This window comes from Apteryx mantelli, chromosome 3 (genome assembly GCF_036417845.1).
Source record: "Apteryx mantelli isolate bAptMan1 chromosome 3, bAptMan1.hap1, whole genome shotgun sequence".
Classification (NCBI taxonomy): domain Eukaryota; kingdom Metazoa; phylum Chordata; class Aves; order Apterygiformes; family Apterygidae; genus Apteryx; species Apteryx mantelli.
Genome location: NC_089980.1, coordinates 8,658,489 through 9,785,979, shown reverse-complemented (window position 1 = coordinate 9,785,979; position 1,127,491 = coordinate 8,658,489). Strand labels below are relative to the sequence as shown.

At 49.8% G+C, this 1,127,491-nt stretch overlaps 29 protein-coding genes and 2 long non-coding RNA genes across 65 annotated transcripts; 12 read left to right on the top strand and 19 right to left on the bottom strand.

Moving 5' to 3' along the window:
* Positions 1 to 201,347: 201,347 nt before the first annotated feature.
* Positions 201,348 to 234,437, bottom strand: CUL9 (cullin 9). 10 transcript variants are annotated; one of them, XM_067292691.1, is made up of 42 exons: positions 234,365 to 234,437; positions 233,613 to 233,673; positions 231,832 to 232,440; positions 230,837 to 230,991; positions 229,914 to 230,447; positions 225,391 to 225,529; positions 223,713 to 223,903; positions 222,818 to 223,202; positions 222,383 to 222,575; positions 221,848 to 222,055; positions 221,555 to 221,748; positions 221,203 to 221,420; positions 220,819 to 221,056; positions 220,293 to 220,398; positions 219,758 to 219,988; positions 219,493 to 219,583; positions 219,236 to 219,407; positions 218,915 to 219,020; positions 218,398 to 218,493; positions 218,128 to 218,303; positions 217,793 to 217,926; positions 217,530 to 217,715; positions 217,140 to 217,255; positions 216,417 to 216,599; positions 215,888 to 216,036; positions 215,312 to 215,534; positions 215,049 to 215,214; positions 214,769 to 214,914; positions 214,461 to 214,578; positions 213,808 to 214,010; positions 213,460 to 213,719; positions 213,004 to 213,367; positions 212,555 to 212,695; positions 207,800 to 207,964; positions 207,550 to 207,713; positions 206,549 to 206,642; positions 206,251 to 206,325; positions 205,627 to 205,737; positions 204,146 to 204,263; positions 203,655 to 203,788; positions 203,340 to 203,431; positions 201,348 to 202,342 (listed from the first exon to the last, which is right to left on the bottom strand). In XM_067292691.1, the coding sequence occupies exons 3-42, from the start codon at positions 232,424 to 232,426 to the stop codon at positions 202,147 to 202,149; spliced, it is 7,566 nt and encodes a 2,521-aa protein (XP_067148792.1). In that variant the 5' UTR covers positions 232,427 to 232,440; positions 233,613 to 233,673; positions 234,365 to 234,437; the 3' UTR covers positions 201,348 to 202,146. The 10 variants fall into 10 exon arrangements, with proteins under 10 accessions (XP_067148792.1, XP_013809812.2, XP_067148788.1 ...); XM_013954358.2 differs by lacking the exon at positions 234,365 to 234,437 and having other exon boundaries at positions 213,571 to 213,719; positions 233,613 to 233,645; XM_067292687.1 differs by lacking the exon at positions 234,365 to 234,437 and having other exon boundaries at positions 219,758 to 219,985; positions 233,613 to 233,645.
* A 2,995-nt stretch (positions 234,438 to 237,432) lies between these two features.
* SRF (serum response factor) lies at positions 237,433 to 251,406 on the bottom strand. 2 transcript variants are annotated; one of them, XM_067292685.1, is made up of 8 exons: positions 250,943 to 251,406; positions 249,450 to 249,716; positions 244,186 to 244,447; positions 243,664 to 243,843; positions 242,128 to 242,247; positions 241,100 to 241,291; positions 240,469 to 240,545; positions 237,433 to 240,202 (listed from the first exon to the last, which is right to left on the bottom strand). In XM_067292685.1, the coding sequence occupies exons 1-8, from the start codon at positions 251,381 to 251,383 to the stop codon at positions 240,107 to 240,109; spliced, it is 1,635 nt and encodes a 544-aa protein (XP_067148786.1). In that variant the 5' UTR covers positions 251,384 to 251,406; the 3' UTR covers positions 237,433 to 240,106. The 2 variants fall into 2 exon arrangements, with proteins under 2 accessions (XP_067148786.1, XP_067148787.1); XM_067292686.1 differs by lacking the exon at positions 243,664 to 243,843 and having other exon boundaries at positions 250,943 to 251,402.
* A 6,297-nt stretch (positions 251,407 to 257,703) lies between these two features.
* On the bottom strand, positions 257,704 to 291,590 carry PTK7 (protein tyrosine kinase 7 (inactive)). The gene is made up of 20 exons (XM_067292684.1): positions 291,478 to 291,590; positions 272,092 to 272,385; positions 270,195 to 270,297; positions 269,553 to 269,743; positions 268,637 to 268,784; positions 267,538 to 267,668; positions 267,001 to 267,267; positions 266,663 to 266,796; positions 266,119 to 266,254; positions 265,904 to 266,023; positions 265,583 to 265,732; positions 265,166 to 265,316; positions 264,689 to 264,816; positions 264,225 to 264,428; positions 260,331 to 260,486; positions 259,907 to 260,139; positions 259,246 to 259,326; positions 259,013 to 259,164; positions 258,757 to 258,935; positions 257,704 to 258,556 (listed from the first exon to the last, which is right to left on the bottom strand). The coding sequence occupies exons 1-20, from the start codon at positions 291,506 to 291,508 to the stop codon at positions 258,396 to 258,398; spliced, it is 3,150 nt and encodes a 1,049-aa protein (XP_067148785.1). The 5' UTR covers positions 291,509 to 291,590; the 3' UTR covers positions 257,704 to 258,395.
* A 2,408-nt stretch (positions 291,591 to 293,998) lies between these two features.
* On the bottom strand, positions 293,999 to 298,325 carry LOC106494142 (heme-binding protein 1-like). Its single transcript, XM_067294651.1, has 5 exons — positions 298,163 to 298,325; positions 297,999 to 298,084; positions 295,381 to 295,522; positions 295,060 to 295,243; positions 293,999 to 294,879 (listed from the first exon to the last, which is right to left on the bottom strand). Exons 1-5 carry the CDS (start codon positions 298,323 to 298,325, stop codon positions 294,705 to 294,707), a joined length of 750 nt encoding a protein of 249 aa, XP_067150752.1. The 3' UTR covers positions 293,999 to 294,704.
* A 434-nt stretch (positions 298,326 to 298,759) lies between these two features.
* Positions 298,760 to 325,753, bottom strand: KLC4 (kinesin light chain 4). 6 transcript variants are annotated; one of them, XM_067292678.1, is made up of 16 exons: positions 325,651 to 325,753; positions 314,630 to 314,896; positions 314,195 to 314,425; positions 313,745 to 313,823; positions 313,428 to 313,653; positions 313,025 to 313,112; positions 312,518 to 312,619; positions 311,885 to 312,058; positions 311,616 to 311,715; positions 311,010 to 311,062; positions 307,992 to 308,059; positions 307,801 to 307,909; positions 306,860 to 307,009; positions 299,868 to 299,992; positions 299,702 to 299,759; positions 298,760 to 299,373 (listed from the first exon to the last, which is right to left on the bottom strand). In XM_067292678.1, exons 2-16 carry the CDS (start codon positions 314,876 to 314,878, stop codon positions 299,284 to 299,286), a joined length of 1,902 nt encoding a protein of 633 aa, XP_067148779.1. In that variant the 5' UTR covers positions 314,879 to 314,896; positions 325,651 to 325,753; the 3' UTR covers positions 298,760 to 299,283. The 6 variants fall into 6 exon arrangements, with proteins under 6 accessions (XP_067148779.1, XP_067148781.1, XP_067148780.1 ...); XM_067292680.1 differs by having other exon boundaries at positions 306,887 to 307,009; XM_067292679.1 differs by lacking the exon at positions 325,651 to 325,753 and adding an exon at positions 325,325 to 325,371.
* A 190-nt stretch (positions 325,754 to 325,943) lies between these two features.
* MRPL2 (mitochondrial ribosomal protein L2) lies at positions 325,944 to 327,543 on the top strand. Its single transcript, XM_067293983.1, has 6 exons — positions 325,944 to 326,208; positions 326,289 to 326,430; positions 326,509 to 326,624; positions 326,711 to 326,821; positions 327,126 to 327,199; positions 327,300 to 327,543. The coding sequence occupies exons 1-6, from the start codon at positions 325,944 to 325,946 to the stop codon at positions 327,510 to 327,512; spliced, it is 921 nt and encodes a 306-aa protein (XP_067150084.1). The 3' UTR covers positions 327,513 to 327,543.
* A 2,401-nt stretch (positions 327,544 to 329,944) lies between these two features.
* On the top strand, positions 329,945 to 344,524 carry LOC106494141 (cullin-9-like). 8 transcript variants are annotated; one of them, XM_067292671.1, is made up of 30 exons: positions 329,955 to 330,011; positions 330,511 to 331,119; positions 332,128 to 332,282; positions 332,672 to 333,190; positions 333,325 to 333,460; positions 333,958 to 334,148; positions 334,659 to 335,043; positions 335,286 to 335,478; positions 335,806 to 336,013; positions 336,113 to 336,306; positions 336,441 to 336,658; positions 336,805 to 337,042; positions 337,463 to 337,568; positions 337,876 to 338,103; positions 338,278 to 338,368; positions 338,454 to 338,625; positions 338,841 to 338,946; positions 339,368 to 339,463; positions 339,558 to 339,733; positions 339,935 to 340,068; positions 340,146 to 340,331; positions 340,606 to 340,721; positions 341,262 to 341,444; positions 341,825 to 341,973; positions 342,327 to 342,549; positions 342,647 to 342,812; positions 342,947 to 343,092; positions 343,283 to 343,400; positions 343,851 to 344,053; positions 344,142 to 344,524. In XM_067292671.1, exons 2-30 carry the CDS (start codon positions 330,525 to 330,527, stop codon positions 344,424 to 344,426), a joined length of 5,916 nt encoding a protein of 1,971 aa, XP_067148772.1. In that variant the 5' UTR covers positions 329,955 to 330,011; positions 330,511 to 330,524; the 3' UTR covers positions 344,427 to 344,524. The 8 variants fall into 8 exon arrangements, 6 of the variants coding, with proteins under 6 accessions (XP_067148775.1, XP_067148776.1, XP_067148773.1 ...); XM_067292670.1 differs by having other exon boundaries at positions 337,873 to 338,103; XM_067292672.1 differs by lacking the exon at positions 344,142 to 344,524 and having other exon boundaries at positions 329,953 to 330,011; positions 337,873 to 338,103; positions 343,817 to 344,047.
* Positions 344,525 to 344,732: 208 nt separating this feature from the next.
* LOC106494139 (phosphofurin acidic cluster sorting protein 1) lies at positions 344,733 to 418,923 on the bottom strand. Of its 2 annotated transcripts, XM_067292677.1 has the most exons (24): positions 418,801 to 418,923; positions 367,934 to 368,021; positions 359,575 to 359,664; positions 359,196 to 359,321; positions 358,848 to 359,010; positions 358,607 to 358,698; positions 357,385 to 357,465; positions 356,433 to 356,492; positions 355,608 to 355,759; positions 351,061 to 351,154; positions 350,611 to 350,682; positions 350,207 to 350,328; positions 349,937 to 350,069; positions 349,710 to 349,814; positions 348,670 to 348,776; positions 348,182 to 348,336; positions 347,977 to 348,087; positions 347,788 to 347,890; positions 346,914 to 346,956; positions 346,755 to 346,797; positions 346,500 to 346,641; positions 346,083 to 346,306; positions 345,749 to 345,862; positions 344,733 to 345,649 (listed from the first exon to the last, which is right to left on the bottom strand). In XM_067292677.1, exons 1-24 carry the CDS (start codon positions 418,890 to 418,892, stop codon positions 345,534 to 345,536), a joined length of 2,628 nt encoding a protein of 875 aa, XP_067148778.1. In that variant the 5' UTR covers positions 418,893 to 418,923; the 3' UTR covers positions 344,733 to 345,533. The 2 variants fall into 2 exon arrangements, with proteins under 2 accessions (XP_067148778.1, XP_067148777.1); XM_067292676.1 differs by lacking the exon at positions 357,385 to 357,465 and having other exon boundaries at positions 418,801 to 418,916.
* A 6,867-nt stretch (positions 418,924 to 425,790) lies between these two features.
* LOC106494145 (transmembrane protein 121-like) lies at positions 425,791 to 430,315 on the top strand. Of its 2 annotated transcripts, none has more exons than XM_067294650.1 (2): positions 425,791 to 425,796; positions 428,771 to 430,315. In XM_067294650.1, exon 2 carries the CDS (start codon positions 428,772 to 428,774, stop codon positions 429,711 to 429,713), a length of 942 nt encoding a protein of 313 aa, XP_067150751.1. In that variant the 5' UTR covers positions 425,791 to 425,796; position 428,771; the 3' UTR covers positions 429,714 to 430,315. The 2 variants fall into 2 exon arrangements, with proteins under 2 accessions (XP_067150751.1, XP_067150750.1); XM_067294649.1 differs by lacking the exon at positions 425,791 to 425,796 and adding an exon at positions 426,144 to 426,220.
* Positions 430,316 to 431,785: 1,470 nt separating this feature from the next.
* On the bottom strand, positions 431,786 to 469,918 carry KLHDC3 (kelch domain containing 3). The gene is made up of 15 exons (XM_067292668.1): positions 469,826 to 469,918; positions 463,049 to 463,295; positions 459,861 to 460,037; positions 457,381 to 457,496; positions 455,764 to 455,835; positions 455,325 to 455,538; positions 454,947 to 455,033; positions 453,642 to 453,750; positions 448,599 to 448,672; positions 436,183 to 436,318; positions 434,672 to 434,738; positions 433,677 to 433,781; positions 433,480 to 433,554; positions 433,242 to 433,359; positions 431,786 to 432,977 (listed from the first exon to the last, which is right to left on the bottom strand). The coding sequence occupies exons 2-15, from the start codon at positions 463,200 to 463,202 to the stop codon at positions 432,838 to 432,840; spliced, it is 1,644 nt and encodes a 547-aa protein (XP_067148769.1). The 5' UTR covers positions 463,203 to 463,295; positions 469,826 to 469,918; the 3' UTR covers positions 431,786 to 432,837.
* NPAS4 (neuronal PAS domain protein 4) lies at positions 442,536 to 447,167 on the bottom strand. The gene is made up of 8 exons (XM_067294801.1): positions 445,629 to 447,167; positions 444,850 to 445,016; positions 444,602 to 444,738; positions 444,306 to 444,411; positions 443,898 to 444,144; positions 443,506 to 443,615; positions 442,939 to 443,074; positions 442,536 to 442,857 (listed from the first exon to the last, which is right to left on the bottom strand). The coding sequence occupies exons 1-8, from the start codon at positions 445,727 to 445,729 to the stop codon at positions 442,536 to 442,538; spliced, it is 1,326 nt and encodes a 441-aa protein (XP_067150902.1). The 5' UTR covers positions 445,730 to 447,167.
* Positions 469,919 to 470,393: 475 nt separating the features above from the next.
* MEA1 (male-enhanced antigen 1) lies at positions 470,394 to 471,694 on the top strand. The gene is made up of 3 exons (XM_067292667.1): positions 470,394 to 470,670; positions 470,773 to 470,881; positions 470,979 to 471,694. The coding sequence occupies exons 1-3, from the start codon at positions 470,425 to 470,427 to the stop codon at positions 471,140 to 471,142; spliced, it is 519 nt and encodes a 172-aa protein (XP_067148768.1). The 5' UTR covers positions 470,394 to 470,424; the 3' UTR covers positions 471,143 to 471,694.
* On the bottom strand, positions 471,573 to 506,877 carry PPP2R5D (protein phosphatase 2 regulatory subunit B'delta). Of its 4 annotated transcripts, none has more exons than XM_067292663.1 (16): positions 506,796 to 506,877; positions 505,914 to 505,997; positions 498,362 to 498,575; positions 496,994 to 497,220; positions 496,462 to 496,572; positions 494,587 to 494,679; positions 493,923 to 494,053; positions 493,447 to 493,506; positions 492,615 to 492,723; positions 491,690 to 491,743; positions 487,678 to 487,848; positions 485,425 to 485,552; positions 481,491 to 481,592; positions 475,809 to 475,881; positions 475,201 to 475,317; positions 471,573 to 474,834 (listed from the first exon to the last, which is right to left on the bottom strand). In XM_067292663.1, the coding sequence occupies exons 1-16, from the start codon at positions 506,820 to 506,822 to the stop codon at positions 474,697 to 474,699; spliced, it is 1,839 nt and encodes a 612-aa protein (XP_067148764.1). In that variant the 5' UTR covers positions 506,823 to 506,877; the 3' UTR covers positions 471,573 to 474,696. The 4 variants fall into 4 exon arrangements, with proteins under 4 accessions (XP_067148764.1, XP_067148765.1, XP_067148766.1 ...); XM_067292664.1 differs by having other exon boundaries at positions 496,994 to 497,193; XM_067292665.1 differs by lacking the exon at positions 487,678 to 487,848.
* An 870-nt stretch (positions 506,878 to 507,747) lies between these two features.
* TSSK4 (testis specific serine kinase 4) lies at positions 507,748 to 509,880 on the top strand. The gene is made up of 4 exons (XM_013954328.2): positions 507,748 to 507,951; positions 508,203 to 508,417; positions 508,945 to 509,317; positions 509,701 to 509,880. Exons 1-4 carry the CDS (start codon positions 507,748 to 507,750, stop codon positions 509,878 to 509,880), a joined length of 972 nt encoding a protein of 323 aa, XP_013809782.2.
* A 9,195-nt stretch (positions 509,881 to 519,075) lies between these two features.
* ABHD12 (abhydrolase domain containing 12, lysophospholipase) lies at positions 519,076 to 565,664 on the top strand. The gene is made up of 13 exons (XM_067292662.1): positions 519,076 to 519,316; positions 538,974 to 539,098; positions 542,592 to 542,697; positions 545,123 to 545,242; positions 547,310 to 547,340; positions 557,206 to 557,251; positions 559,172 to 559,301; positions 560,259 to 560,296; positions 560,463 to 560,542; positions 561,374 to 561,456; positions 562,642 to 562,720; positions 563,029 to 563,156; positions 563,601 to 565,664. Exons 1-13 carry the CDS (start codon positions 519,168 to 519,170, stop codon positions 563,638 to 563,640), a joined length of 1,155 nt encoding a protein of 384 aa, XP_067148763.1. The 5' UTR covers positions 519,076 to 519,167; the 3' UTR covers positions 563,641 to 565,664.
* A 1,205-nt stretch (positions 565,665 to 566,869) lies between these two features.
* PYGB (glycogen phosphorylase B) lies at positions 566,870 to 583,985 on the bottom strand. The gene is made up of 20 exons (XM_067292661.1): positions 583,717 to 583,985; positions 581,654 to 581,755; positions 579,694 to 579,772; positions 578,411 to 578,514; positions 577,365 to 577,496; positions 574,798 to 574,909; positions 573,557 to 573,639; positions 572,913 to 573,056; positions 572,459 to 572,551; positions 572,186 to 572,332; positions 571,892 to 572,055; positions 571,398 to 571,512; positions 570,553 to 570,654; positions 570,275 to 570,422; positions 569,926 to 569,984; positions 569,445 to 569,586; positions 568,875 to 569,082; positions 568,279 to 568,413; positions 568,015 to 568,081; positions 566,870 to 567,753 (listed from the first exon to the last, which is right to left on the bottom strand). The coding sequence occupies exons 1-20, from the start codon at positions 583,957 to 583,959 to the stop codon at positions 567,601 to 567,603; spliced, it is 2,532 nt and encodes an 843-aa protein (XP_067148762.1). The 5' UTR covers positions 583,960 to 583,985; the 3' UTR covers positions 566,870 to 567,600.
* A 318-nt stretch (positions 583,986 to 584,303) lies between these two features.
* Positions 584,304 to 598,892, bottom strand: ENTPD6 (ectonucleoside triphosphate diphosphohydrolase 6). Of its 4 annotated transcripts, XR_010883639.1 has the most exons (17): positions 598,835 to 598,892; positions 598,274 to 598,364; positions 597,327 to 597,497; positions 596,841 to 597,181; positions 595,368 to 595,444; positions 594,403 to 594,546; positions 593,406 to 593,481; positions 592,097 to 592,132; positions 590,833 to 590,921; positions 589,416 to 589,495; positions 588,713 to 588,777; positions 588,259 to 588,360; positions 587,612 to 587,752; positions 586,652 to 586,708; positions 585,912 to 586,024; positions 585,521 to 585,671; positions 584,304 to 585,408 (listed from the first exon to the last, which is right to left on the bottom strand). XR_010883639.1 is itself a non-coding variant. In XM_067292657.1 (16 exons), the coding sequence occupies exons 4-16, from the start codon at positions 597,097 to 597,099 to the stop codon at positions 585,582 to 585,584; spliced, it is 1,329 nt and encodes a 442-aa protein (XP_067148758.1). In that variant the 5' UTR covers positions 597,100 to 597,181; positions 597,327 to 597,497; positions 598,274 to 598,364; positions 598,835 to 598,892; the 3' UTR covers positions 584,304 to 585,581. The 4 variants fall into 4 exon arrangements, 3 of the variants coding, with proteins under 3 accessions (XP_067148758.1, XP_067148760.1, XP_067148759.1); XM_067292657.1 differs by having other exon boundaries at positions 584,304 to 585,671; XM_067292659.1 differs by lacking the exon at positions 597,327 to 597,497 and having other exon boundaries at positions 584,304 to 585,671.
* A 26,131-nt stretch (positions 598,893 to 625,023) lies between these two features.
* Positions 625,024 to 628,393, top strand: VSX1 (visual system homeobox 1). The gene is made up of 5 exons (XM_067294648.1): positions 625,024 to 625,387; positions 625,804 to 625,882; positions 626,146 to 626,269; positions 627,189 to 627,369; positions 628,046 to 628,393. The coding sequence occupies exons 1-5, from the start codon at positions 625,024 to 625,026 to the stop codon at positions 628,309 to 628,311; spliced, it is 1,014 nt and encodes a 337-aa protein (XP_067150749.1). The 3' UTR covers positions 628,312 to 628,393.
* Positions 628,394 to 632,896: 4,503 nt separating this feature from the next.
* On the top strand, positions 632,897 to 650,359 carry PEX6 (peroxisomal biogenesis factor 6). Its single transcript, XM_067292656.1, has 17 exons — positions 632,897 to 633,739; positions 634,555 to 634,718; positions 635,435 to 635,518; positions 636,700 to 636,802; positions 636,994 to 637,130; positions 637,215 to 637,326; positions 640,932 to 641,140; positions 641,722 to 641,914; positions 642,333 to 642,409; positions 642,519 to 642,651; positions 645,085 to 645,290; positions 645,382 to 645,443; positions 645,902 to 646,010; positions 647,211 to 647,327; positions 647,949 to 648,026; positions 649,259 to 649,398; positions 649,724 to 650,359. The coding sequence occupies exons 1-17, from the start codon at positions 632,897 to 632,899 to the stop codon at positions 649,858 to 649,860; spliced, it is 2,904 nt and encodes a 967-aa protein (XP_067148757.1). The 3' UTR covers positions 649,861 to 650,359.
* A 1,556-nt stretch (positions 650,360 to 651,915) lies between these two features.
* On the bottom strand, positions 651,916 to 653,660 carry GNMT (glycine N-methyltransferase). The gene is made up of 6 exons (XM_067292655.1): positions 653,403 to 653,660; positions 653,190 to 653,317; positions 652,972 to 653,085; positions 652,582 to 652,724; positions 652,319 to 652,440; positions 651,916 to 652,235 (listed from the first exon to the last, which is right to left on the bottom strand). The coding sequence occupies exons 1-6, from the start codon at positions 653,606 to 653,608 to the stop codon at positions 652,064 to 652,066; spliced, it is 885 nt and encodes a 294-aa protein (XP_067148756.1). The 5' UTR covers positions 653,609 to 653,660; the 3' UTR covers positions 651,916 to 652,063.
* A 437-nt stretch (positions 653,661 to 654,097) lies between these two features.
* Positions 654,098 to 660,003, bottom strand: CNPY3 (canopy FGF signaling regulator 3). 2 transcript variants are annotated; one of them, XM_013954404.2, is made up of 7 exons: positions 659,910 to 660,003; positions 659,383 to 659,685; positions 656,124 to 656,247; positions 655,747 to 655,843; positions 655,175 to 655,297; positions 654,877 to 654,994; positions 654,098 to 654,763 (listed from the first exon to the last, which is right to left on the bottom strand). In XM_013954404.2, the coding sequence occupies exons 1-7, from the start codon at positions 659,959 to 659,961 to the stop codon at positions 654,552 to 654,554; spliced, it is 1,029 nt and encodes a 342-aa protein (XP_013809858.1). In that variant the 5' UTR covers positions 659,962 to 660,003; the 3' UTR covers positions 654,098 to 654,551. The 2 variants fall into 2 exon arrangements, with proteins under 2 accessions (XP_013809858.1, XP_067148755.1); XM_067292654.1 differs by lacking the exons at positions 659,383 to 659,685; positions 659,910 to 660,003 and adding an exon at positions 657,969 to 658,148.
* A 922-nt stretch (positions 660,004 to 660,925) lies between these two features.
* On the bottom strand, positions 660,926 to 680,639 carry POLR1B (RNA polymerase I subunit B). Its single transcript, XM_067292653.1, has 15 exons — positions 680,481 to 680,639; positions 679,918 to 680,085; positions 677,740 to 677,886; positions 676,584 to 676,716; positions 675,382 to 675,518; positions 673,487 to 673,710; positions 671,871 to 672,042; positions 670,456 to 670,627; positions 669,338 to 669,619; positions 668,586 to 668,719; positions 667,971 to 668,141; positions 667,185 to 667,341; positions 665,735 to 665,931; positions 665,074 to 665,327; positions 660,926 to 662,884 (listed from the first exon to the last, which is right to left on the bottom strand). The coding sequence occupies exons 1-15, from the start codon at positions 680,637 to 680,639 to the stop codon at positions 662,002 to 662,004; spliced, it is 3,390 nt and encodes a 1,129-aa protein (XP_067148754.1). The 3' UTR covers positions 660,926 to 662,001.
* A 785-nt stretch (positions 680,640 to 681,424) lies between these two features.
* TTL (tubulin tyrosine ligase) lies at positions 681,425 to 698,755 on the bottom strand. The gene is made up of 7 exons (XM_013954325.2): positions 698,448 to 698,755; positions 694,898 to 694,976; positions 692,926 to 693,158; positions 689,621 to 689,756; positions 689,254 to 689,523; positions 687,855 to 687,998; positions 681,425 to 685,625 (listed from the first exon to the last, which is right to left on the bottom strand). The coding sequence occupies exons 1-7, from the start codon at positions 698,602 to 698,604 to the stop codon at positions 685,511 to 685,513; spliced, it is 1,134 nt and encodes a 377-aa protein (XP_013809779.2). The 5' UTR covers positions 698,605 to 698,755; the 3' UTR covers positions 681,425 to 685,510.
* Positions 698,756 to 707,239: 8,484 nt separating this feature from the next.
* Positions 707,240 to 724,159, bottom strand: SLC22A7 (solute carrier family 22 member 7). The gene is made up of 10 exons (XM_013954345.1): positions 723,782 to 724,159; positions 721,068 to 721,171; positions 716,203 to 716,357; positions 714,544 to 714,712; positions 711,355 to 711,472; positions 709,922 to 710,031; positions 709,620 to 709,834; positions 709,004 to 709,112; positions 707,481 to 707,687; positions 707,240 to 707,303 (listed from the first exon to the last, which is right to left on the bottom strand). Exons 1-10 carry the CDS (start codon positions 724,157 to 724,159, stop codon positions 707,240 to 707,242), a joined length of 1,629 nt encoding a protein of 542 aa, XP_013809799.1.
* Positions 724,160 to 742,030: 17,871 nt separating this feature from the next.
* On the bottom strand, positions 742,031 to 843,411 carry TTBK1 (tau tubulin kinase 1). Its single transcript, XM_067292652.1, has 16 exons — positions 843,355 to 843,411; positions 843,063 to 843,221; positions 836,089 to 836,236; positions 816,941 to 817,014; positions 813,339 to 813,479; positions 811,471 to 811,575; positions 793,103 to 793,168; positions 791,489 to 791,581; positions 790,665 to 790,790; positions 778,757 to 778,911; positions 777,732 to 777,951; positions 773,979 to 774,154; positions 771,754 to 772,312; positions 763,683 to 763,937; positions 743,913 to 745,519; positions 742,031 to 742,601 (listed from the first exon to the last, which is right to left on the bottom strand). Exons 1-16 carry the CDS (start codon positions 843,403 to 843,405, stop codon positions 742,175 to 742,177), a joined length of 4,362 nt encoding a protein of 1,453 aa, XP_067148753.1. The 5' UTR covers positions 843,406 to 843,411; the 3' UTR covers positions 742,031 to 742,174.
* A 25,826-nt stretch (positions 843,412 to 869,237) lies between these two features.
* On the top strand, positions 869,238 to 916,234 carry ACSS1 (acyl-CoA synthetase short chain family member 1). The gene is made up of 14 exons (XM_067292651.1): positions 869,238 to 869,523; positions 873,765 to 873,861; positions 885,664 to 885,863; positions 887,336 to 887,511; positions 891,081 to 891,233; positions 892,827 to 892,974; positions 893,279 to 893,416; positions 893,977 to 894,069; positions 898,704 to 898,816; positions 899,746 to 899,872; positions 902,004 to 902,131; positions 903,705 to 903,768; positions 904,297 to 904,415; positions 910,251 to 916,234. The coding sequence occupies exons 1-14, from the start codon at positions 869,238 to 869,240 to the stop codon at positions 910,425 to 910,427; spliced, it is 2,019 nt and encodes a 672-aa protein (XP_067148752.1). The 3' UTR covers positions 910,428 to 916,234.
* Positions 916,235 to 919,577: 3,343 nt separating this feature from the next.
* APMAP (adipocyte plasma membrane associated protein) lies at positions 919,578 to 934,821 on the top strand. Of its 2 annotated transcripts, none has more exons than XM_013954394.2 (9): positions 919,578 to 919,709; positions 922,821 to 922,937; positions 925,679 to 925,794; positions 928,092 to 928,184; positions 930,305 to 930,421; positions 931,767 to 931,941; positions 932,348 to 932,482; positions 932,657 to 932,849; positions 933,979 to 934,821. In XM_013954394.2, the coding sequence occupies exons 1-9, from the start codon at positions 919,618 to 919,620 to the stop codon at positions 934,186 to 934,188; spliced, it is 1,248 nt and encodes a 415-aa protein (XP_013809848.2). In that variant the 5' UTR covers positions 919,578 to 919,617; the 3' UTR covers positions 934,189 to 934,821. The 2 variants fall into 2 exon arrangements, with proteins under 2 accessions (XP_013809848.2, XP_067150748.1); XM_067294647.1 differs by having other exon boundaries at positions 919,582 to 919,665.
* A 6,159-nt stretch (positions 934,822 to 940,980) lies between these two features.
* CST7 (cystatin F) lies at positions 940,981 to 947,110 on the bottom strand. Its single transcript, XM_013954337.2, has 4 exons — positions 946,976 to 947,110; positions 942,245 to 942,417; positions 941,805 to 941,921; positions 940,981 to 941,317 (listed from the first exon to the last, which is right to left on the bottom strand). The coding sequence occupies exons 1-4, from the start codon at positions 947,049 to 947,051 to the stop codon at positions 941,240 to 941,242; spliced, it is 444 nt and encodes a 147-aa protein (XP_013809791.2). The 5' UTR covers positions 947,052 to 947,110; the 3' UTR covers positions 940,981 to 941,239.
* Positions 947,111 to 948,994: 1,884 nt separating this feature from the next.
* On the top strand, positions 948,995 to 968,898 carry LOC106494184 (uncharacterized). Of its 3 annotated transcripts, XR_010883857.1 has the most exons (5): positions 948,995 to 949,217; positions 950,473 to 950,560; positions 950,918 to 951,120; positions 952,217 to 952,371; positions 968,255 to 968,898. It is a non-coding gene; the product is annotated as an uncharacterized lncRNA (long non-coding RNA). The 3 variants fall into 3 exon arrangements; XR_001294264.2 differs by lacking the exon at positions 948,995 to 949,217 and having other exon boundaries at positions 950,320 to 950,560; XR_001294265.2 differs by lacking the exons at positions 948,995 to 949,217; positions 968,255 to 968,898 and adding an exon at positions 957,019 to 957,060 and having other exon boundaries at positions 950,320 to 950,560.
* Positions 968,899 to 981,193: 12,295 nt separating this feature from the next.
* On the top strand, positions 981,194 to 986,350 carry LOC136991651 (uncharacterized). The gene is made up of 2 exons (XR_010883856.1): positions 981,194 to 981,244; positions 984,541 to 986,350. It is a non-coding gene; the product is annotated as an uncharacterized lncRNA (long non-coding RNA).
* A 56,117-nt stretch (positions 986,351 to 1,042,467) lies between these two features.
* On the bottom strand, positions 1,042,468 to 1,126,253 carry SYNDIG1 (synapse differentiation inducing 1). The gene is made up of 4 exons (XM_067294645.1): positions 1,126,143 to 1,126,253; positions 1,112,905 to 1,113,473; positions 1,097,071 to 1,097,208; positions 1,042,468 to 1,042,896 (listed from the first exon to the last, which is right to left on the bottom strand). The coding sequence occupies exons 2-4, from the start codon at positions 1,113,382 to 1,113,384 to the stop codon at positions 1,042,738 to 1,042,740; spliced, it is 777 nt and encodes a 258-aa protein (XP_067150746.1). The 5' UTR covers positions 1,113,385 to 1,113,473; positions 1,126,143 to 1,126,253; the 3' UTR covers positions 1,042,468 to 1,042,737.
* Positions 1,126,254 to 1,127,491: the final 1,238 nt, after the last annotated feature.

Genomic DNA, 1,127,491 nt, shown 5'->3' with positions numbered 1-1,127,491 from the left:
GGTCGTGTGCTGTTTTGTGAGTAGGCGAATAGACGCAGTGATGTGCTCTTTTGCGAGAGAGCGAAGAGAACCGGTGGTCTGCTTCCTCTCCAGGCAGCGAAGAGACGGAGCGGTTTGCTTGTTCGCCAGGCGGTGCACAGATGAGGCAGTCTCCTTGTTTGTGAGACAGCGAACATCCACAGTGGTCACTCATCCTGCGAGGCAGCGAAGAGACACAGCGGTTTGCTTGTTCGCCAGGCAGCGAAGAGACGGAGCGGTTTGCTTGTTCGCCAGGCAGTGCACAGATTAGGCATTCTCCTTGTTTGTGAGTCAGCGAACATCCACAGTGGTCACTCATTCTGCGAGGCAGCCAAGAGGCACAGCGGTCTGCTTGTTCGCCAGGCAGCGAACAGGTTAGGCAGTCTCCTTGTTTGTGAGACAGCGAACATCCACAGTGGTTCCTCATTCTACGAGGCAGCCAAGAGACGCAGCGGTCTGCTTGTTTGCCAGGCAGCGAACAGGTTAGGCAGTCTACTTGTTTGTGAGACTGCAAACGTCCACAGTGGTCACTCATTCTGCGAGGCAGCGAACAGATGCAGCAGTTTGCTTGTCCACTAGATGGCCTAGTGGCATCATGCATTGCTTTTTCGCCTGGAAGCCACCCGATGCAGCACTTTGCCTGTTGGCGGGGCAGCGAAGAGACGCAGCAGTCTGCTGCTTTGTGAGACAGCGAACATCCACGGTGGTCACTCATTCTGCGAGGCAGCGAAGAGACGCAGCGCTTAGTTAGTTCTCCAGGCCCTGAACACATGCAACGGTTGACTTGTTGGCAACGCAGCGAGGAGACGCAGCGGTCTGCTTGTTGGTGAGGCAGCGGAGAAATGCAGCGCTTTGCTTGATGGCGAGGCAGTGAACAGAGAGAGCAGTTTGCTTTTTGCGAGGCAGCGAAGAGACGCAGCAGTCTGCTCGTTTGCCAGGCAGCGAAGAGATTCAGCAGTCTCCTTTTTGGTGAGACAGCGAACATCCACAGTGGTTCCTCATTCTGCGAGGCAGCGAACAGGCGCAGCAGTTTGCTTGTTCACCAGGGAGCGAACAGCTTAGGCAGTCTCCTTGTTTGTGAGAGAGCGAACTTCCACAGTAGTTCCTCATTCTGCGAGGCAGCCAAGAGGCACAGCGGTTTGCTTGTTCGCCTGGCAGCGAAGAGACGAAGCAGTTTGCTTGTTCGCCAGGCAGCGAACAGATTAGGCAGTCCCCTTGTTTGCGAGAGAGCGAACTTCCACCGTAGTTCCTCATTCTACGAGCAGCCAAGAGACGCAGCGGTCTGCTTGTTCGCCAGGCAGCGAACAGATTCGGCAGTCTCCTTGTTTGCGAGACAGCGAACATCCACACTGGGTCCTCATTCTGCGAGGCAGCGAAGAGACGCAGTGCTTTGCTTGTCCACCAGGTGGCGCAGTGGCATCACGGATTGCTTTTTCGCCTGGAAGTGAAGCCAGGCAGCACTTTGCTAGCTGGCGAGGCAGCGAAGACATGCAGCGGTGTGCTTGTCGGCCAGGCGGCGAAGCGACGCTGCAGTCCGCTTGTTGGCGAAGCAGTTGAAGAGATTCTGCCCACTGCGTGTTCGCGACGCCTCCAATAGGGGCAGCGGACTGCTTGTTGGCGAGGCGGGAAGAGATGCAGCACTTCCTTCTTTTGGCAGGCATCAAAGAGACGCAGCGGTTAGTTAGTGCGCGAGGCGGCAAAGAGACACAAGGGCTTGCTGGTCTGCGAGGCGGCGAAGAGACGCAGTTGTTGAGTAGTTGGCGAGGTGGCGTAGCGGCGCCGCGGTTTGCTTTAGCAGGCGGCAGCCAAGAGACACAGCGGTTTGCTTGTTGGCGAGGAGGGGAAGACACGCAGCGGTTCCTTAGTTTGCAAGGCAAGGCACAGACGTAGTCATAAGTTAGTGTGCGAGGCAGCGAAGAGACGCCGAGGTCAGTTAGTTTGCGAGGGAGCAAAGAGACGCAGCGGTTAGTTAGTTGGCGAGGCAGCGAACACATAGAGCGGCTTGCTTGTTTGCGAGGTAGGGAAGAGCCACGGTCGTGTGCTGTTTTGTGAGTAGGCGAATAGACGCAGTGATGTGCTCTTTTGCGAGAGAGCGAAGAGAACCGGTGGTCTGCTTCCTCTCCAGGCAGCGAAGAGACGGAGCGGTTTGCTTGTTCGCCAGGCGGTGCACAGATGAGGCAGTCTCCTTGTTTGTGAGACAGCGAACATCCACAGTGGTCACTCATCCTGCGAGGCAGCGAAGAGACACAGCGGTTTGCTTGTTCGCCAGGCAGCGAAGAGACGGAGCGGTTTGCTTGTTCGCCAGGCAGTGCACAGATTAGGCATTCTCCTTGTTTGTGAGTCAGCGAACATCCACAGTGGTCACTCATTCTGCGAGGCAGCCAAGAGGCACAGCGGTCTGCTTGTTCGCCAGGCAGCGAACAGGTTAGGCAGTCCCCTTGTTTGTGAGAGAGCGAACTTCCACCGTAGTTCCTCATTCTACGAGCAGCCAAGAGACGCAGCGGTCTGCTTGTTCGCCAGGCAGCGAACAGATTCGGCAGTCTCCTTGTTTGCGAGACAGCGAACATCCACACTGGGTCCTCATTCTGCGAGGCAGCGAAGAGACGCAGTGCTTTGCTTGTCCACCAGGTGGCGCAGTGGCATCACGGATTGCTTTTTCGCCTGGAAGTGAAGCCAGGCAGCACTTTGCTAGCTGGCGAGGCAGCGAAGACATGCAGCGGTGTGCTTGTCGGCCAGGCGGCGAAGCGACGCTGCAGTCCGCTTGTTGGCGAAGCAGTTGAAGAGATTCTGCCCACTGCGTGTTCGCGACGCCTCCAATAGGGGCAGCGGACTGCTTGTTGGCGAGGCGGGAAGAGATGCAGCACTTCCTTCTTTTGGCAGGCATCAAAGAGACGCAGCGGTTAGTTAGTGCGCGAGGCGGCAAAGAGACACAAGGGCTTGCTGGTCTGCGAGGCGGCGAAGAGACGCAGTTGTTGAGTAGTCGGCGAGGTGGCGTAGCGGCGCCGCGGTTTGCTTTAGCAGGCGGCAGCCAAGAGACACAGCGGTTTGCTTGTTGGCGAGGAGGGGAAGACACGCAGCGGTTCCTTAGTTTGCAAGGCAAGGCACAGACGTAGTCATAAGTTAGTGTGCGAGGCAGCGAAGAGACGCCGAGGTCAGTTAGTTTGCGAGGGAGCAAAGAGACGCAGCGGTTAGTTAGTTGGCGAGGCAGCGAACACATAGAGCGGCTTGCTTGTTTGCGAGGTAGGGAAGAGCCACGGTCGTGTGCTGTTTTGTGAGTAGGCGAATAGACGCAGTGATGTGCTCTTTTGCGAGAGAGCGAAGAGAACCGGTGGTCTGCTTCCCCTCCAGGCAGCGAAGAGACGGAGCGGTTTGCTTGTTCGCCAGGCGGTGCACAGATGAGGCAGTCTCCTTGTTTGTGAGACAGCGAACATCCACAGTGGTCACTCATCCTGCGAGGCAGCGAAGAGACACAGCGGTTTGCTTGTTCGCCAGGCAGCGAAGAGACGGAGCGGTTTGCTTGTTCGCCAGGCAGTGCACAGATTAGGCATTCTCCTTGTTCGTGAGTCAGCGAACATCCACAGTGGTCACTCATTCTGCGAGGCAGCCAAGAGGCACAGCGGTCTGCTTGTTCGCCAGGCAGCGAACAGGTTAGGCAGTCTCCTTGTTTGTGAGACAGCGAACATCCACAGTGGTTCCTCATTCTACGAGGCAGCCAAGAGACGCAGCGGTCTGCTTGTTTGCCAGGCAGCGAACAGGTTAGGCAGTCTACTTGTTTGTGAGACTGCAAACGTCCACAGTGGTCACTCATTCTGCGAGGCAGCGAACAGATGCAGCAGTTTGCTTGTCCACTAGATGGCCTAGTGGCATCATGCATTGCTTTTTCGCCTGGAAGCCACCCGATGCAGCACTTTGCCTGTTGGCGGGGCAGCGAAGAGACGCAGCAGTCTGCTGCTTTGTGAGACAGCGAACATCCACGGTGGTCACTCATTCTGCGAGGCAGCGAAGAGACGCAGCGCTTAGTTAGTTCTCCAGGCCCTGAACACATGCAACGGTTGACTTGTTGGCAACGCAGCGAGGAGACGCAGCGGTCTGCTTGTTGGTGAGGCAGCGGAGAAATGCAGCGCTTTGCTTGATGGCGAGGCAGTGAACAGAGAGAGCAGTTTGCTTTTTGCGAGGCAGCGAAGAGACGCAGCAGTCTGCTCGTTTGCCAGGCAGCGAAGAGATTCAGCAGTCTCCTTTTTGGTGAGACAGCGAACATCCACAGTGGTTCCTCATTCTGCGAGGCAGCGAACAGGCGCAGCAGTTTGCTTGTTCACCAGGGAGCGAACAGCTTAGGCAGTCTCCTTGTTTGCGAGAGAGCGAACTTCCACCGTAGTTCCTCATTCTACGAGCAGCCAAGAGACGCAGCGGTCTGCTTGTTCGCCAGGCAGCGAACAGATTCGGCAGTCTCCTTGTTTGCGAGACAGCGAACATCCACACTGGGTCCTCATTCTGCGAGGCAGCGAAGAGACGCAGTGCTTTGCTTGTCCACCAGGTGGCGCAGTGGCATCACGGATTGCTTTTTCGCCTGGAAGTGAAGCCAGGCAGCACTTTGCTAGCTGGCGAGGCAGCGAAGACATGCAGCGGTGTGCTTGTCGGCCAGGCGGCGAAGCGACGCTGCAGTCCGCTTGTTGGCGAAGCAGTTGAAGAGATTCTGCCCACTGCGTGTTCGCGACGCCTCCAATAGGGGCAGCGGACTGCTTGTTGGCGAGGCGGGAAGAGATGCAGCACTTCCTTCTTTTGGCAGGCATCAAAGAGACGCAGCGGTTAGTTAGTGCGCGAGGCGGCAAAGAGACACAAGGGCTTGCTGGTCTGCGAGGCGGCGAAGAGACGCAGTTGTTGAGTAGTCGGCGAGGTGGCGTAGCGGCGCCGCGGTTTGCTTTAGCAGGCGGCAGCCAAGAGACACAGCGGTTTGCTTGTTGGCGAGGAGGGGAAGACACGCAGCGGTTCCTTAGTTTGCAAGGCAAGGCACAGACGTAGTCATAAGTTAGTGTGCGAGGCAGCGAAGAGACGCCGAGGTCAGTTAGTTTGTGAGGGAGCAAAGAGACGCAGCGGTTAGTTAGTTGGCGAGGCAGCGAACACATAGAGCGGCTTGCTTGTTTGCGAGGTAGGGAAGAGCCACGGTCGTGTGCTGTTTTGTGAGTAGGCGAATAGACGCAGTAATGTGCTCTTTTGCGAGAGAGCGAAGAGAACCGGTGGTCTGCTTCCTCTCCAGGCAGCGAAGAGACGGAGCGGTTTGCTTGTTCGCCAGGCGGTGCACAGATGAGGCAGTCTCCTTGTTTGTGAGACAGCGAACATCCACAGTGGTCACTCATCCTGCGAGGCAGCGAAGAGACACAGCGGTTTGCTTGTTCGCCAGGCAGCGAAGAGACGGAGCGGTTTGCTTGTTCGCCAGGCAGTGCACAGATTAGGCATTCTCCTTGTTCGTGAGTCAGCGAACATCCACAGTGGTCACTCATTCTGCGAGGCAGCCAAGAGGCACAGCGGTCTGCTTGTTCGCCAGGCAGCGAACAGGTTAGGCAGTCTCCTTGTTTGTGAGACAGCGAACATCCACAGTGGTCACTCATTCTACGAGGCAGCCAAGAGACGCAGCGGTCTGCTTGTTTGCCAGGCAGCGAACAGGTTAGGCAGTCTACTTGTTTGTGAGACTGCAAACGTCCACAGTGGTCACTCATTCTGCGAGGCAGCGAACAGATGCAGCAGTTTGCTTGTCCACTAGATGGCCTAGTGGCATCATGCATTGCTTTTTCGCCTGGAAGCCACCCGATGCAGCACTTTGCCTGTTGGCGGGGCAGCGAAGAGACGCAGCAGTCTGCTGCTTTGTGAGACAGCGAACATCCACGGTGGTCACTCATTCTGCGAGGCAGCGAAGAGACGCAGCGCTTAGTTAGTTCTCCAGGCCCTGAACACATGCAACGGTTGACTTGTTGGCAACGCAGCGAGGAGACGCAGCGGTCTGCTTGTTGGTGAGGCAGCGGAGAAATGCAGCGCTTTGCTTGATGGCGAGGCAGTGAACAGAGAGAGCAGTTTGCTTTTTGCGAGGCAGCGAAGAGACGCAGCAGTCTGCTCGTTTGCCAGGCAGCGAAGAGATTCAGCAGTCTCCTTTTTGGTGAGACAGCGAACATCCACAGTGGTTCCTCATTCTGCGAGGCAGCGAACAGGCGCAGCAGTTTGCTTGTTCACCAGGGAGCGAACAGCTTAGGCAGTCTCCTTGTTTGCGAGAGAGCGAACTTCCACAGTAGTTCCTCATTCTGCGAGGCAGCCAAGAGGCACAGCGGTTTGCTTGTTCGCCTGGCAGCGAAGAGACGAAGCAGTTTGCTTGTTCGCCAGGCAGCGAACAGATTAGGCAGTCCCCTTGTTTGCGAGAGAGCGAACTTCCACCGTAGTTCCTCATTCTACGAGCAGCCAAGAGACGCAGCGGTCTGCTTGTTCGCCAGGCAGCGAACAGATTCGGCAGTCTCCTTGTTTGCGAGACAGCGAACATCCACACTGGGTCCTCATTCTGCGAGGCAGCGAAGAGACGCAGTGCTTTGCTTGTCCACCAGGTGGCGCAGTGGCATCACGGATTGCTTTTTCGCCTGGAAGTGAAGCCAGGCAGCACTTTGCTAGCTGGCGAGGCAGCGAAGACATGCAGCGGTGTGCTTGTCGGCCAGGCGGCGAAGCGACGCTGCAGTCCGCTTGTTGGCGAAGCAGTTGAAGAGATTCTGCCCACTGCGTGTTCGCGACGCCTCCAATAGGGGCAGCGGACTGCTTGTTGGCGAGGCGGGAAGAGATGCAGCACTTCCTTCTTTTGGCAGGCATCAAAGAGACGCAGCGGTTAGTTAGTGCGCGAGGCGGCAAAGAGACACAAGGGCTTGCTGGTCTGCGAGGCGGCGAAGAGACGCAGTTGTTGAGTAGTCGGCGAGGTGGCGTAGCGGCGCCGCGGTTTGCTTTAGCAGGCGGCAGCCAAGAGACACAGCAGTTTGCTTGTTGGCGAGGAGGGGAAGACACGCAGCGGTTCCTTAGTTTGCAAGGCAAGGCACAGACGTAGTCATAAGTTAGTGTGCGAGGCAGCGAAGAGACGCCGAGGTCAGTTAGTTTGCGAGGGAGCAAAGAGACGCAGCGGTTAGTTAGTTGGCGAGGCAGCGAACACATAGAGCGGCTTGCTTGTTTGCGAGGTAGGGAAGAGCCACGGTCGTGTGCTGTTTTGTGAGTAGGCGAATAGACGCAGTGATGTGCTCTTTTGCGAGAGAGCGAAGAGAACCGGTGGTCTGCTTCCTCTCCAGGCAGCGAAGAGACGGAGCGGTTTGCTTGTTCGCCAGGCGGTGCACAGATGAGGCAGTCTCCTTGTTTGTGAGACAGCGAACATCCACAGTGGTCACTCATCCTGCGAGGCAGCGAAGAGACACAGCGGTTTGCTTGTTCGCCAGGCAGCGAAGAGACGGAGCGGTTTGCTTGTTCGCCAGGCAGTGCACAGATTAGGCATTCTCCTTGTTTGTGAGTCAGCGAACATCCACAGTGGTCACTCATTCTGCGAGGCAGCCAAGAGGCACAGCGGTCTGCTTGTTCGCCAGGCAGCGAACAGGTTAGGCAGTCTCCTTGTTTGTGAGACAGCGAACATCCACAGTGGTTCCTCATTCTACGAGGCAGCCAAGAGACGCAGCGGTCTGCTTGTTTGCCAGGCAGCGAACAGGTTAGGCAGTCTACTTGTTTGTGAGACTGCAAACGTCCACAGTGGTCACTCATTCTGCGAGGCAGCGAACAGATGCAGCAGTTTGCTTGTCCACTAGATGGCCTAGTGGCATCATGCATTGCTTTTTCGCCTGGAAGCCACCCGATGCAGCACTTTGCCTGTTGGCGGGGCAGCGAAGAGACGCAGCAGTCTGCTGCTTTGTGAGACAGCGAACATCCACGGTGGTCACTCATTCTGCGAGGCAGCGAAGAGACGCAGCGCTTAGTTAGTTCTCCAGGCCCTGAACACATGCAACGGTTGACTTGTTGGCAACGCAGCGAGGAGACGCAGCGGTCTGCTTGTTGGTGAGGCAGCGGAGAAATGCAGCGCTTTGCTTGATGGCGAGGCAGTGAACAGAGAGAGCAGTTTGCTTTTTGCGAGGCAGCGAAGAGACGCAGCAGTCTGCTCGTTTGCCAGGCAGCGAAGAGATTCAGCAGTCTCCTTTTTGGTGAGACAGCGAACATCCACAGTGGTTCCTCATTCTGCGAGGCAGCGAACAGGCGCAGCAGTTTGCTTGTTCACCAGGGAGCGAACAGCTTAGGCAGTCTCCTTGTTTGCGAGAGAGCGAACTTCCACCGTAGTTCCTCATTCTACGAGCAGCCAAGAGACGCAGCGGTCTGCTTGTTCGCCAGGCAGCGAACAGATTCGGCAGTCTCCTTGTTTGCGAGACAGCGAACATCCACACTGGGTCCTCATTCTGCGAGGCAGCGAAGAGACGCAGTGCTTTGCTTGTCCACCAGGTGGCGCAGTGGCATCACGGATTGCTTTTTCGCCTGGAAGTGAAGCCAGGCAGCACTTTGCTAGCTGGCGAGGCAGCGAAGACATGCAGCGGTGTGCTTGTCGGCCAGGTGGCAAAGCGACGCTGCAGTCCGCTTGTTGGCGAAGCAGTTGAAGAGATTCTGCCCACTGCGTGTTCGCGACGCCTCCAATAGGGGCAGCGGACTGCTTGTTGGCGAGGCGGGAATAGATGCAGCACTTCCTTCTTTTGGCAGGCATCAAAGAGATGCAGCGGTTAGTTAGTGCGCGAGGCGGCAAAGAGACACAAGGGCTTGCTGGTCTGCGAGGCGGCGAAGAGACGCAGTTGTTGAGTAGTCGGCGAGGTGGCGTAGCGGCGCCGTGGTTTGCTTTAGCAGGCGGCAGCCAAGAGACACAGCGGTTTGCTTGTTGGCGAGGAGGGGAAGACACGCAGCGGTTCCTTAGTTTGCAAGGCAAGGCACAGACGTAGTCATAAGTTAGTGTGCGAGGCAGCGAAGAGACGCCGAGGTCAGTTAGTTTGCGAGGGAGCAAAGAGACGCAGCGGTTAGTTAGTTGGCGAGGCAGCGAACACATAGAGCGGCTTGCTTGTTTGCGAGGTAGGGAAGAGCCACGGTCGTGTGCTGTTTTGTGAGTAGGCGAATAGACGCAGTGATGTGCTCTTTTGCGAGAGAGCGAAGAGAACCGGTGGTCTGCTTCCTCTCCAGGCAGCGAAGAGACGGAGCGGTTTGCTTGTTCGCCAGGCGGTGCACAGATGAGGCAGTCTCCTTGTTTGTGAGACAGCGAACATCCACAGTGGTCACTCATCCTGCGAGGCAGCGAAGAGACACAGCGGTTTGCTTGTTCGCCAGGCAGCGAAGAGACGGAGCGGTTTGCTTGTTCGCCAGGCAGTGCACAGATTAGGCATTCTCCTTGTTTGTGAGTCAGCGAACATCCACAGTGGTCACTCATTCTGCGAGGCAGCCAAGAGGCACAGCGGTCTGCTTGTTCGCCAGGCAGCGAACAGGTTAGGCAGTCCCCTTGTTTGTGAGAGAGCGAACTTCCACCGTAGTTCCTCATTCTACGAGCAGCCAAGAGACGCAGCGGTCTGCTTGTTCGCCAGGCAGCGAACAGATTCGGCAGTCTCCTTGTTTGCGAGACAGCGAACATCCACACTGGGTCCTCATTCTGCGAGGCAGCGAAGAGACGCAGTGCTTTGCTTGTCCACCAGGTGGCGCAGTGGCATCACGGATTGCTTTTTCGCCTGGAAGTGAAGCCAGGCAGCACTTTGCTAGCTGGCGAGGCAGCGAAGACATGCAGCGGTGTGCTTGTCGGCCAGGCGGCGAAGCGACGCTGCAGTCCGCTTGTTGGCGAAGCAGTTGAAGAGATTCTGCCCACTGTTGTTGGGGCCCTTGCGGTACTTCAGAACAATAATCTATATGAAATATAGAGTATGGAACTACACTGTTTAGGATTAGTTGCTTAGCACAACTTGCTTAGCATAAGTAGCTAAATTTGCTGAAGCCTTAGGCCTCAGACTGTAGCTGCTGCTATGTGCTTTGAAGTAGTTTACCAAGGACACTGGTGCAGCTGGGAATGATACATCCTGAGAAAGTACAGATAAACTAGCAGAAGCCAGTGGGAACCAAGGTTAAGGGCTAGACAGCTTTGCCAAACAAGTAGCAAGGTACGAGGCATGACCGCTGTGTGCGTGATCAGTGCAATGATTGGCTACCTGTGACATAATCTGTATGAACCACAAATCAAGGGCCAGAGCGCCGAATACTTGTACTTATAAAATAGGCAAATTGCTGAATAAAGATGGAATTGAACCTGCATTTTGTGAATGCGTATGATTCATTCCCGTCACTCCCGCGGACCGCGACACACTGTGTGTTCGCGACGCCTCCAATAGGGGCAGCGGACTGCTTGTTGGCGAGGCGGGAAGAGATGCAGCACTTCCTTCTTTTGGCAGGCATCAAAGAGACGCAGCGGTTAGTTAGTGCGCGAGGCGGCAAAGAGACACAAGGGCTTGCTGGTCTGCGAGGCGGCGAAGAGACGCAGTTGTTGAGTAGTCGGCGAGGTGGCGTAGCGGCGCCGCGGTTTGCTTTAGCAGGCGGCAGCCAAGAGACACAGCGGTTTGCTTGTTGGCGAGGAGGGGAAGACACGCAGCGGTTCCTTAGTTTGCAAGGCAAGGCACAGACGTAGTCATAAGTTAGTGTGCGAGGCAGCGAAGAGACGCCGAGGTCAGTTAGTTTGCGAGGGAGCAAAGAGACGCAGCGGTTAGTTAGTTGGCGAGGCAGCGAACACATAGAGCGGCTTGCTTGTTTGCGAGGTAGGGAAGAGCCACGGTCGTGTGCTGTTTTGTGAGTAGGCGAATAGACGCAGTGATGTGCTCTTTTGCGAGAGAGCGAAGAGAACCGGTGGTCTGCTTCCTCTCCAGGCAGCGAAGAGACGGAGCGGTTTGCTTGTTCGCCAGGCGGTGCACAGATGAGGCAGTCTCCTTGTTTGTGAGACAGCGAACATCCACAGTGGTCACTCATCCTGCGAGGCAGCGAAGAGACACAGCGGTTTGCTTGTTCGCCAGGCAGCGAAGAGACGGAGCGGTTTGCTTGTTCGCCAGGCAGTGCACAGATTAGGCATTCTCCTTGTTCGTGAGTCAGCGAACATCCACAGTGGTCACTCATTCTACGAGGCAGCCAAGAGACGCAGCGGTCTGCTTGTTCGCCAGGCAGCGAACAGGTTAGGCAGTCTACTTGTTTGTGAGACTGCAAACGTCCACAGTGGTCACTCATTCTGCGAGGCAGCGAACAGATGCAGCAGTTTGCTTGTCCACTAGATGGCCTAGTGGCATCATGCATTGCTTTTTCGCCTGGAAGCCACCCGATGCAGCACTTTGCCTGTTGGCGGGGCAGCAAAGAGACGCAGCAGTCTGCTGCTTTGTGAGACAGCGAACATCCACGGTGGTCACTCATTCTGCGAGGCAGCGAAGAGACGCAGCGCTTAGTTAGTTCTCCAGGCCCTGAACACATGCAACGGTTGACTTGTTGGCAACGCAGCGAGGAGACGCAGCGGTCTGCTTGTTGGTGAGGCAGCGGAGAAATGCAGCGCTTTGCTTGATGGCGAGGCAGTGAACAGAGAGAGCAGTTTGCTTTTTGCGAGGCAGCGAAGAGACGCAGCAGTCTGCTCGTTTGCCAGGCAGCGAAGAGATTCAGCAGTCTCCTTTTTGGTGAGACAGCGAACATCCACAGTGGTTCCTCATTCTGCGAGGCAGCGAACAGGCGCAGCAGTTTGCTTGTTCACCAGGGAGCGAACAGCTTAGGCAGTCTCCTTGTTTGCGAGAGAGCGAACTTCCACAGTAGTTCCTCATTCTACGAGCAGCCAAGAGACGCAGCGGTCTGCTTGTTCGCCAGGCAGCGAACAGATTCGGCAGTCTCCTTGTTTGCGAGACAGCGAACATCCACACTGGGTCCTCATTCTGCGAGGCAGCGAAGAGACGCAGTGCTTTGCTTGTCCACCAGGTGGCGCAGTGGCATCACGGATTGCTTTTTCGCCTGGAAGTGAAGCCAGGCAGCACTTTGCTAGCTGGCGAGGCAGCGAAGACATGCAGCGGTGTGCTTGTCGGCCAGGTGGCGAAGCGACGCTGCAGTCCGCTTGTTGGCGAAGCAGTTGAAGAGATTCTGCCCACTGCGTGTTCGCGACGCCTCCAATAGGGGCAGCGGACTGCTTGTTGGCGAGGCGGGAAGAGATGCAGCACTTCCTTCTTTTGGCAGGCATCAAAGAGACGCAGCGGTTAGTTAGTGCGCGAGGCGGCAAAGAGACACAAGGGCTTGCTGGTCTGCGAGGCGGCGAAGAGACGCAGTTGTTGAGTAGTCGGCGAGGTGGCGTAGCGGCGCCGCGGTTTGCTTTAGCAGGCGGCAGCCAAGAGACACAGCGGTTTGCTTGTTGGCGAGGAGGGGAAGACACGCAGCGGTTCCTTAGTTTGCAAGGCAAGGCACAGACGCAGTCATAAGTTAGTGTGCGAGGCAGCGAAGAGACGCCGAGGTCAGTTAGTTTGCGAGGGAGCAAAGAGACGCAGCGGTTAGTTAGTTGGCGAGGCAGCGAACACATAGAGCGGCTTGCTTGTTTGCGAGGTAGGGAAGAGCCACGGTCGTGTGCTGTTTTGTGAGTAGGCGAATAGACGCAGTGATGTGCTCTTTTGCGAGAGAGCGAAGAGAACCGGTGGTCTGCTTCCTCTCCAGGCAGCGAAGAGACGGAGCGGTTTGCTTGTTCGCCAGGCGGTGCACAGATGAGGCAGTCTCCTTGTTTGTGAGACAGCGAACATCCACAGTGGTCACTCATCCTGCGAGGCAGCGAAGAGACACAGCGGTTTGCTTGTTCGCCAGGCAGCGAAGAGACGGAGCGGTTTGCTTGTTCGCCAGGCAGTGCACAGATTAGGCATTCTCCTTGTTTGTGAGTCAGCGAACATCCACAGTGGTCACTCATTCTGCGAGGCAGCCAAGAGGCACAGCGGTCTGCTTGTTCGCCAGGCAGCGAACAGGTTAGGCAGTCCCCTTGTTTGTGAGAGAGCGAACTTCCACCGTAGTTCCTCATTCTACGAGCAGCCAAGAGACGCAGCGGTCTGCTTGTTCGCCAGGCAGCGAACAGATTCGGCAGTCTCCTTGTTTGCGAGACAGCGAACATCCACACTGGGTCCTCATTCTGCGAGGCAGCGAAGAGACGCAGTGCTTTGCTTGTCCACCAGGTGGCGCAGTGGCATCACGGATTGCTTTTTCGCCTGGAAGTGAAGCCAGGCAGCACTTTGCTAGCTGGCGAGGCAGCGAAGACATGCAGCGGTGTGCTTGTCGGCCAGGCGGCGAAGCGACGCTGCAGTCCGCTTGTTGGCGAAGCAGTTGAAGAGGTTCTGCCCACTGTGTGTTCGCGACGCCTCCAATAGGGGCAGCGGACTGCTTGTTGGCGAGGCGGGAAGAGATGCAGCACTTCCTTCTTTTGGCAGGCATCAAAGAGACGCAGCGGTTAGTTAGTGCGCGAGGCGGCAAAGAGACACAAGGGCTTGCTGGTCTGCGAGGCGGCGAAGAGACGCAGTTGTTGAGTAGTCGGCGAGGTGGCGTAGCGGCGCCGCGGTTTGCTTTAGCAGGCGGCAGCCAAGAGACACAGCGGTTTGCTTGTTGGCGAGGAGGGGAAGACACGCAGCGGTTCCTTAGTTTGCAAGGCAAGGCACAGACGTAGTCATAAGTTAGTGTGCGAGGCAGCGAAGAGACGCCGAGGTCAGTTAGTTTGCGAGGGAGCAAAGAGACGCAGCGGTTAGTTAGTTGGCGAGGCAGCGAACACATAGAGCGGCTTGCTTGTTTGCGAGGTAGGGAAGAGCCACGGTCGTGTGCTGTTTTGTGAGTAGGCGAATAGACGCAGTGATGTGCTCTTTTGCGAGAGAGCGAAGAGAACCGGTGGTCTGCTTCCTCTCCAGGCAGCGAAGAGACGGAGCGGTTTGCTTGTTCGCCAGGCGGTGCACAGATGAGGCAGTCTCCTTGTTTGTGAGACAGCGAACATCCACAGTGGTCACTCATCCTGCGAGGCAGCGAAGAGACACAGCGGTTTGCTTGTTCGCCAGGCAGCGAAGAGACGGAGCGGTTTGCTTGTTCGCCAGGCAGTGCACAGATTAGGCATTCTCCTTGTTTGTGAGTCAGCGAACATCCACAGTGGTCACTCATTCTGCGAGGCAGCCAAGAGGCACAGCGGTCTGCTTGTTCGCCAGGCAGCGAACAGGTTAGGCAGTCTCCTTGTTTGTGAGACAGCGAACATCCACAGTGGTTCCTCATTCTACGAGGCAGCCAAGAGACGCAGCGGTCTGCTTGTTTGCCAGGCAGCGAACAGGTTAGGCAGTCTACTTGTTTGTGAGACTGCAAACGTCCACAGTGGTCACTCATTCTGCGAGGCAGCGAACAGATGCAGCAGTTTGCTTGTCCACTAGATGGCCTAGTGGCATCATGCATTGCTTTTTCGCCTGGAAGCCACCCGATGCAGCACTTTGCCTGTTGGCGGGGCAGCGAAGAGACGCAGCAGTCTGCTGCTTTGTGAGACAGCGAACATCCACGGTGGTCACTCATTCTGCGAGGCAGCGAAGAGACGCAGCGCTTAGTTAGTTCTCCAGGCCCTGAACACATGCAACGGTTGACTTGTTGGCAACGCAGCGAGGAGACGCAGCGGTCTGCTTGTTGGTGAGGCAGCGGAGAAATGCAGCGCTTTGCTTGATGGCGAGGCAGTGAACAGAGAGAGCAGTTTGCTTTTTGCGAGGCAGCGAAGAGACGCAGCAGTCTGCTCGTTTGCCAGGCAGCGAAGAGATTCAGCAGTCTCCTTTTTGGTGAGACAGCGAACATCCACAGTGGTTCCTCATTCTGCGAGGCAGCGAACAGGCGCAGCAGTTTGCTTGTTCACCAGGGAGCGAACAGCTTAGGCAGTCTCCTTGTTTGCGAGAGAGCGAACTTCCACCGTAGTTCCTCATTCTACGAGCAGCCAAGAGACGCAGCGGTCTGCTTGTTCGCCAGGCAGCGAACAGATTCGGCAGTCTCCTTGTTTGCGAGACAGCGAACATCCACACTGGGTCCTCATTCTGCGAGGCAGCGAAGAGACGCAGTGCTTTGCTTGTCCACCAGGTGGCGCAGTGGCATCACGGATTGCTTTTTCGCCTGGAAGTGAAGCCAGGCAGCACTTTGCTAGCTGGCGAGGCAGCGAAGACATGCAGCGGTGTGCTTGTCGGCCAGGCGGCGAAGCGACGCTGCAGTCCGCTTGTTGGCGAAGCAGTTGAAGAGATTCTGCCCACTGCGTGTTCGCGACGCCTCCAATAGGGGCAGCGGACTGCTTGTTGGCGAGGCGGGAAGAGATGCAGCACTTCCTTCTTTTGGCAGGCATCAAAGAGACGCAGCGGTTAGTTAGTGCGCGAGGCGGCAAAGAGACACAAGGGCTTGCTGGTCTGCGAGGCGGCGAAGAGACGCAGTTGTTGAGTAGTCGGCGAGGTGGCGTAGCGGCGCCGCGGTTTGCTTTAGCAGGCGGCAGCCAAGAGACACAGCGGTTTGCTTGTTGGCGAGGAGGGGAAGACACGCAGCGGTTCCTTAGTTTGCAAGGCAAGGCACAGACGTAGTCATAAGTTAGTGTGCGAGGCAGCGAAGAGACGCCGAGGTCAGTTAGTTTGCGAGGGAGCAAAGAGACGCAGCGGTTAGTTAGTTGGCGAGGCAGCGAACACATAGAGCGGCTTGCTTGTTTGCGAGGTAGGGAAGAGCCACGGTCGTGTGCTGTTTTGTGAGTAGGCGAATAGACGCAGTGATGTGCTCTTTTGCGAGAGAGCGAAGAGAACCGGTGGTCTGCTTCCTCTCCAGGCAGCGAAGAGACGGAGCGGTTTGCTTGTTCGCCAGGCGGTGCACAGATGAGGCAGTCTCCTTGTTTGTGAGACAGCGAACATCCACAGTGGTCACTCATCCTGCGAGGCAGCGAAGAGACACAGCGGTTTGCTTGTTCGCCAGGCAGCGAAGAGACGGAGCGGTTTGCTTGTTCGCCAGGCAGTGCACAGATTAGGCATTCTCCTTGTTTGTGAGTCAGCGAACATCCACAGTGGTCACTCATTCTGCGAGGCAGCCAAGAGGCACAGCGGTCTGCTTGTTCGCCAGGCAGCGAACAGGTTAGGCAGTCTCCTTGTTTGTGAGACAGCGAACATCCACAGTGGTTCCTCATTCTACGAGGCAGCCAAGAGACGCAGCGGTCTGCTTGTTTGCCAGGCAGCGAACAGGTTAGGCAGTCTACTTGTTTGTGAGACTGCAAACGTCCACAGTGGTCACTCATTCTGCGAGGCAGCGAACAGATGCAGCAGTTTGCTTGTCCACTAGATGGCCTAGTGGCATCATGCATTGCTTTTTCGCCTGGAAGCCACCCGATGCAGCACTTTGCCTGTTGGCGGGGCAGCGAAGAGACGCAGCAGTCTGCTGCTTTGTGAGACAGCGAACATCCACGGTGGTCACTCATTCTGCGAGGCAGCGAAGAGACGCAGCGCTTAGTTAGTTCTCCAGGCCCTGAACACATGCAACGGTTGACTTGTTGGCAACGCAGCGAGGAGACGCAGCGGTCTGCTTGTTGGTGAGGCAGCGGAGAAATGCAGCGCTTTGCTTGATGGCGAGGCAGTGAACAGAGAGAGCAGTTTGCTTTTTGCGAGGCAGCGAAGAGACGCAGCAGTCTGCTCGTTTGCCAGGCAGCGAAGAGATTCAGCAGTCTCCTTTTTGGTGAGACAGCGAACATCCACAGTGGTTCCTCATTCTGCGAGGCAGCGAACAGGCGCAGCAGTTTGCTTGTTCACCAGGGAGCGAACAGCTTAGGCAGTCTCCTTGTTTGCGAGAGAGCGAACTTCCACCGTAGTTCCTCATTCTACGAGCAGCCAAGAGACGCAGCGGTCTGCTTGTTCGCCAGGCAGCGAACAGATTCGGCAGTCTCCTTGTTTGCGAGACAGCGAACATCCACACTGGGTCCTCATTCTGCGAGGCAGCGAAGAGACGCAGTGCTTTGCTTGTCCACCAGGTGGCGCAGTGGCATCACGGATTGCTTTTTCGCCTGGAAGTGAAGCCAGGCAGCACTTTGCTAGCTGGCGAGGCAGCGAAGACATGCAGCGGTGTGCTTGTCGGCCAGGCGGCGAAGCGACGCTGCAGTCCGCTTGTTGGCGAAGCAGTTGAAGAGATTCTGCCCACTGCGTGTTCGCGACGCCTCCAATAGGGGCAGCGGACTGCTTGTTGGCGAGGCGGGAAGAGATGCAGCACTTCCTTCTTTTGGCAGGCATCAAAGAGACGCAGCGGTTAGTTAGTGCGCGAGGCGGCAAAGAGACACAAGGGCTTGCTGGTCTGCGAGGCGGCGAAGAGACGCAGTTGTTGAGTAGTCGGCGAGGTGGCGTAGCGGCGCCGCGGTTTGCTTTAGCAGGCGGCAGCCAAGAGACACAGCGGTTTGCTTGTTGGCGAGGAGGGGAAGACACGCAGCGGTTCCTTAGTTTGCAAGGCAAGGCACAGACGTAGTCATAAGTTAGTGTGCGAGGCAGCGAAGAGACGCCGAGGTCAGTTAGTTTGCGAGGGAGCAAAGAGACGCAGCGGTTAGTTAGTTGGCGAGGCAGCGAACACATAGAGCGGCTTGCTTGTTTGCGAGGTAGGGAAGAGCCACGGTCGTGTGCTGTTTTGTGAGTAGGCGAATAGACGCAGTGATGTGCTCTTTTGCGAGAGAGCGAAGAGAACCGGTGGTCTGCTTCCTCTCCAGGCAGCGAAGAGACGGAGCGGTTTGCTTGTTCGCCAGGCGGTGCACAGATGAGGCAGTCTCCTTGTTTGTGAGACAGCGAACATCCACAGTGGTCACTCATCCTGCGAGGCAGCGAAGAGACACAGCGGTTTGCTTGTTCGCCAGGCAGCGAAGAGACGGAGCGGTTTGCTTGTTCGCCAGGCAGTGCACAGATTAGGCATTCTCCTTGTTTGTGAGTCAGCGAACATCCACAGTGGTCACTCATTCTGCGAGGCAGCCAAGAGGCACAGCGGTCTGCTTGTTCGCCAGGCAGCGAACAGGTTAGGCAGTCTCCTTGTTTGTGAGACAGCGAACATCCACAGTGGTTCCTCATTCTACGAGGCAGCCAAGAGACGCAGCGGTCTGCTTGTTTGCCAGGCAGCGAACAGGTTAGGCAGTCTACTTGTTTGTGAGACTGCAAACGTCCACAGTGGTCACTCATTCTGCGAGGCAGCGAACAGATGCAGCAGTTTGCTTGTCCACTAGATGGCCTAGTGGCATCATGCATTGCTTTTTCGCCTGGAAGCCACCCGATGCAGCACTTTGCCTGTTGGCGGGGCAGCGAAGAGACGCAGCAGTCTGCTGCTTTGTGAGACAGCGAACATCCACGGTGGTCACTCATTCTGCGAGGCAGCGAAGAGACGCAGCGCTTAGTTAGTTCTCCAGGCCCTGAACACATGCAACGGTTGACTTGTTGGCAACGCAGCGAGGAGACGCAGCGGTCTGCTTGTTGGTGAGGCAGCGGAGAAATGCAGCGCTTTGCTTGATGGCGAGGCAGTGAACAGAGAGAGCAGTTTGCTTTTTGCGAGGCAGCGAAGAGACGCAGCAGTCTGCTCGTTTGCCAGGCAGCGAAGAGATTCAGCAGTCTCCTTTTTGGTGAGACAGCGAACATCCACAGTGGTTCCTCATTCTGCGAGGCAGCGAACAGGCGCAGCAGTTTGCTTGTTCACCAGGGAGCGAACAGCTTAGGCAGTCTCCTTGTTTGTGAGAGAGCGAACTTCCACAGTAGTTCCTCATTCTGCGAGGCAGCCAAGAGACACAGCGGTTTGCTTGTTCGCCTGGCAGCGAAGAGACGAAGCAGTTTGCTTGTTCGCCAGGCAGCGAACAGATTAGGCAGTCCCCTTGTTTGCGAGAGAGCGAACTTCCACCGTAGTTCCTCATTCTACGAGCAGCCAAGAGACGCAGCGGTCTGCTTGTTCGCCAGGCAGCGAACAGATTCGGCAGTCTCCTTGTTTGCGAGACAGCGAACATCCACACTGGGTCCTCATTCTGCGAGGCAGCGAAGAGACGCAGTGCTTTGCTTGTCCACCAGGTGGCGCAGTGGCATCACGGATTGCTTTTTCGCCTGGAAGTGAAGCCAGGCAGCACTTTGCTAGCTGGCGAGGCAGCGAAGACATGCAGCGGTGTGCTTGTCGGCCAGGCAGCGAAGCGACGCTGCAGTCCGCTTGTTGGCGAAGCAGTTGAAGAGATTCTGCCCACTGCGTGTTCGCGACGCCTCCAATAGGGGCAGCGGACTGCTTGTTGGCGAGGCGGGAAGAGATGCAGCACTTCCTTCTTTTGGCAGGCATCAAAGAGACGCAGCGGTTAGTTAGTGCGCGAGGCGGCAAAGAGACACAAGGGCTTGCTGGTCTGCGAGGCGGCGAAGAGACGCAGTTGTTGAGTAGTCGGCGAGGTGGCGTAGCGGCGCCGCGGTTTGCTTTAGCAGGCGGCAGCCAAGAGACACAGCGGTTTGCTTGTTGGCGAGGAGGGGAAGACACGCAGCGGTTCCTTAGTTTGCAAGGCAAGGCACAGACGTAGTCATAAGTTAGTGTGCGAGGCAGCGAAGAGACGCCGAGGTCAGTTAGTTTGCGAGGGAGCAAAGAGACGCAGCGGTTAGTTAGTTGGCGAGGCAGCGAACACATAGAGCGGCTTGCTTGTTTGCGAGGTAGGGAAGAGCCACGGTCGTGTGCTGTTTTGTGAGTAGGCGAATAGACGCAGTGATGTGCTCTTTTGCGAGAGAGCGAAGAGAACCGGTGGTCTGCTTCCTCTCCAGGCAGCGAAGAGACGGAGCGGTTTGCTTGTTCGCCAGGCGGTGCACAGATGAGGCAGTCTCCTTGTTTGTGAGACAGCGAACATCCACAGTGGTCACTCATCCTGCGAGGCAGCGAAGAGACACAGCGGTTTGCTTGTTCGCCAGGCAGCGAAGAGACGGAGCGGTTTGCTTGTTCGCCAGGCAGTGCACAGATTAGGCATTCTCCTTGTTTGTGAGTCAGCGAACATCCACAGTGGTCACTCATTCTGCGAGGCAGCCAAGAGGCACAGCGGTCTGCTTGTTCGCCAGGCAGCGAACAGGTTAGGCAGTCTCCTTGTTTGTGAGACAGCGAACATCCACAGTGGTTCCTCATTCTACGAGGCAGCGAACAGATGCAGCAGTTTGCTTGTCCACTAGATGGCCTAGTGGCATCATGCATTGCTTTTTCGCCTGGAAGCCACCCGATGCAGCACTTTGCCTGTTGGCGGGGCAGCGAAGAGACGCAGCAGTCTGCTGCTTTGTGAGACAGCGAACATCCACGGTGGTCACTCATTCTGCGAGGCAGCGAAGAGACGCAGCGCTTAGTTAGTTCTCCAGGCCCTGAACACATGCAACGGTTGACTTGTTGGCAACGCAGCGAGGAGACGCAGCGGTCTGCTTGTTGGTGAGGCAGCGGAGAAATGCAGCGCTTTGCTTGATGGCGAGGCAGTGAACAGAGAGAGCAGTTTGCTTTTTGCGAGGCAGCGAAGAGACGCAGCAGTCTGCTCGTTTGCCAGGCAGCGAAGAGATTCAGCAGTCTCCTTTTTGGTGAGACAGCGAACATCCACAGTGGTTCCTCATTCTGCGAGGCAGCGAACAGGCGCAGCAGTTTGCTTGTTCACCAGGGAGCGAACAGCTTAGGCAGTCTCCTTGTTTGCGAGAGAGCGAACTTCCACCGTAGTTCCTCATTCTACGAGCAGCCAAGAGACGCAGCGGTCTGCTTGTTCGCCAGGCAGCGAACAGATTCGGCAGTCTCCTTGTTTGCGAGACAGCGAACATCCACACTGGGTCCTCATTCTGCGAGGCAGCGAAGAGACGCAGTGCTTTGCTTGTCCACCAGGTGGCGCAGTGGCATCACGGATTGCTTTTTCGCCTGGAAGTGAAGCCAGGCAGCACTTTGCTAGCTGGCGAGGCAGCGAAGACATGCAGCGGTGTGCTTGTCGGCCAGGTGGCGAAGCGACGCTGCAGTCCGCTTGTTGGCGAAGCAGTTGAAGAGATTCTGCCCACTGCGTGTTCGCGACGCCTCCAATAGGGGCAGCGGACTGCTTGTTGGCGAGGCGGGAAGAGATGCAGCACTTCCTTCTTTTGGCAGGCATCAAAGAGACGCAGCGGTTAGTTAGTGCGCGAGGCGGCAAAGAGACACAAGGGCTTGCTGGTCTGCGAGGCGGCGAAGAGACGCAGTTGTTGAGTAGTCGGCGAGGTGGCGTAGCGGCGCCGCGGTTTGCTTTAGCAGGCGGCAGCCAAGAGACACAGCGGTTTGCTTGTTGGCGAGGAGGGGAAGACACGCAGCGGTTCCTTAGTTTGCAAGGCAAGGCACAGACGTAGTCATAAGTTAGTGTGCGAGGCAGCGAAGAGACGCCGAGGTCAGTTAGTTTGCGAGGGAGCAAAGAGACGCAGCGGTTAGTTAGTTGGCGAGGCAGCGAACACATAGAGCGGCTTGCTTGTTTGCGAGGTAGGGAAGAGCCACGGTCGTGTGCTGTTTTGTGAGTAGGCGAATAGACGCAGTGATGTGCTCTTTTGCGAGAGAGCGAAGAGAACCGGTGGTCTGCTTCCTCTCCAGGCAGCGAAGAGACGGAGCGGTTTGCTTGTTCGCCAGGCGGTGCACAGATGAGGCAGTCTCCTTGTTTGTGAGACAGCGAACATCCACAGTGGTCACTCATCCTGCGAGGCAGCGAAGAGACACAGCGGTTTGCTTGTTCGCCAGGCAGCGAAGAGACGGAGCGGTTTGCTTGTTCGCCAGGCAGTGCACAGATTAGGCATTCTCCTTGTTTGTGAGTCAGCGAACATCCACAGTGGTCACTCATTCTGCGAGGCAGCCAAGAGGCACAGCGGTCTGCTTGTTCGCCAGGCAGCGAACAGGTTAGGCAGTCCCCTTGTTTGTGAGAGAGCGAACTTCCACCGTAGTTCCTCATTCTACGAGCAGCCAAGAGACGCAGCGGTCTGCTTGTTCGCCAGGCAGCGAACAGATTCGGCAGTCTCCTTGTTTGCGAGACAGCGAACATCCACACTGGGTCCTCATTCTGCGAGGCAGCGAAGAGACGCAGTGCTTTGCTTGTCCACCAGGTGGCGCAGTGGCATCACGGATTGCTTTTTCGCCTGGAAGTGAAGCCAGGCAGCACTTTGCTAGCTGGCGAGGCAGCGAAGACATGCAGCGGTGTGCTTGTCGGCCAGGCGGCGAAGCGACGCTGCAGTCCGCTTGTTGGCGAAGCAGTTGAAGAGGTTCTGCCCACTGTGTGTTCGCGACGCCTCCAATAGGGGCAGCGGACTGCTTGTTGGCGAGGCGGGAAGAGATGCAGCACTTCCTTCTTTTGGCAGGCATCAAAGAGACGCAGCGGTTAGTTAGTGCGCGAGGCGGCAAAGAGACACAAGGGCTTGCTGGTCTGCGAGGCGGCGAAGAGACGCAGTTGTTGAGTAGTCGGCGAGGTGGCGTAGCGGCGCCGCGGTTTGCTTTAGCAGGCGGCAGCCAAGAGACACAGCGGTTTGCTTGTTGGCGAGGAGGGGAAGACACGCAGCGGTTCCTTAGTTTGCAAGGCAAGGCACAGACGTAGTCATAAGTTAGTGTGCGAGGCAGCGAAGAGACGCCGAGGTCAGTTAGTTTGCGAGGGAGCAAAGAGACGCAGCGGTTAGTTAGTTGGCGAGGCAGCGAACACATAGAGCGGCTTGCTTGTTTGCGAGGTAGGGAAGAGCCACGGTCGTGTGCTGTTTTGTGAGTAGGCGAATAGACGCAGTGATGTGCTCTTTTGCGAGAGAGCGAAGAGAACCGGTGGTCTGCTTCCTCTCCAGGCAGCGAAGAGACGGAGCGGTTTGCTTGTTCGCCAGGCGGTGCACAGATGAGGCAGTCTCCTTGTTTGTGAGACAGCGAACATCCACAGTGGTCACTCATCCTGCGAGGCAGCGAAGAGACACAGCGGTTTGCTTGTTCGCCAGGCAGCGAAGAGACGGAGCGGTTTGCTTGTTCGCCAGGCAGTGCACAGATTAGGCATTCTCCTTGTTTGTGAGTCAGCGAACATCCACAGTGGTCACTCATTCTGCGAGGCAGCCAAGAGACGCAGCGGTCTGCTTGTTCGCCAGGCAGCGAACAGGTTAGGCAGTCTCCTTGTTTGTGAGACAGCGAACATCCACAGTGGTTCCTCATTCTACGAGGCAGCCAAGAGACGCAGCGGTCTGCTTGTTTGCCAGGCAGCGAACAGGTTAGGCAGTCTACTTGTTTGTGAGACTGCAAACGTCCACAGTGGTCACTCATTCTGCGAGGCAGCGAACAGATGCAGCAGTTTGCTTGTCCACTAGATGGCCTAGTGGCATCATGCATTGCTTTTTCGCCTGGAAGCCACCCGATGCAGCACTTTGCCTGTTGGCGGGGCAGCGAAGAGACGCAGCAGTCTGCTGCTTTGTGAGACAGCGAACATCCACGGTGGTCACTCATTCTGCGAGGCAGCGAAGAGACGCAGCGCTTAGTTAGTTCTCCAGGCCCTGAACACATGCAACGGTTGACTTGTTGGCAACGCAGCGAGGAGACGCAGCGGTCTGCTTGTTGGTGAGGCAGCGGAGAAATGCAGCGCTTTGCTTGATGGCGAGGCAGTGAACAGAGAGAGCAGTTTGCTTTTTGCGAGGCAGCGAAGAGACGCAGCAGTCTGCTCGTTTGCCAGGCAGCGAAGAGATTCAGCAGTCTCCTTTTTGGTGAGACAGCGAACATCCACAGTGGTTCCTCATTCTGCGAGGCAGCGAACAGGCGCAGCAGTTTGCTTGTTCACCAGGGAGCGAACAGCTTAGGCAGTCTCCTTGTTTGCGAGAGAGCGAACTTCCACCGTAGTTCCTCATTCTACGAGCAGCCAAGAGACGCAGCGGTCTGCTTGTTCGCCAGGCAGCGAACAGATTCGGCAGTCTCCTTGTTTGCGAGACAGCGAACATCCACACTGGGTCCTCATTCTGCGAGGCAGCGAAGAGACGCAGTGCTTTGCTTGTCCACCAGGTGGCGCAGTGGCATCACGGATTGCTTTTTCGCCTGGAAGTGAAGCCAGGCAGCACTTTGCTAGCTGGCGAGGCAGCGAAGACATGCAGCGGTGTGCTTGTCGGCCAGGCGGCGAAGCGACGCTGCAGTCCGCTTGTTGGCGAAGCAGTTGAAGAGATTCTGCCCACTGCGTGTTCGCGACGCCTCCAATAGGGGCAGCGGACTGCTTGTTGGCGAGGCGGGAAGAGATGCAGCACTTCCTTCTTTTGGCAGGCATCAAAGAGACGCAGCGGTTAGTTAGTGCGCGAGGCGGCAAAGAGACACAAGGGCTTGCTGGTCTGCGAGGCGGCGAAGAGACGCAGTTGTTGAGTAGTCGGCGAGGTGGCGTAGCGGCGCCGCGGTTTGCTTTAGCAGGCGGCAGCCAAGAGACACAGCGGTTTGCTTGTTGGCGAGGAGGGGAAGACACGCAGCGGTTCCTTAGTTTGCAAGGCAAGGCACAGACGTAGTCATAAGTTAGTGTGCGAGGCAGCGAAGAGACGCCGAGGTCAGTTAGTTTGCGAGGGAGCAAAGAGACGCAGCGGTTAGTTAGTTGGCGAGGCAGCGAACACATAGAGCGGCTTGCTTGTTTGCGAGGTAGGGAAGAGCCACGGTCGTGTGCTGTTTTGTGAGTAGGCGAATAGACGCAGTGATGTGCTCTTTTGCGAGAGAGCGAAGAGAACCGGTGGTCTGCTTCCTCTCCAGGCAGCGAAGAGACGGAGCGGTTTGCTTGTTCGCCAGGCGGTGCACAGATGAGGCAGTCTCCTTGTTTGTGAGACAGCGAACATCCACAGTGGTCACTCATCCTGCGAGGCAGCGAAGAGACACAGCGGTTTGCTTGTTCGCCAGGCAGCGAAGAGACGGAGCGGTTTGCTTGTTCGCCAGGCAGTGCACAGATTAGGCATTCTCCTTGTTTGTGAGTCAGCGAACATCCACAGTGGTCACTCATTCTGCGAGGCAGCCAAGAGGCACAGCGGTCTGCTTGTTCGCCAGGCAGCGAACAGGTTAGGCAGTCTCCTTGTTTGTGAGACAGCGAACATCCACAGTGGTTCCTCATTCTACGAGGCAGCCAAGAGACGCAGCGGTCTGCTTGTTTGCCAGGCAGCGAACAGGTTAGGCAGTCTACTTGTTTGTGAGACTGCAAACGTCCACAGTGGTCACTCATTCTGCGAGGCAGCGAACAGATGCAGCAGTTTGCTTGTCCACTAGATGGCCTAGTGGCATCATGCATTGCTTTTTCGCCTGGAAGCCACCCGATGCAGCACTTTGCCTGTTGGCGGGGCAGCGAAGAGACGCAGCAGTCTGCTGCTTTGTGAGACAGCGAACATCCACGGTGGTCACTCATTCTGCGAGGCAGCGAAGAGACGCAGCGCTTAGTTAGTTCTCCAGGCCCTGAACACATGCAACGGTTGACTTGTTGGCAACGCAGCGAGGAGACGCAGCGGTCTGCTTGTTGGTGAGGCAGCGGAGAAATGCAGCGCTTTGCTTGATGGCGAGGCAGTGAACAGAGAGAGCAGTTTGCTTTTTGCGAGGCAGCGAAGAGACGCAGCAGTCTGCTCGTTTGCCAGGCAGCGAAGAGATTCAGCAGTCTCCTTTTTGGTGAGACAGCGAACATCCACAGTGGTTCCTCATTCTGCGAGGCAGCGAACAGGCGCAGCAGTTTGCTTGTTCACCAGGGAGCGAACAGCTTAGGCAGTCTCCTTGTTTGTGAGAGAGCGAACTTCCACAGTAGTTCCTCATTCTGCGAGGCAGCCAAGAGGCACAGCGGTTTGCTTGTTCGCCTGGCAGCGAAGAGACGAAGCAGTTTGCTTGTTCGCCAGGCAGCGAACAGATTAGGCAGTCCCCTTGTTTGCGAGAGAGCGAACTTCCACCGTAGTTCCTCATTCTACGAGCAGCCAAGAGACGCAGCGGTCTGCTTGTTCGCCAGGCAGCGAACAGATTCGGCAGTCTCCTTGTTTGCGAGACAGCGAACATCCACACTGGGTCCTCATTCTGCGAGGCAGCGAAGAGACGCAGTGCTTTGCTTGTCCACCAGGTGGCGCAGTGGCATCACGGATTGCTTTTTCGCCTGGAAGTGAAGCCAGGCAGCACTTTGCTAGCTGGCGAGGCAGCGAAGACATGCAGCGGTGTGCTTGTCGGCCAGGCGGCGAAGCGACGCTGCAGTCCGCTTGTTGGCGAAGCAGTTGAAGAGATTCTGCCCACTGCGTGTTCGCGACGCCTCCAATAGGGGCAGCGGACTGCTTGTTGGCGAGGCGGGAAGAGATGCAGCACTTCCTTCTTTTGGCAGGCATCAAAGAGACGCAGCGGTTAGTTAGTGCGCGAGGCGGCAAAGAGACACAAGGGCTTGCTGGTCTGCGAGGCGGCGAAGAGACGCAGTTGTTGAGTAGTCGGCGAGGTGGCGTAGCGGCGCCGCGGTTTGCTTTAGCAGGCGGCAGCCAAGAGACACAGCGGTTTGCTTGTTGGCGAGGAGGGGAAGACACGCAGCGGTTCCTTAGTTTGCAAGGCAAGGCACAGACGTAGTCATAAGTTAGTGTGTGAGGCAGCGAAGAGACGCCGAGGTCAGTTAGTTTGCGAGGGAGCAAAGAGACGCAGCGGTTAGTTAGTTGGCGAGGCAGCGAACACATAGAGCGGCTTGCTTGTTTGCGAGGTAGGGAAGAGCCACGGTCGTGTGCTGTTTTGTGAGTAGGCGAATAGACGCAGTGATGTGCTCTTTTGCGAGAGAGCGAAGAGAACCGGTGGTCTGCTTCCTCTCCAGGCAGCGAAGAGACGGAGCGGTTTGCTTGTTCGCCAGGCGGTGCACAGATGAGGCAGTCTCCTTGTTTGTGAGACAGCGAACATCCACAGTGGTCACTCATCCTGCGAGGCAGCGAAGAGACACAGCGGTTTGCTTGTTCGCCAGGCAGCGAAGAGACGGAGCGGTTTGCTTGTTCGCCAGGCAGTGCACAGATTAGGCATTCTCCTTGTTTGTGAGTCAGCGAACATCCACAGTGGTCACTCATTCTGCGAGGCAGCCAAGAGGCACAGCGGTCTGCTTGTTCGCCAGGCAGCGAACAGGTTAGGCAGTCTCCTTGTTTGTGAGACAGCGAACATCCACAGTGGTTCCTCATTCTACGAGGCAGCGAACAGATGCAGCAGTTTGCTTGTCCACTAGATGGCCTAGTGGCATCATGCATTGCTTTTTCGCCTGGAAGCCACCCGATGCAGCACTTTGCCTGTTGGCGGGGCAGCGAAGAGACGCAGCAGTCTGCTGCTTTGTGAGACAGCGAACATCCACGGTGGTCACTCATTCTGCGAGGCAGCGAAGAGACGCAGCGCTTAGTTAGTTCTCCAGGCCCTGAACACATGCAACGGTTGACTTGTTGGCAACGCAGCGAGGAGACGCAGCGGTCTGCTTGTTGGTGAGGCAGCGGAGAAATGCAGCGCTTTGCTTGATGGCGAGGCAGTGAACAGAGAGAGCAGTTTGCTTTTTGCGAGGCAGCGAAGAGACGCAGCAGTCTGCTCGTTTGCCAGGCAGCGAAGAGATTCAGCAGTCTCCTTTTTGGTGAGACAGCGAACATCCACAGTGGTTCCTCATTCTGCGAGGCAGCGAACAGGCGCAGCAGTTTGCTTGTTCACCAGGGAGCGAACAGCTTAGGCAGTCTCCTTGTTTGCGAGAGAGCGAACTTCCACCGTAGTTCCTCATTCTACGAGCAGCCAAGAGACGCAGCGGTCTGCTTGTTCGCCAGGCAGCGAACAGATTCGGCAGTCTCCTTGTTTGCGAGACAGCGAACATCCACACTGGGTCCTCATTCTGCGAGGCAGCCAAGAGACGCAGTGCTTTGCTTGTCCACCAGGTGGCGCAGTGGCATCACGGATTGCTTTTTCGCCTGGAAGTGAAGCCAGGCAGCACTTTGCTAGCTGGCGAGGCAGCGAAGACATGCAGCGGTGTGCTTGTCGGCCAGGCGGCGAAGCGACGCTGCAGTCCGCTTGTTGGCGAAGCAGTTGAAGAGATTCTGCCCACTGCGTGTTCGCGACGCCTCCAATAGGGGCAGCGGACTGCTTGTTGGCGAGGCGGGAAGAGATGCAGCACTTCCTTCTTTTGGCAGGCATCAAAGAGACGCAGCGGTTAGTTAGTGCGCGAGGCGGCAAAGAGACACAAGGGCTTGCTGGTCTGCGAGGCGGCGAAGAGACGCAGTTGTTGAGTAGTCGGCGAGGTGGCGTAGCGGCGCCGCGGTTTGCTTTAGCAGGCGGCAGCCAAGAGACACAGCGGTTTGCTTGTTGGCGAGGAGGGGAAGACACGCAGCGGTTCCTTAGTTTGCAAGGCAAGGCACAGACGTAGTCATAAGTTAGTGTGCGAGGCAGCGAAGAGACGCCGAGGTCAGTTAGTTTGCGAGGGAGCAAAGAGACGCAGCGGTTAGTTAGTTGGCGAGGCAGCGAACACATAGAGCGGCTTGCTTGTTTGCGAGGTAGGGAAGAGCCACGGTCGTGTGCTGTTTTGTGAGTAGGCGAATAGACGCAGTGATGTGCTCTTTTGCGAGAGAGCGAAGAGAACCGGTGGTCTGCTTCCTCTCCAGGCAGCGAAGAGACGGAGCGGTTTGCTTGTTCGCCAGGCGGTGCACAGATGAGGCAGTCTCCTTGTTTGTGAGACAGCGAACATCCACAGTGGTCACTCATCCTGCGAGGCAGCGAAGAGACACAGCGGTTTGCTTGTTCGCCAGGCAGCGAAGAGACGGAGCGGTTTGCTTGTTCGCCAGGCAGTGCACAGATTAGGCATTCTCCTTGTTTGTGAGTCAGCGAACATCCACAGTGGTCACTCATCCTGCGAGGCAGCCAAGAGGCACAGCGGTCTGCTTGTTCGCCAGGCAGCGAACAGGTTAGGCAGTCTCCTTGTTTGTGAGACAGCGAACATCCACAGTGGTCACTCATTCTACGAGGCAGCCAAGAGACGCAGCGGTCTGCTTGTTTGCCAGGCAGCGAACAGGTTAGGCAGTCTACTTGTTTGTGAGACTGCAAACGTCCACAGTGGTCACTCATTCTGCGAGGCAGCGAACAGATGCAGCAGTTTGCTTGTCCACTAGATGGCCTAGTGGCATCATGCATTGCTTTTTCGCCTGGAAGCCACCCGATGCAGCACTTTGCCTGTTGGCGGGGCAGCGAAGAGACGCAGCAGTCTGCTGCTTTGTGAGACAGCGAACATCCACGGTGGTCACTCATTCTGCGAGGCAGCGAAGAGACGCAGCGCTTAGTTAGTTCTCCAGGCCCTGAACACATGCAACGGTTGACTTGTTGGCAACGCAGCGAGGAGACGCAGCGGTCTGCTTGTTGGTGAGGCAGCGGAGAAATGCAGCGCTTTGCTTGATGGCGAGGCAGTGAACAGAGAGAGCAGTTTGCTTTTTGCGAGGCAGCGAAGAGACGCAGCAGTCTGCTCGTTTGCCAGGCAGCGAAGAGATTCAGCAGTCTCCTTTTTGGTGAGACAGCGAACATCCACAGTGGTTCCTCATTCTGCGAGGCAGCGAACAGGCGCAGCAGTTTGCTTGTTCACCAGGGAGCGAACAGCTTAGGCAGTCTCCTTGTTTGCGAGAGAGCGAACTTCCACCGTAGTTCCTCATTCTACGAGCAGCCAAGAGACGCAGCGGTCTGCTTGTTCGCCAGGCAGCGAACAGATTCGGCAGTCTCCTTGTTTGCGAGACAGCGAACATCCACACTGGGTCCTCATTCTGCGAGGCAGCGAAGAGACGCAGTGCTTTGCTTGTCCACCAGGTGGCGCAGTGGCATCACGGATTGCTTTTTCGCCTGGAAGTGAAGCCAGGCAGCACTTTGCTAGCTGGCGAGGCAGCGAAGACATGCAGCGGTGTGCTTGTCGGCCAGGCGGCGAAGCGACGCTGCAGTCCGCTTGTTGGCGAAGCAGTTGAAGAGATTCTGCCCACTGCGTGTTCGCGACGCCTCCAATAGGGGCAGCGGACTGCTTGTTGGCGAGGCGGGAAGAGATGCAGCACTTCCTTCTTTTGGCAGGCATCAAAGAGACGCAGCGGTTAGTTAGTGCGCGAGGCGGCAAAGAGACACAAGGGCTTGCTGGTCTGCGAGGCGGCGAAGAGACGCAGTTGTTGAGTAGTCGGCGAGGTGGCGTAGCGGCGCCGCGGTTTGCTTTAGCAGGCGGCAGCCAAGAGACACAGCGGTTTGCTTGTTGGCGAGGAGGCGAAGACACGCAGCGGTTCCTTAGTTTGCAAGGCAAGGCACAGACGTAGTCATAAGTTAGTGTGCGAGGCAGCGAAGAGACGCCGAGGTCAGTTAGTTTGCGAGGGAGCAAAGAGACGCAGCGGTTAGTTAGTTGGCGAGGCAGCGAACACATAGAGCGGCTTGCTTGTTTGCGAGGTAGGGAAGAGCCACGGTCGTGTGCTGTTTTGTGAGTAGGCGAATAGACGCAGTGATGTGCTCTTTTGCGAGAGAGCGAAGAGAACCGGTGGTCTGCTTCCTCTCCAGGCAGCGAAGAGACGGAGCGGTTTGCTTGTTCGCCAGGCAGTGCACAGATGAGGCAGTCTCCTTGTTTGTGAGACAGCGAACATCCACAGTGGTCACTCATCCTGCGAGGCAGCGAAGAGACACAGCGGTTTGCTTGTTCGCCAGGCAGCGAAGAGACGGAGCGGTTTGCTTGTTCGCCAGGCAGTGCACAGATTAGGCATTCTCCTTGTTTGTGAGTCAGCGAACATCCACAGTGGTCACTCATTCTGCGAGGCAGCCAAGAGGCACAGCGGTCTGCTTGTTCGCCAGGCAGCGAACAGGTTAGGCAGTCTCCTTGTTTGTGAGACAGCGAACATCCACAGTGGTTCCTCATTCTACGAGGCAGCCAAGAGACGCAGCGGTCTGCTTGTTTGCCAGGCAGCGAACAGGTTAGGCAGTCTACTTGTTTGTGAGACTGCAAACGTCCACAGTGGTCACTCATTCTGCGAGGCAGCGAACAGATGCAGCAGTTTGCTTGTCCACTAGATGGCCTAGTGGCATCATGCATTGCTTTTTCGCCTGGAAGCCACCCGATGCAGCACTTTGCCTGTTGGCGGGGCAGCGAAGAGACGCAGCAGTCTGCTGCTTTGTGAGACAGCGAACATCCACGGTGGTCACTCATTCTGCGAGGCAGCGAAGAGACGCAGCGCTTAGTTAGTTCTCCAGGCCCTGAACACATGCAACGGTTGACTTGTTGGCAACGCAGCGAGGAGACGCAGCGGTCTGCTTGTTGGTGAGGCAGCGGAGAAATGCAGCGCTTTGCTTGATGGCGAGGCAGTGAACAGAGAGAGCAGTTTGCTTTTTGCGAGGCAGCGAAGAGACGCAGCAGTCTGCTCGTTTGCCAGGCAGCGAAGAGATTCAGCAGTCTCCTTTTTGGTGAGACAGCGAACATCCACAGTGGTTCCTCATTCTGCGAGGCAGCGAACAGGCGCAGCAGTTTGCTTGTTCACCAGGGAGCGAACAGCTTAGGCAGTCTCCTTGTTTGTGAGAGAGCGAACTTCCACAGTAGTTCCTCATTCTGCGAGGCAGCCAAGAGGCACAGCGGTTTGCTTGTTCGCCTGGCAGCGAAGAGACGAAGCAGTTTGCTTGTTCGCCAGGCAGCGAACAGATTAGGCAGTCCCCTTGTTTGTGAGAGAGCGAACTTCCACCGTAGTTCCTCATTCTACGAGCAGCCAAGAGACGCAGCGGTCTGCTTGTTCGCCAGGCAGCGAACAGATTCGGCAGTCTCCTTGTTTGCGAGACAGCGAACATCCACACTGGGTCCTCATTCTGCGAGGCAGCGAAGAGACGCAGTGCTTTGCTTGTCCACCAGGTGGCGCAGTGGCATCACGGATTGCTTTTTCGCCTGGAAGTGAAGCCAGGCAGCACTTTGCTAGCTGGCGAGGCAGCGAAGACATGCAGCGGTGTGCTTGTCGGCCAGGCGGCGAAGCGACGCTGCAGTCCGCTTGTTGGCGAAGCAGTTGAAGAGATTCTGCCCACTGCGTGTTCGCGACGCCTCCAATAGGGGCAGCGGACTGCTTGTTGGCGAGGCGGGAAGAGATGCAGCACTTCCTTCTTTTGGCAGGCATCAAAGAGACGCAGCGGTTAGTTAGTGCGCGAGGCGGCAAAGAGACACAAGGGCTTGCTGGTCTGCGAGGCGGCGAAGAGACGCAGTTGTTGAGTAGTCGGCGAGGTGGCGTAGCGGCGCCGCGGTTTGCTTTAGCAGGCGGCAGCCAAGAGACACAGCGGTTTGCTTGTTGGCGAGGAGGGGAAGACACGCAGCGGTTCCTTAGTTTGCAAGGCAAGGCACAGACGTAGTCATAAGTTAGTGTGCGAGGCAGCGAAGAGACGCCGAGGTCAGTTAGTTTGCGAGGGAGCAAAGAGACGCAGCGGTTAGTTAGTTGGCGAGGCAGCGAACACATAGAGCGGCTTGCTTGTTTGCGAGGTAGGGAAGAGCCACGGTCGTGTGCTGTTTTGTGAGTAGGCGAATAGACGCAGTGATGTGCTCTTTTGCGAGAGAGCGAAGAGAACCGGTGGTCTGCTTCCTCTCCAGGCAGCGAAGAGACGGAGCGGTTTGCTTGTTCGCCAGGCGGTGCACAGATGAGGCAGTCTCCTTGTTTGTGAGACAGCGAACATCCACAGTGGTCACTCATCCTGCGAGGCAGCGAAGAGACACAGCGGTTTGCTTGTTTGCCAGGCAGCGAAGAGACGGAGCGGTTTGCTTGTTCGCCAGGCAGTGCACAGATTAGGCATTCTCCTTGTTTGTGAGTCAGCGAACATCCACAGTGGTCACTCATTCTGCGAGGCAGCCAAGAGGCACAGCGGTCTGCTTGTTCGCCAGGCAGCGAACAGGTTAGGCAGTCTCCTTGTTTGTGAGACAGCGAACATCCACAGTGGTTCCTCATTCTACGAGGCAGCCAAGAGACGCAGCGGTCTGCTTGTTTGCCAGGCAGCGAACAGGTTAGGCAGTCTACTTGTTTGTGAGACTGCAAACGTCCACAGTGGTCACTCATTCTGCGAGGCAGCGAACAGATGCAGCAGTTTGCTTGTCCACTAGATGGCCTAGTGGCATCATGCATTGCTTTTTCGCCTGGAAGCCACCCGATGCAGCACTTTGCCTGTTGGCGGGGCAGCGAAGAGACGCAGCAGTCTGCTGCTTTGTGAGACAGCGAACATCCACGGTGGTCACTCATTCTGCGAGGCAGCGAAGAGACGCAGCGCTTAGTTAGTTCTCCAGGCCCTGAACACATGCAACGGTTGACTTGTTGGCAACGCAGCGAGGAGACGCAGCGGTCTGCTTGTTGGTGAGGCAGCGGAGAAATGCAGCGCTTTGCTTGATGGCGAGGCAGTGAACAGAGAGAGCAGTTTGCTTTTTGCGAGGCAGCGAAGAGACGCAGCAGTCTGCTCGTTTGCCAGGCAGCGAAGAGATTCAGCAGTCTCCTTTTTGGTGAGACAGCGAACATCCACAGTGGTTCCTCATTCTGCGAGGCAGCGAACAGGCGCAGCAGTTTGCTTGTTCACCAGGGAGCGAACAGCTTAGGCAGTCTCCTTGTTTGTGAGAGAGCGAACTTCCACAGTAGTTCCTCATTCTGCGAGGCAGCCAAGAGGCACAGCGGTTTGCTTGTTCGCCTGGCAGCGAAGAGACGAAGCAGTTTGCTTGTTCGCCAGGCAGCGAACAGATTAGGCAGTCCCCTTGTTTGTGAGAGAGCGAACTTCCACCGTAGTTCCTCATTCTACGAGCAGCCAAGAGACGCAGCGGTCTGCTTGTTCGCCAGGCAGCGAACAGATTCGGCAGTCTCCTTGTTTGCGAGACAGCGAACATCCACACTGGGTCCTCATTCTGCGAGGCAGCGAAGAGACGCAGTGCTTTGCTTGTCCACCAGGTGGCGCAGTGGCATCACGGATTGCTTTTTCGCCTGGAAGTGAAGCCAGGCAGCACTTTGCTAGCTGGCGAGGCAGCGAAGACATGCAGCGGTGTGCTTGTTGGCCAGGCGGCGAAGCGACGCTGCAGTCCGCTTGTTGGCGAAGCAGTTGAAGAGATTCTGCCCACTGCGTGTTCGCGACGCCTCCAATAGGGGCAGCGGACTGCTTGTTGGCGAGGCGGGAAGAGATGCAGCACTTCCTTCTTTTGGCAGGCATCAAAGAGACGCAGCGGTTAGTTAGTGCGCGAGGCGGCAAAGAGACACAAGGGCTTGCTGGTCTGCGAGGCGGCGAAGAGACGCAGTTGTTGAGTAGTCGGCGAGGTGGCGTAGCGGCGCCGCGGTTTGCTTTAGCAGGCGGCAGCCAAGAGACACAGCGGTTTGCTTGTTGGCGAGGAGGGGAAGACACGCAGCGGTTCCTTAGTTTGCAAGGCAAGGCACAGACGTAGTCATAAGTTAGTGTGCGAGGCAGCGAAGAGACGCCGAGGTCAGTTAGTTTGCGAGGGAGCAAAGAGACGCAGCGGTTAGTTAGTTGGCGAGGCAGCGAACACATAGAGCGGCTTGCTTGTTTGCGAGGTAGGGAAGAGCCACGGTCGTGTGCTGTTTTGTGAGTAGGCGAATAGACGCAGTGATGTGCTCTTTTGCGAGAGAGCGAAGAGAACCGGTGGTCTGCTTCCTCTCCAGGCAGCGAAGAGACGGAGCGGTTTGCTTGTTCGCCAGGCGGTGCACAGATGAGGCAGTCTCCTTGTTTGTGAGACAGCGAACATCCACAGTGGTCACTCATCCTGCGAGGCAGCGAAGAGACACAGCGGTTTGCTTGTTCGCCAGGCAGCGAAGAGACGGAGCGGTTTGCTTGTTCGCCAGGCAGTGCACAGATTAGGCATTCTCCTTGTTTGTGAGTCAGCGAACATCCACAGTGGTCACTCATTCTGCGAGGCAGCCAAGAGGCACAGCGGTCTGCTTGTTCGCCAGGCAGCGAACAGGTTAGGCAGTCTCCTTGTTTGTGAGACAGCGAACATCCACAGTGGTTCCTCATTCTACGAGGCAGCCAAGAGACGCAGCGGTCTGCTTGTTTGCCAGGCAGCGAACAGGTTAGGCAGTCTACTTGTTTGTGAGACTGCAAACGTCCACAGTGGTCACTCATTCTGCGAGGCAGCGAACAGATGCAGCAGTTTGCTTGTCCACTAGATGGCCTAGTGGCATCATGCATTGCTTTTTCGCCTGGAAGCCACCCGATGCAGCACTTTGCCTGTTGGCGGGGCAGCGAAGAGACGCAGCAGTCTGCTGCTTTGTGAGACAGCGAACATCCACGGTGGTCACTCATTCTGCGAGGCAGCGAAGAGACGCAGCGCTTAGTTAGTTCTCCAGGCCCTGAACACATGCAACGGTTGACTTGCTGGCAACGCAGCGAGGAGACGCAGCGGTCTGCTTGTTGGTGAGGCAGCGGAGAAATGCAGCGCTTTGCTTGATGGCGAGGCAGTGAACAGAGAGAGCAGTTTGCTTTTTGCGAGGCAGCGAAGAGACGCAGCAGTCTGCTCGTTTGCCAGGCAGCGAAGAGATTCAGCAGTCTCCTTTTTGGTGAGACAGCGAACATCCAGAGTGGTTCCTCATTCTGCGAGGCAGCGAACAGGCGCAGCAGTTTGCTTGTTCACCAGGGAGCGAACAGCTTAGGCAGTCTCCTTGTTTGTGAGAGAGCGAACTTCCACAGTAGTTCCTCATTCTGCGAGGCAGCCAAGAGGCACAGCGGTTTGCTTGTTCGCCTGGCAGCGAAGAGACGAAGCAGTTTGCTTGTTCGCCAGGCAGTGCACAGATTAGGCATTCTCCTTGTTTGTGAGTCAGCGAACATCCACAGTGGTCACTCATTCTGCGAGGCAGCCAAGAGGCACAGCGGTCTGCTTGTTCGCCAGGCAGCGAACAGGTTAGGCAGTCTCCTTGTTTGTGAGACAGCGAACATCCACAGTGGTTCCTCATTCTACGAGGCAGCCAAGAGACGCAGCGGTCTGCTTGTTTGCCAGGCAGCGAACAGGTTAGGCAGTCTACTTGTTTGTGAGACTGCAAACGTCCACAGTGGTCACTCATTCTGCGAGGCAGCGAACAGATGCAGCAGTTTGCTTGTCCACTAGATGGCCTAGTGGCATCATGCATTGCTTTTTCGCCTGGAAGCCACCCGATGCAGCACTTTGCCTGTTGGCGGGGCAGCGAAGAGACGCAGCAGTCTGCTGCTTTGTGAGACAGCGAACATCCACGGTGGTCACTCATTCTGCGAGGCAGCGAAGAGACGCAGCGCTTAGTTAGTTCTCCAGGCCCTGAACACATGCAACGGTTGACTTGTTGGCAACGCAGCGAGGAGACGCAGCGGTCTGCTTGTTGGTGAGGCAGCGGAGAAATGCAGCGCTTTGCTTGATGGCGAGGCAGTGAACAGAGAGAGCAGTTTGCTTTTTGCGAGGCAGCGAAGAGACGCAGCAGTCTGCTCGTTTGCCAGGCAGCGAAGAGATTCAGCAGTCTCCTTTTTGGTGAGACAGCGAACATCCACAGTGGTTCCTCATTCTGCGAGGCAGCGAACAGGCGCAGCAGTTTGCTTGTTCACCAGGGAGCGAACAGCTTAGGCAGTCTCCTTGTTTGTGAGAGAGCGAACTTCCACAGTAGTTCCTCATTCTGCGAGGCAGCCAAGAGGCACAGCGGTTTGCTTGTTCGCCTGGCAGCGAAGAGACGAAGCAGTTTGCTTGTTCGCCAGGCAGCGAACAGATTAGGCAGTCCCCTTGTTTGTGAGAGAGCGAACTTCCACCGTAGTTCCTCATTCTACGAGCAGCCAAGAGACGCAGCGGTCTGCTTGTTCGCCAGGCAGCGAACAGATTCGGCAGTCTCCTTGTTTGCGAGACAGCGAACATCCACACTGGGTCCTCATTCTGCGAGGCAGCGAAGAGACGCAGTGCTTTGCTTGTCCACCAGGTGGCGCAGTGGCATCACGGATTGCTTTTTCGCCTGGAAGTGAAGCCAGGCAGCACTTTGCTAGCTGGCGAGGCAGCGAAGACATGCAGCGGTGTGCTTGTCGGCCAGGCGGCGAAGCGACGCTGCAGTCCGCTTGTTGGCGAAGCAGTTGAAGAGATTCTGCCCACTGCGTGTTCGCGACGCCTCCAATAGGGGCAGCGGACTGCTTGTTGGCGAGGCGGGAAGAGATGCAGCACTTCCTTCTTTTGGCAGGCATCAAAGAGACGCAGCGGTTAGTTAGTGCGCGAGGCGGCAAAGAGACACAAGGGCTTGCTGGTCTGCGAGGCGGCGAAGAGACGCAGTTGTTGAGTAGTCGGCGAGGTGGCGTAGCGGCGCCGCGGTTTGCTTTAGCAGGCGGCAGCCAAGAGACACAGCGGTTTGCTTGTTGGTGAGGAGGGGAAGACACGCAGCGGTTCCTTAGTTTGCAAGGCAAGGCACAGACGTAGTCATAAGTTAGTGTGCGAGGCAGCGAAGAGACGCCGAGGTCAGTTAGTTTGCGAGGGAGCAAAGAGACGCAGCGGTTAGTTAGTTGGCGAGGCAGCGAACACATAGAGCGGCTTGCTTGTTTGCGAGGTAGGGAAGAGCCACGGTCGTGTGCTGTTTTGTGAGTAGGCGAATAGACGCAGTGATGTGCTCTTTTGCGAGAGAGCGAAGAGAACCGGTGGTCTGCTTCCTCTCCAGGCAGCGAAGAGACGGAGCGGTTTGCTTGTTCGCCAGGCGGTGCACAGATGAGGCAGTCTCCTTGTTTGTGAGACAGCGAACATCCACAGTGGTCACTCATCCTGCGAGGCAGCGAAGAGACACAGCGGTTTGCTTGTTCGCCAGGCAGCGAAGAGACGGAGCGGTTTGCTTGTTCGCCAGGCAGTGCACAGATTAGGCATTCTCCTTGTTTGTGAGTCAGCGAACATCCACAGTGGTCACTCATTCTGTGAGGCAGCCAAGAGGCACAGCGGTCTGCTTGTTCGCCAGGCAGCGAACAGGTTAGGCAGTCTCCTTGTTTGTGAGACAGCGAACATCCACAGTGGTTCCTCATTCTACGAGGCAGCCAAGAGACGCAGCGGTCTGCTTGTTTGCCAGGCAGCGAACAGGTTAGGCAGTCTACTTGTTTGTGAGACTGCAAACGTCCACAGTGGTCACTCATTCTGCGAGGCAGCGAACAGATGCAGCAGTTTGCTTGTCCACTAGATGGCCTAGTGGCATCATGCATTGCTTTTTCGCCTGGAAGCCACCCGATGCAGCACTTTGCCTGTTGGCGGGGCAGCGAAGAGACGCAGCAGTCTGCTGCTTTGTGAGACAGCGAACATCCACGGTGGTCACTCATTCTGCGAGGCAGCGAAGAGACGCAGCGCTTAGTTAGTTCTCCAGGCCCTGAACACATGCAACGGTTGACTTGCTGGCAACGCAGCGAGGAGACGCAGCGGTCTGCTTGTTGGTGAGGCAGCGGAGAAATGCAGCGCTTTGCTTGATGGCGAGGCAGTGAACAGAGAGAGCAGTTTGCTTTTTGCGAGGCAGCGAAGAGACGCAGCAGTCTGCTCGTTTGCCAGGCAGCGAAGAGATTCAGCAGTCTCCTTTTTGGTGAGACAGCGAACATCCAGAGTGGTTCCTCATTCTGCGAGGCAGCGAACAGGCGCAGCAGTTTGCTTGTTCACCAGGGAGCGAACAGCTTAGGCAGTCTCCTTGTTTGTGAGAGAGCGAACTTCCACAGTAGTTCCTCATTCTGCGAGGCAGCCAAGAGGCACAGCGGTTTGCTTGTTCGCCTGGCAGCGAAGAGACGAAGCAGTTTGCTTGTTCGCCAGGCAGCGAACAGATTAGGCAGTCCCCTTGTTTGTGAGAGAGCGAACTTCCACCGTAGTTCCTCATTCTACGAGCAGCCAAGAGACGCAGCGGTCTGCTTGTTCGCCAGGCAGCGAACAGATTCGGCAGTCTCCTTGTTTGCGAGACAGCGAACATCCACACTGGGTCCTCATTCTGCGAGGCAGCGAAGAGACGCAGTGCTTTGCTTGTCCACCAGGTGGCGCAGTGGCATCACGGATTGCTTTTTCGCCTGGAAGTGAAGCCAGGCAGCACTTTGCTAGCTGGCGAGGCAGCGAAGACATGCAGCGGTGTGCTTGTTGGCCAGGCGGCGAAGCGACGCTGCAGTCCGCTTGTTGGCGAAGCAGTTGAAGAGATTCTGCCCACTGCGTGTTCGCGACGCCTCCAATAGGGGCAGCGGACTGCTTGTTGGCGAGGCGGGAAGAGATGCAGCACTTCCTTCTTTTGGCAGGCATCAAAGAGACGCAGCGGTTAGTTAGTGCGCGAGGCGGCAAAGAGACACAAGGGCTTGCTGGTCTGCGAGGCGGCGAAGAGACGCAGTTGTTGAGTAGTCGGCGAGGTGGCGTAGCGGCGCCGCGGTTTGCTTTAGCAGGCGGCAGCCAAGAGACACAGCGGTTTGCTTGTTGGCGAGGAGGGGAAGACACGCAGCGGTTCCTTAGTTTGCAAGGCAAGGCACAGACGTAGTCATAAGTTAGTGTGCGAGGCAGCGAAGAGACGCCGAGGTCAGTTAGTTTGCGAGGGAGCAAAGAGACGCAGCGGTTAGTTAGTTGGCGAGGCAGCGAACACATAGAGCGGCTTGCTTGTTTGCGAGGTAGGGAAGAGCCACGGTCGTGTGCTGTTTTGTGAGTAGGCGAATAGACGCAGTGATGTGCTCTTTTGCGAGAGAGCGAAGAGAACCGGTGGTCTGCTTCCTCTCCAGGCAGCGAAGAGACGGAGCGGTTTGCTTGTTCGCCAGGCGGTGCACAGATGAGGCAGTCTCCTTGTTTGTGAGACAGCGAACATCCACAGTGGTCACTCATCCTGCGAGGCAGCGAAGAGACACAGCGGTTTGCTTGTTCGCCAGGCAGCGAAGAGACGGAGCGGTTTGCTTGTTCGCCAGGCAGTGCACAGATTAGGCATTCTCCTTGTTTGTGAGTCAGCGAACATCCACAGTGGTCACTCATTCTGCGAGGCAGCCAAGAGGCACAGCGGTCTGCTTGTTCGCCAGGCAGCGAACAGGTTAGGCAGTCTCCTTGTTTGTGAGACAGCGAACATCCACAGTGGTTCCTCATTCTACGAGGCAGCCAAGAGACGCAGCGGTCTGCTTGTTTGCCAGGCAGCGAACAGGTTAGGCAGTCTACTTGTTTGTGAGACTGCAAACGTCCACAGTGGTCACTCATTCTGCGAGGCAGCGAACAGATGCAGCAGTTTGCTTGTCCACTAGATGGCCTAGTGGCATCATGCATTGCTTTTTCGCCTGGAAGCCACCCGATGCAGCACTTTGCCTGTTGGCGGGGCAGCGAAGAGACGCAGCAGTCTGCTGCTTTGTGAGACAGCGAACATCCACGGTGGTCACTCATTCTGCGAGGCAGCGAAGAGACGCAGCGCTTAGTTAGTTCTCCAGGCCCTGAACACATGCAACGGTTGACTTGTTGGCAACGCAGCGAGGAGACGCAGCGGTCTGCTTGTTGGTGAGGCAGCGGAGAAATGCAGCGCTTTGCTTGATGGCGAGGCAGTGAACAGAGAGAGCAGTTTGCTTTTTGCGAGGCAGCGAAGAGACGCAGCAGTCTGCTCGTTTGCCAGGCAGCGAAGAGATTCAGCAGTCTCCTTTTTGGTGAGACAGCGAACATCCACAGTGGTTCCTCATTCTGCGAGGCAGCGAACAGGCGCAGCAGTTTGCTTGTTCACCAGGGAGCGAACAGCTTAGGCAGTCTCCTTGTTTGTGAGAGAGCGAACTTCCACAGTAGTTCCTCATTCTGCGAGGCAGCCAAGAGGCACAGCGGTTTGCTTGTTCGCCTGGCAGCGAAGAGACGAAGCAGTTTGCTTGTTCGCCAGGCAGCGAACAGATTAGGCAGTCCCCTTGTTTGTGAGAGAGCGAACTTCCACCGTAGTTCCTCATTCTACGAGCAGCCAAGAGACGCAGCGGTCTGCTTGTTCGCCAGGCAGCGAACAGATTCGGCAGTCTCCTTGTTTGCGAGACAGCGAACATCCACACTGGGTCCTCATTCTGCGAGGCAGCGAAGAGACGCAGTGCTTTGCTTGTCCACCAGGTGGCGCAGTGGCATCACGGATTGCTTTTTCGCCTGGAAGTGAAGCCAGGCAGCACTTTGCTAGCTGGCGAGGCAGCGAAGACATGCAGCGGTGTGCTTGTCGGCCAGGCGGCGAAGCGACGCTGCAGTCCGCTTGTTGGCGAAGCAGTTGAAGAGATTCTGCCCACTGCGTGTTCGCGACGCCTCCAATAGGGGCAGCGGACTGCTTGTTGGCGAGGCGGGAAGAGATGCAGCACTTCCTTCTTTTGGCAGGCATCAAAGAGACGCAGCGGTTAGTTAGTGCGCGAGGCGGCAAAGAGACACAAGGGCTTGCTGGTCTGCGAGGCGGCGAAGAGACGCAGTTGTTGAGTAGTCGGCGAGGTGGCGTAGCGGCGCCGCGGTTTGCTTTAGCAGGCGGCAGCCAAGAGACACAGCGGTTTGCTTGTTGGTGAGGAGGGGAAGACACGCAGCGGTTCCTTAGTTTGCAAGGCAAGGCACAGACGTAGTCATAAGTTAGTGTGCGAGGCAGCGAAGAGACGCCGAGGTCAGTTAGTTTGCGAGGGAGCAAAGAGACGCAGCGGTTAGTTAGTTGGCGAGGCAGCGAACACATAGAGCGGCTTGCTTGTTTGCGAGGTAGGGAAGAGCCACGGTCGTGTGCTGTTTTGTGAGTAGGCGAATAGACGCAGTGATGTGCTCTTTTGCGAGAGAGCGAAGAGAACCGGTGGTCTGCTTCCTCTCCAGGCAGCGAAGAGACGGAGCGGTTTGCTTGTTCGCCAGGCGGTGCACAGATGAGGCAGTCTCCTTGTTTGTGAGACAGCGAACATCCACAGTGGTCACTCATCCTGCGAGGCAGCGAAGAGACACAGCGGTTTGCTTGTTCGCCAGGCAGCGAAGAGACGGAGCGGTTTGCTTGTTCGCCAGGCAGTGCACAGATTAGGCATTCTCCTTGTTTGTGAGTCAGCGAACATCCACAGTGGTCACTCATTCTGTGAGGCAGCCAAGAGGCACAGCGGTCTGCTTGTTCGCCAGGCAGCGAACAGGTTAGGCAGTCTCCTTGTTTGTGAGACAGCGAACATCCACAGTGGTTCCTCATTCTACGAGGCAGCCAAGAGACGCAGCGGTCTGCTTGTTTGCCAGGCAGCGAACAGGTTAGGCAGTCTACTTGTTTGTGAGACTGCAAACGTCCACAGTGGTCACTCATTCTGCGAGGCAGCGAACAGATGCAGCAGTTTGCTTGTCCACTAGATGGCCTAGTGGCATCATGCATTGCTTTTTCGCCTGGAAGCCACCCGATGCAGCACTTTGCCTGTTGGCGGGGCAGCGAAGAGACGCAGCAGTCTGCTGCTTTGTGAGACAGCGAACATCCACGGTGGTCACTCATTCTGCGAGGCAGCGAAGAGACGCAGCGCTTAGTTAGTTCTCCAGGCCCTGAACACATGCAACGGTTGACTTGCTGGCAACGCAGCGAGGAGACGCAGCGGTCTGCTTGTTGGTGAGGCAGCGGAGAAATGCAGCGCTTTGCTTGATGGCGAGGCAGTGAACAGAGAGAGCAGTTTGCTTTTTGCGAGGCAGCGAAGAGACGCAGCAGTCTGCTCGTTTGCCAGGCAGCGAAGAGATTCAGCAGTCTCCTTTTTGGTGAGACAGCGAACATCCAGAGTGGTTCCTCATTCTGCGAGGCAGCGAACAGGCGCAGCAGTTTGCTTGTTCACCAGGGAGCGAACAGCTTAGGCAGTCTCCTTGTTTGTGAGAGAGCGAACTTCCACAGTAGTTCCTCATTCTGCGAGGCAGCCAAGAGGCACAGCGGTTTGCTTGTTCGCCTGGCAGCGAAGAGACGAAGCAGTTTGCTTGTTCGCCAGGCAGCGAACAGATTAGGCAGTCCCCTTGTTTGTGAGAGAGCGAACTTCCACCGTAGTTCCTCATTCTACGAGCAGCCAAGAGACGCAGCGGTCTGCTTGTTCGCCAGGCAGCGAACAGATTCGGCAGTCTCCTTGTTTGCGAGACAGCGAACATCCACACTGGGTCCTCATTCTGCGAGGCAGCGAAGAGACGCAGTGCTTTGCTTGTCCACCAGGTGGCGCAGTGGCATCACGGATTGCTTTTTCGCCTGGAAGTGAAGCCAGGCAGCACTTTGCTAGCTGGCGAGGCAGCGAAGACATGCAGCGGTGTGCTTGTCGGCCAGGCGGCGAAGCGACGCTGCAGTCCGCTTGTTGGCGAAGCAGTTGAAGAGATTCTGCCCACTGCGTGTTCGCGACGCCTCCAATAGGGGCAGCGGACTGCTTGTTGGCGAGGCGGGAAGAGATGCAGCACTTCCTTCTTTTGGCAGGCATCAAAGAGACGCAGCGGTTAGTTAGTGCGCGAGGCGGCAAAGAGACACAAGGGCTTGCTGGTCTGCGAGGCGGCGAAGAGACGCAGTTGTTGAGTAGTCGGCGAGGTGGCGTAGCGGCGCCGCGGTTTGCTTTAGCAGGCGGCAGCCAAGAGACACAGCGGTTTGCTTGTTGGCGAGGAGGGGAAGACACGCAGCGGTTCCTTAGTTTGCAAGGCAAGGCACAGACGTAGTCATAAGTTAGTGTGCGAGGCAGCGAAGAGACGCCGAGGTCAGTTAGTTTGCGAGGGAGCAAAGAGACGCAGCGGTTAGTTAGTTGGCGAGGCAGCGAACACATAGAGCGGCTTGCTTGTTTGCGAGGTAGGGAAGAGCCACGGTCGTGTGCTGTTTTGTGAGTAGGCGAATAGACGCAGTGATGTGCTCTTTTGCGAGAGAGCGAAGAGAACCGGTGGTCTGCTTCCTCTCCAGGCAGCGAAGAGACGGAGCGGTTTGCTTGTTCGCCAGGCGGTGCACAGATGAGGCAGTCTCCTTGTTTGTGAGACAGCGAACATCCACAGTGGTCACTCATCCTGCGAGGCAGCGAAGAGACACAGCGGTTTGCTTGTTCGCCAGGCAGCGAAGAGACGGAGCGGTTTGCTTGTTCGCCAGGCAGTGCACAGATTAGGCATTCTCCTTGTTTGTGAGTCAGCGAACATCCACAGTGGTCACTCATTCTGCGAGGCAGCCAAGAGGCACAGCGGTCTGCTTGTTCGCCAGGCAGCGAACAGGTTAGGCAGTCTCCTTGTTTGTGAGACAGCGAACATCCACAGTGGTTCCTCATTCTACGAGGCAGCCAAGAGACGCAGCGGTCTGCTTGTTTGCCAGGCAGCGAACAGGTTAGGCAGTCTACTTGTTTGTGAGACTGCAAACGTCCACAGTGGTCACTCATTCTGCGAGGCAGCGAACAGATGCAGCAGTTTGCTTGTCCACTAGATGGCCTAGTGGCATCATGCATTGCTTTTTCGCCTGGAAGCCACCCGATGCAGCACTTTGCCTGTTGGCGGGGCAGCGAAGAGACGCAGCAGTCTGCTGCTTTGTGAGACAGCGAACATCCACGGTGGTCACTCATTCTGCGAGGCAGCGAAGAGACGCAGCGCTTAGTTAGTTCTCCAGGCCCTGAACACATGCAACGGTTGACTTGTTGGCAACGCAGCGAGGAGACGCAGCGGTCTGCTTGTTGGTGAGGCAGCGGAGAAATGCAGCGCTTTGCTTGATGGCGAGGCAGTGAACAGAGAGAGCAGTTTGCTTTTTGCGAGGCAGCGAAGAGACGCAGCAGTCTGCTCGTTTGCCAGGCAGCGAAGAGATTCAGCAGTCTCCTTTTTGGTGAGACAGCGAACATCCACAGTGGTTCCTCATTCTGCGAGGCAGCGAACAGGCGCAGCAGTTTGCTTGTTCACCAGGGAGCGAACAGCTTAGGCAGTCTCCTTGTTTGTGAGAGAGCGAACTTCCACAGTAGTTCCTCATTCTGCGAGGCAGCCAAGAGGCACAGCGGTTTGCTTGTTCGCCTGGCAGCGAAGAGACGAAGCAGTTTGCTTGTTCGCCAGGCAGCGAACAGATTAGGCAGTCCCCTTGTTTGCGAGAGAGCGAACTTCCACCGTAGTTCCTCATTCTACGAGCAGCCAAGAGACGCAGCGGTCTGCTTGTTCGCCAGGCAGCGAACAGATTCGGCAGTCTCCTTGTTTGCGAGACAGCGAACATCCACACTGGGTCCTCATTCTGCGAGGCAGCGAAGAGACGCAGTGCTTTGCTTGTCCACCAGGTGGCGCAGTGGCATCACGGATTGCTTTTTCGCCTGGAAGTGAAGCCAGGCAGCACTTTGCTAGCTGGCGAGGCAGCGAAGACATGCAGCGGTGTGCTTGTCGGCCAGGCGGCGAAGCGACGCTGCAGTCCGCTTGTTGGCGAAGCAGTTGAAGAGATTCTGCCCACTGCGTGTTCGCGACGCCTCCAATAGGGGCAGCGGACTGCTTGTTGGCGAGGCGGGAAGAGATGCAGCACTTCCTTCTTTTGGCAGGCATCAAAGAGACGCAGCGGTTAGTTAGTGCGCGAGGCGGCAAAGAGACACAAGGGCTTGCTGGTCTGCGAGGCGGCGAAGAGACGCAGTTGTTGAGTAGTCGGCGAGGTGGCGTAGCGGCGCCGCGGTTTGCTTTAGCAGGCGGCAGCCAAGAGACACAGCGGTTTGCTTGTTGGTGAGGAGGGGAAGACACGCAGCGGTTCCTTAGTTTGCAAGGCAAGGCACAGACGTAGTCATAAGTTAGTGTGCGAGGCAGCGAAGAGACGCCGAGGTCAGTTAGTTTGCGAGGGAGCAAAGAGACGCAGCGGTTAGTTAGTTGGCGAGGCAGCGAACACATAGAGCGGCTTGCTTGTTTGCGAGGTAGGGAAGAGCCACGGTCGTGTGCTGTTTTGTGAGTAGGCGAATAGACGCAGTGATGTGCTCTTTTGCGAGAGAGCGAAGAGAACCGGTGGTCTGCTTCCTCTCCAGGCAGCGAAGAGACGGAGCGGTTTGCTTGTTCGCCAGGCGGTGCACAGATGAGGCAGTCTCCTTGTTTGTGAGACAGCGAACATCCACAGTGGTCACTCATCCTGCGAGGCAGCGAAGAGACACAGCGGTTTGCTTGTTCGCCAGGCAGCGAAGAGACGGAGCGGTTTGCTTGTTCGCCAGGCAGTGCACAGATTAGGCATTCTCCTTGTTTGTGAGTCAGCGAACATCCACAGTGGTCACTCATTCTGTGAGGCAGCCAAGAGGCACAGCGGTCTGCTTGTTCGCCAGGCAGCGAACAGGTTAGGCAGTCTCCTTGTTTGTGAGACAGCGAACATCCACAGTGGTTCCTCATTCTACGAGGCAGCCAAGAGACGCAGCGGTCTGCTTGTTTGCCAGGCAGCGAACAGGTTAGGCAGTCTACTTGTTTGTGAGACTGCAAACGTCCACAGTGGTCACTCATTCTGCGAGGCAGCGAACAGATGCAGCAGTTTGCTTGTCCACTAGATGGCCTAGTGGCATCATGCATTGCTTTTTCGCCTGGAAGCCACCCGATGCAGCACTTTGCCTGTTGGCGGGGCAGCGAAGAGACGCAGCAGTCTGCTGCTTTGTGAGACAGCGAACATCCACGGTGGTCACTCATTCTGCGAGGCAGCGAAGAGACGCAGCGCTTAGTTAGTTCTCCAGGCCCTGAACACATGCAACGGTTGACTTGCTGGCAACGCAGCGAGGAGACGCAGCGGTCTGCTTGTTGGTGAGGCAGCGGAGAAATGCAGCGCTTTGCTTGATGGCGAGGCAGTGAACAGAGAGAGCAGTTTGCTTTTTGCGAGGCAGCGAAGAGACGCAGCAGTCTGCTCGTTTGCCAGGCAGCGAAGAGATTCAGCAGTCTCCTTTTTGGTGAGACAGCGAACATCCAGAGTGGTTCCTCATTCTGCGAGGCAGCGAACAGGCGCAGCAGTTTGCTTGTTCACCAGGGAGCGAACAGCTTAGGCAGTCTCCTTGTTTGTGAGAGAGCGAACTTCCACAGTAGTTCCTCATTCTGCGAGGCAGCCAAGAGGCACAGCGGTTTGCTTGTTCGCCTGGCAGCGAAGAGACGAAGCAGTTTGCTTGTTCGCCAGGCAGCGAACAGATTAGGCAGTCCCCTTGTTTGTGAGAGAGCGAACTTCCACCGTAGTTCCTCATTCTACGAGCAGCCAAGAGACGCAGCGGTCTGCTTGTTCGCCAGGCAGCGAACAGATTCGGCAGTCTCCTTGTTTGCGAGACAGCGAACATCCACACTGGGTCCTCATTCTGCGAGGCAGCGAAGAGACGCAGTGCTTTGCTTGTCCACCAGGTGGCGCAGTGGCATCACGGATTGCTTTTTCGCCTGGAAGTGAAGCCAGGCAGCACTTTGCTAGCTGGCGAGGCAGCGAAGACATGCAGCGGTGTGCTTGTCGGCCAGGCGGCGAAGCGACGCTGCAGTCCGCTTGTTGGCGAAGCAGTTGAAGAGATTCTGCCCACTGCGTGTTCGCGACGCCTCCAATAGGGGCAGCGGACTGCTTGTTGGCGAGGCGGGAAGAGATGCAGCACTTCCTTCTTTTGGCAGGCATCAAAGAGACGCAGCGGTTAGTTAGTGCGCGAGGCGGCAAAGAGACACAAGGGCTTGCTGGTCTGCGAGGCGGCGAAGAGACGCAGTTGTTGAGTAGTCGGCGAGGTGGCGTAGCGGCGCCGCGGTTTGCTTTAGCAGGCGGCAGCCAAGAGACACAGCGGTTTGCTTGTTGGCGAGGAGGGGAAGACACGCAGCGGTTCCTTAGTTTGCAAGGCAAGGCACAGACGTAGTCATAAGTTAGTGTGCGAGGCAGCGAAGAGACGCCGAGGTCAGTTAGTTTGCGAGGGAGCAAAGAGACGCAGCGGTTAGTTAGTTGGCGAGGCAGCGAACACATAGAGCGGCTTGCTTGTTTGCGAGGTAGGGAAGAGCCACGGTCGTGTGCTGTTTTGTGAGTAGGCGAATAGACGCAGTGATGTGCTCTTTTGCGAGAGAGCGAAGAGAACCGGTGGTCTGCTTCCTCTCCAGGCAGCGAAGAGACGGAGCGGTTTGCTTGTTCGCCAGGCGGTGCACAGATGAGGCAGTCTCCTTGTTTGTGAGACAGCGAACATCCACAGTGGTCACTCATCCTGCGAGGCAGCGAAGAGACACAGCGGTTTGCTTGTTCGCCAGGCAGCGAAGAGACGGAGCGGTTTGCTTGTTCGCCAGGCAGTGCACAGATTAGGCATTCTCCTTGTTTGTGAGTCAGCGAACATCCACAGTGGTCACTCATTCTGCGAGGCAGCCAAGAGGCACAGCGGTCTGCTTGTTCGCCAGGCAGCGAACAGGTTAGGCAGTCTCCTTGTTTGTGAGACAGCGAACATCCACAGTGGTTCCTCATTCTACGAGGCAGCCAAGAGACGCAGCGGTCTGCTTGTTTGCCAGGCAGCGAACAGGTTAGGCAGTCTACTTGTTTGTGAGACTGCAAACGTCCACAGTGGTCACTCATTCTGCGAGGCAGCGAACAGATGCAGCAGTTTGCTTGTCCACTAGATGGCCTAGTGGCATCATGCATTGCTTTTTCGCCTGGAAGCCACCCGATGCAGCACTTTGCCTGTTGGCGGGGCAGCGAAGAGACGCAGCAGTCTGCTGCTTTGTGAGACAGCGAACATCCACGGTGGTCACTCATTCTGCGAGGCAGCGAAGAGACGCAGCGCTTAGTTAGTTCTCCAGGCCCTGAACACATGCAACGGTTGACTTGCTGGCAACGCAGCGAGGAGACGCAGCGGTCTGCTTGTTGGTGAGGCAGCGGAGAAATGCAGCGCTTTGCTTGATGGCGAGGCAGTGAACAGAGAGAGCAGTTTGCTTTTTGCGAGGCAGCGAAGAGACGCAGCAGTCTGCTCGTTTGCCAGGCAGCGAAGAGATTCAGCAGTCTCCTTTTTGGTGAGACAGCGAACATCCAGAGTGGTTCCTCATTCTGCGAGGCAGCGAACAGGCGCAGCAGTTTGCTTGTTCACCAGGGAGCGAACAGCTTAGGCAGTCTCCTTGTTTGTGAGAGAGCGAACTTCCACAGTAGTTCCTCATTCTGCGAGGCAGCCAAGAGGCACAGCGGTTTGCTTGTTCGCCTGGCAGCGAAGAGACGAAGCAGTTTGCTTGTTCGCCAGGCAGCGAACAGATTAGGCAGTCCCCTTGTTTGTGAGAGAGCGAACTTCCACCGTAGTTCCTCATTCTACGAGCAGCCAAGAGACGCAGCGGTCTGCTTGTTCGCCAGGCAGCGAACAGATTCGGCAGTCTCCTTGTTTGCGAGACAGCGAACATCCACACTGGGTCCTCATTCTGCGAGGCAGCGAAGAGACGCAGTGCTTTGCTTGTCCACCAGGTGGCGCAGTGGCATCACGGATTGCTTTTTCGCCTGGAAGTGAAGCCAGGCAGCACTTTGCTAGCTGGCGAGGCAGCGAAGACATGCAGCGGTGTGCTTGTCGGCCAGGCGGCGAAGCGACGCTGCAGTCCGCTTGTTGGCGAAGCAGTTGAAGAGATTCTGCCCACTGCGTGTTCGCGACGCCTCCAATAGGGGCAGCGGACTGCTTGTTGGCGAGGCGGGAAGAGATGCAGCACTTCCTTCTTTTGGCAGGCATCAAAGAGACGCAGCGGTTAGTTAGTGCGCGAGGCGGCAAAGAGACACAAGGGCTTGCTGGTCTGCGAGGCGGCGAAGAGACGCAGTTGTTGAGTAGTCGGCGAGGTGGCGTAGCGGCGCCGCGGTTTGCTTTAGCAGGCGGCAGCCAAGAGACACAGCGGTTTGCTTGTTGGCGAGGAGGGGAAGACACGCAGCGGTTCCTTAGTTTGCAAGGCAAGGCACAGACGTAGTCATAAGTTAGTGTGCGAGGCAGCGAAGAGACGCCGAGGTCAGTTAGTTTGCGAGGGAGCAAAGAGACGCAGCGGTTAGTTAGTTGGCGAGGCAGCGAACACATAGAGCGGCTTGCTTGTTTGCGAGGTAGGGAAGAGCCACGGTCGTGTGCTGTTTTGTGAGTAGGCGAATAGACGCAGTGATGTGCTCTTTTGCGAGAGAGCGAAGAGAACCGGTGGTCTGCTTCCTCTCCAGGCAGCGAAGAGACGGAGCGGTTTGCTTGTTCGCCAGGCGGTGCACAGATGAGGCAGTCTCCTTGTTTGTGAGACAGCGAACATCCACAGTGGTCACTCATCCTGCGAGGCAGCGAAGAGACACAGCGGTTTGCTTGTTCGCCAGGCAGCGAAGAGACGGAGCGGTTTGCTTGTTCGCCAGGCAGTGCACAGATTAGGCATTCTCCTTGTTTGTGAGTCAGCGAACATCCACAGTGGTCACTCATTCTGCGAGGCAGCCAAGAGGCACAGCGGTCTGCTTGTTCGCCAGGCAGCGAACAGGTTAGGCAGTCTCCTTGTTTGTGAGACAGCGAACATCCACAGTGGTTCCTCATTCTACGAGGCAGCCAAGAGACGCAGCGGTCTGCTTGTTTGCCAGGCAGCGAACAGGTTAGGCAGTCTACTTGTTTGTGAGACTGCAAACGTCCACAGTGGTCACTCATTCTGCGAGGCAGCGAACAGATGCAGCAGTTTGCTTGTCCACTAGATGGCCTAGTGGCATCATGCATTGCTTTTTCGCCTGGAAGCCACCCGATGCAGCACTTTGCCTGTTGGCGGGGCAGCGAAGAGACGCAGCAGTCTGCTGCTTTGTGAGACAGCGAACATCCACGGTGGTCACTCATTCTGCGAGGCAGCGAAGAGACGCAGCGCTTAGTTAGTTCTCCAGGCCCTGAACACATGCAACGGTTGACTTGTTGGCAACGCAGCGAGGAGACGCAGCGGTCTGCTTGTTGGTGAGGCAGCGGAGAAATGCAGCGCTTTGCTTGATGGCGAGGCAGTGAACAGAGAGAGCAGTTTGCTTTTTGCGAGGCAGCGAAGAGACGCAGCAGTCTGCTCGTTTGCCAGGCAGCGAAGAGATTCAGCAGTCTCCTTTTTGGTGAGACAGCGAACATCCACAGTGGTTCCTCATTCTGCGAGGCAGCGAACAGGCGCAGCAGTTTGCTTGTTCACCAGGGAGCGAACAGCTTAGGCAGTCTCCTTGTTTGTGAGAGAGCGAACTTCCACAGTAGTTCCTCATTCTGCGAGGCAGCCAAGAGGCACAGCGGTTTGCTTGTTCGCCTGGCAGCGAAGAGACGAAGCAGTTTGCTTGTTCGCCAGGCAGCGAACAGATTAGGCAGTCCCCTTGTTTGCGAGAGAGCGAACTTCCACCGTAGTTCCTCATTCTACGAGCAGCCAAGAGACGCAGCGGTCTGCTTGTTCGCCAGGCAGCGAACAGATTCGGCAGTCTCCTTGTTTGCGAGACAGCGAACATCCACACTGGGTCCTCATTCTGCGAGGCAGCGAAGAGACGCAGTGCTTTGCTTGTCCACCAGGTGGCGCAGTGGCATCACGGATTGCTTTTTCGCCTGGAAGTGAAGCCAGGCAGCACTTTGCTAGCTGGCGAGGCAGCGAAGACATGCAGCGGTGTGCTTGTCGGCCAGGCGGCGAAGCGACGCTGCAGTCCGCTTGTTGGCGAAGCAGTTGAAGAGATTCTGCCCACTGCGTGTTCGCGACGCCTCCAATAGGGGCAGCGGACTGCTTGTTGGCGAGGCGGGAAGAGATGCAGCACTTCCTTCTTTTGTCAGGCATCAAAGAGACGCAGCGGTTAGTTAGTGCGCGAGGCGGCAAAGAGACACAAGGGCTTGCTGGTCTGCGAGGCGGCGAAGAGACGCAGTTGTTGAGTAGTCGGCGAGGTGGCGTAGCGGCGCCGCGGTTTGCTTTAGCAGGCGGCAGCCAAGAGACACAGCGGTTTGCTTGTTGGCGAGGAGGGGAAGACACGCAGCGGTTCCTTAGTTTGCAAGGCAAGGCACAGACGTAGTCATAAGTTAGTGTGCGAGGCAGCGAAGAGACGCCGAGGTCAGTTAGTTTGCGAGGGAGCAAAGAGACGCAGCGGTTAGTTAGTTGGCGAGGCAGCGAACACATAGAGCGGCTTGCTTGTTTGCGAGGTAGGGAAGAGCCACGGTCGTGTGCTGTTTTGTGAGTAGGCGAATAGACGCAGTGATGTGCTCTTTTGCGAGAGAGCGAAGAGAACCGGTGGTCTGCTTCCTCTCCAGGCAGCGAAGAGACGGAGCGGTTTGCTTGTTCGCCAGGCGGTGCACAGATGAGGCAGTCTCCTTGTTTGTGAGACAGCGAACATCCACAGTGGTCACTCATCCTGCGAGGCAGCGAAGAGACACAGCGGTTTGCTTGTTCGCCAGGCAGCGAAGAGACGGAGCGGTTTGCTTGTTCGCCAGGCAGTGCACAGATTAGGCATTCTCCTTGTTTGTGAGTCAGCGAACATCCACAGTGGTCACTCATTCTGCGAGGCAGCCAAGAGACGCAGCGGTCTGCTTGTTCGCCAGGCAGCGAACAGGTTAGGCAGTCTCCTTGTTTGTGAGACAGCGAACATCCACAGTGGTTCCTCATTCTACGAGGCAGCCAAGAGACGCAGCGGTCTGCTTGTTTGCCAGGCAGCGAACAGGTTAGGCAGTCTACTTGTTTGTGAGACTGCAAACGTCCACAGTGGTCACTCATTCTGCGAGGCAGCGAACAGATGCAGCAGTTTGCTTGTCCACTAGATGGCCTAGTGGCATCATGCATTGCTTTTTCGCCTGGAAGCCACCCGATGCAGCACTTTGCCTGTTGGCGGGGCAGCGAAGAGACGCAGCAGTCTGCTGCTTTGTGAGACAGCGAACATCCACGGTGGTCACTCATTCTGCGAGGCAGCGAAGAGACGCAGCGCTTAGTTAGTTCTCCAGGCCCTGAACACATGCAACGGTTGACTTGTTGGCAACGCAGCGAGGAGACGCAGCGGTCTGCTTGTTGGTGAGGCAGCGGAGAAATGCAGCGCTTTGCTTGATGGCGAGGCAGTGAACAGAGAGAGCAGTTTGCTTTTTGCGAGGCAGCGAAGAGACGCAGCAGTCTGCTCGTTTGCCAGGCAGCGAAGAGATTCAGCAGTCTCCTTTTTGGTGAGACAGCGAACATCCACAGTGGTTCCTCATTCTGCGAGGCAGCGAACAGGCGCAGCAGTTTGCTTGTTCACCAGGGAGCGAACAGCTTAGGCAGTCTCCTTGTTTGTGAGAGAGCGAACTTCCACAGTAGTTCCTCATTCTGCGAGGCAGCCAAGAGGCACAGCGGTTTGCTTGTTCGCCTGGCAGCGAAGAGACGAAGCAGTTTGCTTGTTCGCCAGGCAGCGAACAGATTAGGCAGTCCCCTTGTTTGCGAGAGAGCGAACTTCCACCGTAGTTCCTCATTCTACGAGCAGCCAAGAGACGCAGCGGTCTGCTTGTTCGCCAGGCAGCGAACAGATTCGGCAGTCTCCTTGTTTGCGAGACAGCGAACATCCACACTGGGTCCTCATTCTGCGAGGCAGCGAAGAGACGCAGTGCTTTGCTTGTCCACCAGGTGGCGCAGTGGCATCACGGATTGCTTTTTCGCCTGGAAGTGAAGCCAGGCAGCACTTTGCTAGCTGGCGAGGCAGCGAAGACATGCAGCGGTGTGCTTGTCGGCCAGGCGGCGAAGCGACGCTGCAGTCCGCTTGTTGGCGAAGCAGTTGAAGAGATTCTGCCCACTGCGTGTTCGCGACGCCTCCAATAGGGGCAGCGGACTGCTTGTTGGCGAGGCGGGAAGAGATGCAGCACTTCCTTCTTTTGGCAGGCATCAAAGAGACGCAGCGGTTAGTTAGTGCGCGAGGCGGCAAAGAGACACAAGGGCTTGCTGGTCTGCGAGGCGGCGAAGAGACGCAGTTGTTGAGTAGTCGGCGAGGTGGCGTAGCGGCGCCGCGGTTTGCTTTAGCAGGCGGCAGCCAAGAGACACAGCGGTTTGCTTGTTGGCGAGGAGGGGAAGACACGCAGCGGTTCCTTAGTTTGCAAGGCAAGGCACAGACGTAGTCATAAGTTAGTGTGCGAGGCAGCGAAGAGACGCCGAGGTCAGTTAGTTTGCGAGGGAGCAAAGAGACGCAGCGGTTAGTTAGTTGGCGAGGCAGCGAACACATAGAGCGGCTTGCTTGTTTGCGAGGTAGGGAAGAGCCACGGTCGTGTGCTGTTTTGTGAGTAGGCGAATAGACGCAGTGATGTGCTCTTTTGCGAGAGAGCGAAGAGAACCGGTGGTCTGCTTCCTCTCCAGGCAGCGAAGAGACGGAGCGGTTTGCTTGTTCGCCAGGCGGTGCACAGATGAGGCAGTCTCCTTGTTTGTGAGACAGCGAACATCCACAGTGGTCACTCATCCTGCGAGGCAGCGAAGAGACACAGCGGTTTGCTTGTTCGCCAGGCAGCGAAGAGACGGAGCGGTTTGCTTGTTCGCCAGGCAGTGCACAGATTAGGCATTCTCCTTGTTTGTGAGTCAGCGAACATCCACAGTGGTCACTCATTCTGCGAGGCAGCCAAGAGACGCAGCGGTCTGCTTGTTCGCCAGGCAGCGAACAGGTTAGGCAGTCTCCTTGTTTGTGAGACAGCGAACATCCACAGTGGTTCCTCATTCTACGAGGCAGCCAAGAGACGCAGCGGTCTGCTTGTTTGCCAGGCAGCGAACAGGTTAGGCAGTCTACTTGTTTGTGAGACTGCAAACGTCCACAGTGGTCACTCATTCTGCGAGGCAGCGAACAGATGCAGCAGTTTGCTTGTCCACTAGATGGCCTAGTGGCATCATGCATTGCTTTTTCGCCTGGAAGCCACCCGATGCAGCACTTTGCCTGTTGGCGGGGCAGCGAAGAGACGCAGCAGTCTGCTGCTTTGTGAGACAGCGAACATCCACGGTGGTCACTCATTCTGCGAGGCAGCGAAGAGACGCAGCGCTTAGTTAGTTCTCCAGGCCCTGAACACATGCAACGGTTGACTTGTTGGCAACGCAGCGAGGAGACGCAGCGGTCTGCTTGTTGGTGAGGCAGCGGAGAAATGCAGCGCTTTGCTTGATGGCGAGGCAGTGAACAGAGAGAGCAGTTTGCTTTTTGCGAGGCAGCGAAGAGACGCAGCAGTCTGCTCGTTTGCCAGGCAGCGAAGAGATTCAGCAGTCTCCTTTTTGGTGAGACAGCGAACATCCAGAGTGGTTCCTCATTCTGCGAGGCAGCGAACAGGCGCAGCAGTTTGCTTGTTCACCAGGGAGCGAACAGCTTAGGCAGTCTCCTTGTTTGTGAGAGAGCGAACTTCCACAGTAGTTCCTCATTCTGCGAGGCAGCCAAGAGGCACAGCGGTTTGCTTGTTCGCCTGGCAGCGAAGAGACGAAGCAGTTTGCTTGTTCGCCAGGCAGCGAACAGATTAGGCAGTCCCCTTGTTTGCGAGAGAGCGAACTTCCACCGTAGTTCCTCATTCTACGAGCAGCCAAGAGACGCAGCGGTCTGCTTGTTCGCCAGGCAGCGAACAGATTCGGCAGTCTCCTTGTTTGCGAGACAGCGAACATCCACACTGGGTCCTCATTCTGCGAGGCAGCGAAGAGACGCAGTGCTTTGCTTGTCCACCAGGTGGCGCAGTGGCATCACGGATTGCTTTTTCGCCTGGAAGTGAAGCCAGGCAGCACTTTGCTAGCTGGCGAGGCAGCGAAGACATGCAGCGGTGTGCTTGTCGGCCAGGCGGCGAAGCGACGCTGCAGTCCGCTTGTTGGCGAAGCAGTTGAAGAGATTCTGCCCACTGCGTGTTCGCGACGCCTCCAATAGGGGCAGCGGACTGCTTGTTGGCGAGGCGGGAAGAGATGCAGCACTTCCTTCTTTTGGCAGGCATCAAAGAGACGCAGCGGTTAGTTAGTGCGCGAGGCGGCAAAGAGACACAAGGGCTTGCTGGTCTGCGAGGCGGCGAAGAGACGCAGTTGTTGAGTAGTCGGCGAGGTGGCGTAGCGGCGCCGCGGTTTGCTTTAGCAGGCGGCAGCCAAGAGACACAGCGGTTTGCTTGTTGGCGAGGAGGGGAAGACACGCAGCGGTTCCTTAGTTTGCAAGGCAAGGCACAGACGTAGTCATAAGTTAGTGTGCGAGGCAGCGAAGAGACGCCGAGGTCAGTTAGTTTGCGAGGGAGCAAAGAGACGCAGCGGTTAGTTAGTTGGCGAGGCAGCGAACACATAGAGCGGCTTGCTTGTTTGCGAGGTAGGGAAGAGCCACGGTCGTGTGCTGTTTTGTGAGTAGGCGAATAGACGCAGTGATGTGCTCTTTTGCGAGAGAGCGAAGAGAACCGGTGGTCTGCTTCCTCTCCAGGCAGCGAAGAGACGGAGCGGTTTGCTTGTTCGCCAGGCGGTGCACAGATGAGGCAGTCTCCTTGTTTGTGAGACAGCGAACATCCACAGTGGTCACTCATCCTGCGAGGCAGCGAAGAGACACAGCGGTTTGCTTGTTCGCCAGGCAGCGAAGAGACGGAGCGGTTTGCTTGTTCGCCAGGCAGTGCACAGATTAGGCATTCTCCTTGTTTGTGAGTCAGCGAACATCCACAGTGGTCACTCATTCTGCGAGGCAGCCAAGAGACGCAGCGGTCTGCTTGTTCGCCAGGCAGCGAACAGGTTAGGCAGTCTCCTTGTTTGTGAGACAGCGAACATCCACAGTGGTTCCTCATTCTACGAGGCAGCCAAGAGACGCAGCGGTCTGCTTGTTTGCCAGGCAGCGAACAGGTTAGGCAGTCTACTTGTTTGTGAGACTGCAAACGTCCACAGTGGTCACTCATTCTGCGAGGCAGCGAACAGATGCAGCAGTTTGCTTGTCCACTAGATGGCCTAGTGGCATCATGCATTGCTTTTTCGCCTGGAAGCCACCCGATGCAGCACTTTGCCTGTTGGCGGGGCAGCGAAGAGACGCAGCAGTCTGCTGCTTTGTGAGACAGCGAACATCCACGGTGGTCACTCATTCTGCGAGGCAGCGAAGAGACGCAGCGCTTAGTTAGTTCTCCAGGCCCTGAACACATGCAACGGTTGACTTGTTGGCAACGCAGCGAGGAGACGCAGCGGTCTGCTTGTTGGTGAGGCAGCGGAGAAATGCAGCGCTTTGCTTGATGGCGAGGCAGTGAACAGAGAGAGCAGTTTGCTTTTTGCGAGGCAGCGAAGAGACGCAGCAGTCTGCTCGTTTGCCAGGCAGCGAAGAGATTCAGCAGTCTCCTTTTTGGTGAGACAGCGAACATCCACAGTGGTTCCTCATTCTGCGAGGCAGCGAACAGGCGCAGCAGTTTGCTTGTTCACCAGGGAGCGAACAGCTTAGGCAGTCTCCTTGTTTGTGAGAGAGCGAACTTCCACAGTAGTTCCTCATTCTGCGAGGCAGCCAAGAGGCACAGCGGTTTGCTTGTTCGCCTGGCAGCGAAGAGACGAAGCAGTTTGCTTGTTCGCCAGGCAGCGAACAGATTAGGCAGTCCCCTTGTTTGCGAGAGAGCGAACTTCCACCGTAGTTCCTCATTCTACGAGCAGCCAAGAGACGCAGCGGTCTGCTTGTTCGCCAGGCAGCGAACAGATTCGGCAGTCTCCTTGTTTGCGAGACAGCGAACATCCACACTGGGTCCTCATTCTGCGAGGCAGCGAAGAGACGCAGTGCTTTGCTTGTCCACCAGGTGGCGCAGTGGCATCACGGATTGCTTTTTCGCCTGGAAGTGAAGCCAGGCAGCACTTTGCTAGCTGGCGAGGCAGCGAAGACATGCAGCGGTGTGCTTGTCGGCCAGGCGGCGAAGCGACGCTGCAGTCCGCTTGTTGGCGAAGCAGTTGAAGAGATTCTGCCCACTGCGTGTTCGCGACGCCTCCAATAGGGGCAGCGGACTGCTTGTTGGCGAGGTGGGAAGAGATGCAGCACTTCCTTCTTTTGGCAGGCATCAAAGAGACGCAGCGGTTAGTTAGTGCGCGAGGCGGCAAAGAGACACAAGGGCTTGCTGGTCTGCGAGGCGGCGAAGAGACGCAGTTGTTGAGTAGTCGGCGAGGTGGCGTAGCGGCGCCGCGGTTTGCTTTAGCAGGCGGCAGCCAAGAGACACAGCGGTTTGCTTGTTGGCGAGGAGGGGAAGACACGCAGCGGTTCCTTAGTTTGCAAGGCAAGGCACAGACGTAGTCATAAGTTAGTGTGCGAGGCAGCGAAGAGACGCCGAGGTCAGTTAGTTTGCGAGGGAGCAAAGAGACGCAGCGGTTAGTTAGTTGGCGAGGCAGCGAACACATAGAGCGGCTTGCTTGTTTGCGAGGTAGGGAAGAGCCACGGTCGTGTGCTGTTTTGTGAGTAGGCGAATAGACGCAGTGATGTGCTCTTTTGCGAGAGAGCGAAGAGAACCGGTGGTCTGCTTCCTCTCCAGGCAGCGAAGAGACGGAGCGGTTTGCTTGTTCGCCAGGCGGTGCACAGATGAGGCAGTCTCCTTGTTTGTGAGACAGCGAACATCCACAGTGGTTCCTCATTCTACGAGGCAGCCAAGAGACGCAGCGGTCTGCTTGTTTGCCAGGCAGCGAACAGGTTAGGCAGTCTACTTGTTTGTGAGACTGCAAACGTCCACAGTGGTCACTCATTCTGCGAGGCAGCGAACAGATGCAGCAGTTTGCTTGTCCACTAGATGGCCTAGTGGCATCATGCATTGCTTTTTCGCCTGGAAGCCACCCGATGCAGCACTTTGCCTGTTGGCGGGGCAGCGAAGAGACGCAGCAGTCTGCTGCTTTGTGAGACAGCGAACATCCACGGTGGTCACTCATTCTGCGAGGCAGCGAAGAGACGCAGCGCTTAGTTAGTTCTCCAGGCCCTGAACACATGCAACGGTTGACTTGTTGGCAACGCAGCGAGGAGACGCAGCGGTCTGCTTGTTGGTGAGGCAGCGGAGAAATGCAGCGCTTTGCTTGATGGCGAGGCAGTGAACAGAGAGAGCAGTTTGCTTTTTGCGAGGCAGCGAAGAGACGCAGCAGTCTGCTCGTTTGCCAGGCAGCGAAGAGATTCAGCAGTCTCCTTTTTGGTGAGACAGCGAACATCCACAGTGGTTCCTCATTCTGCGAGGCAGCGAACAGGCGCAGCAGTTTGCTTGTTCACCAGGGAGCGAACAGCTTAGGCAGTCTCCTTGTTTGTGAGAGAGCGAACTTCCACAGTAGTTCCTCATTCTGCGAGGCAGCCAAGAGGCACAGCGGTTTGCTTGTTCGCCTGGCAGCGAAGAGACGAAGCAGTTTGCTTGTTCGCCAGGCAGCGAACAGATTAGGCAGTCCCCTTGTTTGCGAGAGAGCGAACTTCCACCGTAGTTCCTCATTCTACGAGCAGCCAAGAGACGCAGCGGTCTGCTTGTTCGCCAGGCAGCGAACAGATTAGGCAGTCCCCTTGTTTGCGAGAGAGCGAACTTCCACCGTAGTTCCTCATTCTACGAGCAGCCAAGAGACGCAGCGGTCTGCTTGTTCGCCAGGCAGCGAACAGATTCGGCAGTCTCCTTGTTTGCGAGACAGCGAACATCCACACTGGGTCCTCATTCTGCGAGGCAGCGAAGAGACGCAGTGCTTTGCTTGTCCACCAGGTGGCGCAGTGGCATCACGGATTGCTTTTTCGCCTGGAAGTGAAGCCAGGCAGCACTTTGCTAGCTGGCGAGGCAGCGAAGACATGCAGCGGTGTGCTTGTCGGCCAGGCGGCGAAGCGACGCTGCAGTCCGCTTGTTGGCGAAGCAGTTGAAGAGATTCTGCCCACTGCGTGTTCGCGACGCCTCCAATAGGGGCAGCGGACTGCTTGTTGGCGAGGCGGGAAGAGATGCAGCACTTCCTTCTTTTGGCAGGCATCAAAGAGACGCAGCGGTTAGTTAGTGCGCGAGGCGGCAAAGAGACACAAGGGCTTGCTGGTCTGCGAGGCGGCGAAGAGACGCAGTTGTTGAGTAGTCGGCGAGGTGGCGTAGCGGCGCCGCGGTTTGCTTTAGCAGGCGGCAGCCAAGAGACACAGCGGTTTGCTTGTTGGCGAGGAGGGGAAGACACGCAGCGGTTCCTTAGTTTGCAAGGCAAGGCACAGACGTAGTCATAAGTTAGTGTGCGAGGCAGCGAAGAGACGCCGAGGTCAGTTAGTTTGCGAGGGAGCAAAGAGACGCAGCGGTTAGTTAGTTGGCGAGGCAGCGAACACATAGAGCGGCTTGCTTGTTTGCGAGGTAGGGAAGAGCCACGGTCGTGTGCTGTTTTGTGAGTAGGCGAATAGACGCAGTGATGTGCTCTTTTGCGAGAGAGCGAAGAGAACCGGTGGTCTGCTTCCTCTCCAGGCAGCGAAGAGACGGAGCGGTTTGCTTGTTCGCCAGGCGGTGCACAGATGAGGCAGTCTCCTTGTTTGTGAGACAGCGAACATCCACAGTGGTCACTCATCCTGCGAGGCAGCGAAGAGACACAGCGGTTTGCTTGTTCGCCAGGCAGCGAAGAGACGGAGCGGTTTGCTTGTTCGCCAGGCAGTGCACAGATTAGGCATTCTCCTTGTTTGTGAGTCAGCGAACATCCACAGTGGTCACTCATTCTGCGAGGCAGCCAAGAGACGCAGCGGTCTGCTTGTTCGCCAGGCAGCGAACAGGTTAGGCAGTCTCCTTGTTTGTGAGACAGCGAACATCCACAGTGGTTCCTCATTCTACGAGGCAGCCAAGAGACGCAGCGGTCTGCTTGTTTGCCAGGCAGCGAACAGGTTAGGCAGTCTACTTGTTTGTGAGACTGCAAACGTCCACAGTGGTCACTCATTCTGCGAGGCAGCGAACAGATGCAGCAGTTTGCTTGTCCACTAGATGGCCTAGTGGCATCATGCATTGCTTTTTCGCCTGGAAGCCACCCGATGCAGCACTTTGCCTGTTGGCGGGGCAGCGAAGAGACGCAGCAGTCTGCTGCTTTGTGAGACAGCGAACATCCACGGTGGTCACTCATTCTGCGAGGCAGCGAAGAGACGCAGCGCTTAGTTAGTTCTCCAGGCCCTGAACACATGCAACGGTTGACTTGTTGGCAACGCAGCGAGGAGACGCAGCGGTCTGCTTGTTGGTGAGGCAGCGGAGAAATGCAGCGCTTTGCTTGATGGCGAGGCAGTGAACAGAGAGAGCAGTTTGCTTTTTGCGAGGCAGCGAAGAGACGCAGCAGTCTGCTCGTTTGCCAGGCAGCGAAGAGATTCAGCAGTCTCCTTTTTGGTGAGACAGCGAACATCCACAGTGGTTCCTCATTCTGCGAGGCAGCGAACAGGCGCAGCAGTTTGCTTGTTCACCAGGGAGCGAACAGCTTAGGCAGTCTCCTTGTTTGTGAGAGAGCGAACTTCCACAGTAGTTCCTCATTCTGCGAGGCAGCCAAGAGGCACAGCGGTTTGCTTGTTCGCCTGGCAGCGAAGAGACGAAGCAGTTTGCTTGTTCGCCAGGCAGCGAACAGATTAGGCAGTCCCCTTGTTTGCGAGAGAGCGAACTTCCACCGTAGTTCCTCATTCTACGAGCAGCCAAGAGACGCAGCGGTCTGCTTGTTCGCCAGGCAGCGAACAGATTAGGCAGTCCCCTTGTTTGCGAGAGAGCGAACTTCCACCGTAGTTCCTCATTCTACGAGCAGCCAAGAGACGCAGCGGTCTGCTTGTTTGCCAGGCAGCGAACAGATTCGGCAGTCTCCTTGTTTGCGAGACAGCGAACATCCACACTGGGTCCTCATTCTGCGAGGCAGCGAAGAGACGCAGTGCTTTGCTTGTCCACCAGGTGGCGCAGTGGCATCACGGATTGCTTTTTCGCCTGGAAGTGAAGCCAGGCAGCACTTTGCTAGCTGGCGAGGCAGCGAAGACATGCAGCGGTGTGCTTGTCGGCCAGGCGGCGAAGCGACGCTGCAGTCCGCTTGTTGGCGAAGCAGTTGAAGAGATTCTGCCCACTGCGTGTTCGCGACGCCTCCAATAGGGGCAGCGGACTGCTTGTTGGCGAGGCGGGAAGAGATGCAGCACTTCCTTCTTTTGGCAGGCATCAAAGAGACGCAGCGGTTAGTTAGTGCGCGAGGCGGCAAAGAGACACAAGGGCTTGCTGGTCTGCGAGGCGGCGAAGAGACGCAGTTGTTGAGTAGTCGGCGAGGTGGCGTAGCGGCGCCGCGGTTTGCTTTAGCAGGCGGCAGCCAAGAGACACAGCGGTTTGCTTGTTGGCGAGGAGGGGAAGACACGCAGCGGTTCCTTAGTTTGCAAGGCAAGGCACAGACGTAGTCATAAGTTAGTGTGCGAGGCAGCGAAGAGACGCCGAGGTCAGTTAGTTTGCGAGGGAGCAAAGAGACGCAGCGGTTAGTTAGTTGGCGAGGCAGCGAACACATAGAGCGGCTTGCTTGTTTGCGAGGTAGGGAAGAGCCACGGTCGTGTGCTGTTTTGTGAGTAGGCGAATAGACGCAGTGATGTGCTCTTTTGCGAGAGAGCGAAGAGAACCGGTGGTCTGCTTCCTCTCCAGGCAGCGAAGAGACGGAGCGGTTTGCTTGTTCGCCAGGCGGTGCACAGATGAGGCAGTCTCCTTGTTTGTGAGACAGCGAACATCCACAGTGGTCACTCATCCTGCGAGGCAGCGAAGAGACACAGCGGTTTGCTTGTTCGCCAGGCAGCGAAGAGACGGAGCGGTTTGCTTGTTCGCCAGGCAGTGCACAGATTAGGCATTCTCCTTGTTTGTGAGTCAGCGAACATCCACAGTGGTCACTCATTCTGCGAGGCAGCCAAGAGACGCAGCGGTCTGCTTGTTCGCCAGGCAGCGAACAGGTTAGGCAGTCTCCTTGTTTGTGAGACAGCGAACATCCACAGTGGTTCCTCATTCTACGAGGCAGCCAAGAGACGCAGCGGTCTGCTTGTTTGCCAGGCAGCGAACAGGTTAGGCAGTCTACTTGTTTGTGAGACTGCAAACGTCCACAGTGGTCACTCATTCTGCGAGGCAGCGAACAGATGCAGCAGTTTGCTTGTCCACTAGATGGCCTAGTGGCATCATGCATTGCTTTTTCGCCTGGAAGCCACCCGATGCAGCACTTTGCCTGTTGGCGGGGCAGCGAAGAGACGCAGCAGTCTGCTGCTTTGTGAGACAGCGAACATCCACGGTGGTCACTCATTCTGCGAGGCAGCGAAGAGACGCAGCGCTTAGTTAGTTCTCCAGGCCCTGAACACATGCAACGGTTGACTTGTTGGCAACGCAGCGAGGAGACGCAGCGGTCTGCTTGTTGGTGAGGCAGCGGAGAAATGCAGCGCTTTGCTTGATGGCGAGGCAGTGAACAGAGAGAGCAGTTTGCTTTTTGCGAGGCAGCGAAGAGACGCAGCAGTCTGCTCGTTTGCCAGGCAGCGAAGAGATTCAGCAGTCTCCTTTTTGGTGAGACAGCGAACATCCACAGTGGTTCCTCATTCTGCGAGGCAGCGAACAGGCGCAGCAGTTTGCTTGTTCACCAGGGAGCGAACAGCTTAGGCAGTCTCCTTGTTTGTGAGAGAGCGAACTTCCACAGTAGTTCCTCATTCTGCGAGGCAGCCAAGAGGCACAGCGGTTTGCTTGTTCGCCTGGCAGCGAAGAGACGAAGCAGTTTGCTTGTTCGCCAGGCAGCGAACAGATTAGGCAGTCCCCTTGTTTGCGAGAGAGCGAACTTCCACCGTAGTTCCTCATTCTACGAGCAGCCAAGAGACGCAGCGGTCTGCTTGTTCGCCAGGCAGCGAACAGATTCGGCAGTCTCCTTGTTTGCGAGACAGCGAACATCCACACTGGGTCCTCATTCTGCGAGGCAGCGAAGAGACGCAGTGCTTTGCTTGTCCACCAGGTGGCGCAGTGGCATCACGGATTGCTTTTTCGCCTGGAAGTGAAGCCAGGCAGCACTTTGCTAGCTGGCGAGGCAGCGAAGACATGCAGCGGTGTGCTTGTCGGCCAGGCGGCGAAGCGACGCTGCAGTCCGCTTGTTGGCGAAGCAGTTGAAGAGATTCTGCCCACTGCGTGTTCGCGACGCCTCCAATAGGGGCAGCGGACTGCTTGTTGGCGAGGCGGGAAGAGATGCAGCACTTCCTTCTTTTGGCAGGCATCAAAGAGACGCAGCGGTTAGTTAGTGCGCGAGGCGGCAAAGAGACACAAGGGCTTGCTGGTCTGCGAGGCGGCGAAGAGACGCAGTTGTTGAGTAGTCGGCGAGGTGGCGTAGCGGCGCCGCGGTTTGCTTTAGCAGGCGGCAGCCAAGAGACACAGCGGTTTGCTTGTTGGCGAGGAGGGGAAGACACGCAGCGGTTCCTTAGTTTGCAAGGCAAGGCACAGACGTAGTCATAAGTTAGTGTGCGAGGCAGCGAAGAGACGCCGAGGTCAGTTAGTTTGCGAGGGAGCAAAGAGACGCAGCGGTTAGTTAGTTGGCGAGGCAGCGAACACATAGAGCGGCTTGCTTGTTTGCGAGGTAGGGAAGAGCCACGGTCGTGTGCTGTTTTGTGAGTAGGCGAATAGACGCAGTGATGTGCTCTTTTGCGAGAGAGCGAAGAGAACCGGTGGTCTGCTTCCTCTCCAGGCAGCGAAGAGACGGAGCGGTTTGCTTGTTCGCCAGGCGGTGCACAGATGAGGCAGTCTCCTTGTTTGTGAGACAGCGAACATCCACAGTGGTCACTCATCCTGCGAGGCAGCGAAGAGACACAGCGGTTTGCTTGTTCGCCAGGCAGCGAAGAGACAGAGCGGTTTGCTTGTTCGCCAGGCAGTGCACAGATTAGGCATTCTCCTTGTTTGTGAGTCAGCGAACATCCACAGTGGTCACTCATTCTGCGAGGCAGCCAAGAGGCACAGCGGTCTGCTTGTTCGCCAGGCAGCGAACAGGTTAGGCAGTCTCCTTGTTTGTGAGACAGCGAACATCCACAGTGGTTCCTCATTCTACGAGGCAGCCAAGAGACGCAGCGGTCTGCTTGTTTGCCAGGCAGCGAACAGGTTAGGCAGTCTACTTGTTTGTGAGACTGCAAACGTCCACAGTGGTCACTCATTCTGCGAGGCAGCGAACAGATGCAGCAGTTTGCTTGTCCACTAGATGGCCTAGTGGCATCATGCATTGCTTTTTCGCCTGGAAGCCACCCGATGCAGCACTTTGCCTGTTGGCGGGGCAGCGAAGAGACGCAGCAGTCTGCTGCTTTGTGAGACAGCGAACATCCACGGTGGTCACTCATTCTGCGAGGCAGCGAAGAGACGCAGCGCTTAGTTAGTTCTCCAGGCCCTGAACACATGCAACGGTTGACTTGTTGGCAACGCAGCGAGGAGACGCAGCGGTCTGCTTGTTGGTGAGGCAGCGGAGAAATGCAGCGCTTTGCTTGATGGCGAGGCAGTGAACAGAGAGAGCAGTTTGCTTTTTGCGAGGCAGCGAAGAGACGCAGCAGTCTGCTCGTTTGCCAGGCAGCGAAGAGATTCAGCAGTCTCCTTTTTGGTGAGACAGCGAACATCCACAGTGGTTCCTCATTCTGCGAGGCAGCGAACAGGCGCAGCAGTTTGCTTGTTCACCAGGGAGCGAACAGCTTAGGCAGTCTCCTTGTTTGTGAGAGAGCGAACTTCCACAGTAGTTCCTCATTCTGCGAGGCAGCCAAGAGGCACAGCGGTTTGCTTGTTCGCCTGGCAGCGAAGAGACGAAGCAGTTTGCTTGTTCGCCAGGCAGCGAACAGATTAGGCAGTCCCCTTGTTTGCGAGAGAGCGAACTTCCACCGTAGTTCCTCATTCTACGAGCAGCCAAGAGACGCAGCGGTCTGCTTGTTCGCCAGGCAGCGAACAGATTCGGCAGTCTCCTTGTTTGCGAGACAGCGAACATCCACACTGGGTCCTCATTCTGCGAGGCAGCGAAGAGACGCAGTGCTTTGCTTGTCCACCAGGTGGCGCAGTGGCATCACGGATTGCTTTTTCGCCTGGAAGTGAAGCCAGGCAGCACTTTGCTAGCTGGCGAGGCAGCGAAGACATGCAGCGGTGTGCTTGTCGGCCAGGCGGCGAAGCGACGCTGCAGTCCGCTTGTTGGCGAAGCAGTTGAAGAGATTCTGCCCACTGCGTGTTCGCGACGCCTCCAATAGGGGCAGCGGACTGCTTGTTGGCGAGGCGGGAAGAGATGCAGCACTTCCTTCTTTTGGCAGGCATCAAAGAGACGCAGCGGTTAGTTAGTGCGCGAGGCGGCAAAGAGACACAAGGGCTTGCTGGTCTGCGAGGCGGCGAAGAGACGCAGTTGTTGAGTAGTCGGCGAGGTGGCGTAGCGGCGCCGCGGTTTGCTTTAGCAGGCGGCAGCCAAGAGACACAGCGGTTTGCTTGTTGGCGAGGAGGGGAAGACACGCAGCGGTTCCTTAGTTTGCAAGGCAAGGCACAGACGTAGTCATAAGTTAGTGTGCGAGGCAGCGAAGAGACGCCGAGGTCAGTTAGTTTGCGAGGGAGCAAAGAGACGCAGCGGTTAGTTAGTTGGCGAGGCAGCGAACACATAGAGCGGCTTGCTTGTTTGCGAGGTAGGGAAGAGCCACGGTCGTGTGCTGTTTTGTGAGTAGGCGAATAGACGCAGTGATGTGCTCTTTTGCGAGAGAGCGAAGAGAACCGGTGGTCTGCTTCCTCTCCAGGCAGCGAAGAGACGGAGCGGTTTGCTTGTTCGCCAGGCGGTGCACAGATGAGGCAGTCTCCTTGTTTGTGAGACAGCGAACATCCACAGTGGTCACTCATCCTGCGAGGCAGCGAAGAGACACAGCGGTTTGCTTGTTCGCCAGGCAGCGAAGAGACAGAGCGGTTTGCTTGTTCGCCAGGCAGTGCACAGATTAGGCATTCTCCTTGTTTGTGAGTCAGCGAACATCCACAGTGGTCACTCATTCTGCGAGGCAGCCAAGAGGCACAGCGGTCTGCTTGTTCGCCAGGCAGCGAACAGGTTAGGCAGTCTCCTTGTTTGTGAGACAGCGAACATCCACAGTGGTTCCTCATTCTACGAGGCAGCCAAGAGACGCAGCGGTCTGCTTGTTTGCCAGGCAGCGAACAGGTTAGGCAGTCTACTTGTTTGTGAGACTGCAAACGTCCACAGTGGTCACTCATTCTGCGAGGCAGCGAACAGATGCAGCAGTTTGCTTGTCCACTAGATGGCCTAGTGGCATCATGCATTGCTTTTTCGCCTGGAAGCCACCCGATGCAGCACTTTGCCTGTTGGCGGGGCAGCGAAGAGACGCAGCAGTCTGCTGCTTTGTGAGACAGCGAACATCCACGGTGGTCACTCATTCTGCGAGGCAGCGAAGAGACGCAGCGCTTAGTTAGTTCTCCAGGCCCTGAACACATGCAACGGTTGACTTGTTGGCAACGCAGCGAGGAGACGCAGCGGTCTGCTTGTTGGTGAGGCAGCGGAGAAATGCAGCGCTTTGCTTGATGGCGAGGCAGTGAACAGAGAGAGCAGTTTGCTTTTTGCGAGGCAGCGAAGAGACGCAGCAGTCTGCTCGTTTGCCAGGCAGCGAAGAGATTCAGCAGTCTCCTTTTTGGTGAGACAGCGAACATCCACAGTGGTTCCTCATTCTGCGAGGCAGCGAACAGGCGCAGCAGTTTGCTTGTTCACCAGGGAGCGAACAGCTTAGGCAGTCTCCTTGTTTGCGAGAGAGCGAACTTCCACAGTAGTTCCTCATTCTGCGAGGCAGCCAAGAGGCACAGCGGTTTGCTTGTTCGCCTGGCAGCGAAGAGACGAAGCAGTTTGCTTGTTCGCCAGGCAGCGAACAGATTAGGCAGTCCCCTTGTTTGCGAGAGAGCGAACTTCCACCGTAGTTCCTCATTCTACGAGCAGCCAAGAGACGCAGCGGTCTGCTTGTTCGCCAGGCAGCGAACAGATTCGGCAGTCTCCTTGTTTGCGAGACAGCGAACATCCACACTGGGTCCTCATTCTGCGAGGCAGCGAAGAGACGCAGTGCTTTGCTTGTCCACCAGGTGGCGCAGTGGCATCACGGATTGCTTTTTCGCCTGGAAGTGAAGCCAGGCAGCACTTTGCTAGCTGGCGAGGCAGCGAAGACATGCAGCGGTGTGCTTGTTGGCCAGGCGGCGAAGCGACGCTGCAGTCCGCTTGTTGGCGAAGCAGTTGAAGAGATTCTGCCCACTGCGTGTTCGCGACGCCTCCAATAGGGGCAGCGGACTGCTTGTTGGCGAGGCGGGAAGAGATGCAGCACTTCCTTCTTTTGGCAGGCATCAAAGAGACGCAGCGGTTAGTTAGTGCGCGAGGCGGCAAAGAGACACAAGGGCTTGCTGGTCTGCGAGGCGGCGAAGAGACGCAGTTGTTGAGTAGTCGGCGAGGTGGCGTAGCGGCGCCGCGGTTTGCTTTAGCAGGCGGCAGCCAAGAGACACAGCAGTTTGCTTGTTGGCGAGGAGGGGAAGACACGCAGCGGTTCCTTAGTTTGCAAGGCAAGGCACAGACGTAGTCATAAGTTAGTGTGCGAGGCAGCGAAGAGACGCCGAGGTCAGTTAGTTTGCGAGGGAGCAAAGAGACGCAGCGGTTAGTTAGTTGGCGAGGCAGCGAACACATAGAGCGGCTTGCTTGTTTGCGAGGTAGGGAAGAGCCACGGTCGTGTGCTGTTTTGTGAGTAGGCGAATAGACGCAGTGATGTGCTCTTTTGCGAGAGAGCGAAGAGAACCGGTGGTCTGCTTCCTCTCCAGGCAGTGAAGAGACGGAGCGGTTTGCTTGTTCGCCAGGCGGTGCACAGATGAGGCAGTCTCCTTGTTTGTGAGACAGCGAACATCCACAGTGGTCACTCATCCTGCGAGGCAGCGAAGAGACACAGCGGTTTGCTTGTTCGCCAGGCAGCGAAGAGACGGAGCGGTTTGCTTGTTCGCCAGGCAGTGCACAGATTAGGCATTCTCCTTGTTTGTGAGTCAGCGAACATCCACAGTGGTCACTCATTCTGCGAGGCAGCCAAGAGGCACAGCGGTCTGCTTGTTCGCCAGGCAGCGAACAGGTTAGGCAGTCTCCTTGTTTGTGAGACAGCGAACATCCACAGTGGTTCCTCATTCTACGAGGCAGCCAAGAGACGCAGCGGTCTGCTTGTTTGCCAGGCAGCGAACAGGTTAGGCAGTCTACTTGTTTGTGAGACTGCAAACGTCCACAGTGGTCACTCATTCTGCGAGGCAGCGAACAGATGCAGCAGTTTGCTTGTCCACTAGATGGCCTAGTGGCATCATGCATTGCTTTTTCGCCTGGAAGCCACCCGATGCAGCACTTTGCCTGTTGGCGGGGCAGCGAAGAGACGCAGCAGTCTGCTGCTTTGTGAGACAGCGAACATCCACGGTGGTCACTCATTCTGCGAGGCAGCGAAGAGACGCAGCGCTTAGTTAGTTCTCCAGGCCCTGAACACATGCAACGGTTGACTTGTTGGCAACGCAGCGAGGAGACGCAGCGGTCTGCTTGTTGGTGAGGCAGCGGAGAAATGCAGCGCTTTGCTTGATGGCGAGGCAGTGAACAGAGAGAGCAGTTTGCTTTTTGCGAGGCAGCGAAGAGACGCAGCAGTCTGCTCGTTTGCCAGGCAGCGAAGAGATTCAGCAGTCTCCTTTTTGGTGAGACAGCGAACATCCACAGTGGTTCCTCATTCTGCGAGGCAGCGAACAGGCGCAGCAGTTTGCTTGTTCACCAGGGAGCGAACAGCTTAGGCAGTCTCCTTGTTTGTGAGAGAGCGAACTTCCACAGTAGTTCCTCATTCTGCGAGGCAGCCAAGAGGCACAGCGGTTTGCTTGTTCGCCTGGCAGCGAAGAGACGAAGCAGTTTGCTTGTTCGCCAGGCAGCGAACAGATTAGGCAGTCCCCTTGTTTGCGAGAGAGCGAACTTCCACCGTAGTTCCTCATTCTACGAGCAGCCAAGAGACGCAGCGGTCTGCTTGTTCGCCAGGCAGCGAACAGATTCGGCAGTCTCCTTGTTTGCGAGACAGCGAACATCCACACTGGGTCCTCATTCTGCGAGGCAGCGAAGAGACGCAGTGCTTTGCTTGTCCACCAGGTGGCGCAGTGGCATCACGGATTGCTTTTTCGCCTGGAAGTGAAGCCAGGCAGCACTTTGCTAGCTGGCGAGGCAGCGAAGACATGCAGCGGTGTGCTTGTCGGCCAGGCGGCGAAGCGACGCTGCAGTCCGCTTGTTGGCGAAGCAGTTGAAGAGATTCTGCCCACTGCGTGTTCGCGACGCCTCCAATAGGGGCAGCGGACTGCTTGTTGGCGAGGCGGGAAGAGATGCAGCACTTCCTTCTTTTGTCAGGCATCAAAGAGACGCAGCGGTTAGTTAGTGCGCGAGGCGGCAAAGAGACACAAGGGCTTGCTGGTCTGCGAGGCGGCGAAGAGACGCAGTTGTTGAGTAGTCGGCGAGGTGGCGTAGCGGCGCCGCGGTTTGCTTTAGCAGGCGGCAGCCAAGAGACACAGCGGTTTGCTTGTTGGCGAGGAGGGGAAGACACGCAGCGGTTCCTTAGTTTGCAAGGCAAGGCACAGACGTAGTCATAAGTTAGTGTGCGAGGCAGCGAAGAGACGCCGAGGTCAGTTAGTTTGCGAGGGAGCAAAGAGACGCAGCGGTTAGTTAGTTGGCGAGGCAGCGAACACATAGAGCGGCTTGCTTGTTTGCGAGGTAGGGAAGAGCCACGGTCGTGTGCTGTTTTGTGAGTAGGCGAATAGACGCAGTGATGTGCTCTTTTGCGAGAGAGCGAAGAGAACCGGTGGTCTGCTTCCTCTCCAGGCAGCGAAGAGACGGAGCGGTTTGCTTGTTCGCCAGGCGGTGCACAGATGAGGCAGTCTCCTTGTTTGTGAGACAGCGAACATCCACAGTGGTCACTCATCCTGCGAGGCAGCGAAGAGACACAGCGGTTTGCTTGTTCGCCAGGCAGCGAAGAGACGGAGCGGTTTGCTTGTTCGCCAGGCAGTGCACAGATTAGGCATTCTCCTTGTTTGTGAGTCAGCGAACATCCACAGTGGTCACTCATTCTGCGAGGCAGCCAAGAGGCACAGCGGTCTGCTTGTTCGCCAGGCAGCGAACAGGTTAGGCAGTCCCCTTGTTTGTGAGAGAGCGAACTTCCACCGTAGTTCCTCATTCTACGAGCAGCCAAGAGACGCAGCGGTCTGCTTGTTCGCCAGGCAGCGAACAGATTCGGCAGTCTCCTTGTTTGCGAGACAGCGAACATCCACACTGGGTCCTCATTCTGCGAGGCAGCGAAGAGACGCAGTGCTTTGCTTGTCCACCAGGTGGCGCAGTGGCATCACGGACTGCTTTTTCGCCTGGAAGTGAAGCCAGGCAGCACTTTGCTAGCTGGCGAGGCAGCGAAGACATGCAGCGGTGTGCTTGTCGGCCAGGCGGCGAAGCGACGCTGCAGTCCGCTTGTTGGCGAAGCAGTTGAAGAGGTTCTGCCCACTGTGTGTTCGCGACGCCTCCAATAGGGGCAGCGGACTGCTTGTTGGCGAGGCGGGAAGAGATGCAGCACTTCCTTCTTTTGGCAGGCATCAAAGAGACGCAGCGGTTAGTTAGTGCGCGAGGCGGCAAAGAGACACAAGGGCTTGCTGGTCTGCGAGGCGGCGAAGAGACGCAGTTGTTGAGTAGTCGGCGAGGTGGCGTAGCGGCGCCGCGGTTTGCTTTAGCAGGCGGCAGCCAAGAGACACAGCGGTTTGCTTGTTGGCGAGGAGGGGAAGACACGCAGCGGTTCCTTAGTTTGCAAGGCAAGGCACAGACGTAGTCATAAGTTAGTGTGCGAGGCAGCGAAGAGACGCCGAGGTCAGTTAGTTTGCGAGGGAGCAAAGAGACGCAGCGGTTAGTTAGTTGGCGAGGCAGCGAACACATAGAGCGGCTTGCTTGTTTGCGAGGTAGGGAAGAGCCACGGTCGTGTGCTGTTTTGTGAGTAGGCGAATAGACGCAGTGATGTGCTCTTTTGCGAGAGAGCGAAGAGAACCGGTGGTCTGCTTCCTCTCCAGGCAGCGAAGAGACGGAGCGGTTTGCTTGTTCGCCAGGCGGTGCACAGATGAGGCAGTCTCCTTGTTTGTGAGACAGCGAACATCCACAGTGGTCACTCATCCTGCGAGGCAGCGAAGAGACACAGCGGTTTGCTTGTTCGCCAGGCAGCGAAGAGACGGAGCGGTTTGCTTGTTCGCCAGGCAGCGAAGAGACGGAGCGGTTTGCTTGTTCGCCAGGCAGTGCACAGATTAGGCATTCTCCTTGTTCGTGAGTCAGCGAACATCCACAGTGGTCACTCATTCTGCGAGGCAGCCAAGAGGCACAGCGGTCTGCTTGTTCGCCAGGCAGCGAACAGGTTAGGCAGTCTCCTTGTTTGTGAGACAGCGAACATCCACAGTGGTTCCTCATTCTACGAGGCAGCCAAGAGACGCAGCGGTCTGCTTGTTTGCCAGGCAGCGAACAGGTTAGGCAGTCTACTTGTTTGTGAGACTGCAAACGTCCACAGTGGTCACTCATTCTGCGAGGCAGCGAACAGATGCAGCAGTTTGCTTGTCCACTAGATGGCCTAGTGGCATCATGCATTGCTTTTTCGCCTGGAAGCCACCCGATGCAGCACTTTGCCTGTTGGCGGGGCAGCGAAGAGACGCAGCAGTCTGCTGCTTTGTGAGACAGCGAACATCCACGGTGGTCACTCATTCTGCGAGGCAGCGAAGAGACGCAGCGCTTAGTTAGTTCTCCAGGCCCTGAACACATGCAACGGTTGACTTGTTGGCAACGCAGCGAGGAGACGCAGCGGTCTGCTTGTTGGTGAGGCAGCGGAGAAATGCAGCGCTTTGCTTGATGGCGAGGCAGTGAACAGAGAGAGCAGTTTGCTTTTTGCGAGGCAGCGAAGAGACGCAGCAGTCTGCTCGTTTGCCAGGCAGCGAAGAGATTCAGCAGTCTCCTTTTTGGTGAGAGAGCGAACATCCACAGTGGTTCCTCATTCTGCGAGGCAGCGAACAGGCGCAGCAGTTTGCTTGTTCACCAGGGAGCGAACAGCTTAGGCAGTCTCCTTGTTTGCGAGAGAGCGAACTTCCACAGTAGTTCCTCATTCTGCGAGGCAGCCAAGAGGCACAGCGGTTTGCTTGTTCGCCTGGCAGCGAAGAGACGAAGCAGTTTGCTTGTTCGCCAGGCAGCGAACAGATTAGGCAGTCCCCTTGTTTGCGAGAGAGCGAACTTCCACCGTAGTTCCTCATTCTACGAGCAGCCAAGAGACGCAGCGGTCTGCTTGTTCGCCAGGCAGCGAACAGATTCGGCAGTCTCCTTGTTTGCGAGACAGCGAACATCCACACTGGGTCCTCATTCTGCGAGGCAGCGAAGAGACGCAGTGCTTTGCTTGTCCACCAGGTGGCGCAGTGGCATCACGGATTGCTTTTTCGCCTGGAAGTGAAGCCAGGCAGCACTTTGCTAGCTGGCGAGGCAGCGAAGACATGCAGCGGTGTGCTTGTCGGCCAGGCGGCGAAGCGACGCTGCAGTCCGCTTGTTGGCGAAGCAGTTGAAGAGATTCTGCCCACTGCGTGTTCGCGACGCCTCCAATAGGGGCAGCGGACTGCTTGTTGGCGAGGCGGGAAGAGATGCAGCACTTCCTTCTTTTGGCAGGCATCAAAGAGACGCAGCGGTTAGTTAGTGCGCGAGGCGGCAAAGAGACACAAGGGCTTGCTGGTCTGCGAGGCGGCGAAGAGACGCAGTTGTTGAGTAGTCGGCGAGGTGGCGTAGCGGCGCCGCGGTTTGCTTTAGCAGGCGGCAGCCAAGAGACACAGCGGTTTGCTTGTTGGCGAGGAGGGGAAGACACGCAGCGGTTCCTTAGTTTGCAAGGCAAGGCACAGACGTAGTCATAAGTTAGTGTGCGAGGCAGCGAAGAGACGCCGAGGTCAGTTAGTTTGCGAGGGAGCAAAGAGACGCAGCGGTTAGTTAGTTGGCGAGGCAGCGAACACATAGAGCGGCTTGCTTGTTTGCGAGGTAGGGAAGAGCCACGGTCGTGTGCTGTTTTGTGAGTAGGCGAATAGACGCAGTGATGTGCTCTTTTGCGAGAGAGCGAAGAGAACCGGTGGTCTGCTTCCTCTCCAGGCAGCGAAGAGACGGAGCGGTTTGCTTGTTCGCCAGGCGGTGCACAGATGAGGCAGTCTCCTTGTTTGTGAGACAGCGAACATCCACAGTGGTCACTCATCCTGCGAGGCAGCGAAGAGACACAGCGGTTTGCTTGTTCGCCAGGCAGCGAAGAGACGGAGCGGTTTGCTTGTTCGCCAGGCAGTGCACAGATTAGGCATTCTCCTTGTTTGTGAGTCAGCGAACATCCACAGTGGTCACTCATTCTGCGAGGCAGCCAAGAGGCACAGCGGTCTGCTTGTTCGCCAGGCAGCGAACAGGTTAGGCAGTCCCCTTGTTTGTGAGAGAGCGAACTTCCACCGTAGTTCCTCATTCTACGAGCAGCCAAGAGACGCAGCGGTCTGCTTGTTCGCCAGGCAGCGAACAGATTCGGCAGTCTCCTTGTTTGCGAGACAGCGAACATCCACACTGGGTCCTCATTCTGCGAGGCAGCGAAGAGACGCAGTGCTTTGCTTGTCCACCAGGTGGCGCAGTGGCATCACGGATTGCTTTTTCGCCTGGAAGTGAAGCCAGGCAGCACTTTGCTAGCTGGCGAGGCAGCGAAGACATGCAGCGGTGTGCTTGTCGGCCAGGCGGCGAAGCGACGCTGCAGTCCGCTTGTTGGCGAAGCAGTTGAAGAGGTTCTGCCCACTGTGTGTTCGCGACGCCTCCAATAGGGGCAGCGGACTGCTTGTTGGCGAGGCGGGAAGAGATGCAGCACTTCCTTCTTTTGGCAGGCATCAAAGAGACGCAGCGGTTAGTTAGTGCGCGAGGCGGCAAAGAGACACAAGGGCTTGCTGGTCTGCGAGGCGGCGAAGAGACGCAGTTGTTGAGTAGTCGGCGAGGTGGCGTAGCGGCGCCGCGGTTTGCTTTAGCAGGCGGCAGCCAAGAGACACAGCGGTTTGCTTGTTGGCGAGGAGGGGAAGACACGCAGCGGTTCCTTAGTTTGCAAGGCAAGGCACAGACGTAGTCATAAGTTAGTGTGCGAGGCAGCGAAGAGACGCCGAGGTCAGTTAGTTTGCGAGGGAGCAAAGAGACGCAGCGGTTAGTTAGTTGGCGAGGCAGCGAACACATAGAGCGGCTTGCTTGTTTGCGAGGTAGGGAAGAGCCACGGTCGTGTGCTGTTTTGTGAGTAGGCGAATAGACGCAGTGATGTGCTCTTTTGCGAGAGAGCGAAGAGAACCGGTGGTCTGCTTCCTCTCCAGGCAGCGAAGAGACGGAGCGGTTTGCTTGTTCGCCAGGCGGTGCACAGATGAGGCAGTCTCCTTGTTTGTGAGACAGCGAACATCCACAGTGGTCACTCATCCTGCGAGGCAGCGAAGAGACACAGCGGTTTGCTTGTTCGCCAGGCAGCGAAGAGACGGAGCGGTTTGCTTGTTCGCCAGGCAGCGAAGAGACGGAGCGGTTTGCTTGTTCGCCAGGCAGTGCACAGATTAGGCATTCTCCTTGTTCGTGAGTCAGCGAACATCCACAGTGGTCACTCATTCTGCGAGGCAGCCAAGAGGCACAGCGGTCTGCTTGTTCGCCAGGCAGCGAACAGGTTAGGCAGTCTCCTTGTTTGTGAGACAGCGAACATCCACAGTGGTTCCTCATTCTACGAGGCAGCCAAGAGACGCAGCGGTCTGCTTGTTTGCCAGGCAGCGAACAGGTTAGGCAGTCTACTTGTTTGTGAGACTGCAAACGTCCACAGTGGTCACTCATTCTGCGAGGCAGCGAACAGATGCAGCAGTTTGCTTGTCCACTAGATGGCCTAGTGGCATCATGCATTGCTTTTTCGCCTGGAAGCCACCCGATGCAGCACTTTGCCTGTTGGCGGGGCAGCGAAGAGACGCAGCAGTCTGCTGCTTTGTGAGACAGCGAACATCCACGGTGGTCACTCATTCTGCGAGGCAGCGAAGAGACGCAGCGCTTAGTTAGTTCTCCAGGCCCTGAACACATGCAACGGTTGACTTGTTGGCAACGCAGCGAGGAGACGCAGCGGTCTGCTTGTTGGTGAGGCAGCGGAGAAATGCAGCGCTTTGCTTGATGGCGAGGCAGTGAACAGAGAGAGCAGTTTGCTTTTTGCGAGGCAGCGAAGAGACGCAGCAGTCTGCTCGTTTGCCAGGCAGCGAAGAGATTCAGCAGTCTCCTTTTTGGTGAGACAGCGAACATCCACAGTGGTTCCTCATTCTGCGAGGCAGCGAACAGGCGCAGCAGTTTGCTTGTTCACCAGGGAGCGAACAGCTTAGGCAGTCTCCTTGTTTGCGAGAGAGCGAACTTCCACAGTAGTTCCTCATTCTGCGAGGCAGCCAAGAGGCACAGCGGTTTGCTTGTTCGCCTGGCAGCGAAGAGACGAAGCAGTTTGCTTGTTCGCCAGGCAGCGAACAGATTAGGCAGTCCCCTTGTTTGCGAGAGAGCGAACTTCCACCGTAGTTCCTCATTCTACGAGCAGCCAAGAGACGCAGCGGTCTGCTTGTTCGCCAGGCAGCGAACAGATTCGGCAGTCTCCTTGTTTGCGAGACAGCGAACATCCACACTGGGTCCTCATTCTGCGAGGCAGCGAAGAGACGCAGTGCTTTGCTTGTCCACCAGGTGGCGCAGTGGCATCACGGATTGCTTTTTCGCCTGGAAGTGAAGCCAGGCAGCACTTTGCTAGCTGGCGAGGCAGCGAAGACATGCAGCGGTGTGCTTGTTGGCCAGGCGGCGAAGCGACGCTGCAGTCCGCTTGTTGGCGAAGCAGTTGAAGAGATTCTGCCCACTGCGTGTTCGCGACGCCTCCAATAGGGGCAGCGGACTGCTTGTTGGCGAGGCGGGAAGAGATGCAGCACTTCCTTCTTTTGGCAGGCATCAAAGAGACGCAGCGGTTAGTTAGTGCGCGAGGCGGCAAAGAGACACAAGGGCTTGCTGGTCTGCGAGGCGGCGAAGAGACGCAGTTGTTGAGTAGTCGGCGAGGTGGCGTAGCGGCGCCGCGGTTTGCTTTAGCAGGCGGCAGCCAAGAGACACAGCAGTTTGCTTGTTGGCGAGGAGGGGAAGACACGCAGCGGTTCCTTAGTTTGCAAGGCAAGGCACAGACGTAGTCATAAGTTAGTGTGCGAGGCAGCGAAGAGACGCCGAGGTCAGTTAGTTTGCGAGGGAGCAAAGAGACGCAGCGGTTAGTTAGTTGGCGAGGCAGCGAACACATAGAGCGGCTTGCTTGTTTGCGAGGTAGGGAAGAGCCACGGTCGTGTGCTGTTTTGTGAGTAGGCGAATAGACGCAGTGATGTGCTCTTTTGCGAGAGAGCGAAGAGAACCGGTGGTCTGCTTCCTCTCCAGGCAGTGAAGAGACGGAGCGGTTTGCTTGTTCGCCAGGCGGTGCACAGATGAGGCAGTCTCCTTGTTTGTGAGACAGCGAACATCCACAGTGGTCACTCATCCTGCGAGGCAGCGAAGAGACACAGCGGTTTGCTTGTTCGCCAGGCAGCGAAGAGACGGAGCGGTTTGCTTGTTCGCCAGGCAGTGCACAGATTAGGCATTCTCCTTGTTTGTGAGTCAGCGAACATCCACAGTGGTCACTCATTCTGCGAGGCAGCCAAGAGGCACAGCGGTCTGCTTGTTCGCCAGGCAGCGAACAGGTTAGGCAGTCTCCTTGTTTGTGAGACAGCGAACATCCACAGTGGTTCCTCATTCTACGAGGCAGCCAAGAGACGCAGCGGTCTGCTTGTTTGCCAGGCAGCGAACAGGTTAGGCAGTCTACTTGTTTGTGAGACTGCAAACGTCCACAGTGGTCACTCATTCTGCGAGGCAGCGAACAGATGCAGCAGTTTGCTTGTCCACTAGATGGCCTAGTGGCATCATGCATTGCTTTTTCGCCTGGAAGCCACCCGATGCAGCACTTTGCCTGTTGGCGGGGCAGCGAAGAGACGCAGCAGTCTGCTGCTTTGTGAGACAGCGAACATCCACGGTGGTCACTCATTCTGCGAGGCAGCGAAGAGACGCAGCGCTTAGTTAGTTCTCCAGGCCCTGAACACATGCAACGGTTGACTTGTTGGCAACGCAGCGAGGAGACGCAGCGGTCTGCTTGTTGGTGAGGCAGCGGAGAAATGCAGCGCTTTGCTTGATGGCGAGGCAGTGAACAGAGAGAGCAGTTTGCTTTTTGCGAGGCAGCGAAGAGACGCAGCAGTCTGCTCGTTTGCCAGGCAGCGAAGAGATTCAGCAGTCTCCTTTTTGGTGAGACAGCGAACATCCACAGTGGTTCCTCATTCTGCGAGGCAGCGAACAGGCGCAGCAGTTTGCTTGTTCACCAGGGAGCGAACAGCTTAGGCAGTCTCCTTGTTTGTGAGAGAGCGAACTTCCACAGTAGTTCCTCATTCTGCGAGGCAGCCAAGAGGCACAGCGGTTTGCTTGTTCGCCTGGCAGCGAAGAGACGAAGCAGTTTGCTTGTTCGCCAGGCAGCGAACAGATTAGGCAGTCCCCTTGTTTGCGAGAGAGCGAACTTCCACCGTAGTTCCTCATTCTACGAGCAGCCAAGAGACGCAGCGGTCTGCTTGTTCGCCAGGCAGCGAACAGATTCGGCAGTCTCCTTGTTTGCGAGACAGCGAACATCCACACTGGGTCCTCATTCTGCGAGGCAGCGAAGAGACGCAGTGCTTTGCTTGTCCACCAGGTGGCGCAGTGGCATCACGGATTGCTTTTTCGCCTGGAAGTGAAGCCAGGCAGCACTTTGCTAGCTGGCGAGGCAGCGAAGACATGCAGCGGTGTGCTTGTCGGCCAGGCGGCGAAGCGACGCTGCAGTCCGCTTGTTGGCGAAGCAGTTGAAGAGGTTCTGCCCACTGTGTGTTCGCGACGCCTCCAATAGGGGCAGCGGACTGCTTGTTGGCGAGGCGGGAAGAGATGCAGCACTTCCTTCTTTTGGCAGGCATCAAAGAGACGCAGCGGTTAGTTAGTGCGCGAGGCGGCAAAGAGACACAAGGGCTTGCTGGTCTGCGAGGCGGCGAAGAGACGCAGTTGTTGAGTAGTCGGCGAGGTGGCGTAGCGGCGCCGCGGTTTGCTTTAGCAGGCGGCAGCCAAGAGACACAGCGGTTTGCTTGTTGGCGAGGAGGGGAAGACACGCAGCGGTTCCTTAGTTTGCAAGGCAAGGCACAGACGTAGTCATAAGTTAGTGTGCGAGGCAGCGAAGAGACGCCGAGGTCAGTTAGTTTGCGAGGGAGCAAAGAGACGCAGCGGTTAGTTAGTTGGCGAGGCAGCGAACACATAGAGCGGCTTGCTTGTTTGCGAGGTAGGGAAGAGCCACGGTCGTGTGCTGTTTTGTGAGTAGGCGAATAGACGCAGTGATGTGCTCTTTTGCGAGAGAGCGAAGAGAACCGGTGGTCTGCTTCCTCTCCAGGCAGCGAAGAGACGGAGCGGTTTGCTTGTTCGCCAGGCAGTGCACAGATGAGGCAGTCTCCTTGTTTGTGAGACAGCGAACATCCACAGTGGTCACTCATCCTGCGAGGCAGCGAAGAGACACAGCGGTTTGCTTGTTCGCCAGGCAGCGAAGAGACGGAGCGGTTTGCTTGTTCGCCAGGCAGTGCACAGATTAGGCATTCTCCTTGTTTGTGAGTCAGCGAACATCCACAGTGGTCACTCATTCTGCGAGGCAGCCAAGAGGCACAGCGGTCCGCTTGTTCACCAGGCAGCGAACAGGTTAGGCAGTCTCCTTGTTTGTGAGACAGCGAACATCCACAGTGGTTCCTCATTCTACGAGGCAGCCAAGAGACGCAGCGGTCTGCTTGTTTGCCAGGCAGCGAACAGGTTAGGCAGTCTACTTGTTTGTGAGACTGCAAACGTCCACAGTGGTCACTCATTCTGCGAGGCAGCGAACAGATGCAGCAGTTTGCTTGTCCACTAGATAGCCTAGTGGCATCATGCATTGCTTTTTCGCCTGGAAGCCACCCGATGCAGCACTTTGCCTGTTGGCGGGGCAGCGAAGAGACGCAGCAGTCTGCTGCTTTGTGAGACAGCGAACATCCACGGTGGTCACTCATTCTGCGAGGCAGCGAAGAGACGCAGCGCTTAGTTAGTTCTCCAGGCCCTGAACACATGCAACGGTTGACTTGTTGGCAACGCAGCGAGGAGACGCAGCGGTCTGCTTGTTGGTGAGGCAGCGGAGAAATGCAGCGCTTTGCTTGATGGCGAGGCAGTGAACAGAGAGAGCAGTTTGCTTTTTGCGAGGCAGCGAAGAGACGCAGCAGTCTGCTCGTTTGCCAGGCAGCGAAGAGATTCAGCAGTCTCCTTTTTGGTGAGACAGCGAACATCCACAGTGGTTCCTCATTCTGCGAGGCAGCGAACAGGCGCAGCAGTTTGCTTGTTCACCAGGGAGCGAACAGCTTAGGCAGTCTCCTTGTTTGCGAGAGAGCGAACTTCCACCGTAGTTCCTCATTCTACGAGCAGCCAAGAGACGCAGCGGTCTGCTTGTTCGCCAGGCAGCGAACAGATTCGGCAGTCTCCTTGTTTGCGAGACAGCGAACATCCACACTGGGTCCTCATTCTGCGAGGCAGCGAAGAGACGCAGTGCTTTGCTTGTCCACCAGGTGGCGCAGTGGCATCACGGATTGCTTTTTCGCCTGGAAGTGAAGCCAGGCAGCACTTTGCTAGCTGGCGAGGCAGCGAAGACATGCAGCGGTGTGCTTGTCGGCCAGGCGGCGAAGCGACGCTGCAGTCCGCTTGTTGGCGAAGCAGTTGAAGAGATTCTGCCCACTGTGTGTTCGCGACGCCTCCAATAGGGGCAGCGGACTGCTTGTTGGCGAGGCGGGAAGAGATGCAGCACTTCCTTCTTTTGGCAGGCATCAAAGAGACGCAGCGGTTAGTTAGTGCGCGAGGCGGCAAAGAGACACAAGGGCTTGCTGGTCTGCGAGGCGGCGAAGAGACGCAGTTGTTGAGTAGTCGGCGAGGTGGCGTAGCGGCGCCGCGGTTTGCTTTAGCAGGCGGCAGCCAAGAGACACAGCGGTTTGCTTGTTGGCGAGGAGGGGAAGACACGCAGCGGTTCCTTAGTTTGCAAGGCAAGGCACAGACGTAGTCATAAGTTAGTGTGCGAGGCAGCGAAGAGACGCCGAGGTCAGTTAGTTTGCGAGGGAGCAAAGAGACGCAGCGGTTAGTTAGTTGGCGAGGCAGCGAACACATAGAGCGGCTTGCTTGTTTGCGAGGTAGGGAAGAGCCACGGTCGTGTGCTGTTTTGTGAGTAGGCGAATAGACGCAGTGATGTGCTCTTTTGCGAGAGAGCGAAGAGAACCGGTGGTCTGCTTCCTCTCCAGGCAGCGAAGAGACGGAGCGGTTTGCTTGTTCGCCAGGCGGTGCACAGATGAGGCAGTCTCCTTGTTTGTGAGACAGCGAACATCCACAGTGGTCACTCATCCTGCGAGGCAGCGAAGAGACACAGCGGTTTGCTTGTTCGCCAGGCAGCGAAGAGACGGAGCGGTTTGCTTGTTCGCCAGGCAGTGCACAGATTAGGCATTCTCCTTGTTTGTGAGTCAGCGAACATCCACAGTGGTCACTCATTCTGCGAGGCAGCCAAGAGACGCAGCGGTCTGCTTGTTTGCCAGGCAGCGAACAGGTTAGGCAGTCTCCTTGTTTGTGAGACAGCGAACATCCACAGTGGTTCCTCATTCTACGAGGCAGCCAAGAGACGCAGCGGTCTGCTTGTTCGCCAGGCAGCGAACAGGTTAGGCAGTCTACTTGTTTGTGAGACTGCAAACGTCCACAGTGGTCACTCATTCTGCGAGGCAGCGAACAGATGCAGCAGTTTGCTTGTCCACTAGATGGCCTAGTGGCATCATGCATTGCTTTTTCGCCTGGAAGCCACCCGATGCAGCACTTTGCCTGTTGGCGGGGCAGCGAAGAGACGCAGCAGTCTGCTGCTTTGTGAGACAGCGAACATCCACGGTGGTCACTCATTCTGCGAGGCAGCGAAGAGACGCAGCGCTTAGTTAGTTCTCCAGGCCCTGAACACATGCAACGGTTGACTTGTTGGCAACGCAGCGAGGAGACGCAGCGGTCTGCTTGTTGGTGAGGCAGCGGAGAAATGCAGTGCTTTGCTTGATGGCGAGGCAGTGAACAGAGAGAGCAGTTTGCTTTTTGCGAGGCAGCGAAGAGACGCAGCAGTCTGCTCGTTTGCCAGGCAGCGAAGAGATTCAGCAGTCTCCTTTTTGGTGAGAGAGCGAACATCCACAGTGGTTCCTCATTCTGCGAGGCAGCGAACAGGCGCAGCAGTTTGCTTGTTCACCAGGGAGCGAACAGCTTAGGCAGTCTCCTTGTTTGTGAGAGAGCGAACTTCCACAGTAGTTCCTCATTCTGCGAGGCAGCCAAGAGACAAAGCGGTTTGCTTGTTCGCCTGGCAGCGAAGAGACGAAGCAGTTTGCTTGTTCGCCAGGCAGCGAACAGATTAGGCAGTCCCCTTGTTTGCGAGAGAGCGAACTTCCACCGTAGTTCCTCATTCTACGAGCAGCCAAGAGACGCAGCGGTCTGCTTGTTCGCCAGGCAGCGAACAGATTCGGCAGTCTCCTTGTTTGCGAGACAGCGAACATCCACACTGGGTCCTCATTCTGCGAGGCAGCGAAGAGACGCAGTGCTTTGCTTGTCCACCAGGTGGCGCAGTGGCATCACGGATTGCTTTTTCGCCTGGAAGTGAAGCCAGGCAGCACTTTGCTAGCTGGCGAGGCAGCGAAGACATGCAGCGGTGTGCTTGTTGGCCAGGCGGCGAAGCGACGCTGCAGTCCGCTTGTTGGCGAAGCAGTTGAAGAGATTCTGCCCACTGCGTGTTCGCGACGCCTCCAATAGGGGCAGCGGACTGCTTGTTGGCGAGGCGGGAAGAGATGCAGCACTTCCTTCTTTTGGCAGGCATCAAAGAGATGCAGCGGTTAGTTAGTGCGCGAGGCGGCAAAGAGACACAAGGGCTTGCTGGTCTGCGAGGCGGCGAAGAGACGCAGTTGTTGAGTAGTCGGCGAGGTGGCGTAGCGGCGCCGCGGTTTGCTTTAGCAGGCGGCAGCCAAGAGACACAGCGGTTTGCTTGTTGGCGAGGAGGGGAAGACACGCAGCGGTTCCTTAGTTTGCAAGGCAAGGCACAGACGTAGTCATAAGTTAGTGTGCGAGGCAGCGAAGAGACGCCGAGGTCAGTTAGTTTGCGAGGGAGCAAAGAGACGCAGCGGTTAGTTAGTTGGCGAGGCAGCGAACACATAGAGCGGCTTGCTTGTTTGCGAGGTAGGGAAGAGCCACGGTCGTGTGCTGTTTTGTGAGTAGGCGAATAGACGCAGTGATGTGCTCTTTTGCGAGAGAGCGAAGAGAACCGGTGGTCTGCTTCCTCTCCAGGCAGCGAAGAGACGGAGCGGTTTGCTTGTTCGCCAGGCGGTGCACAGATGAGGCAGTCTCCTTGTTTGTGAGACAGCGAACATCCACAGTGGTCACTCATCCTGCGAGGCAGCGAAGAGACACAGCGGTTTGCTTGTTCGCCAGGCAGCGAAGAGACGGAGCGGTTTGCTTGTTCGCCAGGCAGTGCACAGATTAGGCATTCTCCTTGTTCGTGAGTCAGCGAACATCCACAGTGGTCACTCATTCTACGAGGCAGCCAAGAGACGCAGCGGTCTGCTTGTTCGCCAGGCAGCGAACAGGTTAGGCAGTCTCCTTGTTTGTGAGACAGCGAACATCCACAGTGGTTCCTCATTCTACGAGGCAGCCAAGAGACGCAGCGGTCTGCTTGTTTGCCAGGCAGCGAACAGGTTAGGCAGTCTCCTTGTTTGTGAGACAGCGAACATCCACAGTGGTTCCTCATTCTACGAGGCAGCCAAGAGACGCAGCGGTCTGCTTGTTTGCCAGGCAGCGAACAGGTTAGGCAGTCTACTTGTTTGTGAGACTGCAAACGTCCACAGTGGTCACTCATTCTGCGAGGCAGCGAACAGATGCAGCAGTTTGCTTGTCCACTAGATGGCCTAGTGGCATCATGCATTGCTTTTTCGCCTGGAAGCCACCCGATGCAGCACTTTGCCTTTTGGCGGGGCAGCGAAGAGACGCAGCAGTCTGCTGCTTTGTGAGACAGCGAACATCCACGGTGGTCACTCATTCTGCGAGGCAGCGAAGAGACGCAGCGCTTAGTTAGTTCTCCAGGCCCTGAACACATGCAACGGTTGACTTGTTGGCAACGCAGCGAGGAGACGCAGCGGTCTGCTTGTTGGTGAGGCAGCGGAGAAATGCAGCGCTTTGCTTGATGGCGAGGCAGTGAACAGAGAGAGCAGTTTGCTTTTTGCGAGGCAGCGAAGAGACGCAGCAGTCTGCTCGTTTGCCAGGCAGCGAAGAGATTCAGCAGTCTCCTTTTTGGTGAGACAGCGAACATCCAGAGTGGTTCCTCATTCTGCGAGGCAGCGAACAGGCGCAGCAGTTTGCTTGTTCACCAGGGAGCGAACAGCTTAGGCAGTCTCCTTGTTTGCGAGAGAGCGAACTTCCACAGTAGTTCCTCATTCTACGAGCAGCCAAGAGACGCAGCGGTCTGCTTGTTCGCCAGGCAGCGAACAGATTCGGCAGTCTCCTTGTTTGCGAGACAGCGAACATCCACACTGGGTCCTCATTCTGCGAGGCAGCGAAGAGACGCAGTGCTTTGCTTGTCCACCAGGTGGCGCAGTGGCATCACGGATTGCTTTTTCGCCTGGAAGTGAAGCCAGGCAGCACTTTGCTAGCTGGCGAGGCAGCGAAGACATGCAGCGGTGTGCTTGTCGGCCAGGCGGCGAAGCGACGCTGCAGTCCGCTTGTTGGCGAAGCAGTTGAAGAGATTCTGCCCACTGTGTGTTCGCGACGCCTCCAATAGGGGCAGCGGACTGCTTGTTGGCGAGGCGGGAAGAGATGCAGCACTTCCTTCTTTTGGCAGGCATCAAAGAGACGCAGCGGTTAGTTAGTGCGCGAGGCGGCAAAGAGACACAAGGGCTTGCTGGTCTGCGAGGCGGCGAAGAGACGCAGTTGTTGAGTAGTCGGCGAGGTGGCGTAGCGGCGCCGCGGTTTGCTTTAGCAGGCGGCAGCCAAGAGACACAGCGGTTTGCTTGTTGGCGAGGAGGCGAAGACACGCAGCGGTTCCTTAGTTTGCAAGGCAAGGCACAGACGTAGTCATAAGTTAGTGTGCGAGGCAGCGAAGAGACGCCGAGGTCAGTTAGTTTGCGAGGGAGCAAAGAGACGCAGCGGTTAGTTAGTTGGCGAGGCAGCGAACACATAGAGCGGCTTGCTTGTTTGCGAGGTAGGGAAGAGCCACGGTCGTGTGCTGTTTTGTGAGTAGGCGAATAGACGCAGTGATGTGCTCTTTTGCGAGAGAGCGAAGAGAACCGGTGGTCTGCTTCCTCTCCAGGCATCGAAGAGACGGAGCGGTTTGCTTGTTCGCCAGGCGGTGCACAGATGAGGCAGTCTCCTTGTTTGTGAGACAGCGAACATCCACAGTGGTCACTCATCCTGCGAGGCAGCGAAGAGACACAGCGGTTTGCTTGTTCGCCAGGCAGCGAAGAGACGGAGCGGTTTGCTTGTTCGCCAGGCAGTGCACAGATTAGGCATTCTCCTTGTTTGTGAGTCAGCGAACATCCACAGTGGTCACTCATTCTACGAGGCAGCCAAGAGACGCAGCGGTCTGCTTGTTCGCCAGGCAGCGAACAGGTTAGGCAGTCTCCTTGTTTGTGAGACAGCGAACATCCACAGTGGTTCCTCATTCTACGAGGCAGCCAAGAGACGCAGCGGTCTGCTTGTTTGCCAGGCAGCGAACAGGTTAGGCAGTCTACTTGTTTGTGAGACTGCAAACGTCCACAGTGGTCACTCATTCTGCGAGGCAGCGAACAGATGCAGCAGTTTGCTTGTCCACTAGATGGCCTAGTGGCATCATGCATTGCTTTTTCGCCTGGAAGCCACCCGATGCAGCACTTTGCCTGTTGGCGGGGCAGCGAAGAGACGCAGCAGTCTGCTGCTTTGTGAGACAGCGAACATCCACGGTGGTCACTCATTCTGCGAGGCAGCGAAGAGACGCAGCGCTTAGTTAGTTCTCCAGGCCCTGAACACATGCAACGGTTGACTTGTTGGCAACGCAGCGAGGAGACGCAGCGGTCTGCTTGTTGGTGAGGCAGCGGAGAAATGCAGCGCTTTGCTTGATGGCGAGGCAGTGAACAGAGAGAGCAGTTTGCTTTTTGCGAGGCAGCGAAGAGACGCAGCAGTCTGCTCGTTTGCCAGGCAGCGAAGAGATTCAGCAGTCTCCTTTTTGGTGAGACAGCGAACATCCAGAGTGGTTCCTCATTCTGCGAGGCAGCGAACAGGCGCAGCAGTTTGCTTGTTCACCAGGGAGCGAACAGCTTAGGCAGTCTCCTTGTTTGCGAGAGAGCGAACTTCCACAGTAGTTCCTCATTCTACGAGCAGCCAAGAGACGCAGCGGTCTGCTTGTTCGCCAGGCAGCGAACAGATTCGGCAGTCTCCTTGTTTGCGAGACAGCGAACATCCACACTGGGTCCTCATTCTGCGAGGCAGCGAAGAGACGCAGTGCTTTGCTTGTCCACCAGGTGGCGCAGTGGCATCACGGATTGCTTTTTCGCCTGGAAGTGAAGCCAGGCAGCACTTTGCTAGCTGGCGAGGCAGCGAAGACATGCAGCGGTGTGCTTGTCGGCCAGGCGGCGAAGCGACGCTGCAGTCCGCTTGTTGGCGAAGCAGTTGAAGAGATTCTGCCCACTGTGTGTTCGCGACGCCTCCAATAGGGGCAGCGGACTGCTTGTTGGCGAGGCGGGAAGAGATGCAGCACTTCCTTCTTTTGGCAGGCATCAAAGAGACGCAGCGGTTAGTTAGTGCGCGAGGCGGCAAAGAGACACAAGGGCTTGCTGGTCTGCGAGGCGGCGAAGAGACGCAGTTGTTGAGTAGTCGGCGAGGTGGCGTAGCGGCGCCGCGGTTTGCTTTAGCAGGCGGCAGCCAAGAGACACAGCGGTTTGCTTGTTGGCGAGGAGGGGAAGACACGCAGCGGTTCCTTAGTTTGCAAGGCAAGGCACAGACGTAGTCATAAGTTAGTGTGCGAGGCAGCGAAGAGACGCCGAGGTCAGTTAGTTTGCGAGGGAGCAAAGAGACGCAGCGGTTAGTTAGTTGGCGAGGCAGCGAACACATAGAGCGGCTTGCTTGTTTGCGAGGTAGGGAAGAGCCACGGTCGTGTGCTGTTTTGTGAGTAGGCGAATAGACGCAGTGATGTGCTCTTTTGCGAGAGAGCGAAGAGAACCGGTGGTCTGCTTCCTCTCCAGGCATCGAAGAGACGGAGCGGTTTGCTTGTTCGCCAGGCGGTGCACAGATGAGGCAGTCTCCTTGTTTGTGAGACAGCGAACATCCACAGTGGTCACTCATCCTGCGAGGCAGCGAAGAGACACAGCGGTTTGCTTGTTCGCCAGGCAGCGAAGAGACGGAGCGGTTTGCTTGTTCGCCAGGCAGTGCACAGATTAGGCATTCTCCTTGTTTGTGAGTCAGCGAACATCCACAGTGGTCACTCATTCTACGAGGCAGCCAAGAGACGCAGCGGTCTGCTTGTTCGCCAGGCAGCGAACAGGTTAGGCAGTCTCCTTGTTTGTGAGACAGCGAACATCCACAGTGGTTCCTCATTCTACGAGGCAGCCAAGAGACGCAGCGGTCTGCTTGTTTGCCAGGCAGCGAACAGGTTAGGCAGTCTACTTGTTTGTGAGACTGCAAACGTCCACAGTGGTCACTCATTCTGCGAGGCAGCGAACAGATGCAGCAGTTTGCTTGTCCACTAGATGGCCTAGTGGCATCATGCATTGCTTTTTCGCCTGGAAGCCACCCGATGCAGCACTTTGCCTGTTGGCGGGGCAGCGAAGAGACGCAGCAGTCTGCTGCTTTGTGAGACAGCGAACATCCACGGTGGTCACTCATTCTGCGAGGCAGCGAAGAGACGCAGCGCTTAGTTAGTTCTCCAGGCCCTGAACACATGCAACGGTTGACTTGTTGGCAACGCAGCGAGGAGACGCAGCGGTCTGCTTGTTGGTGAGGCAGCGGAGAAATGCAGCGCTTTGCTTGATGGCGAGGCAGTGAACAGAGAGAGCAGTTTGCTTTTTGCGAGGCAGCGAAGAGACGCAGCAGTCTGCTCGTTTGCCAGGCAGCGAAGAGATTCAGCAGTCTCCTTTTTGGTGAGACAGCGAACATCCAGAGTGGTTCCTCATTCTGCGAGGCAGCGAACAGGCGCAGCAGTTTGCTTGTTCACCAGGGAGCGAACAGCTTAGGCAGTCTCCTTGTTTGCGAGATAGCGAACTTCCACAGTAGTTCCTCATTCTACGAGCAGCCAAGAGACACAGCGGTCTGCTTGTTCGCCAGGCAGCGAACAGATTCGGCAGTCTCCTTGTTTGCGAGACAGCGAACATCCACACTGGGTCCTCATTCTGCGAGGCAGCGAAGAGACGCAGTGCTTTGCTTGTCCACCAGGTGGCGCAGTGGCATCACGGATTGCTTTTTCGCCTGGAAGTGAAGCCAGGCAGCACTTTGCTAGCTGGCGAGGCAGCGAAGACATGCAGCGGTGTGCTTGTCGGCCAGGCGGCGAAGCGACGCTGCAGTCCGCTTGTTGGCGAAGCAGTTGAAGAGATTCTGCCCACTGTGTGTTCGCGACGCCTCCAATAGGGGCAGCGGACTGCTTGTTGGCGAGGCGGGAAGAGATGCAGCACTTCCTTCTTTTGGCAGGCATCAAAGAGACGCAGCGGTTAGTTAGTGCGCGAGGCGGCAAAGAGACACAAGGGCTTGCTGGTCTGCGAGGCGGCGAAGAGACGCAGTTGTTGAGTAGTCGGCGAGGTGGCGTAGCGGCGCCGCGGTTTGCTTTAGCAGGCGGCAGCCAAGAGACACAGCGGTTTGCTTGTTGGCGAGGAGGGGAAGACACGCAGCGGTTCCTTAGTTTGCAAGGCAAGGCACAGACGTAGTCATAAGTTAGTGTGCGAGGCAGCGAAGAGACGCCGAGGTCAGTTAGTTTGCGAGGGAGCAAAGAGACGCAGCGGTTAGTTAGTTGGCGAGGCAGCGAACACATAGAGCGGCTTGCTTGTTTGCGAGGTAGGGAAGAGCCACGGTCGTGTGCTGTTTTGTGAGTAGGCGAATAGACGCAGTGATGTGCTCTTTTGCGAGAGAGCGAAGAGAACCGGTGGTCTGCTTCCTCTCCAGGCAGCGAAGAGACGGAGCGGTTTGCTTGTTCGCCAGGCAGTGCACAGATGAGGCAGTCTCCTTGTTTGTGAGACAGCGAACATCCACAGTGGTCACTCATCCTGCGAGGCAGCGAAGAGACACAGCGGTTTGCTTGTTCGCCAGGCAGCGAAGAGACGGAGCGGTTTGCTTGTTCGCCAGGCAGTGCACAGATTAGGCATTCTCCTTGTTTGTGAGTCAGCGAACATCCACAGTGGTCACTCATTCTGCGAGGCAGCCAAGAGACGCAGCGGTCTGCTTGTTCGCCAGGCAGCGAACAGGTTAGGCAGTCTCCTTGTTTGTGAGACAGCGAACATCCACAGTGGTTCCTCATTCTACGAGGCAGCCAAGAGACGCAGCGGTCTGCTTGTTTGCCAGGCAGCGAACAGGTTAGGCAGTCTACTTGTTTGTGAGACTGCAAACGTCCACAGTGGTCACTCATTCTGCGAGGCAGCGAACAGATGCAGCAGTTTGCTTGTCCACTAGATGGCCTAGTGGCATCATGCATTGCTTTTTCGCCTGGAAGCCACCCGATGCAGCACTTTGCCTGTTGGCGGGGCAGCGAAGAGACGCAGCAGTCTGCTGCTTTGTGAGACAGCGAACATCCACGGTGGTCACTCATTCTGCGAGGCAGCGAAGAGACGCAGCGCTTAGTTAGTTCTCCAGGCCCTGAACACATGCAACGGTTGACTTGTTGGCAACGCAGCGAGGAGACGCAGCGGTCTGCTTGTTGGTGAGGCAGCGGAGAAATGCAGCGCTTTGCTTGATGGCGAGGCAGTGAACAGAGAGAGCAGTTTGCTTTTTGCGAGGCAGCGAAGAGACGCAGCAGTCTGCTCGTTTGCCAGGCAGCGAAGAGATTCAGCAGTCTCCTTTTTGGTGAGACAGCGAACATCCACAGTGGTTCCTCATTCTGCGAGGCAGCGAACAGGCGCAGCAGTTTGCTTGTTCACCAGGGAGCGAACAGCTTAGGCAGTCTCCTTGTTTGTGAGAGAGCGAACTTCCACAGTAGTTCCTCATTCTGCGAGGCAGCCAAGAGGCACAGCGGTTTGCTTGTTCGCCTGGCAGCGAAGAGACGAAGCAGTTTGCTTGTTCGCCAGGCAGCGAACAGATTAGGCAGTCCCCTTGTTTGCGAGAGAGCGAACTTCCACCGTAGTTCCTCATTCTACGAGCAGCCAAGAGACGCAGCGGTCTGCTTGCTCGCCAGGCAGCGAACAGATTCGGCAGTCTCCTTGTTTGCGAGACAGCGAACATCCACACTGGGTCCTCATTCTGCGAGGCAGCGAAGAGACGCAGTGCTTTGCTTGTCCACCAGGTGGCGCAGTGGCATCACGGATTGCTTTTTCGCCTGGAAGTGAAGCCAGGCAGCACTTTGCTAGCTGGCGAGGCAGCGAAGACATGCAGCGGTGTGCTTGTTGGCCAGGCGGCGAAGCGACGCTGCAGTCCGCTTGTTGGCGAAGCAGTTGAAGAGATTCTGCCCACTGTGTGTTCGCGACGCCTCCAATAGGGGCAGCGGACTGCTTGTTGGCGAGGCGGGAAGAGATGCAGCACTTCCTTCTTTTGGCAGGCATCAAAGAGACGCAGCGGTTAGTTAGTGCGCGAGGCGGCAAAGAGACACAAGGGCTTGCTGGTCTGCGAGGCGGCGAAGAGACGCAGTTGTTGAGTAGTCGGCGAGGTGGCGTAGCGGCGCCGCGGTTTGCTTTAGCAGGCGGCAGCCAAGAGACACAGCGGTTTGCTTGTTGGCGAGGAGGGGAAGACACGCAGCGGTTCCTTAGTTTGCAAGGCAAGGCACAGACGTAGTCATAAGTTAGTGTGCGAGGCAGCGAAGAGACGCCGAGGTCAGTTAGTTTGCGAGGGAGCAAAGAGACGCAGCGGTTAGTTAGTTGGCGAGGCAGCGAACACATAGAGCGGCTTGCTTGTTTGCGAGGTAGGGAAGAGCCACGGTCGTGTGCTGTTTTGTGAGTAGGCGAATAGACGCAGTGATGTGCTCTTTTGCGAGAGAGCGAAGAGAACCGGTGGTCTGCTTCCTCTCCAGGCATCGAAGAGACGGAGCGGTTTGCTTGTTCGCCAGGCGGTGCACAGATGAGGCAGTCTCCTTGTTTGTGAGACAGCGAACATCCACAGTGGTCACTCATCCTGCGAGGCAGCGAAGAGACACAGCGGTTTGCTTGTTCGCCAGGCAGCGAAGAGACGGAGCGGTTTGCTTGTTCGCCAGGCAGTGCACAGATTAGGCATTCTCCTTGTTCGTGAGTCAGCGAACATCCACAGTGGTCACTCATTCTACGAGGCAGCCAAGAGACGCAGCGGTCTGCTTGTTCGCCAGGCAGCGAACAGGTTAGGCAGTCTCCTTGTTTGTGAGACAGCGAACATCCACAGTGGTTCCTCATTCTACGAGGCAGCCAAGAGACGCAGCGGTCTGCTTGTTTGCCAGGCAGCGAACAGGTTAGGCAGTCTCCTTGTTTGTGAGACAGCGAACATCCACATTGGTTCCTCATTCTACGAGGCAGCCAAGAGACGCAGCGGTCTGCTTGTTTGCCAGGCAGCGAACAGGTTAGGCAGTCTACTTGTTTGTGAGACTGCAAACGTCCACAGTGGTCACTCATTCTGCGAGGCAGCGAACAGATGCAGCAGTTTGCTTGTCCACTAGATGGCCTAGTGGCATCATGCATTGCTTTTTCGCCTGGAAGCCACCCGATGCAGCACTTTGCCTGTTGGCGGGGCAGCGAAGAGACGCAGCAGTCTGCTGCTTTGTGAGACAGCGAACATCCACGGTGGTCACTCATTCTGCGAGGCAGCGAAGAGACGCAGCGCTTAGTTAGTTCTCCAGGCCCTGAACACATGCAACGGTTGACTTGTTGGCAACGCAGCGAGGAGACGCAGCGGTCTGCTTGTTGGTGAGGCAGCGGAGAAATGCAGCGCTTTGCTTGATGGCGAGGCAGTGAACAGAGAGAGCAGTTTGCTTTTTGCGAGGCAGCGAAGAGACGCAGCAGTCTGCTCGTTTGCCAGGCAGCGAAGAGATTCAGCAGTCTCCTTTTTGGTGAGACAGCGAACATCCACAGTGGTTCCTCATTCTGCGAGGCAGCGAACAGGCGCAGCAGTTTGCTTGTTCACCAGGGAGCGAACAGCTTAGGCAGTCTCCTTGTTTGTGAGAGAGCGAACTTCCACAGTAGTTCCTCATTCTGCGAGGCAGCCAAGAGGCACAGCGGTTTGCTTGTTCGCCTGGCAGTGAAGAGACGAAGCAGTTTGCTTGTTCGCCAGGCAGCAAACAGATTAGGCAGTCCCCTTGTTTGCGAGAGAGCGAACTTCCACCGTAGTTCCTCATTCTACGAGCAGCCAAGAGACGCAGCGGTCTGCTTGCTCGCCAGGCAGCGAACAGATTCGGCAGTCTCCTTGTTTGCGAGACAGCGAACATCCACACTGGGTCCTCATTCTGCGAGGCAGCGAAGAGACGCAGTGCTTTGCTTGTCCACCAGGTGGCGCAGTGGCATCACGGATTGCTTTTTCGCCTGGAAGTGAAGCCAGGCAGCACTTTGCTAGCTGGCGAGGCAGCGAAGACATGCAGCGGTGTGCTTGTTGGCCAGGCGGCGAAGCGACGCTGCAGTCCGCTTGTTGGCGAAGCAGTTGAAGAGATTCTGCCCACTGCGTGTTCGCGACGCCTCCAATAGGGGCAGCGGACTGCTTGTTGGCGAGGCGGGAAGAGATGCAGCACTTCCTTCTTTTGGCAGGCATCAAAGAGACGCAGCGGTTAGTTAGTGCGCGAGGCGGCAAAGAGACACAAGGGCTTGCTGGTCTGCGAGGCGGCGAAGAGACGCAGTTGTTGAGTAGTCGGCGAGGTGGCGTAGCGGCGCCGCGGTTTGCTTTAGCAGGCGGCAGCCAAGAGACACAGCGGTTTGCTTGTTGGCGAGGAGGCGAAGACACGCAGCGGTTCCTTAGTTTGCAAGGCAAGGCACAGACGTAGTCATAAGTTAGTGTGCAAGGCAGCGAAGAGACGCCGAGGTCAGTTAGTTTGTGAGGGAGCAAAGAGACGCAGCGGTTAGTTAGTTGGCGAGGCAGCGAACACATAGAGCGGCTTGCTTGTTTGCGAGGTAGGGAAGAGCCACGGTCGTGTGCTGTTTTGTGAGTAGGCGAATAGACGCAGTGATGTGCTCTTTTCCGAGAGAGCGAAGAGAACCGGTGGTCTGCTTCCTCTCCAGGCAGCGAAGAGACGGAGCGGTTTGCTTGTTCGCCAGGCAGTGCACAGATTAGGCATTCTCCTTGTTCGTGAGTCAGCGAACATCCACAGTGGTCACTCATTCTACGAGGCAGCCAAGAGACGCAGCGGTCTGCTTGTTCGCCAGGCAGCGAACAGGTTAGGCAGTCTCCTTGTTTGTGAGACAGCGAACATCCACAGTGGTTCCTCATTCTACGAGGCAGCCAAGAGACGCAGCGGTCTGCTTGTTTGCCAGGCAGCGAACAGGTTAGGCAGTCTACTTGTTTGTGAGACTGCAAACGTCCACAGTGGTCACTCATTCTGCGAGGCAGCGAACAGATGCAGCAGTTTGCTTGTCCACTAGATGGCCTAGTGGCATCATGCATTGCTTTTTCGCCTGGAAGCCACCCGATGCAGCACTTTGCCTGTTGGCGGGGCAGCGAAGAGACGCAGCAGTCTGCTGCTTTGTGAGACAGCGAACATCCACGGTGGTCACTCATTCTGCGAGGCAGCGAAGAGACGCAGCGCTTAGTTAGTTCTCCAGGCCCTGAACACATGCAACGGTTGACTTGTTGGCAACGCAGCGAGGAGACGCAGCGGTCTGCTTGTTGGTGAGGCAGCGGAGAAATGCAGCGCTTTGCTTGATGGCGAGGCAGTGAACAGAGAGAGCAGTTTGCTTTTTGCGAGGCAGCGAAGAGACGCAGCAGTCTGCTCGTTTGCCAGGCAGCGAAGAGATTCAGCAGTCTCCTTTTTGGTGAGACAGCGAACATCCACAGTGGTTCCTCATTCTGCGAGGCAGCGAACAGGCGCAGCAGTTTGCTTGTTCACCAGGGAGCGAACAGCTTAGGCAGTCTCCTTGTTTGCGAGAGAGCGAACTTCCACCGTAGTTCCTCATTCTACGAGCAGCCAAGAGACGCAGCGGTCTGCTTGTTCGCCAGGCAGCGAACAGATTCGGCAGTCTCCTTGTTTGCGAGACAGCGAACATCCACACTGGGTCCTCATTCTGCGAGGCAGCGAAGAGACGCAGTGCTTTGCTTGTCCACCAGGTGGCGCAGTGGCATCACGGATTGCTTTTTCGCCTGGAAGTGAAGCCAGGCAGCACTTTGCTAGCTGGCGAGGCAGCGAAGACATGCAGCGGTGTGCTTGTCGGCCAGGCGGCGAAGCGACGCTGCAGTCCGCTTGTTGGCGAAGCAGTTGAAGAGATTCTGCCCACTGCGTGTTCGCGACGCCTCCAATAGGGGCAGCGGACTGCTTGTTGGCGAGGCGGGAAGAGATGCAGCACTTCCTTCTTTTGGCAGGCATCAAAGAGACGCAGCGGTTAGTTAGTGCGCGAGGCGGCAAAGAGACACAAGGGCTTGCTGGTCTGCGAGGCGGCGAAGAGACGCAGTTGTTGAGTAGTCGGCGAGGTGGCGTAGCGGCGCCGCGGTTTGCTTTAGCAGGCGGCAGCCAAGAGACACAGCGGTTTGCTTGTTGGCGAGGAGGGGAAGACACGCAGCGGTTCCTTAGTTTGCAAGGCAAGGCACAGACGTAGTCATAAGTTAGTGTGCGAGGCAGCGAAGAGACGCAGCGGTTAGTTAGTTGGCGAGGCAGCGAACACATAGAGCGGCTTGCTTGTTTGCGAGGTAGGGAAGAGCCACGGTCGTGTGCTGTTTTGTGAGTAGGCGAATAGACGCAGTGATGTGCTCTTTTGCGAGAGAGCGAAGAGAACCGGTGGTCTGCTTCCTCTCCAGGCAGCGAAGAGACGGAGCGGTTTGCTTGTTCGCCAGGCAGTGCACAGATGAGGCAGTCTCCTTGTTTGTGAGACAGCGAACATCCACAGTGGTCACTCATCCTGCGAGGCAGCGAAGAGACACAGCGGTTTGCTTGTTCGCCAGGCAGCGAAGAGACGGAGCGGTTTGCTTGTTCGCCAGGCAGTGCACAGATTAGGCAGTCTCCTTGTTTGTGAGACAGCGAACATCCACAGTGGTTCCTCATTCTGCGAGGCAGCCAAGAGGCACAGCGGTCTGCTTGTTCGCCAGGCAGCGAACAGATTAGGCAGTCTCCTTGTTTGTGAGACAGCGAACATCCACAGTGGTTCCTCATTCTACGAGGCAGCCAAGAGACGCAGCGGTCTGCTTGTTTGCCAGGCAGCGAACAGGTTAGGCAGTCTACTTGTTTGTGAGACTGCAAACGTCCACAGTGGTCACTCATTCTGCGAGGCAGCGAACAGATGCAGCAGTTTGCTTGTCCACTAGATGGCCTAGTGGCATCATGCATTGCTTTTTCGCCTGGAAGCCACCCGATGCAGCACTTTGCCTGTTGGCGGGGCAGCGAAGAGACGCAGCAGTCTGCTGCTTTGTGAGACAGCGAACATCCACGGTGGTCACTCATTCTGCGAGGCAGCGAAGAGACGCAGCGCTTAGTTAGTTCTCCAGGCCCTGAACACATGCAACGGTTGACTTGCTGGCAACGCAGCGAGGAGACGCAGCGGTCTGCTTGTTGGTGAGGCAGCGGAGAAATGCAGCGCTTTGCTTGATGGCGAGGCAGTGAACAGAGAGAGCAGTTTGCTTTTTGCGAGGCAGCGAAGAGACGCAGCAGTCTGCTCGTTTGCCAGGCAGCGAAGAGATTCAGCAGTCTCCTTTTTGGTGAGAGAGCGAACATCCACAGTGGTTCCTCATTCTGCGAGGCAGCGAACAGGCGCAGCAGTTTGCTTGTTCACCAGGGAGCGAACAGCTTAGGCAGTCTCCTTGTTTGTGAGAGAGCGAACTTCCACAGTAGTTCCTCATTCTGCGAGGCAGCCAAGAGACAAAGCGGTTTGCTTGTTCGCCTGGCAGCGAAGAGACGAAGCAGTTTGCTTGTTCGCCAGGCAGCGAACAGATTAGGCAGTCCCCTTGTTTGCGAGAGAGCGAACTTCCACCGTAGTTCCTCATTCTACGAGCAGCCAAGAGACGCAGCGGTCTGCTTGCTCGCCAGGCAGCGAACAGATTCGGCAGTCTCCTTGTTTGCGAGACAGCGAACATCCACACTGGGTCCTCATTCTGCGAGGCAGCGAAGAGACGCAGTGCTTTGCTTGTCCACCAGGTGGCGCAGTGGCATCACGGATTGCTTTTTCGCCTGGAAGTGAAGCCAGGCAGCACTTTGCTAGCTGGCGAGGCAGCGAAGACATGCAGCGGTGTGCTTGTTGGCCAGGCGGCGAAGCGACGCTGCAGTCCGCTTGTTGGCGAAGCAGTTGAAGAGATTCTGCCCACTGCGTGTTCGCGACGCCTCCAATAGGGGCAGCGGACTGCTTGTTGGCGAGGCGGGAAGAGATGCAGCACTTCCTTCTTTTGGCAGGCATCAAAGAGACGCAGCGGTTAGTTAGTGCGCGAGGCGGCAAAGAGACACAAGGGCTTGCTGGTCTGCGAGGCGGCGAAGAGACGCAGTTGTTGAGTAGTCGGCGAGGTGGCGTAGCGGCGCCGCGGTTTGCTTTAGCAGGCGGCAGCCAAGAGACACAGCGGTTTGCTTGTTGGCGAGGAGGCGAAGACACGCAGCGGTTCCTTAGTTTGCAAGGCAAGGCACAGACGTAGTCATAAGTTAGTGTGCAAGGCAGCGAAGAGACGCCGAGGTCAGTTAGTTTGTGAGGGAGCAAAGAGACGCAGCGGTTAGTTAGTTGGCGAGGCAGCGAACACATAGAGCGGCTTGCTTGTTTGCGAGGTAGGGAAGAGCCACGGTCGTGTGCTGTTTTGTGAGTAGGCGAATAGACGCAGTGATGTGCTCTTTTCCGAGAGAGCGAAGAGAACCGGTGGTCTGCTTCCTCTCCAGGCAGCGAAGAGACGGAGCGGTTTGCTTGTTCGCCAGGCAGTGCACAGATTAGGCATTCTCCTTGTTCGTGAGTCAGCGAACATCCACAGTGGTCACTCATTCTACGAGGCAGCCAAGAGACGCAGCGGTCTGCTTGTTCGCCAGGCAGCGAACAGGTTAGGCAGTCTCCTTGTTTGTGAGACAGCGAACATCCACAGTGGTTCCTCATTCTACGAGGCAGCCAAGAGACGCAGCGGTCTGCTTGTTTGCCAGGCAGCGAACAGGTTAGGCAGTCTACTTGTTTGTGAGACTGCAAACGTCCACAGTGGTCACTCATTCTGCGAGGCAGCGAACAGATGCAGCAGTTTGCTTGTCCACTAGATGGCCTAGTGGCATCATGCATTGCTTTTTCGCCTGGAAGCCACCCGATGCAGCACTTTGCCTGTTGGCGGGGCAGCGAAGAGACGCAGCAGTCTGCTGCTTTGTGAGACAGCGAACATCCACGGTGGTCACTCATTCTGCGAGGCAGCGAAGAGACGCAGCGCTTAGTTAGTTCTCCAGGCCCTGAACACATGCAACGGTTGACTTGTTGGCAACGCAGCGAGGAGACGCAGCGGTCTGCTTGTTGGTGAGGCAGCGGAGAAATGCAGCGCTTTGCTTGATGGCGAGGCAGTGAACAGAGAGAGCAGTTTGCTTTTTGCGAGGCAGCGAAGAGACGCAGCAGTCTGCTCGTTTGCCAGGCAGCGAAGAGATTCAGCAGTCTCCTTTTTGGTGAGACAGCGAACATCCACAGTGGTTCCTCATTCTGCGAGGCAGCGAACAGGCGCAGCAGTTTGCTTGTTCACCAGGGAGCGAACAGCTTAGGCAGTCTCCTTGTTTGCGAGAGAGCGAACTTCCACCGTAGTTCCTCATTCTACGAGCAGCCAAGAGACGCAGCGGTCTGCTTGTTCGCCAGGCAGCGAACAGATTCGGCAGTCTCCTTGTTTGCGAGACAGCGAACATCCACACTGGGTCCTCATTCTGCGAGGCAGCGAAGAGACGCAGTGCTTTGCTTGTCCACCAGGTGGCGCAGTGGCATCACGGATTGCTTTTTCGCCTGGAAGTGAAGCCAGGCAGCACTTTGCTAGCTGGCGAGGCAGCGAAGACATGCAGCGGTGTGCTTGTCGGCCAGGCGGCGAAGCGACGCTGCAGTCCGCTTGTTGGCGAAGCAGTTGAAGAGATTCTGCCCACTGCGTGTTCGCGACGCCTCCAATAGGGGCAGCGGACTGCTTGTTGGCGAGGCGGGAAGAGATGCAGCACTTCCTTCTTTTGGCAGGCATCAAAGAGACGCAGCGGTTAGTTAGTGCGCGAGGCGGCAAAGAGACACAAGGGCTTGCTGGTCTGCGAGGCGGCGAAGAGACGCAGTTGTTGAGTAGTCGGCGAGGTGGCGTAGCGGCGCCGCGGTTTGCTTTAGCAGGCGGCAGCCAAGAGACACAGCGGTTTGCTTGTTGGCGAGGAGGGGAAGACACGCAGCGGTTCCTTAGTTTGCAAGGCAAGGCACAGACGTAGTCATAAGTTAGTGTGCGAGGCAGCGAAGAGACGCAGCGGTTAGTTAGTTGGCGAGGCAGCGAACACATAGAGCGGCTTGCTTGTTTGCGAGGTAGGGAAGAGCCACGGTCGTGTGCTGTTTTGTGAGTAGGCGAATAGACGCAGTGATGTGCTCTTTTGCGAGAGAGCGAAGAGAACCGGTGGTCTGCTTCCTCTCCAGGCAGCGAAGAGACGGAGCGGTTTGCTTGTTCGCCAGGCAGTGCACAGATGAGGCAGTCTCCTTGTTTGTGAGACAGCGAACATCCACAGTGGTCACTCATCCTGCGAGGCAGCGAAGAGACACAGCGGTTTGCTTGTTCGCCAGGCAGCGAAGAGACGGAGCGGTTTGCTTGTTCGCCAGGCAGTGCACAGATTAGGCAGTCTCCTTGTTTGTGAGACAGCGAACATCCACAGTGGTTCCTCATTCTGCGAGGCAGCCAAGAGGCACAGCGGTCTGCTTGTTCGCCAGGCAGCGAACAGATTAGGCAGTCTCCTTGTTTGTGAGACAGCGAACATCCACAGTGGTTCCTCATTCTACGAGGCAGCCAAGAGACGCAGCGGTCTGCTTGTTTGCCAGGCAGCGAACAGGTTAGGCAGTCTACTTGTTTGTGAGACTGCAAACGTCCACAGTGGTCACTCATTCTGCGAGGCAGCGAACAGATGCAGCAGTTTGCTTGTCCACTAGATGGCCTAGTGGCATCATGCATTGCTTTTTCGCCTGGAAGCCACCCGATGCAGCACTTTGCCTGTTGGCGGGGCAGCGAAGAGACGCAGCAGTCTGCTGCTTTGTGAGACAGCGAACATCCACGGTGGTCACTCATTCTGCGAGGCAGCGAAGAGACGCAGCGCTTAGTTAGTTCTCCAGGCCCTGAACACATGCAACGGTTGACTTGCTGGCAACGCAGCGAGGAGACGCAGCGGTCTGCTTGTTGGTGAGGCAGCGGAGAAATGCAGCGCTTTGCTTGATGGCGAGGCAGTGAACAGAGAGAGCAGTTTGCTTTTTGCGAGGCAGCGAAGAGACGCAGCAGTCTGCTCGTTTGCCAGGCAGCGAAGAGATTCAGCAGTCTCCTTTTTGGTGAGAGAGCGAACATCCACAGTGGTTCCTCATTCTGCGAGGCAGCGAACAGGCGCAGCAGTTTGCTTGTTCACCAGGGAGCGAACAGCTTAGGCAGTCTCCTTGTTTGTGAGAGAGCGAACTTCCACAGTAGTTCCTCATTCTGCGAGGCAGCCAAGAGACAAAGCGGTTTGCTTGTTCGCCTGGCAGCGAAGAGACGAAGCAGTTTGCTTGTTCGCCAGGCAGCGAACAGATTAGGCAGTCCCCTTGTTTGCGAGAGAGCGAACTTCCACCGTAGTTCCTCATTCTACGAGCAGCCAAGAGACGCAGCGGTCTGCTTGTTCGCCAGGCAGCGAACAGATTTGGCAGTCTCCTTGTTTGCGAGACAGCGAACATCCACACTGGGTCCTCATTCTGCGAGGCAGCGAAGAGACGCAGTGCTTTGCTTGTCCACCAGGTGGCGCAGTGGCATCACGGATTGCTTTTTCGCCTGGAAGTGAAGCCAGGCAGCACTTTGCTAGCTGGCGAGGCAGCGAAGACATGCAGCGGTGTGCTTGTCGGCCAGGCGGCGAAGCGACGCTGCAGTCCGCTTGTTGGCGAAGCAGTTGAAGAGATTCTGCCCACTGCGTGTTCGCGACGCCTCCAATAGGGGCAGCGGACTGCTTGTTGGCGAGGCGGGAAGAGATGCAGCACTTCCTTCTTTTGGCAGGCATCAAAGAGACGCAGCGGTTAGTTAGTGCGCGAGGCGGCAAAGAGACACAAGGGCTTGCTGGTCTGCGAGGCGGCGAAGAGACGCAGTTGTTGAGTAGTCGGCGAGGTGGCGTAGCGGCGCCGCGGTTTGCTTTAGCAGGCGGCAGCCAAGAGACACAGCGGTTTGCTTGTTGGCGAGGAGGGGAAGACACGCAGCGGTTCCTTAGTTTGCAAGGCAAGGCACAGACGTAGTCATAAGTTAGTGTGCGAGGCAGCGAAGAGACGCCGAGGTCAGTTAGTTTGCGAGGGAGCAAAGAGACGCAGCGGTTAGTTAGTTGGCGAGGCAGCGAACACATAGAGCGGCTTGCTTGTTTGCGAGGTAGGGAAGAGCCACGGTCGTGTGCTGTTTTGTGAGTAGGCGAATAGACGCAGTGATGTGCTCTTTTGCGAGAGAGCGAAGAGAACCGGTGGTCTGCTTCCTCTCCAGGCAGCGAAGAGACGGAGCGGTTTGCTTGTTCGCCAGGCGGTGCACAGATGAGGCAGTCTCCTTGTTTGTGAGACAGCGAACATCCACAGTGGTCACTCATCCTGCGAGGCAGCGAAGAGACACAGCGGTTTGCTTGTTCGCCAGGCAGCGAAGAGACGGAGCGGTTTGCTTGTTTGCCAGGCAGTGCACAGATTAGGCATTCTCCTTGTTTGTGAGTCAGCGAACATCCACAGTGGTCACTCATTCTGCGAGGCAGCCAAGAGACGCAGCGGTCTGCTTGTTTGCCAGGCAGCGAACAGGTTAGGCAGTCTCCTTGTTTGTGAGACAGCGAACATCCACAGTGGTTCCTCATTCTACGAGGCAGCCAAGAGACGCAGCGGTCTGCTTGTTCGCCAGGCAGCGAACAGGTTAGGCAGTCTACTTGTTTGTGAGACTGCAAACGTCCACAGTGGTCACTCATTCTGCGAGGCAGCGAACAGATGCAGCAGTTTGCTTGTCCACTAGATGGCCTAGTGGCATCATGCATTGCTTTTTCGCCTGGAAGCCACCCGATGCAGCACTTTGCCTGTTGGCGGGGCAGCGAAGAGACGCAGCAGTCTGCTGCTTTGTGAGACAGCGAACATCCACGGTGGTCACTCATTCTGCGAGGCAGCGAAGAGACGCAGCGCTTAGTTAGTTCTCCAGGCCCTGAACACATGCAACGGTTGACTTGTTGGCAACGCAGCGAGGAGACGCAGCGGTCTGCTTGTTGGTGAGGCAGCGGAGAAATGCAGCGCTTTGCTTGATGGCGAGGCAGTGAACAGAGAGAGCAGTTTGCTTTTTGCGAGGCAGCGAAGAGACGCAGCAGTCTGCTCGTTTGCCAGGCAGCGAAGAGATTCAGCAGTCTCCTTTTTGGTGAGACAGCGAACATCCACAGTGGTTCCTCATTCTGCGAGGCAGCGAACAGGCGCAGCAGTTTGCTTGTTCACCAGGGAGCGAACAGCTTAGGCAGTCTCCTTGTTTGCGAGAGAGCGAACTTCCACCGTAGTTCCTCATTCTACGAGCAGCCAAGAGACGCAGCGGTCTGCTTGTTCACCAGGCAGCGAACAGATTCGGCAGTCTCCTTGTTTGCGAGACAGCGAACATCCACACTGGGTCCTCATTCTGCGAGGCAGCGAAGAGACGCAGTGCTTTGCTTGTCCACCAGGTGGCGCAGTGGCATCACGGATTGCTTTTTCGCCTGGAAGTGAAGCCAGGCAGCACTTTGCTAGCTGGCGAGGCAGCGAAGACATGCAGCGGTGTGCTTGTCGGCCAGGCGGCGAAGCGACGCTGCAGTCCGCTTGTTGGCGAAGCAGTTGAAGAGATTCTGCCCACTGCGTGTTCGCGACGCCTCCAATAGGGGCAGCGGACTGCTTGTTGGCGAGGCGGGAAGAGATGCAGCACTTCCTTCTTTTGGCAGGCATCAAAGAGACGCAGCGGTTAGTTAGTGCGCGAGGCGGCAAAGAGACACAAGGGCTTGCTGGTCTGCGAGGCGGCGAAGAGACGCAGTTGTTGAGTAGTCGGCGAGGTGGCGTAGCGGCGCCGCGGTTTGCTTTAGCAGGCGGCAGCCAAGAGACACAGCGGTTTGCTTGTTGGCGAGGAGGGGAAGACACGCAGCGGTTCCTTAGTTTGCAAGGCAAGGCACAGACGTAGTCATAAGTTAGTGTGCGAGGCAGCGAAGAGACGCCGAGGTCAGTTAGTTTGCGAGGGAGCAAAGAGACGCAGCGGTTAGTTAGTTGGCGAGGCAGCGAACACATAGAGCGGCTTGCTTGTTTGCGAGGTAGGGAAGAGCCACGGTCGTGTGCTGTTTTGTGAGTAGGCGAATAGACGCAGTGATGTGCTCTTTTGCGAGAGAGCGAAGAGAACCGGTGGTCTGCTTCCTCTCCAGGCAGCGAAGAGACGGAGCGGTTTGCTTGTTCGCCAGGCGGTGCACAGATGAGGCAGTCTCCTTGTTTGTGAGACAGCGAACATCCACAGTGGTCACTCATCCTGCGAGGCAGCGAAGAGACACAGCGGTTTGCTTGTTCGCCAGGCAGCGAAGAGACGGAGCGGTTTGCTTGTTCGCCAGGCAGTGCACAGATTAGGCATTCTCCTTGTTTGTGAGTCAGCGAACATCCACAGTGGTCACTCATTCTGCGAGGCAGCCAAGAGACGCAGCGGTCTGCTTGTTCGCCAGGCAGCGAACAGGTTAGGCAGTCTACTTGTTTGTGAGACTGCAAACGTCCACAGTGGTCACTCATTCTGCGAGGCAGCGAACAGATGCAGCAGTTTGCTTGTCCACTAGATGGCCTAGTGGCATCATGCATTGCTTTTTCGCCTGGAAGCCACCCGATGCAGCACTTTGCCTGTTGGCGGGGCAGCGAAGAGACGCAGCAGTCTGCTGCTTTGTGAGACAGCGAACATCCACGGTGGTCACTCATTCTGCGAGGCAGCGAAGAGACGCAGCGCTTAGTTAGTTCTCCAGGCCCTGAACACATGCAACGGTTGACTTGTTGGCAACGCAGCGAGGAGACGCAGCGGTCTGCTTGTTGGTGAGGCAGCGGAGAAATGCAGCGCTTTGCTTGATGGCGAGGCAGTGAACAGAGAGAGCAGTTTGCTTTTTGCGAGGCAGCGAAGAGACGCAGCAGTCTGCTCGTTTGCCAGGCAGCGAAGAGATTCAGCAGTCTCCTTTTTGGTGAGACAGCGAACATCCACAGTGGTTCCTCATTCTGCGAGGCAGCGAACAGGCGCAGCAGTTTGCTTGTTCACCAGGGAGCGAACAGCTTAGGCAGTCTCCTTGTTTGTGAGAGAGCGAACTTCCACAGTAGTTCCTCATTCTGCGAGGCAGCCAAGAGGCACAGCGGTTTGCTTGTTCGCCTGGCAGCGAAGAGACGAAGCAGTTTGCTTGTTCGCCAGGCAGCGAACAGATTAGGCAGTCCCCTTGTTTGCGAGAGAGCGAACTTCCACCGTAGTTCCTCATTCTACGAGCAGCCAAGAGACGCAGCGGTCTGCTTGTTCGCCAGGCAGCGAACAGATTCGGCAGTCTCCTTGTTTGCGAGACAGCGAACATCCACACTGGGTCCTCATTCTGCGAGGCAGCGAAGAGACGCAGTGCTTTGCTTGTCCACCAGGTGGCGCAGTGGCATCACGGATTGCTTTTTCGCCTGGAAGTGAAGCCAGGCAGCACTTTGCTAGCTGGCGAGGCAGCGAAGACATGCAGCGGTGTGCTTGTCGGCCAGGCGGCGAAGCGACGCTGCAGTCCGCTTGTTGGCGAAGCAGTTGAAGAGATTCTGCCCACTGCGTGTTCGCGACGCCTCCAATAGGGGCAGCGGACTGCTTGTTGGCGAGGCGGGAAGAGATGCAGCACTTCCTTCTTTTGGCAGGCATCAAAGAGACGCAGCGGTTAGTTAGTGCGCGAGGCGGCAAAGAGACACAAGGGCTTGCTGGTCTGCGAGGCGGCGAAGAGACGCAGTTGTTGAGTAGTCGGCGAGGTGGCGTAGCGGCGCCGCGGTTTGCTTTAGCAGGCGGCAGCCAAGAGACACAGCGGTTTGCTTGTTGGCGAGGAGGGGAAGACACGCAGCGGTTCCTTAGTTTGCAAGGCAAGGCACAGACGTAGTCATAAGTTAGTGTGCGAGGCAGCGAAGAGACGCCGAGGTCAGTTAGTTTGCGAGGGAGCAAAGAGACGCAGCGGTTAGTTAGTTGGCGAGGCAGTGAACACATAGAGCGGCTTGCTTGTTTGCGAGGTAGGGAAGAGCCACGGTCGTGTGCTGTTTTGTGAGTAGGCGAATAGACGCAGTGATGTGCTCTTTTGCGAGAGAGCGAAGAGAACCGGTGGTCTGCTTCCTCTCCAGGCAGCGAAGAGACGGAGCGGTTTGCTTGTTCGCCAGGCGGTGCACAGATGAGGCAGTCTCCTTGTTTGTGAGACAGCGAACATCCACAGTGGTCACTCATCCTGCGAGGCAGCGAAGAGACACAGCGGTTTGCTTGTTCGCCAGGCAGCGAAGAGACGGAGCGGTTTGCTTGTTCGCCAGGCAGCGCACAGATTAGGCAGTCTCCTTGTTTGTGAGACAGCGAACATCCACAGTGGTTCCTCATTCTGCGAGGCAGCCAAGAGGCACAGCGGTCCGCTTGTTCGCCAGGCAGCGAACAGATTAGGCAGTCTCCTTGTTTGTGAGACAGCGAACATCCACAGTGGTTCCTCATTCTACGAGGCAGCCAAGAGACGCAGCGGTCTGCTTGTTTGCCAGGCAGCGAACAGGTTAGGCAGTCTACTTGTTTGTGAGACTGCAAACGTCCACAGTGGTCACTCATTCTGCGAGGCAGCGAACAGATGCAGCAGTTTGCTTGTCCACTAGATGGCCTAGTGGCATCATGCATTGCTTTTTCGCCTGGAAGCCACCCGATGCAGCACTTTGCCTGTTGGCGGGGCAGCGAAGAGACGCAGCAGTCTGCTGCTTTGTGAGACAGCGAACATCCACGGTGGTCACTCATTCTGCGAGGCAGCGAAGAGACGCAGCGCTTAGTTAGTTCTCCAGGCCCTGAACACATGCAACGGTTGACTTGTTGGCAACGCAGCGAGGAGACGCAGCGGTCTGCTTGTTGGTGAGGCAGCGGAGAAATGCAGCGCTTTGCTTGGTGGCGAGGCAGTGAACAGAGAGAGCAGTTTGCTTTTTGCGAGGCAGCGAAGAGACGCAGCAGTCTGCTCGTTTGCCAGGCAGCGAAGAGATTCAGCAGTCTCCTTTTTGGTGAGACAGCGAACATCCACAGTGGTTCCTCATTCTGCGAGGCAGCGAACAGGCGCAGCAGTTTGCTTGTTCACCAGGGAGCGAACAGCTTAGGCAGTCTCCTTGTTTGTGAGAGAGCGAACTTCCACAGTAGTTCCTCATTCTGCGAGGCAGCCAAGAGGCACAGCGGTTTGCTTGTTCGCCTGGCAGCGAAGAGACGAAGCAGTTTGCTTGTTCGCCAGGCAGCGAACAGATTAGGCAGTCCCCTTGTTTGCGAGAGAGCGAACTTCCACCGTAGTTCCTCATTCTACGAGCAGCCAAGAGACGCAGCGGTCTGCTTGTTCGCCAGGCAGCGAACAGATTAGGCAGTCCCCTTGTTTGCGAGAGAGCGAACTTCCACCGTAGTTCCTCATTCTACGAGCAGCCAAGAGACGCAGCGGTCTGCTTGTTCGCCAGGCAGCGAACAGATTCGGCAGTCTCCTTGTTTGCGAGACAGCGAACATCCACACTGGGTCCTCATTCTGCGAGGCAGCGAAGAGACGCAGTGCTTTGCTTGTCCACCAGGTGGCGCAGTGGCATCACGGATTGCTTTTTCGCCTGGAAGTGAAGCCAGGCAGCACTTTGCTAGCTGGCGAGGCAGCGAAGACATGCAGCGGTGTGCTTGTCGGCCAGGCGGCGAAGCGACGCTGCAGTCCGCTTGTTGGCGAAGCAGTTGAAGAGATTCTGCCCACTGCGTGTTCGCGACGCCTCCAATAGGGGCAGCGGACTGCTTGTTGGCGAGGCGGGAAGAGATGCAGCACTTCCTTCTTTTGGCAGGCATCAAAGAGACGCAGCGGTTAGTTAGTGCGCGAGGCGGCAAAGAGACACAAGGGCTTGCTGGTCTGCGAGGCGGCGAAGAGACGCAGTTGTTGAGTAGTCGGCGAGGTGGCGTAGCGGCGCCGCGGTTTGCTTTAGCAGGCGGCAGCCAAGAGACACAGCGGTTTGCTTGTTGGCGAGGAGGGGAAGACACGCAGCGGTTCCTTAGTTTGCAAGGCAAGGCACAGACGTAGTCATAAGTTAGTGTGCGAGGCAGCGAAGAGACGCCGAGGTCAGTTAGTTTGCGAGGGAGCAAAGAGACGCAGCGGTTAGTTAGTTGGCGAGGCAGCGAACACATAGAGCGGCTTGCTTGTTTGCGAGGTAGGGAAGAGCCACGGTCGTGTGCTGTTTTGTGAGTAGGCGAATAGACGCAGTGATGTGCTCTTTTGCGAGAGAGCGAAGAGAACCGGTGGTCTGCTTCCTCTCCAGGCAGCGAAGAGACGGAGCGGTTTGCTTGTTCGCCAGGCGGTGCACAGATGAGGCAGTCTCCTTGTTTGTGAGACAGCGAACATCCACAGTGGTCACTCATCCTGCGAGGCAGCGAAGAGACACAGCGGTTTGCTTGTTCGCCAGGCAGCGAAGAGACGGAGCGGTTTGCTTGTTCGCCAGGCAGTGCACAGATTAGGCATTCTCCTTGTTTGTGAGTCAGCGAACATCCACAGTGGTCACTCATTCTGCGAGGCAGCCAAGAGACGCAGCGGTCTGCTTGTTCGCCAGGCAGCGAACAGGTTAGGCAGTCTACTTGTTTGTGAGACTGCAAACGTCCACAGTGGTCACTCATTCTGCGAGGCAGCGAACAGATGCAGCAGTTTGCTTGTCCACTAGATGGCCTAGTGGCATCATGCATTGCTTTTTCGCCTGGAAGCCACCCGATGCAGCACTTTGCCTGTTGGCGGGGCAGCGAAGAGACGCAGCAGTCTGCTGCTTTGTGAGACAGCGAACATCCACGGTGGTCACTCATTCTGCGAGGCAGCGAAGAGACGCAGCGCTTAGTTAGTTCTCCAGGCCCTGAACACATGCAACGGTTGACTTGTTGGCAACGCAGCGAGGAGACGCAGCGGTCTGCTTGTTGGTGAGGCAGCGGAGAAATGCAGCGCTTTGCTTGATGGCGAGGCAGTGAACAGAGAGAGCAGTTTGCTTTTTGCGAGGCAGCGAAGAGACGCAGCAGTCTGCTCGTTTGCCAGGCAGCGAAGAGATTCAGCAGTCTCCTTTTTGGTGAGACAGCGAACATCCACAGTGGTTCCTCATTCTGCGAGGCAGCGAACAGGCGCAGCAGTTTGCTTGTTCACCAGGGAGCGAACAGCTTAGGCAGTCTCCTTGTTTGTGAGAGAGCGAACTTCCACAGTAGTTCCTCATTCTGCGAGGCAGCCAAGAGACAAAGCGGTTTGCTTGTTCGCCTGGCAGCGAAGAGACGAAGCAGTTTGCTTGTTCGCCAGGCAGCGAACAGATTAGGCAGTCCCCTTGTTTGCGAGACAGCGAACTTCCACCGTAGTTCCTCATTCTACGAGCAGCCAAGAGACGCAGCGGTCTGCTTGTTCGCCAGGCAGCGAACAGATTCGGCAGTCTCCTTGTTTGCGAGACAGCGAACATCCACACTGGGTCCTCATTCTGCGAGGCAGCGAAGAGACGCAGTGCTTTGCTTGTCCACCAGGTGGCGCAGTGGCATCACGGATTGCTTTTTCGCCTGGAAGTGAAGCCAGGCAGCACTTTGCTAGCTGGCGAGGCAGCGAAGACATGCAGCGGTGTGCTTGTCGGCCAGGCGGCGAAGCGACGCTGCAGTCCGCTTGTTGGCGAAGCAGTTGAAGAGATTCTGCCCACTGCGTGTTCGCGACGCCTCCAATAGGGGCAGCGGACTGCTTGTTGGCGAGGCGGGAAGAGATGCAGCACTTCCTTCTTTTGGCAGGCATCAAAGAGACGCAGCGGTTAGTTAGTGCGCGAGGCGGCAAAGAGACACAAGGGCTTGCTGGTCTGCGAGGCGGCGAAGAGACGCAGTTGTTGAGTAGTCGGCGAGGTGGCGTAGCGGCGCCGCGGTTTGCTTTAGCAGGCGGCAGCCAAGAGACACAGCGGTTTGCTTGTTGGCGAGGAGGGGAAGACACGCAGCGGTTCCTTAGTTTGCAAGGCAAGGCACAGACGTAGTCATAAGTTAGTGTGCGAGGCAGCGAAGAGACGCCGAGGTCAGTTAGTTTGCGAGGGAGCAAAGAGACGCAGCGGTTAGTTAGTTGGCGAGGCAGCGAACACATAGAGCGGCTTGCTTGTTTGCGAGGTAGGGAAGAGCCACGGTCGTGTGCTGTTTTGTGAGTAGGCGAATAGACGCAGTGATGTGCTCTTTTGCGAGAGAGCGAAGAGAACCGGTGGTCTGCTTCCTCTCCAGGCAGCGAAGAGACGGAGCGGTTTGCTTGTTCGCCAGGCGGTGCACAGATGAGGCAGTCTCCTTGTTTGTGAGACAGCGAACATCCACAGTGGTTCCTCATTCTGCGAGGCAGCCAAGAGACGCAGCGGTCTGCTTGTTTGCCAGGCAGCGAACAGGTTAGGCAGTCTACTTGTTTGTGAGAGAGCGAACATCCACAGTGGTCACTCATCCTGCGAGGCAGCGAAGAGACACAGCGGTTTGCTTGTTCGCCAGGCAGCGAAGAGACGGAGCGGTTTGCTTGTTCGCCAGGCAGTGCACAGATTAGGCATTCTCCTTGTTTGTGAGTCAGCGAACATCCACAGTGGTCACTCATTCTGCGAGGCAGCCAAGAGACGCAGCGGTCTGCTTGTTTGCCAGGCAGCGAACAGGTTAGGCAGTCTCCTTGTTTGTGAGACAGCGAACATCCACAGTGGTTCCTCATTCTACGAGGCAGCCAAGAGACGCAGCGGTCTGCTTGTTCGCCAGGCAGCGAACAGGTTAGGCAGTCTACTTGTTTGTGAGACTGCAAACGTCCACACTGGTCAGTCATTCTGCGAGGCAGCGAACAGATGCAGCAGTTTGCTTGTCCACTAGATGGCCTAGTGGCATCATGCATTGCTTTTTCGCCTGGAAGCCACCCGATGCAGCACTTTGCCTGTTGGCGGGGCAGCGAAGAGACGCAGCAGTCTGCTGCTTTGTGAGACAGCGAACATCCACGGTGGTCACTCATTCTGCGAGGCAGCGAACAGGCGCAGCAGTTTGCTTGTTCACCAGGGAGCGAACAGCTTAGGCAGTCTCCTTGTTTGCGAGAGAGCGAACTTCCACCGTAGTTCCTCATTCTACGAGCAGCCAAGAGACGCAGCGGTCTGCTTGTTCGCCAGGCAGCGAACAGATTCGGCAGTCTCCTTGTTTGCGAGACAGCGAACATCCACACTGGGTCCTCATTCTGCGAGGCAGCGAAGAGACGCAGTGCTTTGCTTGTCCACCAGGTGGCGCAGTGGCATCACGGATTGCTTTTTCGCCTGGAAGTGAAGCCAGGCAGCACTTTGCTAGCTGGCGAGGCAGCGAAGACATGCAGCGGTGTGCTTGTCGGCCAGGCGGCGAAGCGACGCTGCAGTCCGCTTGTTGGCGAAGCAGTTGAAGAGATTCTGCCCACTGCGTGTTCGCGACGCCTCCAATAGGGGCAGCGGACTGCTTGTTGGCGAGGCGGGAAGAGATGCAGCACTTCCTTCTTTTGGCAGGCATCAAAGAGACGCAGCGGTTAGTTAGTGCGCGAGGCGGCAAAGAGACACAAGGGCTTGCTGGTCTGCGAGGCGGCGAAGAGACGCAGTTGTTGAGTAGTCGGCGAGGTGGCATAGCGGCGCCGCGGTTTGCTTTAGCAGGCGGCAGCCAAGAGACACAGCGGTTTGCTTGTTGGCGAGGAGGGGAAGACACGCAGCGGTTCCTTAGTTTGCAAGGCAAGGCACAGACGTAGTCATAAGTTAGTGTGCGAGGCAGCGAAGAGACGCCGAGGTCAGTTAGTTTGCGAGGGAGCAAAGAGACGCAGCGGTTAGTTAGTTGGCGAGGCAGCGAACACATAGAGCGGCTTGCTTGTTTGCGAGGTAGGGAAGAGCCACGGTCGTGTGCTGTTTTGTGAGTAGGCGAATAGACGCAGTGATGTGCTCTTTTGCGAGAGAGCGAAGAGAACCGGTGGTCTGCTTCCTCTCCAGGCAGCGAAGAGACGGAGCGGTTTGCTTGTTCGCCAGGCAGTGCACAGATTAGGCAGTCTCCTTGTTTGTGAGACAGCGAACATCCACAGTGGTTCCTCATTCTGCGAGGCAGCCAAGAGACGCAGCGGTCTGCTTGTTTGCCAGGCAGCGAACAGGTTAGGCAGTCTCCTTGTTTGTGAGAGAGCGAACATCCACAGTGGTCACTCATCCTGCGAGGCAGCGAAGAGACACAGCGGTTTGCTTGTTCGCCAGGCAGCGAAGAGACGGAGCGGTTTGCTTGTTCGCCAGGCAGTGCACAGATTAGGCATTCTCCTTGTTTGTGAGTCAGCGAACATCCACAGTGGTCACTCATTCTGCGAGGCAGCCAAGAGACGCAGCGGTCTGCTTGTTCGCCAGGCAGCGAACAGGTTAGGCAGTCTCCTTGTTTGTGAGACAGCGAACATCCACAGTGGTTCCTCATTCTACGAGGCAGCCAAGAGACGCAGCGGTCTGCTTGTTCGCCAGGCAGCGAACAGGTTAGGCAGTCTACTTGTTTGTGAGACTGCAAACGTCCACAGTGGTCACTCATTCTGCGAGGCAGCGAACAGATGCAGCAGTTTGCTTGTCCACTAGATGGCCTAGTGGCATCATGCATTGCTTTTTCGCCTGGAAGCCACCCGATGCAGCACTTTGCCTGTTGGCGGGGCAGCGAAGAGACGCAGCAGTCTGCTGCTTTGTGAGACAGCGAACATCCACGGTGGTCACTCATTCTGCGAGGCAGCGAAGAGACGCAGCGCTTAGTTAGTTCTCCAGGCCCTGAACACATGCAACGGTTGACTTGTTGGCAACGCAGCGAGGAGACGCAGCAGTCTGCTTGTTGGTGAGGCAGCGGAGAAATGCAGCGCTTTGCTTGATGGCGAGGCAGTGAACAGAGAGAGCAGTTTGCTTTTTGCGAGGCAGCGAAGAGACGCAGCAGTCTGCTCGTTTGCCAGGCAGCGAAGAGATTCAGCAGTCTCCTTTTTGGTGAGACAGCGAACATCCACAGTGGTTCCTCATTCTGCGAGGCAGCGAACAGGCGCAGCAGTTTGCTTGTTCACCAGGGAGCGAACAGCTTAGGCAGTCTCCTTGTTTGTGAGAGAGCGAACTTCCACAGTAGTTCCTCATTCTGCGAGGCAGCCAAGAGACAAAGCGGTTTGCTTGTTCGCCTGGCAGCGAAGAGACGAAGCAGTTTGCTTGTTCGCCAGGCAGCGAACAGATTAGGCAGTCCCCTTGTTTGCGAGAGAGCGAACTTCCACCGTAGTTCCTCATTCTACGAGCAGCCAAGAGACGCAGCGGTCTGCTTGTTCGCCAGGCAGCGAACAGATTCGGCAGTCTCCTTGTTTGCGAGACAGCGAACATCCACACTGGGTCCTCATTCTGCGAGGCAGCGAAGAGACGCAGTGCTTTGCTTGTCCACCAGGTGGCGCAGTGGCATCACGGATTGCTTTTTCGCCTGGAAGTGAAGCCAGGCAGCACTTTGCTAGCTGGCGAGGCAGCGAAGACATGCAGCGGTGTGCTTGTCGGCCAGGCGGCGAAGCGACGCTGCAGTCCGCTTGTTGGCGAAGCAGTTGAAGAGATTCTGCCCACTGCGTGTTCGCGACGCCTCCAATAGGGGCAGCGGACTGCTTGTTGGCGAGGCGGGAAGAGATGCAGCACTTCCTTCTTTTGGCAGGCATCAAAGAGACGCAGCGGTTAGTTAGTGCGCGAGGCGGCAAAGAGACACAAGGGCTTGCTGGTCTGCGAGGCGGCGAAGAGACGCAGTTGTTGAGTAGTCGGCGAGGTGGCGTAGCGGCGCCGCGGTTTGCTTTAGCAGGCGGCAGCCAAGAGACACAGCGGTTTGCTTGTTGGCAAGGAGGGGAAGACACGCAGCGGTTCCTTAGTTTGCAAGGCAAGGCACAGACGTAGTCATAAGTTAGTGTGCGAGGCAGCGAAGAGACGCCGAGGTCAGTTAGTTTGCGAGGGAGCAAAGAGACGCAGCGGTTAGTTAGTTGGCGAGGCAGCGAACACATAGAGCGGCTTGCTTGTTTGCGAGGTAGGGAAGAGCCACGGTCGTGTGCTGTTTTGTGAGTAGGCGAATAGACGCAGTGATGTGCTCTTTTGCGAGAGAGCGAAGAGAACCGGTGGTCTGCTTCCTCTCCAGGCAGCGAAGAGACGGAGCGGTTTGCTTGTTCGCCAGGCAGTGCACAGATTAGGCAGTCTCCTTGTTTGTGAGACAGCGAACATCCACAGTGGTTCCTCATTCTGCGAGGCAGCCAAGAGACGCAGCGGTCTGCTTGTTTGCCAGGCAGCGAACAGGTTAGGCAGTCTCCTTGTTTGTGAGAGAGCGAACATCCACAGTGGTCACTCATCCTGCGAGGCAGCGAAGAGACACAGCGGTTTGCTTGTTCGCCAGGCAGCGAAGAGACGGAGCGGTTTGCTTGTTCGCCAGGCAGTGCACAGATTAGGCATTCTCCTTGTTTGTGAGTCAGCGAACATCCACAGTGGTCACTCATTCTGCGAGGCAGCCAAGAGACGCAGCGGTCTGCTTGTTCGCCAGGCAGCGAACAGGTTAGGCAGTCTACTTGTTTGTGAGACTGCAAACGTCCACAGTGGTCACTCATTCTGCGAGGCAGCGAACAGATGCAGCAGTTTGCTTGTCCACTAGATGGCCTAGTGGCATCATGCATTGCTTTTTCGCCTGGAAGCCACCCGATGCAGCACTTTGCCTGTTGGCGGGGCAGCGAAGAGACGCAGCAGTCTGCTGCTTTGTGAGACAGCGAACATCCACGGTGGTCACTCATTCTGCGAGGCAGCGAAGAGACGCAGCGCTTAGTTAGTTCTCCAGGCCCTGAACACATGCAACGGTTGACTTGTTGGCAACGCAGCGAGGAGACGCAGCGGTCTGCTTGTTGGTGAGGCAGCGGAGAAATGCAGCGCTTTGCTTGATGGCGAGGCAGTGAACAGAGAGAGCAGTTTGCTTTTTGCGAGGCAGCGAAGAGACGCAGCAGTCTGCTCGTTTGCCAGGCAGCGAAGAGATTCAGCAGTCTCCTTTTTGGTGAGACAGCGAACATCCACAGTGGTTCCTCATTCTGCGAGGCAGCGAACAGGCGCAGCAGTTTGCTTGTTCACCAGGGAGCGAACAGCTTAGGCAGTCTCCTTGTTTGTGAGAGAGCGAACTTCCACAGTAGTTCCTCATTCTGCGAGGCAGCCAAGAGACAAAGCGGTTTGCTTGTTCGCCTGGCAGCGAAGAGACGAAGCAGTTTGCTTGTTCGCCAGGCAGCGAACAGATTAGGCAGTCCCCTTGTTTGCGAGAGAGCGAACTTCCACCGTAGTTCCTCATTCTACGAGCAGCCAAGAGACGCAGCGGTCTGCTTGTTCACCAGGCAGCGAACAGATTCGGCAGTCTCCTTGTTTGCGAGACAGCGAACATCCACACTGGGTCCTCATTCTGCGAGGCAGCGAAGAGACGCAGTGCTTTGCTTGTCCACCAGGTGGCGCAGTGGCATCACGGATTGCTTTTTCGCCTGGAAGTGAAGCCAGGCAGCACTTTGCTAGCTGGCGAGGCAGCGAAGACATGCAGCGGTGTGCTTGTCGGCCAGGCGGCGAAGCGACGCTGCAGTCCGCTTGTTGGCGAAGCAGTTGAAGAGATTCTGCCCACTGCGTGTTCGCGACGCCTCCAATAGGGGCAGCGGACTGCTTGTTGGCGAGGCGGGAAGAGATGCAGCACTTCCTTCTTTTGGCAGGCATCAAAGAGACGCAGCGGTTAGTTAGTGCGCGAGGCGGCAAAGAGACACAAGGGCTTGCTGGTCTGCGAGGCGGCGAAGAGACGCAGTTGTTGAGTAGTCGGCGAGGTGGCGTAGCGGCGCCGCGGTTTGCTTTAGCAGGCGGCAGCCAAGAGACACAGCGGTTTGCTTGTTGGCGAGGAGGGGAAGACACGCAGCGGTTCCTTAGTTTGCAAGGCAAGGCACAGACGTAGTCATAAGTTAGTGTGCGAGGCAGCGAAGAGACGCCGAGGTCAGTTAGTTTGCGAGGGAGCAAAGAGACGCAGCGGTTAGTTAGTTGGCGAGGCAGCGAACACATAGAGCGGCTTGCTTGTTTGCGAGGTAGGGAAGAGCCACGGTCGTGTGCTGTTTTGTGAGTAGGCGAATAGACGCAGTGATGTGCTCTTTTGCGAGAGAGCGAAGAGAACCGGTGGTCTGCTTCCTCTCCAGGCAGCGAAGAGACGGAGCGGTTTGCTTGTTCGCCAGGCGGTGCACAGATGAGGCAGTCTCCTTGTTTGTGAGACAGCGAACATCCACAGTGGTCACTCATCCTGCGAGGCAGCGAAGAGACACAGCGGTTTGCTTGTTCGCCAGGCAGCGAAGAGACGGAGCGGTTTGCTTGTTCGCCAGGCAGTGCACAGATTAGGCAGTCTCCTTGTTCGTGAGTCAGCGAACATCCACAGTGGTCACTCATTCTACGAGGCAGCCAAGAGACGCAGCGGTCTGCTTGTTTGCCAGGCAGCGAACAGGTTAGGCAGTCTACTTGTTTGTGAGACTGCAAACGTCCACAGTGGTCACTCATTCTGCGAGGCAGCGAACAGATGCAGCAGTTTGCTTGTCCACTAGATGGCCTAGTGGCATCATGCATTGCTTTTTCGCCTGGAAGCCACCCGATGCAGCACTTTGCCTGTTGGCGGGGCAGCGAAGAGACGCAGCAGTCTGCTGCTTTGTGAGACAGCGAACATCCACGGTGGTCACTCATTCTGCGAGGCAGCGAAGAGACGCAGCGGTCTGCTTGTTTGCCAGGCAGCGAACAGGTTAGGCAGTCTACTTGTTTGTGAGACTGCAAACGTCCACAGTGGTCACTCATTCTGCGAGGCAGCGAACAGATGCAGCAGTTTGCTTGTCCACTAGATGGCCTAGTGGCATCATGCATTGCTTTTTCGCCTGGAAGCCACCCGATGCAGCACTTTGCCTGTTGGCGGGGCAGCGAAGAGACGCAGCAGTCTGCTGCTTTGTGAGACAGCGAACATCCACGGTGGTCACTCATTCTGCGAGGCAGCGAAGAGACGCAGCGCTTAGTTAGTTCTCCAGGCCCTGAACACATGCAACGGTTGACTTGTTGGCAACGCAGCGAGGAGACGCAGCGGTCTGCTTGTTGGTGAGGCAGCGGAGAAATGCAGCGCTTTGCTTGATGGCGAGGCAGTGAACAGAGAGAGCAGTTTGCTTTTTGCGAGGCAGCGAAGAGACGCAGCAGTCTGCTCGTTTGCCAGGCAGCGAAGAGATTCAGCAGTCTCCTTTTTGGTGAGACAGCGAACATCCACAGTGGTTCCTCATTCTGCGAGGCAGCGAACAGGCGCAGCAGTTTGCTTGTTCACCAGGGAGCGAACAGCTTAGGCAGTCTCCTTGTTTGTGAGAGAGCGAACTTCCACAGTAGTTCCTCATTCTGCGAGGCAGCCAAGAGACAAAGCGGTTTGCTTGTTCGCCTGGCAGCGAAGAGACGAAGCAGTTTGCTTGTTCGCCAGGCAGCGAACAGATTAGGCAGTCCCCTTGTTTGCGAGAGAGCGAACTTCCACCGTAGTTCCTCATTCTACGAGCAGCCAAGAGACGCAGCGGTCTGCTTGTTCGCCAGGCAGCGAACAGATTCGGCAGTCTCCTTGTTTGCGAGACAGCGAACATCCACACTGGGTCCTCATTCTGCGAGGCAGCGAAGAGACGCAGTGCTTTGCTTGTCCACCAGGTGGCGCAGTGGCATCACGGATTGCTTTTTCGCCTGGAAGTGAAGCCAGGCAGCACTTTGCTAGCTGGCGAGGCAGCGAAGACATGCAGCGGTGTGCTTGTCGGCCAGGCGGCGAAGCGACGCTGCAGTCCGCTTGTTGGCGAAGCAGTTGAAGAGATTCTGCCCACTGCGTGTTCGCGACGCCTCCAATAGGGGCAGCGGACTGCTTGTTGGCGAGGCGGGAAGAGATGCAGCACTTCCTTCTTTTGGCAGGCATCAAAGAGACGCAGCGGTTAGTTAGTGCGCGAGGCGGCAAAGAGACACAAGGGCTTGCTGGTCTGCGAGGCGGCGAAGAGACGCAGTTGTTGAGTAGTCGGCGAGGTGGCGTAGCGGCGCCGCGGTTTGCTTTAGCAGGCGGCAGCCAAGAGACACAGCGGTTTGCTTGTTGGCGAGGAGGGGAAGACACGCAGCGGTTCCTTAGTTTGCAAGGCAAGGCACAGACATAGTCATAAGTTAGTGTGCGAGGCAGCGAAGAGACGCCGAGGTCAGTTAGTTTGCGAGGGAGCAAAGAGACGCAGCGGTTAGTTAGTTGGCGAGGCAGCGAACACATAGAGCGGCTTGCTTGTTTGCGAGGTAGGGAAGAGCCACGGTCGTGTGCTGTTTTGTGAGTAGGCGAATAGACGCAGTGATGTGCTCTTTTGCGAGAGAGCGAAGAGAACCGGTGGTCTGCTTCCTCTCCAGGCAGCGAAGAGACGGAGCGGTTTGCTTGTTCGCCAGGCGGTGCACAGATGAGGCAGTCTCCTTGTTTGTGAGACAGCGAACATCCACAGTGGTCACTCATCCTGCGAGGCAGCGAAGAGACACAGCGGTTTGCTTGTTCGCCAGGCAGCGAAGAGACGGAGCGGTTTGCTTGTTCGCCAGGCAGTGCACAGATTAGGCAGTCTCCTTGTTCGTGAGTCAGCGAACATCCACAGTGGTCACTCATTCTGCGAGGCAGCCAAGAGGCACAGCGGTCTGCTTGTTTGCCAGGCAGCGAACAGGTTAGGCAGTCTACTTGTTTGTGAGACTGCAAACGTCCACAGTGGTCACTCATTCTGCGAGGCAGCGAACAGATGCAGCAGTTTGCTTGTCCACTAGATGGCCTAGTGGCATCATGCATTGCTTTTTCGCCTGGAAGCCACCCGATGCAGCACTTTGCCTGTTGGCGGGGCAGCGAAGAGACGCAGCAGTCTGCTGCTTTGTGAGACAGCGAACATCCACGGTGGTCACTCATTCTGCGAGGCAGCGAAGAGACGCAGCGCTTAGTTAGTTCTCCAGGCCCTGAACACATGCAACGGTTGACTTGTTGGCAACGCAGCGAGGAGACGCAGCGGTCTGCTTGTTGGTGAGGCAGCGGAGAAATGCAGCGCTTTGCTTGATGGCGAGGCAGTGAACAGAGAGAGCAGTTTGCTTTTTGCGAGGCAGCGAAGAGACGCAGCAGTCTGCTCGTTTGCCAGGCAGCGAAGAGATTCAGCAGTCTCCTTTTTGGTGAGACAGCGAACATCCACAGTGGTTCCTCATTCTGCGAGGCAGCGAACAGGCGCAGCAGTTTGCTTGTTCACCAGGGAGCGAACAGCTTAGGCAGTCTCCTTGTTTGCGAGAGAGCGAACTTCCACAGTAGTTCCTCATTCTGCGATGCAGCCAAGAGACACAGCGGTTTGCTTGTTCGCCTGGCAGCGAAGAGACGAAGCAGTTTGCTTGTTCGCCAGGCAGCGAACAGATTAGGCAGTCCCCTTGTTTGCGAGAGAGCGAACTTCCACCGTAGTTCCTCATTCTACGAGCAGCCAAGAGACGCAGCGGTCTGCTTGTTCGCCAGGCAGCGAACAGATTCGGCAGTCTCCTTGTTTGCGAGACAGCGAACATCCACACTGGGTCCTCATTCTGCGAGGCAGCGAAGAGACGCAGTGCTTTGCTTGTCCACCAGGTGGCGCAGTGGCATCACGGATTGCTTTTTCGCCTGGAAGTGAAGCCAGGCAGCACTTTGCTAGCTGGCGAGGCAGCGAAGACATGCAGCGGTGTGCTTGTCGGCCAGGCGGCGAAGCGACGCTGCAGTCCGCTTGTTGGCGAAGCAGTTGAAGAGATTCTGCCCACTGCGTGTTCGCGACGCCTCCAATAGGGGCAGCGGACTGCTTGTTGGCGAGGCGGGAAGAGATGCAGCACTTCCTTCTTTTGGCAGGCATCAAAGAGACGCAGCGGTTAGTTAGTGCGCGAGGCGGCAAAGAGACACAAGGGCTTGCTGGTCTGCGAGGCGGCGAAGAGACGCAGTTGTTGAGTAGTCGGCGAGGTGGCGTAGCGGCGCCGCGGTTTGCTTTAGCAGGCGGCAGCCAAGAGACACAGCGGTTTGCTTGTTGGCGAGGAGGGGAAGACACGCAGCGGTTCCTTAGTTTGCAAGGCAAGGCACAGACGTAGTCATAAGTTAGTGTGCGAGGCAGCGAAGAGACGCCGAGGTCAGTTAGTTTGCGAGGGAGCAAAGAGACGCAGCGGTTAGTTAGTTGGCGAGGCAGCGAACACATAGAGCGGCTTGCTTGTTTGCGAGGTAGGGAAGAGCCACGGTCGTGTGCTGTTTTGTGAGTAGGCGAATAGACGCAGTGATGTGCTCTTTTGCGAGAGAGCGAAGAGAACCGGTGGTCTGCTTCCTCTCCAGGCAGCGAAGAGACGGAGCGGTTTGCTTGTTCGCCAGGCGGTGCACAGATGAGGCAGTCTCCTTGTTTGTGAGACAGCGAACATCCACAGTGGTCACTCATCCTGCGAGGCAGCCAAGAGACACAGCGGTTTGCTTGTTCGCCAGGCAGCGAAGAGATGGAGCGGTTTGCTTGTTCGCCAGGCAGTGCACAGATGAGGCATTCTCCTTGTTTGTGAGACAGCGAACATCCACAGTGGTCACTCATTCTGCGAGGCAGCCAAGAGGCACAGCGGTCTGCTTGTTTGCCAGGCAGCGAACAGGTTAGGCAGTCTACTTGTTTGTGAGACTGCAAACGTCCACAGTGGTCACTCATTCTGCGAGGCAGCGAACAGATGCAGCAGTTTGCTTGTCCACTAGATGGCCTAGTGGCATCATGCATTGCTTTTTCGCCTGGAAGCCACCCGATGCAGCACTTTGCCTGTTGGCGGGGCAGCGAAGAGACGCAGCAGTCTGCTGCTTTGTGAGACAGCGAACATCCACGGTGGTCACTCATTCTGCGAGGCAGCGAAGAGACGCAGCGCTTAGTTAGTTCTCCAGGCCCTGAACACATGCAACGGTTGACTTGTTGGCAACGCAGCGAGGAGACGCAGCGGTCTGCTTGTTGGTGAGGCAGCGGAGAAATGCAGCGCTTTGCTTGATGGCGAGGCAGTGAACAGAGAGAGCAGTTTGCTTTTTGCGAGGCAGCGAAGAGACGCAGCAGTCTGCTCGTTTGCCAGGCAGCGAAGAGATTCAGCAGTCTCCTTTTTGGTGAGACAGCGAACATCCACAGTGGTTCCTCATTCTGCGAGGCAGCGAACAGGCGCAGCAGTTTGCTTGTTCACCAGGGAGCGAACAGCTTAGGCAGTCTCCTTGTTTGTGAGAGAGCGAACTTCCACAGTAGTTCCTCATTCTGCGAGGCAGCCAAGAGACAAAGCGGTTTGCTTGTTCGCCTGGCAGCGAAGAGACGAAGCAGTTTGCTTGTTCGCCAGGCAGCGAACAGATTAGGCAGTCCCCTTGTTTGCGAGAGAGCGAACTTCCACCGTAGTTCCTCATTCTACGAGCAGCCAAGAGACGCAGCGGTCTGCTTGTTCGCCAGGCAGCGAACAGATTCGGCAGTCTCCTTGTTTGCGAGACAGCGAACATCCACACTGGGTCCTCATTCTGCGAGGCAGCGAAGAGACGCAGTGCTTTGCTTGTCCACCAGGTGGCGCAGTGGCATCACGGATTGCTTTTTCGCCTGGAAGTGAAGCCAGGCAGCACTTTGCTAGCTGGCGAGGCAGCGAAGACATGCAGCGGTGTGCTTGTCGGCCAGGCGGCGAAGCGACGCTGCAGTCCGCTTGTTGGCGAAGCAGTTGAAGAGATTCTGCCCACTGCGTGTTCGCGACGCCTCCAATAGGGGCAGTGGACTGCTTGTTGGCGAGGCGGGAAGAGATGCAGCACTTCCTTCTTTTGGCAGGCATCAAAGAGACGCAGCGGTTAGTTAGTGCGCGAGGCGGCAAAGAGACACAAGGGCTTGCTGGTCTGCGAGGCGGCGAAGAGACGCAGTTGTTGAGTAGTCGGCGAGGTGGCGTAGCGGCGCCGCGGTTTGCTTTAGCAGGCGGCAGCCAAGAGACACAGCGGTTTGCTTGTTGGCGAGGAGGGGAAGACACGCAGCGGTTCCTTAGTTTGCAAGGCAAGGCACAGACGTAGTCATAAGTTAGTGTGCGAGGCAGCGAAGAGACGCCGAGGTCAGTTAGTTTGCGAGGGAGCAAAGAGACGCAGCGGTTAGTTAGTTGGCGAGGCAGCGAACACATAGAGCGGCTTGCTTGTTTGCGAGGTAGGGAAGAGCCACGGTCGTGTGCTGTTTTGTGAGTAGGCGAATAGACGCAGTGATGTGCTCTTTTGCGAGAGAGCGAAGAGAACCGGTGGTCTGCTTCCTCTCCAGGCAGCGAAGAGACGGAGCGGTTTGCTTGTTCGCCAGGCGGTGCACAGATGAGGCAGTCTCCTTGTTTGTGAGACAGCGAACATCCACAGTGGTCACTCATCCTGCGAGGCAGCGAAGAGACACAGCGGTTTGCTTGTTCGCCAGGCAGCGAAGAGACGGAGCGGTTTGCTTGTTCGCCAGGCAGTGCACAGATTAGGCAGTCTCCTTGTTCGTGAGTCAGCGAACATCCACAGTGGTCACTCATTCTGCGAGGCAGCCAAGAGGCACAGCGGTCTGCTTGTTTGCCAGGCAGCGAACAGGTTAGGCAGTCTACTTGTTTGTGAGACTGCAAACGTCCACAGTGGTCACTCATTCTGCGAGGCAGCGAACAGATGCAGCAGTTTGCTTGTCCACTAGATGGCCTAGTGGCATCATGCATTGCTTTTTCGCCTGGAAGCCACCCGATGCAGCACTTTGCCTGTTGGCGGGGCAGCGAAGAGACGCAGCAGTCTGCTGCTTTGTGAGACAGCGAACATCCACGGTGGTCACTCATTCTGCGAGGCAGCGAAGAGACGCAGCGCTTAGTTAGTTCTCCAGGCCCTGAACACATGCAACGGTTGACTTGTTGGCAACGCAGCGAGGAGACGCAGCGGTCTGCTTGTTGGTGAGGCAGCGGAGAAATGCAGCGCTTTGCTTGATGGCGAGGCAGTGAACAGAGAGAGCAGTTTGCTTTTTGCGAGGCAGCGAAGAGACGCAGCAGTCTGCTCGTTTGCCAGGCAGCGAAGAGATTCAGCAGTCTCCTTTTTGGTGAGACAGCGAACATCCACAGTGGTTCCTCATTCTGCGAGGCAGCGAACAGGCGCAGCAGTTTGCTTGTTCACCAGGGAGCGAACAGCTTAGGCAGTCTCCTTGTTTGTGAGAGAGCGAACTTCCACAGTAGTTCCTCATTCTGCGAGGCAGCCAAGAGACAAAGCGGTTTGCTTGTTCGCCTGGCAGCGAAGAGACGAAGCAGTTTGCTTGTTCGCCAGGCAGCGAACAGATTAGGCAGTCCCCTTGTTTGCGAGACAGCGAACTTCCACCGTAGTTCCTCATTCTACGAGCAGCCAAGAGACGCAGCGGTCTGCTTGTTCGCCAGGCAGCGAACAGATTCGGCAGTCTCCTTGTTTGCGAGACAGCGAACATCCACACTGGGTCCTCATTCTGCGAGGCAGCGAAGAGACGCAGTGCTTTGCTTGTCCACCAGGTGGCGCAGTGGCATCACGGATTGCTTTTTCGCCTGGAAGTGAAGCCAGGCAGCACTTTGCTAGCTGGCGAGGCAGCGAAGACATGCAGCGGTGTGCTTGTCGGCCAGGCGGCGAAGCGACGCTGCAGTCCGCTTGTTGGCGAAGCAGTTGAAGAGATTCTGCCCACTGCGTGTTCGCGACGCCTCCAATAGGGGCAGTGGACTGCTTGTTGGCGAGGCGGGAAGAGATGCAGCACTTCCTTCTTTTGGCAGGCATCAAAGAGACGCAGCGGTTAGTTAGTGCGCGAGGCGGCAAAGAGACACAAGGGCTTGCTGGTCTGCGAGGCGGCGAAGAGACGCAGTTGTTGAGTAGTCGGCGAGGTGGCGTAGCGGCGCCGCGGTTTGCTTTAGCAGGCGGCAGCCAAGAGACACAGCGGTTTGCTTGTTGGCGAGGAGGGGAAGACACGCAGCGGTTCCTTAGTTTGCAAGGCAAGGCACAGACGTAGTCATAAGTTAGTGTGCGAGGCAGCGAAGAGACGCCGAGGTCAGTTAGTTTGCGAGGGAGCAAAGAGACGCAGCGGTTAGTTAGTTGGCGAGGCAGCGAACACATAGAGCGGCTTGCTTGTTTGCGAGGTAGGGAAGAGCCACGGTCGTGTGCTGTTTTGTGAGTAGGCGAATAGACGCAGTGATGTGCTCTTTTGCGAGAGAGCGAAGAGAACCGGTGGTCTGCTTCCTCTCCAGGCAGCGAAGAGACGGAGCGGTTTGCTTGTTCGCCAGGCGGTGCACAGATGAGGCAGTCTCCTTGTTTGTGAGACAGCGAACATCCACAGTGGTCACTCATCCTGCGAGGCAGCGAAGAGACACAGCGGTTTGCTTGTTCGCCAGGCAGCGAAGAGACGGAGCGGTTTGCTTGTTCGCCAGGCAGTGCACAGATTAGGCAGTCTCCTTGTTCGTGAGTCAGCGAACATCCACAGTGGTCACTCATTCTGCGAGGCAGCCAAGAGGCACAGCGGTCTGCTTGTTTGCCAGGCAGCGAACAGGTTAGGCAGTCTACTTGTTTGTGAGACTGCAAACGTCCACAGTGGTCACTCATTCTGCGAGGCAGCGAACAGATGCAGCAGTTTGCTTGTCCACTAGATGGCCTAGTGGCATCATGCATTGCTTTTTCGCCTGGAAGCCACCCGATGCAGCACTTTGCCTGTTGGCGGGGCAGCGAAGAGACGCAGCAGTCTGCTGCTTTGTGAGACAGCGAACATCCACGGTGGTCACTCATTCTGCGAGGCAGCGAAGAGACGCAGCGCTTAGTTAGTTCTCCAGGCCCTGAACACATGCAACGGTTGACTTGTTGGCAACGCAGCGAGGAGACGCAGCGGTCTGCTTGTTGGTGAGGCAGCGGAGAAATGCAGCGCTTTGCTTGATGGCGAGGCAGTGAACAGAGAGAGCAGTTTGCTTTTTGCGAGGCAGCGAAGAGACGCAGCAGTCTGCTCGTTTGCCAGGCAGCGAAGAGATTCAGCAGTCTCCTTTTTGGTGAGAGAGCGAACATCCACAGTGGTTCCTCATTCTGCGAGGCAGCGAACAGGCGCAGCAGTTTGCTTGTTCACCAGGGAGCGAACAGCTTAGGCAGTCTCCTTGTTTGTGAGAGAGCGAACTTCCACAGTAGTTCCTCATTCTGCGAGGCAGCCAAGAGACAAAGCGGTTTGCTTGTTCGCCTGGCAGCGAAGAGACGAAGCAGTTTGCTTGTTCGCCAGGCAGCGAACAGATTAGGCAGTCCCCTTGTTTGCGAGAGAGCGAACTTCCACCGTAGTTCCTCATTCTACGAGCAGCCAAGAGACGCAGCGGTCTGCTTGTTCGCCAGGCAGCGAACAGATTCGGCAGTCTCCTTGTTTGCGAGACAGCGAACATCCACACTGGGTCCTCATTCTGCGAGGCAGCGAAGAGACGCAGTGCTTTGCTTGTCCACCAGGTGGCGCAGTGGCATCACGGATTGCTTTTTCGCCTGGAAGTGAAGCCAGGCAGCACTTTGCTAGCTGGCGAGGCAGCGAAGACATGCAGCGGTGTGCTTGTCGGCCAGGCGGCGAAGCGACGCTGCAGTCCGCTTGTTGGCGAAGCAGTTGAAGAGATTCTGCCCACTGCGTGTTCGCGACGCCTCCAATAGGGGCAGCGGACTGCTTGTTGGCGAGGCGGGAAGAGATGCAGCACTTCCTTCTTTTGGCAGGCATCAAAGAGACGCAGCGGTTAGTTAGTGCGCGAGGCGGCAAAGAGACACAAGGGCTTGCTGGTCTGCGAGGCGGCGAAGAGACGCAGTTGTTGAGTAGTCGGCGAGGTGGCGTAGCGGCGCCGCGGTTTGCTTTAGCAGGCGGCAGCCAAGAGACACAGCGGTTTGCTTGTTGGCGAGGAGGGGAAGACACGCAGCGGTTCCTTAGTTTGCAAGGCAAGGCACAGACGTAGTCATAAGTTAGTGTGCGAGGCAGCGAAGAGACGCCGAGGTCAGTTAGTTTGCGAGGGAGCAAAGAGACGCAGCGGTTAGTTAGTTGGCGAGGCAGCGAACACATAGAGCGGCTTGCTTGTTTGCGAGGTAGGGAAGAGCCACGGTCGTGTGCTGTTTTGTGAGTAGGCAAATAGACGCAGTGATGTGCTCTTTTGCGAGAGAGCGAAGAGAACCGGTGGTCTGCTTCCTCTCCAGGCAGCGAAGAGACGGAGCGGTTTGCTTGTTCGCCAGGCGGTGCACAGATGAGGCAGTCTCCTTGTTTGTGAGACAGCGAACATCCACAGTGGTCACTCATCCTGCGAGGCAGCCAAGAGACACAGCGGTTTGCTTGTTCGCCAGGCAGCGAAGAGATGGAGCGGTTTGCTTGTTCGCCAGGCAGTGCACAGATGAGGCATTCTCCTTGTTTGTGAGACAGCGAACATCCACAGTGGTCACTCATTCTGCGAGGCAGCCAAGAGGCACAGCGGTCTGCTTGTTTGCCAGGCAGCGAACAGGTTAGGCAGTCTACTTGTTTGTGAGACTGCAAACGTCCACAGTGGTCACTCATTCTGCGAGGCAGCGAACAGATGCAGCAGTTTGCTTGTCCACTAGATGGCCTAGTGGCATCATGCATTGCTTTTTCGCCTGGAAGCCACCCGATGCAGCACTTTGCCTGTTGGCGGGGCAGCGAAGAGACGCAGCAGTCTGCTGCTTTGTGAGACAGCGAACATCCACGGTGGTCACTCATTCTGCGAGGCAGCGAAGAGACGCAGCGCTTAGTTAGTTCTCCAGGCCCTGAACACATGCAACGGTTGACTTGTTGGCAACGCAGCGAGGAGACGCAGCGGTCTGCTTGTTGGTGAGGCAGCGGAGAAATGCAGCGCTTTGCTTGATGGCGAGGCAGTGAACAGAGAGAGCAGTTTGCTTTTTGCGAGGCAGCGAAGAGACGCAGCAGTCTGCTCGTTTGCCAGGCAGCGAAGAGATTCAGCAGTCTCCTTTTTGGTGAGACAGCGAACATCCACAGTGGTTCCTCATTCTGCGAGGCAGCGAACAGGCGCAGCAGTTTGCTTGTTCACCAGGGAGCGAACAGCTTAGGCAGTCTCCTTGTTTGTGAGAGAGCGAACTTCCACAGTAGTTCCTCATTCTGCGAGGCAGCCAAGAGACAAAGCGGTTTGCTTGTTCGCCTGGCAGCGAAGAGACGAAGCAGTTTGCTTGTTCGCCAGGCAGCGAACAGATTAGGCAGTCCCCTTGTTTGCGAGAGAGCGAACTTCCACCGTAGTTCCTCATTCTACGAGCAGCCAAGAGACGCAGCGGTCTGCTTGTTCGCCAGGCAGCGAACAGATTCGGCAGTCTCCTTGTTTGCGAGACAGCGAACATCCACACTGGGTCCTCATTCTGCGAGGCAGCGAAGAGACGCAGTGCTTTGCTTGTCCACCAGGTGGCGCAGTGGCATCACGGATTGCTTTTTCGCCTGGAAGTGAAGCCAGGCAGCACTTTGCTAGCTGGCGAGGCAGCGAAGACATGCAGCGGTGTGCTTGTCGGCCAGGCGGCGAAGCGACGCTGCAGTCCGCTTGTTGGCGAAGCAGTTGAAGAGATTCTGCCCACTGCGTGTTCGCGACGCCTCCAATAGGGGCAGCGGACTGCTTGTTGGCGAGGCGGGAAGAGATGCAGCACTTCCTTCTTTTGGCAGGCATCAAAGAGACGCAGCGGTTAGTTAGTGCGCGAGGCGGCAAAGAGACACAAGGGCTTGCTGGTCTGCGAGGCGGCGAAGAGACGCAGTTGTTGAGTAGTCGGCGAGGTGGCGTAGCGGCGCCGCGGTTTGCTTTAGCAGGCGGCAGCCAAGAGACACAGCGGTTTGCTTGTTGGCGAGGAGGGGAAGACACGCAGCGGTTCCTTAGTTTGCAAGGCAAGGCACAGACGTAGTCATAAGTTAGTGTGCGAGGCAGCGAAGAGACGCCGAGGTCAGTTAGTTTGCGAGGGAGCAAAGAGACGCAGCGGTTAGTTAGTTGGCGAGGCAGCGAACACATAGAGCGGCTTGCTTGTTTGCGAGGTAGGGAAGAGCCACGGTCGTGTGCTGTTTTGTGAGTAGGCGAATAGACGCAGTGATGTGCTCTTTTGCGAGAGAGCGAAGAGAACCGGTGGTCTGCTTCCTCTCCAGGCAGCGAAGAGACGGAGCGGTTTGCTTGTTCGCCAGGCGGTGCACAGATGAGGCAGTCTCCTTGTTTGTGAGACAGCGAACATCCACAGTGGTCACTCATCCTGCGAGGCAGCGAAGAGACACAGCGGTTTGCTTGTTCGCCAGGCAGCGAAGAGACGGAGCGGTTTGCTTGTTCGCCAGGCAGTGCACAGATTAGGCAGTCTCCTTGTTCGTGAGTCAGCGAACATCCACAGTGGTCACTCATTCTGCGAGGCAGCCAAGAGGCACAGCGGTCTGCTTGTTTGCCAGGCAGCGAACAGGTTAGGCAGTCTACTTGTTTGTGAGACTGCAAACGTCCACAGTGGTCACTCATTCTGCGAGGCAGCGAACAGATGCAGCAGTTTGCTTGTCCACTAGATGGCCTAGTGGCATCATGCATTGCTTTTTCGCCTGGAAGCCACCCGATGCAGCACTTTGCCTGTTGGCGGGGCAGCGAAGAGACGCAGCAGTCTGCTGCTTTGTGAGACAGCGAACATCCACGGTGGTCACTCATTCTGCGAGGCAGCGAAGAGACGCAGCGCTTAGTTAGTTCTCCAGGCCCTGAACACATGCAACGGTTGACTTGTTGGCAACGCAGCGAGGAGACGCAGCGGTCTGCTTGTTGGTGAGGCAGCGGAGAAATGCAGCGCTTTGCTTGATGGCGAGGCAGTGAACAGAGAGAGCAGTTTGCTTTTTGCGAGGCAGCGAAGAGACGCAGCAGTCTGCTCGTTTGCCAGGCAGCGAAGAGATTCAGCAGTCTCCTTTTTGGTGAGACAGCGAACATCCACAGTGGTTCCTCATTCTGCGAGGCAGCGAACAGGCGCAGCAGTTTGCTTGTTCACCAGGGAGCGAACAGCTTAGGCAGTCTCCTTGTTTGTGAGAGAGCGAACTTCCACAGTAGTTCCTCATTCTGCGAGGCAGCCAAGAGACAAAGCGGTTTGCTTGTTCGCCTGGCAGCGAAGAGACGAAGCAGTTTGCTTGTTCGCCAGGCAGCGAACAGATTAGGCAGTCCCCTTGTTTGCGAGAGAGCGAACTTCCACCGTAGTTCCTCATTCTACGAGCAGCCAAGAGACGCAGCGGTCTGCTTGTTCGCCAGGCAGCGAACAGATTCGGCAGTCTCCTTGTTTGCGAGACAGCGAACATCCACACTGGGTCCTCATTCTGCGAGGCAGCGAAGAGACGCAGTGCTTTGCTTGTCCACCAGGTGGCGCAGTGGCATCACGGATTGCTTTTTCGCCTGGAAGTGAAGCCAGGCAGCACTTTGCTAGCTGGCGAGGCAGCGAAGACATGCAGCGGTGTGCTTGTCGGCCAGGCGGCGAAGCGACGCTGCAGTCCGCTTGTTGGCGAAGCAGTTGAAGAGATTCTGCCCACTGCGTGTTCGCGACGCCTCCAATAGGGGCAGCGGACTGCTTGTTGGCGAGGCGGGAAGAGATGCAGCACTTCCTTCTTTTGGCAGGCATCAAAGAGACGCAGCGGTTAGTTAGTGCGCGAGGCGGCAAAGAGACACAAGGGCTTGCTGGTCTGCGAGGCGGCGAAGAGACGCAGTTGTTGAGTAGTCGGCGAGGTGGCGTAGCGGCGCCGCGGTTTGCTTTAGCAGGCGGCAGCCAAGAGACACAGCGGTTTGCTTGTTGGCGAGGAGGGGAAGACACGCAGCGGTTCCTTAGTTTGCAAGGCAAGGCACAGACGCAGTCATAAGTTAGTGTGCGAGGCAGCGAAGAGACGCAGCGGTTAGTTAGTTGGCGAGGCAGCGAACACATAGAGCGGCTTGCTTGTTTGCGAGGTAGGGAAGAGCCACAGTCGTGTGCTGTTTTGTGAGTAGGCGAATAGACGCAGTGATGTGCTCTTTTGCGAGAGAGCGAAGAGAACCGGTGGTCTGCTTCCTCTCCAGGCAGCGAAGAGACGGAGCGGTTTGCTTGTTCGCCAGGCGGTGCACAGATGAGGCAGTCTCCTTGTTTGTGAGACAGCGAACATCCACAGTGGTCACTCATCCTGCGAGGCAGCGAAGAGACACAGCGGTTTGCTTGTTCGCCAGGCAGCGAAGAGATGGAGCGGTTTGCTTGTTCGCCAGGCAGTGCACAGATGAGGCATTCTCCTTGTTTGTGAGACAGCGAACATCCACAGTGGTCACTCATTCTGCGAGGCAGCCAAGAGGCACAGCGGTCTGCTTGTTTGCCAGGCAGCGAACAGGTTAGGCAGTCTACTTGTTTGTGAGACTGCAAACGTCCACAGTGGTCACTCATTCTGCGAGGCAGCGAACAGATGCAGCAGTTTGCTTGTCCACTAGATGGCCTAGTGGCATCATGCATTGCTTTTTCGCCTGGAAGCCACCCGATGCAGCACTTTGCCTGTTGGCGGGGCAGCGAAGAGACGCAGCAGTCTGCTGCTTTGTGAGACAGCGAACATCCACGGTGGTCACTCATTCTGCGAGGCAGTGAAGAGACGCAGCGCTTAGTTAGTTCTCCAGGCCCTGAACACATGCAACGGTTGACTTGTTGGCAACGCAGCGAGGAGACGCAGCGGTCTGCTTGTTGGTGAGGCAGCGGAGAAATGCAGCGCTTTGCTTGATGGCGAGGCAGTGAACAGAGAGAGCAGTTTGCTTTTTGCGAGGCAGCGAAGAGACGCAGCAGTCTGCTCGTTTGCCAGGCAGCGAAGAGATTCAGCAGTCTCCTTTTTGGTGAGACAGCGAACATCCACAGTGGTTCCTCATTCTGCGAGGCAGCGAACAGGCGCAGCAGTTTGCTTGTTCACCAGGGAGCGAACAGCTTAGGCAGTCTCCTTGTTTGTGAGAGAGCGAACTTCCACAGTAGTTCCTCATTCTGCGAGGCAGCCAAGAGACAAAGCGGTTTGCTTGTTCGCCTGGCAGCGAAGAGACGAAGCAGTTTGCTTGTTCGCCAGGCAGCGAACAGATTAGGCAGTCCCCTTGTTTGCGAGAGAGCGAACTTCCACCGTAGTTCCTCATTCTACGAGCAGCCAAGAGACGCAGCGGTCTGCTTGTTCGCCAGGCAGCGAACAGATTCGGCAGTCTCCTTGTTTGCGAGACAGCGAACATCCACACTGGGTCCTCATTCTGCGAGGCAGCGAAGAGACGCAGTGCTTTGCTTGTCCACCAGGTGGCGCAGTGGCATCACGGATTGCTTTTTCGCCTGGAAGTGAAGCCAGGCAGCACTTTGCTAGCTGGCGAGGCAGCGAAGACATGCAGCGGTGTGCTTGTTGGCCAGGCGGCGAAGCGACGCTGCAGTCCGCTTGTTGGCGAAGCAGTTGAAGAGATTCTGCCCACTGCGTGTTCGCGACGCCTCCAATAGGGGCAGCGGACTGCTTGTTGGCGAGGCGGGAAGAGATGCAGCACTTCCTTCTTTTGGCAGGCATCAAAGAGACGCAGCAGTTAGTTAGTGCGCGAGGCGGCAAAGAGACACAAGGGCTTGCTGGTCTGCGAGGCGGCGAAGAGACGCAGTTGTTGAGTAGTCGGCGAGGTGGCGTAGCGGCGCCGCGGTTTGCTTTAGCAGGCGGCAGCCAAGAGACACAGCGGTTTGCTTGTTGGCGAGGAGGGGAAGACACGCAGCGGTTCCTTAGTTTGCAAGGCAAGGCACAGACGCAGTCATAAGTTAGTGTGCGAGGCAGCGAAGAGACGCAGCGGTTAGTTAGTTGGCGAGGCAGCGAACACATAGAGCGGCTTGCTTGTTTGCGAGGTAGGGAAGAGCCACGGTCGTGTGCTGTTTTGTGAGTAGGCGAATAGACGCAGTGATGTGCTCTTTTGCGAGAGAGCGAAGAGAACCGGTGGTCTGCTTCCTCTCCAGGCAGCGAAGAGACGGAGCGGTTTGCTTGTTCGCCAGGCGGTGCACAGATGAGGCAGTCTCCTTGTTTGTGAGACAGCGAACATCCACAGTGGTCACTCATCCTGCGAGGCAGCGAAGAGACACAGCGGTTTGCTTGTTCGCCAGGCAGCGAAGAGACGGAGCGGTTTGCTTGTTCGCCAGGCTGTGGACAGATTAGGCAGTCTCCTTGTTCGTGAGTCAGCGAACATCCACAGTGGTCACTCATTCTGCGAGGCAGCCAAGAGACGCAGCGGTCTGCTTGTTTGCCAGGCAGCGAACAGGTTAGGCAGTCTACTTGTTTGTGAGACTGCAAACGTCCACAGTGGTCACTCATTCTGCGAGGCAGCGAACAGATGCAGCAGTTTGCTTGTCCACTAGATGGCCTAGTGGCATCATGCATTGCTTTTTCGCCTGGAAGCCACCCGATGCAGCACTTTGCCTGTTGGCGGGGCAGCGAAGAGACGCAGCAGTCTGCTGCTTTGTGAGACAGCGAACATCCACGGTGGTCACTCATTCTGCGAGGCAGCGAAGAGACGCAGCGCTTAGTTAGTTCTCCAGGCCCTGAACACATGCAACGGTTGACTTGTTGGCAACGCAGCGAGGAGATGCAGCGGTCTGCTTGTTGGTGAGGCAGCGGAGAAATGCAGCGCTTTGCTTGATGGCGAGGCAGTGAACAGAGAGAGCAGTTTGCTTTTTGCGAGGCAGCGAAGAGACGCAGCAGTCTGCTCGTTTGCCAGGCAGCGAAGAGATTCAGCAGTCTCCTTTTTGGTGAGACAGCGAACATCCACAGTGGTTCCTCATTCTGCGAGGCAGCGAACAGGCGCAGCAGTTTGCTTGTTCACCAGGGAGCGAACAGCTTAGGCAGTCTCCTTGTTTGCGAGAGAGCGAACTTCCACCGTAGTTCCTCATTCTACGAGCAGCCAAGAGACGCAGCGGTCTGCTTGTTCGCCAGGCAGCGAACAGATTCGGCAGTCTCCTTGTTTGCGAGACAGCGAACATCCACACTGGGTCCTCATTCTGCGAGGCAGCGAAGAGACGCAGTGCTTTGCTTGTCCACCAGGTGGCGCAGTGGCATCACGGATTGCTTTTTCGCCTGGAAGTGAAGCCAGGCAGCACTTTGCTAGCTGGCGAGGCAGCGAAGACATGCAGCGGTGTGCTTGTCGGCCAGGCGGCGAAGCGACGCTGCAGTCCGCTTGTTGGCGAAGCAGTTGAAGAGATTCTGCCCACTGCGTGTTCGCGACGCCTCCAATAGGGGCAGCGGACTGCTTGTTGGCGAGGCGGGAAGAGATGCAGCACTTCCTTCTTTTGGCAGGCATCAAAGAGACGCAGCTGTTAGTTAGTGCGCGAGGCGGCAAAGAGACACAAGGGCTTGCTGGTCTGCGAGGCGGCGAAGAGACGCAGTTGTTGAGTAGTCGGCGAGGTGGCGTAGCGGCGCCGCGGTTTGCTTTAGCAGGCGGCAGCCAAGAGACACAGCGGTTTGCTTGTTGGCGAGGAGGGGAAGACACGCAGCGGTTCCTTAGTTTGCAAGGCAAGGCACAGACGTAGTCATAAGTTAGTGTGCGAGGCAGCGAAGAGACGCCGAGGTCAGTTAGTTTGCGAGGGAGCAAAGAGACGCAGCGGTTAGTTAGTTGGCGAGGCAGCGAACACATAGAGCGGCTTGCTTGTTTGCGAGGTAGGGAAGAGCCACGGTCGTGTGCTGTTTTGTGAGTAGGCGAATAGACGCAGTGATGTGCTCTTTTGCGAGAGAGCGAAGAGAACCGGTGGTCTGCTTCCTCTCCAGGCAGCGAAGAGACGGAGCGGTTTGCTTGTTCGCCAGGCAGTGCACAGATGAGGCAGTCTCCTTGTTTGTGAGACAGCGAACATCCACAGTGGTCACTCATCCTGCGAGGCAGCGAAGAGACACAGCGGTTTGCTTGTTCGCCAGGCAGCGAAGAGACGGAGCTGTTTGCTTGTTCGCCAGGCAGTGCACAGATTAGGCAGTCTCCTTGTTTGTGAGTCAGCGAACATCCACAGTGGTTCCTCATTCTGCGAGGCAGCCAAGAGACGCAGCGGTCTGCTTGTTTGCCAGGCAGCGAACAGGTTAGGCAGTCTACTTGTTTGTGAGACTGCAAACGTCCACAGTGGTCACTCATTCTGCGAGGCAGCGAACAGATGCAGCAGTTTGCTTGTCCACTAGATGGCCTAGTGGCATCATGCATTGCTTTTTCGCCTGGAAGCCACCCGATGCAGCACTTTGCCTGTTGGCGGGGCAGCGAAGAGACGCAGCAGTCTGCTGCTTTGTGAGACAGCGAACATCCACGGTGGTCACTCATTCTGCGAGGCAGCGAAGAGACGCAGCGCTTAGTTAGTTCTCCAGGCCCTGAACACATGCAACGGTTGACTTGTTGGCAACGCAGCGAGGAGACGCAGCGGTCTGCTTGTTGGTGAGGCAGCGGAGAAATGCAGCGCTTTGCTTGATGGCGAGGCAGTGAACAGAGAGAGCAGTTTGCTTTTTGCGAGGCAGCGAAGAGACGCAGCAGTCTGCTCGTTTGCCAGGCAGCGAAGAGATTCAGCAGTCTCCTTTTTGGTGAGACAGCGAACATCCACAGTGGTTCCTCATTCTGCGAGGCAGCGAACAGGCGCAGCAGTTTGCTTGTTCACCAGGGAGCGAACAGCTTAGGCAGTCTCCTTGTTTGCGAGAGAGCGAACTTCCACAGTAGTTCCTCATTCTGCGATGCAGCCAAGAGACACAGCGGTTTGCTTGTTCGCCTGGCAGCGAAGAGACGAAGCAGTTTGCTTGTTCGCCAGGCAGCGAACAGATTAGGCAGTCCCCTTGTTTGCGAGAGAGCGAACTTCCACCGTAGTTCCTCATTCTACGAGCAGCCAAGAGACGCAGCGGTCTGCTTGTTCGCCAGGCAGCGAACAGATTCGGCAGTCTCCTTGTTTGCGAGACAGCGAACATCCACACTGGGTCCTCATTCTGCGAGGCAGCGAAGAGACGCAGTGCTTTGCTTGTCCACCAGGTGGCGCGGTGGCATCACGGATTGCTTTTTCGCCTGGAAGTGAAGCCAGGCAGCACTTTGCTAGCTGGCGAGGCAGCGAAGACATGCAGCGGTGTGCTTGTTGGCCAGGCGGCGAAGCGACGCTGCAGTCCGCTTGTTGGCGAAGCAGTTGAAGAGATTCTGCCCACTGCGTGTTCGCGACGCCTCCAATAGGGGCAGCGGACTGCTTGTTGGCGAGGCGGGAAGAGATGCAGCACTTCCTTCTTTTGGCAGGCATCAAAGAGACGCAGCGGTTAGTTAGTGCGCGAGGCGGCAAAGAGACACAAGGGCTTGCTGGTCTGCGAGGCGGCGAAGAGACGCAGTTGTTGAGTAGTCGGCGAGGTGGCGTAGCGGCGCCGCGGTTTGCTTTAGCAGGCGGCAGCCAAGAGACACAGCGGTTTGCTTGTTGGCGAGGAGGGGAAGACACGCAGCGGTTCCTTAGTTTGCAAGGCAAGGCACAGACGTAGTCATAAGTTAGTGTGCGAGGCAGCGAAGAGACGCCGAGGTCAGTTAGTTTGCGAGGGAGCAAAGAGACGCAGCGGTTAGTTAGTTGGCGAGGCAGCGAACACATAGAGCGGCTTGCTTGTTTGCGAGGTAGGGAAGAGCCACGGTCGTGTGCTGTTTTGTGAGTAGGCGAATAGACGCAGTGATGTGCTCTTTTGCGAGAGAGCGAAGAGAACCGGTGGTCTGCTTCCTCTCCAGGCAGCGAAGAGACGGAGCGGTTTGCTTGTTCGCCAGGCAGTGCACAGATGAGGCAGTCTCCTTGTTTGTGAGACAGCGAACATCCACAGTGGTCACTCATCCTGCGAGGCAGCGAAGAGACACAGCGGTTTGCTTGTTCGCCAGGCAGCGAAGAGACGGAGCGGTTTGCTTGTTCGCCAGGCAGTGCACAGATTAGGCAGTCTCCTTGTTTGTGAGTCAGCGAACATCCACAGTGGTTCCTCATTCTGCGAGGCAGCCAAGAGGCACAGCGGTCTGCTTGTTCGCCAGGCAGCGAACAGGTTAGGCAGTCTCCTTGTTTGTGAGACAGCGAACATCCACAGTGGTTCTTCATTCTACGAGGCAGCCAAGAGACGCAGCGGTCTGCTTGTTTGCCAGGCAGCGAACAGGTTAGGCAGTCTACTTGTTTGTGAGACTGCAAACGTCCACAGTGGTCACTCATTCTGCGAGGCAGCGAACAGATGCAGCAGTTTGCTTGTCCACTAGATGGCCTAGTGGCATCATGCATTGCTTTTTCGCCTGGAAGCCACCCGATGCAGCACTTTGCCTGTTGGCGGGGCAGCGAAGAGACGCAGCAGTCTGCTGCTTTGTGAGACAGCGAACATCCACGGTGGTCACTCATTCTGCGAGGCAGCGAAGAGACGCAGCGCTTAGTTAGTTCTCCAGGCCCTGAACACATGCAACGGTTGACTTGTTGGCAACGCAGCGAGGAGACGCAGCGGTCTGCTTGTTGGTGAGGCAGCGGAGAAATGCAGCGCTTTGCTTGATGGCGAGGCAGTGAACAGAGAGAGCAGTTTGCTTTTTGCGAGGCAGCGAAGAGACGCAGCAGTCTGCTCGTTTGCCAGGCAGCGAAGAGATTCAGCAGTCTCCTTTTTGGTGAGACAGCGAACATCCACAGTGGTTCCTCATTCTGCGAGGCAGCGAACAGGCGCAGCAGTTTGCTTGTTCACCAGGGAGCGAACAGCTTAGGCAGTCTCCTTGTTTGCGAGAGAGCGAACTTCCACAGTAGTTCCTCATTCTGCGATGCAGCCAAGAGACACAGCGGTTTGCTTGTTCGCCTGGCAGCGAAGAGACGAAGCAGTTTGCTTGTTCGCCAGGCAGCGAACAGATTAGGCAGTCCCCTTGTTTGCGAGAGAGCGAACTTCCACCGTAGTTCCTCATTCTACGAGCAGCCAAGAGACGCAGCGGTCTGCTTGTTCGCCAGGCAGCGAACAGATTCGGCAGTCTCCTTGTTTGCGAGACAGCGAACATCCACACTGGGTCCTCATTCTGCGAGGCAGCGAAGAGACGCAGTGCTTTGCTTGTCCACCAGGTGGCGCGGTGGCATCACGGATTGCTTTTTCGCCTGGAAGTGAAGCCAGGCAGCACTTTGCTAGCTGGCGAGGCAGCGAAGACATGCAGCGGTGTGCTTGTTGGCCAGGCGGCGAAGCGACGCTGCAGTCCGCTTGTTGGCGAAGCAGTTGAAGAGATTCTGCCCACTGCGTGTTCGCGACGCCTCCAATAGGGGCAGCGGACTGCTTGTTGGCGAGGCGGGAAGAGATGCAGCACTTCCTTCTTTTGGCAGGCATCAAAGAGACGCAGCGGTTAGTTAGTGCGCGAGGCGGCAAAGAGACACAAGGGCTTGCTGGTCTGCGAGGCGGCGAAGAGACGCAGTTGTTGAGTAGTCGGCGAGGTGGCGTAGCGGCGCCGCGGTTTGCTTTAGCAGGCGGCAGCCAAGAGACACAGCGGTTTGCTTGTTGGCGAGGAGGGGAAGACACGCAGCGGTTCCTTAGTTTGCAAGGCAAGGCACAGACGTAGTCATAAGTTAGTGTGCGAGGCAGCGAAGAGACGCCGAGGTCAGTTAGTTTGCGAGGGAGCAAAGAGACGCAGCGGTTAGTTAGTTGGCGAGGCAGCGAACACATAGAGCGGCTTGCTTGTTTGCGAGGTAGGGAAGAGCCACGGTCGTGTGCTGTTTTGTGAGTAGGCGAATAGACGCAGTGATGTGCTCTTTTGCGAGAGAGCGAAGAGAACCGGTGGTCTGCTTCCTCTCCAGGCAGCGAAGAGACGGAGCGGTTTGCTTGTTCGCCAGGCAGTGCACAGATGAGGCAGTCTCCTTGTTTGTGAGACAGCGAACATCCACAGTGGTCACTCATCCTGCGAGGCAGCGAAGAGACACAGCGGTTTGCTTGTTCGCCAGGCAGCGAAGAGACGGAGCGGTTTGCTTGTTCGCCAGGCAGTGCACAGATTAGGCAGTCTCCTTGTTTGTGAGTCAGCGAACATCCACAGTGGTTCCTCATTCTGCGAGGCAGCCAAGAGGCACAGCGGTCTGCTTGTTCGCCAGGCAGCGAACAGGTTAGGCAGTCTCCTTGTTTGTGAGACAGCGAACATCCACAGTGGTTCTTCATTCTACGAGGCAGCCAAGAGACGCAGCGGTCTGCTTGTTTGCCAGGCAGCGAACAGGTTAGGCAGTCTACTTGTTTGTGAGACTGCAAACGTCCACAGTGGTCACTCATTCTGCGAGGCAGCGAACAGATGCAGCAGTTTGCTTGTCCACTAGATGGCCTAGTGGCATCATGCATTGCTTTTTCGCCTGGAAGCCACCCGATGCAGCACTTTGCCTGTTGGCGGGGCAGCGAAGAGACGCAGCAGTCTGCTGCTTTGTGAGACAGCGAACATCCACGGTGGTCACTCATTCTGCGAGGCAGCGAAGAGACGCAGCGCTTAGTTAGTTCTCCAGGCCCTGAACACATGCAACGGTTGACTTGTTGGCAACGCAGCGAGGAGACGCAGCGGTCTGCTTGTTGGTGAGGCAGCGGAGAAATGCAGCGCTTTGCTTGATGGCGAGGCAGTGAACAGAGAGAGCAGTTTGCTTTTTGCGAGGCAGCGAAGAGACGCAGCAGTCTGCTCGTTTGCCAGGCAGCGAAGAGATTCAGCAGTCTCCTTTTTGGTGAGACAGCGAACATCCACAGTGGTTCCTCATTCTGCGAGGCAGCGAACAGGCGCAGCAGTTTGCTTGTTCACCAGGGAGCGAACAGCTTAGGCAGTCTCCTTGTTTGCGAGAGAGCGAACTTCCACAGTAGTTCCTCATTCTGCGATGCAGCCAAGAGACACAGCGGTTTGCTTGTTCGCCTGGCAGCGAAGAGACGAAGCAGTTTGCTTGTTCGCCAGGCAGCGAACAGATTAGGCAGTCCCCTTGTTTGCGAGAGAGCGAACTTCCACCGTAGTTCCTCATTCTACGAGCAGCCAAGAGACGCAGCGGTCTGCTTGTTCGCCAGGCAGCGAACAGATTCGGCAGTCTCCTTGTTTGCGAGACAGCGAACATCCACACTGGGTCCTCATTCTGCGAGGCAGCGAAGAGACGCAGTGCTTTGCTTGTCCACCAGGTGGCGCGGTGGCATCACGGATTGCTTTTTCGCCTGGAAGTGAAGCCAGGCAGCACTTTGCTAGCTGGCGAGGCAGCGAAGACATGCAGCGGTGTGCTTGTTGGCCAGGCGGCGAAGCGACGCTGCAGTCCGCTTGTTGGCGAAGCAGTTGAAGAGATTCTGCCCACTGCGTGTTCGCGACGCCTCCAATAGGGGCAGCGGACTGCTTGTTGGCGAGGCGGGAAGAGATGCAGCACTTCCTTCTTTTGGCAGGCATCAAAGAGACGCAGCGGTTAGTTAGTGCGCGAGGCGGCAAAGAGACACAAGGGCTTGCTGGTCTGCGAGGCGGCGAAGAGACGCAGTTGTTGAGTAGTCGGCGAGGTGGCGTAGCGGCGCCGCGGTTTGCTTTAGCAGGCGGCAGCCAAGAGACACAGCGGTTTGCTTGTTGGCGAGGAGGGGAAGACACGCAGCGGTTCCTTAGTTTGCAAGGCAAGGCACAGACGTAGTCATAAGTTAGTGTGCGAGGCAGCGAAGAGACGCCGAGGTCAGTTAGTTTGCGAGGGAGCAAAGAGACGCAGCGGTTAGTTAGTTGGCGAGGCAGCGAACACATAGAGCGGCTTGCTTGTTTGCGAGGTAGGGAAGAGCCACGGTCGTGTGCTGTTTTGTGAGTAGGCGAATAGACGCAGTGATGTGCTCTTTTGCGAGAGAGCGAAGAGAACCGGTGGTCTGCTTCCTCTCCAGGCAGCGAAGAGACGGAGCGGTTTGCTTGTTCGCCAGGCAGTGCACAGATGAGGCAGTCTCCTTGTTTGTGAGACAGCGAACATCCACAGTGGTCACTCATCCTGCGAGGCAGCGAAGAGACACAGCGGTTTGCTTGTTCGCCAGGCAGCGAAGAGACGGAGCTGTTTGCTTGTTCGCCAGGCAGTGCACAGATTAGGCAGTCTCCTTGTTTGTGAGTCAGCGAACATCCACAGTGGTTCCTCATTCTGCGAGGCAGCCAAGAGACGCAGCGGTCTGCTTGTTTGCCAGGCAGCGAACAGGTTAGGCAGTCTACTTGTTTGTGAGACTGCAAACGTCCACAGTGGTCACTCATTCTGCGAGGCAGCGAACAGATGCAGCAGTTTGCTTGTCCACTAGATGGCCTAGTGGCATCATGCATTGCTTTTTCGCCTGGAAGCCACCCGATGCAGCACTTTGCCTGTTGGCGGGGCAGCGAAGAGACGCAGCAGTCTGCTGCTTTGTGAGACAGCGAACATCCACGGTGGTCACTCATTCTGCGAGGCAGCGAAGAGACGCAGCGCTTAGTTAGTTCTCCAGGCCCTGAACACATGCAACGGTTGACTTGTTGGCAACGCAGCGAGGAGACGCAGCGGTCTGCTTGTTGGTGAGGCAGCGGAGAAATGCAGCGCTTTGCTTGATGGCGAGGCAGTGAACAGAGAGAGCAGTTTGCTTTTTGCGAGGCAGCGAAGAGACGCAGCAGTCTGCTCGTTTGCCAGGCAGCGAAGAGATTCAGCAGTCTCCTTTTTGGTGAGACAGCGAACATCCACAGTGGTTCCTCATTCTGCGAGGCAGCGAACAGGCGCAGCAGTTTGCTTGTTCACCAGGGAGCGAACAGCTTAGGCAGTCTCCTTGTTTGCGAGAGAGCGAACTTCCACAGTAGTTCCTCATTCTGCGATGCAGCCAAGAGACACAGCGGTTTGCTTGTTCGCCTGGCAGCGAAGAGACGAAGCAGTTTGCTTGTTCGCCAGGCAGCGAACAGATTAGGCAGTCCCCTTGTTTGCGAGAGAGCGAACTTCCACCGTAGTTCCTCATTCTACGAGCAGCCAAGAGACGCAGCGGTCTGCTTGTTCGCCAGGCAGCGAACAGATTCGGCAGTCTCCTTGTTTGCGAGACAGCGAACATCCACACTGGGTCCTCATTCTGCGAGGCAGCGAAGAGACGCAGTGCTTTGCTTGTCCACCAGGTGGCGCGGTGGCATCACGGATTGCTTTTTCGCCTGGAAGTGAAGCCAGGCAGCACTTTGCTAGCTGGCGAGGCAGCGAAGACATGCAGCGGTGTGCTTGTTGGCCAGGCGGCGAAGCGACGCTGCAGTCCGCTTGTTGGCGAAGCAGTTGAAGAGATTCTGCCCACTGCGTGTTCGCGACGCCTCCAATAGGGGCAGCGGACTGCTTGTTGGCGAGGCGGGAAGAGATGCAGCACTTCCTTCTTTTGGCAGGCATCAAAGAGACGCAGCGGTTAGTTAGTGCGCGAGGCGGCAAAGAGACACAAGGGCTTGCTGGTCTGCGAGGCGGCGAAGAGACGCAGTTGTTGAGTAGTCGGCGAGGTGGCGTAGCGGCGCCGCGGTTTGCTTTAGCAGGCGGCAGCCAAGAGACACAGCGGTTTGCTTGTTGGCGAGGAGGGGAAGACACGCAGCGGTTCCTTAGTTTGCAAGGCAAGGCACAGACGTAGTCATAAGTTAGTGTGCGAGGCAGCGAAGAGACGCCGAGGTCAGTTAGTTTGCGAGGGAGCAAAGAGACGCAGCGGTTAGTTAGTTGGCGAGGCAGCGAACACATAGAGCGGCTTGCTTGTTTGCGAGGTAGGGAAGAGCCACGGTCGTGTGCTGTTTTGTGAGTAGGCGAATAGACGCAGTGATGTGCTCTTTTGCGAGAGAGCGAAGAGAACCGGTGGTCTGCTTCCTCTCCAGGCAGCGAAGAGACGGAGCGGTTTGCTTGTTCGCCAGGCAGTGCACAGATGAGGCAGTCTCCTTGTTTGTGAGACAGCGAACATCCACAGTGGTCACTCATCCTGCGAGGCAGCGAAGAGACACAGCGGTTTGCTTGTTCGCCAGGCAGCGAAGAGACGGAGCGGTTTGCTTGTTCGCCAGGCAGTGCACAGATTAGGCAGTCTCCTTGTTTGTGAGTCAGCGAACATCCACAGTGGTTCCTCATTCTGCGAGGCAGCCAAGAGGCACAGCGGTCTGCTTGTTCGCCAGGCAGCGAACAGGTTAGGCAGTCTCCTTGTTTGTGAGACAGCGAACATCCACAGTGGTTCTTCATTCTACGAGGCAGCCAAGAGACGCAGCGGTCTGCTTGTTTGCCAGGCAGCGAACAGGTTAGGCAGTCTACTTGTTTGTGAGACTGCAAACGTCCACAGTGGTCACTCATTCTGCGAGGCAGCGAACAGATGCAGCAGTTTGCTTGTCCACTAGATGGCCTAGTGGCATCATGCATTGCTTTTTCGCCTGGAAGCCACCCGATGCAGCACTTTGCCTGTTGGCGGGGCAGCGAAGAGACGCAGCAGTCTGCTGCTTTGTGAGACAGCGAACATCCACGGTGGTCACTCATTCTGCGAGGCAGCGAAGAGACGCAGCGCTTAGTTAGTTCTCCAGGCCCTGAACACATGCAACGGTTGACTTGTTGGCAACGCAGCGAGGAGACGCAGCGGTCTGCTTGTTGGTGAGGCAGCGGAGAAATGCAGCGCTTTGCTTGATGGCGAGGCAGTGAACAGAGAGAGCAGTTTGCTTTTTGCGAGGCAGCGAAGAGACGCAGCAGTCTGCTCGTTTGCCAGGCAGCGAAGAGATTCAGCAGTCTCCTTTTTGGTGAGACAGCGAACATCCACAGTGGTTCCTCATTCTGCGAGGCAGCGAACAGGCGCAGCAGTTTGCTTGTTCACCAGGGAGCGAACAGCTTAGGCAGTCTCCTTGTTTGCGAGAGAGCGAACTTCCACAGTAGTTCCTCATTCTGCGATGCAGCCAAGAGACACAGCGGTTTGCTTGTTCGCCTGGCAGCGAAGAGACGAAGCAGTTTGCTTGTTCGCCAGGCAGCGAACAGATTAGGCAGTCCCCTTGTTTGCGAGAGAGCGAACTTCCACCGTAGTTCCTCATTCTACGAGCAGCCAAGAGACGCAGCGGTCTGCTTGTTCGCCAGGCAGCGAACAGATTCGGCAGTCTCCTTGTTTGCGAGACAGCGAACATCCACACTGGGTCCTCATTCTGCGAGGCAGCGAAGAGACGCAGTGCTTTGCTTGTCCACCAGGTGGCGCGGTGGCATCACGGATTGCTTTTTCGCCTGGAAGTGAAGCCAGGCAGCACTTTGCTAGCTGGCGAGGCAGCGAAGACATGCAGCGGTGTGCTTGTTGGCCAGGCGGCGAAGCAACGCTGCAGTCCGCTTGTTGGCGAAGCAGTTGAAGAGATTCTGCCCACTGCGTGTTCGCGACGCCTCCAATAGGGGCAGCGGACTGCTTGTTGGCGAGGCGGGAAGAGATGCAGCACTTCCTTCTTTTGGCAGGCATCAAAGAGACGCAGCGGTTAGTTAGTGCGCGAGGCGGCAAAGAGACACAAGGGCTTGCTGGTCTGCGAGGCGGCGAAGAGACGCAGTTGTTGAGTAGTCGGCGAGGTGGCGTAGCGGCGCCGCGGTTTGCTTTAGCAGGCGGCAGCCAAGAGACACAGCGGTTTGCTTGTTGGCGAGGAGGGGAAGACACGCAGCGGTTCCTTAGTTTGCAAGGCAAGGCACAGACGTAGTCATAAGTTAGTGTGCGAGGCAGCGAAGAGACGCCGAGGTCAGTTAGTTTGCGAGGGAGCAAAGAGACGCAGCGGTTAGTTAGTTGGCGAGGCAGCGAACACATAGAGCGGCTTGCTTGTTTGCGAGGTAGGGAAGAGCCACGGTCGTGTGCTGTTTTGTGAGTAGGCGAATAGACGCAGTGATGTGCTCTTTTGCGAGAGAGCGAAGAGAACCGGTGGTCTGCTTCCTCTCCAGGCAGCGAAGAGACGGAGCGGTTTGCTTGTTCGCCAGGCAGTGCACAGATGAGGCAGTCTCCTTGTTTGTGAGACAGCAAACATCCACAGTGGTCACTCATCCTGCGAGGCAGCCAAGAGGCACAGCGGTCCGCTTGTTCGCCAGGCAGCGAACAGATTCGGCAGTCTCCTTGTTTGTGAGTCAGCGAACATCCACAGTGGTTCCTCATTCTACGAGGCAGCCAAGAGACGCAGCGGTCTGCTTATTTGCCAGGCAGCGAACAGGTTAGGCAGTCTACTTGTTTGTGAGAGAGCGAACATCCACAGTGGTCACTCATCCTGTGAGGCAGCGAAGAGACACGGCGGTTTGCTTGTTCGCCAGGCAGCGAAGAGACGGAGCAGTTTGCTTGTTCGCCAGGCAGTGCACAGATGAGGCAGTCTCCTTGTTTGTGAGACAGCGAACATCCACAGTGGTTCTTCATTCTACGAGGCAGCCAAGAGACGCAGCGGTCTGCTTGTTTGCCAGGCAGCGAACAGGTTAGGCAGTCTACTTGTTTGTGAGACTGCAAACGTCCACAGTGGTCACTCATTCTGCGAGGCAGCGAACAGATGCAGCAGTTTGCTTGTCCACTAGATGGCCTAGTGGCATCATGCATTGCTTTTTCGCCTGGAAGCCACCCGATGCAGCACTTTGCCTGTTGGCGGGGCAGCGAAGAGACGCAGCAGTCTGCTGCTTTGTGAGACAGCGAACATCCACGGTGGTCACTCATTCTGCGAGGCAGCGAAGAGACGCAGCGCTTAGTTAGTTCTCCAGGCCCTGAACACATGCAACGGTTGACTTGTTGGCAACGCAGCGAGGAGACGCAGCGGTCTGCTTGTTGGTGAGGCAGCGGAGAAATGCAGCGCTTTGCTTGATGGCGAGGCAGTGAACAGAGAGAGCAGTTTGCTTTTTGCGAGGCAGCGAAGAGACGCAGCAGTCTGCTCGTTTGCCAGGCAGCGAAGAGATTCAGCAGTCTCCTTTTTGGTGAGACAGCGAACATCCACAGTGGTTCCTCATTCTGCGAGGCAGCGAACAGGCGCAGCAGTTTGCTTGTTCACCAGGGAGCGAACAGCTTAGGCAGTCTCCTTGTTTGCGAGAGAGCGAACTTCCACAGTAGTTCCTCATTCTGCGATGCAGCCAAGAGACACAGCGGTTTGCTTGTTCGCCTGGCAGCGAAGAGACGAAGCAGTTTGCTTGTTCGCCAGGCAGCGAACAGATTAGGCAGTCCCCTTGTTTGCGAGAGAGCGAACTTCCACCGTAGTTCCTCATTCTACGAGCAGCCAAGAGACGCAGCGGTCTGCTTGTTCGCCAGGCAGCGAACAGATTCGGCAGTCTCCTTGTTTGCGAGACAGCGAACATCCACACTGGGTCCTCATTCTGCGAGGCAGCGAAGAGACGCAGTGCTTTGCTTGTCCACCAGGTGGCGCGGTGGCATCACGGATTGCTTTTTCGCCTGGAAGTGAAGCCAGGCAGCACTTTGCTAGCTGGCGAGGCAGCGAAGAGACGCAGCAGTCTGCTCGTTTGCCAGGCAGCGAAGAGATTCAGCAGTCTCCTTTTTGGTGAGACAGCGAACATCCACAGTGGTTCCTCATTCTGCGAGGCAGCGAACAGGCGCAGCAGTTTGCTTGTTCACCAGGGAGCGAACAGCTTAGGCAGTCTCCTTGTTTGCGAGAGAGCGAACTTCCACAGTAGTTCCTCATTCTGCGATGCAGCCAAGAGACACAGCGGTTTGCTTGTTCGCCTGGCAGCGAAGAGACGAAGCAGTTTGCTTGTTCGCCAGGCAGCGAACAGATTAGGCAGTCCCCTTGTTTGCGAGAGAGCGAACTTCCACCGTAGTTCCTCATTCTACGAGCAGCCAAGAGACGCAGCGGTCTGCTTGTTCGCCAGGCAGCGAACAGATTCGGCAGTCTCCTTGTTTGCGAGACAGCGAACATCCACACTGGGTCCTCATTCTGCGAGGCAGCGAAGAGACGCAGTGCTTTGCTTGTCCACCAGGTGGCGCGGTGGCATCACGGATTGCTTTTTCGCCTGGAAGTGAAGCCAGGCAGCACTTTGCTAGCTGGCGAGGCAGCGAAGACATGCAGCGGTGTGCTTGTTGGCCAGGCGGCGAAGCGACGCTGCAGTCCGCTTGTTGGCGAAGCAGTTGAAGAGATTCTGCCCACTGCGTGTTCGCGACGCCTCCAATAGGGGCAGCGGACTGCTTGTTGGCGAGGCGGGAAGAGATGCAGCACTTCCTTCTTTTGGCAGGCATCAAAGAGACGCAGCGGTTAGTTAGTGCGCGAGGCGGCAAAGAGACACAAGGGCTTGCTGGTCTGCGAGGCGGCGAAGAGACGCAGTTGTTGAGTAGTCGGCGAGGTGGCGTAGCGGCGCCGCGGTTTGCTTTAGCAGGCGGCAGCCAAGAGACACAGCGGTTTGCTTGTTGGCGAGGAGGGGAAGACACGCAGCGGTTCCTTAGTTTGCAAGGCAAGGCACAGACGTAGTCATAAGTTAGTGTGCGAGGCAGCGAAGAGACGCCGAGGTCAGTTAGTTTGCGAGGGAGCAAAGAGACGCAGCGGTTAGTTAGTTGGCGAGGCAGCGAACACATAGAGCGGCTTGCTTGTTTGCGAGGTAGGGAAGAGCCACGGTCGTGTGCTGTTTTGTGAGTAGGCGAATAGACGCAGTGATGTGCTCTTTTGCGAGAGAGCGAAGAGAACCGGTGGTCTGCTTCCTCTCCAGGCAGCGAAGAGACGGAGCGGTTTGCTTGTTCGCCAGGCAGTGCACAGATGAGGCAGTCTCCTTGTTTGTGAGACAGCGAACATCCACAGTGGTCACTCATCCTGCGAGGCAGCGAAGAGACACAGCGGTTTGCTTGTTCGCCAGGCAGCGAAGAGACGGAGCTGTTTGCTTGTTCGCCAGGCAGTGCACAGATTAGGCAGTCTCCTTGTTTGTGAGTCAGCGAACATCCACAGTGGTTCCTCATTCTGCGAGGCAGCCAAGAGGCACAGCGGTTTGCTTGTTTGCCAGGCAGCGAACAGGTTAGGCAGTCTACTTGTTTGTGAGACTGCAAACGTCCACAGTGGTCACTCATTCTGCGAGGCAGCGAACAGATGCAGCAGTTTGCTTGTCCACTAGATGGCCTAGTGGCATCATGCATTGCTTTTTCGCCTGGAAGCCACCCGATGCAGCACTTTGCCTGTTGGCGGGGCAGCGAAGAGACGCAGCAGTCTGCTGCTTTGTGAGACAGCGAACATCCACGGTGGTCACTCATTCTGCGAGGCAGCGAAGAGACGCAGCTCTTAGTTAGTTCTCCAGGCCCTGAACACATGCAACGGTTGACTTGTTGGCAACGCAGCGAGGAGACGCAGCGGTCTGCTTGTTGGTGAGGCAGCGGAGAAATGCAGCGCTTTGCTTGATGGCGAGGCAGTGAACAGAGAGAGCAGTTTGCTTTTTGCGAGGCAGCGAAGAAACGCAGCAGTCTGCTCGTTTGCCAGGCAGCGAAGAGATTCAGCAGTCTCCTTTTTGGTGAGACAGCGAACATCCACAGTGGTTCCTCATTCTGCGAGGCAGCGAACAGGCGCAGCAGTTTGCTTGTTCACCAGGGAGCGAACAGCTTAGGCAGTCTCCTTGTTTGCGAGAGAGCGAACTTCCACCGTAGTTCCTCATTCTACGAGCAGCCAAGAGACGCAGCGGTCTGCTTGTTCGCCAGGCAGCGAACAGATTCGGCAGTCTCCTTGTTTGCGAGACAGCGAACATCCACACTGGGTCCTCATTCTGCGAGGCAGCGAAGAGACGCAGTGCTTTGCTTGTCCACCAGGTGGCGCGGTGGCATCACGGATTGCTTTTTCGCCTGGAAGTGAAGCCAGGCAGCACTTTGCTAGCTGGCGAGGCAGCGAAGACATGCAGCGGTGTGCTTGTTGGCCAGGCGGCGAAGCGACGCTGCAGTCCGCTTGTTGGCGAAGCAGTTGAAGAGATTCTGCCCACTGCGTGTTCGCGACGCCTCCAATAGGGGCAGCGGACTGCTTGTTGGCGAGGCGGGAAGAGATGCAGCACTTCCTTCTTTTGGCAGGCATCAAAGAGATGCAGCGGTTAGTTAGTGCACGAGGCGGCAAAGAGACACAAGGGCTTGCTGGTCTGCGAGGCGGCGAAGAGACGCAGTTGTTGAGTAGTCGGCGAGGTGGCGTAGCGGCGCCGCGGTTTGCTTTAGCAGGCGGCAGCCAAGAGACACAGCGGTTTGCTTGTTGGCGAGGAGGGGAAGACACGCAGCGGTTCCTTAGTTTGCAAGGCAAGGCACAGACGTAGTCATAAGTTAGTGTGCGAGGCAGCGAAGAGACGCCGAGGTCAGTTAGTTTGCGAGGGAGCAAAGAGACGCAGCGGTTAGTTAGTTGGCGAGGCAGCGAACACATAGAGCGGCTTGCTTGTTTGCGAGGTAGGGAAGAGCCACGGTCGTGTGCTGTTTTGTGAGTAGGCGAATAGACGCAGTGATGTGCTCTTTTGCGAGAGAGCGAAGAGAACCGGTGGTCTGCTTCCTCTCCAGGCAGCGAAGAGACGGAGCGGTTTGCTTGTTCGCCAGGCAATGCACAGATGAGGCAGTCTCCTTGTTTGTGAGACAGCGAACATCCACAGTGGTCACTCATCCTGCGAGGCAGCGAAGAGACACAGCGGTTTGCTTGTTCGCCAGGCAGCGAAGAGACGGAGCGGTTTGCTTGTTCGCCAGGCTGTGGACAGATTAGGCAGTCTCCTTGTTTGTGAGACAGCGAACATCCACAGTGGTTACTCATTCTACGAGGCAGCCAAGAGACGCAGCGGTCTGCTTGTTCGCCAGGCAGCGAACAGTTTAGGCAGTCTACTTGTTTGTGAGAGAGCGAAAATCCACAGTGGTCACTCATCCTGCGAGGTAGCCAAGAGACACAGCGGTTTGCTTGTTCGCCAGGCAGCGAAGAGACGCAGCGCTTAGTTAGTTCGCCAGGCACTCAACACATGCAACGATTTACTTGTTGGCAACGCAGCGAGGAGACGCAGCGGTTTGCTTGTTCATGAGGCAGCAGACACATGAAGTGGTTTGCTTGATGGCGAGGCAGTGAACAGAAAGAGCGGTTCGCTTGTTTGCGAGGTAGGGAAGATTCGTCGTGATTGGCTTATTTGTGAGTGGGCGAATAGACGCTGTGATGTGCTTTTTGGCGAGGCAGCGAAGAGACGCAGCGGTCTGCTCATTTGCCAGGCAGCAAAGAGATTCGGCAGTCCCCTTGTTTGCGAGAGAGCGAACTTCCACAGTAGTTCCTCATTCTACGAGCAGCCAAGAGACACAGCGGTCTGCTTGTTCGCCAGGCAGTGCACAGATGAGGCAGTCTCCTTGTTTGTGAGGCAGCGAACATCCACAGTGGTTCCTCATTCTGCGAGGCAGCCAAGAGACACAGCGGTTTGCTTGTTCACCAGGCAGCGAAGAGACAAAGCGGTTTGCTTGTTCGCCATGCAGTGGAAAGATTAGGCAGTCTCCTTGTTTGTGAGACAGCGAACATCCACAGTGGTCACTCATTCTACGAGGCAGCCAAGAGATGCCGCGGTCTGCTTGTTCGCCAGGCAGCGAAGAGATTCGGCAGTCTCCTTGTTTGTGAGACTGCGAACATCCACAGTGGTTTCTCATTCTGCGAGGTAGTGAAGAGACACAGCGGTCTGCTTGTTCGGCAGGCAGCAAAGAGACGAAGCAGTTTGCTTGTTCGCCAGGCAGCGAACAGATTAGGCAGTCTCCTTGTTTGTGAGACTGCGAACATCCACAGTGGTTTCTCGTTCTGCGAGGTAGTGAAGAGACACAGCGGTCTGCTTGTTCGGCAGGCAGCAAAGAGACGAAGCAGTTTGCTTGTTCGCCAGGCAGCGAACAGATTAGGCAGTCTCCTTGTTTGTGAGAGAGCGAACATCCACAGTGGTTCCTCATCCTGTGAGGCAGCAAACGGACACAGCGGTCTGCTTGTTTGCCAGGCAGCGAACAGATTAGGCAGTCTCCTTGTTTGTGAGACAGCGAACATTCACAGTGGTCACTCATTCTGCAAGGCAACGAAGAGACGCAGTGCTTTGCTTGTCCACCAGGTGGCGAAGTGGCATCACGGATTGCTTTTTCGCCTGGAAGCGAAGCGAGGAAGCACTTTGCTAGCTGGCGAGGCAGCGAACAGGTGCAGTGGTGTGCTTGTTGGCCAGGCGGCGAAGCAACGCTGCAGTCCGCTTGTTGGCGAAGCAGTTGAAGAGATTCTGCCCACTGCTTGTTTGCAACGCCTCCAATAGGGGCAGCGGACTGCTTGTTGGCGAGGCGGGAGGAGATGCAGCACTTCCTTCTTTTGGCAGGCATCAAAGAGACACAGCGGTTAGTTAGTGCGCGAGGCGGCAAAGAGACACAAGGGCTTGCTTGTCTGCAAGGCGGCGAAGAGACGAAGTGGTTTGGTTCTTCGACAGGTAGCGAAGAGATTAGGCAGTCTCCTTCTTTGTGAGATAGCGGACATCCACAGTGGTTCCTCATTCTGCAAGGCAGCGAAGAGACGCAGCGGATGTTCGCTGTCTCACAAAGAAGGAGACCGTCTAATCTGTTCACTGCCTGGCGAACAAGCAAACTGCTTCGTCTCTTCGTTGCCTCGCCGAATGAGGAACCACTGTGGATGTTCACTGTCTTACAAACAAGGAGACTGCCTAATCTGTCCACTGCCTGGTGAAGAAGCAAAACGCTGCGTCTCCTCGCTGCATTGTGAAGAAGTAAACCATTGCATGTGTTGAGTGACTGGAGAACTAAGTGCTGTGTCTCTTCGCTGCCTCGCAGAATAACCAGCCACCCTGGATGTTCGCTGTCTCACAAAGCAGCAGACTGCTGTGTCTCTTCGCTGCCTCGTCAACTGGCAAAGTGCTGCAGCGGGTCGCTTCCAGGCAAAAAAGCAATCCGCGATGCCACTTCGCCATCTAGTGGACAAGCAAACCGCTGCATCTGTTTGCTGCCTCGCAGAACGTGGAACTACTGTGGATGTCTGCTATCTCACAAAGAAGGAGACTGCCTAATCTCTTCGCTGCCTGGCGAACAAGCAGACCGCTGTGTCTTTTCGCTGCCTCGCCGAATGAGTGACCACTGTGGATGTTCGCTGTCTCACAAACAAGAAGACTGCTGAATCTCTTCGCTGCCTGTCGAAGAATCAAACCGCTTCGTGTCTTCGCTGCCTGGCAAACAAGCAAACCGCTGCGTCTCTTGCCTGCCTCGCAGAATGAGTGACCACTGTGGATGTTTGCTGTTTCACAAACAAGGAGACGGCCTAATCTGTCCAGTGCCTGGCGAACAAGCAAACCGCTTCGTCTCTTCGCTGCCTGGCAACAAGCAAACCGCTTCGTCTCTTGGCTGCCTCGCAGAATGAAGAACCACTGTGGATGTTCACTGTTTCACAAACAAGGAGACTGCTGAATCTGTTCGCTGCCTGTCGAACAAGCAGACCGCTGTGCCTCTTCCCTGCCTCGCAGAATGTGGAACCACTGTGGATGCTCGCTGTCTCACAAACAAGGAGACTGCCTAATCTGTTCGCTGCCTGGCGAACAAGCAAACCGCTTCGTCTCTTCGCTGCCTGGAGAGGAAGCAGACCACTGGTTCTCTTCGCTCTCTCGCAAGAGAGCACATCACTGCGTCTATTCGCCTACTCACAAAACAGCACACGACCGTGGCTCTTCCCTACCTCGCAAACAAGCAAGCCGCTCTATGTGTTCGCTGCCTCACCAACTAACTAACCGCTGCGTCTCTTTGCTCCCTCGCAAACTAACTGACCTCGGCGTCTCTTCGCTGCCTCGCACACTAACTTATGACTACGTCTGTGCCTTGCCTTGCAAACTAAGGAACCGCTGCGTCTCTTCCCCTCCTCGCCAACAAGCAAACCGCTGTGTCTCTTGGCTGCCGCCTGCTAAAGCAAACCGCGGCGCCGCTACGCCACCTCGCCGACTACTCAACAACTGCATCTCTTCGCCACCTCGCAGACAAGCAAGCCCTTGTGTCTCTTTGCCGCCTCGCGCACTAACTAACCGCTGCGTCTCTTTGATGCCTGCCAAAAGAAGGAAGTGCTGCATCTCTTCCCGCCTCGCCAACAAGCAGTCCGCTACCTCTGTTGGAGGCCTTGCGAACAAGCAGTGGGCACACTTTGTTCACCACTTCGCCAACAAGCAGACTGCAGCGTCTCTTCGCCTCCTGGCCAACAAGCACACCGCTGCACCTGTTCACTGCCTCGCCAGCTAGCAAAGTGCTGCCTCACTTCGCTTCCAGGCGAAAAAGCAATCCGTGATGCCACTGCACCACCTGGTGGACAAGCAAAGCACTGCGTCTCTTCGCTGCCTCGCAGAATGAGGAACCAGTGTGGATGTTCGCTGTCTCACAAATAAGGAGAATGCCTAATCTGTTCGCTGCCTGGCGAACAAGCACACCACTGCATGTCTTCGCTGCCTGGCAGAATGAGTGACCACTGTGGATGTTCGCTGTCTCACAAACAAGGAGACTGCCTTGTCTGTTCATTGCCTGGCGAACAAGCAAACCGCTGCATCTGTTCGCTGCCTCGCAGAATGACTGACCACTGTGGATGTTCGCTGCCTCACAAACAAGGAGACTGCCTAATCTCTTCACTGCCTGGCGAACAAGCAAACCACTGCCTCTGTTTGCTGCCTGGCGAACAAGCAAACCGCTGCGTCTCTTCTCTGCCTGGCCAACAAGCAGACCACTGCATCTGTTCCCAGCCTGGCAAACAAGCAAACCGCTGCGTCTCTTCTCTGCCTGGCCAACAAGCAGACCACTGCATCTGTTCCCAGCCTGGCAAACAAGCAAACCGCTGCGTCTCTTCGCTGCCTCGCAGAATGAGTGACCACTGTGGATGTTCGCTGTCTCAGAAACAAGGAGACTGCCTAATCGGTTTGCTGCTGGGCAAACAAGCAAACCACTGCATGTGTCCGATGCCTCGCCAACAAGCAGACCACTGTGTCTCTTGGCTTCCACTTGCTTCTAGGCACATGTGAAAATGAAACACCGGGACTTAGGAGGGTGCCGAGCAGCCTCATAGAGGGCCATTGCTAGCCACTGGTCTCTGTCTCTCTGCTGCTTCTTTCGCTCCTGGGAAAGAAGGAAAAGATCCTCCCCTCGCCTCTCGTTGTGCCACCAGCGCAAGGAGCAGCCCCAGCCCTTGGGGCTTTGCAGCTCGCCTCTGCAATTGCTCTGCGCAGGTGCTGCCCAGGCGCAGGAGCGAGAGCGAGGGCCTCTCCACGGGGCAGCCCGGCACCAGCGCAGGACCAAGTTCAGCTGCCACGGAGAAATGCAGTGGCTGCTGCCTCCCGCCCTCCCCAGCAGCCTGAAAAGCCTTTGGCGCAAGAAGAACTAGATGGTCTCTCATGCACACACACACACACACAAACACCCCTGATGAGAGAAGCCTCATTTCTAGGAAGCCAAGTTGAAGAATAAGAGCAAGTCTGTTTGTTTGAAGAAAGCCACAGCGAGGAGCTGGCAGAGAGAGCTGCCATTACCGCCGCACTAGGCTCCAACTCCTTCAGGGCTGCAAGCTCTAACGCCTCAGACTTCTCTCAGAAGCTAGAGTTTGTCCTGGTGAATTGGGGCAGGTTCCTTTCTGGCCCTGTGCAAAACTGCCATGCGCCCGCGAGACAGATAAACTCAGGACGCACCATCTCCGTTACTCCCTTTACTCGAGAGTGCATTCCTCCAAGAGCAGCTTTGCTCTGCTAGGCCGCCTCCGGACTCAGAGTCCCGGGACTCACAGGAGGCAGCCAGCGGGCAGAGGATGGGCCACATCTGCTCTTCCGGCTGCTGTGCCTGGGCCAAAAAGTCCTTGCCGGGGTGGTACCTGCGTGCTTGTGGGCCCACTCGGGTTTCAGCTTGGAGGGCCGTGGTCTGGGGAGGGCGGAGAGGGTGCACAGCACAGACCTTCCCAAGACAGAGAGCCAGAAGAGCAGAGCGTGCCTCCACAGGTGGGACCGTGCACAGCTCCCCTCTGCTCTCCCGGAGCAGCCTTCTCCCAAAGCACAGGGACAGCAGCGCTCGCAGCAGCCCCTTTAATCTCCTGCCACCCTTGGAGCCACGCTGGAGGTGCGGCTGTACATGGGGGCAAAGAAAAGCCTCTCCTCTGCTTCCACATCTTCCACCTTCCTCTTCTTGGTTGGTCTCTGGAGCCCGCCTTCCTTTGTGTGCCGGTGGCACAGGTGCCTCAGGTGCTTGACCATCAAGGCGGTGTTTGCCTCCAGCCGGCAGAGCACCTCGTAGCTGTCGCAGGGGCTCCCGCCCTGGCAGGCGGTGCCCCCGGGAGCTGAGGCTGCTTGGCCCATCTCCTGGGAATGACAGGGCAGGGGCACAATGAAACGGGCAGGGGCCTGCAGGGCTCAGACCTGTCCGGTGGGGCTTGGCCTCGTCTCCTGAAACTCAAGCCTCCCAGCGCTGCTCCAGGCAGCAGGCTGCACTAAGAAGCCCTCAGGCAGCACGTGTGTGTTTTCCGCTCGGCAGGTTGAACCCCACTGGGGCAGAATGTCCCCATTTCTCCCTCAGAGGCTGACACTAACCTCTGCCACCTGGGGGTAGGAAGAGGCCGAGGATGTGCCGGGTCCTGCCAAGGCTTTCGCCTCCAGCCGTTTTTTTTCTCCCTCGTTCCAAGCATCCCTGGCGCAAGGCCTTTGCGGTACCCTGCTCCCAGCACTCTGGCACTGTCCCGCCTGCGTCGCCTCCAGCACTCACCTGTCTCTGGCGTCTCATGGCTTTACGCCAAAGACAGCGTGCAAGCAAAAGCCCGCCAAGCAGGCCCAGGGCTTGGCTGCACAGAGAGAGCACCTGCAGCATCACCGGGGTCATCTCCAGCTGGGCACAGGAGGGCCAGAGCTGGTCCAGAGGGTAGGGCAGGCAGGAGCGCTGATGCTCCGTGCCTCTGCCCAGTTGTTCCAGCTCCTCGGGGAGAACATCCCACCCGACTCGGGCCCAGCTGGGGCGGCCGCAAAGGCCCAGGCCGCCGGGGAGCAACGAGGCTGTGACCAGAGCAAGGGCCATGGAGAGAGGCGGGCAGAGCATTGTCCCAGTGCCTCCCAAGGACAAATCTCTGCGAGCGCTGGCTGTCACCCTCAAGCGAGCTCAGCCAGTGACTGCCAGCACTGAGGGGCGGCCCCGAGCATCGGGGCAGTGGGGGGGTGGATGAGGTCATCAGCCCCAGGGGGCTGTCACCAAAGGCCCTGGGAGGTCACAAGGCCTTTCCCTGGCACCCAGCAGACAGGGAAGGCGGAGGCGGCGTGAAGGAGGGCCCGGGGAGGCGGCTTTCTAACGCTGCTGCTCCCACTGCTGTCCCCGCTGGGGCTCTGTGGCCCCGCCGGCAGAGTGGGCCTGAGCCCCACGTGCTTTGGGCCCTGCTCCAGAATCCTCAGTGAGGAGGAGCTGGGCCAGCGCGGGGCGTTGCCCGGAAGTGCTCAGTGCTGTCAGCCCCACGGGCAGCTGGGCAGCCACGGCATTTCCGTCAGCACCGCAGGGTACTTTGATGCTTTAGGGAGAGGCGTGGGAGCAGGGCCCCAGCCCAGCCAGTGTCTCCAAAGGGGGCCCCAGCTGGCTGCCGGAGGGGTGGGCAAGAAGCACCGCACCACTTACCCCACAGCAAGAAGGGCCTCGGAGAACAAACAGCATATTCCACTGCAGCAACTGCAGGGAGCAACCCTCCAGGCACCTTCCTGCTAGTAAGGTTAGGGCAACCCTGCCCTGCTTTCCCCAGAAGCCCAGGGCCTTGGAAGCCAAAGTGCTCCTGCCTCAGGCCAGGGGGGCTGTAGGGCATGCACAGGCGCCTGCTCCCAGCAGCACCTTCAGCAAAGGGGCCATTTGCCAAAGCACTCTGGGTGGGGGAACAGCCAGGATGAGACATTTCCCTGAGGGCTGGCCCAGCCTGGAGCTCAGCTTGAGCTGTGCTCCTGCTTCCTTGAGCCTGGCAGCCTTTCCCGTGGGGAGAGCACGCTCCAGCTGCTGCCTCGTAGCCCACACGGCCGGACCCAGACAGACACGCGCCTGCCCTGGCACCCACCCAACCCCGCAGCGCTCCCCTTGCCGTGGGCACGGAGAGCCCCGTCCGCTCCTCCTCGCCCCTGGGCATGCCTGCCGGGCATCAGTGCAAAAACACCCCTGCCTCCACAGGCACACCAGCCTCACGGCTCCCTCGAGGATCAGCCCGGCACAGACGTCCAGCTAATATCCATGCCCGGACCGGGGCCTCTTAGCCAGGCTCTGGCACAGACCCTGGGTCTCTCCAGCTGCACATCTGCCCCCGGCATAAGCTAGTCCAGCTCGACAGCTCCTACTGAACGTCATGCACAGTGTTACCTCCAGAGCTCTGATCCAAATGATGGACCCTGGACAGCCCCTCAAAACCAATACTATCATTGCAGAAAGCATTCAGTATGGAATAGTAGTCAGGAGATGCCAACATGTGCTTGTCTACCACTGTACTCTCCGGACTGACCCAGTGTTGTATAAACACATAAACACCTCCCAGTTGGAAGAATTTTGTTGCCATAGCAGATTTTTATTTTAATTAAAAGCAGTACTGGAATCAGAATGTGCTTTACGTTTGAGCATGGAGCAAACAGGATCAATCTTTTGGGATGGTCCTACATCTGATGGAAGCATGTTCTGGCCCCAGAGTGTCACGTGTGGGTGGTATGTTTGTTGCACACCAGTGAGGATCGACAGGCCACGTCGCCCTCGCTCACTCCAGTCTACCCGTGAGCCAGGATTTGGCAAACATCTGCTGATGATGCAAAGGACTTTGCTCACTGCAGGTGAAAGGAAGAGGAAGAGATGAACCAAGGATATGAGGAGAGAGAGCAGACCTGCTTTAACAGGGAGAAGGGGTGGGTCAGTGGGGAGACATGGTGCCTTTTCTATGCTCTTGCTTATCCTGCTGATGCAGCACTAGGGCAGGTCCCCAGAGAGAGGAGATCTTCATCCTCAGCTAGAGCAAGCCAGGGCTGCCCTGATTTGGTGTGGGGGATAGACCTGCCAAGACGGGCAGGCTGGACGGGAGGTCTCTCTGGGACCTCATTCCCACTGACATGTCTGTGATATGTCACTGAGCACAGCTGTTTTGTCAAGGGCAGGACTTTTGAAAGGTCTGAGTCACAAAACACTGCTGACCAAAATCCTGCAGTCTCCCCTTGGAGCAGCGTTAGGGCAGCCACCGGTCACATGTCCTGATCCATTTAGATCCTGAGAAGATGTGGCTGGTAGCTGAAGGATTTTCCAGTGCATGGGCAGTGTGACCCAAGGCACTTAGCTCCAGGGTGGGATGGGAGCCACAGTGCTGGGCTCCAGGTCCTCGGGGTGAGCAGAGAGGCAGGGGTCAGAGAGCAAGTTTCATGCTCTGCTGTCTGTTCCATGTGGTCTCACTTTCTCTGATCTTCTGTCATTGCTACATGACTTCCGGGACATGGAGGAGTTTAAAAAAAATGCTATCTACAAATAAGTTTTTAATTTGTCAGATTGTTTTTAACTTCAGTTGAATACATCTTTCTCCTACAAAACCTGTCTGGAGTGGGGGCTGCCTGTGCTCAGGTATAATCTGCTGATGAGCTGTCAGTCAAAGTGATCTCAGCATCTGAAGCAGTGCATATTTTAGAGCAAGGGGACCCTTCTCTGGGGAGTCTCTGGATGGATGCCTCGAAAATCTAGCTTGGCTTTGACACAGGCAACTTTGTGTAGGAGTAGGGCCTTTGCCTTTGCTTTAGTTGATGCTGCTGCCTTGGTGCAGGGCTTGTTTGTTCTGCATTAAATCAGTGAGGAGCAAAACTGACTTCCTACTCCCAACCTCTAATATAAATGTAGTGCAAGAGGATGATATTCCTCAGTTTTGCTCCAATTTCCATGCTGGGAGAGGGCTTTGGGGTGTTTTTTAAACCTGTGACTTGATGCTGGCAACTCCCACGCTCCTGTGTTGCTGCAGACCATGGCAGCGCAAGAGGAACTGCCACACCACAGCTGCGAGCACGTGTGTTGTCCTCTGTCCTGTTCTGGCTCTCCCACCTGTATATGTGTGTGTGTGGAGGACATCCCTGGCACAGGGGGAAGCTCTCAATCCCTTCATTAACACTGTGGCTGTAGCCACCAGAGCTAAAGCTCTGGTAAGAAGACCTGCGTGTTGAGACACCTAACTAAAAGTACCCCGTCCTTTGGCTAAGGCCCAAGATAGAGGGTTTTACATGCAAAAAGTGCTTTAAAGATTTGTGGTTTTCCTACTATACTTAAGGTAGTTTGATTTAAGCCACAAAAATAACAGAAACACTATTATTATATGGACTCAATTCATTTCCAGTGTCCAACCCAAAAAGAAAAAAAAAGTATATATATTATCTGGAGAAGAAGCAGCATTCAGAATAAAAATATATACTTAAGAGTAAATGTTGCTTAAGTGAGTATACTTCTCCCTGGGTAACCAAACCCTCCACTGTAGTGTCGTGCCTGGTTTTGGTGGAAAATAAACATTTGGGTGGTCTACAGCCAGTGTGAATGTATGTAGAAAACCAAACAGAGACTAGTAAGAGTCAAGATTTATTTCTTTCTGACTTGCAACAGACACTGAGAGCACTGGGCCTGAACCAGTCCCTCTCCTCCCTTCAGCTCTCACGGATTGCAGCTGGAATGAAAAGGAATCAGCCTTGTTTTAGAGAGGGGAATGTGCGCAGCCATTTTCCTCAAAACTTTACGTTCAATTCCTGGTTTCCTTTCTATTTCCCACAGCATATGGATACAGCATCCCTTCAACCAGAGCATTCAGCCTCCCGGGTAGGCATGGCAGGCAGCCAAGAGGCTTAGTGTGATGCAGAGCTAATCTTGCTCCTGCGCCCCGCACCTGCCCTTCTAAGTCCAGTGTTTCCTGTTGGTTGCATCCTCCTCCATTGCTCAAATATTTCTTTTTGCAGCTGTGTTATTGTAGGCCGCATAGCATCCGAGAGGATGAGAAGGAGATAGACAGGGTATTCTCGGAGACTGTACAGCTTCAGGAGTCTCAAGCCCCCACAGCAGTGGAGTTGCTGGAGGGCTCTGTGCTGTGTGAAACGGTACATCATAACACTGTAGAAGGCGGCTGGAAGCTGGTCACTTCTCGTAGCAGGAGAAAGGCTCCTACTCCTCCTGAGGACTTGCATTTGAAGAACAGGTTTAGTGCCCTCCAGGAGGAGGAGGAGCTGGACATGGCTGCAAGGGAAGTAACTGGGACAACAGACCCTGTGCCTTGCAGGAACACCCGGAAGAAGCGGCGGGTGATTGTTGTGGGGGACTCCCTGCTGCAGGGGATGGAGGCACCTATCTGCCGACCTGACCTCTTGTCTAGAGAGGTTTGTTGCCTGCCAGGGGCTCATGTACAAGATGTCATAGAAAGACTGCCAAAGCTTGTCCATGCTTCGGACTATTACCCACTGCTGCTCGTCCCTGTGGGCACTAATGACACCAAGGGCAAACTGGAAACCATCAAACAGGATTTCAGAGCTCTGGGGATGGTGGTCAAGGGTCTGGGAGCCCAGGTCATCTTCTCCTCAATTCTGCCAGTGAGGGGGATGGATGAGAGGAGGAGGAGACGGACTTTCCAAGTTAACAACTGGCTGTGCCACTGGTGTTGGCAACAGGGTTTTGATTTCTACAACCATGGAACCCTGTTTGAAGATTGACCACTGCTTGGGAGAGATGGTATCCACCCCACTAAGAGGGGCACGTGTGTCTTTGCCAACAGGTTGGAAAACCTGGTAAGGAGGGCTTTAAACTAGGAAAGATGGGGGAAGGGGAGAGTTATAGTGACAGGGTAGTTGGCAAAACACAGCTCAAGTCGGGACGCCTCCAGCAGGTGAATGCAGCCAGGGAAGTGCGCATGGGATGTGGCTATGGAGGATCCTCTGGTATCCCTCCTGGGAAACCTGCATGCTCGATCACCTCTCTGAAATGCCTGTACACCAATGCACGCAGCATGGGGAATAAACAGGAAGAAGCACAGATCTGTGTGCAGTCGCAGGGCCATGATCTCATTGCCATTACAGAGACATGGTGGGATAGCTCGCATGACTGGAGTGCTGTCATGAATGGCTACGTGCTTTTTAGGAAAGACAGGCCAGGAAAGCAAAGTGGTAGAGTTGCTCTTTATGCGAGAGAGCAACTGGAATGTATCGAGCTCTGCCTAGGGGTGGATGAAGAGTGAGTTGAGAGCTTATGGGTAAGGATTAAAGGGCAGGCTAGCATGGGCAACACTGTTGTGGGTGTTTACTACAGGCCACCTGATCAGGAAGAGGAAGTTGATGAGGCCTTCTACAGACAGCTGGAAGTAGCCTCACAATCACAGGCCCTGGTTCTCATGGGGGACTTCAACCACCCTGATATCTGCTGGAAAGACAACGCAGCTAGGCACAAACAATCCCAGAGGTTCCTGCAGAGCATTGGTGACAACTTCTTGACACAGGTGGTGGAGGAGCCAACGAGGAGAGGTGTGCTGCTGGACCTCGTACTAACAAACAAAGAAGGACTGGTTGAAGATGTGAAGGCTAGGGGCAGCCTTGGCTGCAGTGACCATGAGGTGGTGGAGTTCAGGATCCTACGAGGAGGAGGCAGGGCAAAAAGTAGGATCGCAACCCTGGACTTCAGGAGAGCAAACTTCGGCCTCTTCAGGGACTTACTTGGAGGAACCCTATGGGTTATGGCCCTAGAAGGAAGGGGGGTTCGAGAGAGCTGGTTAATATTCAAGCATCACTTCCTCCAAGCTCAAGATGGGAGCATCCCTAAGAGTAGGAAGTCAAGCAAAGGAGGCAGGAGACCTGCATGGATGAACAAGGAGCTCCTGGCCAAACTCAGAAGGAGGAAGTCTACAGAAAGTGGAAAGGGGGACAGGCCACTTGGGAGGAATATAGGAACGCTGTCAGAGTATGCAGGGATGCGACGAGGAAGGCTAAGGCCTGTTTGGAATTAAATCTGGCAAGAGATGTCAAGGACAACAAGAAGGGCTTCTTCAAAGACATCAGTAGCAAAAGGAAGACTAGGGAAAATGTGGGCCCTTTGCTGAACAGGGTGGGTGCCCTGGTGACGAAGGATGCAGAGAAGGCAGAGTTCCTGAATGCCTTCTTTGCTTCAGTCTTTACTGCTCAGGCCAGCCCTCAGGAATCCCAGACCCTGGAGGCAAGAGAGAAAGTCTGGAGAAAGGAAGACTTTCCCTTGGTGGAGGAGGATCAGGTTAGAGATCGTTTAAGCAAACTTGACACCCACAAATCCATGGGCCCCGATGGGATGTACCCACAAGTGCTGAGGGATCTGGCGGATGTTATTGCTAGGCCACTCTCCATCATCTTGGAAAGGTCACGGAGAACAGCAGAGGTGCCTGAGGACTGGAAGAAAGCCAATGTCACCCTAGTCTTCAAAAAGGGCAAGAAGGAGGAGCCAGAGAACTACAGGCCAGTCAGCCTCAGCTCCATCCCTGGAAAGGTGATGGAGCAGCTCATCCTGGAGGCCATCTCCAAGCATGTGGAGGACAAGAAGGTGATCAGGCGTAGTCAGCACGGCTTCACCAAGGGGAAATCATGCTTAACCAATCTGATAGCCTTCTGTGATGGAATGACTGTCTGGGTAGATGAGGGGAGAGCAGTGGAAGTTGTCTACCTAGACTTCAGCAAGGCTTTTGACACTGTCTCCCAGAACATCCTCATAGGGAAGCTCAGGAAGTGTGGGTTAGATGAGTGGACAGTGAGGTGGATTGAGAACTGGCTGAATGGCAGAGCTCAGAGGGTTGTGATCAGCGGCACAGAGTCTAGCTGGAGGCCTGTAGCTAGCGGTGTCCCCCAGGGGTCAGTCCTGGGTCCAGTCTTGTTCAGCTTATTCATCAATGTCCTGGATGAAGGGACGGAGTGCACCCTCAGCAAGTTTGCCGACGATACAAAACTGGGAGGAGTGGCCGATACACCAGAGGGCTGTGCTGCCATTCAGAGAGACCTGGACAGGCTGGAGAGCTGGGCGGAGAGGAACCTCATGAATTTCAACAAAGGCAAGTGCAGGGTCCTGCACCTAGGGAGGAATAACCCTGTGCACCAGTACAGGTTGGGGGCTGACCTGCTGGAAAGCAGCTCTGCGGAGAAGGACCTGGGAGTGCTGGTGGACACCAAGTTAACCATGAGGCAGCAATGTGCCCTTGTGGCCAAGAAGGCCAATGGTATCCTGGGGTGCATCAGGAAGAGTGTTGCCAGCAGGTCGAGGGAGGTGATTCTCCCCCTCTACTCAGCCCTGGTGAGGCCCCATCTGGAGTACTGTGTCCAGTTCTGGGCTCCCCAGGACAAGAGGGATGTGACACTACTGGAGCAAGTCCATCAAAGGCTACAAAGATGATTAGGGGACTGGAGCATCTGCCCTATGAGGAAAGGCTGAGAGAGCTGGGCCTCTTTAGCCTGGAGAAGAGAAGGCTGAGAGGGGATCTTATTAATGTGTACAAGTATCTTAAGGGAGGGTGTCAAGAGGATGGAGCCAGACTCTTTTCAGTGGTGCCCAGCGACAGGACGCGAGGCAACGAGCACAAACTGAAACACAGACAGTTCCATCTGAACATGAGAAAAAACTTCTTCACTGTGAGGGTGACACAGCACTGGAACAGGTTGCCCAGAGAGGTTGTGGAGTCTCCGTCTCTGGAGATATCCAAAACCCGCCTGGACGCGATCCTGTACACTGTGCTCTAGGTGACCCTGCTTGAGCAGGGGGGTTGGACTAGATGATCTCCAGAGGTCCCTTCCAACCTCAACCATTCTGTGATTCTGTGATTCTGTGACTGTTTATTAGTTTCTTTGCAGCACTCGCCAGCTAGTCTGAGATTTCATCCAGAAAATGCATCTCCATTAAGAAGATCCCAGAAAAGCCCAACTCTCCTGACTATTGCCCAAGCTGGGAGAGAGCCTGGAGGTGCAGCAGCAGAGGCAGCGAACAGAGACAGAGCAGTTCTTGCAGCAGTTTCCAGGTTTCTTCTGGGCACCTCGGGTGGCTTGCTGCTGCTCCTTAGGGTTTGCTTCTGGAGGATTTTGCTTTTTTCCAACCATAAGAGCTTGTGTTAGCTGTTCCCCAGTGAGGGACCTTTTGCCTGCCATAGACTGTTGGTCAGGGAGTGTTAATCACCTCTTCAGCTGGTGCTGGGGAGCAGCAGTAGAGCTGGTCAGCAGGGGCACAGCTAAGAGAGCACTACAAACAGGGCAGCTGACAGAGTGGCAGCAGTCATCACAGCAGGGGGGCAATGGGGCCAAGAAACTCTGCTCAGCACAGCACGGACTAAACAACGCTGGTGCTGATGCACCACAGGAGATGGTCCTCAGCACCAGCTTTGTCAGTTGTCCTTGGTACATCAGAGGTCTCTATGCAGAGAGACCCCCAGAGGGAGGATGATGCCCTCCAGGTGTGGCTGCAGGGAGTGCCTGGTGCCTCTCCCTGAAACTGGGGTGACGGTGGCCTTGCCCATGGGAAGTGTGTTCTGGGCCGGGCACTGAGCCGCAGGTGAAGGAGTTGTGGGAGGAGATGAGCAGCCTGTGCAGCATTGCAGGAGAACAAAAGGGAGAGCAACAGGATCTTTGCAGAGACCCTTATCCCTGTGGTGCAGGGAAGGAGGGACAGCTAGAGACCACCCCCAGAGGAGCACTGAATGGAGACTCCCTCCAAGAGGAGGATGGAAACTTGTGACTTCTGGCAGAGGAGGAAGGCTCCATCTACACTTGCAGCTCTGCAGTCACAGAGCAGGCACAGGGCTCTGGGAAGAGGTGAGCAAGGGCAAGGCCTGTCCAGGGAAACATCAGAGCCAGCTGAGCCTGGCTCACCCCATGCCACAGGACAGGCTGGGGGCTGACCAGGTGGAAAGCAGCTGTGCAGAAAGGACCTGGGGCTTCCTGTGGACAACAAGTTGAACAGGAGTCACCAGCGTGCCTTTGCAGCATAGAAGGCCAAGGGCACCCTTTAGCACAGCCATGGACACACAGGCCCCGCCCCCACATGCACCGGAAGTGATGCCTCCTGTGCCACAGCCCCTCCCATCCCACGCTCCTCCATTGGCTCCCGTGGGGCGTGGCCTCCTGGGGCTGGACAGAGGGGCGGGAGGGGGCAGCAGTGCGAGTGCGCTGTGTGGGGGGCAGGGAGGGGAGGGGTGGGGCGGGCAGGGGAGCAGAGGGGAGGGGCCCTGAGAGGAGGGGTGCGCACTGGCACAGAGATGGGGCCGAGGGGTGGGGTGGGGCTGGGACTGCCCGGGCCCTGCAGGGAGGGAGGGGGTGAGAGGCAGCGGCTGCTGCTGCGCACAGCAGCGTCTCCCAGCCCAGGGCAGCCTGGAGCCTTTAGCCGGAGTGCCAGGAGCTGCCGCGCCGGGGCCAAGGGCTGAGGGCCACGGGCTGGGCAGAGCGAGCAGCTGTGCACGTGGGGGCAGCCGGAGCCCACCGCGGCCCAGTGTCTGCAAGCAGCTGCTGGGGAAAGCCCGGCCCGGCCTGGGCTGCCTCCAGCCCCGTGGGAGCCCCTGGCTCTTGCACCCCTTCTCCTGGCAGCCCTGCGGCTCTGTGCCAGCTGCGGTGGCCATTTCTCAGTACCGTCCCTGCTGTGAGGGGAGGGTGCGGGTGCAGCTGTGCTTGTGGCGGCTCCAGGCTGGGTGCAGGAGGGAGCCAGCTCCCCTGTGCCCCTGCTGACAGCCCTGCTTTCCCCAGGGCAGATGCCCAGCTCCTCTCGGTGCTCAAGCCCAGCTGTGGGCACCATGATGAGCAGGACGTGCGGAGGCTCCTGATGGCCATGGCCAGACCCAGGCTCTTAGGTATCGCAGCAAAGAGGCTGTGGGAGAGCTGTGCCCTTCTGGAGGGTCATCATCAGAGGTCTCTATGCAGAGGCCTCTATGTGCCCCTCCAGACACCTCCCCAGAGACAGTTGAGTGTCTGAAGGTGACATCTCCTCAGGGGAGCGTTGACCCACAGCCCCCATCACAGCCCCTGTGCACTCAGCTCTGCCCCAAAGACACCTCCCGGCAGCAGGGCCATGTCGAGGGGCATCTGCATGTTTGCAGGTGCTCAGGAGCAGCTGGGACAGAGCCTGCTGGGGCCAGCAAAGGTGCTGCTGGTGCTGTCCATGGGCAGAGAGTGGGCGAAGGCACTTTCTGAGCTTCCTTGCACACCTGCTGGTGTCACCTGCTGGGAGCTGAGCATGATATCACGGCCAGCAGGGCAGAGGCCTCACCAGCCAGGGCTCCATCCCAGGGTACCCAAGTGAGGCAAGCAGGGCAGGCCCAGGGATGGCAGCTAGGGTCAGCTGAGAGTCCAGATCATCCAGCAAATTCATGGTGACAGGATAAATCTGAGGTCATGCCAGGAAACCAGCCCACAGGTCAGGGTCAGGCCCAGTGAGGATAACCAGGGTCAGACACAGCCCAGTGATGGCTGACAGGTGCATAGCGATGGGACAGGTCCAAGGTCAGATGGGAAGTCAATCCAAAGGTCAGGGTCCAGACCAATGCGGCTCATGGCCAGGCATGGCTGTGGCCCAGCTGGAGACCAGTACTCCTAGAATATAGGTCAGACAGGGACTGAAGGCCCAGGGCTGAGCTAAAATGGAGCTTCTGGGCCCATGGCATGTGGGTGGAGGTCCCAGGTGAGGCTGGTCAGGGCCATTAAGGCCTATTACTGTCCTCAGAGCCCTGATGGTGACTCCAGGCATCTCATTCCTCACCAGTAGTTTCAGGGTTAGCTATCACCTGATTCTGGTAGCTTTAGGTGAGGAGAGAGGATTATGAGTGTGAGAAGAGATGTGGGGTGATTTGTTGTCTGGGGGGCCAGGAAGAGCTTGGCTGTTTTGGGATGTTCAATGCAAAGCACTTCACTGGGGAAGTTGTTTCTACTTTTCCAAAATTGGATCCTTCAGAGTTTCCTGAGTTGGGTAGCCAAAAACAGAGCCAACAGAAACCATCATTTGCTTTGGAAAACTGCCACCATAGTGCCCTGAAGTGGAAAATACTGCACTCGCCTGGCCAAGTGCAGGTCATGGCTATAATAGGGCTGTGAGTGACATCGAATAGCAAATGCAGTATAAGATTTCCCCTTGTACTGCTCTTAATACGTAGTCCAGTACGCTTCCTTGGAATTTCTTGCATTGCTCTTATTACTGTTGTTATTAATTATTGAAAAAAAGAAAGAGCCTGATTACGTCAAGGCAAAGAGGAAGAAGGACAGCTCCAAGACGCACAGAGCCCCTTTATGTCCTGTTTAAGGGGATTCCACACCCCATACTATCCTCAGTCAAATGAGATGGCAGAAAGAGCTAATGGCTCATTGAAAAGGAGTCTCAAACCACAGGAGGCCCAATGGGATACATGACTTCCCAAAGCACTCCATCAATTGAATAATGGATATGGGTCTACTGGAAGCCCTGTAAAGCTGAGCATTCTTTGCAAGAACTGGGCTTAGTGCTCCACCTACTGGAAAAAGAGAATATCCAATAACATTACAGCCAGGACAACCTGTGACGGTCAATTTACCATCCATTGGTACTGTGCCTATGACTTTAACTAAACCTCATGGCCCACTTGCCTGGGAAGCTACCCATAGCAGTGGTGCAAAACATAGAATTAGTGCACAATGGGTTTTTCCTTCTTTTTAATGGGGTAACCTGTCCGGATGATCCCACCGAGATGAGTCTATTCTACTTTTGTTTTGCAGCATCTAACAAGATGAAAGGATGTGTTATTCTGCTGCTGTTGAAGATTTCTCTAACAACAACATCCGTACCTACTGTGATTACTCCCCCAGTTGTAGTCATCAAAATAATCTTTATGAAAACAGGCAAGATTGTAAAAGAGCTAGTTGTGTTTGATGGATATTATTTTAAAAAGAAATACAAAGAAACAAATACAATGTGCATGGAGGTTCAATCGTACTACATCCACTGGGGGGTACGTACATCCATACCTCTGCTATTATAAAGGATGGGAAAACCCTGTCCCCACAGTTTTCTGAAATTGGACCGTATGTGATCAAATATGCAGGCCAAAGAGTGTTATTCAGTCCATCATGGGCTGTTAAATGAGTGCAGCTATTGATGCCAATTAATATCTCTACAATCAAACCGACCTGTTCACCATTCCTAAGTATGTCCTATGCAGGATGGTCAGCATGGTTGCATGGGCAAACCTTCACCTCTCCAAAATGAACAAGGGGAGATGTGACTGGTATCATAGGAAAAGGATTAGGAGTCTTAAACTGTGTAGATGCTGAAGTGCTTGCAAATAAACTAAGCACAACAACAAGTGATTTGCACAAATTGGAACATCCACTGCGGTCTTCTCTATTAGCTTTGGGAAGTAACCAATGGCCCTTATCTGATATATTGCCTCAGTGGGAAAGAATTAACGAAAGAGACCACCAATTAATTGTGGACGCACTTGGTGTAGCCCAAGATAATGTTTCTGTAGCTCTTAGTTGTATCCAAGCTCAATTGTGGATGCAATCTATGGCAGCAGCAATTATAAGGGAAGGTGAAGAGGGCACCCTACCCACTGAAATTTGAATGGTAATTGGGATAATGCAACTAAATTTGAAAAGGAATTCCAATCTTGGTGGTATTTAGTCAATTTTACTTTTGACCCCATCAACAATAAGGCTATAGCTTTTTGTCTTAACGATACGCAATGCTTTGGTATGCACCATATACCCAATATACCCAATCATTGCGCTGGGATTAAGTCCCAGTGGAACTGTACTCTATCCGTTACAACATAGAGTGCGGGCCCAGCTGTGGGGGGATGCTCCCAGTTTTTGTTAAGCATCCCTGCTAATATGTTAAGCAGAGTTCTCAAAGCCTTTCAAGCTGTACTATCACTCTCCATAATTTTATGTACAATATGGTTGTAAGCAATAGGCATAACATGGTTAAACTTAACACAACTACTACTGGGTGCAACATGTGATTATAGATCCCTGTTGCGGTTGGTGACCATCCCAGAAGAGTCTCCCACCAAAGATATTCTCCATCCTTCTTCACTCTTTCCAAGATGTGGTGTATCTCTTCCGTATCATGATGAACGGTGATTAGAGTTGTCCATTGTTTCAGATGCGTTTTAACAGTTGACACAGGTCATCATGTTGTAGTAGTTTCTTTACCAATGTAAGATTCATTCCGATGGGGGTAGGCGATAAATCTTGACTTAAGGTATAATTAGATTGTAATAATTGATAAGACACAACAGGAGCTGAATAATTAAAGCCACATCCCATAATTCTGGTAAAATTACAAACACCAATATTTGAGTGATTACTTGTGTCCACAGTAATGTTATCTACGAATATAAGATTACAGAGGGTTCTCATACAAACACATCCTTTTCCAATATATACAAGTACGGTTTCAGGGGTTTCATCAGGATGTATTTCAAAATGACAAACATTTTGTTCAGTATCAAGACAAATGTCTTGAGCTTTGACAGTGCTTCTCTCACAAATAAATATATATATAATTTTAAGATTTTCAAACCTTTTTTGCATACCTAGAACATACTGGGTTAGCTGTTCATCTCCATCCAACAGGCTGGTCTTAGCTGGGATATAAGTTCCTGTAGCCAATTGATGCCCAAATAAGACTTCTGCTGGGGATAATGCTACCGGTTGTATAGGGGTTGTTCTAATTTCCCACAGCACTAAGTTTAAGGCATTAGGCCATTTGAGACTTGCCTGTGTACATACCCGTGCTAACTTGTTTTTAATAGTTCTGTTCATTCTCTCAATTTGTCCTCAAGACTGGGGATGACAAGGTGTGTACAATTCTCTATGAATTCCTAGCATTTGATATAATTTCCCTTAAAACTCCTGCTGAAAAGTGAGAACCCCTCTCTGAATCTATAGTTTCTGGGACTCCATACCTAGGGACAATTTCTTTTAACAAGGCTTTAATCACTGCAGCCTTATCTGCTTTGCAGGTAGGAAAGGCTTCCACCCATCTGCTTAGTTGATCAACTATCACAAGGAGCTGTTTAAATCCTTCTGCTGCTGGCATGTCAGCATAGTCAATTTGTAGACGCTGGAATGGAAAATAAGCCCATGGGCAGCCTCTTCTGTTAATCTTTGGATAAGTACCGTTAAATTTTTGGCAAGTTGGGCAGGTTGTTGTTATGCATTTCGCAACCACATGCACTTGGGAGCTGCCCAGGTTTGTAGAATACATGATGCGGCAGTCAATGCTCCTCCATGTCCACGATCATGATATCACCTAACCACAGAAAGTAAATACCTTAAGAAAAGGAGGGGCTTACCCCTGATAGTCCAAATTCCTTTTTCGTTTTGAACCGCTTCACGCTTTTTCCAATTCTCTTTCTTCTTCTGTGGCATACACACAGTCATTGGGTGACCCAAAACTACTGGTCGTGTTTTTCTAATAAGGGCTGCTGTAGCTGCTATCGCTCTGATGCATCCTAGAGTGCCTTTGATTACCGCATCTAGTTGGGTGAAGTAATAGGCCACTGGCCTACGGTGAGGACCTAGTTTTTGGCCGAGTACTCCACTTGCTACTCCATCGTTCATGAACAAATAATTCAAATGGCTTACTATAATCTGGTAGTCCTAGAGCCGGGGCTGAGACCAACACCCTTTTTACAGATGTAAAAGCTTTCTCTTTTTCTGGAGTCCAGGTCAAAGGCTCTGTCTCCTCCATTTTTGTTGCCTGGACCAAAGGTTTGGTAAGCTCTCCCAACCCAGGAATCCATGGCTGACAAAATCCTACAGCTCCTAAAAAATCCCTTAAGTTGCTTTTTTGTTATAGGACGGGGTATATTGAGAATTGTCTTTACTCGTTCTGGATCAATTAATCTGTGTCTTTCCTTCAAGATAAGCCCCAAATATTTTACCTCTTGTTGACACAGCTGGAGTTTGGACGGAGATGCTCGATGCCCTTTCTCTGCAAAAGCGTTACATAGAGAAATAGTGTCTTTCAAACATGTCTCGTAATCTTTACTTGCTAGTAACAAATCATCCACATATTGTATTAACACTGAATGTCCTGGAAGTTCAATATCTGCAAGATCATTTTTAAGTATACGCGGGGGGGAAAAAAAAATAGTCGGAGACCCAGTAAATCCCTGTAGTAGCCTAGTCCAAGTCAATTGTTGTCCCTTCCAAGTGAAGGCAAAAAGATCTTGGCTGTCCTCAGCTACCGGTATACTAAAAAAGGCTGCCATTAAATCAATCACGGTAAAATAAGTTGCCCAGTGGGGTATCTGTGGTAATATAGTTGACGGGTCAGGAACTACTGGATGTGGAGCAATTACATGTTGGTTTATAACTCTTAGGTCTTGTACAAACTGATGCTCCGGATCGCCATTTAGAATCCTGCCTATTGTTTTTAACTGGCAGAATCGGGGTGTTGTATGGGGATTCACAAACTCTAAGGATACCCAATTTTAGATAGTGATCAATTTGCTTTTGGATACTCTTCTCTGCTTCCTTCGGGATAGGGTATTGTTTAACCGCAGGAGGTAATCCCCCCTCTGTTTTGATTGAGACTGGACTAGCTGATTTCAATGGTCCAACATCAATTCCTGAAGAGCTCCATAACTTTCCAGGAACTGATTCTAAACCTGTCAGAATTTGCAGATTAGTTACCTCTGGTTCTGGTGTCTCAGCCAGAACACATGAGCCCATTATTATTAATTTCATCCCTTCCGGCTGTAAGCAGATCTGAGTATCCAAGGCTTGTAAGAGATCCCTCCCTAAAAGGCAAAAGGGTGAATCCATAGAAATTATGAAATGTCCCCACACTCCTTTTCCTCCAATAGTGAGCAACAAGGGATTAGTTAACGTTTGTTCACCTTTTCCCATTACTCCCTGTATTGTTATTTTACCTGATGACTTACATCCTTTAGGCTCAAAATTCAGAAGAGAAAGAGTAGCTCCAGTATCCACTGAGAAGGGAATTTCTTGACCTGCTGTATTTGCCATTACCTGCCCCCTGAAATCCAAATCTATATCCCATGAATTTACCCCAGTTCCCACAGTATTTTCTGGGTCTCCCATCTCCTGTCATTGTGGACTGGCTGGGAATTGCCTGGTGTCATTCCCAGTACTCGACTGTCTCATGCTGTCCCCTCTATTCCTGGGCATGCGGGGCTTCACTGGGCATTGCCGCTTCCAGTGCCCTTGTTCCCCGCAAGAATGGCAATAATCATTAACTCCTAAGTGTACAATACGTTCGCTTTGGTTCCGTCCATCTCCTCTGACCCTTACTTACCCCCTTCCTCTAGTTTCTTTAAACTCATCTTTTAACACAGCCGCTAACACACTCGCTTCCTCTTTCTTCTGTCGTCTCTTTCACCTTTTCTTCATCTCGACCGTTATATACAAATGTAGCTAAGCATACTATTTCGTCCATAGACTTCCCTGGCCAGTCAGGAACATGTTTAGAAAAATACTTTTTAATGTCAGAGGCTGTTTGATCTACAAATGTAGAAACTATTAGAGGCCTGTTAGCCTCGGCTTCTGAGTCTATCCTCCCTCCAAACATTCTGATTTGTTTAAATAGTCTGGAAAGGAAAGCTGAGGGGTGCTCCTCAGGTTGTTGCTGACACTCCCTTATTTTAGACCAATTCGCAGTCTTTTGTCCTGCCAAAGTATAGCTTCTTCTAAGCCTTGTCTTGGCTAATTGCAACTGCCTGTAATCTGCCTCTACATTATGATTCCACCCAGGGTCTACAATCGGCCAGGCCGTTTGGGCAGCCAGAACACCCCCCTCTCCTGCCCAACAATGGTTTACATCCAGAATTGAGTGTTTTTCATCTGGAGTGAACAAGGCTTCAAGGAGCATTTGCACATCCCCCCACGTAGGATCATACGCCCACAGTATTCCTCTTACAATTTGTAACACTTTCTCTGGATCTTCCCTAAGCCTGCGAGTTTGTTGACTCCGTGCAATCAAATCTTGGGGCCCCCAGGGTCGGTAAATTTGCGTTGTAGCTACCCAAGGTGCCCTGTCCGGACCTGGCGGGGGCACTCCTGGCACAGGAACGATGTGCAAAGGGGCTTGAAAGGCAGAGGGGGAAGGCAAGGAGGGTATAGAGAAGTTGAAACAGAGGATAGCGCAGAGGGTGGAGCGGTTTCCACAAGCGTTTTAGCAGCTGCACTACTTTCAATACTCTGAGAAAATTTTTCTTTGCCCAACTGTCCCATACATACCAATAATCCATTTTTCCGGGGAACCTATCCTCCAAATGGTGACGTAGGAAAGTTAACTCCTGATGATCAAAGGATCCCTGCAGCGGCCATCATTCCGCCGGGTTACCAGCCTTTGTCAGGAACAGCCAATCCTCCTGACATAGTTGGATCAACCTTTTTTTTTTTTTTTTTTTTTCCTTTTTCTTAGGTTCTTGGTACCATCAATCTTACTCTAATTTTGCAGAATTTTGGCTAAGGGCATCCCCTTTTCTATGCCGAACTTATTTCCCATATTGAGTTCCTGAAAAGTGCGTCTTATGCCGATCAGGCAGCGCACTTCCTTATAATATCCTTTTTTTTTTTTTTCCCTCAGCAACACCAGAATTTAAATTTTCATTACCCCTTGCAGCCAGCATGTTTACACTCTCTCTCTTTCTCTCTCTCTGGGAACCGCACTCACACCACCCGAGTCTTTGACTGCTAGGACTGTTGTCCCTTCGCAGTGGGCGGCTCTGTCAGCCGATGGGTGCCCCTTTCGGTTCCCAGGTCATACGCGCTCACACCAGTCACAGTACCGGTATGCACACTCACACTAGTCACAGTAACTCTAAGTTAGTCTTGCGGTGCGCCTTACACTGATCAGGCTGTGCACTCCCCCCTTCCAGCCGGAGTGAGATGGGACTCGAACCCTCTCAAACTCCGGAGTGAGACGGGACTCGAATCCCCTCCAACCCTGGGAGTGGGACTCGAACCCACCCCAAACCTGGGAGTGGGACTCGAACCCACTCTCCCTGACCTGGCACGCCTTACGGGGATCAGCCTGCGTACCCCTTACAGTGCACTTTGTTACCAAACCAGAATTTAGAATTTAGGCAGGAATTTAAGACTCAACCTCTCGGTGCCTCCCGTTGCCAAAGATCCCAGGTGAACTCACCCGATGGTGCCAGATGATCGTTTGGAGACGAGAGGCCCCGAGGGTGGTCACCTAGGGTCCCATCTGGGTCACCAAACTGTTATGGAAAATCAGGCTCACCGGCCTCCATAACAGGGTCCGACCCTAGGTTCCTGCTGAGGCAGAAGTTCGAAGTCAGATTGAAGAGAAATAAAATTTAATGATACACGTGTGGTAATTACAGCTCGAGCTGGGTGCCTCCGAAGAGGGACCCCGAACAAAGAAATCCCTGGGCAATTATACCCTTACAATCTAAATTCCCCACCCCTTAAGCGATAGTTTGGACCAATAGTAATAGTTAGGTCTGGGTTCTTCCCCTTCTTCACTGGGCCCCTTCATTGTCTCTAGGCAGGCTGCTTCTTATCTTCAAGGTTGGCTACTCCTGCTGTCCGTGTAACTTCTTTATCCCTCTAGCTTGAACCGGCTCTGGGGCCCCCTTTTACTTATCTAAGTAAAAGTTCACAGCCTGAGGCCTAAGGCTTCAGCAAATTTAGCTACTAATGCTAAGCAAGTTATGCTAAACAATTAATTCTAGACAGCTTCAGTCCGATATTCTCTAACACCGGAAGGTTCTGCCCCACCAGGCCGAGGCCAGCCCTGGGCACCATGGGCCCAGCACCACTGCCGCCTGCCCGCTCGCCCCGGCCACCCTTGCCTCTTCCCACCACAGGTGAGGGCCCCCCAGAGGCCCCTGCAGAGCCTGCCAAGCCCCTGCCCTGTCCCTCTCATCTGGGCCGGTGCCAGGGAAGCCTCATGGAAACTCCTCGGCTCCATGGGGCTGCCTGGGGGCAGCAGGGAAAGACGTGGGTGCGCTCAGTGGGCTCGTCCACCAGCCCTGCGTGAGAGAGCACCTGCAGCATCACCGGGGTCATCTCCAGCTGGGCACAGGAGGGCCAGAGCTGGTCCAGGGGGTAGGGCAGGCAGGAGCCCTGATGCACCGTGCCTGTGTCCAGTTGCTCCAGCTCCTCGGGGAGAACATCCCACCCAACTCGGGCCCAGCTGCAGCAGTCGCAAAGGCCCAGGCCACCAGGGAGTGATGCGGCTGTGACGAGAGCAAGGGCCACAGAGAGAGGCGGGCAGAGCATTGTCCCGGTGCCTCCTGAGGATAAATCTCCACAAGCGCTGGCTGTCACCCTCAAGTGAGCTCGGCCAGTGACCGCAAGCACTGAGGGGTTGCCCTGAGCATCAGCCAAGCATTAGCCAAGCCCAGGGCTGGGGTGGCTGCAGTTACCTCTTCTTGGCTTCTGTAAAAGGCATGCTTGTACTGCAGGGCTTCCGCCTCCTCTCCTGGCAGAGCCAGGCCTGGACCTGATAAAGAGAGAGAACCGGCAGAGCTGTAGGGTCTGACAGGAGAGACTAGAGGAAAGAACCGAGCCCTCTGCCCAAGCACACCCCTGCTCCCACAGACACAGTGAGCCCTGGCTCAGGGAACTGGCATGGGGCACGGACACCCCATCTGCCCCATGCTCATCAGGACTGGGAGGTGCCCAGCAGACAGGGTGCAACACTGGAGCACAGCGCGTGGGGGAAAGCCCCAAGCATATCCAGGCTAGGAACTTGCTTGCAGACAGGCAGGATAGGTCCCTGCCCCACAGCATTGCTGCCTCATGCCACCCGAGCTGCCTCTCCCTGCCCATCCCACGACGCAGGAGCTGAGTGCCATCTGCTCCCCTGCCCCTGGGGGATGATGCTGTGCTGGGGCTGGCTCCCAAGCCCAGAGCATGCCCTGGCATTCAGGCACCAGGGCCCTGGCAGCCCCGAGAGCAGCCGGCTGGGCAGACGGGAGCTCACGGCAGAGCAGGGCGGGTTTGCAGCCCCCAGCCCTGCCCAGCCCAGTGGTGCCCACTCACTCACCTGTTGGCAGTGGCTGGGACGTGCACACCTCGTGGGGCTCCAGCTGGGAGCTGCTCTTCAGGCAGGCTCCATCCTCCTCCTCCTCCCAGCCCACCCTGAGGTGGCCAGGGCAGCTGTCTTCCTCCTCCTGCCACCAGGCCACTCGGGTGCAGCTGAGGGCTCCGTCCTCCTCTTCTTCCCAGGCCATGCTGGGGCACCTGGGGGGTCCAGCCTTCTCCTCCTCCTCCTCCTCCTCCCAGGCCACCCTGGGGCGGCTGGGGGGGGTCTCTCCATCATCCTGCGGGAGGGAGGAAAGATGTGAGGGTGGGCGGGGGGGCAGCCTGCAGCCAGGCCCGGCCCCATCTCTGCCTTGCCATCGCAGGGGGCAGTGGGGCAGAGGGAGCCTGTGCATGGACATGGGGGATCGAGTGTAGACAGCGGTTTTCCCACGAGCAGAAAAGCCCCAGAAACAGCAGCTGTGGGGCAGCCTGGAAACATTCACAAGACCCATCAGGCTTTGGCAGAGGGACGCAGTGGTGGCGTCAGAGCCTGCGGCCATACGAACGGTGGCATTTGGGAGATGGCAGTGGGCTTTGCCAGGACATTGTTGGCAGGAAAACCTGTCACAAACTGGCTGCTGGAGGGTCCCTGCGGGGTGCTGGCACCCCCCTGCCTGCCCCAACCATGCTGGGCCCTGGCGCCAGCTCTGCTGCACCTCAGCCCTTTCCGGAAGGTTCTGCCCCACCAGGCTGGGGCCAGCCCTGGGCACCATGGGCCCAGCACCACCACCGCCTGCCCGGTCACCCTGGGCACCCCTGCCTCTTCCCACCACGGGTGAGGGCCCCCCAGAGGCCCCTGCAGAGCCTGCCAAGCCCCCGCCCCGTCCCTCTCACCTGGGTCAGCGCCGGGGAGGCCTCATGGAAACTCCTCGGCTCCGTGGGGCTGCCTGGGGGCAGCAGGGAAAGACGTGGGTGCGCTCAGAGGGCTCCTCTGCCAGCCCTGTGTGGTCCCACTCTGTCCCATCACCGTCCTCCCAGACATGGCGCGGCCAAGGCCGTGCCAGCGCCTGGCAACACTGCGGGGTGTCACAGAAAGGGTGTCACAAAGGGCATTGCTGTCACCCACAGCCCTGCCAGCCGGGGGGCCGGGCACATCCCCTCAGGGGGCATGGGGCCGGGGGCTGCCCCAGGACACCTCTGTGTGCCCTCAGGGTGCCCCAGGGCCCCGCGTGGGGTCTGCTCCCCTCAGGGCAGCTCCATGTGCCTTTTGGTGCCTCCAGAGTCCTCCCTGTGCCCTCACCCCCTCCCTGTGCCACCCCCCCCTCCGAGGCCAGTTTTAGGCAGTCCTTTGTGTTCTTTCCTCACCCTTTTTCTGGCCTCCAGAACTGGGGTCTGCAGTGCCAGGGTCTTCATTCACTTCTGAGCATGCCCCTCTGTGAACGCTCAGGACCACTCCTTTGCTCTCCACACACTTACTGATTTGGTCCATTTCCATTCACGCACATTGAGATCTGCTCCCTTCCCCTCTGTGTGCACACAGATCCCCTCAGTTCCCCTTCATGCACTCTCAGATCCACTCCCTTCCCCTCCCCTCCCGTCCATGCACCCTCAGCTCTGCTCCATTCCTCTCCCTGTGCCTTCAGATTAACACCGTTCCCCTCATTTGTGCACAGATCTGCTCCCCAGGTGGGCTCAGATAGGCTCCATCCCCTCCCGCACCCCCGCCCTGTGAGTCCTAGGATCAGCTCCACCCTCCTCACATGCCCTCAGATCAGCCTGCCCCAACACCAGGAGCCATTTCAGCAAGCTCAGTACCATCACAGGCAGATCACCATCCCAACCACACACTGCCTGTGTCTGCCGCTCTCTCCTTTTCTACTTTCCCATCCTCCCAATTTACTGCTTCTCCCTCTTTCACCACATGGTGGAGATGCCCAGACATCAGGCAGAGCCCTGCATTTGTCTAAGCCAGAAACACATCCCTGAGTCATCCATTCTTGCTGCACAGACTGGTGTTTTATTCCTTGAGTAAAGTGAACCAGGCAACCCAGGAGTCAGATGACCTGGGTTGTGAGCCAGAAGCCCTATGCCTCAGGGGAAGACCCCTCTGGGGCACAGGAAGGGCTTGGGGATGACTGCGCTCATCCTGGTCTGTGAGAAAGACTGTGAGAGGATGGGAAAGACACCCCTCAGGATCAAAATCTGTGCTACCCTTTCTCCTGTCCTGAACTTAGACGGTGTATGATGCCCACACTGAGTCACCAGCATCGGTTAGTCAGACATCTTCGCTCTACCCCCAAAACCACAGGCTTAATTAATGATGATATATATTTTTAGCTGCTGCTTGCTCTTCCAGCAATCACAATTCATCCCCTCAAAGCTTTGCATGCAGTCCCAAGCACAAGACCTCGTGGAAGATTTGTTCTGTTTGAGGGCAATAGTGAGTTTCCCCATGGTCACGTGATGCCAGGGGCTGGGGCTTTAAGGAAGAGCCCAGCAGCTGGAGAGATCTGTGCCCACATTGGCAGAGCTGGGCAGCTGGGATGAACTGCCACCAATCTGAGCCAAGCCAGCAGCTGTGATAGGGATGGGAGAGGATGTATGCAGCCTCCTTCTTTGTCTCACAAGTGTGGGGAGGTGGTGGGGAGCTCCAGCCCTATAGATATCAAAAGAAAATCAGCCAGAGGTGCGATGAGAGACAAAACGCTTGTTGTTTGCAAAGGCTGCATGGTACAATGAAGATCAAGTCACTAAGAGCAAACTGTGACCATTCCCCTTTTGCAGGCGGGGGAAGCGCAGGACTGACAAAGTGAAGCTTGGCAGAGCCCTTCTTCTAGCATCCTCAGTCCTACGCCCAGGGGCAGGGGGCCAGAGGTGCAGGACAACTCTCGCCACAGGGAAAAAACCCTTTGTCCCCACCATAAATACAGTAGCTCCAGAGGCAGGGAGAGTTTTCCGGGGCAAATCTGCCTCTCTGCTTCTGATAGCCAGGCCCAAGCTCTGTGGGGACACAGGCAGTCATGCCTAGAAAGAGCCTCCGAATGGTGTTTCTTGCCTTGTGTTGCTGTCAGACTGAACTGCCACCATCAGGCATGCTACAACTGGATTAAAATGCATTGACATGGACAGGCAGGGAGTTTCCCACAACAGTCTGGATTCTATGCAAATTTTCAGCACGACCACAACAAGGAGGGGAAAGAAATCCCTTCCTCTCCTGCCTGTACCTGGGAAATCCATGTGGTGCAGAGACCACCTTGAGGAACAAAAAGCCTTTGTACCTTTGAGGTCAGAGCCCAGAAAGGATTAGTCCATCACAGTTTTCCTGCCACAGGCTCCTGAGCTACCAGCATTATGTGAGAGCCAGTCTGCAGCACCTGTCCTCCCTCTCCTCCATCCTCAAGCCAAAGTGGGGGGAAGTGATGTTTTTTTCTTCTCCTGGAACAGGGCAGAACCAGCCCCCATCCTTGAAGAACCCTAGTGGGTGGTGCCATGCGGTGATCCAGGAATTCACAGAGAAGAGGCAAAGCTAACAGACGTCCCATCTCCCAGCATGATCCCAAGACCTGGAAAGGCCGGGCTTGGATTGACTTTGGCCCGGCGTTCTCTCTTCTCAGGAGGAAGGGTACATCCTAGCACAGGAAAGGGACTGTGCTCAGCAAAGCTCGACATGCAGCCCTGCTCTCTTGCCCTTTACCTGGTATGTGGGGTTTGCTGCGGTGAAATAAGTGACCTGTTGATGAACTATGTTATGAGACAATGACTGTGATAAACAACAAAAAGTCCAGAAGGACTTGAGAGACATAGTGAACTTTAACCTGAACCTTGAAGGAAGAACGCCAAGGATGGATGGTGAACCTTGAAGGAAGAACGCCAAGGACGAATGGATTGTTTATCCAGGATGTGGAACATCGCTAAAGATAAATGGACTGAGAGTTCAGGATGTAAATAACATTAAAGGCCAGCTGGATTATATTAATTGTCATACTGATAAGCAAATAGCGAACTAGGTAATTAGTAAACAATGAATCAGCATATGAAGTAAGAATATAAAAGTGTGATTCTGCTTACAATAAAGTGGACATGCGTAGCATTCATATTGAGTGTAGTGCCGTGTCTCGTCTTCGCTGCAACATCTGGTGACCCCAACGTGATTCGTTTTGAAAAGCAGATCTGAAGAACGAATAGACGTAGCGAAGGGCGCTGCTGCAAGGGAACGTCCCTTGGAAAATCCCAGGAAGAAGAGATTAGGTGAGCAGCTTGCTATTCGTTATGGGTGCTACTGTATCAGTAGAGGCACGGGCCATACTTACGATTATTATGACTTTGGCCAATAAGCACGATGTTGCTGTAAAAGAGAAGGATGTGGCAGATTTATTGTTATGGGGACAACGTCGTGCTATTTTTCCCTCGGTTGAGGATGTTTTTGATGGACACTGCTGGAAAACCTTAGAGAAGGATTTATGGGAATCTGTTAAAGTAGCAAATAAAGAAGCTATTCATCTAAGTCAAGTATGGCGACGCGTATCGCAATTATTAAATGATACAAAAAGCGAATCAAAAATCATGCAGGCAGCCGAAAAGGCATTAGGGGGCAAACGCGTAGAATTCCTGGAAACTCCAGCTGTTTTACCTACAGAAACTTCGCCAATCGCCTTACCTGTTGATGCTAAAGACTTTTTTGGGGCGACCCCTCCGGCACCTTTAATGGATGATGACAATTTATGGAGGTCCTCCCCCCACCAGGTGATCCCATAATGGATGCATCAATGCTGTCAGTGGGGGGGCAAAGGAAGAATGATGGAAAAGGGGAGCAGGAAGATATGCCTGACGCCCTGCAAGATCTACGAGCGGAGAATGAGGAACAGAAACGTCAGTTAGAAAGTTTAGCTCAACAAGTGAAGTCTGCAGCTATTAGTCAATGTAATGCTTTAAAGGACCTCTATCAAAAATATAAAACTCAGTTTACATCTAGGGGGGCTGATGTTGTTGATATGACTACCCAAACAAAAGATCCAGGACAAAGGTGGCAAGGTATTATACGCGACGCGATAGTGGAAGGGGAATTTATGGGACCTCTTAATGCTTATCCATTGCATGTATACCCTGTACAATCGTCTCATGCTCCACAGGGACAGAATGTGCGGGAATGGCGTAGTTTCGATTGGAAGTTGTTAAGAGAATTGCAGAAAGCGGTAATGGAATACGGGTTGAATAATCCTTTTGTACAAAATTTGATTGATGTAATTTTCTCGCAAAATGTTTTAACCCCCTTTGATGTTGAGAGCTTGGTATCACTCATATTAACTCCAACTCAGAAATTAGTATTCAAGGATGACTGGTGGAAACGCGTAGATTTGGCTTTAATACATAATCTCGAGCTGCGCTACAACGACCCCTTAAAAACAGCCACATCAAATATGATGTTAGGTCAAGGTGAATTTGCTAACCCAAATGTGCAGGCACGGTTGTCTTCACGAGTATTACAGCAATCACAGTCTCTTGCAGCAGCAGCACTAAAAACCTTGCCGCAGTTAGGGAATCCTACTCCGCCGTATGCCAAAATTGTGCAGGGTCCAAAGGAACCTTTTGCGACCTATTTAGATAGGTTACGGGCTGCAATAGAAAAATCACCCAATTTAACACCAGATGCGAGGGCAGCAGTGGGAATAGATCTTGCAGTACAGAATGCTAACCCTATTTGTAAACGAATTTTGGCCACACTCCCTCGAACTGCTGGTTTAATAGAAATGACAGAGGCGTGTAATCGAGCGGATTCATTAGTAGAACAAGACAAGGCTTCGCTATATGCTAAGGCGCACGCAGATGCATTAGCAGTAGCTTTGAAACCAATAATAACCCGACAAAATGTGCGACAAAATACGCGGCAACGATTAGGGGTTTGCTTTTTGTGCAGATTGAAAGGACATTTTCGTGATAATTGCCCCAATAATAACAACGCAAAGAAAAACATACCGAGTTCTAAGATAAATGTAGTATGCAATCGTTGTCAAAAGACTGGGCATTTAGCAAAAGATTGTCGGTCTAAATATCACAAAAATGGGCAACTGCTTATGAATCAGGGAAACCAGAAGTTGAGCGCCTCATTGGAGGGCGCAATGACAACAAATTATTCCAATCCTCCCTGGTCACCAAACAACCTGGGTGCTTGGATGAGCTCCGGGGGGCAACAAGAGGAAGTGCTGGAGTAGATATTGTGCTTGCAAATGATGTAATATTAGGTAGTGAACATGTACAAGTAGTAGATTCTGATGTACATGGTCCATTGGGCCATGGATTAAGTGCATTATTATTGGGACGATCTTCTACATCAAGACAGGGTGTATTTGTACTACCTGGGGTTGTAGATGCTGATTATACAGGACCTATAAAAATTATGATAAAAGCATTTTTTCCTCCATTAACAATAATTTAGGGTACAAAGATAGCACAACTAATCCCTTTCCAAGGCATGGTTCCTTGTTCCGTTGATAAAGAAAGAGCTGAAAGGGGTTTGGGGTCTACCGGTAACCCACAGGTATTTTTTACTTTACCTGTGACGAGTGAGAAGCCTACACGGTGGGTTACTTTTTATGGGCCTCAAGGATTTAGTTTTACTTACGCCGCTCTGATTGATACAGGAGCGGATGTTAGTATTATTCCTAAGGCTACCTGACCGTCGATATGGCTGGTGGAAGCCGTACCTACCAAAATACAAGGAATAGGAGGCGTACAGAATACAAATATCAGTTCAAATTTTATTCAAGTAACAGATCAAAAAGATCCCCAGTTAGTTGCTCATATTCGTCCATATATTGTAGAAACGCCAATTCTGCTATTGGGACGTGATTGTTTGTCGCAATGGGGACTGACACTAAAAAGTCCGCCTTTTTTATAGCGGCCACTGAAATGGAACAGACACCCCCCATAATTCGGTTGACTGGGTTAACAGATACTCCTGTTTGGGTGGATCAGTGGCCGTTACCACAAGAAAAACTGTCCCATTTACATGATTTAGTGCAGGAACAATTACAACAAAAACATATAGAAATCTCTTTTAGTCCTTGGAATACTCCTGTTTTTGTAATTCCCAAAAAATCCGGGAAATGGCGCTTATTACAAGATTTGCGTGCTATTAATGCGGTTACGCAGAGTATGGGTGCTTTACAACCTGGTATGCCTACTCCTACTATGATTCCAAAAGATTGGCAAATACTAATAATTGATTTAAAAGACTGTTTCTTTACCATCCCATTACATCCTCAGGACAGAGAAAAATTTGCATTCAGCGTACCATCATTAAATAAACAAGAGCCTTATAAGCAATATCAATGGACAGTATTACCACAAGGAATGAAAAATTCACCAACAATATGTCAATATTTTGTCGCATGGGCCTTGGCACCATTACGGCGAATGAATCCTACATGGATCATTTATCACCATATGGATGACATTCTTTTGGCAGCTAAAGAACTACCACAAAACGCTATACCCTTACTTAAAAATGCTTTAGCCCATGCAGGATTACAAATATCAGATGAGAAGATTCAAGTTCAACCTGCTTACAAATATCTCGGGCTAACAATTACCAATGCGATTGTTCGACCCCAAAAGTTGCAATTGCATACTAATATTAGTACACTGCATTACATTCAGAAATTGATTGGTGATTTACAATGGATTCGTCCTTATTGTGGTATTTCAAATGAAGACCTAGAACCTTTGTTACAGCTGTTAAAGGGGGGGGGGGGGCAGAGTCCCCCCAAACATTAGCGAAAGAATAGATGAAAGCATTGCAAGTTATAGAAGAAAATTTTTCAACTGCTTATACAAATAGACGAGTCGAAAATATAGGGATGCGATTGGCAGTGTTAAATTCTGACTATCATCTATCTGCGATCATTTTTCAATGGGTAGCAGACAGAATTGATCCTTTGTACATTTTAGAATGGCTATTTCCTCCTTCTCATTATAGGAATACCATAGTAACACGAATTGAGGGAGTTTCAATGTTAATACAAAAAGCTAGGAACCGATTATATGAAATTTCAGGGGAAGCCTTTGAAATCATTTATGTTCCTTATTCGGAAGAACAGATCACTCAGCTTTTTAAGGAATCAATTACTTTTGTACTCGCTCTGTATAATTTTGGAGGAATTATTTCATGTCACTATCCTAAACATCGCTTAATTCACTGTTCAACTATGTTTTGAAAAAACCTTGTTACTGCGAAAACAGCCCATTAAGGGAAAGACAATTTTCACGGATGCTAGTTCGAAAACTGGGAAGGCTGGTTATATTTGGTTTGAACAAGGGGGATGGAAATCACATACTGTTATTGGTTCAGGATCAGTACAGGTGATGGAACTATTGGCAGTAGTTATCGTTTTTGAACATTTTCAGAATGAGCCGATTAACCTAATTTGTGATTCACTATATGTAGTAGGAGTAGTTCAGAGAATGGAGCGGTCCTTTTTAAAAGAGATTAAAAATGCACAATTATGGGAATTAATGAATAAGTTGTGGCACTTACTAAATGCTAGACAAAAGGAATATTTCGTTACACATATAAGAAGTCATTGGCCTGTTCCTTGGGGACTAGCTGAAGGCAATGACATAGTCAATAAATTTGTATCCCCAGTCATTGTACCAAATGTTTACAAACAAGCACAAATATCACATGAATTTTTCCATCAATCTGCTAAAGCATTAGCAAGGCAATTTAATTTACAAATTGGGCAGGCAAAGAATATTATTTCTGCCTGTCCTTCATGCGCCCCATTCTCTGCTATAACAAAAGTGGTGGTTAATCCTAGAGGCTTAGGACCATTAGAACAGTGGCAAACGGATATAACAATGATACCTTCCTTTCGAAATGTCAGGTATGTTCATGTTACGATAGATACCTTTTCTCAGATGATTTGGGCAACAGCATTAACATCCACATCGGCAACAGCCGTTCAGAGGCATTGGTCACAATGTTTTGCTGTAATGGGAATACCAAAACTTATAAAGACAGATAACGGTTCTGGATATATCGCTCAATCCACACAACGTTTTCTACAAGCTTGGGGGATTGCCCATGTGACTGGAATCCCTGGAAATTCAACGGGACAAGCTATTATTGAACGAATTCATCAAACATTGAAACAACAATTAAGAAAAATGCAAGATTCTATGTTGACACCAGAAACGCAATTAATGAAAGCATTGTATGTTCTTAATTGGTTGAATGTACGAGAGGGGGCTTTATTACCCCCAGTTTTAAAACATATCAATTCTCAATTGAAGCAAGATTCGTTACAGAAACCCCCTGTATTGTGGTTCAATGTACAAAATAATATGTGGATTGGTCCGGTACCTCTATTAACCTGGGGAAGGGGTTATGCTTGTGTATTAACAGATACCGGGCCAAGATGGGTACCTGCCAAATGGATTCGCACGTGGAAAGAAAAGGTTCCAGAGCCATCAACATCAGAATAACGCTCTTTTTTCTCATCATGCATTTCACAATCAATGATGGACGACTGGTACCTGTAGAATTGGCAGAGTCTCAAGCTCGAGCGAACATGTGGGTAGAATGGGCCAATCGTTCTGGTATTGATGATTTTTGTTTATCCTTACACCAAGTAGGTAATCCTTTTAAAACCTGTCTTATAGGAATTCCATATGTAAATTTGTCTGAATTTCTTGATTGGATAGACCCGCCAGTACCGATGAATGAAACCATTATTGCTCAGACTGCCATTTCTAATCATTGGAGTTACCCTTCGACTGTAATAGCTTTAATAGATAAATATCTGAAAAAAAACGTTTTGCCACCCCAGGAATTAGATCTATTGGGCTCTCAAAGTTCTAGTGGTTGTATTAAATTTAGTACTATGAGTGTAAATGAGGAAGATACCCGAATAACTCCAACTAACTATGTATATTACAATGAAAGTTATTGTAACTTCTCAATACCCGACATTCCTTATGATGTTACAAAGGCAAAAGCTTTGCCACCTGGGTATTTTTTGATTTGTGGCGATTGCGCATGGCCAGGAATACCAAAACTGGCCTTTGGGGGACCGTGTTACATAGGCAAATTAACTTTAATGATGCCACGAAAGGAACATATACAGTATTTATATAAATTAGCCACCTCAACAGAACAGAGTCACTGACAGAAACGAACGACAACATTGTCGCGATCTGTATTGTCAGCAAATTGTAGTGATAATGTCATTTTGTGGGATACTCCTTCCTCTATACTATCAGCCTTATTTTTTCCGCCTCTTGCCTTAACACATTTATCATCAACAATAAATGCTTTAACATGCTGGACAGGGAAACAAATAAATTTGACGTCACAAATTTTATACGATTTAGCTACTGATGCAGACAGTATACGTAAAGCTACTCTTCAAAATCGAGCTGCTATTGATTTTTTATTGTTAGCACATGGACATGGCTGTGAGGATTTTGCTGATATGTGTTGTTTTAATTTATCGGATCATTCACAATCAATACATGATAAGTTAAAACAACTAAATGATAACATGCAAAAATTACAAATGCAAGAAGATCCACTGGATGCTTGGCTAAGATCCCTTGGGGTTAGTGGATGGTGGCAGACTTTGTTAAAATATGGATGCCTTATATTGATTTCAATTATATGTATTTTAATAATCTTTCCATGTATATTGCAGTGTGCCTTGTCTATGTTGCAACAAATCTCATCCTCTGTTTTTCAAAAACAAAAAGGTGGAGTTGTGGGGTTTGCTGCGGTGAAATAAGTGACCTGTTGATGAACTATGTTATGAGACAATGACTGTGATAAACAACGAAAAGTCCAGAAGGACTTGAGAGACATAGTGAACTTTAACCTGAACCTTGAAGGAAGAACGCCAAGGATGGATGGTGAACCTTGAAGGAAGAACGCCAAGGACGAATGGATTGTTTATCCAGGATGTGGAACATCGCTAAAGATGAATGGACTGAGAGTTCAGGATGTAAATAACATTAAAGGCCAGCTGGATTATATTAATTGTCATACTGATAAGCAAATAGCGAACTAGGTAATTAGTAAACAATGAATCAGCATATGAAGTAAGAATATAAAAGTGTGATTCTGCTTACAATAAAGTGGACATGCATAGCATTCATATTGAGTGTAGTGCCGTGTCTCGTCTTCGCTGCAACACTGGTAGAATGAGACACGGCTCTCTTTTTCTCAGCAAGGTTTCCTCCTCCAAAAGATGGCATTAGAGTTTTCCTTCCTTGCTCAGCATTCAGAAAGGCACCACCAGAAAAAACCTCCAGCCTGGCAAACCTGCCATGTAACCCACCACGGAAGGAGCTCAGTAAGAGCAGGCTAAAGAGGCACCTTGGACAGATGGACAGTGCTGTCAGCAACATGCAGAAAGGAAATAAAATGCAGTTTTTAGCTTGGGGAGTACTTATGGACACAGAAGGGTGTGTTAGAGTCTTCCATCCCATTCAGACTTACAGTGGACCTGGACTGGGCTTTCCAAGCTATAAACTGTCATTGTTACAAGAGCTGCCTTTAGAAAAGTGAGTCTTCACAGCGGTCGAGACATGATGATGACCAATAGAAACTGCTGCCATTTCTGCTATGCCTTACTTTATAAGCTATGTATCTGCCTGAGCCTTCCCTCTCTATTTTCAATCACAACCGCCCTTTCCCTATTGCGGCATGCTCCTCCAGCCCTTGGCCTCTTCGGACACGTGGTGACCTGGTGAACACTCAGTCCTGCAGTGCTCACAGCCCAGAAGTGTTGTCCTTGTTTCTCCACCTGCCTGGGCAAGCAACACCAACCACCCCAGGCAAAGCAGGAAGTGTGACTGTCCTGTGCCCAAAGCACCATTCAGTGGTGATAGACAGCTCCATTAAAAGCACAGAAGCAGGTGCTGCGGAGGGAGGCACAGGCCTGATTCACCTGCACACACCAAGGACCGCAGAGAGCAACACGGACTCCCAGCATCCCTAGATGGGCACAAAACCCTGTGCCCTGACCACGGAGAGAGCACAGATCAAAGCTGGGGGGGTGTGGAAAGAAGGATATGGGAAACCAGCAACCAGCACGAAGTAACTTTTTTTAGTGGGAAGAGTGTGTTTGGAGAGGGTGAGGGGGCACAGACATGACAGCACAGTCCAGGCAACATCTAGAGGCAAAACCAACAGGGCAAACAGAGCTGGTGACTTCTTCCACCCATGCAGCTGAACCAAGATTCCTGTTGCTGGGAGTTGTACCAAAATAAAACAAAACAAAATAAAACCAAATCAGATTGTGTTCTCTTAGCTGCCTGGCGAACAAGCAAACCCCTGCATCTGTTCACTGCCTCGCAGAATGAGTGACCACTGTGGATGTTCACTGTCTCACAAACAAGGAGACTGCCTAATCGGTTCGCTGCCTCGAGAACAACCAAACCACTGCATCTGTCCGCTGCTTCGCCAACAAGCAGACCGCTGCATCTCTTCGCTGCCTCGCCAAAAAGCACATCACTGCGTCTATTCGCCCACTCACAAAAAAGCAAACGACGGTGGCTCTTCCCTACCTCACAAACAAGCAAACCGCTCTATCTGTTCACTGCCTCTCCATCAAGCAAACCACTGCATCTGTTTGCTGCCTCGCAAACAAGCAGAACGCTGTCTCTCTTCGCTGCCTCGCAAAAAAGCACATCACTGCGTCTGTTCGCCCACTCACAAAAAAGCCAACCATGGCGAATCTTCCCTACCTCGCAAACAAGCGAACCGCTCTATCTGTTCACTGCCTCGCCATCAAGCAAAACACTGTATCTGTTCGCTGTCTCATGAACAAGCAAACCGCTGCGTCTGTTCACTGCCTGGCGAAAAAGCAAACCACTGCATCTGTCCGCTGCCTCGCCAACAAGCAGACAGCTGCGTCTCTTCACTGTCTCACAAAAAAGCACATCACTGCGTCTATTCGCCTACTCACAAAACAGCACACAACCGTGGCTCTTCCCTACCTCGCAAACAAGCAAGCCGCTCTATGTGTTCGCTGCCTCACCAACTAACTAACCGCTGCGTCTCTTTGCTCCCTCACAAACTAACTGACCTCGGCGTCTCTTCGCTGCCTCGCACACTAACTTATGACTACGTCTGTGCCTTGCCTTGCAAACTAAGGAACCGCTGCGTCTCTTCCCCTCCTCGCCAACAAGCAACCCGCTGTGTCTCTTGGCTGCCGCCTGCTAAAGCAAACCGCGGCGCCGCTACGCCACCTCGCCAACTAATCAACGACTGCCTCTCTTCTCCGCCTCGCAGACAAGCAAGCCCTTGTGTCTCTTTGCCGCCTCGCGCACTAACTAACCGCTGCGTCTCTTTGATGCCTGCCAAAAGAAGGAAGTGCTGCATCTCTTCCCACCTCGCCAACAAGCAGTCCGCTGCCCCTATTGGAGGCGTTGTGAACAAGCAGTGGGCAGAATCTCTTCAACTGCTTCGCCAACAAGCGGACTGCAGCGTTGCTTCGCCGCCTGGCCAACAAGCACACCACTGCACCTGTTCGCTGCCTCGCCAGCTAGCAAAGTGCTTCCTCGCTTCGCTTCCAGGCGAAAAAGCAATCCGTGATGCCACTTCGCCACCTGGTGGACAAGCAAAGCACTGTGTCTCTTCACCGCCTCGCAGAATGAGTGACCACTGTGGATGTTCGCTGTCTCACAAACAAGGAGACTGCTGAATCTCTTCCCTGCCTCACGAATAAGCAAACCGCTACATGTGTTCTCCGCCTCGCCAGCTTACAAACTGCTGCATTTGTTCACTGCCTGGCAAACAAGCAGACCGCTGCGTTTCTTCGCTGCCTCACAAAAAAGCACATCACTGCGTCTGTTCACCCACTCACAAAAAAGCCAACCATGGCAAATCTTCCCTACCTCACAAACAAGCGAACAGCTCTATCTGTTCGCTGCCTCGCGATCAAACAATCCACTGCATCTGATCGCTGCCTCATGAACAAGCAGACCGCTATATTTGTTAGCTGCCTCGTGAACATACAAACCGCTGCGTCTCTTCGCTGCGTCACAGACAAGCAAACTGCTGCGTCTCTTTGCTTCCTCGCAAACTAACTGACCTCGGCGTCTCTTTGTAGCCTAGAACACTGCTTCGTCCCCCCCACCCTGCCGCCTTGCAAACAGCTGTGTCCTTTGGCGTGTAGGCGACTCGCCACATCACAGCCTAGCAAAGCGCTGTGTGCCTTCGCCGCCTCACAAAGCACTGTGTGCCTTCGCCACCTCACACACCGCTGCGTACCTTCGCCACCTCGCCAACTAGCACAATGCTGTGACCCTCACTGCCTAACAAAGCACCGCGTACCTTTGCCGCCTCGCCCCCTAAGAAAGTCCTGCATCCCTTTTCTCCCTCGCCGCCTCCCAAATTGCTTCGTCCCTTCACCGCATCACAGCCTAGCAAAGTGCTGCGTTCCTTCGCTGCCTGGCAAAGCACTGCGTGTCTTCGCTGCCTCACACACTGCTGCGTACCTTCGCCGCCTCGCTGACTAGCACACCACTGTGTACCTTCGCCACCTAGCAAAGCGTTGTCTCCCTTCTCCGCCTAGCAAAGCTCCGCGTCCTGTCGCTGCCAAGCAAAGCGCCGTGTTCCTTCGCCGCCTAGCAAAGCACTGCATGCCTTCACCACCTCGCCACCTACCAAAGTGCCGTGTTGCTTCACCGCCTCCCAAATCGCTTCGTCCCTTCACCGCCTTGCCACCTAACAAAGTGCTGCCTCCCTTCGGTGCCTAGCAAAGCTCCGCGTCCGCTCGGCACCTCGGCACCTCACCGCCTGGCACACCGCTGCGTCCCTTTTCCCCCCTTGCCGCCTGCCAAATCGCTTCATCCCGTCGCCACCTCCACACCTAGCAAAGCGCTGCCTCCCTCCGCCGGCTCACCACTAAGCAAAGCGCTGCCTCCCTTCGCCACCTAGCAAATCCCTGTGTCCTGTTGCTGCCAAGCAAAGCACTGTGTTCCTTCAGCCCCTAGAAAAGAACTGCCTGCGTTCGACACCTTGACAACTAATAAAGCACTGCGTCCCTTCGCCACCTCTCCTGCTCACCGCCTAGCACACCACTGCGTCGTTTTTCCCTCACACTGCACGAAGGCAGGCTGTGCTTTGCCAGGTGGCGAAGGGATGGAGCACTTTCCTAGGCGGCGAGGCGCGAGGGGACGAAGCGATTTGAGAGGTGGTGAGGGGGGAAAGGGATGCAGCGGTGTGGTAGGTGGCAAGGTGGCAAAGGGATGCAGTGCTTTGCTAGGTGTCGAGGCTGTGAAGGGACGCAGTGCTTTTCTAGGCGGCGAAGGCACGCGGTGCTTTGCTAGGCGGCGAGGGTCACAGCTCTGTGCTAGTTGGCGAGGCGGCGAAGGTATGCAGTGGTCTGTGAGGTGGCAAAGGCACGCAGTGCTTTGCCAGGTGGTGAGGAGGGGAGGGACACAGCGCTTTGCTAGGCGCCGAAGGAACATAGTGCTTTGCTTCTCGGCAAGAGGACGTGGAGCTTTGCTAGGCAGCGAAGGGAGAGGACACTTTGTTAGGCAGCGAGGTGGCGAAGGAACTCAGTGCTTTGCTGGGTGGCAAAGGGTCGCAGCAGTTCCTTAGTTTACAAGGCAACGCACAGACGTAGTCGTAAGTTAGTGTGCAAGGCAGCAAAGAGACACCGAGGCCAGTAAGTTTGCGAGGGAGCGAAGAGACGCAGCGGTTAGTTAGTTGGCGAGGCAGCAAACACATAGAGCAGTTTGCTTGTTTGCGAGGTAGGGAAGAGCCACTGTCATTTGCTTTTTTGTGAGTGAGCGAATAAACACAGTGATGTGCTTTTTTGTGAGGCAGAGAAGAGACGGAGCAGTCTGCTTGTTTGTGAGACAGCGAACATCCACAGTGGTTAGGTATTCTGTGAGGCAGCGAAGAGACGCACTGGTTGGTTAGTTCACAAGGCAGCCAACAGATGCAGCTGTTTGCTTGTTCACCAGGCAGCAAAGAGATGCAGCGGTTTCTTATTTGCGAGGGAGCAAACACAGGCGGCATTTAGGTAGTTTGCAAGGCAGTGAACAGATGCAGCGGTTTGCTTGGGTGTGAGGCGGCGAAGAGACGCAGCACTTTGCTTGTCCCCAAGGTGGCGTAGCGGCATCGCGGTTTGCTTTTTGCATGTAACTGAACGGAGGCAGCACTTCACTAGCTGGCGAGGCAGCGAACAGACACAGCAGTCTGCTTCTTTGTGAGACAGCGAACATCCACAGTGGTTATTTATTCTGTGAGGCAGTGAAGATATGCAGTGGTTAGTGAGTTTGCGAGGCAGCAAACAGATGCAGTACTTTGCCTGTTCGCAATGCAGTAAAGTGACACAGCGGTTTCCTTATTTGTGAGGGAGTGAACACAGGCAGCAGTTAGATAGTTTGTGAGGCAGTGAACAGATGCAGCAGTGTGCTTGTTCACGAGGCAGCGAAGAGAATCAGCAGTCTCCTTGTTTGTGAGACAGCGAACATCCACAGTGGTCACTCATTCTGCGAGGCAGAGAAGAGACGCAGTGCTTTGCTTGTCCACCAGGTGGCGCAGTGGCATCACGGATTGCTTTTTCGCCTGGAAGCGAAGTGAGGCAGCACTTTGCTAGCTGGCGAGGCAGTGAACAGGTGCAGCGGTGTGCTTGTTGGCCAGGAGGCGAAGAGACGCTGCAGTCTGCTTGTTGGCGAAGTGGTGAACAAAGTGTGCCCACTGCTTGTTCGCAAGGCCTCCAACAGAGGTAGCGGACTGCTTGTTGGCGAGGCGGGAAGAGATGCAGCACTTCCTTCTTTTGGCAGGCATCAAAGAGACGCAGCGGTTAGTTAGTGTGTGAGGCGGCAAAGAGACACAAGGGCTTGCTTGTCTGCGAGGCGGCGAAGAGATGCAGTCGTTGAGTAGTCGGCGAGGTGGCGTAGCGGCGCCGCAGTTTGCCTTAGCAGGCAGCAGCCAAGAGACACAGCGGGTTGCTTGTTGGCGAGGAGGGGAAGAGATGCAGTGGTTCCTTAGTTTGCGAGGCAGCGAAGAGACACTGAGGTCAGTTAGTTTGTGAGGGAGCAAACAGATAGAGCAGTTTGCTTGTTGGCGAGGCAGGGAAGAGCGGCCATGCTTTGCTTTTTTGTGAGTCAGTGAATAGACGCAGTGATCTTCTCTTTTTTGAGGCAGTGAACAGACACAGCAGTCTGCTTGTTCGCCAGGCAGCGAACAGATTAGGCAGTCTCCTTGTTTGTGAGACAGCGAACATCCACAGTGATTACTCATTCTGGGAGGCAGCGAAGAGATGCAGCGGTTAGTGAGTTTGTGAGGCAGTGAGCAGATGCAGCACTTTGTTTGTTCTCAACGCAGCGACGTGAGGCAGCGTTTTCCTTATTTGCGAGGGAGCAAACACAGGCAGCAGTTAGTTTGCGAGGCAGCGAACAGACAGAGCCATTTGCTTGTTTGTGAGAGAGCGAACATCAACAGTGATTAGTTATTCTGCGAGGAAGCGAAGAGACGCACCGGTTAGTTAGTCAGCGAGGCAGCGAACACATGCAGCAGTTTGCTTGTTCGCAACGCAGCGAACAGATGCAGCAGTCTGCTTCATTGTGAGACAGCGAACATCCACAGTGGCTAGTTGTTCTGCGAGGCAGCCAAGAGATGCACCGGTTAGTTAGTTGGCGAGGCAGCGGACACATGCAACGGTTTGCTTGTTCGCAATGCAGTGAAGTGACGCAGCGCTTTCCTTATTTGCAAGGGAGAGAACACACATGGCATTTAGGTAGTCTGCAAGGCAGCGAACAGATGCTGCGGTTTGCTTGGCTGTGAGGCGGTGAAGAGATGCAGCACTTTGCTTGTCCACCAGGTGGCGTAGCGGCATCGCAGTTTGTTTTTTCACGTAGAAGCGAAGAGACACAGCTGTTTGCTTGTTGACAAGAAGGGGAAGAGACGCAGTGGTTCCTTAGTTTGCGAGGCAGTGAACAGATGTAGTCATAAGTTATTCGCCAAGCAGTGAAGAGACGCCAAGGCCAGTGAGTTTGTGAGGGAGCGAAGAGATGCAGCGGTTAGTTAGTTGGCGAGGCAGCAAACACATAGAGCGGTTTGCTTGTTTGCGAGGTAGGGAAGAGCCACCATCGTTTGCTTTTTTTGTGAGTGGGTGAATAGACGCAGTGATGTGCTTTTTTTGCGAGGCAGCGAAGAGACGCAGCGGTCTGCTCGTTTGCCAGGCAGCGAAGAGATTCGGCAGTCTCCTTGTTTGTGAGACAGCGAACATCCACACTGGGTCCTCATTCTGCGAGGCAGCGAAGAGACGCAGCGGTTTGCTTGTCCACCAGGTGGCAAACTGGCATCACGGATTGCATTTTTGCCTGGAAGCGAAGCGAGGCAGCACTTCGCTAGTTGGTGAGGCAGCGAACAGACACAGCAGTCTGCTTGTTCACCATGCAGCGGACAGATGTGTCGGTTATTTAGCTTGCAAGGCAGGGAAGAGACGCAGTGGTTAGTTAGTTGGCGAGGCAGTGAACAGATAGAGCGGTTTGATTGTTTGCGAGGTAAGGAAGAGCCACCATCGTTTGTTTTTTTGTGAGTGGGCAAGTAGACACAGTGATGTGCTTTTTGGCGAGGCAGCGAAGAGACGCAGCGGTCTGCTTGTTGGCAAGGCAGCGGACAGATGCAGTGGTTTGCTTGTCCACCAGGTGGCATAGTGGCATCACAGTTTGCTTTTTGGCATGGAAGCGAAGCAAGGGAGCACTTTGCTAGTTGGCGAGGCAGCGAACAGACACAGAAGTCTGCTTGTTTGCCATGCAGCAGACAGATGTCTCGGTTATTTAGTTTGCGAGGCAGGGAAGAGACACAGTGGTTAGTTAGTCTGTGATGCTGCGAAGAGACGCGGCACTTTGCTTGTCCACCAGGTGGTGTAGTGGCATCGCAGTTTGCTTTTTCATGTGGAAGCGAAGCGAGGAAGGACTTTGCTAGTTGGCGAGGCAGCGAACAGACGCAGCAGTCTGCTTCTTTGTGAGACAGCGAACATCCACAGTGGTTAGTTATTCTGCGAGGCAGTGAATCACTGCATAGCAAATTGCTTCATCCCTGTGCCGCCTCGCTGCCTAGCAAAGCGTCATCTCCCTTCACCACTTAGCAAATCTCTGCGTCCTGTCGCCACCAAGCAATGCACTGCATACCTTTGTCACCTATCAAAGAACTGCATGAGTTTGCTGCTTCCCCGCCAAACAATGCGCCTTGTTCCTTCGCCACCTAGCAAACCAAAGCGTCCCTTCACCGCCTCACCACCTAGCAAACCTCCGCGTCCCTCCCCTGCATCGGCGTGTCAGCGCCTCGCCGCCTAGCACACCGCTGCGTACCTTTTCTCCCTCGTCACGTAGCAGAGCGCTGTGTGCCTTTGTGGCCTAGCAAAGCACCGTGTTTCTTCGCCACCTAGAAAAGCGATGTGTCCCTTTGCGGCCTCGCCGCCTAGCAAAGCACTGCGTGCCTTCGCCACCTCGCCCAGATGCAAAGCGTCATGTCACCTCGCCGCCTAGCAAAGTGCTGTGTCCCTTTGCTGCCTGGCAAAGCACTGTGTGCCTTCACCACCTCAATGCCTAGCAAAGCGCCCTGTCCCTTCGCCGAACGGTGTGTACCAAAGTGCCGTGTCCCTTCACCGCCTCCCAAATCACTTCATCACTTCGCTGCCTTGCCGCCTAGCAAAGCGTCTTTTCCCTTCGCTGCCTAGCAAAGCTCCACGTCCTGTCACTGCCAGGCAAAGCGTTGCGTCCCCTTGCTGCATTGGCTCGCCGGCACCTTGCCACCTAGCACACTGCTGTGTCCCTTTTCCCCTCTCCGCCTGGCAAAGCATCAAGTCCCTTCACTGCCTACCAAATCAATGCATGCTTCCGCCACCTAGCCAGCTAGTAAAGCGCTGCACGTTGCTTCCTCGCCTAGCAAAGCATTGCGTGCGTTCGCCTCCTCGCTGCCTAGCAAAGGGCCGAGTCCCTTCGACGCCTCGCCACCTAGCAAAGCATTGCCTCCCTTCGCCGCCTTGCTGCCTGGCAAAGCAATGCCTCCCTTCTCCACCTCACCGCCTAGTAAAGCAACGCATCTGGTCGGCACTTCGGTGTGTCGGCACCTTGCCGCCTCACCGCCTAGCACACCACTGCATCCCTTTTCCCCCTCGCCCCCTAGCAAAGCGCCCAGTCCCTTCACCACCTACCAAATCGCTGTGTACTTTCGTTGCCTCCTGCTTAGCAAAGCACCGTGTCCTTTCGCCTCCTCGCCGCCAACAAAGCAAAATCTCCCTTCGCCGCCTCGACTTCTAGCAAAGCGCCGAAGCTCTTCGCCGCCTACCAAAGCGCTGCATCCCTCTGCCACTTCATCTAGCAAAGCACCGTGTCCCTTCGCTGCCTCAACGCTTAGAAAAGCGACGAGTCCCTTCACCGCCTAGCAAAGCGCCATCACCCTTGGCCTCCTTCGCCACCTACCAAATCGCTGCGTGTCTTCACCTCCTCGCCGCCTAGCAAAGCACTGTGTCCCTTCGTCACCTTGCCTGCTAGGAAATCGCTGTGTCCCTTTGCCGCATCGGTTCGTCGGTGTCTCGCTGCCTAGCAAAGCGCTGAGTCCCTTTACCCATTACCATCTACCACAGCGCCAAGTCCCTTCGCCGCCTGGCAGAGTGCCGAGTCCATTCGCCGCCTAGCAAGGCATCGTGTCCCTTCACAGCCTCACCACTTATCTAAGCAATGCGTCCCTTCTCCCCCTCGCTGCCTAACAAAGCATTGAGTCACTTCGCTGCCTAGCAAAGCTCTGCGTTCTGTCGCCACCAAGTAAAGCGCCATGTTCTTTCGGCACCTAGCAAAGCACTGCGTGCGTTGGCCTCCTTGCCGGCTAGCAGAGCGCCGTATCCCTTCATCGTGTTGGTGCGTCGGCGCCTCGCTGCCTAGCACACAGCTGCTTCCCTTTCTCCCCTCAACTCCTAGCAAAGCTCCGCCTCCCGTCACCGCATAGAAAAGCTCCGTGTCCCTCTGCTGCCTCGCCACCTAGCAAAGCGCCGTGTCCCTTCGCTGCCTAGCAAAATTCCACCTCCAGTCACCACGAAGGAAAGCGCCATTTTCCTTCAGCACCTAGCAAAGCACTGCATGCATTCACCACCTCGCAGCCTAGCACACTGCTGCATCCCTTTTCACCCTCTCCACCTAGCAAAGCACTGAGTGCCTTTGAAGTCTCGCCACCTAGCAAAGCGCCATCTCCCTTCACCGCCTTGCCTCCGAGCAAAGCTCCGCGTACTGTCACCACCAAGCACACTGCTTAGGATGTGACGTGGGAGGTTCAAAGGTGAAGTGTGTGTGACGTGGAAAATGAAACGTGACATGGGTGTGACGTGGGTAATTTGAATGTGACATGGGTGTGACGTGGGCAAATCGAAGGTGACGTGGGTGTGACGTGGGAGATTTGAATGTGACATGGGTGTGACATGGAAATTCGAAGGTGATGTGGGTGTGACGTGGGTAATCGGAACGTGATGTGGGTGTGACGTGAGTGGTTCGAAAGTGACGTGGGTGTGCCACGCTGCTGCAAACGCTCCCCCACCAAGCAGGGCTCAGAGGCAAGAGCACTGGGAAGGCAGAGCTTGCCTCCGCATGCCTAGGGCAGCCCCACCACGAGTGCCCGGCTCCCTTGCCTCCCCTCCCCAAGCCTACACCAGGTGTCCTCACACCTTGGCACTAGCACTGTGAGGCTGTTGCAAGGGAGGAGCATGCTTGTTCCATATGTGCTTCGAAGGCGAGGTAGGTGTGACGTGGGAGATTCGAACATGACGCGGGTGTGGCATGGATGATTTGAGGGTGACGTGGATGTGACGTGGGAGATTTGCACGTGATGTGGGTGTGACGTGGGTGATCCGAACGTGACGTGGGCGTGACGTGGGTGTGGCGTGGGAAATTCGCACGTGACGTGGGTGTGACGTGGGTGTGACGTGGGAGATTCGAATGTGACGTGGGTGTGGCGTGGGTGATTCGAATGTGACGTGGGTGTGACGTGCGTGTGACATGGGAGAATCGAAGGTGACGTGGGTGTGACGTAGGTGTGACATGGGAAATTCGAACGTGACGTGGGTGTGACCTGGGTGATTTGAACGTGATATGGGTGTGGTGTGGGTGTGACGTGGGAAATTCGAACGTGACAGCACACGAGATGCTCCTGCCCTCTGCAGCATGCTCTCTCTTTGGGTGCCTCCTGCCACCCCCCCTCCGGCATCTGTCAGGAATTTACACAAGGGATCTAGGCTCTCCTGCCTGCACTCCCACTGCACGCTGGGCTATGGGGCTGGGAGCGCCCACTGAGCGCCAGCTCACGCAGCCTTTCCTTCGACGAGAGATGCTCCAGTGCCTTCATCGTCTTAGTAGCCCTTTGCTCGACTTACTCCAGTAGCTCCATAGCTCTCCTCTGCTGGGAAGTCTAGAACTGCACACAGCACTCCAGGGGTGGCCACAGCAGAGAGGGATGGCGGCATGGCAGCTGGGAGCAGAGGATGGACATGGTGGGCAGGGGACACTGGCCCCACACCACGTGCTGCAGGGTGGCCCACCAGCCTCTGGCTTTGGCTTCGCACTTTGCTCTGGAGGTACGAAGCTGCCTGTGTTCTCCTTGGTCCCAGCCAGGCTGCATCTCGCCTTCCCTGTGCACACACGGACCCCTGTGGGGCAGCTCAGGGGGCTCTGCGATCAGTGGCACCAAGTCTAGCTGGAGGCCTGTAGCTCATGGTGTAGCCCAAGGGATCAGTAGTGTCTCCAGTCCTGCTCCACTTATTCATCAGTGAGCTGCATGAAGGGACAGAGTGCGCCCTCAGCAAGTTTGCTGATGATGCAAAACTGGGAGCGGGGGCTCTTACACCAGAGGGCTGTGCTGCCATTCAGAGGGGCCTCGACAGTCAGGAGAGATGGGCAGAGAGGAAGCACATGGCGTTCCGTAATGGGAAGCGCAGAGCCCCGCACCCGGGGAGAAATAACCGCATGCGCCAGTCCAGGCTGGGGGCTGACGTGCTGGAGAGCAGCCCTGCAGAGAAGGACCTGGCAGTCCTGGTGGACAACAAGTTCCCCACGAGGCAGCAGTGTGCTCTTGTGGCAAAGGAGGCCAATGGTGTGCTGGGCTGCATTAGGAAGAGCATGGCCAGCAGGCGGAGGGAGGTGATCCTTGGCCTCTGCGCAGCCCTGGTGAGGGCACCGCGGGAGTGCTGTGTCCAGGTCTGGGCACCGCAGCAGAAGAGAAGTCTGGAGCTACTGGAGTGAGTCCATGCAGACAGGCTGATTAGCCCCTTTGCAGCATGAGGTGGGGAGGGCACAGCTGCAGCAGGCCCTGTTGCACTGGCTGTCCCAAGGTGGCCGGGGGGGGCAATCACCTTGCCACACACTCAAGTGGCGCACCCGGGCACGCACAGGAAGCAGAGGTTTCCTGCTGGTCTCTCCATGCTCGGAGAGCTGAGCATCCCGCTGATCATCCTGGGGCTGCTGCAGGAGGTGCTGTGCCGGGACCCATGTCAGGGCTCGGACTCACAGCAGGATCCATGTGCCTGGGACAACTGTCCTGCCTGCTGGGCTTGTCCCACCCCCATGGTGCTGGAGGGGATGCGCCCACACCTTCCCCTTGCTGTGCAGACGAAGCTCCTTACTGATCCGCATTGCCTGGCTTTGCGCCTCGTGGAGAGGAAACCCACAAACGTGGCCAGCGAGACCCCGCGGAGGCTCCCAGCGAAGCGGCGACAGGCATCGCCTGCGGCCCATGAGCTCCCTGTGCTGGTGAGGGCTGGGGACAGGGCAGCGCAGGCCCTGCGCAGGGCCAGGGATCTCTGGGGGACCAAGTGCCATGTGCCCCAGGGAGGGGGATTTCTGGCAGGGGTGAACAGGAGCCACCAGGCAGCAGGGCTGCCCGTACCCATGCCAGCGCTGAGCAGCGCAGCGATGTGCCGGCAGCGCTGCCTGCTCTGTGCCGGGAACGGCCCCTTGTCCCCTTTCCTGGCGTCTCTGAGTGAGGGCCCCGAGTGGGGTGCAGCAGCATGTCTCACTGCACCATCAGGCACATGGGGGGGGCACACCTGAGCTCTGCAGTGACCGCGAGACACCCATATCAGGGTGATTGGGGCCCCACCCACGCTCCTGTTTGCACACGGCACCGTGCCAGCTGGTGGGACGGGACCAAGGCGGTTGCAGGTTGAGCTTCCCGGGGAGGTTTCTGTGCGCAGCCAGGGATCCTGGCGGGGAGCGGGGAGGTCAGTCAGGAGTGGGCATTTGAGCATCTGCAGCCAAGCATGGTCTGAGGCCCCTCGAGGGCTTGCTGGCTGGGAGACGGTAGCTGGGAGAGGGTGGCTCAGGCCGCGTCTGGTGCTGTCAGAGCGCCGCAGCTCTGTTCAGGAGCATGCTGGGGACCGGGAAAGGGGCTCCCTCCAGCGCGACAGCCTGAGCCCAGCTCTGGCCCTTAGGCATGGTTGATGCCGAGGGTCTCAAAAGAGGGCCTGTTTCTCTTTTTCAGGCTCCAAAGAGGGCCAGGAGGGCCGAACGGCACACTGACCCAACACAGGCCCAGGCAAGCGGTGCGATCTGTGCCCAGGTATCCCCAAACACATGACCGAGGCCACGGGCTTTGGCAGGACAGGTTTTGTCGGGACTCTGCCACTGGGCCTGGGCTCCCAGGGGTAGTGCAGGCCCGTGCTCGGCTCCTGCTCTTGCTCCAGCCAACAGGCATTAATCACAGCCCGAGGCTGACATCCGGCACAGCTGCAGCCCAAGCGGAACAGGAGAGCATCTTTCCTGCTCCCCATCGGGCCTACCGACCCCTTGTCCTTTTCCCCCTCCCCATTGCCTCACGCTGACCCCACTGGTGCCCGTAGTCCCTGCAGGGCTTCGCAGCTTCCCTCGCCTGGACTCCTGACGCAGCCAAGGACTGCCGTCCTCGAGCAGGCCTGAAAATGAGGAGCATGCGAGGCCACTACCAGGCCAAGGAAGATGAGGAGGTGAGAGCCTGCGTGTGGCAGTTGTCGGGCAGCCATGGGCTGCGCCAGACTCCTGGCTTCTCCTCCACCTTTCCCTGAGTCTAGCACACCCCTGCGCTGCTTGTGGGCCGGACACGGCCAGGCTTTGCAGCAAGGGGCGATGTGAGGCCCCTGGCCGGCGCCCGCAGCCAGGGCAGGGCTTGCCCACATGCCATCGTGGTGGTGATGGCGGCCTTGGAGGGACATGGGGAGATTACTGTGGACCCCAGAGCTCATCTCGGCATATGTGACCACAGGAGTCGGCACTCCCCGACCTGGCCCACATCCGTCTGGAGATCACCACGCTGCCAACCTTCATGTGACCACGGCAAGGAGGTGTGTCAAGGCTCACGGGGCTCACAGGCCGCCCTGCACCCGCTCCCCACCGCTGCTGAGAAAGGGTGTCTGGACGGGGAGCCACTGGGGAGACGAGCACTGGAGGGACAGCTCTTGCTGGCGCTCTGCTCAGCAGTGGGCGCTCCCAGCCCCATAGCGCAGCGTGCAGTGGGAGTGCAGGCAGGAGAGCCTAGATCCCTTGTGTAAAGTCCTGGCAGATGCCGGGGGGCGGGGGTGGCGGCGGGAGGCACCCAAAGAGAGAGCATGCTGCAGAGGGCAGGAGCATCTTGTGTGCTGTAAGAGCCTGCAAAGCGGAGGGGGCAGACGTTGAGCCCCAGCCCCTCGCAGGCAGCCCCAGCTGCCGCTTCTGCTCCAGTTCAGCACAAATGGGCTTCCCCAAGGCTTGTTCTGGGCAGCACTCTGGCTAAAGACCAGCATGGATGAACATGGACCTCCTGAGTTTAAAAACAAAAAGGAAGCATGTAGAAGGTAGAAGCAAGGATGGACTACATGGTGGATTACAAAGACACAGGCCACATGTCAGAAGGCCCTTAGGAAAGCTAAAGTTCAACTGGAGTTGAAACTAGCAAGGGAGGCGAAGGACAACAAGAAGGGTGTCTGTAAGTACATTGGTAGCAAAAGGAAGGCTAAGGAGAGTGTGGCCTGATTCTTTAGTGCGGGTAGGGGACCTAGTCACAGGAGACATGGCAAAAGGTTAAGGTAGTTGCTGCTTTTTTTTTTTTTTTTTTTTTTGCTTCAGTTTTCTCTGGTAAGGTTTTCCGTCAGGCCTCACAGGTCCCCAGGCCTGCTAGCAGTGACTGTAGGAGTGAAGCAGTACCCACAGTAGAGGAAGATAGAGTTAGGGACCACTTAAGACAATTAGACATACTAAGTCTATGGTACTAGATGAGATGCATCTGAGGATGCTGAAAGAGCCAGCTGATGTCATTGCACATTTCATTGAAAGGTCAGGGCAGACATCTTCAAGAAGGGGAAGAAGGGGAATACAGGAAACTACAGGTCTATCACAAGGAAGTGATTGAGAGCAGCCAGCACAGGTTTACCAAGGGCAAATCATGCCTGACAAAACTGACTGGCACAGCAGACAAGGGAAGATTAGTGGATGTTATATATCTTGACTTAGGTAAGGTTTTTTGATGCAGTATCCCATAGTCTCCTTAATCACCAAGGTAGCAAGATATGGCCTGGACAAGTGGCCAATAAGGTGGGTGGAAAATTGACTGGGCAACGTGCTGTGATGTCCAGCTGGCATCCTGTAAGTAGTGGCATCCTTCAGGAGCCAGTACTGAGACCGATACTGTTTAACGTCTTCATTAGTGAGCTGGATGATGGGACAGAGTGCACTCTCAGCAAGTTAGTGGACAACACCAAGTTGTGGGGAGCAGTCATTTTGGTGTAGGGCAGGGATGCTGTTCAGAGGACCTTAAGAGGCTGGAGAAATGGGCTAAGAACCTCATGAAATTCAACAAAAGTAACTGTAAAATCTTGTGTCCGGGATGGAATAACCCCACTGGAGGCTGACTGGTCAGAAAGCAGCTTTACAGAAAAGGATCAGGGTCCTGCTGTCAACAAGTTGACCAGGAGGCAGCAGGGTGCCCATGTGGCAGAGAAAGCCAAAGGCATCCTGGCATTACCAAGAATATAGCCTGCATGTCCAGGGAAATAAAATTCCCCTCTATTTGGCACATGTGAGACTATCTGGAGCACCATGTCCAGTTTTTCAGCTCCCCAGTACAAGACAGACATTGTCCTGTCTGGCCCCCTAAATAACTTGGTGGTCTCCACTGGAATCTCTAGTATGTCAAACAAGGAGAGGCTGAGGGAGTGGGGTTTGTTTAGCTTGGAGAAGAGAAGGTGAAGGGGAGACCTTATTACTCTCTACAACTACCTGATCAAAGAATACAGGGAAGATGGAACCAGATTCTTCTCAGAAGTGCACAGCAATTGGACAAGAGGCAACAGACACAAATTGGAACACAGGAAATTCTTATTAGATATTATGGAAAAAAATGTTTACCATGACAGTGGTCACTGGAACAGGTTGCCCAGAGAGGTTTTGCAATCTCCATCCTTAGAGGTGTTCAAGGCTTGACTGGAAATGGCCCTGAGCAACCTGATCTAATTAGACCTGCTTTGAGCAGGGGGTTGGACTAGATGACATCCTGAGGTCCCTTCCAGCCTAAAATTATTCTATGATTCTAAGATTCCCAGATATTTCCATCCCATGTTTCTGGATCCCAATGGCCCAGAAAATCCAGGCATCCAGGAGGCTCTGCCCTGCCACAAACAACCCAGGGAACCAAGGTGTGTAGGAGGCCTTGCTCAGCCACACACATCCCAGGAAACCCAGTCAACCAGGAGGCCCTTTTCTGTACCACACAGTGAATTCAGTCCAGGGGGACTCTGCACTATCCCCTATGCCTCAGGAAATCCAACCATCCATGGAGGTCCTGCCCTGCCACAAGGAACTCAGATGTCCCCATTAACCCCAGTCTGCCCCTGCCAGTTGTCCCCTGCCCCAGAGGGTCTCCAGATGCATCAAAACAGCCCTGCACACCCCCAAATGCCCCCCAACCCCAGGCAACAAATGCAGCCCCGGAGAATGACCCCTCAGACCCTGAGAACAGCCCTGCACCTACAGAACAGTCCCACATACCCCCAAATTGTCTTCCAAGCCTCGAGAGTAGCCCCATGTCTGCCTCCTACCAGGTACCAGGTGTCACCTTCATCAACATGCAGACATGGGCACCTGCCTCACATATGCTCCCATGAGCACCACTGGTTCCATCACTCTGCAGTTTGGTCCCACACCCTCCTCCCATCCCACACACTCCTCCTGCTGCTCACTGAACCACCCAGGAAGAAAAGGCCTCTTTGCAAAGCAGACAGCCTGGCCTGGGCATAGATCCCAAAACCACGTGAGTTTCACAACTAATTCCTGGGATGAGCTTCTCTGGGTCACATCCCCTCACTCCAGGATGTTCTGCTCTGACTTTGCACCTGCAGCCCCCACAGAGGACATGGAGGTTGGCACTAGAAGAAAACTGTTTATTTTATAAATATAACTTTTTTCAACCCTTGTTCCTTCAGGTTTTTCTTTGTAAAGGTAAAGTATAATCTGAACAGCTTCTGTGCACATATGTGTTCCGTGTATTTATACACTGAAAAACAGCCCTGCAAACTTGTGCCACTCACAGTGGCCCTTCCTGCTTCACAGGATAGAAAGCAACAACAACAACAACAAAACCCAGCAAAAATGCTGGGGCAGAAAACTGTCCCCTCAGCTAGACACATGTACTGAGCCATGTCCATCCATGAGATGTGTTGCTCCAGAGGAGACCCCACCAGTTCCAGAGGAGAGGTTTCCGCTTGAGTGTAAACACATTGCTTTACAGTGTTTCTCACCACTGGCTGGATTAGACAGTGCCCTGACAGGACATGCACCACTGCATGGTGTGCCACTGCATGGTCCCTGTGCCCAGCCCTTGTGGACAGGACCCCAGAGGACACTAAACAATCCTTTAAACAGGTGGCAAGCAGTACGCACTCTGGAGCTGAGCTGAGATTTTCTAGTTCAATTAGATGAGTAGATCTAGGGGGAGAAAGGGGAGGAGATGCTTTTCTGAGAGGGGTGACCACAGTAACACAGCCCACGTCTCCAGCGCAATGGCTCTGCATGTTAAATCAGAGTCAGCGAGCAAGCAGTCCCCAAAGGAAATGTCTCTTCATTCTGAGAGTTCCCCCCAGTCTTTGAGAGAGATACAGAGACAAGCAAGGTCAGACAACCTGGGGTCAGGGGTCCAGGCTGGCAGGCCAGGTGACAGCCCACCTCTAGTCATAGACATCATCATCATCATCAAAGTAGGAGTCATGATCGAGGTTATCTGACTCATCGTCATACAGAAAATTGTCTTCATCAAGGTCATCATCGTCATCATAGTCTTCCTGCCACTGCGGTTCACATTCCTCATCTTCATCCTCCTCTTCATCTGTGTCAGGGGACTCAGGTAAGATGGCATGTTTTGGCCTATTTGGGAGGAGAGCATCAGAACAGAGGCCTTGCCCATTCCCAGGCTGCAAGCAACAACCACGGTCCAGCCATGCCAACCTCACCCTCCCACCACCACCATTTCAGCATCCCCAGCCAAAGCCGTGCCTGAGGGACACAGCAGCTGTGCAGGTGCATCTCAGAGAATGTAATTAAATGGTTTTATCCACACATGCTACACAGGGCTGTGCCAGCAAGCCACCTGTGGCTGGGCCAAGAAGCTGCTGTCTGCCACTGGCTCTGGCGTCTCAGTCTCCTTGGAAAGGATTGGAAACCCTGCCCTGAAACTGAGTCTCTCTTAGCTGAGAGAATCACTTCTTCTTGCAACCCTCAGCACCTTGTTCAGCTTTTGGGAACACAGCAGCTGTCCGAGGGGATCAGTCACAGTGGAATAGCAGACACACCAGTTGTATTCCTTGGTTTAAACCATGTGTCATATAGAAATGTTTGTTTCATCTGTTCTGAACTCTTCACCTTTCAGTCATCCTGAACCCTGCTGGCTCAGTGCTCTAAGACAGGGACACAACAAACCAATCTCACCTCTCATCACTGAGTTATCTTTTAGCTGTGTCACCTCTTCCCCATTCCCTCCCTAAAATGTCATGCCCTTCTATCTCACTCCATGAATGTTTTTATTCCTGTTGCTCTCATTTAGACACCTTCTAGATCTCCAATACTCCTATGAAGAAAGGATGGGCCATTCTCTGCAGCAACCCAATAGAGCCGGAATAGAGTGACATCCATCCCTCCGTCACTGGTGGATCCAGCTTTCTTCAACCATAACCACATACTAAGCAGAGGTTTCACTGAGTTCCCTACACCCCTATGCCACTTACGCTGTTATATCAAACCCCAACACAAGATGCAAGTAACTGGCATCTGATATTAACTCTTTGGCATATCAGCGAACACAAGAGAAAACTCTGGTCACCTGTTTTTCTTCTGCTCTTACCACCTCTCCTTTAAGGAAACTCACCCTGTACAGGCAGGGACTTCAGCAGGCACATTTGAGATTTTCACCTTACTCTGACCAGGATCTGCCAAAGCCTGGAGCCCAACACGGAAATCCTGCCAGAGTGGAAGAACAGCCAGAAGAGAGACACAACATGTGATTTGGGGTACACTTTCTGCTGCAAACCCCTTCCCTGCACGGACACATGCTCACAGCACTGTGCAGCACCTCAGAGTCTGTCCTCTTAGCTGATGAAGCCCCTTTCTAGGTTTGCCAACATCAAACCCCAAGACTAAACTACAAGACAAGACAAGCTACCAACATGCACATGGACCTCACCTGTGTGGAGTGCCAGAGAATCGCAAAGAGACGCTCTTGGATCCGGTGCGCCAATTCCAAACCAGTGCTGAAGTGCTCTGCTTTCAGGAGCTGAAGAGAGGAGGCCAGATCCTGACACTGCAGCAGGGTTTCCTCTGCAATTCAAGCCAGCAAAGTCAGACTGCTCCTCACACTCATAAGAAGACACCAAGTCCCTTGACTCTGACTACAAAGCCACAGTCACAACTACTTAGGTCCCTTATGCACATATTCCCCCTCAGAAGGGAACATGTTGAAGACCCTCCTTACTGCATTAAATCCTCTGCCTGAAGAGAAATTGCTTCAGTGGACTCCCGAGCAATGACATCAAGTAGGCAGAGATGGGCCAGAAGAATTGAGCTAGCACCTGCTGGCTGCTGATGTACGTCATATTGCCTGACTACAGAGCTGCCACTTTTTGAACCAGACAGCAAGGACTGTCAGTCTCTACGTAGAGAGGCTGTGGGACTTACCCAGTAGTATCTGCAGAGTGTTGGTGTGCAGCTCTAAGCTCTCAGTCTGCTGTTCCATGATGTCCACCTTCTCCATGTCCTGGCTATAGTAGCTGTACACACAGGAGTAGGCTAACACCTGAAGCAGCACAGAGCACATTGTAAGCACCCTCCTTCAGTTTTGGAGTGGGCAAGTGAAGGAGCAGCAAGTAGCATCAAACTCTTCCAGGCTTTACTGATGATCAGTGGCTGAGAGAAGTCTGGGCTACGGTGACAGCCCAGTGAACCACTCTGCCTGCTGATGGCAATGTCAGGCCACCTAGACCTATTCTGTAGGATTGGAAACAAACATGTAGTTATTTTGTGCTGAAGTCTGAAATAAGTGATTGCTCCCAGCTCACAAGCCATCACAGGAACACAAACTGCAAATTTTTTTGTTTGCAAACTGCAGACAAGGGCAACTGACCAGCAGGTGGGAAGCCCAAACAACCAGCATGAAGAACCCACACAGAGCTGGACAGGCCAGGCTGAACTGAAGTAGCAGTGAAATGAGAGCACTGAGTCCAGAGGCAAACAGAAAGCACATGTGGTGCTATACAGGCTGCCCAAGAGCACAGGACAAACGCATTTCAATAAGTGACAACATCCTACTATTACAAATGACTCCTAAAGCCCTCCAGGCACCCAGCAGGAACACAACCACTGCTTCTATTTAAAGAAATTAGTCTAGGAATGCCACACCAGCAGCAGCAAGCAAAAGTGATGCACACCCTGGCAAATGCAGGGGCTACCATAGTGAGAAGAAAAAACAGAGTCAGACACCTTCAATCCATATTGTGTGTGTGTCTCTCCCAACATCAAGCCTGCCTGCACAATCAAGATATGTATTGCAAAGGTGCATCTTCCCACCTCCTTCTGTGTTTCAGGGGACAGCAAGACATTGCAGGCCTATCCTGGCACAGGCTTACTGCATGCGTCAAGTGGCTGCACTGCTAATCCTTCATAATGTGGCTGTCAAGGCATGCACAGGTAACTCAGTGCTCACACAACATCCAGGACTCATGAAGTGAAGGGGGGCAGGGGGGAAATCATAAAATGAGCATCAAGAGGGACTTCCTAGCTGTGACACAGAATCAGGAGAGCTTTCCAAAGGTAAGTGCCACCACTGAAGCTTTTCATGCTGTAATGGGTCAAACCCACTTTACGAAAACTGTAAGGTATATCCCTGTGCTGATTCCACAGACCTAACATGAGGTAAACTCCAGTTTTTATTGGAGCTTACCAACTCACCCAACTGTGAGGAACATGGCAGAGACTGCCCAGCTCAGGGTGACAGCAGGGAAAGGCAGACATGGGCTCTTGTCCTCCCTGCTGCTATTTCTCCCCTCAAACTTCTTCTGTCTCACAAGGTCTTCCTAGTGGCACCCACTTGCTTTAGGAAGGCGTAAAGCACATCAATAGAATAGAGCCTAAACACCAGCTGACCTGTTATCCACTCTTACCTTCCGTGCCTGTTCCAACACTTTGCAGGTGTCAAGAACAAAGGTCAAAGTTCTAACTTCTGGCATCTCACCGATAGAAGAAACCCTGTTCCTCAGACTCATGGCAAACTCCTGTAATAACCACAGATGAAAAAATTCATTTGCAACTGTACATAGTTTAAAATACAGCACCTGCCACACAGATAATTGCTAAGCACTTTAAAGTACCACCCCAGAAAACGCAGGCAACAGGAGAGTAATTACTCTACTCAGCTACAACATCTCTAATGTGCTTCTGTTTGCGTTCTCTACTTCAATCTTTTGCAGTATCTGAGCTCTAAACAGAGTACAGTCTTTACACTCTTCACTCTTTGCAGTTGTTTCCAACTACTGCACCAGTCTGAGCAGGCAAACACCAGAAGCCAGGGCTGTGCTCAGTTTCCATAACAGAACTGGCAGAAAAAAGCAGGTCAAAAGCTTTATCTTAGGCCAGAGCAAGGGTGACATGACCAGGCATCCCCATGTGCATCTGAAGTCTGCTTATCAGCTTCAGGTGAAGTGCATTGAGACACAGCAGAAACACTGTCCTCCTCACCAGAGCTAAGGCAACAGATCTGCATCTGCAAAGAAAGGGGAAGTTCTTACCCTTGCCTGATGATGAAAGGTGCATCTCTCATTGTAATCTTGGAAACGCTTCTCCTGCCGAGCAGCTTTGCTCACCTGAAAGGAAAGGTGGAAGTAACCTGTAACAACTTCCCTCAGCTGCCAGGATCATCTGGGAGATGGCTACCACACATACAGATCTTGACACTACTGTCAATACCATAGGCAAGCGAAGCAAGTAAAATCCACAGCAAGGGGCTCAAGTGCAGATCCCTACTCTCTGTCTGAGAGGCCAGGTATATCTGAACACAAACATGAACTGCTGGGGTGCAGCACTCACCATAGCAGAGCAGTTGTAATAATCCTTATGGGTCGGCCTCCAGGGCTTGAGGCAGTGCCAGCAGAAGCCATGATTACACTTGGCACACGTCATACTGCACAGTGTTGTGGGGGGGGAAGAACAGAAACCACTCAGTCCCAACAGCCACTGGCAAACAGTTCCTCTCAATGCTCCCCTATGACACGGGGCTGGAATGCGCAGGCCCCGCCACTCCCACTCACTCAGTACTACTCACTACCCCGCATGCATTTTTAAACCTTTTGCTGGAAGCAAACAAACAAAACAAAACAAAACAACCCCCCCCCCCCCCCAGACAAACCCTGTGTGTCTGAAAATGAGCTGGGAAAACTGGCAGCACATCTCACAATACAGACCTTCCAAGCACTGAAGGGTGAACTAAGCATCCCGCAGTTTGGAGCAAGATCCACGTGAACATCTCACCTCTTCCCTCAGCAATGCAGCACTCCACTGCGCAGCCCTGGGGCCAAATGTAGCCTTTGGGCCACACAAAGCACAGCTGGGCACTAAGGGCTGAGCCTCCTCAAGACAGGAACAAATGGCAGCTCCTGAGCCCTGGCCTCAAAGCTGGAGGGTGCTAGAGGTGCCTCCCTGGCCAAGTAAATAGCTGCCACAGATCCACCCCAATTCAAAACACATGCAGATAGTTAAAAGAAATTGCTTAAAGTTACAGAAATAGATTAGCATCAAAGAAAAACACAGTGCTGAGATTCCCACTGCTCTAACCTGTTTCTCAGTGACAAGTGTGTGCTAAAAATAGTACTCCAAAACGAGTTTTGGTTCTACCACACAGCTATCAAAGGATTCAACTCTGAATGCTGGGAAACACCTTGCTTCTCCTAGGAATGCAGTAGGATCACTCATTCCTCTAGAATTATAAACTGGATCTGCTACGTCTCTCACTCAACAGCCAAAAAAAACACGTGATGAACTATGTCTTTGCACTTTCCTGTCCCCAGTACCAAACAAGAATGGATACTCACTGCAGACAGCCCTCATTTTTCTCTATCTGAGCCTGGCAGCTTGGGCAATGCTTGGAAATGAGTTTAGCCAGATGTTTGCTTTGGGCTTCACTTGTCATTCCCTCATAGTACCCATCGTCATCCACCCACTGAGACATGTGGTTGCAGCTAGCAGGGTAATGAGCCTGAAAGAAAGAGCCAGTCAGCCACACAGAAGCAGATACGTGCCAAACCCAAGACAGCATTGCCCTGTGATTCAGCTCAGCCTCACCTCTGGGAAGCTGCAGTTGAAACAAGATATCCAGGAGCATTTGGAACAGGCTTCCCCATAACCAAGTCCATCCTTACAAAGGATCTGATCACAGCCCTGTGGGTTGGTGCACCATGTCAGGTTGGAGCAACACTCAACATAGCCTCTGAGAAGGGCTTTTTCATACTGTAACAAGAAGCCAGGGAGAAGATTTGAGGAGGAGAAGCTGTACGGTTAGACCTTTCAACTGGGGTCTAGTACCTCTGGGTCCCATATCTAATTCAACAACTGCTCACAATACAACTGCACTGAGTTAAGCTTGCTCTTTCAACCCCTTTGTGTAAAAGGTCTTTTCCTACCCCTCATTTCATATCTGGAAGTTGTTTCATAGAATCCTAGAATCACAGACAGTTGAGGTATGAAGTGACCTCTGGAGATCATCTAGCCCAACCCCCCCTGCTCAAAGCAGGGTCAACCACAGCAAAATATTCATGGCCATGTCCAGTTGGGTTTTGAGTATCTCCAAGGATGGAGACGCCACAGCTTCTCTTGGGTAACCTGCTCCAGTGTTTGATGACCCTTACAGTAAAAAAGTTTTCCTTATTTTTATACTGGATTTCTTGTATTTCAATTTGTGCCCATTGCTTCTTGCCCTTTCACTGGATATCACTGAGAAAAGTCTCACTCCGTCTTCTTTAGTCCCTCCCATCACGGACTTACACACACTGGTAAGATCTCCCCTGAGCCTTCTCTTCTTCCGGCTAAACAGTCCCAGCTCTCTCAGCCTCTCCATGTATGACAGATGCTCCAAACCCTTAATCTGCTTTGTGGCCCTTCACTGGACTTGCTCCCGTACATCCAGGTATTTCTTGTACTGGGGAGCCCAAAACTAGAAATAGTGCTCCAGATGATCTTAACAGTGCTTGAGTAAAGGGGAAGAATCATCTCCCTTGACCTGCTGTTAATGCTCTTCCTAATGCAATCCAAGATGCTGGTGGCCTTCTTAGCTGCAAGGGTACATTGCTGGCTCACATTCAACTACCTGTCCTCCAGTACCCCCAGATCTTTTTCTGCAAAGCTGCTTTCCAGCAGGTTGGCTCTTGCCTATACTGGTCCATGGGGTTATTCCTCCCTAAGTGCAGGACTTTGCATTTCCTGTTCTTGAACGTCATGAGGTTCCTCTCTGTTCACTTCTCCAGGCTATTCAGGTCCCTCTGAATGGCAGCACAACCCTCTGGAGTATCAGCCACTCCTCTCAGTTTTATATTATCTGCAAGCTTGCTGAGGGTGCATTTTGTCCCATCATCCAGGTTATTAATAAAGATGTTAAACAGTATTGGTCCCAGTATACAGTCCTGGGGGATACCACTAGTGACTGGCTTCCAGCTGGACTTCGTGCTGCTGATCACTACCCTTTGAGCCTGGCAGTTTGGCCAGTTTTTGATCTACCTCACTGTGCACTTATCTAGCCTGTACTTCCTCAGTTTGAGAATGTTGAGGATCAAAGTGTCAAAAGTGTTACTAAAGTCAAGATAAACAACATCTATTGCTCTCCCCTCATCCACCAAGCCATAGAGGGCTATTGAGCCTTCTTTTTCTTTTCATTTTAAACTTCTCAGCAGACTTTTGCTCAGTTACATGAAGTGCAAAGGGGAAGGGAACTTATTTTGTCCAAGGCCTCTAGAAGCTATTGCCCAATTGCAAATTGTTCAGCGATAAGGGATTATTTTATGACTGGGGGACCCAAGAATGCAGCTTCACTGCACACAATAGCTTAGTTCTCTATGATTGGTTACTGTAGCATAAGGACTGTGCAAACATATACAAAGTGGGAGGGAGTTTAAAAAATATGCGATCTTCACAACCCTCCTGTGGCAATTTCTGCATACCTGGAGATCTGCCCTAAAGCCACCAGGCATGGAAGGTACAACACAGGTCACAACAAGCACTAGAGCGAAAAGGTGCAAGCCATGAGGACTGAAAGGCTCAGATATAAGTGTCAGGGGTTGGTTCATTCTCTCTCAGGCAACCTAAAATAGAGAGAAATTGCTGACAGGCTGCAAAGATGTCAGCCTCTGTTTTGGTAAGATGCATGGTGGCTGCAAAGTCTCACCAAAGCCACCTTATTCTTGTCATAGAGTGATGCCTGCTGTTATTCTGTTGACAGGAGATATGATCTTTTCTGCTCAGACACCAATACCAAGAGAGACAAATCAATCCGAGTCAGCAGGCAGCGCCAAATCACTTGAGCTTTCACCGCGAGTGACTGAATTTCACAACCTCTAACATCTAGTTCTTTTTTTTAAATCTTGTTTTCATGGTGAGATGAAGGAGTTTAGGCAGAGATCCACCTGCTGATAGGGACCTAGGGCTCCTATTGAAACCATAAGAGAAAGAGCCTAAAAGGAAAGGGAACAAGTGTCCAGTGAAGGTCTGGGAAGAAAACCAAAAAGTACAACCAAGAAGTTGCCTAGTTCCACGGCAACACCAACCAAGAGATCTTAGAGGAAACTTTGCATGGACTGGGGTTAATCCAGGTGGGAGCCTGTGGCAGGATTCCCAGCAAGGAATCCCTGGGTAGAAAACAGAAGACATCTGAAGAACAGGCTCACAAGGAACTTGAGGAAAGGGAATCAAAGTTGAGAGTAAACCTCAGAAACCTTGCAGAAACATCACTCTCGGGGTCTGTATTTTGTAGAAATATAAGCAGGAACAGTTTAAATTCAAAAAGTTTGATGTAAATAAATGTAATCAGGGTTATATCTGGGCTGACAGGAACCTCATTAAGGTCAGCAAAAGTAAATGCAAAGTCCTGCCTGGAGAGGGGATAACTCCATGTAATGGGACTGGCTGGGAAAGCTCTACAGAGAGGAACCAGGGGTTTCAGGGTGCAGCAAGGTGCCCCAACATCAGCAGCACGCCTTTGCAGTAGCAGCCCCAATCAGAGCCTGGGCTGTATTAGCAAGAGTACAGCCAGCAGGCAAAGGGAAGGGTTTTCTCTCAGCTATACAGCACTGTGACACCACAATTGGATTCTGGGTGTAGTTTGGGCAATACTAGACAGACGTTAACAGACTGAAGCAAATCCAGTCCACAGGCCACCAAGACAGTTGGGGCTGGAGTACAGGATGTAGGATGAAAGGCTGAGAGCTGCGTTTGTTCAGCCTGGAGAAAAGAATGCAGAGGGGGATCTTCTCACTGCCCACAACTACCTAAATGGCAGGTGCAGAGAAGAGTGAGATTGACTCTTCTCTGAGGTGCATAAGGACAGGACAAGAAGCGACATACACAAGCTGCAGCAAAGGAAATGCCAATATTATGAAGAAAAGTCTTCCTCATGACAGTGGTCAAATCCTGGGAGAGGTCCCAGAGGTTGTGGGACCACCATCCTTGTTGATGCTCAACCCTAGACTGGACACAGCCCTGATAGACATGTTCTAACTTTGTTAGATCCAGCCATGCTGCTGGCCCTGCTTTGAATGCAGGGTTGGACCAGAATCCTCCAGGGATTATTGCAGGCTAAATTATTATGTGACTCTGTATGTGTGACTCTTGTGAGGCAGGAAAGCTTCAGCAATCCCACTTGTTGAGTGGAAAAGGAAACAGATGACATGATTCAGTGAGAGCGGAGCAGCTTGTTAAAACTGGTTGCAATTACAGATGAAATGCAAGATTTTTGTGATAAAATTGTTATAGCAACAGGATATTAAATCTTGCTCTGCACTGAGTGTTATTACAGGATTTGCACAGCCAGTAAGAATTAAATGCCCAGATACATGCACTAATTCCCCAAGCATTTCTTACAGAAAACAAGATATAAGAAATACATAGAAGAAAATAATTTCTTGGAGCTTTTTTGTCCAATTTGGTTGCCAGTTTGCAGGATTAAAGGAAAATGGTAAGAAAGAAATGTTCATGGAGAACTACTGTTCATTTCTCCTACATGACTGCTCAGATAGGATCCTAATGACAGTAACAGGTTGGAAGAGGAGGAGAATATTTATGGAGCAGCAACTGCTGGTGGAGATCCACTGAACAACAGAGCAGTGAAAAAACACGAGACCCATTTTGTCCAGCAACCAACAAAAATAGTCTGTCATGCAACAGCCACAGCTCTGCTGTTAGGTGGGGAAGGGATTCAGCTCAAAATAATCACTGAAAACAGAAAGAATAGGGGGAAAAGTAGGATCTGCCCCAGCACAAGCAGCTCCTGCTGCTTCTGCTGATTGAGGACCAGGGCAAGCAGAGCTCAGGAAACTGGGTTTAAAGACATTAAAGAAACCTGCACAGCCTTAATTCTAGTAAAAATTAAGTCTGATGTAGTCACTTCTGTCATCTTCACAAAAACCTGAGCTGCTCAGTGCCAGAAACTCATGGAAGAGAAAGCACACTGGGGTAAAATGAAATCGCTCAAACACTTTCTCTTCATTTGAGCTAGGTTTTACAATTGCTTCAACACACCAACGCACAATACTTATCATGAGCTGCTCTGCTACCACAGGTCTCATTTGGTCCCCAAATAAGAATGTGTCTGAGGCACTGCTTGCTGGAGAGACATTTAGATACAATACCACGGTGCTCTTTTGCTGATGTTATGCTTTCTTGAATATCTGGTATTGACAATAGCCAGAGACAGAAGATACTGCTGGGCAGATGCCTGGTCTGCCCCAACTCTTACACTGCCAGTTTTAGCAATGGGAAGGGAAAAAGCAGCAAGAATACCTGCTAGTGCTGACCAAAACAAAACCCACCAAGCAACCACCTCTCACACTTCACCTTGGCTATGACCTCCTCAGAAGAAATGATGGAACGGATGAAGGCTGCAGTCGGCTGTGCGCAACACTCAGAAATGGGACAGGTGCATTTGAGGACCATGTTTTGCTCAATACGAGTTGTGAGATACTCACTCCAACAGGGCTGTGAAGGCAGAAGAGGCTAGATCAGAGCTAAACAGGAGCTACACCACCTGGGCCACCTGAAGAAAAAATCCCAGCCCTAGGAGCCCATCCCTCCAAACACAAAACCACCACAAACCATCATTAAGTACTCAAAAGCACAACAGTGGAAACAGACTGAACAGGGGCTGAAAGGCCTTCAGAACTGAGGAAGCTGAAAAGAGAATGAAAAAGCCCTATAAAAATCATCTGATAATAGTTTCAGAAAAAAAGTCCAAACCTAGCCCTTCCCTTCCAAGTTACAGGAGCCAAAGACCCCAGGACCTTCACCTTGCAGCAGTAGTGCATGCAGCAGAGGGTTGGTGGGCTCTCAGTGGGACACAGCTGGTTCATGCACACTGGGCAGTGCGTTCCTGGGCTTGGGGGGTGCCAAGTGTCCTGCACTTGCAGCCCGGAGGAGATTAGCAATGTCTCACAGTCCTCCATGTAGCGCTGGATCAGGAAATCCACATTCCACCTGCAGTGCATGAGAAGGTGCTGCGCAGTGTCACTTGGGATGCTCAGGGTATCCTGGACTTGCTGTACTGTCTGGTTCATGAGCAGCTTCGCCTCCTCTGGACTAAGTGTGTGCCCCATTGGCACATGCAGCGTCGCTAAGAGAAACTCCTCCGAGCTGTCTACACCAGAATCCAACCTGACACGGAGAAATGTGCTACTTCTCTAGAGTGGAAATGCCATGATCCCAGCCCTGCACATCCCTCCAGACCCAGTGACATGCATCCCTACCGACACAGGCAGCCTATGCTGTCCTCATCCAGAGGTGCCTCTGATGCCATGCTCTGGAAAACCATCTGTGCCTGGCCCCCAAGAGGTGTTGTTGGTTCAGCCAAGACATACTCTAGGACCTGGGGCCTCCCCTCCTGGCGCCGGAGATAGCCCAGGTTCAGCAGGTGCAGGACACAGGACAGCACGTCCACGCTGTGGCAGCAGAAGCTCAGGAACTGCAACCCTGGTCCAAACTTGCCCTTCCCACAGGCGTCGATCACCTATGGCAGTGGGGGACCCTGCATTACACTGTGGCACGACACCTGGGTGGCCTCTCTCTGCCTCCCCCCATGCCTTTGCCCTCCATACCCTGAACACCAAGTTGTCAATGTGGAGCTGCTTCTCTGCCTTGAGGATGCGGGTGATGAGGCAGCAGAGAACGTTCCTCTTCCTCTCCAAGGCACTGCCATCAGCCATCTCTGCCCTCAGGTATGGCTGCTGGGGCAGCAGCCGCAGGCACCGGCCAGAGGCCTGAGCCAGAGCTGCTCGGTTCAGCCGCAGAGTACCTGGAGCTAGCACCCGGCCCAGGGTCAGCCGAGCCCTGAGCTGGGCCCCAAAGAAATCCCAAAACACGCATGTGGCCAGTGCACCTGACCCCGGGACTCCCCTGGACCTTCCACTACTACTGCCACATGCATCACCCCGGTCCCTGTCCCCATGTACAGCTCTGAGCCCCAGCCACACACACAGCCTCCAGCCCTGATCCCTCATCGACCTGAACCCCAACCGTGCACGTGGGCCCAAGCCCCAAAACTCATCCCCAAGCAGGGCCCCGAGCTACAGCCTCACACGCAGACCCAAGCCCTGAGCCCTAGTCCCATGCATGACCCCAAGCACTGGCACAGACAGGCCCACCCCAGCCCTCCACAAATGCCATACATCCTACCCCAGCACTGGCTGAGGGCTCTGCCCTTCCAGGCACCCACACCACCACCCTGGGGGTGCCCCAGCCCCACACTCACCTCCCTGTGTGCAGCTCTGCACCAGGACGCCCTCGCTGTGGGTCAGCGGTGTCAGTGCATGGTGCACCAGGTCAACAGGGAGCCCTGTGGCCTGCAGCAGGGCATCCACAGCCACCTCCTGGCAGGAGGGGACATGGGAGGGCAATGGCCAGCCACAAACACCACCTGCCACACCAGCCGCAAGCCCCACCCAACAAGGGCAGCCTGGCACCAAACACTGCTGGAGACCCCACCAGCAGGCAGGGCACAGCCCTACTACACCCCACCACCAGCTCCAATCCTCACCCCACCATGGCCCCCACTCCTACCTCCACACTGTTGAAGTGCAGCAGAACATACATCTGCAGTGTGGACACGTGCAGGATGCAGTCTCCAAACTGCAGCTCAGCATGGCCCAGCCACGTCCACTGCAACCGCCGAGGCTTTGTGCACTCCCAGCCCAGCTGACTCTGGCCTGCCAGAGATGGCATCAGAGCAGCAGCCGGGGTGCTCACGGCATACCCCAGGGCTCCGGCCACCTCTGCCCGAACTGCTACGGAGGGCCTGGGCCCCGGCGAGACCCCACGCTCCCAGAGCCCAAACACTCACTCTGCCTCCAGAAGTCAGCAAACTTGGCCAGGGGGGAGCTGAGGGATGCCGAGAAAAACCTCCCAGGCTCATCCATGTAGCAGAACGGGGAAATGGGCCAGCAGCGCGGGGACAGCACCAGCACCTTCACCTCTGGCGCCTCCGCCAGGGATGCCTCCCCCAGCGCCTGGCACAAAGGCACGAGGGGGGCTCAGGACAAGGCCTAGGACCTCCACAAGGAGCACAGGAGGGCCCCGGCCTCCCTGACCCACTGGGCCGCTCACCTCGGCCTCGGGACTCTCCAGGCCCGTGTCCAGCTCCAGCAGCTGCTTGTCCTGCTCCTGCAGCTGGAAGAGGTAAAACTGCTGCTGGAGCTCCTCCGACTCAGCCAAGTTGCTCAGCATCTGTTGGGGGAAGCGACTGGGGAAGCACAACCCAAGCTGCTCCACGACGGCCGCTTCCAGCCACGAGGGCCCCTGCGCCAGGAGCCGGTCCCCCAGGTAGTACCTGCCACAGCCGCCAACATCAGGACAGGGGCCAGCCCGAGCCCTGCTCCAGCCCCACGGCCCTCAGTCACCCGCCACGAGCCAGCCCTGGCCTGTCCTCCCACCAAGGCGCGTGGACCCAGCAGCACCATTCTCCCTGCTCCCCGTCTCCAACAGCGAACGTAGGCTCCACAGGCCAGCAGAGCCCACAGACTCTTACAGCCTTTCCCTCTCCAACCCAGAGCCGTGCAAAGGGGGAGCACTGCTGCCATACCAGGGCCAGCCTGAGCCATGGCCTCGACACCACCTGCGCCTCCTCTGTCACGCCACACCATGCCAGGCCCTCAAGTCACACGGAGACACGGCACCCCTCACCGGTAGAAGTGCTCAAAGGTATGGGCGAGCTCCAGGCCACAGAAGACGACAAAGGGCTCCAGGATCTGCTGCAGCGGCCCCGTGCTGCCCACGACCCCATGCAGCTCCTGCATCTGCCTGTCGAGGTAGCGGGCAAACTGCTCACTCACCTGCAGAGGGACAGGGCTGGCTGTGGAGGGGGCTCACCAGGGCACGGCAGGGGCAACACCCCTGTGCTCCTGCAGGGAGCAGGCAGGGAGCCCTGAGGCCCTCACACAGGGACCGAGGGAGTCTCCAACACCAGCCCCAGGCAGGGACCATCCCAGGAACGGGCCAAGGCAGCAATAAACATGCAGGCAAGCTCAGGCAGCGTCAAGGGCTGCAGTGGGGCTCCACGGCCCAGGATGGCACGCTGCGGCAGGGAGCACAGTGGTTGCCCAGAGCGCACCCCAAGGCTGCGGGCTAGAACAGCTGCTGCAGCCTGCACCCAGCCCAGCAACGGGAGGGTCCCCAGGCTGGCACCTCACGCTCCGACCCTCCTCAGACTCACGTGCAGGGCAGTCAGGAAGGAAAGCTGCAGCAAGGCCCCTGCAAAGCCCTGTGCCAGGGCCAGCGCAAAGGCAGCCTGCTGCCCAAAGAGCTCCGCCGTGGCGCTGCGCAGGCACTGGTACAGCCTGCAGTATCTCTCCACGACGTCCGGCGCCTGCCATGCTGCCTCGAGGAACCGCTGCACCTGCAGAGCATGGTGTGAGAGGGGTGAACCTGGAGCAGGGCCATCTCCACGGCCTGTGTGACTGCCCGCAGCCCCAGCCCTCACTCTGCCCACACCAACCATGCAAGGCTCCAGCCGGCCTGGCTGCAGCCTTGCTACAAATCCTGGTTGTGCCATGGGCTACTGAGAGCTTGCGGAGGGGAGGGGCAGGAGCACAGCTCTGAGAGCTGAGCCAGGGCTGTGCATAGCAGGACAGAGAAATGCAGCTGCAGCCCAGCAAGAAATAAGCAGCCACCTACCGTCCCAGCCTCCAGAATCGCCCCAACTGCGGGGCCAGGCTGAGGGCTGGGAACTGCCAGGAGAGTCAAACCTAGTACAAACGGAGGGATCCCAAACTGGAAGGGTGACAGGACTGACTGCCCCCACACTCCTCCAGCCCCCACAGCAGCCAGGGACAGCGCAGGGCCCTCCCTGTGTGCCCAGGGCCCCCGCCAAGCCCTGCTCCTCTCCCTGCCTGCCCTGCGCCCGGTGCAGGCTCCCAGGTGCCCCTCCTAGCCCTACCTGCTGCTGCACCACACCACGCCAGCACTGCGAGATGCCCCACAGGCCACTCGGCTTCTTCGCTGCCACCTTTGCAGCCCCAGCTGGCACCTCCTTGTTCTTCCCGTCCTTCCCACCTGCCAGGGGACAAGCCCAGGGGTGAGCGGGGCTCCACAGGCAGGCCCTGCACACTGACCGCCAGCAGCCTCCCCCTCTCCCTGCAAGGGCATGGGGAATGGGAGGCACAGCCACTGGGGGGTATGGCCACACGCCACCCCCAGCTCCGGACCGCTGGCATATGCTGCCTTCCCTGCCTCAGGAGCTTCCCAGGGCTGCCCCACAAGTGCAGCCAGGCCTGGCGGTCTCGACCATGGCCCCCCTGGCCCCACAGGAGGGAAGCCCCTTGCTCACCAGCTCTGCCAGGGGCTCTCGCCTCCTCCAGCTCTGCGCCGCTGGGGTCCACGTGCACCAGGAGCTGGGTCAGGCGCCGCACGCGGGAGCTGAAGACAGCATTGCAGCTCATGGCACGCCGGGGCAGCTCCACACTCTCCAGGTACTTGCTCAACAGCCATGCCAGGGGGCTGATGCCACTGGGGTCTGCAAGGCCAGAGACTCGGAGTGGGATGCCTTGGGCTGGCGCTTGGCAGGGAGGGGCCCGGGCGAGCGCAGGGTACCTGGGCTGGTGATACTCTGCACCAAGGGGTTCACCAAGGCCTCCCAGTACGTCCTGCCCAGGGCCTGGGCCGCCTCGTCATCGGGAAGGAAGCGGTCGGCAAAGGCCTGCTCATGCCGCAGGGCCCGGTTCAGCCTGCAACAGGGACCGGGCAGGGCACAGCGTGGCCAGGCACCTGGGGACTGCCAGTGCGGACCTCCGCCAAGGAGGCGGGGCACACTGCTCGCTTCCTGCCCTGCCCTGCGCCAGCCAGGACGACTCCCTGGGACTGCCAGTGCCATCCCCCCAGCCCTCAGCACACCAGGCACAGGGCAGGGCTGCCAGGAGAGACCTCACCTGCCAAAGAGATGCAGCAGGCGCTCCCGGTCCTGGCAAATCTCCTGGCACCATGCATGAGCCCTGGCAGTGCAGAAGAGGAACGTCCGCCGACATAGTTGCTCCTTGAAGACGGGCCAGAAAGTGGGCTTGGGACCCAGCACCTCGATGCCACGCACACGCGTGTCAATGCCGCCCTGGGGGAGAGCACAACCCTCAGCTCCTCACATGTGGCCCCGCAGGGTGCCCCAAGGCCAGCCCCACACAGCTGGCTCCCCCCCACTTCCCTACCTGCTGGCACCGCTTCACGCGGATCTGGATGATGGGCCAGAAGCGGGTCATGTTCTCCAGCAGGATCACTCTGCTGTCTGAGGGCAGGATGGTCACCTGCAGGCAGACAGCAAGCCCTCAGCACGCCCGGCAGCCAGCGCAAGCCGCGTGCACACTCCCCCACCCACCCTCCACGCAAGGCCACAGCCTCTGTCACCCCCACTGGCCCTGGCACCCTGCACAGCCACAGGGCACCCCCACACACAGCTCTGCACTCTTGGCTCTCAGCCCCAGCACACCCGACTGCTGCAGACTGCGACACAGGGCTCCTCGCAGCCACGTCCCAAAGCACCTTCAGCCTCCAACCAGCAGAAGGCTCCCCCAGCACAGCTCCTGCCATCCCAGCCTCTGGGCGAGGCGCCCCGATAGCCGTTCACCTCCCAGCACCCCGGTGGGAGACCCTCGCAGGGCGCAGCAGGCTCCCAGCCAGCAGCTCCCACGGAGCAGCCACGGCCCAAGGAGCACAAGCCATACTCACCGCATTGAGCACAGTGTTGATGTTAGCAGGGCTGTCTCCTCCCAGCACCACCACACGGGCTGGCATGTAACTGGAGTCCTCGCTGGCCACCAGCATGCTCATCTCCCTGCAGTGGGGCAGCTGCATCACTGCCAGGCGCAGCCCATCAGCCCTGCCCCTACAGCCCCTCACCCCCACGCCCTGGCTCCTGCTGGCCCCACGGGCCACTCCCCATGTCCAGCACCCCTCATCGCCACTGCGGCAGGGCTCACGCAGGACCCCCATGCAGCCTCTGGCCTTCCCTGCCCCAGGGTGCCCCCAGCCCTCCAAGCCCAGCCCCACCTGATCACCACGCCACACTGCATGTAGACAGTGATGGAGTGGGAGCCAGTGCTGCCGTTCGACTCCCAGTAGGTCTTGGGGTTCCTGTCCGTGAGCTTGCTGGCGCGGTGCGGATTGGAGGAGACCTGAACCTTCTCCCAACACTTGTCCTCCTTCACCTCCACGCTGGAGCCTGCGGGGAGAGGCCACAGAGCCTCCAGCTGCCAGACCATCACGGACCAGGTGCAGGGGACCCCTCTCCCACTCCCCACACTCACCTCGGCACAGGTTGCGCAGAAAGACATCGAAAAAGGGGATGCTGATGGGCTGGTGGCTCCGGCGGTGCTCCTCAATCTGCCCCAGCACCAGCTGGGCGACAGGGGACAGGCCATTACTGGGGACCCAAGGCCCTCCTCCCCTTGCCTGCTGCAGGGCAGTGGCAGGCAGGGGCAGGCGGCTGCCCCTCTGTGCCCGGGACGGCCAGATGGCCCCAAGCCCCAGCCCCCCAGCACAGCCAGGCCTCCCCGCTCTCCCCAGGCCCACCTGGATGCAGCCAGCCAAGATGCTGGTCGTCAGCTTCCTGTAGAGGCTGGCGTACTTCTCGCAGTCGCTCACCAGGTCACGCAGGGCTGGCGCCAAGGGCAGAGCCGCACTGTGCTTGTCCAGGGCTTTGCCCAAAGCCTCGTGGGTGCCCACGCGGCACATCACCACCGCGCAGTCCTTGCTGGCGGTGGCCAGGCGGTGGAGGAAGCGAACGACCTCTTGTACCACCTGCTGAGGAAGGGGCTGTGAGCGGCTGGGCTGGCGCCAGGAACCCGCAAGGACCCAGCAGTGCTGTGCTGCAGCGCTTCATCCCCTCTGCCCCTGACACCACAACAGCACCTGCGAGAGCCAAGTCAGGCACAACACCGGCCACCCAGCCAGAGGGACGCAGCCACGGCCACAACAGCCACCTCCCACCTCTCCCAGTGGGTCTGCCACGGCAAGGCAGGGGCTGATGCAGGCAGACAGACAGCCCCAGTCCACTGCACAGCCAGCAAAGCCCTCCCTGCCTGCTGGGAGCCCAGGGCCCCCTCACCTCCTGATCATTGCTGTGGGCGCTCATGGAGGACAAACAGGGTTCAACACACTCGTGCCAGGGCAGCAGGTCCTCCCGGTAACCGTCCAGAAACTTGTGCAGGATCCTAAGTGAGGGAGGAGGTCCACTAAGGCTGCAGTGCACAGACTGCATGCCAGAGGCGGACCCATTTCCCTCCTCCACCTAGAAGGCTTGCACCCCACAGGGGCTGGGAGCCAGGGCTCCCTCAGGCACCCACGACACCCCACCAGCACTCACATGCATGCTGCGGTGCCCACAAATGTCCCTGCCAGCATCCACACACATGCCCCGGCGCCCCCACCTGCCCCTGCACCCCAATCACCACTCGCACTTGTGCTGCAGTGCCCCAGGCCACCATCGGTGCCCCACGACATCCTCACTGGCACCCACAAACATGCCCCTGGCATCGCTGCACACCCCCCAAAACCCCCACCAGCACGTGCTGCAGAGCCCCCGGACTCCCAGGACATCCTCACCGGCCATGCAGAGCCACCTCCAGACCCACCTGAGGATGCTCAGGCTTGCAGCCTTCTCTGCCCCTAGCAGCTTGAAGCTGCGCAGCAGCAGCACGAAGCACTCGCGGTCCTGCAGCAGCTGGGCCGCCTCGCCAGAGGGGATGGTGCCCTTGCCGCAGAGGTGCTGCTCCAGGGCCACCACCGCCTCCCTGGAGAGACCGCCCTCCCACAGGCTGCCCACCAGCGTCCGCACGTCCACGTCCCCCAGGTCCAGCGGGGCCTCGGCACCTGCCACGGCAGGGACAACACGTGGGGCCAGCCCCAGCGCTCGCTGCGGAGGTGCTGGCAGGGCCCTTTCCCCAGGCAGCACCACCAGCCCTGCCCTCTGCACCTGCAGCGCCACGGCACGGCCAGCGGCGCAGGTCACACGGTACCTGCCATCTCCAGGCTCACGGGCACCTCGTGCTCCACCAGGCGGTGGATCACGCTCAGGGCTAGCGTCTTGTTGGGGCAGCCTGTGCTCTGCCCGTCCCACCAGCAGCTCCGCAGCACCGCGGGGAGATCACAGCTCACCAGCTGCTCCGCCAGGCCCCGGTGGCTGTCGATCAGCATGTTCACCACCAGCAAGCCGTTCCGCACACCCGAGGAGCCCCTGGGGAGACAGAGTGATGTCAGCACCTTCCTCCTCGTGCGCGAAGCCTCCCCTGCACCCAGGAGCTGCCTGCCTTCCCCGCTCAGCCACCCCCGCACCTCCAGCACCAGCCTCCGGCCTCACTCTGCCCCTACCCTGCAACCCTCTGCATGGTGCTCATGGCAGCAGGGATGGCGCTCAGCAGGCTCGCTGAGCCCTCGCTGGAGGCAGAGCCGATGCTGGCAAAGATCTCCCGCATCATCTGCGCGTCGGCATGGTTCAGGGGCGAGGGCTTCCCACTGGCACCTCCCGCCTCGCCGCTCCCAGCTCCCACCAACACCTTCAGGGCCTGCAAGGCAACCAGCACGTCACAAGGGCAGTGGGCAGCACCCAGGGCAAGCCTCTGCCCTGGCCCTCCCGCCCACGACAGCCCCTCCATCGCACTCACCGCCAGGCCGGCCTGCTGCACCACGGTGGAGGCAGCGTGCTGCTGCATGCAGGCCAGCACAGCCCGCACACCACCTTCCGTGGCGAACGGCACGCGCCAGTCATACTTGACCATGAGCACGGCGAGCAGCCGCAGCGTCAGCACCACCAGCGCCTTCTCCGCCACCTCGGTGCTCAGCAGCTCCACTGCCATCTTCACCACCTTCTCCCTGCACGGGGAAGGGCACCTCAGCAGGGGCCTCCGGCACTGCCACGAGCACCCCAGGCCCTGCCAGCTACCTCCTCCCTGCCCGTGCGCCTCTACCACGCTTAGGTCAGCCCCAGGAAGGAACCTGGCTGGGCCACACAGACGCGGCATCCACCTCCCTTGTTGGCGCCCATGCTGCGACATACCTGCCTTCACACCTCCGCTTCCACCTCCCCACGCTCCCAACTCTGCCACTGGTCCCCTCCCTGGGGACACAGCCCCTCTCCAGCCAGCAGGAGGAGCCTGCCAGCCCCGGCCGGGCACCACCCCCACAGTTCACGCCACACACCTGGTCCCCAGCCCACCCTGGGCTTTGCCAACTTGCCGCTCAAGCCCAGCCTCCTCCTCCAGGATCTTCAGGATGTGCTTGAGCCCCGCTAAGCGCAGGCCCACCTCGGAGCTGCTCCTCTGCATCACATCCACCACATCCACAATCTTCACCAGCGAGCCCCTCTTGCTGGCCCCCTTGGAGATGCCAAACACTGGGAGGCGGGTGAGAGGCAGAGACGCAGGCGTCAGCGCAGCAGCGACACCGCCAGTGCCTGCCACCACCCCCAGCCCCAGGTCCCACAGGCCTGCCCCTCCCCAGGCCACCTCCGGGTGACCGGCCTCCAGCACCCAGCCCACAGCCCCCCTCCACTGGGGCAATGGAGCCACCTGGCAGACAGGGCGCTCCAGCACCACGTGTGCCCCAGGGCCAGCCCAGCCTGCAGCAGGCGCTTACATTTGCTTTGCTCCTCCGTCACCTCTGGGAAAAGCAGCCCTTCCCTCTGGAGGAGCTCGCTGAACAGCTGGGAATCTGACTTCTCCACTGTGGCAGGGGCGCGAGGTGGCAGCACCACTGCAGGAAGGTCTTCCTCTGCCGCCTCGGCCACCACAGCTTCAGGACTGCTGTTCCTGCAGCCGGCATCCTCCGAGGACACCACGGTGCTCCCCCCGCCATCCTGCTCAGCCCCCCTGCCGAGGAAGTACTTGGCATAGACGTGGGAGCCACGGAGGTCGCTCAGAGTGCTGCCCTGGCACCGCTTCTCCAACACCTGCAGCACTTTCTGGGCCAGCTCCACAGACACCGACAGCTGGATCAGGCCTTCTTCATCCAGCTCCGACAGCTGGGCACATGGGAACAAGTTAACCCTCATGGACCCACTGCGGACCCCACACCCGCTGCAATGGCCAGGGCCAAACCAGATGGCAAGGCTGCACAAGCTGGACACAAAAGGACCCTTCCCCAGCCCCAACCTCCCCCAGTCCCAGCCCCAACACAACTAGCACCAGCCCAGCCCTTCCGCCTGCACTCACCACCCAACAGCCACCAGCAGAATCGCCCCATGGTTCCCCCTCGCGTGCCCCAACCTCGCTGGACACTGCCATTTCTCTGGTGTTGGCAGAGACAGAGACTATGTTTCCTCTCCTCTGTCCTTACCCCTTTGCTGTGCCCATCTCTCCATGCTTTGGGCATCCCCCACTCGCTTTCCTAGTTCAGGCCCATTTCCCCCCTGCTCGCGGTCTGCCTGCACAGCACACGCCTGCAGACTCCTGCTCGCATCCCTGTCACTTCCCTAACACCCTCCCTTGCTCCTTCCCTCCCGTCTCCCCGCTCTGCAGTCTCTGTCCCGTACCTGCTCTGCCTGCTCTTGCTGGACGAGGCGGGTGAGCTCATCCTGCTCCTGCACTTCCAGCTTCCTCACAAAGAAGAGCAGCTCCCACCACTCGGCACGGCTCAGGGTCTCTGCGGGGTCACTTGGCTGCTCGCCGAGGTAAGGCAGGGAGTAGAGTCCCCCAGAGGGCTTGGAGAAGAGTGGCTGCGCAACTGCAGGAGACCAAAGTGAGGGAGAGCGCTGTCAGCTCCACCAATTCCCCCTCAGCAGAACTGTCCTCAGCCACAGATCCCTTTTTCCTGGGTAAAAAAAGCTCATCACAACTTCTGAGGGAGTGGGTTGATAGGAAATTAATTTTGCCAGCAGCTTCACTCTTTTCCTAACGCCACCTGCTGGCAAACAGGGCAAGTACTCATAGGCAAAAGCAAAGGAAACTGCAGAGCTACCAAGCTCCTTTTAGCTAATGCACCCCAAAACAGTAAAGAGAAGATAAAATTCATTATTTAAGTTTTCATTGGATAATTTAGGAGCAGGAGCTCAATCAACACTTGCTGATATCTGCCAAGCAACAGCTTGAGGCTCTCTGCAAATGCAAGCTGGGAGACGCACTGCTTCAGGACTCAAGAGAAGAGGGTCAGACTTGCTCCAAGAGGCCCATGTCCGCCAAGAGCAACTACATACATGGCTGATTACTGACAGTCAGCCAACATGAGATAATTTATCCAAGTGTCAAGATCCAAAGCAGGAAGCACCTAATTTTTCAATTTGATTTCTATTTGGGATATGATGATTGGAAACAGTTTTACACAAAAGTGAAATAAACTCCGTGTTCCTGCCAAAATCAGAGCAAAGACAAAAGCCAAAGTCTAACCAAACTCACTTAATCTAGCCAACACACACTGAGGTGCAGTTAAGATTTTATTTACTAAGGGTAGAAACCAATAATGGATCTTTTCAACTGGCAATAAGAATATCTTTAAAGTGGATAATTAGCTGCTAATCCCATGTATATTCTGTCCCTTGCAGCAGTTTAATCCAAACCCTCGCCTCTCCAAAAGATGCACTAGTCCTACAAGATCAGGGGCTTGATGAAATTGTTAGTTGATCAGGTTCCCCAGCCAGAGTCACATCAGATAATGAACAAGATAGGGTATCTGAAGTCTGGATTTTCCCATTTTTGGCTGCCCTGTACGAGGGCAATGTGAAAGGATCCCACTTCCTGGAGATTCTGTAGCTGTCTTATGAAGACGGAACATTTCATGCTCAACTCCTCCCAGACAGAGGCATGAAGTTAAACAAAATCCTTTTTAAAAAAAACCAAAACACATGACTCGTATAAGGGGACCTGAGGGTCTACAAGGCAACTTCGTCTCAGAGAGACTCTACGTTTCTGATTTTGGCAGTTTGTTCAGTCAATTCTAACTTACATTTTTGATAGTCTCAGTATAAATCAAATTTTATCCTTTTATTATATCATGACAGAAGTCCAGGATTCAAAAACAGCCCCATGCAGCCACAAGCCATATGATTGCTTAACCAGCTCTACCCTGTCATACAAACTAAAAGCTGATAAAACTTTCTAAATCCAACCCACTAAATGAAAATTTGCCCAGCCTTTTAAGGTTTGCCACTCAAAAATATGCCATAGCAGAGTCAGAAAGAGATGATACAGCCACACGCATGCAGCACATAACCTCACCTGTGTCTAGATTAAAGCTCTCTATCAGACTATATACTTTTTCCTGACCAGCAGGCTCTTCCCGCTGATCTCCAAAGCCAATAATCTCCAACATGTGCCAACGTACCCAGTAGGTCCGACCTGTTGACTGCCATAAAACCTGTGGGTGAAACAGATCTAGGTGATTAGATTTGCCACTCACTCAATCTTCATGTTGTATTTGTCTTCCTCTTTCCCAAATGCACGGAAACAGAAAGCACTCTTCAAGTACAAGACAGCCTAATTCACATACAGATTTCAACACATATGTTATCTGTTTTTTAAGCTTACTGTCTTTAACCTGTTCCCCTGATCATACCTGGATCTCTCTATATAAAAAGAATCACAAATTTTGCATGCAACCATTGCAGACCTCTTCTAGGACAGTAGCAGTAGGTGAGGCAAAAATCCTAGACACAAACCTGCTGGTGAACATAAAGAAAACATTTTTTTTCCTTCTCCAACTTCATCTTCTCTTGGTCATACTTTTATACCCTGGTCATTCACCAACCTCTTGGACAGGTTTCCTGCTCTTGACTTGCATGTCTCAAAGAAGATAATTGTTTCCTGTGCTTTCCAACCAGCTTCTCAAAATCCTTTTTGACTTCCTATATTGTGGTTTTACATTTAATCTTCTGGAGTTAAGTTTCTTTTCTCTTTCCCATTTAGAAACAACTTCAATTTTTTGGAGGATGCTCTCTCTTATTCCTAATTACTTTCCTATCCTGTTTTTTCCATCCAGGTTTTTCTTGGTATAAATCTTTTTTTGATAAATGTGAAATGCTTGCTTTGGGTCTCCACAGAGTATGCTTAAAGTAGGCCCTTTTATTTAACTCTCTTAGCAGTCTGTTTTATAAAGGAGACTTCAAGCACTTTCATTTAATCCCAAAAGATGAACAACTGTAGTGATTTCTTGGCTTTCATTATTTATTTAAGAACATGGAAACAAAATATACTGCAGTCCCCGCCAAGAGCAGCTTTCCAAGAATAAGGGATGGATCCCAGTCCTGCACTTTGCTCAGAACCAGCACAGCATTGCCTCTCCACAAGGCAGATATTTACAGTGTGTCTATATTTAGTCATGACTTCCCAACTCCATGTGACACTTTTGCAACCCACAGGGAGGTAACTGAAGAGTCTTCAGGTTTCCTGCCCTGGCAGCTTTGCCAGCTTCCCTCAGCATGTCCCGCACCATCGCACCTTGCTCAAACAGTTGATGAAAGACCCAAACATTATGCTTCATGTCTGGCCTTTCAATTCTTAGGATTTCTGTCTTACTAGCTGAAAGGGTTCATCTATCTGTCTTATCTAGCTCCTCTCCCACATCAACCTGTGCTGTCGCAGGCCTAGCACAAATATCCTAGTGTTACACAAAGCCCAGTTGATGAATTATCCTTCAACCGTGTTTTGGACATCCTTTATTGAAGTCAGACATTTTAGTCCCCCATCTTATTTTCTGAATTGCCAGCTTCTGTTGTCTTTTTCACCTCTGATGCAATTTTATGCCTTTATCCCTAGAGGATAAATTGTTCTGGACCAGTAGTCCTTCCACCTCTTTCATTTCTCCCTCCCCGTGGAGTTTAAAAGCTCTCTGAGATCTTCCTTGACATTTAGGCTCAGCAGTCTGGTTCCAGTTTAGTTTGAGTAAAGCCAGTCCCTTCTGAACCACCTCCTCCTATCTAAAAGTACCCCATTTCCTAAAGAATGTAAACTCTTCCACCTTACACCATTTTCACAGCAACCTGTTGAAATTTTGCACCTCCACCTCCTTCTCAAGCCTGCAGAGCACTGACATCTATCCTCTTACCTAACAACTTCAAGATTTAGAGTCTCTTGCAGTCTTTACATGTGCCACAACTACTGCTTCCTCTCCAGCACCTCTTAGATACCTAGCCAGACACCTTGCGACATCCCACCTTGTCTAGCAGACAAGTCACCCCAATGGTCTCTGATGCTGCAAATCCAGCTCTTCTTATATCTAACACGTTCTGCCTCTTTCTGCCCACTGGAATCTCTACTCCTGAAGGGATCTCCTTGGTACTAGATCACCATCACCTGGCAAGTAAGATCCGTCCATGGGATCATTTCTTTCTACTTCACTAGTCTAATATCCTCCATACCATGAGACTTTCTTCCTCTTCAACCGTAGTAGGTCTGTTAGCCTGGAGGTGTGACCACACTATGCCACCATTAAGGTATCATTGACAAAATTCTCTGCGGCACCAAGAGATGCTCCTTTTCCCTAGTGGCTGTGTGTGCAAGCAGTGAAGGCATCTCATGTGCCTACTACCTATAGTCCTTATGAAGGACAGAGGCAGAGTTCTTTCCTAGAAGGATGGAGGACAAGGACAGAAAGGCTGGTATCTAGGCTCTCTGAAGAAGAAAACAGCATCTAAGCAGAAAGAGAACCCAGTAACAACATACCAATGTTTAAAAATGTTTAACTTTAAAAACATGGCAGAAAAAAAATACATGTTGCTGCTCCACTGAGCTCTCTTTGGAGTTACACCAATGCTACCAGGACTCCAAAATGCTGGAGAGCTAAAGAGGTAAGATACCAAGAGACTTTTAAAAAAAGCACCAACTGGAAATTGAGCTAAACTGTACACACAACACCTGTTAGTCTTCAGTGAATCCCTGACCAAAACTAGTTATGCACCAATTGTCAACTGAAAGAAGTCACAGAAAGATAGAGCTGAAGGGCCAGAGACAATGGTAAAGGTCAGCACAACCTTGCATCTGTGTGGAGAGGCAAAGAAAGCAAGAGAAAACGGAGAACAAAGGCAAGAAGAGAGGAGACATAAGACAGACTCTCATGGACTGGCTGCAAGGAGAAATGAAAAATGCATCTAAACATATGTCTTTGCACACAGGAGACTGACAGCAAGCCTCAAGAAGGATGAGCCACAAAAGCAGAATAAATCCAAAAGAAAAGGTTGAAAACTTTAACTGAGACCAGGGCGAAGCAGTTCTTGTAACTAGGACTCACTAGGAAAAGCTGGTTCCTAGCAGATAAGCTGTCAATACAAAGCAAGTGTAACACATGAGACTGGAAAGATCCTAAGAGTGGAGACAAAAATCAAGTTTCCTTTCAAAGAGAGAGTGATAGCAAATGTCCAGAAAAACAAAGATGATCAAGAGATGACATTACAAAGATGATTTTGAGATGTCTGATTCCTGGCATCTCTCCATGGAAAGAAAACTCCTTGAATGACTAGACTTAAAAGTTCTGACTTAACTCTGAGAGGCTACTAGAGACACATACATAGATACAAACACAGGGAACACAGGGAAACAGGTAAAGATGAAGGTCCCAAAAACTGCTTCATCGCAAGCAGTTAACTTCCTAGACAGACTAGAGGGCAAACACTACTAATTGGTGTAAAAACTGCCAACAAACTTCTTCAATGACTATTTATTACCACTTAGATCTCGTTTTGTCAGTAGTGAAAGCCTTACAGAAAGCTCTACTATTGAAAATAAGCCTGAGTGGAGCAACTGCAAGTTGATTCAGCTTAATTAAATAGAAAAATAAAAACAAAAGGAGAAACCCAAGGACCTGTTTGACTAAAGGCACTAGAAATCAGCAGTAGACTTTAGTTCAACAGTGTATAAAAAAATCCTCTGAAATTTGTATCACATGTAACAGGAAAAAAGTTTGTAAAGAAATGATCTAGATCCTCTTTTCAAGGGCTCAGTTACATTCACAGTAAGAGCAACTAAGAGCTTGTAAGAAACAGAAAACAAATTTAGAAAAATTTCTATCTTAGAGATCAAGTAGTACAAGGACAAATAGAGAATCAGCAGAAATTTGCAATCTTTACAGACTGGGTTATAAAAGACACTACACCGTAAAAAGTTTTTCAGACACTTAAATAAAACAAGAAAAAATACATAGCAGTTACTCAATAGAGAGGGGCTGCAATGAAAAATAATCTATGTACGGTCCAAAACTAGAAGAGTATTTTGCTTGAATATTCAAAAAAAAAAAAAAATCAAAGCAAACTTTGATGTTTCAAAGGACATTTCCAAGGGGGGAAACAGACCCTGGCACCTACTCACAGATCAAAAGACGCAGCTGGGTAGGCTGTGTCCAAACTAGTGAGAAGAACAGCAGCATAAGTACTGCCACTCACATGCGAAGGATTAAGACCCTAGAGCACCTCTTGCTGCATTACTTACTTGTGAGCTAGCCTCCTCCCAAACCACCCCCAAGATTGAATACAGGCCAGGGACTACTGCTAGGAGGTAGGATATAGTCACCTGTTTTGGAGGCTTAAACAATCTTAGCAGGACAGACTTGACTAACCAAACCAGCTCATGTCAGGATCCTACTCTCTGGCTCTGAGAGGTGTCGTCTTTGCCAGGACTGATGTAGTCAGAGTCGAAATTATATCTACTGTCTGACTTCCAGAGCGCGAAGACGTGATTAGCAAAACACTGAACAGTCACCCCCGTTACTGCCCTCTGCCTTCCTAGCCAGGCTACCTCCACCAGCAACCTACCTGCACTGCATGTGTGCCATTAGTGCTCTGGCAAAACTCGCCTTCATCCCCAGCTCTCACATCACCGCAGTCCTCCAGCATACGCACCCGCATGCCATGCACTAGGTTTGCCTGCACATACTCCACGTAGCTGCTGCGGCTGGAGAAGTCCGAGGGGGTCAGGAAGGCACAACCCTGCTTTTTCTGGGGACCATGATTTGAAGCAAGCACAGAGACTGGAGCAGCAGGGCAGGCCGGGGCCTTGGGCTGGAAGATGGAGCGGGCAGTGCGAGGCTGCGTTCCCTGCACGGACAGCAGCTCCGGCTTGTGCCTGTGGTCCCAGCCCATCACGCGCACCAGCTCCGAGATGAGGTTTGCCATAGCCATGCTGAACTCAAACTCCTGCTTCGCACGGCTCCTCTCCCCACTGAGCGAGCTGGGCACGGCGCAGTCCTGCGGCTCCCCTCCCTGCTCCGCACCACTGCTGAGCTTGTCCACAAGAGAAGTGACACACAGGTAGCGCTTCACCAGGGCAAACAGCAGCTTCCCAGGGATCTGCAAGAGGCACAGCTGTCAGATCCCCAGCCACCACAGCGACTCTGGCTCACTCCAAGACACTAGCTTGTCCCCAGACAGGTTCCCGGGATGGCCTTGCACCAGCGGGCAGCAGCGCAACCCTCTCAGCCCACCCCCTCCTCCCTGCTCAGAGATGAGGCTCCCCATGGGCTCTCCACCAGCCCTTGGCCTCACACCAGGCCCACACCCTCGGCCAGCTCTCCTGACACCCAGTCCTGCTCAGCTGCCCATCACCAACCACCCTCCCTTCCTCTCCTGTCCCCAGCAAGAAGGACAAGATCCCCGGCACACACTTTCTCCCCCTCCTGACCCCCCAAAGTCCTCGGGCCTGGGGCTCCCATGCCGGGCCTGACAGGCCCTGCTGCTACCTGGGGAAGGTGAATCCCTTCAAAGGACATGCAGTACTCTTCAGAGGACATCGTCTCAGCAAACAGCTCCAGCAAGGTGTAGCGGCTGTCAAAGTCCATGTGCTGCTCAATGCCATCCTGCTGGCTCAGGGACAGCAGAACATAGGCCCGGCTCCCTGCAGCAACAACAGTAACCCCTCAGGTCCCCAGAGACACCCCTCACACCACCCCGCTGCAGTGGACAGACTTTGGCAACCAAGAAACAATTTGCTTTGCTGCTCAGTGTCATCTAGAACCGCATTTTGTCCTTTGACCTGGATTGGCTCCGCTAAATAAAACTGCATTTTTTCCACCCCTAAAGCTCTGAGATTCCCCCCAAAACAGCAACTCCAAATAACTGACTCTAGAACGGGGGCCCAGGGAAGAAAAACAGTCAGTCTTAACCTGCATCAGTCCCCCGTCTGCCCCACGAGCTTTGGCACTGCAGCAGGGAAAGCCACACAGCTCTTGCTGGACACACCACCACCTCCACTAGCCTGCAGGCTCCTTCCAGGTGCACCCAAGCCATGTTAAGGACTTCTGAGCCTGGCCAGCTCCTCTCAAACAAGGAGAGCACGTGAGGAGCAGCTGAGCCTGCTCCTACCCACCCACCAGGGCCTGAGGAGAGGCTCCCTGCCAAGAGCAGGCCAGAGCCTCTCCAGTTGACACCGTGCAGCAGAGACATCCTGACGCTCTGCCACCCTCCTCGGACCAGCGGGCCACCTCCAAACAGCTCATCAGCATCCCAGCTCGGGAACTCGTCAGGGAAAAGAGCTCCCAAACCCGCCTTCTCTTAGAGCACCCCAGACGACTACGCCCAAGGCAGCCACTTGCAGAGCTCACACTCGTTCTCCCCCTTTTGCCAACCAGCCCCAAGAGGCTCCATTTCCTAGACGTCCCAGGCCTACAAAAGGACCGGCACTGCTCAGCAGCCCGGCAGCACCCTCTCAGGGCCACTGACATGGCAGCACCCCCACCTGCATCATGCGAAGCCAGAGCCCTCAGCATCTTGCCAGCACTGCGGCGGATTTGCTTCTCCTTGTGGCACAGCATCTTCATCAGCAGGTCGAGGGCTCCCGTCTCCTTGAAGGCGCCCGTCAGCGAGCCAATGCTGGCATATGCGCTCAGCACGTGGATGGTGTTGAGGATGGAGGACTCGGGAGCCCCAGTCCCGGCCATCTGCCGGACAGCTCGCTGCACCAGGCTCCTCACGTCAGCCTTCATCTCCAGCAGCGACGCTTCGTCCAGCGTGACATCGGCAGGGAACGGGCTGGGCGCCTTCTCCTCTTTCGCCCACCGCCCGTCCAGCTTCCTCTTGCCCAGCAGCACTGGGCAGCTGGCGCAGACCTCTTCTGCCGACATCCACATCAGGATGTTCTCCGGCTTGGTTTCTGCACAAGAGCCACCACTGCTGCCTGCTGCTCTCTCCTCCAAGCTGATGATGCTCCACCGGATCAGGTACTCGGGGTGGCCATCGTGGCCTCGCCGCTGCCGCAGCAGCTCCTCCGGGTAGGCCTGCAGCTTGGGTCCCAGGTGCACAAGCAGGTTGCCATTACGCCTCTCACTCACCATGACGGCAAACGTGTCTGCAGAGACAGAGGGGAAGGAGAAGCAGGTTCTCAACCCCAAGCATCATGCCAGGGGGAGTGTGAGCAAGTGCCTCAGCTGACAGAGATGGCTGAGGCACATACTTTGATCCTGTGATCCTGCACCCAGAATAAAGCCCCAAAGGAAACCTCACTTCACAGGAGCTTGTGTCCCCCTCTGAAATAATGAACAAGTGTTTCAGATACAAACCCTGTGCCCAGCATTACTGGCACACATAGAGATAGGCTCTCCCTGCGAAAACCCAGAGGCACAAAAGCCCATTCAAATCTCCTCCATAAGACAGAAAATAAAGATCAAAAAACTGGGTGTCCTGCTCACATCTCTGCCACTGACTGTGACACAACCCTGCGCAAGTCACTGCTTTCTAACTTCTCTTTTCTCTCCCACTATTTAACATTCACATTTAACATTCAGACTGCAAAGTCTCCTAGGGCTCAAAGGTTCAGACAAAGACTCCCTCTCACTGCAAAGCTGTAGAACCCAACATGAGTCACCAGCCCGTGAAGAAAATAACTAGCAATTTCTCAGGTCTAGCTCATATCCATCAAATCACATCACTATCTAAAAGTCACTCAGATATTTCTTTCCTGGATTCCTCTCAAATATTCTTTGCCTTTAAAAAGTTTAGTCAACAGGCAAATTCATCAAAATGAGGAGCTGTCACTCTGTTGCCTGATTGTGCTATGCATCTTGGGGCTACAGAGAAGAAGCCATGACACTTCTCTGCTTCATTTAAGCAAAGACAAGTTTGAAATAACTTGTTGTCCAAGACTGGGTGCCAGCAGTTAGCTGGCCAAGTGCAGACAGTACTGCACATAACAGATCGACTTCATAACTACACAGCATGCCAGATCAGAGTCTGATAAGAGAAGTAGTTTCCCAGAAGAGCCCACGCAGATGGGAATGGAGATACACAAACAGGCCTTCTCGTGGTCACTTACACACATAGGCAAGAGAAGCAATGAAGCGATCTGCTGTTCAGCTGAGGGTAATAAAAGTCCATTTAAAAAAAAAAAGTTATTCCATGTAGGAAATTGTCTATCCATGCACAAGTGAAAAGGAGACTCCAACCAAAGATGATGCTAGGCACACTCAAAGAGGTTTCCCAGGGCAAGCAGAAAGCCTGAACTCCCTGGAGATTCATACTTACCTTGAATTGTGTCTTCTTTGGAGTCAGCAGAGAGCACAGCTGGGATCTTCTTGCAGCCTCCCTGTAAGGGAAGGCTCAAGTTATTCTCCTGTGCTTTGCAACAATGTTTAGATGCTCTGCCATAAGCCAAACAGCTGTTTTCCCTGGCTGTGCTGGATAGCACACAAAGGCATTCTCTACTCTAAGAAGTTCACTTAAAATAAAAAATCCAGTAAAACAAAAGTCGAAATCGGTATGAAACATTATTCTGCTTGAGAAGAAGACTTGCTTCACACAGTCTCTACATCTTAGCATTTAGCATGACGATGAACAACCTCTTTACAACACGGCTATCCAAAAGGACCCAGAAGAATTTGTAGCTGGGGAGAGAAGAATTTGGATTTAGGGCACCCGAATAAGTGCCTGTAACGTGTATGACAAGCGCGACACACTGGAGCTTTGCTAGGACAACACACAGCTAAGCAATGCTTAGGATGCTTATATATATGCATTAAAATATACACCCGGCGCGGGGGAAAGGGGGCTCCCCGTCACACCGCGGTCCACGCGGGACGCCCCGAAGTACCGCCTCGCCTCTCCTCCCCCACCGTTAACGGCTCGAGATGACGACGCGGCCGAGGCCCGCGGCCGCCTCTGTCAAGGGGGACGGGAAGCGGCGCCGAGACGGACCCCGGCCCGCTCCCTGCCCCACCGCGAAGGGAAGAGACGGGAAGCTGAACCGCGACCTGCACCGGTCGGTCGGACGGTCGTACCTGCCTATCGTCGCTCTGCCGCCGCCGCCGCAGCTCCCCACTTCCGGGTCGCCGCCGCGCACGGCCGCGCAAACCGCAGCCGCTACGGGTAGCGGCGAGGTCCAGGCAACCTCGCAGGAGTGCGCCTGCGCACTCCCCGCCCGGGCGGGGCGGGGCGGGGCGCGCGCGGACCCTCCACGTGCGCCCGCGCCTGCGCTCTGCTGTCGCCCTCCTGGAGCGCGGCGCCGGGCAGAGGGGGAGGGGGAGGGGGCGCGCAGCGTCTCCCGCCTTCGAAAACCTTCCCTCGGTCAGCGCCCCTTCCCTGCCCCGCGCCTCCGCGGGGTTCCGCGCAGCGCGGCCGGCCCCAGCGGCTCCGCAGGCCCTGGGGTGTGACCCCTTGCCCGGGCGGGCCTGGCCACAGCCCCCAGGCAGGTGCTGAGGTTCAGCGGCCGCCCCTGTCGCAGGGGACCCTGCGGCCAGGCCTCTGCTGTGCCTGCGCTGCTGTGCTGCTTCGAGGCCTGGAGAGTTTATTTGTCATGGGCTCCGCTCATGTGTCACCCGTCATAGGGCTCCTGCTCTGCTGTGCTATCTGCACACCTGGAACAGGTGTGAGGGACAGAGAAAAAACATGATATTCCCTGGTTATCCCAAATAGTAACTAGCAAAGATGAAGAACTGCGGAAGAGCGCAGCTGGAAGAGCTCAAGATGTCGCATTACGCCACGTTGGTGTGGTTGGTCCAGTGGCTGCTAAATTCTGTTAAAGGCTGTTGCAGGGTGGATAGCAAGGCTGAAAGTCATCATGCCATGTCAGCATGAACATTATCACAGGCTCGGTGTTGACCAAGGTTGCAGATGGCCAGTCTGATGTCAGGGCTGGGGTTCTGGAGTAACCAAACGCTCATTCCCTCAGTGCACCTTATTTGGCTTACTTCACCAGGAACTGAGCTCTCATCAGCTTTTGGTTTGGAAGTGGCCTAGTCTCACGGTTGCTAGACAGGCATTTGGAGGCACTTGAACCCCTCTGCATACACTTTTGACTGATTTCTAGTTCTTTTCTTGTTTGGGTTTTTTTTCTGAGCTATAACACCCACATCATAAATTAAATTTTTATCCTTTGCCCATATTTCCCTTCATTGATGGGATTTGTAGGTGCAGTCACCTACAAATCCAGTAGGCACAGGTTTCTGTCCATCTTGTCTATTAACATTTGTTTTGATTACAAATAAACATTAAAATTAAAGACTAAACAGGTAAGAGTCTGCTTTCTCATTTGATCCCAGAGCAAGTCCATGTAAATATCCAAGCTCGTTTCTACACCAGTACTAACACAAGTGATTAGGCATTTTCCATAGTTTACAATAAAGATGAGCAATTATTTTTAAAAATACAATGTACTGCACCTGCAACATTGCTGTGTTTAATGTCCCAAACGTGAGGTGGTGATAATGCTCTACAGTGGGAAATGCAACCTGGCACCCAGATGTTAACATCAAAAGGCAACATCCCATAGCTAAAACCCATCATCAAGGATCACTGGCAGTGGCCAGAGAGGGCACAGGGGTCTTGTCTGTGCTGCCAAAACCTTTTAAGTGGGTATTTGTGTGCCCTGCTTCAGTGTGAATGGTCTTGGCCTGATGGTTTTCATACTGAGCTTAGTGTCATCCTAAAAATAAAGGCTATGTCTGTGGTATCTTGCCCTGTGTTGGGAGTATTGTATGGCATGCACGGACCCCTGTGTACAAGTAGAGTGGAGTTACTTGTGCTGATGTTGGTTTTGTGGTGCTGAAGCATAGCAAACAGCCACGTAGGAATGCCGAGCATGGGGCAGGCTTATTGCAGTGAAATGCGGAAGCGAAGAACCTTCCCCTTTTGACAGGGAGAGTCATTTCAGCTGTGTTTTACTCCTGACCACCTTCCATACAATCCTTTCTTGTTCTGCTACACTGGGATATGTGCTAAGCCTTCCTTACATCATACAAAAAATCATGATACCTGGTCCAGGACCTGGCACTGCACAGGGCTAATAGTTATGTTATTAGCTGGGATACTGGTGGCCCAACAGCACTGATGAATGTAATGAGCCCTCCTCCCTTTGGTCTCCAACAAGTGAGGTTTCCTTTCCATCTTTAATCACATTACTGATCCCCCATGTGCCATAACCTGGCTTTTAGGGGCCTATTGACATCTGCCCTCAACCTGGCTTTAAGTAACGCCTCTCCAGTCTGGGCTTTGAATATTGCTTTATCTTCTCATAGCTGTTTTCTGCAGAGAATATAACAGCCTTGGTGCTGGGCCTCATAGTGACAACAGTTGGGCTCTATCCTTTGAGTCATCAGGTGTCCAAAAGTAATGGAATTGGGAGGGAGGAAGGGGAATGACCTGTTTTTCAGTTAAGAACTGAACCAAGTGCCTGCCAGTATCGGGGTGGGGGGGGGGGTAGGGGGGTGTTGCTCTGCCTGCATGCTTTCAACTATTTTATTTTACAGCACAGGTCATTCTTTCTCCTTGCTCAGAGGCCTGGGGATGGTACAGCACATGCCACTGCATCTGAACATGCACAAGCCTATGGTACCAACTGCGTGACATCTCGCACAGTGAGAGGGCCTTGGCCAGCATCAGGTATCTGAGAAGTCCCGTATCAGGTAAAAGGTTCTTTAAACAATACCTTAGCAGCAACATCTTACACAAAACTCTTCTACCTGTCCTGCAACCTCCTCTGCCACTACTAAAAACTACTACTGTCCTCCCTTTATTCATGGTAGCTCATCAATATATAATCCACTTGGGGCCAGGCCGAGGGACCGTCTGTTCTTTGATGTTACAATGACAAAAAATTCCTTTTGCTTGGCCTTAGTTACTGCATGTTGTAAGCAACCTTGGGCAACCTGCTGTTTCCCCTCCCTGTTTTAACTCTTGATCAAGGTCTTTGTGCTCCTCTGTGTAACCACCTGTGACATGGGGCAGTTTTATGCTTCAAAAGTCCCCATTCCTGCTCAACTCCTGGTTCTTACTTCTCTAACCCCACACCATGCTCTGGCAACCAGCACTGTTCCTCAGCTTTCAGAAAGGACAGCCAAGACCCCAAATCTGTGCACAAAATGATAACATTTATTGAAAGAGTAATTTTTTTTAATACAAAAGAAAGCTCTGTACATAGTACTGTGATTACTTCCACATCCTTCCAGAAACACAACCCTGGAAACTGGAAAAAATAACCCACCCCCCACACACACACATTGATACACACACACACACACACACACACACACTCACTCACTCACGCACACACGCACACAACCCCCAAACCAGTAAAATGAACTAAAAATGTCACCACACAATAAATGTCGTTTCGTCCCTGATAAACAAGTGTTCTTACAAGTCTGCACTTAAATAAAATACACCATTAGCGTTTAACCAGCGGTTGCCTTTAGGGAGCCAGAGAGGGGATGCAGTGCAACACCCTGTAGCAGCAGGGGTGCTCCTGCCACCCCAGTCCAACAGCTCTGCTCCACAGTGCTAGCAAAAGCAAAGCAGAGCAAAGCCAGGCCATGATGATCTGCTGAGGCAAAGTATAACACAAACCCCAACCCCTGTTCTTCTCCCTGGGCAAACTCCTAGCTAACCACTCCTGGTTTTTGGAGGGATCATTGAGCAGCCTCCATACACCTAACAACGGCCTGGGGCATCACACAGCAACCCCATTGTTCCCAGCTGCAGGATATGCATCACTGTTACAAGCAAGGCTACAAAGGGGAGGCAGCATGCTATGTCACCGTCACCAGATGGGCCATCCTGCTGCACATGGGCCCTTCAGAGGCTGCATGGCAGACTAGGGCTGGCAGACCATTCTGGGAGCTGCCCTGGCACAGGGGGACTTGGAAAGGCCCTGTCCATATCTGTGCATTAAGGAGTGGCACCAGCTGAGGCCGGGAGTTCAGGAGAGGCTACCTGCATCATGAGCAGACAGAGAGCAGGGATCAGCCCCTCAGAGCCCAGGGAGGACTGTGGATGCCCACAGCCCCTCAAGCAGTTGTGGGCAGCAACTGCTCCATGCCAAAACAGCCACGCTCCCCCAGAGCAGAGATGGATGGGGCTGACAGGCACCCTGCAAGCCCCTTATTCCAAAGGGGCAGGTTCCTCACTCTTAAAGAGCAGCTGCTGCTTCACTTGCCTCCCACCAGTTAAGCCTGAAATTACAGGTACGGAGTCCTCAGCGCAGGGGAGAGTAAAACAAGCATCCAGCTCAGTCCCTGGCACATGCTGGTGGGCAGAGAGCGCAGCTTAAACGCTAATGCTGAAGGAACATGATTCAAGGTTACAATACAAACTCAAAAGCAAGGCCCCTTCCTGCCTCCATGCCCACCCACCCCTCTCCCATCCCCCAGGTACAAACCCCATGAAAACTGTACAGGAGCCAAACTTTTATTCCTTAAAGAATTACATAAATACTGAGTTTAACACTTAGAAAAATAAAGTCATTTTTTTTCAAGGCTTCTTTTGTCTTTAACTTAAAAAAAAGTTACAGTAGCTGCTCCTTCCCCTAAGGATTCAGCAGCTTCTCTCACTTGCTCGCTCTCCCTCCAGGGACAGGGCTAGGTAGCAGAGCCACTTGCAGCAACTCCCCTGCAGGAGCAGGCATGCTCCAGCCCTCTTCCCCCAGCCCTGCCATGTCTGCACAGGTGTTGCTGCAGCTCCTCCATAGCCCAGAAAAGCCTGTGGGCCACCCTGGTACCCAGAGGAAGCACCTGCTCAGCAGCTTGGTGCCCATGGGCTCTTCTTTGACACTTGTGTTGTTCCTCCACCTCGTATCACACAGGAATTTAGGAAGCGCTGGCCAGAACTGCAGGGGGATGTGGAGACACCCAGACACATCCCCCTGGACGTATAGAGGCTGCACTGCTCGCGGTGAGGGCCAAGACGAGAGTGTGGGGCTGGGCTGGCCGCAGAGCGCCCCGAAAGGTCTCTGGGTTGTCATTGTGGTCCTGGGCACCCACTGACCGCTTTGGCGGCGTGAGGGTGTCTGCCAGTGGCAGAGCAGGGTGGGCTGCAAACCTGCCAGGCGGCCCAACAAGGAGGCACTGAGGGCCGAGGGCTCACTGTAGTGCATACAAGGGGGATGAGGCCACGGGCTGCAGGCAGCACCCTGCCTGAGGAGGCCCCCACTGCTGTCCAGAGGGAGCACACACAGGCTGAGCCCGAGATGCACATCTGAGCTGACTGCTCTTCCCCAACACAGCCCAGAGCCAGCTGCTACGGCCAGGACATGTCACCCCTCCCAAAGGCACATTGCTGAGGCCAGCAGCACAGCCTTAGCTCGTGCTGCTTTGGGCTGTGGCCTGTGGGACAGGTCTGGGCCTGAGGCGACTCGGAGCATCCTGAAGGAGCCAGAGCCTCCAACTGGAAATGGCCCGCAGTATTTATTTACAGCGCGGAGCACGCCCTCCCCACGAGGGAGGAGTTTCTTTGGCTGGCGTGAGAAAAGCACAGCTATCGCAGCAACCAAATGCCCCCAAGCCCTGCACGGCCCCAGCGCAGCTCCACCCTTGGTGTGGGTCCGGCAGCCCCACACACATGCCTGTATTTGGGGAGGGCGGGGAGGGGGTGTGCGCATGTGTGTATGTGTGCGCGCGTGTGTGTGTGGGTGAAGGAAACGTGAAAAGGCAACAATAAATAACTGGTGCAGTCTGTACGAGAAGGAATTGCTGCCAGCCCCGGCACCGGCGTAACAGGCCAGGGACGGCACAAGGCCAGCAGCAGAGGCCTCAGTCACTCTTGGCGCCATGTGAGGTGTCCAAGTTGACCACCTGCAGCTCCGTCAGGCTGCTGCCACTGCTGCTCTGCTGCCCGATAACAGCCATCTAGAGAGAGAAGGGAGGAGCAAGCACTGGGGGATGGCATGCCCTCAGATCAGGCACACCAGCAGCCAGGATGGCATCGTCCCTCCCGGGCACCCGATCAAGGAGGATGGAACCTCCACACCCAGAGGTGGGTAGAACAGGCAGCATTCCCAGCTCTCAGAGGCTGAGGACTGGCCCTGCAAGCAGGGACAGAGCAGGGTCAACACTGCCCTGTGAGGGGAGCAAGGACACCCCCTCAACACCCACAAGCAGCACTTTATACCTACCTGGTGAAGCTGGACAGCTGAGACTGGGATCTGAACAGTGCCTGATGGAGCTGTCAGGAACACTTGAGGGACGCCACCTGCCATGGACAGAGGGAAAGCAGGAATGACACCGTCCCCTAAGTAGTGCTCCCCTATGGTTCTTTCCTGAGCCTTTCCTCTGAACTCTGTGAAGCTTCACAAGGATGAAGGTGCCTGTTTGCATACACTAAGGCATCCCAGGTGAAAGCCACATGCACTGTTTTTCCAAATGCTGAGAGAAAGAGGCATAAGCCCCCAGTCCAAGTGTTGCCTGCACGGCTTCATTCTGCTTCATCCCCTCACGCAGCCACACATCCTTTCCAGAGCAGCCAGCAGGGCTGCTCCCAGCTCCCTCCACTGCCTGCCCTGTATCCCACCCTCACTGGCAACCCTCACATCTTCACCAGCAAATGGCTCAAGCAATCCCTTGCACAGGAGAATGATGGGGGGATCTAAAAGCACATCTCAAGCATCACCCTTGCCAGGCCTTGCATGGCACAGTTAGGACCACTTAGGAGAAAACCCTTTGGAATAAACATGTAACGTTCATATATGTGAGAGAAGAAATCAGGGTATCAGAGTGCATACGGGAGCATCAGCCCACACAGCTTACCCTGATCCTGGACCTGGCTGTGGGACACCTGCATTGCCGAAGGCGCCTGTGAGAAAGCGTTGAGGACTGCGAGTCCACCATCCGTGAGGCCAGATGTGGGCGCGTACATCACCGCATGTGGGCTGGGGTACATCATGTGGCCACCCACAGTGGTTGGCACAGACGACGTCATGATGGTTGCCGGGAGGGTCACTGTCACCAAGATACATATAAGCCACAGGAAAGGAGTCTGCTCCACTCACACGCCTGCTCAGCATCTCTCCCTCAGCTACTACATGCCCCAAAAGCATGGCACAGCCAGCTCCAGGACACCTTTGGCATAGTGCCCTGGAGCAGCAGGGACACAGACGCCAATCTTGTTCTCCCAAGCTGCCAGGGAAAAACCCCAGGCAAAGGGCAGGAGAGCTCAAATCTCTCCCTGCGTCAGTGAGGATGAGAGGAAGGAAAGGCATGGTAGCCAAATATCCCAGGATCTAATTCAACCCAAGATACATGTTTCCTAAGAAAGCTTTAATAAAGCTGTTGGACTAGATTCAGCCCGCATCTGGGCACCTGAAGTTGGATTTTGCTGACGACAGAGCCGTCCTCTGCATGTACAGTAAAAAATCTCAAATGGACATGAGCCAATGCCTTGTGCTAGGGGCAATGCTGGCTTGCTCAGCCCTAAGAAACCAGCTGGGAACTGGGAAGACTACAGCAGCCTGCTCCCCAGCTACATGCTGCAAGTTAGAGCATGTGACAGATCTGGAGAGGCTCAGCAACCCCACGCGAGGTGCCCTATGCACAGCAACATCTATCTAGATGTAGCGTAGCCAGCCCCAGGGGCTGGCAACAGGAAAAAGACAACTGTGTTTCCAGACACATTAATTTGGGGATAAATACCCCCAGGAAGCTGTCAGAAAGGCTGGGATAGAATTGGACTGAGAGAAGAGTCCTGGGCAGGGAGCAGACACAAGGTCTATCAGTGGAGGTTATCAGCAGCAGTTAGGAAGGAAAAGAGAATATGGTTATCATAATGTACTGATTACCTGTTCCACTGGAAGAGGTCTGGGTAAGGTCAGTGCTGCTGTCACTAGAGGGGGACGTCTGCTGCGGTGCCTGGTGCACCTGGATCGCCTGGACTGGGACCTGCTGAGCCATAGTACCACCTAGGGAAAGAAAGGAGCCCTTGAGCCTACAGAGCAATGTGGGCACTCTGGGCTTGTGCAGGGGATGTAGAGGCCCCACCCCCACCCCAGTCTCATTCAGGCCACAGCAGACCTCTGCAGCCTGGCTCTGCACTGCACTGGGGAAGGGCAGCCAAGGGCAGCACGTGGCAGAAACAAGACCCTGACCCAAAACCTGCCCTTTGCTGGCACACAGCAGCCAAGGAGGGGCTGGCTGGCCAGCAGGGCTCCTCCCTGGAAAGGCCACAGCAGCTTTTCTCCAACTCCTAAGCACAGTTCAGGGATGTGTGGGACCTCCTCACCATTCCTGGATCCACCAGGGCACAGCACAGAAGACACTGGCATGCCAGGAGAAGAGGACTGGCATGGGCCCCCAGTGCTCCCCATGTTCTGCCAAGCAGAACAGAACTTTGTTGTTAGCCAAAGATCAGCTAACAGCATCACGAAAATTGTGAGAGCCCAAATGCCCAGGCCAGCAGGGCCCCACTACCTCCACGCTCAGGCTCAGGTTCTGTCTCCAGAGAGAAGAGCAAGGGACACCAGAGAGCAGGGACAAGGCCACCTCACCCAGGCTGGGCATCTGCCCACACACCAAACCAGAGACACACGTTCATTATCCCCATAGCTCCTGAGGATCACAAAGGAAACCCAGTCCCCCTTGTGCAGGACCACACTGTCCACTTGCTTCTTTAAGGGCCCCAGGAAAGCACACAGGCCAGCAGACTCATCTTGGGCACAAACAGGCAGGACATGAGAAATGGTGTCTCATGGTACCCATGTCACAGCTTCCCACACAAAGGAAATCTAGCCCTGCGGTCTGAAACCACAGCTGGGAACACACCAAGCCCTAGCACAATGCCCGGACAGCCTCAACTTGGCACAAGGAATTCCTATAAGGGACGATGCACACAAGACAGCACGATGACACTTTTCCTTCTACCACTTTGGGTCTCTCATAAGCCATCCCCTGCACTATGGTTTAGCAACTGACAGCAAATCTGTGTCCAAAAGCAAGGGCAGCTGCTCAGAGCCAAATGCCAGCACACAAACAACAGTCACTGGGCATCTGAGCGCCCCCCAGTCTCTCTCCGTCACTCCTCCCAGCAGCACAGCTCAGCCTTAGTGTGGCTCCAATAGCGAACATGTCTCCTCCACTTTCATCAGACCCAGGGTAAACCCTGGGGGCAGAAGATGGACAACCTGCTGCTCCCCTTAGTCTGCATCCTTTAGGACGCTGCTCCTGCCTTCCCACCTCTCCCCCAGGGCCAGAGTCAGCCCCTTGCACTCCTCCGTAATCCTGCCTCTGCTGGGATCAGCTCTCTGACCAGGGCCTGGGACCCTCCCAGGGGCACCTCCATCCCCCCACCTCAAGCAAGGGAAGGAGAAGCGAGTGCTGACCTGTCAGCGACACGATCTGCCCTCCAGCTCTGGCGGGGAAGCGGAAGACTGTCTGCTGTGCCTGCTGCAGCTGTCCAGCCATACCCGCAACCGCCTGGCCCTGCTGGCTGGAAAGAGCCAGGGAGTGCGGCTGTAACTGAGTGAGAGGAATGGTAGGGGTCCCCGGAGAAAGGGAAGCACCTGCCGAAAGGAGGGAGAAAGAAAGGCTTCGTCATGACCAGCTCTTTTCACTCCCTCCCGGCTCCTTGGTGCTCCCCTGGGGTCCCAGCTCAGCTCCCTGCCATCACGCTATTCCCAGCAACAGGGCCAACTAACAGTGCCCTGGGGGAAATAGTCACTACATGTCCCTTCTCCAGCCTCTGGCTCAGCTGGGCTCGAGCAACAGAGCCCAGCCAGCTTCACCCTACGACAGCAGCCACTCTGCCTCCACCAGCAGCTTGGTCTCCTCTCCCAGGGAGGGCAGCAATACACTCCAGATAACGAGATGGATGGACACAGTCCTCAGCCCTGATAGACACTGACCTGACATGAGGGTGAAGCCAGTAGGTATCTGCATGAGGCCCCCAGATGTCACCGCACTGGCTCCGGTAGTCTTCAGCACTGTTCCATTGGCACTCGTGACAGCATTGGGGCTGATGCTGGCAGACACAGGCGCCAGGTAATTAGTGATGGGAAATGAGGGACCGCTGCTGACCTGCATGGAGGTCGAGGTGGTGGGGGCTGTCTGGATGGTGGATGTCGTCCCTGGCAGGTTGGTGACGGTGAATGCTGGCTTCAGCGTGTCCTGTTGGATGAGACAAGATGGTGAGAGCTCAGCCCAGACCCTTGGTCCAGTCAACATCTGCCCACATGGCCAAGCTAGACTCTGTACGTTGCAACTCTGTGCCAAAACATACCCATAGCCCACTGCAAGCACATGGAGCAGAGAGGAGTGTATTGAGCAAACGTGAGGAGACTGTGCCCAATAACACAGCATCAGGAGAGCTGGAGAGAGCTCACTGTCAACCTTGGATGAAAGCCCAGGGCTGCACAGGTCCCCTGAGAAACCTCCTTGCAAGACATCACGGGACAGAGCAACCCTTTCCCTCTCCAGGAACCCAGGAGTCCCCTTAGGCTTTAAGAAAGGAATAGCTGCTTTTTGGCACCCAAAAGGCAAGAGCAGTCCTTGCAGGGACAGACTCAAAGGCAAACGCATCATCTCCTGTCAGGAATACACACCACCGCCCTTACAGCAGGAAACACATGGCTAAGAGCAAGCCGAGAACTGGCTCTTAAAGGCAGCAGTCAGCTGCACATGGAAAGGGACGATGGAGAGGGGTTGAACCCAATCCCAAGCACCAGGGATGCCAGCAAGGTCCAAACCCAACCCAGCCTGCTTTAGCAGGCTCTGGGCAATGCCTCTGCAAAGCTCCGAGAGCAAAGGAGAAGGGAGAGCATGGCCATGGTAAGCACCCAAACCACTAGCAAGAGACAGGCACGATGCAAGTGCTTCTGAGGGATCCCACACATTAGCTACAGCCAGCATGCACCGTGCTCCTACAAGGAGTGCCGATGCTCTATGCCAGGCTGAGGACAGCATTGCCAGGAAAGCCAGGCACCAGGAGCACTGGGTCTGGGACCAAGGCAGGAGGATGCAGGGTACCCAGTGCCCCAGCTTCTGCAGCTACAGAGCATGCAGCAGGACGTGGCGTGGATCTGCAGGAGCCAAGTGAGCCCAGCACGGCTACAACTGCCCCACACAGTCATGCTGCACCTAACATGCCTCCTTCCCCCAGATCCTCTTTTGGATACTCAGGGTCTCCATGGCCCCTCTCCCATCCTGCTCAGCTAGCCTGGATTGCGAAGACACTGTTCCACAAGCTATCATGTAAGCATGTGCCACAAGGACCTGCTGTCCCCGTGCCCCGCCTCAGCCGCCAGCATGCCTGGGAAGGGTTAAGGCCGCTGTGCTCCCACCCCTCCCGCTGCAGGCTGGTGGGCCCATCTCTCCCACGTGCTACGCCTTGTTCCCAGCTTGTCAAGCTGCCAGGAACGAGGAATTCACAGCTCAACGAACAGCTAAAAAAGGGAAGGCAGCCCATTTTGGACAGGGAGAGCCAATCCTGGGCACCCAGCCCTGCCCCAGGGCCCAGGGAAGGAGGAGAGTAGAGCCCCTCCACCTTGGCACCACAGTCCCCGTGGTCCGAATTAGAAAAGGCACGTGATAACAGAGCAGAGCTAGGCAGATGCACTTTCCATGAGCTCAACTGCACACTCCCACCATCCTACACAGGGCATGGAAGCTGTGGGCATCCTCCCCACCCAGGTGACAGGGCAGAACACTCCAACCAAGGCAGGGCACACAATGTTTCCAGCTGGAAAAGCCAGGCTCCCTCATCTCCACATCCAGCCCCACAGCTGAGCACCCCGAGACAGAGTCCCCAACCAGCTATGGCCCTCAGCATCACCCCATACTATATCCTCTCAGGGATGGAAAAGGCATCCCAAAAGATCCATGGCACCCTACTCGGGGGATCACCAGGACTCTCTGCACACACGAGGGCAAATCCCAGCAGAGTCATGAAAGCAGAGATGCTTGGGAGGGAGGCCATGGCAGCAGGCTCCAATCCTGCCCACCCCATACTGTGCCCCAGGTGAGACCCAGGTTCCTCCCACCTCTGCTGCATTTCTCTTGGGCTGCAATGATAGCTCTAAGTACAGAAAGGGAGTTGGGACAGCCCACAGGGCCAGACCCCCACTGTCTTCCCCCACAGCCAGTCTGGGATGCCTAGGAGCCCTGGGCACCTTGGCTCCCTCCAGAGCTCTGCAAAGCCCAGACCATGTGCACAGGGCCAGCCGGCAGTAGGATCCAAGCCTCTGCAGCGAAGCCATGGACCACCCCCAGCTGGGATCACCCAGGGGGCCAGGGACAATCCTGAGGCAGCAGAGCAGCCCTGAAGGCCCTCCCCCCTGCTGATCCATCTGCACATGACCCACCCCACTCCAGAGCTCACTGCAAGCTCTGGTTTGCAGAACAAGGCCTAGGGGATACATTGCAGAGGGGTGCAACACAGCGGGGAGAGATGTCTATACCAGGCCCAAAGACCCACAGCACCATGAATGCTCAACAGGAGGGGACTGGAGGGCATGGCCCAGGCCAGTCCAGGGACTGCAGCAGGGCCCTGGGCAGCTCCTCTCTCCATGAGCAAGGCAATCCTGCTCCATCACCATGGCTCCCAGAGGCTGCCTGGGATGATGCTGCTCAGCATGGCCCAAAAATACCAGCTAGCATCATTACAGGGGCATTACAGGAAAATCAGCCTTGGTGAGAAAAAAAAAAAAAAATCAGCCTTGGGAGAACCCCTCCTGGGCTCTAGCACCTGCCTCACGTTGCAGCTGGGGCAGAAAGCCCCACCTCCCCACCACCCCAAAACAGGTCACCAGATCAGGGCTTTTACTCTAGTCCCAAGCTCTTGAGCTCTCTCCAAAATCCCCTCCCACACATAGCAGCATTGAAGGGATTACTGGTGGGTGCCATTTCCTTTGGGCCCTTCAAAAGACCATGTGGGTCAGAGCACAACAGCACTGCTGTTGGAGCATAGCTGCTGTCTTCATAGCACAGCATCCTGCAGCCCCAGCTGCAACATGAGCAGTCCAGACACTTAATTCCCTGCCACCTCATCAAACACGGCACCCATAGCCCAGCCCTTTGTACCACTTACCCCCCAGCAGCAATACCAGCCACCCAGCATGGCCCACCCACAGACTCCCTTTGCCCTTACAGGGTTCCTTGGTCTGTCCCAACAGGGCTGATCTCTACCAGAGCATCAAGCCAGGCTCCTGGCCTCAGAGTGGCCAGAGGGCTCTTCCAGTCCCACACCAAATGCTGGCCATGGCCACGAGATGCAACCACACATGCCACAGCAGGCATCACAGCCTGCAAGTCCAGAGATGGAGCCCATGGGGCACCAAGCAGGGCCTGCGTCAGAAAGCAGGTGGAGAGAAGCTGTGTCTAGAAGACCTCCTCTGCAGAGTAACTGCCCCAAGAGCACGTTTCCTTTGGGGTCAGTTGGCAACATTTTCAGGGGAAGTTTTAAGAGACAGCTTGTGGACAAACCATGCCAGGGACAGGTCAGCTTCCATGTCCAGCCCTTCCTGCACCTCCAGATTACTCCAGGCACAGACAACCTGTCTCATCACAAGATGCACAGAGGGCTCGTTTGCCTTTTCATCCAGGAGGAGAAGCCCACAGATCAAAGTGCTTACAAACACAGACTGCACAAGGGAGAGATCACTGGTGGCAACAGGCTCCTTCGCCTACTAGAAAGGGCTGGCACAGCTCAGACTGGAAATCAGAGGCGCCCAAGGGAGTTAATGCCAAACCAGGACTACTGTAGTGCTCCTGTCAGTGGGAAACCTTTCCAGGGACCCAACTGGGCTCCAGTGGAAGCCAAGGACCCGGTGTGGGGGTCTCTAGTCCACGACAACCTGGCCTGCAGCAGTTCCTCCACCTGCAGGGACCTCTGGGACAGCTTATGCTTCCCAGGGCTCAGCAGCAACAAGTCTTTGCTCAGTGCAGCGCTGCATACACACTGGGAAGCAGGCATGCAGAGACCACAGCTGCCACGGGATGCAGACACACATCTGAGCATCCCTACAGCACCAGACACAATGCACGGGGGCATGCCTCGGGGCTGCTCTCACTGCCTTTAGCACCACCAACAGCGCAGAGACAAACGCTTTGCTTCATGTTTAGTGGCCACAGCATGGCAAGGCTGCTGCTGTGGCTACATGGGGGCTTGCACACAGCCAGCCAGAGGACTACTGCAGACAGTTCAGAACTCCAGCTGGCAGGGTACTTTTGCAACAAGTCCGATACCCAGCCCACAAGCACAGGTTCAGCAGAGCTGCAGCAACTCACAGCACCCCAGCTGTACTCCATGCAGCGCCTGGAAGCCACAGCACAAATGTCAGCTCGCAGCACCATCCCAGCCTCATGTCACCAAGACCCTGACTTCCAGCACCCACAGACCCAAGCACCAGGCTGCAAAGGAAGCAGTGGAGACAAGGGAGCCAGCTTTCCCATAAGACCAGCACACAGGGATGCAAGGCCACGCAAAACCCCTGTCCCAAGATGCAACGGGTACTTTCCCCAGCAGAAAGGGGCTGTTGCCTGGCTCTGCACCCACCAGCAGGCCTTCCACAGCACCCAGGGCGAAGGGCCACTAGTAACGCGGGCAGGCAAGAGCTGGCGCCTGCAGGGACGCCAGGCAGGGAGCAGAAATGGTCTGTCCAGCCAAATGTTTCCATTCCCCATGTCCTCCCTGCCCCCTTCCAAAACGGCACCAAAGCAAGAGACAGCTGCAGCTTATAAGGAATGTGAGGGGCCCTGCCAGGGACTCTGTCGAGGGAAACCAGGCCTTATAAGGCCATGGAGGCAGAATCAAATTTTTATCAATGAGTGCAAGAGCATGGAGACGCCCAGGGAGAGATAACAGCGCTGGGAGCTGCCCAGGGGGTGGGCTGGGCTGGGGGGTGACCCGCTGCAAAAGCCAGGGCTGGGACACCTGCCACCCACTCCCCTGCTTCCCCAAATCACTGCCAATGCTGGCCAAGTCAAGAAGTCAGCCCTGGGAGGCCATGGCAATAGCTTGCTGGAGTCATGGCAGAAGGGGAGATCCATCCTTGGTCTCCCAGTCCACTACTCAACAAGGGCTGGAGATGTTCAGGGCTCCCAGCGCAGGCCCACAGCACAGCCCACAGCGCCCCGGGGTGCCCAGCCACACTCCTGGGTGCACAGCCGTTACCTTGGTCTCCCCGCTGCTGTCCGACTCCGACACCTGGTAGGTGAGGTCAGTCTCCTCGAAGCCCGTGGCGCTCATGCGCTGGTCAGTGGTGGGGTCCGAGCGTGGGGGCGAGTCCGGGGAGTTGAGACACGTCTGGATCAGTGCTTTCCCCGTCTCACTGGTGATCATGGGCTGCAGCTTCCGCGTGGCAAAGGTGTACACATGGCCCGTCTCACTGGCCACCAGCAGCAGGACTTGGGTGCCTGTCAGTGTGGAAAGCTCGTAGGCCTGCCAGTGGCACAAGGGAAGAACCAGGAGTCACAGACAGCAAGGACACGTATGCCAACAGGACAAGAGTCCCCAACATGCCACCATGTTCCTGCCATGGCCCTTTCACTCACACCAGCTCCAGCTCCCTGATCGTTACCCCAGAGGAGCTTTGGCCCAAGACTGCCCTGTACGTTGAAGCATCCCACGCCGAGTTCCCATCTCCCTTAGCATACCCTTAGGGAATGCGTACACCAGGAGATCACAGGAAAAGAGTCTCCTCTGGATATTCCCAGGAGGATATAGGGGCGTTGGGCTGCCCCAGTCCTGGACATCCCACCAATCTCTCCAGACACATCTGGATGCCTCCCTGCTCTCCTCTGCTGGGCTGGCTGAAAGGATGCTATTCCACCTGCACGTGTCTCAGTGACCTTCTTCCCCTCACCCACACCCCAGCCAGGTGGCCACCCCACAGGTCTCACGTGAGCTAGCGCACAGCACTACCACAGACAGGGTTGCCTCATCCAGCATCCTACTGAACCAGGCTGTACCCTGGTGGCACCCCACAGCCGTGCCCATTTTCCCAGGCTGGGTGAAGCCCAGCTTGGCTGGGATGCAGCACTGAACAGCTGTGCAGAAGGATGCTCTGAGTGCCAAGGGGGTTGCAGATGAGCCAGCAACATCCGACGGCATACAAAACCCTACTAAATTCCTACTTTGGCCTTGTGCAGCCTCCCGGCACCACCGAGAGCATCTGAACCAAACAGCCATGGAGCCAGCCCAAGGGTCGCAGAAAGGTCTGCTAAGGAACCGGCCCCGTTGAACGCTGGATGGGGAAAGGCAGCACAGCCAGAGGCAGCACCCCAGCTCCGCACCTTCCTGGGGAACAACCACCCGCAGAGGGGCACCCACGGGCGCCCAGCCGGCTCTGCCCAAGGGCACCGAAGCTGCGTAGGGATGGGCCTTGCCCGCGGCCGGCACACGGGGCATCCCCAGGCTGCCGCGGCCCCGGGGCCCCTTCCCGGAGCCCCCCAGGACCAGCCCCAGGCCGCAGCCCGGGGGCTCCCGCGAGCAGGCCGGGCGCGCCGGCTCCGCGGAGGCAGCTGGGGCCGCGGAGCCCCCAGCGCCCGGCTCCGGCTGCCGGGAGCGGGAAGCCGCTGCCGCTTCCGGGCACGGCCCCGCCGCCCGGCCCCGCCGCCGGCTCGCCCCGTCCCGCCCGGGGCTCGCCGGTGCCCCGGGGGCCGCACCTTCTTCATGATGCCGGTCTTCCTCTTGCTGAAGGTGGTGTAGCGCCGCAGCTTGTTGTCGATGAACTCCATCTTGATCTTCACCCGGCCGCGCGTCTTCTTGCCGGGTTTGGCGCCGCTCACGGCCCCGCCGCCGCCGCTGTAGCCGGCCGCCGCCGCCGCCGCTCCCGCCGCCGGCCCCGCCGCCGCCGCCGCCGCCTCGGCCAGGCCGCGCTTCACGCCGCGTCGCTCGCCGCCCAGCTCCTCCTCCTCGGCCGACTCTGAGTCGCCCTCGCTGCCGCTGTAGAGCGCCTCCCGCTCCAGGCGGCCGCCGGGCGGCCCCGCCGCCGCCCCGCCGCCGTTCGCCCCACGAGGCACCGGCACCGGCGCCCGGCCCAAGGCCGAGCCGCGGGCCAGTGCGGCGGCGGCGCCGTTCCCGGCCCCGGCCTGGCTCGGCAACATCGCGGCGGCGAGCGCGGGTCGGGTCGGGTCGGGCCGGGTCAGGCCGGCCCCGCCATGGCCCCGCCGGCCCCGCTCCGCGCTCACGGCCCCGCTCCGCCGCCGCCCCCGCCGCGCCGCGCCGCCCCCATATAAAGCGATACAATGTTGCCTTTTATGGCGAAGGCGCTCCTTATATGGGGCGAGCCGGCGCCCCGCCGGGAGGCGCCATCCCATTGGCAGCCGGCCGCCGAACGCCGGCGCCCATTGGCTTCCGCCTGGCGGCCGATTTGCATACGTGCCGACTGCGCTCGCGTCACCCCCAGATTGAAACACGCAGGGAGGCTCTTAAAGGCACAGCGCGCAGCGCGGCATGGACGGGGCGGGCCGCGCGGGAGCGAGCCCCGAGGGCGCGGGCGCCGCCGTAGCCGGGCGGGCTGCAGAAGGGGAAAACGGGCAAAGATTCCTCCCTGCTCCCCACCCTTACCTCCAGGCACATTCATCCTTGCAGGGGACACACAACATGACAAACACTGCCTGCCCCTGGCCTCGCCTGCACCCCCAAGCCCTGCTGTCCTCAGGGCACATTAGAGCAAGGAGCTCCGCTCTGCTTGCCCTGCATCCCAGCCCCTTCAAGCCCCCACTGCCATGCCACCAGGTATAACTCCAGGCCTCCACCCCCACCAGCCCAGCATCATGCAGGAGACAGCATGTTGGTCACCTTTCTCTGGTGGCTGCCCAGTCTGGAAGTGGGCCACACTGCCTCCCCCCCACACCTTCCCTGCCTTCCTCTGCCTGGGGTTAGGAGGTCCTGGGGAAGGCCCAGGAAGAGAGTGGCACCATGTTGGTGCACATGGGTCTGCAGGGCACAGGACCAGGCAGACATTACCAAAAGGCACCTTGCCTAAGCATGGTTAGCCCCTGGCCAAAAGGAAAAGGGTCCCTACCTGTAACAGGATGGGCTGCAGCTACCTTCCAGATTCCGGGAGGGGAGCACAGGGAACCTGTCATGCAGCCACCCTCGGGTGGGACATATGGTCTATGCCCCTGTCTCCCTCCCTTGGAAAGACAGACAGGGTGGCACTGGTACTGCCCTCTCTCCACAGGACCACTTCCATCCGTCACCCCCCCCTCACAGTGGCTTGGAGTATATCTAGGAGGTGCTGCAGGCCAGATCCTCAGTGCAGGGATGAACCAGAACCTCCATGAAAGGGACAGTCCATGCCAGCAGGCTGATTTCGGGGTGCAGGGCAGACTGCACATGGGTCAGCAAGGGTGCAGTGGGCCTATCCGTACCCACATTGAAGGCAAACGCTCAGTTTGTGGGCAAGAGCAAAGCTGCGAGCACACATACACAGAGGCATCCTTTGGTGAAAAAAGGGCTCTCCCTCACCCCATCCTGCAGATGGCAACCAGGAGGCAGAGCAAGGGCTCACCTCCGCCAGCACCAGACCCGCCACAGGCTCGTTTCTGCCTCCTGGGCACCCCACCGAGGGCTTTCCAGCTTGCACAAGCCCTTTCAGTGTCTGTCTCATTGCTCAGCAGACGCACACACTTGCCATCAGCCTTCACAGCTGTCTCCCACTCCCCAGGGCCAACCTCCTACAGAGTGAGGGAGTCACTGCAAAACCAAACCTCCGCCCCCTCCAGCCCGCTCCCCGCCAGCCGTGCTCCTCTAGTGAGCGCACATGCCATTTATAGCTCCCAGCAGGGCTGCGGGGACTCACATGCCTCCCATCACATGCCCTGGCCGCGCTCTCCTTTCGAGCAGACCACAAGCCGCTACACCCAGTCCAGGTGAGCCAGACACCTTGCTGCATCCTGCGGGGTTGTGAAGGGTCAGCGAGCCCCTTGGCATAGCCAAAGGTGCTGGCTAGGCTGAGCATAGCTGACACGAGGATCTGACAGTCAGGGCTGGGCCAGTCACCCTGCTCAGCAGGAGCATGCACCCATGCCAAACACCAGGACAGGGGTCCCACTTGCCAGTGGGGCCACTGCATGCTTCCCCCCAGGCCTTTTCTTGCAGGCCAAGGGGAGGCCTCTGCCTTCTCCAGGCTGCATAGGCAAGAACCACCTTGCTTCGGGCTGGTTCTTCTCTTGCTGCCATCGCCTTCCTCCCTAGCCTAGTTTTGGGGTTGCTTTCCGAGATGCATGTCCCACTTGTGTGCTGAATGGGACCAGAGCATCCATCTGCCTCTGAGATTTTTTGGGAAGCAAACATCTCTGAAGAGGTCAGAGCCAAGCCCTGTCCCCAGGCCACCACCCTCAGGACACAAGTCTTCAGTGACCCTGGACCTCCCTAGCCACACTAGCACTCAGTGGCAGGTGAGAGCAGCTTAGATCCATTTTTGGCCACTTGACAATCCCACTTCATTTTTCAGGCTGTTCTGGTTTATAACACCCCATCACACAACTCATGTTTCTAACCCTCTGTCTACCCAGGCATGGGTACAGAGCATGGCACTGTGCTGTAAAAGCATCTCCTCCAGTTACCTCCAAGGATCCCCCCAGACAAGCTGCTGTCTGGACCAGCTCTGCTGCAGCAGGGGCCCTGATGCCCCCAGCATTACTGCAGCCAGCTGTGAGCTGGCCACACAGTGTCCTCTTGGACAGGGGATGCAGCCCCCACAGTCCCCACACCACCAGACTTCTCCCTTCCCAGCAACAGCACAGGGTGCCATGGGGGGGGGGGGGTGTCTCCATATTTCTCCATTGCACTGAGCCCAAAGTGTGTGTGGGGGGAAAAATGTGCAACTTAATGCCCTAGTAGAGTGGAATACTCCCATGGGTCTAGTCCTTTCCCAGAGGCTCTTCTAGCCTCCCTGGCTGGCCATGGCAAAGCTGAGAGCCACAGATTGTTTTGCCTTTGGTATAAATAGCTCTTCCCCAGTCCACCTTACCTGTTTCTCCCAGCCTTCAACAGACCCTTGACATGGATATCACTCCTACAGCTGCCTGCATGCAGGAGGAAGCAATCCCCAGCTCTTCCAGGCTGATGCAAGGCTGGACAGCATTTCTCTCTCAGCATCTCCATGACACTTGATGTTTTATAGCCTTCCATGTTCCCTTAGCACCTCTCTTCTAGGCCTTTGCAATGTGAAAGCCCTTTCTCACCCCTTTTTCAAGGATTTCCATCCACTTTGGACTAGGGCAACATAACTATGCACACTCTGCACTCAACCCCAGCATGGGTTTCCATCCTCATACTTCAGCTGCTCTTCTGACTGCTGCTGAACACAGGTAGCTATTCTCACCTTCTAACATCCACATCTCTTGGGTAAGCAGTATTGCTGAATGTATGTGAAGAAAGACCCAACCCACATTTAGTTTTCTTGGATTTTTGTTGTTGTTGTTGTTTTTGTTGTTTTTGTTTTTTTTTTTTTAATCAGCAGAGGAGCTCCTCCAGCCATCACACATGCTGTCAGAGAGCAGCATAGACAGGACCACTCCTCAAGGGGGGACAAGCCAACCCCAGTACAGACTATGCCCTCACCAATGGGCAAAAATCCCACAGTACCTGAGCAGGGCAGGCAGAGCCGTGTACTGGCAACATGGTCCATCAACAAGCCCAGATGCAGCAAATGATGAACCAGGTCAAGGGTCCATTCAGAGAGTCCAGTTAGAAGACAAGACCAGAAATAAGGCTATAACATGTGTCTAAGGTCAACCCAGGAGACAGGTGGAGACAAGGCTGATAATAAGTCCACCTACAAGGTTGCTCAAAACAAGAGCAAGGGCCCAGGCCTGAGCTTAAATGCAGCTCCTGGGCCATGGGCAAAGGGGGTGGGTGCCCCAGGTGAGGCTGCTCAGGGCAATTAAGGTTCATTAGTGCACCCGCAGGGCCCTGAGACACCTGCATAAGAGCCGCAGGGCACCAGGTAAAATCAAAGCAAACAAGAAGAGGTACTTCTTCCTGCTGCATAGCGGATCTGTGCACTCATTGCCCTGGGGTGCTATGGGTGCCCAAAGCATGCACAGGCTTAAGGGGAGCTTGGATAACTTTGTGACAAGAGAAATCATCAAGGGCTACCGGAAATGCCTGGTTCAGAGGTTATCATGCTTTAGGTAGTTGGCAGCTGGGATGCTGCATACCTGCTTGCCAAGTCTTATACTTTTCCCTAAATGTTAATTTTTGACCACACGTTTTGGTGGTCCATTAGGTGGACCTGTGTTCTGATCCAGCCATGCTGTTCTTTGTGGCCCTGGGTGCTGCCAGATGCCACCCTGGGTATCATCCTTCCCCCATGTTTTTGAAGATGTTATTACTTCAATTTGGACTGAAGCAGTTGGATCCCCCCCTGCTGTCTGAGTCCTCCCCATCTCCTGCAGGGGCTTAAGTCGGGTGTGCTGATTCCCCATTCCCCATTTAGCCAGGCCTGTCTTTGCTCAGCCCACTGTTTCCAATTAGTTTGGCCAACATCTGTGCTGTCCCCAAGGATACAGAGCTTTTTCATGACATCACTCACAAAAATACATGCTCTCACCCATCCCATGCACCCTGGAGGCCTGGGGTTTGTCTTAGCATTGGTGTCTTTTCCGCTTGGGTGCCCCCTGTAGCCATTGGATCTGGGCCATGTGGTAAATAGACACTCGTGTCTGCAGGATGCACTGCGGTAGAGCTGAGCCCCACATCCTGACACCTCTCACCAGACTTGCCCTCTGCAGCCATGTTGTCCCCGCTCCTGGGAAACAGAGCTGCAAGCACAAGGCCAGCAGAGCGGGACTGTCAGCCCAACGGTCCTGGACACCTCTGTTCTCCAGCTGCAGTGGCAGAGGACCAGGGATCACTGGTTGCATCTGACATGCCAGTGGCCTTCTTCCAGGGCAAAGCCTCAACGGCACTCTCTGGCTTGTCGGCTGATGCTATACAGCTCCCCGTACCTTCCCCTAACGTCCCAGGCAGCCTCCAAAGTAGAGTACCAAGAGTCGGGAAGAAATAGCTAACCCCTGGCGAGGCATGAAGTGAGATGTTACAGCACTAGTCCAGCTGGAGGAATCTAGCATCAGGCTCTCTCATATGATCTACCTGAAAATGCCCAACCAAGAAGTTGCTGAACCAGCTGGGAGTATTTCTGGGGCAAGAGGTGCTCAAAGGGTAATAAATACCATGGGGATGCACAAGCAGAAATGCACTTATTAGTGACTCGGCTGTAGAATCACACAACATGCACAGCCATCCTGCAGGAGATGCAAGAAGGAAAGTCCACAGCAGTGTGACAGACTGGAAAGATGGAACAACACATCAATTGCAACTAAATGCACGTGGGAAGACACCCAAAGCTGGGGAGGACACACGCAGCAGCACCTGCACACATCTCAATAGCCTTATGGGCGTGCTGGGAAGGCCCAGGAGGCGAGCAGCAAAGATGAGGAATGCAGAGCTGCACTGGGGAGACAATGCATGTCCCGAGACCCCCTCCAAGGGTTCCCTCTGCTGCATGCACAGTGTGCCACCAGCCCCAGGCTGCAGTCAGGCCATCTGCACAAAGGCTGTGGAGGCAGCAAGGGCTCGGGAGGTGGTGGGCAATAACCCACTGCGAAGCTCACTGTGCAAAGGAGGACCAGGGCTGGTGGGTAGCGGGGCCTATCAGCTGGCCACAGCTGCAGCTTATCTCACCCAGAGCCCTTGGCCCAGGGAGCCTTGGCAGCTCCTGGAGAGGGACGAGCACTTTCAGTAATTCTGGCCTGCAGCCAGCAAGCCTGCTTGCACCCCAACAGGACCAGCTAACCTCTCAATCCCAGGGCTGAGTCCAAACTCGGAGCTGTTTAGCGCACACCAAGAAATGAGCCTCTTCACCCTCTGTGCACAAATCTTGACTTGACTTTCCAGCATTTCCATAATCCCTTGGGGTAGCACAGGTGGGAAGGGGTTCCTGGGCATTTTTGGTCTACCCCTGCTCAAAGCATGGCAAACTGGATGAGGTTGCTGGTCTGGTCAAGGATGGAGTATCTCCAAGAGTGGAGATCCCACAACCTCTCCGGGGCTGTCCCAGGGTTTCACCACCCTCAAGGGACAAGCATTTTCCCTCGTATCCAATGCAAATTTCCCTTCAGCAACTTGTGCCCATTGACTCATATCCAGCCCCGGTCCTCCTCCTGGAAGAGCTCAGCTCTGTCATCTCTATAACCCCACGGAGATGTACAGCCAGTCAGACTGCTCCACAGCTCTGTGCCAGCTCGGCCAGCCCCTGGGTTGTGCTGGGGCTTCCTGAGCCTCAGCAAACGCTGGTAGCTGAGGGAAACACTGGAGGCACAGATGCACCCGTAACCAGCCCCCAGTCCTTCCCAGGAACCATGTGGAGGAAAGGAGGCAGCTGAGAGCAGCATCTTACAAAGACCAAAAAAAAAAAAAAAGGCTTTTTTTTATTGAGAGCAGCACATAAAAACACAACAAAAACCCAACCCTTCTTGGCTGCGGTACCCTCCGCTCAAGCAAACAAACTAACCCAACTCTAGGCTGCGTTCCAGTAACAGAAATACTACAGTGGGGAGGAGTCAGCACACTAGAAAAGGAGATGAGAGGGGGGCGCTGCCCCAGGGATAGGGGGAGTCGTACAAAAAAAGGCACGGGGGCAATGGGAAAGGTGGCAGGCGTCTCCTTCATATGCCAGGCACTTCATGCTCCTGCGGGCGGGCCCATGCCTGCAGGGGGACACCGGCATGCCTAGCACAGACAGACAGACGGCTGGACGGACAGGGCCGACAGCTAACGCGCATGGCGAGCGGGGACAGAGAGCCGGCTGCCGCAGCCCGGCTCTCACTGGGCAAGGGGGAGCCACGCTGCATCCATGCCGGCAGCCCGGGGGCTCCAGACCGGGCAGGCAGAGATCGAGAGGCAGCAAAGGCTGGTGTTGCGGGCCCAGGGAGGAGAGGGATGGGGGTTGCGCAGACTTGTGCTTTGAGTTCAGCCGCTGCTGGTGCCGAGCAGCTCCCAGCACATCGGGCCGGTGCTCAGCCAGGAGACCCAGGAGCACCCTGGGAGCGCCCTGATCCCTGCCCGCCCCCTCGCCTCCTTCCCCAGCAAGGGCTGGGCCGCTCAGGCCTTGCTGTCGGCCGGGCTGTCCCCGAGGGTGGTGGCGAGCTCGCCGAAGGAGGGCCGATCCTTGGGGCTGGGGGCCCAGCAGCGCTGCATCAGCTTGGCCAGCCGCGAAGGGCAGCCCTCAGGCTGCAGGAGCTTCGTCTTGCCTGACTGCAGACCTGCAGAAAAGCAAAGCCCAAAGGGCCGTTGAGAAGAGGCATGATGCCCTCCGCAGCATCTCTGCATGTGGACCTCCCTGCATGAGCTGCAGCAGCCTCCCCAGCTGGACCAGCATCACGTAGGAGGGGGGACAGTGCCCAGCTCAGCCCCTCACCCCTGAGAAAAGGACACTGGGGGTGGCACAAGGTGCCTCACATACCTGCCAGGACCTCATCGTCTGCCAGCAGGCTGTAGGGCATCTCTCCATGCGTGAAGACTTCCCACATTAGCACCCCAAAGGACCACACATCCGACTTGGTGGAGAACTCATCCTCCAGCACGGCCTCGGGTGGCATCCAGCGCAGTGGGATCCAGGCCTGGCGGAAGTGGTAATACTCGCTGCAGGCAGGACAGGCAGGCAGTGAGATAGGTACCTTCCCATCCTGTCCCGTCCCCCCATCAGGCTCCCAACAGACCTGTTATACACATCCTTGCTGAGGCTCAGGGCCGAGACCTTGACCTGCCGCTGAGCGCTGACCAGGCAGTTCCTTGCTGCCAAGTCCCGGTGCACGAACCTGCCGTTGGAGAGATGCTCCATGCCCAGGGCCACCTGCGTGCAGATAGACACCTACCTCCCAGAGAGATGTTGGCACTGGCTGCCCTCCCCTGGTCTCACAGCCCCACAGCATCGCCACAGCTATGTCCTCACCTTGTGCTTGGTGCTGAGGGGCTGTGGCTTCAGAGACTCATCTTTACTCTTGGAGATCCTCAGGAACTGCTTTAGGTCCCCCTGAGACGACAGATGGCAATTCAGAGGCAGCATCTACTCACTGCCAGCTGCATTGGTTCCCACTGTGCCCAGCCACAGCAGGTCCACAAGGAGCACTGCAGACTCCCCTCATCCTGGGCCACAGCCCTTGCCTGCCCTCCTGGCCCCTGTCTGGTAGGTCAAGCAGTATCTTGTCTCTGTGGCTCGAAGGGCTAAGATCAGGGCAAGCAGGCCTGATGCTTCCAGGAGATTTTTCATACCCCAAATGGAGTTCTTTCCAATAAACTCCAGGCTTTCCATAGGAGCTTTAAGCATTCACAGCAAACTGTGGCAGGGAATCCCACAGCTTAAATTGTTCAACTGAGTTCCAGAAAGCACCCAGCATTAAGGAGGACAGGGAAGGGGAAGAAATGCCCTGTGGGTCCTGCAGGAGACCCTTTCCCCTCAAGACTCCTCTGTATTGTATGAACAGCGGTAAGCTCAGACTGGCCTCCCCGTACCTTGCTTGTCCTGTGCCACCAGCCTGGACCACATCATGTTTGTCCACATCTGCCATCCAACCCACCCTCCCTACCACAGGCATCACTGGCAGGGCCCTTACCAGGTCCACATACTCCAGCACCATGTAGTGTGGCTCTGCCTCGCGGCACAGCCCCAGCAGCCGCACCACGTTGGCATGGTTCAGCTTGCCGAACATCTCTGCCTCGCGCCGGAAGTCCAGCTGCAGCTGCTCATCCCTGGTCTGCAGGCTCTTCACCAGCACCAGTGCCTCATCTTCGCCATCCTCCACACCCTTCGCCTTGGCCAGGAAGACCTCGCCAAACTCCCCCCTGCCTGCAAGTGGAGGGCAGCATGTGGGAGGACAGCACGTGTTAGGACAGCCCAGGACTCCCGCAAAGACAGAGGTTGTGGGACCCTCTGTACCCCAACAGGTCCCATATTCCAGCTAGGACGTGCTGGGGTTACAGCAGCAGGTTTTTTGCTGGGTCAGGACTTGGGGTGGGGACCAGGGTGGCCCGGCGTACCAAGGGTAGTGATTGTCTGCAGGTTGGAGCGCGGAAAGTGCATCTTGTCAGCAGTGCTGTGCCGCTTGCTGGCTCCGGAGCTGCTGCCCAGGTTGGTCAAGGCCACTTCTTCCTGGATCTCATCTGTCGTCTGCCCATTCTGCAGGAAAGCACCACCTGCAAGGCAAGCACACGTGGCTACAGCATGCCAGCAGGCTGCACAGTGCATGCCGTGGTGGGGATCAGCCCATTTTGGAGAACAGCAATCCAGGGCTGATGCTCCAAGCACGCGTGGCTAGCTCCAAGCACCCTGGCCTGACTTGCAGTCCCGGGAAACGTGGTGCCCTCCACACAGTCGCTCCTTCCAGTCTCAAGTGAGGCCCTGGCCCCATCGCTGCCAGCCCCGCAGCCATCCCTGCGATCAGATGCTCAGCGATGGCTTTGGTCCCAGAGCCAAGTGACCCCATCTGGCCACATCCATCCCATTGCACTTGGATGTCCCAAAGAAAATGGGTGGCCACATCCAAACCGTCTGTTGACAAGAGTCTGCAGAACAGCAGCAGGAGATCAGATAGGTGAGGCGGAGAGAGGACAGAGAGGACCCTGATTGCTAAAACTTGGTCTTTAGATGCCCAAGAGACTCCCAGGTCCATCTGGCACCAGCTGCTGCAGCCTGCCCTCTGCTCCTGTTCCTTTCCATGCAAATCTGCAACACAGATGTCTTTGGTAATCTTGACCCTGTCAGATCAGATCAGCCTGGAGTTTCTTTTACCGCCCGGATTAGAGCAGTGCTTGGAAGCAGTGTCCTTGCAATTAACCCCCGGCAAGCTTTCTGCTTAGGAACTCCACTAGAAACTTCCCCAGCACACACACAAGCCAGTGAACAGGACTAAACATTGTTACCTTAAGAAAGCAAAGCACCCTGTGTTTTACAGCTGGATTGTATTGGAAAGATTTCTGTACAGAAAGCAAACCTTGATTTTGAGTGCACTTACTGCTTAGATCAGAGCAAGTACTAGGAAATGCTGCTTTCTATGAGCTGAAGGCAGGAGTTTGAATGTAAGGCAGGACAAAGCACCGAGCAAAGGTGGATGACACATGTGCAGCATCACCCTGCGTTACTGTACGCATTCCATTTCAGCTAGTCCAGGAGCAAGCACTGGGGAAACATCTGGCTGTGCAAAAGGGTTTGATTACCAAATTAAGACTTCATCCAACATGCTATTGCTCCAACAGGAACCACTATGCTCATGATTTCTGTCAAGGGATACTGTTCAGCAATGTACCAGCCCTTCAGCATGTCCTCAGTGGGTCTGGCCACGGTGATGAGGACCATGGCTTTGTGACGGGTAGGCTTGGAGCCATGAAGACTGAGATGCAATGACTTAAAGAGCCGTGGCTATTGACAAGTGACTTCTCTCATGCACTGGAGTAGTATTTGCAGAAGACCATGGTGAAAAACACCGTCTACCCTATAAATCAAGGCTTGATGCTACTTCCACTATCTCTGTTTTTATGCTAATTATGAGCAGCCTGGCACTTAAGCCTGTTTGACCCTGCACTGTCTGCAGTCATGACTGATGGTGTCTCAAGACTACAAACTTGAAGCCAAGAGAAAATATGAGAAGACTGCTGCAACTGTGCCAAGAAAACAACAGAGGCTGCAGAGCGAGCACTCTGCTGCTGAGGGGTGGCATCAGTGGGCAGCAGCAGCAGCAACAAAACTCACTTTTGAGCACAGACATCACCATGTTTCACAGAGCTTTGATGAGACAGTCAATAACAAAGGGACCTCGATGAAGGGAAATGCAGAGATGAGCAGGAAGAGTTTTATTTACACAGACAGGAACCAAGCAGAGAGGAGCTGCCTGTTTTGTCCCAGGCAACTCACTTGTTAGGAGAGCACCAACTCTGCCTGTCCGTAGGAAGGGCAAATCTGTCCGAGTCCTGAGGGCACTGGAGAAGTCAGCTGGTGGCCAGTCAGGGAGTACTTGTTGTTGGGCAGGTACTGGGATATTTCAGGTGACTCTGCTAAAGGGGGATGATATCAAAACAAGGAAGAGAGCCAAATCTTTGCAGAACATTTGGGGGTCACTCCCCTGGAGCTGAGAGCAAACGCACTGCTTCTCCAGAGAGGCTGTGGAAGGACCAAAAAGGAGCGCAGACAGCAAGGATGCAACTCAAACAGCTAAACTGGCTCCAAACAAAGGGAATAAGAGGAGACAAACTCCGGCAGAATACAAAGAAAAAACATAATAAAGATAGGCCAAAATCCTGAGAGAGAACCTGAAACAGGATTAAAACAAATCCTTTCCCCAGGAAGACAGTGCTAGCCAGAGCCTGGGGGCAGAGGTGGCCAGGGGAAAAGTGCACAGCGGCACAGTGGCAGAACGCAAAACTGCAGAGATGCTCCTGCATCCCTGCTCCCAGGAGGTGCCTACAGCCAGACTTCCCTTGAGGCAGTTTAGCACTGCTCAAAGTATCAATACAAGAGGAAGGACAGGAAAAAAAACCCAGCAGCAGTGTTTTGCCAGGACCTCACAGCATCCCCTGTGAGATCAGCACGTGGCTGCGTGCTGGAGAACTAGGAGCAGGGAAGCACCATGCTGCATTTACAGCTGTGCAGGGGGAGATCCAGGGAACTGTGAGGGCAGTGAACTCAATGGCTGCACCCCATCGCACAAAAGAAGCTCTAACTGGATCGGTGTGGCAAGGACAAACAAGACATGAGGAGAAGGAGCTGCAACAGCTTTTAGAAAAGAAAATGACACCATAAGGGTCTCTTGGGTGCACTGAAGGAGTCATAAACTTGTGGACAAAGGGGACGGAGCTGAGGCTATTTGAATTTCCAGAAAGGACTTTGCAGGGTCTCATGGAAACCAGCAGCTCAACTGCCATGGGACAGGAAGGAACATCGTCTGATGGACACAACAAAGGTGGCACTCAAAGGGTATGAATACAACATGCTGCTCACATGGAAAGGGCACTGCTGGGCACATGTCTGCAAAAGCAACCAACTTAGCTGGGAGCAATAGCATAGGGCAGCTGTGGCCAGCTGCAGAGGGATACTGAGTGCCAGGAGATGCAGCCAGAGATGTAACACAACACCCAGGGAAAGCAACCTCCACGTCCCATCCACAGTGATGGGCTCAGCCTGCAGCTGCCTGCTGGCTCCCAAGAGCAAGCTCTGGGGACAGGGGGCTGAAACAGTGGCACAGGAAAGAAGGCAGCCGTGTAACTCTGCAAAGCTGCATCCAAGTCCTGGCTGGGGCTCCCCATCTCAGAAAGGCAACAGTGCAACCAGAAAAGGCACATGCAGGAATGGTCGGACAAATGGAAGAACTGTCTCTTATAGCGCGAGAAGTGGTGACAGATAGCAAGCTTGAAACGCAAAGAGAAAGAGATGGTTCTTTAGGCAACCTGTTGCTGCAAAACTGCTTGTTGGAGGGTGCTGTGAATGCTCAATGCTTATATGGGTTTCTGAGATAAGAGGGCAAGTTCACAGCAGAGTCCAGGGCCACTCAGTGAAGTCTAACTGTGGTTTGGAGAGGCTGGCAGAGTGCTGCTATTTCATTACACCACAACAGGGACATTCCCCTTCCCTTGGCAAAGACCATACGTGAGACCATACATCAGCGCTGGAAGGCAGGAGCAATACTCATATCTTGGCACACAGGGACAGCCATGACACAGGGTTAGGACGCAGATTTTGCACCAACTTGCTGGGCATGCTTTCTCTGGCCATTTCTCGCCCAAGAGCTGGTCTCTATCACAAGCAGAGGCCAAAACCAAGAGCAAGAGACCTGGGGTGGGGTAAAAGAAGGAGCCCCCTGCCCCTAGAAGCTTCCTACACACCTCCAATCCAGAGGTGGGGACCAGCAGGGAAGTACCCACCTCCAGGTGCTTGGATCTTACCGTTCAGACACTCCATTTCGGGTTCCTCACCCTCCGGATGCTTCTTCAGCCGCTTAGCTTTCCTCCGCTTCTTGCAGTAGAACATCAGCCCCAATACAATGATAATGTAGGCAACAGCTGCTCCCACTGAAAGCCCAATGGTCTGGATCATCTTGTAGGGTGTGTGGCTGCTGGGCCCCTCATCCTCTTCCACTGCCGGCTTGTCTGGGGGGCAAAGAGCGCCAAACCCATGAGGGTGTGAAGCAATGGCCCAAACCCCGTATGGGAATTTGCTGGTGGGGAAGGAAAAGCCACCTTGCTGCTGTGCTGGCTTCCTGGTCCAGCTACAGGGTACTGGGCATAGCCCGCAGTATCCAGTGCTGCATCCCAATACAGATGGATGGCACCATGACTGGGCCAGCAGCAGGGCCAGAGATGTCTGGGATGCCAAAAGCCTGTGTCCTGATGTTGGGCACCTCCCTTACCTACGACATAGAGGAAGGCCTCGCGGTGCTTGATGTTGCAGCTGTTGCCAGCGATGCAGGTGTATTTTCCCGAGTCCTCGGTGGTGACATCGTAAATCACCAGGGAGCCATTGGGCATGATCTGAATCCTGCCAACCACACAAAGCCCTTTGCAAGCATGAGAGGGCAGAGACAGGCTTGGGAGCCCTGCAGCCCCATCACCCTGTGGTGCAATAGCCTTAGCCCCTCAGCCTACATCCGTCTCGAATCTCAGGCTGCGCCTTAGCGCTGCAGCTCTTGCAACCAAGCCATTGCAGCTTGGCAGGCTGTGGCAGGGAGCAAATCCTCAGGGCCGGGGAGCCCAGAAACAACTGACCGGGTGACCCTGCCCAGCTGGTAAGGCCAGACCCTTTTGCCAGCATGGGCACGCTGAGTGGGCCCGACGATCGCTGCAGTGCAGCACAAGCACACCTTCAGTTTGGGACATGGGCTGCATACCTGGGCAGGAGCTTGCCGGGATCCAAAATCTTGTCCTTCCCTTTCCATTGGATGTGTGGCATGGGGTCGCCCTCTGCCTGGCACTGGAACATGGCTGTGTGGCCCTGGTACACCGTCGTGGGCTCTGGCTCTAGCTTGAAGGTGACGTAAACTGAAGGCAGAGAGATCAGCATGAGTCCATGGGATGGCACTGAGCCCACACAAGGGAGTGAGGCCCGCACCAGCACAACCGCACGTGTCCTCTTGAGCTATTTGCAAGGCACTGACAAATTGGATATCCAAGTGCCATGGGGCAGGGTTGGCTGTCAGGACAGACACCTCTCTCTCCATGTGGATGTGCCCACTGGGCACCACCCAGGCAACTCTGCTGCCAGGCCAGCAGAACAGCCAACCCAGCTGCCTGCCCTGAGCCCTCACCTGCTACCACAAGCTGCACAGTGGCTCGGATCTCGCCCTGAGGGCTGTTGGAGGCGATGCATGTGTAGTTCCCCGAGTCGCTCCGGCTCACCTTGCGGAAGGACAAGACGCCGGCGTTGTGGCTGACATGGGACGGCAGGCTGCTCCCATCTACAGGATGGCAAGAAGAGGGATGCAGCAGTCACACATGTGACACTGAGCTGCATGCCAGCTCCCCAGCCCGCCATAGCGCTGCTGCCTCACCCGTGCCAGAGGCAGGCCAATGCAAAGCTCCAGTGGCCCATGCTGGAGACAGACATGTCCCATCCGAGTCCCCCTCACCTGTTTTAGTCCACTGGATGGTGGGCTTTTCCCGGCCAGTGGCCGAGCAGGACACTGTAACCTCCTTATCAAACTCCATGCACTGCAGTGGCTGGGGTGGTGGGGTGAACTTCAGCTTTTCTGCAAGAGACACAGGTGCAATCAGGCCTCCCAGCACCAAACCTGGGGATATCACACCCATCCCCTGCCAAATGAGAGAGCCCCCACCAGCATACCTAGCACATGCACCCGTGCATATCCCTCGATGCTGCCTGCTGGTGTGCTGCTCACGCACTTGTACATTGTCCCATCGTACACCTCCACGTTGTTGATGCGCAGCGTTCCGTTCTCCGAGATCTCAAAGCGCGAGTCCTACCCCGAAAGAAGGGAGGGAGACAGAAACACCACTGTCACCAGCCCTGGGCTCATCGCTGCCTCTCCAAGGCTTTGCTTTGCCATGCCCCAGATGGGCACAGCCCTGCCAAGACCCACTCGGAGAGCTGAGGCAGGCTGCTCCATCTCTTCTCTCCTCCCCAAAAAGCACCAGGCCAGTGGCGAGCCAAGCAGCCAGAGATAGCCACTCATACACCCACACACCAGGAGGATGGGGACAGTGCCAGGAGCATGGGGACAGTGCCAGGAGCACGGCCAGGGCACAGGTAACAGGGTGATGCCAGGCCCAGGAGCAAGGTGAGAAACAGCAGCGGCGGCGGAGGAGGGAGCCAAACAGCTGCCTTGAAGAAGCGCCCGCGAGCAGTGGGGCTCATCCCGCCACCTCACCTCGGAGATGGAGACGCCGTTGCGGTACCAGGTGACAGTGGGTTTCAGGGAGGCCTTGCTGAGGCAGTGCAGGTATCCCGGCTTGCTCTCCTCCAGCTGGCTGTCCTTGGGCATCTCCACCCACTTGGGCACCGCTGGGCACAAAGGCAAGGGGTTACATGGGGCCACTCACCGCCCCACCAGCCAACACCAGCACGGCCCAGACTGGTGTCCCTGGCCAGCCATGGGGGCTGTGCTTCTCTGCACCCAGGAGGCAATGCACCGGCCCTTGCCGGCCTACCCCAACTCCCCCTCCAGCCCCTTCCCCTGCTCCCAGCCCTTCTCTGAAAGCTGCCTACTGGCCACGGTGATGCTCAGCTCCTGTTTCTTCTCTCCAGCCTTGTTGGCAGCATGGCACGTGTAGGTTCCTGCATCTGTCTCGGTGATACTAGTAAAGATGAGCTGCTCTGCCTCTTGGTACACTCTGCCAGCAGTGGGAACCTGCTTCTGGTCCCGCTCCCACCAGACCTGGGGTGGGGGTATGCCCCGGGGGGCAACACAGGCCACACGATGTCCCTGGTTGGCCGTGAACACCTTCGGGGAGAAGGGTGCCATGTCTTCAATCTCTGAGAGGAGCAACAGACAGCAGGGTTCAAAGAGGGCAGGAGCATGTGGCTGCCCCCTGGCATCACCATCCCCACAGGAGACACCAGTTGAGGGAAGGCACACACAAGCTACCTTTGCACACTTCATCTGGGCAGCAAGGATGAGCCACTTCACAGATAAACCAAGTGCTTTTCTATGTACCAACCCACTGCTACCTCCTTGTGTAGCTCAGAGTGACGCTGCAAGCCTGGGACCCATTCCCTGCCCCGCCACCAGTCCCAGGACCTCACCTGCCAGCCGCAGAGTCGCCTCCAGGACAGCAGGTTTCCCCCTCTGCCCGCGGCCAACACACTTGTAGACCCCAGTGCTGCGAGCCCTCACCTGGGTGATTAGCAGGGAGCCGTTGGCGAACACGATGGTCCTGGGCATGCAGGGAGAGACAGGGCTCAGTTGGGGACCTCGGGGGAATTTGTCCTGCACAAGCCCATGGAGTGAACAAGGAGACCTTTGGGCCAAGCCAAAGCTCCCTGGGGTGGGGAGCAGCATGTGGGGACAAGGAGATGGTGGGATGCATGCTTCATCGAGAAGACAAGCTAAGAGAAGTATCCTCCTTAGAGCAGAGCGGGCTTCCCTGGAAAGATGCACCCCAAAGCAGGCCAGCTCCAAGAGGCAGCACAAGGGGAAGAGGGCACAAGGTGGCGCCCAGGAGCTGCCAGGCCATCGGGCATCTCATGCTAGATGGCACCGCTCACCTTGTGCAGTCTGGCTTGGTGGCATCTTGTCGCTGGGAATCACCCTGCACAGTCCAGCTATGAGACATCCCTGGCTGCAGGGATCACCATACGTGGGCATCCTGGGGCAGGAGACGTCCCCAGCTGCAGGGATCACCTTGTGCATGGGTGTCTGGGGCTGAGAAATGTCCCTGGCTCCAGGGATTGCCACGGGCAGGCATATGGAGCTGCAAAACAGCCAAAGGCTCAGGGGTTGCTGTGCAGGCATCTGGGGCTGGGAGGTGTCCCTGGCTCTGGGAATTACACTAGTGGGTGTCTGGGGCTGGAGATGTCCCTGGCTCCACAAGTCATCACACACAGACATCTGAGGCTGGGAGACGTGCCCAGTTGTGGGGATCACCACATGCAGGCATGCAGGACTGACAGCCCCTCGCACTCAATAGAGGACAGTCCGTTTTTTAAGCCCTGTGCAGATGAAAGCCACATACAAGCACCAAGGCCCTGCTAACCCCAGCCCAGATGAGCTGAGAAACTGGCCCCATCAGTGGAGGCCAACCTGGTGTCAAATGCCTGCTCTTGAGTGAACCTTTGGCCCTTCTCTGTTGCTTCCGGGCCATGGTGTCCCCCTCTCCTCCCACACCACTGGGCCCCCCATTACCTGGACCTGTTGGTGATGGGGGTGTCTTCAAAGAGCCACTCCTGCGTGGGAGGGGGCACAGCTGTAAACTGGCAGTCGAACATGGCCTCTTCGTTCTTGGTCACGATGAGGTCCTGTGGGATGATCACTGGCTGGGGGAAGCTCTCATCTGCAACGGCAGAGACCACAGGAGCGTGAGGAGAGGGGAACAGCCTGTGGGGTCCCTTCATCATACACCAGAGGGCTGTGCTGCCATTCAGAGGGGCCTTGAATGGGGAAACCAGGGGATTTCATCAGGTGATTTCAGGTGAAAATGCGTTTCACCAGGGGAAACGCAAAGAGGAGCTGGGAGCACCCTGCAAGGACACCCATCCCCAAAGCAGGCAGACATGCCGCTACAGCTGTTGTCACACAGCTGGGACTGCATGCAGAGGCTGCTTTGGGGAAAGCCCCATCTGCTTTCAGGGAGCCCCTGAGCACCCTGGGCTCATGGCAAACATGTCCGACCCTGCCACCTGACCACAAATCCCCTTGTCCAGGTCCAGATACCTCCCTAAGGCCAACAGCCCTTTTCCGGCTGCAGCCCAGGCCTTGTCTCCAAAGGTGTCTCACCCCACAAGGTATCACAGCAGCACTGGTGTTACCAAAACCAGCAGCACCTACAGCCTCCAGGGTCCAAACCTAGTTAAAGGAGGGAGGTCCCAGAGACAACAACACAGACCTACTCCAGAAAGACGTGTGGACAAATTAATGCCAGTAGACAGGAGCAAATTCAAACCCAGCCAGTGTGTCAGACCTGTCTCCAGCAAGAGGTTTCTCACAGAGGAAGTCACACCACCCTGACACTTCCCTTGCAGCCCACGGCAGCAAAGGGGACGCTGTCGACCGGGCAGTAAAACAGCCAAAGCCTGGACCAGGGCAGCCAGGAGCCACTCACCGATGATATTCAGCGTGAAGTTGTCATGGCTGCACACAAACCCAATGGCACTGCGGGCGCAGCAGTAGTAGAGCCCGTTGTCGTTGGGGCTGGCACTGCGGAGGGTCAGCGTCCGCTCCTTGTTGCTGATGGCATAGGTGTCGCGGTCATCGGGGATGGGGATGCTGTCCCGGAACCACTGCCATGTGGGGCTACGAGACAGGCACAAGAGGGTGACTGGGGTGCACAGCTTGCCAGGGAGTGCATGTGCAGAGGACACAGCCCAGAGATGGCCCCTTTCCCTGGCTCTCCATCCCCACTGCTGGCCCCGGCACGCACACAAAGCCATGAGACATGCAGCCAAGGAGATGGCACATGATCGGAAAGCGACGGAGAGTGACCGCAGCACACAAAGCAGCTCAGCGACCGGCCTGCGAGAGCCCGTCCTTACTGTGCTCCTTGCTACGCGGCTCCAAGGAAGCCGTTTGCCTTCTCCCCAGGTGCTCAGCCACAGTCTCAATCCTGCCTTTCGCCTTCCCTAGACTTTACTGCAACCTCGCAGGAGAGAGAAGGAGAGAGAGAGAGAAAGAGGAAGGGGAAGAGAGCGCGGCAAATGCGCAGGGGACTCCCAGCAGGACCCACTCCTTGGGAGGCAACCCTTACCGCGGGTGGCCGTCGATGTGACATCGCAGCACCACCGTGGAGGAGGGCTGGATCTCAGCCGTGCTGGTTGGCTGTCTCAGCAGCACGCTGCCTGTCTCCAGCCCTGCGGGGTCAAAGGGAAGATCACCATGGCTGGCTCTCCATACAGCTTGGTAACATCCGGAGTGGGTGGCATGGGAACAGGAAGGCTCAGAGACGTGTAATCCCCTTAAGCCAGCACCAGTCCATGGCACAGAGCATAGGGACGCCCACCCTGAAAGTGTCCCACCCTGGCCTGCGTAGCTGTTCCCTGAGGGATGAGACAGGCTCCAAAGAGGTCTGCAATGCTGAGGACATGCTTGGTGCAGTAATATCCTCATATATATGGGTCCAATACTGTTTAACATCTTCATCAGTGACCTGGATGAAGGGACAGAGCGTACCCTCAGCAAGCTTGCTGATGATGCAAAACTGGGAGCAGTGGCTGATACCCCAAAGGGCTGTGCTGCCATTCAAAGGGCCCTTGACAGGCTGGAGAGATGTGCACAGAGGAGCCTCATGAAATTCAATAACGGGAAGCGCATAGTCCTGCACCTGGGGAGAAATAACCCCATGCACCAGTCCAGGCTGGTTCCACATAAATGGACAGGGAAGGCACCTGAACACAGTGGGAGGGAGCATCACAGAATTGCAGAACGGTTATGGGTGTAAGAGACCTTTAGAGATCATCTAGTCCAACCCCCACCTCCCTGCTCAAGTAGGGCCACCTACAGCACGTTGCCCAGGACCGTGTCCAGATGGCTGTTGAACATCCCCAAGGATGGAGACTTTGCAAGCTCTCTGGGTGACCTGCTCCAGTGCTCTGTCACCCTCACAGTAAAAAAAGTTTTTCCCTAGATTCAGACTGAGCTTCCTGTGTTTCTGTTTGCGCCCGTTGCCTCTCGTCCAGTCACTGGGCACCGCTCACAAGAGTCTGGCCTCATGCCCTTCACAGCCTCCCTTCACATAGCTCAACGCCTTCATACGTTCTCCCCTCAGCCTTCCCTTCTCCAGGCTGAACAGTCCCAGCTTGCTCAGCCTTTTCCTCCTGTCACTCTACTCCTTTGATCACCTCAGTCCCTTGATCATCTTTGCTGGACTCACTCCAGTAGCTCCAGAGTTCTCTTCTGCTGCGGTGCCCAGACCTGGACACAGCACTCCCGCAGTGCCCTCACCAGGGCTGTGCAGAGGCCAAGGATCACCTCCCTCCGCCTGCTGGCCATGCTCTTCCTAATGCAGCCCAGCACACCATTGGCCTCCTTTGCCACAAGAGCACACTGCTGCCTCGTGGGGAACTTGTTGTCCACCAGGACTGCCAGGTCCTTCTCTGCAGGGCTGCTCTCCAGCACGTCAGCCCCCAGCCTGGACTGGCGCATGCGGTTATTTCTCCCCGGGTGCGGGGCTCTGCGCTTCCCATTACGGAACGCCATGTGCTTCCTCTCTGCCCATCTCTCCTGACTGTCGAGGCCCTCTGAATGGCAGCACAGCCCTCTGGTGTAAGAGCCCCCACTCCCAGTTTTGCATCATCAGCAAACTTGCTGAGGGCGCACTCTGTCCCTTCATCCAGGTCAGGTGGTGAATAAGTGGAGTGGAATTGGAGCCAGCATTGACCCCTGGGGGACACTGCTAGTTACTGACCTCCAACCAGACTTTTTGCCACTGATCACAGAGCCCTCTGAGCTCTGCCATTCAGCTATTTTTCAATCTGACAGCCTTCAGGATGCCAGAGGATACAAGGGGCCTAGAGGGCATGATGGATGTGGGAGCTGCAGAGGATGCCTTCCAGCACAGCCCGTGCTACCCGATCCTTAACTGACCGCCACCCCCTGGCAAAGCCACGGCAACAGCCTGTTCTTGGTCCCTCTTGCCCCAAACTCACACTTGATATTGAAGGATGCATTGGCTGTGCGGGCTTCCTCCCCAGTGAGCACATTCCTTGCCACGCACTGGAATTCTCCTGTGTCCCGGTGCCGATCTATGGCAATGAACTGGAGGTTGCTGCCTTCTTTGAAGCGTTGCTCCGTGTCCTGGATGGGGAGCCCATTCTGCAGCCATTCAAAGGCCACGTTTGCCGGCTCAGCCACCTCACAGCGGAGGATGGCGCTGCGGCCGTGCAGAGCATCCTGGGAGTATGGCTCCTTGGTGAAAAGGATCGTTGCATGAGTCCCCACCGCTGCAAGGAAAAGGAAAGCAGGTTAGAGCCTGGCGACGGCGAGAAGGGAGCTGGTGAGCACACGCCATTCGCAATGCTCTACAGACAGCTGCTATCACCAGAGCAGGGCTGCCTGAGCCCTCAGCAGAGCAGCCAGCGCTGTGCTAGGCGTTTCTCAGCATGGCCACCGAGGGACCGTGCTAGTGTATTCCCAAATCTGGCTGCTGTCTGGCCGCAGCCAGCCGTGCAGGCGCTCGACTCTGGTTACCAGCTGGCGGCAGAGAGGAAAGCAGACAAAGGGCAATTCAGAGCATGCTGATCCATCCTGGATCCTGTTCCCGGCACCGTGCTCTCACGGGGAAAAAGGCCAAGCAGGCAGATGTCAAGTATCTTTGAAACAATATATCACAGCAGTGAACAAGAAAGCAGGCGAAACGGTGCACTCCCACAGCCGTGAGGAAAGTGGCTTTGGGAAGGGATTGCCTGGACGAGTTACCTGAGCAAGATCCAAACCCAGCTCCCAGGGCAGCTCCTTTTTAGGGGCTCAGCCACAATCCCTTGTTCAGTCTTCACGTAAAGGGATACAATTCAACAGCACGTCTCAGGCTACAAAGTAGCAGCCCTGTTGTAAAGGAGATGATACAAGTGGACCTCTGTATCACTGCATTTCGGAAAGCCTCAAGAGCCCTTTCCATTCTGGAAAGCTGGAAAGCAACACAAGAGGCAAGCAAAGCCTCTCTGGACTGCAGCCACCCACAGGCATCCCAGCACCAGTGTGGACTGTGGGTCCAATTCCCATTTTCAGTCACCCCAAAGAAGCCCCTGGGAAAGGAACAGCAAGAAACCGAGAGATCACGCAGACTGGCAGCGTAAGACAACATACCAAGGGTTCTAGGACATAGTATTCCTTGCAGCCTGGCTTTTCACCATCATCTTCCAGTTGTGCCACTGAACTTGATATGCACGCAAAGTCCCCAGGGACTGTCCCAAGCCAGGCTGGGCACTGCAGCCCCTGGTTCCTCAGGGACCCAGCTCCCTGTGCTCCCAGGGCTGTTGAGTCCAACAAAGTTTCCACCATCAGCTATTGTGCGCCTCCCAAAGAGGTACGAGCTGTCCATCAATCTGCAACAGTCATCTCATAAACCCCACAAGTGGCATATGCGTCCCACAGCAACACAGTCGGTGGGAACGTATGCTCTTACATACATACACACACACACACACACACACACACACATAGTTCCCAGCACATCACATCCACTCCACCAAGAGCACTTGGAAGGGCAGTGACTGCCTGATCACACATAAATACAATCACACACTCAACAGCACGACAGCCCTGGGGTGTCACAAGCTGAGCTCATGACAAAACGGGCAGCTGAGATGGCCAGCCAGAAGCAAAGGGGAATGGGACCCCTGAAGCCACCCCACACTGAGCCTTCAGGAGCTGGCTCTGTCCATCTCCAGAGAGATACTTCAGGGCACCAAGGTCTGTTAAACCATACATGTATGGTGCAAAACCTGCACAAGGAAGCAGTGCACATTAGGAAAGCCCATGAGCAGGATGGATCAATTGTCCTCTCGGCATCCTGGCACCCCAAAGCTTTCACAGCCCACTGGTCATGCCTGTGCTGCAGCCAGCGATGAGACACCACTCTTTCAAGATGTGGAGGATTAGCGTATTAAGCCACAAGGTTTTACATTAGGAGTGCTTCTAGCATTCAGTTGTAAGCACTAGCAGTATAACACCAAATGGCAGCAGCACTGCTTTCACCCCATCGCTGCCAGCACAATCTTGTTAGGCACATTTGGTGCTGGTCAGCTAAAAGTGTTGGTGGTCTCATTGCCTGCAGACTACCACATCCAGGCAGGAGGAGGCTGCAGCTCTGTGGAGTGGGGATGCAGCAAAGACTTGGCACAAGCTCCCTGTGAGAAGCAGGGATTTTATAAGGTGGCAGGAAACACTGCGATCCAGCTCACTCGGATGAAGCAGCAGAAGCTATTTATATCTTCATCCTCCATCCCGGGGAAACGGACACAGTTGAGCTCAAGGGAGATCCCCACAAATGAAAGTCCTCATGATCAGAAGAGCCAAGGCAAACTGGGATAAGGAAGTGTCAAAGTGGAATAAGAGCCAGAAACTTGTGCTTTGGGCTGCCGATGGCATCCAAGGTGCCATGGACACACTGGCTGCCTGTGCTGGAAACCACTGTACCCACCACACATCAGATTTGGGCTGGGAGGAAGACCAGTAGCAGCTGGATGTGGTCCAGACATGTGAGGGAGGAAGACAGCAGCAGTCAAGTGCTGGACCCAGTTTTACGCAGTGTTTTAAAACCACAACACTAAGACCCAGCTGTAAAAGTTATACAGCCTGGCTCCAAGAGCTGGCTGGAGACAGGAGGGTCTCTGCGTCCCCTCCAGCTCATCCAGGGGTTTGGGACAGTGGCTCAAGGAAGCCGTCTGAGCAGAAGGTTACCCAAGGGGGATGCTGTCATACCGGAGTTCGGATAAAACCTGGATAGAGCCAATAGACACCACTGACTTCTGTTCAGGATGAGGAACAAAAAGCCTCTGCTCAGAGATGGGAAGAACCAGCTCTGCTCATCCCACCCATGCAGACTGGAGGAGCCCCTGGGCATTAGTGAGCAGCAGAGCCAAGTGCACACACAGCTGAGCCATCGGAGACTGCCAAAACTGTCCAAGCCATGAGATGAGGGAGCTCTCACGGCACCCCAAGAGCAAAGGCGGCTCCTGCTCAGTCCAGCTGGAAACCTTTACAACAGTGTATTCCCACTGCAATTTCACGGGTGAAGCCAGGCTGAGCAGCACTGCTGCTAATGGAAGTAAAATGACTGTTTCTCTTCCCTGAGTGACAGCCACCAGAAAAAATACTCACACAACCCCCACCGCCAAGCTCCATTCCTAGTGACACCACTGGGCCAGCTACCGCCCCGCACAGCCAGTGCCAAGCAGCTCTCCCGAATGTGCATGCTGGCAAGCACCTGCTCCCTGCATGTGTGTGTGACACAAACCACCCCTGGCTGGGAGAAAAAAGAAACCCTCGGCACATGTTTCCAGCCTAAACTCATTGCAACTGTGGCTTCAGAAAGCTTTTCTGAAAAGTTGCAGCCTGATCAGATGAACCCAGTGTGAAACCCTGCACGCTTGAAAACACCCAGTGGAGTTCACTCAAGGGATATTTAATTGAAATGCAAAAGCCTCCGGTCGAGGTAGCTGATGAAAGTTAAGGGAATTGTGTAGCTGGCCAACAAAGGGAAGCGGCACTCATCCCTGTGGGTTCCCAGGGTGTAATTCCCTCACGCCATGGAGCAAAACATCTGCAAAGAGGGGACAGACACCAGCAGAAGCCCCCAGGACGGAGAGGAGGAGGCTCAGCTCACGTCCTGGCTCCAAGAGCATGCTGATGGCAGGGGTCTGGCAGCAGTGACACAGAATCCTTCATGTGCCGAGGTCTCCCCGCCTCAACCTTCATCTCATTTATTTAAGGAGGTAACTAGCACCTTCCCATGAAAACTCCTGTACAGCAGCTCACACTAACAGCTGCATCACCAGCCTGAATTTCTGCCACGCATATGTCCATTTACCCTTTGGCCCTGGGACATCCCCAGGACTCTGCCACTGCAGCCTCCTCCAAAAGCTGCGGCAGGCCAAGCACACGCAGAGCATTTTAGTGCAATGAATTAAATCAGCACAGCCACATCCAGGAGAGATTTTGTCAGCAAGCATGTAAAGCTAGTTACTGCCACCTGAAGCTCCTTGGAGCAAGTTTGCAATCACGTCAGCTTGCAGTGGCAGCCACATTTCAGAGCCCCAGGCACTGCGTCTCAGCACTGCCTGCCAAGGCTGGGCGTATGCTGGCTCAAGGGGAACATTGTGTCTGGGTGGATGCTCCAACCAGTGCCATGCTTGGCTCTCCAGAGCGTGAAGGATGCAGCACCCGCCAGCAGGGGCGGCAGCACCATGTGGCAGGCCAACCCACAGCCTGGGCTCCATTTCAGGGCAGCCCTGCAGGAATCGAGGAAGAAGGCAGTGGCACCAAAGGGTGCCAGGGATGCCGGACCAGGATGGGGATGCAGGGATGGAGTCATCCTCAGTGTCACGGAGACGGCCAGGCAAAAGGCAACACACTTAGCAGACTGCAGAGCTATGGGGCTGCTGGGCTGTGCAGCCATGGAGGCACAGCCACAGGGTAGCTATGCAGTGGCTCGCTCAGGGCTGGCTCCAGCAGCCCACCCCATGGGACTGCCATGAAGCGACTGCACGAGCCAGCAAGGCCAGGCAGCACATCTTCCACCCTGCCTGATGGGCCTCATCGCCCATATCTTGAAGCAATCCAGAAATCATTGTCTGCTTGTCCAACAACATTGCTGGGGAATGCAGCCTAGACAGCGAGGCCTTCAGCTGCTGTGCAGCCCCAGGTCCTGGCTGCAGCCCTCCAGGGCCCCAAGGGAGACCAGTGCTGCCTCAGCAGGCTGCTGCTGCTCCGGGCACACTCAGCACCCAGGCACCTCCCCACTGAGCTAAAACAGCTTGGGGCAGGAGAAAGCAAGGGAACAGGAAAGGATCCATTTTCCTTTTTACCCAGAAGAGCCTAGATTACTGACCTCTTGAGACATAGCAGCTGATGCAAGGCCATGAGTAATCCTAAAGCTGCCTGCAAGCAAATGAGGAATTAAAGGCATGTGAACAGGAACTGGCAGAGGCAGAGGTAAGGTTAAGGCTTGCTGGCTTGGAAAGCAAGCGCAGCAAGCGCAGCACTGCAAGGGGCTGCTGCAGCTCATGGCCCAGCCCCGCTCTCCAGCCAGCCCACGGGAGTGTTATTCTGCAGACTCGCTTCCAGGGACACTGCAGCAAAGCCGGCCTTGGCTTGGCCAGACGCTCTGCATCCAAAACAGCAAAAGATCAGAGGAGCTACAACTCATCCACAGTGCTCAGGGCAGCAAAACCCAAAGCATCCAAAGTGTGGGCTTCCTCCCCAAAGGAAGGAAGCACATCCTCTTCCCCTTCTCCTCTGCCAGTAAGAGGCCTCACACCTGCCCCAACTGTGGAGGGGGACAGCTGGCTTGCTAGACCCAAATGACCCAGACACACAGGAGGAGCTAGCTGCAAACCCTGGCACAGCCAGCTCCTCTGAGGAGCTCTTGCAGCAGAGGACATGGCTGGCTGGCCTCTGCTCTGTGCTGCTGGAGGCACTTCGCCCAGCACAGATGGACAGCTAGTGGCAGGGCAAGCGATGGGAGGTGGCAGTCAGGTCCATTCCTCAATTTGACATGCAAGACTGGTGGGACACAAAGTGACTCGATACCCTGCAGGAGCCACACTCCAACCAGGAGCTCCATCCCATGCCCCAAACCCAACGAGCACTCCATCAAGAGGAAAAAAATAAAATAAAATCAACGCCTTGACCTCACTGGTTTTACTCTCAACGTGGAGATGACCTCAAACACTCCCACAGCCGAGCAGGAGCGCTCACAGCTGCCCCAGTTCCCTCCACAGAGACAGCACTCCCTGAAGAAATGCTCAACTTGCCCAGCACCAGGGTGGGAGCTGCATGTATTTACACCCCCAGCTCCACACCTAACTGGACAGAGAGCTTGCTAACAAACTGCGAAACATTTTTTTCCTGTCCCTACACTTTAACAGCCAGCAAACACCCCATGCTCCTGAGGAAGGTGCTGCTTTATCCCACCACAGCACCCACGTGGGGACCCAGATCATCCCTGGCTCCCTAAACTTCCAGGGCCCTTTGTAGCACCCAAGGGGCCCTGGGCACCTTGCAGCACCCATACAGGGCACTTTCCTGAGGAGAGGAGGCCAGAGACAAGGCTGGGAGAGAGATGGGAGGCCTGGCCCCTCCAGCAGCAGAAGGTAGGCCAGGAAGGCACCAGCATGGGTGCCCCAGCACGGGTACCCCAGCAGCAGCACCCACCTTGGACCAGCTCCTCCCAAGGCACTCAGTGGGTAGAGGCCAAGTCTGGCCCCAGGCTGCAACCCTTCAGCCTCATACAGACAGAGCAGGATTAAGAGACACTTTCACCACTTTCCACCAAGCAAACACTTTTGGCTGTATCAGCTCATTAACGAACCTCAGCAAAGTGAGGTGGCAACAAAAGCTTTCTACCAGCTGGGTATCCATTGCTGATGATTCACCCTCCTGCCACATCCCCACCACTATCTTCCTGCTGCTGCCACTGTCTTTGCTCAGACCATTGGGGAAAGAAAGCCTCTACAACCAACCCATAAGCAACACAGGCTATTCCTCTTCCAAAGAAAGGTTTGGCTGAGCTGACACACCCTGGATTTGTATCACTCTGCAGCGCTGACTCCCAGCTCCTTAGGCCAGTACAAGGCAAGGAGAACACATGCAGAGCATTGCTTTGAAGCTGCCTGCATATCCCTCAGGAGCTCGCTGAGCTCCTGCTAACCCCAAGCGAAACCAGCAACCCAAACCATGTCCAGGAAGATCACCTGGCTCCTTGCAAGCAGCCTTTGAAGGAGAAGAGCATCAAAACTCAGCAGAGGGGACCAAGGAGCTCACACTCAGGTCCCATGTCCCAAAGGAGCACAACATGGGATGGACTTGGGCAGCCTCAAGCACAGGACGCACATCCCCACCTTCCTCTCCCTGCAGGAGATGAGGAAGGCATTGAGCCATGGCAAGAGCCTGGCATCCATAGGCAGCTTTTCAGAAAGGAGCATGAGCCGTGCTCCATCCCAAGGCCAGGAAAAAGACAGTCCTGGCCAGGTTTCAATAACATATTCCTGCATATAAGGACAAAACACTATCAAACACATCTTGTCTTAAGGAGCAATTTATTAAACATCATTGCCCACGGGCCGCAATCACCTCTGTTACCACAGCCTTCAGACCTGGGGAACGGCTTCAATACTGGGGCTTTGCTTTTATCTGTCAGCAGGAGCAGAGCGTGGCTGATCTGAGGTTCGAGTCACAGTTCATTTTTGCAGGGTTGTGTGGCACCCAGTCCCCTCCCCATCCATGACCATCACCAGAGCACGCAGGGGGCTACAGAGCAAGGGGCGCAGGCAAGCGTCCCTGCGAGGCTATCGGTGAGCACGGGGCCCCATACAGACCTCCCATTCATGGTTCGAGCAGGCCATGTGTTTCCTGGCACAGCTCATTACAAACATGCTCCTATAAATGTGGATTTTTGGCATACCAGAATGGGGAACACCACCCGGGTCAGCTTTTCCTCTCCTCCTGGATGCAAACACAGAGCCAGCACACTCGTTTGCGCCAGATGAAGCCGTAGAAGAAAGCAAGAAAAGCCACAAATGCTTAATAACACAAGCAATCCCCCTGCCCGGTGGGTCAGTCACCGCCGCTCGGAGCGCGCCTGCTTCGCGCACAGCCTCTCCCGCCGCTTTGCAGACACTGCGGAAATGACAGCCGAGCCAAACGCCCACGGAGATTTGCATCTCCAAATGATTTCCAGCCAGCGCATTCCTCCATGTGAGGGGTCCCAGCTGAGAAAGCCTTGCAGAGTTGCAATAAACCGCTCTCTCCCGCCGGGCCAGATGGAAACGGTTTGAGGCAGGCGAGGAGCTCTGAGCACAGCAGGTTTGATCTGCTTGAGCCCAACATCTGGAAATTCTTTGGGTGCTCATCATGTTGGCCTTTTAAAACTGCGTTGTGTCCAATGCTAGTCAAAGCAGAAACAAAAACTCACTCCATGCCCAGGAAAAAAAAAAGTCATTCCCATTTGAGTCCCCAGCACAACTGGCTGGATGCAAAACACTTCCAAGAGAAGCACCCAGATAGACAACCCTTCCAGGTGGGATTTACTGATCCAGGAGAGAAGGAAGCCTGGATAAAAGCAGGCCCAGAGGCATCCCATCCTCTAACAGGCAGGGGCGTCTGCTCAGCTCATGGCACTTGGCTGCTTAGCCCAGGTCCCAGATGGGAATTGCAGGGCTGGTCCAGCCTTTGGCCACCTCCATCCCTGAGTGCGGGGGCAAGATCAAGCCTGTACCAGACCCTTCCACTGTGAGATGTTGGGGACCCTGGCAGAGCAGATGCAAGCTTGGAAATGTCTCAGCTGCCAGCATGACGGCAACAGATAGTCCCTCTGCAAAGGGATCGAAGCCACACGGCACCTCTCTGCACCAGCCTCCGCGCAGAGGGGGGCTTTTAAACACAGGCTCTGAGTGACTGCTGAGAAGCCAACGCAGCCCTTCAAACCAAGATTCAGGGGGGAAAAAAAAGGCCACAACCAGTTAGCGCAATTGCCATTAGCCTCCCCCAAAGTATTCAGAGAGGCTGCAAGCTGCGGGGGATTTTCTCCCCTGTCGTCAGCAACCCTCCCTGTCTCCCCCTGCGCTTCGAGGCCCAGGGCCCATGCTTGGGAAGAGCCATGCCAAATTTCTGAGCAGTTATTGCAAGAAACCAGAACAAAGCTGCCAGGGTCTGAGGACCATAAATCAATCGCTGGAGCCAACGGGGAGGCCAGGCTCAGAGCAGCACGGCAGGGAGCAGGCAGCCGTGGAAAGAGCTCACTGCCACACGCGGCAGGGAGGTGCTGCAGCCTGCCTTGGGCACAACCCCAGCCCCAAAGCAGGCAGGAGACATGTGCTGCAGCAGAAAAATCTCAGAATATCCCAGGAAAAGTCTCAGCATGAGGACAGAAGGTTCAAGGAGCCCCACCAGCTACCAGCACGCACTGGGACAGCCAGGCCACCCCGGCATTGAGCTTGCAGGCAGAGACCCTGCTTTCCACTGTGCACGCAGCCAGGGGGCGGGAAATGGGAAGAGCTACCTCAAAGTGCCGTGAAATCCTCCACAGCTGAGCAGGAGAACAAGGTCCAGGACACTACCCACTGCAGCTGGCTTGCAGCTGCTCCAGCAAAGGGCAAGAGCAGCCACAAGGGCACTATCCTGCACCCACCAAGGGAGGGAAACATCGCAGGAGGTTTCTCCCACCTTCCTTGTTCCTGAGCAGAGCTGCAACCAGCCAATACCCCCACTGCAAGCTCACTCAGGCTGGTGGGACAGCAAAGCATTAGTAGGCAAACTCCTAATTAAACTAATTTATTCACAGTGGTCTCATCTGGTCAGGATGCAGCAGTACCTGGGAATGTTAATTGCTGCTGTGGAGCAGGGAGGCTTAACTGGTGATGGATTATTTTACAGGTCAGACTCTCACAAAGTGGTAGACACTGGCCACCATGCAGGGCAGCCTGCCTCCACAGCAGGAGGTTTGCCGGTGGTCTCAGGAGCTTGGGGGATATGCCTGTGTGGAGCCACCAGCCCCACTATCCCCCAACATCTCAGCACCTTGTTTGAGCACAGTGGGAATCTGGACAAAGACAGGGAACTCCCAGCAACTCTTTGGTGGCTCTGCCAGCCAGCGGGGGCTGCTGAACCAGAACAACTGGCCTTGGCCCCACCGCTGTCTGTCCTGAGAGCTGGCCTGGGACCACGAGCGGGGAGAGGGCAGTGTTAGCCGTGAGAAACATAAATGCTTCGGGGCAGGAAGGGAGGACTCAGCTCCCTGCACCTACTGGTCCTGAGAGCCGGCTCTCCCAGGCTGCACAGAGCCCTCGAGCGACCCTGTGGCTTCCCTGGATTTAGAACTGATGCCCGCTGCTGCCAGCACCTGGTGTGTCGGAGGGGCAGCTCACCCAGAGGTAGGGCTCTCCAGCTGCCATGGCAAGGGTGTTTTGCTTTTCTCCTGCAGGAATCAGGGTCTGCGCCTCTGGGCATCACACTAAGGCTCACCACCACCTCCTCACATCCGTGGGGTGAAGGCTGAAACAGCTTCTGGCATGCCAAGCCCAGCTGAAGGGGATCCCTCCAGAACAGCATGCAGAGCCCTGACCAGGATTCATGTTTTCCCTTTTCCAGTTGAAATGTCACTCTGGGAGACAATGGGAAAAACTGGACCCAGCCCTACAAAGCTGCCTGGTGCTTCCCTCCAGCAAACGGGAGCCCCTGTCGGCCCAGGGGACAGGCTGCAAGGACAAAAGCGGGATGTGGGGAGGGGGCCGGAGTGAAGGAAGCAGCACGGGCAGAGGAAGTGCCTGCACGAGGCCTCCGAGGCAAGGCAGCTGCGCCAGCATCGCGCTGGCAGAGGAGACAACGTTCCTGCTTGGAGCCAGTCCTGTGCTGGCTCCTCTGCTCCCAGAAGCAGGACAGGGCTGGGTACTGTGTGCTCCTGCCTGCCAGCCCTCCTGGATCTCCCGGGCCCGTTTGCTGGAGAATCAGGCAGATGCAGCACTAAAGCTGTTTGGGTGAGCTGTTCCCCTACATGGTGCCACCAAACCTGCCTGGAAGGAGTAAAACTCCCTGGTATGACAGAGCAGAGACAGCAGTGGCTCACTGTGGGGAGAAAAGGTGCAAATACAAGCTCACATCTGCACCAACTCAAGCACCCCCATCCAGCACACATGCCCCCTCCCAGTTTTGCCATCGGATGTTGGTTTACGTGATCTACAGGAACTTCACAGCCCACCCACAGGGATGCCTCCAGCCCTAGGAAGGATGTAGGGAGCTGCAAATCAGGGCACAGCTGCACTCCCGAGCCTCGTGTGTGTGAGGAAGCAGATGGAGAGGTTATTTATCTCCCAAGCCCCGCGCTGGAATAAATATTTTAAACCTCGCTCCAAGTCATGGAGGCATATTTACAGCTAAGTTTCACGGAGTCATCTGCCTCTAAAGGCTCAGATGAACTTGCCAGGAAGATCCAGCTGGCTGAGCTCTCCAGACAGCATGTAGGAGAAATGGCCCACCCAGTGCCAGCGTCCAGAAGGTGACACCAGCAGATTGAGCCACGCATCCCCACACGCAGCCGCCTCTGTGGGGCTGCATCCAGCCCCTCTCCTTTCCTGCAAGCAAGGTTGCAGCATGGAGGCCAGTGGATGCGACCCACGTGGGGCAATCCTGCAGCCTTGCTCCCTGCGGAGCAAGGCCAGAGCCGCAGCCCAGCACCCTGGCTGTGGCATGGGTCCAGCTCAAGGTGAGCCAGTCTCCAGAACATCCTGCTTCACCACTTGGGTTGCTGCAGGTTCGACCTGTTTGCTCCCCTCCCATAGAAGGGAAGAAGCTGCCAGGAAAGGCGCTCCTGACACATTGCACCCCAACTTTTCCTAGCAGCCACCACAGCCCTGCAAGCGAAAAAGTCACCCCATGCATCCAGCAGCACCAGGGACAAGCAGAGCAGCTGAAAGGGACCCCAAATGGGCCCAGCTCCACTGGCTGCATTGGTCCCTCTCCTATTTGTATGAGCTCCACACTGCCGGGTTTTGACCTCTGGCTGAATATGGAAATTGCTTCCCAGAGACTCTCCGCTTGGTCAGTATCATCCCTCGCAAGTGTTTCGGGGATGCTCGTCAATACAGACTGCTGTGCCTTGCAGACCTGTTTCCACCGAGTGTCGCTGTGCCCTCCTCCTGGCTAAAAAGCATGACACACAGCTCCCCACAGCTATCTTGGACTGCTCCCTATGGGACTGCAGCTTTTATCCCGCTCCTTTCCTTTCCATCACTGGGAAGCTGCAGGCCAGCCCTGTTTCACCATCACCACTTCTTGATACACGGGGCTCAGACAGGGCAGAAAAAAAAAATTAAAAAAATCCTTGTTTATTTTCATTACAGCTCTTTATGAATCTATATTAAAAGCCGCAAAAATAGGAAAGTGGACAGAGAAGCTAATATTTCCTGCGCTCATGCAATATTAATTAAAAGGCAGCTTTGCTATGAAGCATTGCTACATTACCTCTCATCTAAAAATGGAGAAAAGGCATTGAGTGGGAGGAATATGCAAGTGGGGCACTCTCTGAAGTACTTTTACCAATCGATAACCAGACAGAACGTTTGCTACAGCCAGGTCTAATGCAAAGTGACAAATTAAAAAAAAGCCCAGGTATAATGGACTCGCAGAAATAGAAACTCATATTAACCAAATCTCCTTGAAAAACAAGTGCTTCTCTCCAGAGCAGCAGCACAGCTGATTCCCAATGCATCCAGAAAGAAAATGATTCTCACCAGACAGTCACGAATCCAACAGTGGGAAGAGCACTGGGACATCCTATGCAGCCAAACACCAGCAAAGCACAAAAACCCCAGGAACGGACACCCACCAGCCTGCTCCCACAGCGTAAGATGCTGCACCAAGGTATCTGCAGGTGCCTGGCTTTTCACCATGGCTGCACAGCAAGGCTCAGACTAAAATAAACTGGATTGCTCCATCAGATCCACAGCACTTCTGTCTGCACAGGACCCATGCAGGAGAACATCTCCAGCTGACAAGAGGCAGAGCCACAGTGACACAGTGTGATGCCAAATGGTGCCCACCCCGATGTCCCTGTCCCTGGGCATTTATTTCCTTCCCAAAGCATTAACCGTTCAGGCTGATGGTTTCCGTTCCAGGCCATGTGGCTTTGTTTTTCTCCATGGATGAGTGAAAGAAGTCGCATCCAAAAAGTCTCCATGATTTTCCAGAGCCACCTCAGCAGCCCAGCTCCAGCCCCACTCCAGTTTCTCAGCACTCTTTATGAACTAAGGGCCTGGCTCAGGAAGCCAAGAGTGACCTTGGAAGATGGGATGAGGAAGCCAAAGTGACCCATGGCAGAAAGCAGTGCTCTGTGCCAGGGAACAGGAACATCTGGAAAGGCGACACACAGCCCAGAGGGATGGGAACCAAGAAAAACACCAAGTGACTCGCAGGAAGTTCTGTTTTCTTTGGTCCAAGCTGATTCGGACAATCCTTCAGCTGCTGGGGAGGCTTTTGCAATGGACCTCTCTTCAAGGGAGTCGGAGAGGCACCCAAACGATCCATCCTCAGAAGCATGAATTGCTCCTCATGCCTGCAAACAGCGCAGGAGAGCCAGACATGCTGCTGCCACTCCCCGCGCAGCACCCAACAGGGCCGTCTGTTTTTATCATCTCCGATCTTGTCCTTGTTGGGGAAAAACAAGGAACGTAACCTTTCCTCCCTCCACGGGCACCCAACCCTGCCAGGGGAAGATCTTCAAGCAGCCCTGTGCTGCGCCAGCAATGGGCCTCACCAGCAGAGCCGCACGCTGCACTGACAGCAACGCAGGCACTTGCAAGCCAGAGCTTGTCCTGCCTTTAACCATTTGGAAAGTCGCTGTATGTTCTGCAATCAAAGGGCTTCTTTGTGCTCCTAAAGAGGCCAATGAGCAACCTTAATGGGGAAAAGCATTTACGGCCAGTCTTAGGTAATAGCCAGACCCTAGAACCCCAATAGCAGGACAAACCTCATCTCCAGCAGCAGGACACGAGAGATGCAGCTGCGAAGCTGCTACCTGGGAGATACTCTGCAAACAGTGTCTGGCATTTGCACCAAGGCTTCGATTCAGGTGTCCAGAACACCCTCAGGGACCCTACACACACCCCAGTCCACAAATGCCAAACTTCTGCTCCGTTCAAATCAGGTCTTAATCTGCCAGGCCACCAGTATCCCACAGTTGAGCTTTATCTCACATGAGGAATTATGGGTTAAAAACAGCCACGGTGCCTCCTCAGGCACGCAAGTTATGTGCACCTGCAGCACAAGGGGACCGGGAGTTCATGGATCCTTGTACACAGGGATGTTTTGCCCTGGCAAGACCCAGATGGACTTTTCCTAGGCATTGATCCTGGCTAGTTTTCATTTCTGCTCTCCAGGGTACCTGGACACCTCAGCATCCATCTGTTTGCTATCAACAGGAATGTTTTAAGCAGCAGCCTGGGCCCTGCTTGCACTTTTAAAGGATTTAAACGAATTTTCAAGCCGAGTCCTCGCAGAACAACTTCACAGAGGGCCAAAAGCAGGGAAGGGAGGGATGGATTTTGGAAAGCAGACCAAATCAAAGGAGCAGCCCCAGGCAGTAACAGTGTACAGAGAGCAGTGAAAGCACCTACCCTCCAACATTCCCGATGTGCTCCAAGACGAGCAGGCTCGGAAAGGCCCAGGTTGGCCAGCACACCACATCCCAGGCACACAGACCAGGCTTTCAGATGTTTGCAAGTCACTCCGAAGACCCCCTCGACCATTTTCCCTGCCCGGACAGCGCATATCAGTTACCTCTCAAAGGGGAGGAAAGCAGTCCGCTCTGTGCACAGACAGAAACTGCTTCCCTGGAAAAAGGCTAGACTTAGTTTAAGACTAGGAGTACTGTACGGCTCCGGCCTTTTAAGCTCAGGAAAAACATTTTTGTATTAAATTAAAAGAAAAAAAAAAAAAAAAAAGCTGGCACACGGAGTGAGGGCCGAAGCCGGAGCAGCAGTCAATGAAAAGCACATGCGCTGCAGACTGGGCTGCCAACACAAATTGATGCTTCGAAACAAAGACCACTTGTGTTTGGCTTGAAGATCTTCCCCAGTTACTCAGAGAGGGCTGCACGGATTAAAAGGAGACACAGGTAACTACACGAGAACAGCTCCTGGCTGCCAAGGATTTCCTCAGAAGAAAGGAACAACCTGACACTGAGACCTTACCCCGGCAGGGTGGCACAGCTTCGTCCTCACCGCACTGCTGTGCACCAAAGCAAGTGGAGCTGGCAAGAAACAAGGGACAGTCTGGCCCTTTATCCAGTTGTTAGGGGACACCAGTTGTCTGGTTGAAACCGGACAGCAATAGCGATGACTCCTATCACAACGCAAGCTCGAGGTGCTGGCACCGTGGGACTTGAGCCACAAGAGGTGATGGGATGCTGCTCCCTCATATTGCACCCAACGGTAAGTGGTCCCAGGATCCGACAGCCCAGGCAGCAGGCAAGGGAGAGGAGAGATGAACAGAGAGCTGAGACCTCACCAACTCAACCAGCATTGCTGGTCCCGGCAGGGTCCAGACCACATCACCCAGAATTAAAAGGCTTTCTGCTTGCTTTCTGAAACAGTGGTTCAGCAGCTTTGACATTAGGAAGTGAGCAAACATCTCCTAAAGGGACCACCTCAGGGTGTCCCACCTTGCTTGCACTCCCTCTGACCAACCTCCCTAAAGGCAAGAGATGCGCAACGTATCTGAGCTGCCAAAAGCTTGCAGGGATGTCAGGAACAAATCAGGAACCACACCGCAGAGCCTCCAGACTGTGACACAGCTCAGGAAAAAGCCCCTGCTCTTGCAGGCAGCCATGCGAAGAGCCAGAAAACCCGCAGCCCACGAGCTCTCCCTGGCAGGTCTCTCCCATAGCACAAATCCTCCTGTGCCCAGCAGCGGGACTGCTTTTTCCAGGCAAGACAGCACACAAGGCATGCCACACTCGCAGCAGAGTGCTTTATCCCCACTGCAGAAGATAACATCTGCTTTTCCAACAGATTTATGGCATTTACAAGCAGCTCATGGATGCCACCCATCCAACATCCCTCAGGCAAGGAGCAGGACATGGGACCAGGCCACCCAGAGCGGCACCTTTGCCATGCTGAAAAGCATGCTGATGTCCAAGAACCAACACATTACCAATAGTCATTTCTTCTGCCATTGCTTTTCTTCATTACCCTCTTTTTCTTCTTTTTTTGTCTAAGACAAGTTGATTTCTTATAAAGGTACAAGACACTACCCTGGTCCTTCTCCCAGCTTTGGCCTTCACTGCTAGGTGCTGCCCTGCCGAAAGCATTCACATCCAGGCCTGGGTAAGTGGATCAGTACTGTTGCCTCTTCTGTGTATGTGGCAAAAACTAGGGGTGCTATTTGGGCTACACCTGGAAAAATCCAGTTTGCAGCTTTTGCAACGTCCCAAACCCACTGCCAGAAGCCTGTGCAACTAAAACCCTTGCAAAGGAGCGATGCTCCTGTGCATATTTCAAGCATCTCATCAGCCTCATCGCCCTCCATAGAGCTGCCTACAAGCCCACCACTGCCACTCATGTCAGTAGGACAAGGCCTGTTCCCTCTGGGGCTGGACAATCGCACGTCCTCCGATCCCAGGGGAATTTCTCTGTGAACACCACAGCAGCAACTGCACTCACAAAGAGCACGTTTGTACCTGAGACCGTCCGCTGCTAAATGAGCATTTGTTCCCAGTTCCCAAATATCGAAAGCAGTGGAAACACCCACTGCTAACGTGAAATATTTTGCATTCCAGGCCTGAGAGCTACGCTTGAAAATGTTCAGAGAGGAAAGAGTGTTTATTCACTGGAGAGAGGTGTAGGTCCAGCTATTTACTTAGGCCCACGTGTACTTGCTGGAAGACAGCTTTGATCTTTGCAGCTCAAATAGCAGATGAATTGCAAGGAAGGGAAGAAAAATATTAGTGTAAAGTTCCTCTAGTAAATACCTGTACTGAGGCCTTGTGGTCTTGAGACCTTTTTGAAGTGCCTTATCACTTGCAGCCAGACTGGCCCCTGCATTTTTGCCTACGGCCCCAAAGACAGGCTCTTCTCTTCCATCTCCTTTCCTACCTTCTTCCCATCCTTCCTCTTGGGCTCCACAGCCTTTCCAGAAAGAACCACCTGCCCTCCCAGGACACGCAGGCCTACCCATTGGGATAACATGGCCCAGCCTTTGGTCAAATGAATGAAGCGAGACACACTCAAGCAAGTGAACAACACACAGCAGCACAGTCCCGGCCCTCACCTCCCCAGAGCAAGAGGGTTTCAGTGGACTGGGAGGAAGCACGTTCCCATCAGCGAGAGAGTTCGCCACTCAAGGCGCAACTAAATACGGGTGCTTGCTGCAGTTTAAATATCAACCCATCTGCTTTTAGAAGATGTTCTCGTTCTGGATCAACGAAGACATCGGAGGCCATCCTTAAAGAAGGGCAAACATGACCTCTCTCCCCCTGGTGCCAGTCCTCAATGGTCCAGGAGATGGTGGACCCACTGTACAGACACAAAGTAGCAAGTGTCTCTGCCTACCACCACGACCACAGAGTCCCCATGCCCTCACAGCACCTGCCACACCGGGGCTGCAACCTGCCCCAAGCACTGTCAAGTACCAAGGGGGGCCCTGTGGTTCACGGCAAAAGAACAGGGCTGGCTTGTAACCACTTTGTCCCAAAACGGACCAGAAATGTGCTAAGCAGCACAGCTCTTCAGCCACCAAAGGGACGCTTGCTCAGATCGATTATCTTAATACTTTTCCTGGCTGCAGAGAACTCCAAGCTGTCGGAAAACAGATGTTAGCTTCAGCTCGAAGAGCAAAAGTCACTCAAGTTGCAGTGCTGGAAGTTTATTTCAGACCCTTTAAAACCAAGAGAAACTCCCATTTCCTATCTGATCACGCACATTTTTCTCCTTTAGGAATGGCCTTGCTGATGAGCGCAGGGAAAGCACTGCCACACGGAAATGTACAGCTCAACACAGGACGCAGAGGCACTTTCAGAGCAAAACAGACCCTTGGGTTTTCTTGGCTTTAAAGAAGAGTTGATTCAGCAAATACTTCCTCCGCTAGCATTTTGACCGCACGCTCCAGCAGAAGGCAGTGCACATCTCGCACACTGCAGTGTCATCGCCAGAGAGATCACAGCTCTGCTGAGCAACGGAAATGGAGGCATGGGGACCAGCAGCCCAGCCACAAAGCGCTCCGGGAACTCATACGTGGCAATGAAGGGTCACAAAAAGGATTTAAGCCACACACACACGGTGTTTCCCACAGCATGGGAGGTCTTTCCCCAGCCCCCTCTCCAAACAGCCTCCCCAGGCCAAAGGGAAGCATCCCCCACAACCTGTACAACTTGCTGTGAGCCAGAAAAACCAAGGTATCAAACTACATTTCAGCCACATTGGGCACTAAAACCTCTGGCATGGGAGGTTTTTTTGTAGTGGCCCCGAGACAGCTGGTGGCATGTTCTTTACAACGCTGTTGAACACCTCCATTGGCGCACAGACCGCCACAGCAGCTCCACGCTGGGCCACACTGCTCCAAACCAAGCCAAGCTCAGGCTACCCTTTCGGAAATGGCCTTCCCAGCATCCTGCCAAGGCAATCAGCAATTACGGTGCTAATTCCCCAAACGAGAGCTGCGTTTTGCATGCATCAGCTGTGAACAGGACATTGCTTCCAGTCCAGCAGAAAGGTCCGGCCGCAGCTCCAGACACGCGAAGGGCAACACTAGAGTTGTAAATACCTCTCCGTCAGCAAGACGGCATCCACTCCTTTTTCCCCAGAGGCTGAACTTTAAGATTGCTCTTGATTTTGTAGCAAAGCATGCAATGGTGCCGAACGATGCAGAAGAGCCCATGAGCGGACTCCAGCAACGTGCAAAACCCCTTTTGAAGGGGGACGGGGAAGCGGCGCAGGGGAACACAAGACCCTTCAAAGCCCAACCCGCCACCAGCGACTGGGCTGGAAACCAGCTTGCAGGGTCCCGCTCATCTCCCATCCCCGCCACGCAGGCTGGGCAGGCCACACCGCCTTTTGGCCCATGGGGCGGGCAAGGCGGGACGGCTCCAAGGTGAGGACGGGAGCCGAAATGCCTCCTTTGCCCTGGGCCTCGTAGGGCCAGACTAGCCCCAGGGTGAGTGCAGCGGCACCCATGGCAGGCGAGGGAAACAAGGGGGGAAGCAGGAGCGAGCAGCGCCGCGGGAGAGAGATTCAGACCCAGCGGCTCGAGTTCGCTCTGCACCAGCAACCCCACCGCGCTGAAAAGCAGATGGCCGGGAACGGCAGCCGGCTGAGCCCAAGCCCCCCAGGTCCGCACGGCGGCACCGGGGGGCTCGGACCCTGCCAACTGGGGCCCGGGAGGAGACGGGGTACCTGGATGCTCTCGGCCTGCGACGAAACCCTCGGGGGAGCGGAGCAGCGGCAGCCAACCCTGCGCCCACAGATTTTTTTTTTTTTTTCCAGAGTTACCTGCTCGTGTTTCACCCGAAGACCTACTGCCGCGCACCCGCGACCTCCCCGGGGGCGGCGGCGGGGCCGGGGGGCGGCTGCCGGGACGGGGCCGGGGCTGCGGGGGGGAACCCGCTGCGGCCGCTCCCGAAGCGGCTGCCTCCGTCCCGCCAGACGCCGCCCGGCGGCACCCGCTCGCCTCGAAACTCATTGAAAAATAGAAATTTAGAAATAAGGGAGCGGGGCGGAGGGGGGGAAGGCGCCGCCGCGCAGGGTGGGCGAGGGACGGAGGAGGCGGCGACGGCGCAGCCCCGAGGGGAGCCGCGGAGCCCCCCTCCGCCGCCACCGCCCCGCACTCACCGAGCACCAGGAGCGCCCAGAGCGCCGCCATCCTCCGCTCCGCTACCGCGCCGGTCAGCGCGCGCCCCGGCCACCGCCCGTGGCCATGCCGCCGCCGCCGCCGCCGCCGCCGCCGGGAGGGGCTTCCGGGGGGCGGGGCGGCCGCCGGAAGCGGGGCGGGGGGGCCCGGGCCGCGGCGGCGCCCCCCGGCCTCGGGGCGGTCCCGGCGGAGGCGCCGCGCGCGCGCGCGCGCGCCCGGAGCTCTGCGCCCCCTCGCCGGGGCCGGGCACGCGGCGCCGGGTGCGCGCCGCTGCCCTCGTCCCCGCAGGAGGCCCCCGGAGCCCGCCCGGCTCCCGCGGGGTCGGCGAGGGGGCGAGCACCGCCATTTGCCCTTCTGCCAGCGGTGGGCAAGCTCTCCTCCACCTGCAGCGTGCCCACCTTGTCACCCCGGCGCTCCTCACCTTGGCCTCCAGCCCGGCCCCCAGGGCAGCAGGCACCACGTGCTCCCCCTCTGCTTCTCCACCCTTCCGAAACCTGGGGTGGAGCGGAGCAAGCCCACACCATGAGAGCCCACCGCAGCCCTGGGCCATGGGCTCTGGCGCATGCCATCAGCTTTCCCATCTCTGTTTCTTAATCCTCACCCAAGAGCCTCCAAAATGCCACCTGCTTTTGGTCCCACCTGGAAGACTTGCCATGGGATCTCAGCATCCCTGTGAGCACCCTTGGACTGATCACAGAGGATGCTGAAGCCTTGACTTGGCCTGGAGTAGGCCTGCTGCCCTGCATGGTGATGCCCACTCAGACCTGCATCAGGAGCCCCCACCGCCAGCACCTCCAATGGGCCTGGGAGCCCCAGGAGCTACGCAAGAGCTGGGGGGAAAGACTCCCCAAGCAGGGCGTGCTGCTGCGTAACCACAGACCAGCCTGCTCTCGTAGGGAAACCACCACTTCCTGCCACCAAAAGCCGTTCGGGTTGTGGCTGGGGACCGAGCAGCCTCAGAGGAAGCGGCATCCTACTCAACCAGCTCAAGAAAGCAAGCTTGACTTCCACCTACCCTGCTTGCAGGCTCAGGGCTGGTAACCAAGCAGCTGGCAAGAAGGTAAGAAGAAGGATGTCTCTGTCCCACACATGCTGGCACAAGCCGTCTTTGCTCTCCCACCAACGCTTGAGCCACCCAGTCCAGCCCCACACAAGGGAATTGCTTTTCCTTCCTCAGGAGGGACATGAGCTGAGTGCTGCTGATCTGGAGATCACCACTTGTATCTTAGGAAGGCTTTCACAGAATCACAGAATGGTTGAGGTTGGAAGAGACCTCTGGAGATCATCTAGTCCAACCCCCACCTCCCTGCTCAAGCAGGGCCACCTACAGCATGTTGCCCAGGACTGTGTCCAGATGGCTTTTGGACATCTCCAAGGATGGAGACTCCACAACCTCTCTGGGCAACTTGCTCCAGTGCTCTGTCACCCTCACAGTAAAAAACGTTTTTCCCTAGATTCAGACAGAACTATCTGTGTTTCTGTTTGTGCCTGTTGCCTCTTGTCCTGTTGCTGGGCACCACTGAGAACAGTCTGGCCCCATCCTCTTTACACCTTCCCTTCAGATACTCATACACATTGATAAGACCCCTCCTCGGTCTTCCCTTCTCCAGGCTGAACAGTCACAGCTCTCTCAGCCTTTCCTCATATGAGAGAGGCTCCAGTCCCTGCGCTGGACTCACTCCAGTCACTCCATGTCTCTCTTGTATTGGGGAGCCCAGAACTGGGCACAGCACTCCCGCGGTGCCCTCAACCAGGGCTGAGCAGAGGCCAAGGATCACCTCCCTCTGCCTGCTGGCCATGCTCTTCCTAATGCAGCCCAGCACACCATTGGCCTCCTTTGCCACAAGAGCACACTGCTGCCTCGTGGGGAACTTGTTGTCCACCAGGACTGCCAGGTCCTTCTCTGCAGGGCTGCCCTCCAGCACGTCAGCCCCCAACCTGTACTGGTGCATGGGGTTATTTCTCCCCAGGTGCAGGACTCTGCACTTCTCATTGTTGAACTTCATGAGGTTCCTCTCTGCCCATCTCTCCAGGCTGTTCAGGTCCCTCTGAAGTGCATCAGCCACTGCTCTGTTCTGGATCATCAGCAACCTTGCTGAGGGTGCACTCTTTCCCTTTATCTAGGTCACTGATGAATAAGTTGAACAAGACTGGACCCAGTTTTGACCCCTGAGCAGGTTCCTGCATGCAGTGAAGGGGCCAATTTTTGCACAGGGGGAAACCGAGGCTGGAATGGACCCTATCCGACAGAAGACCACCTTACCTGCATAGGAACATGGCCACAGATCTGTGTAGCAGCAACAGAAGCAGCCTGGGCAGCAAGGCAGGGGCTGTGCCCAGCGGAACCCGAGGCAATAATCTGGGCAAACACCAGAGCTCTCCTCTGCTTAGCCACAGCTTTGCGACCTGGAGCATCTCAAGGAGGGAGAGGACAACACAGCACTCTCCCCAGCCTAGCCTGACTCCCCCCCCATCCCCAAAGCCAGGGATCTGCAGCCACAGTGGTTTATTTGCCAGGTTTATTTGCTGTTGGCACTGCCAGCTTCCCCCAGGAAAGTGCAAAAGTATTCATGGATGTGAAACTCAGTGAGCGATGCACAACGCAACACACAGCGGTGCTGCTGCTGGTGGGACCTGCCCCTCTCAGCACGCAGCAGCTCTGCAAACAGCACCCATAACTGCTGGACAAAGGCCGCCGGCATCTTTGTCGTGGCTGAGGCATGGTCAGCAACAGCCAACAGTCCAAAGAGAACCACCCTGGCAGGAAACCTGTGGCATCCACAACACCTCACTTGTGGCCAGCCCTTTCCCCCTTCAAGTTCTGCTGTCCCTGGAGCAACGTTTCAGTGGCTCTGTCTCAGACAGGCAGTCAATCTCTCAGGTGCAGGCATTTGCCTTCTCGATGCCATCAGCCCATGGCTGCCAGCCACAAGCCCCACTTGTATGCCTGGCATGGTTCTGCAACCCCAGCTCAGAGCTAGAAAAAGCTCTGGCCAGGCCAGCACATTGCCCCAGCCCACGCCATTATCACCCCAGGTTTCCCCCTGGCTGGACTTGCACAGGGCAGAGCGCGACCCCATCCTGCCATCTCCCGGTCTGCCATTCTGTGGGTGAACAGTGGGTCAGGATGTGCAATCGTCTCCTTCAGGTCAGAACTGCCATCTATATCAGGTCCAGTCATGGGATGGTTTGTGGTCAAGGAGGGGCCTCACTCCACCCGACGGATGAACCAGATCTCATTGCGGCGCTGAGGGATGCTGGGATTCTCATAAGTAGCCACGATGTAGGTCTCCCGGAGCACGGTGTCTGTGGAGCCCAGGAGCTCCCAGAAGAGACTGATCTCTCGCAGGATCGTCTCTTCAGTGGTCATCCCATAGAAAACCCTGCAGCAAAGGGAGCAACATCAGCAACACCGCTACCAGCACATCCCCTTTCCCACAGCCAGGGCTCCCAGCCCTCTGCCCTGGGTGCAGGCCAGCCACTGGTGAGTAAACCAGAGGAGCCACAGAGCAAGTTCATACACTTCTGCAGAGCTGCCGAAACACCACTGGTGCCGGGGTCACCTGGTTATCACCCGGAGCGGTGCCCTCTCAGTGATGTGGATTTCAGGGTCCGTGGGGATAGGGGGGTCTTGCTGGAACACTGCCGGGAGGTAAAAGGCAGTTAGGACCTCGTGTGCCAGCTTGGTCCCCTCCTTGGTCAGGTGGATTTCGTTGAGCACTGGGACCGTCATGCCCAGATAGCAACCTGGAGGGAGGCAGTGGGCACAGTGAGACAGCTCAGTTGGTGGTGGCACCCTTCCTCCCCGCTCCAGATGGACCGTGGCGGGGCCCTGCTCTGTGTGGCCTGCCGCCCCCCCTCTTCCCCCACCAGCCTGCACACACCTATAGAGTTCTCCTTGCAGATGTAGCGCATGAGCTTCATGAAGCTCATGGAGATGCTCTGCTCATACATGGGCTCCCCCTTGGTGACACAGGCCCACTTCCCAGCTGGGTACTGCCGCTCCTCGTAGGCTGCTTCCTCGCCCTGAAATAGGCCACAGTGAAAGCCAAGTCAGGGTTAAGCATGCTGGCAATGCTGCAGCACTCAGGTGGCAAAGCCAACGCTGGCAGGCAGGGGTGGGGTGGGGAGGGACAGGACCCTGCCGAAGCAGGACTCCTTGCTAGCCAGTGACTGGCAGCAGAGGCCATGCAGGGCAAGTGGAGGTGATGTCAGGCACAGCCCAGACAAGGGCACTTCAACATCACTGGGTGAAAGGCTGCAAAAGAACCAGCACAGATGGGGCACAGGGAGGCTTGGACAAGGAATGTAACACATCCTCAGCAGGGAGCCCAGGACTTTCTGCTCCTTTCCAGGTGCTGTCCTGTCTACATGCAAGGATGTTCCTAATTCCAGGCACACAAATGCCTCCAGGAATTTTGACTGGATTCACAGGCACAGTGCCCTTTCCCTGGAGCACTGTGTGCGTGGAGGATAACAAGCAAAAAGCCTCACGCCCAAGAGAAGGGAAGGTCCAGCTACAGCACCCAGAAGGGCTGTGAAGGCTGGAATGCATGTCCTCTCAGATCCTTCTGCCACAGCAAGAAGTGACATGAGGAAGAAGAGTCAGGGAGCAAAGCACAGAGCTTTGCGGGATGGGTCAGAATCCCTATTTCCAGGGCAGATTTTTCTGGACAAACCCAACAAAGAAAGTGTGGGGGATGACATACAGATGGATCTGCTCCTAGTTCAGCTCATCACACAGTCATAACCACAGGTACTGTGAAGGGGTGCAAAGATGTGGCCAGCTCCTACCCTCCTGGCCTCAGCTCGTTCTTCTGTCAGATTAGTGATCACGCAACTCAGCCTTGTTCTCCAAGAGCTCACAGCTCCTGTCTGAACTTCAGGGCTCCACAGCTCTGCTGGCGTGCGTTAAGTAAGCCAGGAACTCACGACCAGCCTCAGCACTGAGCGCAGCCTTCCTACACCCTGACCCAAATCAGGTGTCTGCTCAGAAAGCCAAACCAAAGGCAAATGGAAGGTATTTGGGCTGCTCCAGTTTATCAGTGGGGTGCCAGGAAGGACAGTGCCACAAGACAGTGCAGGCCAGCTAGCATTCAGCCTCTAAATGGGCCATATCTGCTACTGCCCTGCCAAGCAGAGCAGAGCAATAGCATTTGCCAGGCAAGTAAACTGCCAGTCCCTCCAGATGATTTTCAGTTCTCATCTGCCACATCCGAGAATAAACCTATCAACCCAGTAAAGCCTGGTGTCTGGTCCTCTTACAGCCTGACCCTTATATTAGCCACCACCACTCTAGAACACCAGACCGGGCAAAAAAAACGAGTGAAGGTACTTCACATAGACCCAGGAGCAACAGTCCTTTCTAACATGGGACCCTCAGCACTGGGCTCAGCAAGGCTCTGTAGGTAGCATAATAATTCAGCAGCCTCCAAGAGGATGAGGGCTTGTGGCATGGACACAAGGCTCAGGAGGAGCAGCCAAACCCTACCCACCTGCCTGAGCCTGGGGACCATGTCCAGAAGGGTCCTAGCTTGTGAGCCCCCTCAGCACTAATGCTGGGGGGTGGCTCCCAGCTCCTCACCCAGCCCTGGAATCAAGCTTCATGAATCCTCCTCTGACACAGAGAGTGTGCCAATGGCAGCAGAAGACCTGCAGACCCCCCAGATTTTGGGGACCCCAACCCTCCCTGGGATTGGCACATGTAGAGAAGAGCCCAGGCAAGGTAAGTCCCTGGGACCCAGAAGAACAGGAAGGGTGGTAGAGCCTCAGTTCAGTTCTGTAGAGCCCACACACTCAGACGTGTTTCACAGGCAGGAGCGCTGGACTTCAGCCCAGGAGAAGCTGGTTGAGCGCTCCTCACCCAGAACAACTGACAGATGTCTTCTTGGTAGCAAGCCCAGCCAAGCCTGCAGAGACAGAGGAACCAGTCTGACAAGCGCTTCCTCGCTGTTTATCTGAAAGCTCAGAAACACCTCGCGTGAGAGATGAGAGGAGGTGTGCAACTTGGCTGGCTAGGAGACCTTCAGGCAGAAGCCAGCAGGTTTGGATCGGCAGTCAGGACAAACAGTAACGAATGCTCCGGTCTGCTATCCAGGGCCACGTGGGTGCCCTGCGGAGCACCCTTCCCTTGAGGCAGCCGAGCTCTCCAGCTCCACGCAAGCCACATAGCCAGCGCAAACACCAGCCTGGCGAGGCTCTGAGCAACACAGCGAGGAGCTGTGCGAGGCAGGGCGCGGGCTCTAAAATGAAAATTGCCTTTTGTCACCCGCTTAGATTTGCTCGCCCCAGCAAAGGGCAGGGCGGGAAAGGAGGCAGCTGGGAGTCAGAAGAGCGTGGAAGGCAGCAAGGCCAAGTCTCTTTTAAAACAAAATCTGGGCACTTGCGTGGGCAGCAGCGAGGGAGGAGGCTGCCACACCAAGCCCGAGGTGCAGTCCCCGCCAGGAAGGGCCCCCCCGCAGCAGCTGCCCCGGGAGCGCGAGCAGGCAGCAGCGGGCCTCACCTCGTCCTGCCGTGCCAGGGCGGCGTAGGGCACCGGCTCGCGCAGCCGGCCGCGCCGGGTCATCTGGGCGATGGGGCCCGCCATGTCTGCAAGGCAAGGCGCAGGGGGAGGTGAGGCTGGAGAGGGCCCCGCCGCCCCCTCGGCCGCCCCTGCCCGCCGCTCACCTCGGGGCAGGCTCACCCGGTGCGCGCTGGCCACGGCCTCCCAGTGGGCGAACAGCTGGGCCCGCGCCCCCTCCCCCTCCTCATCGCCTTCCTCCTCCGCCGCCGCCTCCTCGTCCTCCTCTTCGCCCAGGCCGCCCAGCTCCTCCAGCGTGATGCGCGCCATGGCCCGCCGTGCCGTCACCGCTGACGTCACGGCGGCCGCCCCGGCCCCGCGCGCTCCCGCGCCGCCGCGAGCCCGCCCCCGCCGGTCGCGCGCGTTCTGCCCCGGAGGCGCGCGCGCGCGCCCCAGCCCAGCCCACACGTGGCCCTTTCCCGCGCTCCGCGCTGCCCTCCCTTCCCGCTGCCGCCCAGCCGCCCCCGGCCAGACCGCTCCACGACATGCACCCCCCATACATAGACTCTGCCATACATACAGCCCCCTCATACACACACCCTGCCCTACATACACCCCCACATATACTTGCAGCCATACATACACCCCCATACGTACACCTCCATACATTCATCCCCCCATACATTCCGCCAGGCGTGCCTGGCCAGGCAGCACCACCTTATCCATGCCCCTGGTCCCCACTGCGATGGAGCCTCTCACCACCGTCGCTTCTAGGACAGGTTTTATTTAATAAAATAAAGTACAGCGATCCAACAGGGGTGAATCACAGGCAGGCACAGCCCCAGGGCTCCCCAGCACCCTGCTCTCCCAGTCAGAGCAGGCACACGCAGCCCGGCAGCGCTGGGTGCTGCCGGCAGCACCCCTGCTGGAGTGGTGCTCCAGGCCAGGGGAGGGTGCTGCCCTCCCTGGTGCGTACAGGGCTGCCTTGCTCACACCTGGCTCGCGTTCGCACTGGGTGCAGGGCACACTGCCACCAAAGCTGCTGGCCTCAGGTGCACGGGAGAGGAGCATGCACGGGGCCCGGGCTTCCCAAACTAGCTAGGGCCTCCCATCCCCAGTGGACCCCCCCGGGAGCCCAGGGCGGGCCAGCAGGGAGCAGCGTGAGGGCCGGTGACGGGCAGAACGGAGTGTTCAAGGCAGGGAGGGTACTGGGGGCTGCCCCACGCTGCGTGAAGCCAGGGTGTGCCTGTGGGCGGGCAGCCAGGGGTGGCAGGCACCCGCAGGCAGCTCAGTTGGATGCCAGCAGGGAACTGTGGGAGGACAGGTCCATGCTGCTGGCACTCAGGCCTCTGCTCTCTGCGCGGAGGCCTTGGGTACCCTGAAAAACACACTGTCCGTGAGTCAGAGCACCCACACCACACACCCACGCCCCGAGGCTGCTGGGAGCCAGCTTGCTCCTGTGCCAGTCCAGCAACCCCCCCACATCTCTCACTGTGCAAGCCAGGACTCCCCTGGGGTGATTTCAGCCCCTTTTGGTGCCAGTGCTACCCTCCCTGCTCCCATTCCCTGGCTGGCAGGTTTGCCAGGTGGGGGTGTTACTCAGAGGCAATGCTCCGATCTGGAAAAAGGGGCTGTTCCCACATGGCCTGCCATGTCCGGTGCGGCCCTTTCCACAGCCCCCTGTTCCTGCACCTGACCGCGCTCACCTCGAACGAAGCATCACTAGACTTGTGCAGGTAGTTTAATGACGCGGCTCGTTTCATGCTACAAGAAAGCACAGGAGAGCGTGTGTGAGCTTGCACTCAGACAGGCCCCAGCCCCCTGGGTGGCGGGACTGCTGGCCCTACCCAGTGCACCCGACCGAGGCCGTACCTGGTGTTCCTGGGCTCCAGGGGGCCATTGCCCTGCAGTTTCTTGACCAACATCTCGCTGCTCCTCCGTATCACATCCCGGATCTTTCCCAGGGAGCTGCTGCGCTGGAGGGTGCCACTGCCATCCTGGACACAGAGACACAAGCCGGGGGTGGCGGCTGAGCGGCAGTGAGCAGGCTCCAGTGTGCCATGGATGGGTGGCCAGGACTGGGTCTGGCTCCAAAAACCCCCTTGCCTGCTTGCGCTGGGGATATATGCCTGGCCCAGAGCAGGCTTACTGCTTGCTAGCTGGCTATTGTTTGCCCTGGTCTTCTGGGACACACATGGACCACAGAGCCCTGGACCCCCGCCATGGCCTCGCTCAGCCAGACCTGTGGGCTCCTGCCTGTCCAGTGTGAGCCCCATGCCCCTGCTCAGAGCTGGTGCAACCCCGTCTCCTGGGCCAGCTCAGGCAGCAGTCACTGGGAGCTCCTGGTGGCCAGGGAAGCACCCAGCCCTACTGGGCCCTCCAGCCTGGGGGGCAGCGTTGGTCAGGCCAGGCCATGCTGTCTTTTCCTGTCGAGGACCCTGCCCATTTACTGCTGGCTGGAGACCGGCCTCCCCCTTCCCCGCTGCACCTGTGCCGTTCCCCCTCTCCCACTCAGCATTTGCCCTGGTGTACATCTCGCCTGGGGCACCCTGGGCTCACTCGTGCCAGATGAAACCACCCTGCATGCACACACACACTCGTCCCATCCCTAAATCCCCTAAGACGAACAGCTTTGAGTCCACTGAGTGATTCACACAGCTCAATCTGGGACGTATTTGGCTGGGCCAATGCTCTGCATGGCCCAAGCCAGCACCTCTCGTGTCAGCCCCCCAGCTTCAGCTGCACCCATCCCTGCTAACTGCTCATGGGTGGCTCTTTGCAGGGCTTTCTTCACCACTGCCTGCATTATCCAAGGGGCAAAACCAGGCCCAAAGCTGGTTCCCCAGTCTGCTTCTTCCCATGTGCCCCCCAAAGTCCCTGCTATACAGAAACACACACTCAGCCCACGACAGGCTCTAGTACATCTCCTGCCTTTAGCTCCGCAGGCCCGTACGGCGCAGACCGCCAACACGACGTTGGCTCGTGCTGCTGGGCCTCTGTGGCAACAAAGTCTCCCCCACAGCCAGACTCATTACACAAGGTTGTGGGGTCACTGCTGAAGTGGGGTTGCTTTTGCTTTGATGGCTTGGCAACAACAGCAGTCCTCCCTGGTCCAAGCCCCTCGCTGTCTTCCCTGGCACGCTGAGGCTGAAGAAACAAAGCCAAGGTGACCACGAAAGCCCTTCGCTCCTTTTGAGCGTGTATTCAGGCCCCTTCATACTGCTCTGAACACACACAAGGCCCCGTAGCCCTGGCCGGCAGCAGCAAGTGCTCTAGGACTGTCAGCAAAGCTCTGCAGACAAGCAGGGTCTGCTTAGGCAGTCTGCCCTTGTACTGAACCCAAAGTTTCCAGGACCTGTTGCGCCCCTGGGGAATCTTTTCCAACATCTTCCTGCACTAGCTGTCCAAAAGTGATCCAGCCCTGCACCTTTCTCCACTAGCTGAACATTTCTTTTCCTATCAGCAGTCCTTCCACCAGAAACTGATCCCATCCCTTCCTGCACAAGCCAAGCGCACTGCACATCATGATGAAGGGTTTTGAAAGTGGGAACTGTGTACCGTTGCTGCAAGGCATGCCACTACCAGGAATGTGGAGAGCACTGTAAATATCAGCAAAGCAAACAATTCAACTCCTCTAGCAGGCACCCTGGGCTCAGCAGCCAGCAGGGAAGGTTTCGGAAGAGCCGGCCCTTGGTACCTGGCACAAGTGAGGATGTGGGAGAGCAAAAGAGCCCTCCCCACCCACTAGGCAAGAAACACATGGCTGCCCTCCTTGCAAGGTACTGTTGTACTGTCTGCTGTTCCTCCTTCCAGGACACGCATAAGCTGGGGGAGGAGAAAGGCACAGTGCTGGGGTAGGAGAGCAGGACCATAGGACAGGGGCAGCAGGATCTGGCCAGGGAGGATGCTCTGGGGTCAGGGCTGGAGGATGGGGCCACATTTCCCCAGCTGCAATGATGCAGGCTGACTGCAGACCAACACCAGAACCAGGCACTGCTGCATACTGGGTTAAAAATAGCCTCCCCTCTCCCCCCACTCCCTTTTCTCCACAGTTATTTTTAACCCAGAACATTTATGGGTCTCGGTTTACCGCAGAGCCCCCACCCCATCGCACCCAGCAGGCTGAGAGCATTCAAAGAGCACAAGGCAGCCCCAGCACTGAGCCACTCTCTGCCACGTGCTCCCACCCTGTCCATCTCATGGAGGCAGCAGGCTTGGGCAGGATACAGCAGCACATGGCACTTCGCACCCAAGGACACAACAGAGCATTCTCTGGCTCACAGAAACAGCTCTTGGGGAAGGCCTGAGCTCAGCCACCCTGGGGCTGCCCTGCCACATGGCCACTGAGCCGGGCAAGGGAACATACGCAAGCCCTGGAGAAGTTTGGAGGCCAAGGAGAGGCAGAGTGGAGTTGGGTTCCTTGCCTCCACTGCTTGGCCTGCATGAGGTGCCCCTGCACCTCCCATGGGGCAGCACATCCCCCTGTGCGTGCACAGGCACAGGCGCTGCATACCCCCATGCCAGCTCCCAGCAACAGGTCTGCCCACCCCTCCACCCCTGGGCTGACCGGCACTGGCCTGCAGAGCATGGAAATAAGCACAGGGCAGCGGTTTGGGTCTGTCTGCCTTTAATAGGAGGTACGGTTGTTACAGCACCGGGTCCAAGTCAGGGCAAAGCACAGGGGCAGACAGTGCCAAGGCCTGCAGTCGCCCCACACTGAGGATTCGCCCTGCTCTGGGGCACGGGGCAGCACTGGGAGAGAAGGGGCAGCCCAAGAGCACTTGGGTCCTGAGCTCCAGCCCCCACGACCCTGAGGACAGACCTCCTTCCAGCAAGCACAAGCTCCCAGGGGAGCAGTACGCACGTGCCCTAGGGCCTCCATGCCACTGTGGGAGAGCCAGGTCCAGACAGACGAAAGCACATTTAGCATCACAGTCTGCCAGATGACTAGCATGGGAGAAATAAAGAAATGATCTAGCTAAATAAATATGGGGGGGGTGCGCTGGCCTCCAGGCTCTATCCTGCAAGCTGCAGCTTCCCCAGCCTCCTTCCCAGGCAGAAGAGCTGGGGAAGGCCACGTCCTACAGGAGATGGGATGAGGGTGGGCACTCCAGGGTGCAAATCTCAGGGCAGTGGTGGCCTGACCCTATGAAACATCCCCTTCCCGGCAGCGACCGACAGTCCTGGACCCTGTGCAGGCCTGGAGTCCTGGCAGAGGCATGGAGCCATCCCTGCACAAGCCCGAGGTCAGCACTGCGTCCTTGGCTAGGGCAAGGTTAGGGTTTTCCCACCCACTTGGCTGGGGTCACAGCCCAGACAGGGACTCACAGCCCCAGAGCCCAAGCCTAGCCTGGCAAGGGCAAGCCAGCTGCTCTCCTCCATCAGCAGTGTGACCCCTTCTCCCCAGGAAAGCTTTCTCCTCCTGCAGACACGTCCCTCCAGCCGCTTCATCTGCCCCCACATGCTCAAAGCAGCCCAAGCCCCAGCTCTTTCTCCTCACACCTTTCTTAGCACCTACTTTTTTCCAGACCACTCCACTCTAAGCCAACCCTTTTCCCATCTCAGCCACCTCTAACTGGCCCCCTACAGAAGGGCTCTGCTTTCCTCTTACTCTTCCTCCTTCTGCCTTTAATAAGCAGCAAACAGCTCTACCCTCGCCTCTCCCAGAAGCAATGCCTGGGGGCTCCAGAGCAAGGGGGAGCCAATTCACCCTTTAATGCCAGCAGCCAAGGGACTGAGTTACTATATCAAGTCAGGAAGCCACAACCAAATGTGCTTGTCCTAGCAGGTCCCTGTTCCACGCATGGCTTTTGGCTGTCACCACCTCCCATCCTGTCCTGGCTGCACAGTAGCTGTAGACTACCCTCCATCCCCATGCTCCTGCAGAGAGGTCTACATGTTGCCCCTGGGTTGCAGAGCTCAGCCAGGAGGAGGATGGCAGGACAGGGACACCTACCACCCTGTGCTGCAGGGAGAGCCTGGCACACCGGTGGCCAGCGCAGGTTTGCTGCGGGGCACTAACATCAGCTAAGCCTACAGGGAAGGAAGCAACTGTGCACACAACAGCCCTGCCAAGGCGAAGCCTCTGTGTCCCAAAACAGTCCCCCATCTTCATGCCTCCATCCTGGCCTCTGCAGAGATGGAGGGAACAAGCTAGGATGGTTGAGGATGTCTAATGACGGTGGAGTCGGCACGCCTGGAGTGAAGACAATCCCCCGCAGGCTTGGTCCCCAGGTCCCTGGGGATGTGCAAGGGCAGGCTGGGGAGGGGGTGGTGGCACACAAGGGGACGGCGGTCCCTCGCCCTGGCCAGGGGGAGCAGCCAGCTCCACGCAGCTTCTTCCTGCTCTTGCTGGCTACGGGACTGGAGCTGGGCCCACGTGGCCAGGCACTCCTCTGCAGGTGCTGCGGTGCCCTCGCGCGCTGGGAGGGTTGGGGGACTGGCGTGGAGATCTTGCCGAGGAAGGAGGGATGGTGTGGAGGAAAAGTCGGAAGGTACAACACAAACATCCAGGTGATTGCGGTGGAGGGGAAAGAGGGAGTCTCGGGAGGCATTTAAGCCTAGTGCACAGAGAGGAGAAAGACACAATTTACAAGGCCATGAGGATGCAGGTAACCCAGGCAGCAGGCAGGGCAGTGCCCAGGCTGCCCATAGTGACAGCAGGCCACTTTGGACAAGGAAGGAGACTTGTGAGGCTGAAACACTAGGGCTCACACCTCAGCCAGCACATTCTAGCAGGCTGGTGGGAACAGCTAGCTTGGGGAGGAACAGCCATGGTGCCACGGTGTAAGTGCTCCCTGCTCTTGGGCCTCATGCACCCACAGGGTGCCTGCAGAGACTTCAGCACTGCCAAGCTGGTGCCACCCCTCCCCTCATAGCCCAGCCCCTGGGTCTCTCAGCCCAATCACCTGGGCAGCAAGAGGCTGCTCCAGGCCCCAAGGCGCTCCCAGAGCTGCCCAGGGCAGCAGGGCACGAAGGTCGCTGGCATCCTCAGGGTTGCTGCGGCCCTGCCTGCAGCAGTCAACAGTTGAGGGTTGGCAGTAGCGACTGGCCTGAGGCAGTACATTTGAGGTCTCCAGACCAGCATGGGGAACAACTGGCTGTGACAGACAGGAGCAGAGGGACCTGTCTTGGCCTCCTTTCTGGGGGAGCTGCAGCTCAGCGCAGGGCTGCTGGCTAGGGAGAGGGAGCTGGCTACTTTGGCAGCAGGCTGGGAAAGGCATCTAGGAACACGTGGCAGCACCCATATCCCCAGGGTGCTGAGCTAGCTCCCAAACCCTACAACGGGCTGCCTCAAGGCAGGCCTGGCAGGCCCCTGGGGAAGGATCACACTGGCAGGGACAGCCCAAAAGCACAGTTCCCCTCAGCTGGGCTGTGGGAGGGGAGGGCATTGCCTGCTCGTCTCAGCATGATCAGCTCAGAGACCACCAGGAAGGTCTCTCAGACCACCACCAGCGCAGAGCAATCAGCCACCACCACAGCCAGGAGGAACTGCAGAGAGATACTGCCAGGACAGGGACTAAGTGATCCTAACCTGAAACCACAGCCCTCCCTCCACACTTGTCCAGCCCATGACAGGGAGCACAAGGCCCAGGGTTGGTGCCTTGCCAGGGCGAGGACCCTCTTTGGGCCTGATCCCAAGGGCTGGGACAGGGTACAGCCCTGCATCTGGAGGACCCTCTGAGCCCCTTTGCAGCTGTGCTCCCCAAGGTCCCCTCTAGCCACCTCCTGGGTACAATCCACAATCAAGAGAGCCAGCGGCTTCAGGCTTCGGATCTGAGGGGCTGTCATGGCAACAGAGAAGAGGAAGGAGGAAGGGAGGGAGCTCATGCAGGGTGAGGATGGAGGCGAGCCATGTAGGGGAAGAGTTAGTGACAGCAGACATGAGGAGGGAGTGGAGAACTTGTGTGCTCAGTGCATTGCCTGTGTCGAGCCACAACCACCCCTAGGTGCTAGCTATGCTATGATCCCAGCTAGAGCCTGCCAGAAGCACAGGCAGTGTTAACAGCTCTCACGGCCCTTGAGCCAAGCACCCACCAGCGCAATGCTCACATGCTGCTTCTTCTCCATCCTTCTCCTTACAGAGGTTGAAAATCACTTGTCTCAGACCCAGACCACTACCCTCCTCCAAACTCAGAGCTAGTGACCAAAGTGCTTTTCAGTTTCAGAGCAAGCCTAGGCAGCCTCAAATCACCCTGCCTGATTCTCAACTAACACCAGCCTCTTTTGCCACCACTGGTCAGCCTGGCCTGGCTTCCCACAAAGGACCTGCCTTTTATCACCTCTGCTTGGCCAGAGACCACAGATGGCACAAGACCAGGAGAGGGGGACAGCAAAGACATTAGCTACAGACTATTCCCTGTACCCTGCAGTCACTCAGTTGCACAGACACACCAGGCACACACACACGCAACCCTCCCCAGACTCAGAACTGCCTGTGGCATGGTGCAGGACAGTCAGCCAAGCTGCTCACAGCAGCTGCGTGGGCCTGAGATGGGGCTGATGCTCTCAGCCAGGGGCCTCAAGAGGGGAGCAGCAGGGAGAGGTGTTAATAAGGGTGTCAGGGCTAAGATTAAGGGCAGGCCAGGACCAGCTCGTGCTGTGTATCGCCAGGGCCTGACAGCCCCTTGGAAGGAGGAGCCATCAGTTGGGAATACCTGGCTTGTAAACCAGAAGCCGGGCCCAGACACGCACCTCCATGGGCCTGCTGGTTCATGCCAAGAGAGAGGAGAGGGAAGTGTGCAGGGAACAAATGGAGGCAGACAAGGATGCCACGACAGGCCACGTGGGGAGAGCCCTGAGCCAGGCTGTCCCCTGCCTCTGGCAGCCGGCCGAGGCCATTCTTGATGGTGTCTTGTACTTACCCCGCTCCATTCCACGCCCATACTCACTTCCTCGCTACCGTCTGTGGCATTCTCGTACTTGACGCTGCCCCCCAGGCTCCGCCGCCTCTCTGTGCCATTGCCCTCCTTCAAGATCTCCACCACCTTGGTCTGGTTGATCGGGTCAATGCCCTGCAAGCAGAAAGGGACAAGGAAGGGCTAGAGGCTTTGCCCTTCTGCACTCCTTCCCTCCAGTGCTCCGCTATGCCATCACCCTGCCTGGTCCAGTCCCATCTCTTGACCATTATCCCATCACAGCCAAAACCCTCCTATGCAGAAAGGACAGAGCCAAGTGCACTTCAGCTCTCAGCAGTCCCTGTTCAAATTCCAACTCAGGAAGTCCCCTCCAAGCCACCAGCCACCCTGGGGGATAAGGACACATGGCCTCAAAGCTGACAGCTTGGTTTCTTTGTGCGTCAGTGTGTGAAGGTTTCTGCTCAGTCCCTGTGCTGGGCACTAACAGCTCCTGCTTTGTTATTTGAAGACTGAGAGGAGGTTAGAGTAGGAGGTGCCCCTGGAAATCTCTAGGGAGTCCCCTAGACTAGAAGCTACCAGGAAGAAAGTCTCAGCTACTGGCAAAGCCCAGAACCCTGTCCTGGTACAGCTACACACTTCTGCACCCTGAGAGCCACATATGCTTCCCCCACTCTTACATGCACACACACACCCTAACACACATCCCTCGCACGCATGTGTGCACTTGCACACCCCCATGTGCATACAAGCACCTGCATGCCCCTGCACAAATGCAACCCCAACCATCAAGGTGTTCCAGCATTGCGCAAATGTAACCTAAGGGCATTAGAGGCTGTAAGGCACAGGAGAGCCCACCACCACACGCCGAGCCAAATGCCATGCTGCAACCTGCCACCCCTGAGTGCCACAGTATCCCCCGCCACTGGGGAAGGTCCCTCCAGGGTTACCTGCCGCCGAGAGCGAACTGCGCACTCCTCCAGGGTCTCAGCTGCCTCTAGCTTGCCCTGGCGCCGGTACAGCGCGCCCAGATTCCTCAGGGTAGTGTTCACGGTTGGGCTGCAGAGACAGATGGAGGGTGAGGGGGAGCTCAGCAGCCACCTCCTGCCAGAGCCTGCAGCTGCCTGTGAACCCCTCTTACCTGCTAACTTTGCAGGCCTTGTACCAGCCGCCGTACTCGGCGTAGGGAGCACTATCTCTGTGTTTGCTCTGTAGGGTGAGAAGAGAGTCATTAACCCCACACCCGCTGCAATTCTCCAGCCTGGGCTCTCCTGCTGGGTCCCAGGAGCAGCGCCCAGGCCATGCTGGGCCATCCCCAGCACCAGTGCTGCTTTTGGAAATGGAAACACAATGTGCAAACACTGTCATGAAGCACAGGGGATTCCCAGAGGGGAAGCTGAAACCACTTTCCCTGCAACAGATTTGGGCTGCAAGCAGAGGTGACATCTGCATCCCAGCAATAAGCATGCTCCCATCTCCTTGCCCCTTCCACAGTGTCAGAAGCGGCAGGGCCAAGGCAACCCATCCACACAACTCTCCAAGGGCTGCGGTGTTGTTCCCACTCCTCACCAGCACACAACAGGAGACAGAAAACCCCAGAGGCAGGCCGGTCAGCCAGCAAAAGCACTAAAACCCGCAGCTGTGGCTAGCAAAGGGATCAGCCAGCCACAGCTCCACCTTCTGCCTGTGGGGTCAAGCCTGCCCCCAGCAGGCTCTGCCCCGCTAGCTGTCCCCTTGCCACCCTCAGCCTTTGCACGCCAGAGCCAGCCAGCTGCACCCCCTGCCCCCGGCCAGGAGCAAAGAGGCTGCCAGACAGGCAGTGACGCCCAAGGAGAAAGCTGGGGCTGGGATGACCCAGCGTGCAGGGTGCTGGCTCCTGGCCAGCACTGCCTGGGTCAGCATGAGCCATGGTGCCTGCAGGCAGGAGTCACTGCTGCTGTAGGAGTGGGGCTGCCTGCCCAGGCACCATGCACCCTGGGGCACCCATGCCCCTGACTCTGCACCCACAGGACATGCAGGCTGGGTAGGCAGCGCCCAGCTCAGCTCCAAGCGCAGCAGAGCTGCTCTCACCAAGGACCAAGGCTCCAGTGGATGCTGGGGGCCACTGCTCTGCAGCAGGGGTTTCCTTCCAGCAAGGGCTCTAGCCCCAAAGGAACAGTTCTCACAGGCCCTTTCTCCTGCTCAGCCCCACAGCACTCCTAGGAGCTTTAAGCCATGTGCTGGAGCTTCCCTGAGCCATACAGTACACTTTGGTTTCCTTGCCCCAAAGCCTGCACAGCCTGTGCACCCCTAGGGGACAAGAGAGCCCAAGATTCAAAACACCTCAACACTTTATGCATAGGTATCCATGAGTTGGTGGCTGAACCCAAGGGGAAAGGTGTTAAATGCCTAGCCCCAAACCTGGGACTGCCAGCTGTGCCCAAGGCCCTGCCACAGGCAGGAAAGCTGGCCTGCCCCTGCTGCCCATTGAGAATGGAGTGGAAGGGGGGGGGGGAGGGAGGGAAAAAAAAGTGAAGCTCTGCAAGGAGGGGTTTGATATTTTTTAATAGGAGATATGGAAATGCAGCACAAGGTGGAGAGCAGAAGCAGCAGGCCCTGGGCCAGCAGTACAAGCAGGTCTGCAGTCACTGCTGCGAGGACTCCGCCAATCACGCCATTCGGGCACAGCTGCCCTGGAGGCAGCAGTCCTAGAGGCAGAAGCCCCAGGGCTACGAGGAGAGGCTCAGCCCTTGCCCCAGGCTGCAAAATGAATCTCATTCTTGTGAGCTCCCCTTGCCAAGAAACACTTGCCTCCTCCTAAAACTGGTGCCCAAACCAGGCCCAATGGATCACATTCCTGGGTCCTCTCCCCTTCTACCCCAAGTATCCCCTGAAGGGCAGCCTGTTCTCTTATCCCTGCAGCAAAGCCAGCTAGATGGAGAACAGCTCCACACTGCAAATGTCTACATTTGACACATCCCACTTCTCCAAAGATATCATAAGAAGCACCTCAACCCTAGAGAGGGCAAGAAAAGCCCAGTACCAACTCAGCCTTTGATTTCTCCTGTGTGGGATGGTGCCATAGCAAAAGCAGTACAATTTTTTTGCAGCAGAGTAGGGCACAGTGCCGGGCAGAGCTGAGCCTGCCACAGCCCTGTGCTTGGGACCCCACAGAGTGGTTTGATGGAAGGATGCAGTACACTGGCAGGAGGCAGCTGCCAGGACCCTGCTCTTAGAACTCACAGGATGGGAATGATAAAGGGCTAAGCCAGGCCTGCAAGCCTGCTGGCTGAGCCCATGAAGGGATGGGGCCTGCTCTGAGGGCAAAGGGAAAGGAGAGAGCCAGCGTCTACTCCCACAGCAGCTAAACATAGCCCAGAGACCTTCATCCTGCTTCTTCACTCTCCTGGCAAAAAGCACACAAAGGTCTTGGGGAAAGCAGAGGCAGGACACAGCTGCATTTATCAGTTGTGGCACATAGCAGTGCTGGGGCAACAGCAGCAATAGCTTCTCCGTCTCTCAGCCAAGTTCAAGGCAAATGCAATGCATGTCTGCCCTTGTTCAGGGACCAGCTAGAACATGGTGCAGCTACGGCCTGCCCTGACCAGAACAGGGTTTCAGGAAGTTTGTTTCTGTTTCTCAAGCAAGGTGACAGCAGCAGTGTCTTCTTAGTCTCCCTTTTTCCCAGGCAGCCTTAGAGCTGCTTTGGGAGCAGTGCTCCGAGCACTAGCAGCTCTTTGAGACACAGTGCCAAGGCCCTGTGGCACTGCCATCTGCCATCTTCCGTCTGCACGCCCTACAGGGATCACTAAAGCAAAGAGAGAGAGAGAGAGAGAGAGAGAGAGGGAGAGAGAGAGAGAGAGAGAGAGAGAGAGAGAGAGCGCGCGCGCATGCAGCATGGCTGAAGGGCTGAAAAAGCCCCTGCGTCAGGAACAGCATCAAGCCCTGATGGGCCTCCAACTCCTGCTGCCCTGAGGAGCAGTCATGCCTTTTCCCCACACCTGTAGGCTCACAGGGACCCTTCCTGGCCATTGTCCATGGCAGCTCACCATGGCAGCTCTTCAGACTGCAGAAAGGAGGGCCTGTTTGTGATGGGAGAGAGGAGCAAAACCCCAGGACTTCCTTCCCCTCCCAGGGCTCTCACTGCTGTCAACAGGTTGCAGCACCAGCTCAGACTCACCTTGCTCATCTCCTCTCTCTCTTCTGCATGCATCCATATCGGCTTGTGCTCATCTGCGCAGGGAAGAACACAGGATAGCTCCACTCACCACCTCATCCTGCCAGTCTGCTGCTTCCTCTGGGGCTCTGCCTCCTGCACAGCCCACTGCTCCATCCCCAAAGCCAGTGGCTCTTGCCCCCAAAGCCAGTGGCTCACCAGAGGGAGGTGACAGAGCTTCCAGCCACTGGCCAGAGTACCAAGTAGGGCAAGTGACACTGCAAGGGAAGTAAGGAACATGTCCTCCCATGGGGGAATACCTGTGCCAGGAGTACAACAGAGACCTCAGTCCATGCCGGGAATAGCTGTGCCACTTGCCACTACCTCTTTTAGCCACAACAGTGCCCAACCTAGCAAAGACTGAGAGCCAGAGCTCTCTAAGACCTCTTCTCAGAGAAAAGGTGGGGCACAAGACAGGAATGATGGTATCTCAAGGGCTGCCCCAAGCAGGAATCTCACAAGGCACCCCATCCTTCTGCCAGTGGGTTATCAGAACCAGCCAAGACAGGGCTGAGAGCCAGGAGACCAAACTGCACATCCCTCCCCAGCTCCAACAGCTGCTGTACAAACCATCCACGGAGCCAAACTCCTTCACGTGAGCACGAGTGAGAATCTCCTTATACAGGACCTCCGCGTCCTTATATTTGCCTTGCTTCAGGTAACAGGAGGCCTACAACCAAAAAAAACACAGCTCCAGCTCTGCTGCCAGATTAACCAGCCCTCCAGCCACACAGATTAACCTCCCTTCCCTGCCTTCTCCCCGCTTCCTCCAAGCGCCAGGCAATGCTTGCCTCGCACACCACTCTCCATTGCCACACTGCCTCTTCTCATGATCTCACCAGGTTGTTCTTGGTTTTGGCCACATTGGGGTCATCAGGACCCAGGCGGCTCTCATAGATCTCCAGTGCTCGGCAGTAATAGTACTCCACCTCCTCATACTTGCCCTGGTTCTGGCACAGCAGGGCTAGGTTGTTCAGCTGCTTGGCAACATCAGGATGATCTTTGCCTAGGACCTAGGGAAGTCAGAAAAGAGGAGCCACAAAAAGACAACACTCAAACACTGCAGTAGGCTCCTGGTGACAGCCAGGCAGCTCTGGCCCTAGCCAGGTTGCTCTATCATGCTGATTCCCTGTCCAGCACGCTAGAAATGACAGCAAGGGAGTAAGCAGGCACTGCAGTCCCTCTAGGATGTGCCTATGCCAGACAGGAGCCAAGGACAATAGAAGCTAAGAGGAGAAATCAGGCCTTCCATCTCCTGCCAGGCCCTCTAACACTGGAAACACTGGAGAGACGGGAAAGTTGGTGGCAGAATCAACACCAGGACAGGCTAGATGGAGGCAACAGCCACTTTTCAAGCCAGGGGTCATCCTTCTTTCTAAGCAATACTTGGTCCTGGATCTCCCAGGTGCAGTGTGGTACCGGGAGAAAACCCTCAAAGAGCTGGAAGGAAGGAGAGCATGGGGGACCGGTACCTTCTCACGGATCTCCAGGGCTCGCTTACATAGTGGCTCTGCTTCTTTGTACTTTCCTCTCTTGCCATAGAGAACAGCCAGATTGTTCAAGGTTGCTGCCACCTGCAGAGACATAAGCTTCTCTGTGAAACCAAGTAGGGTCCACCAGGATCAAACAAGGGGACTGGGTGGCAACACCAGTAACTGTCCCATTTCCTTTATCCCTGCAGTACAGCTGCTTCTGGAGAGAGAGGGCTCCAGAGACAGAAGGCTACCCTGCCTAGATCGGAGGATCCAGGAGAAGTCAATTACCCCTGTCAGGCCATACTGAAGGAGGCAAAAGAGGCAAAGTAGTGTCCCACACTGTGTGAGTAGCACCCTTCACACCACAGGGCACACTGCTCTCCTTGGCAGTCCAGCACGAAGGGCCTAGTCATGGACATCCCTAAAGGGAAGCAGGGCACTGTTCCAGCCCTGTTGGCACCCACTGTATAAGGGAAGCAACCAAAAGAAAAAGGAGACACTCACCGCTGGGTGGTCTTTGCCCAGGGTCTTCTCACGGATGGAGAGAGCATCATTCAGGAGGTGTGCTGCCTCTTTGTATTTATTCTGATCCCTGAAGTACAAAGTCTATCAGTTCTTAGGTGTTTGGACACCACAGCCTATGGCAAGCAGCATCTGGAGCAAGTCCTGCTTTCACACAGATCCAGCCCCCACAGCCCTTCTACTTCTCCTTTCATCCCTACCTTAGCCAGTCCCTATTTATACTGGGGAGTTTGGCAGTCCAAATCCTTCATCTATGTCAAAACCTTTTCAAGAGGCAAACCACTGGAAGCTAGAGGAGCTCCCTTGTCACCACAAGTCCTGCCCTGGCAAAGGGGAGAGGCAGAAAGCTCTGCTGGCCCAGTCCTGCCCTCCCCACCATGCTCACCTGTACACCAGTGCCAGGATGTTGAGCATGGTGGCCACATCAGGGTGATCATGGCCCGATGTCTTCTCCAGGTCCTCCAGTGCCTGCTTGCAGAGTGGCACAGCCACCTCGTAGCGTCCCTGTGAGGCGTACTGGATGACAAGGTTGTGGAGGGTACGCAAGCGTGCGGGGATCTCATAGCCTCCCTGCTGGGCAGCTGCCACTGCACTGCTGTGCTGGTGGGGCACTGTGGGCACAGATGAGTAAATGAGAGTACATTGGGCACAACAGGCTCGAACAGAGGTAGTCAGCAACTATGCATGAGCACAGACACTTACATCCAGGACCCTGCTCCTCCTCCTCATTTGGAAACAGATCATCCAGAGAGTCCTTGGTGGAGTCACCCTCCTTCTCCTCCTAAAAGAATGGGGATCATGATGCTGTTGGCCCAGGCTGCTACCATATCTGAGGACCAAATCTGCTGCCAACCTCTCCTCCGCACTGCAGCCCACCAAGGCCCTCAGCTTCCCTGTGGTCTCTGTCACCTTCCCCCTCCCAACCAGTGAAGCCAATGCAATATCCCCCAACACACCCTGGCACCCTTCCCCATGTTCTGCCTGAGACCCTGCCCCATGCAGTCTCCCTTTGGTTGCAAGCATTGCTGGTGCATGGAAGCTGGCAAGGGACGAGGCTATCAAACCTAGGCAATCCCACTGGTCCCAACCCACTGTGCCCACCCCCCCCCCCCACACACACAAAGGTAGCTGTTCCCCCAGACAAGGGCATACCGAAGGCGAGACATCCTCATCATACTTCTTCAGCTGGTTCATGAATTCAAGGTGTTTCTTCTCCTCCTCCAGCTGGGCCACAGTCTGCTCACTGCGCTGCAGCTTCTGCTGGGTGTTGGCGAGCTCATCACGCAGCCACTGATTCTCCTGGCACAGTCTCCGCACCTGAGCGCGCAGCTTCTGCTTCTCTGACTCCACGGCGTTCAGATGGTTGGACAACGCCATCATCACCTTGCCAAAATTCCCAGCTGGTCAGTCAGTACCCACCGCAATCCTGAGTCCCCCATAACATGCATGCTTTGGGCCCACCCTCAATGCCAGTCTGGCCTTCTACATTCAACTCTTTACTGCCCCTGCAGCTTACAGAAAACAGCCAAATGCCTGCCTTCCCCATCAGTCCTGGCTACCACCTACAAGGGTGCTCACCACTCTCACCTGAGCTTCCCCAAGGCCCAGTTCAATCATCTCCACTGACTTGCGAAGCAGGTTGGATTTTTCATGCACGAGGTTGGCTTCTTCATCCTTTTTCAGGCACTTGATGGTCTCCAGCAAGCTGTGCAGGATGGAGTTGTGTTCGTTCTTGAGTGCCTCCAGCCCCTGCATCACCAGCTTGGTGTTGGAAATAATCTCCTCTTGGCTCAGCTTGTCCAGTTTCTCCTCCCTTGGGTACACCATGGTGGACATAGTCCTGCTCCTGCAGCCCTACACAGAGGGAGACACAAAACCCAGGAGCTTCAATGTTATTTCAGAGAGCTGTAATCAGACAAGTGTAAGCCTCCTTCAGGCAGCCAGAGCAACTGGCTACCCACTCCAAGTCCTTCCCCTTCATCTTCCCCTCTCCCTTCGGCAGCAGGCAGATCCCAGGGCACGTGCCTCTCTGCTTCTGTAGCATGAAGCACCGGCGGCCAGTGTAGGTGGCACGTGTGGACAGCAGACAAAAAGGCCAGAATGAGCACTGACCTCCAATACACCCACACCCCTGGCAGCAAGGAAAGCTGATTTAGCTTCCATTTAAGAGCAGAGATCTGCAGTCGGCAGCTGGGGTTGCAACACGTACACCTCCTGCCCACAAATCACTGATGCGAGGAGGCTGTCAGAGCTCAACGCCTCTTCTGACTGCGGAAGAGAGGGAATAGAAAGTGGAGGGATGCCAGCGCAAAGCTTTCCGCTTCCTCAACAGTAAATTCCCTGGAAGAGCACCTCTCAGACTGGGAGGCACCTGTGGACTTACCAGACCAGCCAACAAATTCCCTGACCAGAAGTGGACCCTGAAAATCTCAGCCCCCAGCACAGAACAGCCCTTGTGGTGATAAGGGACACAAAAATGCCAACATTAACTGAAGCACGTCTGTGTGGGGAAGCTTACATGCACCAACTGCTTGAGTTATACTAGTGTAACCCTTGTGTGGGCGTCAGCTTGAAACAGCAGCAGCTTTTCTAGCTTCATTTGCCCTGCTGCCAGCCCAAGGACTCCTCAGGATGGCACAAGGACTCTGCACTCCTTCCCTGCCTCATTCTCCCCATCTATACAACAGGAGAGTACCAAGCTACTGCCTTTACACAGGGGCACCGAGTGCTACAATCCACAATGTCAGCATGACTGCGAGATCCCTGCATAGCAAATGCAAGAGCTAGGGAGAGCCGTACCTCACATTGCAACGCCCCTCAGCAGGCAGTGGCACCTGCCCAGTAACACCTTTCTGCAGGCCCAGGGCTGGCAGTAGGCAGTGCAACCCGAGCACCCCAGACCCTGGGACCCTGCTGGCAGACTGCCCAGGGGTTACACAGCACGGTGGTGAGGCAGGCAGAGAAGCCAGCAGATCTGTCTTTGTCCTCCTGCAGAACGCACCTCTGCAGGATTTGAGCTCTTTGGCAACAGTCTTGGGCCTGGGTTTACAGAGCGAGCAGAAATGCCATCCCCAGCAAAAGAGAGAGCAGAGCTCCTCTCCTCCCCAAGCCTCCTCTCCTCCCCAGTCGCACATTTTGCCCAGGAGGGCTCAGAATGATCCCCCAGCTCAGCTACCACCAGCTCTGTTTAGGAGCAGGCCCTGGGCATGAGAGAGGACCAGTTTCCTCCTCACTGCAGCAGGGAAAGAGAAGATGGATGGAGCTGGGGCAGATGCTGCGAGCACACACAGCCTGTTACACCCCACCTGCCTCTTCCTGGTTAGCCTCACTACTCCAGAACCTCCTCAAGTTGTTTTACAGGCCTCAGCTCTCCTCTCAGCTCCTCTGTGGTCTCTGCTCCACCCCTCACAAAGTGCAGTGATCTCTCAATGCACAGCAGAGCCCTTACTGAACCTCTCAGCAGTGCAAAAAGAAACACTTCATGTTGCCTGAAGACTGGGTTCCTGTTCATACCTTTCAGCAGGAATTGACTGTCCTCCCACACAAAGTCACAATACTGAATTCACATTTACCTCATGATCCATCAGCAGCACCAGCCCTATGCAGAACCTCATCATATCCTTCCCTTTTGGGTGTCTGCTGTTCCCTGCATGCAGCCACTCCGATCATTTTGTACTTCACTCTCAGAAGTTTCATCTGGCCTGTGACATTCGCCCGTTTGTGTAGGAGAACATCATGTTGCAAGAACAGCGTGGAAAACCCCACTAAAGTCAAGACACAGGGCATGGACTACTGCTTTGAAGGAAAAAAAGAGGTCTGTTGGGAGTTGGCTGCCATTCACATCATCTCTTTCAAATTGCTTAACTGCCAGTTTCTGGAGAATCTGTCTGGTCCATAATTCCCCCGTTTCTCTCTTTCTCCACCTTTATAAAACATTTGGGGGAGCAACTGTGTGCTAAAGCAACAAGAGGAAGAAAAAATAAACACACCCTAAAATAAGCCTTCTGCTGGTGAGTGCAATTCAGGAAGAGACATGCAATGATTCCTGTCTCCAGAGAAAATCAGGGACAGGATACAGGCTAGTGGCCCCGGAGAAAGTGAGTGCTGCTACATCCAGCATCCCACTGCCACCCTGCTCTGAAAGGGGTCCACACAGCCTCCTAGAAAGGCTTGGCAGATACCTACCTGCTTCCACTGAAGCCAAGGTAATGACTGCCAAAGGACAAAATGGACCTGTCATTGGCTTCAGCTCAGGAAGAAACTCAGCCCCAGACTTAAAAAAACAGAGAAATCAGGAAATGGGAGTCCTCTGGAGCAGAACCAATACTCAGAGACATGAGGAGGTCCCCAGGGGCTGCCTCGTACCCAGCACACAACAAAACTAGAGCTCTGCCCTAAAGCTCATGCAGGCTGCACAGCTGCAAATGCTTCTTCATCTGTGCCTCCATATACAGGGTCAGCTGTGAAACACTGACAGTTTTCAAGGAAGCATTACGGATGCCCCTACAGAGAGGCTGAGCTCTTGCTGCCATCTTTAATAAGCACACTACAAACACATGGGGGAGAGGCACACATTATGAATCGTGACAAAAAGCCACCATCGGAGCTTGCACCTTGCTAGATAACAGAGTCAGACAAGACCCAGATCCATAGGAAATCAGCCTCATTAATTCCACTGCACACAGAATTACTTCTCAACTGAGAAGCCTCTGAGCTGTGTGTTAAAATAGCAGCATCTCTACACCAACAACATCCTGTCTTTCTTCAGCCTTTCCAGCAGAAAAAGTCGAGAGTGTTTCACAGTCCCCCATGATCAACTTTTTTCAGAACTTTCGACATTTCAGAGCATCCAAGAAGGGAAAATAAGTAAAATGTCCTGACCCAGGGCACATCACACTCAGCCTACCCTGGAACTGCATATAACAATCCTCAAGAAATCCCAGTACTGATATGCCTTATCTCTTCAGCTGTGCAAACACCTACGAAGCCCTCACCTTTCTCCCTTAAGAGATGGGCAGACTCCGATGCCCCAGACACATAGCTCTGCTAGGTACCAACAGGCTTAGCACCCAGCTCTGACTTCCCATGCAAGGGTGTAGGAGGGACTGTCCAGGCTGGACACTGCCCCATAAAGGCACAAGACCAGGGAACAGCACTCAGGCTGTCCTATTCCTCTCCCAAGTACCAACAAGGAGATAAAGGGAGAACTGCAGAGGAGTCATTTCAATGTTGCTACCTCCTGCACAGGAAAGAAAGCTCACAAATGCTGGTGAGAGGTGATTTATTATCCCTCCAAACTGACACTTCATCCTTACAGCACCTTATGCCTAGCTCTCCCTAGTGCCAGCAGGTCTACACCCAGCGCATGGCCCTCAAGAGAGCAAACATGCTCTATGGCAACCGACACTAAGGTCGGGCAGGCTGAGGCTGCTGTGTAAGCACTCTTCCCACTCCCACACGTTCAGTAAAGGGAACCGAGTGCCTTTTGTCCAGGCAAAATATCGACTCAGAGAAGGGAAGACACCACCCTTTGCCTTTGGAAGGGGGAGGTTCAGGCTGGGCAGTTTGGGAATAGGAAGAAAGGGTGTTTTTCCAATAGGTGTCCTTGGGAGCTGGAGCGCCCAGCTCCCAGCTTCTCCTGCTGGCTCCCCTACAGCTCTGCGGGTGCCGCAGCCCAGGTCTCCAGCAGCATTTTTCTGCTCTACTTGGCACATCTACCCTATTCACAGTAAGTTGCTGGAACAGTCTGGCTTTCCAGCAACACCCCTCTCCCCTCCCCTCCCCTGCTCTCCTTCGGAGGAGCATTGCAGGAGGACAGGGGAGGAACATGCATGCACCGAGCTTTCTGGCAGTTGCAGCAATGAGCTGGGAATCCACCAGGCAGCACGTCCTGCTGGGCAGAAACCTTCCTCCTAGGCAGAAACCTTCTTCCTTGATTTCAAGTGCATAATCAGGCAATTGCTGAGCATCAACAATTTCATCAGCCCACTCTTCTGCCTCTGAAAACTGTTCCCACATGCAAGAGCTTTAAGAGGAAAGAGCTGGAAGCTTCACTGCTTGTCTCTCAAACCCACAACAGCTGCCCCATCAGAAACTGGGATGCCAGACTAAACGGGTCCAAGTGAATCTTAAAGTTTAGATCATGATGCCCAATGCTGGAAGACCACAGGGAGCAACAAAATTATCACCAGGAAAAGCAGGAATCAACTACAATAAGAACAGAGACTTGAGGTGGTCATTACCTGCACCTGTACCTCTACAAAGTCAGCTCCCTTCACCATCTCCCCACATATCGTTGGACAAAGCGTGTATGAGACACACGGAAGTGCCAAGACTTGCACAAGCAACACTGTCAAGACAGTAATTGCAACTTCCTTCAAACCGTGGATGGCCTGCCTCTCCTTTTTGTACAGAAGCAAGCAAAAATTTTAGCAGCACACTCTTCTGTGGGAGAAAAATGATATAAGGATATGGTGGCAGTAGAAAAAACAACTGGGTTCTAGGGGGTGGGGAAAAAAAAAACTTCCTGTGAGAAAGAATAAAACTGATTCTTAGTGAGAACAAGAGACCAAGTTTGGGAGATGGACAGCAACGATAGCATTTTAGAGATGGAAACATGGGACCTGAAGTCTTATTTCACAATAAGCATCATCCCAGTCGTGTGCTGCGGGACATGCCTTTGCCACCTGGAGAATGAAGAAAGCTATGTATTTGGGAAGCAGACCACAACTTGATAGAAGCAGGGAGGGTTTTTTCCTTTGCACCTCTGCAAGCTCATTACTGTTAAACAACACAATAAAAGATCTCTGGGAAGACTGGCCAAACTCCAATTAAGCTGAGACTGAAATCGGCAATTGCTGAGCCTCCACTCCTAAGGGACATTGAAACTACACCGAGACCTAATGCCTTAGACATTCAAAAATAAAACAGCAGCAGTAAAAAGCAAACAGAGTCCCTGGGTGGCAACCATCAGAGAGGCTGTGTCACAAGCACAAGCTTTCTCCCATTTTTCATACTGTGGCATCAGAAAAGAAAGAGACAGAGCCTAGGAAGCTCCTGCTGCATAGCCAGAACACATTCACACCACCAGGCAATGTTCACACCGCCACATCACTGCCAGCAGAACCGCCGCACCCAGGTGACCTGTGACAACGCCATGGAAAAGGGACACGCTGGTGCTGCCAACTCACACATTGCAGGCGGTGTGTCCGGAGCTGCTCCCATACAGGGAACACAGGAAATATAATCAACTCTGTGTGGTGCCCAAGAACTTCACAGCTCTGAGCAGCTGCACACACACATGTTGAGGCTTCAGAAACAAAGGCAAGAAAAGGATGTTTTGCAAGTGAAAAGACAGATGGGCGCACAGTCAGCTTCAGGGTAATGTTAAGAACTGCTGCAGCTAGGAATAAGAGCCAGAAATTAAAGGACAAATGCTGAACTCCTAAAAGGAAGGACTGCAGCAATAATTGCAGTATATGGCTCCCTGCTGGAATACATGCCTGCTGAGGCAGCCATGCATGGCAGGGGGCAGGAACAGTACGCCATGATGCTCATAACCACTGCCAAAAATGCCTGGTACATCTCATGCTCCCTTTCCAAGGAGAAAGGTTCTCCATGGCTCTGTGCAATGGTGATCACACAAGCAGGAGGTCAGACGGGTTTCAGCATCTCACAAACTCATACCCAGTGCAGGAGGGCACATCTCTAAGCTGCAATCCCAAAGCCAGGAGATGCCACTCAAACTCTGATACACGTGAGGCCTCCTACCATCATTTGACTCTGGCTCATGAACTTCCCCATCCTGCTGTCAGAAAAGGGGGCTCCTAGGAGCTGCATCATCTGCCCCAGGGTCTTCCCCAAACCTAGCCTCCAGCCTGGACTTTTCTTGCACTACAGACAGTCTTGAGAGTCAGACTGACACACAGATGATCCCATGTATGCTAGAGAGACTGATGTGCTGCAATTTGCACCCCAATAGAAGAGCCTGCGATGGCTCTTGCATCACTTGGAGGGGTGCCTGGAGGTCTCTTGTTCATCCCCCACTCAAAGCAGGGCCATCTAGATCAGGTGTTTGAGAGCTGTGTCCAGTCCAGGCTTAAGTATCTCCCAAGATGGAGATCTCACAACTCCTCCAGACTCCTGTCCCACAGTTGAACCATCCTCCCAAGGAAGAAAAAAAAAAAGTCCTAATCTGAAGTCCAATTGGATAAATGCTTTGGGACCGAGGGGCCAGGCATCACAGCACTAGACACAGACCCTGAGCCCAAAGGAAGGGAATGCAGCACATGTGTCCTTTCACCAGGGCCACACTGGGACAGGTCTCTCCCCTGCTGAAAACAGCGCAGTCCTCCCTGGACAGGGATGAGGAGCTAGGATTGCATCTTTCAGCAGCAGCTGACACATGCCTGCTCTAGCCAAGTGAGAAGCTCCAGGAGTTTTTCTAGATGCCAGAAGGCTTGCGTTGAGAAAGTCTGTGCTAACCAGCAAGCTGCAAGAGCCCCTTGGGCTTTTAACTAGGGCTAAGGAAACAGATTTGCAACTCACATGGAGGCACCCTCCCACACAAAGACAGGAGACTCCCTACCTGCTCCTTCCCCTCAGCACTAAACATTTCTCTCTGTCCCAGAGGCTTCAGCTCCCCAACATCTAACAGAAAACACACCCTAACATAACCCTACTGAAACCTAGAGTAAGGTTGTTACTGGCTTTCCAAGGACTTAGCCACAGTGACCTGGGTTCAGGTTGCTGCAGAAAGGACCATAGCACTTCTCACCCCTCCTGCCTCCAGCCCACAGCTGGAAAGGTCAAGAGAAAAGCTACTAGGGCTTGTTCCGATTGACCAGAGCAAACAATTCCTGTGTTACCAAAGCTTGATCCAGTGGCAATAGCATAGCTGCACTGAGGAAGAGAGGGAAGCTGTCCTGGCTGGCTTTGTGTCAGATCAGTTACTCCTCTCAAGACCAGAAAGGTCTTACTCCTTTCATTCATTAGTGATCAAAGAATACAGACATTGGAGGCAACAAAGAGAAGAAGAAAAAAAACAAAAATAAAAAAACCCACATGCCATTAGCAGAAAGCCAGTTTGCTCCTTACAGTAGTTCCTGCTAGCTACAAACCCAGCTGGCCTGGGAAACACGCAGCTTTCAGCAGGCCAGAGGAACGCAGCCTTCATCTCCCACCTTCAGCAGCCACCAGCAAGCTTGCGCTAGCATCACCAGATCAGCTGATAAGACCTTGTTTTTAAACTCTCGGTCGTGTCTGCAGCAGCTAGCCAAATCCATTCTGCATCTGCTGTGCCTGGGACTACAGTGGAACACCATTAAAACGTGTTTCAGGCTAGCGGAGAGAAGAGCTAAGCAAGCTGGAGCGAAGCCAGGACAAGCATCTCTTCCCAGCTTCAGACTCTGATTGGGAGTCTTGCTCTATAAAACACACAGTGAGAGCCATTACCTCGCCCTGACAGCACAAAGTGGTTTTAAAGCAGGCAGAGTAATTCTCAGGAGCCAGTGCCTCTGTAGGCATCTGTCTAATGCGAGGGCTATGCACTGGACGAGCTTCAGAAGTAGAGGAGGCAGCCAGGGTACAGCTGGGCCCAGCAACCACCCTGGAGCTACTCTGGGTACCCAGCATGGCTCTGCAGAGCCCATGGTCCCCTCACTGCATACCTGGGGCAGCTGCAAAGACCAGCTGACTGCAGGCTGCAAGAGGGGGTTTTTACTCTCAGAAACAAGCAGGTCTCAAACCATAAGGAGGCAGCCAAATTCATACAGTTTTTTTTTTTTCCCACTCGTATGATAAGCAAAGGACCTGGTCTGGCTCTGGCTCCCTCAGCTAGCTGAAGCTCTTTGAGGAGCTATGCAGCTCTTTACATGAAATGAAAATCAAGCTTGTATCCAGCAGCTCTGGCAAGGTCAAAGTCTTGCCACATCTCCCTTGTGCCCCTGTGAGGCCCATTTTGGTATTTGCGGTTAATGCTGTTGTGCCTACCTGGACACTCCTCCAAAACAGATGAGAGAACATGCACTTCCTGCTCCTTCTGCCAACTACAGCAAAGCTCAGATGCATTTATTTACCCCACGTCTGTGCTGGCCAGACCTTTGATCCCCGGCATGCTAAATGCCACCCTCATTCCTCTCAGACAGAGGAGGATGGGTGCTTTCCACCTCTCGAAGCACGACAAGGTGGCGCAGAGAGGGGAGACCAAGGGCACTAGAGGAGACCCTGGCGTGGAACAGCTGGGGCAAAGATGCAGGAGAGAGCCTGCATGATGCAGGGGAGACCCATGGCTGCTGGCAATATGCCGCTGCCTCATCACTGTGCAGATCTCTCCGGGCTGCCTGGCCAGAGCGCTCTGCGGCAATGCCATCCCCCAGTGCCGCTTCAGACACCTCCTCCCAGCCGCATCCTCTCCTTCCCAGAGCTTTACTGGCGATTGCCCCCCACCCCCACACAGACCTTTTGTAGGGTGTACCCCCACTTGGGAGCAGCTGGGCAAGCAATTTATTAGCAGGAGGAAGGTTTGGGGGGGGGGGGGAAATAAGGCTTCTGAAAGTTTGAGAGCCATTGCTGTATGCTAGGAGCTGTCTCCGTCATCGCCTCTCCGGCTTTGTCTGGCAGCCAGAGGCACGCCCGCCGCGTATCCTTGGGACAAGCAAGCCAGAGAAACCCCTTCCTCCCCTTCCCAGGGCCACTGCAGAGCAGTTTAGTGCCCACTGGTCTAACTGCAGCCATCCCAGCAGCAAAGCTTTCATCGCCTCTCCCCCAAAATCACGGCTCAAAGCAGCTCTTTGTTACAGGATGGCTGGGTGCCCTGCCCATCTCAGTCACCGGATGAGAATCTTCCGCCCACCCTGTGCCACGGAGGAGCAGTACCTGGATGCCTGCAGCGGCTTGTCCAGCGTCAGCACTCCCAGGTGCCCCAGCACTGCGGCGAGCAGAGGAGCACAGGCAGCGGCAACTCGTGGGTCCAACGACATCCGCCGCGCTGCCCTGCGGTCCCAGCAGAAATGCAGGCACCAGGCACTCAGCAGCCAACCACACTGCAGTAGGGGGAGGGGAGGGGATGCAGCCCAGCTCCCGAAACACTACCTAATCGCTCTCCTGGGAGCATGGAAAGCACTGCGCACAGCAATCCCACGGCTCCCGCATCCAGGGTCCTTCCCACAGGAGCAGCAAGGAGCAAGGCAGAGCAGCCAAACTGCTGCCACACATTGCCTGAAAGGCTCTGCCCCACCATCGCTGTCAGGCTCCATAGCTAAAGCCATCCCTGCGGTGCTCCCAGCCAGACCAGCTCCATCCTACATTTCAGCCTGTGGTTTTGCCTCCCTGTTCATTGTCACCCTCACCTGTGTCCCTGCTGCTGATCCTGTTCCAAGCACATGGAGCTACAGGAAACCCTCCAACTGTGCAATTGCTGTTTCTGTGCCTGCAGAAATGGCCAGTTACAGAATGAGATTGCTGGGAGGCCTCCTGCGCTGGCACTGTGCAGTGCAAAGCTGAGCCAGGTACTGCCTGAGAAGTATTCGTACTCTAGATGCTTTATGCAAAGAAACGACATGCCGCAGCATCACTGCATACAGCCTTGCTACCAGCTTTTCGCTATGACCATCTCATCCATGATAACACGCAACCTTCGCAGCACTCTCTGCAACGTTTCCCGAGTCTCCAGAAGTGTGCTGTCTCCAACTGTCTACTTCTGCCCAAGCCTGTGCTTCATCGGGATTCCCACGTCCCCCCCCTCCCCCCCCAACCCAGGCTGCCCCAGAGGCAAGAAGGGCTTCAAGTGTCCCAGGAGAGAGCCCAGCCAAGTTCACACACAGGCTCCCTCTTGCCTCATCTCACAATACGCATTTCTTCATTAAGGCACCTTATTGTTCTTCCTCTCCTGGCTCTGGAGGTCAAAGGCAGCTGGTTATGCAGTACCCATAGCCACAGTGTGGTTAAAAAAAAAACAAACCACAACGGTGGAGATTTTATAGCAGGAGCACAAGCACGTATTATTTATCTTACAGTAGAAGCCACTCCTGGCAGTGAGGACACAGCCTAATTATAGAGCAGTGACTCCTGCAATCTGCGCCCGCGGCACCCTGGCGACAGTCACGGCTGGGGCTTTGGGGCCGCGCCGCTGCTCCCATAGACGCGCACCCTCCCCGCTCCCCCCCTCCCCCCGGGAGGCGCCCGGCCGCTGCCAGCGCGGCGGGCGAGGGCACCGCCAGCCCCGGCCGCCGGCTCCGGGCCTCCCCGAGCAGCGCGGCCGCCTCGGGCCCAGCCGGCTCCTACCTCCGCCGCAGAAGAGGCGCCCCGCCGGCTCCAAAGTCCGCGAGAGCGGCCCTCGTATCACCAAGTGGCAGGAGCGCGCTGAGGCGGCGGGTAAACATTAGCTCGCCCCCGCCCGCCCGCCTGGCCCGGGCTCCCCCCGCGCCGCAGCCCAAACCGCCGCGGGCCCGGCCAGCGCCGCACGGCACAAGCGGGGCCTCGCCCCCCCCGCGGGGCAGCGGGGCCTCCCCAAGCCCCCCGGGCCGCAGCCCCGCTCGCCCCCCCCGGGGGCGGCCTGGGCAGGGGGCCGGGCCCCAGGGGAACGCCGCCGCCGCCGCCACTCGCCCTACCTGCTCGGCGCAGGGCCGCGGCGCCGCTCGCAGCGCGCTCGTCCCTTCGCGTCGCGGCCCGGCTCGGGGCGGCGGCGGCGGCAGCTCGGGGCGGGCTGCAGGGCGAGACCCGACCGGCAGCACCGCCCCCCCCCCCCCAGCAGGGCTCAGCCCCTTTAAATCCAACATGGCCGCCCCGGCCGGCGCGCGCGCGCCCCCTGGCTTCACGCGGAGCGACCCCTCCCCCGCCAGCAGGCTCCCGCTTTGCCGGGGGAGTCACCGCGCGTGCGCAGGTGCCGCCGCCGCGGCGCGTTATGGCGGTGGCGCGGTTGTGCCGGGCTTTCGGGGCGCTGCTGCTGCCGCCGGCGGCGGCGGCGGCGCCGCGGAGCGCCCCGGCCCTGGCGGCGCGGCGCGGCCCGCCTCCGCCCCCGGTGCCCTGGCTCCCGCCGCCCGGCGGCCCCTGGAGGGGGCTGAGCGCCTCGGCGCCGCGCCGCACCACCGACCCGCTGTGGAAGTGCCGCGTCAAGTACACGGTGCGGCCCGTGGGCATGAAGAAGACGGGCGGCCGCGACCACACAGGTGCGGGGGCCGCGGCGGCGCTCGGGCCGGGGCCGGGGGCGGCCCGGGGCGCCGCCTGGACCCGCTCTCTCTCCCCGCAGGCCGCATCCGCGTGCGCGGCATCGGCGGCGGGCACAAGCGGCGGTACCGCATGATCGACTTCCAGCGGCTGCGGTACGAGGAGGGGGCCCCGCCGGCGCCCTTCGAGGAGAAGGTCATCAACGTCCGCTACGACCCGTGCAGGTGAGGGCCGGGGCTGCCGTGCCCGCGGTGAGCACCCCCCGCCCCGGCCGCCACCCCACGCCTCGGCTTTCCCTGCAGGTCGGCTGACATCGCCCTGGTGGCCGGAGGCAACCGGAAGCGCTGGATCATCGCCACGGAGAACATGCAGCCGGGGGACATCATCAAGAATTCGTCTCACATCGGCCGGATGGCAGGTGCCCGCTGGGGGCCACACCAGCCCCACGCGGGGGCTCACCAGCTGCGGCGTGCTGCGCCACGCTCACGAGTGACTGTCTTCTAGTGTCGGCCAACGAAGGGGACGCCTATCCGCTGGGGGCTCTGCCTGTGGGCACGCTGATCTGCAACCTGGAGAGCCACCCCGGGAAGGGGGCACAGTACATCCGGGCAGCTGGTGCGTCTCCGGGCAGAAGGGCCCCGCGCTTGGCTTAGCAGAGCTGGGGAGGAGGGCAGAGGGGCACTCTTGGAGTGGCTGCCCTCTCTTCTCCTAGTGCTAGCGAGCAAAATGGCACCCCAGGGAGGTGGGGACATCCCTTCCTGGTGGTGCCTCAAGGTCCTGCCTTTGGGAAGAGCAGCTGCACAAAGGGTGGAGGCAGGGGCTTTGGCATCTTCCCCACGCGGGGACATTCTGGCCGTGGGGTGCGATACTTTGTCCTGTGGCTCAGGGAAGCTGCTTTCTTCTCTCTGGCCTGCTGCAGGGACTTGCGGGGTGCTGCTGAGGAAAGTGAATGGGACGGCCATCGTGCAGCTGCCCTCCAAGAGACACATGCAGGTAGAGGAGCTGTGCTGTCCCAGTCCTGGCCGCTGGCTGATCGCCTGGGCACGTGGCCATGTGTTGACAGGGAGGCTCACAGACTTTCTCTGTCCCCCAGGTGCTAGAGACCTGCGTGGCCACAGTGGGCCGCGTGTCCAACGTCGACCACAACAAGCGGGTGATTGGGAAGGCAGGCCGGAACCGCTGGCTGGGCAAGCGCCCGCACACGGGCTTGTGGCATCGTAAAGGTGGTTGGGCTGGACGCAAGATCAAGCCTCTCCCACCCATGAAGAGCTACGTCAACCTGCCCCGGGCTGCGGCGCAGGAGTGATGTGGAGGCCAATAAAGCGTCTTTCACCCTACTGCTGTCCCATTACTGCTGTCTCTTCTGAATGGGGGCTTATGGGATGCTCCTGCCTAGAAGTTTGGACCCTGGCAGGACTCAAGCTGCCGGGAGAGATGGCTGCCAGGCTGTAGGCTATTTTGGCTGGGGCTTGGGGTGGACAGGAGTGTTGGTGGGCTCAAATCATGCTAAGGTTGACTGTGAGGCAGACTGCCGGGCACACATGTGGCTCTGTGCCAGGCCCTTCCTCTGCTCTGCCTTTGGCTCATGAAGCAGCTGAGGAGGAACCCTTCTGCTGTACTCAGGCAAGTGAAAAGCCATGTGGGCTTAAAGCATGAAAGTGGTCACCAGCCTAGGGGAGCCTCTAACGAGTGAGGAAGCAGAGACCTTGTCATCTTGGAGCTCCGATAATGCTCCAAGAATATATTAAAAAAAAAAAAAAAAAAGACAAAATAGAGTGCTTGGCCCTGACAGCAGAGGCTGCAGAGACCTCCTCCAAGCAGATCCCCAGGGATGGATGTAAACAGGGTTATTTAGCTTCCAGCTGGCACTTGGACTACTACTGGAGGGTACTGGGCAATATCGAACCATATCAGCCTCTGGAACAAGCAATTGATCCATGTTTAATTGGAAATTTGTACAAAAATGCAAGCATCTGTCTGGAAATGCAAAGGAGTTTCCTGAGCTCACCAGCAAACCCAGTGAGCCCACCACATGTCCTCCTCAACCCATTAATTTGGGAGCGGATTGCATTGCAGACAGCCAGATAACCTTTGTCTTTCCAGCACGTGGAGAGGCAGATGGTGGCGGGGGAGCAGTCAGCACGGATTGACCAAGGGTAAATCCTGCCTCACCAGCATGAGTGCCTCTTACGATAGAACAACTGGATTTGTGGATGAGGGGAGAGCACTGGATGTCATTTACCTTGACTTTAACAAAGCTTTTGATACAGTCTCACAATATTCTCGTGTCCAAGTTAGGATGCTATGGTTTGGATGGAGACTACAAGGAGGCCAGTAACAACTGGAGTGCTGCAGGGTTCCAGCCTGGGACCTGTCCTGTTTAACATCTCTATTGGTGGCCTGGAGGAGGTGATGGGGTGCATGCTTTGCAGATGACCTCAATTTGGGGGGAACAGCCCATATGGCTGGAGGGCAGGGCTGCCATCCAGAGGGACCTGGCCAGGCTGGAGGAAGGGGACAACAGAAACCTCCTGAAATTCAACAAGAAATGCAGAGTCCTGTGGTTGGGAAGGAAGAACTCCTGCCAAAGAGACAGGCTGGGGCCACACTGGCCTGGCAGCCTGGTGGGCACAAGCTGAGAATGGTGCAGCAGTGAGGGCCACCAGCACCCTGGACAGTATGAGCATGGTGATTGAGGGAAGGAGTTATCCCCCTCATCTCAGTACTCCTTACATGGCATCTAGAGACTCTTTGGGGCCCCTCAACACAAGAAAGATGTTGATAAACTGGACTGTGTTCAACGCAGGGTCACCAAGATCATCAGGGCTGGACCACTTGCACTTGTAAGGAGAGACTGAGGGACCAGGGCTTGTTCAGCCTGAAGAAGGTGTGACTTCAGATGGAATTAACAGGCCCCTAGGATGTATGAGGAGGTCATCAACACAAAACGAGGCTCCTCACGGTGGTGCATGGTAGGAGGATGAGCAACCAGAGGCCTAAGTTGAAATGAGTGCTTCAAACTGAACATCAGGAAAAACTTTCCACCCGTAAGGCCAGCCAGGCCATGGAGCAAGAGCCCCAAGAGGCTGTGCTCTCTCTGCCCTTGCAGGCTTTCAAACCCAACTGGATCAAGCCCAGAACAACCTGGTGGGACTCCAGCACTGCCCATGTGGTGAGCAGGAGATTGGACTAGAGCCCAAAGACCCCATCCAGCCTGAACTGTCCTGCGATCTCAACCCTCCCTCTTCTCCCAGGCCCCAGTGCTACTGTGGGGACAACATCCTTGTTGGGAGCAAATGGCTACTCCTGTCCCCATGCCTGTCCTGTCCCCACCTGGGACTCAGGCCCCCTTGTGCCCCATAACTGCAGCGTTGGCCAGCCAGTGAGGATCTGTGCAGTGCGGTGCCCGAAATAAGGGGAGAGAGACTGGGGACAGGCTCGACCGAGGCCAGCCTGAGAGGTGGTGCCAGGAGCTGGGGGTGCGCAGCGCCAGGCCCCGCTCAGCAGCGGCAGCAACGCTGTCCCTCACTGGCCCCCCAGGCCCACACTGCCCCCTGGCCTTTCCCTGCCCACCCGGCCCCTCGCTGCCTCCCCTCCGCCCGCCCCGCCGGGCCCCGCGTGGCGCCCCGCCCCTCCGCGGCAAGCCGGGGAAGGGGGAGGGGCTCGGGGCTCGGAGCTCGTCCTCTCGCGGGCGAAGCTTGGCCCTGCGCGGCCGCCGTTCTCTCGGGCCGCCGCGCCCTCCCCGCCCCCTCCCTCCAGCGGACCCGGAAGCGGAGCGGGAGCGGGAGCGGGAGCGGTCGCGGAGGTAACGCGGCGCCGGGCGGCTCCGGCGGGCGCCTCTGGGGGGGGTTAGGGGGGTCTCCCCGGGCCTTCCCCGCCCCGGGGCCCCGCGGAGGCAGCCCGGGGAGGGGGGGGTGCGCCCGGGGCGGGACCGGCGCCGCTCGGCGCCCCGAAGGCTCTCGGCGGGGACCTCGTCGACGAGGAGCCCTAGGTGGTTAAAGCGCCGTGTTCCTCGCCTGGGCGGCAGCTGCGGGAGCGCGCGGGCCCCGGTCGCGCCCCGAGCCCGCGTTTGACACGGCTCAGCAGCAACCGGGGTGCCCGGGGTGCGGCGGCTCTGCTGCGTTAGGGAGTTACGGCACTGCTCTTACTGCTGCCCGTAAAACAGCAGCTCCGTTACGTGTGTTATATGGCCGTGTTCAAGCACCATGCGCTGCAGGAGCACAGGGTCCTGGCCACAGCCCAGCCTGTGCCCCAGCCACCTCCCCCTGGCGCCTGCTCCTCCTCCTTCCCCTCTGTCTCTGCAGACACGTTTGCCGTCATGGTGAGTGAGAGGCGTAATGGCAACCTGCTTGTGCACCTGGGACCCAAGCTGCAGGCCTACCCGGAGGAGCTGCTGCGGCAGCGGCGAGGCCACGATGGCCACCCCGAGTACCTGATCCGGTGGAGCATCATCAGCTTGGAGGAGAGAGCAGCAGGCAGCAGTGGTGGCTCTTGTGCAGAAACCAAGCCGGAGAACATCCTGATGTGGATGTCGGCAGAAGAGGTCTGCGCCAGCTGCCCAGTGCTGCTGGGCAAGAGGAAGCTGGACGGGCGGTGGGCGAAAGAGGAGAAGGCGCCCAGCCCGTTCCCTGCCGATGTCACGCTGGACGAAGCGTCGCTGCTGGAGATGAAGGCTGACGTGAGGAGCCTGGTGCAGCGAGCTGTCCGGCAGATGGCCGGGACCGGGGCTCCCGAGTCCTCCATCCTCAACACCATCCACGTGCTGAGCGCATATGCCAGCATTGGCTCGCTGACGGGCGCCTTCAAGGAGACGGGAGCCCTCGACCTGCTGATGAAGATGCTGTGCCACAAGGAGAAGCAAATCCGCCGCAGTGCTGGCAAGATGCTGAGGGCTCTGGCTTCGCATGATGCAGGTGGGGGTGCTGCCATGTCAGTGGCCCTGAGAGGGTGCTGCCGGGCTGCTGAGCAGTGCCGGTCCTTTTGTAGGCCTGGGACGTCTAGGAAATGGAGCCTCTTGGGGCTGGTTGGCAAAAGGGGGAGAACGAGTGTGAGCTCTGCAAGTGGCTGCCTTGGGCGTAGTCGTCTGGGGTGCTCTAAGAGAAGGCGGGTTTGGGAGCTCTTTTCCCTGACGAGTTCCCGAGCTGGGATGCTGATGAGCTGTTTGGAGGTGGCCCGCTGGTCCGAGGAGGGTGGCAGAGCGTCAGGATGTCTCTGCTGCACGGTGTCAACTGGAGAGGCTCTGGCCTGCTCTTGGCAGGGAGCCTCTCCTCAGGCCCTGGTGGGTGGGTAGGAGCAGGCTCAGCTGCTCCTCACGTGCTCTCCTTGTTTGAGAGGAGCTGGCCAGGCTCAGAAGTCCTTAACATGGCTTGGGTGCACCTGGAAGGAGCCTGCAGGCTAGTGGAGGTGGTGGTGTGTCCAGCAAGAGCTGTGTGGCTTTCCCTGCTGCAGTGCCAAAGCTCGTGGGGCAGACGGGGGACTGATGCAGGTTAAGACTGACTGTTTTTCTTCCCTGGGCCCCCGTTCTAGAGTCAGTTATTTGGAGTTGCTGTTTTGGGGGGAATCTCAGAGCTTTAGGGGTGGAAAAAATGCAGTTTTATTTAGCGGAGCCAATCCAGGTCAAAGGACAAAATGCGGTTCTAGATGACACTGAGCAGCAAAGTTATTTCCCAGAATCACAGAAGGCTTGAGGTTGGAAGGGACCTCTGGAGATCATCTAGTCCAACTCCCCTGCTCAAGCAGTGTCACTGAGAGCAGGTTGCCCTGTCCAGATGGCTTTTAAATATCTCCAAGGATGGAGACTCCATGAGCTCTCTGGGCAACCTGTTTCAGTGCTCAGTCACCCTTCCAGTAAAGAAATTTTTCTTCATGTTCAGACAGAGCTTCCTGTGTTTCAGTTTGTGTTGGTTGCCTTTTGCCTGCAGGGAGCCGGGCCTATGTTCTGCTGTCCCTGAGCCAGCAGGATGGTATTGAGCAGCACATGGGCTTTGACAGCCGCTACACCTTGCTGGAGCTGTTTGCTGAGACAACATCGTCTGAAGAGTACTGCATGTCCTTTGAAGGGATTCACCTTCCCCAGGTAGCAGCAGGGCCTGTCAGGCCCGGCATGGGAGCCCCAGGCCCGAGGACTTTGGGGGGTCAGGAGGGGGAGAAAGTGTGTGCCGGGGATCTTGTCCTTCTTGCTGGGGACAGGAGAGGAAGGGAGGGTGGTTGGTGATGGGCAGCTGAGCAGGACTGGGTGTCAGGAGAGCTGGCCGAGGGTGTGGGCCTGGTGTGAGGCCAAGGGCTGGTGGAGAGCCCATGGGGAGCCTCATCTCTGAGCAGGGAGGAGGGGGTGGGCTGAGAGGGTTGCGCTGCTGCCCGCTGGTGCAAGGCCATCCCGGGAACCTGTCTGGGGACAAGCTAGTGTCTTGGAGTGAGCCAGAGTCGCTGTGGTGGCTGGGGATCTGACAGCTGTGCCTCTTGCAGATCCCTGGGAAGCTGCTGTTTGCCCTGGTGAAGCGCTACCTGTGTGTCACTTCTCTTGTGGACAAGCTCAGCAGTGGTGCGGAGCAGGGAGGGGAGCCGCAGGACTGCGCCGTGCCCAGCTCGCTCAGTGGGGAGAGGAGCCGTGCGAAGCAGGAGTTTGAGTTCAGCATGGCTATGGCAAACCTCATCTCGGAGCTGGTGCGCGTGATGGGCTGGGACCACAGGCACAAGCCGGAGCTGCTGTCCGTGCAGGGAACGCAGCCTCGCACCGCCCGCTCCATCTTCCAGCCCAAGGCCCCGGCCTGCCCTGCTGCTCAAGCAACCCCCGCTCCCCCACCAAAAGAGCCCAGTGCCTTCAAGACCCGCTCAGCCTTCCCAAGCCGCAGCAGCTACGTGGAGTATGTGCAGGCAAACCTAGTGCGTGGCATGCGGGTGCGTATGCTGGAGGACTACGAACAGGTCAGCGCAGGCGATGAGGGCGACTTCCGCCAGAGCAATGATGGCACCCCACCTGTCCAGGTACCCTCTGGTGGGGTGCTGAGGGGCCTCTGTGCACCGTGGTTGTGATATGGGGCACACAGGGCCTCATGTGAAAGCAGTTTGGTCAGGCCAGCGTTTCCTGAGGTGTGCGTGTGTCGGGCTCTCCTCTCCAGGTGTACTGGCAAGCCCTGGGCTGTACGTACTGGGTTCACTGGCATATGGTGGAGATCATTGGCCCCTCAGGGCCAGAGGAGCGTGAGGCTCAGGAGAAGGTGTCCACCTTGACGCACAACCGCAAGCTGGCAGCAGGTGAATATTCGCAGTGGGCAGCTGCACACCATGCTGGCTGGGCCTGCGGCTTTTCTCCATGGCTCTTCCACAGTTGTGGGCTGGCACCACGGGTCCTGCCAGGACTAGGTGACCAAGTATTGCCCTGTCACCTTCTCTGATGGCCCTAGAAAACTTTCAAGAGACTGCAGAAATAGGCTGGGGGAGCAGTGAGCTAGACGTGCCTGTTTTGGCTGGGTGCTTTTCCAGCACTGCAGCCCAAAAGGGGTTCAAGTGAAGACCTTAATCCCCATCTCTCCAGCTTCCAGGGTCTCCTCCCAGGATGTCCCCTCTTTCTTGCTGCCCTCCTGGCACCTCCCTTTCCCACAGTGAGTTAGGGGACACTGGGAGCCTCTTTCGCCCAGACAGTCTGTGTGAGCTCTCCCTGGGAGTGGAGGGTCTGCAGCTGAGAACAGCTCTGCTGAGGGGGAATTGTAGCGCTCAATGACAGCTCTCTCCCTTGCTTTGGTCTCCTGCAGTCACGCAGCCACTCTTCTCCAAGCCCTCTGGGGGACTCTACTCCCTGCCTTACCTCGGTGAGCAGCCAAGTGACCCTGCAGAGACCCTGAGCCGTGCCGAGTGGTGGGAGCTGCTCTTCTTTGTGAGGAAGCTGGAAGTGCGGGAGCAGGATGAGCTCACCCGCCTCGTCCAGCAAGAGCAGGCAGAGCAGGTACGGGACAGAGACCGCAGAGCGGGGAGACGGGAGGGAAGGAGCAAGGGAGGGTGTTAGGGAAGTGACGGGGATGCGAGCAGGAGTCTGCAGGCGTGTGCTGTGCAGGCAGACCGCGAGCAGGGGGGAAATGGGCCTGAACTAGGAAAGCGAGTGGGGGATGCCCAAAGCATGGAGAGATGGGCACAGCAAAGGGGTAAGGACAGAGGAGAGGAAACATAGTCTCTGTCTCTGCCAACACCAGAGAAATGGCAGTGTCCAGCGAGGTTGGGGCACGCGAGGGGGAACCATGGGGCGATTCTGCTGGTGGCTGTTGGGTGGTGAGTGCAGGCGGAAGGGCTGGGCTGGTGCTAGTTGTGTTGGGGCTGGGACTGGGGGAGGTTGGGGCTGGGGAAGGGTCCTTTTGTGTCCAGCTTGTGCAGCCTTGCCATCTGGTTTGGCCCTGGCCATTGCAGCGGGTGTGGGGTCCGCAGTGGGTCCATGAGGGTTAACTTGTTCCCATGTGCCCAGCTGTCGGAGCTGGATGAAGAAGGCCTGATCCAGCTGTCGGTGTCTGTGGAGCTGGCCCAGAAAGTGCTGCAGGTGTTGGAGAAGCGGTGCCAGGGCAGCACTCTGAGCGACCTCCGTGGCTCCCACGTCTATGCCAAGTACTTCCTCGGCAGGGGGGCTGAGCAGGATGGCGGGGGGAGCACCGTGGTGTCCTCGGAGGATGCCGGCTGCAGGAACAGCAGTCCTGAAGCTGTGGTGGCCGAGGCGGCAGAGGAAGACCTTCCTGCAGTGGTGCTGCCACCTCGCGCCCCTGCCACAGTGGAGAAGTCAGATTCCCAGCTGTTCAGCGAGCTCCTCCAGAGGGAAGGGCTGCTTTTCCCAGAGGTGACGGAGGAGCAAAGCAAATGTAAGCGCCTGCTGCAGGCTGGGCTGGCCCTGGGGCACACGTGGTGCTGGAGCGCCCTGTCTGCCAGGTGGCTCCATTGCCCCAGTGGAGGGGGGCTGTGGGCTGGGTGCTGGAGGCCGGTCACCCGGAGGTGGCCTGGGGAGGGGCAGGCCTGTGGGACCTGGGGCTGGGGGTGGTGGCAGGCACTGGCGGTGTCGCTGCTGCGCTGACGCCTGCGTCTCTGCCTCTCACCCGCCTCCCAGTGTTTGGCATCTCCAAGGGGGCCAGCAAGAGGGGCTCGCTGGTGAAGATTGTGGATGTGGTGGATGTGATGCAGAGGAGCAGCTCCGAGGTGGGCCTGCGCTTAGCGGGGCTCAAGCACATCCTGAAGATCCTGGAGGAGGAGGCTGGGCTTGAGCGGCAAGTTGGCAAAGCCCAGGGTGGGCTGGGGACCAGGTGTGTGGCGTGAACTGTGGGGGTGGTGCCCGGCCGGGGCTGGCAGGCTCCTCCTGCTGGCTGGAGAGGGGCTGTGTCCCCAGGGAGGGGACCAGTGGCAGAGTTGGGAGCGTGGGGAGGTGGAAGCGGAGGTGTGAAGGCAGGTATGTCGCAGCATGGGCGCCAACAAGGGAGGTGGATGCCGCGTCTGTGTGGCCCAGCCAGGTTCCTTCCTGGGGCTGACCTAAGCGTGGTAGAGGCGCACGGGCAGGGAGGAGGTAGCTGGCAGGGCCTGGGGTGCTCGTGGCAGTGCCGGAGGCCCCTGCTGAGGTGCCCTTCCCCGTGCAGGGAGAAGGTGGTGAAGATGGCAGTGGAGCTGCTGAGCACCGAGGTGGCGGAGAAGGCGCTGGTGGTGCTGACGCTGCGGCTGCTCGCCGTGCTCATGGTCAAGTATGACTGGCGCGTGCCGTTCGCCACGGAAGGTGGTGTGCGGGCTGTGCTGGCCTGCATGCAGCAGCACGCTGCCTCCACCGTGGTGCAGCAGGCCGGCCTGGCGGTGAGTGCGATGGAGGGGCTGTCGTGGGCGGGAGGGCCAGGGCAGAGGCTTGCCCTGGGTGCTGCCCACTGCCCTTGTGACGTGCTGGTTGCCTTGCAGGCCCTGAAGGTGTTGGTGGGAGCTGGGAGCGGCGAGGCGGGAGGTGCCAGTGGGAAGCCCTCGCCCCTGAACCATGCCGACGCGCAGATGATGCGGGAGATCTTTGCCAGCATCGGCTCTGCCTCCAGCGAGGGCTCAGCGAGCCTGCTGAGCGCCATCCCTGCTGCCATGAGCACCATGCAGAGGGTTGCAGGGTAGGGGCAGAGTGAGGCCGGAGGCTGGTGCTGGAGGTGCGGGGGTGGCTGAGCGGGGAAGGCAGGCAGCTCCTGGGTGCAGGGGAGGCTTCGCGCACGAGGAGGAAGGTGCTGACATCACTCTGTCTCCCCAGGGGCTCCTCGGGTGTGCGGAACGGCTTGCTGGTGGTGAACATGCTGATCGACAGCCACCGGGGCCTGGCGGAGCAGCTGGTGAGCTGTGATCTCCCCGCGGTGCTGCGGAGCTGCTGGTGGGACGGGCAGAGCACAGGCTGCCCCAACAAGACGCTAGCCCTGAGCGTGATCCACCGCCTGGTGGAGCACGAGGTGCCCGTGAGCCTGGAGATGGCAGGTACCGTGTGACCTGCGCCGCTGGCCGTGCCGTGGCGCTGCAGGTGCAGAGGGCAGGGCTGGTGGTGCTGCCTGGGGAAAGGGCCCTGCCAGCACCTCCGCAGCGAGCGCTGGGGCTGGCCCCACGTGTTGTCCCTGCCGTGGCAGGTGCCGAGGCCCCGCTGGACCTGGGGGACGTGGACGTGCGGACGCTGGTGGGCAGCCTGTGGGAGGGCGGTCTCTCCAGGGAGGCGGTGGTGGCCCTGGAGCAGCACCTCTGCGGCAAGGGCACCATCCCCTCTGGCGAGGCGGCCCAGCTGCTGCAGGACCGCGAGTGCTTCGTGCTGCTGCTGCGCAGCTTCAAGCTGCTAGGGGCAGAGAAGGCTGCAAGCCTGAGCGTCCTCAGGTGGGTCTGGAGGTGGCTCTGCATGGCCGGTGAGGATGTCCTGGGAGTCCGGGGGCTCTGCAGCACGTGCTGGTGGGGGTTTTGGGGGGTGTGCAGCGATGCCAGGGGCATGTTTGTGGGTGCCAGTGAGGATGTCGTGGGGCACCGATGGTGGCCTGGGGCACTGCAGCACAAGTGCGAGTGGTGATTGGGGTGCAGGGGCAGGTGGGGGCGCCGGGGCATGTGTGTGGATGCTGGCAGGGACATTTGTGGGCACCGCAGCATGCATGTGAGTGCTGGTGGGGTGTCGTGGGTGCCTGAGGGAGCCCTGGCTCCCAGCCCCTGTGGGGTGCAAGCCTTCTAGGTGGAGGAGGGAAATGGGTCCGCCTCTGGCATGCAGTCTGTGCACTGCAGCCTTAGTGGACCTCCTCCCTCACTTAGGATCCTGCACAAGTTTCTGGACGGTTACCGGGAGGACCTGCTGCCCTGGCACGAGTGTGTTGAACCCTGTTTGTCCTCCATGAGCGCCCACAGCAATGATCAGGAGGTGAGGGGGCCCTGGGCTCCCAGCAGGCAGGGAGGGCTTTGCTGGCTGTGCAGTGGACTGGGGCTGTCTGTCTGCCTGCATCAGCCCCTGCCTTGCCGTGGCAGACCCACTGGGAGAGGTGGGAGGTGGCTGTTGTGGCCGTGGCTGCGTCCCTCTGGCTGGGTGGCCGGTGTTGTGCCTGACTTGGCTCTCGCAGGTGCTGTTGTGGTGTCAGGGGCAGAGGGGATGAAGCGCTGCAGCACAGCACTGCTGGGTCCTTGCGGGTTCCTGGCGCCAGCCCAGCCGCTCACAGCCCCTTCCTCAGCAGGTGGTACAAGAGGTCGTTCGCTTCCTCCACCGCCTGGCCACCGCCAGCAAGGACTGCGCGGTGGTGATGTGCCGCGTGGGCACCCACGAGGCTTTGGGCAAAGCCCTGGACAAGCACAGTGTGGCTCTGCCCTTGGCGCCAGCCCTGCGTGACCTGGTGAGCGACTGCGAGAAGTACGCCAGCCTCTACAGGAAGCTGACGACCAGCATCTTGGCTGGCTGCATCCAGGTGGGCCTGGGGAGAGCGGGGAGGCCTGGCTGTGCTGGGGGGCTGGGGCTTGGGGCCATCTGGCCGTCCCGGGCACAGAGGGGCAGCCGCCTGCCCCTGCCTGCCACTGCCCTGCAGCAGGCAAGGGGAGGAGGGCCTTGGGTCCCCAGTAATGGCCTGTCCCCTGTCGCCCAGCTGGTGCTGGGGCAGATTGAGGAGCACCGCCGGAGCCACCAGCCCATCAGCATCCCCTTTTTCGATGTCTTTCTGCGCAACCTGTGCCGAGGTGAGTGTGGGGAGTGGGAGAGGGGTCCCCTGCACCTGGTCCGTGATGGTCTGGCAGCTGGAGGCTCTGTGGCCTCTCCCCGCAGGCTCCAGCGTGGAGGTGAAGGAGGACAAGTGTTGGGAGAAGGTTCAGGTCTCCTCCAATCCGCACCGCGCCAGCAAGCTCACGGACAGGAACCCCAAGACCTACTGGGAGTCGAACGGCAGCACTGGCTCCCACTCCATCACTGTCTACATGCAGTGTGGCGTGGTGATCAGGTGGGGCTGGGCTTGGAGGGCTGGGGGCACCCTGGGGCAGGGAAGGCCAGAGGCTGCATGGGGGTCCTGCGTGAGCCCTGCCGCAGTGGCGATGAGGGGTGCTGGACATGGGGAGTGGCCCGTGGGGCCAGCAGGAGCCAGGGCGTGGGGGTGAGGGGCTGTAGGGGCAGGGCTGATGGGCTGCGCCTGGCAGTGATGCAGCTGCCCCACTGCAGGGAGATGAGCATGCTGGTGGCCAGCGAGGACTCCAGTTACATGCCAGCCCGTGTGGTGGTGCTGGGAGGAGACAGCCCTGCTAACATCAACACTGTGCTCAATGCGGTGAGTATGGCTTGTGCTCCTTGGGCCGTGGCTGCTCCGTGGGAGCTGCTGGCTGGGAGCCTGCTGCGCCCTGCGAGGGTCTCCCACCGGGGTGCTGGGAGGTGAACGGCTATCGGGGCGCCTCGCCCAGAGGCTGGGATGGCAGGAGCTGTGCTGGGGGAGCCTTCTGCTGGTTGGAGGCTGAAGGTGCTTTGGGACGTGGCTGCGAGGAGCCCTGTGTCGCAGTCTGCAGCAGTCGGGTGTGCTGGGGCTGAGAGCCAAGAGTGCAGAGCTGTGTGTGGGGGTGCCCTGTGGCTGTGCAGGGTGCCAGGGCCAGTGGGGGTGACAGAGGCTGTGGCCTTGCGTGGAGGGTGGGTGGGGGAGTGTGCACGCGGCTTGCGCTGGCTGCCGGGCGTGCTGAGGGCTTGCTGTCTGCCTGCAGGTGACCATCCTGCCCTCAGACAGCAGAGTGATCCTGCTGGAGAACATGACCCGCTTCTGGCCCATCATCCAGATCCGCGTGAAGCGGTGCCAGCAGGTAGGGAAGTGGGGGGGAGCCAGCTGTGTGGGGCTGGCCTTGGGGCACCCTGCGGGGCCACATGTGAGGAGCTGAGGGTTGTGCTCTCCCCCAGGGCGGCATTGACACGCGTGTGCGTGGCATCGAGGTGCTGGGTCCCAAGCCCACTTTCTGGCCCGTCTTCAAGGAGCAACTATGTCGGCGGACGTTCCTCTTCTGCACTGCCAGGGCTCATGCATGGTGCCAGGAGATTTGCCAGGACCGGGAGCGCCTGCTGCATCTCTTTGGCAGGTGAGGTCTCTCCTGGCAGCCCTGCCCTGTGCCTGGTGTGCTGAGGGCTGGGGGGATGGCACTGGCAGTCCCAGGGAGTCGTCCTGGCTGGCGCAGGGCAGGGCAGGAAGCGAGCAGTGTGCCCCGCCTCCTTGGCGGAGGTCCGCACTGGCAGTCCCCAGGTGCCTGGCCACGCTGTGCCCTGCCCGGTCCCTGTTGCAGGCTGAACCGGGCCCTGCGGCATGAGCAGGCCTTTGCCGACCGCTTCCTTCCCGATGACGAGGCGGCCCAGGCCCTGGGCAGGACGTACTGGGAGGCCTTGGTGAACCCCTTGGTGCAGAGTATCACCAGCCCAGGTACCCTGCGCTCGCCCGGGCCCCTCCCTGCCAAGCGCCAGCCCAAGGCATCCCACTCCGAGTCTCTGGCCTTGCAGACCCCAGTGGCATCAGCCCCCTGGCATGGCTGTTGAGCAAGTACCTGGAGAGTGTGGAGCTGCCCCGGCGTGCCATGAGCTGCAATGCTGTCTTCAGCTCCCGCGTGCGGCGCCTGACCCAGCTCCTGGTGCACGTGGACCCCAGCGGCGCAGAGCTGGAGGAGGCGAGAGCCCCTGGCAGAGCTGGTGAGCAAGGGGCTTCCCTCCTGTGGGGCCAGGGGGGCCATGGTCGAGACCGCCAGGCCTGGCTGCACTTGTGGGGCAGCCCCGGGAAGCTCCTGAGGCAGGGGAGGCAGCATATGCCAGCGGTCCGGAGCTGGGGGTGGCGTGTGGCCATACCCCCCAGTGGCTGTGCCTCCCATTCCCCATGCCCTTGCAGGGAGAGGGGGAGGCTGCTGGCGGTCAGTGTGCAGGGCCTGCCTGTGGAGCCCCGCTCACCCCTGGGCTTGTCCCCTGGCAGGTGGGAAGGACGGGAAGAACAAGGAGGTGCCAGCTGGGGCTGCAAAGGTGGCAGCGAAGAAGCTGAGTGGCCTGTGGGGCATCTCGCAGTGCTGGCGTGGTGTGGTGCAGCAGCAGGTAGGGCTAGGAGGGGCACCTGGGAGCCTGCACCGGGCACAGGGCAGGCAGGGAGAGGAGCAGGGCTTGGCGGGGGCCCTGGGCACACAGGGAGGGCCCTGCGCTGTCCCTGGCTGCTGTGGGGGCTGGAGGAGTGTGGGGGCAGTCAGTCCTGTCACCCTTCCAGTTTGGGATCCCTCCGTTTGTACTAGGTTTGACTCTCCTGGCAGTTCCCAGCCCTCAGCCTGGCCCCGCAGTTGGGGCGATTCTGGAGGCTGGGACGGTAGGTGGCTGCTTATTTCTTGCTGGGCTGCAGCTGCATTTCTCTGTCCTGCTATGCACAGCCCTGGCTCAGCTCTCAGAGCTGTGCTCCTGCCCCTCCCCTCCGCAAGCTCTCAGTAGCCCATGGCACAACCAGGATTTGTAGCAAGGCTGCAGCCAGGCCGGCTGGAGCCTTGCATGGTTGGTGTGGGCAGAGTGAGGGCTGGGGCTGCGGGCAGTCACACAGGCCGTGGAGATGGCCCTGCTCCAGGTTCACCCCTCTCACACCATGCTCTGCAGGTGCAGCGGTTCCTCGAGGCAGCATGGCAGGCGCCGGACGTCGTGGAGAGATACTGCAGGCTGTACCAGTGCCTGCGCAGCGCCACGGCGGAGCTCTTTGGGCAGCAGGCTGCCTTTGCGCTGGCCCTGGCACAGGGCTTTGCAGGGGCCTTGCTGCAGCTTTCCTTCCTGACTGCCCTGCACGTGAGTCTGAGGAGGGTCGGAGCGTGAGGTGCCAGCCTGGGGACCCTCCCGTTGCTGGGCTGGGTGCAGGCTGCAGCAGCTGTTCTAGCCCGCAGCCTTGGGGTGCGCTCTGGGCAACCACTGTGCTCCCTGCCGCAGCGTGCCATCCTGGGCCGTGGAGCCCCACTGCAGCCCTTGACGCTGCCTGAGCTTGCCTGCATGTTTATTGCTGCCTTGGCCCGTTCCTGGGATGGTCCCTGCCTGGGGCTGGTGTTGGAGACTCCCTCGGTCCCTGTGTGAGGGCCTCAGGGCTCCCTGCCTGCTCCCTGCAGGAGCACAGGGGTGTTGCCCCTGCCGTGCCCTGGTGAGCCCCCTCCACAGCCAGCCCTGTCCCTCTGCAGGTGAGTGAGCAGTTTGCCCGCTACCTCGACAGGCAGATGCAGGAGCTGCATGGGGTCGTGGGCAGCACGGGGCCGCTGCAGCAGATCCTGGAGCCCTTTGTCGTCTTCTGTGGCCTGGAGCTCGCCCATACCTTTGAGCACTTCTACCGGTGAGGGGTGCCGTGTCTCCGTGTGACTTGAGGGCCTGGCATGGTGTGGCGTGACAGAGGAGGCGCAGGTGGTGTCGAGGCCATGGCTCAGGCTGGCCCTGGTATGGCAGCAGTGCTCCCCCTTTGCACGGCTCTGGGTTGGAGAGGGAAAGGCTGTAAGAGTCTGTGGGCTCTGCTGGCCTGTGGAGCCTACGTTCGCTGTTGGAGACGGGGAGCAGGGAGAATGGTGCTGCTGGGTCCACGCGCCTTGGTGGGAGGACAGGCCAGGGCTGGCTCGTGGCGGGTGACTGAGGGCCGTGGGGCTGGAGCAGGGCTCGGGCTGGCCCCTGTCCTGATGTTGGCGGCTGTGGCAGGTACTACCTGGGGGACCGGCTCCTGGCGCAGGGGCCCTCGTGGCTGGAAGCGGCCGTCGTGGAGCAGCTTGGGTTGTGCTTCCCCAGTCGCTTCCCCCAACAGATGCTGAGCAACTTGGCTGAGTCGGAGGAGCTCCAGCAGCAGTTTTACCTCTTCCAGCTGCAGGAGCAGGACAAGCAGCTGCTGGAGCTGGACACGGGCCTGGAGAGTCCCGAGGCCGAGGTGAGCGGCCCAGTGGGTCAGGGAGGCCGGGGCCCTCCTGTGCTCCTTGTGGAGGTCCTAGGCCTTGTCCTGAGCCCCCCTCGTGCCTTTGTGCCAGGCGCTGGGGGAGGCATCCCTGGCGGAGGCGCCAGAGGTGAAGGTGCTGGTGCTGTCCCCGCGCTGCTGGCCCATTTCCCCGTTCTGCTACATGGATGAGCCTGGGAGGTTTTTCTCGGCATCCCTCAGCTCCCCCCTGGCCAAGTTTGCTGACTTCTGGAGGCAGAGTGAGTGTTTGGGCTCTGGGAGCGTGGGGTCTCGCCGGGGCCCAGGCCCTCCGTAGCAGTTCGGGCAGAGGTGGCCGGAGCCCTGGGGTATGCCGTGAGCACCCCGGCTGCTGCTCTGATGCCATCTCTGGCAGGCCAGAGTCAGCTGGGCTGGGAGTGCACAAAGCCTCGGCGGTTGCAGTGGACGTGGCTGGGCCATGCTGAGCTGCAGTTTGGAGACTGCATCCTGCACGTGTCCACACTGCAGATGTATGTTCTGCTGCACTTCAACAGTGTGGAGGTAGGAGTGGGGGCCATGGTGGGGTGAGGATTGGAGCTGGTGGTGGGGTGTAGTAGGGCTGTGCCCTGCCTGCTGGTGGGGTCTCCAGCAGTGTTTGGTGCCAGGCTGCCCTTGTTGGGTGGGGCTTGCGGCTGGTGTGGCAGGTGGTGTTTGTGGCTGGCCATTGCCCTCCCATGTCCCCTCCTGCCAGGAGGTGGCTGTGGATGCCCTGCTGCAGGCCACAGGGCTCCCTGTTGACCTGGTGCACCATGCACTGACACCGCTGACCCACAGCGAGGGCGTCCTGGTGCAGAGCTGCACACAGGGAGGTGAGTGTGGGGCTGGGGCACCCCCAGGGTGGTGGTGTGGGTGCCTGGAAGGGCAGAGCCCTCAGCCAGTGCTGGGGTAGGATGTATGGCATTTGTGGAGGGCTGGGGTGGGCCTGTCTGTGCCAGTGCTTGGGGTCATGCATGGGACTAGGGCTCAGGGCTTGGGTCTGCGTGTGAGGCTGTAGCTCGGGGCCCTGCTTGGGGATGAGTTTTGGGGCTTGGGCCCACGTGCACGGTTGGGGTTCAGGTCGATGAGGGATCAGGGCTGGAGGCTGTGTGTGTGGCTGGGGCTCAGAGCTGTACATGGGGACAGGGACCGGGGTGATGCATGTGGCAGTAGTAGTGGAAGGTCCAGGGGAGTCCCGGGGTCAGGTGCACTGGCCACATGCGTGTTTTGGGATTTCTTTGGGGCCCAGCTCAGGGCTCGGCTGACCCTGGGCCGGGTGCTAGCTCCAGGTACTCTGCGGCTGAACCGAGCAGCTCTGGCTCAGGCCTCTGGCCGGTGCCTGCGGCTGCTGCCCCAGCAGCCATACCTGAGGGCAGAGATGGCTGATGGCAGTGCCTTGGAGAGGAAGAGGAACGTTCTCTGCTGCCTCATCACCCGCATCCTCAAGGCAGAGAAGCAGCTCCACATTGACAACTTGGTGTTCAGGGTATGGAGGGCAAAGGCATGGGGGGAGGCAGAGAGAGGCCACCCAGGTGTCGTGCCACAGTGTAATGCAGGGTCCCCCACTGCCATAGGTGATCGACGCCTGTGGGAAGGGCAAGTTTGGACCAGGGTTGCAGTTCCTGAGCTTCTGCTGCCACAGCGTGGACGTGCTGTCCTGTGTCCTGCACCTGCTGAACCTGGGCTATCTCCGGCGCCAGGAGGGGAGGCCCCACGTCCTGGAGTATGTCTCTACTGAGCCTCCGCCAGCCCCCACATCCCAAATCCAGCCTTTGGTTGCCTTTCAGACTGTAGAGATCAAGATGGCAGCAAGCACAGCCTCTGCCAGGAGGAGACAGACTTTTTCCACGTTCAGGTAGACGAGGGCTGGGCTGGGCAGGGAGGATACAGCCTAGGCCTGGCCAGCTCATTCCTGAGGACTCTGGGGTTTTATTTTAAATAAATGAGCCAAGCCGTGCCTGGTCCTGTTTCATAGTCCGTGAGAGTGCTGTGGCTTGTTCGTGGCCTGGAGTAGCATGAGGCCAGTCCTGTGGCACCTGGTCCCTAAGCGCCCCTGAGCTCTGCCCTTGAGGGGGAGGCAGCAGCCATGCCATCCCCACTCTGTTGGTCTCACTTAGCTGTGCTGGGCTGTACCTGGGCCCATGGAGGGGCACACACATCTGCCATAATGGTACCAGCATTAATTTATTAAAATTAATCCAGAAAAGTAACCGTACAATAAATTTAAAAAAAATAGAATCTTGTAAAAAAACAAACAAAAAAACAAAACAAAAAAAAAAAAACAGGTGCCCCCATGCCACAAGGGTGGCCCTGGCAGCCTGGGGACAGCCCCAGCAGCACTTCGCCAGCCCAAGCCGGAGGGCGGCAGAAGGACTAGAAAAGCTGCTAGGGCTCAGCCCTGCAGGGGCAAGGCAGGGCCGGATCCAGCCGTGAGAGGCCGTCGGAGGGTAGCTGGTGCTGGGCCAGTGCAGAAGGAGGGCCTTGCCTTGATGGAGCTGGGTGTGGGCCCTGCTCCGTGTTTGTCCTCCAGCCCCACCACGAGCAACCCTGTTGACTCTGGGGCCGGGGAACCTGGCTGAGCCCAGCCCAGCTGGGGCCCTGGCCAGCTACGGAGCTGGCCCAGCAGGCACCGCTGGGGTGAGGGGGGCCCTGAGGCCTTTCCAGATCCCTCCTGGGGGGTGCCAGCCCTCGCCCTGGGCTGCTGTTGGGGGTCATGGGAGTGAGATGGCGTGGCACCCTGGCTGCCATCAGAGGGTGCCCAGACCTGGTCTCACTGGCCTCACCTTTGTGGGTTTTGCTCCATGGGCAGCAGTGGGGGGGGTGGTATCTCCCGCTGCAGTGCAGACAGGGGTTGGGCTGCAGCCCCCACAGGTGCTGCCCAGCAGAAAAGAGGGGACATGAGTGTGTCCATCTCTCCCCCTCCTCCTGTAACCCTCTGCAGCTTGCTCCCAGGGCTGCTGTGCACCTCACGCGCTCTTTGAGTAGCCGAAGATGCCCACAGGGAGGTACTTGACATGAGTTGGCCACTGTGCCGCCAGCTGGAAAAACTTGACGTCATTCCACTCCACCCCATCTATGGAGACTAAGAGGACATGGCATGGTGAATCACAGCCCCATGGGCAGCCTATGCTGCTGGGTCTAGCACCTATGGCCCCATGGGGCTGGTTCCTCCTCTGCTCACCTCGCAACATGGTGTTCTGGTGCTTGGCAGTGCAGATGAGGCGTGTGATCCCTTCAATGACTTGGCTTTTGGGCTCCAAGTCCTTCTCCTTTGGTTTCTTGCTCAGGAACATCACTTGGGGGGGGGGGGGCGCCAAGGGCAGATGGGACCAGTGTTGAGCTTTCCCCACCAGGCCCTGGATGGGAGCCCCCACCCCTGGGCTGGCTGCCCTGACTAGCCCTGTTGGGCTGGTCCTCAGCCCTGCCCTGCTGTGGGCTCTCCCAGCCCTTTTCACAACAGACCATGGCCCCAGGGCTGCAGAGTGCCCAGGAGTGGGTTGGGGGGGGGGGGTTACCTTTCTTGTTCTTCTCCTTCGTGACCACAGTCATGGCCATGGTGCTGGGTGGCAGCAGCTCCCCTGTACTGGGGATGCGGCTGACCTGGAGTGAGCGGAAGTTGCTCTTGAGTGTGTTCTTGATGCCTGTCTCCCGCTTCTCGCCCTCCTTTTTCCTGTCTGACCCTTGTGTTGTCCAGTAGTCCACCTGCAGGCCCATCACCTCCACGCTGGGGCTCAGGGACCTGGGTGAGACAGGCAGCACGGTGCAGCACAGGCACTGGGTCCAGTCTTTGCTCCTCTCCTCCCTGTATTCAGCTGTGGCCTGCCCTGGGAGTGGAGCACGCTGGCCCAATAACCCCAGGAGCGTGGCCAGGGACCACCTCAACCCCTCCTGCCCTGGCACCCACTGCCCAGGTCTGACTGGGGCTCCCTTACCCAGCACCCGAGAGGCCGCTGCTGACGGATGGGGAGGGTGGCGGGGTGCCCACAGTCTCCTTGCTGTAGGGGGCTGCTCCACTGGTGGCTGGTGCTGAGCTCAGCAGGGAGGGGGTGCAGATTGTGGCGTCATCCGAATCCACTAGAGAGGAAGAGCAGGGGTCAGGAGGACCCTGGTGAGGCAGGGAGGGCACCCACAGGGGCCTCCCTGCAGTAGCAAAGGAAGCCATGGGCTGCAGGCTCTCCAGGACTCACCAGAGGCACTGAAGGACTGCTCCACCAAGCCCACCTTCACCACCTGCAGGGAGAGACATGTCAGCCAATCCCCACCACGAAACCTAGCCCAGCTGTGCTCCCTCCCTGCCCTCTCCCCCTGCCTTCCTGCAGCACCCACTGGCTCCCCAACGCACTCACCCCCACAAAGGGCACGAACTTCTGGCAGGAGTCCTCATCAGGGCTGTGGAAGGGAGAAAGGCAGGTTAGGTGCTGGTGGGGGGGGGGGGGGGGGGGGGGGGAGGTGGAGGTTACCAGGCAGCACCATGCCCTCCAGCCTTGGGGCCAAGGGACCCCTCACCCCACACGGGCACGTGCTGACGCTGACTCACACTGGTGGGCCCCTCTCTGCCCTCCCTCCCATGTGGCATCCCTGTCCCCAACATGGCAGCACAGGGCACACTACACAAGGAGGCAAAGAGCTGGTTCCCCACCCCCCCACCCCCCCACCCCCACCCCAGCACTGGGAGAGGGCTCGCATGCAGGAGTGCAGCCCGGCCCTACTTTGGGGCCACGGCTCCTCTGCACAGCGAGACGGATGGACGCACACTGGGGCAAGGGCGAGGCGGGGCGGGGGGGGCCAGGCAGCGGCACAGCAAACACAAGCCAATACCTGATATAAAAATCAAAATAGAGACTTCTCTTCCTTGGGTGCCAGAAACCAAGAGAAGGGAGAGGTAAGAGTGCAGCTGGAACACGGTGTCCCCTGCCTCCCTGGCCCCCCCCCCCCCCAACCCCGCCCGAGCCTCCTCGCTGCCCATGGCACGGTGTCAGCCTGCCTGCGGTCCCCAGCCCAGCCCAGGCACTCAGTCTCTGCTGGAGGGGCTGTGCACACCAAGGGGGTGGTGGCAGGGGGCAGCACTAGGGTGCTTCCTCCAGTGCCATGCCCCTCGGCGGGAGGGGCGGGGGGGGGGGAGGAACAAAGTGCAGCACAGGGCCTTGCTCAGCCTGTCTGCCTGCATCGCCCACCATGCAAGATGGGAAAGGCCCCCCCCCCCCCCCAGGCCATACTCACCTCTTCTGCTTATATGTCAGCATGGCCTCAGAGATGGGGAGCTGGTGTGAGAAGCTGGCTCCAGCGATGAACTGGGCGACACGGCCCGCAATGTCCACCGTGTCTGTGGGCACAGAGCACAGTGAGCAGTCTGCTGGCAGCCAGGCTTCCCCCAGGGCACTGCTGGCTCTGGCCTGCCCCGCTCCTCACCTGTGGTGGGTGGCTCAGCCCGGCTGAACAGCTCCCGCCAGGCCGTGTCCAGGAATAGGGTGCTGTATTTGTTATCTACCGAGGCCAGGTACTTAGCAAGGGGATGAGAACCTGTGGGTGAGAAGGGGCACATTGGCTCGTGCCTGGGGAGCCCAGGGCAGTGAGGACAGGACAACCCTGGGGCCAGGCTTGCAGTGGCACTCACCCAGTGGCACAAGGAGGAAGCGGAGGTAGTTGAGCCAGTCAGGCGTCTTGCTGGCCAGCTGCTCCACGAAGAAGCGGAGGACGACACTCAGGTAGCTCTGGTCCCCTGCCACGACTACCTTCACTGGGGGAGGCATGTGGGAGTTACAGTTACAGCTGCAAAAGGGAAAGAGAGAGGGAGAAAAAGCAAGAGAGGGAGGGGGAGAGAGAGAGAGAGAGAGAGACCCTGAGGGACTCACCGTGGCCCAGTGGGAGCCCTAGTGGCACACAGCAGCAGGAGGACAGAGGCTGTGCCCTGTAAAGCCCAGCAGCACTCTTGCTGCTGATTTCCAGCTCGCTGAGCACCATGGTGGCCACAGTTGGTTCAGGAGTCTCCTGCCTTCCCCTCCTCTCAGTGCTGTGCCCACAGTCCTCGCCAGGAGTGACCCCATTCCCAGCCCTTCCCTGCAAACACAAGAAGCCACCAGGCTGGGCCCAAGCTGTACTCACTATCGCTGGATGCGGGCAACGGTGGTGTTGAAGGCTGCCTGGATGTCTGCCACGGAGCAGGTGGAGATGACCAGTTGCTTGTGGGCCTGGAGCTGCTCGCTCACGTACTGCCAACACAGAGAGCCAGGGCTGAGCTGGGCCACAGGCGCCCTCACAGGGTGCAGCCGTGACAGCCAGTGCCAGCCCACACCTGCCCTGGTCCCTGCAGATTGGGCACAGACTCCATCACCGCTCACGGAGGAGCCTTTTCTTGTGCTACAAACCCTGCCTTGATTTTCCAGCATTGTTTCTGAATGCCAAACATGGCTGCAGGATCCCAAGGGGGGGGAGGTGTCTCACCAGTGCTTTATAAAACTGCCATTTGCACAATTGCACACACATACATGGTCCTGCTCACTTTCAGCAGTTAGCTCCTCCGTGCATGGGGGAGACAGGTGCTTGCTGGGGGTTTTGGCCATCCTCATATGATCATGATGTTGATCAGTGTGAGCAGGGGGCCCAGAGGCCCCTGTGCTGACAACGCAGCTAGTGCTCAGTGGGAGAGGCAGGTTGCGCACTCCCAAAGTGGCATCTCTTCTGCTTCCCGAGGCCTGGTGCCAGCAGAGGGAGTCTTGAGCCTCTGCTAGGGCATCCAACATAGCTCTGACCAGTGTGGTCACTGGGATCCAGGACCAAGCAGTGGGGGTGCAAGGTGCAGCTTGCCAACTGGCTCTTCTGGGACTGCTGGCGGCAATGCGCTTCAGAGGATCCAGCAATGGTGGTGTGTGGCAGCCTGTTCCTCTCCTCCCATTTCCTTGCAGATGGGGAACCCTTGCTGTCAGCACAGCTGACGTCTTGACAATGGAGAAGACACACCAGCTGAACTCTTGTGCACACAGCTCAGCATTGTGCAAAGCCACTGTCTCCCCCAAGGAAGGGCCAGACACGGGCAGAAGAGGGCACCACCAAGCCTGGTCCATCTCCCAGACACCCTGCTGCAGCTTGGTCCCTCCTGGGATGCTGCTGACAGCTCACCCCCAGCCCCCTCTGTGCCTGCTCACCTGCCCTTGCCACTCGGAGATGTTCACCAGCACGATGCTCTCTGGGAGCTGCTCATCCGAGACCAGGATCTGGTTCAGCTGATCATAAACAGACTTGCGGGGCACCTACGACATCACCGCCACCAAGGTTAGCCCTGGCAGGCTGCCCCAGCCACTCTGCTCAGGCACAAGGCCTGGGGGAGTTGCAAGGGAAGCACCTCCGGGCAAGGTAGCTGCCAGGGCCTGACCTGGGCACTGTGCCACGAGTCAGGAGAGCTCTCGCTGTCCAGGCTGCTGGTGCGGCCACCCTGTCCCTTTGAGCTCTGTCGATCTTTCACAGAGGTGCTGCGGGGCCGCCACAGCTGCTTGCTCTCCGTCTTGCTGTGAGCGAAAAGCGGGAGAGGTGACACTTGGGGGGGGGGGGGCAGCCCACCCCTGCCAGCCCGTCTACCCCAGGGAGCTACCACAAAAGCAGCTCTGCCCCCACAGCCCACACCTGGAGTGCGGAGCCCCCTTACCTGGGTGACACAGCACTGGGCAGCTCAGCTTTGGCTCCAGGGCCCAGCCTGTCCACACTGCCCTCCCATGCGGCAGCCTCCGGGGGGGCCAGCCGGGAACACGGCTCCTCTGTGGCCAGCTCCTGAGGGCCACACACAGTCATGTCACACACCTGCACTCCTGGGTGCCCCTGCCCAGGATAGGTCTGGTGGCCTTGCCAGGAGCTGAAGCCACAGGGCCTTGAGCAGGCTTGGCTGCATCTCCCGCAGACTCCTACGCCTCCTCCCACCCCTGCAGTGCTCCTGCCCCATCCACTTGTCTGCCCAGCTCTCCCCAGGCTGGTGGGCTCCCCTGGTGCCCCAGAAGCCAAGGTGGGGCCTGGGCAAGTTCCAACCATGCTCCATGCCCCACAGCCAGGACTCACCACTGCAGGGACCTCCATTCCTGGCTCCTCCTGCACGCGCAGCGCTCCTGGCTTCCACTTGTCTGTCTCGCCCTGGAGGACAGGGAGCAGGGTCAGAGCAGGACAATGCGCCCCAAGTGGGGTGGCTGCCGGGGACCCGCGCCTGCCAAGGAACCCGGCGCAGCCTCGCAGCACGCATGCTCCCATAGGAGAGCCTGGTGGCCCCCCGAGGCTGGCCCCGGAGGACGCCCCCCTGCCTTGTCAAGAAGGCTATCGCTACCTGCCTGTCTGTGCTGGGAAAAAGAAGAGGAAAGAATGGAAGGAGCAGCCCCAGGCTGGCACTGCCAAGAGGCCTGGTCTCAGAGGGAGCCTCAGGCACTTATGGGATGCTGGGCTGGACGGGGAAGGAAGGGGTTGAGAGGCAGTGGTGGCGGCGGCGGTGGTGGTGGTGGTGGTGGCGGTGTAACTCACAGGGCTGCCCGACTCTCGCTCCTGCCCTTTCTGGCTGTGCAGACTGCCGATCTCAGTCTGGGAACCAGAATGAGAGACTCCCTCAAAGAAACGCCTGCAGAGAAACAGACAGACGGACGGACGGACGGACAGACAGATGGGAGAGAAAAAGGCAGGAATAAGAGAGGAATGAAGTCACTGGGATCCCAGCAGGTCCCCTGCTGGCCTGTCCCAAGCAAAGAGCCCCATGGAGAGGCCTTCCACTGCAGCCCCCAAAGGGACACAGGGTTGGACATCCAAGTGCCCAAGTGACCCACAGCCCAGCAGGAGGCCTCCTGCCAGCCCCACACACCATGGCCCACCACAGCAGTACTGGATGCAGGGGCAGGATGGGGTCACACAAGCCAAACACGGCTAAACCGGTGACCCAGGTGAGCTGAAGGTAGGATCTCTGCCCCAGAGCCAGCAGCAGTTTCCCTCTCAGGTTATCCCTTGCCACTGCAAAACAGGGTGAGGAACCACTGTCCCAGCCAGGTAGCTGCCCATCTCACTGGTGTATGGCCTCTGCTAACACCACAACTTGAACATGCTGCTGAGCCTCTCTGCCCCCTCCGCGCCACCCTGGCTTCTGCAGACTGCCACTGCCACCTTCTCTCCTCTCCCTTTTCTGGGGAGGCTCCTTGCCTCCGACTGCTGCTGCTGCACACTTCCAGCAGCAGCACCACCCTCCCTTTTTGCTTTCTCCTTTCCCGCAGCTCTGAAGGCCACACAGTATTGCAGACAGAGCTGCACCTCAGGCAACACAGCAGCACAGAAATGTCCTGTTTTGTTCCCAAACATTCAAATTCGCCTTTGTTTTTTAAAGCTTTCTGAGCTGATGTTTTGGTAGAGCTGCACAGAGTAACCCCAAGGTCCTGCTCCCGAGTCGCAATGGTCAAGACAGGAACCCCCTTGGGGCAGCAGGACTGCCTCTGCCACCACAGCGAGAACTGACTGCTTCCACTGTTTTTTCACCTCTTTCCATCCATTATTTGTTCCCCAAGGACCCCTTCCACACCCTGCAGTTGGCTCAAAGATGAGTCTTTGGGAAACCAAGCAGGCTCTATCAGGTGGGTCTCGCCCGTCAGCTCTCCCAGGACCCTTTGCAGTGACTGCAGCAGGTCTGCAATGTGTGACTTCCCGTGGCAGAGCTAAACTGTCTTACACATTCACGCACTAACTCCCAGGAAAATTTTCTCCTGATTTGCCTGGTGTGCAAATAGAGTTACTGGGTTGTAGCTTTCCCAGGACAGTCACAAATGTGGGAAATGGAGCAGTTCTTCTGCTAGGACTCTGTCACAGTTTCCATTCTTTTCTATTTTCTTCATCCAGACATATTTTCAGCTTTCTGCAGGATGCCTACAGACTTCTGAAGATCTTAGCTGCCCCTCTTAGTTTCTTTTTAACATGTTTCCTCATTTGTATAGCATGCTGTGCTGCCAGGCACAACAGTTTGTTGGACTCTTTGCTTTTACTGCTCCTACAAGGACGTTTCATCTCAGTAAATGATGGTCCGCACTGCAGAGCAGCTCCTCAGCAGCAGCGTTTATGCACTGGCTGGGGCAAGATTTTTCCCTCACTGGCTCCATAACCAGCTACTTCATGATGTATTTATTTACAGAAGCTACAGATTTAGAGTGAGCATTGCGCCCTGATGGGACATTTTCCCCAGGTCACACAGGGATAACTGAGGTTTTCACTTCTTACCGTATTTCTGCTCTCTCTGCCTCTCCAATCTCCTTTAGAGCATCTCAGGCACTGTCACCACCTTGTACAGTCATTATTCTACACTTGTTCTTTCCCAGTCAGCAATTTCAATCCATACAGGCTATGTTAAAAACTTAAGAGTCAAACCAGAGAAATATATTAACTTTTCCTTAATATATAGAACCCCTCACCCAGTGTCTCTCCTGCACTCCTTTGTACTGTCTCATTAATTCCACCAGAACATGACATACTCCTGGTGCCAACAGCACCTCCAAAAGCAGGTGTCTTGATCCTCTCCTTTTTCTTAGACATTGGATGCGTCTAGAAGAATGTGTACATTTAGTCTGGCTTCCAACACCCCATTTATATGGGGCTGTCTCCCCCTTCCCCCAGTGAAGCTGTGTCCATTTCTGCCCTCTCTCACTTGCGATTTGGAGTGTTTCATGTGTCATGCTGAGACCGGAGCTCTTCCACAATTCTCAGCTCCCCCTGTTCCACAGTTTAGGCTCTCCTGTAGCTGCATTTGAGTCTGAGGCTCAGCAGGTTCAGGTTTAGGTAAATCCCAGCCTTTCTGCACAGCCTCCCTCTATTCTAAATGCTTCCCCTGTTCACAGTGAATTAACCCCCTCTCCCCTATACCATTTTCACAGCTGCCAGTGGAGACATTTGCTCCCTCACCTCTGGTCTTTGATCAAAAGCCCTGATCTTTGAGGTATTACCTAACAGCTTCAGTTCTGGCTCCAGCTTTGTCCCTGCGCAGGAGCAGCCTACAGCTGCACAGTCTCCCTGGCCACTTGAAGGGATGGCTCTCTGCTCCGAAGGCTGCTGACCCATCCCAGAGCACTGGCCACTGCTCACCCTCAAGGACTACCTGAATGCCCTTACTCCACGGAAAGCTCCATGGTGTCTAGCAAGGCTGTCTATCTCAATAAAACAATCCAAAGTGAGGAGCACATCTTGAATTTACAGGCTAGGTTGGAAAGTCAACACCAACTTCCTTAGGCAGTCAGGGTGCGAAGGCTACGCAGGATATCAGGACTGTGCACTCTACGCTAAGGAACTTGGCACCTGGCTCCCACGTCTACCTGGAAGTACAGACTCAATGAATGAGAATTCAAGGGGATATACACATGCAATGCTGCCAGAAACTGAGACAACAGAGAACAAACCGAGCTAGGTACACTTTGTGAACAGGCTGAAAAGCAGCTCAGGGCCTAAGGGCAGGGCAAGCACCAATCAGCACTTCTCTAGAAGGTTTTCCCAGTGACCAGACATTTGCGGGTAGGAACCTGCAGAAACAGAGGGTGGGGGGGTCTTATATTTAAACACTCTCAATAGACCTTTCTCATAGTTTACATAGTTTTACACTGTTTACATATGTAAAACTAGGACTGGTTTTCCTCCCTCTGCATTTGTGTCCTATTTTTCTAGACTGAATTCCACCTGCTATTTTATTGCTCAGTGCTTCAGCATCATGGCTTCCTGCTGCAAGCGCCACCGGTGACCTCAGCCACCTTCCTGCTCCCACGTTCTCCTGGCTCCTACACAACCATGCTGAACAGGAAAGGCCTCACACACAATCCTTTGGGCTCCTTTGCTGACCTCTCTCCTCTACTGGAAACGACAGCTCACTTTTAACCTTCGCATCCTGAGCTTTAAACCATTATCTGTCTACACAAAGACCTTCCTCTTTCTTCCACAGCACCTTAGCTTCTTTAAAGCCTTTGGTGACAGACCATGTGAAACTCCTTTTGGAGATCCAAGCAGACCACTTAACCAGCTCTCCCTTGCTCACACACCTGCTGTCTCCTTCACAATGATTTGTGGGTTTGTGAGAGACATAAATTCTCTTTAGGTTCCTGTTTCCCTCCTAGTGCCCCGTGGGTCCACAAATCCAGCAGATTTCATTTCAAACAGTTTGCCTGGGGCAGATCAAGTCTACTATCCCCCCTCAGTACCTTCAGCAGGAATTCAGACTGATCCAGATTGTACTTAAATACCGAATTAGAGAAAAAAATAATAACAAAGAAGCTTGGCTTGGCTAGAAAGTCTCAGGGCACTGTGAGGCAGCCAAGTAGGAGACAATAAAGGGATATGCATTTGACTTCTCAAAAAAAGTTTTGGTGAGTTTCTCACAAAAGGACAGCATGGAAACAGAACAGCCATGAGCAGAGAGGCCAGGCAAACTCAGATCACGTGGGAGAAAAGCCTGGTTTCACTGCAGTATCCACTGGAGACCTCTGTGCCAAGGCAGCGGTGCTTGGCAGAACAAGTCAAGCCACTGGGCACCTTGGGAATGGGATGGGGGCACCACCGACTGTTGATAGTTGCATGTCTCCACACAGGATGGGAACACAGCATGCAGATCCTGCAGGGGCACAGGGACCAGCCCTAGCAGTCAGGGGACAAGGTGCTCAGAAGATGGGGATGCTTTGGTGTGGAGAGCCTGAGAAGGCCAGGACTGTTAGCAGAGAGGAAATGTGAGAGCTTGGAACATCAGCTCACTTAGATCAAGTAGATACTCTTCCAGCAGACCAGGAAGAGTATCAAATGGTGGACTGTGAGGAAATGAAATGAGACTAAATATGAGGAAATCCAATTTTAGTGGGGAGTTTTGAATTTTTTAAACAGAACAATGCAAGTGATCTGTGGCCTTGAGGTGAAGAGCTCAGTGGTGTCAACAGAGGATGGGATTGCTGATGGGGATGGAAGCAGAGATGGGATAGTGCCTGCATTAGCTCAAGCAAAAGACATGTGTTGGAAGACATTTCTCCAGGTTCTCTGGACTGTGCGGTTGGCCTGTGGCTCCCTGCAACACTTACCTCAGGGTGGGCTTGGGCGTGCTGTGCACACTCTCATTGTCCTCAATCTCTGGGCCGCTGTCACTGTTGTTGCATTCTTCCAGGCTGTCATAGAGCAAGCCCAGGTCTTCCTCTACCTCTTGGGTCTGGTCCACAGGGTCAGAGTCTAGGACCTGTGGTACCAAAGCAGAGGAAAAGAAGAGTGATGGAGTCACCCTGCAACCCAGGCCAGGCAGGCACAGACTCCCTCCCAGCCCTGAGGGAGGCACTTCTCCCACCTCAGCTTCCCCCACCAGCACACAGAAAGCCAAATCCAGCCTGTGGAAGGAGCAGATGACATTGTCATTATGCCAAAGGAGGGTGCCATGAGCACAACGCATCAAGCATCCACTCTCACTGGAGTTAGGACAGCTGGGAGGACCTCTGCTGGCTGTGCTACAACTCAGTGCAGGCTCCCAGCCAAGGCCAGTTACCCCTAGACCTGTGTTAATGTCTGTCTTCAGTGCTGAACAGGATGAGTGCGGCCCTTGAAATGCCAGCTCCCTAGTGCAGAGCCAGTATCCCTTCTCCCTGGGCCCCTCTCCCCAGGCAGGCTTTCTTGGAAGGTGTTTTTGGTTTGAAAGTGAGGCTCAGAGCTGCCTTATCAAGGCCTTTGGAAAAGGCCAAATCTGTGCCATGTCACACATCACCTTTGGTGACAGGCTGTCAACAAGCACATCCCCTTTTCCAAGTATCCCTGAGCACCTGTGGCTCCTGCCCTGCACTCCCAGTGAGCTGAAACCAGCATCTGACACCTAAACATCTGCAGTTGATACTGGCAAGTGGGGCAGGGTTCCTGCTTCTTACCTCCTCTGTCACTTTAAACCTCTTAAGCAAAGCCACAAATTTCTGCTTGAAGTTTGGTTGCTGAAACAAAAAAAGGAGAGAAAAAAGATCACCAAAATTAACAAATCTAGTTGCAAGATGACTAATGCGCTACCCACAGCTGCCCTCTTTAACAAACTGCTGGCTCCTTTCTGAGCCCACAGCCCCCAGGTCAGCTATGATCTCCCTAGCTCCTTAAATTTGCTGTAGGAATTGGACTAGACCCAGGCTCTGCTGGAAACCACTGTATCTGAGCACGAGGGAGGGTGCAGGGACTCAGACTCTCTCTGCTGCAGTCTAGAATAGCACTTTCACTCCATTTAAATCCCCTTTCTCCCCAGACCATCTGGCTGAGGAAGGCTGTCTATAAGCAAGAAAAGGCTGGGAATGAACTCAGATCTGCCCAGGGATGTACAAGGCTGAGGGGGATGAGGACAAGAAGGTATTCAGAGACCAGGGGGCTGGTGGAGCAGCTCACCCCTTCTGTTGGCAGGCAAAAGGGCTGCTAATGGTTCAGCCTTCCTCATGCCTGCCTTCTGCTTCCTCAGGGAGGGAAAGAGGAGAGACCATGGCACAGCAGCGAGTCAAAACCGTGTTGCACACAGAGCACCATCTACACAAAGTCAAACTAAACACAGTATGGGCCACAAACTGGGGCATGTCTTGAAGCATGTGCAGAACTGTGAGCAACCAGCTAACTCAGTAATGGCAGGAGGCTTGCCCCTTTTTCTGAGGGCCAAGGGCTCTGTCTCCCAGTCTGCTCCAGTGCCTGGTGGGACAAGTAAGGGCTCAGACCCTTAGGAGCTCCCCCCGCAAGTGGGAACGGGGTGGCAGTCTGCATCCCCCGCCTCCACTCCACCCTGCACTCCTTGCAAGAAGGGGAGGAAGTCAATCCCTTCCATCTCTTTGATCATGTTGGAAACGCTGATGTTACTCTGGTCATTGATGTGGTTCGGATCATTTTCCTCCTAGCCTTCTTGGTTTTTCTCAAGTCGTCCTCTTCATCAAACAGATCCTGCAGGAGAGAGGCCGCAGCACATTAGAGCCACTCAGAGTTCAGAGAGCAGCAACTCCTGGGAGTCCCCCAACCCCACATTTGCCCCCCATTTTGAAAAGGTTGGGGGGCTCACTCTGCTGCCAGAGTCTTACTGCTCACTTCCCCCACCTCTCTCCAAGCACCTCCTTCCCCCTCCTTAGCATCCTCCCACCAAAAACCTTCTTCCCCAGACCCCTCCAGGTAGACGTGTGCCACCAAGGTTCACAGGAGAGGCAGCAGCCTTCTGCACGCAGTTCTTACTATAACCTAAAACTCTTTCCCCACTCGCCAGCCTCCCCACAGCCCTTGTGTTGCTCTCCTGGTCTCCCCTTTCCAGGGTTACTTCAGAGAGCACAGAACTCTGTTGCACACAGCAACAACAGAGACAAGCCTTTGGGGCAGGAGGGGAAGCCAAGGACTCAGCCCAAGCCAAACAAGAAACCCGGGTCACACAAGAGTGTCCCTCCAGGGATCAGCCTCACTGATACACATAGCTCCCAGGGACATGGGGCCCTGACATGTTAGCCCAGCCTGATGGGACAGGTAACACAGAGTACCCTGAACAGACCAGATTTTGTCTCTGTGCCTGATTAATATGCTACCACAAGGCTTTTTTGACCTTAATTGTAGGCACCACAACAGGACAGCAAACTGCACGGGCACAACTCATCACAGGGCTGGGGTGGGTTTGCCACCTCTGACCATTTTCAGACCCAGCCTGTACCTCTTCCTAAAAGCTCTGCTCTCTCTCCAAGAGATGGCAGCTCAAGACAACCTCTGGTCTGTGCTCACAGGGAGACAGGAGAGAGAATCAGTGGTGCAAGGTGGAGGGGGCTCAGCAGCAGTTTTATGCTGCAGACGAGATCGCTCCAAGGACAGATGGGTGAGACCTAAAGGTCTTCCAAGTACACCACTGCTCTCCAGAGCCCCCTGCCCCACCATGGGTCCGACAGCAGGTCCATCCTTCCTACTGTTAGATATTGTGGTTTTCTGTTTCCTGAAACCACAACAAACATTTACACAGGAGATGAGAGGGCTCGGGGTGATGGAAACCCTCAATCCCTACTCCCTACCCCAGAGATGGGGCCAGGGCATGAGCCACCCTGCCAGGACCCCTTACCTGGCCCTGTACAGCATCATCGCTGGCTTCCTGCTCTGAGGAGAAGCTGTCATCCTCTTCTTCAGAGTAGTTATCGATGTCTGGGGAGCGATCTGAAAACAGACAGTGCAGCGTTTCCCTGGACTGACACCTGGCTCCAGAGAAATGCTCAGCATTGCTGGCAGGTGCTTGGAGACACACTCCAGCACCCATGTCTTGCCCCAAACATTTGCCCACAAGTCTGTGTTGAACATTAATGCACCTGAAGCTTTGATCTTAGGGCCTGAGGGGACGCTCCCATCCTCATGGTCAATGGGCTGGCTGGACAAAGAGTAGATGCTGATTTCAGCCACCCGGATGTTCACGTCTTTCATGTTGCTGTGGAGGCCCAGCAGCTGCCCTCCATCCGTTGGGTGCTGCATCACCTGGGCAGAGAGACAAGCCTTCTGCCAGGGTGACACGGTGGTGGCTATCAGCCCATCCCCTCAGCCTCACAGCTGACTGACAAGCCAGAGGACTCACAGCACTGGGTGCCCACCAGCCCAGCAGCCCCTGGCCGGCCCAGCTCCCTTCCCAGCACTGGCACAGGGAGGCCAAACCAGCCCCTTACCTCGGCCATGTTAATGATGCCTACTGCAAGGGTCTTGTAGCCCAGAATTGTGCGGTTCTTGTATCTCTTCCTCCGCTGCAGCATGATCTGCAGTTTATTGCCATCTCTCTTGAGGAAGTGTGGGTACTGGGGAAGGAAAGCACAGGGAGATGGAAGCACATGGGACTCTTCCTCAGGGTCAATAGACAGAAGGGTCTGACCTGCTGACCTTTGAAGCGTGCCTCAAAGGGCACCGACACTCCACATCCTCCTCCAAGTCCAAGTTGCCCAGCAAAACAACCCCCTAAAGCACCTGCAGCAGCTGACCAGCAGCAGGTCTCTTCGCTGTTATGATCTGAGCAATGCCAGCAAGCCAGGGGAATGGGGCATTGCAAGATACCTGCAGGGAGAACGTCAGCTCCAGCTCAGTCTCCATCAGGCCACCCGGTGGGAGGACGTATTCATTGGATCTCAGAACTCGCTTCGAACCCTGCGACAAGATTAGGAGATGCATGCAGCTAAGCCAGAGCATCTCGGCCACAGACTCGGCTGCACAGCACACAAAGCAAATGGTGTCCACAGTCCACAGGAAAGAGCTAGTGCCTTGGTTCAGCCCTGTTTCATCTCGCAGAGCCACCTTACACACACCAGTCAGCTCCACAAAAGCCTGTGGTTTCTCCTGAGCTGCTGAAGACCTCTTCTCCCTGCCCATCTGCAAGGGAGCATTTGCTAGTCCCAAGCCTGCTCTGCTTCATCCAGTTCCTCATACCCAGGACATGAAGACACTGTTGAGAGGGACAACATTGGGGCCAGAACGCATCGAGGGAGCCAAGAGGACAGTGCCAGCAGAGGAAGGAGAGGGTGCTAACACACAGCCCAGCCAGGAAAGGCATGGGTCCTGCAGCATATCTCCTGCTCCACAGCAAATGGGCCCAGTGCAGGCCCTGGCCCAAGTGCAGCTGGCAGGATGGGCACTGCAGGCCCAGGGTGTGATGCCCTAGGGCTCCCCCTGCTTGCCCAACTGGTCTTGCAGAAAACTGTTCCTAGTTTCACAGAACCACAGAATGGTTGAGGTTGGAAGGGACCTCTGGAAATCATCTACTCCAATCTCTCCGCTCAAGCAGGGTCACCTAGAGCATGTTGCCCAGGACCATATCCAGACAGCTTTTGAGTATCTCCAAGGATGGAGACTCCACAACCTCTCTGGGCAACCTGTTCCAGTGCTCTGTCACCCTCACAGTAAAAAAGTTTTTCCTCATGTTCAGACGGAACTTCCTGTGTTTCAGTTTGTGCCTGTTGCCTCCCATCCTGTCACTGGGCACCACTGAGAACAGTCTAGCCCCATCCTCTTTACACCTTCCCTTCAGATATTTATAAACATTGATAAGATCCCCCTGGAGTCTTCCCTTCTCCAGGCTGAACAGTCCCAGCTCGCTCAGCCTTTCCTCATATGAGAGATGCTCCAGTACCTTCATCAATCATCTTCATAGCCCTCCGCTGGACTTGCTTCAGTAGCTCCATGTCTCTCTTGTATTGGAGAGCCCAAAACTGGACACAGCACTCCAGGTGTGGCCTCACCAGGGCTGAGTAGAGGGCAAGGATCACCTCCCTCCACCTGCTGGCAACGCTCTGTCTAATGCTCCCCAGGATACCATTGGCCTTCTTGGCCACAAGGGCATATTGCTGGCTCATGGTCAATTTGTTGTCCACCAGGACTTCCAGGTCCTTCTCTGCAGAGCTGCTTTCCAGCAGGTCAGTCCCCAGCCTGTACTGGTGCATGGAGTTATTCCTCCCTAGATGCAGGACTTTGCACTTTCCTTTACTGAACTTCATGAGGTTTATTCTTCCTTGGGCAAGAGTTCTTAGCTGTCCACACACACAAAAGTTTCCCTGCCTTGGGAAGGCAGGAAGAGAGGCACTCTATCCACATGGCTTGTCCTTATACTTTTCCCTTTTCTTCTGTCCTATCTTTACTATCTCTCTCTATGGCTTCACTGTTGACCCAGAGAAACTCAGTGATTTGGGGGATGAAGAATGCTGTCTGTGCGCACCAGACCCTCTTGGTCACAGGACAGCACAACTCAGGGACTCATCAACAGGCCCAGGCCCACCAGCTGTGTCCCTGGAGGGCTGTGGGAACAGCTCCAAGTATAAGGCGCTCTCTCCTGCATCCCCAGACCTGGGCCAGGAAGCCAACACACTGGACTAGGGAGGCCATGGGGTAGTCCAGTACAGCAGTTCTTGCAAATCAGTTATCACTGCTTTTCAGAGCACTCCTTAATTTAAGCTGTGGGCAAGTGAGCAGATGGGTCAAAGCTAAGTGAATAGATGCAGGCGTCCAAAGGAACAGAATCCCTCTCCATATATCCAACTGTCTTCCAGGATTCCACTGCATCCCCACACCCTTCCCAGTCTGATCCTGACAGATGCCACGGCCAGCAGGATCCCAAGTCGGCCGTGACCAGAGATTCTCCAGTGGCTTAGCTGATTCCTAGATAAATAAGAAGTTAGAGCCTCCAGCTCCTCTTACCTCCTCTGTGAGTGGCACAAGAAGCTGTGCCATGGGCTAGCAGGTGGCAGAGAAACAGAGACCGCAGTTATATCCCTGCAGCAAGTAAGGAGGAAGGCAATGGGCAAAGGCATGTTTCACCCACCCAGCAAGCACCCAGGAAGCTCTGCTGATGGGGACTTCAGCAGGGACCAGTAAGCCCAGGTGGCTCAGGCTGAAGGCCTTTGTTGCACCTCCATTGCTGGTGTTACTCAGGCTAGCAAGGAAAAAAACCTATAGAGGGGAGAAAAGAAAGGCCTACCTGCAGTGATTCCTGCAGTGATGCAGCATTACAGTTCTCACCGATACCATAGCAAAGACAAGCTCTAAAGAAACTCTTTGGTTCCCCAGAGGCCCAGTCTGAGCCATCTGCAACACCATCCCCAGTGACTGTCCCAGGAGTGAGGCTTTCCCCATGCAAGGGCTTCCTAAACCTGAAGAGAGGAAGGGGATCTGATCCCCATCACCATCTGTGAGCTCTTCTTTAATAAGAGATGCCATCCAAGCCAAGAACACACTGGCTCTTCATTCCTGAGCTCTTCTTTAACAAGAGATCATAGGTGGTCATTACTACAATAACCATTTACTTCGGCACATTTAATATTTGCTGCTTGTTGCAGAGAGACTTTCCCCCAAAGATTCAGTCTTTCATCAAACCACACATACTGGTGCAGTTATTCTTCCCAAAGATGTTATTTCTGGGAACAGAGTAGAGCAAGGGAAGGCTGAAGACAGCCTGTGTTGCGTGTTCAGTGCATGAAGGTTTCACGAATGCTGCAACCCTGCCCGTGACCGTCATTTGCCACTATGGGAGTAACACACCCAGCTCCACCCCTAGGCTTTGCTCCTTAGTGAAACACCGATGTGCACCCACACAGCATTGCAAGGGCTGGGACGAAGACTGGTTCATTATCACAGTGGGGGAGTGGGGAGAAGGGAACAGTAGTGGTGCCTTGAGATCCCTAAACTGCAGCACTTTTTAGGTCTGGGCCAGTTCTTTATGGGTGCAATGACCTGGCATGCTGAACCGTGGCTGAGACCATGTCCTGTGAGATACCAGGCCTGTATGGTCACACAAAGAAAGAGAGATAACAATATCAAAGCCCAGTCAGAGGGCCAGCTCCTCAGGCACCCTGGAGCATAGCGCTGAGCACATGGGGCAGAAAAGGAGCTGGATATTGCACTGCAAATGCATGAGGCTCAGCAAGGCAGAGCCACTACCTAAAACTCGTGCTCAGCCTGCAAGGCACCCTACATTTCATGAAACAAATGGCACTTACGCCTCTGGTAGGGAGCAGCGATCACCTTGAGGAGCACACAACCACCCAGCAGAAACCAGCTTTGCCACAATTAAACAGATTAGAAACTAGCACCTGGGGGCTGCTACCTGGCTATCAGCAATGGGGAATTAAGAAGCATATGGGGTTTCTAGTGGGGCTCACACAAATCTTGGAAAGTTCAACAAAGACAAAAGCAAAGTCCTGCCCCAGGAGGGAATAACTCCAGGCAACAGGACAGGCTCGGGGACAGCTCTGCAGAAAGGGACTGGGGGATCCTGGGGCACAGCAAGTTGCCCCTATGGCAGCAGTGTGCCCTTCATGCTGCAGCAATGACACCAACCACAGCCCAGGCTGTGTTAGCAAGTGTGTAGGCAGCAGGACAGGAAAGGGATTTCTCCTCTCTGTTCAGCACTGATGACACCACAGCTGGATACTGGGACTAGTTTGGGCTCCCCAGTACAAGAAAGACATTGACAGACTGGAGTAAGTCCAACAGAAGTCACCAGGGTCTGGAGCACAGGAAGTACAAGCAGAGGTTGAGAGAGCTGGGTTTGTTCAGCTGGAAAGAGAGAAGGTAAAGGGGGATTTTATTGCTGTCTACAGCTGCTTCATAGGAGAGTGCAGAGAAGACAGAACTTGACTCCTCTCAGAGGTGCACAGGGACAGGGTGAGAGGCAATGGGGACAAACTGGAACATGGGAAATATCCATTAGATACTGGGAATGTTTTGTTTTGTTTTTTCCCATGGGGGCAGTCAAATCCTAGGGCAGAACCCAGAGAGGCTGAGAGATCTCCATCCTTAGAGATATTCCACCATCAACTGGACACAGCCCTGAGCACCGGATGTAGCTCAGCTGTTCTGCAGTTTGAGTAATGTCAGGCAGAACTGATTTCTCAGCACAACACTTAAATATCACCACCAATACAACAGGAAAACTTAAGTATCAGACTGTTACAGTGAAGATCACAGATGACAAAGACTGTCAAGAAAGTGAAAAGCAATAGGGAGAGGTTCTGGTCACAGACCTTCACTATCTAATAGACTGAAAATGTATATGGGCTTTCACTACCATCCTCAGGTCCACGACTCCCAAGCCCCAGTTTGCAGGACAGGGTATGGCTGCAGAAGGACTGCGCTCTGGCCGAGGGAAATGCCCAGCTGCCCCACACCTGGAGGCAAGGCCAGAACACAAAGCCCTGGACCCCTGCTCCAAGCCCTGGAGCCCAGGCTGGGGCCTGCATGTTGACTGAACCAGGAGAGCTTTGCCCTTGCCCACTGAAGGCAGAAGAGCAAGACAGGACAGAGCAGAAAGCAGAAAGCAGAGCAGAGGGAGAGGTCCCTGAAGCAGGAGGGTCTGTGCCAGTCCTGAGCTTGGTCCAAGGTGGATGGGGAGCCCAGGGAGTTGGAACAGATGTCTCACTGTAAATGTCCCTGTAGTGAGTCCTGCTTGCAGGCCAGCTAACACCACTGGACAAGGAGATGTGAGGGACTGTTACTGCCAAACCGATACTGAGCACAGGCTGATATGGGTGCTGGGAGGACACTGGCCAAGCTAGATCAAGACCAGCAGCATCCTCAGAGACCATGAGAAAAGTCAGACCCAGAATGCAGGGCTGAAGCAAGAACAGGCTCCTCCTCAACTTCACATCTGGAGACCAGGCCAAGACAGACAGCAAAGCACAGCCCAGAATTCAGCTAAAGGAGCATTTGGGGAGAAAACAGCTCATTAAATATCATCAACAAATTCAGTTAATTAGGGGGTAGCTGGGATTGCTCAGGCAGGAGTGAAAAACGCTGCAAGTGGTTGCAGAAAGATTAGAAACAAAGCATGAGCGAGGTGTAGACAGAAGACCCTGAGAGTACTTTCCAAGTATGGCAAGGAATGAAAAACCCAACTCCCTGCAGGGCATAGGGTCTGGGCAGAAGGCAGGCCTGGCAGAGGCAAGCAAGCTTCTCAGCTGCCTGGAGCCAAGGCTTGGCCCACCTTGTAGCACAGGCTTTGGTCCACCACGCAGGGGCTGCTGGCATCATCCCTCCTCTGCTGTGCCAAGGGCTGAACCTGAGTCACCAGCCACATCCCTGCAAGCAGTTGCCAGGGGGCCCGCATCCCTTCCATGGCACCCATTATGGGTAAACCGTAAACACAGTTAAGCAGCCAAGACCATTTTCTGCACCTTTATGGAGCTGAAGCAGGCACATCTGGGTCTCTTAATGCCATGCTGAACTGTACACAGTAGGAAACGCTCTATGACGTCTCCAAGCTGTTAAAACAAATAACAAGGGGTAAAGGTTTGAAAAACCTCTCAAAGGGATGTGAGAGTAAGTTCTCTTTTCACAGTAGTCTGGAGTTTATCTCACTGGAAGTCACTGACTTAGGACATCAAGTATTCAAATCACCTCTGGGAAATGGGACCAAGGCATATAAAAAATTTTCTCCTTGATGAATAACTATGTTCAGTAGACATAAAAATCTTCCCTTAACCCTTTGTCAGAGGTCTCCTTGGATGAAGGAGCAGATGACAGCACATATAACATTTGGAAGCTGTCCTTTAAGACCAAAGGGCACAATCGCTGTGAGAAGGAGCGTAGATATTCTAGACAGGCTTACGCTATCCTTTGGGTCGCATACATTCATCTAGTGGATTGTCTCCAGCCCTAGGGTTGTCGCCCTCGTGCAAGTTCCACCATCAGGCAGAGTCAGAGCTCTGTCTCCGTGCAATCTGCCCTTCAGAGCAGCAATTTCCCAAAAGGCCTTACCTCAGCCCAGCAAAGCCACTACTGAAACAAGAGAAAAACCTAGCTGCCCTTTCTGCTAGGCCCCAGCTGCCTCCTTGGGAACTTGCAAGTCCTCCACAAATTACATGCATCTTCTGTTTCCATCCAAAAGATGGAGATGGCAACACTCACCAGACAGCCTTCAAACAACTTCTTGCTAGCATGACTCATCCGTTACCAAGGAGAGGCACAAGAGGGATGGATCCATCTGAGGCTATTCTGTAGGAAGCCTGTGCCGATGCTGCCTACAGCTCCCATCTGCCTTCCAGGAGGGCTCGGCAGTCCCCAACTCTGCCGAAGCAGCCAGTGAGGCAGGCAGAAGCAGATCAGGGAGGCACACAAGTCCACCCCGCTCCCGCGATGAGTGTTGAGCCACAGAGTGGTGTGGGGAGAAGCCTTCTCCTCCGGTTTCCTTCAGCTTTGCAGGGAGCCTATGCCTGCAGGCGGCCGTAGGCACATGGCCACACAGAGAGGAGGTGAGCATGTTCGAGCCAAGGCCCTCATCCGAATGCAGCCTTGGTTACTTGGCAGGAAAGCAGCTCCAAACAGAGGAGCCCACGTGGTCTCAAACAGTCACTGCTGAGGCCTGTTAACCTCCTGTGCCAGCAGGATACAGGGTCAGGCCCATGGCAGGAACAGGGGAATCTGTCTGAAAGAGCTGGTGTCCTGCTGAGCAGCCTCTTCCACAGTCTCACATTTGCAGTGTCTGAGGGAGGATGCAGCTGAGGACACACAGGCACAGCATATGCCAGCCCCAACATAACAGGTGGCTGCACAGGAGCCCCAGGGGAGGAAGAGGAGCACAGACAGCCTGGGCAGCTAGTGCAGGAGGTAACAGGAATAGAGAAGCAGCCCAGCCCTCCTGGCTACATGGAGGCCACCCAGCTGGTTTCTGGCCCCCACCCTCGGCTGTCAGCACCTGTAGCCCAGCCTCTATTACTCCCTCGTTTCTAGGGGTCAGCAGCTCTCTCCTGCCCAGGTTGTTTCCTCAGTAATGCCTGTGTCAGAGGGGCAGGGGTCTCGGGGGGCACAGCCCAGTGCTTTCAGCTCTCCTGAATGACACCATATATAGTGATGGAAAGGCCTGACTAGCAGCATGTGGACCACAGGGTCCTGCTCCTTTTCTCCCTCCAAGCCCCACATTTTTCACATTTCACTTCCAGACTCTCCTAGGCCAGTGAACCAGGTCTGCCATGAAGGCAAATGCCAGCTCCCAGAACTCCATTAACACAGCAGCTTCCAGCGCTAATCCAGGATTTAGCTTCTAATGTGTGTGGCACAAAGAGCTCTGCAGGAGCGCAAAGCTGCTGAGCTCCCACCCCACGGTGTTTTCAATGGGATCAGCAGCTTTTCCGCCAGCTGACAAGAACGAAGAAAGGGCACTGGCACTCCAGCTGGGCAAGCGGAGACACGGCAGGGACAGCGCATTCAGGAGGCATCTTGCTTCCTTGCTGTATGCTGGCAGACGGAGAGGACGTGCCCGTATCCACAGGGGTCATCTCTTCCCCACTGCCAGCGGAAGGGAGGGAGGAGGCAGGAGGGGGGCAAAGAGCCTCTCCCCTTGGTGACAAAGCTCTTTCCTTTCCCCTCTGCCTGGCACCAAATGGAGGTGCCTTGCCAGGCCAGGGCACACAGAGAAAGGGAAGGGACAGCAGAGGCAAAGGTAAGATCACACAGGGTGCAAATGTCAGCAGAAGTCACCCACTGAGGCACCCAATCCCCACCCAGCCCTGCCACCCTCCCTGCTTCCCACCCTTCAACGGTGGACTCACCAGGGAGGGCATGCAGACAGAGGACACTGCCAGAAATCATCAGGTGCTGAGTCTGGCCAAGGGGTTGGGAGCAAGATGGGTAGGGGCTGCTGAGCTCCCAGCAGCAGCTCCAGAGGCAGAAGCTGGCTGAGGCACACAGGGCAGCAGGGAACACTGTCCTGTAGCAGAGGCCTAACCAGACATCCCTGCTGCCAGCCGGTACCAGGCGGCTGCTGCTAGTCCCGGGGCATCACTCCCACCTGCCTTGGAGCCCAAACCCCGCTAAGGGTGCCAGCTGACACAGGGACTGGCACAAGGCAAGGTGTGCACAGGCCAGCACATCCTCACAGAGGGCACAAAGACGGGCTTGCTGCCATGGGACAGCGGCAAGGAGAGGAGCCTACCTGGATCTTCACAGCGATGAGCACGGAGCTCAGCTCTTTGTCCAGCTCTTTCAGCACTGTGAGCTTCTTCAGGCGCAGACTGCAGAGCCTGTAAGACAGAGAGAAGGGGATGCATTCAGGCACCACCATCCCTGGGGCCCTGCCACATGGTACCCGGCACTCAGAAGACAGCCTGACTGCTCAGCCCAGCCGTGGACACAAGCTCGGCCAAGCAATGCTGGCATTCACACGCCACCGAGGCAGTCCATCGGGGAAAAAAAAAGGAAGGAAGGAAAATTAACAGAGCTAAAGCAGGCTTAAGGGATTAGCATACAACAGGAAGTCCAACAGCAGGCCATGTGGTGGAGAGATCCCTTCCCAAGTAGGGCTGTTGCCAGCTCTGCTTAAATCTACCTTGGTCACAAGTGCTGTTTATTTATAAACCAAAGCACTTAAATCCACTCTTATCCTGCGACTTAGTTAGGGAAAACGTTCCCATGCAGACACGATAACTCAGCTCATCCCTTGCACAGCACCACACAGAGCTGGCAGGGGGAGCTGTAAGGCAGCAGCCCCATGGGAAGCATCCTGCAACTGCAGGTCCGGGAGGCTGGGTGCAGCGGGCAGCACGGCCAGGAAAAACCCACCGAGCAGCCCGAGGCATAAGGAGAAGAGCTGCATTTGCCGCTCGAAGGGCAAGGTGGTGCCCACGAGCACCAGGATGGCCAGGCGCCCTGACCTCCTGCCTAGGAGCCCACAGCAGGATTCCCATGGAGACCATTTCAGAAGATCAACACGTCCTAGACCACAGGCTGGACGCACTTTTACAGAGAGCCACACCAGCACTCCCAGCTCAGTGTCTGCACCGCTGCAGCCCAGAGCCTTCTGCTGACACGTGTGCTGCACCCAAGGTTTCAGCCACACTTCGTGGAAAACAGACGGGCCACAACTGAATACCCCTGCCTGACACATTGTGCTCTCCAAGGGCCAAATCTACCAACCCACATTCTTTTTTTTTTTTTCCCAGGAGAAAATCTGCTTTCGCCATGCTAGCATATAGCAACAATGCAGAGCAGCCCAGAGGTGGAACGATACCTGAGCTGGGAAAAGGAAAGACTGGCAGCCATACAGCAGGGCAGGTTTACGGGCTCTGCAAGGACTCACCTCCCACCACATCCCTGTCTTCCTATCCAGAATGATTTTAGCTTGCAGAGGTTCGCTGTGACTGCAGCTCTGCTGTTCCATCCGTGCTTAGATGGCAGGGCATGGCAGGGATCAGAAACTGGGGAGCCGGGAGCACAAGCAAGCTCTGCACATCTCTCTGCCGCTCTCTGTCACAGGCTGGACGGCTTGAGATGAAGCCCAGATTTAGCCCCCTGTGCCCCACCACTGCACTCGGTGATCCCATCTCTGCCCACCCTTCCCCTTCGGGCGCCTGCCTGAAGGATGGGAGGAGCCCCATCATCTAGGGCAGGCTCCCTGCTCCCCAGGCATACTTCGGCATGGTTAGGAGCAAGATGCAGGGAGCCTGGCCAAAGAAAACTAGGCCAGCTCTAGGACAGAGCTGAGCACCTGCCAGAAAGACCAGGGACAACAGCGACACCAGCCACGCACCGGTTCCTAGGAGGACTGCCCTGAGATGGTGCTCTCTTTGAATGCAGCCTCTGATCTGAGGGCGGTGGAGACTACAGACAAGCAACAACTTCATCCAATGACCAAGACTTTATTTTCAAACACCCAATCTGATCACTTGCAATTGCAGTGAAGCACGACCGTCCCAGGTTGCCAGAGGGTAATCACATCTTCCGAGTGGCGTTGGCTCCTTTACAATTGCAGTTTTTGCTGCTGGGCCCAGGCATTAAATTTGCTTATTAATCCTGACTTGTACGCTCACTGCTTTAATGGTTTCTGAGCATCTTTAAGAAAAAGACAGATGCAAACTGCTTGGCTAAGTCCTGAAGAGACTTGACCTTTGAAAGTGATGCTGTTGGGCAGTAACAAGGCAAACAGCAGCAAAACAAACCTTACCAGGAGCAAAGGATGAGCTCAAATCCACTCAGCTCTGTTTGGCATGTCACACAGGGTGCAAATGAACTGGAGCAGGGCTCAGCTGAACACACTCTGCAAAAAGCCAACCCATTTGGTTGGATGGGCTTGTCAGGCAGCTTTGCCCTTGACAATGTGGGGGAGAAGGGTTTTCCTGAGCCTATCTGCACCTTGGCAGTGCATTGTTGGGAGACGAATCTCACTGCCCATGAGCTGAGCCTGCCAGCACAGCAAAGGGACCCGCAAACAGCACTTCCCAACCTCTAAAGCTCCAAGACTCAGTTCCCTCAGCATGAAGCCAGAGTGGGTTCCCTACCTCATTTGAAGCATTTGAGATCAGAGCCAAGGAAGGAAGAGCAGTAAGGATAAACAGGCATCTCCAAATGGATGATTTTGTCTTGCCGGCAGAGAGTCCATCCCGACAGGGGGAACAGAAGCAGTTGCTGAGAGGTGCAGACCCCAAAGGTAAAAGCTGCGGGATAGAGGCAGGAAGTAGCCGAGAGGAGGCTTGCCACAAGTGCGACACATGTGCAGGATGCCCTGTAAGCCCCAGGAAAAGGCTGCCTTGCACACTGTTAAGAGATCAAGTGGCAAATCAGGGCCACTGCCAAGTGACACCCAGTTACCAGCAAAAATTCCCCGGCAGTCTCTGTGCTCTGAGACCAGACAACTCAATTTTGGGGCATTTTCTTGTAACACCTGTATTGTAACAAAACGGCAGCAATGGGGAAGCGATTTACCTGCTCTGCTGGGCAGCCATCTCCTAATCAGTGATCATGAGATGCCCTCCCAGATCTGGGAGGCGAACGGCCCCCAGTGCCATCAGGGAGCAGCGGCCACAGTGAGAGGCAGGTCCCAGGAATCAAACAGCCTGTCCTCCCCTTTCACAGGCTCATATCTGTCTGTCGGCACTGCCTGAACTCCAGCTGCTCTCCCCAGCTAGCCGGGGTACACGCCCCTCCTGTCCTGCCGACCACTTTGTCTTGGCCAACGGTTTACTGCCTTTCTCAAGCATCAGTTATCCCGCTCCCCCAGTAAAGTGAGGAATAACTGATTAATATGAGGAGGAGGTAACTGTTATTCTCTCCCCTTTCTTATCAATCAGGATCATCAAAATAAAGACTAAAAGAATTGACCTGTTCTTGTACTAGGGAAAAACTTGCAGAGAGGCTAAGGTTAGCTAACATCATTCACTAATCAGTGCCAGCCTTGGCTTTCCTGGTCTAGATGAGTCACAGGGAGGAATGAGGCTTGAACGCGCAAGTCAAGGACAGTATATCTACTCAAATCTTCCCTACAGCACTGATCTAGTTGTGGTAGCTACCTGCATAGTAAAGCTATCCCCAAAGATTAAAACTTCCATAAAGACATCCAGTCTTAATTTGGGGTTATTGAAGTATAAAAAGCCCATCAGCCAGCTGTTCTCCTCTATCTCTGATAAGGCACTTTAAAGCTCCTTTCATCTCCTCCTTTCTATCCCTCTCCAGTTTCAATATCTCTTTTACATACTGGGGGACCTTGCACTCTGCTCCTGGTCCTTCCCACGCTAAATGCCAAAAGGTAGTCATCTCCTTCCACCCTCTGCTCTTCCCTCCCTGCAGCACCCAAAGATCCCAGTTGCAGTTATACCTGCAACTCCAAAGCATTTTCTGAAACAGTGCTTTCTAAAATACCACCTCCCATCCCATAGGTATTATCATGCACATCTGGAGTCTAAATGTATTTATTTGCAGCACTCAAATGCATCATTTTTTAAAGGGTGCTCCTAGCACCTTGGCTTGCTCCAGCGGCCCTCTTTTGACCTATTACTTAACTGATTTGTACATCAGCCAGATTTATGTTACCTCTATGTGTTTAGCACCAGTACTGGGTGGCATTGGGCCTCCTGCAAACCCTTGCAGATCTCTGTAGGACAGGATTGATTCATGATGACCAGAAGGATATTCCTCTCTGAATACTTCAGCCAAATCCCATGGCAACTTCCCTGTTGTTTTGCCCAAAACCAATTGCTCTATGATCCAAGTAATTGAATTTGGAGGTTTTTTGGAAGACCAATTATAAATCTGGGTCTGCTTGATCATATAATTAAGCATAAGAAGAAGCACCTGCTCTTGAGCTGTGGAACTACTGCAAGGACTTCACCTGTATCAAGTTATGGTGAGCACTGCTGTGTAATGCTGATACCAACAAGGCAACAGGGATTCGAGCTCTGACAGGACAGTCCTGACAGCATTCTGGCAAGCCAGTACTCCTGCACTTCATTACTGGTCATTTACTGGTGAAAGGCACTCACCATTTCTTAGCGTTATCTTCAGAACTGCTGCCTTCTTTCCACCACTAGCTGGGATCAGCCAAACATCCTCTTTCCTGATAGTACAATCATAGCTTTTTAGACACGCAACATACGATAAAGCAGCTTCTACTTTTTTCTCACTCAGCTCTTTCTCCTTATTAGAGCTGGTACCAAGCAAGAGTGCACCTCGTCCACACCACCCCCAGCTAAGAAGCACATGCGTGTGTGTACGGACGTGCACACAGACACACACTTGCCACCACCTTAGCTAAACAGGCACTGACTTTTGAAGCTGAGATGTTGAACTGCAAGCAATTACATCAAGGTGAGACCAGAAAAAAAGAGAGAAAGGCACAAACTCAGGAACTCACCAAGTTTCCCATTTGATGGCATTAAAATATCATGGGTGAAGTTTTCCAGCATATCGAAACACTGAAGGCACTTAAGTCACACTTTTGAAAAGCATTACTCTACATACATTTTTCCCCTCTCTTTTCCCTCCAGGTGTTGCAGCTTCCCAGCTGACTCCCTCGTCTCTAGTTAAATGGTTTATCTGGAGTTTTTGCTCAGAAGTCTGATGAAACACTTTTAACATTGTCCCCAAATCAGCTTGCGAGTTCATCTTGAAAGGTGAAGCTCCTGAAACACATGCTTTTTGTGAAATTCAGTTTCAGCAGCAGAGCACTGTCTCCGGCTGTTGTTTGAAAATTCATCCCTCCTCTTCACTGTCACAACAGGTGACCTGTGCTCACAGACAACATGCACAGCATCTACTTTTGCTGTTGCATTTTAAAGCTAGCGTTTCAGTGAATGTCAGGCATCCCTAAAATCCCTGGGGCCAGGGGAATACGAACTGGAGCCAGAGCTACAGTTCCTAAGGCTGGTAGAAGGGGAAGTAAAATGGGATGAAAATGGAAGGCGTGCACAGCACAGGAAGTGCAGGCTAGAGCCTGCACTTCGCCCATAAGCCTGTGATACACAGAGAGAATAACACACAGGGAGAAGAAAGCAATGTTGACCTACCTGTGGCCCCAGCAAAAAGATCTGAGCATGCCAGACACAGCAGGAGAGAGGCAGCCTTAGAAGCATCCTGGAAAACTGCAGCTGCACAACTTCCCAAGACCCACCCAAGGACTGCAAAGGGTGCCTGGTAGAGAAGCAGCCCGAGGTCTGTGTAAACAAGGAACCTCGGACATCTCTTCTTGCATAGGAGCCAGACACTAGGAAGACAGTTGTGCCAAGAAGCACTTCCACTGGGATCATATACTGAAGCTGAAGGCTGGAGTTCAAAGCCAGGCAGCAATGAGGGCTCTTTGAATGATAGGTCGGGCCACTAATGTGAGGTAAAGCCTTAACGGCAGGTCTCACCCTTCCTTTGGGTAGATTTGGTACATTTTCTCTACTGGTATCCTGGGTTGTTCAGTGCTTGGCTTAGTGACCACTAAAATGTGACAGCTTTTTCCATCTTGGTGCAGTAAGTAATATTTTCCTGAACATTTGCACTGGCTTCCTCAGCAGCATCAGCCAGGCTCCCTGGGCTTTGCCTGAAGCTCCTGTGCCATCTAGAAATGTTAACTGGAGCACATCCACCCTTCCCAGCACTGCCCAGCTACACGTCCTTGACAACGCTATTATCCCTATTAGACACACAACCATGGGCTGAGCCCTAAACAGCAGCAGTTCAGCAGCTCTTCAGTGCTTCTCCTGACTTTGCCAGCTCAGGTTTGCCTTTCTGGTTGACATCTACCTTGCAGGCTGGAGAGATGCAAGACGTTCAGCAGGGCTCATGAAGGACGGGACACTTCCCAAACTGTGCTCAAGTGCTGCGCAGTGCTGACTTTCTGCAAACCTTCCCCCTAGAGGGCAGAAGGCCTCCGGCCAGAGCCTGGGCACCCCAGGGCATGGGGGATGCCCTGGGGCTTGCCTCACAGCCCCTGGGACTGGCCAGTCTCATAGAGAAGTTCCTAAAAGCGGCTTTACTCGTTTAGCCCAGAGGCTTGCGCAGCCCTACAGCTCATCTCTGGCAGGGGCCAGCAGCACAGAAACAAGGCCTGAGGAGCAAGATATTGCCCAGAAGGTCCTCCCAGCCCCAGCTATTTGAAGTCAAGGTACTTCCCAAGCCAGAAATGATATGGTTGCACATATGTGCGTGTGTGTGTACACATGAACATACTTTTAATAGTCCTCAGTAGTTTATTTCTTGCATGAAATTACAGCCTTGCTTTCCTCTCCCTACTTGCTGCTCTTGCTTCATATGACAGGCTTACGGGCAAAGCACAGGCTCCAGCTTGCTCTTCCTATGCTGTGCCTGTATCACCTTTTAGCATCACGACACTGATGCAAAGAGCTCCACAGCTCAATTACCCTGTGCTGTGTCACCTATCAGCTTCATACGATGAACCTCAGGTACTGTCTGCTGTCACCTAGAATAAAAATTAAGCTTATCCCCTTCCCCAAACATTACTCAACTGTGCAGACCTCTGTTGTATCCCTGCAACAGTTGTCTCTTCCCAGCCTGGAGAGTCCTATTCTGTTTAAAGGTCCATCACCCCTTTCGCTCTTCTCTGAACCTTTTCCAGTTCTCTTCTAGCCTGTTTAAAATGGGAGGGAAGAAGGAGGACCAGAATTTCACATACCCCAGATGCATGTTCCTCCTATGTTTTTACAGGGTTAATCATGGTTTCTGATGATTTAGCTCAAAGCTACATGGAGGTACTTTCTAGGTAGCTCAGCTCCCTGCACCAGTTCATCCCACTGTCACAGAAGCACTAGGGCCAGCACAACAGCAGGCAGGGCCATGGCATCTGGCACTGGACAGACTTCAGCTCCTGTGGAATTACACTGATATAGGGCCCAGCTCTGAGTTGCCTAGCAGTTTCTGTAACCTGGCTGCTGGAGATCCCAAGTACGGATCCCTACTTGGGCTGGGAATAGACAACACTGCCTCATGGCCTTTTTACCCCAGTTGTGATGGCTCAGCACATTCAGAATAGCTGGAGAGCAGTCGGTGATGCAGAGGCCACTGGGCTGGGCAACCCCCAGCCTCTGATGAGATCTGCGCAAAGCCAGTGCCAGTGGGTCTTCGTGAAATGCTGAGCACAGCTCAGGGACAGGCTGAGAAGGAGCTGCCTCCACAGCCAGGTGCACAAGAGACACCACCGATGCATGCGGAAAGGAGGAGAGAAACTCGCCATACTGGCTGACAGCAGCTTGCTACCAATGGCACAAGTGTTTAGGGATTTAAATTTCTTCCCTGTTGCTGGCTCCAGGGCAGACTCCTGCTACTGGCCCCTGCCACCCCAATTCTTCCAATTGCCGCAGGTTGGACTCACCCCAACTCCCAGATGACTGTCCCAAAGGAAATCCCAAAGCATGAGGGGCAGGAAGACAAGGCTCCCCAGGTCACTAGGTCCCTTCATTTCCTGTAAAGGATTTCACAGCTCACCACTCTGCCTGCCTTAATAAATCTAGCCCTTTTTCCTGTGCAACTATTCCTGCGCAGCTCCATCCTCCTGTTTCCTTCCAAGTCCTGCTAGAGAGGGCTAACCCCAGGCAAAAGCTCAAACATTTTGGAGGACTAGCTGACCTGCTTCTTGCCTGTGTCTCTCAGGGTTGTATCAGCAAAGGAACGTAAAGCCCATGCTGAGAAGGGATTCTTCCTCCCCAGAGCGGGCAGGCAGGCTGACCATCCACTGCTCCTGACCACGCTATGCCGGGAGAGCAAAGGCATGCCAGAACCAGCCACGTATACATTACCAAGAGCATCCTCAGTCAAGACAAATGGGAAAGCAAGGGGGAAGAAAACAGGGCCCCGCAAGTAGATACAGCCACCTTTCCTTGCCATTGTCACTGGCTGTCCCCAGCCCTGCAGAGTTCCTCTTACAGCCTTGTGTCCTGGTTATCCCCCTACGAGGGCCATTTAAAGCATGGTCTCCTTCCAGAGTGTCCCTGCCAGTGCAGCACATTAAGCGGGACCTCCGCACCACTATGTTGATTTCCTGATTTTCCTATCCTCACAGGACAGAAAACCCCCTCCGACAGGACAGCGCAGCCCCAGTTGTTCTTGTCTGCCTTGGCAGTCTATTTCTAATCACATTAAATGTCACCACCTCACGCAGTGTCTTCCAGGGTTTGTGCATTTATCAGGCATGCCCCACTTTGATCAGCCTTGGCCGAGGGCCTAGCTCTTTAATCTCTGGGCAGATGAATTCAGAATGGTTTTGGTTTGGTCGGTGACTTGCCCTCAAGCTTGCTGCATGCAGCCACTCTACTAAACATGCTCAGAAGCTGCTTCCCTGCTGCAGGCACCATGTGTGGGAGCCCTGACTGCCGCCAGGAGGCCTCTCGAGGAGGGCCTGTTTTCCCATCACAAACTCTTAGCACTCTTCCATATCCAGATGTGTATTTCGTAGTGCAATACCACCAAGACAGCACAGCCACTCACAACAGATGCGCAGAAAAGAGCACATCTCACCCCAAAGAGATACAGCACTGAGGACAAGACATAGCAGACATCCCAGACAGGGTCAGATGCACTGACAAGACAAGAAGGCTCAGAGAACAGACAGGAACATCCACAGACCACGCAGACATCTCCGCCAGCAGCAGTAGTTACTAGTGATCACCAGCAACAGCTATCGGAGCTGTTTGCTACCTGTGTGAAAGCAGCCGGGTGCAAGGGAGGATCCAGCACAGACAGGCAAAGGCTTCCCCGATCTTGTCTGGAAGGCACAAACTTGGCTCAGTGTTGCAGAAGAGATCTGTTAGATCTGTCTAGGAGAATATAAAGTTCCATCTACCTAACACGATGTGCAAAATCATTCTTTGCCTCAGGGCTTTCAAAGCTGGTATCTAACTGTAGCCAAAACTCCTCTTTGACCAGCTGTGATGTTTTCTTTGAAGGGTATTAACAGGTTATGCTTTTGAAACATCCTAGTTTAAAGAGACCAGCCAAGACACATTATTCTAGTGCACACCAGCCTTAAACATAAGGAGTGACACGAGGAGAGGCAGAGAGATCAGCAGCAATGCTGTGCTCAGGGCAAGCAGTACTCTTCTCTCCAGAGAGCTACACCTTCTACAGTCTTTCAGTTACTTTTGTGCTGCCAAAACATTAACACGCAGGTAATGCCCATGGAGGAAGACATGACCTACTCATAACGCTGTGTTTCTAATTCAAGAATGGATGAACAGCCAGGCAAGGAGGTGAGGATGCACAGCCGCTTCAGTGCCATCACTGCAGTCACTCCATCCCAAGCCAGGGCAGCTATTCCAAAGCAGATGTCTCCAAGCACGACCCCCCTTTCCAGGCTCCTTGAAAAGAAATGAACCACTCTGGCCTACTCTGTTACAGACTTGTCCAGGACACAAGTGCTTACTGCTATGATCATATCCAGAATGGTTCAGTGGTGGGACACTGCAAGAAGCAGACAAGGAGACAGCTAAAGCCAATGTTTAACATGAATGCCTCCTCCTGACCCAAGAATTGTCTGCTCCCGGCTCAAACCTGCTTTGGGCTGAGAGCTTCCACATGTTTTGACAGTCTGGGCAACAAATCACACCCAAGACATGCATGTCCCCTGCCCTGTCCTCTTGGGTCATTTCTGCCAACGCTGCTAACCTTGCTGTTGGAGGGCGGAGCAGCCACTACCATGGCACCAGACTTGCCCAGCACCCAGGCAGCATGAGCCCTGCCTGCATACGCGGTCCGCACAGAGCCCAGCAGGCCTGCTTGGCAAGGGGAACAGCCCACTGCAACATGTCAGCATTGGCAAGGCTATTCCTGCTGCTCCTTCCTAATGAGGTTGAAGCCCCCTTTTTCTCCCGAGCAGGAATCAATATAAAACTCTGCCTGACAGAGCATATGAACTAGCAGGAACTGGTCCTACGGAGAGTGAAGGCAGGTACCACCATCCACTGAGACAAGTTTCAGCCTTCTGCACATCCAGCTTCCGTAAATGTTAAATGAAGCTGCCCAACATGTTCAAAAGCTAAGGGGAAAGACCATAATACCCCTGGGAACTGCAAGTTTCACACCAGAATTCTTCTCTTGTAAACATTTAATCTGATGCAAATCAGCTACAAACTTAGCACCTCCTAAGGTCATTCTACAGTCTGGTCATGCTGCTCTGTGCTAGAAAAAGTCAGCAACACAAAAATGCCCTGCCACAGCATCATGGGCTAATATTAGCATCCTCAAGATCTGGACAGGGCAAGAGCACTGCTATTTTAACAAAGTTGCTGCGCTGTCTTCCTAGATGTATTCAGCCTCCATTCAGAGCTTTCCCCACTAGGCTTGTTTTAAATCTTTTCCTTTAAACTAGTCTGAAATTTTCTACCTATCTGCATTAAACTTCATACAGCAGCATTGCTGAGAGCACTGTTTTTCACCCACCACCTCAGACCTCTGGGTGTCTATGGACTACTTCCCAGGAGGCAGCAAAAGGGAACCAGGCTCACTAAAAGGGAGCTTGGATTTACTCCATGGAGGTCCCCAACAGATTTTTAACCTCTTTGACACACCAAGCCTAGACCAGTGAGGCCACTGTGCTTTCCACTGCGCAGATAGTACAAGGGTCCTTGTCTGAAAAGTGGGGCAGCTATGAAAGGACAGTTGTTAAAGTCAAGGGAAACCAATCACTTGGCATATTCAGTATCAAAAGCAAGTGAGAAATCAAAGAGGATGGAAACCTTGAGGTCTGCCTAGAAAGAGACTTTCAGCCGCTCTAACCTAGCACTGTCACAGACATCCGAGAGCCGTCTCACCCAGTTCATGGCAAGGAGCCGCAGCTCACCTGGCACTACAGAGAGAGTGGCTTGGCTTTTAGCACAGAGATGCTTGCATACACTCTAGCATGCACTGCTTCTCTTCATCAAACTGCTACAGACATACTGCCTCCTGGCAGAGATGCCCATCTTGCCACACTACTGCAATCCAAGGCTGCCAGGCTGTTCCTACCCGACCGTATGTGCTTTTCTGAGGCAGAGATGCCACATGCAGCTGGAGTGGAAGTAAGAAGAATGTACATGATGCTACGGCACAAGCTGGATCCCTAGCTGAGGAGTACCATGGTATTTAGCAGAAAACCACAGCAACAGAACAGTTTGTTGCGCTCAGGTCCACCCCCATAACTTCAGGCTCTCAGGCAGGTGTCGAGGAGCACGGACCAGCTGCCCTGCAGAAGCAGGGAGGCTGCGTCCAGGGAGCAGCCAGGCCCGGCAGACACAGCCCTGGCTCTCAGAGGTGGCTTTGGCTCAGGTTTGGTGGTGTCAGATGGTTACTTGCAGGCTGGGGGGGGCCCCAGGAGCTTCAGCAAGCATCAGACAAACTAAGCAGATGACACTCGTGGCATCTGGAGCTGCTCCCTCCCAGCCACTGTCCTGAGGGAAGAGGCCATCCTTTGCAAGGGTGCCCAGCATGATCACTGTGTCCATCCAGCATATCCTCAAGCTGCAAGCAGAGCCAGGGGCTATCGTGACAGACATCTTCTAGGAAAGGGACCATAAATAACTTGGTGTCCCTCCTCACCACATCTTGCATTACAATCCAGACCACAGCCACACCAGGCGCACACAGCCGTCCAAAGAAACCCTGCATGAGACAATTTGAATTCATATTGGATATGAAAAATTCAACATCCTACCAACCACTTATTCTCTTTAAAGCACATTTTTGTAGCATTCACAAGATTCAGACTGGAGAACTCTGGAAACCAAGGGACAGATGCTTTATCATACAATTCTTCTCACAAACCCACGGGAATTTGTGGCTGAAGTAATAAATTTCCTGCTCAATAGGTGCACGCAAAGATACCCGGCATGACAGAGGTGTTTCTCAACATCTTTTATCTGGGCATGTGTTGGCCAAGTCAAATCTGCATGTTCAGACGCGGTGCCCTTGTTTTCTTTCCAACATACAGGATACTTTCCAACATACCTCCATTTCATACAGGAGGTGATCAAATGTTTCTGAAGTGAGTTGTCCCCTGCTCTTCTACATGGCCTGTTAGAAAAAAACGTATGGCACTGCATACACCTTGGGACTAGCCAAAGGCAGCTCTGCACCAGCCAACCGAAGCAGAATAGACAAAAATGTGGATTTTTTGGTTCAATGATCAAACTGTAGAAGAAAGCTATAAAATAAATAGAAGCTAGTTCAAGCCCAGCCCAAAATAATACTGAAAAGTTTTGAAAACAACCAGGGGAGGCACCTCTAAATCTGATTCTATCCAGCACAGAGGAAGTGGTTAAGAAGGGCAGACAACAACATGACTGCAAGTGACTGTGAAAATCTAGCCATTTACAGTTTTTAAGAGAAGGACAAAAGTCAAGAGAAAACAATGTGAGGGGAGCTGAACTAAAAGCCCTGGACCCAGGCATCCCACTGGCGTACCACTCAAAGGAAAAAGCTAGTTCTGAAAAATTTGGCGGCTCCTTAAAAGAAACGTTGTGAAGGCATCAGATGAACCACTCCAATGGCTGAAGGGAGAGGCAGCAGAGCAGCCTAGCTAGACCACACTATCTTCAGTTCCAAGAGCCAAGAAGAAAGCACCTAAGAGATGAAACTAAGTCAAATTACTAAGGGCACACACAGCAATATGCAGAAACAAGAACAGAACCCAAGCCTGAAAAGGCCAAGGCCCCAAAGCATTTATAAGCGTGTGTCGCGAAAGGAGTGATGCACTTCACTCGTAAGAGGGAAGCAGCACTATGTTTATTGCAGTAAGACAGCGACTTAACAAAGTTCAGTCGTAAGTAAGAACGATTTAACAAGGTTCAATTGGCAAGGTTCACTCAGTTATTTACTGCATGAAGGACAGGGTCAGATGCGTGCGCAATGGAGACCCTCCCGTTGAGTCACAAGGTTCAGACTGGACCCCCTTGCTTTCTAAACTCCTTCCGAGAGGAGCCTAGGTGCGGCTGAATCCAGTCCTAGTCTCAGACTCGGTCAACAGTTTCTGTCTAATTATGTGCACAATTAGTCAGAGCTATAACTCAGGAAAGTTTCACAAAGTTCGCAAAAGTTCAGCATGCTATTAATCACCTACCGAGGATCTGTTGCGGGTAAGGAATCTCTCTCAACCTCGAGGAGTAACCTTGAGAGGTGTCCCTGCTCAAGAGGAGGTTCTGCAGTGCAGCCCGTTGCCATGCAGGAGAGCTCTATGGGCTGCCCCCTATTTATGGGGGGGGGGGGAGATGTTTGACTCATAGTCATATTTGCATACTAGACAGTCCTTAGCTGGCGCATGCTCAACTAGCCCCTGCCTACGTGCTGTTTACAGGGAGGTCAGGTTGAGGGGGAGAGAGCACATCAGTTGGGGGGGGGGGAGGAGCACACCGTCACAGCGTGCCAGAAGCACGTTATACTCACCCTCACTACTAGCAAACAGTGTCCTTTCAAGGAGCAGGCAGGCATCCTTCTGCTCTCTCAGCAAAAAGCTGGTCATCAGGGAGGCATCCTCAGGGGACTCAGAAGTGCAAGTTGGTTTGCCCAACCCAGGGGCCTGCTGCTCAGTTTGCAGCTGTAAATAGCCTGCCAGTTGAAGGGGAGAGGTGAAGCCCTTCCTCAGTTGGGATTACCGGGTATTGAAAGGAGGCAGAGGAAGCTGTTTTCCCAGAAAGCCTGAACAGCACTGCTGCCCAAGTAAAAAAGCCCAGAGCCTTTTGTTAGCCTGGTTCTTTGGGTGCAATTGCCTTATTCTTCCTTCAGGCTAGATATAAAAGGCAGATAAGAGATTTGGCACCCATCACCACATCACCATCTCTGCATTCTGGGTGGCAGGAGGCAGGATCAGCCCAGATGCAATGGAGGGGATGCAGGCACAGAGGCTGAGGCAAGGGGAGATGAAGACTGAGACCACGCAGAGCCCTAGCAGTTATCCAGACTCCTGGAAGCTGTGCAGACCCAAGCACCATCAGACATCCTCAGGGCACTTAGCCTTACAAATACGAGCCATACCTCCAACAGCAGCAGGACAAGAGATGCCAAGCCCAGATGTAGCAGTCCTGTCTGCTGCTGGCCGGGGGACACCCAGAGCTGCTCTCTGGACTGACGTGCTCAGCCACTGCAGCACACCCCAGACCAATGTCATGACACACAGAAGTCCTCTGGATGCACCTACAGATACCTGTTTTAAAGGGAAGGACCAGATGTGACTAGCAGCTCCACAGAGAGCAGGATGGGTCTTTACTGACTCGCAGCACAGACAATCTTGCTTTGTACAAGGTGGGTGGCGGGGGGGGGTGTCAGTCCAGGAGTTGACCTAGGTCAGGGAGAATTAAATGCTGGCCAGAACTAGTCTGTCAACACCCATGTTAGACTAAACAGTGTGATTTTAAACTCCAGAAGTAGATTCATCTATACGCATTGCACACTATTTCCAATGGGCTTCCACCTGCTGAAGGCTGGATGCAAAGCCTGCACTACTTTATTTTTTTTTAATATGCACTGAAGTTGCATTGGCATAATTTAAATTAATTAAGGCTTTACAAGAATAATCCCTGCTTAAAAATTAACATGTAATCAGAGAAGCAGTGGCAGGCCTGTTTAAATTGGACCCCACTGAAGTTACCCCTGCCCCCACCAAGAATATACACAACCCTGCTGCCCTTTACATTGCAACAGCCAAAGCAGGCACAGCACAGGGCCAAGGCACATCTTAGCCATGGGACAGTAACTACCTGCTTAGAAGCAGCTAGCTTTCCAACACTGTCACAAGTCACAAGCATTCATTTGATCACAGCCTGGTCAAAACCGAATAACTCTGCATGTAGAAATCAGACTTGTCTGGAGCAGGGTGTTCGTGAGCCTTTGTGGGGCTCCTTTTGTTTCATTTGCCTGCAGTTGTATCCAAGTGTCTCTCAGACCCCAAGCGACCCAAGTCATGTTCAATGTCAAAGGGGCTCCTAGGTAGCATCCATCCATGAACTCTGACATCAGAGGAGATGGAAGGTGACAGCAAAGACAGGATGGGAACAGAGAAACAGCACAATCAAAGGAAGAAAAATGGTCACAGTAGAAGAAGAGGCAAGAGCCACACCACTGTCAGCAAGAACTGCCACTTCCAGGGAAGCCAAGGATGAACAGGAGTCAGGTAGCAAGTCCTGGCAGCACAGCACCTGCCCTTGAAAATCCCCTCCCCAGGACCTGCAGCTTGCAGGTCACTGTCCTCCAGGTCAGGATTTCAACTGGACCGTGCTAATAAAGTGCATGTTGTCCTGTCCAGATTCCAGGGTATGTTTTCCAGTCACAGACACACAACTCACTTTTCGGGCAGGTGTCCTTCATGGGGCCTGCGCAATGGTGGTTATTCATCGGGGCCAAACCTCATCCTTCAGCAGTCTTGGGCCTCCCTTTGGGTTTTGTGAAACTTGAGCTTCAGTGCAACAAGAATGTCCACAAAAAGCTCTTTATTTAATCTCCTCTGTAACAGCCTTCCTCCAGAGCAGATGTGTATAGATAAGAGCCAAGCAAGCACTTCTCAGAGTGGACACAAAAATTGACATAGTCTATTCAAATTTTCAGAAATAAATAAAAAGTACATTGAAATTTTAACAACCAGGCCTACTATACAGCTAATAAAAAAAAAAATCAAATTTCTGTGATTTTAAGTTTTTGCAGTAAAAATGCTTCATAACTTTAAAGAATTCAAGCAGGCGAGCAGCGGGAACTCACCAGACTGACATCTGGAACCAGAGTTAGCTGAGTGCTAACCCCAGCCTTGACAGCCATTTCCTGCCCGGGGTACAGAGGGAGAATACTGAGAGCAAACCAAAATGAAGCACTTTGGTTCACTGGCAACTTGCACAGTTGAGGAAACCAATAGGGAGCTTGAAAAAGCAGAAAGCTGATTTTCCTTGTTGAACCTCCAAGTAAAAGGGGAGGGTAGGTAAGATAAGATCTGCTAGCTCCAGATTCTTGAAGGGCATTGACCAGAATCCATTTGTTTCTGACTAATCAGGAATAATAGTCCTCTGTCCAATTAGCTGGGCTTTCTAGGCAAAATGTGTTTAGATGAATGTTCTTATAATCCAGTACATCTAAAGTAGTTTCACTGAGTCAATTTTACGAGACAGACTTTGGAGATTTTAACTGAACACCCATTCCCATCCAAAAGCAGATCAATTATTTGTGAGTTTTCAATCTTGTAAACATGAAATGAATCATTCTTTCACTTTTAAAACAGGAAGTTAGAATTAATACGCTGAATAACTATAACCTTTATGGGCTCCCAGGAGGAAAGGCCAGAGGGAGCTTGCATGTGATTGGGTATATTTTTCTTTGGAGATCACCCTGAGCCCATGCTACTTTCAACCGCTTCACTATAGGTAAACCTCAAAGGACTTCCCAGAGAGGGATTACTAACTTCAAACTGCTGCTGCGAGAAGGTACTTAAAGCTTTTTCCATATAGCTGAGATGCTCCAGAAAGTAAAAAGGCAGAAATAAGGCTGCAGCAAAGCCCCAGGGAGTCTGCTGGTAGCAACATTACTAGGAGCACTTTGTACTCCAGCTCTGACCCATTTTGGAGAGAGGAAGTTTATGTAATCTGACAGCCTTGCGCGTCTCTTCTCACCACCAAAAGGGATGAGGGATCCAACTATCATTCAAGCCTCTGAGGACTCGTGTTAGCAGCATCCACATCTTGGACTCTGTCAAAGAGGCTTGAGGGACTTTGCACTAGCAGAAGTCACAGGTGAAGGCACCCTGCCAAAAGGAAATCAGCAAAACGGAACGTGAAGACACACTAATTGTGTCTAAGTGAGATTCTCTTCACGGGCCCATTTCTTTGGCATAAGGCCTGGTGCATTTCCTGATGGAAACTCCTCTCCCTGGGACATGCCCTCATGACAGAAACTCGTGAGGCACTTGGTGTTGAAATTATACCTCGAAATTGAGTCCAGCATTTTAAGACACCCACAGCTGGTGGGTTTGGTCTAAATTTGGACTTTGGCCCCAAAGTGTTGGCAGAGCATGAGAGGAAAGCTGTCTTCTTGGCACGTTACTCCCATATTCAAAGCCTAATTACTGGGTCATCCCTTGGCTAAGAACTGGCAGCGTGAAAAACTCCTGCTCAGTTCACCCAAAGTCAATTCTATACACAGAGAACAGCACTAAGCCATTGAGGTTCACGAAAACCTGACCTGCCTCACTAACGTAAACCAAACTGGCTTTTTGTATTCGGGAAGTAGACCAGCACCTATTGAAAGCAACAACTTTGAATACGTTTCTACCACATTTAAGGCAGCTAGAAAACCTGGCATCCATTCGGCTGCCGGCTATGCACATTTGCAAGGGGGAAAGGACAGGTTAGAGCCATCTAAACTCTGTTTGCCCTGAGCAATACAAGGACAGATCTACCTATTGCAACAGAGGATGCCACTGTTCACAAGGTTTTTCCTCTGGCAAGCCTTATCTACACACTCATCTGTCCTAAGTAGAGAGTCATTCTTAAAAGGAAAGTGATTTTATGGTCAAACAGGAACCCAGGGTACAGTAGAAACCTACAGCAGGACACACTGCTGCCTGCCAGGACTTGTCAATTCATACCCTGCAAGTCCAGAAAGCTCTGCTCCTACAGTCACTACTCCAACATCTTCTGCAGGCTGCAAGCTGCTGTGATGGCCAGTGGCACAGCCTGCCGCCCTTGTCCATGTCCACACTTCACTTCCAGCTGTGGCAAGTGAAGGCAAGTGCATCCTGCAAACTGCTGCTTTGCGTAGCAATGTGTGAATACAGCACATGCAAATGTAAGCCTGCCCACAGCAGAGCACAACTCTTTGCCTGCCCTTATCAGACTGCGAGCACTGCATGTCCAAAGGCCCTTTACCAGGCACTGCCCTGCCTCCAGCATGTGACACACAGCCAAGAAAGCAAGATGGGTATGGGAAGCGTGGCAAACTTCTGCTGTGAATCATTTCTACCGCCAGCTTGCCTGGGTTGTACCTTTGCTAGGGGAAAGCAGACCAGGGTGCAGTGGCAAATATTCCTCCCACAAGAGCACCCATCACAGTGGGGTCCTGCAGCAGCAACCTCCTATCTTTGAAGGGCTCTTGGCTAAGAGTAACAACACCCATTTAGAGCAGTCTCAAAACATGCCTGTTAAGAGCGTGTGGGGTGCAAACAAGAACTACTCAAGCCAGCCAGGCTGCCAGAAGTTGGACAGGTATGCTCAGCTCCCAGCAAGCCTGGCCTGTCCCTGTCCCAGCAGTGCCCCAGCAGGAGAACGACACTTCCCTGGCTGACTGCATTGCCCTTCCACTGCTGTAGTGGAAGGGGAGTGACAGCAACCCCCTCTCCCGCAGCTAAAACACACTAGCCAAAACACAGCTGTTTGCGCTCATCTCTCTTCCTTTTTGCTACTTTAATGAATCACTAGAGTTTGGAGTATTCACCTCATCCTTCCATCACACTGTGCAACTTAGCAAGCTCCTGATCATGCCTCAACAAGGAAGCAGAGCATAGAGAGCTAAAGTGAGATGCCCACAGGGAAGTCAGAACCAAAAGTCCCACTTTGGATCTGCAGCTCAGGTCATCAGGTGCCACTCTAGCAGAAACTGGCATTTCTATAGCAGGCCTTATGATTCACATTCAAGCCACAAATTTCTTCAATAGAAACAGACGGAGGTGGATTGTGCTGGGGCTGTTATCACCTTCATCAAATCCCCATTTCTCCCTCCCGACTTTCCTGACAGGCAGATTTCCCTGACCTACTTTTCCAGGAGAAGAAAAGTCTCAGCTACTGCCCCTGAATTGCAATGAGCCAGCAAGCGGCTCCTCAAGAGCAGGAGAGCAAGCAGCCAGCACTTCCCAGGAGGAGCAGCTACACCACGAGAGAACCAGAAGCCCCCCCAAGCCCTGCTACTGGCTCGGTATACTGCAGTGCAAAGACGCAGATCGGATGGCCAGCAATGTCTGATACAAGCCGGGCTCTGTGCATGAATAGATATCTAGGTTTCCCCACAGAATTTTAAACCAATTCTGTTCATGCACATCTCCACATACAGAGGTCAGAGAAGGAGAGGCCCAGTAGCGCTCATGCACCTCTGCAAGTCCTCTGGCAGACGTCATGATGTTGCCCCTCCCCAAATGCTCAGAGCCTCTCTGTGAATTGGCTGGATCCTTGCACAAGCAAAATGAGGCGACTGCCAAAAGGCAACAGCAACCAGCTTGGTGTGGGGGTCACCAAGGCAAACCGTGGGTTCACCGCTTTCACCCTGCCAGTTTCCAGGTCCTCATTTCTAAGAGCAGAGATGAACATTTGTGGTGCAAGAGGGTCATCACAGCCCTGGCAGCCCCTGGCAGCCAAAGCATCAGGGAAAACAGAGTCTAAAATGTGACCAACTTCAGCATTTGGTTTTGCATGCCTCCAGAGCTCCTGCGCCGCGAACACAGCACCAGCCCAGCCCTGTGTGCTTGAGAGAGCCCTGCACATCTCTCAGATTAGTGCTGAACAGCAGAGTCCCGAGGAGCAAGCTCCGTTTTCCCGGTGTCTGGAATAAGACATATTTTCTGTTTCCAGTTATTTTCACCTTGCCTTGCCTGCCTTTCCACCGTGCTACAAACCACCACTGCCATTTTTATAAGACAGGATAGTAGGAGGTCTGGCAGGCAGACCTTATACACAAACATGCCTGAACAGCCAAGGGACTGGGGACTTATGAGCACAAGTGCAAAAAAAATGCTTGCTACCGCGCTACTGCATATGACAGGAATATAAAGCAACAGAGCTCATCAAAACTTGCCACTGGTTCAGATCATTGCCACAGTAAGTTCAACCACTTGTCTCCAACTGCTTGAGAGTATCACACAGCAGCTTCTATTAGCATCTGATTGAAGCACATTCTTTCAACCACATTTGATGATTTCAGAATCACAGAACAGTTGAGGTTGGCAGGGACCTCTGGAAATCATCTGGTCCAACCCCCTGCTCAAGCAGCGTCACCTAGAGCAGGTTTTCCAGGACTGTATCCAGACAGCTTTTGAGTATCTCCAAGGATGGTGACTCCACAACCTCCCTGGGCAACCTTTTCCAGTGCTCTGTCACCCTCACAGTAAAAAAGTTTTTCCTCATATTCAGATGGAACTTCCTGTGTTTCAATTTGTGCCCGTTACCTCCCATCCTGTCACTGGGCACCACTAACAAGAGTCTGGCCCCATCCTCTTTAACACCCTCCCTTCAGATACTTATACACATTGATTAGATCCCTCCTGGAGCCTTCCCTTCTCCAGGCTGAACAGGCCCAGCTCTCTCAGCCTTTCCTCATATGAAAGATGCTCCAGTCCCTCATCATCTTTGTGGCCTTTCACTGGAATTGTTCCAGTAAATCCATGTCTTTCTTGTACTGGGGAGCCCAGACTTGGACACAGTGCTCCAGATGCAGCCTCACCAGGGCTGAGTAGAAGGGAAGGATCACTGCCCTTGGCCTTCTGGCAATGCTCTTTTTAATGCAGCCCAGGCCTTGTTGGCCTTCTTGGCCACGGAGACATGTTGCTGGCTCACATTCAGCTTGCTGCCCCCCAGGACACCCCAGGTTCTTCCCTGCAAAGCTGCTCTCCAGTTAGTTGGCCCACAGCCTGTACTGGTGCATGGGGTTATTCCTCCCCAGGTGCAGGGCTCTGCATTTCCCTTTGTGAAATGAACTTCATGAGGTTCCTCTCTGCCCATCTCTCCAACCTATCGAGGCCTTCTGAATGGCAGCACAGCCCCCTGGTGTATCAGCCACTTCTCACAGTTCTGTGTCAGGTGCAAGCTTGCTGATGATGCATTCGGTCCCATCATCCAGGTCATTAATGAAGATGTTAAACAGCAGTGGCCCAGAGTTGACCTCTGTGGTACACCACTAGTGACTAGTCTCCAGCTGGACTTTGTGCCACTGATCACAACCCTCTGAGCCTGGCAGTTCAGGCTAGTTTTCAGTCCACCTCACTGATCACTTATCTAGCCCACACTTCATCAACTTGTCTATGAAGATGTTATGGGAGACAGTGTCAACAGCCTTACTAAAGTCGAGATAAACAACATCTGATGCTCTCCCCTCATCTCATCAGACAGGGCTATCAGGTTGCCTCAATTCCTCAGCATTCAGCATTGATGTTCCTCTTTAAGGAAAAGGAAGAAGTCTAGTATCATCCAGCACTTCAGAGAAAGAAAAAAGATGAAGGAATACACCAACTTTAAACACTTATGCTGACCTCTGCAAAGTTTCAAGGGCTCCAAATCAATATTTTATCAAGAAAAAAACATGTCAGGCTCTTAACACTCTCAAGTCAGAAATAAAAAAATAAGATTGAGCCTGCACAGTTCCACTTGCATTCCTTAAATAGAAATCTAAGCTACATCCAAGTCTTCAGCACAGCATCACAAACTTTTCCTAAAAATTTAGGCAGCTAAAGCTCTGCAGAGAGCGAGAGTGTATACATGTAGTTCTTCGATGTTACATCAATTGTCTCCAGGAAGTAGTATTTCTATTTAGGATTATACTGAACAGGCACCTGAGCATAGACCCCCTCCAGATTTCCACTAGTGAGCTTTACACCATGAGAACTGACCATGTATTCCTGCTATTTATTTAACCAATTATTTATCCTTGTGAGGACTTTCCCCTTTGTTCTATGGCAGCTTATTTTTTTAAGAAGCTCTGCTGGGAAACCTTGCTGAAAGCCTTCTGGAAATCTGAGCAGCATATCAATTAGACCCCACAGTCCTTATGCCTCAGCAACTCCAAAATATCTGAGAGGCAGCACCTGAAAGGCAGGCCTTCCTTTTACAAAAGGGACCCTACGCCAACATCCAACATCATATCTAGCCATGTGCTACTACCTCTGTTCTTTAGCTTCTGCTAAAGAAGTCAGCTTGATGCCTGCTAGTCGGCAGTTTCTCAAATCTCCCTTAAAACAATTTTAAAAAGGGTAGCCTCCCATCAGCCACTCCCAGGCCTCTGGGAAAGATGTTAGCTGAAGAAAGAGACTACGTATTGCACACAGTAGTCCAGCTATCACACTCTGGCATCCATTCAGATTGCTCTGGTGAATCTAGTCTGGGCAACTTGTCTCTTTTTTTCCCTCATTTGTTCCCTAAGTTCTTCTGCCAGCACTTCAAACTAGAAAAGGCTCTTCCAACGGACAGGGAAAGGCTGCAGCCCATGAAGCACCCGGGCTACTCACCGTCAAAGCTGGGTCCTGTGCTTGCCCTTTTTCTTTCGCTCTTCCTGTAAACATCCTGCCAGTCACAGTCAGGGCTCCGGGCTAAGGCAATTCTGGTTCAAACCAGTACAGCCATATGCATATTTGTAGGTCTGCACTAACCCAAGCAGAGACCATACAGATATCAAGATAATGTTGCATAGCAAGGTGCTTATCTGGATTTTTTTTTTCTTTTTGTTAAAGACTCCCCAGTCTCAAACTCCCTTAAAATAAAGTTCACAGATTCAAACAGTCAAGGCTGAGGAGATATCAGAGTTACAGTAAGGCTACATGAGAACCTTTCCTTAAGCCTCTTTTCTGCATAATTAAGTTTTATTTGCATGACCATGTGCAAGATCTTTCCTTGACTGTTACTTCTGCCAGTGCACAGAACAGACAGTACTCATGTGATGAGCACAGGTACTCATTTAGCTTTTCCCTTGCTGCCTCCCAGCATGGCTCCACATCTTCTTTAACACTCTGGCTTCAAACTTCTCTAACGATGGTTTCATATGTCCATTCTTCTTGCACTGAAACAGCCCAGCCTCTTTTGCAAAAGGAACTTCATCTTCTAAATCGAGAAAAATAAACCTATCTGAATAAAAGAATCCTCCATTGCTGGAGCAGAGTTAAGATAAAACACTGCCCAGACATTGTCCAACACATCTGTGTGAGCCCAAGTTGCTATTAACAGCTTGTCCACCAGAACAGAGAGAGCAAAGTTCCTGTGTCTCACAACAAGGGGATGAGAAGGCCAACCAATCTTGATTTGTCACAGTGATTCTCAAAATAATTCGTTCTCAAATGGAAAATCCTTCCCTGAGAGCACCTTCAGTCTATGAACTAGCCCATCACATCAGAAAGGATGAGCAAAGACACAGAGCCATTGATGCTAAATTAACCAAAGTTACTTTGTTTGTAGCCTCCCATTTCTCTAGCCTTAAGAGCGAGACCAAACAGAGCTTGGCAGCCTCTGGAAAGTGTCAGACGTACTGCTGAACCTATACAGCTCCCAGAAACGTGGGCGGAAGTAACACTAACACAGACTCTCAGCAGAGAGTTTCCCCAGGACATGCACAGCTACACCAGACATCCTCTCCTTCCTTCCTCCAGGGAGGCTTCCAAATGCCTAAGCCCGTGAAGGCAGAGTTTCAGCACACACGTTCGGTGCTAATGTGCAAGGAGACTCTCCCAGTCTCTCCACACCACCTTCCCAGGACAGCTGAATGGGTGCAGGACCCCAGATGGAGCCCAGGGAGGCTGCTGTCTGCAGCACTGAGGCCCTCTCGGTTTAGCTCCCGGATCCAGCTCACCCTGGCATGAGACAAGCATCATTGCTGCTGCTTGAGCAAGAGAGGAGGACAAAGGCAAGAACCACCCCTCTCAAAGGCACCTAGCCATCCCACAGGCTTCGCTGTACCACAGCGCCACTCCCCAGGTCTAGCCTAAGTACTTACAGCAGGATACAGCCCGAGTGCTACTCTCTACAAACAGATTGACACAGCAGAGTCCTTGAGCACTGCTACCCTAGCAACCAAGAAAGCAGAGAGAAGGTGTTTTTGACAGTTTTCTACCTAGTAGCTGCCTCCACAGAATATCTGCGTTAGTAGTGGCATCAGTGCCCAGGAGGCATGGGGCATAATCCCGAGAACAGAGCACCTTTCCTGCAGCCATGTACAGAGTACGAGACCGCTCTTCTTCAAATGTTCCTTTGCCTTATGTCATTGGATGCCTCTAAGCACGCCTCTGCCAAGCCATGGCTGCTTGGCCCATTTTCCTTTGGTCCTTAATGAGGGATCTGAAAAAGAACAGCCTGCCAATTCACCCTAGGACAGGATTTTAATAAAGAAGGCACAGATCAGGCACAGAAGCACCAGGAGAAGATGCCCCAATGACACGTTGCCCCAAAGGACTTCTCAGCTCCTTGATCTGTAGTCTCCCTAACATTACCAATGCTGCTAACCCCCAACTGCACCTTCCCCAGTACAAGTCAGAGGAGACAGCCAGACCCCAAGAAGGTAATCCCCAGACATCTTGGATCAAACACAATCCAATCAACAGCTCTCTCTAGCTCAGCTAAAGCACAGAGAATCTCTTCACACTGATGACTGCAGTATTTGTGGTCAATAAAACAGGCTGCTGTGAGATATTGCCCAACCACATCTCTATTATAGGAGCGCACATGGCTCTCACCATGGACAACTGCTGTCATTCCTCACCAGAGTAATCTGTCATGAGCCTCTGTATACACATACAACACGCACAACCAGGGAACAGGCTCTCAGAGGAAGAGCAGCCAGGTAGAGTAGGGACAGCCAACTGAGCTCAGCAGAGGAGAAGAACTTCCAAGATCTGTTTCCAATCTCTTCTCGAAGTGCTGCAGCCAGCCTGAAATCTAAGCAACCTCAGAGATATGTAAAATGCTGCTTGACAGAGATCCAAGGAGGCAGAAAATTCACATGCACATCTGAGTCCCGGCCGCAACCCATCCAAGAGCTCAGGCACAACCAGATGGATCGGCATGCTTGCACCCAAGAAGCTACATGCATCTCCAGTAGCCTGAAAACTAGTATTTTTACTCTGGAATAGAAAGCCTCCAGCCCTGTAAAATGCAGCTGCTCTTTCCTTGGTAAAAGAGGTGGCAGGACATCCCTCCCCCATGCTGCTCTCCAGAATCCCCCCTGGAGAGCCACATCTAAGATGATGCTCTAAGAGCACTCCTGGATCCGCAGTCACCTCTCAGAGGGCATTCACATTCAAAAGCTGTCTGGACAGGGTCCTGGGCAACGTGCTCTAGGTGACCCTTGAGCAGGGGGGTTGTACTAGATGATCTTCAGTCTGGCACCCTGTCCCTTAGCAACAAACTGCCTTCACAGTCATTTGACAGCACAAAACAACCACTGGACTCGAACCGCACTTGACAACTACAAATCCTAGTACCACCAGAAGCTCAAGAGTACTGTCAAGGCCTCAGCATTACAGCTTGCCCTTGGGCCTGCAGCAGGGGACCTTCAGGGTCTGCCTCCCAAAGGTGAGCAGTGATAAACAAAAACAGCAGCTAAGACTGCAGGAAAAAAAAAAAAGATTCTCAAAACCAGAAGGCAATGTTCAACATGCCATAAAATTAGACACAGGAATACTTGCTCAAACTGGAGCACTGTATCCACAGCAGGAGCATCCCCTGCAGCCCTAGTCTAGTGCTGTTTGTCAAAAGGGTGTCCAGGATCCCATCAGAACAGGTATTTTTAAGACTCAGATCTTTAACTTGAGCTCTTCTTTAGGCTGCATGGATATCCCAGGCAGAGGGCTCAGACATTCACTGGGCCCAATGACCAGCAGAGAAATACCTCTCAGTTATTCTATCACTGACACTTCTGACCTATGATTTGCCATGCTGCCCCTAAACACACGTGCTTCTCTGGCAAGCTAGAGGCCAACACTGCTCCCATCATGTTAGTACAGACCCTCCATTTGCTCCCTTGCATGGTTGGGGCTCACACCCAAGAAAGCCACCAGGGAGGCCCAGCTGCATGGGTCTCCCTCCCTGAGACAGGCCATGGCCACGCAAAACCTTACGGTTTGACCTGGCCTCCCAGATCCAGAAGCAAATGTGGTCACAGCCAACTGGGACATCAGGAATAGGTTTCTTGCAGACCATTTTGACTAAACACAGCAGGCAATGCAATTTCTTTTAATCCTTTCCAAGCGAGCAAAGCAGCCCATACTATTTTCTTTTTTTTAATTTTGTGTGTGTGTGTGTGTGTGTGTGTGTGTGTGTGTGGCTGGGCAAAAGAAGATGGTGCTGCACTCCCTGAAGCCCACTGCTTCTGAAGGGGCAGTTCCTCCAGCCCTTCTCTGTGCACAGCCGGACACTCCCAACTTTGAACTGGGGTACAGAAGAAGGGAATCTTGGTCAGGGTGTCTGGCGACAGACCTATGGCCAGCGGTTTAGGAGGAAGGTTGGCATATACCCTAGGTCTTGGGAGTTGTGTCCTCCGAGAACCAATTTCAAGCTTGAGCACCTCGCTTAAAAATTAAATGAAGTCCAAACCAAAGGCAAGGTAAATACAAAGTTCCTTTTACAGCAGAACATCACAGTCTAGGTTGCTCTTTTCTCCTCATGTAGCAGTGTTAGTTATTGGAGTACGGACTGATGTTAACAAGCACACAGCCTTCCCCCAGCTATCACCATTTTCTGCCCTACACACATATTCCCCTGCCACCTCAAGAGCAGTCTTCAGAAACCTGACAGGTCACCAGATGCTACTGAAATCCTCAAACCCTGCCAGGTTCCTTGACCTGGGTTTGTTTGGAGGTTTGGTTTTAATGGGGATGGGAGTTGCTTTTGTCTTAAAGTGTTCAAGAGAGTCTATTAGGCCTGCACTGGGTGCCCACAGAGAACAGGCTTGTGCTGCCAGGGAATCCCTTGACCGTACTCACTGCAGCTCCCTATCACATGCAGATTCAAGGCTGGGTACCCAGCTACACCAGCTCAAGCAAAAGAGCTGAAGAAAAACCCAGACTTTCCATAAGATTCTTCAATCCATCCCCAGCAAGCAAGAGAAAACACCAAACTGTCCTTCTTTCAGTTTCTGAGCTCTGCCTGCAAAAACAGGGATAGCTTCTAGGATCTGAAAATTACATAGTGGCAACAGCCACGCTTTCCACCTTGGAGGAGAAAAATGACACCTGCTCTGCAGCATGCTTGCTCCAGCTCCCTCCTTTGTGGCCCTTGGACAGCCCCTTGCCTCTCCCAGCATATATCTTGCTCACAGCATTTGAGAGCTGCTGAAAGCATTCCCCTTCCCAGCTCTTTGTGAGCAGCAAGAAAGCCTTTCCCTGCCCTGCACAGCTAACTGAAACAGCTAACTTTCGAGAGCTCCTGAAGAAGGATGACGGCACCTCTATCCCAGAGCGGAGAATGGAGGGGCATGGACAAACCAAGAGCCCTCTCAGCCCTGGCCGACAGTGGGCAAGGTCGAAAGGGACCTCTGGAGATCATCTAGTCCAATCCCCCTGATCAAGCAGGGTCACCTACAGCACATTGCCCAGGACCCTGTCCAGACAGCTTTTGAATATATCCAAGGATGGAGACTCCAGGTAGAGAAGAAAACCAATGCACAGAGCAGTAAGGGATGTTAGGCAAGCACCTTGTTAGCGTAAATCCATGGGGCTGGGGGCTTTCCAGAGGAAAGAACATGTCATTGGTTTGTTACTGCAGAAAAGGCATGAGTCAGTACCAGGGAACAGGGACAGCAGGCTGCAGATCCATGGGACCTTACAGGAACAACACGTTTCAAAGGTGGATAAGGAAATACCTTTGCATCTTCCCAAGTCTGGTTCAGGATTACATGAAAGAAAAGAAATAATCTGCTGCAGAAACAGCCTGCCCTCAAAGCAAAGCAGAACTGCATAAGAAGCTGACCTCCAACTATCCCCACCATGTAAACAATATCCAAAGACCCTCTACAGCCCACCAACTAGCAAACAAATAGCTAATTATTCCAGGAGAGGAAAATGCCTATGGAAGAAAATGGCTTTACCAGCTAGCCACTGGCTACTTCCAGCCCTGAAGAAACAGGACAACTCTCTGTTCTACACATCAGCTGGCCTCCCCACCCCAGCAGATGCCCTGTCCCAGCACCCTGTGCTCAGGCTCTGCCGAGCCGGAGTCCCCAAAGGCTTGCCTTGGGCACCCCTCAGACCCTGCTCTAGCCCCAGCACAGGCTGCCACGCTTCGTGGAGGAGGAGGTCAGCAATATTTGCCTGTGCTCGAGGGGCTCATTCCCAGCGGCAGGAGGGCAGGGCACACGGCTCCGCTAGGGTGGTGCTGCCAGTAGGATCTGAGGATGTGTCAGGCAGAAAGAGAGAACAGACTGCTGACACCCGTCGCCCACACGCGTGCTATTGGTTCATTCAAGCCTATCTCAGAAAGAGTTGAGAAAGTTATTACCATTATTTCTACCTTTGCCTGCTTAATCTTGTTGTCCTAGTTACCAAAGCCCTGGTGTCTAAGGCAACCAGCCTTGGCAAGTAAGAAACAGAGTGCAATAAGATGTAACACAAATATTTAAGATGGCTTTCTAAAATAGCAAAAATAGAAACACATACCAACCTCTCTCTCTGTGTTCCCAGCATCACCCCCTGCCCCAAGGCCTATTACACTTCTCATCACCCCCAGGGGAGTTTGGGAACGGACACTCAGGCACGTTCATGGTATCACCAGGAGATACGTGATGGATGGCAAACACTGCAAACCCAACTCAAGTATGCAAGAATTCTCTCTGTGCGCACCTCCCCTTGCACAGAGAATAGATTGCACATACACCAGCATGCACGGGCTCATGCCCAGACTGAAGAGCCAAACGTGTGCTACCAGTAAATAAACAGCCCTTCTCTATCCATGTGCGGCCTCTGCAGAATCCAGGCTCCATGTTTATAGCGTGCTGGAATGTTTCACCCAGGCAGCACAAGGCGTCTCCATCTGGGAATGGGAGTAACATGACACTCCTGTGGTTTCTGAGATCACTAACAGCTCTGCAAGAATTCGAGCCCTGATTACATATTTGCTGCTCTGTTATTTTTATCATACACACGCAATGCCCAGAACATTCCCAGGCTCAAGCCAGGGATACAGCTAAGTCAAAAGCCAGTTTATATGAACGGAGCGGCTTGGAAGGCATAAAGGGAACAGCTACTGCACTCACCTTGCATCACAAAAATGTCCATTTGGCAACAATAAAATACAGCTATTTTTGTGATATTAGAAGAAAGCGCTGCTTACCAGCACACTTCAAACTGGCAAGAGTCAAGATCTGGCACAAATCTGAGGGCAGGGATGCTAAGGACAGCCTTCTTCCTCAACAAAGATAGACCTGCCACTATTATGCTGAGGCTATCGCATCCTCAGAAGCTGCAGGAAAGACTCTGCAACGTCTGCAACCACATTTGGCTGCGCCATCATCATCTGTCTAGGTACATAGGATAAAACAACCCTGCACACCCCAGCAGGCATTACACACAGCTGATTAACCAAGACCAAGGCCACTCTGCGAGTTTTTCTACATCTTCCAGTCCCTGGCATGCATCCCTGAGAGGTGCGGTGGGAACAAAAGGGTCCGATTCAAGCATTTGGATGCTTGCAGTTCCTTAGAGCCACCCAGAGGAGCTGATACTTTCTGCTCTCCACAGTCCTGCACTTTCAACTCTGAAATGTCACAATCATGACCCACCTGCACATTCAATTGCATATAAAGCCCAACACATAAGCAAGGAACATCTGATAAGTGAGTATGGAGAGGGCAGCAGACTGCCCTTGCAGGAGTGAGGGGAAGGGATCTGTGCAGGCTGCATGCTCCAGGGAAGACCCTAGCTGGAAAGCATCAGATCTGAAATTACCTTGGGGGCTTTAAAATTTCTGTCTTCAAGGGCTTAGCTCAAGGCTGTGTTTGAGCTACACTCCACTCTCACACAGCTCAGAGGAAAGAGCTTTCTTGCAGTAAGCACTGCTTTAAAAGCCATATTTCTGCTTAAGTTACCAATGCTTTTTTAATCTAAAATGGAAACAGTGCAAATTTTCAAATTACTTTCAAAAAGCTAGATTTAAATTGTGACTTAGCTCACTCTGACCTAAATCCACCAGACCCAGGAGACTACAAAACCCTTTAACCACCGCAGGAACAGGCAAGCAAAGGCAGGACCCTGCAGGGAAGCAGCAGCTCTGACTAACCTGCCCGGCTGGAAGGGAGGAAGGAAGACGCAGCGCTGCAGCTGCCCGCATGTCCTTTGGGAAGATGATACTGTTTGTCCCTACCCCTTCAGAGGCTGCTGCCCTGAGGCCTGGCCCCTGCTCCCCCTGCCGCAAAAGCAGGATGAATAGGGAAGCTAATTGGGAAGCCAGGAACCAAGCTGGGGCCTGAGGGAACCTCTCCAGGTTGCCACAGCAACTCTGCAAATCCATGTCACCAGAGACCACCATGTTCAGAAAATTCAGACAGCAAAAGCCCTTCAACACCTGGAGGACAGCCAGATATCCTGCTTGCTGGCAACAGCATTGAAAGCCTAAACAAGACCAACCCAGTTCAAACTTATGAATGGGAGATCTCCAAGGGACACCAGAATGGCTCGTACATCCGGCCCGGGCTCAGCATTTGGCAAAGCCAGGCTGTGGAGGTAGCATAAGGCGGATCCTTGAACTGCTGTCATGACTGATACCAACTTTTTCCCAGCTGAGGGAACGACATATTTGAGCTCTTTGAAGGCCGCACACATCGGTTTCAGAGCAACATGCACACTGTGTGCAACACAAACAGCTCATTCTGTGCTAAAAAGTAGTTCAGGGTGCTTCAGCACAACAGGCAATAAAACTGTAAAACTGGCCTTACTGAAGTGGAGTGAAGACCGATCCTCGGAACCACTTTATAAGGGCTGACAACAGCTCAGGAAATAGCAGTCTTCCAGCATTTTCCAAAATCCCAGAAATAAAACTGAGCATTTTCCCTTCCCTCTTATTTAGAAGATCTTTCAAAGCTTGAATTTAAGTACCTGACACTAAATACCTGGCTTAAGCCCCAGTCAGACAATAACATTACAGCTCTGTGCAGTATTAACAAGAGTTAGTAGGCTTAACGCGATTGCTCCTGTCAGCCCCTCTGATTGCCTGCGACTGCCACATAGAAAGTACAAACTACTCCAGCAGTTCTAGAGATAACCTGAAATGTGAGACTTGTCCACTGTTTGCATCTCTATCGGCCCAGCTTTTACCTCCTTCTGCAATACCCCGACTCAGCAGCAACTCCAGCTCGTCTTACTTTTTACAATGCTGCAGGATGCAAAAACTCTGCAACTGAACATTTGCAAAAGATAATACATCCCACACACACGCGCACATTTCTTTGACAGAACCGATATAAGAGACATGCCTTAACTCTTCTTGCAAGAAAAGAGATTTAATCCAAAAAGCAATGAAATATCAAGAACAAATCCAGAAGACACAGGTGACAACCAAGCTCTCAGGCTTGGGATGCAGCATGAGGCTATGAAAAGCCCCTGCACCATCAAAGCAATCTCTGCCTTTGGGTTTCGTAGCTACATGCCTCTGTGCTCTGCAAAGCACACGGCACAGGCTCCCAGCCCTCCCTGAACAGCTCTGTATAACGAAAAGGCCCAATCAAAAATGTAGAGTGTGCGTGCACATCTTGTATATGAACCAGCACCTTAACTCTCCAAAGTAATGCTGTCTAGCCCTCAAAATACAGCCTCCCATGGGCTAGTTTTATTAGAGCATCCTGCATGAAGAGGAACTGTTCACACACACACACTGAAGTGCTGGATTTCAGACTCCAGTTCAGTTTTCTCTCCTGGAAAAAGAAAGGTTTAAAAGGAAAGACTCTTCAGCTACTAAGCCAGGAAAGGTGTATTTTAGGAGGGTATTTGTTTGCTGTTTTCTGGCAGCTATTCTTGCCTTTGCACTGCTTCTGATAAAGCTGATGTCTGAGCACTATTAACAACCGGTCCAGCACGTACTTCTGACTGGGAGCTACACTCCTAATTGAACTGTCTTCAGCATGAGATTTCAAAACCCTGTGAATATGCCTGTTACTCCCTTGCTGAATGCATGTTTGCTTGCCGCCCCAGATACCCACAGCCAGCTGGACTTAAAATACCTCCGTGCCCTGAAAGTTCTGTAACAGCCTCGAGCCTAATGCGAAAGGATGCGTTCCTACATATGCACACGCTGCTGCAATCTTCCCTTCATTACTGTAATCACAGAACAGTTGAGGTGGGAAGGGCCCTTTAGAGACCACCTAGTCCAACCTCCCTGCTCAAGCAAGGTCACCTAGAGCAGGTTGCCCAGGACCACTCCTTAGGAAGCCTGGAGGTTCAGTGCGACTCCACCATGCCTTGGTGATTACAGAAGAGCTTTTCTCCCAGTTATACATCTCTGTCTCTGCAGACAAGTTTATTCTAGGAGACACCTGGAGGAGGTGCCAGGGCAGGAGGGCATTTGCTAACATATCCTTTACAGAACTGGCACTCTTCACAGAGGAATACCTTACTACCTAGTTATCCTACAAGTCACCTTCATTAAAGCCAGCCCAAAGCACAAAGCAAAGAGGTCTATTCATCCATAACAATCACAGGACTACAAGCGTTTATAAACAGACATCACCGAAGAAACAAAAAGAAGGGTTTAATCCATTTACATTAGGGTTAAATCAAAAAGATGTTCTCCTTACACAGCTGTCCCCTAGCAGAGGAAGCAGCAGGGCTTGAGCATGAGTACCTCATGCTGCAGGTTGTGCCCATTAACAAGCACACAACGCTCAGGCAGCATCCAGCAAACATCTGGAGGAGCATGTTACTGCTCATAGCCAGCTTCCTCCATGATGCCCCTAGGGGTCCAAAAGGATCTACTGGCTCACCTCCAGGCTCATTTCAGACCCTCCTAAGAGATGTTCACAGGAATCAAGCCTCACCCCACTTCTTTGTGGACACCAACATCCCTTTTAGAGGGTACAGGCAGAGGAGATGGTGAGCCAAGCCAGCAGCCCCCGCCACCAGAAGCCCATGCCTTGTTCTCAGCTCTCTGTGATTCCCCACCACCACCGCGTGTTTGAGCACATGATGAACTGACTCAACCTGCTAATCCAGCAAAGAACGAACCTAAAAAACAACTGAGTTGTTTCCTGCCAGGCCAGCAATAAGATGGCTTGCCAGGCAGTCAGGCATGCACTGCAGCCAAGTCCCAAGAAGAAGCACCAGCCCTGAGCAGTCCGGCTGGGTCTGCCACCTTCTGCCATCCACAGTGGCATGCCTTGCATAGGCCCAGCAAGTTTGCAATTCTGCCTCAGAAAGGAATAAAGCTCTCCCACCTTCCTTTGAGACAACCCAATGCATGAGTCACCCACGGGAAGCATTTCTTATGCCAACTTTACATATTGCCCAGCACCCCAGGAGAAAGGTATGCAACTCAGCAAGGCTCCCAACCAAGCCGAGACAACGGCAATTAGCCACTTTGAGGCAACAGCCTTTTCTCCCTCAGCATATCATAATGCTAACACAGCTTCATCAAGACAGTATGGTTGGTTTGAGTATTTTAATTTAATCTGTTTTGTCCTTTGCCGAGTCCTGCAATCTGTTACAGAGACTTCTATTGACAACACTGGCTGTGCTGTGATGGCAGCTCACACAACAGCTTTGGGTCAGGTGCCCCAGCTACCTGCATGGCAGAAGACGAAAGATGCCAAACAACATATATTCTTCAAAGGAAAAGGTAATGTTGGTATTTGAGATGAGAAGAGACTTATTAGAAAACCATTCAGTGTCAGGATCTATCACATCACCTCCTAAGGACCAGCACAAGAGAGCTTCCACTGAGGTAATTTTCCATACTTTTTAAGATCAAGAGGGACATCAGTCTGAAAAATCTCTCTGGCATGACATCCTGCAGAGAATACACAAGTGCCAAAATTGCCCCAGCAAACAGAAGATGGCTACACACCAAAAACCCATAGGAAAATGATCAATCATTTATCAGTGAGTAACAAAATAACTTGGATTGGTGTCAAGCCCTCTCTGAAGTTTACTGTCCTTTTTGTAAGGCAGGTCAAGAGAAGAAAAAGCTACAAGGCTGAACAAGCACCACCACTTTGGATACGGGATGTGACTCTGCCCTTTACAGCAGATGGACAAAGCCTTCTTCCATGGGTAACTCCTCCAACAGCGTTGTTTCCAATACTCATTGACAGGCGCTGAATCCAGCATTTGCAAAGCTGAAAGCTTCAGTAATGGAACTCAAGGACTTTAAAGTCACTGCTGCATTAAACAGCATCCAAATCTTTAAACTTGGGAGTAAAGCTATGGTTTTTGGAGAGGTCTGATTCACATCCTGAATTGTTCTACCAAGCTTCTTCCAGTGATCCAGAGAAGGCCCCTCAAGTTGTTTCCTAGAAATCATTTCCTTTCCCCAAAACAAAGTGCTAACCAGTAGGAACAGCTTCCCTTCCCCACAGTACACTCCTGGCCTGCAAGCCTCTGACATGCAGTCAGGGAGGTACAAGATGTTCTTTAGAAATGGGAACAACTACCATCATTCATGCTCCCAACCTCACAGCAGGGTGCGATCCCAGGCTCTTGGAGTGCGACACACCATGGCCAATACGTTCTGCGGCATCTCAAGCAGACAACACAGCTTAACTGTGCACCAGCATCTGCACCAGCTGCCTCCAGCCAGTTCCCAAGATAAGTGCTTGGCTGGTTGGTCATCTGGTGTGTTTTATCATTCCCCATCTTTTCCTCCCTATGGTGGGCACCACTGCTCTGTTAACTGAACCCACAGAGCTGTTACTGCATCTTGGTACCTCACCTTTGAGATTAGCTGCTACAAGGTTTGGAAGTCCCCATTTCCAGTTAAAATGCAAAATATTTGAATTATAAATGCCTTTTCTATCTCACTATACTCCCAGGCTGTATCCCTAACACCTGAAGTATGTGAACTAACAGCTCTGCAAAGGACATCAGAGCAACTGTAGGATATGCTTCCCACCATGGACAGCCAAAGCTCAGGCAACTTCTGGAAGTGCTGTAGACAGATTCTCTTTTCCTCCACATGCCCACGGAGAAGCAGCCAAGAGAAAATGGCAAGTCTCTGCTTGGGAAAAGATTGATTTTTCTCTTTTCTAAGAAATAGAATTTGTAACTACCCAGTCCCCTGTTTTGTCTAAAAGCATAGCAATCAATAGGAGATCAGCATCACCAGAAGATACTTCACCGAGAGATTGCATGTCAGCTCCCATCACTTCCGGAATGGGGGAAGGAGGGCACACTTGCAGGTGAACTTAAAAAGGAGGTTTCTAGGGAGGAAAGAGTAAAGGCTAGAAGTGTTCATCCCTCCCAGCAACCACTGCTTGGAAAGCGGCATTTGTCCCTTCATCCACTGAGTGACAAACTTCCTTAAAAAGGATTAAACCTAAGCAGGCAGGTTGTCTCCCCTCCAACAGAGACATGCTGACTAATCCCATTCAGGACCATACAAGAGAAGGTGGAAGTCAGCTACCCCAGACAAAGAAAATGCAAGGACAGTAGCTGCCAGTGTCCATTTTCCAGAGTGGATTTTCATCAAATCAACTTTTTGCCTGTGACCAGAGCAGCTGCTAGCTCTAGCAGAGGCAATGCTCTCTATGACTACAGGGCCAGCTGCTTCCCAGCATCCCTGCCATGTTACTCCACTCTCCTTTAGGTTGGCGAGAAAACTAATGCAGAAGAGAGAAAACAATTCCTATCAGCTTATTGAGGTTCCCTGCTAGGGGCATCAGCTGCTGGGAGCTGGTGCTGGGTTTTCACTCAAATTCATACTAATAAGTTACCTCAAACACCACTTTCAGTCAGGCTTTTCCATCCGCATTCCTAGGGCATAACAGTGGATTTCACACACCACAGTCACACCACCTTACGCCTGCTGTAATTCTCATATGTTACTAAACTACTCACACTACAGGTGATTCAGCAAGACAGCAAGAGACTGGAAGCCTGCCAACAGCCATTGAGAAACAGCTTGAAATGCATCCCAAAGGACAGGGGAAAAAAGCCCAACTGCACACCTCACAGCTCAGCTTTTTCAGATCTGCTTTAAAGGAGGTGCCTGGAGATTAAGCAAACACTCAACAAGTTTGTTACATTCTGGAGTTGCAACCTCAGGAGCCGTCTGCAATCAGGAGCAGGATTTCACTCATTTTTTCAACTGGATGTAGCCCAGTAGTTCACAGTGTGGAGACAGGTTTGACTCTAGATGTGACAGATGTTTTAGGAGCACCTCACCCATTTCATCTAGAAGCTGCAGCCACTGGGAAATACACAGGTTGTGCTGATGGAAAAGCCCTGAGTTCATTAGACACCTTCCCTCACAGCAAAAGCTACATACACCTTCAGAATCAGGTCTTTACTCCCAAGTAAATGAATGCTGCTAGCCTAGACATTCATGCCCCCAAAACATACCTCAGCAGGCAAAGTAATAAGAAACCCATGTCTGGCTTAAGAATCACAAGGCTTTAAAGAAAAACTCCTACTCTGAATGCAACAGAAAGCACACATCAAATTTTGAGGGGGTGGAGAAGATGGATGGGCAAGAAAGTGCTGCCTGTGGGCCATGGGCAACTCTAAACACTTTTGTTGTCAGATGTGTCCAAATGAAAGAGCAAGACTTTTTCCTAGTTCCCAATGCCCTAAGTCCTTCCATTAGAGAAGAAAAAAAGATTCATGGTTGAGTAGATATATTTGGAGAGTACTTGTTGTGGACCTGCATACACACTGTAAGAGAGCTTAGGAGCTTCACTCCCTGAAGTATAGCAGGCATAAGTCAGAGGAAAGGAAGCATTCAGCTTAAGTGAACTTGCTGTAAGTTTTCCTCCACAGGGGCAATTTAATATTAGCCAAAGAGTGTGGTGCAACTCAGCACACAAGCAGTAAATCCTTGTGTGTCAGGCTGTAAATCTTCAGACAGGCTGTCAAAACCAAAGTCAGGAGATCCAAGCTTGGCAACAGCTGTACATTTACAGCTTTAAGGGCAACGTTAAGACTCCTTGAAAAGCTCTTCTGAACCACGGTCATACATAACCTCTTACAAATTCCTAAGCCTGAAAAAGCCTCCACTACCTTGTTTCCCCGGCCTATTCATTTTACTATCAGGTTACAAGCAGTCGCCCCCCAACACCATCTGTCGCTAGCAGACCTACTCAATGAACAGTTTGTTCAGTAGCTGCTTCTCCTCCCAAGCACTGCAAGCCGTCCATGTGCAAGAACAAGGTTTCTAGGCATAAAACAGATCTTTCCCTTGTTACTCCTTTTCTCTAATCCCATTAAGGGTTAAACCTTCAACATAGCTGTACCACAGCTGAAATATGGGAAATCTCAAGGCAGTGCAATACCTGAAAAAACAAAGGGCAGAATATTAACGAGTGCAAAGCGAGGCTGGCTCTCACCCAGCCTCCCTGGCCCTCTATACAATCTGCATGCTGTAGGAAACAGAGGAAGACTTGGGAACGATGGGTACCAGAGACATCCCAAGAAAACACTACAGGCTAGTACTCCTACTGTGCTTTAGTGATAAAACAGCTTTGCATTCAACAGGACAGAAGACAAACTTCCCTTCATTTCCTCCCCTTCTCCCCAGACCCATACCAGAGAGCTGGCCAGTACCAGCTAGCAGCTGGTTTGCTTTAAGTGGATTTATTGCTTTTCTAAAAGACTGAGCAGTTCTGTCCCAGGAGAAGGGGGGCAAAGCCCCACCAGGCAGAGCATAGAGCAAGTGTGATGTCCAAGGCACGCACCCTCGGGTGCAGGCCAAGTATGCTAGCCAAACATAGACATGTGCTTCAGCAGTAGCATCTCAAATACCCCCCTCCCCCAATCTCTCATCAGCAGGCATCATTCAGAAGCAGTAACTGTCACTTACAACACTGTGATCATCTTACAGGCACAGAAGCTAACACGCTGAGCTGGTGGTCCCAACAGAGCCCAAAACAGAGAAGCAGCAAGGAGCAGTCATGTTACCAGAGCTCGAATTCAAAGGTCCTTCGCAGTGCAACGATTTCCAAAGCATCCTTGTCAAAGGTGGTTTCTTGTCACCAAGGTACTTTTCCATCTTTCAGGTGGGCAGGGGTGGGTGGGTGGGTGTGCTCGCTCTGTAAAACCAGCTCCATTTGCAGCGCTGAATCTAAAACCACCCTGGAAGAGGCCTGTGGTGAACATGTCTAACCGTGGACAGAAAGTTTGTTTGCCTTGAAATCACAACATGTACTCAGAAGAAAGAAACCAGAGAGCTTCTCTCCCGTTTCACTGACACACAACACTCAATCAAAGCTACCCTGGATTTTAAACCTTGATCTATTTAGTGTTGCCTTCTTCCCAAAGACAGTTCCTACATCCTGCACATCTCACAGCCAGCTCTCCTTGAAAAGTCATTTACACTCCTAGTATTGGAAAAAAATTAGGTTGTAATTAAGCAGAGTTATTAAACTTTTGTCACTTGGGACTCCAAGCCTTTTCATATCAACAGGGCTGCTTGCTACTATGATCAGGACTGGACGGTACAGAAGTGCCTCACCACTTTGCAGAAGAGAATATAAGATCTTCAGGCAGCCAGTAACGACCTGCTCTACTTCCTGCTCACAGATTTGTTTAGCTGTGAGGTTGACCACTTCTGCTATCCCATCCCCAATCACTTTTGCTTTTCTGCATTTCTCCCAAAGACTATCATTTCCCTGTTTAGGGCAGAAGCTGCCACAGTCTACAGCTCAGTTTCTTGCATAGCTCACAGCTCTGCTAGCTACCCAGAGCAGAAATAACAATGGCCACAGTGGCAGAAGTGTTCCTTGCAACACTTTTTTCAAGTTTCCTCTTCTCAAGAGGACAGAACTATCAGGATCTGCTAAAAACTCCAACCTCCCCCCAAAAGCCACTTAGATCTAAGAAAGAAGTGTTCAAGTCACTTGAAAAGAGAGACTGGAGAACCTAATGACAGCCAAGCAATCATTCCTTACCTGGACAGAGGGACGGGACTCAAATCTTGGGGGCAACTGTAGTCACGTTGGACAAACCCCAAATCATCAGTGCAAAGCCCTATCATAGGTCAGCTTCTTCAAGTAATGGTCAAGGCACAGACAGCTCTGTGATTTGCTTCACAGGCACCACTTCCCTGCCTGCAAGGGTATGAAACCAAGACCTCTCTGCTTTAATTGGGATCCAGCAGTGTCAGGATTAAGGAATGGCAGTAAGTGGATTGCTTACTGTATCCACACACAACAATACGGTTAAGAAATTCCCCTTCTCTCCTCTCGGCTAGGCTCTGAATATGCAGAAATAATTGGGGGGGGGCAGGGGGGAATTAAACCTTTCCTCCCCCAGTTGCTTAAGAGTGGTGTTTAGGGTTGATAATTTTGCCTCGTACTTAGAGCTGGCACTTCTCACCTCACAGGTACACAGGCTCCTTTAGCTATGTATGGAGCAAGCAAGTGCACCTTGCTGCACAGACGATCAATGAAACAGGCTGCTTTGAAATTACTCTCCCTTCACTCTGCATCCTGTACGTGAAATGCACACAGAGATGCATCACTGGAAAAATCACAGCCCAGATTTTGCTTAAACTAGTTCTGCCAGTCATGAAACAACTTAGCCTGAAAATGCACCATTCTCTCCCACACCGTTCCCTTCAGTGTTATCAATTCTTTCCCAGGTCATCTTCTCCCTTCCTTTTCCCACCCCACTCCTATTAGAAAAAGACAGCAAACTTTGAGGCTGGCTGAGAGTTATCTCGGCTGACTGGCAGCAACACACACAGGCACATCAGCCTGCAAGCAGGGGTTGGGAGAAAGCTGAGCCTCCCTTACCTGTCCATCACAGGGGACCAAAAAGGATCTCCAACCTCCCCCAACCACTGAGTTTTATGAAACTTGGTTCTTCGTGGTCTTTGTCCTTGTCAAGCCAGGACAAAATTGGGCAAACATATCAAAAGTTACAAGCGTCAGACAGATATCATGACTGTTACAGTCTGCATTTTCTTAGCAGTTTCCTGCATGAGGTTGAGACGTTTGCTGGGTTATTCACAACACCCAAATATTTGGGGAAGGAGAAAGAAAACTAGTCGAGGACAAGCCAGACCAAACCACTGTTGCTCCACCATGTGCACAGAAGAGCTGGGGCCATATAACCACATGCCCAGGCTCTGCTACAGCAAGACTTCACTGTTTTTCCAGAAGGAAGCAATTTAGAGTTAAGATCCATTTCCAGGCAAGGAGGGGAGATTTTATTCCTGTCTTTGCTATGCTTTAACTCTTGGATGAATCATTTCACCCCTCTTCCTCCCCACTCATGTCTACCCAAAGCAGGGAGTGTGACCCCTGCAGAACAGGCAGTGCCTCATTATAATAACACATCATGCAGCACCTACCCCAACAGGACCTGAGCCTCTGCCATGGCCTCCCGGTGCCTCCTGTCACACAAGCTGATTTCCAGATAATAAGGACATTGGCAAGAAGCATCTCTTGAGGGAGCATTAGGATCTGCCCAGCCAGCCTGTCCTAGCGTGCACAGCACCCTCCTCACCCACACAGCCATTAGCCGCCCTCACGATTCGCTGCAAGACACTCAGACATTAATTGCCCCTACCTGCAGCAACGTCTTTCCTCAGCATAAATATCCCTTAAAACCTCAGCAAAACATCCAACCCCCCCCCCCCCCCGCCAACCAATTTCCACGCACTGCTCCCCAAACTTTCTTCCAGACGCCACCAGTTCCTGCAGTCCTCCAAGCCTGGCCAGGAGATTCCCAGCCCTCAGGATCCAGATCAGACAGAATGGAAAACTCTCCTGAAGATGTGGCTCTCAGACGGTTCCTCTGCAGCTGTCCGTCTCTGAGCACTCACAGGCTTCCTAGCTCACCTCTACAGTCTACAGAGGCCAGGGAGCAATCCCTAGCCATTTCCTCTACCTTCAGATTTGTCTTTCTGGCTCAGGGAGACACATATGCGAGAGTCTCTGCATCTCTCGGCACTGAGGGCCATGCCCCACGACGGCCCGCCAGGCACTCAGCACCGCTTCTTTCGTCTGCTTCGTCAGGCTCCTAATTTGCACGTGTGGCCACAGCTGGGCTGCACTGGCTTCAGAGCTCCAGCCTGCTGCAAGAGGCATGGCAGCAGGGAGATGAAGGATCGAGGGAAGCAAAAATCAAACACATTAGGAAAAACTCACCACTTTTTGCATTATTTGAAGATCAAAATAAACACCCTCTGAAGGAGATAAAACTGGAATCGCATACTTTGTGGTTAATCTGCACAGGAATTAGTTCATCTCCAGGCCCTTTCTAGCTGAGTCGGGGTCCTGGACGTGCAGACATGGACCCAGCACCACAGGCTACACCTGCATACAGCAAGACAGTCCCTTGCAAGTGCAGCACTTCACAGCACAAGGTCCTCTCTTATGTATGCATTTTGTATATGCATTATGACAATCAGTCTTTCAAGGCTCTGCTTCCCCAACAAGGACAAGTTTCTCCCTTCGTGAGCACTAGCATAGTATGACCAGCTTTGAGAGCAATGCTCTCAACACTGCTGCACCTGAAGATCACTTCTGCTTTACAGCACAGTTGCCCTCACACAAGTGAGGGAATGGCAGCACAGCAACATGGAAACAAGCCGCTGGGAACAAAGCAGGGAGGAAAGGAACGTGAGTCACAGCTGTGGTTTTGGGCAGAGAAAGGGTTATTTGAACTAGAAAAATAGTGAGCAGCTTCAGATCCAGGATCTGAATTTAAGCCTCACTTCAGTGTTCAAATTGCAAGGTCATCTTTTTGTTCTATTTTCAAACAAGTCACTTGTTTAACAAAAAGCATGTGACAAAATTCATTGCTGCTGCATAACAGCCTCCCTAGAAACATCAGAAAGAGCTTACTAAACAACCCAAAGGCCAGTAGCAAGGTTGCATGTTGCAGCAAACACACTTTTTTTTTTCCCCATAGGCAACAAAAAGGATATATTACTTGGGAAACAAATCACATCTTTAACTGGTCACTGCTCTACTTAGGATCACTGTGTTTGCCACTTCCAAGTGTTCAGTTGGGGTCTGCCCAAAAGCAACCTCAGGACAGAAAAAAAGTGGAAGTTTGCAGCAGCACGTCCAGCTTCTATCATTTTAGCCACGCTTATGGCTAACATCACAGCACTTTCTTTGCAAACCTAACAGGTTTTGAACTTGCCGTCTACATACGCAGCAGAGTCACTACACCAGCTGTCCCCAAATACCAGTCTGCTAACAGCACAGCAAGGTGCAAATGCACAACACCTCCGTGGAACCACAGCAATAGCAGTCTGCTGTGACCCCTGTTGCTAAACAGCTCGCTTACTGTGTCCCCAGGCTAAAATAAAATGTGTTAATGAATTAACCACCACAAAGCAGCACGTGACTACAAAAACAGCCTTGTCTACATGAGGAAAAAAGGGTGCTCACAGCACGTTAACAAGTACATTTTATTAAAGTTTCAAAATGTACACGGGTGAGGGTCAGGCTGCACTCTGTTCATTACCTTAGCAGGGCCTGCTGGGGTATACCTCAGCACCTCCAAATCCACTGGAGATATGCCAACGCAGCCAAGACGGGAAAAGCAGTGAGATGAGGTCAAGGTTGGTTCACCGACCCACAACAACCTCCTTTCATTTCTCTACTGCAGGCGTTTGTTCAGGTCCCAACAGACATCGGTGTGGCAAACCTTGCTACGGTGACTTAAAACATGGACATCCTCCACTGTCCAGTCTGTCCTAGTAGAGGTCTCCACACAAGCTGACAAGAAGATGGCGCCATGGGAAGATAACATTTGGGAAGAGAGCACATGGGAGGGACTTAAGTGACATAAAAGTAGTAATACAGGCCTGTGGAACAGATAGCAACACACCAGCTTGGGCATCCATTTCAAAGCAGCTTCGTAACCATAAGAAAAAAACTTTTATATATTTTTTTAAGTTTAATTCTGCATGGTTAAGATTCTTCACTCGAGAGAATAATTCTCACCACAGCTGGCAAATTTGTACCTAGGCTTTTCATTCACTTGCAACATAAGCTGCTAATAACCAGGACCTAGGCAATCCAGTTCTCTGCTTAGATCCTCCCAGGAGGAGCAGCTCACTGAAATAAGGGGTGACCGGGTCACATTCCCAGAAAACAGTATTGCAACAGACAAAGCTATGTCCAAGTGAGTACGAACACTTCACTAATACATAGGCGAGATGAACAAAGTGTAAATGCAGAGTAACAGAAAGGTTGTCCTTTGGTCTGACTGGAGCTTAAGGGACATAGCAGGCAGATCATAAGCTTGAAAAGTCAAGGGACTTGACAAACATCAGGGAGAAAATGAGTCAGTTATGCCATGAAATCCAAATGGACATCCCAAATCAGCATGATTCCTCCTAACAAAGGAGCACACGAGAAAGGAAGGAATGCTTGGACCCAGCAGCCTCAGATGTAAGGTATGAGAGGACTGAAAGAAAATGCAATCTAGGAGTACTGTATTTCAGGGAAGTGCATACAAGAAAATTAAGAAAGTCTGACAAAAGGGAAAAAAACGATATCCATTAACAGAGAAAGAAAACCTCAAGGCCATTAAAAAATATCCCAAGCACACCAGGAACATGGTCCAGCTGAAAAATACAAGCCATCATACAGGAACAAAATGTGGCCACTGGTGATCCACAACGAACAGCCTCTAAATTCTGAGAATAAAAGCAAACTACATGGAGAAGAGAAAAACTAAGATTCAGAACTGAAGATTACTCAATTATAGGTTTGCAAGGCATGACAGAAGCAAGGAAAAAAATGTGAGAGCAATGCCAAAATTATCAGCAGGAGTGTGCAGGGCCTTTGAGGGAAAGTAGAAATAGAAGAAAGTAGACATACCGATAAGGCACAGAATGGATGGATTGCTAGAAGACAGGTAAAGGAACACAAGAAAAAAAAATGCAGAACAGATGCAAAGGAGCTCTTCCAAAAATATATAAATGACTTAAACCTAAAAAGCCAAACTAAGTAATATGGATTCAGAGACACTGCTTGATATATTATTAAAAATCAGGCAGCAGAAGCAGCAATGAGAGGCTTTAAATGAACACGACCCTCATTCCTAGTAGATAAAAGGTATTAAAGAATGGGAAAAGGGTGGTAGAACCTTTTACAACCCAGTTACTGTTACTCTAACTCTGTTACCATTACTCTAACCCTCTTACCATTGCAACGGGACAATAGCTAACTGTCAGCGTGCTTCAGTTTTGTAAAAGGGACCAGCCGGACTAAGCTGGTAGGGCCAACAGAAGCCACAAGTTCTGTCATCATCCCAAAATGCCTTCACCGAAGCTGTCATTATCATGTGCACAGAAAAAGAGTTAAAAATACACAGCAGCCCTAAACAGCTGTGCACTGAGCCTGGACATTTTTGTCCAGGAGGTGACCCCATATGCAATGGCTGTGGGTCTCATATTACTTAAAACGTGCTTGCACTGAAGAATAAAAAACAGGCTAAGATTTATAGTGGAGTAAAGACCAGCCTCAGGAAAGTAAGGAGGACTGAAAAACTAGAGTAACGGACAAAATACAACGAGAGTTTTCATTTGCTAAACAGAATCCCTCACTGGGTTAAACCACACCAGATAGGAGAAACAGAAAGAGCATGAGAGATGACAGTGGGCAGTAAATTATAAAGGTGATTGCATTGCAACAGGTCTGCAGAAGATACCAGTGTAATTTTGGCCTGTGCACATAGAGGCTGAATCACACTGCAGAGCAGCGCATGGCCTCTATAACCACAACTGCAAGATGTTAAGGTACCTGAAATGCTACATCTCTCCTTTGGGTCCACTGCAATGAGTATGCTAAAGTACCCAAAAAGCGATCTCCCCTCATTTCAGAAATAGATCCAAGAGACTTTTAGCTACAAGACCAAGCTCACATAAGCTGTCTGCTTCCCTGGAGGCAGAGACAGGTCCCTGCTGCCTCATCCCACACAAAAAAGACACACTCACTCCTTGTTTTCCCAAACTCTTTAACCTCATCCATTGCAAGCTAAGCAGCAGAAAAAATAGTCACACTATCCACCAGCTTTGATGTAGTTAAAAAACAGAAGCACTGCCTCTCCATCATCTGAGGTTTGGAAAGCTGGGACCGGATGAGAACACAAAGGTATTCACAAAATAGCCTTGACCAGATGCTCATCTGACATACTATAAAATGCAGTATGCCTTCAACCTCTGGTTCTTTTTTGGAAATAATTTCTTTTGAAGTTGATTGGAGACACATGTTCAATCTAGAATCATTCTACATTGCAAGGAATTACACAAAAGCATCAGCACAGATTTCAGTAAAGACCAAATCTGCTACAAGAACTCCCTAGGATACTGGTGCCCAGCAATTTATTCTTCTGACAGGAAAGAAACTTCACAAGAGAAAGGTAAGGGGATCTTCATCCAAGAGAAGGGTGCACTACATGCCTACTACACAGCTATTAGTAATCACAAGTAATTGAATACTCTAGAGAAAGCGGTATCAGCACTCGTAGCTTACTAGCACAATAAGAACAACATAACATTTTTGATAAGCCATCAGTTAACTGGGCTAACACAGCCTAGTTAATGAATGAAACACTGGAGAGCAAGTCTAAGAGGCAGCATTGCAGGGACCTTAAATAAAATTAAGCCTTCAGCAAAGCCACTATTCATTTTCTTAAAGGAGCACACCTTCCATCAATCACACCAACGGGGACACTTGTCCCGAGTTCCAGTAAGAAGCAAAAAGATGGAATAACAGGCACCAATGCAATTATTATCTGTTCAGAAAGGAAACGTAACAGAGCTAGAGGAGAAATCCTAGACGTGCTTCTCTGCGACAGACAAGCCGCGGAGAGTGACAGATAGTGGACGACACATCAGCTGGGTTACTTTGCAGGCTCACAGCCAAGTCCACAATATTAAGAACAATATGCAATCAGATGACTGTTTAGAACATTTTGTTTTCTCTATAGGACTAAAAGGAAATCATAATCCAAACATGGAAAATATCATCAGTTATAAGCGACCGTTTCCTTACAAGAAACTGTGGCCTCTCTGGAGCACTCGCTGACTGGACCTACTCTGATTTGCCATGGCATCAGAATGGTTTTTTTAAGGAACAATCTGGAATCATTTAACATTCCCAGAGGTGCAACTCTCTATCTTATTCAAACAGAGCAGCTTTTGCTGAGGTTAGAAGTTTACAGTGAAAATCCCCGATTTACCCAGGAAACTGCTCAAGAACATCTTGGTCAGACAAATACACATTATTTCAGCTGCAATAAGATTGTTTCTTAAAGGAACGCCCAGTTCAGAGGCTCTTCATCACTAAGGCAGCTTCGGAAAGAGAAACGCTCAGGAGGTGCAGAATAGCAAGCCTGCACTCCTTGCAGAGAAGGGAATGGACCCCCTGAGACCACAGCTGACAGCAGACAAGCTCCACGGGGCTGCGAGACCACTGCCAACCAGGCCGAATGCAGCTGAGCCAGAGGAGAGCATGTTCCTCCATACTTTACTACACGTACTGCTCACTACAAGGCTTTCCGGACCTCAAGCAAAGGAAAGCATGCGATCAGCTGTGCAAAAGGAAGGCTTACCCTCTTCTCCATGAAGTGACAGGCAATAGATACTCTCTGCCCAAATGGGACAAGAGGTCTGCACAGATGAGAGCGTTCACCTCCCGGCACTTTTAAGGACCCCTGTAGCTAGCACTTATGGGATCTCTCCAGTTATACTTGCAACAACAGCACTCCTTCCAAGAAGATATTCATCATGCTGTAACTTTCCAAAGCACACATTTGGAAGTTTTAACAATAGCGAATTCAAAACATCTTCCAAAAGGCGATATTCTGAAGGCGCACATTCACTGTCTGGCAAACAAAGTCAGCCCAAATCATACACACTTCTCTAAGTCAATGCTTTTCTAGCTACCAGAAGCATGAGACGCTATGTTTGAGCACACTGTGTGGGTGGCAGCAAGACTTGGAATGTTTTTGCGCTCAAGCATCATATCGAGATATGAGGTACTCCAGGCCAAATGCAGTGTATTTGCATCCACGTATCATCATTCACAGCACAATTTGTGCAGGTAGAAGAACCTACCTTTGCAGTTTCAGTTCATCTATACTGATGCATTAGCTAAAATACAACTCTTACTTCTGACTAGAAATGTGATGACTTATCAGTGAAACAACATAATACTGAACATGAGCTGTGTCATGGAAAAAAGGTAGAATGAACACAATCACACAACCTTATCTTGTTTCCTAATTTGTTAAGACGTCTCAGATATTAAAGGGAGAGAAAGAAAGAGCAGTCGTATTAACAGAGGTAGAAAAATACCACTACTTGAAAAGAGCAAGTCGCCAAGCACTTTTGCACAAAGCCCTTTCATATATTTTTCCAAATGTACAGCCTGATCAGCATATGAAACAATGAAAACAAAGTAAAACATTACTTTGATGCAGACAGACATTTGGCTTTGGAAAAGCTCTAGTTCATTGCTTGTGGTCTTCATACACTGAAAAGGGGACTTACTTGCACAGTATCACAATAAGGTTCTTCATCCCTCCCCAAAGCACCTCCAAAGACAACTGCAAGTGTAAGTTAAGGCTGATCGACTACTTTAGCAGAAGCACACTTCAAACTCCATGGTGGGAATCAACCAGCATTGCTTTCCTTCTGAGGCACCACGATAGGAAGCCAATCATCCCTATCGCACTGGGTACCTTAGCTGAAGATGCAGAGAGCACTTTGCTTGGTTTCCAGGTGCTTACTTCTTTCTGCTTCTCTGCCTAATAGCCCACTGCCCAGAAAATCTAACTCTGCCTCCCCTGAGAGCCCTTGGAGCCAAGGCAGCTGGGTCTAGGCTGTGCTTACTCAGTTCATAGGAAGGGCATTAAGAGTTCACAGATCTCTCTCACCTCAGCCCTGAAACCACAAAGAACCAGAAGGAAGGATGATACCTCTGTTCTGGGAGCAAAGCAATTTCCAAAACTAAATATGGGCTTAGTTCAGTGATGCATAAGGTATTTCTGATTCAGCAGGAAAGACTTCCATTATACTCTACAGTTCACCTTCTAAAACCAAGGTCCTCCTACAATGCATCAGAAGTCTTACAACCACGTTACAGAACCGTTTCATACATTGGGGCTTATACTTCACAATGCCTATTTTTACTGGCCCAGATTGCCTCTCAGAAATTCTGAAGGCCCGGAAAACTAGCTCTCAACAGTTCCACATTAATATCCAAACACAGAGCAGCAACACCACAAAGGTCCACCTAGTCCAGCCTTGCTCCTGCAGAAGCCAAAGAAATGAAAAGTCTAAGAAGGAGCACAGGGACAGCGGAGACATATGACACAGCGTCTAGAAAAAGCAAAGCAAATTCTATAGCATTAGGACCTGGGCAAAGTTCTCTTTTCCCTAGAAACTCATAGTGCTGGGGGAATTAAGACTACACACGAATTAGAGACAGAAAGACCCGAGCGAAAAGAATTACTACGCTTGAATGGATATTATTTTGCCACCACCATACTGATTCCCCAAGTACAATACAGACTAGGGATCACCTGTGCTGGCACTGAGACAGTACAGCAGGAGTCTCTGCCTTGAAAAACCTAATGTCAAGACTAAAACAAGCAATCAGCAGAGGAAGAGCATGGGAAGCAACAAGCAAGCACAATGCACACACACACCATCAGCCCAACTTGGATTTGGGGCTTGATCCCCCTTTAGTTTTAGTGAACACAAATACCTGCCTGACAGGTGCTCGCCTGTGACCATTTCACCCACGAGAACATGGGCTAGATGAAGCACTAGGAAGCATACAGTAAAGGCTGATCCCCACAACAGTCGCCTTGCCCTGGAAGGACTTCTCCAGCCACCTGCTGATTCTGCAGGCAAAGCAGCACACCATGTCAGAGTGGACGCCTCTGAAGGAAGAATCAGCTTCCATCAGCTACTTCGCATGTTAACAAATGTTGCATTTTAAGAAATTCCAGAGATGAAACTTCAGATTAATTCTATGGAGATTTCCTCCAAATCGGTGTGTCAGATGGTTGTCCCCCAAGGCAATCAGCACACGCAGAAGTTCTTGCATGAGAACAGGAGTCTACACAATCCTAATGGAAATTGTCCTGTGAAAAGGCACAGAATTCATTCTGCCAAAGAGCAGTTCTTCCTACAGCTTTCAAATTGATGACATATCATTTCTACTAACAAACTTCCCACCTGCATTGTGTCCCCCATGTAGCCCACTTCTAAATTCAGTCTCCCAGTTATTCTGTCTTTGGCTTGTCCAAAGCAACTTCTCCTCCCTGTAACACTTGTAGCTTTTCCACTTGTGAAGACTATGTACACACACTTCACCTTCACTAAATTCAGCTCCCTGCATCTGCAACTTCTACTCTTTCTACAGAAAGTCAATCTGATAATCCTTTGCTGCTCTTTGGAACACGGTTTGTGAGTAACCTACCCACAAATAAACAATACCTCACGTCACTTTAAAGCTATATCATTTATATATATATATATATATATATATATATATATATATATATATAATGATATATATATATCATTGCTTCCTGCTCCATAGGAATCTGCCTCAGCATGCATTGCCCAAAGCTGCCCAGGCCTTTCACAGACACATCACATTGCAAACTCCTTCCAATCTGCTGCCTTCTCAGCCCAAGACCTCCTTGGGCACCACAGCCACACAGCTTTACCGTACTAGTTGGAAGTATTTCAGAACATTTCTACTCCAACCTCAATCACCAGGTTTCTCCCTACAAGCACGTCAACCTTCTGAAACCTTTTCTCAAAGGTTGGTTTTCTTCCCCCTGCAGGAACAGTTATTTTTCCTCTCTTGAGTTTTACTCGTCTAGTTTTTGTGCAGCACTTGATATGTTACTTGCAGACACCTTACCACAGCCCAGAGACACACAGATCCAGAATGACTTCTTGAATCAGCCCTTCAACTTAGAAGATCTCAATACTTGTGAAAAGACTTCACGATCAATGCTTGATAAGATGAATTAGCCTAAAGACACTTAGTTCACCAACACATCCAGCACCTCCTGACTCCAAGAATGACATAGGACTTTGCATTCTTCCTGACAGGTACATCTAGCCTGGACATACCCTCATCCATCCATTTAGCAATGACATTCACACCATCCAACTTCTTTACCTGTTCTGCCAGAGACGCAACTGCAAGCTCAGTTGGCTGCACAGTGAATCCCTTTCACTGTTACCTACAAGCTGGGGTGTGGGAGACGCAGGTAACCGTAACGGGCTGTGGGTGCGAGGCAGCCCGCACCAGGCTCCAGGGGACTGGCAGTTAAGGCCATCATCCCTTTCGGGTACGAAAAGGCAGTGTGGCTGTGAAGATGCCCTGCTCTGCAGCCTTTCCCAGCCATCAGGACAGAGAGCAGCAAGAGGCCTCACCATGGAGCCACGCAGCCTCGCTCCAGCCCCGAGGCACCCACCCCAGCCGGTTCCTGGTGCGGCTGCTCCCACCGGGAAGCACGCACACCGGCACGGGGGGGGTGGGGAACGGAGCAACCCGCCGCACACCGGCCCCGGCCGGGCACTGCCCAGCCCCCAGCGAGGGAGGGCGGCCGCGGGCCCCGCGCACGGCCCGGCGGGGCAGGGATGCTACGGGGGCCGCCGAGCCCGGAGGGGCGGGAAGGCGGCCCGCGGGCCCCCTCCTCCCCGCGCACGCCATCCCCGGCCCCGGGCTGAGCAGGGCCCCCCGCGGCGGCCCCCGGGCGAGGCCCCGGCGTACCTGGGCACGCAGCTCGGCGCCGAGCGGTCGATCTCCCACGTCGCGAAGAGGTTCATGGGCACCGGGACCGGCCCGGGGCCCGCCACGGCCATCGCCGCCGCCGCTGCTGCTGCTGCTGCCCCGCCCGCCGTCGCCGTCGCCGCCGCCGGCGGCCCCGCCGCGGGACCTGAGCCCAACGCGCCGCCCGCCGCCGCCGCTGTCGCCGCCATCCCGCCGCCGCCGACACTGGCGATGGGGGGCGGCCCGGGCCCCTCGCCTCAGCGCCGGCCTCCGCCTCGGCGCGCGCCCGCTCGCTCGCGCGGCGGGGCGGGGCCAGGCGACCCGCGGCGGCCAACCGAAGCGCGGCAAGGCGCGGCCGGGGCGGCTCTCGGCCAATCAGAGCTCGGCCAGGGCGCGGCCTGCGGGGGGCAGATTAGCCAATCGGAGCGGGGGAAGGGCGAGGCCGGTGGGTTTGGCAGGCAGCCAATGGGATCCGATAGAGGCGGGGCTGGAGAGCCCGATAGCCAATCGAAGAGGAAAAGAGACGTGACGGCTGGGGAGCGACTAGCCAATGGAAGAGGCGTCGCGGCCCGAGGTTGGGGGGCGTGGTCGCGGTCCCTTTAAAGCGCGGTGGCACCGCCCTTCCCCCTCCCCCCTCTGTGCCCGCGCGAGCCTGTTGAGGGGCGCGGTTGAGCGCGCGCCCGGCAGCCGTTCGGGGTGCGCGCACGCTCCCCTCCCCTCCCGCCGGTAGCCCCCGGGCCGCGGCCTGCTCGCGCAGTAACCATGGCAACGGGGAGCGCAGGGGGGCCGGGCCGGGCCTGGGGCCTCGGAGCCTCTGCTCCTGCCTGCGGAGGGGCCCTGTCATGGCGGCCGCGGGGCGGTAGGGCTCGGCACGAGGCAGAGACGACGCTCGTATCCTTTTCAGCCCCCGAGATCGGGTTCAAAAGCTCGCTGTGGAAGAGCTGCTGGCATTCAAACCCCCCCCCCCCAAAGTTTACAAAGACCAAAAACCCACCCCTCACAGCCACCCTTGATTTTTAAAAGGAGATTTGTTTAAAAAGAAGCCAAAAAGGGTCAGCCAAGGCAATTAAGTGCTTACAGCGGCTGTGGAGAGGAATGAAGGATGCCAGGCTGCAATGTAGGCTGCAGCCTAAATGCTATTGAGATGGGCTTGAGAAGGGTCAGTGGAAGCCAGGACAGGTGGACAACATGGCAAGGAAGGTCCCTGGAAACAAGGAGGCATCCTTCCAAATGCCAGAGTTGTGTCCGTACAGAGAAAATAGAACCATGGGCCTGGCAAGCTAAAGCTAAAAACAGGCCATGCAAGAGGAATTAAAGCTCATGCTGAATCTTTCCTCAAACGTGCTGGGAGCAGGGACCCATCAGAGGCTCTGCAAGGCCAGTATAGAGGGAGAACACGGAGAGCACCAAGGCCATTATGGGTAGCTAAACAGATGCCTTACTTTGGTGCTGTTACAGCAAAAAAAACTTGATTTCTTCTTTAGCAGGGCCTTAGCAGAGAATTGAAACTGAGCTGATGCTGACAGAGGCTCTGGAACAGTACCAAATCATCAGAGCAGGATAGTGCTGGCTATGGAGTCCTGGAAAGAGGCAGGGATGAACAAGCTGAACCAGGAGCTGCGGTGCTCTTGTCTGCGACTGCCTGAGAGAAGCAACTGAGTTGGAGACCAGAAAAAGAGTGGATAAGTGGTTGGTCCTCACGATGGAGAGAAGCCAACAGCTTCTACAGGGACCATGCCAGGACCTGTGTTGTTCAATATCTTCAGCCGTGCCGAGGTTTTCTGTTGATGCAACGCTATTCCAAGCAGACCGTGAGGTGGTTCTTGTGCAATTGGAGGGACCACGGTTTGAGAAGGGGGAGCAGCACAGGTTTGCAAAGCAACATAAAACACTCAGTTTCTACTGTGGAGCTTTTCTTTTGCTCTCTTTTCTTTTCCTCATCAGGCCTAATGTTCTGATGGCCTTTTTGTCAGCTCTTCCAGAGCTGATGTTTTCAGAACTTTATCCACGAGGATTTCAGGGTCACTTTCCTGAATACTAATGTCTAATTTATGGTCTGTCACTGGGACCTTTTCTTTTACTTTGCATTTGTCAGTTTTACATTTTATCTGCCATTGAGCTCCAGGTCTCTCAGTAATATACAGCTATTCAGATCAGCTTTCAGTTTGACTAGCTGAATCATGTGAACCATCAGCAAACTTTTCCACCTTGCTGTCTGCTCCCTTTCCTAGCCCATTTCTGCATCTCATGAACAGCACAGGTCTCAGCACAGTCGTGTAGAGCTTCTGTCTTGTTCTCAAAACAGCTTGTTTGCTGCTTCAATGCATTTTCCCTTCTTTAAGCAGTCATTGATGCGTGAGAGGACCTTTCCTTTCATCCTTGACAGCCTGAGTTCTTTAACATCATTTGCTAAGGGATCTCAGCAGAAGCTTTTTGTGGAAATTCAGTTGGATCAGGGATGAGTTGCATTTTCATAGCATTCTGTAGATGAATGTGAAAACCTTGTTTTGCAGCAGGATAGAGTCACATGTCAGTCATGCTGGCCTGGCCTTATCTCAGCATTTCCACCCATGATAGTTTGATCTCAGCTGGGTATCAGCATTGCCTTGTCCCTAAAAGCAGCTGACTGTTTCAGAGGACGCTGCTAGATATGGCAGCACCTCTCCAGCACTTTGCTTTGACCATTTGCCTCTTGGTCTCAGTTACCATTCCCAGTTATTCATGTGGTACTGTGATTGCACCCAGTGCTCCAGACTTTTGCAGGTGCCCTGGCACTTTCAGGAGGTCAACAGCATCTCAGAGCACCAAAGCATGGTGAAGCAACAGCCCCTGACCATAGCACTTCAGGCAGCCGTGAATGCTGGCAGTGGTGCTGTTCTTCCAGGCCACCTACTCTGGCCTGGCAGGGCAGCTTCTCTCCCGCCTTTCTGGAGGATGCCCATCGCTTCCACTCACCTCTCCCCCCGCTCTGTAGCTGTGCCAGGCTCTGGGGGCTGCGATGCTTTTTTGGACCTGCTGAAGCACTCCGTATGGTCCTCAGGCCACAAGCAGCCTTTTAGCTCTGGCCACCACTTGCAGGTTCTTGCTGACAAGACCTCTTTTCCTGCAGTTCTCCTCAAGAATGTCTAACATGATTGAGATGGATTCCTTTGGCTCTCTCCCTACAACCTGTTCCCTTTGAGTACCTCTCTCCTTATTCCAGCTCGCTTGTTTATTTCAGCCTTTTGGCTTTTCTGCAGATGAATTTATGCATTTGTTCTCAGTCTTTCAATGTGCCTTGTTTATTTGGGGATTTGGCTACTCAGACTACTCTTTTTCTTCTGCCTTCCTATTATACCAACCTTGCGCCCAGAGGATGAGCTGCCTGGAACCGTGCTCTTCTACACAGTGGCTTTCCCTGTCTTTGGGGTCAAAATTCTTCTACATTTTTTTTCATTATAAGTGCCAGAACCTGGTTATGTTTTGGCTTAAACAGGGCCTCGTACAGTCGTCATTTAATCCAGCTGCTTCCCTACCAGCTCCTAAGTTGAGAGCTTTCTGTGGGCTAAGGACCATCTGAGATTTGCTTTACCCTGGATATGATCTTGGAGCATGTTGGGGAGAGCAGCCAAGGAGCCCTGCTCTTTAGCCTCCTAGCAACCAGCTTAAATTGTGCCTCCAGGAAACTCCTTCTCCTTTTCTGTGCATCACTGCTATCCAAATGGACCCTGCCCACCAGCTCCTTTCCAGCACCTTCAGCACTGTTGAGAGACCTCATAACCACTGGGGACTTTGTCCCTGGCAGACGAGGCACCACAGTGTTCCTCTGTGTAGGTCAAGCCCACATGGGGCATCTGATCCCTTTTGGCCAGCGCTCTTCCCTGGACACCTGCATGAGCCGTGCGGCACCTTAGGCTTTGCTCCTGGACAAAGTTCAGATCCAGCAAGTCATGGCAGGTGCTCTGGAGCAGAGCATTTATTTTCAACACAGGTGTCCCTCTCAAACTGCCCTTGTTTTGGCTGTGAGAGCATCTTTCATCACATCACAGCAAAACCCCATTTTCTCTCCTGTGACCGCAGAGGTGAGCTGTGAGATGGTCCTGTTCTCAGGCTCCCAGGCCCAGCAGGGGCGTATTTGGCCATGCCGTGGGTGACACAGTGCCGAGATGAGCCCACCCCAATGATGCTGCGGGTGTTCTGACCATGTCTGGGGCTGAGGGGTACATGGGGGGGTCATCTGGGGGAGATTCTGGCCCTTGGGCCTGGGTGGGACAGGCAGATGCTTGCCAGCCTGCCCCATGACAAGTGCCCAGGGTGGCTTTGTCCTGGGCAGGCTGCACAGGGTTGCACTGACACCCAGTGGCTATGGCACAATCAGCCTTTCTCCTGGGATGTCCCTACATCCCGCCTTGGCCTCCTGGCCCCAGGGACAGTGCCACATCACTGCTGTTCCTTGGACTGCCAGTCCCTGCTCCACTGCTCTGGGTACCTCATGCTCCCAGGAGGTGGGATGGCGCCTTCTCTGGCTGCAGGACATCCGGGGTGCACGTGCTTCACATGCAATGCCAGAAGCCTCAGTTTTCAAAACCCTTTTTGAGTCAGGGCTTTCTGAACTGCATGCATTACTGGCTCCTACCTTCCCTTGGATGCCTCCGGATGCTCAGGAACTGCTGCTGCCACAGCTCTGCGCTGAGCGCCCATCATTGCTCGGTTTGCCGTGATGGCCCTTTCACTCCTCCTCCAAGCTGCTGCTAGCTGAAATAGCAGCTCTGTCCCACAGGCTGGCTTTCAGGTACACGATGCCATATGTGACTATGTTTAAAATGAATGTTGTTCAAGAGATGCCATTTTCGCAGAGGCCTAATTCACACCCCAGAGGACATTGTCACCATTGCTTAGCTCCATCCCTTGCAGTCCGTATTTTTTGCAAATGGTTACTCGGACTGACTCTACATGTTCATTTGTTTGTTTTCCAACTTGACAAACCCAGTTCCTTGCTCCTCCATGCTGATGTCACCTTCTAGCACCTTGCTCGTGTTAGATCTTTGTTAAAGGTACCCTGTTATCCATTTCTCAGAAAGTGTTCCCCCCTTTTTTTTTTCTTTTTTTAACATGTCTCCCTGAAGGATGTCCATCACTTCTAGCCACCTCTCCTCCTTTGCTCTTGGGCCATGCCAGGTGCCGGGGGGCCCTGAGGCTCTTTCAGAGCAGTTGGTGCTCTCAGCACAGTCCCCAGGCCACCATGGCCAGCCTTTCCCCATTGCAGCCACCACTTGCAGTTTTTTGCTGACAAGCTTCCTCCTTTCCTGCAGTCCCCCCTCGAGGCCATTCAACACTGATGTGGATTTCTCTGGCTCTCTCCCGACAGTCTGTTCCCTTGAATAAGTTGTAGGCACCATCCTAGAAGGATTCTTCAGTGTTAACACTGGGATGCAGGTGCCCTGGGCAGTACAGGGCTAAGCACAGGTCTGGAGCCAGTGGGCTCCAGGAATGTCTTGTCATCCCAGGAACAAGGAAGCCTGGCATGCCCCCTCTTTGATGCCTTTCCATTTTTGTCTCTGACACCTTTCACAGCCGCATCTGAACTGTGGCCCCCTGGTTCCAGCATCATAGTTTAGGAACACACACAAGTATCTGCTCTTGCTCTGGTTGCTTGTTTTTATGTGCCTTGTTAAAGCAGCTCCTTACTGCTTCCAGCACAAATTTTGTCAACTCCTGTCCTAACCTCTAGTGAAGACTCAGGGGTTTTATGACTCCAGCCCAGAGAGGAATCAGCATCTCTTTAGCCCCACTGCTTGATAGCTACCTCCAGCATCTCTCCCCTGCCTCCCTCACACAGGTACCTCTATGGGCATCTCCCTGGACGGAGACTCCAGGGCTCCAGTCCCCATGGACACTGCAGGCAGGATTCAGATGTTCCTGGTGCTGTCCAAGGGGTCCTGGGGCATCCAAGAGCTGGCAGATACAACATGGGACTTGCAGACAGCTGGACAGCCTGGAAGCAGCAGGAGACAAGGTGAGCTGCCCAGCACTTCACTTAGCACATGGTGCCTGTTTAGCAACTGTCCTCTCACTCAAGTCTAGGAATGATTTTGCTCTTAGCCCCACTCTAGAGACCTGAGTGCAGCCCCATCTTCCCCAAAGTATATATTTACAATGAGCACTTCAAAGTCACAGAATCGCAGAATGGCTGAGGTTGGAAGGGACCTCTGGAGATCATCTAGTCCAACCCCCCCACTCAAGCAGGGTCACCTAGAGCACATTGTACAGGATCGCGTCCAGGCGGGTTTTGAATATTTCCAGAGAAGGAGACTCCACAACCTCTCTGGGCAACCTGTTCCAGTGCTCTGTCACCCTCACAATGAAGAAGTTTTTCCTCATGTTCAGATGGAACTGTCTGTGTTTCAGTTTGTGCCTGTTGCCTCTTGTGCTGTCGCTGGACACCACTGACCACTGAATCTGGCCCCATCCTCTTGACACCCTGCCTTTAGATATTTGTATAAGATCCTCTCTCAGTCTTCTCTTCCCCAGGCTAAACAGGCCCAGCTCTCTCAACCTTTCCTCATAGGGGAGATGCTCCAGTCCCCTAATCATCTTTGTAGCCCTCTGCTGGACTCTCTCCAGTAGTGCCATGTCTCTCTTGTACTGGGGAGCCCAAAACTGGACACAGTACTCCAGGTGTGGCCTCACCAGGGCTGAGTAGAGGGGGAGGATCACCTCCCTCCACCTGCTGGCAATGCTCTGTCTAATGCACCCCAGGATACCATTGGCCTTCTTGGCCACAAGGGCACATTGCTGCCTCGTGGTCAACTTGTTGTCCACCAGGACTCCCAGGTCCTTCTCCGCAGAGCTGCTCTCCAGCAGGTCAACCCCCAAGTGGATATCACAGTGGATACATACTGGAAAACCTTCCCTGTATAGCTAAGACATAAGTCAATTAGGAAGAAGCCCGGCCTTAAATGCAATAAGATGCTCAAACTGATAGAAGAGCAGCCACAGAGAGGACTTGCTACCCGGGTAAGGGAAACTCTTTGCCTTCCCCAGCCAGGTTTACCTGCCCACAAGCCCCTCGCTTTCCCCAGCACAGCTCTATGGACCTGGGCTACCCCACAGAGCGGCACAGCTGCTTGCCCGGGCAGCTCGGCGCCGCGCACGGGGAGCGCAGCCAGGGGCAGCGGGGAGGGCCGGCCGCAGAAGCCGCGCAGGACCCCGGCGGAGGGCAGCGGGCGGGCCGGGGCGCACAGCGAGGCGCCGGGCCGGTGCTCGGGGCGGGGAGACCGGGCCGGGGAGGCCGGAGGCGCCGCAGTCCCCGCCCGCCCCGCCGGGAGGGGCCAAGCGCCGCCGCCGCCGCCGCCGCAGAGCCGCCGCCGCCGCCGGGGCGCGCCGGGCGATGCCGCGCCGGGCCCGGGGTCAGCGCCGGCGCCCCCGGGAGCCGCCCGAGGTAAGCGCGGTCGCAGCGGGAGGCTGCGGGCCCCCTTCCCCGGGATGGGACCTCCGACGGCTGGGGGCACAGCCTGCGCCGTCCCCCCGGTGCTGGGCCCCCGCTCGGGGCCGGGCCCAGCGGGACCCGGGCTGCCTCTTGGGGCTCCCCCACGGCGCTGGGTGAGGGTCCCCCGTGATTCCCCCCCCCCCCCCCGGGTATAGCAGCCGTCCCACTTTGCGCCCCCCTTTCCCCCCCTCCCCCCCGTGGGGGCCCGGCGCTGTCCCCATCACTGCCCCCATCACTGCCCGTGATACCACCTGCCCCTTGCTCCAGGCCTCCAGCAATGCTGCGAGCAGGCAGGGAGGGCCCGACCCAGAGCCCCCCTCCCCCCGCCGCTGCCTCCACCCCCCCCTGCTGCTTCCACCTCCCCCCCCCCCCCGCTTCCTAACCCTGTTCATGGCGACTCCTGTCGCCTTGCCGCTCGCCTGCTGCAGCCTGGCTGAAGGCACGGGACATGCCGGATCAAGGGCTTTCACATGTCTGAGCCCCCCCCCCCCCAGTGTAATTTTCACAAATGCAGAGAGCAGGGGCTTTCTCCCTGTCGTGGCCAGGGCAGGGGGGTGCCCCAGCCCCGTGGTGGGGAAGCAGCGTGCTCTGCGACTTAGCTGAGCCGTGGACCCTTTGGTCTAGCAGCCTTGGGGCCAGAGTGGGAAGCTCCCCCCGGGCCCTGCCCCATAGCAGCTGCCGGGGCCAGGATGGCTCGCGTGCATGGCCCGACCACAGCTGGCCCTGGGGGAGCAGAGCTGGGGCAGCCCATGGCACCAAGGTATCCGATGGGTGCGCAGAGCCACTCACTGACCCTGCAGGCCATCAGCCGGGCCTTCATGTGGCCCCAAGCTCAGCCCTGTTTTGGTTCTGTGCTGGGGTGTAGACCCTGGCTGGACCCATACCTGAGCTATTTCCCCATCTTCCAAAGGCCTGATGGAGCTGTGGGGTTAAACGTCAGAGAGACCAAAGTCATGTAGCACTCCAGATGTGCCATGTGTGCTCTCATGCCCACCAGTCTCCGATACCTCTCCTGTAGAGTCACCTGCAGCTGACAAGTTTAGGCTTCGCTGCATCCCTTAAACTGCCTTTATGCACTGCCAGGGTGCCCCTGGGCCTGGAGCTTTCCTTCTGGGGGAGGCTTGATTGCACAGGATGCCTGGTCCCATAGCTGAAAAGAAGGATTTCTCCCAATGTCTCAAAGCCTTATGTGCCCATGGCCGTGTGGGTCAGAGACAGCATCAAGAGCATCTGTGTATGGGGGGGGTAACTGTTAACCATAGAGCGTCCATCCTGCTCCCAAGGACAGTCAAGTGCCATCTCTTCCATGCTCAGCTGGACAGTGTCCCAGAACCCCTGCATGGCCCAAGCGTGGCTCAATGGTCTCTGCTTGGGCAGCCATCGTGCAGTGCTGGGCTGTGCGGTGAGTGGGCTAGCCTCCTCCTCCATTTCAGCCTGGTGGCTGGCTCTCCTCCAGAGCAGCTGCTGAGCCGCGACAGGCTGGGAGCTGTCTCCGTGCTCCCTCCATTGCTGGCAGTAGCTGCCCGCAGCTGTGCTTGGCCAAGAGGAGGGAGCCGGCCAGCCCTGGGGCCATCCAAGGCAGGCAGGGCACTCGCGGGGCCGTGCTTGACTCTGCCCCAGTGTCTGAAAGCTGAGCACCAAGCTAAAATGGAGGTGTAGTACTCCAAACAGTGGCTTGGTGCTGCTTTGCTTTTGGTTTAGCCCACCGGAGAAGGGTAGGCACAGGCAAACAGCCGCAGGCAAAGCCCTAGAGTAGCGTGAAGCTGAAGGAAACTAAAGACCTTGGGCCGATTCTTTCCCTCCCATCCTCCACAGCACAGCCAGGCTAAAAATAATCCTTCCTCTAATGCTGTACATGAAAATAAGGAAGGCTAAAAAGACAGAGGTCCTGGATCGTTGCAGTGAAGGATCTGCTCAGGTTGAAAGTGCAGATTGGGGCTCCTCTTCCTTGCAGGGGAGAATATTAACCAGTGCCACCAGCTGGGTAAAATCAGTGGAAAAAAAGGCACATGCCCTCACAGTAGGAGGCGTTAACCAGTACATTGAACTACTGAAAGAGATGGTGGCATCCTGAGTGCTTGAAGGCTGCTCATCACACTCCCACAGCTCTCCCAAGTGCAGCCTAGGAGCTGGGTTTCCATGCAGCACCAGGGTAAGGGGCCTGTTCCTGTTGCTCCCAGGGTCTGAACTGGGGCTCTCAAGCCCTTGTCCTGGCAGAGGGGCACTCTGGAGGCACCCACTCCTTGTGTGGCAGGGCTCCCTGTGCGAGTGAAAAGCCAGTCTCTTCCTGTCAGGACATGGCCTGGCTGGGAGCCATGGGAGTGCTTCAGCTGTAAGTCTGGGTTTGGGACAAACCCGATGGCTAGAATGGGAGAGGAGTCCCCACAAACCCTCTTCTTTCCCCCACCAAGTTGCTGGGGAGAGGTGGGTGGAAGGGGGCCCTGGGGTGGGGACAGGGAAGCCTGACAACTCCCTGACAGTCCCACCTGTTCCTCTGTGCAGGATGGTTCCCCCACCACCTGTCAGCAAGCCCCATGTGTGCCTCTCCACTGTGCTCATCATGAGCAGCCTCATCCTTATGGACGCCTACCTGGTGGAGCAGAGCCAGGGCTCCAGGAAGCTGGGCATCTGTGTCATGGTGGCAGTGGGTGACGTATGCTTTCTGCTGGTGCTCCGCTACGTGGCCATCTGGGTCGGGGCAGAGGTAAAGACAGCCAAGCGGGGCTACGCCATGATCCTCTGGTTCCTTTATGTCTTTGTTCTGGAGATCAAAGTCTACTTTGTCTACCAGAACTATAAAGCTGACCGTAAAAGCCTGGACCTCATGGCCCGCAAAGCACTGACCTTGCTGCTCTCCATCTGCATCCCAGCCCTCTACGTGTTGTTGGTGGCCACAGAGCACATGGAGTATGTCAGGACATTCAAGAAGAAAGAGGATCTCCGCAATCGCCTCTTCTGGGTCATTGTGGACATGCTGGACGTGCTGGACATCCAGGCCAACCTGTGGGAGCCCCAGAAGAAGGGGCTGCCACTCTGGGCTGAGGGCATCATGTTCTTCTACTGCTACATCTTGCTCCTGGTCCTCCCCTGTGTATCCCTCTGTGAGATCAGCATGCAAGGGATTGGCATCATGCCACATCGGATGATGCTGTATCCCATGCTAAGCATGCTCACTGTCAACATCACCACCATCTTCATCCGAGGCAGCAACATGGTCTTCTTCAGAGACGCCCGTGTCTCCAGCATCTTCATGGGCAAGAACTTGCTGGCTATTGGACTGAAGATCTGCATGTTTGTGCAGTACCAGCGACACCGGCACCATGCGTCCCTGGGGCTGGGCCCAACCCCCCAGCATGGCTCCCAGGCCCAGCCTCCTTCCCCTGGGCTGCATAAGTCTCAGGATCGGCCCGCCTGCCCCGAGGAGCTGAACCAGGACAACACGTGACAGCCAGCAGGAGCCACAGCCTGGGCATTGCTATGCTTGGCCATCGTTGCAAATCGTGCAATTCCCCATGACGGGGGTGGGGGAATGACCCTGCTCCTGTCCCCAAGGGGAGCATGGGGTCAGGGAGGCAGCCTCCATGAGGCTGCAGAGCAGTTCGGGACTTCAATACCCCACCTGGCAAGATGGGTATCAGATGGCATGAGTTGGCCAGGTTTGTCTACAGTGTGCCATATCTCCCTGGGGCATGCTGGGGCCATGCAGCCACCCACTGTAGGGGATGGATGCCACCCCCCCCCCCCCCCGCCCCAGTCCTTGCTTCCAGCACAGCACTGCCCTCCAGCCATCTGGGGTGCAGGCCGAGGAGGGTGCACAGGGACGCTGGAGATTGCCTGCTCTGCCTGTGCTGTTTGCCCCAGCTCTGGGTCAGCTCACTGCTTCGCTGCAGCCTGCCCCTGCTGCAAGAGCCAGGGTCCCCAGAACAGCAGGAGCAAGGCCTGACCCACACCCCAGCCATCCCTTCCAGACAACCACAGGCCAGGGGGCTCAGGGAGGGTCACCGTCCTTTTTCATATTTCCTTCTTTGCAATAAAAGAAGACCTGAGCCCTGCAACCTCCTTGCTTCTCTGTGTCCCTGACTGCAGATGGGTTTCCCATCTGTCCCTCCACCCCCATCTCCAGTGGGTTCCTGTCTCTAGTGTGCCTGGACATCCAGCTGCAGCTGCAAGAGCGCTTGGGGGCATGGGAGGCAGTCTGGTCCAGTGGCCATCCAGACCTGGGGAGAGCATCCAACGCTTGTGCCTGGTGCTGCTCATGACTGTCCCTGGGTCAGAAGCCATCCTTCCTGGCCAGGGGGTGGGAGAGGAGAGCCAGGTCCTCAGAACTTGGTGGGCTCTGAGAGTGTCACAGTGTTGGGGGACTCAGTTGTGACCCACCTACCACTGCCTGTGCAACCAGCTGCAGTTAAATCAGCTAGTGCAAGCCATGCCCCATAGCTGCCTGCCCCAGGGACATCCATATCAAATCCTAAGAGTCTACCTGCTGGGCCTCCAGATCAGCCCTGGCAGAGAGGACCTGCTGTGCTGGACAGAATCAGGTGAAATCTATGGTCTAAGACACCTTTCTCTGCCAGCCAGGCACCCAGGCCTCAGGCAGAAAGAGCCCATTCGGCTCCAGCAGGGCAGGAGAGTAAGGGAGAGCCACTCTGGGTGCACACCAGGTTTGTTCACTGCAGGGCAGTATTTACCAGCAGCTGGGGAGGGGAAACATATGGACCTGGGAATGCTGCTCTTGGCACAGCTCTTCAGCAAGGCCCAGGAACAGAGACATCCCCCCCCACCCACCCCCACAGCTGAGCCACCTCCAGCCTGTCCAAGCCTTGCAACTTTGCCAAGGGAGATTTGTGCAGATTAAAAATTCAGAGCACAAAACAGCAGAGCACTGACACAGAGAGCCACAGTCTCCTTGAGGTTTGGTGCTGTCACACTGCTCCCAGAAAAACTCTCTTCCAAAGGTGCGAGGACGCTGCAGCTTCTGCATCCAATGTCACGAGGCAGGGAAAGGAGGAAGCAGCCACATACGGTGCAATTCAACAAACCACAGGCAGGTTAAAGACAGCTGAAGATTTCCATGTGGTCCCTAACCAAGCTGGCATATCCCATTTCTCCTGCCTTCCCCCAGTCACACTAAGCCTCATTACCAGTGCAGAACTCACATCGCCCACAGGAACTGCAAAAGAGGCAGATGCTTCAGTAACACATATCGTCAAGCATGATGGAGTTGCTCATCTTCCCATTTCTTGCTCATTGCAAGGCCTTTCCTCCAGGCCCCACACACCAGCTGCCCACTTGCACACTGGGCAGGCAGGGGAGGACTCTGCCCCCCTAGAGCTGAGGGGTCCTCCCCAGGCACACGTTCATACCTGGATCTGACACACGAGTCACATCCATGTCACCTCCATGTCAGCACAATCACAGGGCAATCAGGAGTGAGGAGAGATGAAAGCTGGGTGTCACATGCAAGGCTGGGGAGAGGTATTAACTTCCATAAGATTGTAACAGCAGCCACACCAGGAATAAAGGAAAAATAAAGTTTTATTTTACACAGAATCAGTGTTACCTAGAAGCACTAACAGCCCTTTAGAGACCAGGCTGAGAAGGGGGGCAACTCTGCTGGAAAGATCCTGAGCAGCAGTAGCTAAACACAACAGCACACCCTGGCAGCAAGGAAGGCCAGCCACAGCATGGGCTGCATGGCCAAGAGTGCAGCCCACTGGTCAAGGAATGTGATTATCCCCCTTTACTCAGCACTTGTGAGACTACTTCTGGATACTGTACCCAGTCTGGGCCCCCACAGGATTCTGATCTGCTGCACTTGCTCCAGTTGAGGACATGAAAACTGTCAGGGGCTGGAACACTTGACCTGTGAGGAGAGGCTGAAAGAACAGGGCTTGTTCATCCTGGAAGAGGCGGCTTGGGGGAGGCCTTCCTGCACCTACCTAGGAGGAGGTTATTGGGAAGACAGAGCCAGGCACTTTACTGAGAACAAGAGATAATGATCATAAATTAAAACCAGGCAAATTCCTATTGGAGGTAAGGGGAGAGGAAGAGTTTCACCCTGATGGTATGAAGCAGTGAAGCAGGGGCCCAGAGAGATGGCAGCCTCTCTGTCCTTGGAGGTTTCCAGACCCAACTGGAGCAAGACTTGAGCAACCTGATCCAAACTCAGTGCTGGCCCTGCTCTGAGCAGGCATTGGACCAGAACCCTCCCACAGGCTCTTCCCACTTGAGCTGTGGGTGAAGAGTCAGCAATGCAGCTCAGGACTTGTGCTCTCCTAGTTAGGGTAGGAGACAAGCAGGTCCAGGAACAGAGTCAGCTGTCAATTCCACATGAATCTGCACAAAGGACTTCACCACCACCTGAACATGGTGTAAGCCCCAAGAGGGTATTTCAGTTTCCAAAAGCATGTTTTCTTCAGCTTAGCCTCTGCTCTGCTGGTGAATAGCATCACTGTAAAGTGAAAGGTGTATATGGGGAAGAAGGATGGCAGTCCTCGAGGTCCAGTCAGGACAGAATGAATCCCAGTGGCAGCCTTCCCTCTCTTGACAACAGTGTGTCCATCCAGCAGTCACAGGCTCTTCTGTGAGGGCAGTCGGCGCTTGTCTTTGATGGCATTCCTCTTCCTCCTCTTGTTCAGGAAGCTCTCCAGCTTTCCACTCCTCTTCAGCTCTGCATACTTCTCTGCTAGCTCCAATTTCCGCTTCTCAGCTGCAGAAGAGAGAGGAGCAAGGTTTTAAACCCAAGCCAGTACATCTCTACAGACCAACTCCTCCTGGCCTCTCCCTCCCTGGCTCCATGCCTGGCTTGTCCCTTGAGTGCCAGCACTCAAACAATACCTCCACAGCTCCAGGGGAGGTTACGGCCAACTTGCTTTCAGTGCTCGGAGTCCTGTGGGCAGGTTTTGTACCCCTGCACCTGTCAGCAGTCACCTCTTCTGGATCTTCCTACAGTGCATTCACAGCAAGTACTTACATTTCTTTAGGTAGAAAGGTTTCTTCCCCTGCTGGGCCAGTTCCCGCTGCTGTCTCTTCAAAGACAGCTCCCTCTCCCTCCATTTCTGCTTTTTTTTCTGCTCCTCTTCTTGCTGTGTCTGTACAGAAAGGACAGCTCATGTCAGTAAGTGTTTATGCAGACCTCGGGTCACATATCCTTTTGTGCATCACCTCACATTGCACCGAGCCAACACTGCCTGCCTCAGGGACTATCTCACCATGCGCTTCAGGAGCTGCTGCAGTTTCTCCTTCTGCTCCACATTCCGGCATTTTTTCAGCTGTTTCTGAATCATCTGTAAGAGAGAGCAGAAAGCTGCATAAACGCATGCCTGCCACCTCCACCGCAAAAGGCCTTTGAGGAAGCTGTCCCTGTCAAGCAAGGTCCTTCTGGCCAAGGACAGGCACACAGCATCACCTCCTTCTCCCGCTTCTTGATGCTGTCCAGGAAGCTGTATGTCTTCAGAAATATTTCAGGGTTATACTCTCCAGACAGGTCATCAAATCGAGGGTCTCGCTGGACCTGCAGGGAAAGGTAGAAGTAAGAGTCACAGCCAGGATTACCCTGGTAACAGCCTGTTCACTCCCCTCCCATGGATCAGAGGATTTTGTTTTGTTTTTTGTTTGTTTGTTTTTCCTTTTTTTTTGTACAGCAATATTATACACCCACCACTAAGAACAACGCAGTCAAAGAGTGAGTCCAATAATCACCCTCACATAAGACCATCAGGTCTGTTTATGTCCAGTATACCAAGCAACAGGCATTCCAGTATGCCAGCCTATTTTCCAGGAATGGCCAATTCAAGGAATGGTGGCATGAAGGCTGCTCCGAACGCCTGCAGCTTACTTGAAGGTGGCTTAACATCTGTTGCCAGGTTGATGGATTTGGAAACCCAAGTCTATCTAGATTCCCACAGATAAAGTATGACCTGGGTCAGATCATACATGAAAAGAAAGATGAAAATAGATCTCCAACTGATGAAATAAACAGATGATCCAGAAATAGCAAGTCAGAGTTAAATTCAGATTAGAACCTAGATGGACATTCAAACCTCCAACATAGTTAGCATTGAACAATGACCATAGGTTGCAGTGTACCTGCCACTGGTGATAACCATTCTTCTAGCAACACCTGGCTCTCAAATGTTCAAGTTATTCCACAAGTTTTGCATTAAGCAGGCAGCAGGTTAGACAAAGAGCAGCCCCTCTGCACCCAGTCTCTTGTTCTCCCCAGAGATATGCTGCTATCTGCATTCCTTCAGCTGGCTGTGGGTATAAGCCTTGCCCTCTGGAAGCAGCCAAGACTCCGTCATCCTCAGCAGCCCCTTCACCATCTCTGTGCCAAACGTATGCTGTGCCCCTCAGTGTCACCAAGGGAAGGCAGCTCCCAACCTGGGGAGGGGGATCACCCACCTTCTTTGCAACAGGGACCACTTGTCGCAGAAAAGGCACAGGTTTCTTGGCAGACATCTCCCGTGGCCTGAAAGAGAAAACATGTGCAACATAGGCCTTTAGAGCTTGATGTTTTAGGTGTATAAGGAAGATGGCATGAGGTGGCAAAAGAGGGTATTACTCTCCCCACATTACTTGGATGCCATGTGCTGCAATTCGCCAGTACATCAAATAAGTTCTCGGAAACATGAAAAAACCTGTGAACCACCCACTGAGAGAACTGGCATTATACCCATGTTCAGCAACACAATAACACTGAGGCAAGAAGCACAAACACCCTCACAGGCATAAATAAACTTTCCAAATCCCACTGAGCACAGAATTCCATGTATTTTAGTATCAGCTGATGTGGCTATACCTCTCTGCAGTGCTCTTAAATCAGTTTTATAAAGCATCACTGAAAACAGCTGAGTTTCCTGGGATGTCCCTGAAGTCTTTAAGAAGTTCACTTCCATAATAAAAGCATGAGAAAAGCAGCACCTGGGATTTCCAGTGATGCATCACTTAAAGGATTAGGGGAATTAAATACAAATGATTATGCAAACCCGTTGTGGCAGAAATAGCGACACCGTGGGACAATGCTGCACTATGCAAAGCACCCTCAGACTCTTGGGTAGAAAGTAAAGCAGAAACATTATTCTGATCAACTGTTTAAAGCAGGAGGAACATGTATTCAGCAGAAACTCAGAAATAGGTTAGGCAGTGCCAGTGAAACAGAGGAAGCCTGTTCAAATCACTTGGATATGACTCTGAAGACTGAAAAACAGCTAAATACTGCAAATGAAGGACATATGATAACTGCTGCAGGAGCCCTTGGAGGGCTGTAAAAAGATCTGATAGGTTTTATTCTGTTGAATACCTTTGATAGTCACCACACAAACAGCATCTACAGAATATTCTGTTAGGAGGTGTAAAAACCAATGAGGATAGAAAAGAGTCTGTGATGACCAGTACTGTGGAAGGGGAGAAAAAAAAGGAAACTCAACACAGAGCAACAGATGTGAGACAACAGCAAAAGGATGAATGAAACTCCAGAACAATTGGCTGACTCTGTAGCTCCAGCTGGGCAGAAGATGCTGATAAGCTGGAAGGGGTTCAGAAGACAGCAGGATAACTAGTTCAGGGCCCAGAGAGTTCAAGTAAAGCACAATTTATCGTACAGCTTAGAAGAGAAGTGTACTATGCCATGGGTTAAAAGCAGAGGGTGTAAAAGAATCAAACACTAGTTTTAACCGTAAAATAGCAGGGGGCAATTGGGGATTTGAACACTATAGGATATTGGGAACTCTGAAACAGCAACAGACCATTCCCAAATGAAACATTGTGGTGAAAGGCATTATTGCATGGCACATTAAAGGAGCTCTAAACCAGCTCCAAGACAAAGGCAATACTGTGAGGACCTCACAACACAACTTCTGGAATGCAGAGTACACACAGGCACGTTTTTGCTAATCACAGAACACCACATTTACCCCTTTTTGCTTTGTTGCTGCTTTATCTTGGGTTTGGTAGGATTTGCAGTCTTCTTCCCACCAGTCACCTGATACGCTCTTGTTCTCATACCGTTCTGCATCTGCAGTAGTTCCTCAAAAGACGTGTGAGACAGATCTAGAAGAGACAGAGAAGAACGCACCTGAAGCAAACAGCTTCTCAAGGCACTCCCTCCCCCCTAATTCCACATGGACATCTCAGAGATGCTGGCATGAACACAGTGGTGCCATCCCTATATAAATACAAAGAAAGGAACCACTGCATCCTGTAGCCTTTGATTTCCTCTCTCATTAATCACTACAGTCTCTTGCAGCAGGACAGTCTCCCCTTGCTCCCCAACATAATCCAGTTTCTCTCTCTCCATGTGGCAGCACACAGAAGGCCAGTTCAAAGTTTTTACCTGGTAGGAGAGTGGAATGAGCTCTGCGTTGTGATGTATTTTAGCTACACCACTAATTCTGATGTGTCACCTCTCAGTCCTGACTCTCTCACTATAACAGTGTTCCCGTCTCATCTCCTTTAGAAGGACATCATCACATCCCTCCTGCCATGAGGCCAGCCAGAAGGCGCAGAAAAAAAATCTCGTGACCTGTTCAGTCTACCTACACTAAAACAGTTCCCTCGGCAGAGCACTTCAGAGGCCAGTAAGCTACAGTGAAATCCAGATATTTGACCTCTGCTACCTCATTATCAATGGGAATAGCTTCTAACCTAATTCACGTGGGAAGATCAAAAGCCCACAACACCAAAAAACAGCTGCATATTCTAGCTCTGCTGGGAGCTCCCACAGTGTTATTTACATCTTGTACTTTATAAAATAATACTTTTCTCCTCTGACTGCTAAATAGAAGATCAATGTAAAAAAAGAGGAGAAACTGCAAAACCAATTCTATCCAAAATGCTGACAAATGCACAAGCTATTCTTGTGGAATTTTCTGTTGCAGTGTTTCTTTGATCTCCCTCAGTGACATACATCTTACGACTGCAGCATGTAAGATATCATTTAGACCGTCGATTATTATCTCAACAGCATATCATTATTCTCCTACTTATAACTGCAACCAAGACAGTTCTTTCTAGGTTTACACCTGGGTGATGCTTGCCTGCCCAACAAGCACCTCTCAGCAGTGCTAGGCACACAGTCTGCCTAATCCTTTGTGATACTAAGCATCTGACATGAAACATCCCAGCTGTGGCCTAGCAAAAATAATTACGTCCTGCCCCGTGACACAAGGTTTCTGCATGCAAAGCCCAAGTACTGCTGCCAAGTTCAGGAAGCAACACGAGATCAGTCACATCGGCTCAGAGCACAGACCCATCATCCCAGTCACCCTGCCCTTGGCAATAACCCTGACTTTCTGCTTCAGAAGGGTGTAAATGCAAATTCACTCCAGTTCCTACCCTGCCCCTACCATCAGCTCACATCCTCCAGCAGGAAATCTAATGAACATACCTAAGTGCTACCTTGCAGCAGGTTTTCCTTTGCCTGTCCCAAATACCCAGGAACTCTGGTCTGTTGACACACATTAGTCCTCTGAGGTGGGGTAAAGGAAACCCATATATCTAGTTTTCGGCACACAGCACTCACAAAATAGTAATACAGCCCTATTTCCTTAGAGAGCCTCCCAGAAATGCCTTTCCCACCTATCTTACTGCACTTTGATAACCTTCTCTTGCTTGGGCTCCTGCATGTGTTCTAGCCCCACATTTCCAGGGATAAGACTAGATTGCTTCTCTTTCTACTCTCCCCCAGGCTTCCCATCTTTCCCCTTGACAGTCTTGTGCCACCCCGTATGGTCTGCATGCTCAGAGCATGAAATCACCTGCAGACCAAAAGACTGAGCCTGCTATTCACATAAGAACTATCTGAGTGCTAAATAGCTCAACAATTTTAAGTAATCCCGTTATTTGGGTTCAGAGACTTGAGAACAGAACTCTAGAAGGAAATAGCCAAGACTGAGCATTAGCCAGCACATGATTCAAGTTCATTGCAGACAGCTTTAAACTACAGCACTATAAGAAGAGTGATTTGTGCTAATCATACAAGTTACTAGGGTATATAGCAATTAATCACTATAAAGGAAAATATCCAGGCATCGCTGGACAAACAAAACTCTCACAACAAGGACAGTCAAGAGTGCAAAAAAAGCATTAAAACAGATGAAGAATGATGTGGAAGTTGCCCTAACATTTCCTAAAGACCAGGAAGACACCACCACTTGAACGGAAGTGAACAGCCCCAGCAGGCATTCCTGCTGGGCAGCAGATTTGGAAGCTGCATGTGAAAAGGTTGCCGGCTTCTTGCTCTAAAATGGCTGGGCCTGTCCATTGGCCACTGCACAAGGTGAGCTCTTACTCCTCAAGAAGTCTGTGCTGAAGGGTTCTCCATCAAAATAGCTTTTAAAAAAACAGGAGTAGCCTACTTCTTTTGTTTCTTGCATTCTTGCTTGACCCTTTAATTTTCTAATTTTTCTCACTCCTCCTTTTTGCCCCCTTAGAAGACCTACCTTTTCTACACTTTCTCTATCGTTCATCTAATCCTCCCATCTGCCATTTCTTCCCTTTCCTCTAGTAGTTTACGGATCCTTCCCTCTTCTCCCCACCTCTTGCAAAACCACTGTTCTCTGCTAATAACATGGGCATCTCCTTCTCACAGCACAGCCTCTCCACGTTTCCTCTCCTCCAACCAATTCTTCAGCATGTGGACTCTTTACTACACTCAACCAGTTAAGAACTACTCAACCTCTTTAACGCACCAAAGTCCAGAATGCAAAAACAGATGGCCTAAATGGCTTGCAACCTCAGCATTTCATCTGCCCTGTCATTCCCCACTGAGATGACATTAGTGCTGGACTTCCATGTAGCTACTTTTGTGTTAAAAAACAAAATTACATAGCGTCCAGACAGAAGATAAATGTCAAGATGTTGTACCCTCTCACATCCAGCTGCTGGAAGGAAAGGGTGACTCTCAGTGGTCTTTTCTCTGACTTTGGCAATGATCACCATTAAGAGAGGAAAATGAAATGCTTACAGATGGGTGGGAGGACCTCACTCAGCCCTGGAGCCCCTTTCCTGAAAGTCCAGCTCCACCTCTAGCTGAGCTGTACCTCCCCCCGCCCCCTCACAAACACACCAAGGACACTCCTCCTTCAATAGATCCTAAAGCCTTCTCACACCTGCAAGATGTCATGCAGGGCCAGGACAGTATTTCACAGTGATTTCCATCCTGCTCACACTTCTCTTAATGGGCCTTTGACACATTTCTCAAAAGATTCTCATTTTCACCTTGATCTTTTTAAGACAAGGAAACCAACATTGCGTATGCTGCTGCAGACAAGAATGACTACCTCAGTACAGCAGATGTGGTGCTCCTTTCTATGCACGCAAGCACCACACTGGTTTTCTCACTGTTCCCACAACTATCCATCACCTGGCTGTTTTAATTCATCTGTACTATAAAGTACCTTTCAAGTTACAGGATACCTAAATTTGTTTCTCCCCACTGCAGCTTAAGAAGGGCTTTCAGTATTGAATGGCTTTTACCAGGCTGATTTTAGTGAGTTCATTTAAACATTGAGAAAAAGCAAGCTGTTCAATTCAGCTGAAAGGAGATGTGTGGCTTTAGATTTTGTTGTTGTTACCCATTTGCTCCCCCAACACACATCTACATGAGAGCATCCATACTCCGTTTTTCATATAGCTACGTTAGCTGTGTTTCTTGAACTAGATTTGGTTTTGGCTATTTTTCTAACCTCCCTCAAGTTACGCGAATTCATTTGCCTCAGTCTTTATTGACTGCATCTCAACATCTTCTGGATTTCATTAGTGTACTCAACTCCCTCTTCCACATTCAGCATGGAAGCCACCGTACAAGCTAACGCTAGCACTTGTAGAGCTCTACATTAAACACTTTCCAAACCCATGAAGTTCCTAATTGGGATTATCCCTTATCTGCAGTAGATCAGCTCATTTGTGATCAATGTGATGAGCACGAATGCTAGGCAATGTCCATCAGCTTTTATGCATTTCTACAAAGGCTTGATTTGCCTGTGCAAATTCTGTATTTGTGAGTTCAGACAGACACTGGAAAGTATGGTAAAACTCACAAATTCAAGCAGTTACTTTCGAAAATGTGGTTCTTAAGTCTTTTGAAAAAACCAGCTCCCACACATGTACTACTTCCAATAGCTTACTAAACTTTTATAAGGATTTTGATGTCATTTGTTCCTTACAAATCCTCACAGCTGCTGTGTTCTCTCAATTCTCATATGCACGGGGTGATTTGATCAAGCCAATTTTGAAAACCAGACCAAATTAGGTGCAAGTGCTGACTGGAGCAATTAGGAGCACACATCATGCTCGCTTAATAGCAGATCTTGTTCACATCAGTGGGTACCTTGTGTAGTATGAAGGAAAGAGACCTGGCATGACTAAAGAGTCCTAATTTATAACTAGATAGTTTACTGCTGGAGATATCACCATTCATAAAGAAAGTTTGCTGAAGTTTAGCACTGTTCCAATAGATGTATTCCTTGACTTTTCTTCTTCTGCCTGTCTTCTATTTACCTCCACCTTCCTTCAGTCCTTTATTCCCCCTCATCCGTCTCAGAGCAACGAACAATTTCATCTGTGAGCTTTATTTCCACCCCCCGCAAAAATCTAGAAGTATTTTACAAAATTTTAAAGACTTGTAAACTTAACTCCCCAATCAGACAACTGAGAGAACAAGTAAACAAGTATCCCAGAAATGCTTCTGATTTAGGTGGACAAAACTGATTTTGCTTACCCTTGTTTAGGGTAAAAACAGGCTCTCCTCACACCAAAATAATCTGTAAATTGCTTAGTCTTTTAAGCATGTGTGTGTGTGGGGGGGGGGAACCCAAAGTTTTGAACGGTTCAATTTGCCATGCAGTGACAAACACATTATGTGGTGCCAGTATCTCACTGAACTACAAAGTTCCATTCTTCATTTTATAATTTGTTCCTTTATTTTCCTATGTTGAGGTTAGGCATACAGCTGGTAGATGTCAGAAGCGCACTCCCTTCTGAAGGCCAATTTATCCTCTGCATATATCACCCCAGAGCTTTGACACCTTCCCCATTCGCCCGGCCCATTAGCTAGCACACCACAGTGCCAGAACCACAGCAGCTATCTTTGAGAAGATGTTTGAAATCTGTTGCACATGGATTTAAAGCGGGGAGAAAAGAAAGAGGCTCCTATAAGTTTTCATTCTAGAAACCTCTCTTATCAAGAGCTAAAATGGAAACTCCTTTGTTAATGCCAAATTCAACCTTTGAGTGGAACAGATGCGGGAAGAAAACCAGGAGAGGGAATTAAGAAGCTGGAACAGTGGACCAAGCCATTTGCTAATTCGTTCCCCACCCAGCAGGTGGCCAAGACACCCAGACCCTCTTGGGAGATGCTCAGAGGCTTGGATGCTTTCAGAAACTCAAGCCACACAGGCTGCATTGATAGCTTGAACATCCAGCCTGCAAAGTCTCACACAAGCCATGATAACCTTTTGGGTAGGCCATGACAGGTTTATTATAGAGGAAACTCCAGAGCTGAGCGCACCCATTTCCCAGAGGACAGCCTGCACCCTGTGGGGTCTGCTGGAGGAGCCAGGCTGGGTGCAGTGAAGGGTGTCAGGGACAGTCTTTACCTCTCTGCATGGGGCTCACGGTGGGCTTCCCGCCAGCCCCCACCTCCTCCTCACTGCCCGAGATGTCACTGCCGGAGCCCTCGTCTTCGGAGGGGCTCTCGCTGCTGCCGTTGTCATCACCCGAACTCTCGCCGTCCTCCTCCACCACTTTCAGCCTCTCCTTGCCCCGAAGCTGCTCCACAGGCCCTGGTCCCTCGTCGTCCTCCTCAGCTGTGCTCTTCCTGCCCGCCGTCCCCCGGGCCCTGCCGCCCTGCCGAGGGGGCCCCCCGGTGCCGGCCCGACGCGGCCGCATCGCCACCCGCGCCCAGCTGCGAGGCACAGCCCTCACTGTCCAGCCCCGGCCCCGCCGGGCCTCCGCTCCCGGGAACCCTCCTCCGCCCCGGCCCCACCGGGCCCCCACTCCCGGGAACCCTCCTCCGCCCCGGCCCCGCCGGGCCGCCGCAGGCCCGACGCCGGCGCGGCTCCCCTAGGCCGGCCGGGCCCGGCGCTCACCTTCGGCCCCCGCGTCTCCCCGCAACCGGGGCCCAGCGCGCGCGGCCGGGACCGGAACCGGAAGCCGTTCGCCGAGGGGCGCCCGAACGCACGCGCGCCGCGGCGGGCGGAAGCGCCGGGACGAGGCGGGTGCACGCGCGGCCGGGCAGAGACAATGCGGAGTGCGGGAGCGGGGACGTTTATTGGAGCGGGTAGAGCGGGGCGTGCGCATGCGCGGCCGGCAGCCCTGCGTCGCCCAGCGCGTCGCCTAGGAGACGGGCAAGGGCATCGTCGTAGTCCGGGCCCGGCTCGCCCGACGGGGAGGCTTCGGCAGCGGCCTCGGGCCAGGCCCAGGCCGGGGCGGCGGGCGGCGGCGGCGGCGGCGCGAGGCTGTCGGCCAGGGCGCGGAGCTGCGCGGCCAGCAGGCCGAGGGCGTGGGGCGGCGGCGAGACGGCGGCAGGCCGGGCCGGCGGCGGCGGCGGGCCGCGCTGATGGGCGCGCAGGTGGGCGGCCTCCTCCTCCCTGCGGCGGACACGGGCGTGAGGGGCGGCCCGGGCGCACCGGTCCCCGCGGCGTGCTCCGGGCTCCCCTCCTGCCGCTCACCTGAGGCTGCGGCTGGTGCAGGCGATGGAGCGGCTCCCGCGGTCCCGCCGCGCTGCCGTGTGGAGCCAGGCCCAGGTCTGGTCAGAGCGGAGCACCCGCAGCACCACGGCTCCCACCGCTGCCCCGGCCCCCAGCGCTGTGGACAAGCAGCTGCATCAGCCCGCGGTGGGCCAGGCTGCCAGTGCAGAGCCCAGTGCTGGCTGCAGGCCCCATGGGCTGCCCCATGGCCACAGTAGGGCCTGTCACCAGCCTGCCGCTCTGACCCCAGCGGGACTGAGTTCATGTCTTGCCCTCTCAGGAAGCGAAGGTTCAGGAAGGCTGATACTGCTTTTTGCACTGTGGCAAAGCAAGGCACCTGTATTTTGTCAAGCCTGGCATCTACCTGTGGCCTTACAGACCCCATATGGACAGCCTGTGGGGCACATAACTCATCCTCTGCATCATCCCCTTCAGGGCAGGGAGCTGCAGAGGGCAGGACCTTGTGTTTGCCCTCCTGGACAGTCAGGTCTCAGGTGTGACCAGACCGTGCCACAGAAACACACACGTGTTCCCAGGCCTTACACTTACCCACGGCACTGTGCTGGGCAGCCGCTAGGTGGGTGTCATCGGGGTGTAGGAGGCTGTACCACGACCGGCCAATCAGCTCCTCCCGACGGTAGCCAAGGTGGTAGATGACACTGGGGGAGAAAATGGGAGTGTGGTCTGAGCGCTCTGCAGGGCACCATGCCAGCAAGAAACAGCTTTTGCACAATGGGGAGAGAACAAATCAACGGGAGTGCGGGAACAGGTCACAAACAAGGGAGGGAAGAAGCTTGGGAAGTGTCTGGGAGAGTCTCACTGCTTGGGCAGGCTCCAGCCTGGGTCCCACACATGGGTGTTGGCCAGCTGTGGTGAAGGGAAGTGCTGCTGGCTGTCCGAGACACACAGCTGAGAACATGGTGAGAGCAGGTGCCCCTCACCTCTCCGCGACGTCAGCAAACGTCATGTCTAGGGCGTGCACGCTCTGGAAGAGGTTGTCCTGGGAACTGGCATCGCTGTCTGCAGGCAGCTGTGCAACTGGCGTGCAGAAAGCCATGAACGCTGAAGCAGGGGGGGAGGCTGGCCTGTGCAGGGCCACAAAGTGCCCTCTCACAGCCACAGCCCGATTCCCCCCGTGCTGCAGCCGGAAGGCTTTGGATGTGCGCATCTCGCTGACAAACGTGACTTCTGCTGGGAAACAAAACAGCCGGAGCAGGTCAGGGACTCTCCGAGGGGCCTGGCTCCTCTCCCGGCAGGGCCAGCTGACCCCAGCAGGTCCCTGACCACAGCCCCAAGGAGCCAGAGCCCAGAGAGCTCCCTGAGCGCTCTCCTGTTCTCCTCAGCCTTACCGGTTCCTGGCTGCTCCTGAGCGAGAAGGAGCTTCTCTTGCACGGCCTCCCGCGCTGTCCCATCCAGGATGTCAAAGACTGTGTCCCCCTGGGAAAGGAGCTCCACCTGACGAAGAGCATGCCATTAGCGTGGACCTTGCCTATCCCTGGGTGGGCTGTGGGCCAACATGCAGTGAGCTCACAGCCCACTGAAGCAGCAGGAGGTCTTGTAGGGGATGCTTGCTGTGCGTAACGGGCTTGTAATAAAGGCACAGGGACAGGCACAAGGACACGGTGACTGCAGATCTGTGGATTACCGTGGAGAGGCCCAGGACCTGAGCCACGTTCTCAGAGATGTAGGCCAGCTTGCCGTTGGCCAAAAGCACGAGGAAGAACCCCGGCAGCAGGGAGAGCAGCTCCATGCCAAAGGTCGGTCCCGCAGGAGGAGCTGAATCTGTGGGAGAAGCACAGTTGGAAGCACTCACTCTAACAGGGGCAGGAACAGTGCCCCGCATAGAGATGAGCTGGTGCGGCAGTGGGGAATGTGTGGCAGCACCGCAGTTACCTGGAGGGAAGAGATGAGCCCCACGAAGCCGGAGGCATACCAGGGCCATGGTGTTGAGGTAGGAGAGCCGCTCCTTCTCCTGGGAGGAGATAGGCAGCAGGGAGCGCAGTGCCTGCAGCTCCACATTGATCTGGTCCCTACGAGCCTTGGAGGCACTCTTGGTTGACCTGCAAAGCCAGTTGTCTGGGGGAACGTGCCCAGGGAGGGAGAGAGGGGCAGCATCCCCCTATTGCCCTGCTACTGGGAGACTCGCAAGCTCTGGGACACTGGGCTGAGATGTCAGGCCCTCGATTGGCTTGGTGCCCTATGCCAGCTGCCCCCAGCAAAGCAAACCCCTGGGACCTGTTTTGGAGAACTGTGCCCGGACACTGGTGTGCGTAGTAGCCCAGCTGGTGCCTGGTGACACGTTGCTGTCATGTCCAGTGCCCCCCACACACACTGCAGAGGCCAGGTGAGACAAAAACCTGTGCCTTGGGGATACCCTGAGAAACATGACCAAACCCCACAAGGGTGGACACTGCATCCAGTGCCAGAACGTGAGCCCCAGCCCCTTTGGTCTGTGGGTTGGACTTGTCTCTGTCTTCATTCAGCCTCCTGAAACTTCTCTGCCCTCTCCAAGCTCCTTCGCCTCCTCCCCGCACACCAGTCAGCAGGCCCCAGTGTCCCGAGCTGGCAATAGCCCCTTGCAAGTGCTGCCAGACACCACACGAAGTGGCCCAGGGCTCTCGCTTGCTAGGAGGGGATTGCCGCCCCCGAGTGAGAGGTGGGAGGAAGCTCACCTGAATGGCTTTGAGACACTTGGCGCCTGCCTGGCCCTCCTGGGCAGGCAGCTCGTCTCTGCCTGGAGCGGCCTGTGGCAGTGACTGCAGAAGATGGTCATGGTGCCGACGCAGGGCTGCCTGAAGCTGGCAGAGTGCCTCTCGCCTCCTTCGCCTCTGGCTGCCTCTGAACCCGCTGACCCCGCCGCTGCCGGCTTCCTTTTGTACCCTGCTGGGGCGCAGGGGCCAAGCCTGGCCGCACGGAGGATGGTCACCTCTCGTGACGCAACTCCAAACAGCTCAGGGCTATTTTTAGAAGACAGGCTGCTAAAAATAACCCTCACAGCCGGCTGCAATCTGAGAGGGGAAGCAATAAAAGGAAGCTGGGGTCTTTAAAGCAAACCTGGCCGCTCAGGAGGGGGTGATGATGAGGGCAGCAGGGACCCCGCTGTGGGGCATGCATCTGTCCCGCTTCTGGCCCCCAGCCCAGGATGAGGTCCAGAAGGGGCCAGAGACCTGCAGCATATGCAGGGCCCTGGTGCCCCCAAGCCTGTAGGGCTCTTGGAGGCGAGCGGGATGCCTGTGACCCTCTCTCCAACAAGCCCCCGTGCCTCCTCCCAGAGGACTGGTGACAGCTGTGCACACGCAGAGCCAGGAGCACCTTGGGGAGCGCCCATGCTCAGCACCACACTGCTCAGCACAGTGAGCCCGGGTGACTGCGGGGTGTTTCCTGGCATGCATCACCCCCAGTATCCAACAAGGAGAGTAAACTTAGCACCTTTCATGTTGGGGAAAAGGAGGCAAAAAGCTCCAGCAGCTCATGGCATGGCTTGGGATCAGTGCCTGCAGCTAGCTGAGCAGGAGCAGAAGCTACCTGCTAATGCGTGGAAAACACCCACCCACTGCCCTCATGAGTAACCTGTGGGTACCGAGGACTGCAAAGGGCCAGCCCAGGCTGGGATGCTCCCCCATGGGCAGCTGTTCCAACAGTGCCCCCCAACTCCCTTCAGGCCTCCAGCCTGTGTTGACACACGTCACTGGCCACAGCCTACAGCGACGTGCTGCTGGCGCATGAAGAACCATCTCCCATAGCATCTGAAGTCAAGCTCTTGCCCTGGGATTTTCGCAGCCCTCATCCTGCTTCAGGCTGCTCTATTGCACCCATGTCAGCCATCACGCACTGGCTGAGGGGCCTGTCTGCCCTTGTAATTCCACGCTGCTGGATGAACCCAGCAGGACTTGACCCCAGCTGCATGCTGATCTTCAGAGCCAGGGAGATGGCCTGGGCCCTTGGCCACGTGCTCCCAGCACACATCCACTGCCATCTCTCAACTGCCCCCATGACTTCAGCATCCTAGTAAATACCCTGGGCACTTCACTAGCCTTCCCTGTGTTGGCTCTGCTTGCATTGCCACCAGAACTCCTCTGTGCATCAGACGCTTCACCTCTGTAGGATGGGGCCCAGGTGCAGCTCAGGAACATGATGCCCAGCAGGACTGCCCCAGATGAGCCACCACCTCCCTCCCTGCAGGGAGTTGCAGGTCATAAGCACCATCTCCCTCCCATGGCACACGTTACTCTTGCACCCACCTCCCCAAGACAGGGGAGTCCAGGAGACACTGACTTTCTCCCTCCCACCCATCCTCACTGCCCACTCTTGCAGGAGGGCAGCCTCATGCCCTGGGTGCTAGTGTGGCCAGGGGCAGAAGGCACATGTGCTGGGGGCAGCCCTGCAGCCAGCCCAGGCTCACCCAGAGGCCCAGTCTACCCCCTCTTCCACCCCAGCCGGGGCTGCGACTGGCAGCAGCCTGGTGGCTGAAGGCTGCATGGCAGGGCAAGAGCATCTGGCTCAGTCTCATCCACCCAGCCTACCGGTATGGCCACCCCCAGCTGCTCCCCACTAGGACACACAGAGCAGTGTAAACCCACACCTGGCCTCAGTGTTTATAAAACCCTCCCAAGTTGCTGTTTTACACAGGGAGCCAGGCAGAGGAGCCAGCTGGGGCAGGCCTTCACAGTGCAGGGGCTCGGCTCAGTCCAGTGCCAGGAAGCAGGTCAGTGCCGGCCAGGGTAGGCAGGGGAGCCCCCGCTCTCACCAGGCAGCGCAGGAACAGTTCGTAACCCTGGGCTTGGGTCTCAGGCTACGGCCAGTGCCGGGAGTCTGTTCAGGCCCTCAAGAGTGTGGCAGGGAATAGGGGCAGCGCAGCTGCAGTTCTCCAGACAAGGGGAGACAACGTGAGAGGCCCTGGAGCCAGTGCTGAGGACAGGGGTTCACAATCGTGCTGCTGGGGCCAGCCAATTTCTTCCCTGGTGGCCTGCTCTGCCTGCACGTCAGTGCTGCCGGAGGTGTGACAAGGGCAGAGGGAGGCCCGGCGAGGGCAAGGCGAACAGAGCTCACGCATGTTCCTTGCTTGAAGGGGCTAAAAATTCATGCAGGCAGTGGAACAAAAGATCAGTGTGCGGAGGGGTGAGGGTAGGGTGGCAGGCAGAGGGATGAGCCAGCTTCAGCCCTGCGAGGAGACGATGGGGCGGCTGATGGTGCTGTTCGTTGTCATGGCTGTGAGTTCCCATCTGTAACACACCAACGGGACATGCTAAGGGGAAGCGCAAACCAGCTTTGCTGCACCCCAACCCCAGCCGTGCTCCCCAGCCCAGGCTGCCCTGAAGCACACCACCAGGGAGGGCTCCAGGGCCGCAATGTCCCAAGGACAGAGAGCACCCGAGGGTGACTTGTACCCCAGTACCTGATGTCGTGGGGAAGACAAGACTGGTCCAGGCTGTATTGAATCACCGCCAGCTTACACAGCGTCTTTAGACTGGGACCTGTGGAAAGAAGGCACAGTTAGCGGTGGCAATCCTTGTCTAGGCGCTGCGGGGGGACCCAGGCACTGAAAGGCAGGCACCCTGGATCCCCAATGCTTCATCGCGAGGCCTGCTCACAAGCATGCCTCACGGCAGGAGGCGCAACCTGCGCAGGGAGTGCTCACGTACTGAAGTCGAGGATGTAGAGATCCGAGTGATCCATCAGGTCAAATTCATCGCCCATTCCCTCCTCTGGAGACGGGCTGCAGAAGCCAAGCAAAGCTTGTCAGGCAGTGCCGAAACACTCCTACCCCAGTTGCATCCCTGGGGGCTCCCGAGGGCTGTGAAAGTCCACGACTGTCCCTGGCCTACCCATCCCACATCTGGGCCTCTCTGATCCCTCCCGCCCCTCTCCTCCTCCCAACAGCACCCAAAGCCATCGTTGACCCAGCACCCCGCAGTGTAGGCAGGGCTGTGCAGAGCAAGGGGTGCCTGGCTAGCCAGCTCTGGCATTTGGGCAGAAACACACACCTTCTCCGCCCCAAGCCACAGCAGGGAATGGGGGCGCCATCTCCATCTCATGCAAGCCTCCGATGATTCCAGCTGCAAGCTTCTCTCTCAGCTCAGAACTGCCTCTGTTGCTTTCCTGCCCTTCAAGCACACTTCCCACTCTGCAGGGAACATCCCTCTTCCCAGCTTGCACCTTTGCCGGCCTCCAGCTTGTTTCACACTCCTTCCCCAGGTACCTCCTGAATTGCTCTCCACCAGCTGAGCAGCCCTGAGGCCTCCCCTAGGCCTGCAGGACCCAACCCTCTGGGCATGAGGAGGGTGCTGGCAAACACTCCCTTTCCCCAGGCTGAAGCATGAGCAGCTACCAGCGCTGGGGCTTGTTTCCAGAAAGAGCGCAGGTGCAGGGCTCTATTTGCTCAGCGATTTCAGCAGATCTGACCCTCCAAAGAGCTGCCTCCGCTCCCCTCAGAGAGGCAAAGCCGAGTCCTAGGGCCCCAGTAGGAGGACTCTGAGCAGGCTGGAACAGGGACACTGCAGCTGCTCCTGAGTGCAGCTATGCTTGCACAAGCATCTAGTCAAACATCCTGCTCCATGTGCAATAAACAGGGCCCATTGGCTGCCCCATGGCAGCCAGCATCGGACACTGGCATCACAAGACAGTCCGGAGCTGTGCTGGCGTCCACAGTGAAACAGGTGGGATAAGCTGGGGCCACAGAAGGCCTCTCTGCGAGGCTCTCTGCAGTTGTGCTGCAGGGACAGAGGGCAGGGGAGCCACGGCCTGTCTCCAGAGATGTTGGCAGCACCAACGAGTAGCCATCGGCCATCCAAGCTTGCGGTCCCCCAAGAAGCAATGAAAGCAGCCACATGCTGCAGGCAACACTGCTCTGCTCTCCCTGCCCACCTCAGCTCTAGCTTCCCAAGGCTGTGCAACATTCACAGGCTGCCACATGCAGCACATTATTTGTGAGTAATGCCATGGAGACCTGTGAGCTCACTTCTCCTGTCTGCAAGCTCTTGGGAGCACTGATGCTGCTGGGGACAGAGCCAGCAAACACTGCCACACTGCTCCAGCACCACAGTGGGCTGGAACGTGATAAGCCAAGCACCTTTCTCTGGGGACTGTATGGAAGGTGCTTTCCAGAAGCTCAACATTTTCTGCAGAAGAGTGAAGGCTGCAGCTGACAATTAGCATCCACTGAGGTCTCCTCCTGGTTCAGCAGCAGCTCTTTCCCTCTTTGTCTGTGCTAGCTGCACATACCCATTGCGTTAACACAAACTCTCTAGCAAAAGCCCACAGGTTAGCAGCCTGCGGCCAGGAGAATGTCCTATTTTATTAACTTGTGTTCCTCCAATTATGGCAGCAACTAGACTGCTTTTGGGTTCTGCTACACGAGTTGGAAGGCCTGTGCCAAGTCCAACAGCGCAGTGTTCGAATCAAAGCGATTCTGTCCAGCCACACAGCATTCATCACTCCAATTTTCACATGGTTAAGATCTACTGCAATTATTTCAGCTTGGCCATTGAGATATTGTGAGAGAAATGTGGAGAAAGCAGCTAGGAAGCATCCATGTGGCAGTGCAAGCGCAGACATTCTCAGCCTGACTGCAGGCTCCAGCCACAGCTCCCTGGTTGCACCAACATGCCATGCTGCAATGGAGACGGCTGTTTGAGGAGACTAACTGAGCGAGTGTCAGGTCCTGATCTGCATGACTGTCACTCTAAGCCAGTCCCAATTTGCTGATGCTCCCATCTGATGCTGGTCCTGGGATGCCAGAGGGGAGCGGTCATTTCAGGCATTCCTAGGGAACAAGGCAGCCTCATCTCTAAGGTCCCTTGCCCTTGCAGTTTTGGGGAGGGGCAGTCAAAGCCACACAGGAGCCTGGTCACTGCCTCCCCCAGCACAGGCAGACAAGCTTGTGCTGGAACAGCAGTGCTTGGTCCAAGGGAAAGCTTTCCTGTGGCTGACACTTGTTTGGAGAGTTTGACAGAAAGGAAAGGCATTTAGAGTCCCACTTCACGCTGCAACAAGGAAGTTTAGTATGTCTTTACTGCTTAGCTGGGAGCTTGTGCTGCGACGTCTCACCCCAGTGTCACTTGCTTCCCAAGCTTCACATCTCACCAGAACATGAGATAGTACCACCCCTTCCCCAGTTCTCATAATGCCAGTTCAAACCATGGGGCACAGCCCACTGCTGGCAGAAAAGGCCTGTTGCAGATGGATCCAATTTGCTTGAATATAGGCAAGAGCCCTTTTAATTCTACCTTGTGGGCTCACCATGCCCCAACCTAATCTTCTCACATCCACGTCACAGTCCCTATGTTATCCTTTATCTTTCGAAGGGAAGCCAGCAGGCACCACATCTGCAGTGTTATCACCAAACCACAAGCAGCTAGGGAAAGCCTGGAGTTCAAGACCAGGAAAGCTGCAGCTCCCAAGACAGCAGGGTGCTGGGCACCCCTTTGCTAGCCAGAGCCCAGCAAAATTGCCCATTCCAGCTCAGCAGCAGCTCAAAAGTGCTGGTAAAGGATCTTGGGCCCTGCACCGAGCACCCAGTGAGAGCCCCTGCCCCCCCACCAGAGCCAGGCATTTCTAAGCATTATCAGGTAATGCAAAACCTCAGGCCAAACCTGGATCAAAATGTGCTCAGCTAAATTCTGTTTTACCGTACTCCATTTCCCCATGGTTCTTCCTTGGGGAGGATCTCTGCACACTGAAGTACTGGTGGGTTTTAGAGAAAAAGAGGACATAGCTAATGGGAGCACTGAGCTTAGGACTACATGATTTCCTGGTCACTTAAGACAGGACATAAGTGACAAGATTGCTGCTAGCCCCCCTCAATTAGAGGGACCACAGATGGGGCAAAAAAGAGTGGGCTCTAGGCAGGAATACAAAAGAAATTAAGCATTTGAATGCTACCCTGCAAAAGCACCTCCGAACAGGCAGTCTACTCTGTATACGAATCCTATAGGAGAGGGCAGGATACAAGAGGGTTTTGCCTGTCCTTCCCCCAGAGCAATTGCCTAGTGAGCTGCGCCTGCTGGCAAGCAATCCTGCCAAATCCCCTGCGCTGCGATCTCTCCCCGCCTCCGGGCCGGGCCAGGGGAACGCAGGTCAGGAGGCAGACCACAGGGAGTTCTCCATTTCAATGACTTCCTGGAAAATTTCTTATCTTGCCAGGCAGCTCCAGAACACACCTGATAACCATTACAGGAAGCAAGCACAGCCCCCACTCCCACCTCCCCCTTCCCCAGCCTGCAAGACTCTCCCTGAAGTCCAAGCAGGCTACCTTTCTGGCTGCCAGCAGCTCTTCCTATCCCAAGCTGGTGCTGAACTGCCATACATGAGAGTTGAGCCTGGACATTAAAGAGCATGATGAATCCTGAAGCATTTGGGGGGAGCAGATGCTGCAAACACTGCTGTGTTGCCTGGCAGAGGCAGACAGCACTCCAGAAAGCTGTCCTTGAATTTCCGTTGTTTGTTAGCATTTCTTAGGGGTGCCTAGGTTTAGTATCAGGGCTCAGTTGCTGCTGTAACAAAGTCAGCACCATCTACCAAGGACTGCAGCATCCAAGAGCATCCAGAGCTGCTGTCAAGTCCTACCAAGCCTTCTACTGTACAGAGCAACACACAATATCTGTTGAGGAGACTGGATAAACTCTGCACCTCTGAGTACCTCACCCATGCGCTAAGCGCTCCCTCACACCCACACAAGCCTTCTACTATTGCACTTCCCTCCCAGTACTCCTTTGGCTTGAAGGCCCTTCATCCCATCATCCACTGGTGTGGGCAGTCCATCAGTTGGACCTCTGCCATGCCCTGTCTTGTCCTCTCTCCCCTGCCTGCCTTCAGAGAGGTCCCTAAAAAGCCACCACCAGGGTCCCAGGGAAAGCCCCCACAAAGCTTTCCGAGCCATTTGGAGGCCTGAAAGCATTTCAGATGTTTACACGAGGCAGATGCCAGCAAAAAGACCTGTGTTCCAGAACTGTAATGCGTCATTCCAGACAGAGCAGAGAGCGTGTGCTGGTGATGGGCCCCTTCCTTTCTTTTAGCAGCTGTTAAGGCTCTTGGCAACATCCAGCTGTCCTGCATCCTGACAGTATCACTTCCAGTGTTTGACAGCTAAATCCTTAACACCAGGTCTCCTTTGTGAATGAAAACCTCACTAAGGAAAGCTGGAACAGAAGGGAACGCCACCTTGGTACATGTAAGGGCTCCTTAAACAGCTCCCAGCTGACACCCCTCTGCAGCTTGGTAGACATATTTGCCAGCAAAAGAAGAAAAATGCTGGTGGGAGAAGCCGAGGCAGCACACAATGGAGGTAAATCAATCTGAGGTCTGCTGCAGCAGAGCAGACTGTCCTTCTGATAGCAGGATGTTGCTTCCCCTCTGCCCCTCCAGATCTCTTTCACAGAGAGCTTGGCCACCGAATTGCACAACCCCTCCTGAACAGGATGTTACACACTTCTGCCCCTACTTGTTGTAAAAGAAGGTTTGTCACCAGGTGCTTTACAAACTAATGGGACATCTTCAGTCTTCCAGTTTTTCCAGAGGAATCCTGATCTATGTCATTTCTGCTGGATACTTGTAAGGTGGAGACACAGCTGCCACATGGCTCTAAAGTGAAGCTGACTATAGTACAAGATATAGCACGGAGAGAAACTGAACCGAAGGGCAGGGAAAACCCTCTTACAGAACCACCCCACAGGCCTCACACAACTCACCTGGTGCCTCCAAAGAGAATGATTTTATCCCCCACTCTGCAGCAGCACTGCCGGCGTCGAGGACATGGGCCTTTCCCCTTGGGCTCAATCTTCCTCCAAGAAAAAGAAACTAAGGGGGGAAAAAAATGCACCAGCTTCTCATAAGAGCCTGACTGAGACCCAGGTATAGGCAGGTTATGGATTTAAACAAAGCACATAAAAAAAACAGAGGCTCACTGCCCTACAGCCACCAGCTAGCCAACATCCACCTTCCCTGTCTGCTGCCTCTTTTTGCTGCAGAGGCAGAACAATACAGTTCTACAGGGTTGTTCCCAAAATGTCACACCAGATGCCAGGCACAGCCCTCGGAGCTCTGCCAGCTGCGACAGGAGCAGCAAGTTCTCCCCTTTGTCTGCTGCAACATGCCTAGGCTTTTCGCTTACAGCACCTGAGCGCCAGGCAGCTGGCGCAGGGAGCCGTACAGGGGGTGAAGCTCCAGGAGCAGGCCAGCAGGCTCCTTTCCTGGCACCCTAGTGTGGCCCAGCTCTGCAGGGAGATCCAGGGATCCAGCTCCATCTGTTGGCAGCCACAGAAAACGCAGAGCATCCACGCCTTGGGGGAGTATGGGAAGTTGAACAAGGTGGAGAAGATACCAAGTTTTTGTCCTTGCCACTCTCCATGGCAAGGACACAGAGGGGTGATTAACTGAAATCTCCAGGAGCTCAGTCACCAGCCCACAGATCAGCTGGGGGAACAGCAAATTGGCTGCTCTCAGATAAACCACCTAACACTTTTACAAGATTTCATTATACAAAGCAGTTAGCAAACAAATCATTTTCACAGACTGCCAAAAGTACCCGAGTATGGGGGGACCCCAAACAGCTCACTGATATTCAGGGCATCAGCTCAAGAACCACCATTTCTGCTGCACAGTTTGACCTTCTGGTACCAAGACAGTGTGGCATGGGGATGCTGCAGCTCAAATTGAATGGTTTCTGCAACTGTGGTCTCTGCGGTCCCCTAGCCCCATTCCTTCCCCGTACCTTCTTTTCTGTTAACACTTCTGCATATTTAAGAATGAGACCACTTTTTTATTAGGGGCATCTTTCAGCAATACTTCCTTTTCTGCTTTCTGACTGAGATTTGGAGACAGCATGAGGAGGAACAGGGGGGTCTCAAGCACTGCAGCAAGTTCCTGTCAACGCTGTCAGAAGAGCCATTTCTCCCAAACAGGCTCCTAAGCCCTTGGGGGATACACGCATCTGAGCACTTACACACTTGAGAGCCTCAAGCACTATCACTACAGCAAGTTAAAAGTGTAAGTACCTGGATTGAATTTCCAGAGATCGTGGAAGTGTCTGTTCAGGCGCGCATTGTAGCCACCAAATACATACAGCTCCCCATTGTAGCTGACTGTGGGGAGCAAGCATAGACATCAGTGTGCCACCCAGTGTAGAGCCCAGCTGATCCCTGTTCCAACATCAAATGTAAAGCAAAGGGGTGCTGGTTATCTCCCTTAGTTTACATTACCTTCACATGCAGGACGAGGTGCAAGGCTTTGCAAGAGACAGCAGCTTTCCACACACCCAGGCTCTGCACATTCTTTGCCATCCCACACCTCCACCCAGCAGGCCAGACACCCCTTCTGCTGTGGCGAGGGAATTCCCTTCCACTGTCCACCTTCCTCAGCAGCTCCGTACTCACAGGCTGAATGGCTCCGCCGGCCTTCAGGGAGCACTGGAGTTGGAGGAGAGTCCAGCCAGGAGTTTGTTTCTGTGTCAAATACTTTAATGCGGTTGCAGTAGATCTCATTGTTGGAATGAAATGGCCCAAACCGATCAGCTCTGCCACCAAACACATACATCTTTGTTCCAATTATGGTAGCCGAATGGAAGTCTCTCCAACGAGCTGGTGTACCCTGCAAAAACAGATTAAAATAGAACAAGAGAAAGCAGGCAGATTACCCAGGGAGAGGACACATCTCGGTGAGGAATTTAGGGTGGCTGCCTGATCTTGGAGAACTTCTCCTCCTGCAGATCACAGCCATACAAGACAACCTGTGAGACAATGGTGGGCAGCTATCCCAGAGGGTGGCAGAGACAAGACTTCCCCCACAAATCAGAGTGAGAAAACAGACACTGACCTTGGCAGAGATTAAGGTCCACATCATGTTTGTGGTGTCCAATTTATGGATGTCATTAGAAAAGCAGTCGGCCTGGAAGAACAGCAGTGCAGCCTGGTCACCAAGGGACTGGGCAGCCTGGTCACCCCTGGCCCCAGGAAAGGATGCTCCCCTAGAGACCTGGAGCATCCCTTTGGAGACAGCACTTCCAAAGAGATGGGGTGCTAGCTCCAAAATGTCAGGGTAAGCAGCATACTCACCACCTCACAAGAGGGAGGTGAAGGCCATTTCTCCTCAAAGCTGTCCCTTCTCTCTCTGTGGCCTTCCAATTTATTTGATAGCCTTGGTCGTAACAAGCGAGTGAGTCCTACATGCAACACGTGCATTCCCAGCAGTACCTGACCCCATTCCATGCAGTGACATAAGGGAGCTCTGTAACCGGACAGTCACAATTGACTCTGCTAAGGCCACACAATGAGAGGTAGAAGGGAGCTGAAATTATTTCTAGGAAGCTAATTATATAGGAGTAAATACACTTGGGGTTCTGAGAATCCCATAAAACTCATCTGCTGCTAGCAGTATGGAAGGGGCTGCACTCACACAGACTGTACAGCCTTCTGCTCCTCCAGGTGGAGGAGATAGCACCAAGATGGCTACAGGCTTGTTTGGTCTTGGTTAAGAAACAAACCACATTTGTACCGGTGCTGTAATCAAGATTACGAATTTGGCACTGCTATACTGCTTGGAAGAAGGGGAATAGTCCAGGGTCTGCCATAACAGAGCTCCAGCTTCCTTCCAGATAGACAGAAATGAATTTGCACAGCTTTTGTGGAGCCTGGTGATAGGTTGAAATTATATTTACCCACTTGTTAAGATCAGAGCGTAAGGATTTGCTCCAAGGAGTGTTAAACACACTGATGGCTAGTGCAGGATGACCTTCAGCTCAAAGTACTCTTATGTGGGAGAACAAGTAAGCATTTGCTGGAGGGGCTCAGCAAGATGTGAGAATAGGTACAGAACACAGGGAACATGCACCAGATTAGGACCAAACCTCAGAGCAACACTGCAGACATTGGAAAAGGATTTTTCTGGCTCATTTCTCAGCCACATTAAAATAGATATATCAATGTATTTATTATATAAATATATACTTACATATTTTATACTTATTATAATTATATTTATTTATATATTTATCTTTATTTAAATTTGGCTGGGAATTGATCCAGAAAATATATAATATTTATATAAAAATCTAGAACAGCAAAGTACAACTGCTTTTAACTCCTGAATCTCTCAGGCAGATACAGAAAGCATCCTCCAACCTGCTCGGTGGCACACTTGCCAAGACATGGGCAAACATCTTTTGCTTCTAAGAGTAAAATATATTGGTTTTGGAAAAAAAAACCCACAACCAAAACAATAAAACCACCAGCCTTTGTAGACCTACTTTCTCAACTATCTTCTCCACAAAACCAGGAGCCTAACCTGGATAACTTATGGCATAACTTTGCCAAGTTATAAAATGAAAGCAACTATAAATGCAAGCATACCCTCTTACCCTGTCTCTACTGTGTCCTGGATAGGAACACCCTCTTTCCCAGGGATCTCCAAATAACTGTCACAGAGACTACTCACCAGCTGCTCGTAGCCTCCGAAGATAAACATGCTCTTTGCCAGGACACAAGCTGAGTGCCCATCTCTCGCTCCTGGGACCATTCCAGACACCTTTGGTGTGAACCATTTGTGCGTGTCTAAAACAAAACAGGAGGCAATGCTAAGAAAACACAATAGCTGTGGGGATGGAGTAGCTCTTTACTACCATTCTTCAGGGGCAAGGAAAATGCTATTTCTGAGACAGAAAGTCCTCTTCTCCTTCTTACAGAGCACATGCTTCTCCAGGCAGAGAGACTGCAAGCTTCTTCAAGCAAGGCCACCCATCTGGGCCTCCTCAGAGGGGGCACAGTGACAGAGGACCTCAGTCCCAGGGCAAGACTGCTGACTCTGCCAAACCCCACAATAAATTCAAGTTTTAAGTGTGACTAGCACAGCACTGCTTGAGCAATGTTATTTGTATTGAATCTCTTGCAAAGCTTACTAGCGAGTCACTTATCGACTCTGCATTTACAGTTTCAATTACAATGAAGCAACGATGCCAAATGGCCCAAGTGACCTCACAGCTTGGAGATGCTAGCTAGCTGATGGAGAAAAACAGTGCTCTAAGGCCTAGCCTGAGGTCATTTAGCCGCTCACGTCAACAGAGCTACTGTGCACATCCTCAACTCTGCAGTTCAGCTCTCCCTATCTTATCTGCTCCTCTTGTTACATTTTCATCCCTTCTTCAAGGGGAGCCTTCCCTGCTCTCCACCCTTCACCATTCCGACTTGCCTGCCCCTCAGGCACTGCTCCCCATGTGTCTACCTAACTAGCCAGATTCATCCCCTTACCCTACATGCTCCAGCAATTGGCTTGATTTAGGGGAGGACTTTAAATCCAGCCAGAGTTGTTCTCCATGCAGGGCAACATGGAACTAAGCCAGCGACTCACTGCCAAGCACAAAAAGGCACCTGTCCCAGAAGCCCACAGAGAGGCACAGATAAGCCTTGAGACAGCAGGAGACATTTCCCCCCCCACTCCATAAATGCAGCCAAGAGCAGTGCTTATTTCAGGAAGTGGCAAAATTGGAGCCAAAGCAACATTCTCCGGGAGAGGATAACTTCTCTGAATTGGCCTTTGGCCACAGTTATCCGCCTAAGCCCCAGCTGGAACTGCACAAAGGGGCTTGCAAGGTCAACAAAATCCCTGGGCAGCCTGCAAGCAAGAAAGCTGTGATGGCTATTGAGTTCCCATTCTTCACAGGGCTGCTTCCAAGCCCAGTCACACGGTAGCAGCAAGAGCTCAGCCAAGTGCAACGTGTCAAATTAGAGATGGAAAAGACCTCAACTTGTGATCAGCACCTCCATCCCCAGAGGACAAAGATGCCCTCAGCCAGGACTTTAGAGCCAGGCCTTGATCATGACGAAGCTCATACAACTGAGCTTCCATTACAGTCAGAGGACTACCAGTCTTACTTTCCAGGACTGGCAGGGGACAACCACAGTGTGTACAGACAGCTGCACAGGGTTTGGACCAGGACTGAAGTCTGGCTTTTCAGTTAATTTTCACTTAATGCTAAAGTGCTTGAGTTGGCAGGGACATCAGGCAGCTCCCACTGCAAGGCCTTTGGGTACACAGAGATTTACGGGTGGCTTCCCAGCTGCATGTGTCCGTGGGGGAAAAAGAAAAATCCAAACAATTGACTGCGCCCAAAGAGCAGCTCCCAAGCAGCGAGATCTTTCCTGACAAGGAAAGTAACATGTAGCCAAGCACCAGAACAAGCACTTCTCCTGTAAGCCCAGCAAGCCTGCTCCTGGCCAGTATTTAGGTTGGACTTGCCTCCAGAATCCAGACGTAACCCTCCCTCCCCCTTTCACAACACTCCTGTCTACCCAGTTCCTGTTCTCCCCAGATGTTCCAACAGCACAATGAAGAAGCCAACAGAAAGGCTCAAGGAGTTATCTTTCAGGTTTATCTAACTTGGCTCATGCTTGCCTTTGTTTTTCCATCCTGTCCCTGACTGCTTCTGTATTTTATTTCTCACTCTGCTTCATTCTTACAGATAGAAGGGCCACCCTGGAGAAGACCCACGGTCCTCAAGAGCTCCATCCCCTTCTTGCTGCAACCTTCAGCCACAGTTAAGGAACAGCGTATCACAGAGAGGGATAGCTTCAGTTGTAGTTACTATCAGAGAGAGCACACAAAGCCAATAGAAAAATTAAAAGCCATTTGACTATGACACAAGTTCAGTCATTTCTGTTCAAAGGCTTTTACAGAGTCAGGTGTCCAGACACACTGATCACCCTGTTCCTCTTTCAAACCTGCTGAACCAGCTAGAGACACCATGCCTCCATGTTCTTGATAACACACTGATTCCTCACCTGCCCCATTTGCTCCAGACTACCACTTTGCATAGACACTGAGTGACAGGACAGCAAGCTGGAGAGCAGTGCAGTGGAGCAGAGAGAGATGGTCTCATCAAGAGCAGTTGGGACAAGGAAGGGCAAGAAATTGGAACTTACTGACATCAAAGGCATAGAGCACGTTGCAGGCTCCCTCAGTGTCGTTGCGACCACCCCATATGTAGATGGTGTCATCTATGAGCACTGCTGAGTGCCCATACCTCATATAGGGCACCTCTCTCACATGGTCTCGGCTGTTTGTCCACACTGGAGGCAGCTTGATCCAGCGCAGAGACACTGAAATCAGAAGTTCAAGCCCATGTCAAATGTCAGCCTGCTACATGTGCTCATAGGTAACAATCCATTCTGGACAAGTGAGTGTTCACAAAAGCAGAAAGCTTCTTTCCTCCACAACAAGGTACAGAAGAAGACTAAGCACACAAAGGTGTGCATGACCCTGAATAGCAGGTAGCTAAGAAATATGGAAGCATAACTTTCCACAAGTCCACTGTCACAGAGGAGACTAGAAGAAGCACCTGAGGAGTGAAGGACTGGATTGAAACGTCTTCATTTTTTCATCAACTACATTGAAGAGACTTCCACTCTGGCTCATCCCAGAGAGTAGGTTGGAGGGTACACCACATTCAATCAAAAAAAAAAAAAAAAAAAAAAAAAAAAAAAAAAAGCTATCCAAAAGTGAAAGAAAAGCACAGAGGTGATAATGAATGCAGAAACTAGTTTAAGCTAGTGACATTTCTGAAAAACAGACCAAAGATAGACAAACAGGCAGCCCAGGAGCAGTTCACTGCAGCAGGCAAGGGAACACATTCGGTGGTATCATTCAGATTTGCAGCAACATTCCAAGTAAAGCAAGACGGCAGCATCGCAGGAACAAGGGTTTGTTTGTTTCTTCTTTTTTAAAAAACTTTAGACCCTTGCCCTCACCCACACCTTCAGTGTTACATCTCTCTGCTAACCTTGTGTTACTAATAGGAGTTTCTTGTGATTAGAGGTTCTACTTCCTGGGAGCCTGTATGTCATTTTCAGTAGTAGCTGGAGCAGTCAACATGTATTACAGGGTTTAATGACAGCACAAGAGTTGCAGAAAGTATTACATGGCCATTACATAACAGCACCCAGACACAATCCTTTGGGCATGCATACTGCTTCCAGTTTTGTTTTCAACCAGGAGATAACAAAAAATACAACAGAAAACAATTAGGCTGCAGTTCCCCTGAAATACCAAAACAGCAAAAGGGAAAGGATCAGGCATTTTAAAAGGTGAGTGTCCATCTCAGAGGCAGGAAGGGCACCGAGGAAGCACAGCCACGCTAAAGTCAAGCTAGACAGCATGTTACCTACCTATAACACAGTCATGCTCTTTGGATCATCAAAGATGGCATCTTGGCTTTGGCACTGAAACCTGACAGCGCTAGCTGAGTAAGGGTTTGGGAAGCCAGTGTGACTGGAGCCCCATCCCTCCCAAGCAGTGGCTTCAGCATTATGACCCTTTAACGTTTGGGAGTGGTAAGAAGGGAGGAAGATGCAAGAGCATTCCTTTGGGCACACTAATTACGCTTTCACCATAAGAGCTGTGCTCTACTGGCACGTCTTACAAGCTACGTTGTTCAACAGTCTGGTCTGTGAGAACCCAGTCTCTCTGCCTATAGCTAAATATCTTCGTTCATGAGATCCTGAGTGTTGCTCCCCTCTGCACCGTGAGCTGATCATCTCAAAGGCTGTGTGTAAACCAACCACCTTATCCACTATTGCACAAGTAGCTGTCTTCTCCAAAAGTCAGACTTAAAGCAGTGAACTCACTACATACTACAGACAAAGTAATTTTATCTGCATCCCACCTGAGTGCTAGTGAGTGTTTAGGCATGAAAAATTTAAGTCTGAAAAACTAGTTACTGGTTCTCTGCTTTTGTCCTGCCTCAAGTTCATCTTCTCATCTGTTCAGCTGGACCCATCCAAGCACCAGTGCAGTTTTTCAGCCACCTGCCTAATTACAGGGAAGTGCTCCATGGACAGATGACTCCAACTGGTTCCTGACACACTGGTTACCCTACAAGAATAACTCCAGTTCCAGTTGCTTCGCTGAGCCACACTGTGAATCTTCACAATATCTAGTGGCTAGCTGCTACCAAAAGTGGAAGGCCTCCATCCTAACCACATGGTTCTGCCACTTCCACTATGCTAGCAGCAGTTATCAGCTGCCACCACAGTGAAACAGCTCAGGAATTTAAACCTGAAGACTTAACTTGGCATATTGGCAGTTCAATGTTACAGGGAAGAGCCAGCCAGGTTTTGAGCCAGCAACGTGCCCTTGTGGCCAAGAAGGCCAATGGTATTCTGGGGTACATTATTAGGTCAAGGGAGGTGATCCTTCTCCTCCACTCAGCCCTGGTGAGGCCACATCTGGAGTACTGTGTCCAGTTCTGGGCTCCCCAGTACAAGAGAGACATAGAACTACTGGAGAGAGTCCAGCGGAGGGCTACAAAGATGATTAGAGGACTGGAGCATCTCCCCTATGAGGAAAGGCTGAGAGAGCTGGGCCTGTTCAGCCTGGGGAAGAGAAGACTGAGAGGGGATCTTATCAATGTATACAAATATCTGAAGGGAGGGTGTCAAGAGGATGGGGCCAGACTCTTGTCAGTGGTGCCCAGCGACAGGACAAGAGGCAACAGGCACAAACTGAAACACAGACAGTTCCATCTGAACATGAGGAAAAACTTCTTCATTGTGAGGGTGACAGAGCACTGGAACAGGTTGCCCAGAGAGGTTGTGAAGTCTCCTTCTCTGGAGATATTCAAAACCCACCTGGACGCAATCCTGTGCAACGTGCTCTAGGTGACCCTGCTTGAGCAGGGGGGTTGGACTAGATGATCTCTAGAGGTCCCTTCCAACCTCAACCATTCTGTGATTCCATGAAGCTGAGCATGGTCACACTGCAAACTGGACAGGGGAATTGATTCAACTAAACATAGCCTCTCTTTGCATTCTTGAGCCAGTATTCACTGAGAAAAGGGATGAAACAAGCTGCTGACTATATAGTTGCTTCTGGTGAGTCTTTCCCATAGCAGTTTCCTGAACTACAGCCCCTCTGTGCCCTGCTCCTGAAGCTGAAAATACAGGGCTGCACAAGGGAAGAGGCTCCCACTGACATGGATAAGTGTTTTGGAAATTAGAGTCAGACATGCAACAGAGCATAACATCTTGCTGTTCAGCAGTGGTGGACAAGAAAAGCTGCTAACTGAGCCCAGAGAGCCATTCCCTCATGCACCAAAAGGACGTAGCACTCTTACCTGCATTAAAAACATGGACGTCAATCTGCCGTAGAGTCTCATAGTCTTCTCCAGAGCAATAGCCGCCGAAGGAATACACCTTGTGCCCAACGGCCACAGCGGCGTGGTTCACCCTCCGGGGCCCGCCTTCCAAGTGCACTGCCCACCGTAGCATTCCTCCCCACGAGCCCGCCGGCCTTCAGGGCCCCCAGCGCCACAGCGTCATGCTTCTCGGGCCACCACCATGCTGCACAGACGTCACCTGGCTCTGTAACAAAGACACACACTAAAATAACACCATCCACCTTGCAGGTCTTCCTACCATGAATGCCAGCTACAAAGGTCGTGTTGCTATATCCTCACTCATCTACTTCCCCACCACAGAAGGCTTTACTCTCCATTGGGGAAAGGAATACAAAGAAGGTATTGTAACCCAAACAAGGCTAGGACTACTTGATATGAAGGTGCACTACAATACCAGCATTCGGACTCATTGGTTTGAGCACTAGGGTCCAGCTTAAATAAACATGAGAGAACAGAAACCCCCTGGTCTGGGGAGAAAGCTCTTCAACAAGGATCAGAATAATTCCTCTTTCTCCCAAAGCAAATTCAGGCATAACAATGAATATTTTGTAATATATTAACTGAGTTTAGAAACAGATAAACTTCATGCTTCAAACGGATGGCTTAGGCCAGCTCTTGGAGAAGTTACCACTGCTGATTTTTGTGGAGGTGCTCCTTTGGATCTAAGGGTCTGGAGCACAGTCCTGCTCAGACACCTCTGAAAAAGCAGGTCAGTCTAAGTCTTTAACAGTTTTCCCCCAGATGAAAAACAGCCACTAAAAGAGAAGTCAATGTTTCAGCCAGCCTAAAGAAAATTCCCTCTTTAATTGCTTGGTTCTAGTGCCTTGGAAGACATAGCTAATCATCCAATTTTCAAAACCATTCAAGGGCTTCCAAACCATAACAGTCAGTTCTCAGTGAAGAACAAATCTAAACCTGTCAGTATGCTTTCTGCAGATGTTAAGGTTGACAGGGAAGTTAAGAAATTTGCGGATGCTTTAGAATGACAACTAAAAGATACTTCCCTACATGCTTTCTCAAGTCCTTTTCCATTTGGAAAGTACTAAGTTTTTGCAAGGCAAACTTTCCTCCTTTCTAAAGTTTCTGAAGTAGCTGGAGAGCAGCTAGCACACCAGGAAGGAGGGGCAGTACCATGCTGCGCTGCTCCACGTGGAGTCACAGACAAATGCTGCAGAGTAGTCAGGCTTGCCACAGCCCTCCGGCCAAGCAAGACCACAGCTCGCAACCTAGGCGACTGTACAACCCCTTACCAGACTGAGCACTGCATGCTTTCTGGCCCACCCACACACCCCCTCTCCACCCCCAACTCTACAGCTGGGGAACAGAGCTGGAGGGAAGTCTGAGCAGAAAGCATTGCATGGTCACATCAAACTTTTCTCCAGCAGAGCACAGGAACAGCCCCACTTTGCTATAGGGGATACTTCTCTGTACATCTAGAACCACCCCAAACTTCAGCTCTAGCAGTTCTCTTTTTTTAATTTTTTTAAATTTTTTTATTTTATTTTATTTTTTAAGTCAGACAGCAGCTCTTGTAGAAGTCCTCCCTAAAGCTACAAAATAGACGAGCTTCCATGGAGACCAAAGTCACCTTTTAGGCTGTTTTGAAAGTTTCACATATTGTCATTGAAGTTCGTTTCTTGCCTCAATCATGAGTTATCAATTGAAAAAAAACCAAAACAAAAAAACCCCCACAACTTTCCACAAAATCACTTCATTGTTAAGTGATTTTGTAAGAGACCCTTCAAGTAACTTAAGTGGACTTACTAGCGCAGTGTCAATATTTTCAACACCCTTAAAATGGAGTCTGATCCTGGAAGATTAAAAGCATGAATTTAACATTGTTAATGAGTTTTCTGCTTGGTTCTTCCAGGGGTAAAAGAGTGTAATAGCATGTTTGGGCAGTCAGACATTTTATGAAGCTTGCCTTTATGCCAGAAAGGCTAGGAAAACTCTTCTTCACTCCTGGGAGTTCATTTGGAGATGTTTGCCCAAGGAATATGTTATTATCAGCTCAGGAGGTTCTTCCTTTCACTTAATATATTGTTACCAGCAAGAGTTGGCTTCCCTGTCTGAACAGTTTCATAATTAAGATTAGTCACATGAATGCAGGAAATTAAGGCTATACATCCTAAGAAGTTAACCTGGTCAACTGAGACTCAAGCTCAAGCTCCTGTTTGTTACACTGTAGGAAACAATGTTTATGCTGTAGTAACAATGTCACAATGTTGTTTGCTACAATTATATTCTTACACAAGGCCTAACTTACTCCAAAAGCTTTTTCCAGAGATGACCAACCTTAAAGCAAAACAGTTTTATAGACACCTGAGGTGGTGGTGGGGATGATCATGTTATTTAGGTTAGTGACTACACGTCAAATATATCACCTTCATAATAAACAGGAAGATTAATCAGGATACTTTTTTACTGTGATTCAACAGACCCAGGGTATGCCTAAAAACTCATCTGCTTTATAAGAAAATAAAATAATCAGAAGTCAGACATATGAAATGATCTTTACAGGATCATATATTAAAGAACAAAACACAAGATTAAACCAGCTGCCATGAAAATTTTCTTTTTTCAAACCCCTGTGCTCTTCTCTAGGAACTGCATTTCCACTAAGAGCAGTTTTATAAAAACATCTAGACTCCATTTGCTGCTTCTGCCACGGGCCACAACCCTACCCTGAAATTGTCACTATGCCATCCTGCCTTTGCCAAGTGCCTGGGACACTTGTCCTTCCCTTCTCAGTCATGCCCAGGTTCACCTCTTCTCCTCTTTGCCCACCCAACAGTCATGTTCCCACCAAGACCCTCCACTCCTCCTCTGCATCTGGCTTTCTGTGTCTTTCGGCTCACCCAGCCTCAGCCTCTCCCCTACACTGTCTTTTCTGAAATCATTCTTTAGAGCCACCTCCTGTCCCAAACTCACTTTTTTTCTCCTGCGATTCCACAGGAATTTATGAATTACTCCACACTACCTGCAAGCATGAGTTAAACAAGTTGTTGGGGAAAACTGTTTACTTCCTGCCCTACAACCCCACATGTAGTCAAACTCCATTTCAGGAATTTGAGTCCCAATATTAATACATAGGATCTAAATGAGGACATAAATATGCCCTTTTCCAACCTCTTTTCCATGAAGACTTCCTAACAGGAGGCACCGATACACCTCCCGTAAGCCAGCGGGGCCTTAGAGTCCTTCAGCTTTAAAGATTACCCAGGGAACAGCCTGCAGATGGGGGGGAACAGTAAAACCAATATCAAACAATTTTCCCTAACTGTATTACATTAAGTTTTGCAAAACACATCCTGTGATTTCTCACTTCAGTCTCTGGCAACAGGGATCGAGGCTATAAAATGCAGAAGCATTGATGAGAGAAATTGCATTAGAGAACCAAAGAGGGTCTCAGCTGCAGGAGGCAATAAGCCTCACAGCTGAGGTGAGCCAGGTGCTTCTGCATCCCCCTGCACCACAAACCAAAGGAAAGCGGAGCTGACATTTGAGATGGATCAAAGGAAGCGCTTTCACAGAATAGAGAGATTAAGCTTGAATCATTTAAGTCACAGAAGCTCTCGCTACTGCCAAGAGCTGGCAGGATAAGATGATGACAGCTATCCTTTACAGGGATTCTCGCAGAGCCCGAGCTTCTCATACCTCCCTTTACTGAACCCTGCTTAGCGCACCCCTCCGCGTGCAAGCACACGCACATGGAGCTGCATCTCCTTCAGAGCAGCTCTCACGCTGGTTAAAGGTCCAAGGAATCTGCTGGGACCCACCGAGCCTGTCCAGCTGGAACTGCATCCCAAAGCCCCCACGAACTATGGCAACATGCCTGCAGGGAGGCAGAGCAGCTCCATCAAAATAAGCACAGGTTTCTTACAGGATGGGAAGCGAGGTTTTTCTAGACTAAACAGAACCAAAGAAACCACAGTCGTGCACATTCTGTTAATTGGGCCTTCCCTCTCTCGCCATCAGTCAGGAATCTCCGGCTTTCCCCCCGCCATTCTGAGCAAGGAGAAGAGGTGGCAACGCATCAAGCATGCTCGCCGTGCACAGGCACGCAGGGCTCACGCGCAGAGCACACGGGCTTCTGCTTGAGCCACCGCTGGCTTTCACTGAGGCGCTTATTGCCTCTTCATGTCTCCAAATACTAACAGCTCTTCTCATTTCATTTTGCAGTCGGGTGGACAGCAACCACACGATATTCACACTCTCCCTTTCCCCAGTTTAATATGCACCTGCCCTGCACAGAACACAGAGACATTTGGGTTGAAACCCTGTAGGTCCTGTCACTAGTTGCCAGCAGTAAGAACATTTCGAAAAGCAGGTTACACCTCACCTACCATTGCAGAGTCCTTCCTTTGAAGTGCCTGATGCTGACCTTGGCTGGAAATTAAGTGGGCACAGCAATGAGTTGTTTCTGTGCCACTAAGCACAGGGAGGTCAAACCAAAAGTGCTCAAAACAACCTGCTACGGTCTCACGGAAACACATGAAGCCCTCCATCTACTGTACACGGTATTACAAGGTCAGGTACAGGCTTTCTGGGCAAGTAGTGCAACGACAGCCATGCCATGACCACCGACTGCCTCTGTTGACACTGTCAACTGCACTACTGCAGTCAGACACAGCACTTAACCACAAGCAGAAGCTTCCCAGCCTGTGAGCAGAGAAACAACCATGGACGTCCTTCAACATTTCCCTTGTTCTTCATCAATGCTGACACCCAGCAAAAGGAATGCAGCAATTCGGCCAGGACATTTCATTGCTAAGCAAGAGAGGACAACTGGATTTTAAGACAGCTCTATGTTCTTTGAATACAACACCTACAAAGAACTTCCCAAATCTCTGGCTCTAATGTTGCTTGAAGCTGCAGATAATGTCCAGAACAACCCTCATTCAAACTGTCCCAGCTGGCACCTCACAAGAGTCTACCAATACAGCATACAGGCACCTAAAAACCACCAAAAAACTCATTCAATAATTTTCCACAAGAATACCTTCCAAATCTGTTGTGGTCACTGGAGCAAAGTGGCATAGATGAAAAAAAGAGTAGTTAGGGTTTTTCCAGTCAGAGATCTCTTTTTTTTTTAGCTGTTCTGCCTATTTGCTTTAGACTTTCTATTTTCAAGCCTTACAATTAACTACAAAAACATTTCAAAATAGGAGGCTATCGACAAGCTTCAAGTACTGTAGCCAGACCACAGCCTTCGAACAAAATGTATATTCTTGAACTCACTTCTTTGTGCAAGGAGTTCACTGGGCTGGCTAGCTCTTCTACACCCAGAAAAAAAACTTCAGCCGTTTCTAAAAGCTATTGGGATTAGCCTTGCTACAGAGACTTCAGCCAATTCCCAGAGCAGGATAGAGAAACCCCACAGGAAGCAGCCAGGATTTTCCAAGGCTGTGTCTTTGTCACCCCCGGAATGACTGCACCACCCCAAGCGCAGCAGCCTTCGGCCTCTGTAAAAGCTGTACAGGAGAGCAAGTCCCTACCGTGTGGCTGCCTCAGTCCTCTGTCTCCCAAAAGGTGCCAGCCACAAGGTTTAGTAACACTTAAAATAGCCCAGCCAGCTCACAGCAATCCATATAGACAGTTCTATTTCAAGCACATCCAACTTACTGTTAGCGATAGCATGAGAACAACACGATTTCTTCGCTCATGCTTGACATTTATCTGATGCTTTGGCTATTTATGCTAAGGCAGGATGAAATTGCAAGCTTGCACATTCAGTAGCTGGGGCACTCGCAATGTAATTTCAGCACCAGGACAACTAGACTGTGCTAGAACAGCCACTGAGCTTGTTAACACAGACGGGTCTCATTTTAGACACTGGGAATCTCAAACGCTCGAGCAGAAATTTATCTCTATGTCCCCACCTGCAGATAGCAGCATGGCCTCCACTCGGTTATTTTTGCCAGAAGCCGAGCACAGATTTTGCACCTAACTGAACAGCCTTCTCCCCTGCCTCACCTTGTCTCCCAAACTCGGCTGCTGTTTCCCTATGAAGCATACCAAAGCTATCCTGTGCCTCAGCCTCTCCCTCCTGCCAAGGATTTTCCCCATCTTCTGGTTACTGTCAAGCTGATCCAGCAACGCTGAAGGCAGCCCCGAGAAGGGAGCCCGCCGAGGAAAGCCAGGGGAGCAGCCAGCATGATGTCCCTTGCCGTACGCGAGGCACCACCGCTTTCTCCTCGCATCGCACCGACCACAGGACCCTCCAGGCAGAGCATTTCTCGGCCGGTTGCAACTCCCAGGCACGCTCACAGCCCTCACCGATGCCAGCCTCGGCTGTGCCTCGTGGGGGCCAGAAAGGGAACAGGCTGGAAGTTAAAAACCTATCAGTTTTGCCAAGCCTCGATGAAAACGTAACTCGAGAAAACACACACGCAAGTGTGGGAAGGCACCCGGGCATTGCACGCCAAGGTCTTTAGGGTGGGTCACACTGAGGGGCAGGCGAGCCCCAGCGCGGGGACCCCCGTCCCCACGCGCGGGCCTCGGCCAGCCCCACGGGGAGGAGGGGGACGCGCCCCGGCTGCCCCCGGGCAGGCCCCGGGCGGCCACCCCTCGCCTCCGCCGCTGCCCCCGCACCGGCGGCCGAGGCCTCTCCCGCCCCAGGGCCGGAGGGGGAGCAGCGACCCCGGCCCTGCGGCAGCCCCCGCCCCGCCGCGGCGGCCGGTCGCTCCCGCCCGCAGCCCCGCAGCCCGGTACCTGGCGGCGGGAAGGCGGCTCAGCAGCCTGGATCCAACGGCCGCGCCCGCGGCACCCTGGGACTTGTAGTGCGCGGCCGCCCCAAACAGCCGCCAACCGCCGCTGCGCCCCGCCCGCCGGGTCCCCGCTGCCCCGCCGCCGCCGCCGCCCGCCCCGCCCTGACTGCGCGGGTGCCCCCGGCGGGCTGCGGACACCGCGGGCGGCCCCTCCGCAGGGCGTCGCGTCACCCTCCGGGGAGCACCGCCCGCCGCCTCCCCCCAGGGGCGCCACGTTCCCCGCTGGGCAGCGGGGGCCGGGTCCCCCCGCGGGCACCGCGCTTCCCTTGGGGACGCCACGTCCCCACCCTTCCCCACGGCGCCGTGGGCCTCTCGGGGGCAGTGGGCTCCCCGTCCCCGCCCAGGGGGGTTCCTCGACGCCCGCACCGCTGTGACCGGGAACGGGGGGTGCCAGGCTGATCCCAACATGGCAGCGCCTGGCGCTGACCAGGCCCCAGCCCCCCGAGTCCCCCCGCCACGGGACTACAACCCCCACAATGCCCGGCGGCGGAGGCGGCACTTCCGGGCGGCGGCGGGGGGGCGGCCCGGCGCCGCGCCCGGTGCATGGCGGTGGCGCGGAGCATGGGGCCGGAGCGGGTGTGCCCCGAGGAGCCGGGGCCGCCGGAGGCCCCGGACGGCGCGGCGGGCTGGAGCGGCGACGAGGAAGATGAGGAGGAAGAGGAAGGCGGCGGCGGCTACTTGTACCAGCCGTTGAGCCAGGAAGCGGAGCCGGGCCCCGGCGAACAAGGCCCGCCCGCCGCCCCGGCGAGCTGCGCCGAGCCAGGCCCCGGCCTCCAGGAGCGGCTGCAGGTAACGCCGCGGGGGGCCCGGGGCCTGCGCGGACAGGCGGGCGGGCAAGGGAGGGGGGGTCCCAGGGCCGCAGCCACCCCGCTCCCTCCCTCCATGCTGTAGATGCTGAGGCTGCACCTGCCCGACCCCCCGGCGGACAGCGAGGAGGAAGAGGAGGAGGAGGAAGGCGCCGCCGCGCAAAGCAGCCGCAGCTCCATCCCCATGGACCCAGGTAGCGGCGCCTCCCCCTGGCTTCTCCCACCTCCCCCTTGGCAGCGGGGCTCGGCCTCCCAGAGCCGCTCCCCGTCTCACACCCTTCTGTCCCCCAGAGCACGTGGAGCTGGTGAAGAGGACGATGGCCAGCGTGAAGCTCCCCAGCCTGGGTGTCCCAGCGTGGGCCAGCGAGATCTCCGAAGAGCAGTGGAAGGATGTGGTGCAGCGCACACTGCAGGCCCGGCAGAGCCTCAGCACCCCCAGGCCCGAGTGGAAGTGAAGCCTGAGCCACAGGGCTGGGGCTGCTCGCTCGTGTCCTCCCCTTGGTCATGCATATGAGGTGGGTGACAGGTGCCGCTTCTGAACTGGGCCACGATAGGACTTGCCAGCCCTGACGTTCCCGTTTCTTCCATCGACGTTGTCCGACTTCCCTTCCTGCTCCTCTTTCCAGGTTCTGGCTGGCATGTAAGTCACTGTGGTTGGTGTCCTTGTGTTGGCTTCCTGGTCCTCCACCTTGGAGTTACTAGACTGGTTTCCCTACCCATGTATGCATGTGGAGGGAGGGGGTTTGACTGGCTTTACTGAGGTTGGTGCGGGACAAACACTGGATTTGTCCTCGTGCTGTCAGTGCTGGAGAAGTCCTCCATGCTCAGGCCCCTCCTAGCAGGCCAAGCAGCTGTGTTTTGGCATATCAGAGGTGGAGTCCAATGTGTCTTTCCAAGAGATTGGTTTTATTTAGTTCTGTACATACAGGGACATCTGTACAAAATCCAACACTTTCATACTATGTAATGCTCTACTGAAAATAAAGTACACCATATGTACATATGAACTGTAAGCAGCTTAATACTTGTGTCCAGGGGGTGAATGCAGTAGTTTTGCTTGTTCCCTCATGAGGAGGGAGCCGTGTGAAGTGGAAGAGGCAGCTCCAGTTCTGTCCGTTTGGCTGACGTGGGAAAAGGCATAGGCAGAAATGAGCACTAATGCTAGAAACTGAGTGTGGAGCAAGGGACAGCTGTAACATGGCAGACACAGGCCTGCGTACGAGCAGTACGTGTGGCAGAGAGGGTTAACACACTCCCCTCCCTTCTCACATGGTCCCCTTCTTAGATGTCCAGGACACTGGAATGAATAGGCAGCAAACTAATAGTAATGTTAAGGTACTAAACATAAGTTCCCTGACCCAGAACAATACACACAAAGCTATGAGAACATCCAAGCTGTACAGCATGTAGTCGCGATGCATTACAATCCTGCCCCTGTGCAGGGCACAGTCTCACCGTTATTCCTCTGGATGTGGCAGGGGACTGCAGGTGGAGACAGACCATCTGAAGGACAGCAACGGCCTCTGTGCACCAGAAGTCTCAGTTCCTTCTGCAGGCAGAAGAGCCCACAGCAGGGAAATGCGGCCACTCTTAGCAGCAAGCAGGCTCTAGTGAGGGCACATACATGCTGTAGCACTCTTAAAAATGAGGTGGCAGCTTATAACACAATGCTAAGCAGACAAGTTGGAAAGACTCTGTACTGCAAAGGGAAGAAACATCCTCCCCAGCCCAAGCCCTGCTGCAGGTGGCACTCGGCAATCTTTTGTCTCCCCTGTGCCCTAGAGACACCTGCCACTCCTGTGTGTTGTCTGGAATTGCCCAGTGCGTGTCTACATGCTGTGCCAGGCATGAGGTAATTGATTGGCAGCTGACCATGAGCTCAGACTAACATTCAAAATAAGCAATAACCTCCCTGAGGTGTTTCATAGATCTCCTGATGAACTGGCCCATTGCATGCAGCAGAGGGGAGGCAGGGTCTTGCGTGATGCGTATGATTTCTCATATACTCACGCTTGCCAGCTGCTCCTAAGAAATGGTGGCATGTCTAACAGGCCAGACTGAAAGAAGCTCCACTAAAAAGAGCTACACAGGGCTGGGGGCAAGGGGGGGGGCAGTGTACAGGACACACAGAGGAAAAACCAGCTTAATTTGGGTTGAGGGAAAACAACTAAGAGCAGCGGGGCTGAAGAAAGGAAGGATATGCTGCATGCCAGTGGTAAGATCACAGGGGAAGAATCTATGACCTGGGAAGCAGTTTGCTGGTGAGGACAAGGAAAAGATACACCAGGACCTTCTGCAGCATCCCACAACGCTGCAAAGCAGTGGTCAGACTAGCATCGGCCCCAAAAGCTCCCTACACTGCTGCAAATCCCCTCCAGCTTACACGTCAAGAAAGCAAGCATGGCAGATAAGCAAGGAAGACCCCCCCTTCTTTCTCTTGCAAGCCAGCCTCAGAGGTGGCACCTCATCCTGGGGCTGAAATCTGCACCACAAAAGGTAGGGGACAAAGCTCGAGAGCTGGATTACAGTAGCACCCAAGTGCTGCACAAGCCCCTGGGCTATTGGCAAGTACATTCTAAAGGCTAAATGACCACAGCAAGTCCCCAGTGCACCATGCGATAACTAACAAGGGCCTTAGGCCACAGAGCAGGTGCTGAAGTAACAGGGCAAGATAAATTTTGCTCAGGGCACCTGCAGAAGCAGTTCACTAGTAGCAGCTAGCCACTGATCATAAAGAGATAACTGAACACTCACAAACTCAGCCTGGCCCCATAACGCGTATCCATTACTTCCACTAACTTGCAGGAATGACTTTAGCAGCACAAGCTTCCTAGGAACTCCAGCCACTGCAGAGCTAAGGCATGGATGGGACACAGCAACAAAGGGAGGTCTGCAGGAGTATTTGAATTGAGCAGGTAGAGGAAGAAAGCAAAAGTCAAGTTAATTCTGGGCCTACAACTACCCAAGATGCTGGGGTGGAAACAACTCAGCAAGGAGCAACACAAACAGCTGAAGGAAATCATTTTCCCACAAAAGAGCTTCTAAGGATGCCCTAAGGGGAGGGAAGCAATAGTATGTAGTGCTTACACCCAGTTTCCCCAGGGGTGGTGAAGCAGTGAACCCCCACTCCACAGACAGGGGAACAGAACAGGGGGCTGGAGGCAAAAGAAAGGCGGAAGTGAACATCTCTGCTGTAGGTGAGACTCTCCAGCTGCAGAACACCACCCCACGGCAGGGCGGTGAGACAGCAGAGCCCTCACAAACTCATTCTGCCACACATTCCTGCCCTGAACCCAGCCTGACTTCCCATCGTTGCAGGGCTTGGCTGTACAGGCAGCACTGGGGAAGGCACGGCAGAGATGTGCACACAGGGCTTGCAGCAGTGTGCCAACCCGCACGCGGCCGTCTCAGGCCAGCTCACCCGGGCCAGGCAGCAGGGACAGGGTATGTGCCACCCACCTCTGGCAGGCCGAATTGGGCAGCCAGGATCTCCGTAGTCAGTGAGATGAATCGCATCATGGTTCTGTCGAGCTCAGGCACCCCTCAGAGACGAGCTGCCGAGGGGCCCAGTTCTCCCTGCAGATTACAGAGGTAGCCCAGAGCAGCTCCCATCAGCCTGTGTTAGATCACCCTGCTGCCAGCAGAGGCAGGGGAGCAGCTCCTCCCTCCCAGGGAGGCTCTGGTCCCTGGGCAGAGCAAGAACTGGGCAGGGGCTGGAAATGAAGTGACTCCTACCTGGGCTAATGCAATCACAGGCCAGGCAGGCTCCCTTCACGCACATATGAAAGGTGGAGAAGCAAGAGGGAGGAGGAAAAGCAGGAGAACATGGCAGTGGTAACATAAAAGGGACAACACAAAACCAGATCTACTCTGGGGGGATGCGGATGGAGTGGAGGACAGGCACAGCTCACCATGTTCATTCCTTAGTTATACATGAGAACCGAGTGCATTTCTGTGACCCCTGGGGGGAAGGGATGGGGCAGAGCTTCCCGCGCCAGCTCCTAGCCCGTCAGAGAGCCTCCTGGCTTGAGGTGAGGAACTCTTCTGCTCTCTTGTGGGCCTCCAGGGCTTTTATAGTGTAGACGTCCTGAGGAAGCTCCGATTTCCGGCGCAGCAAAACCTTCTCCTTCTTTATGTCTTTCAGCATCTACAGACAAACCAAAGGAGTCAGGGACCAGCAACAAATCTCTGCAGCCCTGCACAGTCTGAGCCTCCCCAGCCTGACTCCAACTGCTCTCAGTTATGCAGGGGCATGCTGCAGAACAGGCTGGGAGCCACACACAGACCACTTGGACAGAGAGAAAAGCCCTGTTTGCATTTCCTCCCAAGTGGGAAGGACAGATAAACCCCACTTCTTCAGGCAACGACCTGATCTCTAATCAGAGGATCAGAGTAGGGGCATTTGCCCTCAGAGCACTTGGAAGCAGGAAGTCCTGACCACTGGGCACTAAACTGACTGCATGCCTTGACTGGTCTGAGAGGGACTGTGGAAGGACCTGAGACATCTACACACCTGCACAGCCTCTGTCTCCACTGTCTTCTTCAGTAGCTGGATGTCCTCTGCAGTTGGGGTCTCTGTTTCCATGCAGCAGACAGGAGGCAGTGGTGGAGGTGCATAATACATGGGGTACTGCAGGCAACACAGACAGCCGGGGGTGAGCATGCTGCCCAACGCCAAGCCTTCCCCCCTCCAGCACCCTACCAGAGCCTGGCACGCTTCTTCCAGCTGCTCTCTCCGCTGCTCACAAAGACAGCAGCAGTGCACAGGCAGGAAAGGAGTGTCTTCTTCCATCCGCCCCTACCTGTATCATCTTCTATCCATCCCTACTGGTGCCCTCTGACTGAGCCACAGCTCCCTGCACATTTATTCATGGCTGGCAGAGGAATCCATGATTGACACAAACACACATGCTCTCTGTATGGCATTACTTAGAGGTTAATGCTGCCGAGGGCCAGGCTGGTGAAATACTACCAGTGTCCCCAAGGCACTGGGGCTTGGGAGGGGCAGACTGTCACTGGAGCTGTGTGCACAGGGCTGAGCTTGGCTGCTAGAGCCTGCTCTCACAAGCTAGACCCCGGCATATTTTTGTCTCATTTGTCCTAGGTCCTGCTGTTACCCACCTGGGGGTTCAGCCGGGCCAGCTCCTCTATCTTCTGCCACATCTCTTCTCGTTCCTTCATCCTGAATCTTCCCCTGAAGAGAGAGGGAGAGAGAGAACAAGCATGAACTCCTGGGGAAAGGGGTGCCTTTCACTGATGGAAGATGGGAACTGGGATGGTCAGGGGGACCATGGATTTTCCATCTGAACATGAGGAAAAACTTTTTCACTGTGAGGGTGACAGAGCACTGGAACAGGTTGCCCAGAGAGGTTGTGAAGTCTCCTTCTCTGGAGATATTCAAAACCCACCTGGATGCGATCCTGTGCAACGTGCTCTAGGTGACCCTGCTTGAGCAGGGGGGTTGGACTAGATGATCTCTAGAGGTCCCTTCCAACCTCAACCATTCTGTGATTCTGTGATTCCATGGGGACAGCAGGAGGGCACAGGCAAGGGATATAACTGCTCTGTCCTTTACAGAGCCCTAATTCTAACTAAAGGTGGGGTACAGCAAGAGGAAGGGATGCACTGCAGCTAGTCCCAGGGGGAGGCAGGTGGACATGCTCCCTCCTCCCCTCGGAGCACAAGGCAGCAGCAGGGGGGCCGCACAGGTACTCGTTCCCTGACCTTCTGCTTCAGGAGCAGAGGCGAGAACCCAGTTTCTAGAGTAAAGCAGTGACAGCAGTTTGGATACTCCTTCCCAATACCCCACACAGACAGAGGTACAAACTGCCATTTCTAACAGAGATGGGGCTCAAGTGCCCCCAGTTCCTCCTTTCTCTCTCTGGCCATAACATAGCACTCCAGAGAGTTACCTGAACCCCCAGGCACAACTCTTGGACTTGACACAGATTTTAAGGTCTTAAGAGACCATTCAGTGTGACTGCCTGTGAACCCCAGGGCAGTGAACTTCTCCCCAAAGTCCTGGCATACCACAACCACTGATGTAAACAAGGTATCCTCCAGAAAAGCATCCAAGCTCCACCTGCAGACAGAGAGGAGCATATCCACCACTCCTTGTTATTTTCTTCTACATTTTAGAATTTCTGCTTTATTTCCGATTTGTATTTCTCCGTCTTACATGCGAGCTACTGGTCTCTCTACTGCTCTTTGTGTCCATGCTAAGGCAGCTTTTATGCTCTGTAATCATCTCACCTCATACTCTCTCAAAAAATATGCAAGAAAGGTGGCTAGAAACGAGAACGAAGCTGCCAAGCATTCAAGCAGCAGGCTGCTCCATCAGAAAACAGTGAGGGGAAAAATAATAATAATAAAAAAATAATAATAAACCACACCTCATTTTCTGATAGAGCTCTGGAGAGCTCTGCGAAGGACTGCAACCAAGGCTTAGCATTCATCTTCTCTAGCTCTTTTCTATCTCCTGCAGCACCTTTTTTGACGTGTGGTAAACAGAAATGCATGCATTACTCCCGTCTTGTCACTGGAAGCGCAGACTGAGATGTTTGTCCACTAACAGCCTCACATTGTGAGAGTCACTGCCCTCCAAGGTGGTATTTATCTTGCTGGCATCAAGTCTACTGCAACAAAGCTGGTTTTGCTTGGCTGGACTATCTCACGTTATCAGTCCGGTACAGAGGGAGCAAATGGCGCTCACCCAGGCCGTTCAGCTGTGTGTTTCTCTGACACCAGCTCTTTCCTTTCAGATCACCAGAGCAATGCTGCATAGCATTAGGGGAAGCCCTCCACTCCTCATTGTACTTTGAGAACCATTAGATTACTCATTGTTAACCTGTCACATGTGCTCAGCTGACACGGTAAAAGTTCAACTCATAAAGAGAATACCCAGTGTCACTACAAGAAACGCTTTTAAAAAGCTGAATGCTTTACATCTCTGATCACCCTTTTCAGCCAAACAGGTATTTTCAAAGAAGGAAACACAGTTTCATCTTTATTTTGATTAATGTAATGTTGACTGGCTCAACTGCATTATTGTAGCTGTCCAACATCATGCTGTAGGGGAAGTTTTCTCCCCACCTCTTAACTCACAGACTGGCTTTACCTCCTACACGAGGACATTTTCACTGCAGTTTTATCTGAAGGAACGTCACTTATCCACATAAGTTTTTGGAGCACCCTACTTCTCCAGAGAGACTGCAAACAGCAATGCCTCAGAGGCAGTGCCAAGTCCATGGGAGCAGCTAATCAAGGCCCTCCCAGCCCTGCTTTCTAGGTGATGTTCACCTCATCAACTCCCTTCATTCCTGACCCCATCGGGTCAGGGGCCACTAGGGCCCTATATTGGCAGGACATTTAGAAAAGAACTATATTGGGAGGTATCTTTTTCTCCCTCCTGCTGCTGTGGCCTACACAGAAGGAGACAAGGTGGCTGCCACCATAGAGAGGTGTCACAGAGGTCAGGATGAGCCCCAGGGCATGCTGACCACACACTTATTGAAAGGCAGTGTTCAAAGCCCTAGCACCTTTCACAGAAGAGCAGGGATTATTTGTCCCCTCAAAGAGCAAGGCCCAGTGATTCCCACTCAGGCAATCATCACCTTCAGGAGAAGACACTAATCATCTGCCCCAACCTCCCTACTATTTTCCAAAGGGCTCTGATAATTCAAACAGCCTCAAAACCTCCAGGGTAACTAGCAAGAGGCAGTCAGTCCATCTGCACTGGACAACAGAGACCCTCCACATACACCTTGGAGAAACAGGCTGGCTCTCCATGCCCAGCCTTGCACCAACGGCTGTGGCTACATAGCAAGGGGAGCAGTGGTGGCAGGCCCGAACTGGCATGTCACTCATAGGCATGGTAAGCAATTAAAATCACGGCGAACCCTTTTCTGAGCAGGTTTCTTAACACCTGGTCAAAGCCTAATTGTGTCCACAAGATCTTTCCTTTTCATTGTTTCACATTTACTGGGTTTCTGCACATGTGCAGTCTTTGCAAGCTGCTGCTTTCTACTTCATAGCACAAGATCTCTATCTAGTCGCCCCTTGGGATAACCTCTTAAAGGTTTTATACATCTCTTCTGTTCCTTTTTTGTCTACACTAAAGAGGCTGCTGCTGCTTTTCAAACTCTTCTCAGTCTCACCGATTAAGGAAGAGGTACTCTGGAAAAAAACAGGATGACATCATTAAAGATTGATCCTGCATCACAACAATCCAGTCAAGGTTCCCACAGCCTTAGGAACACTGCTTTACTACCCAGACACTCAACTTCACTGCTCCAACGGTTTTAATTAGAAATAAATACTACTTCTACTCTGTTTAAACCTCCATGTTCGAAAAGGAAACAGCAAGTGACTGCAAACCCACAGCATCACATCACGGTACAGCACAGCAGCAGGCTGTGGCTCGCAGTGATCTCTACTGGAGAGCCAGTCGAAATGAGCTGTGGATGCAGCACGGGGAAGGCAGTGGGGCTTGCTCTCATCAGGACAGGTTGCAGCACTCTGCCAGCAGCAGGCAGCTAGGGCAAGCACAGAAACGGCATCCCCAGCTCCAAGATGGACTCCTCAGCTATGAGACTGCCACCTTCCACAGGGGAGACGCCATTAAACACCATTTTCTCCTGCCTGCAGAACGTGTTTTTTCTACCCCCCTTCATTTTAGCAATGAAGTATTTATTCTGCTAAACTCTAGAACATACACTCAAAGTGTTAAGTGCACATAGGCTTGCTTATGTATTGCAAAAGTTTTAAAGACATGGAGGGAGATGACATTTCCACAATGGACTTGAGCAAAGAACTCGGAGACACATTGCTCTAGTAAACCCAGGTTTTTATCCATCCTCCCAAGTGCATTCTATTTTTCTCCCTCATTGTCCTACATCCCATCCAGTCCCAGGCCCCTTGCCCAACAAAGCCCTGGTCTCTCACCTCCTCTTCCTTCTCCTCCTCCTCTAATTTGTTCCCTTGCCCTATTCTATTCCCACTATCCACTGACAAGAACATCTCCCTCCCCACTGTACCTCAGCCCAGGGTCTCTATCTCCTTTCCAACTCCTTGCCCCAACCAGCTGCTCCCTCCCACTCCCTGACAACATTTTTTCATCTTTTCCCAGCCCACCCTCATCTCCTCCCCCTTGTCACCCTCAAACCTCCATCTCAGGCTCCCCACCTCTCCCACAGACCTTCCGCAACCTACTAACCTACTTTCACTCCCACCTCAAGCCTCCCTTCAGAGCAAGACCTTTTCACACTACTCAAGCCAGGAAGAGCTGGTGGGGAGGTGCTAACACCAGCCTTGTTTTTCCTCTTAGCACAGAAGCCCATAAAGGCCTGCTTAGGTGGGTCGCTGGGGCAGGGAAAACCTGCTCAGCCAGGGGATTGCACCACGCTCATAGTAGGTAAAGTCTTCTTGACAATCAGCTGCTAAAAGATATCTCCCCACCACCACCACCCCCCTGCAAAATGCTCTCAACTAACGTTTTACCAAACTTGGTTAGCTAAGACAGCAAAAGGTATATCCTTGACTGAAACCCAACACAAGTTTTTCTGAGGCCTAAAAGGCAGAGGCACTAGAGAAAAAGATCATCGTAATCTTTTAACCAGAGCACAAACCAGTACAGCTCTACCCATCCATTTCTCAGAGATCTAACTGGTTTGTTGAGCTTTTTCAGAGCAATCCTACATCAGCCACATGGTCCTGGAAACAGTCTCACCCTCAACAGCTCAGCACAGGTGTTAAGCAGCTGCAGGGAGCGGGGCTCCTAATGGAAAACACCAGTCAGATCTCATAGTAAATAGTGCCATCACTTTGACTTAAAATACATGTGCACACCTAGAAGCGGGCTTGATAAATGCCCTAGAAGGGGGAAAAAAAAAAAGTTATTTCTTGCTGCCAATTTAGATGTAACAACATCTCCTTATGCAGGTTACCCATCTCCAAGCTCTGATTCACATCTCGGCTTTGCTATTTATTGCTCTTTCACAAAACGGCTGAACATTTCTAACAGCTCCCCGCTGCCAACAGGGTAGTCCTGCTCTCCCCTCCTCCTCTCGTTTGGCAGCCCTGGCTCACCAAAGAATGCAAGAAGCAGTATTTCAGTTCACTAAGCCAGCAGAAAACTGACCCAGAAAGAAAGTGAAGAATTTCCTTCATGCTTGATTCAACTCACTGAGACAAGTCATATGATCACCAAAACAAATGCAAGGAAGCAGAATGAGTAGGGTTATTTCTCTTTGCATCATGACAGCACAGGCACTTGCTGAGCTAAGATTTTATCCCCATCATTTTCTCTTTGAAACTCTAGGTCTTATTCCATCTTTATTACTGGAAAATTGAAGGTATCCTGTGGGGTGAAAGATGTATTATGCCTACTGCAGCAAAGCTGTTCAGCAAAGACTCTTTATAAAGCAGCAGGAATTCCACTGGGGTCACCAGGATATACACAAGGTGGTAAATATTTCTGAGGCAGAGCATAAGCTTCTCTGCAAAACCGTGTATCCTCCATACTGCAATTTATTTCCTCACGACCCAGCAAACTCAGCTACTCCTTTCTCAGCTACCTGCTTCTGCAGAAAAGATTTTTATCTGATCTGACCTTCATACCACATTTTATTTCTTCTCGTCCCTATCGTCCCTACACCTACTCATTTCTGAGAAATCTTCCTTTTTGACAGTGATTTGCATTGCCTTTCCAATTCCCCTCTGCCTGCTGACATCTACCAGCTGTTACTGTATCCCAAGGAGACTCCAGGATGAGCTTAAGTCACTTGGCAAGAACCCCTTACTCACTTCTGCTTCTCTGCCTTGTATTGCTGTGTGCAGTCATCAAAAAGCTTTTGGTTCATCTCCATGAACAGCTTCAGCGCATTGTAGATCAGCCCATGGATTGTCCTGCAAAGAGATCAGGAGAGGAGAACAAGTCACAGTGGTATCCGCCAGGTTTTCAGCCCTCATGTAGCTCCAGTAGCACGTACAAGAGCTAGCAGCAACAGCAACTTGTATACTACAGCAACATGACCAAAGACTTCCGCATCGTCCCAGTTTTTAGTATGCGAACATCCCTCCACAAACCCAGGACCTTAGACAATGGCACAGGGAAGAAGAAATGGGGGAGAGAGAGCAAGCCACTGACATGGCTCTCTTTGCACTCCCTATGGCTGCAGTCAGAACACAGGCATTCAACACTGTTTCTTGTGATCAGAGATTGGAGAGGAAGAACACTAGGGACCTGCTCAGGACTGTTCTGAAGAGGGGTTTAACTCATCTAGCTTTAGGGCACCACACCGTTCATCCTGCAATACATGACAGCTTTGTTGGACTGCCCAACACTGTTCACTTGTGAGCTTTGTCACCAAGTTGTCCAGAACACAGGTACTCAGTAGCCATGTAGAAATGGGAACAAGCACAAGGAGCACCTCAAAAGAAAAGCCACCTTCACGTCAGCAATCCCTGGAGAGGGAGAGAGGGGGGAAAAAAAAAAAAAAGTGCAGGGCAGGGAGAGAGCAGGCGAGAGAGTAGGGCAGGGAGAGACAGGGGAGAGAAAGTGAAAGCATAAGAGCAAGCGAGCGCAAGAGTGCATGAGTGAGAGTGAAAGAAAGCAAAAGAGTGAGAGAATAAGAGGGTATATGAGCGAGCACAAAGGCGCAAGAGAAAGGGAGAGAAAAAGAGAGAGCAAGAGAGTGGGGGAGAGGGAGGTAATGTGTGAGACAGCATGAGTGAAAGAGCAAAAAAGAACAAGTAACAAAGAGTGAGAGAGCGTGAGAGAGACAGTGTGGAAGAGCGCGCACATGGGGGGAAAGAAAAAGAGCAGGGAAGAGGGAGAGAAAGAGAGCGCAAGAGAGAACCAGAGCGAGTGAAACAGAGAGCAAGAGAGTGAGCATGCGAGAGAGAAAAGGAAGGAGAGGGAGCGAGTGCCACAGAGTGAAAGATCAGGCGAGATGAAGAGTCCAGTGAGACAGAGCCCAAGTGAAGGAGAGACAGCAAGAGAGCGAGCACACGTGAGAGAGTGAGCAAGAGAGCGAGCGAGCGCACGCATGAGAGGAAAAGCGCATGCAGGAATCTTGCGAGGGAGAAGAGAGGCGAGAAGAGAGCAAGGGAGAGCGCGTGACAGAGCGTGACACAGAAAGCACATTCAAGTGAATGCAAGAGAGGGAGAAAAAGAGAGTAGAGGAGAAAGCGCCAGAAAGGAGTGAGAAAGAGAGCAAGTGAGCACAAGAAAGAGCACACACAAGAGAGCACACACAAGAGAGCCAGAGCAAGCAAAGGAGAGAGCGAGACAACACGGGGAGAGCACGGAAGAGCAAGAAAGTGAGGGGGCGAGATAAAGCGTGGGCAGGGAGCACAGGGAAGCGAGAGCACAGGAGTACAGGGGCCAGGCAGTGCGCAAGCTGCAGAGCGGGGGAGTGACAGTGCATGAGCAGCAGGGCAAAAGAGAGGGAGAGAAAGAGAGAGTAGGGGAGTGAGAGCGAGAGCATGCAGGGGAGAGGGTGCGAGTGAGGAAGAAAGCAGGGGGACAGGAAGCATGAGCAGAACAGAGCCAGGGAGCAGGAGGGGGAGCAAGAGTGAGTGGGAGAGTGAAGAAAAGCACACAGGTGGGGGAGAGCAAGGGAGCAAAAGAGAGAGCAGGGGAGAGTGAGCCCACACACAAAAGAGCAAGCGAGCAGGGGAGAGCAAGCTCACACATGAAAAAACAAGCACGGGAGAGTGAGCAAGCAAGTGAGCTTAAATAAAATAAAATAAAAACAAAACACAGAGGAAGAGTGAGCAAGTAAAAAAGAACAGTGGCAAAGCTAGCAAGCAAAAAAGAGTTGAGAGAGAGAGTGAGCAGAAGAGAGAGAGAACAAGCAGGAGAGAGATTAAGCCCAGGAGAGCAAGGGAGCAAAAAAGAGTTGAAGGAGAGCAAGAAAGAGCCAGCAAAAGAGAGGGAGGGGGAAAGAGTGAGCCCATACGCAAAAGAGCGTGAGCAGGGGAGAGTGTGCCCACACACAAAAGAGTGGGCAAGAAAGATCAGAAAGCGAGTGCTTGCGCATGGAGAGCACGAGGGGAGAGAGCGGGCAAGCAAAAGCAGGCAGGAGAGAGCGTGCGAAGGAGAGCCGGGAAGAGTGTACGTGTGAAAGGGAGCGCAGGAGAGCACATGAGCGCAAAAGCTGAGCGCAGGGGAGAGCACACGCTCACGCGAAAGCACGTGGGGGAGAGCGAGCAGGGAAGCGCATATGCAAAAGAGGGTGCGGAGAGGGTGCAAAAGGGGGCAGGGAAGAGCGAGCGAGCAAAAGAGCAGTGGGAGAGCGTGCAAGCGCAAAAGTGCGCAGCGGGAGAGCGTGAGTGCAAAGGCACGTGGGGGAGAGAGCAAGCACGCGCAAAGGAGAGCAGGGGGGAGAGCGCAAGTGGGTGCACGCAGAGGGAGTGGAGCAAGCATGCATGAAAGAGAGCAGGGGGAGCACCTACACAAAAGAGAGCGAGCAAGAAAAAGAGCAGGTGGAAAGCGTGTGGGCCCAAAAGCGCACAGCGGGGAGAGCAAGCGCACCCTTGAAAGAGCCGGGGGAGAGCACACACACAAGAGAAAGGGAGCAGCTGGGAGCATGTGTGAGAAAAGGAGCGGGCAGAGAGTGCGGGGACGCAAAAGCACATGGCAGGGAGAACAAGCGCATGCATGCATGGGGGGAGCGCTCAGGCAAAAGCGCGCACAGGGAGTGTGTGCAAAAGAGCTAGAGACAGGCAGCAGGGCAGACAGCAAGCGAGAGAAAGAGAGCAGGGGAGAGCGAGAGATACAGAGAGTCAGGGAGAGAGAGAGCAAAAGCAAAAAAGAGTTGGGGAGCAAGAGGGAGCACAGACGACGGGGCACAGGCTCTGCTTTGGAGAGGTTAATACATTCACCCCACTCTTTAGAGCATCCTCGACAGGTGCCTCAAGTTTGTGAAGGGAAGGAAGCACTGAGACAGCAGACCAGTGGGGAGCTGTCTGCAAACGACTTTCATCCCGCAACCGTGCCTTTGCTACCACAATACACTCCCAGGCCTGGCTTAACCTGGTCTCCCTAGACATTATTTTGCCTTTTTTTCATCCTCTAGAATACATAGACAAGGTGGGGTGTCTTCCGGTATTTTTGCTGGAAGTCTTTAGGATCTCAGCTGTAGGCTGCTTATTTCTAGCTAACTCATCAAAAGGAAGGGAGTTTTATAACTTTCACTAAACAGGTAAGGAATCAACTGAACAAGCAGTCAGAAGAAAGGCTAGCAGGGTGCTGACGGGAGAATCATACGACAGACTAGTATGGAGGGAGCAGACACAGGAGGCAGTTTGGCATCGGACATCTGCCTGACTGGTTCTGCTTTCTCTGTACTTTCTGCACCTGAGCGCAGCCAGGCGCTGCATTAGCCAAGGTCCCCGCTCACAGAGAACATGTGGGTGACCATCAATTTGTGAGCAGCCAGAAATCTGCTCGAGAGCCTACAACATACCTCAAGAGACCTGCAGCACTAGAGATATGCAGGTATCAAACTCTGGGTAGATTCAATAGCCCCAAGGGCTTCGCATCAGCTGTCCGCCAAGGTGCTTGCAGATGCAGGCCACTATGGTCTGCTGTTGCTCTCCCCCATGTTGGTACTCATCACATCCCCTCTGGCTCCACACCAAGCGTTGTGCCGTAGCAGCATACCCCAAGATCATCAGCGGGCCAAGCAATCCTGCATGCACAGCAAGTGCCAGGGCATGCAGAAAGACCTACTTGTTCCAGTGACTCTTGGAGTTCTTGTAGAGCGCTGGAAACATGATTGGCAGAATTTTGGCTGCATTATCACTGATCAGGCTCATGATATATTCGTTGTTCCAATAGTACAGTGCTCGCTCTGCCACCTGCAGTGGGAGGGAAACCCATTGTTGGAGAGGCTTCTTCCAGGAATTTTCATGGTGCACCCAGACAATGTGCACAGTGCTGAGCCCAGAGTCTGCCACCACCTGGCTAAATAGTAATGGCTTCCCTGCAATACAGGCAGCAGGGCTGATCTTCTCACCTTTGGCACAGCCATTCATTCCCCCCGCCTAGAATTTTTCCCTTGGCCTTTGCCAAACATGTCTTGCTTTCCTGGGGAAACGTCATGTTCTTGACCAGACAAGTCTAACATCGACATACTGATGACTCCAACGCCATTTGCACAACACTTGAGCACAACACTGTCATCCATTTCAGACTGTAGTAGAGATTAGCTCCAAGCGTACTTTGTTTCCTCAGACTGGCTTCTGTAGAGCTATTCCTACCTGATCTCCTCCACAACACACTGTCTCCCTGAGCTTTGGAACATGCTTCTGTCACCAGGCCCACAATCCAACCACCTTCTTCAGCTAGGGTGAAAATGTGGAAAACCTTGGGGGCAGCCACCTTGCTTTAACAAGTCAAACAAGCCTAACAGGTTTCCACATAGTAATAGATTTGAGCACAATTCCTCCTATTTAACCAGAAATCTGGGCAATGCAGATCACCAAACCGGTGTGTAAATTTCTGCATTTAGCCTTAGCTTGAGGATGACACAACAAAAACCTAGGAGGAGAGACATCTAGTCCCAGTTTTATATTTCAGTTGGAGAACTCACTGCGTCCCCTCAACATACCGTTCCACATGAGTAAACCAAGTGAAACTCATCTCCTGTTCAAGCTTACCTAGCTTTGGTTTCCAGTTAGTAGCTCTTGTTAAGCCTTTGTCTACTGCATTAACAGGTAATTGACTCACAGAAACCTCTCCCCCACCAAGGCACTCATAGGCTCACCAAGTCAGTTCCCAATTTTGCTCTCTGTCAAGCTGCAGACACTGAGACTGTTCAGCCTCATTGTACAGGAAGCCTTCGGGGTTTGTTCCTTTAGGCTGTGAAGTGTTTGCATCTTGCCCAGGTTTTTCAGTCTTGTTTTGAAAGAGTTGGCAGCGGGAAAGGACTGCTATGAGGTACAGGATTTCTCTCCTCTAGCCTTTGCTCTTTTCTATTCCAGGTCCCTAGTATCCTACTGTACTTCCACACCCAAAGGTCATGTTGGCCCTGTGGTTTCCAGCACCACACCAGGAATCCATGCCCAGCTAGTTTCTATCAAGCTCCCCAAATCCTTTCCAGAGTCACTCTTTCCAGGAAATAGTGATCTTTTTAAAAAATGAGTGACCTCATTTTTGGCTTCTAAACAAATGACTGTGCACCTTTCTGTATCAAGACATGCGTGAAGCCAATCTGCCTCACTGTGCAGTCAAGCTCACTTTGGGGAAGGGATATGTCACTATTTAATACCCCACCCATACCTGGGTCAGCCGTGTGCTTCACCAGCAAGCAGTGTATCTTCTTCCAGAGCATTCTTCATGTCAACCTAAAGCAGTGGGCCAAGAACACCTTCTAGGATCTGCTAGCAGGTCCTACCACCCTGGAGACTTTAAACCCTGAAACTATCAGCCATAGAGATTCTTTTAGCCTGGTACTACAGTTATCTTCCTTTCAGCGGAAGCAAGGAAGGAAGAAGCAGTTTCCAGAGCTTTCACTATACCTCCCTTGGTATCACCTACACCAGATTAATACAAAGCACCTTCTTTGCTTTTAATTCCAGCTTTGGCTGGCCTCACTCCAATATTGCAGCCAGCTTCGTTTTACTTCAACATGGTGATGCTGGATGGATCTCCTCTATACAGCATCTGCCAGCCAAAACAGGAGGTGGCACAGCATCTCTGCTCCAGCTCCAGGCTGCTGCAATACATGGTGCCAAAAAGCACAGTGCAGCAGGATGGAGTCCACTGAAAGCTCAAAATCAGCCTAGTTTTCACTTTGGATGAGTTTGTTACATGGTGGGGGAGTCTCACCATCTCCCACCACATGTCAACCCTAGTACTCACCCTGGTCACACCTTCACATGCCACTGACTCACAAGACAAGCTCAAGAACTGTAGTCTCACCCTCACATGCCAAGTGAGGTGCAAGTCAGTGCCCTGCCCCCTCCCTGAGCTGGGACCCACCTGGAAGTGCGGACTGGAGACACACTTGGCCAACTGCCTGAACAAGGGCTCCATAACTTTCACAAACTCAGAGGGCTCAATCACGTCCAGGATCTCCTCTAGCTCATTCAAAAACATCACCTCCTTGGGACTGTGCGTCTTCGGCCAGAACTTCAGCAAGCCCACAATCACCTGAGCGTGAGGGGTACAGATATAACATTAGAGGCTTAAAGTTAACACCAGCTGTGAAGCAAGATTTTAAAGGTTTGGTCACAACAGCAGAGGAGAGGAAGTAACAGATGCAAAGAGAACATTCTCAGAAAGCCAGTGTAGGTTCCCAGGGAAGAAAGCAGAGAAGAGCAAAGACACTGCCAGGTTACATGTACAACAGCAGCACAGCCCAGGCTACAATGGTTCTGACAACTTGCTGCAACCACAAAGCCTAGAAGCATGTGACAGTGTGCGCCTTCCCCCCCGGTATGCTCTCTCCCCCTCAACCTGACCTCCCTGTAAACACGTAGGCAGGGGCTAATTGAGCATGCGCCAACTAAGACCCATCTAGCATGCAAATATGACTATGAGTCAATCATCTCCCCCCCCATAGATAGGGGGCAGCCCAGAGCCCATAGAGCTCTCCCGCACAGCAGCAGGCTGCACTGTAGAACCTCCTCTTGAGCAGGGATGCCTCTCAAGGTTACTCCTCGAGGTTGAGAGATTCCTTACCCACAACAGATCCTTGGTAAGTGATTAATAGCACGCTGAAACTTTGCGAACTTCACAAAACTTTGACGAGTTATATCTCTGATTAACTGTGCAAGTAATCCCTTAGACATAAACCGTTGACCAAGTCTGAGACTAGGACTGGATCCAGCCACACCTAGACTCCTCTCAGGAGTTTAGAAAGCAAGGGGATCCTTTCTGAACCTCGTGACTCAACAGGAGGGTCTCCTTTGCCCACACTCCTTTTGGCATAAACTGTTGACAGAGTCTGGGACTAGGACTGGATCCAGCTGCACCCAGGCTCCGAGGAGGAGGAGTTTAGAAAGCAAAGGGGTCCAGTCTGAACCTTGTGTCTCAATGGGAGGGTCTCCTTCACACACACTCCTTTAGACATGAACCATTGACCAAGTCTGGGACTAGGATTGGATCCAGCTGCACCCAGACTCCTTGCAGAAGGAGTTTGGAAAGCAAGGGGGTCCAGTCTGAACCTCATCACTCAACGGGAGGGTCTCCCTTGCGTGTGCATCTGACCCTGTCCTTCATGCAATAAATGAGTGAACCTTGCCAATTGAACCTCATTAAATCATTCTTATTTACGACTGAACTTTGTTAAGTCACTATCTTACCGCAATAAACATAGTGCTGCTTCTCTCTTACGAGTGAAGTACATCACTCCTCCGCGACAAAGCAATTTCTTCCAAACACAGCCTAACAAGGAAGGCTCCCAAGCCAAAGTGGGCAGGAGTTGACAGACAGTGCAGAGCAGCAATCAGTCAAGCTTGGGAAGATCAACCAACAAAATCAGAAATTGTATGGGGAGGGTGACTAGAGAATCATTATCCAATATACCTCAGAACTTGAACACTAGGGAGCACCCAATAAATAATGCAGTGACAAGGTCAAGACAAGCAAAAGGAAATAACATTTCACACAGATAACTGGATTATGGAACTCATTTGCACAAGACTTGGTGGAGACTCAAAGTCCAAACAGGCTCCAGAAGGGATTAGGCTAGTTTATGGAGGCTACACCCAAAGGTGATGATTAAACATGGCAGTGCAAATGCAACTTCTGGCTGAGGACATCTTTAAACTATTGCTTAAAAGACACTGAAGAATCTACCAGAGGAAGGGCTATACCTCACTTGACCTTGTTTTTTTAAAAATACACCTTCCTTCCCTACCCATCTGCTTCCAGGCACTGTCAAAGGCAGGATTAAAGACTCTGCAGACCTTTGCTCTGCTGGAGCCATTGATATGGCATTCACAGAAATGTTCACTCCATGTGAACCACAGACAAAACTGATAGTAAGAGCTGCTCTCTCAAGCTCTGCATACTTTAGCAAGCTGATCCTGAAGCCAGCGCTGGAGTGGAAGTTCAGAGTGGAGGGACAGTAGTGGGCAAAGCAACAGAAAGATCAGGAACATCTGAGCATTAGGTTTCCATCAACTCAAGGCCTGAGCAGCCAGCAGTTTGGCATTTGCAGTGTTTGTCATTATTCAGATCTGCCGTTCAAGCAGGAGTTAGCTTCAGTGACTCAGAGGCAATTTCTCCTACAGCTAAGGTGGTGCGAGCTGTGTCGAGTCTGTCTTTGTTATTACTGAGCACGTTTGATGCCTTGCTCACCTGGCAACCATTCAGATTGCTGTAGTGCAACAGCTACCATGTCAAGCCTTGCTGAGCAAGCTGCTGGGAGGCACGCTCTAAGTGGGTTCAGATCCAGTGAGTGATCTGGCCTCCTTCCAGCGCTGATGGCAACTTCTCCTAGCGCAGTCAGAGCCTTGCTGATGTGCAAGCCCTGTAATTCTCCAAGATTTCAACAACCTCAGCCACATCAGGAGTCTATTCAAAGCCTTCACAGCAGGATGCTTCCATTTCAACAGGACACAACCTGTGGCAATACTGCCTTGATCTGTCTGGTTGGGACCTAATGCAATGGCCACTGAAGGTAATGAAATTGGGTCATCCCACTGGTATTCACAAGCACCAAACCAGACCTGGGTCTCTAATCCAGGGAGGTCATTAACCATTACCCAGTAAGCAGTCATGAGCTATGAAGCTTTGCTGCTTGAATAAGCTGCAAAATGAACCTCAGAAGCACTGACAGACTGTTTCTCTCCCATCCCTCACCCCACAGTAAGTGCTTTGGCAGGTGGCCCCTGGGCTGGATTTCAGCTACAGGAAGTACTCAGAGTGAAGATACTCTCTGCAATTTGCTTCAGAGCAGGCTTTTAAGAACACAGGAAATGGAGGACCCAGATCTAGGAGAGAAGCAAGGAGGTCTGGTTCAGCACTGCTGATGTCAGAACTGCAGAGCCAGAAAGCTGACAACAGCTGACCAGCTTCCACTGGGCACCGTCAGGCTCACCACAAATGCACGCATTTCAGCCACAGAACAGAACGACCTCAGCTAGTGTTACTCATTAAAATGCAAACACTTTCTGGTGCTCCCTGCTACAATGACACAAGCACACGTTCTTTGGCCATCTGCTGTTTTGAGGCTACAAAGCTTAACTTTGTAGAAGGCATTTCCGACACCCTTATCTTCCTGTCCTGCAGTGGGTGGAAAAACATTTGTCTCCTGCTTGCACCCTCTGCCAAGCCAGAACATAGCCTGGCTAGTGCGGCAGGTCTGTGCAGCCAGTAACTGGAATATGCCAAGGCCTCCATTTACACCACTCACACATTTTGGAACAACTTGTTGACTCACAGTGCTACATCCTGACGGCAAATGTGTCTATACCCTGACTTAACACCACAGAGGTAACTTATTGATGCTAGAACAGAAAGGGGAATACTTTCACCAAGGAACAGTGGCTTGCCCAAATAGACCATCTGGTCCCAGGTTCCTAACCTCATCCCCACAGTTCTTCAGCCAACTCTGGTAGTCTGGGGTGAACTCTTAACATTTCAGGGTCCTTGATAGCTCACGCTGGTTCCCTCAGATGTCAGATGGCCACGTGTTTTGTCCCTTCAGAATCTGTCAATAGTTGAAAGCCCTGTCCTGACAGAATGGCTTTGTATAGTTTTCCTTCTGCTACACCAAGATCTGAAGCACAAAGGAACATCGTAATCCACCTTCCTGAAGCTTTCGGGAGAGAATGCAAAAGGCTTGCACATGAGCAGCCAGTCCCTCCTGCCCCAGGGCTGGGAAAGCAGGCCAGCACCCATCTACAGGGCACTGGGCAAGTCTAGTGAACAATCCAGGTGGTTCGCAGCCTCTCTGACCCTTTTTGCCCTTGCTGCACTCTAAGGAAGCTGTGAGGGTCTTGGGGATGTGACTGACATACGGACCTTAATGATGGTTACTCACCGGCTCTGTCAAGCTGCTGTCTTTCTCCAAGAACTGCACAACACAGTAGGCCAACTGTAGAAAAGAGCATGGCAAGATTAGAGCTTCCTCAAGTGTACTGGATCACCACCACCCTTGCCTGGAAGCCACATAAGGCCCTCTGCTATGTGTGTGACGAGCAGAGAGTTGCAGCTCCAAAGAAATCCAGTTCTTCTGATGGCAAGTGAAGGTTCACTAAGACCAAGCCAACACGAAGTGAGCTTAGGACATGTGCACAGCTTAAAAGGGGTAAAACTTGAACCACCTAGAGCAGCCTGCAGCTAACACATTCAAATGCAAGCACAGCTGCATGCATGGGTTGGAACAAACTGGATTATCACAAAACCCAACCCCATAAAAACAAGGTCAGGAGAGCAGACATCACTGATCAGCACCCATGCCTTTTTTTTTTTTTTTTTTTTTTAATACTTCCCAGGCTGAGTCCTGACGGTCTCCTCTATTATGACTACTGAATGGCAAGAAATTAATCTCCATATCAGGCTAAATGCCCAACACACTGATTTCTCTGCATATCTCAAAAACTGCTAACTGTTGACACTTACACTGCCCACAGAGGTGGATGACTGGAGCTCAGAATTTTTTCTCTGGTTTCAGTAGGGCCCAAACACAAGTTTTCAGCACCAAAAGGCAAAGCAGGCCAGAAAGTTAGGCCACCAGGACATGGCAGGATACCTTCCTATCAGCCAGTGGCATAAAACACACACACACACAGGCCCAGGAACCGTGAGACAAGCACAAATCAGTACACGAGAGACTAGTGCAGAGCCCAAAACATCTCACAGAAAGAACTTTGTATAATACACCCTAGTGAATAGCTACAAGCAAGCCTGAACACCTGCTTTTGCAAGAATCACATTCTGCCCTGGAAATCTGAAGCACTTCTCACCTGCGGGTGGTAGACACTTAAAGACTTCACCTTGTGCAGTGGTAACAAGACCCTGATGAGGAACATCTTGTGCTCTTCCTTCAGAGGCAAAGCAAACCCATTGATTATGCTGAGAAGAAACAAAGAGTCTCATCAATGCCTTTACCCAGCAGAAATACAAGAGCTCTCTCCCCAAAGAATCAGTGGCTTGCCCTGGCTCTCATTCGTACCTCCAGAGAGCACCCAGCAGCAGGAGTACAGTTGCTGGGGCTCAACCCTGCACACCATGCTCAGCGAGAGCACATTTCCTCAGCAAGCATAGGCGGGAAATGCCTCTGATTGAGCCTGAGCTCTGCTGTATCCCGCACCAGGCTGAGCACAGGACTCCTCACACCAGATCACATAATTAAACAGAGCCTCTGGGAAGGCCAGCACAGAGGCAGCCCAGTCCCAGAGGTTTGTGCTTTACAAAACAGGAGGACAGCAGTATAAGAGGGTCTGCCAACAGGAGGGCAGTTTAAGCTATGGAGAACTGCTTCAGTGCTGTGAACCCACTGGAGAAGCTGTGGGAGTACTCTTCTCCCTTACTGCCCACTGAGGTAAGAGAGCAAGCAAGGCTGGCTCAGACCCGAAAGAAGAGTAGACAAATCCGGGGTGGGGGAGAATGCTACCACTGCCTTTATGGGCAGGCCGGAGAGTGCTTTTCCTGTGTGCTTTGTCCAACTGAGATCCCCCCGGAACAGGTGGCTCCTGCAGGAACAGCTGAGGGAAGGCACTGCCAACTCACACAGCACACTGGGCTAGGAGGTCTCACATGCTATGGGGCCTTCAGGACTTCTAAAAGAGCCCTTACCTCCCCAGGATCTCCAGCAGCTCTGCGATCCCATTGTGGTGCTCTGTTTCATAGATAAACCTAAAATAAAGGAAGGAATATGAGAGGTCATTGCCAAAATGCTGAATCCAGTTTGATAAGCAAAAGGAAGGAAAGCCAACAGAGATGGGGAATTTCCTAGTAAAAGAGCTCCAGAAAGACAGGGCAAGGTGGAAGCAAGTATCCCATTCACAGCTCCCAAATCAGCATCACTGCAAAGAGGCTAATGCGCATAGGTCCTAACATTTGCTAGGTGCACTGGAGATAGTCAGCACTGTCAAATCCTCACTGCTCTTAAGCACAGGTGAATGCTCCCTACCGAAATAGTGTGACATGACAGAGTCACTTGGCTAATCACAGTCAAGATCAGAGACAGAATCACAGCCTTGTGCCCCAAATCTGTCTCACTGTATTGTCCCACCCATTTACTGGGCCAGTAACATTAGGAAACATCTCACCTGTAAAATATATTGTTGATCTGCCGCCTCACATACGCTCGCAGACCCAGGAACTTGCCATAAATCCTGTGCAAAATGGTCTTTAGGAAGTCTCGCTCTCTGGGGTCTTCACTGTCAAAGAGATCCAGCAGCTGTGGGGAGAGGAATTTAGTCAGTGCTTTTTTACTGCCCCCCTTGACAAAGCTACAGGCAATGTTGGGTAGTGTTCCTGCTCAGCAAAGGTGGCTCTTCCAGTCCAGTTGACACCTCCAGCACCCCGAACACAGGGATTGCTTCCTGAAAGATGCAGGCTTGTAGCCACAAACTGGAACTATCAGCATCCGTTCAATCTCCTGAAGCACAGTGATGGCCTGGACACCCTCCAAAGCTGGGTGTCCCAGCACTTCCCCTGCTAGGCCCTCAGTGCCCTTCTCCACCTGTACATCGAGTGCTGAGTTTCATGGACTACAACTCATAAACACTCTTGCCCTACACAGAAAATTCTGGCTGCTCTTTCAAGCAGGGACAGAGGAGGGAGAGAAAGAGAGAGAAGAAAACAAACAAACAAACCCCATCATCTAGCACCTGCCAACAAAGTTGGACTTTCCATATAATGCCTTGCCCAATGTCTGCTGCACATCCTTCATAAGGATGGTGCAGAGTGGCAGAGACTAGGATTACTTACAGATAGTACAAACTTCTGGTCAATGTATTTCTTGGCTACATTTGGTTGAAAGTCAGGCGATTCCAAGAACCGGAGGAAGAACTCGTACACCAGCTGTGGGGGAAGAAAGAGAGATCATTTAAAAAGAAATAACACCCCCACAGTCTTTACTTCATATTTTACATGCTTTTCTTCTCCTTAAGGGTTCAGGGAAAGGCTGGGAAGCCTGAATGGTAGCACAGAAAACATGGGAATCTGTGCTACCACCTGTTGGGATCAACTCAGCTGCCCCTGCTCTAATGGGCAGGAGCACCACTGGCAGGTAACTGCCCAAGTCTGCATGATATCTTATAATCTCAGGTCCTATCAAAGACAACAGACACCTACCCAGACGAAGACACCAGCCCTGAGAAACTCTTCTCCCACATTCAGCCCCTGTCTCTACAGAGAACAGAAACCTCCAGAAGAGAAGGTGAAGGGTCAGGCAGAGGCTTTGAGATGCACCAAGTAAGAACAGAAAAGCAAAGACAAAAGATGTGCCCCAGGAAAACATGTTGGGTCCTCCGACTCCGGGGGACTGCCACAAGATTGGCTTGGCCCCACTAAGCCACGCACATTGCACACTGTGTCCCACTTGGCCATGAAAGGCTGGCTTACTTTGAGAAGGCAGTGGGTGTTGACACAGTAATTTCTGGTTCTAGTGCTAGCCCTGGAGCAGACTAGCCCTTGTAGGAGGACTCTGTCTGGTACTGCTGAAAGCCACCAGGCCAGACAAGAGCACTGCACCCCAAGGGTCTAACTTTGGAGTTGAAGGAGCTGTGGGGTCACCCATCCACAGCCAGTGCCTAACTGCCAAGGACAGTAACACAGAAACAGTGAGGTGATGACCAAACCTCAGCAGTGGACTACCTACCACGAATCTATGATGGCTGCTGTTGAGTTAACTCTGCAAGAAACAAATCCTTTCTAGCATTCACCACACCCTGGTACCGAGGATGTGCCATTCCCACCAGCGTTCGCATCCCCCATCAACCGCAGCAGTGGTTAGTCACTTTGCACTGCTGCAGTACTGCGCCCTAGCTCCCTTCTGTATTTTTTGCCTCACTTCACAACAACTGGCTCCCGTTCTGCCTTTGTCTGCTTGACAACGTCTCTGTGCAGGTGCTTGGCGAAACCCTCATAAGCTTACTTCTGAGCTCTGCTAAACCATGTTTATCGTTGCCTTCACATCCCTTTTCACCTGGTTTGTCATAAAGTCTTTTTGCCAGGACACATAGCCTAGCTAAAAGATCCTTGGCCTCCTTAGCCTCTCTCTCCCTCCCCTCCTGTTCCCTGACTTTTTCAGCTCTTATGTTTGCTGCCAGTTAATGCAACTGAATTATATTCAGTGCAACTGAGACACGATAGCAGGTGAGCCTGCCAGCACAGGCTTTCCTTCAGCACCAGGCAATCCTCCCTCCACATGCCTCTCAGGGAGCAGGGGAAGGAGAGGAGTGCTGAAGCAGACAAGGGTGCCAGTCTCTAATGCTGCTGAGCCCAGAGGCTCCTGGGCCTTCAGGAGGGGAAACAGCACTGCATTTGGCACAACTCCCTCTACATCAGGAAGGCATTCACTTTCAGCCTACTTCAGTGCCGCGAGGGACTGTGGCCATCTACAGGTGAATGTTGCACAGAGCCTACAGCCTGTTTCCAGGATGGTCCTACTGCCCCTGTTGCCTACAAATTACCTCAGACCCATGGGTAGTAGGCCCCATCGCAGGATGCAGCAACCCTCAGTTGCTGGGGGAGGCAGCCAGGTGGCAGTGGGGAGGCTGGCAGGCTCCAGCACTACACAGACACTCCACTTCCTGGAGATAAATATGCCAGATCTGTATCCCCCTCCCTCCTCCTCCTCACCTGAAGGTGTGGCCAGGCAGCCTCTAACGTAGGCTCATCTTCCTCAGGGTCAAACTCTGCGCCCGTGGGATTGGATGATGGTGGGAGCGTTCGAAAGAGGTTCACTGAAAACTGAGGTGAGTAGAAAAAGTGCATCAATGACATTCCTACACCTGGTGATGGCCCTCCCAGCAGCAAAGGCCTCCCAAATCCCTCACTGCAGGGCAGCACATCATGACTTGGCATAGCCAAGGCCACAAACAGCTACCTCTCTTGAAGCCACAGAGTTACAGTTTCCACACAAACTCCACAAGTGCAGTCTATGCCAGGAACAAAAACATCCAGCTCTCTCTACACCAGACACTCCCAGACAAAGCACATGCACACACCCCTCTCACCTTCTTCTCCCTCAGGGAGACAGATAACAAGGGATGGGTACTGCTGGGGTCATACTCCTTCCTGAAAAGTCCCTGCTTCCCCCCTCCCCCAGCATATTCTCCTGAACAATTCCCATTTCTGTGGCACACAAACAAGTACCAGCTTCATGCCCTACCATTACGACAGCTTCAGGATAGATGGCTTCAGTGACAACATCACGGTTGTGCGTGATGTATTCCACCATCTCATTGAGACCTGCTCGCTTCACCTCCTTGAACTTCAGGTCACTGAGGGGGTCGGAGATAAAGTCAAAAAGCACACAACATTGCCGCAGCTTCTGGATGAAAAGCTCTTCTCGTTCATGTGGAGGAGCATCTGGCAGAGAAAGCAGGGACATCTGTCCTTGGAGATAGGCAGAACATCTATGTGGTTTGCTCATGTTTGCATAGCCCTCCCCGCTCCCGGTCCTGCCTTCCCTCCCTAGTCACAGTCCCCCTTCAGCTGCTGCAGGAAAAGTGGGGGGCAGCATTTCCCCGCTACGGAGATGTGACAATGGAGGCAGCGGAATTTCAGGGCTTCTGGAGCAACAACTCCATGAGGTCATTTCAAACATGACATGGGTTTCTGATCTGATGAGCATTAATCCCTTCTCAGTAGAAACTGCCCTGGAACAGGTACTCACTTAACTGGCTCCCAGCACAGACCAGTGACACCCATGCCTTGTGCCCCATAGTCACAGGAGGCAGGCAGAGCGCATTGCAGGCTAACCCTCCTGTGAGAGGGCAGCCCAGAAGAAAGGCCTGATATCAACAGTATTCTACTTTTGGTATGTTGCCACGGGAAACTATGTACCATTAAGGCCAACCAAGCAAATGGACCTCTGATCTGCCGAACAACTGCCGAGCTGCGAGGCAGTTGTCTTTCCTAAGAGAACTGCCTGTTGCTGTGAGCGGTGTCAGCAACGGGTCTGGCTGAGTGACTGCTGAAAACACTTTCTCCTCATCTGCACTTAAGCCATGTTTAATTGCATCATTACGCAGACTAACTGCTAATGCTGGGCAATTGCCCTAATGTGGACAAGTTTAATAGCGCTACCATAATTTGCGATGGAAACGCAAGGAGGAGAAGGCCTGGTCCTCTCCCAGGAACCGGTGGCTGTAGGAACAAAAACCAGCCTGCTTTAACTCCTGCACCTAGGACTCTGCACTTCGCCACCTTCCTGCGCAGCCTGCTGAAGGGTCTGAAGTAACCCCAAATAAATGTAAACAGCAGGGTTTCAATCAGCTCAAATGGAAAGATGAGTAATGCAGTTCCTACTGAGTGCCCTTCTTTTCTTTCAGGCTATCCCTCAACCTTTTAATTTTCAGCATGCTGCCATGTCTGTGACAGATACCTTTCCCAGAGCTGTCCCTGTGGCACCATCAGCAGTAGGTTAGCATGACACTGCGAGGGTCACTGTGGAAGGAGCCCTTACACCCACAATGTCTGTTTGGAGAAGGCAGAGCTCATCAGGCATGTCACCCACACGGCAGGGCCTCTTTACCTTTAAGGGCTGGGAGCTTTTGCAGTTCCCGGTTTTTGCTCAGATTGAAGCGAGAGGAGCTGTGTCGACGCTCCTTCTTCACAATCTGGGGTCCCCCTGAGTACTTGATCTTATTCAGCTGGGTTGGTGGGGGGGCGCTGTTACTTGGGCGCTTATTTGAAGCTGTCTGTTGCTGTTGCTGCTGCTGCTGTAGTGGCTGCTGCGGCTGCTGGGCCTGATGAGGGAGAAGAGAGTAAAACAACCTGTAATCTTTTACCTACAAGCCTCACAAGCAATCAGATACTGTCAGCATCCTCCTGGACTGAAGAAATTGGGCAAGTTTTTCACTGTTGCACTGGCATTTCAGTGCATCTTACATACTTCTGCAGGGCTCTAGTTTGGTTTGTTGCATTTGCAGCACACTTGCAAAGGGAACATCAGTTTTATGAACATCCCATAGCTCCACTAGATACCACAAAGGCATCAGAGCCCCACAGGACACTGGATGCTAGAGATACAGAAAACAAAGCCATATCTCGCAACAAGTACAGGAGTTTTCTTATTTCTACTTGTTTGTCTCAGCACTTTCTGTGGTCCAGAAATCTCAGCCTGATGTTCCGTCTGGTTACAGTACTTTGTACAACACGCAGCAAAGGGAATTTTTGAAAACTAGCAAGTTGCTTTCTTATGCACTTGTAGGGAGCAACCTGGGAGAAAGCAGAGCAGTAGGTATTACAGATCAGACATGACAGCCCAAAAAAGGCAATAGTGAAGACCACTAAAATCCTTGCTGCATTCACAGACCAGCAGTGGTCAGTCTACAATCCACATGGACCATTTTTGACACACCTTGCTCTGCTCCTTCCTGCTCCTCACATCAGTGCCTACCCAAACCTCAGGTCCCAAGCCCTGGGCCCCCCTGCCCCACTTTGTCCTAGCCTCACTGCTCTCCGAACTTTTCCTGTCTATTGGCTTTTTCCACCTCACCCCCTTCAGCCATACGTCCTCTTCCACACGCATCACCTGTACTTTCCTCCAGCGCAGACATCCATGATCTTTGTAGGATGTACACCCTGCTGCCAACTGCTTCCCGTATCACCAAGGTGTACATCAGCACATCTGGAAACTGAGGAGGAGATACCCTCTATCCATAAGGGATGCACTCTTATACTTAACCAGTCCATAAGCTGTCGTCAACATTCACCCACACAGAAGGCCTCAGCAATAAACACAGGTAAGAGGTGCACAGTGCTCAGTTATTTTGAGCATGTTGCATAGCAAGGACAACAGCCATGCTGATGGATGAAGGCATGCTTATCCTCAATAGCTCCAGAGACCCAATTCATCCATCGCTGCTGGATGGACGTGCTGGCTCTGCGGAACAAACAGCACAGACTGCACGGCTGACGGGAACGCGGGCTCAGGCAGGCTGCTCAGAGACCAGCTGGGAGCACTGGCACACTCTCTCCACTTCATGCTTGTTAAAGAGCACTTAGAGAGGTACTTTGCTACTTTTTTAGTAGGTGACCAGAAAATCAAGCCAGTGTTTTCTCAGCTCAGTTCCAGTCTGGCTGAAGCTCTGCTGGGTCAGTTCCCACTCAGGCCCTAACAGCTCAATAGCTAACACCACCCTGGCTCAACTTGTTTCACACTGGAAAATGTAACATGGAAAACGGAGAGAGTAACGTCCCACTAGCAAGCCTACAGCAGAGGGCTCAGCTGCAGAAAGCACTCAGCCTACTCCAGCTCTCTGGCACGAGCCCAACAGCAGTCCCATTCCCAGGCTCTCCCAGCTCCTTTGGGCTGGCACACGAAGCCAAGGAGCTGCAGGGTGAATCAATCTAGGACATGACAGGGGTAGTGCCATGGATGGGGAGCAGAGGAGGGCAAAATCCTTGGAGGTCGCCCCTTCTTCCCCAAAAGATTCTCAGCTGCCACACACAGCACAAACGCACACCTCCCCAAACTACTGACCAGTAGGATTTCTGGGGAAAGCATCAACGTAGAAGATAATTAGAGCTCTCCTCCAAATGAGATACGGCCAGTCTCTTCCTGTGAGGAGCGGTTTAGCTTCAGCTTACCTGCGACAGGCACAGTCCTTACCCTGAACCCAGTCCCAACGATTTCCAAAGCAGCACAGCATGGCACCACAGTGCACCACAGCAAGAGCTAAGGCACCCACAGCATGTGGGGAGGCAGCAAGGGAAGAACGGAGAAGACCACCTCCAGGGAACACTGCTCTGTAGATCCTAGCAAGCGCAATGACTCCCCATGAAGAACAGGGCCCAGCATGGGACACCAATTATTTTGTCAAAGCATTACTTTGAAGCAGAAATCAGAAGTATTTTGGTTCTGGTCTGGCTTGCTTGAAGAAAGTCTTAAACGTGACAGTTCTGTTTCAAACTCAGGTCAAAGACAAGACTGGGGGAGACAACAAGATTTAAACTCTTTCCAGTTTAGATTTGATCCAATTCCTTGCACGTAGCAGCACTGCTCAATGGTCAGAGGAGGGAGCAAGAAGAACCTTGTGATGAAGACAGCTGTGTCTGCCAGCAAAAGGGGGGCAGGCTACAAATAGGAGGCAATTAATCCTGAACACTGGTCTCTCCTCTGAAGACAAACCAACAGTTAAGTCAGGCTGAATCCTTGCTGGAAACCTTCGAGGAAGGAGAATTTCATTCCTCACTCTTAATATTTGGGTATCAGAGCAGCTTGAGCCACTCAGAGGTTGGCCGAACACTTTTGGCCAGGCTAGTCCTGTATGCTATATCACTCTCCTTCCACGTGGGAGAAGGACAGAATCTGAACATTGTTCCGCTGTGGGGGGGAAAAGACAGCACAGAGAGAAACAAAAGACACATCAGCAGCCTCACAGGTGACACTGGAGGAAGCAGGATGCATTCTTCTAAAAGACATCTGGGGCTGACGGGACATGTCTGTGCATTCCCCACCTGCTCGGAAACACCACAGGGAAATGCTCCCAGCACAGTGCGCATACGGCATGCTAACAGGTTACAGCCACAGTCACTTCATTAGAAGTCTGGGAAAGCCATTCCCGCTAGCTTCTACTGTCTTGAATAGACGGCATGAAGAAACACAACACACATCTTCAGGTTTAACTGCTAGTTATTGAAGAAAGAGACACACGCACACAAAAAGTCACGTGCACACACAAGTTTCCTAGAGAAAATCCCTGTGAGGAAATACAGATAAAATCCAGACTGCCCCTTTGCTTAAGGCAGGCGTCTGAACAGACAGCTTAGCTGGAGGATTGGGGAGGGTCAGACATTTTTATGTCGCACTGCTTGGAGGGTTTTAGGAAGGACTGTTTCTCTAAGGGCTTTCTAGCATCAGGCTGAATACTTGCTTTCATGAGGCACTTCCTACGGCAGGCTCACTGTCCTTCTGCCTTCAACCTCTCCTGCCTTGGTCACATGAATAGGGAGAGAAGAGGCTTGTTTTAAGTTTGAAAAGATTTTCTTCTCAGAAGTTTCCAGCCTTGAAAACAGAGCAGACTGCTAAAGCTGAAAGCTCCTCTCTTAACACTCAGGTACCAACCTCACAAACTGTTTCCCTGACATCAACATCAGCTGGCCACTGCGTGGCTGCAGGCACACATCTCCTACCTGAGCAGGCTCAGCCCTCTTCCTGCCAGGCAGGACTTGCGTCACCACAGCAAAGTCAGCTTCTCGGGAGCTGCTGTTTGTCAGTGCAGGCTGCACGCGCTGAGACGACCAGGCTGAAGGGAACGGCACAAAGCAGCACATCCAAACCCGGCGCAGCAGCCCCACCTCTCCTACTGCGGCAGAGCAGGATGCTCGTGCTGACAAAACAGGCCAGCCCCAATCGCAACCATGCTGGAGGTCCCCCAGGCACAGGCTCACTGGCTTCGCAGCGCTTCCTCCCCTCTGGTTCCCACCACCCCTCCTTCTTGCTAGGGACTTGCCTGTGCAAGCCAATGAGCCCCAGGCCTTAGGCCTGCTCTATGCCATTTCTTTTCACCCTGAGCTCTCCGGGACACAGACTCTCTCCCCCAGTCACCCTGAGCTCTCACCATCAGTTTCTCCTCTGCTCTCCTACCCACCCACAACCTCACCTCTGCAAGCACTCCTGCTGCAGCTGGATGCCTCACCACTCGGAAAGCCCTTCTGCCTTGCCGGTCCCTTGAGCATCCCATGCTTGCCAAGCTCCTCAGCCCAGATCTGCCCTCAGCTCCTCCTCCGATGACTGTTCCCTTCCCATGCCTCAAGTCAGTACCTGCTCTCTTTCTCTTTGCCTGTCGTTACACAGCTTCCTTATTAAAATCAAGCTCTCTGTTTCAGAAGTAACATCAACACACTGAAAAGCCCGTCTCTGACTAATGAACTCCAGGTACTGCAGTAACAAGCCCCATGGAGATATCTGCAAAACATGTAATACAGCAGCTCAGTGAGAAGAATCACCCTCTCCCAGAGCTGTGAATCTCATCTGTGAGGCTCCAACCTGCCCTTGAGGCTGCAGAGTAACTCCTCTCTCTCCTCTTTACTGCTGCTAATTCCTGCTCCTACTTCCAGGTCATTAACTCTTCCCCACCCAGCTGCCTCTCCCAGTCTTTCTGGCTAGGAGTAGTAACTCTTTCTCATCCTCCCATCCAATGCTGACCTGGTCTTTGACATTATTTCTTTTTTCCTCCTTAAATAACTACACAGAAATTCTCTCCACTCATATTTTCATGGGGGGGGGGGGGGGAGAGAACAAAAAACAAACCCTCTTTCACACTCCCTGCTCTTATGTTCCCTCCACTGCTCCTGTCTCTTCCTCGGCAAACCATGCCCCTCCAAAACCAAGGGCTGGCCAGGCACTGCTGTCTCTTCATCTCAGATGGCTTCACCCTAAGCTGGGCAGCCACAAGAACAAGTAGAAATGAAGACAGTGCAGGAACCCACTTTTCATTTCCCCCATCACTGCACTACGCAGGTAATCACAAGCAAATTCAAACATTTCCATTCCCTTGTGGGGATCTGAGACTCCTTTTGAACATATCTGCCCTTCCAGATCAGCTGCACCAAGAGTGGCTTGCTGCAAAGAATGAAGCACTGATGCTTAAGAGTTTCTGGGCTGACTCCTATCCTCTTCATCATCCCACCGAAGATCCCCACAGGAGGTCTTAGTCCACTGCATTTGCTCAGGTCTGTCAAACTAGAGCTGCTCTTTGCAGAGCTTTACTCATTCCACCACCCAGACAGCTTGCTTGCAAAACAACTCACAACTTTCTGATACCAGGATAAATTAGGGTTGTGAGTCTTCCTCTGTTCCTTGGAGCATGAGACGAGGGAGGGGAGCACATACTGGAAGAGGACTGCCTAGATGCTCTTCTCCTGCGCAAACACATTAAGCCACTAATGAGAACTGAAGAAAGAAGGAAATTCTCTTTGGCACACATAACTTTCATCCTAGGAAAGGCAGCCAAACAACCATAACTCTGTGGAGGAATTTACAGGGAACAAACCCCCCACAAGGGAATTTACAGGGCACAAAACCCGCACAAACTCCCTCTGACTTCTGACACAAGGCAGGAGTCTCACTCCCGGCGCACAGATCTAATTCCTCATGGTCCCCCAAAGTGAAAGTCAGAATACCTTTCTGTGCTTCCTGAAGAGCAGGAAAATTGCATTCAAACTGGCATACATTTCTTCTTATCAAGCAAAGAGTTCTCTTCCATTCTGCAGCAGAGCAGTCCAGAGACAGGAAAGCACTGAGGGAGAACAAACTTCACTGCAACCTCAGCAGGGAAAGGAAGAAGAGACCTGTGGCAGCAGCACATTGCAGAGGTGTCTGCTTTCTGCTCTCTGTTCTTATGATCAAAGGAGACCCAGCCTTCCACCTTAAAGAAGGGCTGGATTTAGTTTGGGGTATGAGGAAGTGGCTGGGTATGTTTTGTGGGAGGGAAGGTTAGACACATCACTTCTAAGTTTCTTCTGCACCCAAGAACAATCAGACATTATGGGCCATTTCAGGTCATGAAAGGAAGCTCCCGACCTGCACTATTCTTCCTTCCCTACCGCCCCTTTTGTAACTAGGAAAGCGGCACCACGGTCCCGCTGATTTGGACAGGGACCTCAGCCCGCTCTGCTTTGATGGCTGTCTGTCACCCGTGTGTTGTGAGACCCAGGCTTACCTTCCTCTTCCCATAGCTGGGAACTCAGCGGACAAAGAGCGCTAAATAAATAGAAGGTAAGTCCGACCCTGTGATGCATAGCAGGAGTTCCCTCACTTCCTCACAGCCAGCGGACAGCCCTCCAGCAAGCAGTTCTCAGCTGTACATGCAGAATAAAATGGGCAGAGGCCAAGACGAGGATGGGGTATAGTAGGAAAACCTACAAAACTGCCGCTTGCTCCAAGGCAAACAGACTCAGGTTCTGACTCTCTTCTGGCTACGCAGCAGGTTAGCCATGAGCACAGCTTAGAGCTTGAAATGGAGTGGCTAGTAGTACAGATATTATCTGAGACCCCGCAGCATAGGTATATGCTTTCAAGGAGACTCTTGAACAACCTTAATTTGACTACAGCTGTCCCACTGAACTACAGATTTCTCCCTAGTCTTCAATAGCCTTACACATCTCCTATCCCTGGTTCTCCAAATCAAAAGTGCAACATGTTCCAGACAAGACTTGACCGCACAGGCTTCTACAGATGTAAAGTGGCACAGCTTCTTTGCCAAATTGCAGTATTAAAAGAAAAAAAAAGAAAGGAAAAAAGAAAAAAAAAAGCTTCCTTGGACACACATACAGCACTTTGCTGCAGCCAAGTCTCAGAATCCACAACCACACCATCTGAATGCCAGACAAACTCAAGTCTACCAGAAAAGCTCTAGTTTACCCACATTTTTGCCAACTTTAACACAGCTTATCACAGTCTCACTTTCTGCTGAGGCAACCCTGATGCAGGTAGCTTGGCAGCATCAAAATTGAGATCAGAAGGGTCTCTGTGCAGCTGGGAATGCAGACCCTGCCTTTTTGTGAGCAACAGGAAGACTGTTATACCACAGGAGAACTATTTCATCTCTAGTAGTTTACTCCTATTATCTCAGATGCTGTATCAATTATTTCCTAGCCCCGCTTCCTCAGAAAATGCCTCAGAAGAACAAGCTCCATTTTCCTTGCTTCTCATCACTCTCCTGCTCTGCCACAATGGAACAACAGTTGACTCTGCTTTGCTCTGACAGGAGCAAGGAAGCTGCTCCAGTCCATTAGGCGTCTTCCTTCTTGATAATTGCAGCTCTTCACTCTCTGCAGCCAACTTTACCACACTCTGCCCAGCCCTATGAGCAGTGCTTGCCTTTAGCATTGTGCCAAGTCTTTTCTGCAACACTACAGGGCACCAGACTCATCCTGTCTCTTCCATTGCCATCATTCCCTTTGGGCCAGCTAACTTCATCTTAACTTTAATCTTTGCTACCATCTTCTCTGCGATTCCATAAGATCCTGGTGAGATATCGTATCTGACAGATCAGCTTGAAGTAGGTGAAGTGAAAGATGTTATTATTCCTCAAAGATGCACATGCATGCTGTCGCAACCAAAGTGAAATCCTTACCTCTTCTGAATTCTCTGCCCCACCATCCTTTCCGCTACTGCCACTGCCGGGCTTTGCAGTGCCTTTTGCAGACTTTGGAGACTCCTGAAACGATGAAAACAGGCTTAGAGAACGCTTCACCTTGCGCAGCATTTTCCACATCTCTGGGTGCCGTTTAGCTTTGCTCTGTCACAGGCCTCCCCCCGCCGCCTCTGCAATAAGCCGTGCTTTGTGCCGTAGCTCCTCTGAAGGGCCCCCAGAGCCGCTTCCCTCGCCGCACGCACCTTTGCCTCACTGTGGGGACACGCAGGAGCAGCGCTGGCCTGTCCCACCCGGGCCACCAGCCACCGGGCAAAACAAGCACAGGCCAATGCTACGCGCGGTTATGCGGCAGCAACGTGCGCCCGGCCGCAGGCTCCCCGGTACCCCCGCGCCAGCGGGCACCGGCCTCCGTTTGGGAAGGCGGCGCGGCCGCGGAGCCGGCGGGGCAGGGCCGAGGCCACAGCCGGGCCCCCCACACCCACAGAGGGCCCAGGATACAGGTAAGGCCCCCCCACTAGCTGCGGGCCCGGCGACCTCCCGCTGTGTCCCGGCACACGCCGGGTCAGGCCCGCACGGGGGGAGGGGGGGCCCGGCCGCCTCCCCGCCCCCCCGCCCGCGCGCGCCCCCGCCGCCCTCCTGCACCACCCGCCCCGCCCGCCCCGCGGCGCGCGCCCCCGCCCCCTGCCGGCCGCAGCCCCGCGCGCGCCCCCGCCCAACGGCCGCGCTGAGGGAAGGCCGCGGGAGGGAGGGAAGGAAGGAAGGAGGAAGCGGGCAGCCGCGCCGCAGGCCCCCCGGCCGGCCTGAGGGCGGCAGGCGGCACCCCCCCCCGGCGCCGCCGCCCGCCGCTGCCGCCCGCCGCACCTTCTCCTTCTTGAGCTTGTAGGGCATGGTGAGCGCCGGGGCCCAGCCGCTCCGCTCCGCGCCCGCCGCCGCCTGCGCCCGGGCCCGGCTGCAACGCCCCGCTCCCATTGGGCGCACCGCGCATGCCTGCCCAGCAACAACCTCCGCCGCCGCCGCTCATTGGGCGGCGGCAGGTTTTTTTCTCATTGGCCGCCAGCCGCCGGAGAAAGCCGAGCGGCGGCGGCGCGCATTGGGCCGCGGCGGCGACGGCCACGCCCCCGAAAGGGGAGGGGGCGGGGCCCCGGGGGCCCGGCTCGCCGCAGGGCTGCTCCTTCCCTCGCCAGGCCTGTGCCCGTGGCCGGGCGGTGGAGTGCCCGTCCGGGGAGCGACTCACAAGCCGCCTGGACGCGCCCCTGGGCAGCGTGCTCTAGGTGACCCTGCTTGACTAGGCGATCTCCAGAGGTGGCTGCCAACCTCAGGTGTTCTCTGATTCTGGACAGCCAGCGGGATGCTTGCGGGTGTGGGCACGCACACGTGCAAGGGTGAAGGTGTGAAATCCACCTGCCTCAATATCCAGCAAATAAACGTTGCCGTCCCCTCTCACGGGGTCTCATGCTAGCTTCTACTGCAAGAATTTCCCTGCGGTTTCCCTGGCCAGTGGCTGCAAATTAAGCCACTGCCCCAACTAACCCCCGCAGGGCTCAGAGCACCCCTAAAACTAACTGCTCCCCCCATCTACCATCTCCAGGGCAGCAGGGGGGACAGGGAAGGCTTGGGGGTTGTGATGTCACCAGTGGGGGAATCCCCAGGTTTGTGATGTCACCAACAGGGGGAACCCCCAGGGCTGTGGCCGGAGGGGAACGGCTGGAGGGAGGAGAAGGGGGGCTGGGAGGCCACAGAGGTCGGGGGGCTGGTTCCCGCCGGGGGAACCCCCGAGGCCCTGCTCCACCCGCCAGGTTCGTTGCCTGCGGACATGGCAGAGGCGGCCCCCACCGCCACCCCCGCGGTGCTGGAACAGTTCGGCTACCAACTGGAGCAGATGCTGGGCCACAGCACCTATGGGAAGGTGTACAAGGCTGTGGCCTGCCAGCAGCGGGCACAGGTCGCCATCAAAGTCATCTCCAAAAGAAAGGCACCGGAGGAATATCTCATAGAGCTCCTGTCACATCATATCCAGGCAGGGGGGACGGAGGAGCATCGGGGAGCAGGGGGCACTGGAGAGGCATTGGAGGGAGTCAGTGGGGTAGGGGGCTCAGGGGCATCATGACATGTTATTGGGCAAGGTGGGCATTGGTTGGGCATCAAGGGGTTAAAAGGCCAGGGGCACTGGGCGCAGGAGACGCAGCATTTTGTGGGGGCAGCGGCAATCCCGGGGCAGCTCTCCAGGGCAGGCCTGTCCCCCGCTAACCCCTCCCTCCCTGCCTGCAGGTATTGAAGGGGCTGCACCACAAGCATCTCATCACCCTCTACCAGGCCATCGAGACCACGGCGTGGCACTACATCATCATGGAGCTGGCCCCGTCGGGGAACGTCCTGCAGCGGGTGCAGAATGAGGGACCCTGCCCTGAGAGCCTGGCAGGGCACTGGTTCTCCCAGCTGGTCCTCTGCCTGGCCTACCTCCACAGCAGGGCGGTTGTCCACCGGTGGGTGAGCACCAGGGCAGCAGGGTCCCTGCTGCGGCACTGGGGGGAAGCTCCCCCAGGCAGCAAGGGGTTCATGGGCGGGGAGGGAGGGCCTTGGACCCCCCAAGTGCCACCACACTCCCTGTCTGTCCCCTACCTATTACCTGTTTGCTCCCACACCACCATCTGCCCCATAGCCCTTACTTGCCTCCCACACCTCCGTTTGCTCCATAACCCCCGTATCTGCCCTGTTGACCCCACATAGCCCATATCTGACCTCCACAGCCTCTATTTGCCCCATAGTTCCCCTACCTGCCCCACAGCCCCCTTATCTGCCTCCACACCACCTATCTGACCCCCACCTGCACCAAAACTTCCCTATCTGCCCCACAGCTCATCTCTGTGTCCCCTGCTTGCCCTACACACCCTGTATCTGACCTCCAAAGACTTTATTTGCCCCCACACCTCCTACCTGACCCACTACACCCTTATCTGCCCTCCACACTGTCATCTGCCCCATAGATACCCCCCCCCCATGTTTCCCCTAGGGACTTGAAGCTGGAGAACCTCCTCCTGGACTACCAGGACAATGTGAAGATCTCTATCTTTGGCTTGCCCCAGAGGGTGGCCCCGGAGGATGCCAACAGGAAGTCCCTGGGGGCTTCAGCTTCCGCAGAGGTGTCCACCAGGGAAGCGCTGAGCCAGACCTTCTGCGGGTCCTTCGCCTATGCCTGCCCCAGGATCCTGCAGGCTCAGGCCTATGACCCCTTCCTGGCGGACACCTGGAGCGCTGGCGTCATCCTCTATGCCTTGCTCCTGGGCCGCCTGCCCTTCGACGACACCAACCTGCAGCGCCTCCTGCAGCAGATCCAGCGGCCCCCCGTCTTCCCCTCCTGGCAGCCCCTGCCCCAGGACTGCAAGGTGGGGCTGGGGGGCAGCCAGGAGCATCAAGGGGCATTAGAAGGTGTTGGAGGGCAGCAGAAGATAGGGGGCATCAGGGGAATGGAGGGCAGCTCTGGGGCATTGAGGGAAGATGGGGGCATGAGGGGGTTTTGAGGGCCATCTAGAGGGTACTGGAGGGGAGCTGGAAGTCACTGTTGGGGCTGTGGGGGCAATAGCAGAGATAGAGGGTATTGAGGAACATCGGCAGCCAGTGGCTGGAGGACAACCAAGGGACACCTGGAGGCAGCTAGGGGCACCAGGAACATGGGGGTCTCCCAGCTGACCAGGCTCCCCAGGTGACGGGGGTCCCCCCAGGCCTTGGTAGAGGCCCCGAGGCCCTCCTCCACCGCCGTGTCCCACAGGATGTGATCCTGCGCCTGCTGTGCCCAGCCTCGCAGCGCCTCTCGGCCCAGGAGCTCCTGCAGACCCCCTGGGTCTCTCGTTTCCTGCCCCTAGGCCCCCTGGGGGACCTGCCCTCTGCCACGGAGGCCCCTGAGACACAATCCTCCAGATGCAGTTTCCCGGCTTCAGAGAACCTCTAATAAAAGCCCTGAGCCCTCCCTCGGCTCCCTCTTTCCTTGGGGACACCCCTGTAACCAGGGGTCCTGCAAGAGGGGCTCTCCCTGTTTATTGTTGGCCCTCCTGAGCCCCGCAAAATGCACCCCCCTTTTCAGGGACCCCCCCCCCATTCACAGGATGGTTTAGCCCGTCCCACCCGTCCCACCCCCCCGTAGGGCACTGCTCCAGCCCGCCCCCCCTCAGTCAGTGCTTCAGCCCGTGAGCCCCCCATCGGACTGGTTCAGCCACCTCCCTGCCTATGGCCCTGCCTATGGCCAACCCCCCCGCATCAGGCAGTGGTTCAGCCCAACCCCACCCCCCACCCCCGGCGATGGTTCAGCCCCGCCGCTGACTTCGACCGAGAGCCCCACGCCCACACGTGGCGGCTCTTAAAAGGGCCACGCCCATAAAAATATGGCCCATGTCTTCTCTTAAGGGGGAAACGTCTCCTTTGACTCCGTGACCGCTATATGACACCAAGGGGATTCCGGGAGGAGGGTGAAGGGTGATTTCCCGCCAGAGAGCCCTGGAGTGGGCGGAGCCCCAGGGCTTGGGGGCGGGGCCAAGCAGCCTGGCGGTCCCCACGCCCGGTTCCCATGCGGGCCTGGCCCCGGGACTTGGCCTCGCGTGTGGTTGCTGTAAGGCGCAGTCCCAGCTCCTCTCTCTGATTCGCAGAAAACGGTGGCCTCAAATTTTAGTACAGAAGCCACTTCTGCGGCCTTTTCTTTGCAGATCTTTAATGACTACGAGTTCTCCTTCATCTCGTAAATGCAGCGCGGCACTGGCTGCCTTACCGTGTTAGGCCATTGCAAGCATTCAATTTACTGTCAACACTTCCCTCAAAACCATTTTTCCCTGGTGCATCAAAGCGCCGGATTGTGCCAACACTGAAAAAATGGCCAGCGGGGCTTTAGTCATCCTTCTTACCTCTGCGCGATACTCTTTGGGGCACGCAGACAGGGCTGGTGACTGCTCGAGCCTCCAGGACTGTTTCTTTATAGCTCTCCCAAGCACAACTTTGGGAAGAAAATACTTGTTTCAGAGGAAAGTTTATTTCTTATTGATACATTACACTGGCATTTTGGCATTCATCTTTAACAGGCTGCTCAGAAACTACGCAACTATTCTACAACGAAGCTAAACAAATCGAAATCGTAAATTAAGTGCCTAAATTAATTAAGTCCTATAATAGTTTTATCTTTGCTGATTTTATAATCAGTTGTGCAAAGTAGCTCAAGAAGCCTAAATGTTATGCAAGAGCACAGAGCTACCATTTTATTAAGCAAGAAGACCATAAAACTCAGAATAACACTATTTGTATCCCTAAAGCAGTGTCACATTTCCAGATGAGAAGCTGGGTTTCGATATGGAGGGAATGGGGTTTCTTGCTACTTGACCAGAAACTTTATGAAAGAGGAAAAAAAAAATTAACACTAATATTTTTAATTGAATTTACTGATTCAACATGAGCATCCCTGTCCAACTAATTGCTTGCTTTTTCCTCTAAAAGCTCGCTTGGCAGTGAACTGCTTCCCAGCCTTACTTGAGGTCCAGTGAAATGTTGCCCTTGCCCTGGTGGAATCAGTTTTTCCCTTTCTTTGACAGTATGAGGTACTCATATCTCTGACCCATTTTAATTTTCTTCTCTACCTCCTTCTTTCAAATGGAGTTTACACCTTGAAAGAGAAATTGGTTAAAAACAGAAAATGTAGACAACAAGCAGCTACATTTGATAAACTCCTTTTACATGGAAACTGATGCCAACACCAGCTGTATTGTTTGCTAGCCTCAGGGCCATATTATGTGAACCTTTTAATTGTACACATCTCTGCAAGCCAGTATAACTGATTTATGATCAGTTATGCATCTGATGGGCGTCCGATTCATGTGTATAAATTGATCTAATCTGCAGTTTTCCTTCACTAATGCGGAAAAAGTCAGTATCCTCATTTATTCTCTTCAAACCTGATTTCTTGTAAATGCACATGCCTGTGTAAACATGAGTGGTTGTGAACTATGAATTACGCCAAAAAAAAAAAAGAAGTGATAACCGTGTGATTTTATAAAAGTCAAAAGTGAAAAAAAATTATTGGGTGCAGGCGGCCTGCAAAATGGAGGAGCTACTTTCCCTTTGATCACTGTGCTTCGAGTTTATTTTTAATGAATTCTTCTCTGGACCCAGCTAGTGAACTCAAACCCTGGGAGACATTTCCCCAGCTTGGAGAATGGATTTAGATGCCTTGCAGTAATAAACTCCCCCTCCACCCCATTTCATTTCTTCTTTTTACATGGATGGATATTGTTTTCTGTCCTATGAACAGCAGGGGAAGTTCTGAAAAATGGAAGGAGGTTCCTAATCAGACTGCATTGCCTATTGGAAGCCAACTGGATGGCACGTTACCGAAGCATTAAGTTTATTCATTATTGTAGGTCATTAAGAGGAGCAACGATATGTCATTCCTGGAAGTAACTTTTATGACAGAATTGAATAGATTATGGTTAGTAACATCAGTGGGTTAAGATGCCTGCTGTTTTGCTCTAAGCATCTCACTGCTTTCCGTCAGAATCTCTGAAGAAAAAAATAATTGCAATTTTCACTGAACATGCCTGATTCTAGAGAGAGCCAGAGAACTGAAAACCACACTGCTCAATTCATGTGCTTTTGTGTTTTTTTTAAAATTAAGAATGTGTACAAAGCCAGACTGAATAGTAAATGAGTAATCTAAAGGTGCCCACAAACAGGCAGCTATTTCCTGCGTTACACTGCAGACCATGTCCCTGAGCAAGTCCATTGACTGGGTTGCATACAGGTGTCTGCCTCAAAGGTAACACTTTGCTTTGCTGAATTACTTAGAACCACTGACTTCACAAGGATCCTGGGGGACCAGTACCTCTGGGTACTCTCTGAACTTAAGCATGGACACTTAGAGGCACCCAGTTTAATTCCAGCTAATCAGCCCTTGCACCTGGAAAATCAGCAGAGAAAATCCCAATTGTAGCAATGGAGAACATGGATACTTGGAAAAGAGAAATCACCAGGTACCAAACCCTCATCTGGAAAGTATAAACCTTGGCAAGTCATATAACACTACTTTTAAAGGAACCCTGTCAAGCATTATTCCAATGCTATATTTACTTTTCAAACTAACATTGTTCCAAGAGCTTTGTTTACGGCGGGATCAGGGTATCCTGTTGGTAGCACAGCTGGAGTATGTGTTGTGCCTGTAAAGAGCTCTTGGCTCTACTGAAGAGGCTCCAGAATTGCAGTGCCCTTAGGGTGAAATGTTTGACCATTCTTAGGCAAAGTTGTGGTTCAGGACCGCTTTTCTGCCCTTAGCTTCCCAGGATGGAAAAGTTATGACAAATTTTTTAGTGCTTACTCTTATAAATACTTATATGTTTGGGCACAGGGTCTTATGGCCCTTTGCGGGAGGACTGGGAGTGCAGTGTTTCCTCCCTTCTGATTCAGGAGGGAAACCTATGTATTCAGTCTTCCCTTCTGGATAACAGCCTTTCCTAGCCTGTCTATATTAATGTTTGCTACCTCAAAGCACTCATATCTCATACTTTGCTGGTGTGGATGGCCACAGTGGAGTCAGAGCCTCAAACTTGACTAAGAAATGCCTTAAAGCTAAGAGGAGGGCACGTGTGGGACACGCATCACCTTTTATCCCTTGCGACTGTGGCTGTCACCTAGGGGAAGGAGTTTGTCCCAATATAGTTCTGCAGTGCCCGTTGCTTATTCCTAACGAGCCTGCATGTAACGAGACCATGTGGTGACTGTGGAGTAGAGCAGCTGGGAGGCAAAAGGGGCTGGCTAACCTGGTGTGAATCCCTGTGCAAGCGCTGAGATGTGCTACTGCCATCTCCTGGATGGAAATCAGAGGAGTGCAGCCTCTTGACAAAAAGAAGAGTTATAATAGGCACCTCTTTCTGTACAGGGTGGTAGGAAACATCGTAAAGCCTCTGTGCATGTTACCATGCCAGTCTTTGGGGGCAGGCACATCCTGGGCTCACAGCCGCTCTGCACAAGGTGAGAGAGATCAACATCAGAGGAGACATCATGCATGTCTAGGATTGATATTCATTCAACTATACCTCCAAAATCAGGGAAAACTGGTCAAATGTATTATAGACTTCAGTCTCTCCAAGCTAGTTCCAGAAAAGACCAATGTTTGATTTGGTCCATGTGTTAGAAAGGACCTAGTTTGGCATCTGTAATCTACAAAGCATTTCTCATTTCACCCCAGGGCTCTCAGAAACCAGCTTAACTACAGCCAGGGAAGTACCAGGAAAGTGATTAATTAAACGAATCAGCATTACTGGAGAGGCTTGGCTCACCCCCCTTTGTAGCAGACTGGAGCACCACCATGCTTAGAGACTCTGTGTAACTCCTGTGTCTTCATCCAGCTCTGTATTTACTGTTCACTAGGGAAACTTGCAGGTAGTGGCCAGGGTTTTGTGCTGACTTCTGGATATCAGCAAGTGACTCTTCTTTGAGTCGTTAGGAGCACTGTGTGATTAACTTTTTCAGAGCTAGTTTTACCCTCAGTAACCTGGATTTTGCTGCCTTCAGGAAGTCAGTGTGGAAGGATGGCTCCACAGCTACCTCAGTCTTAGCCCTCCACAGTTTCCTCTGTGCAGTGAAACTTGGGGACAGCCAGGTGAGCAAGACGGAGAAGCCCACAGCCACAGTCTTGATTCATCTGCCAGCCTTAATTCTGAGAGGTGGATGTTATTTGTGCTAGGACATCCCCAGTTGCTGTGAGCTCCCCCAAGGACTCCTGTGAAGGGGAGTGTTTGGAAAAGGGGACTCCTCTGTTCTGTGCTTGGGTGCACAACAGCTCTGTTTGTTAACTCTCTCCAGCTGGCGTGAAGTATCCAACTGTATCTGCTACTGCCTTCTGTCTAACTGACAGTAAGTCAGCCTGGGGAACTACTGTGATCCCTAGGTACTCCATACCAGAGACCCAGAGTTATGGGATGTTTATTCTAGGTTTGGGTTTGTATGGGCAGTAGCATAGCTTGGGAACACCAGCTCAGGAGAGAGCTATGTTCTCACTGTAATTTTCCTCTCATTTCCTCACAAGGATCATTTGTCAGCACACGCAACACTATGTCTTTGCAATGAAGAATCAGGAACACTCAGCAAGGAGCTCAACCCCCAAAATAAGGAGTGCTTGAGGCTACAGAAACTGGAGGAAATCTCTGTGAAGTATTCCAAAGTGGCAACTGAACAAATCTAAACCATGATCTGACTTTGGTACCTTACAACTGAGTTCCCGCAAGTCAGTTGTGCCTAGCACATCTGTTTGGGAGTGCCCAGAGAGAATCCCTTGGTGCCTGCTGGAGGCATAGCAATTCCTGAAGTGTCTCAGACTCCAGTGACAAAGGTGGTGGTGGGGGGTTGTTTCTCAGGGGCTTGCAATGGGAGCCGGGTGCTATGCTGCAAAGGCAGGAGCTGGAGGAGTGCTCAATCCATGGGACAGCCTGGCACTGTCCATCAAGCATGAACGTGCTTAACCAACTTGAGCGAAAGAATTTTTGTCTTGATTGATGTTTGGGAAAAAAATCATTATTTGCTTGTAGCATCGGTTTTCCCTCCTTGTCCTGTCAGAGAGGGGCAGTTTGAGGAATACAAAGCTGTGGGTATCTGTCCTCCTAGCAGGTCTCTGCATTCCCCACCTTCATCAGCAGGGTGCACAGTCTCTCTCTGCTTTGCCAAGTTCCCTCTTGTTGGCTTTTGTCCCCTTTTCAAGCACCTCCTCAGGGGTGATTGCTCTCTCTGCCTTTTTTGATTGCTCTGAATACCCTTGTGCTCTCCAGATTCTTACCTCCCAATGGTTTTCTTACCAGTACTGACTCCTGGCTCTTTGGGGTTCCTTCAGTGTCTCCTTCTCTCGGTTCTGTCCTTCATGGAGAATTGTTAGGGCTTCATCCATAGCCAAACACATCTCCCATGTTTACCTTGACAACTTTACTAAGGATCTGTGCTCAGCTTCTGTCCTCTGCTTTCCACCTTCCTCATCCCCAGGCAAGGCAAGTCTGTTCAGGTGCAGATGCCTGTGGAGAATACATGGTAGGAGGGAGACTGTCATTGCTGCAGTTCATCAGGCAGCATCCTTGCCCACAGCCTGTCTCCAGGCCTCTTCCAGATCATTTCAGATGCGCAGAAACCCTAAGGAAGGTATCTTTGCCCACGGGGATAGTTTCTGCTTTTGCTCTACCATAATCTTGGTTTATGCCTTGAGCTAAGGAATCTTTTATTTCCTTTCCCAGCTTTTACTCTGACTGGACTTTCCTGTTCTTCCTGTACTCATTCTTTTTGTATAACCACACTGGGTTATACAGCTGCTATGAAAACCTGTGGCAGCACATTCTCCAGGCTATGTTGCATTGTTCAGATAACGTATTCAGTGAGTGCAGATGGTAGAAGTACATCCTGCTTTGCCTATAACAGCAAAACCCCAGGTTTGGTGACCTGGAAAGCTTCACCGAGTCCTAGGAGCTAAAATCACTGTGTGCTCAAGGTTTGGATTACTACTGAAGCATTGAACTGCTGCAGACAAACAGATCTAGGAAGGAGTTAAATTCCTGCCTGGGATCCTGTCATGGGGACAGTGAACTGATGTAAGAGTAATGCTGGGCGTCAGGTTCCCCAGGCGAAGTTTTACGAGCTAGGAGAAGCAAGTTTATGGTTTATAGATGACCCTTGCCTTGACATACTCCTCCCATCAAGTCCACCAGAATTCAAGCATCACATTTGGGGCTAATTTTGGATTAGGAATGGATGATGAGCATTGATTTCTCTGAGTGGGCAAATTTTTGATGCAGCACTCATCTCTTACAGTAAGTAAGAAGCACAAGTACTGATTCCAAATGGGAGAATCTCTTTTATATCCTATAAATTATGTACTAGCAGTACAAAGGACATTTCACTAAAAATGATGATGTGGTGATTTATAAGTCTTAAAAATCTGATATGAGGGGAGCGGCTAAACAAATACATGCTTATACTATTACAGAGTTAAGAAAGAAAAGCCTGTAAAAATGCTGAAATCGGCTTAAGGTCACCACAAGAAAATACTTGCTTGTCTTTCGTCAGAGAAAAAGCCAATCTGTACTGGGACCCATGCCATAAAGATGGACTTTCAAGCAACTTTTCTTAGCTGTCCTTCTTGCAAATAAACCTCCTCCAGAGGCATATCAGAGGATTTATGATGCCTGGGACTGTTTTCCTCATACCAAAGCCTGCTAGGCAGTCTGCAGTACCCTCCTCACAGGACCACGCTGTCAGTCCCAATGAGCCCATTATAGCCTGCTCTTGGAGTGACTTCTACCCCTGCTGTCACCAGGCCAAGCTCCAACACAGGGCTAACAATCTCCAACTGCAGCATTGCGTCTTTCCAATAAGATGTAGGAAATGAAGCAAAATCAAAAGGATGAGAACACTTTTCTCCACCGTTCAAAGACTGCAAGAGAACTACCAGTGTTTCCGAATGCCTGCTTGTAAGTTTTAGGAATCACGATTTGGCAGAGAGAAAACCTCTAAAAGGTCTCAAACGTTAGGAGAAGCTTCCAGGGGCATGACAAAGCATGTATCAGTACATCAGACTGTGCCTTCTGCTAGCTATCCGTAATTGCCAAGATAGTCAAGGACTGTATTTTAACAATGGCATCCTACATTTTGGTCTGCTGTCTTTTCTTTGCACCTGGGATTAATTTGTAATGCTACATTTATTTTGAATCTCCATGTTCCATCAAGTATAGTATTCAGTTTGCAGCAAGACAGAGAAGAAATAGATGCAAGAGAGCTGAAATCACTTGTCTGAAGAAAGAAATATATGTTTTTTAATAATTTCTCCACTTTTTTTACTTTTGAAGAACACAGAAGATACCCTGATAGATCAACCCAGTGTTCTATATGCAATAGTGGCAGTGGGAAACACAGCACATGACCACGGCTGCTTTCTCCAGTGCATCGCTGTCCTGCTCCCCAGTGGTATGGATATTGTAATCCCCAGCCTTTGCTGATATTGGAAGCAATGTTTTATTTATTCTGCCCCATTTATTTATTTATTATGCCCCATTTCCATCCACTTGTTTCCAGTGCAGAATTCCCACTCTGCTAGGGAAGCTGTGTAGAAACATAGCCTTGCTAGTGTGCGTCTGTGGAGACAAACGGATGAGGATGTATTTTCCAAAGTGTTATTGTAACTTTCCCAAAAGGCTACAGAGCAAATGGAAGGGGGGTGTGCCATATCCTAAACTTTCAAAAGGTTGCTTTCTGCTTCAGGGAAAGGTTTGAAGGACAAAATAGAGTGATCACCTCTGGCTGTTCAGGGACCCAGACTATGATTATCTGTGTCAACTCAGCATTTCATCCCCTTCCTCACTGATGGGTTTGACAGTCACGGTTCCTGCTAATTTTGTCTCTCTCCACATCCTTGTACCATACCTGCATGTTTCCCCACACTCCAGCATGTGCTCCAGTCCTGGCAAAGTCCCATGGCCCCTCCATGGATGTGCAAACCACCTAGCGCTCCTTGAGTTGCAACTGCCCCATCAGCCTTGCAGGAACAGCCCCATTTCTGCATTGCTCCATGCGGAGGCTGTTTGATAACCCCAGGTTCACCCCTCTTCCCCCCATGCAGTACACAGGCACCATCTACAAGTGCTTGCTGCACTCTGCAGAGCTTCCAATACAACATTTCCAGTCACCTTCGTTTTTTTTTTTTTTTCCATGACACTAAGGGGTATCTACCCCAGATTCCCTGGGCTGAGCCAAGCAGGGCTCCCGCGGCCTGTGCCGCTGGGTCCAGTCAGTGCTGGGCTATGCTACACCTTACATGTTACCACAGCAGCCCCAGGAGAGCTCAGGGCTTGTCGCAGCCCCCAAAGCCCGCTAGGTCATCCACTCCCATCACCCTACCCCAGAGGAAGGGGCACTCGGGGCCAGAGGCTGCGTGTGCCGGCCGCGGACCCCGCCGCTGCTCCCCCTTCCAGACCTCACCGCAGGTGGCCAACAAAATGGCAGTGGGCGCTTTTGCCCTTTATAAAGATGGCGCCCCGGCGCGTCGTGTCAGGGCGGGGGCGGGGTGGCGTCCATCTTGAGTACGGGCAAGCGGCAGCTTTGTCCTGAGCCCTTTCCGGTAGGCGCGGGCCGGCAGGGGCGGGGCGCGAGCGCGGCGCAGGGCGAGCGGCAGCGGGTGCGCGCGCGGCTCCGCTCCGCTCTCGCCGTCTCCGCCGCCGCGGCTCCGCTCGCCCCGGCATGAGGAAGCGCAACGAGTCCGTCACCGTGGAGCATGAGCGCGCCGCCGCCGCCGCGCCGGCGCCGCTCGACAAGGGCTGCAGCCTGAGGCACAGCCTGCGCCTGCCCCCCGCCGCCGCCGCCGCGGGCATGAAGCGACCGCTCGGCAGGTGAGCGTGGGCCGGTACCGGGGGGGGGGGCCTGGGGGCGGCGCCCCCCCCCCCCCCCCCCCGTGACGGGGCATCGCGGCCCTGACAGGGCCGGCCAGAGGCGCCGGGACCCCCGTGACGGTGCCACCGCGCTGGGCCTGGCGACCTTAATTTTCCCCGCGAGCCTCGCCGCTTCTGAGCAGCCCTTGTCGGTGGAGGCAGGCCTTGGGGCCTGGAAACGGCAGCTAGCGGGATTTCCTATCCTGCCGCCTGGTGCAAGCGGGGGGAGGTGGGCCAGCCAGGCTCGGCTCGTTTGAGGGAGAAACCCGGGTGCCTGTCAAAGTGGTTTCTTCCCAGTACATGAATCGGGTTTAGGTGTCGCTAGGGGAAGCTTGCGTTTCCCCCAGCCTATGCTGGACGCGGCTCTGTAGGTGAGAAGTCAGTCGTTGCTTTTTGCAAGCTGTGCTCGTGTCTTTACCATTTTGTACGTATTTATGCTAGGAAAAATGCTTGTTTTCCTCTACCCCCCGAAAAAAAGATCTGCAACGACAGAAGATGCTTGTAAGTAGGATCCTTATTGGTGTAAGACCTCAAAGGGAGGCAATGTGTCCTATGAGACTGACAGTTTCAGGGGAGTGTCAGGGAGAGGAAGATACAACCGCCAGTTACCCCGTGCCGCTGGAGTGCTTTTCTTTGATTGTGTTTTTGTAAATGTGAAGGATAGTTAATGACCAAAATAGCACTGTGGTTTGGGTAGCTGAAGCTGAATTGCGATCCTTCAGGAATACAGCATTCTGTAAAAAATCTAATGGTTATTGCTGGATTTCTAGAAAACGAACCAACGTAGCTGTTTGTCTGGTAAATTCTCTGAGAATCTTCCTGTTGTTGGACAAAATTAACATTTGAAAATAACTCTTTTCATCCTGATGACATGGATTTTTTTTTTCATCTTCAGGGAAAGATCTCTTAAGATGCTGTTATTTAGCTCATTGGGTAATAGTTATTATTCAGTTTTATGCCTTGGAGGTAAACCTTTGGGATGTTGTCAGCACTCTGTTTGTGTTACGATAGGCTTTTGATAACTGAAAACGATGCTGGGTTGATGTCTTGATTTTTAATATAGAGCAATAGAGCAGACTCTGTGAGTGTTCTGCTTTTATGAAAATTTAAGAATTTAGTGTATTTATTCCATTTGTTGAAGTAGGTAACTTCTAAGACCAGGGATATTCAAATGATGGATTATTGACTGCTTCAGCCTTATGAATAGTTCAGTGCTTTTTACTGATGCAGAAATGCTACTTCAGTCATTGGCATTGAATTGGTCTTCAGAGCGTACAGATCAAGCTGTTGGCTTCGTCTGGCAGGCAGGTATTTTATGGAAGCTATCACCAAGCACAGCACAGGTATTAGATAAGTAGTATGCTGAAGGCCAAACTAAAAAGTATGGAGAATACACCCTATCTGTGAAAATAGCTTTCTTGCATTTATTTCTCCTTCAGCACTCTTTAAAAAATGGTTAGCAGGCAGATTTTCCTCACTCTTTTCCATGTTGAGCCTTTGAAGCCTGTTTCAGAAGTCCCTGAAGTCCTGCATGTGTTTTGTGCTTTCTGTCAGGCACTACCTAACAAATAGCAGTGCTCCTCAAACTCTTGACGTTATAGGAATGCTTTATCGGTTTGGAGTCCACTTTTCCTACCCTTAATTAAAAAAACCCAAAAAACCTCACCCCAAAGAACACACACATCCAAAATCCTATGGACCATCCTGTGCCAAAATGGTGTTTGTTGTCAACCAAAAAAAAAAAGCACAAGGTGGAACATTTGCTTGCTTATGTACTTTAGTTGTTTTTCTACTTTCCTGGGCTTGTGGAAGTGACAGTATGTCTTGCTTACTGCCTTTTAATGGGCCTCCTTTGCTTGCTCCTCACCCTGTCAGCCATCAAACAGTGGCTTGCAGGCAAGAAATTTGGGCCTGCTGGTACCCTCTGGGTGTGTTTTCTGCAGGATGCCAAATACACTGCCAAAGTGTGAATCTTAGCATGTGTAAATGGGAGGTCCAAATGGAAGAACATGTGATGCCTGGAGATAAGGGTGCTGCCCAGAACATCCACCCTGAGTCAGGTCGGACTGCTGTCTGCCTTGTATCCTGCCTTTGGCAGTAGATAATAGCCGTACTTCAGGAAGAACGGGAGGAGGGCAGGTATGCGCTCCTCTGGGACAGCCTTACAGCAATCTGTGGCCAGCAGCTTCCTGTGCCAGAGCTTGGATCCTCATACTTAACACATCAAGTAGTGCTGTTGTTGCAGTATTCTTATTCCACTGAATATCAAATTAGTATTTGAGTCTGTTGTTAAACTTTCAATGTGTTACATTACTCTTACTCTCCAGGTTGGTACGCTTCCAGAAACTGGAAGGAGGCGAAAACTCTGGCAGCTACAAGGTTGCTGGAATGGTGGAGGAGGTGTAATGTCTGGAAATGAGAATTAGTACCCTAAGCAAACTATTTCTAGCAATGTGCTTGTTGGTGAAATAGTTAAAGTCAGCACTCCTGGTGGCTGTGAGTCCCCCATTTGGGGGAAGTGGGGCTGTCAGCATTCCTCGCTGGTGGTGTTGAGTCTCTCCGCAGGCTTGGGACAAAAGCACATGTTTAACTTCAGTATGTGGTTTTCCATCTCTTTCAGGAAATGATATAAACCCCTAGTTTAAAAAAAAAGGGGGGGGCCAGAGGGGGCAAGCCAACTCTACAGTAGCCTAAAGTGGCTGTGTAGTTTTGCAGCCCCGGGGCTGATCAATGTGATCATGCTGATCTCATGGTTGATCTCATGGTTTGAGAGGCTGTAGAGGCAGTGACAACGATGTTTTTTGCACTGGTGACAAGGGATTTAAAGTAGTAGCAGGGCTTGTGCATGTGCTTCCCCAGCAGGGCTCTTTGTGTTCACATGCAATTCCTCAGCAAGGTTAAACAGCACTGTAATTGCAAATGTAAGCAATGTTTGCAGAATACTTATTGACTTACAGCAGCAGCTTATTCTTCCAGCAGTATTTTTTAAGTTTAACAGCATTGTATCTGTCCCTTAGTTCTGGTTCAGTCGTATCATCACCCAGGGCTTGCTCATCCGAGAACGGAATTCATTCACAGAAGTGACTGTGCACTTGAACTGCTCTGTTACATAAATTGTGCATGTGCGTATGTACATATAATGGAGATGGATATCTGTGTGGCTTTTCTTAAGTGGTTTACAAACAGAAAGAAACAAATAGAGGTATTTCTGCCTTTCTTCCATAGGTAGCAATAAAATAGGATGTGCTGGTTACTTTGAAATTCTCAGTTTCTCTGAAAACCATCATTCACAGATATTTTGTCTGAAACTGTTAAATACAATATTGCAGTATTAAAGCAACATGTGATGCAAAAATGGATTTCCTGGTATGTGTTTTGTGTGGATGGCCATTCCTGTAACATTTGAGTTATGATGCATTTTCCACTTGACAATGTTTAAACTAAGTGCTAGATGGTTCTCAAGGTAGCAATGCATTTTGTGCATAGTGGTCATAGCAGATTAATGTTTGAAGAGTGGTTGTATGGTTGTTGCTGTAACTCATTTTTGCGGTAAGTGGCTGGGATGTTTTGAGGAAATGCATTTGAGCACACTTGGGTTTAGAAAACCTTTATGTGGGAGCGCAGAGAATAAAGAAGGAAAACAGTAAGCTTAATACTAGCTTTGCTGTCAAAGCAGATTCGCCTATCTCACTTTTGCTGAACCCTGGTCCTTGTGGCAAATGCACACATAATTATTACCCTTCTAGTCTGTGACCTGGTCCTTATCTAGGCTTTATTAGCCCCAATCAATAGTCAGACCTTAGACCTGAAGAACTGAGTATTAATTTTGTCATTCCTTACTCTCCTGCAGACGCTTGTTTGCAAATGATAAAACTTATTTCTGTCTTTCTCCATACTGTGGAGAGCTGCAAACACGAGGTGTGTAAGTGTACACCTAGGTATTTGTCTCCCTGCAGAAGCCTGCTGTCCCGTGGCCTGTCTCTTCAGTTACCTTCGCTATCTTCAGTTAGCAACCCCTTATTCCTGGCACAGGTCCCTGCAAGGTTCACTTTTTGGCAGCCTTCCTCTGGCTGTCAAACCCATGTATCCCACAAGCTAGAGCTCTTTTGTCTGAAAATGTTACACTTCATTATAATGCAGTTAATGGTAATTACCCACATTTACCTCCTTGCTAGTCATGTGCAGCTTTCTCAAGTGTTTCCCTCCAAAGGCAGAAGGCTTCTTATGGTACCTTTTTTCTGGGTATCTTATGAAAATAGTGTGAGATGCTGTAGACCAGAGACGACAGCAGTCTGTCAGTGCTTCCCTGCTGATACATTTGAATTTGGCTGGGGCAGTGAGTGTGCCCAGGCCTGTGAAATGCAACGTGGGGTGCCCCTTGTTATCCCACTGCCCCTGGAGCCAGGTGTTCCCTGCCTGCCTGTGTCTCTGGGTTTGAGCAGGAATCCCTCCTCTGCCAGGAAACTTGGTCAGCTCTATCTGTCTTTTTTCTTGTATTTCAAGGCCTAACCTCTCTCTTCATGCTCTTATCCCACCTAGCAGCATTTGCACTGCCTTTTAGGACTATTCCAGTCTGGTCACTGTAGCAGAGATGACGGATTTTTCAATTGCTCTCCTGCAAGCTTTCCTCCATGTCTTCCTTAAGAATTTTTTTCCATGTGAGGTTTTTGTGCCACTGTCTCTCTTCAGTTGCTGTCTTCAAGTTGAACCAGTTACTTTGCTAGTGCTCTTCAAGGAGGTGCTGCTTGTATAGAGATGTTGTATCAGCCATGTAGATTTCTATTTACTTATTTATTTTTTCCTCTGCCGATTCCACCTACCTGCTGGGTAGCCTTGGCTATTCCAGTTGCTCATGATTACCTAAGCAAAGTTCATGAAGGAATTGTGAAGGTTTCCAGTCACTGGCCAGTGCTTCCTTCCACAATAACTACAGATTAAATCACTGTTTTTCATTTGAATGTAAAAGCTTGTTCTGTATTTTCTGGTTACAGCTTTCCAAGAGGATACACAGTAATATATATATATAAAAATTATTATTATGTATTTTATATATATATAATTTTTTTTCCTAGGATCTGTCAAAATGGGATTGTGTAATTACTTCCATGCACATGTGTGTGTGTAGGTTTTCTTGTTTGCTCTTTTTATTTTGGTTTGTTTTATGAATGGGAACTTAGTGGCCCCCGCTCCTTCTCTTAAAGATGTAGAACTCATTTAGCTCAAAACTCCTCACATTGCAGACAGTTGTGCTATTAGGTGAATTTTGTGTCTTTTTGTTTTTTGGGTTTTTTTTTCTTGCTAGAGAATTTTTTTTCAGAAGCCTCAATAATTTGTGAGGACATCTTGTTGATGTGTACCTGACAGTAGTTCTGTGCATCAGCGTGTTACTGTTCAAGCATGTCTTCTCTTACCATGATGTTCATTGAATTCGGTTTTTTGTTCTGGTGTGGTTTACTCTGTTTCAAGCATCTCTTGAGACTTCTAGCATCCTCCTGCAGACATCTTTGATCTAAAGTTTCTTTCCCTGGGTCCAGTTTTCCTGTGAGCTTCTCTGTAACTTCTATAATAGAACAAGTGTTTTTCTGCTGCTTCTGCTCTGTGCTATGACATCCTACAGTCTCTGAGCAGTTGTCTCAAGTTCCCTGTATTTCTCATGGAGAACTTTGAGCACACTTGCTACAGATTCTGAAGAAAATTTGCTCTCTGTAACTGAGTTTTGTGTTGGTCTCCTTGAACTCCTTGTTTCATTGCAATGTCATACTTCTGATATCCCACGGGTCCATGGGTTCAGTTGCTCTGCTTTGATGCCTTATGCTTAAATTATTAATTACTGCATTATTATAAATAGTTTTTACTTTTTAATTCCTATAAAGTTCTCTTCTACTTAGGAACTGCATGAATTGCAGACCTGTGCTTGTTTCACCACACTTAAACTTCCTGATGTGGGCAGTTCTGGAGAACTCCTGGGACCAAGATGGACTTTTCAGTCACTCATGGAAGGAAGATGTCTTTGTGGGGACCAGGATCTTCTCAGTGTTGCAGTATTTTCTGAACCCCTGTTTTATTTCCAAGCTGGTTTTGCTTCCACAGAGTGTCCATGACCTACTTAAATGGCATGTTGTTGCCTAAGCAGCTTGGTTTGCTGTGAATCAAATTCTCTGCAAAATGAGTCACAGGACACAGGTGCGAGTCCATAGGTTTCCTCCAGGAGGCAGTAATATGTATTTCTCTTTGGTGAAAGCAACATGATGTCATTTTAATGAAAACTAACAATGGCGGCATCACTTCCTCTCCAGAATCTGCTGCTGTGATACCGGCAAGAGGCCTGCTATACTTTCTAAGCAGGATTCCTGCCATGGATGAAGAGTCCTGCCTGCTGCATCCAGTTTTGTTTGAAAGGCACCATGTATGCTACTATGATGTCCTCTTAGGAGGCTATAACTAATTTGCTTTAGTCTTCCAGGCCTAAAGGGCAGGTCATATTATTTTGGTAAACATATCAGGATGTGAAATAAGTGAACAGATTTCCGCTGCATTTCCCCTAGAAAACTGTGTTTTGAAAGCTTAGTGGGTAATTCAGTCTGGGAACCCAATCACTGTACTGTAAATATCAGACCACTGGTGCTACAGTGGTGGACAGCTTCTGACATCAAGAGCAAGTGATTATAAGCAAGGAAGACTCATGGAGTAGGGCTGTAAGGTGAGAACGGTATGTGTCTGTGGCTGAATCGGTACCACAGGAGGATTATAAGAATGTGCTTTCTGGTGGTTTAAAAGGGTAGCAGGGGACTTAGGAAACTCTAAATTCAAGCCTGAGGTGGCATCTATGCAATTTTAGTGGTAAGAGTCAATTTGGGATTCAGTGGAAGAAGCTTTTGCAGCTAAATATATATTAATGAAAGTAGATTGCCCTGTGGAAAGGTGGTCTCTCTGTAAAAATGTAGCTAGTTTATCAAGATTATGGCCAGGTTGACGAAAGCATCAGTGGTAAAATTTTTTCTCCAAAGCACTTGACTTTGTACTGCATCCTTTTATTAAAAGGGCTTGCATTGTTAATACAATACATATTAGCTGTATTGAAAACTGGCTCAGTGACAGGTCTTGAGAGTAGCTGTTAATGGAGAGATAAACAACTGGGACGTTCTCTTGAGACTGTTTCTTGGTTCAGTGGTAAGTAATTTTGTCTCATCGGGATGGTAGATACACAGCTACTGCTGCTAAAACTGGGGAGGAGCAGAGGGTTGACGAGGTAATAAATAGAGCAGTTCAGGGAGCTGCATCAGCTGGTGAAAAGTTCAACAGAGCATAGGTTAAACATAGGTGGAGGCAAGGCAGTACAGTTGGGGAGAGTGTAAAGGTTGTAACCGTAGGGTGGGAATCACGTAGAAACAGAGATAATGTGTGAAATCACTCTGCAAGCTGTCATTGTGTCCTTTCACACAGGCCTTGCGTGAGCTCCATACCTAGAAATAAAGCTGTCGTCTAGCCTTTGCACTTTAGCCTTGCCAGTATGTTACTTTCTGTCTCAAAGCAGTCAAGTGTTGGTAAAAGTGTTGAGCTTTGGAAATCTGTCCCTTCCTTAATGAAGGCAATTTAAACTTGCAAGAAGAGTTTTCTAATATTAGACTTTAAGTGCCTTGGTCATTTAAATCTGTGATTATTGAACTGAGCTAACAGGAAGGATGGCTGTGTTTACTTTTCAAATCAAACTGTTTAACCCAGATTTAGTTCCCTGCAAAGTAACATTAGAACTCTTACTGCATACTACAGCAATAGAAAAGATTACACAAGAAAATAAATATTTTCAAATGTTTATTTTTTAAAAAGTTAAGTCCCACAGCTGCCCTCTCCTCTCCAATCTTGTTTAAAACAACCTATCAAATCTCAGAAGGAGAATTTTAGAAATTGAAAGAAGAGCATGGAAAAACTCGGGCATTAACATTTTCTTCCCCTGAAGCTAGCAAATACCTGAAGCAAAACCTCTTCTGAAGGAGGGCATATAAGATTGCATTGTGTAAGTACTTTAATCTCTGTGGAATTTATTTTAAAAAATTCTTCCTTTGGAATGACCAGTCTCTCTTTCTCAGCAAGTGACTTCCTCTGCTAACAACTCCTTTCAAGCCCAGAGTTGTCCTCTTATATCGCAGTTGGGAAGAAGAAAGGGTTTTCTTCAGTTACCTTCCTCCTGTTTTACTAGGAGTGGTGCTCGAATAGCAAGAATTGGTGTTTCTTCCAGGCCTCTCTGGAGAGAACAACTGATCTGCAGGCCATACTGTGGGCCTTTCCCTTTCAGCTGTAATATGCTTTTTGTCCATCAAGCAGAGCAAATACAAAGATTTGAAGTCTCAAATACCCTACTTTCCTGTAATATCTCTTCTGTTGCTCTGAAGTTGAGTATTGGCATTAAAATCGTGACTGACCTGCTGAAAATGCAGCTTAATTCTTCTTGCAGAAGAGACTGGTGTTGAATACTACTGAAATAGGGTCATAGGGAACCTGACCTCTTCCTGTCCCTAAAAGCATGCAGAATAAAGGACTTGTGGTGTAACTGAAAAAAATGCTTGGAAGAAAATTTCTGTTTTCAGTGGGATACATTCAGGCTCAGAGCAGAGAACAGTAAATTCATTTATGCTGTCTAGAGATTGCTTTGCCATTTGCTGGCAGCAGACCTCTGCCTGAGGTGGTTTCTCCGAGACAGATGCCTACACAACTGAGTGATGTAAATTAAGTTTTAAAGTTAGTGCTTCCAGCTTGCAGCATCCTGTGCTTGTGGGTGAAAGCAGGTGCAAGGTGTTTAAGATGCTTGAGTGGATTTTTACCTGGCATCCCCAGGTAGGGAAGTCTGTCTCTTTCTCCCCTAAAGCAGTCTGGTAGTCTTGCCTCACTCTTTGTAAAGGTGTGATTGGTTTCAGAGCAGCTTTAGGAAGCAGAAACAAAGCTGAAAATATATATTTTATGCTGCTGAATATGGATACTCTGAATGGGACACAGTTGTTGGAAATATCTGTTCCACAGTCCTTGCAAAACCAGGAGTGAAACAGTGACTAACCTTTTCTTTCAGTTTGCAATAGCTTTGTATTGCCTCTGTAGTAAAGTGTTCTTTTTTCCCCCTTTAGGTACCATACCAGAGTAGGAACCACATATGCTTTGAACTTCATGGTAGATTGATATACAGTGCTAGAAAATGCCCAGTTTCCATGCAGCAGCCAAGTAGGAACTCCAGCACCTGCTTTTCACCTTCCTGGAGTGCGCTTGTTCTGGCATGGCTCTTCAGACCTTTGCAGTGTGAGCAAAGGCTCTGGTTTTAGTTGTCAGCTTAATGCTTCAAGCCTTGTGCTTGATTTAGGAGTTACCTCTTCAACAAGTTGATACCTAAAGCCAGAATCCTTGAATAAAGCACAGATGAAAGCAGGAATGGATTAATCTTTCTGGAATAACCCCCTGCTCTGTATCTGTTGGTATATCTGTTCTTTAATTGGTGCTGTCACTTCATGGGCTGTGTGCTGTTCGTTAAGCCTCTTTTACGCAGGTCACAATTGCAGAGGGCATTGTAACTAAATGTAACTGCGATCAGCTGATGGTCAGCATATGTAATGTTTTGGCATTGCTCAGTGTTCTTGTTTGCTTGTATGCCCCTAAAAGGGAACTGTTCATTCATTGTAATCAAAATGGTTTACTAGTGATGTGTTCTGCATCTAAAAGGTGGCAGTATCACAGTTAATACAAAGCTTTTTTTTTTCTGTTTTTTTTTTTTTTCCTTTTATTTGGGCTTTCAAGAAGAAATGTCTTCTGATCTCTGCCAGTGAAGGCAGAGCTGCCTCAGCTGGAGATATAAGAAGACCATCTTCATGCATTTGAAAGGAAAAAGGTCCACAGTAAACGAATGGGACTTCTACTTGAGTGCTTTAAAAGACAGCCAGCATCTGCCAGTAGTGATAATTCTCAAGTTGTGTATTGGTGGCTATCTCCCAAACTCTTGCAACTATTATGTGAAAAGGTTTCATGTTTGCAAAGCTGTGCAGCTTGATAATATGGACCTGTTCATACATGTGTATCCATAGTAATAAAGTGTCAATGAATTCCTGTTACTGCTGCAGGGTTAACATAGGCATGCAAGTCTGGCAGGCTTACAGCATGTTAACAGCGAGTTTAAGTGACTGTAGGGAAGGTGGCTTGGCTGTATTGTGTGCTTTTCAATTATGGCATGCATTCAACAGGCAAGCAGCTCTCTATTAAACTGCAGGCAGAAACTGAAGTATGATGTTTCTGAACTGATTTTTGCTCTTGAAGCAACACTTTTGCAGCCTACTATTCTTCCTCCTAAAGAGTGTGGCAGAGAGAAACTGTACTGCTTCAATAAAAAACTAGCTCAGCTGATCTCAAGCTCCTGTTTTGTACTTCTGGTCCTGTTTAGTCTTTTCTCATTTATGTTCTGTTTTTTTCCTCTTTCATTTTCAGACAGCCTTGTGTTTCCCCAGCTCATGGGCTAGTGAGGGGGTTGTGCCTTTAATATAAAACAGCTGTCAGCTGTGAAATAAGTGGAAAACTTGATTTCAGTAAACACTAGAGCAAGTGTACTTATTAGCATGCTGCCCCACAGCAGTATCTCAGTGCCAAGCTTGACAACAGTCTCGTGTGGGTGATACCTGATTTGCTAAGTGTCAGCTAGAAAATATTGCTGGGAAGTTCTGGAGAAAGCATATTCCTAGACTTTAAATAAATGTTTCGTACTGGAAAAGTTCTCGCATAAACAAAACTGCTGTTGCACAAGCTTCATTCAGAGCCGGTCAACAACCTTAAAATCCCAGTCCCCAAGCGTGCTTTTCTGTCCCCAAAGTCAATTGTTCAATTGTCCAGGGTGCAATTATTCATTGTTTGCTAAGTACTTAAAATAACAGAAGCATCTGCTTCTTTCCTCCTCAGACATAGCTTTTGGGTTAGTGTAGTTGCGTAGAGTTCATGCTAATACCAGTTTACCTAAGTATTGATTAGTAACGTAGCTGTTGCTTAAACTCTGCTGTCAGTATACATCTTAAATAAATCAGTACTGTATTGCTGAATGTTCAGTTCGTTCCTGTCTCCCAGTCTGCAACAAACACGTAGGCTTCACAGAATTAGAATATAAGTTATATGTGAGACTAAAGTTGCAAACCCCTCTCCTTTGAAGAAGGTGCCAATATTTAGAGTGATTTAATTAGATGAACCATGTTGTTACTGTCTTGCACGGGAGTCAGCTTAGGCAGAGATTGGGAAGACCAGGACCCCAGGCACGAGGGGAGGGTGCTCCAGGGAGGGAAGTGAGATGTTACGTAGCCCTGTCCTTCAGGGTGTGGAAATGCTTGGGTGAACCTCTCCCTACCTTGCATCGTTTGCTCTGCTCTTTACAGACCTGATTTCCTTGCCAAAGGCCTATATCATACCTGCAGGCTGCTCCATTGCTTCTGCTCATTCATGTTGTACTCTAATACAGCCTTCTATCACCTTACTGACTTTTTCCTCCTCTCCTACTGCACTCCCAGTTCCTTGCACCACCCTCCCTGGCCTTGCATCGCTATTGGCCGATCAGCAGTGGCTTTCTGTTCCCCTAATCCCAAGTGCAATTGCCTTGTTTCCACTTCTTGCTGCATCGGGATCTTGGTTCTTGCAGGTCCTACCCAAGGTCCTCTTTCATAAACTGAGCTGGTGTTATTAAGGTCTCAATAGCTGGAGCTTGCTTGCCCCTTCTGAATAACCCCAATTTACTGAGGCACCCTCCTGCTTTTGTAGTCGTACCTCTTGGAGAGGTGGACGCCGAGTTCCTGTAAATGGCCAGCTAGATGACCTCCTCCTTGCTGTTGATCATTCTGAGTTAATGTTTAATCATTTAATATTAATCTGAAGGAGGCACAGAAGCAGTCTAAGCGAGGGTCTAGGCTGTAAGAGGAGAGCTCGATAATGACATCAGCTGGACTGGGGAGTTTGGGAGCTTAAAGAAGTTTCAAACCTCATCTGTGTTCATGGAGCGGCACTGCCTGAAGCCCTTACTCCAGCCAAAAGGAGATGCCTTATAGGCAGCAGCTTGTTTGGGGGCTGAAAGGGGTCAGAAAGCCTCTAAGAAGAGCTTGGGATTAAGTGGAGAGTTTGCCATGAATGGAGGCATTGCAGGGTAAGGATGCTGCTGAAGAGGAGTGTGTTTTAGGCCACAGTGCATGGTCTCTGCGAGCCGATGCCACTGCCAAAAGAAAAGTCCTGGAGGCGGCTTCTCGGCATGGGCATTTGGACCACTACTGCTAAACCAACTTGAGAAGCTCGTCTACACGAAAAGCTAATTTTGTATGTGTGTACGTGTGAGATGCACGTGAGGTCTTTGCCATGATGAATTTCTTTTTGTGGCCACATGAATATGTGACAGCAGCTTCAGGCTGTGCATAGGTATGGCAGTGAATGGAAAATGGGATAAATGCTGCATGGTTTACCGAAGTAGAACTTACCAAATGGATTTAGTTAACTTCTCTGATTTAAATGTGATATGGAGGTTTTTTTTTTTTGTGGGGGGGGGGTTAGATGTTAGAAATCCAGTAGGTCTAACTGAAGCCAGTGTCAGTAAGCATTTGACTGATGTTACATGGGACATGGTTAATGAAAATAAGGGGGATACGGAAAGTGCTGGTTAGCATATAGACAAAATATTCTGGTTTCTGTTTGCTGACATGCAGCATTTCTCTGGAGCTGTGTATGCAGCTTTCACTTGGACTTTCTGTGATACTGCTGTGAACAGAGAAATAAGCTAGTGCTTATGATCGCTTCCTGCTGTACTTTAGAAATGCAACATACAGTTTAGCAAAAAAAAAGTTTTTTCTTTTTGTACACTATAACAGTGGTAAAACTAAGCGTAAATTACTGTAGCTGGCAATATTTTCTTGTGGTTGGAACAACTTGAATTTCTTGACAAACGCTAACTTTTTTTATGGGACATCTCCTGGTCAATGTTCATTTGAGCTTTTGCCTGTATTGGGACACCTTTACCTTCCATCACTGTTGGTGATGTCTCTGTTTAAAAAATAAGATATCGTATACTCTGAGCAATTAAAAATGGATCTTGCATGTTTGAAAACATTCTCAAAAAACTCTTTCTTTTCTTTTCTGTCCTTTTCTTTATGAAAACCTGCGGGTTTGAAATTAGTTGTCTTTCCATTGCCTTATTAAGGCCATTATTTCTGATCATTTGTCTTTTAATTAAAAGAGAAATAGCAGAATATCCCAACAGTTTGCTTCTGGATAAAATCAAATGAAATAGGCTGCTGGAGACCAGAGTACAGTTCATGACGTGATGGGCGGGTAGCCCTTTGTGTGCTGGGCCTTTGAAGATGAAAGCTTGAGTGCTGTGCTCCATCCTCACATTTTAAGGCCAATATTTAGAAGGCCTTTGAAAGTGAAGGCTTGAATGCCTTGCTCCATCCTAACATTTTGAGAACAATATTTAGAAGGGGTGCTTGGCATTTTATTGCCCTCCTCCGCTCCCCCCCCCCCCCTTTCTGGCTGGTGTAAATAGGACCATCACTGGTTGTGAGATTTGGATATCTTGCTATCTCTGCCTGCTGGGTATAGCTTTATTCAACTTTTAAAATAGTTTCATGCACTTGTCATCTCCTAAGAAAAATCACTGTTCAGTGAGAAAGGAGCTAGTACGATTTGGTGTATGGCCTTGGGCAAACTTCAGGCTGTCTAGCTCAGCTCTGCATCACCAAAGGGAGGCTTGGGAAGCGTGAGCTGTTGCACTCTGCCAGGATTTGGTGAGATGAATTAAGCAAGCCACTGCTTTGAGTAGGGTTGATCTTTTGGGGTGAGGGAATGGACTGAGTGACTTTTTAGGATCTCTTATAACTGCTTTTCTGTTAATCTGTTTGTTGTGTTCCTAAAATAGAAATAGTTCCTGATTTCAGATGCTTTTTCTTAAATCGAGCATTTTGGATGCTGCAGTGATGAAAGCCGTAGGATTAGACATGAATTGGCCTGCTGCATCTTCAGGACCTTTGATGGCAGAGAATGGAAATTTACCTTGTATTAATTGGCTGATGCTTCGTGGTAACCAATCTAACAACTCTCACTGATGATGCTTGGTTTTATATGGAGGTAGATTTATACTTGTATTAGAGAGGCCGTCAACAAACAAGACCAACCTTTTTTAGATCTTCTTAATAGCTGAAATGTTTAGTTGTCTTCTGCAAAGTCAGTAACGTTCCTTTTCAGCGTATCATGTCCTTCACGCACATAGCATGGGTCAGTAACAATTTATTCTCTGGCTGATTTCAATTATGGCTTGCTTTTTCATCGCTAGCTGGTTGTCTCTGGTGCACAGGAGATGGTGATATAATAGCCACAATGTTAGCCAGTGGATTGCAGGTTTGGGTTTTTTTTGTGTGTGTGTGTGTGTGTGTGTGTGTGTGTGTATCAGTTGCTTTGTTCCGGAAGGGAGCCTCCGGTTAAACAATTCATAGGAACAGAGCAGTGTTCGAATGCTTGACAAAATGTTAAGTAATTTTTCAATATATGCTCTGCATGCCTGTTCACAATGTAATAGCTTCGTTCTTTTTTTTTCAGGAGTTTAAAACCTTCAAAACTCCCATTGTCTGGGGAGATATGTGTAAAAGTGACAATACTGCAGTTCAGTTTTTGAAAGGGGCAGAGAGAGAAGCAGGGGAAGATTTCCTCAGAAGGTGCAAAAGTTCAAGATTCTAAGGAATTGTTTTATTATTATTGTTAAGCAGCAGCAAATGAATCTGGTAGACTGTTAATTTTCTTGTTTTTCAGATTTTTCAAAGAGCAAAGATTTTTAGGAATTAAATAAAGAAACAGAACTCTGAAGATGCAGATACAAAACAGCTTCTGTCTGGACTTTTTTTTTTTGTTTTGTTTTATGAAAAATGCTTGTGAGAACAAGTGCAATGCCTTTGAATTTATGGCTTGTTTCCAGAACTGTGACTTTGTTTATGACTTTCTTAGGTGATTGCTTAATCCTGGATGCAGCAAGATGAATTTGGGGCCTTTGCTTTTGATTTTTGAGTTCTTTTGCAGTGAACTGATGCTGTTTAAATGGATCTTAATGCCAAAGGGAGAAGTCATTTGCTCAGATGTTAAAAGTTATAGCACATACTGTTGTGTTCCCACTGGCTATGTTGAATTTGAGGGTTAGATCTCTTTTCAAAATTGGGTGGATTTTCAGTAATTCAGCCTCCCCGCTCTCTATAAAGTGACTCTACTGAAGCAGAAATAAGGCTTGGTCGAAGATTTTTCTTTGAGGAAAATTTTGTGTAGTTGGGCCTGAGAGAAAAGAAGCACACAATTGCCTGTGCAATTTTATTCATTGCCCACAGAAATCAGGAGAGGACAAACCCTTTGACATTAGCATCTTTTCAATTTGCCTTTGACCATAAATAAAGCAGATTTTGCAGCAAACCGAAGGAGAAGAAGACCCAAGTTAATCCTGCAGTGGAAAACTGCTTTGTTGTGTGTAATCATGCAAGCTCTCCAGAACTTGCTGTAACATTTCAGAGTGGAGCTCAGACCCATTGCCCATCTGTGAACTTGCATTCGGGAGATGGGAGGCTGCCTCCAAATGTGCTTTCGCACAGCTGGACGCCTTGTTGGGGTTTTATTTTTTTGGCAGGGACCAAGTGGAATAAAACAACAGATTAATCTACTCGGGCAGATCAGATGCCCTTTTCTGTTAGACAAGGAGGGGACCACATTCTTGTTATGCCGTCATTCATGTAGGTACTTCTTCCTCCATCACCTTTAAAGTCACTTTTGCCACCAAGTGATCAGGAGGTACCTTGTATGGCCGAGAATGAAAATGGTCTTGGCTTCTGTGTCCTGTGCTCTGAATCTCTGCCATGGCAGGACCGCCAGTTTGCAGCTGTCGATTTGAGGGACACTGGAGCAAACCAGAGAAACAGAATGCACTGAAACCACAGTAGGGTCCTGTAATCGGGAGTCTGTGAGCACCTTGTTTTAACGTTGAGCCTGCTAGATTGCAAAGGCCATGTGGGCTGTATGTGTATTTCTGTCTGTCCTTTGGGGACTGCAAGCCCAACATGTGTGTGTTCCTAATAAATTTTGTCCTATTCTTGCTCGGCTAAAGCTCACCCAGTACTAGTCTCCTGATTGTCCCTAGGCCTATCCTATAAATTACCAGGAAATTTTTCAAATTTGGATGTCACACTCGCAGGAAAGACTTTCTTCTTTCATATTTAAGTATGATTGGAGAGGGAGTGTACTTTCTACATCCACTTTGGAAACCTGCATTAGGCAAAAACTGCTTCAAATTTTGTATGCGTTTGGACAGAACCAGAAGCTGGGCAAAAGCCCAAGAAAATGCAATGTTGGTAGCTGTATGCGTGTGTTTTCTTTTTTTGTTGTTGTTGTTGCCTTTATCGTGGTTCATGCTAATATATTCAGTGTCTTCAGTTTGCAACTGCTTAGTAAAAAGACAATGTGACTATTTCATTAAATGGGCTTTAAGTTAATCTATTAGCTATCGCTAACTTGCTCAGTTTAAACAGGGCAGACCTGGGATATGCCAGTTCGAGTGCCCTAGTTGTAGTGAGATTTTCTAACCCACGTTTATTTTCCTCTAAGGTCAACTTAAGTTTTCGGGGGGGGGGGGGAGTGTGTGAACAGTGTGTTGCTGCTGCTTTTGCTTGAGCACACCAAAAAATCCCTGTGCAGGGCATTTATTTCACGAAATAGATTTTTGTGCAGAGCAAGGGCAATTTCATTTAGTTAAATCGCTCACTGAAGACTTACCTGATAATTTTACATCTGCACTTTGGTACATTATCTTGGATTTATCAGCAGAAGAGAAGCTGGTTATTGATGGATAGCAAGTCTGTCCTGGTTGCATTTTAAGCAGACATCTCCGTGGTGATGAGGTGTAAATGTCACATTACTGATTAGCATTTGGCATGAGTTAAGGGATGTTTCAACTAAGTCTTCTAAAGAGAAAGAGGAAACTAAAATCATTCCTAAGTTCTGACAGCGTTACTCAGAGAATGTAGTCTTCATCAGCATTTTCTGTTCTTGACTTTCATAAACTCGTGTCTGGGTCGTGCTCAGTGTTTTTGCCACCTGGATATTCTCAAAACCTGTGTTTTGATGAGCTCTGATTGTGCCTGGAGGAGTCAGAACTGATGCTGGTGCCATTCAGAACAGTTTGCAAGGTTTTTTTCTGTCCGTCAGCCTTGACACAGAACTGTAGGACTAAATGCCTGGCCCGTGTACAAGCCCCCTGGCATAAGTGCACTGGGCCCTAGAACAGCTTGCTAGAAGCTGCCGTTGTCCCTTCTTAGTGCAAACCCATCGTAGGTGGTGAGGGCAGAGTCACATCTTGGGTGGGAGGACGCAAGAAGGCTGTGTTACTGTGAGTAACCAGCCAAACAAAGGGAAAAGGAGGTTTATCAAAAAAAAAAAGACACTTTTCTCATTGAAGAGAACTAAAATATGCTCTGAGAGCTCAGCCGCTAAATGCGAGCTGCCCTCTGGTGATCTCTCCTTCTCTTCTGCAAACCTCCTACCCTCCATGAAAACATGTGGTACGTGCAAATGTGTGGGTGCTTGTGGATAGCTGGATTGAATTTGAGAGGAGAGTGCTGCAGTTGTGATTAGCCCAAGTGCCATGTTGTGTGGTTTTTGCCAGACCTGTGGGGGTGGGCATGCATATTTAGCTGACCTTGCAGCGTTTCACAGCAGATTGCTTTCCAGACCAGGGTTTTAGAGGTGCTGAGCATGAGGTGGGTACGTCTGATGGGCCCCTCTCAAAGATGCCTGGGCACTTGGGAGCTCTGTGTCCAGGCTGCTGTCCTTGGAGGCAGAGGCGTGTCAGTTGAAGGCTTTGGTACTCACTGACTTTCTTCCAAAAGACTCTGTTTTGCACCATTTCCCCTGACAATCCTTTGTTTCTGCTTTCCTTAATACTTACGGAAGCTGGACTTGAGGTGCAGGAAACCTTTTGCTGGCTTTTTTTCACATTGTCATTACCAGGTTTTCCGTGGGAAGCACTAAAGTCCGTTGAACCTTTCAGCATGGGCTTGTTGCAGCCAGAACTGGTCAGCAGTGTCTTGGTAACACATTTTTTTCCTCTTGGAAAAAGGCAGTTCCTTTAGCTTGTCAAAAAAATGCATCCATTTGGATGGCAGGGATCTCTGAAGTCCAGAATATTATTCCTGGGCAAGAGAGGACAGACAGGTACCTGTGGGTAGGCAGTAGTGGAGTGGATGCAGTTTTTGGATGTATAGGAAAGTAACCTAGCCTAGTGAGTACCCTAGTAGTCATGCCGTAACCTTATACTGGGTTGGGGAAGGAGGTTTTCTCCTTTGGCACTATGTAGACAAGCTGCTGAAAGCCGTGGCTTTAGCCCAGGAGTACAAAAGCTGTTGCGATCTGGAATATTTTGGTACATGGTGAAACTCTTTCTATCCCAGCTCTGGCTGCGCGCTGGTATTTCTTGGAGAAGTGCTTACAAGAGACATCTACAGGCCCTCTGTTTGATTCTTTGCAGTAGCTGATGGTGTTCAAACCTTTTTAGCGCTGCTTTGGAGCAAGTTAAATGTGTTGGTTCCTAAAATCACCAAATGGGAGATTAATGATTTCATGCCTCTTGGAAAAATGTTTGCTGACATGGAGCATGGTTTGTCGTTATTCCTGCTTGAGACTGTCAGCTGGAGAGCAAAGGAAATCATGTTGCCTGAAGTATTTATATGGGTTTTAGTTCTTGACTGAAATCACAGCTGAGGGCCTCAGTGTTTCTGCCCACAGCATGTTGATCAACTAACTCCTTGGAAGTACAGCTTCATATATACATGCATATATATATATATCTGTGTGTATGGTAATTATTCTGTGGCAATAACATATATTTTGAGAGAAGTTGCTTAGCTTCTGCTGTGTGATCCTTTAATTATTTTTTGTAGCTTCTTCTTCCCAGTCAGAATACTTAGGAGAAGATAGAAATAAAGTTTTGGAGGAATTGTGCCAAGCTCAGTCTGGACTCCTAGCGAATGACGCCACAGATAAGAAATCTTTTGGTATTTTATTACTTAGAGAAACTTGCTTTGCAAGGCATCGAAAGGTAGGAATCCTTTTAGCTGGACAAGGTATAACCTCTCCTCCAGTCTGTACATAAGGTCATGTGTAATTTTATCAGTGTAGGATCAGGCAGTCTCATTACAAGTAGTTCATCAAAATTTATGAAGGTCTCACTTAAAATCTCACTTATAGTGATTTAAATGGGAAATGCGGTCAGACTTCTCTTTGGAGACAAAGGTCTTCACTGTGTGATACGTTTTCCCAGAGATCCTGAAATCTGTAAAATCAGCAGAAAAAAAGCTGTTACAGAGTTTTTTAAAATATCAGTGGAGAGTTTCTGTTCCCTTTTCCTAGGCTGCATATCATCAGCTGATGGTTTGGTTGCTTCTGCTTTTCTCAAACAGCTGAGGCTACGTAAACAGTTTGAAATTTAGTTTTGTTTAAAGAATAAATGAAATGGCCAGGTTTTCAAATGCACCAAGCACACTGATCATTGTGCAAATTGCTTCATAAAACTTATGCTGTATTGAGATTTTTTTTTTTCCCTTTTATACAGGCGTTACGGATTATGGTTCCGATTGCGAAGGTTGTTAATCTGGTTGTTGGGAGTGTACATAGCCATCCCATTTCTAGTAAAACTTTGCCCTGCTATTCAGGCGAAGCTGGTCTTCCTAAACTTTGGTAAGTGACTATGTTGGGACGGGTGAAGGGTGAGGGGAGGAGTGTTTTAATCTTTCATTTGCTGTGGCTCTTTTCCCCTGCATGTTTACAGCTTTTGAAGAACAGGAACTTTCACATGTTGCGAGTTCCCCAAATAATGGGCTTCAGAGCGTTTTCTGTGGCCCTAATAGTCTTTGTAGTATGTCTTTGGTCTAAATAGAGAGACTAAACTGCAGTAAATTTCAGCAGAAAGTCTCCTTCAGAAAGCTGTGCAACGTTTCAAATGCATTTTTCTGAAGGGTTTAATAAAGATGTGTGAATAGAGAGCAAGCAAGTGAAACTAAATCCAGTGCGTTATTTTTCCAGACAGCAATTCTTCACCTGAAAGCATTTTAGGAGAATATTCTGGCTGGGGCAGAAGAAAATTCCAGGTAGCCCACTCACACAGTCAGGTTTAGTGTTTTCCTGTTTAGCATTTATATTCGGTCAAACCATCCGTGCAGTTGATCTGGTGCGCTGGCTCAGAGGGTGGCCAGCTCCTGACAAGGCCTGAGCATCCACAGGATGGAAAATGAGGGAACATCAGTGTACGAGGGACACTTCTTTGCAATCTAAATTTGTCTTTTCAACCTTACTCCCATTTTGTAATGAAGTTTTGGAAAACCTCATCCTTGGATTGTTAAGGTTGGGCTAGGAGGACCAGGTAGATATGTTTGCTTTTATATCACTTGCATCATTTTGGCTGCATTCTCTGTATATTTCAATGCTTTTTCACGGCCACTGTGAAGTGTGCGAGTGTACTTTTTCGACGGTTCCAGCTCTTGTGCCTTGGTTGTCAGAGCTGACAGCTGGATAACATGTGGAGGTTACTTCCATTTTCATCACCTTGCTTTTGTCAGTAACGATTTTAATTTGCCCTTGCGTAGCTTCGTTGAGTCCCTCTGAAGTTCCAACCTCTTTTTATTCCCGAGTGACCACATAGTTGTCCTGTAATGCTCTCTCAGTGGTCCTTGCACCATTACCACTCCAGTGTTGTCCCCACTCCTTTGTATAATGGCAGTCAGCTTTTTTCTGTGCTTTCCTCCCATGACGAACTATTTGCCTTAACGGTTTCCTGGGAAGCACACTTACTAGAAGCACACTGGCATGTTTGAGTAATTCTGCTTGACTGGAGAGTGGCACTTCTCCTTTAGTCTTGTCGTATTGTTTTTAACCTCCTGAGTACAAATCCACACTCTCCAGCCATCTTTTTCCTCCCCCGTTCATGTAGTTTGGGATTTGTTTCCAAAATGGTAGTACAGAGCTTCAGGAAAGCACTTCCATTTTTTCTTGAGGCATCCAGATGAATCAATAGCCACGCTCCCGCTGCTAGCCACTGGACCAATGTCTAGATTTGTTCTTGTGGATAGTGCAGAGTCTCTTATTCCATTTTATATGATACACAGGCATACGCTGCAAGAGATCGCAAACTGTCTCTTGTGGTGACTGCCAAAAGTCTTCAGAAAGCTGAGATTTATAGAAACACAAATACAGAACAGATCAGTTTTAGTGTATCGGTATGACTAGTAAACTGTGTTTTGTGTCATGTGATGTGTGCTACAAGTGATATGAAATAGCTCTGAAACGTGCTACTGGAATAACCCTCCATGTGATATTTACCCATATGATGATCTGTTTTCATGTGTGTGTGTTTGTGTAGAATACATGGACCATGCCAGTGACAGATGCCATATATAAAAATTGCCTGTATTTCTGTCTTTTTCTTGCCTTAATATAGATGCTTACCTGGCCTCCATCACTGTAACATTGGTATGTTCATGTTTGGATCTTTGTAATATCTCTATCTGGCAAGAAAGTCTTAACAGATGTTGCAGATGGGAAAATCAAGAAACAGAGAAGTTGAATACTTTTCCCAGAGCACTGCTAGAAGTGACTTGTGCGTCTGTCCAGACCTCAACCGCAGACTTTATCTTCCTCTTGGAGGATCTGCCACCCCTGTGAGAGAGCCACCAAGATCTGCTGTGACAGCACAGCGAGCTGGCGGGTCTGTGGCAATGTGCACACTTTGTTTTAGACTCCTTCACATTCATGTCTGTTGGGGTCAAGATGATCAACAAATACCTTTAAAAAAGATCAGTGCTTTTGCATAACAGCAAAGCAAACTTAGACAAGAAATATAGATCTGCCTAAGGGGCCAGATTTGTTGAGTGGACTGCCTGGTTTTCATGTTTGTGGAATGCTTAGCAATATTTTTGGGGAAGTGAAGTGAGATTTGACTAGCTGCCATTAGCGGTGTTTCTCTGTCAAGAGCAGCAAGACTTGGCATGTTGATTATTATTTCACTACATTTCAAGGAGTCAAACTTTTTGGTTCTGCTGAAGTGGGCCTCTATTTTATGGGAAAAGCCCAAATAAGTGGGAAACCAGAGTCCTTAAAACTGCTTAATCCTGTCAGTAGGTGTCTCTAGCATCTCTCTCGTTACCTGCATGTGTCAGAGGCTGCTTAGAAAGGCAGTACAGCAATGGTGATAGAAAAGCAGGCATTTAGATTAAGCCTTCATTTAACATATCACACCATATCTGTAAGATGTGGCTTGTGAACCAAGCAATGGGAAACAAAATGCTGAAAACTTAAAACAGATGTTTGACTTTCCTGATGCTGCTCATGTATCAGTCATTGAGTATAACAAGCAATGAGCAACTGTGTGTTGCATAGGTTGGAAAAATAAAGCATTTGGAAGAATGAACTGAGCTGGACTCATCTTGTTTTCTGGGATCTCTTCCCAAAGAGATGAAGTTTCTGGTGTAACATGACCTCTTTTAAACGCTGTGACATCTGAAAGATGGGCAGTTATTTGAGAGTCTCCGGAGAGAGGGATAACAAGCTGCACCTCTTCCTCGAAGGCTCAGGAGGGCAGTATTTGACACAGTTTATCTTACTCTTATATGCCAATAACAATGTGGTGTCTGCTACTGCAATGTAATATTTCCTTTGGATTGCATTATTACAGAGGCTGTAAAACCACTTGTCATCTTGAAACACATTACAACTTTGGACTGTACTCTTTGTCCCAAGTGAGTTTGTCACATCACTAACTTGCATTACAGCTCTGATGCAAATAGTAAAAGGTTTGTCAAATCAATGAACCTATCCCACTAATGCAACAGGAGTGACTGGCTCATGTCTGGAAGTTGTACAAAGCAAACAGGGCAGAGATGGTTAAGTATGTGTCACAGGAAACTTTGTCTCCCTCATACCTTAATTTTAGCCTGCTCCCTGTTTTTGTGCTGGTTGCTTCTGTCTTCTTACCTTGCTTTCGTTGAGGTTTATATTTTAGTCATAGCTGTTGCCTGTTTATCCTTTCACACAGAAAGAGAAAGATCTTTCCAGTAGAGTGGACGAGTTTGTAGAGCTCTCGAGTGCCTTGGTAAAGCTGTTTTGTAAGAAAATAAAGGTAAAAATTAAAATGTTTTATCTTCTGTTTGTTTCTTTGTGTTTTTTTTTTTTTTTCCAGTGAGGGTCCCATATTTCATTGACTTGAAAAGACCACAGGATCAAGGTTTAAACCACACCTGTAATTATTATCTGCAGCCAGAGGAGGGTGTAACCGTTGGAGTCTGGTAAGGAAACCTGTTCTACGCAGCATGTGCCATGCATCCTTAGTCACCCTCTTTGCTCTCACTGTTGCCTGCATATCCACTCTTGCATGATCAAGCATGGTGACAGCCATTGCTTGCTCTTATTTGCGGATGTCTGTATTTTTCTCTGCCAAGTAACACAGTTGATGTTGAAAGCTATGCAGATCTCTGGAGCTTGCTTGAACTCAAATCACTGGCACATAAAACACAGTTGGAAAACCTGTACATTCAGAGAAACTTCATAGCTTGGAATGGCAACGGTTACTGCTCTTAATTGCTAAAAAGTTCATGCCTCCAGATCAGAGCAGACCCAATGAATTAGGAGTTTTGTCATTCAACTGCTGTTCGTACTCTGTTTTGCAAAACAAACATGTGGGAAGATGGGAAAACAGGATCAAAGTGTTCAGGGTGGGAGGAAGAATATTCTGTGTATAAAACATATGTAAGGTTCTGGAGAGTGGGTGAGAAAAGAACACTCCATTTGCTCTCTTTAACAGAACAAGTGACAGTGTTAGAGCCTTGCTTGTTATTCATGCCTCACAAAGAAGAATTTCTGGTCCCAGGCAAGAGTAGTTCATTTTAGCTCCTTGTTACTAGGATCTACAGCTCAGATGACAGGTTCTTTCTCCACTTTCAGTACTTTCAGTATTACTAGGCCAGTTCAAACTGGCTTCCATATCTTTTTCTGGTGATCTATTGCATCTCAACACCAGGAGTTTTAAAACCATGAAAAGTTCCTGCTACCTTTGAAGAGAAGGTGCCTGCAGCATCAAGATGTATGTAAGAGCAGCAAACAACTGAAAAAAAGGCTAGACAGCCTGTCAGGTGTGGATGGAAAGAGGCTGCTCCTTAATACAGCCAGTGAAGTTAGATGTGCGAGCAATGGGATTTGGAGTTTGTAATTATATGCGTGTAGCTGTCTGTGTTCAGTAATGCAGTGGAGGTTTTCAGTCTTGTCTTGACTTGAGGGTACATGACCTTTTGAATGGGACAGTGGTAGCCTGCAACATAAAAACAGTTCCTCCCTATAAGTGAATTTCGGGGAAGGACATTTTTAGAAGCTGGAACTTCAGTCTTTCCAGGATAGACTGATAAATCATGGCTTATATTTTCACTTGGGCAATTACAGTTTTATCTGCTAAGCTACTGAATAATTTTAGATTGCAAATCTTGATTTTTATTTTGCTTCCTCTACACATGTATACTGTGTACCTTTACCAAAACAGGCCTTCCTGCTTTTGGTGGCAATTCAGAGTTCATTCATCTTGATACTTATTAGAGAGGTTTTTATAAAAGCTTGGAGTTTGCCTTGGTAGGCCAGTGTTGGATTTTATGTTCGCTATACTTCTATAACAAAGTCATCAGCTTGTTTTGTCCTATTTGAGCTTGCAAAATTTTTGAGGCAGATCGTTTAGTGAAGTCGTGAGCCCCACAGCTATTGCGGATTTTTTCCTCCTCAAACTCCTTGTCTACTGGCTGCATGCACCCAAGTAGCCTTTGCACACCCATTCTTCCCCCTGGTGATTTGTCCTCTGAACTTTAAGTCTGGGGGGAAGGTGCTATGGTAGATGGGATTTGTCTTCCTTCCTAGGAGAAAGTCATATGAGTACTTCAGGTATTTCTGACAGCAGTAAACTGTCCCCTTCTCAACAATTTGAGGTTGTTGTGGGCATGTACTTGCTCTCAGTGTCTATCTTCTAGAGGAACTACCTGATTTGAGTTCCTGTCTTCTCTTTAGTCTGTTGTTTCTCTCTTTCCGTTCCACCAATGTTGAACTATTTTTAACAAGTTGCCCAGGTATATACTCTACAGAAGAACAATCATGAGTTAAACATTTCTGACTCTTCTAGAGTCTATTTTTTTCTAGTGGAAATGTTGTACCTTCAAGAACTTGCTGTCTGAAAATAAAATGCATGAGGCTAGCATCACTTCATTTTCCTCAAATTGCTGTAGAGTCAGCCATGCCTGTTACTCACCAAATGTCCTTTCAAAACCAACTGACTTAAGTGATCATTCTGAACATCTGCTGACCTAGGTGTGAAAATTGTTTATGGTGTGCAAGTCTATCAACTGAAGTAATTAAATGCTGTTAAAAACTGAGGATGACCTTGAGGATTAAAGGTGAAGGATTTGAGATTCTTTCTCCAAAACAGCAGGAAGTTTAGTAATTGTGCTTTGGGTTTGCCTGTGAAGTTTGGTACCTGCTCACTTAAAAAGCCCAGAGTTTAGAAGGTAACGGTGATGAAGGTGGAAATGTAGAAATAACCTGAGCTACTGGCTTTTTAAAATTGTCCATTTGTTGGCTAAGCATGGTATTTTTATAAGGACAGTGTGTGAGAGACTAAAAATTTGAGTGGAAAACACTGAGTAACAGCAAGGCAATATAGTTTTTTCCTTCTGTATCTAGGCACACAGTCCCTGCAGCCTTATGGAAGAATGCACGAGGGAAGGACCAGTTGTGGTTTGAAGATGCTTTGGGTTCCAGCCATCCTGTAATCCTTTACTTGCATGGCAATGCGGGAACAAGGTGAGGCACAAACAGCGACGGCTTTGTTATGGGCTGTCTTTTCCTGGCTTGCCACAGCTTCAACACATTGATAAAATAATCTGAAAGCAGCTTGGTGTTCCTCCTGTCTTTTAAGAGAAAAGTATGTTTTAAGAAATGGAAACTCCCTGCATTTAGTCAATGTGAGAATAGATTTATTGCAGTTATCAGAGCGGTGGGATTTGCTAATGTATTACTGCTATATTTTCTTTTTTCTTTCTTTTTTTTTCCTCCTGTATCCTCTGTCTGCCAGAATGGCAGGAGGCTGTGACACTCACTGGATCAAGTAGGGAGAAGTACTTCTTTTCAGTATAATCATCTCTGAATCAAGATGTGGAAAGGTGGTAGTGCTTCCCTATGCGTGGTTTACATGCATTGAATAAACCTTCTGCTTGCTTTCATGAGTTTATTTTAGTAGTTAAGACATTTTGAGGAAGGAAAATCAGAAGGAAAGAGGAAGGAAAATCAGAAGGAAAGAGGAAGGTGATATGCTGTATTTGTTTTATTGTTGTGTATGTACAAGACATTTGTCTGGAAGAGGAGCATTTTATAAATAACCATAGGTACCAGCTAGAGAAGCAGGTTCTCTGCATTTTGTTTCCAGGTGCTAAAAACTATTAGCACAGTGTAAAACCTCCTGGATGTTTCTCAAAATCATGTTCTTATTGTCACATCTCTGCGTGATGCAGTGCTTTAGTTTAGCTATTAGGATGTGGTCTTTTTCTTTACCAATATGCATCTTTCAAGAGTGTTGGCCCCTTTCTGAGTTTTGAGTGCTGTTGCAGTGTTCTTTTGAAGCTGATGTCCTCTTGTAGATACTCTGCAAGAGTATAGCTGCTGAAGCACTGCTGAAATACTCTCACATCCTTTCTACACCTACAGTCTCTGATGTAAAGCAAAGAGACTCTGTTTTAGCTCTGTTGGTAGTGAACATTCGCTAGCTTTTTACATCACAGGAACTTCACCCTTTTTCACCTAAATTCTTACCCTAGTAGTGTTCTTCTTTGGTACAACAGACATAACCTGGAAGATGCACACTGTGAGTCAGGCAATACATGAGAGACTGGGCTTTGGAGACTGGCCTTGTTGTCTTGTGCTAATGTATTACAAGGCTGAATTGAATGGTTGCATTATTTTTCACAAACTGCTTAGTTTATTTTTCTTGCCTTTATTGGGTGTAGCAAATGATACTAATGGAAGCTATTCTGCAGCTGTAATGGTGGTAGATTGGGACCAGCACCTTTGTTACATGTGTATTGATTAGATTCATTTCTTGGCTCCCCCATGTGTTACAAATTGCTGACCTATGGATTGCATACACACTTCATGTTTTGCAATACTAGACTAAAGTTTGAGTGTGGATTAGCCATGTCACATTGCATCTAGATTTCAATTTATGGAGAAAAAACGTGAAGACTGAATCTTCCCCTGGACTTATTTCCAGTGTTCAACTCTGAACAGTTGTCTCTGCTCAGTCTTTTGCACATGTGTGTCCTTTCTGTCCCTGTGCTCAGAGCCAGGTGAGAAGGCAAGCTCCAATCCAAGGGCCAGCTGCTTGGGTTAACGTGGTGAGGTCTGCTGGGAGCATCTCACCTCAGAGAGGTTACCTGCTGCAGCAGTGCTGGTGGCAGGAGCACAGGGTCTGCAAAGCCAACAGGGGCAGACTGTTGTGGATGTATTGCAGGCTTTGGTAAAGGCAGATTGGTTGAAAAAGGCATCTTTACCTGCAGTGAAAAAAGATTTATGGGGATAAATTGACATTAAAATTGGGCTGGATGGAATTAGATGGGCCTTTTTTTTTTTTTTTTTTTTTTTGTCTTCCGGCTTTGTTTTCCCATTTGGGAGGGCAGTTGGGGAGTAACAAGGAAGAAGATGGGGTTAGGACTGATTAGTAATTACAGTGTTTGTTTGGCATATTTGTGTTTAACTAGAGACATGGTGCAATGGGAAAATCTGTCTCTGGAAGCTTAAATGTTCACTTTTTTTTCTTTTTTTTTTTTCTTCTTCTTCTTCCTCCTCTCTCCTCTCTTCATGAATCGGTTTTGCCAGAGGAGGGGATCACCGTGTGGAGCTTTACAAGGTAAGTAGCTGCATGTGCTGTCCAAGTGGCTGCATGAACGCGTCAGAAATGTGCAGAATTAAGTAGACTGCCCATTGCAGCTCACTGCCAACAGGCAGATAGCCTGAGGCTTTCTGCCTCCTCTACATCTGAAGAGTGCAGAGGAAAAAAGGGGGTCTGTAAGCAGTGAGTATCTCACATCACACCCTTCCCTGCATTAAAGGGTGATTGAAAGGTCTTTTACTTGCTGTTGCTTGCTGTCAAGTGCTGGGAAGTCATCTTCCATTTGACATACATCGGTGCCTTTTGTCAGAGGTAACAGAGATGGTTTCTGGAAAGGATCTGATTCAGCAGCAGGGTCTTCAGCAGTTTTCTTTCATGCCCAGTGGTGTTTTTTTGTCAATCCAGAAGATGTAGGACTTTTTTCAATGTGGCAGCTGCATGGGAGTACTTGTGTTGGCACAAGGGTAGGAAGACTCAGCCTTGGTTTCCCCCTTTTCCCATGGCATGGTGTGTCTGTACAGTGGCTGCCATCTCAAGGGCCAAAGATTTCACATGAAAAACAAAGTTTTCCAGGTACAGCACTGTGATGTGTTACATGAGAACAAACTACTTTGGCTGCTCTTAGTGTTTTGCCTAATTACTTTTGTAGTCATTTATTTTATTAAACCCTCTTATGTCAGCTGAAGTTCTTACACATAATTTCTTGGTCTCATATCACATGTTTATAAAAGAGCTATAATTATATTTGTCAGCTCATTTCAGACTGGTTGAGTCCGTGTTTTTCCTATGGATTTAATGTCATTCCTTTCTCCTTATAACTTGTGTCAGTGTTGGCACTTGAAAAGCTTGATTGCAATACAACTTCTTATGCGAGCTCTCCTGCAGCAAAGTCTTTTTAATTCAGGTCACTTAGGCAATGCTGTTTGGCAGCCCCAGGGAGGCAGGTGGCTGTTTCTTTTCCCCTAAGAACAAAGGACCTGCTAAACTGCAGGAAGCTGGCACCTGACAGTTGAGGAGAATGGCATATATATGGTGACCTAGTTAGTCATTTTTCTGGGGATGAGCATATACTGCAATGCATTTTGTGCTGCTTAAGACAGGCAGAGAATTGTTTCGGATTTTGTCTGCGCAAAAGTAGTACCTCAAAGTACTCAAAGACTGTGAGCACCTGTATGTATATGTACACGCACACAGAGAAAACACATTTACCAGAACCCAAGGTTTCTGATCCTGGGCCTGGTACTCTTGCTTCTTTGAACATAGACAAGTTGCATAGTTTGTCTTTTTCAGTCAGTTACACGCGCACACACGCATGCGCTTACTTTTTGTGCTTGCTAGGATCACGCCAGAAACTCTGGTTAAGCGCTTATTGCAGCAGAGTGAAATGGGCTGGAATACTGTCCTTTTTGCCGGTGCTGCTTGTAGGCTGGAAACAGCAGAGGGAACTCCTGTAGAAGAGGCTCAGAAGGAAAGGAATAACACAAGAGGTCTGTCCTTTCTTCCCAGCACTCTCCTCCAAGGGACCGATTTGTGTGAACAGCTTTTCTAGTCAGCAGCACTGAATTGAGACTGTGTCACTGCTGCACAGAGAGTCTGTGAGCAGCAGGTGTCTGAAATGGTTCTCACCTGAGTGGATTTTTGTCTGAAGGCAGTGACTAGAAGGAAGCCAGCAGGAGAAGCGGTGATGCAGTAGTAACCAGCTGCAAGCTTTTGAGTGGCATGCTTTCCTCTAGTCTGAACACATGTCCAGTTATTCTTTGCCCAAGCCCTGTTGTCCAGATATCATGGTTCCTAATATATTCAGGATCATTGTGCTGATACAAATTACTTATGCTTTGAACACTGTAAGTCAAAACCTTTTAAAACCAACAAGAATATCATTCTCCTAGCTACCTTGACTGTCAGTAACAGACTACAGCAAGCTCTTCTGCAAACCATACTTAAAAACATTGAGGCTTTGGCATAGAAGCTGTTGGTTTTTGTTACCCTGATGTGCTGTGATAGTGGAGAGCTGATACAGACTTCTGTTGCCCATTGCATGAGGTTACTGAACTCTGTGGCAGCACATGAAGCAGTAGGACATTGTTACAAGGACTTCAGTAATTGCTACATACAAAGCACGAGCATTTGGCATTGTTACACTAAAAATCCTCTTATGAGCCAAAGGAAATGCACCTTATCTGTAAAGCTAATTGAAATCTTACCAGCTTCATCTGAGACTTTTTCTGAACTAATTCTAAGGGTGCAAAACAAGACAAAAAATAGTAAAATACTGATGTAAAAAAAAAATTAAACAGAAGAGGCTATTAATGCAGGGCACAGGATTGGGATGCTCCCAGGGTCATTGGCTTCAGGCAGCGATGTTACAGCTGGTCATCAGTTGTCTAGGTTCTTCACCAGGAGGAATCGGATGTTGGTGGTGGAAGTTCTTCCTCTTGTGTATCTGTCATGATACCTTGGTCTTGCTTTGTATGTCTGTTTTCCCACTTGGGAAGTGGGTTCTCAGAAAATGCAGCTGCCTAGTGCCAGGGTAGGAAGGGAAACACAACGTGGTCTCATGTGAAAGGGTGGTTGGCCTGTTTGCCCTGTAAGCAGCAGAGCTGTGCCCTAAGTGTGGGGTTGAGGTGGACACCTTCCAGCTCTGGAGGCTGTGAGGGTGGTAGTGGCAGTTGTTGCTGCTTTTTCTGCTTTTCCCGGTCAGCCTCATCCCTCCTCTTCGTTGATGGAGAAAGATGCCTCTGGAGCTAAACAGCAGGACAGTATCTGTGGTCAGGGCTCAGCAGGTCCATGGATGTATTGGCCTCTGCAAGTGGCTTGACTACATCTTGGCTTTGAGTCAGATGGGTGCAGGAGTGGCGATGCTCCATCAGCTCTTCCCTATGGTAAAGATATGAGGTGACCTTCATCTTTGTCCCTGCTCTTCACCTCTGTGGCTGCCCTCTGCTAGGGAAAGGAGGCTTGGGTATATGGGCTGTGCCACTGAACAGTGATGTGCTGTGAGGAGGCAACCTGATAGCCTGGAATGACTGGCTGGGTAGATGAGGGGAGAGCAGCTTTCATGTTGTCTACCTTGACCCTGAAGGCTTTTGACACTGTCTCCCATAACGTCTTCATAGGCAAGCTGAGGAAGTACAGACCAGATGAACAGAATGAGGTGGATTGGAAACTGGCTGAATGGTGGAGCTCAGAGGGCTCTGTGATCAGTGGCGCAAAGTCTAGCTGGAGGCCTGTAGCTAGCAGTGTAGCCCAGGGGGTCAGTACTGGCTCCAGTCCTGCTCAACTTATTCATCCATGACCTGGATGAAGGGACAGAGTGCACCCTCAGCAAATTTGCAGATCATAAAAAACTGGGAGGAGTAAGTGATACACCAGAGGGCTGTGCTGCCATTCAGAGGGACCTCGACAGGCTGGAGAGATGGGCAGAGAGGAACCTCATTGAGGTTAGGAGGAATAACCTCCTAATGTATTGCACCAGATGGGCTGGGAGCTGACCTGCTGGAAAGCAGCCCTGCAGAGAAGGACCTGGGAGTCCTGGTGGACCACAAGTTCACCATGAGCCAGCAACCTGCCCTTGTGGCCAAGAAGGCCAATGGTATCCTGGGCTGTATTAGGAAGAGCATTGCCAACACGTGGAGGGAGGTGATCCTTGCCCTCTACTCAGCCCTGGTGAGGCCACATCAGGAGTACTGTGTCCAGGTCTGGGCTCCTGTTGCGAAAGGAGTGGTGCACTTCACTCATAAGAGGGAAGCAGCGTTACGTTTATTGCAGTAAGATAGCGACTTAACAAAGTTCAATCGTAAATAAGAACGATTTAATGAGGTTCAATTGGCAAGGTTCACTCAGTTATTTAGTGCATGAAGGACAGGGTCAGATGCATGTGCAACGGAGACCCTCCTGTTGAGTCACGAGGTTCAGACTGGACCCCCTTGCTTTCTAAACTCCTTCAGAGAGGAGCCTAGGTGCAGCTGGATCCAGTCCTAGTCTCAGACTTAGTCAACGGTTTGTCTAAGGAATTATGTGCGCAATTAGTCAAAGATATAACTCAGCAAAGTTTTGTGAAGTTCGCAAAAGTTCAGCATGCTATTAATCACTAACCGAGGATCTGTCACGGGTAAGGAAACTCTCTCAACCTCAGGGAGTAACCTTGAGAGGCTGCCGTGCAGGAGAGCTCAATGGGCTCTGGGCCGCCCCCTGTTTATGGGGGGGGAGATGATTGACTCATAGTCATATTTGCATACTAGACGGGCCTTAGTTGACGCATGCTCAACTAGCCCCCTGCATACGTGCTGTTTACAGGGAGGTCACGTTGAGGGGGAGAGAGCACATTGGGGGGCGGGGGGGGAGGGAGGAGCACACTGTCACAGCTCCCCAGTACAAGAAAGACATGGATTTACTGGAGCAAGTCCAGTGAAAGGCTACAAAGATTGATGAAGGAACTGGAGCATCTTTCATGTGAGGAAAGGCTGAGCGAGCTGGGACTGTTCAGCCTGGAGAAAAGGGTCAGGGTGGGTCTTATCAATGTTTATAAATATCTGAAGGGAAGGTGTAAAGAGGATGGGGCTAGACTCTTGTCAGCGGTGCCCAGTGACAGGATGAGAGGCAGTGGGCACAAACTGAAATACAGGAAGTTCTACTTGAACATAAGAAAATACTTTTTTACTGTGAGGATAACAGAGCAAAGGTTGCCCAGAGAGGTTGTGGAGTCACCATCCTTGGAGATATTCCACACCTGACTGGACACAGTCCTGTGCTTGGGGGTGTCTTGAGGGCGGCCCTGTTGTTTGCTGGCTGCTGTAAGAGGGCCACTGCTTTTGGTAGGAGTGGCTGGCTGGGAGAGGTGCCATACAGATTCAAGTTGCTGCATCTCCTAGTTTCCACTGAGTGTGTTTGCTTAGCGTAGCCTCATGGCATCCAGCTCCCTGACTCAGCATCAAGAGAAGAGCTTGGCTGGAGGTGCATCACACCATGCCCATCCCTTTTTAGGGAACTCCTTGCTCTTTCCAGACATGGCTGCTGTCTTGGATGCTTCCATGCTGCTCTTGGCTGTGCTGAGCAGTAGGAGTCAGAGGCAGGACAGTGCTGCTACTTCAGACTCATGTTGGGGTTGGGGAAAGCTGGAGGACCTACTTGAGTGTGATGTGCTGAAGCCCAAGCTGAGCTTGCCAAGTGCAGGGAGCCCCACAAAAGCTTTGGAATGTGTCCTGTGTGGCTCCATGCAACTGGTATCTGTTCCTGGCCCTCTCCTGCTGTCTGGATGTTTGTTCAGTTCATTTGCATGATCCTGTTTTCTGCTTGGGTGATACTGGTACCCCTGCAAGACCTCCTGTAAGAGGTGTGCAGACTTATCCTCCTGGTCTTTGTGCTCCCTGGGCCCTGGGAAATCTCTCCTTGCCCAGGAGGATGCTGTTAGGAGGATTGGCAGGTCCGACACAGTGGCTGCACAGCCAGGCTGGCTGCCCGCCTCCTCGCTGTAAGTAGCGCAGTCCCTTCCTCGTGCTTCTGGCTGTGGCATCGCACATCTAGCTTCTTTCACTCCACCAGTGCTAGCAAGTGTCAAAAGCACTGGAGAAACATCATCTTATGAAGATTTGTCTTTCCACCTGCCTCCTTTGCTCTGCCTGTCATAGCTCCCTGGGAAGCAATCCCTTCAAGCTCCCTTATCAGTCCCTTTTGGGGTGGCTTCTGCTCTGTCCTTTGCAGGGGAGCATGGGCTCTACCCTGGGCATCCACTGTCTCACTCTTTCCTTGTGCTTCTCAGACCACTAGAGCAGCCACCAGCAGGACTCTTCCAGGGGCAACTGGGCTGACATCAACCTGGCAGAAATGCATTGCTGACCTAGGGGAATGTCAGCCTGACTGCTGTCCCTGAGCTCTGGAGAGAGAGCTTGGTGGCCACGTGTCTTGCAGTGCATGCAGATGTGGGTGCTGTTTCTGCCTACCCGGGCATGGTTTAGACTGCTCCAAACTTCTTATCATGTGAGTCTGAAAGCAGGGTCCACTGTGCCTGTGTTTTGGGGCCTACAGAGTGGCCATCACCTTGCAACTATGCTGCAACTCCCATTGGCGTCCCATCTTGCCTGGCCAAAATGCCATGGGGAGGGCAATGGGAAGGAGGAGGTTGAAGAAGGCAGCTAGTGGTGTTGGCCAAACTAGCCTACTCATAAGCCTTACAGAAGCAGAGGAAAATGGGGGATGGATGCTGTGTTGGCTGTAAGCCGGCCGGTGGGAAGCTTGGGGGAAAGGCTGGTGGGCTGGAAAGTGCTCTGGCTAGACGTCTGGTGCCCATCCTGGTCACCAGCATGGAGAGAAGGACTAGTGTGATCCCTTTGATGTTGGGGCATCCCTCCAAGGGCTCAGTGCTGGGTTTGAAACTTTCCTCACTCCCAAAGCTGCTCCCATTGAGGGAGCCTGTAGCTCTCCTCTGGTCTGACAGCCAGAGTACTTGTCTGGTGTTGATGTATGGCTCTGAACACTCTGCGGCAGCCAGAGCCAACTAGGAGGTGCAAGAGGTGGCTGGTGCAAGTCAGGCCAATGCTCTGAGAAGGTAAATGCAGGGAGAGAGCCAGAGGGTTGTTTGCAGGAAGAACAGACAGAGGGAGAAGTTGCATATTCAGGTGGAGGAAAGCAGAGCTGCTGTGGGAATGGTGACCTGGGATGAACAATGATGCTATCCTGCTGCGGGGGCTGATCTCACACAGTGAGGTAGGGACCAGAACTGACAGCACGGATACAAAGCTGAAAAGGGGATTGTAGCAGCTTGTAAGGGGAGTCCTGATGAAGAAGGTTCATATGGAAACACAAGGGACGATCTGGACCCAGCCAGGCTGGAGGATGGTAATTGTGCCAGGAAGGTCTAGAAGAATAAAGCTCTCCACTCCCAAATTTCCCTTTGCAAAAAGAACTCTGCAATATAGCCAGAGAAACTGATAGACTGTGTATTTACAATTTTAATTTAATTACCAAAACTGTTGTAAAAACGAAAGGGGACAGAGGTATGGTCCAGCAGATTGTGGAGGTGATATAAAATGTATCAGCAGAAAAGAAACAGTTTGATCTTCATCAATAGTATTGTTCAAATCAGTAACGTGCATTCAAGTAAGTGTCTGTGAGTATAAACCTGAATAGCAAAAAGCAAAGGAGTTTTGAGGAAAGGAGTGACTTGGAAGCTGTTGCAGTTGCATCTATTACTCTAAATTCCAAATATCCCTTAGTGGGGGAAACTATATCAGAAGAGGGGTAGCAGAGTAAAGCAACCCCATGGGTAGTGCCAAGAAGTAAAACAGCCAATTGGAGGAAGGGTGAGCTCGATGCAAGCAGCAGGGCAAAGTATGTGATGTATATGTGAAGGTACTGGTTTTCTGTCTTCAGGTGACCATTTAGATCCTGGTGGGACTATGGAATTGTTCTCCATTTCCTATCGGTCTCTAATTGTCTGCATAACATCCAGATGTATTTGTGTGCATACTGTGTGTCCACACATTGTTGTAAATTAATCTGATTATGTATAATTCTACCTGATAATATGTTTATAACCTGTTAAGGTTAAAGTCACACTGTACCTGTAGAAGGAACACTCAGCTGACAGGTGTAATTCTAGTTGTAAGCCGTGATAGTCCTAGTACCATTAGGGATGTTTTTTAAACAAATGTAACTAATACCAGATCACCCAACTGTTTGTTGTAAGTCCAGCTTTTGGTGCAATGAGCCCTTAAGGTTGTAGTCCAAACTACAGAGCACTGCACCTGGCTGCAGTCCCTCTGAGAATGGTCTGCTACAGCTACAGGAGTTGTGAAGTTGTCTTTGCATCCTGTACTTGTCATCTTAATCATTAGGGTGATTTTATTCACTGGGCAAGCAGCATTGGCTATAAAATCAAACACTTGGCAACTGCATAATGGCTACACATCACAGTGAAGAGCTATGCACTGCCCTCAGTCCTGTGCAGGTCATCATGAGGCAAGATGAGGTAGGAAAGGTCGAACGCCTCCAAGAAAATCCATTGCTCAGTCCTGGTGCCTTGAGCCACAGGAGAGTTTGCAATATCCCGGCTGGACTTGAGTGACAGTGCAGTTGGTAGACTGTCAAAAAACGATTGCAGCCTTGTAGCCCAGTGAATATAGTATTGTCACTGCTAGTAACGAGGCTGAGGCTTGTCAGGCCTTTTCTGAAATTGTCTTGGAGCTTCCTGGAGCACTGTTTGAGCTGGTTTAGCCATAACAGCAACTGTCTAATGTCCAGGTGGCTGCTGGCTAATTGGTTTTCCTTCTGCTGAGCTTTGTATAATCATGTGGTATAGCTGTAATTTTTAATATAAACAGTGACAATTTTCACTCAGAGAGCATATATAGAGAAAATCACTGTAATGATTAATAGTAACAGGTTTTTATGTAATAGAAGTTACAGATATAGTTACTGTGTCAAATGAAGTACTAATGACCCAGCACAGTGATGCAGCGTAGGGGATTACAGGCCTGGTATGACAACAGAGACCTTGCAAATGGGGATGTAGGAGTGCAGCTGAGGGGGGCACAAGCTGGCCCTGGAGACCCCAGGGCTCTGACTCCAGCAGTCAGTTAGAGGTGTGCAGACCTGGGAGCTTGGCAAAATTGGTTTTAGGGGTAACAAAGGGAACAAGTGTCCAACATATGTGAAAAACACTGTGTAAGCTAATCTGGTGTGTAACATGGGAGTCGCAGATCAGTGAGAAGAGCATAAGATGCAGAATATGTCAGAAATGTATGGAAATTAGCTCCAAACTGGCCCTAAACTGAGGAGCAAGAAACCATCACCGTTGTAAGTCCTCCCAGCAAAGGACTTGGGAATGCTGACAGCTTACCTAAACCCCTCTCTTTTCTGTATTGTCCTCTCTTTCATTCGTCCGCACTAATTAGATCTGAGCTAATAATAATAACCTAGGCTGTAAAGATTTCAGGTATGCTAGAAATAAATTCTTGGTATTACATCAGGTGTGTTTCCTTTTGTTCATTAGAAGACTGAGTATAATGTAATACTAAGATTTTTTTTATCATACTGAGGCCATGAGAGCAAAAACACTTTAATCTTTTTGATTTTTTTTTTTCGATCCACTGTAGATCTATTAGATTCGTACCATGCGATGGTACCTTGGAATGCTAGCATCATTTTTACTGAGTTTTTTTTTCAAGTAAGTGGATCTAACATGGGTATCTTTACATGCTTTTAACGGATTTTATTAGGGTTACCATTGGTTGTGACATAAATCTTCCTGTAAAGCAATTGCATGTTTTACCTGCATGCATTTAAGCCTTTTGAAACCTGAAACAGCCTCCTATATGTAATGCTAATATTTATGCACAGAATCACAGAATGGTTGAGGTTGGAAGGGACCTCAGGAGACCATCTAGTCCAACCCCCCTGCTCAAGCAGGGTCACCTAGAGCACATTGTACAGGATCGCATCCAGGCGGGTGAAGGAGACTCCACAACCTCTCTGGGATGTATTCATATATTCACCTGGGTAGTGTCCAACTGCAAATTTGAATAAGCTAAATGAAGCCCTTGTTGTACTGTTTCACTGAAGAACCTGAAAGTGTGTGTATGGGAAACGGACACAAGATATGTGCAAATCTTAAAGGCAAAACTGTTAAAGGGTGAAGCTACATCTGATGTAATGCTGACATCTAGGGTAGTCTGAGGACCAGGAAACAAATGGAGTAAAACCAGCAGCCTGAGGTGATTAGTACTGAAAGCCCTGTGCTTGCTACACTGAAAAGCTGAAAGTTGCCACTTCGCTATGTTGGGCTGATAATATTATAAATTAGATCCCTGCATCTTGGCCTGAGGCAAGCGTGTGCCTGCTGCAGACAGGTTTGTGATGGGTTTCTGTGTCTTTCTCTCCCTTCCAGGTTCTCAGCTCCCTTGGTTACCACGTAGTCACATTTGATTATCGAGGTATGTAGGGTGTGGTGTGGTTTGGGGTTGTTTTGTTTGTTTGTTTGTTTTTTAATTATGAAAACCTTTTAGTGATCCCTTTCTGTAGAAGCAGCTACTTTGATTTCAGCAAACAGTTGTTTTATAAACACTTGCTGCCAGCTAACTGGATGTGGGTGGGTTTTTTTTTTTTCTTTTTCTTTTTCCCCATGGGGCTTTGAAGAGCTTGGAGAAATGTCTTTCCAGTGCCCATGCTTTCTTCTGCAAAGCACTTGCATAGCTTCGAGGTCTTCCCTGTTTTTTCTGTTGCTGAAAAGATATCCAAGACGCTGTCTACCTTTGCTGCCCTTACTGTTGTGTCTGAGGGCCCTCAGTCTTTAGCTGCTGCTGTGAAAAGAGGTAGCATGCTCATTCCTTCTTGACAGATGGAGGCTTTCTGTGTGCAGCTTGGAAAACGGGTGCAACTAGGCTGCCAGGGTGGTAGCTGTGGCATAGCATCAGGCCCTGCGACCTGAATGTCCAGCTTGCGAGACTGTGGCTCTTGCCTGTCCTTGTACCCCAGGCTCCTTGATTTGGGAGCTAAGGAGCAGAGGGTGATCCTGGTCTGTATGCTGTCACAGCATGGCATCAAGGCATCCTTGAGGTGCGCACCTGGAGACTAGTAAGCCCACGTAGATGTAGCCTTATAGGCATGATTTAATTGACTTTTCTGAGGTTGCACAGGGATTTGAACTTGCATTTCTTTTTTAGAACTGACAGATGAGATAACAAGACATAGAGTAAATGGTCCCTCAGAGTTTATTCCTGCATATGATGGAATGTCTGTAGCTATGCACAGGAGGAAAATGAATTGCCTCTGCTGCTTGTAAAAGAGGACAAAATAGTGCAAAAAGGATCAGGCTGCAATCAATTTTAAGTCAGTCTTTTTCCCTTTAAATCACACAAATGAGTCAAGGCTGTTCAGTGAGGCGTAACCATGTGCTGTGGGGTATTGACAATTCAGAGAAGTTGTACTAGCTGTTTCAGAAGACATTTCTGATTTGTAAGCCATTTGCAGAAATCCTGAATCTCCTTACTAAAATTATTCCAAAGCTTAAAAAAATCCACAAGAGTTAAAAGGGAATCCTCAAGATTGTTTGTACCACTATACAAACAGTGCTATTTCTGCTCCACAAATATGTGTACCTTTAATAGAAATCCTATTTATTATTGTTCCGTTTGGTCTCCCAGAGATGGTGGGCTAGTCTTAAGTTCTTGCAAAGCTGAAATATGTGGTACCTCATTGCTACCATCCCCAGCAGAAGCTGTGACCATTTTGCAGCTCCGTGCCCTTAGGCGCTGAGCATCTGCTGCTGTCTTTTTCCTTCTTAATATTTAAACCATGGCTGCAGTTTAATTCCACTGATCATACAGGAAAGAAATTCACCCATCGCGTCTTTATCAAGAATTCAAGAGAGGGTTCTTTGTAGGAGCTTGCCATGCAAGGTTTTTTTCAGTCCTGCTGGCAGCAGCTTCTGTGGCTGCTTATTAGATAGCAGAAAGGATAGGGTATGCTTGCTGCTCAGCAAAAGATGTGTAGGTCACACTGCAGTAGCGGGAGAGGTAGAGCCAAAGCAATCAGGAGGGTGCAAAATTGCTTGGGGGCATTGACTGAACAGTGTGGACAAGCTGACGTTGCAACTGCCTTGTGAAATGTTTGGGTTTTGAACCTAGCATCCAATTCTGCAGCAGTTAGAGAATCCACTTACAAATTGGTTACACGCCTGCAAAAGCAGCTAAGGTTTGGGAGCTGGGCTCTCACAGGTGGGGAGGTGCAGGAATGCAGTATGGCAGTGTTGGAGATCCAGCTGTTGATTTCACTGACTAAACCCGCAATGGGAAGAGCTGGCTGGTTTTGCTGGGCAGTGTGTGCAATTCTTAAAGGGACTATTTGTGTTTCAGGCTGGGGCGATTCGATAGGTAGCCCGTCTGAGAGGGGAATGACCTACGATGCCCTTCATGTCTTTGACTGGATTAAAGCAAGAAGTGGAGACAACCCTGTCTATATATGGGGACACTCCTTGGGCACAGGGTAAGCGTCCGGTCCCAGGGGTCTTAGCAGCTCCTGGAAAACACTGAACACTGACCTTGGACAAAGATGCTGGTCGTTGTAATCCCCGGGCTGGCTGGGAGTCTGTGGCATAACTGCTGCAGAGTAGCTTCTCCTTTGCACTCCTCAGAGTGGGAAGGGAGACAGTGAATGATTATGCAGGAACTGCAAAATACACACTTGGAATAATATGATTCTGTTTAAGCAAGTGGGGAAAAAAAGTGGGACCGCACTGGTCTCTTCCCGTGGTGAACCTATGCCTGTATGTGTCTTTCAAAGGCAAAGCCCAAAATGCCTTTACCCGCATGTTTTTAACTTTCCTTTCCCCCTTCCTCCCCTTCCATTGCTGTCTGGAGGTAGACAATGCTCAGCAGGCAGCATGTGCTTTTATCCCCTTGATTTGGGGAGGAGTGGAGAACAAATACAAGAATGACTGTGAGGTTAGCACTCTGCAGGTCACCATTTGAGATTGCTGTGGCTCACCTCGCTGTCAGCAGACATGTTGCTGGGGCAGGGAGGTATTGCAGGACAGTGTCTCTTCATTGCCTCCTCTCAAACAAAGCAGGGTGTTTAGCATGGTGGCAAAGCCTTGTGCTTCTGCTCTTCCTCTCTATTTTCCCCACGTTCAGGATCCCTTCCTGGGCCAGAGCTTCCTCATGGCATTTTTTTCGAGTGGCTATGTGCTGTGCTGCTTCCTCGGGCTTGTTCGCTTGCCTAAATGCAGGTACCCGATGCCATTTGAGGCAATCAGGTATCGTAGACAGTGCAGGACCTATGGGGACCCAAGTCATTGTGGGGCTGGCTGCCCAGACCTTAAACAGTGTGAGATGCCAATGTTTCAGCAGCCAAGCTGTACATCTTTGGGGAGCAGCAGGTACCAGGCTTTGGTGCTTTGCAAAGGATCTGCACCGGATAAACACCTGTTGTTCTTCTTTCCAGGGTTGCAACAAATCTAGTGAGGCGCCTCTGCGAGAGAGGTAAGTGTGGAGAGCAGATGCTCTTCTGTCCCTGGTTTCAGCTCAGCTTTGCGGTCATGACCAGGCTGCCCCTGGTGTGCCATGGCAGCAGCCGCTTTCGTGCACTAGACCCTGACTGTGCTGGCCGTCTGCACCATTGCACTTCACATTGCCTTTGGCTTTTCAGAAACCCCCCCAGATGCCCTGATACTGGAATCTCCGTTCACCAACATACGCGAGGAGGCACGAAGTCACCCCTTTTCCGTGGCAAGTACACAGCGGTTCTTGTGCTAATGGCTTGTAATTGGACCCCTAGAAATTAACCTTTGGCAGAGATGCAGCTGAGCTAGCTGCATGCCCTGTGGGGCAGCAGCAGTATTGGTAAGAGTCAGGAGTAGAGAGCCACACTTCAAGGCGGCTGCTGGGAAGACCTGGGGCCGAGAGGGTCTTTCAGTGCAATAAGCAGTACAGAGCCGCATGCAGAGGCTGTCAAAAGAAGACAGAAGTTGGGACTAGAAAGGGCAGTAAGAGCAGGGAGGGGAAGAGGGATTGGCTCTCAGCAGCATACAGCCTGGTCCATGCTGTAGCCTCCCTGCTGTGGAAAGCTGTCTCACGGGCTGTGAGAAAAGTGATTGCAAAGTTAGGCTTCCCTTGGTCACAGCCCCATCATAGCATGGCCTGTTTGCATCTGCCCAGAGCCACTTAGGAATTCATTTTGATGTGACCATGGCCCTGGCCATCTCCTCCATCCAACCTGGCTGCAAGTCAGCTCTGAACTGAGCAAACTCCCAGGCTGGGCATTGGATGTGGCCAGGCTGGAGAGGCCCTGGGATAAAGCCAGCTTGCAGGAGTATTGCTCTCGGCAACTGCATGATACATAGAGGCCTTGGCCTTACAAGCACCTGGAGCACCTGCTCATGAGCAGGCTGATAAAATGGGCCTGAAAAAAGAATGAAAAAAGGTGCTGGTGGAAACAAGTGCTGTCTCACTGCAGAGAGCCTAGCCAGCAGTCAAGGGATGTTTCTGGGACGGTGCTGCCCTGCTGTTTGTGCAACTGTCCTGCTGATGCCTGCCACTAACTCAAACTCTTTTTCTCAGATATACAGATACTTCCCCGGGTTTGACTGGTTCTTCCTTGACCCCATCACAACAAGTGGAATTAAATTTGCAAATGATGAGAAGTGAGTTCCCTCACTTCTTTGTGGGGTTTCAGTCATGGCTGCAGCGAGCCAGGGCATACACCAAGGACGATATACGTGGGACTGCATGCTCCACTCCTTTGCTGTTGAAGCAACAAACTTCCTGAAGGGATTTCAGCAGCTCTAGTAGTCATGGGTGCAACATAGCTTTGCATGGTGGAGCTCTTTCTCTTACTGTGATTTTTTAGCTGTTTTAATTGTTTTTTAATGAGGAGAGATGCAAAGGAGAGCATAGAAACTGCCCAGGGATATGCTAATGCAATCTGTGATCTCATACATTTGCCTTTCAAATGTACGTTACACATGAAACAGCAGCATTGGGACACTGAAAGTTTGGGAAGGTCTGCCTATTGTCCGTTTACATAACTATTAATGTACATTGTACAGGGTGTGCATAGTAACATTGTGTGCTTTCACTGAGGCTTCCGTTCAAGAGCCTGAGCATTTTTTGAGTTTGGTTTCCCGTACCGAAACCAAACAGGACATTTGGGAACCTTGCTCTGCAGTGGGGTGAGCCACTTTTCCCTGGTCTGAACAGCAAAGAGTTCTTCCAAGGATGCTCTTCACTAGTTAATTTTCTATAGATCAAGCTAACAGTGCCGGGGTAATAGCATTTGAGATCTAAACTGCAGTTAATGACCTGCAAGATGTTTGTCATTAGTTTCTTTGAAAATCCAAGTGTGTTGGCGTTAGAGTCCTGGGAGCTCACTGAGGGCCAGCCCACTCTTCCTAGCATGGAGTACTGTTTTGAAACCTTGCAGTTGTTAGCATGCCATTTCTTTTAACCAGCTCTGACATCAGTATGGAGCTCTTTGTGGCAGAAGTAATTTTGGGAAGGGAGGAAAATGCATCCAATCTACCTGCTGCTGACTGCCTGAGCTCCAGTGTCGCTCAACGGAACTGATACGGGGTTGGAAAAGCAGCCAGGGGTTTGTAGGTTGTAGCTGCTTCCAGATGGCCAGGGAAGGGGAGGAATTTAAGGCTTCCCTAAAGAACAATTCCTTCTATTTCTAATTAAGTCCCACAGTTAAAATCACTCACATGCAACCATCTGAGATAGACCAGCTGTGCATTTCTCACTGGAGAAAGCTAACCTGAATGCTCTGGTTTGCGAGGTCTGGCAAAATAGTTCTTCTAAGCTTTGGTGACATTGTGTCTGTTTTACAGTGTGAAATACATTTCCTGCTCCCTGCTTATCCTTCATGCTGAGGATGACCCTGTGGTACCATTTCATCTGGGAAAGAAGGTATGTGTGGGGCTCTGTAAACTGATCTGGTGGGACGGATCGGTGTGGTTAGAACAACATCCCAGGCGTGTTGTATAAAGCCAGACAAAAAGACAGCAGCAGGAGGACGTGCACAGAGATGTATAGCTCAAAGGGACTACAAATTCTGTGGTGCTGGGGGTGGCAAATCATAGTGAAACTGAGCTAGAGCCAACAAGCCTGGTCAAGCCAGGGCCCATAACCCACTCGTAAGCAGGGTACTGATTGAGGGGAGTTTACTGGTTTGGAGTGACGTGTGCCCCTCCCATGTCTCCTCCGCCCGGACTCAGCTTTACAACATTGCCGCGACGTCGAGGAGTTTCCGAGACTACAAGGTGCAGTTCATCCCGTTCCACACAGACCTCGGCTACCGGCACAAGTACATCTACAGGAGTCCAGAGCTACCTCGAATACTGCGGTAACCACCCAGGTGGCGGGGTCTCTTCCAGCACGGGGTGGGGGCTGGTGCTTGTGGCTTTAGGGCAGCACTGTGGCATGCAGCCAGGAGCAAGAGAGATGTTCAGCAGGCACCTGTACTGAGCAGATCTTCTGCAAACCCTTGTGGCCTCCAGGGTGGGTGGGCTACTTGTGCTGGCTTTAACAGAGTGCTCCAGCTCCTTGCAAAGCAGGCTGTGGGAAGAGAAACCACAGGAAGCTGGGAGCAGTTCTGCTCTCTGGCTCATTTCTGCAGTGAGCCAGATGCTCTGGAGGGGTTGTTTGCAGGGCAGCTACTTCTGCTGCTTGCATTTCCCTCTCCTGGTGGGAGTCACTGGGCGAGAGTAAGGCTCAGACCCTTTTGTTCCCTGTAGCTGTGAGTGCTCAGACTCTGAGAGTCACTGCTGTGTTCTGTGCCCTTTTCTAGGGAATTCCTGGGAAAATCTGAACATGAGCATCATCAGTGAAGACTGGCTGCTTGGCAGCACAGAGGTTTTCCTTTCTTTCCCTTCCCTCTCCCTCCTTTTCTTTCCTCTCCTCCCCATGGGTTGGTCTGCCATTCTTCCATCCCCTGGCACTAAGGAGGCCAGGGATTCCCGTGCTGGTCCTGGTGTGCACCTTTTGGCAACCCTGACTCCCAGCATCAGTGGTGGTAGAAGAAAGAAGAGAAGTTGTGGGCTTCTGTTTTGAATATAGATGGAGGAGTAAAAACAACCCAGGAGCCGGTACCAAACAAGCAAAAAATGTGAGCACAACAGAGCCTTGTCAATCTGGCATGGTGCTGCTGAGGACAGACATTCCTAGGACACGTGTGTCAGGACCAAGGGTGTTTCTTTCACCTTTAAACACTGCTGCTGTTTTTGGATCACATAGACTCATTTGCTGTAGGCAAATGGCTCTTTCCATGTCTCTGTACCACAGCTGTCTTGCTTATTCTTTCTAGGAAATACATGTTTAGCCTTTCCTTTTTGTTAAGTGGCTGTAATCACAACACGCTGAAGATCCAGGTAGTGAGCGGTATTTTTATTTAGCTCTTCAGTCACAGTGTGTTGCAAGTGTTGGGCTAATTGCACACATTTGGAAATAAAATGAAAGGTGTTTTTTTTTTTTTTGTTCTTCCTTTTCAAACATGTATTTAATGGAAAATATTAATGCTCTTTTATCTTTTCTGTATACTTTTCTTTCTGAACATCATTCCTGTTCCCACCCGTTTGTCCTCTAGGAAACTCCTCCCCTTCTTCACATACACTTCTTGATTAGGACTGAAGTGACTTTTATAGATAAATTGCAAACTTGGGCATTTAAGCCGGAGAGCGTGAGATTGCTTTTTGCCTGATCTCCCCTCTCCATGATCAGTGGGCCCAGCACGTGGGAACAGTTGTCTTCCATTCTCCTTGCACGCGTGCAGACAGACACAGGCTTCCTTTGGATCGGAAAGGGGCCTTTTTCTTTCTTCTTTTTTTTTTTCCCCTCCCTCATCTGCCTTTTAATTCCTTATGTTGGGTTTTCCTGTTCCTGGTGGCTCTGCGTTTCTGTGTAGCTAAAAGCAGGCAGTGGAATGCAGTTGTTGATGGGGAGAAAAAAAAAGCCTGTTTTTTGGGGGGGAGGGTGGGGGGATGTTTTTCTTTCTTTCCCCTCTGCTCTCCTTCCGCTCATTTGTGCTCTGAGCAAAGGCTTGGCCATCCAGGGCACTTCTAATAGCCACTTTCTCAGACCATCTTGCTGCCGTGTTCAGAGCACGTCGTCCAGGAGGCAGAAGTGGAAAAGAGCCTTCTTTTGCAGCGAGAGGCTCTGCTGATGTCCTTGCCCTGCTTCGCCTAGAGCAGGGGCTGGTTTATGCCACCGGTGAGCTCTGCGCTGAGGTGGGAGAGGGTCGGGTGCTGGCTCCACGGTGTCTGGCTGGGGACCTGGACCTTACTGCCATCAGTCAATACCAGGTGCTGTAGGTTTAGTTGCTAGTGCTCAGAAGTGACTTGTATCGCCTGAAGGGGCTGTTCACTAATGCAGGGGTGTACAACATAGTAGCAGCTGCTCAGCATGCACCCAAGTTATAGCTGCAGGCTCATGCTAATTGCAAAGCAGACAGTAGCTTGTTCTTGTACTGAGATTCTTCTACCATAGTGTGGTTATCCCTGAGGTTTCTGACCCATGATACTTATAAGCTAACTGTGCCACTTAAATTATGTTTGATGCACTTATATTTATTGCACTGACAGAACAGAAACACTTATTTGGCTCTGGGGCGTAACCTGCATGTTCCAGCTGCTGTTGCATGCCAGTATCTGGCCTGGGGCAAAGCACAGCCTGAGGCAGAGGCTGGCTGCCTTCCTCCCGCAGGACAGAGCTGAGGGGCCAGCGTGTGAACTGCTGGTGTTGGTGATCCCAACACGTCCATTCCAGTTACTTGGCCAGTGATATGCTTGGAAAATTAAACTGAAATGTTTATCTTAAAAAGTGGTGTAGTTTTAATAAAAGCAATGACTGCTGATCACTATGCCTTCACCTGTTTTGCCTGAGGGTTTTTTGGGGGTCTTCCCCCCCCCCCCCCCAGCCAGGGGGCATCAGTGCTGCGGGATGGGACAGGAGGTTGTGGCTGAGCCTTGTGGGGAGCTGGGGCTGGCCAGGTGGTGTTGGCAATGCCACTACCTGCTCTGGGTGAGCTGCTCTCCTAGGGGCTGGCTGCAGCTGGGGCTCTGCCTCCCCCCCCCCCCAGAGGAAGAGGAGCTGCCTGTAGGGTTTTGCACATGGGAACCCCTATGTCCTTGGCAGGGCAAAGCTGACCCCATAAGCCCAGCACAGCCCCCAGGACCCAGTGCGCATGGGCAGGACTGGTCTCTCTGCCACAGGTGGGGGGGCATGCTGGTGTCAGCACTGTGCCAGCTGCAGGGGACTGTGCCCCCCCATGAAGCTAGAGCGGGGAAAGCCCAGCAGGGCATTGGGTGTCATGGCCACACCTGAACCCACAGGCGCAAGGTAGGCCGAAGTCAGCCCAGTTGAAACCAAACCAACACACATTGTAGTTGTTTTAATGAGTTGCTGCCACACAGGGGCGTACTGGTGCACTACACAGCACTACAGGTGTTAAACGCTGACCCCAGCACCAGGCTGACACAAGTAACAGCACGAGCTAGCCATGGAGGGACATGACACGTGGTCACTGCACTGAGGCACCCAGCACACGGCTCTGCCTGGGTGAGCAGGAGCACTAAGCCTGGGTGAGGGTCTCGCAGGGTCAACTACATGGGGGTAGTGTGTGACTGGCAGAAACAACCAACCCACTGCATGCATCTATGGATGCTAAAATAAACAAAACCCCAGGGTGATTTGGCCACGGGGCTTTTAATTAATTTTTTTAACAAATTAACTAGGTGTGGGAGGAGGAAATGGGCCAGGTTCCTTTTGAAGGGACCGTGCTGGCTAGAGGAACAATGCCCGTGGCAACTAGGCAGTGACTTACTGGGCTCCTGCCATGTAGCTGTGCCAGTGCATGAGCTAGTTTCCATTATGCTGATGCACGTAAATGCTAAAATATCCTCTGGAGCAGCCTGGCTTGTGTCATTCAAGTATTGTCTGCTTTACATGGCTGCTGCATTCACCGCACTGGTGTGTGGGCCTAGCTGGGTGCAGAGAGTGAGCGCAAGCGTTGCTTGTGCCTTGCTTGGCTTAAAAAAAAGAAGTGCTCTGCATCTCCCCCCCCCCCCCCCCACACACACACACACACCAGTGAGGTCCTTTAGGTGGTACTGGACAACTGCAAGCAGGGGGACGGGACAGAGCTCAGTCAGGGACACTCTCAGCCACCTGGATTAGTATCCCCAGCAGCTCCTGCTACAGTGAGCTCTGCCGTGAGGCAGTCACTGATCCCAAGCCTGTGCTCCCTCTGCTTCTGGACAACAGCTTTTGCAATGGGCTCCCACACTGCAGCTGGCTGCTTTAACAGAGAGCCCCACTTCCAGTAGGTGTTAATGGAGAAGGGGCGCCACCACCGTGCCTCTCTCTCTCCAGCCTCGGAGCTGGCACGCCATGCTCAGAGGCAGATACAAGACATGCTCCCCATTGCCTAAATCTGCTTGTGGGGCAGGGTCAAACAGGCCAGGCTGCATGCAGAGGGCAAGGGGAGGATTTAGCTAGAGATCCCTTGTCAAGCGTGGAGCACAGCTGCAGGAAGACTTGGAGCGATCAGCTCACTAAAAGCGCTATGCAGCACATGCAAGGCTGGATACACGGGTTTAAATACAAGGGCCTTTCTTCTACTGCCCCGTTCCCGTTCCTCGCAGCCAGGGCTCCTCCTGAGAATGCCGTTCTACTTTCCCCCTCCCCTAAAGGCCTCATTTCTGCAGAGCCACCTCTATGTGATGGGCAGTGAAAAACCAGTGAGACCTCCCAGGCTGGGAACCCTTCCCTCCATCCTTCCCTCCACACACCCATCACTCCCGGGGCAGGTTGGGTGGGGGCATTTGGGTGGCGGATGGCTCCACGCCCCATATCTCCCGGGCATACTCCGTGATGGTCCTGTCACTGGAGAACTTGCCCGAGCACGCGATGTTTCTGATGACTTTCTTAGTCCACTCCCGGGGGTCCTGGGAAGAGGAGAGGGAATGTCAGCGGTCAGTCCTGCCCCCAGCTCTGCCTGGGCTCTCAGCCTTGCAGGGCACCAGTCCTGCATATTTGGCTGTTTTAAACACCAGGCACAGGAGTACCAGAGTCAAAACCTGCCTTGCTGTGCCCCATGCCCAGCTGCTGCTGCAGCGTCTGCAAGGTGGGCTCCGCCGGAGCAAGCTCAGCCCAGCTCCTCCCCGCTCTCCTGCCGCAGCCCAGGACCCCACACCTGGAGCTCTTACCACGAACAGCTGGTCCACTTGGCCTTGGCATTTAATGTAGGCTTCATAGTCAGCAAACACCTTAAACCTGAAACCCGACAGACAGAGTAAGGCTATGTGTTTGCCTGCCGCAGGATGCCAGGCTGGCAGGACAGGGCAGCACAGACATCTTCCAGCAGACTGGCAGGGCCTAGGCAGTATGCAGGGGGGCCCCAGGCCAGTAGGGAAGGAGGCTGGGGCAGGCTGAGAGCAGCCCCCCTGGGGTGGCTGCTTGCCAGGACTTACCTGTCGTGGTACATGAGCATGTTTACAATGTCCCTGAAGCAACCAGGGTCTCGAGGGGAGAAGAAGCCGCTGCTGATCTGGTCGATAGCCTGCCGCAGCTCTGGCAGGCGGTCATAGTACTCCTGTGCGTTGTACCTGTGCCCGGAGGAGGCAGAGACAGGATGCAGGGACATATCCTCTGCCCTGGGGCCCAGCACCCACAGAGAGCAGTGCCTGCGGGCACACGTGTCTCTGCTAGGGCAGGGAGGGCAGGAAAGGCTGTCACACAGTCCCTGCGCGAGGGGTCGTGAGGGGTCTCGCTCCTGAGGGCCTGTGTCCATCAGAGCACTCCACTAGCTGCTCCAAGACCTGTCACAGTGCCAGAAACGCTCTGCACCCAGGTTCACGTCCCACTCATACCCACTGTGCTCTGGCTGAGCCTCCTGCACTGGATCCTTGATGGGATGTCCACAAAACAACCCAGTGCAGACCAGCTCCCTGCTTCTCCCCACTCCAGGGGAGTTCCTCCAAGAGCCTGTCGCTCACCCTGGCAGAGCTCAGCCCTGCATCCCCATCTGACAGGCCCTGGCACATGTTGCCCTCTCCCCAGCACGAACCCGCGGCGATCCAGGGCCTCCACATCCTCCACCCGCATGCCGAAGATGAAGAGGTTTTCTTCGCCTGCCTCCTCGGCCATCTCCACGTTGGCGCCATCCATGGTGCCAATGGTGAGGGCCCCGTTCAGCATGAACTTCATGTTGCCAGTGCCTGAGGCCTCTGTGCCGGCTGTGGAGATCTGCTGGGAGAGATCAGCTGCCGGGATCGCTGCCAGGTGCAAGAGAGGTGGGAGTTAGCCCTCAGCACACCACAGCTTTCTACAACCTGGGCCCCAGGTCAGCAAAACAGCTCTGGGCATCTGCTAGGGGCCCTGCTAACTCATCAGCTTCAGCCCACACAGCTCACAGAGCCAGGCGCAAAGTCAGGCCCGGCTCTGCCGCAACCCCATGCAGCTGCCATCGCCTTCATGTGAAGCTAGTTTCCTGCCCTGTGCAGCACTCTGCAGCCCTCATGCCCTTCGTGGGGAGGGCCAGGTGACCTGCCATGACAGTCTCTCAGGCCAGCCAGCTTTTGGGCCCAGCCAGGACATGCTCAGCTCCTGAGGTGTGCTTACATGAGACCAGACATACCTTTCTCGGCCAAGGATACCCGATAGTTCTCCAGGAAGATGACCTTGAGCCTGTCCCCCACATAGGGATCACTGTTGACGACCTCACCAATGGACGTGATGAGTTTGATGATCATCTTGGCCATGTGGTAGCCAGGGGCTGCCTGAAGAAGAGCAGCCCAGAAAGGGTGAAAGCTTTTAAGGAAGGGAGAACATGAGAGGTGCCAGTGCAGGTCCTCACTGCAGGGAGAATCTGGGCCTCATCTCTGCTGTTCATGTGAGTCAGCAGAAAAACCCTAATGGGAGAAGTCCTGAGCCACAGGGAGGGAACAATGGGGCCTTGTTTGGTCCAATTAGTCCATAAAGATGTTTCCTGAAGAGCCACCCAGCACAGAACATACTGGCTAACTCACAGTGAGCCCAGCAAAGCTCCAGGAATAGGACAGCACCTTCCCCACATCCCCACTGAGCCACATATGCACCGAGTCTGGGATGCGTTTTACCTTTCCTCCAATCATGATAGTCCTGGGTACAAAGGATTTGGACGGGTCACTTCTGATGCCTGAAAGAACAGAGATTCATGTTACTGAAGTGATGATGAACTGGGCAAAGCCTACTGTTCTCATCGAAGATGAGAGCTTTTCTTTAGAGCTCTGCGTGACCTTTCAGGCACACTGTCTTCCTCCTGGAGAGAAGCCTCTCATGACAGGAGAACAGAGTCAGGCTCAGGAGCCCTTAGCTGGAGAGATGCACCCCTCCACACCACCAGCTGGCATACAGCGTGGCATCACCCTGGCAGTGAGGGACTGGTGGGGAGTGTCCCTTGGCCAAGCAGCCCCAGGCAGGACTTACGGTTGTAGAGGGTGATAGCATGCAGGCAGTTCAGCAGTTGCCGCTTGTACTCATGGATTCGCTTCACCTGAACATCGAACATGGAGGAAGGGTTGATCTTGACCTTGTACTGCTCCTCCAAGTAGGCTGAGAACTTCAGCTTGTTCTCCTGCCAAGGAAACCTGATGAGAAGCAGGCATGCGCTCCTAGGTGTTGTATCAGACATGAGTGTTCACTGCTGGGATGTTCCAGGGAACATGGTATCTTTACCTTTCTCCCCACCCCCCAAACCATGTTACCTGTTTGACTTTTGCCACATCCCTGATAAAAGTCTCATTATTGACGAAATTCAGTAGCTTCTTCAGTTGGCTCAGATCCGTGATAAAGCCTTCTCCGATTTTCTAAAGGAACAAACCAAGACAGGAATGTCTCACCTGTAAGCCTTCTCACCCAGTCCACAACTGTGCTTCCCTGACAGACTTGCCATGATCCCACTGGGAAGTGGATGAAGAGACACCCTGGACAGGAAAAGGAGCACAGCCTCTTTCGGTGAGGTTACTGCTCTGTGTCATCTGGGAGCTCAAAGGTACAAGGCGAAAAAGGACACATGCAAAAACCCAAAGAAGTCCCTCTTTCTCAAAGAACTGTAGAAGAAGGATGTTTGCACAGGTACCAGGGCTTTCTGGTAGCTGGAGGAACTGAAGGGCAGAGCTTAAAAATACTTTTAATTGCAGGATGTTATTCAACCACTGCATGTCTCAGTATGAAGCAAAAGCGGGTCCTCCAGGGCCTGGTTCACAAAGGAGACAAGGCTGGGATTGGAGTTCTGAGGGAGTCCCTTTTGGTCTGTGAAGTCAGATGCTTTTGTGGACACCCGTTTCCACAGAACATGACACTGCCTGACAGGTTGTTTGTAGACACCATGAGGGTACGGAAACAGGCCCAAATTTCTGCAATTCTTTGGCCATTTCTTCATCATTGACTTTAAAGCTCAGCCAGTCTTAAACCAACATGTGCAATACGCCTGCTCCTACCAGTCTGTGCTCACTCACAGCTGCCAGGAGTTAGTCCTGGGCTCTGTTCAGACTGACGTGAAGAGGCAAGCAGAAGCAAACAGCAGGAAGAGCCCACGCCTGCAACTCACCTCAGCAATAACGTCGGCTAGTCCTGGGTTGCAGAGCAGGAGCCAGCGCCTCGGTGTGATCCCATTCGTCTTGTTCTGGAACTTCTCTGGCTCCAGATCACGGAAATCCTTGAATCTGGAACACCAGGGAGCAGAAGCCACTCTGTACCAGGCCTCTCCACAACCCAGGACTTCAGCTGTGCCCATTTTCCCCTACATGTGCTCCTGGCTCAGGGCAATCTCTGCTGACCTCTCTATACTACCCTGAACTCTCAATGTTGCCTCTCAACAGCTCCCCCAGCCATAAGGACTAGGGTTTCATAAACTCCAAAAGGAGAGGAGTTAGACCTTGCATGCACTCAAATAAGTCAGCATCCCCAGCCTGTCATGCACAGCAGGACAACCAAAGCAGACCCTGATACCCAGTCACCCTGGCCAGATCCCTAGACTTGCAGGCAAAGCTCACTGAGAGCAGAGGAGAGGTTTGTGCATGCCTTGGGCATCCCCCAACTCACACAGAGTTCTTCACAATGTCAGAGTGGATACGGGCCACGCCATTGACAGCATGGGAGCCGATCACGCAGAGATGCGCCATGTTGATGCGCTTGCAGTCCCCTTCCTCAATCACTGACATCCTCCTGAGACGGTCAATGTCCCCCGGATAGAGAGCTGCCACATGCTGCGGGGATGCAGAAAGAGAGAAGGGGACATTAGTGACCCAAATGTAGGGCCTGGGAACATTTCCATCCTGAGGACAGCTACATCAGCTCCCAGACTCCCCACACACTGTGACCAGTCCAGGCCCTTACATCCAGATGCCTTTGGTTGAGGGCATAAATGATATCCAGGTGACGTGGCAGCAGCTTTTCAAACATGGAGACTGGCCAGCGTTCCAGGGCTTCAGGCAGCACGGTGTGGTTGGTGTACGCGCAGGTCCGTTTTGTGATTTCCCAGGCCTGCGTACAGACAGCAGGTTAACATGTGCGCCCAGCTCAGGAGTGGAAAGGAAACCCTGTGTGAGGACAGGCTGGCAGCTCTTGCCCAGGAAGGTCTGGAGTGCATCATCTCACATCTCTGCTTACCTTGTCCCAATCCACTTTTTCTACGTCCACCAGGATCCGCATGAGCTCTGGGATGGCCAGGGCTGGGTGGGTGTCGTTTAGCTGAATAGCTACCTGCAACACAGACATGCCAGGCTTAGATCTGGCAGGAACGAGACTCTGACAGTGTCATAGCACAGCATCCTTGGGGGACAGGGTGGGGGTCAGCCCCAAGTCTGTTCTCATGGCTCACAAACCCACCATCCATCCTAGCAACAGAGAGAGCTCTCAGGAATGGAGCTATTCGACCTTTGCAAGTTTTGCTCCAAATTGCAAATTTTCCCCTGGGAAGAGGGACCTAGAGATCACCTGTTTTCCGACCTAAATTACAAGGATCTTTCTATAACTGACTCTGCCTGGTCCTGAGCAACCTGTTCTCTCTAATGATAGGCAGGTCTGGCCCAAGCCCCCAGCCTGTCTTGGCCCACAAACTCACCTTGTCTGGGAAGGTTTCAAAGCATGTTCTTACAGGATCTCGGCAGCCAAATTTGGAGGACTTGAAGCGGCGGATGATGTCCTGGAGGGTAGCAGCCACCACAAAATACTCCTGTTTCAGCCGCAGCTCCTTGCCTTCAAAGAACTGCATGTGGAGGATGCACAGCCATCAGTGCTGCAGCTGCCATCCCCAGTTGGCAGCCAACCTCCTAGAGATGCTCCTGTCCACTCTGATGGGCTTCCCACCAGGCCTTACATGTTCAGTGCCTCACCAGGGCTACTGTGTATGTTCCTCGCGCTGCATCTCATGGGGCAGCAGCTGTAGGGACTGGACCAGGGCAGGGGCCTGAAATCCCAAACATGGGCTAGGAGCACCACAGCTCCAGGGAATGGCGCTGCTCATCCAAGATGTAGCTGGCTGGTCTCAGGTGCCTCCAGAGGGCAACAGAATCCACCACATTGCTGCAACTCGCACAGACCAAGCACAGCTACCTCCCTCTCTGCAAGACCCCTTGCAGGGTTTTTGGACCAAGGCTTTTTGACTCCCCCCAATAGCCAGTGTGGTGTCCAGGCACACCAGCAATAAAATGATAGGGAGGAAGATCCCAAGCAGCAGGAAAGAGAGGCAAGAAGGCAGTCACTCACATTGTCATTTGGGTAAAGGACTCTGGAGATGTTTTCTGCCAGGTTTCTGTCCAACACTGCCTCGATGTAGTCACCCACATTGACTGCAGCACGGGAGAAGTACACACAGGACTGCAACAACTATAGAAATTCAGGCAGGTACCAGACACTGTATGTTTTTCCCTCTTGTACAGTTCCTGAGCCAAGGGCCCTCACATCCTCCTAGCCATGACTGCAGAGATTTTTAGCAGGAACATTAAAGCCAGTATTAATGAAGGATGAAGGGAATGTACATGTGTGAAAGCACCAGGAGAAACAGGAAACAAGATAAGAGAATAGCACATCACCATGGAGTTTCTCAAGACACACAGATTGGGAAGAACAGACAGAAACAGAAGACAGATGGAAGCCAGAGAAGGCAGAAGAAGGAAGTGAGTAAACCAGCCATCTTGCCTAAGGACAAAGGAGAAATGGAATAGGGCCAAGAAGCAAAAAGTCTAGAATCACTGTCAATTCCTGAAGAGTACAAAAGGCCCACCTAAAACTCAGCTCACAGTCATCAGTGAAGAACTGAGGAGGCATTATGAGCATTTGAAAGCCAGCATCCCTTGTCCTAAGTGTCCCACACACGTTCACTTGGCAGGGCTGCTTCAACACACATATCTTGGTGCTTGCAAGTACAAAACAATGACTCAAATCAGTTTTGTCTAAAACCTTTCCCTTCAGTAACGGCCTAGCATTGAGCTTAATGTTAGTTGCCCTGCATCTGCTCTTCATTACTACAGTCAGAGCCTGAGAAATGCTCTACAGTCCACAGGGTGGCTCACACATGGACTCAAAGGAAACCAGCAGTGAGAGAGAGCAAGGTGGGCTGCACTGCCATTTTCCTTCAGCACCAAGGGATGATGCTACATGGAAACAACCCTCCATGGCAACTGTGGGTTTGCAGCTCATTTGGTTATATGGACAACACACTGGCAGGTGGTCTAGCAGTCAGGGAAGGCACAGGGCAGGCTTCAAGGGTGAGGCAGGCACGACGGGGATGAAAGGAGGACAGATGGGTGTCCTGGTGCACGTTGGCTTTGGAGGTGGTGTGATCCATGGATGCATGCACAATGCTGTGTTTTGGCAGTATCCAGGCATTACGGAAGAAGCAGGCCAGATGGGAAGTGCTGTGCCAGGTGCTGTGCACACAGAACCAACCATGCCCCAGCCCAGAAGTCCACTGGCCAGAAGAGAGGCAGCAGAGAGCTAGCACTTACACTCCTGGAGGTTGAAGTCATTAGGTGCTTTCGCAGACCACAGCCTCATGGTGTTCACAGTGTTGTTCTTGTATCCTGGCACCGGTGTGTCGTAAGGCATAGCAAGGACAACCTGCAAAAGGACAATATTGCCCTCCGATAAGCAATGTGGTGGCCTCATAGTCAGAGAAGGTGTTAAAGTGACTCAAAACATGGAGGAAGCCAGAGAACAGGCAATTCCTGGCTGCAGTAAAGATCCCATCTGCACTAAAACACGCTTGCTGAGGTTCACAGACTCGCCTGCTATCATGGGCACTTCTAGCATCTGCTGGCAAAGGGTTAATAGAAGGACCAGAGCTATTTGGAGCTTCACTGACAAACAGAGGAGTTAAGAGCCCATCAACAAAAGGTAGCAGAGTTGCAAGCAAGCTGCTGACCTCCCAATACCAATTGGAGTACCTCTTAATTATTCATCAGAGCATTATAAACATCCTCAGCTGGCCATTGCGATTCTGTCTGTACCGGGGTAGGGCCAAGGTCACAGGACAGCCGTAACCTTTGTGTTTCCATCCAGGATAGACTCTGCAGGCTGAATCCTACCCATTAGCCCTCTGCAGCCTCTCAGGACTAAACCCTACTGCCGCAGCACCACTCCCAGAGCGATTTGCCCAAGAATTCCACTAAACGTGTGATGAACCCGACTGGGTAAATCCACCAAGACCTCCAGCATGGCCTGAACTGAACACGAGTGCAAAACCACTGGTGCAGTCTGTAGCTGATGCTTAATCCCTGAGGTACACGGATGGCTTATTGCTACTAACAGCAGGATGCCCAGCTCGGATTGTATTAGCCAGGCGAGGCAAGGGTGTGCTTCCAAGCCTGCATGCTCCAGTTTGCTGCTGTGCCAATATTCACTTGCCTCCAAACCTGCTGGGCAGCAAGGCAAGGTGCCCTGACCTCAGCCCAGAAGAAAGGGGCTGAGGACTTATGCACACAAAGCCTGAGCTGACATAGGCAACAGGAGCTAGCTCCTCCTGAACAAGTCAGTATGTACTGGCATGACTGCCATGCAGGCACAGACTTTCCCCAGGTAACAACATGAGAGGCGGCAGAGAACAGAGGGACCTGTGCTTATGGGGCAGGGAAAATCTGGGCAGATCAGTGCATCGGCCCCCAACAGCCTTTTTGTGCTGTCACCAACACCTCTCCTCAGGGGAAAATCAGCAAGAGCTCAGGCTCCAAAAGCTAATATTACCAGCTCCGAACGTGGAAGGAATGCAAGCCCGCCCCCGTCTGAGCCACGGGCCTGGGGCACACATCACATAAACAGAACGATGCTATATTTGGACATTGTTTCTTTGGCTTTTTCTGAGCCCTTCCAGCTTGTTTCCTACGACAGCACTGGCTGAAACCTCACTTTCTTTTAGGAGGCAGTGTTTTTCAGTGCACAGCTTGGGATCCCTGAAGCCCGGGAGGCAAAGGCACTCATTCCCCATGTGGATGGCTGTTTCCCCAGAGGCCTCTGGCACAGTGCCCCACGCCATTTAATGGGCTGTGGTGTTGAACCCCACTAACCTGCCAGTGCTATGTGTGTCCTGAGAACGGTCTAGGTCACATGCTGCCTTTGACAAGCAGGGTCCCTGGAAATGGATCTGGTTTCTTTCTCTGCTGAACAGGTTCGGGCAGCTCTGTAACCAGGTTCAGCTCTTGGGAGAGCCATTGGCACTGAAGAGACCAGCTTGGCTTTATGACTGTGCATTCCTGAGATGGACAAAACTGGCTCAGCAGGCTGAGAGACCCTTGGCCAATGTGAGAACAAGGCTGGGCCATGTCCCTGAATGTCAGAGAAATTCATAAAGTCCTTTCTTCCCCTAGGCAGTGGTTAGAAAGGAGAGGCCAACATGTCTTCAGTCCTCTTAGTAAATCTGTGCCTATTTAAAGCTTGCCTTCCTCAGCTGTAAGACTGGAATACATTTATTATATAGCGAAGTGTTTGCTCTCCACACTGGCATAAAAACAGGCCTCCAGACAGACTGGGAACTTGAACCTATGTTGCGAGCATCCCCTGTCAGCACTCCACCTATCAGGCTGCTCTAGGAAAGAGAGGAACTTGCTCCAGTGACAGGAGTTAAGCACCCAACAGATTGCTCCATGGCTACCCCAAGATATGAATCTCTACCCCCAGCAGCAGCAGCAGAGTGACCTGCAAAATTACTGGGCTTGAGCAAGGGGTAGCCAGGAGCAGTGTGGAAGGTGCCTAACACAGCTGCCAGGGATACAGTTCTCTGCCAATGTAAATCAGGTTTTAATTCCATCCAAGGATGTGGGATTGCATCCTGGGCATCGGTAGAGAATCAGGCTCTGACTGATCTGAAGTCACAGCTGTGACTAAATATTTCCTTCTTTTTCCTCAGATTCTGCTGCAGCTATAGTTGACAAACATGAAATCACAAATGGAGCAGAGTTAGTCTCGCCAAACTGGGAGAAAAGCTGAGTCTGACGCCAATTAGCATGGGGGGAGACTCCTCCCCCTCCACACTGTCCTGTTCTGTCCTCCCCAAGCCCAACACTAGGGGTGATCTTTGTACCTGAGTATCGATCCACTTCACACCCTCAGGGGTGTGATCCACTCGGCCATAGAAGTGCACGGGGAGCATGTATTCTGGGCGAGCTTTCTCCCAGGGATTGCCATAGCGCAACCAGTCATCAGCCTCCTCCACCTGAAAGAGGCAAGTGTGATTCAAGTGAAGGCTTATATCTCCAAGCGAAGGCCAAACTAGGCCTTTCCGAAGAGAGTCCCAGCTTAAAAGCAAAGCCTTAGTAAGCCGACTTTGGAAATGAAGATGCACAGGCCTCTAGAAGACAGCTGGGCTTTCCAAAACATGGATGACTACATAAACCGGCCTCTTTCACTGGCTTTGCAGAGCTGCACTGGTTTAAACTATCCCCATGAACTGCATGGATGCCTACACTCAGTGTGTCTTAAGGGCTTTGCATCCAGTTTGATGGTGACAGTGAGGTATGTGGGATGTGGTTCCCTGGAAGCCCACCAGTGCTGTTCCCGGCCACAAACCATCCCCTGTAATTGAGGTCTTGCTAACTGTTCTGTCCTCTGCCAAATCCTAGGCAGAGGATTTCTCCTCTCTGCCTATAACAGCACTAAGAGGAGTGAAAAAGGAATTCAGCAGCACAATCAAGGCTGATGTGCACCAGAAACTAGAGGGGCTGAGGCACTCAAAAAGAACACTCTGTGTCCACAGGCATTTTTCTGACAGGAGTGGGGAAGGCCTGAGATATAACCCTGCATTACCACCCACGCTCTTTTTAAAGTAAGCCAAATGCAGTGGCTGCTTTTTCCTCTCTGTTTTCACCATTTATAGAGCCCAGCATTGCAGCTTCTTTGTGGGGAAGGAAGGAAAAACAAACCAGAAATCCCTCACCTGCACTGATTTATGCAGTGCTATATTAAGGGGAAAAAGGGTCCTTTATGTACATAAGCAACACAGGTCTCCTAAGGGAGAGTCACCACAGTGCTGCCAAGCTGATTTTTGTGGCCAGGCCTTGTCTACAGGCAGAGGTGACCATCGCAGCACAGAATGGAAAGGGAAGGGGTAACTTTGGTTTGCCAATGTACCTGCCAGCCATCAACAATCTTCTGATTGAAGATACCAAATTCATAGCGGATGCCGTAACCGTACGCTGCCAGTCCCAACGTGGCCATGGAGTCCAGGAAGCAAGCTGGAAGAGCAGAGCATGATCACAATGTGAGGAACCTCATGCCCAGCTCACTCTACCTCTACGGGGTGCTGTGCGTGGGGGTGAGGAGCCACCACAACCGATGCTGCTGAAAACTTTTATTACTCAGAGGAAATCTGTGTGTAGGCAGGGTGAGCCTGCAGCATGGCCCCAGCACACGTCATGCTGAGCTGCCACAAACACCCCAAAGTTTTCAGTGACAAGGACGGGACTTCCGCTGGCAGCTGCAAGGGGGGGGGGATTAGCACCAGGCCAATGCCAGGGGAGTTTGGGGGGTGACACAAGGAGCACCCACAGCCCTGGGTGATGAAGGTGTAGGTGTGACAACCTTCCCTGTGCAAGCAGTTGTGGACTGCAGGGCCTGCATGTAGCAGATACCAGAACAGCTGCAGGCTTATCAACAACTCAAGTCAAGCACAACTGAAATGGATGCAAATGCATCCTTGCTACAGTGAGAGCTCTTCTACATTTGTCTGAGAAACCCACACCTTGATCTAAGCCTGCACGTCAGATAAAGCAGGGCTTCTGAACCTGACTGGCTGTACCACCAACTGCTTTACTATTATCTCTTTCAAAGCAAGCCTTTCCAACCATCATTCCAGGGCAGCCCTAGTAAAGATCAGCCTTGGCATTTCCACTGTGTCAGAGAGGCCTTGTTCTTTTGTTTTCCTTGTTCACCTATGCGACAGGCAAATTAAAATAGCAGCCAACATCTTGCCTACATGAGAGTTGTTTGGGTGCCTCAGGGAAGTGAGAGATTTTACAGGGAGGTGGGGAGAGAAGCTTCAGAGAGCCTTCTTCAGCCACATCCCAGCTTGTCATGCTTCAGTTAGGCATGGATACATCTCCTGGATGCTCTCATTTAGCCTTTGGAGAGGGGGGATAATTTCTGGCTAGCTGGGAGTGTGCAGAAGATGCCACGCCGTAGGGCCGTGTGGTGGGCGTTGGCTGAGATGGGTGTGGGTTATGGCCTACACGTTATCCTGCTGCGGCAGGCAGTCCCTGGTGCAGGGGGTGAGTCATGGAGCAGAGAGTGGTCAGGGGGTTGGAACGAACATGTGACACACTCACAAGGAGGGCATAACTACAGAGCCTTCCTGCCAGGCTGCCCTTGGTCCTTCGCAGTTGGCATGAGGACAGGGATCCCTCTCCCCATATTACCTGCCAAGCGGCCCAGGCCTCCGTTTCCTAGCCCAGCATCTTCTTCAATTTCCTCCAGTTCCTCCAAGTCCAAACCCAGCTATTGGGGAAATAACCATGCAGAACAGACTGTCAGTATCTCACCCCTCCTGTGCTATGAGGCTGCTCTTCGAGGAGGACAAACCCAAATCCCAAAACAACCCATCCCACATAAAATAAAAACACACATGGGGCTCTCTCTGCCCCCACTCCTCCCCATCTTATCTGTCTCCCATCGCTGGGCAGCCTAATTACTTGGAAAATAATTTAGCTCATCATCAAACGTCACTTTCCCTTGAACTGGGAGGTTTCCTTAGAGACATCAAACAAAACACTTGTCTTCTGGCAGTCCTTCAAGCTGTGAGGCCCGTCCACTGAACTTGGATTGGAAAAAGAATGGCAAATGGCCAGTCAGCACAAAAGGGACTGCAGAATCCTGCCTGCTTATGTGCACCACTCTTCTCTTTACATCCACCCAGCCTTGAGGAACGTTACAGCCATGTTTGCAGCTTCTTCTTGCAGCTATCACTGTTACACTCTACGTCTTCCCACACCGCAACCACTCTGCAGCAGAGCTCCTTGACTGGAATTCACGGATGAATGTGGTTGTCTCATCTTCCGTATCTCTTGGGCAACCTGTTCTCCAGCCCAACTGCTGGCAGCCTCTTCGGGGGCTGCATCCACTTCAAGGCTGCGTGCCAGCAGCAAGTTCTCGAGAGTCAAGAGATGCTACCTCTCAGAGGACAGCAGCTTCTCACCTTGGCATGAGGGTGAACAACGGGGAGTTGGGCATATGCCACAGCTGCTCCCCAAACTTCTCTCCCTATACTGCAGCTGTGTTCAACCATGGGCCAGGAAAGCCAGACACACAGAGTGACAGGGGTCGCTAAAAATGAGGCAAATTCTCTCAGTCACTAAGTCATGCTGGATATAAGACCTCCCATCTGAGCTGGCAACTGGCCATCATGAGCTCCACACGTCAGAGACTATAGCAAGGGAAGCCTTCGTTGACAGCTCTGGCCAAATCAGCACATTGGAAATGCCTCACAAGGGGACTTGAAGATCCTCCCCGAATGAAACCAATCTCTGCTCTGAGGCGTGATACCTCAGAGAGAGAAGTGTTGGGTCTCCTCTTGGAAAACCCTTTGCATTTCTTGGCAAGGGAAGTACCAGCCAAGACATTTCATCGGCAATCGCAGCATGTCATTCTGAGAGATGGTGACAGAGCCCAACTTTGCTAAAAAGCGTAACATGGATAAAGCTGGGGGGGAGGGGGAAGATTTTGGGTAAGAAAGCCCCAACATAGTCTATCACAAAGATCACTGTCCTGCTGCAGAGATAGCTGCAAGCCTGCGTAAACATGGCCTTGCATTTCTGATTGACTCTGTGCTACTCAGCAGTGGCTTTTTCCAGTTTGAACTCATCCAACAACATTTTAATTTTAAGGAAACAATTTTCCCTCTTCTTCCTTCCCAGTGATATATTTTTATCTGCCAGTGCTGCTGCAGTGCCCTGTGTACCTGCATGCATGAACTGTAGTTTGGCATCTTTCTGCTCCAGTTTTCCTTTCTTGCTCAGCCTCCCTCATCAGACTACATCTTCAGAGATGAGCCATCATCTCTCCTCACAGTGATGGAAAGCTGTCTGCGCCTTGGGATTCCCTCGTCTTGTTGGACACTAGGAGTTGCTTTCCAGATGTGGAACCCAGACACTATAGGAAAACTGTGGCTTGAGAAAACTATACTCCAACTTTCGAGGCACCCCCAAGGTTCCCCCATGCTCTCTTTTGGGAGACGAAAACAACTAACAGAGAGCCAAGCCTTGTTTCGTTTAGTCAGAATAAAACATCTTTAGGAGGAAGCCCCGAGAAATAAAGATACCCAGCCCTTCACATGGAAAAGTCTGCCTAAATCTTCAGGGGGGCCCCAGGATAAGACTTCACCTGGTAAATGGCTTCGTCACAAGCATTCTGCAAGCCCAGGTTCACCATTGTGTTCTGCAGGGTGCGTCCCATGTAGAACTCCAGGGACAGGTAATAAATACGCTGGGGAGGCAAAGCAAAACAGCAGCAAATTACACACTGTTCATTTCATTCACTCATAGGAGGCCTGCTCATCACTTGCTGCACCAAACATTGTCACCAAAGTCACTTAAAAAAAAAAAAAAAGAAAAAAGCAGACTTAAGAGCTTTTCTGAATAGGGATGTCTTCCTAAACAGGCCCTTACAGGCCGTTTCCGAACAACACGCACCACAGCTTGTTTGTCAGAAAAATGGTTGCACGGGATGCTGGCCAACTCTTTGCTGCACATCTCCCTGCCAACAGCCTTCTATAGGAAAATCTTGTTGTCTGTTAAGTGTTTCCCTAATTAACTTAGGGCAAGAATTATCTAGGATGCCAAACAGTACATTTAAACATGGTCAGGCTGCTGGGGTGCTTGGTCGAAGTGATGCTTACACTGGGCTTTTAATATTTTCTCTTATGCAGCTCAAGCTGATCCCAAGCCAGCTGAAAGCAAGAGAGAGCCTCCCACCCCTTGCATACTTGGCCAGGCTTCAGGCCAGGCCTCTTCCTGCTAATTATTTTCCAACACTCCTATCGCACTTCTCGAGCTGTTTGAAGATAAATGAGCCATGGTCACCCATAGCAGAACTGCAGGAGGAGGCGAGGGAAGGGAAGGGAGAACGCAGGGCCGGGCATTTCGGCATTCCAGCTTAACATTTCCCAGGCCATTTTCAGCACTGAGGGCCAAAAGTTTTTTCTTCTGGCTGGACATGGGCAAAGGCCTCGTCTCTCTGCTGAGGAGCTCCGATGGAGGCATACTGCAGAAGGATATACTCAGCCTGGGGATGCCAACCAGGGTCTGGTACAACTGACATTGCTTTTAGCAGCCAGGGGGGTTGGAGAGGCACAGGGGTGCACTAGAGATTTTAGGCAATTTCAGAGTTAGAGAGCAACGAACAGGATGTCTTGGGAGTTGGCAACTTTAGACACAGATGCTTCAAACCCACCTAAGCTCATTAGTGGCTGGAGCCCTAAGGCAATATGGGATCTGATTTCCTTGTATTCTCCTTGCAGTGAGCTTCACACACACATTTCACTCTGTTGGACAAATAAACTGTCCCAGAGGTGGCGGAGTTCCCAGCACAACCAAGCAGAAGGACTGGTCTGTGGTGGCCTTCCAAGTTTCAGAGGAGCTAAGCCTGTGTCATGAATGCTAATGAAAGCTTATTTGTAGGATGTACATCAGGGAAACGAGAAACACAAAACTTGCCCTCGCTCAGATTTTTCCATTGCTATATATACTTTCATACATCAACGTGATTTTTAACAGAGCCATAGTTTGGCTTTAAATCCTTCTTCCATTTGAACTTCTTTCCTCTGTAGTAGGGATGCCCATCCTAGTTTTGTGACATGCTAGGCAGAAGGATTACCCGGCTGTACAAATGAAAGGGTCTCTCTGCCCTCACCCGTTCCTCAGGACTCAGCGGAAAGACTGAATGCATGATGTGGCTGCGGAAACGCTCCCTGCTCACGGCAGTCTCCTGCAGGGACACGTTCCCGGTGAAAACCTCAGTGCGGGGGACAGCGAAGCAAATCCACCCCAAGCCTTCCCCGGAGCTGCACGGTCCCTTCCGCGAGCGCGGCAAGGCCGATCAGGGCGTTTTTAACGTACAATGGGATAAAAGGGAAGGCTCCACACGCACAGGCATAGTGCGTGCGTCGTTGTAACGGCGTGCAGGTGCTTTAGCTAAGCGCGGTTTGGTTTCTGCGTCAGGGCAGCATATTGGTACCCCCAGGAGAAGAGCTGCCTGCGTGCTGCGAAGCTGTCTGCCTTCTCCAGCACGCACCTGCCGCCCGGACCGCCCCGGCGAGGGCCCGCTGGCGTCTTAATTCAGAAGGATTAGCAAAAGCGCGGCCGTGGCGGTGATGGGGCACGGCGATGCCCGGGGGGGGACAACACGGCCATGGCGATGCCCGGGGCGGGGGGGGAGGGGGCGCTCACCTTGGGGTCCTTCTCGTAGTAGTGCTGCTGGGTGCGGATCCAGCGCCCCACCAGGTGGTCGCGCACCGCGTGCGCCAGGGCGAAGTAGTAGTCGCGGGGGGTGGCCACGTTGCGGTCCTTGACCAGGGTGAAGTGGAGGTGGCGGTTGAAGCTCTTGCGCACCTCGGCCACGTCGCCCAGCCCCGCCAGGCCCCGCACGCTGATCTGCTTCCGCCGCTCGCCGTCGCTCCGCGGCGCCGCCATGGCCGAACCGGCCCCGGCCCCGTCGCCCGCCCGCCCGGCTCTGCCGCAGCCGCCGCCGGCACCGGCACCGGCACCGCCGCGCCTGCGCGCTGAGGCGGCGCCGCGCAGGGCGGCCGCTGTGAGGGAGCGGCCTGCCGCGCCGCGCCGCGCCCCCCGGCGGAGGCCTGGCGGGGGCGGGAGGCTGGCACGGTGCCGGGACGGTACGGAGAAGCCGGGACGGTGCCGGGGTGGACCGGGACGGTGCTGGTGTGGAGGGGTGGGGATGGCCTGAAGGGGTCAAGATGGCACCAGGGGACCCTGGCGGGCTCTACGGGGCTTAAAGTCACGACACCACAGCCCCATCCTCATTTTTCGGCAGGGTTTTATTGTCAGTGAAACAAGGAGGGTTTTAGCGTCAGGGGTTCGGGTGTCCCCTGCGTGCTCGCAGCTGCACACCACGTCTTGCTCCTGAGTCAGGGCGCTGACACCCCTGAATGCTGGGCTCCTTTACACCCCCAAAAGACCACTCGGATCTACTCTAAATACCCACATAAATACCACGCAATCCCACAGGTAGATTACGATTAGCCTAGCATGCCTGAGACTGCTCCCAGCCGGCATGCCGGAGGTCCGTGTGGTGCCTTGCAGCTGCCCTGCCGCAGCTCCCCGCAGCAACAAATACATTCATTTATCCAAGTGAGGCGCTTCTGCAGGAGGTGGCACCTAAAACACCATGTCAACACATTCGTCCCAGGCCCTGCATAAACCTTGCCAAGGCACAAACATCTGTGAGGGCCAATAAGTTGCGCTTAGAGTTTATTTTGGTGGCTGCATCTTGTTCAGGGATCTTACACTGATCCAGCACTGCCAAACCCATGCTTAGCCCCGTACCAAACTCCCAGGCTTTTTGTCTCTTCGAGATCCAGCAAAGCTGATGTTGTCTTCCACCATCTATACCCAAATAGCCAGAGCCTCAAGTGCTTTTATGCTCCACGGCCGATCGGCTCCAATTCATGTCTGTAAGCATGTACCCGCAGTTTCCAGGGTGCTCCTGAGCGTTGCTAGTTCGGCAAGTGAAAAGCAGAGCTGAGACTTCCACGCTGTGTTTCAGCCACACATCTGTGCCAACGCACTGTTTTCACACGCACACCTAAGTTCATCGTCAAACAATCTAAGTAGTAAAATAAAAATAATCACCACTGAAAACTGCTGACAAAAAGAAAAGAAACACCCTGAAATGAAATCAGGACGGTGAAGAGTTCTCTCTGGAGTGACCATTTCGTACACCGACTTGAGCACATCACAAGCAAGTATTACAGGCATGTTCCACAAAGATGCATTTTTTCTCATAGAGATCATAGATGTCCTGCAGAGAGTCCTAGTTTTCCTTCAAAGATGAATTGGGTTTACATCAAGTTGACTGCAGATGCTGTACGATCAAGGCTTATTCCTTAGATACCGCACTCTGCACTGTAAAAAAGAGCTAGTGATGAAGGGGACTTGTTGGGGGGGAGGGAAGGAAAGAGTCCTAGCTTATGATAACCTCCCAAAGAACTCAGAAAGCCAAAAGCAGGCCCTTTACCAGATCCTCCTGTGTTGGGCTTCCAAAAGCTGAGATTCTCAAAAGCCACCTTCAAGGAGCTTTAATACTGCAGTCTGTCGAGTGAGTTGATGTAATGAAAAGTGGCTCCCAGAGCCCAGCTCGTTTCAACGTTGTCAATTTTCCGGGCAAGCTGGGGGGGGGGGAACAAAAACGGAAGTTAAAACACAATTCTCTGGGGGAAGGAGACACATGCAAGGTGAATATTGTGCTGAAGGTTATTGCACTGCTTATCACCATGGTGGGGTGTCCCCCCCTACCCCTAATCACAGGGCATGTGCTGTAAGCAGCAAGGGAAATTAGGGACTGAGTGGCTAAAGCCACCCTGGCATCCTTCTCCCTGCTCTCTCAAGCGATCTGTTTTGTACATCACCTTGAAGACTTGGCTCTTCACAAAGCCTAGTTCTTGCAGGAGCCAGGTGATGTACGTGAGGTCCATGCAGAGAAAAGGGCTGCTTCCTGGGCTGATTTCCATGGTCTTACATACTGAGGAGAATGAAAATAGAGTTATCTGAGTGCATACTGTGGGCTCAAGCCTAGCATCAGCTCAGCTCTGAAAAACCTCAAGCTGTTAAAACACCTCTCATCAGTTGGGTTCCACAGCAATGGAACCTATTTAACCTCCATTTTGTCTTCCTTGAGGGGTTAAAATGACATAGATGTGTTAGCAGAAGCAGTAAAGCTCTGGCACAGTGAAAGACCAAGGTATTCTGTCTCTCCCTTAAGACAGCTGCGTTCCTTTTACTGCTCAGGGAAAGACCGAAAGGGCCTGCAACTTTTTCTCTACCTACTTTGAACCTTTAAAATCTAAGGAATTTCAGGTGTGCCCACAACTCCTTCTGTGAAAAAAAAAAAGGATGTCAGAAGCTTGGAAAAACAAGAATTGCAAAAAATCTCAGCCCTGTCCTGATAGAGCTCGAACGCTGAGCAGTTAGTTGTGCAAGAGCAGCTCTTCTCACCAGAATGGAGACAGGTGACCTCCAGAAGATGGGTGCTCAGTATTTACTTAAAACAAAACAAAAAAATCCAGCTTCTTAGCATGTCACACATTTGCCACCTGGATATGAATTCACACATAACTACCAGTCCTGTTTGATTTTATTCTTTACTCACCATATTTAGCTGCAATTTCAAAGTCACTGACAGTTAGGCTTCCTCCCTTTTCTTTATCTAAATACAAAAAAAAAAAAAAAAAAAATCAGGATCTGTTTTATGGCTTGTGTATAAAAGCAATTGTAGATGCAGGTTGTAAAAACACTGGAAATCAAGCCTTGAGCCACTGAAATCATTGACAGAACTCACACTTGCTTTAAGGTACATGAACCTTGATTTCAGAGCTCTAATATGCATTGAAAAGCCTCATTTTAAGCAGAATTTCTCTAGTTTCCTAAAAACAAAGTTTACAAACTCTCTTGCCTTGTCACCATGTCTGTGCTGTCCTGTGATGCCTGAACATAGTAATCACTTTTGAACAGATCTGACAAGACAGTGGTGCTCTGCAAGATATTAAATCTGAAATTGTTTGGAAAACAAAGTGACTGAGGAGGGGTAAGTTTACCCATAGTAACTTATCCTATCACCTGCTTTCTACCACTGAACCTGACAGACCAGTATACCACTGGAAAAGAGATGGGATGCATCTTAAATACATGTGGAAGTATCTGAAAATCTTTATTCCATTTAAAAAGCCAGTGAAGAAAAATACACAACCCACGAGTGCAGGTTTGATGTGTTTTATCACCCAAGGGGAGATCTGTTCATCTCTATGGGGTCTTTTTTCTATTTTGGATGGTAGTGTTAAACAGACACCAGTGATTTCTGAAATGCAGCCAGTTTATTTAAAAAAAAAAAACATTAAAAGAAATTGCAAATCCTATTTCACAACCCCCAGTTCCTTCTCTAAAGGAATTTAATAGCATTCGATATCCAGATGAGACCAATGCTACTACTACACTGGTATAACAAAGGACTCAGTTCCTCAACAGCTTAGCAAAGTACTGTGATATATGTCAGTGCTATCATTTCTTCCATTACTTGCCATCTAAAATGAAATGAAAACAGGAGCAAACATACCTATGAGACCAACCTCTGCTGCACAGTCATAGTAATAGGAGAAAGCATAAAAATCCAAATTTTTCACTTCCTCTGTTTTATGCACTTTTTTGTAGAGCATCTTTGCCACTTTGTTAGAACAAGACTCATACAGAGGTTCACCTAAAAGAAGGCAATGAAACCCAGCAGGTTATAGGCAGGCAGTTAAACATACACACAATTTCTTCAGACTCTGCAAGGAGACGCACTCCCTTTTGCACACCAGCACTCCCTGAATTCTTACGGGCTCTTCACAGAGATCTGAAGTAACAGGTCTGCATCTCTTTCCAGTGGCAACATTCACCAACCTCAGACTGGGGATAAGTACGGACACATCAGGGATGGACGGCACCGTTTGAGACAGGAGGATTTTAAAAGACCTGTTCAGGGAGCGCTCAACTCCTGCTGTATTACTGCTAACAGCTTTATGGACTGAACAGACATGCCAGGACACAGAGCAGAAAAAACTGCACAATCTCTTTAACAGGACAAGCCTCAGGAGAAGAGAGTCATACAGAAATGACACTCGCACAGAGAATCTAGTATCTTTCCAAGAGCCTGAGAGTGCATTTACTCTGCAATAAGCATGCTGGCCACGTAAGGAGGAGAGAGGTGATAAGGCACTATACCTGCCTTCTGTCCTTTAATTTTGTACACTATCTCAGCATGTTCCCACTCAGATTTGAAACCAGGTGACAAACAAGGGCTGATCAGCTCCTCACCTTCCCCTACTACAGAAGTAAGAGGAAGCAGCATTAGGAAAAAGAACTAGAAGTCAGTTTTAGATCCCTCCCCTCCCCAGCCCTCCTCCACACTTTCCCACATCCTCAGCAATGTGCCTCCAAGCCCCAATCCGGGCTCAAATGTCCCAAGCCCTGCCAAGGCTGGCAAGAATCCTTGCCTCCTGGAATCTAGCAGTGTCACTTTCTGCATCCGTCTCAAACGTGCCCGGCTTCGGTGACAGGAGTCCACATACCACGCCGGCAGCTTGAGCTCCACAACAGGGCAACACACCCTATTCCCCAGCCAGCACCCAAAACACATGAGCTCAGAGACAAGACTGCAGGAGTGCCCATCACTTACAGGGTCTTCCCTCAACTCCTCCTAAAATTGCGAGCCTTGCTGACATCAGCCCGAGTCCCAGGTAACTGCAAAGGAGAAAAGCCTCCATGAACAACATCCTCCCTCTGATACTCCATTGACAACTAGGCCAGGACATGCCTGTCTCCTCTATATGATCCCAGCAACATGGCTTGAGCTGGCAGCTAACACACGTAAGAGGAACAAGTGTGACAACTCACTGTCATATTAGCCCATCTCTGGCAAAATACGCCAGCAGAATAATCTCTCTTTGAGCAAAACACAGGGAATAGGCTGTCAATTATAAACTGGCCCTTGAAGACTAGGAATGCTGAGCGTGCTCCCCGAACCCTTTTCCTAGTCCTCGCAAAGGCAGTGAGGCCTCTAGCACACAGAGTTGACCCCTCTTGAGTCCCAATGTACCCCACAGCAAACTTGGGTGGGAAGAAACTGCTTCCCTCTGCCTGAAACACTGGCACACAGGCAGCATTGGAGCCTTCTACTTTCTTAGCCATCAGGCTGCCTGCCTGCCTGTTTTTCTGCACAACCTCCCCACACTCAGCTTGTGCAGATGGTTATTTTGCTCAGGTCTCTCTGTTTGTTCTAAGGACTTGCTCGCAAGGACCGCGCTTCAGCAAAACAGCTGGATCTCACTGGCTTCATAGTAAGCTTTGGTTTCCAGCATGCTCTCTCTCCCAAAACTAACCTGTATGAATACAGCTTATAGGTGTTGTTGAACATCTGAAACAAAGTTGTATGGTCAGCTGGTGATGCCTGGAGAGTTGCCTGGAAGAAGAAAAAGACATCAGTGCAAGGTTTCTGCCAGCAAAAGCAAACAGCAACAACACAATCCTCCAAAATGTTAGGAAATCCTCTAAAACATTAGGAAATCCCTAAAACAATCCCAGCATGGTCCAGAGAGGAATGATGCATTCACAAATGTTTGGATTTGATCACAGATACATATGACATGACCAAAAAAACAGGAGCTGAAATAGTGACTTCACATGATGGAGTCCAAACTGGTTACATTTCTACTTGTATCCACACCAAACTAATTAAAAAGGAATCCTTATTTCAGCTCTTAACTGCTTTTGTCAAAAGGCTACAGGAACTTCCTCGTCACATGATCTCTACAACGGAAAACTGTGTGCAAAACAATAAGAGATCCAGGCATGCATTAACTTGCTACTCTGGTGAACTCAGCTGTGATCTTCTACAAGCCAGAGGAAAAGCACCGCACTGCGCTTGCCAAGGCACAGGGTGAGAACCAGCCTGCAGTCTGGGGAAACAAGAGGATAATAACCTAAGGCACTGTGCAGCCTCTTCCCAAGTGCACCACCACCACTGGTGTGCTCACAGGAATGAAGCTCTGGCCATTCTGCTGTTCTTGCCTAACTAAAATTTCCACATCCAGGACTCTTCACATCGCCTGTCATTCTGCTGTAGAGCACAATGATCTGCCCAGGCCAGAACATTAAGGTTGTGTCCCTGTCTTCTGCCTTTGTGCAGCTTTACTACGAACAGGATCTCTACTCAGGCCAGGGCCTTACTGCCGAAGCTCTGTATCCGAAGGGATTTCCTGCTCACAGAACACCTATAAATGCTGCATCTGGAAGCTGAAATGACAAACATTGGCATGTGTTTTTATTGCATAAAAAGTCACTCCTTAGAAAGGTTTGCTTGCAACTGAGTGAACACAGGAAAGCCAGAAACAAGAGCTGAGAAGAAATCTTATTCTCTGTTCTTAAAACATGGCAGAGACCAAATGTTGGACTTGGATTCATTAACAGCATTCCCTTTGAAGTCTTCATTATAAACAGCACAAACTGAGAGCCAACAATTAAGATGCTCAGAAGGACACTGTACTTTCCCCCAAAGTAAAGCAGCCCTGGCAGATGCACCACATGGACTGAACCACAGAGCTGGAGCAGGAGTACTGGCAGAGTTGTGAATGCCTCTGTGACTGCACCAAGGCAAATGTGACAAGTGACCTGGGCTCTTCCATCAGAAGTGTGGCTTCATGTCACAATGACAAACTTTTTGTCCACTTCCAAGGGAAATAAATCACAGCACTTTGATTTAGCACTGGCGTTTCACTACAGTGAGCACGTTCACATTACCTCAGTGCGTGGAAGGAAGGTGATCTGTATTGATCCACCGCCCAAATCCAGCATTCCTACGCTTCTCTTCTGTGGCTCATTTAAGCTGCCTGAAATGTGGGACAGAACAGAGAAAACCAAGGTGGGCACTGCAAGAAGTAGGAAACTAGAAAGGAATAAAACCATAAAAGTGCAAAGACCACAGTCTAACTCCATCCATCAGCTTCCTGTCAGTACTAGATTAGAATCAGGGTGACCTGAAAGCCTTCCCAGTGGCAGAGTTTCTTTTACTTCTGTGGTGACTGTTCCTGCCCCAATTACAGCAGCTTTGATTAGTGGACTCCTAAACATTTTTCAATGGATATAAGGGTCCTTTCACAAATTTTACTCTGGTAACCGCTCTGTAACACAGAGGAATGTGGTTTTCTTGGCCACCTCTTCTGATCCTTTAGTGATACTTCGCAGATTCCTATGGGTCTGGGGATGAGTGACTGAAAAGAGCTGGCCTAAGAGATTCAGCTCTTTTGGAATTCTTGCTTCTGTCAGCCCAGACCTCTCTTCTCATTTAAATCCAGTTCTTCTCAGTTAGACCCTTCAAGTATTACCTTTCTGACAAGACTGACATGCCAAGTACCTCTGTATACCTCATGAGAGCTGGGGTTTAAAGATCTTTGACCTTTCTGATATACTTCCTGTGATCATAAAAAGCTCTACTGCACTTGTGTAGTGCTCAGCACAATCTGTGTGATGAATAGAGTGCTTGGATGGCAGACTGGTTTACTTATTTTCTTCAGAGAAGGCTTCAGCTTACTTTTTTTCTTTACTCTTCAGCTACCTTTTTTTTAAACTCACCAGTGCAAACACTAGTGCTGTTTCTATGCCATAGATCTGTAAGTACCACAGCACTTTCTTCCACTCTGTGCACCTATCAAGCAGATCCAGAATATCTGCATTAAAAATTTACCCGGAACAAGTGGCAGACTCTAAAAAGGAATGAAGTGCTCTGGTACCTTCCAGACTACATACAGAGAATTAATTGAAAGAAAGACTACATAAATGGCTAGGAAAAGGGACTGAAAAGGGATTGAATTCCTCACCCTGTAAAGTAAATGGCCAAAATCCTAATGGCTTAAATGGACCAGGCCAAGAAAAGATTGCTTCCTTCCCAGACCCTTTTTTCTTCCATTCCACTCCAAATGATGAGCAAATCCCATATTGGGGCAGAAAACAGCATAAATCTCTCAGAATCAGGCATACCTTTATGCACACACTCATGTAACCATACCTGTTAAAAAATTTATTGTGATCCAGGCTGAAACACCTATTAAGGAAAAGAATCAGAAGATGCACTGTTAGATCATGTCATTTCATTTTATCTGTCAACAATATCAGCTAAGACAAGCCATATTAAAAGGTCTTCCTATTTTAGGATATGCTTGGCTGCAGGCATTTTTAAGGCTTTTCAAACAGTTTAACTGGACCATATAAATAAAATAACCAGCAAATCAGAGCCTATCATCCAAATTCAGAAAAGGACTCAGAGACCGCCTGTCACAAGCTCCCTTCTCCCCCTTTCACAAATGGACTACTACTAATGCAAAGTCTCTGAAGGGTGTCTGGCCGGTGGACTTTTGTTCATTGCAAGGCACTTGATTTTCCTTTTGAATATTAGGAATTTTCATTTCATTTTTCATTTTCATTTAATTTTTCCTGTTTTCTTTCCAGCATTTTTGTGAACAGCACTGTTTCTGTTCTTTTCTTGTTTTATAAGCCTTTTCCCCATAAATAAGGTGAATTAATGTGCCTTATATTAACAAATCAAAATATTTATCCATTTTGTTAAAACTCAAGGCCTGCCAGGGAACAAGCTCCAGTTCAATCCTTGGCTGAACCAAAGCTTGTCACATAAACTTAATGAACTATTAACGAACTTAGAACAAAACAAAAAGAAAAACTATGATGTATTTTTTCCATTGAACAGCAAAAATAAACCCATAAACAGCTCCAAAACAGCAGCTATTTTGAAGTTTGGTTTCTAAGCAGACTAAAAACACATTTCAACACTCAATTACTTAGAATTTTGACGTTTCTTCAAATTCTTTTTAGGCAAGACTGATTCTAGGTTCTGTCCTCAGTATTTTTGTGAATGACATTTTAATTCAATATACATTTTCTTCTCTAGAGAACATTTTTTTTGTGTTCAGTTCACATTCATACTCATTACATCAGTCACAACTAACATTACGACCAATTACTTCCAGAGAACTCAGAAGTGCATTGTCAAGCACATGGTGTGCAAAACCAGGTGTTGAAGACTATCCCAACATGTAGATATTCAGAAACCTTTCCAGAAGTGCTGATTGTGTAGCAGTTTCCCAGTGATCCCCCAGGAATTGCCAAGCACTCCTTGCCTTAAAAATCAGGCTAGAGTTCCGGACTTCACATTGGAAAATGTAGCACAAAATCTCTTTGGCAGGCACTGCCTGAGGCAGCAAAAAAATGATCACATGTGGACTCCCACGACAGTCAGTGGGATTTGTCACAGCGTGGCAGGAATGCAGGATTTCAGAAAAGGTCTCCAGAAGTTGACTTACCTTCATCAGTTCCATTCATTATGGACACACAGTTGTCCCTCACAAAGAAGGGGGAAGCCTGAAAAATCTCCTTCACCTGTAATTCAGATAAAAGGTACACTCAGAGAAATCTTTTTTCAGTAAGAAAGCAAGAGAGAAGCAGGAGTTGGGCACCTTGGCTTTCAGGAATGCCCCAGCGGACAGCATTTTTCATGTGAACATGTTGGCTGTTAGAGGCCTTCTACACTACACCATAGGTTTCCATGCTCTTCTAAAGTAACAGCTGAGGAAACCTGTAGCAGCTCCAACTGAAATTCAGTGTGGAAAAGAGTGGGACAGTTTGCAGGCAACAAAGAACAAGACAGACATTGATTTCAAAATTTCCCTGATCAACACTGAAAACATTTTCATTAGGCTACAGAGTCAATACATCAGATTTCTTCCTTCCACAGTCATTGAGAGTACAATGAAAAACAGAGGAAAAAGACTACAACTGGTGTACACCTAATGAACTTCTCCCACAGCTTTAAGGTCTAGGACATAATATTTTATTTCTTTTTTAAATTACTTAAAAAAAACATATTTTGCATGCCTGTAAATACAACATACATTATTTTCAATCAATCTGAAACAGAGCAATCTCACAGCATCAAGCTGCTAACATGGCAAAACAAGTAGCAGAGTTTTTCCAAGAATAGCTGGATCCTGGTCAAAGCCACCACCAAACACTCACAGTAGGAACAAGCATGTGACTGTCTCATCACACTTGTGTTTCAGAGGGAGGCTAATGTTTACTGCCATCTCCAGGCTTATCTGGAGCTGTCACCATTCTTCTGTGCTTGCACTCATACAATTTCTCACCCCATCTGAGATCAAGTGGCTCTGCATCACTTGCAGGGTTAAATGATAGCAATGACTCATGTACCTTAACATACAGGAGTGTATGTATCTTACACGCAGGGGGCCAAATTTTGCTATAAGATTTGTGGAAAGCAAAGTGAAAGAAACAAAACAGTACCTTATCCAGCAACTTCTGAGCCTTCTCTCCTGGCAGCAACCGTAAGCCAGCCGTTGCTTTTAGGACCAGAGGAGTGAACTTCCACAGCTCCATGGGAACTTCATTCTTTGCTACTTCCAGGAGCTCTTTTATTCCCTGGCCACTCTGTGAGCAGAGAAAGAACAAAAAAGGCATCTTAGAAATTCTGAAAAGTTCTTCAGAAGGGCGAAAGGGTGATCAAAGGTATGATTCACTGCAAACGTGGAACACGGACAACTGAACATCACAAGGACTCCAGAGAAGGTTGATGGGGAAGGATGAGTCACTATCTCCCACAGCATAAGGACTGGCGGATACAACTGGGATTATTCAGAAACAAGTCAAAAACAAACAGAAAGAGCCACTTTTTCAAATGGTGCCATGGAACTCTTTGCCACTAAATGTTTTGGCTACCAAAGGCTCAAAAAGCTATGGGACAAATCCATGGAAGAAAAAGTCTTCAAAGACAGTAAAACACTATGAACCGAGTGCAAACTTTGGCTTAGGAAGCCCCAGATCCCTGCCAGCCGGAAAGTAAGGGAGACAGGAGAGAAGTCACTTAACACTTGACCTGTTTTGTAGACTCTTTCCCTGAGAATCTAGTTCTGGTCGCTCTTGGAGAAGGCTCTGCTCCAGTCCAGCATGGCTCTTCTTTTTGTCCTATTCTTAAGTGCATAGCAAATCTTAAGGCAGAGACGGGAAAGTCATCTACTGTGCTTAATTTATGGCCTCACCTAGCAATCACCTAGCAGAACTAGATATGCTGTGTTTCTTGATCTTCTGAGCAACTTTTTCTGTGGGCTGGTATTATTTGGAGACACCTTCTTGGAGTTTCCTGCACTGAGACAGTTCAGTGAACCATACCACAGCGAGGTGTGATTAGCAGGGCATTTCAAGAACAGGAGAGTTTGGGGCACATATTTTTACAGTAAGAGACATGAAATTACCTTTTCAACATCATCAGCATATGCAGACAGACCTGGCTTCAGTGCTTTAAACGTCTCATGGGTTAACTTGGGAGTCTCTGTTCAAAAGCAGTATTCCAAAATAAGTAACAGTACAAATCATTTTGCATTCACACACACACACACACACACACAAAAATACAAATTACATCGTTACATGCTAATGGCAGTCATCTGAAGCTTCTGCCTAAAGAACTATCAAAGGCCAGCCTACCTTTAAAATACAGGCCTTGCTGTGGAAATAGCACCCTGCAAAAGCATTTTTCAAAATCACGATTATTTTCCAGGTGCTGGTGCCCACTAGGCATATATTTTATATGTTCATCAGACAAATCACCAGATGGTTGCAAATTCTCCTTAACCTCTTACCCACCATGTGCAGTTTCCCAAACTACATGGGTAACATAGATCAAACTTTCCAACAGGCTCCATTTTGGCTGAACTCGCCTGCAGCAAAAGTCACGGAAGTTTTATCACCACTTTCAATGGCAGCAGACAGAGCCAGGGCTAAGTATTTTGGAAGCCTGAAGGACAGACAGCTAAATGAACCTGCAGGCAAGATACTACAAGCTTGACAACAGCCTTCTCCTGTACCCAACCATACTCCAGAAAGTTTCCTGCAATATTCTGGAATTATGGGAATTGTGTTTAAAGAGAAGCAGGCATGGAAGAATCCAAGATCTGGGAGTAAATGAAAAGAAGAATGAATTAAATCCATGTGTGGACTGTTGTTTAACACGTTTCGATGCTAAGCCTTATGCTTGGCTTATCCTGCAAATGTCAGATGCTTTCCACAGGCCAACAACATCACACACCACACTGCTAACCTGAAAATCAGCCTCTGGATCTCCTTTTTAACAGCATTCACATGGGCTCTTTCATCTTTAAGAGTTTCACAAATAGGAGCTGACAACACATAAACAAGTGAAGCTTGCAACTTCAGTGGAAAACCAGAGCTTTTTTGTCCACTGCTGTTTCACATCTCAGCCATACTTTCTGTCCCAATGCAACACAGAGCAATTTTAATCAAATGTTGAAGTCCCACTGAAGCCAAGGCTGCACTGAACCAGAAAACACAGGGAGAAGCAACTCCCTGCCAGAAACTGGGGACAGCCAATGGCCTTGTGGTGAAAACTTCAGGGAATAAGGCACTTCAAAATTACTCCTCTCTTCCACCAAGTAGCGCGATGGTAAACTGCTCTTCCTCAGGACACTGCTCTAAGGCTACAGCTGCTATTTAGTTAGCCTTCTGGCATTACAGCCTTTTCCCCCCTGTAGAATATTTTCATAATGGATTTCATCCAAACCCACATGCTTGAACCATAATGTATATCCTGATGGCTCTCTAGGAAGAGTTGGAGCACATTTGTGCAAGTAATTCCTAGGAAAGAGGTACCAATAATCTGCTCCATTCTTTATGGAAGAATCTGTCTATCATGCATCAGTATGCCATACCTTTTGGATGCTGTGTAAATTTAAAAATATGTATGCGAGTTCCGGTGCTTCCTGCATCAAACATAATCCCATAAAAGACTGAGAGATCTGCTGTCACCGCCTGATGGTTCAATTTGTCTCTCCTGCTTTCGGCAATTCCTTCTGTTGCTCCTAAGACTGGTTTGGAGTCCAAGTGCCATTTTATATATGCAACATAAATAGCTATGCATGCCAAAATCCCAAAAGCAAAGAACCGCTTCGATATCTTCATGGCTTCCATTTACCAGATGTTTTGTTTCTTCCCTTTATCAGATGGTTCATTCCTTCTCTTTCACACAGAACAGGTGGTTCCCACATCACTCCTACAACCGACAGAAAAGAAAGATGTGTTTTACTTCCTAAACCTGCAGAAGGCATTCTGAAAAGAAGGATCCAAGAGCACATTGGTTGTTTGATGAGGGACTTAACAGCAGCAAACTTGACTTGAGCACTAGGTAAATACTTAACTGTTAGCTGATTTACTATTCGTGCTAGATCCGTGATAAGAAAGTTTGGCACGACAGTCACAGTATGCGCTCAGCCACTGTGACGAAGAGCCAGGTAGAAAGCCTTACACACAGCGAACGACAGTCCACAGCTTGCAAGGAAACGGATTTCTGCCTGCAGCTCCCTCAGCATCTAGAATAAGACAGAGAGATCGGCCACCGTTTTCATTGCTCAAATCTGTCTTGACTAATCCAGGGAAATTTGCAGTCAGGTGCTTAGTGTATTCCACTAGGACAAGGCAGACTCCTGCATTCGAAACATGAGGATTATCCTATGAATCCCTTCCAAATCTGGACCTAGCTACAAAATTCCTTTCTCCCATGTTGCTTGTCCTACCGATGAAACGTCTCCATAGCTGGATGCTGATGCCATTGCACACCATCTTCCTAATGGTTCAGGAGGAACATATCCATCCTCCTTCAGGAAGCAGCTTTCAGCACATCAGAGAGAGCTACAGCTAGTTTTAAGACATGAAATTGCATTTTTTTTCTTCCCCACTGCTAACAATGCTTAAGAAGGAGCAGAGCAAGGAGAGTTCAGAGAAACTAAATACGATAACCCGAGGTGGGAAGAGACCTCAGGAGGTCTCTAGTCCAACCTCCTGCTCCAGCAGGGTGGGGAGACCCACCAGCTTGCTCAGGGCTTTATCCAGCTGCATCTTGAAAACTGCTAAGGATGGAGATCCCACAGCCTCTCTGTGCAACCTCTTCACTGCACTCAAAAGGGACCAAGAAACCCACACCAGGACATGCCAAAGAAGCAGAGGAAGCAACCTGCGAACCACCTGCGGTTATCTTTGCCTGCTCCTAGATGGTGTTGGAGATCCCAGGAGGTTGCAGCAGGTTAATTTTAAACCAGCGGGGAAAAGGAAAGAAGGAAGACCCAGAGAATTAGAGTAGGCCCCGTACCTTCAACACCAGGAAAGAAACCACAGCAAAGCACCGCACGACAAATCTGCAAGCACCCATGAAGACAACCAGGGGGCTCAGGCAGCAGGGACTGAGGAGGAGGAGAGAATAGCGCTAGATCATTCATTCCTTTTTCTGACAGTGGAATGAGGAAGGTGAAGCAATCAAATTGTCAACGTTGACTTAAGCAAGGGTTTTTTCGACACGTGAAATCTCTTGCCGATACCAGTCCCCGGAGGCGCGGGAAGGCCAAGAGAGGGCAGAATTTGGATTCAAGGTGATCCCGGCGCATCGCCCGGCACGGACAAGACGCAATAAAAATGGAGGACGCTTCCTCACCGCGAGGTTGCGGAAGGGGACGGGGCTGGAGGGGGCGGCACGACGGCAGCAGGCTGTGCGGGCAAGAGGCCGGGGCAGGCCCGCTCCCGCCGGCCGAGGCCCCCGCAGGGCACCGCGGTGCACCCGCACACACGGCCGTTGACCGGCCGAACTCCCCCCCACCCCCGGCCGAACCCCCTCCATCGCGGCGCGGCCCGCCCCTCCCCCCCGGCCCGCACTCACGCCACCGCCGGCCCCGCCATGGCGACGCGGCTCCTCCCGCCTGGCGGGCGGCCGCGCTCCCACTGCGCAGGCGCCAAGGGCCGGGCCCCGTCCCGCCCCTCCTTCCCCCCCCCCCCGCCGCCCCTCCTCCCCCCCCCCGGCCCAACCGGCCCGTCGACCCGAGCTCCCTCCGGGAAGGGGCTCGGCGAAGTTGCCCCCCGGCATCGGCTTGTTCTCCTCGCCCCGGGCTGAGGCGCCGGCGGGTGAAAACCGCCCGGTTTCACGATTATTGCTGCACCCGCCCCGGCCCGAATCCCGCCATTTGGGGCCGCCCTGAAAAGAGGTGCCCCGTGCCCCGAGAACTGGAGGAGTTTCATCCCTTGCTTTTAAAAATACACCCATGGGCGAGTTCATTCAAACGAGGAGTGTGCTCCGTGAAAAGCCTCTTCCAAGAAAGCATAAATACTTCTGGGGAGTTAAATACTTTTCTGCAAGACAAAAGTTTTTTGTTTTTTTTTTTCCCTCTGTGATATCAGGACTGTTTTCTTCAGCAATCTAAAAATTTTTTTTTCCATCCTAAGCAAAAGAGGATTGCAGAAAGGCAGGCCCTGGAAGCAGCAGGCCTGGCCGGCAGAGAGCAGCATTCGATCAGGGACGATTGCCCCGGGGCGGAGCAGACTGGTACAATATAGCTGATATTTGAAGCACCTTATATATAACCACGTGCATAAACCCAGCCCTCAGTACTTTAACTGCACTGCAGGTAGTAGTAGAGATGCCGAAAAAGTGTAATACACTTTCTCCCATGAAAAGCATCATTTACATGCATGGAGAACAGTCCTTGGTCCTTGGTCTCTTCTTGGGAGGAAAAACAAAAAAAACCCTTGCATCATCTGGGGTTTTGGGAATTGGATATTTTAAAAGGTTTTGCATTTATTCTTGTGGCTTACACGCAGTCCTGTGCTCCTTCCTAGGATTAGCTCAGCCATATAGTCTGGGCTTTGGAATCAATTTTCAAATATGGTGTCTCCATGCTACATTACACACGTCTGCATGTTTAAATTCATAGCTCAGCATATTATACATATCACGCGTCAGAATGCAGTTTATTCGGAACTAGTTATCTGGGAAATGCTCCTTGTCACTCCAGTGTAACAAGGACAAAAGTGTTTTGAATGTCTAGATGAGAATTAATAAATAGGGATCAAAGATAAATTTACAAATCTGAGAAACTGTGTAACGGAAAAGGTTATTTCACCAATTCAGTCATGACTATTGCAAACAGTAACAAGATTCTGTTGTAGCTGTAAACATAAAGCCAGGGTTTTGGCATGGGGTACCTGTGAACTGTACATGATTGGTATGATTTCTTGTGCAAGCTGGGTGATGACATATAAATATGCCAAATTACGTGATCTGCTCCATCTCCTCACAGCATTCCAGAGGCATGCAGAAGTTGAACCAGCTGATGTGTGGCCAGTGATAGTGCCAGCCAGGTTGCCTGCAGTTACAATATCTGCATGAAAAGAAAAAAAAAAAAGGCCACTGACAATGTATCTCGGGGTGTTTATTTTGGCACACGGCTGGATTAGGCAGACCTGGCTGCACACGTGCAGTTTTGAACATCTGCCTGCTGAGAGCTCCTGTTGCTGTACTACCAGCTGCTGTTGCTCTGCATCTCAGTCCCCCAGCTGGATCCCAGATGCTCCACACCCACTTTGCTAATATTATTATTAATACTGTGGCACATCAAAGTTATGAAAGAGTAACTCACTGAGATACTTCGTTTAAAGATTTTGGAGTTGATCTGGAAGCACACAAAGTATGTACAATTCCAACAGCAGTCCAGGAAATCATGTCCTGTGGCAGGTGGAGTAGGTATTACCTAATAAGAAAAATATTTTGGAAATATGAAGGAAAGGTAACAACAATTAAAGCTATAACTCAGCTTCCAGTCCAAGATGAATTTTCTCCCTTTATCTCAAAGAACAAACTATGTTAGTGCTAACCTCCAGCAGAAAAGTCTGTGTTGTTCATGGAGCAGTGGAAATTAAGCTTGTTTTCCCATGGATCCGTCATTTGCCTTAAAGCCCATGTAGCAGCAGCTGTTCCTCTGATGCCCTCCACTGTGGTTCCCCATTTCTTCCCCCTAACATTTCTAGCCAGGCAGGACTTAGCGCATACTGTGGTTTGTAAGTAACCAGAACTAGTAACGGATTTAAAAGTTTCTGAGGGGCAACAGGCAGACAAACCAATCTCGTAAGCCTCATTTCCTTAAGAAATCAGGATCAAACCATGCCTTTGGCATATTGGCAAATTATTCCCCCACCAACTGCTTTGCCTTTTTAGCTCTCTCTGTTTTTCTAATGATATTTGCCATTTTTTTATGGTCTGAAGTTATATGTCTTTTTGTCTTCTAGGCTTCTTTTTTCAAGCTAGAGGTATTGCCTAGCAATAAATTTGAACTCCGACGCACTCTAGAATTGAACCAAGTGAGGATATTCTGTTCTCACTCTGTCAGCTGGCTGTAGTAGGGCATAATAGCTATTAGTGGACAAGCTCCACCATGTTTTGTGACTGCATCTTGGCAGGTCTCTCCTGGAGGATGCCTTTGATATTTTCATTAGCAGCTGTAGTACCGCAAAATAAGAAAAGCCAAGGAGGACTCTGTTGGTGCTACCTGGTATTTGCAAACCAGGCACAGAAATGAGCTGTAACTTTGCAAATGCTGCCTCAGCGTGGTCTTTTTGGTGCCCTGCAGGCTGAAGTTCTCCACAAATTTTTCATGACCTACATAATTGACCTATATTATGTGTCTATATGTTGCATAGGTTGCGCTAACTAGAAACGTGAATGGAAATGGCTTAGTGGTTATTTATGCTGAGGTGTGTGTCTGTTGTCTGCAGTGACATAACGGAGGATCATTTCTAGATTTTCCCCCTTTGCCCCCTCCATGTGTGACCTGTGCCTTGGACTATTGCAGTAAAACCTGAGTTGATGCTGCTTTCAAAGAAAAGAAGTAAAATTGTTGCTACTGCTTTTCCAGGCAGGGAGATACATCCACATACATGTTGGTATGCAAGGCAGTTAACAGCAGAAAGAAAAGCATGAGGGAGAAAATACAGCAAGGTATTCAAGCCCTTGACTAGCAGGGCAGCGAGTAGGAGCCTGGTGTGCTTTGCATTTCAGTTGCTCTGAACTGAGGCATACTTCTAGGCCCCGGCATTGGGAAACAGCATTACCATGCGCCACTGGTGTTTAAACATTGTCTCATGAATAGGTTTATCTCTCCTTGCACTTCTGCCCCATTGCAGTTAATCAGTCCAGAAGGAATTGCTTGAAATCTAGGCTGATGGTGAAATTTGATGAATGACTGAGTTAAAAAAAAAACAACAACAAACTTTGAGGTTAATGGAATTGCACCTGCTCCCAGCAAGTATGTATTTGGATTTTTACACTTTAGAATGAGGTGCAAAGCCCGGCAGAATGGCCTTGGGGAGTAGATCTGGATCAGGGCTCAAAACCAGATGTCTGCTGCTACAAACCCTACCGGTTATACCAACACTGCTGTCAGACAGCTCCCACTGCTGTGTCCTCATTCCTGCAGACAGGACGCACAGAATATCACCTAATTAGGGAAAGTTCCCCATTTTTTTCCCCATGTCTGTGTTATCAGTGCTTTTCACTTTACAAATAGATTGTTTTCCTGATTTCATGAGAAATGCATTCACCTGTGGCATGTCACATAGCACTGAGCTGAATATCATCTATAATTGCTTCTGGAAGCTTATTTTGATGAAGGAGCAAGCTGGGGTGAGGAGGAAAAGTAAAGAGAAAACAGTCTGCTACCACTTTGAATTGTTTGTGCTTTCAGCAATTGTTCTCTTGTGTCTCACATTAAGGATGGGTTTCTAGGCAGTTGAAAATGTGTGCTTTACCAGCAAGTGTGTGGACAAAGTGTTTGTCCAGGTATGTATATAATTACCTCAACTAGTGGCCATGGTTTGTCTTAACTGAATAGACAGCCTGTGCCTTAACCAGGCCATTGTTAATAAAGATTTTTACACATGCACTTGTCATAATTCAGGAGTCAACAGTGAACTTCCTGAGTGAGGGGAAAGTGTTTGCTCACCTTATTGTTCAGCTTCCTCTGCAGTAAAATGGCTCTGACCTCTTCTTTAAGGCTTTCTAGAGCTATTATGGAAAATATGACAGAAAGGTGAAAAAAAGCAGTGTGGCTTTAGAAAACATTTGTGCATGGTATTTGAACTGTAGAATAATTTAGGTTAACTGACCTCTTGAGAATCCCCTGCTCAAAGCAGGGCCAGATTTGAAGTTCTCTCAGGTTGCTTCAGGCTTGGTCCAGGTGAGTTTTTCCATGTGTCTCACGATATTTTCAATTTTATTATATGAAGCATACTGTAAGCAATTCAGAACAATGAAGAACAGAAAACTGAAGGTAGCTGTCTTTCCGTACTATCAATAATGTTCTATTGCTGGATGTTTGTAGAAATGGAAATATGGAAATAAAACTGGCTGCAGACTCCTCTCTAATGCAAAACCCAAAGGATCAAATCTTAAAATTAAATCTGACCCAAAGAGTTACATGCACGTGTTTCTTCATTAGGCAAAAATGCAACTGGGTCAGATTAAAGAGCAAATGTTACCTTTAGTGGCCCTTTTCAATCTGACAGCGCTGCACAAGTGCTGGGTTGTGGCAGCACAGCCTTTGCTCAACAGTGCCTTGCTCGAGGAACAAGAAGAGCTGAAGCAACTGAAGAGTCAGACACAGCATCATGGGTTTGCTCTATGAAGCTGTTGTGTCAGCCAGACTTTGGCTTTTTAACTTTTAACACTCTTAGCTCTGACCTTAATTAAGCTTTAAGGAAGGAGACTTAAATAGCTGCCCACAGCTGCTGTCATTGTATTTATCTCAGCTACTGATCAGAGCTGCAGAGGAAAACATCGGAGAAACACTGACTTTAATTTAGGGTGGCTTAAAAAAAATACAGCATCATATCCAGAGAGCTACGCTCAGTTTAAGCATCTGCATTAGATTTGAGTGCAATATTTTTTCCTTCTTGGATGAATGCCGCTCCTCACAGCCTGCAAGCCATCTTCGGGGTGCCTCCATGTCCCAGTGCCTCTTGAGGAGGAGGTCACTGTGCGTCCCACTCCCACTCCTCCATGTGGTTTTGCGTGACCCTGCATATCAGTGATGAATGCTTAGAGTCTCATGCAGGGGAATGATCCAGAAAGTCACTTTTCCACTGAAAAATGATGAACCCCTCATTTCTTAGGAGATGCTGAAAATTTAGGTGCGAAATAAAGTCTTTTCAATTATTTTTTTGTATCTTGGGACAGCTACTGATGAATAAATATTAGTGATGGCCTGTTGTTGACCTTCAATCATTTATGCCTCAGGAGCTAGAGAAGGAATATTCTCCAGTATTTCTAAGCTTTCTTGGACCAGCAAACTAAATCACAGTGTTGTAGTTTCTATGAAATGAATATATTTCCTGATGCCCCAGTGATAAATACGCTGCTGGTTATAAAGTGCTCAGATTGTAGAGTGAACGCAGAGCTACCTGGATGAATAGTTGTAATCAGTTCAGAGAAGCAAACACCAGAAATCTCTTCTTGTTCAATCTGAGGCACTTAAAGAAGACTTCTTTTTCCAAAAACATCCTCTCTGCCCTTTGAGCACTGGGCCTTTGGGAGCACCCAGGTTGGGTGTCCAGAAGTGTGGACACCAAAAATCATTAATTGCTTTTGAATACAGGCTCTGTTCTCTTCTGTGTCACGTTTTTCTCAGTAAATGGAGCTACCTACCTATCTTCTAACATTATTTATTGTCCTGTGATGAAAATAAGTGTATGCTGGCAAAATATAATCTTACAACTATACAGCTTGATGATATCTTTTTAATAAAATGTGGTTGTTTAAATTTCACGGTTACATTAGTCTCTCGTCTGGGCTCAGTTATTTTAATATCATGACGTAGAAAGATTATCCTGTAATTGAGATTTTCAGAAATGACTTCTGACATGAGGCACCCATGTGCTGGTCTGAGCCACATTTGTGCTCAACTTGAAACTAAAGCTGTGCACTTATATTTGTTGGAGAATAAGCAACTGAAACAATTTCTACATTTTAGTGGAGTTTATAACCATGATTGACTGGAAAGATGGTGTATTAAAAAGTTAAGGTATGTGGGTTGCTAAAATAATGTAAAGCCTGAAAAGTTTTGGATAACTGTCAATTTATAAGCGTTATTTTTTGATTCAGCTAATGAATTCAGAAAGCTCATCAGTTGCAGAAGTGTAATAGAAATACCCTAAAGGGACCCATACGTAAAATTTTCTGAGCATAGCTTTGATGAGTAGTTTGACCTCGCCTCCAGCAGCCACCACCTGCCCCTGGAGCCGTTCTCTCCAGCCCATCAGGGAAGCAAAGCACAGCCAAACCAAGCTCAAAATGACTTTCCCAAAGGCAGCAGAGGTTGCTGGGGTTAGGGACCAAAGAGCCGGAGAATCGGATCTGCAGCTGCCTGCTTAATAAAGGTGCCGGCTGGCCTACTGCATCCGCGAGGGAGATTCAGCCATTTGGAGAGCACGGCATCCCAGCGGAGTGGCCGAATCAGGTGCTAAACCTTCCCTTGCGGTCCCGATGTAAGGGAGTGAAAAACGAGTTTGGCTTGACCCGGCACCAGCCCGTCTGCCCACCTCCTGCGAAAGCCACTTCACCTCTTGCTTGTCCTCATGAATAACCGGGGTTTGCATTTACCAAGCGAGGTGGTCGGTCCCACCAGCCTGCTATTCGTTAGTCCAATTAACAGTCAGTTGCCTGAAAAATGGGCCAATCTGTTTCTTGGGGAGCCGCATAGAAAAGCCATGGGGCAAGCCAATTAGCATACTGGCCCTCACCGTCTAGGGAATTTAATTTAGTTACATGGGTGATCTAAGTACCAAAATATTGCCGTTTTGTTATGGAGAATATAATGTTTGTTAAATGGCTGAAATCCCCTGAGGCCCATATGCTGCTGCTATTTTCTGCGTCCTACCGAGCTGGGAGAAGCAATAAGGCAAAACTGTTTTGTCCCGCACATGGCCCCTGCGGTTTGCTGGGAGGGCACAGCAGCTGGACGCGGGCAGAACAAACCTTCGCCACCCGGGGTGGGCGGGATGGCTTCCCTCCGAAATAGTCGCACACTTGAGCAAGCCCATTGTCTGCCCAGAAAGCATTTCAACCGCCTCTTATCGGGCAGCCGTTGTGGACAAAAAGTATGCGGAGGCAGTGTGCAGCCAACCCGTCTGTGCAGCATATTGCAGGTGGGGGGGGGGCAATTAGTTTGCAAATTGCCCGTTTGCAGATCCGCACGTGAATTAGTTGCATTGCTCCCACAGGATTTATTATTATCGTTGTCATTAAGAAAGGGCCATGAATAAATAAGGTAATTTGGTCAAACACCCTTCTCCCGACATGCCGTTCTTATCTCTCCGAGGAAGGGGAAACATAACGGAGAGAATCTTTGCATGGAGAAGAACAGTTCCCAGTGATGTTGCCTGTGTGTTTTTAAGCCTCTGGGTAGATACTGATATAATGGTGACGTGTGTTGTACAAAATTTTTTGATCATTTAAAAGCATATTTCTTCCAGTGAGAGGAAATATATTACAGCTGCCAGCTTGTCCGGCACCACCGATGCACATGCTCCATGCTTTGTGACGTGGCCCCGATCCTGCAACCGAACCGTTCTTTAATTTCTAAAGAAATTCCATGTTGGAATTTCAACAGCCAGAGAATTCAGAAGTATCACCAGGCTGTGCCGTTCAATTGCTAGGCAAAATATATTCGGCCTGATTTCGTGACAGTTTTATTCCAGTCTGAATTTGCTGGTGTTGGTGGAGAGTCGTGTCAGAATGAAAGCAGCCTCACCGAATGGTCAGTCTTGTCTGCTTTTCACACAGTGTTTAGTTCCCCAATTCAAAAACCCAAGCTGCAGCTCGCTGTTACTGAATCAGCAGAAGAATAGTATAAATGAGGTATGGATTAACCTGTCATACTTGGGCGTTTTGGTTAGACATTTAAATTAATCTGTATATGCCTAATAAAGGGTTTGTGTTCTTACCACCCCGATAAGCTCAGCAGGTGCCTCAGCTACTTCATTCCTGCCTTGTCTGGCTATGGTGACTTGTTCTCCAGCACATAACTTTGCTCCTTTGCGTCTTCCTTTGCTGCGTTCATCATTACAAGATTTATTACAAGAAAAAAAATATAAAAAAATGCAGGAGCTGCTTGACAGATACACAGTGCCTGATTTTCTGAGGGACTGTGAACTTGCAATGCTTATAGATTTCAGTAGGGATTGAGCAGAATGGGGCACATCTGAAAATCAGACCCATGTCAAATATTTGTGTAATTATAGTTTTGTGCAGCTATAGTTCCTGTCAGCAGCAAAGCATCCCAGGTTACTGTATACTGCTATCCCAAAAAGCCAGCACCTCGCTGAGCAAGGCTGGCAGGGTATAACCAGGGCAATATAATTCCCATGTGTCTTTAGCAATTTTGTAGAATTTTTTGTTTTTTTGCTAGACTATCTGTACGGCAAATTTCAAGGACTCTGCCTTTTCAACTGTTGAATTTTTGAAGGCAAAAGAAGTTGTATCTTTCCTGATCTTCTCCACCAGAATTTCAACATGCATTTTCTTGCGCACTGCTAAGGTGAGTTACCTATGGTTAATCCCCCTCTGCTTCTCTGTTGCTCAGCCCTCAGGGTTCACAAAACAAGCAGCCAAACAGAAAGCCATCTCTACCTCATATCTTTGAACCCTGGTTTTCAATAATAGATTCTCTGTGTGGTGAATAATTTTATTGTAGCCCAAGGCTTTTGTGCACTGAGTTAAACGTATGACCTGGAAAAGGTCAGGGCCCTCTTTGCATTGCGTCGTGCCACAAGGCCAAGTGTTTGTCAGTCTTCCTGTAAGCCATGAAACTGCTGGGACACTGCGCTGCAGCTCAGCCTACTGAAGAATGGGCATCTGCTAAAATAATTCCCTTTTAATTGCAGACGCACATTTCGTGGCTTACCCCTCTTCCACTCCTCTGTGGGCCTGTGCCTAAAAACTGAGTATGTCACTGCCGCCTATTGAGTCACAGAATCACAGAATAGTTGGGGTTGGAAGGGACCTCTGGAGATCATCTGGTACAACTGCCCCTGCTCAAGCAGGGTCACCTACAGCAGGTTGCCCAGGACTGTGTCCAGTCAGGTGTGGAATATCTCCAAGGATGGTGACTCCACAACCTCTCTGGGCAACCTGTTCCAGTGCTCTGTTATCTTCACAGTGAAAAAGTGTTTTCTCATGTTCAAGTAGAACTTCCTGTGTTTCCGTTTGTGCCTGTTGCCCCTCATCCTGTCACTGGGCACCACTGACAAGAGTCTAGCCCCATCCTCTTTACACCTTTTCTTCAGATATTTATAAACATTGATAAGCCCCACCCTGACCCTTTTCTCCAGGCTGAACAGTCCCAGCTCGCTCAGCCTTTCCTCACATGAAAGATGCTCCAGCCCCTTCATCAATCTTTGTAGCCTTTCACTGGACTTGCTCCAGTAAATCCATGTCTTTCTTGTACTGGGGAGCCCAGAACTGGACACAGTACTCCTGATGCAGCCTCATCAGGGCTGAGTAGCAGGGAAGGATCACCCCCCCTCAACCTGCTGGCAATGCTCTTCCTGATGCACCCCAGGATACCATTGGCCTTCTTGGCCACAAGGGCACATTGCTGCCTCATGGTCAATTTGTTGTCCACCAGCACTCCCAGGTCCTTCTCTGCAGAGCTGCTTTCCAGCTGGTCAACCCCCAGGCTGTATTGATGCATGGGGCTATTCCTTCCTAGGTGCAGGTCTCTGCACTTCCCTTTGTTGAACTTGATGAGGATCCTCTCTGCCCATCTCTCCAGCCTGTCAAGGTCCCTCTGAATGGCAGCACAGCCCTCTGGTGTATCAGCCACTCCTCCCAGTTTTTTATGATCTGCAAATCTGCTGAGGGTGTATTCAGTCCCATCATCCAGGTTGTTAATGAAAGTGTTTAGCAGTATCGGCCCCAGTATTGACCCCTTGGGGACACCACTAGTGACTGATCTCCAGCTGGACTTTGTGCAGCTGATCACAGCCCTCTGAGCCTGACACTTAAGCCAGTTTTCAGTCCACCTCACTGTCTGTTTATCTAGCCTGCACTTCATCACCTTGTCTATGAGGATGTCACGGACAGTGTCGAAAGTCTGACTAAAGTCAAGGTAGACAGCATCCACTGCTCTCTCCTCATCCACTAAGGCAGTCATCTCATCATATGAGGCTATCAGGTTGGTTAAGCACTATTTCCTGTTTGTAAATCCATGCTGACTACTCCCCATAACCTTCCCGTCCTTTACATGTCTGGAAATAGTATCCAGGATTAGTTGCTCCATTACCTTCCCTTACTGACTGGCCTGCAGTTCCACAGATCCTCCTTCTTGCCCTTCTTGAAGAGAGGAGTGACATTGCTTTCTTCCAGTCCTCAGGCACCTCTCCTGATTGCCATGACCTTTCAAAGATAATCGAAAGTGGCTTTGCAATGACATTGGCCAGCTCCCTCAGCACTTGCGGGTGCATCCCATCAGGTCCCATGGATTTGCATGTGTCCGGTTTAAGTGTTTCCTAGCCTGATGCTCTTCCTCTGAGGGTAAGTCTTCATTGCTCCAGACTTCCCCTCTGCAATCCCTGCCCTCTCGTACAGTATCTCTATATTCCTTTGGGGTCACCTGTTCCTGCTTCCACCTCTTGTACACTTCCCTATTATGTCTGAGTTTAGTTAGGAGCTCCTTGTTCATCCATGCAGGCCTCCTGCCTACTTTCCTTGATTTTCTGCTTGCTGGGATGGACCATTCTTGAGCTCGGAGAAGGTGATCCTTGAATATCAGCCAGCTCTCTTGGACCCCTCTTCCCTCCAGGGCCGTAACCCATGGGATTCTTCCAAGCAGGTCCATGAAGAGGCTGAAGTCTGCTCTCCTGAAGTCCAGGGTTGTGATCCTGCTTTTTGTCCTGCTCCCTCCTTGCAGGTTCCTGAACTCCACCATCTTGTGGTCACTGCAGACAAGGCTGCCCGAACTTTCACATCTCCAACCAGTTCTTCCTTGTTTGTAAGTATGACGTACGGCAGAGCCCCTCTCCTCCTTGGCTCCTCAGTCACCTGTTGAGGAGAGGAAGTTGTCATCAACACACAAATCAAGCTATCATCATCACTAGGACCTCTGGGTGGCTTGTGAGTGATCCAGAAGCCTGCAGGCAGAGAAGACAAGGCTACGACTTTTGTATTGTGCAGTGCTTCCCAGCGGTTGTTTTGAATACCTTGGCTGTTTATAGCTGTTATAATCAAGAGCAGCACGTTATTTTGGCTGCTGTAAATTATATTGGGGAACACATGGTGAAAAATGTGCCCCTTCCTCCTTATCCAAATCGGTCTCACTTCGGAGAGAGAACATGTTCCAACTGCAGCGTTTTTATTCAACCTTTTCTTCAGCTATTTTAGGTAACATCCCAAAGTGTTGCCTCCCAGTCTTTTTTCACAAAGGTGTAGACTTGCATTTGACTGCAGGTTTCTTTTTAAACCAATACTTTAAACAAATCTAGTTCTGGAGCTGCATAAATTTGTCTGCATATCTGACCTGACCCCTGTGCTATTTAGTACTCAGCTCATTTTTGAATCTTCTGCAAATGTTGCTGCCAGTGATTTAATATTGTTCTGCATCTCATTGGTTAACCCAGTACTACTGGGCTGAGAACAGGCTGGAACTGCTGAATCATTTGGTGTTGATTTGAGGATTTAGCAGTTAAATAGATTAAAGCCTGGCTCATATGGGCACCATCAATGTTGTATAACGCTCATTTCTTTCTATACCAGACTGCTTCACAGGATGAAATCAAATTCTTTTGAGAAGTTGTATTATTTTATTAATGCAGTTAGAGTCTTTGAGCCAACTTGCAATCTCATGAAAAGGGATCATTTGTTTTTTTTAAGACCATGATAAGCAGGATTTCCCTGGTGCTATGTTAGCTTTCCTGAATTCTTTACAAATTAAGTCCTATATTAGCATTTCAGGAGTTCGCCTTGGAAATTTAAGGAGCTGGTAGTTTCCTGGAGTTGTCACCACTAAGATGAGACCACTGCTTCTTTCTTGGTTTAAAACTGCAAAAGTTTACCAATTAAAAAAAACCCAACATATTCTGAACCATGAATGGCAGTTTAACAAATAATATATTGCACTAAAGCTAACTAATGAGCAATATTTGTGTTTGGTCTTGGTAAATATACAGACTTCCTTCTTACTTTCTTTGACTTTGTTGGTCGCAGTCTTTTTCAATGATATCTTTATATTCCTGTATCAGTGCTCTCCATTTCCTTCCTGCCAGTTTGTAATCGTTGCAATGATTTCAGCGAAGCTACTGCAGTTTAGAGCAGGTAAGGATGTGATCCTATGTCTCATCCCAGTGATAGTCCCAACATCTGAGCAGCTCAGGCTGTGCAGAGGTAACGAAGAAGCTTTCCCAATAAAGGCTGCCTCTCTGTGGCCACATCCATGGCCCAAATGCTTTGGAAGAACTGGTAACTGCTGCATTTTGTTAAGGACATGCAACCAAAATAATAATCAGATAAACAGATCCCTTTTTGATAAATGATTATGGAGCTGCATTATGTGATTTGGTATCTTTTCCTCCAAAATCTCTGCATTTCAAACCAGCTTGTGATTTTACTCTGCACCATTAACACCGACGTATTACATGGGAGTATATTTCACATAGCAAATTCTATGGAATATGGATTATGTTATCAGGAAATAAATACAAATTTCTCAAGTTGGCTTTGACTCAGTTGGTGGTAATCAGGAAATTGTTTGTTCTTAAGCTACAAGGGAGGATTGGATTCTTAAAAACTGCATAGGGAAAAATGCTTTTAGGGTGATTTCTTTACAATGAAAACATGACAGTCTTAAAGCTAAATGATAATCTTTAGGAGTCTGTTCCACATGGGGGCAACGAGATTTGCAGCTGATGTAAGTCAGCATAGTCCCATTAGCTGACAAAGCTGGGTCAGTTCACAAGAGCTGAGGATTCAGCCCTGTTGCTTGGAAAGAATCATCATTTTGCTATCAAAACTAGGGGAAAGACCATAACAGGATTTTGTGAGGGCAAATAATATTAGAGAGAAAATAAGATGGCTGGGGACTGAAGAAGGCAGCTATTTCGTTTGTCATTTATTGAGACCTTTTTTATTGGAACATCCACCAATGTGGCCAACTTGTGTTATAGTGCAGCTTGAGGCTGTGAACCTTTTTTGTTACTATTTAGTATCTATTACTGTAGTGGGGTTAGAATCATGAACAGTACACCTTTAATAACAAAACTCCTGAGTTAATCTTTTTTAAAGTTCTGTATGGCATTACTAGCTATAATCTAACCCTTCCAGGTTATTCTAGATGCATTTACGGCATAAAACCTTCTTTGGGAGAATTAGGTATTTTCTCATTATGCACACTAATATCTTTTCACTGAATGTCACCAAATTTCCATGAAAATCTGTTTGACTCCCACTGGCAAGTTGCAGTTTACCTGATCTATGAAAGGAGATCTTAAGAATTAGCAGCAGCAGGCATCTCCCACTAAGTAAGTGACCCCTCATTGCAGCACAGATCCCTCTGAGCTCTTTTCTTCTCCTGGAAAATTGAGACATTTGTGGGCAGCAGGGCTCTCCTGGGTGGCAGAGTACTTCTGAAACAAGAACTTCTTCCCAGGGCCAGCTACCTTGCGCTTCGTTGCAAGGTGGTCCTACCTTGCACTTTGTTGCATGGTGGACCAGGGAAATCAGGTCACAGCAGAAATGGTTTGCAGCTTTGCTGTCTGCAGAAGAGCTTGAGCAAATCTGACGTGTGGAGTCAGTAGCCGGTGTGCGAGGCACTGGGTCTATTGGAGACTCTTGTCCCTTTTGGTTTATGAAGGCCAAGGAGGACTCTGCGGGCAGGTTGTATCTCCAGTTCATTCTGCACTGTCTCGCCTGAACCCATCTACAGCTGCAAATCAGTGTTTGTCTCTGTGCTCCTGAGCTATCATATTGCTGGGATATTTGTATTTATAGAAACCGTTGCTGAGATCATAGCTGAGATGTGATTACATGCCAAACTCTGAAACACAGTAACTGGAACAAGCTGGCACTTCCCCGTTTTCCAGGATGGCTTGAGCATGAATATGGAGAAGAAACAAGGCAGAAGATTATTTTATTTTTGGAACTGTGGTACTTCTAAGTTTTTCTGACCGCTGCGTTGTGAAATGAGGTCTCTGCACCAAGGTGCAGGGGTCCAGAACAGGCCAGGCAGGGGCATTCTCTCCATTTCAGAGAAAGATGAGTTACTCAAGGGTTCACTGACAATTTGTGGCTGCTCTGGAAATTGAAGTCTTGTGAGTCTTTGAGACAACTTGCCTCCCTCTTCATTTTCTAACCAGCTCATCTTGCGAGCTGTGTGCCATTCAGCATTGGGGCTGTGCCCAACACCGGTGAAATCCCAGACTACTCTGCGATACTCTCACCAGCTAGTTCTGCTCTGGTTTTAATTCCTCGGTTTTCACAGAGTTGTATGATGGGGCTTGGCTTGGAGAGGGGTTGAAACTCCATCACATGCCCTGGATCTCCTGACAGGGAGCCTAATTCAGCCGTCTACCTCTTAAATGCACAGCCCACCTTCGAATAATCGGGGAAAGTCACCACAAGGGTTAAACACTTTATTTAGATAGCTTTGTTTGTTACGTTAGTGCTTTGCTTGTTCTGAGAATTAATGGAAGATAAGCTAGAAGTTCATTTATAAGAGTATTAAAGGATAATTATGATGGAGTAAATGCAGCAGGTCAAAAGGCATTATGATGAACAGAATCATAATATAGGGCTCGGGAAAATAAGCTAAAATGTACAATGCCTAACATCACTGCCCGAATGCCATGAAAAGCATATTTCTTTGTTTTCCTCTCTTCTTCATTTTCAGGCTAAATTACAGTTGCATTCATCAGCATGCTTCTGTTCCTGCATGAACATGTAATGATAATCGATTGCAGTAACTTAAATTAAACTTTTGGGCAGGCACAAATATGTGACCTTTTAATATCAACAAAATGATAAAAAAGATTTGGTAGGAAATCTGTTTCAATCAGATTAGAGGAGAAGTGGGTAAAGCTGATTACAAGGCCGCTAAACACAGTATTTGGGCAGTATTTGTTCAGAAACAATAGCGTTAATTCTACTTTAACAAGTATTATCTGAAAAAATCAATAATTAATGGAAACCCATTATCAACTTGTAATTTAGCACACAGATTAAGTTGGGGGAGAAGTGAAAGCGAGGGAGTAACCTGCTTTTACTTGACCCGTCGGGCTGATGGATTAATGGGTGACAACAGATTTCATATTTTTTTTAAAGAGGCGGTATAAATCAGTCAGTTTTGGCCTATTGCTGTTTGGCACCATCTCACCCTCCCAGGTAGCCCCAGCTCAGTCGTTTTAACTGCTGGGGTGGGAGCAGCTCCCGGGCGCTTTGCAGCAGCCGTGCTTTGCACAGCTGGATGGCTGCAGCATCGGAGGAGATATCTTCAGGAACACTTATCCCTAGGGTGAGGGAGCAGGTTGCCCCGAACCTTGGGATGCACAGAGAAGGGTGCACCTCCCTGGCAGGGGAACGGAGGTGGGCAGAAGGGTGCTGTCTGTGGAGGGTATAAACGCGTGCAGTCATGGGGGCTTGGCTTCTCGAGGGAGCATCCCCCTCCTTCCATCTCTCTGCGCTTTCTGGCTCACCTAAGTGCCCCCTACCATATCTTCTCCTTGATTGACAGGACATGTAGTGACATGTGCAAAAGCATGTGAACTGCCAGATTTGCACCAGCCTGCTCCTCCCTCCCCCATAACGACATCAGCTCTGTTTGCAGAAACAACCTTATTTGTCCTCTGCGCTGTGTTTGGACCGAGATGTGTGTGTGTATGTGTGCATGCATGTTTGTGCATGTGTGTCAGAAGTGCTGTGCATGTGGCTTGTCATTGGAGTAGGTCATTGCAACAGATGCCAAGCAGATCAGAGTTTTGCAAAGACAATGTACTTCGAGAGGATACAGATGTTGTGATCACGGCTCTGCGTGTGGTTGCTGAGGCTAGAGGTGCCTTTCAGAAGAGACACATCACTGCTTGCTAACCTTTCAGGTGGACAGAAGAGAGAAGCAGGTGGACATCATTCCCAGCTTGCTGCCAGCCTGCCCATACTCTCCTCCTAGGCAGCAGCTCTTTTTTCCAGCAGTCTAAACCCAGAGTGGACTTATCTGCCTGGGTTTGGGTAGACCAGGATGTAGCTCGTGGGCTGAGCAGAATGAGAGAACGAAAGGAAACAGGTTGGGGACACCAGAAAGCAAATGAGTCAGTGCTAGAAGGCTTGTGGAGTCCCAGGTACAGCTGGATGTGCCAATGTAAACACTCAAGACTGGGATGTTCGCTGCCCTACGCAAAGGTGAGTTTTAAAAATCAGATCAGGGAAGTGCCTGGAACCACAAGCAGTGGCTTATGGATATGAGAGAGGCAAGTCTGAGGTGAGACATCATCCCTTTTAACAGAGCCATGGATGGAGCAGGAAACAGTTAAGGCTTGCGCTGGACTCACATTTCCCACCAAACTTAGCCTCATGAGTGAGGCACATGAAGGAAACCATGACAGAATCGGAAGCCCTGCTGCTGGGTTTTATTTCTCTCTCCGCTTCCATCCATCACTTGTTCCACCTTTGCGTTGCAAAAAGGGTCTGTCTGGTGCTTGCTGGGTGGCTCCAGCTCCTTCTGTTATGCAGCTCCTGTGCCCTGACTCAGCTGGGGACCACCGTGCTGCAGCACCCTGAGACTATTGCTAACATGATGAACTGCAATTGTTGCAATTTCATTTGCTTTCCAGGAGGGTCTCTGCTTTCCAAGCCCTGCAAACGTGCTTCAAATGCCCATCCTACCTAAACCGATGTCCAGACATTGCCTGGTCTTAGGTTGCCCTGGGACGTGGCCTGCAGACCAGGTTATGATGGGAGTTTCTTGATGACCAGCACCACAAGATGCTCTCAGCAAAGGGAACAGATTGAAGGCAGATTGTGTGCATGAAGCCGCACCGTGCTCCATAGCCAGGGAGTGGCTTCAGAAATGGCATTTAATCATTCAACATTGACACGAGACATCTGTCACTGTCCTCAGCAGTGACGGGGCTACACAGCAAAACAATATGTTCTGGCGCTCCTAATCACTGGAAAAACACTACTTTTTGCAGAGAGTTCTTTTAGTGCCCAGCACAAATCCTTCTATTTTATTATAGCAATCCCAGCCAAATCCTCCAATAAATGGAGTTTTTATTAATGTGCAGCTGTTAAATGAGAAAAAATAAAACTCAGAAATAAAAATGAATCCCTGAATAATCGGGCTGATCCCAAGCAGTAAGAACAAGCAGGCCGAACAAATACTTACAGCTTTTTGGTATTATTTAAAAATATGGTTGGGGCTTTTCTTCCCCCCTCTATTTTTTTTACACAGGCCTGATTAGATTTTGCTCAGAAAAAACAGAGCCACTTCTGCACTCCTGTGGGCTGGAAAAGCAGCAAGGAGGAGCAAGAACCTCTGGGAAGAGGGTCACATCCAGCGCACGTGTCCAGTGTTTCCCTGCCACTATAGAGGGTATCGTATGCAATGGCCAGGGAGGAGAAGGACAGGGTGGCAATGCATCCAGGGTGCTGGGATCCAGTTTCATGGTGAGGGATGTTTTTGCTCCTCTGAAAAATCCCAGCAAGCAAGAAAGTGTCAAAAAATAAGGGGGAAAGTAGCGAGTGATGAAAGCCCTCCAAAGGCTGGAGCTTGAATCAGGATAGCGCTGCTCACTTTGACCAGTCACAGTTTGGGACTCCTTGGCTTGATACAAATCGGAGTTTGCCAGGTGAAATGTCGCTCTGTGAAGTGCCATTTTGCAGTTAAAAAGGAAAGAAAAGCAATCCTGTGATGATGCTACGGTGACAGGTGAGGACCAGTGCAGTCCTTCTGCTGTGCACGGATCAAGCTGCAATACTGTGGCCCTGGCAAAGCATCCATGCTCCCTGTGTCAAGAGAGGAGAGGTTTGCATGAAGGGCACAAAACTCCCTTCCTTACTCCTGCTGTTTCTGCTAGGAGATACATTCCTGCTCTGTTTATGCTCATGGCAGAGCCACGTGACTGCATGGATGCTAGAAGAGATCTGCTGGAAGCTGGGCTAAACCACATCCCTGGCTACGGTCCAGCTGGCAATAAATGGCTATCGGGGGCCATTTCCAATGGCTCCAGCCCAAAGGAGAGTGATGAGTGAGACGATGATGGAAGAGACCTGCTGGAGTCACCATCAGATACTTGTGCATGTTTCCAGGTAACTGGGATCTTGGACAGCCCGAATGGAGCGTGTGGAGAGCAAAGCCTCCTCTGGGGGGGCAAAGCCAGCCCTAGCAGCTTCCTCTGAAGCTGAGAGGCCTCTTGTCCTGCCTGGTGCACTCAGACCTCAGCCACAGCCACCAGGATGACTCCTGTCACTGGGGACCAAACCGTTGCCAACTCAGGGTGCTGCCTGGGGACCCTATGCAGGAGGGAGTGCCCCAAGGCAGATAGCATCCTGCCCAAGAAATGGCATGACCACCTCTGTTATTCGTTCTGATTAAATTAAAGCCATAGTAAAGCCCTAATTCTTCTTATTAAAGCTGAGAAGTTAAGCTCTTTGGGCAGGACGTGTGCCTTGCCTTGTGCTCTCCTAAACCACTTTGTCCACTCAATGACAAGACAGTAATAATATACCCCTATATCTTTCTTCTCAGACATGTTTGATGCTCAGGCCATAGGGTAAGCAGTGTTACTGGGGGCTTCCCATCATTGCTGTCTGAATTGCAGTATTTATATGCAATCTCCTGGCTATTTTCAGAAGGGCAGAAATGGGAGGCACGGCTCCAAACATAGCAGGTCTGCCTGGGTTTGCTTTTTAACACGTCTTGGCTTTTCCAAGACAAATTCCCTTGGGAGAGAAACCACAGCCCTGGCATTGGTTTGCTGTTACCCAAATGCTCTTCTGTGTTAGATGCTCTACAAGCACAGGATCACTGCCCTACAGGGGATGGGTAAGAGGCAACTAAGTCTACAGGGAAGAGTGAGGATACGGAAGGACTGTCAGCCAGGGACAGAGGAGGATGTTGTTGTTTTAATCTCAGTGAATAGCTGTTTTACCCCAGGGTAGCTTCTGTTATCATGGTGCAAGGTAATAAGCAATGAGGCTTCCCCGAGTGTTACTTAGGGGAAGTATTCTGCTTTTCTGCTCCACAGTACTTTCTTTGGAGACCCCTGCCTTGTTGCTGTTGGTATGAGTGGGTTTATCCACTCTCCTTTGCCTTATGGTTAAGCAGTGCCATTTGCCCTATTTCAGCAAGGCGGAGGGAGCTGGGTGATGAGTCTTGCCCTGCAAGCATGCAGCCCCATGGCCAGAGGAGCAAGGGCTGTCCTACCTGCTCTTCTCCTGCCTTGGCTCCAGCTGAGGGGTCTGCACTGGGATTTGGCCGTCGGCAAGCGGGAGAGAGGAGGACGTGGGCGTAGGAGTGTGCATGATGCTCACCTGCATTGAGCACACCTTTAAGGAGGAGCTCGGGACACCCACAGGGAAGCCTGTCCCCGGGAGAGATCTGAGCCATGGTTTTGGCAGGAACTGGGAGCAAATCCATGGCACCACATCCTCCGCACATGCCAGCCTCTTGCTTAGCGTAGGGAAGCTGGGAAACTTCTGCCCTCAAAAATCTTGCGCAGGGGAAGCTTTCTCTCATCCCTCCTCCTCTGCACCACAGGCAGAGGCAGAGCTTGGTATTGTCACTCACAGATCAATGCATTTACCCATGTGGAAAAATGTCATTACCACCATGGCTCGGCTTTTCTTTCCCCTTGAACTGCTCCTGCTGTGTGGGCAAGGGGTTGGCTCACTGTCTCTTTGCTCGGGTTGCCTCTGGGGACAACTTCCTGGCATCCCCGTGGCCCGTGCCACGCTTCACGCTGGGCACACACTCAGGGCTGTCCCAGCACTTCCCCCAGCCCGAGCATCCCCTTCACTGAACACATGAACAAGAAAGTAAGAAGGTAAGAGCAGAGCGAACAGTATTTCCCAGGGTTTCTGCAGCCGTTGCAGTACATTCACCTCCCAGGATGTTGGCAGGTGCTTTGGCTGATTAAACATTGCAAGAATAGCAAAGGAGAGCAAGCAGTGCTAAGGAAAACACGTAAGTGGACTTCTCTCCCACAATAAAATGGAAACCACTCTAGGTACTGAGCAAAAGGAAACAAGAGCCTCCACCGCCATTCCCAAAGAGGAAGAAAATGTGTTTTTTCCATCTTCAAATTCCAGCAAAGCTCCAAGGTTAAAAAGAAGACCACAGACCCTGGTCCTACAAGGGACATGTTTCTTATTTCTTCCTCTTAATCCTTTTACTCTTCCTCTTTCCCAGAGTGTGACTGTGACACCAATAACACAAGTCCCCGACTGAGGTGTTTCAGTAACTCTTTGCTGTCAGCATCGTTTGATCCGTTCATTTGTGATATATTCATTTTTGGCACCATGGCAGAGGTCTACCTGGATTATGTTGCAGAAGTCGTATGAAAAGCAAACCCTGGAAGCTGGCAGGAAAGCCAGGAACCTGCAAACTGACTGGTCGGGTGTCCGAATTTTGCATTTTCTCTGATGCAAACAAGCCTGAGGGAACATGTAGCTTTTAAAATCCTAGCACCCAGTTATGTCCCCGTCCCGCAAAGCCTCGTGTGCGCATTTAGCTCTGTGCGCAGGCTACTGCAGCGTCACAGGGCAATGCAAGGCTGATGGGCAAGCTGTGTAGGGCCAGACTCTCCCCTAAGAAGCTTTGTGAGCTCAGGGACAAGTCGGAGAAGAAGCAGTTGTGTAGGGGGAATAAATCTGATGTTATTTCTCTGTTATTTCTCTAGGTTCTTCGGCTGGTTTCTTTGGGACAGGAGCATTTCAGTAAAGGTGGTGCTGCTTGCGCCATGCCTGGTGGGCTCTGTGTAACACCCTGGGAATACAGTCCTTAAATCTGGCATTGCAAGCCCGGGCTGGTGACAGGGTTGGGAGCAAGCCCTCTGATTTCATCCCTACGAGCAGGGATTCGTGTCCTCAGCCTCTGAGTTTCAGCACCTGTTTGCATTCAGGGGAGCTGATGTAGAAAAGCGGCATTAGAGGGAAGAGTGGGAGTAGGCGCCCACATGCGTGGTGTCCCCCTCGGTAATTAGGTTAGCTTCTTTCATGGCCGGGGCTGTTATATAGAGCTGGAAAATCAATACCATATGGCACGGCACTCAGATAGCAAACTTGGAGATTAATTAAAGCAATTAGAAGAAGAGAATATAGAGAAGCAATTCTGTCAGGTCTCACAGCACAGTGCCTACGATTAGGCATGGCTCAGCTGACTCGGAAACGCAAAGGGCTTGGCAACACCTTTGCCCGGCTCTGAGCTGGACTTTCCTCCCCTTTGGGGTCAGAATAAACTAAATCTGCCTTTCCTTACTCCCACGGAGATGTTACTAGGGTGCGGCAAGACTCGGCTCCCAGCTCTGCTGCTGTCCTGCTGGCTGGCCATGGGCAAGTAGCTTCCCTGCATGTGTTTTCCTTCCCCCTGCCTGTTTCCCATCGACCCCAGAGCAGTTACCACCATGGACATTGTTTGGGCTAAAGGGCTCCAAGGTCCCCTAAGCCTCCCCTTCTAGACGGCAAATGTGAAAACCATTGCTGTCAGTTGAGATATTTCAAAGGACTTTGCTGGGGTTTGATTTATCTTAAGTTCATGCCATTATCTAATTAAAGGCTGATAGTCTAAATGAAGAAACTGGCTTAAAATCTTCCAGGCTGGGAGGAAAGTAAGAACTTTAGTTCAGTTCAAAACTTGCTGAGGTCAGTAAAAATCTTTCCGCTGGTTTCATCGTCCTTGGATCAAGTCTTCCAAGGCAATTTCTGGTCTCCCACATGTAGAAGAGCCCTGAGAAGGTGATGAAATGCTCTTTTTTTTTTACATTAAAAGAAAAAAATAGAAATTTGACTTCCTCACTCAGGAAATTTCATCTCCCTGGCCTGTACCAGAGTGGGACAATGTATACCTCTCTTTTGGGAGATGCTGACTTAATGAACGTGGCAGCTATTGTGTGTGCTTGGGAGCCTCCCCGCTGCAGGTCTTCTGCTTATGTTTTCTTTTCTTTTCAGCTTGAATGAGAGTTTCATTAATTGACTTGATAATTCCCATTTAATTAGCACATTTTGGAGGAATGATCGAAAAATAAGATGGTAAAGTAATCGGACAAGCATAGGGCAAGGGAATAATAGCTGCTATTCTGCTATTGTGGGGCTAATTGGAGTGGACAGTCAGTCAGCTAGTGTGGGGCTGCTCACAGTCGGATATTCCCAGCCTCACTGTGCCGTGTGTTCGGGACCCCCAAGCGCCCGTGTAGAACCAGCTCCCGCAGTCATTTCAATCACCTTTAACAAGCTGTAATTGAGCACCAAGGGGAATCAAGGCTGGAAGGGGGGCGTCCACGGGGATGTGAGATGCATGGGGAACTGGGACCAGAAAACAACAGCAAAGTGGAGAGGAAGCGAGAAGCACCTGCCAAAGTCCCTAAAAGGAGCAGCGAGAGATCACAGCTATGGCGGCTGTGTCTCTGCGGCCTTGGCTGCTTCCCAAGGGAGACAAAATGACGGTGCATTTGCACTGTGGGGCACCCCACGGCAGCGTGATGGGGCTGAGCCCCAGGCTAGGTGCCGCTGGGGGCGTCTCATGGGCAGTCCATGAGAGCTGAGGTCCCCAGCGCACCGCTCACTGCCCACACGCTGCCTCCCACCGTGGCTGGAAGTGGAGCACCCCGATGGTCATCTGCTTGCCCTGCGCTTGGCTAGGAATTAATTAGGAGAACAGCCCCAGGCTACTGTGACAGCTGTCCGCGCATGGCACTTGCCGGCAGTTTGATTAAATCTGCGGCACTCCAGATGTGCGAGCCCTGTGCCTCCACGCACGGTTTGCTCTTAAACTCCGCTTAAACCATGACTGCTCTTCTGTTTTTTAATCAAAGGCATATGTCTTAAGGAAGAAATCTGTGTGGAGGAATTAGCAAGGATGTCTCTGGGGCACATGGAGCAGGGACATGGGAAGGGGACCCCCCTCTCTGGTGCCCAATGAGAGCTGCTGGTGCATGTGGCCAGACGTGGTCGTGCACGTTGCTGTGAGCACTTTGCTTCGCCGGTGTAAAGGCAAGCAGGAAATGAACTGCTTTCCGCAGCGCAAGCAGCCTTGGGAGCAGAGACGTCGGTCCTGGCTGCAGCCTGAGAAATGCCCCGTGCCTGGCTTCGCCTCCCCGCGGGGAGGAAACCCACCTGTAGCTCTCGGAGACGGGGCATTTGGTCACGTGAAATACGTAAGTGCTCGTAGCAATTCGCCCCTCTTTGCTGCCTCCTAGCAGCAGGTTATTTCGCAGTTCCTTTTTCTTTGTGTGCCACAAGACAGCGTTTGCCCAACAGCTGACATTTCCCTGGGCTCCCAGCAGCCCACGGAGGAGGGGGAAGAAAAGCCACACGTGCATGCAGATGCGCAGTGTGGGGGCCGAGGGGAAGAGCCCCGCCGCATTGACCGGCTCCCCCAGACAGGCACGCAGCAGGAGCCGGCCTTCCCGAGGGGGTTGCCTCTCCATCCGGTCTGGAGCGCTGGGAGCGTCTTCCACCCAGAGCTGCCGGGAACTGTCAGATGGTGCCGACTTTCCTTTATGATTGACCTGATTCATATCTAAAGCAGGGTCTGGGAGGTGAAAGCTGCCTTATCCCATTACTAATCCCCTAAACCAGGCCCTGCAATACCTTCTCACTCATTCCCCATCCTCATACCTACTGAAGGTGGCCCCAAGGCGAGCCTGAGGTTGCCCCTAAGGTTTACATCCCTGCAAAGACCGCGGCCTCCAAAACCTCCCCAGGGTGCTGCTGGGCCCGGCGGGCTGTCTGACTTTGTGCTGGAGCTGCTGAGGAGCAGGCACATCCGCTCTTTCCGTGGACGGGGAGGGGGGATGCCTTGGGGACTGTCCCGCCTCACTGTGCCCCCTGGTCCCATGAAGCCCAGCGGGGAGCAGAGCGTGGGTCCGCGGAGGCACCCTCCCCCTGGAGTAGATGCGCGCCCAGGCCAGGGCGAGCACAGCCTTCGCTGGTAGCCCTCGTGGAGGGTCCCAGACCGGGCACACACATGCACCCTGCCCGCGGCGGGAGGGACCCTGGAGAAATTAGAGCAGGGGCTGATGTTTGATATTCTGCTCTTTAAGCGATTAATAATCTTTCGGCGTCGGAGAATCAGCGGAAAATCTTCCCTGGAAAATAATGAGCAGAGGAACATTTACTGATTAGTCTAATCCCAGATAATCCTATCTGATGAGCATATATCAAGATATCCTTTAACTGATTTATTGTCCAAAAGACCGGTGGAGATGCCCATCTCCATCATGGCTGGGGAAGCTGGTGGGTCGCAGCACATATATCCCATCCCGGTCCTTGTCCCAGTCCCGGTCCCAGAGCTTTGTCCCAGGGGCTGGAGCATCCTCAGTCCCCAATGGCCTCCCCCAGGCCTGGGCAATGCCGCCATATCCAGGCCAGCTCGCCAGCGCGGGGCAGATTTAACCGCTATTTCCATTCCTGCATCTATCGGCTTTCTCTCGGGTTTGAGCTTTTATGTTTCATAAACTGATTAGGAGCAATTATGTACGCTTTATCCCCAAACTTTCCAAATGACTAGGCCATATGCATATTTAAGGCTTCATCATCTCTCCCAACAGCTCAGTCTTAACGCAAGCTGCTGAAATCAAGCTGATTCTGGGGCAACGTCAAAAATTAGGGTTTTATCCACTAATATCTGCTCAGGCAGGAAATTTGTTGTGGGTGGTGACCGGATTAGGGCTTCTAATTACTGCGGCAGATCCTCCCTGGCTAGCAGTGAAAGTCTCCAATTCCAGCACCGCTGCGGCAAAAACACTCGGGAAAAGCGAAGGGGCCCAAGGGGACCCCGGGGTGCTCTGTCCCCCCACCTCCCCCCCATGCTGGGGCAGCCCCAGGTGCAGCGTGCCCCAAGCATCTCCACATCTCGAGTGTGCGAGGCCCCCCCCGAATTGCCTGGTGGCTTTTGGGGGTGCGACACCCCCCCCCCCAGCACCTGTTTGCCTTTCTCGGTGCAGACCACGATTGCCCCAAGCGATCCCCCCCCCCTCCCCGCCCCAAGCCCCCAGCACCGGCCACGGCAATTATCCTAAATGAAAGTTATTGTTTTGCTAATCCCGGGAACAGCTTGCAAGGGGAGATTTGGGTCTTTCTTTAATAATGCAAAGTTAATGCGGAGTCCCCTTGTAATTATCTTTATCAGAAGGACCCTCGTTTAATCTGACCGGGCAGCAGGAAGGCCGGGATCAGGCGGCCCGTGTAAGCCTGTTGTAAATCGTTTCCATAAACAGATGAAGGGAAGAGGGGGAAAAAAATTGCAGCCCAGGTGCAAGAATCTGGGAGCAAAAAGGAGCAAGGAAGCCAGGCACCTCCAAACGGCCCCGATGTCAGCCCAGGCCCCCGGGACCAGGGTGGGGGCAGCTGGGGCAGTGAGACAGCCTGGATCAGGGGTGTCCTGCCCCGTCGCTGTCCACAGGGTGCTGGGAGGGGGGGAACGCAGCAGCCAGGCGGGACGCCCCGTCTAGGTGTGGAGCTAATGGGTGGGATGGGTGCCACCAGGGTGGGCACCAGGCCCCTCCACCGAGGGGGCCAAAGGGGACCAGGGAGGGGATCCCGGAGGGAGCACGGGGACCCGGGGGAGGGCCCGGGGAGAGCCCGGGGGAGGGACTGGAGGGAGCCGGGGGAGGGGACCGGGGGGCCCGAGGGAGGCGGCCGAAGGGACCCGGGGAGGGGACCGGCGGGGGGGGGGGGCTGCTGGCCGCTAATCCGGGGATTGGGAGCGCCCCTCCGGCGGCCCCGGGGTGTGATTGGAGCCGGGGCCGGTGGCGGGCGGATAAAAGGGGCGGCGGGGGCCGGTGCCCGCCTGGGCTGGGCCGGGCCAGGCGGCGGCGGCAGCGGCGATGCCGGGCCGGGCGGAGCCGTCGGGGGGCCGCGCGGCGGCGCCGGTGCCCATCGCCGTGCCGGTGCGCAGCGCCCTCCCCGAGCGGGCGGCGCGGCCGGGCGGCGCGGGGCTGCGGGCCAAGGGCTTCGCCATCACCGACCTGCTGGGGCTGGAGGCCGAGCTGCAGCCGCCGCCCGGCGGCCCCGGTCCCGGCCCCGGCGGCGGCTACGAGGGCGGCGCGGCGCTGGGGCTGGGGCTGGGGCTGCTGTGCGGCTTGGCGGCGCCCGGCGGGCCGTGCCTGCTGCCCGCGCCGCTGCCGCTGCTGCCCGCCCGCGGCCCGCCGCCGCCGCCCGCGGCCCGCCGCCGCAGCGAGCACCTCTCCGGTAACCGGGGCGCGGGGCCGGGCGGGCAGCGGCGGCCCCCCGCCGGGGCCACCCCGGGCGGGTGAGGGAGAGCGCCGGGATCGCTCGGGGGGGAGGCGGGGGGGGGGGACGCAGAAGGTGCGGCGACCCCCGGGCTCTGCAGCCCCAAGCTGCCTCGCACCCGCGGCACGGAGCATCCCCGGGGCGACAGCGGTGCCCCCCCCCGAGCCCCTGCGGGTCCGGCCCTGGCCGAGGTCCGTGCTGAGCGTTGCTCCGGCCTTGGCTGGGCCCCCCGGGGCCGCCGCGTGCTGCGGGGATGGACCCCCTCGCCGGGCCCGGCTCGCCCTCGAGCAGCCGAAGCTGCGCCCCTGGAGCGGGGCTTGGTTCCCCCCCCCCGCAACCCCCAGCGCGCTTCTTCCCCCTCCGCATGCTGCCAGACGAGGACAGCCTGTCCGGGGACGCGAGCGAGCTGAAGACGTCGACCTCGCAGATCAAGAGGAAGAAACGGCGGCACAGGTAGAGCCTGAGAGCGGAAGCGACGCCGTCCTTTACCTCCTCGCGCCGGCATACAGCTTCCTCCTGTCCTGCTGCCGCCTGGTTTGGGGCAGGCAAATGGCCCCAAGGCAGCAAAGCAGAAAGGAATTAGCTGCAGCGGGGGAACAGAGATTTTGGGGGAAGAAAAGACTAGCAGGGAGGGGGCAGCCAGCCAGGCGATGTTATCTCTGCCACTTGCCGCAAGGGTCTGGACTGCATGACAGGACGCTCTCTCCTTTCTGCAGGACGGTGTTCACAGCTCACCAGCTGGAGGAGCTGGAGAAGGCTTTCAATGAAGCTCACTACCCGGACGTCTATGCCAGGGAGATGCTGGCTGTGAAAACAGAGCTGCCGGAGGACAGGATACAGGTAGGTGGCTGTGTGGGACCTCTCTCCCCTCCCGCAGAGGCTGCTGGCACCTGGCTGTCCCGTCTGCTGTGTGGCAAGCGAGTGCAGGTGGTGGGAACGTGGTGGCACCAGGATATTGCGGGGCACCTGCATGGGCTGCTCACCCCCCCCCCCCCCCCCCCCACTGACAGGCTACACATGGAAACCCAAAACCAGGGGTACGGCGCTCCTTTGGCCCTGATAGCCCCATTTGTCGCAGGTGGCTTGGCTCTGTCTTCCAGAGACCCAGCTGCGGCAGGAGCTGCAAGCGGTTCGAGAGCTGCTGGGCCAAGCTGCCTCCCCTTAGCTTGCTCCCGTATCTTTTGAGGGACATGTGGCATTTTAGGCCCTGCCCCTGTCCCTTGCACTGTGGAGCGGCTCACTGGCTCAGTTAAGGACAGGATAGATTGGGCAGCAGTTGGGTTGTGTCCACATGGCAGGAAGGTGGGGGAGAGGAGCATGAGCACCCTCTGTCAGCCTCAGCGCCTGCCTGATGGACCCCTTGTTCTGGAGTCGTAGGTGGTTTTTGGCAGGGGCTCTGCGAGCAGGCAGAGCGGAGGGGCCCCTCTTAGTGACTTTGGCTGGGAGCACCTTCCCATGTCGTGATCAACCTCATGTAACGTGTGCTCCCTTTCCCCCCCCTTCCTCTCCTCTCTTACTAACACCCACGTGTGTGCCCTCCCCGAATCCCCCTCCTCACGCACTGCTCTGCCCCCCCCTTCCCGCTGCTGAAACCACATACCGCACTTGCACACCCAAACCTCTGCACGCACACGCTCGGCAATCCCTTCGCCCTGGACACGCACTCCTCCATGTGCGATGGGCCCTGCACGCCTGGCCGTGGGTGCCATCTCCTCCCCTCTCCCACCCCTCCGTGCTCTCCTGGCTGTTACCCCTGAAGGTTTGGTTTCAGAACCGAAGAGCCAAGTGGCGGAAGAGGGAGAAGTGCTGGGGCCGGAGCAGCGTGATGGCCGAGTATGGCCTCTACGGGGCTATGGTGAGACACTCCATCCCTTTGCCCGAGTCAATCATCAACTCTGCCAAGAGTGGCCTGGTGGGATCGTGCGCCCCGTGGCTGCTGGGTAAGCTGGAGCATGGCGTGACAGGGGGGACAAGGACAGATGGGGGCAGCCGTGGAGCTAAGCGAGCTAATCACCACCTCTTCTGAATGGCCACACTCACTTTTTCCCAGGTCAGAGCAGGGCCTCGGCCACAAGCTTTAAAGAGGCTGTGAAGTATCTTGGCTCTTTCACTCGCTCCTTTAAAGAATGGCTGGGCAAAGGGGACCATTTCACCACTATCAAACAAGCCCCTGCATTTGAGCTAGCAATGAGCATGGGAATCGGTGGGTGTCTGGGAAGCGATCACATTGCACACCAAACTGAAGAAAATGTTAATGCTCTATCAGGGCTACTTGATATGCTCAAACATGGCCTTGCACTGAGGTGGCAGGGGGAAATCCAGGCTGGGATGGGCCCTTTGCAGCACCCCTCTCCCTGCAAGTCTTTCCTGCTGCCTGGGAGCGAATGGCACAGACCAATTCTGCTGCAAACCATCCTCTTGGACTGCAGAGAGCAGGCAGCAGGCATGTGGGCTGGGGAAGAGCGGGAGTTAGTGTGAGTTTTCCTCTGGATATGACTGTAGGAAGCAGTAGGAGGGCAGAGCAGAGCGATTCCCTCGGCTGGGAGATGATGCTGAGTAGTCCCTGGCAGACGTAAGCAACCAGAGCCCTCTGCTTTATTCTTTCTCCTCGGCAAGGCATGCACAAGAAGTCCATGGAGGTGAGCAGGAAGGCAGAGAGCCAAGAGAAGTCGGCAGATGGCTGGCGAGAGGAGCAGACCGAGGAGGACTACAAAGGGAAGCAGGCCAGTTCGCAGAGGAGCTCTGATAAACTTGGCCCTGTGAACGTTTCGGAGGACATGGTCATTGACCTCTCCAGGACAGCCAAGCATGAGAAGAGGAGCATGCTGAGGCAGTGCATCAATGGGGACTCCCCTGTGGAGCAGGAGGACAGGGACCACTGAACTCGGACTGGCCCTGGGAGCCCAGGCCTTGCAGCTCCCTGTGAAGATAAGAATATTTATTGATATATATTTTTTTCCTCAAATAATTGAACTTTTATCTGAATTCAGGGCATTCTAAAACTGAACCCCCCTCTGTCCCCTCACTTCTCAGCTGTTCACTCCTCAGCAGAGCAAAGATGAAGCCAGGGTGGAGGGCGGGAGAGGCGTCCAAACATGGCCAAAAGCAGTGTGAAAACAATACCATGTTTTGGGCAGCACGGACAGTCTCTTGGAAAGAGCTTCCCTTTTCCCCTGGGATGTGAACACTTCCCCAGCCATCCGGAAGCATGAAGAGCAGCAACACAACGGGAGCCACTCCCTCCCCAAGCGCACGGGTGCAAAGGGTGCAGGAACTTACAGGCGCCTTTTCTGAATACTTCTGTCCCTGCACAACACCCATGTGGCAACTCCCTCCGCTTTGAACGGGCGACTCTTCCACCTCAAGGAGCAGCAGGGTTTTTAAACACGGTAGAGTCCATCCTCCAGCTGGTATAAGCTGACAGATGTGTCAGTTCATATCTGCCGAGGATTTGGCCTGCCAATGCAGCCTTATCACTGGATTTACACTGTGTAGCTTCCTTAACTCATATTTGGGGGAAGGGGTAAAGACACTTTTATTTATGCAATGATTTTGTACACGCTTGAATGTTACCTGCTGTACTATGCATAATAGAACAGACCTTTTTGAAAACCAAGCCATAGCACCCTGGAACAATTAAACAAGTTTGTGAATTGACATAGGAGAATATTTTGTAAGTGTCTGTAAAAGTGTAATGTCAGAGCCATTTCTTGGTGGTCTTATTTATGTCTAAAAGCACTTTAGTGATCTGGGTTTTTTGTTTTTGTTTTTTTTCTGAATGTGGCTCTTCCTGTTTTGTCCATCACTTATTTATTACACATCCATAAATAAAATTGTGGTGTATCTTTGCTTTCATGCTCTGCATTGATTCTTCCCCTCCTCACCGTTACTTTGGCACACATCATGGGTCTTGCTAGCTTTGGGCAGATCCTGCCCAAACTCATGCCTGCACTGGGCTCAAGTGCTCTGCTGGGGCAATACAGCTGCTCTGGGGGGGGCAAAGCAAAGCCCTCACACATCTCCCCAGAGTTGAGACCTAGTCCAGTGGCCTCCACGTGCCAGAAGGTGATCGACTGATTTGTGCCACTTCAAAGGTCTGAACTACTGCTGATGGGTTAGGAAACAGTCCTAAACAGCAGTTGGCCAATTCCTAGGGAAGTGACTGGGAGAAAGTTGTTCTCCTCTCCCAAGGGCTGTTGAAAAGCCTCCTTTATATAATTTAAGGGTGAGTTTAAGGCTGCTCCCTCTGGCTGGGCAAATGCAGTGTGGGAGGTATTGCTGGGGGCACCTCTGTCCTCCTGGCAGCACACACAGAGCGGAACAGCCCGCAGCAGCCATGCGGGCCCAGCCACAGGAGCATCCCCAGTGATTCAGACCCATCAGAGGGCACTGTGACCACCCAACTGCCTGCGTGAATTCTGGCTGCAACTTGTCCTCGTCCTTACTACTGGGCTGAATTGGCACACGTGCACACTGTGACAGCTATCCTGGAACACCTCCAGTTTTATGTGCTGGCCAAAATGTAATGGGAAATGATCAGAAAGGTTTTATTAAAATCTGAGTAATTCCAATTTGGAAAGGTTCCTAATACAGCTCAGTACGTGCATGGCCATGTAACGATGCTGCTACCTGTCCCTGCCTTTGCTGCCGGGCCTGATGGCAGCTCCTTGCACATGCACAGATGCACTTTGTGCTCTGCGGGAGGAGAAGAGCAGTTGGGAGGTTAGGTGGGAGCAGCAGAGCAAAAGAAGTGGCACCTGCAGATTTCCTACCTTTCTCTGCCCTTCCACTGGACAGGGACACATGTACATGGCAAATACAAGCTTTCTGGCAGAAAACTGTATGACTGGGATGTGTGGGGAGCATGGTTCAGGAAAGGATGAGCCAGGGCTTATTGCAGCAGCAGCAATTACGCTCTGGGAGAGCCGAGACTTAGCACATTGGAGGCCTAATCCTGCCTGAGCAGCATTTGCAAACCCTTTATTTGGGCTGTGCCGTGCTGGCACTGGATGTCTGGTATCTTTTTTTTTTTTTTTGCCCTGCCCATGTGCAGATGGCCTGGCTCTTCGCTTCACTCTGGATGCAGCAATGTGAGAGCGAGTGTGTCACTGTCACGAGCGCAACGTTACTGCGGCAGTGGGAAATGCCACAGCCCCCTTCCCCGCAGAGGGTGCAGAGAACTGTCCTGGTACTGAGCGAGCCCAGCCTGATGGGCTTCCCGCTCTTACCTCCTGCTGCGAGAGGGGACTCACAGGGCGGGCTACTGGCCTGCTGCACATTTTGTGTGGTGGGAAGTTGCTGTGGGGTCAAGCCATGTATGTTGGGGCTAAGAAATGCCTTCACTGCTCAGGTCAACAGATGAGGATGAGGGCCCTGAGGAGGCCAAAGGAAGGGAGGTGCTGGCAGATGACAGTGACTGCAGTGGCCTGCCCAAGGCTAAGCTCCTGGTGGCCACAACAGCCAGATCTGTAGGCAGGGTGGAGTAGGGGCTGGTGGGGCAACTAGGGACTCCTTGGGGCAGGGACGCTGCCTCTTAGCTGCCTGCGCTGGGCCTATCAGGAAAGTGCCTGCTGCCCTCCACACATCATTGTGGTTGTAGCGGCAATAGGAGTAGGGCAAAACATCATTCTCGTCTCCGCTTCAGATTTGATCCATCCTGAGATTAGAGGTAGCCAAACCCAACCACGGCTCCTGCCAGTGCAGTCTCATGCTGGGGCTGGTCACAACGGAAGAGCCCTGAATCATGCTGACGGCTGCAGCTTGCTCAGCTCTCTGCTGGTGTGCTGAGGCTGCTCACGTCAGGCCTGGCAGCTGTCTCGGGGACAGCACCATGGCCTGACTGGCATGACCTTCCCTCTGCGAGGGAGGCCGCGGCCCTGCGGGATTTGCCACACACAGGCTGCGTTATCAGCCACAATAACTGGATTCTCCCAGGCAGGAGAGCCCTTCGCCATTGCTCTGTCAAGAGGAGCTGCTAACATAGAAGTCACTGTTCAGCCTTTGTGATTGCAGGAGGGAGCCCCTGCACAGAGCCCTCACATGTGCAGCAAGTACTTCCACAACCTCGCTTTAATTTATCTGGGCTGCAACCCTCCCTGGCACATTTACATCTTCTCACAGAGCTATATGTACGGCGCTAGCCAGGGACTTAAGCAATCCGCTAAACCAGTCATGGACGAAGGGATGAGGAAAGGGGAAAAGGAATAAAATGAGATTATTTTGGCTTGTTTCTTGGCTTTTTCAGGATTGGAAGCTGGCTGCCAGGCATGCGTTCGGGGGGGGGGGTGGCAAAGCCGGCGCTGCAGACGTCCTTGTGAGGGGCCTAGGTCAGGCTCCAGAACAGGGAAGGCTGCAGGACTGCATCTGCAGAAGCATCTGCCTTGTGCCATTTCTGAGCAGCTTAGTAATATTCATTTGCAACTAGCATTTTTTTCTCGGCTGATCCTCCAGAGCTGCCGGCCAGATTTGCAGACTGGGAGGTTATGAGGTGAGTTTGAAGGCTTTGTAAGCGCTCCCTCGTGTGGGCTTCGGCGACAGCACACGGTGACCAGCCCAGGGAAAGGGAAGCCGTATCCCTTCTTCTCCACCCAACAGATCCCAGCCCAGCTGCAGGGTGACAGGCAGGGGTGTCTGGACACACGAGTAAAGGATCCTGCGGGGTTTGGCTTTTTATTATCCATTTCCTCAAATCACCAGCAGCTACTCAGTGCAACAAGAAGCAGCTCCCCAGAATAACCCAGCTGCTGGCAGAGGGTAAAGGCATTCATTAGAGACTCTGACTTCCTCCAAACCGCCCCTTTTTGAAAGTTAGTTCGGCATTAACAGCACTTATCAACCGGTTGCAAGCATTTAGCCTGTAAGATGTCACCAGCTCAGCACTGGTAAGGGTAACAGGTTTTGCTCTGGGCACTTGCAATTTTGCTCTTATTCCATGTTTTGCTGCAAGGACATTGGCGAAAGGCCAGGCAGCTGAGGCGCGACTCTCCTTTTGGAGCCCATTTGCCCTCTTTTCTGTCTTCTGCAGTCCTATGCAAGTTGGAGGCGCTTGGGGGCGGGTGGCAACACCCAGCCCCGTGCCCGGCCCAGGCTGGCAGGCTCGGGGCCGCGGCAGGGCCAGCGGCGGCTCCTCAGCCGGAGAGCGAGGCCTAGCAAGCCCCGGGGCCGTGAGGCAAGGGGAGGGGAGACGAGGCCACCCCCGCCTGGAAGTAAGGGGCAGTTCCTCGCGCTGCTCTTGCACGGGGGGCGCAGAGGCCGCGGCAGAGGCCGCCAGGAGCCGCTGTCCCCGATCCTGGGCCGACATGGCCCTGGCAGGGACACCCGCCAGCGGGCATCCTCTCTATGGTTCCCGGCAGCGTGGGGCCGCTCCGCACCAGCGCTCTATGGTTGGGCGGGAGCCGCGTCGCGCCTGCGCGCCGCTGCCGCTCTAGCCGGCGGCACCTCTATGGTAGCGCGGCGGGGGGCGGCTCCATGGCGGTGGCGGTGCTGCGGCCGCTGGACGCGCTGCCGGCCGAGCTGGCGCCGGTGACGGCGCTGCTGGTGGCGCCGGGGCCGCTGTGCGCGGCACTGCGCGGCCGCGGCGGGCTGGTGCTGGCCGTGCGGCCGGCGGGGCGCGGCGGGGCGCAGGCGGTGCTGCTCAGCGCCGTGGTGCTGGAGGAGGAGGAGGAGGAGGAGGAGGAAGGCGGCGGGCGGCGGGGCGCCGCGCTGTGGCTGCGGGGGCCGCTGCTGCGGCGGCTGGGGCTGGCGGCGGGGCGGCGGGTGGCCGTGTGGCCCGTGCGCCGCCCGCCGCCTCTCGCCTGGGTGCTGCTGGCGGCCGGCGGGGGGCGGCCGGCGGGCGGCGCGGTGCTGGCGCGGCGCGGCGAGGCGCTGCCGGGCGCGGCGGGGCCGCTGGTGCTGGAGGCGCGGCCGGCGCTGCAGGGGTTGCTGGGCAACGGCACGCGCCTCGCCCGCGCCGCCGCCCCGCCGCCGCCCGCCGCCCCCTGGCGGAGCCCCCCGGCGCCGCCGCTGGTGTCGCGCTTCGCGGCGGGGCCGGGGCGCGGCGCGCGGCTGCGGGCGGCGCGCGGCTGCGGCGGCGGGGCCGAGGTGTGGGTGAGCCGGCGGGGGCTGCTGGCGCTGGGGCTCTTCCAGGGCGAGTGGGTGCGGGTGCGCGCCGCGGCGGGCGGCCGCGAGCACCTGGCGGCGCTGCGGGCGCGCCCGCCGCCCTGGCGCTACCCGCGCGCCGCCGCCGCCCCCCTCGACGGCGCCCTGCTGGCCCCCGCCCTGGCCTTCAACCTGGGCTGCGACCCGGCCGCCGCCGGCCACGTCTGCCTCCGGGTGAGCTCCGCGGCGGGACGGCGCCCGGGGCCTCTGCGCCTGCCCCTGGGAGGCGGGGGCCACCGCCGCCGTGGCTGGGCTCCCCGCCACGTCGTGGCAGCCCCAGTCAAGGACCCTGGGCACCCGGGGATGTGCTGGGCCTCCCTGTGGTGGCACTGGGAGAAGGGGGCTGTTGGCCACCCCAGTGCCTCGTGGCATCCCCCATCGCGGCCTCTGGGCCCCCCGGGATTGTGCTGGGCCCCCCTGTGGTGGCATCAGGAGAAGGGGGCTGCCGGCCTCCCCACTGCATCGCGGCATCCCCCCTTGTGGCCTCTGGGCCCCCCAGGGATGTGCTGGGCCTCCCCATGGCGGCACCAGGAGAAGGGGGCCACCAGCCTCTCCACTGCATCGCGGCATCCCTCGTCGCGACCCCTGGGCCCCTGGGGATGTCCTGGGCCTCCCCGTGGTGGCACTGGGAGAAAGGGGCTGCTGGCCACCCCACTGCATCGCGACATCTCTTGTTGCGACCACTGGGCCCCTGCGGATGTGCTGGGCCTCCCTGTGACGGCACTGGGAGAAGGGGGCTGTTGGCCACCTCACTGCATTGCAGCATCCCTTGTCGCGGCCCCTGGGGATGTGGTGGGCCTCCCCATGGTGGCACCGGGAGAAGGGGGCTGCTGGCCACCCCACTGCATTGCGGCATCCCCCATTGCGGCCGCTGGGTCCCCGGGGATGTGCTGGTGGGGGGCTGGTGATGGAGGGAGGAGACAGTGCTGGGGCCTTGTGGTGGAAAGCTGGCCCTGACGTCTCCTGCTTTTGTGTTGTCTGCTCCGCAGAGGTACGAAGCAGAGGCCAGCATTGCAGAAGGGAAGGGGAGCCAGTCCTTGCTGGCTGTGCCACCCTTTGCCAAGGAGCTGCACGTCGAGATTGTCCACTCACCAACCTACAGTGCCAGAGGAGTCTATGACCGTATTCTCTACAAGCACTTTGAAACGCCTAGGTAAGCCATGCGGGGAAGGCGCACATTTCCACTTGTGGTGTCGGTTGAGTCCAACCGAGATGTGCTCTCATGGTATATATGTGGCATCCCGATCTGATATGCATTGATCATATATGTATCAACAGCTTAATGTGTATGCTGAACGGTTCTAAAATATCCACCTGCACCATCTTCTCTTCCTGAGCTTGCATGAGCTTGACTTGCATGCAGCATCCCTTGTCCTGTCCTTCACAAGTCATCCTCGGGTCTCCCTCCCTGTGATTTACCTTCCAGCACTGAGGGCTCCCAAATACTGCCCACAGACCTGCATTCTGGGGTGCATTCATATCCCAGTATTCAACTTTGTATACAGTTGAATAGTTGGCAAGCTGGCTGTGTAGAAGTCTTCGCTCGTGACTTGCCCCCTAAGCTTCTTCAGAGTTATGCTTAGCTGTGCTAGGCATAGGAAGGCGATGCTCTTTAAAATTAATAGTATTGATCTTTTATATCATTGGCAGATTCTTCCCAGAAAGTAATAATATCCCCCTTAATAGTCCAGATGCACCTACTGTCATCTGGGACATGCTAAATCTTTATGTGGCTATTTATAATTTTGGAATGCAGGAAAAGGGACAAAGCACTGTGAATAGCTACATTCTTCTTTGTAAAAACGTGTGGCATGGTGGGTATAAAGATTTACTGTTTTTCATTGGTGAAACTCTCTGTTTTTTTTGCAGGCTTGTCCAGGAGGGAGACATCCTATGTGTTCCAACATTTGGATGTGCTGAGTTTTTAGAAGCAAATTCAGACAAATTCCTTAGGTGAGTGGCAATAAACTGTGGCTCTGTTACATGGATATTAAAGGAGAAAAGGTGTTTTTCCACTGTCGACCCTCTTGGAACGGGGCAATGGATTCCCTTCTCGTCTGCCCCTGGAGTTCAGAGTTTATCTGCCTCTTCTTTTATGTTGGTGGGAAAAGGGAAAAGTTTTTGTTGGATTATGGAAGGTTGCACCTATACCTGTCTCACCTTAAATAGTCACGGAGGTAAGAAAGGAAAAGAGAGAGAGGCAGACAGTGATGGGGAAAAAAGAGTGAAGAGCAGAAAAGGGATGGCTTGAGGACAGCCAGTGCCACATGAACCAAAGTGGAAGCTAGGTTTGTTTATGTGGGACAAACACTAAACTGTGAACATAAACCCTTTGAGTTAGAATAACTTTCTGTTCAGCCACCGATTCTGCCTTCCTTGGTTTTGCTCATATGGCTTTGAAGCAATTCTGCCCTAAATGAGGAAAATTACTTTTGTATCAGAGTAGGGTGTTTGCAGCAGGCTTTGGCTAGCGGTAATATAAATGCTTCAGTTTTGTCAATGAGGGAACTGCCACAGGTAACTGAAGAGTGCACTTATATATTTGCCATATGGCAGGCCAAAGAAGATAGCAGAGTTAATGGGGCCTAGAGAGCTTCGAACTGTTTTAGTGTGCATGTAGGACACTTAGAGGATGGAGGAAACCTCTGCAGGTCCTTTAACAATCTGTCCTGTGGGATATTGGTGGAGGAAGAAGCATTTTCCCAGTCAGGTATCTGGGGCAGGATACTAGTAAGTCTGTCGTGATACTTGGGTGAGTTCTATTCTGCAGCTCAAAGGACTCTGCAGTACAAGGTTTTATATGCTGCAGGCCAACCTCTGTGCAGGCATAGTGAAGGAACCGATGGCAGAAGAGGGAGTGTGTGAGCTCTTAGGCAAAGCAGACAAAATGGGAAGGTCGGGACATCAGTACTTGTGAGCAAAAGCCACCAGCAGAAGCTGTAACTGTTGACAGTCATGTTGGTCTCCCTAGCCAGACAGTGCTACAGGATCCATAAAGGATCCGTGCGGGTCTTGACAGAGAGCAGAAGTGTCTGTACTTACCTGTGCCTTTCAGCTGGCTCCTGGTGGTGAAAGGATTATTCCTGCTGTCCAGATCTTGAGTCAATAATTTAGACTGCTTACTCTTCCTTTAGATGGCCAGAGCTTTATTTCAAAGTGAGGAAGATTTTAGGCACGGTGGAAGGCGAGCAATCTGAGGGTTACCTGGTGGACACCCAGAACACCTCTTTGTATCTGGTAAGACATCAGGGGAGAGCAGGGCGGGTGTACAGGAGATCTGAGGCTGAGGTTGCGCTGTAGTGATGGCAAAGGTGCCTGTGAAGGCTTGTGTCCGCTGCAGTTCAAGAAGGGCATTTTGGGACACACTTTGTCGCTTGGTGTCTTTTCTCCATTGGTGTTCCACAGAGTGTTATATTCCTTCCTCGCAGGTGGGTTCAACCAACAGTGCTGTCCCATCTTCTCCAGCCTGTGGCAGCCATGAGTTCTGGAGCAGTTTATCTCCTGCTGGGCTTTCCGATGTCGTGAAGCAGCTCTGTGGTGCTCTTCGGCCTCACCTGAACAGTCGGTGAGTTTAAATTCCTTCTAGCAAGCCTCAGGAGAGCTGGGACCCTGCTCCACAGTCACTGAGAGAACTGCCTCTCTGTTGCAGGGCAACCGCGCTGAATGGGGCAGGCAGCATTCTCTTCTCAGGACCAAGCGGCAGTGGGAAGCTGATGGCTGTCAGAGTTGTGTGTAGCTGCCTTAATCTTCACCTCTTCAAGGTAATTCCTCCTAGGGTCAGGTGGTTGGTGGATTTACCACAGTTACAGAAATATTCTTTAAGTTAACAAAACCAAAAACCCTGCAACGAGGGTTTGGATCAGCCCACAGGTCCATCTGGCCCACTGCCCTGTGTCAGAGACTGGCCAGTGACAGATGCTTAGGAAGAGATTATAAGAACAGGGAGCATGGAGGGAGGCTTCCTCTGGTCTGTTACCTCCAGTGCTTAGGAATCAGTAATTTAGAGATTTCCTGGACCAGAGATTACATTTGTGTCTTTCTTTACTAACTCTTGCTATTATTGCTGTCAGTCTGATGTACTTTGCGGATACTGCTATACACAGTCATGTTTCAGGGGACTAGCTTCATATTGTTTGATAAGATATTGAGTCAGTGCTACACCCCAGAATGTGGCAGTAAAATAAGTTGAGAGAAATCAGAGAGGCAGTTAGGACAGGAATTGCTGTGGCATTGGGTGTGTTGAGTTGTCCCTTGTGTGGGCTGAGCAAATGCTGTGTGAGCTGAGCAAATGCCGTGTTGGCAAGTGAAGCAGAGATGATGCTGAGATCCTCTCTAGCTGGGTAGGGAGCCTGCAAGAGAAACTCAGCCCTTGGCTCGATAACAATGTGTATGCCAGATCTGGTTGAAAATGTTGCTGTAGAAGAGCAGCCCTGTAACTGTGCTTACACTCAGCATCCCCACCAGAGCAACAAAGACTAAAAATCTGCCATAGCTGTGCTTGGCTTTGGAAAGGGGAACATCGTCAGAATGAGGTTTGTTAAAAAAGAGTCAGCCATGAGAAGGAAGTCTTTACAGCTGCCACGGAGGTGAATGGAGGACCCTGCACCATAACACAGGGCCACTGCGTAGATCCTGTTGGGATCAGCTTGAGAAAGGTAGATGGAAGCCAGGACAGATGAACAGTGGGGAAGAGGAAGTCACTGAAAACAAGAAGGTATCTGTCACAATGCTGAAGTTGTGTCCAGAGAAAATAGAAAAGATTGCGGACTTGGCAGGTTAAAGGTGAAAACAAACCTAGGCAGGTCAAAAAAGCCTAGCTATGGAGCAAAGGGAATGAGGATAAACTGCCAGGATCAGACAGTATTTGCTCATGAGTTTTATGAGAGCTCATGGATGAATAGCTGAACTACTCATGGAAGAATTTTGCCTTTCATTTAAAGCTTCTTGGTACCCAAGGATGGGAGGGTGCCAAATGGACACTGGTTTTTAGAAAAAGGGTCTAAGGGAATCTGGTGAACTGCAGGCCTGTCAGCTGGCAGTCTGTAACAGGTTAGAGAAGGATGGAGTTAGTAAACACGGGGACAACTGTGAGCTGCTCAGGAAGAGTCCATGTCGTTTCTGTAAAGGGAAGTCCTGTCCTGTAAACCTTTCTGAGTTCTTTGGAGATGTTACGAAACGTGTTGAAGGTGACTTGACTGATACAGTCTACCTGGATTTCAAAAAGGCTCTTCAGGAAACTGAGTGGCTATGGGATGGGAGTGAAGGTCCTGGCATGGACATAGTGTTGGTGAAAAGATGGGAACAGGGCAGGGATAATTGGTCAATCCTCACAATAGAAGACCAGCAGCAGAGTTCTGTAGGTATCTATGCAGGGGCCTGTGCTGGTGAGCATACTCAGAAACAACCTGGGATAAGGGATGAGCAGTGATGTGATGGTTTGCTGATAATACACAGTTATTAGAGGTAGAAAAAGCACTGTCCTTGAAGTGGAGGAGATTTTTATGAGACTGAGTGGCTGGACAGTAAAATAGCAAATAAAATTCACTGTAGGTAAAAAAACAAAACCAAACCTCCTTTTTTAACATAGAAAATAATGGATTTTGAGCTGACTGTTATCAGTCAGGGTCAAGAATTCAGTTTTATGTCAATGGCTCCATGAAAACTTCAGTTATGTTCTTCATATATGTCAAAAATCAAATCATACAGTAGGAAACAAACCAGAGAGGAGATTATACTGCTGTGTAGATCCACACTTTGCCGTAGCTTGAATCCTGTGCAGAGTTCTGGTCTCCCTATCTCAGAAGCATAAAGCCGAACTAGAAAAAGTTCAGAGGACACTGAGAAAGGTCGGGGTCTAGAACAATTTCTGTGTGATGAACAGCTAAATAAACTCTTAAGCTTGAAAAAGAAACAATTTAGGGAGAATTGATAGAGGTTTTCAAAATCCTGAGTGGCCAGCAGAGAGTGGAGAGCATTTGACTTTTCCCTGTCTGCACTAGCACAAGGCCTGGGACACAGGTGAAGCTAGTGGGAGCCAGGTTGCAGGCAAGCTAAAGGAGGTGGTTCTTTGTGCAGATATATGTATTTAGAGGAAAAATCTACTGAATGTTACTAAATAGTGAAACCCCATCTGACTGTGGAAATCCCCTTAGATGAGAAGGATAGTAGGTACCTGGAAGAGTACTGGGGGGAGAGGGTTATTTATATTTATCCTGATTGTACTCTTCCTTAGGCATACACTTGCGGCCACTCTTGGAGATGGGGTAGCGACCTAAATGGACTTTGAGTCTGAACCAGAACAGCCATTCTTATGTTTTTGCAGCTAAGATTTTACCTTGTAAGCTTCATGGCCAAAATGAGGTCTAGTCTATGTCTCTGTCCCACACCAGAAGTTCTGGGCACCAAGGATGCCTTTTATCAACTTGTTAAAAATGCTGTTTTCGTTCTGTGTGCTCCTTTTCCTCACTGTGAAAGTGCTCAGGATTTCCTCTGATGCTTTGTGACCCAGTCCTCACCCTTTAGATTAGCTCTTGAGGCTGTGGGGTTCTCCACATGTGCTTGGCATGAGCAAACTGTATAAAAGATGGCCAGTGAGCACATCCAGCTTCCCTCACTGCTAGCTACCTTTTCTGGGGATGAGGCCACAGGGAATTCCAGAGAAGCATTTGACTCTCACTGCCCTTTGGGATGAGGCTGCAGGGACTCCCAGGGATGGCTTGGCTCTCCCTGTGCGACCTCTTGGCACCAGGAGGCAGCACTGCCAGTTTCCAGCAAGGTTCACCAGCCGCCTCTCCCTTCTGAATGGCTCCATCCGCTGTTTGCCTTGTAAACAGTGTCTCGGCCTCTAGCCACCTTTACTTTTTATTTATTTATTTATTTATTTATTTAAACTTTCTACCTTCCTCCTGCACTCTGAGCCTGTGTGACACTGGATTGAACAGCTTCCTGAGCCTTCCCCTCTGCTCTTTGCCCTGTTCTTTCAAAGCATCTTGTTCTTGCTGTCTTGGCCTCTTGCATGGCTCTCCCATTCCTTCTGGCTTGTGTTGCTTGAGCAATCACATCTGCTTTATCAACGACTCCAGTCCCTTGGTCTCACCTTGTCTTTGAGACAAGACCCACCCTCACCCCTCATAGGGAAGTAGCCATTTTTCTGTGCCAGGTAATCCTGAATCCTTTTATGTCTATTTTGTGTCTCATCAGCTGTTTCTGACTTTACCAAAGGGCCTCTGGGGAATGTCCACCTTAGCTCGCCTTTCAGATGTGCACTGCTGATGGAAAACTCTATGGAAGTGAGCACTGCCCTCAGCCCCACAGATGTCCACGTTGCTACCCCTGCAAATTATGTGGTGTGTGGCCTCTTTTGCAGGTTGATTGTGTTAGTTTGTGCGGTGACACCAGCGGAGCCACGGAAGAGAAAGTACAGATGGCCTTCTCCCGGGCCCAGCAGTATTATCCCTGCGTGCTTCTGCTGAAGGACATAGAAGTGCTCGGTAGAGACCGGGATGGGCTAGGAGAGGACTCTAGGGTCATTGCTACTCTGAGGCAGCTGCTCCTGGACAGAGACCCCGCACTGAGGTATGGACCCTGCATGTTTGCTGTGGGCACCTGAGATGATTGCTTCTGCTGTTCCTAATGTCGCATGGAGGCTTTCATTGCTAGCCTGTCCAGTTTTATTTTTAAACCAGCGGAGTCTCTCCCAGACTTGCTTTGCTTATTTCAGAGGGCCCTCGCTCTTGCGGCTTAGGGGCTGCAGGAGTTGAGAGGTTTTATCCTCTAAAGCGGGGCTGCTTTCTGACCTTGCTCGGATGAGCGAACCTGGCATGTTTTTAGTGGGGCATGCCGAGGGCTGCAGGATATGCAAGGCCATTCTGCTGGGACTGTGAGGCTAGATTCCAGGAGAGTCCTGAGGCTGACAGCAAGTACCGGAGAGGTAGACATCAAGTGAGGAAATGAGATGTCACTTGAGGGGACAGCACTTGCAAAGCAGTTCAAGGGTAAGCTGGAGGAGAGTGGCTGTATGAGAGCTTAGCTAGTGTGTGCCTGTGTCTCAGAGGAAAGGCTACCCTTTACAGAGCGAAGTAGTGAGGGGGATGGCAATGGGGAAGGGGAGGTTTTTGTGGACCTGTGACCATGCGCTGTCCCCCCTTTCTCAACAGCCACCCTGTCTTGGTGATTGGCACAACATGCAAGCCCTGGGATGTTCCCATGGATGTGCAGACTGCTTTCCTTCATGAGGTGAAAATTGAAGCCCCTTCAGAAGAGCACAGGAAGCTGATGCTGAGCGCACTAACCACCAGCCTCCCTCTGGGCAAAGAAGTGAGCCTAGCCAAGCTGGCCCGCAGGACTGTGGTGAGTGAAACCACGGGGGCATGTGTGGATGGGCAGCTCCATGGTGTGGCAAGCCAGGAGTGTTTGCCAGCCTCCTCTGCCAGGCCATGGAGAAAGGTGGCAATTCCCACAGCGCAGGCAACTTCTTCTCTGGTCCTCAGGCATCAGGGATGCTATGCATCAGCTTTAGCTGCAGATTTTCAGTGCCAAAGGACTGGATGTCTTTTGCAGAGGTGTTGGTTGATGCTCACCCCTGTTAGAAGGGTACTCATCACCCTGCAAACCGTGCCAGAGTTAAATAAATGAAGCTAAAGACTTGAACAAGGGCATAGAAGATCGAAAATGACTCTGCAAGAGGTCTCTCTGCATACACCTTGTATGGCTTAGCTGGAGCAGTGGTCAGGGGCTGAACTGATGCTGTTTGTTTCCTCATTCACAGGGGTTTGTGCTGGGAGACTTCTGTGCCTTGCTGTCCCACAGCAGCCGTGCTGCTTGTACCCGCATCCAAGCTCTGAGGTAATGTAAGGAGTTAGAGCGGCAGGGGAAGGGAGCTTGGCTGCAGCAAGTTTGATAGCGGTGGGAGGGGGGGCAGTGCCTCAGTCTTTCACTTCTTTTTCCTTGCCAGTTTTCCAGGTGGGCTGAGTGAGGAAGTGGAGAGAGATTTTTGCACTGCTGGGTTCCCCGTGCTGGAGGAGGATTTCAGTGTTGCGCTGGACCAGCTGCATGATGCCCATTCACAGGCAGCAGGAGCCCCAAAGGTAGGCTGCTGGGGCAGGAGGGGGATTTGAGTCTCTAGAGCTGTGTGGCTCCTGATCTCTCCTCTTCACAGGCCTTGCCAGACCTGGGCTGTGCTCTAACACATTGCCTCCTGCTATGTCCTCTCACATACTCCCCCAGCCTTGGAAAATAATCCTGCTGTGGCCTTCAATTTGGGCAGGAAAGCCCTCGCTGCCCTAATTGGAGACTGTTTAATTAGCTAGTGTGGTAGCAGTGCCAGGCTGTATGGTGCCTCTCAAGAGGTAGAGGCAGCTGGTGGGCTGGCTGCCTCGTTCATGTCTCTCCAGCCAGCCGCAATATAGGAACAGAGAGGCTGGGAGACAAGCTGGTGAGGGAGTTTCCCCCCATGTGTGAGAAGCCTTAAATCTGATTCATGGCCTTGGCTGCTGCTAGAGCTGGGGCAGGCTCATCTGACAGCTGGGCAGTTTGAAGAGCTAGGCATTCCTCAGGGAAACGGAAAAAGGGTGTGAGAGAAAACCAGTACAGTCAGCTCCTCAGGAGGGGCATGATCCACCTCTGGCAGCTCTGGGCCAGTGAAACAGCATTTGGAGGGTAACCATTTCTGCTGGGTAACATGGTGTCAGGACCAAACAAGATGATCAGAACCTCTTCTCCACACCCTCAAATCCAGTCAGCTAAGCTCAGCGCAGGACAGGAAATACTGGCCTCGGAGCAGTTATCCTGGCATCTTCCCCAAAAAACCATTTGCAGTCCTGCCCTGGGAAGGTGTCACCTTCCTGGTGTCATCATCTGGGTGCTTCTCCGGAACCGTTAATTGATTCATTAACTTATTAGAGACTGAAATGAGCTGTGCTTTGAGGCGTGTTTGCTAAATTCACTATAATAAAAATAACCATAGAGCATGCTCTACAGTGAGCTGGGTGAATGGGAGCTAATTTTGCTTGTATTTTACAATCATTTATCGATTTCTTAGTAATTGGCTGCAGTTCAGAAAGTCCATTAGCAGGTTCCTGGATACTCTCACATACATAACTTTCAAATCCCCGCTTGCATTTTCATGTTAGTCCCACATTTGTTTGCCGTTAAAGGGATGTCAGCTTGAGTGTCCTAGAAAGAAATAATTTCAAACCTCTGGTTGCTAGCATTATTTCCAAAACATCCTGGACTTCTGATAAACTCCTTTGAAACCAACCTTGTTGCAATTTTTCCAGCTCCCCTGCTGATGTTTATGGAGCTTTTTCTGGAGAGGAAGCATAAGCAAGAGTGTGGGGAAGAGGGCAACTCTTCTGTTCATTAGCACTGAAGAAAGAGGGCCTGTGACCTTTTGCTTTAAAAGATTTCTTTCTGGAAATGCTTATCTTGTCTGGCCTGATTTTCCTGGAGAACTTGCTGGACAACTGGAGAAATAACACCATAACATCATCTCGAGTAGCAAAGGAATGAGAACCAAATTGCCTGAGGGGGAAGGAATTCTGCTTTGGCCTATATTTAAACTCCTTGGTCATGCTGGCACCTGTTCTCCACCCGGCCGACAGCTGGGGGGAAATGTTTTCGGCCTTTGCTTTCTGTGCACGCTCCCAGGAGAGCTGCTCTTGCTCTCTGGAGAGATACATCATGCAGACTCCGGTACTCCTGCTATTTCTAAAGCTTTGAGCAAAACACCAGCATCCTCCAGGAGTGTTTTATTCAGCAGAAAGTAACAAAAGTGGCATGGCTCACCCCTTGCAGGTTTGCTGTCTTTCCTTTCTTCGACATGTCCCCTTGCATGTTTGCAGTTGGCTCTATCCCTGTAGGTTTCTTGTAAACATCCTTGGCTTTCGTTCCTGTATTCCCTTTTTCAAGAGCAGAAAAATTTCCATCCTACAGGATGTCTGTCCTCCACCTCTTCCTTCACATGACAGAGGTCCTAGTAGTTCAGGTTTTGTCACTGTGGTGCAAATGCCCATGTGCAGTCTCACTGCCTGGGGGGACAAGGCACCCCGAGCACGAGTAGCTCACAATTGCTAGGTCCAGGTTTCCTTTCTGTACCTTCTCCCATGTGCCCCTTAGGGCTGTGTCTGCAGAAGGGTGCTCTCCCCACAGGGTTGCAGGCAACCCTGGCAGATATTTTCCCTCTTGTGTGCTTTTCTGTTTGCTTTATTGTTTTTGTTTTTGCTGGCAGTCAATCTGAGGTGCAGTAGAGAATTGGTGACAAGGTTGTGAGCGCAGGTTGCCTGGGGAGATGTGCGGTTTATTTCCCCATTGCGAAGTGTGGGAGAGGGTGGATATGGATGCTGGGGGATCTCATGACAAGGACGGTTGGGCAGTGCAGTGCAGGGCTGACTTGCTACATGGCTGGATGCAGCTAACAGCACTAGGGGCACTGAGAGGCTGATGCCCCACTGGAGCAAGAGCTGAACAGGCCTATGCAGGGCTCAGGAAGAAGTGCTGAGAGGAGCTCTCTCTTGCGGCAGATTCCCTCTGTATCCTGGGAGGATGTTGGTGGGCTCCAGGAGGTGAAGAAGGAGATCCTGGACACTATCCAGTTGCCCCTGGAGCACCCAGAGCTGCTGTCACTGGGTCTGTGTCGCTCTGGCCTGCTGCTTTATGGCCCTCCTGGGACAGGGAAGACCTTACTGGCAAAAGCTGTGGCAACCACGTGCACCATGACGTTCCTCAGGTGAAAAGTGGGGTATCACATGATTGGGCTGACTTTCTCCTGGCAACTCACAGTTCTGCTCTCACTGTCTTCTTTTCTCCCTGCCTTGTAGCGTGAAAGGACCAGAGCTCATCAACATGTATGTTGGGCAAAGTGAGGAGAACGTGCGCAACGGTGAGCAGAAGTGGCCTGGTCCTGTGTGGGGAGATGGGGGCTTTTCTATGGTGCTGGAGGGAAGGAGGTAGCAGTTAACCCCCTCTTCCAAACTCCTACTTGTAGCTGCCAATGAGGTTGCAAACCCAGCTATCTCCCACACCTAGTCTGTTCTCTGCTTCGCTGCAGCCACCCCTCCTGCTCTCTCTGCTCCTGCTGCTCTTGTCCTTGGCATTGCTGTTGGGACAGCAGCCCCTCCAAAACACAGCCAGGCCTTGGGGCCGGTCGTGCTGGGTGCTGCCCACATGGGAGTCCCTGCTTTGGTTGAGCCTCTCAGGCAGGAGCAGTGATTATTGGTCAAGTGGGATGCAGCTGATTTCCCTTCACAGCTCCTCTGTGCTGGTGGTTTAGTGGGTCCTGGTGTTCTCAACTGCTACTCCAGCTCTTTCTCACCTCCTCTGTGCTCTTTCTCCTCCCAGTGTTTGCCAGAGCCAGGGCAGCCACTCCCTGCATCATCTTCTTTGATGAACTGGATTCCCTGGCCCCAAATCGTGGGCAGAGTGGAGATTCAGGGGGTGTCATGGACAGGTAAGTGAGCACAGTGCATCCTTAGAAGAGCAGGTGGTACCTACCTGAGCTGGGGGTGCATGGGATGGGCTAGCGAGGCAGAGTCCATCCCAGCTCTCCTGCTGTCCCTCTTCCCTCCCTGCTCCCTTCAACTCTGCTGCACAGCCTATCTCTTCTCTGAGGCCATCAGTACTGCTGTTTGCATTGCAGCAGATCCCTGATTGCCCAAGCCTGTTGTGCAAACATTTGGTTAAGACAAGGCCTCCTCCAATAGCTTCTGTGGCTGCTAACTGCTCCCTTTGGCCTCTCCAAGGTCATCCTTCACAATCCTGCCTTGCTCTCCTCCCATTAGCTGCTGTTTCCCTGTAGTGGGAAACCTTTCAGCTGCCTCTGGTGGGAGCAAAGTATGTGCAGCTTAGATACACCCAGAAACAGCAGTTTTTCCTCCAGGCGTCTTCTGCTGAGCTGATAGTCCATGTCCAGTCTTCATCTCCATCTATGAGGAGTTCTGCAGAATGTAGGGTATTGGAGCAATGCCACATGCCCTCAGTGTCCATCTTCACACACAAACCAGCACATCTGGAAGGGGCTGTTTAGGTGCATGCCAGCGGGCTCAAAGTGGTCCCAGAACCAAGCGGAGACATCCCCATACCAGGAAGTCCGTGTGACTCTCTGAAGTGCTGCATGGTTGGACCAGCTCGAGTCCCGCAGGAACAAAACTGGACCTGCAGTGCATGCCAGTCGCTGCCCTGAGGACTGGCTGGCAGCGTCGCTGGCCTGCCAAGGCGTGCCCAGCATTGACTGACAGGGCAGTGCCACATAGCGAGGAGAGTTAGCATTAGCCAGCACATCTCTGTGGGGAATCTGAGCCACAGCCGTGCATGCCTGCCTGTGTTTGATCCATGTTGCCTGTGTCTGATAGCAAGCATAAGCACATGCAGCCATCCTGGAAGGGTTTAGGACCAAGGAGAGGCCTTTAGGACTGTCTTAGCCCTAGAGGTTTGCACTTGCTTGGCAATGAGCCTACACGATCACTGGCTCCACCCAGAGAGATGTGAGTGGCTGTAGCAGGGTAGTTCAGAGAAGAAAGGTAAGAGCTGGAAGTCCAACACATGGACCTGTGAGTAGCCTTGCTCACACCTCCTTCTGTTTGGCAGCTGAGTGCGATAGTGGGCAATTTGCTGAGGCCTAGTTGCAAGTGTCTCATCTCATTCCTTGCAGAGTTGTCTCCCAGCTCCTGGCTGAGCTTGACGGCCTTCATTCTACCAGAGAGGTCTTTGTCATCGGAGCTACAAACAGGCCCGACCTCCTGGACCCATCGCTGCTCCGGCCAGGGAGGTGTGTTGTGCGCTACTCTTCCTTGCTTCAGGGCAGTTCCCTAGAGCTCTCAGGCAGCGATGAGCTGGGCTTTGTCCCAGCCACGGTCCCTCCACAGAGGCTGTTCCTAAGGTGATGGTGGCCCTGGCTTGTGGGGGATGTAGGAAGCTGAGAGGAGGCCCCTGCCCACAGCTGTAGCAGCAGCACAGCGCACTGCTGCTGGTTACTTTTCCCCCGCCGCTGTGGTTATTACCCCAGCAAAAGAACAGGGCAAAAGGGCTCCTGCCATGGCACTGAACTGGCAGCAGAAATGGGTCCCCTAGGGCCTTTTCTGCAGAGCTGCCTCCTAGCCTGTCCTGATGCTTGCAGTTAGGCCATCCTGGGGCAGTATTTGGTATTTGCCCTTGTTGGACCTCGTGAGGTTCCTGTGAACCCATTTCTCCAGCCTGCTGAGGTTCCTCTGAAGAGCAGCCCTGCCCTCCAGTACATCGACTGCTTCCCCCCCAGTCTGGTATCATCCACGAACTTGACAGCAAAAGGAACTGCCCCAGGTCCTCACTTTGGTTTCTGGTGCACAGGGCTGCACTGTGGGGACAAGTTTCTCTTGGCCTTTTTTTGACTGTCTCTTCTCTCTGCTGACAGATTTGACAAGCTGGTCTATGTGGGCATAAATGAAGACCGGGGGTCGCAGCTGCAGGTGCTGAGTGCCGTCACCAGAAAGTGAGTGACCTTATCTTCTTGCAGCTGCCTTCCACAGTCCTGCAGTGGGCAGCAGTCTTTCTGGGGCTGACATGTGGGCTGCTCCAGCCTGGCCTCATGTCTGGGCCCCAGAGAGCACCCAAGTTGCTGGCATGCAGCCTGCAGGAAGGGGAGGACAGGGTAGTTTTTCCGGAAGCAGACTGGAGCTAGCTCCCTGCACGATGGGAGCAGCTCAGCCCACTGTCTGAGTGAAGGGTGGAGGAGCTGGCAGGGTTCTCCAGTCATCGTGCTTGTGTCTTTTACTCGAGGAGCTCAAGCAGATCCTCTCAGCATGGTGAGGCTGCAGGGCACCAGCACAGCAGGAAGTCCCCATTTGGGTCCTGCGGGGTTTCTGCTAGCACATCTCCTACTGTTTCCAGGACCAAGGGCACAGGTAGCTCATCTCACCTCTTCTTGTCCAGCAGTGCTGAGGGGTGTTGTGCAGCCCGTGCTCTGTGTATCTTCCTTAACAAAACAGCTGTTGTGTAGGTCACTGAGCAGTGGTGTCTGGCTGCTTCCCAAGCTCTTGTGAGCTCCCCAGAAGGGGAGGAAGTGAGCTGTGCAATTCAAGTATGGAGGTACCCCCCGAGACAGCTGGGTGAGCAGCAGAGCAGCAGTGAATCTGCCTCAGCAGGGACTTTGTATGCTGGCTAGCTGGGATTGCTCCTCCCTTCAAGGATAATCTGGTAGGAGAGGCAAAAGCATGGGCTGGCTGTGAGCATTTTATCACACCATGTGGCTTGGCAGCGGTGCCCTCCAGCACAGTGCTGCTGTTTGCGCTCTAGGAGGCTCACTGTCTGCAGTGTGGCTCTGATGGGATGGTTTGGTGTCAAGGTGGTTTGTACTGTCAGTAATTAAACGTGTTCTAATTCAGCCCTGGCTGCAGGCTGTTCCCAGGTTTGGAGAGCACTTAATTTCCCTGAGTGAGAGTTCAGAGTTGCTTTTGATCCTACTTAGCAGGAGAGAGGACCTTGCTGCAGGGATGTCTCAAACAGAAATAGCCATGTTAAAAGGAAAAGAAAAAAAAAAACACTCAGGAAAGCCTTTGATTTTTGGAGCATGCAGAGCACAGCCCAGCATAAAGCATAACTCTGTGGCCTCCAATTCCTCCTGTCCAGTCACTGCCTGCCGCGTCTCTCCCAGTCTGTGTTTTTTTGTTTATTTGTTTGTTTTGGGGGGGTGGCTTTCACACCTGTGGTTTTCTTTCTTGGCAGGTTTAAATTAGATCCTTCTGTGAGTCTCCCCAGCATCCTAGAAAAATGCCCCACGCGGCTGACAGGAGCAGACATCTATGCGCTGTGCTCGGATGCCATGATGTGCGCTGTCAAGCGCAAGGTGGAATGGATTGAGGAAGGTGGGAGCCTGACCCCTACCCATCCCACATGCTGAGGCTGCCCCACAGAGGGGACAGTTACTGCTGCCAGCAGGAACTAGGCTTTGAAAGAAGAGCCTCGATGGCTTTGGGACCATGTCTAAATGCTGGGCTGTGTGTTACTGGCAGGCAGTCACTGCACATGGGGTCATCTTTCTCTCCAGTGCTTGGCCCCAGGGGAATGGAGAGAGAGAGACGTGACTCCCAGCCCATTAGCAAATAAGAGCAGGCTGGAGGGAGGGCTATTTGGACATGCCGCCTGGCCCTGCTCTTTGCTCTTAGCCTTTTCCTCCTCTCTCTCATGCAGGGCTGGATACAGAGAGCTCTGCTCTGGTCCTGACCATGGAGGACTTCCTGCAGGCTGCTGCAAGGTTACAGCCATCAGTCTCTGAGCAGGAGCTGCTCAGGTACAGACTCATCCAGCAGAAGTTTGCTGCCTGCTAACCCCCAGCAGAGCTAAAAGTGGAGGGAGTGAAGGGGATGATATGGTAAAGGACCTGAGAACTGAGACAGAAAGTCACCCTCCTGCTTTTCTCCCATCACTCCTAGACCCTCTTCTTTTGTGCCTGGATGAGCCAGTGGCCATGCCTTGCAAAGGCACTCAGTCTGGTGGCGCTCAGTCTTGCTCCCTCACATCCAGGGGAGCACCTCACGGGTACCCAGGAGCATACCAGGGAGACCTCCCAGCAGGTGGGAAGCTGGGATTCTCATGGTCGTGGGGAGCGTGGGAATATCTCTGTGGGTGACAGGCATTAATGGGAGAGCAAAGCCCAAACTGTACCCAGTTTGGCAGCAGGAGGGGGTCTGGTGGCCATCCCTGGTTGGGGCATCAGCCCTCAGTGAGGGGGTGCTGGCTAGAGCATGGAGGCACAGCAAGTGATGCTTGCTGTGGCTGGCCTGGGCTTGATGTGGACTTTGTAAATAAATGCAGGTTTCTACTCCAGCTCTTGGCTCTAGGTGGTCACTGGGTGGCTTTGGGCCTTTGCTCACTGCAGGCATCAGTGGCTCAGGAAGGGCCCTGTGAACACGGGGAAGGGCTGGGTTTTGCAGAGAAAACAGTGTCCTGCAGGGAGTGGGGAAATTTAGGAACATGGCTGGAGCAAAGGCTGCCACCATGGTTGGGGTGGAGGGACAGGCGCATGTGACAGATGAGGAGGGAGCAGGATTTGAGAGCTGGGAGAAGAGAAAGTAAAGGGGAATCTTACTGCTGCCTACAGCTACCTCATGGGAGGGTACTGATTCTTGGAGGTGCTCAGTGACAGGACAAGAGCAATGGGGACAAGTGGCAGCAAGAGAAAGTCCCATTCCCTATTAGAAAAAAATTTGTTGTAGTGAGAGTAGTGAAACCCTAGGTCAAATGCTGAGAGCTGCTGTGGGGGCTCCAGCCTTGGAAATATTCAGCTCAGGGCTGGAACTGCCTGGACCCACCTTATTTCAGCTGGCTTGCAATGAGTGCGAGCTGGACCAGAGACCCGCCCCACTGAGGCCTCATCCGTCCTCACTCTGGAAAAGTGGCTGCAGGTTCCTGACAGCTGCTGATGCTATCACATGCGTGCTGCTGCTTGGCCTTTGCTGAGGAAGCCAAATCAAGATCCCAGACTCGAGCTGTGCGTGAGCTTCCGCCTCTCGCATGTCCTATCCCTGCAGCTGCTTGCACAGCTTGTGGACAGCCTGGGGTTAAGCCAAGGGCAGGCACCTGCCCCAGCCAAATCAGGTTTTGCTGCAAGGCAAGTTTTGCCTCTTGCTACCAGCCCCCAAAACTGCAGCCATTGCGTGGGCTGGCGGGTGGGGGTTAAGGACCAAATCCTCATTGTGCTCCTCCGTGGAGGGCTGGTCCTCCAGAACCGCAGGCATTTAAGGGGTGAAGCCCCAGCTCATGAACGCCGCTAGCCCTGTTGCTCCGGCTCTGACACCCAAGCCTGTTCAGACGGAGCCGCCTGCCTCTAGGGCCACGACGCACTGCTGCGGTTGGCTGCCACCTCGCACCGGGATGGCGAGGAGGGAGTTACGGCCGCAGCAAAGGCTCCACCTGGGCGTGCAGCTCTTCCACACCCTGGGAGCACCCATAGCACCAGGGAGAGGTGGGGGGGCAAGGGGGTGCTACAGAGTGTGGGACAGCCCAGCTCCCACCCTGGGGTATGCTGAGGGGTGTCCAGAAAGGTAGGGGATGGTGCCTGGGGTGGGAGAAGGCTGGCTGCTGGAGTCCTGCCACAGCAGGACTCAGTAGTGACGTGCAGCCAGCCACCCTGCCTCTGCTTCAAAGGGTGCCCAAAAACCATGTGCCACAGGAGGGCCAGCACCTGAGGCGCAGGCTGGGGTGCAGCGGGCTGAGGCTGGGTCTGCACGGCCGTGGGGCTCCCCATGGGCCTGGCACCAGCACTGCCATCCCCTTAACCTAGCTTCTGCCGTTCCCTGGGCACTGCCATCCACCACTGTCGTGGCCTGGGCCGCTCCCCTGGCCCCGAACCCTGCCCATACATGGACACACGGACCAGGGGCTGTGGTAGCTCACATGAGCACTCTTAATTAATGGGAAAGGGGCTCCCGCGCAGCCCTCAGCAGGCACGTGGGGACATGCACGCGGCAATGCCCCTGGCCCCCCCTGAGCTGAGTTCTCCGCCACCACCGCCGCCCCATCAGGCCGTCTTCAGGCTGTCTTCTTCACGACGTGGATGAAGTAGCAGGGGGTGTGGGCCTGCCCCGGCGTGTAGGGCTGGAAGTCGCCCAGGACGCTGTGCTGGCATTTCCCCTGGAAGGCGCCTTTCAGCAGGACCGTGAAGGCCTCCAGCTGGTGCGGGTAGTATGAGAGCCGAAATTTGCTGTAAGGAGGCACCGGGTTGAGGCTAGGACCCATGGCGGAGGGGCTGGGCACCAGCCACCCTGACCACCAGCCCCCACTCACCTCAGCTCTGGGGATGCCCCAGCCTCTGTGGCAGGGACCTGCACTGTGTAGTCCAGGGTCACCATGTGAGCCTTGTTGTTCACCAGCAGCACTGATGTGGTGATGTCCTTGGTCAAGTCACTCTGGGGAACCATAGGAGGCCAGCTGGGTGCTGTGGGCATGCAGCCCCCCCTTCTCCCCCCCCCCCCCCCCCCAGCCTGCCCTGGTATATGGAGGGAGTGGGGTGGGGATTAAGCTGGGGCAAGATCTCAATGGCCACCTACCTTGTAGTAGATGTTCTTGCCTGGTGGCGCGCAGCCCGTGGCCAGGATGTGGTCATAGTTGCGGTGGTCGATTACCAGGACTCCCCCGGGCCTCACCATGCTGGCAATGTTCCTCAGGGCCAGCTTGTGGTCGCTCTGGTCCCCTGGGGAGGGAAACATGGTATCTCCAGGCACCATAAGTGCCCCCCCCCCAAAAAAAAAAAAAAAAGTGTGGACTCAATGGTCCCAAGAGTTGGGGCACCTGCTCAGGCTCTCTGGCAACATGCCATGCCCCAGCAACTCCAGCTGCCCCCCCCCCCCCCCCCAACCCGGTGACACAAGTTCAGGCATAGTCTCAGCCTCCTGGGAGCCCCTGTACACCACCGCATGCCCCCCCCCCCCGAGTCCCACCTTTGAAGTCTGGCAGGTGGGCGAAGGAGTTGCCCAGGCAGATGACGGCATCAAACCCATCCCCCGGCTTCTCCAGGTCCTTCTCCAGCGTCAGCCAGTTGGCCTCCTCGATGACTGCGGCGCAGGAGGGAGGGTGAGAGCAGGCCCCCCCCCTTCCTCCCGCAGCACCACCGGTGGGTGCTGGGGTGCCCCATACCCTCTCCCCCCGGTCCCCGCACCCCATCGGTCGAAGGGCTCCTCCTTGCGCCGCTCCCAGCGCTCCTTCAGCGCGTACTTGAGCATCTTGTCGCTGGCGTCCACGCTGGTCACCAGGAAGCCCTCCTCCAGCAGCATGATGGAGTCCACCCTGGGGAGAGCGCGGTGAGACGGGGGGTGGCGGCAGCGGCGGCGGGAGGGGGGGCCGGGGCAGCCCGGGGCCGCGGCCGCCTCACCCGGTGCCGCAGGCCACGTCGAGCACGGAGCGGCAGCGGTGCTGGCGGAGCAGCGCCACCAGCCAGCTGCGGTACTCGGCCGTGCGGCTCCGCGTGTCGCCGATGTAGAGCTGCCACACGCGCGCCGCCCGCCCGTCCGCGTACTGGTCCGGCAGCCCCTCCGCCGCCACCCCCAGCGACCGCGTCCGGTACACGCTGTCCACCATCCCGCCGCCGCTCCCGGCCCCGCTCCCGGTCCGTGCCCCGGCCCCGCTGCCGCTCCGCTCCGCGCCCGGCCCCGCTCCGCCCCGCCGCCAATCGCCGCCGCCGCCCCGCGCACACCCCCGCCGCGCCGCGCCGCGCCGCCCCGCCCCGGCAAACAGCGCCCGGGTCAGGGGTTGCTCCCCTCCCGCCCTCCCAGCGCCGCGGCCCGGGCAGCTCCCGGCCCGCCGCCCCTCGCCGGGCCCGGCTCTCACCCCGGCTGCCGGCTCCCGCCGCAACCCCTTTCCCCCGAGCCCCCCGCCCCGTTCGCTGCTGCAGCAGCCGAAGGTCCCCACCTGAGGCCAGAGCTCACGTGAGCCTCCTGCTGGTAGCCGCGAGCAGCACCCCCTGCTGGCCTCACTCACCCCCAGGCCAGCGGCCCCCCTGGCCCTTAGCACCCACCGGGAAAATCGCAGGGCCCAAACACATCCCCGCAGTGCAAAGGCGAGCTGCCCTCCTGCCTAGGGAGTGCAGGGCGCAAGCGCAGCCCCCACACCAGTGTCTTTATTTACAGTCCTTGCACCAGGTGCTGGCAGCACAGGGAGGAAGAAGAGAAGGGCTTTTGGGCAGAGCTCACGTCCTCACCCAGAGTCGGGCACAGTGCTCTGGGACAAGCTGAGAGGCCCCAGGAGCAGGAGACGACGCTTAAGCGGCCACGTTCTGCCATATACCCCAGCCTGGCAGGGCTGGGCCCGCAGCGCGGTGCGGAGACCCCCACCTGCTCCCTGCAGAGCTGCCCCCAGGACAAGAGTAAGGCTTGCAAGTTTACAACCACAGCCGGCCCAGAGTGCTGTCCCTCGGAGGAATCAAGTACCCCTCCAGTCAAATCCCTTTTCCTTCAGTACTTGCAGGACACAGCTGTGTGAGATGACCAAATGCCACAGAGCGCACGGCACCCGTGCTGGATGCCTACAGCTCGTCAGCTGGGCTGTGGGCGAGGGGAGCCTTCTCCTGAATGCCGCTCTCCTCCAGGGTCTCCCCCATGGCTGGGAGGCTGTTGGCTCCCTTGCTCTGCTCCTGCCTGGCTTTCTTCTTCTTCTTCCCACTCTTTTTCTTGCTCTGTTTCTCCCCCACACTTGCCAGGTCACCCTTCTTGCCGGTCCACTTCTCTGCCAGGCAGCCTGGGGAAGACATGGGCAGAGGGGGCCTTGAGGGAGATGCTGGGCTCCCCCTGCCCTGGCTGGGCTCCCCCACAAGCATGCACAGCCTACGGTGACAGCAAAATCCCACTTACTTGCATCCTTCCCTTTTAGCACATGGTCAGCGCAGAGAAACTGGGAGAGGTCTTCCTGCTGGTGGTGCCTGTACCAGTCCTCTATCACATCTTCATACTCCTCCACCAGCACATCGCACTAGCGGAGAAAGGAGAGCCCAGCTCTAGGCACGCATGGCCAGGGCAGCAGCTCCTGCCCACGCATCTGCTGCCTGGGATGTGTGCCAGATCCGTCCCCCTGAACCCAAGGCTGGTGGCCCCTGCTCCAGCCTGCAAGCCCACACCAGCCATCAAAGGCCAGTCGACCTGGGAACGGTACCTGCTTTTTGAGGTCGGCCACCTCCGCCGAGGTCTCGTTCCACAGCTCATAGGGGATGTCCATCACCACTTTGACACCCTTATGCACCAGGTTGTGTAGAGTCTCAAACGTCTCCGACATGCCCTGGGAGAGAAGAGCAGCCCTTGTGAAGCAACACTTACCCCCACCTGGCTCCTGCTCTCTCCTTCCAGACACAGGCCGCACGACGTTGCCTAGGGATTCAGACCTGCGCAGGATGGCTGCAATCAGGGGACCCATGCTATCAGTGTCACCAGGACAGCGTTTAACTGGCAGCGAGTCCCTCTCTGCAATGATCCCCTGATCATAAACAAAGCTGGAAAACACAGGCCAGGCAACACGGCCCCTTGAGGCTCAGCAGGTTCCCTCCTGAGCAAGGGAGGACTTGGGCCTGCCCCATCATCCCTCAACTGACCTTGGAGCCAGCATTCTGTTAGCTTTCGGGGGATACAGATGAGGGGACGAAACACGGACCCAAGGTTCAGTGCCCTGACGGTGCAGGGACAGGTGTGAGGGACACTTACAGAAGCACGTGACTGGAGGACAACCCTCACCTTTGCAAATCTGTTGCTGCCACTCCTTTCCTTGTGCAGATTGTAGTCCAGAAGCCTCTTACAGATGTTCTCCGTCACCTCAATTAACCGGATGTCCCTGCACAGAGAAAATGGGAGGGGAAGGGCTCGGCGCTGCTCTGCAGGAACACCTGCAGCACCATGCCAGGCCTCAGACCAGGCAGCACGTGACAGGCGCTGTGGCTCCCAGGCTCTCCCAAGCAGGAGGAAAACACCACAGGCAACTCTGCCCACCAGACAGAACTGGTGCATTTTGGCACCCAGACACTCAGGGAAGTTGTGTGCAGCTGATTTGGGATGTTCCCAGCTCCAGGGGTGGTGACAGGAGACCCTCCCTTTCGCTCGCCTGAGTCACTTACGACTGTGTGTACTTGACAGGTGAGCCCTTCCCGTCCAGGAAGCCATACTTCGTGTCAATTACTTCCTTCGTCTTGCCTGTCTCCTCAAAAGCGGATTTCAGCTCCAGCGCCACATACTTGCACACTGCAGGACAGAAAGCAGAGGTGGGTCAGTAGGTTTTACTGCTCTTGGGCAGACAGCACACTTCAGGCTGTCGCTCCCGGCAAACAGGACTGCTTTAGAAGCAAACGGCAGGAGTCAGGCTCACTAGAGCTGTCACGAGCAGAAAAGAGACACCTTTGCTACTGTAAGGAGAAAGAAATAAGCAGGAACATCTCCAACGATTCCAGAGGAGATGTCTTGAAGCAGGAAGGCCTGAATCAATGCTTCAGTACAAGCTCATCCAAACAGCCAGCTGTTATGTCACAGCTGGGAAGGGAGACAACGGCTCCTTGTAATTTCACCTGCAGGTGCCCTGAGACAGCTCCACTTTCCAGCCATGAAGAGCCTTATCCCTTCCGCCCTGGCAGAGGATGAGTCTTCTTGCAGTGCCAGCGACAGCCTCGCTGTGACTCACAGCTTGTGCTCTCAACACCAACGCATCGCACCCGATAATGGCTCTGCCAGCACCCAGGGGAGGTGGAGATGCAGGGGCTGGGGCTGAGGGCAGTGGGCCCTGCTCCAGGGGAGCGTGTGGGCAGCCGGCATTTGGGATCAGAGTGGCTCACAGGGTCAGCGCCGCAGGATGAGGTGGTGGCTGCGGCCTGCATTGTTGTATGTGGGGCTGTCGGCCCCAGCAGTGCTGTGCCAGGCACCGTGTGTAGTACTGTGGCACCACTAACTTTATAACAGTTTATACTTTCCTTTATAAAACAGGGAGAAAAAAGCTTTATTTCCTCTGTAACAAACAGTCCAACAGAGCTGTAGAAACCGAGAGAGGGAGAAGAGAGAAACATCTCTGGGCTTTACAGGTTTAAGCGTGGAGAGAAGGAAGCTGGGTGCTCTGCAGCCCATACTCCCCTGCGAGATCGGGGCCCTGGCAGGCTCCAGAAGGCCTTGTCCCACGCTGCACACTCTCATTTCCACAGTCCACCTTGTTCTTCAGCCCTGCTTTGGGAGAAAGACCAAGCATCTCCAGCAGGAATGGTCCGACAGCTGTGAGCCACTGCACATTCTCCCAGGCACATGGATGGAGGGAGAGGTGCTGCAGGCAGGAGGGCAGCGAGGGGGTTGCTCCAGGGTTGCGGTGCCCATATCTGCCTGTAAGCATCGCCTGCACCTCTCTGCCTACATCGAGGGCTGAGCGCTCCTTCCTGCAGCCCCTTGCTCCTCCCTCGTGGGCCTCCCTTTCCACACAACACCCGGCTGCTGCAGAGTCTCCACCTCTGCCAGGAGCACTCACTGCCCAGTCCAGTTATTTAGATACTGCCCACTGCTATCGCTGCTGGCTCATACAGGTCCCAAACCTGGGCAGGAAGAGGAGCAACACACAGTCAATGCTCACCACGACGCTTTGTCGAGGTTGTGCGGGTGCCGCAGCGCAGCTCAGACGTCAGTGTCTCCAGAGCTTCTTCCCCAGTAGCGAAAGCTTTGCAGAGAGCTCCAGAGTTGCTCGTCTTCCTTTTCTCTTAACCATCAAGCTCCACATGTGCCTATGGCTGTGCTCTGAGAGCCTAGAAACACAACTAAGCCAGAGGAAGCCACAGCAGACAGCAAAGGCCTGTCACGACCTACCCCGACTCGTCCGCGCTGCTGGGGTTGCTTGTGAACCAAGGGAGGAAGCAGTCGCCGGTGGGGGGGGAACCCAGCCCCTGTCCAGACACCAGCCTGGAGCCTCCCGGGAGCCCGCCCCCAGCCCCGCTCACCCTCGCACTTGCTGGGCAGCCGCACCCAGTCCGCGTCGTCGCCGCCGCCCGCGCCGAGCAGCGCCGCCGCCACCAGCACCGCCGCTGCTGCCGCTGCCGCCGCCATAGCTTCGCTTCCGGGGCCGTGCTTCCGGGAACAGTCCGCCCCGCCGGGTAACCATGGAAACCGGGCGGCACCGGCCAATCGGAGCGGCGCGCGCGTCCCCCGCGGCCAATCCCGCCCGCCCGCCGCCAGCCAATACGGGCGCTCCGAGGGCCGCCGCGCTCGGCTGCCGTGGAATTTCATCCGGGCCGCGCGCCCCACGCGCAGGCGGCGGCGCTCACGTGGCTCCAGAGCCGGGGGGGGGGGGGGAAGGGGGGGGCGGGGGGGGGGGCCGGGGGCTAAGACCTGCCCCCTCCTCCGCAAGAACTGGGGGTCCTTCCCCCACAAAAATGTGGGGGTACGCCCCTGTCCCTCAAATAATTTGGGGTCCCTCCCCCACAAAATGTGGGAGTCCACCCCGTCCCACAAATAATTTGGGGTCCCTCCCCCCCAAAAAATGTGGGGGTCTGCCCCTGTCCCTCAAAAAATTTGGGGTCCCTCCCCCACAAAATGTGGGAGTCCATCCCTGTCCCACAGAAAATTTGGGGTCCCTCCTCCCCCCCCCAAAATGTGGGGGTCTGCCCCTGTCCTTCAAATAATTTGGGGTCCCTCCTCCCCCCCAAAATGTGGGGGTCTGCCCCATCCCTCAAATAATTTGGGGTCCCTTCCTGCCCCCCGCATAATTAGGGGTTCCTCCTCCCCACAAAAATGTGGGGTGCCCTCGTTGTCCCTCCAAACTATTTTGGGTCTCTACCCCCCTACAGCACTCCGGGGTCTGCTCCCTCCCCCCCCCAAATACTTGGGGTGCCTCCAGGGTCGGTGTGGGGTCCCTGCCCCTCCAGGCCGAGGCCCCCCCCGCACTGGCCCTGGGGGGGCCTCATGCCGTGGCGAGGAGGACGGAGGTGAGGAGGGCGTCGAAGAGCAGCACCTTCAGCAGCAGCACCCGGATGGCCATGAGCAGGGCTGCGGCAGCGCAGGCGCGCGGCGCTGCGAGGGAAGGAGCCTCAGCGCAGCCCCCTGCCTCCCCACCCTAAGCCAGCCAGGGGGTTCCTTCGCAGTATCCCCCCCCCAGTATCCCTGCTGGCGTTAGGCTCATGGGGACACAGAAGGGGGGAGACTCACCAGCGGGGGCCCCCGGACATAGCTCTGCCTCGGTGTCTCCTGCAGGGCACAGAGAGCAGCTGGGGCAGGAAGGGGCCCGAAGCCAGGTGCGCGAGCGGGGCCCACCACAACCCCCTTCCTGCGGAGGGGCCGCAGCACTTCACCTCGGCGGCCCTCACGCCCGCTCCCCACCACCAGCCCACGGCCCAGCAGCGGGAGCCAGGGCCATACCGGTGATGTGGAGGGGCTCGGAGCTGTGCACCGGCACGGTCCGGTCGGGCCCGACGTGGCAGGCAAGCGCGTCGCTGTCAGCAGGGAGGACGGAAACGGTGCTGGCGGTGCCGTCGGTCCTGTGGGACACCCCATAGGCAAAGGCGCCCAGGGTGCTGCCGTCGCCGCTGGAAATCCAGACGGCGTCGCGGGAGCCTGGCGGCAGGTCGCTCACCACACAGGCCACCAGCCGCCGCCGCTGCCCGTTCACCACCATGGTCAGCGGAGGGGCCAGCGTGGGAAAGGGGCCTGCTGCTCCGAGGGCTGGGGAAATGGGGGGGGGAACATTAGGGGCTCCTGTGGCCCCAGCGCATCCCCTCCCCTGCCACGGGCCCCCACCCAGCTGCCCCCCACTTTGCCACCTGGCCTTTGCCCGTGGGCTCGGTGGCACCCAGACCGCCATCCCCAAAGCCCACAGCCCGGGGCCCCCATTCGGCCCTGGCCTTGAAGGGTGCCTTGGCCTCGTGCCCCCCGGCCGGGGTACTCACAGGGCAGGAGCTGGAGCAGGGTGGCGAGCAGGAGCAGCCCGGCCACCCCCATGGCGGCGGTGTGGGGCTGCCGGGGGGCTGCCCTGTAACCGTTGCTCACACCTGTGTGTCAGTGGGCTGGGGGGGGCAGCCCAGCCTGCTGTCAGGGCAAGGGGGGCAGAGGCAGCCTTGGGGGAATGGGGGCCAGCACCCACTTTCGCCTTGCAGCTGCACTGCTGTCCTGCAGCATTGGTGGTGCTGACCCCTGGCACCAAGGGGAGTGTGTCCCCCCAAACAGTGATGCCGCCCCATCCCCCCCAAAACACCAGTGGTTACCACCCCATCCCCTCCCCAAACACCAGTGGTATCATCCCGTCTCCCCCCCCCCAAACACCAGTGGTACCGCCCCTTCCCCCCCCAACGCCAGTGGTACCGTCCCGTCCCCCCCGCCCCAGTGGTACGGGCCGCCTCCGGCAGCGAGGCCGCGCCATGGAGCAGGCTCCCGCCGGGCCCCCGGCGGCAGACACCGGCCCCTCGGCCCAGCCGGTCCCGGCCGCGGCCTCCTTGGCGGAGGTGCTGCGGCTGGTGCAGAGCGGGCGGGCGCCGCCGGGTGTGCGGCGCCCCCACGCCGCGCCCACGCGGGACCCCCCCACCGCCTCCCGCCTGCAGCGCCCGCCCAAGCCCTGGGAGAGCCGCCGCGCTGGGCCGCCCTGAGCCCAGGACGCACCGTAAGCCTCGGCCCTTCCGCCCGCCCTGCCGGACCCCAGCCCCCTGGGCCTAATCCTGCCGCGAGACGCCTGAAACCCTGAGACAGCCCCCGCGCTGCCACACGGCGCCGCGGGGGCCATGCCGCCCTCCCGCACCGTACCCCACCGGACGCTGGTGCACACGGATGAGCCACTGCCCCTGCAACACATCCCCCCCCCCCCCCAATCCTATTCTTCCTCTAACACGTCCTACCGCCACCCGCGGGCTTACCCCTTCCAGCCTGCCACTGTAGGGATGGCTAACACGGCAAAGGCTGTCCCACAACCCGGCTTTGAACAAAGGTTTTTTTAGAAACATATAAAACAACTCTTAACAAGAGGTACAAAACTTTCCTTCCGCATGCTCGACCCCAACAGAGCTGGTCACGCTGGGCCTGGGCACCAGCCCAGTCTCCCTTGAGCAGGCACTTGGCATGTCCACACGGGAGATGTTACAAAGAGCACCAGAGGACGTGGCAGTAGGTGGGAGCGCTACCAGGGCCTTCAGGGACAGCAGAACAAGGCTGGCATCAAGCTTGGGTTGCCACAGGCAACCCCGCATGGGGCGCTTGTACGATGAATGTAAGACAAAGCTTCTGGTGGATGTGATTTCCTGTCCTGGGGCATCTACGCAGCTGTGCTAGCAGCACCAAAGAGCTGCTGCGTGACAGGGCCAGGCTGAAAAGCCACCTGCTTTCTTCTTCAGCCAGAGACAACAACGAAAATCACAAAGCAGTGCGACGCAGCACAGAGAGGCGCTGAGCTCAACAACATCAAATGTGGCTCAGTGATCTTGGTTTGTCTTACTGTCGGGCTGTGACTGACTGCGCTACAGCTTAGTGCTTTTCTTCCTCTTACTGAGTTGAGGCATATGTAATAAGATACAAAAATAAAACAGGTCCAATCACTTTAGCACGCAACCATCATTAAGGCATATGTTTTGCAAGTTTTTTTTCCCTTTAAAAAAGCAACAAAAATATCTTTTTTGGTTCCTTTCCAGCATTCACTTCATGCTGTTTTATGACCTTTTCATCTTCACAGCTGCAGCCAGTTCTCAGAGAACGGAGAACCCTCACTGCTTCCAACCCAGCAGCCTCGTGGGCACAGTGATACTGCTTGGTTTCCATACTCCACATCTCAATAGCCAGTGATCCTTTATGAAGTGCAAATGAACTTCAACAGCGCTGCATTTCTTAGCAACGCAGCTTAGCAGATTGCCCCATCCCAATACAAATAAACTAATCTCACAACCATTTGAAGAACCTGAGAACTGACTTAACGCTCGAAACCCTCAAGGGGAAAATGCAGGACTTGTAACAGGCGCTCCCTCCCTGCCAGCAGCAGAATCACTGTGCCTGACAACAGAGCTACTCCACATTGAGCGTTGTTTTTATGTTCATGGCTGCCAACTCTGCCACGAAGTAGCGGAAGACGTGCGGCACAGGGACAACCTCAATGGTGTCAGCCTCGCTGCAGACAGAACACGAATATCTCCTGTTGCTTGCCACAGAGGAGGAAGGCGGAGGTTGCTCAAGCAGAGGAGATGTCATACTTCCACAGCTCATGCAGACATAGGCTATGGAGCCATCGGAGCAGTTGAACAGGCGGTCTTGCAGCAAGAAAGATGTGCCATGAGCTAACAAAGCATCGCGTTCCATCTCGCCAAAGCGAATGCCACCTTCCACATTCCTCCCCTTGATGGGCTGGTTGGTGATGCTGTCTCGGGGCCCTGTAGTCCTCACCTGGAATTTGTCTGAGACCATGTGGCGCAGGCGTTGATAGTACACGACTCCCACAAAGATCTCCGCTTCCAGCTCCAGGCCGCTGACTCCGCTGTACATCTTCTCAGTCCCAAAGAAGTTATAACCTGCACCCAGTAAAGTCTCACCGAAGTATTTCAAAGCAGAGTTCTTCTCTGTGAAGGTGAATGGAGTGGCATCGTAGCAGACCCCGTGCAGCGCTGCGGACTTCCCTGCCATGCTCTCTATTAACATCCCAATGGTCATACGAGAAGGAAAACCATGAGGGTTGAAGAGGATGTCTGGAACCATCCCATTCTCTGTGAACGGCATATCCTCAACTGGCCAGAGCTGGCTCAGGATGCCTTTCTGTCCATGGCGGCTGGCGAACTTGTCTCCTACAGTTGGATTTCGGGGAACTCTCACAGTGATGCAAGCCTTCTTGAATTTCCCAGTGCCACGGTCGTTACTGCACAACCTGACGTTGTCTACAATGCCGATTTCCTTATTCCTGTGTAGGTGGGGAAAGAATCACAGCAAAAGTGTCAGGTGGGCTAATGATTTTTAGCTAGGAAAAGGAATCGAAGGAAAACAAAACTGCTTTGGAAGTCACATAAAATGGCTTGGGACTGCTGGGGATCAATGCATTTCTTGAAAAATACCATTCAGTAGCGAGGGAAATCAGCCTGCTAAAGAATTAGAGCTAGAAAGCAATACACAGGTATCACACACATACCTTGGTTTGCTGTTTCTAATACTAAAAGCGGAGCTATGACTTTCAAGTGAACAAATAACATCATCCACGATTTAAAAAACATTTAAACCTAGTACATCTGTATAGTACCTGATCTGACAAGCTGAATCCCAATGCCCATTTGTTTTGTTTTAAGGAATGCTCCTCCCGCAATAAATTCACACTGCCTTGGTGGAATATTAAAATAAAGAACTGAGGTCAGTGCAAAGCAGAGAGGAAAGCTCAGAGGAGGAAAAGAAGGCACAGTAAGAGCTGACATGGCCTTTGCCAACAAGCTCCTCTGCTCAGTGGCATGCAGCTTCTCCAAATGAATCATCAGCTTGACATTTCACATGTTAGGTGCCTCGTGCAGGCTTAATTTTTGTTGTGAAGCTTTCAGCACAAACTATCTGCCCATTTTGGAGACAATTAAAAAATAGACTTGCCCAAATTAAGTGAGAGTTACTTTTTTCCTTTCCTTTGAAGATCCTCATGACCACAGTTTTTGCAGGACTGTACCTGGTTTAGAGCTATTCTTTTGCAGTGTCCAAATGTAAGCAAGGTTCAGGCCACCACAAAAAAGAAAAACTGAGCTTTGTAAGCCTCTTCCAAGCTTGTTCAAAAGTTTTAAGTCAAAGCCTCTCTCCTCCATCTCTTCCCAGCCACACATGAGATCTAGCAGTGTATGCAGCACACCTTTATGGCAGAAAGAGAACTCTCTCTAAGGGTCTTGGGTCTCCATGGCAAGCTGGGGGCAGGAACCAACACTGAGGGCAGGAAGCCTTCCCTCTCCCTATACACCTTAACAACTATCTGATTTGGAGCCAGAATAGAAAAAAGCTGGAGCACAGAAGCAGGATGGCTCTCTAGACAAGGAGCCTGAACTAAGACCAGGCTGGCATGAGAGAGCTGGGGAGCAGGAGCACAAGGTGGGACAGGAGCCTGCCAAAGTATGATTAAAGAAAAGGAACAGACTGAGTTGACAGCAAATTCCCGCAATCCCCCACTGCCATGTGCTGAATCTCTTTGCAACTTAGCTCTGCTCTAAGACCAGGATTCACTCTACCCACCCACAGCAACCTTGCAGTGCAGCTAAAGACACCATTTATTATTTAGTAATAAAAAAATGACTTTCTCAGTGATGCTTGTTACTGTGTTACCCAAGTGCTCCACAAACTAATTTTTCTTCATAATGTGAATAATAAATAGCATTATCTCCACTCTGTAAATAGTGCAGAGACACAGGTAAGGCCTGAAGATGTATGCATCTGTGGGTGCAGAATGTATTTAAATATATCCTTGTTTTTGTTAATGTTTTTGTTTTCCTTTCCTGAAGGGACTAAGAGGATTTTTAGTCAATGCCTCAGGATCTTTCTCTCTTTCAACTGAAGTTCAAATCTTACAAAACTTATGCCTGAAATACTCTGGAAGGAGGGGAGGGGGAAGATGACACACTTGGACATTCCAGCTGTTTGGACATTGCAAACTAATAAAAATGCTTTGATCCCCAAATCCTGTAACAACTGCTTACAAGGTTTCCTAGCAAATCTCTGGGAACAGACACTTAAAAAAACCCCAAAAACACTAAACATCTTACTCAATTCAATTAACAAAAACCTATAGAAAACAGCTGCAAGGGACAGGCAGATGAATGGTCCTCGGGAGACAGCAAAACATTTGTGCAAGCTCACCTTCCCCACCAGTCTCAGATTTACCTCTACAGGTAAATCAAGCTCTGCAGCTCTTCAGGGTAAGCTAGCTTAGAGAAAAGCCAGGATACATGGCTGGGAGTTGCCTACAACATGAGTTTTATGCTCTCCCTCTCAGCACACGGACACCTGAAACACTATCGCTGTTAGGAGAAAAGGGAACACCTGGAGAAAGGACACTGAAGCTCATCAGGGCCAACTATTATCAGACTGTTCACAACTGGCTGTTCGGAGCCAGGAGGGGCAAGTGGAACTTACTGATAGTACACAGTGAAGGTCTCCCCAGTGCTGAGGTTCATGAAGCTGTAGAACGGATCCCCTGGCTGCAAGATGGAGCCAACAAAAGGTAGTCCGTCAGCATCTAACTTCTCTGTAAAGTTCACATCACCAGGCTTGACACCAAATACTAAGGTATCGCCTCCCCTGTTGGCTCTAAGGGAAAGGTCAATGCTCTCCACCTTGATAACACTTCCATAGGCAAACCCTCTCTCCCAGGAAGATTTGTTCACAATCTAAAAAGGAAAAAAAAAAAAAGGCCTGTTAAAGACTCACTAATAACTTCAACAAAGAAATGATCTCCCTTATGATCTGACACTTACCTTTGTAACATCACCTTCCTAAACTAAACCTCCCAGGAAGTCAGCATTCGTACAGACCCAAACAACATACTGAAACTCCTATTTTTTCCCAATTTCTGGAAACCTAGCACCTTGCATGAAGGAGCTCTGCTCTACTCTCAGTACCTCAAGCACTACCTGCGTCAGACAAATAATAGTTACACTCCTATATCTGCCCTAATGGAGCCTGTGGACTAGTGGAAATGGGCTCCTCTCAGCTAGATACTGCCCTTCTTCATAGTCTCCCACATCCAATTCCTCTACAAACCAGCATGATTCGATTTCTCCTTTTGGTGCCTTACCATAGCGTCTTCCATGTCATAGCCACTGTAGGAGATGACAGCCACAACTGAATTGGTACCAATCGGATAGCTGTCCATATCATAGTAATCATACATGCTGGGCCTCACCAGGGGGCTCTGGGGGGTATGAAGGTGGTACAGCTTGTTATCTGAGCGGTCCTTGTAGTTATAAACTGGAAATCCCATGGTTTGCTTTCCTATAAAGAAAGCAAGCAAGCTGGACTTACTCAGGATCAACTCAAAGTTAATCAATGATTCATCCTCCAGGTATCTTGTTGGAAAAAAAAGCTGGAAATACTATTTAGAGGGATTATTGACCTTTATAATACTTGGAATTTAACAATTGCCCTAAGTCCTGCTATAAAACTGTTTCTATGAACCACAATATTCGACTCCCTTCATATCATTAAATAGAGAATTTTTGCAATTTTGTGCCTTTTACTGAAATTTCAAAATCCCCAAATGAGGTTTATTTAAAGTTTCACACAGTGAAGCGTATTTTACATATTCTCAGGCCAAAGAGCATTTGCTACTGCCAGTATAAATATACTGGCAGGGAAAGCAAGTTTTGAACATAGTCACATTGGTACTTACAGGAAAAAAAAAAGGGAAAGTGGTAGTGTTTCAAGGCCACTTTTCTGATAATATTCTGCCAGAAATGTAATATGCTAGCAATGCCGTGGAGGTAAGAAGAGCTGCTCTCCCACAGTCCTACTCACACTCTTCCCTTAGCCTGCTTTTTTTTTTTTTTTTTTTAAACTTTTAATAAATATCTTGCACATCATTGTGTGCAATGCACATCTTGCACATGCTGACTGAAACTCCATCTAGGCACTCTGTCTGAAGGAAGTTGGGATAATCAAGTAAGCCAATTTAAGTACTTGTTAGATAGCAGACAGAGAAAACATCTGTTGCCAGACTGTTGTATTACTATCCTGCAACAGATGTTTAAAAATTGTCCTCCCAAAAGCTGCAGTGTCAAGATAGCACAATCACTCACTGAAAACAGGCAGCAAAGAAAGCCCAAACTATGGCAGAGCATCTACTCCAGCAACCAGTCAGAAATAGGTCAACCTATCTCACTCATGGGGACAGAGGACTGTTGGCAGTACAGCTATCAGATACCAACGTCGCCAAGCAGTCGGCACAGGGTGGTGCCCCTCCCCTTGTCTGTATGGTCAACAACCTTGAACCAAAAAAAACCCAACGACAAAAAAAAAAAAAAAACCAAACCCAAACAAAAAAACCCAAAACATCAGTGCAACAACTTATAAATGGCCACCGGAAGGCTGCCAGGATGATAAACTTGATTTAATTTACTTTATGAGACAACTGCTGGGAAGGGCTGTTATTTGGGAGTGTAGGGAGACACACTGAAACAGACGTGGGAGAGATTTCTTCCCTCTTCCCTTGCCTGGGGCCTCACAGCATTAGCTATTACAGAACTTACCCATCTGGCACTGGTACATGTTTCGTGGACTTTGGTTGTGATCAGAGAAGGGGATGAGGTTGGCCACCACACTCAGAATGCTGTGAGGGAAGAGCTCCTGGTGAGTGGTCACTCCGGGCACAACCTCCGACTCCAGGGCGGCAACGTTCATGAAGATCTGCAAGAATTAAAACAGACACTGCCCATTCACTTTGTTCTTTTAAAGAGAAGAAAGCAAAATAAAGCTGCCTCTCCTATCTGCTCATCCACTTCAGTTTTAGCTGTGCTTGTTGTCTGCACCCTAGCATATCAGCAGGCAAGAAAAAATATCAGACAACTGTCAAACTACCCATCACATCACAGACTGAGTACAGGGAAAGTAACTCTGAAAACAGGAAATTGCTAGAACCCATTGCCATTCATGTCTCCCACTTTAACTGTTCTGAATTACCAAGTCCGCAGGCAAGCCACTGCTAGGCTGGCTATGGGGAATTTGGAGAACAAGAGGTAACACAAGATGAGAGGCTACACACAACAGCAACCCTCCTCCTCAAAAGCTTCACTAAGTTAATACCAAGAGCGGATTTCAGCAATCCAAAAGACACCTACAGCGCCCGTGTAAGAAATGTACAAGAAACAAATCAGTGAGATATCAGAAAACCCTTTTGCCACCTATTCTAGCTCTTCAACTCAATCTTGCATGTCCTGTTCTCAGCTGCCTTCACAAGTATTTCGGAAGATACTATTTTTGATGCAGGATACTTTTGTAATAGACAGCACTCTGTAAAGGAAACATGCACAATCTACCTGTTCCAGGGTACCAATCCATTCTTTCCTTCCGTAGAACAGATTTCTGACAGGCCGCACCATCCGGCAAGGGGTAGTAAAAATGAACAATCCAGGGTACAAACCAGGTTTTCCTGTCATTGGGATAAGGATCACTTCTGCCCGTGCAGGAAACCTCTTCTCTTGTGTTATCTGTTTGCACAAAGAAATACCAGTTTAGAAACACAAATCAACACTGTTCTAGTTAATCTGCATTCAACAGGCTAGTTTACTCGCACAGTGAAAATACCAACTACAAATGTAGCTACTAACATAAAATGGAGAAGAATAGATTTTCAAAAATATTTCTGGAAAGATTTCCACCAAGAAAATGACCGAATATCTCTATCTTACATTTTTCAAGAAAAAAGGTACTTGTAACAGCAACTACTTCACAAACCAAGAGACCAAACGTATGTATATAAACAAGACAAACTGAAAAGCCCACTCCAATAATACCATCCAGCCAAACATAACTTATAGGGTCAGATTAAAAAATAAATAATAAATAAATGGAAGTTAAAAAAAGAAATCAGGAAAAGTTCCAAACATGTATATTGAGACTGTTAAACTACATCACATTTTAAAGAAGACAACCTTGAAACACCGGAGGGTTTCTGCAATCTGCGGAGCCAGCTCCTGCTCTACCCAGCCCACCACAGAGCCATCCAGCACAACTCTGTAACACTCTGCATAAGGCTGGCTTGGAGTCCCATCAATGGGAGTGACACCTGCGAGATGAGGAAAATGGTAGAAGGAAGAGCCAAAAAGCAAACGAAACATGGAAGTTATTTCTGCAGGAAGCCTCAATCCACACCAAAAAGCATTTCAAGACATTAAAGACAATTTAGGCCATTGTACAAAACAAAAAGGCAAAGCTGTAGATTACTTAACAGAAAATGTCAAATATACACAACCTAGGATGGCACTCTCCCTGCCCCTTACTTTTCTGAATGAAATAGTCTGACTACCACAATAATGGGAATTCTAAATTAGCTGTAATTTAATTCAGCTGTCACCAGCAACATTAAAAAAGTCTGTTTTACCCAATTTCCTAGAGCTTGTATTGTGCCCTTCCTTGGGTTTATGTGAACATTTTCACTCTACAGCTTAGAGGCACATTTATTTTGAACACCACATTCTCCAAAAAGTTCTAACACTTATATAAGCAATGTGCTACCTGCCATTAAACAGAAGCACAATAAAAGCAGGTTTACTTTGATTTCACTTTCTGATTTTACTAATTTACAGTAATGGTACCTGGAGAACATTTCCCAGATACGGGTTTACAGGACAGAAAATGAAAAAGGAAGACTGCTTCATGAAATGATCAAGCCAGTAAAACGTACCTAGGGAACATATCAAAGGTGGAAGGTCTGTCACAGACACCATCTCTGTCACTATTTCACACACAGCTGTCATGTGGTTCATCAGACCACAGGGCTCTCCATCTGGGGTGTCCACGGGGCACAGGAACCCCCACGATTCGGGCAGAAGTTTGCGTACAGTCGTAGTTCTCATCTGGGAAAATGCTGACCCCCTGTGTATACAGCGGAAGTGGGAAAGGTAGCGAACAAAATTCAGCTTGTCTCCTACCACACACAGACCGGTGTCCTGTAGCATGCCCAGGCCTTAGGAAAAAAAATTGAGACTTACGTCAGCACGTCATCCAGCTTTGACAAGATAAGAATAGTATTACAAGTCATTTTAACATTTTTCGCTAACAAGACCTAAAGATGCTCACACAGGACCCCAACACTGTAAGGCACAGATGTATTCAAGCAACTCAGTGAACTGCAGAGGCCAAGAGACTTTAAATTCCAAGCTGTTGCTTCAAATCCAATTCCTTTTAGAAACAATCAAGTCACTCCCATCTGTTCAATGAAACAACCTGGGGACTTGTACCTGGTATCAAAGACATTTTCATGAACTTTGAGGGTCAAATGAGTGTTTCTAGTGAACATTCAATTACATCATTACACTAGATAGCTCAGGGAAGCACCACGTAGTCTGAAAAATACAGTTTAAGTGAAGTAGTTTCTCTCTGTTCAAGCTCACATGACTGATGGCGCAGTCCTGAGAAATAAAGGTCACTTTTGTCTTAAATTGTATCATCATCTTCTAAGAAGAAATAATCTTTGGGAGAACAAATGAAAACACAGTTGCTGCTTTGGCTGATGCTAAATTTAGGTTCAATTATTTATCTAGGTAGAGTCACAATTCTAACAAGGAACGTTATGTTGTACCATGCATGAAATCTATGTTTGCGGAAAAATCTCACCTTTTTCTCTCACCTATCCCCTTCCCCAAACCACTGTCTTCATAAATTCATTTACAGAGTACAATGCCTGCATACAAGCAGTTATTTTCAGTTAAGAGCTCAGTTTTCTGTACTTTTATCTCATTCTACTTAGTAACAAACAAACAAACAAACAAACAAAAAGGCTTCCTGAGCCTTAAAATTTACCAGTTTTAGATCGCAGGTTACCCGTCGCAAGCAGATATTCAAATGGCTTGGTAAAGTCCGTTGTCAGGCCAAATGCCTTCATCAAGTTGTCTGCATTTATACTGATATCTGCCTTTTCTGTTCTCTTCTCCAAAACAAATTTAACAGAATGCAACCAGCTTTCAAGCCTCTCCTGTGGTTTAAGAGTGAGAGATTTACATTTAAAATAGGAAGATAAAGGATCAAATTAGAACTTCGTATTTGTCACGTGCAAGGTTAAGTTTACTGCAGTACAGAAAGCCTTTGAAATCAACAGGATGGACAGTTTCTAGTGATTCAGTAGTTTTTCCAGCCTTATTTCCTACACTGCCTTCATCCTACCAGAGCATTCAGGGTAGCATGCCAACACAGACCTGCCAGCAAAACACCCATCCTACCTTTCCTGTTTTCTGGTGGCAGTTCCATATAGCACTAAAATGCTTCACAGAAAACACATTTTATTTTATTTCTAAGTCACTGAGAAACCTTGTGTAGTACAGAAGTTTTATTAGTCTTTCAACAAAACAACACTAGAGAAAATTTTTGCTAAAAGGGTGAAAGTACTGTTAAGAATGAGTTAGCTGGTAACTCAGGGAAATATCTTTACTTGGGGATGACTACTACTTCCCAATGATTTTCATGGTTTACTCAAGCTTTTCCTGAACAGGAATTCTTTCCTACTGGCATCCTAAAATGAAAAAAAAAAACCAACCCAGAAATAAACTGAATTAATATTGAATTGGAATAGATTGAGAAGCTGCATTTTTACATCATCAATAATACGATAAAATTTTCTTTAATAAAAAATTGTTAAAGTCAGAAGCATGCTATTGACTTCCTGTTCAGTAAAAAAACTTAAAGACAGAGCAGAGAGACAGAGAGAGATTGACAACGAAACGAATCACCACTTTGGAAAGAAGGGGGCAAAGTATTTTCTTGCACGTTTGCCACATGAAACAGCAGCAAGTCCACAATGAGGCATATCGAACTGCTTTACCACTAACATATCACTTGATGCAAAAAAAGTATGCTGTTCCCAAACCCTCTTCAAATACCAGAAGGACAAGGTATTCCTCCTTCCCCGGACTCCCACCCCGTATGGGGCACTTTCATTTGCTCCAGAAGGCTCTGAAGCTTTTTCTTCCAGGATTTATATGGGCTTTTCTTCAGCAAATTTAGTACGCTATTGCACTATTGCGACAGCTAAGCTCTCCCTTGATTACACTGCTTCATTACATTAGATCCAGTGTGCTCTCAGTGTTTGTGGCATATCCAGGCTGCCTGCTCCTTGCTGCCTGCTCCTTTCTGTGTCCTGCACTTCTCTCATCTCATGGTCAGAATTTAGGATGGACTGAACGACCATTGTGTTGTTTGGTTTAAATCCCTCAAGACCTTACCTTTAAGAACATAAGGAAAAGCTGTCCTGGGGTAAGCACTTCTTGATTCATCAGACTGTCTGGATTATCCTCCATACACTCCCCTTTGGCAAAGGCATACAGCTTCCGGGTCATCATACAAAGCAGGTAGAACTTTTCAGTTCTGTTTGTCAAGTGTATGCAGATACACTTGCTGGAGGAAGAGAAAAAAAGGACAATTACCACCATTTTTTCATGCCAGCTGTTTTTCATGCTTGTCCTAAATAATCTCAAACCAAATGCTTTAGCTAAAAAACAAAACAAGACACAAGCTTTTCCAGTCACCCTTAATACCATGTGAAAATTTCAAGAGAAAACAGAGATTGAGTAGACAAATGACCATCTTGTTGTTACAACAGGCGAGTTTTATCAGGAATATACCTGACTGATTAGGTGAAGGTGAACTTCAGGGAAGGCTAATTTTACGCACATTAGACGCCCTCACATGTAGACAGTTTATGTACGCAGATACGTGAGTCAGGACAGCTCAACAGGTGAGTTTTGTACATGATTTCACAGTGAGTGCAACACCATTCACATACGTGTGTATGTCCACATATGTGCACTCCCTCCCCACCCCTCAAAACAACAACAACAAACAAACAACAACAACCACCACCACCCACAAATTCCCCCCCCCCCAAAAAACACCATGAGCTGGAAACTAATAACAAATCACAAAACATTTCTGCTAACACTATCAGTGTCCTGCCACAAGTTGTTCAAACCTCCATTGCTATTAACGCACACGTGGGAAACTGTGGACCAAGTAACATTCTAGTGCAAGCAAAAAGGTAGGTCATTCCTAATTCCCACTAAAGCAGATCAACTCCAGACTTGCTTTCCAAGACACAACAATATTTAAGTACCCCTCTGAAGCAGCTGCAGGCTGCCTTGGTATTTCCAGCCATCTGATCACTCCCTATTTACAAATACTCAGACCTGGGAATCACAAATGATCCTTTTTAAAAGCTTACTAATCTGTCAAAGAGCAAACACATACTTCACCTGAAAAAGATATGATTTAGTTGAACACTTGTCACACTGACAGCCTCAAAGCTAGCCCTTCCATTCCTACCTAACTTATTCCATGGAAGAAATGGGATTTTAAAACATCATCTTGTTTCTACTATTTTAAAAGATAAATGCAATTCTCCTAATAGTGGCCAATGAATGCACAAAACAGGTGATATTAAGTGCCACAAACTGCAGTATCTCCGTTCAACAAACTCAGCCTCGAGTAGTCACAGACCTAGTTCTCACTGCTCTTCTCTTCCTTAATCTGGAATATTTATGTATTTCATTAAATACACCATAAAATCGTGTCTAAATAAGAAAGGGTAAGGTCTCCTGAAACCAGGCAGATCCATTTTGTGGATGCTTGTATCAATCTGTAGAAATTCATATTTCTGAATACCACAAATTCAGATTATCATTAATATCATGAAGTCTTATCAAAAATTGGCCACTGACTGTCATTTTACAAGTGCATGTGAAAACCATAACAAACAGTGTGATACAATATGGCAGTTTTCTCAAAGTTGCCTATAGTTTTAAAACAATTAAACTGAATGACACCCTCCTAAATGTATACACACTTCAAAATGAAATCAGCAGCCTGTTCGTTGCTGTACCACTCAGGAAGGTTAAGTTTTACTCTGAAGCTCTTCCCCAGGTATTCGAGGACATTTTGCTGTGTAAAGCAGCCTGCATCCACTACCGCTCTCATCATTTCAGCGATGCAGTTCACATAAAAGGTGTCACCTTCATTCTCTTTGACCAACTCTTCAAATATCTGATAGTCCGAGAAATTAACTAGTGCCTGAAAGACAGAAATGCAGCAGATCAGGAAACAGAACAGTTGCAGCAACGGCTGGCCCTAAAATAAAGGAACAGAACCAGGTCACACCACTGATTTAGGTTTTCACTCCTCTAGAAATACCCTTCCACCGTGCAAACTAAAAACTACTGTGGGGCTGAACTGCTTAAAGAGAAACACAGGGATATACATACCCTGATGATGACCATTTGTACTCCCAACCTACTGAAACCCCTGGGAAAACAAGTGTGCACCCTAAAAATAAACAGGCTTCTTCTGTTTAGGTAACATTTACTTATATTTTCACAGAATGACCTCACTTACAATCATGAATTTAATCCACTATTGTTTCAAACTACTACTATCCTCCTGCAAGTCAAAAGGCAATTTTTGCTTATTAGAAGGAATTCTCTTTAGCTTCAGCACTTCATTACTAAAGCTCACACTAAAATCCAATATTCTTAGTTCTTTGTGTTGTAAGGTTTCCTAATTGTTTCTTTAAGTCAGGGGTAAGCGACTACTTTGCCCACCAATGACTTCTGTATCTACTGACAAAATTCACTCATCTTTAAGTAAACTATTTCTCTGTTGGATTTAATTAAGCTTCAAAACATTGAAATGAAAAATTGTAGGCTATATGAAAAAGACATGCAGGCAGGTTCCTTTATCACAGGGCAAAGTAAGCTCAGTAGTTATTGGTTCTGCTGCTTGATAACCATCATATCTACAACTTGAGAACCAGCCACAGCACATGCTGCCTCTTGTCATGGGAGAGCACTGGAATAATTGCACAGCAGGGATGAGAATAATTACATAGAATGAGAGTTAGAGCCAGAAAAAGAGTGCAGCAGGTGCCTCAGAGAAGAACCAGGTTGCTGCACTGGGACCTGAACGGGCCACAAGAAACCAGTACAGAACTGAGCTTGAAACAGGGGGGTCTTATAAGGATGCAAAGCTACAGAACCTGCTGCAGGTAAAATTTATGGCTTAAGTACCGTGGCACTGCTACTAGAGAAAGCATGCTTTTAAAAGACAGAAATTTGAAGACCTGGCTGGAGTCAAACTTCTGCCCGTTATCTGAAGAACAATTTAAATCCATCCACTGTGCTCAAATAGACCCTTCTGTTTTTTTGTCTCCCAATTCTTAATTGCTTACAGTTCCAACAAGAAACAGTATTTTATTTTTTCCTCAAAAGAGGAGCCAGTTCACCAATTTACATTTAGATGGGACAACCTGACTGAATTAATGCTGTTATTCACTGAACGCTTCAGCCATAATTGAGATTGACTGAACTTTTCCTTATTCTGCATGAGTCATTCTTTTTAAGAAGAAAAAAAAAACCCAGAGATTTTGAAATCTTTTACATCAGGTGGAAAACTCCAGAGTTCTTCCAAGAGCTATTCTTCCAGAGCATTTAGTAGCCAGAGCCATGAAACCTTTGTGTAACTCTCCCCTCCTCTCTTTACACTGTACACATTTCCTCTGCTGCAACTGTGTGTTACATTATACGCATAGGCTTGGTTTGAACTCTAGTTCTTCAGCTGGGATAGGAAGGATGACGGAAAATACCTCATGTGGAATTAGCTACTTGTTAAGTCATTACTCAAAAAATAAATGTTTAGCAAAACTTCTGTCTTTGTTCAACACAGAAAGCACAAGCATAATTTGTTTACCTTCAGAGCAAATCCCAAAGGAAGGAAGAACAACTCTTTCTGAAAAATGAAGTTCACCATCACACAACCGTTTTCCAAGTAGTGAAGGTTCATATTTATTGCAGTGTGCTCATCCTTAACACAGTGCAGCACTACTCCTGTAAAAACGAACACAAGCAAAGACCAATGTGAGCTGTACAGAACCAAATGACGACATTCCCGTGACACGTCCAAACAGGCATGAGTTACAGAACTCATTATAGAAATCTAGGCATTTCATGGTTTAGAACACAAGGCAGATCACCAACCAGAGCATGTCTCCCATCTCAAATAAATATGCCAGCTCAGATCAGTTTTTAATGGACAAATGCCTACAGGATAGTTGGCACTCTTACTGAGAGGCTCAGAAGATGCATAAAGGTTTTAAGAAAGGAAAAGCTCCAAGTCTGAACTGTCCTGCCTATAATTTTAGGTTGTAAGATACAGCAACATACAAGTACTTGTTCTAATTTCACTCTGGCTCAAGTTTTGTATCTCTGTGGTAGGGTGGTGCCTTCGAAGCAGTGTCTCTTGGTCCTACTATGTGCTGTCCACTTCAGGGCAAAGAAAAAATAAAACAAATGGGAACTGTTTAAACTGGCACTGCCTCTGAACTAATTCCTGTGGAACTACAATGTGTTCTGAAGCACCATGGTTCAGTCAAATCAGCAGATGGCAACACCTGAGTGCAAAGATACAACTTTTGTGATTTAGCTGAATTTTAAACTTGTTTTGCTGAGTATACATGACAAAGTTGTAGGACAGCTAAGAATCTAGCTAATCTGCTTTATGTAAATAAAATCTGCCACCTTGAAGTGCGGAAAAACAAATTCAGTTAAATGACTTCACCAGTTTATGCTGATTTCTACTAAAACTATGGCTTTAGTTATACCTTCTGCGTAACAAAAGGTTTAATTTACTGCAAGGTCTAAGAATACAATTTTCTTGCTCAGCATGGATGGTTCAGACAGCTTCCAGAAGGCAAGAACCTGCCTCATGCTTGCGCCATTATAGTGTTAGTGATCCTTTATTTTTCTGCGTAGTAAAATTCACCTCAAAATATAAATATTATGCAAGAGCTGCACCAAAACAAACTATCAAAATATCAGCTACAGTTAGCCAGTTACTCCTGTTTGTCCTCAAGTAGTTATTTGAAGGATGCTGCCAGAAATTGTTCAGCTTACCATACTCTGTGAAACCAGGGCCTCTGTTTTTCCACTTGTGTCTCGTCATTGCAAGAGGGAAATTCCGCCTGGGCATAATCAACATTCTAATAACTTTTTCTAAGCCATTAATTATAAAGTAGCCTCCCATTTCCTGGCAGAAAAAGAAAAATGCTCGTAATGTGTTTAGAAACTCATAATCCAGCATTTTATGAAAAAGAAAAAAAGCCTGCGTTATACAGTAAGAATGGATTATTTTTAACTATTATTTTAACTATGAAACACACAGCACGACATATATTTGAGCGCTGTATTTGGAAAGGCTGCACCTGTTACCATTGACTATTAAGTCTAAGTCTAGCATACAGTGCAAGGAAAGGGGAGCATGTTCTACAATTTAAAGGAAGAAGGAAAAAAAACCCCAAAACTGTGTGATCAGCTGAACAACTTCAAAGAGCTGACATTAACTGTATTTTTTAATAAACACTCTGAAGCTCTCATTTCAAAATTTCAGATCAAGAGGGATCTTCAGCACAGACAACCTCTTTTTAGTTTGATATAAACCTAACACTCATAAGTTTATAGCCCCCAAAATTGTATGTCATAGGAAAAAAAGAGTTCCAGTACGAAGTTATACTATGAATAAAGGTACAAGTGGCATACTAGGCAGCCAGCAATAGTGTATCATTGTAGATTCTTTCATAGTTTGCTTGCTCTTGAATATTTATCTGATCTCCAAACAATCACAATACTTAAAAAATTACAGCAATAAATAATTTTGTATTCAATTGCCCATAGTTGACATGCTACTGGGGAGACCTAGAAAAAGCTGCAGAAGGGAACCGAGAATAAAAATCTCTTTCTCAGTACCTGTTTGCCAAATCTTTGCCTCCACAGATGCCTACTCTCAGCTACACGGCCTCAACTACTGGTAGTAGTTGAGAAGTTATATAATGGAACTGTAGGTATTAGCACCAAGCAGATCCCTGCATTCAAAAACTGCTGAGATTTTTAGTTTTTCAAGATGCGGTATGGAACCATTATAAATAGGGTACATTCAGAGAACTTAAGTCAAACTTGGGGTGGGGGGGGGAGCTAAAGTGCTTTAAAGAAAAGCAGGCTTTACACATTACTCATACAAAGCACAGATTTTCCCGACTCACAAAAATCCAGTTACCTCTTCTTCCTCATGGTGCTGGATGAGCTCCTGTGGAGAAAGATTATAGAGGTTGCACAACTTAGACTTCACCATGATTGGAATATACCCCAGGGGCTGTTTAATGGTCCCTTGTGGAATGCCATTCACTGACCAGCTGATGTCAGCCTAAAATGACACAATACAACGCAAAGGGTTAAGCAAATTAAGTTGCCTGTTTTCTGCTATATTGCACACTTAATAAAACCACAATAAGCAAACTTCTATCACTGTAGAAGAAACATGACAGTAATAGTAATAAAAAGCAGAATTAATAAATTCAGGGATAAATATTACACTCTGGAAAACAGTCAACATGGGTTTGCAGAAGAAAATCAGACAAGCCTAGGACTACGTAAAGAAACTGCTAGTCAGGTGAACAAAGCTGAAACAGTTTATTTAGCCTTTCAGACAGTACAACAAAGCAGCCTAAATAAACAAAGGAGCCACAGGATAGGAAAGGAGATCTCAGAAGTTAACACGTGGTTAAAGGAAAAAGTGGAAGAAAACTCAATGCTCAAGTGCTCAAACTCATTGAGCTCAAGCTCAATGGAAGGAGATCAACAGTGGAGGCCTACAGAGATCTTTCCTAAGACTTGTCCATTTAACACGTTCATAAGTGATCTGAAAAGTGAAAAGGAAAAGACAGTTTGCTTAAGAAAATAATTTATTTACAATAATAAGATCTGACAGAGGGTTTGCAGAAGGATGCCTTGACTGTAAGAAATGAGGTGATAAAATGCACAGTGGAAAAAAAAGAATCTTAATTTTATACGCAGAATGATGGGCTCTAAAGGAGCTACTGCCACTCAGGAAAGAAATCTTGGCATTACAATATGAAAACATCAGCTCAAAAGAGTAAACCAAGTCTTAGGAATTACCATGAAAGGGAACAGAAATGTTCCTGTGCTTCTCTACATCCATGGTGCACCCTATACCGAATCCTCAGCACAGTTCTGGTCTCAAGCCTAAAGAATGACCAAAGGTATGGCTTCCAATGGCTTCTGCATGAGGAGCCGCTAAAAAGACCAAGACTCTTTAGCTTAGAAAAGTGAGAACGCCAAGAAGGATACGATGGAAGGCCATGCAATTAAGAGCAGCACGGTGAAAGCAAACAGGGAATGACTGTACACCAATTCCTGCTGCGCAAGAGTGGGAAACAGGACAACTAGTCCAAGCACAGGGCAATACTTTCTCACACAAGGCACAGCAAAACTGTTGTGCTGTGACTGTCAAACATTTACACAGATTCAAAAAGCAAATAAACAAATAAACTTAGGAAAGAAAGAGTGAAGCGATTAAGGTATGAACAATAAAAAACCCAAGAGCCACTGGGAAAATGTCTGCGAAGAATCTGTGCAACTGCTCCGCTTCTACGTTCAGACAAGATATTTCACTTAGAGCTACTTTTACCATAGTAAGTTATAATGCTTCAAAGAAAGAAAGGAAAAAAAACCCAGAAACTGCACACATCATTCTCTTGCAAGAGACTCGTGTAAATTTACACCTTGGACAAAGTTACACAATTTTACTAGCAAACAGCAATGGTCCTCTGATGCTTTCACAATGCAAGGGAAAATATTTGCTAGGGATGTTTCTCTATTCAAATATCAGAGCAATATGGAAAACTGATGAACATGTGATATGAACAAGAGAGATTTATAATTCTGGGCTTTTACACCAGAGCAATACTGATTCTGAAACCTGGATTCCTGCAAAAACAAGATTTGGATTATCACATTCTCTGAGATTAAACAGGTCTCCTTCCAAGATCTTCTGAGCTGGCTAGCTGATTTCTGCACAAATTTGACAGCAGAATAAGGAAGATGATTAAGGTCCTATGAAAAAGAAGGACAGAGGGGAAGAGATCTTTTCAGTGTTCAAGTTGAAGAAAAGTTTTTGCTGTGAGCTCATACTTCATCAGAACTCAAGGCTCCATACAGGGCACAGTTCTTTGAAATACCTCCAAAGCAGGTGAAACTTGAAAATGATCTTTAGCTAAAGTACACATAAATTTGTGGAGAAACTATCTTCAGTTAGCTTTGCTCTTGTGGAACTAGTGATGTCACACTACTGTATGTAATAATGTAATACATATTAGACCCTGGAGAACAACGGTATACTCCCTGTGAGCCCCAATGCTTACACCTCAACACTTACAGTTATTTTCCCCCGATACGTGCTTCGGAGGCCCCTGCACTCTGCCGGGTAAACTTTCATATCCTGACAGATGGTTCCTTTTGGCACCATTGGAGGAGAGATGGAAATTCCAACAATAGCCAGCGAGATGCGATCGCTTTTGAGAGCGAACTCCAGCGGGTGGAGGTCCTGCAACAGAAACACAAGGGTGGTCGCACTTAAGAAAATAATGTATGTCAGAAGCAGAACCGAGAGGGCTGCCGGAGCGGGGGGGCAGTGAGGAAGCACTAGGAGGGCAGCGCTGCGGAGGGAGCCTGAGCGCATCCCCGCCACACCCGCTCTGTCCCCCCCAAGTTACCCGCTGGCCATCCCCACACTTCCGTCTTCCTCAGGCCACCCCCGGATGTCCCCTCCGCTGCGCCCGGCGTCGCCCCCGCTCTCCCAAACCACCTTCCTGGCTCCCCTGACTTGTCCCCCCTCAGCCATCCCCCAAAGCCACCCCCCTTTGTCACCACACCGCCCTACGCTCCCCCCCCCCGGCCGCCGCAACCGCCCCTCAACGGCCCCCCGCAACCGCCGCCCACCTGCACGGCGCGGTAGACGCCCTCGCTGATGGCGTAGTTGAAGGAGTCGAGGTGGGCGCCGGGCAGTTCGCGCCGGGCCTCGCCGCGCGGCCGGTAGCAGGGCCGCGGGCGCAGCCGGTGGGGGTCGCCGTCGCCGCCCTGCGCCATGCCCGCCGCCATGCCGCGCCGGGGCCCGCCGCGCGCCGCCGCCGCGCCGCCTGCTGGGATGCGGGCGGGGGCGGGGCCGGGCGGGGCCGCCGCGCGGCCGCCCCGCCCCCGCCGGCCGCCCGGGGACGCGCGCACCCCACGTGTGTGTGTGTGTGGGGGGCCCCTCCCTTCCTCCCTTCCCCCCTTCCCCGCCGCCGCGCATGCGCCCCACTGCCTCACCCACGGCTACGTGCGCCCTAGCTTGGACCCCCAGATCCGCGTTCTCCCCAGGACCGTGTTCCCCCCCCCCCAGGGCTGTGTGTCCCAAGGGCCATGTGCCCCCTGGCCATGTCCCCCCAAAGCTGTGCCCCCCCCCGGCCATGTCCCCCCAGGGCTGTGGCCCCCAGCCATGCCACCCCCCAGGCTGTGGCCTCCAGGGCCGTGTCCCCCGGAACCGTGTTCCCCCAGCCAGGTGGGCCCACATCTCCCCAGGGCCATGCCCCCCAAGCAGTGTCCCCCGCCCCCCCGCTGCAGGAACCCCGGCAGCAGAGGCAGGAAAGCTCCGCCCCCCCCCCCCCCCCCCCCAGCCATGCTCCCTTCTCCGGCCCCCAGCTCCTCGGAGGAAGCAGGCGGGGAGGCACAGGGCTGCACACCCAACGCGTGCAAACTCAGCCCCAAACCCTCCAAATACCCCCCCTGCCCCGCCACCGAGCGAGAGGCAGAAACGTTCGTCGTGGGGGCAGGCAGGAGCGTTTCCCAGCTGATCTGCTGGCCCCAGAGCCCCGGGACCCACTGTCCCATGGGAATGCTGCAGCCTCTGAGATTTGCTCTTTTTAATGGTGGTTTAGGACAGATCTGAATACAAACACCGGAGAACCACGTGCCACTCGAGGTCCCGCCGGCCGTGTACACATACACTTGCACGAGAGCACTTTGGAAACGCAAACTAGAGCCCGGGGACCATGAGTCCAGGAGCTCTGTATGTCTGTCCCAGCGACGGCCTCCAATCCTTTCAAGGCCATAGTTTTCTGCGGATTATTGTAGCTGACACTGATAATGACACACAATTATTAACTTACTTACAGCATGGCATTGCTCTCCTAGCGGAGAGCAGCACTCAGAGAACAAGAAATGCTTGGACCAGAGACATGCAAGCAGTCCCAAAGGGCTTTGATTACAGCAGGGGACAGGAGCTGGACCACCCGGATGAAGCTGCTTTCGAGCCTTTTGGACAACCCCACGGTTTTCCGCAGGCTGCGGCCGGCCATGGGATTTTGGTGGGAGCGCGAGAGCTGTTGCTCGGCAGTCACAATTAACCTGGTATGAGAGAAGCCATAGGGGAGTTAACTGAAACCCAGGCTCCAGCTGGACCAGACCCTACTGGAAAACACAACTGGAGCATCTGGGTCTGAAATCCTTTATGGCTGGACTAATGGGATACAACTGCTAAGACTATGGAAGGGATCTTCCTGAAACCCAGCACCATCCTCTGTGAAAGCTTAGGAAAGAGAGTAAGACCTTTTCTGTTGCCCTTTTAGCTGAATTAAGCTAGAAAACATTTATTTTTGCATTTTTTCCTAAAAACAGAAAAGTTTGTGAGCATTGCTTACAAGGTGCACCCATAGTCGCAATGCTCAGGCCTCAGCTGTATCCATATCATTCTCTGCTCCACCGAATAAATAATAAATTGGGCTAATAATTTGGGCAAAACCCTAGGCACCGTACTGGCCATCCTTTAGCATTTATCTCCTGTGCTTTGGTTGGGGGAGCGCTTTGAGGGGAGATGGTAAATGCTCACACACGGTACCCAGTGTTTTCCTCCAGAGGCTGTTGCTTATTTCTAAAGAATTCAGCAAACAAACCAATGATTAAAGAGTCCCTGAATCACTCTCTCTCCAAAATCCAGCTGATAAGGCAGGTTATGAATAACTGCATCACCTATGGCCATTGCTTTACCAGAGTTGAAACCCTGCTTTTAGTTGAGCAGCAGAAATAGCCAGTTGGGAAAGTATCTCAATGCAACCTGAGGTGAAAAGGGGGAAGAAAAGGCCTTGGAGTTATGCAGAGGTTCCTCAGTCGCTGCTCTTCCTGGCTGTATCAGCTGTGCTGATAAAAAGATGCTGCTTTTCCCTGCATCCAGGCTGCTTTCCTAGCCTTATCCCACTACATCGGCAGGGATCTAACGTTATGTACGCTAAGGAAGGGAGTGTTTTAATTTTTGAATTCACGGCAAAGGGAAAATAAAGAGGGGTCTAGCACATTTTACCTGGGAGTGTTGACACTATGCTTTGTCTGGTCTGCAGGGTAATTTTAACACCTGTGTGCTACCATGAGGTTAGGACACCCAGACAGCCCTTCCCTCACACCCCCTTCTCCCAGCTTATGACCCACCATTTCCCCATCACTTTCTGGCTCATAAACTGAAGAGTTCACAGTCCCTCCTCTGAAAACACAGAAGGTGCAGCAAAGCCAGACACTGGACCCGGCGTTTGGGGCATTGCTGGAAACAAAACCACCCACCCGCACTCGGAGTCCAGGCCTCCTTCACACACAGCCCAGAGAAACAAAGCAGATGCCCCATTCGCATGCGGCTATCACTCCTTGTCGCTTCCCAGCGTGCAGCAACTGAACCGCTTTCCAGCTCCAGCGCACCTTGTGTCTGCCACACACCATGCAGACTCTGGTCCATGCAGCACTTCAGAGCATTTATGAAGCACTTGCCTTGCTTCCTCTCTGCAACACTTCTTTTGGGTTTTGCTAAGCACTCTGTTCATAGCATGTTGCAATGAATGTCCGCCCAGGCACAGCACAATCAAAAATCCATCACTCCAAGGAGGGGTGGATGCTTCAGTCCTGCCTACAGAAAGGTGGCAGGATCATTTGCTCACAGAGCTCTACGCTGGCAGGAAGACCTGTGAAATCTCAGCCACGAGCAAAGGTGAGGATGTCAAAGTGCTGGGATTGTTTGTGGGAGGCAGAAATCACACTGCTTGATTCACTTCCCATTAAACATGGGCAGCCAGAAGCTTGTAACCTCCATGAGCTCTTCTTGTTTGTTTGCTTTGGGTAACATGAACCAGGTCTGTTTTTTTTCATTGCCAACCATCTCTCCTTGCCAGAGGCAGCAGAACATGGCCCTGACCTTGGCAGCACAGCCTGCTCTCCTGCTGCAATCAATTAAAATCCCCAAAGCTTCAGTTTTCCATGATGCTTTCCTATGCAGCACTGGAGGGAATCTCAAACAACCCATCTCCTTCCTACCATGTTGGGCAGTAGTTGTGTTGCTCGCACAGGTGCTTATTTGTAATCTGCGCTTAACCATGTTTAAAAACATGCAATCTCAGAGCTAAGGTACATCCCCACATCGCGTGCAATGTGTGTAAAGAAACTCAAATTCAGTACCACTGATGCACAACCCAAACTTTAATGGGGAGCCTGCAAGCACTCAGTTCTTTGCAGACATTGCTGCAGCCTCCTGAGACTTAATTGTTAAACTTTGTGCCTCTGTTCGGAAAATTTGGGACACAGTGCAGGCCACGCACCACCTAGCAAAGCCAACTGCTGCTATGAATGCCACTGCACTCTGCAAAGAGCCCTGGCTTAGGAGGGACGTGCTAAAAATTCAGGTAAACCGAATATTCCAGGAATTTAGGTTACACTCAAAACAGATGTTAGTTCTGAAATTCAGGGACCTCAAGGAATTTTACCCCCTTCCCCTCCAAAATGCCTGCCTGTCCCAGCTGTTTGGCAAGCCTATACACAAGGAGTCTCTCTCTTGGTCTACAAAATCTACAAAACCTTACGCATCTTCCCCCCAGCTGGGACAGAGCACTAGACTCTGTTCAGGGTAGAAAAGTGCAATATTTGTTGAACAGAGGACAATAAAATTGGCTGGATCAAAAGGAATAAAAATCGGTTGGGCTGAAAGGTTTTACATTTGAGTCTCAAATGTATTAAGGTGGAAGCTGACAGAAGAGCCTATATTCACTGCAGTGTCTCCAAAGAAGCTTTCTGAGGAGATTGGGTTTCTGCCGTTTGAAACACTCCCAGCAAGACAGCAATGCTAGAAATCCTACAGCTCGCAGGTCAGCATTGAGGGGGTCTCTCTACCTTTTTTTAAATGGGATCCAACTACATTAGACTTGGATGGAACCTGATTCAAATCTCATTAGGAAAAGGGATAACTATAAATAAACAAAATTGCCTTCATTGCTTGGCTTAATTCACCACCCCGCAGTTCAGCACCCTTTCATCCAGTCATTGCCTGGGTGTTCAGCCAGCCAGCTTGGAAAATGACCTAAGGAGACCAAATTCTCAGTGTTCCTGGTTTTATGCATCTTGTGACGCAAGAGAACTTGTTCCTTTCTACATAATAGGGCAGGAACAAAGGAAAGGAGTCACCTATTTGGAGCTGAGCTAAGGCACTAACGATGCAGTAGGTGAGGAAAGAAGAAACACAGCGGGAGGAGGACAACTTCCCAGCCACGACATCCCAGATGATCATTGTACTCTTTGCTCAATTGCCTTAAAAAAACAATGTTTCTCTATAGAAAAGGATGAGCTAATAGAGTATTGTTGTATCCCTGTTGGAGTTTCATTTTAAGGTAATTTTGCTGTTCTCCCAGAGAGATTTGTTTCAGATATCGAAGTCACATGAGCTGTTTCTAAAGTGAATTTTGGTGAATGCAGACAGAGTTGTCTAAGCAGTTTTGGCTCGTCCCAGCTCTGCATGGGAGCTGTTTTGTTGGTTTTCCCCATGATTTTCCAAAAAAAAAAAAAAAGAAAAGAAAAGAAGCTGCCTGTCTCTATCCCTTTTTGGCATGATACTGAAATAAGCCATCGAACTGCTCTGACCCAGTGGGTGCAGTCTCTCTCTGTACTCAGCAGAGACGTTCCTGTCGTCATCACAGCTTGATAAAGATTGATGGCTGGCTCATCTTCTGCCCAGTGTCACTGAGGGGGAAAACACTAGAGATGGCTACATCCACAATTCCTTGGCAGAGCTCTGCATACAGCTTCCTAAAAGACAAGAGAGAAAGAGAGTAAGATGCCCAAGCAGGGTAAACCAGCAGGACCCCAACCTCTTTTTTATCCAGATACGCATTTTCCCAGCAGGAGCTGTAGAGTGACATACAGGAGGTGGCTGGCATCTCTTCAGGTTCCTCTCCTCTCACCCCAGGAACTGCCTTCTTTTTCAACAGGCTCCCATTCCCAACATTGCTCCCTGCCAGATGGGATCACAAAACCTAAGTCTACCATCAGAACAAGCTCCTAAGCAGAGTATCTACCCCCTCAGGCCCTAGCCTTGAATCACTATAGGATGCATGGGCATGAGCTGAGTACCCCCTCTACCAGTCTCCCAGCTCAGGGACTCACAAGCATCATACCAGACCCTATACATGTGGGGACACCCCCGGATGGGCTGCTCTGAGGCAAGCACGGTCTGAACAAATACGGCACTGGTGTGCAACTGCACACATTAGCTTGTGGGTCAGGCACAGAGATTTTGCTGGACCCCTCTGGAAGAGTTGGATGTGTTTCACCATGGCAAGGTTGATGAAAAGGGAGAGGCGAGACAAGGTGTTTGAGAATGAGTTAACAACAGCTTCATTTTCTGCTGAAGGAAATACACATGTAATCTCACTGAACATGCTAGCATCTGGTATGTTTTTAGTACCAAAGCTATCTTTACTAGGATTAACAATGTTTTTCACCTTGTGCAGCTGGGGCTACATGACAGAGAGAGGCTTTTTGAGCTCCTGGGAATGTTACTGCTTTCAACAGCCAAATTTTTTTCTCTTAAATGGGAACTGCGTGATATGGATGCTATAAATTAGAATAGCTGCACAAGGTAGAGCTGCAAATAGCCCAAACCTGAATCAGCTGCTTTCAATTACTTCCAAGTGCCCATGTAGGCACAAAGCAAACAGGGCATTGCTGCAACCAAAATCCACATAGCAACAGCCCCTGCAACAATCTGTAATAAAATTCAAGAAGTATTTCAAAGTCTATAACAATTTGGCATAGCAGGGTGAGTCTCCCCATTCTTTTTGATCCAGTCCATGTGCAGTTGCAGACTGTTGATGCTAACTAGACCTTGACAGATTTCTGAGGAGTGCTGATGTTCTCAAACCACCAACAACTGCTTTTTCATGTTCCTTGAGCCTGAACACTAGGAAAACCATCCGAGGATTTGGACAAAGTTCTCTTTAGCCTCAATTTTCAAAAATTACGATAACTGGGTGCTGATGCTAACACCCCAGCTGCAAGCATGCGTTATCCATGTGCATATGGAAGTCAAAGAGAATGAACACACAGGTAACAGCACTAACATTATACAAGGTGACCCCTCAAGAAGAAGGAGAGAGGGTGGGGTGGGGGGTGGTGGAGCGAGTGAGAGGGTGAGGGAACAGGAGGAAGGGAAGAGGGATGGAGAGGAAGGAAGGGAGGGAGAGAAAGGAATCATCTGTCAAGATCCAGTATCTCCCACCAAAGAGACCATCACCCAGTCAGCAGCTTTGGTGAATCAGTGTGCAGGTATATTAATTATCAGTGAGACATATCAGAGCATGTACAGCCTGTTCTATTTTGTTGGGCTTGTATACAGTATAGATGATGATTTAGCAAAGATTTGTAGTGTCCTTATCTTCTGCAGTTGTCTCGATCACATAATACAGCAGCTCCTGCTGTGCCAATGCAGGTAAGTTCATGGCCATGGTTGGTTGTCACAGCCTCCCTGTTGCTGGTGGAGGCTTTGACCCAACATCTGCAGCATTCACAATGTACCTGGGGTCCTGCTCCCTGCAAATTTAGTCACTTGCTTCCAACAACTGCCCTTAATGCTATTGATTTATCTCGTGTTCAGGTGAAGACCAGCTGCCATTGGCTCCACAAGTGAGACTAAGAAACCACCTGAGCCCCCAGCTGTTAACTCTGCAACTTACCTTCAACTCAGTAGTGCCAATAAAAAGGACCATAGTTATATTCAAATCCATCTGTCCAGAAACTGAGGATAGGGCTCATCTCATACTGGAAAGAAACTGGATACCAAGCACCGAGGCAAGAGCAACAAACCTATATCGACTGGCACTTAGAGCAGTTTCTGGAATGGGTTAGCCTGGAAAACCCCTCTGCCATTCATTTTTTCCCACCTTTTTTACCTGAAGCTGGAACCCAGCCATGTTTTTGGTGAGCCGGGTGATACAATATAGTTATATTACAAGTATATTACAGAGACTGATTACTCACTGGGCACAAGCTGGGGCCCCATTGACCTCTATCAGCCAGACTTTCAGCTCCTCGTCAACCATGAAGTCAAAGCCAAAGAGCTGGAAGCTCTGGTAGTGAAGATGCTTTGTGCTGATTGCAGGCTCTATACACATAAGGCAGCTTCTGTGAAGGGAGAAACAGAGACCCAGGATTAAAAATCCTCCAGATGTATCAGTTGCACTGCAGCCTCCAAGGTCCGTGCACAGTGTGGTTAAGCAGAGGGGAATTCTCTCGCCTTGGGACTGACTGGAGCATCAAGTGCAGGGAGCAACACTTTCTGCAGCTGACACAAATAAGCAGGCAGTGCCCCTCTGCAGTCCCATCAGACTTGGCTTGTGCTGTGAGTCCTCAGCATCCTGGAGAACCTGAGGGACTTTTTCTTTGTAAGCTTTTGTAATAAAAGCATGCTTGGAGGCCTGATAGTTGCATGTCATTTACCAGCCCCTGAATTACAAGCTACATCCAACACGTGTCATGATAACCAGGTCCCTGTAAGTGAGATGATGCAACCATCAAAACACATGTCGACAGTCTTAGATACCCCAAGTGAACTCCCAAAGAGCTGGGAAGCAGCATCCACCCTCAAAACTGGATTAGGCAGGTGGAAAAACAGGATGTGCAATTACAACCTGGAGCAGAAGGCAGAGCTGCAAAGGGCTGTACAAGGTCCCCCAGGGAGCTGCTGCTGCTACGAACTCATTTGCCTCTGAGTCCCTCAAAGATTGTGTCATGTCTTTTCAGCGTAAATGACAGCAGTGGAGCTTCTGCAAAGCAAATTCTGCTATAGAGGATCACATTGTCACGACCTGGTTTCTCTGTGGCAGCATGATTTCTAAGAGATCTCTCTCCAGGCTTTTTCCATTTGTGCTCAGGAAGCAGCCGGTAGTGCTAGCCAGCTCTGCGTGGACTGAACAGGACAAGAGAACCTGTGCGAACCTGTTTCACTGCTGTCTGCTGACAGTAGGGGAGCAGTGAGATCCTGCAGACTTGGTCCTGTTTCATTTCCCCTATTAAGCCTTCTGTCTTTCACCTCAACCTCTCCTTGTCCTGTCTTTCCATCCACTGAATTCCCCAACTTCTTGTCCCACCTGGTAAATCCCATCTACCTTGCCAAGTGATCTGACTGGTGGCAAAACAGAGACACACTGACATATACCCTTCAGAGCACAGCACCTCTAGAGTACCTCTTCTCTGTTTTCATTGAGCAATGACATTGGGGTGTTTCTGGCTTTACCTTAAATTTATCTCTGGCTCATAATCCCTGACCCATGCAACTGAAACACTTCCCTTGTCTGTCTGCCTGTTAACCCAGTTGTGTCCATACACATTGCTTACTACCAAAGTGTTATGTTCCCATACACAAAAGGCAGCTGGTTACCTTATTATGTGTTTGATTTGCAGTAAGATGCTATTCTCAAGTGTCGTGTTCAGGGCATCCATCAGGTACTGGTTGAACTCCTCAAAGAACATTTCGTTCCCTTCCTCATACCGCCCGTAGTTTTTGGAATATTCCTTCTGAATGCAGTGATTGGTCAAGTGGCAGGTTTTGTCCTGGAAATTAGCACTGTTATATGGTTCGGAAGAGGTCCGCAGGACACCCTCTCTGTAGAGGTAGATATTATATTGATGATCCACGAGAACCCAGCTCCTGGGGGGCAGGAGAACAAGCCCAAGTCTCAGTGGCTTAAAAAGAAACTACACAGAAATGCAAACCAATGTTACAAAAGCCACGCAGAAAAGCTTACCTGATGTCAAACTTGCGATGCCCTGGCTCCAAAAGCAGAGGATTCTCTAGATATTTCTGAATCACATGCACTTGTCCCTGCTCATCGATGAAGTCCAGGAGCTCTGCAGCTTCTGAAGAAATCAGGATCCCTTCCCCTGGTACAGAAAGGCAAAGAAAAAATTAGGCAGAGGAGCCTCCTACCTTTGTTGGAGCGTTTTCAGGGCCCAAACAGACCATGGCTCATTCTCCAAGAAGACAGGAAATGTGCAAGAACCCACAGCCCCCGGGGCTGGTCAGTGCAAGAGCGATGCTACGTCCACTCAGCATCCGGCAGTAATTTTGTTGAGGGATCTCCCTTTCCCATGCTGCGAGGAGTTTGGCTCCCCAGTGACTGCAGCTAAAGCGGACGGGAACTGAGGGTATGGCCTCCATGGGGCTCGTCTGCAAAGGGTTGGCTATTTAGATGTGAGTGGGTGCACAGAAGACAGGGATCTTGGCAGGCAGTGAAGCAATTACTTAGTCTGTAGGATTTTGTTTCCTTTTATGCCATGTCTTCTTGCAGCAGGGCTTTGTGGGGAGTGGTTTCTTCAGCATTTTTTGAATTTCGTTTTGTTTTTCCTGTTTTTTCAGCAGTTTGGGGGGCAAGGTTTTTGGAAGTATGTTTGTGGGGTTTTTCTTTATTTTGTTTATTTGGGGAGGGGGATTTGATCCTTGATTCAGACTTTCTCCCCCTCTCAGCTGCCTGGCTTCTCTCTCTGCCAGACAGTGCAGATGTGCAAACAATGTTCCCCCGCTAAGTCCATTTAAGTTACTGTTAAAATGATCACTGAATTAGGCAAAGAACTTTTTCAAAATGCTTATCTTTGTTATCTGCATTTTCCCATGCCGTGAAAACCCTTCAATAAAGAAGTTAGACCCATCTTTCAAATACTGCCAGCTTTTGGCTGAAGTTGTCACTGTTCATTTCTTGCAAGTCCAAATATGAAACCAGTGTTGCAAAGCAATGAAAACAGAGTATATGCCTTCTGGGAGTTGATAAAGGAATGGCACAGTGCTGCAGTAGGGATGAACCAGCTTGGATAAAATTATCTAACATCTCTCTGGTACTACACCTAGTCTTCAGGCCTTTACTAACCTTTTGGACTAAAGCTGATGATTTAGTCTCCATTTTGTGCTTAGTTTTCTGTAGCAAATACTAAGTAAAAGAGACAAACGCTCTTCAAGAAGGCACCAGTGAGAGAGCACTGGTTTGGAGCACACACAGGTCTTGACAGGAGCATCCCATGGGAATCATAGCTCCTAGCTGGGACTTCTGAAGGTCACTGTTGAGACGGTCCTGCAGGGACTTTCTACACTCACTGCTCTGTGCTTTGCATACCTGCTAGTATTTACCCCACTGATGCCCTTTCCTCCTTCCACAAAAAGGAGGTACTTTCATCAAAGTAACCTTCTCCCTCTTCTCTTTTTTTTATTTTTTGGAAAGATGTTTTTAGTCCCTCGATCACAGCAGAGCCAAGCAAACGCTTGCATTGATACAACCACAAGGCTATGCCCTGGGAAAAGGAGGAAAGCAACATATTTTTAAACCAGTACTGCCCATAAAATTTGCAGTGGGAATATCAGCAGGCATCAGTTCTGCCCTGGACAGATGGTGAATTGAGTAGGGAGGTTAGCTTAACTGTGTACCTATCCAGCAACCCAGTGAGGCAGCAAAGCAGCTTATGTGGGGCTGCTGTCCCTTTTCTCAAAAACCTCTAGCCCCAGTTGAAAATTTCCCAACTTTTAAGTCAGGACATCCTAAACCTTAATTTTCCTTTTACTGGTGGACAACCAAGCTCCACTAGAACTGTCCTGAGCCAGGGGTTGTCTGAGCCAGATCTGCCTGGGCAATTAATGGCAACAAGCTTTCTTCTTTGTTGGAAGTAATCCCCAGACGTTTAAAAGTGCCATCTAGAAGACTAACATGAGGCTCTGCTTTCCAGTTTAATTTCCAACCTGGGTTCTGCAGCACACTGATGAATACAAAGGGTTACTCTGCTTTAATTACAAAAAAGAAGAGGATGGGATCACACTTGATTAAAGTCTGTGGAGAGTTTAAACCTCTCCCTGCTGCAGCGAACAACAGCAATGGCCTTTTCAATTGTGCAGGCTGGTTCTTTGCCAGACAGCTAAACCACACAGACATGTTCCCCCTCAGTGGAGTGACAAAAACACTCATCTCCTCTTCCTCCTTGATGAAGATAAACATGCTCTTCTGATGCTTCTGTGTAACAGAGCCAAGAGAACAGAGCAATGGAAGAAGCCTGCACGAAGGATGGTTATATCATGCAGCCTCCTCACAGCCACCTCTGGCTTTCACATTCCCTCTTGATTTCTGTAAGATTTCATCAAAAGTGACTGCAAATATGCATAACACTTGTGGGCTTGTTCCCTTTGAAAAGACCAGGTAATTACTCAGGCTTGGCTCTGCTGTCTGAGATCTGCACACATGCCAAGTTTTTATAAAGCAATTCTGAAAACGTGCCAGTGATACTGCTGCAACTGACAGACATTAACAGCAAATAGTTATCGAAGTATTACATCTATAGCTGTGTCCAGCTCTATCTTCTAATAGCTCATTATTTCTGTGGAACGAGCAGTGTGATGACCCCAGAACAAGGAGGGACACATGACTACGTAGATATCGATTGCCTTATTCTCACTGAAGGGAAATACAGATATGGCATTGCTTGTGTTTGCTCTGGTACCTGCCCCTGAGGCTGGGGTGTAACTGGATGCTCTGAGTTCGTGGCTGCCCAGTCAAGTCTCTCAGTGTGACCATGTCTAGGCCACTGGGTGCCAGACATTTGGGTTCGGCTGGAAGACAAGCAGTGGTATTTCTGCCCAGCTGAAATCAGCCTCAGCTGCGGTAGGGAGAACCGGGCTCCCCACCCTCACTGCTGTCCTTGCTGCCCTCCTCCCTATATGCTATTCTGCTCCCCTTTTCTCCTGCTCTCCACATTCCCCTCGCCTATTCCCAGCTCCCTGCTGCCTTCTCCCTGCAGCAAACCTTCATGTTGAGGTACATGAGGGGAAAAGGGTGGTCCCATCATTGCCATCCATGTCCTAGGGAACACATGCATACCACGATGCATGTCAGGGGCCCCATGCCACCAAGCAGAGAAAGGAGAGCCCTATACTGGCCTGACTGGTGTGCAGTTGGTTGGAAAGGCCTTTCCAGACAGGCTAGAGATAAGCTGGACTGAGCCAAACTCCTGGGACTCTACAGACCAAGAAAAGAGTAAAGAATAGCAAGAAGGTGGCTTGTTTTGCTGCAGAATGAACCTTTGGCACCAGCTGAGGACTTGGCGATCCACACATTGCCTTCTCTGCCTTCCCGCCGCCTGTTGTAAGCTGCCAGGAACACTTCCCGCTCATCTGTCCGTGTGTTGTTTATGAGATGACGAATTCCATTCTGTGCTGGAGCCACAGGGGTCTTCAGGTTTGTTGGGTAAATCACATATGACTCAGGGAACCACGTGCAGGACTCTGATAGTTCAGGGCTCGTCTTGATTAGCCTGGGTAAAGAGAGACAGGCTGTTAATCTTCAGTGCATCCCCACCTGCGAGGACAAAATTTAGCAAGTACAAATCCTCATTAACTGGGCCCTTTTGCTTTGTGATGAATAGCAGTTAGCACAGAGTCTGTGATAAATTATATTTTTCTTAGACCCTTGAAATTAGGGTTTTCCTACAGAGACCATGGCACCCCCAAGCTGCAGCCTGCTCTTTGAACCAGACCTGCACTCTTTTGTTAAACATGTCGTGGGTATTATGGATATCGGGAAACAACCAGTAGAGATGTTTACATGGAACTAGAGCTTGTGACGGACTCCCTGCATCATCTCTGCACAAGGTCACTGGGGATGCTCCACATTGCTAATGCGGAGTGAAGGTAAGGTATGCTGCAAAGTGTAATGGGTCAGGAAGGAAGCTGTAATCACAGCAGGGAAAAGGGAAGCCAGAGCAGTAATGTTCTCTATTCTGGTGCTTAGCTCTTGGTCCCATCCCTACCGAATTCAGGACAGGTTTCCCAACTGTGGATCAAGACCACTGGGAACCTACTGAACGCAAGGACACAGACACACATTTCATGTTCTGAGGTCTCTGGGGATCCCTCTTGCATCGTGCAATCCCTGTTCCTTCTGGCAGACACTCTCTCTTACAGTTCTGTCTAGAGATGACAGTGAACTCTCATCATTGGAGGCCAGGTCTGTTTTCTTTCAGAGTCGAGGGAACTCCCTGTCTCTCTGAATGTTCACTCTGTTTCGCTTAAGGTCAGAGCAGAACTATCGACTTGCTGACACTTTCTGTACATTTGTGTCTCTCTGTTGAAACAGCAGTCAGTCAGTGACACCCTGGGATGCCTGTGTCAGAGGAATGCCATTTGTGGTCCTTTGGGGTTCATAAGCAGCTTGAGGTGCTGTTGTGCTCCAGACCATGGGCTGCACAGAAATACAGGTGGAGAGCTCAGTGAATGCTTGTTTAAAAATACAGTTAGTTCCTGACAAACACCTTCACCACTATGGGAAAAGCATGGGGGGGCAGGTTCTTTGTAGGGGAGGAGGGAGAGGCCTCGGACCAGCATATGTTGTCTGCAGGACTCTGTCAGCAAGAGGCAGGACAGACGCTAACATGGAATCAAACACTTGAAGGAGACCAACAGCTCTGACAGGAAGATAATCTAACAGCTGCAAAGCTAGCACATGGGCTGTGGCCACCTACAGTGAAAGCTCACCCCCGTTTCCCCAGGAGATCCTGGTATGGCTGGTCATGCAGAAATAATTCCCCAAGACAGCTCTTCCTGGAGATATCTCTGAGCATTTGTTTGGCCAATAAATCTGATTAGCTAAAGGCACATTAGGGCCTCATCTCTGTATGATATAGAGAATAAAAGGAGTAGGTTTTAATTAAGATTTTAATCTATCTATAAGGAAAAAGACCAGATACTGTTTTGTTTTTTGATTTGGCTCTTTTTCTTTTACTCCTGTCTGCCTGATTCAATACACTCTATGGTTTCAAGCAGATGTAATGCAGGGGAAACAGCATTTCCCTTGAAGTTACCCAGAGCTCTTTGTGCACACAGATAGCTGTGGAGACCAGCAGAGGAGTCTGAAGACAGCACAAGCTACCACAATCCCAGAGCCGATTTTGTCAGCTGTTCTCTGCGAAACACCCTCAGAACAGGTTCAACACTTGACAGTGGTTAGAAGAAAAATTCCTGCCAATCCCACCTAACATTTCAGTGACTTTCTTACTTCACCAGAGACGCTTTGCGGCACAGCTTGTCTGCTCCCCTGTAGTAATTCACCAGCTGCACAAGTCCAGGTTCATGGCCTACAAGGGGAAACAGAGTTGAGACAAACTTCTCAATTAACGAAGGAAAAACATCAGCTTGGTGCAAAGAACCTATGTAGTTGAGAAGTGAGGCCACTTCCTTGCCCTATATCACAGACATGAGCTCTAGGCTGATACTGGCTCCTGCATTTTCTTTTTTTTTTTAAGTTAAGAAAAATCATGCATTTATTCAAGTCTGTTTTGAACATGACACTCCCATTTTCTGCAGGAGAACGTCTTCCTAATTCACCCTGGGAACTGGCAGAACCACCCTGGAAATGTTCCCCATTTGCTAGTGGCAATTTTTAAAGGTCAGGATTTCAGTTACTCTAAGTGCAGGGCAAAGATGCAGGGAAGCACACCCTGACACAAAGATCACAGCTTAGGAAATGGCCTTGTTTGCCATTTACAGTTGAATTCCCTTCAGGACCAGATGTCATGAAACACTGGGAAATGTTAAGAGAATTTGAGTCTTGCTTCCCTATGGCAGCACACAGCAAGTCACCTCCCAAATAACTGGGGTGGGATGGGACCTCTGGGGAGTCTCTGCTCCAACCTCTGCTTGAAGGTTGGCCAGTCGAAGGCCGAGCAGGTCCAAGAATGAAGACGCCACTGGTTCTTTGGGCCTCTGTCCCTGTGTTTGACTGCCATCCTGTGTTCCCCAGACTCTCCTGATGGCCTCTGCTAGAGTCACAAGTGCCTGGATGTCAATGTCTTTCTTGTGCCGGGAAACCCCAAACTGGTCCCAGTATCCAGCCAAATAAAGCACCAAACAGAAGTGCCAGATAGATGGGTACATCCTTGCTAGTACTGGACTTCACACCATGGCCTGCCTTGCTTCACCCTCTCCAGCTACATGAGCACCTGCGCTCAGCAGGAAGCTCTCTCAGGGAGCAGGATGGCAGCAGTCATCAAAAGGGTAGTGCAAATCTGGGTGACAGTTGTGCAGTCTCTGCCACACCACTAGCGAAGCTGAACATGTATGCGTAAGGGGTGAGTGACACAGCAGGTGACACCATCTGACAAGAGCATCCATAAGAGAAACACTTTTGTATCAAATGTTCTGGTTTAAAATGATACCTGGGACCAGTGAGATCCCCCAAACACAACAGTGTGCTGCTTCTTCACCTTCTCTTTTCAAACAAATGCTTGTGGGAGTGATTTAGACCCTGAAACAGGATTCAGAGTTTTAGTTACCCTCCTTGGTGTCTGCCTGGCAGAAAAGGCCTGGAGCAAACGTTACCTTAAAGACCAGGCAGCTGCAAGATCACAGATACTGACTAGGTATTTCAACCCCCAAATCATGGATCTGTATTGGGTCACTATTTTATTCCCTGATCTTTAAATACAAGATAGCTGAAAACCACCTTCTAGCCAAAGATCTGTAACTTCAGGTACTTCCATGTCTAGCACTGCCAGCCACTAATTTCCTGAAAGAAATTAGTATAACCTGTCAAATTTCTTTCTGTTTCCAGTTTATTGACTTTGGCTGGTTCCCAGGAGAATAGAGGTCCAAAAGGCAAGCCCACCACTCTGAGTGGCCTCTGCCCCACAGTAACCTGCCCATTTTGTTACCAGTGATGGAGGAATGGGGCTGGTGAAGAAAGGAGGATGGGAGAGGCTGAAACCTGCTTGAAAACACCTGCTGTTGGATAAATCTTGCAGGCATACCCCTGTTGGTTTGCTGAGCACCTCTGTGGAAGAGCAGGCTGTAACATGGGGTCTGGTGTGGAGGGATGTCACAGCTGGGAGGGTCCTGCCAGCTGTCAGACGCCGACATGGGGCACTGCAGAAGGGGAGTGCGTTGATCTGCTGGGGTTAGCAGTGTCCTGAACCCAAACCAGAGAGAAGCCTGCTCCAATGGGCCTGGTAACAGAAGCCAGCACAGGGTGAGGACGGCAGCTGGCCCGGTGCATGGAGACCTGCCAGCCTCGCAGCTCCTGCTGGCTCACAACCAGCCACGGGCAATGACAGTGCACCTCTGCTCCCCGCTGCACCCTGCAGCGCTGCTGGTGCCTAGCTTGGCTCTTTCCTCTTGTTTGTGGGCGGTGTATGGCCCTTTCCCTCCCCACCGGCAGGCTGCTCCCCATCAGGTGGGGGAGAAGGGCCTAGGGGTTAGAGCTGAGGAGCTGGCTATGCTGCCCTGCGCTCAGGGACGGCCCTGAGTCTGCAGCGGGACAGGTGGCACGCATGGCAGGCAGGGGACAGATCAGCATGGGGAAGCTCCTGGGGCTTGCTCTGACACAGACATGCATATTGGCAGTGTGACAGATGGGGACGGACAGTGAGGGGGGAAAAGGAGGGGGGATGGCCTGGCCCTACACACACACACAGTCTCTGGAATAACCCTCCAAACACGGACCAGATGTGCTGTAACCCTCACCATGCTGCTGCCGAGAAACATCCTCATCAGCCTTGGCTCCTGTGTGAGGGGTCGAGCATGCCTGGCTCGGACCCATTCCCCCCAGCAGCCTCAAACCCCAGAAATGCTCGCGTAATGCGGGAGCTCGGCACTGCAACCCCTGCCAGGCATGGGGACACCACCGGCACTGCCATGTCCCCCACGCACCCGCTCTGGGCTTCAGAAGCCCCCTGTGAACGGTGAAAATAAATGGCCCCAGCCTCCTCACTGCTGGATAATCTGGGCAGGTTCAGAGCTGGCAGGGGCCATGGCCTCTGTGGGGGCGCCATGCAGAAGCCAAAAAAAGGGAGCACCCTGCTGAGGGAGGGGGGTCCCTGCGGTGCCGTCGCCCCTGCCAGCATCCCAGGCCTGATGGTGCTGGCCCTGTTGCTGTCCCCAAGCTGAGCTGGGTGTTGTGGGGGGCACTGGAGAAACTGTCACTCAGGAGTTTGGTGTGGGAGGGTGAGGGGAACGCTTTGAGCCTTGGCCGGAGGATGTGGTTCTTGGCAGGACCTGCTCGTCTCCGGGGCAGAGCCGCTTCACAGACAGCCTCTTCCAGGGCTGGGCGGCTGCACGGAGACCCCCAGGCCCCGGCCCTTTGTTCTGGGCAACGTGGGCTGGAGTGGCCACGGGCTCCCTGCTGCAAGGAGCCCCGCACATGGCTGGGGGCAGCCCTCGCCCAGGGGCTGGGGTCCTGGGGGGGGGGGTGACAGGGGACCATGGGGCTCCCCCTCCCAGGTTATCCCTGAGGGAGACAGGCCCTGCTCATGGTAGGGGGCAGCCCTTGCCCAGGGTCCTGTATCTCTGTGTGTGTGTGTGTGTGTGTGTGTGTGTGACAGGGGACCACGGGGCTCCCTGTCCCAGGTTCTGGGGGTCCCTGGTGGGGGGCAGCCCTTGCCCAGAGCCCCGTGTCCCCGGAGAGGGGGGGAGATGGGGGGTGAAAGGACACGGTGACAAGCCATGGGGGACTCCACCCTGTCGCGGGGGCCCCGCCGATGCCAGAGCCCGCCGACCGCGGGGGGGGTGGTGCAGGTTGGGGGGTCCCTGCCGGGCCCCGGGGCGCTCCTTACCGAGCCGGCCGAAGGGGAGCCGGTTCCTCTCGCCCAGCATGAGGTTGAAGCGGGGGTTGTCCTTCCTGAGGCGCCGCCAGTGCCCGGTGGCCAGCAGGAGCCGGGACACCTCGGCGTAGACGCTGCTGTTCTCGTCCCGCACCACGAAGGTGTACATGGCGGCGGGGGGGGGGGGGGGGAACCCGGCCTTACCCCCGCGGTCCCGCAGGGTGCCGCCGGCTCATGGGGCCCCGCCGCGGCCTAGGCAGGGCCCTGCGCCGCCACCGCCCTCGCCAGGGCCCGGCCGGGCTCCGCATGGCCGCGGAAGCCCGCCCGCCTCTGCACGCCGCGCCGCAGCGCTGAGCTCATCGGGGGCGGGACCGCGCGGCCGGGCGGGCCCGTTCGCCCTGCCCCTGGGTGGGTGGTGGGAATCCTGCCCCGGGGGGTGTGTGTGATCCTGCCCCTGAGTGTGTGGGGTGATCCTGCCGGGGGGGTGATCCTGCCCGGGGGGGGGGGTTGTGATCCTGCCCCTGAGTGTGTGGGAATCCTGCTCGGGGGGGGATCCTGCCCCTCGGTGTGTTTCGGGTGATCCTGCCCCTGAGTGTGTGGGGATCCTGCTCGGGGGGGGATCCTGCCCCTGGGCGTGTTTCGGGTGATCCTGCCCCGGGGGGGCCGGTCCTGCCCCTCGGTGTGTGGGGTCGGTCCTACCCCGGGGCGGGGGGAACTGGTTCTGCCCCCGCCCCGCCCAGCACTGCCCCGCCCTTGCGGGGGCCCCGCCCCGGAAACAGAGCGAAACCCGCCCCCTAGAGAAAGGAAGTGGCAAAGCGGAAGCGGCCTTGAGGGTGGGGCTGCCCGCTCCCTCCTTGTCTCCAGGCACTCCCGGCCTCACCCCGCCGTGCCGTGTCCCTGCCCAGGGCAGTCCCGGTCCCCGTTTCAGTGCCTGGCGCAGCCCCCGTGTCCCCGTTTGTCACTGAGCCGGGGCCGTCCCTGCCCCTGTGTCCCCCCGCAGGCGAGGGGGGGCCTGGCCTGGCTGCTGCGACCCCCGGGCTGTTGTTGAGGTGTTCCCGGCGTCGGGTGCAAGAGGCGAGGGATGCAGGGGGCAGCATGGCAGCGTTCCCTACTGCACGCGCTCAGGCCGTTATTAGCTCACGACTTCTCATCTTTTTTTCAGAAAGAAATCCTCATTGTGCTGAGTAGGGGGGAAGGATCGCCTCCCTCAGCCTGCAGGCAACATTTGTGTGCCTCGTGTGCAACAGAGGGCAGCTCACCTACAGCCTCCTCGCCATATTGCCTTTACAGAGTCGCAGAAGGGTTGGGGTTGGCAGGGACCTCTGGAGATCATCTGATCCAAGGCCCCTGCTCAAGGAGGGTCACCGAGAGCAGGCTGCCCAGGGCCCTGTCCGGTTGGGTTTGGAGTATCTCCAAGGATGGTGTCTCCACAACCTTTCTGGGCAACCTGTTCCAGCGTTCAACCACCCTTGCAGTAAAGAAGTGCTTTCCTGTGTTCAAAGTGGAATCTCCTCCATTTCAGCATGTGCCTACTGCCTCTTGTCCTGACAATGGGCACCACTGGGAAGTGTCTGGCCCCATCCTCTTTACATCCTCCCACTAATTATTTATAAAGATTGATAAGATCCCCTCACCCCCATGCCTTCTCTTCTCCAGGCTAAACAGTCCCAGCTCTCTTCAGCCTCTTCTCATATGACAGATGCTCCAGTCCCTTAATCATCTTTGTGGCTTTTCACTGGACTCGCTCCAGTAAATCCATGTTGATAAACTGGAGTGACAAACTGCTGCCAAAGCGGAGCAGCAAGTGAGGAAAGGGACAGGTGGTTTCCTCCACTCTGCCTCTTCCCAACAGGCACAGACCTCAGCAGGAGGATTGGAGGCTGGGTGTGACACAGTACTCCAAGCCCTGTGATAGTGAGATTATAGATCTGATAAACTTTCTTTTGCTCTTAATCTATTAGACTCTTCAAACTGTATTTTTCTTCTTGACATCTTTTAGTTTTTCTGTTCTTCATATCTTTTCATACATTGTTATCTAGATGCGTTTTTTCTGTTGATGAATGTATCTTTTTCCTTTTAACTGTTGCTCCTGTCCTCTTAAACAAGCTTGCATCAAACCAAAACCATCTTATTTTTGCAAATTCAGAATCTGGATGGTTTTAATAAACCTTTCAGTAATGAAAACTTGATTTGATTAATATCCAGATTTTTCTTGCAGACACTGTATGAGAAACATCATCAACATAGCACTCTCTGCTGGTTGCTATAAATCATGACATATTTCCAAGAAATCAAGAACATTTTTCTGAAGAAACCACAGAGACGTGGTAGATCGCTCATGACTTGCCCACTGATGTTACTGCCTTTTCTTCATTGACAGTACAAGGTGCAAGATATGATTCAAAGACAGGAAAAATCTAATTTTAGAAAATATCTGGGATCTCATTTTCTTCTACTAAATTGTTCAAAAAGTTATTAATGAAATGCTTTTCACCTTGAAAGATTATGGACAGGGATGACATGACTTATTTATTTTTACTTAAGAAATATGTTGTTAGGATAAAAATAATCTATTCTATGAATTGCTCCAAGAATAACAAGAGGCAAGACAAACATTGCTAATGTTGTATAGTTAGGTCACAGTCTTTTTTTTTTTTTTTTTGAAGAGTGAATTCTTTAGCAGTAATTCATCCCAGAAGATTTTATCCGCATCATAATTTTTCCCTTCTGGAATAGGGGTACTGTCAACCTCCAACCCCATTAATTTGGGACTCCATCTGTCTTGCTTTTGAGAAGACTAAAGAGATGGAGAAAAAAAAATCAGGACATTAAATCCATATTTCTCCCTCTCTGGAGGGAAATTAGACCTTTTTCTTTGAAAGTTTTCCTGAACTGGCACTTGCCAGGTTGTGACACAGTGAGTTTTACAGCTTTTCATTTCCTCTGGGCCTAGACAGCTCAAAGTACTAAAGCTTTAGTCTGCTCAGGATCATCTGGCAACAAAGGAAAAAACTTCCTTTCCAGCCCTCAGATGGCCAAAATAAGATGAGGCTGTAATACTTCCAGGTCAGGAGCTAAAAGCAGCATTACTAGTGTAATTTAGTACACTTGCAGGCATATAGAGAAGATGTGCAAACTTCTGCAATTACTAAAGGTGACCTGATGAAAGATATTGTGTTTGCCCAAAGTCAGAATTTTCTATTAAGAAATGCACTCTTTTGGCAAGTTTTCATGCTCCCTCATTGCAAAAGCACCTTGGAGTATCTCTGTAATTTGCTGTAGCTGGAGGAATACCATGAAAAGGTGGCCACATAAGCGCTCTGCATATGGCACTTTTGAAGGAATATGCTCTATTATTAATGTTAGTGTGTTGCAATTTGCTGCTATATTAGCTATGCTCTGGTACTGATGAACCCAAGGCAGTGCACAAGATGTGCTTTTCATGGAGATTGTGGCAAGTTATTTTACCCAGTCACTGGGCCAGAAATAACATGCAAAATAATATCTCTCTGCCTCCTCAGGATGATTTGAAGAAGTTTGCTTTACTTATTCTGTCTTAAAGCAAAAAGGTGATGTACAAAATTTTGCCAGGCAACTTATTTCTACTAGGAGGCGCTCTTCGACTTGAAATTTGATGGGGCTCTCCATCCATTTTCAGATGCACCATTAGTTTGTGTTAGCCTGAAAGACTTGCCTATGGCTTAGCTTAAAATACCTCAAAGCTCAGGGACTCATGGTGCATGTGGGATGCAGATGCTGAGGCCATTCTCTTTTCCCTGTTTAGAAAAGTGGTCATTTTTAGAGTTCCAAATTTGTAGGTAATTTTATTTGCAGAAGTAAGTATGAGATGCAACAGCAATCCCTAAATTTAGGATCAGTGTGTTAGACCATCAAGCAGAATGATGTCCGATACTGAATTGCTCAAGATTACATGCAAAAGTTCCTGTAACAAGAATCCCCCTCCCCCGCTTTTTAACTTAAAAATACTTACCACATATATGTTAGATAAAAATAATCTGCCAAACCTATTTTCTTCTTTATATATTTGGGAAAAATGCTTAGAGTTGTCCCATTCAATGAGATTGCTGCAGGTACTTTTTGCCAACTTTGAGCGTCAGCGTGGAAAAATCTCCAAGCCATCTCCAAACTCAAAAAATAGTTGTAGCTACAGTTTATGATTTATCCGCCATCCAGTTAGATTTGTTTGATGTGATCTGTTTTTGTCCAAATCACATGCAGTATTTTTTATTGCTGTTTTATGTTCCTGGCCAATGGATAGTTGTTTCTGGAAGGCTGTGCAGTAATTGAAAGGTGCTGCTAGTCCAGCAAGGCCAGAGACTGGAAGAGCTAAACACAGGGCCCCTCTACTGTCCAGACCTTATTAGACTCTTGCATTCTTGCTCCTGGCCATGCTCCAAAGTGGGGTCAGCTCCCTCATGGTTTCATGATCCATCTCCTTCCCCAGAAGCACAGATCATGGCAGTGACTATCTTTGCAATGTACAGGACAAACACAAACCTTGAGCCTTCCAGTGTGCCAGGCAGATGTTGCCCTGCAGCAGAAAGATGGGAGACCAAGACTGTAGAGCTGGCCTGGCAGGGATCTCCTGCTCTGCATCCCAGCACCAGCATATGAGTAGGGTAGGCCCCTAGCCTACCTTCTAATTTCCTGCCTCCACTGCTCCTAACTGTGATGCAAAGAGGCGGAGAGAAAAGCAGAAGTGACTTTGCCCCTTTTCTTTTCCCGTTGAACCTCATGCTACTAAACAATCACTGTTTTAGTCTGCACTTCTGGCCAATAGCAATGATGCCTCAGATGTCACATAGCAGCAGGTAGTAGCCAGGCTGTAATACGTGCTGGCTGGCCCACCTCTGCTCTGAGAGCCCTGCTCCATCTCTACATCCTAAGAAAGGGTTGCCTGCAACATTGGTAAGACAAACCAAGCAGTACATAGCCAACATAGGAATCCATCCCATTATCTCTCCCGCCTTGCACCAACTCCATATTTGTGTCATACCATACAGCCCAGGCCACCTTTCTCTGGGGATCAGACATAGGTCTCTTTCCACAGACATGCCTCGGGGCAGCACATTTCCAGGCAGTCATCTGCAACACCAACTGCATGCACCAGCTGAGATGAGGGTGGGGAGGGCCCACGCAGCTGAAAACAAAAGAAAATTGGGTAAGAACAGATCCTGTCCTGCCCACTCCCATGGCCGAACATCACCTGAGATGGAAAATGCCTCTCCTTCCCTGCATCTCTGCACAGGGACAGACATGTGCATCATTGTCACAAGAAATCCATCTGCCTGGCAACTGAAAGGGACTTGCACATCCAATTGGTGTGCCCAGCGCCATCAATGCCCTTAGCCAGAGGAAAGTAGAAACTAGCCCAAAGCTTCCGCCTCCAGACATCCCCACCACGCTGCTCCAGCTGTGGTTTCTGCTAGACTAGGGGACAGGCATGTATTACCCTAGTGGCCACTACTGCAGAGTCTTAGTTTTAATGCCAGGCTCTTGCTCCCCTCTGTGAAGCACCCCTAAAACCAAGCACTGCTGTGCTCCCCGGACTTCCCCAAAGTCCCAAATGGTTTCAGCCCCAAACTGTACTGCTGCGGTGATGTTGACCTAGGCAAGTGTTGAAAGAGGTGCCTACAGCTGTGATTTCTCTGGGGAAACCCTTTCCCCAAGTTTTGTCTGATGGTGAAGGAAGGAGACCTCCCCATGGTGATGCCAGCCTGCTAGCTTGCAATTTACTCCCAGGAGCTGGCAGCCCAGCTGTGACAATTGCTCCCTACAGCAGATGGAGACACTGGCAACAGATCCAGGGACAACAGAAACCACCCAAGAGACTCTCAGATCCCCACAGGACCCTGGGAACAGCCCAGACCTTGGTACCAGCCCTGCAGATGCCAGTTCTGTTCCCAGAGACCTGGGCAACAGCACTGCAGATGCTCAGACCAGCCCTGGAAAACCCTGGATAGGCACGAGCACCATGAGAACAGCTGCAACCACCCCAGGGATGCTAGCCCTAGAGTTGCTGGGAATGGCCACAGGACCCTAAAAGAGCCCCATGGATCCTGGAGACAGCCCCTCTAGAAGACCACTGGATACCTTGAAACAGCTCTGGCGTTGATGGGTGAATTGTCCTCCCCAGAAGACAGAAGACCTCTGAAGACCCCTGAAACACTTTCAAGAAGTCTAGGGAAAGTCCTAGAGACATCCCAGAGTAGCCTTGGAAACCCGAGAGAAAAGCCTCAGAGATTACAGGAACAATACTGCAAATGCCAAAGGATGTCCCTGGACCCCCAAATGGCCCAAGAGACCTTGAGAACAGCCCAATATGACCCTGAGTAGTCCCGGAGGGACTGTGCAGTCTTCACTCTGGGTCGCTTTGTTCAGACAACTTTTACTGTGTGCAGAGAGACTGCAAATGGCACATACATAAGAATATAAAGCAGTTATTTCTTGGTTAATACCCACAATAATGAGTGGGACTGAATGGAGTTAAGCTCTAGCATGTTCAAACTCCTCCTGCCTCCCACTTAATACACAATACAAAATACAAAATCCTAAATAAGGATGAACAGTTTATTTTTTAGGAGTTAAAGTTTATAGTTTGTTTTTAAACTGTATGTTGTAAACCTTTAGACAACAACCCATTAAACTGTAATCCCTAAACAAGAAACCACAAACCCTGAATGAACATTGAGCCCTCAGTAATAAACTAAATTATAAACCATATACTCTCACTGAGAAACCCTCAGAAATAAACCCTGAGTGACAAACCGTAAACCCTCAACCTTCAGCAATAGCCTGTAAATTGTAAAACTCTCAACAACAGACTGCAAACCCTAAATGATAAACCCACAATCCCATGATATTCTTTGAACTGATAACTCTAAGCCAAAAACCGTGAACTCTCAAGCCTCAACAATAATCTGTACATTGTAAGCCCTGGACTCCAAATCATCAGTGAAAAACCCTGACCTCTCATTGCTAAGCAATTAAAAAAGCACGTATGACCAGGTAAACAATAAGTAGAAGTCCAAAAATTTTTGCCCAGGATCAGAAAAGTTTCTCTTTCATCTGGAGATTAAACAAAGATAAGACAAACGAGACTACAAAAATGCATCACAGCTCCTGTTCATACATTTAGTTTTATCATCACTCAAACATGACTGTATTTAAGCTTATAGTCATAAGATTGTTCTAAATTGTACGTCCACTGGAATAACCTGTTTGATAACCTTTGCACTACCGCATCTGTAATGTGGACAAAAATATTACATTTGCTCTTCTTCGCTCCATGGGCAAACAAGCATACGGAGCCAATAACAGCTGTTGCTCCAAACCTCCTTTCCTTAAGGGAAATGATCCCTGCTGAGAGAAAAAGAAATGTTTGGGATAACAAGTAGCGCCTTCTGAGCAATAAAAGCCTAATCCCTGAAGATGGGGCAGTCATTGCCACCAACTAAAAAAATCTTTTCCCAAGACCAGTAAATTCCATCATGAGGACTTGATAAAGAAAAATGCTTCATAGTAGCCAGGATGAGAGGAAAACCCCCTAGCTGGGGAATTTTTTCTTTTTGTTATGCTGTAAAATAGACAAAAAAAAAAGGCTATTAAGCATATAGTGAACATTCATCATCAAAGCTGCCAAATCATCTGGACACCACTGTGGTTCACACTGTCTCACCCTCTGAATGCCTGCAGCCAGCATCAGAGAGACAACCTCCACCTCCTCCAACCCATTAGCTTCCAGACCTCCCCACAGTCACTCTCACCTCCAGCTAAGTCTCAGCTCAAGGGCAATGATAATGCTTGAAGTCTGCCATGCCCCAAACACCCTTCTCCACCAAAGGAGCTATGTCTGGGTATCTTGGACAAGCAACATTTTTTGTATTGACCATATCCAGAACACTCTCTTGTGCTCCAGGAGTCCACCTCTAGGTCATCCTAGTACAGTACAGGTTCAGGTCTACCAGACCCTGAACACTGTCTCCCATTCCTAGATACCACCTTCATGCTGACTGTGAGGGAAAGGCATCCAAGAGAAGGAAAGCAGAAATACAGACAGAAGTGAAATGTGCAGAAGGTTACACTCAGAAGCACAAGGAGTCAAGAGCAAAAATAATGCCATGAAAATATGTAAAACGCTCAGAAAAAAAAAAACCAACAGGGAATATGGAGACAGCAACTCAGTAACATGAGAATCAGCCTATTCTGGGGAGACAGAGAGACCAACACTTCTTCCCCAGCTGCCAACAGCAAAGATTTGCTGGGTGCCTTCATGGAAGCAGTGGGGAAGGGCAGCGTGTTAATTTGAGCTATTGACTAAATGTGTTAGCCAATGAAGATTGGCTGTGCACTCAAACTGTGTCTAAACCTGCTTGCAGAGTCTCTGCGGGCAGCAATAGATGCTGAGTTGAAAGTAAACCAGTGATGGAGAGGTGCAGACATGGTGGGGAATTCAGGCAGCCTAGGTCCTTTGGGTGGAAGTCTGGAGACTGTTGAAGGAGGACAGCAGGAACTGAAGGAGGTTCTGGTTTGGGTAGACAATTGTGTATGATACTGTAGTAGATTGAGCACCACATAGGCTCTTGCTGGACTAAAGATCACAACCCAGATAGAAGCACCACCACAACCTCGACAGATGAAGGAACTTGGTGTTATACATGTCCTCAGCCCCACTTCTCTGCAGAAAGAGACTATAGGACAGCAAGGACTCTTTTATTGAAAAGTTAGAACATGGCTCAGTTTTTCAGTCCTATATGGTATTTGTGGCTGTCCCACGTAGGCCCTCACTTCAGACGAGACTGTAATGGCATGCCTTCAGGAGCACTGATTTGTAGTGGCCCTCTCACTCTGGAAGAAAAGATAACATGTTGGACTGATGGACATAAAACCAGAAAGCCTAACAGTCCCAATCCCTATTGGGCTGCACCTTAATCTGCTGCCACCTAGAGACAGAGAAGCAGAGGGGGCCATCTCCCTGCCGCACTCAGCAGACACCCCACACAGGGCAGGATGGAACTGACTCACTGTGTTTTCTCGACGTCCTCGATGCCCTCAGGCAGGTGCACATTCAGTGTCTCTGGAAGCAGGAAGGCCACGGAGCCACAGCACACTGCCATACCACAGTAGGTCACCTCAGGCAGAGACCGCCACACACTGTCCAGCAAAAACACAAGTGGGGCCAAAGCCCCTCCGAGGCGTGCCACAAAGGAGGTGTATCCCATCCCGTTCTGCCTGCAAAGGGAGGGCACCATCGTGGTGTAGACCACCACAAGAAAGAAACAGCTACTTTTTTCATATCGGATTTTGGGGAAAAGTACAGGCCCTCTGCTCCTTCCCCCTATATTTCTATACATGCTGAGGCTTCCCCCCACCAGGCTTTTCCTCTGCTAGATTTTTTCTGGGCTTTTTTTTTCTCTTCATATCTTCATATAGTGATGATACTTCCCAAAGAGCAAGAATAGCTGCTGTGAGAAACAGATTTACTTCGATTATGAGACAGAAGCTGAAGTTCTGCACTAAAAATATCTGCTCCAAAGTTGTTTCCACTTTAAATGTCTAAAACCCTGTGAGTATTTTCTACCTATCCCCCTAATACATCCTCTCATCTGCTGAGAGCAAACTTATGTCCCTCTGTCTCCTAGGTACTTCCAGACAGGTGGCCAGCATAGAGATTCCTGTGAGCACCCTTGGTCCTGCTGTAGCTATAACCTAGGAGAACTTGGAGAGGTGCCCAAAAATAGAACCTGGGACCGATTCCAAACATTAATTTGCAGTGAAAGAATGACATTCTGCACTTGAAACAGGGATCCCAGGACCTGTTTGTGCATATGCAGAAAAAGCATGGCAGAGAGAGAGAGGATTTTTGTCTTTATCTGTCAACGTCTTTCAGTGCATAAAAATACCGACCTAACTGAGAAGAAAAGTAGCAGACCAGTGTGCCCACTCTGATTTAAATATGCATCATTCCCTGCATACAACAGACCAGTGAAAGTTAATTCCCTTCACCAGCCTCAGCAATATCCCAAATCATGCTGCTACTAAATCTTGTGTCACCGTTTCCTGAAGATCTTTTAAATAAGCTATCTTTTTTCACCCTGAAAGGCTAGATAATCCCTGCTTTAATATCATCTGTAGGCCAGAAGACTGTCAAACTTGTGGTAGTACATGTCCCTTATAAAACTTCACATTTCAAATGATTTTTCTCTGGGTCTTATAACAGTTATTGGTGGATTCTCTCAGGGAATTAAGGCTTTGCTAAGCACAGATTCCTTACTGAGTTCAAAAATCTTCCCACACGGAATACCCATCACCTTTCAATACAGCTCCCTTTAGGCATAACCTGCCTGACATAACCCAGGCCAACAAAGAGTAGCTCTCTGCCCCTTTTTCATGACTATATGTAGTCTTTAGACCTTGCTACTTCTAGAGGTAAGGCACCAGCTTTGCAGTCTAGCTAACAGCATGTCCTGCTGAGCTGATGTTAAAGACCTGAGGGTGACACCCTGCAGAGGGTCTGGTTGTACACTCAGGCGAGCGGCATCTCTTACCTCAGTACGGTGGGGTAGAGCTCAGAGGTGTACAAGAAGACAGTAGTGAACGCAGATTCTGAGAAACCTTTGCCCATAATGGCTACTACAGAGCGCATGGAGGTGAAAGCTAGGAGGAAAGAAAAGACACTTATGCCAGTGGTCAAAAAGCAGCCTCTAGAATGAAGCTTGTTGTGGCCTCAGGCAAAGTAGGGGAGAAGATTCAGAGGTCTTACAGACAAAGTAGGGAGAAACATAGCTCTGGAGCTGCTGCGTCTAAAGCCTGGATGAGTAAATTTGGTGACAAACTATTATTAGCCCAAGTAGAAGTTGAACTGGTGAAAGGACGGGTCCCAACATTTTCCACTGGACAATGTTTATAATAAGACGGGCACTTAATCTGGCCGTCACTGGACCCTGACTAACTGCCTCACAGTGACTGGAGACCATCTGTTGCCACCAGATATTAGTACTGGCCCACATTAGCAACCTTGTCCCACTGTTACCCTTGTAGGTAGAAGACATCTCTGTACAGAGTTGCCTGTGGGGAAGATCTCCCATTCTCCTTCTCTAGCAGTGCACTGAATGGATGTCTCCTTTTTTAGCAAGTACCGCATATAGCAGAGGAGTGTCTCACACTTGGGAACGATGATGTTGGCTCCTATGCACAATCCGGTCAGTATGAGTGTCCATGCCTGACTCTGCCGTCGTCCAACTCGATTCACTAGCACATACATGATCAGCTTAGCTGGAATCTCAATGATGCCAAAAACAAATTGTGAGAGATACATATTGAGCCCAAAACCAGTTAGGTTCATGCTCATGCCATAATAAGAGAAGGCAACGCCAAACCTGCAAGGAGTGTGTGGAGATGGGAATTAGGGAAATCCAGGCAGGGAACTGTAGGACAAATCCCCTGTGCAGAGTGACACTGCTTACCACACAGCGCCAGAACAGAGAGAGATCTTCCGCAGGACTGGTGTCCTGAACAGGCTGATGTAGGAGTAACTCTCTCCTGACTTCTTCTCTGTTGTCATCCTTCTGAGGGCCTGAGAGAGGTGGAAAGAAGGAAATAGCTCAGCTGCTAACAGATCTAGGATCCAGACGTGGAGCCCTAGACAGGCTGGGGCTCATGCCTATCCCTGCTCCAACACCATCTGGGGTTTTCCACACATTTCCATTGCAGAACAATTCTCTGGACATACATTTTCAGAGGCAAATCTTCGTATGTGTTTTTATAGATTCTCTCTATATTTTTTTAGACCTCTTCCTCTTCTCCTGGCCCTGTCTCTTCTCCTACCCAAATACCCCACATGGCAAAAAAGGATCTCAGCAAAATGGCAATCATGGTGTTAGCAAAGTCAGTGTTGGCCAATTCCACCCTCCTACCCAAGTGGTTGTCTGCCATTTTGTCAGGTCTCAGTCAGCAGCTAACTGTGAACTGCATGCATTGTTCTTATGAGTATGTTTATATAAAGTATGATTGTTAATATATATGTTTATATAAATACAGTGTATAAAAAGAAGCCAGGCACTGAGAAGTGAACCCTGCCCACAGGGAAGAAGAGAGTGTCTATTCACAAAGTCTTTCAGCAATTCATTTTGAAGTGAGTAACAGGAGAATTTTTATAAGTTCTGTTGACACACGAGATCCAAAAAACCAAAGGTCTGCAATACTGGCAGCTATATCTAAGCTAGCTGCCATAGACTTACTGTATAGCTAATGGAGATCTCATTAAAGAAGTTTATGAGTCATTTTATCTTAGAGCAAACAACTGCATTTGGTCAGAAGAATTGCATGCTAACCTCCATTGACTCTATTCAATTAGCCTCTGAAGGACCCTGCAGACAGCTGTGTTGTGGACACCTATCACTGGGAGAGATGAATGCCAGTCCGAACAGCCTTCCTTTACCATGTCCAAGAATCATCAGCAAATGCAAGGTAGGGTAGTTAAAACTGACCTTCTGATCAGGTTATGAATCACAGGACAAAAGCTGCATAAGTTGCTCGTGAGCCTGCATGTTCTGCTCTCTGTTATAGGAGTGATGCCTCTGCCTTATTTTTCCAGGCTGTGCTTCTCTCTCACTGAGTATTTAGACCAGCATCCAGTACAGTGAGGCTTCTTGTCATGGCAATAATAAATGGAGAGACGCTCCTTCTACCGAAGGGGGATCTCTGGCCTTATGTGAGCTAAGCTGATGCTTTCTCTTTAGGGATGGTTGTAACTCCTTTCCAGCATGGCACCCTGTGGATCACAGCACCCTACAGATCACACAGCAGGCTGAGAGTTGCTTGTATCAAACAGAAGTAAAATAGAGAGAAAGAGAAAATGGGAGAAGAAGAATGTGTGTCTGGATCTTCAGGTTCTCACCTCTGGTGAGACAGTGAAGTCTTTCCTTCCGTTCATTCTTGCACATCTAAGCAGATGCCTGTGAGCTTGTTTCACTTTGCCGTTGGCTATGAGCCACCGGGCAGACTCTGGGACCCACCTGGTGTGAGGAGAGAAGACAGCATTCCTGTTGGCACTCCATTTTTTCCAGCCCACATACATGACCCTGGCCAAAGAGAGAGGGTCTTCTCTGTGGGACTTCAGCTGGAAATAACAACTTTTATATTTTATATATATATATATATATATATATGTATGTATATATCAATCATATGATCTTTGAGCAAAGCTTGGATTTTCTGAACTGTTAAGAATTTCCGGTTCTAATAAATTAAAATTGGCCCCAAAGAGTTTATATTTTGAGATCCATACTTTTGGGACTCTTTAAAATTGTAGGATATAAAAAATGGTGGGTTCAAATGTGTCTACAAATTGCATAAAAAGGACTTAGTGGGCTCTTTGAGGTTATGTTTCATACTCATTTTGTTAATTAATAAGATGGATTGTTTTTTGCCATAATGCAAGTCTTTTGCACAAGACAGTCAACTGCGATCTAAACCATTGTGGCTAGGACCACTAAGGAAGTAGCCATACTAGTTAGTGAAGGTCTCGGAGTGCTGTATTGATGTAGAGCTGGTCAGCACCTCTGAGAGGACTCCTTAGCAGACCTGTGCTAGGTGGGGGCCTGTGCCTCTTAATTTTCTATCTGTTCCAGCAAAAGATCAAACCATCACCATAAATTAGCACTTGCAGCTCCTTAATTTTGGACTTTTTCCTGATCTTGCATCTGGTTGCAATTTGTGGCTACGCTGTGCTGTTTGCCCTGGAGCTTCCCAGGTCACAGTGCAGTCCAGCTAGCCTAGAGAGGTGCATGGTGTTGTGTGTGTCCACATAGTGGTGAGCCCCAGAAAGGCAACAGTGGGAATACCCCATGAGCAGGATGCATCTTGTTAGAACAGCCCACACCTGCCTCCTACCACCCAAGTCTGTTCCCTGAAAGAAGGGGAAAAAGAAGTAATACCACTGTTCCCACAGAGCCTTGCAGCTGAGCAGCCTGCGCAGTCAGTGGGAAGACTGTATCTCTCCTCACTCTACCTCTCCTATCTCTTCATATTTTTGGCTCTACACCTAGGCCCATTGGTTATGTCAAGACATGATGAGGGCTTATCCTTTCCTGGCACTCTGTCACAGAGGTCTTTGATAAGGTGAACCACACATTGCTTGCAGCAGAGACATCCAACTTCTGCTGCTTTTTAGGGTAGAGGAGGCGTGTGAAGGCAATACTCGTTCCCTAAGCTGCTGCTGCTCCCCTGGTTGCTGCTTTGCAGTTTCCAGGTGAAAACAGATGGGTATCTCTAAACACAGAACTTAAGACCTTGAAAGAATATGTGGGTAAAAGTTCTACTGAAGCCATCCGTTTGTCAAAATCTGTCATTTGCAGTATGGGACTTGTGCAAAGTTTTCAATCACATAAGCTTATACCCCAATCCACTTTGGTGAATATAAAGAATGAAAGATGGCATTTTGCACCCATTGCCACCATCTCCAGAGTATAATATTATGTCATGTGGTTGCCTAATGTTTCAACTGAATTATGACATAGTGTCAACAATATCCCCAGAATGTGCTAAATCAGATTTTGATTCCATACTGCAGGGACTTCTAGTTATGCTACAATGACTGCCCTTTTGGATGCTTGAATTTTGATCAGACTGCAGTATAACTTCTTGGATAACTGATCTCCATAAAAGGCATTAACATAAACAGGAGAGAAAAAAAATCAGCTATCATGGAAAGGGTGAGTCCAAATGTGTCTACAAATTGCAACATTTCCCAGGATTCAATTTTTATAGTTAGTTGTCCTAGAAAAAAAAGAAAACAACCCAAACCTTCAAAAGTCAGCAGAATACCCATTTAAGTTGTGTTGGACTTGATCAGTGAAATATCAGGTGTTATTCTCTGCCAGAAAACCTTCATCACCATGCCTATTGAACTATTGGTTAACAACAGCATCAGTTTGTATCCCATTTTTCACAAGAATTATTTGTGAAGTTGGTGATAGATCTGTGCAGCTCTTTCATCCTTTGCTTCATTCTGATGGCCATATTAACAAGCAAACCATAGTCTCCAGGAGTCCCTTTGGTGGCAGCTGAAAGGCATCTTGATGTTTGGATATCACTCCTTCTACTCAACAATTAAGCATATAATTTTGGGGGGCCATATGTCTAACAACCAGAACTTATTCCACCTGGTTTCCAGCTACAACATCACATCACTCCAAGAGACGTGTCTCTGGCTTCTGCAGTGTGATCCAGCACCACACTGACACCCAAGATGAACTAAATAGTAACCCCAAGGTTGAGGAGACCCAAATTCCCCAATCCGAAGGTTCTCAATGGAACAGCTGTGGGAATATCTGTTTGCTTATTTAAACACTGGACTTTTATCCATCCAGGAAATGGGGCTGCCTATGCAAAGGACCATTTTGGGTCATCTAATAAGTTAATCCAATACACTTCACACTGCAATAACAGTATCAGTGAATTGACTCTGTGTTTTAGTCCATGTCATTTAATTAAAATAAGGAGGAGGAAAAGGAGTTTCTTTGATTAAATGAACCATCTCCCCTTGTAAGGCTTAAGAGATGTAAGGCATGTCTTAAATAAAGCTACAGATAGGAAACAACCTGCAGAAAACTGATATATTTGACCAGTGAGGATGGATACACAGCTGAGAAAGGCTGTGCAAGGTGCAGAGAGATATGCACCTGACCTGGCCTGCAAATGCCATTGTCTTACATGGAAAAAATTGGTACCAAAGGTGTCCCCCCACACCCTGAGGTGGGGGACAGGAGACAGCTAAGTTATTTGCCATGAAAGCCCCAGGGATTAATGCCTGGGACCTCGCCTGGTCCCACTCGCTCTGAGCCATCTGTGACAGTGCTTTCAGTACCAAATCTTGCCCCTTCATGGAGCATCCCACTGTCCCCGAATGCCTGGTCTCAACCCCACTCCTGCCTCTCCTCATCCCCAAAGCCATGGTGTGACCATGGCTCCTGGTCAGGAGGGACGAAACCTGGGCCACTCCAGTTTTCAAGAGCTGCTATGCCTGGAAAATCACAGCCTGCTCCCATCCCCACCTGTCCAGCAGGCTGCAGCTTGATGCACTCACCACAAGCAGATGATGCTCAGGAGACAAGGTCCAGTTACGGCAACTAACAGCCAGCGCCAGTCCCGCACCAAGTATGCTATCATGGCCAGCAGCATGTTCCCGATGCTCCAGAAGATGCTAGTCAGGATCCCAGAGATGGTGCGATGCTGCACATCCACCCACTCCATCCCTGCAATAGGGAGGCAGCATTCAGCTGGGACACACAGGACTTCTCCATGAAAAGGTCTGCAGGGCTTTGTAACAAGGGCAAAGCAAGACAATTTCCCTGGTCTTTTTCTCTGGGAGAGTTCCACCGCTTGGCTGATGTTTGCCACAGTTAAAAAGTTAATCCAAAATGGTTAGCCTCTGGCAAAGTAGTTAGCAACTAAAATACAGCCTTAAAAGGAGAAATACTGGACAAAATAATAAGCATCACAGTGCTAAAAATACCTTAGGTGATCCTTTTTTAATTCCATTCAATAACATTCAAATTATTTTCTCCATCAGACTCATCAATTTTCCCCCTAATTATCTAGTTATATCTTGCCTGCACAGTTTCCCATTTCTCTGCCCACCCATTGTTCCAGATTAAAGAAATGTATTAAGATGAACTGACCTACCTTGGAATCTACCCAGAGCAGATACTAATATACATGTAAAGCCAGAAGAAATGGTGGTCTCCTTGTTTATATGTGTGAACTAAAAGCCAGTTTTCTTCCAAAGATTTGAACATCTGACTACAACCTCTGACAATCAGAAATGTCCTTCCAAAGCTCCACTTTGCCTTGTAGCCCTGTGGCCCAGAGTGCCACCTGCTAGAAATAGGCCTCAACCTTTATAACAATAATCAGCCACAGCAGGCCTTGGGATTTGTCGGACCTGGCATGGACTTGTTCAGTCTTGAGCCCATTTTAGCTTGATTCTGTCTCTATCTGCAAAAATTCTGGAAATTTTTGCTGCATCTGTAAGCTGCTCTAGGATCTGATGATTCTTGCCTAGAGCGTCCTAACTGTATCAGCAAAATCATCCAATGTTCCGGTGCCTTTTGGGTACCCTGAGGTTTGGAGCTTGTTTTGGTTATGTTATTACTCAACTTTTTTTAGCTTTGTTTTTGCTTAGCTTTATATGATTTTTGTGGTGCTTTCCCCTCCCTTTCGAAAAATACAGATTTGTAGCATACGAAAACAACTCCAAGCAAAGCCAAGACTGGGAAGGAAGAAACACCCCAGAAGCAACACACCATCCTCCTTCTGCTGAAGACATGGGCATGCTGATGAATTGCCTCAACAATGTACTTGAAGGGTGAGAACTCAGTATCGGAAGAAAGGGGTAAACACTTTTGTCTATGTTTTTGTTGTATTACTAATGATCCTTAACCGAAATTGAGTAATAAGGTTTATAAGTGTTAATGCTGCAGCAGAACTAATAATGAGCAGTTGATTAGATCTTGGTTAGACTTTAAAGCATTAATTAGACTAACAGTAAATGCTAATTTTTGGATCCTTATATAAGGGGTGTTCTCTTGGTTGCCTGTAGTGAAATTGCCTGTGTAACAATTTCCAAACTCCTGTTCCTACTTGTTTTGCCCAGATTGGTACAGATGTCCCTACCTACCTGTCCACGACCTGCCAAACGTCTCCCTGTGCAACCAGGCATCCACAACCCCCTGCACTTACTTACCCAAAGGCAATACAATAAGGGAGATGCCGCTCAGGGCCACACCGGTGAGGGTCCGTGTGATAGCCAGCATGCTGTAGGAGGTGGAGGCGGCACTCAGCATCCCGAATATGACCGAGCACACCAGCGACACCAGGAGCATAGCTTTCCGGCCATACCTGCCACAAGCACAGACTGTGTTACAGCAGCTGGAAACCTGTCCCAGGAGCAGGGTTTGAAAAGGGGCAAAGCAGAGACTCTAGGAGGCCAATCAAAATATCACCTGCTTTGCAAAGAGCGCAAAATGCAGCACAATGGCCTAGAGAGGAGCAAACCGCTCTGGATGCAGCCTGTGCCACAGTGGCACAATCCCATTCAGAGGGGCAATCTGCCCTGTGAGCATCAGCCATGAGACTCTCCAGAGGAAGCAGCAGTATTGATCAAAAAACTGACACGCTGGGCTCCCCCATCAGTGTCACCATCAAATGCGTGATGTCAGCTTGAAAACCCGTGCTGCTGGCACACCCCGCTCCCTCCAGCAGCCGTGCTCACTCCCAGCTCTGCTTCTCAACTCAGCGTCTCCTCCTCCTGTGGTCCCCTCAGGACCAGCCACCATCCCTGCTCCCAAGGAGGTGGAGGAGAAAAACACATGACACTTTTGTGCTAGTCCCGAAAATGAAAACAATGATCCTGAAGGAAAAGAAAAGGACACCATTTGTCAACCCCCATGTGCAAATAGCCCTGATCTCCAAAGGGACCTGTGAGAAACCTTCCAGGAGGTTCTTTATTAAGGGTTTTCAAGTGATATGACCACCTGGCCCCTGATGTCCCTTTCAAATGTAGTGTGGAGAAATATAGAAAAATCAAATACACACTATAAATATTTATTTTTATACACACACATGCACAGAAATGTGCATGTGCTTCTACACAACCCATGAAAATCTGAAACCAAAAAGTACTGAGGTTTCAGTGAAGATATTGACAAAATAAAGATATCAGAGCCTTTGTGGAAGGGCAATCAGGGGAATGCCATTATACCCAGAAATCATCCAAGAGTAGAGAGGGTCTGCTAATGAACATTAGCACTGCATATGAAGAAAGTTTAGGTTCAAAGCGGACTAGTAAATTGATGCTGTTGATAGGTAATGTTCAGTCTATGGGATCTGAAATTATGGCCCAGTTCTGGCTTTAGGGCTCTCTCAGTGGCCACTGGACAAGGATGGTAGCAAGGACCAGTACTCCATGATGGTAAACAATGTGGTGGGATATAATGTCACAATAACATTGTTAAAAACAATCACAGATTACTTCCTGCAACAGCTAGTTAAGCAGTCTCCTGGAGAAGAAACAACTCTTGGATTGGACCTGAGCAGTTTTCTGGACCTGCTTTGAAACATAAGCATAGCCAGTCTGCAAAAGTCACTGTAATACTCTTGGGTCGGAGCAGCAAGCACTCAGTAACCCACCAACACTGTATCTGGCTTCCAATAGGGTAACTACCTAAGGAAGGAGCTACACTTTTTAAAAGATTTTTTTTTTTGAAAATACACTAAGGAGGATGTCAAAACATCAAACTCCCTGCAGGTTGCAAAACAGCTATTTATGGACTCATTACTAGAGTCTCTCAGCAAATGTATGCCACCTGGTAGGGAAACTAGAGGGAAGGTAGCAGGATTGAACTGCAAGCTACAGGAAGGCTGCTAGAAGTGATGCAGTTGAAATCACCTTCAAAGAGAGAGAGGGAAGAGCCCAGCCACTGAAAGATTAAATGTAAAAAAATATAACAAAAGGAGCAAATCACACAAGCATAGCAATAAATAGAAAGCCGTTTTCATAAATATCACAATCTGGAAATTTGCTGGAGAGTTGTACAGCCGACAGACAAGCTACAAAAGGACTGTTTGGAAAAGAGCAGGCAATAGCAGAAAGATTATTATTTTTCAGAGATACATGTTCACAGTGCAGATGCTTGGAGAGGTTACCAGGGTAAAATTTGTCGGCAGATATGTTCTCTAATCCATGGGTTTGTAGAAGAATTTTAGAACAAATAACAAGATGAACTGTAACTAAATGCCATGACCAGATGGTTTTCACTCCAGGGCACTAGAGAATTAAAGGCTGAAGTATCTGAATTACTACCTTCTCAGTGAAGTGGGACCACTTAGTGCCTCTCTATGAGAGAAAAGAAAGGTTGCTAATGGGACATCAACTTATAAGAGGTCTTAGGGGAGATGTGGGGCACATCTGAGGTTTAATAGATCTGGCACTGATACTGATAAAATGGGTAAAAATCATGGTAAGAATTAGAATTCATACATACATGGATAAGCAAATAGTGGAGGAGTCAGCATGGCTTCTGTACGGAATACCCATAACCTATGGAAGTTCACTGAAGGAGAAGTCAAGCATGTGACAAGCAAGATACGACTGATTCAGAATGCTTAAGACTTCCAAAACCAGTCAAAACCATCCCCCACACAAAAGGGGAAAAACTAAGCTCTCACAGGAGAAGAGAGGAGGTCTTTACATGGATAAGTAATATATTAATAGCTAGATGGCAGGAATAAATGGTCACTTTTTATAGTTGAAGAACCCTCTAATCATTTCTGGCCCTCCATCTCAAAGAGGTACTGTAGGACTGGAGGACGCCAACACAGGCAAAAACAAAGGCGGATGAGGGAAGACTATGAAGAGCAAGCATGGAGAGGAAGTAATAGAAATGGGGTTTGCGTGGGTGCTGGAGGAGGTGGGTGGCAGTGACGGTTGGCTGTCTGGAGTGTTGTGGCAAACTAACACAACATGCTTGACCTGTTTGTTATGGTTTACCTGCTATTGCTCAACCTGCTCTTTAGTTTTACCTCTTCTTTCTGAAGACTTTCCCATTCCCACCACTGTCAGCCCCATGCACCTTTCCTGCCACTGTTGAAGCAAATACTGTGCTTACCCTTCCACCCAGTGCTCCTAGCAAAGCATCTTGGGAGAGAGGGGAAATCAAGGCACAAACATACATAAATGTGGGGTTTGTAGGAGTTTTGGCCTCAATCCCAAATCATGAGTCCATGGAGGAAACAGGTAAAAATGTAAACAAGACAAAGACCCCTTCTGCTTGATACAGGAAAAAGAATCTGCCAAATTTATCCTTTGTGCATTGCTCCCACTGCCATTAGGAGGCTGCAAGGGTCTCCTGATCTGACCTGCACTCCCTTGGGCACTGTGGCCAAGTAGCTTGGCTAGTCAGTGCACAGTTGGCTCTGCTCCAGGTTGCTCACGAGGGCACAGATGACTATCTTTAGCTGTCACCTTAGCAGACCGAAGGGTCCTGGTCTATTTAATTGGAAGCCAAGGCATAACTTGGTCTTCTTTGTTAGCTTCTCCAGATTTTCTCCAGTTCTACTATATCCTTTTGAGATCAGGAGGAGGATGAAGGGGAATCAAAACTGCACGCTGTATTCACGATGTGGGGCCACCGTGAATTTACATATTGTGGCACAGCGATGTTCTCTTTAATTTTCTCTTCCTTTCCTAGCAGTTCTTGATTTTTTTATTTGCTTGCCCAGCCACTACTCAATTCTGAGCTGATAGTTGCCTGGAACTGTCTATCATAACCCCAAATCCTGAGCAGTTATGGTCAGCTCAGAAACCTTTATTTTAAACATGGTTAGGATTGTTTATCTCTTTATTTTACAGTAATCTACCCTGAAATTTTGTTTTCTCTTTCCCACCTAGTCACAGAACCTGGTAAGGTCTTTCTGCAGCTCTCCACACTGAGACCTCATCTTTACAAGCCTGGATAACTCCAAACATCTCCAAACAACATCACCTCCCCACTCACCCCTTTTCCAGATTATTTATGAATATGCTGAACAGCACACAACCCATGGATGTAACAGCTTCCATCTTCAACACTAAGTCACTGGGGTGCACATATTGTGAGGCTGGTTCACTTCTGTGACGTGGTGGTTTTGCAGCCTGCCCTACACAAATGTTCTTTTAAGGAACCAAGCAGTTGCCTATGCAGGAAACTCAGACACTGAATAATGAATAGTGCAGAGTGAACAGCACATCCTGACTGTATGTTTGCTCTACATATTCTCTGGTACCTTTCCTAGTTCTGTTGTTTGGAGGAAAAATAAGAAAAACCCCAAAACAACAACCTGTTCCTTAATTTATGCCCTTTCTGAGTTGTTTGACTCTTTTCTGGCTTATCCTATCACATTTTAAATTTCAACCAGACCAATAAGATTCATTCCTATTTTCCTCATTGGAATACTACCCAAGCTCTTCCCAGAGGAATGCCACCCTGCTTATAACTTCCTTTACACTGCTTCTCTAGGAAAGGCAGAGTCCGTTTTTGCTTTCTTGAGACTCTTTTTCAGACATGGCATGCATTTGCTCTGAGCCCCTTGTCTGGGTGTCCTAAACTGATTTCCATTTAACTTTCAAAGACTTAACTCTTTCAGCAGCTTGTTTTGGCTTTACTTTAACTAGCTTTCTCCATTTTAGACAGGTCTCCTTTTTTGAACTCTGTCTCAAAGACAGTGGATTTTTTTGTTTTTGCAGCAATGCTGACCACAACCATGTTGTCACTGCTGCAGTGCATCTTACTCCAAACTGAGGCCGGAGTCGCTTCTTTGGTGGGCTCCCAATGGGCTGCTCCACAGAGCAGGTAGGGACTGCACCTAACATTCAGTCTCTGTGTTGCTTCTCAATATGACTTTAGTCCAGTTTTCACTGGAGGGGCTGAGTTCTCCCTTTGCAATTGTGTTTTCTGCTTTCTCTGCCTCTCCAGTTGTCCTCTGTCGGTCACCAGTTTGTGAAGGTTTTGTCACAAAACTGAAGCCTGGGGCTGGGGAGGGAGGAAGGGGAACAGCCTGAAAGGGTCAAACCTGTCTGAAAGGTATCCAAAGATCACAGCCCCCACTGTAACACCGATGAAGAAGAACGTTGCAGTCGCTTGGTTCAGTCCGCGCTGCTCACACACCAGGTCCCACTGAAACACATGGCCAAAATGACTCTTAGTGCCCAATTCAGCCTCTGTCACCTTCTCATACCCCTTCCCTCCAGCAATCAGCCATGGTGTCTTGCAGCTTATATCAGTCAAACTTGACTGAGTGAAAGGTAAGACTCTGCACTAAACTGCACATGGGGCACTGCCAGAACCTCACAAAACTCAGAGGCCTCCCAGTTATTTAGCCACACTGTGACAGTCTCTCTGTGGACACTTGTTGTATCAGAAAACTTTCCTGGGTACCACTCATCATGAAGAGGTCCCTTTTTCCTCTCCTGACCCCCATAATAGATGCTCTCAGCTTGCCCTGCTGCACTTCTCTGCTGGTTCCCTCTCATGTTCTAGATGCTCCAGGGCTTGCCCTGGTGAGATGGGCTTTTGTAGGGTGCCATGTTGCAGTGAGCTGTGTCACAGCCTTTGGCAGGGGATGCCTTGCTGATAGCCAGTTACTGTTGTTTTTACCAATTTCCTTTGAAGCTCTCTGTGCTGAGAAGGAGGAGGGCAGAGGAGGAGTCAGACCAAATAGTTGTTCCTGACATGCACTTACGGACTTTTTTCCAAGAGGGTGGTCTAGACATTTTTCTTCAATAAATTAATGAGCATCATCTTACTTTCTTGGAGGTGCAAATGTCGTTAATCATTGTAGTACTCCCTGGTCAAGTTGCAGAGTTAATTTTCTATATGTGCATAACTTGGCAAAACTTAAGCTAATCATCCACCCAGCCTCATAATCTCTGTGACAAAGCCAGCCAAAATTTGAGCAACCTTTTTTTGCTGCAAAAGCAAAAGACTCCAGAGAAAGCCTCGGCCCCTTGGACATGGCCTGAGGCCACTGTGCCACCGAGTGCAGTGTCACGGGGCACCGCACTAAGCACGTGTGCTGCTGAACACCTCTCGCCTGCCTTCTCCCGCAAGGACACTTTGCCCCTTTCTCCCAGATACAGTGCAGAAATGAGATGCAGACCTGGTGCACATCTAACCCTCATCTCACTGCCTGCCAAACCTGGGGACAGTCAGGTGACAGAGGAGGCACCAGTTCTAGCTTAAGGTTTGGCCTTGTTCTCACTAAGACAGGAAACCATCTCAAAGTAGCAGCACTCCTGCTCTCATTTCCAACCCAGCTATGCCTCTTTGTCTGACTGAATTGTCCTTTTCCCCAAGTTCCCCTGTGCTTTGGGCCACCTTCCAAGGAAGGAAAATTACAGCCTGCAGGTAAAGTATTAACTTCCAGAGGTATCACTGTCAGACAGCCCTAGCTTGGTGGTTAACGTTTGACAGGCAGCCACCTGGGGCAGGCTCAAGGTTATGACTAGCCAGCATGCTGGGTCTCAGAGGGAGGCCGCTGGAGAGCATGTTTTTTGCTGTGAGGCAAGGAACTTCTTGTAACTGGACTGACGGTGTCCTAAATCTGGGAAACATCTTCCAGGAGGACGAGGAAACCATGAGTTGGGGGCTTTGCATGGGTGGTCCTGATGCAGCAAAGCCCTCACTCTGCTCTGGCTCCTTAGACAGCACCTAATGGGCCTGATGAGTGCCTGCTGCTAGGCTTCACTGTCCCTGCTTTCCCATTCACGCCAGCTCCATCCAGACTCTTGCCATGGGACCTGCCAAATGGCTGCTGACCGCCCCCTCTGCTGGCTGGCATAATGCAGGAGGACGGAGCTGGTACTTGTCAGGGTGATGCCCTCAGTGTCTCCAGGGTGCTTGTCCCCAGTCTGTAGGGTACCCTCCAGCAGCTACTTCTCCCCCATCTCCTTGCTCTGGAAGCATTGTCCTCACCTTGCCATGATCAGTGGCACAAACCTACTTCTTTTGGGCTGTGGTCCAGGAGTCTTGTTTTTTGACCCCCTGCATCGTACTTTCTGTGTCCACCCTCCTTGATGTCCCCTTCCCACCTCTCTGCACTCAGTGTCCTTCCTCCCTTTTCATTTTGCCCATCACTTGCTGCCAGCCCCATGCCCACTGGCTGCCTCACCCCCAGGGCTCCCCTCCAAGCACCAGTGCTTCCCAAGCAGCAATGGGATAGCGCTGTTAGCAAATGCTGTCCACAGGGGAACCCACTTAACCCTCTGTCCTGCTTGACCTCCTAGCCATGGACATAACCAGACAAATGGGAAACACTGAAGCTATGCCAAGGGAACAGAGGTAAAGCAGGCAAAGGGGAAGAGAGGCATGGCAATCCTAGGGAGAAGAGGGGGAATCGGGGAAGAGATGTGGCCAGGGGAATAGGAGTTACAAAGTCTTTGGAAAATCAGAAAAGCAAGTCATGGGCTCATATGAAATCCTTACAGGGTACAATCATGGGCAAATGCCATGTGGTCCAAGACAGAAAATCCCATGGCACCCTCTGTCCCACTATCTCTCCATCACTGGAAAAATTGAGATGCTTATAACGAGAAATTTTGGGTTCTAATTCTCAACTTCAGAGAGCTTCCCCATCCCAGGTCATCTTCTCTAAAAAGGTCATTTCAAATGATGATTAAAATACAAAGATTCCCCTCTGATTCTGTGCACCTAAGAGATAGCTCTCCATCTGCTCCTTAAAACACTGAGCTAATTTCATTTTCATCTAGATCAAAGGCAAGGGATTACCTGGGTAGCTATGGTGGAGGTAAACTGTGAGTGGTCATAGACCCATCCATACTTGCAGTCCTCAATAATTGAGTCATTTTCTGGTTGCAGAGAGGAATTGAGCAGTAGGTAAAACTGAGGCTGCAAGAACATCTCGCAGGACCTGAAGGTGCCATCAGACTCCTGGGGGATGCTGATGAGTAGAAGCTCCTCTGTGGTGAGGTTCACAAATGCCTCCTGGCGTGGAATTGCACAGTGATGAGAGGGAGTAGCAGCAAGAAAACTGTGCAGCAGGAAATGCATGGGAAGGTTGATTCTTGGGAGACAGAGGAGAAACAAAATCAAGATCTGGAATCGGCCAAAGCCACCGGTTTCCAGCAAGAGATCCTCAAATTTCATCTTTTCTATGGAGTTTGCTCATTGAAAGCAGCTAAGTTCCAAGGAGCAGCAACATGAGCTTGAAGAGTGGTGTCTGTTCTTGGAGCTCAACTTCATATGACTGTTCATACAGCCTCTTCCTTGGACTTTGAGACCTCGCTGAGAGGTTGATATCCCCACAGTGACACTCTCCATTTGGGGTAGAGCCAAAGAATGCATCCTGCGTGCACAAAGCACATCCATTTCGAGCAGACTCAGCACAAGGCGCCTTCTCTTTTTAGAGACCTTTTTTAGAGCCCTCCTGTTTTGTTTTTTGAGAGGGAGACCCACATTAGAAAAGAAGGTTATGGGAAGAGCACTGTCAAAGCACCATCATTTCTGGTGTGGGTTACCACACACCACCCACAGCCTCGGGTGCTGTGACAAGATTTGTCACAGATGAGCTTATCACCAGCTGCCTGAGATGGACCATGAAATGAGCCCACAGGAGGGTGACAGAGACCCATTGTGTAAGGATGCCCAGAGGCACCAAAACCTGGTTGCTGTGCATCAGCTATGTGTTTCCCGAGGTTTTAGGATGGCTTGTGTCAAATCATGACCTGGAAACAGGGAGTCTGGAGAGGGTGAGAGAGTGCCCAGAAGAGAAGGTGTATGGAAGAGATGAGTCTCTGGAAGGAGATGTGCTCTGTGGACTAATGGGACAGCCCAAGGAGTGAGGGATCTGCAGTCCTGACTGAGCCACAGTGTAGTGAGAACACCTGCGGAAGATCTGGCGAGGAGTCAGTGTTTGGCAGAGTACATGGTAGCAGCCCCAGCATGTGAAACTACACACTGACCAAATTCCCATCACAGCCAGGCATGCATATTCCATTTTGTCCACGTCTAGCTGCTTCCTGAACAGTAGCTTTTCAAGATTAGCACAGCTGAGATAAGGAAACAGTTCTAGTAGATTTAAGGGGCCCTTAGGAACAACGAGTCAAGTCCTGTCCGTGCGTCCAACCTGTGTGTCTGACCCGTACCTCCAGCAGCCTCCCATCGGTGACCCCTCCTCGCAGTTCCCAGGGCTCCCCGTGCAGTCTGTAGTGTAAGTCCTTTATTAAACCTATCCTGTTTAACCCCTTATGAACTTTCAGTGTCTCTCTCCGCCACTATCTGACCCTCTCTTGCCTGCCTTGCAGTCACACACAGGTACTGCTGCCACCACTGCTTACACAGGCCTTGCTCCCTGGTTCTTCCACTGCCTGTTTCAGGAAATGGGTTCCAGGAGGAGATGGGTTTTTAATTTGAGTTTCCACTAGTCTTGTGTTATTAACCAAGGAAATGCGCTCTTTATTCAGCCAGGGCCACTGCAGAACAGGATTAGATCGTGCATCTGAGAGACTGACAGGTAGCTGGAGGAGCCTGTCACCTAAGGTGGAGGCTGATGAACAGCATCTGCCACACATAACAGTTGGGTTTTACATGTCACACAACCACAGGGCAAAAGACTTTTATACTAGTGGAGCAAGGAGCAGGAAAATTGCTGGATTTTTTGGAAGAATTATAGAAACAATGCCTGAAAAATGCAGCAACTGGGGAGATATGGCATCAGAGCTTACACAGGCACAAACAACACGGTTCAAAGAAGAAAAGTCTCTAGTCCATGTGCCTGAAACAAAAGTCAGTGAAGTGGCAGCTCCAGACGCCCCAGGCCTGTTAAAATTGCCAGGAGCTGCACAACCTCTTTCATGCCCAGCAGAGATGTCGCTGGAGGATCACTAACACTTCAGGACAAGATAGACAACTCCCTGCCCTACACTGGGCAGACTTAGGAAGAGGAATGAGATCAGGGCAGGCTAAACTGGGAGCAGTGGGATAGAAGGCTCTACCCCAACTCTCCGTCGGGAGCCTGCAGGACTTGAGGTCCCTTTCTGAACACTCTCACCACATCTGGACACAAGACATGGGCAAACTTCTCCTGCAGCAAGTGCTCTAGATAGGCTGAACCCATTGGACGACCCCTGGGGATAACAGTCCCCAGACCATTGCATCCTGGATTTGTCTGGGAAGCAGAGCAACATGCAGCAAGCAGGAGCAGCACCCCGTTGTTGTCCATCTAAAGACTATATAACCACTTTGCAGGGTGCATGCAAAGTAGCACAGTAGAGATGAGAATGACCAAGAAAGCCTTTCTTAGGACCTCTTGTCGCAGCTGAATGGCCAGGCTGAGCATCACCTAGATATCAAATGCTGCAAAGGTGGAAAGCACTCTGAGCAAGAGAACACCATAGGCTCATGCTTACAAGGCAATGGAAGCCATGCTGTGACCTTAGACGATCTTTGCTCTTTTCAGCTGTCTGTGATTAACTAACATGTTGCCCCAGTCTTTGCTATGAACAATTGCCAGTGCTCATCTTGGGATGAGTGGAGGGGAAGGAAATAGGAGTGAGGGGGTGCATCAGACAACACAGTGCCTCCAGAGTTATAGTTTAAGCTGAAGTTGAACTAAAGGGCAAATTGCTTTTCTTCACCACTACTCTTCTAAGAGCAAGGAATAAAAACGCTCATTGATTCTCCTTTACATATTTAAGCTGCAAAGCAGCTTTAGCCTAGCCATCAGAAAAGTGGTTATATTTCAATGCCCAGAAGCTCCTGGGGCTGCAATTCCTACTGCAGTTGCTCAAAATGTATGTTAGTTGATTGCAATATTTCTCCAACTCAGATGTATTCATTTAACCAGTTTAACAAATTTAAATTAATTTAACACATTCATTTAACTGGTTACCAGATTTAGTTAATGACCAACATGTGTGCAAAGAGTGTGACTCACTGTGCCCTACCACTTGGCTAATTAGGCTCAGGACCTGACTCAAACTGCTTTGACTTGCCTGGCTACGGTGACAGCAGGCTGACTCCCTGGCTGCTATTTTCACATACAAAACTGTAAAGAATTGACTTTTTACTTCACATATGTACAAATTTTTCCTGCGATCTTTCTTTCTTTCCCTTTTCAGAATACCAGCTGTTGTTAAGGAAGAAAATTATTAAATGACCCAGTCACTAATGTGTTGTTTCCAGCTGTAGTTTTATAACATCTTGTTTACAGAGCTGTACTAGACTGGCTGACAGAAGTACTTGATTTACTCCTGTAGCAAGTAGAGCCGCACTATGTGTACCTTGTGTGATCCTCACTGGCTTTTCTAGTTGACATCAGTAACCTGCCTGGGAAGAGTTCTGTTCCTCTTCCAGACTTTTAATTGCTGATTGATCCTTAGTTCTCCATAGCTTCTCGAGAAGCCTGTTATTGTGTTTAACACACTTCCTTTTGATACTTGGTGTAGACTATTTATACAGTGTCTGCAGAAGTTGCAGAGATTATTTCATCTATTTTCCCCACAAATTTTAGCCCTTTTAGCAGTAACAGAGGGTGGTTTTATAGAAAAAAAAGTTTTAACTCTAATTTTCCTAGGCATCTTAGAAGAACATCACTAAATAAAAATCCTGACTGCCTTACATCACACAAAGGTCACATACAGGACGTGAGAGACAAAGGTAATCCTAACCTGACCAGTGTGATTCCAGACTGAGGAGAGACATTTGGATTCTCAGAAGTTATGGAGAGGAAGAATATCGAACATTATATCTAGAGCTGGAACGGGAACCACTCATCAGCTAGAAAGCTGTCACTGCAGAATAGCTGGAGGTCAGACTAGTGTGTTGTAGGTTGGTGCTTAAACTGCATTTTTCTCCTATGGGAAGGCTGCAGATTCTGAAATTCTTTCTCCCTTCGGTTATGCCTGACTGCTCTGAAAATACATTCCCTTGCACTTAGAGGGCAGATATGTCCCCTTCTAATTCCAGCTCATTGCAGGCGGAGTTGCCTATGGGAAGTCGAATGCATCACACACTGGGAGTTTCCATTTTTTCTATTATTTGCAAAGGCTGTTTGGACAGTGAGGTCCTACGAAATTGGCCAAATGAGATGAACTCTCCTCAGCATGCCCACAGGATCAGTTTAGGGTGCGCCATAGTGCAGCATTGTGTCCAAACACTCAGCAGGATGCATACACACAAAGTTTTCTAGCTCAGTTGGAGAAAGCCAAGGAGGGGCCAACAGAGAGCTCCAGGGACTCAATAGCTTCATCCTCCTGAAGATCTTTGTTTGGGGTTAGAAGAAAGAGACTTTGTACCATTTTTCCTTGGTGTCACATTAGCAAGTTTACTCTATCTTATTTGCAGTTTTCCTAGGTGCAGACATTTTAATCAGTCAGACAATTTTTGCAAGTAGTTTGCAAGTAATCTGTTTTTTTGCCAAAGTGTCTTTTCTCAGCTATCAGAAATACTAACATTGTTCCTGCTTTAACATGAAGCTATGCGAGCAAGCCACTTTCACATCTTCTGCCATGTTTGACTGTAGGTCTGCAGCCAGAGCCCTCATCCTATCTCCTCCCTAGACAGACCCAGCAGATCCCCTTCATGACCCTTTCTACAGTCATTTATGGAACTGTTTTCCTCTCTTTTCATCTCACTGGTGCTGTTGGGAAGGGCTGCTCTAGCAAGGCAACGATTCAGCCCAAACTATTAGACAGGGAGAAATCTCTTTTCCTGGGTTTTATTGAGAGGACAAACCCAAACTACTCCTTTACTCAGGGAAAAGATGTAACAGGAAAGGGGAGTTCAGGCAAGAACAAGTGTTCTCAGGGATGAGAAATGCCACAATTAGATCACTGGCATTTGAAGAGGTTAATCCTGTGTGAAGCAAAATGTTGTTAGAGTTTGAGACACGCACCCACCAGGTCAGGGAGCAGATGAGCAGGGCAGCTCCATGGTGTGAGGGGATGAGCCAGGAGCCAAAGGGGACCCCACCATACTCATGTTCTCACCAACAGACACAGTCCCATAGGGTCCAAACACAGTGGGCAGAGCCAGGTGCTGGTAACAGGGTCCATTGACAGCCCCCCAAAGCCATGTAATACTGCCTGGGAGCTTGGAGCAGGTCAAGGGGGCTTTAGTACTGCCTGGAACACTATTTTTGGAAAGTGTGCACAGATAGCAAAGATGTAGGTGTGAAAACAGGCACACTCATTCACTTTCTTCCCCTGAAACAGGGGATAGAAGTGCGTGGTTGCTGAAGGTGATTTGTAGCTACCGGGTGAGCAAAGCAAGGTCTAACATTCAACCTGTCGATGTTTCTCTGCCCACCCGGCTGTTCACATGTCATATCCCAGCAACTCCACAGATCTGCCCAGCCCTCCCCTTCCTCACCATTCCCAGCTGGTACCTCCCCAAAAGGAAGAAAGAAAAACTGCAGGGTGTCAAGGGGAAGAGAGCAGTTTTCCTCCTCCTTCTGCTTGGACCAAGAGTCAATCTCTGTGGTCTTCTCAAGGCACTCCTGACAGCAGAGCTGCACTTGTTCTGTGCCTCCAATCAGTGGCCTTATGGTTACTGTCATGGAGCGACTCTTCAACAGGAGCATTTTGGACCAGGTCTGGCAAACTGCTCAGGGATTGTTCCTCTTCTTCCAACAGGTTACTTCTATTTTCACCAGCTCAGTGGCCTCCTGCTCACAAGATGTCCCCTTCAGCAGTCACCAGGGTTGTAGAGACAGTGCTTGGGCAGGGAAGATTGTGAGCTGCCTGTACCATGCACAGCCCACCCATCTGCAGATGGGAGGACTGAGCACTCCTACCTATAATCAGCCTTTATCTGAGCAGACAGTTGGTGCTTTACTCTGTGCCTCATCCAGCTGACCTTTTTCGTCATTTGTTTTTGAAATTAGAGCTTGGTGGCTTCTCCCCACTCATAGACAAACTCACTTGGGGCTTGTCAGGCCACATGTTCATGGGACTTGTGGCGGTGCCGGGTCCCATGGTGATGGCTCCATCTCAGCCAGTGTCCTCACTGCCACCAGTGGGACAGTCCTTGGAAGGGTTCCTTGGTTGGTTTGTTTTCAATGTAGGATGAACTCCTCAGCCCCTACTGTGACCTGCACTTTCAGCTCAGCCTCCAGGGTGAGGAGTCATGCAGGCAGTCTCTCCTTGGGCAGCTGAGTAACACCTATCAGCTGTTACATCTAAGCCATCATGCCTTACCATCAGGATTTGTGAAATCCTTCCAAACACACATCTTTTTTACCAGAACTTGTCTCCTGCACGCTTGGATAATGGCCACATGGTCATTATATGGAAATTGTCATGATATGACAGCCAGACTGTCCCCCTCTGCTGTCCCTTGATTTCCATCCCTTTGTAACCCTGGTCTGGTTAGTTGTAAGTGAATGTTACTTGGTAAGGAAGGAAAGGAAACTTCATGTAGGTCGGCAGAGAAGTCCAGTATGTGGACTGAATGTGGAGCTGAATGTGGAATATGCTAGAGCTGATTAAAATTAACAGAATCACATGCACAGGGGCATGGGCATAGCTAGACACAAGGTGCTCCCAAGGGCAGTAGAAGAGTGGTGTAAACAGAGACACATCAGACACGCAATGGGGGGTGGTTGAGCACTTTGTGGCTGGAGTGTGGGTGGGCTCAAGGGCACCTGGAGATTACAGCTGCTTGGTGGTGACTGCAGTAATGCCCAGCTTGCACTAATTGCCAGTCTGCCTCAATCAAAGGAAACTCAAAAGATGATTCTAGCATTAAGTTAGGTTCACGTCTCATTTCATGAGAACAGGATGCATAAATGCCAGCATATGTCTTGGGCTTGGTCCCAGCCTCTCACACTGCAGTGAGGCAGGTCCAACACGCTCACCTCATTGCAGAGGAGAAACGCTTGCTGTAAGAAAAGCTGAAGAGTCGTGATGATCTAGGAAAAAATAACGTATCTTGTGGGGACACCTCTGCTCTGTGTACAGCTGTGGTCACAAGGCAAACAACATGCTTGTTTCCAGAAGGAACAAAATAGGGAACAGATTATTATAGTGTCTTTACAGAAACTAATAGTTTGAACCACTCAACCGTCCGGAAGCAGTGAAATCAGTGTGTTGTGTGTTCAGCTGTCTACAGCAACATAATATCTTAGACTCACAGAAAAATAGGGGTTAGAAGGGATCTCTGGAAGTCACCTGGTTCAACCCCCCTTCCCCCCAACCTCAAAGTAGGGCTCATTTTGATCAGGTTGCTCTGGGCCTTGTCAGACATCTCACCATACCTAATAGGTAGTTACTATTTCCAGGATAGCATCAAATGAAAGAACTGCCACTAGCTGGCTGAGACCTTGCAGCTTTGCCCACTGCTACTAGCTGGGAGCACATGGCACCTATCGATGCCACCCACAGATCTTCCCACTATGCTGTGTCCTGTGGGCAACAAAGAGAACCAAAAGTCCCTACCACAGTGCTCCTTAACTCCACTAGCTCTCCCAGTTACCCCAGTTCTTAGAATGCAGCTTCCTCAGTTCCTGTAAGACTTCTAGCTGTTATCTCAAAGTATTTACTGAAAGGGATCAAAATCATTGATGTTGGTATCATCATCTCCATTTGAGAGACAGGGGCAGGCAAGGCTTGCTTCTGCTCACTTATGGGCCAGTACCAAAGCTGCACAAAGCCTAATTCCTTTATATCCTTGACCTATAGCCTGACTATTAGGATAAACTGCCTCACTAACATGTACAGTTGATTAATCCCGTGTTGCAGGGCTCTAACCTTAGTTCCCATCATGATTTGTGGTCATTCTAGCTGCTTCTCAACATCCCTAGCAACTCCAGTTTTAAGGAAAATGCCTACTGCCTTTGAGTCTCATCTTCACCCCGGCTGTGGCTCCCTCCTCCTGATCCCAACCCAGAGCCCAGACAGTTCCTGGCCACTGTTTGCTATCTAGCCCTGCTCTAGGGAAAGGCCTGATTTCTGATGCTTTTGATCCTTCTCAGGCCAGGCTGTGCATGACACAGCTGAAGAGGATGAAGCAGACTCAGGCAGTCATTCTGGTTGGTTGTTCCTGTGACCCACGCTCCACATTCAGCAGGGCTGGCCTTAAACACAGCAAGACTTTGAGGCAAGTTGAAGGGCTGGAACCCTGAAATATTTTTCAAAAACTCTGCCACTTACCACTCCCTCCTGAGACCCCTTCCATGGGTCAGTAAAACCTCCCGCCCATCTCCCTGTGCACTGGTCTCACATGGCTACACCCTTGCTTCAGGGCTGGGCAGGGACAGTGTCACACTATGGTAGGCAGGACAAGGAGAACCTCAACTCAGGTACTGCTGAGTTTGAGAGAATGAGAAGAAATTTGAGGGAAGCCTTTCTTGGGGCTTCCTGAAGGAAGGAAATGGTGCACTTCCACCTTTCCTCTGCTGCTTTGCTTCTTTCATTTCTAGTTTTTTTTTGCTATTTTACTGGCTGCCATAGGCAGTCTCTGAAGGAGTGTAAATAGATTAGCATCCCTCGGAAGGAATGTGGATGAGCTATCTCCTTCTTGATCTGCAATTCTGGAATGAGTGAGAGCTACACTTTTTCTATGGCTGACTCTGTAGTCCCACATGACTGCTCTCCTGTCTTTGCCAGAGTTGACTGCAGCTTCTGAATGCATCTGAGATGGAAAGCCAAAGGCCCCTGACAGTCAACATCTGTTTCTTCCCACTGTCCTTACCTGCTGGTTCATCGTTGTCCTTGATGCCTCCTTTTTCCCATGCAACTACCCTGCCTTGCTCCATTTAATAGTGTCAAAGATGGAGCGAGACACACTGGGCTGTTCTGAATCGGTAGGAGCAGGGCACCTCCCATATTGGAGGAGATCGGTCTGGAAGGGAGCAGGCAGGCACTGAGGAATCAATAAAACGTGGGTGAATGGGTAGCTGAAGAATGAAAATACAGGCAAGGAAAAAAGGGCCCTGACTGGGAAGACAGAGTAATGCTGAATGTCCAGGAGAAGATAAATCTGGGGAGACACTGCTTACTAGAAGGAAAAGAACTACATGATTCTATGGCAGCTTGGGATGCCACAAGTGCAGATCCGCAGGAAGCATCAGAGGATGAAGAAAAGGGGGACCATAGCTGCCACACAGCTGGAATGAAAACCAGGCACAATCATAACAAGACCCCTCACCAACAATTCACATGGTATTTCTGCTTCACAGAATCACAGAATCACAGAATCGCTGAGGTTGGAAGGGACCTCTGGAGATCATCTAGTCCAACCCCCCTGCTCAAGCAGGATCACCTAGAGCACGTTGCACAGGATTGCATCCAGGCGTGTTTTGAATATCTCCAGAGAAGGAGACTCCACAACCTCTCTGGGCAACCTGTTCCAGTGCTCTGTCACCCTCACAGTGAAGAAGTTTTTCCTCATGTTCAGATGGAAGTGTCTGTGTTTCAGTTTGTGCCTGTTGCCTCTTGTCCTGTCGCTGGACACCACTGACCGCTGAATCTGGCCCCATCCTCTTGACACCCTCCCTTCAGATACTTGTACACATTGATAAGATCTCCTCTCAGCCTTCTCTTCTCCAAGCTAAACAGGCCCAGCTCTCTCAGCCTTTCCTCATAAGAGAGATGCTCCAGTCCCCTAATCACCTTTGTAGCCCTTCGCTGGACTTGCTCCAGTAGTGCCACATCCCTCTTGTACTGGGAAGCCCAGAACTGGACGCAGTACTCCAGGTGTGGCCTCAGCAGGGCTGAGTAGAGGGGCAGGATCACCTCCCTCCACCTGCTGGCAACACTCTTCCTCATGCACCCCAGGATACCATTGGCCTTCTTGGCCACAAGGGCACATTGCTGCCTCATGCTTACCTTGGTGTCCACCAGCACTCCCAGGTCCTTCTCCGCAGAGCTGCTTTCCAGCAGTTCCACCCCCAACCTGTACTGGGGCATGGGGTTATTCCTCCCCAGGTGCAGGACCCTGCACTTGCCTTTGTTGAACTTCATGAGGTTCCCCTCTGCCCACCTCTCCAGCCTGTCCAGGTCTCTCTGAATGGCAGCACAGCCCTCTGGTGTATTGGCCACTCCTCCCAGTTTTGGATCGTCAGCAAACTTGCTGAGGGTGCACTCTGTTCCTTCATCCAGGTCATTGATGAAGAAGTTGAACAAGACTGGACCCAGTACTGACCCCTGGGGGACACCGCTAGCTACAGGCCTCCAACTAGACTCTGTGCCACTGATCACAACTCTCTGAGCTCTGCCATTCAGCCAGTTCTCAATCCACCTCACTGTCCCCTCATCTAACCCACACTTCCTGAGCTTACCTATGAGGATGTTATGGGAGACAGTGTCAAAAGCCTTGCTGAAGTCAAGGTAGACAACATCCACTGCTGTTCACATGGTGACACCAATAAATGGGAGAAGACTCCAATGAAAAGGTAGACAGGCTTTTAATGGCATGATCAAGAATCCCCTTTTAATAACAAATCTAATGACAACTGTGTCCGATATGAACAAAAAATGGCATCATCATATATTTTTTTTAAGACATGATCTGAAATTATGACAAATGCCAGGTGGATCTGTACACAGACAGGGCTTCTGTGATGCATGCCAGACTTTATGGCCAAGAAATTTGCCATGCAGTTGAACCTGATTTTGGTTCCTTGGTCAGAGTTGTACATTCGGTTTGCAGTGTGTAAACATTCTAGAGCTGCTTTCCTAAAGAATGCAAAGAAGATATGGAGAGAGATTTAACCTTGAGACCCAGTCGCATTTCCAGGCAGACAGTACCAAAGGAGCAAGAGTCCTGTCTCCAGGCCTAAAATCTTTGTCAGACCGAGTCAGAGACAAAGGAAACAAACACTGGTGTGCCAGGTACAACGTCTGAGTGTAGAGCCACATGCTATTGTGTTAAAAGGAGATATACAAAACTATCTGCATTTCCAGCTCTAATTCCTGTCTGGAGAAGAAGCAGCCCAGGTCCCATAACACTGGGTTTCATACATAATGTTACACTTGACTCCTCTCCTAACCCCCATGTCCTGCAGAGCTCTTCACACCCCAGTATGTGAGCCATGGCCTTAGCACCCACAGCAGCCGTCAACCTAAGCACCAAGGAAATATCAACCCCTGCCTCCATCAGTGACAATGTTTCAGATCTCTTTGTGCTCATGGTGGTGGCAATACAAGGCAACCTTGAGGCAGAGCAAGTGCTGGCTGATACCAACAAAACAGTACCCTCACCAAAGTGGAGATCTTGCCTTTGGAGCCACCTCTGGTTTCGAAGCTAAGGACAGGAGGCATTCTCACCTTGGTTCCTACTGAGAACCCACCTGTGGATTTGCTGTGGTACCTCTCTTCCTCCTTCTAGCAGAGGGCACCAATGCATACCTTAAACCTGTTTTCCACATATTTGCAGCTTCAGACATAAGTGGGATAGTGCTCCTCCTTGTAACCCCGAGCACTGGCCTGCATGATGCAGTACCTGCTGCATACATTGGGGCCAAGTCTGCCTCACACTTGGCAGAAATTCAGGAGGGACCAACCTGCAGGGAATAAACATTGACTTTCTAGAGAGAATTTGCTAAAGGAGGGAAATTAAGAACAAGGGGACAGGAGAGTTATGGTATATAAATTGCTTTTGGTGGCTAGACCTGTCTGGGCCAGTCCAGAGTGTTTCATGGGATCCTGGCTGTGCCCAGGATCATGGCATCACCACAGCCTGCAACCAGGCTAAACCCTGGCCTGACAAAGATGCAGCCACCAAAGCTCATGGAGATGCTGCCAACCTATCTTCACATCAACTGGCTCTGCCATTACTAACAGCATAATCCCAGCCCCACAAAACTCAGCAACAGGCTGAAAAAGAGGGGGGGGGGGAAAAAAACACTCAGAGTGCTGCAGAGAACCTTAGGGGTCATCAAATGGTCAGTTCACATGCCCCCTCCCCACACACTATCAGTACAACACACACCACAGGGTGACAGGACTTGAACAGAAACCCAAGCTCACTCTCTCTTGTGCAGTTGTTGGCGTAGCTGGCAAACAGATGCAATCAAAGCTGGTTGCAAACTCTTGGATAGTCCCTGTGTGCTTTGTAACACCAGCCTGTCACAGTTCGAACATGGACACCTTTCAATGAAGCCAGAAGAAACTCACTTGAAACCACATCCACACCACACCATCACCATATCCAAAGAAGGACTTTTACTGTGTTCACTGAAACAAGATTAACTTAACCACAGACGATTGATGTGTGGGGCAAGACCTTCAGTGGGCATCGATGTCTGTGCACACAAAGCAGTGATGGGCTCATGCCAGGGGTCAGGAAACTATATAGGGAGGAAAGAAATGTGCTAAGGGACCAACAAGCTGCTACTGGAGCTGGTCAGGCTATAAATAGATACTTAGCCACCTTCTTATAGAGGATCTACACTGAGAAAATACCTCTGTGTTGGAAAGGAGAAACATCATCAAGGATTTTCTTGCGCCTAACCCAACTTGCTTTGGATCAAAGCATTTCACTTGCACACAACCACACTTGTGTCAGTCAAGGACAATCACCTGAGCAAAGAGTCTCCAGACCCAGACACATGCCATGCAGAGATGTATGTCAGTCCACTGGTTATTACAACTCTGATAGCAAGCACAATTGCTGCCAGTTATCCAAGCCAGCGTGTTTTGGCCTTGGGTTCATGCTCTGGTGAGCGCGGCCTCACAGCTCACATGCACTTTGGTAGAGTGGTGTACTGTTCCTCCATTCACATGCACTGCACAAGGCAGTCATTCCTGCACAGATCAGACATCACATAGCTTCAGGGCACTTCTTTGAAGGTAGCAGGCTCCTTTTCAACCTTTAGCCACTACATATAATGGGCACTACTTATATTATACTATGTTATAATAATATATATATATATTATAATATTCTTTACTTATAAAGGGCAAGCAAAGCCTCCTGCCTCTCACAAATTCAAAGCACAACTGACTCAGAAATGTCTCCTACCAAGACACTTTTTGCACCAAAACAAGCAGGAGTGTATGCGCTGCCAACCAGATGAATCAGTTCAGCATCTCCTGCCATGTGTTCAAGTCCCTCCATGGAATTAGTCTGTCCAGCACCATTAATCTTTTTGCTCCTTCTACTCATATAAACTGTCCTTCACACTGGCTTAGTGTTGAGAACTGTCTTCCCGATTCACCACTTGGCACATCCTCCCATATCCCAGTTTCTTTGCAAATGTCTCCTGGCCAGGCAATAACCATTGACTCATTTTACCAACCAGCATCCCATCTTCTCAGCTGGCAGATGAGAAAGCAGGCCGGATTTTCATAGACCCCAGCAAAGCAAAAACACATAGCAGAGCATTTATTAAATATCACAATGTCAGACAGTCTCAAAGACACTCTTGCTCCCAACACACGCACAGGACCCCACAGTGCTGGACTCTGGGCATATCCCAGAAGAAATACTATCTGTTCCTGCTACCCATGCAAATATACACACTCAAACACATGCACAGTGGCCAGCTGTTCCAGGAATCCCCTCAAAATACACATAAACACAACCGTGTGCAGCTGGTCTGGACAGATCTTGCAGCAAACTCACCAAGTGGGAATTACATAGTGTCAGGCTGTTCCTAGAAATCCTTGTTAACATGGAAAAGGGCCTGCTAGGGAGTCTGCATCTCCTCCCTCCTCCCCCCTCCCCCCACCAAACACTTTTCTTTTTTTATTCTTCCTAATCATCTTTTCTGTTCTGTTCAGCCGGATCTTCCCTACCTTCACTGCAAGAACAATGCCCCACTCCAAAAACAGTGTCTGAGCACCCCTATGTGTCCTCGAGGCTTGACAGAGCCCATGCACCATGTTTCATGGCAGGGAACAGCAGGGTCTTGCTTCTCCTGCCTTTCTGGGATGTGACAACCCCTCGTGTCCTGCCATTCCAGAGAAAGACTGGATCTTCTGCCCTATCCCTCAAAGATCTAACTTCTCCCTAATAAGACAGACCGTCCCCCAAACACAGTCTCCTGTGCTTGCCCCCAAATGGGACAGGTGCCCTCCCAGGCTCCTTGTGGGATAGGGTCAGAAGACAGGACCCAGATGAGCTGCTGACCCTCTTGCAGGGCATTTTTCATAGTGACACTAGCAGGAAATGTCACTGCTGGCTCTAGCTGCATGCCAGAAATCCCTCCAGACAGCCACATGGGAGGACAAGGAGCTTCTGCCACTAGTGTGCACTGAGCAACCCAGCAACCAGTGTCCCCTGGGGGCTACACTCATCGCTGAGCAACCAAAGGGTCGAACTTTGAAAATCAGAGCAAGGGAAGAGATCCAGAGCAGCATCTGCATTGCAGAGCCTTCACCAAGTCCCCCTCCTGACACTTATGCCATAGAGCAAGCCACCACTGGCCCTCCTGCAGTACTCTGGCTGCTAATAGAGGGCTGGCGAGCATACCTAGACCATGCAACACAGTGTGACTGGCTTTGCTAGTAAAACATGACTATGTGGACCTTTTCTTGTTAGACAGCGTGCTCCTGTGGGTAGCAAATTCTTTTTATCCACTTGACCAGAAAAGCCCAGCACTGAGGATCCTGTAAAAAAATAACTTCAGTGAAGGAATGAAAGAGGCAATATGTGAAACGCTTCATCTGTGATATCCAACCAGGATCACAGCATCACCTGCCACTGGGAAGGGGAACAGGTCCAGAGCTCCAAATCTGTGGGACACGCAGGGACAGTCAGGCCTTGCAGGAATTTGAAACCTTTGAAACCTTTCAGTGACAGCATCCAGCAGCTCCTGCTCAGGGTATCTGGGGAGAAGGCATTGCTGCAGTCAGACAACTTTTAATGCTCTTAGATCTGATGGTGCAGCCCTCTCTCATCCAAAATGACCAGTGGAAGCACCAAGTCATTGATGCACTGTCCTGCTCCCCTCCAGGCCAGAGCAGTCTCATGCAGCTGGCAAGCAGGGCTGGGCGGGTGCAGGGCAGCTGACAGCATGACTACATGGAAGGATGGCTGATGGCAGCTCTCCCAGATTGCTGTGGAACCAGCTGCAGCCTCAGCTCAGCCCTATCAAACAACAGGGCACCTGGGGAAAGGTTGGTATTTTCCTGCCTTGAAAATCTTTCACTGGCTTTCTGAAATCTGTGGGACCTGTCTGGTGGCTCTCCACCATGTGACAACTTTGGCATGTATTTTGCAGGAGCATGAATCTTAGACACACGGATCTACCGCATCACACCAGAGAGATGTTACCTTGGTGTCACCAGCACCCTGCCTACTATCTGTGGTTGGGTTATGGCAAGAAGATATCTTAGAAGACATCCAGGTTTCTCAGAAAACCTTTTAATAAGAAAGAGTCCTCACATTTCTTATGAGACGTTTCACTGGATATTTGCTTCAGAACTAAAAAATCTACCCAATTCTTTAACTTGCTTTCATGTGCTAGATAGAAGAACCCTGTTCTGGGAGCTTCCTTCCCCATACTGGTACTTCTGGAACACAGACAACTCTCTTCTAAACCTTCCCTTGAATAAATACATTGATTGTGCTTTATTAGCCTCCCATGATGAGGCAGGTTTGCTAATTGTGTAAATAGTTTTGTAGCTCTCTTTTCAAGCTATTTCAATATCTTTTTTTTGGCATGTGCATACAAGCCCTGGATGGAATGCCTGGTAAAGGCTTCACTGACCATGTCTTACCATCTAAGCACTCTAAAATGAACAATCCTCTAACAAATTAATAGGACTGTCATTACAGTTCATATTTGTGGAAAGAATGTGTTTGGGTTTATACTGTCTTCTAGTTTCTAAACATGCAGGGCATATTTAGGGTGTAGTTTGACCAACACTTCAAACCCACATGGAGTCGTGGTGCCCTCAGAAGTGGACACACTGTCTGTCCTCTCCTTCTCCCACTTCTGGCACAAGCATTTGTGCGATCCAGACTGATGAACTGAACCAGACTGACAAACTGACCCTGCAAACCAAAGTGTTTGTTTTCATGCTGAATCAGTGTTTCCAACCTCTTCACCAAATAGCTGGCGCAACGTAAGGGAGGTAGGACAGTGCAGCAAAGCAGATGGAACTTGGAGGGACTGCCTCTTTTGATGGCAATGTCAGCTCAATCCATCAAACCACAACCTGAGCTCAGAGTTCCCAATGCTTCTATGCAATGATGAGGGCTGGGATTTGGTTTTAGACTGGAAGCTGTGCTTCTTACTCTACCAAGGGTAATAACTTCTTTGCAAAACAACAAACACTTTGACCTACATGAAACAAACTATTAGCATTGGCAACACTGGTACTGTCACATATAGAGAGGTAATTCCCATCATCTCTTTCTAGATATTTCCCTACTCAGATGTCCAAGGAGTACACTGTTCTCCCAGCCACACCATCATAGTTCTCATACTCCTCTCCAGAATAGTTCCTATAGATGTGAACTGCTTCAGGATTCCTCAGACTCCATGGCCATAAATATGGCTGTCTCTCTCTATATATGTTCAAATGAATCAAGTTTATTACTTTCCAGATTCCTCCATCCTCCTCCTCCATCATCTGCAATTATTTACTGAAGCTGCTAGTTGCAGCTGCAGGAATGGGTGGACAGAGAAGCCATATTTTTATTCTGCCTCATGCAAAGCCTTTTTTAGGCACAACAGCAGCGTGAAGCCCAGAGTATTTGGGTCTGGGGTGTTTTTGCTTGTGAGACACAGGGGAAATTTTGTGACTACTTCAAGATCTCATCAGACTCAGACAAGTATTTCTGTGTCAGTCCTCCTGCTTCACATTTTCAAACATTCCTAATTAGTCTGGTGGCTAAAGAGTTGGTGTTTAGTTCTAAGTGAGACCTGAGCTTCTGCTCTGATAACACTATTTGAAGAGCACAGCCCTTTCTGTTATGTTCACATTATTAGTTCTCACGCAGTATGTGGAAGAGCTGAGCACGCAAAAAGAGAAAGACATAAACGCGACCTCCCCAAACTCAGCCAGCTATATTCTAGGTCAGAGATGCACAGGATACCCAAGGCATGCCAGCGAACTTCTCTTGGCAAAGCAGCAGCTTTTGAGCATACTACAGAATAATTACTTCCCTCCCTGCTGTGTAGGGGAACTTTCAGCCATGGTGCCAAAATTCACAAACACCGAGAGTGTGACAATAAAATACAAGGAATTTAGGTGCAAGGGGCACCCGAGCTAAAGGCATCCAGTGACTATTCACATCTTCAGGCTGGAGCTGCATCTGGTGGACTACAGAACCATGGCACCAACCACACTCATGTCTAGAGGCCCCACCCTATGTTGGAAGATGAAGGCTCCACAGGTCACAGTTTGATATTTCAGGCAGAAGCAGCTGCAGTGTGCTCCCGTCCACATCAATTAGCAGGCGCTCTTGATTTCCTGGCAAGCTGCCAATGCAGCCCCTACTTCCATCTAAATACCCCCACCCATGCATCTGCTGAAACCGCAGCAGTGTCACTGAGCAGCAATGCCGGACTCCCTCCTCTGTGGGACATGTTGGAGCAGGTAGGAGCTGAGACCATCCAGCAAGGCCTGTCTGTCTTCCTGGACCTGCTGGCAGAGACACCTCAGGAAGGGCGAGCAGAGCCCCCCTCCATCCCTCCCCTGCTCCTCTCCTCTCAGCTCACATACATGCCTCTTGGCTAAGCTAGTGACGATCCCTTGCTCACGCAGATGGCAGGAGGTGAGCCAACACTCAGGTAAAACATGGCAGCCAAGGTTGGCGTTTTTATCAGCAAAGAGAGGAGAGGGAGCTGCCTGAAGGACAGGAGCCTTCCTCTCCAGCAGGCCTCACTCTCATCATCTTTGTTCCTGTTTCCAAAGCCAGGGTCAGCACGTGGTATTGGCAACTGATATTGCTAACAGTGAGAGGGGAATGCCAAGGGAGGGAGGAGAGTCAGGCACTAGGCAGGCTGCCTGAGTCACTGCTCGGTGCTGTGCATTAGCAAGCGTCAGCCGGGGACGGGATGTTTCCCTTGAAGAAGGCTCCGTGGCTCAGAGGCTCTCAGGCCCATGGGAGCTGATTGCGACAGTGTGGGGTGAGAGTGAGTGAAGCATTGAAGTACAGCTACTGCTATACACTTGTGGTTCCCGCATGGAAGGCTGTGCTGCAGCATCTCAAGTGTATACTATATGCAGAAGTTACCCAGTCTATTGGGCTGGCAGAAGAAGATCATTATCTGGCAGCTGCCTTACTTTCCAGGGACACCTGCTTTCCTTTGGTTGCTGGACTCTGAGTCTGGGTTTTTCCTCTTTGTCCTTTTTTGGCCACACCAGGTGAGGGCAGGGAGTCTCCTGTTGGCCCCAGGGCCTGAGCTTGGGGCTGAGGTCGGGGGGAAGGTGGAACTCGCTGAATAGCAGTCCCTGGCTTACGTTGTCGACAAGGAGAAGGGCTTTCCCTCCTAGACAGTAACTGGCTTCTGGGGGAAGCACTGGGGTTTCTTGGAGGAAGGACAGGACTCCGAGGGGGTGCACAACTAGATCTCCGTGAGCTGCTTCGAGGAGGAAGAGCAGTGGAACTCGGTGAAGGAGGAAGCCGGCTTTGTATCTGTGTTGTTCGGGAGTCGTTGGGGATATTTCCAGCTGGTCTCTGTGCCTGAAGCCTGCAGGGAAAGAGAAGAGGGAGGATGAAGAGGAATTGCTGCAGTGGGCTGCGGGCTATGGTAGCATTGGCATGAATGCTGCTGGACAATCACAAGGTGCTGCCAGCACTAGGACAGCAAGATCTATGTTTTGAACAAAATGCGGCACTAGCTTGAGCACCATCCTGTTATCGTCACTGCTGTTAAAAAAATAAATGTTTAACAACCAGCACCCTCTGGGAAAATGCCAGGCCTGGTTAGGCAGGTGGCATGTATCTGGCACTCTTCTCAACATGCAGTATGGCTGCATCTACCTCTTTCAAGGCAGGAGATATAGTCTGGATATGTGGGCACAAGCCAGATTGCACCACTTGGCCTCTGGTTATATCTCTGCTGGCAAATAAACCAACCCAAATAGGCCACCTCCTTTTACCTCATGTCTCTCAGAGAGCAGAATTTGCTGAACCTGTGGCATGGTCACAGCAGCAATTCTGTTCCTGGACTGGATGTCCAGCCACAAGGACAGGTAGAAAGTCAGACATTGGTGCACACAGGGAAAGGCTGAGTTCAGAAGGCCCAGCTCCACCTACATCCCTATGCTTATTCAACAGTGAGATAGATACCTCTGAAAAGAGCCAGGCACAGGGACATGTATGGAGTTTAAACCATCTGAAGGTGGCACACATTATCCCAGGTCACCACCACTGCTCGTATGTGTGTGTATATCTCCCTCTCTTGAGCTTTTTGCATGCTGGTTATCTTCTGAGGCAATCAGCTCTTTGGGGCATCTACTATACACAGCAGGACAGTCAGCACAGGGATACCAGCTCTGCTGAGGCCTCTTGGTGCCATAGTAGCATAACTCAGAGAAGGCTGGGGCATATCTGTCATTCCTGGTTCTGCTCCCTGAAAGATATCTCTCACAATTGCACAGAAGTAGACTCCAAAACAGACTGTGCTCTTCACTGGAAATTCAGGAGCCACTTGTGAACTCTCAGCCCTTGCAGCTCTAATTGCAGTAGCCAGGCCAGGCCTCCCTAGAGAGTCAGGGCCATGCCAATCATGCAGCAGAACTAAAAGCTGAACACAGGAAGGATCTACTATTAGCAGCACCAAACCAAAAGATCATGGAAGGGAAGAGGGCCCCAAAGCCAGGACAAGTGAAGAGGGATTTGACTCTTTGGCCAGACTGAGCTAAAGAAGTCAGGGAGGTGTGTATTTCACACACAGGTGAGCTGAAATGACTGCAGGAAACAGGACAGGTGAGAAAAGCCCTTACTATGATTCCTGAACAAGTCTAGCATTTTGTATTGCTCAGAATTTTGGCCTTACCTGTAAGCAGCAGCTGCATCTTGCAGGGAGCTACATAGCACTGGCATGGCAACAGCCATGGAGCTCTCAGACCTCATTGTCTCTAGTGGTGTTTTCACCGGTGTGATGGGCCGAGGAATTCTGCTCTTTGTGCTTATGTGTTTCTCTTCTTTTCCCAGGAGGGCAGCCTTCTCTTTCCCTGCCTTTCTTGGGATGGAGTCATCAGAGTCATGGGTATCCTCCTCAGAACCAGTGGTTGAAAGGGTTTCTGAGGCCCGCTGCCTCTCATCGCTGGAGGATGCTGAGGAGGAGGCCCCTGAGGCCAGCCTAAGGAGACGGTTTTGCCTCTTCTCCATCACTAGGCGAGCCAAATCAGGTTGCTTCGCCCTCTTATAAAGCCTCTCTTTGGCTGAGAGTGAAGTTGAAAGGTCTGAGCCAGTGTCCTCCTCAGAGAACAAAATGGGTATCCGACTCCTATACCTGGATCCCAGAGGTCTTCTGGGGCCCTGCTGTGGTGTGTCAGGGAGGATTTCTGCTTGCTTAAGGTGTTCTGTTATGGGTATTGTCTTCTCAAGGTCGTGCTCTCTTGTAACCATCTTGCCAGGCTCTTCCAAATCTAGTGGGAGTGCTACTTTGTCAGAGAGCTCCAACTTGTCCTCAGGAGGCTTTGCTATGCCAGTGGGAAGAGCTAGCTGTTCCCCTACTGTCTCTGAAGTGATTTCAATGTGATTAGCTGAAAGTGCACAGCTTTCTGTCTCTGCCCCTTCTAGCCCTGAATGTATGCTTCCATTCTCTACCAGCACCAGGTTTTCCTCCATCTCTTCTTCAATAATGATCTCTTCAAATGGACCAGGAGGACAGTATTCCTCATGCCTCATCAGTTGGCCACTGGAAGACATGACATTTAAGTGGGTCTTTTCAGCAATATGCACAAATGTGCGCTCAACTTTGGTGAAAGGGGAGGAAGTTGTAGCCACTGCCATAGGAGGCTTTGGTTCAGATTTAAGGACAGAGGACAGGGTCCCTGGCTCAGATACATCTAACTGGCTACCCATAGGCTGTGGCCGCTCGCTCTGAGGTGTTAGAACAGCAAGAGTCCCCAGATCAACTTCTGGAGCCAAGTCTGTGGTCACCGGAGACTTTTTCAGATCACCTGGTGAAAACAGCACTAGTGTTTTTGAGCCTTCCTCCAGTTCCAGATCCCCATCAGCAGTGGAAGCTCGACCCTTGGATCCCTTTTGGTCATCGGCCAGGAGTGTGGATGGTGCACACTCCTGGCTGCGCTCTGTGCTTTTTTGACTCATGTCACTGCTGGAGCCACTGCGCATATCAATCTCGTCCCCTGCCTCCTCCTCCTCCTCCTCCTCCTCCTCTTCCTCTTCTTCCTCCTCTTCTTCTTCCTCCTCTTCTTCTTCCTCCTCTTCTTTCCCATTCATTTCGAGTTGAGGTTCAAGGGGTTTGCAAGGAGCAGTCAAGACAACATTTGAGAAGTCAACTTTCTTTATCCGCTGGGGTACCTTAGGCTTTTCCCAGTAGTCTGACACATCTTTTTTGAAGTCTTGATAAGGCAAACTTAAAGGCACCGCCCTGGGCAGACCATTCATTTCAAATGACTTCAGTGTATATGCCTGCAAAAAGAAAGATATGACAAAAGAAAACAGTTAGTATTCAGACACAGCATTGGCAAAAATATGAACAGCAGTGGGAAGCACCAGTGGAAAACATCTAGTCCATCACTCCCCCAGAACACCCATCTGAGCAGCGATCACTCAATCATTCAATCAGTACCAATCTTAGGAAGAGATTCACAAAGACAGTTATCAACAAAGGCAAAGAACCTGCCAGAGGATTTTCTTTGTTAGCAGTTCTTAACCTAGACCTAAAAGAGCAGTTTGCAAACAATTTTGGGTTTTTTTTTTCAGGGTTTCTCAGTCTTCTTCAGTATCACATATTCTCTCTTTCCTTACTGGAGCCATTCTTCAACTCTTTGTTATGCCCAGGCTGCACTGAACTGCCCTAAAAGTCAAAGGGGCCTCTCTACAATAAATGCATTTCCTAATCATTTTCCAATACTCTTTTGTTCTAAGGGCAATACCCTTTGTATCTCCTTTGTTCTCCACTGCTATATTATTCTTCCCTCCCTTCTGTTTCCTCTTCCCTCTAGGGACTCCTAATTCTGTCTTCTATGGGTTTTACTACTCGTCATTCCCTGGTCCTTCACTAAAATGATCATTAGAGTAACTCATGAATGCTGACATTGAAAGTATCTTTATAGCCTCTAGCGTGTCTGACCATTAGAGCAAAGGAAGGACAGATAAACTCCTTGTCTTTCAGAACTACTGCTGGGAACAGTGTTTCTCCGGCTGTGGTCTGCAGAGCAGAGGCTGCCCACAGGACTTCAGAAGTAGGCTGTGAAATGACTGCAAATAACAGCAATAGAAAAACAGCCATGTGTTCGTACATATGCACACACTTGACTAAACAAACAAAAGAGGGGCAAAATAAATAGCAAATGACCATCAAAGTTAACCTAATTCACAATGGGTTGTAAATGACAATCCCAGTAGAAACGCTTCACAGAATGAATTTTTAAAAAAACATTTAGGTCACCCTTCAGTTAAGAAGGCTGGGAAATGACAGCCTCTCCCTAAACTCAAGCAGATGATAATGCATCACATGTCACCTTTGGAAGGTCCTAATAACAAACAGAAGGGCTCCAAACATCTGCTTTTGAAGTGACATTTTACAGACTCAGAGGATGTTTAGATTATACAACCAAACAAGTATCCATTTAACTATGTATGTGTGCTACAGACCCGTCTACTCACCATGGGCAAAGAACTCTTCTTTTTGTCTCTAGGGGAGAATAACCCTCAAAGCTTTTCACTCCAGTGACCCAATTTCTAATTCTGCTGAAAATCTGCCCTAAGTATGCCTGAAAAATACAAGATCTTCATGCTCACATACAACAGAGAAATTTCTAATAAACTTGTTCCAAGCTATAAGCATACAGTGATTAGGTTTTCTCCAGTGCTGCAGACAGCACTCATTTCTCAGGACTCCTGGATTCATTTGTGTTTTGGTTGTTTCGTTCTTGAAAAGCGTATTCCTCATTTCTCCTTTCCCATTGGTAAAGCCTGCCTGTGACTGTCTTCATTTTTCTACAGTATAAATTAAAATACCTCTGCAGTCCAAAGCTTATCCTCTTCTTTCATTAAAGCAGGAGCCAGGCTCTGAGGATGGCCATATATCAGCCTGAGCTGAGCTTCCACTGACCCACTCTACCTTTTGCATCAGGATGACAGACCTGCAGTTTGGACTGATAACATGGACTTACTGCTCTTTGCAAAAGAAATTACCCACTTGGCTTCCTCCCTCAGGCATTTCTTGGAAATTAGTCTATTTGACAGCCCAAGATTGGATTTAGCTTGTTGGCTGGATTTGGCTTTCCCAATAAAAATACCGTAGTACCAATGCCGCTGCCCCGGAGTGCTGATCAAACAGGTGCTGTGGGACTGGACCTTAACAAAGAAGCCCTGACCAACACTTTGCATTGCACTGAGCTCTGCACTAAAAAGATACCCCATTGCCAATGACATTTCACCTGCTGCTCTACTTTGCTCCATTTCCTAGATGCTGTGGTTGGTGGTACAGTCGGAGGACCACTGTTTTCTCTTTTCCAGGCTGCTCAAACTCATATATAAACCTTCAAACCTCCTCCCACGCTCTTAGGAACCTGTGTCATCCCACCTGCTTTCTGGTCAAGGAGAACTGAATCCAGTCCTGCAATGTACTTCCTATACAGGCCAGAGATATGGCTGCAGCACCCTGCAGTCCCTCCTGCCAGGAGGGCTCCACTGTTGGCTGGAACCACCGGGCGTAAGACCTAGATGCGAATGATTCAGCCTTGGCATCTTGTCTGGCTTCATGGTGACCTCACCTCTGCTGCTGATCACATATCTCCTTCCCCTTCCAGTTGCCATTTCTTCTCAATAACCCACAGTGCACTCTGTTTACATCTTTTCAATCTAGAGCCTTTTGATGTTCATCTCATCCTCTGTTAGTAGCATACATCCCAACAGCTCTGCAGGAACATCATAACCTCAGCACATCCAGTGTGCACACAGATGGCAGACTGTTTTAGCATCCTTAGTCCTGTCTCCAGAGAACCCTCTTTCCTGAACAGCTCTTTCTCTTGCAATATATCAGAAGTGCTTCTGAAAGGAAATAAAAGTTTTTGGTCTCTATATAGCACTAAACAATGAGGTACTGACCCTGAGCTGGATAGCATGACACTGCTGTAATATAAATTACAGTTTTCTCCTTCTGCTCTGGTTCCCCTTTGCTGTTGTTGACTTCTGCTGCAGGCGTCTTACTAACCTCCATGTAATCCCATGTCTGGCTGTACAAATTCCTTGTGGTATTTAGCACATGGACTGCCTTTCTGTCTGTCATTCCATTTCCCCTGTGGATTTGCTATTTATTTCCCTGTCCAGATACTGCACCCTAAGCACGACAGTGATTGCTTGGCTTATACCTACCTATGGGAGACTTGGACTGTTCAACCTCTTGCCTGCATTACCCCAACGTTTGCATAACACATTCCTCAAAGCAGCCTGAGACTCTGAATGTTTTGCCACCGTAAATGCACCAAGGAGAGAATACAAAGAGCATAAATAGCCAAAAAAATGAAAAACAAAAAGGAAGGCAGAAGTTATCCACAAACCCAACTAAAAGAAACTTTAGGTTCAGCATCTAGGTCAAATATTATTTTAACATGCATTTTCTTACCTTCACTGCTATCATCATCTGAAAGTGTTAACAAGAAAGACAGTCTCAGGGCATCAAAGTCTGAGACTGTCTTCACTGCTGAGTTAACATGCCAGCAGCTAGCTGGCTGCAAGCAGCTACACTGCTGAACAAGCCATTCCAGTTTAGCTCCCCCCCTACTAGAGAAGTATGTGTCCATGCCACTCTCTTGGGGCACACCATTTGCCTTTTATAGCACAGCACTGTCAGCTGCTCCAGGATTGTTCCCCAATGACTGCAGAAAAACTTTTCTGCTCTGTTGTACCAATGGGGATGAACTGTGGGAAGATACTGGAAGATCAGGAGCAGAATGATTTAGCCTGTATCTCAGAACCATAAAACTGTAGAATAACATAGGTGTAAGGAACCTCTGGAAGTCTCTGATCCAACCCCCACTCAAAGCAGGACCAACTTAGAGCTGATTGCTCAGGACCTTGCCCAACTCAGTTTGACCATGTCCAAGGATGGAGATCTCACAGGCTCTTTGGGCCCCTGTCCTAGTGTTTGACCATCTCCACAGTGAAAAAGTTTTTCTTTATATCTAATTTCTATGTCTAAATTTCCCTTCAGCAACTTGCTTCCATTGCATTTCATCCTTTCAGTGTTCACCTCTGAGAAGATACTGGCATCATCCTCTCATCTGGTAGTTCAAGGAAGAAATAAGATCCTGTCCTGATCCTTCTCTGAACAAACCCAGCTCTCTCAGCCTCTCCTCCTGTGTCTTATGCTTCTGGCCTCTAATCATCTTGGTGGCCCTCTGCTAGGCTCACTCCAGTATGTCAAGTTCTTATACTGAGGAGCCCACAACTAGACAGTACTCTAGATGACATCTCGCAAGTGCCTAGTAGAGGGAAATAATCACTTTCCTCACCCTACTGGTTGCACTCTTGCTAATACAGCCCAGGATGAGGTTGGCCTTCTTTGCTGCTAGGGCAAACTGCTGACTCCCGTTCTACTTGCTGTTCCTCAGGACCCCCCAGGTCCTCTTTGCATTGGTCTTTATTCTTCACAGGTGCCTAGTTTGAAAGAACTGGCTGTGTCACCAGCTTGAGAAAAAGCAGGAACTATGCTATGAGCTGAGCCAGCTACTCTACTGTAGAAAGTTATCAAGCCTGTGAATGAGCAGAGCTGTGCTGGAGCTGACTGACTCTAGGGCAAAAAGACTTGCTTGTCCTCCAGCAAGCTCTGATCTCTGCCTGTGATGCTCCCTTTCTCAGAAGGCCCATTGCTCATCACTGTCACAGTGAACCATTTCTCCCATCTGCTTGGACTCACATCTTCAGTCTTGATTCTCTTTTGACTTGTCAGCCAATTGTCAGAAGAATTCCTGTCAACAGGAATCTGTATGGCAGTATGAGTATACAGGTATGTCTGAATGTGTGCATTTCCCAAAGAATCTGCATGTTTCACCTCTAACTCTCTCTCTCTCCATAAAACCCTATGGCATTTAAATGGAATTTGGCTACTTACTATTTTGGGTAACAATATGAATTTGGGAGGTTACAAATATCCCTGCTTTGCAGAGAGGGCAGGGTTTCAAATACAGAGCAGAATGAGAACCAGGAGATAAAAAGATCTACCTGCATATATTTGCAGAGGCAGAAACCAGCCCTTTCAAGTCCATCTCTGCCCCTGTGCCCAAGAACAGCTAAACAGAGAGAGGGCCTTTGTCTTTATTGTAAAACAGTGGGGTTTCAAATTAGCAGAACCACTGGCACTGGGATATTCTCAGGAGAGACATCACCAAATACAAGCAGTGCAGCTCAGGAACCGCAAATGCTGCAAAAATCAGCAAAGGCGCAGTCTCCACTTGGCTATGGCAAGTTTACTAACATGCATTAGAAGTTCCCAGGTCCTTTTCTAAGTGGAAATGTAGCCAGAGATATTCTTCTCAGGCCAGCGGTACTGAGCAGACTCACCCTGGTGGGTTTAGAAGCAGTACTGATATCCAGTTTGTTAATGTGCTCATATATGTCCTCCCCCGTGCAAAGACAAACACACTCTGCCCAGGTCCCTGCAACAATGAAGAGTGATGGCAGTATCTGTTTGGCCTCTGTTGCTTTCTGGTGATCTCAGGAATCATAAGGGCATAGAGAAAAGGCTCTATGGCTTCCCTGTGCTTATGTCCCCCCAACAAAGCAATCTGTGGCACGGCCATCCCAGAGTCCATTGTAAAAGCCTGCTTCCCAAACAGCTCTGCACTGCCCCCGACTGCACGGACACGGGGGTGGGGGGGGAAGGAGCAGTTCCCTGTGTGAGCCTCATCAATTTTCCCTTAGAGTGTAAGATTTCAGGGGCTTTTTTGTCCTCCCATCTCTTGGTTTTAAATGGTTTAAGTGCAATCATTTGTGAAAAAACAAGTATGGGAAAAAACCCACAATATTTGTCTTAAATTAGTCCTAACCCCTATGGACAGCAAGTGCAGCATCTCCTGTATCTACAACAGCTGTTCTGTTCCAGACTATGTTCTAGATCACAGTTACCACTATAGCAGTGTGTCCTTCTGGGGTGTTTGACAGAGGTACACACTGCCACATGCAAAGCCACATACCAACAGGCTCATAGAGGCAAACCAAAAAAACCCACTTGGAGCCATCTATCACTGAGCAGAAAGGTTGCAGACCCTGCTAGAGGCAGTGTCAGAAGGACTCAATAACCATACAATTTCCAGGAGGAAAAAAAGGACTCACACACTGTACTACCCTGTAGGCCAGAAGCCACAGCCTAATCCGAACTATTTCTTCCTGTCTGTCACATTTCTGCACAAAGGACACTCTGCCTTCGAGGAGTGCTTCTCCTGCAAGGGGGACATTTTTCATCCCTCTTTCCACCAGTACCAGGGCCCTTACATGAGCCCATGCCCTGCAGCCTGCCTTTCCAGGAACTTTCAGAAAAATACTGAATTAGTAAGTGTGCACTTCATCCCAAAGCAGACAGAGTCTATCACCACGCTTTCTCTGACAACCTGATGCTAGACCAATCAACAGTGACAGGGACTGAACTACATGCTGTTCCACAGCACAGACTGCTTTCAAACGGAGTCACTAGTGAGAGCAACAGCATGGTTTGCTCCATCGTGCAGCCCAGGCTTACAGGAGAAGAACATTATTACAGCTCTGCCATGCCCTTGCACGCGTCTCCCTAGGGTTTCAGGGGGTGGAGAGGTTGGAAGTTTACCTGCTGTTCTTAGACACCTCGTAAAATATCCAATGGGAGAAAGCCAACCATCCCGCCCACTCATACTGCGCTGCCAGCCAGGGGAAGATGCCCAGTGTTGAAGCTGAGAGCCATATGATAAACTGTTTCTGCTGTGTTTGTAGATGCTTAATTGTACTAGCCTAGGTCTAACCAGTTTGGATGCTGGTAACCATCAAGCCAGAGCTCCAAAACCTTGCATAAATTATGGTTAGCTGTAACCTGTTGCTGTGATATGACAGGATTAAAGACAGTGAAATCAGTGCTAGCCTAAATTTACATAAGCTGAACTCACAGTGTGGCCCACCCAATGTGTGCAAAGTGTGTCTCTATCACTCACAATACCTTGTTTCCATTCCCAGCTCAGTCTTAACTGACCACCTGCCAGTTCTTGTTTATCTTATTAACAAATGCTAATTAACTTCCCCTGTTCTACCAGAGCTCCTCCATCTCCCTGCACTGGGTTCCCATGTACCCAAAGATGAGCAGGGTCCACAGCAAACATACCTTCCCAGAGCTAAAAAGCAAAGGGAGCAGAAAAATAGAGCAAGAAAACAAACAAAAAACCCAGCCATCACCAAGGTGCTGCCTTTGATTCTTTAATAAGGTTTTGGTAGTATACAAGCTTTTTTTTTTTTTCCCCCCGATTGTCTGGATTAACATACATGGATTTAAAAAAGGCACAAAATCCATTGCACAGCTTCTGTTTTGTTTGTTTTTGATGACATTGCCTGTTCATTGTGATTTCAAGTGTAGGATTTTACAGTACTCTGCAGCATTTACAGCGTGGTCTACATACAGGTAATCAGTGCATGCTTTTATACAGGAGACAGAATTCAAATTCTCTCTCAGTATTTTTATATACACAATAATACAGTGTTTTTCTTCTGAAAAAAGCTTTAAATTGGTCTTGCATGCTCGGTATGCCAGAAGAATTAGTGCAAGCATATAATACAGTGTTATTGCAGTACAAAAAGGGGTTTACCTTAGGCTCTAAAGGGATTACATACAGGAAGAATAAAAAGACTCAGGGAAAACAAGCTTTGGACCCCGTTAGTCAACTACATCCTTCCAAACCACTCCCTACTCAGTACGGCCTTTAAAGCTACAGCAGGCTGCTTCCCCGCCATCTCCCTGCTGCTATCCTCCTGAGATGAGCTTCCACACCTTCTTCTGCAACTTCTGTCCTAGCAAATGATGAGGACTTCCAGGCGACTCAAGGAAGTCCTTCTGCTGTGCCTCCTAATGCTGGAGACCTGCACGAAGGGGACCTTCCTGAGATCCACTGCTTCAAGCAAACTCAAGTCCCAGCAGATGACATTTCTCAGACAAACCGCAAAGTAAAACAGGTTACCTACACTTTGGTCTCCTCTCAATAGAAATGACTACAGAAACCCACGTTCACTTTCTAATTGAATAGCGATGGTTAAACATGATTTGGACTTTCTCCTGCTTGGCAGCAACGGAAGTGTAACAGGTGACACAAGGTAATGCAAAGGAAGGATATGCTGGTCCCTGAGATTCTTCATGGGAGCTGGAAAGTCCAAGAAGCAGAAATCAAGTTCCCAATATGACTTTAATCACTCCATTAGGAATGGGAAGAGGCCTTAGTCCTGAGAGATGCAGATGGCAAACAGACTGCAAGAGCTGTAGTCCAGTCTTCTCAATAACAGCTTTGATTTGGATACTATCAGGACCTTAGCATATCCTGGAAGTGACATTATCCTCTGCCAACACAGACTAAGCTTGTTTGGGACTGGGAGATCTGGCAGGATTTACAGTAGTGACTGGAAAAACTAGAATCTGAGTTTCTGAAGCAGCCTTTTCTTCAAACTAGCATCAGATGAGGTAAAAGTAGCAGGGGTCTTAGAGCTGCCAGGCTTGCTTTCAGGATCTTCATGTTCCAGGAATCAGCACCATAAATGTCAGAGAGACGTTCTTCTTTCCAGCATCTTACCATCAAATGCTTCAGAAGCTTTCTCTTTTTTTTCTCCTAGGTGAACATGACAGTCCAGTCCTCTGCTGGATAAGTGCTCTGTTCCTCTCTATTTGTGCTCTTCATATGTTGTTAGGCTTGTGCCAGTTTTCCTAGCATCTTGGATGGAAGCGATAGCGCTGTAAAGGTGCTGCACCTGCCATTTAACTTCCCAAATCTGCACCTACCAGTCTCTTCAACAAGTGTCAACACAGAGCTACTTGTTTGAGGAGACAGGTGGACCACCTCATTTTTATCACTCATAAAAGACTCAGGAAATGGCAAGCAAAGTGGAAGGAAACGATAATCCAAAGATTGTTCTAGTCCCTAATTGTAAAGGCAACTTAATAGCAGCAAGAAAGAAGGAAAATTCTGAAAGCTAAACATCTTCCTTAGTCATAAAAATAACCGTACGTCAGCAGCGCTGAATAGGAACCTGATCTGGCTTTTCTTAGGAAGGACCAAGCTGAAGGGGCAAGAGTCTCAGAGAAATCCTCCTTATTTGACTCATAGTTCAGAAGAGATTTGCCATTACTGTGTTTCATGTTGCCAGATCAGCTAACTGCACTCATAATTAAACTGATTATGGGGTCGTTGGAGGAAGCCCTGGGGATTCGTATGAGGCAAGTGCACTAGATGAGGTAACCAACCTGAAACACTTTGTGTATGAAAAAATAAAACCTCCAAACATAAAGCCATTTTCTTTTTAAACACTAAAAGACATGCAAGTGAATGTAAAATGGGGATTGCTTTCAATCCCCAGGTTACATGGTTAGCAGCTTGTTCAAAATGTACATTCATTGTAATATTATTTCCTCAATGGTATGTGTAATACAAAGGAGTTGCAATACATCAAATAATATTTAGAAACATCTCCCATAAATTAATCTTTGTGCTGTCCTGTGGAACTGCAAATGCAGATCTGTGTTACAGTGACCCAGACAGAAAGCACATGTTACAAAAATGCAACAAAAAGGAAGATAGTACAGCAATGATCAGCCTCTACACATTTTATTTAATATCTTGACATTACCCAAAATATATGTTTGCATACTAATAAATTATGTCCCAAGTGGCAGCACCGTTCCTATGACCAGAATATTCTGCCACCAGCTGATGGCAAATAGAGGGATTTGTATGCTACAAGACACTGTATTAAGAAAAGTGGGATGGGACAGGTTGCTGAAATCATTTGCTCAAATCTCTGACATGCAAAAGAGGCCAGCTGTGCCATCCAAACAGGACACCATGAGGTTCTTTCTTTGCAACAGCTCTTTGAACACATGGATGTCTGCAGAGCGGCCCATTACCACTGCTAGCACAGAAATGCTTCTGTAAGGCATGACCATGTGTGGCCATTCATACGCCACGTGTGGATCAGGAGCATATACAGGACATTCATACAACCAGAAACAGAAACTCCAGCAAAAAGCATCCCAACACCATGGGGGCAAGAAGCACACTTGGCTCTCTTTGGGCAGCCCCTACAGTAACTGTCATCTCCTTCAGTCACTCTGGGGAGGGAAGGCAACTACAGGGTAACCAGACCAGGAAGAAAGACACCCCTTGTTCTCAAGTTGAGAAATATCTAGGGCAATTTATTCACTAGAAACACCAATAGGAGTTTAGAGATTTGCAAATTATTCACGCTTTTCAGGAAATGCAATTTTATTTTCTTCAGCCAGCCTCTTGAAGCCATCTGTTACTGCAAAGCAGAGCTAGACAAATATATGACAGCTACCTCCACACAGTCCTTACCCATTTGCCATCAAAGGCAGAGAAGAAAAAACAAAGAGAAAAGGTTCTCTTTTGAATACTGTGGGATAGTAGGACCTTTTCTTACTCTGTGTGGGAGAATCTCAAAACAATCTCAGTTCAAGGGAAAGTTCTGAGGTTGGCGTGAAGAAATCTCCCCTGTCAACCATAAATAAAAGGTGTCATTCATTTAACCCATCGGTTTACCTATAATAAAAATAAATCAGGTTGTCAACACAGTACTATGCGGCTATAATGCTAGCGTGATTGGATACCATGGAGACCTTCACCTAGTCGAAAGGAAGAGATGCTAGACACACACGACAAACATTCTGGATATCCCTCAGCAATCCCGCCACATAAGCAGTAGAAAATCTCCCTCTGTTTTCAAGATTAACCTTGTACCACTACCAAGCACTTAAATTCCAAATACACATATCATTGAACATTAATTGATGGAGGCAAGAGAAGGAAGCACATTAGAAAACAGGAAAAGGACAGAACACTTTTTTCAGCACTAGTTTCTGATCTTTAGTCTGACAGTATATCCTGTTGTTAAGCTATTTGATAACAGAGGACTAAACTAGAAATGATTATGTTTTCTTTCATTCATTTATTTACACAGGATCACAGCACCAAATTCAAATAGTGCATTTTTAGAGGAGAGACAAAGTGGAGTTCCTGGTTATTTGGGGTCAAAGAAACGCCTCAGTAATGTTTGTTATATTCGGAATATAGGTCCCACTATCCTGACAACTTCCAGTTCAAGAAACAATGTTCTGTCTCCTGAATTTCTCCCTGTGAAATCAAATTCTCATGTCTGGCTTCATCCTAACATGTTCTGAAGAGGATTTATGTGCTGCTCTCCTCCTCCCGAGGTCCCTGCGTGGCAAACAGCAGAAGTGTCTCATAGGAAAAATACAGCACCTGGGGATCTTTTGGGTTAAGAGGCTATAGAAAGGTATGAGTACTATGACTATTAGTATCCTTTCTGAATTAACCCTGGGAAGGCTAAAATGATGAGTCTTTTCTAGTTTCTTATCTGACTGTAGAAGGTTTCCACTACAAAACAAATGATCAAAATTCTCAGAAGAGGCTGTACACTTTCAGGCAGTGGAATCAGTGATAAAGATGTTACCAAAACCTGATGTTATGAAAGCAAATGACAAATGAGGTAGTTAAACACTCTGCAGTGAACTCTTTGGAAGAAATGTTTGAAGCACAGAGCAGAGCAATCTGCCAAACAGCATTTTTGTTTCTCATCTCTAAGTGGTCATGAAGTAGAGCACTTAGAAAAGGAGGTGTGTATTAACTGGCTTTAGAGTCATCTTTGGAAAGGAAATACCATCCAACTATTGAAGAGTCACTCAACCTCTGTGCACTCAACCTTCCTCGGGAAGGGGATAAGAAAGCTGCTGAGGCATGCATTACTTGTTATCACCAATCAATTTGAAACAATATACCTCTTTCCAGAAGTTCTATGTGCAAAAATTACATCTAAATTTGATATTTTTTCACCTCAAAAAGGAAAAAAAAAAGGTTGACAGGTTCTTAAAAGCCCTCTCATATAAGACTCAGTTTTTGACTGCTGCAGAAGCTACAGGAGAGCAACCTCTTGGAGCTAGCTGCCAAAAGGGGAATATCTGGATAATGGAAGAAATGTGGAACTTGTTTAAAACAAGATGCTTTGATGGCTTAATGCCAGTGGCACACTCTAGGTAAGGGAAAAACTGTTGTTACATGTGCCAAACTGAGGCATATCAATCCTTAGGTAAAATACCCATTACTTGGTGGTATCTCCATATAAGATGGGTCACAAGAGGAAACCCTAGTCAGTAAAAGTTTAGAATTAATGAACCAAGTGTCACCTCTGTTGCACTTAAGTTATCCTCCTGTTTTGGCCACTTGAAATACCCTATTTATTTCTATTTTTATTTGGATCCTCCTCCCCACTCCCAGGTTGGGGAATGGGGACAGCCATTTTTTCCAGCCCAGAAACCATGCAGTTGAAGAACTTTAGGGAGTTTGCTAAGTCCCAAGGATTCCAGGTTTCAAAACTCATGAAACTCCTGCCCTGGAAGTGGAGGATATCTTCCATTATCATCTTTGAAATCAAACTGCCTTCAATCAACATGATCACTATTCCTCACATAGTTTACATGTAGAACTCAGACTGCTCCAAGTCAAGATGTGCGCCATTTTTTTCACTGTCTCCTCCAAGGAAATCAGACAGAGGGAATGCGAGAGGCTGACCAAAGTGCTACAAGGAATGTGTGGTGCAACATGAGATATGCAATGAGGAGGAAATTGGTGCAGGAGACAAATCTGGCATACACTTGGGAACAGCAAAGGCAGGGACCCCAGAGAAGCAAATAAGGTGAAGTATAGGATACCATGAATGCCAAAAGTGAATGTGTGGAGTGGGATGAACACTGGAAACCAGGGAGGGGAAAGAAGAAAGGTTTGTCATTTGGGGAAGAGATGGGTTGGGCAAGGGGGAAGAAAAAGGCAACTGAATCTACGAGAGCTGGAGGGTCAGTTCTCCAGCAATGAGGCAAAGATAAGGAGGTGCTGCCTGTGAGCATGTGTGCATTGTATGTGAAGCCCAGCAACATCTTGGAGCTGCAGCTGACTGCTGTCCTTGCATTCAGATTCATACCTAGTAAATGAAAGGCACCTAGAGCAGCTTCCCAAATTCTCCCCAAAAGTTGTTCGGACACAGGATTTGGAGACATGGGCTGATCTGCCTCTAGCCTTGGCGACCCTTGAAGAATCACTGCATGAACATCAGCAGCTAAAGGAAAAGTCTTCCCTTGGAGTCAACATCTTTCATGCTGAAAGGAAGCAGCAGCCCAGGCTGGAAGTCTGTAGGCTTCCATGAGGACACTTAGCCCAAGGAATACAACTTTTGGATCAGTTTGTCCCTTTTGGAACAACAATCTTGCAGCAGCCTGGGCCATCATAATGTCCAGGTTCAGACCCACTACAAAGGAAGGAGTGAAAGAGCAAGAGATACTTTTCATGATGAAGAGAGAGTGTATGTATGGGATTGTATCACCCCTATGGCTCTCTTACAGGACATTTCTATTTTACAGGCTACCATCACTTTAACTAAAGGGTCTTTAAACAGTGAAAGAGGTGATGCAATGTAACTCTTCCACTTACCTGCCCCTCAACACTGGCAAAAAAGCATGGCAATGGTGGACAAAGTTGGGTTCACACCAGGGACTTTGCCAGCATGGTTATACCGACAGAATTCTCCTAATGCAGATGCACCGTTATCAGCAAAATTGAACTTTTATGACAGTATAGTCTATTTTCAGTTAACCCCCCTCCCACCAAAACCTTTTACACTGAAAGTGAATTTGTGCTGACCTAACTACATTTACGCTAAGGACTGTGGCTGGCCAGTCAAGAATCAAAGCTTTTCATGCCCATGACTAACACAGCTCTACTGGCAAAAGGGGTCCTGCAGTATTACAAGAGAAGGGTTATATTCTTTCCATTTTAAACCCAACCACTGGCATTTCTTTAATTCCTTGTCATATAAGTGCCACCAAATATAAAATTCCTAAACACACTGCTCCGTAGCCTCGTCTCTGCTCTGCCTGGTACGTCTAGGGTTTGAGCTGCAGGACACAAAACACTTTCCCTTTTGCTCTGCCAGGAGCAGTTTGGAAACATCTCCTGCTCTGCATAGAAAGAAAATGAAAGGAGTCAGACAGGGACCAAGATGCAAAAAGGCAGCTTTTGCATGTACATAAAATCGACGTGCACTTGCTCACAGCAATAGAGCGTGAGGTCCTAGCAACCACTATCTGTCCTTCTGATGCTAATGCACTTTGTATTGTAAAGGAGTGACAAATGCTTATTTCAGTCCTCATTTTGGATTCTGATGGAGAACAAGTGCTATGCACATTTGGAAGTGAAACCAAAAAGAACATCCCTTTCAGGAAGCAAACCCTGTTCTTGGAGTCTCCTAATGAATGCAATTTGCATAAGAGTTTGATGCTGAAAGGAAATTTCCTTTCACTGAACTGATTGACTTCACTGACTTACTCCAGTTGAGGAATTTAAGGGACCTTAGCAAATGTAAAAGGAATTACAATGGGGGCAACTAACTTTTCAGCCTGTAGCCCCGTGATCACTTTTAGTGTAGGCTGCCCTCCAACTGTTGCTTTTCCTGCTGCCCCTGGCTTGCCCCTGCTATCGCTCGTGCGAATGGACAGTGGACCAAAGCAAGGAATGAATCCAGCTGCAAACAACGTCCCTGCTCCCCACAGAGATCCGGGTGGGCATGCGAACACCAGTGCTGACATGCGGGAAGGGGCAGAAGGGGAGGGATGGGGTGAGGTGGGGACAGGAGGGTGCCTTTGGGAGTGTCAGCACATCTGTCTCCTTCACTTGACCACAAACCTGGAGCCTTCAGTGGAAAATGGCTGCATGACACTTGCTTTGCGCTTTCTAGATAATTTTTTTGACAACTGATTTTTGGATGTTTTTACATTTATAATTGAAATCATTATAAAAGTAATACAATAAATAAATGTCATATAAATGCAATCTGAAGAGGGTTTTTAGACTTGCACTGTAACTGTTTTTAGTATTAATTTATTACACTTCCATAAGTATAAAAAGAGAGCTATTTTCACATTTCTTTAATTTTCCAACTGTTACTCAGTAATATGTGGATTCCACAGTAATTATTACAGCATTAGATGAAGATGGTAAAAAAAATCTGCAAATTGACTATTTTTAAAACCCTTTTCATACTAATGTAACAACAGGATTCCATTCATTAGCACTAATTATTTTGCTCAGAATTAATTTTTAGAAGCCATACAGAGCATTCTGTTTATGAAATAAAACTTCCAAAAAAACCCAGGCCAGAGCAATTTGTCCAGTGATTCTAGCAGAGCGCCCAAATTTGATGTTTTAATAGCTTTGCTTTAGAAATACACATCCCATCTTAGAGAATCTAAACAGGGAAGTATTCAGTGCATCTTTTACTAAGGTATTTCAGTGATTCATCACCTACCTATGTCTTTAAAATGAGCATCTTATTTCTAGTTTGAATTTTGCTAATTTATCTGCTATTTTATCTTCTAGCAACTAGACCCATACCTTTGCCTGCCGGATTAAAAAGCCTTCCTGTTCTCTGCAGGCCAGTACTTCTAAACAGTGATCATATCACTTTGTAGTTTTGTCTTTAATGACAGTCTGCACTTCTTCAAGCTCATTCCACAAGGCAGGTTTTACAGAAACTCGTATTTCTTTTCCCTTTTCAGGTTATGAAAATCTTTTCAAAAATTTTCCATACAGTCTCTAGTATTGGTCTAACCAGTACAAAAGATCTCCCCTCTGTTCACGTACTGATTTTCCTGCTGATACAGCAAAAAATCTTTTTTTTTTTTTTCTTCTTGATAACCACAAAAGACATGGACTAGCACTGAGCTAAGGTCAGGAAATAAGGAGCCCTAATGAGAAACATCCCCATTTGTAAGAGATACCAATATCTAAACATGTTTTGTCTGGTTAGCTGGTTTTCAATTTATTAATAATTGTAATGAGACAAAAGCCTTACTGAAGTCTGTGTAAGTCAACTATCTTTGTCAGTCAGACTTTTGATCTTGTCAGAAGAACAGTATCAAGTTTATTTGGCAGGAAAAGTTTTATATATAACCATGATGAGTAGCATTAGAGAGATTACTTCCCTTTAGGTTTTTTGGACAGAGCTACTTGTCAGCTATTCATTGTTTTTGCCTGAAACTGGCAGGTTAAAGTTTATAAATACCCAGTTATCCGGTTTATTTCCTTTTCTCTCTGGCAAAACTAAAATTTCTTCTATTTCTACAAAATTTCCTTCCCAAAATTGACCTTACAAAGCGAACATCAGTGTTTTGGAGACTACAAGCTGAAAATTAGTAAGCGCCACTGATTTTAAATCTGCTGCTTCCCTAAACTCCCTTTTCTCCAGGACCTGCCATTGTAGTCAACTCAACTCTACTGAACATGGAAAAAAATGTCCTGTTCATTTCCACAATGTGTCCGCTCACATTCATGGAACAAATCAGAAGGAATTAATGTCACAAGAGTGACCGTGGGAAGAGGCTGGCTGTGACTACCCCGTCATTCGCAGGTGAGGTGTGTTGCCTCAGCTGTCTCCATCCCTGCAGGCACGAGGGTGCTGTGCGGCACCTGGCCTGCCTGAGCGTGTCCTGTGAGATGCTAAGTGACTGGGCCAGGTCCTATGAGCTCCAGAAAGCACCATCTCACCCTGCCTGGGACTGCCCTTCTAGACTTGCTTATAGAAGTGTGAATCTGATGTTAAGAGAGGTTTCGGACAGGATAGCTACACCTCCAGAAATCAGTAGCTAGAGGGAAGCATTCATCGTAACTCTGCTGGAAATATCCTACCTACTCAATACTACCGCTGCATTGCAACTCATTAGCTTTCTCTCAACACCCAACCCTGTCTTATGTTGCTCTCACAGCTGTCTGAGCTTTCCATCTGTTTTGCTGTCTGTATCCTACTTTCTGCAGAGTATTTTCCCTTTGACTCACACTCTCCTAAAGCCCTAAGCACCAGGACTCCCTTCTTTAAACTTAGCACCCATACTGCCTCTTCTCCCAGAAGACCAGACCAATGGCTCAGTTCAACAGAAGACAGCTACTACATCCACTTAAATACAGAAGGTCTCCGTATAGTCTGGTGCTTTACACAGCAACCATACTGAGAAGGGCAATATATCCCTTCAAATCTGGGAAATAAGGATACTTATGACAATTTAAATTAAATTCGATCTCCCTTTGCCTCTGAGATTCAAGGCAGTTTCAGAGAAGGGCTCCAGGGGCTCTGTATACAAAGCGCTGAGGCCAAAGTCCCACAGCGGGGATGATCTAATTAGTACAAAAAAAGAAAGCTGGTGTTGCTCCAGTATAAACCAAGATCCTTTTCTGGGCCAAACTGGTTATCCTGGGACAACATAAGGCTTTGACAGCCTTCAGAGGTTCTAGAGAAATAACAGAATAATATTTAAAATTCCTGAAAGTTCCTTTCTTCTTTTGTCTGTCTGCTAAGAACAGTTATTCTGGGCTCAGTATAATTGCCAGTTTATTTCTCAAGTGAGATCAGTTATCACAGGCATTTCCAAGCAAGGCCAAGAAGTAGGGCTGTTTTGCCACTGAAAAGTTGGAGGTGCATAAAATTTCTGGAATTTAGAAATAGCATAATATACAGCTGGATCAGTAAGAAAATTCTTGCTATCCAAACTCTTGACAGTCTGAGCCTCTGGGGGACAGCAGGTAGATTGGGAGCAGCTTAAGCGTGGCAAACAGACAACCTGGTTCACTGTCACATAGTAGAGGTAAAGCCAGAGATGGAAAAATGTGGTCACTGCATGGAAACAAAACTGCAACAAAAGCATGGGGGTTTTCAGAGCCAAAGCAACAAAGAGATGCATGAATGTAACTCCACAAGAGGGACAAATCCTGAGGTCCTGCCTCAGGTGAGCTTCCAGTGTGAGTCTGCCTGTATCTAGATGGAGTAAAATGGCCTATGGATTTGGCCCAGGGTAAGGTACCAACAAAGAAGCTTGAACCGATTTGCATGGGGAAGGTAATGCTTGCTGAAACCGCCACGGCCTCTCCACTCCAGTCACAAACTGACAGCATTTGGGGCTTGCTTGCAAGCATTCAGTGAGGCAGCCCTGCGCTCCCTACCCCAATGCTGCAGGATACAGAAGTGAGACTCCGAGACGAGCCCTGCTCTCCACCTTTTTAATATGTTACAGGTTCACCACGTGCATTCTCGTCTTCAGTCATGCTGCAGCCCCTCGCCCAGGTTGCTGGGAGGTTTAGAAAGGCAGATGTTTTCAGTCTCGGTGGGGTCTGGTTGCAGGGGCTTTGGAAGTTACAGTACCTTAGGCCAGTGTTGTCTGGGATTCAATATTGCATTAAGTGGTAACACATTGTGGGCAGGTGGGATCTATTATTGCATTATGGAGGCTGCTGCTTCCCTGAACGGACTATGTTTTGTGTGTGAAGCGGGCCCACACCTGCTGGAGCTGGGACCTGGAAATGCGCAGGACGGAAGGCATGAGTCTGTGGTTTCCTGCCGTGAGGGGCATGTGCCTGCGGTGGGGCATGCGCACGGGGCTGCTCTCCGCTGAACGGCTGCGCTGTATGAAAGTACCACCAACGTGAGGGTAGTGTTCTGTCTCCAGGGTTGAGGAGGAGAAAACGGAGGACGCCAGTCTTCTCAGGGGGCTGTACCTCGGGAGGGAGTGCTGAGAAGGCCTGTCCTCCTCCAACTGAAAAAGACCAAGAAGAGTGGAGGAAAAGGTGTCAGGCAAAGACTTGACTCGCCCCTGGTTTGCGATGCGCATGCTGCAGACATCTTCGCTGGCGGATGGAAAATGCTTTTGCTCTATGCTGGGCTTACTTACTGTTCTGGCTCTATATATTCCCAAAGATCCTACGGACACCACCGGAGTCTGCAATTACAGTGGGTCTGCCTTGCTTTCCCCAGCCACATGAGAATGTGAACGCCACCAGGAGCATCAGACTCCTTCACATCAGTCCCCTCCTCTGGCTACTGGGAAACGTCTCTTCAGGCCACATGCCTCACCTCTCTGCTCCTCTGGCATCACTTATCTTGACATGTCATTAGGCTATTCATACCTCTTTCATACAGATAACAGTCAAACTCGGAACATACTCTGAAACCACGTGTACAAGAACACATGAAAAACCTGTTGCTAAAATAACCGTGTTTATTTAATATGGAGGGATTCTCAGGGGCTCTTTCATGAATCTTACTAAAAGTTGCTCCAGGGGTTTGCAAAAGTAACTTTTGGGGCTGTTAGTGGACTTTCCTGTTCTCATGCTTACAATGTTGACTTCCCAATACACTTCTACATTCAGTACCTGCAGGGGGAGTGTTAATGCTTCCAGTTTTGGGGAAGTGGAGGATAGGCAACACCTGGAAAAGCAGGAGGTGTGTAATTATCCTTTCAGTGATAAATTCAAAGCACAGAGCCACAGGAGGACACGAGGAGAAGATAAATTCTTAGATCCCCTTTCTACTTCTGTGATCCTGGCATGGCCAGGGAAGGGAAAGCATACTCACAGAGGTCAATGTTTGAGTTTGTATCGTGATGAGATCTCAGTGCCTAACTTCCCTCTACACAGTGAATGAAAGAGAGAGGCAGTACAGTAATGATTTCAGATTCTTTACCCTGAAAATGCTAAGCCCTTCAACGCCCTTCTACAGCTTTCTACCTGTGCTATGAAAAGAGTGCTTTCACAAGGATGAACAAACCTCCAACTCCAAAAGAGATCATTTTTTCTGGAATTACATTTTTTCCTCTCAAATCCATCCCCTTCCTTGTGATGCATTTCTTTTTAGGAAGTCTCTGTCAGATTACAAGATGTAATTGGGAAATGTGAAAGGGCAATATTATATTTTCTTAAGCCAATACTGCTCTGCTTAGCTTACTAGAAAGATCACCCTTGTAAACAAATCCTATGAGAAGAGCTGAGCTTTATCCAGCCTCATCACTTGTCTACCACCTTCAGTATCTTTGCAGCATTTTGAGGCAGGTACCTTATCTTCCTAAGTGTCCAAGAACTACTTAGCTTGCAAAGGGGATTAAATGTGAAAAGCAAATATTCACATAGTTCTAAATGTACTGCATCTCACTGCATAGAACAGATTTGCAGATAATAATCATGTAACACTGTGACTCGGAGTATCTGAGAGAGACAAATTCTAGAGAAAAACTGTAATTTCTCATAAAGGCAAGCGTCTCTTCTTTGTGTACATGGTGTAGAAATGTGGTCCTGGGTGTATTATTTGTAAGCTGCACAACTAAGTATAATGACTTTCATATTATTAGATTTTACTTTATGTTTGGGTTGCAGCATATTGTAATTATGATTTCCAATGCATACAGCATCCCAACATGGTAAAGGCTTCTCAGACCGAAAAGGATCATTCCAGCTATTCAGATGGACCTCTTGTACAGCATGGGGCCAAGGACCTTAACCACACCATAAACCTTAACCACGCCATAAAGGGGCAATGCTCCACCAGCAAGCACATTCAGGTAATGCTGCCTTGAGACTTAAGTCGAATATACACGCATGCCGCATTCATTAACTGATATTCTAATGCTTAAATTACACAGTCAAAGCTGGAGGTGCTGCCCCCTTTTAATCCCTCTGTCGTTGGCAGCTACAAGCCTGCACTGCCCTCCTTCAGATCTATCCTGCTCTGTTCGGACAGGAACAGTATGACACCTCTCATGTGAAATCCCAGAAAAATGTGATGTTGATAGGGCTCAATATGTTTTAAAGAATATATTAAATGTAATTAAGAATTACTTTTGAGCTTAAGGTTTTGACTGTTGTGTCCTGTGCATTTAATATGCATACATGAGCTTTATTTCTCCTATAGAGTCATTCTTTTGCTGATCCTATATTCTTAATACATGAATGAATACAAACCCAAAATCAAAAGAGCATAAGGACAGAAGGCCAACTCTACATACATCCTTCACCATCAGCTGGCAAGCTCTTCTCATTGGGAGGGAAGCAGGAGGAGGTGTATGTCAAAGAATTGCCTCATCTACAACAGGTAAGAAGCGCAGTTCAATGGGAATTAAACTCGAGTGAGGGGCAATGCGAGTGTATCTCCTTTTCTGCAAATGCCCATTTCTCACCACTGAGAAATGGTCCCTCAGGTCGCTTTGGATTAGCTCACAGAAGATGTCGTAGAAGGGAAAGGAAACAAGACACCTAGCACCTTTTTGTATCTCATTTCCCCTCCTGCCTTCTTACCCCAACTGACCTGTTCTGCCCAGGGTTGTAAATCTGCTGGCCTACCATCTTCTGCTTCTATCCATTGCTTGATTGCTTCAGCCCATTTTTCTCTTTCGATCTCAAAGCCAGTAAAGTGGTAGTTTTTGCCTTCTCCTCCTGCTCTCTGCTTTGGGAGTACTCTGGGAGTGCCAAGCATTTCACTCATCACTGCTCCAGGGTCTGGGGCCACAGGACCCAAAATATCATCAAGAGAAGTCCTTCTCAGCTTTCAGTGCAAATCAAACAAAATTCCTTCAGGTAACAGACCCAGGGGCAATCCCAGAGCTCTATGCCGCATAAATCAAAAAGGCATTACGGATCACCCCGAAAGTTAGAGCCCTGTCCTTGTTGTGAGACACTCTTTCTGTGTCTCTTTGCCCTGGTCTGAGGACCCATCATCACCAGCTCAAATCAATGGAGGAAGGCAGTGGCATACTGGGGCCACTGAAGCGGTTGTTCCCTGAAAAAAGAGGCCTAATATAGCACCAAGGGGGATTTTTTAAAAGTAATTCAAACTACACATCTAAGTTGGTGAGGAGATATACTTGTGCCCCTCCACACTGAGTCCTTTCTGTTCTAGATTCTGGGAGACGGGATTGCAAGACACTATGTAAACAAAACGCTCTCTGCACTCTGCAGAATATATTCAGGGATAGGTAAGGAAGAGTTAATAAGATCTCCCAGTGTTGCCTCACTTTTTTGTGATTTTTTAGATGGAATGCTGTTTAAGTAGTCAAGTTTTAGGCAGGCAAGTTTTTTTTAAAGTTTTGCACAATGCCAATTGCACTAGCAGGAAGGGAGAATCAGAGCCAAGAAATACCCATGTGCACAGACCTACAGTAGGAAGTAGTGGCTGAAATTCATAAATGCATGAGCATTTGTGTTTCTTTACAACACAGAAGCTAGAATTAAGTTGCCATCACTGTCAAGTGTTGATAAATTTACTCAGCATATTTGAGAACTTGATAAATGTTTGAATCTTATTGCTAGGTGTGGATATAAATGCTTTTCAATAGTAACAGGAATCCTACATCAGAATTAATATGTAAACAGAAGTGCTGGTTCAAGATTTTTTTTACTTATTTTTAACTATTTATATAGCTTTATCTGCACGTTACTGCATAAACACAAGCAGAGATTGGTTACTACATTAGCAAAATACATACGAACATTAAAGTAAACTCTAAGAGCTCTGTTAAACAGTCTTGCTGCATGTTGAGCCAGTGAGCATCCCAACAGCTTGAGCCAGCTGTAACCCTCTCTGCCTAGGGTGGGAGCAGGTCAGGCCCCAGCAGTACTGATCAGTGATCAGAAACATACTGGTCAAAGTGCTCAGCACGCTGCCTTCGCTGAGCAGTGCACAGATGGAAGGGCTTGTACTGGACATCATAGTTTCATGACAGTCCTGTTTGTCTTCTGTACCAGGGCTTCCCATGAGATCTACGTTCCACTGCAGTTGCCTTGTTGTCAGCTGAAACTGGAAGACAGCTAACGCGTGAAAATATTTCAGATAGAAATTTCCCCAGGCCATTCAAAGCTCTACATAAACCTCCTCTATACTTCACTTACCCTACAGCAGCACCCACACAATTTCACCAGGACACCACCTTCCGTCACACCCACACTACAGCATCCTTCTGTATTCCGTCTGAACCCAACAAATTCAAACATCTGAACAAACAGCTGACCTCTAAATGAGGATAATCTGGGGAACTACAGGTCTGTCAACCTCCCCTCAATCCCTGGAAAGGGTGTGAAGCAAATCCTCCTGAAAGCCATTTCCAAATACATTAATGACGAGAAGGTGACAGGGAGCAGTCAGCATGGATTTATGAAGAGGAAATCATGCCTGACCAATCTGATAGTCTTTGACAATGAGATGACTGGCTCAGTGGATGAGAGGAAAGCTATACAAACTGTAAAAACTCATGTTGATGTTATTTATCTTGACTTTAGTAAGGCTTTTAACTCTGTCTTCCATAGCATTCTCATAGACAAACTGAAGAAGTAAGGACTAGATAAGCGGACAGTGAGGTGAACTGAAAACTGGCTGAACAGCTGGGCTCAGAGGGTTATGGTCAGTGGCATGAAGTCCAGCTGGAGACCAGTCACTAGTGGTGTCCCCCAGAAGTCAATATTGAGGCCAGTACTGTTTAACATCTTCATTATTGATGTAGATGACGGGACAGAGCGCACCCTCAGCAAGTCTGCAGATGATACAAAACTGGAAGGAGTGATTGATACACCAGAGGGCTGTGCTGCCATTCAGAGGGGCCTGGACAGGCTGGAGAAATGGGCCGACAGGACTCATGAAGTCCAACAAAAGTGCAAAGTCCTGCCCCGGGGAGGAACAACCCTGTGCACCAGTACAGGCTGGGGACTGACCAGCTGAAAAGCAGTTTGGCAGAGAAGGACCTGGGGGTCATGGTGGACAACAAGTTGAACATGAGCCATCAATGTGCATTGCAGCAAAGAAGGGCAAGAGCATCCTGGGCTGTATTAAGATGCAGGTTGAGGGAGGTGATCCTTCCCCTCTATTCAGCACTGGTGAGACCATACCTGGAGTACTGTGTCCAGTTCTGGGCTACCCAGTACAAGAAAAACATGGATATCCTGGAGCGAGTCCAGTGAAGAGCCACAGGGATGATTAAGGGATTGTTGTGTCTGACATGAGGAGAGGATGAGAGCGCTGAGACTGGTTAGCCCTGAGAAGGCTCAGCGGGGATTTCATTAATGTGTATAAATACCTGACGGGAGAGAATAAAGAAGATGATGGAGCCAGACTCCTCTCAGTGGTGCCCAGTGAAAGGATAAGAGGCAATGGACACAAACTGAAACACAGGAAATTCCATTTAGACACAAAAAAATTCCTTTTTACCATGAGGGTGATCAAACACTGGAACAGGCTGCCCAGAGACAAAGGAGTCTCCATCCCTGGGGACATTCAAAATCCGACTGGACATCGTACTGAGCAACCTGCTATAGTTAACCCCGCTTTGAGCAAGGGGGTTGGACTAGATGATTTCCTGACGTTCCTGCCAACCTCAATCATTCTGGGATTCTGTGATAATCCGGAGGTCACTGTCTTTTTCCAAGTAACAAGTAATGGCTCATATACTGCGGAAACAAAGGAAAGCATCAAAGCAGGGATTACCCATTTGCTATGAGTTAGTATTCCATTGACACCAAAACACGTCCACCAATTTTAGGGAGACAAGAATGCGATCCCAAATCCATACAAGAAGGCCTATGGCCTTAGGCACGGTAGTTCTGCATTTAGTGGCATTTTTACCTATCTTAAAAGCTCAGTTCAGATTCAAAGAAGAGAAAGATTAACTCATGTACACACTATCTAGTCACAGTTTCACACAGACCCAGAGGATGCCCAGCCTGGGCTGCAGGAAACATTTGCCACTGCCAGTAGACACTGAGGCTTTCAATATTTTCATTAGGCCCTTGGACAACTGCTCTTTACCCTCATCAAAATACTGGTCCTAACAAACTGTCCCTTCATCTCTACTGTACTGAAGGAGAACAGGTTTTTGCTTTCCCTTATGCACCAAGTTATTTTTCCTTTGACAGTCAGTGGTTGGTTTTGTGACAGCAAATGGAAAAATATGAATGTCATTTCAAAGCTGTGTATATAGAGACAGCTGAAAGATCCAGACTCAGAGGAAGCACAAGCAAATCCTAGCCACTCAGACAAATCCAGTGTTGACCCAACTAAGTACAAAGCTAGGCACAGGAATAACTAGAGGGTATTTCAGAACACAAGAGCAAAGAAATAGGCAGTCTGCTGGAGAACTGAGGCTGTCTAATACATTAGCAGCAATCACCCATTATCTTTATTTAATGACAGGAAATGAATTTACTGTTTTGCCTGCTAGGATGAGGTTTTTTTTAAGTATCACTATGAATAAGCATCCTTCATACTGCATCATATCCAACTTTCCCAGTCCCTCCACATGACTGTATTACTTGTTAGGGTCAAGAAGGCCCCTCCGGCCTTCTTTGGGTATGCTAAATATATCAGTGAAGTGTCTCTGCTCGTTCTTACAGAGGGTCAGTGCATCTTGCATTGACCATCCTAATAAGGACAAGACAGAGCAAATTCACTTTGTGTTGTCAGAACTTCTATCCTTCCTGCAGATGCTGCAGCCTCATAGACCTTAGCAGGGAACACCTGCTGGCAGGCAAGGATTTGGTTTGATTCTTTTTATGTAGTTTCTTGTATCATTCATGCTTTGCTGCTGAAACTAACAGTCCTTGTTTTCTTGTATCTCTCTGGGATCCAGAGGAGAGAAAAGTCAAAGCAAGGATGGAGAGAGGATGTTCTTTTACTATGGTCCATACAGCTTTGTTACTGCCCGTGTCCTCTCCCCAGCCCAACAAATGCTTTGCTGCAGAATAAGCTCATGAAGGGGAGATGGAGCTATCATCTTCCAGAGGGGAACAAGCAGACTGCAAAGGTTCCTGCAGGAGGTGAGTATCACTGTATGCTGTCCCTAACATGCATGTGACCCAAGACCCAACTCTATTTGCTGAGTTTATGGATCACGTGCATGGGAGATCTTCACTAACATACAAATTTTAGCCCTTAGCAAAACCAAAATCAAAAAAACCCACTATGACTCCCTGGAAAATCGAAGTAGCTAATGAACATTTCCGTGAGTAAATACCTGATAACAACAATGCCAGTCCCTGAAGTAAGGTCAATGGTGTGTGTGTGTGCGCTGGTTACTCTGAGCTTTGTATTAGGTATTCCAAAGCAAGTTTGATTTCAGAGAGTTATTTTGTGCTCTGCATTGCACCAGGCCTGCCCAGTGCTGACAGGTGATTAGATTAGAGGGCACTCTCTTGCCATATACTGCTGTTGCTTGCTGAGAAACTAGGTGGAGAAGATTTGGTAGCAACATCTCCATACAACTAAGCAGTTACTAACAAATCACTGTGGGACAGCAATAAGAGAACTGATTAAAGATATCCACAACCAGATCTATGCTCTCCTCCTGTCCCTGTGCCAAAATGGCTGAAAAATCTTGATAACAGTATGTCCTTAGTAGGGAATAACATTACTAGTTATAGGGAGCACCTCTGAGGTGTTCACAACATTTGCAAACATTGGCAGAAAGGGTTTCACAAAAGCATCCATGCTGGAAATCACAGCTTTCTCCAGCGTAGCTGAGGTTTCCCAAGATAATGACCGTGCTACGCTAGGCAATGAGATACAGATCAGAGCAAAGGACACTCTGTTGAGGATCTTACCTGTCTCTGAGGACCAGTAGGTTCAGACTCTCGTCTCCTTTGTCGGATAGCTGGTGCTGAGTGCAGGGGGGAGTGAGCTGGACTTCCTGTCTGCTGTTCGTGTTTACTGTCAGATACTGTTTGAGAAGGTCCTTCATGTCTGTGGGAACTATCCTCCTCAGTCACAGGCTGCATACCCCGACTTCGCCCATCATGTATCTTCGGCCTGACTGCAACATCTGCCCCTAAGCGCCTTCTCTCCTCACCCTCTTCAATAGGTCTTAGTTCCTCAGGTTCCTCATCTGTGGTTCCAGAGGTGCTTGGCTCAGCACCTGGGTGAAAGTCCTTCAGCTCTGTCTCCTTATCAATGATAACCCACTCCTTGCTATCAAAGTCCTCTTCCTCTGCCAGTGGTACCGAGCGGAAAGCATTGCTGAGGGCTTCATGTTCCACCGAAGCAGACACATCCATCCTACCACTTGCCTGCCGGTCAGCTTGGCCAGTATCAATGGATAGCATCTGGGCTGGCTGGGAGGAACATACAAGCCGTGATGGAGAGCCAGGTAAATCCATTCGAGATCTATAGCCAGAACAAGACACCATTAAAAATGCATCAGGTTTGTGGTTAAAAATAGGGATCATAAGAGGGAAAACCTCTATAGTTCTTCTCACTCATTTCCTGATATGCTTCAGAAAGACAGGCTTAAATTAAAACATTTCTTTAGAACCTACCTAAAGACATTCCCCCTAAAATGCTTTAATTTCAGCATCTTTCTTTCTTGTAAATGACAGGGTAAATGACCAATTCCACCCCACAACACCAATACACTCTTCCCCTTTGGAAAGGTCTACCATTTTGTGAAAAAACCCTAAATCTACTCCCTGACTTATCAGTTTCTTTACTGGGTTCCTATAGCATCTTCAGCTCTACTGTGCTACCTCTAAGGTGGCCACTGAGGCCTCTATGGTGGCAATATGTGTTCTTTGAAGACAGCAAGAATATTTGATCTCCATTGTGCAGCAGGAATTTCACTGAAATGCTCAACAGACATAGGTGATCCCAGGAGAATTTGGGGAGCAGGAAGGATATATGGCAAATAACCTTTGACAAAGAGTATCAAGGTAGTGTAATGTTCAGTGACACAAAGTGCACAGTCTAAATAGCAACAACTTCCAGAGCCATGCGGAAATATCTTTCAAACACTCCCTAAGCCCTGATGGGCAAGACAGCCTCTCAGCTAGAAAAGCCAGTGGCAAAGAAGGTCGTAGCCAGACCCAAGATGTGTTATTCAATCCCTAATTTATTAATAGAGGGGCTCATCCACTCTCTAGTTCTTTTCGATCCTCCTTCATTTCCAAATAGTGTCTCCTTGTGACTGTCCTTCTGTCAGATCTTCTCTCAGAAGAAGGCTTGTATCTTCCCCACCTCTTTTAGAGGGTCCATTTCACCACTAAATCCTACAACTGCAGTCCATGCCCTTACTTTCAGTGGGAAGAGGAAGAGAGAGGAACAAAGTCTGTGAAGGGGGTGACCAGTAGACCAGTTGCCCTGTGTCTTGTAACACCTGCATTTCCCAGTGCACATTACTTTAAACAGATTATTTTCATTACTATTTTTGTTATTTTTGGTTTCTTGTTCTTTTCCTTGCTGTGAATTTGAGATAAGATATTCCTATAACCCTCAAAATCAGGGTTTGCCTTTTAGATGTAACACATACTTTATGCATACAAACAAGAGCAATGCTTTATGCTGAAAAATGAATATTATTATTAATGAAAAATAATAGAATAATGAAACCCACCATATCAGAGTCTGCCAGCTAGCTCCCAGAATATGTGCATCCCAATATGTATCCTAAGAAGATACATTCTTCTCTCCCACCTAAATGACTTCGGTCACTGACAGGCCAGTCAAAAGCTCGGTGACTACTTAAATTATCTCTGATCCATCTCTTTGCCTTCACCTTGACAAATGTCTCCCCCTCCATCCTTGGAGTCCTTCCCATTCAGGGATGGGATGGGAATCCTTCCCACTAACTCTCCTTATTATCAAACATCTAGCTGCTCTGAGAGATGAGTGTCTCATCACAAAGGTCATAAACTGAGTCCACGAGTACTGACTCTTCCACCCAGAATAGACCTTTCAGTGCCACTGATTTAATGATGGGCTTGGTCTCAACTGTCAATCCTCAAGACACTATTCAAAGCAGTATCAGTAAAGAGGAGACTACAGAGGGTAAGCAAACCTTCTTTCATGTAGATCTGCTTTTCCATCAGCAGTGGAGAGGCGTTCTGACTCAGGGCTGTTCACACGGCGGTATCTTAGGGAACGCACTTGTGCAGTAGGGGACTCTGGAGGCACTCGGACAGGGGAGCTGGGGCAGACACCATTTCTCTGCTCCTCTTCTACCATGCACTGAGTCTATAAAGGATAAACACAGAGAATCTCAAAATCTGATTACAGGCATTGATTTTCCATCCTTCACCATTGCTCTGTGCTTTTGTCCAGGATACAGTTGCAGCTGCATTTTCACGATCTACACAAGCAGTGAGTGGAGAAATGGAAGGGCCCAGATGCCCTGGTAATTACTTGGTATTAAAGCAAGGTATGGATTTCAAATCAATTCAGATCTTTAAGCATCTCTACTGGGTGATCTTTGCATTCCAATTATGCGGAATAGTTGATCCAAAAGAACTAACCCTCACACACACAATCCCTAACTACTTATCCAAGATCTGCTAAGAGCCAGAGCCAAGCTGTATGAAAAAGCCCTTGTCTGTCTGTATTTGTCTAAGCAAGGTCCATGCTTTATGCTGCAAGGTGCATACTTTTACTTCTGATGAACATAATATAACTAAGCCAACTCCTAATTACCAGGGGCTTTTTAAACAATCTTGGTCCTTTAGGCAAAAGCCTCCAGGACATATACTCAACCACAAGCTGGAACATCTGTAAGAGCTTTCCACAGACCCAAGGTCAGCAATTTAGAGAAGCATGGGCCTGAACACACTCATGGACGCTGAGAGTTCATTAAGAGTTCATACTCTGTGCATTTTCTATTTTCATATGACCAGGGTGAATTTGATTTTTTTTTTAAATTTGGCAGCAGTCAAAGAAGCAGAAGTAGGTGACTGTAGCACAGCCTTCCTCTGCTTTCCACAGTGATGCTTCCTTCTAGGAGAGGAGACTTTGTTTAGGCAAAAGTGGCAAGGCAGAATGGTCCAATGCCCAGCAGTAGTCTAGGGCTTGTGTTCAACTCTGTTGTGCTGCCAGCCCTGCAGCTCAGCGGCTACGTGCAGCCTCTGTGCAGAGGTATGTAGTGAGGTGCCAGAGCAAGTTCCTAGTATGGAGAGCGTTTATCCTTTGCTGCAGCATGCCCCACATTCAGTTGATCTCTGCTAATGCCCAGAGGCTCAGAATGTAAGCAGGATTTCCAGTAAAACATTGCTGATCAAGAGAACTGCGGTTATTGGTCGGTCACACCTTTGTGTCAGTACGGTACGTACAGCAAGTCAGTGTCCATAATTTAGCACGTCTAAACCATTCAGGCTGGGTTTGGACTGCATAACTAAGCAGCCTTTACAGCTGTGGGGAGTGGAGGAGATCTTCCAGGCATTACTGCAACAGCAGAATAGATGATAGTGATTTAATGTGTAATCCATGCAGGCCAAAATACACAAGAAGGGTGGTGATAAAGAAAGAAAAAATGGGTTTGGGAGAGAAGCAGAATGCTGATGTTGTAACTGTAGGGCAATAGGCAACTTGTAAGATCCAAGAACAGAGAATTGGGGGAGGGCATGGGAGAGAAGGAAGAGGCTTATGAAAAAAACACTGAATGAGAACCTTGATCCAGCAGAAAAAGGTGAACCAGGAGGAGGATTTAGAAAGGTCAGGAACAGTAAGCAAGGAAACTGCCCTTAGCACAGAAATGGGAGAAGTGGGCCAGAAGGAGGTCTGAACTGTGTGAACAGAGAAAAAAGGATACCCTTAGAGATATACTGGGGAGAAAAATGTGGCAAGATCTGCTCATCACCTAAATATACCGAGCAAGACAGGGAGAGTCAGAGTTACTACTAGTGCTAGGAGACTGGAAGGCTAAGAATGGCAAATCTGTGAACAGCATGAGAGCAGAAGGATGTGTTACACACCAGCTGCCGAAGTCTTCTGAAAGACACAAGGGATACCTGAGATTACAAGCAGAGGTGAAGCTCTGTCCTTGCAGTCCTTTTTCTCCTTGTGGTGATTGTGATTTAAATGAAAACCAGTTCCTTCTCAAGGAACAGTCAAGACTAGAGATAACAAGCCTAGCAAAGAGAAGGGACAGGCTTCCTTTGCTTTGGAGAGCATTATGGCCTGCTTGCTCTTGTCAGAACTGAAATGCTCATTGCCATGCAGACTGCTGGCTATAAATTCCTTTGGCAGAAAACTGCCAAGAAAAAGCATATCCCTTGGCAGAAAAGTCACCTGTTGACACTGTGGTTCTTGCAGAAACCTCTCCTGCCTCTAGCTACTGTTATGACAGGGCTCATGAGAGACAGCGCTGAGTACCTAGACATGATGTACAACTAGCATGTGGAAAGGACATTAGGATTCCCTTGCACACATCTCAACCTGACTGAAAAGCATCAAGGTACCTAGTGGTTCTCAGGAACAGAAAATCAGATAGAAGTTACCAGGATTTTTTGTGTAATATGTGCCTTCAAATGAGAACTTTTGGGACTGCATATACTTAGTGTACAAAGAGACGTGAAGAAGTTATTGAATTTGGTTTATAATTCTCAATATTGGGAGAATACTTCTGGTAATATATTAGTTCCATACAGATAACATGCTGATCCACAGTATTTGCACGGGATAATTTTAAGTTAGTTGAGACGACCTTTTGTCCACTAGTAATCTTTTCTAATAAGAATAAAGATAATGGAAAGATCTGTAGGACTGAAATAAGGGCTAATTTTGTGCCAGTATAGACTGATGTGAATTCTGGTCAGGCCCAGAAGGCTGGTAGATTTAGCATATGATTAATGCTAGTCCATAAAGGTCCATTAGATGGGTTTGTCAGGCAAATCTGATATGCCCTGATAATATTACAAGTCAGTTTTATACAGGTTTCTCTGCTAACAGACAGATTCTGTAAGGTATCTGACATCATGTCATGTGACATTCTGATTTTGAAATCAGAATTGAGATCAACACAACAAATACTAAATTACTTACAATATGTAATTGAGCTAATAAATAATCTAACTGGAGGATTCTCAAACTTAATATTTAATATGGAATCATCATTCAGGTGGGATGCTTCTAAGAAATTACATGACATTTACAAGAAAGGACTGAGGAAAAGCTTAGGGATTATGAGGAAAATTATGACAGACTAAAAAGTCTAACATAATCTTTGAATATAGAAATACAAGAAGATTAAGTGATACTTTTCTCCCTCTTCACAAAGACGAAACTAGATTGCTGGCACTAGATGCACCAGCTGATCTAATTTCTAATTTCATAAGGGTGAAATTAGATGCCATTTATAGACTGTGCTACCCTTAGAAAGGAAAGTTAAAAAACTGGAAGAGAAAAATCAGAGTGCTTATGATGCAAGGTCTAGAAAAATGTGGCTTTGAAGACATCTCAGGCTGAATTTACTTGTCAAAGAGTTTAAGACACAATAAGATTTTGGCTAATAACCTCCAATACTGGAACATTTCTGATATCGTATCAGCTCCTCAAGGGCTATATAATGACATAAAGATTGTATGAAAGATTCACTCTAGCATTATTGGGTCCAAAACATCATTTGCGTAATATGAAACCTGAATTATTCCCAATGCCTTTCCCTCTAGCAAAAATTGTTGGGCATTCCCCATTTCCACAGGGAGAGGCTCTTTGGTCTGCAGTTTGTAGGATGCTACAACAGTACTTCCAGGTGGCTTTTAGCAGTCTATGAGCCCACTGCCCTAAGTCCAGCAGCCACAGGAGGTAAGTAAATGTTCTTTACTTTGCTGATGCTGATCCTGAGTTTGTTGCGATTCACATCTGTCTCTTCCCAAACTTCAGCCTCATTGAAAGCAGTGTTTGGAGCCTGGCCAAGACCTTCTGCTGGCCGGCCTGACAGGATGGGAGGAGCATTCTCTTGATCACTCAGATGTTCACCCTGCAGGACATCCTCAGTGTTCTCACGAAGCAAGTCCCCAGGTACCGGAGTGACATTAACCACCCTACAGAAGAGACAAGAAGAAAGGTAAAATTATTAATATTTAAAGAACCAGCCCTATCACGCTGTCCCACAGAAATAGCTTTTAGCATATTTCCACATTGAACAAAACAGGCAATCCAGCGTTATCCAGGGTAGCACAACCTTAAACAGAAGCATGAGAGGATCCCAATAACATCCAGGCACAAAGACAGTGAGATGGATCAGTCAAAGTGTCTTGGGACCCTCAGTACTCAGGCTGCAAACTTCTTTAGAAGAACTCCCCAGGAGTGCCTATTATATAACGCTTAGCTTAAAAGAACCTTCCCTCTTTACATGAACCAAGGAGACTTAATAGGCTTTATAGCTTTTATCTTCTGTAATATTATTAAGGATTATTCTTATTCCTTAATGTCAGCCCCCACAAAAGCAACAAAATTGACCAAAGAGCTAAACCTCCTCAATTTTTCATTGGACTTGTTTCATTGGACACCATTGAACTTAGTGTACCTTTGGACCAGCACATGAAACACTGTGAAGGGCTGGGACATGTTTTAGGTGTAACTAGCACACACACTCTCCTGAGTTCAATATCACTAACCCACCCCACAGCAGGCCTTGCAGCAGGCACTCTCAGGGAAGCTCCAGCCATCTGCGCCATATAATATGCAAAATATAGAAAAATATGGGCTTCATCAGTCCTGGCCAAAGGTCATGCAGATCTTACTTCTCAGGACCATAATGGCCTTTGAGCCTTTCAAAAATTAACTTGTCACTGAGCTTGTTACTGAGAGTGTCCATAGTCTGACCAGCACGACAGCAATACTCACCCAAACATAGCTGCTGTTTGCCTAGTGTTTTGCTGTGGTGGAGTAGAGGTGCTAGTGGACAGCAAGATATCTGTACCAGCCTTCTCCCAGTCAAAGGCTTCATTTTCAGTAATGCCTCTTTCCTTCATGCTGTTCTCAAACACGGACATGATTAGCTAGAATAAATTTACAAGAACAAGTTATGTTAAATAACTGAGAGCGGCTTTCACAAAAAGCTAAATCATGAGTGCTAGGGCCAACAGCAGTTTATAATCTCCATCTTGTCTATGAAAGGTACCAACAAATGAAAAGCAAATGTCACAAAATCATATCAGTTGTTTCCCAGGCTGGTTTTGGCTTGGTAACTGAAATTTCTTTAATCTACAGAAGAAGTGCGCACAACATTTTGAGACTGATTTGATTAAATCACGCAGTTGGTTTCTTACTGCAACTCTAAAGCTTGAAGTTCAGCTCAGCCTTCCTGCAGATTAGACATATGCAGAATGGTACATTTGATATGCATAGTCCGAGGGCCTCCAGAGGATACAGACACAGCAGAAAAGAAGCAGTCCTAGGAAGCAGATTCATTGCACTGTCTGGCTCAAGTACAGCTTGGTCAGGAACTCAACAATATGCCTATGCATAATCTGGCCTGCCACATTTGGCTGCAGAAAAAAAATGTACAAGGGATGATATAATTTCCTTTTAAAAGATGGCAGGTATCTTTCATCCACTTCTCAAACTCCCAGTGGTTTACGCTTGTTGCTTTCTAAGAACAGACAACCATCAGAGAGAACGAAACTCCTGCCAACATTGCTCTGTGCATCAATGCGTTACCCAGGGAAATCTGATATTCTACTGTCAGAGGGAAATATCCTAGATGGTCTAGGCCAATAGGAGGTCCTGCATTTGTAATAACATTATTCAGCTAAATAATGCAGAATTGAGAGGATTTGGCTAAAGTCAATGTGAAGACAGAATATAATGACAGATAGATTTGGCTTATAGCATAGAATTAGCACTAGGTTATGAATAAAAATTACCCTGAATAAAAACCCTATGTTCTTTGCATTTAAATTCCAGTTCTGTTTATTTGCATGATCAGAAAAAATTCTGTATAAAGGCCAGGAGAGCCCACGTCTTCCTGCTACCTTCTACCAAAACTGCAGTAAAATTCCCACTTCCAGCTTTCAGTTCAGCCTTCCTCTTCCCCCATTTTGTGGTCTAGAATCAAATGATTTCAGTAGCTCACTCCCGCAATTGCACAATGTTTCACAAAGAAAAGAGAATTCCCAGAGTCGACTGTAGAAGAAATCAGACCAAGGGACAGGTAACACATCTCCAGAGAGCAGAGATGGAGCAGACATGACATGGCAGTGGTACCAGCTTCTTTGCTCTGAGAGGGCAGAGAAGGGCTGGTACTGTCTTGACATTTGAATATGATGGAGTTGTGTTTCTGCTTGTTAGCCTCATTTCACGATGTTCCCTTTCACTGCTGATGGAAACAGGACTAGTGTTGCTGCTGCTGGCAAGGAATTTCTGGTTTGCAACTGAATGTGAGCAATTAAAGGGTCACAGTCTTTTGGTACGGGCATTTCTCATTCTTCTATTTCCTCCTTTGAAAGTTCCTAACAACTCTCCAGAATTGCAAAACTGCACTGCCCCTTCCTTAGAGCATCACTTCGCAAACTGAAAAGTCAAGGAAATGAAGGCAATGGAGATCATATTTTACCTGTATTACAGCAATAGAAATCTTAGTTTTACAGGCACTCCTAAAATTGAGCTGCAACAAGGTGGTAAACCAATTCAGAAAACCCACCTGGTTAATCATGGCTACCATATGAACTACGTATGCAACGACAATTAGCACAGTGGTTACTGGTCCTGTGCTAGCAGTACCCAGAGATACATACCCATTAATAGGACCAAAAGCAAACTGCCCAATTATGGTGACCTGTTCAGTCAAGTAGAGAACTTGTCTGAGGTCTTGCCACTACCAAGTCAAAAATACCACTGCTCAAGTGGAGGCAGACCCAGCAGAGCATGAAGCAGTGAGATGAAGAGGAGTTGGGATTTGGGTGCAATAAAGGGAGTCTACAGAATTTGCCATCCCTACCCTCTGAAAGGCATCATAAAAGAGGAAACCAAATGGATGTATCAGGTAAGAAAAAGAAGTAAGCCACCCATTGTTCCCTTCAAACAAAATGGAAAAGACTCTCAGCTTCTCCAGTTAAAACAAAATGACAACATGTTAAGAGTGATAAATACTGAACCAGCTGAAGGTTCATCCAGCCCAGTGTTTTGTCTCTAATAGTGACAATATTGTGTGTCAAGGAGAGAGTATAAGAATAGGACAACCACCCAGCAACATTTCTCTGATATTTCATCCTAGATTTCAAAGATCTGCGACTCAGAGCCAGAGGATCTCCTTATATTTAGTAACCTTAGATGGGAGTTCTCTGATGAACTTGCCTAATTGCTTTTTGAATGCATAAGCTTTTGGACTACACATACTTTATGGCAAAGAATTCACAAATTATGTTAACTATCTTCTTTGTTCATTTAAACCTGCTGCTACCTTCTAATTTCATTTGGCGCTTCCTCATTTTCGTATTAGAAGAAGCAGGAAACAATCATTCTCTGTTCACTTTTTCCATTATACTGTTGATTTTAAAGATGTCATGTCTGTGTCAGTTCTCTCTTTCTCAGAGTATACTACCCTAGTCTAATTAGTCTTTCCATATCTGGAAGTCAATCTACCTGTAGCCATCCTTGTTACCCTTTCGTATGTCTTCACTGGTTTCAAGATAGCCTTTTGGGATGCAGGAACTGAACTATACACAATATTTAAGATACAGGCATCACACGGATTTACATGTGACAGAAGGCTATTTTCTGATAGCCCTGTAATATTACTCTAATACTTCCTAGGTTTATATTTGCTTTCTGACTGCTACTGAGCACTGAACTGAAGTTTTTTCCAGAAAAATCTATTGTAATACCAAGACTGGAGCCCATCATAGAGTTTAGGTTCAGATTCCTTTTCTCCATACATAATATTTTACATTTATCTACATCCAATTTCATCTGCTATTTTATCAACCATTCATTTCCATGAAGTCATGCAATTCTTTTTAGTCAATTGTCTTCTTTACTACATAGCATAAGTAGAACATGCATGAACATGAACAACATTCATTGCTTTGGTATCCACTACCTTTTCCACATGATTTTATGACTATGTTGAAGAACCTGGTTCAAATCTTGGGCTCTCACTGACATTCTCTTTTAACTGTTTTTTTACATCTCACTCGTTAACAAGTTATTCATCCATCTGAGGAGCTTCCCTGTTACCCCCAGTGAGTTTAGTCTGTCTGGGGACCTTTTGTAAGGAACATTGTCAAATGCCTTTTAGAAATGAATATTAAAAATTGTTTTCAGCCTTTGCCTACATGCTCAATAACTCCTAAGAACTCTACACATTTGCAGACAGACTACCCTTACAAAAGCCATGCTGACTTCTGCTCATTACATTATCCTCACCCATCTGTCCCCTAATCCCAGTCTTTATCACAGTTCCTGACGACTTGTGCTGTATATGTCAGGTTCAGGGACTGGAATTTTCCGAAGCCATTTAAAAATTAGCACTGCTTTTGCCGCCTTCCATTCCTTTGATATGGAAGCAGTCTGAAGTAAGAAACTGCATGCTAAAATTGGCAGTTCAGCTGTCTTATTCTTAGCATCCCTTCATGCTCCCAAGGCCCCACTCAGCCAAAACAACTTTTGTTAGTTTCTTCTATAACTTCTGTTAACACTTGCACTTGACTTTGCAGGCCACACAGGATTTTACAGACCTCTATCGTATTCCCCATTGGTTGTTCTTCTCGCAGGCTGAAGGATCCCAGTCTCCTCAGTTGTTGTTATTCTAAAGCCATGGTTTTGTTCATCCTTCTCAGCCTTCTCTGAACCCTTTCTATATCTGATGACAGGTCAAAGCTTTATAAGGAGGAAAGTGGGGTGAGAAACTGCACAGAACAGTCCCAACACCATCCACTGCTCCCAGAAGTCACGCAAGGAGTTACTGGACCCTGTCCAGGGATCCTCTGCCTACAGACATTAGGGACCAGAACAGTCTCCACAGTCACTGGTCAGCCTCCAATACTGAGTTTCCTTCTGCTGGGCCCAAAAAGAACCAGCTTGGCCAGAGTCAGGAGAAGGCTGACAAGGGATCCCTCGATTACACAGGGTTTCTCATTAAGAGCACAGCAAGAACCTCAGCAGAAGGTGCTAGAGGGACAGAGGGTTGGAATTCCAAGATCTTTAAGTTGCAAAGGATCCCTGGAGATCACCCAGTCTATCTCCTACTCAAAGCAGGGCTGACCTTGAAGTCAGATCCAATTTCAAAGTCAGATCAGCTTGCTCAATGTTACATTCTGAGTATCTCCAGGGATGGAGATCCCACTACCTTTCTGGGCCCTCTTCCACTGTTCAACCATCCTCATGGTGATTTTTTCCCCCTGAATATCTAATCATAATTTCCTTTGTTGCAGCTTGCACCTGTTGCATCTTGCCCTTTCACTGTGCACCTCTGAGTATAGTATAGCTCAATCTTCTCCACAGGTAGCTGAAGGCAAAAATAGGATCACCTCTGATCCTTCTCTTCTTAAGGCCAGAGAAACCCAATTCTCTCAGCTTCTCCACTTACGCCATGTGCTCTAGCCGCTGGCCATCTTGGTGACCTTCCACCGGGCTCACTCCAGTTTATCAGTCTTTCTTGTACTGGACACAGCACTCCAGATGTGATCTAACAAGTGCCTTACAGAGGGCACTAATTACTTCCTTTCTACTGCTGGCTACGTTCCTCCTAATATAGCCCAATATGCTGTTGGCTTTTTTTGTGACAAGGACACACTACTGTCTCATGGTCACCACCAGAACCTACAGGTCCTTTTCTGCACAGCTCCTCCCTAACCAGTTGGTCCTCAGCCTGTCCTGTTGCACAGGTTTATTCCATCCCAGGCACAGGGCTTTGCACTTGCCTTTGATGAACTTCATGAGGTTCCCTTCAGCTTGTCAAGGCCTCTCTGAGTATCAGCACTACCCTTCAGCATATCAGCTGCTTCCCACAAATTGGTATCGTTTGCAGACTCGCTGAGAGTGTGCTCTGTCCCATCGCCCAGGTCTTTTATGAAGACATTGAACACCCTTGACCCCAGTATTGTTCTCTGAGGGACACCACTAGTAGCTAGCCATCAAAAGGACTTTGTGTTGCTGATCACAACCCTCTGAGACCCAGCAGTCCTGCTAATTTTCCACCAATCTTGTGGTCCACTTATTCAAACCATCTCTCTCCAGTCTGGCTACAAAGACATTATGGGAGACTGTATAAAGTCAAGCTAAATCACATCCACTGCTTTCTCCACATCCATAGAACCAGTCATCTCCTCACAGAAGGCAATCATGTTGGTCAGGCATGATTTGCCCCTGATAACTTCATGCTGACTCTTTTCAGTCATCTTCTTATCTTTCATATGCCTGGACATGTTTTCCAAAGTATTTATTCCATTATGTGCATAATTGTGCAATTAATATAAATGTAGGCAAAGCATCCCTCTTCAGCAAAAATACAAAGTCCACCACAATTATGCCTGTATCCACCACTCCATTAAGAATTTTATAGTTTGCATCCCCAGAAAACCATGGAATTAACGGCAGACAGCAGCTGACCTGCCAGATCTTCTTGGTAGTAACAGGCCTGGCTATTTGGTACCTGGACAGGACACAAAAGCAAGGAAAGTGAGTATGAAGCATGTGCATACACAGAAAACATCACTGTTTCTTTCAGAAACTTTGTGAGTGACTGTTGATGTGGTTTGCTGCAGGTAGATGAGGAGACTTCAGGGAAAGCTGAGCTCAGCGGTTGGGGGAAGAGAAGGAAACGTGTTATGTGAGCAAGTAACATCTTCTCATGAGACTCCCTTGCTACAGAAAGATACTCCAATTTCTCTCTACTGCTTGAGAATAATACAGGATGTCTGGCAACCATGCACCATGTGAAAAAAACGAGGTGCACCCCTTCCTGCCAAGGGCCATATAGGCTCCATTCCTTCTATAGTGCCCTATGGAAGGGATGATGAGATCTAGGTTTAGTCATACCTTTCTCCTGTACCACAACAAATCCACTCCTTATTGCCAGCAGACAGGGACAGTACATGCTGTATTCCCCCAACCATTCCCCCAACTGCTCTGGTAACAAAGTTATTCCCATAATGGACTCCAGAGAGAAAGCAACAACAGCAGTATCTCTTCCTGACTGCCTTCACCTTCACAGTCAGACCTTCACCCCACCCTAGGTTTTCTCAGTGGGACAGCAGCAAGTTTGATGGTAACCTTCTCCAGTGTTTCAGGGAAACTTCTGAGCAGACAGTCTTAGCTTGCAATTTGTGTTTGCTGTTTGTTCTAAGACAAAAGCTCAGTCTTCACCCCTGACAAAGGAAGAGGACCAGACTGCAGGACTGAGGCCACAGGGTCAAATGGATGGTAAAAAGGAAGCAGAAAAGGACAAAAGGGGAGGGGAAAGACAAGACGTCTCCCTCTGAGGCTGCCTTTCTTCCTTGATCCAAGCAGTTGTTTTCTCCTTGAAGCACACTGAAGAGTTGCTGTCCTTAGCAGCAGTCCACCTGCTCAGCTGGCTGCCATTGGGTTTTCTTAGGCTGTATCACAGATGTGGACAGCTAGGCAGGGCACATCACTCTTCTTCATACTCTTCAGATGATAGACCCCTTCTTCCTGGGCTCCTCCCTCCACCCAGGCCCGGCCAAAGCAGGGCAGAGCCTCCCCAGGAAAAGCTCAAAGATGTCATGGTTTCTTCTCAGGGAGAGAAGGCAGCCCTAGCTCCATGCTAAGAGAGAAAGTGGTGGGAATTACAGTGTTGGAGAGGCCATAAGAGAAAGACAGAGTAGCTATATGAAGGACCACAGTCATCTAAGCATAGGGTCTGGAGTTGAACAAAACAATGCTCAGAGATGGTAGGGGAAAAAGCAGCAGTGTGGTTACTAAATCAAGACAAAGGGAGATGAGCATGATGGCTAACAAGGAAAAAAAAAAATCACACATGGGCAAAGGTGTGGGGAGAATTGTAAAACTAGGGGAGAGAGAGGAGAGAATTCACACAAAGACAGAATAAGCCATAGTGCTGGGGCTGGGATACAGGGAGGAATACAGCTATTAGTGGCGGTAGAGTCTTCTGTTTTTTTTTTTTAACAGCAATATGGGACAGGGAAGGATAGAAAAAAGGCAAGGGGTCACTGAGGTAAAGTGTCTGCATTGCCCTCCACCCCTAAAAGTTTTTTCCCATGCCAGTGACAAAACAAGCCTGAAGACAGCAGATGCACTTGCTTTTTCCTTCATGCAACAGATGAGCTGTGTTGCAGGGTAGTGGTGAGGTCTGTAGTTGTATCTCAGCCCTTTGCCCTTCCCATCCTTCACACTGACATATCTGCTTAGATGGTAATGGTGGATGAAATGAGACAATCCCAGATGCTGGTGGTGGCAAAGCTGGAGATAAAGATGGCAAGCTTCAGAGCATGGATCACTAGGAAAAAGGTGGACAGGCAGCAGTGGCCAATCCCCAACTGTCTGTCCCCATTTACAAGGGAACAAGAAGCAGGGACTGACTCATTATAGCTCTTACATTCATGTTTGGCTCCTCTACAAACCCCAAAGCACCCTGCAAAGCCAGAGGACAAATATCTGGAGAGGGCAGAGAAAAAAAATACATCAGACTTCAGACAGTGAAGGAGGACAAAGCAGTCAGGATGATCTGTTATCAGAAGCTCACACGCAGCATTTATGCATCACTGCCCCCTTCAGAATGATGGGGGTAGAAGAAGGAATTTACCAAAACCTCATGCTACTGCAAAAGAAGGAAAAGCTTTATTTTGTACATAGGGATGTGAGCCAGCAAAAATGCACTGCTACTGGATAAAAGAAACAGTGTTAGAAAGCCTTAGGAATGGAACAGAACATCATAATTGCAGTATGCCACGCCAGGGGCAGTGTGCATCTTAAACACGCAATACTGACATTTCCCCACCTCAAAAAGATATCTTAGAACTTGAAAAGGTTCAGAGGAGGACTCAAATCAAAGGTCTGAAAAGGCTTCATTCTGGGCAAAAAGCAATTAAGTAGTTTATGATCCTTCAGCCTGGGCAAAACATAACCAAGGAGCAATATCATGGAAGTCTGTAAGATTCTGCATGGCTGGGAAGGGGAAGAGGGTAGGGATCCAGCATTCACTGTTACAGTCAAGACAAGACCTAAGGGGCATTAAATGAAGCTGGCAGGTGGCAAGTTCAGAACAAACAGAAGAAAGTGATTCTTCACACAGCAAGCACTTAAGCTGTGGAGCCTCTTGTCACAGAACATGGTGGATGAACATGAGGAGACTGGACAAGAGGAGACTGGACAAGGCTGTAGAAGACAAAATCATTGATGGCTATGAATTACAGAGACATTTTTGGTTTAGGAGATCCTTGAACTACAACAATCCTTCAGAGTTTTCTGGGGAAACTTCATCAGATGTTCACTCTCTTATATTCTTCCCCAGGCAGCATTACTGGAGACATGCTACTAGGCCAGACAAACCTTTGCTCTACCCCAGTGCAGCAGTCCTTTCATAATAATTTCTTTCAAACAAAGAGGAGAACTTGGAGGCTGACCAGAGCTGAGTAGCTTCATGAAACACTAAGCCTGCCCAGCTACATGGCAGCATTCAGAGTCATAATCCTAGCTTTGTGATTAGCATACATCTTAAATTGAAATATATTAAAGACCTAAGAAGGGAACCAATAAACTAACCTAAAATTATGTTTATGTACATTTTATTCTGTTGCCTTATTTCTAATCTTGTCATTCCAATTTTGTAACAAATGATGACTTTATATCTGGGCAGAGAGATTTCTCCAGTTTCCTTAATTTTCTCAAGGATCTGGTGCTGGTGGCAAATTTAGATGCCATATGATACACTTTTTAATCTCTTTCATGGTAATAAATCCAAGTAAATCTATATACAGGACATCCCTGGGGCTGAGATGTGCTTTGAGAATTTGCTGGCTGGAATATGCCTCCAGTCAAGCTAGAAGAGTCACTGTTGAGAGTCGAGCTGCAGGTGTCAGACTTTTGTGGGGAGCCCCCTTTCGGATGCTTCCTCCCAGAGCTGCACCTGTAAGGAACTGGTGGCAAAGAAGCAATTCACAGCTTCAGACAAACTCTCAACTGTCAAAGAGCTATTCATGATTTGTTACTGCACAAAATTTGTCTGGAAACATCTCCTTCCACGTCCATCTCAAAGGCTTTTCAGTATAGTTAGGTCACAATTATTTAACACTGGAAGAGAATCATAGGAGGATATACGTTCAGAGGGACCTTTGGAGATCTCCAATCCAACTTTCTGCTCAAAGCAGGGTTAATTTCAGATCAGATTGCTCAGGACCTTGTCCAGGTGAGTTTTGGAAATTTCCAAGGATGGAATCAGAATCACAGAATGGCTGAGGTTAGAAGGGACTTCTGGAGATTATCTAGTCCAACACCTCTGCTCAAGCAGAATCACCTAGTGCAGGTTGCCCAGGACTGTGTCCAGATGGCTTTTGAAATCTCCAAGGATGGAGACTCCACAACCTCTTTGGGCAACCTGTTCCAGTGCTCCGTCACCCTCACAGTAAAAAAACCTTTTCCTTAGATTCAGTCACAACTTTCTGTGTTTCAGTTTGTGCCCATGGCCTCTTGTCCTGTCACTGGGCACCACTGAGAAGAGTCTGCCTCTATCTTCTTTACAATCCCCCATAAGATATTTACGCACATTGATAAGACACCCTCCCCTGACCCAGTCTTGTCTTCTCTAGGCTAAACAGTCCCAGCTCTCTCAGCCTTTCCTCATAAGAGAGATGCTCTAGTCCCTTAATGGTCCTTCGCTGACTCACTCCAGTAGCTCCATAACTCCCTTGTACTGTGGAGCCCAGATATGGACACAGTACTGCTGGTGTGGCCTCACCAGTGCTGAGTAGAGGGGAAGGACCACTTCCCTCGACCTGCTGGCAATGCTCTTCCCAAGGCAGCTCAGGATACCATTGGTGTTCTCTGCCAAAAGAGCACATTGCTGGCTTGTGTCCAGCTTGCTGTCAACCAGAATCCCCAGGCCCTTTTCTGCAAAGCTGCTTTCCAGCTGGTTGGCCCTCAGCATGTACTTGTGCATAGGGTTACTCCCTCTAGGTGCAGAACTTAGCACTCGCCTTTGTAGAACTTCATGAGACTCCTCCTCTGCCCATTCCTCCAGTCTGTCAAGGTCCCTCTGAATGGCAGCACAAGCACCTGGTGTATCAGACACTCTTCCCAGTTTTGATCATCAGCAAACTTGCTGAGGATACACTCTGCCCCATCACCCAGGTCATTAATGAAGATGTTAAACAGTATTGGACCCAGTATTGACCCCTGGGGTACATCGCTTATTACTGGCCTCCAACTAGACCACTGATCACAACCCTCTGAGATCAGCTGTTCAGCTAGTTTGCAATACACCTCACTGTCTGCTCATCTGGCCCGTACTTCTCCAGCTTGTCTATGAGGATGTTACGGGAGACAGAGTCAAAAAAGCCTTACTGAAGTCAAAGTAGACACTGCTCTCCCCTCATCTACCAAGCCAGTCATCTCATTGTAGACAGCTATCAGGTTGGTTAAGCCTGATTTCCCCTTTGTGAATCCATGCTGACTACTCCCACTCAACTTCTTGTCCTTCATGTACCTGGAAATTTTTTCCAAAATTCATTGCTCCATCATGTTTGCAGTGATCAAGGTGAGGCTGGAGATCTCACAGCTTCCCTAGGCACCTGTTCCTTACTTAACAAACCCTCATTCAGTTTTTTTCCCCCCCTACATCTAGTCACAATTTCCCTTGTTGCACTTGTGCTCACTGCCTTTTTCTGCACAACTCTGAGAAGTGTCTGGCTCTATTCTCCCCACAACCTCCCTTGATGCAGTGGAAGACAGCAATTAGATCCCCTTTTTGCCTTCTCTAGGCTAAACAAACCCAGATCCTGCAGCCTCTCCTCAGTCATTTCCTCCAGCCCTCCATCTTAGTGGCACATGGTATAATACATGCTACTATCTGGAAAGCATTTGGCTAATTTTTATTCATTTATTTAAGAGATAAGTTGCTGCATAGCAACCATAAAAGTGGCTAATACACAAAAGTGCTGCTGGAAAGCTTTGGCTAGGTTTGTTGGAACACCCTCCTACCATCCTCCCACTCATTTAATGCATTATCAACAGGATCGGGCACTCAAATAAGACTGCACAGATGTTGTTTTCATCTCTTTGGCTTTAATGTACAGTGAAAACCACTGTGATTAAAAAAAAAAAAGGGACACAGAATCAAGTTACTACAGTTAAATTGTGTTAGTTGAGCTACTGTAACTGATCATATATATGTTGATAGTTATTAGCAAATGGGAGAGGATAAAAAATATGTTAAGGTGAATATTAATAAAAGAGATAATATAGCTAAGGCCCACATTAGTCTGCAAGAAACCAAAAGTGCTAGTGTGCAGTGTTGAGCTGTTGGCACAGGCTCTTTGCAGACTTTGACAAGCTGTGTTAAAACTCTGTCACATTTGGTGTAACTCACAACCTTGTTTTTTAATGAAAGCTAAAAAGTATTCTGGTTGTTGGGAAGAGTTTTCTAGTTTGGAGCACAGGATTAATTTGGGTGGAGTCAGGGAGAGGAAGAAGAAACACTGAGATGCTGAAGTACTGTTGAACTGTACAGTCCAACCTTTTTCTCCTGCTTCCTCAGCATGCACGGAAAAAAATCAGAAAATCAAAATGCCAGTCCAGAGTGCCATGCATCACCTTGGTAACAAAGAAAAGTTCCTACCTGATAGTCTGGCTTGGTGAAGTAGTCTAGGCTTGCAATATGATCCAGAAAAAGGTGGAACTCTGAAGGCATATGTTTTAGCAGCATCCGGTGTTCATACTTCTCTTTTATCATGCCAACTTGCTCCTGGAAAACAGAATACCCTCAGAGTCAAGAATCTTTTATCACTTCTTATTCATACTTCCTCAGTCTTATCATTCCTTATCATTCAGCTGCCATCCAGCCTTATCATTCCTGGAGCACAGCCTCTCCTCAGATCCAGCATTGGGGTTACACTTTCTCCTGTTTTGGTGTTCCTAGCAAATTGAGGTTGATTACTGCAGGGGAACCCTGAGTCAGAAATTCACTTCAGAAGCTGTCCCTTTAGCAGAGCCTTCTGCATATCTGCCCTGTTGGCTTCCAGGGACTGTTGTTCTGTAGCACAAGGCTCTTTCAAGATAACATTAACTTCCCAGTTGCAATTTCTGTTTGGTTTGTTTGGTATGGGGTGGGGGAGTTCTATCTTCTCTCCTTTTTAAAGACTGCTTCTTTGTGAAATGACAGCTCAGATCTAGACTTTCCACTTTTGTTGTTTGCTTTGTAAGAATAAAGTCGAAGTCACTTGATGTGCATAAGAAAATACCTAGCTATTCCAAATAAGGAAAGCTCCACAATGTGCATCAGAGCACATAAAAGCAGGTTAGTATCTTGCAGCAAGTCCTGATAAAAATCAGGCTTTGGCTTTACTTCAGGAAAAAGCTGCAATGAGCTGCAGAAAGTGGAGTAATAAGAGCCATAATAATAATATAGCACCCTACCTTAAGCAGAGACACTAGGTTTCCTACCTTATCTTTGATCTTTCGCCATGGAAGCTGACCAACTGCAAATTCCACCAACATGTAAAAGAGGGACCACAGATCATCGTGTCTACCCATCTCCTGGAGAAAAGAGAGACAAAGACTGAGCAGCAAAGTTCCACACTGCTCAGTGGACCAGATGTGCTCTTCAGATGAGCTCCCTTGTTTTAAAAAGCAGGAAGAGAAGTCACACATCCCATCATATCATTACAGAACCCAGATTAAAGACCAAAGATGTAAAATTAAGCATCTATTAAATTAGGCGATATCATACATTCACCTGAATAATTTCATTTGTTTTCCTTATTGCAAATATACTAGGAAAGAGTTTTTAATCTATGCAATGAAACACAACTTTTCCATAGGACTCTTCCTTATTCAGTGTCCAAGAGCTGAATATTTATTAATGGGATGTGGAACAACATGGATTAAAAGAACAAAACAGGACAAAACATCCCCCCCAAAACCAAAAAAAAGGCCCCAAACCCCCAAAACATACAAAACCCCCTATGTGTAGAGAGTCTTTTAGTTACTATTATTTTTTAAGCTAAATATCATTCAAACTCTTTTCTCAAGACAGCATTACTTCACACGTGCTTTTGTAAAACACTCATCATCAAGTACCACAACAGTTTACAGATCTATAACATCTCCACATACCATTCCTCTCCTGCTCTAACAAATGGGAAAGTGGAACCAGGAGATTAAGGCTAAAATTGTCAAAGCATGTGAAGTAATTTTTGGTGCTCAAACTGCAATGTCTAGAATCTGATTTCTCAGAGTAGTATGGATTATACAGCACTTTTTATGTCTCAGGATACCTTCAGCTGATGTCAGCTGCAACTGGCACTCTTCAGCTCTTCCAAAAAAATCACACCTGTGATTTCCTCAAATAGTGTCCCCCAGAAATGGAAAGAATCCATGACAGCATTCGACTGCCCTCCCCATTTCACCCTTTGCACCTTCTGCAATAAATGAGGAGTTACAGACAATAACTTTTTCCCCTACAAAATTTTGAATCTTCCTCATATGTCACAGGTCATACTACAGACTCATCTTAAATGAAGCCAAATTCAGACAAATTTGCAAAGGGACAGCAGAAAGCATACTCCTAACACCAATTCGAGGCTTCTTACCAAACTTCATACCTCTGTTCCTAACAAGAAGGTAGAACGGATTTTCAAAAGTAATGTATTTTGGTTTTGCTAGTCTTGTTCTCAGAAACAACTGAATTGGTTTTGCTAAAACTTTCCTGAAAAGTTAAATCCCTTGCAGGTTCCTCCCATGAAAAATATCAGTTTAAATTGTTCAAATCCAGGAAAGTTACAGGTAGCTAGAAAGAGGCTCTTAAAATATGAAACACTTGGCACCACTAGTTATAGCAGTGCTTTGTAAGCAGCGAGAGGATTCTCTGGACAATCGTTGTAACAAAGGAATCAGAAGCACCATGTTCCTGAGGAACCCAGTCTAAACTATTTGGAAAAACTTTCTTTTTTATTTTTTAAATCCCAAACTTCTGCTTTACACCTCTGCTCCTAAGAACAGCTTTCTGGGGAGAAATACCCTTGTTTTGTTAACCCCTTATAACCCAGAAATACTCACTCGGTTTTTGTGTGCATTCACAGAAGCGTAGCGGACTGTTCCCCGAAAACCAGCAACATTGCGAGGCTGAAGGAAGATAACAGATAATCTCAGAGACAGAACAGGATACTACAAAATCTCATGTGCAGATAACCCTGAGGACTTCTTGTCTATATCTGTGTTATCTCATACATATCCAAGGGATACAAAGCTCTTCTTGATACCTTTACCTGTTCTAGAAGTCATGTAACAAATTTCATTTACTAATCCTGCATTTCCTTAAAAGGTCATTTTACATAACAGGCAAGATGATTACAGTTAGACTAGTAATAATTTAGGCACAGAGATGAGAACATTTTCCAGGAACACTCTTTCCTTTTTAAATTTCAGGTCAAGGAGAAAGTTAACAAAGAAGCATTGGTACAAAACTGAGTTCATGAATAACATGAACTAAGCAAAGCCTGGGGACAGCCTGCTCAGGACAAGAATGGGGATTCCCTACTCTCACACAGGGCAGATGAACACATGCATTTGCTGACACTGCTTGTGAACATCCTCTGTAAGATTTAAACAAATTAGCAACTTCTGACTTTTTGTGTCCTTACTTTTTCCAGATTCTTCCTAGTATATCCTATCTATTATCCTAGACCATATTTCTTTAGACTCTCTTCTGATTCCCTTGATATTTGTGACTTTAGGAAGCGAAGGCTTGATACAGCTGCCTTGGGAAGAAGGCAGTCCTCTGACTGTCCCTCAACAGCTGGAGACTTCTTCTACTGTAGAGGTTGAGCAATGCTTCCAACTCTGCTGCCTCCACAAGGGCATCAGACCATATAAGTTCACTTACTGAAGATGTCATTTTTCTGAGCAAGGATTTAAATAATGAAATCCAGCCAATCCTTTCAGCTTAGCTAAAAGGGCCAGAGTTAATAGAAGTGCTTTCAAAATTCATGTGGCAAAACTAGGGTCAGGCCCAGGCATCTTCCATCATAAGACTAAGTTTGAGCAGAACTAAACATATTGATTATTAAGATCCTACACTTACAGAATTTAAGTGCATTAATAATAACTCTGTTTAAGTGACTTGTCCCACTTAGGTCACTTGATTCATTTTTATTCTTTCAGCTGTGCCTGTGCTTTCAGAGCTAAGCCTAAAACTCTATAGCTTCATTCTAAGGCATTCTTCTGTCAATTCAAATACATACAAATCAGTTGCTTCCTTTTGGGTGCAGAGAAGTTGCTGTGAGTTTCAAAACACTCAAAGCATAAAGCTCTGAATGCTTTATAAACAAGTTCATCAACACTTTGCCACTAACACACAACCTAAATGACGTATAATGCAGCTCTTCAATTATAGTGACTCCGAGCAAAAAAGCCACAAGTCTGTGTTATAACTCCATTATGTTACTCAAATTATCCCCAGAGAGAACCCATATGCATATCCCAAGCACTTAATGCAGCATTTAATCTTGCAGTCCACCAGCTTGAGCTATGAGCTACTCATTCAGCAGCACGTAATAGCCAAGATATTTTCATGATCATGTATGTTTCTTCCCAGAGCATGCATTGAGGACTCCCACTGGCAAATGACTGCAAAATATTCTTCAGCATTCCACCAGAGGATGAGAGTTTCTGAAAAGCAGAAATGCCTAGCCATGGGAAGGTATCTGTTGGAATCAATCATCAGTGAAGACTTCCTCTACCTTTCCAAAGGCAAGAGAACAATCCTCTTTTCCATTGCAAGTGGAAGCTAGCATGTTTGGAAACTTTTCATGAGACATAGAATAACAGCATATTATGAATAATTCTAGTGTGCAATCCATAACGCTTTCGGAACAAATACCTCTCAATGTTTGTTATTCAGGGGAGGATGTCTCTCAGGTTCTTTACCCACCTCAGTGGCTTCAGCTGTCAAATGCGAACTGAATCCACTGCCACAAGTGCTGGTTTCAGTATGGGTAGCAATGTCTCTGAAAATCTTTAGATCAATACCAATTATTTCTTGCAGACAGTATTTCTAGACTCTAAATTAGATCCATTCTGAAAACAACTTCCAGGCAGTTTGCAAATGTATTCTGCTCCTCTTCCAGAAGAGGAAAAAAATGCCTAGCCATCTTTTAGCGTGCTTCTGTCCCATGGCCATCATGAAAGAGTTCATCACCCCAGTTCTGCAGTTGAATCCAAAAGGCTCTCTCCAATCCTCTGTGATGTGCTGCCTCACAGTTTGTGATGTGCTGCCTCACTGAAGGGAGAGCACTGCAGCTGAGCAAGGCTGAAACCCTTTACCATGAAATCCTTACATAGCACAGGACTTGATATTCTAGCTTTCCAATTATTTTGACAGGATGTTTAGAGCTTTAAACAAAGCAGGCAGATGCTAACTGAATTAACAGTATCTTTTTCTCAGAAAGATTTCCCCTCCTTTTAACCATATTTGACTGCCCTGCCAGTCACAAGGCAATTACTCATGCCTTTTGACTGTGTCACTAACCACTGCAGTCAAATGCTTGCATGACTGTGGAGAGCAGGAGATATCATACTTTTCATCCAAGCAAACAGCCCTGCCTCAGCACTTGTTGCAGCTCACACTGTATATCCAACTGTTACCAACTTTTCTTCTGAATTCATCAACACTCATTTTCCAGATAATTTCTTTACACATTTCAATTCTTCTTCTTAATAAATTTCAACCCACCACTGCATAGATCCAACAGTGGAGGAAAGCTTGGATAAAACATTCCAGCTTTCCAGACACATTTGGTGTGGGCTATGCAACCAAAAGACGTTATATCTTCATGCCTGATGGAAAAATTTTGTGTAAGAACTGAAATTCTAACAGTTAGGAACTTTAAACTATGGAATCATGTATAATCCAACTGATTTGAATCCCTAAAATGATAAAAAGGTAAAAAGCTAGAAAGCTGAAATATAATTTTAAAAACATACATGATTTATTTTCTAATTTTTCCACATCAGCATTACTATCAAAAATGCTGATCAGGGTAAAAAATGTCTCTTCCTGCATTCAGATTGCATCTAGCGCACAAGCTAAGGAATATTTTACATAGAGCTGTCAGGGAGACTTCAGAGATATGAAGTATCTTGCCTTGTGTTAGAAGCTAGGTTTAAAATGAGTTTTAGCTTTGGAGAATGTGTTAGATCAGTACCGCAGAGCAAAAACTGTACTCTGTGTTCCTTGCAGTATATTGGTCATATGCGTTATCTCCAGACAGGACAGAATTAGCTAACAAAATACTGTACATGGTGGATGCATTGTTCCAAAGTGTATGCTCTTTTGCACTCATCAGCTTTTCCTCACTCTCCAGTCGAAACACTCGTGATGATCTGTGTTTTAAGTGACTCACTTCTAGGCATTTCATGCTTCCACCAGTTAGGCTTACAGGGGATATGAGGGGACATGCGTCTCCACCTCTTCCGTAGCGTTGGTCACATCGCAGACAAATTCTGCACTTCTCGTATGCATTTTGAGTTGCTAATTTAAACAGCAGTACTTTCCAGAATCACTAATGACAGCAGTATATTTTATCCCAACAGAGAGTCAGAAATTAAGAAATACAGGAAGCTGGAGAGAAAAGCGTAATGTGGGAGAACTCCCCTCTCCTTGACTCCGCAACCACAAAAGTGACAAAGAAATCAGTCTCCAGCACCCTCCCAAATGTCTCCCAGCCCTTCAGGCAGAATCCCAAGTGTTCTTGGCCTCTGCATCACATTTAGGTAGCTGTCACGATCCTGCTGAAAAACAAACATATCATGAGGGGAAAAAAAGAAAAACAGGTGTAATTTGGAATCCCATATATAACAAAAGCACAAAACAAAATGAAAACCCAGAAGCATGATGATGGCTCACTCACAACTCATAGCAGAGATGGTTACGAGCAGCGGATGGGAAGCCAACGCATCAAACACAGCCTCAAAAGAAGAGCCCAAAAGAACTGTAAAACAGAGAGAAACCCAAAGAAAAACATGATAAAAAAAACAACAAAATGGAAAAAAAAAACAGAAATTAATTAAAAAAACCCACAATTCAATATTGCACCACTCCTGAAATCTGAGCCTCTTGTTTAGCTGCTGTCATCTCCCAGCATATTTCCCAGGCCTGGGATTACTGTTGCCCATGCTGTACTTGGTTTTATTTAGACACAAAGCTTGAGTAAGTCTCTGTGGTTTGTGAAAGCTCTAGAGTGTGGCGAGAGGGGTCCCTCTAGAGGCCAACTTCCCCTTGCTCACCTGTCACTTGCTCCTAATACAAAATACAAAAATAAAAGTTGAGAGCTGAGATAGGTACAGCCCAACCACAGGCTAGTCTCATGGTTCTACTGTGGTTTTCCTTCGTAAAAATACCTGATACCCAAACCTCCCCTCCTCACCCAAAAAAACAAACTGATTAAAAAACAGTGATTGGATTCACTCCTTCTCACAAACACATCCTGCCCTTTTAACCCAGGACAACTTCCAACATCAGTGCTTAGTTTCTAAAAATAAACAGCGATGTCCCCTTCCCAGTTTGATTTTTTGGGGGCTTCCATCCAATATTTCTGGTTCTTTTTGCAAGCACCATCTCCTTATATCACCAGCTTGACAACTTCATGAGCTTCACAACTGCCAACTTTGGGTGACTTTCCCTTCCCTGCTGCTTGCTGCTGAACCCCATCTAGAAATAGCGATGTCTCAGCTGCCTATGGTGGGATGCAGCATGGTGGTTTGAAAGAGAGTGGAATGAACGTGCAAAGTGTTGCTTTTAGGCCATGTGAACAGTCACTGTACCTTAAAACGTGAACTACATATTCTGGAAGTGTGAGGGCCACCTCAATCAGAGGCAAGAACTAATGTTACAATGGACTTTAATACATAATTCAGTAAACTGAAGAAAGACCTTGGCTCAGAGATACCTAATCCAGCAGAAATCAACTAATCAAAAGCAATCAACCCAATTGTTCTTATTTGAATCTCAATATCCCTCTTACCTCAAAATGTGCAAGCTCTAAGACATCTGCAGATTTTACAACTATATTCAATTTTGAGAAGATTACTTAACAGTCCTATACTGTTCTTTCCAAAGCAACAGACACCACGGAGATGAGTTAAACTGCTATCTTTCCTTCTTTACTTTATGAGAATTCATAACTTCCAATGGACTTTAACATCAGAAAAGACCAGAGTGAACATTTTGTCTTTCTGAATAATATGCACCAACAGGCTCATTGCGTGATTCCAGCACCAGAACCTGTGCTGCAGATGAGAATGATGAGGATGACAGTGATTTATCTGATGCATTTCACACATTACAAATAGGACTAAGAATAAGCAATTTTTTTTAATCAAAAGCTTATTCCAGCAGTAATCCTTTATTGTTCACTTATCATTCAATTCTTGGACAAACAAGATAATTTCAGCCTCAAAGCATTCAGTTGCTGCACTTGTCTCTTAGGTACACAGTCCCCTAGAGGAACAAGTAGCACAAAAGATCTCTGCAGAAAGCACAGGGAATGCTAAGTAAATAAGGATAGATTTTCCACAAGCTATTGCACAGAGTGGGGGAGAAATTGAATATAGCCAGTAGGAAATGTTTTGGAGAGAGTTCTAGAGAGAGTTAGTCACATCTCATTTGGGATTTACAGCTCTTTGAGTCAGGTGGAGAAGATGATCCTTTCCTACCAAGAGGCAGAGGACAAGGAACAGCAGTGGCAATCACTCAGATGCAGGAGAGCTAAGTTCACATTCCTCCACCCTCTGGATAGACCTGGAAACCACATCTCCCTCCTTCCAGAGTACACCCTCACCCCTGAACTACAGGATGTTTTGAGATGAAACTTTAAAAATATCCATTTGGAAAGGATCCATTTTGCATAGAATAATTGAATATTTATTACCAAGAGAGAGAAAATGTGTGACAATTACTCTGCAACCTGACAGCAAGGGCACTTGCCTGATGGAGGGGGACCTGACTTCCAATTCAAATCAACATTCACTTGTCCAGGAACTGAAGCCCCTGTTCCCTCACCACTGGACAGAGTAATAATTCTGTTCCTCTCTGTGTAGCCGAGCAGGAAAAATAATCAGAGCTTCAAGTTGAACAGCTTTAACCAGAAGGATTGACACATTCAGATGTAGCCTATCCCTGCTGCAGCTTGGCAATAAAGGCACTCAGAAATGGAAAATGGGATCGCAGTTCTCAATTCCTTTCAGGCATATATGGGATTTTAGCCTGGCTCTTTCTTCCCTTCCCTTCCCTTCCCCTGTAATGTAAGAGCTCTAACCAGAGAGCAGCTACATAAAAGAAACCAGCCAACCATCAGACAGGTTATCTGAGGTCACCCACACTGCACCCAGGCTTCCAGGTGAGGAAAGCAGAGAAACACCTAGTTTGTGAGTTCTTGTCCCTTCAGGGGGATCATCTTATTGCAATGCACTGTCATAACTAGGTGGCTTAAGCCATGCTCAGAAAAGACATTTAGGGGACCTGAGGAATCTTACTATGGAACAGTTGGCACCCAAGAACACGAGGTATTTCTCTAGTGAGTGGAAACTGAACAAAGGCTCTGAAGGTCTGACACAGCAACCCCAGCCTATGGCAAGATGTCTGATGAAACCATTCAACACTGCTCAAAGCCACGCAAGTTAGAACCGAAACCTTAGGCCAGCAGCTTGTTTTGCGCTCATGCTGGTGCCCAAGGACCAGCAGAGACCAAGGCACAGTGAGCAAATCTTTAGATCACAGCACAAACAACACATACATACTTTTAAGCCATCAATGATATACAGACTCCAAACCCACCATAAAATATGGATACAGTATTCAGTAGTAATCTTACTAGTGACTTCTCTGTACTTTTCTACATGCTCCTGCTAATGCATGCAATGAAAATGTTGGCCTTTTGAGATAGCTACTGTCAGGTGACACAGGGAATGCATGTTCAGCTTGTTTTCTGCCTTAATTCCTAAGGCATCTTCAGAGACATCACCTTGCAGGATGGAACTGACCATCCTATAAACTGTTGTTTCCTGGATGTTCAAACTTGCATAGTTGACTGTCTTAAACTCAAGCCCATTTGAACCTTATTTATTATGCTATCCAGACCATCAGCTCACCAGTATGGTGGTATCTACATGCTTTCCCATATAAGAGTTTGCTTTTTCCTTGTTCATGCTATCAAATAGTACTTTATCAAGAACAGGACAACAATATAACCCAATATATATCAGATACAAGGGTCCCTACTTGCTAATAGATTCTCAAATCTATCAGCTAGCCTGCTTTCCATACATTTAATTTTAACTGCACTGATTTTCTGTAATTGTAATGTTTTAAAGCAGAATGCCAACTCTCTTCTCAAGTCCAAGTTTGCTACTCCACAAGGCACAAGTGGAATAAAAACCAGAATCTTTAAATCATCTTCACAGTGATGTGTTTTATAACTAATGTATCCCCACAGAAATGGCATTTCTGTAATATAACAAATACGTGATTTTATTTAAAGACATAGGTCCATTTTTTCCTTTTTCTCTATCTCTATATGAAACGATGTGACTATGTTTTGTTTTGCCAGCCTTTTCTGTGATCACCTTTTTAAAATACAAAGTTCAAGACAAAAATTACATCCCTTAATACAGTACTCCAAGTACTACAGCTCCACAAATCTGTTTATTCTATTGTAAAAATGTTAATCTTATCAGTAACATTACACACAGATTTCAAGTACGAAGTAAGTGTAAAAGCAACTGGGCTTCTAAGTTAGAATATTTGGGGTCTTAGGATGTAGGAGTTCATATACTTTTTCTTATCTTATAGCTCATCTTCCAGTGGGGAAAAACTACTCAGCAGAAAAGAAGTACTACTCTCTCCTTCTAATACCTTGTCCACTGCAGTAAAGTTTATTTTTAACACTGTGCACAGACATGCATGTTAGAGAATACTGGACTGGAGTCTAGAGTTAATCACTAGCATCAGGCTGTAAAAGTGTAGATAATATGATGAACTTCTACCTGGTTAAGTAAAGGATGGCCCCAGAGCTGGTGCAAGCTGGAGAGATAAAGAAGTTACAACCAACAGCAGAAGCTGCAACCTTGAAAATAAGAAAAGCAGCAGCCTGCCTAGAGACAATGAAGGGACCGAACGAAGAAGGGGAAGACCCCAGATCTAAATATTATTATTGGTCCAAACTGTCACATGAGGGTTGGGGAATTTAGATTGTAAGGGTATAATCACCCAGGGATTTCTTTGTTCGGGGTCCCTCTTTGGAGGCACCCAGCTCGAGCTGTAATTACTGCACGTGTGTCATTAAAATTTATTTCACTCCTATTTGACTTTGAACTTCTGCCTCAGTGGGAACCTAGGGTCAGACCCTGTTATGGTGGCCAGCGAGTTTAATTTTCCATAACATGCAGAAAATAAAAGTATTTCTCAATTAGCTGACACATTTCTGCAGCCTTCATCATGTTCACTGAAACAGGCTATGCACTGTCCTGTCTACCGCTTCCTTCTGCCCACTGAACGGCACAGCCGCCCTTGCACATGTACAGTATCTCCAGCAAAACACTGCAAACTACTGCAGTGCAGTCTGAAGCACACGAGATCGAGATCTAATCAATGGGCGGCAGCTGACTAAACTAAAAAAAGCGCTTGCTGAGCATAACCGCACTGTGTCAGATCCTGCAAGCAGGAGACAGATTCCTGGAAAAGCGTAACCTCGCCTCTAGTTTCAAATAAATAATTAAGACCAAGTTGCTGAAATTTTGATCTCTTGCAAATAAAATTTTTGAAACCACAGGGAACACATTTCTGTAGGCAAGGTGTCACATGCAGAGGAAGAGTACAGTGCTGTCTGTAATGTACATTAGTGATAAACCTAGCAAACTTTAACAAAGACCAAGAGTTAATTACCCAAAAGCTGACCCACATTAGCACAGAAGACCTTCTTGACTCAGAAGAACAAAACACCTTCATTATGCAAGCATATGCTGTTCACCATATTATCTGTATAACAACATTCATGTCTACATTCCCCTCCTGGTTCAAATTTTCTAGTCAGCCCTTAGTTCTCCATATCAAACACGTTCTGCTAGTCCAGCTCTCAGCTATGAAAATGATTGCAAGATGGAAGTTTTTCTTGCACTCTTTCTGTACCAGACACCACCAAGAATTTAAAAATACAACTTTTCAACCCATTCTTCGGTGGCTTAGCTCTGTTGTCCTATAATATGCACCAACACTGAATGCCTACAGCACACCGCTGAATGGCAAAAGTGGATTGTATAACTGGGACACCAACAGGAGTAAAACTGCTCCTGTCCCTATCTGAACGATGGCAGAAAGCTGCATCTAGAGACAATAATGGTTGGATTCTTAAAAAGCTCTCTGTATCCTGAAATATTGAATTTGTGATGGAAGTTCCTGGGATCTACCCCAAAATGCATGTTTTCATGGGGGGGGGGGGAAGGAAAAAAAAAACAAAACAGACATTCCCCCCCCGACCTATTTCATAGAAGAGACAAGGCTCTGTAGAATATCCTCTACATCTGAAAGCAGTTATTAATTATAGCTGAGGTAACAGATACCCTCAGTAAGCCACCTCTTTTGAAGCAGACCTCCAAGCCTTCCATGACTAAGAAACACACAGCTTTAAGTCCTGTTCACTTCAAATCAGACCATTCAGCCTGACTGGGAACCCTTGTGCTGATTGTGGAGTATATAAACACATCAGCCCAAATCTATCAATAAAAAACCCCTATGCACTGAAAACATAGAATAGCATGAATCCTGTGAAGATCCTGTGCAGAAAAAAAGTCTGAGAAGCAAGGACAGTGGCCTTGGATGAAGCAATGCAATTGCTTCAAGTATTAAGGGAAGGAAATAATTGCCTCCTCTATAGCGGTAGGACAAAGGCCAGATTGGCGCAAGATGACACTGCTCCCAAGCTACTCACATTTCCCGTTTTCTTCCCAAATAGGCAAATATGGGGCATAGGCTTTCTGCAGGAAGAACATCCCTATCGAGAACAACACCAGTTTTCTTTCTTTTAACTCAATCTTTTCTATGTTTCTAAGCAGTTTTTATATGCACCCTTTTCCTACTGCCTAATTTTCCACATGTAATCACAAAGTGAAGGCAACTGCAAAAATCTCAAAGGAGAGGGGCTAACAAGTAAAGCACTCTAGAACAAGCTCTTTTAATTTTAATCAAGGGGACTGGCAGAGATGGCCTATACCAGCAAGTGCTGCTACCATCACACTATGACCAACACTAAGAGAAAGGCTCTTTGCAAAAATGAGGGCAACAGACACTCAAGTTTACCTCAGGTCAGTCCCAAGGTCTAAGGTTTTCCCTCAGGTACTCTGCAAGAAGTCTGAAAAGCCATCTCCATCTCATCAGATGTCACCATACTGATCTCGGTTTTGTCCTGCATTCCTTTCCTGATGACTTCTAATATTTGATTGCCTTCTTGAATGCTGTTGAGTATCACACCAAGGTTTTCATGAAGCTATTTCATAACATCAAGGTCTCACTTATCAGTGGTACCTGTCAGCTCAGAAGCCATCATCATATAAGTGAAACTAGAACCAGCTTTCCACCTCCATGGCTATCACCTTTCATTTACCTACAATGAACTTCATCTGCCAGTTTATAGTCTCGTCATTCTATTTTATAACAACTTTCGGCAATTTTTTCCACAGTTGGCCCTTATCTTTACCACAGTACACTCTGTCATATCACTGCTCTTTAGACTACAGTTTTTGCTCTGCAAGTGTACTCTGTATTACTCTTTCCAATGCATACTGACTACCTGTGGCAGCGAGTGCCACCTCATGAATAAATGTATCCTTTTATTGGTTTAAATTTACCACCTATTTCACTGAATATCTTGTTCCTATGTAACCAAAGAAAGAACAGAAGCCCTTCCTTTCCTTTCTCTAGACTTTATCGTATTTTACAGACCTTTATTTATCTTCTCACTCAGGTCAATCACAGTCTTTCGGATCTTGCTTCATAGAAGTTTCTCATTACTCTCTTCTGAATATTGCTTAGATCTGCAAAACCCTGTTTGAAACTGGTATATATGGTACCTTATGCATTATCAACTGTGCTATCTTGTCTAGATAGGTATAAAGGCACTAAAAAAAGTGCCTTTTGTCGCATTCACCATTGTATTCCATATGGATCATAACAACTGCTTCACTGGCTGGATGCATCTTGTCTGGTATCCTGCCTCCACTCCTAAAAAAAAAAAAAGGTTGCTTCTGGATACCTGTAGAAAGGGTCCGTGTAATCGGGCACATATAATCCCCCCCCGCATTCTGTGGAATCTGGCATGTGCAATGCTAATTTTTAAACAGCATAATGGTGGTTCAGACCCCACACGCCAGAATGAATACTTGAAACTCCCCTAAAGAACAAAATTAGTAGATATGTGGCTAATTAGGATGTAGTTAAGAAAAATCTGTACAGCTTTTGTAAGGGAAAGCAACACATCACCAATAGTGTTCTCTGAAGCATTCATGCATGTAGACAAGGCTGACTGTATACATACAGTACATCTGGATTTTCAAAAATATCAGCCACTGAGCAAGTCTACACTTAAAGAAATCACACTGCAAAAGAATGTTTCTCTCCGATTTGAGTGGTGACTATTACAGTTGCCCTTTAAAGATGTGCTGCCCCCAGCCCTTACATTACTTGTCATATCATGAGATAAGAAAGCTCTGTCATCAGCAAAACTCAAAGCCTGATTTCCCATAGATGAGAGTTTCACTGTGGGATTCTTCAGTGTTTAAAAAAGCACGAAAACTTTGATTTAAATTTTTGCTTTATTTGTAGTATTTATAATAAGCACAGTAAACAGAGAACTAATGGGGACATAGCAGTTGTGACAGCAGTTAGCACAACAAGGGTGCAGAGGGGCCAGAAACTCTACTCAGGAGAGCATGGGCCTGATTGAGGCTGCAGTGATGGTGTTGATGTGCCATGGGGCATGGTCCTCGTGACTGGCTGGAGCAACTGTCCTTGGTATATCAGAGATCTCAACCTAGATAGAGCCCCTAAGGGAGGATGTGGCTATCCACTTTGGGGAGCAGAGAGTACCTAGTGCCTCTCCCTGAGGCTGCGGCTTAGACTGGCAGTGGCCTCACCTGTAAGATGAGTGCTCTGGTCCCACTGCGGAGTCACCAGGAGAAGGAGCTTTGGGAAGAGATGAGCAGATTGCGTAGCATCAAGGAAGATGAAAAAGAGAAAACAGGGTCTTCACAGAGCCCCTGAAAGGAGAGATTCTGATCCCTACAATGCCAAGAAGAAGGGACAAGAGCAGCTACACTCAAAGGAGCAACAGATGGAGACTCCCAAGAGCAGGGGAAACTGACTTCTGGCAACAGAAGGAAGGTTCCTACTCCACAGGCAGATCTGCAATTACAGAACAGATGTAGTACCCTGGGAATAGGTAAGAAGGAACAAGACCTGCCAGGGGAGGCCTCAGAGCCAACTAAGCCTGAACCACACGTCCATGCCAAGAGGCAAAGGTGGGTGATGCTGAAGACTTGCCCCTAAAGGAAAGAGAGGCACTCATCTGGCCTGACTTGATGTCTCGGGAGGTTTGTGGCTTGTTGGGGGCCTGGATCTGGGATGTCAAAGACAGACTGCCAAAGCTTGTGTGGCCCTCTGACTATTAACCCCTTACTACTCATTCATGGGAGCACCAACAACACTGTCAGGGGTGATCTTTAGTATATCAAGAGAGATTATATGATTCTGGAGGCATGGACAAAGGGGGTCCCAGGTGGTGTCCCCCTAAATCCTGCCAGTGAGTGAGAAAGGCATTGGTAGGAATGGATGCAGCCTGTAGGTCAACATCTAGCTGTTGCAGGCAATGCTTTGGCTTCTATGACCATGGGCCCCTCTCTGAGGAAAAAGGACTGCTGGAGAAAGAAGGGCTCCATCTGACAAAGACTGGCAAGAGCATCTTTGCCAACAGGTCTGCTAACCTACCGAGGGGGGCTTTAAACAAGGTACATTGGAAGAGGTTTACCATAACCCGAAGAGAAACAAAAGAACAGAGGTTGTGAGGAAGCCCCCAGGGGGGAGAACAATGGAGGTTCTCATGCTTCCCCTGGGAAAGCAGCACAACTGGTGGCCCATCTCAAGTGCCTGTCCACAAACTCCTACACATGCAAAAATAACATGAGGACTTGGAGGTCCACGTGCCATTGCAGAATTATGACCTCATTGGGATTACAGAGACTTGGTGGGATAGCTTGCACGGCTGGAATGCTGCAACGGATGGACAAAGCCTCTTTAGGAGGGGCGGGCTGGGAAGGTGAGGAGGAGGGGTTGCAAAGGAATGGCTTGAATGTACAGTTTTCCTTGGAACAGATAATGAAACAGTCATCACTGACAGGTAGAGTGATCAGCACCAAGTAACACAGGTAACATAACGGTAAGCATCTGCTAGAGACTGCCTGATCAAGAAAAGAAAGTAGACAAAGCCTTCTTTATGCAATTGAAGGAAGCCTTGCAATTGCTAGCCCTGGTACTCACAGCAGCTTGCATCACACTGATATCTGCTGAAGAGGCAACATGGCAGGATGAAAACCACAGGAGTTTTGTGGAGAGCACTGAAAACAACCACAAAAATAAGAAATGAAGGTCCAGAGTTGCAAAAGAGGACAACAATGAACAGGAGCACAGTTTCTTCTCTCCAGCATTAGTGCATTCACCCAGAAGTTGGAAGTCTCAGGTTCAATACCTTCTTCTGCTACAGGAATTCCTACATCTCTCACTTGACAGAACAGTGCCATAAACATTAGCTATGGGTAGAAAGAAAGCAGACATACTGCAGTCTCTCTCACTCAAGCTTTACAACTTTGTACAAAATACTGATATATGCCCTAGAACAGGGATCTCGGGAGTCTCACAGCCCAGGAGATGTCCATATTCATTGTCACAAAGTCATTTTTCCACTCTATTTCAGTAAATATGTACATATTCAGTACCAGAGAATATTACTAAGGATAATGGACCAAAATACTTTGTGAATTACCAGCAAGAAATGGAAAATCCCAAGTCAAATATATCCTGTTGACTACAGACCACAGATCTTAACCAATATTTGCCACCTTTCAGGCAGGAGAGAATACTGGAAGGGGCAAGAGAGGGGAAGCAGGGAGGAGTAGTAAGGAAATCAGCATCTCCTCTAGTAGTCTTGTCAAGCTGCCTCTCTTTTCCTTCATTTCCCTGTTCTCAACTACAAGTGTTTGAAAGCAAACCCCCCTGGAAAGATTAAAGGTTTTTCCACTGGCAGTCTGTCCTGTTTATCATAATAGCCCAAGTCCTCTTGCTAGACAGGCTGTTGACTCCAATCCAGATGGTGGAGTTGCTGATGGTAGCCAAAGCAACAGTGTTCAGTCAGGCCCTAGAAAGCTCTCAGCACACAACGGACATCAAATGGCCACATGACTCACGCACATCTGCTCTACCCGTCCAACTGAGTAATTATCAAACAGTGACTTCTACAGCTCTCAAAAAACACTAAGTAATCAGAATGTTGAGAGCAGCTACATTCCTCTAGTCACTAAGAGAGGACAAGGTTGTTGCTGATGCTTCTGCACACAGCTCCTGGCTCCAACAATCTTGTGCCTCCAGGGTGCATCGCAAGTTTCCACAGACTGTTATCCAGGAGAATTTTACAAGATCTGGCAAGCGCCAAACGGTAGAGGGGTGATACCATTCCCATGAAAGCAAATCTGTGCAACAGCTTTTCTCCAAAGAGTAGTATTTGTGCTAATTTTGGCACCCCATATAAGGTATACCAGTTTTGTTTTCCTAGAAGCACAGAACAAATTTGGATTCAACTGTGCCAAATGACCCATAACATCACAAATATTGAGGAATCAAGTCCAATTATCAAGTAGCAGCCCTCTGTAAAAACATATCAGCAAAATAGTTTGTTAATACTCAGCAGAAGCTCAGCAGGGTACCAGCTCCCTAGCTAACAGCTACTGTGCTAGCCCTTCAAAGAGGGTCTGGAAAGCCAGAGTGGTAACAACTGAAGACAGAGGAATTAATGCTCAACAAAGATCATGGAAAGCAGAAATGCACTTCAAAGCTTCAATCAATCTCTAAGAAATGAGAATGAGACCTTCTTAGAGACAGCCTATGCCAATCTGTCTAGCAAGGTGCTCCTTGCCTTTTGATGTCCAAAATTTTCCTACTGTTTGGCATCTGTGAATTGCACAAAAATTGGTGCCAACAATTTTCTAGTGCATTTTACTTTATGGAATTGCTGGCTTTTCCCATTTTCCAAAATGAAAATGTGTTTTCAAAATAGAAAACTAACAAAAAAAAAAAAGAGGAAGGCAAAAGATATGTTAAAAAAAAAAAAATCCTAAAGGCCAAGTCTGCCATCTGTATCATTAACAAGTCATACAAGATCTCTGAAAAGCTGACAAGCAAGACTGAAATTATGAATTTCAGAGGATGTGAAAAGAAAATACCTTTTATGGTATTATCCATAAACTATGGCAATGCTCTTGAAACCATAGAAAACTGCAGGGAGGCTACTCAAACAGAAAAAATCTGTTAATAAATGAATATGACTGAGAGAAAAATTCACACGTTTCCAGAAAAGCAGAAAGTGAGCTCCTTCCGCTCCCCATCTTTTGTATTATATCTCAGAACCAAATCACAGAAAAATAGGACGATCACAGCATGATCACGTTATAAATCTAGGAGCTTTATTCCTCATAGATAAAGGAACTGAAAGAGAATGAAGAATCCATATTAACAGCTTAAAATAGTCTCTCTTTGGTATAATAAAAGATTAAGTTTGTAATTAAAAAAAAAGGAAAAAATATAAGAAAACACAAACTAAATACATCTGAAAAGTATCTTTTTTCCTAAACTAGCATTCAGGATTTCTGCCTGAGCTCAGTCACTAAGGCCCAGCTCCAGAGTGGTTGTGGAAGGCTGTTTGCCAGAGCAGACTTTTCCATGCCTCCTCGTTCTGCCACTGCGAGGCAGCGGCAAGGGCAAGGTGCAAGTGCTTCACCTCCTCAATGCTATGACTGTTAACACCACCTTGGGCATCCCTGACTTCATCCTCCCCAGAATTGGCTCGTTGCCCCAGAGAGCACTTTGAGCCTAAAATCAATTTAAGAGGCATTCAAAAGCACACCTGAAAAAGACCAAACCAAAAAACCCTCACAGTGGAACAACCAGGCTAGGCCAAGCCTATTACAAAGGCGCATAGTAGGTTGTGTATACACCTTCTCCTTAAGACACAAAAGAAACCCTGCAAGTTCACCACACTCCTCTGTCATTAATTCTGTATGCACACAGGGAGCTGAATCCACAGAGCTTTTAATCTTCAGATACTTGGATCTAACTAAACTATAACACACATAGACCAAATAACTGTTTCATCTGATTAAATTTCATTTCACTTGTTTTCACATCCCTGTTCACCCTATTTCTTCCCTAATTCTTAGTGCACTTTATGGGCAGTACTCCTTTGGGCAATAATTTCGAGCACCATGCTTCTCTAGATAAATATCTCAGTCCAGTAAGTTGGACTCAGTGGTACCAGGCAACAGGCACAAAAAGGGATCAAATAGCCCAATAACTATGGCATAATGTTGAAAGGAATCAAAGTAAATATTTATGAATTTTTATTGTTTTATTTTTGCAAAAAACCCTCATCACCTGAAGTGTGGTGTAGGAGAACAGGTACATGGGACTTTAGCACATATGAACCTCCCACACCCTGAACAAATTAAGTCTTTATATCATGTTCAACAGAGAACACTCCCTTCCCACAGAGATTCCCTTATCTCTTCCTAGAAAAGATTGTGCGTTATTATTCTTTCTGTAAGACCCAGCTGCAGCAAGCTACCAACTGGCAGAGTGACCAGAATTAAGATTCACCTTCTCATAAAGTCTTACACTAATGCACACCCACACCAACCCACGTAGGAACCCATAAGCCCCGCGTGAGACACAGCTGAAGAATTCTTTGCTCTTAAAAATGGCCAGACTTGATGTAGTGCTGCTTGCACAAAGAGGGCCTGAGAATACTTTCTAAATATATAGCAAAATAAAAATGAAGTCATTTTAAATTAGTGGGAGAAATGAGGAAAGAGGGGAATCCAAAAGAAGAATCAACTGGAAAAAATGGTCGTAGTTGTAAAGAAAGAATATAGTTCAAATAATGGGACATGAAATACAGGTATAAAACATAGTTGCTTCATTGAAACAATGAACAATATATTTAGTAGAAAAACAAACATCAAGTTTCAGGAGTAATGTTTCAGTCCATGATGGGACTGAATTCTGACTACAGAAAATGGAAGGAATAGAAAGGTTGCATTTTGAAAAGGGCAATCTGGAAAGAATTAAAAAAGAAGAAGAAAAAAAAAAGGTCCCCCAGCTGTGTTCATCTGCCCAAGGCAAAATCTGTTGACTAACTTTTGTTTCCCTCCTGCACTCCCCAACCATTTCCTGCATTACAGAGTCTCTGAATTTAGCCCTTATATTGTCAACACATTCTGGAACAACTAATATCTTGCAAATGGAAAAGATGTGCAAAAAAAAAGGTATAAGCCTAGGATGATAAGCAGAGAGATTATTAGAGTCCTCCATGCTTGTGCTGTGTTCCAAAATAAATCTAGGAGTGCTCTGACTGCAACTTGTTGGGATATGGTACAGCCTACAGCACCTGAAGCTTATTGCATCCTTAAGGGTGACTCCAAATAACATGGTGGACTGAAGATAGCACAAAAGCCAGGTGGGGCAAGTTATGCTCCCCTGCTCTTTCCTCCTCTCCTAGCAGGAATATTTCAGTGTGGCTGCTAAGAAATCCATGCAGGGGACAACAGACGCAAGAACACAGTCAGGCAAGGGTAGGTTACAGGCTTTAGTTCACAGTAAGCTCAACCTTGGAGATCAGATCAGCATCTAGTTTCTTGCTGTTTTTTTGCATAAAGAACTTTAAGAATGCACCAACCCTGCTCCCCAGACTGTGCCCTCAGAGAACTGAAGCAGGACAGTCTTCTAGGGCTACAGAAGTTGCACAGGTAGCATTAGGCTTGCCCTCTTGCTTGGTGAGCACGCATTCTGTAAGTACTCTAAGCCTGCGGAAAACATGGTTAGCCTGGGATGGCGGGGGAAGAGATTGATCTATCTATCTATATCTTATGAGACAAAAGCAAACATCCCTTCTCTGATTCCCAACTCAGTTGAAGTCACCTCCTGCTGCTTCTCACCTTGTAGAAAATGCAATTCAATATAATGACCAAGCATAACAATCATAAAATCAGCAAAGAAACCAAAACTTTTCTTTGCCCAATCAGGAGTAGAACTGGAAAAAAATTACTTAAAATTTACTTACTGGCCGGACTTCACCAGTGGTGTTGGTGTACTGACGGGCCAGACCAAAGTCTAACATGTAGCATTTCCTGTACGTTGAAGGTAAGCGGCCCATGGCAAAATTGGACTGGACAAAAAGAAATTAAAAAATAATAAAAAAAGTCAACAATCAGTTGGATGACAGCAACTTGGTAAGAGTGACCATTTGTATACCAAATTTTGCCATACAGCCCCACACATCTCTGGTGGTAACATGAGTCACAGAGAGGGATTTTAAGATACATCTCATGGAGAGGAGAATTGTTGCCATGTTAAGAGGTTCACTTTGCAGAGAAGTGACTGTGGAGTCTCAAAATAACTAAAATTCACATTAGCTTAGCTAAATTTCAGCTGCTATGAGAAAGTTACATTTCACACCACTAGCTCTGCAGTGAGATCTCCATCACTTGCATAACAGGCTGGAGTTACTTGTAGGCAAAATGCTTCCTGGCTTCTCTTCATGGTTCAGCTGCTAGCGTGCATTATCCTGCCCTAACTCCAAAAAATTAACTAAAAATCTCCATTCACATTACCTGAACTTCTCTGAACATTCAGACACCTAAAAACACTGGGTTTGGTTCTTAGTAAATAAACTGACAATAAGCAAATGGAGCAGCCATCATTTAATCCCCATCTTAAAGCTGGGTGCTTTACCATGGTACAAGGCTGCTAAAGGATTTGAGCCCAGCCTCATTAGCAACCAGTCAGCTACTTTTTCAGCTGAATCTGATCAGCCAGGAACAGCTGATTTTAAAGCAGTAAATAGAACAAGAAAGAAGATAGTCACAGTGATGGTGTAGCAAGAAGTGTTCAGGTCAAGCAGTGAAGAGCTTCAGGAAAAAGACTGGCTCCTATAGTGAGACTTGGAACTACTGTGCCTCACCTAGGCAGATGACCAACACCATGACTCACCATACTGGGAACAAAAAGGCCCCTTTAGGTCACCCCATGTTCAAGGGAATGGGCGAGCAATGAGGAATGTGAAACATCAATTTTGATGTAAATATAAAGGTGTAATACTCTTTTTAAAAAAAAAGAAAAAAAAGAGACCCAGACCAAACTCTGGGTGTAGTGCTACATCTTTCAAAGGCTATAGGGACAGGACAGCAAACCTGGTCCTACTACTGTTTCTACTGTCTGAGTTCATTATGACGACTCCCCTGCAATTTGCACAGGGGAGGTTTTGCTGAATCTCTAGCATGTTTTTATGATGTTTCACCCAAAAAACATGGAGACACACTAAGACTGATATCCCAGCACACACTTCATTAGCACACTCTCATCACAAGAGGCAGCCGCTCCCAGACACATGCATATGCAGAAGGAAAGGGTCAGCTGCTCAGGCAATATTCACATACCACTTTGCAGTGGTACATACTTTGGAAACCGTCCTCCAATTTTTTAGGCAATTGCTCAGAAAAAATGGAAAGGATTATTCAGTTAAATCGAATACATGAAATGGCATTTATTCGAGTGATGGGTCACACAGCAAGACATCCTTTCTAAACCCATTTTATAATAATAATTGGTTGGACTCCAGACGAATATTTGAAGTTAGATTGCTTCATCATGTGATCTTGAGTGGGACAAATATGACTGACGGCTACTAACCCACAATGGAGTGGCCCCTCCCAACAAAAACTAGTTTGCTGTGCACTTAAAGGAATGACAATACCATATTACTATTGTGTACTCACAGAAAATAGTCAATGTGTGAGAGAGTGGGAGTGTAAGGCAGGCCTAAATGCCTCCACTGAGATCTGCCCATGCTCAAGCCATCAGGTTGTCTTTATTGACTCAAGCATGACAGACAGACATACAACCAAAAGGAGAATTTCCAAAACAACATACAGGCTTGATGTCACGATGCAGAAATCCCACAGAGTGAATGGCTTCTATTGATTCCAGAATCTGTTTGCCTAATCGCAGCGTTGTGCTCAGCGTGAAGGTCCCTCGAGGCTGACTTCTTCTGAGATCTGCAAGATTTCGGCCCTGAAACAGTCAATATAACATTTAAACCAGCACACCAGAGCACAACATTTCACAGTTGCAAGATCTAAGACACATCCCAGTGAAAGTAAAAATGCTAATCAGACAGGTGTCTCACCTTATGTCTGATTTAGTTCTTGTACGTAAACTTCCAATACTTCATTTTAACTTTTAAATGATGCATATGCTCATAAGAAGATACCAGCCTGATATCCTTGGAAGCCAGCTGACTCTATTACTTAGGAAATAGGCATGGCAAGGGCAGCAATGCCTCACACTATGAGCTATAACACTATCACAGCGTTCTTTGATTTGTAAATGAAAGAGGGTTTTAAAATGAGTATCGTCTATGAGAGAGTGCCCCTCTATTCTACAAAACTAAAGCATGTATCAACTGATCAAAACAATCATACACGGAAGTCCACAGGTTCACAGAACATGTCATCATCACAAAATCACATCACATCACAAAATAAGAGTTATGGGGATATGCTGATTAACACTGTACTACAGAACCTATCAACTCTGCTCCTGCAAAAACATACACACTTATAATACAAGTCCACATGTATTCAAACTAAGTTCACGACAGAACATATATAGAAGAGATTCCAAATATTTGATGAGAAAACCAAAATTGCTCTCCAAACCAGTGAAATGTTAATCAATTCATCCACCCACTCCCAATTCCCAACACACTGAAAGACATTAAGGGGACAACTGCAACTGGCTCTTTTAGCATCTGACCTTTTGCTCAAGTTGTTTTGCTCCTGTTTCACTTCAAGGCTCTGGGTCCCTTGACCAACCACACTTAATACAGGCCAGTTAACTTTCAGGATCTAATCCAAAGTATCAATGAACACATTTGGTGACAAACACATTTGGAGCACAGAAGAATAAACAGTTTGCTCTAAGGCTCACATATAATACAGATACAAGCCAAGGCACAGCAAATGGCCCAGATTTGCTTCTTAGCATGAACAACAAAAACACTACAAAAGTAGCCTAGTTTTAACTTTCTTTCTTTTAATAAATTCTTCTGTATAGGTGACAGTTTATTACTGGCAGACAGATTTGTCATCTCTACCTTGAAAGATCTGAGCTTCTGAATTGATGGCAGATCTTTCTTTTCACTGTTTCTTGGACACTGATTCTCTTATCCGATGGTAACAGGGCAAGGCAGATTTTTTTCAGAGCTACATATTGAAATAGCTATTTATTAAGCCATGATTTTCCCCTAGCAGGTTTAGGAGTCAGTCTCAGAGACCTGTTCTCCAGTCCCAAAAGCAACCAAAAGCATGGGAATGTCATGATGGGCCACTACTGCCTCAAGGAAAGACAGAAAATTAGCGTTTTGCAAATAAACGCCTCCACGCTGGCAGAGAAACAGCACATGCAATGAGTTGCAAGGCTCAGAGGGGAAGCCACAGTTCCAGTGACTGAAGACAACTCCTGCACAGAAAGGGAGAACTGCAATACACCGTGTCCAGAGGGATACGTGAGCAGTGTACTTTGAAGCAGAAAGGGAAATTTAGCCTGAAGAGTGATGGTGCAAAACTAGCTATGCTTTAAACAACAAAGTCTTCATTTGCAAATAATGAAACAATTTCAGCTCTGCCAACTCTATCAGCTCAGTTGTGTTGTCAAAACCAGACTAGAAAGTAAGGGATTCTGTGCAAAAAAAATTTTCTTCCAACGTATAGTCATATTCAACAGGCTTGTTAAGGACAGGATTGGGGGGTTAGAAATCTTATCTTGCCATGAGCTTCAAATTAGCCCTGTTGAGAATCCTATTCACACTCATACTACAGCCACAGCCAGGTTTAGCTAGAAAGCAAAAGCTTCTCCTGTCCCTAACATCAGAATTTGTGCTGCCAAAAGTGCACAGAAGGCAAACCCATGGTTCAGAAATATACTGGTTTCATATACCCACTTTTTGGAGTAGAACTACAGCTTAAAAGAAGTACTGTCAACTTGAAAGCTTTAGTCCCTGCTTGAGCACTTAAATTTTATGGATAATAAGTAATCCTCAGAATCTTCACAAGATATTAATGAAAAAAGCTTGATTTTTCCCACTTGTCCACATCCTGTGTTAAACAACGCCCTGCACAGAATTCATTTCTCTTCTCTCTCACCACCATCATAACCTCCTTCTCCCCTGAGCAATTCTGCATCTTTTTAATTGTTCTTCCACATACCTAGAAAACTCTCAATTCACATACCCACTGTGTGTCCTTCAGCTCCCCTTCATGTTCCTCGCTTGTGACATCCAGAGGGAAGAGTTTAATGTTAGAAACTGGACATGGGGCCTGCTGGTGTCTATTTTACTTCATTCACTAATTAAAAATAATCCTCTAGTTTATACTAGCAGCTTCCTTCTTTTACTTACTACTTCATCCTTCTCACTTTCCTTCAGCATGTTCTACTACCCAGACTATACATAAGAAACATGATACATGCTGTAAGCTCTTCAGAGGAAGGTTAGGTTTGTAACGTATAATCATACAGTGCTTTGCACAGTGAAGCTCTGATCTTACAAGCTACAAGACAGATAGAACTTGACAGGGCACTTGCCCCTATGTCAGGTGCTGAAACAGGCCAGCTTCCAAGGCACCAGTGTGAGAAAACAGCAGTTTTAGTTTGAAAGTATTCCCCTCTGAGCCAGGGACAGTCCCCATCTCCTTAAAGGCCTTTCTTCCATTTGTTTTTGGCTCAGACATAAATTCCCATTTGTTCCTCACCAGCTTTTTTCTCCTGTGACTGTATGCTGCAGAGGACAGCTGCTTTTGCGACAGTAGCACCGTATTTGGGCTATGAAGATCTACCCATGTAAGCTTATGTGGTAAAGTTTCATGCTGAACTACGCAGGGCTCCCTGCAACTCTTGCCGTTAGTGTGGCTTGTGTAAACAGAACCACGCCAGCCTTCAGCTGGCTAACTCTCATAGTAGGAGGTGGCTAACAGTACCGTTAACCATGTGCTTCCATAACAGAAGTCAGGCTACTGCGGAGCTTGTTAGGGATGGGGAGCCAGAGCCCACTCTCTCTCAGAGAGAGAGGGGACCATGCCCCTAGTGAGATGCCACAGACTCCCACCAAGTTCTGAGCTCTGATATAAGACAGATACTTTGAACACCACATCTCAGAGCTCAACAGGAGCTATTTCAACCAGCAGCCACTGCTGCAAGATACGGTGGCTCCTGCAAGCATTCTGAATCGAGTGTTTTCCCCAGAAAACAAACAGAAAGCTATCCTAAAAACCAAAGTGGAGCTATGGAATACTCTAGCATATTTTGAGAACTGACCTACCCAAAAGGATCACAGCAACATCAACCCTTCTCACTGTCTCCCATTCCACCCACTTTCGATGTACAACAAGGTCTCTGCTCCAATGCTTGGCTTTATTCTCTTGCTGTAAATCCTTCCCCGGGATGCCATCTCTGTTTGAGGGGAGCACACAACTCACCTGAAGCTGCATGACCACATAATTAAATTTTTCATTCCTTCCACAGCCAATAAATCTGCAAACATGATCCTTCCCTGCAAAAAAAAAAAAAAAAAAAGAAAAAAGAAAAAAAAGAAAAAACAGAAACAAGACAAAACATAAGAAAATATAACTACCCAGTGAGCATGATTTTTAGAGAAATGATTTCTAATAAAGGGCTTGCAACTGTAAATGACATGAAGCAGAGTTCTGCAGAGTAGACTGATTTTGTTTCCACTTCCCACAACCCCATGCCTCAGGACAGTACTATAACATTCAACAAGAAAAAAGCCCATGTAAACAACCACAAGTTGAAACCAGTGTCAAGAATCCTTGAATCCTCAAAGTGATATTGTAGAGTATGAGTGGAAGTGTGACAGACTGCAGTTTATACAGCTGCCACATGCATACAAAACCACCACCAAAACTACCACCAGCCCTGAACTAAACCATGGGTAGCACACACTACTGCATGGTTTCACAGCTTCACCTGCATCATGCTTAAGCTCCCTAGGCCACCTTTATTCAGTAAATGCTCACTTCTACACACCACCACATTTGCCCTGTTAGTACTGCTTACCCTGAAACAGCTAAACTTAATGCTATTTTGATGCACAGACAAACCCTAAGCTTGATTGCCAGAAACATCTGGAGAAGAAAGATGGTTATGACAAACTCTATTAAAACATTGAAGTTGCTAAAGGCAATTTCATAATTAAAGAAGAAAATAAATCTATGCAATTACATGTCAAGTTCTTGCACTGAGTTACAAACAAACCATCTCTATCCAGGCAAAATCAAAACCAACCAGTCACCAGCCAACACTCTGCCAGCCCTCTTAAGTTGATTCTCTGGTACAGAAGTGATGCCGCAATGTCTTCATTTCATCACGTGGCTCTAGGCAAGACCTACCTTCAAAAAATGCAGTATGTTCTGGAGAGAGTGGAGGTTGTGGCTTCAGATCCTGACCCATGATGTAGTTGTGACAATATGCTCTCTGTATTAGCAAATGGGGAAACAGATGCATGTGTGTTTCCCTAATAGCAGACTGTTGATGACAAAGTTAAGGTTGATGCACATGACACTGGTGAACATTTGGCTCCTGACGGGGTTTCTAAGCAGGGAAGAGGGTGGGTATCATTGCATAGCTTTGCCCTATGTTTTCTGGTGGAGCTTGAGCACCGGCAATTTTAATTAGTTTTTACCAAAGCTTTTTGTTTCATAGTTCCCAGTTAAAAATGAAAAATGAGAGCATGAACACATGCAGTAATCAGTAATTGCACTGCCTGTAAATCCCTTGGGACCCTGCTACTGCTCTCTTCGTGCAGTCTGTAGGGCTGTAGCACTAAAAAGGGTCTGGGACAGTAAGAGGTAATAGAATTGGAAACTGGAGGGCAGCAGGAGAGGAAGAGCAGCTTTCACAGCAGAGAGTCAGAGCTTTGACCAGAACACTGCATACAGGCAGGGAATATGGGGCTCCAACTGCACGCACTCGGTAAGAGCATCAGCAGCCTGCCCTCCAGTGGCCAGCGGTGTCCCACAGTGGAGCACCCACATTTGTTCTACCGCAAGGAAACAACACAGCTGCTTGCAACCAGAATTGGAGGGACAGAGGCCCTGGCTACCCCTTACTCCATTTGGAAGAACAGGCTTAAGCAAAACAAAACAAAAATACGCGCCATCCTACAAATAACTGTTCCCCCCCCCCCCAGTAGCCCATCTATATCTGGTTAGATAAGCACAGGAAGGCACTGCGGCTACAGATCACTGCTGTCCTTTATGCCCCTGGCACAGACTTAAGGTTGCTTAAATACACTCAGGCCTAAAAGGTACAAGGTACAAAACCAGAAGCCCTCAAGGAACAGCAAATTCATCATATTTCAGGAGAAGAGGTTCAGAGATCAGGAGAGTACCCTCTTCAGCACACATCACAGCATCACTAGTAGGATACCCAATCTTCCTTGCTTCTTTTTCCTCACATACCATGCCTACGCCCTGTCTGTGTCTATGAGTACTGGGTGCCACCTGTTTCTTAGTATCTGTAAATTCATTGTAAATTCACTGTTGATTTTGACCTATAGATTCCTACTGGCTGAAGCTGACTTTCCTGAAGGAACTCCTTGAAACATTGCCTGAATGCAACACACATCCTGGCCTCGGATCTACCAAGAGGGAACAGGCTACACTGCCTGCTAATGTGGCCTTGCAGTTGCCTTTGAGGCCAGATTTGTGGCTTTTTAGACAACAGATTAACCTCAGATAGAGACAATATGTTTCTCTGGGAGCTTCTAATACCCGTGTGCTTCAGCATACCAGCAATCTGCACAGTGTCTATGGACAGACTACTCATGTTCGCACTCATGCTTGAGTAGCCTGTTAAATCCATATAGATTCACACAGACCAGCCTGGTTGACTTGCAGGCATGCTGCAAGTCTCACTTGGTTTTGTTTCACCTTGCAGAGCACCAGGAGATGGACACCGAGGCAAAAGCCCAAACAGTGAGTGTATCTACCAGTAATCACAGAATCACAGAATGGTTGAGGTTGGAAGGGACCTCTGGAGATCATCTAGTCCAACCCCCCTGCTCAAGCAGGGTCACCTTCAGCATGTTGCACAGGACTGTGTCCAGACAGCTTTTGAAGATCTCCAAGAATGGAGACTCCACAACCTCTCTGGGCAACCTGGTCCAGTGCTCCGTCACCCTCACAGTGAAAAAGTTTCTCCTCATGTTCAGATGGAACTTCCTGTGTTTCGGTTTGTGCACATTGCCTCTCGTCCTATCACTGGGCACCACTGAAAAGAGTCTGGCTCCATCCTCTTGACACCCTCCCTCCAGATACTTATACACATTGATAAGATCCCCTCTCAGTCTTCTCTTCCCCAGGCTAAACGGGCCCAGCTCTCTCAGCCTTTCCTCACAGGGGAGATGCTCCAGTCCCCTAATCATCTTAGTAGCCCTCTGCTGGACTCTCTCCAGTAGTTCTATGTCTCTCTTGTACTGGGGAGCCCAGAACTGGACACAGTACGCCAGGTGTGGCCTCACCAGGGCTGAGTAGAGGGGGAGGATCACCTCCCTCCACCTGCTGGCAATGCTCTTCCTCATGCACCCCAGGATACCATTGGCCTTCTTGGCCACAAGGGCACATTGCAGGCTCATGGTCAACTTGGTGTCCACCAGGACTTCCAGGTTCTTCTCCGCAGAGCTGCTCTCCAGCAGGTCAGTCCCCAGCCTGGACTGGGGCATGAGGTTATTTCTCCCTAGGTGCAGGACCCTGCACTTGCCTTTGTTGAACTTCATGAGGTTCCTCTCTGCACACCTCTCCAGCCTGTCCAGGTCCCTCTGAATGGCAGCACAGCCCTCTGGTGTATTGGCCACTCCTCCCAGTTTTGGATCGTCAGCAAACTTGCTGAGGGTGCACTCTGTCCCTTCACCCAGGTAACTGATGAAAGATGTTGAACAATACTGGACCCAGTACTGACCCCTGGGGGACACCACTAGCTACAGGTCTCCAACCAGACTTTGCACCACTGATCACAACCCTCTGAGCTCTGCCATTCAGCCAGTTCTCAATCCATCTCACTGTCCACTCATCTAACCCACACTTCCTGAGCTTGCCTATGAGGATGCTATGGGAGACAGTGTCAAAAGCCTTGCTGAAGTCAAGGTAGACAACATCCACTGCTTTCCCCTCATCTACCCAGCCACTCAATCCATCACAGAAGGCTATCAGATTGGTTAAGCATGATTTCCCCTTGGTGAAGCCATGCTGTCTACTCCTGATCACCTTCTTTTCCTCCACATGCTTAGAGATGGCATCCAGGATGAGCTGCTCCATCACCTTTCCAGGGATGGAGGTGAGGCTGACTGGCCTGTAGTTCCCTGGGTCCTCCTTCTTGCCCTTTTTGAAGACTGGGGTGACACTGACTTTCTTCCAGTTCTCAGGCACCTCTCCTGCTCTCCATGTCCTTTCCAAGATGATTGAGAGTGGCCTAGCAATGATGTCTGCCAGCTCCCTCAGCACTCGTGGGTGCATCCCATCAGGGCCCATGGACTTGTGGATGTCAAGTTTGCTTAAATGATCTCTAACCTGATCCTCCTCCACCAAGGGAATGTCTTCCTTTCTCCAGACTTTCTCTCTTGCCTCCAGGGTCTGGGGTTCCTGAGGGCTGCCCTGACCAGTAAAGACTGAAGCAAAGAAGGCATTCAGTAACTCTGCCTTCTCTGTATCCTTTGTCACCAAGGCCCCTGCCCCATTCAGCAGCAGGCCCACATTCTCCCTATTCTTCCTTTTGTTACTGATGTATTTAAAGAAGCCCTTCTTGCTGTCCTTGACATCCCTTGCCAGATTAAACTTCAAATGGGCCTTGGCCTTCCTAGTGCCATCCCTGCACACTCTGACAGCGTTCCTATATTCCTCCCAAGTGGCCTGTCCCCGCTTCCACATTCTGTATACTTCCTTCTTCAGTCTGAGTTTTGCCAGGAGCTCCTTGTTTATCCACGCAGGTCTCCTGCCTCCTTTGCTTGACTTTCTGCTCATTGGGATGCACTGTTCTTGAGCTTGGAGGAGGTGATCCTTGAATATTAACCAGCTCTCTTGGACCCCTCTTCCTTCTAGGGCCCTATCCCACGGGATTCTTCCAATAAGGTCCCTGAAGAGGCCAAAGTTTGCTCTCCCCAAGTCCAAGGTTGTGCTCCTACTTTTTGCCCTGCTTCCTCCTCGCAGGATCCTCAACTCCACCATCTCATGGTCACTGCAGCCAAGGCAGCCCCCAGCCTTCACATCTCCAAGCAGCCCTTCCTCGTTTGGTAGTACACAGTCCAGCAGCACACCTCTCCTCCTTCGCTCCTCCATCACCTGTGTCAGAAAGTTATCATCAGTGCTCTGCAGGAACCTCCTGGATTGTTTGTGCCTTGCTGTGTTGTTCCTCCAGCAGATATCAGGGTGGCTGAAGTCCCCCATGAGAACCAGGGCCTGTGATTGTGAGGCTACCTCCAGTTGTCTGTACAAGGCCTCATCGACTTCCTCTTCCTGATCAGGTGGCCTGTAGTAAACACCTACAACAGTGTCACCCATGCTAGCCTGCCCTTTAATCCTTACCCATAAGCTCTTGACTTGCTCTTCATCCACCCCTAGGCAGAGCTCGATACATTCCAGTTGCTCTCTCACATAAAGAGCAACTCCACCACCTCGCCTTCCTGACCTGTCCTTCCTAAAGGACATGTAGCCATCCATGGCCGCATTCCGCTCATACGAGCTATCCCACCATGTCTCCGTAAATGCAATGAGATCATAGCCCTGTAACTGCACACAGATCTCTAATTCTTCCTGTTTATTATTCCTCATGCTGTGTGCATTTGTGTACAGGCACTTGAGGCACTTCAGAGCGATATTTGAGTGTACTGACTTCCCAAGAGGGGTGCAAAGGGATTCCCCATAGTCTTGTCTTGTAGGTACTTCCTTAGCTGCATGCAGTTGCTGGAGGTATCCCCACTTGAGGTATCCCATCCTGTTTTGCTGACTGCATGGTCTCTATAACTCTCCCTTTCCCCCATCTTTCCCAGTTTAAAGCCCTCCTCACCAGGTTGGCCAGCCTGTTGGCGAAGATGCCTGTGCCCCATTTAGTGAGGTGGATCCCATTTCTTCCCATCAGTTGTTGATCTTCAAACACGGTCCCATAGTCATGGAAACCAAAACCCTGTTCCCGACACCAGTGACGCAGCCAGTTGTTTACCTGCAGTATCCGTCTGCTCCTCCTCCCGTCCTTCCCCCTCACTGGCAAGATCAAGGAGAAAAAGACCTGGGCCCCCACACTCCTGACCACCGTCTCCAGAGCTCCGTAATCCTGTTTGATACTTTCAAAGTTGCCCTTGGCTGTATCGTTGGTGCACATGTGGAAGAGCAGCAGGGGGTAACAGTCAGACAGGTGGACAAGCCTCGGCAGCCTTTCCATGACATCTCGGATTTGAGCCCCCGGCAGGCAACAAACCTCTCTAGACAAGAGGTCAGGTTGGCAGATGGGTGCCTCTGTCCCCTGCAGCAGGGAGTCACCCACAACAATCACTCACCGCTTCTTCTGGGTGTTCCTGCGTGGCACAGTGTCTGTTGGCTCAGTTGCTTCACTTGAAGCCATGCCCAGCTGCTCCTCAGCTTGGAGGGCAATGAACCTGTTCATCAACTGCAAGTCTTTCTCCTCACATGAGGAGTGACCAGTTCCTAGCCTTCATCTTCTATGTAGTTATGACTTAATATTGCCATGGCACAGAGCCCACATGCATTTCCACTGCTGTGGGGGGTTGAGACTCTTGAAGCTGTAGGGTCTCTGAGAGTATCCTATCTATCTCATGCTCATCTTCTCAGATGCTAAGCAGTTTGCTTACTTCCTCCTGTAACTCCTTTACCTGGCAACACAAATCATCAACAGTGCACCTTCTACAGAAAAGTTGACTGTTAGCCCCAGCCTCATGGAGAGGCCCCATGCACTCTCTGCAGCTTGAGACCTGCAGAGCTGCATTGCTGTCAGAAAGTCTGTCTGGATAGAAGCCTCCGACATGGCATATGCAGAGACTTCAATGGCTGCTGGAGAACACGCTCTGCAGCATGTCATAACCATATCAGGGAAATGTACGCTACTATGACTGGAGATGAAAGCGCCTTCTTTGTGCCCTTCTGCGTGAACTGCTGCGCAAACTGCTGTGTCTGTTCGCTGCCTCTGTTAGCTGCGCTCAGCTACTGAGTGGTAGAGAGGGTAAATGACTCAAATTTTTATTTGCTTTCATTGTTTTAAATAATTGCAAAGCACTCCCAGCCTGCACATAATGTGCTTTTTATTGCTCTAAAACCAGAGATGAGAACATTTAAAATTATTCTCTGATATCGAGAACCTAGCCACTTCATTATCTCAGGGAAAAAGCAGAAGTGCCAGTGATTGATACATCTGACTGACTTAAGACAAATCCTTAATAATTTGGTACTTCCCCTCCAGATTTGGACTACATTCCCGAGGGCTTTTATCAGTCTGTCCATAACATTATTGTTTTCTGGATCACACAGTTTTATAGAAAAGAAAAGCATTTAAATTTTAAGCATTACATTTTTCACTCTTTCAGATTTTTATGCACCTAGGCTGACAAATTAACACATTTCTGCTTACTATGACTTTTTAAAAAAGGTTAATAACCATCTCTGCACTGAGATTAATCAGATTGACATAACCTAAATCCAAGTCCAAAAGGATCCAGCAGGAGCCCGTTCTAGGTTGGAAAGGAGAAGAAGATTCAGTATGAAGTCAAGTCAGCTGGGGGGTGTGGGTCACTGAGAGTGACCTCTGGAACAGCTCTTCCATGCGCAAGTCTGCAACATAAGCAGTAGTGGAGGCAGGGGGAAAACCAATGCACCCCACTCCACCCCGCCAAAACACAGTCTGTGCCAATTCCTGCATCAAACAAAACAAATATTGCAGGGTGTAGAAAGCAGGGCACATTTAGAGCCGTGCTATATAGAGCCAGGTGGTCATATAGATGGGATGAATGCTTACAGCATCCACCTCTCCGGCTTTCTGATGCTTTACTCATTTTTCAACGAAAGGAGGCACCAGGATGCAACTGTCTGCTCTCAGAGTTCATGCCATGCTGAAATAGCAGATGGAGGATGACAATCAGGCACGGCTTTGGGACTCCTGCAGTTAAGCTGTTCTGCAGCTGAGCAGAATTATGAAGCACATGAACACAATCACACTAATAACCTACTTCTGGGTGGCCAAGATGTTGAGACTGTCATACCTTCCTCTAAGGCAGAAAGAAAAAGCTGTCTTTGCTTATGCATGCCTGCCCCAGGCATGAAGATCACAGCATAGAAAGTAGCAAAGCATATATTGATCCAGAAAAGTACAGGGAAGAAAAAATAAGTTTTTTCAGGGCACATTTAGTACGGATGCCCTCACAATCATTTTACTGTGCTAATTGCCAGATGACACAGGGCCAGTTATATTAGTCGTTACTTTGCTGGATTTGTCCCACTGAACAGTCACTCTGATATTACAGAAGCTTACAAGTTCATACTTTAGAAACTAAGTCCAATATCAATATTCCTGTATTACAAAAACAAAGCCGTTATCTTCCAACAAGGTAAAGGAGATGGAACAAGAGCTCATGAAGTGTTTTAGCCTGTTAACTAATGTTACAACCTTATTCCCTCTTTTAATATAGCTTGGAGGAATAAGTCAGCCTGATGTTAAAGAAACACTGATCTGAGAAAAGTTTCAAAGAACATGTGTTTTCTTTCACATTTCAGTCACTGAAACAGCTTTCACCATCCTTACTCTGAAGGAACTTAAAAATTACACTCAGTAACCATGACCTCTGTATAAAAATAACATCCAGGAGCCGGAAAAACCTTCCACCATAGGATGTACATTTGTCACGTTGTGGAGATATAATTAAAAAAAAAAAATCAATCATGTTAATACTTGAAAACTTTCAGTACGTGAAAAACGGCCCTTAAAAATTAAGTTATGATTTTTTTAGGGTACATCTTTCTGCACTGATCGGTTTCAAACTACTGGAAACCAACATTCATTCTAATCTACTAATTTAGGTCTTTAAATATTCCTACTATATTTTCAAGACAGCAATGAATCTAACCAAATGAATACTAAGGAACAAATACTTCAAATCACAATAATAATGTCATGTATCTTTTTTACAGCAGGTGCTGTATTTCCTCCTTTTTAACCTGCAGAATACAAATAACCACCTCACACCCACAGAAAGGGGTCTCAAGAATTTAATCCTTAAAACTTATTCTAGTATTATTTTCTGATCCATCTCCATACATGAGCTGCCTCACAGCTAACAGTCCACCAAAAAACAACTTTTCCTGCATAAAATATCATAAATCTCATGGTAATTATTATTATTATTATTGTTACCTTTACTAATTCTTGCATATTCTTTGCAGTACAAGAAAGACATTGACATTATGGAGTGAGTCCGGCAATGGCCACCAAGATGGGTGGGGGACTAGAAAACACAACATTCAAAGAACGGGTGAAAGAACTGGGTTTATCCAGTGTTAAGGAAGGAAGGCAAAGGGGAGATCTTACTGCTGTCTACAACTGCCTAATAGAGGAGCGCAGAGAAGATGGAGCCTGCCTTTTCTCAGAGGTGCACAGAGAAGCAGCGGACACAAGTTGCAACAAGGGAAATTCTGATTAGATATAAGGAAATTTCTTTTTCACCATGAGGGTGGTCAAACCCTGGAACAGGAGCCCAGAAAGGCTGTGGGATCTCCATCCTTAGAGACAACATCTGACTAGAAAAGGCCCTGAGCAATCTGATCTTTTAGGCTGTGCTTTGAGCAGAAGGTTGGTCTAGAGACCTCCAGAGGTCCTTGCAAACCTAAATTATTCTCTAGATCTATCCATGCCAAACACTAGCTTTTCTTTAGGGTCTGTCTCTTGCATCAGCTTACCTCCAGAATCATCGCTCAAGTTTCTTTCTTATTCAGGCAATACAACAAGTACCAAAATACTGCTATATTGTTGACCAAAAATAGCCAGCAAGGCACAGCAATCCAGCAGCTCTGAAGACCAACTAAAGACCAGCTGCACAGGAAAAGCCAAAGTGCTTAGTTACTTAACTCACTTGTGCACTTGGCACTATCATGATCTTTGTTATATTCACAGTTGCAGACATCTAGCTAGACAACTGCTCTCACTATCATGTGGAAAGCTGCAGCTATTTTTCATACTTTGTATTATAGCTATGATATACATTTTGCAAACATCCTCTTTTTATCCACCTGTCAACATCAGTATCAAGTTTATCAGCTTAGGGCAGATTTTGTATTTTGAGGTTAGTTGAACTCCTATAGAAATATTCTAGAGACAGAGGATACTTCAGTACTACATAACGAAAGGAGAGTTATTTTCATCACCTTTAACTTTGCTTGGAAACGGTGTATGTAGCCTGGCAAAGTTGACTCTCCTACAGTTCCCTTCCTCTGGAGGCAACACATTTCTTTTCTGATCAGACAAACTAGCTGACCTGTTGACTCAGCTAGAGATGGGGAGTTTCCAACACAGAACAAAACAAATTCTATGCTGAAAGGAAGGTTTAAGTAGCTACATTATTCGATAGGAATCAGCTATGATTTCAACAACTGGGTTAGCCTTGCTATTATGTCTGTAATAAGTGAATGAACTAACAGACATACTTAAAAACAAAGGGTTGGTCATCAAACAGCAAAATGTAAAGTTGCCTGACGTTGCATGGCATCATTTCTTCTGTTCTTTCTCTGGACCACTAAAAACTTTAATATGACCAACTGCTATCAGACCCTACCCAGGGGAAGGCAGAAAACTGAAGGAGCAAGCATTCAATATGGGGTCAAGAAAGCATATTTTAAATCCTCCTACATCCATCCCACGTCCTCCCCTCATCTCATGGTACCACAGTCACACAGAAAACATGGGGCCCAAATTTCAGTTCAGTCAAACACCCACAAGACCGTTTCATATGGCAAAATGCAGTCAGGGTGGAGAGGCTGGAGCTACTTAGAGCGTCAGGATCTGCCTCCCTGCATTAGCACAGCACCTGCCAAGGGTAACACCCCGCTTCCCAGCCTTCACAGATAGCTTGGTTACGTTGACCAAGCAAAATGCTGTAGAAACACAAAAGCGTCTACAAAGGTAATAAACTGAATTGAAGTGAGTTAAGACACCACTTTAACAAAAACAACTCACATATGCAAGACACTAGGATTGGCAAATGAGGAAAAAAGCAAGAGCCCTTGTCTTCCCTTCTTTTGTTAGGGAACTGTTACCTGTCCAGCCCCAGCGGTAAATGGAAAACAGGCAACACAAAGTTGCCTCACTATCCGCTATAATAAGATCAGGTGCTCAAAAACTACAATGCCTGTGACCAGGCTGCATCTTGCACATCCACTCAATATGCAGAACATCTCTGCACTGCAGAATAAAATTAATCAGAGTCCTATGCAATAAGATTGCCTACACTGAGAAGAAGGTGTTTACTAAGAAAATGTCATATTGAGCAGAACATGGGAACACTCTGGCTGCTGAGTTAGGCCAAGGAAGTACACAGGGCCTCCCAGCCTCACACTAGGCCAAACCTGCCATGGCGAACCCACAGAAACAGGGCTCAGCACCAGAACAGTCTGGCCAATCTGATAATCTAACTGTCAGGTTGCCCCAAGGACAATCCCAGCAAAGGCATCTGAATAATCTGAATACTGTGGCCACATCCATATTGCAGGCCCTGTAGACCAGGCCTTGAACTACCACAGGGACAACCAAAGCATGTGCTTCACAAGAGATCCTTTTGCACCATCCTAATCTCACAAACCCTCTGAGTGTTTCCAGAAAGAGCCATCAAGAAGAGGGAAAGGAGAGGGAGAATGCTAAATCATCTGTGCTGCACACACAGTGCCACATATCCCGCTGCCCTACATGAGGGTCTTTCTGCTGCTCTCCTCACGTGAACACCTGGATCTTGCACTGCAGCTGTATGCTGCAAAAATCTTAAGTCAAATTTTACATTAGGACTAGAGGGGGGCAGGAAACTACACAAGTCCTAGCTGAAGGTAGAAGTAAAAACATCACCACATCACATCACTATCAGGGCCAGCCAATCTATGCACAAAACTGCAATATCATGGACAATTGCAGCAACAAGACACATCCAGCCAGTCTCCAACATACTGAATGTGACCGACTTCCTTGACAGTGAAAGAAAAAAAGAGACTAGGTCTACATTACTGAGTGCTCGGACCACAGTGGGCCCAGATAGGGGCTGACCAACATAGGAATTGCCATGAGCTCATGTAGACTTGAAGGCAGCAGCGCAATGTTCCCAGACTCCTGCCCAGTCCAGAAGGGAAGGAGTTGTCTTGACCAAATCAGACTTATATCAATCCATGCCAGAGCAGTTTAGCAAAGTCTGCTGTAACCATCATCCTTAGACAAGTCTACATGGAGACATACCATCCAACTGCTCCTTCTTGGTCAACATCTGCAGCATCCCACAAATCACCACTGTACTGCTGGACCACTGGCTTGCTCAGCTGTGCCAAAATCACAACTAGAACATGCATTTCCATAACAATATTCAACAGAGATGTCCCTTTATTACAAGTAATACCATTTCCTCACAATCCCAGACCTGCAAACATGCAGATGAATCACACACAACTCTGTCCACAGTCATAGGGATAAAACTGTACAGCTTCGGAAATCTACTGGACTAGGTTGGCCCAGTTGCTGGGGAGCCATAGGATAGATGATAGTTACACACCTTGCTTCTGCAATAGCTTTTAAAGGGATGCTCTATGAACAGAAGTGCTGGGACAGGAGACAAAGCAAGAAAGCAGGTGGTGCCAGTCACATCACATGTATTCATGGAACATGTGTGGATCACTCTAGGCAGCAGTGCTGCACAATGCAGATCAGACAGAACGCGTAAGTGGGTATTTCAACCACAGCTGCAAAGTCTTGGCTCTCCTAAAAATCCTACATTCCAATCATGGCACTTTTAAGATGTATTCAAAGCCAACAGTGCAGATGGTTCACAGATTTGAACTCAAGGGGATTTCATTCCAGCATCTGCATTGCAAGGAAAACATGGACTCTGAGTTCTCAGCCCATTACGCTGTAAGTGCACACCCTCATGGTCACATGCATACATATTCACACACCTTCCAGTGTGAAAAGGAAATCTCTCAATCCCAAATCCACAACCACTGCAAGCTGCAAACACCCCAGCAAATTCTAATTGGAGAAGCATTTCCTTCCCTCAACCGCAAAAGACAGACTAACATGATACAAAAGGATCTTCTTGAATTCAAAGCATCTACTGCTGGACCTCACACAGCCCCAGTTTAGCATCTACAGCAGACATAGTACTTGGTTCAGCATCTAAAGATGGCTTCCATGACTCTTTCTCTGCAGCAGCCCAATTACTGGATTTACTGAATTTCTACTGGATTTACTCATGGATACTGATTTACTATTTCTGCAATTAAGGTTGCCATTGCAAAGCCAGACCGTAGGTGAAATAGCCCAAGCCAAGCACCTCAAAAGCTGTGAAAATGTTTTAACAGGGCATTTATATTCCCATTAACCCCCAAGACTTCAGAGATGAGAAATAGAGTCAGGATAGTATTTCACGGATGCTCCTTGGCCACCTGAATTATGGTCTAGAGCAAAGCTCTAGGGTGTGAAGAAAAAGTCACAGAGCACACAGGTCTCTCCCTGCCTGGATTCCAAAGGGAGAAAAGCATTGAAGACACAAAAACCCCACCTTCGCTTCCAGAAATGACAGGACTCTTCCTCCAAATGGTAGATGACACAAAACCGTCCCCCTCCTTTTTTTTTCCTCTCTCATGATTTTGAAGAACAGGACTCTCATATCTTAAAGTCCTGGTTTGCAACAGTAATGAGGTTTTATAGCAAAGCCCCATGCTGCCTCAAATCATCCCCATTACCATGCATGAGCTTTGTTCGCAGAGTGGGTTTGCGTCATGTGAACTAGATCTTTTCTGAGCAAACTGACACAGAAGGTCTGTTCCAGGTACGCACCAAATAGTTTCCAAATCCTAAAGGAGACAGAGTATCTGGGTGGAACAATGCAATGCTGCTGCTGAAGTGGCTGGAGCCAGTTTGGTGTTGCTCATTACTAAGTGGGCCTGGAAGGAGCTGTGTTGCCATCACCAGGGCTTGCTAAAAGACTCCTCAAAAGAAATCCATGAGAACTAAGCTTGTAATAGAAACTGGGGCAGGCAACAGGAGGAAAAGAACACTCGTTTTTTCCTAGATGCCATGCGAAAAGTCACCCAAATAGCACAAAGTGGCCTTGTAGTCTATAAAAAACTAGAAGGCTATATGCATTCTCAAGAAAAAAAGACAAGTTAGCATGTAAAGAAATTCCTCTCTGGACAGTCCGACATTCTGCTTCCATGAAAACAGGCACAGAAAGAAAGCCAAAGTAAGCGGCCAGGATATTATCCTGGTTGCAGCAAGCGCAGCACGCAGTGCGCTATGTAAAGTTCTGGCAATTCAGTCAGCAATACAGAAAAGTCAACCCAGGAGGCAGGAGACACTCTACAAAGGCCAAAATCTTCTCAAGGACCATTAAACTTGTATTTGGCAAGCAAAACTAGATAGTTTAACTACAGAAACAGAGGTATGCAAGCTCTTTTTTCCATGACATCTAAGCTTGCCACCTCATGATCCCAAGGGCACAGGCTACTGGAAAACCCCAAAACAGTGCTGATCAGAGGAAGTAGCAGATGTACACACAAGTACTCTTGGTCCTTCACTGCCTGACAGAGCTGGTCTGCACACCCTTCTACAGTGCAACAAGAAGCTGGACATGGTCATATCACATACAGGTTCCTAGATGGCTTCATTAATAGACATAGAGACTTTGTATGAATTCACAAAGGCACATAGAGGTTACGGACACACAACTTAATCCTAACTGCTTTAGCAGGTCTAAGTGTGGTATTTAGTATAAGACAATATAGGAAAGAGTACAGAATAACCACTGGAGACAAAATAGGATAAGAATAGGAGTAATAGTTTAGCATGCATGAGTAACCATTATACGCAGCATATATCAACTCATCTTCATTTAAACTAATCCAAAACTAGACAACCAGGGAATCCCTGAGGTTTGAGAGAGATCACAGACTCACAATAGTTGAGATTGGAAGGGACCTCTGGAGATCATCTAGTCAACTTCCCTGCTCAAGCAGGATCAGCTAGAGCAGGCTGCTCAGGACTGGACATTGTCCAGCTGGATTTTGACTGTCTCCAAGGATGAAGACTCTACAACCTCTCTGGGCAATTTGTTCCAGTGTATGACCATCCTCACAGTAAAAAAGCTTTTTCTTTTGTTTAACTAGAATTTCTTGTATTTCAATTTGCCTATTGTCTTGTCACTGGATACCACTGAGAAGAATCTAACTCCATCTTCTTTACTCTCTCCCATCAGGCATTTATAAACCTCAATAAGTCCCCCGCAAAGTTTTTTCTTCTCCAGGCTGAACAATACTAGCTCTCTCAGCCTTTCCTCATACGACAGATGCTCCAACCCCTTAACCATCTTTGTGGACTCACTCCAGTATGTCCATGTCTCTTGTACTGGGGAGCCCAGAACTGAACACAACACTCCAGATGAGGTCTCATCAGTGCTGAGTAGAGGGGAAGGATCACCTTCCTCAACCTGCTGGCAATGCTCTTCTTAATGCAGTCCAATGTTGGCTTCCTTTGCTGCAAGGCACATTGCTGGCTGATGTTCAACTTGTCCACCAGGTCCTCCAGGTCCTTCTCTGCAAAGCTGCTCTAAAGCTGGTTGGCCCCCTGTGTGTACTGATGCACATGGTTATTCCTTTCCAGGTGCAGGATTTTGCACTTCCCTTTGTTGGACTTCATGAGGTTCCTATTGGCCCATTTCTCCAATCAGCACATCAACCTGGTCTATCAACCACTCCTTCCAGTTTTCTATCATCTGCAAGATGAGCTGAGCTTTTCACAGACTGAAGTCAGAAGACCTAGCCTGATTGCAAAGTAGACAAAAACCTAACTGAGGTTAAAATTATATGCTAGTAGTATAATCATATATATTATCTCATACAAAAATATTTTTAATATGGAGAGGGGGAGAGACAGACAGATAGATGGGGGGAGGAAAGGCAGACAGACAGGCAGGTGGGGGGGGACAGAGGGGGAGAGACAGACAGACAGACATGGGGACAGGGAGGGGAGAGAGAAATTTTGCCAGGAACCTTTTGCCTAAATCTGCGATAACAGGACAACTGGGAGCTCCAGCAGCAGAAGCAGCCTTCATCGCTTGCTTCAGCAAGAAATTCTGTAACCTGACTTCTCAATCACGTTTCGCTGAAAGCCTAGAAGGGCATCACTGGTGGTACTTCCCAGCCCTCAGACAGGGTAGATTTGGAAGGTGGATTAGAAGGTGACGTATGTTCCTCACAAGTAACAATGGAAGTCAGAAAGAACTTTGCCTTTGGCAAAAACATCAAGATCTAAACAGATAAAGTAAAGGCACTGTACAGCTAGAAAAATCAAGTAACAGCAGAATATGATGACTGCACAGGGCAGTTGAGAGATACTAAGTGGCAGTGATCTCACATGGCCAAGCACAAATACACAAGGTGTTAGAAAGTATATGGAGACTCTTTAGGACAGCCTTAACCTGACTAGTTCCCCAACTGTGTTGTGTAGAGTGCCTGTGCAGAAAGCACATGGTCAGTGACCTGCAAAATTATGTTCTGTATGTAGCTTTTTCCATTGCTTTGGTGGTAGACAGTATCTCAGAAAGTTTGACTGCTGGTAACGGTCTGCAGTCCAAACAGATTGGGAGCTGATTCTGACAGAGTGGGCTGCATCCTAATTATGTCCTGAAGCAGGCCTGCAGCCTGGGCTAATGGCCAGCCTGCTCTGTCCCAAACTCTGTGAAGCTCTAGGAACTTGCAAGATCACGACCACAAGCTCTGAAAGAAAGCAACAGCTTATTAGTCCTTTAATGTGTGTGTAATACTTAAATAAAATCCAACAAAGGAGTACTATTTAAGAGGGATTTCAATGCTCAATCCACCAGAAAAGCACAGAAATTATATACAACACTGCTTTTTTCTTTTTCACTTGAAAAAGCACGAACTGTCCCCTGTCACTTATGGTAATACCACTGACTGACTCCTAGATAACTGTCTGGATTAAGTCAGTGTGTCCCTGTCTGAAATGTTTCTCACCTCTCTCCAACAGTTTGCAGTGAAAAAATATACAGTACATGACTCCCAACTCACTCAACCTGATTTCTTATTTTTATCTGTATCACTTATTTCTGTAAAGCATTTGGGGATTAACCTTGCATCAAAAAAGCTGTATTTTTCAAAGCAACTTGATTTGCACAAATATGGCTAAAACAATTTATGATTCCTAAATGTAGGATAGCTGATGCATAGTACATTCTGCTTTTTATGTTTTTTTCTGTCCTTTAATATTTGCTAACTGCTTTGCAGATAGACTTTCCAGACACTAGTTACCAGGATCATCCTATGTACAGCTTTGGCTCTTTTTCAACTGCTTGGTATTCTCAGTTTTTACAGAAATAGCCACTGACGGCAAAACGCAAATATTAGTCAACTCCCTGCTAGTTCTGATTTGATAACTTCCGGGCATTCCCTGCCCTAGATGTAACATACTTTCACGCTGGCTAGTGTCAATATGTTTCCTCTTGATATTCTAAAAATCTGCCATTCTACACAGTCATACTCCTCATTTTAACTTCAGAGCAATTCCAAGTATACAAGCAAAAGCAAAAATCTAGATCTCAGCTTTGCAGATCCTCATTATATTTCCTTCAGACTTCAGTCATCAGCTCTGCTCTTCTCTGGGAGCCTCTATATATCCAGGCCTCTCTCAGATCAACAGCAACCTTTCTCCTGACTATGGGAGTTGACTCCTCCTTTGCTTGGACTCTCTTTACCATCCCGACTACAATTATTACAACACAGTGTATCCAAAAAAGGCCTCATCACTCCTCCTCTTAGAGGAACTGAGCTATGGAAAACTATCTGAACTTAGAAAATAATTTACTGGCTTTTCCCTAGAATCATTCTGTCACAGACAGTGAGCAGACCCAGTTTCCCAAGACCTGAAACTATATCACCCTTTAATTCAGTCACCTCTGGAGATGTCATGCAAGGGCAAGGTAGAGCCATGGATATGGGGCTGCAACACAATCTCTGAAGCATGAGCCCTGGTGATAAGGATACTACCCACTGCCTCAGGAGGTGTTTCCCCAGCTCCAGTGGGATCCTGCAAAAGGGAACATCCCTTCAAAAGCATATTCTACTAGAACATGTAAACTGCACCTGCCCAGAGCTGGACGTGCTTTCACAAGGAAATTGGTGCACAATACACTTCAGCAAACCACAGTTCTCAGTTCCTCAATGGCAGATTAGGAAATTCCTTGTTTCCATCCTCTTTAGTCATAATTTTTTAGCAGAAGTCCCATCACTGCTGCTTCAACCAGGAAGGACTGCTACAAACACTGTTCCCTTGCATCCTTTGGTGTTCAGCTGTACCTCACCAACATTGCAAGAGCCTTTGAGATACTGGCTGACTCCTTTCACCCTATTCCACTGGTTCACTCCTGAGAAGGACTGTGAATTTAAAGACCATCACATAAAGCTTCAACTTTAACATTATTTATAGTTTCATCTGAGCAAACAGAAAACAGCACCCTGGTGTAAGGCAACTCCCCTTCAATGTAGTTTCTTCAGTGGAAGCAGAGAGGGGACCTGCATTAAAGGAAGGCCCCTGTTTTGCTGCTTCCCAGGCAGCTTGAATTCTGCTTAAAAGCTTTGCCAGAGAAAAACAGAATCTATAGAAACTGACGGTACCTCAGCCAACTTTCACTTCTAGACTGATACATAGCTGTTTTAGGTAAAATTAAGGATAGCTATTTAATTCAAATTAACATAATTCAATATCACCACTCCCAAACCTGAAAGACCTAGAATCACTTCACACCTCAAGATAGTCAGGTACATGAGAAATGAGCTAATTGCCAGTTCCCCTGTCCTTCATGTTATCCACTTTTTCCACTTGTCTTCATTCACTATTCAACCATTTTATGTGGAGACTCCTTCATGTTCACAGTGCTTTAGTCACAGCCCTTGTCCTAGTCCTTTGGGAGGCAATAAGCTAACCTCATTTCTTAGTCAGACATCTCCTACTCGATCCCTTATTATCTCATGAGTATCACTAGTCTGTTCAGTCTTTCAGCTTAAGTCTCGTTGTTGTTCTTATAGCCTGGCAGACAAAAATATTCCCCATAGTAGGAGGGAGCAGGACACTTTGTAGGATGTATTAACATTCTGAGCTGAATCATTTAACATTAGCATCACATGTAGATGGCAGCTGAAGAGGTCATAACAACCTCCCATCAATACCAACCGCCCCCCCCCCCCCCCCAACGCACACATTTGTACCTTTGGATTCTAATTGTTAACATGCACAGTGACCTTTATCATTTCAGAGTCCACAAAGAAGAGCTCTGGTTATTAGTTTCTTTATGCCTTACCTTGCAGCTTTTTCAGGACAGCCACTTCCATCTTGAGAACTTGCTTGGGCTGCTGAGCTGATTCCACCTTCAAGGCCACATTCTCACGGGTCAGCAGATCCATTGCCTCATAAATCTCCCCAAAGCCACCGCCACCAATCTTCTTCAGCTAGAATGGTACAAGGAGGATTGGTACAATGCACAAGACAGATGCCATCAAGTTAGTCCTCACAGAGTCAGGCACTAGCTTCTTTGCTGCATAGGGAGGAACAAACTCAGCTCTCAAGTCTTTTCTGTGCTGTGCCTGAATCCCTTCACTGCACAGTTAGGCAAAAGTGCAGCTGTCCACTTGACAGTACTATGTATAGACTCTTTCCTGTACCACAAAGAACAAGCCCAACAAGCGACGACGTGATAAATGTAAAAGCAAATGACAATGCCTATCACACCAATGAAGTTGCTGCCAAAATTCAAGAAAAGACCTTTCAAGAAGATAGTAAAAAAGAAGACATAAAAACTGTCATCCCCCCACCCTTCAATCTCTGCAATAGAACACAACCAAGGTAGTTGGGAATAATGCCTGCAAAAAGTAAGTTCACTGAAGTTTAAATTTTATTCATGGGATATTAAATGCAGAACAAAATATCCACTTGAATATTTTACAAGATGCTTGACTTGTTTTGCTAGAGAGGCTAGTTCTGTGTCACATTTCAGGGAGCTGTCAACTACACTTGTGTAAAAGCCACAAGTACAGCTCTACTCTCTCTCTCTCTCTCTCTCTCATAAAAGAGAAAGAAAGAAAGAAAACCCACCAAATGAAGCTTTTTGTGTCTCTGAACAAAATTAAGGCTGTATCAGAATAGGAGGTTCTCACTACTTGGAAATAGAAGCAGTTGCAACTGACATAAACTCAAAGCTAAAGACATCTATGTTTCAACATATTTGATATGCACCTACTAGAGAGATCATCTGCCTGTTTCTAGAGTAGTCACCCACTCAGAGCAAGCTGAGATCCTTTGCCTTTCCTGGAAGGTGATTCCTCGATTCTCCTTCAGCTGAGACTTGATAGCGTATGTACATATAAACATATACACATAGACAGATACAATTTTTCATCTTTCAGCGACATCCAGAGGTCCTCAGCAGCCATATCCTTTTCTTTAGTACAGAAGAAGTTAGTTAACTTGCAACTCAAGGCGCTGGCTGAGGTCGGGAGCTTACCATGCAGGCATTTTCTCATTGCTTGGGTACTCTGTGGGCGTTTGCTATCTAAGGCGAACTCAGCACAGCCTTTTACTTGACCCAAAGGAGAAATGGGCATATATCACGCAAGAGAAAAAATGAATAAGGAAATTGTTAAATGCAGGGTCAAGAAAGAGAAGGGAAAAATCTAATGAAAACCATCTAAGTAGTAATCATGAGTCACCACCCCATGTTATGCCTCACTGTTCAGGGAATTATTCTCTTCTCATCCCATTCCCCACCTTCCACCAGTCCATAACCTGCTAAGACTGAGATACAGACCGATGTCACCATCAGGATTCATCCTACTTAAATACATGAGTCTCTATGCAAGCCGGGTGTCCAGGTTTCCATTACAGTCCATAGAGTCAGGTGGATGTTTTCATCTAGTCAAGCACAGGTATCTATATCCACTCCCATGTACGCAATTAAAATTAAGCTGCATCTCAGGTGTGCTTTCAGTCCTTTCAGCATCTCACCAGTGGCCACACCACCATACGACTCATTGCAGCTCTTCTTCTTTCTCCTACAGCTTTCTCCTACATGGCCACATCAGTCCCTTGGAGCAAACAGTTACTAAAAAAGTCACTCTACTTGATTCCTTGGAGTGGCAGTCTCTGACTAGGGGGCTCTGGGAACTCTGCAAACTGAACTGTCCTTCAGGACTACCAGATGCCAATGCGAAACAACAACCATGTCCTGATGAGGCAAGCCACTATCAAAAGCCCCTCCAGATATATCGGCAGTTATGCAGGACACAGCCAGCTCCCTTTGAAGTCTCTAGTTTGCCCAAATATCCTGGAAATAATTTGGTTCTTGCAGCACAAGATTCCAGAGCTTAGAGCCACCAAGCAAGAAATGCTACTCTAAAAGACAAAATGCAGCTCCATCGGGAAAATGGAAATTGCACTGTTCCGCACAGGGACAGTTCAAAAAAACCAAACCAAATTTCCCCCCAAACCCCAACCAAAATAACCCTCCAGTACAGATTAAATCTTTTACTCAGCAAATATATAAGACACAGGTGCTCTAAACACAAAGTTTGCCATCCAAGGACATTATATAAAGATAAGACTTTCTCAAGAAAATTCTCTAGGACCAAGGCATAAGCGGTTCAGTCCCAGGATTGGCAGCAAGGTCTGGAACGAGAACATGTGCTGTGAATCCAGAGTGAAGGACCAAATGGAGAGACAGTGACCTATGAGTGAATGCAGGCAGAATAAAAGCTGTCATCCACAGGCTTCAAATGATGACAATATCAAAGAGCAAATACTGTGATTGGCTATAGAAGCACTTGTATAAAGTTTGCAACTCCTGCAGCCCAACTAAATGGGCTAGTTCATCCACAAATGGCTAGCAAGCCTCATCTAACTTCACAAAAGCTAAGGAAGAGTGGACCTACTTACACCAGACTCTCAGAGTCCACTCCGCTCAAGGAACAACTAATGTAAAACAGGCATGAACTGAGAAGCCTATCAAGAAGAAGTAAACTAGTCAAACTCAAGTTACTTGAATACCTGGCAAAGTTCACTCAGAGCAGTTCTGCACAGAGTAAGGAGAGACTGCAACAGGCCCCAAGACTGACAAAGTACCTCCTTTGTCCCAAGTCTCCTCCTGGAACCACAAATGCTCTTTGCGACCAAGACAAGGTGAAGAAAGAGTCCACAAGATTTTGTGGGGCTTCTAGGAAGGGGTCTAAAATAAACAGGACAGGGACAAGTGTAATGAGAACTTCAGTTCAAGAACTTAAGTCATTTGAAAGGAACGAGGATCTGCTCCTGACACACTAAGTACCTGTGTGCAAAAGTCACCACTTGTATTCAAGTGCAATGCAGGAGCTGCCAACTCTGTCTTGCTAACAAGTCTGAATCCCCAATACGGAGAGATTGGGAGAGATAAAGAGAGCCATCCATTCACCATTAATAGCTATACATAGTTCAAAGTAAGTACAACTTATGTTCGACTTAGTTCCTTCCCCCGAACAAAGAAGTCCACATCATTCAGAGCAGATGTGTATGAAGTCATCCCTGGGGACTGTCAAAAAGTTGCATGATTCCAATACCATCCAAATTTCATCTGGTCAAACCATCAAAAACATTTGCAAGTAAAGAATGAGGCTCAAAAGACTATTCCTTCAGGTCTGACAGCTCTGATAAAAAGCATAACACTCCCAGTCCATGCCATTCTAAAAAACAAAACAAAACAAAACAAAAAAACCCCCCACATTGCTGTCAGTCAGCCAGACTTCACACACTTAGGGAGCGATAGAAAATTGAACTATCACCAGGCTAAATGCAGATAACTAACATCTTCATTTGTCAAAACTCTGTCAGTCTGCATATGGAAGGAGAGGAGGAAAGGAGCCTAAGGAATACATTAAAGTGATCTAAAATTAGAAATTGGCTCTATGTTGGAAGCATGCCAGGCCTAAGAACTACAAGGTTCCGGTGGATGCCCAGCCCAGCCAGAGATAGTTACAATGGGAGGAAAAATTACGCAAAAAGCCTTCTGGCAACTGAATCCCAGCTTCATCTAAGTATACCACACACCTGCTTGAGCAGGACCTACAGCAAACTCACAGCAAAGCTCAGGCTGTCCAACTTGCACGCTGCGAGTGGGATTCAAAAAGGTCTATGATAAAGGGACAGATTCCCTGCTAATACTGATACCACAATTCTGTGCTCGCTTGTAGGAGCAAGTGACAGATGAAAGGGGGAGTACTCCTTAACTATACACTTCCTTTGGCCAACAGAAGTATTTTTATATTTCTGCCAGATTACTTTTAACCCTGTTCAGTTCCCAGTTTTGACTGGTTCATGGCCACATCAACATCTGTACTAGCACAGCACAGAAAGCCTGCCCAAAGGGTGGGTGCTTTTCAGGGTGCAGAAGTGACCTTGCAGTGATGGCTCTCAACACACAATTCAGCTAGCGTAAGGCCAAATGTTACAAGCACAGCTGGGAATCAGAATTTCTCCTAACTATTTATGCCCTTGTAATTTCTCAGGGCCTCCAAGGTGGGTAATATTTGATGACCCCACTGCAGTATTGAAGACTGCTGTGAACCAACATTAGAAAACATAAAAGGCTATTTTTCCAGTTAAAGTTGGTTATTGCTAGCAAAATAGCTACACATTTCTGTATTTCCGAAGGGGGGGGAGGGTTAATGGGTAGAGCTTCTAGCAGCCCCCAGAATCAGAATTGCAGGACAATCCAATCACTTGAATCTGAATCACTGAATCACCACTTTGACTGCCCTTAAGAAAATTAAAATCAGTTTAAAGTGTTCCCCCATGAGCATAGCTGAGAATATTTTGGGGGTTTTCAGGGCTTTTAAGAGTTTTGCTGTTTCCAAGAACAAAGTTACTTTGTTTAGACTGCGTTAAAAGTATTACTGCCATCATTTAACAGAGAAGCTTAAGCACTCCTGCCTATGGAGGAGAAACTTCAAGCTTGATGAAAAGTATGAACAGGTACAGGCCAAATCTAACTAGGATACAGAGGGATGGGGAAGAATGAGAAGTTGCACAGTCGCACAGTTACAAGCGTGTGCACTACCGCAATTAACACTAATAAAGACTAACACTCTCTCTCCCTCCTGGCTCTTCCCCATGGCGGCTGGTAGTATCTGCACCCATGCATCTGAAGCAATGGCTTGAATGTGACCATTGGCAGGAATGCGTCCAACTTCAGCTTTGTCAGGAACATGCACCAATCTGACCAAATTGTAGGCGTGAGAAAAATCTCAGTTTGTGCCCAGGGAGAACCAGCTAAAAGCTAGAAGCAGGATTTTAGGAGTCCATTAGCACAAAGCATATTTCAAGTCCTTTATGTCAGTTAAACTGCGCATATATCATCCTCCCAAAACAAGTATACATGGTCCAGCCCAGAGCTGCAAGAGCGCAGCAAGACTTCCCTGAAATTGCTCCAGACAGCTTCTGGGGGGTCTCAGCTTTGCTGTCTAATCACAGAGAAAACAGAGATTCTCCATCTGCTCTCAGGAAGCATGGAGAAATAGGAGCAGTTTGAATTCTTAAATATAAATAGGCTGGAAGGAAAAAATAATAATAATTAAAAAAAGGATAGGCCAGGCAGAAAAGTGAAGGCTATGGAGAAAGCAGGAGCAAAATACTATGATGAAGAGAGGCAAGCAATGGGGGAGGAACAGAGAAAGGTGGACTGCCCAGGAACATAAAAGAGATAAAGGCACATGGTAAGCCAAGGGAAAGGATGATACGTTGTCTGAAGTGGACTACTGAAAATAATCCTATCCACAACCTGGAACTGAAGTGTTTAAAGTTCTGAGTCTCTTTAGTCCTCTGCTCTTCACAGTCCACTGCAAAACTCATGGGGCAGCTGTACCGTAGCTAGCCAGCAGAGAGAGATGACCTACTGCTACTACTACAAATCACTGGCAGTTCAATCAGGAGAGGTCTGTGCTGGGAGTTTAATGATTCAGGCACTGCTAGTAATCCAAATTAAAGAAAGACAAAATGGCACAGACAATTTTTTTTCATTTTTTTTAAAGCAAAGCCAAAACCCAGAAAACAGTAACTCTTGGAAAAGCATATACAGAACTTACACTGTAAACTTAATGTGATCCTATTATACATTATATTCTAGTGTCTTTAACTGAAGTGATAGTATAATGCCACTTTCTTCCCCTCCTAGGGAACCTCACTTTATGAATAAAGAGGAAACTTTACACATAAGAGGAACCACATCCTCTGAACAAATCTGGTGGCAATGAAACACGTCTAGAGGATCAGATTCTCCCCATGTCTCTGCCGCAGTGTTCCTACATGATTCTAGTCAAGCATTTGAACCCTGGCTGCTCACAAGCAGTCACTAATCTTATGCCCTCATCTGCTAGATGCCTGAGGCAAAAGGGCCAGGTCCAAACTATGGAAGTGCTGAGCATGCCTAGACACACATGCAGTCTAGTAGAGTTCTGCTTTGGTCATAAATATTAAATCCAAAAAATAAAATAAAATATCTAACTAATTTGAGACCCTATTTGTAAAAGAAATTTGATCATTCTCTCTTACATCACCTGGTAAAAGCATCAATAAAAAAATCATTAGTATTTCTGACACAGATTCTACAGCAATGAATAACACAAAAAATGATTTTAAATGGCAAACTCATGCTGTGAATTTAAATGGATAGTGAGACCTTCAGCCACACAATGAATATATAGAGGATGAAACGGTTACTAATTCAAGGACCACATCCAGCTTGCACACTGAATGAGGCAGTTGTCCCATAAAGAACTAAAACTCTTAACATATAATGATATGATTTTAAAAAGGTATCATGATAAATTTACACAGAAGTTGTATCAACAACCTTAATTATGGAATTTCTAACTTTTGGTGTGGCTGATGTTACAACCTTAAACATTTGCTTTAAACTCATTTTAACGTAACTTATTTACAGGCACATCTCTAATATTCTTTGCAGCAGTAGCTTTAAATCCAAGTTTCTTACCAAAAGATGACTCAGTCAGTTGCAACAGTTCAATCCTACCTAAAAATCCCCAGCTGGCTGAGTCTTCTAAAAATACCAAACAGTCTAAAAAACACTAAAGCAATATTGACTATCTTCTTGCAGTATCCGACTGACACGTTAAACCAGACCTCTCCACTGTTGCTTGCTGGAGCTCAGGGTTAAACAGACATGTTTCTGTACTACTACAGGAGTAGAAGATCTGTTTAGAGCACCAAAGGAAGCACAAAGCCAGAGCTACTCACCACTTTCCAGCGATCTTTGACCACATAATTGGCCGGCAGGATGTCGACCTGTTCCCCTCCTCCACTCATGTTTGGTTCGTCCTTGATGACTGCTGCTAGGCACTGCATTTGCCAGCCAGAGAGTATTTTAGTAGCTCCCAATTTAAATGAGCCATTTATCTGTGGAAAAATGGGGAGGGAGGAAGGAATGACAAAATTAGTGCAGATCATGGCAGAAGGGCTTGCTACATCTCCACAGGTCTTGCTCATGACTTAATCAGAAACAGTCTCTTAGGAAAGAAGGCAAACTCACCTTGCACACACCTGAGCTCACTCCATGCATAGGCTTGGCAGACGCAACCATGCTTCAAGTCAGCAGCAAAAACTGAAAGGGTGACAAATTACTGGCTATACCATGCAGGAGTCCAGTGCTCTTGGGCCTCACAGCCAACAAGCCAAAGAGAATCTAACGCCAAATTATGCTGCAAGAGCTGTAATTGCACCAGCCAAAAAGGTCTTGCTTTAACAGAGCAGCTGCTGCATTGGCAGTTTTTATGGTTTTCACTGGACGACATCCAACACAAATCAGACAGGTTTGCCAGGTACTGCATTCAATAAGCCTAAAAGCATCTGAATAGGGTAGAAGGGCCTTCAGAGAGCCAGACACTACCACTGTAATGAACAGCCAAGCAAAGAAGATGGGGATGGTTAGAAGGGGCTTCAGCCATATGCAGATTAGTCCTTCTTGTAACACACACTGCTAAAATTACCATGTTAAAATACAGAAAGATACCTCATTCCTATGGTGTTTGTATTATATCTCATCCCTTGTCTTTACAGGGAGTTCAAGATAGGCTAATCTGAAATTAATTTGGGGTTTGAATATTTTAATTTAATCCTTCTACAGAAGTGATTTTCAGATACACATTAACTCCACTTCCCTGGAAGCAAATGAATTGAAACAGGACTAATAAAAGATCTTCCTCAGGCATTTTCTCTCTTCCTGTAAGATAATTTTTGACCTTGGAAATAGTCCAGACTGCATGAATCTTTTATTAAGTTTTCTTGGCAGTTCTGTCGTCCTTTCCCAAGAATATTCCATATTTTCCTTCCTAAAAATGATTGTCACTGCAGTGCTCTGACTGCAAAGTTAAAATCAGGTTAAAAACATACAGACCAAATTAGAAAAAAAGAGTAGAGCCAGTCATTCAATCATCACACTTCTTCATGCCAAAAAAGAAAAATCACCAGAAAATTATGAGATAGAATAGAGAGGAAAAAAAAGAGGCCACTTCCTAATAATAAATGGACTGAAAAGGAAGGATAAAAAGCAGCCAGCATGTAGTGTGCACAAGGAAGCAGTAGATAGAAATATGTCACAAAGTGCAAGACATACAAAGGACGATCAAACAAAACAAGACTAACATCTCAGAGAAGATCTCATTCTAAAAACAGAGGATAACTACCTGGAAGAACCCAACAGCAGGCTAATGCTGTAAGAGGACTTCACAGAAATGTTCACACACCTCAACTTCTGCTAGAGTACAATCAAAATGATAACAGAGAAGAAGAAACTGAATCTTAAAGACATTTCAGAAGAAAAGACACTTCAAAATGCTCTGGGTTCTCATAGAAAGAGTCCAGCATCTGTAGGGGGTAGCAATTCTTTCAGTCTCCAGGTACTGAAGGCAATAAGCAAACTGGAAAGGTCTCTAATGAGAAAGTACTTGCTGTGTTTGGCAGCACAACATACGTGCTTCTTATTCCTAAAGAACAAGACCAGTGCCATTCCCAGGCTCCTTTCTGCTGTGGCAGAAGAGCTGATCTGACCAGCCCTAAGCTACCAGTGAGCTTGCATATGCTGTACGGCCACCCTCCCCGCACATCACAGCAGACGGCACAGGAGAGACACTCCGCACAAAACTACTTCTAAGTCCGACATCATGGCATTCCCATACTACGTAGAATTACTTGTTAGGTTTTTTTTCTGTTATTTGAAGAAAAGTCATTTAACCACAGACTGTCCTAAAACTTCAACGTTATGAGAATATGAAAGACCCCAACACTTACAGGAGCAGAGGCAAGGATGCCCTTCCTACTCTTACAAATCTTCGCTAAGCATTAGTCCGTGAGGACAATCACAGCACAGTGCAGGCTCTGGTTTGCAGGGGATACAAAGGCAGCTGAAGATCCAGAAGGTGGGGTTTTAGGAACAACAAAGAAAGAGAGAAGTTTGGGAGGTTTTCCACAGAAAAAGTCAGTTATGCTCTAATTTCCACTTTGAAGCAAAACATCTAAAGAGTATTGGACGTGATGCATGTACTAGTGATGCATCCACATAATGAGATTTCAGTGTAGTGATTAGTGGTGGAAAAGTAATCCCAAGGAATAATTTTAGAGGAAGGACAGAACATGAAACTTGGTGTCCAAAGCTGGGCAACACAGAAGTGCTTTTTCAGGTGCTCTAATTCACTTTCCTTTATCTATTCTGCACAAAGACAGAATGTTTGTCATTTAAAGAAGTCATCAGAGGAAGTTTCACTGGCTTTGAAACAGAACAAAATCTCAATTACAGTGGGAAAAACGAGTCATCTCTCACATTTAAAATTCTGATAAGGAAATTATTCTCCCGGGGCACTACCGCGAATAGCAGCCATTTGGTAATATGAAATTATAGAACAGTTTACTGATATGCTCTGCTTGGTATAGCCAGAGTGATGGAGCCAACCCAAAAGCCAATTTAATTACAGTCTGAGACAAATTTCAAGCTGTTTTAGATCACAGTAGCAGCACAAAGCAGTGATAACATACCAAAAATCAGTTCCTGAGGCAGTACTATTACTGCTCAGGCCAGTAATGGTTTACCAGAGTAACACTGATGCATGTCTACACCCACAGCAAGATGTAACACACGCTAACCAAGATCTCCAGGAATGTCACTGAGAAACAGCAAAAGAAGGGGCAAAAGCTACTTTTGTGCAAAAAACAAACACATCTATATTATACTTCTAATTTATGCATTATTTTAATTCCACCTAAATCATTAAAATATAGGTTAAAGACTGTTTGACTAGCATCTAAGCCTGCAGCTTGCTCCCTACTAGGGGCTGAATTTGCTTGCTGGTGCAGGTATAGAAGTGAGGTGACGAAGGTGGGTCAGTGGGGGAGAGGAGAGGTACTATGGTCTCTTCTGCAACACACAGCACAGAGCAGGCATCATTTCTGCATATTAAATGTTAAGCTGTGCTAATGGAGGACTGAAAGAGAGATGGAAGGATTATAGTGCTCTTGATCTCCAGTAAAGCTCTTCCTGATTCAAATGATGACCAAATGTTATGAACTCTGAAATATCTCCATAACTTCTAGCTTTAAGAGACACAGACTGTGCAACATAAATGTACATAACTTGAAGACAGTGACTGAGAAGACAAAAACTTACAGACACCACATTTCCCATAGGAGTAGTCAGCCTGACAGGAAAAGATTACACCCTTCTCCCAAGAAGCACAAAGAGCTGAGCAAGTCTAAGATCCTCTGAAATTAGCTTCCTAGAAAGATGTGAAGCATGATGAAAGCAGCTGTGAGAAAGCAACAATGACGACAACAACAGGACCAAACCCTGTCTCTTGGCCAATCTCAGCGTGAGGAAGTGTGAAATCAGCTCTTGCATATGGCTATCTCTTCCAGCACATACTGGAGAATCTTAGAAGTTTTATAAATCTGGTCTTGGCCTTTTTTTTTTTTTCTTTAATTAAAAAAAACATGCTGAAGCAGGTTAACATGCCACACTAAACATTCTGACACACTGCTCTGCTAGTTATGCCTTCTACTTGGCATCAAGACAGCTCCAGTCAAAAACACAGGGCTAAGTGGTCTCTTTGTTTTTAAGGCAGCCTGCAAGAAATCTGATACAATGTAGCAGCAATTATTGAGCTAACATGAAAATCCAGCAGAGAAGCATGACTGTGATAGGCACAGAAATAAGCTTAGGAGAAAAGTCTGTAAGAAAATTATTTCAGTGCAGGGCCTGATCTTGCAACCTATTAATCTGGCACAGTTTTCTTATATCAAATATCTCTGCCTTGTTCATGTATTTATCAGGAGGCCAACTCAGAGCAAACAAAAGTAAGTGGGAATTCATACAACTTGTTAAGCTGCAGAACTTGCTGCAGGAGCTGTAGATGCTAAAAGCTTAAATGGATTCAAAAAGAGTCTTGACAAATTCATTTAAAAAAAAAAATCCATTCATCAAGCACTCTCACACAAAAAGATCTCATCTTTAGCTTAGAAAGCCTCCAAATAATAAACCACTGAAGGTAGTAAGAGCATTCTGAGGAGTCATTGCTATATGTTTTCCCTTATCCTCTACCCTACATATACACTCTTGGCCAATTTTGGGACTGGGCCTGTGATATGACTCAATATGGCCAGACTTGTGTTTCTAATTCTATATTCCCTTCTCTGGAAGTAATTGATACATCTCCCTGATCCCTCCAAGAAGGTCAGAGATCAAGCAATAAAGAATCAATTAAAAGTCACATAGCTACAACCCAATTACCTATGTTATAAGGTTCTCTCTCATGTAAGCAGCATTTTAAATATTTTTCCAATAAAACTGTTTACACAATCTTACAGGATCCTAGCATTCTTAAAATAAAACTTATTTGGAACCTTTCTTGTGGAAATCTCTAATATATATATGAGATGCTCCCTATGTTAGATGTATTTCAATCCCAATATACTGTGGTAGCATTGCTCAAAATGCAGCCAAACCCAAGCAAACAACAATTTGAAAACTCAGACGCAAGGTGGTTGTTAAACAGCGGAACAAAGCTGTGGAGGTCTGTCTCTCACCATCTTACTAAAGGTCCTGGATATTCTTAAGTGTCTTAATCTCACTGCTGAAGAACTGCAATATCCCACTTTATTTCAGGGCACATCCTCACCTCTGGAAGCCTACAAATTAGAACAATTAGAACAAGTGAAGTTCATTTAGACTGCTGAAGCTCCGGACACTCTTGACTTGATCAAAATGTCACCCCCACCATGAACACAGGATGCACCTTAATAGCAGATCCCAACAGTGTTTTTAGAAAGCTGATGCAAACTACAGCTTTTCATCAGGTGAGACAAAACTGGATATCTGCAAAAATATAGGAAGTAACCCCAGCAAGCTGCAGTCTAGAAATCGGTTAAATCTCCCTTTCTGATACTTGAATGGGAGGAACAAAAAAAAGTTGTAAATAGAATTTAAGCATGACCTGGCACCATGAATGTCAGTTTGAAACAGCCCACATAGAAGCAAGTTTACTAGCATTAAGCTGAAATGAAACTCATGGAGTAGGGAATAAGAGGATAACATAGCAAGTAGGACTGGGAGTGCTTAAGAGAGAAAAAACAGTGGGGCTTCCAAGGGCAACTGAGCAGCAGAAGTGGGGCTCAGTCAATGCCAGCATTAACTGCAGGTACTCAGTGTCCCTCATGGTTTTACAAATCTCACCTGCTTCCAAGGAACAGTTCCAATTATAAAAATTAAACCCTTCACATTAAAAAAAAAAAAAGTCTTTGTATAAATAAGTTGTACCATGCACCAGCATTCTATTAATATGGTAGATATGCCTATGACAGTATAGGAAACAAGTTGGTTAAGAAATACAGTGCACTGGGCTAACCATGCTTCAGCCCTGGAATGCATCATACCTCCTGCTGAACTTGAAACAGCAATTAAAAACAGTAAGTCATACACTGTTAGGGTAGGTCTGACATCAGGAGCTTGAAAGGTATTCAGTTGTTCCTTGTAGACACATATCTTCCTTCATTGCCTGCTTCTGCTGTAGCAAATCCTGCTTAGATAGCAGGCTCAAATCCTAGCAAGTGTGGCTTAAAGTCTCCTTTTCTATGACATATTCTTCTCATAGACATGCAAGCACATCAACCTTAAAAATTCTGGATTGTCTTTTACAGCACCTCATTTCTGGAAAAAACAAAAAACCTGAAGGTGAAGTTGCACAATACTAGGACTATTTTTCACCCTTAAAAGGTCTCTATTTCATTACCATTAACGACTGATGTGTCTGCGACTGCAAAAAAAAAAAAAAAAAAAAAAAAAAAAGTGCTGCAATCAAGAGAGACAAGTCCAGATTCTCTGCTACCACCAGGCTGCACTAAACAGAGCATACAAAAATATACTAGATATGATAGCAGAAGCTCCTTGACAGCACTACTATGCAACCCGGTTGCACAGCCAACTGGACTTAGCTCGGCCTCCACAATGACTTGGAAGTATCGGTGTATGACTTAAGCAAAACAAAAACAAAAAAATCCCAAACCATAATTTCATATTGCCAGAGACTGTATTAGCAAACATTACAAAGCAGTGAGTGATTTCTGTGTCAAAACCACCTATCTGCAGGGAGAATCAACACAGTTACTTTATGACAACAAATCATTAGGCATGCACAACAGGTAAGAATGCCTGCAGTTTATCTGAACCTAAGCCTCTACTATCAGTCTCAGCAGTAAAGCTAGGAAAAAAGGGAGGAGCAGAATTTGAGAGGAAAGTCTATTACCTTCCAGTCTTCCTGACAGAGTTGCTCCAATTTTTGATCCAAGGAGGAAATTAAAATCCAACTCCAAGAAATCCCTCTCATAACGCAACACACATAACTTCTACCAGTATAAGAGAGAAACATTGTGGTCTGCTTACAATAAACATTTGCCTGCAATTTAAGTATATCTACCTGCAAATTCAGTATAGATCCCTTTTTGCAAAGCTTGAGCAGTCAGCTGGTAGCTGAAACAAATATGTCTGAATAAAAGCAAGAACTAAGTAGGGGTTATACTTATGATGTCAAACCAAATACTGATCCCAAAGTGCTTCTGACACCTTCAGGAACATCTCACAGAGGCATGTTTTCACCAGCAAATCCGATCCTGGACCAGTTTGTTTAATTGATCCTCAGTATAATCCAAAGGGTCCCTTTAAGGCAACTCCCCTCCCTTCCGCCTGGAGAGGGCTTTTGTGGGGAGCCTGTTATTCATCTTCCTTCAAAGGTGGCCACTCTGACTCCCTCTTCTCTTTACAGCCATGGACAACAGTACCTATCTTGAGACCTTATTCTTGGAGAACAGTATTTTACCTTGAATAACCTACTCAAATAGCCATTTGGTAAGCTGATAACATCTGTTACTTCATGTTCTTGTATGTAACCTATGTGGGGGTTATTAAAATGCTCACAACTTGAGGCTAATCATTTTAAACATCCATACCAGGGAAAATAGTGCTTGTCTCATCCATTAAAGTCATTATATCATAGAGGCATGTCACCATAATTACAAAAGATTAAATAAACTCATCAAAAAGCTATCCAGAGGATAGGAACACAACAGCAAGTTCCTGCTCAGAGATGACATTGTATTTGATATTTCGATTAAAATTCTCGGAGATGGACTATTTTGCAGGGAAATCCACATATTTATAGATCTGCTACAAAGACTTTGCTGCCAAGAGCTTTCTGAAATTTAATAAAAATTAGGATAAGCGGCAACTGCCACTTGCTGCACTGACATGTCATATCAAACTAAATAAGACTAAAAGGGACATTAAAATTCTTCTAGTTTTCAAGCCTACTGCTGATCACAGTAGAGATTCTGTTTATAATTACTCAGAAGAGATTTCCTGGGACTGACAGAAATGTTTTATCATGCCAGCTCTTAGTCACTTAAAAATCATCTCTCACCAGCACTTCTATAGCTATTTTTCCTGTTTTTCTGAGAAACTCTCTTACATACTTGAAGCATGCTCAGTGGAGAACACTCAGCTTTCCTATGCCCACTGTTTTTGGCAAATTTACAGTTACTTTCTCTGATCTGCAGTCTTACAATTTTTTGGTTTGCTGACGGCTGCTGACTTGCCCCAAGGTGATGTCCTCATAGCTGACCCACTTTTTCTTCTATCCTTCAGAAATCCCCGTACATTCTCAACCACATCCAATGGTTCTCAGAGCTTTTTCCTCAAAGACAAAACTCAAGTCCCCAGAGGTGTAAAACTTATTTTAAGATTGGAAGCTCAAATTCCATGTTTATTTGAAGGGTCTACAATTCTATAGGAATTTGTTTCCTTTGTAGTTGAGTGAAAGATAATATTAACAAAAAACAATAACATCCAGACAGGTAATGGCTGTTGCCCATGTCTGTTTCTCTCTATGCCTGAACATCTTAAAAAAATATATATGAAAACTCTTTTATATGCAAGCAAGGTCTGTTTTGTTCTTTCTGCACTGCTTTGTAAGTTAGTTTCCAAAGGAGAAATGGTGGTCTTGCCACTACAAGATTATGGAAGAGCTTTACAAACTTGTCTTGATTGCCTCTAAATAAGCCATTTCCACATGTGTCAATGATGGCATCTAGTCCACAACTGTCAGTACCTGCTTGCATTTTCCTAGCCCATGCAAATAATTATTTCCTATCTGTAATCTATGATAATAGGTTTTTTCTATCTGCTGAGTTTAACAGTTGTATGAATATGTATCTTCTAATTCTGCCATTAAATCTTTCAAAATATTACACTGGATCACTGTTCTTGACAGAAAAGTCCCTTGAATATTATTCTTAGCAAAAACCACTCCAAAATGTGTTTTTCAGACAACTCGTTATAATATATACATCTATTGTGATCTTTAATTTGCCAGAGCTGTACTAGGTAACTGGATACTGAGAATTTCCTATTACAGAACACAGATGGTCAGAATTTGTTTCTGTTAAAAAGCAGCATAAATCAGATGCTATTGCTATCTAAAATGAGATTTTTTTACATGAAAATAAGACATAAGGTTTCAATTCTGTTCATAACTATATTAAACTTATGGAAAACTACATTAGGTACCTGAGTGGGCAAGTGCTAACCATTTTTCAAACTGATCTCTACCTAAAAAGGGTAATTATGCATTCTAAGTTCAACATGCCAGGGTAAGCTGGCTACCAGAGAGCATTTTTAATGATACTCCACAGACAGAACAACTGCTACTTCAAATCCAGCTGAGGCTGGTCAGGGTGAGGAAGGAAGAGAAATCATTTAATCACAATGAGAAAGACAGATAGCAATAGCAAAAAAAAAAAAAAATGTTTGGCAAAAAACAGCAACTGCACTAAAAATATCAGCTCCTGAGTTGGCAGACAACTTGCAAATAGGCTGCAAAGACCAAAGCAGTCGGATACCCCTGAGGCTTAGAACCCAAATGCCTCCTGTCATTTCCCTTGTACTAGCTATTGTAAGAATGAGAAAACACTTGACTACCTGCACTTTGAATTTGCACCTTTTACCCCTTTTTTCCTGCTAGCTCAAAAGACAAAGCCCCTTAAGCCTCAACTTTGCCCAATACAAGTACACTATCCTGGGTCTCTCTAGATACAGGAAGCAAAGAGTCAAGAAAAAACAAGAGTCAAGCAAAACCAAAAAGTGCATCTTACACAAAATGCCTCTCAAAACTCAAGCTAAGACATCTAGGAACAAGGCATATAGGTCATGCCTACAGGCACAGCATTGCTACAGATACAAGCAGAGAAAAGCAAGGCAATTGTGTCCTTGTCCCTTGTCTACCACTGGTGAGACAGAGAGTGGAATACTGTATAATGCCAGCATCCACATCTAACGGTCACTGAAAGGCTGAAAAATGACTTTCTAGCCACTTAAAAAACTAAACTCTTTAAAGTGTATGTATCTCATCCAAAAGGCAAATAAGAGGCAAATTAATTTAGTGTAGAAGTATCTCCCTATGGAGAAAAATTAAGAAACTAAAGGGCTCCCCCTGTCTGGCTCATTTTCTGCTGGAAGTTGAAGCTAGACAACTCCAATTTGTTTTTCCTGGCAGTTTTCTTTTCCTTATGGAAAGCACCTAGAACAAGGGAGATGGTACTTTCTAGATCTCTTGTTCTTTTCAGATCAAGGCCAGACACCTTTCAAAAGATATGCTTTAGCTGCTATAAATCCTACTTTTTTGATGGGGGGAGGTTAGCTCTTAGATACTAACGAATAACCATTGAGAACCAGTGGCACAGTAGTACACCACATTACCTACAGTCCCTCCTCCACGAGGTCTACAAACATACATTGATCCTGGATCCACAGCTTCAGGTTCCTGGTTAGCCAATCTAAAAACTACCTGCAATGAAGAGAAACAGCTCCCCTCTCCCCTGCCACCTGTGAGCTCTTGCACCCAGGACCCCGCCATGAGAAAGTTCAATGACCTGTCCCAGCAGAAAGTCTATTCCTCTTCCTTATCATTATGGTTATCTCCTTGGCTTAAAGCTCCTTTAACTGATCCATTGTAGACTCAGTTAAACACAAGTGCCAGCACAATGAAGGAGCAGTACCTCAGATCCATTTCAGCTTCTGTCAAGCTGCACGCCACGTCTCTCTTGATAGCAGGAAGCCCTCAGCCTTCCACGAGATCACAGGATGCAGCCACTTCTGTTTCAAAGCAGTGGAGTAACTCTGTCTGAAGCCAACTTTTCTTTTCAAGGAAAGCAAAATTTAAAGGAACCAGTTAGTTTTGAAAACTTATTTCATAAACCCTAAACTAGTAAATTTTAGAATCTAAAGCATCTAGATTCTATTTAAACAACTAAAGACATGTAATTAAAACACAGAGTTCTAAATCTCATAACACAATGTTGTCCCAAAGATGCCTCCTATTTTCTGAATGAAGTATTTTGCACAGTGACAAGCTAACTCTCTCTCCTTCATAAAATGAGGGAAGCAAAACATGCAATTTAATGAAGCATCCAATTAAAAGGAACATTGGCCTAACACCTACACGAAGGTAAAAACTATACAGCTATACAACTCCCTTGTTTGAGTGAGCAAAGCAAGCACCAGGAATTTAAAGGATAGTTTGCCTATAGGTCAACAAGACTGTGGAGTTCCGAGTCCCTAACTCCAGAAGTGAACCACAAAAAAAAGTTATGCTAAGAGAAGAGGGAAAGAACAGAATTAACTACCCCTTATTTTTCCCTTCCAGTCCCCATTACCTCTAAAAAGGCCTAGAGCGGAGCTGGAAAGCAGGCAGCAGTCCAGCAGAAAGGTGAGACAGTTACAGTCTACTTCAAATGCTGCATGTACAGCTACGTACCTCTGAACAGAAGTTCATGCACACATGCACCTCAGTCCTCAGAAACAAAGTATTGCTTTTTCAGGTTAGGGATGGATGAGCTGCAACAATTCAGGGTGTTGGGGAGGGAGGAAGAGGAACTTCAGTTATATTCCTACCTGCAGACTATCAGTGATGCCAAGGCGGGGAAAACATCATGTGGCAACAGGGCTTTAAGCTGACTAGCAATGGTCCTGTTGGTGAAACCTTCTCATCAGATGATGGTAAGCCATGCTCTAGCATCAAGAACTCCCACTTGGGAAAAGGGAGGAAGAGGAAGGCTGCAGTGATGGCTCACTAAACAGACATTTAGAAAGCTGAGTTTGTGAGGTGAGAGGACAGCATGGAGACCTGCTAGTCAGGTATGAAAGTGGCATAGAGGATATTGGAAAACAGATTCTCAAGAAGAAGAACTGGTTGTATAGACCTCAAACATTTCCCCCCCTCAAATAAGTTCAGCATGGAGAAGATGAACAAGAAATGACTGTTCATTGCTTCTTCCAATGTATCAAACAAATGGCACCAGGCAACTCTAGTGGGTGGCAAGTTTGAAACAAATGCAAAGCATAGTACAGCTGTGCAGTGCCCTGCTATTCAACACTGTGAAGATTAATGTTTACACTGGGTCAGAAAGCAACTAGACAAATACATAGGAGAAAAACAACCAACCAACAAACCCCCCTCCCACAACCAATGGAGGACAACTGAATACAAAGGCAAAAATCTCCGGCACCAAGTCACTGAACTGAAAATGACTGGGAGCTGAGAAAGGACTCCTGGAAATGGCACCATCCCACTGACTCTAAACTCATGCTCCTCCCAGGCATCCAACAGTGGTCACAGTCATAGACAGGATAACGCGCTCTGTGGTCTAATCCAGTACAGCCATTTTTATATTGCACCAGGGAGCGGCTGGCAAGCAAGCTCCATATGGTTTCCAGTGATATAAAGGCCAAGAATGATAACCTGGACAAAATCCCAAATTCTGTAATTTCTGATGCAGGATAGGAAAAAAATAGGAAGGAATATTAGAAGGAAAAAAAAAAAAAGCCAAGAGCACTTTCAGTGGTATGCAGTATTTAAATGGGACCCCCAAAAATGAACAAATGCAGACATGTCTGCATGTTTGTACAGAAACAGGCCTCAGAAGTAAGATGGGTGAACTAGAAAACACAGATCCAAGTAGGAATATTTAAGCAATAGGTACCTCAGGAACTTGATAAAAGGATTGCATTCTCCGGCCTTCCAGGGTGCAAGGTACATAGAAAAAGACCAGCTCAAACAAGAGGAGGAACAACACTACTTACTGAAGAAAAAAAAAAAAAAAAGACTCAAATGAGATAGATAAATGAATTGTATCAAGCCTAAGTGGAAAACTGTAGTAGTAGAGCTACACCATCGACCATCTGACCAGAATAGTACAGCAGCTGTGATTTATTGAGGGAGAACAGAGAGGTTGTGAGGTTACGAAATGCATAACAGTGAGTAACTTCAATTTTCTCATGGAGATCAGGACATGCAACCAAGACGAAATTTTAAACAGTAACTAGAAGCAGCTAGTCATAAATTTTTGAGAGAAAAAGCAATACCTGACTTCTTCTTTAGGAGTGCATGGGACCTGGTTCAAAATATTACTGAGAAGCATTCTGTAATATTAACAATGATATCCTCAAACTCAGAATCTTTTTGGGGACAAGAAAAATCTGCTACAGCATTGATGGTTAAGTACTATATAAAGGACATTAGAAAGAGCAGTCAAGAGAATAAACTGCTTGCAGGGGGCAAAGCTATTGCTTAGACACTCTACTGCAGTCAGAGCAGAAGTATACCACCTATCAAAAAGACCTGTCTTTAGCCAGATCAACTTCTCCTCGGTCCTTTTAAATCGTTTGATTTTAATTCTAATTGAGTTCTTGTACAAACAAAAGTCTTTAAAATAGAAGATGCATGCAAAAGAAGAAAACAGAAAACAGCACAAGTTCTTCCAACTTACATATAAAAACATCAAGAAAAAATAAAGAGATGGAGCAAATCACTAAAGATATAAAAACTACATGTTTTTTCACACATACCAGATCAGAGACCAGTCAGAGAGTCTACTGGATTGCAGATGAACAAGGAATAGAAAGACTGCACAGAGAAAAGATAAGGGAAGATGCAAAGGATTTTTTCTTTGTTGTTTATTTTAAAGAGCTCAGCGGATGAACTGGAAAATAAGAAAGTCTTACTTCTGCACCAGACATGTTCAGAGAAATGAAAATTAAAAATAAAACTGGCAGACAGATGGGAGAAGTCATACTTCATAGACCTATTAGGAAGGACTGGGTGTTTTTAGGAAGATTCAACAAGCATGCAGATAAGGGTCATCCCACTAATAAACAGTATATCTAGATAGCCAAAACCTTCTGGTGTGGTAGCAGACCAAAGGCCCTTAAAAATTAATATGTCACAGGATAAAACCAAAGTTTCTCTCAGACAAATGACAAGTTAAAACAGGGGAAGACAAATAGGAATATATAGTTAAGTTTCACAACAGAGTGCTATTGCCAATGGAATGACAAACCTTGTGTACATATACAAAGTTATTCAGGCTAACAAAAAAAAAAAGTCTGGAAAACTGCAGACTATGAAAACAAGAAGGGTATAACTAAGGAAATTATACTGTGTACGTCCTCTTAATCTTTCCTTAAGCATCATTGCTTGGTCACTGTTAGAGAAAGGCCTGGAGCAATATGGGCTTTTGGCCTGACCAGTCAGGTTTACAGCCCTATAATCGAGCTCTTTTCACTAGAGATCAACTTATCTGTTTTGCTAACTATCTTTTTATATCTGATCGTCAAGCTACCAAAGGCTCATATACGTATAGCCTCTGGACTGATGGTGAGCCTTGTAACATCTCCTATCCCACGGATGGTAAGGAATCTGCCCTGCCATACTTCCACCTCTCATGGCTGAAATGGATCCCCTTTTTATGGCTGGGCTGCCCAATTTCTCTGCAAGGAAAATTCTGCAACCACAAGTGTTATCTCTGCTCACCGTTGTATCCATACGGCTGGAGTGTCATGTGTCAGCCCATGATCTGCAGTTTGTTCCTTTCATACCATTCAGCAAACTACAGACAAGGCTTGACACAAAAAGGAAAGGGTTTCCAAGCACATCTTACCTGATCACACCTACAGTCCATCAGACTGTCAACATCTCCCTTCTCAACTACAAAAAAAGACCATCTCCCGTGTAAACAGTTCTTGAGTAGTGAAGAAGACTTAATGGAAAACAGTATGGAATTGGGTAAGGCAAAAAGGAATTGCGAGTCTGATGAAAAAAAGCTGCTCTGGTGACTTTTTTTCCATTAAGCCCAATATACTGACTGATCTGCTGTTCTCCAAGAAGCTGAATAGTTCATCTGTCAAACAAAATTTGATATACATTGAGTTCCAGATTGGACTGTTAATGTTAGATGATTTGCCACATTTTCTGGGATAACAGTCATGGGTCTCAGCAGTGTGATACATAGGCTATTTGCAGCTGCTGTTGTGGAGGACATCAAGAGTTGGTCTTGCATGACCTGGATGAGGACTGCCATTGCCCAGCTTGCATCTGGTGAGACTCTTACAGTCAAGGAGGTCTCAATTAGGGATCAAGGGCATAACGTACAAATCACATCAATCTCCTTCACCTCCCACCTTTCTTTCCTAAGGCTTCAATAAATATACAATAGAGTCTCATATTTTTCCTCTGCTCTAGGGAGGAAAGCCTCATAGCTGGCCTTTCTCAGTTCTCCCTCCCTAAGCAATCTTAACATTTATTCCAATTGGACCGTGTCTCAAAAAGACATTTCAGGAGGTTTCAGTAGATTTCAGGGGAAATAACTACTCTTTGTTTTTTTGAGGGAGGAGGGAAGGGAAGCACTAGTTGTACCTATTTTGTATTTTCTTCAGTAAACCAGCTGAGCTTAAACTTCCTTTTGTACAATGGACAGCTCAATAGCTGATGCTTCTGCAATCACTCCAGCAAATCTTGGGCTATGCCTTGCAACATTCAGAGGAGGAGATGCCAACAAACCCAATAAACCCTAAAAAATGAGGGAACAGTTTACAAAGCCCATGTAGATTCTGTAAAAACATATTCCCCTACGAGGGCCTATTTCTGTCTTCTGCTCTGTTGACTGCTTTTAAAGTGCACCAACGTGACTGGAAGGTCAACGTGGAGCTCTGGCAGATAAACCTTACCTAGGTCCTTCCCAAGGACCTGCAGAATTTATCTGGACCTCACACATAGATACATAAGACCAAGGTGGAAAACTGACAGGACAACTGGAAAGGAGAGCCCATAGCAAGACCCATGAGAAAGCAGTGGGCTACCTAGTGGGCTATAAAGTGATGTGGCACTCTTTCTGTAGGAGAAGGCAAGAAACAGCATAAAGGGATTCCAAAGCTAAAGATAAATAAGAAAGAGGGGTACAGGTCTTCCTGAATATGTTTGATCACTCCTGCTCTGGAAAACATTGACTACCAACAGCCTGCTTCAGAGCAGAGCTTCAGGCTGCCTTTTGCAGTGTGGAGATACACTTGGCTACACCACTGCACTTTCATCCAGCACCAAAAATAGGCTGGGGTTACAGGGCAGGGGAATAAATACATGGTAGGGGAGGGGAAGGGGACACTTCACTGACGTAGTCCTGGGACCTGTTGTAATAGATTTCCTACACCAAACACACTTTATTTTGGAGGCCCAAGAACATTGATAGGGATCTGACTTTCCTCATGCTAACTATTCCAAGAAAACAGATGAGGCAGGTATGCCTGAGACTGATCCTGATAAAAACTGACCTACAAGGGGATGATAATTCCCCAGGATTTTTTTCTTCAGACAGAGAAGATGATCTCTGCCCTTTCCTGAATGAAGACGATCTATCATAAAGCATATAGAACACAAAAGTAACATGGGTGAACATGACACAAGCCAACAAACATCACATCTCAAAAGTTTCTGATCTCGCATCTCAGATGCATCAGCATGAGAATACTTGTTACGAGCTGGATGACCATAGGCACACAAGAGTCCTAAAAAAAAATCCCCTATAATACTGATGAAGAGTTTCAAAAGAAGCTAATAGACTGAAATGTGGTAATGACTACTGAAACAGTACTGATGCACACTGCTCTTTAGTCAAAGCATCTATATGGGCACAGTACCCCTAAGCATTAATGTGGAGGCAGCAAGTAGCATACCTCATCTCACATGCAACACGAGATTAAATTTCAGTCATACAAAGAAAAAGATAAAAGTTATCTCATACTCAAAATCTCCGTTGTGATTCACTAAGGAAGTTTGTTGCTAAGAGGTAGCATTTTCAGTGACAATACAAAAAATATAAAAAACCCTCATGTGCTACAGTAAAATTAAGAAACCTTTTCTTCTGTCAATCAAATTACCTGTACTTTCTCCTTGGAAGCCTAAAGAAATTCAAAAATATAGAGCAAACAATTTATTATACTGCTGGTCTAGACTGCTCAAAAACACCACACCAACAAACAAGTACACAAATCACCCCCCAAAGCACTGGGGGTCTTGAGCTCAGCAGCCGATTGAATCAGCGACACTGATGTGTGACCCTGACACTCCAGTGCATCATGTAGCATTCTGGCTCCTTGTTAAATACCAGATCCACTTCAAGGTCATGGTGTTCATCTTGACAGTTCTCAGCGAGTTAGACCCAGATTATTGCATACCTTCTCTCCCTGTATTTTGGGAAAGCATAATGACTGGAGTCACATCCGCCAACATAAATTTGGGCAGTATAAACAATTAAGGTACAATGGCATGAGACTTCAGCCTAAAAATCTGCAGAAAACACTGTTACGCTTGAAGCAGTAACAACTCCTATCCTAAGAATGCTAATGAAGAGACACTCTCAGTATCCAGCCCCAAACCCAAGCGTCAGAAAGTCATCCCAAGATAACACAATGAAAAAAACTCCCTCCCCAAAAGCTCCTACAAAACGGTCTATTTTCCTAGCATTCAACTAAACATAAAGGAGGCACCTATGGATACACCAAAGAATGCTCATTACCTCACATAGGGCCCGGCCTTGCTGCAAAAAGTGACATATTCTGTACATTTACCTGCCTAACACTTCCCGGCAGGTCGTGGCCCTGCCAACTGGCACAAAGCCTTGCTAATGCCCTCTGCGCGCTGGCTGCTTCGCCCATAAACTTCGAGGCCGTGCCCCCACGTGACGCCACGGCCTGCTGATGCTGGGTGGATGGATGGGCGACACTGTCCCCGAGGTCTGCCACGCACCCCCTGCACTGCCACCACCCCGGCCACCGCCCCACAGGCTCCTGCGCTCCTCAGCATCACCCCGTCGAGGCGAGGGGGGCCGCTGGGCTGCCCCCCACGCGGGTCCACCCTGACACTGCCTGAGGGGGCGGGATAGGCCCCGCCACGGCAGCCCGGGCCCACGGCGGAGGGGCGGGCGAGTGTCTCCCGCGGACCCTGACCAGCGGGCCCGGCCCCTCACGGCGCTCCCACCGCCCGGGTCGCAGCGGGGCGGCAGCCGCCGCCGCGGCCCGCTTTGCCCGCGGCCCCTCCCCGCCCAGGCGCCTCCACGGGGCCTCGCCTGCAGCCCAGCACCTGCTCGCCCGCAGCCAGCCCGGCCACGAGGCACTGAGCCGCGGGGAGCCCACGCCGCCGCCACCGCCCCCGGGCTCCCCGGCCCGGCCCCTCACCTCGGGCCGCCCCGCCTCCCCCGCCGAGGAGGTGGCCGCGTCCGCCCCTGCACTGCAGCTGCCGGCACGCCATCCCCCGCCCCCCCGCCCCTCTCGGCAGATGGTTCGCCCCACCCCGGCCCGGCTTCTCATTGGCGACGCCGGCCCGTCGCTCCACTTCGGGCCCGCCCAGCCCCCGGGGCATCCTGGGAACACGAGTCGTTGGCGCGGGACCCATCCCCCTTCGCCGCTGGCCCCGGGCGGGGACGAACTACAGTTCCCGAAATGCCCCGCGCGCAGCCCCGGAGCGGCGCGGCCGGCGCGGTGCGGCCCGCATACCCCCCATCCCCGCGACCGCCCGCGGGACGCCCCTCCCCCCGCCAACGGTCGCCAACGGCCGGCGTGGCCCGGCCCGGGCGCGGCGCGGCCCCGGTGCGGCTCACCTTGCCCCGCCGCTGCCGGCTCCCGCTGAGGCCGGCGTGGGCAGCGCATGCCCCGCGCCCTCAGTGCCGCTCGCCGGGCTCGGTGCCGCCGGCCCGGCGCGCTGCGGCTGCGGCTGCGGGGCGGGGGAGGGCCGGCCTCGGGCGCATCCTCCCCCTCGGAGCCGCGGCGGGCGGCGGGATTCGCCCACAATGCACCGCGCGCCGCACCGCCAGCATCAGCCTGACATCACCTGCGGGCCGCCCCCGCCCGGCCGGGCCCGCCCCGGGCCCGCCCCGCCGCCGCCGCCGCCGCCACGGCGAGGGGACGGCCACCGCGCCGGGCCTGCGACCCGCGCCCCTGCTGCGATCCTGGGCACCGCCGGGAGCAGCGCTCTGCACTGCTGGGGCCGGCACTACCGCAGGGCTGGGCAGCGCAGCGGGGCTGCGACCGGCGCCGCTGGCACCGGGCTGGGCAGCGCGCTGCCAGCGCTGGCACCACCAGCCGGCACCCACTGGGACTGGCGCTGGCACGGGGCTTGTCTCTGCGCTACGGTGAGACCAGCACCCGCACCGCCAGCACTGGCGCCTGCAGGGGGCTGGGCACTGCGACACGTTGGGACCAGCAGCAGTGGCGGGGGGCTGCACACTGCACTGGGACGGGGACTGGGACCAGCACTGGCTCTGTCTTTACAGGACTGGGCACTGCACTGTGACTGGAACTAGCATGCTGCACTGGGCCTGGGACTGGCACCGGCACCTTTGGCATGGAGATGAGCACTGCACTGCTGGGACCAACACCAGGACTGGCCCCATCTGCCTAGGACCCTGCATTGCACTGGGCCTGGCACCATCCCCAGCGTGGGGCTGGGCACTGCTCTGAGCTGGCAGTGGAACCAGCTCCAGGAACTCCAGCCATACTGGCCTGGGGCTTTTTACTCCATTGCCCTGGGACTGGGGCCAGCACCAACACTACCAGCATGGGGCCAGACACTGCACTGTGGGTGTCAGCACCAGCATTGTCTAGGCTGGGCACTGCACTGGTGCCAGGATCAGCACCACTGGCATGGGGTTGTACACTGCACCTCCAGGGCAGGCACTGGCCTCATCTGCACAGGCTGGATCTTGCACTGCCAGGGCTGGAAACAGGCCCAGTGGCCCAGGGCTGGGCACAGCACCACATCAGGACCAGTGCTACCAAAACTGTCACCACACACAAAGAAATGGGCATTGCACTGCACAGGAAAAATAGACCTTGTTCCTGCATGCAGCTGAGCACTCTACCTCTGCTTTGCATGCAGCTGTACATGGCACTGCAGTCTTTGCAGATGTGTGCCCAGCACATGTCTGCCTGGCCACAGCTGGACGCTCCCATGGTCTGCACACAGCTGGCTACTGCCAGCTGCAGTGGGGCACTGCAGCTGAGTACTGTTACAGATGTGGCACTGCTTCTGCCCACCCCACACAGCTGGGCAGTCCCCTGTCACTACCCAGACATACACAGCTGTGCCCCTATGTCAGAGATGTGCCATCCTCCATGCTCCAGCCCGCAGATGCTCACCCTGTACTGACACTGCACCTCAGACCACAGATAAGTGTGGCGCTCCTACAATCAGTACCCCAGGTGTGCGCTCTCCCATGCTCCCACGCTGCAAATGTGCCCATTCCTGTGCCGTGCACTGCGGTTGTGCTTTCTCATTCCCTTTCATCACAGATGTGCACTGCAAATCTCCCACATCCCCAGATGTGCATTGTACCTGTGCCCCAAAGCGTGCATGTGCATTCTCCCATGCTCATACTGTAGATGTGCACTCCCCTGTGTGACACATTGCAAGCAGCACAGCACTGCTCCTGGACCTTCACCACAGATGCACAACATACCCGTGCCTTCTCCTTGTCCACACTGGAGTGACCCAACCTATTGTCCTTTCCCTAGCTGGAGGTTCCCAGCTGCTCTCATGTGCAGCATGTCCCACCAGCTTCTGCAGGACCACATATCTTGACAGTCCCTCGGGGGACATATCTTCTAGCCAGGACTCTTCTCCTCCTAGAGCAGTCCCTTTGGGGCAGGGGTGGCAACAAGAGATAGATGTTACAAAGACTGACATCCCTGCAGACATGACTATGCAAAGGGAGACCCACCATAACTGTTGCCACTTCCAGCCACTCAGGTCACAGAGAACAGGGCTACCACACTTCCGTGATGTTCCTCCATTCACTGGAAGAGGCCATGCTCCCCCAGCGTTGAGGACTTGTTCAGTGGAAACACCCTGTAGAGACTCCAGGGAGTCTCCATTCCTGCAGCAGCTTATCCCCCAGCTTCCAGGGTGTAACAGCTTGTCATGGGTTGATTGCATTCTTGTGCCTAGGGCTGTGTCATTCTTGGCCTATGACAGATGATTGACAGTTGCCATATAAGCTCCCCATGCTGCAAGTCAAGTCCCCATCACTGGTGTCCTCAAGTACTGGTCCCTGGCACTGTGTTTGAGAGGGCTCAAGAGGAAGCAGGCGAAAGGAAGGGAGAAGGCAGGGCAGCTGTCTTCCCCTGAAAAGGCCCTCTCCCATGCTTCTGGGAACCTTCCAGGCCCCTCTTTCAGCACCCTTCCTGGTGCCATGGACGTCTTCTCTGACACACTGCTCTCCCAGGCTGCCTTCCAGACATGTCCAAGGGCTTGGCAGAGCTTTCCCCATGGAGGGATGCACCTGGGGAGGGACTCCTAGCCAGAGATGCCAGAGAACCTCTTCAGCCCCATCATGCCATGTACTGCTGCCAGCATCCATGTGGGCACCTGCTGGGGGGAAGGAGCCCACGTGGTAGAGGGGAGGGTCCTCACAATCCAGAAGAAGAAGGCTAATGGGGCACCAAGCACAGACCCAGTGGGATAGTTGGGTTGGAAAGCAGTTGGCCCTAGCAGTCCTTTAGTGCACTAATAGGCCTTAGTGGCCCTGAGGAGCCTCTCCGGGGGCTTCCACACATACCCTCTGCCCATGAGCCGAGAAGCCCTATTTAAGCTCAGCACTGGGCCTTCAGGCCATGCCTGAGCTGGTCTCTAGCTCAGCCACAGCTGTAGCTGGCTACTGATCCTGCTGATCTGGACTCTGACCTATGGACCAGCTTGACCTTGGATCTGTCTTGTCACTATGGGCCTGTCCAGCAATAACTGGACTGTGTCTGAGCCTGATTACTGTCATAGGACCTGATCCTGACCTGTGGATTGACTTCCTGGCTTGACCTTCCACCTACCTCACCACTGCAAACTTGCCTGATGATGTGGACTCTTGGTTGAACCTTGCTACCATCTGTGTGTCTGTCTTGCTTGGGTACTGAGCCCTGGCTGGTGGAGCCCTTGGCCTGATGACTGGGTCACTGGCTCCCTTTCCATGATTCCTGCATGAGGATGCCTCTGATCCAGTTTCCTGCTCAAAGCAGGGCTAACTTCAGAATTAGGTCAGGGTCTTGTTCAGGCCAGTCTGGAAGATCTTCAAGGATGGAGAGACCATGCCTTCTCTGCACCCCTCTCCCCATGCTCTCCTGGGGAAGAAATCTTTCCATGAAATCACAATTATGTTGCAACTAGTCTCTCTGACCTTACTCCAAAGAAGGCAGCAATATCACTTTACAAGCTAAAGTGGGAGTCAAGTGAAAGGCTGGAGCCTTCCTACCTTTCTCAGCTGAGTTTCCCCTGAGCAACTGTTGGCCCATGAGTGTGCCCCTGAGGCAAGTGGAGTCCAAGCCCAGAGCACAAGTAGTGAGCTGGAGGAGATAGAAGGGGTTGGTGCTGAAGCCTTCAGTCTTCTCTCCAGATAGGCAGCCCCAAGTGCTGCCCAAGAGGAAACTAGCATGATGGACAGGTCCATCAGCAAGGACTTGCGGGTACAAAGTGCATAGCAAAGCTGTTGCAGACTGCGCTGGGGCAGGAGAGGAGGCAAATAGCAAGGAAAGCTCAGAAATCCCTTTGGTTTGAAACCCAGCCTTGAGCAAGAAAACCCTGGGGACAGCACAACAGATCACCTGGGCAGGCTAATGGCAACAGTGGGAGGGAGAGCACAGGCACTGACAAGACAGGAAACCCAGAGAAAACAGTGATTTCTCTTCTTTCTCTTACTGCCACAGTGCAATACCATGCCAGTGGTGGCAAGGAGCCTTCAGAGGAGAAGGAAGCTAACTTGGTGCCAAGCAGAGGGCTCAGCCATGCCAATGAGCACAATATCAGAGATGTTTCCTAGTCTTTTTATATTCAGGTCCTGATACTGCAAATATCTCTGCCTGTGTTCAGCTTTATGCTCACACTCTGGAGGCAGGGGGCTTGCTCACCACATTGAGTAAGTCTTGTACATGTTGGCAGTAATTAAAGATAAGGCCAATAACTAATGTTGCTGTAGTAGGAATAGAAAGATTTTCTTTCTTTTACTTTTACTTTTTTTTTTTTTTTTTGCTCCAGCTCTGATCAATCCAGAGGATATCTGCAGCCAAACCCATGCCCTACTCTTACTGGGCACTGGTTTGGTTCATCAGTGCCTGCCATGATATCTGCACAGAAGACCCTTGATACCTGCCAAGGACAGCAGCTATCTAGTGGGTGGTCGTGCTAAAATCTCTTGTAGTGCAATGAGATTGCCCATGTTGGACCAGGAGGCCATCTCAAGGGACTGGCTACACCAGGAAATGACTTTCTCTCTGCAGTGGAGGCCACAACTCTTTGGGAGTCTCCATAATCCAAGGAGGATCTTCTGAATGGAAACACAGTGAATGCAGAAAGCAGTTGCACATCTTTTTTCCACAGCTTTTATCTACCTACAGCCTTTCCTGGCATACTTGCATCTCTTTGCAGTACCATGTATTGTGTAGATCCAGATTAGAACTATCTGCTAAACCAGTCACAGAAGAAAAGGATGGGGAAAGGTAAAAGTGAGCAAAATGAGGTCATTTTGATTCCTTTTTTGTTTGCTTTGGTATGGGAGACTGCCTGTGGGGCAGGCCTCATGGGTGTGCATGAGGAGGCACTGCAGGGTTTTCTAGTAATTGGCATAAGTCGAACTTTCCAATAGGGAGGCTCTTGGGCTGTATTTGTAGAAGGATCTGCATTCTGCCATTTCTGAATGGCTTGGTAGTATAAATTTTTACGTTGCAATTTATTTTGTGTTCTCCTCCTGAGCTACTCCTGTTAGACTGGGAGTTTATGCAGGGAATGTGAAGGCTTTGAAAGACCCCTTTTTTACAGAGTTAGAGGAAAGCAGCAGAGAGGTGATGTTCATTGTCAAAACCAGTCTAGGAATTGAGGAGGACAATGGCTGCAAGGTGCCAGAACTGCGTATGAGGCCTGCCCTTCAGAAGTTACCAGGACCTTTCATCTGCCTCATCACTGTTCCTCACCCACTCCTATAAATCCTCTGTGAATCCAGCTGCTGAGACAGGTACACCCCAGGAAGAAGCTCAAGGCTGTTTGAACTGCCTCGGTCCTGTTGTTTTCAGAGTCCTTGGGCATGAAAGTCCTTCAGACATCCCACATGTCTGGCAATGAAGAGCGTAATGGAGACGAGGATGTACCTAGACAGGGGGTGTGGTGTTGTTTCTTTTTTGGTGCTGAAAAGAGGGCTAGTTTATAAGCTAATCTGGAAGAATGCATCTCAAGAGCTGTACTTAATAATGAGAATTGCTATAATTCCCATTTTTTCTTGAAAGTCAATGACCTGATGCTGGCCTTCACCACCAGAAAGTCATATCTGGGAGAAGTAGGAATCACAAAGTCTCAGATCACAGAGGCTCAGCTCCCCTTTCCCCAGCTTTCTTGGAGGCAAGAAAGATTCAGGGTGGTTCTTGTCCTGCCAAGCAGCCTGGCTGAATGGGGAGACCAGGTGACCTCCAGGACTGGATCGTGACAGTTGTGTTGAGGATGGTCATAGCTTTTTTTGAGGAAAAAGTCAAAATTTGGGGGCGGTGGGTCATCTGGGGAAGCATGAGAGAAATAAAACTCAGTGGCGGAAAAGGAAAATCAGTCTTAAATGGAAGAAAACCGGAGAATGGCAGCATTCCCAGAAGATTTCAAGGTCTGCAGCAACCTAGGCAAATTAAATAGCTAGGTTCTCAACCCAAAGAATTTAATTTCATGCTCAGTTTTTGGATAGCCCCCTGCCCCCAAATCTCCATTTGTTTCTTTCATGGAAAGCATTCAGCTGGAAACCTTTTTTTTTTCTTTTTCATAAAAATATCTTTGACAGAAAAAATTTTGAGCAATTCTTAAGCAAACCAACTGAATGAAGAACAACTTTCCATACTGCTATCTGGCACAAGGTGGCACACGTGCTATTGGTTATAATTCATACCTGAAAAGAAATATACACATTCAAAAGCCAGGGAAGGGATAAAGAATTATATTAGCAGTGTAGCAACATCTTTGACTTTACAAGGAAGTTAGAGTATGCTTATTCTCATATGCTATCTAGGAAACACAGCTGAAAACATCAGAAGTGCCAGGAATCCAAATCCTGGTAAAATCTATGTTATTTACTTAGGTAAAATGTCTGGTGATATTTCTAGGATAGGAAAATTTACAGAGAACACTGCCACTGCCAGAAAAGGTTTGAACTTGGCTGAAAAAGTAGGTTAAAGCTGTTACTCTTGCATGTGAAATGTGCTTTGACTGCAAGAGCTCTGGGAATTAGTTGATTAGCATTTAGGAAGTGCTCAGGTAGTTTGGCACTTCTTAAAGATACCCAAAACTTGCTCCTCAAATATGGGCTTTCAAGCTGGGTGCTGGCAGGCTGGACCAGACTGCCTAAAAGAATTAATTTCTTCGGTTCAGCAAAGAATTCCCTGCTCTGCACAGAGGAGAACAGCAGTGTCACTTGTTACAGATGCTGCTCCTTGTTGAGAGGTTGCATTATAGTCAGGGATGAATGTGATCGCTCAGCCAGCCTGGTGCTAGGATTAGGGCATCACTGGTAAGCTGTGCAGCTGCCCCGTGCTCCTGGCAAGGTGGGGTGCGGAAGAGTGCCGTGATACAGCGGTGCAGGGAGGTGCTTCTCTGACGGGACGGTACGGTGTGTAGCAGTGTCGGTGCACATGGTGACATACGGGTGTTGTTAATGTGACAGGGTGTGTGTGCTGAGCATTGCTCTGTGTGTGACTGTGCAGGCAGGAGCTGCTGTGTGTGTTGATGTGCGGGACTGTACTGGTGCACCAGCGTCCATAATGATGATGGTGTGTGTGGGAGGTGTATCTCTGGGTGCATGTCTGTGCAGGGGCATTGTTCCCGGGGCCACGCAGATACAAGGGGTATATCTGGGTGCAGGGGGTTGTCCCCAGGGCCATGTGGGTGCTGGGGAGTACCTGTGTGAGTGCTCTGGGTATATCCAGGGCTATGTGGGAACATGTGGGTGCCGGGTGTCTCTGCGTGGGTGCTGCAGTGTTCCCACAGCTGTGTGGTGCAGGGGTGACCTGATGGGTGCCCGGTGTTCCCAGGTCCATGTGGGTGCAGGAGTGTCTCTGTATGGGTGCAACGGCTGTTTCCAGGGCCATGTGGGTGCCAGGGTGTTCCCAAGGCCGTGTGGGTGCAGGGGTGTCCCTCTGGGTGCCAGGGGTGCTCCTAGGGCTGTGCGGGTGCCGGAGGTGTCTCTGTGCGGGTGCTGCGGTGTTCCCAGGGCTGTGTGAGCACAGGGGTGTCTCTCTGGGTGCCGGGAGGGGGTTCCCATGGGTGCCGGGGGTGTCTCTGTGCGGGTGCAGGGATGCCCCCGGGTAGGCGCTGGCGGTGTTCCCAGGGCCGTGCGGGAGGCGGGGGTGTTCCCGGGGCGGGCCGGGGCACTCCTTCCCCGCGCGGGCGGCTTCTCTCCCTCCGCGGCCGAGGGGTGTTGCCGCGGCTGGCGGGGCGGCGCCGCGGCCGGCAGCGGCGCGGCCCCGACGGCGGAGCAGGGCTGTGCCCCATGGCGCTGGCGGCGGCCCGCGCGCGGGGGCTGCGCGCCCTCAGCCGCCCGCTGCCGCGGAGCCGGGGCGCGCTCGCCGCCCGCTGCTGCGCCAGCGGCGCCGGGCTGAGCCCGCCCGGCGGCTACAGGGCCTGGCAGGAGCGGGCGACCCGCGACCCCGGCGGCTTCTGGTCCGAGGTGGCGCGGGGGGCGCTGCGCTGGAACAGCCCCTTCCACACGGCGTGCGAGGCCGGCCCGGCCGGCGGCGTCGCCCGCTGGTTCCTCGGCGGCCGCCTCAACGTCTCCGGTAAGGCCGGCGCCGCCGGGCATCCCCTCCGCCCCGGCGGCCGCTTCTCCGCCTCGCCGGGACGGGCCGCCGCGGGCCCGGGGCGTTGGGGCCGCCCAGGTGGCTGTGGCGGCCGTTGGCGGCGGCCGTTGGGGCCGCCCGGGGCTGCTGGAAGCGTTTCTCCACAGCCCGCCCCGGGGTGTCGTGTCAGCCCGAGGCCGCCGCCGCGGCTCCGGCGGTTGCGTTTGGGCTTTCCGGAAGGTTTGCCCCGCGGTAGCCTGTGCTCGAGCCCCTCTTTGGGGGAAGAATGAGGAACTCGGTTCAGTAATGCAGTTCCCTGGAGGATGGCATTTTGTGCCGGCTGGGGAAAATCTCAGCGGCGTTATGAAATACTCCAAACTGAGGAAAAAACCCAGAGCTGCAGATAACCCTAAATAGGCCCTAATAACCCTCACTCTGCCCTCTCCTGCACAGGTGTGCTGGCGCGTTTTCTGCTCAGACGCTGCCCCTGAAATCGCTTTGGCGGAAAACGTATTACAGCGAATGCTTTTTCTGTGTTTAGAAACTACGTAAAGGCTAGCGAAGCCCTTCTGAGACATGGGGTGACTTTGTCAGTCAGGATGCTGTATGCATTCCCTTGAGTTGCCTGTGCCACTCTTCACCCCAGGGGCCACTCAGTGGGGTGCAGGGTGCTGCTTGATCATTGCCCACCCCAGTCGCAGCTGCAGCCCTGTGATGGCAAGGACACTGCAATGCCCGTGCAAAGGTGAACCAAGTGGTACAAAATCCCACTGTTCATCTTTTACAGAGGAAGCTGCAGTCTTTTTTCTGTCTTAAATGAGAAGCTGATTTGGATTGTTTCTTCTAGCTTCATCACTTACATGAAGAAACAGAAGATTTGTTATGATTGTTTTGTTTACAAGGCTGCAAAAGGCAAGAATATCCATGTAAGGGAGAAAAGCCCTGGGAGTGAGCTGAGATCTGCTGTGAGCACATACAGCGTGAAGTGCCGGCATCCCGTTCAGAGGTCTTTGCTCTTGCTGACTTGCCTTAGTCAGCACACGTGAGCCAAGTCTGTCATGTAATGTGCTATTCGACCTGCGTCAGGGAGGATCTAGGAAAGGCAGCGTTTCTTTAGGTGTTTGGGCTGACTTTTGCTATGTTCACAGTAATGCTGTTGCCATAGCCTATGTTGCAGTTCCTGCAGGCAAATGACAGGCAGATGAGGTGACACAAAGAACTGATGTTGCCAGGCAGAAGCAGTTCAATTTCTGCAGGACCCAAGAACTGTTTCAAACAGGCTAAACATGAAGGGAACTGGAGCCCAGGCAGGTCTCTCTGACAATCCTAAATACCTCTTAGCTTCTTTCTGGCTCCATCTGCCCTGAGGTCTTTTCTGCACTGTGGCCCAGCTTCATCCAGTGGGATGAAGCCCCGGCCCCTGTCTAGGGTATAACTTGGCAGCGAAGGCTTTAAGGGGGAGGTATGGTTTTTAACTTCATCTCTCATTTCTGGGAAGAGTGCTTGAAACACTAGGCTGTTGTTCAGGAATGCAGAGACTGTAACATCTGTGACTACTGTGTTTCAAAACAAAAGAGCAAACCCTCCTCAGGTCTTCCAAAGAACATAGCTGAGCATCTGCCCTCAAGGGAGGATTCCCAGCTGTGGAACCCAAATGAAGGAGGGTGTGTGCCTGGCCCTGATTCCAGCATCCAGGATCCAGAGAGAAGTGAGATTTTAGCTAGGCTTCTGTAACAAGACTTCAATTATTCCTGCTGAGAGGAAGATCCTGGCTGAGCACAGACTTTTGGATCTGTTTCTTTCCTCTGGATAGTGGGGCCAGTACCTTGTTCTGGATCCCACATGGGCCAAGTGTCTAAAATCCAGGTATTGCTGGATCCAACTATTAGTTCATTTCTTGCATCTCGTTCTTCTGCAGGCACTAAATGCCACTCAGTTTTCTTTGCATAGTTAAAAAAAATACAGAGACAACTGAAAGACAGATGCACAGAATTAAAAGGTTTTTCCATTGCTGTTTTTTTTCTTTTAAAGCACCAAAAAGATGAGTAGCTTGATGAGTAGCTCTGGTTTTGTCCCTCAATCCCTTGAGTTGAATGCTGAATATAGAAACACGGAAACTCTTCAGGTCCCTGTTCCACAGCATCCTATATTCCCCTCTCCAGACATAGCTGGCTTGTAGGCAACTGAAAAAAACTACTGCTCTTTGCTTGGAGAGACCTTGCAGTAGCATTTGCAGGAAGTGTGAGGTTCGGGCCTTGTGGGTTTATTGCAATATAGCTTCTTACTAGGAAAAGACCCCAACAACTTACTGCACTTCCCAGGCACCAGGTTCTCAGGAGCATGTCTCATCTAAATAGTTTCTATGTGCTTTTCCAAGCACTGTTGAGGAGGCAAGAAGGCATATGGAAAACCCACTACAGTGTAGCTATGAGGGGAAGGTCACTATGTTCTCTTCTGTTAAGTGAGTGAAAGGCACTTGTAAGAGCAGGAAGGAATTAATAGCATTTGGCCTTGATTCACCTGTGAGTTCTTACTGAGCAAAGAGCTAAAGCTCACACTTGGCTTTGCTCTCAGCTGGGGCTTACTGCAGTACAGATTCTCACTGAAATCTAGTACTGCTGCTCGTGAGGAAGAAATGTTGCTGGGGAAACCAATCCACGGTAATGTGATTTACTGGTAGTGTGGCGCAATACATAAGGGTATTGCTACAATGAGCTTGGAGGTAGAAGTTGTTAAGGGTCCCACACCAAAATGCATCTAATTACCTATGAATAGATGAAAGAGTTCTCATAGGAAACTGTATAATAAATGTTTAAAGCATTCCTGATGAGAGCGTTTGACCTCCTGTATCATACTAAGATGATGTGAGGAATTATTTTATCTCCTTTATAGTATTTCTGCAGGAACTTTCATTAAAAAGTAAAAGACTTTAAACAACAAAAGTGCTCTTTTTTTTCTCTTGTGAGATTATGTTTTTGAGATCGATGGTTGTTCTCTAATGAAATATGCTGAATTCTGAGGGAATTCTACCTTCTGTCCATGTTTAGGGACTCATTCCCACCTTAGGTGCAGTATTGTAATTCAGATTTGATCACAGAATAGCAGAAGCAGACTGTAGCTTATTTAAACAACACAAATTCTGACAGCACAATTGTCAGCTTTCATTGCACTTAATTTATCTGGAAGAATAAAATCCTTCCCCACCAGTATTAACATTTCTAGGAAATATGATCTGAAACACTGCATTTTTTGGGGGGTTCTCTATGAGTTATGCAGCATTGTGCCTGATTGTTTTTTGACAGTCTGTTGAAATAAAGTAACTGCCTTTAGAAGAATGTAATGAAATAAGTATGTTTAGTGTAGGTTTGGAGTAAATACCTAACAGGATTAATCTCTAACCGTGAGGCAATGCTGAACATGCAGGCAAGTTTGGGTGCATTCTTTAAAAGTTTCTTTAAGGTAGGTGCTCTCTCAATTCACTTGGACCATCCCATTTCACATAGTTGTCCAGGTTTACTCTACAGTTGTTGGAGGGAGGGATGTACCTCCAGGAGGTAATTCAGCCTTCACATTTTAGGAGGTGAAGCACACAGTTTGAGACCTTTCTCAGATGTCTAGATGAGCTGGACTGACACCCTGTGTTGCTGTCCGTGTACACTTCCTGACTTCTTAGGCCTCCACTGTAATCTGTGAGTTTATGCTAGATCCCAGGGTTTTAGATATTTTCATTTAGGTGAGAGATTCAGCTCTCCCATTATGCCTATGCGAAAAAAAAAAAAAAAAAGTTTTGCATGAGCTCTAACTAGAAAATTCAAATGATGCATTGCTAAAAATGCAAATTAGGAAAGACAGTCTGTCAGATTTATGTAGTGAAATGCTCTTCTGCGGAGGACATCATCACAGACAATTCTTCTTATCTTTGTGCTGGTGGGAGCAAGGAAGAGATTTTCTGCTGGTTTACGCACAACTCCTTTGAGTGTCAGTGGAGCTGAGCTGACTTGAACTGGCCAATGCCTCTTATGGGGTTGCCCTCTCTAAGGCAGCTGTACTGATTTAGTATAATACATTACTACAAATACGGTAAAGGACAACTTTTCTCAGTGTCATAAATGAGTGGGTGGTTAGCTAGCTAACAGCTGATGTTTCATTTTATGCTTACTTGCCTTTGTGCTTGACCAAGCTAAGTTTACAGAACATCTTGCATATGTTCAGGCTTTGTTTAAACCTCTGTTTTCTTACAGTAAATTGCTTGGATCAACATGTCCAAAAGTCTCCGGACAGAGTGGCTTTGATTTGGGAGAGAGATGAGCCTGGATCTGCAGTGCATGTTACATACAGGTATGCCAGCTTCTCACAAAGCTTTGCAATGCCTGGCAATGTTGTGGGACTTGGAAAAGAGCTGCTTTTTTGAATTCTGATGTCTGTGAAACTCTGCTTTCTTCCAAGGTACCCCAGCACTGAGGACGTGCAGCCACAGCATTGCTGCTGGGTTGTTGTATCATGATGAGATAGCTGCTGAAAAATGGAGTCATGTTCCCACCCAGAAATGATACTCTTACCTTGGGTTCTTCATGGGGAGGTCTTCCTGATCTTAGACACCTATGTAATAAATATATTGCAGGATAAGAGGTACAATGGATGTAAATAAGCAACAGTAGCTGAAGACTGCAGATTCTGATCTGGCATCTTTTTCTGGTTATGGCTTTAATCAGGCCTGCCTGTAGTTGTTTTCTGTCTTAGTGGGAGCTTTCAGGACAGAAAGACTGTACTTCTCCCTGGCTTATGTTCACATCTGCCAGTTAGTTTTGCTTGTTAGTGGTATCCATGGTAAAAGTTCATGAGCAGCTTTCAGTTTCAGAACAGCGGCAAATGTGCTGGTGCAAACAACATCTTGTGTTGTTAGTAGCTGAATCCTTGCTGGAGGGGATTTGAAGTTCCCTATATTTATCTTCTCCATCCCCTGTGCACTTTAGAGCAACCTTAAGGCTGCTCTGAGTGATGCCAACTAGTAATTGCTGCTACAGGTGCTAGGGTTTGCTAGAAGATGGCAGCCTTCAAACATATTTCTCTCCTCCATGGTGTGTACTTTCAGTGAGATGACAGGCATGCCTGCAAAAATGCCTTCTGCATTGTCTCTCTCTAATAAGGGTTAAAGGTTGCCCAGACTTGTACGTTCTTCAGTGCTTCCCTGATGCAGCTAGATATTTGATCATCCACTGGATCAGAGAGCACAGGAGACATACAAAGTCTTGCCATCTAACTCTTAGTTTTACAAGCTATCTTCTGCAGCGTGTGGACAGTTGGGATTCCTGGAACTTTTTGACCGTAAATAGGTTCCAGCCTGGTTCACCTTCAGCATTTATTGAGCTTCAAAAAACATCATTGGCTGGAGTGACAAAGCTGGTCAGCAGGGAGAATGGCTGTACTAATAGCTACGAGAGGTTAGTACACCATACAGTAGAAATAAATGCTGGCTTATGTAAAACTGTGGAAGAAGCTGGTTGGTCTTAATCTCAGCGGTGTTATTTAACCTGCTCTGTAAGTATGTTATGATATAAATGGGTTGTAATCTGCTTGGTAGCTTAGCTAAATGCTTTGAATTTTGCTTTTGCCATCCTGGTGGTATAAAAGGAGGTAGAATCTAGGGTTTGTCCCAGAGCTTGGGGTGATATATGTACTTTTACTGCTGTCTTCATGTCCCAGGTGTGAAAATGGGGGTAGACCAGAGGTGGGAATTGGCTGATGTGCTTTGCGCTCTGGTTAACCTGAGAGGAAGACCAGCCCATCAGATAGCACAGCCTCACTCAAGGCAACTCTAGCCTCCCCCTTAGGCTGTGCTACTTGAAATGTGCTGAGATACTCCGAAGTAAGCCCTCAGACTGTCTTCTTGGGATCTCAGGAGGAATGACAAGCCTTTTCTGAATAGCAACAGGACTGTTTTTTCTTGGCACATGGCATGCCAAAAATGTGTTTGGAGGAAAGCATATATCAGCCTGTGGATCTGGGATTGCAGTAGCTTGAAGACAACTTGCCCACCCTGAAAACTGAGCCCATCTTTGTGCAGCTGTGCAAAGATAAGATACCTAGCAACCAAAAAGGAGAATATCTAGGTGAAGGACAAGTTGGCAACCTTGGTTTTCAAATTCTGAGAGCCATGTTCCTGTTTCTGCCTGATACTGGTGGTACCTGTGGTGAGAAGTGACTGCATTCTGGTGACACATTTTATCAAGAGAATTTCCACAAAGTGGAAAAACAGATTGCCTGATTCTCCACATCTCACTGTTAAGTCAGGAATAGCTTTGCTGAAAGCAATGGTGTAATATGGCTGTATGCAAGGAAAGAATCAAGTGTTTTGTCTTGAAATAACAGCCTCTTCTATGGACTTTGGGCTGCGTTTGTAAAGGTTTTAAATCAGGCAGTAGGATTTTCCAAGGCATGTTGGTACTGACCTCCCTTTGATGCTGAGCTTAGTTGAAAACTTTTTGCAGTAACATCTTGTTTTGTCTAGAATTTTTTTGGGGGGAAGTATATTAGAAAGAGGTGGCACAGAAATTGTGATGCCAGTTCAGTAATCCTCAGTGAGCCTTCTGCAGTAGGGTAATCTCTGCATCTTGGCTTCAGTGCAGGACAGGCCCTGAGTGAAGGCTGGAGTCATGAAAGGGATGCTATCAGGAGGACCTAAACTCTTGTATCTGATCTCTGCTTCTGTGGCAGAGAAAAAGTGATCCTATCTTTAGGATTCGGATGCATTGTTAATGGGACAAGAGCCTTAAGCTCATGCACTAGGAAGGTAAACACTTTTGGTTGTGTTGTCACTGACCAGCCTTGAGGAAGGTCCTGGAAGCTCAGCTTGGAGGTGTCTAGGGCTTAAGTGCTAGGGAGTACAATGCACCCATTTGCTCCATTATCTGCTTTGCAAAGCTGGCTGGTGTGAGCATTTTCTTCTTATTGATAAACCTTGTGAGGCATGAGGAAAGATAAAGCTGCTGGTGTGGATGCTCTCCCTACTCCTCTGGGGAGCTGTTAGTGGCAAGCAAACAGCAGAGTGTTGGCCCTGTTCCCATCACAGCCTGCAAAGGAAGCAAGCTGCTGTGCAGGAAAAGGGCTGGAATGGCTTCTTCCTCAGGGATGTGCGCTTGATCGTTTGGACAGAAAGGCCTCCTCCATGCACTGGCTGGAAATGCAGCCCCAGCTTGCTCAGTCTCGGGAGAAGTAAGAGCCTCTCTTTGCCTCTGATATCGCAGTAACTGCCTGGCTTGCAGTGGGCAAAGAGCTGGTGGGGCCGTGCTGTGAGTCCTGCTGCAGTCATGCATGGCTGTCAGCCAGGCAGGTTGTGTTTACACGACTGGGTTTAAGTGCTCCTTCCCAGGAAGGGAATTCTAACCTCACCTTATTGGCAAAGATCCAAAAAGCAGTGGGCAAAATCTTTCAGCTTTGTTTGAATGGTTATTGCTGCCCTTACCAGCTCACCTGTAATGAGTACATATTTTCTTATAAAAACCTCTGCTATAAAACTGAATTGCCTCTTTGGAAAGTCTTCCCCACTCCTTCCCATTTGTCTGGCAGCCCAGGGCTGCCCAAGAGAGAGGCGCTAACCTGCTGGAGGGCACCTGGCTCCTAGAGCAGCCTCAGCACCTCTTTCCTGTGGCAGGGAGTATAAGTTTAGCAGCTTTCACCACCTGTGTTTGATGTAGCCCAGACACTGGAGCCATGGTTAAATGGCATGAGAGCATCAGGCTGCTCAAGTCACTGGTTCTCAGCCTTCTCTCAAATGATCTCTTTCACTACTGAGGTTTGTCCTGTCTCTCTAGCCAATGCAACTCAGCCTTTTGGGGAAAAACGTTCTCTGGCCCCTCTTGTGCTTTTTTTCCCCCTAGGAGTTTCATTTTCCATCAAGTAGAAATTCAGCTAAATTTCAAATTGTCTCCAGTTTTGAATGAGAAGGCAGGAAAACTGTTTTTTACTGCTCTGCAGCAACAGGTCCTGCCACTGTCCTGAGCTTTGGTGGCTGCAGTCTGCAAAGCGGGGAGAGATCATGCCAGCCTTTGGCTCTCTGGAGGCCAAAACACTGTAAAGTCATCATCATTGGCTGGGCACTGGTGAGAGAGCAGATAACCTGAAGGAGTGTGCTGCTGTCAGTGGCCAGCTGAATTTGTTGGTAGAAGCGTCCAACCCAGCTGGGAGTTTTTTGTCCTGTTCTGTGGATGTTGTCAGGGCCTGAAAGCCTTGAAACCTTGCAGGGGAATTTTCTGAGGTGTTGCTGAGCCTAGGTTTTAGGGTGCTCTATTATCAGTTGGATATATAAGCAGACAGTTCATGGCTGGAGCTGTTGGGTTACAGCCTCTATAAACCTGACAATAGGGAAGGTTAAAGACAGCAGGTGAAATTACAGCAGACCTCCCCCTGACTGCAGTGGGGTTATTTATGCTCTTTAGCATTCCCTTGTTTACCACAGCCTGCATGGCTTAGCCACCTGTGAGCAAGTGTTACCTAGCACTGCAAAATCCTGTGTACACAAGCCCAGAGGAGCAAACTAATGATGCGGGCACGGTGAATATCCTGCTAATTGGCTGAATCCCTCTGTCAGCCATCAGGATGGGTCCCAACTTTGTCAGACTGTTCAAGAGCAGGCGGCACATCAGGTTGTAAAGGAATTGCACTAGCATGGAAAGAGGGTGAGAGTCCCTCTCAAAGGGAGAGTTGGGCTGGGGATACAGACTGAACTAGTCTGAACAAAATGAGGCTTTATGGAAAGGGATATTGCCGATGGGAGCCAGGCAAAGAAGATGTGGGCTGCAGAAAAGGTTGTGGGGAGAGGGAACATTCAAAATGTGAAATACAAGTTAAGGAGAGGAAAACAGAAGCTAAGGGGGCAGGAACTGGGGTCCAGAGTAGATTTTCAACATGTGTGGATTAGATGTGCAAAGGGGTAGTGGTTGAGCGCCTTCGTTAGCCATATTGCAGCTTCCTCCAGAGAAACCCCAGTGTGGTGGTTTCTCAGCCAGAGATGAAACAGTTGAGACTGTATCAGAGATTGCAGCAGAGATGGCAGTGTAGAAGCCATGTGGGTAGGTTGTGTAATGTGAAAAGTGTTTCTCAGTGACAGCAAATTGTTACCCGTCTTTCCAGTGTTGGCTTCCTAAGGTGAACTCACAAATAAATCTATCCAAGACTTGTAGGCTTACCCCATCCAAGGCAGCTCTGGGGACTTTTCACTTCCTCACCTGAAAACATTTGCAAAGACTTGACCTCTCCTTGGCTTCAGGATGTCTGAAGAAAGGCTGGAGGATTGTGGGAATGGATTTCTTGGCTTAGCAATTGAACCTATAGTTAAAAAAAATCGTACTGAACCCTATATTTTTCAATTATTCTCACTAAAATGGAAAAATGTTGAGGTGAAAAAGAAATGTATGTTTTCTCTATTTAGCAAGAAGCGAGGAAAACGGAGGGCTAAACTGAGGGACTGTTCATGGAAGCTGCAATGAGGGTGACTAGATTTGTGCATTATCCTTGTGGCTGGAGCATTGATGCAGGAAGGAGAGATGGGATCTGAACACCTACTGTGTTCCAGAGGACGTGAACCAGTGTCTCGAGCAACAGTACCCTTGGCTTTGTTGTCATGGGGTATGGAGTCAGGCTTTGATCTTGGCTGTTTCATAGTAACTCATGTAGAGCAACAGCTAGGAAATGGGATAAGATGCCCAGATCTTGGGTGTTTTTTTTTTTTTTTTAAATAAACTAGTTGGTGCAACTGGTCTGAATTTTCAAATAGTTTCAGCCTGATCCAGACTTTGTTTCCGGGAAATAAACTGTTCGCTGCAAGAAATACTCAACCCAGTCTTAGTGCTGAGACAGCAGAGAACATGGTTTGTGATGAAGCTATTTAATTAAAAACATACTGTTAAAACAGTAGATGAATTAGCAAAATATCTAGAAACACTGTGCAAAAGGCTGTTTCCCGAAGAAGGTTTTGATGCGTTTTTTTTTTTCATGTAAAAAGAATTGGCTTCTTTTGTTTAGAAAGCTGCAGGCTGTCTTGCTGTAGTGAAAGATAACATCAGAGTTCTTAGAAAAAATGTTTCTGTCAGGCAGCTCTGAAATGCCTCAGAGAACGGCCATTTGTTGGTTTTACAGGAGTCTTTGTTCTAGACATTGAATGATGGGCTTTGGAAACACAGGCACCACTATATCTGAGGAGGGAGCTAGGAGAAGTATGATCTGGTAGTTTCAGAATGAAGATGTCATAAAGATAGGGAAGGAAGCACTGTATCTATTAGATTATGGCTTAAACAGAAATATTGGCCTGAACAGTGATTTACTGGTTTTGCTGAAGGGCCAGCCTTGCAGCCTTTGTGCTTATAAGTGATGCTGTGATAGCTGAGGAAAAGCCTGCATAAAATGTGATCAGTCCATAGAATGGAACAGTGTTAGCACTTAGAATCTTGTTTATGGGCAAAAAAAACCCCAACACACTTTACCTATAATAAAGGCAAGAATTTATTCTTAGTACAATTGAAATCTTAACAGTCTAATCATTATTAGTCCAGATTAATCATTATTAGTCCAGATCTACTTAGAAAGAATAATAAATAGTTAAAATTGTTATATACACACTTTTTAATTACTACATCTTTTCCTGGTGTTATGCTCACCCTTCCACTGCTCCTTTGGGTCCTAGGGCTGGTTGTTTCCTTCTAATGTTGGTGGGGCTTTATGCTGCGTCATCAGCATGTGGAGTCCTTTGCCAGTAGGAATATGATGTTCATGCTGATGGTTTCTTCTCCATCACTCTAGGATCCACTTCGGGTAATTTTTATATGTTTGCTACCATGCTTTTACACCTTGCTCTTTCTTCATTGGTCTGCAGATCCATGTTACATCAAAATTTACTGTATATGATGGCATTTATATATGTTAGATCCTATTTCTTTGTTCTCTTTGTTACTCCTAATGCCAGTTTTGTCTAGCTCCAGGTCTGCATTTCTTTAACTGACCTCAGGTGTTGATTATAGCATGAGGTCTCCAGTGCCCCATCTCTTGTCATCCCACGCCTATATCTCCAATTCTCAGGGCCTCCATTATCATACCAGGCTTGTATTTTTCTATACTACATCATTATATTAGAGTCATAAAACCATCATGGTACCATAGAAAGATAAACAAAAGTAAAACAGATTAGTCATAGCCACCTGGTCAATTAGAAAAATTGCTTTGCAGCTAAACCAAGTGAAACAAAGCTGTAGATACATCAAGAAAAGTTCAGGCAGAGCAAGCCTAACAAGCTTCATTCCTGAGGCCTTGCAAACTCAGTACAAAGCCTGTGACCTGTTCCTAGCAAAGGCAATACTGTATTACAGGGCTACATGGTAACAACAGGAGCAGACTGTGCTTTTCGTGGAAGAAGATTGTTATTCAGCAGCTTGTAACATGAAACGGCTATGTGAAGGGCTTGTTCCAAAGCTTATGGAAACGAGTGGGCAGCGGATCAGGAGTGGCCCAAGAGAGCAAACCCAAGACTAGCTCTGTAACAGGGTAGTCGTTACTAACCTGGAGGGGGGCATTTATGTGCAATCCAGCTTCTTCCTGCTCATGTTCCTGATGGCACTTGTGGAGGACTGGCTCTGTTTGTAGTGCTCTTGTGCAAGGTGTTTAAGGCCTATCATCGTGTCTCCTACACCTTTAGCAGGTGTGTCACTGGGTCAAGACAGTGTTTCCCTCCGAGTTTGGAGGTGCTTGGTTGAAACGGGTAAATTAGACCCATCTCTGCAGAGGCAGAGTGAGACCAGAGTTGACATGGATCTGTTTGACATACTGCCATTTCCTAGTTCGTTTTGGCCATTTGCTTTTTGCCTGGCTGCATTCATGTGAATCCATATTCAGCAGCCGTTTCCCTTCGCGCCTGCAGTACAACAAATGGGTCAGACTTCTTGTCCATATTTTTAGTTGAAAGATACTTTTTTTCTGGAAGCAAGTCCAGAATCTCCTCCACTTGTCCTTATTTTTACATTCCCTGCCTATGTTCATTAATGCATCAACCATGTCCTTGGCTTTGCTACTATGTCCCATGTCTGTGCTTTGTTTTAAAAGATCCCTTTGCTTGTAGTAATGCAAGCAGTAACTGCCTCTTGGGTCTAGCTGGTTGCTAGTTCCCCATTTCTCAGTTCTACACTGATACTTTATCCACTGAAGTGGTCCCTGTATGGAGTCTAACTGCTCAACTCGTTCAGTTTGCCCTTGCCCTTTAAAATCTGTTTTGCAGAGCGGTTGTGATCTGTTGTGCCATTAACTGGCTTTGCAGTTTCTCAGCTTTCTGTGGTCAGAAAGGCTGGGCATTTCCTTTATTTGCAGCACATTTCCTTCTCCAGCAGCTGCTCCACTGAGATCTTGCTGTTTCCTGTCAGGCTTGTATTCAGGGAGCTGGCCATCTCTGGGGCACTCAGTATGCCCAGTTCCTCTGTCAATCCCAGGTGGTTCTCTTCTCCATTTCTGCAGAACATAATGCCCTGGTCGGCACAGTCTGCCTCGGTGAGTGAATTGAAATCGTTTGCAAGTGCAGGCAGGTGGCAAGACTTCGAGCATTGCTTTGGATTTTGCCTTTCTCTCTCTTCTTGTGGTTTGAAGAAGCAGTACGTGTCTGCTTGAAGCCTCTAGCCAGCCAAGCTCTATCTTTTACTGGAAAGGCTAAGGCCTTTCAGTATAGAGGTTTTTACTCTAAAACTGCTTCTTCTAACCTTCCTTTTTACCCCATGCTTCAGTGCAGGCAGTACCCAAATGAAGATTTGGTTATCACTGTCCTACAGGCTCCAGGGTGACGGTGTCCAGCTCTGTTCAGTGTCTGATGTATGTTTGTGGTACATGAGCCTTGCTTCTGACACAGCATGCTTTTGGGTGTGGGCGGGCAGGAGATCCCTTCTTGTGCAAAGGCTGCCTGTGTTAGATGGTATTGCCACAGCTTTTCTGCAAAGGGCCAGGCAGCACAGGGTTTCAGGCCATCCAAATTGCTCATTGCTCTTTTAACCATGAATGATGGAGTGATGGCAATGACAAGTTTAGCATCTGTTGCAGGTGGGGAGGATGCAGTTTTTCGGAGCAAGCAAGGAATGCGATGGGTCTGTCTCACCCAACTCTGTGTAATGGTGAGGTGTTCAGTCAAGCTTGCAGGCTGAGGCAGCATCCCTGCAGGATGCTTATGCCATTCTGACACAGGCATCTAGGTTAAGTCCTGGAAATGCTAAACTGCTAGTGTGTACTCATCACCTGTCTGTTAGATAGCAAACAGTATGGAAAGGAGTAAGTGAGTCAAGGATAGGTGTCCTGACACAGCATTTCTACTAACTCCCTTTCTTGAACTGCAGAGGAAATGTGTGTTGCTGCTCTGGGAGCCAAAAGACATGCTTGGTGCTCAGGGATTTGTGGATTTCTTTGACGGAGATCTTGGCTTCACTTTCCCTATGGCCCCTTCACCTTTGTGTCCATTCCCTCATGTGCTCCACCTCCAAGGGAGCAGAGCAGAGCATGACCTTCCCATCTGGGCCTTTCAGAGCACAAGGGAGAAGGCAAAGCAAATAGATCTGGGGATAAATACTTGGGCACATGTAACGACTCCTTATTGTTTATCAGCATGCTCACACATTCTCATTAAGCAAGTGTTAAATTGGGGTTAATCATAAAAACTGATGGAGGCTTCTGCTATCACTATTACTGAGTCCTAACTAAGCAAGTGAACCACTGAGTTGTTCAGAAAGGACACACTAGCCAGAGGTCTCTTGTCATTTCTGTTCAAGGGAAGTGGTTGCAGGTCTAAAAGCACTCACATATTTTTCCATTGCAGATAAGTGGCTTTTATTTTGCTTTCCCACAACTGCCTGCTTGGGACTTACTTCACTTTCTGCTCTTTACAGTTGAGCAGCAGCAAAGTTCAATTTTGTTCTCTCTCTTTTATATTTATCCAGGTTGAGATTTTTCTCTAATGCAACATCAAATGAATTCTGGACAAGAGAATATGACCTTTTAGGACAAGAAGCAAAACAAATGTGGGAATTCATTATTGTAGGGAGTTGTTCAGTTCATGAACTTCGTAAAAGTAAGCAAAAAAATACAGCTGACATTGCATATTTATGTAGATAGTAAGAATATGCAGTACTGTGTTTATAAAACACTTGGAAAGAGATATTAAATGTTGTTCTTTAGAGCTTAAGCCAACCTCTAATTATAAGAGATAAGGATGAAAATCAGTACAGGGGAAAGACACTCTATATCTACCTCCTACCAGGTTGCAGTCTCTCTGCTGTGGCAGCTCTTACTGGCTACTGCCAGAGACTGGGCTGTATGAACCTTGGCACTGGGCACGTCTGGCCACCTCTCTAAGTTATTGTGCGTCAAGAATGATCTATTTAGTTAATGCTACAGAAGTACTCTTAAAATAGGTAACACAAAGTGCTGTGGCTGGGATTTGAGGCTGATTTTCCTTATCTTCAAAAAATGGTAGGGAGATAGTATCCCTCCAGTCATCACTGTATCTTTCTTTATGTCTGTGTTGCTTCCTTGCCCTGACAGTGCAGATAGGATTTTATCCTAAACCAGCTAGATGCCAAGTTACTCTCAGCCCATGGTTTTGTTGTGATATTTCCAAAGTGGATCACTTGGGCTTTGCCTTTTTCCTGTGTGCATCTGTTTAGAAAAAGAAACAAAACAATTTTTGGCTGATCAGAAACATTTTATTTTATTTTTGGCGTAGCCACTAATTGAAAAGTTGCTTGTTCTTTTTTGTTTTTCACAGCTGTGCCCAGTCCCTGGATATAAGGATACACTGGTAGATTCATGCTTTACAGCTTATTTTGAAATGCAGACTCCCAAAATGCATTTGTTTTTCTTAGTTTTTGCACTGGAGTAGCTTGCAGACCCCCAAGCACAGATTGAAGATGACTGTGCTAGGGAATAGAAGATATTTCTCTCCTCTAGGCCCCGATATTCAGTGAGCTCCTGAACCCAGATGACAATTTTTGTTCCTAGAGGACTCTGAGACTGTTCTTGGCATCAGTAAGTGGAAGGCTCTGCTGCATTCTGTGAGGGTCAGCTCTTTCCTTGGTATGAGATCACTCCTTGCCTGACACTGCATCCTGAACTTATCTATCTTCTTCTTGGAGTCCTTCTACTGTGAACACAGAGTTGTTCAGTCCATGAGATATGACAGCATCTTCATCTCAGGCATGGCTGCAATCGCATTATCCTTGGCACAGGCATCAGAAAACATACATGTACAAGTCCTTGTCCACAAAGTGTGTTTTTGTTCCTTAGAGGAATGTTTCTGCCGTTAAGTCAGCACGTCACAGTGGTAAACACTGTGAACTGAGCCTTTGTTCCTGTTCTCAGTGTTCTCAGATTTCTTTTTGTGAGGAAGTAGTTGTGGTTTTACTCTTGTGGCAGCAATATCTTAAGTTCTGCTGGACTGTACTACTTTGTTACATGATGGGGGAAAAGACAAACTGACGAATTCAAACTGTGCGTGATCCAGTTGTTGATGAGAATCTTGTAAAATATGATTCACGCAAGTGTCTCAGGGCTTAATTTCACTTTTTTCTTCCCTATGTATGCAAATACTTTGCTTACCCTTGTAATTTAGAAACTACTAGCTGTAAAGTGCTTCCAGCAGTTCCCTGACATTAAGGAAACAGCACTGGACATCTTCTGATGACGGCTTCCGTTTATGTTTATCTCGCAAGTGTTTCAGTAACTTCTGACTGAGCCTCATAAGCTTGTAGGTCAAACGAGTGGACACCAACTTCTGGAGGCAGAAGGACAGCCACGAGCTCGCTGGCTGCTCTACCCATGCCAGAGCCCATCAGTGAGGGAAAGGGAGGTTCCTCCCCTGGGCAGTGGCTGCTCCTCTCACCTGTTCATCCTTCTGTAGCTAGTGTGGCTCCCTGTCCCCCTCTCCTTCCTTCCCCAATGGCAGGAGCCTTCTGGCTCTGAATAGGCCCACTCTCCTTTAAGATGCAAGAGTCAGTGTGCCTTATACTCCTGAGGTGACAACATCCAGAGGCGGTCACAATGCCTCGGTTGGTCCAAGTTCATCCTTTTTTGCTCCCCCACGTAAAACAGGTGGTGCAATTGCATGACAACATTGCTTCTGTGCTGCAGGGAACTTCTGGACATGACTTGCCGTCTCGCCAACACCCTGAAGAAATACGGGATACAGAAGGGGGACAAGGTTGCAATCTATATGTCTGTGTCTCCCTTGTCTGTGGCAGCCATGCTGGCTTGTGCCAGGATTGGTGCCATTCACACTGTGGTCTTCGCTGGATTCAGCGCAGAGTCCTTAGCCGGGAGAATCATGGACTGTAAGTAGATGCAACTGCAGAACAAACCCTTCAGACAGTGCTCAGCACCCTCTAAGATGTGCCATTATCCACATTCCACGTTTTCTTGATGTAAAAGGTATATTCTCAGCTGGCTGGATAGTTCAGCAGTCTGCAAAAAGTACTATGAAGAGCCTTTTCCTTAGTTGCAGACTAACTCACAGTATCCTCTGGCCTTAAAGTACTTTATAAATTGCTTAACATTCAGTCTGCTCTGGGTTCCTGCCGGACAACAGTAAAGCTAGAGGGAAAACAGGAGATTAGGAATGGGGCCTGATTTATTCTTTTACAGTATAATTGCAGTGTTTCTCTGATATTCATGCACAATGCTAGTTCTGCAGCCTATAGTGTGATTCTATATGTGCAGCAATGAAGTGTTGGCAGCCTGGCCCCACTCTGCTAGTCAATGTGCCAACATACAGAACTGTTTTTTAACCCAAAGTACTTGTAATGTGATTAAATAAAAAGTAATGCTAAAAATACAGCAGAGGAACAAAATAGCAAGTGGCCTGCATCTTACCGGTTACATCTGTTTTTGTATGGCTACTGCAAGGGAATAAATCTTACAGCTGTTTTTATCCTTTTTTTTAGCAGAGTTAATCTACAGAGAGCAAGTGCATGTTTTGGTTTATCTCTCACTTCTGGCCGCTGGTGTGGAAGTGATGTGCTAAAGAGTTACTTTTCTGCAGCTGTAGCTCAAGTGCTATTATGTGCTGTGGCTTCCAGGAAGTTTCCCCACAAGGTCCTTGGGAGTTTAGAAGGCTGCAGGCATCTCAAAACATGAAACAGCCATGCGCCTCTAAGAGGGTGCTGGGTTTGGCGCTGTTCAGTTTGGAAGTTTGGAAAGGACAGTTCTATGCACTCACAAAGAGAGGATGAGAAGGGGGTGAAGAAGACGCTTATTCAACAAGGCCTGCTGAAGTTGTAGGAAGACTTTAACTGATTTCAGTGAATGAGCTGTTAGCCTAGAGAAGCAGTATACACAATTACATTCATAACTAGGAGTAAACTGTTCTGCATGTCGACTTTGACAGGGCAGAAATTGAATTAAACTGCAGTAAGGAGTACTGAAATTAGACATTGTGAAAGACTTTCTGATATTCATAGTAGTCCGACATTGGAACAGACTGGTGGGGAAGTGGTGGAATAGCTAACACTGGAGCGTTTTAGGAAGATTAGACTGACAGCTGTCAGTAATGGTTTAGCTGGACCTGACCCTGCCTTGGGGTGTAGGCAATGGACTAGACAACCTCTGGAGGTCCCTGCTACCTCTAATCTCTGTAATTCTTAGGATTTTAAATGGTTTTGCCAGTGGTACTGACTGCTTTTGATTGATGCAAGTTCTGAGTATTTATCACACATGATATGCTATACATCATTCCCTGGTGTAATGAAAGCAAGGTGCATGTATCAGAAAACAGGCTGGTATGTCCACTAATTCCCTCTTTTTTTAGCTGGATGCAAAGCAGTCATCACCTACAACCAGGGAGTCAGGGGCGGCCGAATCATAGAGCTGAAGACAACTGTGGATAAAGCTGTAAAGAACTGTCCGAGCATCAAACATGTCTTTGTGGCTCAGAGGACAGAGAACAAAGTCCAGATGGGTGACTGCGATGTTCCCCTTGAAGAAGTATGTTGATGTTGGTAAACCTCGCCCATTTCCCCTCATATTTCTCAAAATATGTGGTGTTTACAGTGTTTGGGGAGAGAACCATGGTACTGTAATAAATGTAGGGATCAGCTAACACAGCTTCAGAAGAACTGAGGCAGGACTGTTTAGAACAAGCGCGTGAGAGACTAGCCAAATGTGTACATTTGCATGCACACTTTTGACATTGGGCACTGGTCTTTGGTCTGCTGTGGGCTACACTGAGAATCTGCAGCCAAGGAAGATTAGGTGGTCTCTGTACTTTCCTTTTACACATGTGCTGGGTTAAAAGCCTATGAAGCAGTTACTGCACTGCAAACTTGGCTTGCTAGTGCAGCTATTCAAGACTTGCAGGCTTTGCTTCTGACAGTGACTGGTCTTTGCCCTGCTTCTGGAGCAGTTTTTCAGTGTGTGCTGAGTACCAGGCTGCTCTTCCTGTGCTGCCACAGCACCCCAGTGGGCTGTTGGGTATGGCTGTGTTACAGTGACAGCATGTGTACATCTCTGCAGTCACCTAGCTCTGCAGACTCCCACTGGCACTCTGGTTAGCTCCCTCCTGTAGGTCCAAGTGTTGGCTAGGTCATCTTTCCCTCCATCTGTGGCTTTTGGACTCGAGTTCTGCAGATGAAGAGGAGATGCTTTACAGTATCTGGCTTTTCCTCCTCAGATGGATTGCCTTTATTTACAGTCTGCAGGGCAGTGAGTTGAAGCAGCTCGGTCTGCAACTGATTAATTCCAGTATGGACAGGGGCTATGTTGCTCCATTTTAGTAGTCTTGCAAGCAGAGCTCAGATTTAAGGAATAAGTGCTTCCTGAGACCACCGATATCATTGCTGTTACTGTTATACTGTGTTCAGACATGCTGTTAGAGCTTGTGAGCTGCCATACATGCTGTCACTGCCAAATAGTCAAGTTTCAGGAGAAACTTAATATGGTCAGAGGACAGTATAATGGTTCCCCCATGATGCAGGGGGACAGTGATGGCTTGGGAATATTTGCAGCCTATGCTGCCTGGAGAAGAAAACTGGTCATTTTAATGTGTTTAGCTGTCACTTCTGGGATTCTGCAGCCTAATGCAAAAGTAGTTTTATCAGTTTGCCAGCAGCAATAAGCAGAAAGTACTCATCACAGTAAGGCCTGGAAGTCACCCCTCTGCAGACAAGATAATTACTCAGGAGTCCCTGTGCTGGTCACATGAGATAGGAGAAAGGGTAGGCAACTAGTAGGTAAGTTAAACAGGACAAGGTAGGTTTTAGTCAGCAATCGTCTTAGTCCTTCTTACTCCACCAAGCACATATTAAGTTTTTTTCCCCTGAGTCTGCAGACAGCCTGAGGCTGTTTATTGTTCTGACAGAACTGAACTCACACCATTGTCAATTGTAGGGTTAACTCTGAAATGTAACAAGAATTCAACTGTTAGTGCTGTTAACTCTGTCATCACTGATCTTTACAGCAGAAACATCCAGCTGTTGTGCATGTCTCCCAGTTCGTAGGTCCTTTCTGTCCTGTCCTACCTGTCCCATCTCTTCCCTACTCATCAATGGCTTCCAGTTTGTCCCTCTGTATGCAATTTTGTGTCCTTCATACAAATTTCTGAGAAGCAATGAGAATGTGGGGCAGCATGGAAAACAACAGTGATGCCGTACTGACTAGCTGACTCTTTTTCTAATTCACTCTCACATCCCCTATCTTAATTGAACTGCAGCTACTGTGCAAAAGCTTACACTAAAATTTAAGCTCATGTTTTGCTGGAGCATGTGAGAACTTGATCTTAGTATCAAAAATTGGCAAGTCAGCCTGAACTGGCAGCATTAAAGGGTCACGGTACATACCTGAGATGAGCAGGAGTGTTATAACACAGAGGACAAAAATTAGGTGTGACCCTGCTAGCAGTTCTTACTCTGTTCAGCTTCATTTATCGGACACTTTTGAACAATTGAACCTGTTGTTAGTAGTGTTCAGTTGTAAATACAGTGTGTTTACAGTGTATAATTTTTAAAAAGGCAGTATCTAGAAATGTCTTCAAAGAGCCACCTAGTAATCCTTGCAGGATTCATTTTTCATCTAGGACAGTATGGGGTTTGAGAGAAGCAAGCCAGCTGTGCCTTTTTGCAGCCAGATGTTGAGCATCTGGAACACACAGTGATTACTGCAAGTTTGTATACAGCTAAGAGAAACGTGCAACATCTTCCTGAAAAATTTACGATCTCGGCAGACAAGCTATAGAAAGGGTGCTCTTCCACTGGAAGCAGAGTGCCTTTGTGCTGTTCATCTTGCCCTGGAAGAAAGGCTTTCTCCTGCTCTAAGTGTCATACAGGAAAACTTTTCAGTGATGGAGTTATACTTCCAATTCAGAGCCTATCTTAATTCTAGCACTTTGCATCATTGATGGAAAGTGGAAGTGCCATTATCAGTTTGCCACCTCCAGGTTCTTCAGATGTAGAGGATAAGTAGAAGGCTCAGAAGCAGCAGTGAGCAAGCACATGGTAGGCATTCTGGTATTGATGTCCAAAGTTTCACTGTCTTTTTTGGTCTGAAGATTGTCCTTGGAATTGCTAGGTCTCTTGTTTTTCACAGTGCAGCTCTGTGCCACATCTTAGCTCCGGCTTCTGTTCTGTCTGGATCAAGCATATGAGGCAGGACTGGGAGCTGGTTCTCATGCACTTTCATGCAGGGTCTAAGTGCTGATGAGAGGCAACATCCTTTCTCAGTTCTTTGGGGCTGTGACACTTACTGCTGAGTGTTTTTTTGGATGTTGGCCCTCTGCAAGCACCACTGCTGCAAGGTGCTGTGACCCCAGGCATCTTTTTTAAAGCACGTTCTTTCCCCTTCCGCTGCTGGACTGAGCAAAAGCTGGGCCAAAAATTTGCTCTGAATTAGCAGGAAATTACCTCCGTTCCTCCAGTGGCTCAGACCCAAGGGGTGAGGAGAGGAATTCAAGTTTGGATCTCAGCCAAAAGATGGTCAAAAGATGGAGTATAAGGAGAAAAACAAAGGCAGGAGAGTAAAGCACAGAGGATAATAGGACACTCCTCATGGGAAGAAGCAGTTAGAATTGCAGGATCAGATGGACAGGACAGTCAGCTGCTGCTGGGGCCAGGCAAGGGAGGTGGCCACACAATTTAACTGTAGCAGTGCAGTTTTAAAAGAAAGATCCACAACAGGATCCAGTCAGCCTTGCTGCTGCTGTCAAGTGTGGCTCATGTTTGCAGCTACACTTTGGTTTTCTAACAGCAGCTTGCAAGGGCTTGAAATGTAAGCTAGTGCCTACCCTTTTCTTCCTAAAGTGTTATTTTATCTGGCTCCTTCCCCTTGACTTCTGAGCGTGGCAGAGGTATTGGTGGAGGGACTAGATGTTATGTGTCTGCAGGAACTTCTCCACAAGGTATGTAACCTATATGAAACCTATGATGCGTCCATGCACATTTGTGAGAGGGGAGCAGCAGTGGTAGTTCTTCTCCCTGGACACTGCTGAAATGCTTACGGATGGAGTATTGATTGGCTCCATGCAGCCCAAGTTTTCCTCTCATTACCACTTTTTTTTTCCTTAGGAGATGGCCAAGGCAGCTTCTGTGTGCACTCCAGAGAGCATGGACAGCGAAGACATGCTCTTCATGCTGTATACTTCAGGCAGCACTGGGAAACCCAAAGGAATCGTTCACACCCAGGCTGGATACCTGCTGTATGCTGCTCTCACACACAAGGTAATTGAGATATAGCCTCTGGAAAAGGTTCACTTGCCTTCTGGCAGTATTAATGGTAGAGACTCTGACTGGTGGGGACTGCTGTATTCTGTGTTCACTCCCTAATTGGCTTATTGGGTGTAATCAGACAGAAAAATGCCTGAGAACATATAATTAATCTTCAGGATTTGTTGCTGGAGAATATAATACTATGAAAACAGAGCCTAGGGGTATGAACAGAAACTGTGCTGTGCTGCTACTTTTGCATTTAAAGTGTGTTAGTCTTGTAGGCCAAAATTTGCAAAGGCATTGAAGTGATGCAGCTGAGGAGATCCAGGTAGGTACCTCACTGGCATTGGTAATGTGGATATTAATGTATTAGTTTTGCAGTGGGGTGCTGGCCTTTTTACTTTTATTGCAGAGAGGGTCTGGACTCTTAAAAACAACCACGTTGCATAACACTTGTTTTCTGAAGATCAAAAATTTTGTACTGATTTTCTATGTGATCTTGGCTAAATGCTTTATCCCCCTTTCTCTTGAAAAAAATGATCACAGCTCTGCTTCCTGAGACTTCTGATCTGTGCTTTGCATGTTAAAAGCTAGCGCTGAAATGCAGACAGGATTGCTCTGAAAGATCTCCATCTGACTGTGTTGGTATTGCCCTCTTTGTAATCACACACAATTCCTTCAGACATTTTATTTCTTTAGGCTGGCACAATTGAATTTTTAGAAGATTTGAATGCGATCCCTGCAAGTTTCAAACTTCTCTGCATTAAGAGTATTGTTACATGTCAGCTTTTCCAAATGGCAGTGTAATTGCCAAGGCATCTATTTGTTTCTCAGTCCAGAAGGAATATCTTGCATGCTGGTGCAGACATTGAGGGAGGCACTGTATGCAGCTGCATTCCCTTTAGAGGTACTCTTGCCTGGCAGGGAAAGATACTTGCAAAGGTAAGCTGAGAATTACCTCTTTTAGGTAGAGGAATCAGCTGACCTGTGTGGCCTTCCTGCCTCTGTAGTCTTTGATATTCTAACTTTGATTTTAGGGGAGAGGGTATGTCACACACTCATGGGTTTTTTTTGAGTTCTGATCTGCTTTCTGCTCTGGAAAGGAGTATGGAGAAGAAGTGATGGAGAAGCTGAGCAGCAGCTGAGAACGTTTCTCAGAAAATGTCTCAGGAACGTACCAGTTTCTCCAGCTTTCTGATGGAAACCTGCTTGGATTCATGATGGGTCTGAGCCTCCAAGGCCTGCAGCTCCTCTACAGTTTAGGGTCAGCTCACCCATGTGGCCTGCTCTGTGTGGGCGACCTCAGGTGTCCAGGGCTTTGGGCTCTGGTTGTAGGCTCCAGTCTTGGCAGTTCCTGGTAGAACCAGCTTCCCTGCTGCCAGAATGTTTGCAAAAGCAGTCAGGAGACTGGAAGCCCTGGTCCCTCTGACTTGCTTCCTCACCTTGGGCTGGCCTTTGCCTGTGCTGCTGTGTCCTGTGTGCCTGGCTCCACTCACCTCGCAAGCTCTCTTGCTTCCAAATGGACATATCCAAACCAGCACCTCACCTTTGAGCTCTTTGCACCTGCCGATAGGAAGTCAGCTGGCCTTACATTTATCTTTGCAGTATGTGTTTGACTACCAGCAAGGTGATGTTTTCGGCTGTGTGGCTGACATTGGCTGGATCACGGGACACAGCTATGTTGTATACGGACCACTCTGCAACGGAGCCACCTCTGTCCTGTTTGAAAGCACTCCAGTGTACCCTGACCCAGGTGAGGGAGTGGTGAGCAAAGGTTTTGCTAGACATGGCAGTATAACATGGGAAAAGGAGATTTAGAAACCTGTCCGGTCTCACCTGCCTACTCAGGGGATGTAAGCTCTGTTTCTTTGGAGCACGTGACTGTAACATTCAGGAACATCTGTGCATCCAGGGTGGAAAAAAAAGGTGCCGTTGGTTTTGCTCTGTACTCACAGTAGTTGCAGCTTTAGCTTTAGCTGTTAACCTTTGCATTGAGCATTTGTGGCAGTATGTGTTCCACTGCTAGACAAATAAATGGGCTGTTTGGGATCTTGCAGGTCGTTACTGGGAAATGGTACAAAGGTTGAAAATTAATCAATTTTACGGAGCACCTACGGCTATACGCTTGCTGCTGAAGTATGGAGATGAGTGGGTGAAGAAATATGACAGATCTTCCCTAAAGACCCTGGGATCAGGTGAGAGGCATGAAATCTTCCTCTGAAAAAGACAGAGGGTTCTAGCAGATAAGAATAAAGATACCAGAGGAGCTCAGCTGACCAGATGGGATATGGTTGAAAATAGATGATAAAGCAGGTTCCCCATCTGGCTTTTCAGATATAGTCTAAGCAGAAAGAGAAACAAGCTGAAGTTGGTGCCATTGTCCATTTCCTAGCTTTTTTGTAGGATTGCGTTCTTGGCTAAAAAGATTTACCTACTGGTAAATGGCATCGTTTTGAACTTTACTGGTCTAAGTGGCACCAGCAGCATTTTCCTGTATTATTTTGGATTCTGGAGGTTCTCATACATGGCCTGCATTGATTAATTACTTTCAGTGGGATTTCTTGCTTGCCTTTTGACCTTTCTGGAAAAACCAAGTCCATGTATAGTGCATTGCAGTCTTCACACATCTCAGCAAAAATGCTGTAAGCATTTTGATTAGAGATCATGCAATCAGCATGTTGTGCACAGCAAGGGAGAATGAACTGCTTGCAACCCCTTGCGTCTCAGTCTCTTTTCTTTCTTCTTTTGAATCTAGTGGGAGAGCCCATCAACAACGAAGCTTGGCAGTGGTTCTACCACGTGGTGGGAAACGGGCGCTGCACTCTCGTCGACACGTGGTGGCAGACAGGTAAAAGGCATCCTTGGGGAGTGTGCAGGCCTGACCGTTGACAGGGAGGTCTTGTTGTTGGTGGGTAGAGAAGGATTAGTGCATTTCAACTAGACCTGAAGAACCTGCCAGAAAAAACCTCCTGGTATTTTGATCAAATTTTGAAAATCATTGGGAAGTTTCAGCACATAACAGCACTATAATAACATATAATAGCACTAGCAATATTTGTGTTTTTTTCCCCCTGGAAATCTTTGATATTTTGAATGATGGAAAATCTCAAGCAGTTCTAGAAACCGAAGGCAGAAAACGAATTCTTGGGCAGAGCTGGGAGAAGACAGCTTGAACTGGAAACCTCATGGAAATTATTTCTACAACTGGCCTGACCTTGATATGGTCTTATCATGAAAAGGCTTTTATAGTACCATATTGCCATAAACTGTACTTAGGCGTGCTTTGTTTGCTTTCCCTGAGAAACATCAGAGTAGCAGGGAAAACTGAGCTGTGTAGTCAAAGGTACTAGTTTAACTATGCTGGCTGATTGGAAAGGAATCAGTTAAAGCTTGTTGGCTGTTCATCAGGTGGACATGGGGCCAAGGGCTGTTATCCAGCAGGGATGATGAGGTGCACCCTCTCTCAGGAGGAAAGGGAATTAGCATGTTGTAGTTGCTTTGGCCCTGGGCCTTCGATGGCTCGGAAAGGAGGAATGCACCTCTGTTTTGGCAACATGCTTGGCCTGGTTCTGCACATTCAGTGAACTTGCTGTCGGTTAAGGCCTGGTTTCCATTTGCAGCCTGCTCAACAGAGTGACTGGGGTAACTGGCCATGGTCTCAGATCCCTGTCAAATTGCATCAGGAAAATCATTCACAGCTGGTTCCTGCCTCCTCATCTCCCAGCCAGCAACATATTGTTCACAGTGTTCACAATGCAGACCTCTGGCTCCTTGCTCTCTTGGGCATGAGACAAAGCTGCTCGCTCTCATCTGAGAGAGAGGGGCTGCTATGCTGCCTAGTGGGGCCCTACCCTTGGAGGAGCCCTGCAGCCCCTTCCCAGCCATGTCAGCAGCAAGTTATCTGTTCTGGGTGCTGATACTGAGAGTTGCTAAAGGCATCTTGAATGTTCTTTCCCAAAATCTTGATGGAAATATGTCTTTGTCAAGTGCTGAGCCACACAGTCTGCCACTGTTACCAGACTCTCTGTTCAGGATCCCTATGGCCAGTCCCAGCTCTCAATGTGATGAGCTAGTTTCTGGCACACAACCAAGTCCCATTTAATCCATATCAGATGTGCAGACTTTTTATTTTCAGATTTAAAATAAAACAGCCTCAGAATTCAGAGCAGCAGTTCTATGTACTACCTACTTCAATTAGTAATCTCTTAAACCATCTGGGTTCTCACATGCTGAGAAGAAGAAAACCTGTCTGGCTATGAGCTACATGCTTTCCTCCTCTCACTGATCTGATATAAAACGCACTGGAAAAACAGTTGATTACTGTACAGTGATGGAGATGAGACATAATCTTTTTTGCCTCCAACATTTTTGGCTTTAGCTTAAGTTACTGATGTGTGCAATGAGGTAGGTCTCCTAAACATTTTTTCCCTTTAAGATCTTAAGTTAAACTGTATTTCTCCTGTTTTTTTGGAGCAACAACTGTCAGGTGAGAGATTGAAGAACATTTTCTGGATGGCCTGTAAATGCAGAGTGCTTGATGCTTACCTTGAACTGCGCATAGATTTGCAGGCGAACAGTTACCAGCTCCTGGAAGCATAATATAATGATAAATGTTTATGAAATTGTTTTTTCTAGAAAGTAGAATCAATCTTCCTCCACAGTTGATGCTTCCAATAAAAAGGAAGCCAAATTAATCATGGAAAGATTATATATGCCATTTGGGCATAAAGAGATCGTGGAAAGAGATCATAGAAACAGTTTGATGGATGCTGCTTATGGTGCTGCAGTGTCACCTCTCTCAAACAATTTCAATACAGCTTGTTAATTGTACTGTTGGATGCAGTGTCCTCTACGGTATGTTGCTTTCCAAAGCAGCAACATGTTACCCAATAATAAAGCCCAGCAGGCATAAAGATCAGCAAATGATGATTTAAGAATCCATTTGAAAGTTTTTGGATGAGCAGATGAGTGAGATGGAGATTATGGAAAGCAATTTAAGTGGTGTGGAATGTGCCAATGAGAGAGACAGAAAATTTCTATGACTCTTAGTGCTAAAATATTAGATAGCAATATCTGTGCTATGATTGACAGTAATAGGATCAAAGCTGTGTTTGAGTTTCAAGTTTAGTTCAACACAATGCAGAAGAGACACTAGGATTTTTTACTTTTGTTGTTGGTTTTATAACAAAAATACAGCTCTTGTATGCAGAAGAGTGTGTATGTAGTATGTGTCAAGTAACAGTATGTATCAAGAACAAGAGCTGTTCTTGAGAGACATCTCTGAAAAGGCCCTGGAAGCTTTGTTGTTGTGTTCTCACATGGACGCTATCTTACAGTGTTTTAAACAGGGCCAATGTGGCTTTGCTGGTTTCTCTCCTGAAGTAGGCAAAGGCAGACAAGCCAATCTAGCTGTGGTGGTTTAAGAAAATGGTAGCGGAAGGCTCTTGCTCTACCCTGCTGCCAGAAGTGATTTACCTACAGAAGAAGGGAACCTGTTTCTATGCATCACCTGCCCTGCCTGGACTCTGCTGTCCTTGCTTAAACTTCAGGTGGATTTGCATCAAGGTGACAATGTGGGAGCAAATAAAGTGTAAGCACAACTTTCCTTCTTCCAGCTCTGCCTCTGAGGAGACAGTCTTTGCCAGAGCAGGACAGAGCCTACTACTGTAAGACTTGCTGTCTGTCATCTGTCAGTGGCTAAAATCGGTACATTTAAACCAGCGTAGGAACATCCACACACATTTGCATAGGTCTTAACTATTCAAATTATTTTAAAGCACCCCTGCCGCCATGCAGCTGCCTCTGGAATGTGACTGTGTGCTGATGTGCAGTCAGCTATGGATTGTGTAGGATGTGACAAAACCCATGTCGAAGCATAGCTTACAGTGCTGTGTTCAGAATGAGTACTTGCTTAGGAAGAGCAACCATCACTTTTAATCAGTTTCCCTGCTCTGACACACATTTTGTCTGTGCAAACAGAGAACGACAGGTATCTGGGTTTGAGTTATTTTTCTGAATTTGAAAAAATTCAAAATGACCCTTTCACAGTGAATAGAAAGAGGTAATATGGATGCTTGTCCATCAATGAAACGTGTATTTTACATGTGATCTGAAAGCCACCTCTGAAACTGTTTTCTGCAAGTCTGAAGCATAGTTTTTCTTAGAGAGACCCTTTCTCATAGCCACGTCAGGGCAGCTGAGAGGCAAATTCAGCCCTTCCAGCCCCTGGTTTCAGTTTCGACCACCTCAGCAAAGCCAGTGAAGCAATGCACTTTAACAGTGGCAGAACATTTCTTTATTTATAGAGGTCTGTTTTTTAAAACCTAATGTTCCTGTGTTTTTGTTTCTCTCCTGTGTCTCTGAATTAGTTTTAGAATAGAAAAGATCTGATTAAGGTTGGAAACTGATTTAATGTGTGTCCCAGCAAGAGTGACGAAGAATGATTAAAAGGTTCAATTTTGAATAGAAGATAATCTCAGCCTGTAAGGGGTGGGTTATTCTCCTTCTCTGTAATAATAGTAATTCAGGCTCCTGAAGTGCTTTTTATGCTATCCTGCAGAGTGCTGTAAAAACAGCACAGGGAGATAAATCCCCTGATGTGCTTATACTTTTCCTGTAAAATCCCTTGTGGGGTAGGAGATGGGACTGATAAGTACTAACACTCCACCACCCCCACACAGCCCAGTTGACCTGAGAAGAACCTGCAAGGGTGTAAGTATGCATTAGAGGTCCCTGTATTCATTGGTAGTTGGTAGCTGGAGGATTGGATTTATCTGTGAGCGTGACTTAGGGACAGATTTTGGGAATAGAGCACGTAGGCTGAACCAATGGGCTCTTCATTGTGCCTGTTTGATTTGCTGTGGATGGAACCATGGAAGGCTGTTGAATACACACATGGTGTCTGCTGCTGCAGGGTCCGCAGGCCTCCTGGTGCAAAGCCAACTGCTGTAGCCTGTGCAGTGTTCCTGTCTGAGCCCTTGAAGAGCTAAGCTGGAAGTCAGTGGTCTTGATGCTCTGTGGCATGGGGAGCTGCTCTTCCCTTGAGGTGGCTGCTTAGCCCTGCTCTGTGGTTTGTCACCACTGTACACAGGCGCAACTGATCTGTGCAGCCAGCGCTGAATGAGGCACAACACAAAGAGGGAGTGGGAAGAGCTTTCAGTCAAGCTCACCAAGAAGGGGGTCTTTCTGCTCCCTACCTGTTGAAATGTGTCTTGTAGACAGGGTAGGCCTGGGTGATGTCAGCCTGGCTTGCCAGACTTTTTTCTATGCGTGAGCCTTTTTGATGTTCATAAAGACCTCTTAGTTTCTCAAGTTTGTGCTGCTTTCAGATAGCTGTTATAAATGGTGTGGTGCAGTTTCTTTCCAGTGGCTCTTACTTGCAAGGGGCTTCCCTATCCTCTTCTTTAACCAAGAAGAGCTGGCACTTGCTTTCATCCAGCAACTGATGGGCACCAGACATTTTATTTTTCATTATTCTTCCAGAAACTGGTGGCATCTGCATTGCCCCACGGCCTTCAGAGAAGAAAGCTGAGATCGTTCCAGCTATGGCTATGAGACCCTTCTTTGGGATTGTGCCCGTGCTGATGGATGAGAATGTGAGTTGGGGCTCTGCCTGGTACCCAAAAGAGAAGCTGCTGCATGCTTCTGTCTTAATCACCTTTCTGTTGGCAGAGGAAAAGGATCTAGGAGGATGTTTGTTCCTCCATTAAAATGGTACAACATATGAGAAATTTATATATCCGAGCATATCTCAAATGCCTAGAGAGATTGCCAACTGGGTGTTGCAAGCTGTCTGAAAATCTCTGGAGGTGTGTTTGGATTTTAGGCCCCACTTTTATCTTCTTTCACTGCTTCTGATTAAGAGCTGCTGCTTCCATTTGTGAGAGCAGTCAGAAGTCACACAGCTCCTTGGAAACCAGGGAGCTATACATGGACGTCCAGTGACATGGCAAGGCTAGAGCAGCCAACAAGGCTGATGGAGTTTTTCAAGGGAAATGCTAGGTGTGAGTCCCTGCAGCTGTGGATGTCTGTGAGAGAACTGATGCTGGTCTGTGAAGCTGTGCTAAGCGATCCCCATCTATACTCCAGTGCCCTGTTAAAGAGTAAAATGTGGAATCCCTTTAGTAAACTGTTTAATAAGGGGATGTGGCAGTTCACAAAAGCTAAAGGAGAAGACAGTGGTCTAAGCACTTCCCCACTAGCCTCATCCCAGGCATCCTCTGGCCACTGGGCACATATTTGCTGTCATCTTTTCTGGCCTTCCCCTCTGGAGAATCACAAGACTCAATTTTCTTTTAGTCTGATAACTGTCCAATCTACTGCGCTGTTGGCCTCAGGGCGTGAGGAAGGCACGACACAGATGGTTTGTAGTAGTTCTGCTAGTGGATTTGTTTTCTCCACATGTGACCCTCCACTTGCAGTCTGCACTGAGCAGTGGGGTGATTCTTGCCAGATCAATGACTCAGAAGCACTTGCTTTTTCTATTTTGCACACCTGATCATCCTTCTTGTGCTTGAACCTGCAGGGAAAGGTTATAGAGGGCAATGATGTGTCTGGTGCGCTCTGCATTGCCCAGCCGTGGCCTGGAATGGCCAGAACCATCTATGGAGATCACCAGCGATTTGTTGATGCCTATTTCAAAGCCTACCCAGGTAAGGAGTGCGTCAAGGGAAGGCAGTTTGTCCTGCAGTATAAGTGCACTAAGTATTTTCAGCAGTGCTTTGTGATCTTCCTGTACCGGAGCCAGCTCTTGGGGGTTGCTGAAATTTGGTGTGTCACATGTTGCAAACATTCACTATATGGTCCTAGATGGCGTTGACCCTTTTAGCTGTCAAGAGGGAATGTATTATTTGGAAGATTGTCAAGCCCAGATACTCTTTCTTTGGGCCATTTAGTGTCTCACTGGGAGATAGAAACATAGGCTGGGAAAGTACCTCCTGTGTTACTGAATCTCATGCTTGCTGTGACAGCTTCTATTGCATCCTTCCTTTTTAAACATGGTCAAATTGTACGTGGCAAGTAATTAGAAGTGGCAGGGGAAAATCCTTGTGGGAGATTGGACAAGACCACTGTCTTCACTCAGGGAAGCAGCTGAAAGGGCTTGGGAAGCATTAAAGATAGAGAAGAATCAGAGAGACAGTCCTCCAAGTTGTACAAAATGGGGCAGAAAGTAAGAATGGGAAACTAATATGGAAGACATTGAATGAGCCCATATCTCCTTATTGCTCACTACACATTTGCATCTGAAATCCTGGTGGTATTTAAAATAGGCTGATAGTTCCTCAATTTGGAAGGGTGGGAGGCATAACTGAAGGTCCATGAACTAGCCAGTAATAGGTCCTGGCAAGATCTGCCTTCAGATTTCACAGCACTAGCTGCCTGTTGCTTGCACTGTTACTATCTGCAACTGAGAAGTGTCACAGGAACAGTTCAGATGTGGACATGGCTCTGGTGAAGAGCCCACATAATCTGTGTCACCAGGCATGCCCTCACTGACACTGCAGGGTATTGGAACCACTGGGTTGGGTCTTTTTCACTCTCTTTTGGATGGGTTGCAAGTGTCTGATTTCTGGGTCCAGGGTGTTTTTTTCCTTTGTGAGGCAGAGTGTCTTTTGGAAGAGATTCTCCTAGCCATCTCCCAGAGCTTGTGGTAGCTGGGCTGTTGACAGTACAGCTAGCTTTGTGTATACTGCTGTGTGGTCAGGCTTCCACAGAGATTGCAGAGCTTTGTGTAGAAGTGTAAATGTGCTCTTAATAAGCAGTAATAAGCTACCGTGTCCCAGAAGAGAAAGCATGGGGAGGGAGGTCAGGCGGTTTCTATTCCCAGATCTGTCACTGTCTCCCTGTCTCTCTGCCTCTCTATAAGACAACCATTTGTGATCCATGGAGTATACAGTGTTTACAAGGTGTTAGAAGCAAATCCCCATGATCCAGAATTCAGCAGTCTCTCATCAAATTGAGATTTTTCATCAAAAGTTTTAAACTCTCCAAACTCCATGCCTATCCCTATCTTTATTCAACTAATCTGATAGCAGTGTTTCTGCCATGCTAGTATGCTGGAAAGGGACCTTTGTCTGGGATCTGTTTCTTCATAGCCAGAAGGGAAAATGACTTTTCATCAGTCCCAGTAGAAATGATTTTAAAAAATGGCAATATTGCCGTGTATAAAATCTAATAGAACTGTTTCCTTTCAGCTGAACAACTACAGTGTGCCATGAGCACTGAGGTGTAGTTAGAGGCAGACCTTAGTTTGAATACCTGCCTATGGCATGATGGCAGATGGCATTTGAAATGGTTTTACCTTCGAGCTATATGCACTAAGCCTGGGCACATAGTTGCTGTGCCCAGCATATGGGCATGCACAGCATAGGGAGCTGAGAGAGCTCTCCTTGGTTGTATAAATTCAACAGAGCGTCACTGTGTAATGACCGTTGTGTTCTTGGGCTTAGATCTACCACAGTGACATCAACTAGTGATTCCTGCTGATTGCATACAGTGATTTTGCACACCTTGCAGGGATTTGAGCTCCTCTATCTTGGTGCTGCCAGGCACTTACTAGGAGCCAGCACTGCCGAGGCAGAACACATGAAAGTCGGGGGTGGCAGAGAGAAGGGGGTAATGACATGTGACAGGATATGCAGCCCTAAGCTTGGGAGACTCAGTGCACTGCCTGATTCACATACCCTCCTAGCTGTCCTGGAGCATGGTCTGTCCTGCATCCAAGCCTGAAGCAGTATGCTGGCGCACTTCTCACTGCTGATCACCCACATGTCTTTACTGTAGGTTACTACTTCACAGGCGATAGTGCTTACAGGACTGAGAAAGGCTATTACCAGATAACGGGGCGCATGGATGATGTCATTAACATCAGTGGACACAGACTCGGGACGGCAGAGATAGAAGATGCTATGGTAAGTTGCAGGCAGAGAGAAGTCCCATGACAGGGCAGATCAGCAGGACAATGTAGACCCCTTGAAAGAAACTGTATGATTTTGTACCAGTGCAGGGTCTGGTTAGTTTGGGGTAGCAGTGTGGCCTTTGAATCCCTCCCCCTCCACACCTACAGCTTGATGCATAATGAATAGTGAATATGCAGAAGGAAACGGTCCTCCTAGTAAGCAGATCGCAAATAGGCAAGGGAGAGATGAGTCATGCCATGGGCAGTCCCTGCAGTTGAACCGTCAGAGCTGTGTTTCCTTTCAGTGGCTTTGTACTGCTGCAGTTGTAATTGTGGATGCTGGTGGAGTCTCCGTATGGTACAGGCTGTCCTGTTTGTTCCATCCCCTGAGCTAACAACTAACCTTTCCTTCCCAAATCTGTGGTTCATGCTTGTCTGCAGTAGCTGAGTGTGCCTGAGAATTCAGCAATGTTAAATTTGAAGCAGCCTTGATTCATATCAGCTGTGAAACTAGCCTATGACTTAGAGAGAAAATGATATTAGCTCAGGGAATTGAAAACAAAAAGTCCTCAAAGGATTTATCTTCAAAGCTTGACCTGTATATTTATTTCTATATTATGTGTCTTGCTTGCAAATGGCACTTAGATGTAACAGTTGATAAATCTGAGCTGTGTTTACATGGCAGATAGGATTCTACAGTCTCCTCTGTGAATGAATTTCTTGGCTGTGTTGTGTGGAGTTCCAATCATGGCTGTAGGATTCAGTTCCTCTCCCACTATACGTATGTGTGTGTATGTACGTATATGTATTTATAAATTTATGTTGCTCTGCAACATTTTCTTTCATATTTTAATCTAATTTAAAACAGCGTAATCCAGTCTTGGTGTGGGATTCAGATCTGCTCTTTCTCCTAGTCTGTACAGCCACACCTTCTTACTGCAGAAGTGTGTCAAATTAAATTCTGAAGAGCAGCAGAGTAAATCACTGTTGTGGAGCATTCAGTAGAACAACCCTTCCTCCCCTTGCAGAAAGACGAAGAGGCCTGATTCTTCCTGTCTTCTTCTGTGCTTTGGGCACTGAACACCAGTGAACTGTGGACTGCAGTACTGGCAGCTTCACATTTGCTCTGCTGGAGACGGTTCGCTGTGGCACAGGGCATTGCAGGACTGGTTTTACTTGGGATTTGGCCATGGCCAGCCACCACTTGCTGAGACTGTAGCCAAGCACACACAAGAGCACAGACAAAGAAAAGCAAAGCAGTTTTTAAGCTGGTGCAAATTCAGCTTGGTGTGCACTGGCCTGAGCACTGTACGTAAGAGTGTGTATTTCTGTGTTTAAAAACAGGGCTACTCCAGTGAATAAATGCTACTCTCAGGATGTGGCTGTGGTCACATCAGCTGACTGTGCAGAATAAAGGTGGGATCTAGCATTCCTGTTGTGTTTAGAGCAGGATCTGGCAAAGAGGAGATTGACAAGCTCCTCAGCAATGTGGCAAGGTGTTTTGTTCCTACAGCGGCTGGCACAAACTCTGCAGGGCTTGAACCGGTTGTTACGCTCTGTGTATTTTTGTTTTCCTTTTTGTGAAGGCTGATCACCCGGAAGTCCCTGAGACAGCTGTGATTGGGTATCCGCATGAGATCAAAGGAGAAGGTATGTGAAAAGCAGCGTCTGATGTGACACATACGTATGTGTTACCTAATTTCTAACCTGGGCTGTCTGTTGGGTGTGGCCTAGGGAACAGGAGGACAGCTATCCACCTCCTTAGGTTTGCTGGTATGGCTCTGCCATGTATGTAAATACTATGCGCCAAAAGAGTTTAGGGAGCAATACCTGCACCCAGCTTAGGGACATACAGTTACCTTCATGGCTCTTTTTGACTCTTTTATCGCTGCAGAACTGATCTTTGTTAGTCAGGTTTTGCTCTCAATTACAGTTTGGTCTTTTCTGTTGAATTGTCATTGTCCCTGAGATTACAGTCTGGTCCCCAGATGCAGGGACAAGGCCAGGCCATCATTTGGGGGCTGTAATCTTACTCCCTTCCTTTGTAGACAGGATCTCTGATTTTCTTGGGAACATCAGAATGACTTGACACCTGCCTCCTCATTCAAGTGAACGTCCCTCCTCTTGGCACTTTTGTCAGCCAGGTTCTAATATGGCTTTTGCTTGTTTTTCTTCCAGGTGCCTTTGCTTTCATAGTGATAAAGGAAGAGACAGCTCATAAAGATCGTGTCAAAGAAGAGCTCAAAACCATAGTGGCTACCAAGATAGCAAAGTATGCTGTGCCTGACCACATTCTGGTAAGTAGGAGACTGTAACCAGGACCAGGAGCAGGAATAGCCACATTTAACAAGTCTCGCCCTGCTGTCTGCAAAGCTGCTTTTTTTCCTCTCTGGGAGGGCAAAGGAACAGTAAAACTGAACTAACTAGAAGGATCCCTGGGTAGCGGAGGGCATGTACGTGCTGTTGTTTTAATATGCTCCTTCTGCATGCCTGGGGATCAGCAGGGACTCAGAGGGATGGCTAGAATATTGCAGCTGCTCCAGCTTGCGGAGTAGCTTCTCCATGGGACTGTTGCAGAGTGCATTTTAGAGCAACCCTGAGGCTGCCTGTCTGGGCCAAATATTGAACAACCATTTAAATAGGTTGCACAGAAAGGGCTTGAAAGCACCTTTCTTGGGAAGAGCTCTGGCAAAGGGGAGCCCCAGGCCCACCATGTGCCTTAAGATGTGCTTGTTGTTCCTGTTGACCATGTTGCTGCATTACTGCTCCATACAGATCTTGCTCTCAGCTAACCTCATGCTGAAGCAACATAGCACTGATCTCTATGGCCCTGTACACGGGATCAGATAAAACCTTGCAAATTGTAGAGAAAGACCACAACCTCCAATTCCACTGAAGGGCAGAATGATGCTTTCCACCCCTCACCTATTTTGCATCAATATTTAGCATCAATACAAAGTCCATGAGCATGGGCTGTTTCTGTGGTGTAGCTCTGAGAGCTGTTCAGCCTGATCCTGAGAGCACTGATGAAATCGGGGCTCTGATTGAGGCTGATCACCTCCCAGCACCTCCCTTTACAAGCAGTTTGGAATGAGTGCAGAAAGCTGCCCTTCAGCCACTTCTCTGAGGCCCTTCTGCATCCATCCCCCTCTCCACTACTTGTCTGGAAGTAGCCACATGACCACTTACTAGAGGGGCTCTGCTTTACACATGTGCTGGAAAGGTGGACCCTGAGATACAGGTTATGAAATACAACAGTAGCGGGTGAGGGTGGCTTATTCGACTTGGAACAGCCTAGGACATCCTTGGTAGAGTGGGGCAGCTCCCAGAACTTGCAGCTGTTTGCTGCAGTAGTTACCCTGCTTCACTGAGTTTGGGGAGACAGTTCTATGGAGAAGTCATACAGCTCTTTCTCTGTGTGTTAGCAGTTAATGCTTTGGAGTTTTCTAGCCTGTTGGCCTGGATGTACAGCAAGATGGGAGATCTGGTAGTGTCTCTGTACCGTGCCTTGGAGTGCGATGCTCAAGTGTGTGCTAACGCCTTTGAATCTGCTGCTAAGCCCTTTGCAGAGAGCATATCAAAGACATTTAATGCTCACTTGGCTATGAAGGAAGCAGTGTAGGGTGACAGATGTGATCAGGCAGAGAGAGACATCAGCAAACTTGAGTTATCCCTTGTGTAGGGGACCTTGTAGCTGGCCTGCAATGTTCGGTGCAGTATCCTGTAAATAGGGATATGAAAGTTCGTTTTGGTAAAGTATGCTGAGATCTGTGTCATCATCAGTGCCTGAATTTTCAAGCATAGGTGGCTATAACTAGGTTTCCAGTTTAGTAGTTGACAGCTTATTCATGGCCTGATTCTCCAAAGAGCTATGCATCCTGCAGCACTCAACCTGGAGATACACAGCAATGAGTAAAGGAGGGGAAAAAAATCTACTTAAATAAGAATAAACTTTATAACACAAGGAATGCTAGCGATACTCCTTCCCTTGGACATAAACTAATGTGCTCAATGGTCTAGTAGTTCCCAGGAGCCTTAAAGGAGCTGTTGCCATGAGATAGTGCCAGACTTAGAATAGTTCAGCTAAATTTCCATGTGGTTTCCAGCTGCTTTGCAAGGGAAGGTGAGGTGTGAGCAGAGTGTGATGATAAGGCAGGTGCGAGCAGTGGCCTCACCAGCAAGGAGCCGGGATGCAGAGTGGCAAGTGGGATCAGGATCAGGGCAAGAGACAGTGGTCAGGATCAGACACAGGCCAGTGATCACCTGGCAAGTCTGTAGTGACAAGGTAGGTCCAAGATCAGGTCAGGAAGCCAAGCTGGTGGGTCTGGGTCAGACTTGTGGAGGCAGAAGGCTGGGCATAGATCTAACTACTGCACAGCTGCCATGTAGTGCAGACAGGGGGCCAGCAGTACAGCCTCAGCTTAAAAGCAGTTTCTAAGGGAAAGGAGGGGCAGGGGCAGGCCCTTGCTTCTAGCTTTCTTCATAACAGCTCTTATCAGCAAAGAAACTGCCTTTGGACTCAGCCAGCTAGACTCTTTTACTTAACCAACTAAACTCTTAGAAGGCGGAAGTACTTCAGGCCCTGACAGCAGCCCCCCCATCTTACAAAGGTCTGGGTTTGGAGGTGTACTTGTTGTGAACTGGCACATGCACATTGTCTGCCAGTTTCCAGGAGAGCTCCTCAGGTTCGTGTCCCTGCCAATCAGTGAGATAGTGAAGCCTTCCCTAAATGAGTTCAAAGTCCAAAATCTGCTTTATGTGATACTCTGGCTGCCCTCTCCCCATGACTATGGGCAGGGATTGGCTGGCAATGGAAAGGGTCCTGATGAGGAGGCTTTAAGAGGGATATGTGAAAGACTGGATGGATTGGATCTTCATGGATTCTGGAAACTCCAGGTGATAGGTAACTGCATTGACTTGCTCAACAGTGGTGAAAGGCCCCAGATAACAGTGGTCCAGATTGGCAGATGGTCTGGATTTGCTCACTTGATAGCCAGACCTGGTCACCAATAGAAAAGACTGCAATTGGGTGATGCCATTTGTCCGCTTGCCTCTTATAGACACTTTTGGCCTTGTCCAACTCTTTTATAAGGTAGGTGTGGACTTGTTGGAGCTGTGCAAGGAGATCACCAGCTGCAGGTACATGTGAGGCAGCCAGCGTGGCTGGATGATTACAGTAGGGGACACCAAAGTTAGTGAAGAATGGCATCTGCAGTGTGAATACATGAGTGTTACTGCTTTAAGCAAACTCTGCCAATGGGAGAAGGGCAACCCGGTCCTCTTGGAGGAAGTTGCTGTAACACTGGAGATATTGTTTCAGGATGTGAGTCACTTTCTCGGTCTTTCTGTTGGTCTGGAGTTGGTGAGAGGAGAAGAGGCAGGTTTGTACACAGAGTAGACCCATGAGCTCCTTCCAAACTCTGGCTGTGAACTGGAACCTTAGCTGCTAATGATGCTGTCTGGGAGGCCATGGCATCAGAAAACATGCTGTAGAAAGAACTGGGCAGTCTGTAGGGCTGTGGGAAACTTTCTAAGGGGGACAAAGTGAGCCATTTTAGTGAACAGGTCCACAAACACCAGCATGGCTGTGTTCCCCTACAAGGGGGCAGTTCTACTATAAAACTGATGGACATGAACTGCCATGGTCAGTCAGGGGTGGGCAGGGGCTGCAAGAGACCCTGTGATCTCTGTCGAGGTCTTTTGGTATAAGCGCTGGTTTCACAGGCCTGAATGTAGCCAGTCATACTGTTCATACTGTGGGCCACTACTAGGCCTGGATAATCGGGTACTGTGTCTTCCAGTGGCCCCCCTTTTGGTGCAGGTGTATCATGGCATTGATGGAGAACCTGTGCTTGCAGTGGTCCCCATGGGATGTACAACAGCCTGCCCTGGGTATAGGCAGCCATCCTGTTCCTGCGTGCTAAGGGATGCTGTGCCAAGAGTGGGCTGTTTGCAGTGGCCTGACAAACTTTGGTAATGAGCTCATTCTCTGCTGCGGCTGTAATAAAGTGTCTTGAACAAACAACGGCAGGGGGTTCATGCACAAGGTATGCATCTAAGTTGGGGTTGTCCTTCCATGAAAAGGCACCTGCCTTGCCATCCTGCTTCCCTGGCTGCTATGTGAATGTGAAGGGGAAGCGTGAAAAGAAGGAAGCCCAGCGAGCCAAGTGGGGAGAGGCACTTTATTCCTCAATAGTATTCCAGGCTGTGGGGGTCAGTCAGTACCACTCCACTGTCAGTTCTTCTGCTCCTTCGAGGAGATGCCACTACTCTGTAAATGCAGCCTTGACTGCCAGGAGCTCCTTGTCCCAGGTACTGTAATTCCTCTCAGCAGGAATGAGCTGCTGAGAGAAAAAGGCACAGGGTTGGAGCTCCTGCTTAGGGCCAGCCTTCTGGGAGAGGATGGTCCCTGTGGCTTGGTCTAAGGCATCTGCTTCCACAGTGAAAGGCCGTCTGGAGTCTAGATGGACTAGATGGGAGTTAGGTGAATGCCCATTTCAGTTTCTCAAGACCCACTTGTGCTTTGGGCGTCCACTGGAAATGAACTGCCTTCCTGGTGAGCATTGTTACAGGAGCTACAGTACTGGAAAACCTTTTATAAACCATCAATAGAGACTGGCAAGCCCTATGAACCTCTGCACCCTCCACACAGTAGAAGGGTGTTGTCAGCTTACAACATCTTCGATCTTCTTGGGATCCATACACAAGCCATTGGGGCCCACCAGGTAACCAGAGAACTCCATCCTCTACTGGTGGAAGGAGCACTTCTTTAATTTAGTGCAGGGCTGGAGGGTGCAGGGCTCATCCTTATTTTTAGTGAAATATAGCAGGGATATGGAGGGGTGGATGAATTCACATGCCAGATTATCCTTGATATACTTCCTGATTCAGGGCGTGATAAGGTATAGATTTGCCCAAAAGGCACCCTTTTTCCTGGGAGTGCAGGCCAGTAGCCCTCACCTCCATGGGCTCCTCTGCTTGGGATAGCAAGGGAGGTGGTGCAGGCCATGGCACAGCACTGGTGAGGGTGCAGGTACGCTTTCACTGGCACACTGCTGGGCGCCTTTCCAGAATGCGAGCCAGGTCTGAGAGCTGCTCCTGGGAGGGTCCACTCTGGCTATCTCATCTCTGAAAGCCTCAGTCAGCCCTTACTTGTAGTGGGCCATAAGGATTCATCCCCCCCCCCCCCACTCCCAAGTCAGTTTGTGTCCAATCTCATGAATGTGAGCTGTGTAGCTGGAGCTGCAGCAAGGCTGTCTCAGCTACAGCTGTGTGGTTGCAGTCCCCCAAACAAAGCTGCACAGCAGAGGATAGGGAGTCGGGTCCTGGACAACAGGGTCATTGTGCTCCATATATTGACTGATCCAATCTAGGGTCAGCTGTGAGAACTGGGATATTACTACTGCTGAGTGGCTGGTATCTTGGGTAGGCCCCTGGGTAGGCAGTACAGATTAGCTGCATCTGACTACTAAATCCTCATAACTTTGCTTGATCTCCATCAAAAGGACCTTGAAACAGGGGGGCAGCGGTCGCTCTGGGAACAGGGATTGTTTAAGATGCCTGCAGGGCTGTGACCTGCACTTGTACGTTAACAACGGCTTCCTGCAGAATTTGGAAGTTACTTTGAAGCTGCGGGGAGGCTCTGGGGGCAGCCCCCAACACAGCCCGAGGGCCTGGTCCCGCGATACTCAGCTCAGGGCTCAAGATGGCCTGAGCTGCCTGTCAGGGAGCAGTGAGGGATAGATGCTCCACAAGGGAAGGTGATGTGTGTGCAGAGCATGATAATAAGGCAGGTGCGAGCAGTGGCCTCACCAGCAAGGAGCCGGGATGCAGAGTGGCAAGTGGGATCAGGATCAGGGCAAGAGACAGTGGTCAGGATCAGACACAGGCCAGTGATCACCTGGCAAGTCTGTAGTGACAAGGTAGGTCCAAGATCAGGTCAGGAAGCCAAGCTGGTGGGTCTGGGTCAGACTTGTGGAGGCAGAAGGCTGGGCATAGATCTAACTACTGCACAGCTGCCATGTAGCACAGGCGGGGGCCAGCAGTAAAGCCTAGAAGGGAGATGTGCCCTGGGCCCTGACATCCGGCAGGATCCTGGTTCTAATATAGGTGTTTCTTTCCTCTTTCTGCAGGTGGTGAAACGCCTTCCCAAAACTCGATCAGGGAAGATCATGAGAAGGCTGCTCAGGAAAGTGGTTGCCGAACAGTCAAGTGACATGGGAGATACCACCACACTTGATGATCCAAGCGTCATCATGGAGATATTGGATGCTTACCAGAAATACAAAAAGGAGAAGAGTTCTTCCTAGCAGGCAGCTCTGGAACCTCTGTCCTCTGGAATTATGGAGGGTCTCAAATAACCAGGCAAACAGCATGTTTTTTTTCTTGCTGTTTTTTGCAAAACTCTGTTCCCTTCTAGAAAAACAAGATTTTCTCTTGCACAGCATCACTCAAGATGTCCTGATCCAGGAGCAATCTGCAGTCTTGCATAATCAATTTGCTGTAACTGAGCTCCCTTTCGTTGCTTTTAGGCTTGATGTAGAACAGCTGTTGGGGTTTCTATTGGCTATGATGAAAGTAAGAGTAGCCGAAGCAAGTGAAGATATTAATGTTTCTCATTTTAATGTTCCTGCATAAGGAAAAGTTTTATACAATACTTTTGCTGTTTTAAAAGCAGCCCTGGAATACACTTCTTCAGTGTTTCCTTCAGCTTGGATATCCAAGTTCAAGTAGTTGTACTTAACTGCAACTCTGGTGCCTTTTCAGCAATGGTGGTTATTCTAGTAGATATTTCACATGCATTATTAGGGAAATGAGAAGGGCATGGCTAATCTGATTTGATAATTCTCTCTTTTTGTTGCCCAGTTGTTCCGATACCTCCTGGGGCTTTCCTTGCAAGGCCTTGTTTGTCCAAGATGGTGAGCCTGTGTCCTTTCCTGTCCCACCTGGGCAACCCGCTACTAGCAGTTGGAGCTACAACACTGAGCCTTCCATGTCCTCAGCTCATTGCCAGTTGCGTAGGAGGGATCTGGTCACAAGTGTTTTTATTCTGACTTGAGAAACTGAGATCACCAGCTGAGTTTTTAAAGTAACCATCCTCTTCCCCACTGGCGATGCCATCTGGGTCAGTGCTGTCCCATTGTCGTTCACTTTTCCAGATCAGGCGAGGTGACCTACAGCTAGTAGATCTCTGTTATTGGTAGATGGTTTATGTAGGTGCCTTTGTTTCTTGGAGCCCCTGTGAAAAGGGGACGATGTGTGCTTTGCTGTCTTTCAGAGGGGCTTGAGAAATAAAATCCTGAAGTGCTCAAGAGGGGTTTGAAGCAGAGAGAGATTTGGAGCAGGGAGATTCTGTCTCCCTCTTGCTGTAATATTGGAGGGTTCATGGCGACTGTCTGAACTGTGTGATTTGTAACCAAGCAATGGTTAAAGCAATGGTTATTTTAGTCCACTTCCAAATGGCTTGTAGTCTTGTTTGCCCCAACAGAGACAGGCACTCTAGTGTTGAGACAAGTTGGTTCTTCTGTCAGAAGTTCCGTCTTAATGCTATTGTTTCAAGTTGTGCCCTACTACGTCTACCCCTTTCATATGCCACCATGCTGATGTTCCAAAGAGCTAACTGCCAGGGGGGTACCTGCAAATCCTACAATCCACAGAAAACAAGAAGAAAGTAAATCCTTTTAGGTGCCTTCTAGAAAATGACGGTAGTATTCCTGACCAGCAACCTCAGGATAACAGGGAACTGTTGTAACAAAATAGTCCTAATCTTTCAGATGCTTTCAAAATTGCAACAAATATATTCAGTGTTTCATTTCTGGACTCTTTTGAGTTTTATCATGGACAAGCTTTGATTGAAGTGCTGCTTATTGTTGGGCTGTTAAAAGAATTCACTAGTAGGTCTCCTCTGTTAGGACACGGATGGTCATGAAAAGACCTGTAGTTACTAAGTGCCTTTGAGACTTCTGCACCTCTGTCAAATTGGGTTAAAGTTGGTTGAGGGGTTCGGAGTGGTTGGAGAGGCCACAAAGAACATGCCAGGAAGGCAGGGTAGTGTTAGGAGGAGGCTGAATCCAGCAGTCTGATATGGGCAAGGCTGCAGCAGCTCCATGTCTCCAGGTCCAGCCAGTAGTGAGGCTGAGTATGTATTCCTAGTAGGCATACACACACAAACACATGTATACAACACATATATACATATAAACACAGCTGGCCGCACAGATCAACACAGACAGGCACACACAGCACCAATGGTGTCATCCTGTCCCCCTCTCTGGCTGATCAGGATGAAGGTCCGTTAGTGAGAAATATATACATATATACAACGTGGATATCTTGAGTAGCTGGGCTTAGACATTCAGACTATATAGTAGCTGGCTCCTGGATCCCCTCTCTTCCCAGTTGCTGGCACCTGGACGTATGAGCCCCCAAGGCTCACAGCCCACTCCAACTGCTGCTACAGCTCCCCTCACTCACAGATGCATGCAGAGATACACACACGTTGGGATCCCCCAGTTGCTGGGCTTTGACACTCAGTCTGCCTGGTAGCTGGTCCTTGATCCTCATTCTTCCCAGATGCCCCACCCCTAGACACACATGCGCACACACACGCAAATGGATCTCACTTGACTCCCCTGGTCTCTCTGGTAACCAACTCCTCCTGTGCCCCTTCGAGACACACACACAGACCTGGCTCCCAGGCCACTTAACCTACTGGCCAGCTAGTGTGGCTGGGTATTTGCTAGCAATCACACACTGACTTACATACTGTCACAGGCTCCAGTTACCGGCATCACAGACTCAGGTGCCTTGTGACTGTGGTCCCATTCCAGTTGCTGGCACTTAGACCTCCCCACACACATGTACACAGAAGAGAGAGATCCTCACCCAAGAAAATAGTTAGAAGTGGAGTTTAGAGAGAAGATAGGACAAACTGCACTGATCAAGTGCAGAGCATGGGTCAGACCAACATACTGACCAGCAACCTGTTTTACAGCTGGTGGGTCTCTTTTACCCCCTTATCCCTCAGTTTTCCTGTGCTGTTCCTCCCCAAACCATGATGATCCCTCCCTTTCCCCTGCCTTTGGTTCCTCTTCTAAACATCCCATAGTAAGTTCTGTGCAATCCTGAAATGCTCTTTCCCTCCACCCCATAATGTGTCCCATACCCCCAAGCAGTGACCACCCCCTCAGTCTGCGATGTGAGGGGGAGAGATACTCCTGGTGACTCACTGTGACGGGTGCCACCCCAGCCCATGGGGCTCAGGGTATTATTCGAATCCTCCCACCTGCCATTGTTCCTCCCTGCTCCTTTGTGTGTATGCAGATGAGTTTTTTATCACATAACCTAACAGGTGGAGGATTCCTCTCCTCTTCCAGGATGTAAAAGCTCAAGGTATACACCAGCCCAGGTGTGGTACTGATCCTGGGAGGGTGTGCTGCAAGGGCTAAGACAGAACTTCATCTTAACCTGCCTAAGACAGGTGACTGCTAACCACTGCTCCAGTGCTGTGGCTGGAGTCACTGAGCTCAGCTTTGCAGTTCTGCTTCTGTCTTATTATCATCTCAGCTGAGAGTCAGCTTAGTTCCATGGAGCTGCGTGATTTGGGCCATGAAACCTCCGAGTAGTTGGCAGAATAGCCAGCTTTTGCTGTACTTTTACAGGTGTGGCTTACTGCTGAATTCAAGTGGAGCAGCACTGCTTTTCCAGTGGGACTGTGTTTTGGAGGGACAGCCTGTATCCCTAACTGGAGGCGGGGGAAGGAATTGGCTAATTGACCCTGCAGGACTGGGAGGGGAGTGGTGAGTTTTTTTGGCCAACAGAGATTCTGGTGCAGAATGGGGAAGCAAGCTGCTCGCAGTACAATGTGCTCTCAAAGACAGGCGTGTTGTCTCAGATCCCAGAGTTCCTGTGTGTACGCTAGCTGCATTTTTTGGGGGGGTTAATTAATTAATTTATTTAATTTTTCTCTAGGGACTGGGCAATACAGTAGGGAAGATCGTGTTTCCTTAAAATTCCCATCTATGAGCAGAATGGATTGTAGTCTATTCTGCTTAGAGTAAATAGAGACCCTGTGGACCTTTGTGGGAAGTCCCAGATCAAGATTTGATAGAGTTGACAGGAAGTTAGTATTTCAGGAGACAGCCATGACATATATCCTCTATTGCCATTACAAAAGAAAAAGCCTTCCCCCTTAAGTGATTTTTCAAGAGGGAAGCTGCCAGGAGCTTATGCTTTTGACAGAAAAACTAGACTCCTTTGTTTAAACAAGTTGTCTCTATACAGTCTGAAATATAGTGTGGAGAAGGAAAGATGACCTTTGAACAAGACTACACAGCTTCCTTTTAGTCAAGAGAGCATTTGCTATATTATGGTTATAGAATTTCCCTATCCTGTTAACCTCAAGTTTCCCATGCTAAGTCATGACCCTATAAATGCTGTCATGGACCCATAGTTGAATTCCCTTAAACTTACTTGGAGACTACCATGGCAGGAATAATGTGCAGCTTTTGCGTTTGCTCTGATGAGACATTCATCATATAATTCATCTGCTCAGGGAAAAAGGGAGATCGGTGCGCTCCCACGCCTGCATCCGCGTTGTCTCAGCTTGCATGGACTTTGGGACCACAGCTGCTGAGGAGGTTACAGACTGGCCATTTTACTGCAGCATCCCAGCCAAATTCACAGCCATATGCCAGCTATGGTGTGGACAGACTGTGGTTATGAACAAGCCTCAAACTGTGAACTTGTGAAGCCTTTCAAGCATCTCTGCTAAAATTGCCTGTCACCAGCATGTGGAAGAGTGCCATGTGGCATTCAGGTGACATGACGGCCACTCTGTTTCTTCCTTGTGAGTTTCCTGAGCTGAGGTGTGGTTCTGGGGGTGCCCGCCTGCTCAGAGCCCTCCCGGGGTGTTCAGGGAGAGCCCATTGCCTCTGCTGGAGCACTGCTGTGCTGCCCGCATGGCGTTCAGCAGCGCGCAGCTCCTGCTGGCCAGACTCAGCCCCCAGCTCGTCTCGTCAAATGGCACTTTTGTGAGTGTGCCTGCATCGCTCAGTTCCTCTAATAGCACCCTGCTACTGGTGAATACAGAGCTAGACAGAGACTTGGAACTGGCACTTCTCACTAAAAGAAACGTATTGCGCTTTACTGCATAGGATGCTCATAGCAGTCTTTGCCAAACATCAAGTTTTCCAGAGAAAATTTGCCTGAGAACTCCCCCTTTCTTCTTTTTCCCTGTGACCTCTGCTAATTGCAGTGGTTGCATCTTCAGTGTGAGCCTGAGGTGAGTTTTCTCCAGGATGTCATAACCATCAGCACTGCTGCATGTGACAGTGCTTTCTGCTTTGCATGCAGCTGTCTCATGTTCCCCCAGGCTTAGAGGATTGTGAAAGGGTCACTCAGAGAGTGGTTCAGCCTGCAGGATTGGGACTGATGTTCTTAGTTCTTAAAATGCTCGGGAGGAGGTAGTTTGTAAAAAAACCTGGGCCTGCTGCCTTTTGAGCTGATCTTCACTGATCAGTGAGGAAGATAAAGATATATGGATGAGTTTACAGTGGCATTGTGGAATGAATTTGAGGATAGTTGCTTCAATCTGAAAAGCAGATCTGTTGGACTCTTCTAAACCTTTTTGTGTCCAAGATTAATGTGTGGATAAGCTGCCCAATTGCATTCTTAGCTTCATCAAAAGAGATCCAGAGTTGGTTTTACATGCTGCAATTTGTTATAAAGGGCAAACAGAAATACTTAGTAAGGGAAGCAATCTCTGCTAGGGACAACGGTGCGTCTATCTATTGTGGCAGAATCTAGCTGTTATAACACCTTACCGTGTCTCTGCAACCTGCACTTGTTTTGTTCTCCCACTTGGTTGTTCTAGGGAGACCAGGTCATGGTGCCTTTTCTTCCACTGGAGGCACAGACCATGATTTTCTTAATTTTAGGAAAGGAAAGTCCCTCTTTGTAGAGATGAGGGTTGTGTTGTACACATTAATGCTGAGTGTTTAATTTCATTGTGCTTTCTTGTAATCATGCTTTAAACACTTTTATTGTCCTTTACCAAAATCAGTTTCTTCAATGATTTGTGTATTCAGATTTTCATTAAAAGAAATCTTTCTCTGTGTGATGGGTTGGTTTTGCATCACAGGCATCTCACCCTCCATCCCTTAAAGGCTTGATGTTTTTTCAGTTCCTCAGACTAGCTTAAACTGTCTTTCCTGATTATTTTGGTTTGTCAGTACAGACCAAACAAAAGCAAAGAAGTTTATGAGAATAAGATGAGCCAGCTTGTGGTCCAAATGCCTGTGCTAAAATTGCTCAGTGTTACTTGCTACTTTTCTCTAAACAGTAACTCAGAGGGAATGAGCTGCTGCCAGAAGACTTCCACTGCAAAACACCTTAAAAAGTGGAAGAATTAGTGGTTGCATTTCGGTAAGCTGCATGTCTAGTTTGAATCCTGAGGTCCCAGGGCTCTACTCTCATTGACTTGTGTGATAAAAACAGAGAACAATTGATGGGAACAATTAATTATCATAAATTAATTCAGACAGTTCAGCTACTAAGCTCCTTGTTTTGTCCTATTTGGGTGCACACCCTGCACTAATGGAAGAGGGGTGAAAACAGGGTGTCTGGGGGGAAGATGAGACGGTGTTACGTAGCAACTGAGTGTGTAGCTGTCCCAGAGCTCAACTGATTAGAGTGAGAAGGAATTTGCTTCCAGGTGCCAGGGATTATTTGTAAATGCCAGTAACATCCTCTGCAGGGGCCTTGTCCATTAAGGAGTGAGGCAGATTGTGTTTCACCCCCTGCGTATCCCACATGGATAACACTATGGCTGTAATGCAGGGATGGATATTGAACATCCTCGTTAGCTTCTACTCCAGTTACATCCAGCAGCTGCTCCTGGGAAGCTTACAATACCACTCTTAGCTCCTGCAACCTTCTGTCAAGGGTCGCCTGGAACTACAAGCCATGAAAGGGCTAGAAAGGCAGTTCCCCATCTCCTCACTCTGTATTTTGCTGCTGCAGCTGCCCTAATGATTTATTAACTGACAGAATTTCTTGGTAAAATGGAGACTCTCTTTTCCAGCCTAACACAAGTGCATTCAGGGCATATCTCTGTAACTCGTTACAGCTACAATAACTAATTTCAGTAACAAGTTTCTGGTTTTAAACTAAGCCTGAACAGATCATTATTTTTCAGCTTGAAAACTGATAATTCCGTACAGGGAATTGTCTTTTGGCTGAGTCTAGAGGTGCAGCATGTTTCTCATGGCAGCGAAGCTAGCCCTGTCCTGGATGGATGAATTTGGGGATATAAGCATTTGTAGCTAACTGGGGCGGTTACTTTTCTGAGGCAGAACTGATCACAAATATACAAAATTACCAGCCTAAGAGCATTGGTAATGAATGATCTGCAGCAGTAGCTTGCTTCTTGCTTCTGTTCCTCTGCATCAGGTGTGTCTCTGCCTTGACTCCCTTTTTCTGCAGTGACAAGCTTACTTTGGCTTTTTGGTCTCTGTTGAGACTAAGAGAGAGTGGAGAGCCCAGTGCCTTTTCCATTCCTTGGGAACATGCAGCTAAGGGCAGTCCCCTTTTCCAGCCCCTGCCTGTTGATCTGCACTTGTTAAACACTGTTTTTGTGGTGTTAAAGCTATGGCCCTGATACTGACTCTGGCACACAGAGTCCTTCCTGCAGTGATGACACTGCTGAGCAAGGCAAAGAAGCTGGAAAATATCAGCACTTCCTATTACCTAGGCATTTTTAAAAGACAAAGAGAGGGACAAAGGTGCTGTTCTGGGAGCTACTAGGCTAACAAAGACTGGCCCCTTAGTGATGGGAGGCTTGAGTGTCTTTGGAGAGCTGGATCCCCCTCTCACATCTGGATTAAATAATCCAGTGAGCTTGGTAGTTGCTGAGGGGGATAGGCAGACACAAAAAGCCTGGTGTAACTTTGGTTTCCAAACAAGAAGCCAACCTGTGCCCTCCGCCTTTGGCAGCCAGTGCTCTCTTCCTGCAGCCCTTACAAAAGCTTTCAGACCTGCTCATGGTTTCAGAGCTGGAAGTGACATTACAGTTAAAATGTGAGAGAAAAACATTCAGCTTTGCCAACTTGCATGCCTTTAACTCCGGCCTCCTTGGAACCTGCGGGGGTTTTGCTATTAAGATCCCAGGGCTCTTTATACTTCACTCTGCCTTCCTCTTCCATCACAGCCAATTATCCAGGCATATCGGAGAAACATCATTTAATCTCGTCTGTGCAGTTTCCTAGTGCCATCTTGTGGATAAAACAGTCCTTTCAACTGCTCTGGGTGTTGTTACTGAAAAACTGGCAGTGATATGCTGATCTCTGGGTCCCAAGAATAGGATCATTATGGTAAAGCTACTTACTAAAGACGGCAGATCAATAACCCCAAAAGATACGAGTGCAGCAATGGAGCTGTCCATTGTAGCACCAACATTGCCATCGTGGTTAGCAAGTGCAGCAGAGCTGACCTAGGATCAGGACCTCAAGGACACAGCAGTAAAGTTTGCTGAGATCTCTGTCAGGATAATACCCATTAATATTTATTGTTTGTCTGATGGGGCACTGCAAGAGCCTCCATGTGGTGTTACAGCTGCTCATTGCTGATGAACGAACCAGATGTGTCCTATGGCTCCAGACCATTGAGGACTGATTTCCCAGAGGGTTTTAGCAAGGTAGAATGTGTCAAGCAGTCTGAATACAGGATGAATCTGAGTTGTGTGATGGTATGATATGAGCAGCACATGAGCAGCACATGATAAGGAAGATTGGCAGCTGAGAAGGCGGTGGTTTGATCTGCCTGTTATCTAGGACATTCCTTGGGTATGAAGGGCAGGAGACGTCCAGGGTCACCAGAGGCATTGCAACCCCTGCCATGGTGCTAATCACCAACAGAAGTGTCTTCTAAGTGCTCCAGTCCCTGAGCATGAGCATGTTTCTAGGACATGTAGAGCCACCAGGGTGCAACCGACTCTGGCAAATGCTGTGCCCGAACCATTTCTGGAGGGACAGCTGAGGGACAAGGCGCAGCACCCGTTAGCTTTGGGGGCCTGCAACTCCGCCAACCCTGCCGGAGGTGACAGAACCGGCAGGCTGGTGCAGCAGCCATGTAGCATGCCTCATCTGAGGGCCGCGGTCTGCCCTTCACCTCAGCGCACAGCAGGGTGGGGGGTCTGGGTGAGTGCGGCCACTACACAGGCTCTGCTGCAGGTGTGAGCGACAGCGGCAGAGCCGGGCCGCGGCGGGAGGCGGGCGGCGTAGCGCGGGGGCGCCTCGCCTCTACAGGACGAAATGGCGAGGTCGCTCGGGGCGATGCTGCCTGCGCGCGGCGGTTAGGGCGGGGCCAGCGGCGGCGGTTGGGCAGGGCGGGTGCGCGCGGCGGGGCGGGGCCGGGTGCGCGAGGGGCGGGCGGCGGCGGTTGGGGCGGGGCCGGGTGCGCGAGGGGCGGGCGGCGGCGGCGGCGGCGGCCGGTTCGGGCAGCATGAATGAGGCCGAGGGCCTGCGGCAGCGCCGCCCGCTCCGCCCGCAGGTGATCACTGAGGACAGTCCGGCGCAGGAGGCTAAAGAGGGCAGGTGGGCCCCGGCTAGGGTGCTCGGGCGGGGAAGGAAGGAGGGAGGTAGGAAGGAAAAGGGCTGACCCGAGAGTTAGGGGGGTGAAGGGAGGGGAGGGTATTTGGCTTGTCCTGAGGGAAGGGGCCGACCTGACTGGCGACCCAAGTAGTAGTGGTTTGCGGGGGATGGGTTGGTGGGGGGGCCTGGTCTGAGGCTGTGAGGTGACGACTTGACCTGGCCTGAGGGAAATCTGGCTGTGAACCCCGTGTTGGGGTGGGAGGGGCTCATCCGGCCTGGCCTGGCCTGACCTGTCCTGGCATGAGGGAGGCTGTGGTCTGGTACCAGTGTGCTATGAGGGGATGTTCTGGGTTAGTGAGGGTGGAAGCGACTAGTTGACTGCTCCAGGGCTGAGCTTGCTTTTGCCAGGCCTGGGGAGAGTGAGGCCATTCATTTCTCTCTCATGTTTTGTCACTGCCTGGCTCCTCACTGGGTGTTTCTTTCCACAGTGTTCTTGCCTTGGGGCAAGGTGGCTAATGGAAGTGTGCCGTTTTGCTTTAAATCTGCTGCGTGGCCTGCACACCTGGTTCTGCCTTTCTGCAGGAAGAGCTTATAACTGAGCAATGCTTTAACCTGTGCCTAGGGGTTTTGTAGTTGGTCTGTTTAAATACAGTTTATCTGCTGCTGGTCCAGAAATATCAGTTATCTTATTGTGGCCTGCACATACTTACTGTGAATGTGATTAAGTCCTGTATAACTCTGGGTAGCCTGTTTATATTTGACTGTGGTTTAAAGAGAAGTCAGCATCTGTCTAAAACAAAATAACCTTAATGTGTAGCTAGGTTAAAGAAGATCCTATTTCCAGTTCTCTGTTTAGGAATTTCGTACAAAATTGGCTTCACTAGAACTTCAGGCAATAACTGTGATGTTGTGTTGTTGTTAGCTTTGCTTTCCACTGAATAAAGTGGTTGATGACTTGCAATAGATGATGAACCAAAGCAGTGCATCTCTTTCTGTGTGAGTACCTTGTAGATTCTCCTCCCTGCCTTTCAGGGTCATCAGAATGAGACAGTTGCTTCTGACTGTGTATGGTGCCCTGTAGGGTAATCCACTTTTGCATACATAGCTCTGCTTTTGAAGGAGGGCACCAGTGCTTCTCAGTTTCTTCTTCCTGTTGTCCATGTGAAGTGTTTCCCCTTCCCTTGGTAACTTTGCTCAACATGACCCTGCCAAAAAAAGGTTTGTTTTTTTTGCTTTGATAATCTCCCCTGTCCTTCCTTCTTGTTGCCACACCCCTGGTCAGGCAGCATTAATTAGTTGTATTGCTTGGGCTCCAGCAATGATCCAGAGAATCCACAGATCGTGTTCTCTTAAGACTGTTCTGCATGAGACCAGAGGCAGTAGTTCTGGAGGCTGCCCCTTTTCTGGCTAGGTGCTGAGGGAGGAACCAGCCCCTCCCTCCTGCTTGCCCCAAATACTCATTTCCAAATGTTTATTGGGGATGGAAAGGGGTGTTGACTACTTGCTATGGTGATCCATAGCATGTTCTTCCCAGCATACACTCTGTCTGCAAGATCTGGTGCAACAGCCTCTCTTCTTAGTTTGTAGTGATAACTAAGTTACTGTTCTAATAGCTGGTAAATGTATCCTGAGATTTATGGCTGGAGTCCATTTGGGACTAACACTCAGAGACACAATTAGCTAAGGGTTTCTGTTTTGCTTCAGTGTTGGTAAACTATAACTCCAGTGATTCCTTCTATTGATGAGAGTCAGTAACCTATAATTGTCTGTATTCTTCTGTTTTGGGTGTGTCTTCTTTGTTTGCTTTTTATAAGGTTTCTGAGGGGTGCTCCCCACCCCACCTTGATTTCAGCAATGTCCTAAGTAGGTCTTGCAGTTTACAGTCAGCAGCCTAGCAGTCGCCTTGCCACAACCTGGAGTTCTGCGTTGCAGCTTGTGATGGCCCACAGGATACCATGCAGAGCTGACTTGGGGAGACCGGAGCAAGCCCCTGCTCTAATGCCCTCTACCCCTAAGAGGCCCCCATCTGTTGCCAGAACATAGGGGCTGACAGCAGTTATGCTATTGGGAAGGAGCTGTGATGGATTATGAATACTCCAACTCCTCTATGTTTTACATGGAAATAGAGATCAAATCCAAGCCTAGGTCCATCCCTCCTGTTCCAGTTGCTAATCCCAAAGGTTACCTTGAGGTTGGTAATCAGCACTGCATGTACATGTCATTAGCTCCCCAGTTGTTGTGATATTTGTGCTCTGGGCAGTAGTACGTATTTCCCACTATCTGGATGAGTTGCTGATCAAGGACAACATGGTGGAAATGATGCAAGGATCAATGCAGAACCATCAGGCACTGTTTGTCTTGATTTAATCGATACTGCAAGGAGACTGGCTGGCTGTGCCAATGGATGTTTCGGAGTAGCTAAAATTGTGGGAGCTGCTTTTCCAGTCCTAGACTAGGAGTTGTCGAGCTTGGCACTGTACTCTTCTCTGCAGAAGCTTGACTGATACCTCCAAACTTTCTGAGAACAGAATCTGTTTATCTCCTGTGAAAGAACAGTTTTTACTTTTTTTGCTGTATGTTTTGATGGGTAAAAAAAATTCTTAATTTATTCTTCATGCTGGGCCTTGAATTTCCAGCCAATGTTCATTAAATTAAGGAAGTATTGGTTAAATTTACTATAGTGTTTGTTGTTTTAGTTGCTTGAATGTCTTCATTCTTGATCCAAAGTCCACGCCTAGTTATTTCTGCTTTTTGAAAAATTCTGAAAGATCTTGGTTTAATTTTGTGCTAAAATGGAAACCACTGTCAAAACTTAAGTAAAAAACCCCAAATTCTTGTTTTTCAGTCAGCTGTAACTTGTAATCTGCATGAAAACAGCATGCACACAGTGTGCTGCCTCATATGATGCTATTATGCTGAGACTGGATAAATATCCCTTACTCGTATGCAAACTGTATGTTAGAGTGGACCTTAAAAGTCATTTGAGCTGGTGATTGGGCAAAAGTATTTCTGGTTTCTTTTGTAAAGAAAACAGGATATAAAAGAATTTTAGAAAATATTAACATGTTAAGCTGTTTTTAAGATATAGTCCTGTTTCTTGTTTGTGTTTGGCAGTACTTACAGTGGCAAGGTGTTCCGTGTGACCTTCTTGACTTTGGCTGTGTCCCTAATTATTCCCCTGCTTGGAGCAATTGTTCTACTGGATTGTCCTATAGACCCCCAGCCTATAAGGTAAAGTGTTACTTTGTTTTGAAGCGAGTGTTATTGAAGTGTAACTTCTTGAATGTATTCTACTTTTTCCAGCAAACAAGCCTTAAGTCAACTTTGTAAAGTGATTCTAATTGGATTGAGGAAATCGGGGAGTGATTGTAATATTATCCATCACCGTGGCTTGCTTTGCATACGCAGTTTCTGAGCCATCTTGTGCAGTTGTTTCAGTGTTGATCAATGAAGGAGCTGAATTACTTTCTTTGATCGTTAGTTTAGAAAATGATTTTCTGCTGTCCAAGCTGTCAGTGGAGTTATGGTTTACTTGCATGTGCTCTTGCCTTCTGAGAGACAAGAACTGCCTTTGCACTAGGGACCCAGCTGTACCCTTGCTGTTATATTTCTGTCCAAGAGAGACTTAATTTGAAGCTTGAAATTGAAACAAATAACCTGACTAGGTCAGTTTGGCATTTTGAACTAGCTGAACCTTATGGAGGTGTTACATTTAAATGCAGATCTCTTCAAGCAAATGCCACCAGGTAATTTCTGCCATGTCTTAATTCTTAAACATCTGAATCTGTATCATATGTGGAATATAACAGTGAATCAGCTACCTGACAAGATGTGACCAATGTTGGGAGAAGCTGTGTGTGAAACATTCTCTGCTAGCCTAGGGTGTAGTCAGACTGCCTAGGGCTTCCAGCATTCTGGAGAAAGTGAAAATGCTCAGTCTGCTGATATTTATTGTCAGCTCAATAATTGTTTAATGAAAAGGAAGAACACTGTAAATATCTCTAGAGTTGAAAGAAACTGTTAATGTGGTAGAGTGTTACTCTACCACATTAAGTCTTGCCAGCAGGCTATTAGATGTAAGCTGCCTGGTTGCAAATCTTAATGAAATGCTTTCTACTGTGGTTTAGTTTAAAAAAACATTCCCTGAAATATATTGCAGCTAAGTAGAAATTCTGAAAGCAAACAGGATATTTCTAAAAAGCTTTTCCTAATATATGGTCCAGAGTAACTGTATTCCGCATGCCTACATTTCTTAGTTTAAGTCCCGTTTACAAGGTCAGGAGAATTATTCTTCCTGTCCTAATCACTGGCTTATCTTGCTGTATGTTCTTAACCAGTTTGTTAGGTTCACTGCCAGAAATGCTTCCAATCTGCATGATAGATGAGATGATTCTACATGATGCTTAGAAAGTGTTTTGAAACAATTCAAGGAGATAGATGCTGTTTAAAGCAATCCCTTCAGTGGAAGAACATAAAGAAATTTTGTTCACCAATAGAGTGATGTTAATGCTCCATGCCACTGGAAATGATGTTCTACTAAAATAAAGAAAATGAAGAATAAGACTATGAAACTCCACATGAAATTCCTGAAACTCTGGTTTATTCCAAGTTTCTTCTGTAGAAGCCTGTCTTCACAGAATGGCTGAGGTTGGAAGGGACCTCTGGAGATCATCTGGTCCAACCCCCCTGCTCAAGCAAGGTCACCTAGACCACGTTGCACAGGACCCTGTCCAGACGGCTTTTGAAGATCTCCAAGGATGAAGACTCCACAGCCTCTCTGGACAACCTGTTTCAGTGCTCAATCACCCTCACAGTAAAGAAGTTTTTCCTCATGTTCAGACAGAACTTCCTGCATTTCTGTTTGTGCCTGTTGCCTCTCGTCCTATCACTGGGCACCACTGACAAGAGTCTGGCCCCATCCTATTTATACCCTCCCTTCAGATACTCATACACATTGATAAGATCCCCCGTCAATCTTCTCTTCTCCAGGCTGAAGAGTCCCAGCTTTTGCAACTTTTCCTCATAGGAGAGATGCTCTAGTCGCTTTATCATCTTAGTAGCCCTGCGCTGAACTTACTCCAGTTTGTCCATGTCTCTCTTGTATTGGGGAGCCTAGAACTGGACACAGTACTCCAGTACTCACAGCACTTCCAGATGTGGAAGCTGTGTAGGCATCATCTTCCCTACTTTCTAGGTCAGGAGTTGGTTAGAAATCCAGTTGACTTGAACCTGGCTATTTATGTGAATAAGGGGTTGCAAGATTGAGCCTTATTTTATTGTTTTTAGATTTTATTTGAAGTCTCTTTATGGTTATGTACAACTTATTCCTTTGAGTTGGTCTTTTTCCATGGGAATGCATTCAAGTCATGAGAATATGTATTTTGATGTGGTATGAAAGCGTGTGTGTCCCAGTGCTCAGACACTGTTGTAATACCTTTTTCACTAATTGTACATTATTTAGTACTTAAAAATGATTTTTTTCCTTGATCAAAGTGTTATATGGTGTCAGATTTTGCTGTATTGTAAAATTACAGGCTTTTAAATTTCAAAACTGTTTGTTTAGAAACTTGCAAATATATCTAGGAAAAACATTCTGATAGAAACAGCTTATTCAACTGAGTTAAAAGTAGTTCTTTTTGCGGAGTGACAATCCTTTGCCTTTGTGTAAGGGCGATGAACTGAGAATGTGTTGTTGGACTTAAAGCTGTATAGACTTTCAGATGTGTCCCAGGAATATGTGATTGCAACTTCTCTTTTCTGAGTAGCAGAACCAGAAATTTATGATCCCTGATGAACAAAGTCCAATTTTCGGTTTGTGACCTGTGGTTTCTCTTTTGAAATATGCTGTGTGGAAAGCATAGATCAGGCTTGCAGGAGTTGGCAAAGTAGGAAAAGGCAACTGTCCAACTTGTTTCTCAAGAGCGTTTGCAAATTTGTGTGAAAAGTCATGAGATCTGTGTTCTGCTCTGCAGTTTGAAAGAACCTCCCATTCTGACGGGTGTGCTAGAGCCCAATATCAAGTTACGAAAAGCTGAGCGATTATGGGAAGGTCAGCTTGTTGGACCAGAATCCATTGTCAATATTGATGGTAAGCACTGACAAAATAAGCTTTTAGAAAGGGTCTTTAAATGTTGCTGTGTTGATAAGGGTTTGATTGGCAATATATTCCTTGGATAACAGTCTCTGGAAGCTTTTTTTTTTCAATAGGTAAGTATAAAAATAAGTAGGTTGTACGTACTGGCTGCTGTATACTGTTTTTTCTCCCCTTTCCCAAGTGTAAATTTTTCTTCAAGATTAAAAATCCTTGTCTTTCAGGCAAAGAAAAAAAAAAGGCACTAATAGTGGAGTCGGGTTTTTGCCTGTGGAGGAATTTATCCCATTTTTCATTTGGCTAGCTCTTAGCTGGGAATTAATTTTTACCTGCCCTTCTAATGCCTCCTGCCACTTGAAGGAGCCAAGTTTTGTGGTGTTGACTTTTATTTATGTGATAGCAAAAATTCTCAAATTGATAGCAAGCTTAAATTTTAGTGCTATTGCATGCATTACAGGTGCCATCGTATACATCTTTCTTGGGGCACATGTGTTTCCTCACCAAATCACGAACCCACACCTCCTCAGAGCCATTTCCTAATGAGGTGGCTAGACTTGTAATGGCATGACACCCACTTAGTAGGAAACCAGCTTTGTGCAGGTGTGGTTCCTTGTGGTCCTGAAGGGATAAGGTTGGGAACTACCCTTGATGCGAGTCCTTTATTGTTTTAATGGGGAAAGGAAAGTGTGGGAATGACAAGTGAGGCCCTCATTGCAACATCCTTCTATACAAGAGTTGCCCAGTAGCCATACCCTTTATTTTCCTTCTACTGTATCTCTTAATGAAGCAGTAAAATAGTTAAAACCTTGTTTTTATTTTACCTCAGCAGGAATATGCTCTGTAAATTCTTTCCTTCCTCAGATTACTTTTTTTTTTTTTTTTTTTTTTTTTTTTTGCTGCCTCTCTCAGCTAACATTATGCTAAAGTGATTACTTGGAACCATTAGTTCTTTTCTGTTCTCTAATGTTGTCAGTCTTGTCAGAAACTCCTTAAGGAAACCTTCCCATGAAGCCCAGCTCTCCTATAGGTGAAATAATCAATGTGATTGGAAATAGCTTTGCCAGAGGTAGAACCCTTTTTGAATGTTGAAGTCTTCTTATCCCCTTTTAAAGGGTAATTAGCAGGCTTAAATTTTCAAACAGTTACACTGGAGATGGAAAAGTCCAAGCAACAGGCTCTGCTAATCCAATAGTCCTTCATTTGACATTCAGTTTGGATGTGTGGAAGTTTCCAGGTGCTGTTTGTATTCAGTGAATCTGTCTCATGCTGTCATATAAGTTGGCATAAATACATTAATTGAGCAATGCTTTTGGTTTGGGTGACTGTTAGATTGCTTTGGTTCTTGTAACCCTTCTGCAGGACAGATACAGTACGGACAACAGTAGTTTAAACCTCTTCAGTAGTGTTCAGCAATCTTTGGGAACTTGCACAAGAATGAAGTTTCATTTAGTGAGTTGCTTTTTGAAGAGTGGTGTGACCACCAGGTGGAAAAAGGGAGGGTTGGATACCAGCATAGAGAGACACTCAAGACATGTGAGGGGTTGAACAAAGTAGATTTAATGAAGGACTTGCACTCCAAACTGCACAGGGAGCCCTGGGAACTGTGTGGAGGGGTCACTGATGGGAGGCTGCTGGATGGACAGGTTGGATGCCTAGGCAGGACTCACTTTGTGTATCCTAAGGGCCCCTTTTATCTACTGTGGCTATTTCTGTATCTTGACTATACTAAGCTTGAGTAGTTATTGGCTGAGAAGCAGCTAGACATTGCTGACAAAACTGAATGTGTGTGTCTGGCCCTGACTGGTTTTGGTCAGAGTGTAGAGAGCGCACTCCAGGCTGCTGTCGCATACTCTGCCAGTCACCTGACTCCTTGCTAGATCTGCAAGTGTTCTCTCTGCCAGTGGTAAGATGGACACAGGGCCTGATCACACTTTGTGACGATGTAGAAATCTGCCTGCAAGGATCAGTCCAATTACTAGCCATTAAATGGTTATCATCATCTTTAACTGAAGATTGGGGCCACTTATAGATGGGTAAAAAGCTTTGTGTCCCTCTGACTCTTAAGGCTTGAATCCTTCCTCTTCTTGAGTTGGTGAAAATCCAACTGAATGCTTTATTTGCCTTGATTCTCTTCCCCTTTGCTTTTTATTCTTTTCATACAACTGAAGAGGAAGACCATTACTTTACTGTATCTTAAATGTGAATTCTACTTCATGCTAACATTTGTATCATGTAAAAGGATGTTTTCCACTGTAACTTTGTGGTCAAGCTGATCCTACCAATTGTCTTTGCAGATGTGCTATTTACTGGGACAGCTGATGGAAAAATTCTAAAAATTGAAGATGGGGAAATACAGACAATAGCCAGAATTGGCCATGGTCCTTGTGGTAAGTGACACCTACCTGAAAACCTACCTGGATCAGGACTTGTGTTGGTGAAGTTATTGTTCTGTCTGAATTGCTTATGCAAGTACATATATTATTCTGTAGAGATTTGTAACAGAAATATAAAGATTTATATGAATCAAGTATGAATGGAAATATGTGTATAAGCACCAGCAGGAGTAGCAAAACAACGGTTTAAAAGAATGGCTGGTATTGATAACGATGAACATTATTCCCAGCAATAAAATTGAGGAATGTGTTTGTCACAACTACAAGGTCTATGTCCTGATAGGAAACAGGATGCAATCTTAAAACCAGGCAGAAGACAAGTTGCAGTATATCACAAATAGCATTCCTTTTCCTGTTAGCCCATCCAGAAAAAAACACATATTCCAAATAAGGAAAAATGGGCAGCAACCTGGCCTTATATTTATGGAAGCTGAAGTCAGCAAGATTCTGAAGAGAAGGGGCACCCTGTAACAACTGGGGACTCCTGTGAGATACAAAAGATCTTCCTGAAAGTAGTTTGTCATTGCCATTCAAGAAGAATGCCAGAAATGCAATGATGTGACAACTGGTGAACCCTTGTCTGCTGGTGCACACAAGTAATCCTGGCCAGGCCATTTGGTTGTATTTGGTGCTTCTGAGAGTGTGAGTGAATGAAATAGAAATTTTGTAAATAAATATCACCCTCCCCTTCTATAAAAAAGAATTTCTTCTATAAAAAAAATTTGCATTGAATTTTGTTATGCTAATTTCACTTCACCCCTGCCTGTAAGTATTATGAGGGTTTGTGGTGGCTGCACTTGCTTTAGCAGAGACCTTCCACTGGTCATGGCTTTTCTGTATGTTCACTGCTAAATTACAATTATTTCCTTGCTGAAGCCACACCTCTTCATGAAAAACTTATTTGTTTCATTTAATAAACTTTCTGGAAGTGAGTGAGAACAACTAGTAGTGGCATATTTATTAATGGAACAATTTCTATGGGAAAGCTTAAGGTTGGCAACCTCAGTCTGAGATGTCTGGCTGGTGTTTGTTGTGGCTGTGTGTTTATTTTTTTTGTTGTTGTTGTTGCTGTTTTGTGTGTGTCTTTTTTTTTTATGATGATGATGTAGAAGCCTGTGTTTTGGTGACAGAAGAACTGTAGCCCAGTACTGGTGGCATGTTAGCCTGTAAGCTGAGGCTGTTGCTGTCTTTATTTAGCTTGCATTAACATGCTTGGCATTTTAGCTATGTAATTTTATGTAGCTGTTCACATGATTAGGCTTAAATTGCTTTGGAAGCACTCTCTTGGCTGCCTAACAGATAGGAGAGCCTTGGCCCTGACAGCAAATGAAGTCTGCTGCCACCTGATACAAAGGTGGACTTCCAGGGGCTGCTTAGGCACACGTGGGTGGGGTGAATACAGTGTATCACCTTTCCACTGCTCATTTCCACTGGACTTGTACAGCTTGCTCTTGGGAGAGGTGGGAAGATCATGCTGTAGTGCTTCTCTGGGGCCACAGAGATAGTGGGAAGCCTCAACTTCTCTCTTGCCCTCCTCACTTGGGGGAGAAAGCAGAAAGGCTGTACCTGACCAAATTCCCCAGAAGGCTCTGTCTCTTGCTAGTGTTGCAGTCTACAGATGTTCTGAAGTTCTTGATTCTTCAAGACTCAAATGAACCTAAATATTCCAGGTTTGCAGTAATCTACTTCCTTCTTGTAATCTCATGAAGAAGTCTTCAGTGCCTGTCTTGAAGACTTGCTTCATCAGAGCATTAGACATTTCTAGGAAGTGAAAGTGTGTGGAGGGGGAAAAAAAAAATCCAGACTTTTAAAGCAAAACTGATTCTGTGAAGAAGCATCAAAAATTGAATTTTCTTTCATTCAGCCCTGTTTAGGGCAGCTGTTGGCTGGTTACCAGCTTGGCAAATGATAGGATAATCCCCATCTTTTGACAGTCTAGAGACATCTGTTTCACTTATGCCCAGGAAAATAATGGTTTCTTTAATGTGTGTGTGTACGCGCACATGTGCACTGCTGGCTGTACTCTTGTTAAGCTGAAGTTTAACCTTTGTGGATGGCCTGAGTGCCTTGTATTTATTCATATTTGGAAAACCATTTTTAAATTGTTTTCTAAGGAACCCGGGAAGATGAGCCAACTTGTGGAAGACCACTTGGCATCAGAGTGGGGCCAAATAACACCCTCTTTGTGGCAGACGCTTATTATGGACTCTATGAAATTAATCCCGACACAGGTATGACTTTACTGTTCAGCAGTTCTCTTCCACTGACCAGTCTGGGCTCCATTTGGAGTTCTGCCAGATGCTGTAGGCACGAGAAAGCTTGCCTTCTCCAGAAAGTGTTTTGGAGCTGTCAAGATGAAATATGCCATGCAGGAACTTTATTTTCTTGTAGCAATCACTTCCTCTCTGTATCTGTTTGTCTTGATTAGAATTACCGGTTGCTTATCTTCTGATGGCATATGCTTTAAGTTTTCAAAGTTGGTACCTCAGGATCCATAAATAAAGCTCTGTGTAGCTGTTCTAGTTCTCTTAAAACTTTTTAGTTCTCTTAATATTGCTATTACATAAACTTCTTGCAGTGTTTACTGTACTTCTGTTTCTCCTTGATCTTGCTGTGTGGTAGTGAAGAGCTTTTATTCACCTTCTATGGACTGGGGTTACAGGGAAATTAAGGGTGTAGTTTGGTGTGCCTGAAGTGATCAAATGGTTTGCTCCTGATGAGAGAGGCTCTGTTGCTTCCTGCTCTTCATAGTCTCTCAGCCAGATACCAGCTTCAGGAGCTGTGGTGTTAGAAAACTACTGTTTTTCTTCTCTCTCTCTCCTCTTTTTTTTTTTTTCCCTCCCTTCTTCCTTGTAGGGTTAACTTTAGAACAGTTTTGATCTCCAAGTTGGCTCCATGTGGGGAGAGGGAGGCTGGCCAGAATTCCAGTTCCCATTTAATGGAAAGGCTTAGACTCTGCAGCTTTGGAAGGATGTGATCAAGGTCTCCCCTTTTAACAGTAAACTGCTGTCAGATTAGCTCTGTCATGTCAAAAACAAACAAACGCTGTGCACAAGGATGACTTCAATAGTTTTTAATAGTTTTTAAGTTATCTTTAAAGGCTTGATTCTGATAATTTAATATCTGGTGATACGCAGAGTGTGAGAGTGCAGTTCAGTGAACCTGCCAATGCTGAATTTTTGCCGATGGTTTAATGTTTAGTAAGTATTCCTCTTTGTTCCTGCAAACTGATGGGGAAAGATGGAATAGTGATTGGCTTGCCTGATTTCTTCTACAAGGTTGGGGCCTGGGTGTGTACTTGGTTTAAAATGAGTTTTAGAAACTTAATCTGGCACTTCTCAAGAGGAAACTTCTTCTACTGTTTCAATTCTTCTGAAGAGTATTCTCTCCTGGCCATTTTCTACTAGTGTTGAGCACTTATTACTTAACAGATGCAAAAATGGAAAAATTGTGAAGTGCTTGCTAATTTCGTGTTAATACTTATCTTCAAAGTATTTAACTTCCAAAGCGGTGCACGCAAAAACTTGTCTGGTGGTTTTTTTCTTTCATTTTTTTTTCTTCTCTCTTTGTAACCAGGTGAAGCAAAAATGCTTGTCTCGACCAAAACACTAATTGAAGGTCAGAAGTTGTCTTTTGTGAATGATCTTGCACTGACCTGGGATGGGAGGAAAATCTACTTTACTGACTCCAGCAGCAAATGGCAAAAGCGGGACTACTTATTCTTGATTATGGAAGGCACAGATGATGGGCGGCAAGTATCTTTTCCTAAAGACATTTAACTTGTTGTAAGCTCAGCAGTAGGACTTGGCCACTTGCTTGGTCTCCAAGTTCTTCTTTTTAAAATCCGCTTGTGCAAATACTGTACTGCCCATGAAATAAATGAGATCCCTCTTTTTCCTTTAAGAAGACTTTCGTGGAATATCCTTTTAAAAGTAAAGGTGTTAGCCTTATAGTTAGCCTGAATCCCTTGTGAATGCTGCCTATCTTAACTGGCCTAATATATTTCTCCTGTGTTCATAAATAAATGTTTCATGGCTATTCTGCCTTTTTAACTTAGGTCAAGCTGATGTGAGAGGTGGGAAAACACCCGGAGAATGAAACCAAGATGAGTAAATATTTGTCTTCACTCACAAACATGTATAATGTTCTCTTGTTAGCCTGCTCGAATATGACACAGTAACAAAAGAAGTGAAAGTCTTAATGGTGGGGTTGCAGTTTCCTAATGGAGTCCAGCTCTCTCCAGCAGAAGATTTTGTCCTGGTGCAGGAAACAACCATGGCTAGAATCAGGAGGTGAGTGTGACTTTGAAACTATTACTACCCCTTCCCTGCCCCCCCCCCCCATTTTTTTCTACTTAAAAAAAAATTTTTTTTTTCTATTTTCCCCAATGAATTCCTTTTGGGACTTGTGTTTGTCACTTACTGCTTGAGTGAAGATGTCTTAATACTGCTATTTATAACTTTCAGGTATTATGTGTCTGGGCTGATGAAAGGTGGAGCAGATATGTTTGTTGAGAATATGCCTGGTTTTCCAGATAACATCAGATTAAGCAGCTCTGGAGGATATTGGGTAGCTATGTCAGTTGTCCGACCCAATCCTGGATTTTCTGTGTTGGATTTCTTGTCTGAAAAACCATGGATTAAAAGGATGATATTTAAGGTAACCCCTCTCTCCCTGCCTGCCCCCCCCCCCAAAGAAAAAAAATACAAAACCCCTTCACCTTCACATCTAGTATAGGAATGAAAATCATAAATATTTGTCCTCTTTCCTCCTCTTCACAGGAAGTTTTTTCTTTTTCGTTTTTTCTTTTTTGTATGCTATGATTAAAACTGTTATTGTCTCTAGTTAGAACATTCTCCATATGTTCGAAGATAGTTCAAATAACACTAGTTTCTCTGATTAGCAGGTAGCCATCTCTTAAGCTGCTTTCCATTGTGATACCAGAAAAGAAAGAGGGGTTGTCTTTGCCCTAGTTGTGCAGCAACAGAGGGTCTGCATTTGAACATATGAAGGCTCCACCTTTGTATGTGAAATGCCTACTTATTGCCAGGTGTTTGGAGAGTGTTTGGGAAGTCTGACCTGTTTGTATGGCCACCCTAGGCATCCTTTATTAGCCAATGTTGGAAACAATGTGTATGTTATGTATAGTGCTAGGTGAAACTTTTGTTCTTATCCAGTGTACCTGTTCTTATATCACAGCCCCTTTGAGATGAGGAGGAGCAAGAATAATCTATTTTGTAAGCATTATCTGATCCTCAAGAAATAGAATGGTGCTTTTTGAACAATGCAAAGACTTGAAAATACTTCAGTCTGAAAAGTTTGTTCTCCAAAAAAAAAAAAAAAAGTCAAAAGCAGCATTTAGGATTGAAGTCCCAGTTCAGCTAAATGAACTCTCAGCTGTTCTGTGATGTTTCTTTAAAAGCTAGTGTCTCTTCTGGTGCAGCAAAGGAGCCTTAACAGGGATGCTATGGAGAGCTGAGCATGATGTCTGCTGTTTGGCACCAGCTGTGCCAGAAAAAGCTGATGTCTCCTGCATCAGTGTGGACATCCTTTCAGCCCAGTCCTGGAGTACATTTCTATTGATGATTCTTTTAAAGTTGGCTTTTCAGATGTTAATTTGTTAAGCCTGTGTAATAGTGTTTTACTCAAAATGTTTACTTATCTTCTTAGCTGCTTCCTCCAGGGAATGTGGGATGATCTTTGACTGTGTGTCTGAACTCTAATCATATAGAACAATCTGTTAATTTTCTTTCCTTTTTTTTTCTTTTTTTTTCTTTTTTTCTTTTAGCTGCTGAGTCAGGAAACTCTGACTAAGTTTGTGCCCAAGTATAGCCTTGTTGTTGAACTTAGTGAGACAGGATCCTACAGAAGAAGCTTTCATGATCCCAACGGAGTGACGGTACCTTACGTTAGTGAGGCACATGAACACAATGGATACCTCTATCTGGGCTCCTTCCGGTCTCCATTTATTTGTAGACTTAATCTTCAGCATGTTTAATTGTCCACCTATGATGAAGTGCCACTGTCCTTTAATACTCTAGAGGTACAAAGGAAGCATGTGCTTGAGGCAATGTGTAACCAAGGAGGAAAAAGTGAAGACGGTCAGTCAATATATGCAGTAGCACTGTTCTGTTGCTATGGAAAAACATGAACAGCTTGCTGTTATCTGTAAGCTTCCTTGGTTTGGTTTGGCTGCTCCTGCTTTGGAATTGGCATGCATAATATTAATGCCTGAGAAGTATGTTGGGGATCTTCATATGGTTAAATGCTCCTTAAATGAAAGCCATTGCTTTTCCTCCCCCACCCCTGTTTGGAGCTATCTTAAACAGACATAAGTCACTTTTAATGCAACTGTCTATCTTCTTACACTGGAAAGATCATTGGATTAATGATGTATCATTTGGATTGAAGAGATGTTTTGCATTTGTTTCTTTCTGTTCTAGAACCTACTCTGTAGGTGTGATTATAGTGCATGTTCTAATGTCATACTGTGGTGCTGTGGTAGAGGCAGCAACATCCAGAACATGACAAGAAATCTAGTTGTGCCACCCAAGTTTCTTCAATTCCAGCCTGTGTAATCAACATCTGAAACAACACTTGACTGTTAATCAACGTGCAGAATCTAATTTGATCATTGTCTGTGGAGTCCTGTGTTTCTTTATAACATTTTAGTCAGATAATGAGTGAAAGTTGCATTTTATATGGTATTGAAGACCAGTGGGTTTAAAATGGTTCACTTGCATAACTGTTTCTTCCATGGTTCCCAGGTCCTGTAAGTCTCCTGTTGGTTATGTGGGTGGCCTGCCCAGAGAGTCACAGGAGGGAAGAGGGTCAGCCCCAGGAATCCTCTTCAGTATGCTCTTTATGGAGAAATGGTAGAGTTTTTTGGGGAAGGATGGTGTCCCAGGACAAATGTGAAGTGAAAGGGCTCCTGCAAATTCTAGTCTGATAGTGAATGAGGAAGGCCTTGGTAAAAATCTTAGTGTGTAGTAATAGCTGATGGATGCTTCCTGACATCTCCAGAGGAAATCGTTTACTTCCTATATTGACTAATAGAAAGTTACAGGTGTGTTTTGTAAGTGAAATAAATCCAGAGCATGCTTTTTCTCCACTGTTAGAAAGGAAAAACTTCTTTTTGTTCACATCTTGAATAAATGTATTTTCATCTTATATAAGAGCTAAAGGTAATGAGGATGGAAGGGGTCGTGATGTGCAGTTGTTCAAAAGCTGTGTGACTTAGTGAATTGATTCCTGCTCTAGGACTGAAGACTTGGCTGTTCTCCCCTTTTCTGCCACTGGGTGATAGTCAAAGATAGATTTGCTCTATTCCTCAACTTCCTCTCCTGTAAAAAGGAAATAATCAAGATTTACTTGATACATAATGAAAAGCACCAGTGCTTTCACTGGCTTTCTGTGCTTGTATTTATTAATGGGAGGGATATGCAAGTGAAAGTGATTCTCTTCTGCTGATGCTCCTGTCACCTTGTGCTATAAAGTCTGTATTACTACCAGCACTACAGCAGCCCTGTGGTGTGTAGGTGATGCTTGCTGTATCAGACTGACTTGCTAGGGGATGGTCACTTGCTCTCAAGGCCACTTGCTTCATCTGGCAGTTTCTGGGCTTAGAAGGAAGCTATCTGAGAGGAGGAGGAAGCCTAGTAGAAGGGTTGCTGCGGGCTCTGACCTTGAATGCAGCTGAGCCTTATCTTAATAGTTTGTGGACAGGAACTGAGTGAGAAAGTCAGTGTGGTTGATGCTTCCTGGTAGTAGATGTGTCTAGCCCAAGACCGCCAGTGCCTCCATTGCCTCTAAAACTGAAAGGAGGCCGTTTACTGTCATGATGGGTGCAGCATTGGTGGTGGACCAGGATGGAATTGCAGTACCAAGTAGAGGTGTCAATGTGCAGTTTAAGGATCTTTTGACATGTGTCTGAGCACAGGATCTGCATACCTCCAGTTCAAGGAGCCCTAGAGTCTGCAGAGGCTAAAAGGAGTGCCCTTCCTGTGTTCAGGAGGTGCTGGCTCCCATTCCTGGTGCAGTGTTGGATCTTGCCAGCCCATCTTTGGTATGCGGAAGTAGGACGGTCTGCTCTCTGTAGCTGCAGAACTGAGACAAGATAAAGGCTGATGGACATACAGCTTGTTCATTGCTCAGTATGAGGGGTCATGAGAACAGTATTTTCATGGAAGCTCAGATACTTTTATTCCCTGATAGTTCCTCAAATGCAGTCCTCAGAGTAATACCAGCAGCATTAAAATGCCTGTAGAACAAACACCAGCATACGTTCCTCTTGGTGCTAGCATGGGGACTGCTTTTATGGGCTTATTCCACTCCCACAGAAGCATGAGGCAATGACATATTACAGTTTCAGATGGCTGTTGACACATCTACCTTGAGCAACAGAGAAGGCAGGGAGAAAACCAGCTCTGTCTTCTCTTGCTTGATGATAGCAGCCCAGGAACATGACACCTTTCCAGCTTGGCAGCTAGTTCTCTAGTGTGGATGCATTGATCTTTCTGGAAGAAGCAGGAGCAGTTACAGTAATGTCTATAGAGCTTGCCAGGGTAAGATTGTTTTGGGTGGCTGGAGAAGGGAGATGTAGCTCCCTAAGAAGGGAGCCTCCCTAAGAAGGCCTCTCTGCAAAACTCCCAGAGGAGACTGAGGGTGCTTCCTGTGCTTTCCCCAAGCTTCTCTTGGGACAGCCTTCGAAGAACAAATGGGGCGTGGGATTGGAGAGCAGTGCCCAGTCTCCTGAAGGGTTTGAGGAGATCTGTGCTTCAGTGCTACCCTACAGTAAAACAGCCTATGGAAAAGGGACTGAGCTGACATACATAATGGCTGTTCATTTTAAAGGTGTGTTCTGTAATTGTGCTGGGAGAGAAGGGGAAGAGTGTCTTGTTGTGGAACAGATGTTTCTGCAGGGTAGAAGTATCTAGAAGATTTTACTGGAGCTATTTAAAATGCTATTGCCCAGTTGACTGCCCTGCCCCTACCTATAGCAGAGCCACTGGAAGGTGGCTTAAACACACACAACACTGTTGTGCACAAGTTGGTATCTCAGTGTAAATGGCTGATGAAAGTGGATTTGTGCTAGGGCTTTGCAATCAATTCCTTTAAATCTGAGTCTGCTTTGGGTCAATTACCCTTGCAGATGGGTGACCTCTACCCTTTGAGGGTGACTGAGCACTGGAACCAATTGCCCAGAGAGGTTGTGGAGTCTCCATCCTTGGAGATATTCAGAAGCTGTCTGGACAGGGTCCTGGGCAACATACTCTAGGTGACCCTGCTTGAGCAGGAGGGTTGGACCAGATGATCTCCAGAGGTCCCTTCCAACCTTAACCATTCTGTGATTCTGTGTAAACTTCTGGATCTATTTGCTCAGTGATTACAGTAGAGATCTTATGGGCCTCACCCTTTGACCTCCTCATCAAATTTGTTTAAATAAAGCAAGTGCTGTAAAAGAAACTATGCTGAGTGCAATTCATTTGCTAGTCCTTTTAGGGCAGAGACTGAAAAATTTAGCAGTAAGTGACTATAGTGACCTAAATGCAACAGTCATTTCCCCCTGGTCAGCAGAAGTCATGTCTCCTCATCTAGCTATTGCCACAAAGTTAAACCTTGCCTTGCTTCTGTGCAGCTGTGTGCATAACTTCACCCAGCTGTCCAAGGGTCCTGGAAGACAGTCGAATTGTGAAGTCAAGTACAACTGGTGTACAAAGGCCTTCCAGGTCCCTAATGTGGGGTTGCTGATGCGAAGAGACTGCCAAGTGGTGAGTCTGTCAGTCAGTGATGCTTTATTTTGGTGTCAGGCAAGCTGTTTCCTGTGCAACTGAAAAGTAGGGGTGTGAGCAGCAGCTCTGGTGTCCAGCCTGTCCCTGGGGAAACTGCTGCTCAGCAAAGCTTGTGAGCAAATACAGATCCCAGTCTAAGGGTCTGCAGATCACTGGCAACTCTGAAGCTCTGGTGAAATGCAGGCTAGCTTGCTTTTTTGTGTGCATAGGACTTCTCAGTGTGCAGTCGGTCCCTCCCTGCAGCAGAGATATTGAGGAATACTTGTCTATACGAGGCCAAGAATCCTCTTGAGTAGATGAATCAAGAAGTACTGTGGGCACTGAGCACGTGGTGCTTCTGGTATACTGGAGAGAGAGCTGAAGCCAAAGGAAGCTGCTCCTTCAGTTTGTTCTCAACACTCCTGCACCAGCTGATCCCTGTGAAGCACCACCTTTGGTTGTCCCAGAAGCTCTTAATGCCACTGCTGGGGCTGTTCCTTTTTATGCAGCTTCTGGAACTGGCAGAAACAGTTTTCCCTTCTCTCCTGAGGCCATAAATCTTCACTAGATGTATTTATTTTTATTTAGTTGATTAATCCTGGAGAAAAGTATGTGCCTTGATACCCTGGAATAGATGTCAGAGCCTCAGCAAGCTCTACAAGGGTGTGAACTCCCTGGAGTCAATTGGTGAACAGTTAACCTTGGTGTAAATTCTAACAAAGGTATCTCTTGGGCAGAGATATGGGCTCGAATGCTGCATGTCATTGTGATTAAATGGTTTTTAGCTGCAGTTCTTTAGGTCAGTGCTAGCACCATCCTTCTGATGTGAGACTGTTTAATTGCCCAGATCCTTCTCTAGCAAAGTGTTCTGGAGTGGTACTGAGAGCTCAGTCACCTTTAGCTCTGCTCCTTTCTTTTGTGCTTATGGTAACTCTGTTATCTACCTGGATGTGATGGATGCTGCTACTTTAATGTTCCTTGTTTATTATAGTGTTACAGTAAATACTCTGCTGCAGTTGTAAACATGAGGCTGACCTCTCTTTCTCCCTCAGAAGGTGCTTGCGTGCTTCTTCACTGGGTTGATTACAATGAGCTCATCTGTGTTGCAGTACATGCTGGCAATAGTTTTATGTAAAACATGTAGCTGTTCTTTGCTTCCAAAGAAGCCTGTTTGGATAGAGAGATTCAAACAGTACTGCATTTTCCTCAAAAGAGCAGCAAGAGCATGTTGGGTTTGTCAGCTTGCAAGATGACAGGTGTGTCTGGTTTTAAATTTTTGCTTCTTTAATGCATTGGGCATTGACTCAGTGAGGGGACTAAGAGATTAAGCCTCTTATGCAAGGGACTTGAAAGTTCACACATGGAAGACTGTTCTGGGTTGTGCTTATCTACCTGCTTGAATTGCTGCACTGACCTAAGCTGATTGTGTGCATTCCTCTTCCCCCACTGTGGCATGTGGAAAGTCTGATTTCATCTGTTACTCTGTACCAGGCTATTATGTTGGCTAAAGGAAGAAACGTGAATCTGTCTGGTCTGTCCTGGGCCAGTGCTGGCTGGAGCTGATAGGTTGGTAGGAAGCCTTTGGCATTGCTGCTGTGTGAAGTACCCAGCTGAAATGGAAGAGGAGGGATGAGGCCATTGCAACCTCTTTGAGATGTACAGAGCAGCTCCTCAGATGGGCTTGCTTCTTGCCCTCTTAAACTCAGCTGTGGCTTGGCTTTTCTGCTCTGTGGCCACCTTACCAAAGTTGGCTCTGTTCTTCCTTGTCTTCAGCTTCAGGCAGTTAACAGTAGCTTATGTGACGGATGAATGTAATGCCACACTATGTCCATCCATGGCCCTTTTGGAGGTTTCTTCTGAGCACTCCTTTTGTCCAGCTAAGACTCTCCCTCCCACAAAGATGTGATGCAGCACAGCTGCCTCTCCAGAACTGGAGGCTGAATTTGAGCCACTGCTGTGCATCACCTGTGCCACCCATACCTCACAAGTGAGGTTTCTCAAGCAGAGCTTGAGACTCGCCCAGCCTGCAAAGGCATGCTGTGGAATTGCTTAAAGTAGAGACCTAAACTGTGCTGATAATAGATCTACCTGTCTTAAGGGTCCTGGACCTTGACATGGAGCACTCACTGGCATTTTCAGACTGAAAGGTAGTTCGAAAGGTTGAAAATGGGGGGGGGTTCTGCTAACAAGAGGTGCAAGAGAGCTGCAGCAAGGCAACAATTGTCAGGAGAAATGGAGTGTTTGTGGAAAGGAGGTGTTTCTTTATAGTTTAAGTCAGGGTGCTATCCACTTATAAGTGCTGGTCTGTATATTACTGATCACAGGTCCAGGCTTTGTTGCTGCTTTAAGGGAGCAGTTACCTGAATTCTTCCAAATATGGGTCTTAGTGATGTGTAAGCAATAATCTGTTCATGCATGAAGAGTGAAGGCTGAAGCAACAGCAGATACCGACTGAAACCAGGCCGTTCTCCTAAACTTGAGTATAAGCTGTGGGCAACCAGAAATTGAGTATCTTCTATTAACCTGAATGAAACCACATTGCTTAACATCAGCAAAAATGTGCTTTGGGAATACGATTGGGTTTGTTTCTCTGTTTGTCATGATGCCTTTTCATAGAACAGATTAGCTTTTGCTTAAAGTAGAAGTGCTAACTAGTCATTTCTGGGCTGTGGGTGGGTCTCAGAACAGCCTCATCCATCTTCTTGTCTTGAGGCAAGATCAACTCTACCTTACTCATTCCTGGCAGATGTATCTAATCTTTTCTCTAGTACTGGAGACTCTTAAGATTTTATTTTAATTTTTTGTGTGCGTATATCCCCAGGCAAATTTTCACACAGTTATAAAGCTCTCAGTGTTGAAGTCATGTGTGCTGTGGTTTAGGCTTGTTTACTTCATGGCTGCATGAAGATCTGTCACAGAACAAAGCAAGTCCAACAAACCTTCCTGGCTCTGTTTGTGATGCTTGGACATGATTCAGCCAAAGAGGGAGGATGGTTCTCTAGTGAATGAGTGACAACAAGTTCTCATGTGCAGTTTAGTTTTAGACAAACAAAAATTTACAACTGGATAGCAGTGAATTCAATCGAGGCAGGTCTTTTTGGCCACCCAGATCTTGAACATCTTCCTCAGGAAAAAAAATCATGTGCTTTGAAACAAAAGCTCTGTGGCAATTCTGTACAACTGTTCTCTAGCTCAGTTTTGACCTCAGCAATCCAGGCAAGGAAAAGCTCTCGGTGAAAATTCTCCCTGTGAGTCATGTTCTTGCGGGTGAAAGGTAGGTCAGTTACAAAGAGCAATGGAAACTTGTGCTTTATGTAACCAAGGCATCATCCAGACCTCAAAATAGCACCACAGCAACTGCAAATAAAAGGGAATTGGTGACTAGGTTCAACTGACTGTGCCAGTTCTCAGCCTTGGGGCCAGGAGAGAACTGCATCTTTTTTTCCACCCCTTTTCTCCCAGGAGAAGTACTATTTGCCAAGTAATCTGATCTTACTGGGGAAGGCCCGATAAGGTTTCACTCCACCCTGCTGTCCAGGAAGTCTCAAGATTTCCCACCTGCTCTGTTTCTATGCAATTTCACCCTGCTATCCAGGAATGGGGAGCATGGGCCAAATGGCTGCGCCTGGCTCAGCTCCTTCCAGACAGGAGCTGGCCCTGGTTGCAGAAGAGGTGCTACGCTGCTTATACTGGTAAACCTGGCTAGCCCCACCTGGCTCTGCACAGAGGAGGCTTGTATATCTATGGGGACATGGCAGAGCTAGTCTATAAGGTGACTGTGCAGCTAGAGATCACCAAGAGTCACGTGCAGTTATTGGGTACCCCAAAGGAAGTGGACACATACTTTTTGCAGCTTTTTCTTCCTCTGGAATTTGCAGCCGTCCAGGCTGGAGTGCTCCCTTTTCTCACACACTGTGCGTCCAATTTCCACCTGCAGCATGTATTTCAGCCCTCTGATGATCTAGAGAAAGTAATTTTTTACTTTAATGACAGTGGGAAGAGGTGGGGAAAGGGATGCTAAAATAGAATTTTGGCTAGGGATCAAGTGCTACATCTGTGAATTGTGTGTGGTGTCGTGGATAGAGGTGTCCTGCATTGAGCTGCTGTGGGAAATAACTGTCCCGCAGAGCAATTGAATGAGATAGAGGGACATGTGCTGTTTATTTTTGGCAGGCATGCCTAGCAGTCCTGAGGGGGATCAGGGCTCCCACATCTGGGGTGTTCTGTGGGAGGGTCAATTGCTAAATGGTTTGGAGGAGCAATAGGATTCGGGGTTCTTCTTACCTGCACCATGGCTTTGTTTATTTGCAATTCTTTAAACAGAAAGAGGTCATTGGAACTGTTGTTGTATTGGTAAACGCCAAAGCGAGCTGCCTTGCGAACGCCGGAATTGTTGGTGTTCATGGGGACAGGGAAGCCGGGTTTCGTGGTTGAGTGAGGCAGTGGTACGTACACAGCTAGAACAACACAAAACACGAACACAGAATATATCTCCTGGTGCCTAAAATGGTGGAAGGTTGTGGTTTGTTCAGGCCTTCATACTTGTCCTGTGCACTTGTGCTTCAGGAAAGCTCTGCTCACCTTCTCTACAAAGTAATTTTAATTTTTTTAATGTTTGAAATGGGGAAACAAACCTGTGGGATGAAATGACAGGAAAAAGACCAAAAAGACTCTGCTAGAAGTGGCAGCAGAGCTCAGGTTGGTTTAGAGAAACCAGGACGTAATAAATACTTAGGACATTTCTGGTCCAACTCCCTGTTCAAAGCAGGACCAACTTTGAAGCTAGTTACAAAGCTAGATCCTCTTGCTCAGGGTACAGTATAATTTTGAGAACTTGTCAAACGCTGGCTGGCAGAGCCCTGCTGCTCTCATTTGGCACGCCAAGATTAACCTGTCAGGCATGTGCTTCTCCCCTCCCCACAATGCTTTGGTAGCGTTTTGAGGCTCTTACCTCAGAGGGATTGGGGGGGGGGGGGGAAAGACACCCTCCCTCAACATGCCAATGATGTAGAGGGTGCCATCTGGGCAGGGAAGACCCTGGGGCAGAGCTGGTTCTAGCTCTCCACTGTCCTGGTGGTGGACCGCTTTGGGCAGCTGTTGCACTGAACAAGTGCCAAGGACCATCTTGTTATCACAGCCATGAAGCAGAGGGGCGAGATGCAAAGGAAATAGAGATGGAAGAAAAACAATTCATGACCTTTTAAGTTCACGAGCACTTCTCTCCACACAGCACTTAATGTCCTTAGCTGTGTAGGTAATTGTCTTCCCTCCCTGCCCCCCCCTTCGTCTTTTCAATAATTTGAAAGAAGCCTGAAACTAACAGTTGATGCAGATATTTCTTCCCCTTTACACTCCCCTATAACCTCCCCTGCCCCCCCCCCACACTTCTGTAATAGAAACAAGAGGAATAAATCCTCAACCTGTACAAGCTGTCACATAACCACTGCTTATGCCAGGACCTACCAGCTCAGAAGATGGCCCTTGGAGTTCACTGTGCGTGCTGTAAATGCATGTGTGCGTCTGCCCACGCACTTGCGTACAGAGCTTGTACTAATTTACTGTGAAAGTCAAGCTCTTTATCACCTCCAGCTCTTTTTCACACCCAAATCTCTCACTAATAGCCAACAGCAGAGCATAACCTGTGTCTTTAAGCCAGTTTCTACTGAGAAAAATAATTAGCTCATCTTGCTCCGTAGTAGAAGTCTTCCCTGTGACCCAGAGTCTATTTAAAAAAAAAAAAAAAAAAAAAAAAAGCATGCATGCCACCATGAAAATAGGTTAAAAAAATTCAGCTTTCGGGTTGGTTATGTACATCCTACTTTACATCATCATGTCCTCCCCTGCAGACTGTATTGGCTACATCCCATTGTAACACTTCTCGGTGATTACAGCACTTGACATGCAAAGGAGAGACCTAGCTCCCCTTTCCTCTTTGACTGAAGGATGTCTAAAGGCACATCCCTTCTTCCTGGCCAATACCCCAGCTACCATGAGTGGCCAAACTCCTCAACTTAATGAGGCCCACGTTTTCATGCAGTTGGTATATGTGAGACACAGGCCATATGTCTCAGAGCATATGTTCTGCAAGTGGCATGAGGTGACAAACTTTCTTGTCTTGCACCTCTGTTCTGGGATGGGACCTGACAGTGTTGGCTTACCTACCAACCCAGAATCACCTGGTAGGTCCTGAGACTATTCTTGAGAGGATATTTGTCCCCCACTGCAGCAAAAGTGGGATTAACTAGTTGCAGAGACTCATAGAGCCTAGTACTGAGGGTCTTCCTCAGGTAGCATATCTTATCCAGCGCCCAGCTCATGGGATAAGACTTTCCAAAGTATGTTTGTCCTTTTGTACTAAATAAGGACTCTGCCTAGAGGTTAAAGTTGTGGAACCCACAAGAAATTATGAAGCAGACTGTATGGGGCTTGCCTGAGGTCACAGAAGTAGTTTGGGACAGAGCAGGGCCTTAGTTTTGGGCCTTGTTCACAAGACCAGCTCTCGTCTTCCTTGGGGACTGTGACCACTTAATGACCGCTCACACTTGGAGCATGTGTAAAGGAGGGAGTTATGTTCTTGTTTTACTTTTTAAGCTTTTTTTTTTTCCAATTCAACTTTTAAATTCAATATTTGAATTACAGAAAATTCAAGAGTACAACTTTCAAACTGAACTCTTGAAAAACAGTAGTTATGTGCAAGGTCACAAAACTAGTTTATTTCACTAGCAGCAGAGAGCTGGAGGCCCCCTGCCCTGCCACACGTCTGCAGAATAAACTAATCCTTTGTGCATGTTGGCAGCTTTGGAAGTGTTTTGTCAAAGCATTTTGTTTTGTGAGTGAAAAAGTATTAGCTCTGTGACCTCTGGCTAATCAATGGACCCAACGGGGAGGTACATATGTGGCTCAGCCCAACACTTTGATATTTGAAGATCAAAAGTTGCCTCAAAGTGTTCAAAGGTGCATGACAGATCTGAGTGGGTCTTAAACCACGTATTCCTTCCTGGTGGTTGGGGATGCCCAGCATTGTGACAGTGAGTACACAGAGACTGGTAACATATATCAAAGAATATTCTCAAGTGGTACCTTATAAGTATACTAGTATAATTGATCATATTACAGCTGTAATTAAATGAAGCTTTTACTTTTTTCTAACACACTGTCTTGTAGGAGTATTCCTTGGAAAAAACCTGGTTAGTTCAGTGGGAGCTGACAGGAACACTGTGCTCTTCCCTACACCAGCAATACCAGTCTCATGGGAACCTGCTCTTTCCTGAACCCTCTCTGCTCAGGCCAGCAACTGCAAGAGTCTGCTGGGCTGAGAGTAGCTCACTGGCTTGGACTCTTCTGGCTATTGGTCAGAGCCCTGCTTGAATCTTTACTCCTGTGCCTGCTGGAAAGCCAAATGTGATGGTGTTGGAGCTGTTGAAAGCAGATATTGTAGTAGGCAGAGATAACCCCAGTCTTAGCACAAGACCCCTCTGTGGCTTAATAGCCCTCCACACCTCTTGAGTCATGGTGATGTGCCTATGAGGCATTGGATGGCAGGGTGAGGCAAGCTGAAGTTATGCTGGATGTATGCCAAGAAGCCAATGAAATGTACTGAATGAATGTTTAAAATTACATGAATAAGTGTTTAAAGCAGGAGTCAGTGTCCAAAGTACCCTTGTTACTATGACTCCTGTGCCTGGTAGATCTAGCAATGTCACACATGTGGCAAGGCAGAGAGAGCCTCTGGAAGAGAGAAGTTCATCACTTAACATGTTTTCAAAGCAATGTCTGGAGATGGTAGGTACACAACTTAGCAAGCTGGACAGGTAGCAGAATCATATATTCAGACCACGTGTTGTAGACAGGTGGTAGGCTGGTGTGTGCTTTAGTTTAGTACTCCAGCTTTCACTAAGGGGTACCAGGCATTGCACCTGCTTCACCCATTGCATCTTGGTTTTGAGTATTGCTTATACCTGAGCAAAGCGGTCATAAAATCTATTGAGCCCTTGAGGGAGAACTTTACTCCCTGTTTTCTGCTGGTGACCCAGATTCCTCAAGGCTATATATATATATTTTTTCCTTCTTGATGCACTTTGATTCTGGTTCAAGGTGGTCACCACATGGTGCACGTGCTGGTCTGAAATAATGTTATGTTAATTGTTTGGATTACTTTGCCCTGCTGTACTTCCAAAGCCCAGAAATGCTCTGGTGCGAAGCATCAGTAGTTATGATTTTCCTCCCTGTTCCTGCAGCATGAGAGCGCCATCCTGTGGATGCTCTGACTAAACATTGGCTTCCTGCTGTCCCAACCTGCAGGGAAGCAAATAGGGATATTTGTGCAACAGGCTTCTTTCTTCTTTTATGGGGTACTTTCGAAATCTCCTCTCTGTTACTACTAGCAGCAAGGCTAGGTTTTATCTTTACACTTAAGAAGCAGCACAGTTCCGGCATGCCTCTGCAACCCCCAAAGGAAACCGCGGCCAAACCAAAAAGCTATTGGCTAATCAAACAACATCCTGGAATGCATTAGAACTTTCTGTGCATGGGAACCAAAGTAAAACTGAAGTAAAACTAAAACCTTCAGAAAGAAAACTGTCTGAAGCCTCTGTTCTAATGATTTAAGACCAGCTGCAATCAAGAGAGTTTCCTTGCTCAGCAAAGTAAGAGATGATATGGAGTAATGTTTCATTAAAGTCAGCTAATCTGCACTCAAGTGCCCGTCTGTACTTAGTTAAATTGTTATACACTGTCTTTAGATTTAATAATCAAGGTCATGCAGAGTTTAAACACTGACAAATAAATTATAGCCATAAGTTTACTTTAAAATCCTCAGATGTCCCTAGATAACAGGATTTGCTACAGAGGGAGAAAATCTTTTAAGCAGTTGAAGTTTCAGCAGCAATTTGAACCCCGCAGTGCTGAGCCAGCATAGGCAGGGGTCAGAAGAGAGTTGTTATTTACTGACGTGTGAAAGAGCTGCACTCTCAGGACCTGAAGTGCAAGAAAACAGAAGTTATTTTCCCTTCTTACCATCTGAAGTCTTGGTGAAGCCCCAGAGTACAAAACAGCAAAGTGTGGCAAAGCTGCAGGCAAAGTTCACTGCCATTTCCACCACTCCAGAAGAGGACCCTTTGAGACAGAGAAGTGCCTGCCCTGCGTCTTGCAGATGAAGATGTGCCTCTTTGAAATGTTCTTATTGGCTGGGGAGAGAAGGAAGGGTGTGTGTGGGGAAACAGCCTCCCCCCGCCACGATCACAGTTCTGACACTGACTGTCTCCTGCTGATGACTACACACCTCTGAACCCTGCCACAAAGCTGTTGCTCGGAAATTGTGGTAACGGTTCTGCAGCTGAAAGGGACCTTTGCTTCGTGATCCTCAGGGGTTATGCAGAAATATGGGTGGATATGTGTGATGTGACACCCCTCACTTGTTCTGGGAAGTGTGGTGAGGGTGAGGAGAGTTACAGTCATGCGCTTCAAGGTTCGCGGAGAAACTTCCTGAAGAAATGGGCTGTGAGCCCAGGGGAGATGTAGCTCCTGACTTGTGGGTGGGAGTCTATGCAGGGTGTGTGGGGAAGCCCAACAGCAAAGATAGGGTTGTGGGGTTGGAGTGAGGGGGAACATCAACTGGGGATGGAGAGAGACAAGAAAGTGCCAGGTGTACCCATGTGAGGGGCTCCATCAAATAAGGAGATGAAGCATTTTGGCTTCAGTGGCTGGGGAAAAGACTGCCCCATATTTACAAAAGGTATTTTGAGAGCAGGAATAGGCTGTGTTACGCTCAAAGGAGATAACATTTTCTCCAGATGTGGAAGAAACACAGAGCAAGGGAAAGGGGTAGTTTGACTCCCTATGGTATGTAGAGCTCTTCAGCTCTAGGGTTGATCTCCCAAAGGTCAATGTTTGATTTCCAGAGAGATTGTCTCCAGACAGCATTGGCCCATGCTGAGGAGCTTGCAAATCTGGGAAAAGGACTTGGTTGCCAGGCCTTGCAGTTTTCATCACGCAGCTGAAATCACTAGCTGTCAGATTTAGGAGACTGGGAGATGAAATGAGACCTCACTGAAAGGCTGGCATGGTGAACCTCAGTCTGTGTGTGTATTTGTTTCAGGTGAGCTGGAAGGTGGCCTTTCGCTTGTCCCAGCAGATGAGCTGTGCTCCTATCTGAGAAAAGTCATCTTATTGCCTGTGGGTGGCACAGAAGCAGCTAGAGAAGAATCATCTTAGTGTTTCCATGTAGGAAAAGATTAGGTCAACCCCCTGTTGAAATGTCCTACTAAAAATGAATGGGATGAGCATGGTGAGTCACGCTTATCATCAGTCCTACTTGTACAGAGCTTCTGAATCAGGCCCCAAAGCCTGTGGAAAATGGTGAGAGAGAATGAGAGGGGTTTTCCTTTATTTTAAATCTCTTTTTGTCCCACGACCTGTGGTTGTACATTATGATCCAGCATGCTAATTCTCCACTGTAGCCCTGTGTGCAATAGAGTTGCCGTGTCACAGGGAGCTTGTTCTTCCACCTCTGAAGCTTCCCTGGCTCCTGGAAGAGCTCAGTCTACCTGCACCAGAAGTCCTGAAAGATGAGTCTGGGGGACAGGCAAAGGATCAGAGTAAAGGATACACTTAGGCTGAAAGCTAAAGTTTTATGGCAAAACTGACTCCAGTCTGGGCTGGAGAGCATGCAACAACTGGGACTGAGCCTGCCTGCAGTAGCAGCCTCACTGGATGGCACTAATGCACATCCTGCTTCAAGTGCAAGCAAGCATTCAGTTCAGGAAAGACAGATAGTGTTTGCCTTTCCAAAGCACAGTGTTTCTCCTGGGTCTTGTAGTTCCTGCAAAATGCTGGATGAACACCATGAGGATTTCCCTCGGTGTCTCCACTGTTTCCCAATGATTCCTGAGACTCTTTTTAACCTGATTTTGGGAAGGCAGGGTGAGATGTCCAGGAAACATTCCCAGACTGCATACTGCACTAAGATACCAGGTATGTTATGTTAATTCTCCTAATGAAAGTATTTTTCAGGTACTAAGTGAGTGGACATGCCATTGCAAGAAAAGAAGTGGTTTCCCTGGGCCCCAAATCCCATCCAATCTTCATTCCTCTAGCTCCAGACCTCTATGTTTGCTGATGTTGTTGTCTAAGAAAGTAGGAGCTGAGTCTGGAACCCTTTTGACACCTGTGATGTCTGAGAACTCCTTCTCCAGTGGGTTATCTGGTGTCCAGCAAAGGCTGAGCTTACCTACTGGCCTGTCCCTCAACTGGGACACAGGTAAGGACTCTCTTCTCTACATGTCTGAACAGGGTATCTTCAAAACCTCCCTTTATCTTCAAAAACTGTCCTCCACAGTTCCAATCTCACAGAGAGACCCTGGGGGAGTGTCTTTAAGCCTGTGGTGGAGTCCTTCTGTGATGTGTTAAAGAGAGGGCCTTGGGGCCCTGGTCATGGGATTGCAAGACATCTCCTGTTTGTGGCTGCACTGGCGTGAGATCCCCTTTGCCACCCTGTTGTGTGACACATTAGGAACTGGTTCAGGCTACCTGCAAAGATCTCTGTCCCTTTCCTTCCCTCTTTGCTTTGTGTCGAGCTCGTGGTCTTTTGATTTGAGTCAGTGTGAGGGGCCCAGGAATGATCCTGCTCAGGGATGGTGTGGCTTTTCTAGAGCATAAATTCTTTCTTTGCTTAAAACAAGCTCCTTGAGATGCCATCAGGAGCCCATTGACCAAGTTTGGTGTGGGCGTGAGTGGGGGTGATGACTAAGGAAGGCAGAGAGGGTGGAGAGATAATGCAGAGCCAGGTGGGACTGCTGTGGGTGCCAGAGCTGCAAGGCCACCTTGCTTAGCTGTTGGCACTAGAGGGCACCAGAATGTAATTCACTGTGCCAGAGCCCAAACTTATCTGGTCCTGGCCCATGCAGAGTGTCCTGGGCAGCTGTTGCTGCGTTACCTCTGACCTCAGTGCTGAGGAGATTGGGCTGCTCTTGTTCAGAGTCTTTTCCTCAGCACAGAGGTCAGTCGAGCACAAACCTCATGCAGAGCAGAGCTGTCCCTGCTGGAGTGGGGACAGACCACAGGGGCAGTGGCCCTCTGTTTCAACCTTGTCCAAAACTAGCAACCCCTTGGTCTCCAGCCCTTGGGCTCTCTTCTTGCTAGAAGATTGCCCATGGCTTTGACGGACCAGCTCTTGGGTGTCTAATGGTTAGTGCCCTGTGGCAGAAGGGAGCATGCTCTGGCTGTTGGGGCACCTCTACTGATGGTCTGATGCAAACCCCACTTGTTCTCCCTTCTGCTGTCCTGCTGCGGTGGCATCTCTGCTGCAGTAACTAACTTTGTCCTAGGAAGCTTGGGACCTGCTCTTTCCTTAAGAGCACTCTTTCACTGTTAGCAGGGTTTATAAAGCCAGTCAGACTCTTAAAGAAAGCAACATGTGTCTGCAGAGAACAGATTTTTCCTGCCTTCTGTCCTCTCCCTTTCCATAAAAAATACTCATTTACAGTTCTTCCAAATCAACCTTTCTTTTCCCTAAGGACCCCTTTATTACTGGGCTGATCAAGTTTCTCCAGTTCTCCTAGCAAGTAACAGACTTCTCACTAATAAGCAGTAGTTTTAAATGTGGTAAGTACTATTATACAAAAAAAAAACCCTGAGGAAAAACCCAGCCCCTCCCCCCCCCAAGTAACCAACAAATGAGAGCAAACTCCTCCTTTAAGCTCACAATATATAAATACTAGTTATTTCTCTTTGATAGGGCAATTTTTCTGCAATGGAGAGGGGAGGAGAATGTGACTGGAGAATGGCCCATAAAATGCCCTGGGTTAACCTTGGAGAACCCAGCTCTTGAAAAGTGTCTAAATTCAGTTGGGAATTAGGTGTTTCAGCTGGCTTTTTGCCTAAGAGTGCCCCACTCTTAGTCAAAGTAAGTATATGGGAACGGTGTCTTTCTGTCTCCAACTTTGCATTGTCTCCTCTCAGGCAGGTGCTGCCTCTTGGGACACAGAAGGCCACTGCTCTGTGCCCCAGAGCTTTCCCCAGGAGGAGTGCAGCAATGTGGTGTCTGCTCTGACATCCACCCCAGGAAAATGAGGCAGGTCCTTTTCTTGTTTCAACTCCCTTGGCGTCACTGATGTGAATTTGGCTCGCTTTCCCTGGAACGTGGGTCCAGACCTCTCCTCCAGGTCAGCACAGAGCATGTGGTGCAGTCTGTGTGGTGGTTTCTGCTCTCTTAATTTCCCATAACATGGTTGTTTCTGTGTGAGCAGAAATCCTGAACAGGGAGAGAATGAGAGTAAGTGAGCAGAGGAAGGCTAGCTGATTATCCCAGGGTAAACAGCATGTCTGCTTTAAACCGACAGCTAGCCCTGACCTGGTCTAAATCAAACCCATGACCCTTCTGTGTTAAGGTGGGTTAAACAGATCTTAAAAGACTTGCAGTCCTGAAGAATACTCTTGTTTGTTTTTGTGTGAAGAGGAGTTGTTTAATGCAAGTTGTGGGAGACCAAGTCTGCTCTCTTCTGCAAGTTTGCAAAGCCTGTTTGTTCTCTCGCTGTTGGTCTGGGTTATTAGAGGCTTGGAAACTGTGCAACCATTGGGATTTTTTAATTAAATAACACCCCTCACTTTTATTATCCATGCAAACTGAATCAAAGATGCAATTATCTTTTCCTTTTCTGTTGAAGAAGCAAAACCGCAGTACATGAAGTTTCATTTTCACGACATTTGGTGCACACAGATTTTTCAGCATCACTTCTGGTTTCCTCCGTTCAAGCCAGACCTTTGGCCACACAACACAGCCTGATGGTAGCCTCCACAGCTTCTTGAAATAACACCAGCAGGGGCTGCATGGGGTCACTCCTGAGTTACACATCTGTAAATGCAATCAGCATCTGGCCCTGTACCCACATTTTTTTCATTTGCAGTTCTGACTCTCTCTTTGCACTTCATGGATCAATGGGGGACTGTAAGAAAAAATCATCTCATTAACTTGCAGAGGTTTGGAGAATGACTGGAGATAGAATGTGCTTAAATTGTGCTTTCAAATGTTTTAATTAAGACACATTTACTAGTGTCAATAGTTGTTTTCTTTTTCCTTTAATCTTTCTTATGTTTTCCGGGCCTTCATCTGATCTCCCAGGCAGCTAGTTTAGTTGAGTTTGCTTTAATGAAGGATCTGAGCAGGAGGATGCTTTTTTGGCTCTCAGCAGGAACATAGAAATCGCCCCATTTCAGTTTTGGGGAGACCAGTTCATGAGAAAATATATTTTACTTTGGCAGAGTGCCAACAACAGACTTCAGGCCTTAGAGGAGAGTGAGGTGGGCATGATGTCTTCTTCCACACCAGAGACCTACACTTTGGTGCAGATGCTGAAATATGTCGTGCTACTGAGAAAGGACAGCCCAAAGAAGAAGGACCAGAATGAAGAATTCAGGTCAGGACCCAACTGCTGCCCTTCCTTCCCATAGCAGGAACATCCCGCCAACCCATCTTTCCTAAGTGGAAAATCGTGCAGCTCACATAGCAGGAGCTTTTAAGTACAGAGCCACATGAGCAAGCCAGAGGATAGATACCCTTCAAAGCAGCTCCTTTGTTTCTTCTGGCAGATGCTCTGCACCTCACCAACACCCTGCCTGTCTCCATTGCAGAAGTAGCTGTGATTTTTGCAAAGGGATCAAGACTCCTGTGATTATGTCTGTTTTTCCCAAAGCAGTAACTTTTGAACTGACTTTTAACCAAACACAAAAAGCAGGCTGGAAGTCCTGAGGATAGTTTGGTTGCCGTGTATTTTAGAGAAGCAGTGATCTGCTGAAGGGAGAGACCCAAATGAATGCCCGGGCTGAAGGGAAGGGGAGCACAGGTCTGCAATTATCCAGTCTATCTGCAAATGGCAATGTTAGCCAGCATACAGAGACTCCCTACAAATTACACTGTGGGGTGTTTATAAGGAATCAGTACATGTAAAGGTCTCTCCATATTTTACCTTGGGGCTGCAGTTTTACTCATTTTGAGATGAGTGTACTTCCCACTCCCTCCCTCACCATCTAAAGATTTCAAGTACTACACCTCAAATGCGAGCCTGCCCCTCCATGCAACCAGTACAATAAGAAAGGAAAAGTGTGTTTCACCAGTTCTAGATACTCTAGTGCTGTTCCCACCGCAGCATCCTGGGTTTGCTACTTGAATTTTAAATCAGCTAGCATCTGATTGCCTCAGTAAGAACAAAAGCTCTGTTTCTAATGGGAATGTGATATACAGATACCCAGAGCAAAGATTCCTGTAGCCCTAAACCTTCTCTCTGAAAGCAGCCCAGAGGGGAGAATTACTGTTCCCCTAAGCCACCCTGAAAATATTTCAAACGCAGTTAAGCACCTCATTCTCAATCCCACTTAGGGAGCTGAGTTTCACTGGGCATTGGTGGGCAACTGATCAGGTTGGTGACCAGACAACCTGGGATGGGGCCTGTCTGAAGGGGCCCCATCTAGATACAAAGATCTTTTTGTTATCACATTAGAAGGTGCCTGGGCAGTGTCGTAGGCTCAGTCAGATACTCAGTGCTCCTAATTGCTTGTGTTTCATTAGCACTGGTCCCTGCCATAGGCTAGAGTTTGTTGTGTAAAAGGTTCATGGAAAACACTGAATGGCCTTGCAAACTCTTCCTGTTAATCAGACACCATCTACTGCAGCTGGCAATTAAAAGTAGTTAGCAAGTCTCTATTTCACTAGTGTGAACACTTGCAGCTGCATGTTACAGCTGCTTTTTCTCCCTTTGTCACCACCCTGGAGGAAGTGGGCTGCTGTTCCTTGGAGAAGGAAGGACTTGTCCCAGTGGAGGATGAGGAGGGAGGTGCTGTGATGATAGGTGAGCTCCACAGGCATAGGTCATGCTGCAAAAAGGGGGAGACATGCTGTGCTTGGATTTTGCACCTAGGCATTTCTACATGGGAACACACATGAGCACAAAGGCAGAGTGATAGTGTCCTGACCCCAAAGGACACACAATGTACAAGCATTGCTTCCTTTTCCCAATCAGTGAACGCACACACAGATCGCTTAGGGACACTTACCGGAAGCTGGTAACTGGTCACTGGAGATGGATGAACCCAAAGCCTTTAATCACCAGGTGAGAGCAGGCTGATCTGTGATCTGAGCCTGTGTTAGACAAATTGAGAGATGCTCTGAAAGCCCCTTCATTCCCTCTGTGAACATGACACAAAGGTGGCCCTGCTTGCTTGGGTGTTCCTCTTCCCTGAGATTTTGCAAATGCATCCACCAGGTCTTCACCTGGCCTGCACTGGACCTGCAGTTGCAATACAGCATGTTTCAGGGACTCAGGGCAGGCTCTCCTGGGGACCCTGCTTTGCTCACACTCATTTGCCATCTGCTGGTATCCTTAGTGCTCGTTGTCATATTTAACGAGTCTCTCCAGACAAGGCAGGTGCTGTTGACAAGAAAATAGCAAATGTTGCACTCAGGCTTAAGAACAGGGTGGCGGCAAGTGCTGTGAAAACTCAGGGTCCCTGTGCTCTGCCATGTGTTAGGCTTAAAAACATGCTTGGCAGCAATGACTACTCTTATGCAAGGAGGGCAAAGGGATCTACAAAAGACAGGACATGCTGCACTAACTCTGCACCCTTTTAGATAAAATAATTTCTTCTGTGGGAGAAATTGATTTCAGGGCTCTGGGTGCAATGAAAGTATTTGCCATGGTGTTTTGTGGGAAAGGACATGGGAAGCTGGAGGGAGGGAGAGCTAGTAAAAAAGCCATATAGGTGGCTGAAGAACAGGGCCACAGTGAAAATTTGTCTCAGGCTGGAAGCCTTCAAGATTGGTTTTCAGACTGACTTTGTGTTTTCTATATTCAGGATCAGTCTTGGCACAAGCCATGAAAAAGCAAGCGCAAGACAGATTGAGGCATACTGGCTCTGCAATATAAGCCTGTGTCTGCAATGCAGTGCACGCTGCAGGTCTCCCAAGATGAAGGAAGATAAAGTCATGCTCTCTAGCAGTGTTTAAAAATCCCATGCATAACTCCATGGAGCTTCTCTGTCTATCGTGTGTCCTCAGCACTGTTGAGACTTGGATCTGACAATCACAGCTTGCCTTTCCTGTGCTATTTTCCCTTTTACCATCACTGCCAGATCTTACCTCTTGCTTCAGATCAATGAGGAGCAACCGCCCACTGATTTGGTGGAGGCCTGAGCTATGATTTTGTATGCAGCTAGCAACACTGACACGTACAAAACACTCTCAGAGCAAGAAGGATGGTGACAGAGATGTCCTGCCAGGGAGAGCAGAAAATTGGTATGGCCTGGATCTAATTTCAGCCAAGCAGAGTAGTGTCTATTACCTCAATACTCTAGGCAGAGGGTTTCTCCTCTTGCTGCCCTCCTGTAAGGGGTGCACGTGGGTGACCAGAACCAGGGCAGAAAATGAAGATCCTGTCCCTTTCCAGCTGCTCTGCATCTCCTTGCAGTTCAGGCAGTGGCTGAAAAGCCATGCCGCAGCTCAAGACTCATAAAGCAAGCATTATCTGCTGAAATTCATCACCAAAAGATGAGGTTAAACCAGTACTATAGCAACAAAAGTGAAGAATCAGTCCAGGCTTAATTATCTTTTGCAGGAACTGTTTCAGAGCAATTCACATCGCTGCCCTTCTACTCCCCGTTAAAGGTAGTGCGTGCATTTTACTGCATTAGGTCCTTTTCCTTTAGTGACAGCTAATCAGCTTAATAGGGAATAGATTGTCCTCAGAACACCACAGAGCCATAATGGGCAGAAATCTGCTTGGAGATTAAAAAAAAAAGAAAAAAACCGTGGCTCACTTGTATAGCAAAATTGCTGTTTCTGCACTCATGGTGCTTGAAAACTCTGGCATGTGTGTGCAGACTTACATTAACATCATTCCTTAGAAAAGAAGTGTGTTGTGGGACTGCTGAAACAGCTTCTGCAATTCATTGTCTGTAGAAGCGGGAGAAGGAGAATTGAGGATTTTTTTTTTTTTGATCACTTGTACTAAGCTAAAGCTTAAGGGGCCTTGTCTGGAGACAAAAGGCAATTCTCAAAAACAGCTCAATATGGGATGACAGTTATGAATGATATGAATGACACCTGCTTTTTTAATGTCTGTGAAGCAAATTAGGTATTTAACAAGCAAAAGAAAATTCTCAGAAAAGGACTGAATAGCTGTGCTTACGTTTTATAAAAGAATCCAGAAAGGACGCCAACCTACGTGCTTCAGGGCATACAACAAACTGAGCGATAGTGGTGAGGGAACAACACCCGCTGGTGCTGGGTTACTCCATTTCTGGGTCCTATGGGATTCATGTGAGTTTACTGGAAGGACCAGGCACTGTCCCCTTTCAGAGAGGGGCTGGTGGATGAGAAAGACCTTGAATTTAGTCATACTGGAGACCTGGGTTGGGAATTTTCTGTGGAAGATGGTTTCTTCAATGGCAGAGCTCATTCTTGTGAAATGAACTTCTTCAGATACCTTTGACTTTTTTTTTGTTTTCCACCAGAAAAAGAAAATCGAAGCAAAATAGAATGCTTTTGATTGTGCTGCCATTAAACTGGGCTGCTACAGTGGTTCAGGGGAGCTGTGGTCGGATACACTTTGTGCTGGATAGAGAAGAAAGAGCAGCCCTTGTAGGAAGCAGTAAGGCTATCTATTGACTTTTGTGTCCCTCTGGGGCTGTCTGAATCCTCAGAGTTACTCTAATTCTTAGCACACCTAAGTGGTACCTCATTTTTCAGTATATGCCCTAGGTGCAGCCAACCTCCTCAGCTTCTTCCTGGGCCCATGACCAGGCACAGCCCCTACCCTGGCTGAAGGACATCCTTGCTGCACAAGACCAATGTGGTGGGATCCTGTGTGTTGATGTTGTGAATGTTGCCCTCTGGTCTTTCAAACTGACTTTGCTGGGCTATTCCTGAAGCTGGAAGGTGCTAAAAATCAGGAACTATCCCTGGCAATGGGAGCAAAGCTGCAGAAAGGAAACAGGCCTCCCTGAAAGTAACCCTCTCACATCTCCTAACCAGCTATGGTGATCAGGTCTTCCCGTATCTTCCTCTCCCTTAGTTCAAACTGCTGAAGATTGAGCTGACTTTTCTGAGACAGTGGTATGTCAGGCTTGGAGAGTTTCAGCAGAGATCAGTAAGTATTTTTCTCTGTCTAAAATAACTTTTCCCAGCAGAACATAATCACTTTGTGAAAACCTGTATGAGAAGACCCACCACCAGGATGAATAACACAATGAGGCAAAATGAAAGTGAGACCCTGCCCAGTTTCTGTGTGAGACAGAAGGAGTTGGAGAATTTCAAGTGAACACTGAGGTTTGGAAAGAATCCCCTGAAAGCTCAGGAAAGTTACTCTTTTCCTTCCATCTGCTGGCAGACCAGCATCTCCCCTGTAGAGTGCTGAGGAACCAAAGGAGACACAGACAGCCTAAGACATCAGCACTGTTCATGGCAGTGAACCATGAGAAGCAAGCAGCAGCTGCAAGACGCTTTCACCAGTCAGAAGTGTCTTTCAGCGTTACAATGGGGGCTTGATTCACGTCTCTTCCTCATCACATTTGTGCCAGCAGCACTCAGCTGACTGAGAGGAGGATGGGTGGGAAGTGGGATGTACACTGCTCAGGGGAAGTCAGGATCAGGCTAATGTGATGGCTGTGAGCCTGTGGGTGCTGGCACCAAAGAGAAGTGGTGATGGGAACTGGAAAGCTGATGCAGTGGGAAATTTCATGGGAACTGATGTTTTTTCTCCCCAGAGAAAAACCCAGAGTGTATGCACAGATTTTCTTCATGCAGCATCTGTATGTACTCGACTGGTGTGACAGTACCGACCAAAGCATCACCCACATTTCAGACACTGAATTAGTGTCTTCCTGTGACGTGAGCTGCACACACTTATGACAAAGGCCCCTGACCTGAAGGGCTCTTGGTCTTGAGGGAGACAAGAGGGAAACTGAGATCTGGAGAAAAGAAAAGAGTTGTCCCTCATTAACACACTGTGAAGGTGAGAGACAGCAGAGATGACAGGAGATCTTCCACTGGCAGGGCAGCAAGGCTCAGTCATCAATTTGTCCAGCTACAGCTTGCTTAAGAAAGAAAAAAAGACTTGGAAGAGAATTGCAGGGTAGGCTTACAAGCATGAAGCTTGTAAGCATTACTAAGCAAGAATAGTTTTGGCCTGTGGACATATAAATGTTTTTTGCACAGGTATCCTCATCCTGCAGAATATGTAGGGCTTTAGCTAATGAGAGGCCTTTTCAATTAACTTGAAGCCATGCTCTCTTATCAAAGGCTGCTCACTGGTAGGAAGACGTTACTCAGAAAACTAAGAAACAAAGACATTTCCCTGAAAACTCAGGGAACTGGATGTTTTCTTGTGTCTCTGAAGAGCTGCGAACATTTATGTTTTCTCCCTCCTGTGAATATTTTTTTCTTGGTGAAGTGACAGGCTAAAGGGGAAAAGGTAGCACAGTGTTGAACTGGAGTTTTGGCAGGAAATTATCTGTGAAATCATTTTGGTCAAATGCAATGGTTTGTTTTAATCAAAGACCTTCCCACCCCACCCCCTAACACACACAAAGGCCAGAAGGAAAGCTTTGCTGATGTGGAAACATTTTTGAAGCAACATTTTCACACTGAAATTCAGATCTGGTTTTGCTTTGACATGTTTAAAAGAAAAAAACGCAAGAGGATTTTGTTTTAAAATAAAGGTTTTTTTCAACTCAAATTAGCTGAGATCAAGAAAGAATTTTTGAGAAAGAGTCAAATAACCCTAGCACTGAAGTGAAATGCCTTCTTTTTCTATTGCATGGAAATGTTTGGGTTTTTCATTTCATTAAAACATTCATTGGAAAGTCTGATTTTGATTTGATCTGACCTGAATTATCCCCTCTGATTTTCATCTCCTCAGCCACTGAGTTGAACCCCTTGTTCACAGTTGTAATAGGGTCTGCGGAGCATTACCTACTTTATGGACTGATTTACTCCCACAGGGAGAATAATTCACATAATGACTTTCCCTGATTTGGTGACAAATTGGGTTGCATGTATAGCAGAGCTAAAACTGAAGGCTTCACCCATGCTGGAAGACATTGTGGGTTTGTAAGCCAGACTTGTGCTCAGAATGGGGCTGAGGGTCCAGCACCCCATGTGCCCCATGCTGCAGACCCCACTGCACTGTGGACAGGGGGGGTCCCTCTTGGGGTTAGTAAAAGATCACAGGTGTTGATCTTGGAGCAGAATTGAACTTGGCAGCAGAATGCAAGACCCTTTCTGGATTCAACCAGAGGTGAAGGAGTTTATCTTCCTTTTGCTGCAGTTTGCTCTGGCCTTCCAGGGGTAGAAAGGGAGAGTGTTGTTCATGAAACCACTTAATGCTGAGCTGAACATGAACCTTCTGTTGACATAAGCGAGGTTTCTATCCTAGAGTTTCCTTTAGATCTAATCATCATCAAATGGTGAATCATCTTCAATAACTTGGTGTGTCTGACCGACCTCAGCTCTGGGACCACATTGGTAAACTCTGCAGACCTGTAAGAAAGCCAGAATCAGTAACTAAGAGGGCTTTCTCAAGATTAATGGCCTGTGACCTGTAAGTCAACACCTATTTAATTCTGTTTTATTGTCTATCTTCTGTAGCTCTGTCAATTTAAATGGGAGAAGCAACTGAGTGCTGAAAGCCAGTTCATGAAGGGTTCTTGCATGTGTGAGAACAGGAAACCTTTTTGTTTTGTTTTAGACTTTTTTTGTTTCATTTTGCAGAAAGCTCAGGTATTAACAAGGAACTTTTGGGAACTGAACAAACTGCTGGGATGTTTTATGTATCAGTTCAGAGGGCTGCACTCTGCAACCAGTAATTCGGTTGCAGACAGCGTGAACACACTGACAAGTGTTATCTTGCACTGATACTGGATTAGGCTTGAAAATCTTCTCCCAGGCAATATGCAGGTGATATATAAATGCCTACGTGATAGCATTTCAGGGATATCTCTTGGGCCAGGGTAAATGTGTGATGGGGGATGGTGGTAAACCTTATCCCTAACTCAGCTGCACGCAGCATACCCATCCCTTGGACTAGAATGACTGTGAAAATGAGCCTGCCCTCCTGAGTCATGGAACAGAGCTGCAGGTTACTGTGACCAGCAAGGGCCAACCAAGAAAAAAGGAACTACAGGGAAGTACAGAGACTGGGCAAACACTGGCTCTAGCTAGGAAGGATTGATAAACATGGCAGGGCGAGAGTTTTCCCTGGAAAGGGGGAAGCAGATGGGCACTGGGGCCATGCCCTGACAAGCAGAAGGTGTTGCCTGCACAGTTGTACTGCTGAGGAGAGCAAGAGGAAAGGTGGTTCTCCACACTCAGTCGGGAAGTCAAACCAGGACCAACTGTATCAGAAAGCAATGCCTTCACCAGAGCTCCAAGAAGATAGGATGAATGTTTCCCTTACTCCATTTCTCCCACCTGTTCTTTCTCCCCTAAGAAAGTCAGAGCAGGAGGCTTTCCCTAGCTCCTCCTGTTTCCAAGTGCTTTGCTCCTTAAGGCAGGGAACAGAGCTGTTTGACTTCAGCAGAGCAAGGGAAGCGGGGGCTGTGGCTGTGAAGTTTTTGATACGCAGGAGCAGATTGCACAGGGCCCAGCTACAAAATAAAATCAACCAACCTTGTGAAGATTTAGGTGAAGCCATGAGTAGGAATGGAGGAGCATGCTGAATGTTGATTTAGAGCAGAAATCAGGTTAGATTCACAGAGCAGAGAGAAGGTCAGGGTTAGAGGAAGACGATGAGCATGTTCAGGGGTTTTCTGAGCTTGGTATTCTTGGGAGGAGGCCAGCTCTCATAAAAATGCCTTCCCGGGTAGCTGGAGAGCAGTGAGGGAAGGGCTCCAGAAATACCGTACCTGATAAGTGTGTATGTTTGGTGCTTGTGCAATAAGGGCCTGGAAAAAGGTTTGGTGCACAAAAACGTCTGGAGAAGGGGAATGTGTGAAGCTGGCTGGCACTTGTCTTATCAGAATCTGGCCATTTGGCCTCACTGTGGTTCTGGGTATAAGGCCTGAGCGTACCAAAGGACTCTGCAGCCTCTTCCCCTATTTCTTCTAGGGGTTTGTCTGCTGTGCTCAAGCCCAGATCTGATCTGGTGCAGCTGTGACCTGGGACCAGACTGGGAAAATAAGTCATGAGAAAGAGCAGTGAGAAGCCATGTTGGGGGTCTCCACGCCATGGCTGGTGACCTGCGTGAAGGTCAGCCCCTTGCCGTGCTCCTTGTCTGTGCTGTAGGTATGCCTGTGCCTTGTCCTGTACCTTGCTGACGCTGACCTTGCCTTGCTAACTTGTCTTCCCAGCTTGACCTTAGATCTGCCTTGTCAGTACGACTTGTCTGGTCATCACTGGACTGTGGCAGACCCTGCTTTCTGTCATCAGCCCTGCTCAACTCTCCTTGATCAGGTATTTTCAGATAGTGCCCTGGTTGGTGAGGACACTGCCCTGTCTTGCTGTCATCCTGGTGTCCCAGCTCTCCCCCCTGCCACGGAACAGCCTTAGTCTTGCTGCTCCCTGACTCAGGATGTGGGGACACCATGAAAGCCCATGTAAGCAGAAGGTGACTTTCCAGTGATAATGTTTTCCCTCCTCCTTTCCCCACAGGAAGTGATTGACAGGTCTTTCTGATCATCTTTAGAAAGACAGAGGAGTCAAATGTGGATAGAATTGATGCAGATAAGCCCATAGGGAAGAAAATCCGAAGCCTGTGGTACCACTGCAGATTGAATCAGTGGGCAACTGTGTTCTCAGCAAGCATTTTCACTTGCTGCATGTGTTGGTCCCTGCCTGTAAGAACGGCTGTTTGCCTGGCAATAACATGGATATTGATCACACTGCAGCAGCCCCTGGCCTCAAGCCCCACTTTAACCTTGCATGGTGGGAAGTACTGGAAATGGGGTCTCAAGCTGCCCTGTTCTAGTGGGAGAGGGATCCAGTCCTGAAGGAGCCAGAGATATCTAGGTATGGAGAGAAGGTGGTGGCTTGAGGCACTTTCCCTAGAGAACTGAGGGAAGTTACTGGAGGACCCAAGCACCATTGCAGCACCTTCAGCTGCATCCGCAGCAGTTCTGGTTATGCTTGGACTTCAGCATGCTCCCTGTTGGCTTGTTCTTCCTCTTCACTTGTTGCTGTATGAAACAAAGTTGCTGTGGTTGCCTTGGAGCAGATGTCAGTCTGTCAGGTGGGGTCCATGGCAGCTGTCAGCAGCCGGTGTTGCTGTCAGGAATGACCAGTCAATGGCAGCATTCAACACAATCTGCACCAGCCCTTGATGGAGCCTTGATTGCAGGCAGGGGAGGAGCTGGCCTGCTCTGAAGTGCTTGCTGCTGTGACTGTACAGCTCTTCCTTCCCATGTGAGTTGGATCTTGTTGTTCAGAGCAGTAAAAGTAAAGATGGGACTCTGGGGTCCTGTCCTCTGCCTGTGTGTCACATAATAGGAGATTTTGTTCCGTGATGAGCAGAACTGCTGAGTTCATAGGACTGTAGTGTGTGTCTGTGGTGGGAGGCTGTGTGGCTGGTTCAGATGAAGGGTGCACAGGGCATTTGCTTGGCCTAAAATCCAGGATAAGAGAGTTCTTTAGGACATTGGGGCCTAAATCCTGGGCTCTCCAGATGCCCCAGAGGAAAGGAATCCTGTTCAGGTTGTTTCCATTGCAATAGCAGGGAATGTTCCCTTATGGATGGTTCCTGTGCAACTAACAACAGTCATGTTAGGATAGATACTCTTAGGGAAATAACAGACTTATTACAAAGCATATTTTTGTGGTTCATTTGTAGTTTATGTGGTCCAATATGTCCATCACTAGAAATCATTACATCAAGAGGAAATGTCTTTAACAAACCTGCAGACACCCTGGCAGGAAGATTGTGGGGCTTGATACAAGGGCATTAGGTACAAAGAACAGAACAGTCAGTCTGGGTATGTGTGGAGAGTGCCGCATCACTTCAGTGGTGCTCCTAAGACAGAGTCTATCTTGGCTTGGATGTATTCATGCTTTTTGTGTTGATCCTAGTGATGTGGTGGAGAGTGCTGTAGCAACGTTCAGCCTTGGGCCCAGCAAGGTATGCAACTTGGCATCCCAAGATACCACCTACTCACTGTTTGCCTGTGTCTGTCCAAGATGAAAATAATGACAGTTCATGGGGGAGCTTGTGGTGAGGGCCAGAGCAACTGGACTGTGTAGAGAAAGGAGCATGCCAGTGGCAGGATGAGTACATGAGCGGAGGAGGCAGGAGAGAGGTCATCTAACTAGGGGTGTAAGCATGGTGTGGGACAAAACAGCCTAAAGGAAAAATGTCCACAGCTGCCCATGAGAGCAGGTGTACAGGACCTAGAGACCAGGAAAATGTCTGGTAGGAGAGGACAACCAGCAGATCAGACCAGAAGGAGCCTATCTGCGGATTAGAGAATAGCTCAATATTCAGCTTTTTATGAGGGCAGTCCAGAAGAGGAAGCACCAACAGGACCAAGAAAGTGAAGAAGCTGAGCAACGAGCACTTAACAAAGCAACCAGAGACATACACTCTGGGCTCCTCCCCTTCCGCGGATGAGCTGGGTGAGAAAAAAGGCAGAGGAGGTTGGCAGTAGAGTTAGTAGGGCAGTGTGAATAATGGATTGTCCAGTTCCTCACCTGAACTTCAAATTCAGGAGAATCATTTTTGTTCTGGACTGTATGAAAAGTTTTCTTGAATCCACTGAACAGTGAGGATAAAGCTGTCTCCTGCTCAGCTCTCTCAGATGGGGGCCTGAGCCACAGTTTGCTGGATTCATTGAGAGTCTTCTTTAACTCTTCAGTGAATGCCTTAATGTACCCATTGAACAGGGTGGGTGGACGTGATGTCATGCAATGTCATAAGGAAGCCAAACTGGAGAGTCAGAGGGGCAGCCTTTGTTCTTGGACAGTTCTTGATTTTCAAGGGCATTTTCATACCTGAAGCTCTTTCAGAACATCTTTTGTTCTGTGCTATTGCCCGGCCACTGCTGACCAGGAAACCATTCTCATTTTAGAGCAATATTTCTCCCACATCTCCCCATTAGTCAAATGAGGCTTACAGAGAGTACAAATTCAGATATAGCCTGTGGGGACTGTCATTCAAAATTTCGCAGCTGTTTGACACACTTATTTTTTTAATATCTACTGTATTTTAGCAATGCTGTATTAGAAAAATCCATGCTGAGGTAGAGACTGGAGTTATTAATCTGGAAATGGTCTAGATAAGTCTGTGCTGTGCTGTATGGGAGTATATCACTGCTTGGTTCACTATACTGGTCATGGTATAGAGTCCATGGGTAGAAATGAAGTGGTAAAGGTGTAAGAGTGCTTTACACCAGGATGGCTAATTATGGCTTCTGAAATGGAAGTGCTTTGGGGCTTGCTAACTTTGTTCACACTCCAGGGGCTGTCCCACATGAATTACACTCAACAGGCAAAGCAAAGAGCTTTGGCCTGTGGACAAGGCCTCCTAGCCAAAACTTGGATACATCAGTGGAAAGCACATTGGTGGATTTTAGATAAAGCCTTGTTTCAAGCTGTAGAGCATAAAGCTTAACAGAAGGCAGTTCTCCAAAAGGACCTCGCCTGGCCTGGCATCCTCATTTAATGCACAGTCGTCTCTGATATATTTGTGCTGTATTGCCTGCTACACTGCTCTGTTATCTGTACACGAGCTCTGTACTTCAAGGTTCTTTTAGTTATGGCTTCAGATTTCAGTTATTATTTGAGCTTGACATATTCCTGGCTCCCTCATTAAAAAGAAAGAGAAGTTTCTTTGCCCACCTCTGCTCCCTAGACTGCTGTATTACTGCATTTTATGGCGTGCACATTCAAAATGCAATAAATTCAGTCATTTTTGCTCTGAATGGTAATTCCTTAGTAATTGCCATCTATTTATTTTTTATTGGTCGCAATGCCTTAGCATTACAAATGCAAGATCTGAACTATTCTGGCAGTGACCTAGGGAAAGCTTGCTTAATAAAAGTAAAAATGCATTTGGGAAGTTTTAAATGAGACAGATGCAGAGAACTCTCTTTCTGCTTTCATTTTGGCTGAACGTGGCGAAATCTGTTCCTCAGCAAGCCCACGAGGGAATTTGGTAGATGGAGAGCAGGGAGCTGCCTGAGGATGAGTGTAGAGAGGAGCAGGAGGTGACTGGCACGTTTCTGCATCCCTTCTCTCTGTGAGGTTTTAGGGCATCTGATCAACTAAATGCCTCTGTGAAAAGCACAGCTGGAGTGAGATTCAGATCTCAAAAGGTCAAATGTGGTGGCTATTTCAGCCTTGTCACCAAGCAGTGGCTCCAGCCCAATTTGTGACCTTCCCCTTCTGCTCCACCATGGGGGGAGTGTTCACATGCTTCCTGACAGCTTTCTCAGTGGGCTTTTATTGATTCACAGTTTTCTGGTTCAAGCTGACCGTGACGCTGGGAACACTGATTATTATTGTAATTTTTCATCCCTTTGGCAGTTTTCTTTTTCATCTTTTGGTCTATCCGCATTGAAGCCAATAAGCCCAAAAAACTCCCTCCCACCCACATGCACATACTGCAGAATATTTTTTTGATAGTCACATTGAGCAAACTTCAAGAGAAATTCTGGGTAATTTTCATCTCCATTTCACCATCAGATCATTAAAGTGAGGCAAGTAAAATATCTCAGAATAAAAATGACAGACAAAAAAGCAAGTCTTTAAATATTAGCAGCTTTAAATTAATGTTTGATAAGATTCCGTGTTGACTTTTGATTACTGGTACCTTTTACAAGGTTCAGCTATAAGGCCTGAATCTTTCATTGTGCATTCCCAGGGAGATAAAACACAGTTATTGCTAGTGCCATTTAGCTTCTGTACCTTTAACAAAATGCCTGTTCCTTAGTTGCCATATGCTACCAAAAGGAATAAGATTTTAATTACCAGTCAATAAAGTGCCTTCACATTTTTTTCTGGTAATAGACCGGAGAGAAGTTATTTTTACTCACTAGTTATATACTGCCTCTTAAAATGTCAGTGGTTAGGTACATACTGGGGTTGCTGAAAGTCAGAGACGTGTTTATTTGCTACTCGCGTTTCCCCCCTGTCCCTCTGGGTCCTGGCAGTGGTTTCTACACAGGAAAACCCAGGGTCCTGAAGCCCCATGTGCTGGGTATTCCGGGAGTGTGTCACCCACCTTGTGCCAAAGCTGTGCCAGGGACAGTGCTTCAGTGCCTTATTTATGAAGCCTTGTCCTGAGCATTCTGCTGTCATCAGTGGATGGAGGGGGGTGCCTCCAGCCCTTTCCTCAGAGTTGTTCTTGGAAGATGCCTTTCGCTCCCTGGAGAGGGCATGTAGAAGGACACCGGCCTCCTCACTTACATTTTGAGTGTCTCTGGCTTTCACATCCACATTTGGAAAATGAAACAAGGGATTGAACAGAGAAGTACCCATCAGCCATGGGAGAGCAAGAAAAATGTGGCTCTGGTTGCAAGACCTGGGGAGCTCGACTTCAGTGGGTTATGGAGAGGAAGACTGTGAGCTGGTGGGATGACAGACTACCCTTGTGGAGGACAGTGCAGAACTCCAGTTTTTGTAGGGGAAGGCACTGGGAGAAGAAACCACTGGAGCATGGAGGTGATGCTCCAGCTCTGACTCAGGGAGTTGAAGCACTGAGGAAAAGCTGCTGATGGTCAGTGGTGGAGTCCCCAGCTAGGGGTATCTCCCTGTCCTGCCTCAGCAGACATGAGTCAGTGCAGGAAGAGCTAGAGGGAACTGCACAACTTGTGTTCCCTCTTGGCCTTACAATCTGTCATCTCTGAAAGACTCTTCTGAACATAAGCATTTTTTTCTTATTATGACTTATTGCTCAGTACTTTGAGAACTTTGCATTTTCCGGATGTACCTTTGTGGGGATTCTATAAAAGAAGTAGGATTTGGTGCCTCCATGGGCCAAAGACTGTGGCATCATGTTGAGTGAAGTCACTGGTGAGACTGGTGCAACTAAAACGCAGGTTCTGAACTGGGGCTGGCGAGGTGGGCATGAAGCAGGGCTATTCATTCAGCCTTTCCCAGGAGAAACAAAGTTCTGGGATGCACATAGACAGCACTCTGAAGAGGTGTAAAAGCAGATGGACATGGGATATTCAGGCTGGAAGTGGGTGTGGAGGCACTGCTGCAAACTAGACTGTGCAGATTAGCAGAATGAGAAAAGAGAGACAAGGATGGTTCTCTGACCCTACAGACCTTCAGCACAGGAAACAGTTCTGGGTCATTGCACTGCGCTAATTAAACTGCTGGGAAACTCTTGGGTTTCTGTGCATGCAGGTACTGCTCTGTTGGGGGCAGTCATGAAAGGGAATTGCTTTGTCAGAGCCTTGGGGGCTGCACATGTCTGGCAGAACGTAAAAGCATCAGAGAAGTAAAAATTGCTTCCATTAGCACCTAAATGGCTCTGTGTCTGCAGATGACAAATACGCTGCTTCTGTCAAAAGAGAGCATGCTGACACAGTTCAGGGAAGCTAAATACAGGCAGATTCAGCACAGGGGACATATGTTGCTTCCTGAAGAGGGACAAATCCTGTTGCCTTTATATGGCACAAATTCCTGTTACCTTCCAAGGGGCAGAGGGCTCACCTGCTCGAGTCGTAAAGTACTGTGGAAGGGCCTGACCCAGCTTTCTGTGGGACTCCCCAAGGTATCATAAGGGCTCTGGACAATTCAACTGCTACCAGAGTTTGGGAAGCAGAAGCAGTTATTACACTGTGCCTGTGGTAAGCCACAGGGAGATGAAATGGCCTTGAATAAAAACATGAAAATCTGTCCCAAAGAGACACCTTTGCAGCGAGGAAGCTGATGGCAGGGAGGTCCAGCAGGAGAATGGTGGTTGGTTTGACTCATTGATCATGGAAGGCAGCTGATCTAAATCTAGCTGTAGGGCAAAGCCCTGGGTGAAGGAAATGTGAGGGCCATGAGTGTTTGCTAGGAAAATACAGAGCATCTTTCACCATTTTCTCAGAGCTGAGAATATGCATGGGGTGTATCGGTCATAGTGTTGAGTCAGTTGCTGGAGCAGATAGGACCTATTGTCTCCAGGCCCCCAAACAGTGACAGCTAATCTGGGCCTTCTCCCTGAACTGGCATGTCCTGCTGGGTGAGGAGGTTCAGATCCAGCAACAGGCTCTGGGCAGGGACAGCAGTTTGCCTATATGAGGAAACTTGTAGGATAGATAGGTACTCTCTCCTGGTAGGTACCCTAATGTGGGTACCTACTTTGATGACAGGCCTTTATTTAATTACAGGGTTTGGACGGAAGAGGCTTGGAAGATTTCATCAGGAAAAGACTTTCCTTGAGACTGTCCTACATCAAAGATACCAGACTCTCTGCACTGGCCCTGGGGGTCACGTCTGGATTTTCAAGGATTCTGTGCACTCTCCAAAGAGATTAAGTCAGTTCATGGGTCCAAGACGTAGCTGCAGAAGAGTAGCTGTATTTCTCAATGCTTACACTAAATCAATCAGTTTACATGTTACAGGAAAGAACTATCTTATAGCCCTTTTGACTGTTGTATGGTCTTTGAGCTGATGGCTTTAGCACCCAGACAACAAATCAATAGGCTCTCTTTTTCAAAAGCTGCTAAAAGCAAAGCCTATTTAATAGAGACTACAGGTAACTGGGACTGACAGGAAGAAGTTGTTTCTAAATATCAGATAGCTTTTCAATAGGTCATGTTTCACAACAGCCTGTGTTCCCAGCTGCTGTGTGCCACAGACTAGCTTGTGTCGGTGAAACACACTTTGTGTGGTCCCTCCTGGCAATGAACCCATGATGGGGTTTTCCACTGTGCTGCTTTTACAAGACTACAAAAGCAGAAGGGAGGAATGCTCAGATCCCTTCTGATGCTGATGGTTGCTATGAATTCAAGAAATAATAGTAATAAACCAAATGGACCTCTCTGTGTGTAAGGGTCATACTTTCTGCCATGTTCCCCCCTCAGTGTATCTTGCAGGGTGAGACTGCAATTCCTCTCCCCTGCTGTGCCCCACACAGGGTGGAGCATGGCCAAGGACACCATCCAGCCCCATCAACCCTCCCATGCTGCTCATCTCCCATGCCACTGCTCTTCTTGTGAGGGGAGAGCCGCCCCACTTTGTGCTGAGTGAAGCATAGCTGAAACCCAGAAGTCCTACATCTGAAAACAGTGGTGTAAATACCTCCAGGGGGAGAGATTGACCAACCAGTCTCCTTTTTCCTCGATTTCCCTTCTGTGAAGAGGCAATCCTTTCCTACAGGCTTCAGCCCAGCAGCATATGCTACCTAAGGCTGGGGAAAAGAGGAGTTGGTTCCCTGCACCCTGCTATTTGCTGGGATTTTGTCTGTGTCAGCACCTGCAATTGCAGCTCCTTAGGGGTGCTTCCCTCTCCACTGACAGCAATGCATGTACGCACACGTTTGGCACTGCTGCAATTACTGCCCGTCATGATAATATTGTGATTTTATCCTGAAGTGGCAAATGGTTCCTGACCCAGGCTGTTAGACTCCCATAATAGCATGGCTAATAGGCAACGAAGCCTTTGCCTTTTGTGCAGCCTGTTTTACAGGCCAGTGGGTGAGTATACTTGTAGGTTTGCAGGCCATTTGAGAATAGACAGCTGACTGAAAACTGAACCTTGAAGGTGACCTGCAAAGATCATTTGACACCTCAAGGGACACAGAGAACAATTCTTAGTGAATATTTGGCTTGGAAAGAAGAAAAATAAATAAATAAATAAATAAGAAAAGTCCCTGACCCCCAGTTCTGGACTTCCAAAGGTCCTTCGTGATTGCTCCTATAACAAAGGAGAAATGACCTCTGTGCTACCGAAGTAGCCCTGGCAAATGGGTGGCAGGGAGCTAAGCAAACAGTGAGGAGCTCATATGACATTGAGCTAGGCCATGTACTGCTACAGTAGGTCCTTTCTGGGAGGAGACCAGAGCAACCCAAATGCCTGACTGAGTAGGATAGGCCTGCTGAGAGTTATATATCCTTCATAGCTTTCTGACTGCAATTGCTCAGAGAAAAGGAGAGGTGGCAACAGGCTTGCTTAGGGTGCCGGTCCAGTCTGGCTTGTTCTGGGCATGTGGTCATGGCAGGAGACTCCTGATCCCAGAGCTCACTGTACTGTTGCAGCAGCACTGTCCAGGGAGCTGAGGGGTGAGAGTGGTGTCCAGAAGCAGGGCTAAGACCATTTTCTGTCTTTTTTCCAGTGCTGCTATGGACCCAGCAAGCAAAGGCCATGCAGATAGTGTAACTAGTTAAACATTGGCATTAGAAGACTAGAAATAATCTCTGAGCCTTAAGGTGAGTGCTTTTCAAGGAGCATAAAACACTGGATAGAAGTGGACTCAATTTTTTGTACTTTGGGAGTGTTGAGGAGTGTTTAGGTACAGACTACCATGCTAGGCACTGTACAAGACCTGTGGGTTGGTCCCTTTGCCTGTGCAAGGATTGAAGTTAAGGCAGGTCTGCTTGCTGGAGGAGTGTGCATGCTGACCCATGGAGACCCTGGGGTCTTGGAGTTCACTCTTAGATGCTCTGAGATGATTGTGACTTTTGGGAAGGACAGAAATACTTTTTCTGCTCAGCAAATTGTGTCTCTTTGGGTAACAGAGGCAGCTGGTGCCCAGCAGGGCAAGAGTTACTGTTTATGCCTTTGTTCATCCTGTCTGCAACCACCTCTTGGATCCCAGATTGTACAACATCTTGCACCAGACCCTGGGGATGGGGGATTCTAGCCAAAATCTTGCTGCTAGACACACAGATTATACTACAGGGGTAAAGCTGTGTGTCATAGGAATAACTAGCTGTATACTACCTTTTGACTGACTCTGGGCTTTTGAACTCTGTTCCTTGCGGCTGATGACGCAGGAGAACATAGTTTGACCTTCTGGGGGGATAAGGTCATTCCTCCAGCTTGCTTGCTGCCCCACTGTGGTGAGCTGCTGCTGAGGTGGGTGGCTGCAGGTGTCCATCACGGCCCTGGGGGGACCTCTGCCCTGTAGTTTTGGCAGGAAGGCAAACCAGTCCACAGTGCAGCTGAGGTCTCTGTTCCCTGCTGCTGCTGAAGTTATTGCAGATATACTCATTTGCTCCAGAACTCGTCCAGCAATTTCAGTGGAGCTACACTTATTTACACTGACAAAGGAGCTTGCCTATTGCCCTCAGTGGTGCTGGGAAGCCTTCTGGTAAGCCACCCACACTGGGTATCTCTTGTCTTGACTTAGTGGTGGCACTCCCAGGCTGCTCTAAGCACAAAGACCACATATATAGGGTAATAAATGAAACTTTGCAAGGGGATGTTCCCAGGCACTCTCCCATGACTCCAGGCACTCACCCATGACTGCCCATACTATTGAATTTTTAACATTCCTAATATGGTTTCTGACCAAGGCCAGCCTAGTGTTTAGTCATGGTTTTTGCAGTTAGCACGGATCAAAGATCATTCCCAACAGGCAATCCAGGTAAGTTTTGTGGGGGGGGGGGGGGAGTTTAATAGTGTGCCTATAGCTGTTGGATATCAGAGAATGAGTCTGGCCTGCTTAATCTGTTGGTATAGATGTAACCTGAACTACCTGGAGATGTGATGTGTAAGGATATATGACTACCTGGAATGTAAGGGTATCCAGTTTGTGAGGATGTCTGGTAAACAGCTATTCAGCCTATAAAGCAAAAACAAGAAAGAAGAAGAGTAATAAGCACCCAGATACACAAACCTAATGAACAGGAGATAATAGAGACAATAATGAAGACCAAAGCTCTCAGGTCCCTGGTCAGTGGCCACTGAAGGGACCACTCGAGCATAGTCTTTGAAAGGCCAGAGCTTGGTGACTGATAATAAGGGGAGAAGAAAATTATCATGGGTCTCGTGGAAAGAGCAGACTTAGGACAGGACATTTCAGGAGGCTTGCGGCATTGTGTAAAACTTTTTATGGGATTCTGAAAAGGACTGTGGGAATGCACAAAGCATTATGAGATATTTTTAGGGGAAGGGCCAAAAGCAGGGAAAGGGAGGGAGCAAGGTGGATCAGGGAGGAACAAGCATGGGAGAATTGCAAGGATGGGTTATGCATTGTATTCTGGGGAGACCCACAAACAGGAAAAGCAGGAGACAGACTGGGAAGGAGAAATCTCTTGGATCTTCAAGCCCACTGGATTCAGCTTCTCTTAGCCTGATACTTTTTAGAATAACCTTTAGAAAAAGCTGTTCCTCATTAGGGAGTGTATTTCAATCTGGTACTGTAATGGCTTTTATGGACTATTTATTGCAGGGCTGAACTGCTAATGGAGACAGATCTCTGCAAAAAGGAAGTTTCCAAGCTGGGAGTTAGCAACTTGCTGAAGTTATGGAGCAGGGTAATAAGTCCAGTTGACCTGTGGAACTGGATTAAACATGGACCATTTCCTCTTAAAACCTTGAGCATGACAGGTAATCTACAAAAAATAGGAAAACTTAATCCAAAAAGTTTAGGAAGTGCTGCCCAGCGTCATATCTTCCAAACCTAAACTGTGTGCTCATACTCACCTTCAGCACATGCTGTATACCTGTTGATGTTTGATGGTGGCTTTGCCTTATCAACACTGAAAAAAGTGGCCCAGATATGCTCTTTCTTGTAGTGTGATTGTAAAGCGATTTTGCTTCTAAAACATCATGACATTGATTTCCTGCAAAGTGACACTCTTGTCTCATTATCTAGATTCACTTGTTATCTGACGGATTTTAATAGCAAAGATCTGGAATCTAATGATTAACACCCCCCCCCCCGAAAAAAAAAAAGAGAGAACCATGTCACATTCTTAACAGGAGCATCAAAAAGAAGCATGAAAAAAGTGTTTGGGAAGAAATTCATGTTATTGGAGGCTTTGATGGCAGGGAGTCTGAAGACAAAAGAAGACAATGAAGAAGAAGGAGCAGGGGGAAATGTTGGATGGCAGAGGTATTAGCATCTAACAGGCAGGCACAGATCTGTCTACCAAGCCAGAGCAGATTTGTCTACATGTCCAAATATCCTTTACTATGACTTCAGCCCCAGTCCATGCTGTGTTAATATTTCCCTGAAAGTGGTCTTGCACATATTTGGGCTTTTAATCTCCCAGTTCCAGAGGTTCAGCATCACTTCCCCCAGTACAGTGTGGTATTGGATAATGGAATAATTTAAAGCATGGGATTTTCCAGCATGTCTTATGCACCACAAAGAGCCAGATTTTCACCAAGATGGAGTTGATTGCCTAGCCACATGAACTTAATAGATGTAAAAAGTGCTGCTTCTGAATTTCTGGTGTTGAACACAAACTCCTTAGCCACAGCACGGGTAAACACAGGAGAGGGAGGGAGTATAATGTGTGCATGGAACATGTCAAGGAAATATAAGGTGGAGGGAAAGAGGTTTGGGAATGGGCAAGGATACTGGGAATAAGGCTTTTCTGCTGTGGAATGTGGAAACTAAGAAGCTTGCTGTCAGTATTTCAGGATGCAAGCTGAACTGTTTTGTCAGTGTGGTGTTTGCTGGTTTAAAAAGTGACATTAGCCCAAGATTGATTGGCCCATTAGCAGCATAAAAGATCAGGCTCATTAGCACTAGCAAAGGTGTACTCTCTCAGAGGTTACTGCTAACACAGGTGTCAGGCAGCTGCCTGCATGGCAATGCTGGTGGAAAGCCTGCTCTCCCTGATCTAGGAAGACATGCTGGGGACATAAACAACCTCACGCTCCCCCCTGGTTCCCCCCGCCAGGACACTGTCACAGCCTGTGCAGGGTGATGGGCTGAGCTGTGCCCCTGCTGCTCCCATTTGCTTTTCTTGCTGAGAGTCTTGAGTTTGAGTTGCAACGTCCCACCCTTCCCAGGCTCTGCTCCACAGTCTAGATTCATGCCTTTGCTGCCTCCTCCTGAGCAGAGGCCTTAGTTCCCTGCCTCACGTATTCGTCTGCTCTTTTTTCAAGGGAAAAAGGAAATAGGACAGTTCAGAGGGGCAAGTGGAGTTTCAGGGCCAGGAAGGCAGAGTGGAGAAGCAGGAGAGAGGTAGGCATGGTGTTATTATTGAACTTTCTCCTTGAGTTTTGGCAGTCTCCTGGACTGCTTAACCTTCTTCCTTACAGCATTCTCCTCCATTGGCTCAGTGACTGGGTGCACAGGAGGTTCATCCATTTCACAGAATCACAGAATGGCTGAGGTTGGAAGGGGCCTCTGGAGATCATCTAGTCAAACCCCCCTGCTCAAGCAGCGTCACCTAGAGCATGTTGCACAGGATTGCGTCCAGGTGGGTTTTGAATATCTCCAGAGAAGGAGACTCCACCACCTCTCTGGGCAACCTGGTCCAGTGCTCTGTCACCCTCACAGTAAAGAGGTTTTTCCTCATGTTCAGATGGAACTGTCTGTGTTTCAGTTTGTGCCCGTTGCCTCGCGTCCTGTCGCTCAGCACCACTGAACAGAGTCTGGCCCCATCCTCTTGACACCCTCCCTTCAGATACTTGTACACATTGATAAGATCTCCTCTCAGCCTTCTCTTCTCTAGGCTGAACAGGCCCAGCTCTCTCAGCCTTTCCTCATAGGGGAGATGCTCCAGTCCCCTAATCATCTTTGTAGCCCTTTGCTGGACTTGCTCCAGTAGTGCCACATCCCTCTTGTCCTGGGGAGCCCAGAACTGGATGCAGTTGTGGTCTCACCAGGGCTGAGTAGAGGGGGAGGATCACCTCCCTCCACCTGCTGACAACACTCTTCCTGATGCACCCCAGGATCCCATGGGCCTTCTTGGCCACAAGGGCACATTGCTGCCTCATGCTGAACTTGGTGTCCACCAGCACTCCCAGGTCCTTCTCGGCAGAGCTGCTTTCCAGCAGGTCAACCCCCAACCTGTCCTGGTGCATGGGGTTATTCCTCCCTAGGTGCAGGACCCTGCACTTGCCTTTGTTGAACTTCAGGAGGTTCCTCTCCGCCCTTCAGGCTGTGGGGGTGAGGGGATAGCAGGATGCAGCTTTGCTGGAGAGGAAATACAGACCGTAGACAGTAAGCAAAAAACTGACCTGCTGTGGGGTTGGGATTTTTGGAAAAGCACAGAGCATCAAAGATTGAAAGACTCGGCATAGTAACCCTCGTGGCTGAAGACTTCATATGTACATCTCACATGAGCCTTCTGGTCTCAGGCCAAATGCTCCTGAGGTATTTCTACTAACTGGGTCCCAGAATAGGAAAGGTTATATGAAGGAGAACAAATGTGAAGAACTGCTTGGAAAACTTCTAACTAGGCAAAAAGCCAGTGTGAAGAGCTGTGTCTAATTGGTTTCTGAGACCCAGAAAGCCACACAATGTCCTTAGGCTGTGCCTACCTTTATTTAAGTGGGATAGGTTTCTGGGATCCCTGTGAGGGACAGAGCTCATGTGACAGCAAATGAAAAATGTGGGGCCTGAAACAGTGCCCTTATGTTAACTTCAAATTGGAGGAGACCCAAATCCAATGCAAAGGCTATTGTGAGGCATGCTGGAGACAGCCTTGTTGCCTTATACTGAGATAGGCATCCGGGATTTGCTTCATGGTTGGCTGCTTTTTCAGGTGACTGTTTTCCTCCCCTGCTACCCTCACCCTGTGACTTGGCTCAGAGGAGTCAAGAGGCGGCAGCTTTTGTTCCTTTGAAAGTCATTCTAAACAGGTCAGGACGAAAAGCTAATTATGAAAGAAAAGTGAAAGAAATCTTTGGTGCGTATGTAAGAATCCAGGCAAATATTGCAACAATTCAGTGAAGTAGGGAGTAATAATATCACCTGAATCTTTCAGAAATTTCTTGCTGAGACTCTATATTGGCAGGTCAACATAAAGCCTCTGGTTGTTTGCTAGTAGTGACAAAATTCATATTTACTGGGCTGCATTGTGTTTTACCACTGGTGGCAGCAGCTGGATTCAAGGAACTGACCCTGAAAGATGTGATTTCCCTCTTTCAGTGTTTCACGGTATTTTCAGATAAATGACTGATGTTCTTAACTGATCTTTATGCTTTTAAGAACCATGTGTGACCATCTGTCTCCAATTAGTCCCTTCAGCCCTGGAGTCTTCTCTCTTTGAAGTTCTCCCACTTCTTTTTGATACATTAAAAAGAAAAGGAACTTCAAAGCACTCTGAAAGTTTCATTCTCCCTGTTCAAAGCAGTATAACTTCACCCATCTGGGTAGAGGTGGGACCAGCCAAGTAATGTGAAATTTTTCTTGGACTTCCTCCTCTTAAGAACCATTATTTTTTTCCTGCCTGACCTATGCAATTTGGCTGAGATTGTCCTGCGGCAAAAGCCCTAGGCAAGCACAGAAGTCAGGATTCAGGAGATCTGGATTCGCTCTCACCTTTGCTACCTCTGGAAAATGACTCTTACTGGTGAGCGCATAATGTAGCCTATATCATCACTTTCCCTTGCTCATAGTATTGTCAGGCCCGGAGCACACCAACAGGCTCTGCAAACTCTATTCTCTGTCCTAAGGGCTGAATTGCTTGTGCTCAAGGCCAGCTCTGATATGGTGCAGCTGTAACCTGGGACCATGCTGCTAGGAAAGCAGCTGGGTGAGAGAGAGCCATCCCTTGGTCTAGGAGTTGCATTTAAGCTCAGGCCCTTTATCTTGGCCTCTCCTTGAGCTGTGCTGTAGGTGTGTCTATGCCTGATCTGATACTTGGCCGATCCTGGCCTTACCTGCTCACTTGACTTCCTAGCTTGACCTTGAACCTGTCTCATCACTACAGGCTTAGTGATCACTAGATTGTGGCTGACTTTGATTGCCCTAAATGGATGTGCTCTGCTCTCCTTGTTCGGGTACTGTGGGACTCCTTGTTGATGAGGATGCTGCCCTGCTCTACTGTCACCCCCGGGTCCTGGATCCCTGTCCCTCATGGAGCAGCCCCACTCTTGCTATTCCATGAGAAGTGCAATGAAGTCTTGGTCTTGTCCAGGGCTTTCTGTTCCTGATGCAGGTCTATGATTCTCTTAGAAACAGCAGAAGGGATGAATTTGATGATTTCCAACAGAAGTTCAAGCTTCTTTTTGGAGGGAGAAATGTGTTTATTCTACAGTTGATGTGGACTAGGAGAAAACAGACAGGGTATCTTCATGGATCAGCTCATCAGCTGAGCAATTAAGTTGTCAGCCTGGGAAAACCTGCTTATGCGCATTAATGAGCCCTGAAAGTTGGTAGGGCTTTACAAGGGGAGAGGGAAGGACAGAGCAAAATGGGTTAATTCCAACTTCATCCTGCAAGGGAGTGCAAGTCCAGTATCTGCCAGCAAGATGAACATGGATACGGGGATAAATACTATTGTTGGAGGCCTGTATCCGATAAAGATGCTTAAATTCCACGCATCTTCCAGTTCACAAGACATATGTTAGCTGACTGATATCTCACTGGCACTGCAGTTTTGATTTTCAGATTGCCCACTGTTGAAAGCTGTGTGTCAAAAACCACTGAGAATGGCTCAGTCTTTGGGTGGGGTAACTCCAGTGAGAACTGCCGGAGTCAAGCCTGGTAAGTGTTTTCAGACGTGAGAGGTCCCTGCTCTTCAGAAAATGTTAGTGACCATCAGTCCTCTTTAAAACTTGCTTGGAGGAGGTGCTTATGACCTTGACCTTTTAGAATAATGGCAATGGCTTGAGCATGTGTCTTAGCAGTAGGAAACCTAGCTTCAGTTCCCTCCCCTGTTGGCTGAAGTGGTTCAAACCTATGTTTCTCAGCAGTGTCCCACCCAGTAGTATTTTCTGATACTGGGGGTGCTCACCAGCCAGCTTCCTGAAATGTCATCCCTAAAGTGATTACGGGACTTACCTCAAAAGGGAATGGATGGTTTCAAAAGTTGCAAGCAAATAAAATTGGTGTGTCTCTGGCTCTAATGCTGAGCAACCTTTCTCTTTTCCTTCCAAACATCATCCATGGCCTGTCTCTTAAAGCCTTAAACACTGGAAATTTGAACTTATCAACACCTTCTGTTTGTCTGAACCTGGATCTTAGTTCCATCAACATGGTGCCAGCTGTCTGCCACATGTCTTACTATGTGTGTCAGCTGCTCAGAAAGACTTTGTGAAAGAGCTTTATGGAGACAGTTTGCATCATACATTAAGGCACCTTTGCTACAGAAATGTTCCTGTACAGCTGCTTCTTACGAAGTAGTTGATTCAGGCAGTGGTTGCCCTCTACAGCCAGGTAGAAATTCCATGTGGGGCTCACAACAGTGAGGACTGCTGCTTTCACAGGAGAGCAAAAATTACGTTTTCCAGGCCATGTCTTGGAGGGTTGAGGGAAGGAGGGCTTCTGGTACATTAAGTAATGTAAAGTAGCCTCAGGGTACCAACGGCTCAGCAGAATCAGGTTAAACCAGACTAGGCTGATAGGAGTTATGGTTATTGACAGCAAGCGCACCATACCTCTGTGCTGTATGCATGGAGTAAGACAGGGTCATGACTTATGAGCATTTGTCTAAAGAGGCATAAAGAAACTTTACTACAACCAATTTAGAAGGAGAAGGTCTAAGGGGTTTAACAGTTGAATGTGTAGGTATCTCTTGGGCTTCGGGACAACACTTAGGCTTCCTGGTCTCACAAGCTTCATCTCTCTGAAGACCTGAGAGTTAAAATATGCTTTGGTTTCTAGCCTCTAGTGACTTGCCCAAGCTTACACCAGAACTGATGACCTGGGAGTGACTCTCTCCAGCCTTGGTTTTTGGTCTAAGCTACAAAGGTGTCCTTCCCCTCTGTGCCAACAGGCCAAGCAGAAATCCACCCACACAAGCCCATAGGAAATGCTGAGACAGGAAAAAATGTCAGGCCTGTCTGCTGACAACCTGGTGTCTTTGCCACAAGCCCTTTCTTGGAATTTCTTTTGGTTGAAACTGAGAAGAACCTCCCTTCCATTTTAACTGATAGCCCAGTGGCTAGTGCCTTCATTAGTGGAGCAATAAACCACATCATCTGCATCTGAAGTGAGTGTTCTGTAAAAGCTACCTGGTAGTCTTGTGGGGGGAAGCTACAGAGGCAAATGAGTCCTGAGAGATACCAGGTCAAATGATTTTGTACATGCCCACTGGCATAAATTTGTCACCTTGATAGCTCTGATGCTTCTGGAAGATCAAGCAGCACCTGAACAAGTTGGGCAAATCTCAGAAGGCTCCACTTGGGAAGACAGTCTAAGGTTCTCAATCTCCCATTCCCAGAAATGAAACCACAGAGGACATATCTCTTGGAATGGGCCTTCCTCACTGGAACATGCTCAGCAAAAGCCTGAGATTGCAGATATCCCTAAAACTGGAAATCTTAGAGTGTAAAGTTTGGGAATAACTTCAAATTCTGCTGAAGGGTTGCTGAGCAGTCCTTATGTTGCCCCTCAACCTGGCCAGTTTAGTATTTCTCTGATGGAACTGCTTCTTGCTGAAAGGCATAGAAGTCACTGCACTATTCTCAGCAGCAGGCTGCTGTGGTGATGGTAAAGCAATCAGTCTCAGCTGTTAGCATGCTGGAGGGAGGGCAACAGCCCTCCCGGGTCCAAATATTGCCCTGGCTTAGGCAGGAAGCTTACTTGGTTGATGAGGGCAGCCTTGGAATGGAAGGAATCAAGCTGTCGTTAAAAATAGGCGTTGAGGAAAGGGAGCTCTTGTAGTTAAAAAAATATATATTCTAAGAGCTCAGACATATGTATGAGTTATCTGAGAATGGCCTTATTGGGTCAGACCGAAGGACCAGGCCTCTTGTTCCTGAGTGGCCAGTGAGAGATACTAATGTAAAGAATGTCAGAAATGGGGTACACAAACAGTTATTTTTCTTTGAAAGGTACTTCCCAGCTTCAGGCAGTTAGGGTGGGGACTTGCTGAGCCCGAAGCTACAGCTGTATGGGGTACTCAATGATAGGCCTAGCTTCTCTCAGCATAGTGAGTGCCATAGACCCTCGTGTGCTGAATAACCCTAACTCCCCTTCTCTGCATCTCCCATGAATTCAAAGGTCATCCACTCAAAGGTCCATCTTGCTTTGTCAGGTGCAGATTGCCTGCCTATTTAGATGAGGTGAAATTGCTACCAGTTTATGTGTGTGTTGGGCTAGCAGTTCAAATACTCATTCTGAAAAGCAAATATTGCATCATCTTTTTTTCACTGAAGCCCAGCTCTTACAAAGTTTTCCTTAAAATATCCACCTGTGCTAAGATCCTGGTTCTGAACTGAGGAGTGATGATTTTGTTCTTTATGGTCTATTTTGCCCATCAGCAATTAGGGGGAAGACACTGTTTACCTGAATGCCTCTGGAAAATAGGCTTTGCCAGCTGTGTTGTCTGTTTTGTTATTGACGTGAGAGTCAGCTTTATTGTAACATGCTTCATGCATGGTGGGAAATATGTGAAGCTTTGTATGTGTTACAGACAATGTAAAAGCCATGGTCAAAGCAACAAAGAACAACCTTTAAATAACTCTTATGGTCCATTAGCCAGATAATGACAAGGTAAAGGATACCTTGTAAGAGATGTCTCAGAAAACCCCACAAAAAAATGACCTCTGAAAACTCTATGTAAAAATGTAGGCTTGTAATTTGTCTAACTAATGGTCAGTATTGTTTGCACATGGCATGGTCATTAAGAATGAAGTGCTCAGCCCTCAGCTTTGTATTGCGTAGGAACATTGTTGAAGACTCTGATAAAATTATTTGAATGGGCACTGTCCTTCATCACTTGCAGAACTCCATACGATATGTGTAGCTTTGAATGACTAATGAGTCCCCTGAGTCCTCACTTTCAGTAGGTACAGCATGTTCTTTAGTTTTCTCCCTTCCTGAGCAGAGAAGAGCCAAAGAAAAGAAAAAAAACTATGAACAGGGGGAGAAAAGGAGGTTAAGGTTCACACATCCTGTATCTGGGGGGAAGCTGAGACTTGTTTTCTGTGTATGACTTTTCTCCTAGACAAATACCCAGGTACTTGCACTGATGAACCACAAAATCACAGAATAGCTGAGGTTAGCAGGGACCTCAGGAGACCATCTAGTCCAACCCTCTGCTCAAAGTAGGTCACCTAGAGCAGGTTGCCCAGGGCTGGGTCCAGTGGGGTTTGAATATCTCCAGGGATGGAGACTCCACAACTTCCCTGGGCAACCTGGGCAACCTGTTCCAGTGTTCAATCACCTTCACAATAAAAAAGCTTTTTCTTATGTTTAAATGGAATTTCTTGCATTTCAGTTTGTGTCCATTGCCTTTTGTCCATTCTGTGGATACCACTGAGAAGTGTCTGGCTCTGTCTTCTTTATACCCTTCCATCAGGTATTTATAAACATTGATAAGATCCCCCTTGAGCTTTTTCATCTCCAGGCCGAACAGTCCCAACTGTCTCAGCCCTTCCTAGTATGACAAATGCTCCAGTCCCTTAATCAGCATTGTGACCCTTCACCGGACTCACTCCAATAGGTCCATGTCTGTCTTGTACTGAGGAGCCCAGAACTGGACACAGTGATGAGTTGAGGGGAAGGATCACCTCTCTTGACCTCCTGCTAATGATCTTTCTAATGCAGCTGAGGATGTTGTTGGCCTTTGCTGCAAGGCACATTGCTGGCTTATGTTCAGCTTGCTGTCCACCTAGATTCCTTCGCCCTTTTCTGCCAAGCTGCTTTCCAGCAGGTCAGCTCCCAGCATGTACTGTTGCATGGGGTTATTCCCCACCAAGGGTAGGACTTTGTATTTCCCTTAGTTGAACTTCATGAAGTTTCTCTCTGCCCATTTCTCCAGCCTCTTGAGATGTCTCTATCAGCACAACCATCTGGTGTATCAGTCACTCCTCCTAGTTTTGCATCATCTGCAAACCTGCTGTGGTTTCACTCAGTCCCATCATCCAGGTCATTAATGAAGATGTTAAACAGTATTGGCCCCAGTTCAGATCCCTGAGGGACACCACTAATGACTGGCCTCTGACAGGACTTCCTGCTACTGGTCACAACCCTTTCAGCCTGGCACTTAAGCCAGTTTTCAGTCCACCTCACTGTCCACTTACCTAATCCATACTTCTTCAGTTTGTATATGAGGAGATTATGGGAGATAGTGTAGAAAGCCTTGCTAAGTCACAATAAACAACATCCACTGCTTTCCCCTCATCCACCAAGCCAGTCATCTCACTGTAGAAGGCTATCAGGTTGGTCAGGTATGATTTCCCCTTCATAAATTCATGCTGATTGCTCCCAGGCACTGTCTTATCCCTAAAAAGTTTGGAAAAGGTTTCCAGGAGGATTTGCTCCATATCCTTCCTAGGGCTTTAGGTGAGACTAACTGGCCTGTAGTTCCCCAGATCCTCTTTCTTGCCCTTCCTGAAGATAGGAGTGACATTTGCTCTTTTCCAGTCCTCAGGAACCTCTCCTGATCACCAGGAACCTTTCAAAGATTATCAAGAGTGGCCTCACAATCATATTGGCCATCTCTCTAAGCACTTACAGGTGCATCCCATCAGGACCCATGGACTTGTGTATGGCCAGTTTATTTAAATGTCTCCTAACCTCATCCTCCACTGAGAGTAAATATTCCTTGCTCTGGCATTTCCCACTGGTGTCAGGAACCTGGGATTCCTGAAGACCTGTCTTAACAGTAAAGACTGAGGTGAAGAAAGCATTGAGGACCTTAGCCTTTTCCATGTCTTTTGTCTCCAGGTCTCCTACCCCATTCAGCAGCAGGCCCACGTTTTCCCTAGTCTTCCTTTTGCTGCTGCTGTACCTGTAGAACAGCAAGAAAGGCTTTTCTTGTTGCCTTTTATGTCTCTCACCAGATTCAATTCCAGGTAGGCTCTGGTTTTCCTAATCCTATTACTGCATGCTTGGACAATGTCTCTGTATTCCTCCCAGGTTACCTGTCCCTGCTTCCACCTCTTGCACACTTCCTTTTTGTGTCTGAGTTTTGTCAGAAGCTCCTTCTTCAACCATGCAAGCTTCCTGCTGTCTTAGCTTGACCTTCTCCATGTCAGGATAGACCATTCTTGAGCTTGGAGAAGGTGATCCTTGAAAATCAACCAGCTTTCCTGGACCCCTCTTCTCTCCAGAACCATATCCCATGAGATACTTCCAAGAAAGATTCTGATGAGACCAAAGTCTGTACTCCTGAATTCTAGGGTTGTGATCTTGCTATTTGCCTTGTTCCCTCCTCTTAGGATTCTGAACTCCACCATCTCATGGTCCCTGCAGCCAAGGCTGCGCCTGACCTTCACATCCTTGGCCAGTTCTTCCTTGTTTGAAAGTATGAGGTCCAGCAGAGTGTCTCTTCTTGTTGGTTCCTTGATCACCTGTGTTAGAATGTCATCACTGATGCACTTGAGAAACCTCCAGTATTGCTTGTGCCCTGCTGTGTTGTCCCTCCAGCAGATATCAGGACCAGGGCCTGTGAACATGAGGCTTCTTCCCATTGTCTGAGGGAGTCCTCATCTACTACTTCTTCCTGATCAGGAAATCTATAGCAGACACCCACAACACCACCCATGTCTGTCTGCCCACTAATCCTGACCCATAAGTTCTCAGCTGGCTCATCATCCGCGTCAAGGCAGAGCTCCAAGCATTCCCACTGTTCTCCCACTTAAATGGAAACTCCCCCTCCTTGCTGTCCCAGCCAGTCCTGCCTAAAGATCCTGTATCTATCCATTGCAGTATTCTGGTCCTGTGAGCTGTTCCACAATGTCTCTGAGATCCCAATGAGATCATAGCCCTTTAACTGCATGCAGACCTCTAAATCCTCTTGTTTGTTTCCATGCTGCACATAGTAGTGCACAGGCACTTCAGAGAGGCATCCAGTCATGTGTATTTCCCAGAAGAAGGTTTGAGATCTTTCTCCATAATGCTGTCCTGTAGGCACTTCCTTATTCTTGTGCATATGCTTAGGCCAAGCCCCCTTCAACCTTGCATTGTTGATTATGAGGTCTCTCTTGTCCACATCACACTGCACACTTTGCTTGCCAACCTGGTCCACCACTTCCTTATTCAGCTGGGGGTTGTCATCTCCCTCCCCAAGTCATTCCTAGTTAAAGCTCTCCTCACCAGGCTGGCCAGCCTGTTGGTGCAGATGCATTTGCCCCACTTAATCAGGTGGATCCCATCTCTCTCTCTAGCAGTCCTCAACCCTCAAAGAGGATCCTGTGATCATAAAAGCCAAATCCCTGTTGTCAACACCAACTGTGCAACCAGTTGTTGATGTGCAGGGTCCATCCACTCTTCTTCAACCATTTCCTCCTCCCTCTTCCCCCTCCCCAGTAAGATCAAGGAGAATATTCCCTGGGCACCCCACCAGGTCTTGCCTGGCAGGCTCCCGTCTCTCTTGGAGAGCCCAGGATCTGCAGGGATGCATCCTCTCTTGGGAGCCTGGCCTGAACTGAGACCTCTGATATTCCAGGGGTAGTTGTTGCAGTTGGTGCTGGAGACTGTGCCCTGTGGTGCATCACCATGGTTGCTGAGCATGTGTACACTATCCTCAGCAGAATTTCTAGCTCCCTTCTGTGTGCCCTTCTGCACAGCACAGACCTATTTTGGTGCTATGTGACATGGTGCAAACTCCACATAGTGGAAATAAAAAGCCTTTCTTATTCCTAACTTCAGGAGTGAGAAGATCATGTGGCAGGAGGAAGACTCCAAAGACATACCTGCAAAGCACAGATTAGTTCTGCTTCAGTTTCCTCCAAGCTGCATAGACCTCTACATTGAAGTTCACCACCTTTTCATCACTGCCATTTCAACGTTGCTGATAAAGGCCTATGACTAAATGCTTATCCAGTCTGCAAGACCTTGGCCAGGGCTCAGCTGGTCCAGCTTTGCATGGTTCTAGCAGAGTCACTGGAGAGATACTGACCTCATAGGGCCAGGGGACTGGAATAGTTACCTTCTTCCAGCATGCTTGTCTCCTAAGAGCATTACATTTGCAGACTCATGAAAAAAACGGAGGTGACTGATTGCTAAATCTGAGCTGAAGCTTAACAGAGAAAGGAGCAGTCTTATCCACAGCTGTGTAAAAGAAGTGTGTGTGTGCATGTCATGTGGAGGTTGCAATGATCTGTGCATCTGTTGGGGTGAGGACAGAGGCAGAAAAATAACCAGCAAAGGCAGCAAGAGTTTGGCTGGAGACGGCGATGGAGGAGAGGGAAGGAAGAGTCCTTCTGGCAATAACCAGGGGAGAAAGCCAAGAGTACTCTTGGGGCAGAGGACTGGATGGAAAAGCAGGCTTGGAATTAGCAACAAGGAAAATGCTTTGTCTCTGAACCACACTTCTAAGAGATAAGACTTTGAGAAGCACTCTTTGTAAATAGATCAACATCCAAGAAAATCTGGCATATGCATTTGCTTGCTCTTGCTAATAGCAACAGCCTGAAAAACAGTGAAGATGGGTTAACTGCTTACTCTAAGAAAGTCAATAATATCATGCTGGGAATAGCAACCAGTCAGCCAGGGCTTAATGTAACATGGCATGTGTAAGATTTCAGAGCTTGATGCCATCTGCTCACAGAGACCATTGGATTGCTGGAAAGATGTCAACAAATAGGTTTGAGAAGCTTGTGAAAATGAGGAGGGAAATAGCAAACTCCAGGCTGTAGGAAAATGATGACTTTTCTGTGTGATTTTGTGTTCATGAGCTTGGTTAGTCTGTGGGTTTTTTTTAAGCTACTCCCTTCCCACTGCCTTTGGGGAAATGTCTGCAAGAGGATAGACATACGAATCCTTGAGTTAATCTGAGAGAAATATGGTTATAAAATGAATTGGATAAAAGATAATTTTCACGTGGGTTTTGAAGATATCACTAATTAGGGTTGGTGGATTAGAGGGGAAAGAGAGAAGTAGCTAGTGGGCATTATAGCTACTATACTACTAGAGCTACTAGCTATAATGATTCTTTAATGCAATTCCCAGTGTCATCTGTGAGATACCCAGATTAAAAAGAAAGGGAAAAAGAAGAAAAGAAAAGAAATTGTGAGATTTAAACCCTAGACTGTAAACATATATAGGAATTTTCTTTGCTCCAAGATTCAAGATAATTGTACTTTGAAAAATGCTTTTGATATAACATTAATTTTGACCTTTCTGTGAAGTGTGATATAAGCATGTTTAAAATGGATATTCATCCCCAGCACCATTTCCATTATCAGCTAATAAGATTTGAGAGATATGTTACAATTGGTAGCTAAGGTGTTTAAAATAAACAATCTCTCTAGTGGTGATGCTTTCATGCTTTAATGGAGATGCTTAACACAGACTGAACAAGTTTATCTTTTCTTCCTTCTGTATAGAAAATAAAAGTTCACTGATTTCCAACAACTGATGCTTGAATACATACAAAATACTTTGTGTGTATGCAGATTGTCTGTCACAATGTTTTACTTCTTTAAATGATTGCTTACTAAAGACTATTTTTTTCCTGTGCCTGTGTCCTATCTTCACTTGTGATAGGTAATGAATGTAATATTCATGACAATAAGGATTATTAATATACCTCAGTTTCTGATTGCTGGCTTATTCCCACCACCAACTACTTGAAGGGCAGTTACAAGGAAGATGGAGCTGTGCTGGTCAACATAACAAGCAAAGGCCATAAGCTGAGGCTTGGGAGGTTCAAACTGGACATCAGGAGCAAAACTGCTTCCCTGTGAGGAAAGCGCAGCCCTGGGGCAGGTCACCGTGGGGTTGGGGGTGGGGTGGGATATCCATTCTTGGATGTTTTCAAGACTCATCTAGACAAAGCTGCAAATGACACAGTCTAGTTTTGGCAGTAGTCCTGCTTTGAGAGGGATGTAGGAACAGAGACCTCCTCCTTCACACCAATGCTTCTGCGAGCATAGGATCACACTGTTCCTCTCCTGTGATCTTCTCCAGGGTTGGAGACCAGCTCCATAAATTCCTCAGATGCATTTTCTACCTTGTGGCACCAGGAAGTGAGAGCAAAGAGACAGGCAGATGCCAGTCCTGGACTGCTCCTTCCTCATCTGCACCTGCTCCTTGGTGAATCCTGCAGGGGCTATTTACACCCCATGTTCATTAGGAGTCAAGTGTAAAAGGATCTTACAGAGGTCTCAAAGCTGAGGGCTTGGGATAAGCATGTGTTTGAAGTCATGGCCCTGCAAGAAACGTGGAGGAATGGCTGCCTTGGTGCACTGGGGTAAGAATGGTCTCATTTCAATGGTGGATAACAAACAGCTGCGTATGGGGTGGGGTTAAAAGGTCTGAGGAGAGACTGGTAGCCAGCGTAGCGTAAGGAGAAGTTTTAAAAGTGTGGGAGTGAACGAGCAAGGCTGAAACTCAGCTGCCTAATACATGGACTGCAGATGACAGGCTTGCTGGGGTCAGATCCCACGCCCACTGACTTGAACAACCTTACCTCCCGGGAAAGCATCCCAGAAATACATGCTTGTCTACCATCTATTTGTAGCTCAGTATTTCTTCCTTCACTGCCATTTTTGTGAACTTCTTTGATATGTGGCTGTCCTTGAAAGTCAAGAGGTAGAACAAAATAAACAAATGAAGATGAGGTTACAGTGGTGGTGCTGCTGGAAGTTAATGGCCTCTAGATCAGTGTAATGGCAAGGTCACTTGGCAGTTTACTGAAGACAGTTTTTGCTTATTTTAGTTGGTCTCTGTTTCACTACAACGTCCCTTTTGCAATGCTCATGATGATGTGTCCTAGGAGAAATTCATAAGGACAGTCTAAGGATTAACTGTTAGATCCAACCGGTTTAAAAGCAGAAGCTGTAGAAATGGAGAAAACTTGATTTATGCTCTCTGTGCCTCAGACTAGCCTGGGACATTTCAGAACGGTGAAGAGAACTTTTCATTGGGAATCCAGGGTGATATACACATTTATAGTTTTCCCATCAAATCGTTTCATTTATTTTTGTAAGGTACTCTTGTTATGTACATGGATTACTGAACTACTGAGTTTTACCTAAGTTCATTACTGAATCCTAATGATAAAGTCTCTGGGAGAGTGTGAGAGAGATTCCTACGAACTTAATTGTTGTTTTGCTATTTTCTTCCAAACTTCAGTAGTTGGTTAAATAGAGTGTGTTATCAAAGCTTATTATTCAGAAATTATTCAGAAAGCCTCTTACACTGTCCTCTCTTCTAGTTACCACAGGTCTGCGAAGAAGACTATGCAATGCACAGCAAATTTGGAAGGTGCCTAAAAGTGCAACACAGTAGGGAAGGAGAAAAATTACAGGTACTTTCATGACACATGGGTTTTGAAGACAACTCTTTCTCAGACCAGCTTTTATACTAACATTCATGATACAGCTATGCTGAGATAACTGCTTCGGTGAAAAGGCTTGAAACCTAACTCAGTTCTGTTGTCAGATCCAGGCACAGTAGCATGAGCTATGCATTTGTGAACTACACAAGTGGAACCTGTCCTTCCAGGGTGTTAAAGGAATTCAGGGAAGAAAAGTGTTTTGTTTTTTTTTTTTTTTGATAATTTTAGAGCACGCTGAAACAGGATTTTTGATAAAGAAAAGGAAAGAGGGAGAAGAAACAGGTGAAATCTGCTAGCTGGACTTCAGTATAACAGGCTGAAAAACAGTGCTGAACTAATTTCTATTTAAACTTTAGCATGTCATTCAGAAAAAAACATCTGGTCTAGCCACCAAAAGTGCTACTTCAGAAGCTTCCAAGTTGATAGTCTGTTTCAAGTGAATTGCCTCCATTTAAATAAACACCATCATCACATCTTTTTCCTGTGAAGAATGCAAGAACTGTGACTTAATCTGTCACGGACTGGCATGTTTTAAAGGCATTTCACCAAGAAAGCTTGGATGAAAAGATTCTGGTTGCAATATGTCTGAAGAGCTCCTTTTTGTTGTTGTTGATGATGGATTAATACTTCAGACCTACTGTAAAAGAGTTTTTTTCCAGAGTGGTGCAGGGCAGTGTAGGGGTACTTGAGAACTGTCTGCCAGTGCTGAATTTGTCAGCTTAAACACCATTTCTGGCACTGGAGTAGAAGGGGAAGATTTGGTGTAGGAAGAGATGCTTGAAAGAACAGAGGCTGTGAGATCTGAGCTATCACAAGCAAAGCCAAACAGCCCATCTGCTAGAGTCTGCCTATACCTTAGCTAGATGTGGGGTATACACGTGTGTATAAGGGCAGAACTGAAGCTCTTTCACCAAAGATTAGGGAACATAAGGTAGACTAGTTCCAGAAAAGCCATGGACGTAAACTCTTAAAATGACTTTCTGCTAGCCTGTTGTTGCCTAATGTGGCTTGTAGAGTTGCTAAACTCCTGTGACTTTCAAGCCTCTTGCTTACAGAGCTGTGCATTCAACGCTGTGCTGATCCTGCCACTTGTTCCTCCAGCAATCCTCCTGCATTGCTCAGGACTGCTTGTTCTGGCCATTTCTATTGTGGGGCCTGGGTATCTCCCTTTCCTTAAATTCTGGTGGAAAGTCAGACACTGAGACTTTTTTTGTTGTCATTTTTGTTTTTGTTTTTATTTTTTGTTTATGTGCTGTAGGGCCTGGGACCTTCCTTAGGAAATTCCTTCCGTAGCACTCCTGTGCTAAGCTGAAGGGGGATAGCTGAATTTGTTTCTGTTGGAGATTCCTCTGCTAGCAAAACCATGAGCATCTGAGTCCATCTGCTCAGCAGAAGGAGCAAGCACACTCCCCAGTGGATTTCACATTGCAGATGTCTATGCTGCTAGTTTCCATCACACTGGTGAAAGTGGACTGGGATGAGGGGTGGTTAAGTGGTTTTTATATTTCCCTCCAAAAACCCTCTGGATGAATAAACTAAGAATAGATCAACCTTGCAGACTTTTTGCCTTAATAAAATGCAGTCTGCAAGCCCTGATTGCTTGGAGTGAAGGGGGAAGAGAACTTGAGAGAAAGAAAGAGAATCAATACTTAGCCTGCAGCAGGTATTTTGACTTTCTTGAAGCTGTTGGCCTTACTTTTAGCATGGCCATGCACTCCAGGTGATGGCAATCAGTTCTGTAGTCACTTCAGTGGTGTGTGGATGTCCTTTGAGCCTGTCTTGTGGTCATGAAGAGTTTCTCCAGGATGTGGAGGCTGGAAAATTCAGGCCAGGGCTTCTGGGGACCTTTCTCGCTGCCTCTTTGGTTTAGATACTGGGATCACGTTGGAAGGAAAACGTCCCTTATCTTCCTGATGTCCTTTCTTCTAGCATCATTGCTTTTCCTTTTGGACCCAGGAAGCTCCCAATATAAGAATAGAAGAGTCTGCTGGTGTGACAAGGGCTGGACCTTCTGCACACAGCCCCAAGCTTGTGCCCTTTCCGTGCAGAAATTCCCTGCAGTAATTCAGGAGCTGGCTGGCACCAATTGAATTGGAAGTATGGAGGAGCAGCATTTTTCTACAGGGGAGGAGGCGAATTTCTAGTAATTTGGGCAAGGCCTAGCGTAAGTCCAGAGCGGACACCACAGGGCCCAGAAGTTGGGAGGAGCTGTGAAAATATGCTCTTCTTCCTACCTATCAGTGGCAGCTGGGTCTTCTAGTTGTTGCTTTCTTGCTCCCTCAGTAGTCTGGGGAGGAAAATGCATGGGATAACAATGGGGTGTTTTCTGCCCTTCAAGTAATGTTAAATGCCCCCTAGTCATTTAGAGCAGAGAGCAGAATGTACTGACCCACCAGCTCTAGCATGGGGTGGGTTTTGGCCAGCAGCTAGATTGGCTGTCAGAATTATGATTCAGTTATTGTAAATGTGGCTAGAAAATGCAGTCCAAGCTCCCTTTGCTGCTTCAGTATTGCCCGCTAATTAGGCACCTTTCTGCTGGCAGAGGTGTTGTTCTCAGGTCTGCTTATCCTTAACAGGAGTCTTTTTTGCTCATCCCCCTTTCAAAGATAAAGCCCTTTCAGTGTCTGTTTCAGTTAACTTTCTGCCATGGATAATTGGATTTTGCATGGTGTGCAGCAGCATTTCAACCATGGGGCTGAGAGATGCGGTAGTACAGCTTCTGATTGTGACAAGGCAAACAGGTCAGTCTTTCCTCTAAGTCTCAGCATGTGCTGGAAGTCCGTCTCCTGTAATAGGTCAGTCTTTCCATATAATCACTTTAAGGGAGGTGTGCGGGAAGTGCTCTTCCCAGTGAATGAGGACAGCAACATGCTTTGGAGCAAGACAAGAAGAGAGACCTTTCTGGGTTGGTTTTGTGCTTGAGACAGGGCCTTGCTTTTGGGAGAAAGTGAAATGAGAAGACATCTGAAGCATCACTGCTTCCTGGGCTGGATTTGCAAGCTGGAATACTGCCCGAAAACAGCAGGCAGCACTGTGCCAAAGTCTTACTTGCTGTTTGTGTTGTGTAGAGAGGAGTGGTTTAGCACAACCATGCAGAAATGTGTCTGGGGCATTTGGGGATCCCAGGCAGCTGGCTGTGATTTATTCCTGTGCCTTGCTTCTGTTGCTCAAATGCTCTGTAGCATGCTGCACCCCACTTTTCTTTGCCAGACATGGGTGTGGCATTATGGTGCAAAGTGGGATGATTTCTGACCGTGCAGTGGTGCATGTTGGGAGTCTCGGTAGACATTTCCATACGGCACCTGTTCAATTGGATCTGTCATGATACCAGAGGTTAGAAGTGCAAGTTCTTTTGTCTTGAAGGACTTGCTCTTTTCTGGCCACTGTGAACCAAACAGGTCATGCTTTCCAATGGGCTGGGCACCGTTGAACTCAGTAGGTCACTGCAGCAGCACAGCTGGTTTGCATGTCTAGCCCTGCTTCTGCAGAGGCCAAGTTCATGGTAGTCTGTCCCTGGGCTCCCTGGGCAAACCTGGAGCAGAAAGACCCCCAAATTCCTCCTCTTATCCTCTTTACAAGGGCTAAACAAGCTTTCTTCAAATGGGTTGCAAAATAAAGAACCAGATAAGAGGGGCCTTTTGGTATATCTGGAAGTGTGCAGAGTTAGGCCTTTGAATAATTGTGCCTTGATCATCCAGAGCAAGTGGACATGGGACTGCACTGGGGCTTCTGTCTGGGCTGCATGTCTGACTTACACCTGTATGGGAGTCAGTATGGTGGCTTGTGTCCAGCTGATAAGACGGAACTGTGTCTTGGACATAGATCTCTACAAGACCTGGGGTACTTGCTAGGGTTTTCTCACTGGGACAATCACTCAGAAGGGCTCTCTGACAATATTGAAGGGGTTCACATAATGAGTATGGGAGGATTATTAACTTTTTACATTTGTATGGAGAAGTGATAGCTCTTCTAAAGTCTGTGCTGAAGTGGGCATTGGGAAAGGCTGACATTTAACTTTGCAAAAAAACTCATTTCAAGGACTACTGTACTGTTCTTCAGATAAATTTTAAAGCAAGTAATCTAAGAAGTCTGAGGAAAGTGGAATTTCAGGCAGTCTAGGGACCAGAAAGCTAGGGGATTTCGGAACTGCAGAGGCAGCTGGGGCTGCTAAACTCTGCAGAGGGGATGATTCTCAGGAGTTGGTTTGCTTCTAGTACATTGGAGAAGTTATGTGGGTGGAAGACAAATGTGAGCTCCAGATTTTTAGAGCAGAAAAGGTTTTTCTGCCTTGCTAATGTGTCAGGTCCCATAAACACACAATCTGTAGAGTTTTTTTTTTTTTTTTTTAATTTCCAAAAGACTGGTTTGAGGTAAGGAACTAATAGCTCCTTTCTATACATCTCCCAGAAAGAGTCAGAGAGAAAGAAACAGCTCTGCATAACTCTGGGTCCAGCTCTGTGCCAAGGGATTTGTTGAGTACTTCAGGCCAGGAGTGCTCTTCCCTGAGGGAGTCACTGTTTCCTACTTGCCTGCATTGGTAGCCCGGTTGTTTTGTCATGGCTTGTGTGAAACTTCTTATCTAGTAAAATAAAGGAAACTTTTATGTCTCCTGCTCTGGATGAGGATATGACTGTTTTTGGATACTGCTTTCTCTGTTGCAGCAACCAGGACTTCCCAAGATGAACCCCATGCAGGGACATTTATCGGTTTTAGTTCTCCTCGCAGGCTATGCTTCACCGTGTTGCCTGGTATGTGAGAGACATACAGAAGGATTCTTGCACTTTTCCTGGAGTGTGTTGTCTTTATTGCATTCAGATGTGCTAAAATCCATAGGTCACCTCACCTATGCATGAACAAGCAGGACTTCAGGCAACAGAAGAGGTTCCTTGAATGGATCACATTGATTAGCAGGAGTTTTGCCTGGACTCTCCAGGCTCTGCAACGAATAGAGCTTCTGAATGGGCAAAATTAACTGGGATTGGACTTTGCTTCTGACTGATAACAGACATCCTTCCAGTGATGACAGCTGAGCCCTTGGGGGTTCTTGCTCAGTCTCAGCTCCAAAAGACTCTTGTGATTCTTGGGAAAAGGCCAGATTGCCTTCCCCTCCCTGTGTCAGGACATCAGCTGCCACTAGTGAGCAGGCCTATAGTCATAGCTATCAGGCACAGTCTCACCTGTATACTCAAGTCCAACCCAGTATTATAGACTGCTCCAAATCCTTATAGCGGGGAATGGGAAAGGGACAGCTACCAAAGAAACTTCCTTGCAATGGAAATCTGTCAGCTGGGGAGGTGTCCTGTAGGAATGCATCTGTTCTGATAAGTGCAAGCTGTTTAGCATGAGAAAGGGCAGAATCTGGCCCCACATCTTGCTGGATGAATGCATCCATGCATTTTCAGTGGCAGTCTTCCTGAGAATGCCAGCTGCATTTGTCCAAAGGGGATCATAGCAAGTCATGTGAGTCTTGTTTTGGGTTGCATTCATGTGGTATCTAGTACAAGAGCATCCTGCTTCACGACTAATGCTTTCTCTGATGACTTATAATGGTGAAAACTGGAACTTTACAGCATAAAGTGGCCATTCTGCAAAAGAAAATGATAAAAGTGTTGACATTATTTCCTCTTTGTCAAGGACCTGCCTGGTCCTTGGGAGCTATGATGTCTGAGTAGAGAACATCACAGACGCTGTGGCTGAGTGAAGCTAGGAACTGGGGTGTCTTTTGACTGCCTTTTGTCACAATGATTGGGTGAAGGAGGGTATTTAGTAAGGTCTTTGTAGGACAGGATGAAGAGAATTTGACAACTGAGAAAATAGAGGATGGTGGTCTCAGTTGTGACTTGGATGCTCAGGTCTGGGGATCAGCAATCCCACATCAGAGCAGTCCCAACACAGACACTGTAATTTTGTAGACCTTATTCCACATCTTTCTACATGCCATTCCAAGTACTCACCAACTCTTTATGCCACAAGGGAGAAAATGCCCGGCTCAAACAGGCGAGTGCTGTCTGCTGTGAAAGTTGGGATAAAAGAGAGCTCTTTAACACTTCTCCCACACCCCTCCAATCTGCTTTAAAAGGCTGCCCTGCTCCTCAGTGTGATAGAATAGGAGCAGTTAACAGTGCCAGAGACAATTTGGTTTTGCTCTGGCAGGTTTCTCAGCTGACTCTATATAAGGAACTGATCTTCCAGCTGTGCAGGATTTTGGAAGAGGCAGGGAATCTGATGGCACTCAAATCCACTGAATCCTAGACCTGATGTTAGCCACAGTGGGGAAGGAATCTGTATTCTGAGTATGACTGATGTGAATCCTGTTGCCTTGTTGATTTGCTCCTGTTGGGTTTTGAGAAGTCAGTCCCTAATCCAACAGAGCTGTGTTTGTGTGAAGTGTTTTAATCGCAGTATCTAGTTCTCCTGCACTTAAATGCTCTGTTGTGATGGCTGCTTAGTGTCTACTTCTGGTGACCTTCAATTTAATTGTTTAATTGCTTGCAAGCCATTTCGATTACTCCAGTCGTGCTTGCTAGCTCTGATTAAAACTGGTTTCTTTCCAAAAGTATTAAAAGTTTCCTCCTGTCTCTGCATAAATAAAACATTTAGCTGCATGCTGAAGTGTCCTACAACATCCCTATGGGATAGAATGAGTTTAACAGCTGAGATACCTCATTTCTTACTGCCTTGGGGGACTTGGATGAATTGCTGCTATCGCTAGGTCTCTGAGCTGTGATACCGGACCCCAGCACTTCTTGGCATTGGTAATGTGCTGCTTATGGAGAGTTATCTACGAAAAGGGGCTCTGCTGATGTTGCACAGGGAATGCTCAGGGCAGGAGTAGCTGAAGCAATGGAAATGGAAAAGGGGATGGCACATTTGTGCCAGCTCAGGAAGCAGAGGGGGGGCTTCAGGTAGACTTGTTGGGTTCCAAGAAATCTCATCCTTGTAGATCTCCAACACCCAGCTGGAAGGCCATGAGTCTGACTGGACCCACTTTGAGCAGGAGGTTGGACCAAAGACCTCCAGAGGTCCTTCCAAACCTTTACTTTCCTGTGATTTTATGATAGAGCCCAAGGACTGTATCTTGAGGATGTCTCCTCAGAGACCAATGAGGGGACCAAGCTACTGCTCACCCCACAGCTGTAACACTGAGTAAAAGAATACAATTGCAGGCAATTTTGCCCAGGTTCCTCTTTAGTCAGCACATACTTCTTTTTATAAGAAGTCTTTAACTTTGATTACTGCAAACACTCCAGTCAAAGGCACTCAGCAGGTAGCTATGGCAACCCTTGAGATAAATGGTCTAAAATATACCAGGTAAAATAATGAGGGGATAATAATATGGTTTTAGTTCAAATAAACTATTAAGTGTGACTAATGGTTTTACATTTAAAAAATATTCATACACCATATTTCTGGGCTATAAATTAGTAATGGTTCAAGGCCTATTGTTCATCCCACCGCTGTAGGTGGTCCCCAAAGAATACTGTTAATATATGCCTCCTGAATTTGTTAAGCCAGCATTCAGCAGGAGAAGAAAAGTCTTGTAGCGCCACAAAATAAAATTGGTAAAGGGAGAAGAGAGAGGGGGAAGGGATCAGGCAGAATTATCCAGGCAGAGAGAACAACAGCCCCTTCGTAGAAGTGGTGGAACAGGGCTGACCTAACTAATTTAATGTGACTGTCTTCCTCAATTTTTTTTCCCCCCCCCAAATCATCTCTGTTGGACCAAAATTAGGACTGGCTGGGTGTTAAGTGCTGTGCATACTCATAGGATGGGATAGTCATTACCATGATTTAAAGAACTAGTCTAAAGTATTTTCCTAACTTGTGTCATGCAGTGGAGGACTAGCTGGCTGATAGCTGGAACTTCCCACTGTTTCAGAACTGATATTTCTGTGCCTGAAGAGTTGGTCTCATGCCTATTACTCCTCAACAGAATTGCTAGCCAATGCAATGAGAAATTGTAAGAAAGCACAGCTGAAATTCGCTGGAGCTACACGTGGTATTTCTGGTTGGTAGTGAACCTTTGATTTTCTGAAGATATCCACAACCACAATGAGAGACCATCTTCCCTCCTACTCTTCTCTCCTCCATAGAGGTTTCTCACCTTCATCCTGCTCTGAAGAGAACCTTTCCCTTCTAAGCTTTCATTTGCCTTTTGTCTGTGGGTCACACTAAAGCAATTATACTTATCCAAACAGCAGGGAAAAACCCATCACAGAAACCCTGCATTCCCTCCCTCCCCTTTCTGAAGGATTTTGGATCATAAATCCTGCTGCAATCCTTGCAGCTTCTTCAGCTGATTCACTCTGAAGTATATAATACATAAAGGATTATTATGTTAGATTTTTCCAAAGTACTGGCATTATGAAGCTGGCATAGTAAACAGAGTGGTATATGTCCTTTTTTCCCCCCTTCCTCATATTCCTAGGTAGCTGCACAAAATCCTGAAGGTCATAAGAAAAGGTGCTTTGTTGTGTGGCTGTTCTTATCAGCAGGAAAAAAACCCTGTATTTGAGTGTACTTTAGGCTAGTAGCCAGGATCATGGGGAGAAAAGTATAGTTCTCCATGGGGTTGCTTTTAAAGATGGACTTTGTCATTGATTTTTATTTTTCAGAGGCTCTTCTTGACCAATTGAAATTCCTTCTCCAGGAGATCTAAGTATCTTTGTGTGCTTGCTTTTGTCAGGTATTGCATCTGAAAGAAGTTAGCTTTTTATCACAGCAATAGTATCCTAAATCATGCAGTCTGCAGTATTTAATCAGCTATTGCCCACGGCAAGATTTCACAAGGAGGAAAGGGAAGAGAAGGAGAATATGGATTCCCTTCATCTTCTTCAAGCAATGAAACCCAGCAGATAGGTGTCACATACACTTCCAGACCTCTGCATGAACCCAGAGGTATTTCTGTTTTGCCTGGTGGTCTCTCCTGCCCATTCCCAACTCCTGGAATTCACCCATAGTCCTGCAGCACTCAGGCATTATCTTTGGATCCATGGTTGTCCAAGGAGGATCTGAATCTGCATCTTCCCTAGTAGTATTATTCCCTATTTTGAGATGAGGATGGTGCCTTACCAGGCGCAGCCCAGCCAGGGTGCTACTGGTGGCACCCCTTGAGATAGGCAAGGGTGCTCTCGGCTCCCTCCTCACTCCTTCCCTTGGGATCTGCCACTGCTGAGGCAAGGATCCAGCTCTTCCAGGGTTGGAGTGGCAATGTGGGTGTCCAAGGCCTTGCACCTGACCTGAGGAAACCTGCTGAACTGGGCCCTTCCTTTCTAACCCTCCTGAACTGTAAAGAAGCTCTGGATCAGTCTTCCCAATGCATTGTAGCGGCAGTCCAGAAAGTCATGGTCTCAGCACAACAGGGTCCTGGGGTGAACAGGGGATTGATGTTCTGCCTCTGTTCATTAAACCCCTAAACTGGGCTTCATCTTCTATTAGCTCATTTAGTCTGTCTTGTCTGGGTTTGGCACAGCAAGGCCCAGATGTCAGGTCAGACTCTGTGCAGAACCACCTCTAGTTTCTCAGTCCCCATGTTCCTGGGTCATTACTGGCTTTTTTTCAGTTTTCTCTGCTCCCTCTTGCTGCCCCTTGGACCACAGTGAGGGTTTCCCAGCCTCTCCCTTAACAGGCTGTCAAAAGGCTGTTCAAACAATAAAATTGAAAGCCAACGCTCAGATCCTCTGTTGAATTTTAATTCTGTTGTTAGCGGGTGGCAGGAAATTAGCCTGTGAAAGGCAGTCGACACTGACACTTTCCTGCTAGCCAAATGCTAAAACAAATGTTGTCATTTTTTGGCAATGACTGCAAAGGGATGCACTGGAAATGAGGAGTATGGAGAAGGGCAAGAAGGTGTGGTTCTCATGTCAGTGGCAACCGCTTCCAAGGAGAACCTGCCATAACAGCACTGTCTGGGTGTGCAAGTGCAAGACCATAAAAATAACGGCATAGGAACAACAGCATGGGAAAAACAGGCGGAAAATCTTGCCCCAGAGGTTCTGGAAAACACTGTATGGCAGTTTTGGTGAGAGGCTGCAGAGCTGGGAGCAAAAGGCAGGCTTCAGCTTTGCAAATGGGAGGCCCTGAGCATTACAAAGGTGAAGGCGCTATGCAATGCCACATGATATGGTGGTAACTGAGCCTCGCTTGCTCCTATAGTTAGACTGGTTCTGAGAAGGAGCCTTGCTTGGTGGAAACTCTGGGAAACAGATATGTTTTATCAATTTGCTATGCATTCTGTGAACAGCAGTACAGGGGGTTGTTCTTGTCTGCAAGGTCATCCTCTCTTTCTTGGCTTCTGACTTGGGTTTTATCTGGTTTCTGTAAAGATGGTTTTACTGTATAAACCCCTGTTTTTGTTTCAAGGAGGGATGTAGCCTCATCGAAACCCAGCTTCCTATTAACCTGTGAATAAACTCAGTACTTCTAAATTTCTCATGAAGCAAGAGAAGCCTTATGGTCCCCCAGGATGTAATGCGCCCATCAGAAATAAGAGCCACTGTAAAATACGTGCTTATGAGAGCATTCCTGGGCAATGGGCAATTCTCTTCTAGCTTTGCAGTGGCTTGTCATGACACTCATCTGAGTTTGACTGAGCAATATGCAAAACACGTTGAAAGAAAACCAAACTAAACCAAACCAAAAAAACACTGCAGAAGGTGAAGTGCTTTCAGTTCCTCTCCCTTAGTGGTGAGAGCACAGTGCTTCCCTTTGGTTGTATACCCGAACTCCCGATATTTCCTCTGGGCTGTTTGGGGACTCTCCGTCACCTTGAAATGGGGCAAGGGAATGCCCAGTCCAGCTGAAGAAAGGTGAAAAAGTTTAATATTTGTTCTGAGCAATTGCTTTTAAGTAATCCAGGTTCTGTTTACACGTAGGCAGTAAAATGGTAGACAAGGGTTTTCTGAAGTATTTCCATGCTGATGAGAATGTGAAATGTGGGGGATTTTTTGCGGCTGTCGTCTGAATCACCCCAAACCAATTAGTTATGGAAATGCCTATTGATCTTTTTTTCCTTAATTAAAAAAGAGACTTCAATCCATTTGGATTTCAAAACAAAAAAGTCTTCCCAAATCAGAAAGCAAAGGATGGAAGGAGGGGGGGTAGGGATGACACATGGTAGCTGGAAACTTTATCAAAACTGCCTCTTTCCTTAATAATATTTTTGGTGTGTGAAAAACATTCTTTTTTTGGTGGAGGGGAGAGTTAGAAAATAATTTCTGGGCTGTCTCTCGTTGCTTTGGCACCTTAGGGGTGCCCACTTAAGAAGTGGATAACAGTGCTGTACCCCCAGGAAAAACCTCTTTATCCTGCCCTCCACTGCCACTGTTTTTTTTTCATTATTATTATTTTTCCTTGCTACTGCTACTCTTTCCCATGCTGGTATTTCTGTTGGATTTTTCTTTCCCATGCTCTGCACTTGCCTCCTCTCCTCTTCTGCTTGCGATCACCAGCCCCAGCAGTGGTGAGGAAGAGCAGAAGCTGAGCTGGGTGCAACTTACTGTGTCTTAGGCTGGCCTTTCACAGCAGCCGCAGAGCTTATCAGCTTGCTTACGTGTTTCCTCCGCTTGGTGAATTACAGCTGGGTGACTACGGCTGAGCAAATGCACAAAGTGCCCTCTGTCATCTGATATACTTAAAACCTATCATACCAAGTGACAGCACTCCAAACCCCAGCTTGCTTTAAGCAAGGGCAAGGGAATGGTTTTTTTCAAATGAAAGATCCAACAGAGGCCACTTCTCTGTCTTTCCATAAGGTGCCAATGAATAGACTGGCTCAGAAAATGTATTCTGGGCTCCACAAGTAAGTGCTTTAATTTTGGAGTGGAGAAACACATGAGAATGAGGCTGATTCTCTGCTTTCCATGCAAATTCCTTCATAATTGAGCTGCGATTAGCAACTCCGGGGCGGTGCACTGTGTGTTTTTATGGACCAATAATAGATGTCTAGGGTGACTGGAGGCAATCAGCTTTCTGCCTGGAATTTTACAAAGCCCCAGATGTGTAAAATGATAGGCCACTGAAGTCTTCCCTACTCAGACTTATAAATACCCCATGCTCCAGAAAGTAGGCCAGCTGCTCAGTAATGGGGAACAGGCGAAAGACCTGTGGACATGGTGTTGTGCATGGCCTGGGCCACTGCCAACTGAATCAGAAGGATTCTCCTGCTTACCCAGTGTCAGTGCATCTTCCAAACTACCTGTCAGGTCTGGGTGTCATTATCACTGAGCTGAATCAGGGCCCCACTGCTGCTGTTCTAGTGCTTCCCAAAAAACAAATGTGTCCCATTCTCCAGAAGGCAGTGAGCCTTTTGACTTTGAACCACCTAGAAAATGGGAGAAATGATGGATGCTAACATAAGAAAGATCTAGCTGATGAAGGGAGCAGAGTGGGGAGGCATTTAGTGTCTCTCAAGTGAGGAATCACTAGGGAAAAAGGAAGCAAACTGTGCTTGAAAATAGATACTGAAGTGTTTAAAGCCAGAGGAGAAACTGAGATCAAGGCATTCTCCGTTTTGGAAGTGGAATGAAGACAAATATCCAATACTGTAATAAAGAGGAGTCTATTAACCGTAGTCTATGCTTACCAAGGGCAGTCAGTTGTGCTGTAGCAGTGTGAGATGGATAACTTTGCAGTCTTTCCCTGAACTGATATTGCACAGTGGTGTTAGAGAGCTGCAGCAGAAAGATATTCCTTTCCTGGCAGTGCTCTGCTTCAACAAGGAAAGGGCTTGTGTTTCTGTTGCTTTATTTTTTCTTTTGTATTCTTAGCTGTTCTCTAATGAATGCAGAGTTCAAGGATAGATCATTTCCCCCTCGCCCCCTCCAAAAAACGCCATTTTTCTGACACTTTGCTAGCTGGGCTGCTGATCGTTCTGCAAAGTCCAGTGTCATAGTCAGCAGAGGAGGAGAAAGTTGGTGGCAGTACAAAAGGGGGATATAGAGATATTCAGACAAAAATGAAACGACCACATGCCTGAGGATATTCAAAGTATACTGTGAAGAAGAACTGGCTTTAACCACCAGTCTTCCCACTCCCCCCACCTGAAATCTTACCCATCCATCAGGGCCTTCTCGGATAAGGTTTCAGCTGAGACTGTGGGCATATCAGATCAAGCAGAGGCTCCTGGTGCAGTTCACACTCCTGGTGCAGTTCACACTCCTGGCTGCCTCATATGAAGGCTCCCAAATCTGGTTGTAGGAGTATTAGGCTATACGGGGGTGGTGGTGGGGAGTTTTCCTTTTTTTAACTCTTGGCAAAAGTATTTGCTAAGTATAGAAAGGCACTATTTTCTATGGCAGATGCTCTAGTCAGTAAAGCCAAATTGCTGTTTGAGAGAGTGTTTGTTGCTGGGTTTCTGCTGCTGCAGCCTGTGTGACAAGGTAAGTTTTGATTGTTTGGAAGAAGACTCTGGTTGGAAGTTGGCAAAGAAGTGAGGTAGATGGTACCTTTCAGTTGCAGAGCAGAAAAGGATCCAAATGAAGCCTGCACAGATTTCTTTAAGCCATAAAAATAGATGAAAGCGTAAATGTGACCGCATTATGGATCTGCAATAAATGTGGCGATAAATCAGAGGCAGCTGATAATGCAACACTAATGCATGTTTGCAATACAATCACTATATGATAAGCGTCCATTTATAAAGCAATGATGAAGCAGTTCTGGATGCCTTGAAAGTCACCTCACAACACTACTAAGTGAAAGGAAAAGGTCCCTGTGTTGGACCCAGAGGAAGTGTCAGAAACTGTGAGATGGGAAACACGAACTACCTTTGCTTTTCTGGCAAGGCTGGCCTGAGTGATGGGGAATCTGAGTTGATTTCTCCAACTTGCAGCTCAAAATCTGGCTTTGAGATGATGCTTTTGGGTATCCTTCCAAGCAAGAAGGACAATGGTTTGCTGATAATGCTGCCAGACTGACACTGCCCCCAAAATACTGTGAAACCCTCATAAAGCATATAGTAAATATAAACATCAGTTGTGATTGTAATCAGATGAAATGAAAACAATAAATAACAGGCAGGATTAACAACCTAAAATTTCATGTTGCTCTATAAACCTTGGACTAGGCAGTGAAGCAATGGGCAGGACTGCATAATTACAGCTATAAAAGTGCAAGTGTTTTCAGAGCAGGAGAGTCAGACGAATACTGCTGATTTTGGGAAGCTGTTAATTTGTTTCATTTTCATAAATTTCCATCCTGTAAGCTGTAGCCTCAACTGGTATAACTTAACTTACAGCCAATGAACACAACAGAGTTCTGGGGACTTGCATCCAAGACAATGACTCCTGTCAAAATGAAACCAGAAGTAACTGCATTATTTATAGATTTTAAGGCTGGAAGGGGTTATTATGAATCTGTACCCTGCCCTCTAACAATAATCTAAGACTTGAAATGTCACCCAGCAATTTCTGCATTGAGCCTATAGCCTCTGTTTAAGTGAGGATGCATCCTTCAGCAAGCTGGCTGTAGGCCTCAAGTGATGATCTACCATGTCCCAAGGGAAGTTGTCCAATGATTAACATACCTGGCTGTTAAATATGTGCACTTTATTTCTTGTCTGAATTTGTCTAGCTTCAGCTTTCAGTGTTAAATGGTATTTTGATTTTTTTTGGAGATTGAAGAATTTACTACTTCTCAGTAAATTTTATATCCCATATTTAAATAATTCCTTAGCTCTTGCCTTTATTAGAAGCTTGGTGTATATTTTTCTCCATAAAGCATCTTTTCCACAACTGAGAACTCTTTTGTTGCTCTTTTGTGAACTCTTCTTTCTTCTTTAGCCTCCATCTGGAAACAGATTCAGGAGTGCTCGCAATCTAAAAGCATTGCTTTGCTCCTACCTGGTATTCCCTAGGACTGTACAAAAAACATTTTGCCTGAAGTTTCTGTAGTGGGAATTGTTTTTTATTTGAACTTCTCTGTAGTCAAAAATTCATTGAGGAGAAGTCAAAGTTTTTATCAGAAACTGTAATTCTGTGAAGACAGAAATATGTTTTGGTGAGCTCTCTATTCTCCTTTATCTCCTTTCTTTTTCTGTCATGGTTTGCAAGACACTGTCTCCTGGAAAAGTGAAAGAGCTGGGTCATTGTTTTTTCCTCTCCTGATCCATTCACTTTGCCCTTTGTCTTTGAGATTGGCTGGCATATTCCCAACCAAAGTAAATAGCTCATTAGCAACCTTGACAACACTAGCTAGTGACCTTGGGTTCTATTGTAACAGATGGACGTTTAATTGCTGCGTATGATCACAACACTCGTTGATATTGTCCAATTCCTTTATGCTCTGGGACTTCATAGAGTGGCTAGCAACACTCAGGAGGGATGCTGTCATCAAGTACAAAGCTCACATCTGGATTTTCTTCACCCTTATCTTATCTGGTCATGAGGAATGCTCAATCCCTTATTGGGTGGCATGTTGTGGTCCGATCATAGGCACATGAAAAGTGTAGGACTGGAAAGCATTTCCAGCATCACTGTATGAAGCCCTCTGCTTTTACAGCTGACCACCATCCAGTTTCATCAGTTGTCTTGGAAGACTGGTCCGGAACATGCACTTCTGATATTGAGATGATACATAAAACTGTTTGGTTTCCAGCTCTGCTCTGCTGGGTGACCACAGCCAAATTATGTTCCCTTTAAATTTCCTCAGTTTCCTCTTGTTAATAATAGAGAGTGTCTTACTTCTCCTTAGCAATGAAGTTAGAGATTGGAGGGTGGAAAAGGCTGCAGAAAACACAAATTCTAATACATATAGGCTGAGAGTTGATAAGCACCACTTGATCTAATTAGACCTGCTTTGAGCAGGGGTTTGGACTAGATGATCTCTGGAGGTCCCTTCCAACCTAAATTGTTCTACAGTTCAATGAATATGAGCCATTTGAAGCTGTGCTGATATTTTAACGTGGTTGCATAATTTTATTCTGAGGCTGGCTGTTGTAATTGCTGGATTCATTTAAGCAACTGGCTCTTGATATTATTTTTTTTGAATGTGCTTTAGCAAATCAATAAAGAAACAATTTAAAAATCAAACAGATAGATAGTAGAGCTCTGCCCCCAAGCAGACTGATGAAATCACCACGGTGCCCCATGCAGAGTGACCTGACCTAATGCTGTCTCAAACATTGAAACAGAGGGGACCTTTGAGATCCAGGTTGGGCTCCATTTCCTTGAACCTGGCTCACTTAAATCTGGAGCCACTCTGCTTTATGCATGTCTACCAGCCCAGGCCCCAGCCCTTGGTCTCTCTTCTTCCCTCTTCTGAGAAGAGAGAACTGCAAACTATTCATCCGCTGCTGCTAGTTTGTTCCTCAAAGGCCACCTGCAAGGGTTGCATTTCCATAATGTCCGGACAGGACGGGTAAAGTTGATTCATTCTGAACTGAGGAAAGCTGGTGCTCTTGGAAATGCCTAGAATGAGACCTCCAGGTTACAGAAGTTTGTGATCCTTGAAACTAGACCAAGTTTATCCACCTTTACAAAAGCTGACCATTCACTCAAAACTGTGGCCAGTTTTGAATGTCTGAGCAAGTTGCATTACGTTAAGTGAATTTCATGGTTTTTCTACTGTCAAGGCCATGATAATGTGAAGGTGCTATCATTTGGCATGACTCATTTAATTCAGTCTATTCTCACTCCACCTGTATGCCAACAGTTGTGTCTGTGTGATGGTGTGAGGAGAAAGGTGTTGTTCCTCACCTTGATCACACAAGGACTGGTACCAGGAGAAGTGCAGTCATGGGAGACCCAGGCAGAATGAACCTTTTGGGCAATAGGATGGACAAGTGCTGGCCAAAAGCAGCTGCCAGGCTCAAAATTTCCAGAAGGAAGGTCTTGCTCTTCCCGAGGAAGAAACAGTGTTCCCAGCTCAACATGTCTGAAAATTATCAGACGTACCTTCAAGAAATGAAATCAACTTAACAAGTCCTCAGATCTGGAGGTTTACATTGCCTTTTTTTTTGAGTCTTTCAGGTCATACTTTCAAGCTGTTTATTCTCCATGTCAGTCAGGTACTTATCTAAAAGAACAGACACTGATTATCCTGGAGTCTGTGGACTCCAACAGCTGGGACTTAAAAAAAATGCAGAGAATATGGATTTGGTCATGAGATGGCAGCCCTGTTTGCAGGGAGTGGTTTATGCCATTTAAAAAAACATTTTGACTCCATTTTGCTTTGATGGTCAAATCCAAAGTTTTTTGAACTTACCTCAAACTTTAACAGGGTTATGCCAGATGCTGGTTTTGACCAGTTAAGGTTTTAATCTTCTTTGGAACCATATTCAGAATCAGAGGGGCAGGTGAGCTGCTTGATGACTGGAAGTGAGTGAAAATGGCTTTCAAAAACCTCATCCTTGCTGTTGCTTGCATCTATCAGGATTTCTCATCCTTTACATTAATGCAGTTATTTTGGTTGTGCATTGAGTGCTGCATGAGGGGCATGCATCTTGCATGTCTGGATTTCCTGATTTGCACTTTTGTGCATTTTTCTTGAGAGCTTTTTCAGAAGAAACTGGTTCAATAATTTAAACATGGATGAAACTGCCTCTTTCTGGCAAGTCTGATCTCTGCTGCTTCCTTTTTTCAGTCTTCAAGATCTACTATGGTTTCTCCAGGGAATATTTGCCTTAGCCTCACTCAGACAACTGATTAATTAAAAGAAAGAAATTGTTTAAATAACCTCTCCAGCTTGAGCAACCTAGCCAAGCACCTTCTAGCATTTTTCTCGTAGAATTTAGTTTGTTCTGCTTTTTCTGCAGGGTCCACATGCATGCACACAACCATGCCCCCCCTGTTTCTCTCTAGTGATTTAAAGTGCAGCGTTCACACTGAGCTCAGAAGCTGCTATGCTCCTTTTCATTGCTATCTGCATCATGATCAAATGAGCTGCTGTGGTGTACAATGAGCCTTCTCTGCATTGCTAATAGCAATTCAGACCTAGCGAGGTCCTGTTAGTTTCTGGCAGGGGGAATCTAGCTGTGATGGCTCAGGAACAACTGCAGCCCTTCGTGCATATAGATGAGCATCAGTCAGTTTTACACATGCAGGTTTTACACAGCCCACGCCACCTCAGCCAGGCAAGAGCAACACAAAAGGCAGAAATGTGGTTTTCAGCTTGGCTGAATCTGGAGCCTTCAGGAGGTGTTAGTGAGCCATTGCAGGGGAAAAAGTCTGCAGTGCAGTTGCTTTGAGTTGTACCTGATGTTCAAAGAGTTAAAGACACTTAATTAGCACTCTCCTCCCTTTAGATTCCTTGAGCATCCTATAAATCACTTCCAAACTGGAAATTTGGGTTGATTCTCAGGCCAGTCGACCGACAAACATCCGAGGGAGATTTGCAGGGACTTTTCATGTATAATCATGCTCAGTCTCAACAACTGAGGTATGGAGGTTTTTTAATATGGGCATTTATTCATGTCTCATAAATATGGTCTGCTTTGCAAGAGAAGTGTACATTAAAAAGCTGTTATAACTCAGAGATATTTATCATGGCTTCAGGTTCCTTTTCTTTGAGATGTTAAAAGAATATCCCAGCCTGCAGGTGATTCTGCTGCTGCTGCCTATTAAGTACACTGAATCATGTAGTGATTTAAGACTCAATACACTGCTAATACATGTTAGATTTCACAGGAGTAGATATCTGGTTGAATCAGTTAAAGAAAAATCATTTTCCTCTTCATTTTTCCCTATTAAAATGAAATAGTTCTACTTCCAGTATGTTTTTAAAGTTGTTTTTAATATGAATATTTTTGGCCAAATTTAAAACTGAGCAACAAAAGAGTAAAATAAAAAGAGACCTGGGTCACAGCGATAGATATGTTCAAAATTTTCACCATAAACATTTTGATGAATTTTTTGTCAGAATTTTGAAATTAAGGGAGAACGTTTAGTCTCAGTGGTGTGAGTGCTGTGTTTTATGTTTCTGGGGAAAGATCCATGCTGCATATTGTACAAGTGCAAAGATTAACTATAGGAGAGCTGTTTATTTGTTCTCATGAGAAGTATTAAAAAAAAAGGGGGTTTTATCAAAGTGATGTTTCAGGTTACAAACATGCAGGCATAGCTTGCTACTTCTTACTGTATGGCTGTCATTTCAACCCTTCTGATCCATCCTCAGGAAGAACATTTAGGTATAGCTCTGTGTGTGGACGGAGAAACCCTAGCTTTCACCATGGGCAGCTTTTCCACACCATGTCATTTTGTATTTGATTTCTTTCTGGTAACTCCCACCTAGACCCCTCCTGAAAGACAGCCCCATCACCTGCCTGCCCTGTCACCATGAACTTCCCACCTGAATCTTTGGGAAAGCTGGAAACCTTGCTGGGTCTTTTGGTTGCACATGGGGTGCAGTCCTAAGGGAAAGGGTGAGAGACCAGCTCTGGGCCTGAGACACGTTTGGGTGGGCAGAGCTGGGTGACCTGCCGATCACAACCTTCATCCTTGGATGCTGGGGCAAACTTCACCCATGTTGGCAGGACCAAAGAAGGCCCCATTGCACCCTAGTATGTAAGACATGTAGGCAGGGATTATGCAACTGTCAGCTCTCTAGTGTCTTTTAATAAGGCCCGTTACTTATCTCCCACATAGCCAAGAGAGACTTTCCACACATGCCCCAATATGATGAGTTCGTTGTTCACTGACAATGAAGGACTGATTAAAATGAAGATGTAGCGCCTGATACTTATTGCAGGGCAGTGAGTGCGTTTGTTTCTGCACATCCTATTGCAATTTAGCCTTGCTTGAGGCAGTTACTATTTGGTGTCTGCTGGAAAATGTGGCCTGCATGAGTAATGCTGATTGCAGTGGGGGTGCGGAAGGGGGAAGTGAGACAAGGATATGCATGAGAGACAATTTGCAGGAAGCTGATGAGGAAAGGCCAAGGAGGAAAGCTTCCTGAACAGCCTTGACCCTGGCTGTGCTGCTGAGAAGAGCTTCCAAAATTTGGGCATAGTCTTCTTAGTAGTGAAGTTCATCTGCCCTTTCACCTGTCCCCTTGCCCAATTATATGAGAAGGAGGTTAATGCTCAAATATTCTAAAAACAAAAGTCACTGACTACACAGTGCCCATTTTACCTTTCACTTGCCCTGGTTTTATTTCAGTAGGGCTCCTTAGGACTGCTCCATGTAATTTTGATTGTCAGGGCAGCTTGCAGCAGAGATCGCTTGTGCTGTTGGAGATCCTATGTGCCTTTGATTGCAGCTGTTGCATGTAGAAGGAGAGGGACTGTAGTGTTATTGCCACATGGACCTGCAGGTCCTTGGGGGAGCGGCTGATCCAGTGTGAAGGACGCTCAGCCCACGATATGAGCTCCAGCCATGCTCTGGCTGAGGCTCCGAAAGGTCATGCTGTCCTTTTAAGTGGGCTGATAGTTTACCTATCCCTAAAATGTCCCATTTCTGTAGAGGGGAGTAGGAAGGTCCTAATTCCACCGCTGTCATGTTCCCTGGCAAGGCAAGTGTATTGCATCCATGACGTCTACGCAGTGGAGGGGAAGGTCCGCCTTACACATTAAAGGCTTGTTCTCTACAGCAGCTGGAAAAGGAGAGGGGGCCATCCTCCCCGAGTAGGGCTGTGTACACAGGAGGATGGATGTCTCCTCACAGCTGAGTTTGGGCCCAGCAGAAAGGGAAGAAACCATCCCAAACAACCAAAGCAGGCTGGCTCTGTGTTGGGAGATGACCCAAACACACATTATCCTGTCTGCCCTGCAGCCTGTTCTGCCACCTGCAGCAACAGGTCCTTTCCCAAAGCCCCTTATGACCCTGAGGCAGAGAAACACTTCCTGATGGGCACATGGCATGAAGAGTGTTTTGGAGAAGTGAAGCCGAAAAGCTGAGCTGCAGGATGGAGTGGTGTAAGAGGCATTTGATGATTGACTGGGGCTAAGCTTGTGTTGTGGCTGTGCAACCTACAGAAAGCCTACTGCTTGCATTTTTGCAAGGAGCTGCATCTCTCTTAGTGAAGGCCTACAGATTGCTATTTTCCTTCTCTTTCCTTACTCCATTTCTGATTTTCTCTTAGTCTTTTCTATTTTCCTTAAAAAAAACAACAGAAACAAAGAAACAACAACAAAATCTTCAAAGCAATTCAGTCTGGCATCCCCAAGATAACACTCCTAAACTCACCTTGACAAGCTCTGCTGGGTTAAAAAGACACGTTTGGCAGCTTTTTGCTGCTTTTCTTAAGCAAAATCTGTCCTTTTCGGTTTGTTAAGCGCCTAAAATGATTGGATGAGATTACAACACTTTCTTTTAATGATCCCATTGGAGGTGATGCTAGTTTTCCAAGGCATATACTGCCCATGGTGTAATTGGTAGTAGACAATAGACATGCAAGTGTCTCATTTGGGAGAAATTGCAAATTACAATAGTTATGATGCTGCAAATTAAAGGGATGTGACATAGCCCATTATTCCTGGTCCTGCTTGTGTGACATCGGGCACTGCTGAGGCATGAATATCACTGAGACACTGCGAGTAACTTCTTCAGGTCTCCCCCCCTCTGCAGCTAGAAGCTGTGTGAGAGGCTTGGTCTGATCTATAGGCTCCATACAGTCACAGTGCTGCGTCAGCCCAGAGGAGCCGGACTGTTTTAGCTTCACAGGGGAAAGTGAGGTGCAGTTCATGGATGCAGCCTTTGCTCACCATCTTGGCTGTCCAGCAAGAAGAAAGATGAGTGCTTGAAGCTAAAGAACAAGGCTCAGAAGAAATGAGGATACCTAGTTTGAGGGGGCTCTGGAGCAGGCTGCCACAAAGCCCTGAGCGGCTTGCTGGATGACTCTCGATGGACTGATTCCTCAGGGACTGGAGTCTCCGCAGTAGTAACAAGTTGGGTCCATGGAGCCAAAAGTTCCCCAGTCTCCCACGGGACACTTCCATGACCTTTAATGCTCACAGTGGCCCCACCAGGGCACGAGCAGACTCAATGGCATTGGGCTAAGAGCTGTAGTCACACTGGGCACAAAATACTTGGCAGCAGAAGGGAGACTTTTAGATGCCTGTTGCACACAGTGATCCCAAGCAGAATCCACAGACTTGCTTTTGGCTAGTGCCGAGCTCTTCTCATGTTAAATCTCCTCCCCTATTAAGAGTTTAAGCCTAATTCCTTATTTAAGCTTGTCTAGCATCTGCTTGAAGCTGCTGTTTCTTGTTGTTCCTTTGTGTGTGAGATTAAGATGTCTTTTTACCATAGAATATTTTCTCCCTATGAAGGTATTCATGCAGTCTACTCAATTCTCCTTTTCTCCTCCTTTCTGACAAGTGAAAGCTCAATCTTTCTGAGTGCCTTCTCTAATGCACTCCCCCTGCCCCCCCCCCAAATGCTTAGATCATTTTGGTAGCTCTTTTCTACATTGTCTTTGAATTTTCTGTGCTTCCTTCCATCTCCAGATGCCAGAAAGCTGCATAATATCCCAGGACTAATCTTGTCACAGCATAAAAAGTCACAGTCACGTGCCTGTCATGCTAGTATTGTACTTCTTTGCCAAACCCTCGTTCTAGGAGGTCACATTCAGTCCTTTGGCCTTTGTGATGCCCGTTTACCAAGTCAGTACTCTTTTCAGGGTACAGTCCCTGTCCTATGTGTTTCCTCTTGCTAGACACACGACTTTGCATGTTCAAGTAGACTTTGTACGAGCAGACCCAGCTCCCTCAGTGATCCAGACTGCTTCATACGGCAGCTTCATCCTCATCACTCTGCTGAGCTGCCAGTGCGTATATCACCTGCCAATTTTATCTGTGTCGACTTGCAGATCACAGCTGAAAATAGCAAACCATTCTGGGCACGGTCCCACTTCTTGTGCCACCTCAGTAGAGTCAGTCCTGTTTAATGCTGGTTTGCCATGAGTGGTTGCTGCTTGATATCTGTCAGGTAGGCAGTGCTTCATCTGTTTAGTGCAAGCTTTATTGAGGTCATACAGTACCAATTTTTAAAAACCAAATGACATTCGATACTGAGTCAAAAGCCTTCCAAACATCTAAGCCTATTACATCTGGACAGTTTCCTTTATCAACCAAACTTGTAATCTCATCACTGACTGAAATAAGATTTGTTTGACAAGCCCTATTTTCCATAAAAACAGATTGATTATCTTTATGGTATACCCATCTTTAATTTTTTAGAGAATGAGTCCTGTATGGAGATTTCTACAAATTTGTCTTGGATTGATGTCATCCCGCCTGCTGTTCTGGAATACCTGCAAGATATTACTACTCTCTGAGGCCTTTGGGTGGGCTATACTGCTCTGCGATGACAAAAGAAGGAGTTCTCAGAAATCAGGCTCCTAACAGTGCCTCAGACCAGGGAAGCAAGGGGGCAGTCTGAAGGGCAAAGGAGCTCAGGAAAGGTCTTCAAGGACAGCATCCTTGGGGTGATGGCTTCCCTGGGACAACCCTAGGGTGGCCAGAGCAGGGATTCCAGTCTCTGACTGTGTTATTGGAGCTACCCTGCTTGCTGCTGTGCCTCTGTGCTCCTCGTGTGTGGGGAGGGATGAGCCTTTGATAGGCTGATCCCTCTCCTGTCATGGGTCTGGAAGGAGCTGGGACAGGGTCACGTTTGGGTTGCCCCAAATGCTGCTGTTCCTCTGTACCTGGAGATGAGCTTTTTGTCATGTAACCTAACACCTGATACCCATGAAGACAAACAGATATATCAGGAAATTGGCTTAGCTAAGCAAGGAACTCAGGGTCAGCATGAATACCTGTTTCATTTTTACCAAAAATGGGATGGAACCAAACTGAAAGCAGTTGTTTGATGGGAAGTGCAAATTCACAGCTATGTTTCTATAGGACCTAGCACTCCTGGGTTTTGGGCTTTGATGGGGATGTTAGGTTGTTAGTGCAGTATAGACAGTTCATTTGATTGGTCTAGTTTATAGCTGTCCTGAGGTCTCCTAGAATGGGTGAAACAGAAAAGCTAGATGAAGGTGCTCCCACACTTTGGACCTGGACCCAAGGCGTAGTATACGGCTTCTTGCCATCCTTGCCTTTGTTATCTGCACAGAGTAAAGCAAAACCAAACACATTAACAGGGACATTGAGAAGCCAGTCTTAAAGTGCCCCACTCTTCTAAGAGCTGTCAATAACGATTACCTTTTGTAAGGCTTCACAGATAATCTGCTCCCTGCCTGCCTGCGGGACGATATGGCAGCATATGGAAGAGCACAGCATATGAGACGTTAATAAATACCCCAGTCAATGCAGACTTCTCAGCTGTCTGATGCAAGACAGCATTGACAGACAGTATAGGGAGGCTTGGTGAGAGTGCATACCCCTGAGTTTTTGTGCCGACTTTAAGTTTAGCTGTAACCAAGACCTCTTTTTTCCAGCTTTCCCTGGAAATCCCTTGTTAACCCAACCTATTTCAAGGTGCTATCTTGTCCACTTGTGACATTTTCTTCTTGGAAATCTACATAAAAAGCAGGCAGAGAGGTGTGTCCATCTTGCAGGCAGGGGATGGCAAAAGGTGCTATGGGGGAACGTGGAAGTATACTCAGGAGACTGGGTAGGGCTCTCTCCCATGGAGGAACCTCATACTCTGTTTTTTGTTTGTTTTTTTTCCAGAAGAAGGTTAGGTTCTGCCCATCTTATTTAATGGAATGATGTTATATGTTAAAACCTTTTTGCATTCCTAGTGGGCTGCCAGTCAGACAGCTTAGGGAAGGAATAAGGATCATGGTGGAGCAGATATTGGAGTGCAACACGTTGCAGCAATGCTGCACTGAATGCTGGGGCACAGCAGCCACCGGCTGCATACTTGTTGGTGCTGGAGTCAAATGCTTTGGCTGTTTAACACCATGCATGGCTCGATCGTGTGGGGTTCGGTTACTCCAGAGCTGGGCAGCTCACTGTGGGGTCTTGGCTGTGTCTAACTCTGAGCAGGGAGGTGAGGATCTCAAAGCCTGTGCAACAAGGAGCTAGGAAGCAGCAAAGCTTCCCACAGGGCCTAGGGAGAGACTAAGGGAGAAGAAAGGTGCTTGACTGGTGCAGAGGACACCCTCTCTGTAGCATGATACATAACTTGGCTATGACTGATTACTCTCCATCACTGATGAACATGGCCTAAATTACTGTTGGACAGTTTATATTGATGACACTGAGCTCAGTTTCAATGACTTGCTCTTAATAACTTGGGCAGGCAGCAGCTGCAAACATCAGAGCCGTTCTTCAGTTAGAGGACATGTGAGAGGAAAACACACTGACAAGAACATCTGGGACTGGGATGGCAGCCCCTGAACCACAGGACGTTTGACTTCCCTGGCCAGCTGCGCTCGCCTCCACCTGCAGAAGCTGTGGTGTCCTCCCTCCCAGCAGCATGATAGTTCAACACTTCTACCTCAGCCTCAGCCCACGGTTTAAAAATTCATATTCATTCTTATTTGTTGATATTACTGAAAAATCACAGGTCAGCAGTGATTCCAGCTAGTTAACCCAGTAACACACCCATTCACATCCAGGTTTCTTCCTTGGGCTTGTGGAGGGCTGGTGACCTCTCGCCCAGCAGAAATCTATCTTGCAGGAAGAACTGAGCTGAAGGGAGGAGAACAGGCTGATATTTGTAGGTGAGACCTCTGAAACCACCTGCCTTCAACCTTAAAAGGCCTATTTTTGAACACATTAACTGTAAGTTTAGCCACCTACCCACCTACACTAATTTAGGAAATGGGGCTGGAGGTGAATAAAACTCCTTGGATGACCTCTTTTTCTCAACTCCCTCCAAATCTCCTGTCTTTTTCTAACAGTAAATGCTTCATGCTTGTCTTCAGCCAGCCTTGGTGCATGTCAGAGATGGGTGTCACCACCACAGAGGACACAGGTTTTCTCCTTAACACTCAGGCAGTGGGCAGTCAGCCTGTACCAGCCAAGATGTGTTTTGTGTTGATATTTACAGCTATATAGGTATCTAGATATCTATAATAATTATATGATATCTATCACCACCTTTGGACAAATCTGGTGAATGTCCTTGTTTGGGTAAGTCCCTCTGTAGCGATGGGCTTCCTTCATCTGCACTGATTTGCCACAGCCCTTTCAGCTACTGCTGATGCACTTTAGCTAACTTCTATTTTCTGAAGTGTTTTGTCTTTTTTAGCAACTCTGGCACAGGGTCTGTTCCTTGCTGTGTTTATGTACAGCAGCTGTACAACCACTGTGAAAACCTGGAAGGACTCCAACTAGTCTGTATTATCTAAAGTATTCCCAGCACCTCACCTGGTGCCTGAGGCAGCTCCATTTGGCACTTGTCTTCTCACAATATTTATCAGCCAAACATCTTTCTCATGTAGCTGGAATTGCTCATACAGATCTCACTGGAGTTGGAAAATTGATATAAATTTCCTCTGAATGAGGCTTAGCTAATTTGCAGTGTCTCTTGGCATCGACAAGGCATGGTTTAACCAAAACAACAGCAGTTCTGCTTGTTCCCCTGGCAGCAATACCCAGAACCTGGTTACTGGAGCAAGTCCTTGATTGAATTTGCATGATCAGACCTTTGTGACCTTTCAGCAGAGTCAAGGAAAGGTGGGGGAATATATCAGTGCATGCGGGTGTGTGTTCAAAATGTATTTTCTTGTTTTTAAAAGCAGAATTGGTTTGACCAGGAGTTTTCACAAAAATGTTTGTTAATGTGTAGCCTGTGTAAAGCAAAGAAGGAAAACCTGGGGGTAACATTTTCCAGCAGAGTATAACTGACTTTGGAGCCTCTATTTTCCAGGCTCCTGAGTCTGAGAGTGCCTCAGGGGTGTCCAAGTATCAAAAGATGTAACTAGACACACAGGAGACTTTTGAAAGTGCCTACAAGAAGTTCTCAAGCCCAGCTGGACACCTCATCCAGGTAGACTTTCAGCTCTTGAAGGACTTATTATGACCCTAAAGCGCTTAGAAACTGCTGAAAATACCAGTGGGAATTGAGCTGCATCTGTAAGTCCCCACAGTCCCCACAGCAATCAAAGAGTTAGCTGCTACTCGCTGCAGAAATGGAGACAGAGGTATCACTTGGGTGTTCTTTGAAACTATCTCCTGTTGGGAAAAAAAAAGACTTTGGTTTCTAACTTACATATTTCTGAAAAATATATCTGTGACTGGTGCCTCCATGCTCTGTCTACAAAGTATGGACACTAAATCCTTGGATTCATCACTCTTTTGCTTTGCTCGTCTATTTAGAGGAGGAGATGGTCTCTACTTCACACATATACAGCACCAAGCACTCAGATCTTGAGCGCTTCTATCCACACTCCTACCTCTCCTCTACTGGTCTAAGTAACCAGGGGGTTTTGAAGATTTTCATGTAGTTTGAAGTTTGGCAGCAAAACCGTGGTAAACTGTAGTGTTCCAAGTATCTAAACTCTGAACAGTTATGTAACACTGAGAACAGTGTTACTTCGGCAGCCCCAAGGTCAGATATAGCACTGTTGAAGTTTGGGAAATACATTATTATTTTTGGCAGGCTTTTGAGAAACATAACTTTGGGGCAATATGGAACACTGCAAAGATGACAGAGAAGAAATAGATAAGGATGTGAAACATCTTTTTTTATTTAAAGGAAGCACAGAAGGCAGCTTGGCAGGCCCTTTGCTGGACTCTGCTTGTTCTGTTCTGCATTTTCTGTTCATTCAGCCTCACTTCAAGTTTTATCCTCAGTACCTTCATTTCCCTGTTTTCTTTCTTTCAAGAAGCAAAACACAAAAGAATTGAGATAAAAAACCAGACCTTCCTAGTTTCAGGAACTTTTGAAGTTCTGAATTTTGGAAAACTCCTTAACACTCCTTTGCCATTTTAAAATAAAATTAAAAAACAAAACATGAGAATCCCACTTGTAGCTTGAAATGGCGTTAGAAAAGTAATTGTCGCTTTTTTGGGCTAGTTTTTCAGCCAGTTTAAAATACTCCATCACAGTCAGAGCTATGCTAATTAGCAGGAGATGAAAAGCTCTGTCTCTGTGTTTAAACCTTGCCTGGAACTGATCATTGATTTTTAATGCAGTTACACTGAATTTTTTAACTAACTTTGTCATTTCTGTTTCATTAGTTAAAGAAAATATAAACATACATATATATACGTGTGTGTGTGTATACACAGAGAGAGAGCGAGAGATGCTTTCAAGAGAATAAATTAATTTCTCTATGGCTTTATCACTGTCAAGCAAACCTATGTATCCTAGGAGATAAGAAGATTGCTTCATATGAGAGAATTTTTACAAAAGTGTTGGGATGAATAGCCATTATCTTAAAGAGAAAAAACACTCAGCACAAGTGCATGGAAATAAAAATGAGCATTTCAAAGTCCTCTGCAAGCGTGGGCTATTTTAGATTTGGAATTTGCAGCATCCAGCTCCTTCATAGTCTTTGGTGCACTTGTCCTTGAACAGCTCTGGGAGGTAGGAGAGAATTATCCAGTGCCCTCGTGGGCTTTGGGGCGTGGAGAGACTAAACCCACAAACTGCAGATGTATGTAAATACTCAGCTCCCAAATGTATGTGCATAGGGCCTTCTTTTGCTGTGCACCTAGCACAACAGCGAGCTGACCGTTGAATGTGACCTCAAAGTGCTGCAAGTGACACAGCAGCGTGAAGAGCTTGAGTTGTTGGCTGCAATCTCTGGATATTTTGGGGGGTGCCTTGAAACATGCACCGTGTGTGCCTGGCCCAGGACCCCGTGTTGCAGTAAGAAGTCAGCATGTGGAGGAATGCTCTTCCTCTTTCAAATGGTGCTAAAAGGCATCTTATCGAAAACTGTGCTTTTTTCTGTAGCTTTCCTAACCCTTCTCCCTTTCCCACTCCCTTATGTGTGGCACTTTCCTCCTGTGAATATACATATGTGCTTTCCTGCCCAGGCCTCTGCTTTTAAGGATGGTCATGAGTAAGGATGCTCAGAAGAGTATGACAGCTCTCCCTATGCCTGGCATTAGATGGTTTACTCAAAACTCTCAGAGCCCTGCTATTACATGACAGTCTTTTAGCTTCCCCTCTTTTTTTTTTTCCTAATGATACTTTGGGGTTCTGTAAAGTCCATGTTTAGGCAACCAGATTATATGCCCAAGGTTCGAAACCTAGATGCAAAGTGACGTTTGTTATTTCTATTAGACAGACGTGTAATTTGCGGGTTGATGTGCAGCAGAGCACCCGTCCTATGGGTTTGGGGTTGGCAGTCCTGAAGGTGAGAGAAAAAAGCAGGGAAGAGATCAAAGTGCAGAGACTGGCTACATGGTGTTTTTGGCAGCAAGCCTTAGCTTACTTTGGCCATGCTCAGGACTGCCTATCATGTGTTAGCATCTCATCCAAACTGAAACAAATGTAAAAGAGCCTCTAGTACTTCAGGTTGGTGGTGGGAGTGTGAAACTGATGCAAGCTAATGGCTTTCCAGCTAAGTGGGAACTGCTCAAGAAATACTCTGTTTTCATAACAAAAGAACGTTATTTTTTGCCCAAAGGAAAATAAACCACAGAGAAAAATGTTATTATAAAAAAAGTCTCCCCAAACCAAAGAAAACAAAGTATCGTGGTTGATACACACACACACAGTAAAATACTTCTTGCCAGGCACGTGTATCCCATGGATACCTTGGTTTGAGTGTTTGGCTCTCAGAGCTCCATGCTGGTATATTCAAAGCTTTCTTGATGATGTGACTCATATCGGCAACAGTGGCGGAAACCAACAGCCACAAAGGAAGAAAGAAAAAATTTAATTTTGAAGAAAGGAACAAGGTACAGAAAGAGGTAGGAGATGCTGCTATTTCAAGTCCTGCCTGTGTTTGAGCTTTTTGAAATTCATAAGGACTTGGGCTGACACTCTACAAACAAATGTACATTTCCCTTCACTTAATTTTTAAATTCTCCAGAGGTAAAAAATGTTGCAAACAGACAGTTCTTGTTATTAGTTCTATTGTACATGGTGAATGCATATAGCACTCCCACGCTTGTGCAGAAAAATTGAACAGTCAAGCAGAATCTAGTTATACATTCCAGATATATCTACTACTCAGTTCAATATATTCATTAACTGGTATTGTTCCATGGCACTTTCATCAGTATACATGAACAGCCCAATATACAATAAAGGTAAATTTGTGTTCATATTGTTATGCGGATTTGATAACTCCCTAAGTAAAACATCAGCGTCTGCATCTGGAAGGGCCAAGTTTCCATGCTTCTCAGCAGGCAGGGTGCAGATGGGGTCAGTGTGTTGCAAAGCCTGACCCCAGCACTGGGACTAACTGGGAGCCTGCTTTAGCTATTCCTCTGGCTCATGGGCTTGGGTCCAAAAAGTGCAGTTAGAAGGGGAACCACCAAACTGCCCCAGTTTGAATGGTGGAAGATAGCTGCTCAGTCAGCTGGTCCCACATAACGGTTGCAATGTAGATCAGAGAAGAGGAGCCTCACCCTAGGAGGCATTGCTGGCTACCTGCAAACAGGCGAAAAAGAGACTCCCACCTACACCCTCATGTTCAGCATTCAAGTGTCATTCATTCCTGTAGGCCAGCCTGACTATTTCCCCCAAGCAAACCTCGCTGCTGGCCACACTACTGGGAAGTCTCTTCTAGAGAGTTTTTTCCTGTATCTAAATAGGTGTACCATGAGTCCATTGCCTGCAGCTCTGTCTTTGCTACAACCCCCACTAGGTAGCTGTAGACAACAATAACATCTCCCCTTCACCTTCTCCTCTCCAAGCTGAGCAAAGCCAGTTCCCTCAGCCTCTCTTCACGCTCAGTAGGCTCCAGCCCTCAACCACCACAATGGCCTCTACTGGACTTGCTTCAGCTTGTTGTTATCTGTCTTGTACTGGGGAGCCCCAAACTGAAAACAGCACTCCAGATGGGGCCTGAGAAGTACCAAAAAGTAGGGATGTTGCCTTGCAGTGTGAGAGGAGGGGCATTCTGACATATCCTCTCATCAGCTCTAGCCCTTCTCCAGCCACACCAGAGACCTTTGGCACCAGCACACCCTGACTTACATACACACAACTCTCATAACAGGCCTTGCAAGTGGCTAGAAAGATGGATCCAACCTGATCTGTCCTGCTGTCCCTCCAGCTTAGGCATTAGCCTGGCTGTTTTATCGCAGATGTTTCTGAATGAAAAAGTACATGCAGGGCTCACACCAGAAAAAGCAATGAAGTCACCTCCCAGGCAAGGTCTGGCATTTAAACTTCTTCCACTCCAGGTGGGGAGAGCCTGCATTGGTCCTTGATGGAGCTGTCCCTTGTAATAAAATGTTTGATTTTTATATTTTTAAATGGGGAAAAAGTAACCAAACCAAAAAGGCAACTTGAGAGGGCTTTGAGAGATTGAGGGGAAAGCAGGTGAAAACCCAGCTGGACTTTGGGCAGTCAGCCAAAATGTTTAGATTACCCACTGGCCTTTATTCATTAAGGAAACAGCTCCAGCCAAATAAATCTACTGATCAGCATTTAGAGAGGTAGGCCCAGGCCAGGGGGAGGGGAGCATGAGCACGAGCACTGACGGATGGGAGCAGCGTTCTGAGAAGGGGCAACTCTTTCTTCAGCTCCTTCCCCACTCCGCTTCTTCCAGCTGCTCCCTCAGAGCATTTTGTCAAGGTCAAAAGATAACAAAACTGGATTTCAGGCTTGCAGGACAGCTCCAAAGGCCCTTTGCTGACAGTGGGGAGGCAGGGGAATAGGAGCACCCTGCTACATTAGCAATGCAGAAGAAGCAATTGTCTCCTGCTGGATCAGCAAACTCAGCCTGCCACCTGGGACCTGTGGGAAGGGCCCAGCCTGATGTACTCCTCCTCTCAGGGCTAGGGTCGGGGTTTACTGTCAGAAAAAAACTCATTACAATTGTCTCAGCCTCTGGGCCCTACCTCTGCCCAATGCTCCACCGAATGGACTGGCAGCCTTGTGCTGGGTACCTGCGTGGTGTCGGAAAGTGGATGTAACTCTGGTGCCTAATCCTAGCGTTGGCTTAGCCTCGTGGTTGTTATTGACCCATTGCAGGTCCTCTGTAAGCTACAGCAGGTGAGCAAGCAGCCTGGACTCTGGGCACCAGTGGGGATTGCTACTTTTGCTCATTTTGAAGGACTGGTGCCGAGAACTTCAAAGGGCTCCCACAGAGACCAGCTGGCTGAGGACTGAGGCAAATTTGGGCCATTTCTGCTAAGCAACCAATGATCAGAATCATATCCCTGGATATGTTGGCATTGCTTATGCATAGCCTGCCTGCCTGACAGCTCTTGTTTATATCCACAAGATGCTGGTGAACCTCTCATTTCTGATGGCTCTGCTTTAGGAACTTAAACTAAGGGATTTTATGGGTTTGGGGTTGTCCATTCTCCAGCGGGAAGTCTGCCATGTGTCACTCTTACCAGCACTACAGCATTTGCTCTCCTCCCTGTATAACTGAAATTTTGAGCCTCTGTCTGCAGAAATGTTTCTTTGGTTTCTTATTGCCAGAGCTCTGAGTGCACTAATAGACCTTAATGGTCCTGAACAGCCTCACCTGGGACTCCCACCCACACCCTCTGCTCAAGGGCCAGCAGCCCGTTTAAGCTCAGGCCCGGCTCCCTAATCCCTGCCTGAGCTATGCTACAGGTGTGTCTGCCCTGGGCATGCCTCTTGACCCTGAGTTTGGGTAGTGTTAGGGGCACTTGTCAAATTATTGAAAACCCTGGTTGTGTAGTTTCAAGCTCCAGTGTTTTGCAACTTCAGCATTGTGTGTTTCAGTCTGCAATGTTGAAGTAGGATGTGTTAGGGAATAGAAGAAATCAAGGTTCTCTGATATTATTAGGAGCTTCAGATACTATCCAGGATGTTGAAAGGATCAAATGCCTTATGGAGCTTAATGAAATGGAACAAGTAAACAGACCACCATGCAGGACAGAAAAACAAAAGAAAGCTGCTGTCCCAGAATCATAAATAAGTCTAAATCTGAAGTAGAACTGAGGTTTGTATCAGTATTGCTCCACTTCCTGTGTGCTGTTGCTGCTCGATCGCTCTTCAGTGCGGAGGAGGTAGGTTTGTACAGCAGTAGGTTCTGTGTTCTCTGAAACTTGTCTATGCTTCAGGAAAGGTAGTACCGACTTTGACTGTAAGTTCCAGGAAAAATCTCCTCTTCTTTCTTTTTTTCCTAAAATGAAAGAAACAAGGCTTCTGGTTGTGTTCAGACAGGCCCACACAGATATTTACAAGGCTTTCAAATAATCTGATAGCTAGCAAAACTAGCTGCCCTTTTTGAAAACTGGTAATAAAGAGTAAAAGCCTGTATCATAAACACTGTGATAGTGCTTCTATAATTTGCTATGTTGTGTGTCTTGGATCCCATCTAGAACTGGGTATGTTTCACAGAAAACATGGAGAAGGGGAGGGGGGAAGGGATAATTGCCTGTTAGCTTTTATTCTTCTCATTTTGGATTCACATTTTGTCATTGCACATTCTGACTTTATTTTCTCCTATATCTAGTCTTTTCAGTACACCCCAGGGTGCTATTCCCAGTCTCAGCTCCTGCAACTGTTGCAATAAAAGTGTTATGGTCCTGCTTGCCATGAATTAGGTCTGCTACAACTTGGAGAAAACCATAAGCAGGAGTCTGCCTTCGACTTGGGTGGTGGAAGGGAGTATGGATAAGGAGAGAACTTGGCTGAGCACTCAGCTGTAGTACTAATTCATGTTCTGTAATGAGCTATGATGGTGAGATAAGAGCTACAAAAAGCAAGACACCAGCTCCACAGTCCAAGCAGTGATGGGGAAAGATTATGTTACTCACTGAGTCATATAATTTTATGACATCACATGGCAATCAAAGAGGTGAGTCTTTAGCAAACAGTGCTTCTTTGGTAGGCTCAATGCATGCTGGGTATCCTCACTTTGGAGTTTGTTTGCTTTTTCTTTGGCTTGCCAGTATATCAGTGGCTTTCAGCTGTTCTGCAGGAGCATTTCCACAGTTATGTGGGAAGAAGTCTGTAGATATTTACATTTCCTTCATGGCAAAACAAACCAGAAATCTGTTTTGCTCCAAAGAAGATGCAACTTATTTTCTTTCACTTCATAAACTGTGACAAGAACAAGGTGGACAGATCAGCAGTGCTAACACAGCAACAGTGAAAGCTCTTGCCTTTCTCATTACAACCCTTGTCAGGGAAATGGATTCATCAATGCCATTTTCTGCTCTCATTATAATCTTTGTCATCAGAATAAGTTTTTAATCCATCATGCATCCAGCTAAGAGACAGTAGTGGAATGGTTGAGGACTCTTATCTTTGCTGTGATGTGTAATTTGCCCATCTACTGGCCACCTTCAGTCCTCTGCCTGTGAGGAAAGAGGAGCCAGTCAAAGCTGATGGGTGGAGAGAGTGACTTTGATCGCAAATCAGGGCTGCCCTCAGCCTTGGGGGCATTTTGTCCAACCCCAATGGGGCTTATCCTTGAAGGATTTGGGTAAACCAGGGCAACTGTGGGGGCAGAGTGCTGTCCTGAATCGCTGCAGTGCCAGGATGGGATGGTCCTTGGGAGACAGATGTCTAAGTGCTCTGCCAACATCCAAGTCTGGGTAATGTGGTAGAGTCCTGTAGAACTGTGCCTGCTGGGGAGAACATGGATAGGGAACAGCTGCTCGCCGTCTCTTCCATAAATAACTCACGGACAGCTATTTGTGACACTAACTCCACACAGTGTTGAGCTGTGGAAACCCTTATGGCAAGACTTTATGGCTCCTAAAAGTTGACAGCCAGAAGAGAAAGGTCAGTGTCCCTGGGTCCCCTGCCAGGCTTGCATTTAAAAAGCCTCTGTTCAATTGTCAAGTGGACTGCAGGTCCCTTGATTTTTTTTCCTGTGCTGCTCCTGTTCCCTACATGTATAAACCAGAAAGAAAAGCAGTGGCTGCTTTTCGGTGCAGTGCTACCAAGTTAAGGGGCGACATAACCAGTGAAAACTGGGCAAAACCTTTCTTTCTGTTTGCTCTTGTGGAGCATATATTTTCAGCAACACCAAGGGCTTTTGTGTCTGTGATTTTTTTGAAGGGGGAAGGGGTATTTTTAATTTTGAGGAAAATAAACCAAATAAGAGGCCTCCAAAACTGTGCTAGGTTTGACAGCATCCAAACAAACAAACAAACAAAAAAAGGGGGGAGTTGGAAGCTACTTCTAATTTCAAAATCTTTCACAGTAAGGCATTCCAGAACAACCACAAAATTACAAGCTCAGAATTTAAACAAACTATTTCAGCCAGCCTGGATTTTTTTTCTCCATTTTTTTTCATCCACTGGAAACAATGAGAGAGGAAAAAAAAGATTGCTTTCAGAACAGAACATTTATTTTCCTCAATACTTCTAATTTACCAGTAGTGAACTGATTTTTTTTTTTTTTTTTTGGTGCTGTATCACTGTAGTAATAGGTGTGATAGACACCTACAACAGGACAGGGAGAAGACAGCCATGGAGAAAATCATCATGGAGAAGCCAAAGGAAAAGGGAGGGAATTAGAGTTGCCTAGAGAGCGAGGGACCAATTTCCAAACTAGATCAGCTCATGCCCTCAGCTCTCATGCAACAGATGAATCACACCCACGGACTCCAAAGCAAACCAACCTGTAGAAAAATGTTTACATAACTCCAGATTGCCTCAGGGCATTCTGCTGAAATTCAGCTTTTGCCGGCTGGAAGGAAGCATGTCCTGCAAGCACTTGCTGCTCCCCTGTCTGTTGGCTCAGCTCCACATAACGTGAACCCTGGTATGGTGTCCCTGGAAGTGCGGCAAGAGAACTCCGGTTGTGAGGGTTTTCCAAGCTGACCTTTTCAGGGAGGAAGGGACACAGTTATTACTATAAACAAGCAAGGCTGGTGAGGGCTGCCTAATGAGGCTCTAACTGCCAGCACAGGGAAACCTGAGTCACTAATGCTGGAGCAAGAACCCATTCTGCTGCATGGGTATTTCGGTGCATTGTCATAATTATAGCCGGTAATGGATACCTCTGCTTTCTGCTCCAGCAGGAGTAAATCCATCATGGACCAGCTGGACTATTATGACATTGTGCATAGATATTTCCAGGGAAATACCTTTTAGCCAGACTACTTGCTCAGGCCTTTTCTTGGTAGTTTTGACACCAGGTCCTGTATTTTTCTTTTCTTCCATTGCTGAAATCATACTTCTGGCTGAATTTGCTGATGTTGTGGTGGCTTTGCCAGTTTCCGGCAAATCTACAGAGAAGAGCTTGTCTCTCCCACCTTTCCCAGGTTCTGTCTCATATCTGGTGTCCTTCCTACCCAAGCCGCAAACTGTGTTGCTTTCCCAAATTTTCTCACTTCTTCCTGATGCGTCCAACAGCTAGATCATGGGGCACCCTTCCTTCCATGTCATCACCATGCTACACTTGTGTTTCTGTTTAATTTTCTCCCACAGTGTGCCTGCTCTGAATCAGATTCAGCTTTTCTGGCATCCTCTCACCAGCATCCACTGCTCTGCATGTGCAGCTACATACAAAGGGAGCAGCTAAGGCAAGTTTTCCCCTAATCTCTCAATTAGAGAGGAATCAATTTCAGGACCTTGCAATACAACCTACTCTATTGACAGCTGCAGTCTTAGCTTCTGGCATGGGTCCCTGCAACTTTTGTCTATCCCTGGGAGGATGAAAAAGATCTCTCTAATTTTGAAAGGTGCCAGATGCATCTCCAGTGAAGGTGCCAGTGTTTATCCTCCACCTTCATTTCCTTCTCTCTTGCTGCAGGAATACCTCACCTCATCAATATCAGGGAGATTATCTTTGCCTATAGGTGTAGATAAATATTCACCATGCTACCTAAACTTGGTGCTGGACTGACTCTCTCCACTGGCTTTTTAAGAGCTGGGGTTCAATAGTTAGTATTGCAGGAAAGCTGTGACACAAGAGGGACTCCCAGTCTCTCTGATTCTAGCCTAATCCCGTGCACATGATTTACTCCCCCAGAACAGCAGCATCTTATATCCCTTCCTGCCAAAGTGTTAAATTTCTTTTAAAACTTTAACCATCGGAACCACACTTCCTCTTGTTGATGTGTAAAATGTCCAAATCCTATTGATGTGCTCTGCCCTGTTGCATTTTTTTTCTGAGCTTATTGCAGTAGGGTGGCTCTTGCTCCCACTATTGCCACGTACCTCTAAATCTGCGACAGCCATTGGTAAACGTGATCAAGATAATTGGTTCCTTCTTAGCAACCCACTGACCTTGCATGTGTCTCACACAAGCACCATGGTACTGTGAAGTGCTCAGCGTTTGCTCTGCACAGCCCAGTGACAAGGTGACACCCCCTCCCCCAACTCCTGAGAACATGGTGTTGCTTGGTTCGGGTTAATAGTAAATGTATTACATGAATAGTCAAACTAGGTGTTTAGCCAAATCACAAATAATAAATACTTTTCTGACATGTCTACACAATTATTCTCTCTCTTTTTTCTAGGTACTTTTCCAAATGACTCTAATTTCTTGCATTTTTCCTGAAAATGGCAGGTTTTTTAATCTCCTAATAGCTTCTATTTTAATCAAGTCATTTATCAGAGTCAAGAATTAAACTAGAAACATGACGTCAAAAGTTAACTTCAGATCCCCTTTTTTTTGCCTTCAGGAGCGCCTTGCATACAAACTTGACCCTGGCCATGTTCAACACTCCATGGATGAAGATCATGGGTGAAAGGGCAGGACTTCTTGCTGGTGCTCGTTCGCCAAGGCTGGGGAGTGTGTTTGTTTCTTCTCTTGCTTCCCTTGGTGCTATATCATGAATCCAGAATCACTCTTGAGAAGGATATAAGGAAGAGCATTAGCTCTGGAGGTGGTTCCTGATTTGATTGAAAGAGATGACTGCAGGGGTTCAGTTTCCTGAGTCTGTTGAGACCATCATGAGGGGTCATGGTTGATTATAAACAAACCACTGGTGTAGGTTTTGTACTGCAGCTCTCAGTTTCCTAGCTTTGAATCTTCTCAGCTACATATGCTAAGGATGAAGCCTTAAAATCAAGTGGGCTGCTCCATGGTGAGTATTACTGCCTGAACTTCTCACCACACATTTGATTTCCAAATGGCTGTCAGCAAGATATGAATGACTCTTTAGTGCTCGTGTGTTTCCTCCTCTTTCAGTGATAACTGAAAAGGTTTCCTCCTATGGGACCTGCCTTAGTTCCAGTTTCTTGGGGACTGAAAGTTGGCAAAGCATGAGCCAGAGCCATCCTTACAGCTTGGCTTATGTCCTCCAAGCAGTGGCTGTCTCTAGCCAAGATGATAATTTCCAGAGAAAACAACTTGCTTTACTGACTAGAACCCTATGGGGAGAAGAGCAGAGCCTGGGGGAAGGCTGTCTTCTTGGACCTCAGATGCATGAGCATGGACATGTGAATGGAGATTCATATTTGCACCCCTCTCAAAATGGTAAGCCTGTTCCTGGCTCCATCCTCTATGGAGTTCTGGAGGAAAGGAATGGACTAATAAAGGTGAAGAGGGGTTTAGTTTAGCTTGACCTGATCTGCAACAGAAACTATTGAGGCTACTTCTGGACCAATAAATAAAATGGGCCAGACCATCAGACCAACTTCTATGACATGGGTCATCTTCATACTCTCTAACTCCCTCCAAAGAAAGTGACTATGTCTAATGTCCCTTGGCCCCGAACGATGTCAAGACTGTGCGAGTAAGTGAGTTAAGAATTTAACAGGGCGGCTGATGTGGGCTGCAGACAAAATGTATGCTGCAATTCCAATGGAACAGATTGCTCAAATGCAGGCTGCTATGACTTTGTATGCTGCTGGGGCTATAGGGATGTTTGGAGGACAACAATATTAAACCTGAATTGCCTACAGTTAAGCCCTGTCTGCTAGGCCTGCATAAGGGTATGCTGAAATATTGCTATCCTCAGTGCAAGTGGACCCAGGAGCTGGTCCTGTAAACCATCAATCCAAGACATGGAAAGCTTTCAGCAACTACGGCTATTCTGAAATACATTGTGCCATGCACATCCATTAATATTAACAGGCCTTCTTCTGGACCTGAAAAGGAGTTTGAGATCCTTCTTGTGGCTAACAGAGGATGGTGGCCTCAGACAGTGGCTGGAGTTTGGGGCTTGCATTGCTTCTGGCCAGCTATGCCCTTAGGGTGACAGAGGTAAGACCTTCACTGGTAGAGAGGCACAATTCTTCTTTAAACCATGCAGAAGAGAGCATATAAACAACCAAGACCCTGGCTGACATGTATCAATCCACTTTCTGGTGATGATAATGAGTCCTTCTGAGTAGCAGCAGGAGAGGTGGGAGACTGAAAGAGATGACCCACTGGGTAGTTTAGGAACAGGTGTTTGCCTGTCCTTGTAGCAAACCAGAACACAAGAAAACAAGCATTATTTTTTCATTTTGGGGGCTCTGGAGAGAAAACCTCTCCTGTTATCTGTGATAAGCCTAAAATAAGGTCAGAGTCCATCAAATTGCACCTTGTAAGCCCACATATGTGCTTAGTCTGTGAAGAGTTGGCATAAATTGTGTAATGGACTCCATGGAGGGACCAACATGCATGGCTTCCCAAGTCACACGTGCTTCATGCAGACAGTGAAAATGTGGGGATTTTAAAAGCACCAGGGCAATCTGAGCTTCCACGAGGCTTATGGTCTTCTGCGCAATGCATGTGTCAGTGGTGAGCCCACCATCTTAAGCAGTGCCCACAGTTCTGCTCCTCTCTTGCAAAGGCTCAGAAAGGGAGATGAAGCTACAGAACAGCTACTGCACAAAGAAAAAGCTAAATTGGATAGATCTCTTCAGCTTGGAAAAAAACAACTGAGAGAACACCATCCCAGAGGTATGAAGAATGATGAATGTCAAGGAGAGGGTGTATAGGGAAAGGCTTGTGTTTTTACTTCTAACAAAAGATCCAGCTGTTGTGTGGGTCAGAGTGAACATAAGGAGGTAGTTATTCACAGATCAGGTAGTTTAACTATGTGCTGCAAGATATTGTAGAGCTTAAATGGTGTACAATCACAGCTTTTCTTGTAAACAAGCAAACAAAAAAAACCTTTACAGAAAGATTTCTTCTTAAAGGTACCCACACTTGGGAACTGTGAACCTCTTTTCTCCACCTGATTTGGGAGAACTGCACATCTCTCTCTGTGGAATGGCCTGGATCAACAACTTTATTCTCCTCCAAGCTTGACAGCTTAGATTACTGAAAATGGAAAAGGGGCTCACATTAAAATGTGAGCATTTTAATTTATGCATCTGATTGATATTATGCTGTAATTAAATTATATTCCCACGGTGCGTTTAACATCAGGGTTGTAGTAATACAAATAATTAGCAATTAAATCTAATCAGATCAGTTAGCACATGGCAGATTCCACATGAAGAAGCTGGCCAAGGGTGTGTGTGGTGGGGAAATCCAAGGAAGAATGAAAAAAAGCTAATCTATGTGGATGGAGAGGGAAGAAGTGGAAATTATGGGAAATTCATTTTCAAGGGACTCCCCCCCACAAAGAAAACAAGAATGTTATCTTAATAAAAGATCCTCTATGCAATATTCATCACTCTGCAGCTCAGTTCTTGCAAGATACTCCACTTTGACCTGTCACAACCTGTCCTGAGTCCATCGCAAAGACTCATCCCTCTTCTTTTCATGAGTGGGTGCTGCAGTAAATGAAAGGCTAGTACCACAGCATATATAGAGATATAACTTCAGCCAAAGGGACCTCCCTTAGCTGCCTCCCAGCTGACAATCCCTTGTTGATGACACAGACACTTCAGTGTGTTCCTCAGTGTGCCAGTAGCATGTTGGCTTGGTAATTTGGAAATGGGTTCCTAAACTGGTACTCCCACTAAACTCCAAGTAACTGCAGTGCTGTAGAGGCAACTTTGGGTTGTAGGAATGGCTGTAATAGGAAGGTCCATGCATGCGTAGGGGGAAGAGTGGCCTGAAAATGCACCTGAGCGTGGGGTTCAGGGGGACTACAGCACACGTCACAGGAAATGACAGTAAGTATCTTAACATTGCTACAGGCACACAGAGCCTAACTCAAGCCTACTAGAATATCTCTCTCGAGGCTTCCTCTCTAGCTGGCAGAGACATACAGCCCTCCAGCAGGTAATTCAGAAAATTAATCTCTTGCTCTGAACTGCCCTCAGGAGGCACTGATTTCTCTCCATTAACTACTGCAGAAGTCAAGAGAGACTAGTCCTCCTCAGTTGAAACAGGCTGTCAGGAATCTCTTTCCTTGAACGAGTCCAGTGGGACTCCACTGTACTGTGGTGGTACAGGCCCCAGGGATACAGGCACAAGCTTCATATTTATTCTGAGGACGCTGAACTGGCCCCTGAGTAACATCAGAGCTTGGCAAACAATTGCAAATGTTTAGATTTCAGGGGCTGGAGAGATTCCAAAGGCAAGGAAAAGGTTGCTGCCTGTCGACCTAGGAGAGCTGGATCAACTGAGGCTGTCATGTCTGGCCTTCAAGGTAAGATTGATTTCAGGACTGGATGGGAACCAAGGGCTTGGGCAGCATGGGCTGCAGAGAGGGAGGGTATGTCTTGGTGCCTATAGCCTCCCCTCTGAGAGCATGGATGTGGAGCTGCTTTGCTGTGCCGGAGAGGGGCTGCTGCTGTCCTCGGTGCTGTGAGGTCCCTCATTTGGGCCTTGTCCAGTGCAGGCTCTTTTGACCAACACTGAGGTCTTGTTTCTCTGAGCTTGTGTTTTCACTCCTGATGTGTGGGAGCAGCCTCTGTGGGGGGAGACCAGTAAATGAGGGGGTTGTAAATGAAGACAGGGATATAATCAAAAGGACTTGGTTCAGACAGAAGCCTTTCCCCCAGATGCATGAACAGAGACATGCAGATAGCCCTCAGGCCCCCGCTCCCAGGGCTAGATCCTGCCCTTCAATCTTTAATAGCCTTTAGAGCAGGGGAAGTTTATGCAGGGAGTATGAAAGCAGACAAAGAGGTTCTGCCATTGCATGTACCAGGGAGTCTTTCCCAACAGAAGTAAATACTCCTTGAGGCACAGGTAGCAGAGGCAAAATCCTAGCACAAGGAGCCTTCCCAGTGCCTCCCTCACACTGCTGCTGAATGCGGTCAGCTGATGCTGCCTAAAAATGTGCTTGAGGTGGAAATAGCCTGACTCCCCTTTCACATCTACTGACCAAAAAGGTTACCCTATTGCAATTTCTTTCCCCTGAGACCCTGCCTGTGTCTCCACTGGGCACAGGCTGAGCCTGGGCAATGTGGCTTGGCCCCAAGTGAAGTATGTGCTTCCAGGGATAGATTACTCAATGCACAGGGCTTAGGACAGCTATTCTTCATGTACTAGGGAGAATTTCTCTCTAGACCAAGGAGAGGTAAAAGATGTGGGGATGGGAATTGTTGTGTGATAGGTAATACCACAGTCTGAACATCTGTTTCTGGCTCAAAATATCGCATTTTGGCACTTCCCTCAAAAACAGAACAAAACGTTTTTAATAATTTCAGTTTGGGCCTGTCAAAACAAGATTTCAAATAAAAGAAAATTCAAGATGTGCTCTCGCCAGCTGAACTTCAGTCTGATCAGTATCAGATATTCTGGAGACAAATCATTTCAAAATAAAATAGACTATGTTACATCTCAAAAAGGTCAGTGTGAAATATAATGCTGCTGTGAAAGGGTTTTGCTTTTTATTTTCTCAATTATAAAATGTCCTTGAAACTGACATCTTCCTGCAGCCAAGTTTTGCTTTTGTTGGAATGGCATTTTCTGATGGAAAATGTTCTAAGCAAACATAAAACAGATTTTAAAAATGTGACCAGCTCGAATTGCTGCTGTGTACCAAGAGTATGCTGACAGATCCTTTTTTTCCAAGGGGGCAGGAAAAGGGAGATTGCCTGGGCTTCCTTTTTTTTATTTTGTGATTCAACAAGCTGCTCAAGAGTTACTGGTATGAATCACTGGCAAAGTCCTAGAAATGGTCAAATGAACCAAATGGTCAAAAGAAATAGTAAAGCAAGGTGAGGACAAGTTTTGATGGATAGACTCTGATTTCAGACCTAATCTACACTGAGATTGTATCCTCCATCTGAGCACCCACTCTCCAGGGCTGGTGTCTGTCACCAAGGAGGCTGACTGGGACACACAGCAGCTGGCTGTGCCCCACGGACATGCTATGGGATTTGGCTACCAGTGACTCAGCTGGCAGGGCACTGGCTCTAGGTTGCTTCTCATCTCACCCAAATTAGCTGTTTAGCATCTGTAGCTGATGACAGTTGCTGTCCCTCAAAAGGGCTTGGGAGCAGGAGGGAAATGTTCTTTTTCCCATGCCATGAGCCAAGGAGTTTGCACCTTCAGTGACACCTAGACACACAGGATGGAGGAGATGTTTCTACAGACCATTTTATTTTAGCTTCTGATATGAGGTTTCCATGTTTGACTGGCCCACCTCAGCCAGTCCTGGCTGGGGACACTCCCGAAGTGCTTGTTGCAGACCAAGGAGTCACTGAGCACACCACTGTGTGGCTAAATGCATGTTTTACTGACCTTGGCCAGATCTTGCAGAGCCCCTGCTGCTTGTTGTGACTGTCCAGCAGCATTTTTGTTTGCATGGGGATACATACAGCTTCCTTTATGTCAATGTAGCAGTTGTATCTATGTCCCTTCTAGTCGCCATGGTGGCTCACTTCCTTGATTAGGCTATTATTCTCTCACAGCTGTAAGTTACTCATAATCAAAGCATTTTAGTACTAACACAAGCTGTTGCTTCATGAATCTGTTTTTGAAAGAAAAATCCATATTACTTAGCCTGCATATTGGCTCATTTGAGCATTTCTTTTTTGTGTGTGGACAGTCTTGCATCTTGAGTATGTCTCAAATGAACAGAAAGTAGTGAATGCACCAGGACTATTGTAGGTGCCCTCAAAATATAATGAATAAACCAATTCTAAGACAATACAAAGAGGGGTGGCTCCGGTTCTAAATTTCAGGCAAACTCCCCAGAGCAGGCTGGAGGGCAGAGCTGCCTTTCAAAGGGACCTGGACAGGCTGGAGAAAAGGGCTGACAGGAACCTCATTAAGCTCAAAAAAAGCAAATGCTAAGTCCCGTGTCTGGGACAAAATGACCCCATAAACCAAGACAAGCTGATGGCTAACTCACTAAGGAGCAGCTATACTGAAAGGGAGTCCCTGTGGGGCGAGTTAATGGGGAGTCTGCAGTGTGCTCCTGCAACATAGAAGGCCATCTGCATCCGGGGAGGTATTAGAAAGACTGCAGCCAGCAGCAGGAGGAGAATGATTATTCCTCTTTAAATGAATCTGGTGAGAGCCCATCTGGAGTGCTGTGTCCAGTCTGGGACTCCCCAGTACAAGAGAGAGAGCAAGAAACTGGAGTGAGTTCAATGAAGGCCACCAAGCTGACTGGGGGCTGAAGCAAAGGATGTATGAGGAGAGGCTGAGGAAACTGGATCAGTTCAACTGGAAGAAGAGAAGTTGAAAGGTAGATGTTGTTGCCTACAGCTACCTAAATGTGAGGGTGCAGAGAATATGGAGCTGGATGAGGGAAGTGCCAGCAGGTTGAGGGAGGTAATCCTCCCCCTCTCCTCAGTCCTGGTGAAGCCATATCTAGAGTACTGTGTCCAGTTCTGGGCTCCCCAGGACAAGAGAGACATGGACAAACTGGAGAGAGTCCAGTGGAGGGCTACTAAGATGATTAGGGGACTGGAGCATCTCCCCTATGAGGAAAGGCTGAGAGAGCTGGGCCTGTTCAGCCTGGAGAAGAGAAGACTGAGAGGGGATCTTATCAATGTGTACAAGTATCTGGAGGGAGGGTGTCAAGAGGATGGGGCCAGACTCTTTTGAGTGGTGCCCATTGACAGGATGAGAGGCAATGGGCACAAACGGAAACACAGGAAGTTCTGTCTGAACAGAAGGAAAAACTTCTTTACTGTGAGGGTGACTGAGCACTGGAACAGGTTGCTCAGAGAGGTTGTGGAGTCTTCTTTCTGTGGGTATATTTAAAACCCACCTGGATGTGATCCTGTGCAACGTGCTCTAGGTGACACTGCTTGAGCAGGGGTGTCAGACTAGATGATCTCCAGAGGTCCCTTCCAATCTCAGCCATTCTGTGATTCTGTGGACTCTTCTTGGAAGTGCATGGAGGGATGGACAAGATGCAACAGACACAAGTTACTCCAAGTATTCTTGTACTGTATACCAGTATGTGTATATCCAAGTACTCCAAGTAATTTCTGATTAGATATAAGGAAAACACTTTTTACCATGAGGGTGGTCAAAGGGACCCAGAGGAGCTGTGGAGTCTCCACCCTTGGAAATATTCAAAACTCAACTAGGCAAAGCTGGGAGCAACCTGACCTATTTCACCCTGCTTTGAGGAGGAGGCTGGACTAGAGACCTCCAGAAGTCCCTGCCAACCTGAGTTACTCTGTGGTCCTACATGCAGACCACCATAATATCTATCTCTTAGACACTTCAGATGAGAGAGTTATTTCAGAAAGTTCATAGACTGGTCAGGTGAGCTGCCAATCTCTGGAGGGCAGTAGGGATATTCAGACTTATCTAGACTCATAGATCCGTGGCCAAGATGGATAAAAAGCTGCCTTCCTAGGGGCCAGGGCCTTTCTGATGCAACCCGGTGGGATGCATGCCACCTAAGGACATGTCGGTACCATTTCCAGGAATGATCATTATCTGCCTCCCCGCCCCTCCCCACCACCACCACTGAACACTGTTTTCAGGCTGGCAAAAGATGAATTGGGCAAAGCTGGCAGGGAGAAAAAGGCAGTGGACAGCTGACTCAAAGGCACACAGCAGGGAGGCAGCAAAACCCAGCTCTCATGATCTGTTGCCCATGTTGGAGATGATTATTGGGCCTTAAGCTTTTTTTTTTTTTGGTGAAATTCATTGCAGCATTTTCTTTAATGGAGGACAAGTCAACGGATTTCTCCCTCTGTGTGTGTGTGTGTGTGTATATGTATGTATATGTGTATATATGTATTTTGCATATATGTGTATGTGTGTGTATATACATATATATACATAAATCACACCAACTAAGAAATGACATGAGTCTAGAAAAGAGGGAGCATCACTGAGGACTATTTGAATCTGAGAGGTATACAAATACCCAACCTTGGGTTACAATAACCCCCCCAGTGCATCACTTCAGATGCTTTACCTTCCTACAAGCACAGTATGTTGCTTGTCAGAAATGTCCTGTAGAGGGAGGGTTTCAGCCACAGAAAAATAGCCCACCATAGAGTCCTCAGCAGAAGGAAGGTGGACTTCTCTCTCCGCATATGACTTGGCAGTCATGTGTGCTTGTAATGCTGATGTGGTAAATTACAGATGCTCTCCTATCTACCATCTTGTAAAATCTGTCTCCCAGAGTCCTTACTCACCTCTCCTTTCTCACACCTTCTGCCTTCCACTGACCGCTCTACCCTAAAACTGATAAAGCAGCCTGTTGTACTTGGACATGGCCAAAGAAGAAGATGTGATCATATAGAAGGAATGTCACCTACCTTCTGACCATTGCATGAAGCAGGAGCAACAGAGCTACTCATAATCATTCAATATGAGAGAGGTGTTGTCCTCACCATATCACCATAAACTTCAGTAGTGCTGGCAACTCTTGTCCACATTCCCTTGACATGGCTGTGATCCTGGTGGCTGCAACACTGATTCCTTCCTGTGAGGTCTGAAGCAAAACACAATGTTCTGGGTTGAGCAGGAGAAATAGGAGTGTTGGCTGCAATAACCAGCCACTGGAACAGCACCACATTGACAAGGTAGCAGCTGTTAGCAAAACCACACAGCAGGCAAAGAGCATTTTTTTAATGGACATGTAAGGAAAGCACAGGGCTGTAGGCCTCATGGGGAGAAAACTGGCAGAACAGCAGCTTGAATTTAGTTCTAGAAGGAAAGAAGTTCCTGTTTTTAATAAAATCATTCATTTGTCCAACCTTGTTTTAGCTCAGGATGAAAATTTTAAAAGATATCTTCAAAAAAAAAAAAAATTGAACCAATGTAGGAAGCATAGCCTGTGCACAATGTTGGGTTGGTTTAGTCAAGAGAACTGACACTGTTCTTGTTCCCCTCTCCATCTTCGCCTGATGCCTCTTGTCTTGGATTTGAAGCTCTCTGAGCTCAGGACTACCTGTTCAGACAGCATCTTGCCCTGAAGAAGCCAGGCACATAGTGAGGTCTCCTAAGTGCTACCCTAGTGCAAATATTACAGAATCACAGAATGGTTGAGGTTGGAAGGGACCTCTGGAGATCATCTAGTCCAACCCCCCTGCTCAAGCAGGGTCACCTAGAGCACGTTGCACAGGATCACATCCAGGTGGGTTTTAAATATACCCACAGAAAGAAGACTCCACAACCTCTCTGAGCAACCTGTTCCAGTGCTCAGCCACACTCACAGTGAAAAAGCTTTTCCTTAGATTCAGATGGAACTTCCTGTGTTCAGTTTGCACCCGTTGCCTCTCATCCTATCGCTGGGCACCACTGAAAATAATCTTGCCCCATCCTCGCCCATCACTTCAGATACTTATACACATTGATAGGATCCCCCTTTAGTCTTCTCGTTTCCAGGCTGAACAGTCCCAGCTCTGTCAGCCTTTCCTTATATGAGAGATGCTCCAGTCCCTTGATCATCTTAGTAGCCCTTAGTGCTGCTAACAAGCAACTGTAACAAATCCTGAGACTAAAGAAGCCTGGTTTCCTACAGACGGTGTGTGTATCACGGCTGGTTGTGCACTCTGAAACTTTCCCACCAGTTGGGACTTTTGGCAGCATGGGCATGGACTCTGTAACACAAACTGGGCTCACTCTGTGCCCTCTCTTTGTGGGCAGTGACTGGGTGTCTCTCTTCTAACTCACTGCTTATTTTTATGAAGCTTGTAGGCACTGCACTGTATTAGTCTACATCCTCTGTCAAATTTGGTTGAAATTAGTTACTGCATTAAAAAGCCACCAAGCACACAGGTCTCTCTGGTTAGGAACATCCTCCAGCCAGTCATCACTCTAAGTGCTGATGCAGGAAGAAGTAAGGGGAGATTATAGAGGAGTTGTTGGCTGCCTGCAATTTTCCTTTGAAGCTCATTAGTTGGCATTTCCAGAGTGGTGTGTGGCCACATGCCCAGGGAAGGTAGTTGTCTCTGCTATGGGCAGGCAGGCTGGTGCCTGCCCCCATCTGTCCCAGCTTCAGTGTACACCAATGCTTCCAAGCATTCTGCATGCCCTCTGTGTGCCTCAGTGGGGAGCTCCTGCAAGCTGGCCACATGTCGGTCCACATGCACGAGTGATGGGAGAAATTAATCTTAGACTGGCAGAGCAATAAAAAATGCTCAAGGCTAGCTATATTCCCAAATAAAGGCACTGAGAATCAGTGGAGGCATCAGGGGGTTTTGAAATCCCATCAGATGGCAGATGTAATATGTAATTAGTCTCTGACCTAGCCTATTATTTGCTGAGAGTCTCTCTGTTCCCTTGCGCTTTGAGACTTTCACAAAGAGTTTTCTTTTTTTTCCCTTCCCTCTCTGTGAGTCTCTCCAGGGCTCTCCATGCATCTTTTGAGGCTAATCCACAGTGACACCCTACCTTACAGGATTAAGTTGGAGCCTTCAGACCCTGGACTTTACAGGTTGATATTTTCCTAGTAGTAAATCTTACCTGTCACTATAGCCTGTCATCTGCTAAGGATACCAGTGTCACTTTGACACCTCCTGATTGAGCCAATATGAGTTGAAGGTTTCACTTCAGAGAGGGAGGGAAGCAGTAAGGTAGCTGCAGTCTTTGTGAGAAGGGCTTCTCTCCTTCCTCTCTGGGATGGCAGAACCTTTTCACAAACTGAACATGTGGCCAAAATGCAGGAGGATGGAGCATCCTGGTACCCCAAAAGTGAAGCTTATTAGAAATGAAGTCTCTTTTAAACCTGGAGAGAACATAAAGGGACCAATGGCTTCTGAATAACAGGTACGTTCATGCTGAACTGAATGACAGGAAAGTTAACACAGTTTCAAAAAGCTGCTTTAAAAAAGAAAAACACCTGTAGTCATTTTCCCAGTGTCCTTCTATAGATAAGTAAACTTCCAAGAATCTATCTTTGCTGAGGAGCTCCCTGTCAGTACTTCTTCCGATCCATCATTCACAGCAGATTTATAATCCCTACTTCTTCTCCCTGCTCTCACAATCATTCCTTTCCCAAAGGAGGGATTAGACACAGAGAATAATAATCAGCTGACAATTAACAATGAACTTGCACAGGGTGCTTTTGTAGTTCAACAATTGTTTGGGCTGAAATATGTAGAGCTGAGAACATTTCATAACCAGTCTTGAATGGTATGGCTCTAAACAGCGAGAATCATGGCAACAGCAATTTATGAAGATATTTCTCTGACTATGATTTCACAGTTCATACAAGTTTGTACACTGCAGTATCACCTAGAAATACCAACTTCATCTTGGTAAGGCAGAAACATATAATAGGATTTCTGTCAAATTAGCCTGAGCACACGATAGGAAGTTTATGCCAGCAGTATTCTGGCTTGTGGAGGACAGCTGGTACCTGGTCTGACACAGAACTTGTAGGTGGAAAGATAACATGTTGGCATATTTTCGAATACATCTGAACCAGCAGAGCATTTGGCAAATCATCCTCCTCTCAGCTCTTTCTAGCTGGGCTTGTCAGGACAGCAGGACTTTATACATCTCTCAAACTGATGGGGGAAAGAGGTACTGGTAGGCAGTAGAGGCCTGGCAAAAATTGTTTCCACATCCGGCATCTTTCAGGAACATCACTGCAGATGGTGATATATATTCATAGCACACCAAAAATCAAGGTGAGCCCCTCTTTCTCCTCCCAGAGAGGCCGCGCAAGCAGGCAAACCTGTTTTCTGTTGTTCTTGATGCGTGGGCTTGATGTTTCTTGTGTGTGAAAGTGCACTGACCTCTTGCGAAGCCATATAACTTTCTAAGTGCACCCCAGTCACCATGTCTCCTCATCCAACTGTGCAAGGAGGATCATGCCCCTTTCAGCTGGGATGGCCCTGCAGGCATGCTTGCCTGGAGCTGCTGGCCCAGGATAAACCACCAATGTAGAAGAAAGTTGTCTGAGGTGTATAAGTCAAGCAAAGGTAGACCCTAAGATTTGTTTCTGCAACAGGTTGCTTCAGTTTCTTGGATGGGTGGTAGTTTATAGCTGCCAGCTCAGTCTGGTTTGGTGAGGTGACTTGGACAGTGTTTTGAGAAGCAGTGTGGAGTTGTGTCTGTCCAGAAAGGGGACAGCAGCAGCTTAAATGCTGTACCAGCTTTTCACAGCCCACTGGAGACTGAACAGAGGAAGATATCCTCGCAGGAAGAGAATCCTGCTTCCAAGGTAGATATAAGCCATGAGGCAGCCCCAGAGCACCTTGTGCAGTCCTTCTTGCTCTTCCACCAGCTGCCAATACTCCAGGGAGCTCTTCTCAAACTTTTCCTCTGTCTCAACCACATCACAGTGTGTGGCTACACTGAAGCCTGAGCCAAGGAAACCCCGAGTCAGCTACTACTTTCACAGCAGTTCCCCTCAGATTTCTCCTTCCTTTATCAAAGCTTTCCTGTCATTGAGGAACCAACCTGCCCTCTGCAGTTTCAGAGGTCCTTTCTCAGCAGAAGCTCAGACTTGCTTGACACAAGCATTTGTGTCAGTGGCACTTTATAGTTTTCATTCTTCAGGTTTTTCTTTAGAGGATTATATCCATTCTATGGGCTGGAGTTGCTGCTGCAGGCCATGCTGACATCACTTACCTGAGCCAGGAGACAGGCCCCTGCGTGGGTCCATTTGGCCAGCCTGCAGCCTTGGGTAAACACCTGTGCTGCAGATACTCAGCAAAGTGAACCAAAACTAACACATTTAAGCTATCAACAGGAGCTTGATCCCCATCTTCAGGCTGCAGCGAGGCTCAGTTCACCCTCCCTGGGATGCAAGCCCCCCTTTAGCTTCCCTGCTTGCCCTCCCTGTGCGGAGCCTGGATTGCCATGCTGCGTCCCAGCCCCATGTTGCATCATGGGCTGCTCCAGCATGCTCAGCACAGAGACATATCCTCACCTTTGAGCCAGGCAATGCTCTCAGGGCTGCTTCTGCTGAGCAGGTCTTACCTACAGTACTGCCCTTGTTCACTGCCCCCTGGGGGTTTCTGGAGAGGTCAAAACCCGCGTTCCCCAACTGGGGATGCTGTTTTTAAGGCTAGGTGTGAAGGCCTCTATGAGATTTTTAAGGGTCCCCCTCTGGGAAGGTTTCTTCTGGCTCCAGAACAGGTTTTCTCCTGTGAGGTCAACATTCAGCCTGCACAGCCATCATCAAAAATCTTAAGGCAGACCCTTCATCTGCAAGATTGACTTAAAAATAATGACATTCTTATTATTTTTAGCAATATGTAATGATCCTGGAGTCTCTGTATTTGCTTTCTAATTTTTTAAGTTCTAAGTGAAACTCGTATCAGGGTTAGGAAAAATTACTTTCTTTTTAAAGAAAAATCTGAGTTTCTTCTTCAGTAATGTGTCCCAACGTTCAGGCTCTCAGAGAAAGAGCTATTCCTCAGGACACATGCTGACATCAGGGAAGGGCAGGTAGCACGTAACAATCCATTTTCTTGGTTGTGTGATTCTTTCAGCTGATCTGTGTGCCAGGACAGAGCATGGGAGCACCTGATGAAAGCCAAGTTACCTTGCCCAACTTCCAGCTTGCTGGCAATTTGGAGGCATTTGGCACATGTGTATTACAAAAGTTAAAAAAAAAAGGGGGGGGGAGATGAAAGTAAAAAAGAAAAAAGGCCCTTCTGGTTGGCAAGGGGATAAGTCTGCTACATGACTGGGTTTCAAGGAGCCATATGTGTGTACTCGCAGATCTCAATGTGCATCTTGCACTCTGTGGCCTGAAGGACCTTCACATGGAGATAATGAGTTCTGGGAGTGCTAGCTCGAATACCAAGCATGGTATGCTCCATACTGCTGTTCTTCCCCCTGGCCCTCCTGCTTATTTCAGATGAAAAACAAACAGGAAAAGGCCCAGTTGTAAATATGTTCATTTAAATTAAATAAATAAACAGTATTTCCAGTCTCTGTATTTGCTTGTTAGATAAGGGCTTTCTTGTCTCAGCCAAGGTTTTTCTCTCAGACTTTATTCCATTATGAACTCAGGCAAAACAAGATATGGACATTTCATGTAGGCCCAGACCTAGCCCAAATGGCCTTGTACCTGTGCAAGTCTAGCAGCCCTTCACTCTACCCTTAAAAAGAGCTGAGGAAGAAAGTGCCCATTCCTCCTCAGTGGAAAGAACAGTCTGCAATGGGACAAATGTGAACCAAAGTGGTCACAGCCACCTGAGTCTGCAGGCAGCCTGAATACAAGGGCGGATGAGGTGAGGACTGCAACACATGTCCCAGCATGGTTTTTGAAGCCATGACACACTGCTTTGGAGAGCTGGCTCAAAGCACCTTAAGTGGCAACCTTGCGCATCCTGCTGGAAGAATAAGAAGGCAGCAAATCATGCCCTCGTCCACTACCTACCCAAACCCAGATACTGAATATTGTGGCAAATACTGGGTGGGAACACACTCGCCTGCTGCCTTGCTTCAAAGGAAAGGGCCTTCATGGCAGTTGCTAAAGAAAAAAGAGTGAAGAACCACCTTACCTTAATGGGGCAACCTGGCTAAAAAAAAATGCATTTACTGGGCCCTAAGCTTTAGCAGTGGCTGAGAACTGACAAAGATGAATAGGGAGTAAACTGTTGGTCTCCAGACTTAGTTTGAAGCCAAACAAATTACTACAAAAGAAGAACTCCAGCACCTGCAAATGCTTTTGGGCCCAGATACAATATGGGATGGTCCATGCTTCTTTTCCAGTTAGGTCAATCAGTATACTGGGGCAAGTTTCAGTCTAATGCCACTCACCCATCCAAATAAAGTATCACACGGAGCATCAGCAGCTGTATACCATGTGTTTTAATAAACTGTATAACTAGCAGAAAAATAGTTTTGGATGTGTTAGTCCTCCTCCCCCCTAAAAAAAATTCAAAACGAAAATCAAAACAATGCCAACCCCAAAACGGAAGGAAAAATTTGTCCCAGAGCGAAACAGACACAAAATACAAAGTTGGAACAAAAGGTCTTTGATGACATTCTTGGCTAAAGAAATTACACTGATAAAACACAAGGCAGTGAACAATAAAATCCTTATTGTTTTGATCAGTTTTTTTTCCTCTTTCTATATGTATATACATACATATTTATCTTCTGATAAACCCTTGGTGGGATGAAATGGTAGATCTGGAAGAGAGCAAAATAAAAGGGGTGGCTGTGGGGAAGGAGTAAAGAAGAAAATAAACACGTCATTGCAGTCAATGAAATAAGAACAGCGTTCAACTCCCTTACAATATACCATTATGGGGCAGCACAGCAAGATAATGTCACATGTTATCCCTCCATGGCTATGCTAAGAGTCCCTGGATGAGTTGTGAGCTTGTAATCTGAGTGGTCTCATTCACTGCTCCATGTCCGAGCAGTACTTCAAAATGTAGGAGGCATTCCTTCCCCTGGTTAATTCCCATGCTTTTCCATGATTTTAAATTTTAAGTTGATTAGTATTTCAGTTTGCATTTTTTTCTCCTAGATTTCTTGAATATACTTCTGCGCAGGTCTCCATGGTAAGGTAGAGCAACCTAAATGAGCAATGTGCCACAGGATGTGCCATTATCATGGTGTGACTGGATGGAGGAATTCATTTCACGACAGATCCCATGCTACTTTGACCTCACACTCAGTCTGCAGAGCCAAGTTAAGCAGTTACCCCAGCTGTTCTGCACTGGGTGGGCCTGTGGGTCACAGCTTAATCCAAAAACAAGAAAAGGAAAGAAAAACATTTTTCATTTCCTTTTCTTCTTCCATGGAAACCTACCAACACAAGAAGAGTAGGCAATACCATTCTACGCTGAGGCCTCTGCTTCACCCTTAGGCAAATGAGTCCTGCATTCAAAAAAAAAAAGAAAATATATGCTTTCTCCTGTTGCTATATTGGTCTTTCAGAGAACCAGCCACTGTCCATGCTTTTCCAGACCTCGGTGCCGTGCTTAAGAAGCAAACTAAGCACAAGCTCATGCTGGCTGTAAAGTTCAGGTCACTGACAAGGTATTCACAGATCAGCTAGGATGCCAGCTTCTTGTAAACACCATATTGCAAAGAAAGCAAAGCCAAACACCCCATACCTCACACCCCCAAATTTCTTTCTTTTTTTCTTTCTTTCTCTCTCTCTTTTTCTTTCTTTCTTTCTCTTTCTTTCTTTCTCTTTCTTTCTTTCTCTCTCTCTTTCTTTCTCTCTTTCTCACTCTCTTTCTTTTTCTTTCTCTTTCTTTCTTTCTTTCTTTTTTTTTCCTTCTCTTTCTTTCTTCTTGTAGGGTGTTCATGAAGAGAAGCAAGACTTGTGCATTAGAAACAGTGGAACTATCCTCACCCCAGCCTACCTTCCCACCCTACAATAACGCACAAGACCATCTTATCCAGTACCTGCCCCCAGAAGGTGTTTGTTTGTCTCTTGATTGTTTTGGAAAACCATGCAGTCTGATCTGCTGGGGAATTCTGTAGTGTGGGCACCAGGTGGCTGGTTCTCCCCTTTCCTGAGGCTCATAAATGGTTGTTTTTGGATAGATAGGCAATAAGAGCCACGGCCACCCCAACGTAGATGCCAGTTCCGATTGTGATGGATAGCACAGCCAGGAAGAGTGCTCGCCGGGAGCTGGAGCTTGCATGGTGGAAGTCCCCCTTGGCTACTGCTTTGTTTGTCTGCAAGACACACAACAACAACAACGCAATACATTTATTTGTTTCATCTGGAAATGAAGATGAGACACACATTTCTTGGCTGAAACATGCCCCTGGGATATGACAGCAAACTAGTTGGACATCTTTTTGGTCAAAAACTTCTTTGGTTGAATTTGGTTGCATGCATCATTAGGATGATGACAGACCCAATGGCAAGCATCTCAAGTGGCTTTAAATTGCCTTTAAACTTAAACATATCCTAGGATTTAATACTATGCCTCGTGATGATTCCTGAGAATGTGGACAGATGGGTCATAAGACAAGTGAGTCTTCTGCTAGCTCTGCCATGTTCCCTTCAGACACAACTACAGTCCTGCTTCTGTAAGAGATGAAATCCATGTTCCAGCCTGGCTGGAAAAGATAACAAGGGAAAAGCCCTTTAAAATGTCACTGGGACCCAAATACTCCTCCAAGTCAGCTGAAATGTTGGATCTGTTCTTACCTGGACAAGGGCAAGAGGGGCTGAACTTTCCCTTGCAGTGCGCTGTTCCTGAACATATTGCCCAAGTGGAACAACTGGCCCAGGATAACCACCACAGAGAAGATAGATAGACAACACCAATTGCCTTGCATCCACCTTAGATCTGAACTTCAGTACAGGACACAAACACTTAGGAAGCCAGAGCTAGGAGACGCTGTTTCAGCCTTTACTCAGCTGAAACACTTACGCATACGAGCAGGGCACTCTCCTTGATTGCCAGAGTGATGATGCGCATGCTTAAGTGCTACTCTGAAGTGGGGCTGCTGGTGTTGGAGCCATGGTCTTCTCCCTGGGAGGTGGTGCATTTGGCTGGATATGTCAGCTGGAGGAGGAGGTTCTATTTTGATGGTGTCAAAGAGGATTTGGTGTCTCTTGCTCTGGTACTCAGTAGCTTACAAGACTGATCCAAGGCTCTGGGAATTGTGTCACATCTTGCATGTAGCTTTGAGTACCCAAGCAGGTGCCTCAAATTCAGTCTAATCAGCTGGAGTTCCCAAAGTCACATGCCAGGCATTTAGGTTTGGGCACAGTATACCTCACCAAGTTACAGCTTGTTAGTTTAGCTGCCAATAATAAACACAGAAAGCAGAATTGCATCCAAATTGGGACTGTCTTTTGTGATGACCCCACAGCAACATTGACATTAACTGGATGGTGACTACAGAAAGCTGCAGGATCTGGAATTTGAGAAGTATTCAAATAATGGTTCTTCTAACATCCCTTTCCAGATGCCTTCAAGCCCAAGACGCAAGACAAAGTTCCTGCTCAAAACAGACAAAGGAAGGCTAGTACTGGACAGGACTGATCTACCTGTTGACAAGACCACCTAATGCCTTTTCAGTGGGTCCGAGTCTTGCGATGTGAAATAAGGAAGATGTCATTTTTATAGTAGTGTAATATGAGCAGGGTCATGCAGGAGGCAGTAGCAGATGTCACCTGCAAAATATGCTTTTAGAAGCATATGGTCCCCATAAGGCCTAAAACAGGCTTTCTTCCCTAATTACTGTGAATGAGGAATTCTTAATGCTTTAATTACATTTCTCTGCAAACGCTCAGTTTGCTGGGACAGTTCTCTGCTTCTCTGTCATCTAAGTTTCTAGACAGTTTCTGCTCTTTTTTTTTACTATCTTGCTACTCAGAGCAATTTACAGCAGCCAAATGACAAGCTTCCGAGCTGACAAAAAGGCTTCTGGCCTTTCTGTCAATGACTTTATTAGGAAAACTGTCTCTTCTCATTCATCAACCTTATTTTTTAAGCATAATGCCTTATAAATGTTTCAGGAAGAAACAATGTCAAACAAGACATGTTAGGAGAGAGGGACCAGGCTGCAGGAGGGAGGAAAAGGATCATTTCTAAACAGTAACATACAAAAAGCTCTCAGGTTTACACTTAGTGTCATGTCCCTTGGTTTAGATGGGGAAGACATCCTACCTACTTTGCAAAGGATGTCAGGCTAGGCTTTTTATCAATGGTGACCAGTGATTTCATGAGCTTCTTGTCTAGGACCTCCAAACAAACAAACAACCAAACAAAAAGCAGAGCACTTTCTGGAAAAAATCCAGGGGCTTTGGGCTTATGGACTCATTTGTTGTTGGGGGGGGGGTTAAAAGTCTTGGCAAGGAAAGCAGAGAAAGCTTTAGAAAGAGTTAGTCTTTCAGCCTTCCTCAAAGATTTTCTGCAAGCATCTGCTATCCGTCAGAGTGTTAATAAAAGGCTCAAACAGAGAGGCTCCTATTCACTGATGTTAGGTTGGATTTATTAGACAAAGGGTAAATTCACAGGACTGAAGCTATTTGTGCCTTTGGATAAAGAGAGGTAAACAGTTTCAACTCCCAAAATGGAAGGAAAGTTTGAAAATATTGTAATATTTCAGTTTGTCATTTCTGAAATGTCAGGTTATATTATGGAAAATTCTGCAACATTTTGAGCTGACCTCTTTTAAATGAAGCTTTGTACAGTCGCAAACCAGCATTTTTTCCCCTTAAAAACTGACCTAAATTCAAAGGGAAAACAAACCATTAGCCAAAATGTCAAATAATATGAAAACTTGACAGTATGTCTTGATTGGATTTAATAAAACAGGTTGGATCTATCCAAAATGATGTGTTGAGCAACCCAAAGGGATTCAGAAGGCTGATTGTTGAGCACTAATGGCTTCTTTCTCATAGGATCTTCAGCCTAGCCTGAAATGTGAAATCTCACAAAAACAGCTTTTTTCTTGATGAGCTCTTTGAGGATGGTCCTGACCTTTGTGAAAAGATTGTAGCTATGGTGAAAATCCAGCTTCTCATTAAAATGTTCAGCCCAGCGAAAGACAGATTTCATGTATTAACCATGTGTTGCCATAGAGTTGCTGAATTTTGCAGCTCCTGTCATTATCATACAATTTGAATTTGGTCAGACCTTTCACAGAATTTCTCTTTTACAACAAATTACTGAATCCAAGATTTTTTCTTTTGACCTAATGCACACTTCATTATCTAGAAAAATCAAATTCCCAGAGGATCTAATTCAGGAGGCAGAGACCATTAGTGAGGGCACATAGGAAAGACAATTTGATATTCCTCCTTTAATCCATTCAAAAGGACTTCCACTGAGATGGAGAAATGACCAACACAGAAACCATCCTCCATCAGTGTAACCCTAGTCTGAAAGGGTTCACTTATGATTCAGAAAATTCTTTGTTGTTATTTCCTCATTAGTAAAACAATCCCATTACTCTCAGATGACAGCATATGCAAATTATGGCCTTTTCTGCAGGTTTAAGCTAGACAGATCTGGAAAATAGTTAGAACACAAAATGTAACTGTGGCCAGTTATAATGGATTAGCATTTGGCAACTATTCAAGAAGACCTATTCAAGCCATAATGGAAATAGATATGAATTGCTTTATACCTTCCCCTCAGTTTCTGATGACTAGGTACATGTCTTTGCCTAGAAGATGCTTTGACAGACAATATCACCTGTCCACACACTTTTAGCAGATGGCTTCAGTGGAGGGAAACTGGCTTCTCTGTGTCTCAGTGTGAACAGTTAGCTCAAGTTTTTTAACAAAACAGGGATGAGATCTTCAGTATCTCTGTGCACTTTGAGAGAGTCCCTTGATTTTGATATCCATCCAACAGCTTCTGTCCCAGCCCTTCTGATGTCTGGCACTGAGAAGTGACACCGAGTTTTGGGGACTTCCACACTGTGGATGCCTGTGCTCTAGCAAACTCCATGCGGGAAATGAGGAAAAAAAATGTCTTGTGTAGGTCAGAGAACTGAGTGAAAACCACTACCACTTCTTTTTTCTGTAAGGAGCAGATTTTGGCATGGTAGAGAAGGTGAAAGCAATGCCCATTAAACCTGAAAAGAAACAAAGACACCTACATGCAGACAGTGGTCAGGCTGTTCACTTGTCTTCATAGAGTTTGTACCTCAGGTACTTGTAGCTGAAAGTTAAAGCTTCTCTACTTAAAAGGATTTTCCACTTAAGCCCAAAGTCAAACACCATAGAAGGACAGGAAGATGCAGTCATTCAAGTCTCTGACACCTAAAAAAGATGGAAGTGCAGAGAGAGATATCTGCTGCAAACACTTGTAGGTTTTTGCTGCCAGCCAAAATATTGGGACTTCATGCACAAAAACAAATTCAGCCTCCCCTTCTGAAACATGTTTTTGCATCAAATGCATGATTTTCTTTTCACAATGCCACTTCTTGTAACTTTACACTTCTGGTAAAAATTACCCCAGAAAAAAAAGCCTGATGCTGTCTCCACTTTCATTAAACAGCCTCATCGTGGACACTCACAGCACTTGTGATGGACATCCCTGAGTGCCAAAGGCACCTTGATCTATTCAGAAGCCTCGTCTGAGATGACAAGTCTGTAAATCTATCCAGGAGTTCCTGCTTAATTAAAGGTGGCGATTGGGTAAAGTGCACCAATAGGGCCCTTGCTAAGCCCCTGGGGACGATTTGACCAATGGTAAAAGGCAGTGTTTGTGCAGTCATTCATACCCACTCTGGAAGTGTATTTGCGTGAACTCCTCATTGCAAACTCAGCTCTGGCCTCACTAAGTGAACGAGCCAATATATGCTTTTGTTTTTCCTCTCCCCTGAAAAGAAAAGCCCCACCTGTGAAAATTCCTGGGCTGAATCCTTTGCAGGTATTAACTGGCCTAGCACAGTTGACTCTGGAGGGTAGTGCAGCAAGGACTTGTGCAAGAATAAAGATGCAAATGTTCTACTAATAAAGGCCTTGATTTCACTAAAGCATCTCCAAGCTGAGTGCTTTAATTTAAGAAAGTAAGGAATCCAAGAAGCCATACTGATGGGCTTAAAAGTGGGCACAGAAGTAAAAGTGCTCTACCTAATCAGAATTATATCTGTGGCTTTTTATGGTACTTCCATCCATTTACTTCTTCCCTTCCTTGGCAAGATTGTGGCTGGCAGCCAGATGATTGATGAACCAATTTAATACCATCTTTGGGCAGCAGGACAAACAGGCTTCATAAACAGAGCAGGTGACAAGTGCAAAACATTGGATGAATTACAAGTGGGGAATAATTCATCACGTCAGCACACGGCAAGTTCCACAACTGTGCAGTCATCGATGACACTTTTTCTGCAAAGGATTCATCTCCCTCAGCCACCACTGCCTCTTGGTAGTCCTTTGGTCCATGTTCCCTGGATGCCCAGATACAGCCATCAACTTGCTAACTACAGGCACAGGCTGTGACGAAGGGACTCCAAGACTGAAAGCGGGGGCTAGAGCAAAGACCAGCCTTCAATCAATCCTGTCTTCTAGAGGCTTTGGAAGTTGAAAGCCTGTTCTATTTGCTGTCAAGCCAGGGAAGCAGGGGGAAGCGGAAGGAGACCTGAAAAGACTTTCTTACTTGGTTTAACTAACAAAATGAATGTCTTCTTGTTTGGAAACACTTTCAAGGAACTCCCCTGGAATTTCCACTTGAGCTTCTGCAAAACATATTCATCACGTCTCTGGGCTGCATATTTTATGGGCTAGGGAAAGATAAATACTGTACCTCCATAGCTGCAAGGATTAAAAAAAACCTGCTGCATCCCACAGTGACTCATATATCATACTCACAAAATACCTTCTGGTAGGCTGTCTCTGGAAACAAGAAACACATTGGTCACAATTACTAATCCTACCTCATCTCCCTGAGACTAGAGAGCAGGAATGGCCCCATGTGGTGGGAAGACAAAATCCTGCTCCATTTGGTCAGGTGACAGAAGAGTTTATTTTCACTCCATGGGAAAAAATGGCTAGCAGGGGACAGGGATGCACAGGCTCCATGCAGCTACGACCCCGAATCTTACTTCTTCAAGTGGCAGGCAATGAATGCCACAGGATGAGGTGTAACTCATGCAGAAACTGCTTCTGCTCCCATCTTTTCTCCTGTCTTTCTGCCAGGCAAGAAATCAGCCATTGCTTTTGATTTGTCCAACCTGTGCTTCTGCTGGCCTCAAATTTCTGGGCAATGAGATCTTCCCCCTTCTGGCCTGAGCCGCTTACTTTCACTGAGGAAAAGGACTCCAGAGCCTTTGCTAAAGATGCAGGTGGGAGAAGGGTGAAGTCGGGATTTGCCTCTGGGTCCTGAAAGACAGAAGGGAGGTGCCAGTCAGCGGGGAAAGTCATGGGGCTGGCTGACACCAGGCACAGGGGAACAGACTGGGATGTGGCAGAAGTGTTTTCAGCCCTGAGGAGAGCTCTGTGGCATCTGAAGAAGGGCTATTCCAGTCCCATTAGACAGCTCTGCAGGCAGAAATATTGGTCCAAACAAATTGCAAATAGTCCTTCTATCTGTCGGGCATTTGCAAATTCCATTATGTCTGTAGTATAATAAAAACTTAAGCCTGTTGTGACTTGTCTTTCAGGTACTGAAGAGCTCTTTTGCAGGTTTTCACCATTTCTGCTGGGAAGTTGGCCCAGGAGATGGACATGACTCTCATGTGACCATTCCCTGTCTGGAACTTACTGTGGAAATGGTGGGAAGTAGGTATCACCTGAAATGCAGACACTCTTAAATAGACCAAGATACATAAACCTCCTAGACTCAGTCCTGGACTTAATCTCTGCTGATGCTTAACTTTCTTTTCCTCCTCAAGAGAAGACACCTGGTCTAGTCTAATCTGGCCTTCTGAATGTAGTGTTCAAAACCAATTGCGGGATCATCTTCAGGAAATTCCCATCCACACTCCAATGCTGCTAGGCAGAGACTAACTTGGAATTGGTATCTTTCCTTTAGAGAGGGATCAATCCTGTTCTGAGCATTTAGAAGACAAAAACCGTAAGATCTTGACCATAACCTGCTCTATCACTGTCTGGTGAGCCCTGAGATCCAGTTAGATGGCTTAGCATGTTGCTAAGGTCTGTGTTACAGTAGATTTTCCTCCAGGGTGATGCTGAGATACCATGAGTGCTTTGGGGGGTGATGACAAAAGGGTGATACAGGGATGTCACCAGAGTTTCCTTGGCTCCTGGAACAGGGATAAACTAGTATGTGCAGCTGCTGCTGCTGCTTTGTTCAAGGCTCTGTCAGATGTCCTAAGTGTTCTGCTGCACCTCAGAGAGACAAAACACAGTCTGGCAGGAAAACTTACCCCTCGGAGATTTCTTTCTACAGTGAATCCTCATTCTAGTATATAGATTTGTGCCTTCAGTGGCCAGAGCGTAGCAGTGTGCAATGTGAGTGCATCTCAGTGGGCATTTGCTCCTTCCCATTAACAGACCCTCTAACCTGCCTCATGCCTTTCCTTACTGTGACTGCACAGCAAGGGAATGCAATGAAAGAGCAGGCTCATCATGGTGAAGGCGGAGCAGCTACCTGTGTGCAGGCAGTGAAAGAGGGCAGGCTGGTAACCATCCTGTGTTTTGGAGTGGTCTCTTTTCTTGCACTTCAAATCCATGTGCATTTAACCAAACATTTCTCCAGCCAGACCTTCAAGTTATATTCCTCTTTGAGCAAGTATCACCTTCCTTGCCCTGCAACAGGTAGGAACTTTCAGCAAAATATCACCAAGTTCCTGAACAGCAACGAGGCAGGTCGAAATGAGTGGCTTGTGTAAAGGGATTTGTACTACTGACAAATTAGCTGAGGCTCTGTTGGTGGGAGGGGGTGTACTGGGAACAACATTTATTCCTGGAAGCCCAGGAAAGGCTCAAGAGAAGAGGGTGTTACTGGAGACCAGTGTGAGCCTGCTTCTTCTGCATGACCAACTTTCATAACATCTGGGTTTGAGCTGTCAGATCATTTTGGTATTAATGTTTTCTGCTGGAATTTGAAAATATGACGTAGGCTAGGACGTGACTCAGCCTCCGGCTGGTGCTTCTTGTGGTGTTCAATTGTGTATTCGAGTGCAGATAAAACTATAAATGTCCGAGTGAGATTTCGACACTTGGAAAAAACAAGAGAATAATAATGAGAACGGCAGGCGTAAAATGCCTGAATGAGCAGAATGCAGAGAGATGTTTTTAGACAAGCTCCACAGCAACAGCAGTTCATTTGATTGCACTTGAGAGAATGAGACCTCAGCCTGTGATGTGAGGACAATTCTGTTTTTTTGTCAGATAAAAGAATTTAAATTCTTGGATGCTTATGGTGAAGATGTTTTCCCTCCTCCACTTTGCCTCTAGCCCTAAGTAGAATTCGCTGTTTAGTGATGAAAGAGGAGAAGAAAATCTGGGAGAAATGACATGTGGTGGATCCTACTTTTCACAGGCTTGTGCTTGGACACATAGACATGTACACAATCTGCCCAGAGGCTGAATGCAGCTACTCAGGTGCCAAGTCTACTGAACAATTATTAATGACCAGTTTGGTCCCTTTACCAATTTGGACTCTTTTACCTTTTCTCTGTAGCTGGCTGTTGTTTTGTTCTTTACTTGAACAAGCGCATGCATGGTTGAAGAAACAGGGTTTAAAATGTGAGCACTGTACAGGAAAGAAAATTTGGAAGTTATTTCTAGATTTCAGGTTCCGTTTTGTGAATGTTAACAGGTTGGCCTCAGTTCAGAAGACATCATGAGACTTTTTGCCCCTGGTCACCCTACCTCTGCCACGGCTTCCAGATTGGGACTGGCTGGGCAATGCCACAGATGTGCCAGCATTTCAGGACTGTCAGTCTCCTGATGTTGCATCTGGTGTGTGGTCAGCAATGGCAGTCACCAAGACTTCAAGGCTGAAGGACCTGCTGAAGATGGATTCCTAATTCTGGGAAGAGTTGCACTCATGCCTTTGTACCTGTAAATTCACCTATAGGGTTGGCAGAGAGAATTGCAGCTAGATTCCCTCTGCCCACATCCAACCCTGTTGTCCCATGACCTTTCAAGTCCACTGAACATTTGTGTCGTGGTGAAGTGCGTGGTCCCAGCCTGGGTAGCTGTGGATCCCAGACCTCATCACTGGGACCTTCTCTGCACATGATCCTGTGCCAGCCTGTGTGGGCATGCCTCTTGTGTTGAGTGGTGGCAGCAATCCCCAGCCCCAAGCTGGCTCTGAGAAGTGGCAGCAGAAGCTTCCTTATGCTGCCTTGGCCCAGCTGAGGGCTCCTCATTTCAGCCCAATTCGTCATCCCTTGGGGAAGATGAAGAGGTCATTACGTGGGATCATTGCAATTCAAAATGTCCATACTACCAAGTGAGAGGGACATTATGAGGAATGATCTCTGTGCCATTTGGTGTGATCTGTCTTGGTTTTGCACTGGTCACTTCTGTCTGCTTCTGACCCCCTTCCTGATTTGTGACAGGTGGAAGCGCATGCTGGTGAGTACTTTACATTCACTGCAATGGCCCTGGTCTCTCTCCCAGCCAACACGGGCCACACAGTGGAAGAAGGGATAGAAGATGTTGTGCAGCACAGCCAGGGAAGATCCTAACCCCTGACCTGCACATTCCACCCTGGGAAGAGATAAGAAAGGGGGTGGTAGGACAGGGAGACAATGGGGGCTTCTGCCTTGGGCACAACAAAATCTCTGCTTTTTAGGTAAATTATAAGATTTCCTATCTAACAGGCTGTTAAAGATTTTTAGAGGTAAGATTAAAAACTTTTAACGTTCACCCTTTCTCTTTTAGTTGATATGAGTAGTTTTCTCAGTTTTGTATCACAATCATCCATAATTTCTCTATGCGTTATCTGTATTATACTGTTCTTTACCTACTCCCTGTTTCATGTGTTGAGGACTTTCTGACCATTGCCGGCAGAGCCTAGTTTCCCTGGAACATTTTTTCTCCTAGGTTGGTTTCCCAGCTCATGGGGTGGGGGTACCACATCGGCAGTGTGGAAGTGTCCCCCCAGGACTGTTTCTTGGGATACCAGACCATCCTGAAAACTCTGTAATTCCTCTGATCAGCCTTTGCTATCTGATTATCTTTCTAGACAGGAGACTCAACTCTAGCTATATCTGAGAAACATTTTGTTGTTTGATGTGTTAACCAGTGGGGTAAGACAATATCAGACATTGTGTACTTCACAGCATTCGACAGGGGATGTGAGGCAGCTTAATCCTCTTCCTTAAAGTAGCAAGTTTACCTTGAATGAACTCAGCTTTGCTATGGAGTACTTTGGCCATATTCAGAAAATCACCACAGAACAGATGAAGACCATGTTTTTCATGTGACAAGACCTTTTTTCTACTGCTTTCCTTCTCTTTTCTTGAAACCCAAAAGAAACACAGTGGTGGGAATAATACCCCACAACTGTATTTATTCTTGCACCAGTTCTTTGTTCTCTTTCAATCTTAATGCTCCTTTCTGCCCCTCTCCCAGAAAGACAATGTAAGTAATTTAACTGGCTTTAGCAGACAGACACAGGGGACCATATGGCTAGTTAACATGGAACAAGAATCCTGCTGTTCTGACATGCTGCATGGGTTGTATTGAGTGGGATATGAGGAAAGTGTCTGACAAGCACATGCTGGGAAAAAGTTCTTGGATTTCCAGTACTTTCATTCCAACAGAACAAATCTTGGGGGCAAGCAGGGTCATAGGCTAAAGGTGTTTTAATATATCATCTCTTCTCAAAGCAGCTTGATCAAGAAGCTTGGTGAATTTGCTTTATAACTGGAAACAGACAGCAAGTAATTAAGAATCTAATCCTGCAGCACTCTTGCAAGGAGAATAACTTCAGTGAGTATAAACCCCTCTTTGAGCCCAATCTGAATAAAGCATCGGGGGGGTTGCCTTTAATTTCCATGTGGGTAGGAATGAGGCCAAACTGAAAGAAAACTCAGTGCCAACAGGCCAGATTCACAGTCCTTTGGAGGCACTGGAAGGATTCATGTTGATTCGATGTGGCTACAGAAGAGGCTCAAAATTACAGCACTTCTGAGATTGCAAGATGCTACTGGAGAAATACGTGTTCTTTATATACTTCTTATTGGAGAGTACTACCTTATTCCTAGGACCAAATGACCACCAAGGTCAGCTCAATAGCACTACTGTGACCTGTGGTGGCTGAGGACTTGCTTCTCAATTAGCAAACAGTGAGGCTTGATGTCAAGGAGGCCTGGAAATCTGGCTTTGCTTATGCTGGGAAGTGCTCCAGGTGAGCAGAGACAGAGCATACTCCTGCATGGAGCCTGAACCACTCACTGGCATTAACTAATATCTCTCCAACCCCTCCATTCTTCACTCTGGTCCTTTGGCTTGGTTTAAATTGAAGTCTAATGCCCATTTTTTATTCAAATCAGCCACACTACCTTTATTTAAAAATAGGGGAACTGACATAGGGAGTGGGGTCACCCTGCGGTGGTAGAGGCAGAGGCAGCAGCAAACCCAGGCTCCTGAAATATATCCTGATGCCACCAAACTTCTTTTATTTTGACATCAATCAGAAAGAGATCTAACTAAACTGAAAAGGGTTCACACTTTATGCATTGTTTTAAGAGGTAAATCAGTTCACACTGCTAGAGCTTTTCCTCTTTCTATGGTCTCCCTACCCAAGGCAATAATCCTTGGTCCCTTCCCTCCCCATGCTTGCCCATATGTGTTTTGATGTGCCAGTTCATCTGGAGAGCTGGAAGTGACCATCAGCTTGTGTGTCCACGTGGTTTGATCCGCGGGGGAGAGCTGCCCAGCATGAAGATCGGCTGAGCAATGTTTTCCTTCCCCTCGGTGGTGGGGGCTAACTGGGATTTTTCTCCCCTATTTATCTGGACACTGGATGGACTTGACCATCTGTGAGAGCTATACTCCTTTACAAGCAAAATGGGCCAACTGGTTCAAAGCTTTTCAGTGAGAGCTGTTGGACAAGAAGACAGACAATTACAAAGGCCCCCCCAAAATTAATACAACCTGTAAATGTGACTAGTGTATGGATTGAGAAATGTGTGTATTGTAACAGCAAGGAAATGCCCAGCCTTGGTTTGCTATTGATTGCACAGGGAAGGCCCTCACACACAATAGAGCAGTAAGATAGCTAAACAGCAGTGAGCCATAAACTCAATTCCTGCGAAATGCTGATAGCTAGCTTTCCCGAGGAAAAGTATGATTTGCCAAGCAAGGCCTACAGAGCCAGCTGCCTGTGGTAGGTGAAAAAAAAAGAACCCAAACTTTAACCTCTTCTCTTTCTACCGACCACCACTCACTGACACTGGTGGCAACTCTCTACTGCAATTGTCAGCACTTTTCTGTCTTCTGACTGTGGCTCCAGGCCCAAATGGCAGCAGCAAACCCTGCGGGGTGTTGTGAAAGTCACTATACCTGGGTGCTTGTTTCAGGTCTCTCAAAGATCCAGGATCTGGGATCCCTTGCGAGCAGCAGCAGAGGTATAAGTAGCCCTAGACAAAATGAGTTATTTCTGGTAGTTTTAAGTGTCTTGCTTTGGTTTTCAAAATTTGATTTCAAAATCTAATGTTTATCCTTTTTTTTAATTAATTGAATCTCTCCCCCGCCCCGGCACAAAATATTTTGGTTTGGTCAAGTAAAACGTTTAATTTAATTACAAAGACTTGATACTCGATTCTCAAAAATGTTGAAGACCACTTCAAATTAACCCCAGACTCTTTTTTTTTTCATAATAATCTTTTGAAACTCTCCAGAAATGGAAGGAGTGGTTATTCATAGAGCTTCATTACGAGATCCTCAGACTAAACCTGCTTCCTGACTCACATCTGTACAATGCCTGGTGCAGAATGGTCTCATTCATAGGATGTAAAGCACATTATGCCAGAGACTTTGAAGACTGAGTAACAAGGCACACCAGGGTGCTCAGGGGGAGCTCTGCAGTCACCTTTAACCTAGTCATTCAGCAAAGTGCTTCATTTAACAATACGGAAACAAGGAGTCAAGAACAGCATATCTCCCCTTCTGTTTGCTTAATAAATAAACAGAGGGGACCAGATCAGATCATTGGATTTTGAGCTGCATTTGATATTAAAAATTATGACCTTTTGCATAAAATAGTGAACAAAATGAACTGAAATATTAATTTTATTGAGCGTAAAGGAGTGCCATCTCCTTATACCACTAACTCTGATACAAGAGATGTTGTGAAACTGTGTTTATTTTTCCTTTTGATCTCAGTCGCAAAGTGTTTTCCTCCAAGGGACATTTTCAAAGAGAAAATTTTATAAGAAGTTGTATTTCTGAATTCATTCTTGAATTTTTAGTAATTCAATTACTGTGGATATTATTGGAGAACAACATTATGAAAGTAATATAGAAGTATATGTTTGCCCTGGTCTTAAAACCCTCCGTATGTGTCTGCTTATGGAACTACTGGAGACAGGATATTGGGTAGGATGGATCCTTGGTCTGACCCAGAACATGCATCTGCGCTTATGAGTGTTCAGCATTATGGGTTTATAATAAAGGTTGATATGCTGAGTTAATCCATCATGCTAATGTGGTATTCATATATTTCTTTAACAAAAGACCATTGATTTTGTGTCTTTGAGTTGGCTGACATAAAAATGGAGCCTATTTAGGGTCAGAGCTAAAGTCACCACATAGTGATCAAAATTTTGTTTATTCTTGATTAAAGTATGCAAAAGGCACTGTGAACTACTGGCTTCCTTAAGTTTTCTGTTCAGATTTCTGTTCCCATTTCTACCAGGAATTTTTGAGCTGGTTCCAAGTATGGGAGTAAAGCAGTGGGTTTCTGCCCTTCTAATAGATACACTTTTTCTTTTCTACCAAAATTTAATGAATCTTTCCTTCTCTCCTCCATTTTTTCCCTGTTATCACTGTTTTTATAATATGTTCTACAATTAGATGGCAAAAAGATATTGACCAAAACCCCATGATGACCAAAAGATACAGCTGTGACATTCCAAAAGATAGAAACTTAAAAGGAAGATTTTAAAAGCTTTAGAAGTGAAGAAAAGAAGGAAGGGACGATCTTTTAATTTTTTGGGGATATTAGAATAACTCAAACTGCATTAAGATTAACCAGAGATACAGGCAAGGGACTGAGCAGGAAATGTGACATTTCCTTCTGAGCAAGGACAGAAAACAGTCTCAAAAAATGTGGTGAACTAATGCACCACCAGAATTTTTTAAAAATCAGGAAAGGTAATTGAAACACTTTACAGAGATAGTTTTGAAATATTTCACTTTGCTTTTGAGCTTTCCTTTGCTTTTTTTGTTTCTATATATATACATTAATGAAACCTTTCGGATGAAAAAATTTGCTTCCAAATGAAAAATAGTATTTGTTTTGTTTTGTTTGGAAAAATATTGACATGGGATGCTTCAACCTTTTCAAAATGTTTTTTGAAAACCTTCTGAGACAAGAAATTTCTCAAAATCAACTCTTTTCTGAAATACATACCTATATAAATATATATAGTCTTAACAAATCAACAAAACTTTGGTGGACAAATTCTCATTTGGCTCTAGCATCAGTCATTGTGCATCTAACCTTGAACTGCCTTTCAGTATTTAACACGCGTTGCTTCTTCAGAAATGTAGGTCTTTCTGAGGAAGCTGTTCCCCTCATTACAGCTGGAATAGCCCATTCCTCAAATGAACAAATTCCTGGGGGGTAGTGACTGCTCTTGAGAAGGGATAGTCGGGGCCTATAGGATATTTTGTGCCTGTTGCCAGGTACAAACCTGAAGCTGTTTCTACCACCTTGGAAAACACCTAGAAGGGGGATACTAAGGAAAATTTTCCTGGCTAGGCAGCTCATATTGTGGTGGAGACTTGAGAACTGCATCAGGTGATGTGGTCACTGCAACTCAGAGAAGACACTCTCCATCCCTCGTGCGCTCTCCCTAGCCCCCCAAAACATCCTGTGATGGAGAAAGAATGAGTAAAGAGAAAAAAAAGTGCTGTAAGACAGTCACCCTACCCAGACACCCACCAGTATCTCCTAATACAGGCAAGACACACCTCTCCACAGGCTGAAGAAACTGGAGGGCATGCTCATCTCTTGACTCAACTCCATACTCAGTAGAGGACAACTCAATAAGTTCTCATTTTTTAATACAGGGAAAGCTCATCAGGTGACCTGGAACAATTCATTTGTATTTGTCACCGGTGCTGTCAGCATGGAAATAGGAGGCTTAACCTTGTATTAAGCTGTCAACACCCTGACACGACTGCTCTGTCTTTCCTGACTGAGCGTCTGCAAGACAAAGACTCCATGTTCTCCAGCAATGACATATCAGAGCATTGTCATACCAGCCCTTACTCTCTTACAAACACAAGTCCTCTCTCCTACAACTACTGTGTTCCCAGGCAGACAATCCTCTGCTTCATGGTGCAGTGGCTTACGTGTGTGTGGTCTACAAAATGGCTGTAGTTCAGCCCCTGCTCTTCCCCTGTAGACTTTTTCCCCTTTTATTTCCTGTAGCTCATTTCTGCCCCTCTTATTGCCCTTTTGCTCCTGGTTCCCTCCCTCTTGCTTCCTCTTTTCAAACAGTGGCCCTGCCTTCACCTTTTGGGGGCGTTATCTGCACCCTTTTAAATGGGTGCAAGCTGTCTGAAGGGTGGAGGATGTGATACATTGCATTTTTACATATACCATGTGTTTCAGCAGGAAAAAGAGAGCTGGCTGAAAAGCTGGGGTGTGGGTGTCTAAGAGGTGGCCAGGAAGCAGCTGTATCTTCCCAGGGGTGGGCAGCTAAAAGGAGCCCAACAGCAGCCAAAGAAAGCTGTAGACAGCTGGCTCATCCTTTTGCCACATGGTGAGCAGGGCAGAAATTCAGTGAGATATCAGGGAGGTTTTCCAGAAAAGCTGCTGCTAAGGAGTGAGTCACCTGCCTGAATACTAATAACAGGCTCTCTCAACACAGTTTCATGAGCACCTGGTTGCTGGCATCCCAGGAAGACCAGCAAGGTCCCACACCTGCAGTGCTTTAAGCAAAAGATTGACAGTAGCTGCTGGACCCCTATGGGCCTTGCAGCACAGCGCAGTGCTGCTGGTTTTCACTTCCATAAAGGTGAGAGCATCTTCATTATGTCTGAGTCAGCTTTTTTTCCTGCCCTAAGGGAGAAAGGAAACTGGCTTGAGATGTCTATTCCCAAGGATTCTCCAGGTTTGGTACTCTCTTCTCCCCCAGCATCTTATTAACACCTGGTATAACTACCTTATAAAATTGCCTCCTTAGCTGCAGGTTTGTTCCCTGAATCTCCTAGTGCCATACTAAGAGGCAGCAGCTTCTGGCTTGCTGAGAGGAGCAGAACTGCAGCAATTCTTACACTGGTGTGCAGGGACCATTTTGTTTTTGATTCATGGGGCCCCAGTCAGAAGATTTGCTGCTTTGATAAGTGGTGGAACGAAGAGGCTATCCCAAAGCTCTCTTTAACAAATTGCTCCGCAGGCATAAGGCTCTTCCTCAGCAGAGATCCATTAGCATACAAACATAAGTTTGGATTGTCTAACTGGGGCAGCGCAAATTACTAATAAGGATGTTTCTTAGTGGCTCTGAGGGGTCATCAGCAACCTGGCAAAGTTTTTTAATACCAAATTATTGCACAGCATACAAACATGAACATGAAGCGGACCCACTGCTTCTGTCTAGTGCATACATATAGCAAATACCTTGCTACCAGCAATTTAGTTGGCATTGCTGTGTCTGCCAAAAATAATGAAAAATGAAAATCAGACACTCCCCCCTCCAGCTATTTGGCTTGTCTGGCAACAGGCAGATCAAGCTTGAGCAATGGTTGCTGCATAAGCCAGGTCCCAGGCAGCGGGAGGGCAGTGTATTTGCATGCATGGCACTGTCTACATTTCCTGTGCTCAGCGGAGATGCCGTGGAGAGGCAGGGGATGCACATGTTCACTGCAGGAGGACGTGACCCGTATGTCACAATCTTTCAGTGGTGAGGGATAAAAGCCTCAGCAGGATGCCCTGGCTGAACAAAGGACTCGCTCTGTGAAATACAAGCCTCAGAAGTCAGAGCAGATTCCCTTTGATTTGAAAGGACTTTGCTGCTTGCTCTCCAGTCCTTTCTCTGTAAGGGGCTGGGAACAGGGTATGCTACCCTCAGTTTCTGGCAGCATGACAGCCATTACAGAGAAAAATTCCTTTCACATGTAAGTACCTTGAACTTGGCCAGCTCATGTCCAAGAGATTATTCTGTAATGTGCAGGCAGGCAGAGGAAAGCTATAAGTCTGCCTTTGCTTTTTCAGCAAAACCCAGTAGAAAACCCTTCATGCCTGTTAAATACAGGATGTCACTTTTCGTAGTAGGAGTCAGCGCGCTCTTCTGTGACATGAGTTACCATCCATCAGCTGAGCTGCTGACAATATACAAGTGGCAGCAAGTGAGCAGGGTGAAGGACTGGATACAGAGATATAAATTGGGTGGATGCTGAAACATCTGGTGCAATGGTGGAGCCATGACAAGATGGCTGTACTACCGAGGCACAAAACCTCTCCTGGTCTGATATCCCTGTTGCATTTATCTGTTAGAAGATTTCAGCAGCAAGTCATTCAGATGAAGAAGGACTAGATAATAAATTATTTCAGAGTGCTGTCTCTCTCTTTCTTTCTTTCTTTTGTCTCTTTACCCCACTGGGCAAAAAACATGGTTCATGATTCAAGTACATCCTTTGTGAAAACATTCCAATAAAATATTCATGAACAACTGTTTTCATTATTTGCTCACTGCTAAATGACTTCACAATAGTTATGCAGCCAGAAGTCTAAAACAACTGCCTGCTGCAGTGACCAATACTCCCATGCTGTCTCCTTCTGCTCCCTCTCTGTATTTCCCTCATTTTCCTAAGCTGTAAACCCTTGGGGACAGGCTCCCTCATTTTTCTTAGAAGTTTCAAGGTGTTGACTTTGATTTGTACAGTACCTAGCTCAATGGGGATCCTTGTCCTGGACAAGGGCTGATGGCAGTAATAAAGGTACAGACAATACCAAGAGCATCCTAGTGATGCTAAGTTAATTGCCCACACTCTTCTCCATTAGAAAACAGCATAAGACCAGGATCTAACCCCTTTTGGAGCAGGATAAATATTATTACAGGGTACTATCAGAGCCTTTTTGCCCTTTCAATTCAGAGATGAGGTTCTCAGAGTAGCGAGGATGCTAACAGGAAAAAAAGCACTGAGTATAAGGCAATTTATGTTACACTTTTGCTTACCTTTCTATCTCCCACTACAGAAAAGCCATCTGCTGATGCAGGAAATATTTCTTTTTCGTATAATGGTAGGTAGAGCTATTCCTGCTCAGTGGCATTACCTGATGGTTCCTCATCCAAACAGCAGCACCATATGCAAAATTTCGAGATTGGGAAATTATTGCAACAGGGCACAACTCCACCACTTCTGGTGTGAGTGGATACTACATGACTTTGTTCCTGACTCCCCCAGCAAGTGTCCCTGTGGCATGTTCAGACCTCCAGCTTAGACAGATTTAGACATGCTCTGCTGTGTACACTCTGGAGGGTGAAAAGCAGTTGCGAGAAGCACCCACTTGAAGCAGTCCTTTCAGGGAGTGGGATCAAATATAACCCCAGGCTGGTACCTGGCAGAAGGAGGGACTTTAAGTATCCAGAGGCATCTAGGATGATGGGGAGGAAGCGGAGTGCCAGGCAATGGGAGATTTTGAAGCCAAAATGCCTCCTGACAGCTCTGGAAGGTGGTGTGAAACAGCCACAGCTGTCCACGATTTTGGCAGCCTTGGACAGCGGGACAGATTGCTCACTGCTCTCCAAGATTTACACATCACTAGAGATGACTTGGTCTGTGCTGGACACCAAAGTGGGCTGGATGCAGCCCCTACCTCTTCACAGTGCTGTTTCCCCTTTTGGGCAGGACCCCAGATTGGAATTTCCCTTTTGCAGTTCAGTGTTACCTAACTTGGTAAAGGCAGAGGATGTTGTAAAGGCTGGTGACAGCAACATGCAGAAAAAAATGTCATTCTGTATCTCTCTCTCTCCGATGCCTAGTACAAGGGAGTCCTAAGCCCAGCAGGGAAATAACAGTGAAGTCAGCTCCTTACTGCCAACAGATGACCTTCTTCTGCCTATACTTGGCCCAGGTACACAGGGATGTGCAGATGATGCGGGGCCACCAGTCCATTTGCTGGGAAATTAACAATCAAAGTCAAGCAGGGGCTGCCCTCCTCAGTGAATCTCTCTGATTGCGGTTTCACTGCACAATGTGGGAGGAGCTTGGGGCACATCTTCACAAGGAAGGGAACTTTGCCTTTTTCCCAGCACTGGGTCCTATCTCAGATCCAGCAAACCTCCTCACTCAAGTTCTGTGTTGCTTTTAACTCAGGCTAGCTGCTGGAGCTGCCAAACTATTCATGTGAGGTTGCTAACATAATTTCTATTGCTTTTCCTTCTGAGAGGGCTGGCAGGGGGCAACATGTTCCCCTACTGGGAAAGATGCATCTGGAGGTTCATCTTAGCAGAGCACAAGGGACCAGAGGAAGTTCTCCTCAAGCTTATGGGCATGCAGACAGGAGATTCAGCCCCAGAGAAGGCCAGGGATGTAGCAATGGGCATGCATGATTAAGGTTCATAGATAACATCTGTTGAATGAAAAAATGGACACACTACTGGGCATGTGGGATTTTCATGGGGAACAAGAGAGCACATGAGCATGGTTTTGTGGATCAGCCAGGCAGTGAAAAGACAATTCTAGGTTGTCCACTGAGTGATGCACGATGAACGGTACACCTTGAACCCCACACAAGTACCAAAGGAAGGGCAGCCACTTTTTGGCACGCCTAGGTAGGCACTCTTCTGGCTTCCACCACTTTTTGGCTGGACAGGAATCTGCTGTGTGAAGTGTGAATCAGCTGAGATAGAGGCAGTGGCATGGCTCCACAGTCAGAAAAACGTCAGGGCTACAAACAGAAGAAGCTGTGTCCCCAATCTGGAAAGAGTTCGGTTTCAAAGGTGCCCTTCTCCAGGGAGAAGGAGGGGTTTTATTATTTACAGGATGTCGCTTGGAGCAAAGCACCAGATCATGACAGGAATCTTCGAGCGTGTTTCAGTTGCCATCACTGCTGTTGGAGAACATAGGCTGAGTCATCTCACTGCTATTTAAAAATCATCTTGCCCTCTCTTTAACCTCATGCAGGAGAGAGCAAAGGTTCTGGTCCTTGCCCATAGGTAAGCAAGTAATGAAAAGGATGGCTTCAGCAATTTGAAGCTACCTTATTCTTGGCTTTCAGATTCCCAGTGCTTTTGGGTAGCCCTAAATTATCTCCAGAGGAAAACATTGATTTTCTGAAACATTAGCATGCCAGTTCAGGAGCATATTTTTTCAGACAGGTTTTTGCTGTTTCTCCCTCTCTGTCTGGACCCTAAAGGTTTTGACCTTGCAAAAACAATATTGAGAAGATAAAGCAAGGGAGCTGTGCTTATCTGAGTGGAACAAGACTGATTTACATCCACCACGGCGTTGTCTCACCACCTTAGATGTAGCATCACCTGACATCCCTATGATATTGTGGCCCTGTGAGTTGAATGGAGGGCAGTGAATTTACACCACCACTCTCATGAGGATGGTTGCTCTTTGACACTTGGAGGGTGGGTTGCTCTTTGACACTTATTAGCAACTCTAATAATAAGTTGCTCTTTGACACTTATTAGCAACAGGGCTTGTGACGTCTACTGACTGCATCCAAGCAGGGTCCTGAGCTCAGGAACTCTCCCCCAGATATCCTTTTCAGTTCTGACTTTTCTGGGGTCTGATCTGAAGCCAACTGAAGTAGATGGGACACTTCCCACTGGTTTGAGAGACTTTGAACTGACTACCTAGGGAGGCCCTTTAGATGTGATTTCTTTTGCACCCATTTTGGGGCCAACTCTGCTGACTTTTCCTAGCTTCAGTCTGAAACATTACTGTTTAATCTGGCTGGGGGGCAGAGAGGAGCTGGCTGAGTATACACAGGAAATGATAATCCTCTTGAAGCACTCACCCTCCATGCATCACTTCCTACAGTCTGGGATTATATGTCAATGTCAATTATATGTCAATTATATGCCAATGAGAATACTTTGGCCTTCATCTCTAATGCTAATTTCTTCCTTCTTCAGTGCAGCTGCTCCTTTCTAACACTGGATTTCCTACTTCAGCAAACACAGAAGCAAATAGACTAATTCAATTACAGAAGAGATAGAGCTCACTCTTCCAGTTTTCCCCTTTCTACTGAAGCTATTTTCTACATGCTTTCCTTTCAAGGTAGCAAGGGCAATGTGAAGGTTAGTCACAACTAAGTCTTGCTAGAAAGTCTATTCAGGAAGGATGTTGATACCTGCATGTCATATGGATATTCATCTAGAGATAGCAGTTCTCATGTCCAACTTTTTTCATTACTTCTGCTAACATTTTCCTGCAATTTGCTTTGTTTTGCAACTTCCAGTTAAAATTCTGACATATTCAATGCCTTGATGTTTGAGGGGATGTGGGGGGAGTCAGGGAGTCAGGGCCTGACGCATTTTCATGAACTCCTCCATTGGACTGGAAATGGTAAAGATTTTTCTAGGTCAAACACTTTTGGTCATCACTTAGCTGACCTGTGCCTTTTATGTCTGGCAAGAAAATGATGGCCAAGGTACAGTGAGAACACCCATTCTTTGTGTATTAACTATGTGAAGATAGATGAAATTTAAACACAAAAATGGAGAAAAGACACTTGAGCCTTTGTTCTGTTAAGGACCTGTGCAGTGAAGAGAAGGTGGCTATAGGCCAGATACATTCCGCTTCCCTAGACCCCTGTGCAGTCATAGGGGGTGGTATACAGACTAACCACTGCATAAAAACATCAGTTCTAAAAGCAGTATTTTTTAGGAAGAGAAGAGAGCTCATGATTCAAATTGTGGCAAGTGGCTGTAATTTCAAGAATTTATTTTATCTTTTTTTTCCAATTTTTTCAAATATGCATTTTTAGACTTGTGGCTTTCGAGGGTAGAAGACATTTTTAATCAGTGCTTGGTTTTGAGTGATGGAATAATTGCATGTCATAGAGTATTGAATTCAGGCCAGCTACACACAAGATTAAATTTAGGAATATTCCTTGATCTGTATCTTAATTAAGGATCACAGTTTTGATACTCACTTGCCTTACATTGAAATGAATGATGTACCTATGGAAAGAAGGAACAGTGTAGATCCCTCTAAAGGCAATGCTTGTCTTTCAACAAGTAGGTGAGTAACAGATTTATCGCCAGTGTAAAACCAGTCATTGTAAATATTGGGCAGTAGCTTTAATAATAATTGGTGCATTGCTGCAATGACTTGAGTACAGTTGGTTTCCTTCTTGAAAAGGATATAGTTATTTAGATTACAACTGCTGCTAAAATTTTTAATTGTTCTAACTGCTTTATTAATTTCAGACAAGCTCTCTTGTAGCTTGTAAAGGGCCAGAGCATGAGATGTACTTTTCTTTACATGCTGCTGGAACACAGGTAAGCAAGTGAGCAACCTGTTGGAGAGGTTCCCGAGGGTCTAAAGGTACACAATCTGCCAGCTTTCAAAGCTTCTGCTATTAAAAATAATGGTAAATCACCTCAGTAATAACTTATTTTGCATGCCAGGTGCCACAAGGTTGCTGAAGAATATAAAGTGACGTTTTTGGAAGACTCATGCCCTCCTCCTCTTTCAACAAGTCAGGCTTTTAGTCAGCTTCTGAGAGCAGGGCTACAAAGTCATGCTTCAGCAACAAAGCCTGCTCATGTGGAACAGAGGCCTGCAAACCCAAATTATGTGAAGGTCCTCCAAAGAAGTTCAGAGATGTATTGGCTAGAAATCAAGGCTGATATCCAGATGTGGAAAAGCAGCGCCTTTTCCTATTCACAGAAGTTCTACTTCTAAATTAGATGGGCCAGTTAATATGGTGGATGGATAGTAGTTATTGCATTGGATCATGGGCTTGAACCCTAAGGTGCTTAAAACCTGTTGCCTACAGGCATGTGAAACTTTTTCTGCTGCACAGGGCTACCTGCCTATCTAAGTTAGTGAGGTGGGTGACTGAAGAGCAGCCTCCTTGCGACAGTGTGAAACATCTCTCAAACTGAGATCTCTGCATTGCCAGTCCTTGAGTGGATCTGGGTTTATCTGTCCCCATATACCAAGCCTGGATATCACCTATGCTTCTTGTAAGTAAAGGGTGGAAAGGCAAGGTTGGAAATCTTGCTGACAGACGTCCCACTAATTTATTGGTGGGCTTGCGCTGTTGATTCCACTCTTCTGGGACAAATGGTGACTGGAACTGAGTCTGTAGAAGGAGCAGAGCTTCTGAGCAAAAGAAGTCAAGGATGTTCCCTGAAGACCAGGCATGTATTTATATGAATCATTCAGGAGGTCAATTACACCTCACTTTCACATGCAGGTGGTTAGGATAGCATTGATATTTTCATTTTAGTTGTAGCTGTTCATCTGGGAGTTGAACTGTGTCAAATGCAGAGAGGCCAGAGGTGTCTAATTGCTTATATCAGTCAAGATTTTAGTGAAGGAGAGAGAAAGTGTGTGTGTGTGTGTGTGTGAGAGAGAGAGAGAGAGAGAGGGAGAGATCAGTTTATGAACATAGCACTGGGGAAGTTCTGTAACGACAAGAGACTGAAAAAATTAAAAAGCCTGCCTGCAATTAAGCACCTAGGCAGATGAATGCAGGTGGCTCTCTTTGGTGCCCCCTTACTTCTCTGGATTTTGAAATTTATCACCATTTGTATGCTATATTAAAAAATCTTCTACCAGCAAATTCAACATTCTTGTTGGGAAGGTCTCCACATTGTTTAGTAGACTGGCAAGTGTGCTTTGATCCACACAAGCACTAAGCACTTGGTCAGCTCTGACTTCTGTCCTGCCCTACAGCATCCTTCCCAAGTGGTGGTTATGCCACCGCTATGTCTGTCTCACCAGAGCCAGCAGCAGGGGTGTTATCCCCGCTTGCCTCATTTCTGCTTCATTGATTCATCTGAAGGCATAGAGGAAAGAAAAGCAGAGTGGCACCTGGGTAAGAGCACACAGATAAATTGAGGTATCACACAGTGATGATGAACTGCTCTAAGAGCTGCCCACTGACCAGCAAGGGACAAGGGCACCATCAAATAAGGGCAGCAGCAGCCAGAAACCCAATGATATACATTTGTTGCCTTAAATTGTTCTTGCTAATGTTCCTGGCACTGGAACTTGACTGTTGACACTGTTAGATTGGCAGAAAAGTCCTTGGCATGGTTTTGGCTGTGCCAGCCATCAGTGTGACAGATGCTGCCTGGGCATGGTGAAGGAGTTAGAACAGAGCAGGAAGACTCTCAATATTCATCTTTGATGAAATGACCCTGATGGAAGAAAAGAGACTATGGACTCAGGCCATTCCTGTCCACAGGCTTTAGGGCCAGAGAGCAGCCCTGGGTATACTTAATTTATTAGCATACTGTAGCCAGTATGGTTTAATGCACTGGTTTCCACTTCACTGGACCATGGACCACCACCCATCCTCAGACTTTCTGGGAAAGCACCATGCCAGACACAATGGTCATGACTAGTGTTGTGGGCAGAGTGGTCTGGGAGACACAGGGCATGCATGCCAGGTTCAGCAACCACTTCACAGTTTAAACTGTGGGAAATTCCCTTCTGCTTTTCCTGTACTTGACTGTTGAGGCTGGGGCATGGGGTACTTCCAACCCTTATTTACATTAACTGAAGCATAAAGGGCACATCTTGGATGCACACAAATCTATGCATACTTGGACACATATGTATAATATCTGATATTTAAAAAATGACTGTAAATCAGATGTCAGCCCTGAAAAAAGTTCAAAACCCTTTGGATCAAGTTTTGAGTGAGGATCATTCTTGTTTTTAGAGAAAAAATTACAGCTTGCCTGCCAGTGTCAGCTGATCTCTATGCCGAGCGGGGGTGGCATTCGTGTTTTGAAAATGGGCCTGGGTTATTTGCATGGAACTGCAGCTCTTCCTGCTGTTGTTAAGCTTCCTTTGAAACTTTCCGAAACAGTTTTTTAACACCTGCCCACACAGAGAATGACACACTCCCAGGGCTGTTTGGGGAACTTAGCAACACACTTCTGCCAGGAAGCATTAGCAGCATGATCTGAGACATCTCTTGGTATCTGCACCAACTCTTCCCCCAATTTTCCATTAGACAACCGCGAGGGCACTAACATACCTCGTTATAGGACTTCCCTCAAACAACAGTATCTAGCCTTCACATCAGTAATCTTAGAGTCCAGTGCACAGAGGGAGTGGAAAGCAAAATCTAAGGTCACACAGGAGAACCAAGAACAGCCTTGGTCCCTTAGCACCCGCCCTGTGCTGGGGCTAGCCTGCTCTTGGACATAAACAGCTGAAGCTGGAGGCTTCTCAGAGCAAGGACACTTACTGATGAGACACCACTGCAGCCAGGAGAAGACACAAATGTGGTAGAGCATCAGCCTAAACGGTACTAGAATCTTTGGTGTATAGTGCTACTTCCCCTTGCCACAGAGGCATGTGGAGGGTTTCCCACGTGCAGAGGTCAGGACAGGCTTCTGCAGGTGGGGAAGGGAGGCAGAGGGCTGATGTGCCTCAAGTCTTTCAACAGGTTTGGTAAAGCAAGACTCAGAGAGAGCTAGGATCCCCTATGAGTTTAAGTGACGTTGGCAGACACATACAGAACAGATCTCTATCATGGTTCCTGCTAAGGGAAAGTATTAGGTAGATGAGGGGAGAGCAGTGGATGTTGTCTACCTTGACTTCAGCAAGGCTTTTGACACTGTCTCCCATGACATCCTCATAGACAAGCTCAGGAAGTGTGGTTTAGATGAGGGGACAGTGAGGTGGATTGAGAACTGGCTGAATGGCAGAGCTCAGAGAGCTGTGATCAGCGGCGCAGAGTCTAGTTGGAGGCCTGTAGCTAGCGGTGTCCCCCAGGGGTCAGTCCTGGGTCCAGTCTTGTTCAACTTCTTCATCAAGGACCTGGATGAAGGAACAGAGTGCACCCTCAGCAAGTTTGCCGATGACACAAAACTGGGAGGAGTGGCCGATACACCAGAGGGCTGTGCTGCCATTCAGAGAGACCTGGACAGGCTGGAGAGGTGGGCGGAGAGGAACCTCATGAAGTTCAACAAAGGCAAGTGCAGGGTCCTGCACCTGGGGAGGAATAACCCCATGCACCAGGACAGGTTGGGGGTTGACCTGCTGGAAAGCAGCTCTGCTGAGAAGGACCTGGGAGTGCTGGTGGACAACAAGTTAAGCATGAGGCAGCAATGTGTCCTTGTGGCCAAGAAGGCCAATGGTATGCTGGGGTGCATGAGGAAGAGTGTTGCCAGCAGGTGGAGGGAGGTGATCCTCCCCCTCTACTCAGCCCTGGTGAGGCCACATCTGGAGTACTGCATCCAGTTCTGGGCTCCCCAGGACAAGAGGGATGTGGCACTACTGGAGCAAGTCCAGCGAAGGGCTGCAAAGATGATTAGGGGACTGGAGCATCTCTCTTATGAGGAAAGACTGAGAGAGCTGGGCCTGTTTAGCCTGGAGAAGAGAAGGCTGAGAGGAGATCTTATTAATGTGTACAAGTATCTGAAGGGAGGGTGTCAAGAGGATGGGACCAGACTCTTTTCAGTGGTGCTGAGCGACAGGACGCGAGGCAACGGGCACAAAGTGAAACACAGACAATTCCATCTGAACATGAGGAAAAACTTTTTCACTGTGAGGGTGACTGAGCACTGGACCAGGTTGCTCAGAAAGGTAGTGGAGTCTCCTTCTCTGGAGATATTCAAAACCCACCTGGACGCAATCCTGTGCAATGTGCTCTAGGTGATCCTGCTTGAGCAGGGAGGTTGGACTAGATGATCTCCAGAAGTCCCTTCCAACCTCAGCGATTCTGTGATTCTGTGATTCTGTGATTAGATGAATCCTTGTGGGATAACAGAAAACCTATAAAGTGTTTGGGGCAGAAGGAATTAAGATAGGCAGGCAGACTTTATGGATGCACTAGCCAGAGCAAACCTCTCTCTTTGCCCAGGCTGTGCCACCGGCTCTCCTTTGCCATTCCCTCACCCAGTTTTCATAGCTGGTCAAGAGGGTGCCTGCCCCTTCCAGAAGGCAACTGCCCTTAGACCTTTGCCAGAGGTCCCCACCTTCCCTGGTGGCATAACAGAAACGTGTCATCTGCAGGGCAGACAGGAAATGGTCTAACGACAGGTCACCTCCAGGCAAGTTTGTTTCTGTGGTTCCATCTTGGTACAAGTTTTTGCTTGTTTGTTTGTTTGTTTTGCTCAGGCAAATATCTGAAAGGTTACAAGAGGCAGGGAAAGACCTTAGAGATGGTGGGAAGACAGAGTCAGAAGCCTAAAAGGCTGCTTGTTCTGCTAACTCTGCCAGGAGACTGGGTATGTTGTATTTTTCTTAGTCTCAGAGCCTGGAGTCATTTGACAAAATGAAAGCATCCTACTTTGCCCTTTCGAAAGGTCCTTATTTAGACACCTCTTGGTGGGAAAAAGATTGAAAAGGGGAGCCCTAAAGTTTGAAAAAAACAGAGCACAAATGAAACAAATCACAAATTGTGTTCAGGCTGCTTCTTTAGTACCTAAGTGAGGATTGAATTTAGTGGTCTTATTTCATATGTGTTGGTTTGAATCCATGGAAATATCTTCTCTAATGTTGCCAGGTTTGGAGGAGAGACCACCCTTTGATTTTTAAGATATGAAAAATATGGAGATCGCTGCTTGCTCCATTAGCAGTGCTGCTTTCCCCTCAACAGATCTGAAACCAGGAAAAACTAAGAGCTTACATAATATGAAAGAATAGACACACCAAGTGAGGTAAGGCTCACCTAGTCCCATATCCTGTTTCAAGCAGTAGACAACAACAGATGCCTTGGGAAGCATAAAAGGACAGGGCAAGGATAACATGCTAATTCCTCTAAATAGTCTCCTAGTCTTCAAAGAAGGTTGCTTGGAAGGTTGCTATGGAACAGAAACGATGTAGGGATCTCTGATCCCTTTGTTTATTTTGTTCCTTCCTTCATTTCTTTTTGACTCTGAAGATCATCAGCCTAGCTAACAGTTACTGACAGATCTTAAATATTAATAAACATATCTGCCTTCTGTAATTTTAACTAACGTTTCAGATAAGGGTGCTGTGAAAGCAGCTGCTTGCTTGCAAGATCTGGTTGAAGAGGATGTGCACTTCAAAGGAGGTGTGCGTGCAGTATGCAGAACTTGCAAAAGAGGGTGACGAAAATAGCTGTGACTGTTAGTGGAGCATGCAGCAAAACTGCTTCTGTTTTGCGTGGGTAGGTCACAATGGAAGATATAGTTGTCAGCTGCACAGATATAGCCCCAATAGCCCAAGAACATGGACCTGAAGGCAGATTTCTCCATAGCGCATTCTTCACCAGCAAACTTGCAAGGCAGAAGCCTAGACTGACAGAAGCAAACAGCAGAGCCTGGCTGGAAATTTCCTCTCAATGGGTTTTGTGTTTGTTTGCTTGTTTATGCAGTTTGACAGAACATGATTTCTCTCTGTGAAGATTTTGCTGGGGATGTATAAAAAAGTGCTGAGAAATGGAAGTGCTCCAATTACAATACTCTACCGCAGTGCTCCAAGGGAGCTGCAGTTTGTCTGCCATATGTCTCCCTCTTATCAAAGGGCCAGTGTTCCCACCTAAACTGTCTCTCCACCATGATGCACTGTGATCAGGAACTCCCTGGATGCACCTGCAGGGAGCGTCATCAACACTCAGAAACAGTGCCATAATGCAGGATAGTATTTCTGTATGGAGACATGTAGCCCTTTTGGCTGCAAACTTGGGTTTTCAATTGTTTTGCTTTGCCTAGTGCCTTCTCACCAAAGCATTTTTTTCTTGTTCTTGAACTCTTTCTCACAGGGAGGGAAAAAACAAAAAACCAAACACTCTGCTTTTGGACTAGCTGTCAAACCCTTTTTGATGACAGTAAACATATCAACACAGCCTGCTGGTACGAACTGATAATTATTCTTAGTCATTTAGTATGGATTTACTCAGCATTAAGAAAACCCATGCGACCAAACAGTTTTGCTCCTGCTGTGTTAAAAACAACTTTTTATTTTCTGAGTATAGGGGGTTAATGCAATAAAACACCAAATAAGTAAATGTTACTTCTAAAGACCACAGCCTTGAACTCAGTAATCCTGCAAAACCAGTTAGCTTGCCATCCAGGAAGGACATGAACATAGTATGTTATATACAAATCTTATGTGATACCAGACCGAGCAAACCTGAGCCAGTTACATATGTGATTGAGCGGTTTTATCAGTTTGGTGAGATTACCTCCACTGATCAAAGTATACAAAGAGCAGAAAGAACAAAAGAAACATAGAGTATCCTGCAATACTAGCACTATACCTGAAAGCAAGGAAATCAAACAATATCTGGCTGTGTAGACAGCACCAAAAACCAATTGCAGATAACAAGAACAATTCAGAAGAAACCAGCCCAGCAGCCTGTTTCATCCCACTATTTAGAAATAGTGTATACAGGAAATAACCAGAAATCATCTCATATTATAATGGCAGTCTTTACACTTTCATCAGGTTGCAATCATTCCCACTTTCCCTCGTATCATTCCTTATTTTGTGGGCCACCAGTTTTTTAAGAAATGCTCTCCTCTGTAAACAAAACTCAGTCTTTGAAGAGTGAAGGAAAGTAATTTTGCCAGCTCTCTGTATTACAGCATAGTTTATTCCTACTGTTTCTTATGAAGTTCCAGCTACGAGCAGAATGTACCTGGGCTTCTGGAAGCAATGCAGAGGCCAGAAGTTTCATTTCCAGGGGACTGTGCGAAGGCAGACTCTGCTATAGTGAGGCAAACATGTAAAGTTTCATGATTCTCCAAGCAGAATGCTAGGAAAAAGCTCTATATTTAGGTTGAAAATTAGGCAAAATCCAAATATTCTATCAGTTCAACCCTTTTACGTTTTGTATCATAGTATACAGTGAAAATGAAAGCCTTTAGAAGTTTTTAATGCACTTTTTTTTTTTTTTTTGGCAAAGGGAGAACTGTCAAGTATCATTTTCTGGTAAGACTAGGTCTCCTGACTTGAAAATCAACTTTTTTAACCATCAGACCCATCTCTTTCTCATCTCCTCAAAAGCATTGAAATTTCAGAACTGGAATTTCATCCTAAGGCAGGTTTTTGAAGTTTTGAAAAATCTCTCCAGTTGCGAAATCATTTTTTGCTCAAGTTGATGGAGAACCTGCTGGTGGAAAGCAGCAGGCACCAGGTGTGTACTGCAAACTCTACCCTGGTCCTTGAAGAAATGAACTACTTTTCAGTCCCATTCACCTGCCTGTGTAGGTGGAAAGAGTGTTAGCATTCTGCTTTCTAACAAAGCTGTCTAGCAACCCTGACAGGAGAGCAAGTAGTAACACTCTCCAAGATTTGTGACTGGACTAGCTCAGAAAAGGCTGCAAACATACCAGCATCAGGTAGTCAGCGAACTAATTCAAGATCAAGACAGATTGCTACTGTGGGAAATTACATATTGTTATGTTTTTTTCCAAACTGAAATTAGTTACAGAGCACAGAGCAGAGGCACAATAACAGATCAGTTCAATGTATATCAAACTTGCATCAGAGACAATGTTAGCAAAACAGATGGTAAGGCTGTAGAAATCTCAAGGTCCTTGCAGCTTTCTATATGAATGCTACAAAGCCATTTCTCACTGTTCATCTAAACTGTTCACCATCTCCTACCCTGGTAAAGTAATACAACATTTCACCCTCTTTACCTCTGGAAGGCTTTTCCTAAAGTCTCACCCAAAGCCACCTCACTGCAATCTAGGGCCAAGGTTTTTTAACCATCCTGCAGTGGATGTGGAAAAGAGTTTTTTCCTGCCTTGTTTACATTTGCCTTTTACTTACTTGGAAATTCTTTCTGCATTTCTCCCTGTTCATCTCTTCTCCAGAATTCTTCTCTGCTCTGCTCTAAAATAGTGAGGAGTTGGCAGAAAGTATAAGGCGTTCAGGAGCTTATAACACTGCCACACACCGAAAATGCAGGCAACAGCAAGAAGGGCGGGCTGGCACAGGCAGAGATAATCATATATATTATGCTGAATTTTATGTCAGGACCAGAAGGCTCTTTATTACATGATTTTCTTCTTTACTGCTCCCAGCAGAGCAGCAAATGCATATATTAGACTGTAAACCTCTACAATGCAATCTATGTAAATCACAAATATAAGGCCATGTAATTCTCTCTCACGGTGGTCCAACACCAGCATCATCAGCATTATCAAAGCCGGGGGGGGGGCACATTATTGCCTTTGCTGGCATGGTTTTGCTAGAAGAGATAATAGGAAGGACTTTTGCTTTGCTTGGGTTGCACCCCCCCCAACTCAGCCACCCTGGAGAGCCACTGCTTGCTAAACGGCTAGCAGCTCATTTTGTCACAGAGATGCTGGCATGAAAGCTGGCCCACTGGGGCTTTCTAAGCAAAGACCCTGTGAAATCATCCCCAAAAGTTTCCTCTGCTTTCTCATGCTGGAGGTACCTTGGAGCAGTGAGGCTGAGCTAAGCCCTAGGGAGCAGGATATATACAATGGTTTCTGCTCAGAAATGGCTTTGCAGTCAGGGGAAACTGAAAGGGATTTAGTGAAAGGGATTTTCTGAGAATGGGGCATAGCTGGTGGAAAGGACCAGGTGAATCTCTCGGTACAGCCCTTTCCAACCTTAGGAGACTTACTCAATAAATTTTAGAAGACGAACACAAGAAGTGTCAAGACAAGTGTTAGCCATAAAGCAGACATACTCTGCACTCATATTCCATGGAGAATCAAGCTGTAACAAAATAGGTTTAATGGTCCCAGAGGACTTGCACTTCTTCCTAGGTGGGGTTTTGCACCAAAAATGAGCTCCCTGCTTCTAACCTGTACCCAAACTGCCCAGTGCAGCTGTGTCAAAACCACCATGGGACTGTTGGAGCAGCTGTTGAAGTTCATCATTGCAGCTTTGGTTTCTCCTCTGAGGTGGCTGGTTACCGTAATCCGGCCTTGAGTGGTGGAAGAGGACCCTAAATTGTCCTTCAGCCCATTTCTTGCCCATTGTCCCTTCAGAAGTTTCCAAGAAGGTGTGCTGGAGGCAAAACTCTGCTACACATACCATTGCATGGGAATGCTCACAGTCCAGGATGTAGATGGTATTTTCTGGCCTTGGGAATCTTTGTGCTTCTTTCATCACTCTGGGGAATCTGCTCAAGACAACTTTCTTTTATGCTTGCTTCTGAGAAAGTGGGTTTACTTGCTGTGAAACATGCTGTTTGAAGAAGTTCCACTAGAGGAAAACTTGTTTATGAACCAATCAGGAGTCCTCACTGGTGAAACATTCAGTAGCGCATAATTTCACATTAAGAGGCATTTGCCTCCTGAGGGCCATGTTAATGGAGTCTGACTGGGCTTTGAGTTGGTTGTCCTTAGCCACTAGGTATACAGCTATACAGCTATACCACAGGAAGGCAGGCTGCATATTAATGATCCTTCCTTGCAGGGACTCGAATGCGGCGAGCTCTCACAAAGATCACCGTGACAGACAGCTAATCAGAAAAGTCAGTGCATCCCTGTGGGGGACCATGCCTCACCAGGCCACTCTGCCAAACCATAAGAGACATGAGTAAATTTAGATAACTGCAGGACTGTGGCTGCAGCTGCAGACCTAATAGCTTGCCCTTTCAGTTCTTCAAGTTGCTGGCTCACTCAGGGGGAGAGCAGCTCTCAGTTTCACTAGCTGTGGTTCTCTTTGCTACAGAAAGAAGGCTTCACCCATGTTCAAGTGCTGCTGAAGCCATAGGAAAAGTGACCCTAAGAGCTGAGGAGTTGTCAAGTGTGCTGAAAGCAGAATAGATGCCAGATGCAGAAGCAGAATAGCTGTCAGAGATCTCTTAGGCCTTCACATGGTCTCCTGCGGATAATGATCCTCAGTGGATTCTCATGACATTAGGTATCACATGGGGCCAGAAAACTACTAAGCTGAAAAGGTTACTGTCGGAATGGTCATGCTGATGCAAAGCTGTATTGCCAAGTCTAACACTCCCGCAAAAACACACTCCGAACAGCAGCCAGAGGACCTAGGCTTGTAATCAGTAGCAATAGCAGAGATGGTGGAACAGCAGTAATGTGTGAGTAAGGAGGAAAGGCAGAAGAGGCAGGGAGTGTGACTGGCTTGGGTGTGATTTCAGCTCCTAACTGGGAGGTACTGGGGCAATATATGTGCTGAGTAAATATATCATTTGCTTATATTGAATTTAGTAGCCCCAGACATGAGCTGGTATGCCACAACCCTATTGCACATACTCTTCCCCAGAGAAAGGTAATAATTTTGCAATCAGACTTGTTGCAAGGGCAGCAAGGTCCAGTTATGTCAGATTCGGTGCAATAACAAGATGTTTCTCCTCTGCCAGCTTTTATTTCAAGGGGTGTCCTTCATACTGTGGATTTCCAGCAGATCAGCTTTCATTCCAGCAGCCGTATTTTTGACTGAAGGGTTTCCAGTCACAGATGCCCTTAATTAGGGAAGCTCTAGGACTCTTTTGTTCCGCAGTAAGTTCAACCAGTGGCTCAGGAAACCCAACAGCACTGAAAACTAAACCATTAAATCTGAAAGGAAGTGACCAAAAGAGGCACATGACAAAGCAGTTGGGGGAAGAGATGTAAACAAGAAAACGCACAGGCAAAATGGGTAGGGCTGGAAACAAGTTCTTTATTCTTAGAAACACTCTTTCAGCCCAAAAAAGGCCAGGTCTGTTTCAGTCTGATTTGATGCCACACAGAGATTCTCACTGACTTCACAGTCCATGGTCTCAGACCCATGGTGACAGACATAAATGTCTAACAAATACCTTAGTACTCCTCATTCTTTCAGAGAACATTGTGTCTGTCTCTAACATGGTTTTCTTATTTACCATTCTAAATAACAACCCAACGCTGGCAGACAGATGGACGAGATGAACTTAAAGGTCTTTTCCATGCCTAATGTCTATGATTTTATGAGTCATTTCAGTCAGAAGAAGAGGAGATGAAATGTTTGAATGGAGCTAAAAAGACATGAGATCATGGCTCTGTTTACTTTCTTTGGAATTAGTAATAAACTGAATTGTGCTGAACCACTTATCATTAACAAAAAATCTTTAACTTGTTTTTTCCAAAATGTTTCCCCTCCCTCTTAAATAAATTCACTAGAGAAAAGCAAGTGGCTTTCTGTTGTATACATGAAACAGAACAACTTGGCCATTGAACAAATAATGGAATTTCAGGCATCACAAATGAATCAGCAATGTCTCAGCCACACATACATCTAAACAGCAGTTGAAATATTTAACTGCAGCCTTTAGCAGCATTTTTTGTTCTGGATGCTTAGTTGAACATCCTGTACTGCTGGGTTGCCTAAAATGCCTTGGTGAAATCCTCTTGACGCTAATTTTTATGCCTTTCAGAGTACTGCTTTCTCTAGCCTATTTTATGATGAGGCGAGAAGTCAGGACTTTTCTTAATGGACTTCACTGCACAGTGAAACTCTCAGTGGCACATAATTTCACAAAATGAGTGATATTCACCCGCTAAGAGACCTGAGATGGTTCTAGGACCCCTATCATTCATGAACCTTCCATGGATATGGGCTTCACTCTTCTCCCATCACACGCCTCTCCTTTTCCCAATCTTGCAACACAAGACCCCTTTCTTTGAATATAACCCTCCTAACCTCAATCCTGCTCCAGGTGTTTGCTGTGGAAAAGTAGGCTCACAACTTGCAGAGCAAAGGAAGAAGAGCATTACCCACCTTTTGCCTCTCCCACTCTTTGATGCTGCTTACAGCACTGCCCAGTTATGAAAAAGGGTTTAAGACAAGGACTCAGCAGCAGAAGATGGTAACTGGCTATGAACTGGCTATGAACTGCCATTTCATTGCTTGCTGTGAAGGTACAGGGATACTGTAGTATAATTCACTGCCTCTAGAAAGCCTACCTCTTCACTTCTGACAGCTCAGTGACCGCCGAGAGTCTATATTAGGAGAAAGGAGTCATAGCCCAGGTTGTCATGAGTTGACTTGCCCCTTCTACAGTGGTTGAAATGCTGGCAATGAGGAAAGAGTTTCCACATTGTGTCAAGGCTGCTGCTTTTATTTCTGTTCTCTGTTTGATCCCCAAGACTGGGACTCCAATGTTCTGCTATGCATGTGGTGCAGAGAATAACTAATAAGAGTTACTATATATAAGTATAACCAAGCATCTCTTTCTGTTACTGCAGGGCCGTAAAAACAACCCTAGAGATGTCTTACCTAGACGTTATACTTTAGCTGGGTTTATTCTCTTTCCTACACTGTCTCCTTCCTACCTTTCCTCCTTCATCAAAATGGACAGAAATCCTTTCCCCGCACATGGCCAAATTTTACTTTTTCTCTTTAGGCAAGTCTCTCTTTGTCCTTGTTGCTTTACACCACTCACATCAATGCCCTTCAGGCACACTTCCAGCTCTGTCCCTGGTCATTTTGTTGCTGCACTGTCTGGCCCCACCTCCTTCAGATTTTCTACACAAACTCTCTCACTTCTGCTAAAAGTGCATTCTGTTTTCAGATGCTCACAAGCAGAGGTTGAGGGTGAAAAAGCAGGTACCAGACACCAAACTCTTCAAGGCATCATTTTAATTTACCCCTGTGAGCGGGATCAAGTATGAGGACATGCCAAAGAGTCAATATAGCAAGTAGGTCTCTTGTTTACAAGGACTGGATGGCCCTTTGCTCCTGCTCCTGAATAACTCTTCTGATTGCAGCAACAGTTTTCATGGGAACATCCTTTTCATTTGACAGTAGACATGATGAATAGAATTATTTTCTATTAAGAAAATCCTCTGAGAGCTCAAAAGACCAAAATGGGGTGACTTTTCTGTAGATGGGATCTGCCTGTTCAATGCTGCACAGCTTGGGGTTCCCAGCCTCTGAAGGGATGTAAGATTATCTGTGCTAATCCTCAGTGTTAGCTCCAATAAATGGCATTTTAAGGGATACTTTACACAGCCTGAGTGTCCTGCTTACTGGGATCATAATGAAGCAGCATTTCCTGGTGTGAAACACTCCCTCCTCAGGGTCTGGCTACTTGTGGTCAGGGCTAGCTCCGATATGGTGCAGCTTGGATCCGATTGCTGGGAAAACAGCTAAGTTGTGAGAAAGAGCCATGTTTAAAAGAGTTGTGAGAAGCTTTCTGTGGAGCCTCCACCCCTTGGCTCAGGAACTGCATTTTAGCTCAGGATCTTGCCTGATCTTTCCTTGTGCTGTACTGTAGATATGCCTGTGCCTGGCCCTGAAATTTGCTGATCCTGACCTTGCCTTGCTGACTTTACCTTGAACCTGCCTCATCACTCCAGACTTGTCTGGTGATCTCTGGATTGCAGCTGGTCCAGATTACCATCACTGGACATGCTCTGCTGTCTTTGCTCAATTGCTGAAGGGCTGCTTCTGGTGATGGCGAGGACATTGCCCTGCCCTGCTGTTACCTTTGGCTCCCAGCTCCCCTCCTCTTGGGGAGTGGCCCTTATCTTGCTGTCCCTGACACCTCTGAGCAAGGGAAATAGATCACCGAGAAATGGTTTTCACAAGATGAATGGAAATTTATGCAGGAAAAGGGTGCTATCTGTTCTGCTGGAGTTTCATGAGATTTACCCATGCTAATGGCAACGGTTGGAGGTTATTTTTGGTACTGAAATATTAGTATAATTCCCTGCTCCATCTGGCCACCCTAAAATGGAAGCTCTGGTATCTCTGATCTGGAATGCCTGAGAAAGACCTGAACTAGACAACATTTTTATTGCTATTCAGCAAAAGAAGTACAAGACAGGGTAGCTAGCCATCACCACTTGTAGTAGCACCTCTCCCTTCAATCTCCCAATTATTGATTAATCATGTAGCGACGCAATGCGAAAGTGGTTGTTCCCAGCAACCCCGCAGAGGTACAAGCATCCCTGCTGGTGGCAGAGAAAGTGCACATCCTCCTGACTCTTGCAACAAATGTCCCCAGTTTGAGCACCTCATACAATAAACAGCTAACATGTTTCCCAGGATTTACAAATGGTGGCATTTGTACATTTTACCCTTGATCCTCAATGCAGCAGTTGCTAGGTATGGCGATTTGCTAACAAACGCAGTCACATATGGTGAAGACTGCAGGTTGATGAGGAGCAGGCTGATAGATTTGAAGAAAAGCTGAACATACTGGAAGGGTGATTTTATGCTAATAATACTGTCACCACCCTGTGCTCATACTGGAGATAGCAGATGATGCACGTTCTGCCAAAGAGATTTCACAGAGGTTGCAATTTTCCTTTGCACAGAGATATGACAGCAATCTCTCAGCTTAATTAGTGATTGCCAAAATATGTCACACTTGGTAGGAGGTAAATTATTTTGGCCTTATCAAATCATTTTCAAACATGCTGTTTCCTTTGTGGTCACAAAAACATTACAGCCTCAAATCAGCATGGGAGCTGTTACAGAGGGGAAAAAAAGTTCTTGTGATAATAGTAGGACTCTGTAACAAAACAGTGCATGCAGGAAAAAAGGAATCTCTGCTCCAGGTTTCACTGTGACATTGCTCACTGTGAGACTGTTCAGGTCTGGTGGACTTCCCAAAATGAGCAGAAGCAGCTGTTTGCCCCAAAACATGATATGGTAAACAGCAGGTCAACGTAATCTTCACTTATATGCTATTTGAAAAGCAGTATGGAAGCTCGAGAGAAGTTCAGATTCCCACCGCTTGACCCTTTTTTCCTAAAGACATCTTGAATTCATACCCTTGGGGCCCTTGGGGCCAAACCCTGTCATCTTAAGCATTTAGAGTGAGAAACCTCAGATATGCCTCTGATGGACAAACCTACATGAGAGCTGTAGGGGTAAGTAGGAAAGTTCTCCCTCCTTGGAAAGATGCTCTGGCACAGCATCAGTGAGCCGGCCTTGCATTCAGAAAACCAGCACTGTACTCCTGCCGATGCCCCCACTCAGACCTTTCCTCTCCCAGTGGCCTGATTGCCGAGGAGGAGATGACACCACAGGCCTTGTCAGTAAAGTGTTTCTAGTTGCACAGAGTAAAGGTGTCCTGAGATGATTTGGCTGGACACAACAACTCAATTAACCAGGGAGTATGTTTGAAACTGGCTAAATCACTTAGTCTACGTGATTTCCCACATTCTGCAAACTTTCCATGGAGGAAAATAGCCACTTCATCCCTTTGTAAGAAACCTCATATATATGACTTAAACATACTTATTCCCCACGAAGGAAACAGTTTGAAGCCTTGAATACCTTTGCTATGGGTAAACCTTCCTGAATCCATATGCAACATGACACCATTGACTGATTCTTTCCTCTCTCTTTTCTTAAGGTCCCTCTGTGCTGTGCCAAGGGAGCAGAGAAACAAAACCTCTCATTCTCAGCAGGTTTGGCTTTGACACTTTTTGTCTATGAAGCAGCTAATGAATACAAGGTTGCTTTTCCAGGGCTGATAAATAACTTAGAAACTTGAATCCCACTGGCTTTTAATGTGATTGGTGTTCCTGTGCTCTTCTGGGGTTTAAAGAAAAGCTGGAAGGTCCCTGACATAAAATGACAAGCTTTGGTCTCAGCACTGCAAAAGCACACTTTGTTAATACGCCCTACAGTGACTGCTACTCATGGGGCAGCTCAGCTCCACAGGGCCAGTCTATTCATTTCTTCTGAGAAAAACAAGGTCCTGTTTGCAACACACCGTGAAAGGCAGATTTATTTCCCTTCGTAACCCAGTCACACTCTGGTGTCCCCATTTTGGTTCTTCAAGTACTGAAATTTATATGATTCTCACCCATCACCCCAGCAACATCCAGGACAGCACAAGAGGAAAGTAAGTTTGACCTACAAATTGGTAGTGGTATAACTGCACCCAGCAGGGCACATGTTTCTCTTCCAAGCTAATTGCAACAGAGTGTGCCAGTACATTTGTGTTTTCTGCAGGACAGATTATTCCCTTCTATACATTCTCTTATATTTGGGAGATCTTTTCTGGTATAAAGCACATTGATATCAAACCTACATTAAAGAGGTGACCTGTCTGAACTATGCTGTTTTAATTAAAACAGTATAACTTCTGCTTGTAATTTATCCCTGATGGGTTTTGAAAATTGGATCATTCATTTATCCAATGCCGTGGTAAATAGGAAATTTCCAACTGAAGGAACACTGGGCCCAAGAGGCAGAGAGAGCAACTCCAAAGCATTCAGAGACTGACAGCAAGGCTAGCAAAGTAGGAAAAGAGAAGCTCTGCAAATGGCCAGAGCTTCTTAATCATGGTTCCCTTCCAACAGCCACCCTGTAGATGCTACTCCTTTTGTGCTCTCTGCAAATCAGCAGGAAGCAAGGCTCTGTTTCAGCCCTTTTTGAATAAAATCACCTCCATGCCAAATCTAAGAGGCACATGCAGCCTTCAAACATGCTTACTGCTGCTTTATGCACTGACCATTAGAGGAAATGTAACTGAACACTGTGCCACTATGAAATACTTTAAAGGTCAAATCACCCTATAAATCTAGGAGAGTACAGGTTGTTCCAACAGTGAGTGAGTGTAGTTTTTACAGTACTCCTAACACAGTTTGCTCTTGCTACCAGGAAGAGCAGTGACACTCTCAACATATTGGCAAAACTGCTTGATGAAGGAAGAAACGTCCAGTAAAATTTGCTGGCTTTACTCAACTTACTCCTCTTCAATATTGGCAGTGGTCATCTGCTCAAACACAGGGTGTCATATATGTCCTGCTGTTACGGATGTGAGAGCTCCTAGAGAGAGGCATCACCCACAGAGAGCTGAACCATCAGTAGAGGGATGAGGGCCCTTCTGCTCCTGAGATCACCCATTCCCTCAATGAAGAGTAGCCACTGTGATGCCTCATCTATATGTAGCATGGATGAAACAATGGTTGAGTGGGGTCTCATGTTCACAAAGGAACCCCAAACTGAGATACCCTGTGTTTCATCCCATGTCACAGTGAAAAGTCCCTCCTTGACCCTGACTGTTGCTTAGATGCCACTTCATTCTTCTCTGTTTTCAATATTTCTGCTGAATAACTTTAACAAATGTGTGGAGAACATAAACCTCTGCTTGCAATTCATGAACAGAAAATAGGCAAAAAATATTATCTATTCCCCAGGCTGAATCCAATGCCCTGAAATACTTCAGGATTTCTTGTCATTAATAAAGAAATGAAGGGGAACTAATGCTGTTCATTCTTGTTCCAGACAGAGTGCATACATGTGCTGGAAACCTCTAACGTATTCCACTTACCAATTAGCAGACAGATGACGTGTGTATTATGGTTTGGTTGTTATTGTACAACACAGAAGTTATTAGAAATGGGGGAGGGAGTCATACGGCATCACTTTTACTGACCTATTAAAATTTCTGAAGTCCTGAAACAAACTTTTAGAGGTTGATAGGGGAAAAATTCCTAAAGTGTTGACAGAACAAAGTGAGATATAGTAAGAATAAGAGCCAATGCCTATATGATTTAAATATTCATTATCTTAATGGAAATACTGAAAGCTCTGGCAAACAAGAAATTTATTTCCACCACAATTTAGGAATAACCACTGCATGTCATGCAGTAAGAACGTCTTCACCAAGTTCAACTAAGGATTCCAGTGCAGGTGAGATGTCCTGAAGATGTATTAGGAAAGGGGCAGGGGATGCTCAGAGTCTGTCCAGCTTAAGCTGAGCCAACCTGTCAAAACTGTGACAGTTGTGAGCCACAACTGCGGCTCAGACTGAGACTAAGTGGATGCACTGAAACTTTAGCAAAGACAATTTGGAGAGTACTTTGACCTGTGCTGTGGCAAGGTCCCATAAGGTCACTTAAGTTATTGCTTTACAAGAGCTTCTGTGTAAGTGCAAGCTCCTAATTAATTGCTTCATTAATTGTAGTCTGTAGAAGCCTGCTTAGAACAATGGCATATGGGCTACAAGGTCAAAGAATGAGGACATGTTCAGAAGAGTTATTGAGTGTGGTGTCTTGAATGAAATGCAGAAAACCCAGGCTGGGATGATTAGTATTTAGTTAGTTCAAAGTACCAGGTGACTCTGCAGACCAAATCCCATTTTCTGGGTTATCACACCCAGGGGCATTTGGAAATTACTCTGTCTGCCATTATCAGCCAAGGACCATTCTCAGCTTTTGCAGCATGCCCTTGCCATAGGGAAGGAAAATGATGGGAGCAGTTACAAGCCCTGGAACTATGAACAGGGAATTCTCCACCAACTTTTGGTCCCCACTGTGGGGAGTGGGTGTGCTTCCTACCAGAGATCCCCCAATGGATCAGTGAGCAAGGAAATATCCAGATCCCAGCCTGGGGTGGTTCCCTGAAGAGCCCTGGAAAGGAGAAAAGATTTGGTCTTTCCCGCTCCCACCATCACCCCCAATCATTTCTATGCCTCTTGCTAGGGACTGGAGCCTTAAGGAAAGGGTCCTCATGGTGATGTACCTCACACGGGAGTCCTGATGCTGGTCTGGGCACTAATGGAAACTCTCCCTTCTTCTCAGGGAAAAGGAAGTTAGTGACTGGACAGGGAGATTGTTGCAGCCTGACTCTCCTGGGCATTAAATCCTTTTTGCATCTACACAACACTTTGGAGGCAGCCACATAACAGGAGCAAATCTGCTGAGGGAACTGCATGTACTCAGCGACCATCCTGTAACTCTCAAGTGCCTTCATTCATGAGCAAATAAAGAAGTGCTATTGCCATTTGGAGCATTTTAAAGTTGGGAAGGAACTCAAAGAGGACATGGGATGAACTAAAGGTATATGCCTATGCCTGTGTATGCCTATGGTATCACCCCAACATTTAGTCTCCATGGGTGATCTAGTGCACTTGGGCCTAGCAATTCTGGGTAACAGCTGATTTGAATTGCATCCTTATTCTTGGACTTCATGATGGCAAAGCATTCACTACATCCAAGGCAGGCAGGATAAGGGACTCAGTGGAGCAGGGACTCCCAAATGCATCTCTCTTGCCCCATGCCAGGAACCCTACTCTTTCATGCCTACCCTCTCCCACCCTCTTTGGAGGAAGCTGAGCTCCTCTGAGAATGAACATGAATTTGCATTCACTCAACCAACCCTGACTCTTTCATACTTCTTGGAAATAATACAAGAAATTACCTGATGTGGAAATGTCATCCATAATTCATTGCTGATCACTCCACACAATGAGTATATTTTAATACCACACTGGTATGGGAGAAGGGGGGAGAACAAAGACTTCCATGGTATGAAAAAGTTGTGTTTTTTTTCCCCTGAACATATAAAATATTGAATTAGTTATATTACCAATAGTACATTCAGACTATGTGTCTTGATAGGCACATTTTAAAGCCCTGCCTACCTCTGTGGATACACCCAGAAGCAAAGCATCCAACAAATGCTACCACTGTTTGGATTAAGAAACAGTCTTTGGGAACAATGCAATAACATTAAATAATGAACTAATCTTTCACTTCTCAGTGAAAAATTTCAACCACCTTAGGCACAAATGAACCAAGGGCTGGAAACAGGGTACTCCAGAGACAGGTAAGAGGTAGGACCAAGATTGTTTCAGACCAAGTCCAGAGTTATTGAAGGAGGAATGTGTTTGTCTGTCTGAACACTTTAGGCAGCCTGAATTTCTAGTGGCAGCATCAGGGAAGCTGTTCTTGACTCAGTATTTTGTCCAGGATCATGGGAACAAAATGCAATCTCTCCATCTACTTTAATAGGATGGGTTTATCTCCTGTTGGTCTTGTGGCTCTCAAGCTTTTTGGCTAACGGAGTTTAACTTTATAGAGGTCCCTCTGGACAGTGCCACTAGCAACAGAAATCTGTCTTCTATCATGTTGCCTCTCAGGGGTCCATGGTATGACTCTTCTTCTACATCTCAGTTTTCACTTGAAGAAACCCTTGCATGCAATGGAAATGTCTATAGGCTCACTGAGGGGACAGCGATAACAAGCATTTGCATTGCAGTAAAACCTCAGAGCATAACCACTCTGGTGATGCATGCTGCTCAGGCACAATGGCTAGAAAAGTGGCAGTCCTGAAGAATCTCCTCCTCTTTCAAATACTGTAGCAGTTAATATTACAGCCACCTGCCCCTCTTTAAGATTCTGCCCTGCGGCAGGTCCTTAGACCCATCTTTTTTGAATCAGCAGGTAATCCAGTATTTATTTTAGGCTGAAGAGGCACTGCTCTTTAAAACGCAGTGCAGTTTTAGGTGCAAATTGCACAGCTGCAGGAAGATCTTAGTCCCTTCCTTTTTGACTCCTTCTTGTATTTAATCTCAAAATATATAAAAATTTCATTTCTTTTCTGCTAATGAGAAGTCAGACAATCCAATGAGGAGTTAGAATTGTCTACCAGGCATCTTTGGAAATAGCAGGTTACTAGATTCAAGCAGAAGTGCTTTTCTGCAGCCCGTTTGAAACAGATACATAGATTGTAATCACAACTGACCCATTCACTTTGCTGTGCATCCAACAAAGTAGTAATGCAGTAGCCCTCTCCAAAATAGCAGCTGAGAGATAGCAAGCTGTTTATTCAAGATTAGAGTACAGCCCAGGGTCTCTGGTACACAGTGCTGATTTCTGTGAGAGGGGAAAAAAATACCTGAGCATTCTGCAGGCTGCCAAAAGGTTAACTTCAAAAATCTTTGCTGTTGAAAACATCCATTAATTTTACTGCTGCATATATTAAACATCAAATGTGTAAGCCTCCTTTCTTTTGGTTTTGTTTTGGAAAAGGAACCTGTCACTATGCAAGATGAAAGAAAGCTCTGTTATATGCACAGCACCCAAAGAACTACTCCAGAAATACACTCTGATTTCTTTATCACAGAAGAATTCAAGGAACATCATCTATCACCCTGGATGAGAGAACATTCTTCACATTGCCTTACCTTCTGATACAGTCATTTAAGCAGCAGCCAAAGCTGGGATTTTTTGGCTCCCCAAACAACTGAACAGACAGTGGGATGGGCAGATTGGGGGGGAGGGGGACAGCATGTTCCCTTTCCAGATTTGCAACTGGTCTCTTCTTTTCCCGCCCCTGTTTTTGTGGGGAAACCTACTGGGGTGAAAAGAACTGTCCAAACCCAATACCTCAGTTGTTTTGGGACCCATTGCTCTTCTGTATAATCTAAGTCCATTGAAAATTTATCAATACATTATGATGTTTTCCATAGAAGCATGACAGGTAGGTAGGATTCGAACTGAAACAGTGGTCACAGCTAGGGCTGAGACGCCATCTCATTATGTACCTAGCCTCCAAGCATGGGAGGCTGTGCTCCTGAAAGTAGAGAAGCCAGGAGCGACTTCTTCAGAGCATCTCAAGTCAGTCTTTAGGAAAACTGTCTGTCTTACCACTTTGTGATGAATCCTTGGCATATGAAGTGTCTGAGATGGGACCAGTTATCAAAAAACGCTGGAGAGCCCTTCTGGCAATAATTTTGCATATCCCTCCACTTAGAAAAGCAGGGTGGCAAAGCACAGAGTGGGCTGAATCCATGTGGGAGCTGTCTGTCACAGCACCATTAACTTATTGATCTGTGACCACTGACAGCAGCTAGGAATCTGCCTTCTTGACTCCAGCAGCACCAGCAGTTGCAAAAAAATAAGAGGCAAATGCTAAACAAGGACATTTAAAAAAAAACTCCTGAGGTGTCCAGAATAGATTATCCCATCCATAAATCTGCCTGGATCTAAAGGTTAGGTATCTCAGACCTTTGCAGGGCTGGAAAGAGGTGCTTTGTTTTCCAGGAGGAAACCAGTGACTGCCACTCCACAACCCTACTCTCCTGGAGGGTATGAAATCATGTGCCCTGTTCTTTTCCTTGGACTGGGAGCATGCTCCCTCTGTGTCCTCTCCTGGAATATAATTCTACCTGGAGACTCTACCTTTAAAGCTGGGAAAAGAAAATATTTACCTGGGACACCTGAGGCTTACTAACAAAAGCTTGTGTTAACAGGATGTTCCTGCTAACAGAATGTGTCTTCACTGCCTAAGATTAAAAAAATGCAGGCCAAGACTAAAAGGTTGTTTAAACTCAGTGAGAGGTAAGTGCCTAAATGTGAGGGTGCCTGAATCCCCTAATCAATTACTGTGGAGGATTTATTACTCTACTCTTTAGATGCCTCCACCAGAGAAGGGGAAAAAGGCCTCTGAATGATTATGTGAATTGTACAGACACACTAGACTTAACGGTAAGAGCACAAGTAACCTCTTGAAATTACATTATTCTGCACTGAAATAATCCTCACTGTCTGTGAAATAATGAGCCAATAGATGAACAACAAAAAGTACTATCAGGATAAAAAGAGGATGCCAAGAGGGAGTAATGTTTTACACCGTAGGAGCATGACTGCACTGATATATCCCGTGGCTCCAGCTGTCTCAGCATAATGTGTGAGGCATAAGTGTCTGATATAGAACAATTCAACGTACAAAGTTTGCCATTGTGCAGGATGTTCTTTTTAATAAAAAAGACCCCTCAACTCCTTAAGCACTTCAAGTTGGTCTCATTTCTGGCCCAACAACTTCCTTGTAATTAAACACCTACATAATGAATTGAACCCTCCCGGGAATGTTACTTGTGAACTACCTTTCCAATTATTTAAAATCAGCTTAAGGGCTAAAGCAATCAGGCTGTTCATTAATCTAATCTCCTTTTGTAGCTGTGATTCATGACTTGGAAATGTGACCACAAGATTAAAGGGACAAAGAGAATGAAGAGGAAATTATACAAGATACTTGTAAAGTCCCATGACCAAAGACATCACTGACAGCACACTGAAATCAGCAGATGCTGACATGCAACACACTGTAAATCACCATTTTTAGTGTGCACAAACCTCTTGCTTCTCAGGACATATCTACCCCAAAGGGAAGAGTCAGCAGAAGCAAAGTCTACCCACACTCTGAGTGCTGTCTGGGAGCCAGCTCTGGCCTGGAAAGCAGAGAATTGGATGAGCTGAGAGTTAGTAATCCCCACTTCTGCATGGTTATAATAGTCTGAAGCAGCACTGCTTCTGGCAGCCCCCTTAAGAGTCAAAGGACCATGAGACATACTCTGCCACTCCATTCTGGGCTAGTTTTTCCTTCTTCGAAAGGAGCAGAAGTTGTAAACCTTGAATGTACTGGACCATGTGACAACCTTTATGCAGAGCCAAGGAATGTCACCCAAATGTCCTGAATCCACGGCCAGGGACATCCATTGCAGAGCCATTCTTCCAAGAATGAGAGACCCAGCACTTTCACACAATGACATATGTTCTTGGCACTCTCAGCAGATAGTTTCTGTCCATATTCCTGCTGAAAACAGCAGCCACATTATTTAATGTTGGCACTGGCTGCACTGTTCAGTATTCACCACTGTCCTGTGCCCAACAAATCTGTCATCTGCATTATGGGAGCAAAGGGAGGAGTGTGGACAAATGGCCAGCAGTGACCTTCTGCAGACCTGCCCCTTTGAACGAAGCCTTGTCCATGTCCTGGCCATGCACATCCTCTGCTCCCCGCATGGGCTCTGCAGGCACAGATCTGGAGCATTATCCTCTGAGCACCTGCCTTTCACCCTGAGCCTGCACAGAGACTCCCTTCAGGCAAGACCTAACTGTAAGGGTAAGCTGGCCCTACCCAGTCTATCTCATCCCATACCCTGCTCCTAAATTAACTCCGATAATCACAACCTCTCCACTCTCAATTTCCCACTCTAACATAGCAGAGACAAATTTCCTTCTCCTTGATGCCCTTTGTCCTTCCTAGTCTTTCAAAGCCTGTGGGATCCCCATACTTGCTTCTGCTAAACACTGTGAGATTGAAACATCTTCACATGAGAAAGAGCCTGGACCTTGCTGCTGCACAAGTGAGTGACCTGGCCCCATGGCTAATACTGAAGCGACATGGGAGCACCATGATGCCACTTCCTTGCTGTCAGCCCTTGCTCTCCAGTGTCAGCTCCCAACGAGGCTGGCTTCCAGAGAGAGCTTTCTGCCTTCTTGAAGGGCCGCAAAGGCTGAGAGAGGGTGCTGTCTGTGAGGGAGACAGCAGGATCTTCTGGAGTCTACCTCTGCATCTGATGACATGTGGTGACAAACTGCATGGTCTTGTGCCTGTCACTCATAGATGGGCTTGCCCTGCCAGGGAGACCAGTGGGCATGACATTGTTTCCTTCCTTGGGTTAGTAGCCCTCCAGGCTAGTATCACAGTAGGGTCTAGAAACCTACCAAGGGCAGGATGTCTGCATCACACAAAGGTAGTCCCTGCTCTGAACTGCTGAGCCAACAAGGTAGACTGCAGGCAAAAGCAGTCAGCTAAAACTGGTCTCCAGTGCAGACTGTGCTCCTCAGGACTAGGCTCAAGTGTAGATGCAAGTCAGACCACAAAGTAGGTCTGTCTGAAGAGCCATATGCAAGTACAAGATGGCTGTCTTGTGGTAGCTGTGATTTGAAGACCTTGAAGTGCATATCCTTGCAAGTGCAATGTTTTAACAGGAGGACATATATATGCACTCATACAGAGAGACAGTTTGTAAGCAGAGCTGCATGAACCTTTGCAAGTGATGTTTACCCCACATTTCAATGTATAAAACCTTGTTTTCAATTGTTTCAAACCCCATCAAACTTCAGGGCTGAAATCTGACATGCCAGGAACCTCTTTTAGTCCTCCATGACTATTTTTGTGTTGTGAATGCAGCTGAAATAGCTCAGCTCTTTCTTAAGATGATCACTGAGGAAAAGTGCAAGTTCTAGAGCATATGGCTTGTCTCAGTGAAAATCTCTAACCCCTCTGTGATACAAGGATCCGAGAGCCATGGGCACCTGGAAATAAAGTTATATAAGTGTGAACTGACCCAGCATCAGTTGGGGGACCTGCGCTTCTGTGTGAGTCTCTGGACTTAGTCCCCTCCTCAGTAAGACAGGGTTTGAAAAACCAGTGCTTCTCAGAAGGGTGTTGTGAAAATAACAGCACTGAGATGAGTGCAGAGACAATGAAGGGGGCGTGCATAATCCTGTTCTTGATGTAGGGCTCAAATGGCCTTCAGTAAATCAAGTGGTCTCCTTTGAATAAGGGGCCAGAAAGGTAGAGCCAGCAGCCCTGTAGGAAACAGTGGAGTTGCTGTGGGGAGAGCAGGCTACCTCTAGGGAATTGAAGACAACCATCCAGGGCTGTCAGTCCATCCAGACAACCCATCACTGGATTCAAGTTACACAGGTATCTCTGTGACTGCTAGGCACATGCTTTCACAGGCCTGTCCACAAGGACCAGGTCCCAAGAGTGTTATGTTGGAAGAGTCATGGCTGTAGCCTGCTCTCAGACCCAAACCTGGTTAAATGCATATAACCATGCAGAAGTGAGCAGAGAGGGGGCAGTTCACACCAGCTGAGGAGGTACTCTTAGGGATTTCAAGAAAGGGTCTCAGGAACTAGGAGTTGGAATGTCAATAAATAATAAATATTAAATAAATAGAAGCAATATTAATCAGCTATTATGATTAAAGCAGGCTCAGAGAAACCCACAAGACATGGTATCTGTCATCTCTCTAGTGACTAGGAAAGAACTTGTAAGCAGCAAACCTCCCAGGGCCAGGGACTCTCATGCAAGCACAGCAGGCATACCAAGGCCCTTGGCCTCTATGGCAAGGGACCAGCACAGAGCTCTGCTGGGAAGGTTTCTGACACAGAATTGCTAAGCTCCTCTCACAGGAATTTGACTCATGATGATTTCAACTCCTTCCCAAAACAAAAGAGGGTTTAGCTGTCCAGAGGTTTTCTCATAACCTTTTACAGTTGCAAAACTTCTGAACCTGTTTCTTTGTTACCAGGATGCATGCATATGCATGCCCAAACATGCACACACAGAGCCAACCAAACAACATGGGGATTCACTTTTGAATTTTCGGGGCAGACAGCTCAATGGTTTGTGTGACTGAAGGCAAAGAAGAGGCTGGTCAGCCCCAGAACATACAGGGCATCCTATATCCAAGCAGTGTGACCGAGAGCAACAGCCCAGCTTTACATCAGGCATTGTGAGATTTGATATCTTAGTCCAAGACACCAGAAAAGGGCTTTCTCATATAAAGTTTAAGGAGCTTAAAGCTCAACTTTCTTTGAAAGTCAGCTCCTTTGTAAAAGTGTCACTACTTAGTCCAGGAAATGACACAACACTGAAAAATCGAAAATCCCCTTTGAAAATGTAAGAGCCTGGTGTATGCTCACTAGCTATTCTCATTGCTTTAGCTGTGCTAACTAGCACATCTTGCAAGTAAAGCTTGGCCTGCTACCTCACATATAAGAAGTAAAGCAAAATACTTCAGGTTAGTTTTACTCTTTGCATGTGCCCTTCTATCTCGGATACAAGGGGATGAAGCATCACACCATATACCCATACTGTGTACAAACATAGTCTCACAGCCATGGATGTTGGCTTCTTGGCCATTCTCTGTTTTCTGACTCAGAAGCATGGAGCAGAGAGGATAAAAAGCCAGGATGGACTAGTAGAGCCCACACAGGTCTTACCAGCACCACCAGCTAGTTTGGTGGAGTGTGGCAAGTCACACCATAGACCTGTCTCAGTTTTCACACTTGAGATGGGGTCCATAAGTCAGATCTCTAAAGAATAAACAACAGATAACACTTGGCTGTTATTTCCATGTTGTTTTCAGTAGTGGTTAGATGTCAAAATTTGAAGCAGAAAATCAAAGAAAGTGAAATACATTCATGTGTCCTGAGCTTGTAATCTCTGGTCTCTAATAAAGGTTGAGGTCATATTGTCTTCCTCCTTCTAGTGGGGACACAAAGATTATCTCTCTATTCTACCTGGTGATTGCCAAAACAGGTCAAAATACAGGTTTTTTTCAAAGCTTTTATCTCTGAAATTTGGTAGAAAGTAATGAAGAAGTTCAGAAATTATCATGAGGAAAGACAAGCTACTGTTTTGCCTGATGATATATGTTCTGCATCCATAAGAAAGCAGGAGAAACTCCTATCACCATTGCACAATCCTTACTTTTCCTAAAAGACAGTCCAAGCAATGATTTTTGGAGCTTTGCCCACTTGAGAAATGCATGGGTGGTGGAAATAATTACAGAGCAGTGCACCCCTCAATCACTGCGTGAGGGAAGTAATTACCACATGGAATAAGTGCAGCAGACGGGAAGTGATTGCTCTCGTGCATTTGGATGCAGTCTGCTGCCTGAAAGATTTCACATTCTGCCAGAGAGGAAAGCGGGACTGGATTTTGAAAGCTATTTAAGCACCTAAGCATGCAGAGAAGTGTCCAGTGGGATTTTCAGGTGTATGTCTATGCCTTTTGAAAAATCCACTAAATCCGTCTTAACATTTCTCAGTCTCAGAAGGCCAGTGGAAATCTGGCTTCTGATGCTTGCAAAAAAGTCAGAGAGGGAGCAGCCTGTGAAAATTTACATTGCCACAGGCAGTGAGGTTAAGGAGGAAGGATTTAGGGGACGACAAAAAAGTTACACTATCTGCAGGTTAGGAAGGACTTCCTGCTAGTCTGACACATCTCTGGGGAGATTATATGGAAGCTGGACAGATGAAGTGTTATATACTGCTGTTTCTGTTTTGGCCCAGCTGGCACCTCAGACTCTGTGGTGAGGACTCAGCAGAGGTGGAGGGCTCCAGAGGACCATCCCCATCCCACAGGAGAGCAGATACAAAGTAAAGTCTATTCCACACAGGCAGACCCTGCACAGCTGCATTGTTCAATACAGATGGACCACAAAGCCTTAAGTCAGCAGCACATCAGTGAGAGCCTTGGTGGAAACACTAAGTCCCACACAGAGCAGAAATAGCCCCTGCAGGAAGCACATTACTTTTTTGGAGCACAGGGAAAATTAATTTTTTAGTTCATAAAGAGCATCTGTGGAACCTTATGACATCAATCCTTGTGCAGTTCTTTTGCACCATGACACAGACATATGCAACATAAATGTATTGCCAGGTGCTGCGAGGTTTGAACTGAGAACACCTGTTCCTTTGGATTGATGTGCACTGCAAATATATCTTCTGCAAATCAGGCCTAGATTTGTAAATGCATTGCACTCCTAAAGAAGACCGGGTTTTTAAAAAGAGTTTGCCACAAATGCTAAGTTCTGGCAAAAAGAATCCAGCCAGTGCTGTTACCTTTGCAATTCCTATGTGTTGTAATTTTTCCCAAACTGGACTTTTTTGTAGAACTACCCAAGAGACTTCTTGAAAACTAAAAGCTTTACAGAGCTCAAGCAACAGCAAAAAAGGTTTGAATGCAAGTGCTAAGCTTTGGTCTTTAGTTATAGCACTGACTTTTGACAAAGGACAGGGAATGTTAGACTACCCTTGTGTATTAACAGGGGTTCTCAAATATTATTCAGGAATTCAAGTTAAAAGATCTATATAAATAGAAATGACATGCTAATAGGACATAAGATTTTACTACCTCACATATAAAAGATCATTCTGAATGCTACCTTGTTTCATCAAGTCTCTCACCTTGTTTTCTAAAAGAGGAAATTAAATGCAAAGAACTGTCTTAATCCATCATTATGCCTGACGGTTTTAGAAATGTCCATTAAAATTTTGCTATAGAGCAGTCATTGCCAAGACATAGGAAATTCCAGGAATTGAACCAGTGAGTTAGTGGTTCTGACACTCCATTTGTGAGATGCCAATATCAAATACTACAAAGGCAAGCTGTCCTCTTCCAGGTCTACCTGACCTCCATAATGGTTGATAATGCAATTATATTTCCTGGAGGCTGTTTCTTCATAACCCTGTAGACTGTCAGGTTTATGGTCCAAAGTATGAATCAATATGACTGTTAGTATTAGCCTAGCTAGGTACAGGATTTTGTTTTACTTTAGGGATTTCTCAACAATACAAGGTTTTGGTCTTAATTTGAGCTGACTAGCCTCTTCCGCTGAAATGATCTTCCACTGGAAAATGCCAATTTGTTGAATGTGGGGCTTTGCAGAAGTACTGGTTTCAGTGAAGCCTCATGGTTTCACAAGGCCATGATGGACCTGCCAGAGGAGAAGACACACAGCAAAGATATCTGCCTGGGAACTTGGGGAGTAGACAGACTAATATGCCTGCGCTGGACCAGGCTGAGTAGGGATTTGACCATCTTTCTGTACAGGACTTGGGAAATGACTTCTCAGCCTGCTGACCCATTGCAGGTACAGAGCTAAGAGAATGTCAAAGAGACGGGAGGAAAAGAGCATGTAGGGGTGGGATGATGATGATGATGACTATCTTTTTGGTGGGGAGAAGGGAAGAGATTTCTACTTCCAACGCAAAAACAGAAGTAGAAATCAAGGTTCTTCAAAAACGCAGTCCTTTTTCCTCACTGGATCTAGCCAAAGCTTACCTTGGTGAATCCAAGGGGTCAATTAACAAAGATTTATTTACTGTCTTGCAAATGAATAGAAGCAAAGCACCTGCCTGACCTTTCTTGCTGATGGCTTCTAGTTTTAAGCAGCCACATTCAGCAGTTCCCCATCATTATGTTAAACCAATCCACCCTGTAAATTTCCATTTTTTTCAATGCCTAAAACCTTCAGCACAATATGATGATCTTTCCTGGCCTTCATGTGACCTTTACCACCTTCGTTATGCTGCTACCGAGGTAGTAGGGTCTTCCAGATTCATGCAGCCACTGGGATCAGTTCACAGCTTTGTGCATGTCCTGTCCTTAGCTTAGCCAACATACTGGGTCTCAGCACATTTTGCTTCTCAGCCATGATGCTTTTTAGTACTTTATTATGTTGTTTGTTTTCCATTTAGTGGACTGTGCTGTGTTTTTACCATCTAGATAAAACTAGCTAGCAATCTCCAGGCCTTCTGAAGGAACACTACTGCAGGAAATCAATGAATGCACTATTTTCCCCAACACAAAGCAAATACAAGCATTGTGTTAATAGTGTCAGGCTCAGAACTCCTCTTTGGCTGATGCATCAGTAAAAAAATCCTGCCTAGCCCACGTGTGCAAAAAGGCATGGCCATTAAAGCTGCTGATGAATAGCTCTGCCTGAAGGACCAAACTGCAGAATAGCAAAGCGCATGTGTTTTCCACTCGATTCTTTATTTGTTACTGTCATAGTTATCAGGCAAATCCCTTGACCCAAACTTGAGAAATAAATAGCACTCAGACAAGGAAATTTGTTATTTTCCACTGGACAAACTTTAATTGTCTCAGAGGCTTGGAAGTTCAATGAAAGACACTTCATTTAAAGTAAAAAATAGTAGTGCTGTACCTCTTTCTTTGATATCAAAGTCTAGCGTTCTTCTGATCTGAAGTGCCTGGTCTGGTTTGACAAATACCCAATGCTGGTAAATGTTTAGAGCAGGCAGATTAGAAAGGCAGGTTAGAAAGTTAATGATTTTGGTGCTGTGGAGTGCAGACTGTAGTTTCCAATAAGCCCTGACACTATCAGTAAATAGAAATATAAGTGAACATTTCCTTGCAGTCACTGATGAGACTATCAGTTGAGACTCCTTTTCTGTCACGTTACGTTATCTGCCATGCTGAGAAAGAAACTCAATAATTACTCTGAAGGCACTTATGAAGACATACTTGTCGAAACAAATGATGAGGCATTAGGTGGTTGTTAGGCAGAGGCTGGAAACCAGCAAGTTCTTCTCAGGAAGGAAACAAACCAAAGCACTATCACTTCTTTGGTAAAAAATATTTCCGTATTAAAATTGGACAAGAAGAACAAACTGAGCAATTTTTCACAGAGAAAGGTTCTCCTGCAAAACAAATCCACTTCTGCAGAACAGAAATAATTTTTCTGCTCCTGGAAGGTTATTAACTGGTTTGCTTTTCCAGATCATCAGCTCGGGAACTAACAGATTAATTTTTCCCAATGGGAAGCCTGAGCACTTAATATAGTAAGGTGTTTTCCACCACAAAATCATGCTCTTGTATTAGGTGACATGGAATCTGACCATTGCCAATTAAAACCTAAAATATTTTATAGCTTTCTCTCTCAGTAACATATCTCACAAGACAAGCACCACTTTCATGGAAACATATCAAGTGGGGGACAGAAACACACACAGGTCACCCTGATTAGCTGCCTCCTACCACCCTGAGAGACTGTGTCCCCCATGTTTGGGTCTTCGTTTGGGTCTTGGTGAGCTTTCCTTGCTGTTGTGGAGTCATAGCCACTGCTTGGATGTAAAGCTCTGAATTAGCAGGAGACATTTTTGCATTACCTCATGAGACAGGTAAAAGGCAGCAATTCCCAGTGGCCAGAAGCAGCAGAGCATGGAGAACACAGTGAGGCCGAGATGGTCTCTTGGCGGCATCATCAGGAAATTGTCTTCGCTCTCGGTGTCACTTGAATAATCACTCTGGAATAGCAAGGGAGAGAGAAATGTAAAGGTGCTGGTTAATGACATCATTATTACTTCTCTGCCATGGGGCAAGGCTGTGATCATCTGTGCATAAAATTCTCCCCAGTCACTCCATGGCATTTCTTCCACCAAGATTCCAGTCTTCCTCCAGTACTCACAGTGGAAGGCTTCTGGTGCCTTATTTATGATAGCCTCACCATGGGGTCTCTACCTTGCAGGGCTCTTTAGATGGGTCCAACTCTGGTCATTTGAACCCTTTTTGGTTAGGGGTTGCACACCCATTCTGCTCTGCTGTGGCCCTACAGAAGAGTGACAGGACCACAGGAGTTATCCTGTTCTCCTGCAGTGTCTGCACCAGCCAGTGGCATCCTTCAGGAAGACTTCAGATTTGGGACTATGGCCATGGCACATCCCCCTCCCTGACCTGCAGAAAAGAGCACTGGGGAATGAATTGCCTGTTTTAACAGCACCCCCAGGGCTGGCTGAGAGACCCAAACCCCTATGTCTGTACCAAAATCAAACAGGAGTGACGTGACAGCACAGCTCAGAGGCAGAGTGTTATCTCTGGAAACTGCAGGTTGGGACTATAGCTGCCCTGTCAGCATGAGTGCTTGGGGAGCCACCCCCAGCATGGTGTTTGGAAAACTCTGCAGGGACCTGAAAAGGGCCTTGTATTTCCTCATAGTTCCTTATACTTCATGAATGAGAGAAAATGAGTCTCTGTGAGAACTGGGGTGAATGCAGGCAGGCTGGAGCTTCTGAAACATAAAGGCACATATCTAATGCAGAAGGAGGTGTAAACATTGTGTGCTCTGCATCTCCCAGTCAAAGGTTAGCCTTCTGGTAGATCACCACTCCAGTGGCTAGGAGGATGTCAGCTAGACATTACCCACTGGGGACATGGTGACAAATGCAGTACAAGCCTAAGCATAAGGAATCAAGGCAGCAAAGACCTAAAGAGGAAAAAAAAACATGAATTGCTCCAGTGCTAATAGGATGTTGCCATGTTTATAGTGTGTAGAGAGCATAGCCTGCCTAGTCAGGATTCTTGGACGCCCTATACTCAAGCTGCAGCAACCTTGATTCGGCAAAAATTTGTTTCGTGGTAATTACCAGGAATGGTCCATAAAGGACCATTGTCCCATTGCTGAGAGAGTGACAATTCTCCAGTATAGAGGGGATGGAAGACAGCCTACTCTCTGGTGGCTTTCTCTTTGTAGTCAGGGAGGTAACAGGTAGTGAAGCTACGGTTATTCCAGGCTTTGGTGTTACAGCTCAGTGCAAGCAGGATCCTGCAAAGCTTTTTAAATCACCCTGGTAACACTTCCAGCCTAGACAAGGTGGCTGACAATTTTCTAGAATAAAACATCCAGGCTTGCAAGTCCTTTGCTGAGGGTAGGAGAAATGCTATGCAGAATCTCACTGAAAGGAAGATTTTTGTGTCATGTGTAGAAACTTGTCCTGTTGGGTATGGGTTCACAGAATCACAGAATCACAGAATGGTTGAGGTTGGAAGGGACCACTAGAGATCATCTAGTCCAACCCCCCCCCCACTCATGCAGAGTCACCTAGAGTACATTGCCCAGGACCCTGTCCAGACGGCTTTTGAATATCTCCAGAGAAGGAGACTCCACAACCTCTCTAGGCAACCTGTTCCAGTGCTCTGTCACCCTCACAGTAAAGAAGGTTTTTCCTCATGTTCAGACGGAGCTTCCTGTGTTTCAGTTTGTGCCCGTTGCCTCTTGTCCTGTCACTGGGCACCACTGAGAACAGCCTGGTCCCATCCTCTTTACATCCTCCCTTCAGGTATTTATACACAACAATAAGATTCCCCCCTCAGCCTTCTCTTCTCCAGGCTGAAGAGTCCCAGCTCTCTCAGCCTTTCCTCATAGGAGAGATGCTCCAGTCCCCTAATCATCTTAGTAGCCCTCTGCTGGACTCTCTCCAGTAGTTCTATGTCTCTCTTGTCCTGGGGAGCCCAGAACTGGACACAGTACTCCAGACGCAGCCTCACCAGAGCTGAGTAGAGGTGAAGGATTACCCCCCCTCCACCTGCTGGCAATGCTCTGCCTAATGCAGCCCAGGATACCACTGGCCTTCTTGACCCCAAGGGCATAGGTGCCATATGAGCCACAAGGTGGCTCATAGTCAACTTGTTGTCCACCAGGAGTCCCAGGTCCTTCTCCACAGAGCTGCTTTCCAGCAGATCAACTCCCAACCTGTACTGGTGCATGGGGTTATTCCTCCCTGCGTGCAGGACCCTGCACTTGCCTTTTTTGAACTTCCTGAGGTTCCCCTCTGCCCATCTCTCTGGGCACCCCAGCCCGTGCCTAAAGTCTTGATGCCTTGGTAGAAGTGACAAAGCTACACTTGGCATAAATTCAGTAAAATCCTACTGCTCAAGAGACACCTACTGATGCTGTTGTACAATTTTTGAGCTTGGTGACTTACCTTTCTGCTTTAATTTTCAGAACTGGCTGTTTAAGTCATCATTAAAACTAATAAGCTTTCCTTTCGAGAGTAAGAGAAGAGAGAAGGAGGGGGGGAAACCCACAGCATTTCTGAAACTGTCTCTTGAAACAGTGCCCTTCACTGAATTTCATGACAGGGAAGAGACAATAGAAAAGGCTTTTGATTATCCAGTTCTTGGCTGAGTGGTGTGCTGATATTGTATCTGTGGAGACTACCTGTCTGATATTTCAAACTGTCTTTTCTTTTAGATGAAGATAAAATGGAGCAAAGATTTTCTAGATAACTTTGATCAAGTGATGAACCAGAAAATTACCAGTTATGCTGCTTTCTAAAGGGATTAAACACTCCCAAGGTGGTGGAATCATGACATTTTTGAGAGTTTCCACGTAGACTTGAGAGGTGGTTATTAGATTGCAAGAGAATAATAGCAGAAGTTTTCCTAATTATGCCAACATAAAAACTTTTATCAGGAAAGATTAAGTCACCATGGTAATATACTAATTTAATAGTAGACTCACACTGTGAATCCAGTTTCAATGGTTGAAGTCCTCATAGGAACAGGAGGAAAAGGTACATAATGGATCGGATGACCTGACTGTCATTCACCAAGAGTGACAGAATAATTTTGGTCAGAAAGCTCTGGGCTTTGTAGCCCAGAAAGAAATCAGAAGAGCTACCAAAAAAAAAAAAGTCATAAATTGCAAATCAAACAGCAAAAGGTACCTCTTACTCCTTCCAGCTAAACATTCATTCCTTCAGTCCAACCTTCCTCCCTAATGTTATCTCCCTTACAACATGGCCCCCACTATGCCCAAGCCTGAGCTTGTCTAGTGGTCTTCCCTATCCAGAAACCTTTGTAATATAGGGAAACTTTTGACAATTTGGCTAGCTAGTTGGCTGTCTTCACTTGCTCTTGGTTCTGCAAGAGCTGTACCATGACACTAGCAGGGGATTGGATGTTAGGCATGCTGAGGAGACAGAATTATTGTCACCAGTTACAATCACCTTGGTTTAATCAACTAATCTGGCATAATTGGTAATATTCTTGTTCACAGCAGTGTTCCTTTGATGTTTAACAGCCTCCGTATAAATTTACCTGGAACTTTTCATAATTACAACACAATTTTACTAATCTGACTGAAAGCTTTTAACCATTGCAGAATAAGCTAGAGAATATCAAGACTAATAATTTTCAAGATTCAGGTGGTGAGAAAAATTATGCAGACAACTTTTTCTTTTTTTATGTTGGGTTAAAGGAGTTTAAGCAATCTGAAATATCAAACTATAATGGTTTTCTTGCTAGAGATGTACCACCAATGCATCCCATGGCTAAAAGATAGGCAATCAAAACAAAATACATGCATCCAGGAAAAAAAAAAGACCTGTCAAAGAGCATCCCTTTCTTGGCTGCGACTTTCTATTCATGAATAGAGCAAAGATCCCTAATAGTTACTTTACTAGCGACTCCCAGTTAGTCCAGACCTTTTACTGAGGTGGTAAAGACATGACTAATTTATCCTGTCTAAACAGAGCTCTTTTATCCCATCAGTCAGGAAACATTATTGTCTTTGTGATGCTAGAAAATCTTAGGATGGAAGCAAGGCCAATGTAGGCAAAACACATCCTAATGAAGCTGTAACCAAATATGAGACAAGAGACATAGGAAGTCAAAGAATAGCAGCAGCAGCTGACAGTTTCTTCAAGATGTTGAGGGACCGAGTTCTTTGCAGGTGTGACATCTGGTTCCAAAGAGTTATACTGCAATTATGCAATCACTTTTAACCACAACACACAGAATATTTACAGAAGGCACTTCAAGTGAAGGTCTGCCTGGGAGACACATCTGTGTGCTTCAACATGAAAGATGTAATCTCAGCAAGTCCCACAGCCATTGCCAAATGAGTTGCTCTCTCTGCAGCCCATGCAAGGTGCTGCAGTGGGAACAGACACCTGCACAAACAGCACTGTAGCAGAAATGACAAAATGCTCTTTGGATTTGCTGAACACAGAGTGGAGATCTCCCACTTCCCATGGATCCTTCATAGCAAGATCAGTTACAATAACACAAATGCTCCTCATCCTCTCTGACCACTGGTGCATGTCCTTCTCCAACATGTTTGGAGCTCAGCTGAGAAGACAGCACAAGATAAACCAGTCTCCAGTCTCAGTTCAGCTGCAGAAGTGCCATGGTTGTTATGAGGAAGAGGTGACCAGAAATACAGGCAAGACAAACTCCTGTCTTGCCAGTCAGGAGGTCATGCCCCAGAGGATGTCTCCCCATATCATGAATATCCTGCTGAAAGCACAGTGTCCTACACAGATGGATGTTAATTACAGCAATGACAAAGAAGGAAAACAGCTTTTTTCCTCCCACCCTCCCTCCCTCCCTTCCTTCCTTCCTTCCTTTCCTTCCTTTCCTTCCTCCCTCCCTTTCCCCTGGTTATTTGGGATGGAGATGATGGATCTTTCTCCGGTGGATTAGGCAATGCCTCCAGATGGAAGACTCTTGATGAGTGAACCAATTGAGACTTCCACACAGCAAGCTCTCCACCGTTGTGGTGTGCATGCATGTTTTTAAATAGTGCACATCTCTGCAGCCCTAAACTGCATTAGGCACAGGTGATGTGGGCAGAACATGAACCGGATTCCTACAGAAGGTGACAGAGGATGAAGAGGAGACATGGACTTTGCTAGGAGAAGGAAGAAGTCTACTTCCTAGAAACAGAATATATGGGATTTTGCAGAACTGGTATTTAGGTGACAATCCAGTAGGAAACCTTGAGCTCTGTATGCAAGGGGGGTGCTTCTGACATTTCCTCAACGGCCTGTGTAAGAAGCCAGCCTTGAACGTAATCACAAACGTTTTCCAGTGATGGCCAGCCTGGAGACTGATACAGAGAAGCTGAAACACTGATGAATTTCAGTCTTTAAAATTGAATTAGCTGCTTCAACTGATAGTAATACTACCTGAACAAATGAGTACAGAAGGGAGTGGGGAAAGAAGAGGATATATAAGAAGAGGTGGTGCATCATGTAGAGCTCCAGTCCTGAAAAGACTGTGGCTTGGGAGTAGGAATCAACCAGCACGGAGCAAGACTCTCTGTACAAAGAGTTGAATGTAGAGATTGGATCTTGGACTGTGTTTTACAAGGTGGCGACTCTGAAAAGGATTGCTAGCCTGGTGTCCAAGGTAAAGAGCAATCTGAAACTCAGCTTCCACTGTGATGCATCACAGAAGAAACAAACATGATCTGTGGATGGGGAAGGAAAACTATAGTGCTACAATCCCCTACATATCACCCAGGGCCTTCTGGGTCTGCTTCTGGTACCACCATATCCCAAATATGTTGGAGAAATTAGGAATCAGAAAGCAGGTACATGTATGATGCCACAGAAAACCTATACAGGAAGTAGAGAAGGTAACTTCCCTTGTAAGTTTAATTTAAGACATGATTTTATCACAGTCTGTTAGTACCTGCATGAGTAGATAATTTCTCATCAGAGACAACTCTTTTGTTTGGCAGAATAGCATAAGAAACACCAGTGACTGAAAGTGGAATAGATGAAGAGCAGACACAAAGGTGCAGATTTTTAATAGAGATGGTGATGAATATTTTTCTGCAGTTGTAATGGATTTTCTTATTATCCAAAGCCCTTTTTTAAATTGAGGTTAGCTATCCCTAAAAGGTATGTGTTTTACCTCAACCAAGACATTATGAGTGAACAAAGGCTCTCCAGATAGCCTTCCATGGACTGCCTGTCATGTACTGGAGGCTGGGCTTGATGATTGCATAATCCCTTCCAGTATTAAAACTAGTCACACTTGCAAAGTCAGATAGCAATATATGTTGAGAACTACTGATGGATGTTGTGAACTTCTGATGGATTCTGATGGATTCTGATGGATTTTTCAAGAAACAACCCTTTTGGTATTACTCTTTTCTTCCCTTCAGAGCAACCAATTCAGCAACATGCACTGCATACAAAACAAATTTCTGGGATGGTCCTGTGGGTTCTGCTCCAAATACAAGTGGTCCAGTGCTCTGTTTTTGACAAGGACCAACACAAGATGCAACTCTAAGATAATACATGTTCTGTTTCCCTCCTCATAATGCCTGTTTCAGTAATGTGGTTAAACATGATGCCATATTCTAACTAGCACTCCTCACTCCTTTGCTCTTCTGCAAGCAGTCTGAGTTCACCTGTATGGATCAAATGACAAAAGTAGCATGCTAGATGGTAACTCTCCCAAGAAGGGCTGTATTTTATCACTACTCTGCCTCAATATACTTACATGTTACTGAGCACCATCTGGATGACACTTACTTAAGTGGTGATGGCTCCTAAAACCTGTTGCCATCATGGATTCTTTATTCTGAAGTTTTAAGCTTTTTTTTTTTTTTTTTTGGGGGGGGGGGTCTTGCTCGCCAGCTCCCATTCTAAAACATCTTGTCAATCAAACAGCCAGCCTTTCAGGATGTGCTTGCACAGGTTTTTCCTTGCTTTGTGTAACACAACAATCTACATGTAGGAAGGCTTTTAATTTTTAACCTTGCAAAACCAAAACACATCAGTGGCACAACTTCAGTGCAGCTGTCCAAGACCATTCTTCCTCCTGTCCCCTTGGATTTTGATCATCTCCCTTGTGATGCTTTCTAGACACCCACAGCCTGCCTATCCATGGCTTGTCAGTAACCTGCAATCAGCATGTTGCCTCTGGAAGGGGATTACTGCAGAGAGCAATGAACAAATCCATACTAGACCAGGTGAGCTGCCACGTTCTCCTAAATCACACTCTTTCTCTCAGAGAGCAGTAATCACCAACATAGAGTAAATACTCCTCATCTTTGTGTGAGTGACAGGGGCTCCCAACAATCTCTTGAATTCATGGGGAAGGCACATGTGTGTCACAGCATGTTCATGCCTTGGCAGATGGGCCAGCAGCTGCAACAAAGAAGTGGCTCTCAGCAGTTTATGCTGTGAACTGTTAAGAAGGGTGAAGCTGCTGCTAATGCAATGTACTTTGGTATCGTTATTCATCATGTCAGCAGGGTACTCATGGGGCCTCACTTTATGGCCCCCAGTCAAGGAGTGGAGTATTTTCACAGTCAGCAGACATCGAATTCATGCAAGGGGCTGTTCACAGCAGAAGCACAGCAGGTGTTCTCCACCCCACCTTCTGGAGGAGATGGTCTCACCATTGTCTGTTGAGGAAGACTAGGGAGATACACCTCTTCCCTGAGATAATTTAGCTAGAAGAGTAACAGTACACAGCTCAAGCTAGGAGAGGTGACCCTTCAAGCCCACTTGGGCTCTGAGTAACAACAATAAAGCAGAAGGTCTCTCAACGTAGCTGAAAGATTGTTCTCTCTTCATTTTACAGCTTACTTGCCTTTCTTTGTGCCTTCAGGCTTCAAAGCAGCGTGCCCCCATCCCCACCTTTTGCAAATGGCACCACACAGTTTATCCACAGTCCCTACCACTTACATGCTGGAGCATGGGGAACTCACTGTGTCATGTCAGAGTGACAACTCAGAGAAGTCACAGTGGAGAAAGAGAATTGTTCTGGGCCCTGGCTGTAATTAACAAGATTCATTGAAAGGCATTTGGAGACTACTGAAGGTGACTTCCCAGCCATGCTCCCTTCACCAAGGTCTGGATAATAAAGGTTAATATCCCTTGGCATGGCTCAGTATCTCTAGCCTCCAGTGGCTTCTCCTTTAAGGGAGAAAAATAAATCAAATGCTAATGAAGCATAATCACTCTTGCAACGCATTAATATTGTGCCTGTGGAGGAATATAGGGACATAAAGCATGTCCGATGGGGTCAGACTAGTGGTCCACCGAACCCAGTGTTCTGCCTCTGACAGCAGCAGCAGGACATGGTGTGTAAGAAGTGCACATGAAGCTGGTCACTTTGTCTGCAGCACATCTGCTGTGTTCCCCAAACATCCACAGCTCTTGTGTGAGAGATGTTAGAAAGAACAGCCTTGCCAATTCCTTTTGATATCTGCTTGTGGACTCCTTGTCCATGAATTTAATCCCCTTTGAACCTGCTGATCCTCCACTACCTCCTGTGGCAGCAAGTTCACCATATTTCACTACCTGCTGTGTAAAGAATGATTTTCTGTTATTTGTGTTAAGACAATCTCTTACTAGTTTCCTTGAATGTTCCCTGGTTCTATTATTACAGGTTTGGTGAACAACAGCTCTGAATTCATTCTAACCTTCACCTTTTGTATTTTGTAAAACTGGCTCATACATCCCTTGGCCTTCCAAAATGGAGAGTCCTAACCTTTTTCACCACTCTTTTTGTAAGCAGGCTGCTACATCCCCTTGATCATTTTAGTTGCCCTTTTATAACTCCACTATGTCCTTAAGAAGTGGGGACCACAATTGCACACACCACTCAGAATATGGGTACGCCAAGCTTTTATATAGTGGCAAAATGATGCTTGCCCTCTGTCTTGTTCTTAGTACTATTCTTTATGATACTCCTCATTTTGCCGGATTGTTAGCTAGCTCTGAACACTGTTCTCTGAGACTTCACAGAACTGTCAATGATTTCTCTACAGTCTCTTTCCTGAGTTGTAGCTCCCAGTTACAAGCTCAGCATCATGTCCACATGGATTATTTTTCCATAAATGTATTACTTTCCATTTATTTACACTGGGAATCAAATGCCACCACTTTGCCTACTCAGTTTTGTGTGGTCCTTTGAGAGTTGTTCTCCACTGTGATGGCATCTGAGTACCCAAAAGAACTTAATACAATCCACAAACCTGGAGATTTTTTCTGACCACTCCCTTACCAGGTTATTGATGAAACTGTTGAATAAAATTAGCCCTAGCTACAGTCCCCTCTGCTGCCTCTTCTCCATTCTCAAAAATGACCATCAAACCCTATCCTCCTCTGGAAGGCATTTGGGGGTTTATGTCCTGAACCGAACTCTTTAAAAGCAGAAATTATTCAGTTCAGAAACCTGCAGGTACTAGTAGATCACCTCTTCATGTGCAAATTTCATGGCCTCCCATAAGCCACATGCCTCCATCAAGCCACACCTCCCATGGAACACTGTTGTGACCAGATCCCCACAGCAAGATGTCTGAGCAGCTGCTGCTGAAAGAACCATTGCAGCAAAGCTTTGCCCTTGGCTCCATCCTGTTCGTGTACTTTCATGTCACTGTGGAGAGCAACTGGGAAAGAAGAGATCGCTCAACCTTGGCTTGGGATGCTGAAAGTTGTATGAAGGGATCAGAACCATTGCATCCAAGGTTTAATTACTAGCCTCATCAATTTCGACCTTCTAAGATAAATTTGACTGCAAAAGTCTACAACTCATCCTTAACTTGCAAAACTGCATTTTAAAGCAAAGCTAGTCGGAGGCATAAGAGGAGCCCAACGCTGCCTCTGGAATCAAAAAAGAAAAAAATACCTCTAAATAAAGGACAAATTGATGGAATGCCAAACATCTAGAAAAGAAAACTTCATTTCTCACCTGAGAGAACTAATGACAAGAAGGAGCCATGACAACCAACTTGCAACTCAGAAGAATATAAGGATTCTGAAGGAGGACTGAGAAGAATGAAATACTGCACAATTTGTTCTGCACTGAAGCCAGGCTTAGAAACCATTATATATTGCTGGGGAGTAATGCTATGCCTTGTACATTTTTGCTGGATCAAGCCTGTGTGTTTTGTGCACTCCTGTTTTACATTACTTTCCAGGAAATAAAACATCCAAGAGACTGCAGACTCTTGCTTCCAGCAGGCACTTGCAATATTGCAATTTCAGCTGTCCAGAATTCCACTCAGATGTGGTTGTTAAGAAAGTTCCTTCCAAAATGGGATCTTCATGTCTGAATTTTATTTCTGTATAAGCATTCCAGGAACATAAAGGCAGATCTATACAGTGTTCCATGCTTTATTGGTTAAAGTCCATTTTCCAGTGTCAGAGAAAAAAGGTGACATCCCTACCTCAGACCAGTGGGTACTTCACTGTAACTGCTTCCAGAGGAAAGTTGTCGCTGGTTTGTTCTGGGCACGCACTGCACAGACCATTGGCTCCTCCAGTAATGTAGCATGTTCACCCCAGCCTGCTCTTTGTCCATGCTGCAGAGCTGTGCAGAAGGGGAACCCCACCACATTCAGTGCCCCAGGGGATGACCAAGAAGTCTTTCTGGATGACTGGTCCTGGGGGGAGGCTTGGGACACAACAGCTCTGCTCTTCTCAACACAAAGCAGGATATTGCAAGTCTGTGCGAGGCTAACAGCTGGCAGCATTGAAATAAAACATGCCTGTCATGGGGCTCGATGTGCACAAACCCCCTCCAGGGCCTTTTTTTCACATTGCAGAAGAGACACAGCCAGGAGGTCCTTGGGAATGCTGAGAGGAGAGGTTAGATGGAAGAGAACAAGGCTTAGGATCCACCTTCTGTCTCTTTATATTTTTAGGCTCAGGTTGGAGGGATGAGTTTCACAGCAGCATGAAGCTCTTTGCAGGGGAAAAAAAGAAGGAAAGTTTAGCTTGAAAGCACTACATTTCTTTTCTTCTTTTACTCCCCAGAACATTCTATTTATTTCATTTTGCAGAGGCTGTTTCAGACATTGCTCAAGAAAAGAAAGAGGTTTTTAAGAGAGAACCCTGATGTATTATTTTATGCCACACATATGAATAATTCACCTTGTTGCAGTCCTGCATGCCATCAGTAGCTTGGGTTTCTTTAAATAAGCCAGCTCTCTAGGGGTTAGGAGGAAGACTAGCCAGAGTGTAGTCTGACAAATGATGTTTCTGGATAAAAGATAGCAGTGCATTTACACATGAACTCTAACAAGATGGTATTTCAGCTAGGAACTCACATAATATTTCACTGCCACCACATTTGACAAGTTGTCTGTCCATTAGTAGTGGCATAAAGAACTCATAAGATATTTATAAGCATTCCAGCAGTACCTAAATAGGGAATCATTTGATTTCAGGGATGGGCACAGAAAGGATAAGTTTAAAGCTTTGACAGAATGTGCAGCCTTCTGCTTTCATCCCTGATAATTGCTGGAGCAAAGTGGGGCAGTATATGCTAATGAGAGCTGTTTCAGAAATGTTTTTCCCTCCAGACAATTATGTTTTTCCTAGGCAACCTGAATAACATTACGCCAGGACCTGAGAAACACTGCTCATAAAAAAAAACCCAAGAAGTTAAACATGGCTAAACTGTTGTAGCAATGGGAAGGACACCTAGTTTGGATGTCTCCTGCTCCTCTGCCACATCTCCCAGGATTTTTCAGAGTCCCCAGGCTTGGAAAGGGAAGAAGATGCTTCCTTGCAGGCTGTGGTGACTCACTGGAGGCATTGCTGAGCTGGGTGGATCCATCCTGAAGGCGATGAGAGGTAACAGAGCAGCAACCCCTGCAACCTGGCTGGGGGGCTGTTCAAACCCAAACCAAATCGCTGTCAGTCAGAATAGCTGCTGTTTTCCAGAAACTTTCTCTGCAGCAGTTTTCTACAGGAAAACAACAAATTTTCTGGTTATCAACAGCCCGTCTCTCTTCAAAAAAAAAACCTTGGCAGAAACACACAGACGAGCAGCGTCCATAAAAGCTGTTCCCTGCATGTGGCCATGGGTTCCAGTAAGTATTACATGGTGGAAGTCTTACAAAGGGATGAGTTATATTTTTCTCCACATCTTAAGAAATTAAAGATCCAGTCCTGAAAACCCCTGGGCAGGTGGTTGGCACTAACAAGGGCAGTGCCAGGGAGACATGGGAAAGGCAAGAATGGATACAACTCACAACCCCAGGGCATTTTATTGAGATGGCTGAGTTGGTAATCCACTTGCCTTGCCTTGATGCACACAGAATAGGAGGTGGCCCTGGGCTTTTGAGAGACAGTAGTTTTTCTGCACAAAGCTCCCCACTTTTGCTAAGGTTTGCAAAGATACTCCTCTTACTTCTTGCTTTTCCCAGCCAACATTAAATCAGTGTCATCACACAGCAAACAGCTCCCAGACCAACACGGGGCACTCCAAGGCACTCCAAACTCTTCCCAGTGTTATCTGAATCCTCTGGTTTCACAGTGGCCTTGAGCTACCACTGCCCACAGCAAAAGCTCACACGGCAAAGAGCCACACTGGCTGAGGGAGCTACTCTTCTCCAGCTGGTCACTCATTGCTGGCCTTCTCTCAAACATGAGGCCAGCAGACCTGGATGAGGTACTGCACCCTAGCCCCCTTCCGGCACAACAGACTGTTGTTCAGACCCTTCCAAAAGGGGGCTCTCTTTAGAATTTTCTCCCAGAAAGAAGTGCCAAAGTGGATGCGTAAAGGCAGAAAAGCCTTACAGGAATTGAGCCTTGATCTGCTGTTATACTATGCAGCTCCCATCCTTCTATGAGCTGTGGTGTGGCAGGCAATAAAACAAGATACTCAGCAATGTGCCGTGTATTCTGGATGGCAGGATCAAATTCTTCAAGTCTCTTGCAGTGTGGATGTAAAACCTTCTATTACCTTCTCTTGCTGTTCTCCTTCAAAATGCTTCCAGCCTTGATACTAACCCCTTCGGCCTCATTTTGAGCCTATTAATAATGTAAAGAAACATTTGCCTCCTGTCAATAACTGGTGAAAAAAGCAGTGTAATGAGCCAGCCTCATTCTGTGTGATTCAGATGCTGTTTTTCTCATTTGGACACATAGAGGCATTTTTATGCAATTAACAATCCAGCATGGTTCAGTCCCCTGCTCAGTGACCGCTGTCCTCAAAGGCTTCATTTCTTCCATCCCTGGAGTCTCAGCACGTTCAGCCATGTCTCTAGCAAACCTCTGCATTAGCCAAGCCCAGGAGGCCCTCACGCATCTGGCCGCATAGATACAGCATCTGTCCAGATGCTGTCACCTCTTTTGCTGGTCTTGTGCAGTTAAATGTTTCTCTCCTCTCCTTCCCATCTTTCTGCAGTACCAACTGCATCTGCAGACTTGGGCCCTCTTGGGAGGCCACCAGTTATTCCCAGAGCTGAGACCCCTTATGCTCATTGCAGCTGCTCTGCAGGTTAGACATTTAGGTCTGGTTCATGGAGGAGTGTAAAAACCACAACACTGCATTGCGCTGAGTACCACAGCAACAGAGCCTGATACCAGGCTGGAAGCAGAGATTTTGCACACATTTCTGATCAGACAGTTCCTTCCCCACATCTTGCCTCATCTCCTACTTTTTCCATTCTCCTGGTGGAGGAGAAACACCAGTTTAGAACAGAGGAAGACTTGTTGGTGCATACTTTGTGCATTTCTGCCTCCTCTGAGCACTTTGTACATGTAGGTCAGGACAGCTATCATATTTTGTTTATTAATAAAGTAACACCCAGCTGACTTAAGTAAGGTTGGGCATCTGTGCTGCTAGATGCAGTACACACATTTAAGAAGGGACATGTGTGACCTTAGGAGGGTATAGTTGGACATATAGGATAGGAAGAAGGAGAAGACGGGACAGTGATGCACGCACCATCACAGCAAGACACCTTGCTGTTTGAAAAGACATGGGTAAAGAGACTGTCTCCCTTCTCTCCTCGAGAACTGGAGAGGGGAAGGATGAAGTCAATTTCCTCACACCTCCAGTTTTACAGGTAGTTTTCTAGGAGCACGTGTTCTCTGTAGAAAGCAGACCCAAACCTCCTGTGGTACCCTTTCAAAGAGGTACCCTGATTTAGGGCCCTACATTGTAAAGACTACTTGAAAAATCCCACCGAGAAAAGGGAAACAATTTTTTGTAGGAAATTTTCTTTTCCCTTGTCCCGCCTATTTTTCGGGCCTTTTTAGCTCATCCTCTGGCAGTTAGCTACAGAATGTCTTGCTCGATTTGGATTGACTAGAGGGAGGAATTTTTTTAGCTGCCAAAATGTCAGGCCAGATGTGTCAACAACACCATTAGGCAATTATATGCTCGCTGTGGTCACTCTCATCAAAACTACTGTGTGAGAGAAGCTAGGGTAAAAAGGCAGCATCTAGGCATTTTGTTTTGCTTAAAAAAATGAGACTTCTCACAGCCAGTTCTGAAATGTTGTAGAAGGGTGTGATTTGAGCCAACACCATCACAGGCCTCAGAGAAAAACTTTTTGTCTCTGTGAAAATATTGAGTACTGCATTACTGGCACAAACCGGGAAAAACACTTCTCTCTCCCTACCTTATCAATACAAAGAGAAAAGAGAATAAAAGAAAAGTCAGGCTTTTGTGCTGTCCTTCTGCTGATCACAGGGTGAGATACCAGTATAATAGGAGATGAAAATAGAAACTTTGGAACTTGTTATGTCTCATCGGAGAAAACTCCTGCAGGAACGAAACACAAGAAAATAGCCTCTTGATCTCATCTCGGACCTTCAAATAGGAGCTATGCCTTCCCTTCAGACAGGTGATTGGGTCTTTGCTAAGTTAGGAGCCTGTGACTAGTGCTGGACAAAGTTTTGGGATCAGCAGTACTATGCACACCCTCCATCCCTACATACAATGCCAAACACAAATCTGTACAATAGTTGGGCAGCTGGTTTCAACCAAAAAGAAAAAGCTTTTTTTAAGTTAAGAATGTATCATTTAAGAAAGAATGAAGTTGATTTCCATAGTCTGCGCCATTTGGAAAACAAAATGCGTCTTACTTTAGTGTGAACAATCAATGAAGCATAGGAACCTAAAAAGAAACATTGCATTTTGGGTCTAATGAAGTGTTTCACTTCATAAGAACTGATTTTTTGATTTCAGAGGGAAGGGATTCATTGTATCAAGAAACCCAAAGACTTTTGGTTGTGTATTCATTCAAAGACAGAAATGTGTCATGGTTGAGCCAGTAAGCAGAAAAACCAGCTTTATGCCCAACCCAATTCAAGAGAAAGCAACGGGTGATGTTGGCCTGCTGTGTAAGACAAGCTCCACGTATGTGGACAGCGCCTCCTGGCCCTGACCTTAGAAAACATTTAAGCACATGGGTCTTTTTCTGATTGTGACCAGCCCTTTCAGAGGCAGGAGGGAAATGATCATCCCCATTAGGGTCAGTGGGAATTTTGTCCTTAGTACTGGCAGAGTCAGGACTTTGCTAACAAGTAATGATCAGCGCTCATACACTGTCTTGGCCAGAGGAGAGAGTGATATAGCTGATCCCGTGCAGACCAGCGTTTGGAAGCAGCACATTTAACCCCAGATTTTTCCTCCCCACCAGCCTTCCCCACAGATTCCAAATAACATCTGACCTCTAGCTCCTGGAAATCCTCTTCTTCCTCCACATCGTAGGAGAGGGTGTGAATCTTGATGTCATCTGCTGAGAGGTCAATGAATTTGCCGTCTGGGTACTCCAAGCTGTCTTTGGTGGGGGAACGGTCTTCAATGAAGGTGGTTTCACAGCACTCGGAGCTGATGCTCTCCCCCCAGGAGCGCAGCACGTTCTCCGAGTAGAGAATGATGTTGGGCCGGTAGTGAGACTCCACGGTCTGCTGCAGCATATTGGGATCCAGAAGCTGTTGCACAGGGTCATTCCTGCCATTCTCCAGGCAGCTCTGCGAGGAAAGGCTCCCCACTCGGTGGCCTTGGTACTGGGGGGTCGGGTACACAGAGACCAGACCATCTCGACTCTCTGCCACTAAGTTCCTCGTATTAATTAAACCGTTCCTTTTCCCGGCTTCAGCTATCTTATTGTGCATTAGCACACTGTTCTGTTCAATCAAACCATCCATACTGGGAAGTGTCTGAGGGAATGGGACGGGCTGTCTTTATTTGTTGTACCTTAGAAACAGGTCACACTGGAGCAGTGGCTCCCATTTTCCTGAAGAAGAAGGGAAATACATACCAAGGTGAGAACATGAGTACTGAATAACATATCAGGGCACCCAAATCAGCTTGTCTTTGGTATCATCTCATGAGGAAATACATCCCCATGTATACACACGCACGGCCCTACTCTCCAAATATATCCCCACTTACAGAGATGAAAAAAAAACCACCCATGAGCTGGACGGGAGCAAATTACAACGTGTGGTGACAGAGGACTTCCTGAAATGTATTGCTAATGGGGGGGCCCTGTTAGAGAACAGTTCTGATGCCTCCTCCATCCTCCCACACATACAACACTGTCATTTTGGGGACAATCTCCCCTTCTTCTAAACAATCTAAAGAGAGAAGTTAAAAAAAAAAAAAGATAAAACGATAAAAGGACCATTTTCAGGTCTCTGAGAGCTGCAATTACAAAGGCCAGGCAGCTGATGTCTTTACCCATCAGTTTCTGTGTCTAACATTCACCCTTGGCAAGTACTTCACTACCCTTTGAAAACCCAGCCAAAGGAAAAACAAGGAACCAGCTCTCTAAATTGACTGAAAAAACACTGCCTGAGGGCAAGATCAGATCTGACCCAGAGGAATTAAAACTCTTCTGAATGTGGCTTCAAATCCCCAGTGTTGTTTTGGGTGTGCTACTTCCACCGAAGCCTCTGAGGCTGCCGTACGGCAACAGATTAAAGGGCTGTGATGGGGCTTGTTGGCGTGATCACCCCCAGATAGATCCACCTGGAAGAAATGAATGCATGAACAGGTCTTGCTTGAGCCCTGGGACCTCTTCCTATCCTTGTGCATAGGAACAACAGCTGTTTTCTGTCCCACCAGGCTCTGTTTTGTGTGAGTTGCACTGAGGCATGAGAAATCAAAGGCATAGTTCAGTAGGCTAAAAGTACTTATTTCTGGCCAAAATAACTTCTCACCAGGACAACAGTTTTGCTCTTGTGAAGCCAAAGGAAACTGCTTTTTGAAGTATGAATGTATCTGTCATATCAACAGTGAGCTCAGGATTTTGTTTCTATGCCTAATCCAAATCACAGAAATGCTCCTGGCTTCAAAGAATTTCATATTTGATCCTCTAAGGTCAAATCCTTAGCATGAGATTAAATCTCCCCAAAGTACTGCCTGGAGGAAAACCAGAATTATGTACATATTTGTATAATTTTATGTATGTGTATGTAAACACATATGTATATAATATATACACATATATATTTTGATATACATATATGTATGTACGTTTATAATTTTGACTTGGTGCTTGCTCTCTAATTCCCCTTTATATCAGAGATCCTCTGCAATGGCTGGCAAAAGCCTAACTTCATTTCCTCTAAATAATTCTAGACTTTAAACATCTGCGTTTTTTCCTTTTGTCCTGCAGGAGATATTTAAACCATTGCTAAGATCTGGCCTTCTGTCCTTACACTGGGAATGAAGTAAGAAGCTTGTCTACTGTACAAGAAAGCTTATCTAAGTATGTTCCAATGTTTGTATTCACAGCACTTGCTTTAACATGAAGAAAATTCATTTTATGCTGTTGGGAAATAGTTCAGAGCATGTCCTAAGTGAACTGGCAGGAAAGCTGCACAAGTAAAAATCACCATGGTGGGATCCCAGGGAATTTACACTACACTGGTCTCAGCCTCCAACCTGGGGAACCTGCTGACAAAATTAAACTAATCTGCAGATTCACTAGAAAGCCTGGACTCAGTTTCACTAAAGGATTAGTCCTGATGCTTTAAATCCCTTTGCAGTAGGTAAAAGACTGAGAGCAGATGCCTTATCTTTCCAATGAAAACTCATTTACGTATGCAACTATGCCTGTGCTAAATAAACAGAGAACCATGTCCTTCCTCCCTCCCCTCTGAAAGAAACAATAAAAGTACACCACCAAGATGAGAAAGGCAGAAGCTGAGGAAAACTAATGTGGACCCAGCAACCAGAGTAAGCTGTCTCCAGACTTTGCTCAGTTCCCCCCAAGCTGGCTTGAAAAATGTGCAAGGGCACAAGTCCCCCTGGCATGTAAGACAATCTGTTGACCCCTCTGAAGTCAGAGAGACATCACCCAAAACTGTAAGGTGCCTCAAAAGCATTCTTGGCCCTGGCATTTGTCCAAGCAAACTGAGGTGCTCAGTAGAAATACCCTATGGGACTGCTGCAGATGCGGTAGGAATTGGAAGGAGATGTGCAAACCAAACAAGTCCCTTCCCAGAAAAAACAACTGAAGATGTCAAGATTCAGTCATTGCATCAATGGCTCCAGCAAAGCATGGGTCAGGCCTTCCACCTCAATGTGGTCATATCATCCTGACAATGAAATATTGTCTGGTTTGAATGGCACTCAGGAAAATGCAATTTTAAGGCAGTTTTATCTCATGCCTTCAAGCTGCGCTGTCAGATTCTCTTCACATTGTCTCTATACTCTCCTATTGCTATCATTCAGATAACGTTTGCCTCTGAAACTGCAGGTCTCACCCCAGGCATTTCATTGACAGCTGTGCTGCCTTCATGGAAAATGCTCAGTTTGAATGGGTGCAAATGAGGCTCTACAGACATGGTGACACCCAAACTACCTCCTCAGAGTATGTAGGCTCGTACTTGTTCTTCACGTAGTTTTGGGTGGCCATCTTGATTGATTTTGTAAGGGCTGGATTATGAGAAAAGGTAACTCCAATCTCCTGGTCCCCTTTAAAGTTGTCTTGCAACGGGACAATTCAAAACTATGGGAAATAAAAGCTGTCCTTCAGTCCTTCTCACACTCCTCAGGAACAAGAGGGGGAAAGTAAGCAGAAGTCAGAGGGAAAAATGCGTTAGTATGTCTAAGTGACCTAGGACTTTAGAAAGTCACTGAGATGTCGGTGTGGTTAGGAGGACTGCATCAAGCAATCGCTTGCTCCCAGATGTTCACCAGCCTAAGTGACACAGGAGCCAACACCCTTCTGCAAAAGACTGATTGAAAGGAAGCCTGAGATTCAATGACATTTGAAAAGGTGATTTGGCTCCAAAGTCTTTGGAGCACTGACAGATAAGATCCTGCGAAATCCTGAACCTAGACTGCTCATGATGGCTTTGGGACTCTAGGACTGATATCTCTACCATCCCAAGGAATTAAGGACAACTAGGTTGCAGGCTCAAGCATCCTCTCTTATCACCCACACCGCTAAGGTGTTAAAACACTCCACAATCTGGCTTCAATCTGTGCTCTCTCCCAGCAATATCTAGGCATAGTTTGGAGTAAATAAGTGCCATGAATGTTCCTGAGAGGCACGATGGGCAAAGCCACCTTGTTTTGGTGGGTAAGAGAGTTTAGCTGCATGGACATGGTCCATATTTTACTATTCAGCCTGTGGGCAATGGGATGGACCCTTGTTTGATTTATTTCCTAGAGAGGACAGAGCCTGAGGTGTTTGCTTAGCCCTGCCATAGATCTAAGCATCTATCTGGCTAGTGCCTACCTGCTGTACATTTAAAACAATCTTGTAAACCAGGGCCTTTTAGCAGATTCTGAGTGACACTGTCCCCTCAGGATGGGGGAGAGAGGAAAAAAAACATCCAAAATGAGGTAAGGACAAGACAGGTAACATCTTCCCAAACAGAGCTCCTTCAGTAATAGGGCTAATGTATTGTTCAAGACATCCTCTCCAGAGTCCTGTGTAGCAGTGCAGCTCACATGCCTTGGGGAAGGTCAGCAGAGAAAGAAGCGAGTGGCAGCATGCAATCGAGGAAATTTGTTTAACCCTAGTGTCATTTCAATCTGTAGCTGGCTGGCTGGCTACCTCACCGCAGCCTGATCCAGTGTTCTCAGCCCCACAAGTGTGTTGCTTAATGGTAAGGAGCTGGTGAGACTCTGATGCCTTTTCATTATAATAACTTAACAGCAGAAAATAATAATAATAATAATAACAACAAAGTAGCATTGATTTTTCTTTTCCAGGTGAAATTCCCAAGCGGCTTGGCCATTAGGCTTAAATCAATAGCACCTTGATTGCCAGTGCATTTTGATGCATAGCTGAAACAAGGTCAATTGCTGTCTGGAGAAACAGAAATCTTTGAGGTACCCAGAGATTCTTCATCAATAAGACCACAGACACCTGAGGATGTTTCTTAGAAGTAAGTAACTGTAGTTAAACCAGGTGTGTAGGATGGCTGGGCTCAGTCTCCTTGCAGAGTAACATTGTCCCTGTAAACTACAGAGGTGACCAGCTCAGCTTGATATTAACTTTCAGATGAATAAAGCAGGTGAAATGAATCCCCTCAGGTTCAGCTGGAGGAACAATGGACACAGACATGTGGTGGTGTGTGATGCTTAGGGGGCAAAAAGCTGCAAAATTTTATACTATGCCTCAGAGCCTGAATCCTGCCTGGAAGGACTCCTTGGAGGTGGAGGTTGATCCAGTCACTATCCTCCTGTCCTTAAGGGCTTTCCCTGACATGAACCAGGTCAGGGTCACATGTTTGAGACTCACAGGCAGGTTCTAAAATGAATATTGCCCCAATTTCGAGGCCAAAAAGCAGCCTGGAAGATCCTGGGTGGCCACAGGACTGAGCAGATAACCTTTGATAGACAACCTGAGGCAATCACAGGATGCCTTCCCAGCAGGAAGCCGGCATTCAAAGCAAAAAGAAAGTCACTCTCATTCCCTAGGACTCATAAGGTTTCAAAATGATGCTGACAGGAAAATTAAACTCATCAGAGGTTCAGCCCTTTAAATAAGAGAACTGTTCAGTCTGTTCCAAGATGGGGAGCTAATTTAACTGGTTTGATTCAGGTTTTATTTGTCTTGATGCAGCTTGAATTTCTCCCAACAAATTGCTCACTGGTACACAGGGTAACCTGAAATAATTCTGCTCTTTCAGACTTGAGGCTGGAACAAGAAGGGAAGCCTAAGTTCAAACTATTGACAAATACTAGATGCAGTTCGACCTATATTTTTCTTTGGGGATAAGACCCAGGTCTCCGTCATTAAAAGTGGAGTTATTCATTATTAGAATCTTCATTATCCCCCAATTTCTTTCTTTTCTCTCTCTCTCTTATTCTCTCTCTTTTTTAATAAAAAGCTGCAACCAGTGCCAAGATATCTAGTCTGCACTGCTGAGGTTTATTAAGCTATCGTTTGTGTTACAGCAAAGCTCAGATATGGTAGCTGAAATCAGGGTTGTGCTCTGCTGGGTGTTCTGCAGACTCCTGCTACAGTGACAGCAGCTGACAAATTAATTAAGCAAAGGGTGTGAGAGAGAGACATGCAAGCTGTAGAGAGGGCAAGGAGAGAAGAGCTAAATGCTGTGCCCCAGGCTCTGGGAGACAAGGAGCAGAAGCCAGCTCTGCTACTGCCCATCATTTTGCAACTCCTTTGCTCTTCTGCAACCAGGCAGGATGCTGTTGTCCTCCTGCCTCCATGGGGCTCTCCCCTTCCCACAGCTCTAGCACAGCCCCAGGGTGTTTCAGCCTTCGGGGTGCCCATGTCAGGGACCAAAAGGTCTGTGTGAATGAGCAGTTCAGTTGCCTCTGAAATACCTTTCCCTATAACAAATCAGAAAAACATTAATTCAGGCAGAGTTACAACCTCAAGGCTCTCACCTGGCCACATCAGACATCACTGGTCCAAAGACACGGTTTATTTGTAGGGAAGCTTGGAGAGGAAGGCAAGCCATGGTGAGGCCAAAGGCAGAGCCCCCATGTGCTTCCAAGACTTAGGGCTGTATCCCTTGCCATTCCCTGCAAATCATGCAGAGTGTCAGCTGGGAGAAAAGGCTCAAAGAGCTGGTATTCCTCTATGTGGAGATCTATCCTGGATACAGGGAGAAACTTCTTCCCCATGAGGACAGTTCAGCACTAGGAGAGGTTACCCAAGGAAGCTGTGCAGTCTCCATCTTTGAGTTTTTCAAGATCCAGCTGGATAAAGCTCTGAGAAACCTGGTGGGACCCCATAGATGACTCTGCTTTGAGCAGGAGGTTGCGCTAGAGACCTCCTAAGGTCCCTTCAGTTTGAATTATCCTATGATCCAAACCTCTCTATTCCTAGCAGACTCTCCGCTGCCTCCCATGCTCGCAACAAGACATTCACTGCCCCCCTACCCTCCTGCCAACCCCACAGTGACTCCAAACCTAACACCAGCAAGGCAGGAAGGGACAAGCACTACCCTTTGCAGGGCTGCTCCACCAGCAGAAACCAATGAGGCCTCATGAGCACCAGATTCAGCAAACTGCTGCTGGGTTCAATGCCAGAACACAGAAAGCAGAAAGGAGAAAGCTTTCTTAAAAAGTGGGCAAGCCAAATGATGATGGCTGCAGCCTGATAAAAAACACAGTGTGAGAGCTCTAGACTGAGCTTTGGAGGCTGCAGGTTTCCTGCTGCAATCTCTCAGGTGTGAGGGTTTTTTTAATGGATAACACAATAGGCTTCAATGTGGTTTAAGGTCTTTCAAACATCTAGAAATTGCATCATCACAGACAGACCTTTTGCTTGAGAGAAATCACAGGCAATGTATGGATCTGGAGAGCTCATTAGAAAGTAAAATATTTAAGGAAAGGAAGGAAGAAACCTTTCCCACTTGTATTTTTCTCCTTTGATTTAGCTGTGCTCATTAAAATAGGTTCTGTTTTAAGGGAACGCTGCTATTTCAGCAGCTGAAATTCCTTTTGACCTATTAAGTAAACTACAGGGAGTTTCATAAGGCAGTGCAACTAATTCACACTGGGAAAGTCAGGAATGCATGCATTAGTGGTAGTTAAATGTTTAATTGCAAAGGGTGGAACTAAAAAGACCTCCATGGTATTTTAGCGTTACCAATAAGCATCAAATCCAGTGTGAGATATGGGCTTGTCCTGCCCTGAAAAGAGATTATAGTCTAAAGGGAGGACAGACTCACAGTGCAGTGAAGTGGCCAAGGTCACATCAGAGGCAGTAACAGAGTGGGAAATAAAATACAGGTCTCTTGATTGCCCGTTCAGGGGTATATTTAAATGTGGAAACAATTACCATATGCAAAATAAGCCTGTCTGAATAACTGATTGCTTGGTCCATTAGCTGAATCAAAGAATGGGAGGGAGAAAAGGAGGAATTACCTTGTGTTGACCTAAAACAAAAAAATGTTACCCATGCAACAAAATATTTCCTTCTGAGCAGAAGGAAGTATCTTGCTTGAGCCAAAATGAAATGTTACGTTTCATTTCTTCATTTTTAATCAAATGAGCTGGCTTTTAGTTCAATTTGCCTCAAGTTGTTTCCAATGAAAACTTAGGCTTTTCTAGCAATCCTCCTTCCCAACTGGTTTTGCCAGCCACAGCTCTTTGCTGAGTTCAGTCTGAAATCACAACTCTTTTCATTTGATGATAAAATTGTGCTTTCCAGCTAATAAATGACTGACCTGAAAAATAGCACCTGGCTTTAATGTAAATAACCCTGCCTGTTGTAGAAGGCATCGGCATAAAAAATACCTTGCCATCTGCACAACTTATGGCAGTTGCTTTGCAAAGTGAAAGCAGTCCAAAATCACGCTCCGTGCCTTTTTAAGCGAGAAATTCATTTCACCAACGTAATCAGGAAAGCCTTAGTGTCAGAAAGCTATTATCAGCTACCTAACTGCATCTGGACACGTGAATGCTGTGAATCAGCTTTGACTGAGTGTCTGGTGAGTTCAGCGTGAGCATACAAAAACCATTGGATCCTGTCCTAACTCTGTACCTCCACATGAGCCATCCTCAAAAGCTGTTCTGTACAATTCTCTGTCCAGCCCAGTAAAACTAGCCTTCATGAGATAAGAAGTAGAGCAAATGCAATGAAACAGCTCAGATCACTACCTTCACCAGTTTGGCCAGGCTGAAGGATCTGTTTGCTAACTCTAAGAGCAGAAAATTGTGCTGCCTTCTGCTTTTGAAGCAAGTGAATATAGCTGTTCTATGGGGTGTAAAATTGCAGCCTTAATTGTTTGGAGTGCCCTCACTGCAGAAAAAACATATCCAAAGTGAGTTTCATGACTCCCCTGCATGCAATGGAGAGCATTCCTAGCCTCTGTCTAAGAGCTGCTCCAATGTATGGGGAAAGCTTGATGACCTCAGGCCCACATTTATCAGGCCAAGTTTGGGGCTGGAGCAGTTCCTCTTGCAGATTTAACCAGGACTCATGCTTTGCAGAGTGGAATCTTATGTACAGCTGAACTGCTTGTTTCACAACATGTGATTATTTATTTGGAGGATGGGTCATATTCTCAGGTGAAAATATATAATGCCTCAGTCCACTTGGTTCCTACACCTCAATCTAGATGGTTTCTGAGAGTCAATCTAGTTTAAAAGGTCTGGGGAGGACTGAGTTATCACAAAACCCCGCTGCCTAGTTTCAGTAATGCCTGGTGTTGCAATAGATCCAAAAGACTCCAGCCTAGAAGAAACTACCTGATGTTATGCCCTGCAGAAACCCACAGCAAGGCAAGTAGCCTACAGCAGAGCATCTAAATGAACCCAGAGAAGTTTACCTGTCTCCACTCAGGGATATCAACCACATCGTAGTTTCCAGGCATGCAGATGAATTGCAGGAGCAAAGTAACCCAAGGCACCTCCGTCCTGCCTCTTTTCCCACTTACTTTGATATCCACTGGGTAGCTGCAAAATTAACGCTGCTGCCTCACAGGATCGCCTACCTGCAGGCTGAGCCTGGTGCCTCTCTTCAAACTAAAATCTCTGGTTAACTGTGTTTGTAACCAGGCTGGCCCACAGGCAGAAACACCCAGATGGGGCTCCTGGGGTGGCCCAAATGATTCACTCAAAGCTGATTCTTCACTGGCAGCCGAGCCCCCACAGAGCCCTAGTCCTTGTTCACCCAGCTCCTCAGTCTCTGTTGCCCTTGTATTCAGGCAGCAGAGCAGGACAAAACACCTATTCAACGCTTGTTCTGCAGGTAACGCACAAAAGCTATGCCCTAGGCTGGGATTTAAGGTACTCCTGAAGCAGGAATGATAAATAAAGAGAGGACAGAGTAGGAAAACAGTGTGGTGGTACAGACTTCACACAAAATGAAGGTGTCCTTATCTCCTGCCCCAAGCAAAGCAACCCAGGGCTGGAAGTCACTTTCCTAGCAAAACACTTCAGTGGTGCTGTATTTGCTAGTGCCAGTTCATCAGGGCGAGGATGATTAGATTAAGCAGCCAATGCTGGGGCAATAAAATCAGGCTCACTTCATCGGTTCTAGAAGAATTGCAGAGCCAAGAATACACTGTGGGACACAAGCTTTGCAGAAGAAGTGATTTAGACATCACGAGTCTCTACCTGGAGGCAGACTGGGCAAGCAGGAAAATACTGAAAAGTAGTATTGGTGGGTGTAGATCAACCTTGAAAGTCCTTTTTTAACCGCATATTCATCCCTCCCCTAGAAATCAGAGTTGGGATGACACATGGGGCCCATTACACTCAGGACACTGCCAGAGTTTGAAAAAAAGACCTACATCCTCTTTCTTCCAGGATTGGAAGGGGCAGAGGAGATTTCTATACAGGAGGTGCAGGCATTTGGCTGCAGCAGATCCACTCAACATCACCTCAGTAATCTCATAAGCCAAATGCAATGGGGAGAAGGGAGATCATTTCGCTGAAGAGAGCACAAGCGTAGGAAGAGCAGGGTGGGTGGGATGGGTGGAACACCACACGCTGAGAAGGGACAGCATCTCCTGGGACTGAATCAGCTATTGCATGTAGCCGGCAGCTGCTCTGGGAGATGTCCTGAAGGATCATGCTGAGCACAGATGTCCTGCAGGACTGAATGTGGACTGAATGTCTCATGGGATCTAGGATGAGCAGGTCCCATCTCAAGGAGCTAAACTCTTTGCTTATCCCATAATTGTCTCCCAAGAAAATTATTCAGTTGCAAGGGCAACTTCAGAGATCTTCTGTTTCCTCTGTGGATTTTTAAGGGGTCTGAGCTTTACTCAATCAAAGCACATAAACCTAGATAAACCCTGTTAAACCTGTACTGAAATTCCACCAACTTGATGTGAATGGTCAGTTTATTTTTCCATGTCTCAGTGAATAAGACATGTCTCAGAGCTTAAGCACAGAAATACTTTACAGCAAGGATTTGGGTGGATGGCTAATGAGGGACCTTTACACATTCATATTTTGTACAGAAACATATACACAGATATACATTTACAGTGATGCTGTGCTTAAAATTAGGAGTGCTAAAGGCATGAATGGACTCACACCTCTCATGTACTGCACCACTATTTTAAAATGCAGTCTTTGCTGATGCAATGAAAATAACGATAGTCCATCACTCTTCCTGTATTATGACACCAGACTCGCAGCATGAAATCTTTTGGGCCAGATTCTTAGGTGGTATAAGCTGGATGGGCTCTACCTAAATTGTCAGGGTCACAGCCATGTACCTCTGCTGAGGAACAGGCATTTTTGCTGTGATCTCATTGATCAAAGTAGTTTCCAAGTTCTACCAGAGAAAGGCTGTTCAGGAATGCTTGCTTTCATGGCCAGAAGATGTGTATGCAGACATGAGCGGACACACATTTACACACACACACACACACACAACACATACACCATTCACTTTTGCCAAAGCAGTGATTGCACATGCAGAGTATTTTTCTCCTATTTAAATCTCTGCATTTTTTTTCCTTTTTTTTCCCCAGTGGCAGAGTACAGATAATGACCTGTAAAAAGTCTAGTCTCCAAAGTGAAGAACCCCAAATTTGTAAGACCCAATATTTAATTTGCAATCTTAATTTAATACCCAAATAACCGGTTTAAAAGCTCTCCTGGACAGAGACATTTATGGCTGATTTATAAATGTCTGCAGATAGGAACTTACAGTGGAAAAAAAGACAAAAAATCTTTCCCAGCTATGCTGCACCTTTTCTCTACTATTATCCTTAGAAGCCAAAACATTTTAAATCCTGAAAGTGGCATTCATCAAATGTGTTGTGGTGGTGCCCATATACACTAGTACTGCATTACATCTGCATTTGTATAACGAAGAGCTTTGCTGTGTGAGTGATTTATTCTGGAGCGTATGGTACCAGTGGCGTGTGATGTCTGCTTGCCCACTTAAAAAGAGGAAACTTCATTTAATTCCTACAGATGCATTCATCTTACATACATCCTGGCATGAACTGTAGTTACCAAACTGCCAATAAGATGTCACCTTGGCCAGTAAAATGAGAAGTGGCTTATTCTTTGGAGTGAGGTAATTTGAAACTAATATAGAGAGCATCTAATGCAGCTACTTTGAAGATGATAGCTCATTAACTATAATTAAGAGCAAGTCATTTAAATACATGAATGTAGAAAAGTGTGTTCTCTGCGCTGACTGCATTTTGTGATACACAATAATCCCCCAGAAAGTACCAGTTAACTCATCTGCTTGGCTTTAAGAATATCAAAGCATCTTTTAATTGTTGTTAATGCCCTGTTTATGAGGGATTAATGTCTAATTATTTGTGATTTAAATATTTAATCTCTGTGGAAAGTTTAGATCTTCTTTCCTGGCTTCTTTTTCTCTCATTACATGCCAAGGCTGCATCCTCCAGTGATTTTGAAGACACGTTTCAACAGATTGCTCTCCAAAGCAACTCCTGCCACTAGGTAGCTCCATGTTTTTAGGGGGAAGAAAAGCCACTACCACCACGAGTCCTGGATAAACCTTTTCATCTAAGATGCACTTTGGACCAGAGATCACAACCAGTCCTGTTTCAGGAAGGCTTGCATTCCTGCGGTGCCAATTCCAGAAAGGTCTCAAAACATTTGCCAACCTCTTCCTACTTAAGGGTCCTCCTTGATCTCTTGCGGGATGCTTTGGTGATACCCTATCCAGAAGGCAGGGGCAGGCAGGGGGGACTTGTCCAAGGTCACCCCTCTCTGCCACTGAGTAGCAGGGACCTCTTATGTCCCCACTCATGTCTCCTCACCTTAACCATCCTTCTCTCCAACTTAGCAGTCACTGCCTGCAAACTAAAGGCAGGGGAGGGGTGGGGGGAGAAGGAAAAGAAATTCAACCCACCACCTCTTGCACAGGGTAGCGAGGGGAGTGGGCAGCTGTTACTGCGAGGGGGCCAGCCTGCTCCAGCCCCCCTGTCCCCCAACTCAAGCTCTGCTCCGGGATCCCACATGGGAACCTTGCATTTCCGCACAGCTCTTCTTCCCCCTGCCCAGAGCACCTGGGGGGGGGGGGGGAGGGAGGGTGACCTGGTGCTTGGAGGACTGATACAGTGAGTTGGAGGGGATTTCTCCTGGGGAAGAGAAGAAAAGGGAAAGGGGGATCCCACGCACAGTTTCCCTTGCAGAAACCCCGCCGGTCCTCCCAAGCCAGACCTTGCCACGGCCCCGGGAAAAGCCCGCTCCCTCTCCGACCCCAGCCGGGCTCTCACCCGGGGATCACCGCTGCAGGTCCCCCCCCCCCCGCTTCCCGCACGCCGCTGCCGGGGCCGCACGGCGCGGGGAGGCTCGCAGCCCCCCCGGCCGGGGGGGGCCGCCGCCACCCGCTGCGCCCCCCCCAGGGTCCCCGCCGGGGACCTCCCCCGGGGCGGCTGCGGGAGCCGCGGGCCCCCTCCCCGCCCGCCCGCCCGGCCCCACTCCGGGCAGCCCTGCAAACCCGGGGTGGGGGGGGGGCACGGATTTTGGTGCGTCCCCCCCCACCGGGGGGGGGATTGGGGGGGGGGTCACTCACCTCCCTGCAAGGTGACCGCAGCGCGATGCGCCCTCCGGGGGCTACAGGAGGCGCTCCGGCGGCGGCTCAGCGCCCGGGCGCGGTGCCCGGCAGCATCCCGGCGGCGGCGGCAGCCGGAGGGCGGCGGGGCTGGAGGGAGCCGGGGGCAGCCGGGGGGGCCGGGGACAGCCGGGCAGGGCGAGCGGCCGGCGGGGCTGCGCCGCCCGCACCGCCGGGCTGCACTGTGCGCTCCGCTCGCGGGGAGGAGGAGGAGAAGGAGGAGCAGGAGGAGGAGGGAGGCAGGGGGAGGCAGCCCTGGGTGGCGGAGCGGGCCAACTTTCCTCCTGCAGCAGGAGCAGCCCCAACCCCTTCCCTCACAACCCCCGTGCCCACCCCCCACCCCCGGCACTGCAAAACCCTCCGATCTCTGTCCCCAGTCGCCTCCTCCTCCTACCGCCGGGGCCTTCCTCCCGCGGGGGGGGGGGGGGTGTGTGTGTGTGTCTCTGCTGCCCCCCTCCCCCGGCGCTCAGCACCCCTCCGGGGAACACCGGCTTTTCCCCCTGGCTCCCCCCCGGGTGCCAGGCTGCCTCCCTCTGCTCCCCTCGACCCACTGCAGAGGCACCCTGGCAGTGCTCCCCCAGGGGCACAGCCACCTGCGAGCCCTGGGCTGGACACGGCAGCTCCCCAGGGAGCAGGGGAAGGCTTCAGCGTGTCTAATGAAGTTTACTTTATTTGCTTATTTTGCTTTTTAGTATAGTGACAAGCACATTGCGCTGCATGCTGTGGTGGTGAGGGGGTGTTCCCTGCTTTCCTGATAACCATAAATAATACGTGGAAGCAGGGTTCATTCATTTCTCTTTCCATCTCTAGCAGGCCTGCTAGCCAAGTCATTTGCCTAAAAGCTTCTCTGTCACCATTTCTTTCTAGATGCTTCAACATCTGTGGCTCAAAATGCTATCAGAAGATCACAAGCCTGGTTTAGAACATTGCTTTCCTTTGCCACTTCAGGGAGAGGGACACGAAGCCTTATATTCCCTGTGCATTTTTTGTTGTCTCCACCTCTCTGCCTGGGGTAAGGCTGTTTTCTCTCCTTGCTTGCTTATTGCTTGTTATTTGTATTCCCAAAATAACCCATGCCAAAGCTTTGCTGAAGGTGAATGTTTGTTTTAAAACAAATAACTTGTGCCTGTCTTGGAGATTTTCAGCAGAAAATTCCTCCAACTCCTTTTTTCCCTCTTTCACAACTTTCAGTTCTTTTCCATTGTGCTCACTCTTCAATTTGAGCAAAGATACTTTCCCTTCTTCTTGAGCCAGTGGAGCCCATTCCCTGGGATATTTCAGTTTCATCCCAGAAAAAAAAAAACAACAAA

What these genes read in the sequence shown, in the direction of transcription:
- CUL9 (XM_067292691.1), bottom strand. Translation starts at nt 232,426, where the DNA reads ATGGTGAGTGAGAGGCGTAATGGCAACCTGCTTGTGCACCTGGGACCC. An exon ending in CCCACAGCAATGATCAGGAG is followed by an intron (nt 219,989 to 220,292) that starts GTGAGGGGGCCC and finishes CCCCTTCCTCAG; the next exon opens with CAGGTGGTACAAGAGGTCGT. An exon ending in ACCTTTGAGCACTTCTACCG is followed by an intron (nt 215,535 to 215,887) that starts GTGAGGGGTGCC and finishes CGGCTGTGGCAG; the next exon opens with GTACTACCTGGGGGACCGGC.
- SRF (XM_067292685.1), bottom strand. Translation starts at nt 251,383, where the DNA reads ATGTTGCCGAGCCAGGCCGGGGCCGGGAACGGCGCCGCCGCCGCACTG. An exon ending in GACCTCTTCCAGTGGAACAG is followed by an intron (nt 241,292 to 242,127) that starts GTAATCAGTACA and finishes TCTTGGTGACAG; the next exon opens with TGACCCTCCCGGCAACCATC. An exon ending in CAGCTGTCCAGCTTCACCAG is followed by an intron (nt 240,203 to 240,468) that starts GTAGGTATAAAG and finishes TTCTCTCTCTAG; the next exon opens with ATGGCTGTTATCGGGCAGCA.
- PTK7 (XM_067292684.1), bottom strand. Translation starts at nt 291,508, where the DNA reads ATGGCGGCGCTCTGGGCGCTCCTGGTGCTCG. An exon ending in TGCATCCTTCAATATCAAGT is followed by an intron (nt 270,298 to 272,091) that starts GTGAGTTTGGGG and finishes TTGACCCCGCAG; the next exon opens with GGCTGGAGACAGGCAGCGTG. An exon ending in TGCTGGAGTATGTGGACCTG is followed by an intron (nt 259,327 to 259,906) that starts GTAAGGGCCCTG and finishes CTGTCGTCTCAG; the next exon opens with GGGGACCTAAAGCAGTTCCT.
- LOC106494142 (XM_067294651.1), bottom strand. Translation starts at nt 298,325, where the DNA reads ATGGCGCGCATCACGCTGGAGGAGCTGGGCGGCCTGGGCGAAGAGGAG. An exon ending in CCCTGGCACGGCAGGACGAG is followed by an intron (nt 295,523 to 297,998) that starts GTGAGGCCCGCT and finishes GGCCTATTTCAG; the next exon opens with GGCGAGGAAGCAGCCTACGA. An exon ending in CCGCTCCGGGTGATAACCAG is followed by an intron (nt 294,880 to 295,059) that starts GTGACCCCGGCA and finishes CCTTTGCTGCAG; the next exon opens with GGTTTTCTATGGGATGACCA.
- KLC4 (XM_067292678.1), bottom strand. Translation starts at nt 314,878, where the DNA reads ATGTCCACCATGGTGTACCCAAGGGAGGAGAAACTGGACAAGCTGAGC. An exon ending in ATGAGGATGTCTCGCCTTCG is followed by an intron (nt 313,824 to 314,194) that starts GTATGCCCTTGT and finishes CCATTCTTTTAG; the next exon opens with GAGGAGAAGGAGGGTGACTC. An exon ending in AAGGCCTGCAAAGTTAGCAG is followed by an intron (nt 307,910 to 307,991) that starts GTAAGAGGGGTT and finishes CTGTCTCTGCAG; the next exon opens with CCCAACCGTGAACACTACCC.
- MRPL2 (XM_067293983.1), top strand. Translation starts at nt 325,944, where the DNA reads ATGGCGGTGGCGCGGTTGTGCCGGGCTTTCGGGGCGCTGCTGCTGCCG. An exon ending in GGGCGGCCGCGACCACACAG is followed by an intron (nt 326,209 to 326,288) that starts GTGCGGGGGCCG and finishes CTCTCCCCGCAG; the next exon opens with GCCGCATCCGCGTGCGCGGC. An exon ending in GTCCGCTACGACCCGTGCAG is followed by an intron (nt 326,431 to 326,508) that starts GTGAGGGCCGGG and finishes CTTTCCCTGCAG; the next exon opens with GTCGGCTGACATCGCCCTGG.
- LOC106494141 (XM_067292670.1), top strand. Translation starts at nt 330,525, where the DNA reads ATGGTGAGTGAGAGGCGTAATGGCAACCTGCTTGTGCACCTGGGACCC. An exon ending in TCTGGCTTCGCATGATGCAG is followed by an intron (nt 331,120 to 332,127) that starts GTGGGGGTGCTG and finishes TTTTGCCTGCAG; the next exon opens with GGAGCCGGGCCTATGTTCTG. An exon ending in ACCTTTGAGCACTTCTACCG is followed by an intron (nt 341,974 to 342,326) that starts GTGAGGGGTGCC and finishes CGGCTGTGGCAG; the next exon opens with GTACTACCTGGGGGACCGGC.
- LOC106494139 (XM_067292677.1), bottom strand. Translation starts at nt 418,892, where the DNA reads ATGGCCGTGGCGGGCCCCGGGCCGGTCCCGGTGCCCATGAACCTCTTC. An exon ending in CTTCCTCCTTGTGCCACTGG is followed by an intron (nt 348,088 to 348,181) that starts GTGAGTGCCACT and finishes TCTCACCCACAG; the next exon opens with GTTCTCATCCCCTTGCTAAG. An exon ending in AGCGGCCTCTCGGGTGCTGG is followed by an intron (nt 346,307 to 346,499) that starts GTAAGGGAGCCC and finishes TGTCTCACCCAG; the next exon opens with GTCCCTGAGCCCCAGCGTGG.
- LOC106494145 (XM_067294650.1), top strand. Translation starts at nt 428,772, where the DNA reads ATGGTTCCCCCACCACCTGTCAGCAAGCCCCATGTGTGCCTCTCCACT.
- NPAS4 (XM_067294801.1), bottom strand. Translation starts at nt 445,729, where the DNA reads ATGACCATCTTCTGCAGTCACTGCCACAGGCCGCTCCAGGCAGAGACG. An exon ending in TCAGGAGCAGCCAGGAACCG is followed by an intron (nt 444,145 to 444,305) that starts GTAAGGCTGAGG and finishes GTTTCCCAGCAG; the next exon opens with AAGTCACGTTTGTCAGCGAG. An exon ending in TGCACCAGCCGCAGCCTCAG is followed by an intron (nt 442,858 to 442,938) that starts GTGAGCGGCAGG and finishes TGTCCGCCGCAG; the next exon opens with GGAGGAGGAGGCCGCCCACC.
- KLHDC3 (XM_067292668.1), bottom strand. Translation starts at nt 463,202, where the DNA reads ATGCTACGGTGGGCAGTGCACTTGGAAGGCGGGCCCCGGAGGGTGAAC. An exon ending in TCTCTGGAAATTCAATCCAG is followed by an intron (nt 453,751 to 454,946) that starts GTACTTACACTT and finishes TTCCCCCCTTAG; the next exon opens with TTTCTTTTTCTTGGAGGAAG. An exon ending in CAGCAACAAAGCAAAAAGGG is followed by an intron (nt 434,739 to 436,182) that starts GTAAATGTGGTG and finishes TTTCTCTTTCAG; the next exon opens with GCCACGGGAGATGTCTGCCA.
- MEA1 (XM_067292667.1), top strand. Translation starts at nt 470,425, where the DNA reads ATGGCGGTGGCGCGGAGCATGGGGCCGGAGCGGGTGTGCCCCGAGGAG. An exon ending in GCCTCCAGGAGCGGCTGCAG is followed by an intron (nt 470,671 to 470,772) that starts GTAACGCCGCGG and finishes TCCATGCTGTAG; the next exon opens with ATGCTGAGGCTGCACCTGCC. An exon ending in CTCCATCCCCATGGACCCAG is followed by an intron (nt 470,882 to 470,978) that starts GTAGCGGCGCCT and finishes TCTGTCCCCCAG; the next exon opens with AGCACGTGGAGCTGGTGAAG.
- PPP2R5D (XM_067292663.1), bottom strand. Translation starts at nt 506,822, where the DNA reads ATGCCCTACAAGCTCAAGAAGGAGAAG. An exon ending in TAAGTGTCTACCACCCGCAG is followed by an intron (nt 491,744 to 492,614) that starts GTGAGAAGTGCT and finishes TCTTTTCTACAG; the next exon opens with TTGGCCTACTGTGTTGTGCA. An exon ending in TGGCCCGGCTGAACCCCCAG is followed by an intron (nt 475,318 to 475,808) that starts GTGGGTAACAGC and finishes TGTTGCCTGCAG; the next exon opens with TACCCCATGTATTATGCACC.
- TSSK4 (XM_013954328.2), top strand. Translation starts at nt 507,748, where the DNA reads ATGGCAGAGGCGGCCCCCACCGCCACCCCCGCGGTGCTGGAACAGTTC. An exon ending in TCCTGTCACATCATATCCAG is followed by an intron (nt 507,952 to 508,202) that starts GCAGGGGGGACG and finishes CCCTGCCTGCAG; the next exon opens with GTATTGAAGGGGCTGCACCA. An exon ending in AGCAGGGCGGTTGTCCACCG is followed by an intron (nt 508,418 to 508,944) that starts GTGGGTGAGCAC and finishes TGTTTCCCCTAG; the next exon opens with GGACTTGAAGCTGGAGAACC.
- ABHD12 (XM_067292662.1), top strand. Translation starts at nt 519,168, where the DNA reads ATGAGGAAGCGCAACGAGTCCGTCACCGTGGAGCATGAGCGCGCCGCC. An exon ending in GCTGGTCTTCCTAAACTTTG is followed by an intron (nt 539,099 to 542,591) that starts GTAAGTGACTAT and finishes TTTTTTTTCCAG; the next exon opens with TGAGGGTCCCATATTTCATT. An exon ending in GGACACTCCTTGGGCACAGG is followed by an intron (nt 559,302 to 560,258) that starts GTAAGCGTCCGG and finishes TCTTCTTTCCAG; the next exon opens with GGTTGCAACAAATCTAGTGA.
- PYGB (XM_067292661.1), bottom strand. Translation starts at nt 583,959, where the DNA reads ATGGCGGCGCCGCGGAGCGACGGCGAGCGGCGGAAGCAGATCAGCGTG. An exon ending in TGACTTCAACCTCCAGGAGT is followed by an intron (nt 573,640 to 574,797) that starts GTAAGTGCTAGC and finishes CCCGTGCTGCAG; the next exon opens with TCAATGTGGGTGACTACATC. An exon ending in GACATTGTGAAGAACTCTGT is followed by an intron (nt 571,513 to 571,891) that starts GTGAGTTGGGGG and finishes CTGGTGTTCCAG; the next exon opens with ATTCAAGGATTTCCGTGATC.
- ENTPD6 (XM_067292657.1), bottom strand. Translation starts at nt 597,099, where the DNA reads ATGGAAGCCATGAAGATATCGAAGCGGTTCTTTGCTTTTGGGATTTTG. An exon ending in ATTTACACAGCATCCAAAAG is followed by an intron (nt 595,445 to 596,840) that starts GTATGGCATACT and finishes GCTTTTGAACAG; the next exon opens with AGACTCCCAAGTTAACCCAT. An exon ending in AATTAAAGGACAGAAGGCAG is followed by an intron (nt 587,753 to 588,258) that starts GTATAGTGCCTT and finishes GCCTTCTTTTAG; the next exon opens with GTGAACCTCTGTATGAGTCT.
- VSX1 (XM_067294648.1), top strand. Translation starts at nt 625,024, where the DNA reads ATGCCGGGCCGGGCGGAGCCGTCGGGGGGCCGCGCGGCGGCGCCGGTG. An exon ending in TGCCGGAGGACAGGATACAG is followed by an intron (nt 626,270 to 627,188) that starts GTAGGTGGCTGT and finishes TTACCCCTGAAG; the next exon opens with GTTTGGTTTCAGAACCGAAG. An exon ending in GTGCGCCCCGTGGCTGCTGG is followed by an intron (nt 627,370 to 628,045) that starts GTAAGCTGGAGC and finishes CTCCTCGGCAAG; the next exon opens with GCATGCACAAGAAGTCCATG.
- PEX6 (XM_067292656.1), top strand. Translation starts at nt 632,897, where the DNA reads ATGGCGGTGGCGGTGCTGCGGCCGCTGGACGCGCTGCCGGCCGAGCTG. An exon ending in ACCCGCATCCAAGCTCTGAG is followed by an intron (nt 642,410 to 642,518) that starts GTAATGTAAGGA and finishes TTTCCTTGCCAG; the next exon opens with TTTTCCAGGTGGGCTGAGTG. An exon ending in GGTGGAATGGATTGAGGAAG is followed by an intron (nt 649,399 to 649,723) that starts GTGGGAGCCTGA and finishes TCTCTCATGCAG; the next exon opens with GGCTGGATACAGAGAGCTCT.
- GNMT (XM_067292655.1), bottom strand. Translation starts at nt 653,608, where the DNA reads ATGGTGGACAGCGTGTACCGGACGCGGTCGCTGGGGGTGGCGGCGGAG. An exon ending in GACGTGGCCTGCGGCACCGG is followed by an intron (nt 653,318 to 653,402) that starts GTGAGGCGGCCG and finishes CGCTCTCCCCAG; the next exon opens with GGTGGACTCCATCATGCTGC. An exon ending in GGAGCCCTTCGACCGATGGG is followed by an intron (nt 653,086 to 653,189) that starts GTGCGGGGACCG and finishes CCTGCGCCGCAG; the next exon opens with TCATCGAGGAGGCCAACTGG.
- CNPY3 (XM_013954404.2), bottom strand. Translation starts at nt 659,961, where the DNA reads ATGGGGGTGGCCGGGCTGCTCCTGCTCGCCACCCTGCTCCAGCTCCTG. An exon ending in CGAGCCCCTCCACATCACCG is followed by an intron (nt 656,248 to 659,382) that starts GTATGGCCCTGG and finishes TCTGTCCTGCAG; the next exon opens with TGTGCAAGTATGTGGCGCTG. An exon ending in CCTGTCAAGTACACACAGTC is followed by an intron (nt 655,844 to 656,123) that starts GTAAGTGACTCA and finishes TTCTCTGTGCAG; the next exon opens with GGACATCCGGTTAATTGAGG.
- POLR1B (XM_067292653.1), bottom strand. Translation starts at nt 680,639, where the DNA reads ATGGCGGCGGGCATGGCGCAGGGCGGCGACGGCGACCCCCACCGGCTG. An exon ending in GCGTCTACCGCGCCGTGCAG is followed by an intron (nt 680,086 to 680,480) that starts GTGGGCGGCGGT and finishes TTTCTGTTGCAG; the next exon opens with GACCTCCACCCGCTGGAGTT. An exon ending in ACCTTCACTGTGTACTATCA is followed by an intron (nt 662,885 to 665,073) that starts GTAAGTTCCACT and finishes CCACCTACACAG; the next exon opens with GAATAAGGAAATCGGCATTG.
- TTL (XM_013954325.2), bottom strand. Translation starts at nt 698,604, where the DNA reads ATGTACACCTTCGTGGTGCGGGACGAGAACAGCAGCGTCTACGCCGAG. An exon ending in CGCAAAGCGTCTCTGGTGAA is followed by an intron (nt 693,159 to 694,897) that starts GTAAGAAAGTCA and finishes CTCTTTACCCAG; the next exon opens with GCTAATCAAGACGAGCCCTG. An exon ending in CATCGCAAGTTTGACATCAG is followed by an intron (nt 689,524 to 689,620) that starts GTAAGCTTTTCT and finishes CCTGCCCCCCAG; the next exon opens with GAGCTGGGTTCTCGTGGATC.
- SLC22A7 (XM_013954345.1), bottom strand. Translation starts at nt 724,159, where the DNA reads ATGAAATTTGAGGATCTCTTGCTGGAAACCGGTGGCTTTGGCCGATTC. An exon ending in CTGAGCATCATCTGCTTGTG is followed by an intron (nt 711,473 to 714,543) that starts GTGAGTGCATCA and finishes TCCTCACACCAG; the next exon opens with GTGGGTCCCAGAGTCTGCCC. An exon ending in GAGGACGTCGAGAAAACACA is followed by an intron (nt 707,304 to 707,480) that starts GTGAGTCAGTTC and finishes CTTTTCTTCCAG; the next exon opens with AGTGAGAGGGCCACTACAAA.
- TTBK1 (XM_067292652.1), bottom strand. Translation starts at nt 843,405, where the DNA reads ATGGTTGCGTCTGCCAAGCCTATGCATGGAGTGAGCTCAGGTGTGTGC. An exon ending in TGCATCGTGACATCAAGCCT is followed by an intron (nt 811,576 to 813,338) that starts GTATGTTGTTTT and finishes CTTTTTGTCCAG; the next exon opens with TCCAATTTTGCCATGGGCCG. An exon ending in GATGCAGCTGCTGCTTACAG is followed by an intron (nt 742,602 to 743,912) that starts GTAAGGCCAAAA and finishes CTTTCCCTGCAG; the next exon opens with GCTTCAGGCACAGAGACCAG.
- ACSS1 (XM_067292651.1), top strand. Translation starts at nt 869,238, where the DNA reads ATGGCGCTGGCGGCGGCCCGCGCGCGGGGGCTGCGCGCCCTCAGCCGC. An exon ending in ATGCTGCTCTCACACACAAG is followed by an intron (nt 891,234 to 892,826) that starts GTAATTGAGATA and finishes TTATCTTTGCAG; the next exon opens with TATGTGTTTGACTACCAGCA. An exon ending in CTATTTCAAAGCCTACCCAG is followed by an intron (nt 899,873 to 902,003) that starts GTAAGGAGTGCG and finishes TCTTTACTGTAG; the next exon opens with GTTACTACTTCACAGGCGAT.
- APMAP (XM_013954394.2), top strand. Translation starts at nt 919,618, where the DNA reads ATGAATGAGGCCGAGGGCCTGCGGCAGCGCCGCCCGCTCCGCCCGCAG. An exon ending in TGAAATTAATCCCGACACAG is followed by an intron (nt 930,422 to 931,766) that starts GTATGACTTTAC and finishes CTTTGTAACCAG; the next exon opens with GTGAAGCAAAAATGCTTGTC. An exon ending in ACCATGGCTAGAATCAGGAG is followed by an intron (nt 932,483 to 932,656) that starts GTGAGTGTGACT and finishes TATAACTTTCAG; the next exon opens with GTATTATGTGTCTGGGCTGA.
- CST7 (XM_013954337.2), bottom strand. Translation starts at nt 947,051, where the DNA reads ATGGCAGTGAACTTTGCCTGCAGCTTTGCCACACTTTGCTGTTTTGTA. An exon ending in TAAACAAAGCCATGGTGCAG is followed by an intron (nt 941,922 to 942,244) that starts GTAAGAAGAACC and finishes TACTTTCTCTAG; the next exon opens with ATCATCAGAGGGCTGAAATA. An exon ending in GGAAGAAAAAGCTGCAAAAA is followed by an intron (nt 941,318 to 941,804) that starts GTATGTGTCCAC and finishes TTTTATTTGCAG; the next exon opens with TTGCTGTGGTGCTATTTTGA.
- SYNDIG1 (XM_067294645.1), bottom strand. Translation starts at nt 1,113,384, where the DNA reads ATGGATGGTTTGATTGAACAGAACAGTGTGCTAATGCACAATAAGATA. An exon ending in AGGATTTCCAGGAGCTAGAG is followed by an intron (nt 1,097,209 to 1,112,904) that starts GTCAGATGTTAT and finishes TTGCTATTCCAG; the next exon opens with AGTGATTATTCAAGTGACAC. An exon ending in CCTTTTACCTGTCTCATGAG is followed by an intron (nt 1,042,897 to 1,097,070) that starts GTAATGCAAAAA and finishes TGTGTCTTGCAG; the next exon opens with ACAAACAAAGCAGTAGCCAA.